The sequence below is a fragment of the Lynx rufus genome, unplaced genomic scaffold (assembly GCF_022079265.1).
Source record: "Lynx rufus isolate CCGP_SWC_20201006 ecotype Redwood Valley unplaced genomic scaffold, mLynRuf1.p SCAF_32, whole genome shotgun sequence".
Classification (NCBI taxonomy): Eukaryota; Metazoa; Chordata; class Mammalia; order Carnivora; family Felidae; genus Lynx; species Lynx rufus.
Window position 1 is genome coordinate 1 of NW_025814848.1, and position 945,000 is coordinate 945,000.

The 945,000-nt window shown below is 40.6% G+C and overlaps 2 protein-coding genes across 9 annotated transcripts; both read left to right on the forward strand.

Moving 5' to 3' along the window:
- Positions 1 to 128,942: 128,942 nt before the first annotated feature.
- PACRG (parkin coregulated) lies at positions 128,943 to 639,137 on the forward strand. Its single transcript, XM_047093169.1, has 5 exons — positions 128,943 to 129,458; positions 197,269 to 197,403; positions 406,517 to 406,688; positions 431,071 to 431,220; positions 638,977 to 639,137. Exons 1-5 carry the CDS (start codon positions 129,303 to 129,305, stop codon positions 639,135 to 639,137), a joined length of 774 nt encoding a protein of 257 aa, XP_046949125.1. The 5' UTR covers positions 128,943 to 129,302.
- A 90,847-nt stretch (positions 639,138 to 729,984) lies between these two features.
- Positions 729,985 to 882,309, forward strand: QKI (QKI, KH domain containing RNA binding). Of its 8 annotated transcripts, none has more exons than XM_047093131.1 (8): positions 729,985 to 730,200; positions 768,398 to 768,540; positions 790,470 to 790,586; positions 841,726 to 841,869; positions 872,508 to 872,595; positions 873,976 to 874,275; positions 877,037 to 877,111; positions 881,359 to 882,309. In XM_047093131.1, exons 1-8 carry the CDS (start codon positions 730,059 to 730,061, stop codon positions 881,373 to 881,375), a joined length of 1,026 nt encoding a protein of 341 aa, XP_046949087.1. In that variant the 5' UTR covers positions 729,985 to 730,058; the 3' UTR covers positions 881,376 to 882,309. The 8 variants fall into 8 exon arrangements, with proteins under 8 accessions (XP_046949087.1, XP_046949090.1, XP_046949091.1 ...); XM_047093129.1 differs by having other exon boundaries at positions 729,987 to 730,200; positions 873,979 to 874,275; XM_047093130.1 differs by having other exon boundaries at positions 729,987 to 730,200; positions 874,000 to 874,275.
- The last annotated feature ends 62,691 nt before the right edge of the window (positions 882,310 to 945,000 follow it).

The following is a 945,000-nucleotide window of genomic DNA, read 5'->3' on the forward strand; positions in this document are numbered from 1 at the left end:
ACAGCAATATATGCGTAAAAGTTTCACAGTTTACAAGGAGTTGTCATAACAAGGATCTCATCTGGTTCTCCTAACAGCTCTGCGGAGGACGTGAGGTATTGTTACTCTCGCTGGACACATCTGTCCATAGATTCACCAGGCACATTTTATGAAGACGTGTTTCAAGAGTACGTCTTCTGGCAACTGCCTAAGATTCCGCTCTGTAAAAATATTTGTCTCACTGTTCGTGTTTCTGTTCCCGTGGGGGTTCTCAGAGTTGAGTGACATGCTGATTTAGGGTGGGATCCATCCGTAATTGTTTAGGCCCAATCGAGATATCCTTTGGACGTTCAAAGGACTGGTCGCCACCTGCCCGTTTATCCATCACCCGTCTGTTTCCAAATACCACAGCTTCAGCATTGACAAGCAATAAAATAGACATCGCGAAACAAAGAAAAAATGCGATTTGCTTTTCTGCCCTGGAGATCAGATAAACACGAACTGGATACATGATTACTTGATAGGGGGAGAAAACCAAGCAAATACCTTGGTTCTCTTCAACATAACTCACAGCTTCATGTGAAGTAGGAAGAAAGTAAAATGCATACATATTCAGAAGGATTAAGAGTGGGATGTGAAGAGAGAAAACTTCAACATTATGAAAAATTACTTTCCATTTGATTATTTTTTACATTTATTTATTTATTTTGAGAGAGAGGGAGAGAGAGAGAGAACACAAGCAGGGGACGGGCAGAGATAGAGAGGGGAGAGAGAATCCCAAGAAGCAGGCTCCACACTGTCAGTGTGGAGCCTGACGTGGGACTCAAACTCACAAACCGTAAGATCATGGTTCTGAGCCATCCAGGAGCTCCTCCATTTGATTATGATAAGATTAAAATGAATCTCTGGACTGGGGTGCCTGGGTGGCTCAGTCCGTTGAGCATCCGATCTCATGGTCTGTGAGTTCGAGCCCCGTGTCGGGCTCTGTGCTGACAGCTCAGAGCCTGGAGCCTGCTTCGGATTCTGTGTTTCCCCCTCTCTCAGCTCCTCCATGCTCATGCTCTTTCTCTCTCTGCCTCTCAATAATAAATAAACGTTAAAAAAAATGTAAAAGAAGTGAATCTCTGGAGCTGAGGAAGTTCTAAGAGGATGAAATCTAATGCAGTCTCAGAACACATGGAAAGAAACTTCAGAAGTCTGCTAGCACATTGCCATTACGAAACCCACGGGACACAAGCTTTGAATTCTCTGTGCAGACATACAGGATGCAGGACCCCTTAGGGAAGGACACTAAGGAGCACAGTGGCAGATGAGGAGGGGAGGAGCTGCTGGAAGCCCCCCCAGCGAATGAGGAACCCTGCCAGCCTCTGACTGTGAAAAGCAAATATGTACAAAACAGAAATAAGGCTTAATTATGAAGTACAAGAAGAGTGCAGGAATACAGAGGTAAAGTCAGCAAGGCCCAGAGGAAACCACAGCCAGCCAAACCTATCATGGGCAAATGCCTGGTTCTTAGAACCACGAGTTGCACACAAAAGAAAAAAAAAAAAAAAAAAAGTAAGTTCACCAACGAGTGACACAGCGAAACTAATACCAGATCACACATGATCGGATGGCACGCCTATTTTATGCTTTCGGGGAAAAGGCTAAGGGGCACTTGGTAGAATGCGCGTATCTGGCAAAAAATCTAACTACAACTTACAAACTTTACTTATAGATCCCGCATGTGACACAGTGGTGCCGTCTCTGGACTCCCCACAGTCAGTAAGCATGTGAGGTCTGACACAGGTCTGGGAGCCTGGCAGATACTTGCACAGGGCCTCCTTTGCTCAGGAACTGGGTCCCTACCTTCCAGTAGCTTCCTTGGGACCAGGCATGTGAATAGATAATGAGGCTAGAAAGAGTGCAAGCTGGGACCTTGGGAGCCAAGGGGAAGGGCAAGTGGTTCAATTTCAAGGGTGGTCACAACCGTTGGAGATTTGCAGTCAGTTGGAGCAGATCCACAGGCAGCAGGGATGGGAACAGCTTTCAGCACAAAAAGGGAAGTTTTGGTAAATACTCAAAAGGTCTGATGTTGATTATTTCTGGAACCTTTATCCTAGAACAATCAAGTGATGAAAGAATCCTTCAAAGCAACCGTTTTCAACCATTTGCCCCAAATACTTCCCAAAAGAATCCTGAGAAAACTGTGTACCGTTTGCATATTTTGAATAGGCAGCTACAATGATTTATCTGAAGAGTAAATAATTTCAAAAAATGTTGTCTTGATGCATTGTTGATGCATTGCAAAGACTGAAAATTCTAAATAAGTTTGTTACAATCTTTTGAATAGATCTAGTGGTATCTCTGTACACAATGATGTGATACTATTATTCACTTTTAAATACATGAACAAGTCCCTTTATTTACAGTTGGAAATTATATGCCCTTCCTTTCTCTTTGAAGTCTACTTCTACAGGATTTTATTCTAATACAATGTATTTTATGCTTCAAAGTCTTATTTGTCACACTGTATAGTCTCTATAACAAAAAATACGTATGCTCATTTCCATGGTAACCAAATTACACAGACTAGTCCACTAACTAGCTTACTGATGAAGTTCAGTTAGCGTAGCATGAACAGGTTACCCAAGCTCACCTACTTAGTTATAAAATGCCCAGCTCAGACTCTTACCATAAAATTAGTTCTAAGAAACAGAAATGCTTCCAGATGTTACTGAACATGACATAGTTTGGATGTCACGTGGGACCGCTTCCCTCTGCTTTTCCCATGGTTGAGTATTCCATGGTCAAGAAACTGTTTTCAGTGTTGGGAACCCTTTCAGAAAAGCACATGAATTGTAACTGCAATATGCCCCACAAAAATAACAAAACGTTGTTCATAATTAAATGGTCTCAAAAAGCTGACTTTATTTAAAACATGATAATAACTTTATTTTTTCCCTAGGGTTTAACTGTAATCATTACTTTTTTTTTTTTTTTTTTTACCTTTGGAATGACTCTATTTGAATAATTTTAAAGTAGTCATTTTGAAATATAAAGAATATTTTCAATGCTAATCCAAAATTAAATAAAAATAATTTTTTAAAAAGGTAAAAGAAAGGGAGTTAAGTTTGGACATTTGCTCGTATCAACAGCAGTCTGTTGACTTTCTACTAAGGTCTTGTCGCTTTTAAGAGAGAGGATACATTTGAATTACAGATGTTGGCGAAAGAAAGAAAGAAAGGAAGAAGAAAGAAAGAAAGAAAGAAAGAAAGAAAGAAAGAAAGAAAGAGAAAGAAAGAAGAAAAGCTTTCAAATAGATTTATATTTCATAGGAAAGAAAATCAGCACATTTGCCAATGTTTATCTAGCAATGCCTTAATCAAGTCCTAAAGTTTCTAACCTTTCATTTAATCCATAATACCTTCATGAATTCTGAGAAATACTTAGATACAGTTGAGGACAAAAAAAAAAAAACCCAAGAAACCAAAAAACAAAAAAACAAATTCTGGATGTAATTGCCTTGGACAGCTTGGAATAATGAGACTATATCAAGACTGTAGAAGTCTCAACAAAACAGAAAAAAAACATATTAAAATATTTTTTAAACAATTTGTAGAACTTTAAATGCTTTAACTTGTAGTCATAAAAGCCACTCATGTCCACTCCTTCCCCATGAAACTGTCAAAGCCACAGAATTGTTTTATCAGTTTTTCTTTTCCTTGCTTATGCTTCCCACAAGCCACTCAGTGACTTGTAAATGTTTCACAATTATGTTTCAATATCTCAAAGGCAGCCTGCAAATATAAAATATTTCATGGTTACTTTTCTTGCTAATTATGTTTATTGAGTAATGATTATTGAAATATGGTATTTCCTATTTTATATTTACCATAATTTGGTAAGCAGTAGTTCAACATCGTATTTCAAATATCTCCATAAAGTGTGCAATGTAGACACTTAGGAGAAAAAAAAATTTAAAGCAATAACTTCTTAGATGCTGAAGTAAAGCAATTAAGTATCTTCTCTGGCATAACTCATTCTTTGCAGAAACTAAAGCAGAAAACTGATCAATGTGAATGTTGATGTCTTACAGATTTTCTACCATAAAAGAGAATCTATACGCTTTATTTTAATGGTAGAAACCAGGTAGCTGAGTATACTAGAATTGCTACACAAAGCTACCTTCAAACATTCATTCTTGTCATACTGGGAGGCATGATTTTAAAATGAGGACAGCAGAGAAAACTTGGTTCTCCTGGGACAAAGAGGGGGGGTTCTCTATCAGGGGACCCAGGAAGGGCCTGATTCCTAAAGAAAGGAAGATGCATGCATTGTGAATCTCCTTCTTGCCACCCCACAGAAAAGAAAGTCACAGGCTATTTATTAATGCAGAAAGACTGTTAATTCCAGGCACCAGACACATGAGGAACACAGGGTCCTTTCTGAATCTGAACAGTTATCTTAAATCTAAATTCACAGAATATTAATGAACTGATTCTAACAACTAAAATGAATTTAACTACTAAGGTATACTTCTTTTTTTTTAAGTGTGTTGATTTTATTTTCATCTTATTTTACTTTATTTCATTTTATTTCACTTATTTTTATTTGACTTCAAGTTAGTTAACATACGGTGTAGACTCGGCTTCAGGAGAAGAAGCCAGTGATTCATCACTTACATATGACACCCAGTGCTCATCCCCAAAAATGCCCTCCTTAATGCCCATCACCCATTTAGCCCATTCCCAGACCCACGTCCCCTCCAGCAACCCTCAGTTTGTTCTCTGTATTGAAGGGCTTCTTATGGTTACTTCTTTTATGCAACTATATTATTTGTTAGTATCAGTCTAGTTTTCCCTTTTAACCTACAAAAATGGACAAAAGAAACAATGTTTCCTTATATTTCTTTAAAAGGTATGAGATGGACAAGAGAGTAAGACAATGTTTCCTCTATTTTTTGGCATATGTGAAAACAATTAAAATGTCAATTCTCCCCTAGAACAATCCTGTCAAGGATCCTATTTTCTTGCTCTCCAGGACCATTTAATAGCCCTTCGCATTTTTCCACTATTTCAACATGTAGTTAGCATGTGGAATCAAAACCGAACATTAAATAGCACATTTATTTCATATTCTTGCATAGTTTTTGCCACTTTTTCTATGAACTGTTTACACATGCAGTGATGGTTTTGATTCACAGGGTTGATTCTGCTTCAACTATACCTCTGCAGAGTGTCTCTTATTCTGTGTGTGTGCATTATGAGTTTTGCCTACTACACTATCTTCTCGTTGCGTGGCCTACGTTTCTGGTGTACAGTTTATCTGCTTTGAAATGCACACTCTAGTTTTGATTCCCATCCTCCAAAGCATCTTGAGACTGAACTTGTGTCATCTACCATTTCACTGTGCACAATCTCGAGGACTCCTCAGTAACACATGACAAGGGTAAAGCCCACAGAACCACACCAGGGACTGACACCACAGGATGCCTCCCACTAGTGCCTTTCAGGTCAAAAAGGGACTGACGTGACTCTATGATGATGGGTAAAAAACAATGGGCAATAGAATGGACCACTCACAGTTGAATGCTGGTATTATTTTACAACTGCTTCTTTTATCTGTATATAATATGAATATAGAATTATGATATTAAATATATAACATTTTCATAGTATTTTATAAAGTAGGTATTTATCTGAATTAAAATAGAACAAAATAGAAACTCATTTCAATGTGAATTAGTAAATATCACAATAGTGATCGAAATCACTTTGTGTTGCACAAAGAAATGGAGTAATTGTGCAACAGCATTTTTACTTTTAACTATTGCCTAAGTTTATCAGAAATTGTTATTACAACATGGAAACGTACTACTTAAAATAATAATTATATGGGACTCTTTAGGAAAGAAGGCTAACATGCAATTCTTTTTTAATTTTTTTAATCTACTGAGAGGAAAAAAATCTTGATTTTTTAATAATTTTATTCATTTATTTATTATTTCAACCAATCACTCAATAATATTTAATACTATTTAATGGTCTACTGTGTGCCAGGTACTAACTTCTATGGGCACAGAAAAGTTCCTTCTTCACGGAACTTACATTCTACAGACATGACAAGAAGAAGGAGAAAGAGAAAGAGAGGGATGGGGAGAGGAAGAAGGACTAGGGGGGAAGGTGGGGAAAGGGGAGGGGGGAGGAAAAGAGGGAAGGGAGGAGAAGAAGAAACACAGCCATAATAAAAACAGACAAGTAAATAATGATTAATAATTAATTCTATAGGTAATAAACAATATGAAGCCCTGAACTAAGAAGAAATTCATAAAACTGAAAGAAGAAACAGTTCCAAGGTGATTAGATACAGGTCTACAGACAAATCCTACATCCTGTCCTCAAGACAAATTACAGGTGTATTCAAGGATGAAGATGTCACTTGTTCCCTTTATGCCTCTGCACTGAAACACCTTAGCAAGTTTGATATACGTTATTTCTTTTAAATGTTCATTTATTTTTTGAGAGGGTGGGGAAGGGCAGAGAGAGAGGGAGACAGAGGATCTGAAGCAGGCTCTGTGCTGACAGCAAGAGAGCCCAATACGGGGCTCAAACTCAGGAACTGTAAGATCACAACCTGAGCCAAAGTCGGACAGTTAACAGATTGAGCCACCCAGGCACCCCGATATACATTATTTTTATGAGGTGTCACTACACATCCTGAGAAATGCAAAATGTTCTCCCAGTTTCCATTTCTGGGTATATGATGAACCAAATAAACTGTAATCCCTTCTGCTACCAAATGCCAGAAATGCTGCTTCAAAAATAATAAACATCTTTTCAAATGCCATAGTCACTTAGGGAAATCCCAGGGTGAGTAGAAAAACAGAGCTAATTCAGCAAGTCATGGCACTGCCCCCAAGGATGCCAGGCTTGGTAACCAAAGGGCCAGAAACCTGGTGTCCTCAAAGGCTGTGTCTTTGCCTGGAATCTGGGTGAGGAAAGCGTCTCTCCAGAGAACAGATGGAGTTTTAAACCTACACATTTTCAGGTCGAAGTGTCCTCAAACAGAGGTGATAACATTGATAAGTGGTCTCAATACTCAACGAGGTTATTCTCCCACCAGAAGCGAACTCAAAGAAATCGTGGGGAAATAACCTCACGATGAAGGCTATCCAATGACGAAGCGCCGGTAAAGATGAGCTCACAAGTAAAGCGTCAGCCCTCACCACAGCCACATAATCATTCTGATACGAGCAGAACTCCGCCAGCCCCGTGTTAATACGAAAAATAATTCAGGTTCACTGTTTTATGCCTAATTCCGTCCATTATCAACAACACCAACAACAAAACATGGGAAGTCTCCTAGAACATTTATAAAATATATGCTTTCCTAGTTTTTAGGCTGGAAATCTGAAGGGTTCTAAAATTATCATTCAGTTGGTGAACTAATCCTTCAAGAAATCAGGGAAAGAAACAGCACAACAGATAATCATGACTAATTGTTCTATTTTTAATAAGGGTATAATTTCTACATAGTAAAATGTACAAATTCCAGACGTATACACCCATGACATCCCGGTCCAGATCAGGATAAAGAATGCGTGTGCTGCCCAGAAAACTTCCTCGCACCCCCTTCCGGGTCTGGCCCTGGCTAGCTGTCAGCAAGAACCGATCTCCCTACCGCTATCGCCTACCGCTATCGCCACAAATGAGCGTCACATGTTCTTCGACTCCACAGACACGGAATCACACAGTCTACATGTTTGCCTTTGCTTTGATCCAACCTATTTTTTAAACTCGAGTTAAATTTAACTAATTAATTTGAAATTAATTTAATTTAAATATTACTGTATATGTCAGTGGTTTCTTTTATTTATTTATTTATTTTTTTTTAGTGACAGAATAATGATCCCTTCTATGATTACGCCACAGGAGTTTTATTCACACTTTGGCTGATGGACATATAGCATGTTTCCAGTTTGGGGCCATCACAAATAAGGCTACTATGAACATTCTGGTAGAAGTCTTTTGAGTGGCATATACACTCATTTCTCATTGGTATATACCTAAGACTACCTTAGTCAGAGTCAGTTTCCTTACCCCAAAGCAATTATTTTACTTTTTACCACAGAGGGATTTCACCTATTTTAGAAATTCACATATATGGAATTAGAAGGTGTATTATCTTTGTGTAAGGTTCCTTTCACTCAGAATAACAACATCTGAGATGCATCCATTGTGGAATGACTACTCAGAAAATTGTAACAGGACACTCTTAGATTTTACTGTAAGGTTTTCAGATTTACCAGACTTTTAGAGAGTAATTGTGATTCCACCTGTGTGGTTTATAAATTTATCATGTCTTTAATAAGCTGCAAAGTCTATTAGGTTCAATGAAGCAATGGTCTCATCTACCTACCAAGTGTATTCTCACTCAGGAGACAAACTGATTCCACAAATATCTATTGAACATGTATTTTGTGCCAAGGGCTGGGAATACATGAAACACAACATCTCATTCAGTATGTGGGCTCGTGTGGGAGATAAGGCTGATAATAGCACATGCGTGCTGGTGTAGGCACAAACACTGGGCGCAAAGGGCCATGGGGAGAGAGCTCCTCACCCAGTCCGGGAGCCGGGTGAGACTTCTGGGAGGAAAAACTTCTGACAACAGCCTGGAGCTTGAAGGATTTAGGCAGATGAAGAGGCACTGAAGGGCGGGAGGAGACAAGACTCTGCAGGGCTGGGGGACAGGGGACTCGGTGTGGTCTAGGCAAATAGTTCCTGGCCATTGAAAAGCTAGGATGCCAGGGAAAGCATGAAGCTCAGTATTACTGGAGAGAAGGATTTAAGGTAGGAGTAAAGGAGGTGAGGCCGGAGAGACAGGCAGAGGCCAGAACCCTCAGGCTAGTGCATGAGGTCTCAGAGAATTAGGATGTTACTGTGAAGTCTCCAGGGAGCCACGGGAGCAGGAGTGGGGCCGGCCTCAGTGAGTGTTTTCGGTCATAATTCTCACTGCAGCATGCACACAGGTGGGTGTAGGATAAAACAGAGGTGAGGAGGGGCGTCTGGGCGGCTCAGTCTGTGAAGCGTCTGCCTTTGGCTCAGGGCACGATCTCATAGTTTGTGAGTTCGAGCCCCACACTGGGCTCCATGCTGTCTGTGTGGAGCCTGTTTGGGATTCTCTCTCTCCCTCTCTCTGCCCCTCTCCCACTTGTTCTCCCTCAAAATAAATAAACATTTAAATAAATAAATAAATAAATTAATTAATTAATTAATTAAATAAAAAGCCCTGTGGAGATGAGAGGGAGATTGCCGTGGGCCCATGGACCAGAGGAGTCCCAGGTCCTGAACCGAGTGGAGCAACGGCAGGAGAAGCAGACCAGAGACCACAGAAACGGGACCCGCCGTTCACCTATTAACAGTCACAGGAAAAATACCGATAAGCTCAAAAGTGCCTAATCCTAAGCAAATCAGATGAGCTCTTCTCAAAGTTAAAATACCAGCCCTAAAGCAGTGATGCATCTCAAAAGTAGAGAGTCGTCTCCTAGAAAGCAAGGGGGAAAGCAAACTGGCATTCTCTGCCGATCAGAGCACAAAGTCAAAGGCTGTAGGGCTCCTGTCACCACATCCTGGCGAATTCCTGGCCTCCTGGGATTCACAGCTGACATCACCTATTGGTTCAGCCCAAGGTTTAGCCCAATCTCCAAACCCTAGTTGTGTTCCTCAATGCCGTATTTTGACAAGTGAGTTCTCCCCGAAGCCCTCGGATGCACTGCTGTTATGTCAAATTTTAGTTTTCCCACATAACAAAGTATTTGCTCTTTTGGCCAGCGGGGTTTTCCTCATGAATGTAGATAACTCGGGGGCAATTTTCCTGTCTGTGTAAATAACCGCTGAGTGAGGGATTTCTCAATTGTGAATTATTAAGGTTGTGGAGAATCTTGTAAAAGTGGCAGGTAACACCTAAAAAGTGACGGCTGGGGAATCTCTACATATTTTGCTACTAAATGACATCAGCTGGAACCAGAGCCTTCCGGGTCCTTAATCTCTGAAAAATCTGAATCACATACACACTCATTTTACCGTCAACTTTTCCTCTAAGTCAGTGGTTGGCAAACCAAGTCCAGCTGGCTCCTGGTTTTGTGATTAAAGTTTTATTGGAACCCGGCCCCGCCCACTTGTTTACACGTCATCCAGCACTGTTGTCACACATTCCAACAGCCGAGCTAAGTAGTGGGGACAGAGACTTCAGGGCCCACAAAGCCCTGTATGTGGCCCCTACAGGAAAAGTTTTGCAGACTCCTGCTCTAAGCAAAGCCCAAACAAAACAAAACAAAAAACAGCTAAAATATCTTTTCCAAATTTATCGAAAGAATAAAAATGAAAAGACACTGAAATCACTAAAGAAGAAGGGAGGTTTAAAATCTCCCCAAAGCTAGCCCAATGTCTCGTGTTCACTCAGATGTACCAAAGTCATGAGCGGCTGGAGTGCAGCACATTGGAAACCCCCGCACGGGACCCCAGCCCTAGGAAGACCTGTCCCAGTTCTGAAGGGAATCCTAAGGAGGCTGATTAACCTGTGGGAAAACCGTCTCAGGGAGATCTGCCAACCCCCAGGGACACACTCGGCTCTAGAAGACAGAGGGCTCTAGAAGACAGGGGGAGTGTTTCATGAGCTATTTAAAAGAAAAAGTTGAGATCCTTAATGGTGTCAAGGTACCAAGCGGAGGCTCCCGCGCAGCCAGGAGACCGTGTGGCGTCCACGGAGGAAGGTCCACACCCCCACCCCCGCCCCCAGTGTTGCCCTGACCCGCTGACAGGTGTCAGTGTGGCCGGAGGGCAGTGCTGTGCCTGCAGCACCTGTTAGAGCAACCTTTCTTCTCTAATGGGAAAGCTTCAGTGCCCCTCCGTGAACATGGAGAGCACCTGCTTTAATAAATCAGGGTCTGAAATGGCAAATCTGTCTTCATTTCCACCTCAGAACGAATCGTCCAGCACTGTTTAAATGCACCCCGGCACGGATCTCTTTGTGTATTCCCCGAGGCCCGTGGTTATTCTCGCTTGTTTCACAGCGTGTACAAAATAAAACCCATCCAAGTCAAATACCTAGCTTTCCCCATACTCTCCTCCACTCCTCCGCTTGCCTTCCGAGGCCAACCTAACACGAAACACAGAATATTGACTAAAAAAGCACTATGGACCCCTGAACAGCCATACATTATCATCTGCCATACATTTTCTTATTTCCCACGTATAATAATAAACACGTTTGATTTGTGAGTTTTGGAGCACAGTGCCGGCAGTTATTGAAATGCAATCCTTTGGGGGTAAACGTCTTATTCCCTCCCCTCACCCCAAGAACAAAGTCTGGAGTGTGAGCTCCTGTGTGAGGGACGGATAAGGGCACTTTCCCCACAGGCCCTAGTTCTCCGCCCCTCCCTTTTCCCTCAGACTCTCCCATTCATTTTTACCTCTGACAGTAAAAACCCCAGGACAAGACTGTCACAAAAAGGATTATCTTTCAGATCAATGGTGAAATTGATTCCAACCACTACGATTTATCAGCCCGCAGCAGAAGTGAAGCTGGTTAGAAAAATGTCCTCTTTGGAGCCCACACTCAGCTCACCTGGGCGGCATCTAGCTTCATTTTACATGAATGCAATATCCTGATGCTTTCTTTATCCAAATACTCCTAATCATAAAGTGTGTATCACTTGGCCCAAGGGATCTTTTCAATATTCTTTTGTAGGTGATATGGGTGTCTTCACTTTCGGCTTAACACATTTATAATGCACCAGGTACAGATTATTTTTTTCAGTTAAACTTTCTAACCCTAAAAATGGAGGCTAAAATATAGATTAAATGGCTTCAGGTCCAACAGGAATAGACAAGATTAGCTATCCTACTTCTTGACAGGTTTTTGGTATTCCACATCTCCCCCTGCCTTTAACTGTTGTACATCAAAACCCAATGGAGGGTTTACTAAAATTACCGACAGCTTTACTGACCTAAGTGTTCTTTTAACCGTGGAATTAAATAGCAGTGGAATTTTACTAACATCAGCTTGCTTTTATAAGACCAGAAAACCTAGGATTTCAATTCCTTGGGTATAATTTAAATAAATTAAAACTCTAGCTTACTTTATCACTAACTCAAAACATCCTACCTAAAAGCTCCAAATCCTGAAGTAAACTGTTTAGCTGACTTATAACAGGTCAATATCATTCGCTGAAAAATGAATTACCAACGGCAGAAGTTACCTTAAAGAATTAGGATTAAAAAAATTGGGGCAAGGAATATTTATCTATGTACTTACATACACATAAATGTAGAGTACCAGATCAATGATTTATTATACTCAAACAGCAAATAAACAGCTAGAAAGAAAACAAATATGCCAAAATGATATATTCATATCATACTGCCTTGTACAAACATTTTACGTCTAGTGTAGACATTTTAAGTTATTCAAACCACAAATAAAGATTGACCAAAACTTGCCAATGGCTTGTGTTTTAAATATTCAAATTAAGCCAAGTATTTAGACTCTAAAATGTATTTTCTCATAAAATGTGATTACATACAGTGACAAAAACTTACATAACTGAAATACCACTGAATTCAATGTACAGATTCAAAGTTTATTGTGAATCTTAGATTACAAGGCCATCCAGCAAAATCTTTTAATCTAAGATCAGATTTGCATTTAGAAAGATCAATTATCCTACAATGAACACAATGTTTGGAGAAGAATCAGAATAGATACAGACAAGTCAGCTGGTGGACTAATTAATCAGTTTACTATCTATTGTCTCTCACCAAAGTAGTCAAAAACGATGGTTGACTGAACTAAGGATGGTCATGTGTAAGACAAAGAGACTTACAGATAGAAGGTAAAATTGACAAGACTTGTTGATGCTAAGAAAGATAACTGAGGTCAGGAGAAGTTGTAAAACATTTCTGAGTAAATGGTTGAACAGTATAGCCATTTATTGAAACAGAAGCATGAGAAGAGGACCCAGCTTGGAAGTGGGGGGGAGTGGGGGGGGGGAAGGGTCCTGAATTTAGTTTTTGACATGTGGGATTTGAGGTGTTTTTGAGACATCCAAGTGTAGAAGTCACAAAGGCAAATGGATATATAGGTCTAGGGTACAGACAGTGACACACAATAGAGATTAACGTTTGTGTCACTGGAATATAGCTAGATCTTGACACCACAGACATGAATAATATCACTGAGAGATCTCACATCTTATGATCTACTACGAATACAGAAAAAGAAGCATTCCGAACGGTAGGGAAACTTGTGTCACAAAGCCTAAAGAAAAGGAAGATGCTGAATGTTGCTAAAATGACCCTGGTAACCTTAGTAAGAGCTAATACTGTACAGTGATGGGGTTGGAAAGCATAGGAGGGATAGCATCAAGGAAGTCAAGGTATAAGTCAAGGCATAAGGTATGAGTATAAGTCAAAGAAGACCATCGGTAAAACTTAACTCATTCCAGAAGTCTGAATGTTAAAGAGAGAAAAAAAAAATAATTTCCAGAGGGAAAGATTAATTAAATGAAGTTTTTTTGTTTTGTTTTGTTTTGTTTTGTTTTGTTTTGTTTTGTTTTTATTGGGGGAAAGTTAGGTCTGTTTAAGCAAGAGATTGAGTACAAAAGAAAAGCAAGGATGTCCTATATGGTTAAGTTCTTGATAAGCTGTAAGTGATGGTATCCAAAGCTCCAGAGGTTCACCTTTAAAAGGAAGAAAGCTTGGATGGTTTAGGTAGGTTTATTTGCTTGGTATCAGGAAAGCAAGGTTTCCATATGATTGTTTTTATTTGCTTTGTAAAACAGAAGAGGTCATCTATGAAGCCTGAGCAGGAAGCTGGAGAAAGAGAAGGGAGGAGGCATGACAGAGTTGTTGTAAGGACTGTGAAAACATTGATGATCAGAGAAGCCTAGCAAAACATTGGACAAACAGTGCTGAGAGCTCTCTTGAAGCTGGTGTCCAAACATGAGAGTCAAACCAATTGGTCCTGTTGCGTGTTTCCTCCAACGTCCTGTGGCTACACAAGAGCAGACTTTAAAAAACAAACAGGTGGGTTTATCAAGGTTAGTGTCTCCCGAAGATGTCCATGCAAAGATTGAAGAGCAAGGGTGTGGTATAGACCTATTCTAACGTGGCACATAAACAAGAGTGTAATTGAGATTATGAAACAGAGAGTCAAGTGGGGAAGAGAAAAAGGGAGGACTGATACAGTGGGAAACAATAGGAAAGGCAATGGGCATGAGGTTCCGATATGGTCCAAAAACAATCATGGTGAGAGGGGTTAAAAGAGCAAGCTAGGAGGTGAGGGCATCTGTCCAGACAGATGCAGAGCAGCTCCCCTGGGGATCTGGAGGTGGAACAGGTAAACACGTTGACGTTCATAACATTGCTTGTTGTGTGTGGTCCTGGGAGTGGGTGAGCAATGGCCCCACCCCCAAAAGTGAGGTTTTTCTCCCTGATGTAATTGGAGCAGTTAGAATAGCTCAGAGCAAAGGGCAGTGTGGATAAGAATGTGGCAGCTTTTGAGGTGCTTCCCACGGGGAACAGACATGGGTTCTACACCCACATCTCAGCTCCCTCTTAGAGCTGAGGACCGTCTTCCAGAAGAAAGAGAAACAGTAGAAGCCAAAAATAAATGTAAAGGTAACCTAATCAAACTCCCTGATTTTTTTTTTAAGGTTATTTATTTATTTTTGAGAGAGAGAGAGAGAGAGAGAGAGAGAGAGAAAGTGCTACTGGGGGAGGGGCAGAGAAAGAGGGAGAGAGAGAATCCCAAGCAGGCTCTGCTCAATCAGCACAGAGTCTGACATGGGGCTTAAACCTGCGGGTGCCCCTCGAATTCCTTGAGTTTGACTAACTTTGCAGGGTTGTGTATTTAGGAGAAGTGTCGAATGGCTGACTTAAGCCTAAATGTTTTGGTCCCCAGACCACAGAGGTCTCTGATACTCCACTTATCCCTGCCTTGCTTTCACTGGTCCTCTGAGGACTTGAAGAAGCAGCCCTTAAAAGTGCAGATTAAAATGGACATTTGATTCCAAAATATTTTTATAAATGAGAAATGAAACAGTAAGGGGTACCTGGGTGGCTCAGTTGGTTAAGCGTCCAACTTTGGCTCAGGTCATGATCTCGTGGTTCATGAGTTTGAGCCCTGCATCAGGCAGGGTCTGTGCTGACAGCTCAGAGCCTGGAATCTGCTTGGGATTCTGTGTCTCCCTCTCTCTCTGCCCCTCCCCCACTTGTGCTCTGTCTCTCAAAAATGAATAAACGTTGAAAAAAAATTGAAAGAAATGAAACAGAAAAAGAAATTTACCTACTTCTTACGAGAGCAGATCCATATAGTTTTTAATCTGAATGACAGAAGTTTGAGAAATTGAAGTAAACAGAGCTGATTTCACTTATGGTGTTAAATTCACTCCCATGGCTATGATTTCCCTTTGTCTTCAAAGACAAATATCACTAACACTAATGACACATTGGCGGTGCTTTGGCCTCAAACTGTCTTTCCAGTAATCCTTCACCATTACAGGAAAAAAAACCCAACATTTTAGCCAAACTTCAATGTGAACTTTGAAAATAACTCTAATTTCTTTTTTTTCTTTGTTATGCACGTCATCCCTAAACCAATTACCTTGAAAAAATTACATTTATGTGAAACAGTAATACAAATACACCAGTTAAAACAGAACTAACATACTACACTTTAATTGTAAAAAAAAAAAAATCTTATTTATCTTTGTGCAATCTATCCACTAGATTAGTATAAGCCATGTTGATAATATCATAAAACAGAATAAATGGCAGATAATCATAACATATCAAAGCTCGGCATTCTTAAATTCATAAATACAGACATTAAATAAAACCAAAATTAGATTTATTATAGATAATTACATGGATATTATTAGAAATAAAAGTGATTAAAATTCTGTATTCCATGGTAGCAGCTTTGAATATTCTTACCATTTGACTTATTTCCTGACAATATTTGAGGGATGAAACGAGGATAAGAAAGGGAATCGTTACAATAGCAGCAACAACACTAAGAAGGCCAATACTTACATAGTGTGGACCCTGTCACCCTGGTAGATGCTGATCTAAATGCTCTGCAAAGATGTGGACTAAAGGGGCCCTTGCACACAGTTGGTGGGAATGTAAACTGATGCAGCCACTATGGAAAAAAGTATGGAGGTTCCACACAAACTAAAAACAGCACTACGATATGATCTAGCAATCCCACTTCTGCATATATATCCACAGGAATGGCAATCAGGACCGTGAAGAGATATCCACACTGCCACGTTCACTGCAGAATTAGTCACAATAGCCAGGACACAGAAGAAGCCTAAAGGTCCATCAGTGGATGAGTGGGTAAAGAGAATATGATATGATATATGTGAACGTATATATTATAGAACTCATGGAAGCAGCAGAATGGTGGTCATCAGGGGCTGGGGAGAGTGGAAAATGGGAAGGTATTAGTCAAAAGGCACAAAATTCATGTAAGATAAACAAATTCTACAGGCATACTGTACAACCTGGTAACTACAGTTAACAGTACTGTATTGTATACTTAAAAATTTGCTAAGATGTTTGCTCTCTTTTTTTTTTTTAAGTTTATTTATTTTGAGAGAGAGGGCGAATGTGCATGAGCGGGGGCAGGGGCAGACAGAGAGGGAGAGAGAGAATCCCAAGCAGGCTCTGTGCTGTCAGTGCAGAGCCCAACAAGGGGATTGATCCCACAAACCATGAGATCATAACCCGAGCCAAAGTCAAGAGTTGAATGCTTAAGTGACTGAGCTACCCAGATGCCCCAACAGGTTTGATCATATGTTGTATTCGTATTACTACCACTCATTAATAATAATAATAATAATAATAATAATAATGATGAGAGTGAGAGGAAAACATAAAATAAGTGTTTTGAAAAATTAACCTATTTATGGAATACCTTACAACAACACTGTGAGCCATGCATTTGCTGTCAGCCCCATTTAGTGATGGCACAATGGAGACAGAAATGTACATCATCCCTGGTCACACAGCGGGTCAGTGGCAGAGGCAGGATCTGAACGCAGGCAGCTTTCTCCAGAAACTAGCCCTTAACCACGACACCACAGCTCTCTCAGAGGCAGGATCCTATTTGTAAGAACAGCTTCAGCAATCTCGTTCACCAATAAGTTTATAATGAGTGTGGTGCTATACTGTTGAAATATCACTATTTTACGGAGGCCGTCCTACATGGAGGTGTCCTCCTATATAATTCCTCAGCATGTTCACAGACTTTAGAATATTAACAAGTAACTTTAAGCTATAAAACAATTTATACATAGATGAAGGATTTCCTGTGGTATAACAGTAACCACAGCAACAGAGTAAGATAGGTTTGCAAAGTGAAAAGTATCCTAAGGTATTTTATGCCCTCACGAAGAAGCCTCCTCTCAATTTACAATAAGGACGTAACCAGTAGCAGCAAAATCATAGTAAATTTTCATAATGGATTATATTACTATCCAGGTGAGCAATATTTCAGCTTAGCCTTTTTATTTCCAAAAGAACGAGGGTGATATTCAAACCTATCCAATTTACATCTCAATAATAGGAATGCTTAATTTGCTCAACATTTTATACTAAATCTTGGATAAGGTAACATTTTAAATATATCACGATATGGACATAAGTTCAATGTGGAAAATATGCAATTTGAATACAGTCCTAACAATAGCATATGCATCCCATGTAATTATAAAGTACAGATGGACAATCAGTATACAGCACAGTCATAATTAACTTTGGATATATTTCCTTAAGAAATAGATTTGTTTTGCTTGGTTGTGTTTTTGCAGATCAAAACTTACTGTGACAACGAGGCCTTACTGGAAAAGTAACGTGGCAAATCCATTTATAATACCTTTGGCAAAGGAAATATAAGATTGCTTAAGTAAATAAATATTATTTAAAGACCGCCAGTACCATATATAGGATTAATAAAGAGGAATATTGAGCAATGCTCTGCTTTTGCTACAGGGGTGTGTACAGTCCTGTTCTCCTCAACTGTATCAATGGCCTGAATATAAATTAAAGCAGGTTATTGCTTTGCAAATACGTGGATGACAGAATCAGAATACAAAATTCAGATAGTTTAGTACAATGTACTGATCTTATCAAGCTTAACTTTAATAGAAATAACTGTGCTCGAGTTCTAAAAAAACAAAACAAAACAAAACACCTTTACAAGTAGAAGGACTAAGGAGATTAGGTGGTAATAGACAACAGCTCTCACATAAATCCACAACGCATGACCATCAAAAGAGTCAATACTGTCTTAGGTCTATAGTGGCTGTGCAACACTCAGAATAAATGCGAGGATCGCCTGTCTGTTGTATCACGGCACACCGCAAGTACGACGGCATTTCATTTCAACAAGGATACATGAACCAAAAGACGTTCAGAGGAAAACAGCCAGAATGATGATGGAATGTTAAAACCATGTTCCAGGGGCGCCTGGGTGGCGCAGTCGGTTAAGCGTCCGACTTCAGCCAGGTCACGATCTCGCGGTACGGGAGTTCGAGCCCCACGTCGGGCTCTGGGCTGATGGCTCAGACCCTGGAGCCTGTTTCCGATTCTGTGTCTCCCTCTCCCTCTGCCCCTCCCCCGTTCATGCTCTGTCTCTCTCTATCCCAAAAATAAATAAATGTTGGAAAAAAAAATTAAAAAAAAAAAAAAAAAAAAAAAAAAAAAAAAAAAAACATGTTCCATGCGGAGTATGTCACCCTGAAGCAAAGTTCCCCAAGGTCAGGGGCTGACCACGCCTTGGTTTTGTCACCAATACTGCAGACACAGTAGGGGCAGAGTGAATGCATAAATGTATAAATGAACAAGTTAATGTATCTAAATGTGTAGAAGAGAATACTCAGGCATGACAAGATGGAAAATCTTCAAATATTTGAAGCAGCATATAGAAGGATACAAGCTATTCTATTTGGCCTCAAGAGTGGAACCAGGACCAAAGTATGGAAGCCACAGGAATGCAAATTTCAACTTAACCAAAAGAAGACCATTGTGCTATTTAGAGTCTAGGATGAAATGCTCAGGTTCCTCAGCCTAGAAGGGAACAAAGCACGAGGGAGTTTAGATGTGTTGACATCAGGGAAAACAGCTCCCTGGTAGCTGGAACCCAGAGGCAGAGACAGGCAGCTCTGAACCGGGCACCGTCTCCCAAGTGAAGATGTTGACTTGATGATGCTGAGTTTGGTTCGAGGTGCCAGTGCTTACAAGCACTCCCTAAAGTGGAAGTATTTGGACTGTTTGTAGAAGTGCTTCCAGAACGATGGCAGAAGGCTGAGATGTGAAATGACTACAGTGCAGGAAGAGTGGAGCTTTCCAGATCCAGCCCTTAGAGGTGCAGACAGGTGCTCATCAGGGAGGGGCTGGCAGAGAAGTGCAGGAGATGAGGAGACGTGCTGCGCCTGCCCTGCCCCAGGAGGGCTGCCAAGCTGCTTAAACACTTTCACACTGGATAATTAGGTTGTAAGTTTGCATGTGGTCTCTTTCTACCAACCTGTAAATCCCTGAAGGTAAAATGTTTAAGGTTCCTTCTAACCCTGGAATTTTGTTACTATCAAAATATCAAAACAGAAGTCAGAAAGGCTAAGATGGGGACACCTGGCACCTGGGTGGCTAAGTCAGTTGAGCATCTGACTCTTCTTTAAGTTTTTTTAAATGTTTACTTTTTGAGAGAGCTAGAGAGAGTGAGAGCGAGAGCGAGAGCGAGAGCGAGAGAGAGAGAGAGAGAGAGAGAGAATGAGCAGGGGAGGAGCAGAGAGAGAGGGAGACACAGAATCTGAAGCAGGCTCCAGGCTCTGAGCTGTCAGCACAGAGTCCGACATGGGGCTCAAGCTCATAAACAGTGAGATCACGACTTGAGACGAAGTCAGATGCTCAACCAACTGAGCCACCCAGACACCACAGAGTTTTAAAAGATACATAAAGAGAACTCCTCTAAGGAAAAAGGAAAAAAAGTATAAACTAATTATAAAAGTCATCCTTCCTGAGAAGATATGCCACTGAGCAGAAGGACGGCAGAGGAAAATGGCTTAGAGATAAAAACGTAAGATGACCAAGCATAAGGATTTGATTAAAGAAATGCCAGGTGTGACAGAACTCAAAATACCATGTGACTATTACAGTCATTATCTGGGAAATAAATCTCTGTGGATTACTTAGCACATTCTACTGAACAGTACAAACATAAAGGTCAAGATGCTAAAAGAAGTAATGATTGAGAAGGTAGTATTGATTGAGAAGCTTTAGGGAAAAATACAAATCATGTGAAGAAACAGAGACTGCTGCCCTTATGTCTGGAGGTAGCAGGACTAGTGAAATACGTAAACGGAAATTATTGAAGAATACTTATTTTATATTCTGTAAAACACTTTTTGCATCTCAATATATATCTGTTGTATACATGAGTGTCAGAAGATCCTGAAAATACCCTCTGTCTTCTCCTATAGGGACATTCTAATCATAGTTTAACACCCCCCTAGACATGTAAGATGTATCTGAATTTTATAGAGTGATTACCTAAATAGCCTGACAAAGGCGAGTTACCTGAACGTGCCTAGCTTTAGTGGGCAATGGCAACGAGACAAGAAAGTCATGAGAGCGTGTTATTCAGAAAGGTAGACAGAAGTCTGGCAGGATCAGTGTTGAAATAGCTCTTACACCCATATCCAAGTGCCTTGGGGAAATCCTAAACCAGTGTGACAATGATGGGGAAAATGACACAGTGAGTGCAGTTCCCGACTGAGGGAAAGTCCCTAAGTGCAAAATCTGGCAAAGAGCCATGTTTTGTCCTTCACAAACCATTTTAGGATCTCTTTCAAAAATATTTTAATGGTCCTTGTAAAATGCTTTATACCATATATGTTAATTTCTATATATACTTTAATATACATATGCATAAAATTTACAAGTATCTAGAACTCTGAATACATTTAAATTGTGCCTTTAAATTTATATTTACACATCAAATATATAAATGTCAAATAATATATATAAAATTTCTAAACATAAAAGTATTTTTAAGGATGATCTCTAGTTTAACAACAGAAAGGGAGCTCTCCTATACACTAAATAAATGCTTATGAAAAGAAGGTCAGACAGACACTAAACTTCATTGAAAAAGGACACGTGTCTGAGCTTTGAATATCAAGTTTTGAATCTACAAAGACAATTCATCTATTTTTCAGATTTGTGAACTGTGAGTGATGAAATCTCAAGCTTGCATTAATGGAAAGATACCTAGCATAAAAAGAGCCATATAGAAGTTTCAGGTGGTTTTGCTATTGTTTACATGAAAAGAAAAGCAAATGAACCCAGTAAGGATTTCAGGCAATGCTCCACAAATGTAATTAACAATTACTCTGTGTCTGCTCCATTGCTATGCAATGAGAATATAGTCAAGATGTGTCCATGGTGGCTTTTTGCTTTATTCTCACCAATTAACAGACTATTGGATATGACAGTAATTAGACACCTCAGCTGGAAGAAGATCATTATGTCTTAATGAGATGATTAAAAACAACAAAAAAGTGTGCTTCTTGCAAAATATTAGCATGTACTTCAAGTTACAATAGTACAATTTATTTTGTCTCCTCATTGTGCTTTGTCAGCCCATATTAAGAAAATAAAATCTGCAATCAAAATATGCCTTAGAAAATTATACCATCTAAGTGTAAAATAACAGTTTTAATGAATCAACTGTAAGGTTTGGTTATATTTATTTTGAGAATGTTCACTCGTGCTTCCCTGATGAGTTACAGTCATCACACAATATTATAAATATTACAGTGGTACAATTCACATTCACCAAAAATTTGTTTCTGTACTATTAATTCAGGCCACCTCCCAATGTTTAGCTTATTCAATAGCTATTAGATGGATTTGCTTTAGGCCTGGACCCAAATCTAACTATGAACACCCCTGGCAGGCACATACATTTGCAGAGTGAGGACAGAGAGCAGGCAAGGAATCTGAGGAATGCACACCCCACCCCAGCTAAGGCCAAAGATCTCCCAGCATAGCTTTCTTTGGGTTAAAATTTTGTTACCCTAAAGCTGATGTTTCATTGCATACGTCAGGTGGAAAGATAGGAACCAACACCTCCCCTCAAGCTCCCCATGAATCGATTATCAAATAGGCTAGCAGAAGGCGCGGCTTGGAGGAACTGGAAAACACAAGACAGAACCAGCATGGGAAAGAAGAGAGAGACCAAGAATGAACTAGAAAACCCTGCTAGTCAAGGGGCATCTGAGTGAAAAGGTTTGTTCACATTCATCTGCTCTAACTAACTCATTAGTCATTCATTCGGGAGACACTTCCTGCTAGTAATGGAGATCAAACTTTACCTCCTGCAATTCTGTCCTTGTGTATTTCAAAACAGAAGCCATCACTCAGAAGCACCACCACTTACTGTCCAATCTACAAATATGATTGCATGCGAACTTGTCCTTCTGTCCTTCCCTTCTGAGATAGTACAATAGGTTTCCCCCCAACACCATTTTTTTATTATGTAAAGCCTAGATACTCACACTCTCTGGATGCCACCCCCACTGCCTTCTAAAGATCTTGCTCTGTGGAGTATCCCACAGCAACCAGCATATGGTAGAGTAAATCCCTATTTATGTGTCTTATGGTAAACCCACTTAGGGGTTACTATCACTTACTTTATTCATATTTGTTACTCAGTACCTAAAATACTTTGGCTCATAATATTCAGTCAATGAATACTGGCTGAATAAATGGACTTAGCAACGTCTGCAACTTCTGCCCCGTTCCTGCCACTATCATTGCTATTAACTCATCGAATACCACATATACATTATTTATAAAAAGAATAAAATGTACACTGCAACCCTGTGATGAACATAAAATTGTTCTCTAAGACACTCTACACATTTATACTCCCCCCCCCCATGAAATGCTCACTAGTTTTTAAGCTGTAACTGTACTTTTCTTATACTATAGAGGTGAAATGGTGTAGAGTCAAGCCTATCTGAGCAACAATATGGCTTTTTTCCTGTATCTTCTATCAATCAGTTTATTTGTATAGCACAAAAATTGCTATTCCTCTGAATTGAAGCAAGAGAAACCTTACATAATATTACACTATTTTGATATACCTTGACATATACATTATGTAACAGCATTTTCCTTTGCTATACTTTGCAATATAATAGAGGAATGCTTTTTTAAAGTCAGCAACATCAGGAGGAATAAGACTGTTAAATGAATCTCCTAGGAAGACAGAGCTCTTCCATTTAAAGACCAAGAGTTTTTCCATAACAATTGCATATGTTTTCCCTGGAATTATTAAGTTGCAATGATCAGGTGATTGCATTTTTAAGCAATAAAGAAAAAATACAGGAGATACCTACCTAGAACCTTGGGCTGCTTTTTTATTTTTTTTAGTGTGATGACACTATAAGTTACATTTTTAACATAAGAATGAATTTCTGTTACTACAGTACTATGATAAAATAGAAAACCATAATAACAAAGAAGTAATAATACTACCAGCAGTAATAATATGACCTAAAACTTATTAGGTGCTTAAAATTAATGGAACTGTCCTGAGGGCTTTCTATGGATTAGTGCATCTCAACCTCAGGGCAGCCCAATGACCCATCCACGATCATTATCAATATTTATTAAACACAAAGAATCTGAGACACAGAAATCTGAAGGCATTACTCTGTGTACCACCTGATTAGTGGTAGACCCAGGGTTTAAACCCATGCGTTCAACATTAAACACTATTCTTTCTTGCCTTAATGATTTAATGTGAATAAAAATAAAATACTGTTCTATCCCTCTTTCTCTCTAAAACTAGAATACTTTTTGGGGGCGTCTGGGTGGCTCAGTCGATTAAGTGTCTGACTTCGACTCAGGTCATAATCTCATGGTTCGTGGGTTCAAGCCCCACAGCAGGCTCTGGGCTGACAGCTCAGGGCCTGGAGCCTGCTTTGGATTCTGTGTCTCCCTCTCTCTCTGCCCCTCCCCTGCTTGTGCTCTGTCTCTCTTGGTCTCTCAAAAAAAAAAAAAAATACTGGAATACTTTTCAACTATTGGGAGCACATTTCAGCATAGGGATGACAGAAATTACAAGCCACTCAAATTTCAACATCGTAAGGAGAGGATCTTATGAAGCGTGTATTCAGTCTTACCGACACACGATAATGGCAAGTTTTCTGACAACTGCCAAAAACCTACTACTGTATGACTGAGTCAGAAATAAACAACCATTTTAACGCTACTCAACAACGGGGCTGCCAAACCAGTTTCTACATTTTCTTTATATTAAATAATACTCTCAAATAATCTATGAGTCAGCTTATGATAAATCAAATATTTTAAATACTTCTATAATTATATGGTAAGCCCAGACACATTGCTTTTCAGAGAGAGGTGACCAGAAGCAAATCTACTCTCCTGTGCTCAGGAAAGCAAAGGTTTTTTGTGAGTAAGCTCTGAATCTAAATAAGCCTCACTCCAAAAAGAGTTTTATTGCAGACTGATAATCCCTGAGGTTTATAATAAAAATGCTGACATAGCCTTAGCTACAGCCTAACAAATGCAAAGCTATAATGTTTGCCTGTCAGAAATTCCTGTTTATTTCCAATGTCCTAACAGATGTGCTTTACTGCCTTTAAATTCCCTCCAAAAGTTAATTGCTTGTCTATCAAAAAGATAAACATCTTGTTTTAGGCTTTGGGGATATTACATGTGGGGAGAAAAACCAATACTCCAGCAATACATTGTGTCCAAAATGCATTTGCGGTAAGAAAGCCAAACTCTCTCAGAGCGTTAGAATGCTCCTAGGAAGCAAGAGCCAGATTATCCCAAGGTCTTAAAAAGTATAGGAGTCCCCATATCACAACATTAAAATATTTAATACACTTAGATTTCATTATACCAATAAGGCCTAGCGCACTGCAACATGCATGACTGCAACATATATTTTTTACAAAACAAATTTCAAAATGAAGGTGGCATTCTTGTAGACTCCTGGAATTAAATAATGCTTCAGACAAAATGGACCTTCATCATATCTGGTCCAGTATTTTTCAAACTATAAATCCTGGCACATTAATGAGTTGCAGACTTTAAAAATAAATAAGAGGAAATAGAAACTATCAGAAATTTACATTTAGTAAGAGTATATATCATTTTAGGAAACTTTTCTGTCAAGTAAACACACACAGGCATGCTACATTGTGATGTAAAATATATTTCTTACTGTGAGGTACTATTAAAAAACAAAATTTTTCTTCTACTGTCACCCCTTTATATTGCTGTAAAGTGCTAACATCACAGGGACATTAAATTAAATATATACTGTAAAGGTGGATAATGACCACCACCCCCGACATTTTTCAATATCCCCTCTTATAAAGTTGTGTCTAAAAAGTGTGAAGCACCAGCCTGAGCAAAATGGCAGGTACAATAAAGGTATGTTCAGATGATCAGCAGCTTGCCTAGAAAAGGATTTTTTTAGAAGAACACAGACAGAATAAATTTAGAAAAAGCACATATGCTGCTTTAGAGAATATACAGTAACAGGAAGATCTCATTGTCCAGAGAGCTGGTTTAAACAGAAAATACGTAAATAGCCTCAGGAACGTAGACTTTTAGAATCAACCATTCAAAGGAACTAAGATGTTGGAAAATAAATCTCTCAGCTAACGATTAACATTAAAAAGGAAAATTATGACTTTAACACGAGTCCTAATACCACTGTTAGATTGGATGGATGACAAAACTGCCTGGATCCGGATGTGGAAAATAACAACATGGAATTGTTACTTATCTGAGTTTTCCATCCATATAAACATACACACACACTCTGTGTCTTTTTTTTTTTTTTTCTCTCTCTCTCTTTCCAGACAAGACAAGACAGGCAGGCAGGCAGGCAAGGAGATTAAAGCATGTTTACAAAACATGGTTCCTCCACATTCATTCTACAGCTTCCTTTTTCACTATACAATGTGGTATGGTCATCCTTCATACAGTCCTCATTCATTCTAATGGGTGTATGCTTTCCATTTTATATATGTTCTACATATATAAAAAAGAAATTTTCAAATTTTATGCTTTTTCCAAGTACAAAGGTAATAGTCGCACATTGATGGTGATATATACCATTATAACCTTATGTAATGTTTTAAATAACATACTATCCCTTGATTTATCTACTCTGCACACTGCATTTTGTCTACAATGGCAAATTAGGAAGTAAGGGTACTTATATCAATTCCTGTCTTCTTTCCTACTCCACCTCCTGACGTTTGGCAGTGGTATTTTATTTTTTCCTCTTCCATTAGTTCCAACTTATAACTGCAAGGAATATTTAAATTTTCTATGGTTTGACCAACTTTAACGTTTATTTATTTTTTGGGGACACAGAGAGACAGAGCATGAACGGGGGAGGGGCAGAGAGAGAGGAAGACACAGAATGGGAAACAGGCTCCAGGCTGTGAGCCATCAGCCCAGAGCCCGACGCGGGGCTCGAACTCCCGGACCGCGAGATCGTGACCTGGCTGAAGTCGGACGCCCAACCGACTGCGCCACCCAGGCGCCCCTGGTTTGACCAACTTTAAAATAACCCCTGCTTCAATGCAAGATGAAGAAGCAATGCACATAGACTGCCTCTACATGGCCTGGGTCCTAGCTCTTTTGATTATCACTAGCTATGTTATTTTTACAACATCGAGACAATAATTCGGTCTCCAAGGCTGTGTGTATTATTTGGTTGTACAATTTGCTTGTGTACAATGTTTTGTATACAAATAAGAATCCAATGTAAGCAACAGTCTAGCACTATGCCTATTTGAATGCCCTTCATCACAGAATCAAGTAGTATGGTTAGACCTTTAAGAAAGGAATTTTCATCCTGACCCTGGAATCTTGCTTCATGGAGAATTTTCAAAGCTTCAGGTCTCAGCAGATTTAATTTTCTTAGTTTTCCAAGTTCTTTTTAGGTTATAGGATTCATCCAACACTCTTTCTCCTATGTTTCATATTGTCCTTTCACTCAACAATTTTGGGGACATCACTCAATATATTTTCATATAGACATGCTCTATCAAGCTTTGCATTCCTCTGGAGTATGATTAAAAATTAGGTACAGAATTCTATATTTAAGTTAATTTTTTCTCAAGTCTTTGAAAAATATTGCATGGATGTCTCCCAGGATCCCGTGCTGCTGATGAAAAATTTTCATTTCTTTGCAGATAGTGTTTTATTCTCACAGGTAGATTGTAGCATTTTCTTTATCATGAGAATTTTGAAATTTCACCAAGACAGTTCTACCTATAGTTCATTTTATCCATCCTACCTGCCAGAATTTTTAATCTGATAATGAATGTCTCTGGCAGATTTAGTGCAGTGATGGCCCAAGTTCTGCAGATGCCAGCCCAAACCCAAGTTCTTTGGCTCTCTGGGCTGGCCCACAGAGTAATTTGTTTGGGCCCATGGGACATTAGCAAAAAGAAGTAAGCAGAGACTTGAAAAAGCTCTGTGCATTAGAAATTACTCTTTTGCCGCCCCTAGGAATCCTGTTGCTCAGAGAACAAGGCAACGTTAGCAGGACAAAGGGACAATTGACTCTGTGACTCCTGTCTTCACAGCCAAGAGCCATGTAAGTGAGGTCATCTCACATTGGCTAATCCCAAGCCAATCTTCCAGCTGACCAGAGGCCCATGAGCCAGTGCAGGTGAGAGAACCACACCTTACCCAGACCCAAAGAAGCAACCAGCCAAATCTCAGCCATCAGCTAAACAATGGCTGCCATTTTAGGCCACTCAGTTTGGCAGTGTGGTGCTGCAGGCCCACAGTTATCTGCCACATCGTATTTCCTCAGCTTATAAAAATATGCTTTCATTACTGTACTCTGCCTTTCACTGTCTTATATTCATGAGGCATTGGTTGTATTGACTCTACCCTCTATTCTCCTTAACTGTTTTCATGTTCCGTTTCCTTGTCTTTCCCTTCTAAGTGTTGGGAGTTAATCTGCAATTTAACTTGAAGATAGAAACTAGCCTAAGCTTCTATCAGTTGGTCCAATACATTTTTAATTTGGTAATCATAATTTTAATTTCCTAGAAATTTCTTGTGTGCTGTTTCTTTTTCATAAACTGTTACAGATACAATATTCTCTCAAATTCTTTTGAGGATACTAATTAGACTTCTTTTTAAAGGCTCTCATGTTCCCTGAATTATACCTAAATTTTCTGGTATCAGTTACTCTCTTTGTTCATCTAAATATAGTTCTTCCTTAAATATCAAATGATCCTTGATTGTCAGCTTATTTTTCTAAAGGAAAAATGTCAATTAATATGGGTAGTTCACACTGCTTCAGCTGCACGTGAAACACCTTCTCCTGAAAGGTCTCTTCTCGGACTGCCAAGGATGTCAACAGTCAGAACGTTCTGCAGAATGGCAGGTAGGCAAGGTGGTGACTTCCACAATGGACAAGACACGTTTTATTTTATGTGCAAAATGTTTTATGAATTTCACTACATAACACATTTGCTGCTTTTTGTCTAATGTTCAATGTAAGATTTCATTGTGGGGGGAAAAAAACTGCTTCATGATTTTAGTGCTCCCTTAGGAGAAAAGAGAATTAGGCTAGTGTGCAGACTGATCTGTTGATTTAAATCAGCTCACAATAATTACCTTCGCTCAACCTTTTTTTAAGTTCTTGTAAATTAGCTTCCTTAGGTCATAAATGCCTGATGCTGAAAATACAATTACTTAAAAAAATTGTTTTAATCTTTATTTATTTTTGAGAGACAGAGAGATAGAGTGTGAGCAGGGGAGGGGCAGAGAGAGGGAGACACAGAATCTGAAACAGGCTCCAGGCTCTGAGCTGTCAGCACAGAGCCCGATGCAGGGTTCAAACCCACGAACCACGAGATCATGACCTGAGCCGAAGTAGGACGCTCAACCGACTGAGCCACCCAGGTGCCCCGAGAATAGAATTATTTTTGAAGGAATATATTTTGAGAATGATATATGTAAAAGAAGAATATATTTGCAAGAATAAAGTTTCTAATACAGTGACTTTGTAAGAAAAACTTGGCTTTTCTCTAAAATTCAAAAGAATATATACTATATGACGGTTTCCAAAGGATTTCTGAAATCAGCAATTATATAGATGAATGCTTATTATTTGCAAATATTGCTGTACTCAACACTCTAGAATTTAAAGTTCATTTAAGCTTTCTGACACTAAATAATATTTCTTTTTTATGTGTCCAAACTTACGAAAGCAACATAAGCCCAAAAGAAAAGCGGCATATTAAAATAAAATAAGGTTCCCTTCCAATGGCAACAGATATAAATCATTTCCCAAGGAGAGTTCATCAAGGCTAGAGATTGGCAGAAAAATAGTGGCCCTCACCTTCAAAGATCAAGCTAATCTTAAAACACACCCTATCTCCTATGTGGTCTTGATGTATTAATATGCTCATTTGTCTTAAATCTCAAGGCTGGTATCCAACAGGTTATGGCGACCAACAGAATTTTCTTATATAAAAATGTGTATCTAGTAAGGCTCACTCTATTTTTATTTTAGAACAGTGATTTTTAAAATATGGCAGAAGAACCTAATTTTCAACAAACACTTACAGGAACCCACAAGACATATATCAAAGAAATAAAGTACAGTTGTTTTGCTCAAGGAGGCTGGGGACAGAAAAGCCTTCTGACTTAGCCTCCTGGTCTGGAGACACAGCAAAGACATGGTCTTTTCCTCAAAAGAGGCTAAAACTCAATCTTCTATTATATGAAGGAAAACTATCTTTTTCATAAATATTCATTGAAAACAATTAAGTAAAATATGTCACCAATTCACTAGGTGAACACCTCTATGTAACCAAATGGTACAAGGTACCTTGAGAGCTACATAAGACATCTGAGGCAGGGTTCCTAACACCCAGGTGTCCAAATATGAATCACAGATGAAGCTGAAGCCATACTGTGTGCTGCTTAATTCCACAGCAGACCAGTTTAGGTTGGAATATTTCAGCAGATTAACTGTGGAGGGAAAGGGAAAGATGTTCCTTAACTGCATCTTCAAAAATCACTGACATTCATGCCAACTGGAGAAGGAAGAGAAGCAACAGAGTGGTGGAGAAATAGACTTTGGCAAAGAGGACTCGTGACTGTGGTAACAAGAGGGCACCTGCATAATGAAGTGGAAAATGGTGTGTATCAGAGTTTGAAGGGAGATACAATTAAATAGCTATGTGTGGGAAACAAAATTAGTGTTTAAACCATTTGCTGCCACTTCCTGCTGTGCCTGTGCCTCTGGGAGGGCTACATTTCCCTTCTTCACTCAGGACAAATGGCTTGCTTCAGTGATGAAATGGAAGTAGAAGGGATGGCCGTGACCTCCCTTCCACTGCCGTAAGGCTGGACATGGTCCAGATAGAACCAGCTAGGTCAGCCTCTATCCCGGACTAAATACAGCAGAAGCCATGCCACTGCCCACCCACAGTGCATATGTGACTGAGCAAGGAAGAAATCGACAGTGGTGAAGTCACAGGATCTGTTATTACTGCAGCGTAGACTATACTGATACAACAGGTTAGAACCAGATTAAGGATGATGTCAGAGAGAACTTTCTGTCAGGCAAAGTAAGCACCTAGTGTGGGTTTATAAGCAGTTTTCATTTCCAAATACGTCCTTTCATTCAGTGGTTTTAACCCAAGGATGGGTGATGCTGAGCTTCATGTTGGCTAGTCTTGATTTGACATGGCAGCCCAGCAGCCAACATTCAAGTCCACCCTCCGGAAATCAAAGATGAGAAGAAACTGTCTTCCTTTCAGTCTTCGCTCACATGTGCCTCTCTTGGTGAGGGCTTATGGCCTCATCTAAAATTTCAATCTAGCCCAGCCTCATCTTTCATATTCTGCATCTGCCTCCCATGCTGTCTTGTTCGCCATAGCCCTTCATCCCCCTTTTGTGTGTGTATAAATATAGTAACTATATATGTACAATTATATATACGTAAAATATATATGTACATATACATACATAATTTATATATTTAATGCAAACATGTTTGTATTTATAAATATATAAATATGTATACATTTACAAAACCTGAAAATCGCTACACGTTTTGCAGTATCTACCTAAAAAATTATAATCTCTGTATCTTCAGGAAGAAGACAAGTGATCATTCCCTTTTTTCACAGATAGAAATAAGGAGGAACGGCAAAGCACTGGGAAATTTATTCCAGTTGCTTTGTTATATCAAACTGCAAGAAGGACTTCAGCCTGTTTTCTCTAACCGATGAAGTATATCATAGTTGAGGCAGATCTTGACCTGTACTGGCTCGATATATCTTGACTATTAGATGACTTATTTACAACAGAGTAGGTGTTAGGAAAACCCACATCTCCTTTCATGCTGCCAAAGAAACTGAGTGTTACTTGTGACCAAAGTTAGAATGTAGAACTTGTTGTTTTGTTTTTGTTTCTGTTTTCTCCCACCCCCCATACGTTATTAAGTATAGTGAAATCGTTGATAGGTGAAATATTTCTGGTATATTATGGTAATCTGTTTTTTTTTAAGTTGACTGGGGGATTTATCATTTTCATGGTTTTTTGTTTTGTTTTGTTTTTATTTTTGTTTTGTTTCTTAATGGCAAAACTAATGTTTTAAACAAAACAACTTTTAATGTACTTTTAGAATGCTACCATTTTAATTTTTTTTTTCAACGTTTTTTTTAATTTATTTTGGGACAGAGAGAGACAGAGCATGAACGGGGAAGGGTCAAAGAGAGAGGGAGACACAGAATCGGAAACAGGCTCCAGGCTCCGAGCCATCAGCCCAGAGCCTGACGCGGGGCTCGAACTCACGGACCGCGAGATCGTGACCTGGCTGAAGTCGGACGCTTAACCGACTGCGCCACCCAGGCGCCCCTAGAATGCTACCATTTTAAACGTACAGACTGACTATAGTACCTTTGCAAAACACAAGACCTTTCACAGAATATGATTGTTTTTGCTGTTTCCAAAAAAACTTTCCTCCTCAAAGTAAGACACTAGGCCTTTGAGAACAATTCTCAAGCTAATCATGGGAAAAAGAACCTTTGCTTATAAATTTCTGCTCTTATTACTTCACAGATGAAAGAAATCTAAACTAGAACACTCTATAGATGTCCTAAAAAAATTAAGTAAGCATGGGATGATTAAAATATAGTACCTTCACATGTCTTTAACTGCATTATATTCTATAAAACATTTTTTTATTTTTTATTTTTTTAATGTTTATTTATTTTTGAGAGACAGAGTGCAAGCAGGAGAGAGGCAGAGAGAGAGAGGGAGACACAGAATCTGAAGCAGACTCAGGCTCCAAGCTGTCAGCACAGAGCCCGACACGGGGCTCGAACCCACAAACTGTGAGATCATGACCTGAGCTGAACTTGGACGCTTAACCAACTGAGCCACCCAGGGGCCCCTATATATTTATTTTTAAATTAAAAAAAATGAAAATAACTTACCATTCACATTTTGAACACATAAAAAATGTTTGAATATCTGATAACTACCAATACCTTTAAATCTGCTATGTGCTAGGAGGGAATCAACATCAGAGTAAATAGGGCAAAGTCTCAGCTCTATGGCACTCACAGTATCTACAGATATTAAAACACAAACGCATAATTACGTTATCTCCAACTCACTCAGGAGTTTCTAGAAAGTGCCATGAGATATTCAAGAAGGGAGTAACTATGTCTTAAAGATGAAAGAAAATTCTGAGGAATTGACACTTGAACTCCATTTGAAGGATGTATAGAAGTGTGTCAGGGAAGAAGTTCCTTCCTTATAAAGAGCCCAGCATATACAATGGTGCAGAGGTAAAAGACAAAAACGAAAATAAAAACACAAAGCACACTCGGAAAAGAGACTGTGGTTTGCTGTACCCAAAAGAGCAAGTATTCAATAAATTGCAAGTTTTGATAGATTATTTAAACAAATGATTACTGTCAACTAAATGTTTGTTACAGAAAATAATTTTGGTAGAAATAATGTCCTTGGATTGTAAAGAGCTTTATACTACATGGTATGCATTTTGAAATTTGCTTTGTAGATAATAAGAAATTATCAGTGGTTCTCAAGCAGGGGAGTGATGTGACCAACTTATTTATTTATTTTTTATTTAAGTAAAGTAACTGGAATTGAAAGTGAAGGAGACAGGTGACCAAGAGGTCAGTTAATAAGCAACTGTAATGACTGAGGTGAGTTAGGCAGAGTGAATGGAGATTAATAGACAGATCTAAGAGAATTTATCTCTAATCACTATGGTGGGATAACACATATAGATAGAAATTCCCATTTAATTTAATTTAATTTAATTTAATTTAATTTAATTTCAATAATTAAAAACTCATGGAACTGTTTGGGGCAAATTAACTTTTAGATAACTGACAGGCAATGAAGATGACCAGTGGGCAGTTCCAAATAATGAAATCAGACTAGGAAAGGCATCAGAGTCACCACTGGAGAGGTGGCAGTTGGAGTCAGCTCAGGAGACTAAGATACCACCCTATGGTATACCCTGGCAAAGAAAATAGAAGGAACCAAGGAGCCTGGGAAAGCAGGATCAGAGACAGAGGACAACAAAACAGAGAGTTATACTCCAAAAATCAAAGGATAACAGCTCCAGGCAGTAGAACATAATGTCCTAAGGTCAACAGAATCAAATATACAAGGACTATAAAAGTCCTCAGATATATCAGTAAGGAGGTCCTTAGTTAGGAAAATTTGAGAGTATAGGAGAAATCAGATCATCATGAAATCAGGAATGAGTTACAGGTAAGGTAGAGAAACAAAGACCACTGTTTCTGAAAGTTTTGGTAATAAAGAGATTAAGAAAACAAGGACATTCACCTAAGAGCAAAGAAGAGTTTAAAATTTAGACAGTGAGAACAGCAATGTAACCGCACAGAGTACAGTGAAGGAGACACTGAATATGGACACATTGGAGACATCAAAGAGAGAAACTACAATTGTGAGGCACAGTAATTCAGAAATAACCTTGGAGATGAAGAGGGGAGACCATTCTTTTACAAGTATTCAGTGTGAGCCAGATGTTTTGCTCTACACTTTCATGTGTGTTTCCTTAATTAGCCAAACACTGCTTATAGTTCTCCCTAATTTGCAGTCACTGAATGATGGCCTAGAGAGGTTTATTAAAGATGGAATATCTCAGAAGTGATGATGTCTCTGTGAAATAGGAAACAAGGTCTTCTGTTCCAACAGCATGAAGAATTGGGTTGTAGAAATGGGAGAAAGTGATTCCTGGAAAAAGGAAGGAAGTGCAAGGAACAGGAAAGAAAAAAACAGATAGTGTAGTAATTATTATACAATAAAAAAATTAATCTGAAATGATTTAATTTTTTCAAGCACTAGCTCAGCAAAAAGTACACCCTTATAAATAAGGTCCAATGGATGCCCTAATGAACAATGACCTTTAGTTTTGCAAAGAAGACAGGAATATGGTTCAAACTGATGTTACCAAATCAGTCCCCTCTAATAATTTAATTTTTTTAACGTTTATTCATTTTTTGAGAGACAGAGAGAGACAGAGCATGAGCGGGAAAAGGGGCAGAGGGTGGGAGACACAGAATCCGAAGCAGGCTCCGGGCTCTGAGCTGTCAGCACAGAGCTCGACGTGGGGCTCGAACTCACGAACCATGAGATCATGACCTGAGCTGAAGTCGGACACTTAACCGACTGAGCCAGCCAGGCGCCCCTAGAACATTTCCATTTTTAATAGCATCGATTACACAACCCAATACATACAAGTGTGCACACGTGCATGCACACTCACACACACACACACACACACATACACACAATGATGCTTTACATTTAAATTAATGTTAAGTATTTGATAAAAGCTTCAGCAAACCAAAATATTGCAACAGTTTTATTTTAGTCAACACTTTAAAATCCTTCATTAAAGTCTGGCAGCCTGGAGAACGAGTGAGGCAAGCAGGTATTAACATGTTGGAATAACAGTCTGGTACAGAAAGCAATTAGCTCTTTTAAAAAATGATCTATTTTATGTAAGTTACATCTAATTTGGGACATCTGCTTTCAACAATGTTAGAATTAAATTTGAGTTTTGTCACATAATATATCTAGAATAACTATTAATTTTTCAAAGTGCAAGCAGTTGGATAGCATAGCAGAGAAAATGGTATAAAATTAAAATGAAAGTATTTGAATCCTAATAAAACCCTTGCTTCTATCCTTCCCAGAAAATCTTATATGTTCTATCCTTTTTCCAATTGGATATGCTATCTAGCCCTACAGTAAATTCCTGCTGGGCCAGGATTATGACTCAGTCATCACACACATCAAACAACCGTAAATGGCTTGCACGAGTAGGTGCTAAAAGTATTTGTTGAAATACAAGGTCCATAACCTCTCCACTCCAACAAGTTTCTTACTCATACAGTGAACGTATTGATTTGTTAACATGTTAGTCTTATAGTAATAGTGTATAAGAAGCCAAAGAAATACTAAATATATCAAATAATTCATTGAAACCCTAAAGGCCCTTTTAACCAACAAATGTGAATTCTTCCCTAAGCTTTATACTATCCTGCCAAGCTAACAGATTTTCGTCTTATTAATACTGCACAGATCTTCAGAAAGTTAACATCAATTACTTTGATTTCCCAGGCTGCCTAAACTGCTAATGGAACTTAGTAATTAAAGTTCTTTTAAAACAATCCCAAATCTGAGCATCTTCCCATTCTGCCTGATTAGGAACTGCTATCAACATTAACATCAATCGTTGACAGTGTAATATACATTTGATGTGGCACAGGTAATCATTATCTACAAGTCCTTTCCCTAAGATGTGTCTTCTCTCTAGGAAGAACATGTAATGGGGAATTAAGATATTTCTATTTCTTATAACTGATTCCACCATGAATCTTGTATGAAGCCTCCACATTCAGAGTAAAGATCTCTTTACTTGTAATATTCCCAGTCTCATTCACAGCAAAATGCCCTTGAATTCCACCAGCATCTTAAAAGGCTACTTTGTCCATTTCCTCCGTTTCACCAAAAAATGCAATCAGATACAGATACATTGTACAATGTCTTATATATGTATTTGGAAACAGGTCCCCAAATTGATGATCAGTATTCAGGGGGTAAAAAAAAAGCACTTGTTAAAGAAAAAATCAATAGAAAGCAAAATGAGTCTGAAAAAGGAAAAAAAGAAAACAAGTTTTTAAAATCACTTGGCCACAATTTAAAAGGACTCCAATCAAACTGACTAGCATAACTAGGTTATTAGTCTTTATGTCCTTCTGGTAAAATCTTCACCTTTTTCTCAAAGCTTCATTCAAATATAAGAGACCCCAAGACCTCCCAGCCACCAAGTGATGATCTGAAGACCCGTTCCGGAATCTGAAGATTCCAGATGTACTGTTTACAATATTTCCAGAAAAAAACTAAAAGCTTTACAACAGAGTCATCTGTGCTAGACTTCAATGAGATGTCAGGCCACCTGAGGAACGATGTTCCATTATAGTCTAGATAAGTTGTAAATCAGATACATTAAGTAGTCCATCAATTTAATGCCAAAATTAAATTGGAGTTATCAAGAATCACTAACAGATAGACAAATGATTGTCTTTATTACTTTGTTATAATCCAGCTTTTCCAAAAAGAAACTGCAATATTAACCCTGTGGCCTGCCTGGGAGTTCCTTACAAGAAGGATGCTTTAAGAATTGATTTTGTGTAACTGGAATAAAAAAGAGAAATAGGTAGACAAGACAGAAGCAAAAACTGAAATGAGAGGCAAAAAATGTCTAAGACGAAAATACAGTTTGTTATTAAAATATAGCATTAGTAAAAATAGAAGAAACTAGTCTCATAAAAGAGTGGGTCTAGTCTAATATAATAAAAAATACTCAGGCTAACATTTTAATAATACGTAATATAATAAATATGATAATATATATTTTATAAATATATATTATAATCATTTTAATGATCATTTTGTAATGATCTTTAATCATACTCTTAATAGTATATAATATAATAAATATAATAAAACATATTTTAAAAATATATATTTTATAATCATCTCCTTTCTGGAGGTGTTAGTGTTGGGGTGCCTGAGTGGCTCAGTCGGTTAAGTGTCTGACACTGGATTTCGGCTCAGGTCATGATCTCACTGTTGTGAGATTGAGCCCCACATTGGGCTCAGTGTGGAGCACAAAGCCCGCTTGGGATTCTCTCTCTGTAACCCCCCAGGCCCCCACTTGTGTGCTTGCGTGCACGTGTGTGTGTGCTCGCACATGTGTGCTCTCTCTCTCAAAATAAATAAATTTTAAATAAATTAAATTAAATATTAAATGGTGCTAACTTTCAATATTTGTCATATTTAATTTACACTTTATGTTTATATGAATTTTCAATGTATCTTTAATATCCATCTTTTAGTATTCACTGCTATTCCTCTCAGCACCTATATAGCCCAGGTGAGCAAAACTATTTCAGGGTATAAAATCATCAGTCTAAAAAAAATAAATGAAATGAAATAAGATGAAACAAAATAGAACAAAACAAAATGAAATAAAATCACCAGGCTAAACCTTTCAGTAAATTTATTTACTGAGTTCTTGGGAAAGAAGAGATTATAACTCCTAAGATTCTAGTTTCTAGAGAAATTCAATCATGTGTAATGACGGATTTACAGAACTTCATACATTCAGCTGTTTTTTGTTTTTGTTTTTGTACTTGGGAATCATATGAATTTGTACAGATCTGGAAGTTGTAAATTGCCTTAGTTCTGTACCCACTCCCTGAATGTAGGCATCCAATAAGTCCCATCACTAGTGTTGCCAGCCTGGTCTCTCTCTCCCCTTAGACCCTGAATGTCCAGGGATTTGATGGAGGGAAGCAGATGGAGTGTGCCAAGGTAAACTAAACAAGAAAATACACATGGATAACTCTTTTCCATCATTGCTCCAAATGTCCCGGGTAGGAGTGGCAGATAAACACTGTTTAACTGAACACTAACACTTCTGAGTAATTAGTAATGGAAAAGGTTAAACTAGACTAGACAGTCGCAGAGAAAACCAAATGCAGAAGAAACCACCACATGGCATAGTGACAAGAGAACTGACTGGCATTTCCATGAGGACTCCGGTGATGATCATGTTCCCTCAAAGTCAAAGTCCCAGAACAGTGGGGGTGCACTCACATGTAGGGTTGGCTGCAGCACTTCTCTAAGGGTAGAATGCGGGTGATACAGCCTGAAGGCTCGGACCACTGCCTCTGGGAAGCCTCCCATCTGCCACTTCTAGGACAGCCTTGATCACTTCACTTGGTTAGGGCACACTCATGCGTCTCTCTCCCTGTAGACCCCACACCTCTTACAGCAAAAGATTTTATGTCTTATTCAGCTTTTATCACCAGCAATGGCTGACACACACACAGTGATGGACAAACCCTTATTTTTAAAACAAACTCTCCAATTTTCTCACCTGTGATACTGAAATTTTATGTTCCTTTTTAACCTCTGCAATTCTATTATTTCATTTTTTTTAAAAAAAACTCAAACAAAACTCTTCCTTCAGCCACTTAAAATATAGTAGGTTTCATTCTTCACTTTGCAAATATCAAAGAACAAAGCATCTTTTGTTACTTACCCTGATTTCTCTCCCTTTCGTGTAAGCCAGGCCTGGGTCCTCACAGGGGTAAGTCTCACACACAGCGGTTAACAGAATAGCCCCATGCATATTTTTTTAGAGGTAGGGGATGAGCACAGATATGGGTCTTGAGAAGGGTAGTCAACTGCATTACAAGCACATATTCCATTTCCAAATTAAGAGATTTCCTTGGTCTTTAGGTCTCCCTCCTTCCTTTCCCTCTCCTCTTCTCCATCACCCCATCCTTTCCTTTCTTCTTCTCTTTCTCTTTCTTGGTGTTTGACCAGAAAAACTAGCAGTCATGAGAATCAAAGCTGTGCAAGGAAAGGCCTGACATTTAGGATGAACTCATCGGTGTGAGTATGAGAGGCACATACTCACAAGGCTCTAATTCGACTTTGCTGGACTCTGCATGAGACCATGTCTGTTACTGGTGTCATTTTTACCCCGCATTTCAACCATTCTCTGAGAGTGGAGCTCTGTAACATTACCTCACCTTATTATGAAAGTTTTCTTATTTTTTAAAATAATGCTCTTAATTTTCACCTCTCTTCTAAGCAGTTGTGTATTTCCTAATTTGCTTGACATTCAGATTTTTCAACTGTCATTATGATTTAAGAGTTTGTTGATTCTAAATGGTAATCATATTAAAAAAAAACTGTTCCGAGGAACACAATTTTGTGATGCTTAATCGTATCTGGTGATTCCACTAATTACTTTACACGGGCAAATCTGTTATACAGCACATGTGAATACCTCAATCACATGTCTAATTTCAGGATTGGACCTATGGAATGTGGGCATATTTTGTATGGTGCAGCTAGTTGAAATCTAAGAACTATAACCCATTCTTTCCATCACTAAGGATCTCAATTCTTTTTCTTCACCCAGAAGTAGCAACACTAGTTCTAAAAAGTATAATGGCATCAGGCATGTTTGGAGAAAAACCTGCCTCCCAAATTAAAACAACTGGTTACCAAGTATTCTGGGTACAAGGCATTCCATAAGAATTAAAATGGCTATGTTTTCTTGTGACTGAAAAGTAATGAAATCATAATAAAATTATATAATTAAAATTATTTGACTCTTGCCAAATCTCACTGACAACTATGTATGCTTAAATATTAACATAATCACACAAAAAAGTTATCGCTAAATTGCTCTAGTTTTTCAAATACTCCTAATTCAATTATTGGACAGTACTTTTTTTTAAACTATAGAAACAAATCAGTAGGAAAAATAGAACTCAGTGACACGGATTTACTTATTAGACAAGCCTGACATGAAATAACTCCTCCCCATAAATACATGGGAAGAGCACCATGGCTTTGAAATTATTGAACCATTTATACCCCCTATGGAACAATGCAGGAAACAAGCCAACAAATAAGGTCTAGCTCTGTTCCTAAACTTTCTATTTTATCGAGGAAATATGTGCAAAGAAATTGCTAAAGATGGCACACGCTGTCAAAGGCTATTTCAATGAACTCTCATGTAAACCCTAACCATCCATGGAGCTGCTCAAGAACATTATAGAAGCTTTGTTCCCATTTCCCACATTGCAACATTACCAATCAAGAGACAGTGCCCAGCGCGAACAGTGACAAAGAATGGGTACATATTAAAATAAATCAAGAAAGAACCCACAAAGAAGCAAACCAAAGTTCGGGACATCCATGGGTAGGCTGAGATTGCAGGGGGTCCAATTTGCAAACACACACGTGCTCATGTGCGCAAGCTCCACAGAGTCCGAATGATGAGGAGAGATGAGAGCCTCATATAAGAGCTCCTGAGCAAAACTGACAAGGTGGACAGTGACTGACAGGTGTTCAGTCACAACAGGACCAGCTCTTGGATTTGCACCTTCACTGTGCCTTCAGTCCCACAGAAATTCCTTCAATCCAGACAGAATTTCTAGCTTCAAGTCAGGAAGAAATAAAAGTCAGGACCTCATAGCTGCCTTTCATATTCTCTTCTTCCCTAGTAACTCTGCCTATTATAAATGAAAGAATGAAAGAGTAACTTTTTTATTAAAATTTTTTAAATGTTTTTATTTATTTTTGAGACAGAGCGAGACAGAGCGTGAGCAGGGGAGGGGCAGAGAGAGAGGGAGACAGAGAATCCGAAGCAGGCTCCAAGCCCTGAGCTGTCAGCACAGGGCCCGATGAGGGGCTGGAACCCACAGACCGTGAGATCATGACCCGAGCTGAAGTCGGACGCTCAACCGACTGAGCCACCCAGGCGCCCCTAGAGTAACTTAATTAAAATAAAAATTTTAGCAAATTCTTGTAAATTGGGGTAATTTGTTAGGTTAATGGGAAACTTTCACCATTTAGTTTCAGAGCTTCTTTCAAAGCCACCAACTTAAGCCACTTATTCCTAAATTTACTTCATCAATATTAATTTTCATGCATTCATCTCTAACTAGGGTTAAATAATTAAAAAAATACAATATTTTTTTTTCTACACAAAACTATGGCTCTTCAAGCCAATGGACAGAATGAATGAAAATGCCTGAAGAGAGCATTTAACGCAACTCTAAGTCTTACAACATAATCAAGGCACACGGTATTTCACAGATACCTTCAGTTTCCTTCATGATTAGTTTTAAAAAGAAAATAATGAAATGTGAAATTCTTTCTCCACTTCTGATGTGTCCTCACAGACACGGTATTGCACTCTGTAAAGAGCTCCACATTATTTCTGTCCCTCTGTGCCTGACTATAAGATGAAGACAACAATATTATCCCCAAATGGTTGTTACTACTCTCCACCTCTGTGAGGCATGGAATGAATGATGATCGCCTTTCAAGCCACCTCCTTTATAATGAGTTGATACAGAACAAGCGTAGACAGGCTAGGGGAAAAATGCTTTAGAACAACCAAAGCAAAATTCTTTATATTAAGAAATCTGAAAAGGAGATATATTGTCTATGCCCACACATGCCATTACAGAACTGACTTGAAATCAGTTAAGAGCTAAACCGGTGGATACTGTAATTCTGATTTCGTCTCCCTGGTGACAGAAGCCTACAATTGTGATACAAGGACACAAAGGTTTTGCCAAAGTATCTAAATTCTAATGCTCTAATGTTTTATATCCGTCCTCTTGCCATCCATTCATCCCTCCCTCCCTCCCTCTATCCATCCCTCCTACTACTTTGCCCAGGTCTGGAACAATGGCCTCCGTTCCAGTTTCCCCTCTTGTCAAGTCATCTCGCTAGTATCAGTTGACTCTTTCTGAATTCTTAGGTCTGGATCCTTCCAGTGAAAAGCTTTCACTGTGTCCCAAACATTGCAAGTGCTACCCACACTACCCTGTATATACCTCTGTCTGCACCTCTCTGGTTCTGGTTACTACGCAAGGCCAAGTTTGCCAGCCCTCTCCTATGTCTTGTTCTTTCCCACTGCTATGAACATTCTTCAACAAAGATTTGTTGTAATTAAACATTTCCAAAACAGGGTGTGTGGTTTTTCATTCCTTAGGGGCCTGCATCTGGGAAAATGGCACCATGATTCTCTCCCAGGTGCTCGGCCTGTTAAAGTACAATTTTCAAAAAGTAAAATTGTGACTTGTATGTCAATACAAAAAAAAATGTGTCAAAGATTTTATATACAGAGCAATTAGTGAGGAAACCATTAAGATGTTGAAACCAGTTAAAATGAACATTTAAGAGCTACGTGTTTAAAGGCAATTTTAACAAGCATTGTTAGGGTAAGACTGCTACATTAGACACTAAACGAGTTGATGTCCAGTAGGTGAGTAAATCAGAATTTTTAAATCACCTTTTCTAGCAGGCAGACCTTGTATACCTACAAGACAAAAATCCATAAGTTAACTTCCTCTACCACAAACTTATACAATAGTCCAGAAAACAGAAAACCAAAGGTAAAAGTCATCACTGCACTGAAGGAGCACCCAGCAATCTCTGCACAGATCTATTTCAGATTTTTTTTTCTAACTTTCTCCCTTTGATAATAGTATAATCCCCAGAGATTGTTCTTTAAATGAAAGGCTAGCCTCATTAGGTTTGGCCTAATTATTCACAGAAACGCAAAGTCAAAAGGGCCCTAATTAAACACACAGGCCTTCTTGAGTTTGCTCTGCAAATAAGTGGCCTCACAGTCCTGAGCAACTAGGAATGACTAAGAATTAACTTCTGTCTGGACTTTTCACTGAAGCCCTTGGATTAGATTTTTTTTTTAATTTTTATTTTTTGGATTAGATTTTTAAATCCTCAATTATTTTTATTATTTTTTATCATCAGTCTAAAAGACCAAGCCCATGAAACTTTGTCCAGCAGATTTCACTTTCAGTACCTTTAAATTGGGGCTAATTCCTCTTTTTTGAGGGCTCCAAATGTTCTCAGGTCTTTGACCTGGCAGAAGACGGTAACATTTGTGAGGCTGGTGCCCTATAAGCCAAGGGTCTTGGGACGACTGTTTAGCCACTGAATCCACATTAAATAGTTTCATGTGTAGGCTTCCACGAAGTACTTATTCTCTAATAGCAAGCTATTCATAACTGATTAAATGACAATCACTCTCAAATGTGATATTGGTTGCACAATTGATTTTTTTCCACATCTATTCCGGTAAAAAGAGAGCAAGATTCTTATTGGATCTATCCAAATAACTATATTGCCAAGTAAAATAATGAATCTCAGTAAAATAGTTGCTTCTGAATTCTAAAGGATGAGTACAGATACCATTAAAAATGTTTATTTTGGTTTAGCGAACTAAAGAATACAAAACGGAGACTTAGAGATAGCTCAAGAACGAGAAAAGGTCTCATCACAAAACCATAAAAAATAGTCCAATAGTACCAACAATATCCGAAGCAATAACCACAAGTAAAAGCCCCCTTATCAATCCACACAGTCCTTGGTAAGCAGGTCTTGTTCCACTGACACTGCTTTTACTAAATAGGTCTGCTGCTGGACTGCCTCAGCCCCCGGATAGTCCGAAAGGCGTCTATCAAGTTGGAAGCCTGGACTCAAAGCTATTCACTGAACTGGCAGTAGTTCAGAGGCTCGTACAGTCCTGTGCACGGGCTGCAAAGTCTTCTGTGCTGAAGGCACAAATTCTAGCTGCAGCTTATAGCAGAGTTGTGAGGTAAGCATTGCAGAGAACACTGCTTAACAAAGAGAGTCAGGACTGCGGTTAACTGATCATACTAACCAGTTAACAGCCCAATGGAGAAGAGGAAGATTCTCTCTTGGGATACAACAAGCAGCTATTTCGTAAGAGTGTCCTCACAGAGGAAAAATAGAGCAGGGACAGTAGAGGCACTGATATATGTCCATTGATATTGTTTGTTTGCATTTGTTTCTTTTCTTTTGTTTTTGTAAATAATGGCATGATAAATTCAACACAAAGCTGAGAAAATTATTCAGAATCCCTGACACCTGGGCAGATTACTCAGCAGGTCAAAAACACCCTTTACCACCCTTTGTTAATTTTGAGACCAATTTATCCCGTTAACTGAGAGAGTCCTTTTCTAGTTTTGTATAATACAATGTCTGGCAGTAAAAATTTCATGGGCAACCGTTGTTTCTTTACATTGTCCTGAGAACAATTATATCAGAACTAAGCAAACTTTACCAAAGATTTAATACATTTCATTACCTCTTAACTATAAAACGAGGCAAATAAAATGTCCTTCCCTTGAACACTCTACCACGTGCTCTACACACTCTCTTTTTCCCTGTTCTCTTCCTCTGCTGGAACTAATACTTCACTTTAGGACAAAACAAGTTCTCTCTCTCTCTCTTTTTTGTTTTTTTTCTTGAAAATCAAAAGCCCTTAACCAGCTGCATTCCTCTGACGCTACTGCTCCTAGTGACAACATTAGTTATGACTTTTCACAAATGTAATAACTCGTCTGTAGTAGAGAGAACTGAGAGGTAGATAATTGAGAACTGCCAGTCGCTCACAGCATCTCGGCAGGCAGGCAAAGCTCATAAATACACATTTCACGATCTTCTACAGCCACATCCATCCCTCTTACATCTTCCTAAAACAGGGGAAAAAAAGAACATATTCACTGATGTGATCCATTAAAAGAAGAGCCAAAGCTATAGAAAATGGAAAATATGCTTAGCATTAATTTAGTATTCTCTCTTGCCTACAAATTCGTCAGGTATCCAAAATATGATTTATTAATTAACTCAATTTAATATTAATGCAAGTTTTGAAGTTACCTTAGGCCCCGAAATCATATTTGAGCTGACACTTTATAAAACATAATTACTGTTATAAAATCACTGAACAAAATTATGATTAAATATATTTGAGAATATATCATAATCTCAAACATTATAGAAGAGTAATGTTAACTTATTTGATTAGTAAAGCAATGTAAAAAGTTTAGGAAATTCAGATTCCTTAGTTGTTTCATGAGGGAAACCTAAATTTATTTAAAAATAATGTACACTTACATTATACTTAAGTCTGGAAAATCAGAGAAAGTTATAGAATTCTTTTTCTTCTTAAAGGAAAATTATAAAACTAATCTAATGTCTTCAAAGATTCACTTCCATTATGTGAATCTGTAGTCTTACATGTTTCTTAGTAGTTTCTGCAAGAAGGCTAAAATAGTCTTTTTTTTTTTTTAAGCCTAGCACAGTATTGTAAGTTCAGTTTTCATATGTTTGTGAATCTGGGGAATACGGGGTCTACGGAAGTACTTATTTATCTCTATAAACTCATTAGGAAAAGCATCCTCAAATCCATAATAATCTAATATGCCTATACCTAAAAGGGGTAGGAAGATATGGTCCACTCACACAATGACACACACACAAGTTTTCCTGAATTATAGATACACAAAAGCACAGATACATGGAGAGCTTATTCAGTTCCACAGCTTGAGGCAAAGGTCAAAACTAAACTACAAGCACAAAAACTCACTACAGCAGCTCTCAAAGAAATTCTCTCCTTTCCAGTGGGTATGAATTTTTTTTAATTGATTTGAGTGCACAGGAGAAAAAAAAAAGACTAAAAACTTGGATTCTCTATCATTTCTCACACATCAAAAATAGGTAAAGCATTAACCCAAATCCCCAATCATCACTACCACCAATGAGCTTATTGGCGAGAGTCATATGCATTTAATTTATATTTCCCTTCTAGAGCCTCCGGTGAATTTGTCACGTGTAATAGGCAGCCATGATATTTCCTGACTTAGCAAGACATAGGAGATTAAAGAATAAAGGAGCGTGAAGTTTAAGAACATAGATTTTTAAAGTTTCATCTTTTCCTACCTAGTGTATTTTCTAATATTCAAAAACTGATAAACCTACTTTATAACTACTCAGAAATAAAAGCTGACATAGGCAGAAAGCCAAAGAATACTAAGTGCCATAAGAAAAAAGAACATTCTCACTTTAATTATTTAAAATGAGCTGTCAAATCTTAAATTTGCCTAAAAATTAGACCTCTTGTAGACACATTTAACAGAAAGGCAAAACAAGAAATCACAAACACTTCCCATTAACTTTCACACTTCCTGTTAAAGATGTGGGTGTGTCTGAAACCTCCTCCGGTCATCTTATTTTTAAGTACTAATCAATCTGAGTACTAGTCAAACAAAACTAGTCCTTGTATAAGCTTATACAAAATAATATTGATTCCATGTTTATTTTTAGTCTATGACTATAGTATTTTCCATCAACATGCAGTGCATTTTTTTTTCGTTTTCAAAGCAAAGGTTTTTATCCAGAAATTTCCTCAGGTTTTTATGCTTTCTGAAGTGCACTAAATTTTCTATTGAATAATTTAGTTCAATTAATACTTATTTTCCTTCATGTGTAGCAATGAATTATTCAACTTATTAATACCCTCTGGGCCTCCACAATTTTTCAAATTAGAGCTAGCAAAAACTGTCTGCAGTAGATTATTACAAAAAAAAATCATATGTGTGCTCATATATATCCTATGCGTTTTACCATTCTTAGATACTTTATGTTTTGCTTAACAGCATAGATAAGGAAAGGTACTATGCTAGAAAAACGTAGGTTTCTACCCTAAAACTACTCGCTAAACCTTACTGAATTAACATATACTTCCAATAAGCTTCATATTCATAAAAAGCACCGTGGAAGATAACAATTATTTTTGTCAACTTTTAATGGAAAATAAAAATAAAAATATAGTTTACGTCACTGATGCTAAAAGCTGACATTGAAAATGACATTCTATAAATTAGATTCAGCCCTATTTTTATTTTTATTTTATTTTATTTTTTTTTTAATTTTTTTTCAATGTTTTTTTTTATTTATTTATTTTTTTGGGACAGAGAGAGACAGAGCATGAACGGGGGAGGGGCAGAGAGAGAGGGAGACACAGAATCGGAAACAGGCTCCAGGCTCTGAGCCATCAGCCCAGAGCCCGACGCGGGGCTCGAACTCACGGACCGCGAGATCGTGACCTGGCTGAAGTCGGACGCTTAACCGACTGCGCCACCCAGGCGCCCCGATTCAGCCCTATTTTTAAAGAAACAACAAAAATTAGCACAGAGAACTAAAAGAATAAACGGTTTTAAGTCAAAAGTTGAATTCTTCTATTAACCCTTTAAATGAATTCAACTGTAAGTCTTTGTAACTGGCTTAGACTCTCAATACTTAATAACCTGTAAAGAAAGAAACACTGCTTCCTGATCATTACTCTGCAGTGCTTACTCTTGAATACACCCATGTTTAAGGTTCCTGCTGAATTAGGATACAACAACTATATAACTTATTGTTCAAACCAAAAGACTTTTTAGGATAATAGAAGGTGTAAGGCCCAGTTAAGACTGTCACAGGCAAACTGGAATGTATTTATATGAGTAAAAGATGAAATAAGACAAAATGAACTAGACAAAATGCACCACACTACATCACTCTTTATAACAACTAATTAAATACAAGTTACTACAATTTTCAAAATGGAAATGGTGACCCTCCAATGTAATTCTATAATAAACAGCACTCAGACAATAGAATTAGTACAGGAGGGGCGCCTGGGTGGCTCAGCCGGTTGAGCGTCCGACTTTGGCTCAGGTCACGATCTCATGGTCTGTGAGTTCGAGCCCCGCCTCGGGCTCTGTGCTGACAGCTCAGAGCCTGGAGCCTGCTTCGGATTCGGTGTTTTCCTCTCCCTCTGCCCCTCCCCGGCTCATGCTCTGTCTCTCTCTATGTCAAAAATAAATAAACATTTAAAAAAATTTAAAAAAATAATTGGTACAGGAAAAGGACATTTACCAAAAAAAAAAAAAAAAAAAAAAAAAAGGCTACATTAGCAATAGTGTCAACAGTGATATCACTAAAGTACCTGAGCCACAGACAGCCCAACTCGTGTCTTATAGCCTGGCAGCTTTGGGGCCGGGGCCAAGGCCAAGATGGAAATTTTCCTAAACCTGGAGTCATCTGTTCTTTTTAACTCCACCCAGGTTTAATGCTACCATTTTCAGCTAGCCATGTGGGTATACTACAGGTAGAGAGCCTGTCTGAAATCATAAAATGTTTCCTATCTCTAATACATCATAAATGCTTGACTATTTCTCTAATCCCCAGCTCCCTGCCTGCCCTCCTTCCTCCCAATGCCTCCCAGCTACGGCATTAGGTCCTGATGTTCCAAAGAAGCCTTTTACCAAAGCCTAAGCCTTCCACCAAAAATATAGTTAGCTCCTTTCATAAATATAGACATTCCCTCAGAAAATACAGTGATTCAGCCCCAGTTGGCTTTAGAAAAACCTAATTCGCTTAGTAAACTTGTGGCTGGCTAAGTCCCACTGGCCAATGCCTACTTGATGTCATTTACAAAAATAAATTTCAAATGTAAACAATGTGTATATGTGTTTAAAACCAAAACAAACAAAAAAGCACAATATGATATGCTACAAAGAGTATGGGTTTTGAAATCCTATAGACCTGGCTAGGGTCCTGACACTTGTGCTAAACAGCTGTGTGTTCTTGAAAATCTAAAGGACGCTCTCTAAGGCTTAGAAACATCAACGCTGCAAGTTGTATTCAGGATAAATAATGTGGTGCCTATAGGGGATTTAGCATGGTTCCTGGAATGTAATAATAGTTACAATTTATTGAGCAATTTCTACCAATATTATTGAACATTGTTTTGGTGAATTCACTTTTTCTTTCAATGCCTTATTTATACAGTGTCTACCTAACAACACATTCAATTCTACATCTTGATTGTTCACATTAGAATGTATGTATTGTCATGTTGAAACTGCCTTCTTACTTGCTATTTTATTGACTACTATTCCACTGAATACTGCCAGTTATTTCAATTTTATGAGGGCCTTTGGTCCTTTCTATCTTCCTAATTATTAGGATTCTAGGAAGCAAAACATACTAAATATCAAGGAACAAAAGACGGGAGAATGAGAAGGGAGGGTGAGGAGAGGGAGGAAGAAAGGAAGGCGGCGGGGGGGGGGGGGGAAGGAGATATTGTAATATTCATGGAAAAGGTAGGGGGTTGAGGATGCTACCTAACTAACCACCCACAGGATGAAATCCCCAACAACATAGCTGATTTTTGTGCATCTCTAAGGAAATGCTGGCTCAGTTATGCATCTCAGCTATGGCAAACTTCACCTGTCTTAAAGGAGACGGCTGAGAGCTACAATAAAAGAGATCTATTACACCTCTTCTTTTTAGTTTTCTCTTTCACAGCACAAAATACAGAGTCATAGAGGGGTGCCTGGCTGACTCAGTCAGAAGAGCTTGTGACTCTTAATCACAGGGTTTTGAGTTTGAGCCCCAGGTTGGGCATAGGGATTACTTAAATAAACAAACTTTTTAAAAAAGAATCATAGATTCTTTAATTACTTCTTTTATACCTAGGATTGTTTGATGGTATAGGTATTTAGCTGTGTGGATGGCTAAATGGGATAATGAGGAAGACATAGGTGGGGTAAAGTGCCCTTTTACATGACCTTGTCTTTGGGAACTAAATCATGTTGACTGAAACAATGCATTCATACAGATGGAGTAATTAACCATCAAATATAACTAAGATTATTTTACATCAGTCTTATTCCCAAGCGTCTCCTCAAAGGATTCTTATGAAACCCGCTCTATTTCTTGAATGAGGCAAAATTATGATCCTGAGCAGTTATTTACAAACTTTCTAAAGCAGACCCCAGTTTTCCTAAGTAAAAATCTTACAGATACCAAATATATGAAATAAATAAAAGTTGTTTTTGTTTAAAATAGCATTTACTATTTTTCAAAATAAAGTATAAGAAATAAAACAAAAATGGCTCAGAATTCCATGGTCAATTGTAGTAAAAAAAAAAAAACACAAAAGAAACTTAATTAGGTAAATGAAACAGTTATAGAAAGGTACAAAACAAAAAGTCAAAACTTCTGCTGCTCTGGGGCACCTGGGTGGCGCAGTCGGTTAAGCGTCCGACTTCAGCCAGGTCACGATCTCGCGGTCCGTGAGTTCGAGCCCCGCGTCAGGCTCTGGGCTGATGGTTCAGAGCCTGGAGCCTGTTTCCGATTCTGTGTCTCCCTCTCTCTCTGCCCCTCCCCCGTTCATGCTCTGTCTCTCTCTGTCCCAAAAATAAATAAACATTGAAAAAAAAAATTTAAAAAAAAAAAAAAACAAGAAAAAAAAAAAAAAACTTCTGCTGCTCTGAGCCATCTCTTCAAAGGTTAACCCCAGTATCAATTTCTTCTCATTCATTCTAGAATAATTTCTATACATTCATTCCGATATATGTATCATAAAGGTAATATTTTGCCAAATGAATTTATAAATTTCATATTTATTTGCACTAAAGTAAATCAATGGACATGAATAGTCTGTTTTTTGGGCAAAAGCATAAGGAGTCAGAAGTTACGGAAGACAGTTGGGGTCTCAACAACTCCTAACTCTCACTCTATTTGGGTGTTTTAATTTGGTTAGTTAATATTACAAAACTGTGTCTAAATACATGAGCAGATACATGACGAAGTTTTTAACAGCCTTAAAATCTCAAATACAGAATTTTGAGAAATAATAACAAAGCTTGGTTTCAAAGTTGAATTGCTAAAAATATATAAAAGTTGGATGAGTTCTTTATTCATGGATGTAAGTCAAATGAAAAATATTTGGACCTTTCAGGGAGCAGTAAGCTAATATTTCACATTCACTTTTTGTCGTTCAACCAAGAAGGCATGCTGGAAATTGGGTACTCCTCCAGGCTGCTCAGTAAGTAAGTAGAAAATTTGCTTCTGTGCTGAGCATGATCATAATCTCATGATTTTCAATACTTTCTACTCCTTTTCTTGCCTCTTTCCTCTGTCATCTACTTTATCTATCATGCTTCTGCTACAATGAGGTATGGGGAAATACTTTGAGTTCCTGGCTACATGACACCATGTTAGAGTTCTCATTTCCAGTTCTCTACTCCCATAGCACATGCACATGTGCATGCACATGCACATGTGCATGCACATGCACATGTGCATGCACATGCACATGTGCATGCACATGCACACACACACACACACACACACACACACACTCAAATGGTTTTTGGTGCATGATTTGTTGAGCACTAGAGTTTCTGAAATATCTCCCTATATTACTCACTCCTCAACTATTTTGGGAAAGGTCACAGCATTTCTATTATAAAATCAACAAAGTTATGAGGATAGGAATACAAATGGGATTAGAGATGTAAAATAACAAGACATTGTGTAACTCAAGGCTAGTACATCAAACATCGTATGTGCCTACTTGACAAGAGAAAGACAGCTTCCTCCTGCAAACTTCAAAATGCTCTGCCTTAAGAATATAGTTTATGCGGCACCTGGGTGGCTCAGTTGGTTGAGCATCCAACTCTTGATTTCAGCTCAGGTCATGATCCCAGGGATGTGGGATCAAGCCCCAAGTCCTCCATGCTGAGCATGAAGCCTGCTTTAGATTCTCTCTCTCCCCCTCCCTCCCCCACTCTCTCTCCCCTCACCGCTCTCTCTAAAATAAAAAAGAATATATTTTATATGACATCTTCATAATAGATATATATGTGTGTCCCAAGATTTCACATTGTGCTAAAAATGATATTCCAATGGTTAATCTCTATTTATGTACAAGCATGTTGGCATGGCAATCTTTACATATGCAACTTTTTTGAGGAAATTAAAGCCTTGGTAATCTCCCCTTTACTGTAAAATATCACGTTTATAATTTGTGAGTAAGCTCTTTTTACCAATAAGCATTTATCTCTTGTCTTGGCTCACCAAGGAGATGGGAGGAGTACGCACAAACATAGAGACATGTCTTAACTTTATGTGTGAACTTGGCTAAGCTATGGTGCCAGTTGTTTAATCATTCATCTAGATGCTGCGGTGAAGGTTATTTTGTAGTTGTGATCAAAATTTACAATCAGCTGGGACGTCTGGGTGGCTCAGTTAAGCGTCTGACTTGGGCTCAGGTCATGATCTCACAGCTCATGAGTTCGAGCCCCACATTGGGCTCTCTGCTGTCAGCACAGAGCCTGTTTCAGATACTCTGTCCCCCTCTCTCTGCCTCCCCCCCACCTTAAAAACAAATAAAAGCATTAAAATTTTTTTTAAATAAGATGAAATAAATTTAAAAAATTTACAATCGGTTGACTTTATGTAAAGGAGACTACCCTCCACAATGCGGATGGGTCTCTTGCAATTAGTTGAAGACCTCACAAGCAGAAAAACCTGAGGTTTCCCGGAGAATAAGGAATTCTGCCTGAAGACTGTAATACAGAATCTCTGCCTGAGTTTCTAGCCTGCTGGCCTGCCCTACAAAATTCAGACTTGCCAGTCCCCACAGTCATGTGAGCAAACTCTTTAAAATAAATCTTCCTATATCTATCTACCTACCTACCTATCATCTCCTACTGATTCTATTTCTCTGGAGAACCCTAACTGATAACACATAACAAATCTCTGCCAAATAAATATTCAACAAGTATTTATTGAGGGCACTTTTCTAAGTGCTGGTGATATGACAATAAATAAAATAGCCAAAAATCTCTACTTTCATAGAGCTTATATTTTAGTGGCACTATGATGACTAGCAAATATTTAAGTAAGGTGATCATAAAATTTATCACATGATACAGGACACTTTAAGAGTGAAATGGGACACAACTAGTAATTACACCAGGACAGCATGCCTAAACCAGAACTATTCTGGACAAACCAGGATGGTATAGATCACCTTAATCTTTAATGTAACTCAGGCCATCTGGTAATTACAGAAACCCAAAGGAGTATGTAATTAATCAAGGTGGAGAGGTAGACCTAAAAATTCCTAGAAGAGGTAAACCTAGACCTTAGATTCAGGGTGCTTTGGGTTCAAATTCCAGGTATACCCTGCTCAGTTACACATTATACAAGTACTCAGCTTTTATGAGTATCAATCATGCCACTTACAAATCTATACATTTATGAGAACTAATGAGATAAATATGTAAAGCATATACAAAAGCAGTTGGGACATGATAAGTATTCAATAAAATGTATTATAAAAATAGATCACTAAGCTGAGCAAGAGTGGGGATAAATGGTTAAAGGTTAAAGATTGTGTTTAGAAGTCTTTCTTGGTTTTTCAAGCCATGTGAATGGATTTTATTGGCTTTGAAATTTTTAAGAAGAGAAATGTGAGCATCTGCCTTGGAATGAGGCATTTTGGTAAATGCCGTAGTCCTAATAATACCAAAATAGTACCAATGAAATGACAGCAATTCTGTATATAATAATTACGAGCATGGGCACACATCACTCACTAAATCTGCCATTTATCATCTTTAGTAATGCTACAAGTCACTCTGCACTTATATTCAAATGTTTTGTATTCATTAAGCTGAATTCTACACCAGTGTGTACCAAAGTAGAAGCTGACTGAAAAGATCAGCTGATTCTCCAGCCCAGTTGGAAGCTGCCGCCTGGAAGCAATGGTGAAGAGATTTTCTCGGATGCCGGGCCACCTGAGCTGTAACAGCTATGGAGAAGCCACAATGTTTTGGGAGTTGGTTTGATAACGCTTCACCCATGGCTAAAACCTCAGACGTAATACTGGACCATACCCACTAGCTGTCTGCAAAGAATATAAATACCTCTGCGTGTGATCTCAAGGCTGAGGAAAATCCTTCTCTGTCCACAAATATTTTCCCCCCCATTGGCTTACTATAGGGTGCAATAGTCTGTCTCCATTCCCTGAAAGTCCTCCAAAATGCACAAGAGAATGCACTGTGCAAATGATACATAAAATCTGAGAAAGGAAGAGTGAGGTTACATACATGTAAAGGCAGCTTCGGTAGGGCAATTGTTTCAGAAAGCAAAGTCCAAAGTGACCCAAATCGTGTCTAGTGCCCTTTGTTGTGGTGGAGAGAGTGTGGCTGGTGATGGAGTGGAGGAGATCAAAGGAGAGGAAAGACAGGAAACACAGCCTTGTCTAGATGGCCAGGGATGTGTAGGACTTCCTAGTGGGATATATGAGGGGCCACAAAAGGATCCTCTCCCAAGTAGAGAATTCTGTTGTCCACCAAGAGTTCAGAACTTAAATTTCAATCACTTCATAATCTTGCAAGGGTTAACCTTAAGTGACAATGACAACTATATTGCTTTTTTTGTCCAAATTGCTAAGAGATACGCTGTGCCCTTCCGATTTAGAAAGGGGAAGCTCATTATGAACCTACATTCTCCTGGTAGGTAAGTTTTTCAAAAAACAGAGAAAGTGAAAGTCTCTCCAATGATATTACCACTGCTACATTTTGATGTATATCTTCATAGATGTCTCCTTTGTATGATTACTCGCATACACTTCTATGGAACGGTGTAAGTCTAAGAATAAGGCAGGTTCCCTCTACCATCAGAAATAATGTCATCTTTTAGAAAAGGAGTCTCCACACATTCTTATCTTCATTTAAACTGGGATATTACTACATGCTCTCTCAATTGTCACATTCTGAACAACAAAAGTACAGTTTGAGAAAGAGGCATTAACCTGAAACAATCTCAGTACAGAATTAGTCATTACTCCCGTGGTTATGCCTTCCTAATCAGACATTAATTACTCTAAATAAGCTTTTAAATAGCACTTTTAAAAAGCTTTACTCTAAGTGTTTACATTGACAAAATCATAAATATATACCGATTTGAAAAATGAAATAAAAAAAACAGGTGTCCCAGTGTTATGTCAAAAAAATTTTTTGAATGCTTGAACTCAAGCAATTTGAGGCTGTGGCAATGTGGACAGATGTGAAGAATCTGAATAAAACTGTTTCGTGATAATAGAAAAATATTTCTAAATTAAAATCTGATTTTAATAACTGTGGTTTTAACTAACAAATTATCATGTGTAGATATTTGACTATTTCATCTTTATCCCTAAAATTTCATCTGGGTAATTAGGGCAATGAACTGATGTTAATATTCTTATTCAGGTATTTAAGGATTACCTTACATCAGGATTTATCACCCTCGACATGATTGACATTTGGGGAGTGACAACTCTTGTTGTGTGTGAGGGGCTCTCGTAGGCACACGAGGATGCTTGGCCATCTTCCTGACTTCTGCCCACTGGATTCCAGTAGCATCCTCGGTTCTGACAACCAGAAAAACATCTCCAGACATTCTCAATGTCCCAGGGGGTAAGATCACCCCTGGTTGAGAGCCACTGCTTTCTATTTAGGGTCATCCTTTATTTGGGCACGTGTGGCATATGTATTTTATTTTTATGAAATTGGATCTTAAGGAAACAATTTTGTAACCTACTTTTTCAACTGACCCATATACTTGTTTCTAATTTCTCAATATTATAAATGATGCCTCAGTGATTTTGTATGCAGATTCCTTTAAATATTTTCAATTAGTCACTTATGTTTTAAGAATAACCATTTGAAAGATAACTGCCCAAGGAGAACTTATTTCTTTAAGTTTATTTATTTTATTAGTAACCTCTACACGCAATGTGGGGCTTGAACCCATGATCCCAAGATCAAGAGTTGCAACTCTTCCAACTGAGTCAGTCAGGTACCCCCAGAACTCATTTTAAATTTGAATAATTTAAATATACCTGAAGTCAAAAGACCAAAAAAAAAAAATCAATGAAACACAATATAAAGTAAAAGATAAACTTATGTTATATTACCATTGAATTTGGTTTCTATACACATCACATTACAATAATTAAGAAGTAATGTGCTAATAAGACTTTTAAAAATTATTTCTAAATGAATAAATGTTTTTTCACTATGTTGAGCATATTTTTCAAGACATTACAATAAACACTTCAGAGACTCATCATGTCTCAGAACTCCATTGCTTCTAGCATCTTTCCTTTAGAAACAGTATGTGGTAATTGAAAAAACAAAACAAAATAATGCTTGTCATTCACTGATTTGGAGATATTTTATTACCAGCTGTCATAAACTATTTTAAGAAGCGTTGAGACTTTTGTTCTAGAGAATTCTGACTAATGAGTTTGAAAGATTTTAAATATCAGTTATTACATTCATACATTATTTATGGACACAAGAAGGATATACACAGTTCACAACAGTGGGACCAAAGAGGTCCAAAGCAGCTTCAATTAATTATACATATAAAGTTTATTTTTTTTCTAAAGATTTTATTTCTTTTAAGTAATCTCTGTACACCCAATGTGGGGCTCTAACTCACAACCTCCAGATCAAGAGCCACATGCTCTACCAACTGAGCCAGCAAAGCGCCCCTAAACTTCAGTCTCTTTAAAGCATTTTCTAGAACAAATATGTCACAACATTCACATTTACTAATTCAGAGAGCTGGAGTACATGGGAGTTCATATACATTATTGCATAGTCTCTGAATTATCTTACAAATCTTCCAGTCTTTTTCTTTTTCTTTTCTTTTCTTTTTTTTTTTTTTTTAAATCAACTCACGATCTAACAGGAGGCTTCAGAGTCTTCTCGTAAGAAATCTGATGAAATTTGTCTGGAATCAGTTGTGTTTCTCCAATAAAAGAAATGAGTAAATAAGCATTGATTTTCATAAGTTTTCTGCATTTGCAATCTCAAGTGATGGGATTTGTTTCCAAAAGCCCTGGGACAGCCTCAGTCCATTCCCCTCACTTAGTATTGTTTGTGTCATCAGGTAACTGTCCTGTGCCTGAGTTTCCTCACCCACAGCAGACAAACCCTGATGGCTTCTACTTCACAGCACTACCTGGAGAATTAAATGAGGGAATGTTCATGAAAACACCTTGTAAACTATGAAGCTGCACTATACCAGCTAGTTGCATAAAGAATTTATATAGTCTTCCTTGGTTTTTAAAAAAGATTAAGAATTAAAGTCTATTATTCCTCCATGTTAAGCATGTTCCCCTTTTATCTTAATCTCCCTACGATAATCTTAATGAATACCCACTTGTACCAATAATGACAGAAACAACTCTTCCTCATTTTTCAACAAGTACCTACTTATCTCCATTCTTGTTGAAGGCAGAGGACTTTGGTGCCTAGCATACAGTAGGTTCTTTGTTGAAGGAAAATCTACATAAATGTTGAAACTCTCCACTGTATTTCATATCATTTGACCCAAAAGTAACTCTCTGGTATAAGAAAGAAAGAAATCATCATATCCATTTTAGAGACAAGAAAATAGGAATATAGAAAGTTGACTTCCTTATTAAAGTAGTAAGTAGATCATGCCTAGCCCTTGAGTTCCCACATATATTGTGAAATATCTTTGTTATTATCATGGCTCTTCATTAGCCTAGTTGTGGAAAGCCACATTTTAACCATCTTTTAGGGGCGCCCGGGTGGCTCAGTCAGTTAAGTGTCCGACTTCGGCTCGGGTCATGATCTTGCAGTTTGTGAGTTCGAGCCCCGCATCGGGCTCTGTGCTGACAGCCCAGAGCCTGGAGCCTGCTTAGGATTCTGCGTCTCCCTCTCTCTCTGCCCCTCCCGCACTCATTCTCTCTCTCTCTCTCTCTCTCTCTCTCTCTCTCTCTCTCTCTCTCTCTTTCTCTCTCTCTCTCACTTTCTCTCTCTCTCAAAAATAAATAAAACATTAAAAAATAATAAATAAATAAATAACCATCTTTTAAAAGTTACCCATTTCTATAATTAAGTAAGATCATCATGGGAACAATACAGAAAATATTTAATTTGCTGAGAAGCACAGGGCCCAGAAAAGAATTGGAAGTATCACTGTGATTGGGTATATACTATGCCAGACACTATGCCAAGCATTCCACATGGAATTTCAAAAGAGAATCCATTCTATGACGTATATGCTACCAGTACAAAGGAAAACTGTGGATCAGGTTAAGCATCTTCTGTAAAATCAGACAGCTAGCAAGTAACAGCAACAGAATTTGAACCTGAGTCAACAAACCCTTGGAAAGCCCAAGTTCCTAACCATAACTTGTACCATACACAATTAATTGGTATTAGATGATATAGTTTTATTTACTGTCTACAAGCAGGATTAATTTACCTTTCCTCTTGAAGACAAAAGATCATTCTAACTGATACTTAATGGATACTAATTGATCTTCTAATTGATACTTACCCTTTAAAATTCCACTTCAAATCTTAATTCACTCAAAAGAAAACCAAGTTTTAATGTTTCCTTAATAAACAGAAACTCACATTCTTTCCATACAAAAAGAAAGTGCTAGGGGTGCCTGGGTGGCTCAGTCGGTTGAGCGTCCAACTTCGGCTCAGGTCAGGATCTCACGGTTCGTGAGTTCGAGCCCCGCGTCAGGCTCTGGGCTGATGGCTCGGAGCCTGGAGCCTGCTTCCGATTCTGTGTCTCCCCCTCTTTCTGACCCTCCCCCATTCATGCTCTGTCTCTGTCTCAAAAAATAAATAAACATTAAAAAAAATAAAAAAAAAAACAAAAACAAAAACAAAAAAACAAAAAGAAAGTGCTAGTCTTCTAACAATTAAATCTAACCAATTCTGTGTATAGAGTTATACCAATGTAAATTTAAATAATTAGAAAACGTTATTGATTTTTTAGTGGAATAAATTTGAAAGTCCCTTTTTTTTAATTCCACAGAAAATGTTCCATAAATAATTTAAAAAGACATAGAGTTATTACTATATGTAAATGATTTTATCAACATACTTGTTAGGCCTTAAATATTTCATCATATTTTTATTGAATAAAACTAGGCATTATCTGCCATGAATTCTGTTAAAAAAGGACAAAGTTGAATAAATCCATGGATATTCAAGAATTTTAGTTGTTTTCTGGTTAATGGTTGCATTCCAACACTTAAAAAAGTAAACACCAGGAATTTTTGACTCCAGAAATTTTACCTAGCAGTCTAGTCTGTATAGTCTTATAGAAACAGTCGTAGCTTATTATTTTTAGAATATATATGCAAAGAGAGAATATATACAAATTAATCATCATTGGCAAGTAAAGCAAAATATATTTTCTACCTAGCTATTATGGGTGTGTTCACATGTAATTTGCTCCTAAGGAAATTTTAGTGAGTTACAGCACTGTGAGAATTATTTTAATTTTATGGTTATAATAGGGGAAAAAAGGAATTACAAAAAGCCCCTTTGGAATTCAATCATAGAAAGGAAAGATTCAATCACTTGGAAGGTCTTTGGCACTGTGAGATAGATATACAGAAAATGAGAAGCAGACTTGGGTCATCATTAAATTGTAATCCCAGATGGCATTTCCTCCTCTTAGCTTCTGCTACAATCCATTTACATAGAATATGAGCTGCAAACCAATAATTACAAACAGACATACACCCACAAATGAGAGATAACTATGCTAAGTGAAATGTAAACTGACTTTTAATTATTCATTAATAGTAATTTAGAATATTAGTGGCATGACACAATGTTCTCCTCAGGGTCTATACATACCAGGAATTCACCTTACAGACGAAAATCCCACTACTAAAAGGCCTGTTAGGCTCAAGTTATATAAATTCTTCTTGGACAGGATGGGGTTCAATATCAACCTATATTATTCTAACTGCTAATCTACATTCAAGGTCAAATGGCATTAAGTAGACTGTATACTTAGAACAGTACTCAGCACACAGTTAACACTCACCAGTAATAGCTATCATACACACATTCGAGGTTGACAATTTTTCAGCTCAAGTGTCAGAGTTAAGAGCAGAACGAATTCAGGATGTATACAGGCACAGCCCACTTTCAATACTTTGAAATTAAATACCTGAACATAAAAAATTCTACTCTGAGCCAAAAGATCCACCTCAGTCAAAGGCCCTGGGCAGCCAACTATCAACTGAATGGAGTTGGCAGATAAGATGGAAGTTATCTGCCATGTATGACCTGTGACCTGGTCTTCCCCCAGAAATCCAGAGCGCAGTTACTGACCTTATCATACTTCCCATGATTTAGGCTAAAAAGTTGGGTGTCATCCTCAAATCTCCTTCACATGCCCTCCATATTCAATCAACTCCCATTGAATTAGCTTCTAAATGTTAAACCTATAGCATCAACTCCACCTTCACCAGTAGCACTTCAATATGAATTTGCAATTGCCTCCTATCATCCTTACTTGTCCCCCATAACTCTCGCTCCTATCTGCAACCAGAGCACTTGCTTTGAAGAGCCCATCTGAGTTTCTGGCCACCACCATTCAAATCCAACCCTGAAACAGTCTGCATTCCTCTTCATCTCTAACATTGGCCATTATCTCCAACAAGACCACATGACCTGGTCCACTGAGCTATGTCCCACCTCAGGCCCTTCTCTCTTGCCTCCCTCTTGGCATTCCAGTCATACTCTCTTCAAGTCCCTGGGATTCAACCTCTAGGTACCCTCCCATCACAAAGCTTCGGACAGGCATTTTCCTCTCCACTTGGTTAAACACCTACTTTCGCTTCTGAGCTCAGCTATACTTCTACTCTCTCAGGCCCTTTTCCCTCATTGATCTTCTTTATAGATTCTCATGACACTGTGTATACTTGCCATGGGCTTAATTTTATTGCTACTTGAAGGCAGGGGTTGTATTTCTGGTATGCTTGTTCATATTATATCCACAGTACCTGGGAGAGCCTAGCAATGGTAGATACATGCTCAGTGAACACTGTTTGAAAGCTAGAGTGAATGAGTAAGTGAAAGATTGAATATACTGATGCAATTATCCACAGTTGATGATCATATCCTTGACGGAGTTAGTATTACAGAAGATTTCATTTCTATTTCAACAGAGATTTGCTTGGTGTGCATGGTATTCTGTTCATTTAATACTGTACATATTTGCTCAGTATTGCAAATAAATCACAAATTAAGCTGCAGTAATAATCACATGTGAGTATGATCAAAATTCCCAAGTCTATACAAAGTTCCTTAAAGTTAAATGTTAGTAAATGTATATCAACTTCCAATCAATAAGTGTTTTCATTCTATTCATTTAATTATTCCATCTTAGAAAACTACAGCAAGCTACACAACAAAATAGTTCTTTTAAAAGTTTTCACCCCAAAGCATACATAGTGTTTAATCTACAAAATAGCATGATGCTATACAGAAGTTTTAAAATTGTGTATACCAAAATTCCACATAATATAAGTTTCTTCTACAAGGATAATTTTGTTCTTCCTTTTAGGGTAACTGAGAGATAGCATCTGTGTGTGAGTTTGTAATATTTGCTTAACTCACTAGTCTTATGTGAGTATGAGAATGGATACATTCTTTTAGATAGATATGAAGATTACTAAAACAAAAAAAAGAAGCGAATCCCATAAAATGCATCCATTGACTAGTCGCTATTGTTACTGTGTTTGAACTATTTTTTATACTTTCATTAGATTCACAATTGCTTGTCATTAAATGTTTATTTACATATTGCAATTTTATTGATTTTCATATTCTTATTTTCCATCTGAGATCTTTGCCCCTTAAGTATTTTGCATATGTTCCCCCTTATAAACAAGGCATAGAATCTTTTGTAAATTAGCAAATGTTCACACTTCAAAGAGCACTCTGATTAATCAATTTGGAAAGTTTTTCTTCATGCCCCATTCCAGAAATCAGTGTCTCTTTTAGGGTCTGTGTGCAGTCTCAAATGCCCACTCAGTGTGCAGGCCACATATCAGAACACTATCCATTGAAAATGTAAGAGATAATCAAGTTCAACCCTTTGCTTCACAAGCAAAGTGAAGCACAATCATTACTATTGTCCATGTGGACAGATCTAGACTAGGAAAATTCAAAACACTGAAATAATTATGAACCTCTAAATATAATTTTTCCATTTTAAAAATTATACCAATAACATAAACTTATTGTTGGAAAAGAAAATATAGATGAGAAAAAAACAAAACAAAACAAGAGCAGTGAAATATCATTAAATAGAGATAACTTCTCTTAACATTTTGGTCTGTATCCTTCAGAGACTTTCCTAAACAAACATATATCTTAAAAATTAGCTAATATTCATACTATTTTCAATCTGGTCTTTTAATTTGTCAGTATAGTCAATATCTTTCCATGTCAACAAAAGCTCAGATCTGTATCAACATCTGTAAAGCTGAACACGACTCCAACCTCAACCCTCTTACTCCCCTCTCCCATCACTGGGGAGTCTTTATCCCCAAACGCCAATGGTCCTCTTTCTAGGGGACTTAGTCCAGAGTAAGGCTGCAATAGTAACTTGTTCTTAGCAGTATATTCCTCAACCCAAGGAGGAAATGTTCTTGCCAGAGAGGGCAAAATATACAAAGAATGTCTGTTGGTTGTTATTTCTATCCAATATGGAGGGGATATTTGGCTTACACGGCTAACCCCAGTCTTCACTGAAATGAGCACTTAGAGCAACTGACTTGGTCAAGTTTTAATCCCTGAGCCAAAGAAGGAAGCAACACAGCAGTGCAAACACTGGACACCAACAATTCTTCTTATTTACATGTTGATTAACAATAAATGTGTCTTATAACTAATTGATTTGATCTTTTAACATGTGATTATTTTATCACACAGCAACTTTCCTCCTATAAAAAAGGATTTAATACCTCAATCAACACTTGTCACGTACTCTCTCTTTGACCCTCTCTGATGTGTGGACAATTTTCCAGTAAGTGTTAGAGAGAGGAGAAGGGGATGCCCTACTAGACCAAGGAGCCAGTCTAGTAGAGAGGATTGTTACAAACAGCACAGAAGCTGCCTCACCAGGAACCAAACAGACAAAGCTCACTGTTCATGAACCACCAAGGAGGGTCACCTGACAGAACTTTGGATCTTGAGTGTCTTCTCTTCTCTCTCATTTTTTTTTTTTTAAACTAGGCTTCATGCCCAGCATGGAGTCCAGTTCAGGGCTTGATCTCAGGACCCTAAGCTCAAGACCTGAGCTGAGATCAAGAGTCAGACACTTACCCGACCAAGCCACCAAAGTGCCCCTCTTTTCTCTCATTTTAAATGATGGCCCACCTTATGCCTATGTTGTTTGCGTTTGAGGTTTATGGCATAAAAATTAAACTTTTATGTACTGCTTCATCAGAATACAAGACCGAATGTTACAGCACATTCCCATTTTTTAACATGTTGTTTTCTAGTTTTGCAAACAATAAAAAACACATTTAAAGAAATGTCCATATACTCCACAATATTAGGAAATATAAGGCTTTAAATTATTTACTTATTTTTGGTCAGTGTTAAGGATTTAGTTCAAAGGCAAGTTTAAATACAGTTGCCTAAACTTGTCCTAGGACTTCTTGTGCATTTGTATACAAATACTAACCATTTAGGTCACATCAAGTCAGAAATAAAGTGGATGAGCCACAAATTTGCAATGTGTATTCATAAAATATATGCCCACTGTATGTAACAGTCATCATCCATGCCCCAGAAAAGACAATCAATAATTATCTATTTTTAAAGTAGGGGTGGTACAGGCAATGCAATCACTGAATACAGCCATAAAATATTATTTAGAGCTCACCCTTGGCCATGAACGCATTAGGTGACCTAGAATGAAATATTAGTGCACTTGGGGACCTGATTTTCAGACACTTAGGAGAAGGGGTTTGGCCTACGTGTAATCGAAAAGTCCTTGCGATGTTTAGGATTCTAGATCTTGATATTTGTGTTATGGCGTATTCTAGTGTCACCTGGAAAAAACTTCGAAGGATAGCTTTCTGGAGTGTACAAAGAATGGTAAAGCAAGTTTTATTACTGCTTTCCTAATCTATGTTAAAAGGCCCAAATTCTTCCCTTCCCCTAATGTGGCTACTTTAAGGAAACCCATTTTTAGTAACTTCTTCTCTTAAAAAAAAAATCTTTCGTACCTACTGAACTATTGGGATCAAATAACATATCCAATGAAATTATTATGTTACTACCATGTTATGGCTGAGAACTGGAACATGCAAATGAGGAAGTTCAAAGTTATGGCTTCTGCAGTAACTGTAGCCTAGCTTATTTGAAGCATATATGTAGTGTCTTCTTATTAGCAGATATGCAGTAAAATGCATGCCTTAATACATACTATTTATGCAGTTTATATGAATTATGTTTGCCAAGGGGATCATAAACTTTGAATGTTCTTTCAAAAACTTTAATTCTTAGTCATAATTTTGCATTAACATAAGGCTGGGGCAACATTTTGTCAGGGTTGTTGGTATTTCATCATATTTCTTTGGAGGAGACATAAAAACACAATATAAAGTATAAAAACAGGAAACCAGAATATATTTATGCAAGTTTATATTAAGGCATATGCATATGGTTATGTCTGAAAACTGTCCTAGGGTGCACATAACGCGTTTTCCTGGTACAGAGAGAGAAACAGTGGTATTCTCACTCAATATCAGTATTAAGCAATAAACACAGTATGAAGTTAAAACTTTAATTTGTGATTTTTTTCCATCAAAATCTTAGAACTTCATATTTTTTTTTAATTTCTAGATTACACATAAATAGGAAGACTATGCCAGTCAGATAATAGAAATTAGTGCTTGATACACATGTCCCAGAGAGGTCTGATTCCAAATGCACCTAATCATATTATAATTACCTGATAGCACACAACTGGCCTGAAATCAGAAGTCCTATTGTTAGCTCATATGAAAAGGGCAAAAATTTTTAAAGGAAAATATTCTGTAAGGATATGGAAAAACTTGTCGAAGTCAGGCCAGTATCTGGCAAGTTAATCATTACAGAGGACTCCAAAGCCTGTGTTGCCATAGATGCCCAACTATGGAGCAAAGTGCTGCCGGGGGTGGTTCCTCTGACTTGAAGTTCTCAGCAAATTATTAGCTTATAATTAGTAACATTATTCTGTTTAATGAACTCCATGAGGTGATGTCATAACTGTATCCACAAGTTAATTGCATGGGTTCTTTTGGACAGTTAAGAAATGAAAAGTATTCAGATCATTTGGGTTATAGGGTTTCTAAGCCTTGTTTTTATCGTATGATTCACTGTAGTTAAAGAAATTAAACTTAGCAAATTCAAATGGCTGAAAGAAAATATCTACCCTATATCTAGTGCAAAGAGGCGCACATCACAAGTGAGTGGGAGACTACTGATATAATATGCAGGCCTGAACATTCTTGTGATTCTTTACTGGGGTCATTTCACTATGTTTGCTGTTGGAACAGTACAAGGACATGAAGGTTCTGTGCCTACTGCAAACACCAAATTATTGGGTAAAATTACCACCTGAGGAGTTCAGTTTCTGCAACTCAAAATCTGAACTGTTATTTGTGTTTTCTGCCTTACATAATTATGAGAAGGAGATGATGTACTTTGTAATATTTTAGAATTACTAAAAAAAATAATGTAAAATATCATGAGAACAATTTGGAGATTTTGAATTCATTTACGACAAGGAATGCAACATATCGTCAACTCTTTGACAAAACGAACCCTTGCATAGCATAACATCCCTCACTCCCACTGCCATTTCACCAGATGTATTTAAAATTACTACATTGCACATTGGTTTCAGAGTCATTCCTATTCATTTCTTACAACATATTCTACTGGTCTTAAAAAGTTTTTAGTGGGCAGGGACTGTATCTATTCAACTTTCTCTTTGTAGGGTCTAGCTCTTTAAGCAAAGATCTACATAATAAAAGATTTGGGACATTTAGGCTCTTTCCATAATTTGGCTATTGTTGAGAGTGCTGCTATAAACATTGGGTATGGAAAACAATTTGACAATAAATTTGATATATTAAAAAAAAAAGATTTGGGAAGAGCCAGATGATAATGAGGTAACATTTACCCAAAAGAAGACATAACTGAACATTCGCCACTCATAGCCAAGCAAACCTATAATACTTTAAGATTTGAATTTATATCCTCTACACATCCCATTCTCAATAAATTGACTGATAATTAGGTATGTAAGACACCAATATCATATAAGTCGCTTGGATTGCTAGTGTAACTCAGGACAAACTGCACTTCAAGAATCTTCAAGAAGGATTTTTAAATGGGTACGTACACTTGAAATTTTTATGACATTAAAACAAACCCAGGTCTGGGGCACCTGGGTGGCTCAGTCAGTTAAGCGTCTGACTTCTCCTCAGATCATGATCTCACAGTTCTGTGAGTTGGAGCCCCACATTGGGCTCTCTGCTGTCAGCATGGAGCCCGCCTTGGATCCTCTGTCTCCCTCTCTCTGCCCTTCCCCCACTCACACGCGTGCACCCTCTTTCTCTCTCTCTCTGTCTCTCAAAAATAAGGAAACATTAAAACATAAATTAAAAATAAGTAAATAGACTAAAACAAACCCAGGTCTTACCACTTCTTGGTAAAAGTAAGACATAGTATGTTCTACGGAGATAGATGATTGATAGACAGGGAAAGAGAGAAATATGTGTCTCTCAAATAGTTGCAAAGAATCAAGCTGTAAAAGCCTTGAAAACTCTTTAGTTTACATAGGGGATCATGGCTCTGAAAGTATTTTTTATGAATTAATCATTTATCATCTTTCACATCATTATAATGTGGCAAGAAGGTTACGTGTTATAATATCTTCCTTAGTTGTGTGAGTTCAAAGGGCTCCGGTCTATGACTGTAAATAAAATACCTTCCTGGTCCTCCTTAATAATTACACAGCCTAGGCCATTCCTCCTTTAACTCACATATATTGTTCAGTCAACATGCAGCTTTGTATTTATAGTTTATACTGGACCAAGTGTCATTCTGGTTTGATTTGTGACATAGATAACACCGTAAGCTACTTTTCTATGTTGTTTCTTAGAAGCCATTTCCATTCCTGTACAGTATACAGATTAAGAAAGTTACATATAATAGGTAATGTGCCACTATAATTTGAAAAATTCATCTTGTTCACGTTCTCCAGCTCCTACTAAAAGATTTATAACACTACTGAAACAGGAATTGATGAATTCATCACTGTCTGGGGCATTTTGATCATAATCAATAACATAATTTTACCCTTAAATAGGATTTCAATTAAAGCATATTTTTCAAAGTAATTTTACTTTAACATAAAAATGGGCTTTTGTACCATGAATCATTAACCCATTAGGTGCCAAAAGAAAATTATTCTGTTTCTGAAGATCCACATCAAAAAAATAACAGATGAAACTAAACTCTGTCTCTTCTATTTCACATTTCCCACAGGTACATTTCATAAAAAAAAATAACATATTTTCATCATGGAAAATGAAAAGTAATATACTTTCATAAAATAATACAACCATGAAAGGTTTATCAGATGAAAGTGATGATGCCCAAATATACTGCCTCTGCTTGGACAACGTGAATTTTATCTACAAAGAAAACACTTTCACCTAAACAAAATTACTTTGCCATATCATTGTAAAACATCAAAAAAATCTTTAAAAATCCTGTGAAATTTATACATGGTATAAAAAGATGCAATGTATTTTATGATAATCCTCTTATTCGAGCTATTGCATTTTCCCTGCTCTGTTAGAACGTCCAAAGAACACAAATTTCTCCCACAACACAATACCAAATTGCTTCCCTCAAAAATATAAATACAGATTCAAAAATTATCTCAAATTGATGATGTAGTCATTTCATTACAAGGAAGTTACTTTCATTTCATAGATATACAATCCATCCTGTTTAGCCATTCACTTAGAAATAAACCTAAGTGTTTTACTCCTTGTTTAAACCACACTGAACTCATTATTTCTCAAATATTAAGCCTAACTCCTTCCTGAGGCATATGGAAGAGACTTGTTTCTTGCCTTTCACTCTGCCATGGTCCATATTGCTGTCCACTAAAGATCTGTTTCACCAACACACTGTGCCTTTGTATGCAATTTCCTCTGCATGTTCTCCCCTTTCCACCTTGGAAATAGGGATTGATCCTTCAAAATCGAACTCACACTATTTTCTTATGCAGTCTTCCCTAACATCCTTGGACAATTCCATCTCCATGATCCCACGACTGTTTATACAGACCTCTAAGGCAGCACTCATTTTGCACTCTACTTATCATTGTCTGTCTTTCCCACGTGAGTGGGAGTCTCCTGAAAGGCAGAGCTCTTATTATCCTGTATCAAAAAGACCTCTCAAGGTCCACTACACAGCAGCTACTCAACAAACTTAAAGTAGACGAATGGGATGAAGAACTGCAACCCACATGCTCTGCTCATTGATCTTAAGATGGTCAGCCCAACTGGTGCGGTCTTGCCAACTGATTTCCAAATGCCTATTTAATCTTTCTACTCCATTCAATTTGTGTAAAAGTCTTCTTGGATTTGGATCTCAGGTGCTTGACTTACATCTAAAGAAGAGATAAAATTTCTAAGAATTCTGGGTGCTGAGCACCATTCAACTAAGAAAAAACAATGGTTAGGGAGCACTGGCCTGCAGGGATTCCAGTTTCTCGGTTGGTTAGGAGCCCAAGAGGTGGCATGATCCAGCAGAATAGAGAACCCTGAACACAGTGGTTTCTTTACTAGAAACAATCAGAGGAGTTCTAAGCTTTGCCCTCTAACACTTGAACTTTCCTGGATTCAATAAACCAAGTACATTGGCTTGTTAAATACAGCAGGGTTATGGATCACCTGGGTGGCTCAGTCGGTTAAGCGTTTGACTCTTAACCGGCTCAGGTCATGATCTCAGGGTCAGTGAATTTGAACTCTGCATCTAGCTCTGCACTAACAGTGTGGGGCCTGCTTGGGATCCTCTGTCTCTGCCCCTCCCCAACTTATGTTCTCATTCTCTCTCTCTCTCTCTCTCTCTCTCTCTCTCTCTTTCTCTCTCTCTCTCTCTCTCTCTCTCTCTCTCAAAATAAATAAACTTAAAAAAAGTACAGCAGGGTTATGGCTGAAGTAATCAACTATGCATATCTCTGTATTTGATATGTTCTGTAGCCCCTCACACTTCTTTGCAAAGCACAAACAAAGGCTCAGAGAAGTAGTCAAATGTGAGTCAGGAAAGATTCGGAGCCACACCTGCAGAAGGTTTCTATTCCAGAGGCTTGGCTGGGAGAAGGGGGGTGGGGGGTACTGAGAAGGAAGAGGAGGGACCAAAACCCTTAAGATGAAAGGAGATGAAGTACCTTGCATTGGGAGAACCTAGGAACAGAGTGACCCAGTGTCTGGCTGTTCCCCAGTGTGCCTCCACCTTTACACCTTCACAACTCATCACCTGTGAGCAACCTGCGAGCCAATGGTTCTATATTTCTTATTAGCTAATACTTAGTAAAAAGCCTTTTGCATGTCATAATCAGTCAGAAACATTTCACCTATGTATTGATTCAATACTCACAATAACCCTCTGAGGGAGGCACTATTACCATCCCCATTAGAAGTGTGCGCAAGGCCACAGCGATTTATATTCTTCCCTGAGGAAGGCAGTGGGAACTTGACCACCTTGTGTGGGCAGGAGCACACAAAGGGGAGATTTCACCACCCCCAGGAAGGAACTCAATAGAAGGCACTGGGGATTTCCCTCTGAGCTGGGGCTCTTGTGGACATACCTTTGTGTGTCTGTTCAGTTAATACCATCTTGAGACTGTTGCACGTCCAAAAGCAAGAGCATTTAAAATTGTTAAATATTTTAACATTTAAAATGTTTAAGTGTTCTCTTTTACAGGTTGGGGGTGGGGGGAGATGCCATAATTGGATTAAGTCCTCCATTGGTTCCTTGTAGATGGAAGAGAAGTGTGTACACCCAGAAAAGGACTTCTAAGAGGAGTAAAGAACCACGTAAGGTTGGAAATTAAGTTTCCGTACTCAGAAAAACAGACGATAGAATTAAAAAACAAACAAACTCCTCTAGCACCTCCATCCAGATCAAGGTTACATGAGTCCAAGAAGACAGGACCCAACTTTGGACGGGGAAGATGTGGCTGAGTTCAATGATTTGCTACAATGGTCTTCACCATTGATCATTCGCACCTTATTCCTCTATTTCTAATTCAGTTCTAAGGTATCTCTAGGGGAAAATGGGGAGGTAACTTTTGTTTCTACCATAATGAGATGCGTGCTTTTTTATTCTGTGATTAAAATAAGGTAAGTTTTAAAAGACCCAGGACGCTTATAATACCAATAATACCTTTGATCAATAGCCTGGATTTTCCACTGATTGAGAGAAATAATGACATTGACAAAGGACCTATAATTCCTTGAAAAACAGGTGGGGACTATCACATAAATTTTAAAAATGACATTGGTGTGTACAGAGATGTTCTTGTCATTCCTTGTAAGAAACAAGTTACAGCACTCAAATTTTGTATTTCCACACAGCACTTAAGAGATTTGTCCTAGTAAAGTGAAGTGTTCTGAAAGGCCAGGAAAGCAGAGGAACTAACATAAACAAATTCAGTAGGTGAATTAAGCTGTTCACATGGAGTGCCATTCTGTAATGTTTTTATGTCACAAATAAATTTGGGATTAATCATTTTTCTGCAAAAGTTGTGTACAAATTCCAATTTCAAAATTAACTCAGGTTTAAAAATAGAAAACTCATTTTCAAGCTAAGTTGGTAATTATGTTGAAAGTATCAGAGTACATCAGGAAAATAATTAATACAAAGCAGTTTCCTAGTACTAGGAGATACCTGTACCCATAACCCGTGTATTAAAATGTAGCAAGTAAGCATCCACGTGACATCCAAAGTGGAGTTTCAGAACGACCAAATCCAACTAATTCTTGTTTCCAATATAAACAAACATTGAATTCACAGGTAGACACTAAAATGGGGTTGCAAAGTACTTAGGATTATGAATTTCAACCTATATTAATAATAAGAATGAATACATCAGGTTACTGCTAAACTCCATCTAATTACTTACAAATTAATCAAGGACAATAAAGAAAATTATCATCTGAAAGACACTCAAGACAGTACTACTAAGGAACTGTGGAGCCTGAATTAGCATGCTAATTAAGGGAACTGCTAATCCTAAACAGTGGATAATTTAAGGATTCTTTTTATTGACACAGACTATATTTCTGTGTGTGACAGATTTACCTGCACATTTTGTTCTTCGCAATTCAGTAGTAAAAATAAGTCTTCCTTTCTTGCTAGATCATAATGCAAAGCCAGTCAGAATTTTTTTTAAGGTTTAAAATGCTAAATTACACATGTAGTAGAGTATATAAAATCTGACTACTTTTTACAATCTTTTAGTTAAGCTTTCAAAATACATTTAATAAATGCGTGTGAAGGTAAATGAATTGTGATAAAAATAAAAAGATTAGTTGTGTTTTTTTCTATCACTTGGAAGTGTCTCAAATTTAAGCCCTATACAGTACCTTGTGAGTCTCCATTATTTCCTTTTACGGATAAAAGTTATATAACATCGTCGAGAAGTTACAAGTGGGAGTTACATGCGGTAAGCAAAGAGGTGTCCTATTTTTAAACACTGTTTTTAGAACTATCTACTACAGGGGCACCTGGGTGGCTCAGTCAGTTAAGCATCTGACTCTTGATGTCTGCTCAGGTCATAATCTCACAGTTGTCTGATGGAGCTCCACATCGGGCTCTGTGCTGACAGTGCAGAGCCTGCTTGGGATTCTCTTTCTCGCTCTCTCTCTTTCCCCACCTCCCCCACTCACAGAGGTCTCTGTCAAAAAATTAACTTAAAAAAAAAACTATTGGGGCGCCTGGGTGGCGCAGTCGGTTGGGCGTCCGACTTCAGCCAGGTCACGATCTCGCGGTCCGGGAGTTCAAGCCCCGCGTCAGGCTCTGGGCTGATGGCTCAGAGCCTGGAGCCTGTTTCCCTCTGTGTCTCCCTCTCTCTCTGCCCCTCCCCCGTTCATGCTCTGTCTCTCTCTGTCCCAAAAATAAATAAACGTTGAAAAAAAAAAAAAAACTATTACAAAGATCTTTTGAGTTTTTTCTCACTCACTCTTTTGCTCTCATTCTCCTCTCTTTCAACAAACAAGCACTACCAATAAAATCTAACTGATTAAATTAACTGCATGCCAACCAAATTGGCTGCCAGCTGTAAGACAGGCTCTGTGAGGCTCTTGAATATTGGTCCAGATTGCTAGTGAGATTCTCAACTATAGCATCATTTATGAAAGTAATACTCATCACCTCGCAGCGACATACAGCGTATGCAGGTGGTAAGAACACGCACACTGGAACCTGAATATCTAGGTTGGAAGCACAGTTCACCCCGACAGCTCTGGGAGAGGAGACAAATTATTCAAATGCTTAGTGCCTCCAATAATTCATCTGGAAAATGGGGATAGTATTAGTACTTATGTCTTAGGGTCGTTGTGAAGATTTAATTAGATGATCCATGGAAAGGGATTCACACGCAGCACATGTAGTAAACATTGGCACATACTAAATCTGGCACAGGAAATACTCACTTATTACTGCCAAATATTTATTTTCAAATGCATAAATCTTAGACAAAAGGAGGGAAAAAAACTGAATTTTTTTTCTGTAACTGTCATACATTTCCCACAGTTTAAGCTCATAATGGTGATTAAAACAATGACAAAATAAGGGGTTGCCTGGGTGGCTCAGTCGGTTAAGTGTCTGACTTCGGCTCAGGTCATGATCTCACAGTTTGTGGGTTCGAGCCCCGCGTCGGGCTCCGTGCTGACAGCTCATAGCCTGGAGCCTGCTTTGAATTCTGTGTCTCCCTCTCTCTCTGTTCCTCCCCCACTTGCACTCTCTCTCTCTCTCAAAAATAAAAATTAAAAAAATGACAAAATAATATATATTCTTTGAACAATTACAGTAAAGGTTTTCAACTGGTGTTAAGGATGGAAGGAAGAAGACGCAGCTTCAGTAAGACTTATAATCTCAATACTGTAATAGAAAGTTAAATTTAGAACGTGAAAAAAGTTCATACTTGTAGCATTATATACGCATGGATTTAAACAGATGAAAAATTTAAGATCAGAAAAGCACATCATTACATGAGATGATACCCAAACACCTCCTTTACCTTGTCCTCTGTTACTACATCAGTAGAATTAACCAGAGTCCCACAGCGCAGTTGTGCTCAGGGCCAGCAGTGGCCCAGACACAGGACCTGGGCGACCAGAGAGTGGGTGTGGCAGGGGAGGCGTGAGAGGGAACACCAGATCCTAGTGGACAGAGCAGAAACACGGTCCCTTCTGAGCCACCCCATGTCCAAGCACAACTGTCCAGCTGCCCTCCTGCGGTCAGGACCCAAGGAGCTCCTACAGAGCCCGAGGGCTGAGACAGAGGCAAGGGCTTGTCTAGGCTGCCGCCTCAGCCTCCCCCCACCTCAACCCTGCGGCCTTGAGGGCAGGCCTGGGATGCGGCCGGCACCAGGCCGTCGGTTGTGCTAATGACCAACATTTCAATTCCAAAAATGGTCACTCTGCAAAAAATCCCGGTCTTGGTTATAATCTGAATCTCCTTGCTTAGGGTGACTCATGGGGAATATCTACCAGGCCTGGGACGCGTGAGGAAAGACAGGAGGGGAGGTTCTTCCAACTGCATTTCCTGTCTTCGGCAGCAAATGCTTTCCAGGCAATTCCTCCATTCTGGGAGGGTTGCAGTGAGGATGACGATGACAGTGATGAAGGTAACAACATACTGGGACCTGTGGTAACGCTGTCATCTGCCTTTCAAGATAGATACAATTATCGGCAATTTTGGAACCAGATAAACAAAGGCCTAGAGAGGGTAAACAGCCTGAATTATAGGATGAGTAACGGGAAGAAGTGAGTTTTGAAGTCAACTCTCTAAACCTCTGAGGTGGATCTTTTTCTCCTGCGGTCCCATCCTTTCCACGGGAAAGGACATCCCACAATTGCCACAGAAGCCTGAGATGTCTACTTGGGAAACTGAAAAGTGTGTAGACATCTGTTTTTTCAAGTAAAGATGCTTTTGCATGCATTCACATCTGAAGAGATTAATAGTAACAAACTGTCAGAGAATATGCAACGTTATATAGACTCAACATAGTTGAAAACATTAACGCTTGTGTCTTCTTGAGCCAGAAACCCCATTTAATAATATTACGTTTTAAAGAGGACTGTTTATTTAGAGATCTGGATGGAAAGCTAAACTTTAGAATGAAGAAATTCCAGCTTAACTCTGTTACTTATGTAAGCTTCTACATTCTTTACAACGTCACTTCCTGATTCAGAAAGGGACCACTCTCATTCACAATCTCAAAATGTCCCCGTCTACGCCATTACAAGTCTCATACTTAGCGCCTACTTTCATGTAAACCAGTGAACTTCTGGATCAGCAAGTTTCACTTCCCAAAACAGATACCTGAAAACATAAGTCATCCTAGACTATTAAAACAGGAGTGCGCTATGGACTTAAGGTAAAAGGTATGATGTAATTCTTTTGGTGTCTGCCCCTCAGACGGCACCATCAAGGATCCCATGTGTTCCAAGGCATGAGCAACTTGTAAGGAATTAGAGGGATGGGGAATGGGGCACTCAGGGCATGGATATACTTAGAATGTTCTCATTATTTTCCAGATTGAAAAAGTGTGCATTTAAATATTATCCCCGGACGATAAATTAAGACAGCACCAAGGAAAGAAAACACATGACTTGAGAAGCCCATTTACTGTTTGCAAACTGAAACAAAATAATACGAGAACCAAACTCCCTTTCTTTCTGCCGCTAAACATTTGCAAACCCTAAATGTGTCCCTGGTGAAGTGGTTCATATACTAACAGAATTAAATATCATTTTCCAGTCGAGGTTGTTACATGTATGCAAGTACATACACAGAACTCTATTTATCAATTTCAGACTGCTGTGAAAAGTGCTGAATTCCATTCTTTCAGGGGATAGAAAACATTTATAATAGCAACAGCCCCACAGCTACATCTTCTTGTAACTGGCTCTAAGAATGAAAAAAAAAATCTTTATGACAATAACAAGAAAATGAATTTTCATTTTCAGAGGCAGTCTGAACCATCACTGGCTGTCCTGCCACCTAGCTCTTCTGAAGGCATTCAGACCCTTCACTGCAATGTCTCAAAAATCAATAGCAATTTATTCTCTCTTTGGACCCCAAGCAACAAAAGTAAATAATACTGTCACCTCCAGTCTGCCTGCAGAACATGGTCACAAAACAGCCTTGCCACTAAAATACAACCTTACGCAGCTCTTTATCTATGCCGGTGCTGCCGATTGTATTGGCTTTCGTAGGGGACAAATACTTCAGCAGAGCCACACAAAGAGGTCAAGCCCTTGTACCTTAGCCAGACAGAATGCTGGGGCCTGAATTGAAAAGAAATCTTGACATCCACCTAAGCTTCCTGCTTCAATGTTGTGGGTTTTATGGGAAAAAAAAAAAATCTGAAAAAAAAAATTTTCAACACTGTTAAAGCTAAGGGGAAAATACGCTATCAAATGCATCATATTTATAATTTTTCCCCATAGAATTTTTTAAAATCAGCAGGCTTTGTGAAGCCACTAGATGAACCATAATATTTGGCAGCTAAAATCTATAAATAATTTTTACATTATCTGACTGACATAAACATTAATCTATAAATAAACCAAGGTTTAAAAATGAATGTTCTATTTTAGTTATGCTCAACAGAGCAGTTGATATCATCATCGCTTAATTGTACAGGATACTATACACACTTTAGAATATTTAAGGTGGTATTTCAAAACAACAGAAGGAATTTTAAGAATAATCTAGTATAATCCTCTCTACAGATAGGATTTATCTCCAGATAAAGGAAATCAGGCCCTACACTTAACACCCGAAAGCTAGGTAATGGACGACACAGGAGTCAAATCCAGTTCTGACATCCTTTTCACTATACTTCTTATTTATGAGAAATTACTTACAGGCATACTAAAGAAGAGCTAAAGTCATTACGATGAGAACATATAGAAAGCCAGGATCCTTCAGGGTTATAAATATTCCTTAAAAGAAAAATCAAGGACTTTGGAATATTCAAGCAGCAATTAAAAATTCCAAATCATAGAAGAATGCTGTAGAATGTGTTGGAAATATTTACTGAATATCTGTTGTATACATATCACTAGCAGGGTCTAAGAAAAATATATATATAATTTAAAGACCTATAAAAAAATAGAAAGTAATCAAACATCAAATTGTGTGGTTGAGGAATTAACAGAGATCAGGTCAAGTGGGGGCAGGAGGGGAGGACAGTTAGGTGAAGGAGAGGTTCATCCAGTCAGACCCTGGAAGGCAGACACACTGAGGGCTGGAAGGTTCCATGTGGGATTGTGCACCGCTGGCCAGCAGGGGGTACCTGTGGAGTAAAGCACAGAAGTAGGGAAGGGCCAGATGTTGGCAGAAAGGACGTGAATTTGACATGGTAGAGGCACCAAACAATGTGAAGTTAAGCATTTTACTTGGGAAAATCACTGTGGTCATAATTTGGCTCAGTCCTAACTCAAACAAAACAAAACAAAACAAAAAATACTTTAAAGGTATGGTCTAACCAGTTAGGAAAACAGGAATTAAAGTATTCATTTTCTAAACCAAAATATCATTTCTTTGAAATTTCATTTAAACAACTAAAAACATAACATTGTGAAGAAACTGATTCAGCTTACAATATTGGTTTTCTGGTAAAATTAGTATCACTAAACTAAGATAAGGGAGAAAATCTCTGAATCCCTCATTTTTATTTTGTGACATTAACCACTTACAAAGAAAAATGAAAAGTGGGATTGGAAGTTTTGATAAATCAGGTTTAAATTTTGTAGTTTAAAGAAGATATGTCAAATTGACATATACGCTACTATCTGTAAAAATACCAAGGATCTTAAGTTATTTATCAAAACTAATTCGACATTAAAAGTAAAACCAAACACCCTTTTCAATTTTTTTTTTCAAATTTTGGAAAGTTTAGAAAGCTTGTAGAAAACCAACATTCATTTACTTTTATGCATTCATTGTAAAAAGTTTGGGAAAATATACATGTCTATAAAACACAAAAACACAAATAATCACATGAAAGCCTGCCCACCAGAGATGTCTACTGTAACATTTGATGTATGCTTCTTCCTGATTTAAAAACAATCTACAGTGGAGATATAAATATTTTACCTATAATTTGACAATGCATATCGAATGTCATGAAGTTACTGCAATGAAAGAACACAGTAACTCCACTCATAAGAATTTACCTGATAAGAAAACCAAAAAAACAAAAAACAAAACAAAACAAAAACTGTAGATGTGGACAGTAGTCTAGCAACAGGAATGTTCAGTGCAACACTGTTGGAAAGAGTGAAAACTGGAAACAATCTCAGCCAAGAGGAGGACATTTAATAATTACTTTATGAACATATGCACATTTTGTCTCGATTTTTTTACACATACTGAATATCATCAGTGCTTATCCATTTTTCCTATTGTCCTAATTTTTGAAGAAATGTTCCCCGAGTGTTTACAAATTAACTTGTAAACACTGGATGACGGTGACTAAACCGATCCTACCATTAAATGCCTTTGAGGCAGGAATCATGTGTGACCTTCACGCCCTTGTAGATATCACAGTAAAAGTGAATGCCAGAGGAATGGGGACATGAAAGAGAAGTCAGAGTGCACCCCGATAGGGAAAGTGGTATTGGAAAGCCACTTCAAACAGACTCGACGGCAGGAATGAAGAAACTGGGTCTTGGGAGTAAACACGACTCAGGTAGTGGTTGAAGATGAGTGATGTGATGATGCGGGTACAAGTGATGTTGGGGTCAATTTTTGAAGGATCTTGTGTGGAAGGCACGCTATTCGGAATTCATCAGATAAGCAAAGAGAATCAACTTGGGCCAATAATGACATCAGTGTTCTAGATACTAGAATTATTACAGAAGACAGATTGGGTTTAGAGAATAGGGGGAGAGACTAGAGGCTAAAGCACAAATAAAGAAGTCATCACAACAATCTCGGGCAGCAAAGAATACTGGGTAGAACACAACAGGACAATGGGGCTGGACAGAAGAAAACAGACACAAGAAATACCGTGGAGGCATAATGAAAAGAATTGCTATATAGGACAAAAAGGGTTTCATAGTTTTGATCCTATATGGCTATGGCAGTGATAAAATAAATTAAAGGAGGTAACACAAGGGAAGGCAATTCGGGTTGGCAGAGAAAGGAAAGCTTATTTTTAAATACACTGAATTTGAGGTAGCTCTGGAACACAAGGGGGTGATGTTCCACAGAAAAATGGAAAGAAGGCACCGGAGCTCAGAAGGTAGATTTTGGAAGTACTCAACATGTAGGATTGGGTGAAAAATCTCATGCAGACAGCGTTTAAAGTCAGAAGGGAACCACTAAAAAGTATAAAATACCTAAAATAAAAACTGAGCAGGACCAACTTGTAGAGAGCGACAAGCTTCAGTAGGGATAGATGGAAAACAGCTCAATAAGTAGAGAGATATTACGTGTCTGTGTGGGAAGAATAACTTGGTTAAAGTCATCCATTCTCTAATTAAAACTGTAGATTTAATGCAATCCTAATAAAATCTGCAATATAATTTGGAGAAGCTTAATGAAGCTATTCTAAAATCATCTGGAATGAGTATCTGAGAATAACTATTTTTAAAAGAGGAAGAAACAAAGAAGAACCCGACTGAGCAGACATTAAAACATATTACAGAAGCATACAATATACTGACCCATCAACACAAAGATTACTGGATTAGAAAGTCCAGAAATAGACACAAGGACATGTAATTTTTTAAATTAGGAAAACCTGGAATTTCAAATCACCAAGGGAAGAGATAACTGAATGAGAAGCAACACATAAGAAAAGTTCTTCTGAATTGGGCTGGGGAGGATAGAGGGGGTCTGAGCTTTTCCGACATGGAGAGGAAGACGGCAGGAACAGAAATAACAAAAGGCAATGTTCGCTTATTGCCAAGTTACAGAAGTCAGGGAGTTGTGGATTCTAGTGAATGTTTAATGTGGGAAGAACCAAAACATGAAACCACTGCCTGTAATGAAATGAAGCCTTTATAAAGGAAATGTCAAGAGGGATTATTTGACTCCGATGACAGCAACAGCTCTGGAGAAGAGTCTTGATGAGGTATGGTATCTGACTTCCCGGAAATGAAGGAACAGCAGAGGTTAAAAAAAAAAAAAAACACTTTATTGTCAGAGAGTGGGCTTGCCAAGTTTAAGATTTCTTAGTTGTCAGTTCTGAGAAATGGCATAATAAATCAGACTGCAGCAGTAGAAATGTCTGGCCAGGATTTTGACAGGTCAGTAATGTAGGCTCTGAAGTTCCCAAGGAAGTGCCCGGGAATCAAGACAGAGAAAGGATGGCCAGTGAGGAGATAAAGCCTTGCAGTACTGTGGAGGATGGGCCTCATGATAAATAGATGAAAAGAAAGGAAAGGAGGCGACTTAAATATATTTTGAGCTTTGACTAAGGTAGAAAGTCCCTGACAACCAGATTGTGAGGCAGATGTGTAATTCATCCTTCCACAGCAGCTATAGCACACAGTATACATTTCGTAAAAGAAGACTTGAGAGTCAGTGAATGCTGTAGAGCGTGTTGGAAGAAATACTGAAAACCCGAAGCCAACCCCATGACCTGACGGCTGGCTGAGAGATAAGGCCGAATGAACAGCAGCCACATGAGAGCACACAGATGTTAGCACTGTCACCAAAAGAAAGTCGGGCTCAGTCAAAGAGGAGAGGCAGAAATGCTTCCTTTTGAAGCCGGTCAACGGGAGAGGGACAGTTCAAGGACAGCAACAGTTGAGGCTTTCCTTTGCAAAGGTTCACTTCTAGTTACTCCGTTGGTTGTGGCCATTCCAGCCTCTAAACATGGGCACTGGGGAGAATAAAAGCAACAAACAAAAATACTGTCTGTGCCTGAAACTGTCAGAAAAGTCAACATTTTGGAAATGGTGGGCTTGGCAGACTCTCAGTATCTTTGTAGAGCAGCGAAAAAGAAATACTTAACAATCACTGTTTATTTCTGAATTTCATAGTTTGTTCTCTCAACTACACTGGTCTGGAACTCTGTCTGCCAGCATTGAGGGTATTCAGACTCATATGACTGATTTAAACTAGGAAGGCAGTGTGGCAATTCCTGTGTGAAAAGCAATTGTCAGGCAGTCCCGCCTTTGCACCTGCATCAACTCAGGAAGTACTGAGTGGCTTGCAAATTTCTTTGAAAAGGGGCTTATCTAGATACCTGGGTAAACAGATTAAAAGGACTATATATTGTTAAAGGCTTTATGAAGAGGTATAATAGGCATACATTAAACAGCACATATTTAAACTATACAATTTGCTATCTTTGGGCATAGGTAGGTACTCATGAAATCATTACCACAATTGAGATAAAAAGTAAATCTTCCCCCCAAAAATCCTCCTGCCCCTTTGTAATCCCTCTCTCTGCTCCCCTCCCAGACCTGCTCTCCTCCCCTCTCCCCTGTCCCCAGGCACCACTCATTTGTTCTCTGTCTCTATAGATTAGTTTGTATTGGGGGGGGGGGAGTTTTTATAAATAAAATTATATAGTTTATATTCTTTTTTTTTTAGACTTCCACCTTTAATACAGCATTTGCCTTTATCCAGTGAAGCTTAGAGCTACAATCTTTTTCATACATTTGAAAAGAGGATTTTTAAAAAATCTGCACATTTATGGGGTGCCTGGGTGTCTCAGTTGGTTAAGCCTCTGACTTTGGCTCAGGTCATGATCTCACAGTTTGTGGGTTTGAGCCCTGCGTCGGGCTCTGTGCTGACAGCTCGGAGCCTGGAGCCTGCTTCAGATTCTGTCTTCCGCTCTCTGCCTGTCCCCCCACTCGCACTCTGTCTCTCTCTCTCTCAAAAATAAATAAACATTAAAAAAATTATTTAAAAATTTGCACATTTACAAACAAGTTTTCTTCATGGAAATTGCACATTAGAAAATTAAAGTCAGATATTTAGTTAACCACAAATGTCCACTACTTTGTATAATTTGGGACACATTATACTCTTTTCTCTGTTTTTTTTTTTTCCTTCCACATAATGATTTTGGAAGTGAATCATGTTGTTGCATGTATTAAGAGTTCACTCCTTTGTAATTGTTGAATAGTATTCAATGTACAGATATACCAAAATGTGTTTATCCATCTACCTGTTGATGGTTATTTGGATTATTTTCAGTTTTTACCTATTATAAATAAAGCTTCTATAGACATTTGTGTGCAAGTCCTCACATGGACATATGCTTTCATTTTTCTCAGGTAAATGTCTAGGAATGGAATGGCTAGATCTCGTATAGTAATTGTATTTTTAACTATTTAGGAATATGCCACATTGCTTTTTTCCAAAGTGGTTTTCCCATTTCCATTTCCACCTGTTGTGTATGAGATTTCCAATTGTTCCACGTCCTCACCAATACTTAGTACAACCAGTCTCTTGAATTTCACGCATCCTAGTAAGTATTTGATGGCATCTCACTGCAGCTTGGTTTTCCCTAACAACTAATAATGTTGGGCCTCTTTTCTTGTGCTTACTTGCTATGTGGGTATCACCTTTGGTGAAATATATGTTCAAATCATTTACCTATGTTTTATTTGGTTTTCTTATTTATTGAGTTTTGAGAGTTCTTTATATATTCTAAATATAACTTCATTATCAGATAAATGATCTGCAAATACGTTTTTTCCCCCCAGTCTTGCCTTGTCTTTTCTTTCTCTTAACAGTGTCTTTTGAAGAGCAGAAGTTCTTATTGTTGATGAAGTTCTGTTTGTTATTATTTTTTTCCCGTTATGGATCACGCATTGGTGTTGCACCTAAGAAATCTGCCTGTTTCAAGATCACCAAGAGTGCCTTCTCTGTTCTCTAGAAGTTTTACAGTTTTAAGTTTTACATTTAGGTATATGATCCATTTTTAAATTATTATACATGGTGTGAGGTACAGATTGAGGTTAAATAACTATTTTGTGTCTGAAGGTGATCTTAAAAGATCTTCCAATCTGACTCTGCTTTGTAGATGTTACCTACATTATCAGAAAGTGACACAACTGATGTGTCTAAAAATATATACTGATGAAGCAGATTTGAGAGCTAAACTCTTATCTGAAGACTGAATCTAAAGCCTATAATATCACCTTTATGTCCTCAGGGTAGCCTGGTTACAAAAAAAAAAAAAAAAAAAAAATCCTGCAAGTGCAACACACATTGATCTGAAAAGTGACTTACATGATTATATTATCTATCCCCAGAGTGTATGTATAAAAATATACATAATAAAAAGTAAAAAAGAAAAGTTTATTGAAAAAAAAAGATTTTTTTAAAGTATGTCTCACCTGAAAGAAGTAAGTAACCACACTTCTTGATGAAATAGCAGCAGCAGTGTCTCGACCATCCCAGGAGACAGGATGGGACAGACCTTGACTGATACGTTTTTAATGCTTCCTTTTTCAAAAGGGCAAGTGCTCGGCTCCAGCGTCAATATCAAGCAGGCAAGAACTATGACGTAAGAGTTATGCTCCCAGGTTGAACTGCTTGTTTCGCCTGTGACTCAGGAAGCCTCAAAAATGATGGTTCTGAGTTGGAACATGCTCGTGAGGTCAAAGCCATGAGTTAAGGCTTTGAGCTCAGCAGTCAGAGAGTCTACACTTTAAATCCTCCCTTGCTGCAACTTCCTAGGCCACTGAGTATATTTCTTCCTCAGTGTTGATGTTAAAATATCACTGCCATCTAGATTTTATCTTTCTCGTTTCTGATCCTATCTCCTTTCATATTAAAATATTATTTTTTGATTTCCCAAAATTATCATATTCATACAAGTAGCTTTCTCTTTTCTTCTTTAAATGGTATTATGACAAATACAAGTTATTATTAAAAAGTAGGTAAAATATAGGAAATCTCTAATTTGGCATCTTCACGTTTTTGAGCATTTCTAAAAAATAGTTAAGATTCTACTTTGCTTAACAGCACAAAACAGCACATGAGACTCTCTTATTTCCTTTTCGTCCATCAAGAAAATAATACAAAATGGAAGAAAAAGTAATATATCAGAAAACAATGCATAACTTTACCAAGGACAAATTCTCTTTTAAATTTCTAACTCTTCAAGTTAAAAGATAACTATAACTCAGGAAAGTGTTATCATGAAATAAAATTGCCATGACAGAAATGTAAAAAATAAATAAATAAACTTAAAAGCTCCATTGGACGCCCAGTGTTGATACTGGGTGTATTTTTATCTGTGACGATACTTCAGAAATATAATGTGACTGTACATGTACATCAGCCTTAAAATGTTTGTAGCCTTTGACCTATTAAATTCCATTTCTCTGAATCTACTGAAATTCTCAAAAAGTAATCCTAGATTTGAAAAAAAAGCTTCACACACAAAGATGCACACAGCAGTATGATGTATAATAGCAACATACTGAGAGACATCCCAGCTATCCAAAAAGAGGGAGTTGGTTAAGTAAAATATGATACATTCATTTGGTGAATCATTATGCAGGTTTTAAATTACATTTGCAAACAAAATGCGATAACCCTGCAATATTAAACAAAATTTCCAGATAAACAACAGTACAAAGATAATTACAGTTTTGTTAAAACAACTTGTAGAATCAAAACCACTGTGAAGAAATCCACTATCACTAAAAACTTGAAAAACAGTTTTACTGGGGCAATGAGAGTACAAGAATTTTTATTTTTATTTTACTTTCTTACATTCTGTAAGTGTTATTAACAAGCATATATTATTTTAAAATGTAAAATACTTGCTATTTTTAAGGGGAGAGCCAGGAAATATAAATCTGCTCATGCTTCGCCAACAGTGAAGGAGACGAGCCAGTCTTATGCTAGGCCAGTGCTGTCCAGAACAGCAGACAACTATTTAAATTTAAATTAATTAAAATGAAATAAAACTAAAAACTTAGTTCCTCCACTACACCTAATACAAGTCTTCAATAGTTGTATACAGCTAGTGGCTACTGTACAACAGCAGAGAGAACATTTCCATCAACCCAGAAAATTCTACTGGAAAGGGCCGCTCTAGATAATTGGCACAAATTCTTGGAGGACAAAAACCCCACAGAGAGGAGGGAGATCCATGAGTTGGTCTATGCTGAACCAGCAACTATCTTACAGGATAGAATACGCTCTACAAATGAGTGGCTCTGGGACTCCTGGGTGGCTCAGTGGGTTTAGCCTCGGACTTCAGCTCAGGCCACGATCTCACAGTTTGTGGGTTCGATCCCCGTGTCGGGCTCTGTGCTGACAGCTCAGAGCCTGGAGCCTGCTTCGGATTCTATGTCTCATTCTCTCTCTGACCCTCCCCCACTTGTTCTCTGTCTCTCTCTGTCTCTCAAAAATAAATAAATGCAAAAAAAAAAAAAAGAACTAAAACAAAACAAATGAGTGGCTCTGGGTCAGTAGCAAACTATCGACCATTATCTTATGTATTTTAACTAGTTTCCTGGGATGTCATTTCTGATAGCTAATGAATTCGCACAAACAGCATGTCTCTTAGAGGTTTAGAGACTTGAAAAATCTAGAACTCATGCTACAATGGAACAGTTCCACGCACAGGCAGCCTTCTCAGAGAGTAAATAAATGTGTCTTTGTACTGTAAACAGCTCATCTCGGAGAGGCAGAAACACAGGAAAGAGAAAGAGAATTTTGGCAATAATATTTTTCAAACATTTTTCCTTTTAAGAATTTCTAGAAAAGGAGGCAAAAATGAAGAAATCCTTCCAAAAACCAGTACCACTTTGTAGTATTGAAATCACTTAAGTAGATACATATTTAATAGTGGAAAAACATACATCTTTCTTTGAGAAAGTAGTCTAAAAGCAGTAAGAATACAATTCACTGCTCATCATTAATGCAAGTTTTGTCTACTGCAATATTTCATGTAGCTGCTAGTTCATTCCATATTACACATTTCCCATTAGAATGTTTATTTAATTTTCTTGATTTACCCTCATCATTGTATAAAGATGTTCCAATCAATTTTAAATTAATAGGCTGCCTTCATTTCAAATATGCAGACTGCATTTTACTGACATATTGTGAACACTACAAAAGGCTGATTATCTTTGCTGGAGTACGCCAAGATCCTCTGATTTTTCAGCATTTTCTACCCTTGAGATTTAAAACTCAACTCTTTGGCCAAGAAAATCAAGGCAGCATAAACTACAACTATTAAGACTTAAGTTGCATTTAAAGTGTTTTAATTCCCCACAGCTTTCTATACAATTCAGAAATCATGTATATTTTTAAAGGTTACTAAATGTTCCTTAGAGGTGGGAATTTTATCCCCACAGCAATTTATATCAGTGAATAATCCTTAAAGTGTAAGTGAAATGATTGCCTTTAAAATGTGTCTATTAAGGGAGTCGGCATAGTCAGGAAAAAAAATAACAGCATTTGGAGTCAGAAGGCTTGGATTTGATTACTCTGTTGAGTCTTTAACCTGTTTCCTTATCAGTAAAATGGGGCTAGTGGAAAGGCATAATTCAGAGGGGATGGTTGTGGTGGTAATACAGGGCATCACACAAGGGGCAGGTTATTTATTTTAAATTCTGATCAATGTTAATTAGGTAAATTATTTAAAACAAAAACACACAAAAATGGCTGTGATTAAAAAACAAAACCAATGGGGCGCCCGGGTGGCGCAGTCAGTTAAGCGTCCGACTTCAGCCAGGTCACGATCTCGCGGTCCGTGAGTTCGAGCCCCGCGTCAGGCTCTGGGCTGATGGCTCAGAGCCTGGAGCCTGTTTCCGATTCTGTGTCTCTCTCTCTCTCTGCCCCTCCCCCGTTCATGCTCTGTCTCTCTCTGTCCCAAAAAAATAAACGTTGAAAAAAAATAAAATTAAAAAAAAAAACAAAAAAAAAAACAACCAAGAAAATAAGTATTCCTTTGAACCAAATATGCCATTAAATAGATCTTTCTGGGGGCGCCTGGGTGGCGCAGTCGGTTAAGCGTCCGACTTCAGCCAGGTCACGATCTCGCGGTCCGTGAGTTCGAGCCCCGCGTCGGGCTCTGGTCTGATGGCTCGGGGCCTGGAGCCTGTTTCCGATTCTGTGTCTCCCTCTCTCTTTGCCCCTCCCCCGCTCATGCTCTGTCTCTCTCTGTCCCAAAAATAAATAAATAAACATTGAAAAAAAAATTTTTTTTAAATAGATCTTTCTGGGACTCTTAAAATGTAACTTAAAAATAAACATGTTTATAAAATAAACTTAAAAAGATCTGCAAGTTATGTAAATTGCCTCTGTCCTAATTGTTAAGTCGGCAGGTTCTGACATCCTTCCGCCTATATTCAAATCAGCCCCACCACTGACCAGCTGTGGACCTGGGACAACTTACACTTCTGAACATTAATGCTTACCCATGGAATAAAGGGGATGACACCAGCTTCAGAGTGCTGTTGTGACAGCTAACTTACAATGCTATGAAGATACCGCACAGAAAATGTGTATGTGAAGGATCAATAAATGTCTACAGTAATCTTCACAGCACGGTTGGTCCTGAACACTGTGTTGGCACGTCCTCTGGTGTCTCTTCTTATAAGGGCACTAATCCCACCAATGAGGGCCCCACCCGCGTGACCTCAACTAACCGAATCACCTCCCAAAGGCCCATTACACTAGGGGGTTAGGACTTCCGCAGATGAATTTGGGCTCAGTGGGACCCAATTCAGGGTAAAGCAGCAACTGACAATGGATTGGTACTGAAAACGGGCAGTACAGGGCAGCTGTTTCCTAACCCTGACCAGCCAGAGCTAATTTACCTTTGTAAAAATAGGATAAACAGAAAAGAAGGGTTTAAACTACATTTCTGAGAACAAGGTGGGAGGAATAGACAAACATCTACGCGTCTTTTCTGGGGGAAGAGCTGCCTTCTACTTTTTCTTTGTGGGAAAGAGATGAGATGACGCTGGATAAATTTAAGGTAATGTTCATGTATTGTCATCATTCTTTTTAACGTAGTCATCATACTGCAGAGGCTATCTATCCTAAAATGATGAAAAAGTAATCACACTGTTGATTATGAACAATCTATATGAAATACAAAAAAATTAACCTTCTGAGAAATTATAACAATTTGTTATTGAAGACACGTATGCAAATTTTTCCACCTGTATTATTTTTTTTATATAGGCCGAACTTAGCAGGGATCTCTAATTATCAGAACAGTGGGATGGCTTAACAAGGGTGTTGCTGGCCCACAAAGGCAATTTGATTCTCAGCATGACTGCGAGAATGACAATTTACAACCTCCAGCAACACGTAACTAGGAATATTAAGGTCTTATTAATTTATACAATGGAACGCACATCTCTCCTAGATCAGAACAACAGAAAAGGAACATCTTGAGGACCCTTATATCAATACTACACTTATTATATGGTGCTGAATTTGGAATACAAACACCATGTTGGATTCTAACAGTTATGAGGCACTTGAGACATACCTGTGATCAAGGTATCTGTTATAATCATGCTGTTCAAACCAGAAAAGTATTTCACTTAAATAAGCAGCCTGAATTAAAAATGAAGTCACAAGGTAAATACCTGAGTTAAAAATGGTACTTGCTGCTTTATAGCCGGATAAATTTCATAGACAAAATGTTAACTGAAAGAAACCAGACATAAAAGAAAATACAATGTGCGATTCCATTTATATGAAGTTCAAGAACAGGCAAAACTAACCTTCGGGGATAGATGTCAGATGGCAGTTAATTTTGGTGGGGGTATTGATTGGGAGAGTACATGAGGGAGGCTTCAGGACTGTTAGAAATATTCTTCATCTTAATCTGAGTGGTGATAACAGGGATGTATGTATATAGAAAAACTCCTTGAGCTCTACACATAAGATATGTGCATTTCACTGCCTGTATGATATACCTCAATTAAAATGAAAAAAAAATAGATCTACAGTATAACTAATAAAAATGAATAATAGATCCATAGCACTAGAAGACTACCTAATAAATACACAATAGTGTTATCTTAGGTAAAACGAAATTTCCCACTGTAACTTGAGTAAGTTCCAAGCGTGCACCCACTTAGGATGTTTTAAAACCCATCTCCTTCCAGCACAGCATTACACACTTTACATTTCAATGTGGCTACAAGTCCTAATCCTCCTGCCACATAAGCCGGGCTATTGATAAAACAATTGCTGCCCCTGTAAAGACTTTTATTTGCTCTCATTGCCTATCAGCTTAATACAAAGAAGAAAATATACTTGAAAGGGATCAAGTTCTATAAACAAGACTAAATGATTATGGAGCAGGCATCTTTATAATTGTGTTTTTACCTTTTTTCCCCCCGAGTTGTTTCTCAAGGAGTACAGCTGAAATTGAACCATAAAGCTTAGCCTGACAGAAAGGCATTAGCTTACCCCACTAAACCACAAAGATAGGAGAGACAGTTATTTATGAAGAAACACTGTTTGCTATTATCCTTCTGAGATTCTACAAAAGGGCTAAATATTGATGCATTTTCAAGTCACCTTTCCCCCACTTCTTGTATTAACAAGCAGGCATATGTTTTAGATGCTCCTAATTTGTCAAGATCAGGTGAGCAGAACTGTTGTACAGAGCACACTATTCTCATTCCTACAAGGGCTCTGTAACCCTGCAGGTTATTAATAATTCATGGGTCTTTCTTAGTTCACAACAGGGGCATTACTCAGAGGGCATCACTCTTATTGAAAGAAGTTAACGGCAATGGGCAGACAAACAACACACAAGTCAAACAAGAAGAAGTCCCCTATGAATCTGTGGACATTTAAGACTTGTTAAAGAGCTCCAATTACTATAGCTCCCCTATCCCTGACCAAAAAAAAAAAAAGTGCCCAGCATTCTTCACCTATATTTATACTGCCTGTTGGATTGAATCTACCATTTTTAGAATTATATAAGTTGTATTAACACCGCAATTCTTTTAAAATCATTTCACTGTATGTTGGAATAGCCAATGCTACTGGGTGTGCTTATGTTCTCTGTTTATTGGATTAGTTTCTACAAACTCACCTTTTTGGCAAGAATATGACATCCACCATAACACTGGAACTTTGGGGTTCCGAGTTATTTATTCATCAAGGAAATGCATGGAGGATCCCAATATCTTTATGATTGAAAACAAACAAGTCTACGGGAAAAAGAACCATCTTTTATGGTCTTCCTCAATATGTTTAGTCCCCTGGGTAAAATGTAGACCCATACTCTATAAAATCCATCTAAAATAAAAGGAGTTATGGTCTCTGAAGCCTAAACGGAGAATCAGGCTAGAGTTTAAGATAGTAGAACATGGCAAACCCATGGCCTGTGACTGAATGTCCAGCTCGAAGTCATCTCAAAAACAAACAAAAAACAAACAAAAACAACAGAGAAAAATATTGCTATGCCTAACATGCATATGGGGTGTGGTCACGGACTTCAGACCCATGGCAAAAATCAGAAGACGACTCAGAATAGGATGTATTTCTTCCTCTACGTACAAGACATTCTTGCTGATTAAATCAGCATTTTCTTTTCTTAAAGATGTATTTGAGGAAATATTGATCTTATTTAGAATGTAATACAAATTAAGTTTCAAGAAAAGTGTGAGCTTTCTGAATATCAGTAAAAAGCAACCTTGCTCTAGCTAAAAATAATAATACCTGAAATTTACTGAGCACTTACTCTGTGCCAGATACCAATCAAAGCACTTTGCGTATAGTAACACATTTATACTGCTCACAACAACTCTAGGTACTATCATTTCCTCCATTTCACAGATAGGAAAACCAAGCAGACGCAGAATGGTTAAGTAATTTGAGCACAGACACACAGCCAGCGAATACTGAGGCTGTCATTCAAACTTAAGCCATCCCTCCGCAGAGTCCGCACTCCCACACCGATGCTCTGTGCCTCTCTACCAGTGTGCTCCACGGGAAAGCATCATCAAGGAAAAGAAGTGCCTTCTACTCATCAGCAAGATGGAATCAATTTGGGGTAGGACACCTTACATGGATTCTGTACAAAATAAATAGAAATTCACCTCCACGATCGCTACATAAATGACAAGCTGCCCAGCGATGAGCAGAGGAGTTCCAAGGACTGACAAAGAAAAGGTTTTAGACAAGCTGTGAGGACAATCCTTGGTAATAAAAAATAATGGATATCAGATCAAATTGGGAAAAAACTGATCCTACAACCATATTCTGTTTTCATCCTTTACGTGAAATTGACATCTTTGGAGTCTGTGGCTCCTTAAGTTTCTAACTACGTCCAATCAGATGTTCATCTTTATTTCTTCTTTTACTAGTGAAATGCTCCAAGACAGACTAAGTATAGAAATCAAGGGATCTTTGAAAAACCCTTGTTTTGTTTTGTTTTGTTTTATTGATAATTACAGGTTTTAAATTCTACTGATTTGATGGGTACAGAATAAAATTAAAAGACTTCTCTCTTGGCACTGAATGTTAAGCCTTCATATTGCCAGGAATAATTTTGGTCATGAAGGATACGATGAGCTGAAAAAGTGAATCTTCAGTAGCAACAGTGTAATCACTTACCTGGGGTATGTCCTTCCTCTTGACTTCTTTCAGAATAAACAGAATTTTACCAGAATCAAAGTGAGTGCATTATTTATTCTCCATATGTGATAAGCAATAGATTACAAGTAAGGAATCTTTTCACAAATACACAAAAAGCTTCTTTCAGTAAAAGCCCTTACTATATCTAAAGATACAGTTATAAATGTACAGCTAGAGCATTTCAATCAGGTAATTATAAAAGTATTTTTCTCAATTTACACACACTTAAAATAAATATGAAATACTGCAGCACCAAGTACTTCATTTTTCTCAGGAAATTAAAACTACATGTGACTATCTCATAATAGGGACTGCTATACAGCATGTTGCATAACAGATTAGTGCCAGAAAATGTCAACTTCTTGCATAATTTCAGGAGAATGTCCCAAAGAAAATAAAAAGTGTAGCCTCAAGATTTCAAGATCATAATTGTCAATATGATTAAATGCAGTGTTCCTCCAAACAGTTATCCTATTAGATAACCCAAGAAAAAAGGTTTTACAGTTAAAGAAGTTTGGATAACACTTGAAGAATCAAAAAATGCTTTATCTTATTAAAGGTTCTGAGAAGTCCTGCTTTAAAAAAAATAATAAAAAGTTAATTCTCTTAAACCCATGTTTCTCAAGCTCATTTGACCCATAGCCTTTATAACCTCATTATCAAACCATTAAAAGTTCTAGAAACTAGTGATTCACTGAACACATTTGGAGAAACACATTTAGTGTTTTCCACTTAATAAAGTACTTCTACATGCATTATTCTCATTTAAGTCTTAACTTAAAACAACTATTTACCAGGAAAAAAGTTCCGCCAAATTACCGACAAGAAATGAACCCCACCTATATCACTATCATCAATGCCACTGATAAGTAATGGGAAGGAAGGTAGCCCTATGTCCCTGAAGCAGCAGTACTCTTGGGTATCCTGACACAGGAAAGACAAATATGCCATGCAAAGACTTTGGACATTCCCCATTTTCTACTGCTATATCCCCTCCTTGCTGGGCTCTTAAGTACATAGGTAGCAGCATTTTCATGAAAGGCCACATGCACCTATACAAATATCAAAAATCTACTACTTTTCAGAGTTAGGTAAGTTACTGAGAGGGTTATGAATACCTACTCAGAGATTGTTGTGGCTGTTTCAATTTAAGCCATTCTCTTTGTCTGCTCCCGCTATAAACTGGAGATTAACAGATTCTATACAGAAATCACATTAATGGGGACTGACAGCTGTAGGGGAGACCTGTACAACCACTGTACTGGCAAATGTCAGGAGTGGGGATGGGAAGACTGGACACAGACACCGGGCAAACAGACAGACAGAGCTTACACATCTAAACCAGTAGCCTTCAGAGTTGTTTTTCTTCCTTTTTGTTTTTATCAGAAAACACAGTGAGAAGTATATTGTGCACCACAACACGAAAAACACATATACATTCTCAAGTATTTACATGAAACTACAATTTCATGAAACCATATGGACCTTCCTAGATGAGTTCTTTCCTTGCTATTCTATTCCATTAAAAAAACAAAACACAAAAAACTAGACATAACCTGCTGAATTAGTTTCTTGCACCACCATGAGCTCACTAGTCATACTTTGTACAGCTCTGATTCTGAAGGACTCAGAATACCCAGCAGCAGAGAAATCAGTAACACCCCCTAAGACAGAGACACGCTGTCTTCTGGCTCCCATCGCCTGCTGCAAATGGTGCCTTCATCCAAGTGGGGTCACATGAAACCTCAGGAATCAGGGCAGTATCTACTGGCTCAGACCTAAAGACTGAACCCTCTCTGCAGGCAATCTCATCTGAATATGTTCCAGGAGCTTCCTTACCTCAGGACCAGTGCCACTTCCTGTGATTGTGGAGTTACATGTTGCACGACATGCAGGGGACAGTATATCCAGACACAAACATACTCTAGCGCATTGAAGACGGAAGAGGAAATCCAGGATTGGAAACTGTTCCAGAGAAGCATGTCCTCCCTCTCCTTTCTTCCACCCCACTCCTCCCCAACTCGTTTTCACTAACACATCAGGGACAGTCTCATTTATGTCCTACCTCTGCTTGTACCTGCCACCACAGGAAGCTCAGGATTCGACTGACTCTTCATTCTCCAGTCTCTGATTCAGTGAGGTGAGGCTCGCTCTCACTCCATATTTCCTAACCCCCTTTCTGGTTTTTATTTTTCTCCACAATACTATCAGTAGCTACCATGTTGTATATTTTACTATCTGATCCTATAAGCTCTTTGAAGGAAGGGATTTGTCTTTGTTTCATTCACTTATATCGGTGCTTAGCACATTGCAGGCACAGAGTAAATATGTGTTGAAAGAGAAAGAGAGAGAGGTGGGAGAGAATAAGAGAGAGAGAGAGAGAGAGAGAGAGAGAGAGAGAGAGAGAGAGAGAAAGCAAAGGACGAAGAAGAAACAAAGAGAGAGCTAATGTACCATCTTCAATCCCCTTAAACTTGTACCACCTCGTCTGAGCACTAACCTGAACTCTATTTCTACAGAATCAGAACAGGCATTGGTTTCCCAGAAATCTCCAGAAGCCATGCTAACAATCCCTTAGCCAAGCTATAAGGCCCACCCTGCAGAGAACTACGGTTTCGGTTAAGTTTGGGAATTCCTTAACCTTGCCTCCTCCCCACTTCAGCGGATTATAATCCTGAATACAGCAGGATTATATTTCTATAAGAAATGTTTGTTGCTTACAAAACAGAAGCAGCCAAGCCAAGATGGAAAATGCAAAGGAAAACTGAAGAAAATGAGATCATGCCATGAAAAAGAGAAGAAACCTAATTTATGGAAATGGCATTCTTTTGGAATAAAATTACAAAATATTAGAGAAGGAAGAAACCTCAGACATGCTGTACATCGTCATTCCTCCTCACTTTACAAAACAGAAAACCGAGGCCTAGAGATTTACAAATAGCTAATAACACTGAAATGAGCACCTGTACAGACATTCTGAGGGATTCTTCCTCAAAGGCACCAGTGAGGGGCAATGAAAGTACTCGCTCTGTCATCATCTTGAGAAGATAAAGGTTGCTAAACGATGATGTTTGCTCTGCTCCTTGACCCTATCTTCCACTGCAACATCACTACAACCCCCTGCTCTGCCCCACCCCGATTCTGGCTTCAGGTAGAGAGCAGAGAAGGATCCAAGTGCTCAGCTTAGGAACCTGAGTGTCCAGTTATGGAGATTTTATTGTTACTGGTTTCCTGGCACCAGAAGTCCAGACCGAGTCTACAAACTCTATTGCATAGGCCCTTATACCTGGGACTCTGGTTCCAACTATAGTCTGAGCCATGAGCCATGTGCCTGTGTATCTCATTTCCCAGGTTTCTACCCCTTTATGATCACTGATCTTTGTTTTCAAGACCTCATCCAGACAGCCCAATGTGGATTTCACTGCCCTGTGTGTTAGCATGGATGTGTGCTATGCTGTGTAACTTAGCAGACCTGGGGTGTCCGAATACCATATACTCCTAAATAAAGGACTGGTCCTTTACTTGCTCCTGGGACATAACCTCTAAGCTCTTGGAATATCTAAGTGTTGTTTAATACCTGAAGCCTTCAGACGCACCACACAGTTTATGCTAACAATGTGATTTATGGTAAACATTCATTTTTGTTCACCTGGGGCCTGGACCACACTATTAGTTTGACATCTGGAGGGCCTGGAGATCGAGTAACTAAGGTCAGCCATGCGGAAGGCCCCTGTCTACAAAATTCCTGGACACCAGGCTTACAACACTCCACACATGTCACACATCCTTGCTGGGAAAATTAAGCACCATCCACAAACCCCCCCCCCCCCCCGGGAGAAGACAAGTGGAAGCCTGCATATGGTGTCATCTGTACTCTGCCATATCTTCCTCTTACCTTTGTCCTTTTAATCTCTTTGTCACTGTAATAAACCATAACTGTGAGTATAACAGCTTTTCTGAGTTGCATGAGTACTTTAGGCAAATAATTAAAACTGAGGGTGGTCTTGGGGCACCTGGGTGGTTCAGTTAAGCATCCAACTCTTGTTTTTGGCTCAGGTTACGATCTCACAGTTCATGGGATCCAGTCAAGCATTGGACTCTGTGCTAGAGCCTGCTTGAGATTCTGTCTCTTCTTCTCCCTGCCCCTCCCCTGCTTGGCGCGCTCTCTCTCTCTCTCTCTCTCCCTCCCTCCCTCAAAATAAATAAATAAACTTAAAGGGTGGTCTTGGAGACTCCAGGCATGGACAAGACTCTCTTTCCCCACAATATCTGCATGTGCCTTGTTATCCAATTCCTCGGCCGTGCCCACTCTCTTAATTATAGGAACCAAGGTAAAATGAATGAATGAGACTGACCAAGGGCAAACTAGATCATTTTCAGCTTATTTACCTGATGACTATGTTTCAGGTAAGAGGTTGTGCCTCATAATTAAACCCTGTAAGATTTATGTGCCCACAGGTGGTGCCTAGAGCAGCCATCTTGCTTTTTTTTCCTGACCCATCTTGTCTCATTCATCGCCTTACAACATCTGCCACTACAGCTGCACCCTCAGTAGAGATAACGTGCTGATCCATCCAAACATTCATCACAAAGGTGTAAGAATCAAGAAGGCACGTTGTCAGTTCCGCTTTTGGGAAGGAAGGATACTGAGAGTTTATCTTCAGGGTTTCCTCTTAATATGGTTTTAGGTTGACATTGAGCAGCTCTACGAAGAGCTGTCCGAAACAGATGTGAGGGGTAGAGCAGCACTGGATGCAACTACCATCTCTCTGATGGTCTCTTCCCCAAATGTATTAAAGGGATTCAACTTGGAAAAGGAGAATTATCCAACCATTAGATTTCACTCCTCTATCACCAAAATATAAGATGCCAATAGCTGTTTTTGCTTCTAAGCAACTTTAGTTATTGACACACAGATCCCTCAAAATATTCAAAATCACCACCTGGGATCTCAGAACTCCTGGTGCCTAATAAAGTTGAACTGCAGCTGTTTTAAAAGAGCTGTTTGAAGAGGTGCACAGTGACTGAAAGAATCCAACAAGGAGCTGACACCAGGAATAAGTCAGACAATTCAAACTGCACATGGATTTTAATGATACACCTGTGGTACTGAATATACCCGCCACCTTCGCCCCCTCAAGAAAATGTGTCCGTTGACCTTGTGCAGCTCCAGGGATGAACACTCGAGAAACTTGGTGTTTGTGGATGTGGTAGTTCTGGGAGGCATTCCAGGCAATAGCTGTAATCAGTAGGTTAATCCTGACAGCTTCCCTCATTCTACATGCCAGAGATAAGGGTAATAATCATGGCAATCAGCAGAACAAGAGGCCTTCAGACACAGAACTAAAGAGGAAAAATAAGCATGCTTGATGCACGTGTTTCATGGTGGCCTTGGAAACCTGCCTATTTGTACAAGTGGCCCCTAGACACAAAATGAACAGATGGGTACTTCTGAGCTTCTGGAATCCCTGAAAGTTTCTCCAAATTAAATTCTATCACTCCTAAGAGAACTCACAGTCCTAGAAGAATTCAGTGCCCTGTGAATAACCTAAGAACACACTGAAAAATTGTATGTAAGTCAAATTAAGTAAAATTTTAACCTTTCATTGGTTAAAAAAAAATCAGTATCTGGTATAGAATTATTTAACTTGATTTGAATTTAATTCCATTTAATAATACCTTTTTTTGAAATGTAATGATACATTACATGTTAAATGGTCTAAGATTTCCAAAATAGACCCAAAGCAGGTTTCATGTTAAATGTGAAGTTTTAATCCAAAAGGAATGTGCTTCATCTGGATTTTCTGTCAGGCCTACATTCATTTTTATAACTAACAAATAAAATTTAGTGCCATAATCATGAAGTTAATAAAGTTGTAGCCGGATCTGTCAGTATGCTTTCTGGCTCTAAAGCTTTGAACTCAAATGCTAGTAACTGTCAATATGCTCCTATCACGTCCACACCCAGCACCTGCACCACAAGTCAGTGTCATCAGCAGACAGAAATGAGAAGAAATTGAACATATTTTATGGCTGTTCTGCTTGAGGGAAGAAGAATAAGGTAAATCAATACTTCTTGTCATTTCCTGAAAATACTATATTCTCCAAGACATTTAGCCAGCATTTGCCCATTTAAGCAAGGACAAAAACATAAAAAGAAAGTTTTTAACTCAGAAAATTAGCACGTCAATATTTCTGGGTCACAGAAATTGAAGTCATATCAAGCATTACTTCAAAATCTAAGTTAAATACACTCTCAAGGTTGGTTGCTCTCAGTAGTGGTAACTATCATTAAGAAAACCTAAAATTTCTGGAATGAAGAGTCATATTTAACATCTTGTTATTGCTACTGAAATATTACTAAGTTTATGGCCCCATTTAAGAATGCCAGGACATGACTTTTTTTGTAAAATTAGATCTGCAAAAACATTCTATGTCTTATAGGGTATATTTTCCCCATTCATTGTTCCATCAATTCAACAGGAAATTTTTCACAAAATTCTACTTTACTGTTCAATATTATTTCTGACCTTTGGAAGTGGGTATGTCTCAGTTACCTAGCCACATCATATGTACATTTAAAGAGGACGATGTAGGGGCGCCTGTGCAGCTCAGTCGGTTAAGCCACCAACTTCAGCTTGGGTCATGATATTGTGTCCCGCGTTGGGCTCGGTGCTGACAGCTCAGAGCCTGGAGCCTGCTTCAGATTCTGTGTCTCCCTCTCTCTTTGCTCCTCCTCTACTCACCCTCTGTCTCTGTCTCTGTCTCTGTCTCTGTCTCTCTCAAAAATAAACATTAAAAAAAATTTTTTTTAAATAAAGAGGACAATGTAAAAGTTGAGTTCAGAGAGACCCCCAATGATTTTTCATAACTTAGGAAATTAATTCTGAACCTGAGAAAATTATAATTGGTCCTGGGCTGGAAAACATAAGTCATAACTGTATAAATTAAAGAGGCTCCAAGCAATACTTAGAAATATTACAAACATTATAGAAACATATGGTCGAAATGGAAGTACATGGAGTTTAGAGGTGGAGAAACTATAGTCCAATCTTGGCTAACCTCCCACTGACTCCTGCTCTTCAGCAGGTTTTTTTTTTTTTTTTTAATGTTCATTTTTGAGAGAAAGAGAGCGTGAGTGGGGGAGGGGAACAGAGAGAGGGAGACACAGAATCTGAAGCAGGCCCCAGGCTCTGAGCTCTGAGCTGCAGCAGAGAGCCCAATGTGGGCCTGGAACCCAAGAACCATGAGATCACAACCTGAGCTGAAGTCAGACACTCAACCAACTGAGCCACCCAGGTGCCGAGCAGTTTTTACCTCTCTGAGCCTAAGACTACTGTTTACACAATGGCAATATGCAGAATGCATGGCTGCTCTGAAGTTTAAATGAGCATCTACCTACGTGCAATGCCTGACACAAGGTGTTCAGTAAATGTCATTTTCTTTCTTTCTACAAAGAAATTGATTACAGAAAACAGTTTGAAGAGAGAGGGGGATGGGAGATAAAGAGACTGGTAGAGAGCAATAATAAAATAAAATAAAATAAAATAAAATAAAATAAAATAAAATAAAATAAATAATAAAATAAAATAAAATAATAAAATAAAATAAGATAAGATAAAATAAAATAAATACAGAAGATATCCCAGTAGCAATGATCTAAAGATTATGGAAATAAAAAAAAAAGGTTTAGGAAAAAAAAAACATAATTAAAGAGCTAGATCATTAAAATGTTAGTTTTTGAGGCCAAGGAGTTCAATTCTAAATCCTAAGGCAGATGTGGCTCTGCAAACATGGGGGAAGGCCATGCCCATGAGAGAAAGAAGCAAGTTCAAGCCCTTTTTGGATTGTGGGTTTCCTTATGAAACTTGATTTAAAAGTTGGACTTTTTCCTATGCCCCTGACTAGACTTCAATGTCTGGGAATAGAAAAGCCATTTGGAAAAGCATCCATTTATTTGTGGGGAAATTAGACAATGGATTCACTGAACTGTTTATTTAAATAATTTGTGATAGTAAGGACTTTAAAAAAGCCAATTTTAGGGGTGCCTGGGTGGCTCAGTTGGTTAAGTGTCCAACTTCGGCTCAGGTCATGATCTCACAGTTCATCGGTTTGAGCCCCACGTTGGGCTCTGGGCTGACAGTTCAAAGCCTGGAGCCTGCTTCAGATTCTGTGTCTCCCTCTCTCTCTGTCCCTCCCCCATTCACACTCTGTCTCTCTCTCTCTCAAAAATAACATTAAAATTTTTTTTAAATAAAAAAAAGCAAATTTAAGCAAATCCCTGAGATTACATTATTTCATCCATAAATATTTCAGAATGTATCTCAAAATGGTGAGGCCTCTTTTAAAATATACAAAAATACCATTAACACACTAAAAACTTAACAATATTTCCTTAATATCAAATTAGTATTCAAATATGTTCCACTGTCTCGTAATTTTTTTAACAGATTGTTCAATTCAGAATCCATATGTTTGCTTCCAAACAGTCTAGGTGTGGGGGACCGGGGCGGGAGTGGGGGGGTGGTGGAGCACAGACTAACGAGGTTAAAGTTGGGTGGGCAGCACGTGGGAGTTCATTACATTGTTCTCTCAACTTCCACATAACCAACATGCTTTTGATAATAAAAATGTTTTATGTTTTCTATAAGAGGATATTAAACACAGAGAAACATCAACAACAGAAATAGAAAAATACAAGTAGTAATGTTTCCTATGTATGCTACGGCAGCAAAAAGTTGGGAAGCATCTGTTCAAGCAATAGTTTAGGCTTTTGTTGAAGTTCAGTGCAAACCTACTTAGAAAATTGCAAAAGCTACTAAAGAAGGTTTTGAATCGATTTTACATATCTATTTTTAGTGATTGTTAGCAATTTGATAATCTCATTTCTTGAGGGAGGAGTGCTTGTTAAAAATGAAAATTCCCGGTCCCTTTTCATTTCTTCCACTATATACTGTCGGATGAATGATGTTCTTACATCACCACATAGGAAGAAGTAGATAGTTGAGGATGAGAAGTCATGAAGAACATGAGCCATGAAGAAGGTAGAGATGACACTTAGATACTTTCCTAAGCTGCTTTGCCCATTTTGGGGATCGGCAATCATAGGAACCCCCAGGGATTTGGCATGTATGTTTCGATCTACACATGTTAAGAAAAAGCCTGCTTTTTAAAGGATGCTTTTCCTCCTCCTTGCTTGAACATCCCAGCAGATGTGACGGTGGGTTCTAGAAGAGGATCAGCATATATAAAGCATCTGTAACTATGCCAAATCCTGCTGGTTGACTAGTTCCTATCTTTTTCCCCTTTCTTCTTGCTAATAGAACCCCAATAGCATCACTGGGGGGTGGCAGTGTGCCTAGATTTTTAAAGCCATATTTTCCAGCCAACGTTGGCCATGGGACACAGTCTGTATTACTGAGATATAAATGGAAGTCACTGATAGGCCGAGAGGAAAGTCCTTTTAAGGGGATAGTAAGCTGGTTCGCTACTTTTTGCTGCAAGTTCTTTGCTGCTCTTGGTCTTGCTGTCTATGATTCTACATGCTGGCTGGAGTTCGAGAACCATCGCATGAGCATGAGAACTCCAGTCAAGCCCTAAAGACTGTAGGTACCAAAGCCAAAGGGCCTCACTTTTTTGACTCCCCTGGCAAGAAAGACTGAGTTTCTTCCCATGGACCCTATCCAACTACAGGTCCTGTACTTGGCTCTAGGCTAAAAGCTTCTGAGACTGGAGGGGGGCACCCGGGTGGCTCCGTCAGTTAAGCATCCATCTTCGGCTCAGGTCATGATCTCGTGGTTCATGGGTTTGAGCCCCGAGTCGGGCTCTGTGCTGACAGCTGGGAGCCTAGAGCTACTTCAGATTCTGCCTCTCTGCCTCTCTCTCTCTCTCTCTCTCTCTCTCTCTCTCTCTCTCCTCCCCCCCCACACTCTGTCTCTCTCAAAAATAAATAAACATTATTTTTTTTTTAATTAACAAAAAAAAGCTTCTGAGACTGGAACCTATTTCTATAGCCTCCTATCTCCCCTCCTCCAAGCCAGTGCACACTAACCACCAGTCCTTCTGCTTCTCTTTACTCTTGGGTACTTCTGAGCAGTTGTTTTTGTATTATGCTCAGGTTTTTCTGGCTGTTTCCTCTTAGGGGGAAGGGAATTTCAGTAGAGTTTTAGTCCCTCATACTTGGAAGGAAGCAGAATGCCTTAAATTTTACTCCTACCTAAACCCAACCAACCTCTAGAATGTATACAATCTATAAGAGGTTTCTTGATCAGAGAGTGGTACTCATAAATCAGCCCCAGTGACGGAAGTTCAGAGATAATGGTACTTCAACGTTTTTTGAAGAGCTCTTCATTGTCCATTAAAAGAATTTTGTTAGCCGTTCTGTAATTACTATTAAATTACTCCCATGAATGGTTTAGGATTATATAATGGTTGGTATTAGCTGTACGTAACCACCAGAATAGAAACAAGGCTATAGGGGCCTTACATGTCAAATGTTTCAGATGATTATATGTATTATAACTCACCAGATTCATATCAACTACCAAGCAACAAGCAAAGTGTGGAGAATATATTGAAATATTCTTGCCTTTTTAGAATCTTACTGGAGGGGTGGGGGAAAAAGACCTACAATGAAGGAAAAAATCAATTGAAATCAATATATAATCAAATGTTGAAATATGGAGAAAAAAATATGTGCCAAAAATCTGCCACATTATGACAAAATATACAAGGTTAACAGTATATAACTGAATCAACTCTTTCTAGCTACTGTGATGAAACCCTGACTAAATAACATCTAGTAAGTTGTGGAACATGATAAGTATATTCAGTACAAAGGAGATTACCAATAAGTTAGGCTTACTAGAGTAAAAGATGAATAAGAAAAATATTAATGTATACTCTTTTCTTTGCCTATATCTCCTCACATTTTACTTTCAAACGTCATATATGAAATAAAAGCTAATTTTAAGAATATAAATTACTCCGGGACACCTGGGTGGCTTAGTCGTTAAGCATCCAACTTCGGCTCAGGTCACAATCTCATGGTTTTTGGGTTCGAGCCCTGCGTCGGGCACTGGGCTGACAGCTCAGACCCTGGAGCCTGCTTCGGATTCTGTGTCTCCCTCTCTCTCTCCCCCTCCCCCACTCATGCTCTGTCTCTCTTTCTCAAAAATAAATAAACATTAAAAAATTTAAAGAAAAAAGAATATAAATTCCTCCAATGTTTTAAGTCCGAGTGATTGGAAGAATGATAAAGTCATTAATAAAAATAAGTTGGAAGAAACTGATTTGAGAAGAAGAAAAAGAGATGACAAGCTATGTTTCAAGCAGGTTCGATTTGTAAAACCAGCAAACAATCGCAGTCGTGTCCACCATTTTGTGTCAGTACAGGCAAAATAGCAAATGCTTTGATGACAGAGACTTGACTATTCACATCAGAACTCCACCTGCTTCTTCATTTGGTGGTCTTCAGCAAGATTCTACAATTTGGCTTCCTTGATTGCAAAATTAGGATCACAACATCAAATTATAGGATTATATTTTGAGAATTAAGTGGCCTAATTCAAGTCAAATACAGAAAATAGTAGGTATCAAATGTTAATGCCATTCCCTTCCTTCCTTCTTCCTAGTCTTTTTGAAACCCACTGTAATTCTGTATGAGTCTCTACTTCAAACTAACCCATTTCCTAACCATCCTTCAACGCCATTCACTCCTATCAATCACACATCCTTTACTCCTCTTCTTTCCGTTCCTCTCAATTTTACAAATGCTTTACGTTCTTCAAGGTCCAACTCAAGATTCATCTTTTGATGAGTACACAATCACTCCAATCTGTACTGCTTTTTCCTTTGCTAAATGCTTCATGGCGCGCATTGCTAGTATTTATGTTGTATACTTATAACTTGTCTCTCCAACTAAACACAAGCCTCTAAACAGCAGAATATGAATGTAAAACTGTTTTGGTTTGTAAAGACTGGGACCTGGCCCTCCTCAGAGATCCATACAAGCTTGCTGAATAAAGGAATCAGCGATGCTAACCATTAAAATCCAAGCACTAATATCAATTCAGATGTACCCAATAAAGTTAAACTTATAAAATGTCATTTTTATTTACTATCCATTGGTGACAAAGCAAAATCAAATATGATTATCATTGAAATGAACAAGAAAAGAGGTATTGGTTTAGCCGAAAAGGCAATGCTTCAAAGTCCCTAAGAAGGGACTTTTGTAAAAGACCTTATGCCACAATATTTACTTACCACTTGCACATGAAGACAAGAATTAAAAATGGAAATAAACTCTTATCAGAATCACAAATAAGAGATTCTTGATAGAATCACAAATAAGAGATTTATGTAATTTAAAAGTTTTGTTTTTTTTTTTAATTTGAGATGTATTTTAGTCTTTTTTTAAGTAGGCTTCTCACCCAATGTCCAATGTGGGGTTTGAACTCAGGACCCTGAGATCAAGAGTTAGATACTCTACCAACTGAACCACTGAACCTGAACTGAACCTGAGATATATTTTTAAAAATTGACACTGGGTCAGCACTAGAATTAAGCCTACTCCAACCATAACTTACATAAACTAGTAATCTTTTAAATGCGACAAAAACCAATTAGTATATACAAAAGTCCAGCACACCTGTTTAATTGATCTAGGGTTGAAACAATGTAAAAAGACCGCCTGGAAAGTCACAGATCAACAAACAAGTCTTTTTTTTTTTTTCTTTTTTTTAAGTTCAGTGCACAACCAGACTCAATATCAGTTCAAACATTAACATCAGTTAAGACTTTATCACTGGTATTTGGGGTTAGCAAAATTACAGCTGCTCTTGTTCTTCTTTATTTCCAGACAGAAACACACACACACACACACACACACACACACACACACACACACACCCCAAGAATAAAACCAATAAGAAGCACATGACTATATGTGGGGAAGTGTTTCACTTATCAACAATATCCGTGTATCTTCCATTAAACAAGTGATAAAAACCACATTATAATGTCTTTGCAAAACTAAGTATTTTCCATAAACTGATGTGTCTTAAAATAGCTGAGCTGAAATTTTATACAATAACATTTATGCCTGCATATTAATGAACTTCGAACACTACACGTTTGGCAGAGTGTTGAAATCAATGTTTCCAAATATCTGCCATGATAGATTGATTCTCTGGTTATCTAAAATCATTCCTGTGCAAGTAACTTTATGTAGTGAAGCAACAAAATTCTTCTACTTAGAAAAAATTCATATTCTAGTTCCTCCATAGATGGTCATTGTAAAGAAGTATAAACAACTCTAATTCTAGGCTGACAATAAGCAGGGAGCAGATACACACAAAAGCTTCATTTAGACAAAATGACAAAGAAAACTACCATTTCCTGATTTTCTCCCTCAGTCCTCCCCACCCACCACCTTGATTCTGCAAATGGAAGAATAAATTAAAGCTCCTTTCTTCTACATCAACTCCTTTGTCCTCTCAAGGTTGCCTAATCATATTCATCTCTTAAAATGAAGTAAGAAACATTTCAAAAGCCGTATTCACATTAAATCAACTTTCTGATTCGTGCATTGCAGGAATAAAGCAGTGTAATCACATCTTAAATTGGTTTACAGCAGGCTGTCTACCTTATCCTAGTGCTCAGGACTGATGAAATGAATAGTTTTAAAATAGCACTTTTTGAAATGACTGAGAATTAATAGTGCATAATTATCTCAGTGTTGACAAGTGAGAGATGTTTAACTCCTTAAATGAGCTTTCCTAATGAATCAGTGTCAGAGAAAGGCTTCATTGCCTGTACATTGTTGATTGATATCCAAGGGGATTGATTTAACCATAAAGGCATGCTAAAAGCCAATTTTAAAAATCATTTATGTAAAAACTAAATGACCCAACTTTCACTTACTAACGCTTTACTTAAGATTTTATTGTAGGCTTCAACAGTATTCTACGTTTTGGACTACCAGGGAAACCTTATTCCACATCTTATCTGCCTACTAGGAACTAACTATTCAACCTTTCCATAGAGTTTCAGAAAAACAGACTGTAATATTAGGCTGCTGAGTGTCTAGAAGAAAAAAGGTAAATATTAAACTACTGAATTTGAAAAGCAGTACAGAGACTATGTTTCTGACCTTTATATTTGAGGATTCTTTTTAAATTTTTTTAAAAAATGTTTATTTTTGAGAGAGAGAGAGAGAGAGAGAGAGAGAGGCAGGCAGTGGGGCAGAGAGAGAGGGAGACAGAATCCAAAAGTAGGCTCCAGGCTCTGAGCTGTCAGTGCAGAGCCTGATGCGGGGCTCAAACCCACAAACCGTGAGATAATGACCTGAGCCCAAGTGGGAGGTTTAACCAATTGAGCCACCCAGACGCCCCTATATTTGAGGATTCTAATGAAAAACAACTATAATAAATCTCCATTTTTTAATAAAAAATTAATACACGTAAAAAACTTATAAAAATGTTATCTTTACCACATTGAACTTTAACATTTTATATTCATACTTTGACTCTACTTCATGTGAACTCATAACTACAGTGTTCCATTCTGTGTCTTAAATCCTGTGGATAAAAACAAATTTATATTTCTAAACACCTGGAAAAGTGAAGCATTCAAGAGAAACATTCTCAGCAGCAGAGCTGTGCAGATGAACATAACACAGACCAGCTCGAATTCACTCTTTGTTTTTCTGTACCTTTCACATATGCCAACTGTCTAGCTTCAGGATGTGTCAGGCACTGCCCAAGAACTTTCTATGTTCTTAGGGGCACCTGAGGGGATCAGTCGGTTAAGTGTCCAACCCTTGATTTCAGCTCAGGTCACATTACAGTTCATGAGTTCAAGCCCTGCATAGGGCTCTGAGCTGCTTGGGATTCTCTCTCTCTCCCTCTCTCTGCCCATCTCCCACTTGCACGCTCGCTCTCTCTCTCTCTCTCTCTCTCTTAAAATAAATAAACTTTAAAAGAAGAAGAAGAAGAAGAAGAAGAAGAAGAAGAAGAACTTTCTATTTAATCCTCAAGACATCCAAAGAGGTAAAACAAACATTACCCCTGCTTTGCAGATGCTGGAGCTCACTGACCAGGGAGGCTCCTGTCCCAGGCACATAAATGGTAGTGGGTGGGGCCTGACCATGAACTAAGAGGACTGGGATGCAGAATGCAGGCACACTGTGGTGGCAAATGTTTTCTGGTTATTTTTCTGTCGGTAGAATGTGGAGGTGTTAGATCAAGTTCAGTCATCCCTTCATGGATTCATTACCCTCAAGAGTCAGTTTTATGCCAGCACTCTCGCAGAGGCTGGAATGCAATGGCTCACAGCGGATGTGGTCCTACTGTCTGGAGGCCACAGATAGCCCTGGGAGAAAGGGGGGTGCTGCTTTGTTACTAGGTGCCTTATTTAAGAGAGCCTGGGGGTGGATAAATTTGGGATGCAGATGCACCCCCCCTGACCTAGTATCCTTTCCTTAGCATGGGGGCGGGGGGGGGGGGCGGAATCTGAAGAGCTTCACCCTGAGACTGAAACAGTGAGAGCAGAGCGTGAAGACGCTCAGAACTAAGGTGCCCGCCCAAAATGGCAGGCGCTCCACCCAGGCACACGGGGCCCAGTGCCACCAGACATGGGGGGAGGGCAGCAGGCTATAACCAGAATGTCCACCCAGGGAGGTGCTCTGCAGAAACAAAGGGCCTTGACATTCCTTTAGGGAACCAAGGCCTCTGGACTGCATTCCTCCCCACGTACAACCCTGCCACTTTTCCCCTGGGTGCCTCGATGGAACACCAGGAATGAAGCTAGAACTTCACTAGTCCACTTCCCAGCTTCAGTCTTCCATCTGAGGTTTCCAATCACATAATTCAAACAACACGAAAACCTCAGACCGTTCTAGGCCCTTTAGTCATATTTAAACCAGGCATCAAAGCTCACTGGACTATTTTGCTAAGCTGACCCCTTAAAATGTTTTTAGGTAAAATGACTTCTGAGGTCCAAATGTGCAGAGTTAAACCTGACTTCTTAAACCATAATTGGCTAAGAAATTGCTGTCAATGTTATTTTATCAATATTCATGAATAAACATAAATGTGTACTAAATAGAAAAGAAAAGGTCGGACTTCCTCATCTGCATATAGGGATTATGAGAACTATTTCTTGAGAGTTATTAAATTAGTTACTGCATATGAACGAGCCTGATGGAATCTAGCGTCGGCAGGTGTTCAAAGATGGTCACATTTGAATTGTAAAGCAAAAGGAATTCATATTTTATTTATATTAAAAAGATGTACAAGAGAAATAGTACTTGCATTAACCAGCTTTAAACTCTCTCCGATAATTTTATTGCATTTACCAAGTACACAGAGATTCATATTGAAAAATAAAAAACATACTGAGAACCGCAGAGTTTCAAAGGTAAAAATGTACTTCACATATTACTTTGTAGGTAATGTTCCTTTTTTGCTTTCAATTTGTCATCTTTAGCACAGAAATGAAAATGTTAAAATATAAGACGTTTGTAAGAAGTTCTGGAAATTGGTCCTTCTAACTTTCTTAACGTCTGTGATGGTAGCCCTCCATGAGCCAGTCAGATGGCAGAAAAGCACTAGCGAGGCACTTATAGTGGGGCGTGGGGTGCATGTGGGGTACAGAAAGACCAGGAGGTAGGGTCATTTGCCAATTTAAACTGTCTTCTCCTCTGCTCAGCTCTTCAAGTGATGCCCCTGGAGATCTCCTTGCTCCCTCAAAAGTACACGATTTTAGACACAGCTGTTTGGCTATACCCCTTGCACTTGCAATTCTCTAGATTCACATCCCAGACTGCGGGCTCAGTCCAAATATTCGAATCCCCACTGCTGACATCAGAAGAGCCGTTAATCAAGTGGAAGCTGACGGCACTTCTTTTAGGAGACGTGTTCCCAGTATAAAATCTAGATATCCCATCTCTGAATTGACATATGGCGAGAACTATCAGGCCTTTAGGAGGCAAAGAGCTGGCCTTTTCAACTCTTTCCTCAAAATTAGGAGACTTGGAGAACAGCCTGTCAGTTGTGGAAAATCATCATCAAACACTGTGTGATGACTTGAAACCTGGTTCTAAAAAGAAAATTAAAACTTACAAAACACATTGAACAGTCTGTAACATTTACAAGATTCTTATCTGCTCAGAGACACAGAAAGAATCAAATTATTCCCTTGGCCAGGGAAAATCCTGATTCCCTTTTTCGGTGCTACTCTGTAACCCTCAGCCTGACCTGTGGGAAGGTAATTATCAGGGCCAGAGGGATCATCCCTGCTGCTTGTCAGAAGGAAACGCAGGGAGCTAAATTAAGGTACTTAGAGGTAAGCTCACAGGTTGTGCAGGGCTTAGTGGTTCGACTCCTGCGGATTCTAGAGCCAAGCAGTAAATGCTCATGCTTATTCAGAGAGCAGGTACTGAAGGCAGCAGCCGAAACACAGCTTCTCAATCGTCCCCTCCAGTCCCTGCTAATCCGTGGGAGTCCCACAGCTAACAACCTCAAGCGATGGCCTTAAAATACGAGTTTTCATGTTATTTCATTGCAGTGTCCTTGTACCAAAAATGTCTTTATGATGTAGTTTCCAGTTTACCTGTATGCATATAAGGAAAAAAAAGACCACAGCAGGAAAGCTACTCTTGTGAAAAAGAAGGACATAAAATCCAAGCAATGAATTAAAGAGGCAAATGAAGGAACTCTTTTCCTTTATTAGAAATAGAAGAAACAGATTGAGCTAATCTCCCGAGGGCCAGCAGCCGCCCCGCGTGGAACTCAGCCAGCTCCAGTCACAAAGCTCACTTAGGAGTTCTGCTCTGTGAAAAGAGAAGCCAGATGGGCTGTTTACTTTCAACAAGATAATTCTGGAGGAAATTGTTATAAGTCACAGAAACTTTTTAGCTTCATCTGCTATTTTAGCCTCTAAGCTGATGCAGAAGGCGGCGGGGGGGGGGGGGGGTGCTATCAGGAAGGAGAGGAGAGCCATGGGAAGAGAACAGAGGAAATTAAGGAAAGTCTGGCCCAAAGCTTGGGCAGCAGGGTCTGTTGTCCAAGAGCAGAAGCCTCGAGGCCTCCCCGCCTGGACTGTACCCTCGCTCCGCCAGCCACTCCCATAACCATGGACAAGTGAGCTCATACCTCGGAGCTTCTGTATCCTCCCAGTACCACGGGGACCATACAGCGTCACGGAAGGTTGGGAAGATTATATGGCGTGATGTGGGTACAGCGCTTAAAACACAACACACAACATGAGCTCCCAATAAACACTTGGCACAATTTTTACCTGCATAAGTTTCTCTTCTATTTGCAAAACGAAAAGAGAATCCATCACTCGTACACACACACAACTAAATCCTCAAAAGTACAGCAAGAACTAAATGTTATATTAATCTACTGATCATACTTGGTGGAATTTATATGCGTGGAAACAAGTTACTTTACTTTGCTGTCACAGAGAAAAGTAATCCAGAAAATTTTATCCTTGGATCAAGAATTTCAAAGAGATTTTTCTACATAAAATTATTTCAAGAAAAACAGCTAGGCAATTGTACTAAGAAGTTCATTTCCCAGAAGCTTCCGATGAACATAAAAAATGCTTCCTAACTAGGAAAGCAAACTTTTCCCTATCCAGGTATAAATAATGACTATCAGGACAAAAGTCAAGATAATCCTTATACGCATATACGACGGAAAAGGCATCTAGCAGCCTCATTCTTAGGATATGCAACATAGAAATATATTACTTATTAAACAAAACTAAAAGAATTCCAGTTAAGTTATGGGATCATTAGGTACCCAACTTAACCTACTTTTCTTTGTTTACACCTATAATATCATTCGATGACAACTGATGATTCTAAGAGAATATAAGACACTCTCTGAACAAGGCAATATACAATAATGTTCAGTCCATGTGTTTACCATGTCAAGAGAAAGGAATACATTTCTAGAAAGATTATTCCACATGAAGTACTAAAATAAAAAATATTTCAGTTTTGCCTGGTTATCTCTGAATTTATTTTGAGAAAAATCACAAATAGTTGATTTCACTGCCACGTAAAGTAACGAGCATCACAATTTTTTTTTTGTCATACATTCTCTTTCTGAAAGGGAGGATATCCCAAAGAAAGAATCAATTTAATTTTCAAAATGTATTTATGGGTTCAGATAGGACAAACACAAAAGCAAAGTATATTTAAAAACTAGAAACTCTAAAAAAATATATTACTATATTTAATTTTTTTACATTCTTGGTGACTCCACCCAGCTGTGCCCTAAGAAAACTGAATAAGTCTTTATGGTATGAACACTTGAGAAAGGATAAACACACACACACACACACACACACACACACACACACACTAGAAACCTACAAGTTTTATGCCCTAATTACGACCGGAAAACAAACCGAAAAGAGTCTGCAAGGAAAGATAAAAAAAGTGGAAATCATATCTTTAATTATCCTTTGTAAAGTTAATATAAAATAAAACGTCCCTAAGTACTAGAGAAAAGCAAATAACAAAGCAAGACAATTTTACATTTCAATAAACTGGAAATGGGCAGGAGAGGTGATTTCCTTAGAAACAACCAAATAGGACTTTATGACATTGTCTAAACAGTGATGAAACATTAAATGAAATATGAAATTGTCATCTTTCTACACTCAGAAGCTCCCCAACTTTGAAAATAGCTATTATTTCATTAACCCAAAAGCCAAAACTCTAATGGCCTTTGCCATGGGTCCGACCCCATTCTGGGCAGCTTCGGAACTAACAATGCCTGTCTGTTCTGATACAGCATGAAGGAGAAGCTAAAAAGAGCTAAGCCTTGCTGGGAGAGCAGGCTGTCCCAGGCCTCTTACATCCTACATATCCTATAGAGCATGCCAAGACTACAAGGGCCTGACTGCTTTTTCACCTGGGCCATTTCTCAGAATTGCTTTTGCAGATAAGAGATAAGGCAGCCTCTCCTCCTAGACAAAGCAGGCTTGATTGCTGCTTGCTTATGGCAGTGACTTCCCCCAGCTCAAAGATTCTCAGTTGCAATGCAAACTCACTGCGTATACAGCCATCATCTGGACCATGGGATTTGGGAGCAAGGCAACTGATACCAACATGCTGATACTCATGCTGCTGGTTTTACCTTAGTATTCCCATCCTGTGTCTCTGACCCAGAAGTCTTATTTCTGGGCCAGCAACCATGAAATAGTACTCGCTAAATTAATAGTTTGTCAGTAGGGTAACATCAAGTCCCAGACCAGATAGTTGGGGCAAAGGGAGGAATACTGACAGAAACATAGCTTTCTGAAAGAAAGAAAAGGGCTCATAAGTTGGGTTTGGGGATATGAAAAAGCTCACCAGAATCTACAAGCGAATGCTCTCATCAAAGGGAGGGATAAGGGGGGGAATAAGGATCCCCACTGTCCTGCCCATTAATGGGCCTGAAAGAAGGCAGGATTGAGACAAGCTATAGCAATGGTACCTTGGTTGTTGCTCATTCATTCACCTGTACCCAGGGGAGGAAGGGAGGTCATTGTGACCATGGGACAGCTAGGCCTTCAGCCTAGGAGAAAGGCAGTATATGTGTGGGTGCTGAGTCAAAGATTTCTCAATGCTGTACAATGGTGTCTGTAATGATGACCTCGTTACTCATGGTCTTTGGGAGGATCAACAACATTAGAAGTTCTTTTTGTTGAGCACTAACTGGGCAGCTGCTTGGAACCAAAAGCAAGTGTGCCTTGTTTATTGACATGAAAGAGTTGTCTCCCTCTCCATTACCTGATGCTTGCCTTCCCCTCTACTCTGACTTTAGGTGCTTTAAGGAGAAAGATGATTAGGGTGGGCCCAAGGTCTCTCTGTCCCCAAAAGGTACTGAAAGCCATACACACTGGTCCTAGTAGATGGGGAAGAAAAGGACCCAAAGTTTATGGATCTGTTGGATACAGGAACCCAAGTTCCACCCTACCTATTCCCATGGACAGAAGGGCACTGAATCCAGCTGTTGGGGTTTGGTGCTTTTCAGTCGAGAAAGGAGGCTGAGATAATCTTGTGAAAAGAACCTCTGGGCTAATTCAGTGTGCTGTTGTGGTGGTTTCCATCTCTGACTGTATAATCAGAATTGATGTGTTACACATCTGTACTTCACAGTTCCCATGTCAGAAGGGGTTTTCATGTTCAGGAACTGTTGCCCATAGAGAGGTCATTTCCTGGTCATCGCCTTCTCAATGGAACCACAAAGTCCATCCTTTTACTTTTTTTGAAACAAGTAGCTATTAACACTACTAAAGCTCTTGTGAAAAATGAACACCCAATGTTCTCACTGTCCTTTGGTCTCCCTGGACTCAACAACTAGTGAGATGGGAATAACAGACCTTGCTAGTCAAACAGAAATGGTATATTCAAGAGTAGAGCTGGTCTAGCCCTAACACCATCTCATCTTTACATTACAAAAAAAAAAAAAAAAAAAAAGGCAGCTTCTCCTTTGGAGAAAACTAGATTTTCCGTTCCACCACCTGAAACACAGCTGCTGGTCCAACAGGGCTCACAAAGGTTGCTTTCAAGTTCACTGACAGGCCAAGTTCACTGATGGCTTGGCTAAGTTAAAAAGTGCATGGTTCCTCTAAGCAGCAGCTATCCAGCCCCAATGACAGGCCTGGAAGACCAGCTGTAGTAAGGACCAGTCACCAGTCACACAATAGTCTTCATGAAAAGTTGTCACTGTTGTCTTAGACAATGCACCTGAGGACCAGGAATTTTATATTTTTACAGACTCTTGGGCAACCGCCAATGGCCTAGATACCTGTCTTGTCTACAAACTGAAAAACTATAGACTGGCAGATTAATGAACCTCTCTATGTAGAAGCACACACTGTAGAAATAAATTGTGGCTGCTGACCAGTCTGGGTCACTGATGTAGACGTTCAGGGTAAGGGTCTGTTCTCTCGTGAGACCCACTGGGATCAAGCTGTTGTCCAAGCCCGTGCTGCCCAGATCATTGCCATCACTACTGGGACCCATCGTTATACTAGAGATGGCAGCATATCCACCATCATGGATGAGAACAAAGCGAAGGTATTTCTGATGCAGAAGCTATGAGTGCAGATCAGACTTGTGACTCCTTCCACAAGTTGGCCCATTTGTCTCGCAGAGAAGGAGGCCATGTTTGCCATGTCCACTCCCAGCAAAGTGACTACATCAAACCTTTGTCTCCCATTTTAGGATAATCCTAATGCTTTACCATTGTCAATAGCTGGGATTTTGGTTTGTTTGTTTGTTTTTAGTTTACTGTCTAATCAGCTGACTTTGGTCATACCACTGTGGCTCTTGAAACTAAATGGCGTCATGTTCTTGGCTTTGCCATACTATCTTTAGTCTGACAGTGGTATGTCTTTTGCCATAAAGACCACCCAGTGGTGAGGCCAGTAGTCAAAGTGATCAATAGACATTTCATGACCTTTATCATCCTCAAGTTCCTGTCATTACTTAGAGGTAAAATGGACTTTAAAAATCAATTCAAAAAGATTTCTGATTCTACCTGTCTCACCTCCTGATCTACCCACCTTAATAAAGTAGTTTGGTCACTAGATGTAGCCATCCCCAGAAAGGGTAAGGATTTACATGGACTTATGGTGAAAAACTGAGATTTCTCCATGACCATTCCTGGGCATGATGCATTTTTCTTTCCCCTAACAGGAGCCCCAAGCCAGGATAACTGATATGCCCTCTAAGTGGAAGCCCAATCAAAAGGGGTCCTAGAGGATTCAAATATAAATTTGGTTCAGCCACTGGATATCTGTGTTGGAGTGACATTGGTCCTAGATCGTGGAGATAATGACCATGTGGGTTACTGAGTTGAGTACACTGTTCACCAAGTATCTCCACAAGGGGCAAAGTGGTGGGTGTGGAGAGTCTCTGTAAATTGTATAAATATGCCCTTATCCCATCTGCATTTAACAAAAGGACTGGAGGAAAGATAACGTTAAAGATAAAGTTATAGCTACTGGAAAGGGACATAACCAATCCCATGGCTGTGGAGGAACAGCAACAAATTTGGCAACCAGGAGGGATCACGTCAAATCCCAAGAGGTTCAAGTGGGTGTGATTAATACTCTCTTAATCCTCTATATCCAGTGCATCAATCTGGCAAAACAGTCATATGATCCACATGAGTCAAGCAGCAGTGGTGACTGGCAATCTGACTCACTAACACACTTCTAAGCCTGTCATTCCCATCCATGGGCTACAAAGACAGAAAATGTCACATGGATATGGCTGTTCCTGAACTGTTCTGCTGTGCCCAATGACATCAACAGCAGCTCCAAAACACGGCCCTCCTCTCATACCTGTGCAAACTCCCAGACTGGCACAATCTTGTTTCAAACTGATGGATACAAATCCATAAGCTTGTCCGGATTCCAAGGCAGCCTTAGGTGGTGGCATGCATGGCAATCAAGGCTGCAGCTACTCAGAATACTGTGTATGTGGCTTAATGAAACCAGTGGAACAGTGATCCAAATCCCAGGTAGCAGCAAATTTCAAACTAGAGTGACCTGTGCTCTCTCTGTGGGAGAGAGTGGAGTATGCAACAGCTCTCCACTGGGCATGAGGGTTACTTTCTGGACCATCTATTGCCCCTGTTATTATTATTGGCAATGTTTTTCCAAACTTCCTTGTATGGGTCATAATAAATAATAGATTCGATAATAATTAAGCCCTACTGGTCTCCCCTTGGGATCTAGTCACATTAGGCTGAGTCAGAGACACTGACAGAGTGGGGACAGATGGAGGTAGGGTCGATATTGCAAGTTGGCTTCATCCTGCCACTGGGGATCCTATTGATCACAGCTTGAATTAAATGCTATATGAGACAAGTTGAATAGATTTGGTCCAAGTCTCTGTTGGTTCAATTCATCAGAGTGACCAAGGCGTGGCATACTCATATGAAAATTCATCACAAAACAGTGTATTAAAACTGCTGGGTATTGGAAGAGAGTTTTCTTCGGACTCACACTCCCCTATGTGTCTTGCTAAGTGGACCCATGTATGGTCTCAATTTCTCTTTTTACCTGGGCCATTTCTCAGGGTTGCTTACGCATCCAATAACCTTAAGAAATAAGGTAATGTTTACCCTCAAGGAAAAGATTTGCTTACTGCTTGCTATAAAAGTGGCAGATGCTTCAAGCTCAATAAATGGTCCTCATCTGCAATGCAAACCCACTGTATGCATGGCATCCATATGGGCCAAAGCACAGCACACTTACGGGATTTGGAGGCAAAGGAAATTGGTGTAAATATGAAAACACTTAAGCAATTTGCTGTGTCGTGAGTAATAAAAGTCCTTCTTCTCTGACCCGTGAGTCTTGTGTCTTCTGACAGCATCCATGATACATTAGCAGGCTAGTTATTAATTTGCAAGTAGACTAAAAATCAACTCCCAGACCCAGTAAGCTCATCCCTGGCTTGAACCACCTATGATATCTGATATAAAGCCCAGTTCAGGCAACCATTTCCATAGTTAATGCTCAAATATAAACCGACATAGGTGTCCTAAAGTTGAAGCTACTCATCCTAGACTGTCTGATGAAAGCAAAAGAAAATCATTAATGTATGAAGGTAAAACGGGGATCACTTCCTTATCTCCGAGAACCTAAAACTATGGATTCTCCTACAGGGCCTCCACATAAAACTGAAATTCTTCCCTGCAGTTCCAGTTTCCCCAGCACAAAGTCCCTACGAAGGGGAACTGGTACTACCATTGTACTACATGATAATGTGGAGAGGAGACACTGAGTATATGAGATATCATTATACTCTAGTTGAGGCAAAAGAGTGATTAGGGATACGCCCTGGACAGGAAGGGAATGAATATGGAGTGTTACTAGCCATGGACAATGTATTTTAATTCCAAGCCTGATTTTCAAAAGTGCCATTAGTTGATCGATCCATCCACCAATTGATCAACCAAACAAACAATAACCCTACCCTCTTGGGTGCAGAAAAATAGCAAAAAGACCATTGTTTAGAACATTAGGTTTCTGCCAAAGGGGAGGAAAAGCAGGAAAGTACGCACGATTCAGGGAATAAAAACAGTTAAGAAAGGTAATTTTATTTTCCATTGTCAAAACTCCCACAAATGTGAAGCATTTAGGATTCAAAATTCACCTTCAGAAATTTAATAAACAGACCCAAATGTCACAGAACAATTTGTGCACGATTACTGCAAAAGATCGGTCTATTGGCTATTAGTCACTGCTAAAAGCAAACTAAAACAAAGAACTTGAGAAAGAGGATGAAATAACAATTCAGAAGCAGAATTATAAATGTCAGCACCAGATTCCCTCAGAGTTATATCCAGACTTCAGGCGAAGTAGCAAATGTGACCAGTAAACATTCCAGATTTACTGCTTTGTAATGTATAGGATTACAACAAACTGTGCTAAAAATTAGGAAAATCCACAAGCTGAGAAAGTAATTTCATATTCACTTGTCTCCATAATTCATTAAAAATAAAAATAAATGGTTTTTGAGAACAACCACAGACATGAATTTGATGGATGACCATTTCTCCGCCCCTGTGAGCCATGAGGAAAAGGTAGATATGTTTATTCATAATGCTCTGTGTCCTCACGGATAAGTGATGCTGCCAGGGTTTCCTGTTATTCAATTATGTGCAGGCAGAATAAATGCCTGATGTGGAGACTGCTGGGGTTGTGCTTGCTCACTGCAGAGAGACACAAATACTTCAAAACGCTCCATAATTAAAAAAAAAAAAGGTTAAATTTTAAACCTGTCTTATAAATAACATGAAAGAACACCTTTAGAACAATTATGAAAAAAAAAATCCACCTCCAAGTCTTTGTTTCAGAGCTAGGACCTTTGTATCCTCTAGGGTCCTTGTATAGCAGGGCTGGGGGGTGGGGGGGTGGGTGCGGACTCCAGACAGAAAACTGTATGGATGACATCAGAGCAGGTCAAACACTAAGAGCATGAAAACAAATCTATTTTTCCCATTTAAAGAGAATCCCTCAGAATAATTAAAATGAATTCCTACCCAAATTAAATTGCCTTGAAGTTGTCTGAGCAAGGCTTTAGGCATTATAAACTCTCCTTGACTTTGGCCTGCCAGGTTTCCTCAATCAATCATGCAGGAGCCTAAAATTAAATTGAAATGATTAGATCAAGGAAAATCAAATTTTTTGACATTTAGTTTCAGTAATGTGATTATGAAGCTTTTAGTGATATTGTAATTACTTTGAAGCTTTGAGCATATGTTTCTACTGAGAGTATTCCATGGAGAAAAGCTGCATTAGGGAAACAAGTAAACACAGACCCCAGTGAAGCACTGGGGTCTGTGTTTGTTGTAAAATTAAAAGCTATCGGTGGAAAAGAAACAATGCATCCATGTGATTTACACTCTAAAACATCCTGCAGAGAGTAACCACTTTAAAATCCCAGCTAATTCCAGAATTAAAATAACAGAATGGCTTCCCTCCAAGAGCAGCATCAGAGAAGCAATAAGGAGAAATAACAGTAAAGACAAAGAAAGAACGAAAGAACGAAAGAACGAAAGAAAGAAAGAAAGAAAGAAAGAAAACAGGTTATCATTCTGTACTAGCTCCAGTTTTTGCCCAGGAAAATGGGACTAAGATCTCTCCAAAATTAATAAATCTCTTCTCAGAATATGAAACATTTTAATATACAGTACTTTGTCTATGCCAAAATCAAACCATATAATGACTATGTTTTTCTATTCTTTCACCCATTTCAACACTTACTGGGATTATGCTGGTTTAGGGGTTACAAAGCTAAATAAAATGAGGCCCCACCCCCCAGGCAAATATCTGTAGAGAGTGGATTCTTCAAAGGAGGTACATCAACCTTTCAGCGACAGACAGGACAGATTAGAGAAGACAAAAGGAGAGAAGAGACAATGGTCTCCTCTCCTTTGATTCACACTTCCACTTACTCAACAATTATTTATTAAGTACAAGCACATTCCTTCGCCGGAGAATGAAACAGATAGGTAAACACACAACATGAAGATGAAATGAGCTTAGATCTTTAATCTTTAGCAGGAAAATCATCCCATCAAAATAATCTGAAATACACGCACCTGTTGAAGAAGGATTTGCTCACTCTGATTATCAAAGCCTGCCTAATTGTCCTAACAGCTTAAAGATCCTAAGTAGGAAGCAGTGCAAAGGACTTGGTATTTACCTTAGGTAGGACCAGTTTTATTTTTTTATTTGAATTCTCTTCTTACTCAGCCACAGACACCATCACTTCCTACTGTCTTTAGAAGAGCCCTAATTCATCAAGTTTTGTGCACTGAAAACTGACCACTACCGGCTGTCAAATTTGGTTCCCCGCCCCAAAGGGTCTTGGAATCTGACACAGAGTGTCCATTTGTTGCAGATGTGAAGCTCTTCATTAAATCGGAATAGACCAGATTAGTACTGTCGTAACTGCTGTGACCCAAAAGTGGCCCCCTGCCAAAGTTATCCTTCTGAAACTAAATCTGACCATCCCCCTACCTAGCAATTAGACCAAGTGGCTCCTCAGGACCAGCCTAGCAAAACCTGAACTCTGCAGCACAGGACAGAAAGGTGTCCTGAGCAGGCCCCTATCCCTCTTCACCTGACCCCTCCTCCCTTCCTTCTCTGAGCTCCCATCCACTACTCCCTGTCCTCAGCACAGCCTCTGCATTCAAACCCTCACATCTTGCTCCCTTAGGAATGCACTCTCTTTATTTGCCTGCTCAGGAGACCACTCATCCCCACAGGTCCAGCTCAAAAGCTCTTCTCTGAAGGTTCCCCTGGACAAGTCAACACATTTCCATTAGAGCTTCTCTTACTGCTGATCACTATGTTGCAGGTTTTCACAACACCTTCACCGAAGTGTGACTTCCTCCTTCGGATACGCAGACTTGCCACGTGTATCCATCCATTCCCTACAACACGAGGTCCCAATAAATGTTTGTTGAATTTAACGTTTATTTTCTTACTTCCTTTCTTTCCAATCCAAATAAACTTTTTTTCTTACAAATCTATTTCTACATCTATTTTAAAAATGTGTCCCATATTTCCCTTAGAGTTTCTCCTAATGTACAATGTGTAATTGAGTATCTTCCAAATATTTCAGCTAAAACTGCCTCATGAAACCAAATTCTATACTGACATATTGATTAAAAAATGAAGCAAATCAAGCTCCATAATTTCATTCTTTTTATCCTTCGTAACTTTACTAGAATTTACTTAAAACTTCTAACTGTGCGGGCACCCGGGTGGCTCAGTCAATTAAGCATCTGACTTCAGCGCAGGTCACAGTCTCACAGTTTGTGACTTCGAGCCCCACATCGGGTTCTCTGCTGGTCAGCACAGAGCCCACTTCAGATCCTTTGTCTTTCTCTCTCAAAAAATAACAAGTAGTAAAAATTTTAAAAATTATTTTAAAAAACAAATAAATAAAACTTCTGTGTAATTTTCAACCAAGCCAGGTTAGTTATTATTTAGGAAGGGCAGGGCAATGTTCAATCATTGCACAGGAGCATTCGGTGTCTGACATTCATAGTGAAATGGCAAATAAGAAATAAAAATGTACAGTAAATGGGCATTTGCTCCTGCTTTGCCTGATCATGTGTTGTTGTGTGAAGTCATATTTCCTGTCAACAGCATAACAAAGCTTCCCCTGCTCTACAGGATACAAATGAGCGCCTGGTACAGCAAATAACCCAGCTGTAATTCACTGTTTCAGTCCTGGAGTGTAGCCACATGTTCTTTTGCCACCTGAGAAAACTACCTTGAAAAGTGAGTTATGTCCTTGGCCAGCCTCATCAACTAGTCCACAAAATAAATATTAGATTCCTCACGTGTGACATTACTACGCTGCCTCTAAATGACCTCAGAAAGGCAAAATCAAGTAGTATCACTGTCAACCCAACGCCCTCTATCTGCTTTCCTTAGTTCATAATAAGACACTTCAAAACCAGCTGTCAAATGGAGAAAGCCTTAATGGTAATGGTGGTAGCTGAAAAGCATCGCCTCAAGATGGCCAAGTCCTAGTCCCCGAAACCCGGGAATGTGACTGTGTGGCCAAATGGACTTTGCAGATGCAATTAAATTACGCATCCTGAGAGTGTAAGGATCTTGGGAATGCAATCACGGGTGTCCTTATGAGAGGGAGGCAGAGGAGATCTGACCACAGAGAAGGAGACGTGATGTGGCTGCAGAAAGCGAGACTGGAGTGAGGCAGCCAGGAGCCAGGAAGGAGCCTGCAGAAGTCCAAGAGGAATCTTTGCCAGGGTTGTGGGAGGCTGTTCTGCTAACGCCTGACTTCAGCCCCTTGAAACTCAGGTTGGATTTGCGCCCTCCAGAACCGTAAGAGAATAAATCCGCGTTGTTTTAAGCCACCAAACGTGTGATAATTTGCTACAGCAGCAAACAGGAAACTAATACAATGACTGAGTCATGCCTCAAAAGTGTACAAAAAGTAGTGAAATGATGGTGCTAATCTCTGTCTTCCAGAAAACACTACTTCTATGATCAGAACATGAGATTACTGAATGCTATGACTAGTGACTTATCTGACATAGTTTGTCACAGAAATACAATCAGTTCTACATATATTACAATGGTGATGCATCTGTCTAACCCTTACCACTGTGTTTATAACATTTATTGCATTTCTGTATTTGCAGTATATTATAAGCTTAATGTTGACCATCTGAAAAACACAGAAAACTACTATGCAAAAGAGTCCCACAAATCCAAAGATAATAATTTGGGGGGATACTTTCTGAAATTGTTACATATAGAATGCTATCTAGTTTTCAGTTATGGTAACTAAGCTCTTACATTATTTTTTTTAATCTTTCTGAACTATTAAAGAATTCACATATACTCATCAGGCTTAGGTCATAATGTAATATTCTAATCATCATTGTTGTTGCTTGAAGACAAAAAAAAAGTCGTATCACCTTCAGAAATCTGACCTCAAATGGCATCACCTATTAATCTCTGAGCAACTTTACCAGCATAACTTGTATTCTGTTGGCCATAAGATGATAAAATCCAGACAGGATTTTTAATCAATTTATGCAGAAAGAATTGTGACAATAGTGACTGGACCCAACAGAAAAGTTCCTCATATGTTAGGTTCCAAATAAAAATTATTCCATAATTCCCCCCCCCAAAAAAAAGTAAAACTATAAAATGTGTGGCAGTGTTGCAGTGTCCAGAAGCAGCCAGGGTATAAAGGCGAGCACATACACCTGGCATGAGATCATCAGACACCGAGAATAAGACTGTTTGGTGAATTCTTTGGAATCAAGCCGATGAAAAAACACCAATACATTTGACAGAAACTCTGCATGTAGTGAGAAACTGCAGGTGCCACACACATACCTAAAAATGGACACTGAGGAAAAAGAAAGCTCCAGAGAGGACCACAGCACAGGAAGAAATCCAAAGGCTGGGCATCTCACCAATTCCTAACTGTAGAGTGGGAAGCAAGTATCAGATCTCCACCACATATTCCTGTTTGTATCCAATAAGTACGTCTAAATTGCACAGTAAAACATATACAATTCCTATCCAATACTATGATCTCAGGCATCTTCATTGGAAATCATGTTTCCATATTGTCACACATAGTCATGCAGACGGGGAAGGCCTACCTCCGGCAGGCTCCAGGTGTTTGTGGTGGCCAGCTCAGATGAGCAGCAGCTTAGGGAATGCTGCCTCAGTTGTATTTAAATCTGTACCTCTCACCCCCCCCCTTCCCCCCAAGGACACACCACAGAGCTGGGAAGGACTCCGTCTTGAACTCCCACCAGAGTTCAAGCGCAGAAAGAAGCACCTAGAGCATGAAATTTTATTCAGCCTTTATTTCTGCAGGCGGTGTGCCGGACCGTTGCCCAGTCCTCTAGCCGGCCACAAGTTCTCACTCCCCACAGCTCTGGATCAAGGAATGAAACGGATCCAGGACCCGATTCCTCAGAGAGCAAAATGCAGAAACAGGGCCTATTTACTGCAGACCGCTCCCCGCACAGGGCACAGGGAGGGACCCTGGAGGTTCCCAGGCTCATCCTCACTGTGACCCTCAACCAAGTCAAGCCCTGGGGGATCCAGCAGCACGCAGGGAAAGAGCTCCCCACTTAATTATTCACACGGCAGCTGCTCCTTCAAGCTGAAGAAGGAAATGTTAGAATTCCAGCTTCTGAGAAACTCAGGGAACATGAAAAGGGAAAACAATAAGACCCGAGAAAGGGGGGGTGGAGAGTACAGGGAGCTGCTCGGACACCGCCACCCGCCACCCCCCAGGCAAACTACCTCAGTCCTGTTTGTGCCATTCATACAGAACGAGCTTCAGGTGTCTGTCTTATCTCTCCATGTTCTGGAAAATGCATCTACTCTGCACAAGGAGCTTACAAAATCACTACTTAGTTATAAAGTGCTTCATGTAAGGTCACCTGGTTTATGCACTGAAATTCCACAAACGTTTAACAAGAGGAATAACTGGTACATCCATCGATTAGGTAAATAATGCAATTGCCCCAATTGGAACACTGGCATTAGCTCCCTAATCACAATTTTTTTTCCCATTTATTTGATGAGGGTGGGTTTGAGGGACGCATAAGGTTGCTGTATATTGTACATAAAGCTTTTTCTCTCTTCCAATGGTAAGGGCTCTAATGTTAACCTTCATCATGAGGGACCCTGTGCAAGTTTTACAGGAAAAGTAAATTGAAGAAATCATCAGGAACCTCTTAATACTATCAAAAAATACAAACACTGGTCCAAGGATGATGGTCTCCATCCTTGGCCAGGTGTCTAAGTTGTGCAGATATGGAAAAGGAACCAACCCTTCTGTACACTATTCTAGGTCACTCAGGACCTCAGCTTTAGCGACACTGTTCTCTCCATGTACAGAAGAAACTATAAGTAGAGACCTAAGCATCATGTACCAAACATCAAAGAGGGACACTGAGGGTATTTTTGGAACACACAAAAAATGTTAAGCTTTAGTAACATAAAAAACAAAAACAAAAACAAAAAACCACCTTCCTGTCAATGAGAGACATTTAATACATTCTAAAAAAATAAGAACAATTTTTAGTGTTAGAAAAAATGGCCCTTTATCGGAGAGGAGTTAAGGACATCAAAAAAGGCGCCATGCTGGCAAAAGATGTCTCCTCCCCTGCAGCCACCTTGTAGCTCTCTTAGTGGAAGACGGTCTCCTGCTTGGGAGAAAGAAGAAGCCAATAACGGTTCCCTGGGCTCGCGGGCACTGTACTCCTGCCACAGACGTCTTTCCGAAATGTAATCCGCTCGTAAGGCTCTTCCACGAGCAGTGGCTCACTGACCCCTCTGGGGCACTACAGTTCAGAGCTGGCCTCCGTGACCCCGCTTGCAGACCACGCCCTTCCAGCCTGGCGCCAGCCTGCTCCCCCGCCCTCCGCCCCACGGCTTGGTCTTCACCCCCTCTTCCCTCTCCCTGCGGGGCCTCCGCTCACGTCTGTCCCTCCATCTAGCACGCTGCCTTGGGCCTTCAGTGCCTCTGGACACAGCGGATCCACCAGGCTTCCGAGCTGCCCCCTCCAGGGCCTCCCTGGAGAAACCTCGATCACGGCACTTACATGTGAGGACTGCAAAGCCTTTATCTTCCGGTACACCTTCCACACTAGGAGGTGACCAACAGCAGTTGCTAAAGTCTTGGTTGATTCTACAGGAGGAGCTGATGGCTCCAGACTGACAAGTGTGAGAGTTGACACACAGGCGGGGATCTTAAGGAAAACTTCACACAAAGTTGGTGTCCTGTGAAATGGAACTTGCAGGATGCACAGACGCACTGCAGAGAGGAATAACGTGCAAAGACGAGAGACTAATGATGCGAGCAAAAGAGACGAAAAATTGTGGCGTGCTGCTGCATGTGTGTGCATGTGTGTAGCGTGTCTGCGTTAACATATACACATATCTTTGTAATTACTCTGCTTCTGTTGGGGAGAGGCGGGAATCGGTACCCCAAATGCAGGTCATATCGGTCCAAGCAGACCGCGAACTCGTCGGGGAGAAACGGTCTCCTAGTTCCCTGCGTCCCCTCCGGAGCCACAGGTAACATACACACATTTGCCCTGGACCTGGACCTCCCCTGCATACCACCACCTAGTACCATCTAGTTTTAGAAAGAATTGACACAGAAATCGTTATTGTGAGTTGAAATACCTGTTAATCCATATAGAAGAAAGGTTTCCATTTAGTGAAGACAGATATTGGGATAAACCTGGTAGAAGGCTCAGATAATTAGGACATACGGTGCTGGGGGAAATATAATAATATCATCGCAATTCTTTCTAACCAAGCCTCTCCCCTATAGGGGGAAGTAAATAATCCAGGAAGGTGAACTGTAACACAAATCAGCCAACTGTCACATAAATCTCCTTCTTTAATTTTACAAAACTTAAGAGAGAAACCATTCAGGTTACTACAAAGAAATCTTTAAAATGAGCTCATTAAATGCAAATTAAAACAGAAACACTGAATAAGCGCTGGGCCACAATTAAAGGCTGAAGAAACAGCAGGTAAGAAACAATTCTCATTGATCAAAGAACTAAAAGCTAACAGAATATTCTGCATTGAAACTGCTTTCATGAATATGAAGCATTTCGAAGTAAGGAGTTTTTTTTTTTTTTCTCTCATTTTTCAAAGAAGCTTTGGAGGTAGAAATGGATCTGCATATCTTAACACAAAGTACTTCCATTGTATCATTTTCAAGCAATGAAGCTATGAGGTTTCAAAAAAATGTGGACTTCAAAAAAATCCTTAGAAATCGCTCTAAAATTGAAAGGGGCAGAAGGTCATCATTTTACAGCCTTTGGACCCAAAGAAAAACTGTACATAATTACACAAAATCGTCTATGCAAAGATTCAGTAGAATTTCTTTTATGACACAATTGTACCTCATGGTAAATAGCTTTCAGAGCCTGTCTTGAGTACTTCGACGTAGGGTCACTTTTTGTCTAAAAGTATTGAAAAGGCAAAGCAAGTAGCAGTGCACAGTACCTTCAACTAGAAATATAAACTCTGAGACTTTAAAATTCATCACATGTAAGTTTTAAAACAAATATATAGATTTATAGGAAAATAGTACAGTGAGAGTGTACATTCAAGATAGAAAGAGCATTGTTTTGGGTTTTGTTTTTTTTTTCTATTTTATTCACTTGTGTATCCCTGGCACCTGGAGTGGCACTGGGCACACAGCAGGTGCTCAATTATTGTATCTGCTTTCATGAAAATAAAACAATATAAAATGAGAAGTGAGGGGAGGGGTTCCTTATAAATTCATTTTAAAAATTAAAATATACTAGTTTTCATTTATCATGAAGGCAAAACTTGAAATATTTTATGGGACACAAGGGAGAAATGGGAATTCTTATAAACACTGCCAGCAACGGCAGAGGCACCAAGAACAGTTGTGCAGTTGTGCACCGTTCAAAAGAACTAAACCTGAGCAGGGATAGAAAAAGGGAGGGAGAGAGTAAAAACCCAGTAGGTGTTCTCCTGAGAAGGTCAGTCTTGGGGAAGATGTCTTTTTGAAATTCTTCAATCCTGAGGAGCAGGGCAACGTTTGCTACCTTGTTGTATTGGATAGAAATGTAAAATAGGGTGAATTATTTTAGAAAAATTTAGAAATACCTACAAAAATTTGAAATCTACTAATCCTTTGACTAGAAAATCCACCCGGAAATTGTAATAAGATTTTTACTTTACATATTTGCTTACATATGCAAATAAAAAGATATGAACACAAACATTTCTGATGATAGCAATCTGTAAACCTAATGAATGCTCATTTATTGAAGAGTATTTGCATAATTCGTGTACATCCACAAAATAAAAGAGTAACAGGAATTACTGTGGGGTGGAGTTGTACAGGCAGACATGTATGTTTTCTAAGAGATATTAAATTAAACAATGTACAGATGTGACTATGTTCTAATTATTATTTTTTTTAAAATCAAAAATCTCTTTAAAGAGTAAGACACTGAATTTGAATTTCAATACTGGCAACATTATTGTTTACATATGCGTTCATTTTAATATCTGATACTACTGAAATACCTAAATCCAGTTCCACAGGAGTTAGAATATACCGCAAATATCACTACTAAATTTCAATTTTAAACAAAAGGAATTGCTAACTTTTAAAAGGGTGAAATATATTTTTAATCGTGATGCCAAAAATTACATTTTTCTAAGTAGAATTTTCTTAGGCCTTTCAATTCCGTTTGACATTATCTTGATGTCATTCTCCAAACTTCTCAAAGTCATCAACGCCAACTTCAACTAAACTATGTTTCTATGGCTGTCTGGGTCAGGGCATTTAACCTATCAGTCATAATCCAAGTGAGAAATAGGAGTACTTTTGAGACAGTCTCTGTGTCAAGAAGGAATCCTAGGTTTTAAGAATGTAAAAGAAAGTTTAATTCTATTGGCAGTAAGGTAACAGTCAGTCTCCTTTATTCTTATTTTACCAAATTACCTCTTTTTGTTTTTCTTCAAAGTAAGCCAAGATTTAAATAAAGTGGAAAAGTACAATTTGTAGTAAAGAAGGTGTAGCAATTAAAGAGAGCATAGGAACGAAAGGGGCAAGTTGTGAGTACCACAATGTCTTTAACAGAAAAAAACAATCCCAGAAATATATTGATGTATATTTTGATCTCCAGCGTATCACTGGGTATAAAAGGCTCTAATACCTTTCCTGGTTCCAAAGTTTGGTCACAGAAACAGGAAACCCATTACTCCATGATATATTTTCAATTGCCTCCACTTTCACTTACCTTCAATACTCCAACACAACCAAATCCAAAATTGGCAATTAAGATTTTTATTAAAATGTGCCCACTGACCGAATTAGGCAATGCAACTAATTGTATAAAATAATTTACTGCATATTGTCCACATGGTTTTTACATGTGAGGGACTTTTCTTGGGAGGGGGCAGGGATTTCACTATTTATGTTGTGATACACATTTGTTTGCACTATGAAAAACCGTATCTGGAGTATGAGAAAAGCATCTTCTAAAATCCACCTTATATTCTCCATGTAATTACAAGTTACTAATAACTGTCTAATCTAATCATCAAATACAAAGATCATACTCTTTCCTTCTGTGTCCCTGGATCCCAAATAAACTAAACCGCCTAAACATAGCTCATCCTAACAAAGTTTTTATATAGTCATTTATTAGATAATAATTTAGATTTAAGTAATGATTTTTAGATCTTAAGTTCTTGTCTTTTTTTTTTTTTAATTTTTTTTTCAACGTTTATTTATTTTTTGGGACAGAGAGAGACAGAGCATGAACGGGGGAGGGGCAGAGAGAGGGAGACACAGAATCAGAAACAGGCTCCAGGCTCCGAGCCATCAGCCCAGAGCCTGACGCGGGGCTCGAACTCACGGACCGTGAGATCGTGACCTGGCTGAAGTCGGACGCTTAACCGACTGCGCCACCCAGGCGCCCCAAGTTCTTGTCTTTATAGTGCTTTACTATAAATTTGCTTCTTTTAAAAGTATCCATGCACTAGATTAAATTGAATTAAAATAAGATTTGCACAATTGTCTTCAAAATATAGACTTTTCCCCCTGTAAAATGCTGACATGATGGATTTTGAAAATTTTCTTCTACTTGGTTTTCTGAATCAGTTCAGAGTTGTGTTTACAAGTAGATTTTATGTAGCAGTCACCTAAAAAGGCTCAGAAAAGGTTCATAAAATTTTATATGAAAAATTTCTAAGAAAAATGTCTTAATTTGATGACTTTCAAAAGTCATTCATCAGAAGTCATACGTGCTCGAAAAGTAAGAAAAATTGGACAGCATCCTTAGGTTTTATCATTGCAGCAAAGACAGAGTCAGTTGACTGGCATGATTCTCCCAGCAAGTAGAACGTTTTACATTTTAACATTAATTTCCTAAATAAAAGACTTCAGACGAGCTTATCAGTGCATACAAACTTACATATTTTAAAAATCCACTTCTCATCTTTCTCGACAGACCACTTTTGACTTCAGATGTACTCGTCGTACTCAAAAGTATTTTGTAAGTGGCGCCCATCAAAAATAATCCCCAAAGAGGCTCACCAAATCTTCCATACACAATCTAGAGCAAGTCTCTGTTATAACAAATCCCCAAATAACAACGGTATCTAATCATACTGTGCATTAACTCTAATTTCAGAGATTACCGCTAAAAAAAACCAAAACAAAACCCCCAAACCCAAAACCCACAACTTTGGCTTAACAACCCTGTAAGGGAGAACCTTTGCTAACCTTATACATCACAGTGTTTAAAAACAGTTAGAAGAACCATTTCCAAAGCTTTAATCACCGAAATGCACCTAGGTCATTTTGTGTTGAGTAATAAGAATTCATTCTGAAAAGAATTAATCCTTGTTATTGTTTACTGTTAATACTTTCATCTCAGACCTACAATGAGAGATTTAAAAGGAAAGACCGAAGGGAGCAAGACGTTTAAATCCATCCGCAGGGATTTCTTTTGAGCCTAGAGTTTAATGTTTCGCTAGGGTTTCCCCATAGAGAGTCCTACAGACGGTGGGTCCCAATCTGTTCCTAACTGGAAGACAGCTACCGAGGCGCCAGGAGGGAAGGATACGCCGCCGGGCGCACGAGAGGGGCCCGCACACCGACCCCCACAGGTCTGGCAGGGCAGTGCGCTCGCGGTGGGAACGCGCGACCCAGCCTTCACCTTGGGAGGTGCAGAGGCGCACACCAGGGTCCCCGGAGAAGTTGTCTCCAGCGGGAAGCCTGTCAAAACACGGGCGGGGTGGGGGCTTAGAACACACACACTTATTCTCCTGGTCCTCGGCGGGCACCGGGAAGCCCGCCGCGCGGGCTGAGCAGGGGCGGACACTGCCGCCCTGCCACTGACAGTTGACACCGGCGGACACCCTGGAGGTCCCCGTCCGCCGAGGCCCGGCGGGGCGGCGCAGAGAGGCTGTACCTGGCAGGCACCCACGTACCTATCATGGTCACTGGGCAGGTGGAGACTGCTAGGCACGCAGGAGCCTCCGCGCACACCGGCGCCCGCCTGTGCCTCCCACCAGTGTGGCTCCGGGGTAAGTCTTCCGGCACTTGCCTCCCCTGTGCCCGGCCTTCGGAATGCGCACGCGCCGACGGCGCGCACCAGGGGCCTTCTGGGAGTCGTAGTTTTACCGCGTAGTTTCTCCTCACCCCGCCCCTCTCCCTCCGGCCGCCGGCCGCAGTCCGCCGCCGGCCTTCCGCCGCCATTCGGGATTCAGGCCCAGGAAACGTACGTCACGGGGGAACTGGGCCATTCGGCCTTAGTGTTGACGCGTCGCTTAGCAACCGGGAGGCTTACCTTTGGAAGCTTGTTGCAGTTTTTGCCGCGGTCCTTCGCTCTTCCCGCCCCTCCCCTCCCCTCAACTCCCTTCACCTAGGAGCTGCCAAACATCTGGATCAACCTGGGCGCTACGAGGGGTTGAATTTCTACCAGTATCGCGCCTTTTTACATTTTTTTTTTCCCGAACTCCTTCTCACATCCGTAAAACCCACTGCTTCTTTTACTACACGTTTTATGAGAACAAGACATTTTCTAGGAAGATGGTGGCAGAAAAAGAGACCCTGAGCTTAAACAAATGCCCAGACAAGATGCCGAAGAGGACCAAGCTGCTGGCACAACAGCCGCTCCCGGTGCACCAGCCTCACTCCCTGGTTTCTGAGGGCTTCACAGTCAAAGCCATGATGAAAAACTCAGTCGTAAGTGATCTTCTTGCATTGAATGCACTCGCTCCGAATCAGGGGACACCAGATTATAGATGCTGGCCGGCCCTGTGATGGATTCTGAATCTCTGTCCTGGGTGGTCTTTGGCAAAAATGGCAATTACTCTGCAGATGGTGCCCACCAGAGTGTGCAGGTCCAGGCTAGGTCGTCAGAAAGGATCTCGGGCAAGTGAGGTACTATACCCATTGATAAGCACCTGCCTAATAACTCATGGTTTCTAGACCATCCAAAATTACTCTTAAACTATTTACACGGAAAAAAAAAAAAAAGACCCTCTTTCCCTCTTTGATTCCTAATCTAGCCCCACTCCTCAGCAAAGGACCTTATAGAAGGCGAGTTCTTAGAAATCACAACGTCTTGCAAAATGTGACATGTGCTGACGTGCACCCAGAAACATAAACTCATTAAATCATCTACAATAAGAAATCTCATCAATTCAACCTAAGAAGTTTTAGAATATCCATACATTTACTTTAACAACCCTCTTTCTTACAAAATAATTTCAGCCTGTAAGAGCACTGATAGGCAATTTAATATGAAGTCTATTTCCAGATAGACCTTTTAAATGATAAATTTAAACAATCCAAGCTTCAGTTCAAGTATTTCTATTACTACAATTCATATTTAATTTCTATAATTGCTATAGTAAAAATATTCTCAATACTATTAGGGGAAAGAAAGGGTTTAAAATGCACACAAGTGAATTAGCTACATGCATGAAAGGTTTTAAAAAAACTTTCATACTTGTTAAGCAGCTTTAAATTTGGTATGCTAAGCCAGGTTTTACTACTGACAGACTAAGCAAGCCCCTGTCTAGGAATGAGATATTAATAATAAATGCAGCTTTCAAATTTGTATAATTTACACTCTGGGAGCATCTGACTTATTGTATAGCAGCTCACTATGTTAAATGAATAGTGTTGTTTTCCAGTATCACATTATCTCTTTTATACAAATGTTGGAAACCTAATACCTTATTCCTAAACTGCATCCTTAAAATACATGAACGAAACAGATTACCTCTAGATCCCTAGGTCAGAATGCCATATTAGTACACAAAATGATATTTAGCTTATTGGAATGTGTGTCACTTGATTTACAACAGGTAAAATTCATGAAAGTAGATTAAATCCCTGCTTGTTGTAACCTGCAATCTATTTTACATGTTTTTCCCATGAATAGGTGGTCATGGGAGTCCAGATGATTCATTTATCAGCAATATAGAATACGATCACCATTCAAGCTAATTAATTGTTTTTTCTTCTACACAGTATTTGTAATTATAATCTTGGTCATTTTTTCTTTTTTTTAATATTTTTTAAAAAAATTTATTTTTGAGAGACAGAGAGAGACAGAGCATGAGCAAGAGAGGGTCAGAGAGAGAGAGAAAGAGACAGAATCAGAAGCAGGCTCCAGGCTCTGAGCTGTCAGCACAGAGCCTGATGTGGGGCTCAAACCCAAGAACCATGAGATCGTGACCTGAGCCAAAGTCTGATGCTCAACCGACTGAGCCACCCAGGCGCCTCGGTCATTTTTTTCAATGTTGTATTTTTTCACAGACACATAAAAAATTGGTCATTTTCTCTTTTTTTTCTAAATTTTTATTTATAATCATGTTTGTTTTTTAACATAACCTTATACCTAAAGTCATAGTTCCTGGAAAATTAAGTATTTCAGTATTGCCCAATATAGTAAATATGCTTATAAAACTAAAATAGCAAAAAAAATTGATTATGAAGAAGCCTTCTTTATAAACAACCTACATGAGTTAAATATCCTCTTATTTTGCATTTTTAGAGAAAATCTCTTAGTGTTATATCTGTATTTCCATTAAGAGCCTCAGAACAGAATGTGTCATTCTTTCTTTCACTTTATTTAGTGAGAAATTACAATTCATAAATGCAGATATTATCCACATATTCATTCATTCAACCAAAAACTCCATCTCTTTTCCTTTTTTTTTTTTTTTTTTTTTTTTTTTTGCTAAGCTAGGAACATTTGGGATCAGCAAAACAAAGTCCCTGTCCTTCGTCCTCCGAAGAAAACTACCACACAATAATAAAGGCTTGATAAAAGAAAGATACCGTTTATACAAAATAACTTCAGGGGTATAGGAAGTGAAACTTTTCATTTTTATCTCCAATATTTACCTTTCACCATTTCTGTCTTCAGCAATGTGAACCTTTTGGCATTAAAAAGTCAGAATACCCCTCTCTCTTTCTTAAGGTTTATTTCTATTCAGAAAATAACATGCCAGTCTCCAGCTTCTCTTGATTACAACTGCTGTCCAAGTGTGGACACCTATATTGTTTTTCTGGCATTGAGACTTCCCTTCAATTGCCTCTTTCAGAAACTTCCTAATTAAATGAGTCACCATTCCAGTGCTCCTCCACAAAAGATGTATGCAACTGCGCCCCAAAGAGGTCTATGGAGATTCCCAGTGTTTCTTTGAGAATGTTCTAGTAACATAAATATATACACTTGATCATAAACTGATTTGATCAGATGGGCTGTGCAAACAGAAATCCCTATCTGAACAGTCATATTCTCTCTCTCTCTCTCTCTCTGTATATATATATATATATATATATATATATATATATATATATATATGAATAAAAAAATTTATAAAGTAATAATAAGCATAAATGGCTAGGTTTTTAAGACCCAATGTCAAATAAGCTTCTTCCTTTACTTCCCTGAAATTATTATTGCATTCTGTTTGCAAACAAGCAATGACAAAATTCCTGAAGTCAGAGACTAATATCAAATTCATCTTGTTATGTGTGCCTAAAAAGAGTGGTAGGAGATACAGAATTTGAAGATTTCATGTTCCATTTTCCCTGTAAAGGCCTTGTTTCATGGTATGCTGGAATCTATAGCCAGAAACCAGTAGTTCAGTGTTGTATTGGTTTAATCTCAAATGACAATAGATGCCTTCTATGCTAATACACTTTATCATAAATCAAGTTAGGCTGTAGGCCCCAGTTATGATGATACAGATTGACTTCAGTTTAAGCTTTATACTGTTCCTTTTCAACAGGCATATGTTTTATGTTCAAAGCTTAGGGGAATGGGAGAAATAACTCTTTAATGTTACATATGTAGAGACTTTTATACTTACCAATCATATATTCATTCAACACATAGTGGTAATGGTCAACATTTATACATTATATATTAAGGTATTGACTTGGCTGCTTTAACAGAGACCCAATAACAATAGGTTAACTAAAATGGAAGTTGTTTCTATTGCATAAAAAGGTCCAAGTTTGTTGGGCACTGCTTGTATATTGCTTTGTATCCTGTCGGTTGATGTCCTCGGTCAAGGTGGGGTCACCACCACCAGGGTCAAATCCCTACCCTCAAAAAGAAAGAAAGAAGCAGCAGCAGCAAGCTCCCTTTTGGAGGCCTGGCCCAGGCACCACACCACACTTTCATTCACATCCCACTGGCCAGAATTTGGTCATAGGCCTATACTTTCCCTTTCTACAAAAACCTATGAAAAACAGACCCTTGCAGGAACTCCCAGGCCCCCACACGTTCCATTGGGAAAAGGGCTAAGAAAGCTATATACCTACAAAAGGGCATAATGTCCAGCACCTACCTAGGCATGGTGAGGGGGGTGGGGGAGCACCTGTAAGAAGAGGCAGGAAGAAATGGAGAGCAAGCAGCTTCATCAGAAATGTGTGTCCCAGAAGTTACACTTGTCACTTCTGCTCAAATCGGTTGCGAAAACTTACTTTTTTGACCATATCCAGTTGTAAGAGAGGCTGGGAACTGTAGTCTCTGACTGGTAGCTCTATGTCTAGCTGAAACTTGAGGCATTTTATTACTGTAATAAGGGGAAAAAAGAATAGTAGCAGTGAGCGTGGTAATTAGAAGTGTCCACCGCCTTAGGGTGCCTGGGTGGCTCAGTCAGTTCAGCGTCTGCCTCTTGATCTTGGCTCACGTCATGATCTCACGGTTCGTGGGTTCGAGTCCTGTGTCAGGCTCTCTCTCCCTCTCTTGGGATTCTTGCTCTCCCTCTCTCTGTCCCCCTCCCTCACCCTCTCTCTCTCTCTCTCTCTCTGTCTCTCAAAATAAATAAACTTAAAAAAAAATGTACACCAGCAGTGGTAAATATGTTCTATTGCTAGTGAAGAAAAGGAAATAAACAAGCAAAGTAATTGCAGGACATGTAAATACATGTCCGTCCGTGGTAAGGCTTAGAAATATTTGCTCAGCACGGTGGAAGTACTAACGATGAGGGGACCTCATCACCTTTTGTCTGGGCTTTTACAATATTCATCCAAACTGGTCTCTAGATTCCATCCACCATTTGGTTGTTTGCCTCAAGCGTCCATCAGTATTACGACATTCGTCTTCCCAGTAAAGTTCCCCTCTTATCGCTGCTCAGAGGAAACCATGGCACCTCCACCAGACCAGCAAGGTCTTCTGTGATGTAACCTATTCTAAGGTTTACTTTCACCTCCCTCTATTCTCATTTCCTTCCACCAAATTGAACACTAACCTTTCATTGTTGTGATTTCACTTATCTTGTACCCTCTGCTCAAATGCCCTCCTTCCTACATATCTGCGTGCGCGCGCGCACACACACGTTCCTTCACACATTATGTAACGAATATCTATTGATCGCCGTGCCAAATGCTGTTTAGGTGCTGGCAGTTGAGCAGTCGAACCCATGCTGTCAAGGAACTTTTATTTTTGTGGCCAGCTAAAATGCCAACTGCTTCAAGAAGACTTCCTAATTCTCCCTCTTTGTCAACCAAGATGGAAAATTATCCTTTGCTCATTGTTTTCTACTGTGTATGATGGTTATTTTTGGCTCATGTTTTGTCTTCTGTAAATTTCCTTTGAGGGCAGAACCCATGGCTAACTAATTTTTTTTTTATCCTAACCAGTACCTAATAGTGTACTCACTAAGTATCTGATGAATGAAGGTAAGCAAGTCTACCCTTCTTGTCTCATCTTCTGCCTCTTTCTTATTGCCCTAATTATTATATATCTTTTTCTTTTTAACCACCCTCCCCAGATTTAGGAACTCAGACGATCTCTTTAAAATTCAGCCAGATCATGGTATTTCTTATCTCAAACACTTCAACATCTCCTCATTCCTAGTGAAAGTTGAAGTTCTTCCCCTTTTGTAAGATCCTAAGTAATCTGGCACTGTTGCACTTTTTAAAAATTCTTTTAATGTTTATTCATTTTTGAGACACACACACATATATGTATATATGTATATGTGTATGTATACATATACACATACACATATACATTTATATATTTGGGGAGCCTGGGTGGCTCAGTCGATCTGACCTTAGCTCAGGTTATGATCTTGCAGTTTGTGGGTTTGAGTTCTGCGTCATGCTCTGTTCTGAGAGCTCAGAGCTCTGTCACTGGACACAAATTGTGTCCATATTTTGGCTATTGTAAATAACGCTGCAGTGAACATATGGGTATCTATACCTCTTCAAATTATTTTTTTAAATTTTCTTTGGATAAATACCTAGAAGTGGAATTGCTGGATCATATGGTAGTTCTAATTTCAATTTTTTGAGAAATCTCCATATTGTTTTCCATAGTGGCTCCACCAACTTACATTCCTAGCAACACTTACGAGGGTTTCCTTTTCTCCAAATCTTCCCTACGCTTCTTATATTTTGTCTTTTCAATAAGAGCTGATCTCACAGGTGTTATGAAGTGATATCTCATTCTGGTTTCGACTTGCATTACCCTGATGATTACATATTGAGCATAGAACATTGAACAGCTTTTAGTGCTCCTGCTGGCCATCTATATGTCTTCTTTGGAAATATGTCCATTCAAGTCCTCTGCCCATTTTCTAGTTGGGTTTTCTAATTGTTTTTGATATGAAGCTGCTCAAGTTCTTTATATATTTTGACTATTAGCCCTCCTTATTTCATATACTGCTTGCAAATATCTTCTCCTAGTCATAGGTTGCCTTTTCATTTTATTGATGGTTTCCTTTGCTGTCCAAACGCTCCTTGGTTTAATGCAATTCCATTTGTTTATTTTAGCATTTGTTGCCTATACCTAAGAAGACTGGTCCAACAAATATAGGTAAAACCTATGTCAAAGAGCTTACTGCCTATGTTTTCTTTTAGTGGTTTTATGGCTTCAGGTCTCGCATTCAAGTCCTTAATCCATTTTGAATTTATTTTTGTATATGGTACAAGACAGTGGTCCAGTTTCATTCTTTTGCATGTACCTATCCAATTTTCCCAGACCATTTATTGAAAAGACTACATCTTCTCCATTGTATCTCTTTGCCTTCTTTTTCATAGATTATTTGGCCATATGTGTGTCCATTTATTTCTGGGCTTTCCATTCTGTTCCATTGATTTATGTGTGTGTGTGTGTGTGTGTGTGTGTGTGTGTGTGTGTTTGAGCCACTAGCATACTGTTTTGATTACTGTAGCTTTGTGGTATTATTTTAAATCAGGGAGCATGATACCCCTTGCTTTGTTCTTTCTCACAATTACTTTGGCTATTTGTGACGTTTTGTGGTTTCATACAAATTTTTTGGATTCTTTTTTCTACTTTTGTGAAAAACTTCCATTGGTGTTTTGAGGAGGATTGCACTTATCCATAGATTGCTTTGGGTGCTGTGGGCATTTTAACAGTATTGTTCCAATTTATGAATGTGGTATGTCTTTCCATTTATTTGTGTCATCTTCAACTTTTTTTTTCATCAGTATTTTATAGTTTTCAAAGAATATGTCTTTCACATTTTTGGTTAAATTTATTCCTAGGTATTTTATTCTTTTTTTTTTTTAATGAAGTGCATACATAAGGGTTTTTTATTTTTTTTAAGTTTATTCATTTTGAGAGAAAGAGTGAGTGTGGTGGGGCGGGGGGGGGCAGAGAGAGAGGGAATGAGAGAGAATCCCAAGCAGGCTCTGTGCCAACAGCATGGAGCCCAGCGTGGGGCTTGAATCCACAAACCGTTTGGGTTTGAACCCAAAACCAAGAGTTGACAGCCCAACCAAGTGATCTACCTCGATGCCCTTAGGTATTTTATTCTTTTTGATGCAACTGTACATGGGGCTGTTAATTTCTCTTTTTGATGGCTTATTCTTAGTGTATAAAAATATGACTGATTTCTGTTAATTTTGTATCTTGCAACTTTATTGAATTCATTTATTAGTTCTAATAGTTTTTTGGTGGAGTCTTTAGGATCTTCTATATATAGTATCATGTTATCTGTAATTTCATTTTCCTTATCAATTTGGATGTCTTTTATTTCTTTCTTTTGCCTAATTCCTCTGGCTAGGACTTCCAATATTAAAAATGGTGAAAAAAAAAAGTCGACATCTTTGTCTTGTTTGTGATGTTATAGGAAAAGCTTTCAGCCTTCCACCATTGAATATGATGTTAGCTGTAGGTTTGTCATATATATGGCTTCTAATTATGTTGGGGTACATTCCTTCTTTTCTTACTTTGTTGAGAGTTTTTTTTTATCATAGGTGGATGTTGAATTTTGTCAAATTCTTTTTCTGAATCTATTGAGATGATGACATGATTTTTGTTCTTAGTTTTGTTAATGTGGTTTCTCAGGGTGATTAATTTGTGGATGTTAAATCATCCATGCACTGCTGGAATAAATCCCACTTGACTGTGGTATATGATCCTTTTAACACATTGTTGCATTCAGTTTGCTAATATTTTGTTGAGGATTTTTGCATCTATATTCACCAGGGATATATTAGCCTAAAATTGTCTTTCTTTTTGTGGTGTCTTTCTCTGGTTTTGGTGTCAGAGTTATGATGGTTTTGTAAAAATGAGTTTGGAAGTATTCCTTTCTCCTTAATTTTTTTTAAGTTTTATTTATCTTTTTGAGAGAGAGAGAACATGTGCATGAGCAGGAGAGGGGCAGAGAGAGGAGGAGAGACACAATCCCAAGCAGCCCCACAGTGTCAGTGTAGAGCCCGATGAGTGGCTCGAAGTCACAAACTGTGAGATCATGACCTGAGCTGAAGTCAGAAGTCAGGCACTTGAAGGTGTCTGGTCCTGGACATACATACATACATACATACATACATACATTTATTTATTTATTTATTTATTTATTTATTTATTTATTCATGAGAGTTTTTGAATTAGTCAATTGTATTACTTGCAGTCTATCAATATTTTCTAAAATATTTTTCAATGTTTATTTAATTTTGAGAGAGACAGAGACAGAGAGCAAATTGGGGAGGGGCAAAGAGAGAAGGAGACACAGAATCTGAAGCAGCTCCAGGCTCTGAGCTGTCAGCACAGAACTCTTTGTGGGGCTAGAAACTACGAACCGTGAGATCATGAGCTGAGCTGAAGTCAGATGCTTATCCTACTGAGCCACTCAGGTGCCCCAGTCTATTAATATTTTCTATTTCTTTGTGATTCAGTCTTGGAAGATAGTGTGTTTCTAGAAATTTATCTACTTCTTCTAGATTTTCCAGTTTGTTGATATAATTCCAATTTGTTTTGATCCCTTTGTGTTTCATGGTGTCGATGGTAACTTGTCTTTCATTCGTGATTTTATTTGGGTCCTCTTTTTTTATTGATGAGTCTGGCTAGAGGTTTATTAATTTTGTTTATCTTTTCAAAGAACCAGCTGTTAGTTTCATTGATCTTTTTTCTATTGTCCTTTCAGTGTCTACTTCATTCATTTCCACTCTGATCTTTATTATTTCCTTTCTTCTACTAACTTCTGGCTTTGTCCTTTTTCTGTTTCCTTCGGGTGTAAAAGTTAGGTTGTTATTTGTTATTTTTCTTGTTTTCTTGAACTAGTTCTGTGTTGCTATGAACTTCCCTCTTAGAACTGTTTTCACTGCATCTCCTAGATGTTAGAAAATTGCGTTTCCATTTCCATTTGTCTCAGGGTATTTTGTGATGTTATCTTTGATTTCTTCATTAACCTATTGGTTGCATAACAACATAGTGGTTAGCGTCATGTGTTGGTGAGTGAGTGTGTGTGTGTGTTTTCCAGTTTTCTTCTTGTAATTGATTTCTAGTTTCACACCATCGTGTTCAGAAAAGATGCTTGATATAATTTCAGTCTTCTTAAATTTAGTGAGACCTGCATTGTGGCCTAACATGCAATCTGTTCTGGAGACTGTTCCATGCACACTTGAAAAGAATGTGTGAGGGGTGCTGGGGTGGCTCAGTCGGTTGAGCGTCTGACTTTGGCTCAGGTCATGATCTCGCAGTCTGTGAGTTCGAGCCCCGCATCGGGCCCTGTGCTGACAGCTCGGAGCCTAGAACCTGCTTCTGATTCTGTCTCCCTCTCTCTCTGCCCCTCCCCTGCTCATGCTCTATTTCTCTCACTCTCAAAAATGAATAAATGTTAAAAAAAAAAAGAATATGTGAAACCTCTGGAACCCATTCATGATACATATTAGAAATGGATGGAAACATCTAATGTCATAGTTCTCAGGTTGCAAATTGAAATCACCAGGGGAACTTAAAAAAAATACTGATTCCTCAGCCTCACCCTCCAAGATTCTGATTTAATTTTTCTTATTCTTCTGGGGTTGATTTAATTAGTCTTTAATAATGGTTCAGAACATTTGGGAGGATACTATTAAGGAAAGATCTCAAAAAACTATTTTCCATATAACTTTTTTTGAAGACGTTTACTAAGCAATATTCTATTTCCCACTGATTGCATTATTCTTATTGGTTGGTTTGTTTGTAATTATACATAATACCCAGATATTTTAGAGAAATATTTAGCCAGTGTAACACAATTTTAAGTATTTTAATTTGGTAATATGTTTAGAAACTGTTGATACTGATCTCTCCCATTAATTCATATCCAGAATGTTGATTTTAATTTTTATCTTCATACCAGTTTAATCTTCCAGAGGACATTTTAATACTATGCAAACTGAGTATAGAAAATAATCAAATAGGTATGTTGGGGCACCTGGGTGGCTCAGTCGGTTAAGCATCTGATTCTTTGTTTCAGCTCAGGTCATGGCCTCATGGTTAGTGGGGTCTGCCCAATATCTGGCTCTGTGTTGACAGCCCACAGCCTGCTTGGATTCTCTCTCTCCCTCTCTTTCTGCTCTCCTCTGCTTGCTCTCCTTCATAAATAAACGTTCTAAAAATAAATAAAATAGGCATATATTTATCTAGATTTAATAAATAATGGTGTTTTGTTATAACATTGTATTCTTTTAAATAAATTTCTGATCTTATAGAAAAATAAACAAATCCTTACTAGAAGAGCTACCTCCTCCTTCCTTTTCCATCCTTCTATTCTTCCGTTCCCAGAAGTAACTGGGATCCTATAGTTTATATGTATCATTCCCAAATAATATAGTGCATATACATGCATCCATACATTTTATGGCAATGTGTATGTGTATATATATAATTAAAATTTAGGTATTGTTCTTCAGGTTATCTTTATACCTGGGCTAGTCTGTTACAGGGCATGTTTCTCCACTGCCTTTTAGCTCATATTCAATTCACAAATAGGGGAATGATATCAGTGTAAGTAGGAGGTTCATACGTTTTTGCCCCATGTTGTTAAAATTTTATGCCACCAAGTAAGAGCAGCTGAGTGAAAAGTATACTAGCACAACCGAACACAGCATATCAACAGAGTAATTCAAAGTGATGCAGAAAGTATCATTCCTCCTGTTCCCCTTGCATACTTGCTCTTAAAAGTGTTGGAGTGTTACCCTACTTTGTAAATCTTTACAACATCTCCTGTCATCATTTTCTTTAAAAGAACAGCAGAAAACATGAATAGACACTTCTCTAAAGAAGACATCTAGATGGCCAACAGGCACATGAAAAGATGTTCAGCGTCGCTCCTTATCAGGGAAATACAAATCAAAACCACACTCAGGTATCACCTCACGCCAGTCAGAGTGGCCAAAATGAACAAATCAGGAGACTATAGATGCTGGAGAGGATGTGGAGAAACGGGAACCCTCTTGCACTGTTGGTGGGAATGCAAATTGGTGCAGCCGCTCTGGAAAGCAGTGTGGAGGTTCCTCAGAAAATTAAAAATAGACCTACCCTATGACCCAGCAATAGCACTGCTAGGAATCTACCCAAGGGATACGGGAGTACTGATGCATAGGGGCACTTGTACCCCAATGTTCATAGCAGCACTCTCAACAATAGCCAAATTATGGAAAGAGCCTAAATGTCCATCAACTGATGAATGGATAAAGAAATTGTGGTTTATATACACAATGGAATACTACGTGGCAATGAGAAAAAATGAAATATGGCCTTTTGTAGCAACGTGGATGGAACTGGAGAGTGTGATGCTAAGTGAAATAAGCCATACAGAGAAAGACAGATACCATATGGTTTCACTCTTATGTGGATCCTGAGAAACTTAACAGGAACCCATGGGGGAGGGGAAGGAAAAAAAAAAAAAAAAAAAAAAGGACGTTAGAGTGGGAGAGAGCCAAAGCATAAGAGACTGTTAAAAACTGAGAACAAACTGAGGGTTGATGGGGGGTGGGAGGGAGGGGCGGGTGGGTGATGGGTATTGAGGAGGGCACCTTTTGGGATGAGCACTGGGTGTTGTATGGAAACCAATTTGTCAATAAACTTCATATAAAAAAAAAAAAAAGAACAGCAGTATATTTACTGCAGTATTTCACTTCCAAAGGTTAAGAATTAACTGTGCTGATAACTTTTTATTAGAATGATTATTAAGTGCTCTGGTTACAAAATTGCATAGGTTTTTATGGGCTTTTAAACATTATTTTTCCCATACACCTTGTTATTTTTAATGAGTGATTTTGCAGAACAGGTAGATTTTCAGGAATGCATTGTCCTGTGATAGCAGGAACACTTGGAGGAAATTTGCTTACCTGCTGCATCATATTCCCATTGCATGAATGAGCCAGTGTGTTTATTCATTCTCTTACTGAGGGACTGTTAGGTTTCTACATTTCAATACTGCATCATTCTGTAGAGTTTATTATGCACCTGTGCCAAAGTTCACCTGAGGTGGATTGCTGAATAATGAGGTGTGGCTTCAACTTTAGTAGAAGAGTTTGTCAAATTTCTTTCCAGAGTAATATATGCATATTTATACTGTCAGCAGCAGCTAATGAGAACTCTTGTTTCCTAAATCCTAATCATCATCGGTGGTATCAGACAAAATTGTACTAATCCTCAGGGTATGAAATGATACCTTGTTTTAATTTTGCATTTCTCTTATAGTCATATGAGTTTTTTTCCATAGTTTTTTAATCAGATAAGTTTCTTCCTCTGTGCTATGTTTATTACTAGTGTTTTCCCATTTTTTCTATTGGGTTGTCCTTTTCTTATTGTTGCATAGGTATTCTTTATAGTTGTATACTCTGGATATGCATATTTTCTGGTTATGGACTCAAGATATTTTCTAGTTTGTGACTTGTCTTCATAGTTTTTTTTTTTCTTTGATGTATAGAAATTTTAAATTTAATTTTAAGCAATTATAGTTATCTTTTTTTATGTTATCTCTTTAGTTATCTCTTTTTGTGATTTGTGTATTTCCTGATTAGTTTCAGAAATGTTTTTTCATCCTGATAAGTTTTCTTGAACATGTTTTCTTCTTATGATGTTCCACAGATTATTAATTATTCAGTCACTAATTCATTTTTTTTCAATATATGAAATTTATTGTCAAATTGGTTTCCATACAACACCCAGTGCTCATCCCAAAAGGTGCCCTCCTCAATACCCATCACCCACCCTCCCCTCCCTCCCACCCCCCATCAACCCTCAGTTTGTTCTCAGTTTTTAACAGTCTCCTATGCTTTGGCTCTCTCCCACTCTAACCTCTTTTTTTTTTTTTCCTTCCCCTCCCCCATGGGTTTCTGTTAAGTTTCTCAGGATCCACATAAGAGTGAAACCATATGGTATCTGTCTTTCTCTGTATGGCTTATTTCACTTAGCATCACACTCTCCAGTTCCATCCACGTTGCTACAAAGGGCCATATTTTGTTCTTTCTCATTGCCACGTAGTATTCCATTGTGTATATTAACCACAATTTCTTTATCCATTCATCAGTTGATGGACATTTAGGCTCTTTCCACAATTTGACTATTGTTGAAAGTGCTACTAATTCATTTTTTAAGATGAGAGTTAAGGCTTTAATTTGGTCTGTTCCAAATGGAGAGCCATCCATTCAGTCCCGTTTATAAATAGAAACTGTGGACTCTCTATTCCTTCTTATTGGTCGATGTATCTATCTCTGAGCCAGTATCATACTGTCTTAATTGTTGTAGCTTTAAAAATCTTGATATTTGGTAAGGTGAGTTTCACCAATTTGTTATCATCCTCTTTGACATTCTTGGTCTCTTACCATCTATAGGGATTTTAGGATAAGTTGTCAAGTTTCATGAAAATCTTTTTGGGATTTTGACTAGAACTGTATTGAAAGCATAGGATAACTGGAGGACAATAGCAATATATCCTTAATTTACTAAGGGTTTTTCTTTTATATAATTGTTGAAATTTATCAAAGATAGTTTCTGTATCTTTGAAATGATCATAAGGGTTTTTATAACTATTTTAATGTTAATTTAATGTTAATTTATGCATAGATGATATTGTAATATTACATCATCCTTATATTCTTGCATGTGATTTAATCATGATGTGTTTAGCTTTTAAAAATGAATATTAGTCATTGGTATCTCTTTTGCTTATCAGGGAGCAAGGTTTTTCCCAGTGACCCACCACAATCCTGTATCTTATCACCCCAAACTAGGCATTAATGTTAAGGTGGCGTCTTAGGTCTGGCTGCTGTGATAAAATACCACAGACTGGGTGGCTTAAACAACACAATTTATTTCTCCTAGTTCTGGAGGCTTGGAAGTCCAAGATCAAGGTGCTGGCCAATTCAGTTCCCGGGGAGGGCTTCCTTCCTGGTTGCAGATAGTGTGACTCATGGCTGTGTCCTTATGTCCTGTCCTTACTCAGTGCAAGCACATAGAGACTCTTACTTTTCATTGAAAACTGCTAATTCCATGGTGCCTGGGTGGCTCAGTTGGTTGAGTGTCCAACTTCAGCTCAGGTCATGATCTCTCAGTTCACGAGTTCGAGCCCCCCACGGGGCTCTGTGCTGACAGCTCAGGGCCTGGAGCCTGCATCAGATTCTGTGTCTCCCTCTCTCTCTGCCCCTACCCCCACTTGTGCGCTCTTTGTCTCTCTCAAAAATAAACATTAAAAAAAAATTTTTAGGGGTGCCTGGTTGGCTCAGTCTGTTAAGTGTCTGACTTCAGCTCAGGCCATGATCTTACTACTTGTGTGGGTTTGAGCCCAGTGTCGGGCTCTGTGCTGACAGCTCAGAGCCTGGAGCCTGTTTCCGATTCTGTGTCTCCCTCTCTCTCTGCCCCTCTCCTGTTCACACTCGATCTCTTTCTCTCAAAAATAAATGAACTTAATTTTTTTTTACATTTTTTTAAACTGCTAATTCCATCCCATAGGCCCTACCTACCCTCATGATCTCATCTACCCTAATTACCTCCCAAAGGCCTGATCTCCAAAAACTATCCCCTTGGGGTTAGGGCTTCAACATGCATATTTTGAGGGACACAGATATTCAGACCATAGGAAGTGGGGAGGTGGTATTGCTGAGTTTGGCTCATCTTTTGGGACTGAAGAAGGGGCCCATCTTCCTGCAATTCTTTGCTGCTAGAACAAAATGGTGTTTCTATAAACTAAAAGAAAACTAGAATTTTCCTTTAGGAAGAAAACTAAATATGTGTACCACACTAGCATTCTACAAAAAATAATTAGATTTAATGCCTTTCTTTTAACAATATGTTTCTGAACAATTATTTCAATTACAAAAGGGAAAAATTCTTATGTAGAGTTTTAAGAAAATACTTATAAAAGGAAAAGGAAAATAAATATAAAATCCCTTTCACTAGAGTTAATTGCTCTTGAATTATTCTTAAAAAGTATGTCGAGGGGCGCCTGGGTGGCTCAGTAGGTTGAGCGTCTGACTTCAGCTTAGGTCATGGTCTCATGGCTCATGGGTTCGAGCCCCGTGTCGGGCTCTGTGCTGACAGCTCAGAGCCTGGAGCCTGCTTCAGATTCTGTGTTTCCCTCTCTCTCTGCCCCTAACCCACTCGCATTCTGTCTCTGTCTCTCTCAAAAATAAACATTAAAAAAAAAAAAGCATGTCAACATCCTTTTTGTGTAAAATTGGAGTCATATCATACATACATTGTTAATGTATTTTAAATATTAATTTAAATATTAATTTAATTAATTAATATATATCAATATATTAATTGATACCAACATAACATGATAATTAATATATATTGATTAATATATTAATATATAATTATATATTAATATATATTATATATGTTATGTATAATATCTTATATATGTTATATAAAATATATATTGATATAATATATATTAGTTAATATAATATGCCATTTATTTTCATTGCTACTTTATTAATTGTTTTGATTTGATTTACTTATGATTTGTTTGGCTTTTTGTTTCTGTCTTCAGATACTATCTCCTAAATTTATATATGAATTCTTCTGGTTTTGATAATAGGCTTATTTCTCCTCTTACATATTATCTTTTCTCCTATTCCCCCTTATTATTTTTTTTTTACTGAGGTTTTGTTGGAATAATTGACTTTCTTTTTAATAAATGTCTTTCTTTTTAATACCCTTATTTTTATTTATTCATTTTATTTTTTAATGTTTATGTTCTTAGTTTTGAGACAGAGACAGAGCATGAGTGGGGGAGGGGCAGAGAGAGAGGAAGACACAGAATCTGAAGCAGGCTGTAGGCTCTCATGTGTCAGCACAGAGCCCAACGTGGGGCTCGAACTCACGGACCATGTGATCATGACCCAAGCCGAAGTTGGATGCCCAACCGACTGAGCCACCCAGGTGCCCCAATACCTTAATTTTTAATAGACATTATTGTTCTTCTTATTAAAAGGTATGTAATTGTATTTTGTTTTTACTTTCATATGATTGTTATTTCTAAGGAATTCTTTTTTTTTTCCCATTGGTAGGGGCTTTATGATCATGTTTTGATAATGATTTTTTTTATTAGTAAGTTTGTTGCTTGATGGCTATGTAATTTGGTTTCTATAGTTTTAGTTGCTAGAATTTATTAAAATTATCTTTTTGGTCTAGAGTAGGATCATTTTCTAGAAATGTTCTTTGGAAATTTGAAAATAGCCTTTTTTTTTGTCCATAGCTATTCTGGATTGTTAATTGCAGATAACTTATTTTAGTTGCAAATTATTACAGAAACCATCTGTGTAAAGATATTTTTTACTATTTAATAATCGTGAATAATAGTGATTAACTCTCTCTTAAGCAAATCTGGAGTAGGCAGATAAGGTTTGGCATTTCCTCTAGTCTTTTTTCTATATCCATATTTAATAGTCCATAAAACAGTAATTTCTCCTAGTTTATCTAAATGGAAGATTTAAAAACACAACTAATTGGGGTACCTGGGTGGCTCAGTCGGTTGAGCATCTGACTTTGGCTCAGGTCATAATCTCACGGCTTGTGAATTCAAGCCCCGTGTCAGGCTCTGTGTTGACAGCTCAGAGCCTGGAGTCTGCTTCAGATTCTGTGTCCCTCTCTCTATCTGCCCCTCCCTCACTCATGCTCTGTCTCTTTCTCTCTCTCTCTCTCTCTCAAGAATAAATAAAACATTTTAAAAAATAAAATAAAAACACAACTAATTGCTAAAAATCTACTTATTAAATATTCATGGCTCTTGTGATTTTTATAAGTAAGGAGAAAAATGCAAAAGAATACAAGTTACAAACAAGAACTACAAAACAGTGGGAAGATTACATCGTGATGTAGTCTTTTTCTTCTCTTTAACCTTATCAGGGGACTTATCAAATTCCTGTTTTAGGAGTTCTGAAAATGGCCTAATGATAGCTAATAATCTTTACTCAAACTTACTTATAGGACCCAGAATTCTAGAACCTGTCTGTAATAGTTCAATTATTTTCTAGAAAAAAACATATTTATATTTTCAATGCTTGTATTTCATATTCCATGCCCTTAAAATGAAATTTTTGAAAGAGAATTCAGGAATACCTATTGATTTTGCTTCTGTTTATTAAGAACTGACTTAAAGGGGCACCTGGGTGGCTCAGTTGGTTAAGCATCCAACTTTGGCTCAGTTCATGATCTCAGGGTTTGTGAGTTTGAGCCCTTTGTCGGGCTCTGTGCTGACCATGTGGAGCCTGCTCGGGATTCTCTTGCTCTCCCTCTCTGCCCCTTCCACACAATTTCTTGCTCTCTTGCACTCTCTCTCTCTTAAAAAAAATTCATCTGCTGCCACTTTGGGGGGTTGTGCAGACACATCATTGATCAGACAGTGATCTAGTCTTGGTGAGAAGCACGCCAAGGTATAATACATAGAGTGACCACTGATTTTGTAAGAGCTAAAAAATAAGGCAAGAGGAGTTTAGATTTAATATTTAGCACCCAAAAATTGAAACTCTAAAGCATCTGTAAGGTAATTCTGTTCGTCTGTGGTAAAGAAGAAGTGTTATGTTCACAGAGAGATTATTTTTAAGATTCCCATATACATGTAAGAGTCATAGACTAAAAAAAAATTAAGATATCATTATCTATGAATTGTATTACTTACTAAAGTCACTGCCATTTAGGAAAAAGCATGTGAATTTATTACGTTATAAAGAGTAATTGTGCTGTATCAATAATAATTTATACTTTGAAATTATCCTCCAAAACCAATCCAAGTTAAAGTCATCAATGTAGCATAGGTTACAGAAAGTAAGACTAGAAAAAATATTAAAAAATTCCAAATAAAATAATGAGTAAAAGATAAAGCATGGGTAACTACCTTCTTTTTCTGGGTTTTACTTAGATAAGAATCCATGGAGAAATATATTTCACAGATTATCTATCGTAAATTAAAGTAGCTATGAATAAAACTTCCTGAGACAAACAGTAAATCCTTTACCAAATCTACTGTGCTTTGTATTAAAAAAAGTTATTTTACATGATAAAACTATAACTTTATTTCAAGATGAAGCAGATGACATACTTAAATGCTTTCACATGACCATAAAAAAGTTTTGATTTAAAGAATTATATTTAAATATGTTTTAGAATTTATATAATGATTATTGAAACAACAATTGTATGAAATAAATACTAGTAATTTTAAGTAATAATGAGGCATGCCTTTGTGTATGCTTTATGTTCCTATGAAATTTCATGAATAAATGATACATTTTATTTACTCATGAATACACTAGATTATACACACATTCATGGTGATTTACATAATCAAAATTATCTTCTGTCACTATTAGGAGTAAATAATGAAAATATTTTACAAGTTCATCAAATATAGCTTTTATAATATAAAGTGTGAAGTATAAATGGCCAATGTCATATAATTCTTTGTCCCTGTGCCCCTCAACTCTGCACAGTGTTCTAGACATTGGAGATGCTCAGTTGTATTTCTTGATTGTTTAATTCTGACTTATTTTTAAAAGTAATTCATTCAACCATGAGTGTCCATCTACACCCGTTATACATTTCTTTCAATTCATCACATCGAGAAAAGTATAGGTGATTGATTAAGAACTTCCTTAGGGAATGGAAGATCCTTCTGTATATCACATTTGTCCTTCTATTTATGTAAGTCAAAGATAATTGGATTGATTTAAAACTTGTGAACATTTGATACTAGGATAAGAACCGTAGGAACCGTGTTTTAGATTAGGAGGATCTCAAAGAATGAATCACCACCAGTGTATGGGGCCTATTGGATAAGACTGAAATACTTCCAATGACTTACATAGTACAAACACCAGGTTTATCCAGAGCTAATGCTGGCAAACACAAAATCAACCAGACTGAGCCGGGTAAGGCTTGAGGTAGGAGACCTGAGACACAGTAGAGGCAAACACTTGCATCTAAACCTATGGTCCCAAAGTGAACCGAGTTCCAGTCAAAAAGATTGGTAACAAGAGGCAGGGGCTTGGAGGGACATAGAAGGCTGATCGTTAGCCAAAAAGATATTTAAAACCCTTAGTCTCCTCTTAGGAGAAGCACAGGCTAATATCACCCTCTGGGAAGGGTGGGGAGCATTCTGGAGAGAGGATGTTAAATAGCCTAATAAATTATTATCTACTGCCAGGCTTCTGTTGACAAGTTGGACTTGTTTTAACTGACTGTTCCGTAAAATAATTAGTTCAACTTGTTAACGTTACTCTATTTTGTAATAGATCCCACCTGTGTCCCTGTTCAGTCACCCACAAATAAGTGATATTTGTCTTTAAAGAAAATGGATTGGAGCAAAGGCGCTGTAATTTATTAAAATATTGGAAAATGAACTCAGAACGTATATGCAGTTTATCATGGAAGAGCCGTATCACCTCCTTTCTACTGTCTATGGCTTTTCAAAGTGTCAGTGTGATAAGTGCACAGGTTAATAGACGAAGTTGTAGAGACTGGCTTATCAGGCTTATCAGAATCCATCCTGTGCCTATTGCCCACCCCCTTTCAGTTGTACCACTTGTAACTATTTCTTATTTTAAATCTGTAAATCATATGCTTCTATTACTATTTTTTTTAATGAGCTTCACTGAGGTACCAACAGTAAACTACCTATATTAAAGTATAGAACTGGATAAGTTTCGACATACACATACAGCTGTAAAGCCATCACAACAATCAAAATAATGAACATATGTGATGTTTCCACATTTCTTTGTGCCTCTTTGTAATCCCTCTCACACTTCTTCCCTTATCTCTAGTCAACCAGTGATCTGCTTTCCATCACTACAGATGAGTTTGAATTTTCTAGATTTTTATATGAATGGAATTACACAGACCGTATTCCATTTTTTCCTGTTTTTTTTTCACTCCGCATAATTATTTTGAGATACATCCCTGTTGTTGCTTCTATCGATACTTCATTCCTTTTTTATTGCTAGAAATAATCTACTTGTATGAATGTAGCATGAGTGTTTGACCATTCACTGTTGGTGGACATTTATGAAGGTTGTTTCCAGTTTGTGGCTGTTAAAAACAGCTGCTATGAACATTGGTATACAAGTCTGTGTATGGATTTTAAGTTTATCTCTCTTGGTTAAATACCTACGAGATGGGCTAGTTGCAACAACTGGGAAGAGGCTGAGAGAATTAAAGCCCCATCATGTCAGCTCTACCCCCAGCTGGTTCAAAGTTATTAATGGCAATGACAAGTTCATCCTTGTCATCTCTGATATATTCAAAAGATCTCAGAATATGTATAAGCCTGTTTGTTACATGTGAGTTGATCTCGTGTGCCTATAATACATTAGAATAAAAGAAAAAAAATCATTGTTCTCATTTTAATAAGTATAAACTATCACTGTCTACAGCACCATTACTGTAATCTGAAAACATCCATCATTGATTTTATATGATATTAAATATACAGTTATTTTATGAGCGTAATTGAAGCATTACTGATTAGATTATGAAAACAGCATAATTTTCTCCATTAAATATATTTATGTCTGCATTCATTTTTTCCATTGTAGGCTACACACCGTATATTAATGTTTAGAATTTCTTATTAAAAACTGTGCTAGTTAGTACTTTAACATTTTGCTTCATTTGTTGAGATTTATTTGTTTCTTGTCCATAAAACTCGATTTTATGTTGCCTTCATTTATTTTCTTTCAGAGGTATCTTAGGAATCCTTCACATTTTATAAGGAACCATAAATTTATTTCAGCCTAGGGCCAGGAGCTAGCTTTCATGTTGACCCAAATGCATATATGCAATTTAGTGTGTGAATTTTGAAAATTTGAGCAATAGTACATTAAACTAGAATAATGAACCAATAAAAATTTTTATAGCATTTAGAAAAATTATTTCTCTGACATTCGCACTATCACTTTACTTGTTAAAATTATTCTGGTATCATAAGGTAGACTGTGTATGTATTCCCAGGGCTTAAAAAAAAAGTCAGCAGATCTTTTCTGGTGATCAAATGAGTTGACCTGAGTACATGATAATGCAGTCTTGTTTTTGGAAAGCTAGTCTGGCCATTTGTAACTAGATTATCTGTCTTCAAAAAATGGAGTAAAAGTTTTGGAAAATCTTTCATATGGTGTCTGTAATGCTCCTCATATGTTAAATGCTATAGATGGTTGGTCAATTGACATTGTTATCTTCGTATAATCCTTGCCAGTGTATACCATTGGGTTTAAACTTGCAAAGCCTCAAATGCATCATCAGCAGATGGAAAAAGTACAACTTCAAAAGGTCTTCATGGAGATTAAATGAAATATTACAGTGAATCATAGGCACATGTCCAGCAACATGGAAGTCAAATGTGTAAGTGCTCATGAGACAGTGGTTTTATATTTTTCACAAATCTGCTAACATGTAATTGGTCCTATAAACCAGACCTTTAAGGGTTTTATAGGATTCTAATCTCCTTGATGCGTCAGCCCCTTGCGGTAGTGAGTTATGTGCTCAGGAAGGCACATTAATGCTTACGACTCACTAAGGCACTGTTTCCCTTTTGCCTAATCACTTCATTGGCCTTTACCTTGTTTTACAAATGTACTTAATTCAATAAGGAAAAATGCTTCTCCTGAAGTTTTTAGACTGGTGAAACGTGTTTTCAAGCCAAACACTTCATGTTATTTAGGGTGATACGTATGATTCAAGCAATTTTTTAAATGATTTTTTGTTTTTACTTTTGAAGGAAGCACTTTAAAATAGTGTTACATCTAACCATGTAGGTATTTCTGTTTTCCATGATGCTTAATGAGAATGATACTTATGTTTTAAGTAAATAATAAACATCTGAGAAGGAAAATTTCATGTCTAAGTATTTTAGATTGCATTTTGGCAACTAAATGCGTTAATCCGAACACGTAGAGATTATGGGGATAATTCATGTTCCCATTAGTCATTTAGACACTGGGGTGTAAATGTCACTTGTTTCTTCAATTCAGTTCAGCTGCTATAATTAAATGATATTATTTATTCATCCAGCAGCAATCCTGAAATCTTTTGTATCCTTGCAAAACATAGTTAAAAAAAAAAAGTTTGCTATAAAATGTGGTTTACCTTCGGTTAGAAATTTTTCTTCTAAGTTTTTAGTCTTTATCTTAATTGTGACTATCAAATAGAGTCTCTCAGATCAGTGATATAGGCTAATTTCAAATTTTCTCTAAATCTAGAGATATACTCTTCATTTTCCCTACTCTGGACCTAAATTGCTCTGCTTGCATTTGTAATCAGAGATTGATTGGGTTGCTGTGGAAACTGGAAAAGTGTGTTGCTCGTTGAAGACAAAATGCACAAGTACTGTTATCATAATTGTCTGCCATGCTAAATGCCAATCAGCCTGAACAGTGCATTGATGAAATGTTCACACTCCAACCCTAAAATGCTTCTTTTCAGAATACTGCTTTGTGGTCAGTATTAATCCTCTAGATTGATTTTTGTAACAACTACCTTTGTTACATATTTAATTTGTTTCCACATTGAACTTTTTTTGTTACACAAAATGAAATCAGTTTCCATTTTATTCATACTTACAAGGCACCTCATAGGAGAAAACATGAAGCACAGTAAAATACTATTTATCTAGAAGCCAATCATCTGAAACATTTTAACTGCTGATCATGAAGACATAAAATAAATGCAAAAAAATCAGTTGAAGAAAGAATTTTTAGCATCTGGTAATAAAGAGCAAGGAGTGAAGGTCTGTTTTACACACACACACACACACACAAGCAATATTATGCATTTTACCACGTGAAAGCAAAGATAAACTCTGCTTGTCTTTACAAGTTTGTCTTTGAGACAAGATTGGCCAAAGGGAATGAGGAGGAAAATCAAAAGAAGGAGCTACAAAATGGGCTCAGCAGTAGGAATGCTGGGATTAGGGGGGATAAGAGCACGGATTCCAGTGGGACAAATTTCCATTAACACCAGCAACTATTCTGGAGACTTCCATTGTTTCCCTGATTCCAACAAGAACAAATACAAAAAGAATTATCTGTAACTTCCAAAGTTAAAAATAAAACATTCCCAATCCCTCATAAATATTAAGAAACCAAGGGTTGCAAAAGAGAGACCAACCAACTACAAAAGGTTAACAGGATGTACATCTTTGTACAATAAGCCCCATGTTGAACGCAACTGAATGCAGCTCTGGAGTGTCAGGGATGCACAGAATATGGTACTTTAGTTCTGCTTTTATAAATAGTTCCAGACAATGAACAAGGAAATATGCCTTACGAGAAAAATATTAAAATATATAACATGTGTGACATAGTCTAAATGATGTATTTACCTACTTCATGTATTGTTGAGATTGGGATGCTAGTCTTGGGTACTTTGTTCCACCATATACTTCAGAAAGAAGTCTGAAATCATTGAGCATGTGCATGCATTGTGAGACTGCATCTTTAGCAGTGAGTTCTTGTTTTTTTTTCTAAGAAATGCAACATAGGTGAAAAAAAATATATATATGTATATATATACATATATAGCAATTTTCATATACTGTATACCCTGATGCATAGTTAAAATTGTTTTGACATATTGGATTTGTTGATAAGTGGGGGGGGCAGCATTTGTCTAGATATATGTACGTACTATACTGTATACTTTTTGTTATTTTGAACATGCAATAATCATTTAAAAGTCAGAAGGACATACACTTAAAAATGTTTCAATCCATTTCTCCTTTATGGAGACAACCAGGTATCTATCTGTTTTACAGAGATATTTTTTTGCATTTTAAGCACATATGTATGTATGCATTCATTATTGTCAGCCTTCTTAATTTGAGCAAATCTGAGGGTTGTGTAGTATGATATTATGGTTTTATTTTGCCTTTTTATCATTATAATCAGGTTAAGCAACTCTTCATTTGTCTATTGGCCACTTTTTAAAGTGCCCATGTACTTGCTTGCCCATTTTTCTATTAGTTGCTTTTTGTTGTTGTCGTTGTTTTTGTTTTTTGTTATTGACTTGTGAGCACTCTTTATATACTATAGATCGTCAGATCTTTTATTGGCTATATGTTTTGTAAATATCTCTTCTCCTTCTGTGGCTTTTCACTCAATTAGTAGAGTCTTCTGATAAACAGAACTTATTAATTTTAATGTTGTCAAATTTATCAACCTTTTCCTTCAGGATTAGTACCTTTTTATATTGATTAAGGAGTTATTCCCTATCCTGAGGCTATGAAAATACCCTTTTGGGGCACCTGGGTGGGTCAGTCAGTTAAGCATCTGACTCTTGATTTCCGCTGAGGTCATGATCTTACAGTTGGTGAGTTCCAGCCCCACATCAGGCTCTGTGCTGACAGTGCAGAGCCTGCTTGAGATTCTCTTTCTCTCCCTCTCTCTCTGCCCTTCCCAGTCTCATTGGGGGAAATAAATAAATAAATAAACTTTAAAAATACCCTTTTTACATTTAGATCTACAGTCCACCTGGAATTCATTTTCGAGTAAACCGTGAGGTAGGACCAAGTTTCATTTTGTCGGTTTGGGTATCTGATTGAGCAGGCACTGTGTTTTGAAAATACCACCATTTCCCCATGGCTTCACAGTATGGTCTTTATCACAGATTAAGTATTTGTATATGTTTCTGGACTCACTCTTCTGTTTTACTGTCTTTTGTAACTTTACATGATATGTTGCTACCTGGAGGAGTAAGTCCTCCAAAACTTTTTTCTTCTTCAGGAGTAACTTAGATAGTTTTAGCCCTTTTCATTTCCATATAAACTTTAAATTCCCATATAAAATTTTCCAAGTTACCAAAAAGGAGTTGAATTTTTATTGAGATTGCAGTGATATGTATCTGTCAATGGAGAGACTTGACATCTTTATTATATTGAACCTTCTAAACCATGAACATGGTGTATCACTATAATTATTGAGGTCTCCATTAATTTCTCTCTATAAAGTTTTATAATATTCTCTATAAGGGTCTTGCATATAATTCCTGATATTTATTTCTTCATACATTTTTGTGCTAATGCATATGGTCTGGTTCTTGAGATTTTTGTTCTAATTTTTTATGTACAAAATTATTTTTTAATATAGGAAACTTGTGAAATTTGCCTATTAATTTTAATAATGCACATGTTGACTTTTTGGACCTTTGGCATACCTAATGATATCATATGTGAATGAAAATTTTATATCTTCTTTTTCAGTCCATATAACATTTTTTTCTTGTCTTACTGAGTAGGGTTGGTCTCCTGCTTCATTGTTGAATAGATAAATAATAGTGGGAATCCTTGCCTTCTTCTTGATCCCACAGAAGAGATGTTAATAATTCATCATAAAGAACAATATTTGTTATACTTTTACTTTAGATGCCTTTTATAAGATTAATGCAATGTTCTTCTATTTCCAATATACCTAAAGTTTATATCTTATGTGTTGATTTTGTAAGTTTATATCTATTGAGATGATCAATTGGTTTGCTGATATTTTGTGTTTGAATTTTATATTTGTGCTCACAAATGGTACAGACCTATTATTTTCCATGTCACACTATCCTTTTTGTATATACCTGTATATTGTGAAAATTAAAAAAAAACCTGGCATTTGAACATTAAAAAACATATTTCAAACATATAATTCAATATGTAAATATGACATGTTTGCTATGTATAAATGAAACAGTAAGATATAGTGGCTTTGTTGTCAACGTACTCTCATTTTTTTGTTTTGTTTTGTTTTGTTTGGAGAGAGAGAGAGACTATGTGGGGGAGAGGGGCAGAGGGAGAAAGAGATTATCTTAAGCAGACTTTGCACTCAGTGCAAAGCAAGGTTCAATCCCACAACCCTGGGATCATGACCTGAGCCAAATTCTAGAGTCAGGCACTCATCCAGCCAGGCACCCACAGAGTATTCTAGTTTTATTTTTAGCTTTCTCATAAACAGCTGTGTACTGTTTTGCAAATCATTGTTTTCCTTGATCTTGTACCTTCTTTGTAAAATTAGGTATTTAAAATGTATTACTTTTAAAGCCTCTTCCAGCTCTAGATTCCTGTGATCTGCAAACAGTTGATACTTGTGCATGACTCTAAATATTCATAAACATGTTAAGTTCATGTCTTTTCTCTTGACTATAGCATATTTTCAGCCTATGTGTAGGATTTTAAAATCAATTTCTATCTGATCTTGAGTTGCTCAGTTTTAGCTCAGAACTAATTTTCTCAGGACTACTTAGTTCATTACTGATGATACTTTGTATAGACACATAGATAATTGTAGACAGGCATATGCACTACACTGCAATCATTTTAAGAACACAGACAGCAGAACCAAACTGACTGGCTTGGAAATCCTAGCTATCATATATGTTAATTGCTATTTCTCTCTCTCCGTTTTTTTTTTTCACCTCTAAAAGATGATAATAAAACGATGTACCTTGTAAGGATATGAGGACAAAATAAGCTAAGCCATTCAGAACACTAAGACCACTGCCTATTAAACTTGTTTGCTATTTTTATTAAGATAGATATCTATACCATTACTTGATAATAAGCTATTTTTAGCCTTAAACAAATAAAAATGATCATTTATAAAATTCACAAAAATATTTTCAATAATTTTCTAAAAATGAAAATAGTATAAATTTTTAAACATGAATAGTATTTATGTATCTTTCATTCAAAAGATAACAATGCTTTTGACCCGACATATAGAAAAATTCTAAGCTTTAAGAAAGCTCTTCTCTTTTCGGTGTTAAAATAAAAGGCTTTGTGTTCCTAGCCATTGAATAAAACTTGGGCTACTTCATAAATTAACATGGAATTTCCTTTATTACCTCTATGGATAAAGTGCGTAGAGGAACATTCATTGAATAAGGATGAATAGCTCCCTAGAATACAGAAATGCTCAGGTGATTTCCACTGATTACAATTGATCTTATTGATAAATTTCTAAGACCAGATTTCATTGAGTAAAACAATAAATTGTTTATTGTTACTGGGAGTAAGAATACTTTTGTTAGTCACTTTTTGTTAGGGTATGGATATGCCCTACCATTTTAATCATTGTGTTTTCGTGAGCATAGATATTAGCTTCAGATTTTGACACCTGATCTAGCTATGGTTTCTAAATTATGAGAGCCATGAAAATTTTTGACAGTATGTTATGTTTCTGAGAATATTCGTGGTCAGTGAGAAAATATACAGAAATTAAAGCTGTGAATCCACATGTAGTACCCCTCAGAGTAGGATTGACCTGAAACATAGGAAGAGAAATGGTAGATATCATTCGGTTAAATTTTTTTAAATGTTCATTTATTATTTTGAGAGAGAGAGAGAGAGAGAGAGAGAGAGAGCAGGGGAGGGGCAGGGAGAGGGAGGCACAGAATCTGAAGCAGGCTCCAGGCTCTGAGCTATCAGCACAGAGCCTGACGCGGGGCTCAACCCCACAGACTGCGGACCGTGAGGTCATGACCTGAGCCAAAGTTGGGTGCTCAACCGACTGTGCCACCCAGGTGCCCCTGTAAGTATCATTCATTTAAACAAACTTTATAATACACTTACTCCATAATTTTATTTTCTTAGGGATTACTCTTCCAGATTTACTAATAGTTATATTAGCTAATGTTTTCCTCACCACTTTGACCAGGTCTAAATATACTTTGGGGGACAAAAGACATATTGTTATACAGTGATAATAAATCTACTAAAGAATCTTAGACAACTAAAATTGCTGAAAATGTACTTAATAGACTGTATGGTTACATATGAGTTATTATTTTTGCCTACTGTATTACAAATGTAGCTTCAAGTATATTATTTATTTTTGACACAGTGTTTGTTCTTAAGACCCGATATTTGGACTATTTTTCTTGAAAATAAACCTTCAAATATGTATGTATGTATGTATGTATGTATGTATGTGCCCTGATTGCCCAGAAGTAGAGCCTAAGGCAGGAATTCTCGTGCAAGTAATTTGTGAAGAGAGAGCTTTCAGGAGTCACCTGCAAGGGAGTAAATGCAGCAGGAGAGGCAAGGAGAAAAACTGAGCAAGGATGTGGCTTCAAGGGAAGTCTCACCTCAGCCTGGTCCCCTAAGGAATTTGCACCAAAAGTGCAAATAGAGACAGAGGAGTGAAGCTCTTGTGCATGAGAGCTCTTTATGCACGTGCACAGTCATCATGGTCACTGACCAGACTATTCCAGGTGGGGAGCACAGCTGCCAGGCCCCTCTGAGCAAGACCACTCCAATTTCCCAAGTGCAGCGCTCCAGAGAAGGTTGCAGACAGGAGCTGTCAGCCAACACAGGGTCCCTGGGGATCTGCATGGAGCACTAAAAGCCTACCACAAGCAAAGGTGGGATCTCCATGATTTGCTGATGAGTCAGTCCATACTGTGGCCGTCAGTGGAGGGGAGATGCAGGCAGACTGAGGGTCAAGGACACATTTTCAGAGGCAGGAGTGAGTGTGGAATGTTGGAGGAACACTGAGAATGACATTGTCAGAGGGTGGTTGGGGCGGGGGAAGTTACGTGACAACAGCTCAAAGAGACAGATGCGGAGCGGGGCACCAGAAGCCTTGTGGGCCAAGGAAGGAGTTTAAGCATTGGTTTAAGCATCCTGCAGAGTGAGTAGAGATAGGTCATGGCTCGATGTGCTGAGGAACCACAGAAGGCCAGAGTGGCTGGATGAGAGGGAACCAGGTAGAAAATTGAGATGGTAGGACACAATATAAGAGAGCGGGAGTTTAGAAAGTGTAGAGCTTTGGAAGGCCTTGCTGTGCTTTGGCTTTGTCATTTTCCCCGGGGTGGGATGGGCCATTGAAGGATTGTAAGGGAATAGTGACCTGGTGAAAAGATCACCATGGATGTTGTGTCCAAAACAGACCAGAGGGCTGTGAGAGCAGAAAATGGGGAGACCTTGCAGTGCTTGAGGAAAGATGTGATGGGGACTTAGACGTGGCAGCTGCAGTGGAGATGTGGAGAGCTGAGCTGATGGCATTTGCTGCTGGCTTGGAGACGCAGGGCTGCGGACGTGGGTGCGGAAATCCAGGAACGAAATCCTTTGTGGCTTTCCTTCTGGTGGCTCATCTCCACAAGTGAGATACAGCCTCCCCTGTGGCTGAATGCCTTTGCTCTCCCTGCTCCTCTGTGGCTTGGACTTCTCTCCCACACACTGTCCCTAGAAAGTCAAATTCCTTAACCCAAGAAGAAGCATTTAGCTCCCTACTTTGACTTGTCCCCGGTTCCACCTCTGCATATCCAGGGACTCATTTTTTTTTTTTTGCCCTGCTAAACCAAGCCATTTACAGCCAAGTCTTACCCTTCAGCAATATAGATGAGTTGATAGCATCTTTTTTAAAATATTTTTCTCTTCGCTACAATTATTTTTAAATAGGAAGAAACAGGATAGAGATTTATTTCCCCACCAATATGAAGTACTCTATTTAATCTTTAGAAATCATAGTATGTTTTGCTTTTGAATGATTTTTGCACCCCACTCCACTATTAGTGCTAAGCACTGTCCTAGTTATGTAACTCTTAGTATAACAGTCACAGGTATTAGATGGTAATATCTGGATTTAATAAGTGGCGAAATTGATTCACAAGGGTTAGGTGAATTGCCCAAGATAAAAGGCTCAGTAAGGGAAATTTCAAAAGCCTGTCTGAGTGATTCTAAAGTCATCTGCTTTGGAATGTCTTTAAAGATACAATGACACATCTAGTAAGAAGCTCTATGTGGGCAGGGAACTCTGCTGTCTTATTCATTGCTACCTTAACTGGCATTTAGTAAGTTCTCAATAAATAATTGTTGAATTAATGAATGAATCTATTTATAAGGCATTATCAATGTGACACTGAAACTTTGGAGGAAGAGAGGCTAATTCTGACTGGAAGCTTCTTAGCAGATGTGGTATCCTAAGGGGTCTTTAACACTGAGAAGGATTTCAACAAGTTGACAATGGGGAATCAGTTTTACCCATAGCCAAGAAAACACTGAGAAAAGCCAAGGAGTGATGTAAGGCATAGTTTGTCTTCTGTGGAAACACTGCAAATTGAAGGTAGAAAGTTCATTTCTGATGGATCACTTAGGACCTAGATCTCCTGGTACTTCATTCATTCTCTTTCCACATCGGAGAGCCTTGTGAGGGGATGTTAAGGAGTAGGAATCATGAGGGCTTTCGCATTCCTTCTCTTTATATTATTTGTGAATTTCAGTTTAAAAGATTATAAGTGTATGAGTGGTTTTTTTTAAAACACTTCTAAAAACTATACATTTTTTTGTTATAACTGAGCTTAATATGGTAGAGATACCTATGGACTTCAGACTATATGCTCTTTCCATCATGGATACTAATTTACATCGTGTGAATAAGTTACTATTCGTATCTTGTTGCATGCTAAAGATAGCAAATTTCAAAATCAATTTTATGTATACAGCAGTGAGTAATCAATTTAAGAGGCAGATCAGTTTTGCATTTTTCAAACACAATCTTTGCTTTTCATTCTGATGGGAACTCTATTGATTTGAGTATAAGATTATTTTACAGCAAAGTGTAACCTTGATTTATATCCTGATGTTAAGTATTTATACTGGTTTATCCTGTGTGAGCAGTATTTTATCTGTATAATTACACTAAATGGGCCAGGTTTGCTTTTTAATGACATTTAAGAATACAGTTAACAGAATATTCACTAAAATGCATGCAGGTTCTAATTTCATGAAACCAATTAATGATCCTGGAAGGTTCTCTATTTTTCCTAATTTTAGGACTTGTCTCACACAAATCAGAAGTATCCAGGCCTTCAAATTTACACTATCCATTCAAACTTTAAATGCCCTTGATTAATAAAAATACATGTGACAGCAAAGTGGAACTCTGCTTTTAAGCTGTTAGAGAGAACATAAAATGATTATGGCTCGCAGTAAATGTTATTATGGTCCTAAGATGTTTCCTGAGGGATTCAGCAGTCTCCCACACTTTCCTTAAGACTGACCCTCTCTCCTTGAGAAGCAGCCAAGACAGAGAGCTGTGGAGGCAAGCCCACTGTCGGGTCACCTGTCATGGTGCTGAGAAGCCTCTGATAGAAAACCTAATTTACAGTTTAAGAAGCACATCCATTATCCTTCTGATTTTAAAATAGAACATACATCAGCAAAATGATAAAAGAAAAGTGCTTAAGAATTATGAAAGTCAAGGACTATTTCATATCATAAAGTCACAACCCTTTTTGAATATTACTTTAAATTATAGCCAAGTCTAATGATATTCATGTGTTCTGTTCTCTGAAAATTAGTATCACAGTATGCCAACTACTGAAAATCTAACAATCACAGATAAACTATTGACTCCCTTTTACATTTAGGTAGATGATATCGTCGGTATTCAAATAATTTTTTATGAAACAGATGTGCACCAGAAGACTGTTAGGAAAACTTAAATAATGAATATTTTTTTCTGTTTACTTACATTAACCATATACCATTGTTTTGTTTCTAATCAAATGTCAGTTGGTAATGTTCTTATTACTTTCTTTCTCATTCCTTACTCCTGTCTCTCAAGTTAGTCTCAAATAATGATATGTGAAAAAATCCTGATATTTTCTCAAAACTCTACCGTCCTCTTGAGATCCAAACAAACTCTTTTAAAGTGTTCACACACAAACCTTGGATTTTCTTTTAAAAAGGGGTATTCTGTATTACTATGATCGTAAATTCCATCACAGCAATTGTGTTATAATAATTAGTGGTATGGATTAGATAATTTGAATTTTTCTAGCATTCTCTTACTATGTGCTTACAATGGACGCAATCCATAAACATATTTTTATAATAGGCTAATTTATTAGAATAAGCTTTGAGATTTGACACCTGGGAAGATGACATGTTGAAGTATTTGCCTTGTAGTCTACTCTCGTGAAATTCAGAGTTGTCATTAACTTAGCCATATCCAGATTTAGAGAGAGAAGACTGAAACAGGAAGTAATTGATTCTGCCTCTTACCAGTGTTTTCTGTATTAACTATTTACTGGCTGTAAGATGAATTTTGCCCTGTCTCTTATACATTGTAGTGGGTGAGGCTTAGCTTATCTCCTTCCTATCTAATTTTATTTTAAATATGAATTAATAACTAAGATACAAATAAGGACAAATATTAAAATATTGTTAGACTGAAGACTCAAGAATCCACACTTTTTTTTTTAATTTTTTTTTTCTTTTTTTTCAACGTTTATTTATTTTTGGGACAGAGAGACACAGAGCATGAACGGGGGAGGGGCAGAGAGAGAGGGAGACACAGAATCGGAAACAGGCTCCAGGCTCCGAGCCATCAGCCCAGAGCCTGACGCGGGGCTCGAACTCACGGACCGCGAGATCGTGACCTGGCTGAAGTCGGACGCTTAACCGACTGCGCCACCCAGGCGCCCCAAGAATCCACACTTTAACATAATATTCGCATATCTTCTACTTTCTATCCACATCCAACTACCTACCTACCTACCTACCTACCTCTACCTACCTCTACCTACCTAAATATTAGATCTATTTGACCCTACAAGGTGATGTACCATTTAAATTGGACTACTGGCTTTTTACCTATCTTTTTATCTCATAATAAATTTTAGGCACCTCTTCTGAGGCCTCCTTATGGGGGCGAGGGGAGAACCTTGAAGGTCATTTTTTGCACATGGACTCAGTACCCAGTATTTCTCTACTCCTAACCCTCCCTTTAATCTCCTCCCCCAGCCCTGGGACCATCTAATTTCAGGATCCTTTTGTTTAGGACTCCCTCAGGAGTGAGGTGACCCCCCTCCATCAATGCCTGTTCCCTGGGGTAAAATGGAACAGGGAGAGTTCACGCTGTCTCCAGGTCATTCTTATGTTTATTCCATTGCAATAAGCAATTAATCTTCTGGTCCAACATCTAAGAGCTCATCTCTGTCTCTCTCGTAAATCAGCAGAGCTCCTGATATATATGTAACATATATATTATATATACATACCAACACATTATTACTTTTCATATCTATATTCATGAAAGAGATTGGCCTATTATTTTCCTTCCTCTTCCAATTTTTTGGCCTGATTTTGGTTTCTAAGTCAGAATGACGTCATAGAATTAGTTGGGGGTGCATTCCAGGTTTTTCCCTTCCGGGAAAGTCTGTGTAACATTAGAATAATTTTTTTCACAAAATTTTGTAGAACATTTCAGGAACATTGGGATGGTTCCTTATGTAAATATTTATAACTAATATATAACTTACTTAATACTTTAAATGCTATGGAGTATTTAATCTTGGTATTTCTTCTTGAGTCAATTTTCTAAGTTATATTCTCTAGGAATTTTCTATTTATCTGAGTTTTCAAATTTATTGGCCTAAAATTGTTTATAATATATTCATATTTTTAATCCCTGATCTGTGATTATGATGATCTTTTCATTTTTATTATTGCTTATTGTGTCCCCTGTTTTTATTCTGCAATCTCAAAATATCAGTTGATTTTATTAACTTTTTGTTAATAACAAATATTTGAATTTATAGGACCAATTTTTTGATTTCATTCATTTTATTTATCTTACTTTTGTATTGTTTTGTATATTTCTTCCCTTATCTGTGTTATTTCTTATTTCTTTTTCTTTGTTTTAGTTTTTATTTAGTTTATTTTTTTAAATTTACATCCAAATTAGTTAGCATATAGTGAAGCAATGATATCAGGAGTAGATTCCTTAGTGCCCTTTACCCATTTAGCCCATCCGCCCTCCCACAACCCCTCCAGTAACCCTCAGTTTGTTCTCCATATTTATGAGTCTCTTCTGTTTTGTCCCTCTCCCTGGTTTTATATTATTTTTATTTCCCTTCCTTTATGTTCATCTGTTTTGTCTCTTAAAGTCTTCATATGAGTGAAGTCATACGATTTTTTCTTTCTCTGACTAATTTCACTTAGCATAATACCCTCCAGTTCTATCCACGTAGTTGCAAAGTACTTCTTATTTCTTAATTTATTGCTCTTATTATGTTCTGTTTAAACTTAAATTGAGCATTTATCTTATCAATATTTAGATAATATTCAACTTATCAATATTTAATTTTTCTTTCTAAAAATATGTAAAGTAATAGATTTTCCTCTAAGTATTGTTTCTCAGATGTTTTTCTACAGTAATTTATTTACTCTCTAGAATTTTTACATTCCCATTATTATTTCAAATTCTTAATTTTTTTTTAATGTTTATTTATTTTTGAGACAGAGAGAGACAGAGCATGAATGGGGGAGGGGCAGAGAGAGAGGGAGATACAGAATTGGAAGCAAGCTCCAGGCTCTGAGCCATCAGCCCAGAGCCCGACACGGGGCTCGAACTCACGGACCGCAAGATCGTGACCTGAGCTGAAGTCGGACGCTCAACCGACTGAGCCACCCAGGCGCCCCTCAAATTCTTAATTTTATATTACTATCCTCCTCCTCCCCATCATCATCATCTATGATGATATTTTTCCCCACATATCAAAGTTGTTAGACGTTTTTTATTTATATATATTTTAGGTGATTATCAGGTACGTTTTTATTTATGTATTTTCAGGTGGTCTCATTGTCAGGTGCACAATATTCAGAATCATCATATTTTTCTTGTGATTAAAACCTTTATCATTATGAAATAACCTTTTCTTTCCCTAAATATGTTTCTTTTTCTGCCTTAAAGTCTATTTTGTCTGATGTAAATAACCCAACTTTGTTTAATGTTTTTCTGAAATATATTTTCCATATTTTACTTCACTAATTTTGCTTTCTTGCTTTGTTTGTTTGTCTGTTTGTTTGGTGGCTCTCGTAAAAACAGCATATAAGCTGGGTTTTATTTATCTCACCCACTCTGATAGTTTGGGGAGAATTTAACCTTCTTTTACATCTACTGAGATCGTTGATCTATTTGGATTTATTTCTACCTTATTAAGTTTTGTTTTTCTTACTCTATGACCGTATATTACTTATTGTTTTAACTGATTATTTTGTTACTTATTCTGTAGGTTATTTTTCTTTTTAGAGGATTTATATACACTACTTATATTCCTTTCATTATTATACTTGAGCTTTTGCCATTCATATTTACCTTAATAAAAACTAAATTTAAACTATTTTCACTTCCCACTTTAAGACTATAGGTTATGTTAGAATATTTCAACCATGATCACCACTGTCAGATTCATATTCTGATTTTCTCCAGGATTTTTGTTTTTTTTAACCCCACAAATCAGACATTATTTCTGTTATTTGAAATGTGTTGTTAGATATGCATGCGTGGTTAGTATTGTCCTTGCTCACCATACCTTTTGCATCTCAGACCATTCTCCTGAAATCTTTTTCTTCCTTTTGAAGAACATGATTTACCACCTCCTTTAATGAAGGTCTCTTGGTAGATTCTTTACATTCAGGTAAATGTTTTGATGTTGTTTCTGAAAGAGTTTTCTGGGAATGTAATTATACAATAATAGTGATCATCTCTCAGTACTTCAAAGACATTACTCAGTGTTCCTCTCAGTTCTGTTGTTGAGAAGTCTACTGTTACTCTAATTATTGTTCATTTTTCAGTGATCTGCCTTTTTTCTCTGGATATTTTTATAATTTTCTCAGAGTGTTTTCCGTCAAGCAGTTTTGCTTGGAGATTGAGGTATACGTTCCTTGTCACATATTGTGCTCAGGCACCCTGGAAACAATTTGTTAAATCTGGATTTGGAAAATCACAACTGTTCTCAAACATTATGTCTTCTACATTCTTCTGGGATAAATATCTGTTACAGTTTCTCATTCTCTGCTCCATCTCTCCTAATTATTACAATATTTCAACCTCACTTCTTCAGCCATATTTACTATATCAGTAATTCTCTTTTCAGTCTAGGAAGACTAGATTGAAAGAAAGAATGTGACCAAGGTTTCTCTGCGTTTTTTTCACTAAATTCCAAAATATCAATACAGAGTGGTTTTTTTTTGTCTCCCTAAAATGACTTTGTACTTTCTTATTTTCTTAAAGCAGGGAGATTTTCTAACTATAACCTAAATGCAATCATTTGATTGACATTGCTCACTGTAGGTCGAATTCATGTGGGGATTTTTAACTCAGAGTCAACTTCAACATTGATTTCTATGGGAAGCCTATCTTGACTATCTTTCATGGCTGTAATATACCTCCCCTGTCTGTTCTTATAGCATTCTGTACTTGATCAACAGGGGTTGATTTCAAGGTGATTTCTTTTTTTTTAAATTTTTTTTTTCAACATTTATTTATTTTTGGGACAGAGAGAGACAGAGCATGAACGGGGGAGGGGCAGAGAGAGAGGGAGACACAGAATTGGAAACAGGCTCCAGGCTCTGAGCCATCAGCCGAGAGCCCGACGCGGGGCTCGAACTCACGGACCGCGAGATCGTGACCTGGCTGAAGTCGGACGCTTAACCGACTGCGCCACCCAGGCGCCCCATAAAGGTGATTTCTTACTGCTCCATGACCTAACTTATCTTGGCTACTGCAATTAAGCTGAGGACAAACATCATTATTGCTATTTTACAAGCGAGGAAACATTGTTAGGCTGAATTAAATGTCTTAACAAAGTCTAGATTTTCTTAAGCATAGTTCTCTGCTCTTTTAACCTTACTTTACAGTTTTTGTGCCTCCTCTGTGAGGAAAGTGGTTTCTGCTCCAAAGGAGATGCCATAATGATGGAGAGCATATTGACAAGGTGCTTGTAGGAAGAAAGAGCCTACATAAGTACATGTTGGTGTAGTATATCTAAACGTTGATGGATTGTGAATGGTGATCTTTACTTTAGCTCTGAAAGTCTGGATTTTACTTAGAGTTATTTGGGAAAGTAGATCTGTATGAATCCAAACGTTGTTTTAGTCCATTCAGGCTGCTGTAACAAAATACCACAGACTGGGTGGCTTATAAACAACAGGAATTCATTTATCACACTTCTAGAGGCTGCTATAATAAAATGCCATAGGCTGTATGACTGAAACAACAGAAACTTATTTCTCACAGTTTGGGAAGCTGAGAAATCCGAGGTCTGGTTGTGTTCTGGTGAGAACCCTCGTCCTGGCTTATAGATGGCCAGCTTCTTGTGTCCTCATGTGGTGTTGACATAATCACCTACCAGAAGCTTCATCTCCAAATACTATCATGTTGGGGATTAGGGCTTCAACATACAAATTTGGGAAAACCCAAATATTCAGTTCATAGCATAGGCTTTTTTTCCAACTTCCTTGTAGTCTATGATTATGAACACAACCAGACTGTATTTCCTTAAAAGTTTATACACCTAAAATTTATCTGATTAGTTAGTTGGAATTAATTGCCTTTGTACAACTCAGGAACTTTGCTTCATTTGTTTCCTTTGTTATCAGATGCATCACAATGCAATCTTTTTATTGTATATGGCCATCTCTCCTACTAGGGTACAGTTCCTTGGGGATAAGAGCCGTCCCCTGTCTGTCTTTGTTTGGCATGTTGTCAGTGTATGTACTGGACATGTAGCAGGCGCTCAGGATTTACCCAAGTATAATCAAGAGTTAATGTTATCAATGAGCAAATCATTTTAGAACTCTGACAAAGAGAATTTTATAAATATAGAGATATATGCTTATCTAATTTTAATTTTGATCAATTTTATATAATGTACCACATAGATGTTATAATGTAGAATATATAATATGGCATATTAGCATATTATATGTTCACAAATCACCTATGCTTTTCAAAAGACTTAATGCACTTGATAGCTATTTACTTGAGAACTAAAATTAATTACATAATTTATCTAAAATGTCTACACAGAGTGTAGAAGAGGTTTAACCATAAACAGTAGGAGTTTGTATGATGCTTATACTTTTCAAATTACATGTACATAAAACGTTGATATGTTAAATAATGTTTTTCAGTTTCTGTTGTATCAGTGATATTTTATCCTCCTTTCATTTTAGAATCATTTTAAAGCAGATTTATACATCAGCTTTGTCTTCCTTGACTATTAAACTTTCTATGATGTAGTTAATTGGTCTAAACTAATACTTATTATCAGAGATTGTAACATTGAAAAGGTGCTTAGGAATAATCTGGCCCACCCACAACTTTACTTTTAAATGTGAGGAAACAGGTGTGGAGAAATTATAAGACTTATTTATATAAAGTCGGGGTGCCTGGGTGGCTCAGTCATTTAAGTGTCTGACTTTGGCCCAGGTCATGATCTCACGGTTTGTGGGTTCAATCCCCACATCAGGCTCTGTGCTGACAGCTCGGAGCCTGGAGCCTGCTTCGGATTCTGTGTCTCCCTCTCTCTCTGCCCCTCCCCCCACTCCTGCTCTGTCTGTCTGTCTCTCTCAAAATTAAATAAACATTAATAAAAGAAAAGAGAGAAAGAGAGACTTGTATAAAGTTACTACACGTTTGGCCTGTGATCAAAGATGGACCTAGGTTTTGTGAGCCTTGAAGCTTATATAGTTTGGGAAGCCCTTTTTGAGTAAAGGAATAACCAGTTAGAGAAGAAATTTAATACTGACTTAAAATGAGAAAATAAATTGAGAAGATGGTAAATACAAATATAATGAAATCCCAGAAATTAACATTATTGGTATTAAACTTCCTCGTAGACCTCCACAGTACTTTTCTCTCTGTTTGCTGTGTATTCTTTGATCTTCTTTTCATGACAGTGATTGTATAATGGCATTTTCTCTAGAAAACAAATAAAGATAAACAGACTCTCCTGTAGTATGGTTCACAAAAACGTGGTTTTTACTTTGAGTTTAGAGAAGTATTGCCACATCTTTAACTTGCTCTCCGTCTGGATGTTCTTCCTCTGGCCATGGGAGCCCTTGGGGAACCTCTTTTGATGTCTCTCAGCAAGCAACCCCCCCAACATCCTCAAGGTCCAAGAGAACATCCAGACACAGAGGAGCAGGCTGATTCTGGGGCACAGGCCGCTAGGGACATAGTACTAACTTGCCTCAGCCCGGGGTCAGAGTGTAGAGATAACTTGTCTCTAGCCCCTGCAGGTGACTCTATTTCCAGAAGGAGCCCACACAAGTGAGGGGTCTCAAAGCCTAAGCTTCATTAATTCCATTGTGTATCTACCTCTGCCTATGGCATATCCTTTGCAAAAAGCCAAAAATTGTTTTCCCTTTTGCTAAGAATTTAAAACATTCTAATGGACCTTCTAAGTACTAAGGTAAAAATCGGTGATGGCAAATACTAAGTTAAGGAAGAGTTTTGCATTTAACTTGTGTCTTCTTGGGGCTCATCTGCCTGAGGTTGTGCAGAGTTAGCATTGAATCATTCAAAAAGTGTTTCTCTGGTTCAACGTTCTGTTGCACCTTTGAGCAAATCCTGATCCCTCTTTAAGAGTCTCTTCTATGGGCAAACTCTAGGTAAAATTGGCAAGGTAAACCCCTGTGAGTCCTTGGATTTATGATTTGGTTGCATGTGATTTTACAAAGAAATAGTTTTTACTTTTATTTGAGAGGTTAGGATCTAAAGTTTAATATTAGCATATTCTGGAGTGTCTTGTAGATGACTGTCTTAGAACTGAATCCTACCACACTATTCAAGCACATTTTGTTTGAATTATCACATTCCTGTACTTGCTTTAAACTAGTGGAAAAATAAAGAGGTTTCCTCCCTCCTTCCTTCCCATCCTTCTTTTCTTCTTTTCTTCTACCACACATACGTACTTAGCATATCTTTTGGACCAAACACATTTGGGGCCATATGTATATAGTTGTGAGCCAAGCCGTCATTGTTCCAGGCCTCACAGAGCTTGCACTGTTAATATGTAAAATGGGCAACTGACTCCACGAGCCTGGTGTCACAGTTTTCTGTATAAATTAGGGTTTTTCAATAGTTTTAAGAGAGAAAGTGGGTGTGAGAATTGAGTTGTCACACAGTACATGAGACAGGGCTGTGCTGAATCTAAAGAAAAAGAAAGTCATCACACTATTCCTGTTCTGCGTTCTCATTCAGCTTCAGTGGAACAACTTCTGTCCCATTAAAATAATGTCATGGGATGGAAAGAGGGACTTGTACTTTTTCTTTTTCTTGTTTAAATACATGATCCTGTACCTGCTTTGATTGTATGGTCGTGTAAGTGTTATAAGCCTAAAGAGCATCTACCTAGTGTTCATGTGCTGTATTTATTTTCCCTTATTGAGCAGACACTCACAAAGCACTTATATACTTACCAGGTACTATATTAGGTGTCTTGCAAATATCAACCCATTTTATTTACACACATTTTAGGTACCTTGTGGTTAAAAATAATTCAGTACAAACTTGGAGGTCCAGCAGAATACATTTTTGGCTTTCATGGAGTCACTCAAACTGGAAATACCCTTTTGAGCATGAGGTACCTGGTGAAAAGATAGAGACTCAAGGAAGTCTAAGTAGCAAATACTAGAATACATTGACTCTCCCCATCAAAAAGCATTTTGTTGCCTTTGTCTCTGAAATAAGAGACTATCTGTTGACTTCTTCTCAGGAAGCTCTTTGGTTTCTAAAGCAAATGGACACATGGAGCAAGATACTGTAAGCCTCCTTCCAATCCTGGGCCTGCCTAAGCAGTCAGAGGGAACCTAGCTTTGGTTGGCCTCTTAGACTCTGACACTACCTGTGTTTAAAAAAGAGAAGCATTCTATTTCTTGAAAAACATGGCTTTATTGACAGTGCTGGGTTGGTCTTGTTACAAAGGATTCTATTGAAAGTATAGTAGTCCTTCTCATTACAATATTGTGTGCCTGTCACACTTAAGTAAGCAAAACATATATATAAGGAGAAGGAAGAGAGAGAGAGAGAGACAAAGAGAGATAAAGAACATTCACTGTGTCTCTTCTTTGGACTACCTGTTACCCCTCTGGCTTGTTATCAGCCCGTTTTAAGCATTGTAACAACTTCATCCAGAATTCACAATTGTAAACCAGCTAAAAGAATGTCACGATATGTAATTTAGAGGCCAAGGAGAAGATAAAGAATCATGAGCCAAATCCACCCTTTTTCTCTTAAAATAAGTACCAAGAGTATTTATTTTTACACGCTATAACTCAATAATCAATAACAATGTGGTTTAAAAATAATGTATAGTCTATTTTCAGTCAAGAAGGAATCGCAGGAACTGAATTTTTCTTCCTACTTGAAACAACTCCAGACAAAATATATAAGCAATAACACTCAAAGCCCACTGGGCATCAGGAATGAAGGGCAGTGACCCCTGAGAGATGGGAAAAAAATGAGGAGAGCCCTACAATTGCCACAGCTTACTGCCTAGAGAAAGTTTCTAGGAGGCTTGCTATAAACTGACTTGTGTCTTTCTGAAATCCATATGTTGAAGCCCTAACACCTAATACTGAGACATAAAGCCTTTGGGAGATTAGGTTTAAATGAGTTGTGAAGGTAGGACCCTCATGATGGGATTGGTGACCTTTTAAGAAGAGACACCAGAGACTTCGCTCCCTCGCTCTCTCTCTCTGCCATGTGAAGACACAACAAGAAGGTGACTGTCCACAAGCCAGAAAGAGTGATTTCATCAGAACCTGACCATGTGGCACTCTGATCTCAAACTTTCAACTTCGAGAACTGTGAGAAATAAATTTCTATTGTTTAAGCTATCCAGTCTGTGGCATTTTGTTATGGTGCCTCAAGGTGACTAATTAGGGTAGGAGCCTAGGGAAAGCCCAGCTGTCACCTCAAGTTCAAGAAATGGAGGTGGGAACTCAAGGCAGTCAAATCAGCTAGAGTTCACAGGACAGGGTCTGAGAAAGGAAAGAGATGCACAGGGAGAACCCCTGAGATCTGTAGAGATACCCTTCAGGTGCTTTGCTGAGTACTGTTTAGAGCATTCTGGAAGAAACCGGCAGAAGCTTTGAAAGGACCACCTGGAAGGATAAGATGAAATGTGACCAAGGTTCACCAAGCGGGGACACAGTTTCTGATCCCAACAGACAGAGCAGGAAAGCTTAATAAGTCAAGGGACATTGGTTAGAGTACTGAGAGGGTCCTCCCACACTTAAATGAACACTAGAAAAAATGATGACTTGGGACCATCTAACAAATCTTAAGGGTATCAAAGTGATCCCAAATATCTCAAATAAATTAAGCACGTTAAGGCAAGTCTTAAGAATATTTATGGAATTCTCAGTATCCAAAATTTTCGGTATCCAAAAAGTTAATATCAAAGATATCTAGCAACCAATAAAAAATTACCAGACATGCAAAGAAGCAGAAAAATACAACACAAAATAAGAAGAAAAATCAACTTATTGAAACTGACCTAGAAATTACATAGAGATAGAAATAGAATATTAAAATAGTTCTTATGACTATATTTCATATATTTAAGGAAATAGAGGAAATATCTTACATGTTAGTAGAGACACTGAAGATATAAAAAGATCCAAATCCAACATTTATAGATGGAAACTATAATGTCTGAGGTGAAAAATACACTGGATGGGATTAAAGGCAGATTAGACATTACAGGAAAAATAATTAGTGAACTTGAAGATAGCAATCAATAGAAAATAACCATAATGAAACATGAAAGAAGAAAAATTAAGAAAAAAATGAAAAGAGCATTAATGAGCTGTGAAATAGCTAGAATTGGCCTAATATATATGTAATTGAAGTTGGTGAAAGGGAGAGGAGTGGTAGACAAAATAATTGAAGAGACAATGGTTGACAATTTTCCAAAGTTGTTTAAAACTATAAACCCACAGATCTAAGACGTTCAGTAAAACCCAAGCACAAGAAACATGAAGAGAACTTCACCAAGGCTTAACACAAGTAATAGGAAAATCTTAAGAAGTTATAGGGGAAAAATGACACATTATGGACAGAGGAAAGAAGATGTTTTCTTATGTGAAAAAAAAAAATCCAGGCTATAAAACAGTGGAGGAATATCTTTAAACAAACAAACAAACAAACAAATCAACTTGTAAATCTTTACCCTAAGAAAATAGTTTCAAAAATGAAGGTGAAATGCAGACACACATAAGTTGAAAATTTTTTCATCAGCATTCACTAAAAGAAATTTTAAAAGAAATCCTTCAAACAGAAAGAAAATGAAACCAGAGGAAAACTGGATCTATGCACAGGAATGGAGAAAACAGAAACAGAAGCTATGAGAGTAAATATACTTTATTTCTCTATTTTAGGTCATATCCAATATTTTCACTATTTAAATCTTTACAATTAATTTGTTTAAAAAGTAATGTGGTTTAGGAGTTGTAACATAAGTAGAAATAAAATCTGTGACTACAATAGCATAAAGGGCCAAAGAGGAGTAAAGGAAGTACATGTTGGGAAGGTTATATATACTATACATGATGTGTAGTATATTATCACTTGAAAGTAGACAGGGATGAATTTCAAATATTTATTTTAAACCCTAAATCAACCACTAAAATAATAATAATTATAACTAATAAGCCAAAAAGAGGATGTAAAAACAATAATTAACAATTTTCAAGTAATTCAAAGGCATTAATCATTTCCAGAAAATGGAAAGAAAAGGAACAAAAAGGAAACAGAAGAATAGTAATATGTATATTTAAACCCATCAATATCAATAATCATATTAAATGTAAATGGATTAAAAACCCCCATGAAAAGGCAATAATTATCAGATTGGATTTAAAATCAAGTCTCAACTCTGTCCTGCCTACAAGAAGCATACTACAAAGATAGAGACATACATAGAGTACAGTTTAATAGGATGAGAAAAGATATAACATGCTAACACTAGTGAAAATAAAGCCCCAGTGGCTAATATCAAAAAAATAAATATCAGAACAGAGAATAATACCAAGAATAAAAAGCGTCATTTTATAATAAGGAAGGGATTATTTCATCAAGAAGACATGACAGTCCTAAACATTAAGCAAAAACTGATAGATTCGTATGGAGAAATGCACAGATCCACAATGATAGAGATTTCAACATCTTTTTCTCAATAATGAATGAAAGAGTAGACAGAAAATTAATAATAGCAAAGATGACTCAAACAATACTGACAATCAACTTGACCTAATTGACGTTTATAAAGCACTCCACCAAACAGCATTAGACTACACATTCTTTTTGAGTGAATGTGTAACACTTATCAAGATAGGCTGTATTCTGGGTCAAACTATTTGTTCATCAGCAGATTAATGCTAAACAAAGTGTGCAAAAAAACCCAATAACATTAGGAGTGGAAAAGGTGATGAGCTGAAATAAAACATAAATAAAGAAATAAAAGAGCAAAAGCGTCCAGTTATCATAACAAATATCCTCTATTGTAAAAGATTTGAAATATGTGTTGATTCAAACATAATGTTTTCTGAATTGTATTTTCTCGAAGTAGGGGATAAATAATGCCATATTTTAGAGAGGAGAATTTAAGCTATACGAGTTAGCCAACTATTACTTAGAAAATTTAGATTTGAAATTTTTTCTTTGTAATACATAGCACTTTCTCTAAAAGTCAATTTTCCAATACCATACACTTTACAAGGTTAAAGTACAATATTATTTTAGTAATTGTTTAACTGGCACTGTCTATGCACATTTGCACTTTATTTATATTATTTGGCTGTATAACTTTGCCTAGTTAAGGGAGATTTCCCTAGTTAAGGGTGACGGTGTTCTGGAAAAATGAGCCATAGCAACTTAATTCAAAGTTTTCTATCCCAAAGTTTTATCCCAAAGTTTGTGTAAATCCAGAAATAATTTTTGTCAAATGCTTTTATGGAAGGGAACTCTTAGGAAAAAATATTCTAAAAATTAATTTAAATGGAAATGCTGAGAGCTTTTAAATATTTTATCTGATTTAATTCTTACAAGTTTGTGAGATAGGCATTATTATCTCAGTTTTACAGTTGAGTAAGTCCAAGCTCATATGATTTAATAACCCTACTGGAAATCACACAATTACATAGCAGCAGATAGAGAGCTTCTAAATCAAATCCAATAATTTTCCACTAACCTCATACTTAAAGTTAACACAAGACAAAAATTACCTAGATTCACACCCAAAAATAACCACTTTCAACATTTAATACATCCAGGTTCTAGGCAACCATTGTCTGGGAAAAAGAGCGATCTATTTAGACTACATAAAAGTTTACTCTTGATATTTATAAGTATTCTTCCACAAATTATCATTATTTCCTCTCTCCATCTTTCTCTACCCTCCATACATACACAAATATCCTACTAGTAAGATGAAATAATACTGTATATGATGTTTTTCATTCATTACTAGGTATTGGCACCTCTTTATATGTGAATAATTAACATAATTTTTAGTGGTTGTTTAAAATTCCACTTTAAGGGCATAATCTACTTAACCAATCTTTACTTTAGAGGCATTTCATAGTGTTTCTGTATTTTAAAATGTGATATGATAATAATACTTGTACTTGCATCTCTGTGAACTTTCCAAACATCTCATTAATATAAATTCCTAGAGTTATAATTGCTGGATATTTACATAATTTTTGAGACCTATTATCAAACTTTCCTCTATGTGAATAATTAACTTATAATTTTTAGTGATTGTTTAGAATTCTACTTTAAGGGAATAATGTACTTAACCAATCTCTACTTTGGAGACCTAAGATAAGGAGATGCCATTTCTTATTCACCAGTTGTCAAAATGCATTACTGATAATATCAATTGTTGACAAGAGTATAAAGGAAATATTTACAATCATATTCTGTTAGAGGGACTCAAAATCAAGTACATTCTTCTAGAGGGAAGTTGATTTCTAGTTTCCTAGTGTTCTGGTCAGAAAAGCTGCATGGTATGAGTTTGATATTTTTGAATTTGTTGAGATTTGTTTTATGGCCCAATATGTGATATATTCTGAAATATGTTCCAAGTGCACTCGAAAAGAATGTATATTCCGTTGTTTTAGGATAGACTGTTCTCAATATGTCTGTTAAGTCCATTTGGTTCAGTGTGTCATTCAAAGCCACTCTTTCTTTTTTTGATTTTCTGTTTGGATGATCTCTCCATCAATGTAAGTGGGGTTTTAAAGTCACCTACTATTATATTACTATTGATTATTTCTTTCATGTTTGTTAATAACTGTTTTTGGTATTTGGATTCTTTCATGTTGAGTACATAAATATTTACTATTCTTATATCCTCTTGTTCAAGTGTCCCCTTTATTATAATATAGTGTCCTTCTTTGTATCTTGTTACAGTCTTTGTTTCAAAGTCTGTTTTGTCCTATATAAGCCTTGCTACCCTGACTTTCTTTTGGCACCCATTTACATGACGAATGTTTTTCCATACTCTCAATTTGATTCTGCAGATGTCTTTTGGCCTGAAATGAGTCTCATAGGCAGCACATAGATGGGTCTTTTTTTCTCTATTCTGTTGCCCCATGTCTTTTAATTGGAACATTTAGTCCATTTACATTAAAAGTAATTATTGTAGATATTTATTTATTGCCATTTTGTTACTTATTTTTGCGGTTGTTTTTATAGATTTTATTTGATCCTTTTTTCTCATGCTCTCTTTCATGGTTTGTTGGCTTTCTTTAGTGATATATTTGGATCCCTTTCTTTTCATTCTTTGCATGTCTGTTACTGGTTTTGATTTGTGTGTTTATCATTAGGTTTGTATGTAAAATCTTCTACATATAGCAGTCTATATTAAGTTGATATTGCCCAAGTTTAAACCTGTTCTTAAAAAAAAAGAAAAAAAAAACAAAAAACATTCTTTACCCCCTCTCCCTGTCAAGTTTTAGGTATATAGTGTCATATTGTACATCTTTTTATTTTATGATTTTTACAGAAATATTTATTTTTACTGCTTTTGGGATTTTTACTCTTCATACCCTGACTCACAGTTTTCTTTTTTACCCAAAGATTCCCCTTTAATATTTCTTGTAGGGCTGGTTTAGTGGTCATAAGCTCTTTTAGTTTTTGCTTGTCTGAAAAACTCTTTATCTTTCCTATTCTGAATGATAAGTTTGCTGGATAGAATATTTTTCGCTGCAGATTTTTCTCATTCAGCACTTTGAATATATCATGCCACTCCCTTTTGCCCTGCAAAGTCTCTGCTGAAAAATCTGCTGATAGCCTTACGGGATTTCCCTTGTGTGTAACTGTCTTCTTTTCTCTTGCTGCTTTTAATTTTTTGTTTTTCTGTATTGCTGCCTATTGCCATCTTAATTACTCTGTGTCTGGGTGTGGACCTCCTTGGAATGAATTTAGGGGGTGATCGCTGTGCTTCCTGGATCTGGATATCTGTTTGTTTTGTTTTGTTTTCCCTAGATAAGGGAAGTTTTCAGCTATTGTTTCTTGAAATAAATTTTCTATCCCCTTATCTTGCTCTTCTTCTGAGATTCCTATAAATATGGATGTTATTACACTTGATGGAGTCACTGAGTTTCCTAAGACTATTCTCAATTTGCATAATTTTCTTTCTTTTCCTTTGCTCAGCTTGGTTACTTTCTATTATTCTATCTTACAGGTCATTAATTTGTTCCTCTGCTTCATCTAGCCTGTTTATTCCATCAAGTGTATTTTTAGTTTCATCTATCATTTTCTTCATCTCTGATTAGTTCCTTTTTGCCTCTGTGTTAAGAGTCTCACTGATATCCTCCATCCACTCTTAGTATCTTTATGATCATTACTTTAAGTTCTCTATCAGGCATATTACTTATATCCATTTCAATTTGGTCTCTTGCTGTGGTTTGATCCTGTTTTTCTATCTGGGAGATGTTTCTGTGTCTCCTCATTTTGTCTGACTTTCTGTATCTTTTTCGGTGTGTTAGGAAAGTCAGCTATTTCTCTTGCTCTTAATGATAATAGTCTTATAAAGAAGAGGCCCTGTAGTGCCCTGCAATGCAGTGTCCCCTGTTCTCCAGGGCCTGGGATTTCAGGGAATGTCTCCTATGTGGGTTGCATGTGCTCTGCTCTTGAGTATTGGCCTCTTTTTCCTTCAATCCAGTTGTCTGCAGAGTATCTCTTTGCTTATCATGGGTGGCAAGGTGTGTGGTGATATGCTTGTGAAATGAGACCTGCCCCTACCACTACCATAACTGCGGTCCCACAAAACACACAGGTCAGGAGATGTGGTGTTGGCAGGGTTTGCTCTGGTCTTCTGCGGGAGGGGCCCACAACACTGGGATTCCAGTGCAGGTGACTGAGCAGGCAGATCCCCTGAAGCACAAAGGGGCAGGGCTTGGTGTAAACAGGTTACACCAAGGTAGGTAACAAGTGTCAATATGTTCTTGGTTCCCGCAGATAAGCCATTGTTTATGCTGGGGTGTGGGGGAGTGAAATGGCATCTGCCAGCTTTTTTGTTCCTTGAGTTGTCTCCCCATGATCTCTGTGTCCCTGCTCTATGCTCTGATATGAGCAAATCACTCTCCCTCCCATCTGCCCCTAGTGTTTTTCAAACTGCTGGTTCTTTTTTTTTTTTTCAACGTTTTTTTTTTTTTTTTTTTTTTTTATTTTTGGGACAGAGAGAGACAAAGCATGAACGGGGGAGGGGCAGAGAGAGAGGGAGACACAGAATCGGAAACAGGCTCCAGGCTCCGAGCCATCAGCCCAGAGCCCGACGCGGGGCCCGAACCCACGGACCGCGAGATCGTGACCTGGCCGAAGTCGGACGCCCAACCGACTGCGCCACCCAGGCGCCCCCAAACTGCTGGTTCTATAGCTGTATCTGCAGGGGGTGTTTGTCATGTTGTCTCTGTAAGGGCAGAGATTCTGCTTCTTAATGCCATTCCGGCTCTCAAGGGCAGAGTCTGCCTAGTTTTAAAATTTTAAGCTTTAAGTCCTGCTGGTTTTAAGAACTCACAAAATTTGGCCCTTTCACTTTCAAAGACAAAATCTGTGGAGATTCATCTTCCCTGTTTGGGGGCTACCCAGTGTGAAAGTCTTTTTCTGCCCTACTTGGTGCCACAGGCTCCCTCCCCACCAAGGACAGCCATAGTCCATTTTGCTCCCAGACCACACCTTTGCCTTTCCTACCTTCTTCTATGTGGCCTCTTCCCTGCCTTCATTTTAGTCAGTTCTGTCAGTATTCAGGTGATTTCCTGTGTTATTTATGCTGATATGTGTGCTGTCCAGTTGGATCCACAGGACAAGGTGAGCTTAGGGTCCTCCTACTCCACCGTCTTCCCAGCCAACCTCACCATTATTAATATATTTTACTCTTTATTATAAATTTGAAATCATTTGGCTAAGTTCCTTAAGCATTTCATCAGTTGGATTATAATTATATTGGCTTTACAGATTAATCAAGTGAAAATAGCAAATAGAGACTATTGAGTCTTCCCACAGAAAAACAAGATTTGAATCTTTATTTTCTCAAGTCTTCATTTATGTCCTTCAGTAGAGCTTTGTTGTATTCATCATTCAACAATGTCTCAGGAGCTCAGTAAACCTCTTTCTTTCTGACTGAGGTTAAGAAGGTCATGTTACTAAGTCCTAATGAATACCACCTCTAGCCCTTGTTCTAAAAATCCCCACCCATGGTCATCTTATCTTAGTTTCTCTATCTCCTTGTTTGGATGGAAAGTACTACAAGGTCTTAGAGGAAGGAAGACCCAAAAGATGGGAGGATTACACTTAAAGGCTACCCACAAGCCGGAATACCTACATTGGACTTTTTGTACTCAGTGAAGTAGGTTTCATCATTTTAGGCCACTGAGATTTTTGTTTTGTTTTGTTTTGTTTTGTTTTGTTTTGTTTTGTTTTGTTCTTTGTTTTGTGTGTGTGTGATAGAAAATAGTGTTTCTCTAATACGGAAATTCAGAAGTTGGTTCTAGAGTAGGGTGATACCATAACAACAGTAAAAACTAAAAATATGTGTTGATGACTTAGTGACTGGGAAGCAGAGAAAAGTTATAGCACATGGAAAGACTGAGCAATACTGAGGTTCTGTGAAAAAACATTTAATGTCGATTGTGGTAATTCGGAAGGCAAACTTAATACCTACTGAGGCTGTAGCCCTGGGGAACAGCTTGTAAGGGCACAGAATAATAATTTTTGTGGCTATTCTTGGCCTTCAGCAAGGTGTTCTAAGAAAGAGGTGAGATCAGGCACGAATTAGCTCATTTCTCAGCAGAGAAAAATGGCAATGGAGAAATTTCAGTGATCAAAATTCATACAGGTTTGTAAAATGCAACTGCTTCTTGATACCAAATACTAATAAATATGCTTGAGAAAGTTCTTAGATACAAAGGCCTAGTGAAACATCTCAGTGAAACAATCTGATGGAGCCCTGTAGCCTAGATCAAATTGCATATATGACTCTCCCAGTGGGTTTTCAGATAGCGTTAGAGTAGCCACAATTGTGTTAACATACACATACACACATGCACATGCACAAGGAAAGGAGTCAGGCTAGAGAAGTAGCAGTAGGAGAGATCTTAACTGTGGTTATTAGCTAACTAGAAAGAAATTGCCCAGAAGGAAACACATAAGTCCACAATATTTGGGATCATACTGGTAATAAAACCATGACGTAAGACTACAAAAGTCTTAGCCTGTTAATTCCTTATGCAAACACATGTATCCTTAAAGTGGAAAACCAAGAAGCAAATTGTGAAAGCTGTGCAGCTCCCAGAGAAGCTGCATTCCCAAGTTTGATGTTGTACGTCCAACATCTCATGTAGGATAACAAACACGTAGGAAAATCCTCAACGGTGGGCCCAGGACCCCTGGAGGAGAGCGTGGGATGGAGGTTCCTCCAGAGAGCAGGATCACGTCCTAAACAAGGAATCTCTGCCACTACCATGACAGAGGGCTCTCACGATGACTTCTTGGCAAGGACTGCTGTATCTCTATTTTCACTTTCCTCAGTGGACATATTCATTGTGGCTAGCTTGTCCTGATCCACCATCATATATAAGTGTACCAAGGAGCAGGTAAGCTCCCCTTTGAGTTAATATGTGCCACATTGTTCAAATATCCTCAGCTATGAGCTTTATACCATGCTTGGGTGGGACATTGGGTTGTGTCTATGGAGACCATAACCTATGGGTGAAAAGAAGAGAGAAGGAGAGATTTGGCAATGAAACGCGTGGATTTTAGCAAAGACTAGTTAGCAAAGACTAGACTCTTACAAAACCCATTTTCTCATGTTTCTGAGCCGAAAGTTAGACTACATTTGTCAACCTCCTTGTAGCTAGAAGTGCTATTTTACTGAGTTTTAGCCAATGGAATGTATGGGGGAACAAATTATGTTATTCCTGGTATGGTCCCTGGAAACCTTGAATATGCCATCATTTATTCTTTCTCTCTCCTGCCCATCAGCTGACTTAACAGAGAGAATTCCTAGGTCCTGGAAAAGGGTAGAGTCACAGTGTAGAGGGAGCTGATTCCCAGAATGATCAAGTAGAAGGCAGGGATATATGCTTTGGCCTTTGATCAGAAGAAACAAAATCTTAATGGGTTTCACACAATAAAAGTTGATTGGGGGTTTTGATTATTATAGCACCAAGTGTTTTTTGCACTGATGCAACTTTTGTTAAAATTTTCCCTCTCATTTTTGAGTGTTTTGGAATGGTTTAAGGATCCAGTATGAACAAAGTTCATAAAATTTGTCAATGGCATTGTATCACTTAGGTTAACTTAGACTTCATTAAAAAAGAAATCAAATGCATTGTTAGCACAGAGTTATGTTAAATCAAATATAGTGCACAATGAACTATATATTGGTCATAATTTCCAAAAGACATTTTAAATGACATAAAAGAGTAGCAGTGTTACAAGTAGAAATACCGAAATTTCTGCCATGAGCAATAGTTTATACTAGGAAGAAAAATAAGTATGTGATCTGCTCTTACTTTTGCATGATAACAGAGAGGTGATTGATATTAGGTTATTCATTTATGGATAGCTCATGTGTGTTTTATTCCTTGCCCTGTCAGACTGAGAAGACCTACCAATTTTATTAGGGCTGCTGATGTACTCGGTACTTAGAGTTTTATTACCTGGTGGAGAAGCTACAAAATATTGGCAGTCTTTAATAACGAGCACTTTATGTTTCCTTGTGTCAGCAAATTTCTTAGATTAATACCCTATGTTTGACTGATGGAATTGTACTGAGTTGTTTTTTTTTTAAGGTTCTAATTTCTCTAAACTCTTGTAAAGAAAAGCTAGCAGGAGGCCTAACATGTATATGTAGTCATATGTGTGTGTGTGTGTGTGTGTGTGTGTGTATGCCTAGGAAAAGAGAGTATGTATTTCTGAGGCTTATATTAAATATTTGGCTATGATTACAAGTAATCAACATGCTGTTGTCCATGTTATTATGCTTATAAAATATTTTTGAAAAAACAAAACGACAAGATTTAGAAAGGAAACACAAACCTTAATGTTCTGGTGTTGGGAGATATAAAGATGCTTGTTCTTTGTTTTGTAACTTATTAAAGCTAGTTCAATGTCAGTGTTGGACAAGTACCCTGAATTTTTAAAATTTTGAAATGAGAATTAAAAAAATTTATTGAAGCAAATATTTGATCTTTTGTTTTGTTGTAAAACTTAAGATATGTCAGTTTTTGCAAGCAATCTAAAAGAATAGAAAATATATTTTTCCCCTCTTTTGATCGTTGGATGAACAAGAGATAACTTCATAACTTTTAAAAGCTTAGGACAATTTTCAGAATAATTGATCTTTGAGCTTTGCTATAATGATTCTTGTAATATTTCTATCAGACAGTTGTTAGTTCCTCTAGCACTAGGTAACGAAGTCTTGATGAAATATCTAATTTTTTAAATTTAGTTGTGTAGCGTAATTATGGATACATCTAATATGTGAACAAGTTTATTTTTATAGGAGACTAGAAACTCACCTTTTGAAGGGAAAAATCAATGAAAATCACCATAAAAATCCATAATCATGTTGATTTTCAAGATACAAGCTTCACTAAGCCTGTTTTTCTTTATAGAGATAAAAAGGAATGCCTACTGTCTCAAATTTTTCTTAGTTACATTACAGGATGAGCTCTCTTACACCAAATTATGTTTAACTCTTTGAGGATTAAATAGGTTCATTTCAAATCATATGAATATCATACATTAATTTACATAAAGGACTGTAATTATTTTTCAACATGTCCTTAGATATTAATTGAGACTGTTCTCATAAGTCTCTTGGACTTCCTTCAAGAGGAAATAACTTCCTGTGAATTTGCACTAATTATTTCTTCCTATAGACACGGTGAGATGACTATACCAAAATGATTGGCCAGAGAGAGTTAGTGTTCATTTAGATGCTCTTAAAAGTATCAAAGGAAGAGCTTGATTGTAATTCCGCATGATTTGAATCATGGCCTCCAAACCTATATTTCTGTCTGCACGTGGAGGAAAAAAGTTTACCATAACATTAGCCTTTAACATTGATTGTCTACCATTTCCCAATCATAATATATTAATATTAGAACCATATCTCATGTAGTAGGCAATTCTTCTGTTTTATCTGCTTAGAGATTATGCTTTTGTATGATTTTTTAAAGTAGCAAAATATACATAAATGATCTTTAGGTGATTTTGATGCAATGTGATTGAAAAAAATCTTTCTTCCCTTTGTATAACGTTAGCATGAACTAAATGTTCCTGAGTTGGCAATGATGTGTTACCACAGGGACTGGGATTAAAAACGTGTATGTCATTAAACTGAATAATTCAGACGTGCACACTCCTAGACTTTCAGGCTCTTGTATAGTTACCCCTTCTCCAGTCCAGTTTTAAATATCCTTATGGAGTGTTCTATTGTTTTATAACAAGCGAAATAATTTTCTCATATATATATATATATATATATATTTTTTTTTTTTTTTTTACTTAGTCTTTCCATACATAGTTAATTCTTTTAATCTTTCCTCATAAATCAATCTTCCTGGCTCATTAATCATCTGTACTGGCCTTTTTAAGTCCTACCATATATTTCTCTTGCCTCAATACCTTGTAAACCTGATTTTCCCTCTGCGTGAAATTTATTATACATTCTTAAGTAGGCTGAAGATATAAATTGCTTTTTGGAAGAATGGCACTTTAACATTAAAATGTCTCTAAGAGTAGTCTTATCTAGATCTGTGTTGATCCTGCCATGTATCAAAAGACAACTTAAAGCCACAAGAGATCTGAAAAAGTCTTTTAAATTACTTTGCACTTTTAAAATACTGAGTTGCGTTTGATTAGATAGCTCTAATAAAATGACAAGACTGACCACTTACAAAACCTTAGGCCTGTATTATTGTGTATTGTCTAGACAGTTTTCCTGAGGAGAAACATACACATTTAAAGATGTAGCTGGGGGCGCCTGGGTGGCGCAGTCGGTTAAGCGTCCGACTTCAGCCAGGTCACGATCTCGCGCTCCGTGAGTTCGAGCCCCGCGTCAGGCTCTGGGCTGATGGCTCGGAGCCTGGAGCCTGCTTCCGATTCTGTGTCTCCCTCTCTCTCTCTGCCCCTCCCCCATTCATGCTCTGTCTCTCTCTGTCCCAAAAATAAATAAACGTTGAAAAAAAAAATTTTAAAGATGTAGCTGAATTTTTTATTAGTGTAAATGAACATATTTCTAACTAGCTTTTTTCTTGTAGAATGTATCATAGTGAGGTAGAATTCGCATGTTGCTTTCAATCTATATATATATGATCCTTACAATTTCACACGCTTTAAGGTATGTTTTATAGTGAATGTGAGATTTATAGTGGAAACAATCATTATTCTATAGACACTTTGATTGTATATGTGTACTTGCAAGGAAAGAAAACCAAACTGAAAACATTTTCTCTTTTTCTCCTGCTCTGACTCTCGTTTGTTTTGTGCTTATGTTAACGTCCCTATTTCTGTAGGTCATGTCCCAGGTTTAAGATCTTACCATCACCTTTGACCTGTCCCTCTTTTCTTCCCTACCTTACGTATAAATTTTCAAATATGTCAGACCAATGTCTTCTAATATCTACTCTTATCCTTACTTTAAACACACATTATCCATTGCTTGACCCTTCCATAATAATCTCCAGGAGAGCAGAGATCTTACCTGTCCAGGCAGTTAGTGCCTGGAATCTAGAACAACAGATGCTCCATAAATATGTATTTAAGGAATTAATGAATGTCAGTTGTATTTGTCTTCCCTTTCCTTCAGACTAGTCCCCTCCTGGTGCTTTTTACCTCTACTTAAATTATTTAAGTTAATAGCATCCTTCTGATTTAAATTTTACCATCCAGTACTCTGCTCTAGAAGGAAGATGAAGGAGTGCAGGGTGTAATATGCAGTTTGAAGCAAGGGCAGTAATGGCAAGCTTGGAAAGAAGATGAGTCATGAGCGAGCATGGAAAGCAGGGTGTGTTTTACAGGTTAAGAGCATAGATGTGGTGGTAGGAGCATATGGAAGTTCTCTATGACATTTCTGTTTTTCAGTGAAGGAGAGAAAGATGATCAGCTGTGAATGAGGATGAGAAGAGTTGCTGGAGGTTTGAAGAGAGAATAAATGATGTGAAATAGCTGTGTATGTGCGTGGGGGAAAAGAATAGGGAAGTGTAATAAAATACCATCTTTTAGGAGCATAGGTGTTAGCACAGAGTTAGTGGAGAGCTTATTTAGGCAGCATCAAGTTTTTGCAAAGTACCAAAAAATGAGAGTGTTAAGGGAATTGAGGGGAGTCCCAGGGACAGGTCGTCATCCTTATTGACCATGAAGTACAGAAAGAGGGAATAAAGGAAAAGGAGGTGGGCCAGTGTTACAGTGAAGGGTTTTAGGGTTAGGGCTTCACAGGGATTGGGCTAGGAAGAGAAGAGGGGGTCACCTCTGAACCGGATACTTGAGGTGGACATTGTGAAGGGGCTGTAATTTTTTGTAGTTTGTGCTTTTACTTATCTTTCTTAAGAAATCTCCCCCATCCCCAAATCATAAAAGAAATATTTTCTGTATTTTCATTACAGTTTGCATGGTTTTGCCTTTAATATTTGTCCTTACATCACATGGAATTGAATTTGTGTACAGTGTGAGTTGGAGCTCCAGTTTCACGTTCTCCGTGAATGCTGTTGTCTCGGCACCATTACTGAACAGTACAGTCTTTCCCCATTCATCAGCAATGTCTCCTCTACTCTATTTTACCAGATTAATGAATGCCTTAATTCAACAAATGTTTATTGAACCCCTACTCTGTGCCAGGTACTATTAACCTAATAAAGAAGAAAACAAACAATAATCTATTATAGAGTTTATAATCTAGGTTGAGTAGGAAGGCGATAAACAATAAATGTTACAAATGCATATCGTAGTATGTTAGAAGGGGATGAACACTAAGGGAAAAAAGAAAAAGCAGAGCTTGGTAAGGAGGCTGGGGGCCCCAAGGCGGTAAGAGTGTTAATATGAAATGTGATGGTCATGGTAAGTCTCCTTGACGAGATTTGGGCAGGCACTTAAAAGAGGTAAGGGCATTCAACAAACAAACATATAAAGGGAGAACACTCCAGGCAGAGGGAAAAACCAGAGCAAATTCCCAAAGTTAGGAATATAACTGGTATGTTCAGAGAGCAGCAGAGAAGCCAGTGTATTGGAGCAGCGTCAACTATGAGAGTCCTAGAAGAGGGAACCAGAGAAGAAATGGGAGGGGAGGGCAGGATGTGTAAGGCTTTATAGGCCATTCTATGGATCCTGTTTTTAGGACAGTTTTTGGTTGTTGTTACTGTTTTTCATTTAAACATTTCATCCATTTGGAAATAATTCTGTTGTAAAGTGTGAAGAATTGATCCAATATTTTTTTCTGTGTGTATACCTAGTTGTTCCAATACCAACTAATGAGTAGTCCATGCTTCTTCCCCCATTGATTTGAGGTCTACTTAGTGATATAGTGAACGTACATAATTACTTAGATCTGTTGCCAGATTACTATTCTATTCTTGTAACTGCACACACTGATTCTTTTTCAAAGATTTCCTACATAATCTTGTTGGTTGATTATAACATATAAACTTTGGAGTCATCTTGCCTATTTATAATATGAGAAACTGGCTGTCTTTTTATTGGGACTGTGTTAAGTTTATAAATTGACTTAGTAAAATTGACGCTTTCATGATGTGCAATGATTTGTAATCTTTCTATCACAGAAAATTGTTTTCTAATTTTGCAAGTCTTCTTTGTATCTTTTAGTCACATTTTAAAAGTGTCTTCATATAGGGGCACCTGGGTGGCTCAGTCAGTTGAACATCTGACTTTTAATTTTGTCTCAGGTCATGATCCCAGCCAGGGTTGTGGGATCGAACCCCACATTGGGCTCTGTGCTGAGCATGGAGCCTGCTTAGGATTCTCTCTCTCTCTCTCTCTCTCTCTCTCTCTCTCTCTCTAAGGAAAAAAAAAAGTGTCTTCATATAGATCTTATACATCTCCTATAAATTGTTTCCATGTATTTAATCTTTTGATATTATAACTGAAGTCCCTAAGATTATATCTTCTAATCAGTTGTCATTTTTATGTAAAAAGATTATATATTTGAGTATGCTAATTTTGCATGCGAATACTTTACTGGCTTAACTTCAGCTAGCATTCACAGATGAAGATCGTGGCTCAGGAAAAATGCACTTTATTTATTAAAAAATGAAACTACGAGGCAAATAAAAGTAAAAAAAACATTTTCCATCTGAGTAGTGATGAAGCATTACTGACTTTTCTTAGGATAGAAGACTTAACTATGCCTTTGCTCCTCTTCTCTTTTCACATCCTTTTTTTTTTTTAAGTTTATTTATTTTGAGAGATAGATTGAGAGATAGTGGAGGAGGGGCAGAGAAACAGAGAGAGAATCCCAAGCAGGTTCTGCAATGTCAGCACAGAACCTGACATGGGGCTCGAACCCAAGAACAGTGAGATCATGACCTGAGTTGAGACCAAGAGTCGGTCGCCCAACCGACAGCCACCCAGGCGCCCTGTCTCCTTTTACATTCTTAACATTTCTTTCCTGGTTGAATGAACCATGATGACAAAAAAAAAAAAAAAAAAAAAAAAAAAAACCCACAAAGAAAACAGACTGATCAGACCCTAATCTTGTATTTATTTGTTATCTTCCAGTTAAGTTGGAATATGTGTGCTTTGTATATGTGATAACATACATGTTTTTGCACATTTCTTTCTTCCTTTGTCTCACCAGTAGAGTTTATCATTTATAATCAGTGTATGTTGTATCTCTGCTGTAAATTGTATGAACTTTCAAAGTACTTTATTTTAGAGGGGGCCAGTGGACTGATTTATACTTACCAACATAAATATCTTTTATTGTAGACATTTCCAAAAATATTTTTTCTATCAAATAACAATTTTTTTTTTCTGGAGAATATCAGTTTGGATCATTAGACACAAGGATTTTCAAATTTTCCATTAAAATATTCATGATATGTAAGATGTGAACGGTCACGGTTTCTTCACATATACAAAAATAACATTTTTACTCCAATTATTCAGTAAGAAAGATCTCTTTTGCAAGACACAGAAGATATATGTTTAGATATAAACTACTGACCATGCTTTCAACATTAGAGACGTAGGAGGAATAGAATATATTTTAAACTCTTACCCATTTATATTCTCCTTTCACATTTAGCTCACTTATTTCTTTGGCCTTCGTGTTAGGTGTGACAGTGTATTAGCCAAGCTGTCTCCGTGATTCAGGCATTTTATCAGTTCTCCAAGACAGATGCTAAACAGCATAGTCTAAATTGAAATCTCTGATGACTCTCTGGAGACAAGTTGATGGCAAGAATCCCACTCGAGCACTTAATATGTGGCCTTTACCCATATTTAACTGCAAGACCGCGAGCACAGCTTTGGAGTAAACTTTTTTAGCCTTCAACTGTCAAGATTTTGTATCTTTCTCATCATTTGATTATTGCATCTCATCTTGTTAGGAAAGGCTATCAATCTGCTTTCTCCCCCACAACAGAGAATTTAAAGAACCACTGATGCCTATTACTTTAAACAAAACAATTTAAGAGAAATTGTGTAGCCCAGTATTGCTTTCAGAACTACTTCAGACCACAGAGACAACATTTTGAAATAATGTCTTAGTGCCAAGTGTGTTCCGGTTTAGTTATAAATTTAAAATGACATAACCATAATATTCTCAGCAATCTTTGGGACTTCCTTATTTCCTAAAGTTGTTGCAGAAGCATTTTTAAATCAAGTTACTGGATCCTAGCCTGGAAGAAGTCTAGAATCTATGAAACTGAGGTCATTATAAAGGTGATAGAGCTAAGAAAAATAATCCCCGAAATGTAAACAGGGATGTATTTCCATAGCCCCTGTGGATCTCAACAGGGAGTTTATGTGCCTTTTAAGATTCCGCTTACTCTACAGTGGGGTGAATTTTCTGATGATATTGTTTGTCCTCAATATTTGCTGAATTAACAAATACACACGTTAGGTTATAAAGGTGTAGAAAGGATCTTAGAGGTCAGTGTCATTTTGTAATTTGACCCCTGAGAAAGCTGAGGCTCCAAATGGTTCAGTCACTTTCCCGTGATGTATGGTAGGTCATCTGTTCCACACTTAAGCTTTCTTCTGTATTGTGTCTGTCTTCATGATCCTTCTGCGAACAAAGCAGGGCATAACTAATTGTCGAGAAGAGTTAAATCGAGTGCCGAAGTCTTCTAGATTGTTTTAATTGAAAGATTTGTCACCTTATTCCATGTTACTGTCTCCACTGACACTGTATCCCTCTCATTCTACCTATCTGAAAAACTACATTATAAGTTGTTTTTGTTTTTTTCCCCTTTTGGATAATCATCATATGACAATGCTAATTTAATTATAACTTACCATATTCACAATACTAATTTTAGCTTTTATTTATGCTAATCATTTTGAAACTAGTCTCTATAAGCATTTTAGATTAATATAAGTTATTTCATTATGTCACACAGCCTTAGATCTAAAGCAAAATTTTCTAATTTATATAAGTGAATTTGAAAATAGAAAATGTGGATTTTAATGTGAGAAGTTTTACATAAAAAGAAAATATGCATTGGTCTTATCAGTAGTGAATTTTTGGTTGCAAAATTGTGGTAATATTGATGATTACTTAAATCTAAGAACTTTATATAAAATACAGGTGATTAATTTTGATTTAATCCTTAAGAACTGCAAAGGTTATAAATATACAAGTCTATGATATAGCAACCATATTTTTCTGATAATTTTTTTCTAATTGAAACTATACAGAATCCAGGTTTGTAGGAAATTAAAATATATTTCTGCCTGGTTCCACTGAAAAGTATAGGCACATTGTAAGACTAAATAACATCTTTAATGAAAAGAAACAATGTCTCAAAACTGAAATGTTTTATCATCGGAGTGCACAGAATTCTATATATCTTTCTTTGGCATTTCTGTGGCATATCACATTCTTATTTCTATAGAAAAGTCTGGAAGGTATTCTCATCTCTTGTCCTAAATGATATATATCTTGAGGATAATATATTTGGCTTACCTCTTTGTCCTCAATAATACCAAGCCTAGTGACTTGGAAATATTATGTATTCAGTACATTTTTCAATGAATTAATGACAAGGGTAGGAGCTTTTTTAGAGACAGTTTCTTCACTCTATTTCTAAGAAATATTTTAGTGTATGTGACCATAGGTCCTTGAATTCAGATTTATGAGCTTCTAACACTGAAAAACCTGTACATCACAAGTTTCTCTAGCCATCTTAGAGTAAGTACATTAGTTATAAACATATATTTTATTCTAAAATCTATTCCAGTTCTGCAAGTGATTAGTTTACGACTTCCAGTATTATAGCCCATTAATATTTTTTTTTTCTTTCTCCATTTCCAATCACTATTAACTTTGCCCTTCTTTAACAATTATACTTCACTAGAAACTCGCATTTTGACAATTCATGGGGCAGGAGGTCTCCCTCAAAGTCTACATCTGGTTTTACTTTCATATTGTTCATTGATCCCCCCAATGTACTATATACAGTCTGGTTTCTATCCTGTCATGCCAGTATAGCTTTTTAATTTTCAGAGAACTTTCAAACGTCTTCATAATGGACCCACTGTGTCACTAAAAAATGTGTTCCTCCCATTCACGGATTTCTGTGATAACAACCCTTCCCCATTTTCTTGCTACCATTGTATTCTTCCTATTCTCCATTATTATTATTATTATTATTATTATTATTATTATGTCTCCAGGAAATGTTTCAGGTTCTCAGCCTTTTTCTCACTGTATACTTACTTTCCCTTTGGGAAAATTTACCAATTTCCAATAGATTTAACCCACTTGACTACACGCAATCTTTATCAATAGCCTGATCTCCCTGATAATCTCCATACAGATTGTGCTAGTGATCTAGGGTCACAGTCAGTTTATCCCTCCAGCATTTCAGGTCTGATGTGAGGGAGAACTTGATCCCACTCACAGGTAGGAATATGCTTTGTCAAGAATGGTGTCTTAGAATTAGTGAGGTTTGTGTTGAGTCATGAGGTGATTCATGGTTATTCAGGAGAAAAAGAAGGGGGAGCAAAAAAGGAATGAAGGGCTAAGAGACAATAACATGTTAGTGGAACAGGAAAATCATGAAGACTGAAGAGAGCAGGCATATTTGAGAATGGAGAAATCCCCCAGTATTTGGGGATAACTGGAGGAGTCAATGGAGGAGGGACCAGAGACATCACCAGTCATTCATTTCGAATGTATAGGCAGCATGTCAATGGGAGATCATTTGTGGATTTTAAGTAGAGTAAGGATATGATTTAATTAGTCGATATTCATTGTGCACAACATTCACAGTGTCCTGACAGAGGAATGATATGAAGGAGCTCAAAGCTGGAGACAAAAAGAACAATTAAAGAAAAGACCAAGAAACTTTTCTACCAAAAAAAAAAAAAAAAAATTAAACTTTTAAATGCTTAATAAGTAAAAATGGAAAACAAAGGTGGTGAGGAGATATTTACAGTAAATGCAACCAATAGTTATATACTATGGCATTTTGTTCTAGCAGCCCAGCTAGACTAAGACAGAAGACCTGTTCTCCTTTAATCAACAATACTTTTATCAAGAATCATAAAATAAAAAGTTTGATTTTATTATCTCATATGAGCGACTCTCAGGGCATAATATAAAATGGGGAAAATGTGATATGCTTGAGATGTTTGTAATAATGTGATTACAAATGCAAAAAACATCAGAAAGAATATAAATTTCAAATATAATTGCAAATAGTTGGTGGAATATTGCTTAGCTACAAAAAAACAAAATTCTGTTATCCATAGCAGCATCAAGACATATTATACTAGGTGAAAAAAAGTACACTAAATGGGAAGGACATAAAAATGAAAAATTATGTGGCGCCTGGGCCGCTCAGTTGGTTAAGATCTGACTTAGGCTCAGGTCATGATCTCGCGGTCTGTGAGTTCGAGCCCCTCGTCAGGCTCTGTGCTGACAGCTCAAAGCCTGGAGCCTACTTTGGATTCTGTGTCTCCCTCTCTCTCTGCCCCTCCCCTGCTCTCACGCTCTCTCTCTCAAAACCAAGTAAACATTAAAAAAATTTAATGAAAAATTATGATATTTGTACATACGTTCTAGAAGCAAAAGCACAAAATTAGTAATAGGTGGTAGACTTCTAAGTGATTTAATAAGATTTCCCTCCATCCTGTAATTTATTTTTTTTGTAACTTAAACAATTGATTATTTGCATCTTTGTAGTCAGAAGCCTCTCTCATCTCTGCCCTCTGGATCTTCTCATTCAATGAGTCATGTGCCCTAGGTAACTCCCCTTTAGGTTTTTGCCCAAACCCAACATTCTGGTATCGTGACTGAGGACAAGGTCTGTAGAAGCAAAAGCAGTGGGGGTCCCTTTCCTAATACTTACTAACTCTGTGATTTCTGCCAGGATCTTGAAGCTATTGAAGCTTAGATTTTCTTGTCTGTAATATCATTTCATGTGGGTTTTGTCAAAAGCTGAAACCAAAAATGCTTATAAAACAATGAATATAATATTTGGGGGTTTTGTTTTTGTTATTGATGGCGTCCTAATTTAAGGCCTTTGCCACCTCATGCCTGGACTACATCTTGACCACACATTCTCCTGACTCCAGGCCATCCTGATAGATCTCAGTAGAATGAGCTTCCTAAATTAGGTTGCCCACATCACTTGGATGTCTTCCCTGCCATTCACTATTACCCGTAGGGCCTGATTGTGAAGGACTCCACAGTATGTCTGTCTACGTTGAACATTTGTTGAAATATATGTATTTTACTATATAAGGCACTTGTTATCTTTTACGGCTGTTACTAACAAAAACATCACTATCATAATGTTTTGTTATATTGTTATATTGATATATTATTAAAGTTTCTCATGAAATCTTTACCCAATAATACAAGCTCACCTTTGTTAATGATGAGGTATCCCATCGAGTACTACAATCAGATTTGATCATTGTAATACTTTTGCAAACATTTCCTCGGTCATTTGGTAACCTTAGGTAGTGACAAATTTCTGATGGGTTAGAATAATTATGTCTGGCATGTGGGGCAGACACTGAATTATAGTGCTACTTACTCAGAAATCTAGGCTAATGGCAACAGATTTGCCAGTCGTGGGGTTAATATGCAAGTGCCTGAGTAGCTCAGAAATAGTATGACTCTTGCCTAACTACAGTGGTCAAGTTTCAGGTTAAAGCTGATGAAAATAGGAAATTAATGTCTTTGTATCACATTGTCTCAATGTTAGTAAGCTGGCTAATCAGACCAATTAGAATAACAAAATATAGATTTCTCAGCTTCCATTTATGCTAAAAAATAAACTATTGAAAAGGAAACTTTCAAACTATATCATGAAGAATTTTAGAGTGGCTTAAAATTCTTTCCTACTAATTATTATTAGTTTCAGTGACCATATGACAGAGCCTATGATCTAAGTCCTAAATCCATCCCAGCACATTCAATGAGTGTAGGCATCTAAAGTACCCTGTCATTTATAGCCACTTCAAAGTGCATTCAGAAACTTGGTTCTCAAGTGCATTAGATTTTATTAAAAGCATTCTGCTGTGACACCCATTCTTTCTAATTGGTTTATGGACAGCCCCCACCATTCAGACAAATCCTAATTGCATTTTCCCACAAGTGTACTTTGATTTATTGTTCCTTATTCTATATTATTTGTAATGAATCAGAGTAAAATTCCTAAGACATTAAACAAAATTTACAGTAGTTCTTCTATAAAGTGGGATGTACATAAGGATTCTTAATAGATTTTTTGCTTATTTTTAAATTTATTTAGTCCATCTACATTCATCTGTGTGATTTCCAGTAGCAATATCTTTATTACCTTTCCTGAGATTATTACTTACTTGATTTTTTGTGTTTAGGGTTTTAGAATTACTTAGAATGTTGGAATGGATTATGTATAGAGCATTAAAAATATTATATCCTTCTGTTAGGTTTAAGTAGGTATATATGTATTTGGAACAGAAAAAATATTATCTAGGGACAGTGACAGGGCATCTGCATAAAATTAGGTAATGCCCATGTTGTGCTAACAGGTTTAACTGAAAATATTCTAGTCAGTTTTAGAATTACAACTTTTGAGATTCCAAGAGTTAATTTGGAATGGATCTATACCAGAATCCAAAAAATATAATGTTTTAAAATAAGTAAGTGGCACAAATATAAAAACAGAGGATAATAATATTCAAGAAAGAACTTTCTCACTGTTGAGTTATTACATAATAGCAAACTAAGTAAAGAGTCTCCATGGAATTATAGGCATGGGATCATTTCTGTAGGGAGTCCATGAAAATTGATGTGAAGAAAGACAAATAGAACTTGTTTATAACCATTTGTAAAGCCTTCTAGGCTTCTTAGAGAGAAATATGTCGGTTCTTTAAAAGTTTGGATGATTAGAATTTTGAATTCAGAATCAGAAACAATGGAGTATATTTAGAATAAGAGGCAAAAGGAAAAAGAGAAATCAATTTTAAGATAAAAAGGAAGGAGAGAAAGATAATCTCTAGCAAAATTTAGGTGAACTGAGCAAATGGGAGTCTTGCTTTCCACAGCATAAATAATAACATCTAGAAAAATTGGAAAAGGTGGTTAGCAGATGATGAGCAGATAAAAGATCTAAATATCCGTTGCAGCTGAATGTTTTAAATGAGGAACTGAGCCTTTCATCTCTACTGGAACAGTAAAGAGGCCTTCAACACCCATGGTGTCCGTGGAGACCAAGTGGGGGCAACTTGGACTTTCACCCTAACCAGCAGTAATAAGATGGCACCCCTTTTCTGCTGGGGCTGTCAGAGAATGCCTCCTAGTGGGACAGGAATCTCATCACTGCCCAGTAGTAATGAGGCCACCCCTTCTATGGCACCGAACGGGGAGCAGTAAGGGGCACTCCTACCCCTCCCTATCAGGTACTGATAGTGGTACTGATGTCAGGTACTCCCTAGTGGTCCCAAAGCCCCCACCTTCACCCCATGTCAATGAGAAAGTCCCTCTCCGGAGTGAGTGGAGGCCAGGTGGGTACCAGGATTTCTACCCCAACCTGACAGTGATTAGGTAGTACCCTTCCCCACCTCTGTGCCAGAGATATGTTGGAAAACACCAGCTAAATCAGAAGGTTGAAGGTCTGGAGTCTCACAATACACCAAAGGGCAGGTTTCAATAGAAAATAAATCATCACACTGAGAATCAAGAAGATCAAAAAGCAAATGAAAAAAGACAATCAATAGATGTCACCCTTACCCTCTAGACCCTGGCAACCACCAATCTATTCTCTATTTCTTTTTTTTTTAAATTTTTTAATGTTTTTATTTATTTTTGAGACAAAGAGAGACAGAGCATGAGCAGGGGATGGGCAGAGAGAGAGGGAGACACAGAATCTGAAACAGGCTCCAGGCTCCGAGCCATCAGCACAGAGCCTGACGCAGGGCTGGAATCCACAGGCCGTGAAATCATGACCTGAGCTGAAGTCAGATGTTCAACCGACTGAGCCACCCAGACGCCCCAATCTATTCTGTATTTCTATGAGTTCAGTTCTTTTAGATGCCACATGTAAGTGAGATCACACAATAATAGTCTTTTTGTCTGACTTATTCACTTATTCACTTAGCATAATGCCCTCAAGGTTTAACCCATGTTGTCACAAATGGCAAGATTTCCTTCTTTCATTATGGCTGAATATTCATATATATATACATATACATATACATATACATATACATATACATATACATATACATGGTTGAATATTCAAATATATATTTGTATATTTTTACATATGTATTTTTCTTTATATATTTAAATTTTAATTTAAAAAAACACAAAAAATGAGGTATTGTTGACTAGCAATCAGTACTGTGCAATAATACAATGCACACAAACATGAACACACATGTGCACTATTGCACTATAACTTTCTATAAATATGCATGATGCTGGTTTAATTTGGCTAAGTATTCTTTCTTTGGATTATGTATACCACTTTTTAAGAGGTGTTAAAATGGTGACATGATGACAGATGGTAATGTGTGTGTGTGTGTGTGTGTGTGTGTGTGTGTGGTATGTAACTTGTGGGCAAAATAAAAAGTTGTCAATTCTTTATCAATTTCCAAAAAAAAAATGTGATTCAAAATTGACCACTCCATGAATTGCTAAAGTCCAGGAACGGCATCCCTACAGTTTCTGTTATACTAATGTCGCGTAGAATGTATATGTAACATCCAGCTCAGAGCTCTGCACAAAGCTGTCATCATATACATATGGTTACCTAACAATTAGGTACCTTTGTCTGAAAATGGTGGCCAATAATTCTAATACCAGAACAAATTTTAAATCTTTTATTAGTGAAAGGCAATCTTGCTTCCCCATAGTTACTTATGTAATTGTATGCTGGGAATAATGTGCTAGGTAGTGAAGAAAATTCTAAACTCTAATAAACTATAATAAATGCCTTTGTGTTACCTCACTCTTCAACCCCATTTCAGCATTTAATCATGTTAATATTTTAATATCCTATTCTTCTTTGAGAAAAATCTCAGTTTTGGGGATGAAAGATTCACATGTAATCTAATGTTACTTCCTCACAAATTCATAATATCAAATGTATGCTAATCTACACATATATATATAGATATAGATATATAGATATAGGTATAGATATATATCTACACAGAGTAGACGACCAGTTTTTGTTGTAATTTTCTTACTTATTATAATTTAATTTCATATAACATTTTCATAGTTTGTTGTTAACATGAGAACATATTTTACCATTTTATGTATATAGAAAGATTTAAAGGACATATTTTAAAATGATTCAGTATTCCATAAAGTATAGTTTATAGTTCCATAAACTATATATATAGTTGAACATTCAAATATATGTATTTTTGTATATTTATACATATTTTTCTTTATGTATTTAAATTTTAATTTAGAGATTAGAATTAGCAATTATTAGAAATCTTAAAAGTTTTAACATTCCAAGTGGAACTTAGATGCCTCCATTAAATTTTTTTTTCTTAAACAAAAGTTTAGGCTTTTTCCCCCTTAGAATGTAATAGTTTTTAAGTGACTTTTTCTAGGAATGCTTTCTAAAGAAACTCAAAATAAAGTAAATTCTTAATAATGATTATAAAATAATTCTCCTCTGTAAGTTTTTGTATTAGTGAAGCTGCTGTTTTCCATCGTTAGACATTTAGGTCTTTATCTTCCAGAATATTTCATATGAACTAAAACTGAAGTAAAGCCTTTTTCGCTATGCATTTTTTAGTATTTTTTAAAACCTGATTCCTATTTTTTTCCTTTCCTTTGAAGGTGAGAGGCCCGCCAGTTGCAGGAGCATTTAAAGAAAGACCAACGAAGCCCACAGCATTTCGAAAATTTTATGAACGAGGAGATTTCCCAATTGCCCTTGAGCATGATTCGAAAGGAAACAAAATCGCATGGAAGGTAAGTCAGGGCACAGCTGGGGGAACCAGCCGTGTACCGCTGGAGCGACATCTCCCAACACCGAACGAAGTTGGCTAACCAAATAAGCTGGGGTGATTTCTCAGAGAATGGAAGGTGGTGGGTAAGCTCTTAGAGAAGGCCCCCCTTGTGTCAGCTGTCCACCTTGACTAACAATTAAATTATAGCCTGCAAAACAGAAAATGACAGAGTTGCTTTGCCTTAGAGAATCGTCCGCTGCCCAATTCATCTCTATTTTTATGAGAACCTGGCAGCCCGGCCTGTTTCAGGCAGTCCATCAAATGATGGAACTGGTGGCTGAATACGGAGAGCAACAGCCATTTATCTCCTCCAAATTTCACCTTCCTGCAGGACACTTCCAAATGGAAGCTTTAATTACCTAAATGGATAGGTCAAGATTGTCTGCTCCCTGGAAATGCAGAGCAGAATACAAAAGAAGGTTGGTTCTCATTGCCGCACTCTCTCCCTGTCTGCAGCACGTGTCAGTGGCGGTGGCTGTCATACGTGCCCGGTTAGAGGCTGACCTCCACGCCGAAACCATTACGGCACCGACATTTTTCTGACAAAAGGTTAATTGGCTTCAAAATAAATGTATTGCCTAATGACTCCATTGTAATGTGGCTGTGTTTCTTTCTAAAAGGCTCACTGATGTTATTTGTAAAAACTTGCCAATCTCTTAACTGGAGAAGGCTTTTACATTTAATTTGAAAAACGAAATGCTGATCTCTAAACAGCTTCTGCTATTTAATTATTTTGTGTTATCAAGGACTTTGCTTTGGGTGATATTTATCAGCTAAAAGGGTTTCTCGGGCTAAAGACAGAGTTGTGCATGCGTATCACATCAGACTGAGGAACATAAAAGGTTTTTGCCAAATATCATCCAAGTGAAGCAATTGACCCATTTAACTAAAAAGTCCCACAATAGTGTCTGAAGGTGAAGATAGGAATTATGTGTGATTGGTACAAATAAATTCACATTAAAAAAATGAAATGACCAAAATAAAGAATTCATCAAAGCAAATACTTAGATTCATCAAAATTAATCTTTTCCTTCCTTTATGGAAAAACTGAGAGAATTGTTTGTGCTGTTTCCTGTGTGTCTTCAAATGTTTTCATATAATTATCAAGCATTTCTAAATCTCGAGCAGTCTTTTGGTATTCAAGTACTGAACTTAGAATTACTATAAGTTGTTTGGCGATAGAAATCCTGAAGGTGTCCCTGTTATTAAATTTTGTCATAAGTTTTTTAGGAGGATGAAGAACATGACTATCTCTATCTCGGTTTCAGTCATTTCTATTAAAATGTGAATTTGGTATATGACAATGTGCATATAATGAGAAAGAATTTATAGCAAATATAAGTAATTTAGATATTTTAGTCTTAACATAAGTATATATTCCCAAAACTTTACTGTAACTTTTGGGTTTGTTTATATTTGATTAATTACATGGATTTTGTGTTTGTCTATATGCTGATTCCACAAGGTAGCACAGTGGACTTTCTGAAAAACCTCATTCCTGTGGAGTAAAACAATATGCTATAATTCCTTATAAAAAGTGAGTGGATTTTAGTGTTTTAAGCAATTACAGCACACAAAAATTATGTCAATAAAAAATTTATAGGTTTATTTTTACCTGTTCAAATAACTTTATGAGTAACTTTTGGAAGTGTCAAGAGACTACGAAAGAAAATCATCTTGAAAATAATGAAAATGTAGGATGAATCATTTTGCTTTATCTTTGATAATACAATAGCCAGAAGGGATATAAACTACTTTTGGTTTTTATAGCTATGTTAATTCTTTTAAGTAATTTCTGATGAGACTACTGATTCAGCAAGCCGAAAAGTCAGAATAAAAAAGAAGCAATTTATTTGCTGCCATTGGTAGAACAATAGCATACATTTAAGGAAACGTCTTATCCTATAACCTGTAGGCTTCTGTCTTTTTAAAGTCTCGCCAACCACATTTCAATTACACTACTCTAATATTGAAAGTAAAATGTGAGAATTATTAAGCATAGGCTTGTGGACAATCTCCCAATATAATCATAATTATTCCTTTGGTGCATGTGCTGTGAAGACAGTCTGGTACTTGAGCGGGGGAGGGCTTCTTTAGGATGCCATACCTCAGGAGGGGCCTTGAACGTTGAAGGAAGCAGGGCTACCCTCCCACACCCCACAGAATAAAAACAAAGACAAAAACAAAACACAACCCAGGACCCTGCACTGCACTTCCTTCCTGTGTGCCGACAGGGCCCAGGAGCCCGGGTCTTCATATCACTCATCTCCCCCTTAAAGACTTCTGAATAGCTCTGTTTCTCAGGAAAATAGTGGTCCCCTCTCCATACTCTTGTGACACCACTGGGACTCCAAGGGCTTGTGAGTGCCTGAAGTGGTGTGCATGATTAAGTTGGAAGAAGTCGTAAATCTTTTATCAGAATTTCAAGAGGTATTGACTCGGAAATACTTAGAAGCTACTGTCCTGAAGCGTGATGGAGGCTGTCCCAGCATCTGAGACTCAGCTCGTCTGGGAAGTCACTGATGGTTCCTGCCCATGACCCCAAGTTCCCTACTTGTTCCCCATCATCACTATACTAGAAATCATCCTATATTCTTGAAATAGAGTTACTGTCTGGTAACTACGTATAAATGACCTAATAAAGTCAGAAACTAGAAGTAACAGTTAGACGTAGGTAAATGTCGTTTGCACAATTAGATTTTTCACCCCATATCTTCAACTGCCACCCTAGTGTAGTGCACATGAAAGTGGCTATTTGTTCCAAATGCCAAAACAACAAGGCAGACCAAATGCCGAATCTGTGCGGTCTAGTCTTTATGGTATCGCTGAAAATCAGAGCACGGTCTAATACAACTTTCTGCAATGGTGGAAATGTTCTACATCTGCACTGTCTAATAATTACAACTAGCCATATGTGGCCATTAAGCACTTGAAATGTCCCTAGTGAGAGTGAGGAGCTAAATTTTTAATTTTAATTAATTTTAATTTAAATAGCCACATGGTTACCATATTAGACAGTGCTGTTCTACATTAAGACAGTGGCAGTCAGAATAAATGCCTGAACCTGCTGGCCAGATAGATGACTATATGTATCTGCACATTGCTGTTAAAATGAAAAAGAAGGACCGATCCATGCATTTTTGCCATGGCTGTGTACGCTTATCGTATATTCCTTGGTAAACGTGAAAAAAGTTTTACAAAATTTTGGGAGTGAAATTTTTCCATATACTTATCAATGGCAAGCGAATTATCTAGGAAAAATGAGTAGCTCTGATCTGTAATATGAAATCTATCGGGCAAGCTCTGGCATACTTTTTATTTTTAAATATGTGTTTTCTGAATATAGCTAAAGAACTGTTAATTGTTAATGGCTAAGGACATTAAAAAACACAATAATGACTTAAACAAAAATTTTTAAGTCTGTCTCTTTTTCTATCTTCTCCTTGACTCTACCAACATTCAGGGGACATGACTTTATTCTATGGCTGCTACCTCCAATATCCAGAGTACAGGCAACAGGAGGGAGAAGCAGCTCAACAGTTTGGATAAGTTACAAAGCAGACAGATACTCAGCATGAACAGACGTTCTAAAATTGCGTTTGAGGGGCGCCTGGGTGGCACAGTCGGTTAAGCGTCCTACTTCAGCCAGGTCACGATCTCACGGTCCGTGGGTTCGAGCCCCGCGTCGGGCTCTGGGCTGACAGCTCAGAGCCTGGAGCCTGTTTCCGATTCTGTGTCTCCCTCTCTCTCTCTGCCCCTCCCCCGTTCATGCTCTGTCTCGCTCTGTCCCAAAAATAAATAAAAAACGTTGAAAAAAAAATTTAAAATTGCGTTTGAGTTTCCACATCTTAAATTTCCATCTGGGAGAAGGAAAGTTTTCTGTTACCTGTCTTCTCACTTCTGCCTCCCCACCAAGGTCCATCCCCGCTCCCACCCCCAACCCAGTAAGTTTCAGACACCCTTCAGGTCTCCTCTGGAGCTGTCCTGCCTTCTCCGCCTCCTCCCTGCTCCTTTCCGCCCCCACCCCCTGTCCTCTCCTCCCTGCCCCTCCCTGCTCCTCCTCCTTCCTTCTTCCTTCTTTTCCTCCTCCTCTTCTACTTCTTACTCTTCCTCCCTTTCCCTTTCTACTCCCTCCTTCCTTTCCTTTTTTGTTTGTTTGTTTGTTACTCCCTGGAATGCACAGTTTCCCCTCTAGTTCCTACAAGGTCACTTTGGGGAAGGAACTAGAGCCCTTCCTAGTTCTCTCTTTTCAACAGGAATCTGAAGTCATCAGGAGTAGTCACTGGAATGAATGTGAAATAATCGCTATTTACACACTTAATAAGGAGCAGAAATATAAATCCTAGGCAACCCATGAAATTCACTGTCTTATAAATTCTGATAACAAGCCATTGTTTTAAAATGGCATGGTAATACAGGTTATTTATTTATTTATTTATTTATTTATTTATTTATTTATATTTACTTTTTGTGTTTTTATTTTTGAGAGAGAGACTGTGAGCAGAGTAGGGATAGAGAGAGGGAGACAGAATCTGAAGCATGCTTCAGGTTCTGAGGTGTTGAAATCAGATGCTTAACCAACTGAGCCACCCACGTGCCTTGAAACACAGGTTATTTTAAAATAGCCACTTTGATATAGACCTTGGCAGAAGGAGTTGAATAAAAATGTCAGAATCACACTGGAGTTTTTTTTTTTTTTTTTAATTAACGATATGGTATTATAAACCATTTAGTTTGGAGAGCTACAACTACGCTAAGGTGTCTCTTAAGTTCCTTCACTTTATGGGCATTTTGATATAGTAGATATTGATAGAAATCACCTTTCTCTATCTATCCATGGTACCATGCTTTTGGACAAAATGTGACATACACTAAGAGTTTTGCTTTCACTAAATTTCTAATGAACATGCACAAAGGTGTCCCAGTTATTAGGTAGGTTTGAGTAAGAAATAGATACCCTATAAATGTCCAGCCAAATCAGGGTATAATACAAACCCTATTACAAAGGCAGCTCAGATAGCAAACATCCAGATTGTCTTATAAAGGGAAAATCTCAAAGTGGGCTTTGTCAGCAACTTACAGTCTCTCATCTGGCAAGGTTGTCGCAGGCTTTGTTCAAAGTGGCATCGCTGTGGGGGGTGGGGAGGCATTTCTGCATTCTTGTTTTCTCATCCCTTATTGAATATGTAAATGGTGTTAGTAACCTGTTATACTGAAATAAAATTCACAAGGCCACAACTGGTACGCATAGGCGGGTGTGCGTGAGAATGGACTTTAGGTAGTCTCACCTCTCTGCCAAGAACCTGATCTTCTGTACTGGCCTTCTGGAGATGTCCACAATGTCATCACAAAAGCATACTTCCCCTGAGGTGAATGTATTCACCATACAGTTACTTGATGATTAAAACTTGGATCACACAACTTGGTTTTTCTATTAAAAAGTGACTTCATAAATTAACATTAATCAGGTAACTAAGAACAACCTTTTCTAATTTTTAAACTCATGTGTTATATAAATGTATTGATATGTTTATATAAAGAACTACAAAATACAGAAAGTTAGCATATATTAAGAAAAATGAAAGAAAATGAAAACCAGATAGGGACCTACAATGGAGCCAATATCAAGGTCAAATAAAATGGCGTATTCTGAAATCTAAAGAAGGGATCTTTGTATTTCTGGTTTCTTCACTCATTTATCCCAGTGCCTAGAGCAGCACCTGGCATAGAGTAGGTACCCAGTGATCCGTGTTGAGTGAATGGAAAGCGTACTAGAACAGATCGACTATCCTCAAGTTTTACTTCTCTAGACACTGTTTCATGACATGTTTTGCATCTTTATCAGTGACCAGGTGCTAGCTGATTGGGATGGCGTCTTTGTAACTATGGGAGCTCTAAGAAGTTTTGTTTCATGGGGTGCCTGGGTGGCTCAGTCGATTGAGCGTCTGACTCTTGGTTTCGGCTCAGGTCATGATCTCATTGTTCGTGAGTGTCTGTGCTGACAACATGGTGTCCTTGGCTCTGTGCTTACAACGTGGAGCCTGCTTGGGATTCTCTCTCTCCCTCTCTCTCTGCCCCTCCCCCACTCACTTGCTCACTCTCTCTCAAAAATGAATAAACATTAAAAAAACTTGTTTCATAATTATTAAAATAAGTATATTTTGAGATGTTCATGAAATAGTTTGGGGGATAAATATTGATTAGAAACTCCAGTAAGTTTGAATGCACAGTCCAGAATTCTATGCAATGGTTTTGGTGGATTGGAATTTTATTATTAAAATGCTCCTTTGATTATATGTAAACTGATTTTTTTAATTTCTTAAATTTCTTTTTTTTATTAAAAATTTTTTTTAACGTTTATTTATTTTTGAGACAGAGAGAGACAGAGCATGAACGGGGGAGGGGCAGAGAGAGAGGGAGACACAGAACTGGAAGCAGGCTCCAGGCTCTGAGCCATCAGCCCAGAGCCCAACGTGGGGCTCGAACTCACGGACTGTGAGATGGTGACCTGAGCTGAAGTCGGACACTTAACCGACTGAGCCACCCAGGCACCCCAGATTTCTTAAATTTCAAAATGGCAAGTTCATTTATCTAAATGACTAAATATGTATGTCCAGTTTGAACATCCAAGTAAAGAAAATGATGTGCATAGATTAATTGGGTGCTTAAATTTATTTTTAAAATTGGCTGGACCACACCCACAATTCTGGGATGACTCATGAGTCACTAAACTCGTGCATGACTCTTCAGAATTTCTTCTCAGTTTGTTCTTTTTCTCGGTTCTTTTCAGTTCTCTGTAGCATTGATATTCATGAACTATAAAAAGCTCTGTCAGTGTGACTGTTTTCATTGACATAACTGATAATTTCCTACTAGGAAAAACAGTTATTGAATATAATCATTATTAAAATCATGCACTAATTTTCTTACAATTAAAATCAGCCCCAAACCATGGTAGCTCATTATCCATAAATAGTATTGCATTTAAAATAAGTCACTCCGTGACATGATACCTGATCCATTAGTCCTCATTAGATTGTTCTCGAAATTCTATAATTTTGATTAATCATTAGTCCTTTGGTACCTGCAATTTCTTAATGTTTCAGTTTCTTAAGAATTCAAAAAATTAGTGTTATATCTATACCCACCCCCTATCCCAGGTAACACCAATGTTGATTTCTGAAATCTTGTAGGCAAATTTATTTAAGAGTTGAATAATTTGTTTCACATGAAGAAGAATGGATGTTCTCTTGGAATTGTTCTCTTGGAGTTTCTATTTCTTTTGATAACTGCCAAAGCTTGAGTTTGGATAGCAGGCCTTAGTAGAATTTGTAAGGCAAATTTTACAAAAGAAGAGACAATTTACCTGATTTTTGTACAAGTGAGCTGCCATGTTTCCACTATTAATTCCTCTGTGATTAATTAATAGACAGAGAAGTCTTGAAAAAAAAGTCCTCTGGCAATTACTGTGCTGCTCTGTGTTTTTTGGAGGAGGGGGCTGCTTGTGCAATTAAATGCCATTCTTTTATTTGATGTAAATTGCGATGTCTTAAAAGTGTAGAGCATGAAAACACAGCCGTGTATCAGAAATAACTTTAATTTAAATTGGTTCGATGACCTCTGAAAGCTAGATGAGAGGTTTTCTGCTGAATGGGCTGGTGCTCTCTGCTGCCTCTATAATTTATGTGAGAAATTAGTGCGAATGGTTCACTTTTATGGAGCAGTACTGCTTGTGGCAAGCCTGCAGAAACAATTTTCCCCCAAGCCTCCATCTGTTCTTCAAACTAGGGCATATGCCATCTCATCGAGCTTGAAAGTCAACTGATTTATAACTCCTGGAAAGTGCATAGATTGAAAAGAAAGGTCGCCCGCCGCTCTGTGACAGTGATTTGGTCGGCCTCGGCTGAAGACAATTCACATTCCCCGGGGCCCAAGGGGAAAAGCAGTGTTGTAAGTTTCAGATCTCGGTGGACTGACAACTGGAAGAAAAACAAATCACTCCTGCTTTCCTAGTGAAACGACCCCCTGTTGAAAAGTAGGAGCGGTCTTGGTAGTGTTAGGGCGTCACAGCTGAGACACTGTGTTGTCACTCACCCGCCCACGAAGATGGGGGTTTCCTGCCACCCTCCTAGGGATTGATGCTGCCATTTCAGGAGTATCAGTACTCCAATCTTCAAACTAAAAATGTGTGTCACTGCTTGTTAGAAAGTTCCATTTGGGGACATAAACCGGACTTTGATGGTTTTTCGGTATCTGCCTGGAGGGTGAATCTCCAGCTCTGTTCCAATTAGTAATTTAATGAGTGGCTCCCACTCTGTCTTATCACTTGTCACATATCCCTTTTCTTCATTGAAGCACTTTTGAGATCAGAAGTTCTTTGACGGATGACAAGTCGAATTGGATTGATGGTATGATAGTAAAAAAAAAAAAATCAATGTTTGTTTGATGCTTTTATTTAGAGTGGTCAAAGTGTCTCTACATTTGAGGCTTCTAGATATCGAGTGAATTTTCAACCCCCTGCCGTTGTATTAAAATTTCTCCTTTTCTTTCAGGTAAAATCTAAATAAAGTGTTAATGAATACTGATATCAATTTTAATCCATATCTGAGGCAGCAATTTTAGGAAATTACATTTTAGCTTTATCAAAAAGGTTATTCTGACCTTGAACGTTCTATGTAAAAATTAGCACTGATGGGATAATCAGACGAATTCATGTAAAAAGAAAATTTATCCTTGGGGCGCCTGGGTGGCTCAGTCGGTTGAGCATCGGACTTGGCTCAGGTCATGATTTCACAGTTCATAGGTTAGAGCCCCTTGTTGGGCTCTGTGCTGACAGCTTGGAGCCTGGAGCCTGCTTCCGATTCTATGTCTGCCCCTCCCCCTCTAGCACACTGTCTCTCTCCCTCTCAAACTTAAGTAAACATTAAAAAAAATTGATCCCTTATCATTACTTATAAAGTTCTATTCTCAATATGAAATATATACATGTTTATCTTATAAAATAAGAAAATATTGGAAAGTAGAAGGACTAAATAAATCACTCATCATTCCACCATTCATTGAATTCAGTTGTTGACATTTTTAAAGTATTTCTGTCTTTTCTTTCTTTTTGCATAATTGAGATCATAGTGTATACAATACCTTGTGAAAGCTATTTGTCATTAGATGGCATATAAAAATGGTATGCATTTTTTCTTAGATTTTTCCGATTTTTTTCTAGTTTAAAAGTAATAGATGATTATTTTAGAAAATTTAGAAAATAGATAAAATAAAATGTATACAGAAGACAAGAAGACAGTATTTATTCTGAGATAACTTTTAGTAATTGATAGTTTTGTTCAGTCTTCCTTCTACATGTATGTTTTTAGCTTTGTTGAAATTGTGTTGATGATTCTTAAGGGACTTAAGGTAACAAAGACCTAATTAGGACAGGAAATTCATACTGGACCTAACAGCCACAGGAGTACTAATAATTAATAGTTCTCTCCAGTTTGATAACACCAACAACAAAAAAGACAATCATAGCTTAATATGCATTTTTAACATTTCCCATGGTCATTACTCAAGGCCTTTAGAAAAGAGGCATGCCAATATAAGTCTCCGTGTGGCTTTGCTTCGGGGGTGGTACACATGGTATCTCCTTTAGCAGGTCATGCTCTACAGTGACCACCACCTCAGTGTACTCGTCATTGTGAACATGTTGTTAGTATATTTTTAGAGAACAGAAACAAATACTAACAAAAAGTTGTATTAAATACGAAACACATTTCTTGCTATTGAGAAAGGTATAAAAACAAATGTAGATAGTTGACAAAATCATTATAAAAACCAATCTTTGCCTCCCCCCCCCCAATCTAAGACATATCCCTTAGGACCAAAAAAAAAAAAAAACCCTACAGAATTTCCAAAATTGCATTCCAGTCTGAATGATGAAAACACGTAAAACCTTGAAACCCTAAACTTCCATTCGAGTTCTCATTCAGATTCATTTTTCTCTGTTTTCGTGTATATCTTTAGACAATTTTATAAAAAGTGGGTCCATGGGTTGAATATTTCTGAATGCTTGAATATCTTGAAATATAATTTTTCAGCAATGCAGTTTGTGATTCATATTAACATTCTTAAATTTCAACTGTTTCCCTCTATGCCTCTGAAGAATGTAATGTCATTATATTCTAACATATGATTGTTGAGAAAATAAGACCAGTCTGATTTTTATTCCTTTGGTCTGTTTTTGTTTGCTTGTTTATTTTGTTTGGCAGCCTGGGTAATTGCACTATTTTTGTATAATTAAAAGTTGCTTCCATGTGTATCTTTTGCTTTCATCGATTCTTTTTTTAATATAGTGAGCTTATTCTGTCTACTTACTTGAATTTTTTTCTCAAGTGAGGAAAGTTTTTTTTTTCCCTGTAATGTCATTGATGATTATTTTTGTTACAACTTTTCTCTTTTCTTTCTTACAACAAATACACGCAGTGTGTAAATAAATTTTATCCTGCCATTTCTATCATTGTCTCCCTCAATATAGTCATCTCCTTATTCACATGTTTTAAACTTCTATGAGAGCTTTCTTCTGCTTTCTCTTGTCTTTAGTATCAGTTTGTGTATCACGACATCAAGTTCCAATTTTACTTCCATTACTGTATTTAGTCCTACAAACTTCACACTGCTTATTTCTCCACTTATATCATTATACATATTGGCTTTAAAGTTATTGTACAAGCAAGTTTATCATGGATAATGTTGTGATTTATTCATATTCCATAACCCAGATTGGAAAAAATAAAAAAATATGGGTCAACCGTAATCCCACAACCCTAAGGTAGCCTCTATTAATCTGTTAGTGTGAACTTTTCAGACCCCTCTTCCTCTGCATTTGCAAATCTGCATATGTATGAAAATTTTTAAAAAAACATTTTACTCATACTTCATAACTTTTTTCAATTAATTACAAGTCATAACCATCTTTCCACATCAATGAATGTGCACTTTAAAAATCATTTTGGGAATCTCTAGAGTACTTTACAATTTAACCAGTTCCCTATTGTTGGATATTAATGTTTTTCTTAGATAGTAATGCTTTTCTTCAACCTTTTGTTAATATAAGCAATACTATTATCAACATCATTGTACATTTGTATATATTGTGTCTTGCAAGCATGTCTGATTATTTCCTAAGGGTAAAATCTCATTTTCTTTGTGCCTTGGCCTATTGGCAACAAATGGATTTCTGCTTTTCTTCTATGAAGAGGTCTGGCTTTGTGAATCCTGGAGAATGCCCGTTTCTGAAAATCACTGATTTCTGCAGTAATGAAGTTAAAGGGCCTCCTCATCCTCTAAATCTATACGATGATACTCCATTTCATATTGTGTAAGATGTTTATAAAACCCATATATTACTGTTTACATATCTTCAATTTTACCTCAGTCTAGAATTTGTGTTTGCTAAAACACTCTGCTTGGGTTCGGGTGAGCTCTCCTTATCAGCATTTCTTAGGTAGACTGCCCAGCTCCTAGCCAACATCCAGTGCCCAGTATGAAGATGCTTCATCTTGTCCTGTTTTGCTGGCCTTACAGGGACCCTCTGTGACTACTGACACAAAGACAAATAGATCCGAAAAGCACATACAATCCTGAAAATGCACCGCACCCAGCTGTGTTTTCCTCTGCCCTTACCTGCAACATTGTGCTTGTGGGGCACGCTGCTTTCCAGGATGCAGTGCAACGTGCTACCAGGAGTCTCTGTCCCTACTTCCTGTTCAGATGGTTTCTGAGAGTTGGGTGCGAATGGATGTAGCAGCGATATAGCAGAGATGAGAATGGAAGCAGATGGCTTTGTCTTTGTCTTAAAAGCAACTACTTCACAGCGGCAAGATGGCGGCTGAGTCCATGCCCGCCCCCAACTAAGTCTGTTCTGACCTTACCTTCCGGAGAGAGAAAGTGTAGGAGGGATGAAAAACCATCTGGCGACTTTTGGATGGGTACCAATGGTTGCAAAACATGAGTTGACCACCAATTGTTGTTTTTCAGTCTAGTTTCATTGGCCTCATCATATGTAGAAATTCCTCTTTTTTTTCTGCTTGTGCATTCATTATTATGCCTAGTTTCATTTGCATGTTGAGTTTTTCTCCTTGTCTGTATCTTCCTAGGTAATTTTGTGACACGTTGGGAGACGCTGTGTCAGATACTCTTGTCCAGATGCTATTTAAAACAGCTGAGTCCAATTTAGTTCTGTCCCTCATGGGGCTGTAGTCCATGACAGAGAAATAATGTGATCTCATCAACGCTTAGGCAACAATGACTCATCTATTCATAAAAGAAGTGAGTAACTCTCATGGGTGAGACTCAGTGGTGAGCTCTGTAGCCCAGCTGATAAGGGTTCTGTGGTCTTGAGAAGCTTATTGACTAGAGTACATCATTGTTCAATGAAGAAACTGAAACGCAGAGAACACATATCAAATCTTAAACCAAATTGCTTGCTTTTGCATCGTTCATAAATTTTTAATCCTGTATTCAGTATGTTAAACATTTGCTACTTGAATGATAAGGTTCAAATAATTTCTGTAAACAAAGTTTTTTAAATTGAGAGTCTCTACAAAATTTTTACTAGTTCATACATTTGTGTATATATATATATTTTTTTCTCCTGCTTCAGTCTGTTACTATGTAAACAAATAGAAAATTTTACTTTTAAAATGACCATGAGGTGATCAATCCACATTCCTATATGTCTACATATTGTGGTAATCCCGGGTATCAATGACACATCATTAACTCCAAGTTTCTACACTGTACTTTGAAACATACACTATTATTCATGCTTTTACCAAGGTGTGAATTTTAAATATTTATCCTGTTTGAGATTCAATCTGACTTAAATTTGATGACTCTGGAGTCCCTATTAAATACAAGTCAGACTTATTGTAACTTTCATATCTTTTAATCCCTTTTTTTTCTTATTTCCATCTCTTTAATCCACTTGTTTCATTATAGGCTGTTTCCTTAAATCTGTCTTCCAATTTAATAATTCACTTTCTTCAGTTGGGTTTAATGTACTCCTTAACCTGTGTGTGGATTTTTTTTTTTAATTCAGTTTCATTGAATATCAATTCCACAACTTCTTTTTGTTTCCTTCAAATATTTGCCTATTTTTTTCTTTTTCTTTCATTATGTCTTTTTCTTGCTTTATGGTTTCTTTTACTATCTTTATCAGGTTTTATATTTTGCACATAGTCATTTAAAGTTTCCTTCACATTATCTACTATCTGTAGTTCCCGGATGTGAGTTTGAATCTTCCAGTTGCTCCCATCTGTTCTGTTTTCTTGGGTGCTTCATGAAACTTTCCTGGGAGCTTCCCTTCTGTGGAGCACACTTTCCTTGGGGCCCCTTGTGCCCTGGGATGTAGAGATGCCCCTGCAGTGTGCTTCTAGGTGTTTCTCCACAGGGATGGGTTCTGACCTAACCTTTATGGGAATCAAGTTCCAGGTTTCTTCACCAGGCTCCTCCTCCCCTCTTGAGATTTGAGTTCTCTCTTCATTTCTGGGAACTTGGTGTTTACCTTTCTTACTTTTGAGAACGGCTGTGTATTTTGGAACTTTTTACCCAGGATTTGTAGCTTTTTTCGATCATATTAGCCAGGGGTCTTAACGATCTAGTTGCTTTCTCAGTTAGCTTACTATCTTGCCTTAGCTACAGAGAAAGAACTGTCTTGAGATGCAATCTTTCTTAATTGTAAGACCAAATCTACAATTTTTCATGTAAAAAAAATGGAAACAAAATACTCTTTGCATTTCTCACGGGAGCCCTTATATTTAAACAAATGTTAGCAGCTAATGTGTGTTGCGTGATTTTATGTGCATATCTATGTGTGTGTATAATCACACGTGGATGTATGTTAAATCTCTTTGGAAGGTATTAAAACTTAGACTTGGAAAAATTACAGGGAAAAGACATGCAAAAATTTTTTGCCAACCCCTGGTTCCCACGTTCATATATAATGTGTGTATGTGTATGTGTGTATATAGTTATCTTGTTATCTTGTTCCTGTCTCAGTGTTGGAGTTAAGAGTTCAATTTTCATTCTGTAAAATTTAATCAGCAAATTGAGGTGAGTGGAGTGACCCTAAGAAGACCTTTATCTTCTCACTATTCATATCTAGCAATAGCGAATTTCTTGAGAAGCATGAATCCACCAATTGAAAAAGATTTTTTAAAAGCTTTCCATTTGCAGTAAATTGTATAAAATTTTACTAAACATTACTAAGCATGTTTTTTTTTGTTTTTTTTTTTTTTAATTTTTTTTTTTTCAACGTTTATTTATTTTGGGACAGAGAGAGACAGAGCATGAACGGGGAAGGGGCAGAGAGAGAGGGAGACACAGAATCGGAAACAGGCTCCAGGCTCTGAGCCATCAGCCCAGAGCCCGACGCGGGGCTCGAACTCACGCACCGCGAGATCGTGACCTGGCTGAAGTCGGACGCTTAACCGACTGCGCCACCCAGGCGCCCCATTAAGCATGTTTTTAACTAGTGAAGTATATAATGTATTGAAGAAAATTTAGGTTTTTATAAATCATTCCTCACAGACATTATCACTTTAGATTATTAATTTCTTTTCTTTTTAAAAAAATTTTTAATGTTTATTTTTGACAGAGAGAGAGAGAGAGAGAGAGAGAGTGCAAATGGGGGAGGGACAGAGAGAGACATACACACAGAATCTGAAGCGGGCTCCAACTCACAGGCTCCAGCCTGACGCAGGGCTCAAACTCACAAACCGTGAGACCATGACGGGAGCCAAAGTTGGCCACTGAACCGACTGAGCCACCTAGGTGCCCCATAGATTTATTATTAATTTCTATTTTGGAAGAATTGCTTGGGTAATGAAGTATTTGTATATGCACAGAAGAGATGGCTCTTTACACACCTTTTCCTTTTCTCTTTCTATTTTTTAAAATGCAATGCAAGAAGTGCTAGTGTATCAGACTGGCAATATTAAAACCACAAGTCAAAAAATACAGTTTAAGGTTTTTATAATTCTATTTGGGAATCTCTGCTCATTCTGCCTGTGTGGGTTATAATTTTAACACTTCATTATTGTAACTTATTACATTTAATAAACTAACAATTGGGACTAGCTTCAAATCTCAAGCAGTAATTTAGCAGATGGTTCATTTCATGAAGAAGCAATGTAGACTCTCATGGATAAGACCTTACAACTGGGGGTATGGAGGGAAGGTAAATGCGTTGGTCAGTTGCAGTATCCCCTGTAATTTTTTTGTCTTGTCAACAATATTAGAATTTAGGTCAGTTTGCAGAAATAACGAGCTTTAAAAAAATTGTTTCTAAGTTTATTTATTTTTGACAGAGATAAGAATGCAAACATGAGCTAGGGAGGTGCATAGAGAGAGAGGGAGACACAGAATCCTAAGGTTCCAGGCTCCAAGCTGTCAACACAGAGCCTGTTGCGGGGCTTGAACTCACGAATTGTGAGATCGTGACCTGGGCCAAAGTCGGACGCTTAACTGACTAAGCCACCCAGGTGCCCCCAGAAATAACAAGCTTTAAACCCAATGAACACATCCTCTACAAAATGTACTAATATTATGGAAAGCTTTTTTGGGTAATGTATTTTGCAGGTTATTAATGTAAAACATCACTATTTGGCTTCTGAAATAGTCACCTCGGTGTTTCTCATCATTTGCCATCTTGTACTTTATAAATCATAAACCTTTGCACAGGTGGATTCCCAAACATGCCACCTTATTTCTTGCCTCTTAATTTTTATTCGTAGTTTAGTACCCTTTCTTGGAAAACCAGCATGCCACATTACTAGTGTTATGCTGAGTAGGAAAGAGGTCCTGTCTCCTCGTGTGAGGGTGGATTCTAGAAAGACTGGAACAGGTATTATTTAACCTTTGTCTACCGTAGCTCCCAAGTATTTTAAAGCTGATGTTTCAAGTAATTTATTAAAATATTATATTTTACCTTTTATATATTTTGTTTGTTTAATACAGTAGCAATTTGAATTTTCATCTGTTCCAAAGCCAAGAGTAAGGATGGTTATTTTAGGCATATTTTAAATTTTGCTTTTAATCTCTGTGGATCTTTTGATAGGTGTTTATTTTTGCGATTCCTTATAGAATGTTGTTTGTAGTCCTTTTAGGATCTTTGTAGGATGCGCTCACTGAGTATTACTTCTTGCTGATAAATAGAACTAAGTTTACTTAACCTCTAGTGGTCTGATCATATTGTAACTGTATTCTTATGTATGTGTTGTTTTTAATTTCACATCATCTAATTGATGTCCATGCAACTTAGTAACAGGCAGCCATTTACTCAGTAGACATCACCTGAATGCCTACTATGTGCCAGGCACTGTTCTAGATTCTGAAAATACAACAATGAATAAAACAAACTCCCTGTCCTCATGGTGCTTCCTTTATAGAAGGAAGAAAATAAGCAATCAAATAAGTAAATATAGAGACTGTTAAATGATGATATTACAAAGAAAAATAAAACAGGGTGATAGAGATATTCATGGAAGAATAAGGTACAGTTTTATGGGGTAGTCAGAGGAGACTCCTTTAATAAAGTGACATTTAATCAGAGGTTATTTGGTGATATGGTCTAAATTATTTAAAAAATCACTTTGATGCTTTTCCTTTTTCAAAATGTAGTGATATGAAAAAGAAGAAAGTGTTGAAGTGAAAATACAGTGAAAACAACCAAATAAATTATGTTCTTTCAGGACCCATTAATTACTGAAAATCAGTGTCAAAGTTATAACCCAACACTAATGAATTAACAAATTATATTTTAATTAAATTCTTATTCTACTTAAAGACTAATTAAGGGATCATGAATGGCTGTGCTTTATGTATTTCAACATAGATATTTTATGAGCATATGCAAATATATATTTCCTTTATGAAAAGTACTTTTCACATTTCAAATATAAACAGGCCTAAATAACCAAGCAAATCCACTTTTATGTTCCCTTTCTCTTTTCTTTTGATAATAAAATCATCACTAGTGAGCAGATTTAGAAAAAGACACAAGAAATGATGAGACACACATGAGCAGACACATCTGGGTACAGAAATGTCATATCCGTATTGTCTTGACATGGGTCACACAAAATACGAGCTTCCAATTCAGGCAAAGCCAGGCCTACAGGGAAGATTTGTTTATTTGCTTTGGAGACACAATCTGATATATTTATAGCATAATGTCTTTTTTTTCTATAAGCATATCAGATACCTACTATGACAGTTACATAATATAATGTTACATCTTAGAAATTAATAGAATTAAATGAAAGAGATTAAGTTGAGTATTACATACACACACACTTCATTTGTTTGTTCTGAGCATTCTTCCATCTATCACATGCTGGATGCTTGCAATTTATTAGGCACAGCGGAAGTCATTGGTGATAGAGGTCTTTTGCAGTGTGTGCAATTAGTCATAAGTAGAATGAAGCAAAAAGTAACTCAAAATAGTGCAAAATTACCTGTGTTCTAGAAACCATAAATCTAAATGCCTGCCCCACTCTGAGCCATAAAGCTAGTAGAGAAAATGTGCTTGAAAAATCAATTGGATACCAAAATTATTATAACAAAAATCTAGATCATTTGTAATTAATATACATTTTTATAATTTATTTTGCTTTATGAAATTATTTTACCAGCACAAAAGTGTTCACCTGTTTCTTTTTTTTATTTTTTTTAATTTACATTCAAATTTTATTTTTTTTGAAATTTACATCCAAATGTTGAGTTAGCATATAGTGCAACAATGATTTCAGGAGTAGAATCCTTAGTGCCCCTTACCCATTTAGCCCATCCCCCCTCCCACAACCCCTCCAGCAACCCTCAGTTTGTCCTCCATATTTATGAGTCTCTTCTGTTTTGTCCCCCTCCCTGGTTTTATATTATTTTTGTTTCCCTTCCCTTATGTTCATCTGTTTTGTCTCTTAAAGCCCTCAAATGAGTGAAGTCATATGATTTTTGTCTTTCTCTGGCTGAATAATTTCACTTAGCATAATACCCTTCAGTTCCATCCATGTAGTTGCAAATGGCAAGATTTCATTATTTTTAATTGCCAGGGAATACTCCATTGTATGTATATGTATATATATATATATATATATATATATATATATATATGTATATACCACATCTTCTTTATCCATTCATCCATCAGTGGACATTTGGGCTCTTTACATACTCTGGCTATTGTTGATAGTGCTGCTATAAACATTGGGGTGCATGTATAGCACACCTGTATCCCTTAGATAAATACCTAGTAGTGCAATTGCTGGGTCATAGGGTAGTTCTATTTTTAGTTTTTTGAGGAACCTCCATACTGTTTTCCAGAGTGGCTGCACCAGCTTGCATTCCCACCAACGGTGCAAAAGAGATCCTCTCTCTCCGCATCCTCGCCAACATCTATTGTTGCCTGAGTTGTTAATGTTAGCCATTCTGACAGGTGTCAGGTGGTATCTCATCGTGGTTTTGATTTGTATTTCCCTGATGATGAGTGATGTTGAGCATTTTTTCATGTTTTGGTTGGCCATCTGGATGTCTTCCTTGGAGAAGTATCTATTGATGTCTTTTGCCCATTTCTTCACTGGACTATTTGTTTTTTGGGTGTTGAGTTTGATAAGTTCTTTATAGATTTTGGATACTAACCCTTTATCTGACACATCAGTTGCAAATATCTTCTCCCATTCTGTCGGTTGCCTTTTAGTTTTGCTGATTGTTTCCTTCACTGTGCAGAAGGTTTTTATTTTGATGAGGTCCCAGTAGTTCATTTTTGCTTTTGTTTCCCTTGCCTCCGGAGATGTGTTGAGTAAGAAGTTGCTGCGGGCAAGATCAAAGAGGTTTCACCTGCTTTCTCCTCAAGGATTTTGATGGCTTCCTGTCTTACATTGAGGTCTTTCTTCCATTTTGAGTTTATTTTTGTGTAAGAAAGTGGTTCAGGTTCATTCTTCTGCATGTCGCTGTCCAGTTTTCCCAGCACCACTTGCTGAAGAGACTGTCTTTATTCTTTTTTTTTTTTTTTTTTTTTAAATTTTTTTTTTCAACGTTTATTTATTTTTGGGACAGAGAGAGACAGAGCATGAACGGGGGAGGGGCAGAGAGAGAGGGAGACACAGAATCGGAAACAGGCTCCAGGCTCTGAGCCATCAGCCCAGAGCCCGACGCGGGGCTCGAACTCACGGACCGCGAGATCGTGACCTGGCTGAAGTCGGACGCTTAACCGACTGCGCCACCCAGGCGCCCCGAGACTGTCTTTATTCTATTGGATGTTATTTCCTGCTTTGTCAAAGATTAGTTGGCCATAGGTTTATGGGTCCATTTCTGGGTTCTCTATTCTGTTCCATTGATCTGAGTGTCTGTTCTTGTGCCAGTACCATACTGTCTTGATGATTACAGCTTTGTAGTATAGCTCGAAGTCTGGGATTGTGATGCCTCCTGCTTTGGTTTTCTTTTTCAAGATTGCTTTGGCTATTCGGGGTCTTTTCCAGTTCCATACAAATTTTAGGATTATTTGTTCTAGTTCTGTGAAGAATGCTGGTGTTACTTTGATAGGGATTGAATTGAATATGTAGATTGCTTTGGGTAGTATCGACATTTTAACAGTATTTGTTCTTCCTATCCAAGAGCATGGAATCTTTTTCCATTCTTTTGTGTCTTCTTCAATTTCTTTCATCAGCTTTCTATGGTCAGTGTATAGATTTTTCACCTCTTTGGCTAGGTATTTTATGGTTTTTTGTGCAACTGTAAATGAGATTGATTCCTTGATTTCTCTTTCTGTCACTTCATTGTTGGTGTGTAGGAATGCAACCAATTTCTGTGCATTGATTTTATATCCTGCCACTTTGCTGAATTCATGAATCCGTTCTAGCAGTGTTTTGGTGGAATCTTTTGGGTTTTCCATATAGAGTATCATGTCATCTGCAAAGAGTGAAAGTTTGACCTCCTCCTGGCTGATTTGGATGCCTTTTATTTCTTTGTGTTGTCTGATTGTAGAGGCTAAGACTTCCAATACTGTGTTGAATAACAGTGGTGAGAGTGGACATCCCTGTCTTGTTCCTGACCTTAGGGGGAAAGCTCTCAGTTTTTCCCCATTAAGGATGATATTAGCATTATGTCGTTCATCTGTCTTTTATGATCTCGAGGTATGATCCTTCTATCCCTGCTTTCTTGAGGGTTTTTATCAAGAAAGGATACTGTATTTTGTCAAATGCTTTCTCTGCATCTACTGAGAGGATCACGTGGTTCTTGTCCTTTCTCTTGTTGATGTGATGTATCACATTGATTGTTTTGTGGATATTCAACCAGCCCTGCATCCCAGGTATAAATCCCACTTGGCTGTGGTGAATATTTCTTTTACTGCATTGTTGGATCCAGCTGGCTAGTATCTTGTTGAATATTTTTGCATCCATGTTCATCAGGGAAATAGGACTGTAGTTTTCCTTTTTAGTGGGGTCCTTGGTTTTGGAATCAAGGTAATGCTGGCTTCATAGAAAGAGTTTGGGAGTTTTCCTTCCATTTCTATTTTTTGGAACAGGTTCAGAACAATAGGTGTTAACTCACTTTAAATGTTTGGTAGAATTCCCCTGGAAAGCCATCCAGCCCTGGACTCTTGGTTTTGGGGAGATTTTTTATTACTAATTTGATTTCTTTACTGGTTATGGGTCTGTTCAAATTTTCTATTTCTTCCTGTTTCACTTTTGTTAGTGTATATGTTTCTAGGAATTTGTCCATTTCTTCCAGATTGCCCATTTTATTGGCATATAATTGCTCATAATATTCTCTTACTATTGTTTGTATTTCTGCTTTGTTGGTTGTGAATTGTCCTATTTCATTCTTCGTTTTATTTATTTGGGTCCTTTCCTTTTGCTTTTTGATCAAACTGGCTTGGGGTTTATCAATTTTGTTAATTCTTTCAAAGAACCAGCTTCTGGTTTCATTGATCTGTTCCACTGTTTTGGGGGTTTCGGTAGCATTGGTTTCTGTTCTAATCTTGATCATTTCCTGCCTTCTACTGTTTTTGGGTTTTATTTGCTGTTCCTTTTTCAGCTCCTTAAGGTGTAAGGTTAGGTTGTGTATCTGAGACCTTTCTTCTTTAGGAAGGCCTGAATTGCTATATACTTCCCCCTTATGACCACGTTTGCTGCGTCCCAGAGGTTTTGGGCTGTGGTATTATCATTTTTCATTGGCTTTCATGTACTTTTTAATTTTCTCTTTAACTTCTTGGTTATCCCATTATTTTTTTAGTAGGATGTTCTTTAGTCTCCAAATATTTGTTGTCTTTCCACGTTTTTTCTTGTGGTTGATTCAAGTTTCTTAGCATTGTGGTCTGAAAATATACATGGTATGATCTTGATCTTTTTGTACTTGTTCCAGTAATGATCTATTCTGGAGAATGTTTCATGTGCACTGGAAAAGAATATGTATTCTACTGCTTTAGGATGAAATGATCTGAATATATCTGTTAAGTCCATCTTGTCTAGTGTGTCACTCAAAGCCATTGTTTCTTGTTGATTTTCTGTTTGGATGATCTGTCCATTGTTGTAAGTGTGGTGTTGAAGTCCCCTACTATTATGATATTATTATCATTGAGTTTCTTTATGTTTGTGATGAATTGATTTATATATTTGGGTGCTCACTTTGGGAGCATAAATGTTTACAATTGTTAGATCTTCTTGGTGGACAGACCCCTTGATTATGATATAATGCCCTTCTGCATCTCTTGATACAGTCTTTATTTTAAAGTCTAGATTATCTGATATAAGTATGGCTACTCCAGCTTTCTTTTGTTGACCATTAGCATGATAGATGGTTCTCCATCCCCTTATTTTCAATCTGAAGGTGTCTTTAGGTCTAAAGTGGGTCTCTTGTAAACAGCATATAGATGGAGCTTGTTTTCTTATCCACTCTGTTACCCTATGTCTTTTGATTGGAGCATTGAGTCCATTGATGTTTAGAGTGAGTACTGAGAGATATGAATTTATTGCCATTATGATGCTTGTGGAGTTGGAGTTTCTGATCTTTGTTGCTTTTGGTATTTATCTATATATATTTTCATCTTTTCTCCCCTCAGAGAGCCCCCCTTAAAATTTCCTGCAGGGCTGGTTTATGGTCACAAACTCCTTTAATTTTTGTTTGTCTGGGAAACTTTTTATCTCTCCTTCTAATTTGAATGACGGCCTTGCTGGATAAAGAATTCTTGGCTGCATATTTTTTTGATTCATCGCATTGAATATATCCTGCCACTCCTTTCTGGCCTGCCAAGTTTCTGTGGATAGGTCTGCTGCAAACCTGATCTGTCTTCCCTTGTAGGTTAGGGACTTCTTTCCCTTGCTGCTTTCATGAGTCCCCCCTTGCCTGATTATTTTGTGAATTTGACTCTGATATGCCTTGTTGATGGTCGGTTTTTGTTGAATCTAATGGGGGTCCTCTGTGCTTCCTGGATTTTGATGTCTGTGTCTTTCCCCAGGTTAGGAAAGTTTTCCACTATCATTTGCCCACATAACCCTTCTACCCCTATTTCTCTCTCTTCCTCTTCTGGGACCCCTATGATTCTGATGTTGTTCCTTTTTAATGAGTCACTGATTTCTCTAATTCTTAAATCGTGCTCTTTTGCCTTGATCTCCCTCTTTTTTTCTGCTTCCTTATTCTCTGTAAGTTTGTCCTCTAAATCGCTGATTCTCTGTTCTGCCTCTTCCATCCTTGCCACCACTGCATCCATCCGTGATTGCAGCTCAGTTAGAGCATTTTTAATTTCATTCTGGCTATTTTTTACTTCTTTTATCTCTGCAGAAAGGGATTCCAATCTATTTTCAACTCCAGCTAGTATTCTTATTATCGTGATTCTAAATTCTGGTTCAGACATCTTGCTTGTATCTGTGTTGGTTAAATCCCTGGCTGTCGTTTCTTCGTGCTCTTTCTTTTAGGGTGAATTCCTTCACTTTGTCATTTTGAAGGGAGAAAAGGAATTAATGAGGTAGAAAAATTGAAATTAAAAAAATTAAAATTAAAAAAATTAAAATTAAAAATTAAAACCACACACACACACACACACACACACGCACACACAAATCGAATATATGATGCTAGATCCTAGGTGTGTTTTGGTCTGGGTGTTGACAGTGGTTTGACAGATTAGAGACAAAACAAGGAGGGGGAGGAAAAAGAAAGGAAATCGTTTGGGAATTTGAAAAAATGAATTCACTGAATTAGACTAAAATGAGATGATGGGAGTAAAATAGAATTTGAAAAAATATACACAAAAGTAAATATAGTAGAAAAAAATTAATTAAAAATATTTTTAATAAAAATTAAAAATAAATATGACTTTATTCTTTTTCTGTATTCAAGAAAAAAGAAAAGAGAAAAAAGATTAAAAGAAAGGAAAAAAGGAAATAGTTTGAAAATTTGAAAAAGTGAATACACTGTAGTAGACTAAAATAAAATTATGAAAGTAAAATAGAATTTGAAAAAATTTACATAAAAGCAAAAAATATAGTAAAAAATTAAATAAAAATATTTTTAATAGAAATTGAAAGTAAAAATGAAGTTTTTCTCTTTCTGCATTCAAGAAAAAGAAGTTTAAAAGAGAAAAAAAAAAGAAATAAAAAATAAAAAGGAAATTGTTTGAAAATTTGCAAAGATGAATACACTGAAGTAGAGTAAAATAAAATGATGGAAGTAAGAAATTGAAAAAAATGAATTTTTTTCTGTTTCTGTATTCAAGAAAAAGAAGTGTAAAAGAGAAAAAAATAAAAAATAAATAAAATAAAAAATAAATAAATAAAATAAATAAAAAATAAAAAATAAAAATAAAATTGAATAGATGGACCTGCTAACAGACTGAAGTAGGACTGAAATTGCTTCGTTTTCCCCTAGAAGTCAGTCTGTGTAGCGCCTTACAGTCCATAAACTAAGCCGACGGTGAGACTTGTGTTCTTCAAGAGCGAAGTTGGCCCAGTTGGGCGGGGCTCAGTGTAACGGCTCCGCTGTCCACTAGATGGCGCTGCTAGCCTCCTGGGGTGGAGTGTGGCGGCGCTGGTAGGTGCGTATGCGCATGCGCGAGAGCAGAACATGGCGTCACCCAGCTACCCGGTCTGTTCTCGTAGATCAGCAATCGCGTACCCGTCTTCTGTCTTCAGCTCTCATCCACTCCCTGCTTTTTCACTCTCCGCGACCAGGCCCCAGGCAGTACCTCTCTCCCGAGTTTTGTCTCAGATGCGGCTGTTTTCCCCCAGCCCCTTAGTCTTGAAGGACTGCGGCTTTGACCCCTTCCGCCCCTCTGCGGGAGGGTGTCACCGAGCACTGGCCCAACAAGCAATGGCCAAATGCCAGCTGCAGCCAGGAACGCCCACTGGACCCTGCTGCTGCCGGTGCCCCGAGACTGCGGCCAGGTGCCAGCCCGCCCCAGAAAAAGTTCACGAGACGGTGTAGCAGCAGCGTTTCAGGGATGGTGGGAAATCACAACACTCACCTGGCACCAGGCTTCACCCTTGAAGAACTTGTTTCCAGCACCAGCGAATGTGGCTGTTTTCCGGGGTCTGCTGGGACTCGGCTTCAACGATCTCTACCAAATGTCCTTCCAGCAGTGGGACCACTTCTCTCCGTGTGGCCCGAGCACCTCCCGGACCCCACTCTGCTCCTGGGGATTCGCCCTTCCCACCAGAGCACCGCCAGGTAGGGAGCTGCGGAGTTGCAGCCTTTGCGCTCCCCTTGTTTACAGTCTTAATGGAATTGAAACCCTCTCCTTTCTCCTTTATCCCTTTCACAGTCCCTGTGGCTGTTTCCAATTTTCCACATTCTCTCCAGCTGCTTTTGGGGAGGGGTGCTTTTCCCTTATTCTCCCCCCCTCCCCAGTCTCTGTCTTCTCTCTGCCTGCAAAAGCGGTTCTCTACCCTCAGCAGCTTCTCGTTCCCCAAATTCCCCTCTCTGCGCCATGTACCTGCTGAATGCTGTGGTTCAGGTTGTGCAGATTGTTATGTTAATCCTCCAATCAGTTTTCTAGGTGTGTAGGATGGTTTAGTATTGGTCTGGCTGTATTTCGTGAATGCGAGACACAAAAAACTTCCATGCTGTTCCACCATCCTGGCTACTCCCACCTGTTTCTTAATGTAAATCTGTTGAGAGTTGGATAGCAGATGGAGTGTCAATACATTTAAACTATTTTTTATTGTTAGAGTAACGGAATATTTAAAGGGTATTTAAACATGTAATTTCAGCAAATTTTTTTTTAATTTTTTTTTAACGTTTATTTATTTTTGAGACAGAGAGAGACAGAGCATGAACGGGGGAGGGTCAGAGAGAGGGAGACACAGAATCTGAAACAGGCTCCAGGCTCTGAGCTGTCAGCACAGAGCCCGACTCGGGGCTTGAACTCACGGACCGCGAAATCATGACCTGAGCCGAAGTCGGCCGCTTAACCGACTGAGCCACCCAGGCGCCCCAGCAAATTTTTTTTAAAGAAAATACGATCACGTCCAGATCCTGACTAATAGAAAGCCATCATTGTCACGTAAGCCATACTTTGGACCTTAGATTCTCCTCCACTTTTTTCCCCCATTATTTATTCAAGTAGATCTTACATACAAACTCAATATAGTATGGGATGCTAGAAAAAGGGGGTGGGTCCTAGTGTTATTTTGGGGACAACAGTAAACAGTGAGAACATGAGAACATAATCTGCCCTCAGAATGCTGTCATGGTTCATAGCTGTTTGATTTAACATCAGTCAGTCACTTTATCATCTTCTCCCACCTCCTTGTCCCCATTCCCTACCACATAGGGACACCAATACCTTTTTCTGGTTTGATTGTCCTGCTTTAGTTGGAATTAAACCGAAAGCAAAATTAGAAGAGAAGAGACCAAGTTTGAGTGCCTGGATGATCGGGGATTAAAATTTTACATGTCCATAGGTCCCTGGGGAGACTATTGAGCTCCAGGTGACCAGACTGGAAATCAGATTGAGTCACTGGCAGGTTTAAAGCTTTTTATTTCACCATGATTCTCACTGCATGTGACCCTGGCCTGTCCTTAGTCATTCTCCCATCTGGTTCCATGTACAGGCTTCCTCGATTTTCCGAGAACATAAGCCCAGAGCCATGCCTGGCCTTCACCAGGAATGCTTTTTCTCCAGCTCTTGGTCAACTTCCCTCCTTCAGGTCTGCATCAAAAGCAGCCATCGTTGGCCCTTCTCTGTAAAATGGCACCCATCCCAGGGCCTGGTGTTTCTCCAGAGCTCGGTACCATGCCTGTCCCAGGCAAAACAGAGAATCAAGAAAGGCGTTTTTGTTTGTGTATCTCCTACCATCCAGTAGGAGCTCCAAATTTTTTGTTTGTTTGTTTGTTTTACAGTAAGGATTAAGGAACGGTAATCTGGATGAAAGTGTGAGGCCTGGGCAGGGGACAGGAGGATGTACAATATTTATCAGGCACATAGTTTTGCTGGTGGCTTTGGTGGAAGGGAGCAGCTGAGGAGATGAGGCTGGGGAGAGAGAATCAAACCCCTCAAAATATCTCTTCTCGCTGTTGCTTGGACATCTTCTTAGTGTCCTTCCTTCTGACTTACCCATTATCAGCGCTCCTGTATTTACTCATAAATTTACTTGCTTATTCAAGAAATATTCATCGAGTACCTTTGTTACTGTCACTGGTTCCCATGATCCCTTGTCTTACTTTTTAATCTGCCTTATTGTGTCTTCTTCTGCTGGCTACTAAAACTTGCCTGTTCTGTGTTAGTTCCATTAGAGGACTGCTTGTTTTTCAAAGTAAATACCGTTCATTGCTTCAGTATAAAAGAGCATGCCTTTAGTGATGGTACTTGGGGCACAGTGGCAGGCAGGTGGGGCTTAGAGAATAAGAGAAAAGGAGGGCAAGAGGGTCTGTAAATTGCACTTTCTTAAGGCTGACACATACACTACTACCTTTTCCATCTGAGAGGTTATTCCATCTGGATCTTCATGATCAAGAGTTAGTGGAGTTCAATTTATACTTGTGGATTTTCATGGGTTTATTTTATCCTTCAACAGCACTCAACTTATGGAGTGAGTATCTGCAGTTTACCAAGCACTGATTAGGTGCTAGACGTACAGCATCTAGATCTTTGCTGTCTTGGTGCTTGAGTCACTGAAAATGATGAAATCACATTAAAAAAAAAATAGGCATCATAGTTGTTTGAGATTTTCTCAGAATACTACCTAATGATTTTTTTGGCATTAGAAAAACCTGGAAGATTTATTATCTGTTTCCTTGATTAAACTTCCTTTCTGCTCTAATAAAAGATGGGTTTTAGAGGAAAGTAAAGCTAAATAAGAAAAGATATTTTTTTATCATTGCAATAACCACAAAATCTAAATGTGTCATATCAGTATTCTGAGTGACATGGGCTGGTTGCTTCTAAATTTCTTTTTTTAATAGTTGAATGACGTTAAACAAAATTCTTGCTATATTTGGCTTAAAATGATTTTGATGATCAGCATGTGTTAGCAGCATTTACAAATTCTAAACAATTTTCACCACATCTATAATATTCTTTAGTTCCTTCTGGGATTTGCTGCTTAAAGGAAAGTGGGAACAATGTAGCTCACATTATTCTGATAATTAACATCTGTGAAGGACAAGCTTCTGCATAAATTTTTCTCATAAAAGGAGGAAATACATAGAAACAGAATGATGCATCATGTGCTATGGTTTTAATATTTAAACATTTTTCTCTTAGGGACTGAACCTCTAGCTTCTGCATGTAAAAGCACTCTTTCATTTTTTTTATTTTTAATTTTTTGTGCAAATAAATAGCGGAGACAATTCCAAATAAACTATTTTGTTTGGGCATAGTCTTCTTTTCTACACATGAAAATCAGGGGCTTGTCATTCTAATACCTTTTCAAATAATTTCTCCAACTATTTCTTTCAAAAATCATTTTTGTGTAATTTCTAAAATGAAGATTTAATCCACATTTCAAAGAAACAGTGTCTCCTTTTGATATTTATCTAATTCCTCTTACTAGAGCTTTCTCAACATATGAAGGTATAGGTGCAGGGTTTTACCAAGTTTTCCTCCACGGATGAGTGATTGTGTGTGGAATTTCTCATGACTCCCAAGGAATGAGCACTGCATCCCCCCGTCAGTGGTTTCAAGACTAATTGGCTGTCTTTTGTTGCCCAACCAGAGCCATTGTGCCCATCCCCTCAGCAGTCTCGGAAAATGCTCCGACTTCAGTATCTGGACAACGTTACTTCCAATTAGCAACATGATCTCTGGTTTGGTTAATCGTTCTTCTAGTAACCTGAGAAGATAACACCAACACATATTTCCACTTCTGATAACCTGGAGCTCCTCTCTTCCCCGTACCTGGAGAACTTGTTCAGGAAGTTTTTCTGAAATTGGAGCTCCCTTTTTCTCTTCTTTTAAAAATGTTTTCTGGGGCATCTGGGTAGCTCAGTTGGTTAAGCGTCTGACTTCGGCTCAGGTCATGTTCTCATGGTTCATGGGTTTGAGCCCCACGTTGGGCTCTGTGCTGACAGCTCAGAGCCTGGAGCCTGCTTTGGATTCTGTGCCTCCCTCTCTCTGTCCCCAACTCACACTCTGTCTCTTTCTCTCTCAAAAATAAACATTAAAAAATTTTTAATATTTTTTTAAATTTTAGAAAATAATATAACTTTTCATTATATCAGTTTTATTTTTACTAATGGCTTTGTAAGTATTGATATAATCTTTTGGCTGTTCTTTTAAAAAAAATATGGTGGGGCACCTGGATGGCTCATTCAGTTAAAGCAGCAGACTCTTGGTTTTGGCTTAGATCTTGATCTCATAGTTTGTGAGATCAAGCCCCATGTGGGGCTCTGCACTGACAGCATGGAGCCTGCTTGGGATCCTCTGTCTCCTCCTCTCTCTGCCCCTCCCCTTGCTTGTGCACTCACCCTCTCTCACTCACTCTCTCTCTCTCTCTCTGTCTCTCAAAATAAACATGTTTTTAAATAAAAAGAGTTAATATGGTAAAATACACATAATAAAAAATTTACCATTTAGCTATGTTTAAGTGTAGAGTTCAGTGTGTGATAAACAGATTTTTACCTCTCCCCTGTTAGGGTTTTTCATCTGGGCCTGAGGATTAAATTGGCATAAGACAGATCAACAGAAGAAAAGCACACAAATGGATGTGAGTTTTATTGTGACATGGGAAGGCCTCATAAGGAACGGAGACCCAAAGAAATGGCAGAAGCTATGAGAGGCAATTGTGGAAAAGTAACTAAATTTTGTGGGGGAGAGGTAAAGGAAGATATGAATTAGTTTAACATGGTCTGTTTGTATAGAATTCCCTCGGTCTCAACTTCTCACCCTTGATGGTAAGAATGATACTTTCCTTCTGGTACAGAAAGGGTATCTTTCACATGAGACTTTCATCTCCTGCTTTTAAGTGAAGGAAGGTCAGGGTTTTTTTCTTGCGTTTGCTATTTTCAAGTACCTTTAACTCAAAATAATTTTTTTTTTTGCCAAAGTGGCATATTTTGGGGTGGGTTTTTCTGTACCTTCAAATGTTAGGTACATCCACATGGTTGTGCAACCAACCTCCAGGAGCCTGTCATCCTGCGAGTCTAAAACTCTCTACCCAAAGGACAACTTCTTATTCTTCCAGCTACCTAGCCACTGGCAGCCATTGTTCTAATGTCTGTTTCTAGGAGAAAAAAAATAATGGACTTTATAAAAGATTTACTGTATATGTGAAGTACATAGTTAAGGTTTATTTTGTTAGTTATAGAGGTATAAGGAAGGAAAAATACATTTTCTCTACCCTCTTATGTTTAGCATGTGAAGAGTGTGAATTAAACTGACAAAAGGCAGACTAACAGGAGAAAAAGTTTAATTTATATATATATGCACATGGCAGGGACTCACAGAACAATAACTATTAGAACCAGGGGCTAATATATAATTTTAACAAAGTGTGATAAAGTATGGACAAGAGACCAAGCCAAGGAAAAGGCGATTTGGGCTTCTGGGGAGGAGGAAAGCAAGTTGTGGAAAGGAGACTAGGAAATGTGTGACAAAAAAGAGTTGTTTAATAAGGTTTATTATGCAGACTTTACATCTTGGGTGTAAGAGTTATCTCAGGAGTCCTTCTCCTCTTCCTCACATGGGACAGGAGAACACCTTTATAAATGGAAATGTCCTTTACAAAAGAGAAGTTTATGCCCTGCTTTTATGCAGAAAGGGGGAGCAGAGAGCTTCCTTAGTGTCTGCTGTTTCTTAATTGACTTCAACTCAAACAACCTTTATGCCAAAGAGGCATATTTTGAAGTAGCATTTTCTGATCATTTTCATATATATATATATACAGAGAGAGAGAGAGAGAGAGAGAGAGAGAGAGAGAGAGAGAGAGAATAGTTAATTGCATTATGCCTACTTGAAAGGTTTAGTGGCCAATTGAAAGGGGTAAGAAAACTGTACCTGCGTTACAAAATGCACATTATTTAGTTAGAAAATAAAGTATCAGGGTTAAAAGATATTTTGTTTGTTTGTTTGTTTGTTTGTTTTAACCCAGTGTAAAACATAAGAAGTGCATAGAAGTTTATAAAAGTGCGGGGTGCCTGGGTGGCTCACTTGGTTGAGCATCCACTCTTGATTTTAGCTCAGGTCATGATCTCATGGTTCGTGAGTTCAAGCCTTGCATCCGGCTCTGTGCTGACACCGTGGGGGCCTGTGTGGGATTCTCTCTCTCTCCTTCTCTCCGAGCCCCCCGCCACCACCCCCCCCACCAGCTGCTTGTGCACATGCTCTCTCTCAAAATAAATAAACTTAAAAAAAAGAAGTTTATAAAAGCTTTAAAAATGATAGAAGTTGTTTTAGGCCAGTTGAATTATGTGTATGCCATTTTCCAAATGTTTTTTTGCTCAGTATCTCTCAAACCTATGCACATATGTGTATGTGTGTTTGTACTCACTTTTTACTTCTACCTATAAAGATCTTGTTTTTCACATCCTTACTAAAACTCAGAATTATGTGACTTAACAAAATTAAGTTATGAGAAGTATCTAGGGAGGCCGTAAGTATCTTTGGCTCTGTTACCAGCCTTTGCCAAAAATGCCTTAGAGCAACTGAAACACAACAGAGTGGAGGTTCTATTTCCATGGAGGCCTTTTTGCTGGTATCATTTGTGTATTACTATGGACAGCTTGCAGCCTAGAAGCTGGGATTTCATGTTACGGAGTATGATGAAGGTTTAGCCTACCCTGATGCTAATCCAAAATTTAATTCTAATGTAATACTTAGTAATACATTTCAAACCAAAAGGAGTTTACTTAGTTTACAAAAAGATTAAATTCCCTTTATCTTAGTGCATTAACTTAAAATAAGCTTAAAGACTAATGGAAATGTATACACTTACTATATTTTTACATTTCTTTCTATCATGCAGCTAGCTTTGTTTTGAGGACTTTTGTCCTTTGCATTTTTGGTTTCTTTTTTCATTTTCACATTTCCTTCCAATGTTTGAGGTTTAGAAAAAAATGATACAAGCTAAACTTTACTGTTTTTCATTATCCAAGTATATTTTGCTGATGATGAATATACTTTAGAAATGGCTTATTTAATGAAACAGTGTCTCATCAGTCATTCCTATATGATTTGTTATGCAAAATGTACATGAACATTATAAAAAAGAATGTTTATGTTAAATTTTACTCTGTTCACCATTTGTCACCCTTTCATAAGTTTATACAGCAAATCTCATTTCTAAACTTAAGATACAGTGTAATCTCTTTTTTTCTTCCTGTATTCGTTTTTTGTTGTTATTTGTAATTTTTTAATAGAGGACAAAGCACAATCTTGAGTCATTAGACCCTACTAGGAAATCATTCTTTGATTTATACCAACAGTGTATGAGGATAAATGAATCACAGAAGGGTAAAATGAACACCAAGTTACAATATTTGCAAATAATTATTGCAAGTACTTTAATATTTATAAAATATGTAAGTGTATTTTATACATAGTTATTTAATTGTATATCTTAAATGTGTTTGGTCATACGTCTTGACAACCAAGGAAACCAAGAGTTTATGAAATTCTATTTTAAGCAGAGAGTCTGGGTGTTTTTTGCTTTGTGGTGTTGGGTATTACACATCTATAGCACGTGCCTTTCAGTCTCTGCTACCTTCTATGTTAGATCTTCAAGTGCAGATGCTTGCCATTGAGGAAGAGGAAATTAGCATGGGTCCTGCAATCTTCCACTGAACAAATTTTAGGAAAAAATAATACTTCTTTGCCACTTTTCAATTCTTTTAAGGTCTGCTGTTACAAATTTTAATGAAAAGCACCATACTATTTGATTTTTTTAGTAAAATTTCTCTTTCCAATATGAAATAAATGACTAAAAATAACATACTTTTTCTTCCTCTCATCTCTGTTTTGCTCAGTTGTATATCCCACATCCTTTTCTGTGTCCTTTCTTTTTTGTTGTTACTTTCTTCTCCTAAATCTTAAATTCTGACTGATGTTTACATTGTTTGAAGGTAATAATCCTTCATTGTCTGTTGTTCATCTTAAAACAGTTATTTCTTTCATTTTGTGCTGTTTCATGGTTATTTATAATGGGAAGCCTGTTTCAACTACCAGGGGTCCACCTGGGCTAGAAAGAGAAGGCTTCATGCCATTAATACTACCTTTGTATACAATCGTTCCTCTTCTGTATGTTAGCAGTTTCTTCTGTTCATCTAACCTGAGAGCCTTTTTGTCTGTTACTGTAGTCCTAAGGCTCATAGGCTCTCAGACCAAATAACTCCATTTCTTCAGACCTGTAGGAAATGATACAGCGAAGGTAAACTGTAGAGGAAGATGTTCATTTTTATAATGAACAGTTGAAAGCAGCCTCAATATCCAACATTTGGATAATAATTAGTTAAATCATAATATATTCACTTGATGAGATATTATACTTTCTTGGACTAGCAATGTAGTAAAAATATTTATGATATAGTGTTACATTTAAAAAAGTGAAAACTCGGGATGTAAAATAGTATATTCCAGAATTAAAACAATATAAATGGGGGCACCCTGGGGGCTCAGTTGGTTAAGCGTCTGAGTTTGGGTCAGGTCATGATCTCGAGGTTCGTGAGTTTGAGCCCCGCGTCGGGCTCTGTGCTGACAGCTCAGAGCCTGGTGCCTGTTTCAGATTCTGTGTCTGTGCCCCTCCCCTGCGCTCTCTCTTTCAAAAAGAAATAAAAACATTAAAAAACAAAAGCAAAAACAATGTAAAACACATTCACAGGGCAAAACAGTGAGCAAGAGTATCCCAGTTTGCAAAATCCATTGTGTCATTGTATTAGAAGTATCATCTTTTCTTGTAGGGGGAGAGGTTTCCGTACTTTTAGGTAAAGTTCATTACTTATATAATTAAAAATCATTTTTACTATAAAGATAAATAAAGATTAAAAATGTTCAAACATATACATGTTTAGATATTAGATATATATAGTGATCTGTGAAGCGTGCTATGATGAACACCCACTTAACTACATTTTGCTTTTCTTTTGTTATCTCAAGAAAATGCCTTCTGCTGTCACCTTTAATATTTCTGACATCAGATCACTGCCGACTTCATGCCAGCACTCTTTCTCAGAGGCTTAAGACTTTAACCTGTATGATCTGCTTAGCTCCATTCAACTTATTTTTGTGAATTACATGTTTACAGTTTAATAGAAAGGTGTTAATTTGCCTCCAGCTGCTAAAATTAATTGCCAGTTTGCTTCTTTTGAATTTTGCATTTTAATTTACATGTTATCACACACTACCTAATGTTTTGTATCCTCTTTTTTCACTAAATACCACATTATGATTATTTTCCAGTAACAATCATGATAGAGTACCTGTGTTAACATCTGCGTCCTCAAGATAGCAGATCCCAAAGCAAGAGTAGCCAAAGCAATGTAATCAATATAAAGACTACATGAGGGTAATGCCCTTTGTGGGAGGGAAGGAGCCCCACAAGAGCCATCAGATCGTGATGTGGGCTGACCCTGGGTGGAGGAGAGAGGAAGGGAAGTTGGCAGGAAGCCCTCAGACCCTACTGCGGCTCTAAGGAGCACTGGACGAGGCGCTCAGCAGTCCTGGGCCTCAGTTGCCTCTTGGAGGACCCAGGGTCTGCAGGACCCTGTTAGCATCCCGGCCAGTCCCAGGCACCATCAGCCTGTGGGAGGCACGGCCGCTGCTGGAATGCAGTGATGGATTTCAGAGTGCCACGTGGGACCACAACAATCACGTTCCCTGCCCTCGGAGATGTGAGAAGCGTCATGACCTACACACTTCGCAAAAATAAACTCGAACGCTGCGTCATATTCCATCTGAAAGCTATACCGTATTGAACTGAATTCTTTCAAGCAAGCCAGAAATCTAGGAATCCTTGGCAACTTTGTCTTTTCACTTCCACAGCCAAACCATCACCAAACCACATTACTTTATGAAACATCCCCTAACTCTTGACCTTTTGTCTTCAGTACGAAGGTAATAACGCCACCCTCATCTTTGGCCTTAACTTTTAGAATGATCTGTGCCCAGACTCTGTCCCTCTGCAACACTGCTCCATCATGTCGCCAAAGTAGCTTTGAACAAAAATAACCATATTTTCCCAGCCATACCCTTTTCAAATCCACTCGTGGCTTTTCATTGCTCTTTGAACGATGCAAAATGATCCGGACATTTCCTGTAGTGCAACAGTTCATGCCAATCCTCGCCCCCCCCCCGCCCCCCCCAGCGCCCCACCATGCGCCCCCATTCCCCCTCCACTGACCACCTTTCAGTTTACACATGAGATGTGTTTCCTCACAGCTTAGGCTTGTGTGTGCTCTTTCTTCTTCTGGAACATGCCTTCCCTCTCTTTATCAACAATTTATGCACAGCTCAGACCACAGCGCGAGTCGTTTATTCGAGTCGCTTCCTCACACTCCCGATGAAGTCAAAGCCCCTGACTGTGAGCTCTTTTGTAGCAAACCACCTTCCTCATCTTTATAGCATTTATTATAGCTTCAACTTCCCTTTTATTTTTATAATTACACTGCACCTTGCAATATTCTGTAATAACTGTCTACACTCTGCTATGACGGCAGGTCCACCTTTTTGTTTTTTGTTTTCTTTTTGTTTTTCTTTTTGTTTTATTGGGGGGCTCAGCAGCAGTTTATAGCAGTTAGTGCCATAGAACAAAATAAATATTTATTGTTGAATACAAAACTGGACTTTGTGTAAAAGTGTAAAAAAAAAATATATGGGAACAGTTGTAGCTGTAAAAATAGATGTGTGGTCCCTAAGATAAAAAGGGAAAGGAGAAACCATCCAAGAAGAGCACCTATATCCTGGATTCATTTGGGGATGTTAAAACATCTTTGGAAGCATACAGGTGCCAACATCAGCACACATTTGAAGAATCACAATTACTTCAGAATAACTTGAGTGAAGGAGATAATTTGGGAAGAGGCTGAAAATGAGGGTGGACTTAAAGAGAAACGTGACCATCAAGTATTTTATGTGCAACTTGAGCAATTTGGACTCTACATGGAAAGCTATTGAGAAGCACTAAGAGGTTTGAAGGAGAGACCTGAGCAGATTTGCTTCCTAGAAAGATTTGTCAGGAATGGGTAGGAGAAATTGGAAGGAGCCAAGTGGAGCCAAGAAGTCCCATCAGGGTGTTTTCAGTAATTCAGGGGACGGGAGAAGAGTTTGAACTAGAACATTAGCAACAGTGACATTGGAAGGGAAGGGAGGGCCAGACAGACTAAAGAGCTATTAAGGAGTTAGAATCTGCAGCACCCAGTCAATTATTACACGAAGCCGGCAAGCTGTTCAGGCTGCTATTAGGTCAAGGAGGATGAAGTCTGGGAACCGGCCTTTAAATTTGGCAAGCAGTCAAATCGCAACCTTCTCTGTGAGCAGCAAATGAACTTCTGTCTTCCCTAAAATAGCACTCTCAGGGAAATACAATTACTTCTTTACCTTCTACCAAAACCCATCCCCTAGCTTTGAGAGGGGCCTAGAGTCAGGCGGAGGAAAGAGAACATCCCTCTGTCCAGCTGGTCATTGCAACTAAGGCTGAGATCGGTGATGTCATGGCAAGCATACGGAAGCACAGACTTATCTCCAGAATATCACAAAATGCCTGGGACGCTCGCTTGGGATGAATGAATCACAGCTAGAAGTCTACCAATATGTACTTAAATTCATTTTTTTCCTTATAACAGGATATCAAGAAAAGCTTTGGGAAAATGCTTAAAATATTCTCTTTCCAACTTTCAAATCAAGGCAGCTACCGTTATTCTTTCAAAGACTTCCCTTAAGCCAATTTTTATGACAAACGGGAAACTTTGAAAGCACCTTATTTCCATTCTTTGTGACTTTATTTAAGATTTGCAGGTAGGGTCTGTGTTGTGTTACTGTAATGTAAGGCTTATTTTATGACAAATCCATTGGATAATAATCATTTACTGAACAAACTGAACATATGCACTACGTGTGAGACACTGCTAGTGCTAGAAATGCAGGTAATTAACACAAAATGGTCTTTGCTCTCTGAAGTCATAAGTCACTTGGGGGAAAAGAACCCACATGTGCAAAAAAAAAAAAAAAAGGAAAGAAAGAAAAATAAAAAAATAATACATATTTGTACCAGAGATATAAAAATCTAAGTGCTGTGGAAACACAGAGGAAAAAGCAAATTTAGGGAAATCAAGTTGATGTCAACTTACTTACCAAAAGAAAAGCAAGTGAAAGATTTGAGGGAAGAAATGCAGGCAAAAGGGACAGTGTTTATGGAGATACAAAAATAGCCAAGAAATCGACATTATTGGAGAACAAGTGAGCAACTTAATGCATTGACCTTGGGGAAAGACTGAAGAGGTTAGGAAAGTTGTTAAGCTGTATTTTAACACACACACACACACACACACACACACACACACAGAGGAATGGGAAACATCATGCAGACTTGTTGTACACATACAGTAAGGCATGGGGCAGGGGAGAAAAAACAGCAGGAGGTTACATCACCTCAAAGTTCAGTTGAATTCGGCAACCATAGTCCGTCTCCAGGTCCCCCCATTTGTGTCAGGAATGGGTTCCCATCTTCCAGTGTCCCGCAGCTAGAAAGTCCCACGGACCCTGATGAACAGGCCACGCCCACTGGCAGGACAGCTGACCGTCAAATGGTGTGTGCCCCACCAACAGTGTGAGAGCCCCAGGGGATTATCTGTTAATTTAGGTGGTCATCCACGCTCTTTCCCCCGACTTGAGACCAGAAGGACTTGATCATATAATATTTCCTGTCTTTATCGATTTGTGGCTTATTCCTCTTGAATTGCTCTACATATTCATTTTTTGTCATCTTTCTAAATTGTGGAGATTATTGAAAATTGCCAATTTGGTATTTGTGATGACTAAAGGGGTGCCAGAAGTTTAGACTTAAAACTTACACTTGTTAGATTATTAAATAGCTAAAGTATTAAGGTAGATTTAAAATATATCAAAAAGGTGGGGGTGGACCTGGGTGGCTCCATCAGTCAAGCACCTGAATCTTGATTTTCAGCTCAGGTCAGCCTCTCAGAGTTTGTGGGACCGAGCCCTGCATTGGGTTCCACAGCTGGCAGTGCAGAGCCTGCTTGGGATTGTCTCTTTCACTCTCTCTGTGCCCTTACCCTGCTTAAGCTGTCTCTAAATAAATAAATAAATAAATAAATAAATAAATAAATAAATAAAACAAAATATATCAAAAGGAAAAGGCATGCTTTCTGTTTTACCATGTAATAGTAAAAAGTAGCTGATCACATTCTCAGTAAGAAAGAAAGAAACAGAGGCGCCTGGCTTGCTCAGTTGGTAGTGCAAACAACTCTTGATCTTGAAGTTTGTGAGTTCAACCCTCAGTTGGGCATAGAGCTCACTTAAAAAAACAAAAAACAAAACAAAAAACAAAGCAACAACAACAACAAACAAAGAGGAAACAATAAAGCTATATTACCAGGTATGAAATCTTGAGCAAGTTACTTACTTGCTATGAAATCTTGAGCAAGTTACCCCTCTCTTTGCCTCAGTTTCCTCATCTGTATCCATTTGCCTGCCACATAGGTTGTCATTTGTTACAAGGATTAATAAGAAATACTCGAACTTGGAACAGTGTTTGATCCATGGTTTGTTGTAGGTATAAAAACAATTTTTTCCGGCAACTGGGTAGCTCAGTCAACCAGTTGAGCATCTGATTCTTGTTTGTTTCTCAAGTTTATTTATTTATTTATTTATTTATTTATTTTTGAGAGAGAGAAAGAGAGAGAGTGTGTGTATGTATGAGCAGGGAAGGGGCAGAGAGAGAGGGAGACACAGAATCCCAAGCAGGCTCCATACTCTCAGTTCAGAGCCCAACTTGGGGCTCGAACCCACGAACCATGGGCTCATGACCTAAGCTGAGATCAAAAGTCAGATGCTTAACCAACTAAGCCACCCAACGCACCATGCATCTGATTTCAGCTCAGGTCATGATCCCAGGGTTGTGGGATCTAGCCCTGCATCGGTCTCTACACTGAGCTTGGAGCCTGCTTAAAATTCCCGCGCACGCTCTCTCTCTCTCTTTCTCTCTCTCTCTCTCTCTCTCTCCCTCTGCCCCTCTCCCTGGCTCGTGCTTTCTCTGTCTAAAAAAAAAAAATAGTAAAATAAAATGAAAACAATTGTTTTTATTGCCATTAGTATCATATATGTTTAAATTCACTAACCTATGATCAAAACAGAAGGAAATATATTAATAATATATTTTATTATTAATGTCTACAAATTTTATCTCCTGTGCATTTTGTCTTATTTATTTGTCTATTTATTTTTTGTTTGCATTATGTGTTTAGTTCTCACTAATTTGTGAATTCCTGGGGTTAGAGGATCATTTCACTTCTGATTAAAAAAAAATTGGATGATTTTTATCTTATTCTTCTGTGTTTACATTCTTGACTTCTATTGTGCCTTGCACACAATAAGCATTCAATAGGTGTTTGTGGAATTGAATTATGAAAAAGCTCACCTTTTCTTATCTGTGAAAGCCCATGGGTGGCTAATAGCCTATTAAGTTGCTGACAGAAACTTCTACCTGCATTGTTCCACGAAAGAATAACATCTGTAATGTTTGTTTAACCAGTAGAATTAAAAGATGCTTTGACTTTGCTCCAAGAATTAGAGGTTTATGTGACCACCAGATAAATGCTGTCTGACACATAAGAAGACATCACAGCAAAGGGATTAAAAAGCAAATAGTATAGGTCCTACCTTAAAATACACACACACACACACACACACACACACACATATTGGTTTGAGACTTTGTTTTTCACCAGAGAAAAATGAAAGCAAATATTCTCTGTGCGTGTAGTTTTATAACTTACATTTTTGGGGATAGAGAATGTCACTGATGTTAATTGCCATGTATACTCAAGAGCATGACTAAAAAGGCCACCCTACCACTAATTACATCTACAGCCCTTCAGTTTTGACTGGAGCTATCTTGAGCCCAGTATGAAACGTATCTGACTCTGACTTCACCTAAACGAGTCTGATGATATGTTTGAAAGGCCCCACTTGATGGCTGGTTTTAGCGTGACCACCTCTCCAGTCCGCCACTGTGACTTGGATGTCATTTGGTGTCCAGAAAGCCTAATTCCCCTTATAACCTTGTCCTGGCAGGTCAGCCACTGACGCGTGGTCACTCAGTGGCCAGGTTCCAGGTGTTGGAGGCAAGGCTGGAACCAGCTGGCCTTGGCTGGTGTTGAACCAGCTGAATCCCAGGAGCAGATGATTGCTGACTCACTGCTGTGAGTGTTGACCGTGAGGTGCTCGATTCATTCCCAGTCCCGCTGTTTGTCAGCTGTGAGATCTCGGGCAAGTTAGTGACACTTCTTCAGTCTCAGTTTACTCCTTTGTAAAGTGGAGAGAATTATGCCAAAGGGCCAAACACCTATTGGCTGTTGTGAGGATTAGGTGAAACAAGACGCGTAAAATACTCAGCACCTTGCCTGGCCCCAGTGAGAGCCATGACATGATAACTCTGCTGTAAGTGGTATTTATAACACTGAAGAAATCACTAGGCTCTCGGCTGTACCTGCTTCCTTAGAAGTTTAGACCCAATTCCTAGTGTCGTCCACATTCTTCTTTTTGCCTCTCAAAGGTACGTATTTTTGATAATATATTAGTTTATGAGGAAGAAATTATTATAGTCATCTGGTTTAAATTGTTACTATTCTAAGAAAAAATCGGGGCGCCTGGGGGGCTCAGTCAGTTAAGCGTCCGACTTTGGCTCAGGACATGATGTCATACTCCGTGCCTTTGTGCCCCACGTTAGGATCTGCGCTGACAGCTTAGAGCTCAGAGCCTGGAGCCTGCTTTGGATTCTGTCTCCCTCTTTCTGCCCCTCCCCTGCTCACACTCTGTCTCTCTCTCAAAAATAAATAAACGTTAAAACATTTTTTTTAACTAACAAAGCATTGAAAAAGAAGAACAACAAGGATTTGACTTGCCAAATATTAAAATGGATTTTAAAATAAAATAATCCCCAAATATGGTACGAGAGTCAGTAGAGAGATGAGCGAAGCAAGTAACCAAGAAAAAGACCTCATAGCGACAAAAATGTGCTGCATGGTAAGGGAGCCAGGAAGAGAGCACACATTACAGGCTCTGGGAAGAGAGCACACACTGCAAGCAGGCTCTAGGAAGACAGCACACACTGCAAGCAGGCTCTAGGAAGAGAGCACACACTGCAAGCAGGCTCTAGGAAGACAGCACACACTGCAAGCAGGCTCTAGGAAGAGAGCACACACTGCAAGCAGGCTCTAGGAAGAGAGCACACACTGCAAGCAGGCTCTAGGAAGAGAGCACACACTGCAAGCAGGCTCTAGGGAGAGAGCACACACTGCAAGCAGGCCCTAGCATACATACTCCCACTGTGCCCTCCCCATTACAGCGAATTTTGTAATGTTGTCCTCCACTGGAGATGCCTCAGCAGTACTTAGCACAGTTCCTTAGATGCAGGAGACATTTGGTAGTACGTTGGTTATTTCACTGGTCTTCCTTGGACACTAATAACAGATATTACTAGTCAGTCCTGGCCCCTTTCTCACAGAGTCTGAGCTCTGCCACAGAGCCTCTTTCCACAGTGTTTTGGACCACCTCTACCAAAATGAAACCTTGCGTGTGCCTCATCTGGGGGGCCACTTGGCCCTGGTCAATTGTAAAACTGTGATTGCCATGTAGCAGAGCGCTGGGCTGCACCGCCATCTAGTATTTTAATAGAAATATGTTCAATTGTGAGTTTTAGCAAAGTCATTTCAATATGATGATGAAGGATTAAAACCCATGAGATCATCAGAGAATTATCAGATGTCACCCAGTAGCCCTAGAACATCTTGTCAATGTGTCCTGTATCCAAAAAAAAAAAAAAAAAAAAAAATTACACACAAATGGCAAAGGCTTTGAAGAACGTAGACATCTTTGCATGTGCCACACCACACTTTAAATATCTTATTCGTTTAGTTTAAGTGATTATTTAATTTAGCTTCGTCAGTAAAATGATTATTCTTCTTAAGTAATTTAAATCATCTTACAAATGCTGCTACAGAACACTTAGCATTTTAAATGACAATTCTTTGTATCTGACAGCCATCCTTTCAAGATAAGGATTGAGTTTTCTATTAAAGAGTGCTGCTGGAAGGTCTCCTCCCCCTGAAACTTATTTTTCCCAGTTTTTGGCTGACAGGGCATTTGGAGTGATTCCAGCACATCTACCTAGGTCTTCCCTAAAGAGGTGAGGTGATTCCACGGTGAAGGCGGAGAAGTGCTGTTGCCAGTAGGTGGCTCACTATGAATGTGCCTGGGACAGGATCAGAAATGTCACCCCTCCTCCATCTGGCCTTTGTTTCCAATCCCTGCTTCTCTGAGACTTTTTCTATAATGTCTGAGTCTTTTGCAGAGGGGAAGACAGAGGGGTTAAAAAGAAGCAAGCGAGCAAGCACTAGCCTTTGAGATCTAGAACAGCAAAGACCCCCGTCTTAACTCTGAGCCTTCACAAAGTATAGCTTGGCCCCAGTCCGCTCTCCACACACAATTGCTTCTTCTTTTGTTCCTTGTGTCCTTGGCAAAGACTGAAAGAACCCAGCCTGTAATACTTGGGCCTCCTGTGTCATTTAAGAAATAATAAGCCATTGTCTTCATTAAGCCACCCTTGTTTTAGCAAATAGAATCCAAATACTGGAGTGGGGACGTTTTCAAGGGGGGAGAATTAGAGCAGAGATGCTTTACAAAATTCCCTAGAGAAACAGCTTTGTTTCTCCTATTTTATTGCTCCTTACCGAGAAGATTCATATTCAAATGGGTTGAGGTTGTGAATAGTTGCTAGCACATTCTCATGCACCCAGGAAGGCTATGATTATGGCTAATTACAATGAAGAATGAAGTCCTAACAAGAGTGCTCAATCAGATTGCTGTTCGTGCATGAAGTAACTAAGGCCAGCCAATGGAGGTGTGATTTTGGTAATTGCAAACAATGTGGCTATTTGAAAAATGCTTAGTAAATCTGTTCAAGACAAAATAAGGTCTAATTAATCACTTTAGGCTCTGAATTCCCCAGATGATCCATTTGCTCTGTGCCTTTTTCTTCTTTCTTTCTTTCTTTCTTTCTTTCTTTCTTTCTTTCTTTCTTTGTTTCTTTCTTTCTTTCTTTCTTTCTTGGTCCCTTTAATAAACTATTTCTAAGGTATAAAATATGTTCTTGTTGCCCACACTTTTGTTTGTTGGAGGAATGCAACTGTGTCCCCTGTTAGGTAACTTCTTTTTCTGCCAATCATGTTGCAGCCTGCTTTTAATGCAACTTGACAAAACATTTTTAAAAATAAATGTGTACATGTTCTTGTAACTATCCAACAGGAAAATGCATTATGAAAGATTACTATAAAACATTAACTCTTAATTGAGTAAGCATATTGGTGTTGCCATTGTGCTGTTGTAGGTTAACGCTTGACTATGCTGTGTCCAGCCTCCAGAGTAATGTTTATATATATTAACTATATGATACTTAAATAATTGGAGGCCTCCATGAAAGCACAGTTATGATGTAGGAACTCATACCCCCGCCCCCCACCACCCCTCCTTGAGCTTGGCCCTTTTCCTGTTTGCCATTTTGTACCTTTGGTTCCTTGCCTAAAAATAGGTTAACAAAATGGCCCAAGTTACTGCAAGAAATGTGGAGGAATAAAAATGATCCAGTTAAAGGTTTTAAATGCATCAATCTTCAATTTCATTGGAATGTCTAACAGAATGAACTGTCCCTGCCTATTTGAGGAGTTTCATTATTTTTGCCTTATTTGCTTTCTACATATGAACACAAAAGAATTCTATTCTTAATTGAATTAACATGACTAGCAATTAAACTCAGCACGGATTTTGACCTAAAGAGCAGTGGATATTTATCTTACAACCTTGGCTGCTGTTCTTTCTAAATGGGGGGGGGGGGGAGGGAAGGAGAGATTTTTTTTAAAAAAGACCAATTTTTATATAGATATCTTCTTAGTTTAACGGATTTACATCATCTGTCTTCTATAAAGGGAAGCAAATACTGAAATTACTAGTCTCCTCATGAGGATTAGTGAAAAAAAATTCTTGTAACAAAGAAAGAAATAATTCCACATGTACATATCTCTAAATCTCTTTATTCAATGTATCTGGAAACTAGTAATTTATAATTATATATATAATTATAAGGCTGCTTCTGGTAGTTTTCACCAAATGGATTTTCTACATAATGAAGACAGATAAAATGACAATGTAGGAAAAATGAATTTTAAAAATAATTGGCCAGATTCACTGCCCAATAAGAATATAAAATTGAGTCCTAGCTATCATTACCATTGTTTTATTTTAGCTAATGATTTGGAGTCTTTGGTGTGAGTTAAAGTAATTGTAGCTATTATTTTATCTACCAAAAATATTCAGATTTTCTATGATTTCATGGTATCAAGCATTTGTCTAAATAATTTGGGATTTAATATTCAGTGGTTTACCTCAAATTCCTGATAGTCTGGTCAATATGTTGTTGCCGATTTCGAAATTTTAACCAGCAATATAAATTTGAAATGCCTTGATGTACATCATATAAGAGAAAGCCATGATTATGTTCTCTGAGTCACTATTCTATCCTGGTTCAGGTGCTTCCTTTGAAGAATTTGCATTTTGAGTAAAAGTGAAGGTGGTTAAAAAAATCTGAATTCAAGTCTTTGCTTGAGAGAATGAGTCAAGTCCATTTTTTCCCTGATTAATATTGAATCTGTTACTTCCCTTCCTGCTCACCAAACACATCAATACAGATGCAGATAAGGTGAGGCCACTTCCTGTAAATCAGCTGTCAACTCCTATCAGGGAGAAAAACAATGAACAAGGAGGAGAACTGCTTCTCATGAAGGCTGTGTGCCTTTATTCTGTTTGTGAGAATATTTACGGCCTTTACAGCTGGCAACAAAGAACATTTAAAATATAACTTCATGCACACCCAAAGCACTTTGTGAGTTAAACCAATCCAAAGTGTAGAATCTGAGAGGGTTAATAGAATTTCTTGGTAACCGTTTGATAAAATTAATATGCTGTTGGTCTGATATATTATTCAACTGGCTACTATAAATTCCCAGTTTTCATTCATAGGTATTAGAAAAAGTTAATAAAGATTGTTTTAAAATCACCAATTTTCTAAGAATGTGAATACAATAAAACAATTAATCAAAATATTATTTAATCTTTGATTTAGGGTCTATTAGGATAGCAATAATATTGTGCATATATATATAGTGCTTTATGTATTCCTCAAAATGTATATATTATTTCTTTTAACTTTTTTTTTATGTTTATTTATTTTGAGAGAGAGAGAAAGAGAAAGAGAGGAAGGGGTAGAGAGAGGGAGAGATAATCTCAAGCAGGCTCCACACTGTCAGAGCAGAGCCTGACACGGGGCTTGAACCCATGAACTGTGAGCACATGACTTGAGCCGATATCAAGAGTCAGACGTTTAACCGACTGGACCACCCAAGTGCCCCTCTTTTAATTTCTAAATTAAAAACAAAAACCAAACTTCGAGAAAAGTAGGCTTGTGTCCATAGCCACCTATCAAAGGAAAAGCAACTAAGGTTTGATTGAAGCAGTTAACCTGAGGAGCACTCAGAAATGAGGGGGGTCTAGCCTGAACACATGCCCCCCTCCCTCACACATGGCCTCTCATTAAAAACACCAGTTTCTATCATTCCATGGATAAGTCAAATGCCAGAGGAAAGTTCTGGGTAGCTACATGTTGGATAAATCAGCTTTTACTCAATCTTTTAAAGTAGACTGTATCCAGCTGTGGGTGAAATCACTTTATATTTCTGTTACAGAACCCTAAAACATGCCTTTTATATCAATGTTCACAAATGCTGATCTGTGGATCTGAAATGCTGCAGAGGTAGCCTGCAATAGAAAGATATTTATCAATTAGGATCTTTGGTTTTAGGCGAGAGAGCCCAGCTCTGCCTAACTTGGGTACACATTGGTTGAAAAGAAATTGGGCACTCGTGAACTGAGGAGGAAGCTCAAGGCACAGTTTTGGAGGGTCTTTCAAATGGACTCCATCTCCCGCCGTGTACCGCTTTGCACATGATTCAGAGTTAAAGAGACCGGCAAAACTTTGGTCATGTGGTTATGCCAGGAAATGCAAGGACGGGGCTGGCAGAATGAGCTTTCTGGGACCCTGTCTGAGGCAGCTCCAGCTGCTGTGCAAAAATGCCAGAGCCCCTGGATGGCTTGCAAACAACAAATCTATTTCTCACAGCTCTGGAGGTCGGAAGCCCCCAATCAGGGTGCCAGCATTCTTGGGTTCTATTGGGGGCTCTCTTCCAACTTGCAGACTGCCATCTCTTTGTACCCTCACACGGCAGAGCAGGGAGAGGAAGCCAGCTCTCTGGTGACACTTAAAAGGCAAGAATCACACTCATGAGGGCCCCACCTTCAAGTCCTCAGCTAATCCTAATTACCTTCCAAGGCCCTACCTCCTGTTACCATCACATTGTGGGGTAGGGTTTCAACATATGAATTTGATTGGGACACAAACACTCCACAACAGACCTCCTTTGTCCTCTGTGGTGGGGGGAGGGAGGGGAGCACCTTTATTTACTCCCTCATCAATACTTAACACAGAAGAGGAAAGGAGACTCCCCAAAAGGAGAGGGAGCAGGTGACATTGGGCATGTGAAAAATAATGCAAGTCCCCTACAGTATCCAAACTGGAGCTGTAGGGCAGGAAAACTCCTCGACCCCCCTAAGGTTTCTGGCCGGGCCAGAAAATTAAACTGACAAAGACAGGTTAGCAGGAGAAAAGCAGACACATGTATTCACCATTAATTTAATACAATTTAATTTAATTTAATTTAATTTAATTTTATTTTATTTTATTTTATTTTATTTTATTTTATTTTATTTTATTTTTATGTTTTTATTTTTGAGAGAGAGAGACAGAGTGTGAGTGGGGGAGGGGCAGAGAGAGAGGGAGACACAGAATCCGAAGCAGGCTCCAGGTATCAGCATATCCGAGCTGTCAGCATAGAGCCCAACGTGGGGCTTGAACTCACGGACTGTGAGATCATGACCTGAGCCAAAGTCAGAGGCTTAACTGACTGAGCCACCCAGGCACCCCTCAACATTAATTTTACATGACACAGAGCTTTCCTAAGGAAATAAAGACCTGAAGAAAGGATTAAGCTTGGGTATTTTAATGTCAGATTTGATGAAGAGTAGAAAGTCATGGGAAAGTGTGATAGAACAGAAGGGTCTGAATTAAGGGTAGTTAACTGTGGAAAACTTAACAAGTCCTCTTCCTTCAGATCCTTCTCAGTGTCCCTCCATCCTCAGAGATAAGGATGTTCCATTCCTCTGGTACAGGGAAGGTGCCTCACCCATGAGGGTCTTACGTGCAACCCACTTCAGAAGAAAGTCAGAGAGTCCTTCTTGCATCTGCTATTTCTCAACTTGCTTCAGCTTAAAATATTCAGTATGCCAGGATGTGCCATATTTTGGGGTAGCAGTCATGAACCCTGTCAACCGGAAGCAGAATTTCCATTTAAATGTTCCATGCAATAATGACTCAGGGACCATCTTTATAAATTAGGAACATTTACATATTCCAGAGCAAAGATCTAAGACTCGTACAAAAAGTCACTCTACATCATTGAAAAAAGGACGATTATGCACTTTAATGCATGTTCCTCAACCTTCATTAATACTTTTCTGTACATATAAGTGAGATTGTAAGCTCTAGAGAAAGACACAGAGACAGCAGGGGTTGGGGTAAAGATAGCCTCTTTGAGGTGGGGCATCACATCCTTACAGACATTGCTCTCTGACCCTTATCAATATTTTGCTGCTTGATTTCCATAATGAAATCGTGGTTTAACATGAAAGATATTGTACTTAAAAAAATCATTTCATTAAAGCACATATTTCCCACCCTTCCCCTGCCTAGTCTGGTGTCAACACTGGAACCCATCCTATCTCGAAGGCGGACTCTGCTGAGGCCCCTGTGCCCTTCCACTTGGCTCAGATTTGGGGTAAAAACCAATTTGAAATCTTTTTTACTTGCTACTCTCAACAGGTCAGTGATCAACTGGACGTTTAGGGCCCCATGTCTGTTCTGTTTCTCCAAACCCATGTCCTAAGTAAAGACAGCCTTGAACATGTCAGAAAACTCAATGGGATGGAAGGCCCGGGTTGAAATTCCATGTGAGCCCCTCACTAGCTACATGACCTCGGCAGGGCACCAGGCCCTCAGGGCCCTGAAGGCAGACCCCGGGTTTGGCCATCGTGTATACTCTGACAGCCTGTGCCCCACTGACATTGGTTGAGTGAATAATCAGTTAACTGCCTGAATAAGTATTACTTTGCTGGACCTCAGTTTCCCCCAATTGTAAAATCAGAGGGCTGGACTGGACAACTTTTCGGTCCCTTCTAGTGCAAAGGGCTATGTGTATAACATAACCAACAATATTGAACTCTGAAGAGAATGCAAGCCCTAGGTGGTCACTGATGTGTTTTAAAATACCTTATTACCAGTTGAAATGGTGTTGGAGAATATTGAGCAGGCACATCTATTTTTCTTCCCTAAAAATTAGACTTGTCTCCTTTACGACCAGGGAGGATGATACCATGTAGACGAGCCTGAGCTACAGGCTGTGTACCTGTTGAGAAATGGGTTATTCCATATTTTAACTCGGAACCACATTTGTGCAGTGAGCAAAAACCTGGCATTTAGAAAGCATCTATCCTGTGGCATACTGAGCTATTTTCATGTATGTTACTTTATGAAATCCTGAAGAATGCAATGCAGTATATAGTATTATTTAATAAATAAGGAAATGCAGGCTCTGAGAGATGACTCCACTTGTCCAAATAGAGATAGAGGAGAAATGGATAGAGCCAGGATCGGTGTGTAAATCTGAATACATTGTTCACGCTTTTATACGTCCTCACTTAATGTTTCATTTCAAAGACTTCTTTCCTCTTATTTTCTTTTATGTCTTTTTACTCTGCCATGCCTTATCTTGAGGTCTTTGTTACTCTTGTCTCCTCAATTCTTCCACTATTTGGATTCTTTCATTATATCCTTTGATGCATCTGTTCTCCCCACTGAGCCAAGATGTTTTTCCTCCTTGTGGTTTCTCCTGAGGATGCAGAAATCCTCTACTTATGTTCCAGTGTAAACATGCTTCTTTCTTTATTTTTTAATGTTTATTTATTTATTTTGAGAGAGAGAGAGCGCGCAACATGGGGAGGGGCAGAGAGAGAGGGAGAGGAGTGAGGGAGAGAGAGAGAATCCCAAGCAGGCTCCGCATGGTCAGTGTGCAGCCTGATGAGACTGGATCCCACAAACTGTGAGATCATGACCTGAGCCGAAATCAAGAGTCAGATGCCCAACCGACTGAGCCACCCAGGCACTCCTTTCTAAATTTCACCTTCGAATCTTTTTTAGTTTTGTCTTCCCCTTCCTTTAAACTGTTTATTGTATTCCCTGTTGGTATTTTACTAAGTCATTTACACATGCTACTTGAATAAAAAAATTATATTTAAAACATCTGACTACCAGTTATCAATATTTTGCTGCTTGGTTTCCATAATGAAATCATAGTTTGACATGAAAGATATTGTTCTTAAAAAAATCATTTCATTAAAGCAAAAGAGTAGAGCTGGGGAAAAAAATGCTAGGATAAACACATAAATATTCATTGTGTATCTGTTTGTTGGTTACCTACTATGTATCAGACATTCTTCTAGGTGATAATATATAACACCTAGCATCTTACTGACTTTAGGAGTTTAAGGATAGAGAGATAGATATAAAAACATAAAATGAGACACATACCTTCCTTCTACCTCTTTGCCTATTTGTCTTCCCAAGACAATGGGCTCAAGAAAAAAAAATTCTGAAATGCTTCTTTTGTGCAAGTTCTTGTTTTAAAGTTAAATCAATTCCTATCTCTTTATATATTTTATTTATTTATTTATTTATTTATTTATTTATTTATTTATTTATTTTTTAATATGAAATTTATTGTCAAATTGGTTTCCATACAATACCCAGTGCTCATCCCAACAGGTGATCAAGTGGGATTCATTCCTGGGCTGCAGGGCTGGTTCAACTTTCGCAAATCAATCAATGTGATACATCACATTAATAAAAGAAAAGATAAGAACCATATGATCCTGTCAATCGATTCAGAAAAAGCATTTGACAAAATTCAGCATCCATAATAAAAACCCTCGAGAAAGTCGGGATAGAAGGAACATACTTAAACATCATAAAAGCCATTTATGAAAAGCCCACAGCTAATATCATCCTCAGTGGGGAAAAACTGAGAGCTTTCCCCCTGAGATCAGGAACATGACAGGGATGTCCACTCTCACGGTTGTTGTTTAACATAGTGTTGGAAGTTCTAGCATCAGCAATCAGACAACAAAAGGGAATCAAAGTCATCAAAATTGGCAAAGATGAATTCAAGCTTTCACTTTTTGCAGATGACATGATATTATACATGGAAAACCCGATAGACTCCACCAAAAGTCTGCTAGAACTGATACATGAATTTAGCAAAGTCTTTATATATTTTAGAATGTTTAATTTTCACAGAAGTAAAATTTCAGGCTCTACAAGTGTCGCTACAAGTGGTAACTTCAGAAGTACTTTAGTTGGTTGGGAACCATTATCTGATAAAGTCTGTAAAGGAGATTTCTATTCCTTAATTACCCCTACACTTTTTTTGAGTACCAGCTACATATACTAGATATTTGTTGTAAGCAATTCCATGTATGGTTTTATTATATTCCCACAACTGATCTATAACATACGGACTCTCATATATATTTTTTCTTATCATGATCAATTTTTTTAACCAAAAAAGTGGGCAGAAATGTATTTAATCACCACTTCCATGGTGATTGCTAAGGGAATGATCTATGGGAGCCCCGAGTTTTCGGAGCTTGGAGTGAATCTCTTACCAATTACCAAATGTTAACTGAACATTTATGAACACATGTCATATGCTCCCTCTAGGACAGTATAAAACCTCAAGAAATCTAGGAAAATGGCCAAACTCTTTCTCTGGATTGTGGCTTTCAACAATAATTGATATATGCAGGTTATTTAAGACCTTGTAGCTGCCCCAGTCGGAAAACTGTTTGATATATAAATTTGTGGAGTATCTATCCAATCTGCCTTCGCTCTCACAAAATTAGGGCTTATTAAGGTATATAAGTATATCATGAAAATGAAATATTTCTGCTGAATATGATAGTTTTATTCTTACCTACTGTTTCAGAATATGATAATAAGGATATGATATTTTAATAAACTTTACATTAAAGCTTCTCCTACAAACTAATCTGGATGTTTCACATTGAAACAATCCTTTTTTTTAAAGCATATATCAATTTTCAACTATACTGATTCATTTTTAACTTTCTAAAGAAGATTTTTTAAAGCTTAGAATATAGCTATCCAGATTTGTAATTCCACTAAACCCTGTTATATAATCCTGAAAATGTTTAAGTACATCACATATAATTTAAATTATTTAAAAGTTTATTTTACATTTCTTGAAGACTCAGAACTCCTTAAATTTATTTCACAAAAGGCCCATCTTCTCCAGAATAAATTTAACTTGCCTCATGCAATTAGTATTTAGAAAGACTCAAATTAACTGGAACATAGCTAAATTGAACCTTTAATTAACTAGATTTTTTCCTTTTTGCTCTACTTTTAGAGACAGAGCATAAAATCACTAGAAAACAAATAAGATAGCAAGGATTTGTTTGAAAAATCGGCTTCAAGGTTGATGCTGGGGTCGGGGAATTACTAGCCCAATTTTCATTTTACAAAACTATAAAGTTATAATTCATTTAAAATAATGAACCAGAGAGATAAATGTTCTCTGGTTCATGAAAGAAGCATTACATTTTGTTTGATACACTTTTATTTGCTAAGTCAGAAAAGTGAGCTAACATGTTGAGGATACTTTCAAGTTTGATGAAAGCTTGAATCAGAAATGGTTTCCTAGCCATCACAATGAAAACCAAGAAATTAAATTAACCCAAACTCATTTTTACCTGAGCATTCTAATTAATCAAATGGATTAACAAATGGATGGGGAAGAGATGAAAAATACTTGTGGCAGAAAAGCAGAGGCAATACTTTTGGTGAGAGGAACTGCTCATTTAGAGCAGTTATAATGCGAGCTACACATTCACTGAGAGCGGCAGAGTCCTCTCCTTCTAGTCTTTGCCAGCGAATTTCCCTTCAGCCCGGTGTCACCACACCTTTTCCAGAAATCTTCTGAAGACACCTCTTGCCTTACAGAGTCTTAACTCCACTCTGCTCCAGTTACTTTTCCTCATAACATTTTTAATAAAGAAATATATACAGTCCGTCACATATGTGCCAGATACTATCCTCAGTAACATAGAAACCTACTGCCCTATAGACCTGTCACTTTTGCTGTATCTTCTTATAGGTCTCGGCACCTGAGAACTGGCTGGTTCAGATGCATCATCTTTCCATTTTCTTTAAGAAAGCCTTGCCAAACACATAGAAAAAAAAATGTCAGAACTGATTCTCCATCACCACCTTCATTTATGTGCTGAACTTCCAACTTCCAAAAAGAATTTGAGGGAACTTAGAAGATACACTTACATAGAAGAAGGACAGAGATAGAGAAGGAGAATTGTATCAGAAAAATTGTGTTAAGGAAGGCCATTTGCCCCAAACGGAAAGGTATCACTGATATTGTCAATAGGACAGAAACAAACAAACAAACAACAACAACAACAAAGGAAATTTGACAACATTCATGTTTCATTAAAGGAAGTAAGTCAGTGCATCAGGAAAATTAAGCTTCTTCTCCGGACTGAGCTGAAGAGGCATTTCTGCTGTGGTCATTTGTCTCAGGACTCGTCCCATGATGGGCATTTGATAAATATTTGTTGAATGCTGGACAGTGACTGTAGTTGGGATATACTGGGTGAACAGGACCTTCTGAGGAAGACTGGGAGAGAGCTCCTGGTTGTCCTTGTCTTTCTTTGCCTGTGAAGGTCCCTTTGCAGGTGCATCTGTGTTAGACACGCAGAGTGCACCTGGGATGTGTCACCTGAGTGCTCTCCAGGCCTTTGGCCCACCTGGGAACCCAGGAAGGTGATTTGAGCATTTATCTCATGCATGCTCAGGAGCCTCAGGGTCTGCCCAGTGTTTTCTTGTTTGGAGTTTTATTTCCTTTGCTTGCTTACTTTTGTTCTATTTGTATTGCTTGGTTATCTCTCCCATCGCTGCTGCCATTTCTCTCTCAACACTCTAGTAACAAATCAATGGTAGCAGATTGTTTTTTTAACTGAAGGCTTGGGACTAGCAGTACAGAATGGATAAATAGTTCTTTGAACTCCAGACATCACGGTGGTGAAGACCAGCCTTCTCTTCTGGCTCTACATCCTGTAGAGTCGGTGGTTCCTACCTTAGAATTCCTCTCTGTTATGCAGAGCAACTTGAGTCTCTGTGTCTCTCCTCCCTTTCAGACAGTTCACAGGCCCATCTTTCTGTATCAAAAGGCATCTGAGATATTTTCCTAACTAAAAGAGGAACTATGCTGAAGAGAAATATAGTCTTCCTACAACAACTGCCCCAAACTGGAATCAGATTTTAAAATAAAAAAAGCTTCCTCCCTGCTGCACCCACATATCTCCATGAACAGGGTCCTGAGAATCAGGTTGTGACCCCCCCCCCCAGTATCCTGGGAACTTCTACCAGTCAGAACACCCATTTCCTCCTGCAGGAAAGGAGGCCTCTTGTGACCTTTGGTCCTAGAAGGCAGCCTCATGGAGGAAAAGAACCTGGCCCTCCAGCCTAGCTGACCTTGACTTAATTCTTTCCTCAATGCTCATTACCTTGCTGTTTGCTCTTGGGCAATTTTTAGATCTTTTTTGAGTCTTACTTGTCTCATCAATAAAATGGAGACAAGAAATCTTAACCTTGTGTTGTTATCTTCTGTTTTCCCTTCAAGGTGACTTTTCATTTTTCTAGACAATTTTTATTTTAAGCTTTCCCTCTCGTATCAGGAAAGGCTTTACTTCAAAGAATTTTCAGACACCCTTGAACAGCTAGCAGATGCCTTTGCACATGCCTTTGTGAATCGGTTGTTCTACTGCGGTGCTCAGAGGGCCAGTCCGAAAGGTGAGCCTGCCGGCACCTCTGCCGGATGGGAGGCGGTTCGTGCTCTGGAAGGCCAACGGGCATGCAAGCCTTACAGTCTGGTTTTAGATCCAGTTTTCCACTTGCTAGAGTGACCATAAACAAGGCATTTACCTTTTTTGACCTCAGTTTCTTTTTTCTAAAACAGAATAAATTATGGGTTTGTGAGGAAAGTAACTAGTACTTGGAACATAGTAAGTGCTCACTAAGAGCTATAGAGGGCCAGGGGCTGAAGCACAGTGGTCAGGTAAGGAGCCAGTCTTTCTCCCTTGGATGCTGTGCCCCTCAGAGGAATAAAGGATACAGACGGTCTGTCTCTCAATGTTTAGAGACGAGAACTTTCTCTAATAGCCCCATCTTAGCTTGCACCCCCCCACCCCCTCCTAACAGCACATCTTTCCTTTCTGGCTCTCCCTTTCTCCTTCCTTCATGCTTGAGGACTATGTAAGCCCCTCCCCGACGACATGCGCACAGGATCTGCAAGGGAAACACCCTTTTCCCTATGGATAGGGGATAATTAGGAATTTCTCCACAATCCCAAACCAACACTCTGAATTCACTGCTGAATAAGGACACAGGCTCTTCCAACTTTGCGTGAGAACCTGAAATCAAATTCCTTTTAGACAACTTAATTGACACTGGATCAACATCTATAGCTGCTGAGAAAGAACCCACAACATACGCATCAAGGACCCAGATCAGATTGCCAGGTGTGGCATCTTGGCTTATTCTTCATTTTTAGGTGCCACTTATGCAGCGAAGCAGGAAAGGATGAGTACCCTCTTGCCAGTATTGTTTTAGTGCTGCTGGGTACTGATACCTTATGGATCTTCCTGGAATGTAGAGAGAATGGCCGAGACTTGTCCTAGTTTGCCACTGAACAGCAGCAAGGACAAATCCCAAAATAATTGTGAACGCACTTGGTCATCAGTAAAATGAACGGGTTGGGCTAGATTGGCTTCAAGATCCCTTCTGGCTCAGAACATTCTTTGATACTGTGATTCAATCAATCTAACTTATCCTTAACGTCTTACAGCACGTTTTCTGAGTATATCCCAATGGAATACCTTGTCTGCAAAAGGCTGAACGTTATTACTTGGGAATAATAAATCAGAGCAAGAAAGATGTAGAGTTCATGGTATATTATTAGTTTCAAGTTTGCTAATCCTTATTTTATGAGGTTTAATTTTCATGATGTTTACTTTCCCATTCAGCCTATTGTCAGAAAAGACAATGCTTTTTGTATTCAAGGAAGAGATAGGCCAGAGACTAATAAATGTGTGCTCTGCTCTTGCTCAGATAAATGCGATAGTTACATCAAGCCTTGGCAGGGTATTCAGGCCCTTGTATTTACCCCGGTAAGATTAATACCTTACAAGTTTTCTGAGGAGTTTGTAAAATGTCACAGATTTAGTTTTAATATAATTTCAAAGTTGGAAAGCTAGGAAATATGAACCCCGATTCTTGACAGATTCATTATCAATAATACCATATGCATAACGAAATTACATCTTCAGCAAAAAAATAATCTGTCATAAGACTAAACTAATTTGCAAGTAATTAAAAATTTACCTGAAAATATAACATGAATTCTCTTGAGAGTATATGGAGCATTTTTGCGATTGTTTAATATTCTCTATTTTTTCTTGATCACTATATTAGGGAATTGTAGTCTATATGGTTTTATAAAAATAAGGTGAATCATAGAGTAATTGAGCTGGAAGACACATTAAAAATTCATCTGCCTCTAGGAAGCATGAATGTCCTCTTTTTGAAGCCTCTGGGGATAGAATGGAAATATTCTTGGGAGCCTCTCCTGGATTTTATGACCGTGGACATCCAGGTGACTGTCACTGTATTTACTCTTATGTCCCATTGCATTACTTCAGAACATTTTCACTTATTTTCTTTTTGCAGACAGGGAATGCTTACAAAGCAATTAGCACACTGCTTGAACACTAGTAAGTGTTCAATAAAGGAGACTCGTATTGTTCTCTTTATCCATGAGTTTTTGGGGGTTAACCAAAATCTCAAGGAAATATAGGTCAATTAATAAATGTATTATTAAAATATTTTCATTCTGTAAATATAGATTTATAATTCTAAGTAAATAATATTTATAATAATTGAATACTAGAATGCTATTACTATTACAAACACATACCAACAAAAATTAATAATGTTGAGGGGCGCCTGGGTGGCGCAGTCGGTTAAGCGTCCGACTTCAGCCAGGTCACGATCTCGCGGTCCGTGAGTTCGAGCCCCGCGTCAGGCTCTGGGCTGATGGCTCAGAGCCTGGAGCCTGTTTCCCATTCTGTGTCTCCCTCTCTCTCTGGCCCTCCCCCGTTCATGCTCTGTCTCTCTCTCTGTCCCAAAAATAAATAAACGTTGAAAAAAAAAATTAATAATGTTGAATTGAGAATCAAGAATGAAGAAGATATTTAAATGTGTCATTCTCTGCCTACTTCTGTCTATGAAGTAATTGCCCATTTCCAGACCCTCCTTTCCTGCCCAACTGGCCTTCATTCTTTTAAAAAAATAATATATACACAATTTGATTGAGTTATAATTTAACATTTTTGTGTCTGCCATTTTTTGGAACATATTAGGAAAAAACAGCAAGCAGAACATGATTACATTGAGAAAATTTTGTATGTATATTCATGTCCACCAATATATATGTACATTAGGAAATTAGAAACTCCTCTTAAAAAGTATAATGGAACTTGTACAAAGTATAAGAAACCTTCATAAGAAAAAAGAAATAAGTAGGTAATTTCTATAGTTGTACTATTTTGGCAAAACCTTATGAAGAAAAGTTGCAAATACAGATCCAAATTTTCCTTTGGTAGCACTCACCACCAATCCCACTGAACGTACCTCACCTTTATACAGAGCTAAGTGTTAGGGGCGTCTGGGTGTCTCAGTCGGTTAAGCGTCCGATTTCAGCTCAGGTCACGATCTCGCGGTCTGTGAGTTCGAGCCCCGCGTCGGGCTCTGGGCTGACGGCTCAGAGCCTGGAGCCTGCTTCCAATTCTGTGTCTCCCTCTCTCTCTCTGCCCCTCCCCCGTTCATGCTCTGTCTCTGTCTCAAAAATAAATAAACGTTAAAAAAAAAAAAGAGCTAAGTGTCTTCCAAGGGCAGTTTGCATAAAGAGAAGTTTATAGAGATTCAGGGAATAAGTGTTCAAATGTAGTGCAGTACCTTATTATCTTTCATTATTATTTAGATTTTGGCCTCAAGGCCTGAATATCACTAGGTTGGAAGCTCAATTTTATTAGTATATTTGAGAAGATAATTAGTCAATTAAGTGAAAGTACAAAAACTAGTTTAATGTGCAAAAAAGCAATTTACAGTACAGTGTAAACCTGACTCTGATTCAAATCCTAGAAATTAATGCCAAGCCTACCTACTTCCTGATATGATTCCCCCAATTTAAATGTATTATTTATATCTATGAGATAGGGTTATCAAGAAATAAAGGGGCGCCTGAGCAGCTGAGCTGGTTGAGCATCTGACTTCAGCTCAGGTCATGATCTCACAGCCCGTGAGTTCGAGCCCCACGTTGGGCTCTGTGCTGACAGCTCAGAGCCTGGAGTCTGCTTTCTATGCCCTGCTCTTGCTCTGCCCCTCGCTCTTGCTCTGTCTCTCTCTCTCTCTCTCAAGAATAAATAAAACATCAAAAAAAATTTTTAAGTAAAAAAGAAATAATAAAAATAAATATGTAGAGTGCCAAGAGAAGTTTTTTTTTTTTTTTCAGGTAACAGATGGAATAAATTAAAGTTGCCCTATGAGCACTTAAGTAGCTGAGCCATGTGCTCTGTGAGGGCACATGTCTGTTTCTACTGGTTCCACAGTACCTAGGACAGTGCCCAGTACCTGGTAGATACTTGACTCACTCATTAAAGATGGACCACTCATTATTATTTTCTAAACTTTAGTGGTAAAATCTTAATAGATTTCTTATTAGACCCTCACTTTCATTCACTCAGCAAATAAATACGTGCACGTCTTAGCTGAGTATTCCATAAGTCAGCGAGAATGTGTTTAATTGTTCTTGCTATAATGCTAAGAAGTTATGTAACCTGGTCAATAGCAGGAACGTTAAATTGTCAAAATTTCCAAAACAAAGGCTATTTAGAGGTCACTAGAGATCATTAGTAGATGTCACTGGTGATTGTTTTGGCAGGAAATCATCAGTGATGTAAACTAGGACAACCTTCTTGGGTCCTGATAGATGCTGAATGCCATTAAATGCACTAAAGCATAAATACATTTAATTTTATTCTGATGAACCTGGAAAGAGTTAGTGCTACTTCTAAAATATGATAAATATTCTTCTAGATACTAGCTAGCTTAAAACCCAATTTGGCACCAAAACTTTCAGTGATTCTCATCTTATTATCAAACCACTTTTTTTTTTTGAGAGAGAGAGAGTTCAAGTGGGGCAGAGGGAAAGAGGGAAAGAATATTAAGCAGGCCCCACATCTAGCATGGAGCCCAACACAGAACTTGAATCCATGAACTGTGAGATCATGACCTGAGCCGAAATCAAGAGTTGTACGCTCAGCAAACTGAGCCACCCAGACACCCCTATCAAGCTACCTTGAAAACAGTTTGATAGGCTGACCCAACACTAGATGTGGGGGGGAATAAAGTAGGGGAGGCAGGGTATTGCTGCCTATTCAATGGCAAATGGAAGGGCTAAACTGCCTGTTCTCTCAGATTTCTTGCGACTCAGGTTCTCTTCGTTCATGCACTTTCATGTTAGACCTCATATTAACAGTATTGATTACTTTAGGGATTTGCATAAACTCAATATTGGAATGGACTATTTTACACTTGCTTTGTGTTTTAAATCAGACAGAGCAAGCAAAAACATGAGGGAGAAAAAAAAAGCCCAGATGAAGATCAGGTTGTCAAATAGTTCAGAGATTCAGAGATTTTTTTTAATACTTTACTTCCTACCCAACCCAATGCTCAGGTATCTTAAAGTTGTATTAATAAGACAAATTGCTTTAATCTTTCCTCTCCAACTTTATCTGCCAGTTTGCCTACCATTTTGTGAGTGTTGGCATGTAATTTCTTATTTCTTTACATCAATTAGGGTTTTGAGCTAGCATTTGGGGGCGTGAATCTTATATCCGTCCATCTTCCTTAGAGTTTTCACTCCAAGGCTCTGTCCATGAGATGACAATGGACAAATAGTAAACAAAGTGTCAGCTAATTAATTAGACTAGGAAAATGCCCCAGTAATCTTCAAGCTCAGGACTTTTGTGAAAAATCATATGGGAGCATGGTTCCTAAGTCAGAAGACTTCTTATTTCTCTCCCTGTGAATCTCTGTCTAATGAACCCCCAACAAGGAGATTGGATTTTATTAACTCATTGTGGAGAAAGGCCAGTCAGAATCATCCCACAAGTTGGGGGCACCTGGGTGGCTCAGTCAGTTAAGTGTCCGACTCTTGACTTCAGCTCAGGTCTCTTGGTTTGTGAGTTCGAGTGTGCATCAGCACAGCACAGAGCCTGCTTGGGATTCTGTCTCCCTCTCTCTGCCCCTCCCCACTTGCTTTCTATCTTTCTATCAAGATAAATAAAAATAAACTTTACATATATATGTGTATGTGTGTATGTGTATATATATACATACATATACATATATATACATATACATATATACACACACATATATATAAGAGCAGGGCACCAAAGCACTTGGAAACAGAGGGAAGAATAGAGTGTGGCATGTATGTGGACACACACACACACACACACACAAAACCTCTTCATCTATAACTCCTATGTAGTACTGTGTTTGTATATCTCCATCTTTTCTCACTGAAGAATTTTTAAACCCTTAGTCAGAAGTGGGTGGAGGAACACAAGTTCTTCATTAGCTACCTGTTTTCCTCTTTATGCAAGATAGGGTCTATGTTCAAAGGGGGTCTTCCTTGCAAAGTGCTGATGTAATACTTGTGTCCTTCACTAAGAGTGCTTAATACTAAATGCAAAGAATGATCAGTCTTCATATTCATTAATGCTCCAAGTTTTATTTTTAAATAGTTATCAATGATTGTATTTCCAGGGAGACTTTCTTCCTCCGATATGATCTGCCCTATGCTTACTCACTATTTGATCTTAGAAATATTTTTTTTTTCCCCATTTCCCTGGAGCTTGAGGTCCTGGGTCTGTCTCTAATTACTGTACCTCATGTTTGTTTAAAGTGAACTACAGTGATGAGAAGGCACATCTGTATGCTTTTCCTTGCCTAGATAGCCCAAGTTTAGAAATGGTCTCCTAGCAATTTAATCCTTCACCGCCCACCTCCCTTCCTAGGCAAGAGCTGTACAAGTCACAGTGCCTCCTGAGTATCACTATAACCATGTGGGATACAGCCATGGGGTAGTGGGTAGAGTTTAAATACTCATGGCCAGCCTTTTGTAAATTCCAAATGAAAACAATTACAGGAAGAACCTCACAGTAGGTGCATTCCAGGAGACTTGAAGCCACACTCCAATTTTCTTCTGATAAGGGGGAAGCCAATAGTGAGAAGGGCAACTCCCCTGGGAATCATTCTCTTCTCTTGCCCTCTAATAATGCAGAGGAGAACATGGTGACCACAGCTGCCAGCAGGTAGACTCCTCCAGAACCAACATAACAGAACCTTGTGAACTTCCATTCTTTCTTGTGCACATCAGATTCATTCTAATGTCCAGGAGCCCTCAATCACACATGGACTGATCGGGGCTAAATACACAACAGATGTGTTTATATATTATAGAAATGTTTTAAGGAAAATGTCATGCAGAGTCTTTTGGTCCAAAATGCCCTTTCTTCCTCACTGTCTAGCACAGAAGAACTGATATGCCATAAAACATCAGGAGGTTTGTTTTTGTTTTTGCTTTGCTTTAAAGAGCTTAAGATTAATCTTTTTCTTTATGGAATTACAGTTCCCAATGAACAATTTCCTATCCCTAAACTATTAGATAGCAACAGTCACCATGGCAACTAAATTGAATACCTTAAATTATTTCTTATAACATTATTTTGGGAACTTTACCTAAGGTGAGAGATAGATTCATTTAACTATTCTAAATACTAAATTTAGAATGTACTTGGGAGTTCTAAATATTATGAACAAAAGCACAGTATTTAAAATTCTGAGACTTTTTTATATTTGGGAATTGTAAGCGTAACTTTAGAAGTTTGTACCTATTAGTGTGGGTGGGATACAATATCACAGTTCATATTTTTATAATAAAATTAATATTTAAAATTATAACCTTGAAATTGATATTAAATTACAATAACAGTAGTTTTTGAAAGTCATGGATGTAAATAATAATGAGATGAAAATTATTATTATGAACTTAATTTTTAATGTTTCTCCTTAAATAAAACTGCACTAATAAACTGGCCTAATGATTAGTTCTTCCTTGAATAAAATAATAACAAAAAACATTTTAATAAATAAAGGCAAAATATTTTACTTTTATGGGATGTTTGATGTTTTTAAAATGTTGGATAAAGTGATTCATTTTTGGTGATTTTTAAAAGGAAAGATATATCTATATCTATCTGTGTAACTGTCTACAGAATTAGTCATGTTATACATTAAGGTATCTTATTAGGGATATTTGGAAGTTTTCTGGCCTTTGTGTTTGGACATAGAGCTAATACATGTGGGACAAATTAAAAATTAATCCTCTAGCTTCGCACCATATATTACTTTTAGCTTATAGCTTACCATGATTCGTACATTAATCTTAATATATATATATATAAAGTGCATACATATATATTAAGTGCATATATATATATATATATGTGCACACATATGCACACATAAGCCCTGCATCATTCTAAATCTTAGTGAAGTGAATGATTATGGCGACAAGTGTAACTAAGGATGTTTTGCTTTTCTTAGTTTGTGTTCCAGAAATATTACTGCTATTATAGAGTGGCTCTTTGTATTTAATATTAAAATTTTAGTGCTGCTTAAATTTTTATCCACTGAATATTACATTTCCTGTGATATGTAATTGCATACAAAAGAACTTCAGATTGTTTTAGCACAACCTCCCTTCCCTTAAAACTTAGGGGAAAAAAGCCTCTTAGTTTGCACAATATTCCTCATAAATTAAGCCCTGATGTGATTACCCATCAGTTCACAAAAGAACATATTAAGCTCCATGTAAAATACATTTTATAAAATAAATACTTTATTGCTAGTTGTACCTGAGGAGACATAGTCTATTATTAACATTAGAGTCTACAGTCCTCTATTTCATAAAAATTGTGCCTTGCTGAGGGAGAAGACAACACAAAAGGTATATATGATTTACCTCCCCTCCATGCTCAGAAAGTTCAAGCTATTCAAAGTTTCATCGTGTCTATTGGTTAAAAAGTAAGCATGACGTGATTTTTAGCCTGATTGGCCTGGTATCCGGTCTCTGTCTAGGCATCCTGCTTCCGTATGAGGACGTCATTGGTGGTAGTGCACGGCTCGTGCCAAAAGTGATCTATTCTTTTCCTTTGGATCAGTTTGATGCTGCCACAATGTACAGATTTTAGATTAATTCAGTAAAGGACATAAGCTAATCTAGTAAAGGTTTTAATCAGTGGTTAGAGTAAACAGGAGACTTCACTCATTCAACAAATATTTATTGAGGACCTGCTGTGTGCCGGGACCTGGACAAGTCCATGCAATAGGACAGCGAGTGAGGTCAACAGAGACAGATGGAGACTTATCTGCATCTTATCTCCAGGCGCCTTACCTACAAGAGGTGAGGAGGAACAGTGGTCCGGCAGCTTACAGAGCTGGGAAGAGCACTGAACTTGAATGAGTTAATTCTCCGAATCTCAGTTTCCGAATGTATCTATAAAATACCTCTGTCATAAAGTGTCTGTAGGGATGTGTATGGAAGTATCTTTTAAAGCACTTAGCAGAACACTGGCATATAGTAGGTACTAGGTACTTTGTAGCCCCCTCCCTCTGTGTCAAAGTCAAACCAGCCCATTGGAAAAGACAAAGGTCAGCTCTTTGTTGCTGCCTCTGCCATTATGGAACCCGTTATGTCCTCCACACTGGGCTGCTGTTTCCTTCTGAAACAGGAAAGAGACCAGAGGGAAGAGAACAGGGTTGCAGAAATGTACTCCTACAAGAAATGGTTGCCTCCGACACGCCCATGTGTGGGAATGAATTTTCAGCTGGCGGGCATGGCTGGGAGCCGGAAGGTCTGATCCTCTGGCCTCTGATTGCAGCCTGTCTTCATGTCCCTGAATAAAAAGTAGTTATGCTGGGAACTGTTAGATTTTTAATTCAATTCAGCAAAACTTATTTAACACTGCCACATAAAAGGCTGAGTAACTTGCTCAGAAATTTGTGGGTGATGTGACCCCTTACTGGAATCTACTACTGGAAAGAATTATCCCTTAGGTGACTTGGGTTTTTGATAGATTTACTCAGGACCTTTGTTACATATAATGAAATACCAGTGTGTATTTCTGTCTATTGTAGAAGAAGCCAAGAAGGGAAAAGAAGAAAGTCTCTCATATAATCTACAAAAGAATGAGTGCCTTGTAGTTGGGAATATCTGTGGTAGACAGTGGCATGCAGCCCAAAGTTCTGCGTGTTTGTGAAAAAGAAATGGTGAAATGTTTTGTTTTTTTTTTTTTCAAGTGACTCTAGAATATGTGGAGTAAGGTCAGCCATGACTATTACAACAAGAATATTTGTAAAAAGACAAAATGAAAATTTCTAGGGATGCCTGGGTGGCTCTGTCAGTTAAGCACCCAACTCCTGATCTCGACTCAGATCTTGATCTCACAGTCATGATTTTGAGCCCCGTGTTGGGCTCCGTGCTGGGCATGAAGCCTACTTAAAAAAATAACTAAAAGAAAAAGAAAATTTATATTCCTTTTAGTATAAAACTTAGCTAAACTTTCTATAAATTGTTATGCTTCATATATATTACAAAACTATGTGGTAAAAAACAAATCGCTCTTGTTTGAATTCTTCTTCCTAGGTCCCCTAAAACTACAAGTCACTTTACTATTAATAGGGCTTCGTGTAAGTTAGACTACATCCACGGCAGCCAGATCAGAGATGTCCAGGAAAGCATGCCTCAGGAACGCACTCCCAGCCCATGTCAGCAGTATTGTGTTAGAGGAAGTAGATGTGTACATGATATAGTACACCGTGTCCACAGAAAGACAAATACTCTAGATGTCATTTAGATATGGATATCATTTTCCTGGTCATGGTAGCATCTAATGGTGATGCTGATAAGGGTACCTAGGTATAACCTAGGATTTAAAAAGCCAGTATATGGATCACAGTCTTGGCCAGCTTTAGTGCATGTACTTTATTCTGTGGATTGTGCCTATTCAGAGTATATTAAAACTTAAAGCCTGGATTTTTGGCTTAGGGCCTTACTTGAAGGTCTGCCTGATGGCTGGCTTCAAAATGAACACATTTACAATGATTGCTGCTCATTAATGAACCTGGTTTCCTTTGGGGCTACAAATGATGTCTAGCTATCGTTTCTAAGCCACACATATACCCACACACAAAAGGTAAGTGCTTATGAAAAAAGATGGTATTAATGGCCCTAATCCAATGGGAAATTTAAATTAGGAGGACAGATGAGTATCAGTGCTCCAACAACTGCATGTGAATAAGGTATTAAGAAAGTGGGTATTTCCAGTAATAATGTTCAAGAGATTTGCAAAGGTGTGCACCTATCAGTCATCATTTGGGCTGAAGAAAGGGAATCCAAAGCATGCTGTCCACACACAATGGACAGTAGACCTTCTGTCTCATGTAAAGCCCTCCTATTGGGCATGAATCCTGAGGAACAGATCTGCTCAGTTCTGATGAGACCCATCCCTGGGAACACCACCCCTGGGGGGACATGTTTTTCTTCGACATCCAGGTCTCTGTGCCTTCCTCAGATTTCAAACTCACACCACTTTTGTCTGGGAAGCCTTTCCTGACCTATGGGTGAGCCATTCCCATGTCACTTGCCCATCCCCGTGTCAGCCCTCACCAACCTGAATCCTTCTTTCCTAAACCCCGATCAACTGAATGAGTCCCAAGCATTTTTATGAACATTGGCCAAGGCCAGGCTTGAAATAAACTGTCTGAGCAGGGCCGTCTTCCTTTCGTGCAGCGTTAGATACACCCCAGCCCTTGGAATGTCTTGACAGTAGCTCAGTTACTATTTACTGAACGTGACTAATTTTTAAATAGTTAGAACAGTCGCTTAAGTCCTATGTTTCATTATGTCACTACCAGATTTTTTTAGATTCATCAGATTTCATCAGAAATTCATCAGATTTCTTAAAGCCAGCTTTCACATAATTTGCTGATGTTATATTAGATGTATTTGCTGATATTACAGAAATTGGCAAGTAGAAAATGCCCAAAAAACACGTTTTATTTCATTTCTTTCATGGCATAAACCACTGGGGTCTATTGTCTCTTTTGCTGGCCGTTATTTAAGTGGTTAGATTTTTTTCTTCAGTGTTATTTCTCATAATTATAAAGACAAGTTTTCTGATACTTATAAACTATCTGGCACATTACACATGTTTTCCCATGTCCTAGATGATTTTGGTTCTCTGCTTATTTCCATTGTTTCATAATGTTAAGCAGTTTAGAGGTTGATTTTATATTTAATAATTTCTTTTAAATTATGTCTGTGATTTTATCAGTTTCTTAATATTTTGCAGTCTTGGGGCAAATTCAGTACATTTGATCTTTATTCAGCAAGGGTAAACATCAAATGGTTCAGAATGCATCAAATGATCTTTTAGTTTTTTTTTAATGTTTATTTATTTTGAAGGGGAGAGAGAGAGAGAGAGTGCACAAGTGGGGGAGGGAGGGAGAGAGAGAGAGAGAGAGAGAGAGAGAGAGAATCGCAAGCAGGCTCCACACTGCCAGCATGGTGCCTGACATGGGGTTCAATCCTGCAAACCGCGAGATCATGAGCTGAGCTGAAATCAAGAGTTGGATGTTTAACTGACTGAGCCATTCAGGCAAAAAGTATACATATATATACACATGCACGTACATGCAGAGATAAATGATAGGTGGTTAGAGGGCAAATTATAAAGCAAACAGGATAAAATGTTAACAGGAGGTGGATCTGGATAAAATTTCCACCGGTGTTATTTCCACTACTTGTGTTTATGTAACATTTTGTAAATTTTGTAAATTTGTAAACGTTTTGTAGATTTGAAATTATTTCCTAACAGTTAAAAAAAAAACCAAATAACCCAACTTCCAATTACTTCGTAAGTCATAGTAACAGTGGTACATGGTATAAATTTGTACTTAATTAGGAATAAAATAGCATTTGTGCTGTGTCTAAAATACGAAACAGCAGTGCCCATGGAAGTCACTTTCCCTCACATACATACGTGTATGTGAGGGTGTGTGTAGGACCACATGCAGTGGTGCATATTTCATCAGACCCACAAATGACTAACTTGTCTCAGCAGTAAAAATTCAGGGAGACCCAGGCTGACACATAGCATAGTGTGAACCCAGCCTATGCAAATGTATTGAAACTGTACCGTGTAATCCACAATTCCTGTGACAGAGGTGACCTAGTCTTCAATCCCAATAAATGTTTATGGAGTTCAGAGGCGGAGTGGAGGCTGAATGCCAGGCATATCATCATAACCATTCAAGATGCCTCCATCGCTGTAATATCATCATTTTTTGAGTTAAATTTTCATCTTCAAGTCCTGGTAGAGGTTATTCTACACACAGCATTGTGATAAGCACTACTGGGATCACAAACTGTGAACAAGGAACATTTTTCTCCCGTCATCTGTAGTGTTTCACGTTTGACCCACCCCTCTTTCTGGAAGCTTTTTTTTCCCCCTTGTTGCTCTTGTTAACTCCATCTCCCAATTCTCTTCAGGCCTACCCAGCCAATCCTTGTCTGGTTAAGCCCTGGTTCCCCCTCCTCTGCCACCTCATTATCTGCCTCTTTCCTCCTGGCCCACTGTGCTGGCCTCGTTTATTCTGGGTTGTTCTTTTCCAAAAACCTGTTTTATTCTTATGTAGCCCATGAGCCTGATGGCGCTGCAGATGACTTCTCATAAACATCAGGCACAGGGTCTCCTAGCAAGTTCAGAGGTCTGAGTCTTCATTCCTTGAAGCATTTTTGTGGCAGTGGGAATGCAAGAGCTGGAGGCAGCAGGTAGATCCCATGACTCTTCAGCTTATTTTATTTAAGTAATTATTTTACAGTCTTCAAGGGATCGCCAATTAAGTCTTGTCTTTTGGAAACTTATTTTCATGTTTTATTTTTGTTACACAAATCTGGGGGAGAGTGTCCACTCCCTTTGCTTTTTCCTTGAGATAAATAAGCATGCAGGGATAAATTCCGTACTATACTATACTAATTCTATACTATAAATTGTAGATAGTATTGACCTTTTTTTGTAACTTTAGTAATTTCTAAGGAGAAAGGAAGAAATGTTATCTACAAAATAATTGTGTAACCTCAGTTATACCTGAATTGTTCCTTCCGTGTTGCAGGAGTGTTTCTTATCGGCCGTCAGACTGAAGCAAGTTCTTCGTGGATGGTCTCTGTCAATTAAGTGAAAGATGGTTTGAGTGAAAAATGGTTGTGTGTCCTTCTCATGTGCTCTCTGGAATCTCAGTGAGAAAACTAATGGCAGGTGCTTTTCTACACATGGCCCCCCTGGGGCGTGTGACCACCGGTGGTTTTGGGATAGCACTGCATGAAAGGCAGTTGTGCGGTTGTCAAGGAGTTTCCAGGGAATCAGTCTTCACCGCCAAACTTCCTACAAATATTCAGAGAGAAAGAACTAAAGTTGTTTCTGAGACTTCTGTCAGGACATAATAAAAAATGTTAAGAAACGTGGCTATTTTTACCACCAAATTGAAGTTGAATCTTGAAATAATCTCAGAAAGTTCTGGTCTCAGCCCCAATGTCATTCTTTTTTTTTTAATTTTTGAAAAATATTGATTTATTTTGAGAGACAGCGAGACGGAGTGTGAGTTGGGAAGGGGCAGCGAGAGAGGGAGACACAGAATCCGAAGCAGGCTCCAGGCTCTGAGCTGTCAGCACAGACTCCACTGTGGGGCTTGAACTCACAAACCGGGAGATCACGACCTGAGCCAAAGTCAGACCCTTAACTGACTGAGTCACCCCAGGCACCCCAGTCCCACCTCATTCTTCAACACATTCCCCAGGGTCAGGTTTAACCATCATTGAGTATGGGGTGAGGGACCGATCTTTCGTGAGCTGTCTGTGAGTGTGATCATGGAGATAACCGTTTGGCTCTGACATCCCTCACATCCCCACAAAAGTCCACTTGGGCCCATGGACCCTTCTTGTGTCCTGTGCCAACCACAGTCACAACATAGCTTGCTGCAGCTTCAGGAAACTCTGTCTGCAGCCTTCTGTCATCTTGAAATCAACCAGCTCCTTCTGGGTCTGAGTGAAACATAGCTACTTCTGCTCTGACCACTAGCACGTCCTGCTGGCCTGCAGAGGAACCTGGGATTTTGCCTCCCTTCCCAGACCTTTTCTAAGAGAGAGGCAACAGATCACTTCTGCTCTTAGGCTTATGTCATCATCTCCACTCCAAGACCTCAGCCTTTGGGAAATGCGGAGAGAAAAGAGGGTCAGAGCAGAGTCTCCTTCTGTAGGCTCACCATGACTCTTCCCTGCCTCAGCCTGGAGAATACCCTCTGCCCTTGTGGGCTAGAGGGGCTAGAGCGTGTCCGTAGGCAGACATTTCCACATGGAGCTCTGCGTTCCCATCAATATCCTTCAGCTTCGGAAAAACCAATGCCCAGGAACTTAAAAGACGAAAATCTTTTCTCTAATTTCGAAGATCTTTTCTCTAATTTTCTGCTCTAACAATCCTTCCTGGAGGTGACAAGATCTAGCTGCTGACCCAGTATGAAAGAGGGTCAGAATTTATAAAAATTAGCAAGGAAAGAGGACATAGTTGTGTATTTCAAAATCATATCCTTCCATGATATCATTCCTTTGACATGGTTATCAGATTAGAACCTTTCTTACTAGGCTAATTTCGGCCTTTAGACCCAATCCTCCTGTGGTAGTTAAGTATAAAATTGTCATAAACATAAGCATTATAATAGCAACATAATAATGACACTATGAGAGTGTCAAACTGGATTAAATGAAGAAGAAGTCATCTCACTTGATAAGCCATTATGACCCTCAGGCTTTTGGTGTACATTTTTAACTATTATTCGTCAAGGTAGTTATAGCAAGGAAGAAAGAACTCTATATCGTTCTATAATATACACTCTATTCTAAGTCTGGTTAGATAATACCAAATTTTCTACACCATTGATCCATTAAAAAAAAATCTTTCCTTGAATTCTGCTTGCCACTAATCAGGCTATTATATTCAGTTTTTTAGATAGGTTGACAAATTGAAAATCCAGCTTTAAATGTTGCAGTAGTTTAAAAATAGAAGTCTTTTACTTCAAACAATTCTGAGTTGCTGCTTTAAGCAATAAAAATGTACTTTATAGCTTGTTAACCTAGATCTCATGGATATGCTTTCTACAATAATGTAAGTAGATCATTGTTTACTGTCTAAATCAGCCTTGTCAGAGCAATGCTCTCTAGTGATTTTTTAAAGTCAGAGTAAACTGATACATTCTGTCTTCTGTGATTATCCAGCCTGGCATGGTATGCTCCTTGCAAACTTGTATTTTGAATATGAATAACAATCTTCAGCATTTTCTAGAAGTGTTTTTATGTAACTTCTTTTATATGTAACTTATATGTAACTTCTACTTACACCAGCATCTAACAAATATATTAACTGAGCTTTCTTTATAAGGTGGTTATTTTCTTTTTTCAGTTGCTTTTAAGACCCTTGAATATGTGTTCACATACTTTATGCTCATTAAATCAGACTATGGGAAGCTACCTTATTTTGAGGTACAACACAAAGCTCTAGAAGGGTTCAGTTACTGCACATTTTAACATAATCTACTCAAGGTTAGTGCAGGCTGCAAAAAAGCAGAATGTGTCAGAAGACAAGGTAAAGGTGACACAGAATTTTATGACCTGAAATGAAGTATTTTAAGCTGATTAGGAAGGTCTAAATACTTCTTGAAAATTGGCAGATATCTTAGGAAGAAACGATGAGTCATTAGAGCTGAGGCCAGTTAAATTAGGAGATTGAAATATATTATTTCAAGGGACTATTGCCATAACTTGTAGTTTATTATCAAGCACAAAATACAGTCTAGTTTTAAAACTTAAATAATTAATCATTCATTCCTTTGGATCCTTACGATCTTTCTCTTGGTCCCATTTCATTCATATATAATGTAATGTAATATAATATTATATATATATGTGTGTATGTGTGCATATATATATGTGTGTATGTGTATATATGCATGTGTATATATATATATATACGTATATATACACATACACACACATTTATATATATATATATATATATGCACGTATATATATAATCTAACAGGACAATGTGTAGTAAAGAAATTATCCTCTCTCAGTTCTATTCTGAAATCCTGACCGGCTGTGTTCTTAATTGATTTCTTGCTTCTTCTGTCCAGAATCTTCAAACTGTCTGTGTGCGTGTGCATTCATTTTTTGTTTTATTTTCCTAGTTTTTTACCATCAGCATTTCAATCCTCTAGTATTTACATTCACCGCAATAAAAACTGTTTCCCTGATGCTCATTTTCTCTCCCAGGTACTGCCCCAGGGCTCATCCTTCTTCGGATCCAACCCCTGACAAGGATTTTGCTTCTACTCATACCTTTACTTTATCTCTTCAAGATCACTCAGACAAGGGAAGCCTTCCACCTCTTTGTCCCCGCCACCAAAAAGGAGGCCCAGTGCCCAGTTTACTCCTTCAGTATTAGGGAAGGTGTGCGCCCCACTTGGGCACTCTCCTTGGTCTTCGTAACACAAGCCCCCAAGTCAGCTTTCTGGAGAGGGACCCAAACTGATAGGCTATGTTGGAAGCCCTCCAGCCAGCAACTGTGCACGCTCAACCCTGAAGGCCCCACAACCTCTGTGACCCCTTGTTCTACAAGCCTTTGTGACTGATGCTTTTGGTGACTACAGCCTGGGAAGGGAGGCAGCCTCTTTCTGGAAGCACCCGTTGGGGTTTCGGTCTTGGACCTCTTCAGTTCAGCTGCCAGAGATGCCTTTTTTTGCAAAGCAACTGTGAGTTTACAACTGGGCTCTTGTAAAAACTGAGTGCCTGATCCAAGGAGAACTTGTGATTATCTGGCCTAATACTGACATTTTGGCATAAATCAACTTAGACACGGTGACTAAGAGGTAGGAAGGGCCCAAGAAGCCTCACTTACCAAACGGAAATAGCATTTTCAGGAACACATCCAGCCTGACCACAGTAGCATTGCAGTTTGACATGAAAAATTCACAGCCACCCATTGAGAGATCTCTCTCCCACTCTGCCACCTGAAGCAAAGCTGGTGGCCCATTGGGGGTCCCAATTTACTACATGCCTGGGCTTGGAGCACTGACGACTGGGCTAAGCTCAGACCCAATACCCACTCAGCTTCTGTAGCTGTTCAGTTCCACCTCCAGCTCAGCAGAACTGAAAATGGATGTGGTTTCTTTGCGTGGTGGACAACACTCAGGCCATTCTCAGCTGTAGCCAGTACTCCTCTTAATAAGTCTTCTTCTATTTTTCCTGATTCTTTGGATAGCCTTGCTCTTTGGTCTGCCACTTGAAAACCCACAACTGGCAGATAAAACACACCCATTTGGGGGGTTGCAGACCATGATAACGAATCACACCGCTGATCAAATCATCTGGGTTACTCACACAGATGCCTGTAGTACGGATCTGTTCTTTAATGCTGACTGGAATCAAGCTACTGATGGGGCCTGTACTGACTGCCCAGGTAGTCACCATGTTGGCCCAAACCCATGTCCATACTGGACATGGCAACATGTCCACAATTGTCGCCTGGGCACAAAGTAAAGACGTGAAGAACATTGTTTCTGACATAAAGCTACCACCATCTGTAGACTTGTGACCCATTTGTATGCCAGGGGTATTTTTTGCATGGGGCATTGCCCCATACTTGCTCCTGGAGGACTGACCATATTCGACCTTTGGTCTCCTCTTGGGGCCATTGGTGGGTGGCACCTCATCACTGCCTTCACTTTCTCAGGTTACGTGTTGCTGTTTTAGTTTGAACTACTCACTTCAGCCACACCATTGAGCCCTTGAAACAAATTTGTTCATACTTTTGGGCCATGTTTGCAATCTGACAAAGGTATACCTTTTATCACAAAACCACTCAAGAATGGACTCATGGACCTTCCATGCTATCTACAATCCACAAGCAACAGGCATTGTAAAGCATTGGAACAACCTCTTCAAAAATTAACTCAAAATAAAAAAAATTCTGATTCTATCTCTTTCTGGTCCACACACCTTAGTAAGACATTTTGGTCACTGAATGCAGTTATGCCCAGAAAAGGATCATCTTCTCTTGTCAACTTTCTGGGTAATGATCCAAATGTAGGGCTGAGGAATCATATAAACCTATTTTGAATCTTTGATAACCAATCCTGGTCATTCCTGGACATGATGCTTCTTTCCTTACCCTAACAGCACCCTCCCCCCAGGCCCACCTGGTCAGGGTAATTTTTAGGGCTATTGTGTTCAATCTAATTCTGATTCAGTCTTCAGATAATCTTGTGGAGTTTCCATGGACCTGGGTCATTAGGACGATGACCACTGGCTAAAGGCTCTGCTCACTGATTCTCCATGCAGTGGTTCCACACAGGCCATTGTGGTAACAACAATAGATCTCTATAAGTTCTATAAAAATGCCCTTGTACCTCTTGCATTTGACCTGACCTATCACATGACAAGTTTGGGGGTAGAGGGGACATTGGAAATAAAGTGAAGTTACACCACTGAAATGGGGTGTGAGAACAACAACTTTAGCACCTGTGTAGGGAACACCTCAGACCTAAGGTGGTATGGAGAAAGGGAGGGACAGTAATGACCTTTGTCCTTTAGGATTATCCCTGGTATCCTCCTTATAAAGGAAAACAACTCGGTGCAGCTCACTCAAACTGTTATCAGCACTTTAAATATAACCAATTATTGGGTCTCCCATTTGTTGCCAGACAGATATAACCAGGATTGGATTGCTACTCCCTTAATTTATGGAGAAATCTGTTGGAAACAGCAGGGGATGGCCCCAGAGCGGCTGGTAGAGTGGACAAACAGAGCAGGTAGATTGATGTTCTCAGGCAACCCTTCCACAACCAAGGCTGAAGTTTTACCAGCTGGCTAGAAAATCACATTGCACTGTTAAAGGACATCTCTCAAGTCAAATAGGTCTTGACTTGAGGGATGCCAGCTGCTGTTGGGGGGCATACTAGCAAGCCCCCAGATTTGTATTTTTGTGGAAGAGCCAGGAATTAGCTTCCTTTCCTTCCTCCTTACACCTTATGGGCGCTTGTTAAGAGTTTAGGAAAACACCACCATTAGGACATGTAGCTCTCAGACTTAAGGGGACTTCCTAAAATGAGGTGCCTTTGGTTACCCTCACCCCATGGAACGTTTATCCATATGTTGGGAGTCATCCAATCAGGAAAGTGGGTATGGAATGTGTCCCTGACTTAAGCCAGAGTGACCAATGGCATTTTCCTAGGAGCCATTCAGGTCATGTTTAACTTACTGGCCAGAGTTGTTATGGGTGATATGAGTGCCTTAGACTGACTCCTAACAGGCCAACACAGAGTCTGCACAATCACTAATGCAATCATTAACATTTGGGACAAGTCGAAGTCACAGTTATTGGCAGCAGCAAAAGCATAACATGGCAGGTGGACCAAAGCTGGGTGCATGATTGTAGTTTTCATTCTGAATTTGCTTAGGTGTTGTGGGTTGGCCTTGTACTGGAGCAGTTTGGGACCTGAGCGATGAGTATCCTACCCTGATAAGGATTATTCACAAATATAAGGGGATTCCTGTGACATCCCCTTCAAGCCCAGAGCCGTGATCTGGAACAGCATTTGGATAGAAGGCCAAATTATAGACTTTAATCCAACAATTATTTCATGATTATAAAACTCAATTCTAGGTTAGGCAGGTAGAAAATGTAGGTGAATACGAAGCATATGTCTTGTTCTCTAGGAAATTATAATCTGGTTGGAAAAGTAAGACAAGTTGACTACATGGCTAAAATAATACTCTTTTGTATTGTTATTTAATTATAAAATGATATGGGACCAAAAGTTAGTAACACAAAAATTCAGAAAAGAAATTGCAATCTCCAAGGTGTGGAAGGGTTAATGAGGTTTTGAGGAAGAGATCCATTTGGGTGAATACTGGGCCCAGCTGGCTATCTTCCCACCTCTGAAAATTAGACCAGTATCTGTAGGGCTGTTAGATATTCTTTAGACGACACAGATTGCATGGTTTTGCATGATTTTTCAGAGTAAAGTCTTCATGTAAGTGTTTTATAGGTAAATGGCTCCTTTTGTTGAATTTGCTCTATTCATTGCTGTTTGAAACAAGCTTTGTGGAAGAAATTGTGCCAGGTTTGCAAAGAGTATATTTGTAGAGAGACCATTTCCATTGAAACAGAATCAGAAATTTAACAATTTGGTGGAAATTGTGATTCTTGTTTGCATTTATTATTATTATTATTATTATTATTATTATATAAAATGCACTTACTAAACATAATAAAAGTGTCCACTAAGTACACCAAAGATGATAACACTGACAAAAAGACATCAAAAAATATCTTTTTTGAAAGACATTTGAAAATTAAAATTAAACAATATATACCATCCAACAAAACAAACTGTATCTTCTAGGTGATTATAAAACATAATTTAAGTGAACATATACTCTATTTCAGGTGGTAATTCCTGACAATGAAAGGAAAATACTGCAGCTATCCACCGTAGCTCTGACTTTGCTCTCTCACCCAAAGTTCATGGCCATGGAGTTCTGATTGTCAGTCACCCATATGTAAGGAACATTAACTACATGCTCTTCACATCTCTTAATCTTGACTCAGCATCAGATGAAATTATCACTTACTTCTTTATATATTTTAAAGGTTTCTTATGAAAGCACGCTCCTTCATCCAGCCTAATCTTGACAATAATGCCGCATGCTAAGCACGTCAGTATTTGGATTGGTTTGCTTAATCTTTCAAAGTATAATGGCTTCAGACCTGTATAATCTGCAGACAAAATCTGCAGTGTGTTTTCTATATGAATAACTATCTTACCTCTCTCTGAAACCTTAGAAAAATCTGCACAGACATATGGACTTCATACCATGCAGCCAACAGTGTTGACCAGAACTGATTCTAATTTACGGGACACAACAAGCACTAACACACGTTGGGGTGCTGCAAGGATGTGTTTTGGTGGCCTCCTCAGTGAATTTGCTGCTGCCTTTGCCCAAGGCAAACATTGCTTCTGGGTAATATTTTACAGTGAGGACAGTTGAATGTTTTAGCCAGGACTTTTCCTTTTCTTACGAGATGATTAACAGGGAGAGATTATCCAGAGCGCATTACAAAGTGGTAACACAGCACCTGATTGATCCCAGTAGCTTTGATCGTGTCTCTGCAGAGATGGGTTTGCCATGAAGTTCAAAGGACCACTCATTCGCATGAGTGCCTTCCTCAGCCCTGGGGTGCCCCAGGCAGGGTGTTCACATGGCCACGTGTTTTTATAAAATCTGTGGAAGTGAGATATTTTAACTATAGGCAGTTATTGCTGCTGTCTCTTTCTTCTCCGACTTTCCCCCCCGTTGTATTTCCCATGCTCTATAGTGGTATTAGAGAGGCACTTGGCAGTTTGGGGGTCTGGCTAAGGGAATATTGATGAGATACAGTGAGTGTGAGTTTAGTGCGACACGTTTTAGGGTTCACCTTCCCACTCACTCTGCCGCCTTATCAGGAGCCGCTCCACGAGGGTCTGGCAATTGTGTCTCTGTAGGAGTATGTCCTGTGGTGTTGGCAGTAGACTCACATGGAAAACAAGTTAGGAGAAACAAGCTTAGGAATGTCTGATGAGTCACCTCACACGTCGTAGACAGCCAGTGAGCTACTGTCACAGGAGCCTGACGACAAGCTGGTTAATGAATGTCATCAATGCAGAGTGGGCAAGATTAGTTCCTATACAAGAAAACATGAAGAAAACTTGGTATCATACAGCTTTCATGTGAGAGAAGTTTTGGATTTCCCAAATTTGAGGATTCCAAAAATGCGCATGTAACCCATAATGAGTTATAAAGATGAAAGAAATTTTTTAAACTATCAATAATAAAAAAGATATTTAGAACCTCAGGCCCCTCCAGACCTTCTGAACCAAAATCTGTACGTTAACGGCTCCGCCAGTGACTTGTGCGCACGTGAACATTTGCGAAACCCTGAACAGGAAACTGTCCTTCCATCACTCGTCTGCCTCAGCCTTCACTTGTACTGTCCTCTGTGCAGGGAAGGCCATCTTCCAGCCAGGACTATGGCTCCCTAGATGCAGATAAAATGTGAGATAAAGTGATCACACTAGGTATGGAAAGAAACCGTGCTGGATATGCGGGATATGAAGATGTTAAATATGTAAAAGCTTGTTGTCTGGGAAACAGTGAAGGATGATAATGACAACAGAAGCCTATCATTACTTGAGGCATTTGGGTATGTCCATTCTTGTTTTACAGAGAAGGAGACTGAGGCAAGGAGAAGTTAAATGCCTTGTTCATGGTCTCAGAGCTAGGACAGGTTTAGGCCAGGGTTCTTGACTTGGTAGCCTGTGCACTTACTCAGGTGGATACAGAAGATGAGAGCAGGAAGAGTCAGGCCGACTCCCAGACAACTCCCAGAGCAGAAGGGGAGTTTTGTGGAGGAGGGCCGGGGCGAGAGAATCAGTTCAATGTGTTGAGATGTTAAGATGCTCTAGAGAACTGACCGTCTGTTATCCAGGAAGATGGCAAGAAGAATCTCACAAGCGTGCAGGCTCACATCTACTCAGAATATTTCAGAAGCTAATATCTCTACCCTCTGAAACACCTATTTTATGCCTTCTCTTCTTGTCTCAAACTTCCCTTCCTCACCTCACCCTTACTTTCCCAACCAGAATGACTTCTAAGTCATCCAATGCTAGGAGAAAGGATAATATGGAAGACACAGCTTCTGTCTTTGGTGAACTTTAAAAGGAAAATGTATGGCTATATCAATACTTAAAATAGTCTTAAACTAACAATATTACCACATGTAGTTAGAACGTTTGAAACCATTGACCAGTTTCTCTTAAGATTCTCCTCTTAACATCTCTGATATCTCTCTCTCCTGCATTTCCTCCACTTTACCCCTGGACTGGCTTCTCTTCCTCCTCCTCCCGTGCTCAACCCTAGATGATGGGGGTACCTTAAGCGCCCTTTCTCAGCCCCTCGTCCCCATCTATTTTCTTCCCTCAAGTAACAATGGCCAATATCATGGCTTTAAATACCATCCCTATAACATTAACTCCCATATTGACATCTCTAGTCCCACCTCTCTTCTTGACCTTCAGATGCGTATCTCTAAACACCTGCTTGATATCTCCACTTGACTTGTCTGATACTTCAAAGTTAAGATATCCAAAACATAATTCAGTTTCCCTGCTTCTTCTGTCTCTTCCTCCCAAATGCTCATATTCCATCACAATAACTGGGACCAACATCTAACTTGTTGCTCAAATATGTAATTGTAAGTCATCATTAATTCTTCTTTCCCTTAAATCCTCACATCAAACTATAAGCAAGTCTTAATAGCTCTTTCTCCAAAATATATCCCGTACAAAACCACTTCTCTCCATCTCCGGGGCCACCTCCCATGTCTAAGCAACCATGTTGTCTTGCAGTAGACTTCTCACTGGATCCCCTGTATCTGCCCCCGTAACCCATTCTCCAGCAGCCAGAGTTATCTTTTATATTTACATATCAGATTATGTAATTTCCTGACTAAAATCCTTCAGTAGTTTCCTATTGGATTTAGAATAATTCAGCATCTTCTATCCCACAGAGTCCTACATGATTTCATCCCCTAGCTACCACTCTAAACTTACCTTCTGTTGCCATCTTTCATAAAGTTTTTTAAATGCTTATTTTTGAGAGACGGAGAGACAGAGCTTGAGCTGGGGAGGGTCAGAGAGAGAGAGGGTGACACAGAATCTGAAGCAGGCTCCAGGCTCTGAGCTGTCAGCACAGAGCCCCATATGGGGCTCGAACCCATGAACCACAAGGCCATGACCTCAGCCAAAGTTGGATGCTTACCCGACTGATCCACCCAGGCACCCCTATTGCCATAGTTTTTACTCCCCAGGCTCCAAACACATTGCCCTCCTTGCTGTCCCTTAAACATGCCAAGTTCTTTGCCACCTCAGGGATTTCATGTTTCCTTTGCTTTGTGCCTGCTGCCTTTTGCATGCTGGCCTCTTCTCATCTGTCAGGTTTAGCTCAAATGTCATTTCTTCTGAGTACGCATCCCCAAACGCTTTATTTGCATTGGTTAATCTCTATTTATTACCGTGTTTATTTTGTTCAAAAGACTTACCATGAGCTGAAATTATACTGTATGCTCATTCTCGATCTCCCCAACCAGAATTCTTGAGATATGCACTGTATCTATCTAATTTGCTTCAGTATCTGTCATGATTAGAATGTGGGCTTGACGTGTATTATAAGATCATTAGTATTTAATCAAATGAATGAATGCACTAATGAATATACAAAACATGGATATATAATACACACAACGTAAGCTGGCATAGAAAAGACCAGGAGAGATATGACATCTATCTTCTAATATTTAAAGGACTGTCATGAAGAAGAGGGATTTAATTTATGCTACATCTCCTCCAGGAGGTAAAACAGAGTAAGAGGCAGAAGCTGAAGGGGGTATATACTGGTACAATTTAAGGGAGAATTTTCTAGCAATATCATCTGTCCAAAGTTTGGGTCTTATTTGGGAGGTGATGAGTTCCTTGTCACTATAGCTGTTCACAAGTAGACAAGGTGGTTTGGGGCAGAGATGTTGTAAAGGAGATTTATAGCTTCTTGTAATAAATGGTTTTTAAAGTTTCAATCTTTATTGTCTTTAAGAATTTGAGGGCAGTGATTTTTCTCTAAGGTGACTATTGTTCAGGATAACAAATAGATGGAAGGTAGGTTGATGAAAACATGGACCAGATTCTTTAGTTGAATCCAATACTCTTCACCAAAAGCTAAGTTTTCACCCATGTTTTTTAATTAAATTGAGATGGAAAGAAAGAGAGGCACCTGAGTGGCTCAGTCAGTTAAGCATCTAACTCTTGATTTTGGCGCAGGTCATGATCTTAGAGTCCTGAGATCGAGACCTGTGTCAGGCTCCATGTTGAGCATGGAAATTGCTAGGGATATTCTCTCATTTCCTCTCTCTCTCTCTCTCTGCCCCTCCCCCATTCATACTCTTCCTCTCTTTCTCTCTCAACATAAATAAATAAACACTAAAAAATGTTTTAAGAATGACATGGTAAGAAAGAAAAACAGCAACAACATATCGTGATCCTGTGAAGCTGCCTTCACTCACTCAATAAGTCTTTAGAGTGTCTGCTCCCAGATTTTAATCAGTTTCATTGCTTTGTGGTTTCACTACAATTCTTACAACAAATTAGGTTACTCATACTTGTCACACATTCTTTTCATTAGATTTCAAGTCATATGGCTTTTGCGTCAAATCCATTCCTGACGGGTGAAGTGTGCCTCCACTGAGGATATTTGAAAGAACATGTTGAACACTCTGAAAATAATTCTAGAAGAGCACACCCAAAAAATATTTTGCACAAGGACAAGATCACTAAAATACTTAGAGTTCCTTCCAACGTGATCACTTGGTGACAAACACTTATTGGGTACATTGGTTCTATTGGAAGTGTTAAAGAAACCTACATAGACATATTTCATTACTATCATATGACATGTGTGTGTGGAAGGGCACATGCATATCAAAATACCCAAACTGCTTTTTTTTTAAACAGGTTTTGTTTGTTTTGAAAAGAAAACCATTGCTATATGGCTTTACACAGTGCACCCTTAAATATTCAGGTCTTCGCAATTGTAATATACATTGATGCTACCATTTTTGAGATTTTTTCATTGCATTTAAAACATTTATTATGTGTTCCCTTTGCATATGTGCGATCAATGTGTCGTAAGGATCTATATGTGATTACAGCATTGTATTCACAAAGAAAATAGCTGTTAGTATGAAACAATCAGTTTGGATTTCCAAAGAGTAATTTGAGTGGTTTGTGAACCTGTTAATGTTTTGTGCAAAATATATAGCGGATTGTATACCTTTAAATATCCTTGAAATAATGTAGTTTATTTTCTATGAGTAATTGTAGAAATTCTAAGCATATACTCAGCATAGAACATACTGCAAATTATATTCTTTTTTATTTTTAAGAAATGAAATGCTCTTTCATGTCTACTTCTAATTTATCATTTTGTAGTTATGCCCAATGAACTGATAGACCATTATCCTGTCTTATTAAAACACTCATGGCTTGCTATTCTGACAATACATCAAAAGAAGAGCAAAACAAGGAGATGTATACAGAATACTTAAGTCAATTTTCTCATTGACATGAGATTTTTATGTAGAGATGGTGTCATTCTTAACAATAAAGGTACAGTATAGTTTGGTTTCGCTTGACTTTTCAGATCAATTTTTTAGACAAGAATAATCCTATAGTTTCATATTTGGCCAAATTATTTTCTTCTGAATCTCTCAGAAGGAAAATAAAGCATTCCTTTTATCAGTTTGACCCTGTTAGAAATGTTGCCCTTGAGGCTTTGTTCTTCAATTCCAAAGACATTTTAACAACCATAATCCAAGAAAGAAGATAATATATTTATCATTTGATCATTTTCACAACTCCTCCATTTCTGCTATAATAATATACCTTAGTGTTCATTCTTCCCAGCGATCAGAGTAAAGCTGTTACATTGAACTCTTTCTGGTTACTTAAACATCCAAAAGCTGAAATCTCTTCTTATTTCTAGTTTTCATTAAAGAAAAGCTGACATTTGGCCAGATCTTGATAAAACTGGTATCAGATTAATGTGAATTTCCCCCAAACGCTATGGTTTATGGTCATGTAGTAGGTAGGAATAGTGTTATAATCAGATATCCCCCCACCTGGCTCTGTGAGTGAGAATGGTCACTTTCAGGCAAGAAGTTGAATGGAGGCTGGGAATACTAGAGGATGTATTTTTCTCTAGGAGGAAAAAGAATGATAGCTTGATAACCTAATGAAAATATCTATGTTTTTAATACTAGAGAATATAGAAACGTCTCTTACAGTTTTGTCTGCCTGCTTTCCTTCCTGTGATTGTGGTAGACTTGTGCACCAGAGGTTTCATTCTACCTGTGTCTATGTAGGTCAGTGCAACAGTCAGGATCCTCCGGAGAAATGGAGTCCATAGGATATACAGAAATAGACTCATTTTAAGGAATTGACTTACACAATTGTGGAGATCGCTAAGTCTGAAATCTGTAGGACAGGCCAGCAGCCTGGACATTCAGGAAAGAGTAGATGTGACAGTCTTGAGTCTGAAATTTAGGGCAGGTGTCAGGCTGGAAACTCACACAAGGTTTCTATGTCATAACCTTGAAGCAGAATCTCTTATTCTCTGGGAAATCTCTTTTCCTTTTTAATGCCTTCAACTGATTAGGGGAGCAGCAATCTGTTTTACTTAAAGTTAACAGATTTTACGTTTTGCTCACATCTGCAGAATACCTTCATGGCAACATCTTAACTAGTGTTTGACCAAACAACTGGGCACCGGAGCCCAGCTAAACTGGCACATAAAATTCACCATGACAGCCAGGGATGCTTCCCCCCATTCCAGGCCAACATTCTCTTTCTCAAATCATAGCTTTAAGACTGCGCCTGGACTTTGGGTTGTGTGAGGAGTGGGGGCCAACAGTCCTCACCGGTTGAGACAACTTGCTAGATAAGCAGCAGATCCTGAGAGAGTGGGAATGTGGGGCAGTGCAAGGAGGGAGGCGGGAGCTGAGGGCTAGTGAGGCTGTTCTGGCAAGGGTATCTGAGCCCCACGAGTCCAGCTCAGCCCAAGGATTCCCTCTTTTGGTTGAGCAACTAAGACCCTTGACGAATGAGGAGGACCTTTGAAAAACCCTTTAAAAATGATCACTATCATGATAAAGTTAAGTGCTAAATGATGTTCAGAAATCCATGGACTCATTTATTCACAAATGTTCTAGTGCCTATGTCTGCCCTTATAGAAATGCTGGGCACTGAAATAAGCAGTGAGCTAGAGAAACACAATGTCTGGCCTGTTTAGTAGATTCAGCCCACAGTGAATAGCTGATGGAATGTGAAGTAAGGTTGATGCAGGGGTGAGTAGATGATACACTGGGGATGCTGCAAGAGGAGCCAACCATCTTGTGTGAGGAATTAAGCTTCTGTGAGGAAGCACATGTATGGTGAGGCCTGGAAGACAAAGATGAGTTACCTAGAGAAGAGAAAGGGGGCTCCAGTCAGAGGGAAGAACAGGAATGAAAAGTATGAGCAAGAATCATATAAGGAACTGAAAGGACAAATGGCTGAGACAAACAGAGGGAAAGAGAGTCACGGAGACTCCATAAGAGGAGAGATTTAAACATCAGCCAAACTCTCTTGGTGCCCTTGTAAGTCTTGGTCAGTATTTGAGGAACAAAGTAGATGGTGATGCCATTATCTGAGACAGGAGAGCTGGGAGGAGGAAGTATTTTAAGGAAGCAACGTGGTCATTCTTTTTGGGATGTGTTAAGTTTTAGAGGAGATGTTTAATAAGCCTATCAACGTTTGGGGCTCAGGAGGGGTGTTTCTACTATCTCCCGTGACCTCTATGCGTGGGGTGGGTAGGGGCTGAAAGATAGGAAGAATTCTTTCTGAAGAATATTCCACACACACTTACCATCATCATCATCATCATCATCATCATCATCATCATCATAACACCTTAGTTCACTGCCACTACAAGACATTTACCAATTATAAGACAAAAACAAAGACAAAAACAAAAAGCCTTCACTTTACTAACCACTCAGACACCCAGGTCCGCGTCACAGAACAGGAGCTGGAAAGAATCCGACAGCTCATCTAATTCAATACTTTAATTTCAAGAATACGGAAATAGAAGCCAAAAGATCAAGACCAAAAACAAAACGTCCTGATATCTAGTACTTTGCACTTTCTACTACAGTTTAGTGGAAAGGGAGACTGGAAGAGAACACTTCAATGTGACAAATATTTCCGTCATAGTGCACTCTGTTTTATTTTGAATGCCCATTCACCTAATTTCACTTTCAATTAGTGTTGAGCGATGATTGATTGGCGGTAGCTGCCTGAAGCGCTCCATCTGAAGCCACATTGGTTTGCAATGTCTACTACAACTAGGGCATATATTTAATATCCAAACCACTCTCAAAGGACAGTGAAATGGAGATTGATTATTAATTATTCAGGGACAGCAGACATGAGCCAGGACTTTCCTTAGCAAACTGGAACCTGTGGTCTCCCAAACAATGAGGGCTAGAGGAAGGACATGTGGCAAGACGCCATCTTTGCTATTCCTGTTTTGTATGGTTTTTCCAACAAAGAAGAGAAAAGAAAAGACTGATTCCCAGGTGCAGCAAGGTTTGAGAATTTTTTACTATCATCTTCTTCATGGAGATTCACTAAATATTGATCTTGGATGTTCATAGTGTTCCCCCCCCCAAAAAAAGAGTAATTAAAATAGAGTTATTTTTTATCACTCTACCTTGATCCAAAGGAAATACCTCAGAATGGGGATGATGTTGGCCTAATCCAAAGCTCATCTCTCTGCTCTTTAAGTCAATTTCTCTTTCTTCTGGAAGAGAATCTGTGTCACTTTGATGAGCATATTTAGAGTACTAGAAATAACTTAGACACAGGGTGGACATTTTCTTTTTTAGTATAAGTTAAATAATTAGTAGAGAATATAGCTTCTAAAATAACTTTAAATGCTGGATCATATTTGAAAGAATAATGCTAAATACACTTAGGAAATGTAGTTTCATATTAAGAGAAAACTTAACATTAGTAATCATGGTAGAATATATAGCAAGCATTCATAAATGTTCCTCTTGACCCTCATTACGAGCAGGTGATGCTAGATGTTTCTCTCATGGTTTTTACCTACACATTAATACAAGAAGCATCTCTAAAGGAATTCAGAGTATTGAAGGTCTTAATCCCCCAGACTGTGGGATTTCTATAGGGAATCGATACATTGTCCAAAAGTAGCCTCAACACCTATTACCAGTTTTTATATGAATCTCTGTACCTCAAAGCAAATTTCACTGCAAATAATGATCATATACCTAGCATATCAGAGAAATGTTCATGTTATGGGCAATGCAGACACAGTTCTGGAAACTAGTGCATTAACAGCACATGAAAATGAATGACTTTTAGGGAAAGATATAAATGTGGGAAAATGCAAACTGTACTAAACAGTGGAAGTGTCACTAATGTAAGAAGCTAAGGTTTTTAGGGTATTGAAAGTTAATACTCTATGAAATACCTCTTAAGCAGAAGCCTTAAATAAAAAACCTCCCCAAATAAAACTAAATCTCATTATTGAAAAGCACTTTGTTCATGTGCCATGAGTTTTTTATTTGAACTATTTGCATATATCAGATTTTTTTAAATTCAAGACATTTTGTCCTGGAAAAATATGCACTTTTATGAAAATTTTGCCCTTTAAATCTTGCAGCTTTTAAATATGGTTGCTCTCTATCCTATAGTTTCTAAATAGTTTATAATTAATGGCATTATTAAGGTATATTATCAATATATGCCTATTTTTATGTATTTAGTAAGTGAATATATGAAGTCATTTGTAAAACGGATTTGAAATTAAATAATTTTCTTTCTTCCAACTTGACATGTCTAACATTTTTTCTTCTTCTGAACATCAACTCCTGGGATAATTTGAAAATGGTTGTGGTTAAGAAGAAGGAAAAAGAGAAGAAAAATTTTTCCTACAGATTTATCCCATGAGATACTAGGACTCAACAGGCAAGATTTGTCTGGTGGGGTTTCACCAAGTGTAACATGGTAGAAAAAAGTGATTTAATTTATTTTAATCTACAATCTCAAATAACATAAAGACCCATGAACACACCCATGTATGGCTTCTTTTTGTCATTATTTTGTTGCAGGACAGGGGTGAGGAAGCTACATTATTTCATATGCTTTTGAAATAGGCTTTTCATATGATTTTGAAAATTGCATTTACAGTTGAATCAAACTCATAGATACTATTGAGGGTGTGAAACACATTTCAAAAAAAAAGTCTGATATTTTCAGTGTGTTTCTATTCTCTTGGTAGAATAGTAAGCTGAGACTCCCCTCTATCTTTCAGAATTTATGTAGCTAAATCTTAAGAACTAGACTTATTACAGAACTACCATCTGCAGTTTATTTTCCCTCTGATTTCAGTAAATGAGACCTCATATGCCTTGAAAAATTAAGAGTTCATATGACATCACAACAGAAAAACTCCCAGTGACATTTCCTGCAGATTGGAACCGATTTGTTTCTCCAATTAATTGAAACTGTAATTGTAATTTGGGTATGTTACCACCAGATGTCACTGTTTCAAGATTTTAACTGCTGGAATTAAGCCTTTAAGAGTATACCTAGGTAAAATCAACTTTGCAGGCTGTTTCTATTAAACAAATTATAACTCTTTGTACAGAAATAATAATACTACATTTATGTGTAATTCTGAAACTCAAAGTCAAGTGGTTCAAATTCACATACATATCTTCTAAGTAGTGGACGTCTATGATTCCAAAGCATACTTTTCTATAATTTTGAACTATTACTCTACTGTATTTAGAACTCTTTAGATTACATCTTAAAGAAACTTAGCCTAAGCACAGAACAGGGAATTTGTTGGCATATATACAGAAAGCCAATGGCATACTGCCTTCTGCCAGCTCCAGAGGCTTGAAAGTATTTCATCATGGCACTGTCGACAGTCTATCCAACACATGGCAGATGATACGACCCTGCAGCTGAAGACCCACATTCTCTAGGCTAATCAATCCCAGCAGACTGTCTTTCCCAGTAACTGGAAGAAATGAACTGGAATAAGTTTTGATTAGCCAGCCCTGGGTGATGTGAACACCCGGGATCCAGTCACTATGGACAAGGGAATGCAGTACTTTAATTAGTCTGAATTGTATGCTGAGCCCTCAGCTGTGGCAGTGGGTGTGGGCTCAATCCATGTTAAACCATATGGGGCTCCCAGGTGGCTCAGTCGGTTACGTGTTTCGCTTCAGCTCAGGTCATGATCTCATAGTTCGTGGGTTCGAGCCCCGCGTCAAGCTCTGTGCTGATGGCTCGGAGCCTGGAGCCTGCTTTTGTGTCTCCTTCTCTGCTCTGCCTGTCTCTCTCTCTCAAAAATAAACATAAAAAATATTTAAAAAATAAAAGAAAAATCCTTTAAAAAAAAACATGAGATGGATTCCACACAGGAAGGGGGAACTATTACTAAAAGATTGGGGGATGGAAGTGGAAGGGGCAAAACCAGTAGATGCACACAACAAATCACTGAACTGTTCTCCTACATCTCTCCCTTTCCAGGAGAGGGTGACTGTATCCAAGACTTCCAGAGTTCTCTCTCTAGAGTAAAATTTGAAAAGACACTCCCCTATCAAGAGTGCCAAGAGTTAGTGCAAACTCCTTAGCACACAAGATTTCTTTGGACCTAACTTCTTTTTCCTGCTTTGCTAGTCTCATCTCCACCGCTCTCGACTCCAACTGCACAGAACTCTTCATAATTCTTCCAAATGATCACACTCCTTCAGTGCACTACTTTCCACCTCACACATTTTACTCTTTCTCATAACGAAGATGTTTCCCAAGTTGTGTCTTCTACCTGGAAGCTCTTCCACATTGTCATCTGTATTCATCATTTAAAATCACCCTTCAGCATTGCCCTCTCCACATTTCCTTCCTTGACCCCACTCCCTACAGCTTCCTTGACAGATTTAGGTATTTCTCTTGTACATGTCCACAGTACTTTGTGCCTACAAGTCTCATTAGCAATTATCATGCTTCATTATAATAGTTAATTTATGGATCTATTTCCCCACTAAACAATGAATTTATTAAGAATAGAGACCATAGATTATCTTAATTTTCCTCCACAAATTCTCCCTCAGTATTTTTCATAGTGCTTGGCACGTAGTAGGCATTGAATGAATGGTCAGTCAATGAGTGAATGAGTGAATGAATTCACATGAGTTTGACACAAAACAATTTTGTATTTAAAAAAAAAATTTTAACATTCATTTATTATTGAGAGACAGAGAGACACAGAGTGTGAGCAGGGGAGGGGCAGAGAGAGAGAAGACACAGAATCCAAAGCAGGCTTCAGGCTCTGAGCTGTCAGCACAGAGCCCACGGGGGGCTCAAACTCACAAACTGGCTGAGCCGAAGTTGGTCGCCCGACCAACTGAGCCACCCAGGGCGCCCCCAATTTTGTATTTTCTTTCTAAAACTAGCTAGTGAAGAAACGTTTGAGAGTCACTAAGCACCATGTTATGAGTTCAAGCCCCAAAACTGGAAGGCCAGAGCTCAAAGCCCTGTTTCTTCACTTACCTGGTGCATAGCTGTGGGCAAAGTACCTCACCTCGTATGCCCCTGTGTTGTCACATGTAGAGAGAGAATGATAATAGTTTCCATTTTACCAAGTGATTTCTCCTTTAATATTCACCAACTCTGCAATAAGAACAATTATTCCTATTTTTTGGGTGAGTAGACTAAGGTTCAGAGTAGTTAACTACTTGTCTGAGGGCACACAGGCTGTAAAATAGGGAGCTAATACTCTACTGAAGGACCGCTGGATTCTGAAGTCCTCACAGTCCCAACTGTGTTGGGATTTTGCAATTTGTTTTTATACTCTAGAAGATGGTACAGGGAAATATTTTCTTACTTTAGCTGATTTTTGTACTAATGATTATTTTCTTTACAAGAATGTAAGCTGAACCAAACAGGTTTTAGATATTGCTCAGTTGAGCACACTGCTTTTTAAATTTTAATGTTTATCCTTTTGGGTAATCGAACATAGACACTTGATGAATACTTATGAATATTTTCACTCAAATTGGAAGAAATACACCCAAAACTATTATATCCAACCTTTGTTTTATGTGTGTAGATATTAGCAGTTTGTTTCCAAAAATAGAACAAAATATATTGAAAAATGTATCTAGCTCAGAATAGCAGAAATTTATTCAGGATGTAGTGAAACTGGATTCCTTTTCTCCATTCCCATGTGTCCGATTACCTGGGAACCTGGTAAACGGAGACAACTGGGTCTCCAAAGCACTGGAGGACCACGATGGAAGAATTGGCAGTTCATTGCTCATAATTGTCTCTGCAGCTGAGTTCTTAGAGCCCACCTGGGAAGGAGGAAAAATGGATCAAACCAGAAGTTAAAGAAATGTTCTCACCTTCTGGCATACCATAGGCAGCCAGCACTTGCTGGCTCTAGTAACTCTGAGGATTATGGATAGCTCACTTTATCCCACACTCATGAAGGGAGACTTTGCATGCAAGGGTGATTGACCAAATTAGGTTTCACTAAGAAGATTAGGAAAATACTGGACAATTTTTTTGAGTAGGACCATTGATGTATGTTCTAAGTCATGATGTCTACACTGATATCACTTTATTTTCATTAGCTTTGACAATTAAAATCAAGAACTCAGTTATTTTAAGCAAGCAGCTTCATTTTCAATTCATTTATTTCTGCTTTGCATGAAGCACAGCTGCATTACAATGTGATCAAGCACAATAAAGTGTGCTCCACTGTTTATAGATGGAAGAATTGTATCACTCAGGTAGAAGTACAGTTGTACCTAAAGCGTTCTGAAGTACAAGGGCATGAAATTTTGTTCTGTTCCAAAAATAGATTTTACTCAAACTTTAGAAAACTATGGATTTTCTACCTCTATTACCGAAAACAAATGAAATGTTCTGGGTCAATGGTCTGGGGTTATTTAATTCATAGTATCTTTTCCAATGGCTTTAAATCCTTTGGAAAAACAAATTGGCCAAAATAGCTACTGCATTTAGGATATTTTCATAATATAACCATATATATACTATATACACATACATATATTTGTATATCTCTCCTGGTACACATATGTTTGCCAGGTTTCTAGGTATGTAACCAGAAGTGGAGTCTCTGCATCAGAAAATGCCCGTCTTCAACTTCATTAGTTATTGCCAAATTCCACTCTGCTCAAATTCAGGTTAATCCAAGGAGTACTTATCTGCAGAGATTACAAAGGTGTGGGGAGATGGCAAACTAAGTGACAATGCAGTGACATAGGGCTAGTGGCCGCTGAGCTTTTAACACTCTTAGCCCCAAAGGGTGATGGATAGAAGGGAAAAAGTATACTTGGACATGGAGGTCATGTAGAAACAGATGCCTTGAGAAGAGGAGCAGCCTGCTTTGAGACCTGGAAGAGAGGAGCCAGGGGAACAAATACCACCTTTTCTCTCTCCTCTCTCTTTTCCATCTTTCTTGCTTTCTTGCTTTCTTATGGGTGGGGGGGGGGAAATAAAAAAATATTCTCCTTCCATTCTTGTTCTAAAGTCCCCCATTTGCCCAATAATACTGGAAACCAGAAAGTATTGGAGTTCATTGATGTTGTCCATATGAGTCCGCTTCTCACAGCAGAGAGCAGAGACTGGGAGGGAAAACTGAATGTGTCCACTACAAGATCTGATTTACTGAAAGTATCTCTCATGTGTTGCTACTGACTGCTATTGAGTACTTCCAAGCATATTTCCACCATTTTTTTTACCTAGCCTCTCTTCCAGTGTTGAACTCCCAGATTCCTTCCAGTGCCTTGCTGCCACAGATAATGCTACAATCATTCATATATATATATATATATATATATATATATATATATATACACACACACACACACATATATATATGTATATACACACATATATATACATATATATGTGTATATATATATATATGATTTTCTCATATATATCTTTTCTCACATATATATCTTTTCTCATATATATCTCTTCATGAACTTGATGATTTCTTAGGGCTGTCTACCTGGAGCAGAACTGATTGCCTTAAGATCATATGAATACTTAATTGACCTGAGTAGTAGTCTACCCTCCCAAAAGCAGCACACAGGTGTTCTTTCCCCTATCTCCACATCCTTGCCTACATTTAGCAGCTTTGCAACTTCTGCCAATGGAATAAGTGTAAATGAAGATACATATATATAATATGATACTTTCATATAACTGTTAAGCATGGAAACCACATGCATTATTTATACATATGTATGCAGTAAAATATTAAAAAACTTAGTTGAAAAGGTAAATTGGGAATGAGCTCAAAGGCGATTTAAACTCTATATAAAGTTTTATGTGTATAAAACTCTAGAAGAAATATGGCAAAATATCAACACTTAAATCTATTGCTCTGATGTTAGTCTCTAGACTTACTTGTATATTCACATTATGATTTTTACAACTTAACTGAAGTAAAAATGATATGCAGTCATTCACACTAAGTTAAAGTGCACATTTTGATAAATGCTGACATATGTATACACCCACAAACCATCACCACAATCATGATAATAAATGCTCAGTCACCTCCAAAACTTTCCTCTGTCCCCGTTGGCAACCATCCCTCACTGTGCATCTGTCTCCAGGCAACCACTTACTAGCTTTCTGTCACTGTTGATTAGCTTGTATATTCTACAGTTTTACGTGAATGTGATCACAAAACACGTACACTTTTTATTTTCATTTTCTTCTGTGCCCTCTTTCATTAAATATATGATTTTCATGTGCAGCCTTGTTGCATGCATCAGTCCTTCCATTTCTGAATAGTGTGTTACTGTATAGATATACCACAATTTGTTCATCTGTTCACCTGTTGATTGTTATTTGGACTGTTTCCAGCTTTTACATTAACGTGGCTATGAGTATCTGTGTACAAGTTTTTGTTTGGACACATGTTTTCATTTCTTTTGGGGAAATATCTAGGAGTATAAAGGCAGGGTCTTATGGAAAATGGTATCTGTTGATCTTTTTAAGAAATTCCCAAGTAGATTTCCAGTCTAGTTGTACCATTTTACCTTCCCATTATCAGTAGATAAAAGGGCCAGTTGCTGTACATGCTCACTAACCATTTGATATGGTTATTCCTTTTAATTACAACCAGTCTGGTGGATATGTAGTGAGATCTCTTTGGGCATTTCCTTGATGATGAATGAAGTTGAGAATCTTTTTATGTACTTCTTTGTGTACTTTTGTATCTTCTTTTATAAAGTGTCTTCTCAAATATTTTGCCCATCTTTATTGAGTTAATTGTCTTATTGATTTTGTAAGTGTTCTTTACATATTAGAGAAAGAATGGTTTGTCTGATATATGTGTTTTAAATATTTTATATGTATGTGACAAGCTTTTCATTTTCTTAAAGATATCCTTTGAAGAGCAAAGGTACTTAATTTTGATGAAATCTAGTCATTTCTTTCTTTCATGTATTGGTTTTTTGTATGTTATCTAATAAATCTTTACCCACCTCTGAGATCATCTATGTTCTTTTTGTTTTCATAAAAGTTTTATATTTTTTTTTGTTTTACATTTATGTTTTTAAATTTTTTAATGCTTATTTGTTTTTGAGAGAGAGAGATACAGAGCATGAGCAGGGAGGGGCAGAGAGAGAGAGAGAGAGAGATACAGGATCTGAACCAGGCTCTAGGCTCCAAGCTGTCAGCACAGAGCCCAACGTGGAGCTCGAACTCTTGAACCACAAGATCATGACCTGAGCCGAAGTAGGATGCTTAACCAACTGAGCCACCCAGGTGCTCTGTTAGGTTTTACATTAATGCTACGATCAACTTTTAGTTATTTTTGTGTGTAATATGAGTTACGAGTTGATGTTCATTTTTGCCCACACAGATAGTAAGTTGATTCAATCTTTTGTTGAAAAGATTACCCTTTCCCCATCGACTTGTCTTGGCATCTTCATCAAAACTTCATTGACTATATACGTATGGGTCTGTTTCTAGACTGTCTGTTCTATTTCTTTGATGTATATGTCTTTATTTTTACCAATTTCAACTGTAGCTTTATAGCAAATCAGGTAGAGTAAATCCTCCAGATTTTGTTTCTTATATTTTGGATTTCCTAAGCCCTTTGCATTTTTTATAAATTTTAAAAATTAGCTTGCCATTTTTTTTTCAATTTTTTAAAAATGTTTTCGTTTATTTTTGAGAGAGAGACAGAGTGAGCAGGGGAGAGGCAGAGAGAGATAGGGAGACACAGAATCTGAAGCAGGCTCCAGGCTCTGAGCTGTCAGCACCAAGCCTGATGCAGGGCTCAAACTCACAAGCTGTGAGATCATGACCTGAGCTGAAGTCAGACGCTCAAGTGACTGAGCCACCCAGGTGCCCCTAGCTTGCCAATTTTTATAAAGAGAAAGAGAGAGAGAGAGAGAGAGAGAGAGAGAGAAAATGCTGGTAATTTATTAGAGACTGCGTGGAATCTATAGGTCAACTTGGGAAGAATTGCCAGTTCCAATCCATGAACATGGTATATCTTTCAATTACTTAGATCTTCTTTGATTTCTCTCAGCAATGTTTTGTAATTTGCAGTGCAGAAGTCATGAATATCTTTTGTTAGATTTGTTCCCAAGTATTTGTAACTTTTAGCATTACTGTAAATGGAATTATAAAAATGTTTATTTTCCAATATTTTATAGCTTTGTATTTATATAAGAATATAAATAATTTTATATTAAATTTGCATTCTGCAACTTACTGATTTTATTTATTATTTCTAATAGTCCTATAGACTCATTGAGATTTTTTATGAAAGCAGTTAAATGTCTGAAATAGGAACAATTTTACTTCTTCCTTTTCTGATCTTTATGTCTTGTATTTCTTTTTCTTTTTAATTCAGTATAAATGTTGAATAAGAGTGATGAAAGTGGGAATCCTTGCCTTGTCCTTGATCTCAGGAAAAGCAATTCAATCTTTTACCATTGCAGCATAATGCTGCATATAATGGTTTTTCATAAATGCCCATTAATCAGCTGGAGAAATTCCTTACTATTTTTAATTTGTTGAGAATCTTGGTTTTATACAATGCTATTTCTGAAGATATTTTTTTCTTTCTGTTTCCATTTTATATGGTGAACTACACTGATTGAGTTCAAGCGCTAAATAAACCTTGCATTTTTAGAGTAAACAGCAACTTAGTCATAATGTATGACTCTTTTCATATATTTCTGGACTTGATATGCTATTTTGTTTAGGATTTTTGTAACTATTTCATGAGAGATATCTGTAATTTTCTCTCTTTAAAAAACCTTTTGGTCAAGTTTGTTATTATACTAACCTCCTAAAAATTGTTGGGCAGTGATCTCTATTTTCTGGAAATGTTTATGGAGGCTTGGTGTTATTTCTTCCTTGAATGTTTGATAAAACTTACTAGTAGAACTATCTGTTCCTGGCAATTGCTTTTTTGGGAAAGTGTTTCATGGCAAATTCACTTTTGTTAATAGATAGAGGGCTATTCAGATTTTTAGTATGTTCATGGGCAAAATTGTGGCCACTTCTACTGTTCAATCTATCTGCTTCATCTAATTTGTCCATTTTTTTGGCATGAAGTTGCTCACAGTGTTCTATTATTATCATTTTAATAACTATAGAGCCTGCTGTGATAACCCTTTTTTTTTCCTTCCCAATATTGATGATATGTGTTCTCTTATTTTCCCTGAGCAATGTTGTTAGAGGTTTGGCAAATTTGTGATTTTTCAAAGATTCAGCTTTGCCTTTGTTAATATTCTTTATTGTCTGATTCTATTTGATTGATTTCTGCCTTATCTTTATTATTTCTTTCCTTCTACTTATTTTAATATTACTGTCTCTCTTATTTGTCTAGTTTCTTAAGGTAGAAACTTTGGTTAATGATTTTAGGTATTTCTTTTCTAATATAAGCATTTACAATTTAAGTGTCTAAGCATTGCTGTAGCTGCAACCCACACATTCGATATGCTGTATTTAGTTGTCACTTAATTCAGTGTTTTCTCATTTCCCTTGTGACTTTGTCTTTGAACCATGAATTGTTTAAAATTGTGTTACTTATTTCCCAGGTATATGCAGTTTTTCTAAATATGTTGTTATTGCTTATTTTTGACTTAATTTTGTGGTTGTCAGAGAATACCCTCTGTATGATTTTAATGACTTTTAACTGTTAATGACCCACATAAACATCTATCTCAGAAATATACCATGTATGCTGGGAAAGAATGTGCATTCTGCTATTGTTAGATATAGTATTCTCTATATGTCAGTTATATAAAGGTGATTGATTGTGTTCAGATCTTACTCAGTTTTTGTGTATTTCTATCAGTTGCTGAAAGAAGTCCTAACCCAGTTATTCAGAAGTTTGTGGTAGGAGAATGGGTGACAGTGGTCAAAAAGTACAGATTGTGGTTTTAATCATTACATATCCTCAAGCAAAGCAAGGTTTCACAAGAGCTGGTAACTTTCAGGAGACACAATAGTTGATATCTGTCAAAGGACACAGTGAGTTAAGAGATCTGAGTCCTATTCCCAAACCACAGATATGTGGCCAAACCACAGATCAGCATTGGTTAATGTATGACACTCCCAATAAAAGTTCCAGTTTCTCATGTTGGTCTATTTCTTCTATCCATACTAGCTTGTCTTCTAATTTTCTGAAAAAATTATAATTCTCAGAATGCTTTAGTTTTTGTCTCTATCATAGAATAGTTTAATTATGGAGACCATACTTTCCAAATTACACTATAGATTCACTTCTGGTGTTACTTTTGCCAGTTTTTGTTGTTGTTGTTGTTTGTTTGTTTTTCGTTTAGATTTTAATTAGTTAACATACAGTGAAATATTGACTTCAGGAGTAGAATTCAGTGATTCATCACTTACATACAACACCCAGTGCCCATCACAAGTGACCTCCTTCATACTCATCACCCATCTAGCCCATCCCCCACCCACCTCCCTCCATCAACCCTCAGTTCTCTATTGTTAAGAGTCTCTTGTGGTTTGTTTCCCTGTCTCCTCTCCCCGCCCCTTCCCATATGTTCATTTGTTTGGTTTCTTAAATTCCACATATGAATGAAATCGTATGCTATTAGTCTTTCTCTGACTGATTTATTTCACTTAGCGTAGTACATTCTAGTTCCATCCACATCATTGCAAATGGCAAGATTTCATTCTTTTTGATGGCTGAATGGTATTCAATTATGTGTATATGTGTGTGTGTGTATACCACACCTTTTTTTTAATGTTTATTTACTTTTGAGAGAGAGAGAGAGAGAGAGAGAGAAGCAGAGTGTGAGTGGGGGAGGGAGGCACAGGATCTGGAACTGGTTCCAGGTTCTGAGCTGTCAGCACAGAGTCCAATGCAGGCCTTGAACTCACAAACCATGAGATCATGACCTGAGCTGAAGTCAGGTGCTTAACTGACTGAGCCACCCAGGCACCCCATACCACATCTTCTTTATCCATCCATCAGTTGATAGAAATTTGGACTCTCTCCATAGTTTGGCTATTGTTGATAATGCAGCTATAAACACTGGGGGCTTTTGCCTGGATTTATGGTTAGCCTCATATTAGCTGTGCTATTTTGAGAAAATTAAATTAAGGGTATTAATGGTTTCACATATTTGGTTGAGTTGAAGGAATCTTGAAATAATACACATAGAGCACTTTTCTTGGAACCCCGAAATGCACAGTAACGGGTAAGGCTGTTCTCATCTTCAGCCTCAGCATCATGAGCATCTCTCGGTGCATCTGGCCACTGCCAGTCTCCCTGGCATCTGCTTAGAATTTGGGGATATTTACAGTCTTGACACATGGTCCCACTTCTGAGTTGAAAAATACTTTCCTCAAGAAGTAGGACTCTCAAAGATGTACAGGGTCTGCATCCTGGCCCTCTGTCTCTGATTCAGAAGACAAATATCTTCAGGTCTATTTTAGAGAAAAATTGGAAGTGGATTTGAGTTCAGGAGACAGATATTATTTTAAATCAGAATGCACACCCTACTGCTAAATTTTTGAATTAAGAAAGCATTCATATCTATCTGCCTTCTCTACCTTTAGTCCTTTTCTTTTACAATCCAAGTCAACATCTAGCTTCTTTAAATTCTTATTTTTTTTTTGAAAGCTGAAATGGCTTTATTAATATCAGGCAAAGTACCCATTAGAGCGAAAAGTATTACCAGGGTAAAAGAAGGTCATTCATGTCTTTTAAAAAAAATTTTTAATATGAAATTTATTGTCAAATTGGTTTCCATACAACACCCAGTGCTCCTCCCAACAGGTGCCTTCCTCAATGCCCATCACCCACCCACCCCTCCCTCCCACCCCCCATCAACCCTCAGTTTATTCTCAGTTTTTAAGAGTCTCTTATGGTTTGCCTCCCTCCTTCTCTAACTTTTTTTCCCCTTCCCCTCCCCCATGGTCTTCTGTTAAGTTTCTCAGGATCCACATAAGAGTGAAAATATATGGTATCTGTCTTTCTCTATGACTTATTTCACTTAGCATAACGCTTTCCAGTTCCATCCACGTTGCTGCAAAAGGCCATATTTCATTCTTTCTCATTGCCAAGTAGTATTCCCTTGTATATATAAACCACAACTTCTTTATCCATTCATCAGTTGATGGACATTTAGGCTCTTTCCATAATTTGGCTACTGTTAAAAGTGCTGCTATAAACATTGGGATACAAGTGCCCCTATGCATCAGCACTCCTGTATCCCTTGGGTAAATTCCTAGCAGTGCTATTGCTGGGTCATAGGGTAGATCTATTTTTAATTTTTTGAGGAGCCTCCACACTGTTTTCCAGAGTGGCTGCACCAGTTTGCATTCCCACCAACAGTGCAAGAGGGTTCCCATTTCTCCACATCCTCTCCGGTGTCTATAGTCTCCTGATTTGTTCATCTTAGCCACTCTGACTGGTGTGAGGTGATATCTGAGTGTGGTTTTGATTTGTATTTCCCTGATGAGGAGTGATGTTGAGCATCTTTTCATGTGCCTGTTGGCCATCTGGATGTCTTCTATAGAGAAGTGTCTATTCACATCTTCTGCCCATTTCTTCACTGGATTATTTGTTTTTTGGGTGTGGAGTTTGGTGAGTTCTTTATAGATTTTGGACACTAGCCCTTTGTCCGATACGTCATTTGCAAATATCTTTTCCCATTCCGTCGGTTGCCTTTTAGTTTTGTTGCTTGTTTCCTTTGCAGTGCAGAAGCTTTTTATCTTCGTGAGGTCCCAATAGTTCATTTTTGCTTTTAATTCCCTTGCCTTTGGAGATGTGTCAATAAGAAATTGCTGTGGCTGAGGTCAGAGAGGTTTTTTCCTGCTTTCTCCTCTAGGGTTTTGATGGTTTCCTGTCTCACATTCAGGTCCTTCATCCATTTTGAGTTGATTTTTGTGAATGGTGTAAGAAAGTGGTCTAGTTTCATTCTTCTGCATGTTGCTGTCCAGTTCTCCCAGCACCATTTGTTAAAGAGACTGTCTTTTTTCCATTGGATGTTCTTTCCTGCTTTGTCAAAGATTAGTTGGCTATACTTTTGTGGGTCCAGTTCTGGAGTCTCTATTCTATTCCATTTGTCTGTGTGTCTGTTTTTGTGCCAATACCGTGCTGTCTTGATGATTACAGCTTTATAGTAGAGGCTAAAGTCTGGGATTGTGATGCCTCCTGCTTTGGTCTTCTTCTTCAATATTACTTTGGCTATTAGGGATCTTTTGTGGTTCCATACAAATTTTAGGATTTCTTGTTCTAGATCTAGCTTCTTTTAAACACATAATGTCATTGGAGCTCTGTCTGCCCACCTCCTTTGCATTCACTCTTACACACGTCTCTGTTGCTTTGCCTACTGTCTCCCTCTAGGGATGATTACTGCAGCAAAAGTGTTTGTAGATAATGAGATTTTCTGAAAATGTGGACAAAATGAAATATATTTATATCGGTAGGCTTTCACTCATGTCTATGTAATCATTCCTGTCATCTTTAGACTGATGTACCATTTCATAAATGGCACATGTGTTGACAAGATGCAAACTATGTGCTTATCTGATCTAGTTATTTAAATGACCTAAACACCATCATCAACCTTTTAAGACACAGATAGACAAGGTATTAATTGTCCTTGGCATTTTGTTAGTAGACTCTACAACATAGTATTTTTTGAACACTAGATATTTTAATTTAGTAAATTTAATAAATTAGAAATTGGTTTCTCCTCATTGTAGAAAGAAGCTGATTGTCATAGGTGTTTTCTTCCTGGATTAAACTCATTAAAAATGTGTTCTTTTAGAAAATTTGATAACATTTTTAGTGACTGTTAACTAATAGTAAATTAAAGTGTAACACCTCTGGAAGTTCATGGGACATCCATCTGGATACCAAATGAACTCACAATTATGTATATGACAGTAACGAATGTCAAGCCAATTTATAATAATACACTTGAAATAAAGTACTTCACAAGTTTATGTTCCCATCAACTTTAAGAATGAGACATGAATATAGCTTATTGGAGCAATTGCAGGCACTCAGTGAACTGCTCTGTGCACCAGCCTGCCTTTTGTTTCCTGTTATTTTAGGCACTATTACAATGATTTTGAAAACTGAAAACTGCAGTGACAGTATGGTGAGAAGAGGTGTGTGTATTCAAAAGAGAGGTGCTGGTTTATAGATATTATTATGGGAAACATATCATGAGAAACTGTCATGTTTCAAAAGAAGTTACAACACATGGTATTAATTCATTATTAAACAATTAGAGAATAAAAACATTCGGTGGAATTAACTTGTGAAATATGCAACCCTAAGCCTGCTTGGCCAACTGCTTAGAAAGTAAACTATTCTATTCTACTTTCAAATATAAATTCAGTTCTTTATGTTCCCCTTCCATATCACAAAAGAATAATTTTACTGAGTTCACAGGTTGTCTTATTAAATTTAATAATTAATATGGTAGTGATCTGGGGGACAAGGCTGATATTACAAAGGTAAGAGAATCCAGGGACACTGACCCAGGGCACATAGTGCAGCTGGATTGTTCTGGCCAAAGAGAGAATCAAGCTCTGTAGAAATGCAAATGAGGGAGAAGAGTTAGTTGCAGATTTAGCATCTGAGACAGGCCTTAAAGAATGGAATATTGGGACAAATAACAGTGTAGGGGGTGAATTGTAGGTGAAGAACACAGCATGGGCAAATGCATGGAGACAGAAAAGTTTCATTATGTTTCTAGGAAAACAAAGAATTTGTGTGTGTGTAGAAATCATGTCTGTGGTTTGTGAGAAGTAAGCACGAAGAGGTAACATACGTGGTCCCTGAGAAGCCAAGGCCTAAAGTGATCAGATAAGAAGTTTGGGGTTAATTCATGAAAGTGGCATGTGAGCACCTGGTAAATGACAGAAGCGTTTTGAGTCATTCCTCTTTCCAGGCTGTCAGCACAGAGCCTGCTTGGGATTCTCTCCCTCTCTGCCCCTCCCGCACTCCTTCTTTTTCTTTCTCTCTCTCTCTCAAAATGAATAAATAAACCTTAAAAAAAGTCAGTGTGTTCTGCATCCATAAGCTATAATTTTATGAAACTAAGCCATGGACATCTGTCTGTTGTGCAGGGGTGACTTCTCTACAATGCCAAAGCACCATGTGGCCCATAGAGTGAATGTAGGCTTGGCCACAACCGACTCTTCCAGCCACACCCCTTACACTCTGGCCTTTTTGCTCCTTCCATCTCACCATCCTTCTGTCCAAACACAGCTCTCATCGGGCTGCAGGTGTTTGCTCTTATTTACTGAATGAAGGCGGTGGCCTGGGGAGGGGGGGGCAGTTTGTGGAAGAGGGATGAAGGGAGAAAACCAGGCAGGAAGATAGGACCTCTGCCTCTGCCTTGCTAGCCATATCATCTCAGGCAAGTTAATTAACTCCCTGAAGCTTGAGTGTTTTTATATGCAAAACGGGAATGATAAGATTGTTATGAAAATTTAAAAATGAATGTATTACAGTATCTTGCATTACATCAGCCTGATTTGCAGTAGCTACTCAAAGTTGCTCCCAGCCTGGTCACCTTACATTCTCTTCTCCCTTTGGTTCCTTACTAGGATTCTTGGATGGGTTGAGATTACCTTCGTGCCTGGTGGTTACAGACAGTTGAATCCGTGACAGAACTGGTACATTTCTGGTGTTCATTTCTAGCACTTGCCATGGATTTGAATCAGTCCACTCAAATTCCCTTACCTGGTCTCTTCTATCACTATTGGCAAATATTTTTAAAACTGTTGGGTATGGAGTGTGGGCAGTGAGTGTAAAATAGAACAACTTAACGGTTCATAGTATGAAAATACTATCTTGGCCTCATAAGTACTCATGAGTAACCAGCTACAGAGCATCATCATATATAAGCACATAAAAATTCTCTGTCACTTTCAGTAGAGTGCAGCTATTATAGAGAAATCAATTTGGTTACCAAAATTAGTATTTTTAGGCAGCCAAATAGAAGGTAAAGTTCAGCAATCCACATTTAAATTAGAGCTTGTTTTTTATTCCAGATAATAGGTAGAACAAAAGCTCTTATTTTTAAACTCTATGGAAATGTGCAAATAAATGCTATTCATATCGTGTCTGCCTAAGGCTTTCATAAAAACACAGTTAATTTTCAAAATAATGTATCTATTATATTTTATGTTCATGAGGATAATTTGAAACATATATTTCCATTCAGGGACTTTTGAACTAAGCAGTGGAACAAACGGCAATAATTAGCTGATCCACAAACCAAACTTGAATGTTAATGTGTTTTTACATCATCAAATTCTTGTTACAGAAACTTGTTTGAGGAACTTAAACCATTTCTTGTACTTTGCACCTACATCAACCAGCCCTGCGGTGTAGACCCAGAAGGGACAGGGCAGGGAGTGCACCAGGCTGACCCTGCCCTGGAGCAGTCTTTGTCCCTGTCACAATAGACCAGGCTTCAGGCCAGGGCCTGGGTGAACTCCCCACCCCCACCTCCCCCACCCCCGTTATTTCCTCCAACACACAAGGCCGGTGATAGAGAGGAGGAGCCAGTGCCTGACAGGGGGGGCCTGACCACACCCCACACCCCTCTGCATCTTCCCTCTGGACCTATTTTCCTTATTGCATATGCCTGGCAGTCTTTGTTATGAGATGCTAAATCTTGTGAATTTTACATGTTTGGTGCCAGATATTTTTGTATGCCCTCAAATATTCCTTAACTTCTTTTGGGATGCAGTTAAATTACCTGCAAACGGTTTGATCTTGCCAGGGTTTCTTTAAATTTTTCCCGGGCAGGCTATGAGCACAGTAAAGTCTAGGGCTGATCTTTCCCCTACTACAGAGCCAATACCCATCTGATTCCTCCACCCAATGCCTGTTGAATCATGAAGTTTTTCTACTCTGTGGGACAGAACACAATCTACCCCAGCCCTGTGCCACAGTAAGGAGTGTTTCCCCTGGGTCCTCTTGGTTTGGATGGGTCCTTGGGCAGTTTCCTCATTTCCACGTGCAGATCGATATTGAGCTGAAGACTTTCTGCAGGTTTCCAGAGCTCAGTCACCCTCTCTCTCTGAGCAGATCTCTCCTTGCCTTAGTCCCATGAACTGTAGTCACCTTGACATCTCAAGATGCATAGTTCTGCCTTTCCAACTCAGCAAGACTGCTGGCTTGGCCTAGACTCTCCTGCTCTGCACCTGGCATTGCCCTGTAGGGCACCTTCAGGGGGACCACTGTCCTGTGCTGCCGAATGCCCAGGGTCTGGCAGCCATTGTTGTCTATAAGCTATCCTGCTTTTTAGTATTTTCAGGAAGGAGAGTAAATCTAATTTCTGTTACTCCATCTGGGCTGGTGGCAGAGTTGAATTGGTCTGGGGATGATGAGGAATTTAGAGAGATTCAAAATGTTCTCCATATTGTCAGTTATTTTTTTTTAATTTTTTAATGTTTGTTTATTTTTGAGCGAGAGAGAGAGAGACAGAGTGTGAGCAGGGGAGGGGCAGACAGAGAGGGAGACAAAGTAGCCAAAGCAGGCTCCAGGCTCTGAGCTGTCAGCACAGAGCCCGACACAAGTCTGGAACCCATGAACCACAGGATCATGACCAGAGCCGAAGTCAGAGGCTCAACCAACTGAGCCGCCCAGGAGCCCCATGTATTGTCAGTTGTTTTTAAACAAAACAAAGAATGGCACCTTGTCAACATGTCTGTGAGTGCATAGAAGGCAAGACATGCCCGGGCACTGTGTAGTAGACTTTTGTGGTATGATATTGTTTGTGAATGAGGAGGCTTTTAGGGATGACTGGGGCCTTCACAATTTTGTCAACTGATCCTTCAAACAAAAAAGTGGCCCGGAACTCAAGTGGTTGCCTCGCACTGGTTTCACACTTTATTCAACGCGTCTGTATCACATTGCTAGGTATTCTCCAAACTCTATAGATCTGTTTACTAGGTATTCAAATGAAGAGCAACATAAGACTATCATCTGAGAGAAATTATAAATATTTCAGAACTATCATGACCCAGAAAAGCAATGATACCAAAATGTAATCACTAGAGGTTTCAAGTCTAGAGTTCTGCAAAGACAAAGAAAAAATTCTGAAAAGTTAGAGATCAGAGAAAATTTGAGGACAGTATAAAATTAATGTTATGATGGATTGGAGAATATACGGCCAATTTCAAACTTCAAATTCAAAGACTAGGAACAAAATAAAACATATTTAACAATTACTGTTTTTCAAAAGAACAAACTATCACTAGTGGCCACATATGCACAGGATTTCCATAAGCTTGCTATAAGTACCATCCCAGACCTCAATTTTATTTGTGAATGTATTAATTTAAACTGTTTTTGTTATTCACTCAACATGATTTTGTTGCAATGCTCTGTGTATCTCTAATCTGTTATATATGTTGTGGTTTTGACCTGGTCAATTCCCTAGAGCAAGTGTTGCTTTGTAATCCTTAAAATTATAATTGGAATTGGGGATGAGGGGTCATTCTGGCCTGAATCCCACCAAGCAGATGACATTGTGGAAAACTTGCCATAAAGGCCTCACCAGTTGATTGTCTCCATAAGAATTTTATTCTTTGGGGACACCGGGGTGTCTCAGTCAGTTAAGGTCTAACTTCAGCCCAGGTCATGATCTCGTGGTCCATGGTTTCCAGACCCACATTAGGCTCTGTGATGACACTTCAGAGCCTGGGGCCTGCTTCAGATTCTCTCTCTCTCTCTCTCTCTCTCTCTACCTATCTCTCTTTCTCTCAAAAATAAATAAACATTTAAAAAAATTTTTTAAAGAATTTTGTACTTTGGTTATGTACAGTGTATATTGTTTTTGTTAAACATGGGCCTAAATCTTGCTTCTATTAATAGGCTATTTTAAGAAAGATCCCTGCATTATACCAAAACAAATTATTCATTTGAAAAGTATAGATTGATAATTGTTAGACAATTTCTTGCTTTTTAGTTTCACTGTGTAACCTACTCACTGTCATGTTCCTACTAAGATGAGGATTTATAAAATATTTTAGAAATCATTCATCTATAATACTGAGGTGTTGAGTATAAAAGAAAAGAGAGAAGTCAAGGATGACTTCTAAGTCATGGGTGAGTGGTGTGGCTGCAGAGGGGGACATGGGAAAAAGGATAGGTTTTCAGGAGAGAACAAGCTAGATGAATTGAATTTGGAATATGCCAAATTTGTAAGTGCCAGTTAGAGGAGCAGAGGAATGTATTGATTTAAAGCTCAAGAGAACATCTGAGCTGGAGTTACCATCAGAATGGATGATGAAGTAGGGGCTAGACTGAGCAGAGCAGTGTTATCTAATAGAAATATAATGTGACCCACAAAGGTAATTTTCAATTCCTCTAATAGCCACTTGTAAAAAGCAAAATGCAACTGGTGAAATTCATTTTCATGTGATTAGCCCAATATATTCAAAATATCTTCTGAACATTGATGATGTGGCAATAGCCACATTTCAAGTGCTCTTGGCCACATGTCGCTATTGGCTGCTATTCTAGACTGTGCAGGTATAGACTGAGAAAGGAGAGTTGTGAACATGCCTTGGAGAATCCCAGAATTTAAAGAATGGGGAGATGCAGAGGACCCTAACACAGAAGTTAAGAGGGATCTTTCTAGATCTCAGCTTGTCCATGAGTAGAGACTAGCATCTTAATGTCTACCTCCCAGAAACCACTTTCTCAAAAGTATGAAACATTCCAGGTCAGGTCTGAGAGATAGTCTCCTTCCATCACTGACCCTGTCCTAGCTCCCAAAACCCGTTTCCATTCTGAGAAAGGGCATCTTCTCTCCAGGTTGCTAGTGAATAGGTGACCGTTCAACCTGAGATTTACCAACTATCTTAATCCATGCAGTACAACATGGTGGCATCCCAATAACAATAACTGTGCACATTTAGTGACATATCCTTTTCTCAGCTGGACCCAGTCTAGCAAGTGAGAATCTGGGAAAAGTATAAGACAATATCACTCCCTTGCTTAGTTCCCTGTGGCTCACTTGCAGCTATTATACCCAAAACCTCATTTGGGTCCCAAGCTATCACCGCAAGAGACCCAAGGTTCATGGAGAGGGAGGGAAAAAGATAGTCAACTAAGCTTCCTTTTGGTCTTTCTTTATCTCTTACTCTTCCCTCTCTCGTTCTACTCTACTTTCTCCTCCTGTTTTGTCTTCTCTTATTTCTTTTGTTTTCTCCTATTCTTTGTTCTTCTTTCCCATTTATTAATCTCTGTATTTTCCATTTCCTGTATTTTATTTTATACTATATACATATATATCACCATTTAACTGTGTTGGAGGAGTAGTTTTTTCAAAAACTATTTTTGGCATAATAAAAAAGACACGTATTTTGGGGGAGTTATTTTCGCTTAGCTGATTCTAACAGGAACTGGAAATGCACGTTTCATGATCTGTTATATTATTGAACACTGTTTTATGTGCTGGGCTTTTATCTTATTTTTATTTAGGCAGTATTTTAAATCCATAATTACATTTAAGTTGTTAATTTGCAAAATTTATCTAGTGCCTGCTGTCAGTCTTTTTCCTCAAATTAAGAACCAGGCAATAAATTAGTTCATACTGGTAATTATATTTTCTGAAATTATTGAAGCAAACCAAAACTAGAATGTCAAAGTATTTTCTCAAATGGAGCTGCACCAAACCCATAATTTAAGTTTGTTGCTAATTCTAATTGCATATAAACACTTCTTATAGTAGCCATATGATAGATTTCTCTACTTCTGGATCATGGATCTGGAGCGTTGGAATATTACACTTGAAAAGAACCATCAAGAGTGCATTTTTCAAATACCTCATTTTACAGATATTTATGCTGAAGCTCAGAGAGCTGCCCTGATGTGTGCAAGGTCACACAGCAAGTTAGCAGCAGAGGTAGAAGAGAAGAGAAGAAGAGAGCCCAAACTTGACAGGCCCTACTGTGTTGTGTTCTAGGCAAGTCAGGGACTAGATACATCCCCCCCACACCACTGGTTCTTGGACTCCTTTTCATTTCCCATGTTCTAGATCTGGCTTCTTTAGTAGGAACTCCTCTGTGCTTTCATTCTCTCTCTTTCTTTCTCTCCCACCATCCCTCCCTCCCTCTCTCTCCCTCCCTCTCTCTCTCTCTCTCTCTCTCTCTCTCTCACTGAGTCAAGAATGAAGCGAAAATAGTAAGGAGACTACTTCCCTAAGAATTAGGTAAGATCAGAAAGGAGTTTATTCCTTTAAAAGCCTTGAAAATAATACCTAAAGATTCTCCCTGCTCAGCTCCCAGCCTGGACGAATCACCAGGAATCTGGGCGGGCCTCATTTCTCATCATTGGCGGACTCAGGTAACTGTTTGTCCCTCTGCCTAGGTTTTGTTTTAGTGGGTTGCTTTGTGGATTTTTTAAAATATCATGAGGTGGTGAAATGTTATGAAGAAAGACAATGACAACAACCATCATTTTATTGCTTTGGCACACAGGACCATTTCTCTCACAAGCCAAGAGAAAGAGTTTTTATTAAACTAACAGGAACTGGAATACACACTATAAAGAATGTTTTAGGAACTCGGGATTTGTTTTTAAATACAACTACGTGGACAAATGTACACACATTCTTAATGGCTACAGTGAACCTGTGTCTCTTTCAGCCTACGTGTGCGACTGTGTACACATGGAATCTCCCACCTGGTGTCCTCATGTTGTGCAGCCTTTTAAGTCACCCTCTCTTTTACTATTAAGGGTCGCTCGAGCCCTAATCACATGCGCTGTGAGAAATGTAGCGGCTCTTTTTCCTCCTTCCTTTCTCCAGCGCCTCCCGGGTTTTACGTGGGGTCATTTAACCTCTTCAGGCTTCCTTTCTCAGACTTTCTGCACAGGATAGCTTCTTTCTTTCATCCCCCTAAAGTCCCAGGAACACGAAACTTTTACTGAAGGTTTGGAAAAACATGTGGAGGTTAGAGCACACCACAGGAAAAGGAACTTGAATTAAAATTAAATATTAGACACCAGTCTCCAAAAACTCACCCATGATTCCCTGACATCCAAAGGGAATTTTTTTTTAATTGTTTGCCTGCCTGCTGTGTGTCCTTCAAGCCTTTTGGATATCTCAACTCTCCTCCAATCTAAAATCCTTTCTTACCCTCTGTGTAGCTGCAGATTTGAATCCCAGTGGCTGCTCTTTTCCCTGTAAAACATCTGAATTATCTGACTCTGAGCTCACACGAGATTAGGCCCCCTTTGCAGAGCCAGAATCGAAGCTTCAATAACCAGTGTCCTGCTGCTTGTCAACTCCTAACACCAAAAAATATAAAGTAATTAATAAATAAATAAATAAATAAATAAATCGATCCATCCATCCCTTGGAACTTTAAAATTATAATTTGTTTTTTAACATGATCAAATTACTAGGCAGATTTCTTTAGTTAACGGAGGGGGTGGTGCTGGGGAGGGATAGAAAGAGTTATTTTCCCCTCACACCAGAGAGCATTGTATACAGTTTGGAAAAATTATCAGCCAATACCACTCTCAATATCACTGTCCATTCTTGATCTCTGCTTCAAGGAGACAACATGAAACAAGGTATATGTATCACCTACTCTCTTCACTTTCCATCCATTTTCCCCTCTTTATCTGGATATTTTGTACTGACCAGTTTTCCCATTTGTCAGTCATCTGTTCAGGATGGCTAATCAGCTCCTAAACCTACCTATTAAAGTCCTAACTTCAAATTATAGTGGTGTTTTTCAGGTCTAGAATTTCCATATGATTATTTGTATATGTTCCAGTTCTTTGATCAAATTCTTCACATTCTCCTCTCTTTTGTACATACTAAGTATAATAACTTAAAGTCCTTGTCTGACAATGATATCTAGTTCACCTGTCAATCAATTTTAGTCTTGGCTTTCAGGCATCGGGTCCCAGTGCTGGCATGACTGGTAGTAATATTTGATCAACTGCCCAATTTGAGTATGAAAGTTTTGAGGCTCGGGATGATATTTTCTCCAGAGATATTATACACTTTTAAGTGGCAAATAATGTACGGACAGATCCATACACTAGGCGGAACCTCAATCAGATTCTTCGGGGCTGTGATTTAAACTTCGTGAAGGCTGTTCTGTTTCCAGTTCCATTTACTCCTAGCGCTTAGCTCTTGGGATGGTTCACCCGAAAGACCAGGGCCTCTACTCGTCATCCATCTTTCGCTAGACCCTGCGCCCTTCACATCTCCAGCATTGCTGTAATGTTTACCTTTATACTTAGATTTTTAGCCTCTTAACAAACTGCGTGCATGGTGTCTAGGCCTATATCCTGGGAAGGTGGAGCTGAGGATATGGCACATGCCTCAAGGGGAAAGTGCATGAGATCTTGGGCTCACTTGCCCGTGCTTCCCTTTTCTCCAGAATTTTGGAACTGCACGTCCTACTTGCGAAAACAGCCTGAATTCCAATATTTTCCCCCAACCCAGCAGACAACTGGTAGAAGCTCTAGGCCACTGCTCTGTGTTCAGTCTCTATGCCCTAAGAGGTGAGTTGGAATATCTCTCAAGGAAGAGAATCGTTGGTGAATGTAGGCATTTTTTTTCTTTCTGGAATCTGGCCACTCAAGTCCTAGATGCCTCAGGTACTGTCTGATGCCTTCAAACAGCTTGTTTTACCATTTTATATAAACGTTGTATTTGTTTTGAGTAGCACGGTTAATTTGATATGATACCCAGAAGTGAAAACCCTTTCATATTAATTAAGTTCTTTCTGCTTGCCTCTAGTCTTCTTGCCCTAAATACACAGAATAACATAGTTCTGAAACCTCAGTTTGCTAAGCCACTAACCTCTTTTGTTTTTTCTTGGTGAGAAGTATTCAGGGAGATTAATGCAAATATAATCCCTGTATATATGCCTGTCTTTTATATTCTGTCATTCTCCTGCCCTTGGAAATGTTTACACTGGTCTTGCAGAAATTTGAATTTCTCTTGTCAGTATTAACAGTTTTTACCGTTTTACTGCTTAACATCTTAGTTTGAACATATTTTTAAAAATTAGAGCTTATAGATTCATGACAAAACCTCCTTATGTTTTTAACCATTCATGTCTCCCCACTAATTCTTAATTTTGTGTATATGGGTGTTTGCAGATCACAGTGAACATACCATAGGAATACTCTACAACACCTTGGCCACAGCACTTGAGATGAACTAGAGTTCCATCAGCAAATGAAAGGATCCTACTCTGCTAATAATACTGTGTCAAATTCTTGGTCCATAATGGATGGAGAGGCCCAAGTAACTTGTCACTTCATTTTTCCTCCTTGCCTTGAACATAGTCATTTAAATTTCTTTTAAAACAAGTATATATAAATGTGTTAGAAGAAGCATAAAAGCTCAAACTTCAGAATAACCTTAGTCTTGAAAGAAGATTTGGTATATATATATATATATATACCAAGTTCTCTTGATGAGAACTTTTAAGATTTACCCTCTTGGCCACTTTCAAGTACGCACTAGAATGTTATTGACTATAGTCACCATGCTGTGCATTACACCCCATGACTTATTTCTTTTATAACTAACTGGAAGTTTGATGTCCATTGTTGGATGAATGGGTAAAGATTATGTGGTATACATATATTACAAGATATTATATACATACATAGCAGAAGACTCCTGCTTAGTCATAAAAAAAGAATGACATTTTGCCGTCTGCAACAACATGGATGGGACTTGATGGTATTATGCTAGGTAAAATAAGTCACACAAAGACAAATATCATTTGATCTTACTTATATATGGAATCTAAAAAACAAAACAAAACAAAACAGAGATAGAACTGAATGGCAGTTACCTATGGGGGGAGTAAAGTAGAGGGGGATGGGCAAAGTAGGTGAAGGGGGTCAGGAGACACAAATTGCCAGTTACATTATAAATAGGTCATGGGAATGTTTAGTTATATATATATATATGTACACACATATTAATTAAGAAGCTTTAGGGCTTCTGGGTGGCTCAGTCAGTTAAAGCATCTGACTCTTGATGTTAGCTCAGGTCATGATCTCACACTTTGTACGATCAAGCCCCACGTGGAGCTCTGCCCTGACAGTGCAGAGCCTGCTTAGGATTCTCTCTCTCTGCCCCTCCCCCACTTGTGCACATGCATGCACGTGCTTGTCTTTGCGCTTTCTCAAAATAAACATAAAAAATTAAGAAGTTGTAGTACCCATCTGTATGAACACAATCATTTTGATTTCTGTTTTTTCGTTGAACGGTTTTCTTTCTGTGATTTGAGTTTTCCTAATAGGAGATACAATTGTGGGAAAATAATTATTAAACATGAGTGAGCAGATTGTATTTTATACAGGGAATCGCATGCCTCCTCTTTCCCAAATTAAAAACGCACTAGGTTTGGAAACATCTTCATTATTCAGTTTTTTCTCATTATTTTAAGACACAATCTTTTCTAATATATTTGTCCTTTATGAATAAATTAAAGGAAAAAGACCACAAATATCTCATTATTCCTGGATTTAATCCATTATTCCTGATTTTTTTTTAAGTTTGTAAAATATATATGGGAAAGCATTCAATATAAGCACTCCAAACATTCTTCAAGTGTGGAAAAGGCTAACAGCTAAAAAGACAAACCCAGACAGAGTAAGGAAGACAAGCCACTAGGTGGAAATAAATAAAATTGCTTCAGCTCATGGAGAAAACAAGTAAATAAACAGTGGGTGAGCAATATACAGCTTTTAAATTTATATAAGAAAAAGAAATTCAAGCTGGAACAGATGGCATGTTTAATTTTTCCCTGAATAGATGAGATGATGGATTTTGTCCTCTTAAAGAGAAATTGAATCTTTCATGTAACAGTGATAGCTGGTGGTGTTGATTTCCCCTGTAAGCTGGGTGGCATTTATTTATATTCTAATTTGTTTAACCCCAATTCATCAGTTACTGGGTTGCAAACATTGCAGAGATAACAATTCAGTATTCTTTCAACGGACAGTTTTTAAAAAACAAGTCTGTTCAGCCTCTTGCCCATGTAGCCTCCCCAGAACTAGCAAGAGAGGTGGGAGATTTCTCCAGCAGGTAAACAGGTTTCCGGCCTCAACCCCCAACCATTTTTGCTTTGAGAGTCCAAGAATTCTACTCTGCTTTCTAGGTTTCTGCTGATAATTCCTTGGAGAGAAATACTCTGTGCGTTTCACAAGCCTGCGAATGAGATCTGTTGTTAAGCGAGTGTCAGTATAGCACCCCCATAGCAGAACCTAAAGACATGGGGGTGATGATTTGTTTTCTGTGTTCTGCTGAGAATCCTTAAAGGTGGAGAATATTCTCCAGTAAATGATCTCTTCCCTTTGTATGTTATGAGAAACTGTTAGTTACTAACCTTGTCTCTTATTATAGGACAGTGCTAAGGGGAAAATCATTTTTAAAAATTACACAGTACAGTTCAGTTGTAGGTCATGAAATGGTTTGAACTTTTTATATCCAATTTTTTGCCTTCAGCAGCTCAAGTATTCAAACATGAGAACCCCTTGCTGCTATGCAGCTTACTGAATTTTCATAATATAACCTTTCCTCTTTAATGCAAAATATCCTAAAAAACTCTTCTATCAGAAACCACTTTAAAGAAACCTAAGGAATTGGGGTGGTTCAACAGATAAATAGCAGTGTTCCCCATGGGGAGTGAGTCCACATATCTTGATCGTATCTCTTAAGTCTCTTGTGAACAGAGTCCAGAATACTGAACTGTATGAATAATTCCACTGTTCAGCATGATTGATAGTCTTGGCTCAGGAGAGTCCCAGAGTTGAACTAACAACCACACTAAATTGTATCGCATCTTTAAAGGAGATAGCGCTGTTTAGCGAGGGCCCAGTCACACGAGAGGGTCATGACAGGGAACACACCCACCTGTAGCCTGTGACCGGCTAGAGGATGCTTTCCAGCTCCACTCCTGGGCTCATCTCGGAACCACGCTGTGTAGCTGCAATTGCAACAGATGATTTATATCCTTCTCTGGGGCTGCTTCTGGCTTTGACATTTTTGCATGCGATACTATATCTACTGATAAATACGTGAATTTTTCTTGCTAAATAATTTGTCTCTAGCAATGATAAGGAATACCTGTATTTTAAATACGTAAGAATATTCCTATGACTGTAGTCCATGTGCATTCTTTGGCATCCCAAAATTCATTGCATTGATTTACCGGCTATTTAACTGTTAAAAAAAAAATTATAGGGGCACTTAGGTGGCTCAGTTGGTTAAGTGTCCAACTTCGGCTCAGGTCATGATCTCGTGGTTCATGGGTTCAAGCCCCGCATTGGGCTCTGTGCTGACAGCTCGAATTCTATGTCTGCCTCTCTCTCTGCCCCTCCCCAGCTCACACTCTGTCTCTCTCCCTCTCAAAAATAAAATAAAACATTAAAAACAAAAAGAAAAAGAAGTTTAAACATAGATAGTGATGAAAGCTAGGGAATCCAGTGGGGTTTACTGCTTTAATTTAAAGAACCAGGAGTGTCATCGCTGCACTGAAAATATACTTTCCTTGTAACCTATATTTAATGAATTATGTTTTTGCCTTTTAGATTCTATGGTAACAGTAGCTAAGGAGGGGCTCCAACAGAAAAAATGTAGTAAGTATAGCTTTAGCAAACAACATCACTTTAATACTTTTGAATTCTTATTAAGCTTTTGCTGAATGACATCTCAAAATTTCCAGGCTTAATTAAATTCCTTACCTGATACAGAGCTTATTTTGAATGTATGGTACATAGATGAATCAGTGGAAGAAAAATAATTTAAAAGATTATAAAATAATTATTGTTTTTTTTTAAGTTTATTTATTCAGAAAGAGGGAGAGAGAGAGGGGGAGAGAGATTTCCAAACAGGCTCCAAACTGTCAATGCAGAGCCCAATTCTGGGCTCAAACTCACAAACCATGAGATCATGACCTGAGCTGGAATCAAGAGTCAGACAGACACTTATCCGACTGAGCCACCCAGGCTCTCCTATAAAATAATTATTCTTAAATAAAATGAACTTTTTTTTTTTCTGAAATGTAACTTAAAGCAATGACTTTTATTTAGTAAAAATAGAAAATGTAAGGTAAATTGCTCCTCAGAGTGTTAGGGTTTAAATGTCCTTGAGATTATTCTCTGTCAAGCTAACATATCAGATAGTGGTGATTTTCCTCTGGAAATGTCTAGGGCTGCGGTATTACTTGACTGTCAAAGCTTTTTCTCCTTCTCTCTCTCTGTCTCTCTTTATTGTTCCACTACCAGATGTCAATCATCCATGATTAAACAGGAGAGATTGGTGGAGCATTCTATTTTCAGGCATAAATTCACTTTTTCACTAACTCTGTAGACTTTATGGTGCATCTATAGGCTGTAGTTTTGTTTTTCCTCTACACACAGGCAAAAAAAAACACCACACAACAACAACAAAGAACCCAGAAATTGAAAATAATTATGAACTTTTTTTTTAACATGTATTTATTTTTGAGACAGAGAGAGACAGAGCATGAGCAGGGGAGGGTCAGAGAGAGAGGGAGACACAGAATCGGAAACAGGCTCCAGGCTCTGAGCTGTCGGCACAGAGCCCGACGCAGGGCTCAAACTCACAGACTGCGAGATCATGACCTGAGCCAAAGTCGGCCGCCCAACCGACTGAGCCACCCAGGCGCCCCAGAAAATAATTATGAACTTTTTGATACTACCCTTAAAAATTCTATTAATGATGAAGGTCAATAAAGGGGAAATGTTGCTGTAGAATATGAATTTTTATATTAAAAAGTTATAGGAGAACTAACTAGTTGTAACCTCACTATTTTTCACCTAGTTTTAATTAACTAATTGAAAAATAAATAAAACCATATGAAATAATAATTACTTTTCCTGCGTATAAGTGTATTAAAGAGGGACATTCATCTTGCAAAAGTGTGCTTGCGCATCGTATATGATAGTATAATCTAGAAAGTTAGAGGTTGATTAAGGGTTTCATTTTGCACATGTTGCTACTAAACTTCTCAAAGCACTGATCTGTTATAATGTATTTTAAATTAATTTTTCCACTGTACTAGAACGAGAAGGATGGCTTGGGTACTTAATTGTCACATTAATGAAGCAGGCTTTGGTGAAACCCCTGACCTTTATGTTCAACACGAGAAACATAGGTAGTGTGTAGAAGTTTATCTCCATCTTTCTTTTCCTAGGCTTATAGGCTGGGGAAAAGCTACAAAATGTCCTGATTTTTAAAAAAAAATAACCCTGAGTTTCTCAGTTTAGAAATGATCACACCAAATATTTAAACATGATTTCTGTAATTGTGCAAACTTTTAGCCTCAGACACTACATCATCACAGCACTGTTTCTGGTATCCGTGCTACAATAATGTTTCCCACTAATTAATGTGGAGTGATTTTCTTCACTGCCTTATTAGCATTCATTCATTAACTGAACACGTTTTGAAGCTTACCATGTATTAGGCTTTGTGCTGAAATGAATGGAGCTGTATGGGTGAATGAAAATCTTATGTCAAAGAAATTATTAAAAAATAAATCTTGTGTCAAGTAGCTTATAGGTGAGTACAGGAAGGTAGCAGGAGTTATCAAGTAAATGCAGTACTTTAGCAAGTGTATTTTCTGACCCTTAATCCTGCAAATTGGTTCTTATAGTACTTTGTAGAGATAATTGTTGACGACTCATGTCACAGCTGCTTTTGCCTTTTCATAAGTTAAGGATTAACCTGATGTTACTAATTGAGAACACTGGCAAAACATGACCTTATGATGATAATTAACCCATCATGGCGAGTCACATAGGGACCAACAGCACCCGCTATTGTTGGGTCACTAGAAATATGCCAGCTTTGATGTAAACATAACCAATAATCCTTATTCCATGTTCTACTACCTAGCCTTAAAAGTCAAATTTATTTATTTATTTCTATTTAAAATTTTCTTTAAATGTTTATTTATTTTTGAGAGAGTGAGAGAGAGACAGAGCATGAGCGGGGGAGGGACAGAGAGAGAGGGAGACACAGAATCCGAAGCAGGCTCAGACTCTGACCTGTCAGCACAGAGCCTGAAGTGGAACTCGAACTCATGAACCGTGAGCTCATGACCTGAACCAAAGTCGTACACTTAGCTGACCGAGCCACCCACGTACCCCAAAATCAAATTATTTTGCCATTACCTATAGTCTTTCACACTTGAGGAAAGAGAACCACAGATCAATGAAATCAAGAGAAAAGAAAAGGAACAAGGAAAAACAAAATGGGCAGTTGGCTGAGTGGGTAAGGTCACTGAGTTCACACGCAGGGATAAAGGGAAAGTATTTCAAATTGCCTCAGCAGACTGGAAACCTGCTTTAATATTCCACTTACATTTCCTGGGAATACGTAGAAATGACACGTTATTTATTTACAATACTGCGCCTGTCACAAAGCTCCAAGATTCACTGCAGAGCATCCTTCCAAGTCTAGTCAGAGCAGAGGTGGGAGGTGAGGGTACAGTCAGAACACATGTGTGGGGTCCAGTTGCAACCACGCCCCACCTTTTCCCCCCCTGCACACGATCTCTACTCTTTCCACTTCCTTCCTGGGCTTTTCCTCTGGCAGGCTGATGACAGTATGGTGTGTGCAGACGCCCAGTGTGGACAGACGAGCCGGGCTCCGTGAGGGAGGCAGAGAAAGCCCGACCAACATCACAGCTCCGCTCTCTAACTGATGCCCCTTTGCTGTGAGCGCAAGGACAACACATGCATGGTGGCTCTGGCTCTAGTCCACTACTCGGACCATTGGCGTCTCGTGTTAAAGCTTAAGACAGGGTGGATGACGATGCCGGTGAAATAGCCGGGAATATTACGTGGTGCAAAACTGAGGATCAGAGTAAACAATAACATTCAATTTTAGGGAAAGGCATAAACCCTTGAGACAGTCAGGGGACCACATCACGATCTGCTCAGCATGAGATTCCCAGTGTGTGGGGATCATTCTCTTTCATCAGCATGTTCTTATCAGTATTTTGTGACATTTCCCTTTTAGCCACCCTAAATTGTCAAATTACTGGGGCGCCTGGGTGGCTCAGTCGGTTAAGCAGCTGACTTCGGCTCAGGTCATGATCTCGCAGTCCGTGAGTTCGAGCCCCGCGTCGGGCTCTGTGCTGACAGCTCAGAGCCTGGAGCCTGTTTCGGATTCTGTGTCTCCCTCTCTCTGACCCTCCCCCATTCATGCTCTGTCTCTCTCTGTCTCAAAAATAAATGTTAAAAAAAATTTTAAAAAAATTGTCAAATTACTCTTAACCAGCTCCACGTGATAAATGGCACTGTCACCCTTTACCTGGTTATTAGTGTAAAATGTCCGTCAGTCCAGTGTCACCGTGTTGGCTTCCCGGAGCCACCATGACAGTGGAGGTTTATCGTCTCACAGTCCTGGTGGCCAGAAACCTGACCTCAAGGTGTCTGCAGGGCCATGGTCCCTCTGAAGCCCCCAGGGGAGGACCCGTCCTGGCCTCTTTCAGTGTCTGTAGCCCCTAGAGGTTCCTCGGCTTTGCAGCGTCTCCCCAGTCCTCACATGGCGTTCTCATGTCTCTTCCTGTGGTCCTTCTCCCTTGTGTGTTCATCTCTGTACCTGAACTTCCCCTTTGTATCGAATTAGGACCTGTGCTTCTACAACCTCCTCTTAACTAACATACACAAAGGCTAGTTCCAAATCACGTCGCATTTAGAGGTCCTGAGGAGGTAGAACTTAACTCATAGTAGTTGTTCAAGTTGTTCAAGTTCGTGTACTTCTTTTTACCACCAGTAAAGGTTTATCACATTTTTAAAAATGCTTATTTATTTTTGAGAGAGAGAGCATACGTGCACAAGTGGAGGAGGGACAGACAGAGGGGGACAGAGGATCCAAAGCAGGCTCTGCCCTGACAGCAGAGAGCCCAATGTGTGGCTCAAATTCACGAACCGTGAGATCATGACCTGAGCCAAAGTCAGACACTTAACCAACTGAATGACCTAGATGCCCAGTTTATCGCATTTTTAATGTGGATTTCAAGTAGATGTGAGGTGATGCTTTAGAAACACAACCGTATAACTTTTCTTAGTGAAAGGTAAAAATGAAAAAGAAAACACAAGCAAATACAAGGACCAATGACTTCAAGGTAGGCTCTGCTGTTGGACAGACTTGGGTTTTAATCTTATTTCTGTTAGTCACTATCTGTGTGGCATTGGGGTTAGCCTTTCTCTGAGTCTCAGTGTCCTCATCTGTAAAATGGGAGTAGTGGTCCTCACCCTGTAAAAGAAATTAAGGAATTACTTGAGGGAATTAAGTTACTTGATCCAAGTTAAATACTTAGCACAGTGTCTTGTACATAGTACTCTATTAGTGTTATGATTATTGACACCTATTGTCTCTTTATTTCTAGCAAAATCTTAGTAGAATATTAAGATGTGCCCTATGATATGCTCATTCTTATGCTTCCTCTTTTCTCCCCTGTAAATGGAGGGCGTTACAGTCTGCTCACTAAGGGTAAGCAAACCTGAACCTCACCTTGTTACCTGTCACCCTTCCCTCAGTGCTGGTAGGCTTACTTGTGAATAGACTGAAACTAGAAGGCTGGGCAGACTCACTAAGTGAGCACTGCAGGGCCAAGTGTAGAGGAGCCCAGATGTCAGAAAAGCCAAGGACAGAGGAAGCAGGTGTGGGAAATGGCATTAGGTGCCCTAAGGTGACAAGAGATGGGGAATCCAAGGGATCAGAAACAGGCATCCAGCAGTCCCTGTTACCAGGTACAGTGTGAAGAGCCTGTTGTGTGTGGAGGCTCCGGGCCCAGAGGTCCATACAAGACGTAACTGGTGGAAATTGAAGCCATTTAGTTGTAGGCATAATTGAGCATGGATTCGGCTGGAGACAGACATTGTCAGAGAGGCTTATAGGCATCACCAGAAAAGGTGCTGCTTATTATCAAGCATCACCTGCCCGAGCCATGAAATTTGAGAAAGGATCACCTCTATGATTTGATCTCGGAAACATTATACGGGTCCAAAGAGACTCACCAATCCTTTCTTACCACTTAATTGGTGTCCTCAACTTCTAAACATTCTAAATAATTTATGCTGGTTGATATTTTAAAACTACCCTTATAGAAAGGGAAAACCCTTCAATCTGTTGCTCATAATGGATACCAGTTATGAGTTTGCATTATTGAAGCACAAGTTTTGACAGGGAATAGAAGCGTGGGGGATGTGGCATCTAAATTAGGAGCAATCCCAGTGCAGAGGTGTCCATGTATCCTCTACTCCACCTTCTGACCACAGGCAATCCAACCAGAAAATCAGGGACAGAATTCTGCTCCCTTCGTCAAGCCATAAAAATCATATTACAAATGTTGCTTATGTTCTTAGGTAGCATACAAAAGCCATAATAACTACTTGTGCATAATAAACATAATACATTTACAGCAGAAACAACAGCAACAAAAAACAGGTTTGTCAAAGGTGCAGTAACCTCCTTCCGTCACTCTGTACAAATGTCACTTAATTAAGTAACTTGATCATTGCCTATGCGGAACTAAGTTCCCACGTTTGTAATAGGTGAATCTGTTAGCGTCACGTGTGTTTCTTAAGGTGAAGGGGCATTATGTTTGTTTTGTTTTTTTTCCTTTGGTTTTTATTTGTATTTCATCGTGTACTTATCTTTTTGTCCATCATCCATATAAAAGAGGGTCATTTGAAAAGGTTTTGTTTTTGAAATCAAGAAGCCCAGAACTTTTGTTTTCTCTTTTGAGTCAGGAGAAAGTGGAATTTACTTTAATCATGAAGAATGTATATCAAGCCACAATCTCAGTAAACACATATACAAATATAAATGAGCTGGAAGTAGATGCCCAATCATTTGCTGAAGAAATCGGCCGTATATATCATTTAGGGTGTGAGGAAAGGCAGGATGAAATTTACTTGGAACTCTTATGGATGATACTTACATTTCACTATTAAAGGTATCGAAAATTTTGTGCTAATGGTATGAAACATGCTATAGTGAGGATGGGAAGCCATTGAGATCCTGAGGATAATCAGAGTTTTCACTGAATGAGTCACTGAAATTGCTGAATTGCTTAAATTTCACCCAGATATTTTCCAGAAATTTAAGCAAAGAAAATAAATTAGCAACAATGGCCACTCACTAGACCAGTGTGGTCCACACAGTGGATGGAGCTCTGGAGGCAGTGTTCTGCAAATCTAGCTAGCAAAAGATTTTAAAAACCATGCTAGCCTTAACATTAGCTCTGTTTTATGAAAAAGAATGAATTTCAAATATTAATATCCCATATTAATATTTAAATATTCATTTAAAAACCCATTTTTAAAATAGCTCAGTTAAGGATTTTTTACAACATTTCTCATTTGTATGACAGACTATTGCCCACAGTGGCTCATACATAATTCTTAAAATGAAAACGGTGAGATTTCCAAGCACACCTGATGCATGTTTATGTATTCACACTTCAAGAGGAGTTGCATTTGCTAGGTCTTATGAGTGGTATGAACTATGGATCGTCATTTTTGTTGTAGCATCTGCCCTGATAATCCATAGTCAAATGGGTTTGTTTTTTGCTTTTAAAATTAATTTATTCACTTGGCAAATATTTATTGAGTACCTACAGTTGATGGGCATTGCCTTGACCTGGGGTTCAGCAATAAACTAGCCAAAATCCTTTGTTTCTGGAGCTTAGGGATGTGGAGGCTGACAGCCTATAAAATGCGTAAGTATGTTATGGTGCACATCGGAAGGCAATACAGTACCACCTTGGATTGCCAGTAACTTGTTCTGCGAGGGTTCTGCAAGACGAGCAGACATTTCTAATAAATTTTAACTTGATAAACGAGCTATGTCTTGCAATATGAGTGGTACATGACACCGGACATCACATGATCACAACTGAGCCAATGGTTCTTGAACTTTACTTTGATATACAAGTGCCTTGGGTCACAAGCATGTTTCCGGAAGAAATTATGCTCACAAACCAAGGTTTTACATGGCTGCTAAAAGATCAATCAGGAAAGTGGGGTAAGGAGTGAAGAGTTGAGGAGGGTGCATGCTAGCATAACTACAGGGATGAGGGACCATACCCCTGAGAAGCTGACATTTGAGCACACAGAGGAAGGTCTGGCATGTTCCATGAAGAGCACGGAGGCCAGTGCCGCTGGTGGGGAGTCAGTGAGGTCGGAGACAACAGCACGGTCATGTCAGCAAGGTCACCGAGCAAGCTTCTTTAGACCTCCAAGGCCATTGTAAGGACTTTGGCTCTTGCCTGGGGGTGATTAGGGAAGAGAGTGGAGCATCTGAATGGAGGAATAACCTGATCTGGCTCACGTTTTAGACAGACCCGTCTGGCTGCTGTGTTGAGAAGAGAAATGGAGTCAGTTGGGAGGTGGACACAATCACACGGGAGAAACATAATGCTGGCTTGGACTAGCACGGGAATGGGGGCAGATGGTGGGAGGTGGCTGGGTCCTGCCATGTGGCTGTTCCGACAGGATGAAGGAACTGAGAACCCTTCACATACGCACCTGGCTACAACTGTCCAAGCGCACAACAGTCCCATGAGTTGATAACATACCCTGTCCCGTTACACTGTCTGATGTACGTCCACACCAGGAACCAGTGCTCAGTAAACTCCAGGGACATTTCAGCTCTGTGGCTATCACCCAGAACGCTCCACCACCCCATGTACCTGCTTTCAAGCCCTTGAGCTCTGTGAGTGGATTCAACAGCCAAACTTTGCTGGCTGTTTTCTGGCCTTCTGTGTTCACAGGGCATCCTGCCAGGCTCAGGGACCCTCACCTCCACCAGGTGGGTAGGTTGCTACAGTTTGCTCCTGGAGGCTACTGGGGCTGTGTGAGGACGGTTAAAGGTTTGGGAGAACCGGAGAGCAGAGGCAGCCAAATGTAGCTGTCCAAAGAGTTGGGCCAAAACTGGGAGTTCAGGCTTTAGGCTAAGAAGCTGAGAGAGAAAAAAATGATACAGTCAGGAAGTAAGAGCCAATGAGGGAAGGAATCAAGCAACTCAGGAGCAATTTCTATGAATGTAGCTGGAGTGCGGGGGGCTGGCTTGTATTGGCCACTGGTGGCCTAGTGCATGGCGGTGGGGGAAGGGGCAGGTCAGAACCCGTTACAGCCTGGCCCTGTCCCCATGTGTTGGATTTTATCATCGAATTTTTTTGCTCCCCTGGGTCCCTGCCTTTAGTCTAACACCCTTCCGGCCAGACCTACCTCCAAGCTGAAATGATCCATCTAAGCTGAGAGCCTGACTGCAAATTCCCTTAAAATTCTTACAGGACTCTCGCTTTCTTACAAGTCAAAGCCAAGTTCCTTTGTGCGTCCCAGGATGTGTGTGCACTGGCCCCTGCCTTCTTCTCAGTCTTAGCTCCCACTGTGTCCCTGAGCACCTTCTATGCTCCAACCATCACATTTCTTTCAGTTCCTGAACCAACGTGATCTGCTCCTTTGCTTATAGTCCTGCTTATCCTTGAATCCCTTTCTTCTTCTGTGTGTGAAGGCGTGCCCATGCGAACACCTGCCCATTCTTGTGCCCAGGCTCAGGGCCAGTGGCCCTCTTCTGTGAATGCTTTTCTGGCCATACCCTGTTTAATGCTCTGTCTCCTGTGGTCCTCACTTCACCCTGGACTCCTTCTCTCCATCCTCTGCAAAATGTTAGTGATTTTATCCACCTCTGTGCCCTGCTCCCCTTAGCAAGCTGTAAGCCCCACTGAAGGCAGAGACCATGTTTTAGCCCTGCTTGCAGTCCCCGTGCCTAACATTTGTGAGCATGTATAAATATTTTAAGGTGAAGGAGTGCGTGAATTTATTTTTCTGAGGAAGTTACTGGTGTCACTCTCTCCTCTGAAGGCATGGCTAACAGAGTTGGACTGTATGGTTAATATTTGTGCCCAGGAGGCAAAGGACAGTCACTGGGGACAAGGTGGACAGCAACACCTGCACCGAATTGCTGGCTATGAACATGCCCACGCTCGGAATCATTTTGAAAGCGAAACTGCCTTCAGTCGATCCTGTTTGCCTCAGCTCACAGTTAAGGGGCTTTGGTTAGAAGACCCCTAGGGTCCCTCTGAGGGCTAATGTTCTATATTTATAGAGCTATGTTAGTTTCATGATACCAGTTTGATACACAAAATGAAGATGTCTCTGGGAGTATTGGATAAAAGTCAAATTGGGGGAATCCATAGTCATAAAAAGAACGGCAGTTTTTCTGTAATGAACTGCTTATAAAAACCAGGAAGATGCTTATTAGGGCAGCTGAAGATAGGTGGGGGAATTCAAAGTATGAAAGATCACACTTGTTTAGGGAATGTCGTTTTTAAGAACTCATTCTGTGTAACGAAAGATTCTCCAAGAGGTGATTGTATCAGTTATTAAGAGACGTTCTTGTCTTGAGTGTGCAAATATCAAAGCGTGGAATTTCGGATCTCTCATTATGTGATCCAACAATTGTAAGGTGCCAGTGAGACGCTCTTGGATCACAAATGTATTGTGTGAAATGTTTAGCTCAAAATAATATGAACATAGTGACATGGAGTGTGACAGAAATACTTAAAATTAACATTTAAATGTGTATACATAAATATATGTATATATATAGATGTTGACATGTGTAAATAATGATGTATATATACACACATCTTTTTGAGGGCCTTGAATACTTTGTACTGGCCTTGAAATTCACCAGTCCCAGGAGTGTGCTCAATATTATGGAACTCTATCCAGACCTGCGTATTTTCAGCATATTTATTTTCCAACTATATTTCATTGCAGTTGTAATATGTCAGTTATATCATGAGTTGAAACTATGTACCCAGTCACCTTTATAGCACTATTTCAACTTAGATAGTAATTCCCTTGGGGAAAAGACTCTTGTCTTACATTATCTTTGTCAACCCATAGAGACTAGTGAGATATTTTGCCAGGAGGAGCTGGAACTCAATAAATATTTATTCAATGAACTGTTGGAAAATGAATAAGTAAACACAACAGAAATTTACTGGCAGACTGGTAATTTTGGAACACAAGTCGGCGAACGCAGGAGCTCTCACTTTTTATGGTAGTTAAAATCCTGGACTGTAGAGTCAGACCTGATTTCACATCCCAGCTCTGCCATCTACAAGCTAAATAACTTTGAGCAAATTACTTAATGTCATTAAAGCTCAGTTTTCTTATCTATAAAACAAATGAGTTTTTCTGAAGGTAAAATGAGATAATGCTCATTAGCAAAATTTTCAGCACACAGTAAACTGTGGCTACTTTTAGCTATTTTTATGAAAAGTAATAATCACAAAAAATATTACATTAATGAAACTATATAGACCGCTTCTTTTTTGCTAATCCTTGGCATTTGCACTGAAAGATGTAGAGTTGGGAACAGAAGATCTAAATTCCTTAAGGGAACATTCCAGAGCAGTGTGTAGCCAAAGAAGAGTGCAAGGAGAGTTTGGAGCAATCAACAGATATCCTGGACATCTGAGGATTCCCAGGCAGGTTGGTTGCATGGAGCTTTTAACTTGGATTTGAATACGTTAGGACAAAACTGAGTTCCTGGAAGAGGGAAGCCATGGCTAATGTCATATGTAGAAAAGTAACTTGGTCGTGTGCATTAAGGAGTAAGTGAACAGGGGCGCCTGGGTAGTTCAGTCGGTTAAGTGTCCGACTTCAGCTCAGGTCATGATCACATGGTTCGTGGGTTCGAGTCCTGTGTCGGGCTCTGTGCTGACAGCTCGGAGCCTGGAGCCTGCTTCAGATTCTGTGTCTCCCTCTCTCTCTGCCCCTCCCCTGATCACGCTCTGTCTCTCTCTGTCTCTCAAAAATAAATAAATGTAAAAAAAAATTTTAAAAAGGAATAAGTGAACAGAAGGCAGTTTTTCAAGCAAGGCCTTGAGCTAGGATTTGAGAATGACCCACCAGGTGATCAATGAGGTCAGAAATATTGGTTTAAAAATTGAAAATGGCAGGAATCAGTGTTTGAGGACATGACACCGTCACAGGGGGTTTCCTCTGGGAAAGTTCCAAGAACTTTGAACACATTTGGATTTAGATAGTTCATTTTCTACTGTAATCACTTATTTGCTGTTGCTTCCCTCTCTAGAGAGTGTGATCTGACGTGGTAACTATTAAGCTCTGATATGGAAGTGTGCCCAGTGGGGCCAGGGTCTGAAGATGGAAGTGCTCCAAGGACTCACGGTTGGGGAGGGCTGGGATGAGGGGCAGACAGAGGCACACGGTTGCATCAGTGATCACACTTTGTCCTTATGGGGAGCCAAGAAATATTGTTGAAGTGTGGTCACGCATTGGGAAATTCCTCTCTGATAGCATCATAGGAGAATAGGAAAAGACTGATGGCAGAGAGAGCACAAAAGTAAGCTATTAAGGTCTTCAGGTCAGAGGTAAGGAATGCTTGTACTCAAGATTCTGGTGAGGGAAAGGAGAGCAAGGAATGGACGATAGTGATGTGTTAGGAAGTGAAATCCATAGAAACTAGCAGGCAATGACAGATCTGGATTCAGATAAATGTGTAAGTTTAGTAGAAGGAAGAGAGGAATTTATACCCACTAACCTCTTCTTTTTATCTTTTTTTCTTTTTTTAATGTTTATTTATTTTTGAGAGAGAGAGAGAGAGAGAGAGAGAGAGAAGGGCAGGGGCAGAGAAAGAGGGGGACCCAGAACCCAAAGCAGGCTCCAGGCTCTGAGCTGCCACCACAGAGCCCGATCCCGGGGCTCAAACTCACTAATGGTGAGATCATGACCTGAGCGGAAGTTGGACACTTAACCAACTGAGCCACCCAGGCCCCTTATCTTTTTCTGAAGTAGAGAGAGACATAAGAGAATTTGTTGAGAATAAGAGATGCAATAAGAGATGCAAAGATGCATTAGTGGGCTCCAGGATGTGGGGAATGTGTGGGATAAGAGAGGGGAGGCATCAGAATCACATAAAATAAATGCTCTGAAGCTCTGACATGCAGATTTGCATGGTTTCCCTTGCTGCCTGGGCTTAAGAGAGAAGCAAGTTGACAGTGGGGTTGATCTAGGTTGGGGGATTTGCAGAGAATGTCAGGGAAGGCTCTGGCCTGGCTAAGCAGGTGTTTATCATTTGTTGGGTGAATAAATGCACATTTGGATACCATGGGAAAGGAGTTTATTAGGGACACTGTACAAGTAAACATCTGGAAACAAGTAAATCATCTTGTTTCCTAAGATATCTCTTATTCAGAAAAGCCTTATATGACCACAGATAGCTCCAGTGCTATGTTATATCCCAATGGCAATAGGTGCCTTGATTTTGCAGCATTTTTCTTAGTTATAATCAATAACTAGATCATTTATGACTGTTTATGTAATGCCTACTGCCCCATTAGCCTACCATCTCTGTTTTGTTGATCATTATATCCTAAATGCTGATACACTGAGGATACAATAAATCTATAATGCTCAATACATATTTTAACTGACAGAATAGCATTTTAAAACATTTTGTTGCTTGAAAAACAGGAAAAAATAAATATTTTGTTGCTTAGTGGTATCTTGTAAGATTTTGTGAATTTGCTTTAGTTAGGAAGAAGACAAATAAAATTACAAACGGTTCTTTATTGGAATATAGGTTCTTTCTGGCTAATAGGGACAGGAATTTGTGTGTTTATTTCAAAATTACATGTAGATTTCATTGTTTAGATATACAAATAAACGTATCTAAAACTAGTTTCTGGGCAACTTAAATATAGCCTGTGTAATTATTATAGTTATACTTGATGGTCTTTGTGTTTTCTTTTCACCCCACTTATTACATGTTTTATTATACTAAGTGTTTTAAATTGGCTAATGCTCATAAGTAGCACATGATTATGTTTTATTATAGAAACGAATGATTGCCTTAAAAAACAGATGATTCCTATTTGGGGTTTGAAACAAAGAAGTATATATTTTGCTAGAATATGTCTCATATCAGTTCTATTACTAGAAGTTAAAAAATTAGAAGAAAAAAAACTTTTCAGGTATTAAATGTGTATAGTTTGTGATACCTGATTGCTGAATTCTTACCCTAGCATCTTTTATTAAAATCTAGAAGTGTGTTATTAAAAAGGAAATAGTTCCAAAAATTGTCTACATAACTTCATACGTTTTAGTTTAATAGATATGAAGGTTATGCCACATCTCCTATGTGGTTTTCATATTTCATTTACATTTAGAATTTTAATCAATGTATTTCTGTAGCTGGTAAGCTTTCCCTTTCAATTACTTTTTTATATCCTAAAATAATACTTTTCTTAGAAATACAAAAAGTTTCTTCAATATTGAGTTTATCAAATAAAACCAATCTTAAAATCAAAATGGAATATGAATGTATACATTTCATAGCATATCATTGTGTTTATATTAAAAATTAATCTATATTTCTTCCCCTTAAACATCAGATATTATTTACAAATATTTCTAAAGACTATTTTTATTCACCAAATACTGACCTGTGGGATTTTGTGTAGAGTGAGTTACACAGCACCTATCCCTTCCTCTGTCAGGTTGGATCTGAGATCATCATAAATAAGTAGGCAAACAGATGTCTGAAGGCTTGTATGTCTCTTTCTATGCTTCTCAGAGCATTTGTCTCATTCACTATGTTATGAAGTCAGATATATTGGGAATCTATCACCGTTTGAGATTATCTAAACATATGACATACCTTCAAAAGGTAGCATAAACTATCCAAAATTAAATATCCCCATATTTACATTAGCCAAATATTTGTTTTATGAGATTATAAGGGGATTGTTGTATAATCCATCTCACCAAGAGTGTCCTCAAAACCAAAGAAATCTGTACCAGTCTCCCTCATCGAAAACATCGTGAGGATTAGCGAGGCATTTGTAGTTAGATTGTGCAATTCTTTCAGGAATCTCAAAGCAAGAACAAGAAAGTACTTTCTTTTGAAAGGCATCTGTTTTACTGTCAAATCAAACTTAAAGCAGTCAGAATGATACACACTTCTGAGTTAACTTCCTGCTTTCTTGGACACGTCAAATTATTGATGTTCCAATGTGACAGGACTCTAGTCATGAAGGAACCAAGTAGGTGTGAAAAAATTGTTACCCGACTTTCAATCAAATGATAGATTGGGAATATATAGTATTCACAGAAAAGAAAGCCTGAAGTCTATGTTACGTATAAATAGAAAGTTTACAAACAAGTTAGTGGGCCTCTGAGTCTTACTTACCTCTATCCTACCTATTCCTTATCGCAAGTGAGACACTAACAGAGATACCTTTTAATTCTATTCCCGAAATAATATTTGGTACATTCCAATCTCATTAACTTCAAAGTAAACCTATTACTGACTGTTAGGCGTTCAAGACAGAAAAGCGGGAGTCATCCTTGGTTTCTCTCTTTCCCTTACCCCCGAGCTGCCACTGAGAGTTGTCAGTATTCACCCTCTACAGATGTATCTCAGACTCATCCACTGCTCTCCAAATCCATTGGCACTATCATCTCTTGCCTTGAACCCGGTAACTGACCCCACTTATCCTTCTACTTTCTCTCTTGCCACCTGCCCCCCATCCAGTATCTCCAAGAAGCAAAACCATGCTTAGCATGTCAATCAGATCATGTCATGCCACTGAGATCACTTTTCATCATCAGAACCTAGAGCCTGCTTCAGGTTCTGTGTCTCCCTCTCTCTCTGATCCCTCCCCCGCTCATGTGCTCGTTCGCTCTCTCTCTCTCTCTCCCTCTCTCTCAGAAATTAAAAAAAAAAATGAATAAATAAAACATTGAAAAAAAATCGGACTCTTCACCTGAACCTTACCTGCTCCTTGCTCGAGCTCTGTCCACTTTGGAGTCCTTTTTTCTTTTTTTTTTTTTTTAATTTTTTTTTTAATGTTTATTTATTTTTGAGACAGAGAGAGACAGAGCATGAACAGGGGAGGGGCAGAGAGAGAGGGAGACACAGAATCTGAAACGGGCTCCAGTCTCTGAGCTGTCAGCACAGAGCCCGACACGGGGCTCGGACTCACGCACCATGAGATCATGACCTGAGCTGAAGTCGGATGCTTAACCGACTGAACCACCCAGGCGCCCCTGGAGTCCTTTTTTCTTAAAAGCTCTCAGCCAGTTCCTGCTTGAAGGCCTGGGAACCTCTACAGTGCTATTCCTTCAGTGCGCAATGGCTGGCTCTTTGCCACTGTTCAGATCTCAGCTTAAATCTCACCCCCTCCGAATGGTCTTTCTGGACTCCCCTGTTTGTAGTCGTTGCCCTCTCCCTGCCCACATCATATTCTCAGTTGCAGTTTATTATGGTAAATGCTGTGAATGAGGCAAAAAGGTGTCTCCTTTAGAGTGTTTATCACGAATTGCCGTTTTAGTCTGCCTGTCTGGTTCATGTCTTCCTGAGAGAACATAAGCTCCCTGAGGGCAAGACACATGCCTATGTTGTCAAGCCCTGGCTCACATCCAGCATCACGGTTGTATCCAGCATCACTAAATTAATGCATGAATGTTCAGGTGAAAAGTACCAGTGAGCTGGGTTTACGATATATGGTGTGCATCTAACACATTTACATAGAATTAGTTGGATGCAGGGTCTGACAACGGCCGTTAAAATTAGACTTTTGAGCTCTGTGTACATCCATGCCATGCAAATGGTCCCTGCTCATGGGAATTAGATTTTTGGTGAAGAGGGCCTTGGCTTTCTCATCTGAAAGAAAAGAAATGAGAGCGGTTGATTACTGAGTTCTCTTCCTGCTCTGAGGCCCTCGGCCATTTTGGAGCTATCCCCCACGTTCCACCTCAAAAGCCACTGGAAATGCCACACGGGGCTAAGGAACCTCTGAATGAATACACGAGCACAGCTGGAATCGAGCATCTGGGGCAGTATGTTGGTGTTTCCAAGCCCCGTCTGGGGCGTAAAGTTAAGGTTCCATGGAGCAGTTTATCCTGCAGCAGGTGGACAGTGTTGAACCTGGTCCCCCACTGTCTCATTAGGAAGATCTCAGCCGCCACTAAAGGGACCAGCTGCTCTCCTAGGGAGCAAACAGGCACAAGGGTATGCACACAGTTTTGCACACCCCTTGTGTTCCCCCTCACCTTCATCCCCAGCTACTTCCTCACCCAGCGAGAATCATGCCAGATAAATATCAGGTTAAGAAAACACTCCTCATTAGTTGTCTGTTCAAAACAACTGTGTAAGCAATCTGGGAACATCCAGCAGTATCGTCTCGCAGACTTTTATCTCTCGAAAGTTGTCGAAAGAGCTAAATTAAAGTTCCTATCATTAATCCTTGTTCTGAACACTGTAAATCAAAGGAATGAAATACTTCTCCTCACAATTCAGATCCCAAACAGGTAAAAATTACAACATAAAACAGAATTTAATACTGGCATCGCCCCTGTCACCTAAGCCGTATATTCTTGACTGAAGTAATCAACCAGAAGGTATGGGTGTGCTGTAATTCAACATTGTTCCAGAAGCTGTGGGTTTCGTAAATGCATTTCACTTTTAATATTCCCATACGTAAAAGCAAGTTTGGGTAAAGATGTGGACATGATTCTTCCTTGATTCTTGCAGTGGTTTGGATCCAGTCTCCACAACTATTTTGCAATTTGACTTTGTAATGACAGTTTCCTTAACGTAAATTCGGGTCGTAAAGACTGAACTCTCCTCACTGTCACAGAGCATTCCTGGGCAAGGCTTTTTATTTGCAACTTGCACTTGACGTGAGTTTTAGAGAGGCAAGATGGGCAAATAAAGAATTGGACAAGGAGTAACAGTGGCGAGATCCCGTCTGGGGCCCTGATGCCGATTTGTGGGGCCTCCTGTCACCTTCCCGATCTGCGCTGCCGTTGTGCCCTTTACAAAATGTGGGTTATGGGCCATATTGTCAATCTCTGTAACCTATGAAGTCACTCATTATGGATGAAGAACCGGCAATGATCAAATGTGCCTGCCTCACAAAGCCACAGCAGAGCCAGGAAGATGTACAAGCAAGCATTTACAGAGTTGCCCAAATGCCGTGGGAGGAAACCAGTGTCTGAGCACAAAGAATTTATACACAGCATAAAGGAGGAGCCGCTAAAATGCTGAGCCTCAAATTGCCTTGCAATCACCTTTCTTGGGATTGTAGATTCATGGCGGCCGTACCTCCTTCTCCAGGATTGTACCCCGAATTTCAGAGGTGCACATAAACAGGGTCCATATTTTACTAGAGAATGTGGGTCAAAAGACACACAACCTGTCTCCACAGTAAATTTACTGGATAAGGTTTTTAATATTACCCAAACCACAAACGATTATTCTTTTCCATACAAATATCACTAGCGGTAGGGGAAGTATACGCTCCTCTGTTATTAAGCCTCACTCTGCCCTGCTTTCCTTAAGTCGAGGACAGAAGCATCCCCATTTCCCTGAATGCTCCTGCATTTCTGAGGTTCCTGTACAGGAGAGCTACTGTGGATTTGTGCTGCCTTTCCTCTCTCCCCTCCTGTATCTTTGTCTGCACTGTAAGCGGAGGACTCACACTTTTCCTAAGGGATACACCTGTATTCCTCTCACTCAGTGGCCACGTGTGGTCGTGACGGCCCTGACCACCATGTGGGGACAGGCCAGGATGACAGAGGGCAGAACCCTGGGCCAGAACCTGGAACCCAGCATCTAGTCCCAGTTCTATCATTGGTTTTAGGGTTTTGGCAAGTCTCAAATCTTCAAGACCCAGATTTCCTCATCTATAAAATGAAGAAATTGGGTCAGGTGATCATATTTACCTCTGCAAGGATTCGTTGTAAAGTAATAAATGCCCCTGGCCTCCTCTACAGCAGTTGAGTTATTCCTTTACCACCTGACTTGTGCTGGAGGAGAGTCTTAACGATCGTCCGCTTCAGCCCTCCAGGCGAGTCTGCTCAGTATTTTCTTCTGGAGTTTACTTCTTTCAGTTGGCTACTTACCATGACCAAATCTATGAGAGTCCACTATGATGTAAATAAGCATCACCCTTTCTATTAACACCAGCATGGAATCATACATCATTGCAACCACGCTGACCGCTTTGTCTCCATTATAAATCGTCAAGTGAACAGATTGCTTCAGTCCATCCCCTGTACTTGCAGAACTTGGGCTTATCCATCCTGTCACCTTCACTCTTCCATTCCACCTGCACAGCAACCAGTGAAGTTAAAGTATGAAATTCTCCCAGATTAAAGGATGGGAGATTTCATAACACAGCTGCTAAACCCAGCTATCTCAAGGCTAACTGTACCTTCTAGAGATTCTAGATAGTGATCCTGTAGATGGCAGGTGAATTTTCTACTCAATATTTGAATAGTCTTCTATATCTCACACCCTAATGGAAAACAATGTGCTACCACATAGGAGAATCCTGAAATCCTCATAGCTGCTGTCAAGACTTTTTTTTTTAATTTAAATGCTTATTATGGCATTTAGGAATCCCAAGTGTTTACTAACAGATGGTAGCTTTTTATAAATCAGATTATTTTATGTCTTATCCACCATGTAATACAAAGAAGCTATGAATTCAGGAATAAGAAATCTGTTGGAAGAGTCCCCTGGTAGGGAGAAATAATTTTAAATCTATACCATTGGTAGAGAAAAAAAAAAAAACAAACCCTAGAATGTAGACAACTGAGCATTGTTCCAAGTGTGGTAAAATAATGGTGATTGTTATGGGTTATGAACAGGACTTGAATGGAGTATCCATAAATCAGGGTCCAGCCCCAGACCTGGGATTAGCACCGACCGGCTGTTAGAGAGCGGATAGGCCGTGTCTCTCTCTGGCCTGAGTCCTTTGGTGCAAAATTAGTAAAAGGGTATCTGCCCTAAATAGTTCACATTATTGCCTTGGATCCAAATGAGAGAATGGATGTGGAAGTTCTTGGCAAGTGTGATGCATTCTTTTCCTCTCCCCATCTTGTGCATAGTGATTCTTGCTTTGACAGTAGCCATTGTTTACAGGGCCCACTCTCAGGGGGAAGGGACATATTCCTATCCTTATACTGAAAATCAGGTTGGTGATGACTCCTATTGCTTTGTAGCAAACAGGCAATTGTTTTATTCGAAGTATTACATCATTTTGCCTTTAACGTCATTAGCTTTCCTTCCTGAGTTTCTCTTCTGAGTTCTTCCCCCCAAATCAGATATACCAGTATTATCTACTTTTTTCCAGGGGTCACTCAGCATATTTAGGTGCAATAAGGCACTGTTTCAATGGAGACTAATAAAGTATTATAAAGTCATCAGTAACACTGCTTTTCACAAAACATCAAAAATGACATGTGTGCGTGTGTGTGTGTGTGTGTGTGTGTGTGTGCACGTGCACACATGTGGACAAAATGATGCATCTTTTGAAGAACAAGAAAATAACTGTGGGAGTTCCATTATTTAGACAGAGGGGATAAATGGACAGGAGAGAATTATAGGTTTTTTAAAGAAATAAATAAAATGAAACAATCCCAAAAGCTATAAATTTGTTCAAGTTATTTAAATATCCCTTGGTGATTATTTTCTAAATTGGCTCTCAATCAGTTATCCTTTTCCATCTGCAATTTTAGAAGAAAGTTTTGGAGAAGAATTCGCTGTAAATGACATCACAATTATAAAACAGTTGAAACTATGAAATAGTTTTAGATTTTTAAATAAGGGCTTTATTTACAGACTTACCAAAACTGAAATCAAAAGTGAATGTTGAGGGATACCTGGGTGGCTCAGTCATTTAAGCTTCTGACTCTTGATTTCAGCTCAGATCGTGATCTCAAGGTTTAAGAGATTGAGCCCCCGCAAGGAGCCCGGCATCGGGCTCCTTGCTGGGAGTGGAGCCTGCTTAAGATTCTCGTTCTTTCTCTCTCTACCCTGCATGTGCTTGGACTCCCCCCCCCACTCCTCTCTCTCAAAAACAAACAAACAAAAAACATAGAATATTGCAACCATCCTTTCTTACTGCAAATTTAGAGTGGGATGCCCCCATATGTCATCTCTATAAGGAACATAAGGGGTGCGGTGGCATAATTAATTGCAAGCCATTTTTACTTTCAAAATTCCCAAAAAGAATATGTTGAAAACATACATTTTCTTACAGGAATTCAGTATATATTGCCAAAATAGATTCTGACAAATATAGCAGTCTATCAATGTTTTCTTATTTTGAGAAAGTTCATATACAAAATGTTAGACTTGAAAACCAATGTCATGGTTATCACAAACAGATTATTTGCTTTTGTTTCCTTATAGAATTTTAAAAATTGTGAGCTTACCTCCTTCATTTACAATGATTCATTCTGTAACCAATTTCTTTTAGCATGTGGTATACATCTATTATATACCGCTGAAAATATACTACAGAAAAACTTTCATTAAATAAAAATATTAGTTGTTATACAGTATTTTCTGCTTTTTCCTGTTTTTCCTGTTTCCCATTGACATGCCTTCTACCTCCTCACATAAGAATGATGGTGATATCAGTAATAGCTAACACGTAATGCTTAGTATATTTTGAGGAACTTTATGTTTATCCTCAGGAGAACAGCCTTATGAGATAGACATTGTCACTTCCTGTCTTAGAGAGATGAAGTCACTTGTCCATCTTACAACTAGTTACTGGTGAGTGGCACTCATGGGACTTGAAACTGGCCATCGCCCCCGAAGTCCATGTCCCAAGTCACTCCCATTTGTTGGGCTCCAAACAATAGCTGTTTCGCTATGGCTTCCTGCTATGACTGAGTCTCACAGAAATGAGCTCCCTGGCACTCAAATCTGTTTTCTGTCCTTTGCTGAAAACTTAAAGAAAACACTGGATTGGTGAAATTCCAAGTGCATTACTATAGCAATGTGACTTGACTTTGTTGTGTTCTCACGTCCCCTTATCTGGAGCATGCTTAGTACTGTGTCCAGACCATCAGTCTGCTGGTTAAGAGGCTGAAAATACGTATTTGGGAGCCATAAGCCAACAGATAGTAACTCAGGTTATGGGAGGGACCCAATCACCTTCATGTAAATGGCTGCTATGATCTAAGCCTGATTATCTTAGTAATAATTAAAATGTGGTATTGTAAACATAAATATGCCCTGATGTATAACAAATGAATAGCATGTATTACATGTCTTAAAATACAAGGTGGTATTGTGATAAGTACTATAGGACTACACAAGAAAATTAATCATCTGATCTTTACCCAAATTCATTTGTACAGCATATCTGTTCTTTATGCTTTGTTTTAGACTTTAAATGCAATAAAGTGTTTACAAAGCATAAAGCACTGTACTCATTTTTCATGTTTTACTTCAGCTTTTCCATTTATTCTTTTCGCCCTCTAAACCACTTTTCACTGAAGATAAGTTTCCTGACATACGGCATAATTATTCATTTTTCTCTCAGTTACTCAATTTTGCTCACAATTTTTATGTACTAAAAATCAGTTTTGTTTAGTTTATTCTTCATAATCACCTCAACATTTTTTGTTATTGATTTAGCCCTGCTTTTAGGAACAGTTGGATCTGAGACAAATAATTCAATTCAAATAAAATCTCCCTCCCTCTTTCCTTCCTTCCTTCCTCCCTCCCTCCCTCCCTCCCTCCCTCCCTCCCTCCTTCCTTCTTCCTTCCTTCCTTCTTCCTTCCTTCCTTCCTTCCCTCCCTCCCTCCCTCCCTCCCTCCCTCTTTCCTTCCCTCCCTCCTTCCTTCCTTCCTTCCTTCCTTCCTTCCTTCCTTCCCTCCCTCCCTCCGTCCCTCTTTCCTTCCTTCTTTCCTTCCTTCCTTCCTTCCTTCCTTCCTTCCTTCCTTCCTTTCTTCCTTCCTCCTTCCTTCCTTCCTTCTTTCCTTCCTTCCTTCCTTCCTTCCTTTCTTCCTTCCTCCTTCCTTCCTTCCTTCCTTCTTTCCTTCCTTCCTTCCCTCCTTCCTTCCCTCCCTCCCTCCCTCCCTCTTTCCTTCCCTCCCTCCCTCTTTCCTTCCTTCCCTCCTTCCTTCCTTCCCTCCCTCCCTCCCTCCCTCCCTCCCTCCCTCCCTCCCTCCTTCCTTCGTCCCTTCCGTCCACAAATATTATTACTACCATACTGAGTGCAATGCTGTGGATACAAAGGTAAACAATTACAAACAAGCCCTCAGAAGCTCCCCAGTGCAGTCAGAACACACTATGTTATGAGAAGAGAGTGGAACAGGAGGCTGGACAGGGCTGGGTTTCTGAGACAGGATTTGAAGCATGGAAGTGTGCAGGCAGGCCATGGCTGTGCAGGGAGGCTGAGCAGAGACAATGGAGGCAGACCAAGTGTGTGTTTGAGAAGTTCTGAGACCACGAGGCAGTGGGCAATTCATTGTAGTGAGAGATGTCAGCAAGAGACACAAGACGAGATTAGGAAGAATGACTCCTTCTGAAATACGAAGGGCATTGTGCCCCGTGTTTAACATCTAAATTAAATTCTGAAGGTCTAAAAGTCCACTGGAGATTTTTACGTAAAAGGGGAAAACTGTGTCGTGTTTTAACAAAATAATTTTGGGGACAATTCTAAGGGTGAGCTGCAATTGAATGATGCAAGTAGCGGGGTGGGGTAGATGAGTCTAGCCATAATGAGAACAGAATAAAATAGTTGTTCTGTGGGGGGAAAGATGAGAAGAGTTTGAGAGATAATTTTTAAGTAGAGTTGACAGGACTTTATAACTGACCGGGGTTGAGTAGGTGAAGAGAGCTAGCTGAAAATAGCTCTCAGGTTTCCAGATTGAATGACTTGGAACCTGGTGCTATCATTAACTATTATAAGAGTCATAGAAGGAAGAGCATGTTGAGCACAAACATAATTCAGTTTTAAAAATATTGAGATTGGACAGTGCTAAGGTATCCAGGTTAAGATATCAGGTACAAAACGATAATGAAATGCTGGAAGTGAGAAAAAGAACTTGAAGTCAAGTTTATAGATATGAGAACCGCTGGCATTTGCTCAAGCTGCTATAGTAAATTACCACAGACTGGGTGGCTTTAAACAACAACTATCTATTTCTCACAGTTCAGGGGACTGAGAGGTCCAAGGTCCAAGATTACCTTCTTCCTGCTTTTCGGAAGGCTGCCTTCCTGCTGTGTCTTCACGTGGCTGAGAGCAGAGAAAGGAGGAAGCAAGTTCTCATGTCTCTTCATAGGAGGCCCTATTCCCATCAGGAGGGCTCTACCCTCAAGACCTAATCACCTCGACACACTATCACATTGGGCTTGGAAGCTCAGCATATACATTTCGGGAAAACACAAACATTCCATTCACGACAATTGACACGTAGGTGTTAGTTGAAACCACAGGCAATTTGCTGGCTTTTTGAGGAAAAGTGTGAATAAGATGTCAGGGCCAAGGATTAGATCTTGAGGACAGCCAAAATTTCAAATACAGAAAAAGGAGAAGGAGCAATTGATATAAACTGAAAAGCAGTCAAGGAGGTAGAACTTAAAGGGGCATCTGGGTGGCTTGGCCAGTCAAGCGTCTGACTCTTGGTTTTGGCTCAGGTTGTGATCTCTTGGTTCATGAGTTCTGCACTGACAGCACAGAGCCTACGTAGGATTCTCTCCCTCTCTCTCTACCTCTCCCTTCCCCCCCCACCCCCACTTATGCTCTCTCTCTCTCTCAAAATAAATAAAACACATTAAAAAAAATCTTTAGAAGAACTTGAATAGTTTTTCAGAAAGGAAAAAAATAAATGTTGAGATGTCAGTACCAAATGCCTTAGAAAAATGAAGTATGATATAAATTTTTAAAGTATTCCTGTTTAATAAAACTCAATAAAAAATCGACTATTCATGATGAAATACTAAAGTCATTGTCACTACAATTTGGCACAAGACACATATGCCTGCTTTCATTTCTATTATTTAACATTGTCTTACAGACTAATGTAATAAGACAAGAAAGTACAATGTATGATATAGTGAAAAGAAGAGAAAATCATTTTATTATATGACTATATCATATAACAAAAAAGTAACCCCAAGGTATTCAGTTAAATACTCTTAGAAATGCCAAATGAATTTGCTAAGATGGATGAAGATAAAATAAATATACAAAAAGAAAATGCTTTTCTTTTTTTTCAGTTATCAGTTGGAAATGAAAATGGGAAAATCACAAAAATCACAAAACTACACAGTTCCTAAGAAAAACATAGCAAGATATTACAGGACTTAGGTAAAGAAAACCATAAAAATGTGTTAAAGATAAATATAATAACACTTAGTAGGTTTTTTATTTTATTAATATTCAAGATTCAGTACAGCTAAAGGTACCTTAATTATAGATTGAAGATGAAGGATAGACCCAGAGAAAATATATTTGTAAGCACTTAACAAGCGAATAATATCAACAACATAAAAACATCTCCTTCAAGTTGATAGTGAAAAGGTAAATAGCACAAATAAAAATAGACCAAAATTTTAACCAAATAATAAACAAATGTAAGTTATTTAAAAGTTGATATTAAGAAGTTCTTCTGTTAAAGAAGTGCAAATTAAAAATATCAATTAGATACCATTTTCTGTCATTAATTCTGCAACATTTGTAAACATCCACTAATAGCCAATCCTAGCCATAGCTGGGTTAGTATTTATCTCGTAAGTTCGGAATGGCCACTGAGATACTAACACTGCGGTTCATAAATATTTGCTTCCTTAATCCCCTTCTTCTTTCAGAACCCTATCCCACCCTCCTCTCTAGGCAGTCCATTCCAACTTCAAGATGCAGTAACTAGAGGATAAATGTATGACAACTAAAGTTCTTGAATGTTCCTGCCTTGCTTGGTAGATATTTGGAATATTATCCCTTAGAAAAAGTGCAGTAAACTGGGTATTGGCTTATACTACAACTGGGAATATGAACTGCTAAAACTTTTTTGTAGACTTGTGTGACTATGTCTATTACTTGTTCTAACACTTTAATCACTTTTTCTTTTAATCTTATAAAAATAAAAACACTCACATATGATATATGTATAAGTATGTTTATAACAATGTAATTTAAATGCCCAGAAACTTTAAACAAAATGCTTATCAATGAGAAAATGGTTGAATAAATTATAGTATATTGATACAAAGGAACATTTTATAGCTATTTAAAAGAATAGATTAGGGGCACCTGGGTGGCTCAGTGGGTTAAGTGGCCGACTCTTGATTTTGACTCAGGTCATGATCTCATGGTTCATGAGATAGAGCCCTGTGTTGGGCCCTGCACTGAGCATGGGGTCTGCTTGGGATTATCTCTCTCCCTCTCTGCCCCAATCTCTCTCTCTCTCTCTCTCTCTCTCTCTCTCTCTCTCTCTCTCTCTCTCTCTCTCAAAATAAATAAACTTAAAAAAATAAAATAATAAAATAATAGATTAGATATGTGTATTGACCTGGAAAGATGTCCATAATGCATTGTTTTAAAAATAAAACAACAACGTGTATAGTAATACGTACTTTTTTTTTTAGTAGAAGAAGTACACCTCTTTGTTTCTGTCTTTCTGTCTCTGTCTCTCATACACATGCATCCACACACAGTGTGAGTATACATCTACATGTATGGTGTGGGGATTAAAATGTATGGACAGATACATTCCCAACTGTGGGAGGAATAGGTGCGAACAGATATACAGGGCATTACATTTCTCTTCACACAACTCGGCATTTTTTTTAGATTTGTTTAATAAGCTTTTTATTTTTGCCGTTCTAAAGAAATAGAAAAACAAAACAAAACGAAAAAGAAGGTAAAGAGAATGCCATTCTCTAGAGTTGAAGCAAAATAATGATTATGATAGAGTGTGACAAATTCAATGTAACTTGTATCATATGGTAGGAAAGGAAAGTACTAAAAATTTAGACTTATCAAATAAAATCATGTTTCCTTCTACTGATGGAGTTCCTCCAGACCACTGATTTTTTAACATTTCTAAGGGTGAAGAGCCCTTAAGAGTGTCAGATGAAACTCCTTTCCCAGTTAAAAGTGCATGAATTTTCAAACCCATCAATGGCATATAACTGCATAGGTTTTATTAATCTCTGTTCTAATCTTCATATTTTTTCATTAAAAGGAATTGAAAATACGTTTAAAACAAATATTCTTTGATTATGTCTTCTTTTATCATTTTCTCCATTGTTTTAATAACCTCTCTTAGCATCACCTGATTTCTTAGGAAGAGCATATTTATTTTGCTATTAAAGATTTAAAACTAATTCAATCCAGTTTTGCCAATGCAACATTCCATTACTCTCCTCTTAAATTTTACAATCCAACCAAACCAGACCATTAATAATTTCCCAAACACAGTCTAAATCCTGGGAGTTTCTTTCTTTCTTTCTTTGTTTCTTTCTTTGTTTGTTTTAATGTTTATTTATTTTTGAGAGAGAGAGACACACACACACAGAGCACGAGCATGGGGAGGGGCAGAGAGAGAGGGAGACACAGAATCCAAAGCAGCTCCAGGCCCTGAGCTGTCAGCACAGAGCCCAATGCAGGGCTTGAACCCACAATCTGTGAGATGATGACCTGAGCCAAAGCTAGATGTTTAACCAATTAATCCATCCAGGCGCCCCTGGGAGTTTATTTCTTTGATCACCTTTGCCTTGGCTTAACATATTCCTTTTATCGCCCATTCCCTGGCCATCTTAATTAATGCTTTCTGTGTAAATCCTACACAAGGACAGAAATCCTGTTTTTCTAGTCCTGGGTCCAAGACCTCCTCTTTCATTTTCCTCCAATCCATCAGCTGGAATGAATCTTGCTATCTTTGTGTTCACAGCTCTTTGTTTTTATTTCCATCACATTTCTTAGCACATCTATATAATGTTATGGTTAATTGTATAGATGTCTTATCCCATTTACTGGCCTATTAGGTCCTTGAGAGTAGAACTCGTATCTTGTTCATTTTAAATCTGCTATTACACCTAGCACAGGGCCTTGCAAATAGTAGGTCTCGATAAATGTCAAATTGAATTGGTTTTGAGCTGACTTCAGTGGGAACCCGAAGAAGAATGGCTTTTTGGCTTTGGGTCTTTTTTTTTTCTTTTTCTTTTTCTTTTTTTTTTTTTTTGTGTGTGTGCAATTTTGCTTCTTTTCTCTCTACAAAGGTGTCTCAGTCAATCTACACAAATAGTCCATAATTTTGATTTCTAGCTTTCAAATTGTCTACTACTTTAGATAATTCTAGTAAATGATATCTATTTCATAAAAGAAGAGTGAATGTTACTTTTTGCTATCTTATTTATTTATTTATCTGATAATCCTTTTTAAATGGTGCTAATAAATTTAAATTGCTTTTACGTTGATGTCATTTCATCTAGACATTTAATTTTAATATAATTTTATAACTTACATGAATTTTTTTAGTTTTACTTTAAACAAGTAGTCATTTTTTGGTGTATTCTCTTATTTGAATAAATAATGTGTATAGCCAAGAATACTAAAGATAGTTTAATGCAGCTTTAATGTCACTTATGTACTTTCTATTTAACAGTAATTACAAAGTTTCTTAAATAATATAAATTAACGGGTACTACAATCTCCCTCCATCAGCCCAGGGCTTTAAAAATCAAATATTGGCAAATTGGGGCATCGGGGTGGTTCAGTTAGTTAAGTGTCTGACTTTGGCTTAGGTCATGATCTCGCCGTGAGTTACAGCCCCACTTGAGGCTCTGTGCTGACAGCTCAGAGCCTGGAGCCTGCTTCGGATTCTGTGTCTCCCTCTTTCTCTGACCCTCCCCCTCTCACGCTCTGTCTGTCTGTCTCTCTCTCAAAAATAAACATTAAAAAGAATTTTCTTTAAATCTAATATTGGCAAATAATATTCAGTCCAGAGAAAATAAAACTTAAAAAATTATTAGAAAATAAGAAACTGCCAAAAATTTATACGTAGAAATAATAAAGCTCTGAGAGTTTTAGAAATATAATTTAATGGTGGCATTTAACAGATGGTCGATACAGTAGCTTCTTTCAATCAGCAAATTCATAATGTTAAGAAAGTTCAAGTCTTCCCAATACTAATTCTTATCAAAGTTGTGTGAAACACATACACACACACACACACACACACACACACACATTTCCAGTGTAACTATTGGCATAACTTTAATATTGCATACATATTTCTTCTCATTAGGTTCCAGTCACAAGTCTATGCCTATTTTCCCATTGTTTTACCTAGTCCCTTAAAAATAAACATGGGACATTTTCATTCCTCTGGCTCTTCAGCAAGGCAGTTGAGATCTAATTGCTTTCTTGCTTTACATTAAGACAACATTTCAATTAGATATTGTCATGATGTTTTTCTATCAGAATCAAATAAGATAGGTTCAGACATAGATCATAAACATGTCAGAATTAAGGGAAAATAATAATACCTTGGTTATATCCATTTGTTTGTTTGCTTGTTTATTTAGAATCTCCAAGCATATTTATATATTAATTCTTTTTTTCATTTTATTTTATTTTTTTAAAGTTTATTTATTTATTTTGAGAGAGAGAGAGAGAGAGAAAAAGCATGAGTCAGGGCTGGGGCAGGGTTACAGAGAGAGAGGAAAAAAGAGAATCCCAAGCAGGCTCTGTGCTATCACCGAGGAGCCCGACCTAGGGCTCCATCCCAAGAACTGTGAGATCATGACCTGTGCAGAAACCAAGAGTCAGAGGCTTAAATAACTGAGCCACCGTGGCACCCCCTTTTTTTCATTTTAGAAACATCCTATGGAATAACAACAGGGAAATACTGTTTTATCTATTCAGGCTATAGATAGAAAACTTAATGCAAAAAAAAAGTGTATTTAGCAAAAAAAAAAAAATGATGTTGTCAAGTTTGCATCAGTTAAACTGAATATAGCTTTCTAAACATTGCTAAGCATCAACTGTATGGTGGACATTAAACCTGATATAAATAGTAGCAATATATCAGGTTCTGCCTTTAAAAAGCCCCATTACATATATCCATAATAAACTATACTACAAAAACCAACAAACAAGCCCCCAAAAACCTGTAGCAATTGCTGCAATAGAAACACAAGTAAAGTATCAAGAGGGTAGATAGCAGGAATAGAGAACAATTCTTTTTAGATCGAGGAGGATTTAGGAAAAATTTCACTAAGGAGACAGGTTGAGCTTTGAAGCAGAGATTTAACTAAATAAAGAAGGGAAGAGATCACACCCCTCAAAAATGGAACACTTAGGTATAAATCTAACAGAATGTGTGCAAGATCTATATAAACTACAAAACTTTGATGAACAAAATCAAAGAACTAAATAAATAGAGGGATACTCCATGTTCATGGATAAGAAGACTCAATATTGTCAAGATGTCAGTTCTTCCTAACTTGATCTACAGATTTAGTACAATCCCAATCGAAATCCTAGCAAGTTACTTTATGGGTATTGACAAACTGATTCTAAGGTTTATATGGACCCAGAATAGCCAACACAGTGTTGGAGGAGAGAAAGTTGGAGAATTGACACTACTCTATGCCAAGACTCACTATAAAGCTATAGTATTCAAGACAAAGTGGAAAGAATAGGCAAACGGATCTGTGGAACAGAATAGAGAGCCCAGAAATAGACCCCAGTATGTAGTCAAGTGATCTTTACAAAAGAACAAAGGCAATACAAATATGGATGCAAAAATTCTCAATAAGATACTAGCAAATCGAATTCAACAGCATATAAAATGAAGTATCCACCATGATCAAGTGGGATTCATTCCTGGGCTGCAGGGCTGGTTCAACATTCGCAAATCAATCAATGTGATACATCACGTTAATAAAAGAAACGATAAGAACCATATGATCCTGTCAATCGATGCAGAAAAAGCATTTGACAAAATTCAGCATCCTTTCTTAATAGAACAAGGGCAATACAATGGAAACAAAAGGAGTCTCTTTTTGCTGGAACAACTAAACATCCACATGAAAAAAAAAAAAGAATCTAGACACAGACTTTATACCCTTCACAAAAATTAACTCAAAAGGGACCATAAGCCTATATGTAAACTCCTACAAGATAATATAGGGAGGAAATCTAGATGACTTTGGGTATGGTGATGACTTAATTTTTAAATATAACACCAAAGATATAATCCATGTAGGAAATAATTGATAAACTGTATTTCATTAAAATTTAAAACTTTTGCTCTGCAAAAAATAATAGCAAGATCATGAGAGGATAAGCCACAGTCTAGGAGAAAATATTTGCAAGAGACACTCCTGATAAAGGGCCACTATCCAAAATATATAAGAACTCTTAAAACAATAAGAAACTAAACCCAAGTAAAGAATGGACCAAAGATCTTAATAGACACATCAACCGGGATGCCGTGGTGGCTAAGTCGGTTAAGTGTCTCATTCTTGGTTTTGGCTCAGGTCACGATCTTATGGTTCGTTAATTTGAGCCCCACATCAGGCTCTGCACTGATGGTGTGGAGACTGCTCAGGATTCTCTCACTCTCTGCCCCTCCCCCCATCTCTCTCTCTCTCTCTCTCAAAATAAATAAACTTAAAAAAAAAATACCTCAACCAAAAAGATATCCACATGGGAAATAGGCATATGAAAAGATTCTCCACATCATATGTCATCAGGGAAATGCAAATTGAAACAACAATGAGATGACACTAAACACCTATTAGAATGACAAAAATCCAAAACATCAACAACACCAAATGCTGGCAAGGATGTAAGGCAACAGGAACTCTTACTCATTGCTGGTGGTACAAAATGGTGCAGCCACATTGGAAGACAGCTTGGCAGTTTCTTACGAAACTAAATATACTCTAACCAATGATCCAGTAGCTTAGTCCTTAGTAGCTACCCAAAGGAGTTGAAACATGTCCATTCGAAAACCTGCATGTGGATGTTTATAGTAGTTTTATTTGTAATTACCAAAGCTTGGAAGCAACCAAGATGTCCTTCAGGAAGTAAACGGATAAACTATAGTAAATTTAGACAATGAAACATTATTTAGCACTGAAAGGAAATGAACTATCAAGCCATAAAAAGACATGGAAGAAATTTAAATGCCCTTTACTAAAGCCTATCGAAAAGGCTACCTACTATATGATTCCAACTACATGACATTCTGGAAAATGCAAAACTATGGAGTCAGTAAAAAAAACTAGCGGTTGCCAAAGGAGGGGTTGGGGTGAGGGAAGGATGAATAGGCAGAGCACAAGGGATTTTTAGGGCAGCAAAACTATAATATAATGTACCTGTACCACACTGTAATGTAATGGTGGATATATGTCATTACACATTTGTCAAAACCCATAGAATATACACCACCAAAACTTTACCATAACATAAATTATGGTCTTTGAGCAGTTACGATATGTCAGTGTAAGTTCATCAAGTGTAAGAAATGTACCCTTTAATGAGATACATTGATAATGGGTAAGGCTGGGCGGGTGTAAGGATGGGGTGGGTATGAGAAATCCTTGTACATTCCTCTCAATTTGCTGTGAACCTAAAACTGCCCTTTTAAAAATAAGGTCTTAAAAGGGAAAAAAGGAGGGGAGGGGTCAGTCTAAGTAGAGCAGAGATAGGAACAAAGTTAAGGAGGCATATTTGAAGAATAAGGAATAGTTGCACACAGTTGGAAGCAAGGATGCTGAGGTGAGAAGATGTAAGCAGTGAGGCTGGGAGCACAGATGGATCTTCAAATGGAAGGTTTTATCCTGGCAGTCGAGGAGCCTAGATTCAGTTTCTAGGGGATGAGTGGCCAGACATGTTGTTTGGGAAGGAAGGGGACACGATCGGCTATCTTCTGCTGAAGGTACATGTAGCTATGACATGGGAAATCGATAGAGCTAGGGAATCTTTCACGTGTTTGTAGACTTTGATGTAGTAATCACATTTCCAGGAGTTTATCCTAAGGAAACAACTGAACCTACTGAAAAAACTTTTTACACAATGGTAGTCATTAAAATGCTGAATAGCTAGGGAATGATTATATAAATGGTACCTTCACTTGATGGAATATTAGGAAAACAAATTTAAAAGTTTACAAATAGTTTTTGGTAATACTAGAAAATTATCAGGCTACTATCAAAGAAAAACAAGACAGAAAGGTATGCTTGTTGTTTAATCGTGGCTAATTTCACAAAATTGCGTGTGGGAAAAATCCTAGGAGATATACCAAAATGGTAAAGTGGGAGCTAGCAAGAGGTGAGACTGTTGGTAGTTTCTTTTTGCATCACAGTGTCCAATACATTTCTCTAAACATGTATTAGGTATGCAATGAAAAAATCAATAAACTTTTTAATAGCCCAACCAAGAACAGCCAAGTCCTTGAACCCAGCGGTGACAGCCTGAATGCAGAGGGAGAGACAGAGTCAGATTCCAGGTGGACATTGTTCTCATGGATGTGGAGGATAAGAAAGATCTAGAGCAGCCCTGACCTCTAAGCCGGTCAGATGGTGATGTTTTCATCAAATGCAGGAGAGGCAGGGTGGAAGGTTTTACGTTGAACGTGTTTATATGGAGGGATCCTTAGGATATCCAGCAGATGCGTTTTAGTGGCAGCTAGAGATGAAAGTGTTCAGTGCTGACAAACATACAGTAAATCACCACTTTCTAGTCCCAGGATGGAGATGATGAAAAGTTATTTGGTAGTATGTTCACATACTTCAAACGAACTATAGAAAATTCATTATGCACTTTGATCCAAAATAGACCCCCCCCCAAAAAAAATCATTATTTACAAAGATGTTCATTGCAGGATGTAGCCTATAACCAAGAGAAAAAAGGAAAAGAGGAAAACAAAACAATCCCCCAAAGTAGGGGAAAGTTAAATAAATTATGATGAATCCATTCAATGGAATGTTTTATAGCAATCAAGAATAAGGTATTAAGAGTCTTCTATGGTTTGCCTCCCTCTGTGCTTTTCTTTCTCCTTCCCTTCCCCTATGTTCCTCTGTTGTGTTTCTCGAATTCCACATGAGTGAAATCACATGGTAGATTTATTTCTCTGACTGACTTAGAGGTGGGTGGGGAGATGGGTTAAATGGGTGGTGGGCATTAAGGAGGGCACTTGTTGGGATGAGCACTGGGTGTCATGTGTAAGAGATGAATCCTGAAGCCATGACAACACTGTATGTTCACTAACTTGAATTTAAATTTAAAAAAAACAATGTATTAACAAAGTAAAATACTTATGTTGGATTTTTTTAAATCATGTGTTAAAATTATATAGAAGTAGCCTTTGACTTTGTAAACCATTACATAAATAAGATAGACTAATCACATATCAAAATGTTAACAGTGTCTCAACTCTTGGTGTAACTATTATAGATCCTACTCCCTTTTAACTTTTCTTTATTTTTCAGTTCCTTTCTACCGAGAGCACACCTTACTTTTATAACTAGAAGTAAAAAAAAAAAAAAATTAAAGGGAAGGGATGGGTGTCTAGAGATAAAGGCTAAAATGTGGGTTTGAGAAACATCCACATGTAAGTAAGAGTAGAAGTCATGGGTAATCATTAAACTCCAGAGACAGACTATGTTGTCTCTCTTAATAACTTCTTAGTACATAGATTTTGTACAATAAGCTGAAACATTGTCACGATTCCGTCATATGTTTATCAAAAGCCAATTAGAGCCTTAGGCCTTTGTCATTTTGGGATGTTCAATAGAATGAACATGGCTTTTAAAATTGATTTGATAAAGATAAAACTTGACATTAGTGTACAGAATTCATTTTCTTACTTTTCTTCAGAAAACATGTCATACTCAATTTTAATTTGAAGAAAATATAGAGCAAATCTGCATAAGGCAAAAATAGTAAAGGTTTGTTTGCCCTAAGATATGTTTCTCACTATAATTGGGTTGTCAGAATGCATCTGACATATGCTAATGAAACAGAGAGAAAGCCAAAATGCAGTTTATTTGGTTACATTAGTCCTTTTCATACGCAAACCAGCAACATTTATTTAGCTCCCACTTAGATGCTAGGAATGAAAAAGTACCAAACAACACCACCCTGGTATTTAAGCAGCAGACGAAAGCCATCAGCAGAAGGCAGCGAATCATTCGTTCCAGTGAGTAATAGAATAAATGCTGAAAATTTGAGGAATGCAGTGTCACTGTGAATGCATAGCAGACTTCATGGAGGAGGTGGCAATCTGGCATGGGTCTTGAAAACCGGACTGTAGGAAAGAAAACTTCAGATACTCTTTCAGTTATTGCCACAGTGTTCTTCAAAGTGGTCATTTCGGTTTACATCTAAATCAGCCAGGAATAAGAGTCTCCATTTTTCCTCATGTTGGCCAATACTTGACACTGGGAGACTTTTAATCCACACGTGCCATGTCGGGCATCTTTTCCTATATTTATTTGGCAATGCATGTTTTTCTCTTCTATGCATTGCCTGCTAATATCCTCTGCCCAATTTCTTTAGAGTTGTTTATCTTTTTCTTACTGATTAAAAGGAGTTCTCGGTGTATCCTGAATGTCAATCCCTTGCCAGGAGAGACTTGTCTCTCTCTTCTTGGAGCCAGACTGCCTGAATCCCACACTCACTAACAGCGAGTCCTTCAACTAGTTATTTAACCTCTCTGGGCAATCATCTTCTCAATAATAAAACTGGTATAGTAGCACACCTACCTGGTAGGGTTGTTGTGAAAAGTCAACGAGTTAATATAGAAAGTACTTGGAAGGATGTTCCAAGGATGTAGCAAGCGTTAATTAAATGTGGGCTCTGCTTGTTACAGTCATTATCGCTCTCTCTCTCAAAGGTAGATAGTTTCTAACTGGCCACTTCACGAAGGACTTGTCTGTTGGGAGTCCCCACCCCCCACCCCACTTGGTGTAGACTCTGGGACTTGTCTTCTGTCTTTGTGTGATCCATAATGCAGGCTCACCTTCCCGGAGTGGGGGTGTGACATGTTCCAACCATCCCAGGGCTTGCCGTTCGTTCCTTGATTCTCCTTTCTTTCTGGCCCTCACTTTCTTAGAGTTTGAATTCGAACAGATAGAGGTCATATTTTTTTGCAACACTTCTATTTTAAAAAATTAAGATAGAAATTGTTTCTAAAATATTCCGCAAATCATATTGATGGATGTGGAAGGCTTTTCCATTTTTCTCTTGTAGTGTGGCATTTCATCTCCTGGCTGATAAGAAATCATTGTTTATTAAGTATATGAAATATTCTTCTCTCATATTGCGGATATACTTTTTAAATGTAGCAACATTTAGTGGTAAAAAGCAGTCTGCTTTTGGAGGCATGCTTACAAAAGTCTCTCTCACCCCAAGATAACATAAAAGTCATTTACATGATTTAAATTTTCTTCCTATACATTTATGAGAGTAAATAACATTCAGAATATATGCTGGCATATGAAGTCAATTAGGGAATCTAACAGCATTCCTCCAAAATGTTTAACTAGGTGTTACAACCTCTCTTGTTGAGTAATTGTTCCTTCCTTAACTGGCACAGCTCTGGTTCAGTTGCCATCTGCACTCCTCAGTCCTTCCGTGGGGCATTGCCAACTGTAAGAAGCACCAGTCTGGGGGTGCCTGGGTGGCTCAGTCAGTTAATCGTCTGACTCTTGATTTCAGCTCAGGTCATGATCTCGCAGTTTGTGAGTTCGAGCCCCACGTCGGGCTCTGTGCAGACAGCTCTCTATCACTGTCTCCGCCCCTCCCCCAACTCATGCTCGCTCTCTCTCTCTCTCTCTCTTGCAAAATAAATAAACAAACTGAAAAGAAGAGAAGAGAAGAGAAGAGAAGAGAAGAGAAGAGAAGAGAAGAGAAGAGAAGAGAAGAGAAGAGAAGCACCAGTCTGCTGTTTCCCACACCCGAATAGTAAAGAATACACATTATTTCCTACTGGGCAGGGATTCATATTGGCAGAAAGAATAGTGGGGGGAGAATGGCTTTTTTAATTACTTGTGCAGTCATCCCCAAACCACTTTGACCTGAATTATTAGGGGTGAGGGAGTGATTATTCTGGAACTGTCTGGAAATAAGTATGAATAAGAGGATATCACGAGGTCACCTGGAGGCCCAGTCTGACTGGTAGGAGGCAGTCAAGGTTTCATTCAGCTCTCATCAGAACTGAAAAATCCCAGAAAGCAAATCCCAGTGGGGGCCCCTCACTGAGTACAATTTAGCAGTTACTTTCGGGCATCTGCATGTGGGAAGTACTGTAAGGCTCTCAAGGCCTCCTTGGCCTATGAGGTTTAGGTATCGTGGGTGAAACCTGGATTTCCCACAATGTGCCAAAGCCCAAACTCATAATGGAAACTCTAAAAGGCTGGGTACTCACTGCCCACCTAATTCTTTGTACCCTCGACAAACTTAATTTGGGTTAAACACAATGAAAATTCAAAAATGACACTGGCCTGGGCTTCTATATATTTACTTAACATTTTAGCAACACACAAAATTTCCTTTCCTAAAGAGGATTAGCATTCTATAAGGTAAAGCTTGTTAACTATAAGAATTGGGTTTACTGTCTGAAGTCTCCTATTCCCATGCAAGGTTTAATCCACCAAACATGGCTAAGTTTCTTGTGAGCTTTACTTCAACCTCAGCTTTTCAAAAATTTCTGATTCAAAATTATTAATCCTAGTGGTTTATGGCCCGCCCTGGTATTTTTCAGTCTTTAGCATGAGATCTTTCATTTAGAAAACTACAAGTGGACATGTCAACCTGGAGCATTACTTAGGAACATGAATTATGAAATGTAATATGAACACAAATGCCTACACTGGTGCTCATTGTACGACTTATAATTATACTAGAAACCTCCAGTTGGATGTGCTTGTAACACCGTGCGGTTGAATTCATTTAAATGCATTGAGAAAGAGTAAGCTGTAAGCTGAGTTCTATTTAGATTAATCTGATCATTAAGATCCGTATTGGGTTACAAATCTGAGATAGCAGTGAACTGGATAATTTGAGTCTAGGCCACCCCTGCTGGATTTCTTTTTCTTCTTCCTTTGCAGACCTGGCAGTCTCTTGATAAGATCAGCTGTATCCATTAATGGGTAACGCCCAGTCACCTGTTGGTCCTCGTGTGGGTCCTTGGAGGGCCCTGGCCTCACCTTGGCCTGTGCCTTTCTGTTTTTGTGACTGGTGAAGGCTTTCCCAGAAGTCACCCTTTGAGGATGTTGATGGAGACTACTCTTTACAATTTTTTCTTTAAAATTTATTTATTATTGAGAGACAGAGAGACACAGAGCGTGAGCAGGGGAAGGGTAGAGAGGGGGAGACACCGAATCTGAAGTAAGATCCAGTCTCTGAGCTGTCAGCACAGAGCCCAATGCGGGGCTCGAACTCACAAACTGCAAGATCATGACCTGACCTGGGGTCGGTCACTTAACCAACCGAGCCACCCAGGCACCCCAATGGAGACCACTTCTGACTGGCATGCCCTACGCCATGCCAGTCCAAAGGGCCCCCGAAAGACCAGAGTTGCTCACTCCAACCCAGCAGGGCACATTGGCCTCCTCACTTAGTAATATTTAGAGTCTTTGACGTTAAGCTGCTCTGGCTTTTCTCAGTGTGTGTCCTTGGGTGTGTATCTCGACTTCTCTTCATCTGTCAAACAAGGACACTGAGGGTTGTCCTGAGGAATATGCACATCATACATAAGAGAGACTGGCTGAGCAGGGACTCTGGAAATGGTAATTGGCATTATTGTTATTTCATATCACTGTTCATTTTTTTTTCAAGAGTTTGTATTGACAATACTATGCTCCAGGAGCTATGTCAGGTACTGAGGTGACAACCAGGAACATCACAGTCTCCTCCCTCCGAGAGCTTACAGTTTAGTGAGGAAAGAAACAAATATGAAGTTGCCTACCGTTCAGTGAGGTGACTGCTAAGACTGGGGCTTCTGGAACACGTAGGGGAGGGCTCTTAATCCCGCTTTAGGAGCTGCTAGCAAACGCCCCCAGAGAAGCTGATGGTGCGAACTTCTGAAGGAGAAGGGGTGTCATATGCAGGGGCCCTGGCGAGGGATTGGAACTAAGCTTTGTGGGCTCTGCAAGCACCTCGATGTGACCCGAGAGCTGAGTTCTCTCGATCCTGCAATGCAGGCTGAACTTCCAAATGGATGGAATATTCACCATTCAGGAACTAGTTTTACGCATTTTCAGAAGATTTAATGAAATTGAACAAGGAAGAAACGGGTGTCCGTGAAGAGAGCAGTGAGCAACTCAGCGGTTCTCCAAAGACGAGAGGGTGGAGCTGGGAAGCCTGGAAGTAGATTTCGAGAAGCCCTGTTTTTCTCCACCGTACGCGCAGTTTTCAATAGTTGCACATTTCCTAGACCTAGCATGGTAACACAGCATGAGAACTAGGCCGAACCAGGACTTTTTTTAATGAGGTGGGAGTGACAGCTAATAAATAGAAAGCAGAACTAACAGGTTTAAAAGCTATCAGACCAAATCAAAGAGAAGAAAAGGAGAGGAAAACAAGCCTCTGTGGATAACTTCTGCTAGAACTCAGTTCTATTTATAAATTGGAAATAAGCAGTTTTCCCCAAGGACATGACACCCTTTCTTATTCATAAGCCACAATTACCGCTTTAAGAAATCGTCTGCACTGCATTTGATTTTTGGTGGAATTTGATTTCATTATTTGATCTTATTTGTGGGTTTGGGGGCTTGATCAATAGATACTTATCCACACAAGAAAATACAGAAAAGTTACACTGATAAAATTCTGTTGATAACTTTTCTGCCAGGTGATTAAATTCTGGCCTAATGTGCCAAGACGAAACCTCATAATATACATTATGGCATTTGTTTAGTCCAAGAAAACTCACTCATCCAAGAAGTCCACTGATAGCATACTCATTTAATATAATTACCCTATTATGCATAAAATTATGTGTTTAAAGAGAGTTAGGCAACCTGTTTTAATCACTGCAGTAAGTTGTAAATGAAATGAAAAAATCCTGGCTGTGATCTTAAAAGCATTCTGAACCCTGTCTGCTATCACTGAATAAAGGTGAGTTTTTCAGAATGACATCAAAATATTGCAGTGGTTTGTTTGGAAGTAGGAAATATTAAGAACTTTTCATTAAGAGTCATGTAAGTTGATCCATATTGCACGTTACAGACCTGCCTAGATGACCACAAATGAATGACTGTGGAGTGTGTTGTATACAAGCATGGTGGCTTGGGGACCACTTCTGATTTGCAGCATTTGCTTTTTGCCAGTTAAGATTTCCATAGACAAGTTTCTTGACTGACCGGCAGTTAAGAGTCACTTTTGTCTTTGACACACACCTCCCTTACATGTGACCTTCAACAAGTTCTCTGATGCCACATATACATGGATGGAGTAAAAGAAAGGGAGGTAAAGAAAAATTATCTGAGCCAAACAACAGAATGATTTTAGAAAATGCTCTTTTCAGGTTAAAAAAGAGAGAGGAGAGAAATACAGAGAGCACCAACTGTCTTTTAAGGACCTTGGTGTTGCCTGCAGTGCCTTGGTGTAATAGATGCTCAAAAGATAGTCATTGGATGGGTGAATGAATTGAGGAAAGCAATGACTTCACACTTTGTAAAAACAGTTTGGTTGAGTATTTGGGGGAAATTCTGTGTGTTGACAAATGAATAGAGAAGAAAGAATATCATTATAGACAACCAAGAGACTATAAATGGATATTTATTCTTTTGCCAAAGTTTTTTTCTTGTCATCAAACTCTTATTTGATTTATCAGGTAGGCCTACCCAACAGTGAGTATCTAGCAGTGGAGAGATTTTGCTCTTCTGCAGTGAGAAGTCATAACCTGGAGGTCTGAAGGCTAAGTCCAACCCTTCAATGTGTTTGATAAGCCTGAGTGATTTTTTTTTTTTTTTGAGACAGTTAAAAATGGACAGTTTTCATGTCCAGATCTCTGGCTTCTCTTGTGTACTGCTAAGTCTGACAACACTGAGCCCACCTTCCTGCGTGTCAGTCTGGAGTCAAGTAACACCTTCCTTGTTTTTCTCCATTCTCACCCATTCCTACTGAGTCTGCCATGGTAGTCTCATACCAATTGACCTTAATTAGCCCTGTCTGCATGATTGTCTTTCTTAAAGTAGAGGAATATTCCTATGAACCAGATTGACTGGATAAGCCACAAGTTGCCAGAAAAATGAGAGAAAGAAAATTTTGTGTAGAAGCGAATAATCATCTTGTTGAAGGATACACAAATAAAATAGGTCTGTGGGGAAGGATTAAGACACCGCCTGCCTCCATTCTGCACTTCACTTATATTCATTCTGATAAGCATTTGCATTTTAATTCTTGATTTTCAAATATCAATGATAGAAGGAAAATTGAGTCTGTTGACAGTTCAAGAATGGAATCAGAAATGAATTCTGGGAAAATTCTGGGGGAATATAAATAGCAGGAGACAGAAGAGGAAAGGAAATATTTCTACCTGAAATCTTACTGTTTTCTCTATATTCACTTCTTGATGAATATTGTTTTGTTTCTTAATTCTTCTCTCTCTCTTACTCCCATACTCTTCCCAGAAACTATTTTGTTTATCAAAAGCCACAGGTAGGATGGACTTGTAAGATGAAGTCTAACACCAACTATAGTATAATGATAACACTAGCTGTCATTTATTGTCCTTTTTTCTGCCTGACACTAGATTTAAGGTGTTTTAAATAAATTAGTCCTAATCCTCATGATAACTATTTAAGATAGCAGTTGCTACCCCTATTTTTACATATGCTGGGACTGAACCTTAGAATGGTTAAATAATTTCCCCCAGCTAATAAAAGCAGACGAAGATTCAAATTAGGTTCACATGACTGCATCGTACGTGCTCTTTCCACTTGGGCTTGCTTAATAGTTGGCTAACCGTTCCAACTGGATCATTAACTCATGCTTAAAAAAATAACAACCCCATCAGCCTGTTTCAGAGTTCATTGATCCTGAAGTATAGCTTAGAAAAAAATTCTCTTACTATAATTTAAGCCACGGTTGGTCTTTACTTTTCAACCTAACACATGAAAAGATCTTTAAAATTTCAGAACTTTTGTTGTGTTCTTTTCTAACACATATATAACTATATATAAATTATATTAGTGATACCAAATAGCATAATCAAAATTTTTGTGTATATGTTTGTATTTTCATATATATGCAAAATTAATCTGTGTATGGAATTTAAGTAGTTTCCTAATGACCATATTTATTTGTTCATTCGTTCATTCACTTAGAGTACAGTATATAGACAGAAGCCTGGGCTGTGAGTCAGCCAACCTTGCATATAAGATCTGGCTCTACCATTTACTACAGTAAGGCCTTGTTCAAGTTACTTAATGTATTTCAGGGTTTGTTAAATTTTAAAATGGGACTAACAATGCCAGCTTTATTTGAAAAATAAAATGAGAATATATACAAGGATATGCACGTTATCTATTTCTTCTTGACTGTGCTTTAATAGCTTTCCTCTTTCAAGAAATATGTGCGTTTCAACCCCATTGTCATATTTATTGGCATATAGCTCTTCATATCTCTTATTATATTATTAATATAATAAAGTATATAGAATGTTATAGAAGATGATAGAATAACAATGTGGAGTCAGCGGTGATATCACCACTGTCATTCCTGTAAGCGGTCATTGGTGTCTTTTCTCTTTTTTAGTGCTCTTTTGATTAAAGGCTTATCAATACTATTATCTTCTCAAAGAACCATTTTTGGGCTTCACTGATTTTCCCTATCACTTTCTATTTTCTATTTCATTAATTTCCACTCAAATACTTCTTCTTTTTTCTTTTTATATTTTTGAGTATAGTTGACACACTGTGTTATATTAGTTCCAGGTATACAACGTAGTGTTTCAACTTCTCCATACATTATGCTGTGCTCACCGTAAGTGTAATACCATCTGTCATCACACAGCACTATTAAAATTATCATTGACTATATTCTCTATGTTATGCCTTTTATTCTTGTGACTTATTCATTCCATAACTGGAAACCTGTATCTCCCACTACCCTTCACCCATATTGGCTATCCCCCACCCCCTTCCAGCTGGCAGCCATCAATTTGTTCTCTATATTTATGGGTCTGATTCTGCTTTTTGTTTGCTTATTCAGTTGTTTTGTTTTTTCAGATTTCACATATGAGTCAAATCATGTGGTATTTGTGGTTCTCAGTATGACTTATTTCACTCAAAATAATATCCTTAAGGGGCACCCGGGTGGCTCTGTCAGTCAAGCGTCCGACTCTTGGTTTTGGCTCAGGTCATGATCTCACATTTTGTAAATCCGAGTCCAGCATTGGGCTCTCTGCTGGCAGTGTGGAGCCTGCTTGGGATTCTCTCTCACTCCCTCTCTCTCCGCCCCCACCCCATTTGTGCTGTCTCTATCTTTCTCAAAATAAATAAATAAATTTTTAAACAAACAACTTAAAAAAATAATACCCTATAAGTCCATCCATGTTGTCACAAATGACAAGATCTCACCCATTTTTATGGCTGAGTAATATTCCATTATATCTATATGTATATATCACATCTTCTTTATCCATGTATCTATTGATGGACACCTAGGTTGCTTCCATACCTTGGCTATTGTAAATAATGTTGCAATAAGCATAAAGGTGCATATAATCTTCTCAGATTGGTGTTTTCATTTTCTTTGGGTAAACACCCCATAACAGAGTTATTGGATCCTATGGTATTTATATTTTTAATTTTTTAGGAACCTACATACTGTCCTTGATAATGGCGGTATCAATTTACATTCCCACCAATGCAAAAAAAAGGGTTCCTTGTTTTTCCACATCCTCACAAACACTTGTTATATCCTGTCTTTTTATTTTTGTACTTCTGACAGATGTAAGGTGATATCTCATCATGATATTGATTTGTTCTATCCAAATACCAACAGCATTTTTCACAGAACTAGAACAAAGAGTACTAAAATTTGTGTGGAACCAAAAAAAGACCTTGAATAGCCAAAGCAATCTTGATAAAAAATATCAAAACTGGAGATATCACAGTTCCAGATTTTAAGATATACTACAAAGCTATAGTAATCAAAACAGTATGGTTCTGACACAAAAATAGACACCAAGATCAATGGAACAGAAATAAACCATGCTTCTATAGTCAATTAGTTTAGGAAAAAGGATACAAGAATATACAATGGGGAAAACACAGTCTCTTCAAAAAATTGTGCTGGGAAAACTGAACAGTTACATGCAAAAAAATGAAACTGGACCACTTTCTAACAACATATACCAAAAAAAAAAAACTCAAAATGGACTAAAGACCTAAATGTGAAACCTGAAACCATAAAAATCCTAGAAGAGAGCACAGGCAGTAATTTCTCTGACATCTGCTATAGCAACATTTTTCTAGACATGTCCCCTAAGGCAAGGGAAACAAAAACAAAAATAAACTATTAAGACTGCATCAAAATAAAAGGCTTTTGCACAGTGAAAGAAATCATCAACAAAACAAAAAGGCAAACTACTCAATGGGAGAAGATATTTGCAAATAATATATCCAATACAGATTAATATTAAAATATATGAACTATTTATATATATAAAATATATGCAACTTTGTTTCCTTTGTTTTTCCTACTGTGGTTCACATTTTCTATTCTTTCTATAATTTCTTAAGGTAGAAGCTGAGGTCATTAACTTGGGATAGTTCTTTTTTTTTTTTTTTTTTGTCTAATAGGGACTTTGTTACTATAAAATTCCTTCTAATGTACTGTTTTACTTGCATCCCACACATTTTTATATAGTTTATTTTCATTCACTTAAAATACTTCAATGTTTTTCTTTTGATTTGCTCTTTGACACATTAGCTTTGTTTTAATTTCCAAATATTTGGGAATCTTTCCAGATGCTTTCCTGTTACTAACTTCTACCTTAATTCCATGTAGTCATATAGCACACTTTGTATAACTTGAAATCTTTTAAATTTTTTGAGACTTGTTGTATGACTCAGAATGTGGCCTATTTTGGTAAATGTTCTGTGTGCACATTAAAAACATGTGTGTGCTACCATTTGGACTGCAGTGCTCTATAAATGTCAATTAAGTCGACTGATAATGTCATTTATATCAATTAACTGATAATATTGTCTAGGTTTCTATATCTTTACTGATTTTTTTTTCTCTACTTGTTCTGTAAGTTATTGAGAAAATGGATGGAAATCTGTCATTGATGGGAAACCTGGCCACAGGGAGAAGTCCTTTTTGTGGATATTTCCCGTAGCCAGCAGGTGGGTATCACTGGGTCTCAGGTGATAAGGCAGGCTAGAGTGGGTGGGTTGCCCAAGGAACGGGAAGGAGTGGCTCCACATGCCAAAGTTGGTCTACATCGCATCCACTTTCATGAACATCTTTTCCAGTGTGATTTGAGAATGTTCTTTTAATAAACGTCTTTGTTAAAAAAAAAAAAAAGCTACACAAACGAAAACAAAACCATAGTTTTGGCTTCCTCTGATTCTTCCTGCAATTTTATCAGCTTTTGCTTCAGGTTTGTTGACGCTCTGTTATTGGGTGCATAAATGTTTAGGATTGTTCTATCCTCTTGATAAATTAACCCCTTTATCAGTAGGTAATCACCTTTATCCCTGGTAGATTTCTGTGCTCTAAAAGCTACTCTGTTAGTATTAATATAGCCACTGCTGCTTTCTTTGGATTAATGTTAGAGTTATTTATCTTTTTCCATCTTTTTTACTTTCAACATAAGACAATATTTAAAGTACGTTTTTTGGAGCCTGCATATAACTTTTTAAAATTCTTTTTATTTTAAATCTAGTATAGTGAACATATAGTATTATAATAGTTTCAAGTGTGCACTATAGTGATTCAACAGTTCTATATGTTCCTCAGTGCTCATCATGATGAATGTGCTCTTAATCCCCTTCACCTATTCTTTACCCAGCCCCCCACCCACTTGCCCTCTGGTAACCATCAGTGTGTTCTCTGTAGTTAAGAGTCTGTTTCCTTCTTTTTAATGTGTATTTATTATTTTGAGAGAGAGAGAAAGAGTGGGAGAGAGTGGGAGAAGGGCAGAGAGAGAGAGGAAGAGAGAATCCCAATTCAGGACTTGAACTCACGAAACCTATGATCATAAGCTGAGCCAAAATCAAGAGTTGGACACTCAAACGAGTCACCCAGGCGCCCCAAGAGTCTGTTTCTTGATTTATCTGTGTGCCTCTCTCTTTTATTTCCCTTTGTTTGTTTGTTTGTTTTGCTTCTTAAATTCTATGTATGAGTGAAATCATATGGTATTTGTCTTTCTCTGGCTGACTTATTTCACTTAGCATTATACTCTCCAGCTCTATGCATGTTGTTGCAAATGCCAAGAGTTCATTCTTTTTTATGGGTGACTAATTTATCCATTCATCTATTGATGGACACTTCGGCTGCTTTCATGATTTGGCTATTGTAAATAATGCTGCAATGAACATACGGATGCACGTATCCACTTGAATTAGTGTTTTTGTATTTTGAGGGTAAATAACCAGTAGTGTGATTACTGTATAGTTCTATTTTTTAACTTTTTGAGGAACCTGTATACTATTTTCCACAGTGGCTGCACCAGTTTTCATTCCCACCAACAGTGCATGAGGGTTCCTGTTTCTCCACACCCTAACCAATACCTATTGTTTCTCGTTTTTTATTTTAGATGCTGCATATAGTTTTGTATTATTTTTCTATAATCTGATAAGTTATGACTCTTAATTTAACTTAATTTCCTTTCCATGATTGTGATATGGTTGTTTTTGAATTTATCAACTTGCCATTTGAATTTTTATTTGCCCCGTCTGTCCCTTGGTCCATTTTTTCTCTTTTAAAAAAAAATCCTACTGGGCTAAGTATTTTTTATAATTTCATTTAATCTTATTTATTAGCTCTGAATTTTTACTCTTTTATTTTAGTGGTTGCCATAAAGTTTATAGTATATATTTTAAGCTGTCACACTAAAACTTCAGAAGATATTATACCACTTATTACATAGCTTGAGACCATCACAACAGTGTTCTGCCACTTCTGTCCTCCTGAGCTTTGTACTATATTGTACCTCTTACTTCTCCATGTTAGGAACCTCACAACACATTGTTATTATCTTTTATGTTTTATCATTATCTTTTACCAAGATAAAATGATGGGGAAAATTTAATCAAACAGTTACCATTTCTGATGCTCTTCTAGCCTTTGCAATAACCACAGGTTTTTATCATTTTCTCTCTGCTTGAATGACTTCCTTCAAAATTTTGTCAAGTACAGTTTTGCTGGTTTGAATTTTTTGTATGTCTGAAACAGTATAGTGTGGTGCCTTTTCGTGTTCACTTTGGAAAGATATTTTTGATGAGTGAAGATATCTTGTTTTACATTAAATGCATCTTGTATTTTCGGGCTGCTTTTAAGATTCTGTCTTTATCAGCAGTTTTAAACAATTTGATTATGATATGCCTCTGTGGTTGGTCTTCACGTTTCCTGTGAGGCTTCTTCGACCTGTGGGTTATAGTTTTCATCAAATTTGGAAAATTTCAGCCATTGTTTCTTCTTCTGCCCCCCTTGCCCTTGGTCTTTGGAGACTCCACTTGTACTGTGTCACGCTGCTTGGACTTGTCCCACAGCTCACTGATGCTCCATTTTCTCAGTCCTGTTTTCTTTGGATACTTTCTGTTCCTATGTCTTGAAGCACATCAGCCCTTTTTTCTGCAGTGTCTGTTCTGCCATTAATTGCTTCCACTCTCTTTTTCATCTCAGACATGCTGTTTTGTAGCTCTGGAGCCTAATTTGGATTTTTTTTTTAAATGTCTTCCACATTTCTACTTAAGATGTCCAGTCTGTCTTATTGTTTCCTGGACGTATAAATTGTATTTACAATAACTACTTTAACATCCATGTCCTCTAATTCTATCATCTGTGTAGTTTCTGAGTCAGTTTCCATTGATTGGTTTTTCTTTTCATCACGGGTCTTAGTTTCCAGCTTATCTGTATATCTGCTATATAAAAATGTGAATTTAGCTTGCTGGGTAATAGGTACTTTTGGATTCCTATAAATGTGTTACAGCTTATTTGGAAGATGGTCAAGTTGCCCGAAAGCAGTTTGGTCCTTTGTTTTGATGCTTTGCCAGGTAGAATGAGGGCAGCATCTGATGGAGGGCTGGTTTCACCCTGCTGTTGAGCCAGGCCCTTCGGAGGACTCTACCGAGCGACCCATCATTTACAGGGTTTTCCACTCGGGCTGGTGCAACAGGCAGTATTCTCTGCCACGAGTGCTCCCGGGCGTGTGCTTGCTAAGGCTCGCAGGTGCTCCTTTCTCCAGGCTCAGGTTGCTCCTCACACTCACAGAGTGACCAGAACTCAGCTGACCGTCCTGGAGGACCGGCTGCCCGCCTCCAGAGCTCTGTTCCTTGCGGCTCTGTTCTCTCTGGGACTCTGTCCCTGGAACTCTCTCGGGCTCCCTGGACTCCTGCTCTGCCTCGAAGGGAGAACACTGAGCTCCTCGTCTTGGCTCCATTGACTGCAGACTTCCCCCAGGGCATTGAGCAGGGGCAGTTAAAGTCTTATCTCATTTATATCCTTTCTCTCAGAGGTCCTTCATTACCTGATGTCCGGTATCTTGAGAACCATTGTTTCATGTATTTTCCTATGTATGTCATTTTTATATATTCTACTTTTTCATATTTTTTTTAGTTGTTTCAGGCATGAAGGTTAATCAGGTCCCTCTTTCACCATCTTGGTCAGACCTGGAAGTCGCTGAGCCCCAGACTGGACCAGACTTCCTAGGTTCACTAAGCTCAAGTGGAAAGCAGCCGTCCCACTGTGCAGCCAGGAGTCTTGGTCCCAAGTCACAGAAGAGCCACATCCTAGCTGTGCAACTGGATGCCTGTGATAAACTGGTCTCTTTTTAAATCCCCTCTCTCAAAACTTCCAAAATCTTAACTCTCTAAACCACAGGGGCACTGCTTACGATACTCTTTATTGGTTTTGTTCAGTGGTTACGGCCTCCAGAAGCACATCAGAGAAAATAAGGGGACTTTGCTAAACCTGAATCTCCTGCACTTCCTTCAGTGTTCCTTTGTCCGTGTAGGTCCTAAGACTTTCCATAGCTTACCTCCAACACATACACAATCTTGCACACGATGACAGTGCTTGGTTCTTCAAAGATGGGTCACCAGAGTACTTCTGCAAGCAACTTTCTCGGGACTTATTTTCTATCCACATCTCTTCTGAAATAAAAGCCAACACAACAATATTTCTATGGCAAAATCACAGCACATTTACTCTGGGTCTCATAGACCAGGCTTTCATTCAAATCCATGTATGACCTTGTGACTAGCTTTAGTTTGTAGGTTGTCTACACCACTGGAGAGAAAAGAGGGTCATTTGTAGAACATCATTTCATTTGATCTCTCCCTTCTTCCACATGGAGTGGTGCACAGAATAATAGGTGGACAAAAGATAGTTTGTTTCCTGTTTTAACAAAATTTGACCAAAACTTAACCAAACCCAAGTCCAAAGAGTTTCTAGGAGCTTCTGAGACCCATTTGTGCCAAGTGGCGGCTCAGCACCTCACACAACAAGGGGCCACACATCCCTTCCCTTCACTGGGGAGATGCCCAGGTTCTGAGCTACCCCAGGGAAGAGGTCTCGGCTGGGAAACGTGCAAGAAGCTTCTAACCTGCTAAGCATCCATGTGTGTCAAGCCCAGACGGTAACTGTTAACCCTGACTGTGAGCGAGGCATGGAAGGAACTACTTGCCTCCGGAGGCAAACTTCAAATTAGCTTTAGCTCTTTTATTAACTAGTTGTTCAGCCTTGAGCAAAGCACTTTACCCAGACCTGTTTCTGTTTCTTTATCTGTTAGTAAAGAAAAGGCCATGACAAGTTGATTTCTATGAATCTTTCCAGCTCCAGAAGTCTTTGATTGCTTATTTTTGTTTAGCTACTGGACAAAATAACTATGAGAGAGAGTAGACTATGGTGTTTCATTCAGTAAATTCTGTGAAGCAGAAGACTAAAAAGGGTGTGGGCAGACCTACCTGGTGCGTCCTTGTGATGACAACAAGCTCTAAATAATGACAAAATCTAAGTCACGAACTTAGTTCTTCTCATATTATGGCGGCTCACTCATTTAGGAAACATTTTATCCTTTGAGATATTTGTATCATGTGACCATAAAAAAGAAATCAGTGGCAGAGATAGGAATAAAGTCCTAAGATATTTCAAAGTCCTTTGTGCTGTATGAACTTACCATTTTATATATTGTTCTATAAAATAAAATTATGCCACGTTAAAGGAAAATGAACTCAGCACTGAAAATGTAAAACTTTCCATCACTGAAATTTCTCTTATTAGAATCTCCAATTTAACTTTGCATTAATGTGACTCATTGCATTTAATGATTTCAATAACAGTAAAGACAATAGTCCTCAGAAATCATTTAGATCTTCTTCCTCTGGTCTTTAGAAAAAGATTTTGCTTTTCCTGTGTGGATCATCTCCAGAATTCTTCATTTAAGCATGATTTCTTTGATAATACAAATTATGGGAATTATTAGCACAGCTAGCCGCCTGCCTTCTTCAGATATGAGTGGCATGCCAATTGCACACTCCATCAGTGATTAGCAGACTGCAGTGGAGGCTTTCACACCTTTGGAAGCTGTGCAGAATCTTACACAGGTGACGCTAGGGCTAAGCCATTCCTGGCGATAGAATTTTAAACTTACACATAAAAAGCTGCAGAAAAACTTTAAGTGTAAGTTTTATCGTTATTGTAAAATTTCTTCTTTGTGAGGTGTGTTCCTTTTCACATATTAATGGATTACCATTTAAAAAAAGAGGCTGGGTGGCTCAGTGGGTTGAGCGTCCCACTCTTGGTATCGGCTCAGGTCATGATTTCACAGTTCGTGGGTTCGAGCCCTACATCGGGCTCTGCACTGACAGCACAGAGTCTACTTGAGATTCTCTCTCTCCCTCTCTGCCCCTCCCCTGTTTGTGCTCTCTGTCTCCCTCCCTCCCTCTCTTTCTCTCTCAAAATAAATAAATAAATTTAAAAAAAAAAGAAAGGTTCAATTAGTAAACATAATTGAAAGTTATAAATTCTTTGTTTTCAGTGACACAAAACATGCTAATATTGAAGCAAAATGAGATACTCATCTTTAGGTTTGTGTTATTTACATAGCTGGACTTGTGTTGGTAGAAAACACAGAAATGCTCACATTGAAAACAAATAAAAACTGATAACGAAACTTTGTAGTCTTATCAGTGTTTTGGATGCAAGGTCATTTTGAAGATCTAAGCTTTCAATAACATTTTGTCTAGTAAAGAAAAAAAGTTTTTTTGATTCCCTTACCAATATACTATAAAACAGAGCTCATAGATTAAAAACCAAAGGATATAGGATCCACTATAACCAAATGTGTTTTGCTACACTAGATGATACCAACTGTTATTTCTTTTCAGAGATAATAAAGCAAAATACTAGATTCTGATGTGTCTGGTGCTTTACTAAAGCAAAACCCATTATTTGTGGTTTTTTGTGTTATTCCCTCTGAAGCAGCAGGAAGAACTGAAGAGGTCATGCTGATGACTTTTATTTAGCATGCTTGCATGTGGGTGATCCCTCCTTGGACTCGCTGGGAGGAAAACAGACCTAGATGCACCCCCCTCCCAAGCCCCCGTATCAGATACCCAACACCCATCAGCACGGTCGCTCCTCCTCTGGGAAACCTGTCCTTCCCAACTGGCCTCATGTACCTCCCCACTGCTCTTTTGTAGCTCAGGCACATATTTGTGGTATCTTTCTTTAGACAAGCAATCATATCTTCTGCCTCATGACATCCTTTCAGTGTTTGTTAGATGAGTCTTGTTGCGGTTATTTTTCTCTGCTTATGTCTCATCTTTAAAGTTCAGGCCTCTGTGTTCTGAATCCTGAATAAATGGTGAACTCATTCATCCAATAATAAGCAGCTACAAGGTCTCAGGCTCTGTTATAGGCAGGAGGACGGCCCAGTAAATGATACATGATACGGATACACCAGCTTACTCTGCTGAGCTCACATTCTAAATGCATGAGACAGGAAATGAACAGTAACATCAGTAAGTACGTGATGGTGTGTTAGGAGGTGATCACTTTCCATGGGAGGACAGTATGGAGCTGTGTGAAAGGGGTCAGAAGCGCAGTAGGCACGGGTAGTGTGGAGTGGCTCGATGAGGCGAGGCTGCAGTGACCGTGGAAGGGGTCTGCCCAGCAGATGCACGGCCTGGAGGAGCAGAGGGAACTACACTAAGGCTGCTCTCGGGTGGAAAATGGAGAAGCTGTGCCAGGTGTGAGCAGAGTATTGATCCCAAATTTGCCAGTCAGGGAATTTACTTCACCTCCCCCAAGGAGGAGTGGGTAAGGGGCAGAGCAAGTAAGAAAGGGGCCAGGGAAGGGGCACTTGCCTACCACGTGGAAGAAATGCAGGAATGGGGACATTCTCCTCCCCGCACTGTACCCAGACTTCCCCATCAGGTTTACACAGCAGCCTGTGATCACCCAGAGGTGTGGCCCCTGCCTCAGGGAGAGGTTCAGCAGTCCACGTGGACAGTCGACACACTGAGCCTGGCAGTGCACTTATGCAGCCTGGATTCCGGAGGTTGGTCATGATGCCAAAAACCTACAGAGGCCCCGACAGCCCCACACAGCCTTACCAAAGCCCAGTATCCCCACTAGGTCCACTGTTCCACCATGATATATGAGTATGGATTGTGAAATATGAAAATTCTTCCAAACTACCCTCAACAGCCACTACCCCAAGCTCTCCTGCCCCCATCCCAGTTATCCCTGCACTGCCCTGGTCCTTGCTGAGATCCCCTGAATGCTACTCCATCCAGCAACGGAGGGGCGAGAGCCCTGCCCAACAGGGTTCCCAGGACACAACCACGCTGGACATCTGAGCCCTTGTTGTGCAGATCGTTAAATATAACTGTGGCCTCTGGGCCCCACCCTCCTACCAAGGCCCCAGAAAGTGCCCACGCTTCCATAGAAAGGTCACTGTGCAGGGACAACTGAGCTACACAGTTAATCCTGCCCGGTTTGACCAATAGAACCAATCACTCCCATCACCTCTGGGGCAGAGTAATTATGGAGGAGGGTTGTCACATGGAAGGGAATGCTAAGAGAAGCAGAAAAGAGTTCCAACCAGACATCCACAAGTAGATGTCAGTGTCATGAGGACAAGAAGCAAACCTTTCCTTCTTGGTGTATACACACTTAATATTTGCTATCCCAATTAACATAGTGTGCCCCTTTCATCTTAATCCTAGGAGCCAAAGGAATTTAGTCAATATGTTTTCCCCATAGTCAAAATAGAATTATGGATGCATTTGTTGTCTATAACATTTCAAGTTCAGTCAGGTGGAACAGTGCATCTACAAGGCTAGAAAAAGTCAAGTCTTGCTTTTTACTGCTCAATAAGAACTAATGACATCCAGGGGCGCCTGGGTGGCGCAGTCGGTTAAGCGTCCGACTTCAGCCAGGTCACGATCTCGCGGTCCGTGAGTTCGAGCCCCGCGTCAGGCTCTGGGCTGATGGCTCGGAGCCTGGAGCCTGCTTCCGATTCTGTGTCTGCCTCTCTCTCTGCCCCTCCCCCGTTCATGCTGTGTCTCTCTCTGTCCCAAAAATAAATAAACGTTGAAAAAAAAATTTTAAAAAAAGAACTAATGACATCCTGAACTAAATAGATCTGGGAAAGTGACCTGTACTGCCAAGATTAACACATAAGGAGGAGTGCAGAGAGCAAAGCTGGCAGGAAAAGTCAGAAATTCAATATTGACATTGACCAATAATGTATCCATAAATGTATACATTATTTTAAAGAGCAAATCGGAACCTGCTTCAATGCAGGTGTTTCACACCAGGGTTGTCAGAGGGCTTAGCCCTACATAATGTGCTTTCTCGCCGTCTACTTGACTGGCTCTGTGCTCACATCTCCAGGGGCCGCCGTCACAGACCCCAATGTGCATCTTCTCTGAAAGCTGTGTGGTGCTGTGCACTGTTCAGAGCCTTACCATGCAGGAAGAAAGGGCTGAAAGGTTTTGATAATCAACCTGTAGTTACGTAACTGCTCATCCATTTCCCTGACAAAAGTGTAAGCACCTGAATGCACACACATTCTCTTATTTACCTTTGCACACTTTTGAATACACAGCACAATGCCATGTATATAGCAGGTGCTCCATAAATGTTTGTTTTGTGAACCAAAGGGTCTGTTTAAATCTCTACAAAGGGTCTGTTTTAGGGTCTGTTTAAATCTCTACACTTACTCTTCCAGCATAGCAGCCAATGTGTATGTACAAAGGCACATGGGCAGGCATGGCTGAGTAGGCTAGTGCAATGTATAACCCACGCCAGACCTTGCAGACTTTGTGTGAAAGGGTCGAAAAGCATTACTTGAACTCCTAGACAGAGCATTGGAAATGGTAGCATTTTGTACATGTTGAGTGAAATAAAAATATATTAATAATATTAATTTTACTTGGGTTTTTTGACCTTTTAATTGGACTATGAGAAAACGTTAAGTTAGGTATGCGGTTTGCTTTCATGACTCACATTAGACTGTTTGGACAATGCCCCTTAAAACAAAAACGTGGACAGTGATACGGGCTGAAGTTAATCTCCTGCTGTAGCCATAACACAGGCGTAAGCACTAGGACCATGGAGCTCACAAGCTTTGCCGTCATTGGAATAGGCATAACCCTCTCACTGTGACATACAAAGAACACGTGCTCAGCAACGACAACAGTGATTAAGGACTGCGGGAGTGTTTCTCACGCGGACTCCTGCTGACCTCAGGCGTGAACTGCCTTCTGTGGGTGCCCATGGGCTTCCCTTTCCAAAGCCATATTTAGACAAGTATGCTTTGAAGGCCCTTCTCAGAGCCGACATGAGGCGGCAGGGGAGCTCAGAGTTTCAGCAGCCGTCTGTGCACACGTGAATATTCGACTCTGGCAGAAACACCTGAGCATGCGCACAAGTGTATTTGGGGGCTTCACTGGGATCAAAAGTCCACCACCCCGGTTTGCACTATTTGAAAATATATTCAAGTCAAGGCAATGTATTTTCAGTATTCATGCTTAAATAATTACGTATAAAATGGAAAATACTCTTTAGGATAAAAAAAAATGTTTTACCTTATGAAATTGACGAATTAGAAAATTGCTTTAAAATTAACTTTTTTTTTTTTAACTTACTCAAATCTTTGACTTTGGATCAAATTAAAATAATAATAGCATACCTGATTTAAAAAGTCATTAGGTGAGGGGCACCTCAAACGCGTGGGTTTAAGCCCCGTGTTGGGCTTTGTGCTGACAGCTCAGAGCCTGGAGCCTGCTTCGGATTCTGTGTCTTCCTCTCTCTCTGCACCCCACCCCCTTAAATATTAAAAAAAAAAAAAAAGTCATTAGGTTAAGTGATAATATTATGTGGGTAATTTTTCCACCTTTGTCACAGTCTCTGTTAAATTTTATAATATACACCATATAGGAGCATCTTTGTTATAACTGTATGATATTCTGAAAACCAATACCTCACTCAAATAATATCCAGTAGGCATTTATTTAATAAACTCTTTATTTTCAGTTATCACAATTGGTTATATTGTTGAAAATATTTTTAAACTTTAGGTATTATTTACCAATAAAGCCTTTATCTTTTTGTAGATAAATTATTTAGTTATCTTTTATGTTGCAAGAAATGCAATGCAGTATCAGCTTTTCTAAACTTGACTCTAAACTGATAAAACCCCTTAACAACAGCTGCACATCATAAAATAAGCCAATAATCTCTGGATAGTATCCTAATTACTAAGAATTACAATGCCATATTTCCCAGGCTTGTACACCACACATAAAAAGTGAAATCATCTTCCAATATAGAAAATCTATACTGTATATTTTAATAATGTTATCTTCAATGTAGTTGAATGATTGACAATTACATTATGATTGTTATTTAAGTCATTGCAACTTTGAAACAATGTTTTCAAAAAAGTACATATTTTATAAAGAGATAGAAGAAATGGCAAAAAGAAACAAAAAAATAGATTTTTGCATTTACCCAGATATACACCGTTTCCAATGTTCATCATTCTTTTCCAAAGTTTCAGGTTTCCCATCTGATGTCTTTTTAATCATCTTGAAAAATGTCCTCGTCCCTTACTATGTCTTGTAATATAGATCTGCCGCTTCTAGTTTTCTATCTGAAAATGTCTATTTTACCTTTCCTTTTTCATTGTTGTTTTGCAGTTTTATTGAGAAATAATTGGCATACATCACTGCATAAGTTTAATGTGGTTTGTATTACATATATGTACATATATGATGGTTTGTATTACATATATTTAAAATTATTGCCACAGTGGATTCAGCTAACATTCATCTTCTCATATAGATATAATAAAAGAAAAGAAAGAAGAAAACAATAAAGAAAAAATTTTCTCCTGTGATGACAACTCTTTGGATTTACTATTAATAACTTTCCCATATTTCCATATATATGTGCGTATATGTATGTATGTATATATATACATACACACACACAACAGTGTTAGCCATAGACATCCTGTTGCACATGACATCCCTAGTACTTAATTATCTTATAATTAGAAGTTTGTACTTTTGACCTCCTTTCTTTAATTTCCCCTCCCCTCACCCTTTGCCTTTGGTAACCACAAGTCTGATCTCTCTCTCTCTTATTCTTGTGAAATCTCTTTGATTTCACATATAAGTGAGATCATACAGTATTTGTCTTTCTCTAAGTGACTTATTTCACTTAACATAATGTCTTCAAGGTTTATCCATGTTGTCACAAATGTAAGATTTCCTTTTTTTTTTTACAGCTGAATATTATTCCACTGTATATACATGGAATATATATATATATGTATATATATATATATATATATATATATATATAGCTATTGCATTGTATATTCATATTGTATACATCTGTGTGTATATATACATACTCTTTATCCATTTATCCATCAGTGAACAGTCAGGTTGTTTCTATGTTTTGGCTATTATAAATAATGCTGCAATGAATGTGGGGTACAGACATCTGAAGTTAGTGTTTTTATTACCTTTAGATATATTTCCGGGAGGGGAATTGTCGGATCATATGGTAGTCCTGTTTTAATTTTTTGAGGTTCTCATACTGTTTTCCACAGTGGCCACTCCACTTTACCTGCCTATCTATGGTGCACAAAAAGCCTTTTCTCCACATCCTCACCAGCATTTATCTCTCATCTTTATTTATTTTTGAGAAACAGAGTGAGACAAAGCGTGAGCGAGGGAGGGGCAGAGAGAGAAGGAGACACAGAATCTGAAGCAGGCTCCAGGCTCCAAGCTGTAAGCACAAAGCCCAACACGGGGCTCGAACCCACGAGCTGTGAGATCATGACCTGAGCTGAAGTCAGACGCTCAACAGACTGAGCCACCCAGGCGCCCCTATCTCTTACTGTCTTGATGACGGCCTTGCTAACAGGTGTGAGGTGATACTCTATGTGTTTTTAATTTGCATTTCTTCAATGACTGTTGATGTTGGGTATCTTTGCATGTGTCTATTGGCCTTTCCTATAGCTTTTTTGGAGAAATATCTATTCAGGTCCTTCACCCATTTTTTTAATTGGGTTATTTGGGATTGTTGCTATTTAGTCATATGAGATCTCTATATGTTTTGAATATCACTTTACTTATGCTTTGAAAATATTTTTGTTCCATTCTTTAGGTTGTCTTTTCATATTTTTTATTGTTTGTTTTGCTGTGAAGAAGCATTTTGTTTGTTGTAGTCCTACTTGTTTATTTTTTATTTTGTTGCTTGTGCTACAGTTGTCATGTCCAGACATCATTATAAAGACCTATGGTAAGGAGTTTTGATGCTATGTTTTCTCCTAGAAGTTTGATGGCCTCGGGTCTCACATTTAAGTCTATTTTTTTTAACATTTAAGTCATTAATTCATTTCAACTTAATTTTGTCAAGTATAAATTATAGGTCCAGTTCGGTTTTTTTTACATGCAAATATCCAGTTATCCCAGAACCATTTATTGAAGAGACTGTCTTTTCCTCATTGAGTATTCTTGTGTCCCTTGCCAAATACTAGTTGATCATATATGTTTGGGTTTAGTTATGAGCTCTTGATTCTGTCCTGTTGGTCTATTTGGTTTTATGCCAGCAATATACTGTTTTGACGGCTATCGCTTTATATTGTAGCTTGAAATCAGGAAGTGTGATGCCTCCTGCCTTGTTCTTTCTCAGGACTTCTTTGGCTACTCAGTCTCTTATGGTTCTGTATACATTTTAGTGTTTTTTTCTACTTCTGTAAAAAAATCCATTGGAATCTTATAGGGATTGCACTGAATCTATAGATGGCTTTTGGCAATCTTGGCATTTTAACAATATTAATTGTTCTAATGCACGAACGTGGGGCCCCTTTTCATATATTTGTGTCTCTTCTTCAATTTCGTTCATCAATGTCATATAGATTTCAGCAAAGAGATATTTCTTCTCCTTAGTTAAATGTATTCTTAAATATTTTATTGTTTTTGATGCTATTATAAATGAAATTGGTCTCTTTTTTTCTTATTCAGAAATGTTAGTGTATCGAAACACTACTGATTTTTGTACGTTAATTTTGTATCCTACAACTTTACCGAATTTATTGATTAGATCTAATAGTTTTTGATTGAGTTTTTAGGATTTTCTATATATATAAAATTGTGTCATTTGCGAAGAGAGACCATTTTATTTCTTTGTTTTAAATTCTGATACCTTTTATTTCTTTCTTGCCTGATTGTTGAAACTTGGACTTCCAATATCATGTTGAATAGGTGTGGTGAGAGTAGTAGGCACCTTTGTCTTGCTCCTAATATTAGAAGAAATAATTTCATTCTTTCACAATTGGGTATGATGTGAGCCGTGGGCATGTCTTATATGCTCTTTATTCAGATGTGTTCCTTCTATGCCTCATTTGTTGAGTTTTTATCGTGAATGGATCTTGAATTTTGTGCAATTTTTTTGCATTGCTGAGATAATCAGATGTTTATTTTCTTTTGTTCTATTAATAAAATTTATCACATTGATTGATTTATGTTGAATCATCCTTGCATCCCAGGGATAAATCCCATTTGATCATGGGGAATGGTCCTCTTAATTCAGTTTGCTAGTGTTTTGCTGAGCCTTTTTGCATCTTTATTCATTAGGAATATTGGCCTGTAGTTTTGGCTTCTAATAGTATCCTTTTCTGGTTTGGGTATTAGGATAATCCTGGCTTGATAAAATCAGTTTGGGAGTGTGCCCTCCTCTTTGATTCTTTTGGAAGGTTTTCAAAAGAATTGGTGTTAATTATTCCTTAAATGTCTAGTAAAATTCACCAATTAAGCCATCCAGTTCTGGGCTTTTCTTTGTTGAGAGAGTTTTGATTACAGATAAAATCTTACTAATAACTGCTCTATTCAGATTTTCTATTTCTTCTTGATTCAGTCTTAGTAAGTTGTATGTTTCTACAAATTTTTCCATTTCTTCTCCCTTGTTGGGTTTGTTGGCACATAGTTGTTCACAGTAGCCTCTTATGATCCTTTGAATTTTTGTGGTATCAGTTACAATGTTTCCTTTTTCAGTTGTAACTTGATTAATCTGGGTCCTTTATCTTTTTTCCTTGGTTAGTCTGGTTAAGTGTTTGTCAATTTTGTTTATTTTGAAAAAGAACCAGCTCTTAGTTTGGCTAATCTTTTCTATTGTGTTTTTGTTCTCTATTTCACTTATTTCTGTTCTAATCTTTATTTCCTTTCTTTTGCTAACTTTGGGCTCAGTTCTTTTTTTTCTAGGTTCTTAAGATGTAGAGTTAAGCTACTTGCTTGAGGCCCTTCTTGCTTCTTGATGTAGGCATTTATTGCTATGAACTTCCCACTTAAAACTGCTTTTGCTGCATCCTGTAAGTTCTAGTATGTTGTATTTCCGTTTTCATTTGTCTCAGGAAACTTCTTAATTTCCCTTTCGATTTCTTCTTCAATCCATTGGTTGTTCAGTAGAGTGTAGCTTAATTCCCACATGTTTGATTTCAGTCTTCTTGAATTTGCTAACTCTCATTTTGTGGCCTAATACATGGTCTATACTAGAAAATATTCTATGTGACCTTGGGAAGAATGTGTATTCTGTTGTTAGAATGTTCTGTATATGTCTCCTATGGCCATTTGGTATATAGTGTGTTCAAATCCACTATTTCCTTGCTGATTCTCTGTATGATCTTTCCATTGTCCAGAGTACGCAATTATTATCGTATTACTGTCTATTTCTCCTTTTGGATCTGTTAGTTTTTGCTGTATATATGTAGGTGCTCTGATGCTGAGTGCATAAAGATTTACAATTGTTTATCATCTTGATATATTGACCCCTTTATCATTATATAAGAATGACCTTCTTTGTCTCTTTTTAGCATATTTATTTTAAATTCTATGGGGCGCCTGGGTGGCTCAGTCGGTTGAGCGTCCAACCTTGGCTCAGGTCATGATCTCACGGTCTATGAGTTCGAGCACCGCCTCAGGCTCTGTGCTGACAGCTCGTAGCCTGGAGCCTGCTTCAGATTCTGTGTCTCCCTCTCCCTCCCCCTCCCCCTCCCCCGTTCATGCTCGGTTTCTGTCTCAAAAATAAATAAACATTAAAAAAATTAGAAAAAAAATAAATTCTATTTTGTCTGATGTAAGTATGTTTCCACCTGCTTTTTTTTTTCTTTCTTTTTTTTGGTTACCATTTGCTTGAAATGTCTTTCCTCATCCCTTCAGTCTCATTTATGAGTATCTGTAAGGCTGAAGTGAGTCTTTTGTAAGCAGCATATTATTGATTGTTGTTATTGTTGTTTTTAATCCATTCAGCCATTCTGTGTCTTTTGATAGGACAATTTAATCCATTTATATTTAATTATTGGTAGATAAGCACTTACTATTGCCATTTTTGTTAATTGTTTTCTGGTTGTTCTGTAGATCCATTATTCCTTGTTCTCTCTCTCTCTCTCTCTCTCTCATGTCTTTTGGTATCAGTATGCTTTGGCTTCTTTATTATATTCTTTTCTGTAATTATTGCAAGATTTTTTTCTCATGGTTACCATGAAATTACATAAATTATCTTAAACCTGTAACACTCTATTCAATTCTATTAACTAGAATTCATATACTTTTCACTTTTACTTCTCTCTCACACATTTTAGGTTATTGTTAACAGTCTCTGATTCTTTATATTGTGTAACTAATTACAGATTATTGTATGTATAGTTATTTTTGCTATAATCATTTTTTTAAACTTTTTTTTTTTAATTTTTTTTTTCAACGTTTATTTATTTTTCGGACAGGGAGAGACAGAGCATGAACGGGTGAGGGGCAGAGAGAGAGGGAGACACAGAATCGGAAACAGGCTCCAGGCTCCGAGCCATCAGCCCAGAGCCCGACGCGGGGCTCGAACTCACGGACTGCGAGATCGTGACCTGGCTGAAGTCGGACGCTTAACTGACTGCGCCACCCAGGCGCCCCTCATTTTTTTAAACTTTTAAACTCAATTTGTGAGTTATGTACTACTATTGCCATACTGCAGAATCTAACTATGACTGTATTTACCATTACCAGTGAGATTTATTCTACCTTTATGCACCTTGTATAAAGCTGGTCTGGTGGTAATGAACTGCCTTAGTTTGTGTTTCTTTGGGAAAGTTTTTACCCCTCCTTCATTTCTGAAGGACAGCCTCACTGGCTATAGAATTCTTGGTTGATAGATTTCCTCTCAACCTTTTGAATATGTCATCCCTTTCTCTCCTGGCCTGAAAAAATGTTCTATCAAAAAATACACCAGTAATCTTATGGGATTTCCTTTGTTTATAACTTGTGTCTTTTCTCTTGCTGCTTTCAAAATTCTTTCTTTGTCTTTGACTTTTGACAGTTTAATTAAAATGTGTCTCAGTGTAGCCCTATTGAGATTCAACCTACTTGGAGTCCTTTGTGCCTCCTGGATCTGGATGTCCATTTTCTCCCCCAGGTTCAAGAAGTTTTCAGCCATTATTGCTTTAATATGTATTTTCTGTCCCCTTCCCTTTCTCTACAATTCCCACAGTGCAAATATTGTTTCTCTTCATTGTGTCCTATAATCCTTGTAGACTTTCTTCACTGTTTTTTTCTTTCTTTTTTGCTCCTCTGATTGGGTAATTTCCAACGTCTTATACTCTGTGTTGCTGATCCTTCTGCATGGCTGAGTCCTCTTTTGAAAGCCTCTATGGATTCTTCAAATTAACCTTTCAACTCTAGAATTTCTGTTTGTTTGTTTTTTGATGGTTGATATTTCCTTATTTTGTCCATCCATTGTTTTCTTGATTTCTTTTAGTTGTCTGTGCTTTTTTTTGTAGTGCACTAAACCTCCTTAAGAGAATTATTCTGAGTTCTTTGATAGTTCATGGATCTCCACTTCTTTAGGGTCACTTATTGGAGCTTCATCAGTTTCCTTTGGTGGTATCATATGTACCTGTTATTTCATGATCCTTGATTCGGTACACTTGTATCTGCACATTTGAGTAATGGGGTTTTCCTCCAGACTTTACAGGTTTGCTTTGGCAGAGACAGTTTTTCACTAGTCAGCTCAGTTTGGGTTTCTGGATATATCAGCTGGTAATGTCTGTGGGCAGATGGATCCTGCTATTATGGTATATTTTGGGGTGAGGCAACTGTTTGAGCTCTAAAAACACGGGATGAGGTGTGCCGGTAGCTGAATAGAACTGCTAGTCTGCTTTTCTACCCAAATGAGGTTGTAAGACGGTCTCTGTAGTTACCTGAATTCTCTGGTCATGTTTACTCGATGATCAAGATTGATTACTATATTCAGTAGTAGGTGGGGGTATGGATTAACTTCCCTGGCCTTGGCAGGGCAGCAAGCCAGGTCCCAGTGCCCGCTCAGCTTATTGTTAGGGTCTAAATTAGACTTCAGTGTGCACTGAATTTCCTGCTCAGGTGAGGTCACCAGTTTTGTTCTGCAGACAGGCAAAGCCATGGACTTGATTCTGTTCTAGTGCCACTGTACTTGAATGGCCTATGCAGTTTCCCTTGGGCTCTGGTCAGGATGCCTGGTCAGATAGGCTGAAGGCTATATTCAGTGATGAGTGGAACTATTAATTAGATTCCCTGCCTGGGCACAGCAGGAGAAGTAGCTCTAAAACTGGTAAAGCTCTTTGTTTGTTATCTCAACTCAAGCCAAACTGCATCCCACATTCCCTGGCAGGACCAGGGCACTGGCTTTGCCCTCCAGACTCTTGGCTCTGTCTGCCCTTCCCCCAGCTCTAGCACTGCTGGTCTATACAGATTTCAGAAGATGTCACCAACCAGGGCTTGGGGGGGGACAGGTAGGAAGGGGAGGGGTCTCTCTAAGCTACTCTTAATTTCCCCAACAGGATCTTCAGTGGGGAGGGGCCAGGAGCTACCCTCAACCTTATCTATGAATTAATCTCCCTGCCCCTACATAGGGGGGGAAGATTCCCCACCCACCACTGGCTGTGTTTTGGGAGATACCTGTTGCATCCAGTTGTTGCCACTAGCCCATCTGCTCAGATGAGCTACAAGGCACTGTCCACAGCGGGTGGGCTCACCACCTTGGCTGGGCACGGGCAGACTGGGCTCTGGGGCTGGCCAAACTCCTCAGTTGAAGACCTGAATCAGGCCAATCCGCACCTTGCCACTCGCTTGCTTCCTGTTCGGAGTGCACCTCTGACTTGGTTCTGCAGATGAGCAAAACCTCGTTGGGATTACTACTTGGGCGCTGCAGATACAGACTTAGTTTGCCAAGATCTGTGTGCTAGTTGGTATAAGTCTGCCCCTTTCTCTGACACAGACTCCCAGGGACTAGGCACTACAGCTTTTCCTGCAAGATCATAGTAGAGGCTCCAACAGAGTGATCCGCGGGACTGCGAGGGGGGAGCTGGGTATTCCTCCTGGGTTCTCTTTTTCCACTGGAAGAACTAGAGGCTTAAGGGGAGACCTCTCCACAGGGTGCCGCATTGGCCTGGGGGAGGGGTAGTCAACACGCCAACATGTCGCTGCTTCTCTTACCCTTGCAGTGCAGTCTGTCCTCCTCTCAGGGGTGCAGGGGGCTTCTTCGGCCTCACCGCTGTGTTCTAGGGTTCTCTCAGTGGTGTCTTGCTCTTGAATAGCTGTTTCCCCTGTTCTTGTGACGGGGAGCAAAGTCAGGAATGACCTATGTTGCCAGTTTGGGTGAAGTTACTCTGTCAAAGTAACTTTTTATAAATCTTTGCCTGGTTGAATTGTTAGAAAAGACGGAGGACACAACCTATACAGTGCCTTCTGTTTCTTTTCTTTTTCTGTGATGTTCCTTGCTTCCCTCTTACTAAATAAGACTACAACGATGAGCCTTGCTTTGTGGAAGCATCAGGTGGTATTCTAGGAAGATCTGGTGACCAGACTGAATTGTCCCTAAGGCACAGCCCGCAGCACCTTCAGCAATGCACATCTTCTCCGGGGTGATGTGTCCAGGCTATCTGGGTGTAAGTGAACAGGTAACTTCTATTGCCTGTTTCTTTCAAATATGACAGTGTTATTTGACTTTCTCCCGACATACCTGTTTTTACAATTTTTTAAGAGGGATGGGCTTGCTGTAATTTGTTCCTCAGTCAATAACTGTGTTTGGGGGAGGGGACAAGTGCGATGACTAGGAAAAAGCTACTCGCAGAAGTCCAAAAAATCTCTAGTCTTTCTGATTCAGCAGCATCGAAAAGAAATGGAGACGAAAAGATCAATGCCAGAGTCGAGATTTATTATTATTTTTTAATTCTTCATGTCTGCCACCAGATTCGGTCACTCACTTAATTCAGAAAATTAATGCCAAACCTATTAACAGAACTGGAAGTATTTTTGTAATAACAAACTTGTAAAATCCTTGAAAAAAATCTTTTGATTGGGTTTCCATGAATTAATGTTTCTAAAGACGAATATGGGGTTTAGATAAAACAAACTACCTAAAGAATCTAATGAGTTTTTTTTTAATGACATGACAAACACAGGAAAGGTACAAAATGGCAGTATTTCCATCCTTTATTTATTTGACAGGAAAGCTAGAAGTACCAAAGTTTGTTTTTCAGTGAAAACTATACACTAAATTTAGCTTGACTTCAACAAATGTAAATTTTAGGAGTTCAAATATATTAGAATTCCATATTATTCTAAGTTCTAGTACCTTTATATGCTGGGTAATGTGAACTAATTTCAAATTCATTTAGATATATCCCTTTCTCTTCTACTAAACCTACATATTTGGATAATATTTCATAAAGTCACTAGGATTTGGTCAATAAGAATTTCTTGTTATTTTAGGCATACTGCCTAATATAAAACTGAAATCAGAAAATATGTTTGATCCTAAAATATATTCAAAATTTTTATCATCTAGAGAACTTCTCATGGCTAGGAGAATTTTTTTTTTTTAATTCAAATGGTTACTTCTCATCTGTTTTTTACTATGTTGACTCTATTGAGCCTATCATTTGAATAAACTTTAAAATCAGACACACATCAGCATCTAAAAGTATAAGCTTACCACAAGTCATGGTTGAGCTCTTATGCCCATACCTCTGTACATAAAAATTTGTACTCAATGAATATAAACATGAGTGAAATACCAATCACAGCTTCATGGAAAAGAAATTCTGAGAACAATTTGCATATCGGATTTTCACTATGCCTCTATTTTGTGCTCACATGAGGTAATTAAAAAATAGCAATTATTTATAAAATTCAGAGGTCCTAAGAGTTGACCACAATATAGGTCATTATGAGGTAGTCTAAAATAACTCCCCAAAATATTAAGGGTCTTCTTTGTTTCCTTCTTCAATTCATATTTGCTATTAACAGGAGATTAATGTCTACCAAAATCTTTGGCTCACATTTCCCCCCTTGAGTTACCCCATTTCTTCTGGTTCAAAGTGTTATTGTCAAAAAATATGATGAAAGTTTTTATAAGCAAACTGGTAATTTTGCATGGATTACTTTTTTTTTTTTTTTATGTTAAGTCCAGTAATTTTGTTCAAATAAGACCCACTGTTGGTCTTTCAGGATTACATTTTTGGGCGATATGATTCTACTTTTCAATGTGTACCTTTGAGTTATTATTTTTTAGGAATGTTTTCTTGAATTACAATATTTTAGTACATGTTCTTTTCTACTGCTCTGGGTTTCTTCTCTGTGAATTTATCTGTGGTTGAGTCTATTTTCCTATCTTCATCTGTCACTCTCTAAATCCAGTTCCATCACTCTCTGTGGACTTTTTATATTTCATATTTTCCTCCTTTTCATCTTCTACTTTTTTAAACTATTATCTGCTGTAACTATTCTTTCTTGTATGTTTTTTTACAACTTAGGGTGTCTTTCTTTTTTTTAACATTTTAAATGCCTTTTGGAGTTCTATCACTTCATGTTTTAATTGTTTTTCTGACTCTTTTTTTTTAATGTCTTCTATCACTTAAAACCTATTTTATCTTGTTTTGAAACATTAGCTTGCAAATTCTTCTAGCTGGGGATATGTCTTGTTAGCATGCTTTTATTATCTGTAATGACATTATCATGCCCCTTAATATCTTTTAAAAAATGTGATTTTATGTTGGCTTGACAATTCTTTTCTATCTCCCTGCCTTTTAGAGAGGAGGAATAGGTCAAGCCAGCTTTCCTAGTTCCACAGCTCCAGACCTTCCTCTTCCGTCTCTACCTACAACCTGGTTAAAAAAATGTCATTGTACTTTTTATAATCTGCCTTCTCTCCTGTCTTGCCCTTCTCTAAGTTGGACATACTCTTTCCTTTCCTCCTCTGCCCAATTTGGATGCTATTCCTGGGTGGAAGGCTTTATACTGGAAAGGACCTGAGGGTATTTTAGGTTCCAGAAACCTTTCAGGGGCACCTGGGTGGCTCAGTGGGTTAAGTGTTTAGCCTTGGCTCAGGTCACGATCTCAGGGTTTATGTGTTTGAGCCCCCCAGCGGCGGGCTCCCTGCTGTCAATGCAGAACCCGCTTTGGATCCTGCTTTGGATACCCGCTCTCTCTCTCTCTCTCTCTCTCTCTGCCCCTCCTCCCCCCTCGAAAATAAATAAACATTAAAAAGAAAAAGAGAAAAAAAAAAAGAAAAAGAAAAAGAAACCTTTCAGATTCTTTCCCAGACCCCTGTCACTGCCCATGATCAGGAGTGACCCAAATCTCTCCTAGATTCACAGGCCGCCGTACTTTGCTTCCAGCATCTGCTGGTGAAGTTTCGGTCCTTGGGTCACCAGACACCCTTTGCTGCCCCCCTAGGGCCGCCCCGGCCTCCTGCACAGCTGCTGAGGCCACAGCCACTGGCCCCGCCCATGAAGGTTCTGGGGGCCACAGGGCACCTTGTACACAGTTTAGTTTGAGCTTTTGTACATAGGCCTGGGCTTAGCTGTCTCATTTGCTTTCTCTGTTTTCATAAGGGGATCGGGAGAGATTCGAAACTACCACTGTCGTATTTCCTGAATTCTTCCCCTTTCGCCTATAGGCACTGACTCCTGTGCTGAAAGCAGTAGCTTAGGAACTTCAAGTCTGAATTTTCTCAAGGTAAATAAGACCTCCTCAACTTGAGCAAAATGAGGGCAAAATGGGCATTCCAGATATGTTTGGCAAGATAGACGGCTTTTTACTGGCAAAAAGAAAAAAAAAAAAGAAAAGAAATCCTTAGAGGATCCTAATTATGGTAAATAATTACTCAGAAACAAGTTGCCCTTCATTTAAGCTGTCAGGATAGCAACGTGAAGAAAACATCATACTTCCAGTCTCTACCAGTTCGGGGGGTGGTGCCGTCCTGACGCTGAATGCCAAGAGCACAGGCCAGCTGTTACAAAATTTAATTAAAACAGTTTTGATAATTAGCACAACTTGTTTTGGATGTGAAAATATTTCTTGTGTGAATATACCGGTCACCTTGTCAGTTAAGGGGGGAGAGGAGAAATGCTGCAACATATGGAGCTGTGAACCAGTTATTTAAAAAACAAAAAAACAACCCACAACTTGGAAGTGCTCTTGAACTATCCTCCATTCTTTGTCGCCCTCATGAAAACAGTAAAAATAAAACCAGCCATGCATATCCCCCCCAATCTGATTCATGGATATACTTTAAGAGACAAGTGACATTCTGCTGTATTTAAAATTCTTTTGATTGAAATTAATGGAAATGAACCCAAACCAGTTTAAGCAGCAGATATTCTATGCCCTTCAGTCCCACACTTCAGTCCCACTTCAGTCCATGCCTTCAGTCCCACAGCCCACATGAGGATCTCAGTGTAGCTATTTCCTAGCTATGACTTACAGTAATCTTTCTTAGTATTGTCATATTCCTACTTTTATTTACTGAAAGAATAACATATCATGTGGACAATTTTCCCCCCATTCAGTATTTTATTCTGAAAGGTCCATTGCTTTCAAAAAGTATTTTGCTATCCAAGCTCAGTATTACAACTGTTCTAAAAATGTCACATTTCGGGGGTGCCTGGGTGGCTCAGTCAGTTAAGCTTCAGACTTCGGCTCAGGTCATGATCTCTCGGTCTGTGAGTTTGAGCCCCGCATCAGGCTCTGTGCTGACAGCTCAGAGCCTGGAGCCTGCTTCAGATTCTGTGTCTCCGTCTCTCCCTGCCCCTCCCCCACTTGTGCTCCCTCGTTCTCTCGCGCGCTCTGTCAAAGAATAAGTAAGCATTTAAACAAATTTTTTTCAATTAAACATTTAAAAAAATTGTCACATTTAGAAAGAAGAAGACAGAATGTCATGCCTGCTTCTCACTGTCCAGTACTGCTAACACTTGCCATCATCAATCGACAAAATGCCTGCAATAAATTCTGGTTGTCTCTTCCAAATCCTTGCTGTCGGCACCTGTGGCTTCAGTTAATTCCTGCCCGCACCCCTCCCTCAATGGCTTCACAGTCTGATCATCCGACTGCCTTGATTTTCTTTAAGCTTCTTGTCAGGGTTCTTCCCTCTGCGTGCCCAGCATATGGTCCTTGGGCCCCTTACTGTTCACTATAAATGCTTTCCCTGGTCACCTATCACCTCAGCCTCCATTTCCCTAGTAAGTCCCCAGATCACTTACCCAGGTGTCTCCTGGGCATGGCCACTTCACTTGGGTGGGGCATAGCAGCTACTCAGAACTTGCCAAGTCCATGAGGGAAATCGTGGCGTCAGATGCCCCCGCCGCAGACCTGCCTGCCATCATTGTCCCCCATCTGGGTTACTCAACAGCACCACACACATCATGGGCTTGATCGTGGGCTCTTCCTCACACCCACTTTTAAATCTTTTACAGCTGTCTCCTAATTATCTCGTTTCTCATTCCCATCTCCTCAGTCCCCTGATGAGCATCTTTCCACTTCCTTCTTAATGAAATAGAAACTGCCGATGAGGACCTTCATAACCCGGGTCCAGCTCTTCTCTCAAAATTGCCCCCCACCTTCTAGCCTAAGCCTCAGCCACCCTGAACCCCACAGTCCCACAAGAGCAATGCTCGTGGACATTTCCGTCTTTCCTCTCCTGCCCGGGATGCTCTTCCTGACTCAAAGGGAGCCTGTCTCCCATCATTCTTAACTGACTGAGCCACCCACGTGCCCCCTGTCTCCCATCATTCTGAGTTAAGTGTCCTTCTTCTTTTTTTTTTTAATTTTTTTTTCAACGTTTTTATTTATTTTTGGGACAGAGAGAGACAGAGCATGAACGGGGGAGGGGCAGAGAGAGAGGGAGACACAGAATCGGAAACAGGCTCCAGGCTCCGAGCCATCAGCCCAGAGCCCGACGCGGGGCTCGAACTCACAGACCGCGAGATCGTGACCCGGCTGAAGTCGGACGCTTAACCGACTGCGCCACCCAGGCGCCCCAAGTGTCCTTCTTCTACACGCCAAAAGCTTAAGGCTCCTTTTTGTAACTCCTAATTTTATTGTAACAATATCTCATAAATGCCCATTTTTATACCCCTAAATATTTGAATTTTTCTTTTAGAACTCTTCCTTTAAAAGAACAGTTATATGCAGCCAACTAATGATGAATGATCTGCTGACAGGCTGTGCCTGATAAGTTTACTGGTGCTTATACAACAGCCATCTGAATTCTGTCTGGCCCAGCTAGGTAAAGGCCTGCTGTTGGTCACAGGAAGGAAAATGGATTCAAACAATTTCAAGAAGAATGGGGCCAGAGACCCATCTATTCATTTTAAGTTCCAGCAAATATTCCTTGAGCATCTACAAGGTGTTCAATAATGTGCACTGTACGAGAAATTGGGAATTTAATGATAAATGAGACAGACTTAGACCCTGCTCTCATGGGACTTGCAATCTGAGGAGCAGGAGAAACAGATGAAATAACCAAATAAACACATTATTGCATAATTGTAGACGAGACTGTGTATCACATAGCAAGAGAATGGTCATTGTCTCCAGCTGAGTTCTTTGTAGCCTCAGGGTCCTCCCTGGGCTTCCATGATCCCCTCACTGGGGAAAGCATGGGTCGCCCTTCCCCCTGCCTGAGAGAGTGTCCACCTCATGGTAAGATGCCAAGGATAACTCGGGAGAGATGATGACAGCTAGGGGCCTCCTGGTTGTGGTGTAGAAACTGGGGGGGGGGGGTGGTGGTGATGATTCTTCATGGAGCATCTTTGTATAGAACTTGCTTCTCACCAACACAAATGTCCCAAGACTCACTGAAATCCAACTAAGTAGGCTGCATGCCAATTCTAATTACCTGCTCCAGTGATTCATCCATTATTATGTGTAATAGAATTAACTGCAGCACTGAACCCACACTTTCGTGGATTATTTGCCATTTTCCTCACAGTTTTCAACATTTTAAAAATCTATGTGTCAAGTCAGAGATTTAGGAATAATGAGGTTTCCTTAGATTCGTCCTGGGTCACGATTTACTTATAAAAAGTTGACAGTGAATTTGCTTAAATAATTTCCTGCTTCCTTTTCCTGATACTTCCGTCCTACAAAGAGAGAAGGGAGAAATTTTTGTGAGCATCTGTCCCCAAGGGCTACCATTCTCAGCAATCTTGATGATTTTTTTCATATTTTTTACTTTTGTTGAAGAATCACAAAGCATCTAGATCTTATTCTGAAGTAAATGAAAAAGTTAACATGTCTATTTAGCTTTCCAAGCAGTTCTGTTTGTCTTTGGAAATTCTCTGATGCTGAGTAAAAACCACTATTTTAAGCAAATCACTTTGTGTAATTTTGAGAGTAAAATGTGGATGAAGTTTGCTGCAAGCATAAAAAATCAGCACAGTTAGGACTTATTTTTTCCCCTGAATTTCAAATCTGAGGCTTTGCCTTTGATTTGTGGGGAGAAGAACCAGGCAGTGCTGAGTTTTCAGTTCCTGTCCAGCGTCGGGGGGGACACTGGTTCTTTCCCCAGAAGCTTCTAGGGCTGGACTGGGAAGCAGCCACCTGGGAAGGGAAGCGTGGCCAGAAGGGTCCCCACGCTCCGCAAAGGGCCCAGGTGAAAGCCCAGAGTTTGTTCAGTAAATGCAGATGGATGGCCAGTTTAGACAATTAATAGCAAATGACAAAAAAAAAAAATCTTTTTTAAACCACTTAGATAAGGAAGAACCACATATTTTATGTTTATCTCACTGGAGGCCTTGTGTGAGAATCAAGAAATTCAAACCCAGAGGAAAAGAATGATACGTATTTAGCCAGCCTGTGTCCTTCCGCTTCAGACAATAGTCAAGGAAATCTCTCTGCCTCCCTGCTAATTTCACATTTATACGATAGAGAGTTGTTAAAATTATAATTCTAGCTGCCACTCTTGTCCTTTTGCACAGTGAATGGAATTTGTGTGATAACAGACATTATTGAATATTATACTTTCCCACAAATTATTCCAGTGCAGTTTAACTATTACTATTATATATAACATGACCTTTCTAACTGTGGCATTGCTTGGATAGAACGATTTTATAAAATGATTAAAGCATTTGTAATACCATTGAACAAGAAATCACACAAGAGCAAGATATATGCTAGATAAGAAAAAAAAAAATTGGATAAAATGTTTCAAACAAACACATCAGAGTCCTGCTGTTACTTTTGTGTGGTGACTGTAGTGACATGTTGGGACAGGGGGCAAGGGTTCCCCAGAGGTCACCCCCATGTTCTCCCATCAGACTCTTATCTCAGGTAAGTATCCATTAACTCACTTTTGTTCTCCATTTAGCTGTTAGCTCCTTGGGGCGAGGGAGGATTGGGCCTGTCCCATACCAAGGACATCTAGTTGAGCACATGGGAACACAATGTAAGTATTTGGCGACTGACTAAAGTATTTCACAGCTGGAAACCTCAGGAAAGACACACATGCCGGGGCACACAGGGACCAGGTACAGAGATGTCACAGCAAATTTAGGATGATCCAGAAGCTTCTCCCTAGGCCTAGTCTGCTGCAGGTAGTCTGCTGGGATTGTATACCTGCTGAGAGGGATAGGTGGGTCATCTCTCACCGAAACTTCAGGGTAAATAATAGTACCCTCCTATGCTTCCTACAAAAGAGAGCACTCAAGATGAACCGTTGACCCACTGGGTTTGTGTGAAAGGTGCCTGCGTCCTTTAAAAGCTATAGTGGGTTGAAACGAAAATGCATGTAATTTGAGGGTGAGAAATTTATTTTTTATCTGGGCTGGAAATAGAGTGACTCTGGTTACCTCTATTTGTTTCATGCAAACTCTGCTGGCAGGCATTCTGCGTTTATCTGAGGTTTGCAGAACACTTTTTTTTCTCAAGGTACGTGTGACTGCTCTTGGTTTTTTCATCTTTCAATACTGAGATCTAATTTCTGTACAATATCATGTTCATTACACTGAAAATTGTGCTATATTCAATGATGCAAGTAAATTGAAAAGTAGGGTAAAATCTGGAAGCATTTCTCCCTTAAAATCACTGTTTCAAAATCTCAAATGAATTTCTAGAATTAATTTAATGCCCCTTGTCTATGTTATGGGAACATTTTCAAGGTGATTCTCGGTGTACTTTTTTAACCTCACATGAATAAAAGAAATCCTAACATAGTGTGTTAGAATATCAGCTCCTTAATTCTTGTCATTCAGTTTCCAAGAGATATAACAACCCAACCCCACAGTTAGACAAGGACCCTCTGGGTTTTCCCCTGGAAGATGTCAGGTCAGGTTCAGCAAAGACGAGTTCAGGCGTAACCTCTGTCAAGGTCCCTCCGTGCCTTTCATGGCCAGTCTGAGATGACAGAGCAAAAATGAGAAGGGAGCACAGGTCCATCCCGTAACATTTAGCAGGATATGACTCCTGAACATGCATAAAGCAAGCCACACTTACTTTTCATTCGTGTTAATGCACAAACAGGTGTCTGTTTGGTGGCTCCGCCCACTTCTGCTCCCATCTCTGTTCCTACTGTCTTCATCTGGACCAAGCTTCCCGTGCTCCTCTGCCCTAAATCGGGGGAAGAGATAAGAGCATGAACACCACACGAGGATGCCCGTGGGCCAGCACTGAAGTCCGCGGGCTTGCGTCACTTGCTCCCACACTGACTTGTCTGGAAGTCAGTCACATGGCCAACCGAATCCCCACAGAAGGCTGGGAGTAGTTTAAGAGTAAACACATTATAATCAACCAGAGAATTATAAGCAGAAAAAATTAAATTATACCTGATTGAGAGAAGTCTATCTCAGATCATCTGTTGTAGGGTTCGTATCTAAACGTCACAGGTGCCTGAGAATCTCTCCTCTTAGAGTTTTCATTTTTTTAGGTCTCTCTCTCTCTCTCTCTTTTAGTTTAAAAGCTGCTATTTCAAGATTATGGAAGGTGTCTAAGTATCTAGTAAGTATCTAGAGGCACTCTGGGGCCATTCTAGGGCTTAACTCACATCTTCCCGACTTAGGTTTTGGTCATCTCACCCCTCCCTTGGCAGACAGAGGGCAGAGTGAAACACAGGTCCTAATACAACCGGTCCTTAGAATCCTGGAGCCCCGGGAGAGAGTGCGGTGTCCATGAAGGCCAGCCTCAGTGGCTCACATTGTACCACTGCTCTCTGTTCTGCTGCTGAGTAAAACTCCAGACCCACAGTATTTTCAATTTAATTAACTGATAAAAATTCTATTTTTTGTATGAAGCTTAAACTGTTGAAAATACCTTCATGAATATAAGGATATCGGTAGTGCTTTCCTTAATATAAAATTATAATCTTTATCAGGCCAGGTACGTGCTAAGGGGGAGCACTGCAGTCATCCCAATTATGTTTCTTGTGTCCAGCTAAGTCAGTCCAGTTCCAAGTCTCACTTTTGGAGTAATATAAAAACTTTCTTACAAACTTGTAAGCAGTGTCATTTTATAACCCCCCAACTGAGGTAAACAGCATAATGCCCCCCACAAGAAGCTGTGAATGCCCTAAACCCCAGAACCTGTGACTGTTACCTCTGTGGTAAAAGGGACTCTGCAGTTGTAATTAAATTAAGGATCTTGAGATGGGGAGATCGTCCTGGGTTATTCAGCGAGACTCAATGAGCATGGCAATCGATGCCTACAAAAGGGAGGCAAGGAGGTCGAAGGTAGAGGGGAGATGTGACAATGGAGCAAGGGTCAGGTGATGTGCTTTGAGGAGGGAGGAAGGCGAGGTGAGCCAAGAAATGCCAGCAGCTTCTGTGAGCGGAAAAAGGCAAAGAAACATTTTTCCAGAACCAGTGCAACTCTGTCCACACCTTAATTTTAGCCTCTAAGACATAGTTTGGACTTCTGACCTTCAGAATGATAAGACAATAAATTCACGTTGTTTTAAATTACTAGGTCTATGGTACGTCATTACAACAGCAATAAAAGGCACAAACTGTTCCAGGCCAGCTTCTCTGAATACATCACGGTCTATTTGTGACTATCTTTCTAATTCTTTAGGTTACTATCTGTAGTAGACCCTTTTAAAAAGGACCTTGCCACCAACTATTCTCTCTTTTATCACCAATGGATAAAAATAGTAAGAGGCAAGGGGCGCCTGGGTGGCTCAGTCAGTTAAGCTTCCGACTGTGGCTCAGGTCTGTGAGTTCGAGCCCCGCATAGGGTTCTCTGCTGACAGCGTGGCTCCCGCTTCGAATCTTCTATCCACCCCCCTTTACCCCTCCCCTGCTGGCTCTCTCTCTCTCTCAGAAATAAACAAAATAAAGATTAAAAAATAGAGACAATTGTGATAAATATATTTGCATTGCTGGTGATTTGGATTGAATTGTTTAGAAGCAGATTTTTATTTAATCCTATGGGGGAAAAGGAGAGGGAGTGATTCTGAGAGAATTTTCTTAGATGTTAAGAAATAAACAGAAAAATTCGTTTACTTTTTTGCTTCTGGGTGTTTGTATATCTGGTTGGTGATTTCTGGAGCTTCTGCAGCCATTTTGTGATCAGGAGGGGATTCAGCTGACCCCTGATAGAGACATAGAGGACAGCTAGAAACAAGCTGGCTCTTTGATGGCATTGACTGGTTTTGAACCAGTCAATTAACTAACCAACTGTGAAGCTGTCTAACTTGGGACTTCTTGACTCATGGCCCTGAACAAGCTTTTTTAATACATCTAAGTACGCATTTGTTGGTCATAACTTCAGACCTTGCAGCAGTATATGGAGGGGGAGGGTCGTGTGGGAGGAAAGTAATTGTGAACAAGATAAAGTGAAAGGAAAAACAATGTTGTAAATGATATGTGCCAGAAATTTTGTAAAACTGGGAGGAAAATCAGCTTCAATAGCTTTGGTAAAATAAACCATTGTAGTCATTTCATGGTTTACATTTTCTTATTTCTGTTTATTTTTCCTTTTACCTCATTTAGTACGAATGAGAGGACGTCTTGTGTGGTGTAAAACGCATAATCAGAATCATGGGCATCACTGTTAAATATTCAACTGTACCAGTGTGTTAGAAGGACAGAGTATCAGAGCAGTACAGAGACAGTTTGAATACCCTGTGGATTCGTGTGGCCAATCAAGTTATGTTACATAATATGCATTTTATGCGAAAAACAGACTTCTCTATATGTATAGAATTAGTCAAAATTCTATTAAGATACAGTAAGTCACCACATAAAGTTTCCTGTGTCTTGTGAGAGCAGATCATATACTTTTCTACCCAATTCCACATTCAGGGATTTCAAGTTGGTAGCTTGAAACTGGCCATGGTGGGAATTTTTACACCACAGAAACCAACAAATGCTATTAATCTAAGTTCCCCTCCCTGAAAGCCGGTTGCTACACGTTTACAGCACCCCACTGGGAGCAAGGACAGGAAAGATGGTTTCTACCATCATGGATGATTTTAATTTTAGTTACTTTGGGTGGTGCCATATTCCCAATCATAATGTAATGGCATGATTAATATTTTAATTTGCTAAATCAATCTACTCAAATTTGCTGAATTGATCTACTAAAATTAATTGCTAATGCTGATAGTACTTTGTAAGACTGAAGGCTTAACTATCTGAAGCACTTTTTCAAACTTACCCTGTTCAATTTTCCTTTTCCATTATTTTTGTCTTTCTGTATAGAAACTGTCTAGACCATCAAGAATTAGCACTCAGGGACTCTTTAGTTCTCCTGTTTCCCATAGTTCTGACCTTCAAGAGACTTGTGTGAAGGCTATACCCTGTGCTGAGTCTAACAAACAGCAGTATTCTGGAAACTGCTAGGCAGCATATTGTGGGTCATAACATGTAACCCTGGATGGAGGCAGGATCTAATAGAACTAATAATCTGGGCCTTGTTCGACACACACCATGAACTGAAAGTAGAGGGGACTAACTGAAATCAAATGTCCCTCTCAGTTGAAAAGAGAACAATGAACCTAAATAAGTTAGGATTGATGAGTGGGCAATTCAATCACTCCCTGCCTTTGGGCAAGTCATTTTACCCTAAATGGAATTCTGGTTCTCACTTGTGAATCAAAAGTGGGTTGAAATGAATGATTTAAAATCATGCAAAATGACATGTAGCTCCCAGATGACTAAATCCAGGAGGTCTGAAACCAATACTTGCTTGACATATTTTGTGGAAATTCCCAGAACAACAACAACAACAAAAAAACCCTAAAATAAAGGACATTTGATCCAGAGAGGATAGAGTAAATTAATAAAAGAGTAGTTTATTCATTCATTTATTTACTCATTTTTTCCACCCACCCATCCATTTCCCAAGGTCTATGTGACATATGCTGTGACATACTAACTTCTGGGTCAGATGTCAAACAGACATAAAGAGAGACAGACCTAGTAAGAGAGGCAAATTATAAACAGTGTGTGTGTGTGTGTGTGTGTGTGTGTGTGTGTGCGCGCGCGCGCGCGCGCATATGTGCGTTCACACATGTGGGGAGAGGTACTGAGTGGTGATGAGAATAAATGCCTCCTACATGCAAAACATTGTAACCCTCTTTATTGTCTGTAATTGTTATTTTCTTGCTTTAGAGATTCCATTTCCATCATGATATCCGGGAGGTGGGAGAAGAGAGAGAGAGAAGGATTTGGAACTGATCCTGTCTTAGTGTTTCATTTCCCTTCCTCCCCTCTCTCCTTCCCAGTTGCTGTCACCGGGGTGTGGGAGGAAATTTAGATGGCCTCATAGCGGTCCCCTGGAGCATGTACAGCCTCATGTGGCCTTTGTCACTTCACTTCCCCAGGCGTTCAGTTGAGCTTGTTGGTCACCTCACAAGGTTCATGGGTGTGGGACTCTGTCCTTGTACCTGTTGTGGAGGAATCTATAGTAGGAATTGGCCCTTGGTCTATTCTCTTGGCCCTGATGATGCTTGGTGGCTTCTTTTTTTTAATGTTTTTTAAAAATCTTTGTTGTTGTTGTTGTTTTGAGAGAGAGAGAGAGACAGAGCATACGAGCATGGGAGGGGCAGAGAGAGGGGGAGAGAGAGAATCCTAAGCAGGCTCTGCAATGTCAGTACAGAGCCTGATGTAGGGCTGGAACTCGCAAGTTGTGAGATCATGACCTGAGTGGAAACCAAGAGTTGGACATTCAACTGACTGAGCCACCCAGATGCCCCTGATGGCTGCTTCTGAAGCTTGGTGGCTGGCTCACAAGGGTGCCGCTGAGATTCACCTGTGTCTGCTAGCCTGTCTCTAGCTCTGACTTGTCACTTCCAGTCTCCGTTGTGTTTTGAAACTTCCCTGGGCTATGTCTAAGAAGACAGGTACAACAGGCAACCACTATTATTTACCAATATGCTCATGCACCCTAGAATGTTCCCCAACCCTCGCTGGTTGTTTATAACATACACACATGCAAACACAGGCCCATGCACCTACACGCACACGTGCAAATATAGAGACCTGTGCACCTACACACACACGTACAAATACACAGGCCCGTGCACCTACATGCACACATGGAAATACACAGGCACGTGCACCTACACACAGATGTGCAAATACAGACACGCACACCTACACATACACACGAAATACAGAGGCACGTGCACCTACACGCCCACATGCAAATACACAGCCATGTGCACTTACATGCACACGTGCAAATACACAGGCACACACACCTACACACACGTACAAATACACAGGCCCATGCACCTACACACACACATGCAAGTACACAGGCCTACGCACCTACACACACACACACATGAAATACACAGGCCCGTGCACGTACACACACACATGCAAATACACAGGCACGTGCATCTACACACACATGCAGGACTTCCATCCTGAGTGGGGGTGGGGTTTCTGGGGCTCTAATGCTGACAGTTCTTCATCTCCCCATCTCCCCATCTCCCCATCTCCCCATCTCCCCACCTCCCCATCTCCCCATCTCCCTCTCTCTACTGCCCCTTCCCTACTCCTTACCTTCCTTCTTCCTCTTGTTTCCCTACTCCAACCAAAAAGGCAATAGGAGGTCTAGTTCATATCACTAAATAGGTAAATATTTGAGCATACTTTTAACAATCACCATGTAATTGTAGTACAATGCGTCCAATGCTATCGTAGAAAAGCAAAGTGATAATGGTAACGATTAACATGCACCTGACACTGTTCTAGATGGTCTGCATGAATGAACTAATGTATTATTTACAGCAGACAGTTTAAGTATGTGCTATTATCATCCCCATTTTAACATCATTGAGGCGACTTGTCCAAGGACATGCAGGTACTTTAGTGGCAGAGGCAGGGAGAGGATTGGGATTTGGGCTCCAAAACCTACCCTCTTCACTGCCATCAGATGACTGTGGATAAACAGCCAAATGGAAATGTACTCCACGAAAGTAGGACATATTCAGCAAAGAGTGAGGTATTTGGTATAATTCGAACTTAGGTTGTGGGAGCAAAATGTCAGAACATTAAGCTGGAAAGGGAATTTGGGGACAGATTCTTTACCACGGCATAAAGCTTGTGATATATCTGCATACACCTAGCAAAGGACATTTGGAAGACAAGTAACATAGAATAATTTTTTTAAAGAAGAGTCTGAAGACTGGACAAAACAGGAGAGAGATTGGTGTTGAGGGATCATCTGAGAATCTGCCCGTTGATTAATTCGTTCAACAAATACAAATGGCCTATACACCGGGAATGAAGATGAAATGTTGCAGACTGGAAAAAAACGGGTCGATCATGGCATCCAGAGCTCACAATTTAGTGAGGGTGACAGAATGTAAGCAAATATATAAGCACAACAAATGTCCTCGTAGCGGCACCTGCAGAATACCATGGTTTCTTTCTCCTGAGAGAGAGTGAGGAGGCTTTCTGAGCTGGGTGCAAAGGTATGTCCCATGGAAACTGAAAATAGTTGAACACGATTAGGTTCCTTTAAGTGTGGCAGTAAAATAATGGATCCCATTTGCCTGATATACCCAAGTTCTTGATAAACATGAAATATTTTGCATATCATGTACCTTAGTTGACACGTACAGTTGGTCAGGTACCTTAGTTGACCACATACAGTGACATGAGTATTCAGCAACCATCGCTTTAGAGTATTTGATTTACTCCCCAACCAAAAACAATCCATTCATTCAGCAGATTTTTAAGACTCAGAGGAAGCAGATGACACCAGGTATCAGTGGAGAGCCAAACACAGTTCCTCCCCTCAGGGAACATACAAACATATCTTCGTAAACTTTGTTGCAGCTGAAACACGATGGCATCACATCATCTGCACAAGCGGCCATGTGAAATTAGTAACAGAAGTCAGTAAACACGAAGTCCAGAGAACCCAGGAGCAGAGAGAATAGGAGGTACAAAAACTTTAGAGATAGACCAGGACCACAAGGAAAATCCTAAATTGCAATGCTTCATCTTCTCTAGGGAAACCGTCTTAGCAGACATGGAAAAGGCAAGGTTTATTTTAAGAAGAGAGATACTGCATCCCCAAATTGGGTAATGAGGAGAATGAGAATGACCCTTCCACTGTGGTTTTGAATTTTCTCTGTAACCCTCACCGACTTGAGGGAAATAGCCTTCATGCTGCGTGCCAAGAAGTTCTGTCTGTCTTATGATAAAGAAAGCATAGCAACATTTTAAAAACTCTGCTTTGATATCGTGATTTAAGATGATGCTTGTTTCCAGAATTACAGCCTGGCAGACAGATTGTATATTTTCCCACATGTCGTCGGTATACAACGCTAGAATGTCAAAATAACTTGATTTTTAAAATATCATGTTTTCTACAAAAGAAGTACACTTAGTGATGTGGCCCAAGGTTAAACTCGGAAGCAGAGATTCTATAAGACAGATGATAGTTTCTCATTAAAAAATTGGCAGAGGTTTTAGTTGATAAATGCAGTATCAATAATTTTACGGGCTGTTACTTAACAGGCCAATACGTACATTTTTTGTAATCTGAGAAACAATCTTATTGTCACGCTCAAATAGAATACATTTTACAAAGTACCGTGTTACTTTAATGAAGATGAGATCTTCAACATTTTATGTTTTTATCCCCTAGATTTATTGGTCTACCATGCAAACCCAGAAAGAGGGTGTCATTTTCTATAAAGATATTCTGACCTCCTTGAAAGTCCCCCGAATCACCGGCAGACGTTGATGCGTGCCCTGTTTTAACCTGTGAGCTCTCTGGGCTCCGTGTTCTGTGTCCTTCACAAATGACCTCTGTTCTTCAATCACTTTAGACAAAATGACAGCAGGACCAGGCTAGTTTAAGAAAATGTTGGCACAGCCAAAAGAAGATCCTTTTTCTCTCTACAAAGGGAACACATCAAAATGTAAAGACCGTGGTAAATATAGAGGAAGTTGACTGACAACTGCAGTTTGCAGAGAAGTAACTCAATAATGAAGACAAAAGAGAGCTCTTTGGTGGCTGTTTTATAGCCCACATCTATTGTCCCCTGTGTTACCCAGGCACTGTTCTCAGCTATTTAGATGCACTAGCTCACCGCATTCCCTAGGCAGTAGGCACGTTGTTGTCCTATTTTGCAGAGAAGGAAACTGAGGCCTAGAGGGACCGAGTAGCTTGGCCACGTCCATCCACAAGTGAGGGAGGAGTGGGACTCTGGGGTCGGAACCCTTCGCCCTCCGTCCTCACTGAGAAGCCACAGCACATGTCAGCAACTTGCCTTACACGTCCTAACACAGGGTCGGGCTGGCCGGCGTGCCTTTTACTGCTTTGGTGGCATCTCTCCTGACACCTTTCGCCTTGGCTCCCTCCATCTGCGACTGCCTCCTCAGAATGCTCCAGACACCCGAATTACCTCCCTTTCTTTGCATTTTACCAGTGACACGGTCCAATTCTTCCGGCACTTGGAGAGGAGCAATTCAGCTTTCCAATTTCAGTTTTACCACAGGATGTAAACAGCATGCAAAGCTGAAGCACACCAAAAGGTATTTTGTTTTTAAAAAGAAATTCAAGGGGCGCCTGGGTGGCGCAGTCGGTTAAGCGTCCGACTTCAGCCAGGTCACGATCTCGCGGTCCGGAGTTCGAGCCCCGCGTCAGGCTCTGGGCTGATGGCTCAGAGCCTGGAGCCTGTTTCCGATTCTGTGTCTCCCTCTCTCTCTGCCCCTCCCCTGTTCATGCTCTGTCTCTCTCTGTCCCAAAAATAAATAAACGTTGAAAAAAAAATTAAAAAAAAAAAAGAAATTCAATCGAACTTTAACCGGTAAGTCTGTGGAGATATTTTTAACAGTAGGGTCTTCCCATGTCTCCTTGCCTGCTTCTGGCAGTGACGCGTGGAGCGAAGACCGGGTCACAGACCGTAAGCTTGGCCAGCCCATTCCTAGGCCTAGCAGGACACAAGCTTTTGGGAGGGAGGAACACGGTATTTCTGAGTGGTGAAGATAGTTCTCTCTTCATGCGATGGTTCAAATTCGTTTGTAAATATTTCTGGCCTACTGGGAAAAAACTGGTTTTATATTGCCGCAAAACAATTAGCACCTGACTTGTGTTCCACGGTCGACGTTCCTGATTTCATATAGCTTGTCAGTTTTCATATTTCCAATAATTACCATTTGTTTCCCCTATGATGGGTTAGCAGGGCATTCAAGCCATGTTTTTCCTTAGAGCAAAGTTCATCAACACTGGTTGTCTTGCCTGATACTCTTAGCTCCCTGCCCACCAAGCCCTCTGCCTCTTCTGTTTTCCTAATGGGGGAGTCCTCACAGGCTCTCTCAAAGATCTCCTCAGTTCACGCTATTATAAGACCACGGCCTTTCTGAAATGACTCTGAAAATTGTCTCACCGGTACTACCCTATTTCCAAAACGCAAAATGTGCATCTTACATCTTTAGGCAGCTCTGTCCAGAAGTCTCCCAGCTTACATCTGAAACTGGACTTACGGCCCGTAATTCAGCCCCTTCCCAATACCAATGCCATTTCACTTGCTTCCCATGTTGGAAACCAAGCCATTACATAGATTCCATCAAGTTCTTTATTCCCCCATGTCCATTAATCATCCAATCCTGTATCATCCAATCCTGTAAAGTATTCTGACATTCTTCTCCTTCTCCTGTCATTTTCAACCTACTTTCTAGGTCAACACCACAATTCAGGTCTGTTGGCTGGTGATTCTATGCAAAGACATGTACTCCTGTATTTTGATCTTTCTAAGTTATCCTGTACTACACAGTCTGGTTATACTCTGTTAACACACACACACGCACACGCGCGCACACACACACAATGGATTAAAGACTTAAACATAAAACTTGAAACCATAAAACTCCTAGAAGAAAACATAGGGGGAAACCTTCTTAGCATTGATCTTGACAGTGATTTCTTGGGTATGACACCAAAGCACAAATAGACAAATGGAACTACATCAAACCAAATAGCTTCTGCAGTGCAAAGGAAACAACAAAATAAAAAGCAATCTATGGAACAGGAGACAATATTTGCAAACCTATATCTGATAAGGGGTTAATATCCTAAATACGTGAGGAACTCCTATAACTCAACAGGAAAGAAACAAATAACCTGGGGCGCCTGGGTGGCTCAGTCGGTTGAGCATCTGACTTCGGTTCAGATTATGATCTTGCAGTTCATGAGTTCGAGCCCCACATCGGGCTCTGTGCTAATGGCTCAGAGCCTGGATCCTGCTTCTGATTCTGTGTCTCCCTCTCTCTCTGCCCCTCCCCCACTCATGCTCTGTCTCTCTCTGTCTCAGAAATAAATAAACATTAAAAAAAATAACCTGATTTAAAAATGGGCAAAAGACTTGAACAGACATTTCTCCAAAAAAGACCTACAATGATCAACAGGTATATGACAAGGTGCTCAACATCACTAATCAAATCCTCAGGGAAATGCAAATAAAAACCACAACAAGATAAACGACCTCACACCTGTTGGGACTGTTAGGATAGCTATTACCAAAAGGTAACAAGTATTGGAGAGTATGTAGAGAAAAGGGAACCCTGTGTGGTCTTGACAACAATGTAAAATGGTGTCGCTGCTCTGAAAAACAATATGGAGGGTTCTCAAAAAGTTAAAAGAGAGAAATCATACCGTATCTGACAACATGGAGAAAACTTGGAGAATTATGCTAGGGAAATAAGCCAGACACCGAGGGACAAATACTGGATGATTCCATTTATAGGAGGAACCTAACAGAGTCCAACCCATAGAAGCAGAAAATAGAATGGTGGTCCCTAGGGACTGGGAGGAAGAATTTATACCTGATGCGTATAAATTTTCAGTTATGCAAGATGAATAAGTGCTAGGCTGTTCTTTCTTAAATGGCATTTAATCATGTCAACCCCTTACTTGAAAACCATCTGTATTTTCCTTATGCCTGAAGTATTCAGTCCAGTCACACTGGACGGCAGAAGGTGCCTTCCTGCCTCCCCAACACTATCCAAACTGAACTAAGCATTGTCTCTTGACGACATTGTGTCCAGTTCTCACCTGCATGTCTTTGCTCAGTATGCTTGGCCCTTCCCACCTTGCAAGGCTCATCAGGATCCACCTCTCCAGGGAAACTTTTCCTGTTTACTCCAACCCATAATTATCTCCCGTTCCTCTGAGCCAGGGCATTTTCCTGTATACCCTTGGGATGTACTTCTCATGTGGCATTTAATCAAGTACTACTTGGAAATTTTACTTACATTTTTGTGAGGGTATTCTTCTTTTTAAGAGAATAGAGAAAGGAATTAACATCATTTGGCACATGCTATCTCATTTAATCCCTGTGATAACCCTGGGAATTAGCCATCTGTTTATAAAAAGTGAACTAAGGCCCAGAAAGGCACAGTAACTCTCCACTAACCACAGAGTTTGAAAGTGATGAGGTTCAGTACATGCAAGTGATGGGTTTGGACCTTGATCTGCCCAATTCCAAACACAAGCTGCTCTCTGTAAAGGCAGACTGTTACTAATTCATTTTCTCCACAAACTGCTAATATTAAAATGTGAATCCAATGGAGGAAGTCATATTTCTCATGTTTTTCCTACCCACTAATATCCCCATCTCTCCTTGACATTCGGCACAGCACTATAACTAGCGTAAGCTATTCACTATTATCTCTCGCTTTAGTTTTTTAGGTGAAATTTGACTAAGAAATATAAGAACTTGTGTGTTTAAACCACTTTAATAAATTTATATCTAATCCCTGAAAAATACATGCATAGAAAAATTATATGCTGATAAAAGAGGCAGTCAATACTGCCATCATAACAATTTCTTTCCTGAAATTGCTTCCTGACATTAACTTCACCTGAATTAATCCTTTCCAAACCTCCTTAATTCTGCCCATTTGGCTGAGTGTATTAAAGTTCACAGTACATTATCTAATTTTTATAAATTAATGCCATGTTTTGCAATTAGCACCGGTGGTAAAAGCCACAAGTGATCTGTTTCTAACTCTGTCCCAACTTCTAAAACTGCAGAACTTTCCAGGTCTATCATTCATTTCTTGCTTCTCAGTTTGATTAACACTTGTTATCCCCAAATATAAGTATCTCCTCTCTACCTGTGACAAAATTATACTATTTTTAGCATTATATAGAAATGTGATAAAGGAAAGAGAAACTCCAAAGATATGTATTAATTCATAGTTTGCTCCTTTTATGCCCTGTTGGTTTAAAAAACTATGCTATTGTTAAGTTTTTAAGGAAATTCCTTTAACTTTATGACAGGTGACCAAAGGTGGGAATGTTCAAAGCTATAGAACAAGGGATTATTTCTTCTTTATTTATTACACTTGAAAGTATCACTCATCGACAGCTGCAGTTAGGAACATACAATTCCTGGATAATAAAGGTTAAGTGTGCATAAATTCGAGATCTGCTTACAACTGACCTTTAGCTGTCTTGTTAGCATTTTTGACAGAAACTTAAAATAAGGTTATTCCATAAAATAATTTGACTCTCCATTCTCAAGTCCAGATTTGTTACTCAGTAATTAATACCTTTCAGCTAGACAGAGCCTTCAGTATTGGTAGTAAAGCGACAAGCCATCAAGATGGTGAAAAAAGGTGAGCAGGTCAATGGGAGGAAGCACTGGGCTCCAATCCTCACTCTGCAACTGCTTGGAATGTAGTCCCAACGTGTCACCAAGACTCTCCAATCTTTATAGATTGAATTGGACAGGCGCTGGGGCACCTGGGTGGCTCAGTCGGTTGAGCATCCAACTTCAGCTGAGGTCATGATCTCACAGCTCATGGGGTCAAGCCCTATGTTGGGCTCTGTACTGACAGCTCAGAGCCTGGAGCCTGCTTCGGATTCTGTGTCCCAATCTCTCTCTGCCACTCCCCCACTCATGTTGTGTCTGTCTGTCTCTCTCTCAAAAATAAATAAACATTAAAAAAATTTAAATTGGACAGACTCACCATCTTGATAAGTTTGAGTCCACCCATCCATGAGTATAGTCAATATACTCATTTGTTTCTAAAACACTGTACCATTCTTCCATTTGTGCTTATCAATAACCTTTCGTCATTGCCCCCATAAACGTCTTATGCATTGAGTGTTAGCTTTGTTACCAGTTATCTTTAAGGGTTTGTTTTGCTTTATTTCTTGCGATTGTGAATATTTTAAAAAATATTTTCTATGTAGTTTTTAGTGGCATATGGGAATGCTATTATTTTTAGTGTGCTGATCTTTTATGCAGCAATTTTTCTGAACTCTCTTCCTAATTAAACTTGTTTGTAGATTCTCTGGGCATTCTATGTACATAGTTAAATCATCCTCAAATGACAAGAGTTTTGTTTCTTCCTTGCCAATATTCATACATATTTTACATTCCTCCTTAGTTAGAACCTCCAGTACAATGTTGAGATGATAACGGTCTCCTTGTCTCCTTTGCATGGATTTCTCCATAATTAGAATGCTCCTAACATTTCACCGTAAAGTATGATAATTTGCTGTAGGTTTTTGCATTGAGTTTTTATTTTTTTAATGAATGATTTCATCAAATGCTTTGTGTGCATGTATGAAGATGATCTCATTTTTCCTCCTTTGATTTAAAACTTTAAACATGCTGTTGAAGTGTCCTGGTGTTTCTGCAGTACAGCCTACCTGCCACAGTTTTTGTGTTTTTTTTTTTAATTTTTTAATGTTTATTTCTGAGAGAGAGAGAGAGAGAGAAAGAGAGAACAAGCAGGGGAGGGGTAGGAAGAGAGGGAGACACAGAATCCGAAGCAGGCTCCAGGGTCTGAGCTGTCAGCACAGAGCCCGATGCAGGGCTCGAACTCACGGACCGCGAGATCACGACCTGAGCCAAAGTCAGACGCCTAACAGACCGAGGCACCCAGGAGCCCCTTACCTGGCCACGGTTTTTAACATGCCACTGCATTCAGTTTGCCTCGTGCTTTATTTCGATTCAGTGAGATTGGGCTGAGCGTAGTGACAAGCTTATGCTGGCCTCTGATAGTGAGTGTGTCGTTTCCTTCTTTTTCTGTTCTTAAAAAGTCTGTACAAATGGGGCATTTTTCTATTTTTTTAAGGTTAGATCATTTCATTGTGATTCCATTTTTAACATGTTATTATTTCTGTAAGGATTTTCTCTTTGGTCTCTTAGTGATTTAAAAGTGTCTTTAAGGGGCCCCTTGGTGGCTCATTCGGTTAAGCGTCTGAGTTCAGCTCAGGTCATGATCTCACAGTTCGTGAGTTCGAGCCCCACATCAGTCTCTATGCTGACAGCTCAGAGCCTGGAGCTTGCTTCGGATTCTGTGTCTTGCTCTCTCTCTCTCTCTCTCTCTCTCTCTCTCTGCCCTGCTCACACTCTCTCTCTCTCTGTCCCTCTCAAAAAATAAATAAACATGAAAACAATGTTTTAATAAAAGTGTTTTTAAATTTCCAAATATGTGGAGGTTAAAAGTTTGCCCATTGTTTACTTAGTTCAACATTTGTATTATTTAATTTTCTTCAAAAAAACGTGACACATATGACATAGATATTTTGGAATTTCTTGAAACTTACTTTGCATCTTACCACTGTTCAGTTTCCTAAACTGTCTCTAGGATGCTTGTAAAAAATCTGTCTTATGTAATTATTCAATGCAAGGTTTTATAGAGTCCCATTAAGTAGACCTTATGTCTAAAATGTATCTAAATTTCATACTGAAAGGGAAACAAATAATAATAATTTAAAAACTCAGAAAACGAAAGCAATAATGGGGTGACTAGCTAACCGACCAGATACTAAAATCTGTTATACTGTGTGATAATTAAATCAAAATAGTACTGGTTTATAAATAAGAAAGTCCTGTGAAACAAAATAGAAGTCAAGAAGTAGGGCTTTCTAATCAGTGAAAGATTATTTAATAAATACTTTGGCACAACAGGATAGCCACTTGGATAACAGTTACAGTTGGAAGAAAGTCTCCCACCTTACACCAAGAAAAGTTACAAATGGATTAAAGATTTCAATATAAAGAAATCATAAAAATACTAGAATAAACCATTATAAATTGTCTTTTCTAATTGTTTCTATTCTTTCTGTTACAAAATGGGGGAAAAAAGCTTTTTAATGATGAGTCAAAATTCAGAACCCCACCAAAGATTAATGAATTCTAAAACAAACAAGCAAAAGTCTTCATGGCAAAAAAAATTTTTTTGAAACTTCCATAACATACAAAAGTTATATCTCCAAAACATTAAAGAACTTAAGAAACAGAGAGAGAAAGAAAGAGAGAGACAGAGAGAGACAGAGAGAGAGAGAGAGAGAGAGAGAGAAAAGAAAGCAAATATCAGTGGTGGCAAAGGATGTGAAAAGACAACTCACAGGAAAGGGTGTACAAATGGCTTTCAAAAATATCTTTAAAAGGTGATTATTCTCACATTAAGAAAAGTGGAACTTAAAGCATCACTGAAATATTGAAATTTACCTGTAATATTGTCAAAAATCCAAAACTTTGATAGCATTTTCTTTGGGTAAACAAAGGAAAAGCAGCTACTGTCATTTATTGTTGATGAAAATGTAATTTAGTACCATCCCATGAAGCACCATTTGGCAATTTCTATCAAAACTGCAGATATATACATCCTTTGAGAAAGCAATTTCCCTTCCAGGAATTTATCCTAGATCATACTTATAATTACCTTTTTTTTTTTCACTTTTCTGTGCCATTATATTTAAAAAAATTTTTTTTTAATGTTTATTTTCTGAGAGAGACAGAATGCGAGGGGGAGAGGGGCAGAGAGAGAGGGAGACACAGAATCTGAAGCAGGCTCCAGGCTGTTAGCACAGAGCCCAATGTGGGGCTCGAACTCACGAACTGTGAGATCATGACCTGGGGTGAAGTCGGATGCTATACTGAATGAGGCACCCAGGTGCCTCGACAATCTTTTAATAAGAGAATTTAATCTATTTATACTTGTGATACTTACTTATATATTTGGGTTCATCCTACATATTATGTCCTCTTCATGCATTTTCCTGGGGGCAGGGGGGATGTTTGACCAGCCTCCTGTTGGAGGACTCTGTCTTCTGTCGATAGAGCTTTCTTCATTCCGTCTACTACATTCTAGTCTCTTGAAAGTTAATTTCATTTCTATTCTTTCAGTGAGTACCCTTGCACTTTAATACGCTTAATTAATCTTAAAGCTAACCAATAACCTTATTCCTCATCCTTATCAATGCAAGGAACTTACTTTGATTCAGATCACCTTATCATCGTCTCTACTTTTGCTTCTAGTATTGCGACCTCACTTTGTAACCTCGCCACAATCGATGATTTTTTTTTTAATTTTTATAGTCAGTGCTTACTTGGTCTTATCCATTTGTTCAACAATTTACTATTATCTCTTGCATCTCATTTCTTTGTCTTGTGCTCAGCTTATTCTTTAGTACATTTTATCCTTCAGTCGGGATGATGATCTCTGGGTTCAAACAACAAACAAAGAAACAAAAATCTCCATCTTGGTCAAACCCATTTAGTTTGCCTTTATCTTGCATGCTGGTTTGGCTAAGTATGGCACTGAAGATTGTTTTTCAGTGTGTTGAGGGAGTTTTACCCTGTCTTGTGGCCTCTATTTTGTTAATGAGAAGTGTAATTTCACGTGTAATTTTGATTGTTTATATGTAATCCGTCTTTTGCTTCAGATGCTTTTAAATGTTTTCCTTGACTTTGGAGGTTGATAGTTTTTCTGAAAAGCGTCCAGATTTGCACCTTCAGTCTGAAGATGCGCATCTTTCTTCAATTACGGAAGATGTGCAGGCATGATTTCTCCAAATACTGCCTTTCCTGCCTCCCTGGAACCCCCCTGGGTCACGTGTGGGAGCATCCCAGATGGCGGACACCTGTGCTGCCTCTGCGTTGGCCTTCCAGGTTCTGTGACCCAGTCCCCTCCTTTTCTTTTCATCTGGGGTCAACCTGTTCACCAATGACTGGATTCTTAAGTTAATGATGCTCTATATTCTTTAGGAATTTTATTTAGTTCTTTCCTAAAGAATGAAATATTCTACGTTTTAAGCATTTAAAAAAATTCTTTCCAGATTTATTCTGTAATTTCTAGTTGCTAGTTCCAGAGCCCATTCCCATGCTCACTGGTCTAGTTAGTCTTCCTTATGGTGGCTCCATCACCACGATGGTGGTAAGTGTTAGCGGGGTTGTATTTTCTGTGGCAGCCCTATGCACCTAGATGATGCAAGTATTAACACTTTGGCATTTGCTTTGTCTGGGCCCCAGAAGTTTCCTTCCCAGGGTTGAGGAACAATGTTTTTTTCTTAATTCCTTGACTTTACATTTCCCTTTGGGTTTCTCTTTCTCAAAGGAGAGTTTTCCCATCAAGAGCTTTGTCACACATCAAGCTCTCTTTCTCTTTCTACAAACTTTCTTTCTGTTTCCACAAATATATGAGAGTCTTTCTGGCTCCCTTTTCACAGGGGCAGCCCTTCTAGGGTTCTACTTATATGCAGGAATCTCAGCTTATCCCTTCACTTACCAAATGGCCTATTTGCCTGGACTCTGGAGACATTGAAACCTCAGTCCCAGGCTTCCCATCTGGTCTATATCCGATATTCTCTCAAGCCACACAGCATTACCTCTGTGACTCTGGGTTTTGTCTTTAAGTCTAGCATCTGAGGATTTCCTGACATCGACTTGGCATTGAACACACTTTGGTGTTTTTCAGACTTTAAGGATCCACGTTAAGCTTGTCTTCTAGCCTGTGTGAGGTGTCTTTCTTTTTGACACTTGACATACAGCATTTTTCATGCTAAGAAATCTTATTTTTGCATCAAAAAATTCATGTATCTGTACATAATTTTAACTGTATATCCAGTATCACTGAAAAAGTTTAAAATGATATTCTTTCGGTTATTCATCATAGTCACATCCACATGCATTTGAAAAATAAAAGTACATCCCTGTTTGGAATATGTTACATACACTGTCCAAAAGACAGTGTGCAATGCCCATGTAATTTGTGAGACCTCTTTCAATAACTCAACAACCTCTTCAAGGAAGAAGAGTGGAGCTGAAGCTTGATTTTAGAAATCCTATAATAAGTCCAAATGAAATCATAATATATTAATAGATGTTTATACTATTAGATAATTAGATAACCTAAACTATTTTAGATTAGTTTGTGATTTTTAAGCAAGATCCTCGGTTCTGATTATAGGAGTTGTAATAGCAGATATTTCCAATTATATTTCCTTTGCTAATTGAAGCAAAGATATGAAAAGTGTAAGACTAAGTTTCTAATTTGAGGTTTATAATGAAAATCATTAACCTCATCGTGTTTCTGACCTTTCAGTATAGCATTACTACCTTACACATTTGTTACGGGGATAAGAAGTTATATATGATGGGCCAGGTAAAGTTGGAATTTTATTGCTTTTGACCAAAGGTCACTGCGAGATTTAGAGATAACTTGTGAGTACTGTGTGATCTTTAAAAAGTTATGAAACATAAATTTTAAAGAGAGAGAGATTCTGTGAGTAAAACTAATTGATGTTCCTGGAGTGAATGTCCCAAGTAATCATCGATCAGTATATTACCATGTAATTTTACCTGATGTATCTAAAATGGCCCTTGTTCTGTGATGGACTTCAGACAAATTTCTTTTAATTCTGGATTTCTTGCATAAATGTTGAAGAAAGTTTCCAAAAGTTTATAAGTTTGAAAACTAGTATTTTTATAGTAGTACTAAAGAACTATAAAGTGTAATATGTCATTAAAACTAATTAGCCTAAGACCAAAATTACTTATGATATAACTAAAGAAAAGGTTTGTTTCTAAATAAACAGTAAATAAATAACCTTTTGTAATCTAAATGAACAAAAGAAACCATCGATTGAAAAGAATCCTAAGGGATAGTAGTCACCATGTCCTCATTTATCTTTTCTTTAAATTTTGGTTTTCATCTTGAATTATTCTCAACATCCATATTTTTTAAAAAAGAATTTGTATTATTATTACCAATATATTAATTATGGACATACATTAATATGTTCGTTTTGATGATACTGTGAAAAACAAAACTTTTCCTTCTGAAGTTTTAAAAATAAATGGAATAGCAAATTAATCCCTAAATGATTTCTAATGAGGCTAAATAGAAACACCAAGAAGCAAACCATCCTGATTGTCTATTAAAACACTCATAAAATTCCTGAAATGTAAATAATCGTTGCAATCCCAATGGAGGAAACATAGCATTTTATTTGTAGAATACATAACATTGTAGAAAATTTAAATCTATAGAAACCTACAGGCCCCATCATGCTACAAGGCCAGTGATCAACACCAGGCCCTCTGTGCACTTTGCTGCGGTCCTCAGTCTTGGCTCTAGAGATGGCCATTCACCATCTGGCCATTGTTCCCTTAACTGAGTATCCTCTCAAAGAGTTAGCACAGAGGACAGATTCAAAAGGTCAGAATTGAAATTCAACACGTGCTTCTTTTTTTTTTTTTTTTTTTTATTTTTGGGACAGAGAGAGACAGAGCATGAACGGGGGAGGGGCAGAGAGAGAGGGAGACACAGAATCCGAAACAGGCTCCAGGCTCTGAGCCATCAGCCCAGAGCCTGACGCGGGGCTCGAACTCACAGACCGCGAGATCGTGACCTGGCTGAAGTCGGGCGCTTAACCGACTGCGCCACCCAGGCGCCCCCAACACGTGCTTCTTGAGTATTCACCTGTTATATGCCTTTCAAACACCCTTTCGGGCAATGACAGAACTTAAAACAACAGAACTTAAAAAACTGCAATGAGTACATGATAAAGTGTACCTAGCAAATCAAACAGGGTTGGTCGGCAGTGATAAGAGGGTCTTACTGAACTGAAATCTAGATACGAGGAGTTGCCGACACCCCAGAGGTCTGGAGAGAAGGGGAGCAGAGCTTTCAAAGATAGTGTCTAAGGAGGAACAAGCGAGGCTAGTCTGGTCAGGGAACAAAAGGCACCAGTGGTTCCAGAGATTAGTGTTGCAGAAGGATGGTATGATGCAACAGGACCTGGGGACGGATCAGGGAGGCCCTGTTGAAACTTGAGTCAGGAGCAACCACAGATCAGGACCCAAGAGTATGGAGAATGAAAACGGGAAGGCAAAAGTAGAGACAAGGACATTATCGGTTGCAGTAAGCTGATGGCTTAGACTAAGCAGGATGTATGCAAAATGGCGGGAAAGGAAATGCAATCAGAATTTGCTTGGAGATGTAATCAATTGGAAAGTGATGGACTGAACACCTGACTTGAAGGAAGGAAATCAAGGACGGCCCCTAATGCTGGGGGTGTGGGGTCAGGAGGCCTAGGGCCAAGTGTGTCACATAATGAGAACAGAAAAGAGACTTGAGGATTAGACAAAGTGAAGGTCACTGGCGACCTGGGAAGATGCACCTGCAGTGGAATGAATGGTAGACAGGTGGGCTGAAGAGAGAACAGGAGTGAGGAAGCATAGACAACTTTACCATGGACAAATGAAAACAATGCGTAGCTGGCAGGAGCTCTACAAAAAAAGAAAAGTACATCAAAGAGAAGTCAGATATATTTTTAAACAAAACACACATGATATCTCCTGATTGTAAATGGAACGTCAGAGGATTTACCAAGGCCTAGGCCACATTCTTCACCCAAAACAATATTATAATAAAAAGAGGAACCCTAGAAGATATTCAAGTAGTAAAAAAGTTATGTACAAGAAAAGTCGCCCTATAGCAAACAGAGAAATAATCTATACTATTTCAAGTAGTTTGTGACCTCAAAATATACTGACAAGTTGTTATTCCATTAAGGCAACAGATCTACAATGATATCAGATATACCAAATAATTGTCAAATGGGTCAGAAGAACTCATGGGAAAAGGATTTCTGGTAGAAATGAACGGCTATGGTCAGTGAACTTGTAGTTAGAGATCTAGAGGTAATCTTTTCTTTCTCAACTTCTCTCCCTCAGTCTTCCATTCAATTTTGCTGCCCCTCAATTGCTGCTGCTTTTTTTTCTCTCTCTCTCCTTTATTCTTTCTTCCATTGCTTCTCTTTCCTTCTTTTCAAAACATCTGAGAATAAGAATAGTGTGTGCTCAATATTTATTAAGACATATTGTGAAATGGGAAGGAAGGAAAAAAAAGAAATACAGCTTTAAGCTACTCAGAAAAGATACTGTGAAAACATAATGCCAGGGGAAGGAAGGAAGGAGGGAGGGAGGGAGGGAGGGAGGAAGGAAAGAAGGAAGGAAGGAAGGGAGGACGGAAGGAAGGAAGGAAGGAGAAAAAGAAACAGTAGACAAACCATGGCGATATTAGTTATGGCGATATTAGTGTTTGAGTAGACTGAGACAGCCTGCATTAGTAATGATAAAGGGGATGGAGACATGAGGATAAATGGAATGGTCACCAGGAGATTATAATTATGCCTAACAACAGAGTCTAAGAAGTAGTGTTATGTCCTGCAGCCAGAGAGTCTGGGTTCAGATCCCAGCAACCTCTCTTACTAGCTGCAGACCTTAGGCAAGTTATTGAACCTCTTAGTGCCTCAGTTCTCCATATTGAAAATTGAGATACTGATAATTGTTACCTCTTAGAGTTGTTATAAGGATCAAATGAACTGATGTTGTTGATGTTGTTGGTATCGTGGCCCCAAACAATACAAAGAAACATAGCAACAGAATTCCAAGGGGGAAAAATGGCATGTCAGCAATCTTAGTAGATTTTTTTTAATTTTTTTTAAACGTTTATTTATTTTTGAGACAGAGAGAGACAGAGCATGAACAGGGGAGGGGCAGAGACAGAGGGAGACACAGAATCTGAAACAGGCTGCAGGCTCTGAGCAGTCAACACAGAGCCCGACGCGGGGCTCGAACTCACGGACCGTGAGATCATGACCTGAGCCGAAGTCCCAAAGTCGGACGCTTAACCGACCAAGCCACCCAGGCACCCCAGTAGGAGATTTTTAATTTGCTTCTCTAAGTGATGAAAGTTTGTTTTAAAATGTTTGAGAAAGGGGCGCCTGGGTGGCGCAGTCAGTTAAGCGTCCGACTTCAACCAGGTCACGATCTCGCGGTCCATGAGTTCGAGCCCCGCGTCAGGCTCTGGGCTGATGGCTCGGAGCCTGGAGCCTGTTTCCGATTCTGTGTCTCCCTCTCTCTCTGCCCCTCCCCTGTTCATGCTCTGTCTCTCTCTGTCCCAAAAATAAATAAACGTTGAAAAAAAAAAGTTTAAAAAAAAAAAATAAAATAAAATGTTTGAGAAAGACATGAGATAGCCACAATAAAATATTTAAACAGGGTGTCTTATCTTTCACATCATTACAGAAAAAAGTGAGAAAAAAATCTACATTTTAATAAAGCTGCAAAAGAGAAAGGGAAAGTAGATGTAAAACAACAACCAGGGACCAAAAAGGAAGATGACAGAAATAAAACTAGACATAGCGATAAATGTGAATGGCTTAATGTATTAAAATAAATAAAAAGCCTTAGATAACGTTAAAGTACAAAATTTAATAATTTGCTATTTACAGGAGACATATGTACATGTGACAACGAGCTAAAAGAAAGAGAATTAGAAAAACATCAACAATATAGAAAAAATATAGTACAGATAACATATTATTAAGAAGTTAGGCTACAATGTAAAATTGTAGATAATAACATTGTACCTTTTAGAGGCTGAATGGTGTAGCAGTATTTTTTTAATTGTACAAAATAGTGTTCTAAAATGTCTTCAAATACACAAAAACCCTTGAGAAGATTGGCATTAGATATATGTTCCACAAAATTTTAGTGTGAATAAAGTAAATGTGATGAATATACAAGGAATATAAAATAAAATTGATGTCTGTATAAACCTCCCTGTGGGATTCATTTTCCAAGGTCAATTCCGAGAGAACAGCTACACATTTAACTCCTAACCCCCTATTTCCCCAGTTGGCTGGGTGGTCCATGAGCAGACTGGAGACAAACCTCCCACTTGGGAAACTGCAGGACATTTGATTCACCGAGACCTACCGTAGACACTTGGAAATGTGGTGGGAGGGTTACCAGTTACTCATACCCACGGACAGGCAGGTGTGTGGCTGGAGACTCCAGAGAGCTGGGAGAGAGCTGGAGGGCATAAAAACCTCCTCATGGAAAAGGCGGTTGCTCTAAGGTCTTGATGAGCTCCTCATTTGATTATAAGGTGATCCTTGGAAGCTGCGTGCATTCGTAAGGACTTGAAGACACGGCGAGTGTGCACCTCTTACTGGAAATGCCGCACCCTTTGCTCTGTAAAGCAGTCTGACTCTGCTGGCTTCTTTCCATCCATGATATCACCATCACTTCTGTCACCTTGCAGGTAGCAAGCCAGGTCATGGATACTGCAGACAGGCAAGGGCCTGGGCTAGAACAAATTCCCTGCAGCTCCCAACACATCATATCTTTTCTCAACCCCAGAATTTTTGTTTCTATCCCCCGTTGGTGCTGCATATTACTGCAAAGATCAGGACAAGGAAGCACAGAGGCATCATTGAGGGTGAAAAATGTAGCAATGGAAAAAGTGATATATCTCTGTTCCCAGATGAGGCAGGTGAGAGAGACTGCGGTATTTTGATTTTGAGCTGTCTTGATAGGACCAAGATTCCACTTGTCATGCAGGTTCCAGGGAACATTCTCGCAATCATATTTGATTCCTCATTCGCATACTTGCCAGGTCCCGAAAAGACACATTTCACAAGAATGTATTAATGTGCAGTCCCTATTAGGTTCTTGTTAGAAATTCAGATGCTAATCTCTTTTCAACGTTTTTTTTTCATTTTATTTTCACATATATGTTTCAACATACACACGATAGACTCCTTGAATCCTTTTCAGTATTGCATTTGTGCCAAAGAGTGAAATATTAACGAAGATCCCCAAAACAAATACTAAAATGCTCCCAGTGTCGATTATTATTGTTTTAATCTCTTGAAATTGAAAGGGCGGTGATTGTAACCCCATTGCTAGTAGAATAAAGACATGATGATGTACTTCAGGTTGTGAGACGAGTTGCTTTGTAAAATGTTCCCAAAGTCCTGGAGAATGTGCTTCCCCTGAGTTGGTTGACAGCTTCATAGCTGGTCCGGCCACGCTTCGCCCCAGTGTTGTCTTCACATGGCATTTCTTCTCTCTCCTTTCAGGTGGAAATTGAGAAGCTGGATTACCATCATTATTTGCCTCTGTTTTTTGAGGGGCTCTGTGAAATGACATTTCCCTACGAGTTTTTTGCCCGGCAAGGAATCCACGACATGCTGGAACACGGGGGGAACAAGATTCTTCCTGTCATTCCACAGCTCATTATCCCGATAAAAAGTAAGTGAACAGGTGAAAAAGCATCATTCAGCTTATAAGGTGCCGCTTTTTGACAACTTGCTAATTAAACAATAAAACACAACAGGCTGACGCTTTCTCCAGGTTTTGCGGGAATTTTATAAATTGACTTACAGGGCCAGACATCCCAAATCTACTATGTCCCATCATTGATCCTGCACCGAAGACTAACCACATAAATAAATTGCATGGGGTTTATGCCAACTTAAGCTGCTCCCCAGTAATGACACAAGCATTAAGATTAATTTACACATGCAGAAGTCAAGTGTGTGTCTTTGTATTAAATGCTACCACTGACTTCCAAGTTCTTTTAAAATGACATCCCTAATTTTTAAATTACAATATAAACCCAACCATGTTTAGTATCTTTTAGGTAGTAGGATTCGTAATTTTAAGGGAAAAAAGTCTGGAATGGAGAATTACTATTACTACATATTTGAAATTTTTTATCTGTAATATAGGGAAACTCTAGAGTAACCCTGTCATTGATGTCATCTTTGTTTATAGAATGAAATGCTTTCTTTCTATGGCCACATTCTTCAGATATGAGTCCCTTTGGATGAGCTGGCTGAAGAAAACCCTCTCCCAAAGTGTTTCTCAGATTTGCACTCATGGGATAGCCTGTAATGGCTCCCAAACAAGGCCCAAGTTGTCCTCATGTTGCTTCACAGCTGCTGTTGGCCCTTATAATAGAGCCATCGTATTGGGATGAGACTCCAGGAGGGGACGGCCGGCCTCTCAAGTCTGAATGGCCAGGTCTGGGCCACCATCCACCATCATGCCCCGGTTGTGCGTGCACCGGTTGCCCATCTACACTGCTGCTGCTGATAGAAAGCAGAGGGGTGGTGCTGAGCACCTCCTGGACAGGGATATCCCACCGTTTCCCAGCCACAACTGCCCTAGGCAGCTCTGCCTTGTTCCCTAGTCCAGGATGAGGGACTTCCTGGGACGATTGACAGGTCACCTGCTTAGTCTCCTAGCCTCTGGGGGAACCCCACCCTCACTGTCTCATAGGTGCCCTTGTCATGTGCTTTGACCAAAACAAGAACTAAATGGTTCAACATTGGGTCATGTCCCACAGCCTGGCTCATGGAATCTTATCCATGGTGACCTTTTTATTGATTTGAATTAGGCCTCATTAGAATTCCAGGTTTGGGGCAGTCCTGTTGTCACTGTTGAAAGTGAACCAACCCTGAAACTTCCTCTCATGTTTTTGAGATTTTTTTTTTTTTTTGTCAGAGATCTGTAACTGACCACTCCAGATCTCCACCAAGACACAGAAGTAAAACCAGGTGGAAGGACAGGCGACCTGCTGTGAAAAGTAACATGTAGAGAGAAACCACACTTTAAAACCATTTTCCTTTCCCTTTGTGCATCAGCGGAGTGAAGGGCTGATCTTTGAAGTCCTTCAGGAAGGATATATAACACTGAGTTACAGTAAAACCTTTTCCAAATGTGATTTATTCTAACAGCTCACCATTTTTGAACATGTTAAATTCTAGCTGAAATGCTACATTTTCTAAGGAATGATGCACAAGTTTTATTGACAAATAGAAAGGCCCAGAACATTCTCCGCAGAACCTATCTTTATAGTACACGATCCTTCACCTCCTGCCCCCAGCAGAATACCAGCAACATCTGGAAGTCTGTTCTTTTCTTTAAAAGAAATTGATCTTATCAGAACCACTGTCTTCTCGGGACTTTTTTGCTCATATCTCCTTTAAAAACACTGATGGGCAGAAAGAGGGTTTCTAAGTAATATTTTGATATACTGTTTACGATTAAAACATACCAAAGCAGAGCATTGCAGACCAAGGTGAATTGATTTTCAGTTTTGTTTGGTCTGTATTTTAGAGATGTTTAAACGAGTTAGGAGAGAAGTGATGTGTTCTAAGGACAAAATTCACAGTATGCACATCCTAGAGGTAATTTGCTCACAAGTGAAAACATTATTAAGAACTCAGTAAACGTGTTTTGTCAGGTAAAATTAACTATATATGAATTTGGTAATTCAAGGTTCTAGAGGCAATGAAAATTTGTTCTGGTAGATATCGTTGCTTTTCTTCCTGGGCTTCTGCTATTATATACTGATCCTGAATCTACCTTGGCTTACTTCTCCATCTGTTTACATCACTGAAAGCCAATTTTTTTCCCCCTCGGGAAGGAATACTGATTATGTAAGATCATGCACAGTTCCATCACAGTGTGAAAAATATTACGTGCAAAAAACTAAATCTTTCAGGTGAATTCTAGAATGAGGCTAACTGATCTAGAAGCAGGCTGATACACATAATTGGCATAGCACGTTAACAGGGGTGTGTGCCTTACTTTCAAGCTGTAATATTAGAATGATTTTGGCTCTCTCCAGGGGCAAAAATTAATGTCACCATCACCAGCTGGCAGTTTTTGAATAGTTTTTCTTGAATTCTAACTAATACCTCTAGTAGTAAAGCAAAATATAAAAACTCCCAGCAAGGGTAAGAAGGGGAATGGGCTTCCTATCTACTTCTAGAATCTGGGGGTGATTTCAGTTAATTACAAGGCTCGTCACACCAATACAAAAAAAAATTAGACACATTCAATGACTCTAGACTTTCTAATGTGAAAACAGGTAAGAAGACCCTTTTCTTTCTCATTCCATCTTTTGTTCCAGACCCCAAGTGGGGTCATTCAGTAATAACCAGAAGAGCACACACCTCATTCCATTTATGCTGCTTTATAGTTGTTCCCCTTACCTCCCACTTTTTGGGTTATTCTAGGTCAGAAACTCCAAGAAAGTACCCGTATAAAGTAGTCAGGGTTGGCAAGGGAGCACTGATTGCTGAGAGCAACCAGAAAACTTTGTAGTCTAGGATGAGATGAACTCTCTCAGCAACCTGAACCATGGGCTGTAGATTTCCATTTACTCCATCCAGTTAGGAAAACATAAATCCATCAAAATACAGCAGAACAATTCCAGGGAGGAACCTCTAGAAACTCTGCATATTAAACTCAGAAGGGGATTCCACTGGTGTCCAGGAGGATGAAGAGGTGCCAAGAGCCACCACAAATGCTGATTGTGGGAATCTCTCTCTTCAGTAGAAGCAAGAACAATAACAATAACACCGCCACATGGGGCCATTCATAAAACACTGCTTCACACAAGAAGGAAATATCTGGAACAGTGACAGAAAAAGAATACCTCAGTGACATTTAGTGTAGGGTCCAGAAGAAACCTGTAGAAAGTTGTATGACATCCTCAGGATGCAGGAAGATGTGGCCTCTAGGAGACAGAGGCGGAAACCCACAAGAGGAGACAAGACTGAAATGAAAATAAACCAATGCTGAGCGAGACAGGGAGACTAAAGATGACAGAGCACAAAAGACTCTGAGTCAAGACTCAGACTCAGACAAAGACTCTTTAGTCAAGAGACTAAAGGTCACATCTGCACAGCGGCATCGGGAATGATCATCATCTGCGCAACACCAAATTGTCAATGGAGGCCACCACCTTAGGACGCTCTCTCAGAAAAGACAAGATAAAATAAGGTGAGAAAGAATATAAAATGGAGAACAGAGACATAAACAGGAGCTAACAGTTCTAGGGAGTCCCGAGAGGAAACATCAAAACAATGGGAATAGAAATGATAATGGCAAAGGTGATTGAAAGACATTTTTTTCTGAGATAGAAAATACCCCTTATTTTGCAGGTAGAAAAAGCTCGTTGCAGTCTAAAGACAACGAATAAAGAGAGACCTGTATCTAGGCACATTTAGTCAAAAAGCTTAGATTATAACATAAAGAAAAGCCCTTCAAACATTTAGACAGGGAAAAAGGCTACACAACAAAGAAATAAAAATAACCGGGGCTAAGAATTTTTCCAACATTAATCTGAGACAACAATGAGAATCAGAAGAGAAACACCTTGAGTACATTTCATCCAGTTCACATGAGCAAAAGACATGATGTATATAACAAACTGCATGAACATTTGAGGGGAAAAAGACTTATAAGCATAATGTCCACTTGCCTGTCGTACAAGAAGTTACTGACAATATGCTTTCACTCTCAGAAAGTAAAGCAAAGTTAAGAACCCCAAAATGAGGATGTCATAGTGTGAATTAAGAGCCACTGAATCTCAAGTTCAGTTTATTTTTTTTTTAATTTTTTTAACGTTTATTTATTTTTGAGACAGAGACAGAGCATGAATGGGGAAGGGGCAGAGAGAGAGGGAGACAGAGAATTGGAAGCAGGCTCCAGGCTCCGAGCCATCAGCCCAGAGCCCGACGCGGGCTCGAACTCACGGACCGCGAGATCGTGACCTGAGCTGAAGTCGGACGCTTAACCGACTGAGCCACCCAGGTGCCCCTCAAGTTCAGTTTAAATAGTTGATGGAAAAGAATTTGAAAACTGCATGAAATCTCAAGTAATCATTTTGGAGTTAATGTGTATAAAAGTCCAGGAAACTTGGGTCTAAGCCTTCAAAATCAATGGGAAAGATGGAAGTGGTCAAAACAGAACATACATATTAAAATGACAAACACTGAGTAGAGAGCAAGGAAGTGCCATGAGTCAAAGGCACAAAATAAGGTGAAAAACATGAAGTCAAATATATTAGCTGTGACAATTGACTTTGCAATTGGTTTGTGGGGAATAAACCGAATATAAACTTTCTCTGTGTATATAAAACTAAATAATACTTAAAGAGTTTAAAAATAACTGGTGCAGCCACTCTGGGAAACAGTATGAAGTTTCCTCAAAAAATTAAAAGTAGAACTACCCTACGACCCAGCAATTGCACTATTAGGTATTTGTTCACGGGATACAGGTATGCTGATTCGAAGTGACACATGTACCCCAATGTTTATAGCAGCACTATCAACAATAGCCAGAGTATGGACAGAGCCCAAATGTCCATCGATGGATGAATGGATAAAGAAGATGTGGTATATATATGTAAATATATATATATATATATATATATATATATATATATATATATATTACTCGGCAATCAAAAAGAATGAAATCTTGCCTTTTGCAACTACATGGATGGAACCAGAGGGTATTATGCTAAGCGAAATTAGTCAGAGAAGGACAAATATCATATGACTTCACTCATATGAGGACTTTAAGGGAAGGGAAGCAAAAATAATATAAAAACAGAGAGGAGGACAAAAACTTAAGAGACTCTTAAATATGGAGAACAAACAGAGGGCTGCTGGAGGGGTTGTGGGAGGAGGGATGGGCTAAATGGGTAAGGGGCACTAAGGAATCTACTCCTGAAATCATTGTTGCACTATATGCTAACTAACTTGGATGTAAATTTAAAAAATAAATTACATAATTTTTAAAAATTAAAAATACATAAAAATAAAATATATATTGGGACAAATAGGGAAAACAGAAGGGAAGAGCAGTTATTTTAATTGTAGAAAAGTAGAATTTAATATAAAAAAGTTTCACGTGTATAAAGAGGATCAGTTTATATTGATAAAAATGTTCTAGGTAAAGATGTAATTAGCATGAGCCTTGGTTCTTGGAAGGCCATGGCATCATGTTTAAAAAAAAAAAAAAAAAAAAAAAAACAGCTACCTAAATTTCCCTCTGGAAGAAGAGTAAACCTCTTGACTGAGAGACAATATGATACTGGTCCTCCACTGTCTGACCTTCAGCTCTAAGATTTGTGATCTTGCCAATCCAAGGGGACAGCCTGCCTCTAGAGCACCATGTCCCCAACCTCAGCATGCATAGGAATCACCTGCAGACCCGGTGAAATGCAGGTTCCACACAGCAGCTGTGAGATGGATCTGAGAACTGGGTTTCTAACAAGCCCCCAGTGTCTGCTGCTGCTGCAGGGTCAGGGCAAAGCTGACCAGGGCCAAGATTATGCTTGACACACCAGATCCTCCCAGAAGATGCCGGGAATGAGAACAAGGTAAGGGATGAGTTGGTGGAAACAGATGAATGATCATTTTCTATCTTACATTTAGGAAATTGAGAGATGTTGCTTCATTCATGCTATGAATAATTTAAAAAATATGACTTCAAGCTTTTAGGCCTTAAAAGGAATCATTAGTGGGCTAAAATAGGTGGTTATCATATGAAGTACCAGAGAAAGAAAAATGAAAAATGAAGCTAAGGCAATAACTTAAAAAAAGCCAAGGTAGCATGTAAAAAATGAAAAAAGTGGGATGACAAAAGGAAACCCAAATAGTCTGTTATGACTACAGATAAATGAGAGAAATAGTTACTAATCACAAAAAAAAATATCTCTTGGTCTGGGAACTTCCTTGAGAGATTGTCCCCACTGTCTGATTGTTCCCAACCATACGATTTTAGTGGGACTGCCAGTTACCAAGTAAGATTACAAGCTAGCTCTCACAACAAAAGCCAGATAAATACAATGAAAAGGCAACCTCCCGAATGAAAGAAAATATTTGCAAATCATGTATCTGATAAGCGGTTAATATCCAAAATATATAAAGAACTCATACAACTCAATAACAAAAAAAACAGATCCAATTTTGAAAAATGGCCAGAGGATTTGAATAGACATTTTTCCAAAGAAGACATACAGATGGCCAACAGGCACATGAAAAGATGCTCAACATCACTTAACATCAGGGAAATACAAATCAAAACCACAATGAGCTGTCACCTCACATCTGTTAGAATGACGGCTATCAAAAAGACAAGAGACAACAGGTGTTGGCGAGGATATGGAGAAAAGCACAACCCTCTTGCACTGTTAGTGGGAATATAAAATGGTGCCGCCACTGTGGAAAACAGTATGGAGGTTCCTCAAAAAATGTAAAAAAGAACTAACATATGATCTCGCAATTCTACTTATGTGTGTTTATCCGAAGAAACAAAAACACTAACTCAAAAAGGTATGTGTACCTCCATGTTCACTGCGGCATTATTTACAATGGCCAGATATGGAAACAACCTAAGTGCCCGTTGATAGGTAAACAGATAAAGAAACTGTGGTATATATATTATGGGATGTTACTCAGCCATAAAAAAATAGGACATCTTACAATTTTTGGACGACATGGGTGGACCTCAAGGGCATTATGCTGCATGAAATAAGTCAGAGAAATACAAACACCATATGATCTCACTTATATGTGCAATCTCAAGAAACTAAAACAAAACAAAACGAAAAACAAGTTCATAGATACAAAGAACAGATTGGTGGTTGCCAGAGGTTGGGTGTTGGGGGTGGGAGAAATGGGTGAAAGTGGTCAAAAGGTACACACTTCCAGTTGTAAAACAAAGAAGTCATGGGGGATGTTATGTACGGCATGGTGACTGTAGTTAACAATATTGTGTTGGTATTTAGAAGTTGCTAAGACAGTAGGTATTAAAAGCACTCATCACAGGAAAACAATGTTTGTAACTATATGTGGTGACATGTTAATTAGGCTTGTTGTAGGGATCATTTTGCAATTTATATAATCACCAAATCATTACACTGTACACCTGAAACGAACATTGTATGTCAATTATATCCCAATTTCTAAACATTTAACTCCTTCCACAAGCTTATCTTCTTCCCCCCACCATCTTTATGATACAGTCATGTCACTATTTTGGTCATATCCATAATCAGCTGTTACACTACTGTGATCACACCAGTCTTGTTTGTCGCGAATCACACATCTACGGTTACATTTCTTTCTTTAGACAACCTGTCTCAGCATTGATCATTGTCTTTCCTGTGGTTTGCTTGATTTGTATATACTTACTATTTTTTTTCAAATGCTTCAAGATCTAGCAAATGAATGTTGTTTTCCAAATGTTCAGAACATCAGGTAACCCATCAATTTTACTTTTTCTGGAGACTTTGGTCCTTCCACCCTCCATCTTTCTGCTCCAATCTGGTGACCTGAGACATTGTTACTCCTCTCTCAAGTTTACCCTCTTTTTCCCTAGCTGTGTGTCTTGTTTTCCCCATCATTTTTATAGTGCACACGTTCCAGTAGTTTCCTGGAAGTGTATGAAAGGTGTAGTTTTAGTCCTTATTATCTGGAAATCCTTCCATCACACTTGATTATTAGTTTGGCTATGTTGAAAATAATGTCCATTCAGAATTTTGAGGTCACGTCTCTGTTGCCTCCCAAGTCCTTACCTTGCTTTGAACATCTTGATGCCATTGGGGTTTTCAGCCATTTGCCTGTGGCCTCTATCTCCCAATCTCTGAAAGCTTTCTGGATACTCTCCACATGGTGATGTCAAATTTCATGTTGATATGCATTCATGCAGCTATGTGTTCATTCATTGTCCTGGGAAATTTCAATTTAGAGTCATAGGTCTTTCAACACTAGAAACTTTTGACTCCCCCAAAACTTAACTATTAATAGTCTATGGTTGCCTGGGAGCCTTAGTGATAGCATAAACAGGTGATTAACACCTATTTTATATGCTATGCGTATTATATACTGAATTCTTACAATAAAGTAAGCTAGGGGAAATGCCGTTAAGAAAATCATAAGGACGAGAAAGTATATTTATAGTACTGTGCTGTATTTATTGAAAAAAATCTGCATATAAGTGGATCCGTGTAGTCGTGTTGTTCAAAGGTCAACTGCACTTCCCTTTGCCCTATGCCCTATACCCTGTGCTATAGCCAAAGCAGATGTGCTATAAAACTTCTTATCCCGTACCTTCGCTTTCTTTCGAGAATGCCCACTCTCCCATCCCCAAATGCCTCAATGATAAGGGACCTTCAAAGCCCAGCTCTAATAGAATTGTTCTACGGAACCTCTTCTGTTTCTCCTCTCCTTGCCTACCCTAAACTCCAGCCCTCTCCCCACCCCACCTTCCCTCCCCCACAGAACTTTCTATCTTCCTTTCTTGCAGTCACTTAGAACATGTTAGAAAGTAACATATTCCCAACAGCATCTAATGGGCTTGCTAGTACATAGTCGATAAATCAAAATATTGGCAAAATTAATTTAATCAGGTACATAGCTGCCGTCCACACTAAAATTTGTATAGGTGTCATAATCAAAACTGTGAAGTGGCCATTTAGGCTTGCCACCATAATGTATATAATACGAAAACTATTGTGTAAGAATCCCTAATATGAAGCAGCGAATAAAGAGTATAATGACATAATGCTTTGCATCGGCTAGGGAAATTATTTAAGTGGAGAGATCAATTTTTTGTTTATTCATCTTACATTCTTTCAGGTGATTCTTTTTGTTTATGAGTAGTAACGTACATTTGTGAGATGGTCTACTAGAAGGCAAGGTGACTCCAGCGGCTGAAGAATTACAGAAATATCACAGATCTACAAATAGACACCACATAGGACAGTGGCCTCATTAGGAGAGCTCTAATGAGTTGAGGTCACCCAGCTATAAAGGATAAACATGCACAGACACAGCCAAAGCCACTTAACATTCAAGGAACAATAACATTTGACAAAGCAAAATACTCTTGTTAAAGAATACTCAATGGGAAAAAAATATACCAGTTAAGGATAAAGCATGAGAGTTCATATCACAACACAAAAAATGGTCTTGAGAATTGTATTTAATTAGAAAGGAGCAAGCACAAGTGAAATGCATTATTCTTTATTTGTGATCTAATAATTTTTACTTAATATACATCGAAATTTTCCAGGTAAATTATTTTTAAAGTGATAACCATAAAAAAGTAATGATTTTTAATTTAAGAAGGAAATAGCTAATTTGTTCTGAAAATATGGAAAAGGGGTCCATTAGGATTATTTTGGTTACAAAATGCAAAAAAAAAATTCAAATTGTCAGTCAGGTTTGCTTAATAATTTACATAACTGAACAACGCAGAGATGAGTCTCAATCCCAGCAAGGTTTAATCTGGTGGCTCACCATTGTCACCCTCTGCTTTGTTTCATGCAAGGGTCATTTTTTTTTTAATTTTTTTTTTTAATGTTTGTTTATTTTTGAGACAGAGAGAGACAGAGCATGAATGGGGGAGGGTCAGAGAGAGAGAGGGAGACACAGAATCTGAAGCAGGCTCCAGGCTCTGAGCTGTCAGCACAGAGCCCGACGTGGGGCTCGAACTCATGGACCGTGAGATCATGACCTGAGCCGAAGTCGGACGCTTAACCGACTGAGCCACCCAGGCGCCCCTCATGCAAGGTCATTTAAAGCTGGCTCCCTTTTAGCCTCCAAATGTGCCCAGTAGATCCTGGGACTACATGCTTACTTACTTACACCTGTAAAAAGACAAAGTGTCATTGTCCCTGAATCTCCAGAAAAAGTAAAAGTTAAAGATTCGCTGTGAATATCCCATCGAGGGGCACATGCTCAGCCTTGAACTGTGGTCAAGGGGGATGGGATATCCTGGATTAACCTAGGTCATGCAAGCTGCCCATAGTACAGGTTAGAGGAAAGGAGAAGGGTCAGTTTCCCCAAAGAACATGAATTCCACGTCAGATACATTTACTGAGCACCAAATATCTCTCAGGCCCCTAGCAGTTCTGTTATGCAGTTATGCAGAACCATGGGGCTAACTGCCGTTGGGCTGTGAATAGAAGAAGTGTGTGCTCCCTCCAAACTAAGCTTTTTGGAGACAATGCACGGCCCTCTATCTCTCTTCGTGCCCAGTGTTAACCTGAATTGGATGTCTACTGGGCATATGAGATTCTCCTTTTCTCTGCAAAGCCAGTGAGACTTTGGGGTTAATCTGTTCCTGCAGCAAACCTAACTTACACTGACCAATTCAGATTCCCAAATGAGAACCCATAGCTATTGAGGGAAACGGAATCTGGAATCTTATAGCTTAAAACATCCATTTTCTGAGGAAGTCACCTCCATCTTGTGAACTTTCAGTAGCTGTTGCTAAAGACCACCTTCCTCTGTGCTTTTCGAGAATTAGCATGGCCACTGGAAAGGCCATGAACGTGGCCTTTGCTTCTGCTGCTCTCTGTAGTCCAACTCGTTGAGCTTATGAGATGAATCTGCATCTCCAAAATAAGGAATTTAATACATACCTCAGAGAGTTGTGATCGCTATGTGAGGTTGTGTGGAAAGCAGGCTTCTAACAAGTGATAAGTGTTGTGTTGAATACGAGCAATCATGGTGGGATTATAATACCCAACTCTCGGATGGTCACTGTTCTTTCCTCCTTCCTCTCTACCCATTTCTCTCACACTTAACCTGTCAGTTACCATCTTTAATTCCCCATTTAAGAAGTCATAATATAAAGCTGATGTCACTCTACAAAATTTCCTGTACAGAAATAACGTGTTCATAGATGCAGGGTGATAGCTCTCTGAGGCAGGGGTTAGACAACCCCAGAAATATTTGAACAGTTAGCTGGTCACTCACCAGAGGAAAGATCCTTTCTGAACCTGTAATGGGAGTGGAAATTAGGCCCAGCTCTGTTTGAGTAGGGAAGATGAATGAGAGAGATGGAAAACAAAAATGAGAGAGGTAGCAGAGGTGATGGAAATGGAGCGTATAGCTGTCCGTGCCAAAAAACAAAACACAAACAAACAAACAAAAAAAAAAACCCCACAGTCGAATAAAAGGGATAAAGAGCTAAAAATAGAAATAGTACATTTTCAAACTGAATTCATCATGTATTGGCTGTCCTCAATTTTCCATATCATGTGATGGTTAAGAGCAGAGTCTCTGAAGGCAGACCATTTGGTCAAAATCCTAACTCTACCACTTACCAGCTTTTAGACAAGTTAACCATGTTGGGGCTCAGTTTTTGAAATTGGCAGAAGAATGGTACCCAACTTATGGGTTATTTCAGTGATTAAATGAGTGAATACATTTCAAGCTCTTAGCAGAGCACCTAGCGTAAGTATAATAGTTACCATCACCATCGTCATCACTACCATCATCATTGTCTGTCTTGATTAGGGCAAGAGTTTTTACTTGCCAAGGCTAAAACTTCATCTGCAAGTCTTCATCCTTCCACGTAGGGCTGAGTTCTAGTCGAAGTATAGTCCCACTACAGAGTGTTGCTTGCTGGCTCAGAAGATGCCAGAAAACTAAGCTCCACCATGACCCTTAAGAACAAGCTGCTTGAGCTCAGGACCCAGCAGGTATCTAGTCTCACTGCCCAAAGTCCATGTTAAAGTCTGTGTTTGCTGTGCAGCTCTGAACCTCTCTCCTGAACAGGTTCCAAGTCTGGCTTCATTTCCACCAGGACTTGATGAGATGCTGGGAGGAAGTTGGGTCTAACCACTCTGAGCACAGGCCTTGAGCTCATGCAAAGCAGACTCCGGCTTGCGATTAACTAGCTGTATGGTTTTGGCAGATTAATTATTTCATTTCCTCCAGGGGATTATAAAACCTACTGCCCAGAAATGATGTAAGGATTAACAAATCATATAAGTAGAGTGTTTAGCACAGTGCCAAATCAAGATGATAGTAAGAACAAATTATTATTTTCACCTTCATGGTGGCCCTTCATGGTCATATCTCTGCAGACTTCCTAACTTTGGGTCATTGAAAAGTTAATAGATTTGAATTCTATAACTCTCATCCAAGTTATAACAAAAATGTTAAACGGAAAATGAATTAGATCAAGTATAGACCTTGGTGGTATTGCAGTGGGACCAAAATCATCAGGGCATATTGCTTGGATTCAATTGTTCACACAAGAAAAAAAAAAAAAGAAAGAAAGAAAAAAGAAAAAAAAAAGCCTAATTCTTCAACCATGCCTGCCTGTACCTTGCCTACAAGGGTGGTCTTGCCAGGGGCACCCGTATGGCTCAGTTGGTTAGGCTTCCAACTCTTGATTTCGGCTCAGGTCATGATCCCTCAGGACTGGGCCCAGCATCAGTCTCTGTGCTGAGCATGGAGTCTGCTCGGGATTCTCTTTCCCTCTGCCTCTCTCCCTGCTCATACTCTCTCTCTCTTTTTAAAACAAAACAACAGCAAAAATCAAAAAGGGAAAACCAAGGGAGGTCTTGCCAGATGTCTCGCTGATATAGTCCTGTTATGATCTCCGTCGTAAGAATACATGAAATAAGCTTGGCCTGATATTATAGAGAACTCCCCCTGGCTCATAGTGATCACTGCTACTTTCTTGGGAGCTCTCAAATAATCTGCTTGAATAATCGACCCCAGAACTGTACCAGATATTGATGCCAAGCTCAGCAGGGGGTGGCTCTGCAAATTCCTGCTTTGGGGTGGAGAGGGCAGCTCCTCCTTAGAAATGGGTATGTTTATCTGCCTTCTATTTGGTGCTACGGCTCTCAGCGTGCCAGTGTTGTGGAAAGCCTATGTATGTTTTGTCCTTCCTCATAGTCTGCTGCTTCCACTGCCCTAAAGCTGGGTAAATTTAGAAACCCTCCCTCCACCAGAGGAGGGGAATGTAACAGTAATTCTCAGAGGTAGTGCCTGCTTGTCATAGCAGACTGTGACTTGGTCTTATTCGGAGAACGGAGTCAGCGTTGGCCAACACCTTCCCTTGGTCGTAATTCCATCTGTCACCTGCTCCTTCAGGCTGAACTGAGCCAGCAGGGGAACAAGGTTCAAAAAGCCAAACGATGCACTGCTTTCTGACAAAGCAGGGTATTGGGAAGTTTAGTCTTTGCCGCCATTGGAGGTGTTGAGTATGTGTGAAAGCAGGCACAGAGCCAACCTTGGCCACAGCAAGAAGGCGCAGTGCGCAGGATTACGTCATTATTCAGCTTCTTTTATGTCTACAGAATTGTGAGTATCAGGTTGATCGTGCTAGTGACTCTACTGTTAAGTCCATTTAAGTAATGAATACTTTCATTTATTTTTGAAACAATTATTTTCTATCTTTAAGTAATTAAGGGAAAGAAAAGCCAAACACTCTCACCAAATACTAAATTGTGCGCTGTGGTCCTAAAGTCATAATATATTCTTACCAATTGAAAAGTGAAAAAATTCCTGTCAATCGATGCAGAAAAGGCCTTTGACAAAATCCAGCACCCTTTCTTAATAAAAACCCTTGAGAAAGTCGGGATAGAAGGGACATACTTAAAGATCATAAAAGCCATTTATGAAAAGCTCACAGCTAACATCATCCTCAACGGGGAAAAACTGAGAGCCTTTTCCCTGAGATCAGGAACACGACAGGGATGCCCACTCTCACCGCTGTTGTTTAACATAGTGCTGGAAGTTCTAGCATCAGCAATCAGACAACAAAAGGAAATCAAAGGCATCAAAATTGGCAAAGATGAAGTCAAGCTTTCGCTTTTTGCAGATGACATGATATTATACATGGAAAACCCGATAGACTCCACCAAAAGTCTGCTAGAACTGATACATGAATTCAGCAAAGTTGCAGGATACAAAATCAATGTACAGAAATCAGTTGCATTCTTATACACTAACAATGAAGCAACAGAAAGACAAATAAAGAAACTGATCCCATTCACAATTGCACCAAGAAGCATAAAATACCTAGGAATAAATCTAACCAAAGATGTAAAGGATCTGTATGCTGAAAACTATAGAAAGCTGATGAAGGTAATTGAAGAAGATTTAAAGAAATGGAAAGACATTCCCTGCTCATGGATTGGAAAAATAAATATTGTCAAAATGTCAATACTACCCAAAGCTATCTACACATTCAATGCAATCCCAATCAAAATTGCACCAGCATTCTTCTCGAAATTAGAACAAGCAATCCTAAAATTCATATGGAACCACAAAAGGCCCCAAATAGCCAAAGGAATTTTGAAGAAGAAGACCAAAGCAGGAGGCATCACAATCCCAGACTTTAGCCTCTACTACAAAGCTGTCATCATCAAGACAGCATGGTATTGGCACAAAAACAGACACACAGACCAATGGAATAGAATAGAAACCCCAGAACTAGACCCACAAACGTATGGCCAACTCATCTTTGACAAAGCAGGAAAGAACATCCAATGGAAAAAAGACAGCCTCTTTAACAAATGGTGCTGGGAGAACTGGACAGCAACATGCAGAAGGTTGAAACTAGACCACTTTCTCACACCATTTACAAAAATAAACTCAAAATGGATAAAGGACCTAAATGTGAGACAGGAAACCATCAAAACCTTAGAGGAGAAAGCAGGAAAAGACCTCTCTGACCTCAGCCGTAGCAATCTCTTACTCGACACATCCCCAAAGGCAAGGGAATTAAAAGCAAAAGTGAATTACTGGGACCTTATGAAGATAAAAAGCTTCTGCACAGCAAAGGAAACAACCAACAAAACTAAAAGGCAACCAACGGAATGGGAAAAGATATTTGCAAATGACATATCGGACAAAGGGCTAGTATCTAAAATCTATAAAGAGCTCACCAAACTCCACACCCGAAAAACAAATAACCCAGTGAAGAAATGGGCAGAAAACATAAATAGACACTTCTCTAAAGAAGACATCCAGATGGCCAACAGGCACATGAAAAAATGTTCAGCGTCGCTCCTTATCAGGGAAATACAAATCAAAACCACACTCAGGTATCGCCTCATGCCAGTCAGAGTGGCCAAAATGAACAAATCAGGAGACTATAGATGCTGGAGAGGATGTGGAGAAACGGGAACCCTCTTGCACTGTTGGTGGGAATGCAAATTGGTGCAGCCGCTCTGGAAAGCAGTGTGGAGGTTCCTCAGAAAATTAAAAATAGACCTACTCTATGACCCAGCAATAGCACTGCTAGGAATTTATCCAAGGGATACAGGAGTACTGATGCATAGGGGCACTTGTACCCCAATGTTCATAGCAGCACTCTCAACAATAGCCAAATTATGGAAAGAGCCTAAATGTCCATCAACTGATGAATGGATAAAGAAATTGTGGTATATATACACAATGGAATACTACGTGGCAATGAGAAAAAATGAAATATGGCCTTTTGTAGCAACGTGGATGGAACTGGAGAGTGTGATGCTAAGTGAAATAAGCCATACAGAGAAAGACAGATACCATATGGTTTCACTCTTATGTGGATCCTGAGAAACTTAACAGGAACCCATGGGGGAGGGGAAGGAAAAAAAAAAAAAGACGTTAGAGTGGGAGAGAGCCAAAGCATAAGAGACTGTTAAAAACTGAGAACAAACTGAGGGTTGATGGGGGGTGGGAGGGAGGGGAGGGTGGGTGATGGGTATTGAGGAGGGCACCTTTTGGGATGAGCACTGGGTGTTGTATGGAAACCAATTTGTCAATAAATTTCATATATATATATATAAAAAAAAAGAAAAGTGAAAAAATTAATCACTTGTAATGACAAAACTTTGATAGAAAATAAAGATAATTCCTTTCTGTATGGGATAGAGAAAAATTGATGCTTTTTATGTACAGAATGCTTACTGGAAAAGAATGAATTAAAGACAAAATTGTAACCCTTATGTAGGCTTCCTGGATGTTCATGATAGCTGACCTAAGTCTCTGATGCTTAATTATCCAGGAATATGAGAAATCCGGCCATATCATATTTATTTAGCAATTGAGTTCTGTTACTTTTAATTAGTTGATTTTTTTTATTTTAGAGAGAGAGCTTGAGCTGGGGAGAGGGGCAGAGGGAGAGAGAGAGAGAGAGCCTTAAGCAGGCTCCGTGCTGAGCATGGAACCCATTGCAGGGCTCTATCCCAGGACTCCAGGATCATGACCTGAACTGAAATCAAGAGTAGAACATTCAACTGACTGAGTCACCCAGGTACCCCTTTCTTCCTTTTTTTTTTTATTTGAGAGAGAGAGAGAGAGAGAGAGAGGGAGCACACGTGCAAATGAGCAGGGGAGAGGGACAGAGGAAGAAAGAGAAAATTGAGTTCTGTTTTGGAAGAGGAAAAATTTCTACAATTTTGAAACCTACACTTAGTTTGAAAACACATTGTGAATTCGTTATACTCTGTAAATTAATGAATTAGATGATTAGCGCCCCTTGACCGGAAAAATTTATATCCATTTAAATCTAATTCAAATAATATATTAGGCCAAACAAGCTTAAATATTTATAAAATATTTTAACTTCAAAAAATTACTTCAGATACATGAAGACATCTGTAATAGGCAAATTCCTAGAGACAGAAAGTAGATGAGAGGTCACCAGGGGCTGGAGAGGAGAAGATCGGAGAGTTTCTGCAGAATGGGTATAGAGTTTGGAAATAGAAACTTGAAAAAGTTTTGGGAACAGATAGTGATGATAATTGCACAACATTGTGAATGTTATTAATGCCACAGAACTGTATACTTAAAAATGGTCAAATGACCCTTTATATTGTACACATTTTATATAATAAAAATAATCATTTAAGATATCAAAATAAATGAGAATGATCCAAAAACTAAAATGTCCGCCCTCAGCATTATAATAGTGTACTTTCTTTCAGAAATCCCGGCCTCTGTCATGTGACCAAAAATAAATATCAGAAAGCTAAGATCAATTTAGCAATGTTTGTGGTAATATGATTACTTACAGACACCAACTGAATTCACTCAAAAACAATAGAACCAATAAGAGAATTCAGTAAGTTAGCCAGTAAATAAATATATGAAAATAATATGTTTTATGTATGTGTTCTCAATAATTTTCAGAATGCATTTTGGGATAATATGCTCTTAGACAAATGGTAACAAAGTATAAAATTGCTTTGAGTAAACCTAACAAATTATGCGGAATCTAAATGAAAAATATCATAAAGCTTTTCTGAGGAGCTTAAATACAACAAGGAAAACTGAAGAGAAACATGTTTTTAATGGAAAGATTCAGTAGTAAAGATGATAATTTCCCCCAAAATTAGTCTCTAAATTTATTGAATAAAAATTTCAATAAATTTTTATTGAAATTATCAGTCTCAGGCATGTTTTTTAACCTGACCAAATTATGTTAAAGTTTGCCTCAAGATATAAATGGTTAAGAGTAATCAAGAAAATACTGGGAAAGAATAAGGAGAGAGTTCCATATTCCACTATAGTAAAATATACAAAGTTATGACCATGAAGAATAATACTTTTAGGTAAATATGCAAAGTATACTGACATTTTTAAGCAGTATTAAAAATTATGTTTTTTTTTTAATTTTTTTTAATTTTTATTTATTTATATATTTTTTGCTTTTTTTTTTTTTATATGAAGTTTATTGACAATGGGCAGAAAACATGAATAGACACTTCTCTAAAGAAGACATCCAGATGGCCAACAGGCACATGAAAAGATGTTCAGCGTCGCTCCTTATCAGGAAAAATTATGTTTTTTAATGGAATAAAACCCTATGTCTGTATACACCTATGGAAAATATCATCTCTACTGCAGTGGAGTATATAATTCTGTTCTACACAATGAGAACATAGTAAAAATATGCTTTATAAGCTACTTTTTTATTCACCTGTATCTTATAAACACTTTCCTATTTTTAAAAAATATTTTTCTATTAGATGACTTGAGTAACTATAATTTTCCATTATGTAGGTACACCTGACTTTATTTAATCCATTGTTTTTGAAACAATTGGATTGTTTCTAGTTATAAATAATACTATCCTTCACATCCTTCCCTATCACTCTTTCTGCACTGTTGCATACTTTAGACCAAATGCCCAGAAGTGAAATTGCTGGGTTAATTATAAGCACACAGTAGTCCCCACCCTGCCCCCCCACCCCACACACGCACTTGTATTCATGGTTTCGCTTTCCATGGTTTCAGTTTCCTGTGGTCAGCTGCGGTCTAGAGACAGATGATCCTCCTCTGGCATATGTCAGAAGGTCGGTAGTTGCCTAATGCTGTGTCACAATGCCTACGTCATTCACCTCACTCGATCTCATCATGTAGGCATTTTCTCATCTCACATCATCACAAGAAGAGTGAGTATAGTACAATAAGATATTTAGAGAGGGACAGAGACCACATTCACATAACTTTTACTATGGTATATTGTTATAATTGTTCTATTAGTTATAATTTTTAATTTCTTACTGTACCAAGTTTATAAATTAAACTTTATGATAAGAATGTACATATAGAAAAAAACATGGCATATGTGAGCTTTGGTACTATCTGCTGTTTCAAGCATTTACTGGCGGGGGGATCTCGGAACATATCCCCCACAGATAGGGGGGAACTACTATATTGCTATAGAAAGGTTGTGATGGCTTGTAATGTGATATCTATGAGAGTGCCTCTTTTCCCAAACCTGTGTCCACACTGAGTATTAACTCTTCAAAACCTTTTTGTTACATGATACTCAAAATTATTAAGTAGTGTTTATCTTGATTACTAACGAAGTTGAACATTCTGGAATATTGTTTATTTGTTTTATTATTTTGTGTATTATCTATGCATATTCTTTGCCTATTTTTAATTAGCAAATTCTTTTATTGGTTTGTGATAGCTATTTGTATATCAAGGATATTAACATTTATAGCATATGTCAAAAATATTTTTTTAGATTTTATTGTTGGCTTTTGCATTTTGTTTGGTGTTTCCGGTTTTAAAAGAAGAAGTAGAAATATTTCCATTTTTCCTGATTTCCCAGTAGTGAATCATATCTAATAGTAGAAAATGTTCAGACTTTGCACAGATTATGGCAATAATAGATTTTATGCTTGAGAAAAATCATACATGTGACTTATAACCATCTAAGATGAATAAGTTTTACCACTTTGACTTTAAATTATTTTTTTCCTTATTCCTCAGCAATTTCTATATATCTGGGAGCTCTGTCTTGTTGATTATTCTTGGAGGCAGTAAGCAGTACAATAGAAATCCAATTTTCTGAATAGAAAGGTTCCACTGTCTGATCTATAATGTCAGTAGATGTCTCATGTCAGACCCTTTTCAAAATCTTAAATCTTGAGTTCAAAGTTCTCACTTATGTCTTGACAATAGCTTTCAGGCCCATCAACACAAGATAAACACATTCCTTCTCTTTCAAGCTACAGAATCATATTCTTTATATCTGTTAACATACTTTTTCAAAGAAAAAGAACTTTGTTTAAAAAAAAGCCGTCTTTTTTGTTTAATTCCATTGGGATAGTAAGAACAAAAAGACTTCCAACTTAATGGTATATCTTAATTCCTCAAGAATGAGAAAGAAAAATAGAGGAACTGAAGTGGAAAGGGGCAGCATAAAAAGATCCCTCCTGGATGAAGTTAAGGGTCTTTTATAGTGCATACACTGCCTTTATTTCACAGTGACTACAGAGGTTTTAGAACTATTCCCTGGTCATTCAGTTCCATTTTAGATGCCATTAAGAGTAATGGTTCACACATATTACTTGTCAGTCATTGTCCATCCAGTAACATGTATCACAACCATGTTAATTCAATCAAGGTTGCAGTAAAATGAAATAATTATTTCCTGATAGCTATTATTACTATCCATGGTTAAAAACACTATTAGTTTATTTCCAAGTGATCAGTTATCTATACATACAGGCATAAACCTAATCAACAACAGTTTGATGTTATTGTTACTCATATATATATATAAAAACTTTACTCTTTAGTCAATATATTCTATATGGCAAACTCTAACATTGATAGTAAATGAGCATATCCCTGGCTGTGTTATTGCAAGCTTTGACATACATATTCTAAAAGAAGACCACTGTGATAAGCCAATATTCAGTAACCACTATGGCTACAAAAATCTTTTCTGCAGTCAGATGGGCTGGTGTCCATGGGCTGTACAGCATGGGCTATACCCATGCACAGATAGCTCTCTCTTCTAACATCTTTAATAGAGTCTCTTACTTGTGACTTCATAGTGTCAACAGAAAGGCTTTCTTGGTGAAGAACAAAATCTCCAAAATGGAATGAGAGTTGTATGCACTCATTTATACATTTATTTTGTATTTGAAAAACACAACACACCCATGTGGTTCTGTTTTGATGTCTAATCCTTCTTCACTAAACAGTTTATAAAACATTTATTCGGATGTGGCTATGAGTTCGTCTTAAGAAGTGGGGTGGGAAGTACGGATGAGTAGAGAGAAAAGGCAGAAACCCAGGATCTTAAACATCTGATTCCATTTGGTTGATATGGCAAGATGGGACCTAGTGAATCTTTTAGCTTGAGAAAAAGTGCTACATTTATATATATCTACACACACCCACATGCTTCTTCCTACCACTTCTAAATGACCTTAAGGAAAATATGTACACAATGATGAAACTATTTAGAAGACAGTTTCTAAAATATCTGGAGTTTTTTCCCACATTGCTAAGTAGAACTTTATCCCTATGAGCTAGAGTCTATCTTGTACAAGGAGGACTCCTTTTTCTAAGAGGAGAGGAGACATTTTCTAGCACGCTCTTTCCCCTTCTGGAATAAATACTCTTCACCTAAATAACATCCACTCAACCCTAGAGTCTGTCCCTGGGTCTCGCAGTCTTCTTTCTCTCAACTGGGCTGGAGGCCCACTTTGAGTCACTGTTTAAATACCCAACTTTTTATGAATATTCATCAAACTTGTAGTATTTGTTCACTATCTTCTTCCATACTATATTATAAGATGCAAGTGAATGAGTGCCATATCTGTCTTACTCACTTCTCTATCTCCAGTTCCTAAATCAGTGACTGGCACATCCACATTCTCAATAACTATTTGATGAATGAGGATTAAGTAAACTAATATATGTACAGTGCTTTGCTTAACTCCTGGAATATGCAAACATTTGGTATATATTAGGTACTATTATATGAGCTATGACACAGCACTATGAAGTTCTGGACCTACACATGTTTAGCTTCATTGGCAGACTTTTTGAAAGAATGTTCAACATTTCTGCAGGTTCCTAGTTCTCTTTTGTTAAACTGAACTGGGTCAGTAGGCAGGGTTCAGTACCCATTTACCTAAAAAACAAGTTTTAGATTGCATAAAACCAGAAAAAGAACCCCCCACTACTGACTGTGAGATACTGTACCTTCCCTTCTCCTTTTCTATCTTCCCATAGTACTCTGACACTTTGCCTTTGAATATCTTATTACTACAACTTTTATGCTAAATTATATCCTTCTATTTCTAGTTGTTTTCAGAATATGGAATGGTCTGCAGTGTGTCTAAATGCTGTGGTAATGAGCCATCATACGATCAAATCCCATAGTTATATTTAGATTCGTTCCCTGAGTTAAAGCTGAGCATTCTCCATTCATCACATTGTGTTTACAGACAGTCCTTAACTAAAAATTGTTTGATTTAGGACTTTTTGACTTTAAGATGGCATGAAAGCCATCGGCTTTCAGTAGAAACAGAATTTTGAATTTTGACCTCTTCCTGAGCTACTGGTAGAATATTCTCTTATGATTCTGGGCAGTGGCAATGAGCCGCAGCTCTCCGTCAGCCATGTGAGGATAACAACCAGTACACTCGCAGTTCTGTACCCACACAACCATTCTGTTTTTCACTTTCAGTAAGGTATATATTACATGAGATATTCAATCTAACACTTCATTATAAAATAGACTTCGTGTTAGATGATTTTGCCCAAGTGTGGGCTAATATAAGTGTTCTGAGCATGATTAACCTAGCCTACTGAGCTATGATGTTCAGTAGGGTACGTGTATTAAATGCATTTTTGACTTGCAACATTTTCAACTGGATTTATTGGCACATAACCCTATTATAACTTGAGGAACGTCTGTCCTTTTAAACCAAACCATAGTGTAGTCTGTACCATACCAGATGTTAGGGGCCATCCTACGGTGTTATTGCCCCAATACCCATTATATTGCTGGAGGCAATAAAGTTTCCACATCTGACTTTTTTAAACTTCCTAGTAATTCCAGAGTAAACGGCAATGATACCTTGTATTCTTGGATTTTTAATTGATAATTCAGTTTGGTTCAAACTTACTCCAGGTGTGATCCTTGTGCCTGGCTAGTTTGTACTTTATTTTGTAGGAAAAGGGGTAGGGAGAGATTCTGAACTCTTTGACCAGATAGTGAGATGACCAAATATGCTCTAGGAAAGTTAATCCAGCAGCAGTGTGAAAAGACAGGTTGGGGCATTTGAGAAAGATGAAAAGAAGGGATGTCTGGAAAAAGCCATGACAGTGCTCCAATAGAGGAGTTCCTAGGTCAAGAACCAGAGAATTAGAGGTGAGGATGGAGACCCAGGACCAGAGGAGAGGAGGTGAGGATGGGATGAGGACACAAATTCAAGAGCCATTGCAAAAACAGAACAAGACGGCTCTACAACATGAGGAGTGTGAGGGATGAGAAACAGACTTTGACCCTGGAGGCTAGGAATCTGGTTGTATCATTATCAGTATGGGGAACAGAACAAAAATATAAAGTATGGAGACCACTTGTCTTTGGAACAAACTTAATTTGAGGTGCTAGAAGATCCAGGCTTTTGGAAATGTGAGCTGGAGTTCAAGAATAATGTCAGGTCTGCATCACAGGTGTATTGACCGTGGCATCATCCATTTTGGTAGCCTGGTTCCTTTTTCCCTCCATAAATGGCACAGAGTTTAATTGCGGCCAATCTTCTCCTTACAAGATAGAACATGTGACACATAAGAGCCTTTGACTTTCTCTTGGAATAGTCTGGGAGCATCACAGTTTATCAGTCACCCCCTCTGACTTTCTAGAATAGATGCCTTACACAGGCTTTCTACTTAAATCTGGGAACTTTTAGTCATTTTAGAAAGTAGATAATAGGCTCCTATGACCAAGGAACGAAAGTGTAGGGGAGTTGGCCAAGTTTATACAGCCAGTTATTAGTGTCCTGGCCCCTGGTCCTCGGCCTTCCCCACTAGAACAAATGGTACCTTCCAGACCCCGCGTGTGAGGGGATAACAGGTAACTTTTCCATCCTGTCTCTGCAGTACAGCTTTCAGAGTGTGCGTTCGGAATTGTTCTAAAAACCATCGTGTATTTGTTTGGTCTCTGATTTAGTGTTGGTTCTTTCGAAAGTTCTGAGCTTTAAAATTTTCGCTTTTCTTTCCTGCTTTCTTAAGAGTCTAAACATAGTCACTTGATGTTCACTTCTGTGAGGAACGTTGTCAGTGTTTGTTAACTGGCCGATAGTTTCTACTCACACGTACCACCCCCAGTCCTTCCTTCCCAAATAAATGTTTGTTTCCTGGTAATGGTTTTAAGAATCGCACGGTTGTTAACTGGAAAGGGTTGTTGCATAGAAATGTGTCTGTCAACCTTCATGGGAGCCCTTTAACCCCAGCGACCCTAACTGATCTTTTTTCTTTCATGCCACCTGTCCATCACCAGCCTCTTCTGTGAAGGACGATGAGCGGCTTTCTTAGGCTTGGTGAAGAATCAGCACAAGCAGGAAGAACAAAAAACACACAAACAAGATCTTGCTTATAACATGAAAGGCTACAGTGCATCATTCAAAATTCTAATAATAAAGTTTCACCCAGCTAACAGAGTACATTTCAACGACGTGGTCTATGAATCGACTCACCTTCACATTGTAGAAATTAATGCTTTTTATTTTCGGCTTGTTCCCTTTCCTACCGTATAGATGCCTTGAATCTTCGAAATCGACAGGTCATTTGCGTCACCCTCAAAGTCCTCCAACATCTGGCTGTGTCAGCTGAGATGGTGGGTGAAGCTTTGGTGCCCTATTACCGTCAAATCCTCCCCATCCTGAACATCTTTAAGAATATGAATGGTGAGTGATCCCAGGAGTCAAATGTCTTTTAAGCCCTAAAAAAAAGGGAGTGGTTTGAAGTAGAGTTAATTAGCAACACATTTAGGATTTATTATTGCTTATAAACCAAGATCCATTTGGAGATCTAAATAGTGTAACTCCCACTCTTCCCCTGCTACTCCCTAGGGAAACAGTAAAATTAACAATTTCATTTATTACACCCCACACGTACAGCTTACTTACTCAGTACAGAAGCGCTGAAGCAGTTCTATAATCTTCCAATAATTAAATTGTAAAGTTTTTTTAATAGTCTTGTGACTACATTAGTAGGTTTTGAGTTTGTCCTTTCTCTTGGTAGTAATTCTACCTTTAGATACTCTGTTAAAATTGCAGTTTTTATTAATTGGCTTAAGATGAATTTTTAAAGCAATATCGTTAAAATATGATACGTGTGGCTTGGGAAGTTTTAATATATGTTCTCTCATTTCTAAAAAAAATAGAAAAATAGATAATCTAGTTGATGGTGAGTGCTGATTATAAATGCATGTGTACTGATACATTTATTTGTTTTAATAATTCTATAAGCTTGGGAAAGCACTGATGAGCTCACATGAATCTGCTCTACCCTAACAAAGGCACTAGCAAGTTGTGGTGATCGGTTGGCAGACAGTGGATGTATATTTGTTCATTGAGAGTGTGATTTTCCTTTTATGCCTCTTTGAAAGGATGTGACTCTAATTTTCTTTTATGTTGCTAACTTTGAATTTCCATACTTCTTATATGCATAGCATAAGTCAACATTTGAAGTTAATTCCTGACGGCTATGTAAATAAGTTAGCAATTTAGCGGAATACTGCATGAAAATTTTGTGACATGATCTGCTTATGTACATACAAGAAAAAAAATCAAGCAACAAAACTGAGTGTTCCTGCCACATACAACTCCTTTGTTTGGAAGCACTATTTTTTACATTGTTCATAAATTGCTACTAAAAGTCTCGTTACTTAGGCAAATCATAGAATTCTCAGAAAGTCTTAAGCTGTATTTCAATAGTAGGACCTACTTATATACTCAATATTAGACATATTTGGTTACAAGGACTTCACCTGGAGTTATGGAAGTATAAGAATGCTCATAATGGAGTAAGTTAATATCCATTCCACAACCTCTGAATGGCAGTAGACTTACCGTGGACATTTAGACAAGTTGGTTACTCTTTCAGGAAACTAAAAACTAGGTGTTGGTAATTGAATCCCTTATGACCTAACAAACTAATAGTTTCAGTAACAGCATTTCTACTTTATGGAAAATGCTTGTTTAAATATTTTTGATTCAGAATTCATAGTTTTACTGGAGAGTGGCATCGAATATCCATGAAGTTATAGAATGATTCCACGTGCAAACATTGTTCAATTATGGTTCATAAAAGAGGTGCTGAGTTCATCCATCGTATTTAGCCTCTAGTTAACTTGAGAGAGACATGGAGATGATAGAGATAAAGATGATAGAAATAGAGATGAGAGAGAGAGAGAGAGAGAATTACTTAAATACTGGAAGAATCAAGGAACAGCCACCCCCACAGTCTCGGTTGTAGGTAACACTTTTGAAGTGTGTGATTAGCGAGTGTTTTCTGGTAATCCTCATGGAAACCTGTGGGGAAAGTACTATTACTATGTCTGAGTTTTCATCATAAAAGTTGCCCCTCTGTAACTTCTCTCATATATAATCATCTGCTTCTGTACCTGACCATCATGGACGATGGTCACCAACACATCTGCCTTCCCTCACTAGAGTAGGAGCAGGGGCCACTACAACACTGTGTTAATGCCTTTGGGGCCCACAGCAGAATGTGCAACTCAAATCTAAGCATCATTATGTACCGTATAAAAGAAGAAAAAGGAGGCACCTGTGTGGCTCAGTCGGTTAAGCATCCACTTCTTGGTTTCAGCTCAGGTCACGATCTCACAGTTCATGAGTTCAAACCCGCATCAGGCTCTGTGCTGACAGAGCTTGGGATTCTCTCCCTCACTGCCCCTCCCCTTGTAGCTCTCTCTCTCTCAAAATAAATAAATAAACTTCAAAAATGTAATAAAAAAAACAGAAGAAGAAAGACAATGAGAATCTCCCTCATCCTCCAGGAAACCTGTAAAGAAGAAGAAGTTAAGCCACCACAAAGAGATAAATCTCTAGATTATTAAACAAAAGCAATTGGTTTCTACATCTTTCTCATACTCTTTATTTAATTCTTTAACTCACAGATGTTCACATCCTTAACAAAAGAAGTAATTAGCTTTAGGAATATATCCCTATTTAGATTTTATCAATGTGGGAATTTATAGTTTATACCATAGCCTTAATTGGTCCCAAACAAGGTTAATTATTTTGGAACATTCCTAAATGCATGCACCAGTGATTCCACATTCAACTATTTTTCTGCTTAATATCTCTCTGAAATTTGAGGGGGAAAAAATATTAGCTTTAGCCTCATTTTCTACTTATCTTAGAAACCTGTCAGTACAAAGCCAGAATGCAGTAAGCTGTATTTCCAGAGGGTCATATTACAAAATTGGAGCATTCTGGCTATAAAACTTAAAACTATTCTTCAAAGTGGCTATATTGCCAAAGATCCAGTTCTACCAGAAGGAGCATACGTAAGATTTCCAATTACAATAGTGTTTTTAGGATAGAAATAATTTAACTGTAATACATAGTTTAGTAAATCCCATTTTATAATTATGGATATTCATATTCACAGAACCATATATACTTATTTTATTTCAGCAGATGTCTTTAGTAACAGTTGTATTTATAAAAAAAATATAGTAGCAATTTACAGCATGTAACATTAGAAAAAAATTCATCCTTAATTTCAGTGTATTTAAAACAATTCCACACATAGAGTTCTGTTTCCACTTTTTCCTACTTTCACATAAGTCAATGTCTTGTTAAACTCAGATCAAAACAAACATTCCCGTCACAAAATATATATTTTTTTGAATGAGACCAGATACAAATGACAGAAAGAAGGAAAGATTGAAACAGAGAATAGTCCTTCAACTATAACGACCTCGTCCTCTGTCAGCATTCCCTCAAAGTGCAAGCTGTAGCTTAATTCTACTAACTCGTCCTTTTTCGTAATTTCCGGCCTATTTTAATGTCACATGGACTTTGTTGGAGACGAGCAGTGGGCTGAGTAGATAAGGGCTGGACAAACATTGAAGCAAGCACGGGCTGTCAGGCACCCCAGCTTGGAGTCTTTCCAGGGGACCACAGGGAAGCGACCGCAGGAAGGAGCAGACGGGGCTGGAAGCCCCAGTCGACACTTCTGTAGGTGCTAAAACTTACGTACGGCAAGACCCACAAGACTATTCCTGCCCGAAGAGAAAGCGTGGCTTTGTGTATCTCTTTATGTTATTTTTTACGGGGTTTAATGAGGCTAACTTTCAACAGTTATGAAAACAACAGAAGTCTAAAGATGCCAATTATAATGTGGAATAGAGTAGCATCTTAGAGTCAGAAGACACAAATCACGGAACTTCTCTGCGTTTAAATTTCTTTTAGATTCTCCTAAGTCATCTGTGTAAAAGATAATAGCACCTTTCTCGGTAGGGTTGACGTGACAATTCAAGATAATGTGTCCGTAGGCGCTTCACGTACAGCCTGGCCTTGACTGGGTATTAAATGAGATAGCCATGATTATCATACAACATTATATAGAGGTACAGTATTACACATATTATTATATGATATTCTATATAAACATTGCAGCACTATAAAATTACTGTATCGCACCATGAATAGACGGTTGAATGTTTTGTGACCGTGGTTGTGGAACTCCTCCCCTTGGCCCTTCCACGAGCCTGGCTGTGAACACACACAGACTCGTGGTTCCCCAGCTGGGGCAATCCCTTTGCCTCAAAGGATTCAGCTTTCCCCTGCCAAATGCCAGGTGGGTGACCAAGTGAGTTAAGGACCCTGGGATTCATTCAAGAATAACTGGTTTTCAAATCCATCTCTTCCTGACATAATCTTTAAGCTCGAATATGTGACTGATGTTTTGGAGAAAGTCACATTTGGAAAAGACAAGCTTGAGTGCCACAAACAAGGGGCCCCTGCATCAGTATCCTCTTTGGAGGATCTGAAGTAGGGTCTAAGTTTGAGCTTGTTTTCCTTAATTCGAAACAATGGATTTTGGATATCTAAACCATGCTGTTTTTCCAGCCACTGCTTTGGGTGAAAGAGAAGGAAGAATTTCTATAATAGCAATTTCTTCCTCCCTGTGTTCTTTCGCAAATGTTATTAAAGGTTACAGAAAATTAAGACAATAGGAATGTTCGATTTATAGCTTCCAGAGATGAAACTACAAAATTAATGGTGCAGTGTATTGCATTTGAGAAGCATGAAACAATAAATGGCATTAAAACATTTATAGCTAAAATATGGGGCTCTGCCAGCAGATTACAGCTATCCAATCACTCTGCTTTCTGGAGGCAATCCTAATTTTGGTTCCTTTGTTTCCAACGGCACCAATAGTCCTGAAACAGTTCAGAGACTCCAGGCATCAGCAATTCAAATAGCACCATGAGTATATGTCACGGAACACGTGAAAGTAGATAAAGTAATGAAATGACGTGTTTATGTGGATGTGGAAATCAAACATGGCCCCTCGCGTGTAGGTTTTTCCTAGGATAGTTATAGACTGTATGCCACTACAGACTAATTAAAGTCTATGAAAAGAGGGATTTAAAAATTGCAGTTCAAATTCAGACACATTAAAACCTATAGGTGGTGAGAATGCAGTAAATTTGCAACATTTCAGAGTATTTGTACCAACTCTTTGACCCTGAAGTTTAAGTCGTTTGAAAAAGCCAGAAACAGTTGATTTCTGCTGGTAGTCACTTAGAACAACTTCTGATGGAAACCTAGGTGTTCTCAATTAACCTGATTCAAATTCTCCCAGAGTTTCTGTGAGCCCAGTGGAACCTATTCTCAATGGTTCTTTAACATGTTGAGGGGTGCCTGGATGGTTCAGTTAGTTAAGCGTCCGACTGCAGCTCAGGTCATGATCTCAGTTTGTGAGTTCGAGCCCCGTGTCGGGCTCTGTGCTGACAGCTCAGAGCCTGGAGCCTGCTTCAGATTCTGCGTCTCCCTCTCTCTCTGCCCCTCCCCCGTTTGTGCTGTCTCTCTCCCTTTCCCTCAAACATAAACAAACGTTAAAAAGATTTTTGTAATGTTGATGAACTTTTGGGGGCTGATTGTGTACCAAAAAAGTCTTTGTTTTTTGTTTCATAATTGACTTACATAAAGGTTATTTCACAGAGCTTTACATTTAATTTTGGAATCAAGGTTTATTCCCTGTGGGATTCTGTCCAATTTTGAGTGTGATTTATATTTTAGAAATTTACTTCAAAGTTTCTTTGAAATCATTAGGTTTATTAGATTTGAAGCCAATTGAATGTCCTAAACTTATTAAGGAACAGATTAGAACTACTGTCCCGCCCCCCATTCCTGCAAGTTAGATTTAGAACAATCGTGTGCATATCTAATCTCTTCTGGGTTCTTCCTCTGCTCAGATTTTACTAGTTGCTCTAATGAGAATCCTAGGATCATAACAAAGCTGGAAGATGCATATAGGGGCCCTTTGGTCTGCACCTGTCTCCAATTTACTCAACTACCCTATTCCGCCATAAGTTCTACAAGGTCAAAATGTTCACGTTGAGTTTCCTTTCTCCTGTGCACACTGGGTATAGCACACTTAGAAGAATTAGGTGCTTAATAGGTATTTGTGTTGAATTGATATGCTAACCCAATATTATATAGAGGTATTCAGTTCTGTCCTAAATTAGTAGCTTCACTATTTCACGAAGTAACCCATTCTACTTCTGAAAGGAAAGGCACGTCCTACACTGAATTGAAGTCTATGTCTAATATTCTATCCAACTTACCTGTCTAATCTAAAGCACACTGAATGTCTAATCCCTTTCCCAAATAGCAGGCCTTCAAAAAATATATATAAAACTTTCCTTACCCCTCAACTTTCATTTCTTCGAATTCAAGGTCCCTTTTTCTTCCAAGCATTCATTTTTATAAGCACAGCTTTCCAAATCTCCGGGGGTGGGGAGGGAGGACCCACATATCTGCAAACACCGATGGCTCTGTGGTTGTCTGAGAGCAGCCCTAGGGGACAAAGCATCCTAAGAAAAGTCAAGACTTCTCTGCCCTCACAGATGCACCTTGCATGTGCTCAGCCTGTCAGATGGCCTTACCATTTTGAAATCTACAAATGCTTACTGAATAAATTTTCTCTTCACTCATACTGCTTCGTTCAAGGTTTCTTGGTTTTGTTTTTTTTTTAATCCAATTCACTTGTAAAAAGCCCATTTTAGGGGTGGGCACATACTAGAAATTGCCCCTGTATCTGTTCTTCTTATAGACCTCCCTGGTTGCATCTGCCAAGAGGCAAAAGTTATTCTCAGAGTTGTCTATCCATATCTAGAAATACACGACCTGGCACCTTGATGACCAAGAAAATCAGAATCCAGTTGTGAAGGCTGTGTATTAGTTTCTCAGGGCTGCCCAAACTGGGAGACTTAAAAAACAAATGAGTTGTCTCACAGTTCTGGAGGCCAGAACTCAAGGCCAGTAGGGCCACGCTCTCCAAGTGTCTAGGGAAGAATCCATTCCATGCTTCTCTTCTCGCTCCTACCTTGACTCATGGATGCACCACTCCAGTCGCTTCCTCCACCTGCACGTGAGCTTTTCCCCTGGGTGTCTGTCTCTGTGTCTCTTCCCTTCTGAAAAGCACAGAAGTCCTTGTAAAGGTTGGGTTAAGGGCCCACCCTACGCCAGTGTGACCTCATCTCAACTAATTACATCTCAATGACCCTATTTCCAAATAAGGCCACTTTCGGAGGTTCCAGAAAGGATGTGAATTTGGGAGGACACTATTCGGCCCAGGACAGACTGTATACCTCTCTCCCAGGGTGCGTGGAGATACAAATCCCGTCCTTCTAAGCAAAGTTAGAGGTTTTGCAAGCCTTCCACTCCCTCGCAGTTGTCATAACTGACTGTAGACTCCCACTTTCCACGAGTGCTACTCCTTTTCCTTTCAGCAAAAAGGGTTTGTTTAGTTAAGAAAGGATCTAAGAAAGTGTGAGCACAGGAGGTGGCAAGGAACTGATCTCGTCTTCCTTCGGTAATGCTGCAAACTAAGCCAAGAGGGGAAGCAAATGCTTCCCAACTTGGGGTGCTACCATGGGAACCCCGGAATCACCCAAGGGGGCTGCCGCCACCAGCCTTCCGGAGGACCCAGGGACCCACCCAGGGCGGTGCACTGCACCACTCACACACGTTCTCGTCCCTGTCCAGCCTGTGGGGCAAGGGGTCGGGCCACTTTGTGACTGTGCACAAGGACAGGTAGAACAGTACATGGAAACACAAGAAAGAGGATAGTGTTTAAGAGCAAAGCCTCTGGCATCCGGTTTCCTGGGTTTGGACCCTGGCTTAAGGTTAACCAGCTGTGTGACCTTTGCTGGGCTATACAACCACTCTGTGCCTCAGTCTCCTTAACTTGGAAAGCAGTTTGCTTGGAAGACTGGAAAGAGCTCGTTGACCTGCAGGGAGCGGCGAGGGGGTCACTCTGTGGGGCTGGCAGTGGCATGACGTGAGGGGAAGGGAGGAGGGAACATGAGTGAAGTCACGTGAGCTCTGCAAACCAGCAGGCAGCAGGGAGACACGGCGTCTACTGCCTGCCTCACAGGTTGTGGAGAAAACTGTATCCCTGTGGTTGTGGGCGGTCCTTCGGAGAAAATTAAGTGAAATCTATTAGAATTAATATGATGATTTGGCAAGGTGATTAGCAGCAACATAAATTTCCAAGAATCAATATCCTTTTTTATAGACCAGCAGTCAGAAACACAATACGAAATTTGTTTTCTGGACGTTAATCGTCCCTACTCGCGGAAGTATTCCATCGGAGAGAAACTTTCACTGTTCAACTCCTCCTCCTCCCGGTGGATAGTTTTAGTTCCTTCTCTGGATTCCTCATGTCATTTCAGAAGAGGGTTGGAGTATTTCTCTAATCCAAAGGCCTAATCTGGAGGTTGACTGAAAATTGCCTGCCCTAATGGTCTGTTGAAATCCCAACCGTTTTCCAAGACAGATACTACTTTCAGTTTGTAAATGGCTTTTATAATTGCAGCTTCTCTGTGGGAATCCTTCCGAATCTTAGCGTCTGCCTTGCATCCTGCACATTCCGGGCTCACTTGCATTAGCTACAGCGCCTCCCCTCCAACCCCCTGGGTAACTTTACCTAAAGGGGTCAGACTGTCAGCAGAACACCAAATTGCAGACAAACCCATGCCCCGGGAGCATCACCCTAGTCCCAGATTATGTCAAGTTCGGTGTTACCTAGAAGGGCTTGCGTAGGTAAGCCCCATTAATCATTTCTAACCTGCTGTAACACGGCTGCTGTTTGCGCAGAAAGAAAGGGGCCGTCTGGGCCCCACTGCCTTCTTGCTGGAGTGGGCCGTGTGTCCTACACCCATGGGCTTGACCTTGAGTGAGCATCCTAATCCCAGTCCAGGGACTCTCAGGAGCTAGCACACATTTTTTCCTCCAGAAGTGAACTCAGACACCACGTCCTCTCCGGAAGCTTCCCTGACCTGGCTGTGACTAGCAGAACAAATTGCTCGCCCCCCCTAGGGTTTGCTAACATCTCTCCTGCTGTATAGATTCTGTCCTCTGTCTCTCTCCTCATCTAGCTGCCGGGGCCCAGAGGCAGGGAGAGGGTGGGGACAACTGGCTGTTTGCTCAACCTGCCAAACCACGTTCGGAATTTGTGTGCCGTCAGCCCTCACACCCACTCTGAGGTAGTCCGGAAAAGATCAACACACAGAAGGATGTGCTTCCAGCTGGTTCGCAGTCCTTGGCCGGTACATCCCCACTGCTGGCCTGACGCTGGCACATTGCTGAATAGGAGATTTCCACCAATTCAGCAAAGGCCTTTAAGACATGCCGAGAGAAATCTGTATAATATGCTTTAATGTATTTAAAAGCTCAAGATGGGCCCCAAATGAGCAAGCATGCAAATATTCGCCCAAGAGAAAACAGTGTTCTTTTCTATTTTTGCAACAGAAAGTTTAACTTAATCTGGGCAAGAAAGTGCGTAGTGATTTCTGAAGCTTTAATTTAAGGAGACTCCTATATTCGGCCAGATCATAATTTGTGCTTTTTAAATCACCTAAAATATCATCTATGGATTTGTAGATAATTAAGTCCTCATTCTCATTTTCCTTTATATGCAAATCTTCCACCAGTACCAACAAATGACTTTTTAGCGGACTCTATGCAGACATTGCAGAGAAAATAAGAATGTCACCAGTGTAATTGTTACGTTGAATAGTCACTATTCATGACATAATTAAAAGGCAAGTTTAAAAGGAATTGGAGACAAAAACTAAGCCTTATTCAGTGGGGGAGCCTTTCCCTGGCTGCATAAAACTTAACAGGGGCCTTAATTGTTCTACTCACTCATAAGATCAAAGGCACTTTGAGTCACACAATTTCAATGTTTAGAATCATTTCTTTAACAGATTGATCAAAACTCTGAACTTAATTTACCCTCAGATATTCTCCACTCCCCCCGCGGCAATCTGCTCTGTGCTGGAAGCTTGCAGTGGAAACCAGGAGTGGGGTGACTTCCCTTCCATTTCTCTGCGGGTGCGTCATCATCCTCCACCATCTTGTCTCCAGAGGTCCTGTCCCTTAGCTTGCCAGGCTGGGGTAGCCGACGGTGAGGAGAGGGGCAGCTCTTCAACCTGATGCTCCCCTGAGGTGGCATCACACCCACTCCCTGGGCCAGGTGCCGGTTAAGGCAGATTCTGTCCTGGGGAACATGGCTGGCAGGTCCTCAGTGATCCTTGCCCTGGGGCAGTCGCTCTCCATCCAGAATGTTCTCCGCCCTCAGCCTTCCTCTTCCCTCAACTAGGCCAAGTTTCCCCGCACTCCCCTCAGCTTCTTGTGCCCAGGATCCCCGTGCTTCAGGGAAGCACTGTTACACAGGCTGGAAATGACCTCACATTGGCACCCCCTCCTATGTGAAAAATATACTTGCCCATCTTGGGCACCAAAAACTCTAGGGGTGCAAGCCCAGGCCCTCAGTTCTCCTGTCCAGGCTCTACCGGATCCTCAACCATGACGGAGCCCCAGGATTTCATTTTGCCCCACTGCTGGGAACACGTTGAGGGCTCTCCAGATGGTTTTACCAGCAGAGCACAGAGAGAGCACCCTTCAAAGAATTCTCATTGTCTTCTCCCCCCATATGGGCTCGGTTTAGAAGCCCTCCTCTGTCCAGCTGGGGACCTGGTCCCCTAATACTCCTGCAGACCTGCTGCTGACGAAGTGCCCAGGTCACTGGAAGTGGGGAGCCCTATTTCAACTCCCTGACACACCGGTGCTGGTTTCCTTGAGCCAAACACAAAACTGTAGGAGGAATTTTCCACTTAGTGTGAAATCAGCTTTCCGTTTTTATTGTCTTCCTCAAAAATCTATATTTTTCACACTGACAGGATGGAATGTATATAGCTCAGCATAAGCTGAACCATCGATGAAGAAGGATTGAAAAATACAATGGACATATTTCCTTAGAAAAATTGCAAATAGTATTGACATTCCTTTGCCTGCCTGCTTTCGTATTGTATTCTCTGGTACATCTTGAATTAATGTTCCGAGTAATAAAGAAAAAAGTAATGGTGGCAACGCTGTTATGACTAAACTCTCTTCGGTTCCTTCCAAGATCAATTTGCTTTTCTCCCCCTTGAAATACAGTACTTTAACATGAGCTTTCTGTGAGCCCATTTACATCCATTTTGAGATGGCGGTGAACCAAACATGACTCTCCATTCAGCGACACTTAGATTTTACATGCCTCTTACACCTTCGCCACTGCCTCCCCCAAGTAAACCTGCATTTATCTTAAACTTTATTTAAGCCTTGAAGTGATCTTTATCAGCCTCTAAAAAGCTAATTATTAATACAATACTAACATTTTCAAGCAAGAATGTAATTGGGTCATAATAACAGGATTAGCACCCAGTAATCTCCCGCTATTTTCAGCTTTGTTTCTACCTGTAGGCAAGTTGGATATTTATTTATGCACAGAAAGGGTTTTGAGAAGTTTGTAGTTCTTCTAGCAGAAATCAACGAATATTAGGGGCGCCTGGGTGGTGCAGTCAGTTAAGCGTCCGACTTCAGCCAGGTCACGATCTCGCGGTCCGTGAGTTCAAGGCCCGCGTCAGGCTCTGGGCTGATGGCTCAGAGCCTGGAGCCTGGTTCTGATTCTGTGTCTCCCTCTCTCTCTGCCCCTTCCCTGTTCATGCTCTGTCTCTCTCTGTCCCAAAAATAAATAAACGTTGAAAAAAAAAATTTAAAAAAAATCAATGAATATTATACATGCTTGTATGTGAGTGTGTTTATATATTATAAATATGGTAAACAACCACTTAATCAGATGAATGCGAATGTGGGTCTGTCTAGAAACAGTGGAATATATGTTATCCTTTCAAAGTTTCCTCAAATCTATAAATACAGAATGATGATACTCAAAGAGAAGCAGTACAAGATTTATACTTTTGTGATGAACAACTAAAATTTCAGAAGCAACTTCCATGAAGATGTTAGGCAACGGTGGAATGAGGAAAAGGAGCGTGGTACCAGGTCCGTCAAAACCTGCTGGCATGCACCTTTATTTATACACCCGCCAACCTTTCTGTTATTGCTGAGGAATGCTGGGCCTTCTTGCTCTCACCTTCAGGCTGGTCTCACTACCTCTAGAACAACAAATGCACCAGGCTAACTTCAAAAGCTTAGAGCACAATGTGGTTTTTACTGGCTATTTAAGAGATGTCGAAGAGAGGACCACGTCGTACATATTCATTGATTCATTGAAAAAAATTCTTGAGTGCTTACAATATGCCAACATAGCAAAGTCTCCTAAAAATCCTTAAGAGACTAAAAGGGTGCTGCATGCAGCCATTTTCCATTTGTCAGATCCACCGCAGACTTCCTCACAGCCTTACCCCACGTGCGTGAATCAACGGGCACCTCCACAGCAGACCTGGAGAGTACAGGTGCCTTCCGGTACCCTGAAGCAAAAAGCCAGCTGTCAGTCCTCATGACCATTCACCCTCACCTTCTGCACTCTTCAATACCTTGACCCTGAGGTCAGGGCATGGATTTGGAAGAATAAGACCCAGATGTGGTGGTAGACCGTTGAGATGGCTCAGACGGCAAGACGAGGGTGCTCAGGTTTAGCGCCTTGTCTTAGTAAATGAAACAGTGAAGAAATAGAACAAAGTTTCAAATCATCTATCATCATTTACTTCTTTGAGAAGAATAGGAATGTCCCCTTCCTTAGTCCTCACTGCACACTATCCATTCCTGGGAAAACCCTGAGAAGACTCTCTCTGTGCAGGCAACCTCCAAATATTATTTTGGGGAGGGGTTTTGGGTTTCGTTTTGTGTTTTGATCTGGTTTTTGTTTTGTTTTTAGTTTTATTGATATATAATTGACACATATGTATAAGTTTCAGGTGTACAACACAACGATTTAATGTATTTTGCTAAATAATTACTACAATAAATTCAGTTAACATCCATCACCCCATATAATCACTTTTTTTCCCCTTGTGATGAAAACTTTTAAGACCTACTCTTAGCAACTTTCGAATACACAACACGATGTTTTTAACTATAGTCACCAAATATTGTTATCAGCTGTCTCTTAGAATTTCATTAGCAATTTTTGCTGAATATTTGCTAGGAACACCTTTGTATGTAATGTGTGCTAAATCCTTGCTGAGGACTGCATTATGGTATGTGTATTGTATTTACAAACCCAGCCAAAGAGTATTTGAGATTATTAGTCCTGAAGCTACCAACCAAGTGGATTTGAGAGCCCACTCAAATACATATGATACGGGCCATGAAGGGCAGAACACCATCTGGTGTCTTCTCCATCACCAGGGCAGCCTGACAGACCCAGTCTTTCTCTAATCTAGTAGACCTACTGCGACCAAAGTGCCAGAAGCTGGGGTCTTCTTTCATATCTCAGTATCGTTACTAGAATGGAAATTCCATGAAGGAAGGCAGGGACTTTTGCTTCTTTGTCACTGCTTTATCATTAGCTTAAGAACAGTTCCTGGCAGTTCCAGGGTTCAGTAAATATTTGCTGAAGAGAGGGGTATGATGGATGATATATTTGTTTTCTGTTCCTACCGTAGCATACTACTACTTACCTAACAGCTTAAACAGCACCCACCCATTATATTACTGGTCTGTAGATCAGAAGTCCAGTGGGTTTGGTGGGGGAATATGATCGGATTCCAACAAGACTGAAATCAAGATGTCAGCCACCCTGAATTCTTACAGACGTGCTCGAGAAAGATCCACTTCGAAGCTCATCCCGGTTGTTGGCAGAAATCAGTTCCAGGTCGTTGTAGGACTGGGGTCCTTGTTTCCTGGCTGTTTGTCAACAGAGGGTAGCTCTCAACTTATAGAGGCTGCCCACCTTCCCTAGTTCATGGCCCCTTCATCTTCAAAGTCAGCAATGGCCGATCATGTCTTTCTCTTGCTTCTGGTATCTCTGACTCCCCTTCTGCCACATCTCATCTGCCTTCCTTTTCTGCTTTAAGGGCCCATGTGGTTACATGGGGCCTGTGGTCACTTGACTAGTAACCTTAATTCTGTCTACAAAGTCTTTTCATGACAGTACCTAGACTAGTGTTTGACTGAAGAATAAGAGAACAGGAATCTCAATCATGTCTTTGGAAGAAGTCCTCCAGAAGTTGATACTAAGGCCATGACTGGGATCTTGAAATATATGTTCAAGAGGTTGCAAAATTAGTCTTAAACATTTTGTGATGGTAACTCAGCTCTACACTCCCATGTTAAACTCACAGAAGACTGAGGATGTGTAAAACCTTGAATGAGTGTAACAGGACACAGAGTTTAAAGACTTTAATTGTCACTTCAGAGTTGAGCCACATTATCTACTGATTCAGTGATTTATATATAAGCAGAGAACAAAATCAAGAAGTTCATTTCCATACATCTTTTAGAAGATTAGCCAGTAAGAAAAAAATAGCATCCCCAGCAGAATTCGATCAGCCTATTGGCCAGTAGTGTTCTCTACTCTACCACATGGCTCCTTGTCACAGACAGTAGATTTCATTTCCTGAGTGATTTCATCAGCATTACCCCAAATTCCCACAAGCCAGCAGCACAAAGGACAGGGAAGCATTATTTTTGGAATTGTTATCCTTGCTTTACAAATAAAGAAGCTAAGAATTGGATCAAATGACTTGCCTAAGGTCACACAATAGAAATGAGCCACAGCCATGACTTAAAAAGCAGACTCTACATTCAAACCTGAGCGACAAATACTCTGCAAATGTAAATTGCTTTGCCAGAAATGGTGGTTCTGAGGCAGTTCTGATCCACAGATTTCTTTTATTTAATGTACTGAGGTGAATGGAAGTTTCATTGATCCACTTTAACAATGATTATGTGCTGTCAAATCGAAGCATCTGTTACTGATCTCCACAAACTCACGTGCCTTATAAAGCAAAAATACTTTCCTATCATCAATTTCTATTCTGGAGTCGTGATCAATAGCTTGAGAAAAATTCCTAACACAGAAAACTGGCAGCAAGTTCACCTGATTAAAAACGTGAAACATAGAGTATTAGCTACCCCTTTAATCTAGTTCCACTCTTTTTGCCAGAAGGCATTCAAATATATCTTTTTAAAATTTCTTTTAAGTAACCTCTGTACCCAGGTTGGGACTCAAGCTTACAACCCCCAGATCAAGAGTCCCATGCTCTACTGACTAAGCCAGCCAGGTGCCCCTTAAATCTTTTTTTCTTAATCCAGTGACATTCCTCCTCACAACCATTGATAAAAGCAGTGTGCATAGTATAATCTCCTTGTGGACCAAGTCTTCATAGGAAAAAAAAAAGTTATTCCCTAGAGTACATTTCAAAAAACATGTTTGAAAACCTCTTACCAAATATCATCAAATCTAAGATGTAATTGAGTGTTAAAGATAATCTATATTTTATGCAGTCCTGAGAAAGAAAAAGCATTGCCAATTAAACTGTGACCTTTGGGGCGCCTGGGTGGCGCAGTCGGTTAAGCGTCCGACTTCAGCCAGGTCACGATCTCGCGGTCCGTGAGTTCGAGCCCCGCGTCGGGCTCTGGGCTGATGGCTCAGAGCCTGGAGCCTGTTTCCGATTCTGTGTCTCCCTCTCTCTCTGCCCCTCTCCCGTTCATGCTCTGTCTCTCTCTGTCCCAAAAATAAATAAACTTTAAAAAATAAATAAATAAATAAATAAACTGTGACCCACTATTAGCATCCTGATCAAGAAATGTAAAAAATGTGACTTAATGAAATAATTTTAGTCTAATCCAACTTGCAGAGTGACGTATCAACTGTCTCAAACGTGGAACTGAAATTATCACGAATGGAGTGAACATTATACACTATTCACTCTGGGATTTTCCTGTGTATCCCCTAACCTAATCCTTACAACTGACATATAAAGCAAGTATTAAGACCAGTTTACAGATGAGAGAATTCAACATAGAAAATTTTAGTGTTTTGCTCAAGGTCACTCAGGAGCAAAAGTGATTCACATTTAAATCGGTTTGATTCAAAATGTATTTTTTTCAATTTTTTTATTAAATTTAAGTTAGTTAACATACAGTGAAATATTAGTTTCAGATGTAGAATTTAGTGATTCATCACTTACAACACCAAATGCTCATTACAAGTTGCCCTCCTTAATATCCATCACCCAGTTTAGCCCATCTTCCTGCCCACCTCCTCTCCATCAACCATTCTCTATGGTTAAGAGTCTCTTACGGTTTGCCTTCCTCTCTTTTTCCCCGTCTTCCCCTATGTTCATCTGTTTTGTTTCTTAAATTCCACATAGGAGTGAAATCATATGGTATTTGTCTTTCTCTATTTGAGCTTATTTCAATTAACATAATATTCTCTAGCTCCACCCATGTCATTGGAATTGGCAAGATTTCATTCTTTTTGTGTCTGAGTAATATTCCATTGCATATGTGTGTATATGTATGTGTGTGTACATATGTACACACACATACATACACACATACACACACCCCACATCTTCTGTATCCATTCATCAGCCAGTGAACATTTGGGCTCTTTCCATAATTTGGCTATTGTTGATAGTGCTGCTATAAACATCTGGGTACATGTATTTCCTGAGTCAGTATTTTTGTATCCTTTGCATAAATACCTAGTAGTGCAATTGCTGGATCATAGTGTAGTTCTATTTTTAACTTTCTGAGGAACCTCCATACTATTTTCCAGAGTGGCTTCACCGGTTTGCATTCCCACCAGCTGTGTAAGAGGGTTTCCTTTCTCCGCATCCTTGTCAACATCTGTTGTTCTCTGTGTTGTCAATTTTAGCCATTCTGACAGGTGTGAGGATCATATCTCATTGTAGTTTTGATTTGTATTTCCCTGATGATGAGTGACATTGAGCATCTTCTCATGTGTCTGTTAGCCATCTGGATGTCTTCTTTGGAAAATGTCTTTTCATGTCTTCTGCCCATTTTTTAACTGGATTATTTGGTTTTTGGGTGTTGAGTCTTGTAAGTTCTTTACCTATTTTAGATACTAACCCTTTATCAGATATGTCATTTGCAAATATCTTCTCCCATTACAAAGGCTGCCTTTTAGTTTTGTTGATTGTTTCCTTCACTGTGCAGAAGCTTTTTATCTTGATGAGCTCCCGATGGTTTACTTTTGCTTTTGTTTGTCAGGAGACAGACAATATCTAGTAAGAAGTTGCTGCAGCTGATGTCAAAGAGGTTACCGCCTGTGTTCTCCTCTAGTATTTTGATGGTTTCCTGTCTCACATTTAGGTCTTTCATCCATTTTGAAATTATTTTTGTGTATGGTGTAAGAAAGTGGTCCGATTTCATTCTTCTGCATGTTGCTGTCCAGTTCTCCCAGCACCAAGTGCTAGAGACCGTCTGCTTTTCCACTGAATATTCTTTCCTGCTTTGTGTAAGATTAGTTGGCCATATAGCTGTGGGTTCCTTTCTGGGTTTTCTATTCTGGTCCCTCGATCTATGTATCTGTTTTTGTACCAGGACCATACTGTCTTGATTACTACAGCCTTATAATATAACCAGAAGTCTGGAATTGTGATGCCTCCAGATTTGCTGTTCTTTTTCAAGATTGCTTTAGCTATTCAGGGTCTTTTGTGGTTCCATACAAATTTTAGGATTGTTTGTCCTTGCTCTGTGAAAAAGGTGGGTGTTATTTTAGCAGGGATTGCATTAGCTATGTAGGTTGCTTTGGTAGTATAGCCATTTTAACAATATTTGTTCTTCTGATCCATGAGCGTGGGACGTTTTTCCATTTCTTTCATAAGGATTTTATAATTCTCAGAGTACAGATCTTGTACCTCCTTTGTTAGGTTCATTCCTAGGAAACATGGTTTTTGGTGTAGTTGTAAATGAGATCAATTCCTTGATTTCTCTTTCTGCTGTTTCGTTATTGGTGTATAAAAGTACAACAGATTTCTGTACCTTGATTTTGTATTCTGTAACTGTACTGAACTCAAGCATCAGTTCTAGCAATTTTTTGGTGGAGTCTTTTGGGCTTTCCACATAGAGTATCATGCTGTCTTCAAATAGTGAAAGTTTGCCTTCTTCCTTGCCGATTCGGATGGCTTCTATTTCTTTTTGTTGTCTTATTGTTGAGGCTAGGACATCCAGTACTATGTTAAATAACAATGGTGAGAATTGACATCGCTGTCTTATTCCTGATTGTAGAGGAAAGGCTCTCAACTGTTCCCCATTGAAGATGATACTAGCTGTGGGTCTTTTCGTATATGGCCTTTATGATGTTAAGGTATGTTCCCTCTATTCCTACTTTGTTGAGGGTTTTTATCAATAAAGCATGCTGTATTTTGTCAAATGCTTTTCTGCATCTATTGAGAGGATCATATGGTTCTTATCCTTTCCTTTATTAATGTGGTATATCAGGTTGATTGATTTGTCAGTATTGAACCATCTGCAGCCCAAGCATAAATCCCACTTGATCATGGTGAATAATTCTTTTAATGTACTGTTGGGCTCGATATGCTAGTATCTTGTTGAGAATTTTTGCAGGGATAATTCTCCTTTTTCGTGGGATCTTTATCTGGTTTGGGAATCAAGGTAATGCTGGCCTCATAGAATGAGTTTGCAAGTTTTCCTTCCATTTCTATTTTTTGGAACAGTATGAGAAGAATAGGTATTAACTCCTCTTTAAATGTTTGTTAGAATTCCCCTGGGAAGCAGTCTGGTCCTGGACTTTTGATTACTGATTCAATTTGTTTTCTTTTTTTTTTTTTTAATTTTTTTAAATGTTTTTATTTATTTTTGAAGGAGAGAGAGAGAGAGAGAGAGAGAGACAGAGCATGAGCGGGGGAGGAACAAAGAGAGACAGAGACATTGAATCTGAAGCAGGCTCCAGGCTCTAAGCTGTCAGCACAGAGCCCGATGCGGGGCTCAAACCCACGAACTGTGAGATCATGGCCTGAGCCGCAGTCGGACGCTTACCCGACTGAGCCACCCAGGTGCCCCATGGTTCAATTTGTTTTCTAAGAAGGCTAGAATCTCTTTTTTTCCTGCTTATAGCTTCTTAGCCAGCATAGCTACCCATTTCTTGGTCATGGACCAAGATGATAAAGGGAGAAGAGACCAGTCTAAAGACTCTAATACAGAATACTTGGTACATTATAACACTAACATCCATCAAAAATGCATACCCAAATTAGATAACTAGGATCTGCATGACTGTGGGCATTCTCATGCAGTTTTAAAAAAAAGAAATTTTTGAGATACATTACTCATGCAAACATAGATGTATCTCAATTTCTATAGTGTTCTTTACAAAACACTGGTAGTCAGTAAACTAACATTGTGAAACCATTTGTAGCTTTCAGTCTTAACTAAACTTAGTTATTATTTCAAAACACCTACATTTCAGACTAATAAATTTCAAATCATAACCCTAAATAAGTAGAACTTTAGTTCTTTATAAGGAAAGTAGAACAAAATGATAGCATTACAGTGAAATTGGGAGAGTAGGATACAATAGGTATTATAAGAACAGTTCAGCTATAGTTATTATGATAGACAAAGCAAAGCAATTAGTGTTCACATAACAAAGTAAGTACTTAGTAGCTGCTAAACTATATATGCAATTGACACTTAATTTTTTTAATTCATTGTTCAATAAACTTTCCTCGTTTGATGAATTAGGATTGTTTTTATTGGCTAGCAGAATTACTTACTGAATCAAGTGTTTTTTAATGCTTATTTATTTATTTTGAGAGAGAGAGAGCACATGTGCAAGCATGGGGAGGGGCAGAGAGAGGGAGAGAGAGAATCCCAAGCAGGCTCCGCTCTGTCAGCGCGGAGACAGACCAATATAGGGCTTGATCCCAGAAACCATGGGATCATGACTTGAGCTGAAATCAACAGTCAGACACTTAACCGACTGAGCCACCCAGGCGCCCCCACTATCTTTTTATCCTAACTATTCACATAGTTCTTCCAACAATTGTTCCAGTCACTGTAGGTGTGTGGATTAAAAATTACCCTTGCCACTCACTCTTCATTCATTTTTCCAGGTTGGTGTTTTGAGTTAAGCACGGCTTTGGATTACACAGAGGACAGTGCTCTCCTAATCTTGACAAGTCACAGAATGAGTGTTCTTATACTATCTGTGAAGTAGTCTAAAATGTGGCATTTATCTGTATTTATCAGTGCATTCTAGAAAAATGTTTCTATGAACCAATTCTGAAAAACAATCTACTTTTTCTTAGACTTCTCTGCCCACTTTTACTAGAAAATTGATTGCACTATTAAATTTCTCTTAGTTTCCCATATTTTAAAAAGAAAGCATAATTCATTACAAATAAAACCTTTCTAGGGTAATAACCACTTAGCATATAAATGATTTTAGTATTGATATAGCTAAGTTTCTCTAAATAAATAATTTCCATGCCCAACGCATAATATACCAAGCATGCCTGTTACATGACAATTTTGTAATGCAAGAATTTCCATTCTAAAAACCTGTGAGATACAATCTAACACATTCGAAGAATTAACACTCTCAGATTGTAATTGCAAGATAAATTCTAATTACTGTTTAATGTCTTCGTTGAAAATCTTTGGCATATGTATAATGTAAAATTGACTCTGAAATTATGCAATTAATATTATTAGCATTTAGTGACATAATTTGTTTGGCTCAAAAAGCGTTCGACCAGAAAAAAAAAAGTGCTTAAAGTTTGGAAAGTTTAAAAAGTAGCCCTTAATATCGCTAACTGATTTATAAGTTGCTATATTCAGGTAGCAACTCGTTCAACTCGTTCATTGGGTCGTTGAAAAAAATGGTATCTTCTGTAGAAGGTTAGCTGTTTGAAATGTTTTATGACAGGAAGATAAACATTTTTTTAGAATTCTGTTATCAAGGCCATGAATTAATATGCAGTGTTGTGACATGAGTCTGTGATCTTTGTCAAATCTAGTATAGAAAGTTAGAAATCTCCTCTTAAAAACTGATGTGTTCTTAGAATTGATTACTTGTCTAAACTACATCTTTCATAACACACATATTAGGGAATTGTTCTGCCAATTATATTTCTAAGGTGGCTATTCCTATTTTTAATGGGATTATTTACTTATTAATTTTTCCCAAGGTTATTGTGGTTTGTGTGTGTGTGTGTGTTATTTAACTGTCTTAACAACAGCTAACAGTTATTCAGTGTTTTCTCTGTGCCAGATATAAATGGCATCAGATTTAATTGGGTTAAATGCTTTTCAGAATCATCTCAGTTAATCCTCACAAACCCAAGAGGAAGAAAGCATTCTCCATCTAATTTAATTGATGAGGAAATGAAAGCAGAGAGATTAAGTAATTTACACATTGTCAGTCAGTTAGTAAAATGGCAGTGATAACATTATGGAAATGGAGAAAGGAACAAGAAGTGGTAACTTCTATAGTTTTCCCTGTTTCATGAATACTCAGAGTTTCAGCCGCACCTGATTAGTTATCTCATTACAGTGTATTAGACAAGCCATTCCAATATATTGATTTCATCTTCCAGTGTTTAAACCAGCCATGTTCCACAAATAACACCCCTAAACCTGTGGCTTGTTCCAAAGGTTGTTTTTTTTTTCTTTTTAATTCCTGTTCCTTAATGAAAAGAGATAATGTCCAATACTAATTATTCACCATGATTTATGCTTTTAAATATCATGTGTGGGACTGCTCTTGAACAAAAATTAGACCCAAATTCAGTATTTATGCAATAGGTTGAAATTTTTCACCTGGCTATAGTTTATAAAAGGTTTTAGTAAATAGATAACATACACAATAATCAAGGCTTTTATTGCATACATTATATATTCATTTACTACTCTTTTATAGTAGTTAGAGCATGCATAGAGTTTTGCTGAATTTATAACTCCAACCTAAAAAAAAAAAAAAAAACTAGTTGCACATGATAATATGGAGAGCTTTTAAAAGTGAGAAATTTTGTCTTAGAGTGTATAGTTCTTCATGTAGTTTGTTCTTTGTGTAAAAAGACAATTTTGCTGACAGTGTTAGTTTTTGCACAGAAGGCCTCATCATCAGCAGGACTTAACTTGAGACGATTCAAGACAATTGCAAGAAATGCACTTCAGAAAGAAGAGTTTGTAAGATTTGTCCACTGAAAGATGTGAATTAATTGTAACTCGGAGAGAAGGAAAAAACACTAGCTTTACTTTTTGTAAGTTTGGGGGAGATGTGTTGCTAATAATGATCAAGGAAACAGTCATCCCGTCTAGATTATGGCATGGTAGATCTTTAGCTTGCAATATTTGCTTATTTTGAGAGAAAGAGAGAGAGAAAAGAAAGAGAAGAGCAATGATCATGATTCGAACTGCAGAAGGAATTTTAGTAGACAGAAAGATTAGATTTAAAATCAGAAGGACACAGATACTTTTGAATCAGAAAGATTAGATTTAAAATCAGAAGGACTCAGGTACTTTTTAATCAGAAAGATTAAATTTAAAATGAGAAGGACTCCGATTTATACACACACACACACACACAGAAAATGTATAGAAGGAATGTCAAGTAAAGCCATCTGTTTGAACTGTAGGTATAAGGCAGGGGTGCATTGAAAATCAAGGCCACAAAATGTAATATAGATGACAAATAGGCTCCTTGAATATATCAGTTAGAAGGAGAACTCCATATTCAGTAAGCCTCTTAATATAACACCTCTCAGTAAACTGGCATCTGACCTCTGCTTAGACCCCCTGAATCACATGGTACTCACAGGACCAGAGTGTAACTAATGCCATTTTTGACTGTCTTAACTGATAAAATTCTTTTCTATATTTAACCGAAGTCTTCCTTGCCATAATTTTTTTCTACTTTGGTCTTCATTATATTGTGTATCCTTCACGCAAGTGCCCCCCTCCATCCAGGCCCTTCTTCATTTCATGGGCCTTGGTGAATATTCTTATACACCCTTCTTTTGATTTATTGCTTTTGAATAACGTATGCCTTTTTCTTTGTCACGTCCTGAATTAAGACTCGGCCTTAATTACTTCTTTGTGCTAACTTTTCCAGATGACGTTTATGTGTTGGGCTTTCATTCTTTTTGTTTTTCCTCCTGTCTATTGGTTTATCCAAACTCCAAATGCATTGTTTAAAATTTGGTTGTTTTTTGCTTATACGAGTTTGCATTTCAAATTACACCATGTCCTAGATGTTTGGGAATGCTGTATTCTTCGTAATGTGAAACATTAATAATAACCCTCTGTTACCTAAGTTTTAGATTTGGCATAAGTGATGCTGCTCGAGGCCAAAGTTGTACACACGCACAAATTTAATAAATGTAGGCGGTCCCTTGTCTCCACAGGATGAAACTTAGGTCACCGTTCTGGCCTGAAAGCAAAATACCATCTTGGCAGAACACTTCACAAACATGCTGACATCTTGATCGTTTTTCTACCTTTTTGCTTATTATCATTTTATTGGACAGCCCAGCTAGCTGGCTTCAGTGACATGTTTCATATTGCCAAAGAAAATCTGTGATTGTATGTAAGACAGCTTCTTTAAAAAATCGTATGTTGCAATCTTTCCATATTTTCTTCCCCTTTCCCTCCGAAATTCAAGCACTTACCAAACTTATTACTTTTCCATTTGCAACTTTGTTTTCCCTCCACCATTACCAGCCGTGTCCCCTGCCGCTGCTTTAGGCGAGGGCTTTACTACCGTACCTTGTCTATTACAGTAAATTCTTCCCTGCTCTCCATGCGGCAAAAATCACATGTGTGCTTCAGTCTCAATTTGGAAAACCTCCCTGCAATTCTAGGAACATGAGGTCACCACTCTAAAATAATACAGGCCAAGAATGTGCCAGTAGACTCTGGTTTTCTTTTCTTTCTTTTTAAGTATTTCTATCTTCATAGTCACATGGCATTATCTTAGTACCGTCTATCGGGGGAAGACGCATATTCAGCTCCATCAGCAATTCCTCCTCCCCATGCTTTGAAGGGTCAGCACGTACGTTCTTGGGACAAACGACACTTTCGCAAAAGAATACATGGCAACCATGTCAACCGAATGAATGTTCGGAGAGAAACAAAAAGGATTTCTCACTGTAAAAAATTCTTTGCCTTATTCCTACTGTGCACGGTGACCTCATCTGTGGTTCTATGAAAGCTTCTGCTAAAGTGATATTAAGGGACAGAGCGAGCACCTGCTTCTCCATAGTGAGACTCAGAGAGAAGGTGGGGCCTAAGATCCCCCAGGGTCAAGTATCTGAGTGGATAACCAGAGTGATGTCGAAGACGAGTGTCAGTTTTATGTAGCAGGAAAATCACAGACAAAAGCATGATTGCTGGGATTTCTAGTGTGGAGAGATCACGTCCTGGTCAAAGCTGTGAGAAGGGAACATTATGGAGAATAATCGGGGTAGGGGGCCAGAGGAATAGGTAGGCCAGTCTTCACAGGTTCAGCCCAAGAAGAGGTAGAGGAAAACACAAGCACATCTGTCACAGGCTGGGAGGCCACTTTTCTACCTCCTGGGGTAAAACTGTGAAGCCAAGCTGCGTGGAGTTAGCTTTCCAGAACCTGCTGCTCCCGATACGAAAATCATGGCAAAAGCCATCCACTCATTCATTTATGAAATGATTTTTGACCGAGTGCCTTATATGTGTCAGGTGCTGTTCCAAACACCAAACACAGAAAGGTGAGCTTGCACAAATGAAAGCGCAAATATCAATTCCCTCTTGTAAGTTTGAAGTGATGTGACAATGGTAGCAGGCAACAGTACTGAGCGCTCCTGGCAAGAGGTCCTGCGCTAAGTGCCTTTAGCGGGTCATCCAGGCGGCAGCCTACAGCCCGGCTACGTTCTCATCTGACGCTCCTGGTGGTCACATTGAGCTGTCTAGGAGCTAGAAAAACACGGGGGTGGGTCTGAGGCTGAGAGGGGCCACATAACATCAAGTTCAGGGCCACCTCCTATTTGCACATCGTCCTCTAGCAATATATTAAAGCAGCCACTGGCCTGACACCGTGGCAACACTTTGATGAGAAGCCTCTCAGACATGTTGCGTTGACACAAACCAGCTAACTGAGATAAAGAGACCCTCTTGCAAGCTGATCGAGAAAACTAGGTTCAGCTACTGCTGTTTTGGAGGGTTTTGTGACGCTAGGTGAGTCATTCAGTCTTCCCGTGTGTGTCTCTTCAGTGAGCAAACGCGAAGGCTGAACAGCCCCGTGTCCTCAAACACGTTGAAGCAGAGTGGTGGTTTGCTCTTGGCGGGCCTTCTCTGTGACGCAGATGCCCCTTGCCCTCCTGTCAGCTCTCCTTTATTCTCAGCCTCAGAGCTGGTGGCCATCCGTTGGCCTCACTCCCCACCGCCCACTTTTACTCCAGAACCAAAGAAAGGAAAGAGCTGGTTCCCTCTAGCTCCCCCTGCCTTCCCCTCCTCCTTCCACTGAGGTTACTCCCAGCTGCCCAGCCCCATCTCATACCTAAACTGCCGAAATCAATGGTTTCTGGACTTTATGATCGTCTTGTAAACATGGGCAAAATCAATGAGATTTCAATACCGAGGGTGAGGAACATTGATGTCGACGCTATTGATAATGAGTTCCTTTCCAGAAATGCGAAGTAAATTCAGGGTGTTCCTGCTGCATTTGTGCATAATGAGGCATTTCTGCAAACAGCATCCACTCAGGGAGCTGAACTGCCGGGGGCAAAATAATATTCAACCTTCAAGCTTAATAACTGCATAAACTTAGAACTGATAGGAAGCATTCTGCTCTGGTTTTGAAGAGCCTAATTAAGTGTATTCAAGGAGATTTTTTTCAGCCTCCTCCCTTTGAAGCACAGTTGTGGTCGGTGTCAGGGAATTGATGACTGTCTTAATGTTTCATTGTTATAGAACATTCCTGTGATTTCTGTATTCTTCAATGCAGTACCTTTGTTCCTTTGAAATAATCTGTGAGATTCAATGCTAAGCCCTGCTATTACTCCTTCCTATTTTTATACTAAGTGTATTATTAACCAATACTCTTGGCAGAAAGTGCTTGCAAGCTTAGGTGCGTCTCACTCTATCTGATAAACGTGTTCCTGGCATGTAGTATGGAAATCGAATTTTAACAAATTGAATCCTATATCCCGGTGCCTCAGGGGCAGTAATTTTAGGAAATAAATCATATTCTGCATTGTCAGTGAATCTTTACGCCCTAATTTTTCTAGCCAAGTTTTTCAAGTGACTTCATCACAGATCTATTCAAAGAAACTTCTTTCAAAAGTGGTCTGTGACAGCCCAGTGACATGGACATTTTAGGACCGTAATCAACCATTGAAATAACCCACAAGTCAATCAAATCCCCTATGTGTAAACGGAGACCTAGGATCTCATCAAACCAACATTTACCGAATGCCTACTGTGTGCCGGGCTGCAGAGCTTTATGGGAAAGGAATATGTGGCCTCAGGGTACCCAGGTGGACTCCATGATGAAGTTTGGTTGTTGGGCTCAGTGGAGAGGAAACACTTTATCTTCCAGGGGACTAGCCTGGACCTTGGAAAGAACAGAGGAATCCTTTATACTTTAATTGATATTAAAATTGCCTACAAGTGAAGTTTTATACGCTATGTAGACAACAAATGTTTCTTAATCAGAAAACCATCCTAAAGATGATGGATTCTGAATTGGTTTTTTATCGCAATGGAGGCATATAGTTTCCAATGTGTGTATAATTCCTCTTATGCCCCCTAGCCTGAGGGATAGTTTGAGTGAAAGATTCTAGGTAGGGGAGAAAACCACAAAGGTCAGGATTTAGGGAACCAAACTGATTTGACTGGTGAGTTGAAAATAACAATAAGCAGAATGAGGGCACAATTTCATAGCAAAGTCACCACATGCCTACATGTAATTTGCTCAAATACAACAAAGTCCAAAGAGCGGGCGGGTCCTCTCCATCCATTCTACAGGCATTCTACTCTTGAGTCCATACTCTAGAGAGATCATGAGATTGGAAATCAAACTCTGATGCTCCTCACTTAGTTTCTACTGTCCCTGGTGTCTAATGATTACATCATGGCCTCTCAGTATATCGACATCCTAAAAGTAAGCCGCCCACCTTAGCTGCCACATAACCCAAGACTGTTCCTATGTTGGAAGGAAACAGTCTGTGCCCATGGACATGTGGGGCCTTCCCTAAGGGCTGACTGTGGTACCTATTCCCCACCCACCCTCCCCCACCCTGAGACACAGCACTGTAGGTCAGGGAGGCTTCCTGGGGGGGAGGGGATGATGTGTTTGAATGGAAGTTTGTCTTTTATAAATTTGAGATGATGAGCCATCAGAGTCAGAATCACTCAGTGTGTGGAAAACACCACTTCTGGGTATATTAAAGTAGAGAGCAGGAACAGAGCCCAGGTGCAAGGGAAAACTGACAGTAGCTGCCACTTGGTGACAGTTTTTCTTTTTTCAGTGTTTATTTGTTTTTGAGAAAGAGAGAGCAAGCAGGGGAGGCGCAGAGAGAGAGGGAGACACAGAATCCGAAGCAGGCTCCAGGCTCTGAGCTGTCAGCACAGAGCCTGACATAGGGCTCGAACTCACGAACCACAAGATCATGACCTGAGCCAAAGTCAGACACTTAACAGACTGAGCCACCCAGTGCCCCCAACGTGGTGAAGGTTTTTGAAAGAAACAAGTGAGAGTAAGTTTTTGCTCACAGCACTGTTTCAGTGATTTAGGGCAGGGGTTCAAGGCCTGAACTCAGGTTTGCACCAAGAGAATGGGGAGGAAGAAGAGCCTGAGAGATGGAGCTTGAAAAATCAACCCAACTAAACACCTGGTTGACTGACGCAGGGGGTGCAGACACAGTGTTGACTGGAAGGGCAGACTCTCGCCACCTGCCACCCTGCAGGCTTTGTGTCTTCACCCCCATCACCCACAGAAGGAACAGTTTAACCTGAGAGATGGTTGACAGTGACGAGGTAGGATGTACAAGGTGCACAACAGGCAAAATCAGGACTTGGATAAAAGGAGAATGAGTCTAGGGGACACTCATGCAGAGCTTTCTAGAATCATTCTCTAGGGTCCTTGCAAACCATCTAGGAAGCCAGCATGGCAATCTGACCTCAACCCACACTCGTGAGCATGGAGCTCCCCCAAAGCTCTGTGGAATCCCTGAGTGGCCCTGTGCAGTGGCCACAGCGCCCTGCTCGGAGGTGACAGGGCTCCAGCCTGGGGAATAACCCAGAGGTGGCTGAGCGCCAAGGCCCTCCGAGATCAGGCAGGTAGTGAAAGGCATAGAGGTTTTGAGGTTTCAAAAGTTCCTCATGAAAAAGCGAGGCAAGGCCCTTATAGGGAGCTATAAATTAGATCACCTGACTTTCAGATGGTTAAATGGGAGAGAGGAAAACAAGATCACAGTCAGGAAAAGGCATTGGTGTTTAATTGTCTTAACCTACAGGTGCAGAATCACCAGCATTTATGATCCTAACATTAGAATGAGGTTGAAGAGAGCTGAGCTCTTACGAGTGATGAAGGCTGATGATGTCCAGTCATCAGGGGTACACGGAAGCCCTGAGGTCTGTTATTGACTCTGTCAGTAACTCATTATGTGGCCTGAGATAAGAGTCTCTGTTTGCTGGGGGAAACAGTGGTGAGAACAGTAATTACTTCCTGGGAGCGCGCCGACTGCCAAGGTATTTATACATCATGCAACAGAGAGAAAAACAATACTTGCCATCTACCTGCCCATTAGAGGTGACATCTGGAGAACGGTTTCAGGTTCCAGGATGAAAGGGTATGTGAGTAGCGATGTACCATCCGCTCCCTATCGGTCCGATCTTTGCATAACTTAGCTTTCAGAAACACCAGCGGCAATGATGCCATTGGTCCTTTGAGCTTCTGACTTCAAGTTTCCCCATCCAGGGTGCGTGGCAGAGAAGCCTTGGGAGAAGGGAGATGGGTATTTAAGGACAGAAGTTTTTACAAACAAACAAGGTTACTGCATAGCCGACGGTATTTTATTTATAGAACCTCATTTCCGAGTCTTTTGAAGGGAAGTTATTTGGTAGTTTTTCAGCTGAGGCTAATTCCACTCTGCTGATTTCATTGGCTAACTTAGTAAAGAAGAACTAGTCTTAAAAATTCAGAGGGTGTCATATTTATTTTCTATACATCTTGTCACTTACTATGTATGTTTGTAAACAAATATGTTTCATTTTTTAGGAGACATATGGCTTCTAACTTGTTTGACTTAATAAGGTAACAGAAGTTCTGTGTTAAATCTGCCTCTAAGGGCTGTACTCTCTCAGTGATTTAATGCTCCAGAGTGTTTCGCTCACGGGCAGAGCCCGATGCTTCGTCCCCTCTTCTCCCCACATCCCGCTTCCCTCCCAAACGTGTGAAAGGGTGATCCGTGCAAAGAGGCTCAGAAAAACTCTAAAAAGGGAACAGATAAAGCCTTAAGCTGTTTTCAGTGACCCATGCTGATATCCTTTCCTTTACCTGGAATGGTTCAAAGTGTCCAGTGAATTCTCTAGGACACCGTCTATGGCACCTCAGCCATATGAAAACCTGCAAGGGGACAAGTGTAGGGAAAGTGTCCTTCTCTTGTCACTGTGGTTCCAGAAAGCCTCCATGGGGCTGTTTCAGCCAAGGACAGGAAGACACATGTCCAAGGCAAGGCTGCAATGATCCCACTGTTCGAGCAAGGCTCTCGGAGAATTCTCAGGACCTTCACGTAACTGGGAGGGCGAGAGTCAGAGTGGAACAACCCCAGACCTCAGCCCTCAGGGTTTGAACCCCAGCAGCACCACTTAGCAGTCACGAGACATGTGAGCAAGCTGATTAAGTTGTCTGGGCCCGTGTTCTCGTCTGGGAAAGGAGGATATTAATGGTACTTACTTCATAAGTCTGTTTAAAGATTGGGGTTAGCATTAGCAAAACATTCAGAACATTGCCTGGCACCTGGCAAGTGCTACGTAAATGGTAAGGACATGGGCTCTTGCTGGCACTACGACCAAGGATTGGTGCCCAGCTGCTCAACTGGATGGGTATTGAGTTCGTTGGGGAAAGAGAAGAAACCCCAGAGAGACTGTTCAGAACAACTCAACACCATTTAGAGGCCTGCTTAGCTATACCCATCTTGGAGTAATGAAGGCCTAATATGTTATTTATTTTGTAGACTTTGCAAATGCAAACAGGTACAGCAAGGAGACTGAAATCTGTGCTTTTTGTTTATGAATGCTGTGCAGAGGCTGATTGCTGACGATGCCTAGGACAGCTCCAGGGTGCATAAAAACCACTTCAGTGAGAGTAGAAAGTTAAAGGCAGGGAAAATGCTCGGGAAACAATTCCTCCCCCACCAGAAGTCCCTATTTCAATTGTAATCGAAACTTCCTTTTATGTATTTGTTTGGTTCACACCTTTAAATGCTGGGATTATAATTGGGGGCTCATAATCCAAATAAAATGGCTGGCCACATTAATTTTATATTTCTGTAATTGAAAGAACAAAGGTTCATCATTTCTTTTTTTTTTTCTTTTAAGTTTATTTGTTATTTTGAGAGAGAGAGAGAGAGAGAGAGAGAGAGTACATGTGTGCGAGAGCACTGGGGAATGGTAAAGAGAGGGAAAGAGAGAATCCCGTCAGCATGGAGCCCAATGTGGGCCTCAGTGGGGGCTCAATCCCATAAACCGTGAGATCATAACCCGAGGCAAAAGTCAGATGATTAACTGAGCCACCCAGGGGCCCCAAAAGTTCATCATTTCTGGTGTCAGATCAACCTCTGGCTTCCTTTCTAAGACACATTTTGGAAAGTATTAGTTTTCCCACTCATGGCATGAGAAAAAAAATACAGTCATTTTTTAAAATAAAGTAGTGATTTGAAATTGCTTCCTAAATAGCTAGAGTTTTAGGGGGGCAAGGCTGTGTTTCATAAGGCTCTGGAATGTATAATGTGCGAACTAAGAGGAAACTCTTCTTCTCTCATTGGGGGGACTCTGTGGGGGCTGACCTAGTATCCAACCATTTGGGGGACGAGGTTCTGCCACGTTGTACTCCTCCTGGTCTTCCCGTAGCATCATCTGTAACTTCCCGCACGTCTGAACATATCCCCCCTTTGCTCACCTGTGCACTTTCCTCTGAGAGTAAGCCAGGGGCAGCGTGGTCATTTCGTCTGTTCTCAGCTACTTCATGTTCAGTGTGTGAAGTGTCAGGGTGAGGCATTTCAGCTCCAGAAGATCCTTGTAGAGTGTGAGACTTCTTAGACCAGATAGCTGCAGGTCACAAGGAGGGTGTCCTGGGTTAATGGGGCCTGTGACAAGTTAGTACAGTCAGCTGAGAAGATAGGACAGAGATACAGACACCCTCTCAACATTTAAGCACCTACTATGTGCAAGCCAAAACTCTGCCTCTACTGTCTCCTCCTCTACGACCCAAGTAGTTCTGCTTTCGTGTTGGTTCACACATTGTAGACTTCGGAATAATACTGATTTTAGACAAAATTTTGCAAATAAAGAGTTTCAAAGAGTTGATGTCAATGGTAACCCTGCATGAGTTCTGAAAATGAAGAAGTTCAAAGAATCCTCAACCTGAAGGGGAATGAGGTAGACCCAGACCGTCTCATGCATGGCCTCATTCCTTTGACATGGGAAACACGCCATACCTCACTAGACCCTGGCCACACATTCCTTCCACCAAATGCCAAGAGGCATCTGACTATTAGTGTTCAAGGACAAAGCATTGCTACATGAATAAAAAGGAAACTGTACTAAATTCAAGAGCTGTTAGGTACAGTCTTCCATTTTCCAAAGTCATAAAATAAAAGCAATGTTACTACAAATTTAATGGCTGCAGTTACCCTGACTCAGTAGATATTTGGGAGGATAAATGAATGCCTGAGGTGTGTTTTTTCAACCTCATTTTTAACTTCATCCAGCCTCACCTTATTCATCATAAAAATAGAAATAATCATTACTTTGTCATGAATATCACATTGGATAAAGCAATCTGTAAACTATAAAGCAGTATACATTGTTCATTTTTTCCCTTCCCTTTCCATTCCATGGGTGAGACTCTGTTGTGATGCTATAGCCTATATCTTAATGTCATTGAATACTCTTAGGTCTTTGCCAAATTCTACACAAATTCTACATTGTATTTACACTTACATCTGTTTGATGAGTATCTGTCTGTTCCGGGGTTCCTATGAAGCCTCATAGATGGACCTCACCCTTGCTTCACTGATGGGTTTGATGATCACTCTTATAATTCTCACTTCCAGCTGACCCCAGTTGAAGTAACCCTTCTATATTTGTCTCAGTGCACCCAACATGTGAATTTCACTTCACTTCTCAGTTATAAAGAAGTCTTTTGGCTGAGTTTATTTTAACTTTATGGACCCTCCATTTCATTCTTTTTCATCTTGTTGCTGTTAATCTACAAAAGCAGAAGGATATTTGGAGGAAGAAGGTGATGCCGTGTTAGTGGTCATTGCTACTAATGCTGCTTTTCATTCTTTTGGGTGCCTGAAAGCATTTAAATTGATCTCTATGTGGACTGGGAAGAAGAGAAAATTCTCGGATATAAATACATTCAGAACGTGTAGATAATATCCTAAACAAAAGGAAAGAAACCTACAGGTTTTCTTTGACTTTAATGACATATTTGTGACTCTGACTTGTTTGTATTCTCCGCCTTCATCCTACTTAAACTATTATGTTTTTAAAAAAAGAAAGAAAAGAGAAAAATCTTTGTAAATTTATCAAATGAAAATAAGGGAGAAAGACAGGCCAACATTAAAACAATTTGATTAGGGGCGCCTGGGTGGCGCAGTCGGTTAAGCGTCTGACTTCAGCCAGGTCACAATCTCGCGGTCCGTGAGTTCGAGCCCCGCGTCAGGCTCTGGGCTGATGGCTCAGAGCCTGGAGCCTGTTTCCGATTCTGTGTCTCCCTCTCTCTCTGCCCCTCCCCCGTTCATGCTCTCTCTCTGTCCCAAAAAAAATAAATAAACGTTGAAAAGAAAAAAACAATTCGATTAAAACTTTGCTTTTTTTAATGAAGAAAAAATGTTTAGAATAGTATATGACTTTTAAAAAACGTTTTCCATCATCTAAGACCTTGTCTATTGGTTCTTAAGTTCAAGTCCTGCTTCTAGAGCCTCACAGTGTGACCTTGGGTGTGTGAACATAAGTTAATCCTATAAATTAGTTTACATGATACAGAAAAAAATCCTACATTCTAAAAAAGACACCAAAATTGAATATATATATACTGAATTTTATTTTTCTAAAAACATGATAGTAAAATAGAATGAGTTTTCTCATTGTTGAACCTGGTGTCCAGCTTTTTGTGGAAATGGCTGCAAATAATATTTTTACTAAGTCTTTGAATTGGTTGACTATTTAAACCTTAATTTAATAGATCATAGTGTAATGATAAATAAAATTATTTAATTTTTCTTAAGAACTCTTTGGAAAAAAGGCTGAGGAAATTAGGAAGGAGACTCTGACCCTACGATGAATTGTCCAAAGTTTCCTCAGGGATAGAATCCTATACTAGAGCACAAGCAGGAATAGGGCAGAGAAGAGTGGAGAAGGGAACCAGGGCTCTAGAGCTAGTGAGGAAGATAAGTGCTTCTTACCTGCTAGGGACCTCAAAAAGCAGTATGATCATAGGATGCCCTTTGCACTGCCTACTGTAGGCTCTACAATTAATAATATGGTGGAAAATGTTCAACAACCATTATTCTAATACTCAAAAAAATCCCTTCCATAGCCATTTTGTAAACCTTTTTTTTTTTTTTTTTTTTTAGAGAGAGAGTGCACATGAGCAGGGGAGGGATAGAGAGAGAGAGAGAGGAGAATGAATCTTAAGCAGGCTCCAAGCTCAGCATGGAGCCCAGTGTGAGGCTGATCCCACGAACCTGGATCATGACCTTAGCCAAAATCAAGAGTCAGATGCTCAATTGACTGAGCCACCCAGGCACCCCCATTTTGTAAACTTTAAAAACTCTAACTTTCATAACTCCAAGAATTATATTCTTACGTAAAAAAAGCAAAGAAATATCTGGAAATTATAAAGGAGGAGGAAGAAGAGATGAAGGCAAGAAAAGTGTTCGCCCTACTCTAAATAAAATAGTGCAGGGACCAAGAGACAAGTCATTAAAAAACAGTGGAGAGTCCAGAGACAATTCTCAAAGTATGTGAGAATCTCAAATTCAGTAATGATGACATTTCAAATCAGTTGGGGAAGGCTGAAGTATTCAATAAACAGAATTGAATTAATTCGTCTCCATTTAGGAAGAAAATAAAGTCAGGATGTGTTCCTCCCAGCACTCCTCCAACACTTTTCAAGTAGTTCAAAGATTTGAGTGTAAAATACTAAAACTATAAAAGTACTAGAAGAAAATATAAGTTCATTTTATTAAATAATGTCAGAGCAGGGAAGGCATTTCTAACCACAACACAAAACCACAAAACCACAAAACCTCAGAGCCTTTTGGGAAAAGATTGATGGATCTGACTATTAAAAGCTAAAATATTTGCATATGAAAAGCAACCCAATTTTTCCCAAATTGGGATAAAATAATTTCAATACAGAAAATGGTGAAGGCTTAATGTTCCAAATGTACAAAAATCTCCTAAATAGACATTAGAAAAAGACAAGCGATGAAATAGGAGGAAACAACTCAGAGAAGAAGCATAGCCAAAAAGAATGAAGAAATGATCAACTTCATTGATAATAAACAAATTAGGGGCGCCTGGGTGGCGCAGTCGGTTAAGCGTCCGACTTCAGCCAGGTCACGATCTCGCGGTCCGTGAGTTCGAGCCCCGCGTCGGGCTCTGGGCTGATGGCTCGGAGCCTGGAGCCTGTTTCCGATTCTGTGCCTCCCTCTCTCTCTGCCCCTCCCCCGTTCATGCTCTGTCTCTCTCTGTCCCAAAAATAAAAAAAAATAAAAAAAATAAAAAAAAAACGTTGGATAATAAACAAATTAAAACCACAATGAGATATGATCCTTAGTGTTTATGAAATTTTTAGAAACTGACATCTTTGCTTATAGTCGATGAAAAGGCAAATAGGCACCATGTTTTGAAAGATAGTTTAACACTTTCTAGTCCTCTGAGTGAGCCTTCCATCCGATCCCTAAACTCTACTTGTAGGAAGCCATCCTACAGAAATCACAACACAGATGTCACTGAAATGATAAAGATTCATGACGAGTCTTAAGTGTCCATCTGTAGGGGAATGGAAGCCTGTGCGGCATTTTATAAAATGAGAGATATATTCTGTCTTGGAAAGAAGAAACTGTTTCTTGTAAGAGAAAAGATGCACACATACATAGGGAAGAACGAGGCGAAAGCATGATTCTGTTTATATCCGACAGATGACACGTGTGGATGTGAGTACACACATAAAAACATGTATGTATATTCGAGTAAGAGCAATAGAAGCAATATTGGATGAACAGCAGAGTAACTATCTCTGTAGGGCAAGGGCATGCCTGGGCGAAAGACTTCTATTTCAATCCAAATATGCCAAGTGATGCTTTCCTTTAGAGCAAGATGCCAAAATACAATGGAATGCAATTTTACTCAAGTACCAGGTGTTGAGTATTGTCTCACTCACCCCGGGTTGGGCCGGTGCCCCTTTTTCTGGAACGGCTGACCTTGAGACAGGGCGCCACAACCCTCTGGCAAATACAGTTAATTCCTCTAGATGACTCCTTCCACTTCTGCTCATTTTACAGAACTAATTTCTGTGACATTTTATTTTTACACAGCACTGAACCCAAGATTGTCTGCAGTATTTACGAGGGCATTTACAAAAGGAACAGAGCAAATGCAGTTTAGACAGATTCCAATAATTCTCCCGGTCTTTCTGACACCAGTGTTTCAGGGTTCACCTTTCCTCTACACACACTCAATTAAATTAAAATATAGCATATAAAACGGTGGCAAGAGAACCTCAAAGGGCACCGCAGAGGTGAAAATAAAACAACTTCATATAAACCATTCCCATTACAAGTGTATATATTTAGATTTTGTTAAAATTAAAACCCAGGATAATTATCAAAGCTTAAAGGCACAGGCCAAAGCAGAAAAGAGACGAAAATGAGGTGATGGTGAGTCAGAAATGCCTGTGGTGTTCACACTGTTTATCCTTTTTCTCAGCCCCGAGCTGCAGGCCGGGCATGGCTACTAGACAGGGGCCAGTCGCTGGGTATCGTGCTGTTTCTCACATCCCAACACGGATCACACACACGGAGAAGTGCCCACCCCATCCCCCACCCCCTCATCTCCAAGTGGCCCGGGACTTAGGGGAGGCAGGGTCAATTACATGAGTACAAATGCTGAGGAATTTGCAAACTCAAATTACAATGGTGCTTTCCATTTTTTTTTATTAGAAGATGAAAATTAATACCAATAGAGTAGGAACATCTTGTCGCTTAAGCATCCAACTTCAGCTCAGGTCATGATCTCACCATTGGTGAGATCAATCCCTGCATCAGGCTCTGTGCTGACAGTGAGGAACCTGCTTTGGATTCTGTGTCCCCCTCTATCTCTGCCCCTCTCCCACTCATGCTCTGTCTCTTTCTCTCTCTCTCCCTCTCTCTCTCTCTCTCTCAAAAATAAATAAACATTAAAAAAAAATACCAACAGAGTAAGTGAAATTTAACAAAAGCAGCATGCCTTCCAAAGCTCTGACTGGCCTCTTTTGCCTGGAGGGGTGGGGGGGGGGGCAGAAAGAAAAATAGATATGTTTATTGAATACATCATATCAAGTATTTTTCAGCTATGATACTTTATCATATTATGAACTTTCAAGAACAGATTGCCTCAACCTACTACTTCTTGAAACTTTCTGTACCACTTATAAAAAATAACCTTTGCTTCAGTTGGTATTTTTGTCAGTTCCTATCTCCAGGAGGGAACACTGCTTGTGATTTCAATCTCCTGAGACTTTGAGCCCCGTGAAGAGGGCTCTTCTGTTTTGTTTACCCCGTGTCCCGGCACCAACCACATAAATGTTTGCTGTCGTAGAATAAGAATCTTCAGATCACTTTTTAACTATATATTCTCATTTGGGTTGATTTTTTTTTTAATTTTTTTCGATGTTTATTTTTGGGACAGAGAGAGACAGAGCATGAACGGGGGAGGGGCAGAGAGAGAGGGAGACACAGAATCCGAAGCAGGCTCCAGGCTCCGAGCTGTCAGCACAGAGCCCGACGCGGGGCTCGAACTCACAGACCGCGAGATGGTGACCTGAGCTGAAGTCGGACGCTTAACCGACTGCGCCACCCAGGCGCCCCTGGGTTGATTTTTTATTAGTTTTATTTTCCGGGGCTATGGAATTAGATCAGTCATGACATATAAGTAGCTTGACCATACCCAGAAAAGTATAGGCACTCTTTGTAATATGTACAAATGAGGAAGTTGTATCTTTGGAGTTTACAGAAATGACCAACCATAATGGTCCTGTCATTTGGGTTATGTCATATCACTTGAATACCATATGCCCATTACAAAGCCCACTTGTATTTGAAATGCACAGTAGGCCTGACTAAAGCCCACCGGTTGTTTTTAAATTATGAGATCACATTTAATTATTATGTCTTTTGTTTCTCTAGATGTTCATATTTTAATATGTCTCACTTGTTTTTATAGCCCATCTTATAACATGAAGTTTAGAATAGGTGCTATTTATTTTTAAATACTCCTTTGTCCATAAATTGTGATTTATTATTTTTCAAAGAGCTTTGAAACTTCCAATATCAAGAACATTTTTGAATTTAAAGTGCAATTGTTTTAAAATACCAAAATGGTGAGATTATCTGAAGAAGAAGATTCTATACACCCAGAAAAGCCACTTAAAATTTGATGAAATTGAAGAATTAGAGCAAAAGTTTAATTCCCAGAATATTAATCTAGGCTTTCTTTGGAACAAGAAGCAGGACTGAGAAATTGCCCTCAGTTGTAAATGGAGAACAATTTTAAACATCCTCCTAAAGAATTATAATTTAATTCTAGTCAGGAGTAGCTGAGCAAGAGAAAACTTGATTACTTAAGGCACTAAGTATATGAGGAAGAGAAGCACAAATACCTTTAACCACAGTAGCCACTGAGGTCTGGCTATTTAAGGCCTGGGATTCTGATGGGAACTGCTAGGCTCTATTACGGATGTCCATCCGTCATGGAGAAAATGCATTTAGGATGCCTTTGTCATTTCTCTTGTCTGTAGCCTGAGCTCCTTTAAAAATCAAGCTATAAGCATGCAAGTTATAGAACTTAATTTACTGCTGAAATAGAACATAAAGTGATCAGTTCAGTGACGCTCAGGCTCTGAGGCTTTAAAACCCTTGTACACATGACTTGCAGAAGATTCACGTGATACATGCCTTTAGAATACTCACAGGCAAGGTCTCAGACTGCCAGTTAGCCAAACTGTGTACACATTAAGCATGGAACAACTTACCCAAAGTTGATAAGCAGTGGAAAATTTTCCACTCATTCCATACATTCACCTCATGGAAAACTATTTTTTACCCGTATCACCAAGTTTCTAGAAGTAATAACTCTTTGGGTATATTTTAAAGAATTTATAATTTAAAAACTCCAATGATAAAAACTTGATAGATTTCTCTATTTTAATTTTTTTTTCAACGTTTTATTTATTTTTGGGACAGAGAGAGACAGAGCATGAACGGGCAAGGGGCAGAGAGAGAGGGAGACACAGAATCGGAAACAGGCTCCAGGCTCCGAGCCATCAGCCCAGAGCCTGACGCGGGGCTCGAACTCACGGACCGCGAGATCGTGACCTGGCTGAAGTCGGACGCTTAACCGACTGCGCCACCCAGGCGCCCCTAGATTTCTCTATTTTAGTAGAGACCTAGGTGATATGGGTAAATATTAAGTACGAGAGAATTCCAAATATTCTAAAAATAATTCAAAATAGTGAGGGAAACCACCTAAAAGCCAGAGATTCTGGTAGCTTAGGCTCTATAGGCATTTCTTAAAAGTGTGTCCTTGGATGAACGCCTTTAGAATCACTGTGCTTGTTCAAAACTGGAGCTTCCTAAGGGACACCTGGGTGGCTCAGTTAGTTAAGCATCCACCTTCAGCTCAGGTCATGATCTTGTGGTTCATGGGTTCGAGCCCTGCATTGGGCTCTGGGCTGACAGCTCAGAGCCTGCAGCCTGCTTTGGATTCTGTGTCTCCCTCTCTCTCTGCCCCTCCTGTGTGCTCACGTGCGCTCTCCCTCTCTCTCTCTCTCTCTGAAAAATAAGTAAACATTAAAAAAATTTTTTTTAAAAATAAAAGTGGAGCTTCTCAGGCTCCCCGCCCCACCCCCAACCCCCGCCGCCAATTCCCTGAATAAGAATCTGAGGGGAGGCATGAGCATGGGTCTGGAATTTGCACTTTAACAAATTCTCCACGTGGTTTTTGCATACGAGCAAATCTGAGAACACCTAATTCAAGATCATAATGTTAATAATTTGGGAGCCAGATTTAGTCCCACGGTAAGAAACTCACATCTGTAGGCGTTCAGGCTTCTCGTGACTTCAGCCAAGCGATGGCTTGTCTCTGCCACGGGCCCAAAGACGGACAGGCGAGAGATGTGGATGAGGCTGCGGACCTCACCACTGCTGTACAGACTCACCAGCCCACATTTAATCAGGGAGAATTCTCTCCTTTCCTAAATAGTTGCTCCATTTCAAAAGTGTGACTGTTACCTGTCTTCTCACGATGAGAGGTTACAAAGTGCTGTGCGTTCAGTGGCTGCCCAGGTCTTAACGATAAGAAATGCTGTCCTGGTCACCAGCCCCCCATCCTCCTACTGACCACAAGGCAGCATGGCAGTGGTTAGGAATACAGACTCTGCCTCTCACCCTTAGTAAAGTTATCCGACCTCACTGCACCTCAGTTCCCTCGTCTCCAAACAGTGGAGAACAATGCTACCAGGTATAGGTTGGCTTCTGCATATTAAATGGGTTTACAGCGACAGAATGCTTAAAACGGTGGCTGGTAAATAATGAATGCTATGTTAGTGCTTGTTTAGCAATAAAAACAGGTCTGGTCGTGGGAGATTGTTCCAGGAAATGAGAAAGATGGGGGGGGGGTCATCCCCAATCTGGAATGGGCATCTTCTCACAAAGGAAAAGTATACATTGTGTTTCTCTCACAAGTCCTATAAGGCAGTAAACATAGTGGAACAAAAGAATTAAAAGGGGAGATACAAAAGACAAAATAAGCCATGTCTTAGACAAGGATTTAGGGACCAAGAAGAAGATGGATTTGTACCTACAGTTTTATAACCATCAGGTAACTTGGTTTGGTGCATATCTTAATTATGTGTGTTTCATTTGGGATGAGGGGTGGTTGTACTTCACCAAGTTTGTGGGGGGACCGGGGCTAAACAAAGTTAACAAATGACATCGGATGCGATGGCTAATTTGCCTGGCCCTATCCTCTCTCTCTCTACTCTTCTGGACCAACATCTGGCTACTTCCCTGTTTCCTTTTCTCCTCACCTTCAGATTAAGTTGATAGCTGATGTTTGCCCCTTTTCCTTTTCCTTTGTCATTCGTCTCTCTTCCTTTTTCTGACTTCCTCTTCTGACGCTCTATTTTGAATGCTTGTCACCTTTACTCTCAACTACCTCAACAAGTGCCTAACTCCTGTTGTACACACCTCACCACCTCCAACATTTTTCTGTCAAAACCTGGCAATGACCCCCTGATGATAACGTCAAAACTTTATCAGGTGGTTTCCAAAGATTTTCCCACTTGAGGCTCAGTGGCCTTTTCAGCATCAACTCCCACCACTGATGCCCTCCCCTCACCCACAAGCCACGCTCAGTACAACACGCCCTCCATCCCTTCACCACACCTTTGTGCAGTGGGTCCTGTGCCTGGAATTCTGTTCGGACCTGGATGGGATTCAGTAAGGAAAACGTTGCTCAACCAGAAACATTGCACGACCTGCCATACTGGGTCAAATAGTGTCCCCTGAAATTAAGATCCTTCCTGGAACCTCAGAATGTGAACTTATTTGGAAACAGGGTTGTACAGACATAAATAGTTAAGATGATCTGATACCTGGAGAAGAATTCGCCCTTAATCCAATATGACTGTTGTCTTAGAAGTAAGAGAAAACACACAGAAACAGTCACACCCAGGAGGCAGAACCCCATGTGAGAATAGAGGCAGAGCTTAGAGCGATATTCCCACAGACAAGGGAATGCCAAGGGTTCCTGGCAACACCAGAATGATCTGGAAAGAAGCATAAAACAGATTCTTCCCTGAGATCTTTAGAGAGAGCATAGCCCAGCTGACACCTTGATTTTGGACTGTGAGGCAATAAATGGTTGTTTTAAGCTGCCAAGTTTCCAGTACATTTTTATGGCGGCTGTAGGGAACTAATAGAGTGGGTATTGAATGGTGAGTGCCCTCAGCTATGAAATGGAGGTACCCCCACCCTTCTTGCCTCACAAATGTCATGGGCATCAAATACCATAAATAAAGTGAGTGTGTTATTAGATGTATAAAATTCTACCCAAGTGTGAAGTTTTACTTATATCTTGAAAGTCTTTTAATTCCCTTGCATAATCCCTGCCACACTACTTTGTCCATGTGTGTGCTCAATAAGCTTGTTGAATATTTTAATTTATTATTTTTATGCATTGCATCGATTGTATCTTAAAATATCCAAACATTGGGATCTTAAGATTCTCTCTCTTTTCCTCTGCCCCCTCCCCTGCTCACACTCTCTCTCTCATTCTCTCGAAAATCATAAAAAAAAGATCCAAACGTAAATACACAGACTCCTATTCAGATTACTGTCTAGTCATTTCTATCCAGCTTTTATTGCATGTAATGTTATTTCAGAAAGACATGATTTGGTTTGTCTAGCTAAATATGAGAAATACATTATAATATTATTTTACTGTATATTAATTTTTAATATACTAATGAAGTTAAATTTCTAAGAGTTTCAAAATAAGATTTATTTAAGATAAAGTGTTTAATTTGTTTTCACAAGTATGGCTGGTTTTATTTATGCTACTTATTAGAAATCTGATAAAGGTATATTTTATTAAAAATGGCTATTTTAATAGCATTCCTTTGAAAGTGCTCATCAATAAATTTAATCAATTGCCTATTCAAACAACAGAGCCAATCTTCTAGTCTTAGCACAATAGAATGATCGCTTGCCAGGAAAAGAAGAATCTGAATACTGAGAATCGTTATTTGTAAAGTGAATGAGAACAGGGGCGCCTGGGTGGCTCAGTCTGTTAAGTGTCTGACTTTGGCTCAGGTCATGATCTGATGTTTCGTGGGTTCAAGCCCCGCATTGGGTTCTGTGCTGACAGCTGAGAGCCTAGAGCCTGCTTTGGATTCTGTGTCTCCTTCTCTGTCTACCCCTACCCCACTCATGGTCTGTCTCTCTCTGTCTCAAAAATAAATAAACATTAAAAAAATTTTAGGGGCGCCTGGGTGGCTCAGTCAGTTAAGCTACCAACTTCTGCTTAGGTCATGATCTCCCAGTTTGTGTGTTCAAGCCCTGTGTCGGGCTCTATGCTGACAGCTCTGAGCCTGGAGCCTGCTTGGGATTCTGTGTCTCCCTCTCTCTCTGCCCCTCCCCAACTTGTGCCCTGCCCCCCTCCCCTCTTTCTCTCTCTCCCTTTCTCTCTCTCTCAAAAATAAGTAAACATTAAAAAAGTTTTCTTTTAGTTTTAATAAAAAAATTTTTAAAAAGTGGATGAGAACAAATTTCCCTTGAAACCCAACTTCTATTTAAATTAAAACAATCGAATGTTATTCTTTCTATATTACTTTTCCTCTAAGACTCTTTAAGCAGTTTGCATGTGCCTTGTGGTTAACAGCCTTACAGTAATCCAGTGAAGCCGACAACAGTACCCCTTAGAGACAGAAACTAGACATTGAAAGTTATAAGCAAGTGATTAGCAGAGCCAGAAAGAGACCCTGAGACTTCTGTCACCACACACCCCAACATCTCCTTGGCAAGAGCTATACTCAACTGATAAATTATTTCTAGGCTCTTAATGTCATTTATTAAGTCCCAAAGAAAACGCCTAAATAATTCTCAATTATTTTTAATATCAGTTTGGATCCTTGGGAGTGAGGGCAAAAGCTTTATTTCACTTCCAAGTGGACTTCAAATAATATCAGCTGGATGTGCACTAGGAAAATAGCATTTTAAAAGTTGTTCCCTAGAATTAGTGAAAAAGAAAGGAAATGAGAATTAAGGTAAGTAATTTCTGGGTAATTTTTTCTGGCTGCTTTTGTCCATACATTTATGGTGAGTGTGTTAGGTTAAGCTAGCTAAGTAACAGAATGTACCCCTAAAATTCAGTGGCTGAAGAAACAGCACAGTTACTTATTTTTTAGGTTAATGGACCAGTGCTGGTTCTGTCCAGATGAAATGGGAAGAAGAGGTGTCCTCTGGTCCATGCAGTTGATAATGGCTGGATTATAGTGACTGTTAGTGTTAACCAGTGGCCTCATGAGCCTAGTCATCTGGAAAGAGTCATCTGGAGAAGAATGTACAAGGGGTTGAATAGCCCAGATCCGGGTGTGGTACGTATCACTTACACTAATTTTCATTGGCTAGAATTAGTCACATGACCACACCTCGCTGCACAGGAGTCTGGGAAATGTAGTCCGCCAAGCACTCACATAGAGGAAATGGATGTTAGTGAATGGATCTGGTCTTAAACCCTCTTGTACACACTTCTCCAGACGACTCTTTCCAGATGACTAGGCTCATGAGGCCACTGGTTAACACTGACAGTCACTATAATCCAGCCATTATCAACTGCAAAAAGAAAAATGTATACTTGGTGTTCATTACGGAAGATGGGAAGAATTAACTGATTTTTGTGTGTGTAGTTCCCAAGCAAAAGTAGTTTCCTTCACATTTGTTTCTAAACCAGAAGCAGATCATTTATGGGGTATATGTAATTTAAAAAGCCTCAGGGAGGAGCATATTGTCCAGCTTGGTCTCCCTGCTTCCTTTTGCCTTGAGAGACACATTCCTCTTCAAGCCTATCCACTAAGGGTCTGCCGCTGGCAGAGGGATGCTGATGGCTTGCTCATAGAGCAGGGCCGGCTACATAATTTGTGGGGTCTAGTGGAAATGAACATTGTTCCAAAGGCAGAAAAGGAGTGCTACTAATGAAGATATCTTTTTCCTTTTTTCCACGGTGTTTCTCCCCTCCCCTGCACACCTCCCCCCCCACACTCTCTCTCTGTCTGAGGGTGTTTTTTTTAATGTACATTTTAATGCTATTCTAATTAAAGAGAAATGAAAATTTTTCATTATTGGCATGAATCTTACCATTCATCCTTATATTGTCCAATTCCAATGTTAACTGCAAACATGAAAACATCTAACTTATATGTGAAATCACTGAAATTACACAATTTCAGTGTATTGTATTGCTCGTATATGCATGTGTATTTTGTTCTTGCAAACACAGTGGAAATGTTGCACAAAACTAATTCCACTGTTTTTTTTTTATTTCACCTCCTACTATACCCATATTCTACAACACTCTGCCTTCAGTTCACTAATGGATAAGGAAGGACCGAAGGGAAAGGGGTTACGTGATCCCCTGCCTTTCCCTGCGGCTCTATGTCACTGTCTTCCACTAAAGTTGCTGGCTAACACGGGAAACTAACAGGAGTAGGAACAGACATGACAACAATGTTCTTCGGTCACTAGTGTTTCTCAGAATGACCCTGCTTCCTTTCTGCATTCAGAGCAAGTTTTGGTTGAAACCAGAAAGCCTGGCCTCCCAAGGCTGCAAGTGCTCAGTCAGTCATGGATGTCACACGCTCACGTTGACCCACATACACGGCGGGTTCACCAGAGTCCTGATCCCACCTGACACCACACACACTTCCTGAGAATGGGCAGCAACAGGGGCGGGAGGACACATTTCCTCCCGTCTCCTCTGCACACAGGCGTGCTCCATCGTCCCATCCCCTCAATCACAGAACACCGACTCCAAGATAGTGTTACTGAGACGTTCATGATGACAATCGCAGCCGTTAAACCAAGCACAGGGTCCTTCTGAGCACCGGGTCCCATGCAACTGCAGAGGCTGCAAACCCATGAACCCAGACCTTCTGTACAGAATTGCCTCCGGGGCTTTGGGAAAGAGGGACTGATAGCTTAAAGCAGTCAAATTACCTGATTCATAAGCCCATCCGTATACTAAAGAGCATAGAGACGGAGATCATGATAACATAGACCCACACGAAAGTCCAAAGCACCAAGAATTGTAGGACATACCATTGGTTTGTAGTAGCTTTAAGAGGGAAAAAAGAATACTCTTTTCATGTACATCTGGATTTTGCAGTACATCCTAATGTCAGATGTTCTAAAATAAGGGGGGAAACTTCAATTCCCGGACTTGTACTAAAGCATTCTCTTTCTTACCATGTGACTAAAAATAATAATAAATTAATATTTGATTTTATATATTTCAAACATCCACAAAAACATAGAGGCTAGTACATAAATACCTGTGTACACACAAGTCAATTTGGTCGAATCCTAATGGTTTTCCATATTTGCTTCACAAGATTTTAAGGGGAAAAGGGGAAACATATTTCAGAGAACATTGGTGCCACCTGGGACCCCTGCCTCTAATTACATTCCCCCTCCTCTCTCCTCAGAGGTTTTCTGAAATCACTATTTATCATTTATCTGCATGTTTTTATATTGCAGGTACATATATCCATACCACAAACAATATGTTTTTCGTGTGTTTTCATGTTTTATAGACGGCATAAAAGTGTATGTACCATTCTGCAACATGCTTTCTTGCGTATCGTTATTATTTTGAGATCTGTGCTGCTATGTGGGATTCTAGTTCATCCATTTTAATTACTGAAGAGGGTACATTGCATAAGTACACCCCAGCTTATTCATTTTATTGATTGTCATTTAAAATGTTTCTAATGTTTTCTAATTTTAAACAATTATCCAGGAAATCTTCCACATTTCTCTTGGTTTACATAAGCTAGAGTTTTTTAGGATCTATATCTAGAGGTAGAAATGCTTACCTGAGAGTTGTGAGCATTGCGTCTTTAACTCTTCCGCATATTAGCAGAGGGTTTCCAATTTACACGTACAGGGGTAAAATACTAGAGACACATCCCTTCACATGGAGACTGACACTTAGAAATGTCAAACACTTTAATTTTTGCTGAACAAACGGGTGTGAGATGGTATCTTTCAATTTGAATTTCCCTAATGACTAGTGAGGTCAAGCATCCTTTCTTATATTAGCTAATCCACTTTATCTTCTACAAATTGCCTATTTAATGCTTTCATCATTTTTTGTGTGTGTTGGGTTGTTTCTTTCTTATCAATCTGTTATATTTATTTATTTATGGATACTGCTCGTTGGCTGTATGCAGTTCCAGACTTCAGTGTAATTTTCACACTAATTTCTAGATTATAACTTTAATGTAAGCAAGCTCATTTATCCTCTCTCTGTGGTTTCAGATTTTGATCTTGATTAAGATAACTCTCCCCTCCCTGAGCCCACAGATACATTCTTGTATAATTTTTTTTCTAAAGATTCGGGGGTTTGTTTCTCACATTAAAGATTTTGATCTTTAATCCATTTCGAGTTGTTTTTGAATGGTGGAATATGGGAATGTGATTGCCCAACTATCATTTATTGAATGTCCCATCCCCACCCATTGATTTGTTCCATGGCCTTGACCATTTATGACATTTCCCTTTACACATGCATGTTTCCTCTCTCTCGTTTTAACTACTGTAGCTTGTAACCTACTTCTCCAAAATCATCTGACCTGTTCTTGATTCCTTGTGCTTCTATTTGAATTTGAGGATCAGCTTGTCAGGACCCACTGAAAACCCTTGCTGAGATTATTTTTTAGAACTGCTTTGAATGTGCTATAGAATAATTTGTGAGAAATTGACATGTTTAAGGGACTGAATTTTCCTATTCACAAGCAAATTACCTCTCTCTATTGGTTTAGCTCTTTTTGTACTTCATTCATGTTTTAAAATCTTCTTCCATAATGATTTTGGACTATGTTGATTAGTTTAGAAATTTTTTTTTTTTTAAATAGTTGGCTTTTTACTACAATCCTTACATTTCCTCCATAACATAATATCTTACATTTACATAGTTATAACTGAAACTTTTGTACAACACTTTGATTTTTTTGCCAATTTAGGGATTACTGGATGAACTAATGTGAAATCTGTTTTATGCCAATCTATACATTTTGAATAAATTATTCAGTGAAATATTTTTTATAGAGAATCATATGCAATGAATTAAAATATCTTGAATAGACTGGAAATGTTTCTGTTTTGTTTTCATTTAAAGTGGATTCTAAATATGCTAAAAACATAGAAGGATACTGAGTTATACCTATTAAATTCCTCAAATATAAAGACTCTGGATGCATTGCTATTTCAAAAGATGAATAGTAGAAGCAGTACTGTTCACAGACATGTTTCTAAATGCAAAAGGAGGGCATTTTTTACTTGAACTATTTTGAGATGAAAAAAGTAAGCACAGAGATTTCATGATAGCTTTGAAACCAGCAATAGTACTGAACTGTGAAATAAGGCGGTTGTCTGTCAGCCCCACTGAAATCACAGTTGTTTAACGAGCTCTTTTTTAGGGTACCTACTTATGCCTTATTTGTGAGTCTCCCAATTCTTTGCAATGCCACACAGACTTTGGAGATGGATTTTAATTCCATCACTATCTACGGCCTACAATATGTGCATTGACCGTAATATAGTTTCCCTTTTTGAATATATTCCAAAACCTCCCCCTGTTCTGCTTATTTTATTCCTCTAGTATCCTAAACACAATGGATTCAATCTTACTCCAAGGCAGTGTTGAATTAATTCATCAAGATCCTCAAAAAAATCCCATCAGTTCAAAGGGCAGTCCAAAGATGCTACATGCAACAAATGCCAGAGAGAGCTCTACCAGAGAGAGCTCTTGGATCCCTTCACCCCATCCTCCTCACCCCATCAGGTCTTCTGTAGAAACAGGATCTCAGATTGTGTTATAAGTCCCATGTTGGTCTTCCCCTCCTAGAAATAGTAACAAAACGTATACAAAGTGCCCACAATGTTCCAGATGCTTTATATGAGTAGACTCACTTAATCTCCCCAACAAAAGTAAGAGGTGGAAACAAATTTCACAGATGGAGAAACTACTGGGATCACGTTGTTGGTAAATCGGAGTCTGTATCCAAACCGAGGGCCTGACTTCCTGGCCCAGTGTCTGCTGTGCTTCCTTCACGATTCCAAACGATCTCTTCCCTTCCCACCAGGACCCTCAAAGGTGCATGGTGTTTTACCACTTGGTAGGTGAGGAAACGATGGCTCAGCTAAAATGACTTCTCCAGCCTGAGGACCCGGATCTTGCCTGCAGGCCGGCTGCAGAGGCCCTGTGCCCAGAATGACTGATATATGACGATGCAGAGCCTGTCAGGGAAGCCGCAGGAATTAGCATACCCAAGTGCCGAACGCTGCCAACCTAAAATAAATTTCATATCTGCCATCCATTTGACACTAATGTTTTTATAATTACACATTATAAACTGCACATGGTACTTACCTGAATTATAAAGCAATTTAAATATTATCTTGTTTGACACCTCGTTTTGGATTTGAAAGTTTTTCTAACTCGAGAATCAGAACAAAGGTCATGAATGGGCTCCTGAAGAATAAATGAAAATGCCTATTTACAGCCATGGCTGACTATTTGACAAGTCTACCCAAAAATGAAATACCTTATCAGTGTGATAAGCAATCTCCTAGGAAAGTAATTAACACTAGAGCATTTCTTCTTTATTCCCACCTGTTAATTGTATCACGGAATAACGATTTAGCAGAGATGTACGTTACAATTCAAATACCTGGTTGCACTTGGGTGATTGTCGCAGCCTCCTGAATGATCTTCCAGGTCCGGCTTTATCTTGCTTCGTTCAATTCTGTGCATCATTTCTAGGATAATCATCCGAAGTCAGTGTTTTTTTTCCTAAAGGATTGGTGAAAACATGAGAGTCACAATGACTGGTCGGTCATATGCTGACTTTCCCTTCTACCACCGGCGTTACCATCCTGTGGCTGCTACTAGAAATGACCACGAACTTGGTGGCTCAGGACAACAGAATGCATTCTCTCACAGTCCTGGAAGACAGAAGACCAACGTCAGTTTCACTGGGCTGAAATCCAGTCGTCGGCAGGGGCCCTGCTCCTTTGTGAGGCTCTCAGGGAAGCTCCTCGCCTCTTCCAGCTTCTGCTGGCTGCTGACAGTCCTCTGCTCGTGGCTACATCCCCCTGCTCTCTGCCTCCGTCTTCACATTGTATGTATTACATTTCCTCTCTGCTTCCTTCTTACAAGGACACTTGTGATTGGACCTGACGTTCCTTGAATAATCCAGGATCATCTCCCTTTGCCAGAATCCTTAATCACATTTGCGAAGATTCTTTTTCCTCACAAAGTAACATTCACAGGTTCCAGGAATTAGGGACTCATGCCCTTCAGATCATTATTCAGCCTGCTATACTATCTATGTGATTTCCAGCAAATTGTTTAATCTCTCTAAAATAATTTTCCTTACCTATTAAATGTGTGCAATAAAAGTATCTATTTCATAGTGTTGCTTGGGGCTCACATGAGATAATTTACATAAAGCACGTAGCACAGGGCTTGGCAAAAATAACTTTTCAATCAATAATAGCTCTTCGGTTTTTCTATGCAACGACTGCAGTGTCTCTGCATCACTTTTTGTCTAAATCTCTTAGTCTAGAAATCTGGTATGTCCGTCCTCTGGCCACCGCAATCTTTCCAAGCTTGTCCTTTACTAATTTCTTTATAGAGCGTCCATCGTAGCCAGATTTGGTGGCTAACTAGCCCCTCTGCTTAGTTTTCTTGCCTCACAGTGCCTCTTTTCTTTGTTGCTTCTCTCTGCAGTACCCGACGCTTTCCTCGTTTCCAAATACTATCTGTCCCGCTAAGACCAGATCTGTTACATTCTCTTCTGGAAAGCTTCCCAGCCAGACCAGTCCAGGGTGGCCACTCCCTCTGAGACTATCAGTACCACACTTAGAATGCTTTATCAACTCTTATCATGACAGCTCTACTCACTTACACCCCGCTGCACCCAGATGCATGCGAGACACCAAAGACATGGTGGTCACGGAGAAACCATACAGGGAGAGAATTCAAGGAAGTCAGACCTGGGCCCAAAGACTACATTAACATCTTCCCACCTTAGACCAGAAACAGCAAAGAAATCGTAGGCAAGAAATGGGCCTACAGCCACAGGCCTCCTGAGACGCCATCCACAGAGCAGGCAGTAGTGGCTGGGAGCCTGGCTTCTGTGTGGTCATAAGGAATAGTAACAGTCTCCCTGTAGGATGGAGATCAGGACCAGGCTTGATGCTCAGAGTGAGAGGCTAGATTGGAGTATTTTGCTACTAAAATCTGCTGCCACCTGTTGCCTGATCTGGACCGGTTCGTTGAGTAAAGACAACTTCTTTACCAAGTCGTTGAGTAAAGACAACTTCTAGACAGAAGGGAGTACAGACTGAAAAAGAGTGCGATAAGTGGAAAAAATCCTTTCCACTTAAAATAAGCCAGAAAGTAAAAATTCCTTAACACATGAAGACATCGAATGCTAAAGAAGACAACCAACAAAACAAACTACTAGAACATGTGTCATTCCAGATTATTCTAAATTTATATAATAGTATGAGAGGGACTGAAGTATGTTCTGGGTGTATGAAAAAAATAAACAAGACAATCACATAAAATGTAGAAAGAAGTTCTTTTTTAAAAAAGACTAGAAAAGCCGAAACAAGAACACTGGGATATTAAGAAGAACAAGTTATAAACATTGGCTAAATACAACGCAAAACCTCAGAACATCGATGAATTTTAACCCAGAACACTGAAGAGACTAGTGAGTTGAAACCTGGGCACACCATGACAAAACTGGCAAACATTACAGAAAACATTACGTCGGACATCTGAGAGAAAGGACAGATTGCCACAAAGCAACAATTGGGCCGAGAGTCGATTACCAGCAGTGATACACCAAAATGGAGCAGTATCTCAGACTCACCAAGAAAAAATAAAACTGACTACCGAAAATTTTATACACAGCTAAAGTATCATTCAAGAGTGAGGGAAGAAACAAAGACATACAAAGATTAAAAGACTTTCCAACTCAATTCTAGAAAAAATTACTGTTAAAGGAAGTACATCAGCAACAACAAACCCAAAGCTGAAACTGAGAGATCAGATATGAGGGCAAGTCCCCAAATTGACAAAATGCTGGTAAGATTCATTAACTATTGGCTGCTTTAAAAAAGGTTAAAAACAAAAAAAACTAAACTAAAATTCTAGACAATGATGGCAGAATACTGGAATATTTGATCCTCAGCTAAAGTTTTATTTTATTTGGGAGAAGGATAAACATACTGAATCTGGGTTTTCCATACATAAATCATGCTGAAAGATTTGCAAAAAAGCGTGGAGATGGAAAATACATAAGCCAGGCTAATGTTAAGCTGAGGAAAGCTTATGTAGCAATAGTGTTATCAGGCCAAAAATAATATTAATAGAGAAAGGAGAGGCATATGATAATAAGAAGCACAATCCAACAAAGTGGCATAAAAATTATGATCTTATATTGACCTCACAATGTAATCTGAAGTATAAAGAGCAGAAGTTAACAGGATTATAAGAAAATTTGACAAATTCATTATGTAGGAGGTTATACTTCTAACAAACTAATACATCAAATAGTCCAAAAAAATATTGAAGACACAGGTTTTTTGTTTTGTATTGTTTTTTTTAATTTTCATTTCAGTATAGTTAGTATACAGTGTTATATTACTTTCAGGTGTACCCTGTAGTGGGTCCACAGTTGTATACATTACTCGGTGCTTATCAGAATAAGTGTACTCCTAACTGTATCCCCTATTTCACCCATCCCCCCACCCACCTCCCCTCTGGTAACCATCAGTTTGTTTTCTACAATCAAGAGTCTTTTTCTTGGTCTCTCTCTCTGTCTCTCTCTCTGCTAATTTGTTTTGTTTCTTAAATTCCATGTATAAGTGAAATCGTGTGGTGTTTGTCTTTCTCTGACTTATTTTGCTTAGCATTATACACTCTAGCCCCATCTATGTTGTTGCAAATGGCAAGATTTCATTATTTTTTTATTGCTGAATAATATATATATTATATATTATATATATATTTTATTGCTCCACATCCTTAACAACACTTGTTGTTTCTTGTGTTTTTGATTTTGGACATTCTGACCACTGTGAGGTGATATCTCATTGTAGTTTTGGCTTATATCTCCTTGATGATGAGTGATGGTGAGCATCTCATGTGTCTGTTGGCCTTCTGGAAGTCTTCTTTGGAGAAATATCTGTTCGTGTCTTCTGCCCATTTTCAGTTGGATTACTTGTTTTTTGGGTGTTGAATTGTATCAGTTCTTTACATATTTTTGGATACTAGCCTTTTATCATATATGTAAATACCTTCTCTCATTCAGGAGGTTGCGTTTTAGTTTTATTGATTGTTTGCTTTGCTGTGCAGAAACTTTTTATTTTGATGTAATCCCAATAGTTTAGTTTTGATTTTATTTCTCTTGCCTCAGGTGACATATCTAAAAAAATGTTGCCATGACCTATGTCAGAGACATTTCTTCCTGTGCTCTCTTCTAGCATTTTTATGGTTTCAGATCTCACATCTAGGTCTTTAATCCATTCTTAGTTTATTTTTGTGTATGGTGTAAGAAAGTGGTCCAGTTTCACTCTTTTGCATGTAGCTGTCCAGTTTTCCCAACACCGTTTATTGAAGACACTATCTTTTTCCCATTACATATTCTTTCCTTCTTTGTTAAAGATAAATTGACAACATAATTATGGGTTTATATAGTGTGTTTTAAGGTGAGTTTTGACATATAGGTCATATTTCTACACCCAACATAGAAAATAGACATTCTTTTCTAGAATGTATGGATTCTATTCTATTCTATTCTATTCTATTCTATTCTATTCTATTGCAAATAGAACATTTGCAACATTGATCATGAAGAATTAGTAAATCTCAACAAATTCCAAAGAATCTATCTTATGGAAGCTATATTCTCTAGGTATAATACAATTTAAAAGATAGTGCTGCAAATGAATTCATAATTCATAAGTTAAAGGTAAAGAGATTGAAAATAAATGTAAGCCATTCAATTTAAGAATCAGAAAAAGAATGGAGTAAACGAAATAAAAACAGAAAAAAAGAAAAGAGAAAAATTAAGTTCACATCAAAGAAACAGAGAAGATCTGTAAGATCAAAACCTAGTTCTTGAAATAGCTAATAAAATAGACAAATTTTCACCATAAGGGCACAGGAAAAAAAATATACAAATAAATAATAAAGGGAATAAAGAGGGGAGTATAGTAGAAATTCTGTCATTAATATGTTATAAACAAATTTATGCTAATTATTTGAAACTTAATTGAAAAGAATAATCTTGAAAAATATAAATTACCTAAATCAGTCAAAAAAAAATCAGAAACCCTGAATAAACCAACAAACAGTAAAGAAACTGAAGGTCATCAAAAGCTGCCCCCCAAAAAACAGAAAATATAACCCAGCCCACTGTGTAATTTTTTCTAAATTTTCAAAGATTATCCCTTTTTCTCATACAAATTCTCTCAGAGAACTGAAAAGGTAATTGAAGAAGATGCAATTACTCCTGATAGCAAGATTAGAAAAGTTAGTCTAAGAAAGAAAATTACAGACCAGTCTTTTTTTTTAATTTTTTAAAAAATGTTTTTATTAATTTTTGAGAGAGAGAGAAACACAGAGCACAAGCGGGGGAGGGACAGAGAGAAAGGGAGACACAGAATCCGAAGCAGACTCCAGGCTCCGAGCTGTCAGCACAGAGCCCAACGCAGGGATCAAACCCGCGAACTGCAAGATCATGACCTGAGCCGAAGTCAGAGGCCCCCAGACCAGTCTTTATGTAGGAAAAATAAATGTAAAAATCCCAAGTAACATGTTGTTAAGTCAAAAAACTAATAACACATTATGACCAAGTAGGCTTATCCTTGGAATGGAAGCCTGGTTCAACACCAGAACATCTATTAATATAACTTAACATAGTAACTAATTAAAAGGGAAAAAATATTTTGACACGTAGAAAAGATATTTGTTACATGTCATACTCATCCCCCTGATATGATGTTTTGAGAAGGGCACTTCTGTAAAAACATTAATGGTGAGAAAACCATGAGAAATCTAAATTGAGGAAATTCTGTAAAACATCTGGTCAATTCAGATGATGAAAAAACAAGGAAAGACTAAGAATTTGTCTTGGGCTGAGGAGACTTTGGAGATGGTGATAAGTCAGTGTCATCTCCTGATGGGATCCTGGAATACAATAGACATCCATGGACAAACTGGTGAAATACCTATAAAATCTACCACGAAGTCAATAGTAACAGATCAGCGTTGGTTTCTTAGTTTCGACCTAAGTAAGATGGCAACGAAAGATGTTAGCCATCGGGGAAACTGGCTGAGAACTGTCTGTACTGTCTTGTATCTTCCCTGAAAATCTACAGTTATTCCAAAATAAAAATGTGTGTGTGTGTGTGTGTGTGTGTGTGTGTGTGTGTGTGGTGTTTTAAGGGGGGAAAAATACCTCAACACGTACTCATGATGAAGAGTCTCAGCAAACCAGGAAGAGAAAGGAGTCTCCTTACTTTGGTAAAGAAGCCTGGGGCCCCCTGATGCCCAGTTGCCCGGCCCGGAAGCCGTGGGCAGCCAACACAGCAACAGCATCACCCCTGCTTCTAGAGTGAGAACTGGGGCTGAGCTGTGGGACTGGCCCTGGAGGCTGCAGGACCGAGGAGAGGGGGGCAGGGTAGGGGCAGAGTGAAGGGATCTGTGGAGGAGGAACCAACCAGTGCCCTCCCCAAGTGGAGGTGAGGGAGAGCAAGGTGACTTCCCACCTGAGAGCTACCACCACGGAAGGCAGGGAACACAGAGAGAGGGAGGAAAGGCGGAGGGCACTCTGGGGCTTGCTGAGGTTAAGTGGACGGAGATTTGTGAGGGGACATTTCTAGTAACTAATAGCTTTTTTCTTTTTTCAGAAAAAGTAGCTTTTAGGGGCACCTGGGTGGCTCAGTCAGTTAAGCGGGGACGTCGGCTCAGGTCATGATCTCACGGTTCATGAGTTCAAGCCCCGCGTCGGGCTCTATGCTGACAGCTGGGAGCCTGGAGCCTGCTTCAGACTCTGTGTCTCCCTCTCTCTCTGCCCCTCCCCTGCTCGCATTCAGTCTGTCTGTCTCTCTCTCTCTCTCAAAAATAAATAAACATTAAAAAAATTTTTAAAAGAAAGATATCTTTTAAATCTTTTGATTGGGGGCACCTGGGTGGCTCAGTCGGTTAAGCGTCCGACTTCGGCTCAGGTCATGATCTCGCGGTCCGTGAGTTCGAGCCCCGCGTCGGGCTCCGTGCTGACAGCTCAGAGCCTAGAGCCTGTTTCAGATTCTGTGTCTCCCTCTCTCTCTGCCCCTCCCCCATTCATGCTCTGTCTCTCTCTGTCTCAAAAATAAATAGAAACGTTAAAAAAAAATTAAAAAAAAATAAATAAATCTTTTGATTGATCATGCACTCCATCGGTTAAATAAAATCTGTGCATATAATATAAACACACAACATACATATAATATACATTATACATTATGTGCCTTACTGTAATAATATATAGCAGTAATAATGTCAGATGTAATATGCATTATAATATATAAATTACTGAGCTAACATTTGTATAATAAAAACACAAAAATAAAAGTGTTAAAGGGTGATGTCAAAAGAAAACATGAATGTAAATATTTATGTCCCTGCACCTCGTTGGTTTAGTGAATTCAAGGCAATAAGATGAGGGACAGGTCAGACATCTGATGAGTTGATCTGACCCAGGTGCAGAGCGTAGGGACCCTGCCAGCCTCCTTCCCTCCTCCCCTCTGCATCCTGCTGAAGTTGAAAGGGAATCGTGCTTCCTATCACCTCTGAGCTTTGAGGCCGCATCAAGGGTTTCTGGCTTGGTGACCACCAGCCCTCCCCGCCTTCCATGAGAGACAGTTTGTAAAAAGAACCCAGAATCTGGAGTCTGGAGGCCTGCGTTTGAGTCTGGTCTTCATGTATTTTACTGTATGATCTGGGATAAATTACTCGACATTCTGAGCCTTGGTTCTTTTAATCCAAAAACTGGAGATTATATACTTCTCCCACATATATTAAATATAATTAAATATCACATGTATATACTACATATTACATATGTAGTACATGTATTTATATATTAGGGATTGGATGAGGCAATGTGTTTGAAAGTGGTTTGTGAGCTAAAATTGACATTTCTCATGATGCCAGGAACTGTGCCAGCATTATTTGTTGTTGCCTTGTAGAAGAAGCTTAGCCATGCTGTCTACATTATCTGCCTACATCTCCCATGGACTGTAAATCCCATGTGTCACTACCTTGTGTCCAGAAGCAGCACTGACTGACTTTTCACAATTATTAGTAGCACTGGTTTTTAACCGGGATTTTCCTTCCCAGGACACGCTTAAAAATGTCTGGGGACATTATTCATTGTCACAAATGAGGGCAGAGGACAGCATTGACATGCAGTGGGTAGAGACTGGGGACGGGGCCCCACATCTTACAATGCACAGGACGACCCACAACAGGAAATATAAAGTGCCGAAGTTGACACCCTCCTTGAATTGTTAATCCATCCCCCAAACCTGCGGTCCCAAGAAGAATCTGAATACGCTTGTGTGGGATGCAGAAAGAAACTGACGGGAGAAAGGGCATGGTAATTTGGGTTGCTGGGTTCCGTTTTCTGTGAGAGGCCACTTAGCAACATTAGCACAAGGCCCTGGCCTGGCATTGGACGCTGTGCACAGAAGATCCTGACACCTGCTGGTGATGGGGCGGGAGAGCTTGTCCAGCAGGGCAAGACGATGGAGAAAGAGGGCAGCTTGCACTCCGTCTTCACTTTGTAATGTTACCTTTTTAATGTGCATTAATTCTCTGGTGGTAAAAACCTTAAAATTACTGAATTTCAACCTTACATAAATAACAGTTACATTTTACCGCTTTTCCTTTTACTGGTTTTTTTTCCCCTCCCTTCTGTTTAGTTTTCTGACTTCTTTAAGCATGCAGATACTCTGAAATTTCTGTGAAGTCAAAAAATCCTTCTCTACCAGATCATCATTCGCAGGTTTCTTCTCCTTCCCCTTCTTCCTTTTGCAAATCTGTGTGTGGCGCCCATTGGTGACCAGGAGATGCCATCCACAGTTGACCCTCTTTGTGGCAATCCCAAGACCTGGTCCTCCCCAGCATACCCGGACCGAAACAGAATCATCACTTACCAAAGGAGACTGGGATAGTTTCATTCCTACGCTTGGTCACTTACCCTGATGCATTCCATTGATTTCCCAAGGCAGAATTTGAGCGGATCATCTGAATTGTGAATTATTCAGTCTAATGGCATGGAAATTAATAAAGCAAAGTCGTGAGACTGCCATCTGTTTCGAAGTTATCTACTGGTAGATGTTTATCAAGCTAAGAAACTTGCCATATGTGTAACATATTGTCTGAAGGAAAGGAAAATCTCCACTTTCTTCTGGAAAATCCTGACCTCATACATTATATTTTGTTGCATCTTGTTAGGGCACCTTCTCTCCTCACAGGTGAATCACATAGCTGCTTTCCGTGTCTCTGTCTGTCTCTCTATTAGTTTTTCGTAATGGTAATTCTGAATGGTTCCTGTTTACATAAGGTGTTCAACCTCATTCCACAAAAGGTCTGAAAACATGTTTTAGGCCCAATCTGTTCTTGTGTTTGCCTTACAGACTAACCTGTTTTTAAAACGCCTCTTCAGAAATGATACACTTGAATTTTTCTCATAACGGCTTTTGTCCAAACATGTCTAATTGCTTTGGGGATAATATTCCATTCATTTTCACAATATCCTTCCGAATGTGTAGACAATATTATGGCACCTTACATGTGGTCGAAGTACAGCATGTGGGGAGGTGGGGGAGATTAAGTGTCTCCCCTGCTGTCAGCCTGTGGAACGTAATTCTCTTCTGAACATCGCTTGCACTTGGGGAGCTTGGTCCTCACTCCCAGGACAATCACTGGGAAGCGTATTGTCTTCCTTCATTTGCCTGCAGGGTTAGGATCCATGTCTGTTTGATGTGAGTTCACGTCCTGAACTCAACACAACTCGATGTATAGAATTATAGGAGTGCCTAAGACCCAAGTAGAAGGAAGGACTATGAATATCACAAATGGATACGCTGCTTGATATAGTATTTAAGCACACCTGTATATTTCTTGAATAGAGAAACATGAAACTTTTTGTATTTTATAGGACGTTAGTGGTATGTTTATTTTCTCCACACTTTACTTATTTAATCCTCTTGACGATCTCATTATATAGATAGGCAGGGTGGGTATGCCCAATTTAGAGATGAGTAAACAGACTCAGAGAGGTTTGGTTGCTATGCTGGTATCTTAAATGTAGTAAGGAATAGAGAGAGCACTTCCCACCCAATCGGGATGCATATGGCACTTCTTCCCATTGTCTCTTAAGTCACTCTTTTCTATTCCCACCGCAACACTTTCCGAAAACTCTATGGACCAACCTTCCTCCGTGTCTGCCTCCTATGCTTCAGACATCTAATCTCCCTAAAACTCAGCTTTTATCATCTTTCCCCCTTATTTGAAAATCATCAATAACTACCAACTGTCCCTGTGCAATAATATATCTATAGGTCCCTGCCCCCCAGTTCCTGACAGAGTTTCCAAAACACTCGTAATTTCCTGGGCTACAGGAGAGCCTTTTGTTGTAACGAGGCTACTCTTTTTTTCAACGTTTATTTATTTTTGGGACAGAGAGAAACAGAGCATGAACGGGGGAGGGGCAGAGAGAGAGGGAGACGCAGAATCGGAAATAGGCTCCAGGCTCTGAGCCATCAGCCCAGAGCCTGACGCGGGGCTCGAACTCACGGACCGCGAGATCGTGACCTGGCTGAAGTCGGACCTTAACCGACTGCGCCACCCAGGCCTAACGAGGCTACTCTTAATGGGGTCCTGAGTAGCTTCAGGATGGGGCCAATCACCAGAAAGACCAAGAAGCTTGGAACCTTCAGCCCCAATGCCCCCCACAATCTCCAGGGAGAAGATAGCAACTAGAGATTGAGTTAATAATTGATCATGCCTCTGTGAGGGAGCCTCCATAAACCCCTAAAGTACCTGGTTTGGGCAGCTTCCAGGTGGGTGAACACATCCACATGCTGGGAGGGGACGGTACTCGTGTCAGAAGCATCGTGACTGTGACCACAAGAAAAACACAAGAGTTTTCTCTCTTGCAGATTATCAAAAGGAAATAAAAAATATTTAGAGTATCATTGGAGGCCTATCGTAGCATAATTTCAAAATCCTTCTCCCAGGGGCACCCGGGTGACTGAGTCAGTAAGTGTCCGACTTCAGCTCAGGTCATGATCTAGCAGTCCGTGAGTTCGAGCCCCGCATCATCCGGCTCTGTGCTGACAGCTCAGAGCCTGGAGCCTGCTTTGGATTCTGTCTCCCTCTCTCTCTGCCCCTCCCCTGCCCATGCTCCGTCTCTCTCTTTATCTCTTAAAAGTAAATAAACATTAAAAAAGAAAATTGTTCTCCCACGCTGTCCTCTCACACTAAATGTTTGTTCTCCACACTGGTCTATACACTTACCAGCCTCAGGGCACCATCACCCTGCCTGCCGGATAAAACCCTCAGAGCCCCTCAAGGCCCAGCCACACACCCCTCCACTGGAACAGCAGTAGAAAAGGACTCACACCTGCATTGAAGACTCGTCACTGCCTGCTTCTGAAGCATTTTATGTGTCTTTTGTCCTCTGTGATGCCCAATGCAATGTCTTTTACATGGAAGTGGTTTGGTTACGTTCATTGCTTGCTTGTTACCACCAAAAATGTGAAATTAAGCAGAAAATTTACCAAAAGAGAGGGGATAATATCTCATTACTGTCCACCTGCAGAAACGTTCGAAATTTGTGCTAAATCATAGACTATTGCAGCATGAGGGGTGTTATTCCTATCAGATGGTTTTTGTTTTGTTTTGTTTTTAATGTGGCCTGTTAGCAACCTGAGTGTTTTGGCTGTCTGTGGCCACTAGGAGGCAGTTTTTATTGAGGGCATTTTCTGTTGTCAGTCACCTTTGTGCCTTTCCGCTGTACTTAGGACAGTGTCTGTCATAGATCATGCACTTTGTGAATATTTTAAAATTTTTCTTCCATTATATAATTTATTAAAATTAATATATTAAGGACAGGTCCAGTGCAAAATTTCCATTAAAAAGCATTATGCTGAGCATGGGATATAATGTGTGCAAGCTAAATCAGGCCATCAGGGGCTTGTCAGCATCTCACATAGAAAATATTTCTTCTCGGGGCGCCTGGGGGGCTCAGTCAGTTGAGTGTCTGGCTCTTGATTTCGGCCCAAGTCGTGATCGCACAGTTCCGGGGTTTGAGCCCCACATCAGGCTCTGTGCTGACAAGTGTGGAGCCTGCTTGGGATTCTTTCTGTCCCCTTCTCTCTGCCCTTCCCTGCTTGTGTGCTTTCTCTCTCTCTCTATCTCAAAAATAAATGCACATTAAAATAGATATATATTTCTTTTCTGGCCAAAAAGTTGTATCTAAGCCCACCCCCTTTCTCTTTAGGGCACAGCACTTTCTGGAAGAATAGGGCAATAACACCTCAAAACCCACACATTCCTCTAAAGGCTCAAACAGCAAGGCGGCATACCCAATATTCAAACACAGTGTGACATTCAGAATAGGGAAAATAAATTCCAGCGGTGCCGCTCTGCTCTGCAAAGTAGCCACCTTCCCTTTAATTCGTTTCTATTTGGTGTCAGCTTTGCATGTGATTTGTGTCTGAGATAGACCCTCAAAGGCCACAGAGCACAGAGAACTCTAGGCCACTGCTAACGCTGAAAGTGTTTTATCCTCGCATGGGTTTGTTCTGTCTGTGCGACTGGAATTAGACATTCCAGAACCACCGATACAAAGATAACAGATCAGGCACCAAGCCCTAACCGGCTGCGGCGCAAACCGTCAGGCATCATGCGGTGTTCCCGTAGACGTGAACGAGTGTTTTGTGGAAAATCTCTGGCAGGAAAAAATGTCCCTGATGTCATATTGGAAGCTGCCAAGCTGCGCGGGAGGAAGCGGTGTAACTGGTGACCAGACCTGCCTGAAGGACTGATCTCCGGCCCCCACCAGCTGTTGGCTTCCTTCCCCCTTGGGCCACAGGCCCGTGAACCCCCCCCCTCCCCCAGCCCCGCTCCCCCTCTGCTCTGGCATCAGAGGCAGCTGGTTCGTCCTGCGGGCTCACGCCCTGCGGCTCTCCTAGCCCCGGACCCGTCCGCACCCCTGCAAGTCTCCGTTCCAAAAACCTAACCAGCGAAAAGCCAGCAAGCCTTCCCTGATGAACTTCTTGAAACCAGTCTTCTTAGGAAACCCCAATGTTCACTTGCCATTGCGTTTCGTCCCACCTGGAACTGACTGTTTTCCTACAACTTCCCTCACAGTGCACCCAGCTGCCAGCTTGCTCCCAGACTCCAGGTCCGGGCCTTCCCCGACCCTGCGGCTCCTTGACACGCTGAAACTTCTAGCTCATCCCTGAGCTCATCACCCTCGCTGTCCCGGGTGTCTGGCCGCCTGATTCTGCCCTCCTGTCTGCTCTTGCTCTCCTCCCTCACCGGGTTGGCCTCCTCCCTCACTCTGCCCTGTAGGCATTGACATCCATCAAGCCGCTGATGACGCCCAGATCCACTGGAGTTCTAGAAGGTTCCACACCTCCTTCCCGCCCGCCAGGCAGGCACCTGTCCCAACCTGTCCAAGATGTTCCCTCTCATGCGTTTCCACCTGGGCCCTAGCAGAAAACTCTGCCTCGTTTCCATTTCTCTGGAAGACGCAGGGACATCAGACCCCGCCCTCCCTGGGACTCCCCACTCTCCACGGGTTATAAAATTTTAAACTATGAAAATTTTCATTTGCCCTGAGTCTCGTTCTAGTTATGCTTTGGTTCAATCCCTCCCTGTTACCCGCCTATCTCCGTGGTTTTCTAACTGGCTTTCCCGCTACGGGCCTTCACCTCCCTGGCCCTGGACCCACAATCTGACAGTGTCATTCAAACCATTCGGGATTCCAGACTCGCCCACCATCTTGCAGGCACTGCAGCCTGCCACCCCCTTTGCGACATCAGATAAATTACTCAATCTCTCTGTGCCTCCGTTTACCACCTATCCAATGGGAACAATAATAGTAACTGCCTCAAAGGATTGTTGGGAGCATTAGATAAATTAACTTCACCCCTGCTGAGGACATGTGCCAGGGGCTGGGTCAGAGCTAGAAGAGAGTCAGCATTATCACTGGCCAGTCCTGAGTAGGACATTCAGCAGGCCTCACGATCTGGCTCCATCTTCCTTGCCAGCCTGTTGACCCTCTGTGCCCTCTGCCCTCATGCCTCCCTCTCCTTGCCTTCTCTGCCAAGAACATCTTCTCCCTTGTACCCCAACAGGCATACTTCAAGGTCAACTCAGTATCACCTTCTTCACAGAGTAACCCAGGCTCACATCACCCATCTCTCATCCCCAGAAAGGGTAAAACTAAGAGAATTATTTACTCCCTCTGTGTTCCTACTAGCTCTTCAAGTGATGACATTTTTTGAAAAATTTTTAATGTTTATTTATTTTTTAAGAGAGAGAGAGAGAGAATGAGTGGGAAGAGGTGGTGGCAGAGAGAGAGGGAGACAAAGGCTCCAGGCTCTGAGCTGTCAGCACAGAGCCCGATGTGGGGCTGGAACCCACAAACCAGGAGATCTTGACCTGAGCTGAAGTCGGATGCTTAACCGACTGAGCCCCCAGGCGCCCCACTTCAGTCATGATTTTACTCCAACACTTATAACAAACAGTATATTATCATTTTGTCTGCTTGGTAGTGACCTCCCTGACTGCTGGAATCTGGACTCCTCCACCTTAAAATTCCGTAGACTTTAAATTAATTAGCTCAGCAAATTCCTACATGGTAGGTCATAAATAAATATTGGATGAGTTAATTTTTTTCATTGTAAATTTAGTGAAAATCATGACCAAGGATGTTTCTGTGCTGGGCTTAGATTATATCAGTATTGGTTTAGGGTGTTTGTTCTGCCCCCGAAACTTTAAAACCAATTTCAGATCTTCTATTAAAATTATGATTTTAAAAGTAAAATATCTTATTTAAGATTTGAATATACCACATTCCTTTACTTTCTATGAGAAAGCCTAAATAAATAATATACGGATTTTTTTTAAAAATTCGGCATCCCAAAAAAGACATGAAAACTGAAAAATGCTCAATATCCTTTCACATAACTGCAATTTGATAAATATTTTGGATGTTTGTTTGCAAAAGGATATAAAGAATCTTTATTTTGAAGAGTTGTTTGCTACAGCTAAAATATCACCATTGTACTCCACTAGAATAAAACATTTATTGTCCTGAGTTTTTTTTTTAATTCCTTGCTCTTTAGACTGTTGTTTAAATCTTTTTTTTTTTTTTAATGTGTTACCAGGGAGAAAATGTGATAGCAAATTCCATAGTGTAGAATGGCATGCCCTCCCTCCCTCCCTCCCCACCAACACACACATAACGACGTCTGAGTATGTTCTGATCCGTATCCGCAGGGTTTTGTTCCAGATCTGAAAAAGACAACCCTCCCACTGAACAAATAAACCTTCCAAAGGATGTGTTTTTCTTTGGTGTTCCTGCAAATTAGCACATGTATGTGCTGTGTTGTATGGTATTTCAGACAGGCATTTATTGCTTTCCTAAAAAGGAAAATGTGCAAAAGGTATGGTTTGCTTATTCCAGATACAACTCTTTTACCTTTTTTCTAAAATCAGCCTCGTTGGGCATGCATTTAGTCCCATGAATGACTTTACTTTGAAAATCATGAATATAATTGGAGTTTACCCACAAAAACTCACCCTTTGGTCCAAGAGACATGATATACATATCATATTTAACTGAACTTAAGTATTCACAACTGTAATTCTAGGATAAGGTATCAAATGAAATCAAGGTGTTAGAAATTTACAGATATGTTATATAACAATATTCTTCCTAATAAATGCTTAGGAAGTCATTTATACTTTTGAGCCCTTAAAATCTACCCGCAAATATCTCTTCTAAAATTAACTGCTTTTCTCTTTTCCTTTAATTTTGGTTTGTTTGCTTTAATGATAGCTACTGAACATAAATGCCCTTTACGGTGGCACTTTCCAGCTGTGCACAGAACTTTATATTTAAGTACCAGTTTGTGATGAAAGAATGCTTTCAGTTCAATTGTCATCCTCATTAGGCGTTTTAGCAATTGCCAATTATTTTTCTAAATTGCCTATTTTAATTAAGTAAAATATTGTGCATTTAACATTATGAAACGTCCAAGTACTACTTCATCTATAACTAATTAGTGAAAGAAAGAGGAAATAATATTTGGTGACAGTAAGTGGCTATTTATAGAAGAACATGCTTCTGTATCTCTATGCCTTAATTTAAGGAAAGAAATACAAACTCCTCGTGAAATCCTACCACATAGAGCATCTTTGCTGAAGTATATCCTCAACTGATCATCTCTTCTAATAAAATGTAAATGTGGGGGCGCCTGGGTGGCGCAGTCGGTTAAGCGTCTGACTTCAGCCAGGTCACGATCTCGCGGTCCATGAGTTCGAGCCCCGCGTCAGGCTCTGGGCTGATGGCTCGGAGCCTGGAGCCTGTTTCCGATTCTGTGTCTCCCTCTCTCTCTGCCCCTCCCCCGTTCATGCTCTGTGTCTCTCTGTCCCAAAAATAAATAAAAAATAAAAAAAATAAAAATAAAATGTAAATGTGTATATTCATTAGAGCCAAAATGTTGAGGACTTTGAGGGGGGATAGATCCTCCCACGTAGATCCCCCCACATTTAAAAGGACCTATTTCCATTTCACACTCACCAGAAAAGAACAAAGCCCAGAATTTAGGAAGGACCTTGATCATAACTGTGGATATGACAGGATCCGTGGTTTGGTTTTGGAATTTCAATCCCTAACTTACTACTGGACCCACATTCTACTCAGGATAAGAATCTATTAAGGGCTGTGTGCAGAGCAAGGACAGTTGGCCCCCAAACCCATCTGCCCAGCAGCTTACAGCAATGTTGGAAGACACCAAAAGCCACTACTAACTGACATTGGCAGCTAACTGACAAGAGAAAAAACTTTTCATATACAGTGTTAGTGCAGACTAGCATACCCCCTAAACTGTTGGGTCAAGACAGAGAGCACCCCTGCAGCTCTCTGCCTACTCTGTGCACAGGGGGACAGTGGTGAGCTCCAGAGGGGACGAGGGCTAGTCAAGAATCCTGCTTGGCTGCTTCAGGGCACAGCCAGCATTTTGCAGTCTCGCGAACTAATTATGCACTCTTGATGAGATCATTAGAGGACAATAAAGGAAAATGGAAACAATTTGCAATATGTGTGGACAAATTTCCATATAGCATAATTTTTGTTTGTATTTCAATGTTGGATAGAAACTTTCTATCTTGAGGAAAGATTGTCTGTTTGTTTTTTTTTATCTCCAGATTGAAACTTAGCCTTTAAGCACCAAAGTATAGTCAGGAACTTTTATTCTTTATGACCAACACAAGGGGATACTGAATGTTTGCATTTCCGATCTTATTACAATGTGGCGGCCCTGCCCCCCTCCTCTCCCCCCCCCCCCGCCACACACACACACACACACACACACACACACACACACACAGAAAAAGGGGAGAAGAAATCTTGGATTCCCACCTATGCATGTTCAGTGTTGTTTCATCCACCCACTGATGCTGGAAATAATTAAATTGGGAGATTTATACTTTAGGTGTATTTTTATTAAAATACTACTCTTATTTTGTTTTCCAGTGTATCCAACATGCAATTTTAAGTAATATATTTGAAAATACAGAAATAATTAATCTATTATTGTTTCCAGTATAATCATGCACATTCTTGACATTTCTAAAAGAGAACTTCTTACGTCAGTCTAGAGCCTATGTCACTCAACAGTTTGAAGCGCCTAAAATGATCCAGGTGAACCAGATGGATGGTTCAATGGAGCACAGTGGAAGCCAATAAAGACCAATGCACACCACCCTGGAACAGTGATCATCCTTGAAATACAAAATAAGAAAGGAAAGTAATTAGATCCACGATGGGGGGAAAGGTGAAGAGGTATTCATAAGTGAACGCTGAGTACAACTGGGAAAATCGCCAACTGTTTTTGTGACATATCGATATGCCGGCGATTGAGTGTGAGATGCATGGAGTTAATTCTTCCTCAAAATGGAAAGCTTTCAGCTGTAGTATTGGACTCCATAGAATGAAGTTAGGAAAGAGGAAAAAAATGATTACCAACAATGGTCAGAAACTGAAAGATGCCAGGCTCTAGGTAGAAGGACTGTAGTGATTTTGCACACAGGGGTGATGCCTCTCTAAGGGGAGGTGGGCATTTACATGAGTCCAAGGGAAAAGCATTTGAATGTCTTCTCTTTCCCTTGGGGTTGTCCCGAGACACCTGGAAGGTGGGAAGAGCCAGTTTCCCAGCCATGGCTCTGGGACTCCAGTGGGGTCAGTGCTCCATAAATGGTGGTGCCCTGAACAGTCAGCCCTGCGCAGCCTCGGCGAATCTGTGCTGATAGATGCTGATAGGGTTGCTGGCCAAACAGAAAGGTCAGAGAGAAAACAGTATAAACACCTACAGTGTCATTATAAAAGGCTTTGTAGGTCCTCTGTGGTCATTTGTTCTCCAGTGCCACTGCAGGGAAGATGAGAAAAGTGGTCAGCAACCTAGATATTTAGGTTAAACATTAGAAAGGCCATTTGACAGCTTGGGGAAATACCCTGACAGTTCATCTTAAAAGGTTATGGACTCTTCCTCATTTGTAGCATGTAATACTACGTGAGGTGCACTTCCGGAGGAATCCTTACATTTTCAGTGTTGAGGCAGACTAAAGGATCATAAACCACCGGGGGAGAAAAGGAATTCAGTAAGCCATGCTGATTTGCTAGAAATCACTTCCTCTGGGTCTGGATATTGCTTCCTGCTCATATGCAATCTACGCTTGCCAGATTTAGCAAATTACAATATGGGATGTCTCATTAATCTGAATCTTAGATGAATAACAAATGATTTTTTTAGTATAAGTAATATTTAGTATAAGTAATAAGTAATGCAATATTCAGGACACTTATCCTAAGACATTCTTTATTATTTATCTGACATGTAAAGTTACCTGGGCATCCTGTGTTTTGTCTGGCAACCACATGTCTCATACATACATGATCTATGTCCTATGACCACCTGTGTGCTACATGCCAAGACTATCACATCAACAAATCAAGCCAAAGTTCCAGTCCTTGAAATACTGGAGGTTACTAGATGTAATTACTACTCTAGCCAGGATAAGTTAAAAACAATTAATGTGAAATTAATATGATTGTAAATATCATAACTGATAATACCAAACGATTTACTCTGGCCTCCAAAGCTCTCACACCTACATTATTGAATTTACTAATACCTCCTGCTTTACCTCCCTCTTCTCGATTTTACACGAAGCTCCCAAATCAGCTGGTGGAGAGCCTGTTTCCTTAATGTGACCTCCCTGCTTGAAAGTCCAAATTGATATAAGAGACTCTTTCTGATCAAGATGTTTCTGCTTCCTTTGCCCCTAAGTCTTGCCCAGTGCTAGAAAATTATAGATTTGGCCAGTGATGAACAGTCAGGGCTGGGAAAATGAACTGAAACACTAGATAAGAGAGGGATGCAGTAAGGAGAGCGGGCAATTCCTACTCCAGGAGCCAGGAAATACTCTCTGGAGCAGGTGGCATTCGAACTGGGCTTTGAAGAATGAGTAAAATCTGGATACGATGCAGGAAGACAGGGAAGGAAAGTGTGGCAGGCTAAGGAGCCGGGCCCAGAGATGGGGATGCATTTAAGAGCGATGAGAGGCCCTGATCGGCTGGCTGTAAGAGGATGCCTAGATTCAAGGAGATACTGACCTTTTTGTAATCTATGGAAACTTTTTGAGTACCATGGCATAATTAGAGCCATACAATAGAAAAATTTATCTGCCAGCTATTTTAAACATCAGAAACTAGGAAGTTAATTAAAAATATCTCTGATCTGTGACTTTAAAAATTCGTTTTCAATATCACTATAAATCCACTCAACTGACTCTAAATCCCATGGCCAATTCAAAACCCCTTTCTGATTTTCTGCCGTCCCATCCCCAGCCCAAGCAAAGATTATATTCCGATCCACCTTTTTGTCTAAGCGCGTCCTCTCATTTCACTTTCTAGCCAAGCCACACCGTCGCTGGTTCTTGGTACACACTGTGCCATTCTGTGGCTTGTCTTCTGCTAGGTCTTTGTATCTTCCTTATTTGACCCCCTCTGTCTGGAATGTCCTCACCCCTCTTTTCTCCAGGTTCATCCTTCAGGACCGAAATTAGTTATCACTTCTGTGAGGGCCTCCCTCTTGAGATGGGCTGAGTTCTTTTCCAGGACTCTTCTGTGCAATCACTCCTTACCTTGTACAAAATCCTCCCATCCATCTGTGAGATGCCCTGGTTTTGTCTTTGGATCTTGGCTCATGCAGTCTCTCTCCCTTGGGGTGTCAGCCATTCTTCTGGATTCAGCCATCACCTACAAGCCCATGACTCCAAAATTTCAGTCCCAGACTTCCCCCTAAGTCTGTGTCGAACTCCCTGTCTTCCCCAAAGTCTCAAAGGTACCCCAAATTGCTAACCTCTCATCTTCCTCCAAACCTGCTCTTCTCGCTGCATTTCCTCATTCACCTACCTAGTCCGCAGATGAACCTGGGAGCCATTTTAGACTCTTTCTCTCTTCTCAAAGCACCACCACGTGTCCAGCTAGTCACAACCCCTGTCTGTACTGTCCCCTTAGTACACCTTGCATCTAGCAAACCTCTTCCCTTCCATTGCTACTGCCCCTGTTCAGACTGAGGATCTGTCTCCCTCAGTCCTCCTCTAAAATCGTCTGGGCTTGTTTCCTACTGCTGCTCTAACAAGTTGACAAAGTTAGTCCAAAATAGAACCAACTTACAGTCTTACGGCTCTAGTTCAGACACCCAACACAGGTCTGACTGGACTTTAACCAAGGTTTTTACATAACTGTGTGTCTTTCTGGATGCTCTAGGAGATGCTTCTTTTCCTGTTCCAGCTTCCTGTTCCAGGGTCCATGTGCCAAGGACCCTTCCTCCAACTACAATGTCAACAGCATTGCATCTTTCTACCTTTTTTCTTTGACATCTTTAATACTGCTCTTTTAAGGACCATTATTACATTCATTACATTAGACACATTATCCAGGATAATCTCCTCACCTCAAGGTCCTTAATTTAAGCCCATCTGCAAAGTTCTTTTTGCCATGTAAGTAACACATCGAGAAGCTCCAGGAATGAGGATATGGACGTGGAGGGGACGAAGGGAGGGAAACACTTCCTTGCCTACCACACCATTACTGGAGTAATCTTTCTAAAACACAGCTCTTACCCTACTTATAATTAGTAAATACTGCATGTAGGATAAAATCCAAAGTTCCTAATTGAGCATATAAAGCTATCCATCGCATGTCAAGTAGCACATGACATTTAAGAAACTATATCATAATGTTGTATGTCTCTGTACCTTTGCTAACTCTGCTCTCACACGTCACTCTTGCCCTATTGAGCACCCCTCCCCCCATGCTGGAAAGCAAGCCCCCGGAGGGTGAGGAGGCAGTCTGACTTATTATCGCATCCCCAGGACTTTACACAGTGCATCATAAATGACAGTTGAAGGAGTGAATGGATGTGCTGAAAGATGCATAGCACGTGTCCCACTGATGGTATTTATGTTTATCCCCAGCTTAACATGAGGATGGTTATCCAGTGGGTAGAAAATATAAATAGTTATGTCTCAGAATTTTAAAAAAAGGAAATAAACTAATTTTTTAGTTTACTACACTACTAGTAAATTAAACAAAACCATCAGCACTGGCTTTGAGGATTCCATCATCCCTTATATTCTGTCCCCCATGTCCCTTAGAGCTTTATTCAGCCAACCCTTCCTGCGTGTTGAATAACTATAAAAATTGTCATTGGATGAGAAATACATGGGGTATAATTTACTCATCAGTTGACAACTAATGACAGTTGGAAAATTGGTGGACTTTATTCTTCATATTTCCATTAGGACCCAAGAATCCCATAACTCTTAGAAAGGGATGGGAAAAAAACATTTGTGGAATCACCTAGGAAACCCTGGTGGATAATATCCCTTCTATTCCCCACCATCCTCATGTGAGGTGGTAATTTTAACACCCTCCATTTTATGGGAGAGAAAACCTCAGCTCTGAAAGCCTGAGAAATGCACCCAGGTCTTCTGGTAAGTGGAGGAGTCGACATTGGACCATTGCCTGTGTTTTTCTGCCTCTAGAAAAATGAGGCTGCTCACTGTGTTAAGACCTGTACCTGCAGGGAGTGGCCACCTTAATTCATGTTCGAGCCAGGGAGACCTTGAGATTGGCTTGAGTGCAGAATTACAGTAAAAGGAGCCACAGTGAGGTGGAGGAGGGCGAGGTGGGTTTTAGTAACCTGTTTGTGCACGCCTGACTGAAGTGAACCACTAAACCCCTTTCACCCCTCATTACTTGTGTCTTAGGATGGGGAATGAGCTATTTGAGCTGATGAACCCTGAAAGATCAAAGATTTCATTTTTATGCAAATGGCCAAGAGCAATAAACCTGGGAAAGAGAAGTCGGGAATATAAATTATGGCAGCATGTGTATCATTGAAAGGTGCACAGCAAGCCAGGTTGTTACTCAGAATTAAACTCGTGGCAATGACAACTTCTTAAATTTGTGTTTAAAATTATTTTTTAAATGGGAAGAGATAATGGTAAAATATAACCCTGAATTCCATTGCTTCTGTAATACATCACAATCTTAAGGTGACTTAAGTATGCAATTCTGAATTACATATTATTAAGGAATAATATTATAAAGTCCGATGTGCCAGGCACTTGCTCACCCTGAAGTAGGTTTGAGGTACTGAGAGCTACTGGAATCCAGCTTCATTACCATTCTCAAACTACACATGCCTGCTTTAGTTTTGGAGAACCATTTCATAACCACATTTCATAATCCAATTATTCATCGTGCTGTCATATTAACTATGAGTAGACTATGAGTCTACATTTATATCCACATCCTTCCTGAGTAGACATGTTGCTTGGAGGCAGAACATTCCACTGAAAACAAGCTGCTTTCAATGTCAAGAGCATGGACTTTGAAGTAATGGAGAGCTGGTCCACTCATAAATGATCTACTTGCCAGCTGTGTGAACTTAGACAACTTAGTTAACTTCTCTGAGCTCCTTAGTCACGGATACGGTTGTTCTGATGTAACATGATATAATGTTTTAAGGGATTTAAATATTGCATCTGTCTGGCATTAGGTTAGTGTTTTAAAATGTCATTGTTATTTTTAACTAAAACAAAGGATATCAATGTACTATAAAGGCAGGGTTATTCCAGCCTTATTATACTTGCATTTATACAATTTTATTTAAAAAAAAAAACAGTTTTGAGTGGCTGGTGGAAAGAGTATTGGACTGAGTCCCAAGTTATGGGTTTTAATCCTGGCTCTACACTCCCTGACTTTTTTTTCTTCCTTCCTTAGCCACCATGTTTTTAATATAACAACATTTTACTAAATTCTTTCCATATATTACTTTATTTACTCATGCAGGGTCAAGCAAAAACTTGATTAAATTACTTGTCCTTTCTAGATTCTTCCACAAATAAGAGTGTTGAACAGTCTCTCAGATCACCTCAGTAATAGCATCCTAAAGATATGCCTTCAATAAAGTGTTTTCTCATTCTGCTAGAGTTCCAGAGCTGATAATCCTAGAGTTTTCATGACATGATTAGACACTTTCCCCTCTCCTCTGGTGCCGGTCTTCATTCTGTTTCCATTACTGTGACTTCCTCTCCCTTCTTCCCTGAAGATCAACCACCTTCACTCAGCCTACTATCTTCTTACTAGCCCTTTTCCCATAGAGCCTAGCTTTCTTCCACAGCGTCTTTTTTACCTACTTCCATAGCTTAATTATTTTTATTTTTATTATTTTTCTCTGCATCTAAGAACCATTATTAGATTAAGAGACCCAAACCAAAGAAAATATTCTGTATTATCTGTTTTTGTCAAGTCCAAGGGATGGATTTATTGTCATTTCTTGTATTTTATAGACACCATAGTTGGATGAGATTTCTTAATTTTAACAGAGTTAATGCTTCCGGGAAACTTAATAAAGATTCTACAGCCATTTTAATAATCAGGAAACGGTAGTGAAAATATATCTGTGAGTAGCAAAAATCCATCTACTTCAAAGTCTGTCACCAGCCTAAATAATAATGTTCCCTATTCAGCATCCTTTCTGTACCTCGAGATGTCTTGTCAAGTGTATTTAATATCTAAGATATTTAATTTACCACAGAGTTAACTCAAATGTATTTGTATTACTTTTCATGCAGAGCTTTGCAAGTCGCCAAGACTTAAAATAATGGAGGTCTAACCTGTAGGTGAATAATTACTTTTTTCCTTTTCATGTATTGTACTCACTAAAATATATTGATGCATTAATAAATGGCATACCTTTTGTCCCAAATTTTAACAAAATAGCTGTCTTACAGGAGCTTGAATTGCAGCGTGCACAGTATTGACATCACGATAGGGAAGTGAGGCATTTTAGTAATTAAGTTAAGCAGTTATTTTGCCCCCACAACTCAATTTTCTTTCCAATTTTCCAACCCCAATTCAGAATTACTGAACCTGAAACTTGCTGAGAAGAATATACATACTCAGCTTAATTTCCCCCTTTACTATGCTTAAGGGAACAAAACCCTCTCTTCTTGGAGGAATTCCCACTACACTCCCTAGACTTTTTCTGCCCTCCACAAGCTATCATATTAAGCATTTAATATGTTGGGCATTCTGCTAGGTTCATTCTAAACATTATCTTATTTACTCATAAGCATCTTCTATGGAGATGAGGCAGCCGAAGCCTAGGGCTCTTACATGCCAAGGGACACAGAGAGGAAGTGGCAATTGGGGAACACTGACCTGCCTAGGAAGTCCGCATGCATACCTGTCCCATTAGATAAGGTGCGCCAACGGGGCGCCTGGGTGGCGCAGTCGGTAAAGCGTCCGACTTCAGCCAGGTCACGATCTCGCGGTCCGTGAGTTCGAGCCCCGCGTCAGGCTCTGGGCTGATGGCTCGGAGCCTGGAGCCTGTTTCCAATTCTGTGTCTCCCTCTCTCTCTGCCCCTCCCCCGTTCATGCTCTGTCTCTCTCTGTCCCAAAAATAAATAAAAAACGTTGAAAAAAAAATTAAAAAAAAAAAAAAGATAAGGTGCGCCATGTTGGTACCTCCATGATGCGTCATCAGCACCTGTGTACTTGGCCCCCGTTACCTCTTGAATTTTGTTGAATCTCATAGTCTGTAGTTTTGGGTCCTTCCAGGATATGGTTCTAACTTTAATAAGCCTTTTTTTTTAATTTTGTTAAATGTTTATTCATTTTTGAGAGAGATAGACAGAGTGCGAGCAGGGAAGAGGCAGAGAGCAGGGCAGACACAGATTCCTAAGCAGGCTCCAGGCTCTGAGCTGTCAGCACAGAGCCCAATGTGGGGCTTGAACTCACAAGCTGTGAGATCATGACTTGAGCCAGTCAGACGCCCAACCAATTGAGCCACCCAGGTGCCCCTAATAAGCCTATTTTATTTGTCATTACCCTTGAGTTTGAATCCTCTCCATCAGTGAGGCTACTTTTTTATTGGCCAGGACATGCCATATTAGCATTATTCTTGATAAAAAAATTAGAGTATTCATTTTCAAAATTTTTGGAAGTAATTGTAATATTTCTTATTTCTCATTTTTCCTGCCATTTAATTCCATACCTTGCAGAACATTCCATATCAGGCCATTTAGATCTACTCATTTATTCAAAAATTGAATAGATTCCTTTGCATGGCTCTGCACATTTTTATAACCAGCTCTTCGTTGATGGACATCAAAGTTGTTTCTAGGATCTTGCTACTAAAGGCAAATTACAACTTGTAGATTGTGTGTATACACATATTTCATGCACTTTCATGAGCACATTCTTTTTTTAAAAAATGTGTATTTATTTATTTTGAGAGAGAGAGAGCATGCACAGGAGGGGCTGAGAGAGAGGAGAGAGAGAATCCCAAGCAGGCTCCGCACTGGTAGTGTGGAGCTCGATGCTGGGCTTGATCCCACGAATCATAAGATCATGACCTGAGCTGATACCAAGAGTCAGACGCTTAACCAACTGAGCCACCCAGGCACCCCGGAAAAATGTTCTTAATAAGATTCGTGTGTTTCATGCTGACAAACAATAACCTTGACCCCTTCTACCCTCTAGAAGTCTAAGAGGTTGTTTGTCAAGGTCCGCATCTTCTGAATTTTGAGTTTTGCCTTTGGGTGTGCTTTAGCACCCAGGTTGGAAGGAAGCTTGTTCTGTGGCTGTATATACTAAGAGCTTGTACTACACAGCATCCAGTAGGAATTACCAAGAGCTGCATGGACCTCTCAGAAACCAGGGATTACTTAGTTAGGTTTTAGAAAAGAATTAAAAATGTAGACATTTATTAAAGATTTTTGGTTTAGCCACAATAGTAATATCTTCTCAAATGGATTTGCATGAAATTTTAAATCTACATCTTTTCAGTTGAACCGGCTAGGTGTATACCTGGCAAAGAGCACTTGACCCAAAGGATCAAATGCAACTTACTAGGAGAGATGTATAACTCCATGGGCAGTAAACATCTCTGGAGCAGCCTTGGGTCTAGGGCTTGCTGGAGCCTCCAAAGCATGGAATCTGCCAGAAGGAAAAGCTGAGAGTAACCACGCAGCTACTGAGACCTGTCTCAGCCGGGGGAACCAGGAAGGCAAGGTCTGAGCAGGTGGTGATCTACAAAGAGGACCATTCTGCTGGGTGGGATACAGCCAGGGAGAAGCAGTGAGTGGTCTCAGAAACCAGTAATCCTTATCAACGCGGCTCCAGGGTTCCTCAGGTCCTGGAAGGACCTTGTTCTGTCTTGGCTGGACATTGAAATCACATGGGAAGTTTTAAATGCCCCGATGCGGATTGCTATTCCCACTTGTTCCACGACAACCCCAACCCCCTCAAATGCCTCTAAATAATCTGAGTCACATGTGTTCATGACACAGTCTTTTCAGCTTCCATTAAGTTTCAGCCAATTTCTTCCTCTCCTGTTCTGATCCAACAAGAAAGAGAGCATCCTTTGAATTGGCCCATGCAGATTACCAGAGTAGATGCCTGTGCAATTTTCTCCAACTTCCTAGTCCCACAGAGATTCAGGCCTGGGGCTCAGCCTGGCCTTGGGCCTTTTTTAAAGCTTCCCAGGTGGTACTGATATGGGGCCAAAGCTAACAACGATAGTGGGACCACAGCTCCCAGAACCGGCAAGAGCTAGTCAAAGATCCAGGCCCCAACAAAGCAGAGCATAGCGGTGTCCTGTCCCTGCCCTGAAGACAGAAGGCCAGCTAGGAGACTTGGCCAACCCAGCAAGGCCAGAAAGTGCTGGGTTACTGGGCTGGCTGCCTTAACACCCACCAAGGACCATACAGCAAGACTAACTCAGATCTCATCAGCTCAGTCTGCTAATATAATTCAGTTCTGACCAAGTTTAGCCAGGAAACAAGTACAACTCTGCCTACAAGAGGAGGGCATCAGTAACCCCAGGAGGGAGAGACTAGAGGAAATCAGGACCTGACCTCCTTCTTTTGAGATAATTGGATAATCTCCATGTCCACGGTCTAAAACATGGCAGCAGCTCCCACGTGGGGATTTTCGACCATTTCCACATCTGCTTGCCAACTCAACTTTTTCATCAACTCCATTTTTGAGCCATATTTAAACGCTACGGATTTTAATAGTATTAAACATATTATTTTCCATATTCTTATACGATTTTATTCTTGTATCTAACTTTTTAATTCTATTTTATAAATTTAGAAATTGTCTATAGCAGTTTAAAAAATTTAATAACATTAAATATTAAAATCTATAAGAGAGTTTATAGCAAAATAGATTTAGACCTTCATCCTAAATTCCTTTCGGTGTGAATAATAACTTATTGCCTAATACAAAGGTAAGCAAATAATGGCAAAGATGAATTTTCAAAGGGAAACAGAATTTTTAGATCTTGATTATTATTTTAAAGCTATGAATACTATATTTTATTTTTTAATTTTTATTTATTTATTTATTTAGAGAGAGAGAGATAGCATGAACAAGGAAGGGGCAGAGAATCTTTCCCTCTTTCTCTGCCCCTTCCTTGTTCATGCTATCTCTCTCAAAATAAATAAATAAATAAATAAATAAATAAATAAATAAATAAATAAATATTAAAAAAATAAAATATAGTAGTCATAGCTTTAAAATAATAATCAAGATCTAAAAATTCTGTTTCCCTTTGAAAATGCATCTTTGCCATTATTTAGGCTCATGATGTAGGCTCAATCCCACGACCATGAGATCATGACCTGATCAAGAGTCAAAGGCCAAAATCAAGAGTTGGACACTTAACCAACTGAGCCACCAGGTGCCCCAACCTATGAATAGTATATTTTAGAAGTAAATACATGTGTGATTAATTTTTTAAGTTGTCGTGTATCAACAATCTTTCTCAGATAAGCAGAAATTGCTTAAATAGACATTATTTCAGATTTTCATTTCTTGCTTTTCTATTCTCATGCATAATTGTGAAATTCTACAAAGTTCCACATTAAAAAAAAATGTCTGACAAGAAAAAGAAGTAAAATAATTTGGAAAATTCTAAGGAAGGAGGGCATATTGAAGGAAAGTAATTAGGAAGTAGAAATTGGGTCACAATAACAAAACAAAATAGTACTTGTTTCTTTCTATTCCCACGTGTTCTGCAATAACTCTAATCTTCAAATTCCTCCAAATATCTGAGTCACTAGTGTTCATGACACAGTCTTTTCTGCTTCTATTTGATCTCTGCCATTCTAATCCTTTCCTAACTCTTTGAATTAGCTCGTGTAGCCATCCCAGCCCCTGCCCATGCACTATGCCACTAAACTAGGGCCCCAGTTGGGGACTTAGGACCCACCTTACCCCAGTGGAAGTGTCCTCTCAGGTCTGGACAAGACTCTGCCATGACTTCTGGTCTATCCTCCACATCCAATCCATACTCCAGTTGTCTCTGGGGAGTGATGAAAGGGGTCTTGTGTGTATCCCTTGCTTGGGTGACCAGAAAAGAAAACAAGGCTACTTTAAAATCTTGTGAAACCTTTCATTATAGCAGGAATCCTGGGAGCTGGATTGTAAAACTGTCAGATTAATAAATATTGCAATATTCAAATGTGTTCCATCTCTCATCTTCTGGTACATTGGTTTTGGACCTAACACTCAAGCTGGGGCCGCTATCACACTTGATTTTAAAACCTTGCTTAACTAGGCAGGACACCTAGCTTAAAGAAAGAAACCTAGGTTTAAATCCCAGTATTCATGTTCACTGAATGGCCTCAGACAAGCCAGTGAGCCATTCTGAAGCCCATGGGGTTGACCTTACATGTTGATCCTATCCTTATGGAGCAGCTGTGGTGATTTGACAAGACGATGTCAGCTCAGGGGATGGATGGATGGATGCGATGGATGGATGGATAGAAACTGTGATGTGCTAAACAAGGATCTGCTATTGTGGTCCTCAGAGACGTTTGATGCCAAATGCATGTATAAAGTATCTCCTAAGTGCCTTGTAAGTATGCTAGGTTCTATGAGAGTTAAAAATGTGAAAACATCTAGTCCCTATCCCCAGGGGCCAACATGTGACCAGTGCTACCTAGTGACAAGTAAAATGCAAGAAAGGATGGCTGGATTCATTCCAAATGGGAGTCTTGAAAAGGTCTGTTGAAGCACAGCCCTAAAAGGGGCTTACAGTTTCTTGAGATGAACATTAAACATATTCTAGACAGAAAGAACGGCATAGCAAAGGCAGAGAGGATGTGGCCCCTCTTCAGAACACAGTCAACAGTGTAGTTGGCCAAGAGTGTGGACAAGGAATGGAGCTCAAGGGCAGAGGGAGGGAAGGCTGTGAGGCGGCCATAGCTGATGCTTCACTGGAATCTGGTGAATACCAAGCTGGGGAGTCTGATTTCACACCAAAATCTGACAAGGCCGAATTGACAGCGAGTGACTCCATTCATTCAATCGCCCGCCACTTACTTACCGTGACCTAGAGGTACCAAATACAGGGAGTACCCTGGGAAAGGGGCCACAGCCCTGGGTGTCAAGAAGACGCCCATGTCATGGAGAAAAACAGACAAATGTACCAGAAATCTCCATCCTCATGATAACTGCTGTGATGGGGTCAGCACGGAGGGCCAGGGCACCCAGGGAAGGGTCAGCAGATCCAGGCTGGGGGGATCAAGGACAGAGTTCCAAATTGAAGACTTGCTCCCCCCAAGCCCCCAGGCTTCAGAGAGGTCACTGGAGGGAGGGAGGGCAACAGAACAGGGAGAATGGAAGAGAAACAGTACTCAGAGCCAGCTGTCCTGGTCCAGGTGTGACGTCGGGGGAGCTCACTTAGGACAGTGGCGCCGATGATGGCTGAACGAAAGACGGCGCTGCGTGGCCAGCACATCAGCTATTTGGCACAAACTTCATGAAATGCCGAACGTATTGCAAAAACTTTATCACGCAAACCGAATGCAATTTTTTCTTATCTGAAGTTTTCACCGCTTCCGGCCAACGAGCTCCCTGAATCCTTCCAAACACAAATTTAATACGAGACCGACCCATTGTTATGAGGAGCACAGAGGCCTGAATTCCCGGACGCAGTGGCTTGGAGCCCCTGTGAGCTGGGCTGGGGTTTGCGGGCAGTGCTGGGCCCCGTCCGCAGGTGCAAGCAGGCCTGTGCTCACTTCTTCCGTAGCTGCGAGGGCGCTGCCGAATCCGCCTTCCCTCCCTGCTTTCCTCTGTGACTATTTTGTTTCTTCCATTTGCCCTGCACAATAACAACAACAACAAAAATGTAGATAAGCGTCAACCCTTTATTTCAACGGCAGTGAAAGAATTATTTCGTTAATTGGTATATTGATATCCCAAGAACTGCTTACTGTGGCAAGTTATTAAGAATAAGTAGACGAGGGGCAAATTAAACTTTGAATCACCTGTTCCTTTGGGCAAAATGCATAAACTAAATTGACTGCAACCAAATGTCATATTATTTACATGGCGTGCACAATTTATTTCCCAAAAATGTGCTCAACAAAAGATTTGAATTTGCTCTTAAGCATATAATGGATCCCACTTAATAGTGACGCTCTCTGTGTGCCCTTCTCTCTATAATTAAATCATATGGAAAAATGTCACAAAGCAAAATAAAATGTATTTATTTCAGCCATATCTTCCCACAGCATGACATGAAGTCTGAAAAAAGAATCACTAAGCATTTTTATGCCATCTGTGCTGGTAGGGGATACGTTTACCAGGCACGTCACTGTAAAATATTCCATTTCGAATTAAGCATAGACTAATTACTACATAGTATTGAACTGAATGAGTACCAAGTTGGACAAAATTCCACATCTGATACAATATTCTTATCTTCTTATATGCTATTTTTTTTTAGCAAAACTAGACCAGTAATGGCTTTTACTGGATTTCAAGAGATCCAAAAGAGAAGAGTCATCGATATATTGTATTTGTATTAAAACCTCCATGCTTCCTCATCTGAACAAAGTTTTGAAAGTATTTTCCAACAGTTGAAATTATAGCTCCCTCATAAGCAGAATATGGATCACCATGACAACTTGGGTAATGACACTATTCAGGGCTGATAATCCCTTGGTGCAGAAGGAGAGCTAAAACGTCCATACCATCAAAACACCCGTTGTTTCAGTTATAGCTTATGAAGCCTAAAGTTCTATCCATTAAAACTTCCGCCTTTCCAACAGAATAAACCTAAGGCTTTACTTTGCCATCATCATGACTAAATTTTAAGAATACTTGTAGAAAATTTTATCTCCTATACTCAATGAGGCCTTTTCACAGCTTGTTTCTGAGATGTGAAAATCCTATACATTTACCACAGAGCTTCTCGATCAACTCAGAGAAGCACCAGACTTCCAGCTTCAACACGGACTCTTGGCTCAGGCTGTATTATCCTTATGAGTTTTTCTCCAAGATGCCATACAGCATGGCATTGTTTGCAGACACATATGAATAATGAAATGTAACTTTCTTTACAAGTGAAAAGCACTTTATAACTATGTTGAGCTCCTTCTAGGTATAAATCTTCCCAAGTCAACAATATTTATGTTAAAACTTCAAACCTAGCTAAATTAAGAAGATAGGATTTACTTGAAAATAATTTAACATAAAATTGTACCATTTTAATCATGTTAGAAAAGCTACAACTTGTGGGGCACCTGAGTGGCTGGCTCAGTCGGTTGAGCGTCCAACGTGGGCTCAGGTTGTGATCTCATGGTTTGTGAGTTCGAGCTCGCACGTCAGACTCACTGCTGTCAGGATGGAGCCCACTTTGGATCTTGATCTCCCTCTCTTTCTCTGCCCTCCCCCCCCCATGAGCATTCTCTTCCTCTCTCTCTCTCTCTCTCTCTCTCTCTCTCTCTCTCTCTCTCAAAAATAAATAAAACAATTTTTATTGTTAAAAAAGAAAAGCTACAACTTTTCTAAAATTACCCGCTATACAGTTTGTCATAAAATCAAGGGCTACATTTACTTAGCTTGATTCTACTCAAGACTCTGAAAAGGGGCCCCTCGGTGTCTCAGTCTGTTAACCATCCAACTCTTGATTTCAGCTCAGGTCATGACATCACCTTTCATGAGTTCGAGCCCAAGTCAAGCACAGAGCCTGCTTGGGATTCTCTCTCTTCCTGTCTCTCTGCCCCTCCCCTGCTTGCACCTGTTCTCTTTCTCTCTCTCTCAAAAATTTTTTAAAAAGACTCTGAAAAGATTTAAAGTTCCACAGAGTTTTAGAAGTCCCATTTCCTTTAAAACCAGCTCTACCATTTCCCTGAAGCCACTTGACGACGATAACATGTGCAAGAGTGATTTGTGAACTATTAAATGGACAAAAAACTCAGGTGTCGCCAACAATATTATTATCATTAAGATTGTGGCAGGTACTCTTTCCAGTTTGGTCCCACATGTTCCCAAACGAACACAGTACTTTTTTTCTGTGATAGTAATTTTTTCAACTGATTATCTTTATTTTAAGCATTCTTTTGTACACTGCCTTTGAAATTGACCTTAAATATCTTCTGTCCATGGCTTATTCCTCCATGTAACTGCAGGGCAGGGTCCAAATCACAGACGTCAAAGTATCTTGTAGGAAAAAGAATAGTCCAAAACAAATTTATCAAAGCATTGAACATATTCTTCTCACAACCCTATTCTAATTTAAACAAACAAAAAACCCACCTGAAAAAGACTTTAGGTCTCTTTATTTAATTTTTTTAATGTTTTTTTTATTTTTGAAGGAGAGAGAAACAGAGTGTGAGTGGGGGGAGGGGCAGAGAGAGAGGGAGACACAGAATCTGAAGCAGGCTCCAGGCTCTGAGCTGTCAGCATAGAGCCTGATGTGAGGCTCGAACTCACAAAGCGTAAGATCATGACCTGAGCCCAAGTCGGATACTTAACCGACTGAACCACCCAGGCACACCTAAGTTTTTTTTTAAGTGAAAATATTACTTTCCTTTGGGCCAGCTATAAGTCCTTATCATATTTACCTCTTAGACTGAGCTGAGAGTTTCCTCAGGTCCAGGGAGGACCACCTTTACCGAAAGAGCAAATGAATCCATTTCAAATTCTCACTTTTATTTCTGTGAGCTAAATTCTCTGGTCACCTACATGAATATTTTCAAATGAGACTTTTTCAAATGTTGAATATTTATGATAGTGCTTTTCCTTCCCAAGTTTTGTGGAGTACTGGAGGTTGTGGCCATAATATTCTAGCACGAAATATGGATTAACTTTCAGTCTGAAAGTTTGAAAGTTAATGTACTGATTTTGCCAGCTGCTAAGGGTGTTGATATTTGAATAAAAGATGCCAGAACTAAAGCTAATACTATTCAATGGCACACATGGTCATTCCCTCCTTCTTTTGAAGTCCAGAAGAGTAGATCTGTCTGATCCTAATTTTGTTATTAGCTATTAATTTTTCTCCAGGTGCTCTGCTGAAACTCATTTGGACCAAATATTATGAAAAACCAAAAAATGTGAAGCAGCACTGATTTGAATGAAAAGTTAATTCTAGTCATACTTTTTTTTTAATTAATAAAAACAGTGATGATCCGGGGCGCCTGGGTGGCGCAGTCGGTTAAGCGTCCGACTTCAGCCAGGTCACGATCTCGCGGTCCGTGAGTTCGAGCCCCGCATCGGGCTCTGGGCTGATGGCTCGGAGCCTGGAGCCTGTTTCCGATTCTGTGTCTCCCTCTCTCTCTGCCCCTCCCCCGTTCATGCTCTGTGTCTCTCTGTCCCAAAAAAAAATAAATAAACGTTGAAAAAAAAAATTATAAAAAAAACAGTGATGATCCAGACACATTGCATTGAGCAAACTTATGATAAAATTAACTACAGTGCATGGCTTCCCATTTGATGTTCAGGAATCTGGTTTAGAGAGGAAAGGAAGCACCATTCTTCAGCCTGGACAAGACAAGGTGATGGTGGCAGCAGATGGCCACGTTTATGAACGATAGACAAGGTCCCTCACATCTCCGTTAAATATCTTTACATTGAGGGTCATGTGCCTGCAGTTTTCTGGAAGTGCCACTAGAGGGTAATCTTCTATTTTTGGTAAAGGCCCAGAATCCTCTCCTGTTGGTACCAGGACCCACCTCACGCATCTTTCAAGGAGAAACATGTCTATTGTGACATAATCCACTGCCATAGTGTTAACTTATCTTTTATTCTCATTATGCTTCTTGTGCCTGAGAACAAAAAAGGAGTCTTGCGTCAGATAAACGTATCTCTTAAAAGGCATGGTCTCCTCCATGCATGTGCCCTATCCTCCACCTTGCATTGAATGGCCAAGCATCCCACACAGCGGCGTTCACTTCTGCCTTGCCAAAACCGGAGAGCTAAGCCTTTTCTCCTCCCTTCTTTAGGAGTATTTCCATTCCTACTCCTTTTACAACTTAGACCTTTTTGTTCTTTCTCTTATTCTCCTATCCATTTCCATCCAAAGTCTATACACACCTGGGAATCTCCGTATTACCTTAGAACACAGCTCCTAAAAATCAGTTTATCAAATGAACTACAGAAGTAAAAGGGTTTCACCTGTGATTATAGCAAGATTCTCAGAAATCATTAGGCTTGCTTTCCTGCAAAACAGGAACATAAAGACTTTTGTCTCAACTAGGAGCAATAAAGGTAATTCCATTTGGTTTTGAATTTTCAAAAGACAAAAAAAAATATGCATGTCCATCCATAACTTTAAAAGCAAAACAGAACATGTTGGTGGCTACATTAAGAATCATTCAGGGGCTCCTGGGTAGCTCAGTCGGTTAAGCACCAACTTGGCTCAGGTCATGATCTCGTGGGTTCATGAGTTCAAGCCCCACAACAGGCTCTGTGCTGACAGCTCAGAGCCTGGAGCCTGCTTCGGATTCTGTGTCTCCCTCTCTCTCTCTGCACCTCCCTGACTCATGCTCTGTCTCTCTCTGTCTCTCAAAAATAATAAACATTTTAAAAAAATTTTTTTAAAGAATCATTCAGTGACAAGTAGTCATTTGAAGAAATGGTCACTATAAGGCGATATTGACTGGGAAGAAGGAACTTCCAAGGGAGGAGACGCACAATGCCAGTAGCTGGTAATAACACTGGCAGCATGCTAAGTTCCGGGCTGTGTGCTAAGTAATTTATTGCTTTATGTCATTTTGTCCTCACTGCCCAAAGAGGCAAGGATTGTTGTTTCTAACTCAGAGATGAGGAAACTGAGGCCCAGAGAGTTCCTGCCATTTGCCCACAAGAGCGTAGTGTTGGAGGTGGGACTCCCTCAGCCTGTCTCCTCTAAAGCACGGGATCGTATCCATTCCCAGTGATGTCTCCCTAATAGCACAGCAATTTCAGTTCTTCTCCATTGAAAAGGCTTCACAACTAATGTAGAAATTAAATAATCTTTCCTCCCAATTTCTCACCATTTGTAAGTCTATCCTGGTCAGCTGGGACAGCGAGGCAGTGATAAGGCAATGGAGGTATACGGTGGGGTGAAAAGAGGAGAAAGGAAAATGTAGAGGTTGAAACAGAAATGTCCTTCCTTTGTATTAACAGGAGACTGTGGGTTAAGAGCTCCTTGTTGAAAGTTGGCCTCTGTTGGGCCAGACTGGTCACAGTGCCCTGGGGACCCCTCTCCTGGGAGCGTGCAAACAACAGCTCTCCCCTGAAGGGGCATTTTCCACCCCAGACTCCACTACCATGGACTTATTTTTCTACCCAAATCCTAAGAAGACCTTGGACTTTGCACACAAAGTTAATGGACTTGTGACGAGTTAGGACCCTGTTTTGTCCTTGGTCTTCTCCTCAGCAAGAGCCCCGATAAATATGCAAATTACCAAAGTGTCTTCCAAACATAGAAATATCTTTCATTATAATCCCAGGAAGCTCTCAGCTTCTACATTTTATTAAGCCACAGTTATTATTTTAGAACAAGGTCTTGTGCCTTCTTGGTATATACTTAAAACTTGCAAATTGCTTTTTAACGTCTTAAATTTGCAGCCGGCACTGGAAATTTGCTGTTACCCTACCTTGGTCAACTCTGAAGGTTTTGCTCCTTCAGCCTAAATAAGCCAGCCTTAACTTCACATGCAATTCTCTAAATGGAAGTTACCAAAAATACAGCACAGATAACTGAATTTTTTTTCTACTTCAGTTATTTTAATTGCCTGAAACTATATTTTGCTTAGGCGTCAGGGTAAATAGCAATTTGCCCCTGAGAAAGCCTTTTCGACCCAAGCCATTGAATGATTTTTATTAGTGCACACACATACACACACAATCTGAGAATATATAAACACTTCAGCAGGTCATTTTCCTGGCAAAAAGAACGCAGCATGCATTGATTAACACAATTTCTTACTTCCTTCTCTTCCACTGGATCTTGAAGCCCAGGTGAGAGAGCTTGGCTGGGGAGTCAGGAGGCATGGGTTCTGGGCATGCTTCTGAAATTGAAGAACTGTGAGATCCCTAGAACATTCTAGGCTTCTTGCCTTCAATTCCTATTCTTTAACACAGACATTGTTATGCCAGTTAGATTCTAAAATATTCACAAACCTGAACTAATCATTTTCATACTAGGAGTGAAACCTAAGGAGAGAAGTAGAGACAGGAAGAGATATCAATACCTAGGTATTTTAAATTTGTTTTCAATAATCATGGAGAAACAGAAATAAGTTAAATGTCCACCAACATAAAAATAGTCAAATAAATTATGTTTTATTCCCATAGTGGAATGTTATGTTGCCATTTAAATGAGTGAGGGCATTTTAAGGACATGATAAAATTATCAAGATATAAAATTAAGTTAAAAATCAAGGTATAAAACCTATCTAACAGAATCTTAATTGTGTGTTACTGTGTGCAATCTAAGTACATACACACACACGTTAGGAAGGAAATGCACTTAAATGACAGTGATGTCTGTTTCTTGGCAGGGAGAGTATAAATGATTGTTTTCTTCATCCTTTTCTCTGTTTACTGCTTCTTCCACAATGACCAGTATAATAAGAAAAAAAAAAGTTACCTTAAAAATTAAAATGGGGAGTGCCTGGGTGGCTCAGTCAGTTAAGCGGCCGACTTCGGCTCAGGTTATGATCTCGCAGTCCGTGAGTTTGAGCCCCGCGTCGGGCTCTGTGCTGACAGCTCAGAGCCTGGAGCCTGTTTCGGATTCTGTGTCTCCCTCTCTCTGACCCTCCCCCGTTCATGCTCTGTCTCTCTCTGTCTCAAAAATAAATAAACGTTAAAAAAAAATTAAAATGGGGGCGCCTGGGTAGTAGCTCAGTCAGTTAAGCATCCAACTTCAGCCCAGGACATGATCCCAGGCTTTGTGAGTTCAAGCCCTGCATCAGGCTCTGTGCTGACAGCTCGGAGCCTGGAGCCTGCTACAGATTCTGTGTCTCCCTCTCTCTTTCTGCCCCTCCCCTGCTTGTGCTCTGTCTCTCTGTCTCCCAAAAATAAATAAATATTTTTTAAAAATTTTTTTAATTAAATGTTGAATTGTGCTACATTCTCTCTAAATTTCTTTATAATTCTAAACATCTATTCCATAACCATCTATTCCATAACCAATAAAAAAAAATTCAAAAGTAACAGGATTTGTAATCCCCCAAAACAGTCACTCCTCAGAACAGAAACATCCTATGCCATGGTCTCACCTGCTCCAGGGCAACGCTAGGGAGGACACCTGGGACTATAAAGACACCATAACCCTTTTTAGGACCCAAAACAGGACTGTTCTCCTTCATGACATAGGTTTCCTCCTCTGGGCTCCATCTGTAGGCTCTTGAATCCTACAATAAGCTGGGAGCATCCTAACTTAGGTAAGAATCATCACTCTGCTTTTCTATCTCCCCACACATCTCAAATGATTTTTGCCTCCAGAACATGGAATAGTGATTCAGGTCGCTGGTTCCCTTTTTGTACAAAATGCTTTTAAGGTCACTCTTTCTACGCTAAAAAGCAGAAAAGTACCTTCGTGGGTGTGTGGAAGTTCCCAAAGCAGCAGTTCCCGCCCACACTGGACCAGCACTTCGTGAGCTCCTAGTTTAAAATTGTAGAGTGGTGTTGTCTCGTTCCTCCCAGATCTCAAGGCATTACTCTGGGCTCCCGATGTTAAGGATACTCAAATGCATAAAGGATGGTGTGCGCTCCCTTGAGCAGCTGCTAACTGAGCACTTATGACAAGGCAAAAAATCCAAAGCCACCAAGTAGTTCTCCCACCTCCCTTTGGAAGAGAATGCCTGCCTCGGGAACGCACAGCCGGCCCCAGCGCCCTGGCCAAATGATGCCATTGACCTGGAAGGGCTTTCTTAGGTGACACTTCCTCTCCTGGTTACTGAGAGGGCAATGTTGCCATCCAGTCTGAACGTGGGACAGAGAAACAAGAACTTGACTCCTACAGTTTCCAGTTCCCGATGCCTAGCCATAGGATCAAGGACACTTTATTCTATGGCACACCAACCCCTCTATCTCATCGCCTTCCTGTAAAACCGTACCAAAGCCAAGGCTGACTCACAGAAAGGGATCTCTATTTTAGGGGCCGTTCAGGAGAATTGGAGACTCGAGTTTGTCAGTTGTCACTATCAGGAAATTATTCATGTTTTCCACTTACACCGCTCGTAAGAGTTTGTCACTTTCTTATTCAGTTCTCATACAAGGTGGAAAACAGCTGGGCACAATGTCCATGACCATTCTTGTCATGACGGTCACTGTGGTTAATGCCACTGCTGCCACTTGGGGTGCCTACCTTTACCCCAGATCCTCTTTTCATCTTCACAGAAAATATAAGTCCGAGGTCTCATGTTTACTCAGAGAGATGAAAACATCTGTCCAGAGTACAGCTACTTAGTAGCAGAGCCAAAGCATCAACCCAGGTCTGCCAGGCTTTTTTCCAGGACGCCATGTTGCCCCATCACCTACTGGTGTGACTGAAAGCTGCTCGTTTTCCCCTTTCTTAGTCTTCAATTAGGTGAATTATCCCAGTCGTCTCATCCTATTTCCTCACCTAGAACTCTATTCCTCTCAATTCACTGCTGATATCTGTTTGTTGGGAAGAAGGGGCACTTGAAATCTGGCCTTTTACGATCTGCTCTTTGGGTTTGGTCTGAGGGGTTGGGGGAAGGAGAGTTAATTTTAAAGCTGTAGGAACAATGTCAGGTCCCAAATCTCTCAGAGGAGGCGATCGGCTTGGACTGGGGCTAAGGAGATTCTCTTGACACTGTGTTTGCAGAGCAAGTGCAGAATTCTTACTTAGATTATACATTTATTTGAGTTGGCTTGGTGGGGAGAGACCCAAGAAGGCTACAGAGACTGGTTACAGAGCACCCCCACCCATTCCAGCCCCACTTTGATGCAACCCCTCCTGAGGAATTGTGGGCAACAATTATCTTTGGTGGAATGCCTCAGTGGATTTCTCTGGAAGCCCAAGGGGTGCATGAAAGCACTAGCTGCTGGGAATGCAGCTCGGGGTACACGATGGGACCTGGGAAAGACTAGGTGCCACATGGCATGTGAGTACAAATTGAACCAGGACTTTCTGACCTCTGGTCCATTACTGTGAAACATAACGGAGTGCTACGCCAGATGGGATCTGAGCGACATCCATCAGTAGAGGAGGAATAGTTCTGCTTCCTCAGGCACCATTTCCATCCATGGATCTCAGCACTTTTCAATTATAAGACAACATTTTGCTTCTGGGTCAGAGTGGATCAGAAGATAAATTGGCTTTTTCAATTTTGGGTTTCCAATCTCAGATACTAGCATCCTTCCTGATTTAATGTTTCAGCTCTCCTATGCAGAGCCCAGGTAAAGAGTCTGGTTTTTTTTTCTGTTACTTCTGGGTGCTTACCTAATGGAGGGATTTGGGTTTCCTGGTCAAAATAACCTTACTCGGAGAAATAGCAGAATACAAATAGATGAGCTGAGGGATTATAAAACGTTAGTTGTCCTATCTTGTCTCCCCCTCCCCATGAGGGCTTCTTCCCTCTGTCTGCATACAGGCACTCACTCCTTCTTTACTCCTCACACTTAGCTGCTTCATTTCCTCAGGTGGCCAGGACTGTTACTGGGCACAAAGGGCAGGCAGGAAAAACACACACGTCCCTGACCCTCTTGCAGTCACAGCCGCATCAAGAAGAGTTGTGAAATATCCAGGCTAAGTTTTACAAGAGGTAAAACTTTCCTATTCCTTACTGGTGACACCTTTCCCCGTGAGTGGAGAACAAAGGAAGATTCTCTGTGTTCCTGCTCACCTGCACAGGCAGTACACTAGCCCGGCCATGCCCTTGACTCCCTTTCTTTTGATTATCATCTGTTTACTCATTTAGTAAATATTTCTTGAACACCTGTCCAGTAAAAGGCACTGTTAAGTGCTGGAAATGGAAAGAAAGTGGAAGGAAGGAGAAAAGGAAGGAAGGGAGGGAGGGAGGGAGATAGGGAGGGGAGGAGAAACTCAGGCCAAATTCCTGTCTTTAAGGCGACTGCAGCAAAGCTCAGGAGATAACTTATACAGGTGTCGTAGACAGATGCCAATGAAATGCTATTAGAGCCTGGTTTTAGAGATGAAGAAAGTTTTCCTAAAACATTTCCCCTAAACTTCAAAAGCCAGGCAGATTGGAAAAGCACATCTGCGCTGAGGAATAGCGTGAGTCAAGGCTGTGTACAGAAGTAACAGGTTTGCAGGAGTCGTGGCCCAGGAGAGACCCAAGAGAGAGAGAGCAGAGGAAGAATACTGGAGGGTGTTGAACGACACTCCGGGGAGTCTGGCTTGACACCACAGGCGATAAGTTGCCATTGATATTTGCAAATCAGCCCTGGGCTCGGGCCGAAGAGAGTGGCAGCTACTTGTGAGGTTTGGGGAGTTGGGGCCGGAGTCAGGTGAACAGGCCCCAAGGTGACCACGCTGCCAGGACAAAGTGGGGGGCTAAACCAAGGCGGCCAGTGGAAACCACAGGAGACACTGTGCAGGGGCCACAGCACTGCTGGACCCTCCCAGGCTCACACATAACTTAGCAGCAGCTCATTTGTGGGCGCTGAGGGGGGCAGGGAGGGAGAGAGAGAGAGATCCGGGAGTATCCACGTGAAGCCAATAACCGAAAACGTTAACCTGTCTAAATTAGCAACGTGAATCTCGTGCTACAGAAGCAAAGCAAGCCAAGACCAGTTCCGTTTAAGAACACCTGTATGTGAGAGAGGAGAGGGTAAGGCGGTGGAGGACCTAGAAGAAGAAAACCAGAAGAGCCCCATGTCGGAGAAGCCTGCAGCACAGTTTCGAAAACCAGGGTCTGGACGCTGCGTAGAAGCCACAGAGAGGGAAGAATAGGAAGAGCCAGCAGGGACACTCCTGAAGTCGGGCATGTCACTAGGTTGTGGCCATTGACAGAGGGGAGGTGTCGTGTGGCCTTCAGCCTGGGAGGGCAGATCTCTTGTCCTTCCTTTCTCCTTCCTGAGCTTCGAACTCAGATGAGAAGGCTGAGGCTCCAGCAGCCATTTTTGTCTACGAAGTAATCTTTAGACAGAAGACCCACGCAAGACATTTAAGTACGAAAGCAGAAGTCCAGTTCTCCGGTGACTCTGTGGAGCTCGTAGACTTCAGAATAGCCACATTTCTCCTTCCAGACTCTTACTGATGTGAGAAGGAATACGTTTCCGTCTCGCCTGAGCCAGGAGTACGTAGGGTTTTCTGTCACATGCAAGCACGCCTAATCTCTACTGCTAGACATATTAATGAAAGTTTGTGCATTGATGGCGTGGGATCTGTCTCCAGGCTCCCTGGCCCCGGTTGCATAATAATCAAAGGCCCGGCTTCTCGGTCTTCCTTACAACCACCCCACGGACACAACAGAGGGAAGAAGGAATCAGGCGCAGCAGTTTCAGCATTCTAAATCATTGATAATTTTGCGGGACTCATTGCCTCTGGAGTGTTTCAAATTGCCACTCAAAGATAAAACACTCATGTATTACAAGCAAATTCTGATGAAATTACATGTGACAATTCCTATTTGGGTTGATAGAGACTTTCCTTTAAAAAGGCCGATCGCTTTCTGTTCTTACAGAATTAAAGTTTTTACTTTTCATTTGTGATGAGGTGAATTTTCAGGTTGATGAAATAAGCCACGGAGACTTACCACTTGGGACTTGATAAAATAGCTTAAGTTTTAAAGTGTAGGTTCCTTTTTCAGAAATGGAAAGATGCTTTATGGTAAAAAGCTTCGCGGCCTGGGTAGCCCTGATATCTTGCTGTTCTCTGCTTCTGCGCCTCGCCTTGAAGGTGCGGGGAATCCGCAGGACCCCTGCCAGGGAACGGAGACCAAAGGGAAAGAAGCAGGCACGGTGACCACTCCATCCCTCCTACCACGCTGACCCCCTGCTGAGCTGCTCCTAAGGAAATAAGGCACAGAATCCCACCACTGGCCTGGATGCAACCTTGGTCATTTAATGTGCTTTTTAAGAAAAACGTACAGGCTTAGCTGTCTTTGCATCCCATGTGTTTGTGGCTGGACTGTCCGCTCCCCAAGGGCAAAGACCATATCTGATAGTTCTTTATACCCGTTTTAGCGATATCCAACGCACAAGCCATGAAAGGCTGTCTCATTCTACCCTACCCGTTTACAAACGAAAGTCTGAAGCCTGGATGAGGGAGCCGCCAGCCCAAGGCTACACAGACCGGGGCCGTGACCTGGCTCGGATCACAGCCCTCGTGAAACGCTCATGAACTTTGAACACGTGCTTGGCGCACTGAATTTTACTAGCTCAAGCCATCCAGTGGCTACACTTACTTCAGGAGGTCTGTCTGAAGACGACGTTGACTCTGAAAGCACTTGTGTCATCCGGCTTTCAGCTCTTTCCAGAGCCACGCAAAATTTTTGTTTTTATCCTGCTCGCCTTTATTCTTCACCTGCTTGTCCATCCAATCTGCATCTCTGATGAAGGGGTGAAGCTTTTTGCTCAAGATTAAGTTCTGCTGCCCGTGTCCTCGGTATACTTGCATCCCCAGTGGAAAGCCGTGAGTCACTCACCTGATTGGTACTTTCTGGAAAATGAGAAGCTCATAAAGATAAGTGCTTCTTTCCATTTGGGGAGCATGATGCTTGCGTTTATCAACAAGAATATTCAGTAAAATGTCGTGAATCCTTTCCCAGATTTTTCTACTAACTGGTACTACCCACGATAACATTATTTACAATTATACTCCCATACTGAATAATGAATTGACACCAGTTACCACATACATATGATAAGTAGATCATGAGAACCCTGCTAAAGAGCCTCACTGAGTTTATGAGAGAGGGTTTCTGGACGGCCACCATGAAGTGGTCTATGGTGCTCATATGCTTCTAAGCAAATTCTTTGGTTGTTCGAGCATACAGAAAGGCCAAAAAAGCTGTTTCTTAGGTTGATACCATGCAGAAAATCAGATTTTACTTGTCTTTTCTCAAAGATTATCCACAAATTACTAACAACAACCGGTGCCTCTCGTGGACTGACCGCTTCATGATCACCTGCCAGACCCTGCGTGTGCCTTGCCTGGTGGGATGTTAATTCCCATTTTATACATGTTTTTTTTCTTCCTGTCTTTAAGTTTTTATTTTAATTCCAGTTAGTTAACATACAATGTTACGTTAGTTTCAGGTGTAGAGTGCAGTGATTCAGCAAATTCCATACATCACCCAGTGCTCATCAAGACAAGCGCCCTCCTTAATCTCCATTCAATTCCCATTTTATATATTTGAAAATTAGGGCTCAGGCAGTTACAACATTTACCCAAGGGCACTCAAAACAAATAACAGGGTCAGGGTGTGGCCCAGATGTGTTGACTCAAAAGCTGTGTCTCTACTCAGCTTTGCAGCCTCTCCCAAAAGTCACAGCAGTACTAAATCATTTAGTCAACTGGACAGGCACCCATGCAGGAGAGACTGGGGCTCAGGGACACTGGGCTCAGGGGTGCTGGGCTCAAGGGTCGTGCCCACAGTGCTGGTAGATGCCTGCATAGGGTTTGAAATACAGTCTGATTCACTCTGATACCTGTGAATCTAACCATATCACCACCGCACCGAGGGCTGTTTAGTAAACTAAGGGTTAGGTTAAAAAAAAAGAAAAAGTATGTGATACAACCTTGTTAAATAGGAAGCATTAGCAAATTTTACCTACCCACATAGCATCTGCATGGCCACCTAAGTGATCCAGATGGCCACTTGGGGACAGTAGAGGCTCAGGGGCAATGAGAAGCTGAGCAGAGGCCAGAGATGAAAGAACCAATTCTCAATTATTCCGTGGGTGCCTAGAGACGAACACTGTGAACTTGTTCCTGGTCTTGGCGTCTCGTGCCAGCTGTCCTCCCCCCTTCCCCTCCTTTAGCCACCGCCCAAGGACCTATCCCTGCAAAAGCATCCACATGTGTGGGGACAGAGGGCTGGAGATTTTTTTGCCCGAGTTGGCAAAGACACGTACGCAGATCTGCAGCCCACCCTGGCCGTCGACACAGTGTCGCTGCTTTATGAACTGGACAGCAGCTGTCACGAGCCAGTTACCTCCGAAGTTTATTGCAGTTTCTCATTGCTAACCATTCAGTTACTATAAACGTGTCTTATTATTTTTTTTAATGCTTATTTTTGAGGGGGGGAGGGGCAGAGAGAGAGAGGGAGGCACAGAATCCAAAGCAGCCTCCAGGCTCTGAGCCATCATCACAGAGCCCGATGCGGGGCTTGAACTCACAGACCTCGAGATCATGATCCGAGCCTAACCCTAAGTCGGACGCTTCACCGACCGAGCCACCCCGGCACCCCTATAAACGTGATTTAAAGGCGTGAGGAAAAGTACCGTGCACAGGGTAATCACCTGAGTCAGTGCTACCTGGTCAGCACTGAATAGGAGGCCCTGGTGAGGCCGGGAAGCAACGCTGAGCATCACGTTGTCGATTCAGGAGATAGCACTGGATCAGGACCCAGCCAGCCCCAGTGTGCGACTCACAGCAGCCTTGTTACTGACAGTCCTCCCTTTTGGATGGGGTCTTCGACAAAGCCCGTAGTCACTTCCGATCCTTATAGCTTTCCTGCTGTTAGGTAAGGTGCAAGCATTCTTGGTCAAATTTCAACTCAAATAGGTTACCTAGGAACATTCTTAGGGCTTAACCTACTTAATTCCCCTAGTAGTTTCAACTGAAAGTGAAAGACTTTTCTAGGCCCTTTGTATTCCACTGCTAGTTGGTGAATTCACTGCTACCTCTCCTCTTTAGAGAGACGCTGCTTCCCACCCATGAGTGAGATCATTGCCTGCACCTATTGCTACAGATCTGTGTTCAGAAAATCTGCTGATGGATGAAAGTTACTGAGGAAATCCCAATACTTTAGGCTTTGCTTCGATTAAGAGTTGACCCCCACTAATTTCTGTGCTACTGAAACAGTCACTAGAGTCACGATATATCCAGAAAGAGACTCTTGCTGTTCAATGTGGTGCCCAATCTCATCATGAGTCTGCTATACATCCTGCAGGCTTTGTTGGAAAGAAGGATTTCTCAGGCTCTAATTTAACAAAGTTAAGAAAACACGTATTTCAACACTGACATGGATGTGAAATGATAATTCCTTACATAAATGTGAACTTCCACCTGTATTATCTCATCTCATCTTCCCAAGTAAAATGGGGCTGTAAACATTCTCCTGTTTTACTGAACTGAAGGAAAACTGAAACTGGTACATGTCCCCTGGACCTGTTGGAGGCCACAGAAGTAGTAATTTGCAGAGCACTGTCCCATTCGATGGCTTTGACCCACATCAACAGGGACTCTGCTTTGCTAAGCCTGAGGAGAGTGGTCGCTAAGCTGAGTTCTGTGAGTCAGGAGGAGGAAGAGATCCTGGCCGCCTTTCTCAGTTAAGGAAGCTTGTGAAGGAAACACCACTTGGGGAATGGGTAGGATTTGAATAGTCTAGAAGACGCAGCCGTGAAACCTTGTGCCAGGTCTGCGCTGCGTGACCAAGAGACATTGGTTGAATGAGTGAAAAATGAGCGAGGGTGGGTGGAAGGCACCTGAGATCAGGAAAATGAGCTAAGAGGGTAAGAAGGCAAAAGTTCCCCGGGCGTGCTGGGGGCGGGGGGGGGGCACTGTGAGGACAGTGGCTCTGGGAGGGCATCCCTCTTGAGGAGTAAGGACAGGAGAGGCACTCTGCCGTGGTGCAGGGAACCAGTGCCAGGCCAAACGGCGCTGAGCTGCGCTGCTTTTCACCAAAGAACTTTATCCTGACGACAGTGGGAAGCCAATGGCCACTTGTAGGGAAATGATATGAAAATCCAGTGTTTTAGGAAGATGAGCAGGGAATAAGGCACAAACCATACAGAAACATCTGATGCTCCTGATTTTAAGAGCCTCACCTGTGCCCCTCTAAATCCTCCTGTCAGCTCTTTCATAAGTGGGAAGCCGTGGACTTAAAGGTCAACCTGGCTGGAGGCATAGAGTTGAGAGAAAAGAAAGAAAAAGAAACACCTTTAAAACTTCCCATTCTTGACTTGTTACCCAAGGAGATGTGTTCCATGGGCATTCTTTTCATTAGGATTTTTAAGCTAATCACCAGTAGGCTTTATAAAGAATTACAAAGGTTTCACTACAACAATCATTAATGAAGTCATTTCCTATGTCTAAGGTGATCAAATATGCTTCTGAAATTAAGAAAATGCAGGTTTATGATAAAAATATAGCCGTAATGAAACCGTATGGCTTTATTGATTTTATGATAAAATATCTCCTTTTTTGCCTTCTTAATTTGCAATGAGATGCTGATTTACTTTGAAATAAAATATGGAAAAATCCTGTGCTGTAGGAAGCTTGTCACTCTAATGGGTGTCTTGCTCACTAGAACAGTATTTTGGCTGTACTGGAGCACATTGAAAGGAATTAGATTTAGCTCTGCCAAAATTTCACTGTGAAAGAGTTTGCTATAACAGTGTTTTATTATATTCTTATTGAACTTCAGCCAGTTGAAAATAGAATCTCCTCACCATCCTTTTAAATTAGCCTTAAACTGCAGACAAAAGACAAAAATCAATGTGCAAATTTAGCTTCTTGCACGCAGTTTCTTAAGAAACTTACCCTGGTGCTAATGTGCGGCTCTCATAGATAATAGAACACGGAGTAATTGGAAATTTTAAAGTAGCATTTCTTATTCAGTTGAGGTCCATTTGAATGTCTCGTAAGTCCTGTCCATAAATTGTTTCTTTAATGCTACAGGTTATACTGAGTCTCTACATATGGCTCAGTGCTAACTCAGTAAACCTGTCCCTGACATGTCTCCTGTGCCCTGACAAATTATGGTGAAATTCAGAGTATCAGACTATAATGAGAAGGGTTAGAAGAGAGTAGCGCCTAAACAATGCTACAATCCATTTAATGTGATATTTCATTAGTAACTGCAGAGAGCTTTGAGCACCTAGACAGGAAAAAGAAGGGAGCATGTGCCCGTGCACAGATCATTCCCTTTGGCCACACCAATGGGAATGATGTCTCTAATCGCTCCAAGGGGTACAGATGTGAGTTCTGAAACAACCCCCAGGAAAAAAAAAAAAAAAAAACATTTGAATTCCTTAAAATGTCCCGTCAGACCGTGGCCGGTTAATTCAGACTCACCTGTCTCACTCTCCTCCAGCCCTGGACAAGAGAGACCAGCAAGATAAGGAAACACAACCTGGCCTGACTCAGGGCACTACTATAAAGAAACCTATGTAAAGGCACCTCGCAGTGCGAGAAGGGAGAGAAAGCTGACCATTCTTGGAAAAGACAGTGCCGCGGGCTTCGCAAACAAGTGCGCCAGTGTATGGGAAAGATAAGAAGGGAACCACTGGGCTCCATCGGAGACCTGGTGGCCACATGGAAACGGGACAAATGTGCAAATTAGGCCAGATCACTGAAGATTTGTTTTCTGGCCTGATACCTGAAAGGCTGGGAGAGCTTAAGCCAGAAAGGCGATGCAATGAACAGAAACCAGAAAAGGAATTAACCTCGCATGCATGGTCCAAGGCGGCCCAAACACTATCAACTGCCAGTGACGGTGGGAGAGGTCCTGAGGCCCCATCAGGCAGCCCCGCGGGCCGTGAGGGAGGAAGAGAAAGGGGGGATGAGGTTTCGTTGGTGTCGTCACAATCGATTTTTACTGGAAACAGTAAGTGGGAACAATTGGCCAGAATAAGCCCGGATTGTAATAGAAAATGAAACTAAAAAAGGAAGATCAGAGGACCTTGTTATAAAACAAGCTACCAAAGTCCTATAACATAGGGACATCTTAATAGGATGTTCCAAGCACGGATCTTAAGTTCAGCCTGAGTAAAGTCCCAGGATAGTTTCCAGTCCTCATAAGAACTCTACATTTTTTTTTCCAATGAACAGGGTTTAATGATGTTAAATGCTGTTGCTTTCATAATCGTGAATTTCACTGCAGAGATATTAGCCAATTTTTAGGAGAACACTAGATGGTAAAAAAAAAATTCCGTAAGAAAAAGAACAAATCATATGCCCACAATGTAAATGGGTGGCCTAGTTACGGCTTCATCATCTTTCCATCACTACCTGATAAGCTCCTGGAAGAAATAACTAGATCATCAGCTTAATCCCACCTAAAATACCCTATAAAATTCAAAGCTACCACCTTAGCTTAGTTGCAGCCGAAGGGAACTAAGGCTCACAGTCACAAAGCAGGAATACAAACTGAAATGTTCTTTATTTTTACGGATCACAATCAATTTCCTGATTCTGAGCCCCCACACTGCCTAACCAGGTCCATTCAGGACACTGCAGTCAATTCAGGGGGATCATTTTGCCACACTTAGGTTTAAGCTGCTTCCCTGATTTGTTCTCTCATCTATTCTAAGGCCCAGGAGATGAGCCTACCTCCCCCTGGGCAGGGGGGAGGGCTGCTCCCCACCTCTGTCTGCTTCGGCCCAAGGTAGACAATGGCAAGTCTTCCTCAAGCGGTGACTGGGCCTTTCTGCTAACTCTCCACCTCAGCTTGTAGCCACGGGCACCTCCGAGTACACATGACCGACGACTTTCTAGGACCCTCATAATGGGCTACCTAGCCCCCAGCTTTTGTTGTGTATCCGCTTTCCTGGCAAGATTTTGGATCTACTCTCTTCTGCTCAGAATGGAGTCCCAGGGGTTGATTCCAACACCCTGGGCCAGTATAGCCCACCTGACATTCGTGTCCCCACAGCCCCCCCCACAGCCCAGCGACAGGCTACACATGGCTCCAGAGCTGCAATTAGAAAGCAACATTCCATTGTGTCCACTCTCAGATTGCCCTCAAGTTTCTAAGAGAATTCCCTTATGGAGCTAATGCAGTTTTAGAGAACTGTTTTCCCTACTTGCGCCCCAAGCAAATCTACTCTGCCTTATATTCTTGCTGAGAATTTGGGTTCTTGATTCCATTGGCCCAGTTCCAGCACCTCTCACTGGGGCAGGCCGGGCCTCCTCCTGGCAGTTACATACACACTTCAGACTACTGCTCAGGACCACTACCTTCTGCACCCCAGCCCCATCTCATGCATTCAAAAAGGGTGTTCCTGGGGCGCCTCGGGGGCTCAATCAGTTAAGCGTCTGACTCTTCGTTTCAGCTCAGGTCATGATCTCATAGTTCATGGGTTCGAGCCCCACGTTGGGCTCTATGCTGACAATGCAAAGCCTGCTTCGGATTCTCTCTCTCTCCCTCTCTCTCTGCCCCTCCCCAAGTGTCTCCCTCCCTTCTCTTTCTCTCTCTCTCTCTCAAAATAAATAAAGTTTGAAAAAAACAAAAGGGCATTCCCTTCAATTTAGCTTGATAGACTTTACTTCTATGCAGCAAATATTTACTGACCACCACTCTGTGTCCCCTGTCTCCCCCACACACACCGAAGGTGCCATTCTGTCCAACTCCTGATGGACACAGACAGGAAGCATTTCATCAGCCTCGGTCCCCCGTGCATCCTCAGTACACCCGGAATGACAACTTTGGTGGTTGCTAGTGGGCATGAAATCTCGACATTCCCTGCCACTTTGATCCCTCTCTCTTCACTAGCACTCTCAGGCTCGTTCCCTCCACCCACTCTGGAGGGGCTGATCCTCCCTACCCTCCTGGACAATTTCATCCACTTCACTTCCAGGTCAGCAGTTCCCAGGTCTATTTTTCTAAAAGCCCGTCCTCTCCTGAATACCAAACTGATGTTTTGAACTGCATTTTAGACACCCTAATTTTGGTATGACCAAAATTGAATTCATCGTCTGTTTTCCATACCTACTCCTCCTATTTATTGCATGCCTGATATTTATTAATAAATCGTTCATTTAGCCACCCCTCGGGTGCCATCTTGGGTTCCATCGTCTCCTCACCACCCACATCCAGTCAATTCGCCTGGTCGTAGGGATCCGCCTGTGAAAGCCTTCCTTGTGCTCTCCAGCCATGGTTTCTGCCTGAGTTCAGACTCTTCCCATCTCACTCGTGGACTGGTACGTAGTCTCCTGAGACTCCACGCTCCTGTCTTTGTTAGTGCACCTGCATGCTCCCATGAGAGCTGTCTTTCTAAACACGAAATCTCATCCCGGTTCTCCTTTGGTGACGACAAAACTCCCAACTGTCATTTTGCAGCTGGGTGGGAGTTGGGTGCATTTAGATTAAATATTTTTCTCAATGGAGTTATGTGATCGGTGCAGAGTCCCCAAACGCAGCCCTGGCTTGCTTCACAACACAAGGAAATAAACCCCGAATCAACCATTCTTTGTGTAGGGAAAGCTCTCCAAAATAATTATCTTCTTTGACGTGTACATAGTCGGCATTTACCAAGTGTTTAATTAATGTTGAATTGACTTGCTACTGCATAAATTATTTTGATGACAGCTGATGCAAAAACCTGTGCCCGATCGAAATGATTGGTTAATAACTCTGAATCAAGGAATGTATATTTAGCCCCCAAAAGCTGCTGTAGAAAAATCTTATGTACTCTCTTAGGTGTGACCTTGATAAAATTCTAATTTGATGTCGTTTTTGAGTCTACCCCCTCCGTGATTAAGAGTCAGGGCACTGATACTTGGGTCCAAAAGCACTGTCGCTTCAAAATAAGGTCCATATCAAGGGATTGGCCCCGGAACCCAGAAGTACTCTCTAGCTTGGAAATGTCAAGAGTCTTTGATTCTATGGTTCTAAAGGCCAGCCTCCCCTTTTACTTTAAGTGGGTCTTCTCCTGCCTTGTCTGGTTTCATTTTTACAATATATTCTGCACCAAAATTTCTTCAGTAGTTGCAAGTGTAATTTAGTCCATGTCCGTCCTTATATATGTTGTTCCCATGTTGTGTCTGAGATCCCAAAAAAGAGTTGTCACTGTCCATCCAAATATCATGTAGTAGCAGAGAAAGCATTTCTTTCTATAAAGCAAGGATGAGCTTAGGATTTTTCCCAATGCTATTCATTTGTAGATATTTACTAAGAACAATTAAGGAACGTATGCTAGAACTTGCAAAATGGCTTTTACATTTTCATTCTTCTTGTAAGCAATCAGCATACTTTCCTTTGAAATGGTAGCAACCCTTCCCTTTTAACCTAACAAAATATGAAAGGATAATTTTTTTTAAATGCCAAAGACGGTGAACTGGAATGATACTGCGGAAAACATTCTGCCAAAACAAACTAAAGTAGAGATTTATAATTCATGTATGAAACCCTGTTTGTATGATCAAAGAGAGCGTCATCTGTACCACTAAATTCTATGTCTAACATAATTTTGCTGAGGAGGAATCAGGCACGAAATGAATTGATAAGAGTTTTGCTCACAAATACGTAATAGCTGTAATGACTACTTCTGGTTTTGGGCAGTGTAGTTCTATAGGTGAACATTTGGCCCGTTTGTTAACACGGTGTTTTAAGAATCCTTCTATAGATTAATGAAAAAAGAAAAGTATCTATTGCTGCCTGGGCATTTATTACATACTATATTAGAGAATAACAGAAATGAACCAGCTGTTTTATGCCCTGCACATTTATTATCTGATACCGTGCAAGGCTGAATGCCCTTGTCAGTCATTTATTGTAGCAAGTGCTTCAATCCACACTTAGCTTACAGACTGTGCCAGTCTCTCCCCTGTTCCCTTTTCCATGAAACAACAACCCTCTCCATTTCATTTTCCATCAGAAAGTTTTGCATCATAGTCTCCCCGGCAAGCTAACTCCATGTTGGTTTCTTTGGAAAGAGATACAAATGAGTTTCGTGAAAATGTGTTTAAATGGAGCCACCAAAACATCGGCATCAACAGAAAGTCAGCCGCTCTCGGTGCCACTGGCACAAGCCAGTGCCTGACAAGGGCTTGCATTCACAGCCCCCAGTTTATGCAAATACGGGCACACTGGTCACCCAGGACATGCTTGGTTAATGCTTGCACGGTCAGGCTCCCAGGTGGCCTGTCGCTTGTTTTTGTAAGTTATATCTGGTAACAGCCCAAAGCCAGTATATAACTCATCGATAAAAGTAGAAGGAACGGACTCCAAAAAGAAGAATGATGACTCCAGGTGGGCAAGGTCAGTCATCAGCAGAAGAAAGTAGGTTTCTAATGCAGGTCTTACTGGTGTAACTGTGGCCAGATTGCATTAAATTGGTTTTTCCTTCTCCATAGGAGGCAAATGAGGAAAAATAGCTCATTGCCATCCTAACAGAAAGTTTTTAATCTGTAAACCTTATCAGCAATGACTCATTATTTGCCTATTAGGAGCCAGAAAACTTGCCTAAATATAATATAAATAGAATCTCAATGGAGGTGTAAATATTCTTCAACTAAACTCAAAGTCCCCAAACATCTGCACGTATGTTTGTTCTTCAAAAGCACAATCATAAAGATGGGGCCCATCGGCAACGATCTGCCTCGAGCCAAATGTTTGAATCTAAGTTTTCCAAAGCTAAAATACAGATTAAGAAACAATCCGGTTGGTGTGCAAAGAGTTGCATTGGACTCGAGTGCTCCGACTGGCCCCATAGGATGGGACTTCGGCTCTTAAGCAAGGAGCCCAATGCACTGAAGTAATTCTGAAGGTTAAATATTCTGAAAATTGTCTAAAGGCCCTGCCTAGCAGCACAAGGGACTTTGAAAGAATGTGCTTTCTTATGAAATCTGAATTTCTTTCCTTAGAGAAAGTAAAAATGATCTATTTTCTACTTTCTTCTGATCAGACTTCAAAGGTCAGAAACATTAACAAGAACAAAAGTTAGTATGAGCAAGCAAAGCCCTCAGTGCACAACCTCAGCAAAATTCGTGGCAGGGCCCCCCCTGGAATCGGGCAAGAGTTGAAGTTTCCTTCTCTTGTTTCAAATAAATCCACTCATCTGTTCTGTGAGCCCACCCAAAAGACAAAGCCAAAACCAATCTAAATCTTCTTTCCCTGGTAATTCCCATCTTATTCTGTCTTCTGCTAATGATGCCCACATGGGCAGTGCCGAGTGGGTTCGGTCCGCGCTCCTTTGCTGCTTTCCCTGGTAAAGTTCATTACCCAACGATCTCTTAGCAAGTTTTTTGTGCTCCTGAAACAACCCCAATCAGAAATCCCTTATTTAGCATGTATTAAAATATCGAACTTAAAATATTATTTGCATATTATTTCAATGCCATGGAAAAAAAATATTACTTGAATCCAGGATTGGAAAGGCAGTATTAGTGAACCCTGGGTTCAAGAGAACAACATAAAATATGAGCATCTTGTCCTCACCCCTCCCACCTGGATGGACAGTCATGCCTCAAACACGATAGTAAACAAACCGATTTCATCATTATCCCTTCAAATCGAATTATCCCTCCAAACCAAATTCCCTCCATCCTCTGAATCAGATTTCTTTTTTTTTTTTAATTTTTTTTCAACGTTTATTTATTTATTTGGGACAGAGAGAGACAGAGCATGAATAGGGGAGGGGCAGAGAGAGAGAGGGAGACACAGAATCGGAAACAGGCTCCAGGCTCCGGGCTTAGAGCCCGACGCGGGGCTGAACTCACGGACCGCGAGATCGTGACCTGGCTGAAGTCGGACGCTTAACCGACTGCGCCACCCAGGCGCCCCCAGATTTCTGTTAAAGACCCCACACAGCTTCACCTAGGTGTCAAATCTCAATGTCATCTGACTTTCCCCTCTTTCTGACCTCCACATGTCTCTGTTTTGCCTCATCACCCTCTGTGACACACCCCTCCCACGCCTCATCACCTTTCCCAGCGCTAGTGTCCTGGTCAGATCCCTGTGTCTCCATTGCACTAATCCAGTCTGTTCCGTACTCTGCCATTGACCACACTCTGTGCCATCATCCACTGGAAGTCGCTGGCCCTCTCTGGCCTGAGCCATCTCTTCTCTTGAGTGAAGGCACTCACTTAGGTCCCTAAGAAGGTTTCCCCCAGCTGTGAGACCCTGTGATTTGACTTGACTTATATCCCCCACTCTTCCCAGAGAGGAACTTTGGGTTCTATTCATCTCAATGTTTGTGGACCGTACTTTATACCTTGTTCTCTGTCCATCAGCAGAATGCCACCTTCTCCCCATTCCCACCTCCAACCGTAAAATCCTTTGTGCTTCAAGACTATTCTCAGGTAACCTCTTATCTGACAACATCACCTCTGTCCATCTCTTTTTCTCCAAACTAACGTAACACTTGTCTTTTATGGAATATACATGTTGCCTTGCCCATGTTACACATGTCTTCTACCCCGAAGTAGACTGTAAGCTTCTTGAAGACTATGGCTCACTCCACTCTCTCAGTATCCCCTCCCAAAGCAGCAGTGCCTTCCACGCAGTAAGCACTGAGGGAGTATTTGTTGAATTGATTTCAATTAATTCAGTTTTTAACTGAATCAAGCAAGGGATGTCACAAGCTTGCTTTTATAACTAAAGAAAGCACAATTGTGCAGCTGTCTACAGAGTCTCTGGGGGTTGGAGGGAGTAACACAGGGAGAATCCTCAGAAGCCAGCTGACTGCTGGTCAAACCAGGTGCAAGTTGGGAAAAATTCTATAGTGAATGAAGGAAAATAAGACGCACAGAGGAAAAGAATACCAACATTCTTGCAAATGAAGCTTTAAGTATTATTTTTACAAAGAATACAAGGATTATTTCAGTTCCCTTGTTGACTCGTTTGTATGTTCTTCCTACAGATACTTTTGGAAAAAGACCTATTGTTTGTTTTGTTCTGTGCTGACACAGTAGCCATTGTTTATAACTGTAATCATGGCACACATAGTTGAAAATGTGGGATCGGGGACAAGCTGTATTTCCCCCCCTGCTTCTTTAGACAGTGAATACTGTGTTCTTTATGTCTTATCACAGCTCTTTTGTCAAACATTTAATGATTTTTCCCCCAGACAAATTTGTAGTTGGTTATCAACCATAAAGATGTCTTTATTGCCTTGTTTTTACATATTTAAACTTTTGTAGGTAGGTCTCAAGATGAGCATGAATTAAGGTGTTTATTTCGCTTCAAATACATTTTTTATTATGGTGTGGAAAGCTAGATTTCTCCAACATGGATGGCTTACATAGAACTATATTTAGACTTGATGAAAATACACTTTATTTAAGTATGTGTTTGTACCTTTTCCGGAGGGTGGTTATGCCTGTTGGTTCCCAGGTCAGGTTGTATTGAAATCATTTGTCAAATATCACACAGGCACGGACACCTGCAACTTTGTGCAGCACATGGCTGTCACTAGATTTCTCGCTGCAGAAAGGATCTGACACACTTCTCCACTCTTGGGATTTCCATTTTTCCAAATGCCCAAGATTTCTTACTCTTTGGTAATTCATAAACCTGAGACCAAAGCCTTTGAGAAATAAAAAAAAAAAATCTTTTTTTTGACATCATAAATAGCAATTCTTTGTTTTTCCTGGTTTAAAAAATTACAATATGTTCCTTGATATGATATTTGCAAGCTTTAATTCAAATGAATATTTATGACAAATAAAATAAATATCAAACACATTTGGCATGTAACTTCAGGGCAATTTTAAAGTATCCATTTTTTAAGTTGGCGGTGGAGTCTACAAAAAGTCTTAATGTGCCACTTTATATTTTTATGAATATCAAATTATAGAACATATTCTGCGGCTCTCACCATTTCCATGAGACTTCACTTAGATTGAAGGGATAAAAAATGATTGTCAGCCTTTCAAATGCCTAGAGGAAAACCCTCTAGTTTTGTTTTCAATTTGTTTTCAAGGGCTGATTTAAACTTTTTAAAGACAATGTGTGAAGAGTCAAGGTCAAAGTCAGTACTTTCACCATTATTCAACTTGGACTGCTCTAACTTCTCTGACAAAGTATGAAAAACTACTAACCAGGCACTTCTTCCCACAGATTAGGAGATGTACAATTTTTAAGATCTAGATGTTGTATACAAAACGTGGGCAACATACACTCTTCCCTGGGAGCAGGATGGAAAACTCTAAAGAAAGATATGGATGCCTCAGCCTTTAGCCAAGGAGTTTCGTTTTTTAAAAAGCTTTGTATTGGGGCACCTGGGTGGCTCAGTTGGTTAAGCGGCCGACTTCAGCTCAGGTCACGATCTCGCAGTCCGTGAGTTCGAGCCCTGCGTCGGGCTCTGTGCTGACAGCTCGGAGCCTGGAGCCTGTTTCAGATTCTGTGTCTCCCTCTCTCTGACCCTCCCCCATTCGTGCTCTGTCTCTCTCTGTCTCAAAAATAGATAAACGTTAAAAAAAAAAACTATTTGAAAAAATAAAAACCTTTGTATTATTTAATTAGATAAATTTTCCTCAAAGATGATTTCTCATGTTTTCATATTCTAAGTTAAAAGTTCTACCAGCACATCATATTTTGAAAGTATTCTTACAAGCATTTCAAGTAAAAATGTATTTTCAATGTTGGGTATTTTTAAGCATGTTGGAAAACATATGGAATCAGAGACTTCTTCAAATATGTGTTGGATTAGAAGACAACCTCTTGGGGCACCTGCGTGGCTCAGTCGGTTAAGTGTCCTACTCTTGATCTCACGGTGCATGAGATCGAGCCCCATGTCGGGCTCTGCACTGACAGCACAGAGCCTGCTTGGGATTCTCTCTCTCCCTCTCTCTCTGCCCCTCCCCCCTCAAAGATAAATAAATAACTTATTTAAAAAAAAGAAGAAGACAATCTCTTAATACTGGACAACAAAGAAGGCATCTGTGATGGAGACTATACCCACCACACTTTTCAAGTTTTCAGACTCTGTTCTCCTTTCTATGGAGAGAGATCCCATACCTAGTGTCCCTAGTGGGCTGTGTTTACTCAGGATGTCCCAGAATTTAGTTTTAATTACTTCTTTTTCATCTGTGCCTTTCTTTCTTTTATTTTCCAACCCTCCCCTTCCTTCAGATCTTTCTGCCTGTTTTTATTTTGGTTCTTTCTCACAGCAGAACCCCCAAGGACCCCCCCAGCTGGCGATTCCCTGGTTCTTGGATGCTCATAGCCACACCCCGCCTGCCCATCACATACACGAGGTTTACCAGGGCCATTCTGCCCCTGGTCTCTTGGACTAGATGGAGTAAAGCTGGGGTTATGCTGTAACTGGCACACCTATACGGAAGAGGCTGATGATTTTTTCAGGCCACGGTTGCTCCAATCATCCAAATAGCCTTTTTGTAAAGGCACCGATGCACAAGTATTTTGGAGTTACTAAAATTAGTCATGGAAATTAGGATGTGCAGGCCCGCCTGGCCACTGGGAATTAGGCCGACCGTCTAGAACCAAGCATGCTCTGCTTCTTCCTTCTCTTTCTACCTCCTTTTTCTCTCCTTCCCCCCTCTGTATATGCCTTTGCTTGTCATCAATACATGTTGCAGGCATTGACATTTACAGATATTCCAAGTGTTTCTTTTCTAAATCAGTGCCTTGCCTTCTGTCCTGAGACTGGTCCCTCTTCAACTTGCATCTTGATGTGAAGTTGTCCTCCAGAGAGAAGCCACTTCCATTGCCCCTTGGCTCTCACTGTGTTCGAAATGAGGCAGTTTGTCAAAAGTAACAGTTGAAGGAGTCTGTTTGCCCACACACAAGAAAGATTGTATTAAGGGATGTGTTGGTCCTCTCAACCACATACAGATAAATGACATTTGATTGTTTTCATATTTCATTTTAATGTTCTACAGATTGCATTGCCTAATTGTTAACTTCCTTTATAATTCCTTAAATTTCAGTCCTGTCTTGAAGCCATTTAATCCAAAGAGGGTGCTGCTAAGGAAAATGTTAACACTGCACACCACCCTAACCACGTTTCTGAGACCATGTCTTGAGTTCAGTTCTACTTACGTCATAAATTTGACTGTGAAATCTATTAAGATATGTATCCAATGAAGAGCAGCATTGAGCAGCCCTCCTCTTTCCTTCCCACATGTCCTGATAACACAGTGTTTTGGATTCCATGTAACTTCCTTTTACTAGCCACCAGGAATTCCCCCATCCCAAATGCCCCACCCCCATTTCCTGGAAATACACTTTAGAGACTTTTTACCATAAGGGAAAATAGGCAGAAAGGGATCCCACTTGTACTAGTGCAACCTGAAGCCTCAACAGCTGAGGACAATTAAACACCTCGTCCAGTCTCCATCCACTCCCACCTCACCCCCATCTTAACCTTGTCATACTTCTTTATTTCATTGCCTTGCCTAGAAACAGAGCTTCTGTGCCTGAAGATGCCATTTCCTGTCCGTGCAATCACATTGTTGTCCTCCTGAAGTAAAGTTTCAGTCCCCACCACAATTCCACAATTGCTATCTTGAAGAACCATGACTTGGATATTGTCAGATTTGAACTTTCTCTCCTCATAGCCTCTCCTCTGACTGGCTGACAGCACAGCCCTCCCTCGGCCTTGGCTTGGCCTCTGAGCCCCCCCCCCCACAGCTCAGCGAGCATTCCCCTCATCCTCCTCTCCTTCACTCTCCCACTCCCTGACTGGCAGTGGCAGTGATGTGAGACCACAGTGAGATGGCCTATCAGGCCTCTGTGCCAATCACTCCATGCTTGGTTCTTGCTCAGACCCTACCTCTTCACTTGCCTGCCGAACTTTTTCCCCAGCTTGTCTCATGGCCACAGCCAGAGCAACACGTCCACGGTCAAACCCATCATGTTCCTCATGAGAGAATTAAGTGATGACGTTCAGCTGTCAGTTACAGGTGCAGGACATGCCTGCCGCCATGACCATCTACACCTCTAAAGTGAAAACTGTTACTACTACTGCTTCCCAACAGCCCCTGACTGCTTGTTTGTGTCCCTGAAGGACACTACCCTTCCTCTGCTCAACCAGCATCTCAGTCTTCCGGTGATCCTTGACTCCTTCCTCCCTTTTCTGCACATCCTATCTACTTCAAGACCTCTCCTGTTCCAGGGTGACTGGGAACTTTCTTCTGGCCGTAACTTACCATGTGACATCAAACAAGCTGCTGAACTGCCATACACCTTGCAGAAACAAACTAGAAGTAATGAAATCTACCTGAGCAGGACGTGGGGTGGCGTTAAGCAGAACGGTGTCTATAAACAATAGAGCAGAGCAACGTGCTTGGCGCTTGGTAATGGATAAGTGTCACCTATTTTTGTTGTTATAACTGTTGACATTTTATCTGTGTGAAACTCCAAGGACAGTTTCTGCAGTTTAAAAAGGAAGAGAGGGGTGTCTGGGTGACTCAGTCAGTTAAGCGTCCGACTCTCAATCTTGGCTCATGGTAATGGTCTCATGGTTTGTGGGTTTGAGCCTTATGTTAGGCTCTGGGCTGACAGCAGGGAGCCTGCTTGGGATTTTCTCTCCCTCTCTCTCTGCCCCTCCCCTGCTTGTGCTGGTGCACTCTCTCTCTCTCTCTCTCTCTCTCTCTCTCTCTCTCAAAATAATTAAATAAACTTTTTAAAAAAAGAATAGAAGCCAAGAAATAAGATATAAACAAATATAGCTACATTTAACACAAGACCTGGGATGAGTAGATGTTCAAAAGATACGCAGATAAGCAAGTAGGTAGATGATAGATAGATAGATAGATAGATAGATAGACAGACAGGTGGATGGACACACAGAAAGATGGAATGAGAAAGATGGCAGGCAAGGGAGAAAACAGAGGTAGAAAAAAATATGTTGAATTTGCGGTTGTATTACTGTGGTTATTTTTATTTTTACTTTTTATTTAAACACTTGAAACTTAAATTTTCAAGATAATTTCCTTTTCCCCAGAAAAGAAGATCATATCTTATTAGTGGTTATTTAATTTTTTCACAGTAAAAGTTTTCCCTTCAAACATAGTTGTAACCGGCTTTCTGTTAGAGTTACTCAGTTCTCATCTCTGCAGACATTTTCGGTGCTTTCAACTGTTTCCAGAGTACAAATCTGTTATAAATCACCTTTAGCTCTAAAGGAAAAAAAAATTAATATCTGCAAATGCTTTTGTCTAAAGGTATATCATCAAAATAAAGTCCCATTCACCCATTGTCCTTATGAAACTGGTGATTATTTTCTATTCTTATTTTAAATTTTCTCTCATTACCTTCCATTTTAAGGGAATTGACAAGGGAATGATTCAGAGCAAGGGCTATGTTATCTTTCAAAGGAATATAGAATTAGCCACATCCAAACGGAAATTAAAAAGAATAGCTCTCCAGGCCACGTCACATGAACAAAGCAAAAAGTTGCAAAGTTGTGATGTCATATAAAGCATTTCGAAGCATATAAGGCACGGTGCAAGGGTACTTGTCTTTTTAATATTAAAGAAGAAGAGGTTTCTAGATATGTATTTATCTGTGTGAGTCTCCCAGCTCCTGATAATGTGTGCCAATGTCTTCAGGGAAATTGGAATTAATGTAAAAATCTTTATCCAGTAATACACTTTCTTTATTGAAGTAGCCATTTTAATCCGGCCCTTCAGTGTAGCACGTCTTAACCAAACGAGTGGAATCATTTATTCATTAAAATGATTTTCAAATTTTTAGTTTTAGGTAACTGAGGCTCTGAGCAATTAAGGATCTAGGTCATGGTCACACAGGCAGAAATGGCACATCCAGAATTCAAACCCAAACAGTGTAGCCGAAAGGTGTCACCCTTACCTGACAAGCTTGGTGCCTCTTGAGCACCCAGTACCTTCTTGGAGGAGGGGTGTGAACACGGAGGGAGATAATGTGGCCAGATTAAATGTCATTGAAAAGGATGCATGAGGGTAAGCTGTCTTCCTGGAACTCCTTCCAGAGCTTATTTCCTCCTCCTCCCCAGAGGTAACCACTGTGCCGTGTGGTTCTTTTTTATCATCATTTTTACTTTTTTTTAAAGTTTATTTTTGAGAGAGAGACAGAGCTCAAGCTGGGGAGGGGCAGAGAGAGAGGGAGACACAGAATCCGAAGCAGGCTCCGTGCTCTGAGCTGTCAGCACGGAGCCCAACATGGGTGAGGTCATGACCTGAGCCAAAGTCATACTCTCAACAGACTGAGCCACCCAGGCGCCCCTGTGCTGTGTGGTTCTTAAGCTTGTTACATAAGCACAGGTGCATGTATGCATACACACAACATAGTTGTACATACACACATTCGTGCACACAGATATATATACCCATACACACATATATATACACTTAGGGATAGATATATATTATAGGTAATATAGGTTACTGTATAGGTAATGTTTCAGACATTTTAGACATTATTAAGTGGCATAGAGTATATGTATTTTTCTATGAAACTTGCCTAAGGGTATAAAACATTTGGCCATTAAGGAACAGAAAATGACAATGTCTATTTTTTTATTTTAAAATAATACCAGAAGTGTTATACTTGGAAGGGCAGAAAGGGAAGAAACCTACTTTGATAAAGACTGAGAACCAGAGAACTCTTCTACTGATACCAGATCTGAGTCTACATATAATTTTTATTTTACAAGATAAGAAAAAAGTAAAACGACTTATTTTCTTCTACCATGAAAAAGGGAAGTCCTAGGCCTGCTAGTTTCCCAGAACATTTGGCATCACCTGAAGAGGGAGTTTTTCTCTTGGAGCAGTCAGAAACTAGGACACAGGCATCACCTCAGGATGAGACCCTTCTTCCCCAACACACACGCGCACACACACACACACACACTCACACACACACACACACACACACACACAAACTGTCCCAATGTCTACATGACTTTTGGTTCCATGATCTGTAACATTTGCATGACCTCACTCTAAGGCAAATAGCATTAACCTTGGATTTTAAGCACCAAGGTTATGAACGTGGGCACGTGTCACATACTTCTGAGTTCATGCATACTTTCCGAGCAGCACATAGCCATGAGTAGGAGAGGAAAAAGGATTGGATTGCATGAGCGACATTCCAGATGTATTGATAGAACTGCAGCGAGACTCTTTTTCCTAAGTGAGGTCAAATGTTAACCTTTTGTTGCTCAAAGTGAGAGGAAGGCCTGATAATAGTGATTGGTAAACCAATGAGCACTAAAAATCCTCAGTAGCTTCAACATTCTTTTATGATCCTTGTTCTGGATAGCACCTTGATGGGGTGGCCAACTTTCCTGGTCTGCTCCAGACTGAGAAGTATGCCAGGACGCAGGGTTTTCAGTGCTAAATCTGGGATGGCTGGTCGACCCGTGATATGTCCTTGTGCTGGGACACTGGAGTACGCACCGCTTCACCTGCATTCCTGAGCGGCCTCACACCCGGGCACTGGGCCATTTCCAGCTCCCAGAAGCCAGGGTCTGGGCTGGATCAGCAGAATATGGGCGCCCCGCCTGTCAGCAGTCTCTGTCCTCTGAGTACTGTCTTAACATTTCTAATCCTCCTATGACAAGGCTTTCATACACTCTGGAGAACAAGAGTTTTCCATAAACTACACTTATTATTTCTTACCTTACAATTCGTAAAAGAATGATAAGGAAAGTTAAAGTGACAGAACCATATGGGAAAACATTTTTAAAGCAGCATTATGGGAAAAAAATGAATACTTTAACAGTATTCTTGAAAACTTTTAATTTACAGAAACAGTTCATCATAAACCTGTCTTTATACTTCACTGGAGTGCATACGTTTTATTAATTCTTATTAGTACATGTAATTTTTCAAAGGATCAGGACATCTCAAATATCAGTAGTTTCACACTGGGGTGTTTCTCAGTCCTGCTATCTGCTGGCGTACATCCACGTCCCGGTTTCTTTAGAAACAGAGCCACAGAGGAATGCAAGTGCTTCTGGCACAAGAGAGAACAGCCCCTTGTCAGGAGGCTTGTAGGAGATCTAGCTGTGTAAAGAGAGTTTCCTTGTGACCTCCAGGCATGACGTGGGATTCGATCACCCAGCTCACAGACCCCTTTCTTATCTACCTCCTGCCCCAGTTCAATTCAACAAATATTAACCAACAGCCACAGGTGCTTGGGGGAGAAAGAGAGGAACGAGCCAAGACCCCACACTCAAGAGGGGGTGGGAAGGGATACCATGCCCTATAAGTGCCTGAGCCTGTAGATCTGACTCACCTAGCCTCAGTATCACCACATCACTTGTGTCACTTGGGACCAGCTACTTGAACTGTTCTATTTACGTGTGTGGAAAATGGGATGTTAACCCACCTTGAGGGGTCTCTGAAGGGTCAAACGTATGCAAAGGCTGTATATATCCAAAGCTCATTACAAAGGTTAGTTGCTATTTCTACCCCCTTGATAACTAAGGAGCATTGGCTTAGTGAGACGGACATGGCCACACTCCTAGAGGCCAAGCTGTGAAGTCAGAGGCAGAGGAGTTAGGTAGGGCAGTCATGGCGGAGCCTTTCCCAAGGTGGGGTTGGCGCCGGACTTTGAAGGGCAAGAGTTGGAGTAGCCAGCAAAGGTAGAGGGGTGTCCGGCGGAGGGAATGGTGAGCGCACACACAGAGATTTCAGCGGGCCAAGGGGAGGTGGGTGGAATTAACATTTCTGGGTCTGTAGTTCCTGTAGCTCAGGAGACATGTGTGTGCTAGGGAGCTGGTGACCAGAGCTGTCCCCAGTGACACCAGGGTAGCAGGTGAGAGGGCACAGAGGAAGGAGGGAGGCAGGCCAGGGTTTCATGTAGTCACTGGTAGGTAGACACTAATTAATAACGAAGGAATAAAAATGAAGTGTGCCTGAGCGGTAAGCCCCATTCAGCAAATGACCTCGGATCCCTCTCTGGTCCCAGCATGGTCCCGTCTGTCTTTTGCTGCTGTTGAGACATTATATAAACGTGTGTGTGTGTGTGTGTGTGTGTGTGTGTGTGTGTGTGTGTATTATAGATTCAGATTTTCATTCCAATGTTTTCCCACATTCTGCCAACAGTAATAGAACAAGTTACATAAATTGCCACCAACTGTCAAATTTTCAGGATTCTCCATTCTCAAAGTTCAAAGAGAAGTAGTTGTAATGATGCGGAGCTGACCTAGAGAGGCTTCTAGCAAACAGATCCTGGATGGATTCTTTGCCTGCGATTTCAGTAATTTATACCAAAAAGATGAAATTAAAAAATATGCAATTTTGCCTAAATCTCATGAATAATTGAGGGGGAAAAAAAGCCAGATTATCTGGGCCTCAGTAAGTACTTCTGCATCGGGTTATAAATAAAGCATTCCTAAGGAGTGGGTAGGAGGCCAGGCTCCCACGCCAGGCTGTGAGAGTTCATTGCCGGGGCACCTCTCCACCTCCAGTCTGTTTGATGGGCATGGAGGGCATCTCCAAAAGTGAGAGTCTGGGGAGCCACAGAGTGTTGAGGCGCCCCTGGGGATCCACACATACGCCCTGGGGCCCGAGGCTCCTGCTTGACACAGCTGAGAGCCACAAAGCAGGGAGATCCTTCCCCGCCTGTCACAGTTGTCACTGGGCTCAAACTGCTTTACTTAAGCATTCCGAGGTGAAGGAAGCGCCCTCGCTGTGGATCAAACCCATCATTTCTGAAGATTTCTTCTGATAAGAAGCTTGGTTTGCCCAGAGTTTGTGGTTGCTGCTTTTCCTCCTGTAGTTCGTTAGCTCCAGTAACACCCGCCCCGGTGTGCATCTGGCCCGGAGTGCCCTGGAGGAAGAGAGAATTCCGCTCCTTCTGAGTCCAGGGGACAAGAGTAGCAAACTCTGGGCTCGTTCACATCCGCGGTGTCGCCAGCTCCTCAGGAAAGGCCGTGGGCAGTGCGTCAGCGCCGTTGTGCTCTCGCAGCTTCGTAAGACTAATGACTTCGAAACTAAAACAGCGAAGTTACCTGTCAGGTGCTGCCCCGACGAGCTCTTCCTGGGTAATGCACCTGCGATGCGGGGCACATCTAGGCAAAGCTGCGGGGATCGTGGGGGGGATGCAGTTGTTGAAGGCGTTGGTACCTGAGTAGGATGTGATCGTGCGCTAATTAGTCCCCTGTAAAGAGAAAATAGATGCACCCAAATCGAACCGAGCGTACCTTTTCGTGGCAAACAGTGATTTCTGAGAAAATCATCATGAGGTTTAAAGGAACTAAAATTATGGAGTGAGGCCCGGTTTGAATTCTGTGGTCGGTGTGGGAGTTTCTCATCGCCAAAGGGCAGTCTCTTCCTTGTGGTTACGCTCATAGGCCCTGGAGCACGGACCAGGTCTGTGTTTGCATGTTTTTGGAGAAAGGTTTGGAGATAGGACTGTTAACATAAGTCGGCCTCAAACTATCTCTCCTCTAGAAATATTTGTACATTGGAATGGATAGGGGAGAGAGACTGTTGAGGTCCCAGATTCTTTCATTATAAATTCTCCAACGCCTCTGTTCCACTGGGAACCTGGGGTTGTAATGCACAAAAGACCTAGAAACTGGGAGATACCCAACCAGGTAATAGGAAGATCCTAGAGCCGAAAGTCACAGCAGGTTATCAGGAGCTAAGAATGGAGGAAAGCAAAAGATTATATAAAGGCATGCCAATTGGGGATGTGGGGGAAGAGGGTTGGAGGAATGTTTAAGAGAACAGTATGTTTTGGCCCCTGGGGAGTTGTTAGGTGGAGGTAAACTAAGGGCGAGAGTGAGATTTCTGCTTGCCTCTTAGGTTTCCCAAAAGGAAACTAAGTCACACGTAATCTCAAATTCCTGTCGGAAGAAAGAAATGCAAAATAAAATTCTTAGTTTAGGAAGTTACATTGGGAGAAGGTGCCAATATCTGTTTTTGTTATTTTCAATTTGTGAAATGCCATACTCCTTTAAAAAAAAAATGTTATTATGCGTTTGAGTTTACTATCATCACAGTTTGGTTTGTGTTGAACGATTTCTCTAGGATTTTACATTTTTTCTTTCATAGATTGTAAATCTTTGTCAACGTTCTTGCTATCTTTTAAAAAGCTTTGTAGAAAATGAGAAATTTCTTTAAATGAAAAAAATTTTAGTAGCATAAAAACACACACTCCTTTGTGATCTACTGCCCAAGTGGCGTTTATCTCCTACTAAGACATCAAGCCCTCCTTCTAAGAAATTATTCTGTGCCTTTGTCCTTTTTTTTATAATTCAGGTTGTGGTTAGTCTCTCTGCTGAAATAAAAATAATGACCGCTGCCTACTTATTAAGTCTTTGCCAGATGGAACAGGTGATGCCCAGTGTTTCACGAGTCTGAAAACAACAAATGTTCAGTGAACAAAGCCATGAATGTGTAAGGCTTAAAATTTTAAACATAAACAAACTTCAAGAAATTCCAAAATTACTTGTCATTCTCAGAAGAATCCTTTGTTCACATTTGCTCCATTATATACCTGCCACTTCCACTAAATTCAACTCCCTCTGTGTATGTGTGAGACCAGCACCTTGAGACAATGATGTGCAAGCCCCGTTATATATGTTTTTCTTATTTTCTGGCTCCTCGCGACATAACGCATAGATGGTAACCTGATTCAGATCAGATTACAATGCATGCAACTAATTTCCTTCTATAACATGAAAAGATAAGATGGCCAGGATCCATAACTGTCTCTTTGAAGACAGTGGAAGGACCTAGTACTCATAATCTTATTTTTGCAATAAAATTATGAATCACTGTTCACCAGTATTCAGTGCAATAGAATACCAAGTGAGACCTGACTGTCTTCGAAAAGGCAAGCTCTCAATCTGTATCTACCATATGGATGTCGCTGAGAAGGAGTTGAGATAGGACTGCAAAGCTGTCAGGCGATGGAGAGCATATGGAAATGGTCTCTTTGGGGCCACGGACCATCAGTGGTGCCTCGTTTTCTCTTCACAGTTGTCCAACATATTGCCACTGTCTATGCGAGCATAACTTAATAGCCAATTTGAATTCCACTGTAGCTAAGCTGGCATTGCCCTGTTAGGAAGCTAGCTGACATTGCACACTTTGGTCCAAAGTTGGTTTTTGCTTTATTTGCTAAATAAAGCAAATACTCCATAAAGACTTGAGATAACTTCTATTCATAGGCTATTTCTGAGCTGTTTCTTTTTTTTTTTATCTTTTTTTTTTTCCTGTTCCTAAGACATAATAGACTCCATTCCATCAAGGCTAAAGATAATGGTGATAATGGTGGTTTTTAACAGTATACAAATCAGGAAAAGGAAAGTAGCAGAGATCAAAATGGAAGCTAAGTGTCGTTTTAAAAAAAAATTGTTAGATTGTTATGTTAAAATTAGAATTTTCTCTATATTAATCAGTTGTCAATAAAAAGTACAGAAATGAAATAACAAATAAATATGCATTTTGTTTAGCTGGTTTTTGACATGCTCTTGGTTTTTGAACTGCTCTGGCCGATCCTACCTTAGGATTTCATCTTTTTGGCATAGCTCTCTAGGATTTTAGTGCAGTGGCTCCCAAAAAGAATGCTAAAATATTACTTACAATCCAAATGTATATATATTTTTTTCTTTCTGTGAAATAAAATATGAACTAATGTTGAGAAAGGAACAGTTCTGGACATGTATTTCCTTAATGTAAATATCCACCTTGCACTGTGTGAATTAACATCTCTTAGAATTGATATTACAACGCTTGTAAGAGAAAAAGAAATAAAAGCACTTTCTACCGAAAACATTTATCTAATGTCTAACGTGAGATTATTAAGCAGAAAAATGCGTTAGCGAACATGAGAGGATATTTTTCTCCTAATTTATTCCAATTTTCCTCTTTTGTGTTAGGCTTTCTTTACAAGATCTAACAGGGGTGGATAGACAAGCTATGTCTGTGAGTAGCTACAAATAGAAGCACAAGTCAAAGTAATCTATAGCCTGGGGCTCAAGTGCATTTACTAAATAAGGTTGTGAGCAATAGTAGGTACATTTTTCTGACACGTTTCCCTGTTGACAAGGAGTTGGGTGAATTTAGTGAAGGAAGTACACAGTGAACTATTGTTAGCGTTTATCAGCAAGTGTGATGAGTGGCCCTGAAATAGAGCATCTTATCATCCAAATTTGTCAGTAGCCTTAATAAAGAGTAGCTGAAGGAGATCTAAACAGTATCAATGTGACAACCCACCTCACTGTGAAGGTGGAACTTTGAGAAGGAACCAGAAGATAGATTTTGGTGGGTAAGGTTGATAGTAGTTGTGAGTTGGTCTAGCATTTTATTTGTCATTGATCATTTCCTAAATCTATAGTAAACACACACACACACACACACACACACACACACACACACTACAGTGAATTGTTGGGTATAGAGTAGAGATGGAATGGTACAAACAACAAATACTTGTTAGTACTGACAGGTTCTGGTACAGGGATTACCTAATTTCACAGATGAGGATAGCACAAAATGAGACAACTACTACATAATGTTTATTTTAGAGTAATATTATGACTCTACTGAGATTTTTAATTTCCTTCATATTGATTTTTTTACATAATGCATGAAATAAACATACATCACCCTAGTTAATACTTGAACAAGGCCCCCACACATTCAAACCATAATTTGATAGGAAGCATATGACACAAAGGAAAGATGACATTGTAAATTCACGACTGAAAATTGTTCGAGGTTATTCCATATGTCTGTAACACACAAATGTATAGTTTCACATTTTTAATTTTTCTTGAAAAAGCCATTGTGACTCAGCAGTAAAACAAGGCTGAGACAATCTATTAAATCAACATTCTATTTCACAATGTATGCAGTCCTCGAGCCAAGCCACCTAAAAGTCTGTAAGATCATCAGACTGTGCCTATAGAGGGACCTCAGTTCTCAACCGAATGCTTTAATTTATCTGCTGGCCAACATCTTCATAAGGATCATTGTTGCTGTGAAATGTGTGATGCCCATGAAAGTCATAGCTTATTATTCCACATATATTTTTTTAAATACTATTAAAGGTAACATATCAGTCAGAAAAGTAAACAGGCAAGTATACTGAGAATATAAAAAGAAGGCCAGCATAATATCTTAATTTGCTCCTCTTCAATGGACTTTGTCTGTAATCCATATACATTCCTTTTCAAGTATTCCTAGAACTATTAAAGAAGTTTAGATATTTTTATACCAAGTTTCTATCCTTTCCACAATGCACAGTATCCTTCTAAAATGTAATACAGTGCTGGGGTGCCTGGGTGGCTCCGTCGGTTAAGCGTCCGACTTCGGCTCAGGTCACGATCTCACGGTCCGTGAGTTCGAGCCCCGCATTGGGCTCTGGGCTGATGGCTCAGAGCCTGGAGCCTGCTTCCCATTCTGTGTCTCCCTCTCTCTCTGACCCTCCCCGGGGGGAGTTCATGTTCTGTCTCTCTCTGTCTCAAAAATAAATAAACGTTAAAAAAAATTTTTTTAAATAAAAAAACAAAAATAAAATGTAATACAGTGCCAAGTACTTAGTAGTCTACAATTACTGTTGAATGTGAGGACAAAATATGAGATATATATATATATATATATATATATATATATATATACATATAATTTAAAAATATCCCCATCAGGAATAAAGCAGACACAGGGTGTCTAGGTGGCTCAGTCAGTTAAACATCCAACTCTCCAACTCCTGACTTTGGATCAGGTCATGATCTCGTGGTTCATGGGTTCAAGCCCCACATCGGGCTCTGTGCTGACAGTGCAGAGCCTGCTTGGGATTCTCTCTATCCTCTCCTTGTCCCTGTCTCTCTCCTCTCTCTTTCTCTCCCCCCCTTCCTCAAAATAAATAAATAAAAAAAAAGAATAAAGCAGAGACCACCAGAGTGGAGAGTAAGCTAGACATGGGCTCAGAAGGTCAGGGCCCCACCAGGTGCAGCCACTTTTGCTGCTGTCAACAATAAATTCTGAGCCTTAGTTCTCTCTTCCACAGCACATGGATGACGTCTACTGCAGAGGTATGTCAAGGAGACTGAATTAAGGCACATTAAAGCAGCCATTAAATGTCTGGATTCAAGCTAGGAGTAGACTCTCAAATAAATTCATGTACCTGTTCCCCTTGTTTATGCTGAAATGAAACAGTATTAGTTCATAGTGTACCCAGTTTGTACTGAGTGATACAACACTGAGTTTTTAAAGAATTCCCCTCTTAGAATAATGCCAAATACAGGACATACTAAATAAGACATTGCAAACTATTTAAGTCATTGAATAGCCATGTTTCGGGGGAAGAGAAGGCATTTTGTTTCAGGAGTCCGAATGTTGACATGGTCAACTCTCCTCATCCTGGGCAGTCCCATACCCTATCTAACTAATCAGGATGTAAATGAAACTAAAGTTTTGAAACTGTAAAAATGCCTTTCTTCAAGGAATACTAACTTAATTAAACTCTTTGTTACTTCGCTAGAGCCTTGTTTGATGATACTAATTTTTTTTTTCCTTAGGCTTGTATGATAGGTTCTAATCACAGAAACTTTCTCTCTTTAAAAAAAAATCCCTTTGGCTCTTAACACTGTCATTATGACAGCAACACTTAAAGTTGACCTTTTTTTGACAGAGTAAAAATTCTTCCCCAGGCAATGTGGTGATTCTTTAATGTTTATGTACAAATTATGCAACTACCTCACATCGCACCAGGGACATTTCATAATCCTGTGTACTCCCCTTCCTTAGCTTAGTGAAAATATTAATGCTGGCTTCCAGTAATGTTTTCCATGCAATAGAGTTGCTGTTTGATAGATTAAAGGAGCAGACACTTGAAGTCAATCTAAATAATTGTTTTAAAACGTATCATGGTGAACAAAATGTTCTTTCTTATCCTAGCCATCAAAAATGTAAAGCTGACATTCACAAGTTTTTTCATGAGAATTTAGAACTTTACCATGTTTGATTGAGTATTTTTATAACTTAAATCTAGGCACAGGTCTATATAATGGAACTTTAAAAAAAACTCTTTGGACAAGAACGAATACTGTGACTTTCAGGATTTACATCAATGGCACATAATAAAATGACTCATCAAAACATTTTGCTTTGTATGGATATCTACTACAATAAGAGATGGTTTCCAGGTTTCTTTCCCTCAGAATGAATTGCTGTCTGTAAGCAGTTGAAATGTTTGAGCCTCTTGGTTTTGCAGTCCTCTCAAGCTTGGTTGGGAACTAGAGACATAAACAAACAGGGGGTGTGGGATAGGAAGTTCTTCCTCTTCCAATAATTTGTCCAAACCACTAGGTGGTGCCCAGCACAATCAGTGTTCACCTGCCATGGTCAAGGGGTGTCAGAGTCTGAATAGTGAAGAGATATTCATATGCACCAAGATGGGAGAGGGGTGCAGGGCAATGATGACAGTGGGAGATTGGTTACATGCAGAGGTAGATCAAATAACTAAATATAAAAAGGATAACAGGAGCCAAGGGAGGTACATATCTGGAAAGATAGAAAATTAGAACATATCCTGTGGTGTAGGATTAGAATTAGAAACATTGGTGTGGACTTGTGTGTGTGTGTGCGTGTGTGTGTGTGTGTAGAAAGAAGTCTGGTTGTAGTGTAGTTATCTGTGTGTAGGTATAGTTCTGTCCACTGAGAGGCTGGGAATAGTGGCACCCCAAAAGCAATGAGCACAACTAGTGCCTAGATTCTGGTTTCTAAATACCATTCTCTCCAAAAAGGAACGAATCCTTCTTGGAGAAATGGTGGATTCCAGGACTAAGGCAGGGAAAGTACAAGATGAGCCTGAAATAGCTATAGAGGGAAGGAAGGAGGGAGGGAGAGAGGGAAGAAGGAAGGAAGAAGGAAGATAAGGAAGGGCTTAAAGAAAAATGGGATATGTGCAACAGACACAGATGGCAATTTAAAAGGACCCCAATGTCCAACCCAGGAACAATTTGAGCATCAAAATAAATAATGGTAGTAAAATGGAGTATAAGCCATTGAAGAGATTAGGAATTGGATGAATCCATGAATATAAATAAATAGATAAATAAAAGTTTGACAGGGAACTTGATATACATAGTCTCATAGCATCTCTTTACAAGATGCTTCTTGATTACAAGGGAAGAAGGGCAATTTTATCATGGAGATGCTTGGCAGGCATAACCTAAATCAAAACATCAAAGTTTACATGACCAATAAGGGGACAGGTCAAAATCATATGCCACCTGATAGAGTGCAATGTGACATCCTTGCCAAAATATAAAATCTGAATTTAATCATTAGGAAATATCAGACAAACTCACCCTGAGGAACATTCTACAGAGTAACTGGCCTGTAATCTTTAAAAATATCAAGGGCATGAAAGTCAAGGGGGAAAAACTGTTCCAGATAGAGAATGAAGAGGCATCACAACTAAATAGGACACATGATTCTGGATTGGAGCTTTTTGCTGTAAAGAATGTCAGTGGGACAATTGGCAAAATTTGGATGGAGTTGCAGATTAGGTGGTATTAATATATCAATATTAGTTTTCTGGTTGCAGTGTTTGTGTTGTGGCTATGTAGGAGAATGTCCTTGTTTGCAGGGAATGTACACTAAAATATTTAGGGTGTTCCTTCCTCAGTGACCGAGATTGAGCATCTTTTCATATGATTACTAGACATACATATTAATTTTCATACAGACTCCCTATTTACATTATTTTTTCTATTGTTTTGGTTGTCTTTTTCTTATTGATTTTTAGGAGATTTTTGTAAATTAGCTTTATGCCAACTATATGCAATTGCAAATATCCCCACTTCAAGTTTATAAATAAATGCACTGATCTTTTCTTCTAGAACATTAGAGGTTTTGTTTGTTCTGTCTGTACATTTTATATCTCTGTTCTATCTGGAATTTATATTGGTGTATATAAAGAGATAAAGATCCAGCCATATATTTTTTCAAATGGTTAGTCAGTTGTCCCAACATCACCTAAAAAATAGCCTCTCTTTTCTTCACCTTTGAAAAGCAGCTTTTATCACAATCTACAAATTTCCACATTATTTGGATTATGGACTCAGGTCTCTTCCTAACCGTTTCCTCTCCAGTTCCAAACTGTTTTCATTGTTAAAGTTAAATAATATGTTTTAATAGAGCAGTGTCCAATAGAACCTTTGAAATGTTCTCTGCTTTTCTATTCAGTATAGTAAGCCATTCATCACACTGAGTTTTTGAAATGTTGTTAGTTTGACTGAGAAGCAGAATTTTTTTATTTTATTTATTTTTAATTAATGTATACTTCAAAAAGCCAGATGTGGCTTGTGGCCACCAAATTGGACAGCAGAGTTTTAATATTTTCTGCAGCCAGTCGCTATTCATTTACCTTCTTTCCAGAATCTGGCAGGCTATTCTCACATGTTTATGTTTCCTTATTTTTTTCTTCTCATAAGAAAGCTAGATTTTCTAACTGCCCATAAAAAGCCCCATTGAATCTATGGGACACTCCAAATGGACTTGTTACACTTCAAGTATTATATATTCAAGCCTTCCTTTAAGTCCTCAATAGAGTTGTATAGCTTTCTTTATATAACTTTATACATCTCCTTTTCAATTCATTCATAGGTATTTTATCATTTTCTGTTTCATTATCTTTGTTTTGCTATTATAAATGACTTGCTTCCTTCCATTTTTTTGTTACTGTACTTTCCCATCAATTATTATTTATATTATTCTTTATACATACTGCAACTGTAGTATGTATATTTGCAATCTTACTGAATTCTCTTATTTATAATAGTTTTTTTAGGTGATTCACTTTATATTTTCTAGTTATTAGTCACAAAATCTACAAAATATGGCATAACTCTTCCTTCTAATATTTTTATTTATTTCTCTTGTTTAACGTCATTGCCTAAAATTTCGCTAATAATTTTAAATAGTTGTAGCAATGGTCAACATTCTTGTCTTGTTTTACATTTTACTAGGAATATTTTTAGTGTTTTACCATTAAGCCTAATGCTGACTTAAAAGTATTTATCAATCCTTATCCAAAAAGTTTTTAACATCAGAAATGAATGTCAGTGTTTTCAAAATGCCTCTTTTGATATCTCCTATATGACTTACCTAATTTGCCTCCTTTAACTTTTACTACTGTGTATTCATTTGACCCCTTTATAAATTTTTATGGGTTCACCTATATATTCAGGAAATAAATGCCACTTAGGTTGTGGTGTGTTTTTCTCTTAATACATTACCATATCTCTTTAATAATTACTAAAATTATGTAATGGAATAATTATCTAAGTTAAAGCTATTCTGTCAAGTTTTGGTCTCAGCAGTATGCTATGATCATTTAAAAGAAAAAATTATGGAAGCTTCTTCCTTTTAATAGAGTTTATGGGGAATAGTAATTCCATGGAAAGTTGAATTAATTCATTTCTAAACCCATCTAGGCATGGCATATTTTTAAAGGTCATTTATTGGGGCACCTCTGTAGCTCAGTCAGCTGAGCATCCAACTATGGCTCAGGTCATGATCTTGCGGTTCATGAGTTAGAGCCCCACATCAGGCTCGCTGCTGTCAGCCTGTCAGTGCAAAACCCACTTCAGATCCTCTGCATCCCTCCCACTTGCACTTTCCCAAAAACTATAAATAAATAAATAAATAAATAAATAAATAAATAAATAAATAAATGTAATATATTAGTAGCTTTGGTAACATCATCCATTGCTATTAGTCTGTTTTCTGTCTCCTCTGGAGTCAATTTTAGTAGATCCATTTTCCTTGACTAAGTACTAATGCCATTAACCAAGTAATAAATTCAGAAAAAGAATGAGGAAATATGACGATCTTAGTTTTAGGTATGTTGAGTTTATGATGCTTATGGTACCTCAAGGTGGACACAGCCAACAAGCAAAATAGAATATATGTCTTAGAGATATTTATGAGAGACCTGGGCTGGAAAGACAACCACCTGCATGGTTGTGTTAGTAATGAGATCACAAAGAAATTAAGAAAAAATGGTCACTGGTAGGATCCTGGAGACCCCCGACATTTAACTGGAGACGAGAGAGCCAACTCCTATAAAAGTATACGGAACCAGTTTCCTGTCCACTTGCATTAAAGAAAAAGGACACTGGAGACAATGCGGAGACTAACGTTGGGAGCAGCAAAGAGGTATCTCTTCCCCAAGGGGAGAGAATGTGGGTGATAGCTGGAGGCGGGAGGACTTTCACATGGTCAAGGAGCCTGAAGCAGAAGAACTTGTACCAAAGCCTGATGGAGAACGGGGCAAAAGAGATTTGGCATCTTCGGATTCATAGCACTGCCATCAAGAAAAAGCGGGGGGGGGGGGGAGAAAACTAAGAGGAACAAAGGCAAGATTTTTATGGGAAATATTTATAAATGCTTGGAAACTCAATGTAGAGCTGGGCTAGATGAGAAATACAAGAAGAAATGTAAAACATAAATTAGAGCCTGATGGCTTAAGAAAATCAAAGTTAAGTCTTACCGCTTCAAATATCCCTCCACAGGGGCACCTGGGTGGCTCATTCGGTTGAGCGTCTGACTCTGGGTTTCGGCTCAGGTCATGATCCCAGGGTCGTGGGACTGAGCTCCGTGTTGGGCTCTGCGCTGAGGGTGGAGCCTGCTTAGGATTCTCTCTCTCTCTCTCTCCCTCTGCATCTCTCCCCCCACTTGTGCCCTCTCCATATAAAATAAAATAAAACAAATAAAACTAAAAAATAGAGAACAAAGATCCCTCCACGAACAAACCCACCCACCCTCCACCATCCTCTGTTTATACACACAGACATGCACACACGTACACATATGTACAGTCACATACATACACACAAGCATACACTATGCAGTGATAATATTGTAAGAATGTAAAACTCATGACTGGCAATGTTGCTATACTTTTCCTCCCTTTGCAGTCCAACTTATTTTAATTATTTTTACTCTCAGGGCACCATCTTCCAAGAACAACACAACCTATTCTTTAAGGCTCTGCTGTTACTAACCAGCACTGGCACTTTACAGTATTTGATCTGCTTGCTTTCGACTTTCCTCATCTAATTAAATCCTTGAATAATCCATATAAAAACAATGATCATTTATATTTGCTGTATCTACAGAATTTTGTTCCCCATGAGGAGCTTTAAAAGACCCATTGGTACTCCACTAACATACCTTTACAAACCTGAATCTTCCCAATTTTCACTCAAAACTTCCTCCAAGTCCTAATGGGACTGGGAGGGATGAGGGCACCTGTGCAACGGGGTAGACTCAGGCTAGCAGTGGAGGGTGAGCTAAATGAGGGCTTAGCCTCCCTGCAGAATCTAGGGGTGCAGCCCTAGGGCTCTAGGTATAATGCCAGAAAGGCTCCAAATGGTGGCTCAGACTCAAGAAATCCACCCACCTACACCAGGAGTTCAGCCTGAAAAGAGACGAGACAGGAGTGGGTCGGAGAGTGTGGTCAGGTCTAGGTGGATATCAGAGCCCCAACAAGAAGGCCTGGGTGCAGGGAGAAGCCCAACCATAGAGCAAACCTGTGATCCAAAGCCCAGAACCATACAGCTCAGACAGGCGACACGCTGCCTGCCTATTCCTAGGGAATGCATATTTGCCCTTTCTTCGGCAACTATTTCATTCCTCCTTCTTTGTTAATAAATTAGCTTCTTATTTTCCTAAGAAAACAGAAGCATCATGCGAGAACTAACACACCTTCCCAGCAAAACATATACCAACTTACCTACATCTGCACCCATATATCCGGCATCCCATCCTAATACAGACACAGTGCCCTGGTGCAGTTATCTAAAGTCAGCCCCTCAAGTCCTGAAACCCACCCTCTCCCACCTACCCAAGGACTTCATTTCTGTAATGATTCCACTCTCCAGTGCATGTTTAAAAAATTCCTTCCTACCCACGTTCTCCATTTTCTTCATCACACCATTTCTCTGTTTTTCTCTTCAACAAAACTCCTCCAAAAGGCTGACCGTGCTTCCTGTGTCATCTCTCCACACCCGCCCCACTTCATCATCACCCAGTCAATGGCTCTTTGTCCCCTCCATCACATTAAGATTTGTCTTGTTAAGTCCCTGAGACCCTCCATCTTGCCAACCCCAGTGGTCAGTGCTTTTTCCTCATCTTACTCAAATTCTCAATGACTGTAACCAGTCCAGCTGCTATGACACAGGCTCCCAGTGTCCCCTCTCTGCCAGCTCACTGGTTGCCCCCTACCCTGTGCTGGCTCCTCTGTCCCCTCTCTGCCAGCTCACTGGTTGCCCCCTACCCTGTGCTGCCTCCTCTGCTCCACAGGCCATGGGGGCTCCAGCTCAGGCCATCTCTCTTCTCCAGCTGCACCTTGCAACAACTCTCCCTATGGAGGTCACCTGGCAATCTCTGGAGACAGTTTTGTCACAGCTTTAGGAAATGCTATGGGCATGTAGGGTGTCAAGGCCAGCGATGCAGGTATAGACATCCTACAATGCAAAGAACAACCTTTCCCAATAGACACTTACCTGGTACAAAATAGTGCCTGTTATGTTGTGCAACTCTGTTCTAGTTCACAGTTTTAAACCACTTTATATACAGATGACTGAATTGATGAGTATGCTCAGCCCTAACCATCTCTCTAATTTGTAGAAACACCTGCCTACTCATTTCACCTGTTTGGCTATCTAAATAGACAATTCAAACATGACTTCTGGCATACAACTCTTTCTCTCTCCCCCAAATTTCCATCTCGGTCAATGACACCAGGTTGGCCATAACCCTAAACATCATCCTTCACTCTCCTCTGTCCTCAAGTGGCACCCCAGACCATCAGCAAGCCTTGTGATGCTCTCCTCAAAACATATCCTGAAGCCAGTCACTTCACACTCCACTCAGACAGACATAGCTTCCCAAGCCTCTACAGCCTTGACTAGGCTTCTGCAGGAGCATTCGAGTCTCTCCTTGCTTCCACTCTTAATGCTTGAAAGTCTATTCTCCACATAACATCCAGGGCTACTGTTGTTTTGTTTTGTTTTGTTTTGTTTTGTTTTGTTTTGTTTAAGCAGGCTTCATGCCCAGCATGGAGCCCAATGTGGGGCTTGAACTCACAACCCTAAGATCAAGACCTGAGCTGAGATCAAGAGTCAGATGCTTAACCCAATGAGCCACCCAGGAGCCCCTCCAGGGTTACATTTTTAACACGTAAGTCACGTGGCACCACTCCCTTGCTTGAATACTTTCCTGTGGCTTCTTGTTGCTCTCAGATAAAACCTGCATCCCCAAAGGGCGCCTCCAACTCTGCCTGCCTGTGCGGCCTTGCTCCCCACTGCTCTCTGCCTCACTCCCTGCATCCCACACACGCTGGCCTTTTCCCTGCTCCTCAGAAACACCCAGGTAATTTCCTACTCAAGCTAATTATGATTTAGACTTTTGGCCTGGACCCTCCTTCTCCCAGCCCTTCCCAAGGTGCACACCGTTGTTCAGATCTCTGTCCAAATAGCCATCCCCAAATGGCCTCTACAGACCATCCTATGGAAAAGCAGCTCTTCTTTCTTCCCAGGGACTCTATCCCTTCCCTTGCTTTATTCTCCTTCACATGACTATTTGTAATCAAATCATTGTCAACTATTAGCTTATTACCTCTCCCCTGCTCTAGAGGGTGAGCCCCATTCTGGTCAAGGATTCTGTCTTTTCACTGCAGTGATATCTAGATGAGAGATGGGCACAGAAAGAGCTCGAAACATATGCAGAGCGAATTGCATATCTTCTGCCGCAGACAGAGCCAGTACCGGGGACCGGGTGGGACGCGCAGGAAGGAGAGGCACGGCTGCGTCTTTATCATCATAGCTCCTATGTTTGGAGAGCACTTTCTATGGGCTTTCTCGGACATTACCTCCTTTATCCAGGAGTTGTGGTCCTCGGTGCTCAGCCCTGGTGCCAGGGCACCCAGGCTCGCCGCTAAGTTAGCACGAGCGGGACCCAGGTGGAGATTCATGATTCACCCTCATCCCTCCACCACAGGAGATGCCAGAACAGGAGAGGAATGTAAGCTTGAGAGCCCAGCTTTAAAGCAGCAGAAATAATGTAGGAAAAGATGGTGGTTATGAAACTCACAGAGTACCACAGATTCTCTATAATATATCATACCCTGACTTAAATACAGAAATTGCATCCAGCACTTAAAACCACAGGACAGTTTTTGAAAGTTCCAAACATAGGTGTGATTTGGAGATACACATTTGCATATCTTTTCTTTCATTATATTTCTTAACAGAATATCCAGAGAAGTTAAATGTTGATGATTGCATATAAATGTTACAAATAATGTCTGGAATGCCATTATTGTCATTACTAATAATGGTTAAAATATACTGGGTGTTTACCAAGTGCCAACTGTCATCCTAAAGGCTTGCCTGGATTATTTTACTCAATCTTCCCCAAAAAGTAAAATTCATTATTATCCCCATTTTTTTATTTTAATTAATTAATTAATTTTTTTTTAAACTTACATCCAAGTTAGTTAGCATATAGTCCAACAATGATTTCAGGGGTAGATTCCTTAATGCCCTTTACCCATTTAGCCCATCCCCCCTCCACAACCCATCCAGTAACCACTGTTTGTTCTCCATATTTAACAGTCTTTTATGTTTTGTCCCCCTCCCTGTTTTTATATTATTTTTGCTTCCCTTCCCTTGTGTTCCATCTTTTCTGTGTCTTAAAGTCCTCATATGAATGAAGTCATATGATATTTGTCTTTCTCTGGCTGACTAATTTTGCTTAGCATAATACCCCCTGGTTCCATCCACGTAGTTGCAAAAGGCAAGATTTCATTCTTTTTGATTGCCGAGTAATACTCCATTGTGTATATATACCACATCTTCTTTATCCATTCATCCCTTGATAGACATTTGGGCTCTTTCCATACTTTGGCTATTGTCGATAGTGCTGCTATAAACATGGTCCAGGTGCATGTGCCCCTTTGAAACAGCATACCTGTATCCCGTGGATAAATATCTAGTAGTGCAATTGCTGGGTCATAGGGCAGTTCTATTTTTAATTTTTTGAGGGAAAAAAAATTCTGTTTTCCAGAATGGCTGTACCAGTTTGCATTCCCACCAGTGCAAAAGAGATCCTCTTTCTCCGCATCCTCGCCAACATCTGCTGTTGCCTGAGTTGTTAATGTTAGCCATTCTGACAGGTGTGAGGTGGTATCTCATCGTGGTTTTGATTTGTATTTCCCTGATGATGAATGATGTGGAGCGTTTTTTCATGTGTCAGTTGGCTATCTGGATGTCTTCTTTCGAGAAGTGTCTATTCATGTCTTTTGCCCATTTCTTCAATGGATTATTTGTTTTTTGGGTGTTGAGTTTGGTAAGTTCTTTATAGATTTTGGATACTAAGCCTTTATCTGATATGTTGTTTGCAAATGTCTTCTCCCATTCTGTCAGTTGCCTTGTAGTTTTACTGATTGTTTTCTTTGCTATGCAGAAGCTTTTTATTTTGATGAGGTCCCAATAGTTCATTTTTGCTTTTGTTTCCTTTGCCTCTGGAGACCTGTTGAGTAAGAAGCTGCTGCGGCCAAGATCAAAGAGGTTTTTGTCTGCTTTCTCCTCGAGGATTTTGATGGCTTCCTGTCTTACATTGAGGTCTTTCTTCCATTTTGAGTTTATTTTTGTGTATGGTGTAAGAAAGTGGTCCAGGTTCATTCTTCTGCATGTCACTGTCCAGTTTTCCCAGCACCACTTGCTGAAGAAACTGTCTTTATTCCATTGGGTATTCTTTCCTGCTTTGTCAAAGATTAGTTGGCCATACGTTTATGGGTCCATTTCTGGGTTCTCTACCCTGTTCCATTGATCTGAGTGTCTGTTCTTGTGCCAGTACCATACTGTCTTGATTATTACAGCTTTGTAATACAGCTTGAGGTCTGGGATTGTGATGCCTCTTGCTTTGGTTTTCTTTTTCAAGATTGTTTTGACTATTTGGGGTCTTTTCTGGTTCCATACAAATTTTAGGATTGTTTGTTCTAGCTCTGTGAAGAATGCTGGTGTTATTTTGATAGGGATTGCCCTGAATATATAGATTGCTTTGGGTAGTATTGACATTTTAACAATATTTGTTCTTCCTATCCAGGAACATGGAATCTTTTTCCATTTTTTTTTTGTGTCTTCTTCAATTTCTTTCATAAGCTTTCTATAGTTTTCAGTGTATAGATTTTTCACCTCTTTGGTTAGGTTTATTCCTAGGTATTTTATGGGTTTTGGTGCTATTATCCATTTTTAAGAGAGAAATTTAGGCTTAGAGGTGGCTTATGACTTTGGAGAGGTCAACAGGTGAGCGACAGAGCCAGGCTGACATCAGAGGGGGAGACCTGACCCACTTGCTCCCTTGCTCTGACAACATCACATTAGACGCAAGACAAAATAAGAGGAAACGATATAGTCCAAGAATAAAACAAGCATTACTATCTGCAGATTGCTATTGGAAAAGCCTTAATGACAAGCCAGTATTGTGAAGGCAAAATCCATAAGAAAACGATGGAGCTGGTCTGCCTCATCTGTTAGAAAGCATTTCATTACCTTGTAAGTAAATATTGCCTCATAAAATAAATATTCTTCTTCCCCACATTTTATTCAGAGTTGTGTTTCCCTAGTTCTTTGGACCTTTGTTTCCTTGTTCTTGTGTTCCCCAAATAAGATGGAGCCTGAAGGTAGGAATCCTCAGAAAACTGCTTCACCTCCAGGGTCTAAATCAGGGAGTTGAAGGAGTGGTAACCGCGTGGGCAGTAAGGGTAACTATCCACGTGTGGGTTCCTGTCCTCACAGCGACTCCATGATGTACACATCATCCTTTTAGTAACATTGCCATTTATTGCTAAAGACTCAAGCACGGGGCTGAGAACTCATGGATGCACAGTGTGTCTTACACAGAATCCAGAGTCTTGTGCTTCAATCTGATGACCAGGAAAGGAAGGCTACAAGTTCCCTTGTAGTCAAGGCAACTATTTAAAAATAATAGCAGTTTTAAATAAGCAAGAAGAAGTAAATAAATAAGATTCCATAGAAAGGCAAAGCTCTGTGATATCCTTGCCAGTGTGTGCTGTACAGGAAAAACACTTAATTTCATGGGATTTGGATAAAACTCAGATTTCAGCGTTATTCAGACACTGATGGCAGGGAAGACTGTTGCCTGTTAATGGCCCCACCTCCAGGCTCAGTGCATTGGAGAGAAGAGCCAAGGACCCCAGGCCCTAGGAACTTGCACGGCCAGGCTGGTAAGGAATGGAAGAATATTTTTTTTAACGTTTATTTATTTTTGAGACAGAGAGAGACAGAGCATGAACGGGGGAGGGTCAGAGAGAGGGAGACACAGAATCCGAAACAGGCTCCAGGCTCTGAGCGGTCAGCACAGAGCCTGACGCAGGGCTCGAACTCACGGACCGCGAGATCATGACCTGAGCCGAAGTCGTCCGCTTAACCAACTGAGCCACCCAGGCGCCCCGAGGGATGGAAGAATATTTTCTAAGCACAGCTCTGGGATCTTAAGATCTGCTTGAGGGTGTGAGTATATAAATGGGCTGCATCCTCGTGACCCAGACATGTTCAAATTCAGTGCAGAGGATACCGAATCTACAAGCCAAATGGAACATATTCCATAAATAAATTAATTAATTGAAATGATCAAATTATAACAATAAACTGGTAAGTAATTTTTAGAACTTTTATGATAGAATACAGAATTCATTGAAAAGTCAAGAAAACTAACCCACTGCAAAGAATATTTCAGTACTTAATGTGTTTATAAAAGAAATAGGTTGGAATTCTTAGGACCAGTCTTCTGGAAAGGGAAGTTCCCCAGGATCCATCACCAGCAGCTGCCTCACTGAGTGTGCTGTGAGGGTGTGGGAGACTGCAGTGGCTGTCAATAAGAAGAATGTGCGGACAAAAGTATGGTTCAGAAAACCACTTTCATAAGAACCATTTCGTGCAAGCCCATAAATAATGAGGAAAGGGTAGAATCAGTAGAAATCCTAAAAGAGCTGAGATATTTGCCCAGTTTGTGCCAGAAATAAATTAAGAAAAATTAAGAAATTTGAACCACTGAGAAATAATGTAGGCTCTGCAGACATCGGGTGAATAAAGAAACATTTATAAATGTTAACATCTATGAAATTACTAGGTCTAGACTGCATGCATCACAAGTAATTAAGAGAATTGACTATGGCACTTAAAATGTTACTTTTGAAAAATCACGTAGAGTTGAAGTAATATCAGAATGCCTTAGAGAAAGTTAACGATTACTGAGCTCAGAATGGGAAATAAATAAGACTGTAGTATCACTGGGATTATTTGACCTAACAAATAGACATATCACCTTAAATAATTACCAAATAACTTTTACTAAAAAAAATTAGAAATATGGTAGGCATGTACCACACATAAGAAAAAAGAAGTAACAAAAAAGAATATCAAGAATAAATTAAAGGGTGCCTGGGTGTCTCAGTCGGTTAAGCATCCAACTCTTGATTTCTGCTCAGGTCATGATCTCATGGTTCGTGGGATAGAGCCCCACATCAGACTCTGGGCTGACAGTGCAGAGCCTGCTTGGGATTTTTTCCCTTTCTCTCTCTCTCCCCCTCCCCTGCTCTCTCTCTCTCTCTCTCTCTCTGTCTCTCTCTCTCTCTCTCTCTCAAAACAAATAAATAAACTTAAAAAAGAATAAATTAAAATATCAAGAAGAAAATTGTGTCTTCCACTGAGAAAGCATTGACTGGATGCCAGCTGGGTTCTGAGTAGTGTACTGGACCTGAGCTGGGCAAGGGCAAGTTTGAGCAAAAATGAAACAGGGTCCCTGCCCTCAGAGAGCCTGCAGTATGGTGAGGGAGGTAGATGACTCCATGTGCAGAGCACAAGGGAAAAGTCCGTGCTGTAAGCAGAGAAGTTGGAGCCAAGGGTTGTAGGAGCACGTGATTTTAAACAAGGGAAAGGGAAGGGAGGTGATCAGAAGAGGTGTGTAGAGGGGAGTGTTTTTTTGTTGGCCTTGGCTTGTGGTGGTTCACACTGAGAGAAACCTGTCTAGGGAGAGGAAGATGCCTGAAAATAGGCAGGGAGGTCTCAGTTGTAAGGGCAGTGCCTTTCTAATTGCATTGTTTTTCTAAACAGTGGATGGAAAATAAAATAGATGTACAATGACTGTGTGAGTCAGATTTCCTAGAAATAGACTGTGAGATGGATATTTTCATGCAGAAACAATACCTATAAGAGAATGAAATAGGACTGGCCAGAAGGGAGGCTGGACTGCAGTATAAGTGGAACCAAGGTCCCAGGCGATCTTCCACTGAGGCAGGGACTGGGTCTTTGTGCCCAATGACAGCTGGACATTGTTGAGTGTGCACTGCCCAAGGGATAGGGTAACTTTGAACAAGAAACTTCCACATCAAGAGGAGGGCAAACCCCAGGGAGGGGCCCTATATTCTAGCCCTGGGAATGAGACCTTCAGTTCTGAAAGGGATCTGGGCAGCACTAGAGAGCAGCCTCCACAGTGCATGGTATCGTGAAGTGACAAACTAATGGAAAAGTGTTTGCATCCTTTACCTTGACTCCTCCTTAAATAGCCAGTTGGATTAAAAATAATGAAAATCCATGTATGATTTCATACTAATTTGCATCTAACATACAAAAAACATGATTTCCTGCTCTCTTCTAGTGAGTGAGAAATTGAAGGTGCACCATATATACATAACATGAGGCTAACTAGAGAACTAGAAGCCATTACCCATGGCCTCAAGAAGGATCAGGTACTGTCAACCTGCCTTGTCACAGGATGTGCATTGGGCTATGTTGGCAGCAGCACAAATAGCTTTATACTGACCCAAATCACAATGCTTTAACACTAGGCTCTCAGAAACGTTCACTTTTACACCCATACTCTCATATGCATTTGCAAGAAGACAGGTCCAGATGGGGCAGCAGCTAGTGCCACAAAGATGAACTGCCTGTCCTGCAGGAAGGCCCAACCTAGAACCTGGAATTGTTAGCACATTCCTTCTGCCACATTGATATGACTCACCAGAGATAAGAAGGGAGGCAGATGCAGCTAAGCTAGTTCTGTCCACTGAGAGGCTAGGAATAGTGGCACCCCAAAAGCAGTGAACACAACTAGTACCTAAATTTTGGTTTCTAAATACCATTTTCTGCAAAAAGGCACCTATCTTTCTTGGAGAAAGGGTGGATTCCAGGACTAAGGGAAAGTACAAGATGAGCCTGAAATATCTGTAGAAGTGGGGAGTAAGGAAGGAAGGAAGGAAGGAAGGGAGGAAGGAAGAGGGAGGAAGGGAGAAAGGGAGGGAGGAGGGAGAGAAGGAGGGAGAAATAGACCTAGAAGAGTCCCTGGTGCATAGTGGAAGCTCACCTTTGCTGAATTAATTAATTGAAAATTAGGTTGTAAGTCAGTTTACTGCAAAAGGATTAAGATAGTGATTCTACTCCCTGACAATGTAATATCATTAAGTAAAACTGTTTTATATCAAAAATTTCCTTTTATGGAAAATGTGCAATCATATTTTGTTAAACAAGTCTGGTGATACTGAGGGGGATAAGGATCCACAGTGAAAAGGCATGGTAATGTTTATAAAATTCCCCCAAAGTAAAAATTTCAGTGGAAAATAAATGTTTATAAATTAGAATAATGCAGACTGGAATAATTATCTGGGAAAGCAGCCTATATTTGGACATGTCAAATAAGTCTTATAGGTCATGGAATGAGTTCTGTTATGTTTTTCCATTCTAGATGGCTTGAAATTTAATGTCTACTCAAATGTCTAAAACTATAAAACACCATCTAAAATAAGTTTTCCAAATTCCATTTCACTTTCTTCCTGAAACATAAAAAAAGAGGAAAGAGATGTTTAATCCCAAGAGATTTGACTCTTTGTTTGGTGTTTTATTAAAATAATAAATCTAACTACAATAAAAAGTTTTAAATTGCATATCTCAATTTAAAAGTGTTTTGCAGGGGCCCCTGCATGACTCAGTCACTTGAGCGTCTGACTCTTGGTTTTGGCTCAGGTCATGATCTCATGGTTCGTGGGATGGAGCCCCTCATGGGGCTCTGTGCTCACAGTGCAGAGCCTGCTTGGGATTCTCTCTCCCTCTCTCTCTGCCCCTCCCTTGCTCACACACTCTCTCAAAATAAATAAACTTTAAGAAAATAAATAGATAAAAATAAAAGTCTTTGCAAAATCATTTCCAAACATGGATTCTTCTTCTTCTCAGAGCAGTCAGATTGGAGCTTAGAGCTGGCTTGCCAGAACGATTTCATGGTTTAGCAAAGAATCATCTGGGCTTTGTCCTGGTAAGAGTTCCAAAAACGTTCAATCTAGGCTTGAATTACCAGAGCCTCGGCACCAATGCCATATTAATAGTCAAATACCATCATCTTTCCCTTTAATCAATTTCAGAACTTTTTAAAAGTAGTAATCCCTTAGCTGTCAAATGCTGTTGGGAAAGACTTTTAAATAGTGGTAGGAGAAATCTCTGAAGAAAATTGGAACAAAGAAGAATTTCTCTAAGAAAAGAAGAGAAGGTAGAGGAGAAAAGTCTGGCTTTCTCTTCTAAGGACCAACAGACTCCATAATTCCTTCAGTTTCTGTATCAGTGAGACTCTAAACCTTTTCCAGGTGATATTAGAGGCATTTTCAATTTCAGGTCCAAAGATTCCCACTAAGCTCCTATAATTTAGAACCTAATTCACTTCTGACCCCATAGTGAAACCGTGAAACAGTTTTCCTCTGGGCATTAAAATAAAAGATTAATATGACAAATATAATTTTGCTGTTGTTGACATCCTCCCTAGCGGCATCGAAAGGACTCCTTAAATCCCTGTTCACTTCCAAGTGGCAGTCTTCCAAAGTGTATTGTGCTCCTTTCTGCAGGCTCTTTGCAAGGACTTTATGTCCACATATGTAACATTTATGTCATCTGTTACATCTTTTGAAGAATTTTCCAAATGTGAGCCTTCTTTACTACACAATACTCCTTTAAGATCAAACATTTCATAACTAACTTTTAATCTCTCCCTAGAAGCACAAATAGCTTTGTTCTTCATATTAGGAAATTATGCCACTTGAAATACAAACTATCCAAATTACAAGCCACCAGTATTCATGAAGTACTTGCTGTGTGTCTACACATCTACTTCTTGCTGTTGGGAATACCAAAAAAGGTACCCCCCCCTTAAAAATCCCTAAAACACAGTTGAAGATACAAGTAAAAAACACAGGATGGTAAGTGGCAGAATGCTAAGTTACTGTAAGTGCAACAGAGTCGGGGAGGGGGTCCCAAAAAGTTATCAAAGCTTTAAGTTGTCAGAAAAAGCTTTCTGGAAGATGTGGGCCTGGAATTGGACTCTGAGCAGGAGTATATGGAGAAAGGAGGTAGACAGAGCATCCCTTTGTCTGGGAAGGCAGAGCCATGGGAGAAGTCTGGAAAACAGTAAGGACTGTAGTAGGTAAGATGGAGACGGAGAGGTAGAGGTGACTATGCTGAATATGTGGGGACAGCCGAGAGGCAAGTCCCTCCCAGCCAACCCAGAAAATGGAGACCCAGACAGGGGCTGCTGGGATGGGCCCCGTGGCTGCTGGCAAAGCTGGTGGTATAGACGTGAGGAAGCCAACAACACAGGCAAACCAGCCACAGGCCAGAAGGAACTGGGCACCGTCACTTCCTGCCCACAGCTGCACCCATGCTCCAGAATTGCTTCTTGCTATCTTCATCTCCTTCCTTCAGCCAGTAACTTTTCTCCCTTCCCATTAACCACTCATGGCCATGCCAGTGAATGTGCTCGTAGAATAAGAAGAAGAGTAGTCCACACCATTTTACTCACGTCCTGCCCGATCCTGATCAGTTTCTTGACTAACACACTTCGGAAGCAGCGAGAGTCTGCACCTGCACAGAGCACAGGAGGGTCATGCTGCTGTGATGGCTGCACCTTGACATTTGCCCCTGTGCAGATGGACACAATTTGATACAGATTCACTGGCTACTTTGCAGGTCATTACAACTTGGATTCCAGTTCATGTCATCTGTTCAACTCAGCAAGAAGAGACTTCACAAAGCGTGGCTTAAAGAGGCTATTAATCCTGGACTTACCTCATCCCCTCCGCAGGACCAGCTCCCAACTCAGTTGTCCTGCTCTCCACTTGGTCTTTTAGTTTACCCTCTGCACACTCCTCTTCTCTGCCTGAAACTAGCCACATCTACTTCTTCCGTGCTCCCTACATGCACCCAGGACCATGGTGAGGAGAGAAGGGCCAAGAGGAAAGCCAGCATCTACATAGCTGCCTGCTTGAATCCTCCAGAGGACCTGGGGGATATTTGTCCCTGCGGTTGGAGAGAGGAAGCAAGCCCTCTGTTCTTGCCATGGTTTGTGCTCAGAGGTGCCTGGACCAAAGAGGAGAACATGATGCCCCCATCTCTCCTCTACTTGAACACCTGCCACAACCTCCCTCTACCCTTGACCTACACCACTTGCCAACCAGAATCCCTGAGTAATTTCAGAATCAGTTGACAATTGTGAAAGTTGGCCACAGGATGAAGCCCATGTGCCCTCTCAGAGCTAGGACTTTACACTTTGCAAGAGCCTCCCTAGACCCCGGACTGCCAGACTGGCCACAGCCCAGCCCAGGAATGCTGAGAGCTCCATCACGGCATGAGAGCAAGTTCTTGCTTTGCTCACCTGGACTTGGTGTTGAGTTGGCATTTGCAGACACTGCCTTTGCAGATATTCCACTGCAGTAGGTGTTGAAATGGACAGATAATTATTTAGAACAAATAAAATAAACCATCTCCTATGCAGCCTACTTACTTTCAGAGTCCTTCATGCCTGCTCTGCTCTCAGAGTCAACCCCCATTGACTGAGACGCATCCTACAAACCACAGAGACCATGAAAAGGGCATGAAGGTTGGTGACGAAGGACAGGCCAATATGGTTAAGTTCATTTTAAAAGTGCTTATGACCAGGCAAACGCATAAAGAAAGAAGATTAGAATCACATTTTTATAACCGAAGAATGCTTCCTGCCTTGAGTGTGACATCCACCGGGGCTGGCAGCTCTAGGGGTTCCTTGGGTGCTCTTACAAGGTGCCCCAGGTCTGCATCTGAGCGTCCTTCTGATGTGGTGGCTCTTAGTTCTAGCGTGAAGGCTCAGAGGAGAGCCCTCTGTCCACCTGGACACAAGAAGTGAATGAAAGAGGAGCTAAAGAGGGAGGAGAAACAAAGGAAGAGGAGGGGCAGAAGGAACAAATGAGGGGACGGCTAAGTGAGAACAGTGAGAGGATGAGCAGCAGAGGGATGAGAAGGGCGAATGCGAAGTGTCTGTGTGTTGTTTGCATTGTTACTGGACGTGCACACTGAAAACTTCGAAAGCTGCGTACTGTACCTACTAAAGGTACAGTAGGGAAAATGAGTTGTTACCTGTGGACCAGAGAGACGAGGAACCCGTCTCTGAACCCAGGTCAGAAATCCTGGCGGTAGGAAAAGACGGACAATTCCCTGGAGATGCCAGAGAAAGAAAACAGTCCAGTGACCTGGGGACACAGCAGATTAACTAAGATTCACCCTTGGGAGATTGATTCCCAGGTGGAGGCGCTGAGTCCCACACAGCTGGCCTCTACCCCTAAACCAACCCTCAGCCTGTCCTGATCTATTCTTCCAGCTGACACCCTTCCCCCAACAACAGCCCGACATCTCCCTGGGGTTGCAGGTGAGTGTCTCTGCTCAGACAGGCCAGCCAGCATAGCAAAGGACATCTCCCGGGAGAATGGGCTATGCAAAAAAGCTGGGACTTCAGACACATTTTCCTACCAAAAGTTTATTATGTATGGTGATATTACACAGTACTATCAGCCTGGCTTTTGGTTCCCATTCAAGTCTTTTTTGGTACAGTTTGCTTCACTGAACTTTTTTCACAACAATATCATCATATGTTCTCTCAAATTTTCACCTTAACTGATTCATGATAGGAATAGCCTATTTACTGTTCTTGGTGTCCTTCTCACCAACTTGTGTTTTATACCTGCTTCTTAGGAAATTTAAACAATGTAAGGACAAAGCTGGAGATGGATGGATGGATGGATGAATGGACGGATGGACGAACATATTGATGAACAGAGTGTGCCTGCCAATCAAAACAAGGAATTAGAGAAGGAATCCAGGAGGGGAAGGCCTGTAAGAGTTTTCTAGACATTCATTTGGAAAGAAATACATTATTTTCTTTTTTTTTAATTTTTTTAAATGTTCATTTATTTTTGAGACAGAGAGAGACAGAGCATGAATGGGGGAGGGTCAGAGAGAGAGGGAGAACAGAATCTGAAGCAGGCTCCAGGCTCCGAGCTGTCAGCACAGAGCCTGATGTAGGGCTTGAACTCACAGACCGTGAGATCATGACCTGAGCCGAAGTCCGATGCTCAACTGACTGAGCCACCCAGACACCCCAAAATACATTATTTTCTAAATCACTTTGAGTAGGTTAAATGATTTTTGTGTGCTGCCACCCAAAAGGTAACTACCCTGTATTTCATTGTATGAGAAAAAATTAGTGTAAACTATGACTTTAATTATTAGTTTTTTTTAAAAAATGAAGAATGTTGGGTGTAGAGCTTATGAGGGATAAGGATAAGGAGAGAGGCCATTGTGGGGGATGACCACAACACTCCACATAAGAAATGGCAGTGGTTTCAATGTGTTAGTAGCAGAAGAGATGGAGAGAAATGGAAATCTCTGAAAAATATTTAAGAAATATAAAGAAAGTTCTCAATAATGGAGAATTGGATGTCTCCATCCAAGAGAGCAAGAGCAACGAGTATAAGATGAAAATAAGTCTTCGAAATGGGAAACACTCAACAAGAAGCAAGTTTGTAGGAAGGAGAGAAATAATAAAGTTGCAATTTTATTCATTAAGATTTACCCATCTGGGGGACATCCAAGTGGAAACGTTCCCTAAAGCACTGGACATTTGGTTCTGTAACTCAATAAGAAAACTGCCTGATAAGAAATAATAGATTTAAGAGTCATCTGGTTTTAGAGGATAACTGGAGTCATTAATGGAGGAGATGGTCTGTGGAATGTAGTGTCGAGCGAGGGGGAAATGAAGTCTAGGGGGATTCCTGAGAAACACCTACATTTAAGGGACAGATAGCTCCCAAAGGATACTAAAGGGAGGCAGCCAAGGATATAGGAGAGAAATCAGGAGAACTGATTTCCATGGAAGCCAAAAAAGAATGTGTTTAAAGAAAGGGGGCAGAGTCAAAGATTTCTTCTAGAGAGGCAAAGTAAGACAATGTCTAAAGAATGTCCATGGAACTGAGCAAGAATTCTTGCTCTTGGGAAGAGCAGTTTTCACAGAGAAAGAGAACAGAAGCCAGATTGCAATAATCAAAACACTAAATGAGACATGATGAAGGGAACAAGTGTAGGCAACTCCTTCAAGAAACTTGGTTGTAAAGAGGATAAAGGTCAAATTTCAATAGCGTTTTGTGGATAGGGAGAGATATGTTGTTGGTTTTAAAATGAAAAAGATATGGGGCACTTGAGTGGCTCAGTTGGTTCAGCATCCAGCTCTTGATTTCAGCTCAGATCATGCACGATCTTGTGATTCATGGGTTCAAGCTCCATGCTGGGCTCTGCGCAGAGCCTGCTTGGGATTCTCTCTCTCTCTCTCTCTCTCTCTCTCTCTCTCTCTCTCTCTGCCTTTCCCCTGCTCACCCTCTCTCTCTCTCTCTCTCTCTCTCAAAATAAATAAATAAACTGTAAAAAAATAATAAAAATGAAATGAAAAAGACATGACCATGTTCAAATGAAGATATAAGCCCCATGAAACTGAGGATACAAAAGAGAAGGGAAATAATCTATTCAATGAAGAATCTATTCCCTGACGAGATGGGAAGACATGGCTGGAAGTACATAATAGGAAAAATTTGTCCGAAATTAGAAGGGGGTCACCTCTTCCATCTTAATAGGAGAAAAGAGGGCAGGATGGATGTTTCCAGCATGGTCTGAGCACTATAAAAGTACCACATTTCCTGTTGCTCTACAGTTATACCCAAGACCTGTAGTATTTTCCCAGTTATATTCTACTGATAGTCCTGAAGTATATGAGTATATTCCACCTCCATTAATTAACCATGGTATAACCTTCTGAGGACAGAGGCTCAATTAAAATAATTTCCCACTTTCTTCGTTGTTCATAGCCACCCTCCACGAAGATACTTGATAGTCATAAAACATCACTTGAGCAAGTGGAGGTGGTTTCTGTGACTAGAAAATTTATGTCTCAACAGCATGGTTCTCATTTCCATAGCATGAAATATCTGCTTCCAAATTCCTCAAGATCCTCCTCCTTTGAGATGGGGCTTTCTTTATTGTCATCCCATGTCATTCATACTTTGTGTTAGCATCCATAAGCCTGCAAAGAAACGGCATTCTTAAAATATAATCTCTTGCCAGAGCCAAAGGGAAATTATTAGAAATATCACATTTTTTAAATATATTTCTCTCTGGAAAATGTTCTCAGTTCCATGAGGTTTCAATATCAATATTACAGAGATTTGTTTTTAAATTTTCAAAATTTCCATACTATTCTCCACAGGGACCCTTAAAGTGTACAGTTTCCTTTTTAAAATTCTGCCCTCGGCAAGCCAATTTAGTTTGGTTTGGTGTTTTAGTATTGTCAAATATTGCTTAAAAGGAAGAGGCTTTAGGAAAACGTACAAACTTTTTGCTTTCCCAGTGATTACTTGTGATAGAACTGATCTCCATTTACTTATGTAACTACAAATGTCTTTTTATAATGCTGCCTATATGAAAGCAGTACTAACTGCAAGATACTTGGGAACTATGATGGGTTATACCACACAGAGTACTATACAAATGTCAGGGCTTAGTAAGGTAAAAGTTGGGGGGATGGAGGCACCTTGGTGGCTCAGTCAGTTGAGCATCCAACTCTGCATTTCAGCTCAGGTCATTATCCCAAGGTTGTGGGATCAAGCCCTGTGTCAGACTTCGCTGGGAATGGAGCCTGCTTAAGATTTTCTTTCTCTCTCTCCTTCTGCCATTCTCCCGAACTTGCATTCTCTCTCTCTCTAAAATAATCAAATAATAATAATAATAATAATAACAATAATAATAATGTAAAAGTGGAACCACTGTTACCCTCTCATCTACCAAATTCACTGAAAGCAAATGCAGTTTTACCACCAGGTAGGTTTCTTAAACAACACTACCCTTCTCCACCCCTTCTAGCACCATCTTGAACTCACCTTCTCCTCCCATGTACTCTTTCAGTTATCTGTAATTATGATTTATTTGTGTATATTTATGCTTTTTTAGCTTTTTCACCCTTTCAGAAATTAATCTTTGTGACCAAAGAAACTGAGTTGAATCTCTTCTGTGTATTCCTAAGCATAGGTGTATTTTGAGCACTCCACAAATATTTGTCTACTGACTAGTTGAAGATTTAATCTTAACTATATGCAAATGAGATTCATCTTATTTTCTAACTCAGATTGGTTGGTAGTATAGCTGTGTTACATAAAATTTTGAGCGTTTGTCCACCCCCAGGAGAATAAGTGGCCATAATCAATTAAAATTGTCTACTGTAGAGACTTCAGGGGCAGTGAGGGAATGTAGGGAATACACAAACCTGTGCCAAGTATTTGACATCTGTTTTTCAGGGGATATTGAATAGTTGTTGGGTTATAGATAAAAGCGTTTTAAGATATGATAATAAAGATATGATAATAATTAGTTAGCATGATGAATTTAAACAGCCTTAAATATGTGATACGTGTTTGGTTGGTTGTTTGGAAGATTTGGTTGGGGTTGGGGGTGGTGGTGAATATTTTCCATCTCTTTAGTCTGACTAATTTTTGGTCACACAACCATTTCATAAGATTATATTGGGATTGTATGCATCCTGGTTTACAGTAGTTTTATTTTCTTGATGGACATAATCTTATATAAATGGATTTGTGTCTTGGTGAATATTTTCTATACAAACATTTTCTACCAATGTAAATAATTTGATTAGAAGTTATTAAGTAGAGAGAAATCTAGTTTTATTTCCTTGTTTCTTTTGCTTAAGTGAAACAAAAATGCTCATCTTTTATTGAGAACGAATGCAAGATCAACAATAACCTTATTTTTTAAAATAATAATTTTTTTAAGACATAGTGAGTTGGAATGGTGTCTTTGTCCTTACAGTTACTGTCTCTAAAGCCACATTTCTGTTCTCATAAGATAGTTCCTGTGAAAAGAAATTGAAGGGCTGTAAATTATATTAGTGTAAAGTCACAAATTAATCACTTTCTAACCTATTTTCTCTTGAAAACTCTTTGTAGAAATCTGCCACAAAACGCCTCATACCATTCAATTTTATAGGTTATTACTGTATGTTTTGCTTGGTATTCTAATCCAAGTCATTAGGAAAAGGTTGTAGTTCCCAGATACCATTGTCCTGCTTGACATCAATAAGAAGATGCTTTATTTATATTATCCAGTGTTATTTATTCCCTCCACAAGGTATATGCATTTCATATTCTACTAAAATCCCTGGGGCCTTTCATTGATCACTTAAATGAAGGATATGCCTTAAGGAACAGCTGTGGAAGATAGTTTTATCAAACCTTTTATGTAAGATTGCAGCTATATTTCCATGTGGGTTAATTGAATAAGAAAATGTTTGATGATGGTATGGGCTAACATCAGAATTAACTTTACTCTGCAATTGATTTAATGACCAAAATTGTTCATATGCCTATTGTTTAAGAATGTATTATATTTCAAACGAAACAAAGACTGTCATTGCCCCCTCTTTTATTCCATTATACTACACATGAAAATATGTATTGATTTAGGAAAATATCTCAACAGGAGAGTTTTATAAAACAGTAAGCAATTAAATGCAATCAACTCCAGAGTTCAAAACTCACCTTTTACATACAAATAGTCATGCTAGTTTAATTGAATCTGTCACCTACAATGGTATCACATTTGGGGAGAAGGATTTAAACATGAGTGCAGCACAGAATTTGGATCTAGTTTATATGAAAGGAAGTTTTTTAAAGTGCTGACATAATGAAAGAAGAAGTGATGTGACAGATTCTTTCTGCTCTCAGTTCCATCTGAAGAAGTCCTTTTTCCCTAGTGTACCATACAGGGCATTTGAGCCAGGTGACCGCTGGCGGTCTCAGAACAAAGAAGAAACACTTCCAACACCCATCATCAAGGACTTCCACAGTCTCAACTCTTACACTTTGAATAACTCCTCTTTGAGTTCTATTGACTTTAATCTTCAGTTTTTTCAGTGTTATAGAATGGAATATTTAGACTCCCCAGAAAATTCCTCTCATGTAAAAAGCTCTCCCACCCAAAAAAAAGGTCTCCCCAAATGTTAGCTCTTCGGTATTTCTATCAATCACTCTTTCTTCTTTGTTTTTCATGCTTCAGTTAGACCGTCTCCTAATACCTCAACATCACTTTTGATTTGTAATCATTGATAAGATTTATTGCTCTTTACCAATAGAAGTGAGTTTCATGAACAAAAAGATAGTGTTTGTCTGTGTCTGTGTCTCCAAAAATTGGCCTAGTGGTCAGCACCTAGTGTGTGCTAAATATGTTTATTAAATCAATTGAAAGATAGCTTTTCAAATTTCAGATCCAAATCTCATCACCTAGACAATGACTTAAAACAAAACAATGATTCTTTTTGCGTATTTTCCTCATTTATAAAATGAGACTAATAAGATCTCTCTGGGTTGTGATGACCAAATAAAGTAATAGTTGAGTTGCAAAAATATTGTTATCTTTCTAGCTTCACATAGGAGGAATTCTGTCAAGACATTCTAAGTGTCTGACTGGTATACTCTTATGCCTTGTTGACATTCAGCAGATACTGCCTGCCTGCTGGAATAAGTCTTCTTTCATTATAATCTTCTTAAGGCACTTGCTTGTTCTCTTGATTTCAAGGACTACCTTCATAAAAGGAAGACCCTCCAAGATCTACACTTTAGTATTTGGTCACTAACATCTCCCCAGATTCATGTCTGTAAGAATTACAACCAAGAATCCCTAATTGGACACCTTGTTCCTTCTGTGCACTAAAATTAAATGTCTGTCCCATCAACTCTTTATCCATCTTGCCATTAGGAGATGGAGTGCACACAGCCTGAGGACCATCACCCTTTCTTATTTTACACCCACACTACACGCACGTCTGTGCTCTCCCACACATGGAATGTGCTTGTGAATCGTCAGTGGTTCCAACTGGACTAAATCAAGGGCTTCTGCTAGGCTTTTGTTTGGTGAGTGGGACCCTGGGTGGGGAGATGACAGAGTGGGGAGGAAGTGTTGGGAGAAGATTGAGGTGCGGGTTGGACTATGTTAAGAGGACAAGGAAGTTCTGATAGGGAAAGGAAATTTAAGAAAAGGGGCAGAAATATCTTTCTAAAGTTTGGGAAAAGTTTGGTTATTTGAAATACAAAGCACTCTATGACCTACCTCGTGAAGCCTTCCACAAATTCCATAATTAAATATTTAATGCTTACTTTTGGTGTTGAATTTGGGGTCTATAGTGAAGAAGGGTAAGGTCAGGGGTGATGGAAGAGGCCGGGTCAAACACATCCAGCTGCCTATCAACATCCATTGCTTCTCTGACCGGTGGTGCTTATTAGAATCATCTGGGGGTTCCTGGGTGGCTCAGTTGGTTAAGCATCTGACTCTTGGTGTTGGCTTAGATCATGATCTCATGGTTTGTAAGTTCAAGCCCTACTTTGGGCTCTACGCTGATGGCTCAGAGCCTGCTTGGGATTCTGTCTCCCTCTCTCTGCCCCTTCCCTAGTCACTCCCTAGCTCGCTCGCTCTCTCTCTCTCTCTCAAAAATAAATACATAAATATTTAGAAAAGAATTGTGGCACCTGAGTGGCTTAGTCGGTTAAGTATCTGACTCTTGATTTGGCTCAGGTCATGATCTCACAGTTCTTGAGTTCAAGCTCCATATTGGGCTCTGTGCTGACAGTGCAGAGCCTGCTTGGGATCCTCTCTCTCCCTCTCTCTGTCTGCCCCTCCCCAACTTGCGCTCTCTCTCTCTCTCTCTCAAAATAAATAAATAAAGAATAAACTTTAAAAAAAAGAATCATCTGGGCGCCTGGGTGGCGCAGTCGGTTAAGCGTCCGACTTCAGCCAGGTCACGATCTCGCGGTCCGTGAGTTCGAGCCCCGCGTCGGGCTCTGGGCTGATGGCTCAGAGCCTGGAGCCTGTTTCCGATTCTGTGTCTCCCTCTCTCTCTGCCCCTCCCCCGTTCATGCTCTGTCTCTCTCTGTCCCAAAAATAAATAAAAACGTGGAAGAAAAAAAAAATTTAAAAAAAAAAAAAAGAATCATCTGATTCCTCTCCCTCCTCGGACACCACCCTCACCAGTCACCCGGGGCTGACTCTACCCGTGTAATACGGCTCATAATCTCCCCTCTTTGGGCTGTATTCTCAGTTTGATGCAGATTAATAATCTTAAATACTTCTTTTTCCAGTTTTTGCTCCTGCTTTGCCTTTTGGCACTTACAAGGTCAGTCTTCTTTAGATATAAAAACACACAGCCTAGAACTCTTTGTTCTCTTATCCAACAATGGATGTGCACTCCTGGCAGGTGGTACCATACTAGAGGTACACAGCACAGAAGAAAGGACCAAAGAACATTCCTGCAACCAAATCTCAGCTCTGACCCCACTAGTTGGGTGTCTTGAGCAAGTTACTGCTCCTAAATAAACCGGTGCTATAGCAGGTTTTCTTCACAGCCTGTAAGTTGGGGTTTTCTCCTTTTATTCCTTTGCCATGTAGGTATTCATGTTCTAGAAAGATCTCTCATGACATGTATTTGAAATTTTACAAAAGAAAAAGTTGAATTACTTTTTTAATGTTTTCTAATTCCCTGGGAAAAGCAACTTAAGAATGTCTTTGATATATTTATATGCCAATCTTCCTTCAATTCTAATGGAAATTACATATCAAATTGATGTTTGATATTTTCAAGCATACTTTCTAGTCAAAATGGTTTTTTTATGTTTATTTTTGAGAGAGAGAGAGAGAGAGAGAGAGCATGCACGAGAACAGGGGAGATGCAGAGAGAGAGGGGGAAACAGAGGACCCAAAGTGGGCTCTCCGATGACAGCAGCGAGCACTATGTGAGGCTGGAACTCAAAAACAGCAAGATCATGACCAGAGCCAAGTCATATGCTTAACTGCTTAACCACTTAACCGACTGAGCCACCCAGGCGCCCCTAGTCAAAAGGTTTTATACACCATGTCAATTTCATTAATTCAGTCAGGGAAGAAAAGGTGATAGCTAGTGTTGAACCAATACATTGCAAAAGTTTCATATAAATTTATATATTCTCACTGGGGGAAAATCAAAAAAATATCCAACTGGATGTTTTTGACACGATCTCACTTTATCTTCTCAAGCCTTTATTGGATTTTCACATGAAGAAAACCAGGAAGGATTATAGGTTAGAATATAAAACAAAGTCTTTAACTTTACGATTATTCCAACTTCTAACAGAAAAAAAAGTGTGTGTGTGTGTGTGTGTGTGTGTGTGTGTGTGTACAATGTACCATCCATCCATGATTTAGCTGTTTCCTTATGGGGATAATGTAGCCAGGGCTCCACACAGCTTTCTCAGGTGGCTCTTAATCTGACATGACATGGGTGGGGGGACTGGTGGGCTGTCCTGTAAGGCACAAAGAAGGATGAGCCAGTATCTAGAGAGCCAGGGCAGTTAGGGAGCCACTGCCCAGAATTGGCCAGATCTGGGGAGAGAGTGAGGAGCCACCATAAAGTTGAGTCTAAGTGGCTGCATGTGAGTAATCTAAAGTAAGGTGCATGTTTATATCCTTTGAATGAGAGTAAGGTGAGGGACTGTGTTCTACAACCAGTCAGGAACCAGAAAGGATAAATGGGGGGATGGGGGGGGTGGTAAAAGCTTAGACATGCACATAAACCCAGAGATGGGGGCAATGAGGACAGCATTGCAGAAGATCTTGATTCTAAGTTGGAGCTTAGAATGTCAGGATTCTGACAGCCATCTGTGAATACACATGGTGGGAAAACGAGTGAAGGGCAGAGGTGAGGGAGGATTCTGATTCGGAAGTAACAAAATGTTATTGCTTAATTGGTTTATCCAAGGTTAAAAGACTTTTCTTAAACCATATTATGTTACCCAAAGCTCTAAATGCTTAACTTTGAGTTGTAATTTGTGACTGTTTTCATCTGGGCAACAAAAGATGTGGGATCAGAAGTCAGAAAATTAAATTAGGTTCATTCACAACCAAAGATCTTTTCTCCCGCCCTGTGGGACCTGCCGAGTCAAAATTTCATCTCCCTTCTCCTTGCAGCATTTTTAGGTAAAGGATAGTCATCTGATGAACTGCACTAAAAGCTAATCACTAACAGACATATCAGCACCCACACTATTCTATTAACTAATGCCGATGTGTGTTGTGCATATAACAAATGCAAATTACCTAAGGGGGCAACATCAATTTTTTTTCCCCTCATGCCTTCCTCAGTGCAATTCAGATGCATTTGGAAAGCGCCACTTGGTGATGGGTAGATTGTAATCATGGTAGCATTTTCCTCTTGATTTATAAGGCTCAATTCCTTTTTTCAGTTCTTTGAAATGTCTTCCCTAATAAAAGACCAAAGAGACAGTATTTTTAGCATCAGACACAGAAGGGTGATATGACAATATAAAAATTTCCTATGATCTAGCAAACATTTAACAAATAAGGAAAATGAGGATTGCTCATCCAATGTGTTTTGGCCTCGATAGATTTGATTAATAAGGCAACTAGAAAAATTAAATATGGATAAGCCACAGCACCTTTAGAATGCTTAACAGATTACCGACTTGTGTCATTCATAGCAACAAATGTTTTCAGGCTGAAAGAAAAAAAAATTTTTTTCATTTTACTGGAGGAGAAGATGATGTCTCCAAATATTACAGGGAATTACTTCTTTTGTGTTCAAATGAATTCAAACCTAAACCAACATTTAAATAGGCTTCAATCATGAATTGCAAATTGCAGTTGAAATGAGCATTGTTTTGCTGATAGTTTAGTCTGAAAACAATTGTCTTTTTCCCTACTAATATAGTGCATACTTGATTAAGTGGGTTTGGTTTTTGGGTTTTTTTTGTTGTTGTTTTGGGGCTTTTTTTTTGGTGGGGGTGGGGTATTTTTTTTTCTTAACAAGCCAATATTTGAATAAATGAATTAACCCAGGGAGACCAGCCGAGGTCCTGACCCAAGTTTGACTTTTCTCTGTACAGAAGTGTCATCCGGGAGCCTTCGTTCCTATGGTGGTAGCATCCGGTGCCCTTGATTGCACTCCGTGTTTGGGAGCCACGGTCCTGTCATTAACAAATGTCCCTAACACCAGAGTCTCACTCAGGCTCCACAGCTGTCTGTAGCTGACACTGCCACACACAGTCACTGCAAAGACCTGAGTGTCACAGGGCAAGGAACCAGCACGTGCTTGGCACAAACATACGCCTTCAGTAAAACTGTTAAGGAGACTGTATTTGTCTTCTATAGACATACCCAAGAATGCGCTTGCACTCACAGGTGTATTTGTAAGTTATACTCCTAGACTCTCGAGGCACTGTCCACGTTTGTCAGGAGATATCTGTAAGATGAGATAGATAGTTGGACTCCACACGCACACACGCACACACGCACACACGCACACACCCATACAGGGGCAGGAGCGCACGTCATGGTCCCCAGGCACCGTCTCACCCAGCCCTGTGGTCTCCTGGGAGTTCTGGACATGGTCCTGTGTGTTCATCCTCTAACATCGCTAAAGATGCTTCGAGACCAAGGAAACTTGAGTGAAAACCTGAAATCTTGACTTGATTGAAATCTTGTTGTATCTAATTTAGAAGAAAATAATTGCCTTAATTGTTGCTGATGAAAAGAGAGAGAAATTTATTCTGGAAGTTCAAGACCCAGCTGTTGAGACTTAGTAAGCGAAGACATAGGACCCGTCTCGTACTGGCCAAGTACACAGGGCCTGTGGTTCACGTTAAAAACTAAATGTGGTCAAACAGACCACGCAGAGACTAAGCAGACATTTACGAATATAAAAGTACCTAACAAAGCATTCTTACGTTTGTGGTCTCTAATTTGATTATACCGTAGGCTTTTTCTGCAGCCACTTTTGTGTGTTCCTTCGGTGATTCACAAAGATGAATGCTTTCGGTACCATGTTTGATTGCATTTCGCACAAGACTGAAGTGTCTTAATCTCTAATAACTTCTTTATTTTACTTTGTAGACCAGGGTAAGGCAGTTCACTTGACAGCATTCATTCAAATTGTTTTCAGTAGGTTTTTTTTATTCTTTGTTGGTTTTGGTTTGCTTTAGTTTTGCTTTTCCTGAAAGGAGGACGCCTTCCTTAGATCTCTTCCTTAATTTTTGCAGTTACATTTCGTTTTGGTAGGGCTGATTTATGGCACTTTTCTATATGAGCCTAACCAAGGATCTATCCTTGGATCATCCAGTGTTTTCTGTAATATTCTGTAATATTGGACCAAGGGGACTTAAAATGGACACGTGAAGTGCACACTGTAGGCCTTGAAAACATAGTGCAGCCCCTTGCTCTTGTACAGATAGTGTGAGAACCCCTCTGTCATAGGAACGACCTGGCTGCCTTTGTCGTGGGCTTCCATTTACAAAAGGAATTCCTTATCGCTTGTGCTCTGTGTTTCAGAAAAGAATGCTTGATGCTATCTATATTTCATCCCACAAGGCCCGATCTGATCAATTCAGGAGCAGTGAGGCTGAATCCAGCCCTGGAAATTACAAGTCCCACCAACTATTGTGACTTTAAGTACCTGATTTAGGACTATGTGAAATACTGCTTTGCTTCTCAAAATATCTATCCTCTGAAAGTACCAACCCATTCAGTTGCCAAGCTGATTCTTCATTTTGATGTCATCTTTTGGGAGAGTAAAAGGGAACAGTGCAAAAATGAAGGTTTTTCAAACACAAATGGAGCCAGAACTGGAGATTTTGACGTCAGTAAACATTACAGCCACGAAGAAATCGCAGAGCTGTAAAAGCTGCGGAGGTTTTAATAGAGGAAAATACATTCTGTTACCTTTTGTTTTTACTAACTCGGCGACACAGAAGCTAACTGCCCTCTGTGTGAGTGAAGGAGATAGACAAGACATCCTCCCTTTCTGCCACGTGTTACCATCACCATTTTTGACAGTGTGATCTTTAAGTCAGTTTCTATTTCTGAGACTAAACTCTCCAACAAATAATATTAATTTTGAGCATTTCATACATTTAAAACTAATTCAAAATGACGTAAGACAAGAGATTACAGTAATTTGTTTTTACTTGAAGACGCCTCACATGCATTCAGTCGCAGATTATTATGCCATTATCTTTTAAAGTCCACTCTGGGAACATTTTTTAACTTAATTCTACACTGTAAACTATCACTCTTTCAGAAACATACAATTCTATCAGAATTATAATTGTAGCCTAAAGATAAATTTAATTTAGTTGGGGTGCCTGGGTGGCTCAGTCGGTTAAGCATCCAACTTCAGCTCAGGTCGTGATCTCGTGGTTCAGGAGTTTGAGCCCCGCATCGAGTTCTGTACTGACAGCTTTAGAGCCTGGAGCCTGCTTCGGATTCTGTGTCTCCCTCTCTTTCTGCCCCTCCCCAGCGTGCGCTTGCTCTCTCTCTCTCTCTCTCTCTCTCAAAAAAATAAATGAACATTAAAAAAACTTTTTTAAATAAAGATAAATTTAATTTAGCAAATTATCAGGCTGGATGCTTTTAATATTAATCAAGGAGAGGGAGCCTGGGTGGCTCAGTCGGTTAAGCGTCTGACTCTTGATTTCAGCTCAGGTCATGATCTCATGTTGGTGAGTTTGAGCCCCGTGTCAGACTCTGTGCCTATAGTGCAGAGCCTGCTTGGGATTCTCTGTCTCCCACTCTCTCTGCCCCTCCCCCACTTGCTCTCCTTGCTCTCTCTGAAAATAATAAACAGTAATAGAGTTCTACCCTCTGTCCTCTCCTAGTCTTTCTTTGTATCCATTCCTTGGTGACCTCATTAAGTCTCCCCGCTTTCAACAGTGTCCATGCACTGATGCCCGTACCTGACCCTGCTCCATGCTTCTAACACCTTAGTTCAGCCTACTAGTAAGTAGCTGCTTTGGGTGGCCAGTAGACGCCCCACTGAACGTATTTGAGACAACTCTTGACTTGCCCCTGGACATTTTCCACCCCCCATCTAAGTCAATGGGACCACCATCCACCCACTTACCAAGAACTGTAGAGTTACCTTGCAGCCTTCATTTCCTTTACCTCCTCATCCAATTTGATGGTAAAACTTCAGTGTTCTACTCCATTATCTGGGTGAATCTGGGTATTCCTAAGTCCTTCCACCAAAGCCTCTCACCTGGATTGCTACAATAACTTCTGAGAAGTCCCTCCATTTTGACTACCATCTGTTCCCACTTCAGTAGCCAGAATGGTCTTTCTCAAAATTAAACAAAATTGTGTTACTCTCCCGCTTTAAAATCCTCCAAGGATATCCCACTACATTTAGAATAAATCTCAATGTCCTTATCATTGCATGTAAGACGTAACATCATCTGGCCCTTACCTAATTCTTTGGCTACATCTCCTCTCTTTCTTATTCAGTATTCACTATTCAACATTCTCCCATTCCACCAGACATCTTAATTTCTTCACATTCCAAGCTGGCTTCTGCCTCTCTGCCTGGAACATTCTTACCTTCATTCTGTACGTGGCTCCTTTCTCCTCTTTATTCAGATTGCTGCTTAAGTGCCACCTTCTCATAGAGGCATTCTTTGACCATTCTATCTTAAGTAGGGATCCAGACCTATGGGCTCTGACACACTCTATCCTCATACCCTGTTTTATTTCCTTCATAATATCCACAAACATCTGAAATTTAGAATATTTGCAGTACATACACCTAGAATATTTGCACATCTGTTTCCTTAGTAGTTGTAAGATTCAGCCAACTACAATGGCAGCACCATGAGAACAGGGAGTGCATCTTGTTCAGAGTTGCCCTCATTCCCAGAAGGTGCTCAAAAAAGACTTTTGAATGACTAAGTTAGAAACCCTCATTTACATAAAAATACTCATTCAGCATTTATACATACTGATTTCTCCACATCTTTTCACAAAGGATTTAAAAGCTTTAAGCAAAAACATATTCAAGAAGGTCAAAAATAAAAATCTAGCACCAAAGAAAAATATATAGGCAAAAAAAAAAAAAAGTAAGATGCTCAGTTACAACATTTTCATGAGAAAGTAGCAAAGTAGGAAAGTATACTGTGCTTTAAGAGAACCAAACTTTTCCTAAGATTAAATTCTAACTGAAAGTTCTCCAGGGAGCTTTCACACAGTAAAGGACAATGTCCACAGCAATATTTGTAAAGCAAATGCAATGGTCCTTTTCAAATGGCTGTTTCTTTCATAATGGCCAAGGGCCCAAATTAAAATGCAATACAATGAAGGGGAATCATTAAGGGGCTGAGTTAATATGCTCCAAGAATATAGTATTCCGGTGTCCTTACTTGAACCAAGAAATGACTCTCTTCTAGAAAATTCACCTAATAACACAGTCAGCATTGTTTATTGCTAAGAATTAAGGTGATTTCAGTAACTCAATGAAAAGTTGCATTCAAGAAATGGAAATATAAACACACCCGTATTTATGCTGCTCCAGCTAGAAAGCTCTCCATCTGCTGGGCGGGGTGTTATCCTACCTTCGCCATGTCCCTGGAAGAAGGCTCATTTTTTTCTCTTATCAACATTCTTCCAAATATTTTTCTATTCCCTATTAAAGCTTGCTCCTGGGACACTTTTTTCTGTTAACTCCTTTCATCCCATTTCTCCTCTTGGTTTATGGTCTATCTTCAGTCTTAGATTACTTACTATAATATTTTTTAAATAACTATTATTACTAAAACTGTTAAGAAATATCAAGAGTTGCCATATACTTTATTTTCTAAAAATCGAAACCCTAAGTCATTATCACTACAGATATTCTGTCACCCATGGTGACATTCAGGAGTTAATACAGAGCAGAACCAGAATTTAATTCAAGCAATATTTTAAACTATATTTTAAACTGGGTCTAATTTTAAAGGCACTTTTTGAAAAGTACTTCTGGAAAGTCTTCAGTGAGCCTCAGGCGAAAGCTGTGGTCACTTCTACTAGGATCCCCTCCATAATGGATCTTTAAGAAACATCCACAGTGGGGATGCCCGGGTGGCTCAGTCAGCTAAGCAGCCGATTCTTGGTTTTGGCTCAGGTCATGATCTCATGGTTCTTGGGACTGAGTCCCGTATCGGGCTCTGCGCTGACAGTACAGGGCCTACTTGGGATTCTCTCTCTTCCTCTCTCTCTGCCCCTCCCCTGCTTGTGCTCTCTCTCTCTTTCTCAAAAATCAATCAATACACTTAAACACACACACACACACACACACACACACACACACACAAGTGTTTTTCACTTTTTTCCTATGAAATTGTTTTTTGTCTTATGTGTTAAAACCAGAATTCTTTGAGGGATAGGCTTCTGTAATATTGGCATGGGTGGAAACGCATTTCCATGTTTACAGACACATCATCTCTCCTTCCAGCAACAGACTTCCTGGTATAACCAAGACCATTTTAATTTTGCCACGAAATCACCTCCAAGATGCTCGACATGCACACCCCCAAACACAGAACGGCAACCAACCTTTTCAACACTCCTCACGACTTTGCAAAGGGCAGCAAGACAATGACAAGAAGGGTCTACTTGGTGCCAGGCAGGGAGGTTTTTGAATGTTGCAGGGATAGGGTGAGGAGGCTGTCACAGTCATGTGCCCCCAAGAAAAATATCCCCTTTTATTTTTCATTCAGCTGTCACTGAGAATCAAAGAACGCATTGGTAATTGCTATTGTCTGTAGGATTTTTTTGTGGTTCACAGCCAGATGACCACCCTTTACTGAAAAGCTCATTGTATCAGGTTTACTCAGCCCCCTTCCTGGATATCTTGTGTTCTTTTTGTTATAGCAGACAATTTGTGACCCCCAAAAGTTTTTGCTACCACATTGCTCGATGATTCTAATATATGCCATCGATAGGCATACCTACTCGTAATGTAAACACAGAATTGCAAGAAACAAAGTACCCTCCTTAATGTAAATCGTCTGATGGCTTACCTGAAGGGTGCACTGCTGAGGTAACCCCGATTCCCCTGTTCTATTAAGCGGCAGAATTCCCAAGTTCCGACTGAAGTCCAGATCTAATCCAAAAATCTATTTGACCTCTTACAACTATTAGATTTTCTAGCAATGCTGAATAAGCAATGACCATACCCACTTCGAGAGAAAGCACATATTCGTCTGCCAGTTTAATGCCAAACCAAGCCCCTGGCTTGTTCTCAAAGAGACCAGCACCAGGAAGTCACTTGAATTTCCCCTTGAGAGTGTTTTCCTAGCCGTAATAGACAGAGAAGCTCATATATAAGAGAAAACAATTTTCCCCGGACACTTCCTGTCTGAGAATTGGTACAGTCTAGCGGGGCCTGTACACTGAATCTAGGCTTCCCCCGGAATCTCAGGTGCGCTATAATTTGGCTTGTAGAACGGCAGTTGCCCTCAAACTCAAATTTCTCTTTACATCCCAGCGTGACGTAAATGACGTGACTCATGGTTTCAAAAGATCTGGAAGCGCTTTCTGATATAGATTGTCCCCTTAAAAACAAAAACAAAAACAAAAACAAACTGGTGTCCATTTTCCACAAAATGGTGCTATATTCATTTGTTATATTCATTCAGTTTTTGTAGGGCCAACGTAGTGGCTGATTAGATCCCGATTCGCAATAGAAATCTTCAGGCGTGGCTATGCGTGGAAAGGTCACGACTTCATTTTGGTTAAGGAGCATCGGCCTTTTAGCAGCGGGACCCTGAGCAGCCAGAAACGAACCCGGCCCTCCTGGCCTCCAGAGCGTGCGGTTGGTGCCAGGTTCACGGGCCAGGTTTCCAGCACGTTAAGGCCCCCCGTGGCACAGGGTGGGTGGTCTGGGGGGAGGGTGCTGAATGCCAGGCCTGGCAGACTTAGCAGCCCCGCAGGTCCCTGTGGTTTCTGGCGGCAGCTTACAGGCCAGGCGAGCTCGCACAGGTGAACAGGGGGCTGGCTGCTCCGGGGGGCTCCTCTGGGCCGGTTCCTCAGGGCAAACTGAAGTTGGAGGCGGAAAAGGCTGTTGTTTAAGCCGAAGAGAGTCCTTTTGTGCCAAACCACCATCCAACCTCTTTTGTTCCTCTCAAAAGGGAAGTGACGGCAGCTGGCTGGTCTGAGGCCAGGCGTCCCTACAGGGCTGGTCAGATGACACGTTCCTTCCCCATGGGCAGTTTCAACCACAAGGGATGGCAATAACCATTCCCCCCCCCCCCCACCAGGACGCATCTTCTAGGACCACCACTGGTGGTGTCCTTCCAAGGGGCCTCAAGGTGATGAATACACATTGTAATCATTACATTAGCCGCCACAGGAAACCACAGTCACCCAGTGTTTGTCCGCTTATGATCCATCTATCCATCATGTACAATCCAGTGACAGCTAATGAAACAACACAGAGTTCGGACCAAGAAAAACAGAGAGACAGCAAGACGGACTGCCTACCCAGCGACCGCACCAAAATTTGCTGCAAAACTGAACTTGCATCACAACCATTGAAAAACAAGAAGCAAAAAATCGGAGGGGTTTTGCCCACTGACTGCCTGTAATGGTGCTTGGCTGTGAATTAATTCACAGTGGAAATGCTTTAGGGGCCTCGTACACAGCCTCTCCGTTTAGTTGGAGGCAAGCACTACATTTTACTACTTCTAAAAATCGCACAGATTAGGAAAGAACTAGAATGATAAAGCTTTTATTGGAACTTCTGAGACTTTAGCCCTAGTATTACCATAGTACTCAGACCTCCAGGACATCTGAGACATAATCATTTAACAAATAGGTCTGTAATCATAGGCTCCAGGCTCTGAGCCATCAGCCCAGAGCCCGACGCGGGGCTCGAACTCACGGACCGCGAGATCGTGACCTGGCCGAAGTCGGACGCTTAACCGACTGCGCCACCCAGGCGCCCCCACAAAGAAGTTTTTAACCTGTTGACAAGAAGAAGATGTAATTAGCAAAGGATCTGGCTCTTAATAAAACCAAAGGCTCATAGCGGCCATATTAAATCCTCAGCGGTCACTTAGAAAACCGGCCAGCAGTTCCGCTTCAGGGTGTTTATCCGAACCAACACTATGGTTCGTGTGTGTCCATATATATACACATATGCAACGGAATATTACTCGGCCGTAAACAAGAATGCAGTCTTGTCATTTGTGACACCACAGATGTATGCACAGGGCATTATGCCAGGTGAAATAAGTCCGAGAAAGACAAAAAGTCTATGAGGCCACTTACACGTGGAACCAAAAAATTGTTAAAAAATGAACAAACAGAACAAAACAGAAATGACTCACAGATACAGGAAACAAAATGTTGGTTACCAGAGGAGGGAGGGGTCGGGGGCGGGTCAAACAAGTGAAGGGGTTTAAGAGGTACAAATGTCCAGTAATGAAATAAGTCAGGTCATGGGGATATAACATACAGCACAGGAAAGAGAGTCAATAATACCGCAATAACTTTGTATAGTTGCAAATGGTAATAAGACTTATCACGGGGATCCTTTTATAATGTGTAGAAATAGCAAATCACTCTGATATACACCTGAAACTAATAGAATATTGTATGTCAATTATACTTCAATTGAAAAAAAATGTTAAGCTTGGGTCACAAACAAAATTAGAAACCTTGAAACTCTGAATGAGTAGGTTGTGTTAGAATTATGCCCAGTGTGTGTGTGTGTGTGTGTGTGTGTGTGTGTGCTATTTCTCCGTTAATTGTTTGACCTATTCAGATTGAAACAGCCACAAAGCAAGAAAATTCTAGAGAAATCAGAAAACGTGAAAATTTGACGAGCTTTTGTGATATTTCTAAGGAATAGAAATCTATTAATCAAATCAAATTGGTTGGAATCCAAAAGCATTTTAAAGTTCCAGAACAAATGTCTAAATGTCTATCTAACACTGAGGGGATTGGGGATAGAGTACAGTAATCAAATATCGTCTATCCATACCCTCTTCCTTCACAGGAGAGGAAACTGAGGCCCAAAGAATTTACACAGTTTGTCTGAGTTCACACAGAGGCAGTCGTAAAATCAGACCCAGAATTAATTTGCTGTATCTCTTGGCCCATTACTCTGAACTGCGTTCTAAATTTAGAAATATAATGCGTGTTATCGGGGCCAGAGTAATATTAGAAGAGGTGGAAGTAGCATAAAACTATCTTCCCTCACCAGGTGCCTTCCTAAGCCTGACATTCCGCTATTAGGTAAGCGTTCTTTGGGAACACGAATTTCCCAGTCGGTCTGCTGTTCAAATGGAAGTGGCCGTGGAGATATTCTGCCCGCCCAGCTGGAGGCCACGTGTAGCTGGGGCAGGAGAGAGGACCCTAAGGGTCCCTGGAGCCGAGACCCTGCAACAGCACCCCAGGGTGGGGTGCAGTGGGTGGAGGACGGCTCGGGAGAAAGGCCAGGCGGGGTGGGTGACAGGACGGAAGTGAACGCCAGCCCTGTCCCCTGCCTCCCGGTTTGCTGGGCTGTGCCTCGGCACGGAGCCTGCCCTATTAGGCAACAATTTCAACATCGCCGTCAGCAAACTGAAAACGCAAGTTAAAAAAAAATCTCATTCATCATGTAATATTTCTAATCTGAAAACTGACATCTGAGTTTTTGAGGAGGCTGCTTTGGGATGAATTTCCTGTTGGCCTCAAAAGACCCTGAGACCTCATTAATGACCAGAAGTCCACCTGAAAGAGAGAAAGCTGAGGAAGGGGCCAGGGGTAGGAAAAGACCCCGAAAGGGCTGCTTACTTTAGGAAAAGGCACAGCGATCAAAACAAGTAGCCCCATTGAAGTAGAACTTCACATTCCACCCTTAAAAAGTCCCAACAAAATGCCCCATTGTTATTTGTTGTTTTGCTACAATTAATAGACAAAGCGATTGTTAGGCAAGACCAGAGCTGCCCTGTCGGCACATAGTCTAGGTTCTTTGGCTTAGGAGTGGGCTCAGAGGGGCTTAAGAAGTGTGGGTGGCTCACCCCAAGGTCATTCTCCAGGAACAGGTAAATAAGGTTCCTGATAAGCCTCGGGTTAATTAAGTGGCGACTGTAATTCAATTGATCCAAGGACAGTGAGAGCAAGGCTATTCCGGAATCTTCCACGGAGCAGTGGTACGGCACCCTCCCAGCTCTGCCGGGCCATCACCCCCTCCCTGCCCTCTTGTCCCCACCCCGAAGGCCAGCAGTGTGTTTAGGAGGTACAGCTACATCACTGAGCTAGGTCGGCCGGCTGTCTGCTGGGGTCTTTAAGCATGACACAGAACAGCAGAGATCTTCAGCCCCACTCTTTTCCTGATGTCTATTGTTATCTTAATGCCTTCTTTTTCCCATCGACTCTTTAATTATGCAAACCGCAGGCTTTCTAAGGCTAGTTCTCCAGTACACGTCAGAACAGGGCTTATGCAGCACAAAAGAACGAACCTATCACACTGAGAAGTTAATAGTTAACTGGACTTAAACCCATCATCAACCAGGGAATGTGAAGGACCCCACGTCCGTGGCAACATCCAACTAAAATAGCACCTCTCCCTAAGACCGGATTTTGCCTGACTGCGCTTTTAACTGTTACACAAGGGGAACTGTTACCATTGCTTGGGACAGCTCAGGAAAAGGCAGCCTATAGGAGGCAGCGCGGCTGGGGCCTGGCTACTGGAGGACAGGTCAGACCTGGGGAAACCAGCCTGGCCCTACTTGGTGTCCCAGCAGGCAGGCAGGTGACCTGAAGCCAGGTGCCTTCCATGTGCAGGAGGTAGCTGATGAGGGGGTAAGCCACTCAGGGTGGGCCTCAAGAAGGCTGACGTGGTTGTCCAGGCCAAGAGGAGCTGTGAGTCCTGGGCGGGAACACAACCTCCATCCCAGAAACACATACCAAGACAGGTCAGACCGAAGGTCATCCAGGGATCAGACCAATCTGATCACCTGGGAATCATCTCCAGTAACAATACATCCTGACTCTTACTGGAACTGAGGAGGCACTGAATGTCCTGAAGTTTTAATTTGTAAATAGTTGAATCTATCACTATTAGCTTCGTATCTTCCTCAATTGCTTCAGTTCTTCCAAAGTTATTATCCTTCCAGAGACTCATGTACTATTCTCCTTCCTGCTAATTTTTCTGTGAATTTTAAAACATATTTGGCTTTAATTTTCTTCTAGTACACAGAATAAGATGTGGATCTAAATTAATTTTTCTCTAATGTGCCATATCTCAAAATCATATATCAATTAATCCACCCCCACTGTTCCGTAAAGCCTGCTTTACTGTGCATTAAATCTCTACTCATAACTTGGTCAGTTTGCACTCATTCCACAAATACACACTGAGGCCTCACCACACGGCAGGTACTGTTCCAAGTGCTGGAGATACAACAGTAAACCACCAAGCTGAAATGTCTGAGCAATTTTGGTTGGAGGAGACAACAAACAAATCAACAAACTATGTAATCTATCAGATAGCCATCGATTCTATGAAGAAAAATAGAAGGAAGAAGGGGAATGAAGACTTCCAGCCAAGGTGGGCTAGGTGCAATTTAAAGTCAGGTCAGGGAAGACCTCACCAAGATGGAGACATGTGACAAAGACCAAGGAGTCATGGGCACATGAGGGAACCATGTTGCAGCTGATGGAAAGCAAGTTCAAAGGCCCCGGGGGCATGGCATGTTCAGATGACTCACAGAGGCCATGGTGGCCAGACCAGATGAAGAAGAGACGTGGTGGGAGATGAGATCGGAGGTGAGGTGGTCAGCAGTTCAGGTAGGCTGCCTGTATGGACATCAACCGTTACCCTGAGTGAGATGGTGGGTTTGTTTCCTAGGGAAACAAATAGGGGAAGCCCATCAATTACCACATCTTGGAGGCCAAAAGTCTGAAATAAAAGCTTTGGCCATGTTGGTTCCTCATAGAGGCTCTGAGGGAGACTCTGCCCCATCCCTCTCTCCCAGCTTCTGGTGGTTAAAGACAATCCTTGGCATTCCTTGGCTTATAGATTCATCACCCCAACCACTGCCTCCATCGTCATGTGGCTTCCTCCCCCCTGCGCATCTCTCAGTGTCTCTTTCTTGTCTCTGTCTTCTAAGGACACTGGTCACCAGATTTAAATCCAATTCAGACTTAAATCTGGGATGGTCTTTAACCAGATCCTTATTTGATCACATCTTTAAAGATCTTATTTCCACATGCATAGATAGTGGGGTAAGGACTTAGACCTATCTTTTAGGAAGGCACAATTCAACCCAGGACAGATGGGCAGCCATTGGAGGTCTCTGAACACAAGAGGGAAAAGATCTGATATCGGTGAAAAGGATCACTCTGGCTGCTGTGTGGGTATCCACAAGAGGGTCAAGGCAGAAGCAGAGACCAGTTAGGAGACTACACTGGTTATCCAGGTGAGAGATGATTAGAAGTAGTGGAAATAATAGTTCCATAAAAGGTAGAAATCCTTGTTATAGAAGATGTTGATTCTGATCACTTAGTCCCACTGATTTAAAATGCTATTTTTTTTCCACTATCAAATCATTTTGATCGTTCTTTCTCTGTATTTTTAAATATCTGATAGAGTTAATCTTCCCTTCTTCCTTTTCCTAGTAAGAACCTATTTTCCTTCTCCTAGTAAGAAAGAACCTATTGATTTGCATGAGTATATTTTATCTTCTTATTCAGCTATATATATATGTGTATATATATATATATATATATATATATATACATATATATATAGTGTGTGTGTATAGATATACATAGTTTATAGATATATGATTAACCGATAGATAATGTGTCTATTAATATATTCATCTCTTATTATCATTTTTAAGATTTTTAAAAAATGTCCTTTATAGCAACTACATACACCTCAATAGGTTCATTCCCAAGGGTTTCTTCCGCAAGCAGAGAGGGGTTGATATTGTGATCAGGATATCACATATGCTGGTGGCTGCAGATAATTAGCAAAGCTATTAATTTTGGTATGCTCATTTCAGACCAAGCATTTTATTGAATCATTTTATTAAACATGATTATTTTTGCTGACTTCTCTGCATATTCTGGTTTTCCATTATGTTAAGTGCAAATAATGATCTTTTCTCTCTTTCCATTATCATACCTCTTTATTTTTTCATGTCTCATTGCATTAACCAGAGTTTTCAGAATGCGATTAAGAAACCGTCCTTGTTCCAATTTTTAAACAGAATTTAATTTGTCTATCCATTAGGCACAATATGGGCTCCTAGTTTCCACAACTTTATCATGGTAAAGAAGTAGTCTCTATTCCTAATGTTTTAATATTTCGAGGAACATTACTAAATGTTATCAGTTGTCTTTTAGACATTTACTCATTTAAATTCAACTTACTGATGTTGTTTGTTGTACTAGTAGAATGCTCTCCTGTTGAATCCTTCTTGCCTTGTGCCACATCGCTTCCAGAAATTTCCTTTAGGTTGGCTTAGAGAAACATTCCCAGGTGTTCATTTTTGCATTTCTTTGTTTCTTGTTAAAACTAGGCATCCGCTTCCTTTTGGTGACATCCTCCTTACAATCAATATTCTCATATCATATTTGCCACATTTCGATGATTGTGGCACCCTGGGAGAGGATCTTAGAGAACTGCCTACCAATGATTTTTATCAACACTTCTGGAAAAGCATTAGCTTTCTGTATCAACATCATTATAAAAACGCATCTATGAAATGGCTCTAATAACTCCTAATGCCCTGGGATAATAGCACCGCAGTCCTTGTCTCCTGGGAACTAATGGCAGCCGTCAGACTATAGCATTTTACAGTGTAGAAGCCTTCTCCGTGTAGATTATCGCGGGACAGCGTAACTGTGCCCATTTTTACAAATGAAGAATCTGACCGAGAAGATTAGGAACTTGCATAAGGTCATCTAATGGAGCAAGACAGGTAAAGACAGAACCCGAGCTGAGGAGTCCCGATGCAGACTTAGGTCTCCCTCAGCGCCCACACTGAGGCACCGCCTGGCAACCAACTTAACATCTACAGCAGAAGCAGAAGCGACAGGACGGTGGCGCAGTAACTTTTCTGCGGAGAGGGTGAAGAAGGTTCTTCTGAAAGCTCCATGCTCCCAAGTGCCACTTCCCAACTGCCACCGGCCTCCCCCCACCCCCCGCCCCTTCGTGTGAGCCCCGGGCTCCTTTGACATCCAGGCCTGAGTCCCCCTGCTCTCTGCCGTCTGCAGACTCCGTCCCACTGTGCCACGCTGGTTTCAGCATCTAGCTCGCAAGCTTCCTCTCCATCCCAGGTCCTCATCATCCGGTGATCTCCATATCCCCAAGGGAGGCCCACCGAAGACCACTCCTTTTACTTTCCAGATGTGTTCCGTTCTATCGATCGTTTGACATCACTTTAGCCACCTAGGCCCGTGGCCTCACTTTGAACCTTGGGAGGACCTCTCCTCTGCAATACTCCTCACCGGTCGTCCCTTGTCCAAACTGTCCCTCATTGTCCCATTTGTCCTAGGCCTTTCCTACTCAGGCTGGGCCGCACGGTTGGTCCTTCACACAGTATAAGACCTTTCATTGGACTCCCATTCATCTCAAGAGCAGTTCATCTTAATGGCAGCTCCGAGGGGTTAAGGGGACAGTGAAGTTGGAGGAGGAAGGAGAACCAGAAATCTCTGAGGAGCTGGCTCATGCTGAGGTCCCATGGCCTAGGGGATAGAGCGGAGTTTCAGGTTGGAAGAGGGGCTGCCTGTGTTTCTGATGAATGTACTCCCTCATTCCACGGGAGAACGTCCGACAGCTCCAGCCCCAGCCCTGGGCTTGTCCTGTGTGCCGCAAGCCTACGCTCTGGCTCTGCCCTCCGGTGTAGATCTTCTCTTTCATTCCTTCTTCCGGTGCCCCGTGTCGCATCCTCCAGTCTCCGGGCGCTGTCACGGCACTCTGGTACTGCCGTCGCCGGCCGGCCATCATCCAGAACCTCGGCGGACCCCTTGGCCAGCACTGTCCGGGTCTGGGCTCTGTCCCACTCTCAGCCTGGTCCCTTGCCATCCGGCTGTGCCTCATTTCCTGCCACAGGGAGTCCTCTTCAAGCTCCTACATTGGTCCAAATTGGTCTGGTCCCTACTAGGCTTCAGAGCCAGCTCACAAAGAACAAAGGCCAGTTAGTCTCTAACTCTGCAATCATTCAAAGTTTAGTCTTTAAAACGCAGAGATTTTTCTGCTTCATCTACCCACAGCTCAGCAACTGTATTTCTACAGCTATTGTTATTCTATTTCTGTTCCTAATTGCTATTATAGAAAACCGTGCCTAGCTGAAGCTTTGGGAGTTGCCAATCTGTGGGCTCCCTTCAAATGTAAATGTGTTATGCAAATGTCTTGTGGGGCTGGGAGTGGGATACTGTGGTCTTCCCTGGATTGAGACAGGAAAAGAATACTTTCTGGGATGGCTGAGAAATAGAAGACAATTCTCTCCCCTCCTGATTTAAATACACACTGTTCTGAGATTGTTCCTGTCTCCAACTTCCTCTCCCACTCCAACAGCTGAATTTAAAATACTTGCTACAAAATGCTGCTGCTTAACTGTTTCATGGTCACTCCCTCTGGGGACACAGGCGTGCTGGCCTGCTGAACTCCCTACCCTGAGGGGGGGCTCAGTGTATTGGGGGTAAGATAGACGCTGCTAGAATCTGGGAACCTCTATTTTTTTTTTAATCTGGAAACTCACCTCTCTAAAATACTGCACTGAAATGGATCAGTCACTGTGTTATCAGCAAGTCCTTCAAACAACAGCACTGATGGAGACCGTGCCATTCAGAGAGCAGTTCCAAGTCATTGAAAAGTGGCTATTCAAAGTCAGTGAAGGTGTCCTCTTCCCAGGAGGCCTCTGACATTGGAGCACTGTGTCTGTCACCAGAACTTTCTCCGTCTCAGCTCTCCTAGCTCCTGTGCCCACAGCTGCCCTCCCCGCCTCCCCTCCATCCAGGCCCATCTCCCTCCTGCCCACCTTCCCTGCTTCCCACCAACACCAGGAGCAATGTGGTCCAAAAGAAAGTTAACAGCTTCTGAAGTAACAAGTCCTCAAACCCACTGGGATGTTGACTTGGGGCTCACCGTGCTGTGCCAGACACTCTTCTGTGCACTTGACAGTATTTATTTACCTGCTTTGAATTCATCCGTAGCCTCTGTGATCAATATTGCACAATGCTGATGTTTCCAAAATGGCGGGGGGGGGTGGTTACCGCAAATGCTAGAGATGTATCTGGTACATCCTAACGTGAATTAAATGCTAAGTCATATGAAAGTAGAGGGGCAAATCAGAAAATGCTGGGAAAACGGCCCAAGCCCCATGATGTTTAGCTGTTGGTTTTGCACACTGTCCTATTATTTAATATTCCCTGCAGCTCCACCATATCATTCAGATCTCCAGAGGAAGAAAGGGGAACTAACCTTTCGTTGGAATATCAGTTATGTTCTCAAGTGCTAAAAATACTTTAAAGTGCAATTAGCTTATTTAAGAAGCAGAGATTATATAGTTGTGTGCCTGCCTTGTAGGGTCACTGGGAGGATAACAGGGGTGGGTAATATACATTTGTGCTCTGAGCACAGTAGGAAGAAATTCTTTGTATAAATTCGAGGTGGCTTTGTAATTATCCAGCACGATCAGAACCTGATCAAAGAGAATCGTTCTGATCTATGCAGTTACAACACCCTCCGACTTTTTCTTAGGTTTAATAATATATTACAAATTGACACATGTTTGTGAACATGATTTATGGTCCAATTAGATCCCTGAGAAGGTGCCATATGAATGCCAGTTACGTTTTACCCTTTACTGATTTTCATGACAGATTTGCCTAATAGTACCTGTTACTGTAACAGCCTTTGTCGTGTTCTTTTCAGGGAAGAAAGGGATCACTGACTTGCATAAAGTATAAACTTGCCCCAAATTGTGAAAAACAAATAAATTTACATGCCAGACTCAAAGCCGCGCTTTTTAACTTTGCTACTGGAGACAGGTCCTTCCTGCCACTTCCCCCGGCCCCCGGCCTCTCTGAGGTGTTGCAGACACATGACTTGCATTGGCACATAGATGCGCCAAGGCCCCGAGGAGCCCAGGAAGAATTCTGCAACAGTCTACGAGCCAAGGAGACTCTAATAGGATGGCCGACCTCACTCCCCAAGAGAGAGCTATTAGCTTACAAGAGCTACCCTAATAGACCTGCTACCAGTATGGTAATACCAGGTCCTACTGTGCACCCAACCCACTATGCACCAAGGACCAGTCCCTCCACACCAGAGAAAACTCTGCTATACTAAACAATATGTCCTGATCCGTGAACCCTTCTCATTTGGATCACAAAAGCTCTCTCATAGCTTCTCCTATACGGTCAAAAAAAGGTGGGAAACTCTCTCACATGAGGCACACGTTTTCTTCTGGCAATATCTGGAACTAAAGACCCAGAGTAAGGTTAAAAACGACATGCTCACTGAAACAATTTATGAAAAGCCTATTACCTAGCAATTTCATATTTGAATGTAATTATGTTAATGTTATTAGCACATTATGAATGGTACTAATATGATTATTGTTTTGTGTGGTATTACAGGAAATTAATTTAAATGGATTTACATATTTTCAGATAAGGGGCACCGCTAACATGGATAAATAAGAAAGCTGACGTTACTTTGAAACAAAAATAAACAGTAAGAGAAAGCTGGGTTGTGACTTCATTTGTAATACTAACTCGGGCATTATTGTGGCTCTTTTGTTAACGGAAACATTTTGCAATTTCAAAAATGTTTTTCTTGTTTAAAGGAGCAATCTGGGGGCGCCTGGGTGGCTCAGTCGGTTGGGTGGCTGATTTCGGCTCAGGTCATGATCTCACAGCTCGTGAGTTCGAGCCCCGTGTCGGGCTCTGTGCTGACAGCTCAGAGCCCGGAGCCTGCTTCAGATTCTGTGTCTCCCTCTCTCTCTACCCCTCCCACGCTCACGCTCTGTCTCTCTCTGTCTCTCTCTGTCTCTCTGTCTCTCTCTCTCTCAAAAATAAACATTAAAAAAATAATAAATAAATAAATAAATAAAGGAGCAATCTGAATTGAGCACTCCGTGCCACTGGGGTGTTCCTTAGCCCATCCATTCTACACTTGAGGAACTTGACCATCAAGGGATGAAACAAGTTGCCCCAAATTGTACCCAGAGTCGCAGACGACACAGTAGTCAAACTCCAATTGCCTAGAGCTCGACTCCCACACCTCGATCACTGGGGCATGCAGCTTTTTACATCAAACCCTTCAGGCTTCTAATTAAATGAGGTGGGGCCTCTGAAAAGTCTCCTTCCCAGGAGCTTAGTGAAAAGAAATGCGTATCCAAGAGTCCACATTTGTGTCTGCATCCGGAAAGCAGACTTCCGTCCAGAGCTTGTTCTCTATGTGTTTCCTTCTCCTCCGAGGGGACAGTCTCCCAGACTCACTTGAGCACCTGCTCTCGGGAGTCAGAGCTCTGCTGCCAGGACCCAGTGCAAACAGGAAACCAGTGGCCTGCCCAACACCGAGTGCGCACTTGACCCATGCAAACAGTCAGTGCTGGCTGAAGTGATTCGAGAGCGAGAGACAGAGAGGTCCCTGGGGATGGTCCGGACAAGCTGCCCAGGGGCAGAATTTGGGCTGGGCCTGGACACATGAGCTCAACTGGCCAATAAGACACTCGGGGCATTTGAGGTCAGGGGAGCTGTGGGTGCAACAGGCAGAGGCAGGAATTTGCAAGGCATATTCGAGGCAAACCATAGAAAATAGAGGGTAACAGTAGGTTGGTGACAAATTGCAGGTGACCTGTAGGCAAATGGTGGGGGACAGGCGGGGTGTTGCTGCAGGCTTTTAAAAGCATGAATTGGACAAGGCGAGAAGCCACGTGCTGTGCGGAAAGAGTTGGAGAAGGAAGGAGCAGGGTTAGGAAACAGGAGTCTTTTGCAAGTATCTAGGCCTGGGGTGATAAGGGCTGGGACTTCTGGGAGTGACGGCCACTGCCGAGAAAGGACAGTATCTAACCTGATGCCATAAGCCGAAGCTGCCAGTCTCCAATTTTATAGTGACACGTGCTGATGATGGGCAATTTGCTTCTACACTGAAAAGTTCTTACGTCTGTGTATCTTCAGCACAAAGTGCACAGCGGGGTCTTCTGAAACGCTGGCTGAGTGAATGCAGGCATGGAGGTGTGAATGAACGAATGGACTGCGATGAGGGTCTGTTGGAGTTCATTTCCTGACGAAGGACAGGGACTCGAGGCGTTCTGATAAGCTCGAGAGGAAGCTGCGAGAGGTTTCGTCCTGGCCCCCACGCGGGCTACATCACAGATGCACAGGACCCAGCTGGCCCCCACCCTTGTCTCAGGTGTTTCCTGCCGGGCCTTTAGGGACGCCCTTTCTTTCCGCGCTACGGGACGACTACCGGTTTCTCTCCCCAGTGCACTTGAGGTGGACATTCTTTTGGCCCGTGGGTATTTGTTTATTAGTCTTAAGAAACGTGAATAAGCACAGTATCCAAGTACAGCATGAAATGATGGTATTCATTCGTACGCTATGCGGTTGTAGGGACGATTTAAAGACTTGATAAATCTAAACAGTTTAGATCAGTCACGCACGTGTAAGAAGCACACCCTGTCAGCTCTTGCTCTGTCGTCACCGTTATTATCGACCTAACAACTTGCTCCGCCTACAAAATTCTAAATAATTTCATTCTAGGCACAGACTGAATGAAAATAATTCCTTAAGTTTATTTTTAGCACTGCAGACTTTCCTGCTTTCCTTTGAAACAACAGCTGGTTTTCTAACCAGTACCCAGGTGGTGTGTTGGTGATTGAGGTTAACTATTCACCAGCGTTTTATTTTAGTGATTAAAAAAAAAGGGGGGGGGGGGCGCCTGGGTGGCTCAGTCGGTTAAGCGTCTGACTTCGGCTCAGTCATGATCTTGCGGTTCGGGAGTTTGAGACCCGCTCTGTACTGATTGCACGGAGCCTGGAGCCCGCTTCAGATTCTGTGTCTCCTTCCTCTCTCTCCCCCAAAAGTAAATAAACATTAAAAACTTTTTTTAAAAATCTAAATTTTTATATTAGTATTTACCATAATAGAATGTTTCTCAATTCTGAATCAAAGATTAATAGCATAATATTTTGACTATTATACAGCTCACTTCTGCAAATGATAATTTGATCCATAAATCTAAATGAATATTGGTGTATCTTTCATTATTTAGCATTAAAATCATTCTGTCATTACTTTCTAATTATCTTTTCATGAAAAAAATAGTAATAGACAAATTCCTATAAAGTAATTTGTGTTTAATTGAATTAGTAGTTGTCTTTGATTAAAGTATTCTAAAGCCATTATGAGATGAACCTCCTGCGTATATCAGATTGTTTCTACCTATGTTATCAAGATGACTAGAAATATCAACTATAATGTTTATGAAGGAGAAGTGCAAGTGGGTCCATTCTTCTCTTTCAGAAAAGTGGGTAAAAATAAGGGAAGTCCGGGGGGGACAGGAAGGAGGTCAGGCAGGGGTGGTGCTGGATGAGCGGCTTGGATCTAAGAGAGTATTCTGCCTCTCCACTCTCACATGCTCACCGTACCTTCCTTTTCCCTGACATTTGCTGATCACGTACTCCGTGCAAGCAATTTGCAGAGGGCCTTGTGTGCATTACCTCTTAATTCTCAAAACGGTCCCATGAACTAAGCACCTTTGCTGCCCTCACCTTGCAGAGGCTCTCAGGCTTGCCAGATCTGAGCCAGGCTGAGGCTGGTTCCTGGGCTCATGTTCTGGACCACTGCCTCTCTTGACAGCCACAAGTTTGGGGAAATTTCCCTCTCCGCGGGCTACTCTACTTCATGAGCACACGGCTCCTTTCTGCCCTAATATACAGTTAGCACCTCACTACATGGCTTAGCTTTAAAACAGAAAATGTCTAGGCTGTGTGCCCAGAATCTGACCAGAGACCTGGAAGTCAAGGGTCATGAAGGTCAGAAAGACAGAGGGTACTGAAGAAGGTGTGCACCTGTGGCCAGTTGGGCATCTTGAAGAGGCAATGGAGTACTCTGGATACTGTCCCTGCCCGAGATACTGTTCCATGAACCAGGCTCTTCCTGAGACTTTTACCCTCAGGGGCTGGGCCTATCGCTCGGCAATGCTCTGTTGACAGAAGTCTTCAGCCATGAGAATGCCATGTTCATCCCTGTGCCCACAAACGACCACCACACCCTTCCACAAGCCATAGGCTTCGTTCTCAGTAAGATCCAGCCAATTTCTGTCTCAGAAAGGGGCATTTCTGCCCACAGCGCATCATGCAAATCCATCAGTGTATGAGCCTCAGTCTTTTTGTAACAGAATTATTTATCTTGGCTCGTTTATTTACCAAACAGCTATTGAATGCCTACCGTGTACCAGATCGTTAGCAGGTCTTTGGTCGAGAAATGAGCTGACATATGAGAATAGAAGGTGCCGTGCTTCAAAGTCCTAATTTTTTTTAAGGATTTTTACAAATTTACATATCCAACAGGACCATAATATTTCACACCAATGCTACAAAAATCTATTTTCAATTAATGGAAAGCTTAGATCATCACACATATGAAAGGTATAGTTTGTTCTTCTGAAGTATCTACCAAAACTCAAATTTTATCAGTAAGGTATTAGAGAGGACCTGCTTAAAAGGTTAGATTAAAAAACAATTTTTTTTGTATATCAATTCTACTTATATATTGCAGACCCTCTCAACTATTATTATTTTAAAATAGTTTATTCTTAGAATATATCATATAAATCCCCTGTCGTGTTTAAATTATTTACTCTGTGAGTAAAACCTTGCTAAGCAAGCACATCTCAACACAGTCCTAATAAATTATTACTAATTCCAAATTAATGTATTCTGTCTTTTTTCTCTTCTGATTGCTAACTTTCTGGTATTTTACCATGCTCTGTGAGGATTGGCAGGTCTGGGAAAGAAAGCTGAGTAATATTCAGACCAGTTACTTCCACTCTTAAGAAGAAGTATTTATAAGTAAGAGATGAGATGTTGGTATTTTCAGAATACTGCTTAGGAAAACATTAAAATAATTTAAAAAGAAAGGAAACTCAGTTGAATCACAATGAAATTCAACATATTAATTTTAAACGAATAATATCTGTTGGAAAAGCAGAAGTAAACTGCATGACACTTTGAAAATATGGAAGGAGCACCCAGGTGGCTCAGTCCGTTAAATGTCTGAGTCTTGATTTAGGCTCAGGTCCTGATCTCACGGTTCGTAAGATCGAGTCCTGCATCGGACTCTGCACTGACAGCGTGGATCCTGCTTGGTATTCCCAATCTCTCTCTCTCCCTCTCTCTCTCAAAATAAACAAATAAACATAATTTTTAAAAAAGAAAATATGGAAATATTATAGGTGATAATCTTCCACTCAAACATCTGCATTTAAAATCTCAACCGTCAAAATCTTTTACTTACCGGATAGAATTTATGACTCCACATTTCTAGTATAGTAGGAATATTTGCTTTGTTGTTGGGTTTTTTTTTTTTCCCCATAAGAAAGTACTAATTTAGTTTGCAGATCATATTTTCTCTCTGACAACTAAGTCCTTATTTTGTTTATTTTTTTTTTAATTTTTTTTCAACGTTTATTTATTTTTGGGACAGAGAGAGACAGAGCATGAACGGGGGAGGGGCAGAGAGAGAGGGAGACACAGAATCGGAAACAGGCTCCAGGCTCCGAGCCATCAGCCCAGAGCCCGACGCGGGGCTGGAACTCACGGACCGCGAGATCGTGACCTGAGCTGAAGTCCGACGCTCAACCGACTGCGCCACCCAGGCACCCCAGTCCTTATTTTGTTTAAATTGCTTTATGATTCTATCAGCTAGAACATCAGATTCACCCACTTTCATTCTGAAACAGAAGGTTTACCTGCTTTTATGTAATATTCATTTGTGTTTTACTTTATCTACGCTTCCTTAAAAAGCAGGAAATTGGATCTGGGTCACTGTCCTATTTCTCTCTCTTTACATTCTTAACCCTCAGGCCACCTATTGCTGTCTCCCTCACACCTGGCATTTCTCCTGTGCATGGAACCTTACGTGTATTTCCAGCCTGGGCAGATACACCAAAGCCATGTGCTTCCCCATTTGCCTTAGTTGCTCTTTCAGACTATATTCAGCTTTCTGTAAAAATATTAAAGTATTTACTGGTCTTTCCTGGATCCTAGCAACAGCCAGTTGGAGACTACAATTTTCAAAAGATCTCATTCACAATTATAAGCAGCTACAACCCAAACGGTGTAACTCCTTGCAGTAACTGTACTAAGAAATCTGAAGGACGTCTATGAAAGAAACCCTTTGGGAATTTTGAGGACTGGAATAAACTGAGAGACATACCTTCTTGGTGGGAACTGCTCATGGAGTGATGGTCCTTGGTTTTGGCCCCTAGCATCTGGTAGCAGGCCCTAAGTTTTCTTTGGGGACTTTAGCCTTGCCATTACAAACACTCTAGGTGGGGTGGGACCTGCGAAAGCCCTTCCCGCCTGCCTGGCTCAGAGGTGAGCATGTGAGTCCAGCTGGATCAAAGGGACACACGGAAATACTTGGAGATGGTTATGTGATTCCCGGTGGTGGATCCTGAAAAGGCCCTCCTTAGTTCATACCAGCCATATTCCCAGACCGTCCCCACTTCCTGCCTTTCTGAGATCTTGTTCTTCACGTTTTGTTTTTGATTCTCTAAGCTACCTCATACCTTTCCAGTAAGTGCTTTTTATGCTTAAGTTATTTAAAGTTAGTTTTTGCTTTGAGCCAAGAACTCAACTGTTATCATTTGATAAAGATGCTTCACCTTGAGTTAAGGAGCCAATTGGAGACTTTTGCGGATCTTCAAAAAGGGGATTCATATATTCACATGGGAGAATTAATGGGTTAGAAAACCAAGTAAGTACTGGGAAGAAAAAGAGAAAAGAATGAGATGTTTGCTCTACACATCTTAAAACTACAGTAATTAAAATTTGTGGCCCTAACAATAGTATAGATAGACCAATGTAACAGAAATAAATCCAAGTATATTAAAATCACTTAATATTTTATAAAGATAGCATTCCAAATCAGTGAGAAAGCAAAAAAATCATCCAACGAGAGATGCTACGTTAGCAGACTAACTCCCTGGAGAAATGGGGGGGGGGAAGGAATTGTAATAATTAGGCCTATTTTATACCATCACTAAAATTTAAAAATGCAGATGACTTAAAAAAATTAAAAGTAAAATGTAAAGTGAAATAATTTTTTTAAAGCCAAAATATAGCACAGGCAAATATAATATCAGAGAAAGGAACAATAAACAAAAAGATAGATTTGATTATATACAAATGAAAACAAATTGTGTCAGAAATCCATCGGTATTTATGCCTGTGTATTTTTTTTTTAATTTTTTTTTTCAACGTTTTTTATTTATTTTTGGGACAGAGAGAGACAGAGCATGAACGGGGGAGGGGCAGAGAGAGAGGGAGACACAGAATCGGAAACAGGCTCCAGGCTCCGAGCCATCAGCCCAGAGCCCGACGCGGGGCTCGAACTCACGGACCGCGAGATCGTGACCTGGCTGAAGTCGGACGCTTAACCGACTGCGCCACCCAGGCGCCCCTATGCCTGTGTATTTTAATAGCTGGCGTTTCTTATCTGTTCCACACACCAAATGCTGGCATTTTAAAGTGTTCCTAGCAATTGTTGCATGTGTATTTTTACATATGAAATTTGGAATCAATGTTTCTAGTTAAAATAAAAAACCTATTGCCACTTCTATAGCAATCTCTTTAAATTTAAAAATTAACTGAAGTAGAATTGACATCGTTATGATGTTCGGTTTCCAAATCCCATATACGGTATGTCTTTCTATTTGCTCCTGTCTTATGGGTCCCGCCATAGTGTTTTAAGGTCCTCCTCATATAGGTTGTATAAAAGCTATTGAAGTCTGTATATTAATTTTCAGTCCTACTACTGCATTGAATTCTTTTGCTTATTCAGTTGATTCTGTTAGGTTGATGATAAAATGTGTATCTTCCAAACATTGGATATTTTTTCTTCCCCTTTCCAATTGTTTACCTATAATTCCTTTCTAATAACATTGGCTAGTATCTATAACATGATAAATACTAATGATAATAGTGGGAATGCTTGTGGTATGTCTCCATTCAGTACGATGCTGGATTTCAGACTCAGTTATGTATATTTTAACTTATAAAGGAAATTACTGCGCTCTCTGTTTTTTATCAGTAATGGTTGTTGAATATCATCTAGCTTCTAATCGGCATTTGTAGAAATGATCATAAATGTTTTTTACATAATCCTTAATATAATGCTTCATGAATAATGTTCATAATAATGAATCATCTTTACATTTCTGAAATAAGCTATATTTGGTAGTAATGCATTAACCTTTTATTATGCTGCTGGATTTTGTTTGCTATTATTTTATTTAAGATTTATGCTTCAATATCCATAAATGATATTGGCCTATTGTTTACTTTCTCTACAACTTTTGTGTTTTGTATAATATTATACTTCTTCCAGAAAAAAAAAAAATTGGTAGTTGCCCATTTTTTCACCTTACACTCGAAAAATACACTGCATTTGTGGAATTCTCATGTCTGGGGCTAGTGAGTTTTTGTTTTTGTTTTTGTTTTTTTCTTTTGATTGGGAAGAGAGTAGCTTTTTAACAGCCTTCAATTTTTCTCCCATAGAAAGCAAGTCTTTTAAGATTTTCTATCTCCTCTGGGGTCAGTTTTGACAACTTGCATTTTCTTAGAAATGTTTTCAATTTCTGCAAAGTTTATATTTGTTTGCATAGAATTGAACAAACTAATTTCCTATGTTTTTTCCAATTCCCTTCATTTTCTGTTTCTCACCACCTCCCCCCCGCCACACACACACACCCTGCTTGTTATTTCTTCTTTGCACATTCTATTTTTTTTATTAGTTTTTCTATTGGGTTGTATCTTTTATTGTTTTTTTCCTTCCAAAAACATCTTTTAGATTTATTTTGTTACTGTGCCATTTTTATCTTCTAATTTAGCTTTTCCTTTTAAAAAGTTTCTTCAGATTTTACTCAGATTATTTTGGTGCTGTTTTCTAACTTTTTGAGTTAACTTAATTTTTTTAATGTTTTATTTCTAATTTATTTCTAAATTTCTATTTAATTCTAAGCATTTCAGTGGCCTCTTGTAACTTCTGATACACAGTATTTTTATTATGCTGTCCTCTATCTGTTCTGTAATTTGGGATTGTATTTCCTCTTTGACCTAAGATTGCTTAAATAAAATCAAGTCACTTGGTATTTACCTTTGCTTTTGTTAGATATATTTGTCTGTCGCTTGATATATCTGCTTCAAATGATGTTCTTTAACCCCCAACTGTTGCAAATGAGGCAATCAGAAAATTACCTCTATTTCGTGTCTCCTTTCCCTCTTCTTCTTTGCTAGTTGTGTCATTTCTAAATTGTCAGAGCATATTTAATATTTATATGTCTTGCCACCCTAATTCCCACATCGTTTCAGTCTTAGTTCTTCAGTTAAATCTACTGAATACCCAGCGCTGATCATGTTTGTTATCTCTGGATAAACTGAGCGTTGACCTCTAGTAGTTTCCTCAAAAAAGGAGAGAAACGGAGTTCTCTAACATCACATGTTTTTTAAGTTTATTTATTTTTGAGAGATAGATCAAGAGCGGGAGAGGGGCAGAGAGAGAGGGAGACACAGAATCTAAAGCAGGCTCTAAGCTTCAAGCTGTCAGCACAGAGCCCAACACGGGGCTCGAACTCATGAACTGCGTGATCATGACCTGAGCCGAAGTCGGATGCTTAACCGACTGAGTCACTCAAGCACCCCACTAACATCACATTTTCAAAACTGGTTGTCTTTAGCCTTTGTACTTGAAGACTCGCTTGACTGAATCTAAAATCACTGATATATTTTATTTTCTTGAGTTTGGATGGATATGTCTCCACTGTCCACTGACCTTGAGGGTACCCGTGGAGAATTCTGAGACAAACCTGAGTTTTCCTGCTTATAAGTGACTTGATCCTTTTGTCTGACTATCCAATGATTTTTCTCTATATTTGAAACTCTGTAACATAGAATATGTCTTGGTGAGATAATACACAGGGTCAGATCTTCAAATCAGGTTCACAAGAATCAGAGATTTTGCCTCATTATTAATAATTCAGACAGTACAAGTAACTTCAAGACACAGGGAAAGCATGAAATCAGACTGTCTGCGTGGCTCCCCAGGTCCTCCCTGGACACATCAGGATGCACACTCTGACAGTCAACATTTGAGGTAGGTCCCCAAGGAACGTGTGGAGAGTATTACTTTTAATCATGAAATATCTCCGTTTCATAGACCAATAATTGGCATTTTCCCCATTATGTTTCCCTTAATAAACCTTTGAGGAGGTTCAGAGTGTGTTTACAAGGAGATTTGGTCATTTCTTTCTCTTTTTCTCCACCCGTACCCCTACCCTCATCCCCAGGATAGAGAGGATGGGTTGCATACCTACTGGTCAGCTTTCCCTGACACATGGTGTGCTCTTCCAAAATATGGGCTCAAGTCTTCCTTTGTGTTAATAATGGTTTCTTGAATTAAGTTGTTTTTTTTTTTAATATTCTGTTTCAGTTACTCTTCCTCTTCAAGACCTCCAGTTATGCATGCTTTAAAAATCTCTGTGCCTATCTTCTCTGTCTCTGACTTCATCTCTCCTCATTTTAAATTCCCTATTTCAGGGGCACTTGAGTGACTCAGTTGGTTAAGCGTCTGACTTCAGCTCAGGTCATGGTCTCGTGGTTCGTAAATTCAAGCCCCACATCGGGCTCTGTGCTGAGAGCAGAACCTGTTTCAGATTCTCTGTCTCCCTCCCTCTGTGCCCCTCGCATGTTCTCTCTCTCTCTCTCTCTCTGAAAAATAAATATTTTTTAAAAGGTCCCTATTTTGCTTTGATTTTGCTCAAATTCTCTCATTTCTATTATCTATCTTTATCATGTTTTCTGTAGGACTGCTCTTCCTGTGTCCCTTTCAGTTTGATCTTCCTTTCTATGAATTTTTTTTCTCTTCTTTCCTGAGTTCCACCAACTCACTTTTCATTTCCTCTGGTTGTCTTCCTCTCTGTCCCCTGAGATTTTGTGGGTTTGCTTTCAGGCTCTTCCCATAGTCGTGATTCCTTCCTTGTTTATTTATCAGTTTTTGTTAATTAAGTTTTAATGTTCAAACTTTCATCACTCTTGGCACATTCGGAGACTCCGTGACTGGCCACGTGTTCTTCCCCAGCAAGTTTCAGGACTCCTTCCTGTGCAAGTTTCAGGACTCCATCCTGTGCTTTTCCTCAGAGTATCAGTGCTGTGCCAGCTTTGCTCTATGATGTGAATTCGACTTTCCAGTCACTTGGAGGCTCTTCCTGTGAGAGAAGAGGGTCTACTCCACAAAAATAGAGTGCTCCTGCCTTATTGTATTATCTGGGAAGAATTATTTTCTCTGCTTCCCCGAAGCAAATCAACCTAGGAGGCCATCTGCCTGCAGCCTGCCCTGCTCACTCTGTGTCAGGGTCCCGGCTGCATCGAGTCACATGTCCAACACAGTCATCACAGGTGTTTGGGTGGGATGGGGAAAGGGGGTGCGAGGGTTCCACATGTTTGAAGCTGTATCTTAGAAAGTGTAAACTTGCAATGTATGCGAAATAGATGGAAAGTCAGGGGAAATCAAAGAACTAGCACAAAGGCTAAAAAAATAGCAATAGCTAAAAATCAAGTGAAATCTTTTTATCCCCCTCTATATGAAATCTATACAGGGTACATTTAATTTCATTTAATTTCAGAAATATAAATCTGTAGCAGGCTCTCTAGAAAATGAATCTTCAAATTTGTCATTTTGAAGATCAAATGTAAACAGCTTATATTCAATAACAACCGATTCTAAGTAAAATACAGTATTCATAGAATGATGCTGTGCAATTGACATATGCTACGTATGAGTCAGGCTACATTGAGCTAACCTTTTGATCTAGTAATTTAACAGTCCAGGAAATGAAATGAGGCTGACTCTATTTCAGCACACATCCCAAATTCAATTAATTTTAACCAATATATTGACAACATTCTCTCTCTTCTTATTAAAATGAGATATCTTAAACATTCAAGATACAATCAGATGAGTGTCATGTCCACAAAAAGCAGATCAAGTTTTTTTCCAGAATTTTAAAAAATTATTATAGATTAAATCATTGGCAATAAAAGCATTAATTTGAATATTCTGGCAGGTCTCCCCTTGAAAAATATTCTTGTTTGGACCACTTGAAGAAAAAACAGTGCAGTTTTCTTTTCCTCACCGAATAAAGCTTTCAGATGATGTTAAGATGTTTAAACTGAAGGTGCCATGGAGAAAAAATTCCACCTTAACAGATTTTGAATCAAAACCTGGGAGGTGATACACATACTAATGTTAACATGTACATAGGCTCACACCATGTAAGAAAAAGAAACATTACCGCCCCCTCTAAGTAGTCATCAGGTCAAACTTGTCCTCTTAGAGACAAAAAGTTCGAATCTGGGCGCCTGAGTGGCTCCGTCGGTTAAGGGTTGACTTTTATTTTTGGCTCAGGTCGTGATCTCATGGTTTGTGGGTTCGAGCCCTGCATCAAGCTCTGTGCTGGCAGTGAGGAGTCTGCTTGGGATTCTGTCTTCCTTTCTGTGTCCCTCCGGCGTTCTGTCTAAATAAATAAATAAATAAATAAGCTTAAAAAAAATTAGAATCTAAACAAAGCTCTTGGTCAAGAAGTCTCAACTCAAATCCTGCCTCCTGCATCTCTAATTTACTCTCTACAAAAATATTCTTCTCACCTTTTTATAAAAGAAAATGCACTTAGGGTAGCTTTGCTAGGAGAAGTCTTCTGCACTTCCTTTACTCATCAAAAGTGACCGGAAGCGGCAGTTTCTCTCGGCAAACACACTTCCACGTTGCCCCTTCTCCACCCTTTCCTTTTTTTTAATTTTTTTTTTCAACGTTTATTTATTTTTGGGACAGAGAGAGACAGAGCATGAACGGGGGAGGGGCAGAGAGAGAGGGAGACACAGAATCGGAAACAGGCTCCAGGCTCTGGGCCATCAGCCCAGAGCCCCACGCGGGGCTCGAACTCACAGACCGCGAGATCGTGACCTGGCTGAAGTCGGACGCTTAACCGACTGCGCCACCCAGGCGCCCCTTCTCCACCCTTTCCAGTGCTGGTTTTCAATCCATTGCTACAGTGGCCCGACACGTGCACAGATTTTGAGTAAACATGTGAATTTTGGTGATTACTATCAAATAAAAGAAGTTCTTACCAAGCTAATAGAAAACATATTACAGAAAGTGTTTCACCACTGGTACTTGGCATTCGATACTTTGGTGTATGTATAATTCAAAAATCATTTGGGGAATATTATATATGTTGCTATATGGTTTTATAATGTCATGTTATATGACGTATTTTTATGAAAGAAAATCAAAGTCAAATTTTAACATAACTGGAAGGGTACTTTTAATTTATAACTCATTCATGAAAGTGTGTGACTTTAGTGTAAAGAAACAGTGATAACCTTAAAGAACAGTGTTTGATAATTCTGTTTGGTGATCGATGCATATTGTGGGGTCTGAAATCTTTAGTCACGTGCACAAAACTCCTGATGATTTCTCAAAAGACCTTAACTTAAAGATGTGGAAACCGGTGAAGGAATTGGCTCTTCCAATTTACAACCAGCAATTACATGTCAAAACAGATTAGAAACTCATGGTCAAGGGGCACCGGGGTGGCTCAGTCGGTTGAGCGTCCGACTTCGGCTCAGGTCATGATCTCGCGGTCTGTGAGTTCGAGCCCTGCATCGGGCTCTGTGCTGACAGCTCGGAGCCTGGAGCTTGCTTCGGATTCTGTGTCTCCTCCTCTCTCTGCCCCTCCCCTGCTCATGCTCTGTCTCTCTCAAAAATGAATAAACGTTAAAAAAAAAGAAAAGAAAAGAAACTCATGGTCAAACTGAACAAAGAAACAAGATGTGCATTTTGAAGATTGTATTTTTCACATTAGGATGCCACGAACACGATGTTAGAGCTATATAGATAAGTGCTGTATTTTTCCAGTAAAAACAATTTGAAAGAGCATTTAATAAACAGATTCACTTTGCATTTTTTTAAATGGTTGCTGTCCAATAGAATTATAGAATTGTAAAACTCTGAGTGACTTAGGGAGTCTCCTGTCCCTGTCCCCACCGTATACACAAGCAAACTGTTCTTCAAGGAGATTGCAACTGACCCGTGGCCACACCAAGAGCTGCCTTCTAGACTGGACTAGTTGTCACATCATGAGTCTGTCATCACTGCCCTGTGTCCCAACAAAACTCACAGGCGTGCATTTCTTCTACACATATGATGAACAGCGGTCTGGCAGAAGGGGCCCTGAACTCAGAGCTGGGAGATGTGAGCGGTTGTTGGAAAATTGCTCGTGAAGGTTCTAAGTACACTTAACAGATAAATCTCATTTTAGATCGTGTAAAACTTGGGACAGAACAGTACTGTAACCTAGATGGCATCATCTCCTGATGGCGTTTGGGTTCCAAATGTGTAGGGCCACCTGCCTCCCTGAGGATGCTGTGATGTGTCCACCGGCAGAGCTGTGCCCTTCCCTCTAACTTGAAACTGTCCTCTTTCAATGTTCCCTATTGAAGCTAACGCTGTGGCCACCTACCCATCTGTAAAAGGCAGAAACACAGACATCCCCCTCACACCCACCATCAAATTAAACACCAAAGTTCTATTTTTTTGTATTTTTCAAAGTATGGCATCATCCATCATCCTAGAACAATCTATTATGATCACATTGTACCTGGACAGCACAATAGCCATCTAGCTTATCACCCTTCAGATGGTGTCCAAATGGTAGCCAAAATATAAAATTAATAGCTACTTACAACCATCCTTCACATTTTATTTTACCCTTAGAATAAAAATGAATGACTGCCGTGTATGTGGCCCATATCACCTAATGTCACCTGACTCCAGAATCACCTGACTCCTGCTCATTTCGCCAGCTTCACCTCAGATACCCCCTCCCTTCCTCCAGGTCTGCTACACTTATCTCAGTTTCTGCACAGGTCAACTCTCTTCCACCTCGGGGTCTTTGCTCAAACTGTTCTCTTTGTCTGTAATCCTTAGCAACACCCCCTTTCCCTCCTTATTCTTCCATCAGGCTTGCCCTGAAGCATCCCAACCCAGGGAGCTCCCCGGACCCTCTGTGCCTGCTTAGGCTTCCAGGTCTTATGTTCCCATAGCATGATAAGTACGTGTTTATTTAATGTCCCTCTTCCCTGCTAGACTGAAACTCCGTGAGGTCAGGGACCGGGTCTTCTGTCAGCCACCATACCCTCAGTTCCTGGCACAACCTTGACATCCAATGAAAAGCAGAGTCTATCTTCGATTTACTCTTGCTGCACATCAGGGCCGGAAAAGCCAAAGTCGCCATGTTTAGCTGCGGGTGAAGCCATTAGGAAGACGCTCAGTCCAGAGAGCTAAAGCAGAAGCAAAGTCCAAGGGAAGGAAGGCAGAAACTCTGATGGAGGAGGAGTGATGCCCACTTCTGCAGGGGCAGAGAGCAGACCTCGCCTCTCAGAAGAGGGAGGCGGCTCTCACAGTGGAGGCTGCGATCAATTTTCGAGACGCGTGGGCCAAGGCTTAATTATGAAGCATGCACTATGCTGACATAAGTCTGTCGTGGGGGGACTACTGCCCACAGTAGGAGGTCCAGGAGCATCGCTGGTTTGATTTCAATGCCCACTACAAAGTGAGCCCACCTATTCACCCAGGCTTCTGGAAGGAGCGAATGGCCCAGAGCTCCATCGTGCCATGACATACATGCTTAGTTGTATTGATTTCACTCCTGAATCTGAGGAAAGTGCTCTGTTACATGGTTCTGTCATGTAAATCACTTTTAAAAATTATTCTTGCATCTATAAAATTATGCATATTTTTGAACATGATCTATCTCTACCTATGGAAGTGGAGGGGTGAGTGAATATTTCGTCAGAATAACTATTTACTGACAATTCATACTGTTTTATAGTCCATGTCTCTTGGAATGGATGGGAGTTCATCATTCAGTGGTTTATAAAATCTTACAGACTGAACGAGGAACTCACATCTGTTACGATTGGTATGGATGATAAAACTGGTGTGAATTGTCCATAAATATTTATTGGCAGGAAATATCAACACGTATTGCTGTTTTTAGGAAAATAATGCGTATTTTATTATTGATACATAAAGCAGGACATTTATGTTTACTACACATAATAACATAGTAATAAAAAAATAATATTTTGTAGGATATCAGAGTGGCAGAAACAAAGACGAAATTTGGGGTTCTAAAGCTAGTTTCACACAAACATTTCTAGACACACTATGAATATGAACCCCTTTTAAAGTCTTAAAAACTTTAACTTAGTCAAGAATTGGCAATTGAGTTTCAGGATCAGAATACAATTATAATTTCTACTTTAAATAATAGATGGTCACAAAAAACCATCTTCTGAATAACTGGTAAACTCATGATAAACTCAACAACACTAAGTTCTTAATACGAGCCTTGGTCATCTGCCATGAAACATGTTCCTCACTGAATTCTATATTGTCTCTCCCCCTTCCCCCCCAAAGAAGCTCCTTTGAGGAAAAAATTTTCCACAATGAGTACCTTTAAAAATCTATAAATATGTATATGTGTATATATGCATCCACATATGTACATATGTGTATGTGTGTGTATGTACATGGATTGCCTTAAAGACCATCTGATCCTTTTTTTTTTTTTTCTGAAGAGCAGATAACACATAACAGTTCACATCTAACTTTGAAGAGTCTCTATGTTTATTGGTTGGTGGCCTTGTCAGATGAAAGCGCTTTTTCTGGGTGATAGAAGACTACAAAATCAAGAGCCCTGAGGAAGGGAATTTGTGGGCAAACATCGAGTTCACATTCATTTCTGGTGTTCCTTGTAGGTCAGAAAAGACAGCATGCTCTCGCCTTTCATTTCACAAAGTCTAGTCAACATTTTAAAAACCTGATCGATCTTCCTTGTGCTTACAAAAGGGAAAGGGACCCCTCCCCCAGCAAACAGAGCCGAAGGCCAGTTTCCCAGCCAGCGGCCGGAGAGCTTCTGTACCCCCACACCAGGGCCGTGCAGGAACCCCACACCTCCTCGCCCCACAGTGACCCCAGAGTCCTCTTGCAAGTGCAGTGCTGGGGTTATAGCCCCCGAGCTGTCTCACACAGCCCTCTCAGGTTCGTTCTGGCAAGTCCACAGTCCTACATTTCTTACATCTTTCTTCTACATTCTGACATCCTCTTCTACAGTCACCCAAATGAATACCCCAGACCTTGACAATTGACACCGATGATCTTGGGACATGTGAAATTGAAGTGTTGGGGCAAAGAACACCAGGGTGTTGTGTTGTGTTGTGTTGTGTTGTGTTGTGTTGTGTCTTTGCCGGGTATATGAAATTATTTTTCACGTTTGTGGAGATTAACTGAACGTGGTAACCCAAGTACCGTCTTGCTCCTGGTGCTTTGTAGGGCGTGGAATACTCACGAGGTGGGCGTGGCTTGGAGGGGAGGGGAGATGTTCAAAACACAGCACAACTGAACCAGTTCTTTTGCTTTGTTGTTTTCTTAGAAAGTAAGGTAATGGTTGTTGAGAGATTAGGCTTCCAGTTTCGTCCTTTCTTTTCTCTTTTCTCCTCAGAATTTAGATAACATTGATTCTGAATCATCTTTTTAGAGTCCGTTTTTCAGAAAAAGATATTCGGCTTTCAGCTGGTGATGATGGCCAGTTGTGGAACCTCACCGAGCTTCTTGGGCTTCTTTCTTAATTGCAATTTCATGCACTTGAAATTCCAGGTGCTAATAGTGCTGGAAGTGATACACACACACACAAATAATTACATATAATTATTAATTATTAATATAAAAATATAAATAATTACAATAGATTGTAATGTGTAATGTATATTATATATAATAGTGTTGGAAGTGTCATCCGATTTACCTTCAGAAGGATGCGGAGGCTTCAGTCAGATGACCTATGCACTTGGCTTTGATAAAGAAACCCCTTTCTTCCCTCGTGCTCTGCATGCATGGTATTCCGTAGCCGAGGCACTAAAGGCAGAGGTTGGAGTGGTAAGAGCCCACAGACCTGAGCTCAGGTGCAGCTCTGAGCCCAGACAGCTCTGTGCTGCTGGACCAATCACTTCCAGTTCCTTCCTCAGCCTCAATTTCTCCATCTGTGAAGTGAGGATAAGACCTTTTGTGTGGGACTGTGGAGAGAAATTGATTCAGTGTCTATAAAGTGCACACCACAGAAGAAACTCTGCATAACTAATGGCTGTTATTAACATTATCCAACATTTGAAATTTAAAATGAGTGTAAAAGAATTTGCCCATTATCATCATGTCTTTGAGTAGGAACTAAAAACAAACAAAACAAAAAAAAAGCAACAACAACTAAGAATTCCTTATTGCCAGATTTATAACGTTGTATCATTTTACGCAGCACTTTACCTGGAATTTGAGCATAAAATTGGTTCTTGATTATCTGAGAAACATCATAATGTATAAAGAACTTCTTATCACAAAATAACGACTCATCTATACCACCAAACACTTGTGAATGGCTTTCCTCAATTATCTCCCCAAAATACAGAGGACGTAAAGTCGTTTTATATAATATCTAACAATAGCTAAAATGACTGTAGTGTGACAGGTATGCATGTGGTAAAACTCATCAGTGCATTCTAACAAGAAATACAAGCACGTTTAGGACCGTACGTTCTTTCGGGTGACTTACTCGGCAGCTTCTCTTCATTAATGCAATTAGCTGTGAATTGCCACCTCGAAGATCAGAGGACTGTGACCAGTAATGTTGAGACCAAGTGATAAAAACAGTCCTCCGTCAGGGAGGACAGGCGTCAAGGTCAGCCGTGGGCCATTGCAGTGCTGGACTGGGACATTCGGATGGGGGCTGAGGGTGGTCGCTTGGAATTGCCCGTGCTCGTACCCACCACACGCGGGCTGATCCTGGGCCCTGTGAAGGGCCAACCTCCATGTTGAGGGCTGCTGTGGTCCAGAGTACTTGGCTGTGTTTTAATTCCGTTTGTGTTAATTTACCGACTTTCCTGATCTGGCATCAGACGCATTAGGACCAAATCGGCTAAAAGATGTCTTTCTTTACCGGATTCCTTTTCCTATTTCCAAAGCACTTTACCTAATGATGTCACAGATCATAAGCATCATTACATTTTTTGCATTAGTCTTGTGTCAGTGTCTCTTCTGTAAATATCTCTTTACTTTGTCTGCTTTTCTACCGACTTCCTCAATATTTCTTTTTATATGCTTTTAATTTTTTAACTACTTAGGATTATATTTGCAAGAGAATTCAGTGAAAGCTAAGAAAGCCTTATAACTCATCTGGTTCTGCAGTGTGGTTCTAATAGCCCCAAGATGAGCCCAGTCTAAATGCCAACAACAACCAGTCGCACATCGGCCGATAAACACACGTGCCACATGCAGCAGTGATGTGATCCCACCTAACCCTGTGCTGGCCCCCGAAGGGAGTTCTTGTGATCCCCTTCTGTCTGGAGGAAATGGAGACTGGCAGCGTCTAATGACTCGCTCGTCCAGCTCCTGTGGCTGGTGGGTGGACGCTGGGAGGGTCCTGGAAGCCAACGCTCCCAGCCTTTGCCATTCTGCCTCTCAGCTTTCTTTGGGCTACCTGTTTCCCCAAATCATTGCCAATCCTCACCGAGTGCCAAAGCTGAATTCACTTAATTCACACGCACCCAGAGCAAGCACTGAGGGACTGGCTCGGTGGGGTCAGGTTTTAGCCAGAACCTATTTTATAGGAGAGAATTTTCTAAGGGACCAGAAATGTACATAAGTGCCCAAATCTCAAAGCCACTGCTGCCCCCCTCCTTCTTTTGGCTCAAGGAAGTGTGGGGGCAAGCCCAGACTGAGCAGGTAGGAAGAAGAGACTGGAGCTCCTGAGGCTGGGGGGCGGGGGCTGGGGGGCGGGGGCAGGGTCTGCATCCAGCTGCCTCCTTTCTCTGCAGGCCCAGCTCCAAACCTCACTTCTTTCTCTAACACTCGCCTGCCCAAACTCTAAATGAGGACACCAATAATAGCGCCTAGCTTCCCAGTCGGTTGCAAAGGTGAGATGAATTAATACATTTAAGCACAGTACAGCACCTGGCAATAGAAAACACTCAACAAATGGCAGCATTATTATTATTTTGTCATGGTTCTCAAGGGGAAGCACTCACCAGGGGCCCAGTCACACGGGGTCATTTACAAAGGACACTGCATTACATGAAGTCAGATCTGCATGAGCTGAAAGTGAAGTCCAAGGTCAGGGTGAGGATGGGCCATTGCCGGGTGTGGCTGCATTCCTAGGACCTCCTCTGATCTGTCTCTTACATACCCACCCCCTCCCTGATCTAGGATTCCAAAGGAAACTATTTCCCCTACAAATCCTAACACTGACTTCCTTTCTCAGAGGACATGACTGACCATTTAGTTCAAATCCCTTATGTTTCTGGCCTCAGTTCTGGTGGCTTCACCCTGGGTCTTGAGTCCCAGACTTCTGCCCCACCTCCAGATGACCCCTCTGCTTTGACCCTGCCCTGTATCTGGCATACCAATGATCCCTAGCGATAGAGGTGCAGCTAGGAGATGAGGGACAGACTCCTTCCACCCCACAGCAATATTATTACATCATATTCATTTTTTCAACAAATGATTCCTCAACACCTACCTGTTAAGAGAGACAATATAGAGGATCCAAAGATAGTTCCCATGTCAAGGAGCTTAATTCTTTTTTTTTTTTTTAATTTTTTTTTTAACATTTATTTATTTTTGAGACAGAGAGAGACAGAGCATGAACGGGGGAGGGTCAGAGAGAGGGAGACACAGAATCCGAAGCAGGCTCCAGACTCTGAGCTGTCAGCACAGAGCCCGACGCGGGGCTCGAACTCACGGACCGCGAGATCGTGACCTGAGGTGAAGTCGGCCGCTTAACCGACTGAGCCACCCAGGCGCCCCAAGGAGCTTAATTCTTGTTACTGAGATACTTTCACATTATCTGTAAAATGGGTACTTGGTGATAAAGATTGTATAAACAGTATACGCACCTGTGTAAATGACTAAAAAGAAAGAAACGTGTCTTCTGATTTTTGTGATCAGGAAAGGCGTTATTGCACAATGAAACTTTAAAGATTTCAACAAGCAGAGGTGGGAAAGGAATCCAGCATGAAGGAATGGCATAAGGAAAAATGAGAAGTTGGAAAGCCCCTTACCCTTGGTTGGGAATAACAATTGCCGTTTGGGGCCCTAATGTTCTCATGGGAGAGGACTGGAAAGTAAGGGTTGGCCCCAAGCCCATTAAAAGGGGCTTAAGGCCAGGCCAAGCAAGCTGAAATCGATCCCACAAATAACGATAAATTTCCAAAGGCTTTCACCAGTGGAGAAATGCAAGACAAAAGTTTTAATTCAGTGGTGATAAAGGATGCATTTGAGGGAATAGAAATGAGGCAGGGAGACTGGGGAGGTTAGTGCAGTGGTAAGGCAAATTCAGAGTCAGATCATAAGGGACCGAGTGTGGTGGTACCAGAGACAGAGGGGCAGCTGGCATGACAACAGAAGGGATGTGGCATGTAGGACGGGCCTGAGTCACTCCTCTCTCACAAGTGGCAAGTCCAAATTCTTTTGGTAACATAATCCAATGTCTAACATTTTTCATGGAACAAAATTTTCACTAAAATAAAGCATAATATATTCAGAACGAAGGAGGAAATGTTCTAGTTAACCGTCATTTGGCCAATGGTTGTTTTTAATAGCTCAGATTCAAAGATGCTTCTCCTCCCTAACCGGCTTTATTAATATTCTTCAATAATATTAGTACTCTAAGCCAGATTAATTCAAAATTCTGTTTCTTCCGGTTTTCTAAAAAGATGTCACTCCCCGCCTTTTGAGTCCACTCGTATGGACATTGCCTCCTGACCAGGGCTCACTGAAATAAGTGTGCAATCTCACACCCTTGCAAGGATTTTTTTCAAAGATAGAAACATACAGATTGATCCTGGATATAAAAATCAAACATAGTGCTAATATTTATTAGACATCTTCCCACCGTACCAATGAATTATTCAAGTTACTAGAAAAGATTTTCCATTACTGGCCTTTGTTGTTGATGTGAAAGGTTTAGCAGCAAGTAATGTTTCTAGAAAATCCTATGAACCATGTTGTTCTTTGGAGATTTTAATGCCACTTGGGTTAGGAACCATAATCGATCATGAACTACTGATTCCAGCTCTAATGGTTGAATGGAAGGGCCTTGATTCCTTGTTTCTGGCATCACATGCACACATGTACACATGTTACCAAAGTTACTTCTGAGGTTTGGCACATACACAGGCCCAAAGCCAGCCCACGTCTCCATGCTGGTAACCAGACAGGCTTTGCGAAGGGCAACAAAGTACAACAGTGGAATCAGACCTTTCATTTCTGGGATGATCCAAGGCAATGCAGCCTTCTCCATCAGGTGGCTCTGTAACTGACAGCTAATTGTTACATCAGGGATAACGGGAATATAATTTTTCGGAAATTTCACTTATTACCTGTATACGTGGTCCGTGAGATCAGAAAGATGTGCAACTAAAATGTTCTATCTTCCACATAAAGAATTGGGGAATTGAGAAGATGATATAAAGACACTATTACCTAATGAAGTCCCCATGATTATCAGAGAAAGTTAGCACGAATACTCTAAGGATTACTTGTACATGTATTAACGCACATCGGGTCCAGATATATAAAGAATATGGGCTCGCTGTGTTGAAAGTTTTTTAACAAAAGGTTTAATCATTTTTGAAAATTAAATAAGGATCTAGAAAATCATGTTTTTCACCATCAGTGAGAAATAGAAGAGAGATAACTGGAAATAAAATAATAGTACAAACCACACTTGGATATTTTCTCATAGTCTAGTAATATCTTCTAGCACTTTTCTCTCTTTTAATTCCAACCTAGATTTCATTTTTGCCAGGATGCCACCTCGCTTGATACCTTCAATAGCAATTACAGAATACGGCCCAATTATTTCCTTAGGAAAAAAATGAATTTTTTTTTTGGTTAGGAAACTTGATATTTTAATGAAAATGATCTAAAACAAAAAAACGCAATTGTAGCAAAATAGATGAGGAAATTGTACTTCTTTGTATTAAAATATTTTTCATAAAACATTAAAAATATATTAATGAGAATTTAATCTCATATAAACAAGTTAATCTGCTCTAATATTGTTTTATGTATGTTTATATGAAATTGCATGGGAGTAAAACAAATTATGTCATCATAATATTGTTTTGTTTCCCCTACGGAAATACTTGTATGAAACAGTTTAAAAAGCATATTCTAGAGGGGGAAAGAATCTTAGACTTAGTGAGTATGGTATCGTTAAACAAGTTATTTTCTTAGAGAAGCAAGGAAAATGACTGAAAACAAAATTTACATTTCTAATTAGTCAGTAAAGTTCATTTGTCAATGTTGGTCTCAGTTTTTCCTCAAAAGTTAAATGGCAGCTGAAGGAAAAGAGAACCACTGGAGAAAATTTGGAAAGGAAAGAAATATTTTAAAGGGTCAGATAGAAATTTTTTTTTAACCTTACCGTAAAATTTTCTGACAACCACGTCTGTGCTTACATTTAATTTTTACTAATCTTGGTGACTCATATTTTGTACATTACTAATTTCATAGAGTAATTCCAAAACAATTGTAAAGACTTGAAGGAATTTAGAATTTTGTGTAGTTTTACTTACCGTCTGTCTTTTTGGATCTGTAATGACCGGGGTCCTAGTTATGTAGTTTTTTATAGGATTAATCAATGATTTCCGGACAGACTCACTACTGGAATGATGGCTACAGCAGTGAGCGAAGATACTCAGCCCTGCAATGTATTTCATGCGTTTTATTTCACCGTGGTCTTCCAGAGAGGACAGTCATTAGAACTGCCAGTAGCTTTTCAATATGAGAAAAACAACTTTAAATGCTTCACGCTGATTTCTGTAAACAGTTTGCTTTCTCTTAATTTACAACATTATATCTCATAACAGGCAGTAACTACATAAGAGGAGGTGGGAAAAGTCATATGTCCTGACATGTCAATCCAAATCATGACGTTTACCTGACCTCATTGAATGGCCTGTCAGTCATCAATCTGACCTTGCAGTAGTCCGGTGCAGATCAGAAGTTTAAACTCCTTTGTAATGTTTGTTCTTACCTTACAATCTGCTCTTGATATAATATGCAACTTTCGTTCTGCTACAAAGCTTTGTTTCATGAGTTAAGTTGAAATAAGCATATGTAAAGACCTTCTTTACCTGATATTCACTAAAGAGGACAGGCAGGTTCATCATCAGACCTCAAAACAAAATTGACACAACTGTGCTTATTTATGCCTAAAAGAGATATTAGCACACTCACTGAAATGCATCTCCAGCCAGAGGTCAGGGTTAAGGTTATTGGCATGGTGTCATAAGGGCGCTCATGTTGCACCTGTCTGCACTGTCCATCGCCTGAAGATAAATAGTAGACTTCAGTTTCCAAAATAACAGTGATGTTCTGTATGGCCTCGTTTGTAAATAGCCCAGTTCGGAGTTAACCCCAAAGTCTTGATTGAAGACACATTGTAAATGAGAATCGGACCAGACAGTTCTCCGGGTCATGCCTGTGACTAGCCTCGTTAGTAACTGAGCTTGGCCCTTCAGAGGGTGGGCAGGTGGCTCGCTGAGTGGATGGAAAATCATAAGGAAAGGTTGTAAAGAAGGCTTTTTAGAAGCCTAATCACTATAAACGTTCCTCCTTCTGGAAGTGATAATCAATTGCTCTAAGTAATTTATTGATTATGCAATTTCCTCCCAAATCCACAGATTTCCTCCACAATCCCTCAGATTCTTTCCATTCCCAGGGTACTACCGCCTGGGGCATCTTTAGAAATAACAGCGGTTTCTTCAGGCCGCCCTGCCACCCTCTAAAGAAACAGTGCCTGTTGAGTCAGCGAAAAAGAAGCGAATCCCAGAATGTCTTGTGCTCTGGAAAATCTGACTGGAGAGATCTTGCCACTTCCTGGCTTCCCAGGATATTATGAGACTTTGTTTCTCTCATAGAAACTACCCAGAGGGGCGTCTGGGTGGCTCTGTCGGTTGAACGTCCAACTTCAGCTCAGGTCATGATCTCGGGGTTTGTGAGTTCAAGTCCTGCGTCGAGAGCTGTGCTGACAGCTCAGAGCCTGGAGCCTGCTTCTCATTCTGTGTCTCCTGGTCTTTCAGCCCCTCCTCTGCTCATGCTCTCTCTCTCTCTGTCTCTCAATAATAAATGTTCAAAAAAAATTTTTTTTAACAAAATTAAAAAAAATACCCAGTAGATAAATAGGCTAAAGATAACAAGTCATTCTCATAGAAAAAAAATTAACCCCACACAGCAAAACAACAACAAAAATGTTAGCCCTCCTTAGTAATTTAGGAAAATGCTAAGTAAAGTAACCTTCAAGTAACATTTCATTCGTCCTGAATTAGCAAACAGAATTTTAGTTATAGCACCCAGTGCTGTGATAAACAGGTAAACTCATATGTTGCTGGTAACATTATGAATCGGCATAACCTTTCCGAAAATCAATATGGTAATGTATATATAGGTATACATTCACATCAATAACTACAAAATGTTCGCCGTCTTTGAAGCAGTAACCTCGCTTCTAAGAACTGGTTTGAGGCAATAACGCAAATAAAGAAAAAGAGTGTGCACACAAAGACATTTATTACATTATTATCAAAAATTGTGCGAATCGGGAAGACTTAATGTCCCTAACTCCCTAACTAGAGGAAGTCGGCTACGTAATTTACACTCCTTCAACTCCGTGGCTGTTGGGCACAAAAGTTACAATGACACAGAGCATCTATCGATAGTGAGGAGGGTGGATGTGAGAACTTGGTGGACTCATGCTCTCTGGTGACAGCTTCTTCCACCCTCAAGGCCTCTCCTTGCGTTTGCTCTTTGGCACAGCACGTCCCTCCCCGGCTGCTTGTTACAAGCCGGTTTCTTCTCAGCATTCAGGTCTCTACCTAAACTTCATTTTCTCAGGAAACCCTCCTGGTCACCAGCCCGGTGGTCCTAGCCCTCTCTGATCACCTATTTTCCAGTCCCTGCTCCAGCTTCTCACTGTCTGAAATGCTCTTGGCCGTCAGTGGTTTGTGGACGTACCTTCCCCCTCTTCCACCAGAATGCAGACTCACGCGTTTACCAATCTCGTTCACTCCTCCTCATCTGCTAGAAAGTACACAGTGGGTCTTCTTGAAATCACAGAAGTTGGAAGACGTCCTCTGAGTTTATATTAGAACCTGGTTCCTGATGTCCTCTGTGGATTGACTGCCTCATTCCTCTTCTCCCCAGACTGGGGAGTCAGTTTGCACACAGTGCTCGGAGCAGGTGGGAACAGCATGGGATCACCAGGCAGGCTGCTCTGGGAAGCAAGGGGCCTCCACTCCACCTCTGTGACAGGCAGCGGATCTCTTCCACCGTGGGTGCTGCTGCAGGCCCCCTCCCACAGCCCCAGCCTGTAGACACGTCAGGGGCAGCCAGCCTTACCAGTCCCCCTGCAGTGGAGGCCAGCCTATGAGGAAGCAGGGCAGGCTATGGATTTGGTATCTTTCCAGAGTCCAGGAAGGTTGTCTGGCCTATGCTAGACCCCCTTGACTCCTGAAATCCCCACCACTAAAGCTACTTCTTTAAACATTTTTTTAAATGTTTATTTATTTTTTAGAGAGAGAGAGAGAGAGGAACAGAGCATGAGTGGGGAGGGGCAGAGAGAGAAGGAGACACAGAATCCTAAGCAGGTTCCAGGCTCGGAGCTGACAGCACAGAGCCCAATGCGGGGCTCGAACCCGCAAACCATGAGATCATGACCTGAGCAGAAGTGAGATGCTTAACTGACTGAGCCACCCAGGCGCCCCTGAAGCTGCTTCTTTCAGCCAAGTGTCTCTGTAAAAATATAAACAGCCCATGGGGCATCTAGGTGGCTCAGTCGGTTAGGCGTCCCACGTCGGCTCAGATCATGATCTCACAGTTCATTGGTTCCAGGCCCGCATCGGGCTCTGTGCTGACAGCTCCAAGCCTGGAGCCTGCTTCGGAATCTGTGTCTCCCTTTGTCTGCCCCTCCCCTGCTCATGCTCTGTCTCTGTCTCAAAGATAAATAAACGTTAAAAAATAAATAAATAAACAGCCCAGATACAAGGACCTACCGTCTCATGGCAGATCTTCAAGTCCAAGAACATAGGTCTTGTCCATAGAAGCATGTAGAGGGGCAGTGTTCCTTAGTAGACAGTATTTCCAGAAGACTGAAACTAAATGGAATGGTTTACTTTGAGGCTTTGGATGTGAAGGATAATAGTTCCCCCACAGGAGGACCCCAGTGTAAAGGAGGGCAAGAAATCAGTTGAACTCTTCGTCCAGGTCTCCTCCTCAACCTCCTGGAGGTACCTTCCTCGTGCAAGCCTAACGTAGTAGTAACCATCTGGAACACAGTTTGCACATATGTGCCTGTTTGCCAGGACATTTGCCCCAGTTTGATCAGAAGCTCTGAGTCTACGGGAGCCTGGCCAGGGACAGGAGACATGAGGTCCACCACCATCCCAAGAGACCCAGGGTCAGGCTTTGAAGCGTCTAGAAGAGGAGAGAGGGCTTTTTTGTTTTTTTGGCCAAAATAGCAACCTATGCAGTGAAGGTGGTAGATGGAGGGATTTGGGCTCTAATAAGAAACAGGAGGACAAGTTTCCTCAAGCCCAAGGTCAGTGTGCTGCCTGCAGGGCCAGGACCTGAGCCCAAACATTGCTCCAATTCTTCCTTCGGTTTCACTGTCTCTTCTCCAGCATACTGTTCTCTGTGTGGTCAGTAGTAAGCAAGGACTCCTTCCTCTGTCTCTGTCTCTCTCTGTCTCTCTCTCCAGCTACTTGCTTGATATAAAATGGGAATTGTAACACACTGTTGTCAGTATGAATTAAGCGTCAATTAATACCTCAAAACACAAACTAAGGAAATCCACATATGCATTATTATGTAAATATTAACTCCCATAGTAATGCTACATAATTATGACCTAATTGTGTCTTGAGGCACAAGTATCAGGTTTTCATTCAAAGACAAGATCCGCTTTTTCCTGTTGGCTTACTAGGACTGCATCTCACACAGTCAGCCAGCAATCCAGGGAACAGGCTAATCACGAACCGTGCTCCTGAAATTAGAAAACTCAGGACTTTGTTGAAGCAAGAGAGAAATAAGTAGGGCCACGAACTCAGAGCGCCATTTGCAATAACCCGTCTTTTCCCCCTCACTCAATATGCACCAGCATATTGAAATGTACCTGGAGGACAACAGAGCTTCAGAAACTGCGGAGTGTAACCTTAAGCCATAAACAGTTCGCTTAGAAAGTCTCACAACCACGTGTCTTGATGGAGACACACTCAGGGTCTGAGAAGCCAGTCTAGACTAGGACGACCACACCTGAGTAAGACCACCCGACCCCGGGGCTCTGCATTCATGGCGAGTCCAGGTGACAGTAAGGATGTGCTCTGCGTGACTCGAAGATACAGCAACTCAGGTCTGCTCCTCTTCGGAGGCTGTGAATCAACCCATTTTATGAAAGATAAAAACCTGACTCCCTGCTGTTCCATGGGCTGTCCCTCCTGTCCTATCCCAGAAAAGAGTTAAATTATAGACAGTTCACTGTTATCCGGGAGCAGGGAAGCTGACATCCTCGTGGCTGAAACTGAATCCTAGTTCAATAATTGTTGAAATGTATCAATAGCTTGTTAAATCCACAAGACCTGACATACATCCTCTCATTTTATCCTTGTACCTATCGTTACAGGTAAGTATGACACCTGTTCCAATCAGGGATTCAGTAACAGGCTGAAGGTCCCATGGAGCTGGGATGCAAAGCCATTTGTGTTCAACAAACCTGTGTGCATTTCATCGTCTGCTGGCCTCAACCCCATGGGGATTCTGCTGTTTTATTTCTCGCTGCCTTTGTCTACTTACCCCCTCTTAAAATCCTGATTCAGAGGCAAATCAGTTGTGTAGACTAAACTGAAGAATCTCAAATGATAAAAATGTAACTCAGGCAAATAAGCATTTCTTTATTCAAAAATACCAAAAATTGGCATATTTCACCTATCAGCATTTCCAACAAGCTTTTGTTTCACTTCTCATGCAACCCCGATTTTGCTGCTATACCAGATTAAATGGCCACATTTTCATTTTTCCCCCCAGAATTTAGATACCTTTTTTTTAAATGTGTGTCCAAAACTCCGATTGGACTTTAGCAAAGCCTTGAACCTTTGTAAAAATTTTGTTAGGTAAACTCTAGTATTTTCAGATTGGGTTCTGCAACAACACGCTTAGTGGCAAAGTGGATGTCTCTTGCCACATTTACCTCAGCAGCGTAGAGGCTGATAAAAGTTGATAGAGCTTTGGACAATATTGCAAGGTTATTTTGAACTGAGACAGCCATAAAAGGCTAGAAAGTTTTAACTCTGTCACTTCTACGGCAGTGAAGGCTGTTCAGCCCAGCAGATCGGTCTGATTTGTTCATTTAATATATCATTTTTGCATTAATCGAGCACAATTGATGAGAAAGATTCCCACTCTGTAAAATTTCCAGCTAATGGTTTGGAAATGTACTTGAATTTTGCACCCAATAATTCATTTTAGAATTTTCAAAGAGTAGATAGTTTAGGCAAGCTGAGATAAATCCCAGACAAATGGGGAAACATCTGATCGACGTGTGTTTTCATTGTAAGCACCATTAGTGAGTTTATCTAATTAATTATTTTCTGCAATAGAACAGAGGCCTTTTACTAAAAGGTCTTCCACTTTGCAGACCCATGCCCTTTATAAAGCCTTTCATCTAAAACGATTTAACCAAACTTTGTTATGATGGCGATCACCAGTGTGGCCCTACAAAGGCTTGAGATGTGAGTTCGTTACATAGATGAAAGTTCTAACAAAGGTAATTTGGAAAATAAAGCTCCCCATAATTTACTGCATTTGCTGATAACATTTGTTAGAAATCTGAAAGTTCTCTTTTCATTTTTGTGCCTCAATTACAAAAAAAAAAAATTAGAGCTGAAAATGGGTTGTATCATTAAAGTTTCTTGCTGATGGAAAACTGTAATAACAGCTGTCATTTAGGTGCATTTATAAAGATTTTCAGTAAAATTACTTCCAATAGGTTTGCCCCACTCCTGAAAGCAGCAATCAACATTTCTTTTCCAATTAAAATCATGTATTTGGTCATCTCTGGAGCCGGTCGAAAATTACCATATGGACATATAAGAAATAGTATTAAACAAAATTTAGATATTAAATGAAAATGCCATAGGAAGGCAGCATTGTCTTCATCTTGAAACAAGTGTTGCTAATAAAGTGAATGGGGTAATCTGATTTTTTATTTTGAAGAAAAGTTCTTTCAAATTTAAGGGTGATCCAAGTAAACCTCACTTTAAATTCAAGAAGACTTTGGAAAAGAGATGAACCTATCTGACTATACAGAGCCCCCATGCACTTAACCACATTTGATCAAACTTGTCCAAATTCACAGAAATGCTATTTCCATGGATAGGAACTTACAAGCATGTAAGTAATAAATAAAGAATAAGCATTAGGCAAATAGCACTACATTTAACATATAGTTTATTTAGAACTGAATTTGCTTATATTGTATCTGGCTTCAGTAAACCCACAAAGTAGTAATTTGTTCACTCATTCATTCCTTTTACAAATGTTCAATTTGCATTTGAGGCCAAATGAATGAAATTTATACTACAGTAGTATGATCCTGCCCTTTAAGAGGTGACAAAATGTAGGAAAACTAAGTGAACATAAAACACTTCCCAAGCGTTCCAGAGCAACATGTAAATAAGGAAGGTGGATGGATTGCTGGCTATCACACTAGGAATTCAAAAGAAGGAAAGACGACTCTGGAGGCAACTTCCCCGAGGAAGTAAGTCCAAAACTAGCCTTGAAGAAAGGTACCAGGAGATAGAGGGGAGCATAGTGCTATGGGGAATTTCAAAGACATGAATGAAACTGTGCACGCAGGGGTCAGGAAGAAATCTGGACTGAGTGGAGCAGGAAGTCTTGGTGAGAAAGAGCAAAGTATGAGGAAGAGCAGAGCACAGAGGTCCCAGATGATTGGGAACTTGACTTTGAGTCATCATACAATGTGGAGATGTTGGTTGTGATGGGGAGAGAACGCGATTAGGAAAGTTAACCTGCAGGGTAAAGGAGGAAGAGCAGGACATGAAAATGGAAAGGCAGAATAGACTACTAGCTCCAACCCAGAGGGGCCTGGCTATTGGCAACAGACCCGCCAGGCACTACACAGAGCAAACTGAAGAAAGCAAAAGGGCGGAATCAAAGATGAAACTCATCTGAGCCCAGACTCGGGGCTTGCGAGACTCATGAAGTCAGCGCTCACCTCTGGGGGGCCATCAGAGGGCTTCCACGCAGGATTAGAGCCCACCGGGGACTATGCAAGAATCCTATGAAACAGTGTCCTGCAGGAACACTAGGAACCCTTGATCCTCATGGGAATGGGAACCTCAGACTTCGATTCATAACATCCTCAACATCTGTGGCTTTGAGTTGTTTTTTTTTTTTGTTTGTAAGGATCTAGAAAGATCTAGAAGATTCCTACTTTTTACCTTCTCGCCCTCTTCCTACTATCCTGCCGCTTACCGGTTTTCCTAGCACCTTTGGTCTGACGAGAGCAGGTGTCCCTCCACAGACAACAATGACACTCTGGACAGTGGCTCTCAGGCAGCTTTTCTGTCTTGTGCACATTAAAGCCCCACCGTTTCCTATCTTAGTACCTATCTTTGTTAAGCTAAAAGAAATCTGAAGAGGAGCTTTGCTTTTATGAAAAAAGGACAAAATGAAAAAAAATAGCATTCAGCGCACACCCTCAGCAGCCAGAGGGGCGCCACCAGGCTCTTTCCCCGGGAGCTACACTCAGCATCAAGCCGCCCACCAGAGCTTTGAACTGTGTCTGTGAGCATCTGTGCTTTACCTCGGTGTATTTCCAGCATCCGTTAGCAAGATATATCCTAAGGTACCAGAAGAGCCTAAGAGAGATTATTTTTGGGGTCTGGGAACACTCAAAAATTCTCCCATATACATTAAAGGTAAATAGTTCTTCGCTTTCCACCATTTTGGCTTACAAAAGGTTTCTTAGAAATGCTTTCTTTTCAGATAGTGAGGGAAACCAGGAAATCGTAAATGCTCCTAAAGACGGGGGTGTGGAATGTGAAATTAATCCTAGAATTTCTCCCTATTCCTCATGTATTCTGTGGCACAGAAAAAAAAGTCCTTGAAATCAGTCATCCCTGATTTTCGTCTTTCTGCACATCTCAGTAAAGGATGTCATTATTTCAAGCACTTGTGATGAAGTAAAGATAGCATAATAGTCCATATCATAAAAAGGAAGCTTAGACGAGCAGTTTGCTGCCTTGTGAAACACGAACTGATTGGTTATACAAGTCAAATACCTCCCCCCACAGATATTTATTCCCCTAGACCCTCTCTCCCATGGCATTCCTCCTTTACGGACTTGAGCTTCTCCTACAGTTAGAAAGGCAGAGTTTCTGCTACCTTGAACACCGCCTATGTTGACATGGGATGCTTACACCTCTCCTTCTGGATCTTACTATCATCCTTCTTGCTGCCCTTGGGCAGACACCTGCCATAATTTCTCTTTTTCAGTATCACTTACTTTTTGTGTTATTCTGTTGACTTACTTCACCTTCCTAAGCAGAGTTTGCTCCTCTGTGGAGGGGAGTCAGTAAGTAGCTAGCTCATAGGGCTATTCTTTGTTTTAAGTGACATTATGTTAGTGTTACAGTCATTATTATTATTCCATAGTGAGATAGACCAGTGAGGAATCAATTTAGGACAGGGCTGGACTTGGAATTCTCCTTTTTAGAAGCAGTCTGGTCATTGAATCAAGTTGGCCAACAAGAAAAGAGATACTTTCACTTCAAAAGCTTGAAGCCAATTTAATTCAATGGCCACTGAATCTGTTGTTATAATTCTGTATGGGGATAAATTGGTCGACCCACCCGTTATTTTCAGTATAACTTCCAGGTTAAAGTAGTCATTAATCAAAGATAAACCTAACCGGCCTTTTTGTACTCTTGACCAAATCACTATCCGTCGACTATATTTAAAAAATCAACCCAGGGGCGCCTGGGTGGCGCAGTCGGTTGGGCGTCCGACTTCAGCCAGGTCACGATCTCGCGGTCCGTGAGTTCGAGCCCCGCGTCGGGCTCTGGGCTGATGGCTCAGAGCCTGGAGCCTGTTTCCGATTCTGTGTCTCCCTCTCTCTCTGCCCCTCCCCAGTTCATGCTCTGTCTCTCTCTGTCCCAAAATAAATAAACGTTGAAAAAAAAAAAAATTAAAAAAAAAAAATCAACCCAAACATTTGGTCTTTATTGTAAGAAGTCAAAATCTGTATCAACTTATTGAAATAGCAGGATGGAATAACTTTTTGCAGTGTGTCAACAAATAATTTGAGTTTTTGACAGTGTTTTCCTCCTTCACTAGAATTATATAGCCATTGGTCCTTTTGGGTTTTCTTAGAACTTGATTTGAAAGCTGAATTTGATGCTTATGAAATTTGTGACTTACTTTGGAGAATTATGCATTTGCTTTAGGACCATCTTTTCAGTTGAAATACAGTACATCTCTTGAAGAACCATCATTTCCAAAAGCGTGTTCCAAAGTTGTATTGTGATCTTACAAAATGTAATGATAGGATGGTAGGAACCAGAGATCACTCAAAGTTCAATCCCTTCATTGTACGGGGAAGGTAACTGAGATTCAGAGATTTCAGAAGGCATCTAGTAAATTATTGAACATTGAAGCTCCTAAGTTGTTGGAAAACTATAATGCAAGTCATTTGCCTTGATATCCAGCGTTATTTTTACTATACCAGTACATTCTAATGTCATTTAGGGAAATAAATCTAATTGGCAGTTGGGAAATGGAAATTGTTTAGAAATTTTCATTGTCTCTCTGAAGGAAAATTTTAAAATTTAATTGACAATAGGGCCAAGATCCATGATATCTTCAATTTCACAAGTGATCGGTGCCCCCATTCAGAGGATGAAAACCCTTTCTAGAGCTTTTGAAACTGTGATGGCTTAGTAGCCTCTTGCTTTAGTCACCCAGCTCCTGTGTCAAAAAGAGAGGAAGAGAGAGAGACTTCCAGCTGGGAATCGAGGTCTTGCTTCAAAGCTTTTATCTTCAGAGGAAAGAAATCTTGTGAATTTCATTAATGTCAACAAGATCTGAGAAGATTTGAAGTGTTTAAGCCCTTGGGCATCTCCAGCATGCCAAATGCTGTGGTTGTTGTAAGTTATTGGTTGCAAAAGCATTGCAACTTTGATTCACACCCCCCATGAATGAAGAGACTTTGGAAATAGCCATTGTACAGTCATACTTAAGGGTATATTGAAAACCATCACTTTCCAAGAAGATATGAAGTCAGCCAAAGAAACGGCGGCTTAAGCTTGGGTTAAACATGAAACACCCAGAATTCCGAATGGGGTGGCATATGTTATGGTTAGGAAACAAAAGACTAGTCTTCTCAAAGTACCATAGCAAAGCTAAGAAGGAAAACAAAAGAAGCATTGGTGTGGAATTCTAAAAGCAGATAACCTCAAAGCATCTCCCCAAAAGGGTCCTTCTCTTAGAATACAAAACGGAATTGAGTTATAGGGTTTTTCTTCCCCCTTCACGTTCTTCTCCATTCTCTCATCTCAAAAATGATCAGACTGGAATTCACAATGGTTTCCACTGTACTTTTCCAAACTTTATGGGAGAAAGCCCTTTTATTCCAAAATAGGCAACTGTTTCTATTAAGTAAATTGAGTCCAAGCTAACCCCAAATAAATGAATATTTCTGGCAAAACAAATATTGACAATTTAAACTAGGTCTTGAAATTGAAATGTTCTTAAAAAACAAAATATATCTTAAAAAGAAAAACTCAAGAACAACACCTTCTAAACCTTTTCATAAATATTATGAGATACCTTTTAATGACATATCTTTTTTTAATGAGAGTTGTCTTTTTAATAAATCTCTTTTGGAAACTGTTAGTTTTATTCTACTAAAGCTGACATCTGCCTAAATATCAGTAAGTGTGCCCAAGGAATTACTGTTTGGGTCATCACAATCTCCTAATTGCTAAATCTACTAAACCCAAGGGAAAAATTTGTTCAGAATCATCCAACAGAAAATCTGTGATGGTTCAGTATCATCAAGAGACACATGACAATAATATTTGCAGTACATTCTACCTGCGCATACCTGCCAAGACCTGAACCCAGGTCCTGGAGGCTCACTTTCTCCATGATGATGACGTCGCTGAAACCCAGTCTGAAGCAATGCAGCTTTTGAGCTATGACTGAAGCTGTCACAGGCTACAGGTCCCGACAGGTAAAGCTCCCTACAGTAGGTCTTTAGAGCTCGGGAAATATTTTAGTTCAGCATTCGAGAAGCCAATAAATGCCTTTTCTGATCCAGAAAGAAATGATTTGGCTTCTCCTTTTCGCATTTTTTTTTTAATCTCACTGTCGCTTCAGGGAGATCGTCCAGCCCCGATGGGCAAACACCGTGGGACCAGAGTTCTTGCTGCCCACTCGGCTCGCCAGCCATTCCACCTGGGTACATGCTGTGACAAACGTGCTCTCCGCGAGTCGCTCTCCATCAATGGATGCTCTCAGACTGAGAACAGCTTCGGGCCGGACTTGGCCTGGATTCACGTTCAAATACCGTGTCTGCAGAGTGCCTATGCTTGACGACACGTTAGACCCCACGCACGAATGGCCAGAGAAGGGCGTAGCCAAACCATGATGCGTCAGTAGCAATTTATTTCAAAGCCCTGGTTTTACGGCTGTCGTTTAGCCTTAGGTGCGCTGAGAGCATCGGTCTGCCTGGCTCACTGTCTGGTGTGGCCAACGGCTGCAGCGGATGTTGTGCCGTCAGGTTAATCAGCCTTTTGTCTGAGAAATGTGCTGATTCCTCCAGTTATTTAAAGAGCTGTTGTACACCGAAGGGGTAACGTGAACCGCCGTTGCTGGTGAGCGTGGGGAGTTAACGTCGTAAATTCGGAGTCTGGACATCATTTGAATCCTGCCTCACCCTTTCCCGATCCGCTCAGGTGGTTTCGCGCTGAGTTTCCCAAGCCAGTGCTTCCTTTAAGGGCGTTTGGTTCCTTGGCTTCGAAAAGCACCCACGTGGTGGGCAGTTTCAGGATGACAGGTGGATGGAGGCACCCCTCCCATGGGATCCCGCTCCTCCCTCAGGGGGCGAGGCTGCCGCTTGGGCCAGGAGATGCCCCCAAAGTCACAGAAACGTTTCTCTTGAAATGGTGCCTGCTAATTTTCCTAGGTCGTGACCAGAAAGTGCACGTTGATTTCATAAATTATTTCGTCTGTTAGAATCACGTTAGTACTGCTTCAGGTATGTGGAATAAGCATTGTTTTATATTTCTCATGCTTCAAATAGTGCTTTCACTTCCAAATAACTCCTTTGCGTATTACAGTTCGTGTAAGAGTAGCTACACATTTAAGACTATTTACCAAAAAAAACCGTTAGAGTCAGAAAAATCCAAAATTGAATTTCACTGTGCTTGGCCCTCCCTGTGGCCATCTGTACGTCCTTTTACCACTCTCCATGTGTCTAAGATAAGAAGTCTGGGGCGCCTGACAGATAAGGGTTCTCTCAGGACACGGGTTCCACTGACCACCCACGCAGTAAGGGACACGCCTGTGGCTTAGAGGCTTCGTGAGGTCAAGGAGCATGAGCCTGAACTTCCTTCCATGGTGGGTGCATGTGATCAAGGCATTCGACAAGAGGGGGATCAGTTAGATGACCCCAGCTGGAGGATAAGCTCTCCCAACGACAAGAGCCCCTTTTTCCTGTATTGGAAGCGGAGATGTGTCTCACGTCATCTCCCTTTGAGGCGGCCCTTGGTGACCGGGTGTTACGGTGGTGACCTCACGGACACAAGCTGAGCTCCTCACCAGGAGGATGCTGTCGTCCAGATGCAAGGCTGGGATATACACATCCCACTCCTGACCAATACGGCACCTGGAAAGAGCAAGCACCCAGGGAAGGACAGTTTAAAGAGGGCTGTATAGAAAAAAAGTGTGCATGTGATGACACATATTGCCTACGTCATCAGCATTTGCGGCATTCAGAATCGTAAATGCACTTACAATAGTCCCTAACCGGGCACAACTTTCAAGCCCTACCTGCATGCCTCCTGCATGAAAGCATCCCCAAGAAGAGAAACAATACCCTCGTTCGACTCTGCTTGCATAGTATCCCTCTAGAAAAGTGGTGTGGCTGAAACCACCACTTATAGTCCTATTTGTTTGGTTATAAATAAAACATCTCTCTTCCCTCACCAAAGTATCTTTCCAGCTGCTGGACATAAAACAGATTCCAAGCTTCCTAAATTGAAATGTCATCCTCCTAATCAGAATTGACGATTGTAAATAACCATCTGGTTTTGTGTGTGTGTGTGTGTGTTTTTTGGTTTTTTTTTTTGAGTGCCCTAGTCTCACAAGAGTACTTTCTGGCGGCATCATGTGTATTTAAAGTGGTGAGCTTGGGGCGCCTGGGTGGCGCAGTCGGTTAAGCGTCCGACTTCAGCCAGGTCACGATCTCACGGTCCGTGAGTTCGAGCCCCACGTCAGGCTCTGGGCTGATGGCTCAGAGCCTGGAGCCTGTTTCCGATTCTGTGTCTCCCTCTCTCTCTGCCCCTCCCCCGTTCATGCTCTGTCTCTCTCTGTCCCAAAAATAAATAAACGTTGAAAAAAAATTAAAAAAAAAAATAATAAAGTGGTGAGCTCCAGGTCAGATTCTCAAAGAAAGTGGCAATACAGCTGTTTTGAAAAGGAGACCACATTGCTCACCTGCTTCTCAGCATGGTTTGACACTAACCCATGCCCTGTCATCCTTGCAGCATGGAAAATAAGGGAATGTGTTCCTTCTGGGGCTTTTTCCTGCCCCAGTGATATACATTCTGCAACCACTAAACATGCCCAGTCCAAGTCACTTTCTGAGTAAGCAACTTCCATTGTGTTCTGTTCCCTTTATCATTTGGGCTTCTACACTGCTGAGAAACAAAAAAGCTACATAGTTTTACTTACTCCTACAGTTAAATATTTTTTAAAAAAGCAAGAATAGGTTATTATTGAAATGAAGTGTGGTTGTCAACTGTAGCCTTCTGGAAGTCAGTGGGAAAAACAGGGTGTGTTAAGCTTTCCTTTGTGTGCAGACTTTCCAAACCCCCCTCTGCCTCCAGCGGGAAAATATGTCTGTCCCGTGATCTATTCAGTTCTTGACCTTTGGACTAATATGCCAACAAAAGGCACCATTTATTAGTGATTAATTTACGTATTTCTGCCATACGAAACTGGATCAAGGCTGTCACTGCTCAGCGCCATCACCAGTTATCGTTGCCCTGTGCCCTCCAGGGGTTTGTGCTGTGGGCTCGTCTGTTCTGTGCAAGTGTGGGCCACGCCACCTTCTCCCTAAGTGCACCTCTTCCAGGACCGGGAGTGCCTATCAGGAAGAGGCACACACATTCTCCCCCATTCCGGATGGAATCCTGGGAAGCTGAAGTTGTTCCTGAAAGATGCATTCTCTGATATCGATCTCCCTTGTTACCCGTTATCTGTCTCTGTCCTTCCCCTCCTGCCCCTTCTTCTGACTCCCTTGTCCTGTCTTCTTTTGGAGTTTGTTCCTTAAGATCTATTCTTCACACCTGTAACAAGTATCAACGACCTCCCCGTTCCCCCGCCCCCCACAACACACAAACACATGCACAAGCTTCCTTCTTCTCTTTTAATTCAACCGAAAGATCTTCTCCTCTTGGAAAGTTCCCCCAAGTGGATTGATAACCACGCTGTCCTCTCTAGTGGGCAAGCCTGACTGCAACTCTCTCTTCTTCCTTCACCATGTAAATCTAAAGAAAAAAAAAAAAAAAGACCATTTAGTTTAAGTGTGCGTTTGTCTACATTTTTGTTTCTAAAAAGTTTATCTTTCGGGCACCTGGGTGGCTCAGTCTGTTGAGCGTCCAGCTTCGGCTCAGGTCATGATCTCACGGTCCGTGGGTTCGAACCCCACGTCGGGCTCTGTACTGACAGCTTGGAGCCTGCTTCACATTCTGTGTCTCCCTCTCTCTCTGCCCCTCCCCCGCTCATGCTCTGTGTCTCTCTCTGTCAAAAATAAATAAACATTAAAAAAAATTTTTTAAGTTTATCTTTCGCTTAAAAGAAATAGGGTAAAAATAGTTTTTCAAACATCTAATCTCTTATTTGTTCCACAATAACTCTTTGCTATTTGGTTATTTTGGATGATCAACTACCCTGTGCCTCAAACTTTAGCTTAAATTGAGCTTACTGTGTGATCATAGAAATGCTTCCATCATGAGCAAGAAAACCCCACATAATTATAATGGCTTGGTGTTGTAAGGTCATTTGCTAAGAAAAGTTGATATACACTATAGCTGTGTGACCGTAATCTCTCTCTCTCTCTCTCTGAAAATTACTAATATTTCTGCCTGCCTTCACCCTCACTAAAAGAAACTCATCAGGAGAGCAATTCATTTTCCCTATGCTATCGAAGACAGTGATATTTCTGTAATAAGTTTCTGGAAAAATCAAGCAAAAGAACTGCTTATCTCTGCTACGTGGGATTGTGACTGTTACTTTTAATACTGACCTGAACCACTACTCAGTCTTTTCTTAAATGTCCAGAGTATCTGGGGAAGAAGTTTGAAATACCATTTTCCCCTCTATGATTTTCACGTTCGAGCAAGATCAACATTTTGGAGCCATACTTGAAATGCAGATAGAATAAGGACTTTCATCTGGTGTAGTGCACATTTTCAGGTTGCAGCTCCCCGCCCCCTGCCCCATGTGGCCACCGCCTGAGCTCACAGCCCATTCGCTGCCCCTCACTTCAGCAGAGGTGAAACGGGGTCATGTCAGCAACTGGGCAGAGCCATGGTACCACCGTGCTTACTGGGAGAGCAAATGTGGTTGAGGCCCTTGGAAATCTGTGAGCAGAGTACAAACCGAATGCGTGTCAAGACGGCTGTTAGGGGGCTGCTGGGTGGCTCAGCCGGTTGAGCGTCCGACTCTTGATTTTGGCTCAGGCCACGATCTCACGGTTCATGGGTTCAAGTCCCGCATCGGGCTCTCTGCTGACAGTGGGGATCCTGCTTGGGATTCTCTCTCCTCTCTCTCTGCCCCACCCCACTTTCTCTCTCTCTCTCTCTCTCTCTCTCTCTGTCTAAAATAAATAAACTTAAAAAAGAAAAGATGCTCCTGGGGAGAACCTCATGGAGTTTCTATACTCTGCCTTGAAGCCAAGGGTCTCCATTTTAGTCAGACTCCCGCACATCTGGGTCATTCCTGCAGCCAGGTTGCACACGATCACATACTTCTCCTCCGATTGCTTGAGATGGGGTTTGCAGACCCAGGTTCCCGAGGCTGCCGAAGGCCAGTGCTGGTACTTCCTTCCCTCGCCGAGCCAGAGAGGCAGCTGCGGGGGTCACTTCAAGCCTTGGCCTTGGCCGTGTCCTCCAGGCACCAGGTCCTCCGCCTGGACAGTGACACGCAGTCCCTGGGAAACGGTAACTAATAGCCGTTGTACAAATGTTGGGCAAAAATCAAGAGCAGACGGTGCTCAACAGCAGCAAAGACAAGGGTCGAGCTAAGCCTCTCCTGCCAGAGCACATCCGCTTAACCCGCAGCGGGCCAGCCCCTCACCCGACCACAGACAGTTCACTCTAGTTTTTGTTTTCAATGTTTTTAATTTTTGAGACAGACAGAGACAGAGTGTGAATGGGGCAGCGGCAGAGAGAGAGAGAGGGAGACACAGAATCCGAAGCAGGCTCCAGGCTCCGAGCTGTCAGCGCAGACCCCGACGCGGGGCTTGAACCCACAAACGGCGAGATCGTGACCGGAGCCGAAGTGGGATGCTTAACCGACTGAGCCGCCCAGGCACCCCCAGACTGTTCCCTTGAAATATGCCATGTTGTGGCCTTGAAGAACTCACTGTCCGAGAGAACACTCTGGAAGAGTCAGCTTTGAGATTTGTGATCTGTAGTGTAATGGTGATTACACCACTTTTGTTGATTCTGTTACTCCTTTAGTTTCAATGGCTTTTCATCAGCTGCGATCTAGGACCTCGTATTTTTATAGATTTGTCACTCACTACCCCTAAAACTCTACAAGATCACATTTAAAAAAAATGTTAAATGCTTGCATCTCCTAACAAGCATGCAGAGAAAATGCCTAGAGCGACGTGTAGGGTTTTTGGGGGGGAAACTGCAGAATAACGGGCCTCTTTGTGTGTTTGCATGAACTAGTTAACTCGGGAGACGGCATCGACTACAGCCAGCAGAAGAGGGAGAACATCGGTGACCTGATCCAGGAGACGCTGGAGGTCCTGGAGCGCTACGGAGGAGAAGACGCCTTCATCAACATCAAGTACATGGTCCCCACCTACGAGTCGTGCTTGCTGAACTAGAGGCAGGAACAGCTGGGATGGGGGAGGGCTTGCCTTAGTGCCCAGATCATCTGTCTCTGCTGCTTTTAGCATCTCATTACTTGTGACTTCTACAGCTTTCTTTTCTACAGCTGCTAAAATAGTGGCTCATGGGCCGTTGGACCATTAGCCCCATTGAGAGCAAAGTTTTCCAATACATAAATAGTGCCTGTTTCTTAGATTACAATAGCGTACTGTGCTTATTTGTTCTAAGAGAAGAATTGCTTCTTTATACAACTCGGACAGAAGCAGGAGTCCGAGTCAAACCTTCAGTTGTATAGACAATAAAACTATAATTTTCATGCGCAGTTCAGCGATAGCTGTTATGTGTCTGCTTGCCCTGAGGCTGATGTCAGAGGTTGTAAGGGGAGGACTGATGCCGCCCGCCTAATAGGTGTTTGTCGTGGCCGAGCAGCACCTCTCCGGCAGCTGTGCGGAACAATGTTCTCCGACATTCAATAAAACCATCGAGTCTGTTTCAATTGTGCAAGGACAGTCTTGCGGGCCCGTTATGAACCTCAGCGACAAACGTAGTTAACGCTTCGAGCCCCGTGGTCGTCTGGGCTTTGCGGGGCTTTCTGGTGTATGCTGGGGTGGGGCTGGGGGTGCGGCTGGGGTGGGGGTGGGGAGGGCGGCGGGCAGGGTGACGCATGAAAGGCAGCAGCAAACGTGGTCAAACAACGCTCCTGTGAATCCTTGTCCCCCCTACGCGATGACACATCTCAGGACCTGGTGGTTCACTGACAAGATGTCACCCAGCCGCTTGTCCGGGGCTTTGGTCATTTCTGAAGATGACCTGTACGCATCTGAATGATTCCTTGGCAATTTCTCCTTTCCTCCGCCTCCTCTCGCCAGGTGGATGTGTTCTCATAGCACCGCTCTGATCGCAGCGTTTAGGAATTTCATTGAACCCCCCCCCACCACCCCACAAAAAAAAACAAAAAAAAACAAAAAAAAAAAACAAAGAACATGTACTTTTTCACTCAACTGAGAGAGAAAAAAAGTGCCCGAAGAGAAACCCAACTGTAGGGCACTCAGCCCTGACAATGGCTTTTCAGGCACGCAGGCCCTGAGCTCGGGGCGCTTGAAACCCAGCCCAGAAAGGTTCTTCAAGACGGAGCCCTGACTTTGCACGCCTGCGCAACGCCGCAGCACCCAGACACGCATGGCCTGAAGTTTCTCATTCTGCACCAAAGTGAAGAGACGGACGTGTTCCCCTGTGCACCGAGCGCTGGCCCTGAGACTGTTGCCACTAATGATTTAAGACGCAAGTCTCCAAAGGCAAGCACCAAATTTGAAAACGGGTTCCTTATTCATCTTCCCCGATGACTGGCTCAGCACACCGAATCCAGCCTCTAACTAGCCACCACCTAGTTGCCATAAGCACTTTTTAGGATAAACGGAGAGGCATGACTGTGTCGAGCAAATGGGCTTTCACCTGTCATGTTTGGAAAAGACATGGCTAGAGACGTTGACAAGTCGAGGCAGGCCTTTCTTCAAACTGTAGCGTTCAGTTGCACCCATGAGCTCTTGTCCTGGCATCAGTGATATATCTGAAGGGACACCAAAATCAGAAAGATGGCTGATTGGTGCCTTCGAAAGTTCCTACCAGAATCCCCTGCGTTATTTCGTTACAAGACAGAAGCGAGGCTGGCCTCTCATAGAAACAGGCCTGGCCTCTTGGTCTGGGTCGTGTTCATGAAAACTACCTGGCGTGGGGAGCAAGAAGAACCCCCCGCATTGTCCCAGGAGCCCCAGCTTGGAACTTGGCTTGGAACTGAAACAGCAGGGTTCGTTTTCCAGCTGTCACTGACTAGTTATGCTGCCTTGGGCAAGTTATTTAACCTCCCTGAGCCTCAGATTTCCTCAGCTGTAAAGTAGCGATTACTCCTACCTGGAGGAATGTCGTAAGGACCGGAGGTGGCCAGTGTGAAGGGCTCGTATAGTTTCTCATACCTTTGGTCTTTATTTCAAAGAGAAACATCATGTGAGTAATGACTGGTTTTTCCCCCAGCAAAGTAGTATGTATTTGGAAAATCTCCAGACAATACAGTATTTCCTCCAAGGCGATGATGAGTTCTTTGTTATTAGGAGATAATTTTGCAAAAAACCAAAACAATTACATAAATAGCACCATGTTCGCCGGAGAATTCTTTTTAATACATCGTTTTTTGCGTTTTTTTTTTTAATTTTTCTTTTAACGTTTATTCATTTTTGGAGAGACTGAGCATGAGCAGGGGAGGGGCAGATAGAGAGAGGGAGTCACAGAATCCGAAGCAGGCTCCAAGCTCTGAGCTGTCAGCACAGAGCCCGACATGGGGCTCGAACTCACAAACCCATGAGATCATGACCTGAGCCGAAGTCAGACGCTTAACCGACCGAGCCACCCAGGTGCCCCTACATCGTTTTACCGGTATGGAAATAAGAATGGCCTGCTTTTTGAGTTCTACCCTAAGCTGGTCTTCGACTTCTCCCAAATAATTTCTGATTAACTTGAAAGAGAAGGGGAAAATGTCAACAGGTTTCAGGCCTTTGAGTGGGACAGTGGCTTCTTTCACCTGATACACTTTTACACTGAAACCTCCTTTTAAAGACATCTGAGGGAAGGCAGTGATGAAAAAGTTTGTTTGCGATTGTGTTATTTTTATTGGAAGACACATGCAAGTGTCATGGTTAGTGGAGGGAAGCATCAGTCAGGCCCTGAATGGAAGAGTCAAGATCGGGGTGGAAACTCTGAGCTTGATATTCAGGAGCTTTAGAGCCCAGAGCAAGTCGCTTAAACCTGATTTCATCAGGGCACCTGGGTGGCTCAGTTAAGCGTCCGACTTAAGGTCATGATCTCACAGTTCGTGGGTTTGATCCCTGCATTGGGCTCTGTGCTGACAGCTCAGGGCCTGGAGCCAGCTTTAGATTCTGTGTCTCCCTCTCTCTGCCCCTCCTCCGCTCACACGCTGTCTCTCTCTCTCTCTCTCTCTCTCTCTGTCAAAAACAAATAAGCATTAAACAAAAAATCTGATTTCATCACTTGTAACAGTCTGCTTTCCAGGGTCACTGCAAGGACCAAAGAATCGATGCAGGGGCACAGTGACAAGAGCACAGGGGCGGGCACCTGGTGGATCTGGATCTGAAGTCTCTTTCCACCGAGTAGCTGCCTTGTGGCTTTGGGGAAATTATCGAAACGCTCTAAAACTCAAATTCCTTGTCCCAGAGCAGGCTCTGTCATGTCTTCTTTGCAGGTTTGTTACAAGCATCACATGACAAATGCATGTGGTGAGTTCACCAGGGTGCCCAGTGGGGGCAAAGGGGTCCTGGGAGGATTTTCCTGGGAAAGCAGCTAGCCCAGTGCCGGCCACCACGTAGGTGTTCAACCCACGTGTGATGCGCAGGCGGGCAGTTCCCACCACGTCTAACGAGGTCCCCATCGGCTGGGGGATGGGCTCCGGCCGCCTCACAGGCACGGGTCTTGGGTTAACACAGAACTTGGTGAGGTGAGGAGAACATGAGGGTTTCCTCCAGCCCACCCACCCTCCCAGGAGTCTCCTCGGAAGGTGAGCCCTCACCTGCAAGAGCGGCTTCCCTTTCCCCGCACACTGGAACATAATTTTTATGGCCCAACTAACTATATCTGCACAACGTCAGGCAGGAACACAAAGTTCAAAAGTTCTGCGAAATGGCTGCGCACTTGGAGAATAGGATTTCAAAACTGGGTTTACTTACGTGAGGTCTCCAGAGAAGTTTTGGTAATGGTTGTGGGACATCTCAGGGCACTGTGTTTTAGAGGAGCGAAAATGAAGTCGTTCTAAGTCTATTTCAATACCCACCACATCTCTTACTTCTTTTGGCTATTTTGAGATGTTTATCGCTAGCCCTTGGCAAACAGAGGCTGGGAATCCCAAGATTGATATGATTTTAAAGAAGTCATAATACCTTGGGAAATACTCCATGAACAGTTTTCTAAATTTAAATCTCTACCCTCTGATAGGATTTTATACGGAGTCAGAAAATCTGAAATGTTTTTTAAACAATAGTCTCCACGAAAGCATCAACCAAAGTTCGTCCAAAATGGGACGCTTCCAGATACAAACTGAAAATGACCGAGGTCTCACTGACACCAAGATAACTCACATTTGCTACTTAAATATTTGGGGCCCCTCAATAAAGAAATCATTTTGGATAATTTACACATGTTATTAGTAGTATTCTCTCATAGTCTTGCTAAACTTTGCTGTAACAATAGGACTTTGGTTGCTTTAAGTAATCCCAGCCATTTAGAAATGGAAATGATTTCCTGCTTTTTCATCGTGCAAGTAACACTGAACACAGAAGCTCAGTGAAAGTCAATGTCAATAAGGAGTAGATAGAATCATGCCTTGGGGCAGTCTGGGAACTGGGGTTTCCGTTCGCGTAGACCCTTGATGTTCTTTCTGTGAAATCAGAGTTGCTGTCTACATTTCGTATAGATTCTGAGTGTTCAAATATTCTGAGAAGGAAGAGTAGGATATCTTTGTCCTGTGCCGATTTTTTCAAATAAATCTTTTGATCTCGGATAAATAAATAAAATACATACATACATACTCGGGGTCTAGGAGGACCTCTGCACCCACACAGCCAGGAGATGAGCATGCTCCCAGCCAGACCGGAGCCACTCGGGCAGTACATGCTCCCCACGGTCCACCCTCCCCGCTCAAGTGTCCGCTGGGGGCCTCACAAAACATCATACTCGTCTTAAGACCCAGAAAGAAAGGCTTTCCCACACCCAACCAACCTCACTTCTTCTAAAATAAGATATCCCAGGGATGCCTGGGTGACTCAGTCGGTTAAGCATCCGACTTCAGCTTAGGTCATGATCTCACAGCGCGTGAGTTCGAGCCCCATGTCGGGATCTGGGCTGACAGCTCAGAGCCCGGAGCCTGCTTCCGATTCTGTGTCTCCCTCTCTCTCTGCCCCTCCCCTGCTCACACTTTCTCTCTCTCTCTCTCAAAAATAAATAAATAAACTTAAAAAAATAAAAAATGAAAGAAGATAGCTGAGGTGCATTAACTTTCTGGTTACTCCTTGTGCACTAGACTGAGCGTCCGTTTGCTCTGCTAATGGGAAAGCCCACATGTGCTCTAGAAAAGGAAAAAGCCATTTCGAAATGGGCACCGCTAACCCCATACCACTATGACTATCTGTAACCTGTAATACTGCTCTGACTAGCACTAATCTGTGCTGTTTTAATACAGAAGAAGCTACAAACGTCCTCTCTTGCCCTGACATGGAAAATATAATACTAATACAAGCGTGCCTGGCTTCATCAAGAGCAGTTTCCATGGGAAAATCCATATCGGCGTGGAATCTGATTCCAAAAATATCTCGCGCGACCCTGTCTCTCTTGCAGCCTTCACTTCATGAGCGCGCAATCCAAAACCCACATCGGGCTTTGTTTCTGAGAACTAGATAGCAGTAGTTTGCCCCCTTCAGTTCCAGCGTTGATGAGGATGGCAAAGCCAGAGCAAAGTCAAGTCCAGAAGACGGCTTAGTGCCATCTCCTCGGTAAGGAAGGTTCTCTCACCTGTGCTCACACGATGTCACCTGATTGCAAGTCTCACGACTGAGGTGGTTAGCGTCTTCCGACAAGTTGCTGAGCAATGAGCTGATTCCCCGAGCACTAGTTAATGACGGGGATGGGTATTTGGTGGAAAGTGCTATTGGCACATTGGCTCCTGTGCATTTCTCTGTTTCAGGAGTCCCTGTTTGCTTTCCCAGTGGGAGTGTTTTTTAAGGCACTTGGAGTCTTTATTCATTTTTACTTCTGCCAAATTTCTGTAAGTTTCAATCTGGGCGAAAGGGTCTGTTCTCTTCCTGAGTTCCATAAGTCTAAACACATATCACTTCAGCTTCGTGATTATTTAGAAAGTTCTGGGAAATATCCTCTAGTTTTGCCTGAGGAATCCGTTGGAAGCTATACATTGTCTACTCAGATAAGTGCACACTGCACCACGGTACTTTGATGTTCATGTCAGCGCATTTCCAGACATTCTTGTTCCCCTCTCTATGCACCGTGGGACACCAGATTAGCAACTCTTTCGTTAGGAGGGGAAGCCAGGATCACACACACTGAGAAACAGCAGTTTCTCCATTAAGAGAAGGAGAAGAGGGGCGCCTGGGTGGCGCAGTCGGTTAAGCGTCCGACTTCAGCCAGGTCACGATCTCGCGGTGCGTGAGTTCGAGCCCCGCGTCGGGCTCTGGGCTGATGGCTCAGAGCCTGGAGCCTGTTTCCAATTCTGTGTCTCCCTCTCTCTCTGCCCCTCCCCCGTTCATGCTCTGTCTCTGTCCCAAAAATAAATAAACGTTGAAAAAAAATTAAAAAAAAAAAAAAAAAAAAAAGAGAAGGAGAAGAGAATGTGCTGTGTACCCACTTAGTGATGTGGCCCCAGGGAGACTAGGACAGATCCCATCAAAGGATAAGCCCACGACCTGGGACATTCACTGATGTCCAGACCCTCCACTCCTCATCTCCTTGGCTGGCTCCTTCTTCTCTTCCTGAGCTCTAATATGTCAGGGCTCCAGGGCGCAGGCCTCGGTCTCTTCCTTCTCTCCACCCATGCCTTCGGTCACCTCGCGCAGGCCCAGGGCTTCCGATGCCGTCTATACCTCCTTGATTCTCACTTCCCAAATGCCCACTGAACATTCCACTTGGATGTCTACAGGATGATGAAACCAGACATATGTAACCAAATCCTTGTCCAGTCTCCTCCCACCCCCAATATGGACCAGCTCAGTCAAGACGAATCCACTACACCACCTACTCGGGTCAAAAACCCGGAATCCTGCCTCGCTCTCTCTCCGAGCCCTCACACCCCCTCCCTTGCAAGTCCTGCCTTCAAAACCATCAGAATGGCCCCATCTCTGCCTGTGCCCTGGCCCCTCTCTCCCATCGTGTCCAACCACCGCCTTGCCTACTCACTTCTGCTCCACAGGGACACGGTGCACAGAAGTCAGTGACCCCGCAGACACAGATCCCATCAGATCAGCAATGATTTTGCCTCCCAGCCCTGAAAGTGAACTCCAGATCTCACCATGGCCGCATGCTGCCTGCATTTCGTGGCCCTGACTATACCTGACCTCGTCTCTCCCCACCCTCCCACTGCCTCTTGGTCTCCCACCTCTGCCTGCTCCGGCTCTGCTGGCCTCGCCCCTGCCTCACAAATAGGCTGAACGTCCTGGCCTCTGAGGCCTGCTCTTGCAGTCCCTTCAGCCCAACACACTGTCTGCCTCCTATTCACCCGGCCCACTTGCTCCTGGCTTCATTCCGGTCTCTGCTAAATGTCACCTCCTCAGAAAGGCCTTTCTCAGCCCCTGTTCTTTCCTCCTACTCTTTATTTTGCTTTACTTGCCTCAACACACTGATGAGTATGTGACACGCTAGTGCATGCTGGCTTCTTTATGGAACACAGGCTGCGTGAGGACAGAGGGTCTGTCGTGGGCACGATGGTGTCCTCTTGCCATGAGGCGTGTTCCGTGCAGACTCAGCCAGCACTCAGTGAGCATTTGTTAGATCAGTGAATGAGTGGCCCTTATGAAATGACATAGACGGTCCACTGTCAGACCAGCGTGTCAGAGAGAGATGGGCCTCTCCCTGCCTGCTCCGACCGACCCACAGAGACCACTGAACTTCCTTGGGGTGTCCCGTGTCAATGATACTGCTGTCCTGAGAAAAAAATGATCAATCCAACACAAGATTCACTGAAGACGGTCAGACTTTGGAAAATTTAAAAAGGCTCTGCTGTCATAGGGACAGGCGTTCATCATTCTGTTTAAACCAAGTCCGAGGAAAGGGTTTTAAATATCCTCCCGAAGTCCTGGAAACACAGGGCCCATCTGGCTGTTCGAAGACAGACAAATGGCTTCCCCGTGAGCTGTAACATCAACATCGCGTTGGCACAAGGTGCTACGTTACAGGCTCACGGTCTCCTCTTCCGTTACCTCTTGCTGGAAAAGGGAAAACCGTGCCTCACTGCACTAATGAATACCATCAAGGTCACTTCCAAACACCTGCAATCGGCTGGATGTTTCTGTGGGAGACTCTGACCACAAATGGACTCAGATGTCCATTTAAATCTATGTTCTCGGGGAGGCTGAACGGAAGTGGCCGTTGACACCCAGAGAGGGGTTCTCAAAGCAGGGCTCCTGGCCCAGGAAGAGCAGCATCGGCTGGGAGCTTGGGAGGCATTCATGTCCTTGGACCCCAGCGCAGACCTGCTGAGTCAGGAGCTCCAGAGTGGGGCCCAGTGTCTGTCTGAGCAAATCCTCCAGGGGATTCTGATGGGCTGTGAAGTTTGGGAATGGCTCCAAATCAAGGTTTATGTCCCAGACATTGATTCCAGCCTTCCAAAGGCCTGTCCAAGCTAAAACTTGATGGTGTATGGCAAAGATCTCCATGGGCCCTGCTTTCTTAATTTTTATTTTTATTTTTAGGTTTATTTATTTGTTTTGAGAGAGACTAAGACAGCATAAAAGGATGGGCAGAGAGAAAGAGGGAGATAGAGAATCCCAAGCAGGCTCCACACTCCCAGCACAGAGCCCAACACGGGGCTCAAACTCACAAAACTGTGAGGTCGTGACCTGAGCCAAAACCGAGAGTTTTGGTTGACTGAGCCATGTAGGCGCCCCTCCATGGACCCTGCTTTCAACTCTGGTCTCTATTGCTATTTTCCATTAGCCATAGGACTCTTCGGGGAAATTAGTTTCACATAGCCTTTAAGAATAATAGGAAAGCCTCAACTTCCCTCATCAGGAAGATAACTAAATTGTCCTCAGTCTAGGAAATCAATAGGTGAACCTTCGAAAAATATGGTTTAAATCAATCAATAAAAAGCCAATGGTAAAAACCTATCATCTTTGCTTCAAGCGTTACCGGGGCGGCGGGGGGGAAGGCTCAATATCTCATCATTCAATATCATATTTCCAAATATTCAATGTGGCTGTCATCTTTATACTTGAAACTTAAAAAAAAATTGCATTATATTTATTAATACAGAAAGGGAACTTTCTAGTGAACTGTTCAAAATCCGAAGAGTTTTGATCAGCTGTTCTAAAACAGCTCACACACAGTGCTCTCAGACATGCTCCGTGAAGTGACATGTCTGTTTCTGAGCTTAGTGAGAGCCACCTGCATCACCAAGTATGTCCACAGACAACAGGGCCCACATGTGGCACTTCACGCAATTAAATGCATAATGGGAACATTCTAGAACCAGCTTTCTGTCTCCTCCCTCATCTGAGGCAGTGAACATTACATTAAAATACACCAAGGAAAATGTCCTATAAAGAACTTTATTGACAAAAAAGTAAATTTTTAATAACCCACCAGTAGGCTCCACTCGAGAGGGGGAAACATGTCATATGAGTAGGCTTTTTACATTTCCTCCAGGAATTGTCCATATTAAAGGAATGTTTTCAGATTACAGGAAACCCAAGTTTGCTGTAGGTCAAGTGTGACTATCTCTGCCCCAAATTTAATGTATTTGGTGGATCTTTGCAGAGGGGGGAGCCAACTACACCCTGTTGTGGTGATTTTTCCCTTCACTCAGAGCACAACAAAAATGACCCAAACAAGGAAATCGATTAAAATGCTTTATTGCGAGGGAATAGACTGAGTTTTTTTGGACTTGCTTGAATATCTAATAACGTCACCAACAGTAAAGGCCACATATCTAACAAATACCACAGCATCTCACAAGAGGTCAGAGAGTCCTGAGTGAATGAAGCCTTTCTCTGGAAAATACCCGACAGAATCCACAAAGCCATGAAAAGGCATAGACGGCTTCTGCTTCAGCAGTGAGAGGGGCCGCCAGGAGGCCCTTTCCACCGTGGGGGCTGTGGTGGGCCTTCCTGGGATAATGCGTGTGAAAATCTACAGTTCTGGGCAAGTGTGAGAATTATAAGCACCATTCTCATGGAAGATCAAATCTTCAGTATTCTACTGTTTTTCCAAAAAGGAGTAAAATCTGGGGCACCTGGGTGGCTCAGTCGGTTGAGCATCTGACTTCGGCTCAGGTCATGATCTCACCGTTCCAGAGTTGGAGCCCCGCATCGGGCTCTGTGCTGACAGTTCAGAGCCTGGAACCTGCTTCGAATTCCCTGTCTCCCTGTCTCTGTCCCTCCCCCACTCATATGCTGAGTCTCTCTTTCTCTTCCTCAAAAACAAATAAACATTTAAAAAAATTAAAAAAAAAAAAAGGAGGAAAATCTGAATCCCTACATTTGTACGCAGTGGGGCCAAGATCTCAGGTGATACCTCCGTGGGTTGCTGTTTTTAAAAAGGCTGGTGGCAGGGAGGGGGTGCACATGTGAGGATGTACAGAAATTCTGGACTGGCCGGAAAAGGGAGCAATCTAATTCCAGGGGAAAAGATAAAATTACATCTAGCGAAGGGGGTGTGGGGCAGGAGGAGGTGAGAAATGGTGGCTTGGAATCTGGTGGGAATTCAAGTCAAATCTTGTCATTTCTTAATTTTTTTACTTTTTATTTTAGGGGAGGGGAGGCGGGTGGGGAGGAGCAGAGGCAGAGAGAGAATCTAAGCAGCCTCCAAGCTCAGCATGGAGCCCGATGCAGGGTTTGATCCCACAGCCCTGGGATCGTGAGCCAAAATCAAGACTTGGATGCTCAACCGACTGAGCCACCCAGGGGCCTCTCGGGTCAGGTTTTAAAGGGCAGCTTCACCACCCACTTGCCGGACCATCTTGAGCTTCCAATATAATCCTCTGAGCCTAAACTTCCCCATTTGGAAGATTGGAGGAAAGAATATTTCAGAAGGCACGGGAAGGATTAAATGAGGTGTCTTGTGAAAATCACTTAAAACTGTGCCTTAATCTCTCAACAGAAGACGTTCGGGCCCTACCAAGCCAACCAAGTCATACAAATATGGAAGAAATAATACGGCGTCTAAGCGCTCCACTCTGGAAGCCCAGACATGCTCAGCCAGGAACGCGTGGCTGTTCAGATCGGGACGAAATGACACGGGGCGGATGGGCCGTGTGTTCATGTGATGTGGCGTTAGCTCCGGCGTTACATGGACGTCACGTCACTGACCAGAGGGGACGCCACACACAGAGGCCCATTTGCTTGCGGCCAAACAGACCAAAGCAGGAAACTGTTTCCGTGATTTGCGCCGTGGAGTGACGTGGGGGTTACTACAGTGGAGAGGCCACGGTGAACATTGACACTCCCGCATTAAAATGTCTCCTCGGCATTTCATTGGTGAAAATGTCAGCTCGACCCGCCTCCCCCCACCGCGACACGAGGCCTGCTTTCCTTCGGGGACGCCCTCCCACTGCACAGCACCCCTAGGCTCGGCTGCCTTTCTTCCCGGCCTCGTCTGCCCTCGGCGTTCAAGCCCTGCTGGTCCTTAGAACCGGATGAGCAGTGGCTAGTTGGACATTTTTTTCTATTTCCCAGGAACCACAGACGTAAAGCAGGGTGAGAGGCAGCTGGGATTTAATCACAGAGATTTAATTTCTGTATTTTAAGCTCCATATGAAAATGGTGATTGGGGCGCCTGGGTGGCTCAGTCAGTTGAGCGTGCGACTTGGGCTCAGGTCACGATTTCATGGTTCGTGGGTTCAATCCCCACGTCAGGCTCTGTGCTGACGGCTCAGAGCCTGGAGCCTTCTTCGGATTCTGTCTCCCTCTGTCTCTGCCTCTCCCCTGCCCATGCTCTGTCTCTCTCTGTCAAAAATAAATAAACATTTAAAAAAATAATGAAAGAAAAAAACAAGAAAATGGCGATTTTCCCTCCAGAGTTATACAAGTGACCCTCCTTGTGCAGGTTGGACACATGGCCCGCCCTTGGCCGGGGGAGGGAGTGCTGACGTGCTCACACTTCCTCCCGAGGACTCACCGCAGCCCAGCCTGACGTCTCTGCTCCCCGGACCGGCAGTCCCGGTGCGACATGCGGTGCTCAGGCCTGGGCTTCCGTGTTGACCTTGGCTCCTGGCTGCAGCCTCCAATTTGTGATTGGAGGCTCCCGTGTGCTCGGGGTCCGGGCTGTGCTCACCGCTTTTCCTGTCTGCTGGGTTTGTGCCCCTGCTGCTTGCCGTGCTGTGCAGGGGGAGGAGAGTCATAAGTGACACCAGAAACACAAAGGAACCAGGACGTGTGGCCTGGACACGGGCCACTGGAGGGCCACTGGAGAACCACGGGAGTCCCTGAGTGTCACACACCTCGCAGAGCTCGCGGCTGACACGGCAAGCCTACGTCCATCGCACAGATGAGAAAACGGGCATTCGGGGAAGCCAGGGGCTGGTCCAAGGCCACACAGCTGGTAGACGGTGAGGCCCAGAGTGGAACCCGGGACCCCATTCCTTCCACCACGTGCAGCCGCGAGCACATCTGAGGGAGGCCGTGTGGAGGCGGGATCAGGCTCCCCACCCCTGAGCTGGCGGTCTGGGTGAACCCAAGGTCCACTAACTCCTTAAACCTGACTCGAAGCTGCCCAGCCACCCAAGGAGCTAGAGGCCTGTCTTCTCTTTGGGAGCTCCCAGAAGGGCCAGTGACCATCAGAGACCACGCAAAAGGGTTTCCGTGGGGTGGGCAGGAAGCCAGCGCCCAGGAACTTGGAAGGCTCTTACAACCCTAACATTCTGCGAATCTGCACAACAAAATCAAACCCTTCAAGACGTCAGGAAATGACGAGCAGTTCACCCAGAGACCACTGCACAACTGTGGGAAGGGTGTCTTCCGCGGCCGCCCGCTCCCTGCTCACGGCATTTTGCATCCCTTCCTGGAGACCACCCCTGCCCCCAGATGCCGATCTACCCGGGACCTCCCTTGTGGGGTTCAGCTGAGGACAGCGCCCCCCGTTGGTTCAGAGACTTCCCTCCGTTTCCCACACCCGTGCCCTTTCCCTTTCCAAGTGGCACAAAGGGCCCGCCCTGGGCTGGAATTCAGGAGGCCACCGGGCAGCTGAGAGCTCTTGGCCGCCAAACACTTAAATTCTTTGGGCCTCAGTTTCCCCTTCTGGAAAATGAGGTGACGGGGCCAGGTCTTGGTCCCAAAGTTCCTTTCAAACGTTGGGCTCTGGGATCTCATCGATGATCACAGAGGCTAGTAAACAATGCACTATTCCACACACAGCTCTTCACGGCCCCTCCACGGGCCTTTGCGAGGGGGTGTAACATCCCAGTGACTCGGATCTGGGCCACTGTGCAGGGGAGGGAGCTGCCCCCCACAAAGATGCCGCAGCCCCTGCCCCCCTTGAGCGTCTAAAGCTTTTCTCGGGGAGGAAATGGGACGCGGCCAAGGTTGTCTGCGGGGCCTGGGAATGCGCCATCCTGGGAGCGCGGATGTGGCGATGTCCGGTGCCAGCCTGCAGCCCTCCCAGGCATCGGGACACCGAGGCCAGCGGCTGCTTTCAGTGAGGCTGACAGGGGCCAGGCTCGGACACTTTCTCACCGTCGCTCTCGCCGGAGGGAGAGCTTTGCCATGGCCGTCACGCAGAGAGCTGCTTTGTGTGCGCTCGAGCTGCACTTTCTTCTCCACCGGCCTTTCTTCTCCTCTCCCCCTAATCCTCTCTGGCCTGGCGTGGGCAGAACCAGGAGGCTGCACCGGCCCCTCGGGGCCCCCACGCCGGGCCCGCCGCACCGAGTAGCCTTCCACCCCCTCACCCGTGTCCCTGGACGTCCCGACTCGTTTCCTCTCTTAGATCTTGGAGGGCTGCGGCCGCTGCTTTTGGGGCCGGTTTCAAGTTCAGGTACGGCGGCACAATGGCAGCTTGCTCTAAAGGAATCAGGAGGACAGGTGCATCCCGGCACAGAGAAGACTCCAGAACGGGGAGCCTGTTTTATAACGTGGATCTCCACCATGTAAGGCGAGGCGTGGGGATCTCTTTGGATCATAAACTCATATTTTCATAATCTACTCATTGTCCATCACTGCCTTTTGCCAGACACGTTTTAAACCCGTAGTCAGAGGCGATGTGAGATCTCCAGCAGGTGGAGGCTGCTGGGCCCCACATTCCCACGACCCCTCAAGGAGCCTGTAACGGGGATGCAGGGGCGGACAGCGGAGGGCTGGGTGTCCCTCCCTGCCTCTCCCTGCCTCCTTCCCCCTCCAGCTGGTTTCTCCCTTCTTTCTCTGTTCTGCCTCATCTGTGGCCCGTTCTGAGGTCTTCCGGTGACACTCTTGGGTAGCTTCTGAGTCCACAGAAACACAGCCGTGAAGTCCTCCCAAGATGAAACGAGCCCCCTTCTAAGCGAAGGGGCTCCTGTGTGGGGCACGCGGGAGCACCTCAGATGGGCAGAGGAGGGGTGATAACATGAGCACGACACTGAGTTGGAGTCTCCACGTCCAACTGGGCAGGGAACAGACACAGGGCAAGGCAGGGGCGGGGGGAGGTGTGCTGTGCTGGGCGGGGCGTGAGTGCCTGGGGTCTGCCCAGTGGCTCTGGTTGTCCTCTTGCAAACCAGCTGAGCTGCCTCAAAGTAACCTCTTCCAGGGAGGGTAGTAAATGTCATTCTCCACCCGGAGAACACGATTCGCTCTGTCTACCTGACTCTTGAAGAAAAACTCTTCGGCGTCAAGACTCTCCAATGCCAAGGGTCCGGTCCCAGAAGCTGCACCTCCTTCCCTCCCTGTTCTCAGCTGCAGGCTCTGTGCCTCCTCCCCACCCCCTCTAGCACCTGCTGATGATGGGCTTACAGAGACCCAGACAGTGGGAATCAGGACACACGGGATGAACACATGCGACCTTGCTTCTTCTCAAAGACCACTTCTATCCACGTGTCTTAGAGAGTCTCAACTAAAGGACGCGCAAGAAATTCGATTCACGTATTGAATGCCTATCGTTCAACAACAGCCCTAGTGCTTATGAAGGACGAGGGATAAAAATTAATTTTAAAAAGTTACAGTCACAAAAGAATATATGCAAATAGCCAATAAGCATGTAAAAAAAGTCATAAATCACTGGGAAAATGCAAACTAGAACCCAAGGAAATACCACCACATACCCACCCACCAGAATGACAAAAAAATAAAAGGCAGAAAAATACCAGAACTGCTGGAGGTTGTTGATAGGAGGGGTAAATTTTGTAACTACTTCAACTATGACCCACTAATTTCACTCTTGGATATTTATGCAAGAGAAATGAAACATTTGTACACAAAGTTACTTGTACAAGAATGTCGGTAGAGGTTTATTTGTAATAGCAAAGAAATCAAAACAGCCGAGTGTCCATCAGTAGGAGAATGGGGAAAGTGGGGTATGTCCCTATACTGCACCACTGTGGATGAAACCCAAACTAGCCTCGCTAGAAGAAGACGTGCCATTGATTCCTCTTACGTGAAGTTCCACAACAGGCAACATTACCTATGGTGGGGGAAGCAGAAACAGCCTCTGGGTGGGCCAGGACCGACTGGAAGGGACACTCAGGAACTTTCCTGGTGATGGGATGGTTCTGTATCTCGACAGAGGTTTTGAGTTATACAAGTGTATGCATTTGTCAGAAAAAATCGGCACAGGGCACTCGAGTGGCTCAGTCGGTTAAGAATCCGACTTTGCGGGGCGCCTGGATGGCGCAGTCGGTTAAGCGTCCGACTTCAGCCAGGTCACGATCTCGCGGTCTGGGAGTTCGAGCCCCGCGTCAGGCTCTGGGCTGATGGCTCAGAGCCTGGAGCCTGTTTCCGAGTCTGTGTGTCCCTCTCTCTCTGCCCCTCCCCCGTTCATGCTCTGTCTCTCTCTGTCCCAAAAATAAATAAACGTTGAAAAAAAAAAAAAAAAGAATCCGACTTTGTCTGATGGTTTGTGAGTTCGACCCCTACGTCAGGCTCACTGCTGTCAGTGCAGAGCCTGCCTCGGATCCTCTGTCCCCCCCCCCCGCTCCCTGCACTCCTCCCCTCTCTCCCCAAAATAAAATAAACATTAAAAAAATGAAATCTTTTTAAAAAAGCACAATATACAGACAAAGTTTGCTGCTGTTTTGTAAATTGGTCTTCTAAGGAGAAAAAACACTGTAAATGCTGGGAAAAGAGCTACGGTCCTTGCTGGAAATGGTGTAGGAGGGAACGGAAGAACACCAAGACCTGGTCTCGAAGCTTCGTGGGGCCAGGACCCTGATGCAGGCACAGGTCTGCAGGAAAGCATGCCCCATCACCCCACGTTCGTGGATGTAGTGTTGGGAATCCAAGGACAGGAATTCTCAGCCCTGGAAATCTTGGGACCAGTGTGGTCCCCGAAGGGTCCCCATCAGGGAGGCTCAGCAGACCTGCCCCAGTTCCCCTCCCAGGGCCAGCCGCCACCAGAAAGGGCGAGATCCTGCGTCAACTATCGGAAACCTTCGAGCTATAAAAACTTCAGTTGTTGCAAGAACTCGAGGGCAGGTGCTACCTGGCCACCAAGGCAAGAACCCCCAGGCCCCCGGGGAAGACCTGGAAAGGCCCAGCCTGAGTCGCCCAGCCGTTTCACGTCGCTGACTCGAGGTGCCTTAGCCGTGCCCGTGTCACCCGTGCAAACACGCCTCACCTGAGTCCGTCAGACATCTCAGCTCAAATGAGCCCCGGTGACAGGCAACACAGGGGACAGAGGAACAAGACAAACCACATCTCAGAGAAGCAGCTGAACCAATCCAGGAGGCGAGACACCGCACAGCGTAACTGCCCAAACCAAGCCAATGTCCCCAAGGGACAGTGATGGTGAAAGAGACTAATGGGACACAGCAACTGTTTAAAATGCGCAGCCGAGGGTCGGCTATCCGCTCGAGCGAAACCACTGTGAACAAGACACAGCTTGAACCTAGATTATGAACTTAGTGGCGCAGAAAGGGAAAGATGGTTGAATGAAGCCAGTGCGCCTCGTCCGTGTTAAGATCTCTTCCTCAGAAGGCTATGCTCCAAGATACTGAAAGCGGTCGTCCCTGAGCAGTAGAAACGCAGAAGTTTTTACTTCTTTCTTTTTCGCTCTGCTCTATTTTCTGAGTTTCTACAATGCATATGGACCACGTCTGTTATGGATTGAATTGTGCCCACCCACCCCCCGCACCCCCAATTCATATACGGACGTCCAGACCCTCAGTAGCTGAGAGTGTGACCTTATGGGGCAACAGAGTCATTGCAGACATGATCGGTTAAGTTGGCATGAGTAGGGTGGGCCTAGCCCGGTGTCGCTGGGGGCCTCAGAGAGGGAAACTTGGCCGCAGACGTGCACGTGGTGAGAAGGCCGGGTGAGGATGAAGGCAGGCTGGGGTCACGCCTGCACAAGCCCAGGAGTACCAAAGATCGCCTGCAGAGCCCTGGAAGCCAGGGGAGGGGCGTGGGACAGACTCTCCCTCCCAGCCTCTGCAGGAGCCCACCCTGCCCACACGCCCCCATCTTCAACTTGCAGCCTCCAGAGTCGGAGGCAGTGGATTGGAGCCTGTTGTTCAAGGTGCCCAGCATGTGGCACTCTGTCGCTGCAGCCTAGAAAGTAGTAACCTCTATCAAATAAGAAATTCCTGAATTTAGAAATTCACATAGAAAACGCGGGGCTGGGGTGAGAGGTGCCCGACAGAAGGAGCGTCTAATCTCTCTGGGCAATCGGTTCCATTTTTTCCAAGCAGCTTTAATGGCGAGAACATGCTTCCTTATGTCAGGCTGCCAGCTGCCTCCCCAGCCCTCCCGCCCATCGATCTCGTGAGTCAGGCTCCCCGTGAGTCACTTCTGTTCCCTGGAGCGGCGCAGAGGAAGGCTTCGTTCCCGGGGAGCCCCCAGAAGCGGCGCTGCTCTGTCCCCCGCCTTCCCTTCTGCCCCACGCCCGGGCAGTGCGCTTGGCACCGAGGGCGCCCGGGAGGGACGCGGGACACGGAGCCAACGTGGTCCCAATGCCCTCGGAGAACCGCCCGCCTCCAGTGAGTTCGGAGTCTATTATTATAATGAAACGCCTCATCCTCCCATTACGTGGCCCTGAGGCTGGGCACAGAAACATGAGCCGACTGGGGCCAGCAGATCAAAATAACTTGCAAGAATAACCCAGCCCGCACCGCTCCTCCCGCGCTGGCCAGCGTGGGCCGGGCCCCTGAACTTCCTCCCCGAGCTCCCCAGGAATGAGGCTATCATGTCTCACATACTGAAATTCAATAAACCGAAACAATCGGAGGAAGTGTGGAGCTTTCTCCACACAGGGAGTGAAATGGGTCCCTGCTTATCAAAGTGACGAGATTTATTCAGTTGCTACAAACTTCCAAAGACTTCCTTTCCCAAAAGAAAGGCCGGGAGGAAGGTCATGTCCTTCCGCCACCTCCACTGAGCCCAGGACACCATCTGCCTCGCTCCAAGCAAACTTTCAGGCACCAGCCACCCCCCCAACCCCTCCTCCTCCCCCCCCCCCCCCCGCCAATTGCCCCGACCGCCAGCTTGGAGAGCCAGGGGGGTGGAGGGAGCCATCCGTCTTCCAAGGAGGTCCTGGTGGCAGAGGCCCAGCCACCTCTCAGCCCTTGTCCGGGACGTGGGGAAGCCAGCTCGGCCTGTCACCTACCTGGGAGCGGGGGAGGGGGAGGAGAAAGGAAAAGAGAAGGGAGTGAGAGGTGGATTAGAGGGGAGAAGGGCACAAGAAATGGGGGAGGCGAGGGCCCCTTCCCCGCACCTGCCCTTGGCTCTCCAAGCCCCCAGCCCCACTTCCTCCAGATGCCCCCTCTTGCCTCTGGGCTCAGCCCCCTGCCTCCTGGCCTCCTGCAGCCACATAAGTCTTCCTGCAATCCTGTTTCCCCCATCGGTCATGTGTTCAGAGCACAACACATCTCCTGGGCCAGGTGAGGGGGGCCCTCAGTTCCCTGGACCCGAGTCCCGTTCTGGGCCCTTGCCCAGGCTGCCCCTCCCTCTCCTCAGCCGCCGGGCGGAGGCTCCCGCCAACCCTGGTCCCCACTGATGTTCTCCCACCGGGATGGGCTTCACCGTCATCCCCGCGCTCCTCCGCCAGCGCCCATGTGAGCAGAGCCACCCCCAGAGCCGGACGTGAGGACGGGACGCGGCACCCGCCCGGACCAGGGATTGCCCACGGCACTGGAGCAGGTGCCCCTCCGTCCTGCAAGGGGCACACTGGTCCCGGAGGCTGACAAGGACCCCCGACAGAGCTTGAGTGAAAGCTGAGTCTCCGGGTGCCCGTGGGCGTGCCTGACCCCAGCCCAGGCCTGTAGGAGTGACCGCTGAGCAGAGGCAGGCGGACAGAGGGTCTCCCTCTTCTCCGCGGCCTCTGGAAAGGGAGCCCCTCGGAGTCCGCCGGCCGCCGTCTGCGGAAGAGACGCTCCAGGGGTGGACGGGAGAAGATTTCCCCAGGCTCACTGACAAACCGGTGCCAGTTTATGGGTTTCCACAGAAGTGGCTTGATGAGACGAGTACCTTCGTGTGCTTTCTGGGGGAGGTATGGCCCCGTCTCAGATCGTCTTTGAACAGGCACGTCTGGAAGGGGGGGGCAGGCCTTTTCCACGACATATGCAGACCCCTCTTTGAAAGTCTCAGCTCTCGGGGCGCCTGGGTGGCGCAGTCGGTGAAGCGTCCGACTTCAGCCAGGTCACGATCTCGCGGTCCGTGAGTTCGAGCCCCGCGTCGGGCTCTGGGCTGATGGCTCAGAGCCTGGAGCCTGTTTCCGATTCTGTGTCTCCCTCTCTCTCTGCCCCTCCCCCGTTCATGCTCTGTCTCTCTCTGTCCCAAAAATAAATAAACATTGAAAAAAAAATTAAAAAAAAAAAAAAGAAAGTCTCAGCTCTGGAGGGGCCCCCAGCGTTTCCTGCTCCAGAAGCCAAGAACCCGTCCTCAGGAGGATGCGTATCTGATTCGTGTCCTCGGCAGACTTAATACTGGAGGCTAAGTTTAGGCCTCACAGCTTCCTTCTCAACACGACGACTCGAAGCAGTCAAGGCTGGCCTGGAAGAATTGAAACCTATTGGCCCCGCATGCTCCTGACGAGGAGGCCTCTCGGCCTCCGCCCCCCCAGGCTCATTTCTCCGGCATCGCCCTCCGGGCAGCACCCCGAGGCCCCAGCTTGCTCGACATTCAGGCCTCCCCGATTCCCTCCCCCATGGCCTGGCCGCCTGGGGAAGGGGGCCGGAGCGCGGGAGCCCAATGCCTCAGCCCGCACCCTGGTGCGCGTGGCCCGGCAGATTCCCGTGCACCTGGGTTACTCGGGGAGGCATTTCCAGGCTCCTCGGTGCTCCCACCCATCCGTCAGTCACTAGTGTCTACTGAACACCTTCTGCAAAGAGGCTTAACCGTGGTTGGCTGCCGAGCGGGGCGGGTACTCTGATCCGTCTGGCCATCTCGGGAAAACCCTACGTGGGCGTGTTAAGTGCATCAGCTACAAACATAGAGAAAATGCAGTTAAAGTGCCTTAAGAAATAGGGCATTTCTTGTGTCGTTTGACGAGCACAGAGTCAACTCATGGGGCCTGTGAAGGCAGTGCTCTGTCACACACGGAGCCCCAGGAGCCTCCCGACTTTGTCACATCGGCTAGGCCTGTGGGCCTGGAGGAGCAGGATTTGGTCCAGGTGCCAGGTGAGCTCCAGGAGGAAGTGTCCCTGTCGGATGTCCTTGTCGTTAGTGAGAGAGCTCCTGCCCGGAAGTTCCCTGCCGGCCTCCCCTCAGGTCCCCTCGATCTGGAAGGCTGACGTGCCTAATCATAGCCCTAGTCCTGGCAGGAGGAGGAAGCCCCCCAGGGTTGGCTCAAACCCCGGGAGCCTTCACAGGACAAAAGAATGGAGGGACCCCTGTTTGGAGGCCACCCCAGCGTCTGCCCCCGACAGGCATACAAACCTGGCCCGCGACTTGGGGAACGTCATAGACCCCCTAAATTCTCGACGCAGACCACACATTCAGATCCCCTGAGGGCCTATGGGCCAGAGGCCACGTCAGAACTATGAACTGGACACACGTCCCCCGGAGAAGTCCGCCCTCAGTTAGGAGGGGACACACAGGTGCCTGTCAGTTCTGCAGCAGCTGGCCATAGAGAGTCACCGTGGTCAACGTAAAAGCAAAAAGAGCCAGCTCCCGACAGCTGTGGAGTTCCCGTGGAGGTGAGCAGAACGCTCGGTGATGTGGGGAAACTGAGCCAACGCTAAAGCCCGGATTCCAGGGGAAGGAAAGGCAGGCAGAGGGCGTGGCCCACAGACATTCCAGACCCAGAAAAAGCCCTGAGTTTTTCACGTGACAGAAGAGACTGCAGCTATGGCTACCGCTAAGCCACTGGCGGGCCCATGGCTGTGTTTGTATTGAGTCCTTTTGATGACAGCGTGAATTCTCAGAACAAAGCTTCCGGGCTGTGGCTGTGTAACTAGAACCCAGAGACAGAAATAGCTTCTCTCCACATGCATGTGTAGGTTCTGATCTGCCGCTTTGAGAAAGTGTTGCCGTCATTTATAAAACTTAGTGGGTTTCTCAAAAACCACTAAGCAGGTGAATGACTGAACATTTCTCTTGGGCTTTTCTCATCCCGTGTGATATTCTTCTAGTTATTTGGTACTTTCCTAATTAACTTTCCTTCCCTGATTGAAAAACCCACGGACTTTTCAAGGTGTTCCAAGATACAGTAGAGAACAATTTCGCTGGTTAAAAAGTTGGAATTCTTATAGCCACGTGAAATAGGGTGTCAGGGAACCAAAAGCAAATCCCTTTCTTTCTTTTGTAAAGTTTATTTATCTTAGAGAGAGAGAGAGTGCAAGCAGGGTAAGGACAGAGACAGAGGGGGACAGGGCATCCAAAGCAGGCTCCGTGCTGACAGCAGAGAGCCCCACGCGGGGCTCGAACTCACAAACCACGAGACCATGACGTGAGCCGAAGTTTGACATTTAACCGGCTGAACCACCCAGGCGCCCTTCAGGAGATATTTCTGAGCAGAATCAGGAAATGCCCCACAGAGGACATAGCTCATTTGCATCCTAACTGAATTCCTGAGTTGGATTTTTATACCCAAATGTTGGTCAATACAAAGTGAATCATGAAGAGTTATGGATTCATAACAGGTAGTATGGAGAAATTAAGATGATATAAATATATTTATTAATAAAACAATATACAGATAATTGTATCCAAATCTCTTTACCAATATAAGATGAATTGTATTTCTTAATAGCTTCCTTTTGTATATATCCATATATATTTATATGTTACTTTTAAAATATTCACAATTACTTCAATGTATTGTATCTTGCTTGACATTATTTTAGAGGCACTCTATTTTGTATATACTCTAATTTTTTTTAATTTTTTTTTTAATGCTTGCTTATTTTTGAGAGAGAGAGAGACAGAGCACAAGCAGGGGAGGGGCAGAGAGAGAGGAAGACACAGAATCTGAAGCAGGCTCCAGGCTCTGAGCTCTCAGCACAGAGCCGGACGCAGGGCTCGAACCCACCAACTGCGAGATCATGACCTGAGCCGAAGTCGGACACTAAACCAACTGAGCCACCCAGGCGCCCCTACGCTCTGTCATTTTTAATCACCATGTAATACATTATAGAGTTAGTATTCTATGACAAAGTAACCACTACTGTATTATTGGATTTTTTAAATTCTTGTCATTCTACCTTCATGCCTCATTATAAATATAGCTTCCTCTTAATTTGAATTATTTTGTTCTCCAGAACAGAATTATGGGGACAACGTGTAGAATGTTATGGCTTTTGGTAACTCTTCCAAATTCCCTTCCAAAATAATCAAGCCAGTTTGTACTTCATCAGGAATTCCTGCCTCTTCCTGCTTAACTGCTATCTCACTGGCATCCCTGTTGTTATAATGGCATTTGATATTTGCATTACTCTCGGCTTCGTGACCGGCGAGTGTAGCGAGTAAGGGATATTCCCTGAATTCACTCATGAACTTTCATTTCAACTCTGGTGAACTGTGAACTCTTTGGGCCATTTTTTAGAGAGTCTCGTATGCTTGGACCTTTGCAAGAACATTTTATATATTTTGCACATCGAATCTCTGTCATTTATCACAAATACACTCACTGTTACTACATTCCTACTGTTCGCCATTTATCATGTGCTGTGTGCCAAGCCCTGCCCTGAGTAACCTCATTAGAGCTGCTGTATGAGGACACATCATCCCTATTTTATAGTTGAGAAGATAGAGGCTCCACCACTTGGAGACCTTGGTCAACGACACAAAGCTGGACACAGCATCTTTCTATCTGAGCGTATTCCGGTTACTTGGGTTTTATAACCCTGGATTTCAATTCCATGTAATCATATACGTCCATATTTTTTCACATTTTTCTGTTTCTCTATAATCATAATTACCACTAAGAACACATTTGTTGACTTTGCCTGGTATGGGCATTTTAATAATGCTACATTGACTAGTCCCCATTCTTATTTTACGGAGGGATCCTGACATTGGACATATCACTTGAAGTAGATTGTCACCAACACACAGAGATCTTTTTGTCACAGAGTTTCAAAAATCTTTTTTTTTTTAATTTTTGTAGTGTTTTATTTATTTTTTAGAGAGAGAGAGTGTGTGTGAGCAGGGGAGGGGCAGAGAGAGAGGGAGACACAGAGTCCGAAGCAGGCTCCAGGCTCCGAGCCGTCATCACAGAGCCTGACACGGGGCTTGAACTCATGAACCATATCATGACCTGAGCTGAAGTCGACTGAGTAACCCAGGCGCCCCTAAAAATCTTTTTTTTTTTAACGTTTCATTTTTTGAGAGACAGAGAGAGACAGAGCACAAGCAGGGCAGGGGCAGAGAGAGAGGGAGGCACAGAATCCGAAGCAGCTCCAGGCTCCGAGCTGTCAGCACAGAGCCCGACGCGGGGCTCGAACCCACGGATGTGAGATCATGACCTGAGCTGAAGTCAGACGCTTGACCGACTGAGCCACCCAGGCGCCCGTCACAGAGAGTTTTAATTCAGAGGGGTTTTTTCTTTCATCATCTAAATCTACTCATTTTCAAGTTCGCATGAGTAATGACATTTTCCAAGAGGAAGAACGATGAGGCCGTAACCGGGTGAACTTGGGTTGAAGAGGAGAAGCGAAATGGGCGTGAAGTCTCAGAACTGATTCTCCCTTGATTTCAGGCTGGGCTGCCGCTGCCGGCCGCCGGATTCAAAACACCACGCGTTCAGGAATCGGTGGTGAGCCTGTGCTCCTGGGGGCAGCCGCTGGCACCGCTGGCGTTTGAGGACAAGTTCAGATACCCCTCCGTGGTTCCCGTGCTTTGTCTGCTGTTTACCCTTCGTCAGGTTTGGACGCAAACCCTGAGACTTTGGAACGGTGTCCTCTATTCCCAGCCGGGCCACTGGCTCCACTCCTGCCACATGACCCCTCCTGGTGCTCTGCCCGTTCAGACGCCAGCCAAGCTCTCATTTCAGGGTTCTTCTGCAGCCCCGGAGCTGGCAGCTCCTACCAGCCCCAGGTTATGAGAACCGAGGCTCCGGCTGCCACGTCTCCGAGGTGACAAGGGATTCCTAAGCCACTCATGCTGTCACTTGGGGAGACAGACCCTTTGATCTCCGAATTCGCTGCTGCTGCTGCTGCTGCGGCCGCTGCCCTTCTGGGCAATTCTAACGAAGGAGGCGCTTATCAAAGAATCGGTTCCGGCAGCTGTCCCAAACCCGGGCGCCAAACTCCAGACAGGTGGTTCTGTCCGTCCCTGCTGCTCCAAGAGGCCACAGAGGACCCTGACACCTCCCTCAGGTGCCCCTCGCCCCACGCCACCACCTTGCGGTCTTTGGGAGCCTGGTTCACACAGGGGGGCCAGCCCTCACTTCCTGCTCTGACTTCTGGGAACCGAGTTGGAGCCTGACTTTGAGTTGCCGCTCCCCTACTTTTCCCCAACTCTCGCACCTGCTGATTTACAGGTCTCGCGCTCTCTTTTCTTTCCTTGCCGCTTGCATTTCCCTGGCCGTCCACGCCGCTCACTTCCACGGCGAGTCCTTTTCTTTCTCAGTGGTGCACGCGTGTTGAGCTGCGGGCAACCTGGCACCGTCTACTCACTGGGCCCTGCAGGCCCTGTGCGCACGGCTCACTCCTGCCGCCGACCTTAAGTGACGGTCTTCTTTTGGCCTACAGCTTATCCAGTGGCTAAGACCCCCGAACCTCCAATAATATGACAGTCGTCATCTATGGTATCTATCATAATGACGACTCCGTTTTTAGGAAAGAGAGAAACAGGTCGTATCGTCTGAAACAAAGCTGTGCAGACCGGGGCTGAAACGACTCTATTCCCTCACCCCTCTGGAGGTTACGGGTCTGAAATCAAGGTGTTGGCCGACCCATAGCCTCCAGGGGAGGACCCTTCTCTGTCTCTCCCAGTCCCAGAGGCTCCGGGTGGGCCTGGGCTGGTGACGGCCTCTCGCCAGGCTCTGCGCGCCCCCTCACCCCCCGACAGGGCCTCTTTCCATGCCCCTGCTTCCTCCTCGTCTTGTAAGCGCCCCAGTCAAGCTGGAGTAGGGCCTACCCTGATGATCTCATCTGAACTTGACCGCATCTGCAAAAGCCCTGCTCCCAAGTGAGGCAACAGCCACAGGGGCTGGTGGTTAGAACTTGAATGTGTCTTTTGGTGGGGGACCCAGCTGACCCTTTAGGCAAAACCTGTCTTCCCCATCACCCCCTTCTGAGTTTCCATCTCCAGCCTCCCTGGAACCCCCTCCTTTCTCTTCCTGCTCCCTGGCCCCATTCCAAATTGACACCAACATGAGAAGGGAGGAAGACGGGCCCACGACGAGGTGGGATTCAAAAATCTTCCACTCACAGAGGCGTCTGGGTGGCTCAGTCAGTTAAGCGTCCAACTCTGGGTTCCCACTCAGGTCACGATCTCACGGTTCGTGAGTTCAAGCCTCCTATCGGTCTCTGGGCTGCCTGCTTGGGATTCTCTGTCTCCCTCTCTCTCTGTCCCTCTCCCCCCCTCACTCTCTCTTTCTCAAAATAAATAAAGAAGCTGAAACAAAAAAATCTTCCACTCACAGAAAACACACCAGTGGTTGAGTTTTATGTATCTGTGAAGGAAGGCTAAGGAGGGCAGGGTTTGGGGGCCCTTGAAACTTTAAAGGAGGCATTGGCTTAGTTTGCTGACACTAAGGCCGGCTTGCGCTGGACCCCTGGGGTCCCTGGGGTCCCTGGGGTCCGAGGGAGTCTGCCTGTCCCTGCGCTGCCCAGCACCACCCAGCTGCTGGCCGCTCACTGCTTCAGGGTGGAACGAATTGTCAGGGAGAACGGATCTGTGAACGTGAAATGTTCCAGTTCACAAAGAGTAAGAGGGTGACCGTGAAGAAACAGGGGTGGGCCCACAAAGGATCGCTCAGCGTTCCCAGTCTAATGGAGGAACCGCATTGGGGGACATGGGGCAGACAGGAGACCGATGATCCCGGGCCAGTAGGACAAATAAATGACACACGTGTTCTCGGGCTCCTCGCCAGCACCTACAGCTGCCACGGTCAATCAGCTGGGGGTAGCTGATTCCTATAAGCCTGGAAATGTCCTTAAAATCCCTCCACGCAGCGGCCCAGGCAGATCAGCAATCGAAAGGACGTGACGCGGAAGTGAAGTCTGTCTGCCACCCCTTTGTCCGGACCTGGAAGGACAAATATCGGTTAAGTTATGACCTGAGCCGCTCTGGGCCACCGTGGCCGATGGATGGACAGATCGGCCCGGGTTCTGTGTGTGGGGCCAGGAATGAGGACAGGGAAGAGCCTGGTGGGAAAAACTGGAACCACAGTCCCTTGGGGAGCAGGGGCCACTTCCTTGTGCCTACCTAGAGACAGGGACACTGCAGCCGGGGCCAGGCCAGCCTCAAATGCCTTGTTCCTTTACCCTCGTCCCTGCTCAGGGTTAAAATAAAGGCTGCGAGTTCCCGCTCATGGCTTGAAAGGCTGGTGGCTGCAGAGAAGTTGGGGCCGCTCCCAAATACACTCCTGGGAAAGTATCCACGGTGGGCGCACGCAGTATCCGGGGCATTTGAGAATTTACAAGTACACGTGTATCATCCTGGTTTTTTAAAAAAATATGCTGCATCAAAGCTCCCGTTCAGACCATAAAGCAGTTGTTCATTGAACAGCAGGGTTTTGGTGCCTCCTTCAGAAATTTACTTTCCAAAAAGATCCGTCATATGTCCTTTAAGTACCGACTGTCCTGTCGCATCTTTAAAGCTATTTTATTCATAATAACTCATTCTGATATAAGCCATACAGGGTAGTACCTGTCAACGAGGCTCTCGGGTGTGAACTGAAATACACTGGTTTGCCATATAGAAGAAATTCTTCCCCTTGCTTTAGTAGTTACCCACGTGTCAGCCATAGGAGGAAGTATCGGGTCACCGCAAATAAAGTCTGCACCTTGGCCTTAAACCCCGTGCGGTGTCCTGGACCCGCACCAGCCCAGCCCCCAGGGACCCGCCTCGGGAGGGCCCGCTCTCCCCTCTGGGCTCGTCCTCCCGGGCAGAGCTCCAAGCAAACTCAGCGGCTGCAAATGTTGACTTACTTCCCCAAAGTCAGATTGGGAAATAGGACGGCCCCTGCGTGTCCGGACCCCGACTCGAGCAGTGTCTATGTGACAATGGGAAGGAAGGCGCTCCGCCGCGGTTGACTTTTCAGCTCACATTCAGCAGTTCGTTTGGGCCGCACTGAACCTTTTCCTGGTCTCCTCCTCCGGGAAATCAGCTGCGCCTCTGCACGGTGTTCTCTCCCGCCTTACCCCCTCCCCAGCTTTTTGTCCCGTGGCCCACCTGCCACCCCAAGGCTAGGCCTGGAGTCCCACAAAGGATCCAGACGCCTTATCAATACGTTTGAGCCTGGGAAGTAACTTCAGTCCTCTGCGATTTCCAAACGCATTCCTATCTGCGGGCCCGTACCAGGCAGGTTCTCTGGGAAGCAGTCACGGGTACGGAGAAAGGGCAAGAGAATTGTTGCAGAAAAGGTGTGTAAAAGGCGAAAGGGAAGGAAGCAGGATTAAACAAGGAGAGCCCACACCACGGGCCAGATCTGGCCCTGTCTTCGCCAGCTCCAGAGAGGTGGTTCCCGTTAGAGGGCGAGGACCAGGTAGAGATGCCCTCATCACTTGGACCTCCCTCACTCAAGGCAGCTCAGGAAGAGCGTGGCCTCGGCTGGAGGGCCGAGTCCAGTTATGAAAGAGCTAGCAGCTTCTTAAAGGAAGATGGCGTGATCCTCCCCGTGGTTACCACAGACAAGACGTGTCTGGGTGTGTGTGTGTGTGTGTGTGTGTGTGTGTGTGTGTTGCTGCTTCACTGGAGGTTCTTTCTGGGCAGAAACATTCCCTTCTCTTCCCTGCCCTTGACCATTAATGGGGGTCACGTGCGGCCAAGTTCATCCTCCTTGGTCCATTTCTAAGTCCGTTTCTGAGGCGCTACGCAGTATCGCCACAGTCAACATCCCGCCAGCCCATTTCTGCCTCAAAAGTACAGACTCAGACCTTAAGAATCAAGTGCAAGAAGCCTCAAGGCGCTTTTCGTACCTCCTCTGGGACTTCTCCCCGAATGCCAATGTGGCCAGCAACACGCTGGGCATCTCCAGCAATAATGCAGGGACCGTGGCCGGTCACACGGTCTCAGCCGCCTGGGTGAACAAAGCGGACTGGTTCCAAGGCTGGTGGGACCCCCCGAGTCTGCCTCACACCCCCCCTGTCCCTCCCCACCCTCCGGGAGTCCTGGGGTCCAGCCCAGGATCCCATGTCCCAGCCCCGATGGGCCCCAGTATGAAGGACAGCCAACCGTGAACCGGCTCAAGTGCCCGCTGGCCACCCGTTCAAATGCTTGGGTCACGGCAGCGTGTTAAACATATCACATCAAAACATCCCTAAAAATAAGGGCTGATGTCATGAGGCTGGAGATGGAAAGCTTGAGGTGAAAGGGCAGAAAGAAAGAGCAAAACCCTAACAGTGTTTGTCGCTCCGAAGTCTTTTTCTCCGGGGACGCTGAAGAACCAAGAACAAGAACAAGCGAATGGTGCCCTCCAACTTCAGAAAGACCCCGAAATGCTGACTTTCCAGATAAGGTCATACAGCAGGAAGCTTTTCCAAAACTTGTTTCTTCCGATTTGAACTCCAGCACAAAGAGTCTCTCTCCTCCTGGCCCCACACCTTCCCTCTTCCCTCCCTTCTCCCCTCCCTCCTCCCTCCTCCACTCCCTCCTGCCTCCCCTCCTTCGTCCTCTGCCTCCTCCCAGGGCTTCCCCCTCTCTCCTGCCTCCCCTTCCTCCTCCCTCCTATGTCCCCTCCCTCGTCCCCTCCCTCCGTCTTTCCCTCCCTCCTTCCCTCCCTCCTTCCATCCTTTCTTCCCTCCCTCCTCCCAGGACCTCCTTCTTTGTCCTGTCTCCCTTTCCTCCTCCCTCCTGCCTTCCATCCCTCCTCCCTCCCCCAAGGACTCCCCTCCCTCCTCCCTCCTGCCTCCCCTCTTTCCTCCCTGCTATCACCCCTCCCTCCTCCCAGGACTCCCTCTCCTCTCCTCCCTCCTGTCACCCCTCCCTCTTGCCAGGGCTATCCCCCCTCCTCCCTCCTGCCTCCCACCCCTGCAGCAGCCCCTTCCAGAGCCTCCCTGCGGGTCTGGACGGTGCCAGATTCTGCAGGCCAGCACACGGTTCTCAGGGACGCTCACCCCATGAGCACAGACAGCACCCGGAGCCCAGCTAGGCAGAAAGGGCCCCAAGTGACAGTGACGGAGGCCTGAGCCCAAGCAGCCTCCGTGCCGATCCCGGGGCCGGCACCTAGGGAGAAGCTTCTGGTGGGTAGAGGCCTGGGAATGCCGGAGTGCCGGCACCCGGAACAATTTTATTTTATGAATGTTAACACACTAGAAGCTCATAACACGGCCAAGTGGTTATGAGCTCAAAAGCTTTGTGAGAGATTTTCTCTGAGGACTCGTTAATGTGGTCTTTTAATGGAATACTCCCGAACCTGAATCCTTAACTGGAGCTATAAATAGGCTGATAAGTACTTGACAGTGAAGCAGCCCCAGCCTAAGAGCCCTCCTCAGCCTGGGGTTCGGTTTGCAGAGAACATGGAAGGGGATGGGCGGGGAAAAGGGTGACAGCCACAGTTTCGGGAAATGTGCTTCTCGGCACGAAAACCTCCCAGTAGCAGGGCAGGGACGGGCTCCGGCCAGAGGCAGGTTTAATGGAGTGAGTCAAGGCGCGTCCTGACTGCCGGAAGTGGGGGACTGGCCTCCCAGCACTACCATCACCCTGGGTAAACCCCATCAATTAGCCCCACCGTGAACATCAGCACTGCCCACCCTGCCCCGCTGCCCCACCCCAAGGCCCGGCATCCCGGGGGTGACTCGGTGAGCTGCCTGGCCCACTGGCCTAGAGCCGGCTCTGTGCTACCTTCCTGAAATATACAGAGTTGAGGGAAATTTCTTGGATGTTTTTGGGAAACAGCTGTTTGTGATTCTAGCCCAGAGTTCTGGGTGGCACTGGGGAGGGGGGCCGGTACGAGAGAGAGAGCCCTGCCTCCTGACCTGGCTGCTTGCTGGGCCGGACCCTCCGGCTGGGGCCGAGGTCCTGTAAATCCCAGCCAGAGAGTTCTGACATGAAGTTGCAGACCCAAAATGCGGAAGTGCCCTTCCCCAGTGTTCACTCATTCCCCCAGGATCATGCAGTGGCCCGCGGAGAAGGCGCTACACCTAAGAGCCCAGTTCCATCTGGAATCTGTTGAAGCCACCCCAGCACGTCCGTCAGACGTGAAGCTACAAGTGTGCGGGCCCTCTTCCCTGTTGGGCTGAAACGTGTGTTCCTGAGACGGTGTTCCCACTGTATTCGGAAACATTGATCAGTGTTACATGGCAGGAAGGGGACTGGCTTCCTTCCCCGGGAGGGATCTTGGGTCCAACAAGATTGGGAAATATACATAGTAAATTTTTCTCTCCCGTTCCATTAATATATATTAGCATACTGAGAGGCAGGAAAGTTCTGGTAGCTCAGTAGGTTGAGTGTCTGACTCTTGATTTTGCCTCAGGTTGTGATCTCGCAGTGTGTGAGTTCCAGCCCCACATTGCGTGCTGTGTTGAGTGTGGAGCCTGCTTGATATTCTCTCTCTCCCCCTCTCTGTCCCTCCCCCCACTTGTGCTCTCTCTCTAAATATATATATATATATATTTATTGGAGAACATATATATATATGTTCTGCAGTGAACCTATTTAACTTATATAACCCAACATTTCTAAAGTTTATTTGTTAAAAAACAACTTTCTCAGCATGTGGTTACAGAACACCACCATCCCCAAAGATGCCCACGGCCTAATCTCCTGAACCTATGACTACGTCACCTCACAGAGCAAAAGGGAATGTGCCCGCATGATTAGGTTAAGGATCTTGAGATGGGATGATTCTCCTGGGCGGAATCAGGATCAGTCAGACCGGTGGGTCTAATCTAATCACAAGGGTCTTTATGAGAGAGAAAGAAGGTCAAGTCAAAAAGGTGAGAAGCAGAAGTTGGAACAATGGTTTTGAAGCTGGAGGAGAAGCCCACGAATCAGGGAATGGGGCGTCTCCGGGACCTGGGGACGAAAGGAAATAAGATCTCCCCAGAATTTCCAAAAGCAATGCAGCCCTGTCTACACCTTGACTGCAGGACCCGTGTTAGAGTTCTGACCTCCGGACCGATAAGAGAACAAATTTGTGTTGACTTGTTGGTCAAGCGGTTAAGTTGGCGACACCTTGTTCTAAGCAGCGATAGGAAATTAGCACACGGAATGAGTATCAATCTCTGGGGGTTGATCCATAGAATTCGGGAAGCCGAGGACATCCCTGCTCATCTGTCAGGCACGACAAAACTCCCACAACGTGCATCCCCAGGCGCGCCCTACTACACAGTTCCGGGTCCTCCTGGAGTCTCGTTTTGTGCATATGGTAACAGTTGCTGAAGGAGCACGTCCTCCAGGAAACCAGGATATGGTGTCATCCAAGGTTTTCTAATGTTTTTTATGTGACCATAGAACGGGGGCAAAGGAGCTGAGCTCTCGTTTCAGTGGCTGGTCCAACGCAAAGCCCTGAACAGTCTCGAAGGGAGACCCAGCTGTGAAGGGTTGGGGGAGTCGAGCACATGCACATGTCCCACGCAGGAGTGAAGGATCTTCACCCGAATACCTGTCATGCCATCCTGGCTTTTCATCCTGTTTCTTTTGAAAATCCACTTAAGGACGCACTGTTAAACTTCTCAGTCCCCTCCATAGGATATTCTGGAGAAGGGCAAAGAACCCTCCAAGGTTTTTTCCGGCACTATTCGTGGAGTCAGTCTTTGGGGCTGGGCTGCTGCTTCACAAGGCCCCATGGACATTTTGATGTAAAGAAAGGTCAGAGGGGTTGAAAACAAATAGAGAAAAAGTATCCAGTCATCTTGCCAAAAGTTTGGCAAAGGACCAGCTCAAAAATGAAATCGCCGAAATAGAAGGATACTTCCAGCTCTTTCTCTCTCACACGTTGGGTCTTGGAGGCAAGAATTCAGCCGGGTAGTTGAAACCCATATTCCCTTGCAACGCATTGTTCTGCTGGGGGCCATCCCACTCCGTGGCCAAATGAAACAGCCTTCAGTTTTGCACACAGGCCCTTTGTGTGCCGCCCCGGCCCATTGTGTCCTGTGGAATGTGCTCCCCCAGCTCCGGGAGGCCAAGGCCTGCGTCTCCAAGGCCTGGCTCCCCTGACTGACCTTCCCCGACCGTGCAGCCAGAAACGGTCTCTCACGCCCTGGAACAACGCTCGCACCGCTCCTTCCCCGCCCCCCACCCCCAACATGCCTGGTGGCCCTTTAGCCCTGAGTATCCGGATCACGTGCGCTTCCTTAGACCACAGGTTCGCCGAGGGTCTGTCCCCATCGGGCATCTCCGCATCACAGACACTGGAAACCCACTCCATCGGGCTTAACGTGAAAAGGAAACGATTATAAGAGCGCTGCTTTGGGCCATGAAACTTCTTGTTGCCTTTGCCAGTTATCTGCCCCATAGTCCTTGTCCTTTTCTTCCTACGCGTGTTGGTTTCGATTCCTGGGGCTGCTGTAGCAAAGTGCGTAGGGGTCTCCTACTTCTGGAGGCCTGAGTCCAAGGTCAAGGTGCTGGCTGGGTCGGTTCCTTCCTTGGCGTGAGGGAGCGGCTGTTCTGGGCCCCCCTCCCGGCTCTGGGGGGTCTGCTGGCACCTCCGGAGCACCTGGGCTGAGAGCCCTGTCACCCGGGTCTCTGCCTCCACCTTCATATGTGTTCCCCTTGTGCACACGTCTGTGTCCACATTCCCTCCTTTGAAAGAATTATTTTTCATATTTATTTATTTGGGGAGAGAGCACCAGCAGGGGAGGGGCAGCGAGGAGGGGACAGAGGATCCGAAGCGGGCTCTGCGCTGACGGGCTGACAGCACAGAGCCCGTCGCGGGGCTCGAGCTCACGAACCGTGAGATCGTGACCCGAGTCAAAGTCGGACGCTCATCCGACTGAGCCACCCGGGTGCCCCCGAATTTCCTCTTTTTATAAGGGCACCAGCTGTACTGGATGAAGGTTCCATGCTAATGACCCCCTTTTAACTACTTACATCTGCAAAGGCTCTGTTTTCAACGTTTTTTTTTTTTTTTTTTTTTTTTTTGGGACAGAGAGAGACAGAGCATGAACGGGGGAGGGGCAGAGAGAGAGGGAGACACAGAATCGGAAACAGGCTCCAGGCTCCGAGCCATCAGCCCAGAGCCTGACGCGGGGCTCGAACTCACGGACCGTGAGATCGTGACCTGGCTGAAGTCGGACGCTCAACCGACTGCGCCACCCAGGTGCCCCAGCAAAGGCTCTGTTTTCAAATCAGGTCTCATTCTGGGGCACCAGGGGTTCGGACTCAATACGTGAATTTGGGGGTGGGGAGACACAATTCGACCCGTAACACTTAGCGACAGGACCCCCATTTTCACTGAGGTGCCAGCGTGGCCTGTTAAAAATACTTCTCTCTCCACACTTCCCTTGACACGAGGTGGCCATGGGACCCCTCCCCCCTCCCCCCCTTCCTTCCTGAGCAGGGATGTGACAGAGAAGGTAGAGGAGGCATCTTGCCAGCCCGGCGATAAAAGCCAATAGCTGCGACCGGTGGAACCCGAAAGCAGAGGGAATCTAGGCCCCTGAGGGCTTCTTTGAGGCACTATCTCTGGACAGAGTCCCTGTCGCCAGAGAAGAATAAACGTCTCCTTATTTAAGTTATTGAAGTCCGTGGTTCTCAATGAGGAAACCATCCCGCCTCCACCTGTGGAGATGTGTGGAGAAGCCACTTCGGTTGTCACAGCTACAGAGGGGCCCACGGGTACTAGTGGGCCGAGGCCAGGGATCCTGCCACCCATCCTGTGGGGCACAGAACAGCCCTCCCGATCGTCGGTTCCCGGCCCCCCACCCCAAGTGTCCACAGGGCCAAGCTCTGAGAAACCCTGGTTAAAGTCACTGTTGACGGGGTGGTCGTTACATGAGGTCCATACCGACAGCCAGGGAGGACAGCAGAGCAGGGGAGAGCCTGCTGGGAAGGGGCTGGAGGCTGTCAGGAGTACTGTGCACGCCTCCCCCGTGCCCAAAACACACCCCCCACCCCACCAGACTCCCCTTCCTGCCTCGCTCTGCAAACCTGTCCTATTCCTTTCTTTCTCCGTCCACTGAGGCCCTTTGCTTCTCTGTACGTGCACAGCTAAGTGTACCATTCCTTCATTTCCCGAATTTATGTGTCTTAAATTTAAGCGACTAGTAGAAACTGGTATCTCCGAATCCACCCCGGTTTCTGGAATAGAGAATTTGATCGGCCCACCTCGGGTCTGGTTCCAAATCAACTCTGCTCAGGGGAAGCAAGTCACGAGGCTAAAATAAGGCTGCTCATCCCTAGCTGGGGAGTGGAGAGACAAGACAAGGGAGTTTCCAACAAAATGGGGTCACTGACTGAGCAGTGGGTTTCTCCTTGGGGGGGCGGGGATACATTTCCTCGGTTCTGTGTCCCTCCTAGCTCCCAGCTCAGTGCCTTGCATACAGAAAGGGCTCGCCAAATGCTCAAGATGACATAAAACCAGCACGATGCTCTGTGACAATGACATCTGCCACGTGACTCTCTGGGAGTCCCAAGGCACCGTGGGGAGGTTAGGAAAGAGCCCTTTCCCCATGGATGCACACGAGATTAAAAGTAAGTGCCCTCCACTGTCACCTGTCCCAGTTGAATACTAAACTTTCTTCTGACTTTCCAGAATTCTTTGACACCTGTAGTATACTTCTTGTGCTTTTTTTCAGATCGACATTGGGACCCATTGTTCTAAACTGAAAGGTCCTTCCCTTGGAAAAGTATCAGAGTTTGTATAAAAATACAGTGAGCATATTACCTGACGACAACTGTGTTTGAAAATACATGTGCCTGAGACTCACAGCCTCTTGGACACTCGGTAACTCCTTTTTTAAGCAACACCCCCCTCACGGCTGCCATATTCTTGGCGGTGAACTCCAACGCCCTTCCTCGCCCCACAGCAGCTAGGCCACTGGCCAGTCATCACCCCTTCGGGGTAAGGACTCTTTCCTCTCATTCCCTAAGGCCCTTCTCACACCATTCTTCCCAACTTGTGGGCCCTTTGCCCAATTGCCGGGCCCTGCTAATTAGCTGAAGGGTTTTCCTGATAAACCGCTCAAAGGTATTTTCAGCTGGGTAACGCAGTTCCTTCCCCAAGGCCCTCCACCCAACCCTTGGAGTACGGTTTGTGTTTAAACGGGAGCCTTCAAACAGCATAATGTTAGGACTGAGTGGTGGCAGGAGTTTCATTCATTGACACAGGGCCGTGGGGAAGGTAATGTTGATTGAGGGGCTTTTCCCAGGACCCACCAAGCCTTAGGGACATCCCTGTGCGTTGAGCACCTCAAAGTGCCAGACCCCACGCCCTGTACTTACATGCAATATTGCATCGTCGCAGAGACCCAATAAGGGGACATTAGAGGCTGCATTTTGCAAATTTGGAGAAGACGGCCTCGGGATTAACCAATTTGATTTCCCACAGCTGCACGACAGATCAGGACTAGGCCTGAGATCCAAACCCGGGTCCGTCTGCCTGCCTTTCACCCCGTGGAATTCCTCTACTCCTCCTTGCGTCGTGTTGGCTTCTCAGAGAATTCCATAGGACAGCTGCTGCTTTAGAAATAAACGTACGTGTCCCCTTCCAGACCAAAAGGGGGTCCCAGTATCTGCTTCCGGTTTCCCTCTGCCCCCAGAGGATTTGACCACCTCCATGGTCACGTGCCACCTCAGCATCTACTAAGTGAAGACTTGCTACGATGTTTAGGGAAGGAAGGACACCATTCAGGGGGGCTCTGGGATACACTGACCAGCACCCCATCTCTTGCCCTACGTCCATATTCTCACCTCCAGGTATGAACCTGCTCCCGAGTTCTGCAATCCAGAAAGAGACTCGATGAAGCTGGGTGCCACCGTGAGTGCAGGCTCCTCTTCTGTCACCACCCCCCAGCCCTCCCAAAGAGGTTCACAAAGGGCATCCTCCATCATTTGTGTCAGCGGGCCCTGGGCCCCAAGGGGAGCATTCGAATCAAAACCCGTGGTCAGACTGGACTCTTGTAGGTCACTTTCCTCAGAGGTATCGACATTGGAAGAATTTTTACAAATCAAATCTTAAGTGCGTTAGTTAATTACGTACTATTAAATCCATCGTTGTGGCAAAGCCTTGGAAAATGAAGAATCTTTTTCTAATTAAAGTAAACAAATTTCAGGTCACCTCTTTGCTTTCCTCCTCTATGGTACCCTCAGCATAAAGCACATTCACACACCAACAAATTTTGCCAAAACCCAGGCAGAAGGATCCAAGGAACATTTAGGAAACCAGAATTCCTGAGCCTTCGTAAACATCTTCAGTGATGACTCTCAGCCTGTACTTTCCTCCCTGAAGAGCTCAGGGTCTGGGGGCGGAGACGGTGGGAGATCCAGAGACGAGCCAATGAGACGACGTCCATGCTGTATTTGGAAAAATGACCACGGTCTGAATATCGGAAGCAAGAAATGGAGCGAAGTCCAGAGTCCGGTAGCGATATTCCGCCTGTGAGGCTCTGAGAATGTGCAGAACCTTCTTACCACAATTTGCATAGGAATTTCGGGAATGTGAGGGTGTGAAATATTAACAGCTCTCTATATAATTATTATGGGATTTTTCTTTCAGGGTGAAAAATTGTTATGGAGCTTAAATACAGGCTGAGAGCATTTCATTAGTTTTTCTTTAAGTTTCTTTCAGACCAGTGGGAATCAAAATGTATAATAATGGAACTCTCTTTGGTAAAGAGTGATAGGGCTGAGGTTTCTGATTATAACTACAAATGCTTTAAATAGCTATCATAATTAATTATTAAGAGAAGTAGCCTTCTTTTACACACGGAAGACTAAAACTGTGAGCCAGGAAAAAATACAAGATGTCAGTGCATGATCTTTTAGGGCACCGGGAGCTTTAAATGGGATTCGTGCCGGTCAGCATTTCAGGAGCGGGGATGTCTCTTTTGAGGAAGTGTCTCCAGGAGATGTTTTTGCCCTCAAACAGTCGTGGTGAAGGAAATGCTGTGATTCCTTTCAACCAGTGCTGTTCAATGCTGGGGGACAAAGAGGAAAATCAGACACTCGCTCTTTTATTTCCTCCCTGTGGTTCTCAGACACAGATCTGACTTGCAGAAAACATGAGCCAGACACAGGAGAAATTGTGTCGCAGCCACACGGAAGGGTCCAGACGGTGCCCAAAGTGGGCAGGACACCAGGGTGTGAAGGGGTGAGGAAGGGAGCACAGCCAGCCAGATTCATTTCCTTTTTTGATTCTGGGAGGCCGACTTTCATTTCCCCAAAGTACACGCACAGTTGGCATAGAGGCTCCCAGACCGACCGGCCCCTGGCAGGAGCCACGGACAGAACCGTGGGATTTGGGACCAGCTCCCAAAGCTCTGACAGGTCGGATGCCTCGTGGCCACACACGTTCGGAAACATGGACGGACAGCAGGGTCCGTGTTGGGTAGAGGACAGGGTTAGGGAAGCGCGTGTCATAGGGCTTGTGTGTGTGCACACGTGTGTACAAGCTCACGTCTGCGTGTGCTGCGTGTGGCCTGTACCCTGTTAGCAAGAATAAAAACCTTGAAGGCGTTTGGAGGCACTTGGGCTGGACACGCAGCTCTTTTTTCTTTTCCTGCTTGGCTACAAACGTCCAGAGGAAGTGAATCTCCAGCAGCTGATGACCTCATTTCCAGTGTTTCTCAACAATGCGCCGAGCCATCAGCAGGAGGCTTGCCCAGCCGGGCATTTGGGGCTGAAAGAAGAGAATAGAAGGTACTACAGGCAAGGACCTCAGCCCGTGCCTTCCGCACCACTCCACCCTGCACCAGCCCCGCACCCCTCTCCCTCCTTGAGGTGCCGCTGGCAGAATCATCCCTAAGATCAACTGTGCAGGCGCTAGGCCTTCTCAAATAATAAAGAGCCCAGGCGGACGGGATCCAGCGATGGGGTGGGGCCATTAATTATGTGCAGAGGGACCAGGACTGTGACAGACACGCAGGTTTCCTGTGATTATGCCATGGAAATTAGTCACCCAACAGAATCAGCAAAACATCTATTATTGATGACGTTTGCCAAACTGGGGATAGATTGAGTGCTTTATCCTGACCCAGTGACGATGACAAACGACTTTTATTAAATCAATAGATCAATTCAGAGCCAATAAGTCAAGACGGCCGGAGGTCGATCAAAGCAATATACCACCACAGGGGGCCCCAAGGTCAGCTCCCCGCGAAACGGAAACCCGCAAACACGCCGAGACAGCCCGTGGATGAGCGGAGAGAAACACGACATGCTTTGCCTTTCTCTGCCTCTGTGTTCGATTTCAAAGGAACATAGACACGGGCCGCATTTTGCAGTTTATGTGCCCTGCACACACAATGCGTCAGAGCTTCCAGCCACCGCGGGACCCCGTGGAGAGAAACCGGCGGTGACGGCAAAGCACTTGGCACCAGCGAAGGCCCGTGCGTGTTCTGCCTCATCCCGGCCTCCCGTAGGTCGGCCTCACCTTGTGGTTCGCAAAGGAGAGCGTCGAGGCTCCCGGAGGGGTTAGGAGGCCAGGCGGCAAAGGGGGAGGGAGAGCGGGGAGGATGCGCAGGCTCCTCGCGGCTGGAAGGCGGGCACCGCACGCGGGTCGCGGCTCCCGGGCGGTGGCCCCGTGGGGGAGCGCCGTCCCTCCTCGGCCACCTCCTCTGGTCCCGGTAGGCCGTGAGCTGGTGGCTGACCTCACACACAAACACGGGACTCGGGGGCCGTCCCCGACGGCGGGGGAAGGCCGGCCTGCTTTCCTCAGTCTCCCCCAGTCCTGGCCTGTGGGTCCGGCTCGGACCACGGGCAGAGGAGTGAGAACCACGGCATGTTCGTGTACACAGTGGCAATACTGAAATGAGAAAGGTACCCGATCCTGGTGAGAGCGGCCCTTCCGTTTATTGCAGAGAAACACAGGGCCAAGCATGGCAGTGAGGCGACCACCAAAGACGGAAAAGGACATTGAGGCGACCACCAAAGACGGAAAAGGACATACGGGGACAACGGCTTGTAAAGCCTACATCTGGGGAAGAGCAGGTTTTCAAAGTGGGGGCTGGGTTTACCGAGTGCAAGTTAGGCTCGGGGAACTCGAAGGCTTCTTTGGTGGCATCGCAGAGGGCACAGAGGGCGAGCGTGGACACCGCCTTTTACGCTTCGGCAGCAAAATCTCTCCGGAGGGGCCTCACGATCTGTGTTTGCGCAGTTGGCTCAACCGACGTGGGTGAGTCCCCGGCTGTGGGATCAGGTCTCGAAAGAGGAGGGAGACGAGGCCGTGTGGTGGAGGACAAGCCCCATCACCGTGGGGGGAAGGGGTCGTGCCGGAGGAGGGCCCGGGCTTGAAACCGTTCCCCGCGTTGAAGAAAAACAAACTGAGCGAACCAGCTCTATGTTTCCTTGGACGCCCGTTGTGTTCAGGCCACACTGGACTGAGCTACCCGTACAGGGAACAAAGTTGTTCAGACAACACTTCCCCAAATTCCCTGTCCGTGGAAAACAAATTCTTAAAGGGTGCAGAATCTGAACCCCAGAAAGCTTGCATTCCAGTACACTCCAGAGAAGAAGAATCACGGAAACAGGAGAATATACAGGTATATATTGTTGGTAGCTGCTCACAAATGCCAAGGAGTCACTGGGAGAGCTGGAGTGAATCCTTGAAGGGATGCGGGGAGGTGAGGGGGGAACGCAGCTCCACGTCCAGGAGGGAGGCGCCCGCCAAGGGCATCCTGCAGGGGGCACGTGGGGAGGACAGAGGGGTGGAGCCCCGGGGAAGGGACAGATCTGGGGCGTGACACACGAGAGCTGGGTGGCATTTCAACTGTATCTAAGGGTGGAGGGTGCACTTGGAGGTGGGGGGAGCCGTGAAGGTCATGATTAAGAGTCATAGGTTTCATTTGAAAGGGCACGGGAGGCCCTGGGCTTCCAAGGAAAACGGCCCCCCAGCCGGGAAGTTCTGTGGACGCAGAATGAGGAGGGCTGTTGACAGAGGCTCTGGGGACCGGCGTCACCCGCGGTGTGCATGGCAGATAGGAAGAGGCAGCAGAAAGCAACTTTGCTTGCAGGTCCGCGATGGGCTGGATCTGAGAGACACAGGAGAAAACTCACGGATAACCCACAGTTACTGACGACCAGGATGACGGGAATATGACTGCTGAGAAACAAGGAAAGGTTCTAGCAGGGGGTAAATTCATGAGGACCTTAGATTTAGATGCGTTTAGCTTTAAGTACTAAACGATTTCTGAGTATAGATTTCCTACTAAAAAGGGGAGGAGGAAGAGGCAAAGTAGGAGAGGAGGAGGAGAAGGAGGAAGAGGAGGGGGAAAAGGAGAGAAGGAGGAGGGGGAGAAGGAGGAGGAGAACGGCCGGATTTGATCTGATAAGCACGGTGGAGAACAGCAGCCTCAGAAGCTCAAGGCTCTGGAACTGGGTAGACCCACCCACGCTCGTGGAGAAGACATTGGCGCTGAAGAGTCAGCCTCCACGATTAGCAGAGGCCCACCCTGGTGGCCACCAGCCCGTGCGGAGGGAGATTCGTGGTCGGTCTGACTCCGGAGAACGATGATTATCACACTGCTACCACCTGGCAAGGGGTCACTAATAAAACACCACAGATGGCTTGTTCTTGTCAACTGAACATTAGTTTTTAAAATTAGGGATTTTTCCTCCTTTTATGTTTTACTAATTTGGAGGGAATCATTTCAGACACGCAGATAGAACATTTTGTGGTCGCAATCCCTTCGTCTCCTCCGCTTTGTGAGACAGTTCTGTCTTTGCCCGTGTTGGGCGACATGACAGTCTTGAGGACTCCCGGTCAGCGATTTTGTAGGATGCCCCTCAATTTTGTTTACCTCTGGTATGTTTCTCCTGCATAGATTGCAGTTAGTGGGTTCTGCGGTGGGGGGGGGGGGGGTGGTGGCGGGCACAGAGATAAAGTGCCATCTTGTCGCATACTATCGGCGTGCACACTGTCTGCATGACATCGATGAGGACATTAACCGTGGTCACCTGACCAAGGCGGTGTTTGACACATCTGTCCAGTAGAGAGGTACTTTTCCTCTTCCGTACCCTATTCGTATTCTAAGCAGAAGCATGTCGCTAAGTGCAGCCACACTCAAGGGCAGAGGGTTAAGGTAGAGGAGTATCTGTGTAAATTATCTGGAATTCTTCTGTAAGGGGTATTTGTTCATTTGCTCGATTTAGGTATTTATTCAGGCATATCTTCGTGTCACCATGGACTCATTTAGATTTATTTTATACTTTGAGTTCTTTACTTTGTTGCTCCAGTCATTACAGCGTTGGCCACTGAGAGCTTCTTCGGGTTGGCTCTCGTGTCCCCTTGACCTTCTCCCATCCTCACGTTATCTGGGCACTTCCTCACCTTTTGCCTCTACGCGATGTTCCAGGCTCATCTCTGACCCAGTCCTAGAAGGAACCATTTCTCCAAGAAGCCCTGATTCCTTTTATTGGAGAGTTGACTTTAGAAATCAAGATCTGGGCCCTGGGTGTGTTTGATGCTTCTAGGCCCTTCGAGCAGAGAGGGCCGGGAAATATGTGTTTGTACGCCAACTCATGGACACACATATCTAGAGTTCATTGTATCTGCACCTGTCCTAAGCTAGCGTGAGTTTACACTGATGTCTCAGACCCTAATCTAGTGGCTTCATCCCTTTGCGTATCCTTAACTTCCTTTTCTCCCACCATCCACCGTCCACGTACTTACTTGCCTGCCTTACACATGTAAGCTGTTTCTGAACTGTGACCCTAACCCTGCGGAACATTTTCGTCCATGCTTTTGAAGCACAAAATACTCATGTATTACTACAGTAAAATCTGGGGGGAAATGTAAAGGCATGTGAAAGAATCGGGATTCATAAAGATATCAACCAGACAGAATAAGGAATCCAAGTAAAAATATGAATTTCCAGGACACGAGAGTTTGAAAAGGAGTAAGTGACAGAAGCAGAGACTAACAGAGAACAGGCTTACCAGCAGTTCTCACGAGAGGGGGAAGGGGTGGACGTATTTGGTTGACCGCAAGCTTGGGGTGTGGCCGTGCTGGTAAACAAAAGCGATGGAGAGAGTCCGCACTGGTGAAAATAGAATCTCACAGCCAAGGCAGAAAAATGCCCCCCCGGTCTATGCACAGGTCAGACACCATCTCTACAGATGCATTTATATCCATCCTCTAAAAGAGGGCACGGGAGGGGGAGCAGAGTCATGCAAGAGGGATAAGATCACTCTCTTAAAATACTAGCAGGGATTAGATGTACCCTGTGCCACTCCAGAGAAAAGAACTGAGACTTACGAGTCTGAGAATCGTTCCCGAACCCGTGGGGCTGTGCAAGCGTAGGGCAAGCGATCTGCCCCAAACACTCCCGACTTGGGCGCAGCAAACGGGGCGTCATCTAGACCCAGGACACTGGAGGGAAAATGCAAGAGGTCACACCTTGGAGAAAGCTTCAAGGAGAAGCTGGGAGGACGGTCCCACGGGGGTGTTAATGACAAAGTTTGGGTGCAAAGTGCAAATAAGATGAGGAACCAAAACAGGGAGGTCTGGGGATCAGGAACGCTGCGATCAAGGAGCAGGAGGAGGCCTGGAGGCCTCCCGAAGACCAGATCCCACCTTTCCTTCGGCCCCAGCACACTGCTGGCTTGACAGCCAGTTCCCTTTGTAGGGCACAGAGCAAAAAGGGCCCACTGAGGACAGCAAAAAGGAAGGCAGAATCTGTTTGACTAGAAGGAAGATTTACTATCAATTTCTATTAATTAAAGCATAATTCCTATCAAGAGAGGGTTTGAAACCCCATCGGGACAGGAGCCAATGACAAAGTGGTGCTGATACGCAGTGATTATAGGAGACAGGCAGACGTGGGGAAGAGAGACCTGAGGTTCTGGTGGGTTCGGAGGGCAACGGAACCAGGGCGAGCTGATGGGGTCCCCAAGGAAGTAAATAGTGCTAACCAGAGATTCAAGGCCCCTGGGAAGAAAGAGCACTTGTGGGTGCCACGGCGTTGGAAACATGTTTGATTTGATGTGGTGATTAGAAGTTGCTTTTGTGAGGTGCCTGAGCAGCTCCGTAGGTTAAGCGTCCGCCTTTGGCTAGGTGAGTTCGAGCCCCAAGTCAGGCTCCGCCCTGATAGCACAGAGCCTGCTTGGGATTCTCTGTCTCCCTCTCTCTCTGCCCCTCCCCCTTGTTTTCTCTCTCTCTCTCTCTCTCAAAATAAATGAACTTTTAAGAAAAGAAGTCGCTTTTGTTCTCTCTTTTACACATATATTTTTAATTGAAAAAAGATAACCTTAAAAGTGAGCCAGGAGGCTGGCGTCCCAGTCCTGACTCAGGCACATACTGTCTATAGGATCCTGGGTGCGTCACTTGGGTGCTTTGAACTTTGATTTCCCGGTCCACGAAAGAAAGGGAGCGGACCAGGAGATTTCTCAGGCCTCGTGCAGCTCTACGTGTTTTAAAGAAGAGATTCTGTTGTTCACAGGAGACTATCCACGGGGCGCCTGGGTGGCTCAGTCGGTGACTCTGGATTTTCAGCTCAGGTCGTGACCTTGATGTTCGTGAGGCGGGGCCCAGAGTTGGGTTCTGAGCTGACAGTGTGGAGCCTGCTTGGGATTCTCTCTCTCTTTCTCTCTCTCTCTGCCCCTCCCCCTTGCTCACTCGCTCTCTTTGTCTCTCTCAAAATAAGTCAATAAAACACATTAAAAAGTTTTGTTGAGACTCCTAAAGTGTTACTTTCCTAGAATGTAACTGAGCCCCCTCTCCGAGCCTGGGTATAGTTTCTTTAAAATCTTTGTTAGCGGGAGGGAAACGGATTGCGAAACACAAGCATCTGACGTCCCACCAGGGACGCGGTTCAAATAGTAATATGAATAGTTTGAATAGGTTCAAATAGTAATAGGAAAAACATGAATGGATTCACAGCTTACACATAAAGGAGCCAAAAAAGGCAACTTCGATCTGTAACAGTCCTGCACAACGTGTGCCGAAAAGTGACCACAGTGTACGGGAGGTGAGGCCAGACACCATGTCTGCACGAGTTTAGAAAGGGATACAGCCGCACGGAGGCCAGTGCTATTTTGGTTTGCACATGGAAAGACATCCTGTCATGGGATATTATATTCTGTGTGGGCACCTCGGGGCCCAGGAACAAGAAGGACTCCTGAGGGATGAAAAGAAGACGGGAAGCTGAGAATTAGCAGACGAGCTAAGAAGCCGGCGTGTTTAGCCCAGAGCCTGGCGCCTCAGAGGAGCTCAGCAAATGTCTGTTGAGTGAATAACTCCAAACTAACGGTGGAAAGTAGGGGTGGGCAGATGAGAAAGTATTTTATCTGTAAAATGTGAATAAATGAAGATACGTCCAGGGCCGGCTGGGTGGCTCAGTTGGTTAAGTGTCCAGCTTTGGCTTAGGTGACCATCTCGCCGTCCGTGGGTTCGAGCCCCGCGTCGGGCTCTGTGCTGACAGCTCGGAGCCCGGAGCCTGCTTCGGATTCTGTGTCTCCCTCTCTCTCTGCCTCTTCCCCCACTTTTGCACTCTCTTCTATCTCTCAAAAATGAATAAAGAAGCATTAAAAAAAATACATATACGTCCAGGGTTAGACTAACCCAATCTGACACTGATGTATACCTACATGCACGTTTGAAGTCATTTGTGAAAGGCATGAGGTCAACACTTGAACCAAGATTCTGAGCGAAAGAATTTAGATGAAACTAAATATATGCAGAACCACAAACAGGAAGTACACACTTTCTGAAAGTTTCTGGAAGCTACCAGGGAGCTATGAAGTTATTTCCCAAAAGGATTAGGGGTGGTCCAGAGTACAGTGAAAATCCACACGGTAGGAGTCTGGCCACAGCTGTTTCTTGGGTGGTTCCTGTGTCTCCGTAGGTCTACGTGTTTCTCTGGCATCGATTATTCCTATGGCCCAGCCAGGTCCACGAGAGAGGGGACGCTGGTGACCTCAGGGGTCTCGCCTGGCCCCTTGCAATTCTGGGGCTTAGGGAAGACTGAATGGTTTAAAATGAAAGACAAAGCCTGGGTTTGGGACATTTTGATCATTCTGTTTGCCAGCAAACCTCCTGAGTTTCTAAGGTGGATAAAATAATGAATTGATAAGGGAGTTGAAAAAGACAAAGCATGCCCTTTTGAAACTCAAGTCACAACGTAAGAGGAGGAAAACAGTACGCTCAAATTTTATTATAAAAATTGGCAGCTTCAGGAAATCCTAAAATAACAAAACAACAGGGGTGCCTGGGTGGCTCGGTCAGTTGAGCGTCTGACTCTTGATTTTGACTCAGTTCATGATGTCACGGTTGTGGGCTCGGGCCCCACGTCGGGCTCCCCACTGAGCATGGAGCCTGCTTGGGATTCTCTCTCTCCCTCTGTCTCTGCCCCTCCCCTGCTCATGCTGTCTCTTTCTCTCTCTCTTAAAATAAATTAACAAAATAACAAAATAAATAAACATTTAAAAAAAAGTAAAACACTAAAATACTAAAAGAAACCAATAAAACAATAAAGGGATATACAGAGGTGCTTTGTAAATAAGAAAGATGCTTCTTGGGCATTTGGGGATGGCCAAGGTGAGTTCAAACACACCGAAGACCGGGGCGCCTGGGTGGCGCAGTCGGTTAAGCGTCCGACTTCAGCCAGGTCACGATCTCGCAGCCCGTGAGTTCGAGCCCCGCGTCGGGCTCTGGGCTGATGGCTCAGAGCCTGGAGCCTGTTTCCGACTCTGTGTCTCCCTCTCTCTCTGCCCCTCCCCCGTTCATGCTCTGTCTCTCTCTGTCCCAAAAATAAATAAACGTTGAAAAAAAAAAATTTAAAAAAAATAAAAAAATAAAAAAAAAACACACCGAAGACCTCTTCCCCCGGGAGGCGCTGTGGGGGCTGAGCCTGGCGGTCGGCCTTGGCTGAGCGCCTTCAGCAGCCGACACACTGCATCATCTCCTCTAGCCTCGAGCGTCCGGGGAGCCACGGCAAGAAGGACTCTGCCAAGTCTGGATTTGAGGGGCCGGAGCCTCAGAGAAGTTAGGCGACTTACCCACCCAGTTCCCCCAGCCGCCACGTGGAGGGGCGGAGATCCAGTCCCAAACTGGCCTCACGGTGCTTCGGCTGATCCCAGGGCTAAGCGACTGGCCGGGGTGATGGGTACGACAGACATCAGTACCGAAACGTGCCGGCTTTGGGTAGCAACACATGAGAGCTCGGGGAATCCAACCTTGGGGAGCTTTCCGGGTGGCATTAGGCAACGCTGCCCCCGAGGGTGCTGCAGCTGGGGTGTGCACTCACGGTCAGCTCAGCCTGCATTTTAAAGGGTCTGCCTCCAACGTGCACGCGACTCTCTTTCACGGCAGCATCAACCTTAGGTTGAAGCAAGATCAACCTTAGGAGGCAGGGCAAGCCTAGGGTGAGACGGCATAGACACTTCCGCCTTGCAAGAGAGCCTGCCTGGGTCACCTGGCTTCGACCTGCTTCCCTTTCCAAAGATCTGGCCTGTAAATCCGACACTGGGGAGCCCAGGAGCAAAGTTTGAAGAAAGCACCGCTTCTGTACATTGTTTGCAAATTGCACTTTCTCTGTTAATTTGGGACTAAAACAAGTCGTCAGACCCCCAGGGAGGACTGGAGCGGTATTTCCACCCACGGAGAAAGAGAAAACAAGGCTGCTGGTGGGAGACGTTTCCTCTCTCTGGCTCCATTTTGTTTCCAGTGCCTTTTCTCCTCTCCCCATGGAGAACCGGGCTGCATGGATAATTAATCCTGAAGATGAAAATTTTATCCTCTCCAAGTGGGAAATGGCTGCAAGCATAAGGTTGAACCAAAGTTAATTCTGACTGGGAATGTCATGTTTAAGAGCTTTTAAGGTTATGGCAACACTGTATAACATTTCGCCATTGGAATATTGAGTTCTGGAAGTAAGGAATGTGTCAAAATGCAATTCTTTGTTATCACGGTCCCCAACATGATCTCTACTTTGGGCCCTCTGGCCTTCCAGCGGCCCTGACTCATAGGTCAGAGGCCTGGCCTGGGGGTCAGATCTGATTTCCAGTCTTGACTGTATGATGCAACACGATATGGGACAAGCCACTTAGTCTCCTGGGGCCTTAATTCCAGATCCAGAAATCTAGAAATTCTGTGCCTCAACCTTCAGAGACCCAGCTACAGTGCTTAAAATATGGCATTCTGCATAAAACATAGACGCAGGTCACTAAATATCTCATTAAATATCTGTCACACGAACGACTGAATGAACAAGTGAGCGCCAGTCAGGCCTCCGAAACCATTTTCTTGCAAACTTTGAAAGAACAATCAAAGGCAAAGTTCAGCAACCAAAAACTGGAGACTTTGATTTCCTGTCGCTGAACAAGTTGAAAAATCTTAGTAAGAGACACTTGAACCTTTTAAGTATCATCTTGTGGTAATGATGACCTCTCATGCATATTTATGCACTTAGCTTTATAATAACCACTTGAAAGACTAGTTTTCTTTTCCCCCCAGGGAATGAAGCTTATGTGAAGTGTGACAAAATATTCCAAGTTCAAAGGTCCAAACATGTAAAATACAAAAATGCTGGAATTTCTTCTACGAGCACAAAGCACCTTAGTGTTTATTGACTCAGCGAGCATTTGGACACTCAAATCATCCTTAAAAGTCGCCAAATGCTCGCCTCCCCCCAGCATTCTTTCTGAGGAACCCTGGCCTGCCCCACTGAAGTGTGTGTGTGGTTTAGCCTGGGCCAAGACAGGTAGTATTTGGGGACAGAGGAAACTGTCGGCAGTTGGTATCTCACAAAGAATTCCAACCGGGCTTCACAGCCAGAATTGCTTTGCAAAACCTTTTTGCTACCGTGACTCAATATCATTCATTACCCTCCCAAAGTAAAATCATATGACCGCATTTCCTCAGTAAGTTAATTATTTCATGCCTTTGTACGAGGCAAAACACTACTTTTATTGTTAATTAATATGCTAAAATTAGGTTATACCATTCTGGACATGTGGAATTGAATTTAGTACTCTCCAATATATTTTTTAAAAGCCGGTTAAAAATAAATGCCTTCAACGTCTTTTCTGTTTCCAACGGCAGAAATTTCCTTCTTATGAAATTTCGTTTCTTCCTGCTGTTATAAATGACATAATGCCCCTTATTTTCCAAAGGGAAGGAGGAATAATAATAATGAGACGTTCAGTTAGCATTTCAAATCTCACATATTTAATAATTGAGCAAACTGAAAAGAAAAGACAGGACAAGAAAAGAAGAAAAACAACAACGAAAGAGGTAACCATCCATGGGTTTTAGGAACAGAATACTTAAATGGGAAAATGAGAGAATTCTTTATTTTGGGACTGATTTCAGGCACTTAGATTTTTCTTTTCTTCTTCTTCTTCTTCTTCTTTTTTTTTTTTCTTTTCCCATTGACGAACATGGAGATATCATAGGAGATTCAGAAATTTCTGTTCTGGAAGGGAAGCAGAAATCGCACGTCCATCTAGAGAAATCAGGAAAGCGCCCTCGGAAGGTGGGATTCAAAATGGCTCCTTGGGTCCCTCAGTTCAGTTCTGCTGAGATTCCCCCGATACACCTGCCAGAGCGCGCTGTTAATTACTTTTCTATTTATTTAGTAGACCTTCAAGTGGAAAGCAATCTACTGCCAGGGAATTGTTTGACTCCTATGCTAAGTAGACGGCATTCCGATCCGGTGAGGTTGACAGCGGCCAGAGCCCAACTTTTATCTCATTGCCATGTCAAATTAGCACCCGGCAGGCCCTAGATACGGGGAGGACTTTTCCCTTCTCTGCAAAAGGCTAATAGCTCTTAGAAGTCAATAAACTGATAGCGGTCGGTCTCTGTTAGGCCCTGCTTCTCTATCCCTGAGGATAACAGGAAGGATTAAATGCAGAGTTTCCAAGGCAGGGAGGGGTCTCGAGGCTAAGGATGTAACTGTGAAAGTACAAAGGTACTTTTAAACCGATGCGGTAAGACACACTCTAAAAAGTATGCCGTGTCTCCTGGAGACCAAGGAACGAGTGAATTCGCGTCTACATAACAATGAGGCTCACGAGTCCGTGTTACGGCTGTATTCCTTTGTGCCGGGCTCTCCCCAGCACACGTGTGAATTATGGCCACCGCGTCACTGTGAGCCTGACCTTCCTTCTTCGGCCGGGGGTCCGTTGGGGGTCGGTTAAAAGGAAAACCGAGGCAGCGAGACGACTTCTCTTTGCAAACCGCTTTGGCTCTTCCGGGGGCTGGGGACGAAGCAGAGGCGGGGTGTCCGGCTGAAAGGCAGTTACTGAAGGCAAAGAGAGAGGAGCACAAACCTGATGAAGGAAAGAGCGAGCCAGACCTCGCTTCCCTCAAACAATAGAACGAGGTCCCTCACCCTTCAAGAGTAGAAAAATGGCCTTCTCTCTGTTTCGGTCTCTCATTATTTATTTTTGGTTTGGTGGTTTTGGGTTTGGGTTTTTGTCTCCTTCCTTCCTTCCTTCCTTCCTCTCCCTTTTTCTTTTTCTTTCCTTCTTCTCTCTCTCTTCTCTTCCTCTCTCCCTTCCTTCCTTCTTCCCTTCCTTCTTTCTTTCCTTCCTTCCTTCCTGTCTCCCTTTTTCTTTCTTTCTTTCTCTTTCTTTCTTTCCTCTCTTTCTTTCCTCTCTTTCTTTCTCTTTCTTTTCCTCTCTCTCTCTTCCCTTCCTCCCTCCCTTCCTTCCTCTCTCCCTCTTTTTCTTTCTTTCTTTCTTTTTTTCTTTCTTTCTTTCTTCTCTCCCTCTTCCCTTCCTCTCTCCCTTCCTTCCTTCTTCCCTTCCTTCTTTCCTTCTTTCCTTCCTTCCTTCCTTCCTCTCTCCCTTTTTCTTTCTTTCTCTCTTTCTTTCTTTCCTCTCTTCCCTTCCTCCCTCCTTTCCTTCCTCTCTCCCTCTTTCTCTTTCTTTCTTTCTTTCTTTCCTCTCTCTTCCCTTCCTCTCTCCCTTCCTTCCTTCTTCCCTTCCTTCTTTCCTTCCTTCCTTCCTCTCTCCCTTTATCTTTCTTTCTCTTTCTTTCTTTCTCTCTCTCTCTTCCCTTCCTCCTTCCCTTCCTTCCTTCTTCCCTTCCTTCTTTCTTTCCTTCCTTCTTTCCTTCCTTCCTTCCTCCTTTCCATAAGACTGCCAGCCACATGGTCTCTCTGGAACATTAAAATAAAGAGGAGAGGCATTGTCAGACAGACAGAGCAGTAGTATGCCAACCTAACAAGATTCAACTTCCCATTTCCATCCTTTAGTGAGACTTCCTTCCTTTATCCGAGACATCACCGGTGCCTGCACTCTGCTCTGTGCAAGTTGTGCACTGCGTCAGAAGGAAGCTCAGAACTTTGAGGGTGTGGTGCCCTGCGACGGTGACCGGGGTCCGGCCGTTCCCATCCCGGTGCAGCCGGGGCCTCCTCGGTCACCCCCGGAGGGTCAGCCTCCCTGCCTCCGAGCCTGGCTCCAGCCCTCCCCGCGGTGTCACTGGGACTTCCGCCCCAATCCGCTCATCCAAGGCCTTTAGTTCCTCTGACCTTCCGCTCCGTCAAGAAGCACTTCCTGACTCTCGGGGTCCACGCTGGCAGCGCTCTGGCTCCGAGCCCGTTGGCGCATAGGAAGACTCACCCTGCCGCCCTGTCCGGCTCGCATTTGCTTTGAAAGTAGGGTTGAACCCATGTCCCCCTGAGGGGGTCCTTCCGCAGGTCCTGGTGCGACATTTGTTGAGCCCAGAAAGGGAATTAAGAGCCCCAGGCCTCCTTCTTACTCTGGGCTCCACTGACACCAACCGGGAGCCTCCTCTGTAAGCCCGTGTCCCTTTCCTTCCCCTTCCTTCCCGGGACCCCCTCCCTTCTTGCTGCTGCTTCGAAGCTGGGGCTCGGTTACCAGCGGCAGAGCAGGGGCCTGTCCCACAGGCTCTGCAAGGACGTCTGTTGTCCCCGCGTCCAGTCAGGCCTCTCTGGAAGCAGAGCCCTGTGGCCTCTCCCTGCCCACCTCCTCCAGGGCTGGCCCCTCTAGCCATCTCCCGTCTTCCTCCCCACCTCGACCCGGCCAGGAATACGTTCCCGTCTAGTTACAGGGGTGGGACCTTTGGGAGGGTTAGGATTAGATGCAAGAAGCAAAGATCCTTCTCGAGGTGGGAGAGTCAATTATGCATCAGAGTCTATTAATCTTATAAACAGTTATGGAGCTGAAGGGGCTGAATCGAACAGCTGAGGTTTTTAAAGAAGTTGGAGTACCGGAGCCGTTATTATAATGAAGTTCCGTGATGTATAATCATGTCTCTGGGTGACCAGGCACAATTCTTTAAATCCAAGAAATTGTAAATGAAATGCAGATTTTTTTTTAAATGTATACAAAGCAGCCTCCTGAAAGGTTGTGCTCATGGCCAGCAGCTCCCAGGCCCCCTGTCTGACCAGCAGCACACCCCACCCCCCCAAGCCCCCTGTCCCCACCTGCCGGCATCTTTATCCCCAAGCCGGCAAACCCCGCGGGCCAGCAAGGCATCGCCTGGGCCTGGGAGAGACGACAGCCAGGATGAGGAAAAGGAATCTGTTGTGGTCCTCTCCTATTCAGACCTGTTTGTGTGTCTCTTACATTTGGTTCAGCGGCATAAAAAAGAGAGAATTTATCCTTCTCCGCAGATGCCACAAACAGATGCTGGGACCAGAGATCTTGCAGAGTCAATAAAAGATAAGTCATACCACCTATAAAACTGCTGAAAGAAATCAGAATTTCAGCAAATTCTAGTTTCTTTCTTTCTTTCTTTCTTTCTTTTTTCAGGCTTCTGCTTTTGATCAACTACGGTGGTGGTGGGGGGGAGCTAGTCGTGCATAAATTCCATCTGTGATTACACCACGGTAGGAACGTGGCTGGAAGAGGAGTGGGGGAGAGAGAGTTGAGCTGCGACATTGACGAAGTAGAATGGAGAACGGTACCAGTGATAAAGACAAAGCTGTCATAATCAATTAGCATTTAACTTTTTGTAAAGATCTTGGAGGCGATAGGTTCTTTGGATTTTGATGTGCATCTTCAAAGTAATTTTGTAAGCTATTTAAATGATACTCCCTTTTTACAACTCTACATAATTTGATTATACGAACCATCCTCCAATCCTTGGATATGCAAATGCAGCATCAAAATGATTTTTTTCCATATTTTGATAGAATTTGATGTTCGTGGCAGTGATAAAATGTGACAGATTGCAGCAGGGCACTGGTGACCTGTTCATCTGGTGCACTGAGGCCGTTCAGATTTTAAATGACTGCTTTTGGAGAATCACCCTTAAGAATAAAAATTTGGAAGCCCAAGACAGGCCAGGGATTGGGGTTTGGAGTCAAAATGCCTTGGATCTAATCCCAGGGCCACCAAGATGCTGAATCTACGAATTAAACTCTCTGACCCTCAGTCTTCCCATCTGTAAAACGGGGGTAGGAAGAAATGTTAGAAGCGTCAGCCCTCGGAGTGAAGACAGCTGGCAGAACACAGAGATGACCCTCATACGGTGGCCGTCATTGCTCCACTCCTACTATGACTCTGTCACTAACAACTGGGCTATTCGTTCGGCGAAGCTATTCTTCAGGCACGTATCAACTGATGTAGGGATGCTGCGATTGTGCCAATGGCCAAGCTTGGTAGCGATCTTGGAGGACAGGGTAATTGGGAGGCCTCTTGGAGGACTTATCACCAGAAAGTACCGGCCTGGAATGACAGATTGTGCATTCACTCAACATCTCCTCAGCTCCCTCTGTGGATGAGCTACTGTGCTAAGGGCTGAGCTTTTAAGAATATAGATTTGGAGGAATCATCGTACACCTCTAGGAATTCACAATCTAATAAATTCCCAGCAGTCAAGAAACTCCAAGAGATTGAGGGGTAGTGGGAGACAAACAAACAACTGCACAGCCATGGAGTAAGTGCCAAATGGGGGTGCAAGTTTGTAAGGGTCAGTGATCAGCAGAGAGAGAGGACACCTCACTCTGCTCCGGGCAGATGCAGAGGGCTTCATGGTACAGCTGAGGTTTGGGCTGAGGCACAAAAGAGGTTTGCTAGACAGACAGGTGTCAAGAAAGCCCATTCCTGTTAGAGCAGTGGTTATTGATGGGGTTGATCTTGCTCCCGGGGGACATTTGGCAAGATCTGGAGACAGTTTTGACTGTCATGACTTGGGGGTGTCAGGGTCCTCTAATGGGGAGAAGCCAGCTAGGGATGCTGCTACAGTGTATGGGACAGCCCCCACAACAGAGGATCATCCATCCCGAAATGTCAACAGGGCCCGGGGTGCGCCTCCCTGGGCTCAGGGCGCCAGGAGGGCAAGCACATGGGGGCAGGAGATCACCCAGTAGGAATCCCAGGTGATTTAGCATGGCCTCGTGCCCTTACGGGAGAGGGAGAGGAGTCTGGAGGTGGTCAAATTGGGAATAACCTTGTAGGTCATCATGAGCTAAGTCTGGTCCTGTTTTTTGCTCCTTATACTTCCCCTAAAGTAGCCCCAGTGTTAGAGGGAACCCAACTCAGTCCGCCATGTTGGGAAGCAATCGCCTGACAGAGCCCAAGTTCCTGTATTATCTTAAATTTTGCTTCTCTTCATAATTAAAATGAAAAAAAAATAATGACATGCTCTTTTTCCCCTACAAGTTGAAGATCAGTACTTGAGGTAGAGCAGCATGTATGTGAATCCAGGATGAGATGCTGAAATGAGCAGGGCAGGCCCTGGAGAACTCTGAACAAGGGGATGGCATGAGCTGACGGGTGGCTTTGAGTCCTCTGTCACACAGGACCGCATAAAAGCGGGCCAGCTTAGCGGTGCTGACAAAACCCACCTCCCCAGAGGCCTGGTTCCTGATCTGGTGCCTTTGAGACCCAAGGTCACAGCTAATTTTGAACTGTCTGCCGACAGCAGTGGGATCAGAGGATCAGCCTCCAGTAGGAGAAGGAAGACCAGGAGGTTCTACAGGCTCTGACTCGGCTACTCATTAGCTGTGTGACCCCGAGAAAATCACGTCACCTCTCTGGCCTCAGGTGGCAAGTATAAGCTGCTTGAGAAGAGCTTGTGGGCTCCCGGCCTCACGCTCCACACCTCCCGGAGCAGGGGAAGTCTTCCTGCTAGGCGCTCACCCACTGCTGTGTTCTGGAAGGTCGGCTGCGTCCTGGCTGGCCCCTGCACACCGAACGCGGCGCCACGTTGCGTTTAGGGGAGGTCCCGTGGAGTTTCGCAGCAGTGAGTTTAACTTTCCACTTTCGTAACTTCATTCCTTGGGGTCTTGAGAATTCTTTGGCCTTCAAGAGTCCCTTCTTGTTATACAAATCTCCTGAATCCCCATCAGCTGACATCTTAGGCATCAGAGAACCCTTCTGTGCGTCTTAACAAGAATGAGACTGGGGAGGGCAGGAGAGAGAGGCTCGTGGGCGTTACAAGAGCATAAATACTGGTAATGTTCTTTCCGACATGTTTACTCACCCGTTTGGGTAAAGCTCTTTGTCTCTGGGCCACAGAGCACTTTACAGAATTGGGAATGGATTGTTCCTACCTGCCTCTAGGGCCGCCGGTGAACAAAGGGCGCAGGTAGTGAACTAGGACGGGGGCAGGACCCAGAACCTTCTTACCTGGGGGTCACAGGGCTCAAACGTCTCCCCCCCCCCCCCACCCCGCCCCGTCATCCACGTCGCAGACTTGAGCAAGTCCTTTGCCCGTCCGATCAGTACCCTCATCTGAGAGCTAAGAAGCTGAAGTGTGGCCCTTCAACAACTTTGGCTGCAAACCTATATGATGATGAGGGGTGAGCCCATGGCCCCCAGCCCGCCTTGCAGCACAAACCAGGGGATGTAACTCCAGTGAGCAGGTAGATGTCTGGGCAGGTGGAGACGGGAAGGTAAGGGCTTCTCTGTGGATGTCTCTGGGTGGACAGTGTGGCCGCCGCTCAATAAGTGATCGATGAGGAAAAAGGATGGCTCCAAATCCAACACTGCCCGAGTGAAGGGAGCGAACCAGAGAGCCACGGGTGGGGGTGGGTGGCGGGTTCCCAAGAGGAGGAGGCCAGAGTGAGAGCAGAGAATTCAAGCCCTGCAGGGGTTTCTTGGAGCTCAGGCAGCAAATCCCAGTGTGGTTGGGGAAGCCAGACCTAGAATGCCCCCTTGCCTCACAAGGGCTTATAAAATACATTCTTCCCTTTCCACCCTCATTTTACTGGAGTTATTCAAGAAGGACATCGTCATGGGGCGCCGGCGTGGCTCAGTCGGTTAGGCGTTTGACTTCGGCTCAGGTCACAATCTCCCGGTTTGTGAGTTGGAGCCCCACGTCGGGCTCTGCGCTGACAGCTCGGACGCTGGAGCCTGCTTCGGATTCCGTGTCTCCCTCTCTCTGCCCCTCCTCTGCGTGTGCTCTCTCTCTCTCAAAAATAATAAATAAACATTAAAAAAAACAAAAGGAATGACGTAGTCACAACACGGGGCGATTTTCAAAGGCAGTCCATGTGACCCGAGGGTGCGGCTGTAGGACGTTTGTATGTGGACGAGCTCCTCGAGCGTCACCTCCCCCGCCCCCCTCCGTGGATCCATCCGTCGGTTGGTCCTGCATCCCCAACCTCAGGGTAACCCCTGCTGGACGATCCGGGATGATCCCTCTCACGGGCAGGAAGCCGGAGGCCCACGTCCGTCGGGGACGCTGGATCCGGAGGGAGACAGAAGTAGAGGTGGTCAGGCCCGGGCTCAAGACTGAACTGATGCCCTGGAAACCTCCAGGAGGTCAGAGGCATATTGACAGGTTTTTATCATTTTTGAGCATTCAACACTTAAGTTGGTTGTATATGAAATATTCATAAATTGGCCCAATTCCACATTTTTATTGATGGATGCAGAGAAATCCACATCTCGGCAATACAAGTCGCGGATACCATAAGAAGGATATGTTTTTGAGAATCGTCTTTGCTGAGCTATCAGACGGCCTCTCATCCCTGTGGGCTGTCACCCCACCCGCTCCTGAGAACGAAGCCCACGTGGCACCCCCCCGGCTCGCCCGGGCTCCTGGACTGGAGCCGGGCTTGCTTTCTGGCGGGGGGGATGGGGGGTGGGGGTGGGGGTTCGAAGTGTTAAACCCCCCACAGAGCCAGGAGGTCCAGGGTTGAGTCCGGGTCCCGAGCCAGTCCTCGGGCCCCTGGCCGGCCCGTCCCAGCGGAGTTTGGTGCCTCCACATCTGTCAATCCCAGGCCTCAGTGCTGGTGCGGCGCCTCACCCGAGCCAAAGGGCGGCGTCTACATGCCCACGCTCGGCACTGTCCTGATGCCCCCACAGCCCTGTAAGGGGGCACCACCGTTGCCCCATTTTCAGATGAGGACACGGAGGTGCTGGGTGGGTAAGAAGCACGCTAGGCCAAGTTCCAAACTCGGGCAGCCCTGCCCTGGAGTCCACGTCCAGAACCACGATACTGGCCATTCCCCACGTGGTCTGGGACGAGCGGGACCCTGGAGCCCCTTCAGAGGATGGGTAAGGTCAGGACTGATTTCGTAACAACACCAAGATGCTCTTGACCTTCACCCCTCTTCTCGTAAGAGTGTGCAGTGAAGCCTTCCCGTGGCCGCCCCGGGTGTGGTGACATCATCGCTCTGACAGCTGATGGCAGGTGTGCTTGCGTTCTCGTGTCTTACGAAGTTTCAGCTTTAATTTCTTTTTTTTTTTTAAAGATTTTTTAAAAGTTTACTTATTTTTGAGAGAGAGAGAGAGGGGGAGAGAGAGAATCGCAAGCAGGCTCCTTGCTGTCAGCCCAGAGCCTGATGTGGGGCTCGATCTCACGAACCATGAGATGATGAGCCGAAATCAAGAGTCAGATGCTTAACTGACTGAGACACCCAGGTGCCCCTCGGCTTTAATTTCTAATAAGTCACTATCGATAGATACAAGACACTTATGTCTCTTTGGATTTCTCTTTAATTTTTGAGTCTCAAGAGTCCTTAGACAAAGTGGTTGGAGATGTGGTCTCTGGACCAGGCACTCCCAGCTGGCTGCATTGCTCCTGCTCTCTGGTCCCCCCTCCCCCTGTCCAGCACCGAAGCCACCCCAGCCCGCCTGTCACAGACCCCCGCTGGGGTGACTTCTCCAGCTCACAGCTGTCATGCTTGTACCATGGCTGATAACTCTCACACTTGATTGGAGCCCAATTCTCCTCTGGGAGAGAGCTCAGGCATTATCAGAGCAGCATATGTCCACGATGGAGTTCTGGAAAATGGCAGCATTCAACGACAACATCTGCTCCGGATTCTGTGTCGGTTCCAGAAGTGGATCATTGGCTCTTGTGTTAATTCTCTGAGCCACCCCAGTAACTGTCAAATGTCTTCTTTATCACTTAAGGTTGTTTGAATAAACAGAAGCTGAACTAATAGGAAAAATTGAACATACCCTTCTTGGATTCCCCACTCCATCTGCTTATTATAAGCTACTAATTTACCTTTGGGCCCTGTCAACGGGCAAATCACTAGTCTCCTGCCTGGAACTGCCTGGGCCTTGTTCCCTGAGATCGCCATGCGCCACCCCCACCCCCCCCCCGCCCCCGCCCAAACTGGCCAGAGTCAGCATGGCGGCAGCTTGTTGACTAGCAGTCCCTCAAAAGATATGTCCACATCCCAACCTCAGGAAGCTGTGAATGTGACCTTATTTGGAAAAAGGGTCTTTGCGGATGTAATTAAATGAAGGATCTTGAGATGGGATCATCCTGGCTTACCGGGGTGGTTCTTAAATCCAGTGACAGGTATCCTTCCAAGACATACTCACAGGAAGGATGGAGGGAAGAGAAGAAGGCCATGTGAGGACAGGGGCAGGAGTCGGAGTGGTACAGCCACAAGCCAAGGAGCACCTGCAGCCCCCAGAGCTGGAAGAGGCAGAGAAGAGAATCTCGGTTAGAGGCTGAGGGGGCACAGCCCTGCTCACACCATGAATTTGGACTTTTGCCCTCCAGAACCGTGAGAAGCTAGATTTCTATTGTTTTAAACCACTAGGTGGTGGCCGTTTGTGACGGCAGCCCTGGAGTCCACCACCTTGGACGGCAAGCCTGTGATGTCAGGACTCCTGCTTGCTGACTGCCCTCTGATCCCAGGAGGGGCTTCTGACAGGTTGGCTGTTCCCCTGTCTCATCCAACTCACGATGGCCCTGTCCCCTACCTTCCCTACAGCCTGTGGGCAGAGAAGTCTCCTGTGTGTTGTGGGTCAACCGTGTCCGGGTCCCCTGCCTTTGCCCACACTCTGGAGTTGCTAATGATGACCACGGGTCTCCTTGGTCACTAAGACTATTTCAGTGTTTTACTGGCACAAAGATCATGACCTACCTGAGTTTCAGCAAAATGCAAGAGGAATTTATTCTCTAGATGAATGGACCCCAAGGGCCAGAAGCACAGTCAGGTCCTATGGAGGACCAAGAGCGGATAGTGATAAGCCTTCAGAATCCAGGCAGTCACTTGACAGCCTATCAAAGGTTTCTTCTGTTCTTTTCATTTCTCGCTCTGTAACCCGGCTCTCCCTGCCTCTGAAATAGCTCAGGAAGGCCACCCACCTGCCTAACATCAGTTCCAGCTTCCCGATTTGCCTCACCTCGGTCAAGGTTGCTGCGGAGAGTGGGCACCTCTAGTTCCAATTGTAAATTCTTGGGAGAGAGAAGTAATTGGGAGACACCCCTGGCTAAGGCCAAATGGGTAGAACCAGGCCGTCCAAGTGGGGCTAATGGGCCCCACTGGAGCAGCGTGGGGGGGTTCTCAGAGAAGAGGCCTAGGGTTTGTTGGTCATTGCTAAGTGGTGAGGGCCCTGGCTCAGGCAGGAGGAGCAGCCCTTGCAAGAAAGGCCACACCAAGGCCCTCTTGCCTTGAACTTGTGCACACGCCCAAGGCTGAGCTTGAGTATGCGCCCTCCATTTGCTCTCTCAGTGTGGCCCTTCCCAGCCCTTCTTTCCAGTTGTCCCCAGGGGACACGTATACAATACATTGCTGTTAAAAACATGACTCCCTCCAGCCCTGTGTGCTTCCAACACCCCCACGCTGAGCTGAGCATCTTTAAGGAAGAGTCTCCACTGCATGGTGGTGACGTGCCCTCCGGTTCGTCCCTCCGGAACGTGTCCGGTTCTTCTCCATCTTTGTCCCACCAGACACGGGTGCTAATGGGGAAAACGCCAAAGTGCTGAACCCACCACACCCTCCCGCATCCCAGGGGGTGGGGACCTCACTTCGGGATGATTACTAAGTACACATGCTAAAGACTCGCTTTCGTACCCGCTCCATATACGCACGAAGGAGGTCAGAACTCAGGTCTTGCCTTAGTTGACCAGAGGTCACGGAGGTGGATGTTCCCTGATGGGGACCCTTCAGAAAACGGTGTTCTGTTTTTGTGCATGGGTGTATGTGGGTAGCTAAACATGCAGCAGAAAAATGAGTGTCCAATTTCCAAAGAAGTGAGAGAAGGAAAACTAGTAAATGGGGTAATGGGAAACACCGTGCGGGTGGGACTGGTGAATTCCCACCGCCTGCCGTCGCTGGGGTCATGGCCCACTGCCCCCGTGTAGAGGACTTCGAGAGTGCCTCCCCAGCAAAGGGCAGAGCACCCTGTTAGGTCTGCAAATGAATAATAATGAACCCCAGGCTTAGTCCTGGTTGGATAAGGATAAATAAAATTAAAATTCGGAAATTTGTTTTAAATGGGTTGCTAATTGCTGTTGAACTTTAAATATTTGAGTTTATTAATTTCTCCCTCACCCCCTGAATTATATTTCGGCAGCAGTCCCCTGTTATTAGGCTATTAAATCAGACATATCAAAAAGGGAAGCATTTATTTATATCTTCAGAGACATGTACATCTAATTAAGACCGTGTTACCGTGCATATTTTAGATCAGGCAAACGCTGTCTGTGATCTCAGCCTCATCGCTCTGAAGGGCCTTAGTGAGTGTTTGGGAGATCTGACTCGAGCTGGATGAGGAAGACGCCCTGTACCTTTCTGAGCAGTGATTTTGTAAGAAACTTCATCCCGAAATAAGTGGCTGCTCCCAGATGTCATAAAGCCCCTTCGTAAGGTTGAAGAATCCAAAATGGCAACTAGCAGAAAACAAGAGATTCGGAAGCTGGCCACACTACCAGAATGTTCCTGTGTTCATAAAAACAGTGAAACTAGCTCTCATTTAGAAAGCACCTACTGGGTGCTCCAAATTCCTAATGAATATGCATTAGCTCATGGAATGCTCACAACTCAAGGAGGGAGACAATATTTTTTTTTTTTTAATTTTTTTTTTTCAACGTTTATTTATTTTTGGGACAGAGAGAGACAGAGCATGAATGGGGGAGGGGCAGAGAGAGAGGGAGACACAGACTCGGAAACAGGCTCCAGGCTCCGAGCCATCAGCCCAGAGCCTGACGCGGGGCTCGAACTCACGGACCGCGAGATCGTGACCTGGCTAAAGTCGGACGCTTAACCGACTGCGCCACCCAGGCGCCCCGGGAGACAATATTTTTATCTCCATTTTACAGATGAGTAAAACAGAGGTATAAGAAGATTAGGTCATTTGCCTGAGAGGCAGAGGCAGGACTCAACCTAAAGCCTGACTGACTGGAGCCCACGCTTTTTCCCCTTGGTCTCTTTTCATAGTCAAGAAGAATTCATCCAGTCTAGAACTTTCTCAGCCAAGGTGATATCATCCTTCCTCCGACAAGGTGATGAAAATTGGTTCGGGGGTGGGGGTGGGGGGGCAAAAATCACATTATTTTTATGTATGAAGCACAGATAAACATATAGTACGTAAACAGGTGAGCAGTATTTCTGTGATGCTAGAACTTCTCTGGTGAGAGCATTTTGGAAGAAACGTCTGAAAAGACATCTTAGGGGGAAAGTCCATGAAAAAGGTTGAGAAATACTGTTGTACAGCAACTGCAGGAATGCCCCCCACCAATTACTCACTTGTCCTTAGGTACAGCGATAGTGTCACTGGCCTGCACTCCTATGGCTCCTGTTTTATTTTTACAGCTCAGATAGACTGGACTGGACGTGAGCTAACACCGCGGGCTTCCTGTAATGGGAGGGCCCAAGCACCAGTGTCAGATTGCACTTGTCATTTGGCTGGGACAAGTTTCTTATGTGAGGAACTTTCGCCAAAAAAACAGTGGACTCCCGTTTCCAAAGGACTATGAAGTTCTGCGTGGGAAGACGTTCCAAATCGTGGGATGGTCACTTCATGATCTGGGGGCTTCTTTGGCTCAAGATTCCTGATTCTTTTTCTCATAACGTTGGACAGGAAGCTAGTGAAGGAAGTATGAGTTGGGTTATATCAGAAAGGCTCAGGATTGACTCATAATTCTACCCCTTCCAGTTCATGAGTTCTTGGGCGAGACATCTATCTCAAAGAATCTCCATTGCTAAAGCCAGATTCTTACTGTATGGCAAGTACTTTACCCATATTTTACTCTAGACTCGTACTGTCCAATATGGAGGCCACCAGTCACATGTAGCTATTTGAAATTCAATTCATTGAGGGGCTCCTGGGTGTCTCAGCTGGTTCAGCATCTGACTCTTGACTTCGGCTCAGGTCACGATCTCACAGTCCGTGAGTTCGAGCCCCACGTTGGACCTTGTGCTGACAGTGCAGATCCTGCATGAGATTCTCTCTCTCCCTCTCTCTCTCTCTGCCCCTCCCCTGCTTGCACTCTCTCTCTCAAAATAAATAAATGAAAGCATTTTTAAAAATTTAAAGAAATTCATTAAAACGAAATAAAATTCAGTATTTAGTTCTTCAGCCACACTAGCCACATTTCAAGTGCTCAATAGCCACATGTGGTTACCAGTTGGACAATAGAGATGAACAAACATTTCAATTCACCGCAGAAAATTCTACTGGACAGTGTTGTGTTAGAGACAGTAAACACCAAGAAGAAGACAGGACACTGGCCAACAAAGGGCGGTTACTTTTCATTTAACAAATTTTCAGTCACAACCACCTGTGTGCAGGTCTTATTCTAAGCACAAGAAAAGATCTATAATCAAACCAAAGTTTCTACACTTGAGGAAGCTATTATTGCTATTATTTTTACTGCAGGTTTTTGTTATTTCCTAGTGAGTGGGTAATAGAGTGGTAGTGTTTAAAAATATTAGTGAGGAGTCGGAGCAACATGACCTTGATCTGAGCAGAGTGACAGAAGTAAATTTGCTTATTCTCTCTGAGACTTAGTTTCCTCATCTGTAAAATGGGTATACTAATAACTTCGCAGGCTTGCTTTGAAGATTAAATAAGGAAATGGATGTAGAGGGTTTAATACAATGTCTGGTATGGTAGGTGCTCAATAAATTGGTGCTTTCCTTGTTAAGATAAAAATCTGTTCTAGTTTGTTCTAATCTGGTTTGGTCACATTATAGAGTATGGGGTTTATTGGTTTGTTACTCAGGATCTATTTTAGGACATTCCTAGCGGTAACCTGACAAAATAATACTAAAGACATGCTCAAGGTGCCTCTGGAATCCACTCTTCAGTTCACATTTGAGAATCCACTGCTCACATAATAATCTTAACAACGTTCTTGTTGGTCTTGGTTGCTGTAATTACGGAATGTCGGAGCTTGAAGAGATCAGAAAAAACATAATTGAATTTGGGTATCATAAAGGTAAGGAAAGTGAAATGCTGGGCAGTGATGTGCCCAAGGTCACAGCTCTGCAGAGGCAAACAGACTAGAACGTGAGTCTCTAATCTCTAATCATCCAATACAGCGTGCTCAGCATTTCAGCAAATGTCCTTGGACCCCTGTCTCCGCCTCCCCAAAGAAAGTTACAATCAACACTTGACCATCCCTTAGGCAGGAAGTCTCCTCATCTTGGGACAATGAGGTGGCTGTTCACTCAAACTAACACAGTGTTTTGGGGTGCCTGGGTGGCTCAGTCAGTTGAAAGTGTGACTTCAGCTCAGGTCATGATCTCACAGTTTGTAGGTTCGAGACCCACGTCAGGCTCTGTGCTGACAGCTCAGAGCCTGGAGCCTGCTTCGGATTCTGTGTCTCCCTCTTTCTCTGACCCTCTCCTGCTCGTGCTCTGTCTCTCAAAAATAAATAAACACTTAAAGAATTAGACAAAACAAAACAAAACCAAAAAAACTAACACAGCGTTTGAAGCCCAGAGAGTGCTGGAGATGTGCTTGGTGACAGTTGCCCCAACCCCCACAGCAGCCCAGGTGGTTGGTGGCAGAGGGGGAGTTTTACCTTCCCTCGTTTTGGGTGCTGCGGTGTGCATTTATTGTCCCTGCATCACCTCTCGATTCTCTCTCCAAAACTATAAGGCTGGGGGGGAAGGCGCTCCTCCCCACCCCCTTGATGTTGAGGTTCTGAGTGCCAAGAATCATCTGCAAGGACATATGTGGGAGTCACTCCTTTGTTCTGGTCACTGTCTGGAAAAGAATCTTGTGCTTTCGGCCATTTTAAGTAACAAGTTCAAATTCTAGATAGAAAGAATTCGTGTTTAAGAGAAATTGCACATATAAATCCTTGGATACAAAGCAGGGAATATAATCCTCAGCCAGGTATGAATTTGCCCACCAGGAAATGAGGGGTTTTATGAAAGTGATCAGTTTAATCGGTGTGAGTTTGGGAATAAAGGGTTTTTTTTTGTGTGTGTGTGTGTTTTGTTTTTTTTTTTTTTTTGTAGAAAGGACTTTTTCTTATTTTCTTGTCCTCCAGAGTCCCAAAATGTTTATACTCCCACGAGAAAACCCAGGGAATGAACATTCCAGTGGACTCTGGATTATTCCTGGGCCACCTGGATGCTTCCAACTCTGGCTGCCAAGGTGGGTCTCCAATTCCATAGCTCAGGCAGCGAGGGAGGTGTGCTCTTTCCCTCTTTTCCTGACTTCCCCTGTGGCAGTGGGGTACGGGGAGAAGAGCTGAGCAGAGACAGGGACCTTTTCCCCAGAAGTTGTGCATAAGGGGGATTCATCAGCATTTCAAAGCCAAATTAACATAGGAAGAATAATTCAATCGCCAAATGGTTGGATGACTACCCTGTGTGAATTGTGGATGGCCATATATGTTTGCTTTTTGTTATAAATGTTTTTCATTTATTATTATTTTTATATAAGTTAAATTCTTGTATTTATTTCATTAAGTTTATTATTATTTTTTTTAGTAATCTCCATACCTGACTTGGGGCTTGAACTCACTACCCCGAGATCAAGAGTTGCACGCTGTTTCAACTGAGTCAATCAGGCACGCCTGTTAAAAAAAATTTTTTTTAAAGAATTAAGCAATTTAGTGGCACCCAGGTGGCTCAGTAAGTTGAGCGTCTGAATCTTGATTTTGGCTCAGGTCATGATCTTAGTATTGTGGGATCGAGCCCCATGTTGGGTTCTGTGCTGATTGTGGAGCCTGCTTGAGATCCTCTCTCCCTCTCCACCTCTGTCCCTCTCCCCTGCTCTCTCGCTCTCTCTCAAATAAAAAAGAAAAAAGAATTAAACAATTCATGTGTGAGTAATAGGCACCAGTATAGTTTTGCCATTGGATGAGCCAAGTAAGCTGTCATAGATCAATGGCATTGTAGAAGTGATCAGATTACGCTCGGGGTTTGAAAAGTCTTCTTTTTTGGCCTCTAGGAGATGACTGAATTTGCCAAAGAAAGCCTGGCCTTGCAACTGGATGCTGATTTAGATCACCATAAAGCGCTTGTATTTCCTTTGGAATCTTACAGCATTGGGCATGAACAAAAATGTCCCAACAGGAAGAGGAGGGAGGACAGGAAGTGTATGGATGCTTAGATAAGTATGGAAAGTGTCACAGAATCGCATACTGTCCTGTCCCCTCCACACCCATGGAGCGAGCAAGCAATCACAGACTCATTTGTCCGCACGGTGTGGCTTTCCTCTCTGCCTTAGCATCTTCAGCTGCTAGGGTTTTCCTCTGCACTCCAGGCGGGGTGCTCTGTCTGTGCTGTAGGGCTCCAGAGAAGTGGGGATTGCCTGCAATTTGGAGAAAGGTAACATGACTCAACCTGAAATTGCCTCTGTGTGTATCATGGCTTGTTTGGGGATTAGAATAACAGAAGAATCGAATTTCTTGCCCATCTGTGAAGAGCTTTTAAGTTAGAGTTAACTTGGAGGATCCCTGGGAACAGATGGAAGGATCCCGTAGATGAGCCAGCACGCTTCTGCTCGCCGCGTCTCCGGGCGCCTGGCTCCCTCCCGGGCCTGGCCAGCCTGCCAGCACAGCGCCTAGCTGACCTTTGACAGTGTGGTCTGCTGCACTTCGTCCCTCTCTTCATTCTTGGCTCGTTCTGTGGCCCAGCACCGCTCATTTTGGCTCCGTAACTCAGCTCCCAGTTTTCCAATAGTTACTTTAATTTATGACATGGTTTGGACGCACTCGTTGGCCATGACCTTGGCCCTCAGCCCAGAATATTATTTTCAGCATTTATCCTCCAGCTCTCCCACTGCAGCCTTGGGCAGGAGATGCTCTGTCCTCTCACAGCCCCCATGGCCCCGGCCCAGGGGCACAGCGGCCAGGGCCGACCTATTCCAGTTCCCACCCCCAGTCCCGGTCAGGTGAGAGGTCCACACGGGAATGGGGCAGACTGATGAAGTTGGCTGAGGTTGCTGCTGTGTGTCCTACTTTTACAACAACATACCAGATTGCTTTCTCCTGGCGGCACCGAAGGTCACTGCAGTCATCCTGCAAAGCAACTTGGCACTCACTCCGGTTTTACCTTTGGGGAGACAAACATACACCCGTAGCGACTTGAGAAGACGCACAAAGCTACGTCTTTGAGAAGCGCCAACGGATACGCTCGGATCACCTGTTCATCCAAACAAAGAAGCTCTTCTAAAGAGAGAGGGACAACAGTGTAAGATCTCTCCTAGAGCAGTACATTCAACTTGGTCCTGAAGGATACGATGGACATATAGCATGGGTGCGCAGTAAAAACGAAGTGGAGATACATTCCCACTGGACAGTAGCCACATGAGCCACACAAGAGGCTGGATCTAGCTGACACACCGGAGCAACGCAAGTACGGGCCGTGAGTCCCCACCGTAGGGCCACAAATGGTGCACACGATGGACCCGACCATTGACAAACAGAAGAGGTCCCTTGGCGGACAAGAATCACCAGAGAAAACTGTTAGGAGTGGGCAAGTTCTACAAATAGACCCAAGTGGAATAGGGTCTATTCCACGAGCGTGATATCAACGAATTTCTATTTGTGTTGTTCCTCTACTGTTGTTTCTTCAGGTGATACTCTAAAACGCAGTCAACTGTGTGCACATGATGAATAATGTATTTTGTAATTTACATTTTTCTAATTGAAAAAAATTTCAGGAATAGCCCCAAGTAAATCGCATGCATGATTTAACAGGAGATGAATCAAATTTTAACCATGAAAAACACTCCAAAAGAGTGCTGTTTCCTAACAAAACAGAGTTAGAGGATGGTTCTAATCCTTGGTTCTGTACTTTCGTGAGAACATACACAAGGGGGGGTTTGGATCACAGGCACTGATCAAGGGCACGGGGAGAACCAGCATCAGTGAATCTACCTGCTACTGGTTTAGCACTTGAAACCGCTAAAGGCACATTTAAATCTATTCTGTAATTTGTTCCTCACGTCCAATACAGAAGGCAGGAGTAGGTTTTGTCTGTCACTTGACAGAAAGCTTCACCCATTAGGCTAAGGTCACCTTCACCAGAGAATGGCAAGAAAGGCCAGCGCTCGGGCCAGCCTCCTGCGCTTTTGTGAGCATTTGCTGCTCTGACTGCTTAGGACCTTGCCTCGTTTCTAGAAACACCACCCCATTTCTTGGGGACAACCGCTTCACTCTGACTCCGACCACCTGGTTCAAATGGGAGCTACCAGTGACATGTTCCCATCCGGGGCCCCTGACCTGACCTGAGCTGACTAGCGTCTTTTCTGGGGACTCTTCAACTGGGATCAGGCTTGGGATGAGGAGGTGGGCAATTTTAGTGTAGATTTTTTTTTTTTTTTCTTCTTGTGGCAAAATTGTGAGATGCAGGGGGTGGTGTGGGGGCAGGGGCTGCTGGTGGCCTTGTGTCCTAGCCACGTGTAGGAAGTTTGAGAAAACCAGAAACAGTATGCAGTGAGAAGAGGGAAAGTCTTGCTAGCATTCAAATTTCTGGTTCCAGTGGTTTTTGAGGCTCTGTGGCTTCTTTTCCATGGTTACTTGAGGCTTTCAATAAACACTTTTTTTTTATTTGCTTGAACTACTTCAAGTTGAGTTTGTGTCCCTTAAAAACAAACAAACAAACAAACAAACAAACAAAAACAAGGGTCCTAACGAGTAGGTCTGTCCTCCATGACAGTCAGTGCCCTTTGTATTCGCCACGAACCTTTTATGAGTCACATTTGTCTACAAAGAAATATGGCCCAAAGTTAAGTAAGTTGCTCCAAATCTTATGTTGTGTTATTGGTGTAATTATGTCACTCACCAGTACATGTTATTAGGACCTTATACATCTAATCAATAAAGCTTCATGTGTACTATATACTTTGATTTCTATGTCAAGTCCTTGAAACAGATTGGAAAACCACGGTGAACCCCAATTTTAGATGAGAAAGCTGACGTTCATAAATGGTAGGGGACGACTTGCCTGCTTTCAGTCAGCGAGTGATGATGGGACAGGCTTGAACCCGTGTCTTCTGATGTAACAGTCAATGTTCCTTACATTGTACATGCATACAGGTACATAGTGTATACACATACATGTCTGAACATACATACAACGCACATAGACATGCCTGCACAAGAAGGTCCATTTCAATTAAAAAAATGAAAATCAAATACAGCAAAACAACTGTCCTTCTTAGGATTAATTTTTAAAAAGTGTTTTAAGATACCACTGCCTATAATTATTTGTACTTCTGTTTTGTGCCAAAACATCGGTCTAGGACCCATCTCGCTCTCCTGTAGATCTAACTGGGATAAAACATTTTCCATTTTCTTGAGACTTGATAAAATATAAATAGCTTGTACTTTGTCTCTCTTGGTTTTGATACCTAATGAAATGTGAAAAAGCAAAAGATGACACATAAAAGAAAAGCAGAAGATAACTAATTTAGAGATTAACATTGGAAAAGCTCCAAAATTAGATCGCGTAATTAGTTCACGGTTTAGAAGCCTTTGGTGGCATTAGATTTATGCAAACAAATTCCATTCACATAGTTTAGGAAGACTGAATGATTTTATAGATGAATCACGTTGAAAATGGAAGATTACATAATCCTTATTCCTTATTTTCTCTGTTATATCAACCAGTTTGAACAGTCAAGGAAATCCAAGAATGGACCTTAAATCGTTCACTGGAAAAAATGGTGGACACTAACAGGGCAAAAAGAAGGCTACAACAAAGCTAAATGATAGCAAGTCTTTCAAAGGCATAAACATTCCTTGAAGGCAAGCAGCCAAGGTTGGTAGGCTCCACATTTGATCTGCTCTTTGGAGTTTCCACGTCTTTGTGCAATCCTGTACAGGGGTGAAATGAGTAAGAGGCCAGTCTGGATCACTGGTTTTTAAGTTGTATTTTTGTTATTGTTGGTTCAGGAAATCCAACATACAAAATGGTCAAATGCTGTCATTGTATGGGTCAGGGACGGAAACCCAGAAGCCCAGGGCTCTTTGGTGGTCACTGGCCACGTGCAGCATTTATGACCCAATATTAGCTGCACTTAACCATATGCTTAAGCATTGATTACAGCAGTACAGTCGTTAACTGAAAACATTACTCAATGGGAATTCTTCCTTAGATTATGAAAACCCAGATTTCAGATTCAGCTATGTAGATCATTCAACAACTAACCAGTATAAACAAACCAGGCAATTGTGTTAAGCACACTCATCAACTATTAAAAAGAAAACGTTTTTTCTTCTCACTGAATTGACCGGTTGTTTGTCAGTATGGCCAAAACAAGACGATCATTTCATGGTGCGAATACTTCTTGGATAGTTTTTCCCCCATTTACAAACCAGCTTTTTTTTTTTCCCAGATGAGTCAGTACATGTACACACTGTCAGAGGACAGGGGAAGACAGGTCAGGGTAGTTTTGAATTTGGCATGTAGCCAATAAACTTTTCACTTCAATTTGGATTTCGGCTCCTCTGGGACACATGTGTCTCAGGGCAGGGCAGTAACAGTTTTCGGTTGGAAAAATATCACGATGTGTACCAGCAGCCTCTCCCCAGGCTTCCCTGGAAACAGCTGGGGGCTGGTCTGCCTGTGCCGCTCATGTTTGAGAACTGTGTGCAAACATTCTGAAATAGGCAGCATTTTTAAACTTTGCAGTGAGTTGGGTGAAGGTTTCAAGGATCAAATATTTGAAAATGTTTGAGAAACAAAAATGATGCCATGAGATAAACCCTTGAGAAAAATGATACTGAATGTAAAACTGTCATTTCTAATATTTCAGTTCTGAGGCAAGACTTCATATAGATACTCTCATTTGTTCCTTGCTGTGCGTTAATACAGATTCAGATCAGTTCGGGTGTGAGATAAGATGATGTTCTGCAATGCTTTTGTTTGCATGAAACCCTATGGTAATGAGGTCGCACTAGAAAAAGCAGAGTTTAGATAAAAGAGGAGGTCTACAAGTTTTTGAGAGTGTAAGCAAATGCTAAGTGTCACCTACATTTTGGGTGAGTTTGGTTGTATTTCAAAAAGCCAATGAGAAATTATAAACTGTTTTCAGAAATGTATATACATCTATATTTGTTCAAATTAATTAAAACTTTCCAGTTTTGTCTACGTCTCTCAAAACGTGACCACTTCCTGACATGCTCTATTTTAATGTCAGGAGAGACACTGTCTTAAGAGTATGGGCATAGTTTTTCCATCTATCCTTGGACCCAAGTACTTCTGTGACACTGGAGTAGGTTTCCCTGAAGTTCCTACACGGGACACTGAACCAATAAGACACCAAGAAATTTGCTGACCAGGGACAAACTTTTTTTCTTAACAAATTTCGTTGCTAATTTCTTATTAGATAATTAATTCATGCTTGTTATAGAAAATAGAGCTAGGAAAAAAATAATAAAATAAAATATTAAGTAATAAAATGCAATTTCTTTCTTCTAAATCCTCATTAGAAATAATAATATTGATGGGGCACCTGGGTGGCTCAGTCGGTTAAGCGTCCAACTCTGGGTTTTGGCTCAGGTCATGATCTCATGGTTTGTGAGCTCGAGCCCCGCACCGGGCTCACGCTGACAGTGCGGAGCCTGCTTGGGATTCTCTCGCTGCCCCTTCCCCCTGCCTCTCTCTCAAAAATAAATAAGTAAAAATAAATAAGGTGAATCCAGTACAATAATTTCGGTGAGAGCTTAACAACTGATGGCAGAATATATTCATGTCTTTTAAAGGCTTTTAATTTTAAGTAATAGGAATCTTAAGAAGTATACTGATGAGGAATGTATTTTTAGTAAAGGTAAATTTTCTTGCAGACCTTCAACTCCATGCAGATCACGGCCTTCTACTGTGGCCTTTAAACGGCCAGCCCTCCTGTTCTCCACTGCATGTGGGAGATGCCAGACTAGGCCTGGTGATGAGTGTGGGTGGCCCCTTTCCAGGAGGTGGGCTCAGGGTGACGGTGCCTCCTGCAGCTTTAGGTATGGGAGAGAAGCTGGCCTTCTTCACCGAATACTCACACTGATTTTCCAAGTTTTATACAAAATGTCCTTCTGAAATACCTTCCAAACAATGCATTCTGCCTCCCCCCCCCCACAAGGGGTGGGTGGATAGGGAATGGGAACAATTTTGCAAACGTTTCACTAAATTTTTCCTTAAAACCTAGATACAGCTTTCTTTAAACTTAGATGTAGCCAAGTGCCTATTCATTCAGACAAGTAAGTAATAAATGACTAAGAAATAATGCTGAGTTAATACAATTCCCTGTCAGTGTATCAGATGAAAGACTGTTAAACTTTTCTGTGTGAACATTTTGTCTTCGTTTTTATTGATGAAACTGATTTAATGACACTCCTGTTTAAGCTAAGAATATGTAATGTTTAGATTATATAATAGTTACATAAATAGACTACAGTTAATAATTATGTGAACTTCAAATAACTATTAATCAAGTAACCAGCATTTGTTTGTTTGTTTGTCTTTGGTGGGAAGTAGGAGAATATGTTCTGTATTTTATTCCAGTGTGAAAGAAACAAATAAATACTAACAATCAGCAACTAATTTTCAGTTCGTCACAAAGACATGTAGGGAAGCCTTCTGTGTGTTAAAAGGGAAGCTGGAGATTTATTTTCTACTTTCCTTCCTTCAGCGAGAGCAGCAGTTTGGGCTGTGTGGGGTCAGAGGTAGGATTTCTTAACCTTCTTTGTACCCTATCAAGATAGGTGATGAGAGCCAGGCTCGGTATGGCTTGAATGGAGCAAGAATTTTCGAAAATAACAAACACAACCTCACCCTTTTGTATACTATGACCTGCAAATGAAAACAAATACCAGTTGAGTGGCAATATTTTTTTTTTTAAAGAAGAAAAAAGTACCCCTTTAAACCTAATATCCTGATGCACACGTATTAAAGATAATTACAGAGCCACGGAGCCCTTCTGGAGCAGGGCCTTGACTGTTCTGGCCTTCTGTGTTCACAGAACAGAACGGAAGGGGGAGGCCAGGAGGATGATTAAAGGGCTGCAAAGATGACTTTCTGCCAGTGTGATATTAAGGCCATTAATATGTCTGCATTTCAGTTCCAGTGTGCTAATGTATTATTTTACCTATTAAAATATCATAAAGATTACCCATAATTAAAGATGATTTAGAGCCTAAGTCATAACTAGATGTAACTTCATGCAAACACATTTAGAGTGAATTCACTTTAAAGTGGAATTTAGCTAGCCTAATGAAAACAGGATCTACAAGACACTGAAAAGACAAAGACAGACACTATATATGGGCAGGACGATAAAAACCCTGACAACCCTTTTTAGGGATTCATACCCAAATAATCTGTCTTGAAGGGACATGCTGAAGCACTGCCTAAAAGAAAACGTTGCTTAGGTGTTTGTTTTCGAATAAACGATGTATTTCCAATACAGAAAGTCTGTCGTTAATTTTCTTCATCACGGGGGAGAGCCCGGCGGTCAGTTCTCCTTTTTCAATCAATCAGCATGTTTTCCTTCACATTTGTACCGACTTGAAACAACAGTTACATTTGCAACTTCCAGAAAACAAAGATGAAACTTCGTTCCTGCTTTTGTGTTGAGCTGTACAATTTATTCCTCTCCTGGCAACAGATTTTAAATCTCTCTTCCTCCCCCTCTCTCTTTTCTCTCCTTTTCATGGGAACTGTTTGGTGAGTGCCGACAAAGCGCTGTGTGTGTGTGTGTGTGTGTGTGTGTGTGTTTTCCCCCTTTGCCTGGTTTCTGTGTCGGGGTGCACAGGCACGCATTCATTAACGTAATTCCTCAACATCCAACGAGAGCGCATCATAAACCCAGGAGAAAAAGCCTCATAAATATTTAGATGTTCCTTCTACCTTCCAAACTGGAGTGAAAAGCTTATTTAAGTGAGGAGTTGGTCTCGGTTAATCTGCATGTGAATCAAGACGGGGGGACAAAGGGATGAAAAGGAGATGGAAACTCGAATACAAACCCTATGGTCTCCAGGGGGTCATTCATCTTGTTCTTGTCAATACCAGCGCGGGGCTTGGCTTCTCTCTGCGCATGAGCAAACAGAGCCGGTTTCCAAAGACAGCTGGCGGAGGATGTGTGTGCTTTGTTCTGTCTTGTCGTTTTTTAAGGAATGAAATTGCTTTGCGCTTTATATTTGACTGACTTCTTCATTCTTCCACGTTGCTGCTATCCGTATGAGCGATGCATCTATATTTAGTGGTGTGCGCAAATATACAAGACGGGAAGTATGAACAGGATTTTTTTTTTCCTTTTCACGGTGACAAAATATACCGAAAACTTACCATTTTAATCGTTTTAAAGTGTATAATTCAGTGGCATTTACTACAGCATAATGTTGGGTAACTGTCACCACTATCTATTTCTAGAACCTTTTCATCATCCCAAACAGAAGTTCTGTACACATTAAATAGTAACTCCTGACCCGCCCCTCCCCCCAGCCTGAACAGGATTATTTTTAACTCCATACCCAAAACTCTCCGTGCAGTTAGAACTCCTGGCGCTTGATTTTGGGGGTGTTGAGGGGGTGCAGGGCGAGGGGGAGTGCAGGAAGATAAAGAAGGTAAAGGTAAAGCCGGAAAAGTCTTTTCTCCCAAGTGTGGTTTCACTGAGCTAATGAACTCAGAGCTTGGAAATGAATATGGGGAAAGAGACTTGGATGTCAAGTAGCCGGTCTGGTTTTCACCAGAGTGAAAGAAAATGATAGTGACAAGTTTAGCAGCTTTTGAAAAGTCTCCATTATTATACGAAACTGGTTTAAGTAAGAATTTCAAAATAAAATGCAAAGATAAGAGCCTATAATGCTTGATATTATTTGAGACAAAACAAATGGATTGTGCATGTTTTAGAACTATTCCACCAAATATTGGGGGATATATTGCACTTGACCAAAAGACTTGACGTGAAGGCTGGGAGTATAACTTACACAAGTAACCAGTACAATTAATTTACATTGTTACTTCTCATTTTACAAATCTCTGAAGTTTGTAGCTATGTTGCTTTAAATGAAAAACACCGAAGCATTGTTGGTCAAGTGCCATCACAAGGCAACAGGTAGCAGAGGAAATTTGCAACCCCGACCTCCAAGCGCACTTATTTTAAGAGACCTCTAAAAACAATTCGGGGCAATTAAAGAAAAGTGGGGGAAGTCCTACTGAGTTTGTTTTAATGGGGCCTTGTTTTCCGAGCACATTTAGCCAGGCTCCTGCCCCAAGGATGAGTATTATCAGTTGAGACCACATGTGAGTGACTAATACTCTTCTTCCCTTAGTGGAAGTCATGCCTGTTATTGTCACTGATTATTTAAGGAATTTAAATATTTTATATACTGTGAAGACAGCAGCTTTCAGGGGCAGGTACTGGGGGAGGGGAGGGGAGAGTGTGTGTGTGGAGCCAGGGCCCTCGGGGATCTTGGGAGAAGAGGCAAAGCTGGCAAATTGGGAACTTGCAGTTCCAAATAATGGGGAAACTAGTTCTAATTAGCTTAACCAAAAAGGAGGCTCACCGACCGAGGTAATGGGGAAATATGACTCAGACATTAATGCAGGAGCTCAAATGATGTCAGGAGGAAATGTTCTTCCAGGTTGGCTCTGTTCTCCTCCATCCTGGCTTTCTTTGGCAAGCTCTCTCCGTGTGGCGATTACCACCATGGCTACTGTGTCCCTAAAATATTCTCATCCGCTGCAGCCAGCAGTCCCACCAAAAAAAAGAGAGGTCACTCTTTTCCCCAAGTTTCAGTAGGAGTGGTAGCAATGATTGATTCGCCTGCCTTGGGTCAAGTGGCTACGTAAGGGCACGGCGTCCTGTGGGCGCTGCCTGCTCATGGTGGCAGAGATGTTAAGGCACACACCACAATCACACTCGGTTTCCCACAAAACAACAGAGGCTCTTTACGGAAAGGAGGGGGAGTAAGGGGAAACAGGCTGGGCAGACAACAGCTCTGACCATTCACTGCAAAAGTGACCCTTCGCTGAGTTCAGGTTTTAGGGGTTGTATCCGTGAGGGTTAGCGGGGCTACTGGCCAAATGCATATTAGTTTAAAAACAATGAAAGTGTGTTTCTTCTTTGGGTAACCAGAACCGGACAGGTGAAGAGGTTTGCAAAATGGCCTTTCTCCAGGCAGTCCCTTGGGGACTCATATCTTCCGGACCCAAGTCTCCACTGGTCCCAATGGGACAGACCACGCTGGGGCACACTGGGAGTTTTCTCTGGGCCAGGCTGAGAAGGGCCACCTATCACCTTGGCTCCTATTCTGTTAACTAGAACTCAGTCACATGGCCACACTTAAGTCAAAGAGAGGTGGATGTGTAGATTAGCTATGTGCCCAGAAAAAAGGAAATCGTATTGGCCAACTGCTGTCAACGTTCGCCTCCTCAGTTACCACGACTCTGCAAATGGGCTGGAAACCAGAGGCACGTGCAGCGGACGAGGGTAATGGCCACTGAGTTCTCACCATGTGCCGGGGGCCTTGCCAGGGCTTTGCACATACCAACTCACAAAAGCCTCTCATCAACCTGGGGTCTGGGACAAACATCCTCGTTGGAAGTGAAGAAACAGAGGCACAGAGAGGGTAGTTAACTTGCCCAAGGTGGTAAAATTAGAAATTGTTGGAGCCAGGACTTGATACAAAGCAGGTTGAACACACAGGGTTCTGGGGGAGACTAGGTGAGATGATGTCTGTAAAGGCCCAGGCCAGGCCGGGGAAACACTCGGGAAACAATCCGTGGAAGTTGTATTATTAATCTGGTCCTCAGGTTAAGCATAGCCGTCTCAGAGGAAGGTCCATTTGGAGGCCGGGCTTGAGGCTGAGGGATGATGGGTGCCCATAGAGGCAGGTTCCAGAAGGCGCTTTCCTCCTGAGTCTATGGGACTACTGCGAAGCCTGGATCTGTTCATTAAAATCAGAGCAATTACTGAACTAGCCAGGTTCATGCCGGGACAGGACTAGGCATCACCACGGCCTGCGTGCAGGTACACAGTACCTTCCCCAGGTGGGACCACCTTTCCGCCATGATCTGTATAACCGTCTGTTCTTTTTTTTTTTTTTATTTTTTTTTTTTTTTTAAATTTTTTTTTTTCAACGTTTATTTATTTTTGGGACAGAGAGAGACAGAGCATGAACGGGGGAGGGGCAGAGAGAGAGGGAGACACAGAATCGGAAACAGGCTCCAGGCTCTGAGCCATCAGCCCAGAGCCTGATGCGGGGCTCGAACTCACGGACCGCAAGATCGTGACCTGGCTGAAGTCGGACGCTTAACCGACTGCGCCACCCAGGCGCCCCTATAACCGTCTGTTCTTGTCCTCAGGTGGAGTTGGTCGCTCCCTGCTCAAGGACGTCAAGCACATTAAAAGACAACCTATTGCTTGTAATTTAGGGCTTGCTCGCTCCCTTTGCCACCCCGCACATTTCTTGAAGGCAGAGACAATTACTTGGAGCCCTCACACTAAGGCATGCCATAGAGCAAGCCATCCAAAAGTGCTAACTGGATGTTGGTAGTAATTCCAGCAGCCGATACATATTGAACCATCACTACATTCCAAGTGGATGTCCAGCCCTGGTGACGGTTGCCCCATTTCATCCTCTCAGTAATACTACAAACCAATGGTGGGGTTTTATTAGCCCCCCATTTTTCGGCTGAGAAAACTGAGAATTGCTGAGATCAAGGTATCTGCCCCAGACAGAGCCTTCCATCATTGTATCACCTCGCCAGGCCAGTTGTAATTCCATGACAGAGACCCCCGTCCTGCTCCACCCAGAGGCACGGAGGCGTCCAGATGGAGCAGGGAAGCAGCCGCAAGGACAGAGAATGGTTCAGTGGGGAAGTCTGGGGTGTAGGACGAGAGGCCGTGAGGATAGGTTCCCCAAGACCTCAACCAGGAGGTGCTCCATCAGGGACCGCGGTGGCAAACCACAGGTCAGAGCAAGTAGCCTCAAGCCCAGGACAGAAGCCTTAGAGGGGAAGAAGGGGCTCCTTCGTCACCGGGTCAGAGATCAGGGTGTAGATCACCCAAGAGCTAGGGCAGCACACACCCCGGTAACAGAGAGGTGCCACCAGGGAACCTCCAACTACAGAAAAGATTAATAAGAATGTTCAGAAGCATTCCAAAGGGTTGACCCAGGTCTCCACCGACATGTAAATGAGGCCGGGCTTTGGGAACCCCTGCTGGATTCTTCTGAGATTCTTTAGCAACCTTGTCATTTTCCCAGTGCTTGTAATTTTTTTTAAACTCCGACCTTTCTATAACTAAAACTCCTCTGTCCTTTCTGTTAATTCGTGTTTGTTTTGGGGGCAGCAGGGATGAGGAGAGGTTGAGGCAGCGGTGTCCTCCCTGCAGGGGAAGGCGGAAGCCTGTGGGAGGAGCTGGAAAGGAGGAGACACCGGGCCTCCTCCATTCCAAGGGCTGGTGAGGGAGAATTAAGCCAGGTTCAGCCCAGGGGCTGGGGAAGGGCGGCTGGCCTGGGACGCAGGCAGATGGAGGAGACTGATCTAGTTCTCTGGTATTTCTAGAACTTGGCTCTCAGGCCCAGGAAGGATCTGTGTCACACAGAATTTCAGGTACCTGTTAGGGGGAAGCCAGTGGGCACACACTTTTCTTTTTATTACAAGTGCAGCTTAAGTTAGGAAGGAAAGACCACAGGCTTTTGCAAACTCGCTTCGTAAGAATTTGTTGATCAGAGGCACTGTACCGCTGAAATCATTGGACGCTCAGCTCACCATTGCAAGTTTCTGGTTGAAACCGCTAGGCCATGGAAGCTTCTGGGTGCTGCACGGACGGGGCCTCGGTAAACAAACGGTGGGGTTTAATTAGCCCGAAGATCTTCTCTCCAGATCTGGGGGTGCCTTGTGATTCTTAAACGGGGAAGATAGTGAATGACAGCAGTTTTTAGTTTTGTGAAGTCAACCACTAATTGAATTCAATTCCTACAGCATAAATGATGGGTCCCAGAGCCCTTTTATTTTTTCTTGTCTGAAATGCTTCTTAATATTTTCCTTTGGCTCACATTTATATATATATATATATATATATATATATATATATATATATATATATATTTATATATATAGAAACCAGGACCTTTTCTTCAACAATGCAGATCTTGTAAACAAATTCAAACACGGCACAGAATCTTATAGGCCTCCTGACACCTGGACCCCATGAACCAACGTGAACTGTAGGACCCATAGGAGGCCTAAAGCCACGAACACCCTGTGGGGCTGAGAGTCAGAGGAGCTAAATGCTGAGCTAGCCGGCAAGGAGTGTCTAGAACCTGAAAAATAAAACTGCCTGGTGGGAATGTTTTCCTTGTGTTTTCTTCCTCATGCAATTCACCTTTATTTCCTTTGCTACAATGATATCATTAGTGAGTGCTGTACCCAGTGGAGACTACTGAATATAGTGCCAAATGGGGGTAAACGACAATGATAAAACTTTTTTTTTTTTTTAATGTTTCTTTATCCTTGAGAGAGAGAGAGAGACAGAGTGTGAGCGGGGGAGGGTCAGAGAGAGAGGGAGACACAGAATCCGAAGCAGGCTCCAGGCTCTGAGCTGTCAGCATAGAGCCTGACGTGGGGCTCGAACTCACGGACCTTGAGATCATGACCTGAGCCGAAGTCAAACGCTCAACCGACTGAGCCACCCAGGTGCCCAGAAATGATAACTCTTACGTTAAGTACTTTTAAAAAGCCATATTGAGATGCCAGCAAGTTTCCCCACCCAGGAAGCTCACTGATAGACGTTAAGAACAAGGTCACAGGATGTGCATATCGTGTTGCTAATAGGAATGCATTGTGTTATAAATAAAAACTCGATCACATCACATCAGCAAGTTCCAAGATTAAGGCTAATCATGGTGCTACCGAGACTGTGTGGAGAGGCTGCTGGGCTGGTAGGAAGTGACCCCCTGACCAAGATGACAGAGAAAATGGGAGAGAGCTGAGAGGCTGAGAGGTGAGCCTGACTTTGAGGCTGGACGGGGGAGGGGAAACCCTAAGAGGGAGGCCCAAGCCTTGAGCTCAGGTGTGTGTCACCAGCAAAGTGAGCTGTCACCTCAGTACTATGACCAAGATTCCACCTGGTGAAAATCTGGTGTAAAAATCAGTGATTTAAGTTTTTTGCTGTGGGCTATGCACCGCTACCCTCACTTAGCGCCTGGTTACATATACACGTCACAGTAAGCCCGTCTTGTAAAAAACGGATAATCAGAGAGGCAAATTCTTATCAAGCCCTTGTCAGGGATTCGATTACAGTTCAGGCCGAATCACATCCCCGCGGAATCCAGTGAGAACGCTTCGCCCTTTTGGTAACAGGTGAGGCAAACGGAAGTTTTGTTTAACATCAGTATTACCGCGAGGTGTGTGATTCACTGTGAAGCTGGACTCATAAGAGCATTTACTTGAAATTCCTTTTTCTTCTCGGCTACCTTGGTTTTCTGGTGTGTCCCAGCTTTTGTCTTGAAATGATCCTCTGAAGGCTGCTCTGGTAACCCGAAAACTATGGACAGAAAGTTGGGGCTCTCCAGGTGAAGTCCTCAGAGGCTGTGTGTGCGGCCGGGTGTGCAACAGACAACGGGGCAACGGGAACCACGGTTTCAGAGCGCCAGTCTGGCGGGAGCCGAGACTTCTGGGGGTTCACCTGGAGAGACCCGGTTCACTTCAGGGAAGGCCCTGGTCGCCCAGAGCTGTCTCTGGTCTTCTAGTTGCTTCATACGTGACCTGATGAAACTGACTTGCAGAAAAGCCACTTGCGAGCGTATGGACATTTGTCTCCTCCCACCCCACTCTCAGACTTTAAGTTCCTCAAAGCACGAGCTATTTTTTCCCATGGCATCTGATGAAAAAAAGGGGGGGGGTGCTCATTGCTTTGCTTACCGGATGTCTGCTGACAGAAATAAAGCATGGTTTTGCTGAGTGGGCAGGTGGAGCAGACACCCCTATTTATTCACCTGCCTGTTGAACGTGGCTGGGATTGGGGAAGGCCCTTGCACGGGCATCCTGGACCTCACATCTGAAACCTGGGGTCGGCCTGCAACTGTCAGTGACAGAACTTGGTGAGGGGACCCCGGTGTCCTGGGAGCTCATGCCAGTCTGGGAGGGCAGACTGTCCACCCTGGTCCCGGACCTTCCGGAAGACATGCTCTTTCTGGGTCTCGTAACTGCCTGCTCAGCTGTTGATGGGCCAGTTAAGGGAAGGAGGTGGCCTCCTTTCCCACATTCGCCTCACTGCCGTGGGGCTGTTTCTGCCGTCGGGCCGCTGAACACTGGATCTTGAAGAACTTGGAGGCCGTGGGCCAGCTTCACATCAACTGTTCCTGCTGCTGACAACACAGCCAGCCTGGGATCGAGGCTCCTTTTCATCAGGTTCTTTGTCCCTTTTACTTCCTGGTGTCAGCAGCCCTGGGAACAGGAAATGGTTCACGCAATAGGAAGCGACAGGAAATTGATGACTAAGTACTTTTGAGTTTTGTGGATACAGTTTCAACGTAAACAGAGATATTTACACACTTTCCAGAAACACATGTGCATTGATCTCTAGGAGCTTTACTGAGGCCTCACTCTTTTCGGGTGTTATTATTATTATTTGTTTTAAAGTTTACTTATTTTGAGAGAGAGAAAGACAGCATGAGTGGGGGAGGGGGAGAGGGAGAGAGAGAATCCCAGGCAGGCTCCGTGCTCAGTGACCGAGCCACCCAGGCACCCCTCTTCTCGGGTTTTTAAATGAGAACCGTTTACCTAAAGCTTACTGTGTGCTGTCGGGGTTTTGCTGGGGACTTCATGTTCGTTTGTTCACATAATCCCGACAACATCCTTAGGTGGCATCACCCCATTTTCCAGGTGAGCAGACAGGGGGTAAGCGGCATCACCCAACTTCTGGTAAGTGGCAGGGCCGAGATGCAAACCCAGGAATTCTGTGGCTGCTGCTCCGGACCCCGTGCCGGGCTGCTTCCTCCCGGGGCCAGCAAACCCTTCAGGGGGAATGTTTTAGGACTTCGTTTCATTGCTCGGGGTTTAAAGGCAATTCGTGTCCATCATCTGTGAGAAAAGCATTTCTCTGGCTTGGCAGGTAGTTTTGCAGTGGGGCTAAGGGGCCACGATTCCGTATTTTCACAGTGCAGGAGGAAGTACCCATTCCTGCCAGGACCCCAAGGAGGAGCCGTGCCCGGACGTTGTGACAGGGTCTGGTTGGGCCCCTCAATTAAGTGAAAGCTGCCTTCCAGACATGAGGCACCTGCCCGGCTGAAACGCTGGAACCTGGTCAGCTGAGGGATTGGAGAAAGTCAGGTCTGCTCTGGGGGCCCCAGAGGTCAAGGAAGCCGGTGCAGAGAAGGGCCTGCCACCCCTTACCCGCCAGTGGCCAGTGACCGGTGGCCAGGCCGCCCGAATGGAAGCCGGGACCCGAGAGGGAGCAGGATGATTGCTGGCAGGTCAGCTGATGGGACCGCTTACAGGGCTGTCTTTGAACTCTGAACACAAGTCTTTTTCTCTTTCCTCATTTCATGATCTAACAGTTTTGTGCGTTTGATTCCCTCCTCCCATCCGTTCTGCTCCCTTAACCTGGACAGGGGACATGCTGCTGGCCCGGGAAACCCGTCCCGCCCGTCTCCGCGTCAGCGGCCACTTTCCCACTACTTAATTCCAGGCTCGCGCTCTAAATACAGGGTGCCCGTTTTAGAACTGCTAAACAGAACGTGTTACTCATTTCACTATGCTACATTTCATTTCCATCTGAAAAACCATGCTCCCCACCAGTGGGTATGGAAGAAAACGGGGCCGTCAACGCCAGCGAATCCAGTTGGGGGCCCTTGAAGATCTACAAAATGTAACTGTGACACATTTTTACAGAGGGGCTTGGACAGAATAATTAGGAAATAGTAAATGCTGGCATCATCAGTATTACTTGTAGAGTTCAGCAAAGGAATGTGAATGGCTATCTGGGACAGAGGAGAGAGCAGAACAGAAGTACCTCTTTGGTGTGAAATTATAAAAAGTTTGCCATACAGAGAAGGATTAATCATGTTTCGGCTCTGGAAACGATCTGTTTATTACAACATTATTTGGTGGAAAATAGTGAAGCCGAAAACTCTGGTATTTCATTGTAACTGGGTAAACGTGACTTTCATAAATTTTCTTTCTGAACTTGGGTATATGCCCAAAGAGCCTATACATATATTTTAGACAAAATAACCAATATATATATTTTAGACAAAAAATAACCAATTTAGTTGCAATCAGTAAAAACTAGGAAAACTCGATTTAATGGACATGAGGCTATGAAAGAAGCAATTTTCTAAATATGCAAATCAGCTGACAGAAATGGAAGTATTATTCAAAATGTTTTTAACCATTGGTGGGGCAGGAGCGGAAGTGACCTGAGTGGCCATCAGCCCAGTGTGGGGAGAAGGGCAGGGCACCAGGCTCTACTCTTTAGCTGGGGCCAGAGTGGTGCCCGGGGTCGGGGGGACTCTGCAGGAAGGGCTGGGCAGTGTGCCTAAGAGAAGCAACTATGCCCTGAGAGGTGTGGAAACGGTTCCAAACTAAAAATTGATAAAGTTTACTAGTATGGACTGGTTGAGTCTCAGTGCTGTAATTGCTTTTAATCTTTTATTTCAATAAAGGGATTCTGATAAAATATCATCACTATACAAACTGTCTTTTATATTAAAACAAGAAGTACTTGTTTTCTGACCTATTAAGAATTCAGGGGACTATGGATGTTCTGGTCCCTGTAGCCCCAAACGGAACGTTTCTTGTGGGGTGAGACGTATCTCACACTCCAAAAGGCTTTTCAGGAATCATCGAGTCACTGCAAAAACTGTTCACACAGTAACAGACACTGAGGCCCCTCCTTCTCCTTCTGTTTTCCCTGTGTCACTAAAGACAGACAAGGATTTTTCAGATGCTACTATTTACTCAGGTAAGTATTCTGGGCCATGAGCAGCTTTACACAGCTGCTTGCCCTCCTGACAGCTCAAGTAGGTCTATGTTTTCCTTTCTTTTTTTCCTTTTATTCATTCAAATAAGTAACTATTGAAAATAGACTTCTTGTAAAGCGTCTAAAGAGCAGAAAGAGGAACAGGCCTGGAATCTACCCTCCAGGAATGGTTATGCTCCCTTAGTGGTAAGTTCCTCCACTAGGAGCTCTGGGTGTGGTTTTGTAGTGCTCTACTTTTTCAGTTGTAGTATGTTAAAAAAGAAAGAAAGGAAGAAAGAAAGAAAGGAAGGAAGGAAGAAAGAAAGAAAAAGAAACACTATTTGGTTTTAGTCTTTTGTAAATTATAAAAATGTAAGAATTCCAGTCAAATGTATTATACTGTCTAAGGAAACCAATATCCAAAAGTATGACTTTTAAGAAGGAGTACAAAAATGACACCTAAGAATTTTAAATAGATTTCTTATTGCTATTACATGACGACCCATCTGTGCACAAGGTATCCTAGGCACAGAAATTAAATTACAACAAAATCAATGTTCTGATATGGAAGAGAACATCTTACTCAGAATCACAAAATTATAGAGCTTTAAAGCCTTCCAAGATCGCTTAGTTCAAATGTTAGAGAGACTGAATTACTTACTTAGTGTTGCACAGTTCATTAGGATAGAACTAATAAGGCCTTTTTTATACCCAGCACAGCAATCTTTTCTCTACAGGACTTGGTGATATTTCAATGAGATGTAAGAGCTTAATGTTTGAAAAAAATCCAACAGCACCACTGGTTAGAATACTGAGAAAAGAGCCACTCAAAGATGACAGAATTCCACTTTTAACTGATAAAGGGGCCAAAAGTGTGCCAGAAACCACTCAGGACTTTGAAGGTTTGGTTTGAATATTGCTCCCAGCATTTGCTAACTGTGTCACCAGACTCATGTCATTTGGTTAACTTGAGCCTCAGCTGCTTCCCCATAAAATGGGGGTAATAATTAACTCAGAGCTGCCATGTACTCAATGGGATAGTAACTGAAGTGCCTAACAGTTTGTAGAAACTCTACAAAAGTCAGTCCTCTTTTTGTCTCCCTGGTCCACTAAAAACCCTGTTTAGAAAGAATGAATATACAGAAATTATGGGGAAAATGCAACATGTAGGCTGTAAGTTAAATTTTAGTAAAGGACAGTGGCATTTGATTAAATGTCTGGGACATGAGTAGGTACTTCCCTTGCTCATAAAATATTGACTCATGTTATTTGAAACTAACACGTAAAGGGGCAGTTGGCTGGCTCAGTTGGGAGAACATGTGACTCTTGACCTTGAGGTCACAAGTTTGAGCGCCTGATGGGGGGGAGAGTTTACTCAAAAAAAAAAAAAAATTAAATTAAGGGGGCATTTAAAAAACAAAAACAAAACAAAAAAAAATCCTATCGCATAGATTATGAATCAAACAGTATTTGTTTAATGTGTTAAAAAATCTCATTACAGAGTCATCCTGAATGAACCAGATCTTGAAGGAAAAAAAAAAACAAAAACAAATCAGCAGTCCAAGGGAACACTATGGAAATTGTTTTGCAATCACAAACCCATGAATCAGTTTGAAGGTTGATCAAAACAAAATGCATTTTTAATTCACTCTCATATTCCTGTAATTAACAGATGGTTAGTTTTTAGTTAAAGTTTCTGCTTAAATGTGGAATGAACACGGAATTACATGGCACCAGCCTGCATCCTGGCTGAGAACTTTTTTCCCTCTAAAGTTTCATTTTGGGTCAAATGAGTAGAAACTCTACACCATCAGTTAACATTTAACTGCTGTGCAGTGGTTTCAGCTAAATGTTAGTATTACGTCTGCAACTATCATGTTAGTGGTTTTAAAAAGCGGCACAATTAACAGAACAGCTGTGAGGAGCAATGCCTTTAATTTTACAAATGGTGCCTTTGCACGAGGAGATACGTAAATACGCCTCACTGAAAGGAATCCACCTTACTGTTTTGATTCATTTCTTTGTATTAAAACAATTCCCAAGGCTCTTCTCCGTGAACACTTGAGCTTGACATTTGAGGCCAACCCAAATCTGGCGTCTACTGTTCTTTTTGGAAACTCCTACCCTAAAAGCCTCACACTTTCCAAGTTTTTGTTGGTACCCCCAACCCTCCAATTTGAGATGAAACCCACCTGGAGGCCTGGAATGGTGGTGCTCATTTCCATTCCTATGGCATTTGGTCCTTAGCACTTGCTTTTGTTAGTTAACTTTTCATATGTTTGTGATATTAACTCCCAGCTTAGCCTCAGAGTTAACGACAGGTGTTTAGACAGAATAGGTACTCACATCTTTGTTGACTAAGATACACTTATTGGGGTGTCTGGGTGGCTCAGTCAGTTGAGCGTCCCACTCTTGATTTCTGTTCAGGTCATATCTTGGTTCCTGGAAGAGTGTGAAGCCTACTTGGGATCCTCTGTCTCCCTCTCTCTGGACCCCCGCGCCCTCTATTCATGCACCTGTGAGCACAAACAAGCTCCCTCTATTAAAATGAATAAAACACTTAAAAAAAAGATATTCACCCTTAAAATGTGTCATTTTCAACCTTTTAAATGGTATCTGATAAGCCATGTCACAATTGAAAAGGATACTTGAGAAATCTACTAAGACAATAAACAAACATAATTAAGACAATAAACAAACGAAAGATTATAGGAAAGCCCCATTCCCTTGTAGGAAGATTTAAGGATTAAGATTTAAAAAAAAAAAAAAAAGCATTTGGGACAAAAGACCATCAAAGATTGGATTCTTAGGTCCTAAGAACATTTTCAGGAACTCCAAGGTGACGGAAAAAAAAAAGTTTGGAATACTCAAATTTTCTATTTTAAATGTCAAGAACAGCAATAAGCAAATAGAGCCAATCAAATTTTAGAATGCAGAAGATATATTTCCACTCGTGATTAATTACTGATGTTAGATGTGGAAACATTCTTAGTGTCAACATATTAGATGACATAGTTTTCCCACAGAGAAAAAGCTATTATAAAGATCTTCAAGAGGAAGCTTACCCACGTGTACACGGTTAACTTGTGAATATTGGGAAGATGGTATTTTTGTAATAATGTGATTAAAGAGTCCTTCCACAGTAACTTTCAGATTTTGAGGCTTCTTGAAGTCAAGTGATGTTTCCCAACAACTTTTGTATTCTTCATTGCACTTATTACGTTCGGTAATTAATGGGGTAATATACACCTAAAATGTCTGAGGCAGGAGTGTGAGGGAGAAAAGGAAGGGGAATAGTGGATACCTGCACATAGCACGGTTGTCTCCGGAGACATCACCCTGCATGGACCCGATGCTGCCTTATGGGACCAACTGCTTACTACTCTTTTTTTTTTTTTTTTAAATTTTTTAACGTTTATTTATTTTTGAGAAAGAGAGACAGAGTGTGAATGGGGGAGGGGCAGAGAGAGAGGGAGACACAGAATCCGAAGCAGGCTCCAGGCTCTGAGCTATCAGCATAGAACCTGATGTGGGGCTCGAACCCATGAAATGTGAGATCATGACCTGAGCCAGAGTCGGGCGCCTGACTGCCAACTCCTTACTATTCTTAAGAATCAGCCATCTATCTCTCCTCCCGTGTTTGGCTACCACACCTAAGATGTTTGCTGGGAAGATTGGAAGGACAATATAGGTAAAGGCTTTGCACAGTTTCTGGTGCCTGACAACTACTTAATACTTTTGTGAATATTTATATAAATATTTTTTTGAATATATTTTTAATGAGTGCCCATGTGTCCTGTGTGCTGTTTCAGGTGCTGGGAACTCCGTATAGAACAAAGTAAAGCCCTTGCTCTCCTGGAGTTTACAGTGTAGGGGGAGGTGAGAGACAAATTTACCCATAGATAGAACATGTCGGGTAGAAATAAATGCTATGAGGGGCACCCGGGTGGCTCGGTTGGTTAAGCATCCAACTTTGGCTCAGGTCATGATCTCACGGTTCGAGTTCAAGTCTCACATCAGGATCTGTGCTGATAGCTCGAGCTTGGAGCCTACTTCTGATTCTGTGTCTCTTCTCTCTGCCCCTCCCCTGATTACACTGTCTCTCTCTCAAAAACAAACATTAAAAAAAAAGGAAATGCTATGAAAAGGGTGGGGGGGGGGAACAGAATACAGTGTGTGTGTGTGTGTGTAGATGCATGTGCTATCTTATACAGGGTGGTAAGGGGAACCTTCTCTGATAAGACCTGAAAAAGCATGGGAGGTATGGGCTTATAGATGTGTGGGGAATGAAGGAGAGGAAACACCAAGCGCAAAGTCCTGGAGGAGGAAGCGTGCTTGGCTTGTTTAAGGATCATAAGGGATTCCAGGAGGAGAGCCCAGTTGCTAGGGGAAGAGAAGACACAAGGTCAGTGAGGCAGCAGGGGCCAGAGCATGTGGGGTCTTGAAGGCCTTTATTTTTTTTTTTTTTTTTTTTTTTTTTAAATTTTTTTTTTTTTTCAACGTTTATTTATTTTTGGGACAGAGAGAGACAGAGCATGAACAGGGGAGGGGCAGAGAGAGAGGGAGACACAGAATCCGAAACAGGCTCCAGGCTCTGAGCTGTCAGCCCAGAGCCCGACGCGGGGCTCGAACTCCCGGACCGCGAGATCGTGACCTGGCTGAAGTCGGACGCTTAACCGACTGCGCCACCCAGGCGCCCCGATGAAGGCCTTTATAAGGTCTTTGGGTCTTTCCTCTGAGAGGGGAAACAGAACTGTGAGCAGAGAAGTGATCTATGTATACTTGAAAGGGCAATATGTAGCAGCTATTATCAAATGCTATAACCACAATAGATGAAATATATGGGAAATAAATACTGATTATTGTTCTTTAACCCTGATCTGGGTCACCTAGGTTATAAGATCCAGGTGGGCCAGAGGACATTGCGGTGTCTATCCGCCAAACATGGTGGAACATGGTCAGAAGTTTCAACCTGACTTATTGGACAGGGTCAGTAAAAACGTAAAGAACATAGGCTTTAGGATAAAATATGAATGGAATTGAATCCCAGTTCCAGGGATGAAGTGTTGGGAAAGTTACTTAACCTCCTTCTCCTTGGGCTTCCCCTTACATGCAACAGGGATGATAGCGTACCTAAAGTACAAGGTTGCCTTCAAGATTAAACGAGATAGATGAGACATACACATAAAGCATTTAGCGCAGGGCTTGGGAGCTTAATACACAAACTGATTAAGAAGGGGGATGAAATCTTTTACACTAGCAAATTAAATGAACAACTTAGTACCTTTTAAAATACCTATCATTTTGCTCCATACTGGAAAAGCATACATTACTTTTTAAAGAGGCAACCACTTTGATTAAATTACTGTTTCCTGCATTTATAAAATCCATCCTTTAAATGATAATTGAGTAGGTGAATATTCTATGGCTCTATTAACAGCAGTGGAAGTTGGAGAATTTGAAATATTTTCGACTTAAACCTTTTTAACTTTGTCTGCAGGGCAATTCCATTTCCTCTACCAAAGGAGCTTAATTTTAGAAACAACATTCTTTAAATGAGGACAGAAGCTACTTGCTACTCAGAGTATTTGTTTGAAATTCAGCTAGTTTCAGTACAAGTCAAACCAAAAGTGTTCCTCAGAATTTGTATGAAGCAGGATTTTGCCACAAAATTCCATTTAAATTCTTTTCAGTTAAAACACAGCAGACAGGATTAACAGATTTCAGCCACCTGTAGCTCTCACCACGGTCAGTTTGATGTTAAATTTTGTCTACATTAATGGAACTTGTCATCATAGGCTTGCAGGAAAATGCAGATGCGGATTTTGAGACTGACAACATTCTATACAACAAAGATAACTACACTGTTGCAGTTCAGAAAATTCTTTCCCAAACAAACCTAAATGTTGGAAATCCATCATACTGCATGGAAAAGCTTCCTGTCCACAGTATCATTGTTTTTACAAGGTGGCAGGTATGTTGACTTTCCCCTTTCGAATTAGGTGCGTGATCTTTATTTCATTTATTGCGGCAGCATTTTATTACTGGATGCTGATGCCATCACGAAGTACAACATCGCCCACACGACGCACGGCCCCCTCCTTTTTCGTACAGCGCGGTGCTCGTTCCTAACTGAAGCTGGCTCTCGGAGTAACGGATGCTGCAGCAAGGCAGACCCTGTCCCCAGAGGCGTGCCCCTGGGACAGGTACTGCACTGGTAGCGGCGACGCCGTCGGGGCGACGAGGGGCGCCCATGCGGGACCCACCGCTCCTCGGGCTCCCTGCTGCTGCGTGGGTCTCGAAGCCGGAGACCGCGGGGACGCCGGGGAGGCGGGGGTCGTCGTGTGGTGCCACCAACGACACAGCGGCAATGGCCCACCCGGAACACGACAGGGACCCGACACCAGGCAGCGAAGATTCCGCAGCTTCTCGCCCCCGCCCAGCCACTCGGGGTCCGACGGCCGGGCCAACCCTCCCCCTACCACCGCCCCCCGCGCGCACCCGCCCAGGCCCCGGCCCGCCCCACGCAGGCGCGCGGCAGGCCACGCCCCTCCCCCTTCGCTCGCGGGGCCCGGGCAGGGGCGGAGCGACCCTCGGAAGGGGCGTGGAGACCGGGCCCGACGCGCGCACGCGCTCTCAGACCTTACGGCTACGTGTCGGGCCACGTGATGCCCACCCCGAAAGTCCCCCGTGAAGCAACAGGACGTTAAAAAAAATTCTTTTTTTGGGCGGGGGGTGGGGGGGAAGGGATGAAAACGGACTAGAGATGGGGGAAAAAAAAACTATAGTAACGGGAGGAGAGAATGGGGCCGTGCGGCGGCGAGCGCAGCAGCCCTGGCGCGTCCCGCTGGCAATCCCTCTCACCTAAACGCCACCGCCGGACCGCGCCCGCCAGACGAGCCGGCCCGGCGGCGAAGAGCGCGAAGCGGCGCGGCCGTCGCCCCCGCCCCAGTCGAAAGCACCGCCACCCGCCGCCCCCGCCGCCCTGCCCGGCGCCCTCCCCCGTCCGTCGGCCCCCGCACCGGCCCCTCCCTCCGCTCTCGCCCGCCTCGGCGGCGACCCCGGCCCGGCGCCCAGGCCGGGCTCGCCGGGCACCGCCTCCGTCGCGCTGCCCGCCGCCGGCCCCTCAGGCCGCCCACCCCGCCGGAGGGAGACGGCGCGGCGGCGGCGGCGGCGGCACCCGGGCCGGGGGCTGCGGGGGGCGGCGGCGGGAGGAGGAGCGCGCCGGCCGGGGCCCCGCTAACGGCCGCCCTGCGCGGCCCCGCCCGCCGCCCGCCCCCGGCCCTCCCCGCGCCGCCGCCCCTCCCCCCGCGCCGCCGCCGCCGCCGCTGGCAGCGCCGCCTGAACTGAGGCGAACTCCGCCGCCAAGTGAGTGAGGAGGAGGAGGAGGAGGCGAGGAGGAGGAGGAGGAAGAGGAGGAGCGGAGTCAGAGCGCGGCGGCAGCGGCAGAGGCGGCCGCGGCGGGGACCAGCCCAGAGAGACCCCGAGCCCGCGGCAGAAGCGGCGGCGGCGGCTGAGCGGGCGCGACCAGCCGAGCGAGCGGCGGCGGCCCGGCTCCTCCTCGTCCGGCGCCGAGCGGCCCGCGCCCGCACTCGGCCCGCGGAGACCCGCCTCCCGCCCGCCGGCGGCCTCGTGAGGGACGCGCCGAGCCGGCGGCCGAGGAGCGGCGGCGGGCCGGGAGCGCGTCGGGCCGCGGGCGGAAAGTGCCTGCGGGGGCGGGGAGAGCGCGGCGAGCGCGCGGTCCGGCCGCCCCGGCGCCCGGCGCGGGAGCGGAGCGGAGCGGGACGCCGAGTCCCGAGCGGCCGGCGGCCGGGGCTCCCCGCCCCTCCCTCCTCTCCGGCGGCGGCGGCGGCGGCGGCGGCGGCGGGCGGAGTGAGCTGCGGAGCCTGGAATATGGTCGGGGAAATGGAAACGAAGGAGAAGCCGAAGCCCACCCCAGATTACCTGATGCAGCTGATGAACGACAAGAAGCTCATGAGCAGCCTGCCCAACTTCTGCGGGATCTTCAACCACCTCGAGCGGCTGCTGGACGAAGGTGAGTCTCCTCGTCGGCCCCTCGCGGCCCGCGCCCCGGCGGCGGCCCCTCTTCTCGGGACCCGACGCCCTGCCGGCGTGTGGGGAGGGCGGGAAGGTCGCGGCCGGCGGGGACCGTGCGCCCGGGGACGGAGGAGAGGCCCGGGCGGGGCGCACGGAGGCGGCGCCGAGGCCGGGCTCGCGGGGCGCGGCGGCGGCGGCGGCGGGCAGGCGGGCGGGCGGGCCGGGGCCGCGGGCGCGGGCGGGACCCATCGGCGGGACGCACACTCTCCTCTCCAACGCCCCCCCCCCCCCGGATCCCGGACCCCGGACCCGAGACCCCGGGCCTCGCGCCGCCGGCGCCCGAGTTGGTGGCGCTGGGGAAGGGCTGCGGGGCGAGCCCTCTCGCGCCCCCCGGCTTCCAGCCGCGCCGGCGAGCACCGCGACGGCCCGGAGCTTCGCGGGCCTGCCCGGGAGGAGCCCGGCCTCGCCCGCCCCGCGGGCGCCTGAAGGACACCGGCCCCGGGGCGCACCCAGAGGGGGCTCTCCCGAGGAGGCCGGCGGTTCCCGAAGTGGAGGACTCAGTGGGGCTTTTGCTTTTTTGGAGTTTGTGCAGCTTGCAGATACTCGAGGGGAGTAGCGTGAGGCTCGATAATTTAGAGAAATTCCAAAGGAGACCGAAAGTACTGCTGATTTAGCCGAAGGCGAGGACAAAATGACAGCGGAAAGCACTTTTTGTCCTTTTGTTTGGGGAAGCGAGAACTGTTCGGGAGTTTAACTTCACTTCGGGCGGGGGGGGGGGTGTGAATACGAAATAACGCGAGGACAAATCTGAACGGAGTCCCGAGTAGGAGAGAACTTCGGCGGAGAGCTTTTCCCCGAGGACGCCGCTGCCTTACTTTGTAGGACAGGAAATCAAGACGTTTGAAAGGGCGAAAATAAAAACGAGTGAAAGTTTGCAAGAAAGCTTGGTTGGTGGAGAGCTGAGGGATGCGAAGAATGACTAGAAGATTAATTCTGGCCAACTCTGGAATCTCTTTAACAAGTTTTTGTAACAATGCCCTGGACTGTTAAAAATTCTAGTAGCTGTGCATTGCTGTGAACGCCTGGAGAAAAAAAAAAAAATGACCAGCAAGAAAGTCTGCTTTGAAAATCGAGTAGCCAGGAGGTTTTTTTTGTTCTTAGAAGCATCACCGGAGGACTGTTAAAGCTGAAAACTGTGTTTTGTAGAACTGAACAATGGATTTTGGATTTTTCACAAGAATTTTGAGATCTTTATTAAAGAAGTAGGGAAAAGGAATCTGAAGCTTAGAGAGTTGGAATGTCACTAAAGAACAAAAGACCGGAAATGTCTCCGTGATTAAAGACGGTTAAAGAAGGATCCCAGGAGCTTTTGTTGTCTGGAAAGTCCAGAAACAACTTTAAAAGTACGAAACTGTTAGGTTTTCCTGCGTCCTCCGTTTTGCTTACATACGTTAAACATAACGGCCGCAACCTTTATTGGAATAGGCTTAACACTGTTGAAACAGCAAGTCTGTTAATTTCACATTGCTCCAGAAAAAACTTGAGCTGTCCCTTTAAGGGGTTCTGTTTTTTTCTATTTGTGTTGGCATTTGAAAGATTGTGGAGGCAGAAAACTTTCTGGAATGTCAAAAAAAAAAAAATTGCTGGAACTCTTAAAGTGAGTATTTCCAAATGTGAGCGCTAAGGGGCGCCAGTTATTTTTTTTAAAGGAGGAATGTTTGGAGCAAAATGTGTAACGTACTCAATAATGATCTATATTAAATTTAGTGGAAATTTAAATCACAGTAGATGGTTTTATGTGTAATTTGTGGCCACACTTGTTGTATGTGTAATACATAACATATTTGCGAACAATGAAAACACTTTCTTTAAAATTATGGGAACAACTTTTGTCACATTTCAAAAATAATACGCAGCCTTGCTTTGGTATGTTTTGGTAAAATTAGAGCTTGAGTGGTATTTGTAAAAGTTTCTGTCAGGGTTATTTTTCGAAAGTACTGTTGTTTAGAAAGAATCCTTCATAGACGTTAAAATGAAAATACGTCCTCACAATATTTAGGGTTAAAGTTCATTCTCTGAATTGAAATGTTCAGTTCAATCAAATGGCACTACACTAGATTATAAAAAAACAATTGCAAATACTTTCACTTTACGTGCATGCTATTTAAAAACAGCTCTTTTAGGTTTCTCTGGTTCTGAAAGGCTTCTCTTTTGTGTTACTACGTTCCCCTAAAATCTCTAAAAGATAATTCGGACTCCTGTTAAAAAGTTTCTAACCCTTGCCTTCAATAATTTTTAATCTCCCAAATCTAGAATTCCAATTATGTCATCTCTAACAAAGGTTTGTTTGTTCATTTCTCTGTGGTTTGAAAGAGTAACCATTGCATTTTTAAGTCTTGGAGACTACTAGCTGAGGATGATAAATTGTAATTTTTTTTTTTTTTAGTATGGTTTACTCCATCTCTTATCTTGGTCTATCTTGAGTTTTAGTTTTATCAACTCCCCAGCATCAAGATTGCTTCTGTGTGGTAGCTGGAATGTTTAAAATGGACAGCATAATGACTAGGAAGTTTGATTGTTTTTTTATCAGACCAGTACAAACATGCAGGAAAAGGGGCTATTCCTTAGTGTGGAATAAGCAGCTTCCTGTAATTGTTAGCCTTATTATAAACTTAATTTGGCTTAAAGAAAATTGGTTTTTGAAATGCATCATATTTTTTGGGCCAGGTGATTGAATTCTGAAAATTTGTCAACTTGCTTTACCCCTTTGTGGTCTGTCGTTGTCCAAAACAGATTAATCATGATTTCAGTTTATGGTTAGGAATTACATTTTGCTTTTCCATATGATTGGCAGAACAAAAAAAAAATTACGTAAAGCTTTAAGTTTCACGTTAGTAATTAAGATACTGTACTTATAGTAGATGTATTTTCAGATAATTAAAAATTTCGAGTAATTTTTTTCATTTCATTTCATTTAGGAATTCTATTTCAAAATGCATTTTAAAAGTATGCTTTAAAAATTTTTGCTTGTCAGTTTGAGAATTTTTATTTGGCTAGTCACAAATTTGGGATTTATATGTGCTAGGTTTTCTTAGTTGATTAACACTTAGCATGCTTTAGATTGAGCATTTTAGTTCCATGTCAAGTTAACCTTTAGCCTATATTTTGACTGTGGACAATCTTTTTGGTTTTTGGATTTATTTTATGCGGGGTGGGGGTGGGGTGGATTGTCAGACTTTGCTCCAAGTATCTTCACATGGTTGCTTTTTTTTTTTTTTTTAAGTTGTGAATATGTTCTAGGTTAGACCACTCACATTAAGGATGTAATTTCAGAAGAATCTTTCGTTGAAGATAGAGATGATTGCACACAAAACCGAGGTCTTAAAGTCTTAAACTGCTCTCTGGAGAGAAGTTTCCAAACGGAATCCTGGGACCATCCTTGGGAAAGAGTAGTTGCTACAGCAAGTTTTTTATTTAAAAAAACAAAACTTTCTTTGTCATGAAAATGAGACTCGAGGAACAAGGGTACTTGAATGCAAATTCTGTTTTTATAAAGTATTGCAATTTAGAATTAAGACGACAAATGAGATCAGTTAGACTTAAAAATCCCAGATGGGGAAAAGGGAGAACTAGGGATTTTAAAATCAGATTTTGAGTTTGTATTTTTTAGGCACATGGAGGTTGAGGCTGCTGACAGGAAAATTCAAAATGTATGGTTTATAAGTAAAGCTAGCCTAAATCTTCCGTGAATATCTGGAAAATTAGTGTATGGCTCAGAAGTGAGCAAACATGTTAGATTACATTCTCCATTACTCATTTGAAAAATGCATTTTAATTTTCTTATGTTCTTTTGGAGGGATGGTAATAGATTTTCTGACCTCAATTTTCTCTTCCTCTCCCTTAAAAACGTGGCCAAAAAATGTTTTACATTAGAACTTGCTTTACTAGTTAACATTTTTCCATGTTAATGTTTGTCTCCATTTATTATGCATTTAGTATTGAAAGTATCGTATCATACCCTCGGTTTTCTTACACTTCAAAAATTTTTTTCCAAGGGAGAAATCTTGTCTACAAAAGCTTTGTTTCAAAAATTGTATGGCTTTTTGTTGGTATCGAGAGGATTCTTGCTATGTAAGTTTACTAAAATTTTAGGGTTTTTTTCCTGGAGCATTGTTGACAGTAATCAATATCTGAAACAAACAGATTTTAGCTAAATTGAAGTAATCTGTTCTTTAGGAACAAAGATTTTGTAGTTGTATACTAGCCCTTTGAATTAATAGTGATAAGAAGGAAACTGATATTTATAATCAGTTGTTCTTTCCATTATTCTTTTTCCCCCTTACCCAGGAGGTGTCACCAGCTCTATAAGGTAATGATGGAAATGATAATTTGTATAGTAGGTCATTTATTCAACATTCATTCTCTACTTTTGAAGCTTAACTCCCCTTTAGGCAGAATATGTATTCAAGATGCATGTACATACAATGAGGCAGAAGGTGATTCCTTTTTTTCTTAACTTTATCCAATTTACATGTTTTGCAGTAAAAGCTGTACTCCCAAGGATATAATGTAATTGAATTAATAGAAATAGGTCTCTTCGCTAATCACATTTGCTAGTGTGTTTGGTATGAGACCTTTTCTTAAATGGCTTTGAGGATATCGAGTGAAAACAAGTTAATTTGGTTTTTTTTAACGGTTGATGCACCTTATATTTCTGTTGTTATCCCCTCACTTGTCACTGTCCTGAAGCTGATTGCAAAGTGCATCAGTTTTCCGTAAGAAAAAAAATGGTTTTTGGTTTACTTTTTAAAGGGAAATCAATTCCTGTGACAAAGGACATAAAATGTAACACCCCGCCCCCCCAAACACACACACACACACACACACACACACACACACACACACACACACCTGCCTTTATTGGAGCATTATTCTCATGCTCTTTTTCTGAAGCCAGTGTTTAGATTTGTAAGGTTTTGTTTTATTGTTTTTTTAATTTTTTGGCTTTAAGAGAATTATACCAGTGTGATCATAGAGATAGCTTTTTATGATCTGACTGGAATATCTTTTAATTTCTTTGAGAAATTTATTACAGTTAATACAATTTGTTCGGTTTATGATGGTGCAGTTAAAAGTAAAATTTGTCTTCCTCTGTTGGGGATTGGAAAATGCTATGCCATTTTTAAGTTTAATTCATTTGATAACTTGAGTGACAGAGTCTACTGAGCAACTTTCTGTTGCTATTGGTATGTCAACTGTTACGAAGATATCCAAGGATCTATTTTAGGCCAAGGGATCAGGATAGAGCCGGAACCTATGCCAAGAAGTCATAATTCTATTATGTACTAACTTTTAATTCTTAATTTTTATATTTTCCAACTTTTTATGATTGACAGGATTTCATTATTTTTTCTGATCCTTCTCCTTCTTTGACATCAAGATTATGTACTTTTCCCTTCATGGGAACTTTTAGGGAACGCGTGTACCTCTTTTACAAGTTGGCGTTTCAGTTTTGGGGCCCAGAATAGCTAGGTTGTTAGATGTCCAAGTAAGATTTTTTTCATTTAACAGAAAGCAAACATAACATTAAAGTTTTCGTAGTGAATGCGTTTTGTTAGCGTGACTGTGTTATGATATTTGTAGATATAACCCAGCGTGTGTTAGGTACTACTGTCTATAGAGTTTTCATCAGTCGTATTTAACATTGCAATAATATCTCTGTTTGTGCCTGTCTACCCTGTTAGAATTGGTTGAAAGTGCCCACCTCATAGCCTGGCATATTTAGACTATCAAATGTTCATTGAATTAATAAATAGGTTGACAGTGTTACCCTCTTGATTTCTATATTTTCTAGAGTATGGGATTAAGCAAATAATGTACTAATTGGTGATAGTTTTGGGCAGTTAGAAAAAAGGTACGTGTTTTTTTTTTTTTAATGATTTGTTTTTAGAAATCTTACAATATTGTTTGTAATACCTGTCCTCAAGAAGCTTTTATCTTAATTTTACTTTACTACCATCGGTGTGCATGAGAATTAGGAAAATAAAATTGTTTTACTGCGGCAATAGTTTTCAGCCAGTCCTTATGCAGAGTAGATCAGTCCATAAGCAGAGAGAAGCTGTCAGTGCTCCTCTCAGCTCCTAAAAGTTTTGGCATTTATGGAATTATATAGGTAAACCTTTTTCCTTGTCAATTACCTATAAAAGTTAGTATCCAGCTGATATGTGGGTCTTGTAGTCTGTAAAACACAGTGTATGGGAAACATTCCAGGTCCCTAAGTGCTGCTTTGATGTGTTCATGATAGATAAGGACTATTTGAATGGTTTTAGTTCAGAAGAAAGCTGAGTATAAACATATATGGCAGTTACAGTAATTTAATACAAATAGCAATTTTTTAAAGCATAGGTGTTTCTTTAAGCTAATTTGAAAGTGCCATTACTTAGAAGACTGATAAATTGAAGTTTTCAGCTAACTGAAACTTAACCCTCTTAAAAGCAGTCTACTTTTCTGCTTTAGCCTTAACAATGTTTTAAAAGTAATTCTGCCATGAATTTTTACAGAGATAGCTTGTAGAAGATAAGTGATTTATCCAGAAATCTTATAATTAACAAGCAAATGACCGCACTTAATTTTTTTTGTCATTCGTTTCCTGAAGCAGCAACTCTAGTTTGAAATTCCAGCAATCCTGTTAGGTCTAGCAAAATGAAACTTTGTTCATAATGTTGCTTTATACGTTGATTCTAACCTATATGTTTTATTAAACTAAATTTTGTGACTAATGAAATGAATCCATTTACTATAACATTTCTTTCACTGTTATTTATGATAACGCAGAATATGTCAACTTGGGTGCTTTTCAAGGGTACTGAAGTGTCAGAAAAACATCAAAATGCAGTTAAATCCAGAAAGTAGTCTCATGTTGTATGGTCATAGCAATAAGGAAAGGGCTTCTGTTTGTACACGTGTAGGCGTGCATGTGTATAGAGGGAGACATACAGCGAATGTGAGCTGTCCCTGAATCCTTGAGAGTGGGCGCTGGGGACGGGGAAGATCTAGAACATGGACGGTTTTTGAAGTAATGAAACTATCTTGCTTGGCCCCAGGATTGAAATGATTATATATCAAAAGTGGAAAAGGGTCTTATTAGCTATCCTAAGTAAACATCTTGCCTTTGGCTTTAGTGCAGGACAAGTCATTGTAAAGATTGGGCATCATTACCTGGTCAGTTGCAAATTATTGGGGAACTTTTGGGTTTTAAGCTAAATTAAGTTTAAAATATATAGAAACATTTGCGTAATGTAGGTGCAGAAACTGAGGTCTAGAGAGGTGGTGACTCTTCCACATCACAAGGCAAGGTAGTAACAGGGTTGGGGCTAGACCCTCGGCTCTACCTTCTGATCTCGTTGGTGAATATGCTGCTCCATACATGGAACTGAAGAAGAAAAACCCAGAATAGTTCCACGTGCTAAGAAATTCCTGTGTTGCCTTACGTTGTGAACATGAAGAAAAAGTAAATGGGAGATTTGCTAATTCTGTGATAAGTTGGACTTGAGCAAATACCGGTCAAATTCTTGGAGCTGGAATTTTTTTTTTTTTTAATGGTAAATTTTTGTGATCATTAAGAGGCTAAAAACGAGAAAGTAAAGGTGTTTAGAGTTTTCAGCTCATTTACTTTAACTTCTTAGTAACCGTAGGATAGAGCCTTATTTAACTCTTTAGGTACAAATCTAGTGTGTATTTAGTATTTTTGCTGCTGTTATTGTTTTTTGCAGTTATTATTTCTTATAACCACTCAAGAAGAAACCTAATATTTCTGACTGGAGGACTTAATATAAAGGTTTACTGAGTCAGAAATGTACGCTTGGATCACTTTTAGATTAGCATCGGGTGGTTAATGGCATAGGTGGGCAACTCTGAATAGGGATTGTCGGGAGGTGAATGACGTTGCTGGATGGAAATGGGAGCCGCACTAAGTAGCCCGCCTTGTTCCATTTGTGATGCCCACACCTGGAGTGTCAACTGATTCCTTCAAGTATATTCAGAAAGAAGTAGGAACCACAGCCCCTCGCTTGCTGTGTTACAGTAATTGACTTACTCTGAGAAACGTTACATGGAAGGTGAATACATTTTTTAAGAAGTAAAATTTCAGACCAAGTTCAAATATAAGGTATTTGGAAATTAACTGCATCTAATTCTTACTATTGCTGCTGTTACCATCATCGTGGCATGATGCTGCAGTTGTTACGACAGGTATTCAGGTGTTGACTGTATGTGTGTGTATGTATATGTGTGCATGTATACATGTGTACATGTGTGAGCCAGCATAAAGGTAAAAATGAATTTGTGTTTCTGGCCATATGCTAATGAGACCATGTTGCAAGTAAGAATTCTCTGGCTAGTAGACCTGAGATCTAATCATGAGGTTGCAGTTAAGTAGTTTGGTGACCTGGGACAAGATACCTAACCTCAGATTCTTTATCTGTAAGTGGAATTATTAACTGCCCTACCAACCTCAAATCAAAATACTCGGAGACAGGAGAGTATTATATGCAGAAGAACTTTTCAGACTGTAAGGTCGCATCATCTAATTTCTGTCGATATTTTTAGGTGGTTTTTGATAGGATAGGATGGACAATGAGATAAGCAAGGCAGCATATAGAGAATGAAAGAAGAAAAGAAAAAAGGTAACTTACCCGTATGAGTATCAGCTAGTGTTTATGTTCACGAGGACCACTCATTACTAGCATTCTGATGGTTGAGAAGTCCCTTTGAGCTGAAATAACTAATATTTTTTGAAAATTAGAACCTGACTTGGTATTAATAGGTGGTAGGCTTTAATGAGGTGAAGGGAGGGTGGAGGATGTTCTAGGAGAAGAGAAAGTGCTGTAATGTCGAAACAGTGGTGATGGGAGATTGAAAGATTTTCAGAAAGCACGTTTAGACTCATTTGGAATGGCAAATGCACGCGAAGGAGTGAGTTAAGGGCACAGCCAGCAGGCTAGGTCCGGGCTCTATTAGGATGGGCCTTGAATGCCAGGATGAAAAGCATAAATTTTATTCTGAGTTTTGTAAGGAACCAGTGGAGGGCTTGTACTGTTTTGGGGTGTCATAATGAGCTCTTTGAGGGGAACTAACAAGAGCGCAGAATAGATGAGCTTAAGGAAGTAGAAATTGGATGCAGTGAGAAGGATTAAGATTTATGGTTAGGTAGCTTTTAAACAGTTAATTTTCTCAAAATACTTAATAAAAATATATTCAAGCTTTCTATATTTTAGATCTAATCTCTTTACAGTTTTTTAAAGCATTTGTTTTAACTAAAAATAAACATACACAAAAATTATTTTTTCCTTGCCCGTAAGTTATTATCTTAATCCTGAAGTATTGAGAATGTGCGGGGCTCATTGGCACAGCTGTCACCCAAAATGTTGGTTACTTAGAATTAGGCTTTGGCTTTATATGTGAATTAAAGAGGACTGAAGAAACTCTTTGGTTTAGGGGAATCTTAGAAATTTTTATTTTATTTTATTTTTGAGAGTGCATGCATGAGTTGGGGAGGGGCAGAGGGAGAGATGAAGAGAGAGAATCCCGAGCAGGCTCCATGCCCGGCCAGAGCTCGATGAGGGGCTCGGTCCCACCACACCGCGAGATCATGACCTGAGCCGAAATGAAGAGTTGAGTCGGACACTTACCTGAGCCACCTAGGAGCCCCAGAAATTCTTGACTTGGTTTGAGTTGGAGGAAATTTTATCCAAACCTTACTCATCTAATGTTGTCAAATCTAGATGTGTTCAAAAAGGAAGATTTTTGGGAACTTCACTGTTTTCATCATCATATTATTATTTAATCTTATTTTTATGTTGATTGTTTTGAGCAAAGTAGAGATCTCTTTACCTGCCATCTCTGTATATTTGTGTATCTCTCTTAAAAACTAGAATCATTTTGTATAGCAACATCGTATTGAACAAAATGGTTCAATCTTACATTTAATATGATAACCAGTCTATATTCAGATTTCTGTAGTTATTCCCAAGATATTTTTTATAACTGGCTGTCCAGACCAGAGTCTGACTCAGGACCCCGTCCCGTTCCTTGAATCTGGTTGTTAGGACTTCATGCCTTTTTAATTTAGAACCATCTTTTTTATGTCACTGCTGTAACTTCCTTATCATTGGAATTACTCCTTTCTGCCCTCTGTATCTAGCACTTGGGAGGTTAGGTTTAAAGGATCGAATAGGTTCAAGTGTATAACATCATAGGTGATGATTAGGTACTTGATTTAGCATTATGCTGGGGGTACAGTATCTGGTTCCACTATTAGTGAAACTGAAATGGAAATCTGGGTTAGTGTGGTGATAAACTGATCCTCCCACTGTAGTTTGGTAAAGCTTTCCTTAACCAGGGAATATATTCCTGTTTTGAAAATAGTTCCTAATGAAAAGCCAGATAGATGCTTACTCTTCGTTAATCATTGGCAGGGTCTGGAACTAAAGTGTCGGTTTGCTAGCTGCCTCAGATGGTGACTGATGAAAAGGTTTTATTTCTAAGTAGTTGCAAAATCTCTACTGCAAAGTTTTTCTCCTTAAGAACTTTTAATAGTAAGGAAGTTATATTCCAGCAGATGGAGATATTAGTACACAAAAGACAGTGTTTAGTGATTAAAATTTGTTGAGAAATAACTCTTTTACCAGAATGGGAATTTTTCTCCTTTAAATTGTAAGAGAAGAGTTGCTCAGGAATATGAGAAATAACAATTGTGAAATTTAGTATTTAGAAGTCACATGTAAATCAGTGTGATATTTCTTTAAATAACTTTTTTTTTTTTTTTTTTAAAGAGACCATATGTTAGTATGTTGTCTATACAGTGTGACTGGTTTAGGACATTCCATTGAGTATTGCAGTTTCTGCCTTTACACCTTAGTTGTTTGAAGGTTTGTTTTTTTTTTTTTTTTAATTAGAGCAGGACTGAGTCAAGTCTGGAAAAGTACTTGTATATTTTCTTTGTGATACTAAAGTCTTCACGCTGTTGATTTGTTTACTAATGTAAATCAGAAAAAAAAAAAATCTGTGCCATAGTCTACTATTACATGTCATATGAAGAGAAAGTTCTTTTGGGGATTATAGTTTTATTGTAGTAATAAAAAATTATCAGCAGTAAAAATATAATCTTATCTCACTTTATTGTAGTTTATAGCATTCCTTGTCAGTTTTTTTAGTTAGGTAAATATTATATATTTAAGAAGTATGCCCTCCCATTGTTAAAAAAACATTGCTTATTTATATTGCTTCTTAGATATGATTTGGAAGCATCTGTTTTTGTTACTTACACATTTAAATTTTACTTTGCAAGTTGTTATATTGAGCTTTTTTTTACATTGTCAAGTCAGTTGTAAAATAACCCTTTTTCCTTAATCACTTGAAATCGGACTCAGACATGAGAAAAGTATTTATTTCTATGTAGAAGCTAGGGAAGAAGATACCGACTGTGGTACCTCTGTAGAACTGATAATAACTTCCATTTTGCATTTTTCCCCCGGTGTCCTTTTTTTTTCTTTTTTTGTTATTCATAAAAGTGTAGGGAATTGAAGGTGCAAACATTTTCACTTCACTTTTGGCAGTAGTGTGTTTTGTGGTCTCTGAATCCTGGAAAAGGTGGTGATGAGGGCACAGAGGGCATATTGTCTTTGAACCTTCATGCAAAGTATTATTTTTCAGGGAGAGTGTTTCCCTGTGGCCAATTTTGTGTGTACTTTTTTTTTTTTTTTTAAGTTTATTTTATCCATTTTGAGAGAGAGAGAATCCCAGCCAGGCTCCACACTATCAGCACAGAACTTGATATGGGGCTCGAACTTCATGAACCTTGAGATCATGACCTGGGCTGAAATGAAGAGTTGGACGCTTAACTGACTGAGCCACCCAGGAGCCCCTCGTGTGTACATTTTAAAAATTGTTTTTAGGGGCGCCTGGGTGGCGCAGTCGGTTACGCGTCCGACTTCAGCCAGGTCACGATCTCGCGGTCCGTGAGTTCGAGCCCCGCGTCGGGCTCTGGGCTGATGGCTCAGAGCCTGGAGCCTGTTTCCCATTCTGTGTCTCCCTCTCTCTCTGCCCCTCCCCCGTTCATGCTCTGTCTCTCTCTGTCCCAAAAATAAATAAAAAACGTTGAAAAAAAAAATTAAAAAAAAATTGTTTTTAATTGTTTTGTTTTGTTTTTTTTAATGGTTTGAGAGAGACCCAGCGTGAGCAGGGGAGGGGCAGAGAGAGAGAGAGGGAGATATAGAATCTGAAGCAGGCTCCAGGCTCTGAGTTGTCAGCACAGAGCCCAATGCGGGGCTCGAAGCCATGAACAGCGAGATCATGACCTGAGCCGAAGTCAGATGCTTCACCAACTGAGCCACCCAGGCACCCCTAAAAATTATTTTTTATAGTCATTTAAGAATATACGAGAAGCATAAATTTCTTCGTTCTAGAAATTGTACAGTGTGTTGTTATAAAAAATTAGACACATTCATTTCATTCTTAAGTATTCTTCATCTCATGGAAAAGAACTAAAATACATCGATTAGAAAATGAAGATGGGTGCCTGGGTGGCTCTGTAGGTTGAACCTCTGACTCTTGATTTCCACTCAAGTCATGATCCCAGGTTTGTGGGATTGAGCCCCAAGTTGGGCTCTAATGTATTCATTCATTTTCTCTCTCTCTCTCTCTCTCTCTTCCTCCCTCCCTCCCTCCCTCCCTCCCTCTTCTTCCCCCCTCCCCTGCCTCGCCTTCCCCCTCCCCTCTTCCTGCCCCCTCCCCCACTCATGTTCTCTTTCTGGGGAAAAAAAATGAAAATGATCCATAATTCAGTGATAATCACACTTAACATTTTGGTGAATTTTCTTCTTGTGTTTTTTCCCTTTCTCTATGGATATAACAAAATTGTAATACTGTTGTGGTACTCTGTGTGTGTGTGAGTGCATGTGTTCAAATAAATTACATCCATAAACATGTTCGCCTGCCATTTTATATTCTTTGACAATACAATTTTGTGTTAATATAGTTCATCTTATGGAGGCATATTATAATTTAATTAACTCTTCTATTGGACATATTATTTTGCTCTCAGTAAACTTGTATGATAGTATCAGATGGTTTCAGAGGCTTATTGGTTGCTCTTTAAAAAGCCTTAAGTCACTAAATACTGTAATGGCCCTATGAAAAACCAAGCTGTTTTATTGTTACAATGTAGTTAATGGGAGATCAACATTTATTTTATTTTTTTTACTCTATTTTATAAAAAAAAATTTTTTTATGTTTATTTTTGAGAAAGTGTGAATGGGGGGGGGCAGAGAGAGAGGGAGACACACAACCCGAAGCAGGCTTCAGGTTCTGAGCTGTCAGCACAGAGCCAGACGTGGGGCTCAAACTCAAGAACCATGAGATCGTGACCTGAGCCAAAGTCGGACGCTTGACGCTTAACCATCTGAGCTATCCAGGCTTCAAGGAGATCAGTATTTTATACTGCATTCTAGTAAAAGCGATTACTATTATGTGACATTTAATTTTTGAATAATGTCATAGTTGCATATTTCACTTATTTTTTAATGAGTTGACACATTTATTTGAAATTTTTTATTCTCTTCACACGTAAATTTGGATGCATGCTATGTGTAACATATAAGGTATGCCACAAAGCTTCAGATTCATTCCTTACTTTCAAGTTGTTTGATTAAATAGGGTAGATAGTATGAAAAGAAAGTAATATGAGGTAATAAAACCAAGAGGTTGAAAGACTGGTGTTAAGATCACGTTAGACTGAGGAGATTATGGAATGTTTTAGGAAAAGAGGTAAAATTTCACCTGGCTCTTGCAGGATAGATAGGATTGAAGTGGAGAAAAGGTAAGGAAGTAGTGTTCTAGACACAGGGAACACCATCCCTGAATGTGAGGATATTCCAGGCGGGAGAAAGAAAGTAAAATAATATGTGTCTCTTCTGTAGAAAGCCTTAAGTGCATGGAAAAAAGTTTCATCTTGTTGATGATGGGAGACCCATTTAAGGCTTTTCCTTTTACATCTTAGTTTTTTTCCCTTTTATTTGCCTCCATATTTCTGTTTAGTATGGATTGATGTGATAGATTGCTCTACTCACTGCATAGTTTTAGATTTTCTGGAGTTAGTTCTCATCCCCCACCCCAGTATTTTGCCTCTTAACTTCTGCTTTAGCTTATTTTTTTCACCTGTGCATGCATAGTTTGGCTTTCTGTTTTGTTTTGCTAGTAAATTGGAATATACTTAACCCCCCCTTTTTATGATACCATTTATTTTAGTTCTTTTCTGTATGTCTGTTGGTGATCGTTTTGGGTTTAGGTGCCTGGGGGAAGGAGGTATATCAGAATTAGTGCATGATTCATAGAACTGGTGAGTCTAAACTCTAGGCTGTAGATGAGTTGCTAACATAACTTACCCTGTATGTGTGGCATGGGTCTTTGCCATATGTGTGCCTTTCATTATCCTCTCCGTTTGCTTTTGCTCTAAGGGCTGGAAAGACCTAACTAATCTTAGATTGGAGGAGAGGGATTAAAGATCTGCTAATTTGATTCTAAATTGAGGGAGGCTTTAGGGCAAGTGTTTTGCAAAGTATGTATGTTCCATGTAATACTGGCCTCCTGAGGTAGTTTAGGAATAAAAGTAGTCCAAGAAGTGCAGCATATTCCTTTTGTGAATTCAGCGTGTGTTGACATGTTAAATATCCAGGATCTGCAGAAAAGAAAGCTAAATTGGTTTAATTGAGTACTTTTTTGAAATTGCCTGGAAAAGAAATGCCTTTTTTTCTTTCTTTTCTTGGAACTAGTGGTCCAAGGATACATTATGGTAAATACTAGAAAGATTATAAAGACTTGTTTGTGGATCCTAGGGACAAGAGGACTTAGGTTATAGGAAAATGTATTTATTTTACAGGGTGGTAAGGGACACGAGAGTCTTATTTTCACATTTCATTTTTATTCAAAGACTCTAACACCTTTGATTTTCTTATGGAAATATATTAACTGAACATCATAGGATATGCCATGTGGTTCTGCAGATGTGTCTTGAGTTGTTCATATTTAATACACGAAATTTTTAGTTATTTTGGTAGATTTTTAAGGGCAGATGGCTTGGAGCCTGAGAAGGGGGAAAGAGTGAAAGCTTTGGAGCAAGTAGTAATAATTAAGAGGATACTTAAAGTGAAATCTTTGATTTTGTGGATCAAGACTCTCTCTTTGTTAATGCAGTTATTTATTGAATAACAAGTACATACATCCTGACAGTATAAACCAGAAAAATGGTATAAATATGAGCCAAAAAAGGTATATATCAAATTTTTAGAATGCTTATCTATAAAGAGAATTATTGTATGTACATATTTATATAACTAAATAGCTGAAGTGAAAGCTTCATTAAATATGTGTATTACCTATGATGTAATCTAGTATTTTCCCATTCTTTTTCATTTACAAAGTGCTGGTTGTGACTAACACTGTAAAATTAATGGGTTATGACTTGTGTAGTTTTAGAAAACTGATGTTGACTCCTGCTGTAATTTAGTTTTCAACAAACTTTTTTTTTTTTTTTTTAATCTAGCACTCTGCTGGGTGGTGTGGATACAAAAATGAGTAAGGCATAGTCCAGTCCTTAAGGAGCCATGTAATAGCATGGAGAGAGAAATGAAGTAAGAAACTGCAGTCCAGTGCTTTAACTGCTGTGGCAGAGGCATACACAGGTTAGGGTGGAAGGGACCACATTATTTTCTAGCAGGAAGATGATCATTTCTACTAGGTTCACATATTACATAACCTGATAATTCATCTGATTATATATAGGCTTCATTTCATGTGACATTTAGTTCTGTTTTTTCCCCTATAAATTCTGAAATTGATGCTATGAGGTTTACTGGAATAAGAGATTTCTGAATTTTTCGCACAAAGGCCAAGTTTGTAAAAGCAAATGTTAATTTTATAGATAATCTTAAAAAAACCGAAATCTTACAGATGAGTAGTATTGTTTTCCTAAATACGTTACAGTGACTAGGTTAAATGCCTTTATTTGGGAAATAATATTTTTCTGACCTTTTTTTTCCTTCCAAATCTTATATTGTGACTTATTAAGAAGGTAAGATTAGGTAGAAGTGTAATATAAGTGTAAACGTTACCTATTTATATATCTAGTAATTATCTTTGACTTGACCATTGGCTGTTAACCGAGATAGTGAAAGTTAAGCTACAAAGCAAACCATGAATTTAACAAAAAAAAGATGGAGGGGTGCCTGGGTGGCTCAGTCTGTTAAGTGTCTGGCTTTGGTTCGAGTCACAATCTCACAGCTTGTGAGTTCGAGCCCTGCATTGGGCTCTGCTCTGAGCCTGGAGCCTGCTTCTGATTCTGTGTCTCCCTCTCTGTCTGCCCCTCCCCTGTTTGTGCTCGCACTCTCTCTTTCTCTCTCAAAAATAAATAAACATAAAAAAATTATAAACAAATAGAAGAGGGATACGTAATCATCCATCGTGGAAAAATTATTTTGTAATTTTATTGAAATTTGGAAGTATTCCCTGTGTTCACTTCTTATCTGTGGTTAATTCATTCATGATAGCACTGAATATAAAAAGAGTTGGTTTCATTTTATCCAAAAAAAAAAAAAATAGAGCATGGCATTTCTATAGAATTTAGGTTCTGTGAGTTACAAAATTGTTACAGTTTTTCCTGTGAGTGATATAGGCCCCTACATCAGGTTGAGGAAGCTAATGTCTGAGTGGATGTGGTGGTTGCCTTAGAATGATTTTGCCGTTAGCAGTGAAAAATGTTTTTCTTATAGTTCTTGTGCAGCAGGCCATGGAGTAAAGCACATTTTTATAATAAAGGTGATGAATTTAATCGCAAACTGGCAGCCAAATGGAAATTGCAGACCTTGATACTGGGAGAAAATTGCCTATAAAGCAACTCTTGAGGGAACAGGCTTTAAATTTATCCACCCATTTCGACATTGAGGAGAACATAGGAATCACAGGATATTTTGCTTGGCCTGCTTAGTTCAGATGAATGACACTTGAACGTTCTATTTAAGAGCTAGAGATGGTTGGTTTAAAGTTGCTTATGCTTTGTACATTAAAGCCTTAACCACATACATTTTTATATTTCATTAAATATCTATAATGCTGCCGACTTTTTATATTTCAGCACATGATACGCCTAATGAATTGAAATCCATTTACGACATTTATGTGGTGATATGCTATGTAATTCATGTTTCTGCCATTTGTATGATAGACCACAGTCTTAAAGGATGCAGAATACTTTGCGTTTATAAGTAATATTCAATTGAGAGAATGTCATATAAACTCAATTGATAGAATGTCATTAACTATCAATCTATACTGTTTTATATTGTGTTTAAATAGTTTATATTATAAAATTTAAACAGTGGTAGAATTTCTAATATGGGAAATCTGGGCTTTGTCACCTTTTTACTCTAGCTGACTAATGCTTGTCATTTCTTAGGATAGCCTAACCCCTGATTCAGCATCTAGTATTTAGAGCGTTTAACCCTGAATCTTGGTATTTGTACGATGTATTTTGAGGTATACTTTCCCCCCGTGGTACACCTATCTGTTAACAGATATCTGTGTCCAAATTCAGAGAATTGTACGTGACTATTGGAAAGTGAGACCTATTTGAAGGTTTGTAAATATTTAAGATGAAAAGTGCTAATGTAAAATATAAAAATAATATTTCTTAATATACTTCCTGAAACAATTGGGCTCTAAAGGGAATTAAGGATTACTTCTAGGAGGTTATTAGATTTTACTTGGATGCATAGGAATTATTATTTCTTGTTAAAGTAAGTTGCGGTAATTGGTATCTTTGTCATCGAAAGTACTTTCATTTAAGTTACTTTAAGTGCTAGACTGATTGTAATACATCCATATGAGAAGTAAGCCTCCATGTAATGTTGAAGATAAATTAGAATGTTTAGCCATCTCTGAAATTTTTTAATTTTTTTTTTTAACGTTTATTTATTTTTGAGACAGAGAGAGACAGAGCATGAACAGGGGAGGGGCAGAGAGAGAGGGAGACACAGAATCTGAAACAGGCTCCAGCTCTGAGCTGTCAGCACAGAGCCTGACGCAGGGCTCGAACTCACGGACCGTGAGATCATGACCTGAGCCGAAGTCGGATGCTTAACTGACCAAGCCACCCGGGCACCCCGCCATCTCTGAAATTTATAAAGTTTAATGTTTATTTATTTTTGAGAGAAAGAGCGCAAGAGCAAGGGAGAGCACGCGTGCCCAAGCTGGGGAGGAACAGAGAGAGGGAAGTAGACACAGAATCCGAAGCAGGCTCCAGGCTCTGAGCTGTCAGCGCTGAGCCCGAGGCGGGGCTCAAACCCACAAACTGCGAGATCATGACCTGAGCCAAAGTCTGATGCTCAACAGGCTGAGCTACCCAGGGGCCCCTGAAATTTACAAAGTTTAAATCAACACCTCTATTTCCTTATCACTGCTACAGATGCTTGGTCATTTGGTTTATTTGGCTTAAGTAAGCTGTGGCAAGTGCAAGTGTAGAATTCAGAGATAGAGCCTAAAGATAAATATTCCTTAGTCTAGGCCTTTGTGAGAGGAACGAAGTATAATTATTTCGACTCTAATGTTCCTGATCCAGTAAATCAGTATGTAGAAAGCTATATTTTCAATTTCAGAAAAAAAAAACAAACTAAAATTTTATAAATTTCAACATATAAGGTAAAACTGGAATGAGGCATATGGAATACAGGTAAATTGTATACATATGTAAGTGTGTTAACATAATGTATTTAATGTTTTATATAATAAATGTGTTATACATGATATGAGTATATAACATGTATATATAATTCATACATAACTTTGATGATAAATATGTGTATGTGTATGTAGTACATAGAGTATATTTCATTAAAATTACCACTTTTCTGTAGCAAGATGGCTATATGTAATTCTTTATAAGCTGATACTAAATTAAATTTCCATAGTTACTGGTGGTGGTTTACTTACTTTTTCCCTCCCCTCCCCTTCCCAGAGAGAAAGAGCACGTGACTGCAAGCCTGGGAGGGAGAGAAAGTAAACAGCCTCCTTGCTTAGCAGCTGGGTGGGGCTTGATCTCAAGAACCTGAGTTGAAATCAAGAGTCAGCACTTAACTGGCCTCATAAGCCATGCAGGCGCCCCAGTGGTTTACTTTTTCAAAAGGGTTTTGCAGTGATATGTTTAAACTCACATCCAAATCTACTACTGTGATAAAGGTACCCGCAATGTAGTTCAAGATTGTTTATGCCAGAGTCTAAAACACCTGAAGCATCTAAGATTCTAAGCTCTGAAACGATTTTAGAATCATGTGTGAGAACAGTCACATCACTGAAATTAGCTCAAGTAATGGATTGTCAGAGGGGAGTGAAACACAGGAAGTGTTTCAGTAATATTGTGGTTTCAAGGTGACAGTATAAGATATGATCTTTTCATATTTTGTTTTTGATTAGACAAGTATTTTAAGGTATTGTAGCTATGCAAGTATACATTAGAAGCCAAAATGTTTCCCCAGCTAACCTTCCCCCAAATTATTTATTTCAGGTTAAAGTAATCTCCGGAAAAGTGGTTAAACCAAAGCAGGTCAGGTCCTGGAGCAAAGAACTCTTATCTTTTTTAAAGTGTGTTCTGGGAAAAGTGCTATGGAGAATATTTGCTCCACGTATTTAGGAGTCATTTTTAATAAGCTGAATGTACTGTGGTATTTGGATTTGAGTAGTTTGTAAGGTTTTCTGGATAATATGCTTGAATATTTGAGGAGGTGCTTAGTAAAATGAGCTGGAAAAATTAAACTGTATCTTTGTTACTTTCTACTTCCCTCTTTGCCATGTAGGATGAATTTACATGTGAGAAGTCATTCTCAAACAGTAGTTGCTGATAGGTGCCTTTTCTATTTCTCTTTTATGCCTATAGAGTTGGGAAAACACCAGTCACAGATTTTAGGTAACAGACACTCATCAAATCATCAGATAATTCTTTCAGACTATCTGTCAAGATATGGCATTTCCAGAATATATAATTTTACATCACAATTATCATTAATAATGACATGGACATACTTAGGTTTATGTATCAGGCACTTTTTATAAATATATTCATTGTCTCATTTAATCTTTACAACAATCTTGTGAGCTGGAAATAATTCCATTTTATAGATGAAATGGAGGCAGATAGACATCACTTAGTAGTTTTTTTCAAAGATTGCGTTCTTAGTTTGTTTCTTTGTCACAGATTATTTACAGTTTTGTAGTCAGCTCTTTGGTAAGTTTTTTAAAAAGTAAAATTTTATCTGACTTTGAATTATTATGAGGTTAGTTCTGCACAAAGACCTGGAGAGTCAGATTTTTCTGGAGTTGTCCTCCTTTATATATACATTACGTTAAATTATTTTTAGCCACTGTAACTACAGCTATAAGGAAGGTGGTCTTCTGTTGATTTTGTCAGTAGTTTGCTTTATTTGACATTGTTATTAAGAGAAAAGACACTACAACATATTCGGAATGGAGGAAGTATATTAAATTTCTTTCAAAGCTTGTGCCGTTTAATACTGACATTCTGAAAGTGGGTTCTCTTTGTGTTAAGTCTTGATATTCTGGTGTGCCTCTTACCGCAGGTTACTACTGATGTCCCCAGGCACCTGTGAATTGGCCTGGTTTTGCAATTTTTTATGGCCTTTTCCATTTCCCTGCTTAAAAAAAAGGATGCTGGGGAGTTCTAATGTACATCTTATTCTTTTGTTGCCTGTGAAATTCTCCCAACTAAAGATGATTGTGTATATCTTGCTATACTTACTCCTTTTTAGGAGTGTTTGGTTTTAAATCACAATTAGGGAGACATTCATTTTTAGTGAACGGATTTCACTCATTTTCCAGTGTGGTGCAGTTTGTGGAGTGGAGTGCTGTTTGACATAGGTTGCCTTTAGATTTTGGTTTATATCAATAATTTTCCACTTGCCCCTACTAATAGGGAAGGCCTTGGTGAAGACAGAAACTTTTGTTCTTACAAATTCTGTTCATTCTGAACTTTTCCACTGGGAAAAATTTGTATTGGTTTTAAGAAACAAATCCCTAATTTGAATAGTTACTTGCACTTCCTTAACCCTTAACATGGCTACTCTAAACTACACAGCTCTTCGTTGATCTTTGCCTTTGGGAACTTCCTGAGTAAATGAAAAAGTGCCATGAATGAGAAAAACAGAACCACTTGTTTGGATTATTATAGGCGTTACTAAAAATAGCAGTCCAGTACAGAGATGGGATTAGGAGTCAGAAAACTAAGATTTGGCAAAAATCCTTGAGGGGCACAGAAGCATGTGTTTTAAGCATTTCATGTATCAGATCCATCAACATAAGTATGTCTCATTAGAATGATAAATATATATCCATGTTTTTCCCACTTTTATTCTTTCCTTCATAATTATTTAAAGTGAGGATTTACATGCCTAGAATGCAGTTTTCCCTAGTATGATCTTTTCTACTGTAGAACCAAAAAAACCCATAGAGCTCTGGCTTACTCTTGAAAAATTACTTTGTCTAGTGTTCAGGTCCAGGTATTCATATCCCAGGATACTCAGCCTCATCTCTCAGTCACTTCTAGCCCTCTAATCTATTTACATAGAAATGGGTTTTTATTACTAGAAGAACTGTGATGGCAGGAACTATGTTGCATATGAGGGTGGTCCTAGCACCAAACACAGTGCTTGCTACCATAGAAAAGTAGGACATACTCGGTCAGTAATTCACCTTGAGGGCTATGTGCCAGACACTCTACAAATGTTATTCTAGTGAAAGACTTTTCTCTATGAAACTTAGGTGTTTAAGTCTAGAGTGGGTTATCTTAGATGGTCCTTATAGAGGAGAGTAAACATAGACCTGAAAAGCTGAAATGAGGTCTTGACGGATGTACAGCTAGTCCTTGCCAGAGCTTAAATGAGACTATTCTTTTAGTTGTAATTTGGATTACACTATTCTTTCTTTCCTTCCATTATTACTGTGTATATCTCTCTACTTTTCCTTCTTTTTCTCTCCACAATTTCTACACGCTTCTCATCTGTTTTCATCTTTTCTCAGTGGCTTTTACTGTATTCTGTCACTGATGGAACAATAATGTTGGAGGGGCGGTGTGATATGGAAGCCTAAATTTGGATCCTGAGTTTTTCCCTTACAAGTTAAGTGATCTTTGGTGAAAGTACTTAATCCCCAAATCTTAGTTTCCTAACTATAAAATGCAGACGAGAAAAGTACGTCTCTGTAAGGAAATTCATCTGCCCAGACAGAGCACTGACCTCCAAGGCAGACTGAGCAACTCACTGCTTGGAAAGAAGTTAGATCTCATTACTCTTAATTCTGTTTAAGAGATGCTACTTCTCACTAGTCGTGTGCTACCATTACCACCACCAGTCAACTCTGTTTCATTCATGGTAATACTCTCTCTTGCGGCATTTGAAGCAGTCCTGGGGAAGACCTAGGTAACGAGGGAACAACTGTGTAGTTTAATTTTTTTTAAGTTTATTTATTTATCTTCAGAGAGACAGCAAGTGGAGAAGGGTGCAGGGAGAATGGCCAAGCAGGCTCCTCGATGACAGTGCGGAGCCCAGTGTGGGGCTCGATCTCATGAACCGTGAGGTCATGACCTGAGCTGAAACCAAGAGTCCAGCCCTTAACCGATGGAGCCATCCAGGTGCCCCAAGGAGAAGTCATTCTGAGCTGTCTTCTAGAGACATGCCTCCTTGCGTGGTGTCTTCAGCGTCTGGTCGGGCTTGCTTTCTAAAGGGGCTCTGTCAAAAATGTCTGCTCTGGAAGCCCAGTCTCCAGCTGGCATTTGAAGTCCTGAGGGAGTAGGAGCTCTTCCTGAATTGGAACTTGTGTTTCCAGTTTGCAGACCCCATTTTCCCTGAATAATTACAGCTAAGAACGTCTGTCTCCTGACCATATGCATGGACCCCTTGACCACTGAATACAAGGTAATACTTGTAATATTTGTCTGACTTGACTTAGATTGCTGTAGGATGGTAGTGAGGAATAAAAACTCAGCAGCTGCTAAAATTATTTTATAATATGAAATATGTTGAGGTGCTTCTTTGAGGTCATACCTGCGTGAGTACTCCAGCTATTATTTTGGATTCGTTTGTGAAAGAGCAAGGTCCTTGTCTGTTTTTGCACATGACTATATTTCTAGGGCCTTGGCCAGTGCCTAGCTCATGGTGGGTATACAATACATACTTGTTGAGTGCATATATGCACGACCATTATCTTGTACCATAGATTATTAAAATAGTTAAAAAAAAAAAACTACAATCACACATTATTCAGGCCAATTCATTTTATAAACAGTTTGTACTTTAGGAAATGAAAAAGCTTTTATTATATTCTTAAAATTTTTACTAAATAAGCTTTGAATAGACGGTTGATCAAAACTGTGACATTGTAGGGGCACCTAGGTGGCTCAGTTAGTTAAGCGTCCGACTTCACCTTAGATCATGATCTCATGGTTCGTGAGTTTGAGCCCCACGTTGGGCTCTGTGCTGACAGCTCGGAGCCTGGAGCCTGCTTCGTGTCTCGTGCTTCTGTGTCTCCCTCTCTCTCTGTCCCTCCCCCACTTGTGCTTGCTTGCTCTCTCAAAAATAAAATAAACTTCAAAAAAAAAATTGTGAGGTTGTAAATATAGAAGTTGTTATATATATAAAAAAAAAACTAAACAGCTCAAGAGAAAGGAATCATTTACAGCCCCTTTGGTGCCGTCCTGGTGGGGGCAGTCTTTTCTTTATGGGTTAGGGTTTTTTAAAGCCAAGACCAGTCATTTAGATGGTTGTGTATTTTATCTTGTCATTTAACCTAAAACACAGTAGAGAAATTTAACACTGATGATGTAATGAACATCTGTTATTATCCGAGTATTTTAGATTCTCATAAATCCTGAATAAATACAGCAAGCCCTTTTGAGAGGAGTGTATTTCTGTTACTTTAAAGGGAAGCAGAATAAATTATGAAGCTAGTAACCTATTGATGCTTGAATGAAGTTTCAAGCATATTTTTGTAGCTTTGGATGTTTTTGTACTAATCAGCCTGCTAAGGTTGTTCAAAAGGTTTTTTTTCCCAAGGATGCAGATCCTTGGGAATATAGCAAAAGACAAAAACAAAGCTGTCTGTTCTCCCAAAGTTTACATTCTTATGTAGGAGACAGGCAATAAACAATAAAAACATACAGTGGGCAATAATACATTAGGCAGTATGAGTTCAGGATAAAGGAGACAGGAGTGTTTTGGATGGATTGGGGTAGATTGTGGTTTTCAGCAGGTAGATCTGGGTGGGCTTACTGAGAAATTGACATCAGAAGAGAGATTTGAAGGAGGTAATGAAGAGCGAGATACTGCTCTCTAGGGAATAGTTTTCCAAGAGGAGGGAAGAGTCCTGGCAAAATGTGAGCCAGGACCTGGAGTTCCTTGTGTGGCTGTAGCTGTGAATGAGGGATGGGGGGTGGTGGGAGCAGTGGTACTGGTTAGGGAGGTAGGTCAGAAAGTTAAGAGGGGAAAAGTAAAGGGGAGCTTCTGTGAGGACCTGGGCTTTTACACTAACTGAGATGGGAAATCATTAGAGTAGTGGTTCTTAAATGTGGTCTGGGCACTCTTATAGCAAGCCTGTGCGGTCAGACTGTTTTCATGGTAACAGTAAGTTATTTGACTTTTTACTCTCATTCTCACTTGAGTTTATAGTGGAATGTTTTAGAGGTTGGATGCTGTGTGATATTGCAGTAGATTGAATTCGTAAGAAGGTATGAGAGTTCTGTTGTCTCTGTTAATAAAGATATTTAAACCATTTGCAAAAATAGAAAACAGTACCTCTCACTATTTTGTTTCTTTGGATAAAAATGTTTTGTTAAAATGTAATGGGGTTTACTATTTAAAGTGAATCACAAGTAATTTAGATGCTTTTCAGTTTTGATTTATGGTAGGGGAAGTATTAACAGGTGTAACTCTCATAAACAAGCTCTTTAGGCTCCTAGTAGTCATTTTTTTTTTTTTTTAAGAGAGAGAGAGAGAGCACGAGCTTGAACTGGGGGGTGGGGGTGGGGGTGGGATGGGGATAATCGTAAGCAGGCTCCATGCTCAGCACGGAGCCCAACTCAGTGCTTGCTCCCATGATACTGGGATCATGACCTGAGCCGAGAGACCATGACCAAGAGTCACACGCTCAACCTCAACCGACTGAGCCACCCAGGTGCCACCCCTCCTTGTATATGGTAAATTTTTCAGCACTGAGTCCTTTTTTTTTTTAAGATATGAAATTTATTGTCAAATTGGTTTCCATACAACACCCAGTGCTCATCCCAAAAGATGCCCTCTTCAATACCCATCACCTACCCTCCCCTCCCCTCCCTCCCACCTGCATCAACCCTCAGTTTGTTCTCAGTTTTTAAGAGTCTCTTATGCTTTGGCTCTCTCCCTCAGCATTGAGTCCTAAGACCAAAAAATCTGAGAACTCCATTAGAGAGTTTGGAGCAGAGGAGTGACCTGTCACTTGGATTTGAACGGGCTAACTCTGGAAAATAGACACTAGGCTGGCAGGAGCAGTGGTGGAGACAGTTATGTCATTTCACTGGCTTAGGGGAGAAGTGACTATGGCTGCAACTAGGGTGGGAGGGAGTTGAGGGGGTCATGCGGATTCTGGGTTATTGTAAAAGGTGAATAAACAGGATTTGCTGGTGGATTGCATGTGATGTGTGAGAGAATGGACTTGCCATTTTTTAAGGTCAGGAGAAACAAGTTTGGAGGACAGATAGGAGTTTGGCTTTTTAAGTGTGTCAAAGTGACATGTTTAGAAGATGGTTGGATACAGGCATTTGGAATTCAAGAATGTCCTTGACCAGGATTTTTGTTGTTATTATTTTGGTTGTATTTTTGTATGGTAACATTTAGTTTCCATTCTAATAAATTAAACTTTTATGATCTCAAAAGAGTGCCGTATTCTGCATTTTATAAACTCATATTAGAATTGCTTTCTAAGGGCTGCCTGGCTGGCTTAGTCAGTTGAGTGTCTGACTTTGGCTCAGGTCACGATCTCACGGTTCGTGGGTTCGAGCCCCAGGTCTGACTTTGTGCTGACAGTGCTGAGCTTGCTTTGGAATCTCTGTCTCCTCTCTCTCTGCCCCTCCTCCTCTCGCACGCAATCTCTGTCTCAAAAATAAATATTTAAAGAAAATTTCTTTCATACAATATTGTTATATGATAGTAGAATGTATTCTTTAAGAAGCAGTAAACATGTAGTAAGTGTAGCCGGTAACATACATAATGTTACTTAGATTTTCTGAATCTTGTATTTTGTAAAGTATATTTAAAGTACCGTATTAATGTTTTCAGTATCAATTTTATTGATATCTGAGGGTACTGTGTATGTTGCTCTTGCTACAAAAATGGAAGTTTTCTAATTCTGTGTTGAAACTTGCTATAACGGACCTTTGGAATATTGTATACTGTAGATTGTTATAGCTTTTAAAAAAGCCCTTAGTTTTTTTAGTATGAGGGAGGGATTTTCTCTTGTACATTGGCTGCTGTAACACCCGTGAATGTCATGTGATATCAGTTTGTTTTAGTTTATGGAATTAAGGTGATGGTCAGATACACAGGTGGTGCAAGATTACAGTTCTTCAGTTTTTCTCTATTGAGCTTAGGAGGAATTTGGAATACAATTGAAAGGATAATTAAAAATCAAAGAAAGTGTTACCTAGGGAAAGCATCCTACCCTCCGCCCTCCCCCCCACATAGACATGATCCCTTCAAAATTTTTGGGAGTTCTATGTCAATTTTCACTCGTTTACGAAATTTCTTTTAAAGCCCTAAGTGATTTGGAGCTTGAAAAGGATAAAATACATAGGGCAGACACACTCCTCACCTTCCCCAAATATATATGTGTAGAGCCTGGTTATATGAGGACTGGGTGCTTTATAGGGATACCATTTAAAGTAAATCCTTGTGCCCAGTGGTTTAGGACATTTTGAAATGTGAATTTTCTAAGGAGTAGGATTGACTTTGTGGTTCTTGATAGGTTGTTGAGTTTATGCGGCCCTTTCCTGTGGGGTATTGATCTAGAGAGGACACAAAATCAGGTTCTAAGAAGAAACAAGAAGGTTCCCAGACTCCTAATTGATAGAACTTCAGAGCAGGAGGAAACCATAAATGTCATCTGGTCTAACCTGATTTTACAGAGGAGGAAACTGAGACCCCGACAGTTAAGTTCAAAGCCACACAACTAGATCTTGCACGGGATCAGAAGTAAAATCTAGATTGCATAAATTCAAGGCCAGTGCTTTTTTCCTTTTTACTTACGGTTATTAAGAAGGGTTCTATTATTGTAGAACGGGATTGTGGATTGTAGTCTTTCCCCCTGTTGTTAAGGCCGGTAAAAAGTACATGTGTTTTTTAAGCAGTAGCTGTTAAAATTTTAAAGATTATTTTGAGTTAAACAGCTTATTGTTCATGATTTTGAGATCCTCGATGTTATTGGTAAGCAAGTATTTTAAATTTCCTTCAAAGACTAGACATTTGCATGGCTCTCATTCTCTCCCGCAACTGTCCTCCCTCCACGAGAATAACTCCAAGGCCAAAGCAGAATCTTTATTTTGCAACAAATTTAGACTTAGAAAAGTGGAAATCCTCTATAGTACAGAGGTTAACATTAATAACTCCTATAACCACAGTACAATTGTGGGAACTGGGGAATTAACGTAGATACAATATTATTAACTAATTTGCAGATCTTATTCAAACTTGACCAGTTTTTCTATCCACATTCTTATTTTTTGGTACAGGATCCAACCCCAAATCCCCCATAGCATTAGGCCTGTGTCACATTCTTTCGTGATGCTTTTCTTGATATTTTTGAAGATAACTGGTCAGTTATTTTGTAGAATATTCTTCACCTTTAGCTTGTTCGATGTTTTCTCATGATTAAATTGAGGTTACACATATTTGACAAGAAAACAGCAGATTACTGTTTGGCCTTTCTCATACTAGGGGTATATATATATCTTACTGGTGATAGTATTTGATCACCGTTTCTTTTCTCCTTTGTAATGAGTAAATGTCTTATAGGGAGGCACTGCACAGATACCCTGTTTCTCATGTTTTTGTTCACTAATTTTAGCATCCATTGAATGGTTCTCACCTGCAAGAATTATTACTATGGTGGTTTCCTAATGGTAATTTTCTATATCCATCTTTTCTTCTGTATTTGTTAATTGGAATTCAGTTAAGGAAGGTCTATCACTTCTTCATGGATTTGTTCATTCAATTGTTTATATCCTTATGGTCTCAAAGATTATAACGCTACTATTGCTATCATAAGTAAAATCTTCTAAGGCAAGCATTTATCTTTAAAAAGTTAATATATTTAGATGCTTACACATTTCAAAGGCATGACATGTAGGAATGTATGGGAAAAAGTCTCTCTTCCAACCCTGTATGTGTGTACCTGCTTTCTATTGCTGTGAGTTTATTTCTGTTCTTTTAGAAATACTAAAAAGGTTGGGAAAAGTTATTAATAAACATTGTTGGATTCTCAAGTATTACTTTTGGCCTGGATTCTAATGGCATCTACTGGTTTATTGTTGCATCTCCTTCAGATATCCATTAGCTGTGTTTCTTAACTAGGTTTCTTAGCCTTCAGATTTCAAATTTGCTACAGTGGGTGTTATATAGAGATAATAAGGGTCGGTTTCCCCTGAGTATTTTAAAAAATTAAATGACCAGAAGACAACATTTTTCTCTAAAAAATACTTGATATATAACATATAAAACTAACCAGGTTTAAAAGTAACCTCCAAGCAAAACCCAGTTTAAATGAGAAAGGATGCCGGGGCTCCTGGGTGGCTCAGTCAGTTGGGTCTCCAACTTCTGCTCAGGTCAAGATCTTGCTGTTTGTGAGTTTGAGCCGTGGGTCACACTCTGTGCCAACAGCTCAGAGCCTGGAGCCTGCTTCGGATTCTGTGTCTCCCTCTCCCTCTCCGCTCCTCCCCACTCGTGCTCTGTCTCTGTCTCTCAAACATAAATAAAAACATTAAAAAAAAAATAAATGAGAGAGGATGCCTATGCCAATTAAAATACTGGTTTTTATTAACTTTAAAAAATGCTTTCCCCCATTCTGTTTTGTTCTTTGCAATGGCCTATTTTGTCTTCTTTGTGTGCCAGCAGCATCTATTTATTCATTAAGGACTGCCACTTTTCTAGGCACTTGGGCCTAGATTTCACCCTCTGAGGCTGTGTTCTGTTAGCATGAAAAGAGGAGGGCTGCAAAGACTTTTTTTGCAGTCACTAGTACAACAGTGGACTGGTCTTGTTAGAGCATGGCTGGCAGTAAACTAAGAGTTGTTTGTTCCATTTTCCCATTTTCTATTCTCTAATTACCATCTCTTAACGTGAGTTTTAAGGGCTTCTTATTCCAGAAAGCCCTTTATGAAATTTTAAATGAAAGCTGGTTGGACTAGCTGTAACATTGGACCAATTCTTAAATTTCTGAGCATTAAATTTTTTCTTTCTTTCTTTCTTTCTTTCTTTCTTTCTTTCTTTCTTTCTTTCTTTCTTTCTTATAAAATGAGTATTGTATCTACTTCATAGTCTGGCGAGAATCACGTAAGAATTAATGTTAAGTATTTTAGCATGGTGGAAGTGCTCATGTTAAAAAATAATTAGGTCTTTGTGGTTTATTTTTATAGTTGGGAGTCAGTGACTTACTCCTTATAATTTTATATAGGGTATCCCATCTTATTTGCAACATTTTGACTGAAAGTACTTTCTAACATCGTAATGAGAATATCTTTATTATTTTACAATTGTAAAAAAAAAATTCATATAGTAATATGAAATGAAAGCCAAAAGTCCCTGTCAATCCATCTCCCAGAGATGATTACTGTTAACAGCTATATCCTTTTTTTGACTTCTATGTGTCAAAAAATACACATACCTAGGGGCGCCTGGGTGGCTCAGTCGGTTAAGCGTCCGACTTCAGCTCAGGTCACGATCTCGCGGTCTGTGAGTTCGAGCCCCGCGTCGGGCTCTGGGCTGATGGCTCAGAGCCTGGAGCTTGCTTCCGATTCTGTGTCTCCCTCTCTCTCTGCCCCTCCCCCGTTCATGCTCTGTCTCTCTCTGTCCCAAAAATAAATAAATGTTAAAAAAAAAAAAATTAAAAAAAAATTTAAAAAATACACATACCTAATATAAATTGGATTATATAGTGGACTTTATTTTCTGTAACCTCTGAAAGAGCTTGTCCAGGGAGGTGCAGCTACTATTAAATGCCTTCCATGATATAGAACTGCTGCTGAGAGCAATTATAGAACGAGGATGGACATTTTTATGAGACCTTTGCTATTTTCATGTTTTTTATGTGAAATTTATCCACAATTTTTTGCAATTGTTAATTAAATTTCCAAAGCAATTTAAAGGAGGGCTATGATGTTTAATTTTGTAATTTTTCTTTTAAAAAAATAGAGAAAGGGAGCATACACATGGGGGGGGGGGTTGCATAGAGAGAGAATGGGGAGAGAAAGAATCCCAAGCAGGCTTAATGCTCAGCCCGCGGAGCCTGACACGGAGCTAGCTCCATCTCAGGACCCTGAGGTTTCCACCTGAGTGGGAATCAAGAGTCGGATGCTTAACTGACTGGGCCACCCAGGCGCCCCAAGTTTTTAATTGTTTTGCTTATAGTTGTGAAGTTCACAATACAATTTAGCCCTCTACCCCCCAAATCGTGTCCCAGGTCCCATTAGAGAATTATTGATAGGTTGATTTTTTTTTTTTTTTTGGCCAGTTTCCAAGCAGTTGCCTCAAAATTAGGTTTATTTGGTTATTCAAGGAGGCAAAACACATTTCACTAAATGTTGCATATCCTCTGTTAACCTGCTTTTTAATTTATTTGCTTTCTCTTTACCTTATGGGTGTGGCTTTTTAAAATGAGTACAATGAAGTTCTATTATTCCCTGGGTTTTGCTTCGCTCAAAATGTTTGTAAAATTTTCCCTGTATTTAGTAAACTCTGAATTAGAGGTTTCTTTTTACAGAAGTACATAACAGCCACCACTTTAGGTGGTGACAGTGGTTATTTGGTTATAAATAGACTCCTAATGTTATTTTTTTAAGATTTAATGTTTCATGTAAATAGAGGCTAGTCATTTAATTAAGACCTAAAATAACAAATCTTCCTTTGCTTTTGTATGTTCAGGTTAGTGTCCAGCAGATAGTGTGGAAATAGCCCATTTAAAGATCAATTGAAGTGCTGAAAGCTTGTCATTTTAACTTCACTTATAAAATTTTTGCTATGTACATCAAGGCATATAGTTTTATAAATAAGTGGCTCTTACTTTACTGAATAAATTAATAGAAAATGCTAATTTAAAAAAATGAGACAGTAATGATCAAATGACACTAACATTTTCATTTCTTTCTGTATTTTAGATCCAACTGTATTACAATGATAAGATAATATATCGATGGATTTTAAATGTAAGGCACAGAGAAAAAGCAGATAGATGTGCTAATAAAATGTGTATGTTTAAAACAGTATAAATAGCCAGTTGAACAATTGGAATTAGCTGCCACAACACTGGGTATAAGATGTGCTTTGTATGAAAATGTTTTCAGTGTTTTAAAAAGTTGTCTTTTGGGGCGCCTGGCTGGCTCAGTTGGTTCGGCTCAGGTCATGATCTCATAGGTTTTAGGTTTGTGAGTTCTAGCCCCTCGTTGGGCTCTGTGCTGACAGCTCAGAGCCTGGAGCCTGCTTCCAATTCTGTGTCTCCCTCTCTCTCTGCCCCTCCCCTGCTCATGCTCTGTCTTTCTCTCTCTCCCAAAAATAAATAAAAACATTTATATTAAAAAAAAAAAGTTGTCTTTTAATTTGTATTGTTAAAATCCTAAAAACAATTATTTCATGTGTTTTTAAATACTTTTTGTATATCATTTAATAGCTTTTTTGTGTACTACTGAACTAGTAAATATTTTTCATATTTCATTTCCTAATTTTCATTTTCTTGGTTTAAGTTTGTTGAAAAAATTCTAAACCAGATGGTAAAATAGGATTATACTCTAACCTTTATCCAGTCTTTCAACATTGCAGTATTGAATTTATACATAGCCATTATCTGTCTATCTCTCTCTCTATCTATCTTGGGAAATAACCACTTAATTTTATATTTTAGATTTCTCAGCCTGTATTTTTCTGTTCTCTAATAGTTCTTTATGTTGTCCTTATTTCTGACATTTTACTTTTCCACAAAGTGGTCGATCTGTTAGCTAATCCAGTAATTCAGATTTTTTTAAAACTGTAAAAAATTTTAAGGTGGCAGAGAGTGGGATCCACATGTAGTAATTCAGATTTAATCAAAGAGTAGTGATAGAGAGCCAAAGGCAAAAATGAGCTGAGCTTTATGAAACATAAGAATGATTTCAAAGCAAAGCGTTTAGTTATGTTAGGTGAATTAGGGAAAGGGAAAAGGCAGATGATGTAATATTAACAGGTCACATAGAGCCACAGCTGTGTGGTGACTGTTTTCCCTCTTAGTAGCAGAATTCATTGACTGATAATAGAGGTTTCGTTTGAAAAAGGAAAAAGAATCAAGGTAGTTAAAAACAGAGAAATGTAAGGAAACAGTAGTATAACCAAAACAAGTTTTCAGACTTAAATATTTTTCAGTATACTGACATTTGAAAAAATGGCATCACCAAATATCAATTCTAGGAGCCTGAATACTGGAAGTGTATATTCTCAGGAGCTGAAAAGTTTGCATTCTAAACTTGATGGCACAACCTGTAGAATCCAAAACAGATTATTTCCCGTTTAAACTAGTGGGTCCAGAAGGGGGTTCGAGTCCTAACCTAGCTTGAGATGTCATCAGATAGTTGATAAGGCATGCCTGCATTTCAGTATGCGAGCTACAGAAATGTGTGTGCTATGAAACTAGTTAATTGGCTCCTTGATTCACAATAGTCATCCCTAAAGAATGTCAACTGACAGATAACACTCTGAAGGCAGTTGCCTAGTAGAAAACAACCAGGAAAAAAAGTTAAATCATCTATTGGTATTTAAACAAACAGTTGTGGAAGATGAAATGGTGGACGCTTGGCTTATTAGCGCCACCAACATTTGAGCCAAAGAGGTAAAGGTACCCTTCGACACGCTGTGGAATTGGAGTGTGGGGGACTGGAGGTAGGCAGCCGGAGTGGAGTGTGTGTTCTCATCAGTTCTCAGGATGAGTGTGGTACAGGATTTTCCATCTTAAAAGGGCATGGACAAATGCAGTATGTCGAAATGAGTGAGAGGGTATAAAACCATGCTGTTTTAAAGCTCAGAAGAGGATACTTAGATAGAGAACTGTTCAAGTATTAAGATCATCTTAAGAATGAGGCATTTGATGTACTTTGTGGACTTTGGAGTGTGGGCAAATGAGAGAAATTTCAGGAATTTTGACTCAGTAAAATTTATAAACTGATAACTCCAGAGATGTCTAAAACAAGTTGTCTTGATATTGGGGATGTTTTGGGGTAATTGTGGTGGGAATTTTTTTTTTTTTTAATGTTTATTTGTTTTTGAGAGAGACAGAGACAGAATGTGAGTGGGTTAGGGACAGAGAGAGAGGGAGACACAGAAGCAGAAGCGGGCTCCAGGCTCTGAGCTGTCAGCACAGAGCCCGATGTGGGGCTCGAACTCATGAGCTGTGAGATCATGACCTGAGCTGAAGTCGGACGCTCAACCGACTGAGCCACCCAGGCGCCCCTGTGGTGGGAATTTTTATACTAGGTGATGGAACAAGTGGTTCTGAACTTCTAGTTCTCTGAACCACTCTTGTAGGTTATGAAAGTAGTGTGGAGATGAGCAGACATTTTTTTTTTTTAATTTTTTTTTCAACGTTTATTTATTTTTGGGACAGAGAGAGACAGAGCATGAACGGGGGAGGGGCAGAGAGAGAGGGAGACGCAGAATCGGAAACAGGCTCCAGGCTCCGAGCCATCAGCCCAGAGCCTGACGCGGGGCTCGAACTCCTGGACCGAGAGATCGTGACCTGGCTGAAGTCGGACGCTTAACCGACTGCGCCACCCAGGCGCCCCGAGATGAGCAGACATTTGAGCATTGTCATGTAATGTTTGATACAACAAAAGTATACAGTTGACCCTTGAACAGTGCAGGGAGTAGGGACACTGACTCCCCTCATGGAACATCCGTGTGTAACTTTTGACTCCTCCAAACCTTAATTACTAATAGTCTACTGTTGACTGGAAACCTTACTAATAATATAAACAATTAACATGTGCTTTGTATGTCATATGTATTATATACTGTATTCTTACAATAAAAGCTAGAGGAAAAAAATGTCAATAAGAAAGTCTTGTGTAAATGCAGTAAGAAAATCTTTGTGTAGTATAAACCATGTTGTTCAAGGGTCATCTGTATAAAACATATTAATTATGAAGAGCTTCTGTGTTTCATAAGTGAACACCTATAAATCCACCACTTAAGAAGGAACTAAAGCACTACCCGTACCCATGACGCATTTCTGTAATATTTTGGCTATGATTAGATCAACTTGATAGGAAAACATTAACAAAAACTTCTGATTACCATGACTTAGGACTGAAAGCTTTGGAGAAGAAAACTTTTTAAAATGTGGGGTTACAGGGGGGAAAATAATAATAACTGGGGTCCTTGCATACTAAGGTTGGAAAACAATGGATTCAGGTGAGTTATTCGGTAATCAACCTTTAATTAGTGAGGTACAGGTACAGAGAGGTTAAGAGACTTGTCTAAAATCACATAAACAGTTACTCTTAGAATCAGAAATTTTTTTCTTATTTTAAAGATTTATTGTTTAAGTAGTCTCTGCACCCAGCATGGGACTTGAACTTAAAACCGTGAGATCAAGAGTCACACACTCTACCCTACCATCTGAGCCCCAGAACTTGTTTTGACTTGAGTGTTGGAAGTAACATGCCAGGAAGTGCTCATGATTGCCTGGCTAGAAGGGTGCTGTTGATAAAGGCAGTTAAGCACTCTGCTGGTTAGACCCCACAGTAAGATGGTAAGATCCTTGAGAACTAGGACTTAGTCATCTTTTCATTCCCATCCTACGATGTTGTGTATATAATTTGTGTTCTGTTGTTAAATTGAGTAATATATCTTAGAGACTGAAAGAAACATGGTAGAAAGACTTTGTATCTTAAGTAGAATTTATAATTATATTGGTTGTACCTTTGCCTCAACGCTCTGTAATTAGAAACAAAGGTCAGAGTTTCTTTCCTCTGGACTACTTTCTTGACCTTAATAGCCTGTGGCAGAGTTGATTATCCTGCTTTTGTGTTTCCAATCTATACCTCTTTCTGTTCTTCTTCTTTGGAGTATCTATTTGTTCACATACTTCCCATAGGAGACTAGCTTCTTTGAAAGCTTGGAACCTTGACTTCACTTTAATGCCTTAGAACCTAGCTCACTCACCCACCCATCTTCCAGACCGTGGAGTGTTGACTGAGGGCCTGCTGTTGCTCCAGGCACTGTTCTAGGAGCTGGGGCTACAGCGGGCAGCAGAGTCTCATCAGAATTTCAGTTATTAATCAGAGAATCACACAGATGTTTATAGAAATTCAATTTAAATGGCAAATGTATTTTTCTTCCATTTTATCATCTAATTGGATATGTGATCAGTGATTATTGTATCTTTATGTATTTTTAATTTAATCATTTTATGTGAATTTTCTTATAATTGATTCTCTTGGTTTATCTAAGTTTGATAAATTTGTTTACCTGGAATTAATGTTGTTTTCTTCTTTATTCTTTTGTATTACTATGGTTATAGGTTTTTTAATACTGAATTCTTCTTGTATTCATGGTATAAATTCCACTTCCTTGGTGCATTATTTATTTAATACGCTACCCTATTCATTTAGGATGTTTATATTTATATTTGTAAGCACATTTTATCTATAGTTTTCTTTTATGCTGTTGTCAGGATTTTTATATCAGTGTTACTAACATGTAACAAGAATTCGGCAGTTTCTGAAGAGGAAATTTAAATGTAACAAATTAATATTGAAAGTGCTTTTATATAGAGACCTGGACTAAAGGATATATGCACACTTTTAATTGAATTTCCCTAATGTCCTTTGGTTAATTACTTGCTGTAATTATGTAATTATGTAAACATTTATGTTTAAATTATTACTTAGTGGTTGAAAACTTGATTGGAGAATTGCTGTTGCATGCTGATATAAAGTCAACACTAGTTTGATACTGGACATGTTTAGTAGGAAAGATTCATTATTATAATAGAAATACACAAAAAGAACTTACAGAATGAAGTCTTGGTTTTATAATGTAGTTAAATCCAAGGTGCATTCTTTTGATTTTTAAAAAATTTCATTTGCTATTCAGAGACGCACATTTGGTAAGCTTTGACAAGCAAATTGTTACCTCAGAGATAAGATGGTTATAAAATGAATGTTGCCATCATTGAAGCAGAAAATGTATTGTAATACAGTATTTTCACTGATTTAAGACTATATAACCGGGTAAGAACACCTTTGATCATGCCTTTTTGGTATGGTGGGTTTTATTTAACAAAGAGGTATAAATAACTAGTTATGAAAATTGAAGCGTTGTACATTCATATTTCATAGTTCCTTAATCGCAACAGATTGAAATTCCATGTTTGGAAGGTATACAAAATACATTATAAAAATAAAGCCCATTTTACCTTTAAATTTTAATGGACACAAGCCTTTTCCCCCCTTTCTGTAGCATGGAGAGACATTTATAGGGGCATCCAGCTAATTTAGTAGTGACAACCCTTATTAGACAGTATGTTCCGATGGGCAGGGCCTGTCCTCTAACACGTCGTCTTGGAAACTTAATGAAGAATTCTTGAAAGAATTGATTTCTTTGTTCAAGTCTTGATTCATTTAAGTAGATTTCTTATACTTTTTCTTATAAGAAATATATTTATGTCTGGGAACTTTTTAAAAGGTCATTGACCAGGGTGTCTGGTTGGCTTGGTCGGTTAAGTGTCTGACTCTTGATTTTGTCTCAGGTCATGATCTTACAGTTTGTGGGTTCAAGCCCTGCATTGGGCTCTGGGCTGACAGTGCAGAGCCTGCTTGGGATTCTCTCTCTGCCCCTCCCCCACTTGTGTGCACGTGCTTGTGCTTGCATGCACGCGTTCCCTCGTGCTGTCTCTCAAACTCTTTTTTTTTTTTTTTAAAGTCATTGACTCTAGGTATTTCTGCTTTCTTTCTTATATTTCAGTCATTAATGCAATGTAGTTTGATCTCTTTTAACCATCTTTTCCTTGAAACTTCTCTGATCACCAGTGGCTTAGTGGTCAAATTCAAAGTACCCTTTTTTGCTCTTTACCTTATTACTATGTTTTTGTGGCATTTGACACTATTGATCACCTTGTCCTTGGTTCTGTTATTCTTCAGCTTCTTTGACACCTCTCTTCTTACTTCTATTCACCTCCAGTTCTTGGTTTGGATCTCTCTTCTTTACTCCTTAAATGTTGCTTTTCCTAGGATTCGGTCCTTTCTTCTCCCTATATCCTCTTTAAGACATCTCTTCTATTCCTATAGCCTTAACTAACATTTGTGTATCAATCTAGACTTCTGCTGAACTTAAAATCTGTGTTATCTACTGGACGTGTGTTTATCCAGATACCTAAAATAGCTAAGGAAGTAGTCCAGTTTAAATCTCATTCAGACGGATTAGTTCTGAAGTAATAAAGAGCCTTTGGTATTAGTTTTGTGTGATAGACATTCTTATTTGACTAAAGTTCTCATTTGGAATGAATGGCCTCATTTAGGTATGGAGAAATTAGGTAAAGTAACAGGTTTATCTCATAGTGGTTAAGAGCGTGGGCTCCGAAGTTAATTTAAATAAAATATATTATTTCGTTGATACAAATCTGATTCCTGGTAGCAATTAATTAAAGCTATAGTCCTGTTAAACAGACTTAATCCAGGAAATGATAGAATAGGTTAACAGTTCTTTACTCTTTAACACCTTATCAATGAAACCCCTCCCTACCTTCTTTTTTTAATTTTTTTTTTCCTGGACTAGCAAGAATATTTTTTTGTCTAACACATTTAAAATTTTTACTTTTAACAGAAATTAGCAGAGTACGGAAAGACATGTACAATGACACATTAAATGGCAGTACAGAGAAAAGGAGTGCAGAATTGCCTGACGCTGTGGGACCTATTGTTCAGTTACAAGAGAAACTTTATGTGCCTGTAAAAGAATATCCAGATGTAAGTATATTTTGTTGTTTTATTCAATTTTTTTTCTGCTTCACATACTTTGGGAAGGGATATAGCTGGTGGTAAATAAGCATTGTCAGCTGCTGAAAAAAAAAAAAAATGCCCTGTGAGGGACTAGAGGTGTGAATAATTTGGCGTGGGCAGTTTAAAAACATTTTTAAAATAATGTTTTCATTTAAGTGCTGTTATGTCACTTTTGAAAATGCACATGGTAAAGACTTGGTTTTAGATTTCAAATTAAGGCCAGAGATACGGAAAGAGCTTTGGCCTTAACGTCACAGAGAGCACCAAATACAGTTCTCTGCTCATCTTTAACGTGATTGCAGAGAAGCCACAGCCTGGGCCACGCCATCTTTTCAGTAAAATGAGAGGTTGGACTGTGTGACAGCCGAGGTTCCTTTCAGATCTAAAATTTTTATGACACGCACTCTTGATAATTTTTTTCTCGTGTTTTGTCTTTTTCATTCTTGTTTCTTGCTCAGCTACACTCCATAAACATCTTGTAGCAAGTAGCGTCTTTGTCCTGTACCAGTTAATTTGTATTTAGCTCCAAACTCTTTGTGTTTGTTACAGAGCCCTACGTACGTCATATGGTTCTTCTCTCTGACTTCATCTTAAGTGGTTTTTCCTCTTCCTCAGTACAGTGTAGTCCCATTGGCTGCTAGAACACGTCAGATGTATTCTCAGCCTAAGTACCTTTAGGTTAGCTGTACACTGATTTAAGATTTTAGTTTAAGTGTTACTTCAGGGAGCACTCCCCTCACCATTATTTCTAAAAGCGATCTGGTTACTACTCATTGTTTCACGTAAGTCTTTTTATTTTTCTGCTGTGGCATTTACTATCTGATATTTTTAAATTTATTTTTCCCCCAACAGAAAACAAGGTACTTAAAACAAGAACCTATGTTTTTGTTGTTTACCATGTACTCCCTATATACATAGTATTTATGCAAATTGGCTCCAGCTATTGAATAAAAAGGCGATTTGGTGGTATTTTGCTAGGTTTCAGAGAGCTATTCTGCAAGGAGTTGGTATTATAAGGTCAAAATGTGATGTACACTCTAAGACTCATTGATTGTATGGACAGTATACTAGTCTAAAGATGGAAAGTAAATGCCTTAAGTTGGATTAATGGAAAGAAGCTTTGACATTTCACAAGTTGCATTTCTTTCTTTCTTTCTTTCTTTTTTTTAAAATATTTTATTTATTTTTGAGAGAGAGAGAGCAAGTGTGGTGCAGCTTTGAGAAGCTCAGCATCAGGAATTTGGACTTTCTCTTTGCTCTTAACATAACTTGGCTTCAGTGCCTCCCAGACTTTATCTTCAAATTTCAGGTTCTTAGGAGAGAAAATGTGTTTTGGACCGATCTGCCATGACTGGGGATGGGAGGTTACATAACGTAACCTAGACATGGTCTCTCTGGTCCCGCACTTGAGGACTGGAATGATTCCTAGAGATAGGAAGTTGTGATTTGGGCAGCTGTCCCAATTCGAGTCTACTGCTGTTTGGTGTTTCAGTATCTCCTAAAGCATATCAGCCTTCTCATCTCATTGTTTAAACTCGAAAGGATAAAGTTTCAACACTAGTCATTAACATAGAATATGTAAGATCATAAGACCTTGTTAGAGACTATACCTTGATCTGCCTGGTCCCCATTCTTCTGGAAAAGAAAAAATCCTGTGCAAGGAAGGGATATTTATATTGCATTATTTAAGACTTGTATCATACAATCCTCTAAGTCAGAAGGGATATATTTTATAGTGTGGGTCTGGAGGTATCTTTTCACTCTATTTCTTTCTTCTGCCAGTTGGGATTCACTGCCATGGTCAAATCCTGTTGCTGACAGGTGTCTTGCAGCAAAATATTGTTTAGGTCCTCAAAATGGGGTTCCCAGGACTATCGTACCCCTACCTTCTGGGAACTTGTAAACATTCAAGCCCCATCCCAGTCTAGCTGAATCAGAAACTCCAGGGGCAGGACTCAGCCATTTGCCTTCCAAGCCCTGTAGATGATTCTGACGCATGTTGAAGTTTGAGGGGCACTGCTCTTACTTGTTTATCATCAGAATAAGCCGAGCTTACAGGTGGTTCGTTTGCCGAGCGTTGTTCCAGGAAGCAAGTACTGTGGTGAATTACACAGTGCCTCTGCTCTTGCGGAGCAGACATTGCAGTCCAGAGACAGACAACCAACAAATGAATGTTTACTTTAGGTGCAGTCAGTGCTATGGCAGAAAATAAGATGAGCTAAGCATCTAACTGGTGACTATGTACTTATAGTAAAAGTATCTATTCTCAGATGGAGGGAATGCAGAGATGTGAACCAAGTGATGGGGAGGAAGGCATGGAAATGATCTGGGAGAAGAACATGCCAGGCAGAGTGAACAGCAAGTACAATGACAGGCATGAGTGTGCCTGGGAAGTGTGGTAAGATGCAAGGTTAGAGAGTTAGCAGAGGGGCCGTGTCCTGTAGGGGCTGTGGGACCCAGCAGGGATTTCAGACACTATTCTGGGTCAGATGTTTTGAGCCAAGGAGTGATGTGAACTACTTAGCTGGGTTTTAATGATTCATTCTTGCTGCTGGGGGCAGTGGTGGCAACAGGGACACAGCTAGGGGGCAGAAGAGGAGCTTGAACAAAAGGACTTAGAAATTCTTGGATCCCGCTATTTAGAACCGGTGACATTTGCTCTGGTAGATTGGGTATCGAGTATGAGGGGAAGTCAGGTAGAGCTTGAATGTTTTGAGCAGTTGGAGTAATAGAATCATTAGTGCCTGCGGTGGAAAGACTGAGGCAGGAGCCCTCTGGGGAGATGGAGGTTCAGATGGAGAGGTGTTGAGTTTGAAGTTAGACATCCAGGAGTGGGCATATCAGATAGGCAGGTGTGTGTGTGAGTCGCAGATGCCTCTTGGCACCCCAAGGTTTCTATTTTAACAATGCTTTTTAAATGAGAAATTCAGTTATAATTCACGGAGAGAAACGGATATAAAACCATGCTGGTTCTCCAGATAATTTTGTAATACCCTAATTTTAATTTTCTGTTATAAGAATTTAAGTTCTGTTTCATGTAAGAATCCTGTTATAAGAATTAAGATAATTAAACTTGTCATAAAAATTTAAGAATTTTTTTCTTTGAGGTTATTAATCTATACCAAATGAGTAGCAACTGTTTTATGACCTATATTAGGAACTTTATGTCAGCTTTTGAAAAAAAAAAAAGTATTAAAGTAAAACAAGGGAATGTGTCAGATTTTGGCAGTATGGGAAAAGATTTATTTCAGAATTGCGAGTTTGATATTGGCCACGGTGAAACAAATATGCATTCTTATTCTGGCATTTTTTCACTTAGTATATCTTAGAGATCATGAATTATGCTTCTCTTCCACCCTTCCCGTTTGTGTCTAAGCTTGATTTTGTGAGCGAATTCATCCTATTTGACTCACAAATTATTAAAACTTTGAAGGGGCATGTGACATAGCAGTGGAAAGGATGGATTCACACCCAGACTGCAGGCTGGTTCTGCCAGCTTACTTTGTAACTTTGGGCAGGTTATTTGTCATTTATGGTTTTTCATTTTCTCATCTCTAAGGAGATAGTCTCTCACAGGTTTATGAGGAGTTGTAAGTGAGTTAATACATGAAAAGCACTTGAAAAATGCCATAATGCTATAGAAGCGTTAACCAGAATGCAGGATCTGTGAGGGTGGGCATAGTGTCTCTTTTTGTATTCTTGCTGGTTCGAATAGTGTCTGGTAAATGGTAGATGTACCACAGATACTTGTTCATAACCTTGTGAAAGCTGCACTCTTTCAAACACTACTAAGCTTTTATTTTAAACTTGGCCTTTGCGTTTGCACATAGCAACTTATTTTAGAGAAGTAAGTGTTAATTTGGAGGTATTGTTTTGGACTTGGTTCTGTATAGCTCTGGGACTGATAGGAGAAGAAAGTTTCAGATTTAGTGTTTGAGAAATGAAATAGTGTGGTATAATGTTCTTTGTGGCGTTTCTGAATCAGTGGCTTAATGATGTGGGAAGGGGAAGGTAATATGAGTAGCATATTGAAAATGAACTGAAATTTTTTTCAAAATTGATATTTATTAATACTTACAGTTATTAACAAAGCAGACTTATATTGCATCTCTGCTGTATTCCAAACACATCCTGGAGGTAGGGATATTAATTCGTTGAGAAAACTCTTTGACATAGTTGTTTAGTAGTGGGGTTTTGAGCCAGCCAGGCCTCAGTGTTGAATCTTGGCTTTACTCCCTTACTGGCTGTATTTGTCAGCAATTGCCATAATAATGCTCCAGAGGAAGCTGTTCTAAAACTTACTGGCTTAAAATAACAAGCATTGGTTTTTGTGCTCTTTAGCCTTTGCTGTATGGTGGCTGAGATTTTGTTGATTGGGCTTAGCCGAACTTGACCTAGACCAGCTGCAGGTGGGTTTAGAGCTTTGTGTTCTTGCTGGGCTCAGTCCAAAGGGGCAGCAGCTACTCGGAGCATGCTCTTCTCATGGCAGGTCACCGGAGTGCCAGAGCCAAGCCTGATTGCCTCAGCACGGGTAAGGCCTCTGCTCCCATCTGCTAACATTCCATTAGCTCCGTGATTGCCAACTATGGGTGATTTTGCCCCTCTTGGATATTTGGCAGTATCTGGAGATATTTGGGTCTGGCAGAACTACAGGGGAGGGGGTATTCGTTAGTGGCATCTAGTAGGTAAATGCCAGGAATGTTGCTGAACATTTTACAATGAACAGGGCAGCCCTTCCACAACAAATGATTATCCTACCCCGAGTGTCTGTAGCACTGAGATTAAGAAACTGCATTATCAACTCAGTGAGAAGGGGACTGGACTAGGTATTTGCTGACAAATCATGCAGACTATCACATTGGCTTTGAGCACACGTTCATTTTTTAGGATCTGTGTCCTCGTCCATTAAATTATAACGCCCCCTCCTAAAATTGTTTGGCAGAATAAAGGTAACAAATATAGGGCATATGATAGAGCGCTCGATACGGTTCTTGTGATTGTGAACATAAAAAAAAAAACTCCCATCCTTGAACGAGCCCACAGTCTTGAATGAAAGATAGAATATATTGCATTAAATATTTAAGACTGTTTCAGTTTATCATACATTCATAAAGTGACAGACATGAATGAAGATTACAGTTCTGCATAGGCCATCAAACTGGTAATTTGGCTGATTGAGTTATTAAGGACTTGTTTGAATCCATGGAGATTTTATAAAGCAGTATGTGAATGAAGTTAACAATTGACATAAGTAAAAGATGTTATGTTTCAATGAGTCAGTAATAATTCTGTCATTAAATTTACCTAGTTATTCAGTTTTGAGTTGTGAGAAATTGTTTTATAGGATCTGCCACAGTGGTAGATAAGTTTCAAATGTTGTCAAGGTCTAGCCGTTAGGGATCTTAGTCGTTCTAGTATATATGTGAACAGATTAGGTTGCCAAACTTTGTTTGGGACATGATGTGAAATGGTAGTGAGGTGTTCTCTAGATATTTAATATGAACATAACTCTGATTTTCTGACGTTTTTACGATGGGTTTTAGTTTTGAATGTTGGTAGCTTTGAAAGGTGGGTCATGGGTATAGGCTGTCATGATGAGAATTGTCAAAGGTTTGTAAAATGGATAAATGCATTTTCAAATATTTTTCCCAACAAAGATCCCAGCCTGGCAACCGTAATTAATATTGTAGCTTTATAATTACTTATCACATCCTGTAGTCTCGTAACAGTAATCTGCTCATGGTGGACCAAGAGTCTCAAGTCCCTTCAGTTCAGTTCCCTGAGCTCACAGATAAAACGTGGCTAGCCATAGCTTCTGATCCAGTATAGAGTATAGGGTTATTGCTTTTCTCCCATTTTGCAAGATTGTCTCCTGCATATTGGATGTTGAGCTAGCATTTGTTTGGGATGGATCATGAGGAGATGCGGGGGCAGTGCAGTCTGCTGTCTTTCGTTAGGCCTTGGAGCTTCGGACTGTTGTGGCTTCCTTATTGTGGTGAAAGAATTAACCAGGAGTCTTCACGTAAACGACTTTCACCTTTGTTCTTAGAAATGTCCATTGTTTAATGGACACTAAATCAAAATGTAATCATCTGTAAAGTCTCCTTTTTCAGTACCCAGGTTAAGGCCCAGTTTTTGCCTGGATTTGATCTTAATTATGGGTGAAAATATAATACATTAAAAGTAAGATCTGTCTCAAGACAGAGTGTTGATTTTCGGGAAGGTTGGCATATGCTTTCACTGAGTGCAGTTGTGAAGTGTTTCAGATTCGATATTAATCCCTTGGAGATTTGAATTTGGCAGTACCATTTGACGATATTGAACATATCTTTAAGTTCTAGGCAGAGAAACTGTTACTGTTGACTTTGAACTTTATTTATTTATTTATTTATTTATTTATTTATTTATTTATTTATTTATTTATTTTGAGAGAGCAGGCGCACGCACAAACCAGGGCGGGGTGGGGGGGCGGAGAGAGAGGGAGGATCCCAAGCAGGCTCCGTGCTGTGCTGTCAGTGCAGAGCTCGATGCGGGGCTCAAACCCATGAGTCGTGAGATCACGACCTGAGCCAAGACCCAAGAGTTGGACACTTAATGTTGAGTGAGCCACCCAGGCGCCCCGTGAACTTGAAACAGATAAATTTAGTGAGGGTTAATTTCATGACTTTTGTCTTTTTGGTGTTGGTTTGGAAATTTCCCTTTTATTTCACTATATAAGGGCATATTAAGACCTTCTGTGTATGAGATATTTAATAGGGTCTTTATGGTCTGAGATACATTAAATATGTTGGTATGTTAATAGGAGTTGTTCCAAAAAGGATTTCAAGATAGTCTGAAAACAATACATTTTTGTTTAGCTCATGTTTTCTCAAAGTTTAACAATTATAAAAAGAACAAGCCTTTTCAGAGTCTTAAAATGCTAATGCTTTATTTTGTAAGTGATGCATTTTAATATTTAAAAGGAATTAGTGTTCAGAAGAACAGACTAGAAAACAGAGTTTATTTTTAGGGGAGTATTACTTGCAAGAAATGTTTTCAGGTGAGGTACAAAGTTTTGTCTATGATTTATCTCATCCAAAAAGAGTATGTTAGGATCTGATCTGTTAAAATTACTGTTCTGAGGGATTTATCAATCAGTTGCATACCTAATCACTGATATCTAACCTCCATATATCTCTGATCTTGTCCCTGAAATAACCAAAGGAGTATAATACAAAAATTGGAGAGAAATCTGATTCTCAGAGCTATTCATATTCCTTGAACATTGAGGTATTTGTTACATATTAAAGGAAAATTCGAGATACTGATCTTTTGGCCCATCTTGAGGGAGGGAGCGTTGTCCCCTGGTACTGAGTGACGCGGTAACAATCTTCCTGATCCTTACCCTCTTGCCTCCAAAACTGGCAAACAAAATGGGCTCTGGGGGTAGTTGAAGATTGTACCACTTAAGCTTGACCCCCCATCTTAGTGCCTGGGTATAGTAGATGACCTAAATTTATTTTATGAGTGAGTGAACTCCTATTTATACTTTCTTTTGGTTTGAATTTGAGCTGAAAACTGTAGTTTTTGATGGAACCTGCCTTTACTCTAGGAACATGGCGGTCAAAATTTTTCAACAACTAGGCTTGGAACTAAATTCACTAAATTATTTCATTGGGAAAGCATTACATGTCTTAATAAATTCTTGCCTTTAAAACAGTTTGTAGTTAAATTAGGCACTTCCTGAAATCTGGTTCTCACCTACCATAGAACACTGTTTGTCCCCAGTCCAAAAACAATATCCCTAGCATGAACTTGACCATCTGCATGCTTCATATTGGTGTGATAAGTTTTTCTTTATTATTTGATAAGGAATTGATTGAGCTTTAAAAAAATGTATCTCTGTTGTATTCTTTGGGGTTAGAGGACAATGATTGCTTTGATATTCGTTTCTTGCCTTTTTATTTATGACATTGTATGAAAGCAGTATACATTTGCAATTTTAACAGATTAAAACAAAGGAGAAACCTAAAATTGTAACGTAATTAGAAACACGAAGGCTGAAAAGATCTCAGTATAAAACAGTAAAATTTTGGCATCATTCGTTTATTCCAGAAATGTGTGTGGCCAAGTGCTAGGCACCAGATACAAGAAAAGATGTAACCCTTGCCCTCACAGTACTGTTTTACGGTAACAAGGGCCTGAACTGAGGCAGCGAAGTTGAAATAAAGAATAGGGGACAGGTTAAATAATGAAAACCTTTAAGATTTCTTAGTCTATTATATATGGAGGCTAAGAATGAGAGAGGGCTCTGGTAGTGGTACTATTCATTTAAAGTAGAGAACACAGGAGAAGATTTGGTAACAATATTGTAGAGGAACCAAGAGTAACAGAAGAAAAACGTACTCTATTAACAGAAAAGAGTAATTAAAAGCCTCTGTAAACTTCGTTGTTCTCCACAGTGTAGGAACATTGAACCAAGGTGGTATAAAAGTTATCACATTTGACTAATAAACTCTGCGCTAAGGGAAAAAAAAAGCTCACTTTAAGAGAGGAATTAATAATTTTCACATCGTGTGTGAGGTGATAATATTTATGCAGCAAAACTTAAAAATCAAAGAGCCTTAGTATTCATAATCCATGGTCAGAACTACATATTTAATCTTGTAGACTCATCTTCAGGGTTTGAAGTGACCCTTGTAAGCTCAGTTTTGACTCAAATCATCATATTCTTTTCTTTCTCTCCTTTTTTAAGTTATACATAGTTTTCATTGAAATACGTGGATCGAGTAATGATCACATCAAGATTTTCATTCACATAAAAGGTTCAGTTAAGGTAAAAAGGATGTATACGATGATTGTTAAAGCTGTGATCCCAATGGGTAAAAGATAGATGAAGATACAGGAAAGGTAGGGTGTGGTTATGTAACAGTAGTAGAGTGGCGTGTTTTGGGATAAGTGGAGAAGAAATGATAAAACACAATTTGGACTCTAAAAGTAAACTTGAATCTGAAGAGAGTTTTTGTAAACTTCATACCAGACACAGGGATGAGAAAACTAAATATGGGTTTCTGGTGTGGTTTAGGGTATATCGTTTAAGGTCTTTAGAAGAGAGGCATTATACTAATTAAGTGTCAGAATTCTGTGTTTAATCTAGGTGTAGGATTGGGACTACTTTTGTAACCTCTCACGTATTAAATATTGATGACATGGTAACTGTCTCTCAAAAGTGTTATGAGGATTAAGTGACTTAATGCATGTGAAGTGCTAAGCATAGAAGCGCCCTCACACCAGAACACTCCGAATAAACCATACCTCAGCGTGTTCAATACCTGAGAAATGTTGAATGGCATCGTCATTGTACTCATGTTAATAACTTCCATGTTGAAATGGAAGGTGGAAATAACATTTGTTTTGTTTCTGTGACGTCACTGATTTTGTCATTTGGAATTTATCTTGAATCTCAGGATTATTTTTCTAGAAGCTAAAGAACGAGCGCTTTGGAAAACAAACATTACTTAACCAATTAAAATAAGAATATGAAGGCAGTGAAAGCCAACAAGACAGTAATTTTGACAGTGTAAAGTCCAAACTCTTTTACAGGAGGCCCTTAAAAAAGTCCCTAACTACTTTTTAAACCTTTATTTTTGCTGTTACCCTTATGTTTAGACACATAATTCACTGTTCTATAAAAAGTGGCAGGTACTTTTAATTTTTCTTCCCTGTAACGCCTTTCTCTTTTTCCTTCCCACAAAACATATCAAATCCTCCTCAACACATACTGTTGAGCTCAAGTGTTCTTCCTTCTGTGATTTTGTGTTCTGATTCCTAGAGACAGTTGTCCTCTCCAAAGTGAGGATTTCAGAGCACAGTGCACCCACCCCGCACAGCCCTTATCACATGGTAGCCAGTGATGGACGTGTCTCATGCAGATCATCTCATGGAGTCAGAAAGTAGTACCTGGTCCTTGTTTTGTTTTTAAATCTATAGTGCCTCATGAAGTATATAGCACGTAGAAGAAGCTAGTATTTATTCACATTGTTGGATAAAGCAATTAAAAGTGTTCACAGAAATCATATAGTGGTTTTTTTCATTCTCATGGCAAAAAATTACTAAAGAGTTATATGCAGCACAGGAACTCATGTACATTTCAGAAATTGCTCAATTTTTATTTTAATTGGTAAAATAATGTTTTCCGAAGCACTTGTTATTTAGCTTCTAGAAAAACGATCATCTTAGTCACCTGAGTTTGTCACCTGAGTTTGTTTTGAGTGCTTTCAGCTTCTTTCCCAATTATATCTTATCCTCAAAGGATGAAGATTTCGTGTAATTTAGGATATACAAATTTATGTGCCACAGTTTCATATTGTGGTTATTACCGGTTACTCCTCCCCCTCTTCACATCTCCTGGTGTAAGTGACTCTTCTTGCGGAGCATTGTGCCACCAACAGAAGATGTTTATAAAGGTCTAATATATGACAGGTTTTATAAAAAAAGCTTCCTGTGATAATGACTGTGTAGCATACGGAGACTGATTTGCTTATCTAGAATAAATATGAAGGTAGAAAAGGGATAAGACATTTCCGTCTCCAAAAAGCACAAGACAACTCGGTATATTCAATCTGTTTTTTGTTTTTGATGTGAGTGTATGTGTGTTTTACACAATGCTGTCATTGATTTTCGCTGAACTTTTGTATCTCTGGCCAGAACCTATGGTTTGAATTGATGAATGAATATGGTTCTGACATGAATATTGGTTGGTTTCTTCATTTGCATTAATGAGTAGATGAATACGAAAATCGAAAAGACGCGTTGAAACTTCATTTGTTCATACGTGACAAAAGCAACTTCTTTGCTGGATTGGATAATGGTTTTTGAATCCTGGAAGAACATTGTGCTGTAGCACACTTTTGATTTAATCTGTATTATTAATTTCTCCTTAACTGCTATAAGTCTGGAGCCAGTCAGTAGAACAGTAAATCAGACAACTTATCATTCTGTTATTTTAAAATAAAATCAGTTGTGCTACCAAATAACCATGCCTTTTCTTTCATTTTAACACACTTGCATAAGGTAGGCTTGACTACATTAGAGTTGGTACACTTTTTTTGTTATTTGCTAAGTGAAGGACTTCAACAAATACACATCTGCACTTGTGTTGTCTGCCTACTTTGTCACATATGAGACACAATGTAAGGTTGTCTGACTAAAATCACCTTATAAGTACCAAACACAATATTTATAAACAGATTATCAACCTGTTGTGCAGAAAGCAATCCAAAGAAGTCCATGTTCTTTCTTAAATTGTTTTTACAAAGTTTTAAGCAGAAATTACTGTTTAACAGCTCCTAGAAGTGTTTCACTGAAATGCTTTTGGAAAGCCGTGTTTTGTTAGTTACCTGTTTTCATAGCGTGTCAGGACGATTTTATCTTTAATTGTAGATTTCTTGAAAGGTCAATGTAAAGATTTGCCGTAACACTTTGTTTTGTCATCACAAAAAATCTGAACATTTCTATTTAAAATGAAGTGAGGAGCAACTAATAGATAACATTAGACTGTGTTTGTCACCTCGTCTTTAGAAATTAACATGCCATTTAGCAGAAATATCATTGGTGAGCCACAGAGAAGGTCCAGACTTAAAACAGTGGGGTTAATGAATGTCTTTTTTCCCTTCTTTCTTGCCCATTTTTGGCCTTTAAAGTTGCAGGTAACTCAGGCTGTTTGAAATGATTTTCTTTGAATATGTTGTGACATTGTTTTAATTGAATGAAGCTGCAGAAGTAGCATGATAAATCAACACAGAATGAATTTTAATGCAAGGCAAACGATATTAACTCGGAAATTGGTTGCAGTAGACAAAGCAGCTGCTATGATTAATTTTTTCTTATTCTCCACTTACAGCATTTTGAGAAGGATGACCTTGACAGTTTCGATTGTGTTAGAATCCCAGTGGTGTGCACTTCAACACACTCGAGCTGTTGTCTCTTGATTCTTGGGCAGTAGATATTGGTTCATTTTTCAGCTTAGGAAAATTTTGTTTTGCATGTGTGTTGGTTTTGACTGGTTTTGAGACTCTTTTTTTATTTAGATAATAATTGTATTACTTTGTTGTGGGAGAAGTCTCTGTAATCTTAACACTGTGGTTCTGGCAGAAAAGGTGAAACGGGTAGGAGAAGAGGATGGGCCGAGAAGGGTCTTCTAAGTGTTGGTGTGTTGCACACTGTGTGCCAAGCAGTGTGACAAAGGCCACGCATCCAAAACTTCATGGATTCCTTGTTTGAGGAGCTAAATTACTCCCGTTTACGGTGTATTTTTCTAGACGTTCTTTTCCAAAGGCGTGTCTAGTATATGAGTTGCCTTGGGAGAGGATCTGTACAGAGCACAACTATCGCTGAGGGAGAGGAGAGCTGGTAAGACCACTTCTTTTAAAAAGCAGCCGAGGTAACAAACAGAGCAACAGCATTTTCCCAGATTTCACGAGAGCAGCAAGCTTCTTTGTCCTCCTCCTCTTCCTTCTTTTTCTTCCTTTTCTTCTTTTTCCTCAACCCTAGTATCTTTCACTCTCTACCACACAGCAGACCTCAGATATTTTATTGAGTTGACTTTGAAAATGAAAGCCTATTTTCTGTTGTACTGAAAAATACCCGAACGAAACAAAATGTGGGAGATTGTCTCTGTTCAGGTTGTTTTGAAGGGCTGAAGGGGGTGAAGTTTTATAGAATCTGTCACTGTGTAAACAGGTGGAGTTGGGAAGTGGCAGATGAGTAGGAGGAACGAAGAGAGGGCCAGGCCCGTCGACACTTTCTGTGGTATGTGCCTCGTTTCTCGTCCTCAGACCCTCATACTGATGCATTTTCACCTCATACTGCCTGAAGTTCTGTGAGTTCTAGATCTATTTAGATGAAAAGCAACATCTTTAACAGTGCCATAGACATCTCTGTTTGTACGGGGTAACAGGGTAATTCAGACCAGCCAGTAAATTTGGAGCCAGTAATTCAGAGCATTTCCAGTAAAATAGGACACGGTACAAAATACATTTGCTTGAACACATCAGAGTCCCAGCAAGACTGAGGGCAGATAATTAAGGCTATAAGCCTGGCATTTACGGACCCCTCTCACTGGGTGTGTTTTCGGAATCTGGAGAAGGCAGCTGAGAGGCTCAACCTTGGGGGCAGGAGTTGGGGTCTGTAATCTATCCGCGCGTACTCCTCCACATCCTCAGTCTTTGCTTAGAGGAGAAGAGGGATGCTGATGGGAACGTGTTCTAGGAGTAAAAATACACCAGAACTTCCCAAGTTCTCACAGGCAGTGCATGTCAGCATCAAGTTGCTTTAAGAAGTGATCTTGGATGGTGCTAGTGACAGTGGGTCCCTGGGAGAAGCTGATGTATAATAACCTTCTGGAAGAAGGTAACATCATTCTAGGCCTTCTTTCTATAAGCCCTTTGGTAAGTCCAGTGTCTGGCATACACTAGCAAATAACCAAATCACAAGAAGGTAGGATGGCATTAACAAAACATGAGGAAACATCAAAATGATAAAAACAAACCCACAGGGACCTTTGGTATTAGAATTGTCAGACCTAGACTTTGCAAGAGCCATGCTTAGCATGTCGAAGGAGACCAAGGACAAGTTAGAGAAAATGGCAGAGAAATGGGAACTGTAAATGAAGAATTAAGCTGAAAAGATTAACTGGAATTAAACAGGTTTTCCAGAAGATTAGAAGCATTTGAAGATCGAATTAGTGAATTTGGAAGGTAGCTCAGAAGAAAATACTCAGCATGAAGAGGCAGAGAGAGAGAAAAACAGTGTGATAAATGAAAGAAAACCAGGGAGAAAGTCTAATGTATGTAATTGGGTTTTAGGAAAGAACGGCATAGAAGCAGTGTTTGAGAGGAGTGTGGCTTCAGATTTTCAGACCAAAGCAATAAAGTCACAGATGTATGAAACTGAACCGTAAAATGAAAACCATTCCTCGGCATGTGGTGGTAAAACTTCAGAAAACTAGTGCAGAAGAAATCATAAAAGTAGCAAAAGAAAAAAGAGGGAAAATGTTACTTTCAGAGGAGCCACAGTTAAGACTCGTAGCTCATTTTTCAGAAGCATAACAGGAAAAGGAGACAAGGCAGAGAATCTTAAAGGTGTTGAAAGAAAATAACTGCCGAACTAGAATTCTGTACCCACCAAAAATCAGACCTGTTCAGATGAGGACACACTGAGAAACTAGGCTACCAGAAGATGCTCACTGAAGGAAATGCGTAAGGATGTTTTTTAGGAAGGAGAAAAGTGATCCTCAGAAAACAAGATACTTCAGAAAGGAATAAAGAGCAATGAAAATGGTAAATGTATGGGTGAATATAAATGCATATTATCTGTATAGAGTGAGAATCTGTTGACTTAAAAGTATACATAAGGTTTGAAAAACAGCTAATGGCATATAAACTGGATTGGAATAAGTGAAGTGAAATAGGCTGGGGTCCTTGCGTTGTATTGGAAAAGGGTGAAAGTACAAAATAACATTAGTGTTTGATAATTTGGTGATGCATGTTTGGGATAAACAAGCATGTAACAGAGGCTAATAGAAAGGAAAAATAAAATGAGAAAACACGTTCATTTGCATCTGTGTCCCTGCTCAGCCCCGCCCCACCCCACCCCGAAGGAAGAGGAAAAAATAAAAAGGAATATAAAAGAGGTCATGCGTGTACGAAGCACTTAGTAAGATGCTAGGTATAAATCACATACTGTAAATGGGCTGTTAGTAAAAATCCAAAATTTACAAGAGTGGGTGAAGAAACAACTCATCTAGATGCTTTTCGTAAAAAAGGCCTGTGTAATATAAGGCTAACAAAAGATTGAAAATAATTAGATCAAGAAAGATACACTATGAAAAACTAAACAAGAAAAAATTTTTTACCTCTGAATATCAGGCTTAGTGGCAGAAGGTATTATTGGAGATAGAGGGCCACTTCATAATGACAAAAGGCTGTAATAATTTAAATTTGTATATATCAAATAACACAGCCTCTAAACATATAAAACCAAAATGGACAGAACTACAAGGAGGAATAGACAAAAAGTAAATCATGGAGGAATTCCTTTTTTTTTTTTGAACACCCATGGAATGTTTAGAAAAATTGACCAAATGCTATGCTGCCAAGTCTGAGCAAACAGTGCAGGACTGATATGCTGCACAGTATGTTTTCTGATTATCATGTAGAAGTTAGAAATCCGTAACAGATAATTAGGAAACCTCATGTTTGAGATAAGAAAAACATTTAAATATTCAGTAGCTATTATTTGACCTGAATGATAATGGAAATACTATATATCAAAACTTTAGGTTGCGGCTAAAGCCAGTTTAGAGGACTACTTGAAAGCTTTAAAAATATATCTATGTTAGGAAAGAAGAAGGTGCAGTAAGCTAAGAATCCATTTCAGAAAGCTGAGAAAACAGCAGATTAAACCCAGAGGAAGTAGAAGGAAGGAGGTCATAAAGCCAAGAGTAGAAATCAATTAAATACAAGGAACCACCCAAGGAAGAGAGTCCTTGTATCAGATGGCTCTTGTGACATTGTAATAAGCTACCCCAAACTTATGTTAAAGCCACTGTCATTTATTTAGCTCCTCCTTGTTTCTCTTCTGCAGGCTGGGCCTTGAGGTAGGGTTCAGAGCAGTTCTTCTGGTCTGCATCTGTAGTCACCTGTAGGTCAGCTAGGCGGTTCTGCTTCTACGAGTCGTCTGGCTATGGGCTGGGACACTGATGGTGACAGGGTCACTTGTCTTTCATTCTCCTTCTCCTGTAGGTTAGTCTGAGCTTGTTTACGTGGGAATAATAGTGTTCTAAGAGAGTAAATGCACATTAGACTGAGGTTTAGGTTTTTAGCATGAAAGTCATTCTTTCCTCTATGTTGTACTGGAAAAGCAAGTCGCAGTGCTAGCCCAGAGTCGAGGGGTGCGAGGAACTGAGTTTACACTGCAGATGGCGTAGATATCTTTAGAGGCTAAAGGGTAATTGTGGCCATTTAAAAAAAACATGTATTTCTTTCGTTTTTTGGAGAGTACGAGCAGGGGAGGGGCAGAAAGAGGAGGACAGAGGATCTGAAGTGGGCTCTGCACTGACTGGTCCGCTGACGGCAGAGAGCCTGTTGTGGGGCTCAAATTCCTAAACCACGAGATCATGACCTGAGCCAGAGTCGGGCATTCAGCTGACTGAGCCACCAGGGTGCCCCTGTGGCCATTTTTTAAAGCCAGTCTATCCCAGTCAGCGAAAGCAAAGATCAATTTTTTGAAAAGCCTGGAAGATTGGTGAGAAGGAAGACATAGCTAACCGGTCAGGAGTGAAAGGGGAGCCATCACGATAGATCCTGTAGGTATTGAGAAGAAAATTAGACGTGAGCTTTACATCAGGAAATTCGAAAGTTTAAACAACACGGGCATATTTCGAGGTAAATACAAGTTACCACAATTGACATATGAAAGGTAGAAAATCTGAATTAAAGAACTGAATCCATAATTTAAAACCTTGCTCAGAGAAAAACACTAGGCCCAGGTTGTTTCACCATTGATTTACTATTTGAGGAATAAATAACATGTCTTCTACAAGGCCATCCAGAGAGTAGAAAAGGAGGGAATAGGAATACATCTCAACACATTTTGAGGCCAGAATAACCTTGATGATAACCAAAACCCACGAAGCATATCATGAGAAGGGAATGTTAGAAACCAATTCCATTTATGGATGTAAATTTTAAAAAATCAGAGTGCTAGCAAACTGAACCTAACAACTTCTTAAAAGGGTAATGCATCAAGATCAACTTGAGTTTATTTTAAGCATGTGAAGGTTGTTGAACATTTGATAATTGATTATAATCCACTGCACTAACAGAATTAAAGAGGAATATAGGATTGTCTCAATAGATGGTAAAGAAATGTGATAAATTTAAACGTCCACTCATGATGGGAAAGAAAAAAAAAAAAACAACTTCATGGGGCGCTTGAGTGGTTCAGTGCGTTGAACATCTGACTCTTGATTTCGGCTCAGGTCACGATCTCATGGTTTGTGGGATGGAGCCCTGTGTCGGACTCTGTGCTGAGCGTGGAGCCTGCTTAAGATTCTGTCCGTCTGTCTTGCTGTCTTTCACTCTCACTCTCCTCCTTTGCCCCTCCCCCTGCTTTCTCTCTTCTCAAAATAAATATTAAAAAAAAAAAACAAAACTTCAGCAAACTAGGGAATAGAGGGATATTTTGTTAATCTGGTAAAGTGTATCTACAAAAAGTCTGCAGATTTCTTCAGACTTTATGGTGAACCGTTGAAAACTTTATTTTTGAAATCTGGAACAAGAAAAGGATGATAGACTCTTCTTTGGCTTTGAACTCAAGTTGTATTGGCCAGTGCCATATGGTTGGAGAGGGTATGTAACAGTCACTGTTCACAGGTGATAGGTTTGTTTGTCTAAAGAATCCAAAAGTACCTACAGAAAAAGGATGAGAATTGACAATGAAGAAAAAAAGCTACCGGATAGAAGATTTAATATAGAAAAATCAAGTATGTGTTCGTATTATAAGAAACAAAAATGAAAAACCATATACAGTAGCAAAATTGAACTCCCAAATATCTAGGAATAAGTCTGATAAAAATGAGTAAAGTCACAGTAAAAAAAAAAAGCCTTATATTCTTGAGAGAAATTCAAGAAGACTTGACCAAATGAAGAAATTATAATGTGCTCATGATTTTGACGCCTCTGTTATAATATCTCAATTAAAGGTATTGCCAGTATAATTTCAGAAATTGACCAACTGGTTTTAAAATCTGTATGGACAGAGAAAGACAGATACCATATGTTTTCACTCCTATGTGGATCCTGAGAAACTTAACAGAAGACCATGGGGGAAGGGAAGGGGGGGGGAAAAAGGGTTAGAGAGGGAGCCAAAACATAAGAGACTTAAAAACTGAGAACAAACTGAGGGTTGATGAGGGGTGGGAGGGAGGAGAGGGTGGGTGAGGGGTATTGAGGAGGGCACCTGTTGGGATGAGCACTGGGTGTTGTATGGAAACCAATTTGACAATAAATTTCATATTAAAAAATAAATAAAATCTGTATGGAAACACAAAGGGCAATAGCCTAGATACTCTTAGGAGCAAGGTGGACTGTACTGTGTATCAAGATTTATTATAAAGTTACAATACATAATATAGTGTTGGTGTTTTTTTTTTTTTTAATACAGTATGAATTTTCTTTTCTTTTCTTTTCTTTTCTTTTCTTTTCTTTTCTTTTCTTTTCTTTTCTTTTCTTTTCTTTTCTTTTCTTTTCTTTTCTTTTCTTTTCTTTTCTTTTCTTTTCTTTTCTTTCTTTTCTTTTTTTAAGTAGGCTCCACACCAAGTATGGAGTCCAATGCAGGCCTTGAATTTCATAACACTGGACTGGAGCTGAGATCAAGAGTCGAATTCTTAATTGACTGGGCCACCTGGGTGCCCCAATACAGTGCGATAGTAAAGCAAGGATAAACAAATAGATTAATAAAATAGAGAACTCAGAAATAGACCCAAGTATATATAGATATTATTTATGAGAATGATGGCACTATAGACTAATTGGAAAAGGATAGTTTTTTCAAGAAAATATGCTAGAACAATTGGGTGTCCATGTGAGGTAAAGAGAAAAAGCTGTACCATCACAGACATTAATTCCTGGTAACTGTGGGCATAAATGTGAAAGAACAATAAAGCTTCTAAAAGTTAATACAGAAGGATATTTTGATGATCTTAGGATGGGGAAAGACCTCACTAACCATGAAAAGAAGACTGATCACTTGAGCTACATTAAAATGAATTCAGTCCGGTTAAATTTAGTTATACAACACCATTAAAGAACAAGGAGGCAAGCCACAGGATGGGAAAAGGTATTTGCTATAAATGTAACCACAAAGTAGAAATTGATTAATAAAATGAAAAAACGCAATAGAAAAATAGTCTAGAAACTTCAAGTGTGCATCAAAAAAAAGTATAGACAATAAAAGCATTGTCCATAGAATTGGACAATAAAAAAAAAAATAAACTTTCCTAGTAATCAGGAGAATGCTAATTCAGATACTCAGCAAGTGCACCAGAATGTCTAAAATAAAAAACATTGGTAATAAGAAGTGCTAGAGAGGAAATGGATCAAAACAAATTCTTCTTCTCTTCTTTTGGGAATATGAATGTATGCAGTCCTTTTAGAAAATCGTTTAGGACTATGTAATAAAGGAGTTCTTTTTGGATATTATCTTCTTTACCAAAAGTCTTTTCCCTCAAGGAGTGCTCCCTTGTCCTGTTTCTTTATTTGGTACTGTCTGTTTCATGTTAGCCTTCTCAAGTCTTTTTGGAACCTGCTTTGTCTATTCTTAACTGAAGTATGAAGCACTGAACATTTGAATTAGGAGCTTACATGTTCATGAACTGGGCTCCCCCACTGCAAGCTTCAGTTGGAAGTGATCACCTGAAGTGTCAACCTTTAGGAAGGTAGCCACATGTTGTTCTTGGAGACAAAGTTTACAAAAACCTGCAAGTTAGATCCCTGTTTGTTGTTGTTCTGCATAGCATCTCCATCTTCTCTTTCTGGTTTTCTGCAGAGCTCTGTGTCTGAGTGTTAATTAAGTTTCTCTGGAGTTCTGTAAGGCAGATTTGCTATGGATCATATCCCCTTCTATGGACATCCTAAGCCGAGTATTTGATTGAGGGCCTGAGGTTTCCGAAAGTGAGTTTGTAGTGGACTTGGTAAGGCTGCTCGTCTTCCACTGTGTGCCAGACCTTGTATCGAACCTTTTATATGTATCATGTTGTGCACACATCTGCTCCTCGATGCAGCTCTGCTAGATGGTGTCCTCCCCATTATGTAATTGAGGCTTATTTGATGGGACTTTCAAATTCCTAGTTATTGTTACTCAGTATTGCAGCTTGGGTACCAGTTGGGATGTATGTACTTTTGGAGTTTTTAAAACAATCACGGTATAGTTCTTGAGTTTCTTCAAATCGGAGATGCGTTGTGAAAATGGGTGGCGACGGGTTGATGTTGACGAAAGGGGTAGATGAAGTACTATACGCCAAGGAACTAGGAAAGGATAAGGGGTTTTATTTCGATATGAAGGCACATTTCAGAATTGGGGATCTTGTAGAGCTAGATTAAGTGCTTCCAGGATCGGTCTGTGAGTCTTAACTTGGGGTAGAAAAGGTTTATCAAAATGCCCTGATGGAAGGGGGCTTTCTCCCAGCTGTCTTTGCTTTGTATTTCACTTGTAAGATGTGGCAGTGTTATTGAGCAGCTTAGTGAGAGAACGTGAAAAGCCACAGGACTACAGAAGATTGAAGAAGTGCCTTAGCTTCCTGAGCCCTTAGAGCAGTGAATGCTCCATATCACTTGTATGTAATGATCTCCTAATAGTAGGATCAAATGCAAGAGAAAAGTAGGAAGCTGTAAACATAAGAATTGGTACTTATTTGACTAAATAAATAAATACAAACCACTGTGGGTTTTGTGGAATTGATGCTATTCATGTTTGGGGTTTTTTTTGTCTTCCATGCAATTGACATGTGAATGAGGAAATTTTACTTTTCATTATTCCGAGACCATCTGTGCTTCCCATTGGCCTTTGTACCAGAAGTTTCTGTGTGTGGGGGGGAGTTTCTAGTGAGGGATGGCAATTATTTATACAGTTATCTTTATCACTGTCCTATTTATTAAGGCTTCTGTCAAAACTAGTATAAGTTAAAGTTAGAAATGAAAAAAAAAATAAGGGTACAGACATAAAATTGTGCATACAATATTATATACTCTCAAGACTGAAATCCTAAGGGGTGCCTGGGTGGCTCAATCAGTTAAGCATTGACTTTGGCTCAGGTCATGATCTCCCGGCTCGTGGGTTCGAGGCCCGCATCAGGCTCTGTGCTAACAGCTCAGAGCCTGGAGCCTGCTTCAGATTCTGTCTCCCTCTCTCTCTCTGTCCCTCCCCCACTGGCGTGCATTCTTTCTCTCTCTCTCTCTCTCTCTCTCTCTCTCTCTTTCTCAAAGTAAATAAACATTAAAAAAAACATTTAAAAAAAGACTGAAATAGTACAGGGTGGAACCCAAATTTGGCCGTCGCTGTTATGGCAGCCACCCCAAAACTGCAACTCTCTCTAAATAGTTGCTTTGGAGAAAGTATTACTTTTCTTGTTAGATAAATGAGAGCAGAATTTTTCCCAAGAATCTCTGTAAAAAATGCAATCACTATTTAACATGATGTACAACTCCCTGAATGCCGACATTACAGAGTTTTGTAGAAGGCATTTGTATTCATGGGTGACATCTAAGAGTTTGTCAAACTTTTTAATATACTGTACTCTGGTTTAAATGACATGTTGATGGACAGTTTAGGATAGCACCTGTTTACATAGATCGTGTTGTTCCTAATTTATAATTTGTGTTAATACATATGAAACTTCCTTGCTGAACAATGAGCTCTTGTAATTATACCCTTAAACTGTGCTAGAAATTCATAAGTACTCTAAGGCTTTATTTCATCTTAGTATTAAAAATATTTAACTTGAGGGACGCCTGGGTGGCTCAGTTGGTGGAGCGTCTGACCTGGGCTCAGGTTGTGATCTCACGATTCATGGGTTCGAGGGCCTCCCCCCAAACACACACACACACACGTCGGGCTCTGTGCTGACAGCTCAGAGCCTGGAGCCTGTTTCGGATTCTGTGTCTCCTTCTCTCTCTGCTCCTTCCCTGTGTGCGCGTGTATGAGCACTTGCTAGCTCTCTCTCAAAAATAAATAAGCTTAAAAAAAAATTTTTTTTTAAATATTTAACTTGACAAAGTAAAAATGTATTTTAAAATAATTCTAAGAGGTATAAATTCAAGCAAGTGAATAATATATGGTGACTTTTTTTTTCTTTCCAGTTTAATTTTGTTGGAAGAATCCTTGGACCTAGAGGACTTACTGCTAAACAACTTGAAGCAGAAACAGGATGCAAAATAATGGTCCGAGGCAAAGGCTCAATGAGGGATAAAAAGAAGGTAAGTCCAAGGGGGCAAGTCTTTATGTGATAATATACTTATATTTTTGCATTAAAGTACCCAGATCTTTCGTGCGTAAAGCACTGAAAATCATTTCATATCTTAAACCTTTGAACTTTTTAAAGGGGCTGTCACAATTTTTTCTTGTGGATTATCAGGAGTTTTCATTTAGCCAACTAAGATATCACTCAGGCCATCATGTTAACTTACTTTGGTATCTATAGTTGAAAAGCTGCCGCATTGGAAATTAGTCACACTGTGATGTTATATATATAAAGACACATCATTAAAAGTTAAAAAAAATCTAAAATGCTTCTTTTGATGAGATTTAAGTGAATGTTGAAGTGATTTCTCAGATCACTGGGAGAGCTGCTAAACAGAAAAAGAAAGCTATAAGTAACTATATGATACTCATTTTGGTTTTCACCAACATTTTGGGTTGATTGTAGGTTTATTTGACATTTTACTTTAAAGTATATTATTCCTGTTTTCTGTTTTTTGGGTTTTTTTCCTTTTCTCCTTCCACCTCTTGTTCTGCTAGTTTAATTAATGAATACCTAACTATCTACTTTAAATACTATTTTTAGGAAGGTTTTCTTTGCCTAGTTTTCTGTTATCCAATGAAACTATTAGTCTGGGTACTTTTGAATGTCTGTTTAAAAAAATGTTTTACTGATTTTTTAAAAAAATAACATTTTTAAAACATTCCACATATAAGCGAAATCACATGGTATTTGTCTTTGACTTTTTTCACTTAGTAAATATCTTCTAGGTCCATTCATCTGTGAAACTAATGTAAGACTATATGAGAATTATATTCAGTTTAAAAGGAAGAAAACCCTGATCCGATTGCCAAATACTAAATGTACTGTTGTGGAGGGTATTATTTTTTAAGTATGTTGCCTTGAAAGGACTCTCAAGTGATAGGCCTGTAGTCAGATTATGTTGGAGTATGTGCATTGAACCACTTTGTGAAGCTTAAGGAACAAACACCAGATTTACGAGATATTCTGACTTCATTCTGATGTGTTGCTTTTCTGACCTGCCACCTCGTTTCATTTACTCTCCCACTACCTGAATGCGTGGGAATCCTTGACTCTCCTTGGAGACAAATAATTACTTCATAGTTAAGTTGGGCGTGGGTGAAGTCCTCAATAATACTGATTATCTTTAAATTTTATTATATGTAACTGTTCTTGTCAGCTGAGTTTACAGATACTTTGAGGCAATTGTGTGAATTCTCCTTCAGAATATTTAAATGTTGTATTTAAAATAGTTTTCTGTGTTACAATCTTCAACAACACTTCAGCATATTTTTAGTTAGCTGAGTTGCAATCTTATATTGCCATGCAGTTTGGTTTTCCGTGTTTGCACTTATCGTTGTATTGGCTTTGGCATTATTAAGCAATGCTAATTTAAGACCCATGGAACAATAAAACGAAATCGACAGTTGATAGACAAATAAATCTTTACCAAAAGATTAGTGTACCTATCAGTTAAACAAGTTATTCTATGAATATGTGAAAAAATGTGTTTTCCCCTGTCCTGCCTCTGTTAATTTCCTACTAAGGGCCCTCCCCTTCTCCACGCATACACACGGAGACACCAAGGGTTCGAGCTTGGAAATTGTGTAATGAGACATCATGAATTCTATTTTTGATTCAGGTTGAAATTTTAGGACATATTCTGCTATTTTTGGCAGGAGAACAAAATGGTTAAGAGACTGAGCTTTGTGACCAGATTGCTTAGGTTCGAATCTTGGTTCTATCCGTTAGTAGCTTTGTGACCTTGGACAAATTACTTAATCTCCTCATGCTGTATAAAAATGGGAGTAGTAATAAGGTGATTGTGAGGATTAAATTAGTTGTAAAGCACTTAGAACAGTGTTTTGGATCATAGTAAGTGATCGATTAATGTTAATGATTGTTCTTAATAAATGTTATCTTAACACCATTACAGTATTGCCCCTTATTCATAGCTGGTACATCCTGAGACCCCCTTTGGAGCCTGAAAACGCAGATGGTACTGAACCCTATATATATTCTGCCTTTTCCTGTACATACATACTGATGCTATGTTTAATTTATAAATTAGACACAGAAGGGTATTAACAATAACTAATAATAGAACAATTATAACAAGATATTATAATAAAAGTCTTGTGAATGTGGTCTCTCTCCCTCTCTCTTATAGTATCTTATTATACTGTGCTCACCATTTTGCTGTTGTGATATGATAAAATGCCTACGTGATGAGATGAAGTGAGGTGAATGATGTAGAGATTGTGACGTTAGGCTACTATAGATCTTCTGATGATGAGATAAAAGGAGGATCATCTGCTTCCTGACTTCGGTTGCCCCGTGGATAGCTGAAGGGGCCGAAAGCAAAGCTGCAGATAAGGGGAGACGGCTGTAGTTGGATAGTGCATTTTTAAGCTTAAACTCTTATGTTGCATCAAGGTGGAAGGAATGCCACATTTTTTTAAGCTTTGGAAATGACAGATACTTCTTTGTAGTTTTGTAACCTTTCAGTATCGGCTTTTCTGTTCTTTTTCCTCTGGTGGTTGGTGCATCCATATTCTGCATCGTCCACATTCTTAACCACAAGTAGAAGCAGTTTCCATATTTTATTTATTTTTAATCTGTACTGTTGGCTACCAAAATAAAAAAAAAAAGCTTATAGATTACACATAATGAATGCAAGGATAACAATAATAAAGGCACCAAAAAAATTTGGCTCCAGGTTATTATTTTAGTTTTATTAAAATGGTGCAGATGAACATACTTGAAATTAGTTTGAATGACTATCATATATTTGATACTGGTATGTGAAGCCTGTGGAGAACTTATGCACGGATTTATAATACCAGGAGTATCTTCTATAATTTTAATGTAAATCTACATATAATTAATTGTTAACCAAATCATTTTGGTTTATACAGTAGTTACTGTATTCCTTTAGCTCTTAAAAATGTTAATAAAAGTAAAGTCAAAATGGAAAGTGCTGTCATTTATTGCTTGGCTATTATTTTGAGAAAATCTGACAAACAGATGGAGAGAAAAAGTAGTATTGATGTAATACCACTTTGTACTAGGCTGATTGAGGTGTATTTCAGGTGTTTCAAAGGGAAAGCCATTTGGCTTTAAGCTTTTCTGCAGAGTTACCAATTTATATAAAAGCTGAGAAAGCTAGAAAGTTTTAATTTACTGGTTGCCTAAAATATGATGGAAATGCTGTTTGCTGATCTACATCCTTCACTTGACTGGTAAACTCAGTGAAGGCAAAACATGTCTTTTATGGAATACGTCCCTGGTGTTTGATGAGCACCTTGGTACAGAGTAGGACCTGGAAAAAAAAAATCTGAGAAAGGAATGAATGTTTAGTTTAGGTAATAAATGAAAGGCAGAGATGTCCCCCCACCCCCACCCCCGACCCCACCACGTCCCCGTAAAAGAATTTGTGAATAGAGAAAATTGTAAACCCTATGTGCTTTTAAGTTTTGGGGCAAGATCAGCAGTACCGTATCATCTAAGCTGCCGGTTTTAAGCAAGGGAGTGAATATGCCACTTTAATTTTTATTCTCTTGGATTGGTGTTATTGACAGGAATTCAAGTTATTGACAGGAATAACAGCATTGAGTTTTGCGTGTAAATACCCAGTGGAATGGTCCTGGGTAAACCCCATGGGACCTAAGAGCAGGCATTGTGGTGAGACTTCATGAGAGACCGTGACCAAAGCTTGGAAAGCTTGTCTGTTTCAGCCAGCATAGGGCAGTGCTTGTCTGTGGCAAGCCAGCTGTACCTCTGTCTCTGATTGAATGTATGGTGTCAGCAAGTGGAAACCACTAGTTTTATGGAAGTTCTTGGGATTTACACAATATCAGGCATTATTCTCGGTATTTTACATGCATTTGTTTTAATTAATCTGAGGTTTCCCCCCCCATAACTTCTACTTGTAAGTTTATTATTTTTTCTATCATTTTAATTTGTTTTACATTGTTGTGTTAGTTTGGGGTATATAGCATAGTGGTTCAGCAGTACTGTAACATCACCAGGTGCTCATTACAGCAAATGCACTCCATAACCCTGATCCCCTGTTTAACCCAGTCCCCCACACCTCTCAGCTCTCTGGTAACGATCAATTTGTTTTCTGTAGTTAAGAGTCAGGTTCTTGGTTGCTCTCTCTCTTTTTCTCTTTGCTTGTTTGTTTTGTTTCTTAAATTCCATGTATGAGTGAAATTCTATGGTATTTTTCTTTCTCTGACTGATTTTTTTTGCTTCCCATTATTGTCTTTAGCTCCATCCATGTCATTGCAAATGGCAAATTTTCATTCTTTTTTATGTCTGAATGATATTCCGTTATGCGTACATATGTACACACACATTATGTAAAGTATATATTATGTGTGTGTATTGACACCATATCTTATTTTATCCATTCACCAATCAGTGGACACTTGGGTTGCTTCCATAATTTGGCTGTTGTAAATGATGCTACTGTAAACATAGGGGTGAATGTATCCCTCTGAAATAGTGTTTTTGTGTTCTTTGGGTTAGTACTCAGTAGTGGGATTGCTGGACCATAGGGTAGTTCTATTTTTAAGTTTTTGAGGGACCCCTGTACTGTTTCCACAACGGCTGCAGCAGTTTGCATTCCCAGCATCAGTGCAAGATGGTTCTTTTTTGTCACATCCTTGCCAACACCCATTGTTTCCTGTGTTGTTGATTTTAGCCATTCTCACAGGTATGAGGTGATCTGAGTTTTATTGTTCCTATTTTGTAGATGAGGAAATTGAGGCTCAGGGAGGTTGAATAATTTACCAAAGGTCACATGCCAAAAAGTGGCAGTCCAGACTCAACCCACAGCCTGTATTCTATCCTGTGGTGTACTTCTTCCTAGTTAGGAGCCATTACTGAGGGCAATAGCAGCTTCAGAAATAGTAGAATTCAAATATTGAGTACTTCTACGTGTTGACTGTGAAGTTAATATGAATATATTTTGTGAAACTTCTAATCTTTTTGGTTTTTTCCTCAGGGATAATCTATTTTGAAATTTTGTTTGTATGTATCATTCCCCTGATTTTCAGAAACTCTTTAGGAAGGATTTAATCCCATTTTCTGGCAGAAAACTATATAGTTGAGCATGTTAGAAGTTTTAAAGAAGTAATTTTTGGAAAAGAAAGTGACTTTTGGTAGTTTTCCCATTGATGTTGCAGAGGAGCCATGTGGAGAGCCCTGGGAAAAAATGTTTTTATGTCAGAGGCAATGGGTTCACCTTCAAACAACAGAGGTGGCAGGCAGCTGGTTTCCAGTGTAGCAGATGAAAACATGTAAGTCATTAAAAAAGAAGAGTGTTTTGTGCATAATTAGGTACTTGATATATTATTGTGGAGTGATCGTTATTAAAGTGGTAAATGAAGTTCACCTTTGGGAGTCTTTGTGAGTGGTCATTGTAGGTGACACTCTGGAAATTTGTCTCGTCAACATCCATTAGCTGGGCACTGGGAGCTTCCCTGTCATAAACAGGTGGGCACTGGGTAGCCATGCTTGTGATTCTGTTTCCCACTCCCACCCCTTAGCCAGAAATGTTGATGAGTGAAATGTCTACAGTTGATCAAAGCCAGGTTAGTTGAATATTGTCTATTCTGGGAATTTCCATTGAGATTCTCGTTAGAGCTCTTTGCTTGAAATGAAAGGATGTGCCCTTAAGGGATCAGATGGCCGTTCTCGGGCTGCTAGTAACTGTGACCAGGTGGCATCAACCGCTTTTGCAGTCTGTGCGGTGTCCTCCTCAGATCCTGCAGAACTCCAGAAGATAGTTTAACTCTTCTCACAGGATTAGAGGCCGAAAGAGGTGAAGTAACCTCTGCAGTCCCCCCTTTGTAACCGATGACTGCGGTAATTATGAACGCGTATCGCACTGGACATTCACATTGAACTACGCAAATCATTCTCCTCAGAGTATAGGTTTTGAATTTAAAATCTGATCAATCTGCAGTAAATTTTCACTTTTTTAATTTTGTTTTTAACTTTTATTTACCAAATATATTTGACCATAGTCTTGTTTTTAAGAGATGTTCCTATAACTGCTTGGGGCTCTGCAGTGTTTTATGGAACATGATTTATGGAATGTTGTTAGGCGTATTGTATAGTTGTAAATGTAAGTAGAATTTCATAACATTTTTACATTCTTTTCATATACATTATAAATTTTTCTGTTGTCTCTACTTCATTTCTTATGGTTAACATATATTTTAATTACTTAGTTAATATATGATATTTTTGGAAAGGTTTAAAGGTACAGATAGTCTTGAAAAAAAAATTAAAGGCACCTGGTTCTGTCCATCTGGAGACCACCCTGTGGACAGTGTGGGCACATCTTGTAGATCATTCTTCATGCAGTTACATACACGTTCACATGTGTTCTAGAACATGAATCATATTAGACGTGATGCTTCATAATTAGCATTTTCTTCAGCAACTCCACCCCGTCCTGTCATTTCACTAAGTAATTGAGCTTTATAATGTCTAAGACTTTGTGCTGGGCGATAGGAAGGCACGTTTATAAAGGACGTTTCAAGGCAGTATGGATAACAGTATGCAAAGATGCATTTTCTTGATTGGGGGGTGCTTTGACTTTTATTCTTAGGAAAGATGTCACTACTGTCCCAACACTTGCAAAGAGATCAAATTAATACAGTTTTTTGGTTCCCATACTAACGTGGCTGTGATGGACAGTGACATAACATCAAGTACAAGCATGGTTCCTGACAACCTGTATTAATGATCTTGTTGAATACTTGGCTTTCTGACAACCTTTAGCATAGGTATAGTTGTTTTTTTAACTTTTCATCATGGCTCCTTTTAAGTAGTAATTATCCGTCACCCAGTGCCAGCATTGCCCACCTCCTTCCAGTGCCCTCACTCCTCCATGGCTCTTCTTCCCCCTTCTGCGTGCCATATAATTTCGGGAGCATAGTCCAGATGTAATTTCGTCTGTAAATATTTTATTACGTTTTCCTAAAATAGCAGGGCTCTTAATGTTGTGGTGTTTATGCTTTTCTTTATCACTAGAAATTTTCTTTATGTTTTCAAATATTTATCAGTGTTCATAGTACCCCCTTGTGTCATAAATGTCTTTTTAAGAAAATTGGGTGGCATCCAAGTGAGGGGCGTATACATTGTCGTTAATTGATAGATTGCTTAAGACATTCTGTCCCTCAGCCCCATTTTGCCTTCTTGAAGTTTGTTTGTCGAGGGACTGACTTATTCTAAATAATTCCTATGGATTTTGCTGATTGCATGGTGGTGTTTAACACTGCTCTCTGTCCTCTGTATTTTTTGGTAAATTGGTAGCGAGAAAGGTTTAATCAGATTCAGATCTTTTGCTTTCCTCCCTCATTTCCTTTCTTCTTTTTGAAAGAGTATTTCACAAGTAGTGTGGTGATATGGTGGGTTTTTTAGTCCCTTTACTTCAGTAGGAGTTGCAAAATAGTTGTATCTTATTTCATTAATATTAGCTAGATTGACTTTTATAGGAAAGGCTAGATAAATGCTCTCACTAGTTTTAAAATAGCTGGTTCCTAGGAATCCTTTAAAGGTACAGAATGAGGGTTTTTTGTTTGTTTGTTTCCTTTTTGAATATCATTATGAATGCATAAGCTGTTTTGATGTGTTTCAGTTCGTTGCAGTTAGTGTTTTTTAATGAGCATGTTGTTTGGCCATTGGGGCCTCCTCAAGTTCACTTCCAAGCCCTTCTGACACTGCCCAGTGGCTGGGGCAAGTAACTTTGCTTTCTCATGTGATAATGATAGTCCAGTGTCATCTTGGAAAATTCCTCCCCAGAGTTGGAACCAGCCATTTCTTTAATTACTTCTAGTGAAAAATGGTGGGTAGAGACGGCGTTCTGGACTTCAGTGATACTCTATTTGTAGACCTTTTCAGAACAGAGCTAGGAGGTGCATACATACATACACACATATTCGAGAGTATAGATGTATACAAGGTCATTCTCATCTAAAGTGAAGGCTACAGTATTTTAATTAATTCATGTTATATGTTTATTTTCTTTCCACTGAAAATCCTGGTTCCTAAAGACACATTCATTTGCTTTATTCTAAAGTATATGCTAGTCTCAGAATAACTATGCAGTCAAGACTATCAATAATATAGTCAGTGAAAACAATTTTTCCCCATGCCATATTATTTTTAGAGTATAATCCACTAGAGATTAAAATTACTATCACTTAAAACCTAAGTTTTCCATTGTATAATATTTATGTCATTATAGGGGTCCACATTTAAACTCATTTGGACTTGGCTTTCTTGTTTTAATAATTGCATAAGTTATTTTTCTGTTACTTGTAAAATACTGACTTGGCTCCAAAGTCAAATCTACAAGTAGGGACTTTTCAGAGAAATCTGGCTGTTATCCCTGTTGCCTTTATGTATTCTTGCTCCTTGCTATTCAGATAAATTTTTTATATTAGTTTTCAGTTTATCTTCACATTTCTTTTTAAACGTGAACAGCTATATAGTATGACAAATGTGTATGCCTATATGTGTAATGTCTCACTCTCTTCAGAGGTAGTTATATATACTGCACTCTAATACACCTTTATTTTTTTATTTAATACTGTATTGTTGAGATCACTTGGTGGGAGTATATAGAAAGAGTCCTTTTAATAACTTTATCATATTCCATTGTTCGGATATACCATAAATTATTCTAACATTCCCCTATTAATGGACATTCAGGTTGCTTCTAGGCTTTTGCTGTTACACTTAGGGAGAGTGCTGCATCGAATAGTTTTTATATACATCTTTACATGTCCTTGCTAGTTTATCTTCAGGATAGAGTTCTAGAAGTGTAATATGTAATTTTGTTAGCTAGTGCTGAATTCCTCTGTCTCTAGGGGTGGTTCTCATTTTGCATTACCATCAACGGTATTTGAGAGTACCAGTTTCCCAGCAGATTCACCAACAGAGTGTTAAACTTTTATATTTCATGCAGGAGATTGAACATCTGTTAAAGGGAGTTTTAAAGAAAGTATTCTAGGGGCGCCTAGGTGGCTCGGCCGGTTGAGCATCCTACTCTTGATTTCAGCTCAGGGTCATGGGATCGGGCTCTATGCTGAGTGTGGAGCCTACTTGATATTCTTTCTTTCTTTCTCTTTCTCCTCCTCATCTCTTTCTCTGACACTCCCTCTGCCTCTCTCCCCCACTCACGCTCTCTCTCTCTCTCAAATAAAAAATAAACTGTTTCCCTAAGTGTGTGTGTGTGTGTGTGTGTGTGTGTGTGTGTGTGTGTGTATAAAAGGTCATTGCTGTTACGAGTTTCCAGATTAGTCATTTCTTTGCAATACATTTTTTATGTTCCCTTCCAACCCACTTATAAATAGTTATTAAGCATAGTTGAAAAAGAATAACTGGTGTTTAGGTACATTATAATTTTAACAGACTTGTTTGTGCCTAAGAAATTAATCACTATTTAAAATGTTTTCAAGAGAAGGGCTGTGATTTTCTATTAGTTTACATAGCCTTTTCTAGCTGTGCTTCTTCTTCTGAACCACAGAACATAGAAGTTCTTCAGTTTCACCTAGAGTGATTCATAATGAGTACCATAGATGTGTAGGAGAGAAGTCGGTTACATGTAATTTATGTCTTGGACCAGGCATTACAGACTTGATTCTCTTGTCGAATCCTTAGTTGGGAAAGTCTGTTCCCTTAGAGGAGTGGGTTTTTCTACTTTATATCCATCCCTGCCTTACTCCCTCTTCCCCAGCCCCCCTTCTTACTGGTACCTTTGACTTGATGTATTAGAAAGTAGGAACTTATACAGATTCTCCCTTAATCTTCTAAATCTTACAAATTGCATTCTTATAAAGTTTCATGAATCTGGTTTGAATAATAGCATTTAGCTATGAAAACAAATCAGTTGCTTTAGAAGAATGATTATGAAAATTAGAGTATTATGTAATCTGGTTTAGAAGGAACTTTATTAAAGCTATGAACTTCAACCACCCTTGTGGTAATTAATTTTGTGATACTTTATTCCTGTATTGCAAATGGTTGTTACTCAGTTTTTTTTAATCTTTTTTTTTTTTTTTTTTTTTTTTTAGTTTTTATTTATTTTGGGTGAGAGAGAGAGAGAGAGCATGAGTGGGGTAGGGGCAGAGAAGGAGAGAGAGAGAGCAGAGCACAGAGCCCGTTGTGGGGCTGGATCGTAGAAACTGTGAGATTGTGATCTGAGCCGAAATCAGGAGTTGGACGCTTAACTGACTGAGCTACCCAGGTGACCTGTAACTCAATTTTTGTTACCTCCTTCCATAGTTAATTTAATACCTTCTCAAGCAGCAGATATTTTTCAGTGCTTACGATTTTTGTCCTCAAGGAGCTTTCATCTGTGTGAGACTGATACATTGACGGTGAATTAATACACAGTGTGGTAAATGCTCCAGTCAGTAGATGTTACACATTGTGCGCTGGGGGGTCAAGGGAAGTATACAGTGTGTTCTTTTGCAGGTTGAAGGTTTTAGGAAAAGCTAGAGAGGATTGGACTGTAGCAGGAACTTACAAGGCAGTTGAGAGGAAAATTCAGTTGCCTTGAATTTACAAGGCGGCAGGATCAGCCTGGGTATGTTGTCACGTTCTACTTGGCCCAATGCAGTGGAAGTTAGGAGGTGTGGCGGGAGAGGCAGTGTAGATATTGGAGATAAGGCTGAGAGCTGAGGATAGAGGGACTTGAATACTAATTTTTTTTTAAGTTTTGAAAGCGGCACATTGGCGCTCATGTTTTTAAGGTAAGAAGTTAATTATATGTTTCTTGTTCTAAAAGAGATAACTGGACAGTAGTACAAGGGCTAGGTGGAAGGGAGAAGAGATGTAAGGTCAAAACAAAAGGACCAAGTCTGTTAGAAAGTGCCTCCTTGTGTTGAGATAAAATTGGCATCTTTGAAACGTAGATCCTCGGATCTTAATTAAACAAGTATGATCTCTAAACCGTAGAGCCTTTGCCGTAATGAGGTGGTAATACTTCTGTCTTAAACGTGTCCTACTCTAGCTATAACCTTTTAACTTTAGCCTTTTTTATTTTTTTTCTTTTAATGTTACGGTATTTGGCCTTGAATTCAACCTCAAAGTGATTGATAGGTTTCTTTTTAAAGAGTAAAGAAGGCTTGCTTTCTGGAAGAGTTAAACTACTGTTTTTCAAATAATCTGCCATAAAAGACCATTACAAAAAAATTCAAATCCATCATAGACCAATCCTTTTGTAAACTATAATGAAATTATCAGATAAATAGAATTTGAAAAAGACATATTCAGTCCTGTTTAAAACTTTTTATATCAACAGATAAAAATTATCCAGTTGGAATGCTGTAAAAGTTTGTAAACACACTTGGTTTCTATACGTGCTGGCTATACTTCCTGCAGGACCGGTTTAAATACCTAAGCTTGTGACATAATCTGCTGGTTTTTCAGAACTGTAAACCAGCTCCATGGTGTTTTCTCCCTCTCTGCTTTGTTCTTCTCATTCTCTTGGTTTTGCTGTGTGTGCTTTTAAAATAAAATTCATCTTAGAATATTGACTTTCCACTTTGCTGGTTACATGTTTATTATGGACTCAAGTGGCTTAGTGTTACTTTAAGATAGAAAAGTATAAAACAGTGCAATAAAAATCATATGCTTCTTTTGGATTGGGTAGTATCTCAAGACATTTACGGAATAGAGATGCTGCTTTGCCACATTAATTGTGTAAGAAAGATTGGGAGGACTTAAAATTTAAGGTACAGTTTTATTAAAATTGGTGAGACACTCTGTGAGGAGTAAAAAGATGGGTCCAGTGAGAATAAACCTTTGTTTTCTTTAGTAAAGTAACACATTGTGTAACCTGTAAAACTTAAGCTAATTACTCGCCATAGATCTAATACCAAGATGAGTTAATTGTCCACATCTAATGAGATGAGATATGAGTTTCAGTGAGAAGGGAGAGTCCGTTTTATCACTAGATGCCGTTAATGAGCCTTTTAAAATTAAGTCTTGATTGGATTGCAGTCAATTTAGTTAAGGAATATTTGAGCACCTTGTAGTTGTGTTGTATAGAACAGATATTTTCTTTTCAGAGGATTCAGTCCCTGTTGACAGAATTAGTAGTGGAACGTTGCTTACGTGTATATCATTTATGCTGCATCGGTTGATACTCTTTTTCAGAAATCCTTTAACAAGAAACTTTGATTGGAAAATTTGTTCTGTCATATTGACAACAAATTATTGGGCAGTTTCATAAGCCTAGTGAGCCATCCTGTTCTGTCCTACTAGTTTTATTTTTCCATTTACTCCAGTTATGAGAGAGAATGATTTAAAGAAATTGTTACTCTTTTGATTTTAAAACATGTTAACCTTTTATATCTAATTGTTAACTCTTTTGCTTTGAAAGACAGGTATAATTGTTAACTTTATTTATTTATTTATTTATTTATTTATTTATTTATTGTCACAAATCATCATACCAGGATGATATCACAGCCTGTGGGTCCAAAAAATTGAAACTGTGAATCTCAGATTATAGAAATAATTTTTTATTTTGTGAATTATTTGTTACTTAGAAGAGGGTAAATAGAAATTGTAGCAGTTAGACATGTTCTGTAAAGGTCTAAAAGGTTGGGGGGTTTTTTACTTTATTTTTTTTTTTTGAGAGAGAGAGAATATGAGCAGGGAAGGGGTAGAGAGAGAGAGAGAGAGAGAGAGAGAGGGAGAGAGAGAGAGGGAGAGAGAGGGAGAGAGAGAGAGGGAGAGAGAGAGGGAGAGAGGGAGAGAGGGAGAGGGAGAGAGGGAGAGGGAGAGAGAGAGAGGGAGAGAGAGAGAGAAAATCCCAGGCTCCACCCTGTTAGTGTGGAGTCCGATGTGGGGCTTGAACTCACAAACTGTAATATCATGGCCTGAGCCGAAACCAAGAGTCGAGTACGTAACTGAGCCACAGAGGTGCCCTGAGGCCTATGGGTAAGTTTTGTGTAATTTCATCTTTGTAACTAATAAGATTAATTTCTGACTGATTAACTTGTGTTCATTTAAATTATGAAATTATGTCTTGGGCATTTTTGATTGCTTTTTTAAAAAGATGTTTGTTTATTTTTGAGAGACAGAGATCGAATGTGAGTGGGCGAGGGCCAGAGAGAGGGAGGCACATAATCCAAAGCAGGCTCCAGGCCCTGAGCTCTCAGCACCAAGCCCGAAGCAGGGCTCAAACCCACGAGTGATGAGAGCATGACGTGTGTTTTCACTCATATGTGGAACTTGAGAAACTTAACAGAAGACCATGGGGGAAGGGAATGGGAAAAAATAGTTTCAAACGAGAGAGGGAGGCAAACCCATAAGAGACTCTTAAATAAGAGAACAAACTTGGGTTGATGGTGGGTGAGGGAGAGGGGGAAATGGGTGATGGACATTGACGGGGGGCACTTGTCGGGATGAGCACTGGGTGTTGTATGTAAGTGATGAATCATGGGAATGTACCCCAAAACCAAGAGCACACTGTACACACTGTATGTTAGCTAACTTGACAATAAAATATATTAAAAATAAATAAATACATAATGAAAAAAATTAGTTAAAATATGCATTTAAAATTTTTGGTAAATGGCAGTTTGCAACAGTGTTTTCACTGACAAATTGTTCATTTCCTTTGGCCATTTCTCTTCTCTTGTTTTTATTCATTGTGTTGTTTTTATTTTTAAAAATTTTTTTTTTCTCAACGTTTATTTATTTTTGGGACAGAGAGAGACAGAGCATGAACGGGGGAGGGGCAGAGAGAGAGGGAGACACAGAATCGGAAACAGGCTCCAGGCTCTGAGCCATCAGCCCAGAGCCTGACGCGGGGCTCGAACTCCCGGACCGCGAGATCATGACCTGGCTGAAGTCGGACGCTTAACCGACTGCGCCACCCAGGCGCCCCCTCATTGTGTTGTTTTTAAATAAAAAAGATGCCTGTTATAAGAAATTAAACAAAATGGAATTCTGAACAATGAAAATACAAAAATTTAAAATATTATGAAATTATAGAATGATAGACAATTGAGTAATTGGAAGTATCCTTGTACTTGAAGATGTGTGATAATGATCAAGCTGTTGCATTAAAGTGTTTTAAGACCTTTAAAATTTAAGAGGTCACAACTTTAAAAGAAGTCACAAGAAGTAAAAGCAAAAATACATAAGCATATTTATTGCAAAAAAATTGTTTCTTAATTATGAAAGCCTTTCATATTATAAAAAATATTAGACAATTTAGTTGTGTTTTTAGTCATAATCTTTCCCTTTTGGAGGCAAGTGTTACATTTATGCATATTTTGAGACCATATGTTTTGGTAAACTAATATATTTTACTTTAGAGTATTCTATCTGTCTGTGACCGTAAAATCTCACATACATGTTTTTACTATGAAAATGTTGTGAAGGACATCTGCACGCAGGATAAATTTGTAGAAGTATAATTGGTTGGTTGAAAATGTTTTTTTACCAAAATTGTCTTCTATTTGAAATTTTAAGCACTCTCAACAGGAAGTGAAAATGCTTGTGTAATGTATCTTCTCCAAAATTGGGGGACAGAAATACACTCTATTAATTTACACATTTTTGGTTAGTGATGTTAAATCTGTTAATATATATGTTTGCACTTTGATGTTCATTTTTGTATTGCCTGTCATTGCTACTACCCCAAACCATTATTTTGTGTTTTCTTTTATTTTTTATTTAAAAAAATTTTTTTAACGTTTATTTATTTTTGAGACAGAGAGAGACAGAGCATGAATGGGGGAGGGGCAGAGAAAGAGGGAGACACAGAATCTGAAACAGGCTCCAGGCTCTGAATCATCAGCCCAGAGCCTGACGCGGGGCTCGAACTCACGGACCGCGAGATCGTGACCTGAGCTGAAGTCGGACGCTCAACCGACTGAGCCACCCAGGCGCCCCTGTATTTTCTTTTAATTATCATTTTGAAACAAATCCAAATTTTATACCTAGCAAAAACTTGTAAGAGCAGTACAGAATTTGGGAGAGCAGTATATCCTGTATACCCTTCACCTAGATTTGCCAGATTTGTTACCATTTTGTACATCTTTGTGGGCATTCTCTCCCTCTGTGTCTATATGTATTCACTTACATACATACACATGGTTAATGCCTGTTATTTTCCGATTGTGTATTTGTGAGTTCACCTACTTGCCAAAATTTACTAGCAATTCCAAAATTAAAACTTGTGGCAAATTCACAGTTTTTCGTGGACTTAATGCAGAGCAGCAAAAACGAATTTGTAAGTCATCCAGTGCTCTAGTTTCCAGCCGAAGTTGAGTACAACAACGCTAGTCTTCTTGTTTTCTTGCTAATGCTTTCCTTAAGTGTTCTTTTCACTGTCTACTTAGTGCTATGGTTTTTGCTTAGTTGGGTTTTGGTGGTGGTTTTGATGTTAAAAATGACTCCAAAGCAAATTGCTGTCTATGTTTCGAAGCACACATGGTGTTTGTCTTCCTTCAGGAGTGAGTTGCAGTGTTGTTGGCCGTGAGATCAGTGTTAATGAATTAACAGTATATATTTAAAATGTGTCTTTAAACGTAAACATGCATAAAACAGGATTACATTTCCATTGACTAGTGAAACTGTTGTGACCAGAGGCTCACAGTAGCATAACCCTGTGTTTCCCTTAGGAGCAATGGTTCAGTATTCTCTAATTCAGTGTTCGCGGTGACTTTATAGATGAATAATGAGAATTGACCTTATGTGTATGCACTCACGTGTGTAGGTATAAACTAATTATTACCTTTTCATTTGCTGTATCATTTGAGAGTTAAGTTGCAGTTGCTGTGACCCCTCATCCCTATCTTAGAATGCAGTTCTTAGAACAAGGACATCCATTTACATCATTAAGGTCTCTTTCTTCAAATCTAGCAAATTTAATACTGCTTCAATATTATGTTCTTTGACAGACATTCTAAACTCAAATTTCTCCAATTTTCCGTTCATTTAAATTCTTTTGTCCCAGAAACCACTTCAGATCACACATGACATTTGTCTCTCTAGACCTCTGATTTGAAACAGCTACTCAACCTTTCATTGTCTTTCATGATTTGGATTTGTTTCGTTGTTTTCCCATGATCAATTTCAGGTCATTTATCTTTGGCAGGAATGTTTTTAAAAAGTGATGTGTCCTTAGCACGCAGCGTTAGTTACACAGTGTTAGTTTGCCCTGTTTTGATGATATTAACATTGATGGTGTAGTTAAATGATGTCAATCGTATTTTTTCACTGTAGAGGTACTTTTTCCCCTTTCACATTAATAACTAATTTCCGGGTAACACTTTGAAACTTTGTAAATATCTTCTTGTCAACAAGGTTTTGCCCCGTCGTCTTAATAGCATTGGTTACTGACTCTTGTGCGTTATTACTATAATACAGTGTGTGCAAAATTGTTGTTTTTCTAACTTTGTCTTTTGCTTCATATTTAGTAGTTGACATTCACCTGTATCGAAGATACTCATTTCTGATAGATTAAGATCTCATTCTCTGTTACATATATGCTGTGTATGTAATACCGGAGGGTATAGGATATATACCCCTCCTACTCCTCTTGTTGGCTTTAGAATTTGCGGCTCTTGGTTGGAATCTCCCCTGCATTCCAGCTTGCTTACTTAGCACCTTGACTCCTTTGGTGGAGGGGAGAGCGAGTGCTGACATTGCTGGTGGAGGAAGTGGCAGTGGAAGTGATGTTAAGGCTGCAGAGCACGGAGCTCTTGCCTGATTGAGGTGCTCTGTATTCCCTCCCGCCATGCGAGTTCATCCTTTTAATCCTCAACCGGTCCCTTGGAGTAGCTACTCTCTTCATTCTAATTTTGTCCTTGCGGTCACGGAGGGTGAGGATGTTAAGAACCCTCCCTTAACCCCAGCTAGCGAGTTGCTTAGTCAGGATTTGAACCCAGGCTGCTTTGAGTGCATGCGTTTGATTACCACACTGGACTTGTTCTCCGTCGCCTTCTGATGCCCTTGTATCTTCTGTTCCTGTCTGTCTCCCTCAAGCAACCATAGTGAATTTTTAAAATAATCCTGCAGTGTATGTTCATGTACTTAATTGAGAGAGCTTAACTGTGGCTAACAGGCCCACCATGATCTTGTCCCGCTGTCTTCCAGGCCTCTCCTCTGTTGGCTGCCTCTGTGACCGAGCGCCTGTCTTTTCATTCTGTGAACATGCTGATGCTGTCTGTCATTGCAGAGTTTGGTTTTGTACACTCTCTGGAATACTCTCCCCCCAACGCTATGTAACCTGATCCCCATTTCATTTCACATTTCTGTCCAATTTCACTTTTTCTTAGAGACCTCCTATAACCACTCTGCTCAGATACAGCAAACTTTGATGCCCCTCCACTGTCCTTTTATCCTTTTGCCTCCTGCATTTTTCGTCATATCCATCATCGCTTTTGAGATACTTTACGTGTTCATTATGTCTGTCTGCCTTCTAGAGGGGTGTGTTCCATGAGCGCAGAGTGCTGTCTGTCTTGTTCGCTTTGTTCACCTCCCTGCCCTCAGGGGGGGCTGTAAGTGCCTGCCACATAGCTGGTACTCGGGAAGTATGTGCTGAAGGAGTGTGTGCCTACAGGGTCCTGTACAAGTTGAGCACCAAACAGTGCCCAGATGTCATGATGGCTATGCAGTTTGTCATCTGCACCAGGACACTGTGAAGATGACAGGAGATATTATCACTAATTAGACCTAAACGATAAATACAGCCTGCCTTTCAATATTTAATTAATTAGGTAATTTTTTATTTAGAGGGCACAAGTGAGTGAGGGGCAGAGAGAGAGAGAAGCGAGGCTCACCGTGGGCTTGTGTTTTTACCTGAAGCAGGACCGGAGCTCACCCAGTGTGAGCCAAAGTCAGATGCTTAATGACTGAGCCACTCAGGCTCCCTTTAAATTTTCTTCTTTCTCCTCTTCCTTCTCCTCCTCCTCCTCCTCCTCCTCCTCCCCCTCCTCCCCCTCCTCCCCCTCCTCCTCCTCCTCCTCCTCCTCCTCCTCCCCCTCCTCCTCCTCCTCCTCCCCCTCCTCCTCCTCCTTCTTTTTTTATGAGAGAGAGAGAGGTGGGGGGGGGCGGTACAGAGAGAGAGGGAGACAGAATCTGAAGCAGGCTCCAGGCTCTGAGCTGTCAGCACAGAGCCCGACGTGGGGCTTGAACTCACAAACAGCAAGATCATGACCTGAGCCGAAGTCGCATGCTTAACCAACGGAGCCACCCGGGCGCCCCATGATCTGATATATTTTTTAAAAGAATTGTCTCAAAACAGAGAATGGGTTGTAAAGGTTGTAAATGTGTATGGAGTCGGGTAAGAGTTGAAGCAAGTGGATATGTGAGTAGGCTCTTGAAGTTGTTGAGGTGGCAGACAAAGGTGGCGTTGGCCAGGAACTTTCTTCCAAGTTAATTTTAAATCAGCACTGTCAGAGCACTTCAGCCTTCCCTAATCTTCTCTTGTTCCAACTTCCAGACTACTTGTACTCTAAAGATACAGTGTAATATTTAATTTTACTAATCCTGTTTCCTTCCCCAGGCTGCATTCTCCAAGAGCAGTGATTTATATTTCCTCATGTGCTCAGTGAAGTGTGGACATAATTGATGCCCGTTGGAAAATTATGTTCTTACTACAGAATTTTAGACACCACTTTCTTGAATTTTCCAAAGTAAAGGAGCATCAAATAGATGATGCAGAAGAATCACTTGATAATTTACTTAAGTATAAATGATTGACCTATGACTCAAATTATACAAAAGAGAGAAAAAAAGAAAAGGAAAGCCAGCAAGCACTTTATAAGTTAGTCGAGTAGGACTTGAGGTTAAGAATTAAGAAGCAAAGTTGAAATTTAAAACCTAAAAGTAACATTAATTGCCAGGATAGAGACATTATAGAAGTACATTTTGAAATAACATCAGTGGCCATATTAGTTTTTCAAGTCGCACCCACAGATATAAGTAACAATTTTTGATCTTCTTGAAGTGCAAATGTTTTTACCACCCCCCTCCTCCAGAGTATACATGATTTTTCTCTAACATCTGCATATAGCTTGTAATGTAAAACCATAAAGTAAGAGAAAAAAAGTTTCTCAATCAAATGGTTAGAATACGTATTACAATTACTTGTAATATTTTGTACTTTGTTAATAATAAGTGTCATTTAATGGAAAGTTTTAAGTTGTATATTTTAAAATGTTTACAGCAAATTACGTGACCAGTCTCAAAGTAACCCTAAATAGACAGTGTGAATTAGGATGTGTTCTTTCCATGTCTCCCCCACCCAGCACAAGCACATACACACGAACTGGGTTTTGCCAAGAGAGATTATTCTAAGGACGTGTTTTAAATGTTTTTAAAAATAAAAAAAAAAACAAAAACCAACTAAGGCTTTTAAGACAGAAATTTTTTTTTTTTTTTTTTAGACAATAGTTGTTTAATGAACTGCTCGTATGTACAAGAGAAGAGAATGGGCCTGATTGCTCAATCTGATGTTTGAAAAAGTATTTTTCCGGATCTTATACATTTGCATATCTAATTGCCATGTAATCAAAACTAAGTGAACTGTAGCCGCTTGAAACTCTGAAATGAAAAGCAATCATCTGTACGGGGAGGAGGGGGAACCCCCTTCCATGCAAGCTAGCCTGAATATTAGCATTATAGTCTTCTTGTGTTTAATTATAGGTGTCTGACTGAGCAGTAAATGTATGCTTGTGTAATAGGGAAGTGAATGTGACCCTGAAACACCCGCTATGCTTTTTGGTAACAGAGCATTGGCTTTGAGAGAAGTTAGCCTCCATTGTGTATTTTGACGATAAGGGATTGTGCCATAATGGCTGTTAATTACCTGCTTTGTCTGATATGGAAAGTAGAGGTTCCACATTTTTTTCCCTCCCAATGGCAGCACTCAATTAAAATGTGTATTAAGCAGCCACGGTGCCCTTCTCTATTTGTTGGGAAGACATGAGGTAAGGAAAAGCGACTTGACTTTTTTTGCAGCTGTTTGACGGCAGTTTTGTTTTTGGGTACATCCCTTGAGAATAGAAAAATATTTACCCCAATACGTGTTCTTTAGACTTCGATAGACTTGACCATTGTATTTTATTATTTTTTGCTGCCTCACATACTAGATGAAAAAAAATGTTTTTAATGTTTATTTATCTTTGAGAGAGAGCAGGAGCTCCAGCTAAGGGGGGGAGGGGCAGAGAGAGAGGGAGACCGAATCTGAAGCAGGCTTCAGCAGCACGGAGCCTTGGGGCTGAAACTCAAGTCACAGGACTTGGGGCTCAAACTCCTGGACCGTGAGATCATGACTTGAGCCGAAGTCGGACGCTCAACTGACTAAGCCACCCAGGCGCCCTGACACATACTGTATTCTCAATATTCTCAAACGTCATGCGGAAGGTTTGTAGTTACTGGTACCAGAGAATTTCACACTACTTAAAAGCTCCTTTCATATTTTAACTCCTTTCAGCTTTTTTTTTTGTAAAGTTTCCTTATTGTCAAATAAAATTACGCGTTAGTGTGGAATCAGTTTACCTTCCTATAGCTTGGGTCTTGAATCTGGGTAATTTGAATAGTTAACAGCCACTGAGGTCTGCTGTCGGGAGAGTTCAGGTAATGTATGTAACAGATGTGAAAAGTGTCTATCCGTCCTGTATGCTGTTCGGTGCTCTTCTGCTCGGTGCCAGTTCTTTTAATGTTGTTTGCCCCTGAAATGTTTTCCTTGAAATAAAAGTTTTTATGAATATGTTGTGGTAAATTGCCAATATGCATGTTCTTCTGTGCTCTGCCTGCTGTCACGCGCTCAGCCAGTGAATGTTCGTGTAGTGGCTCACGTCTGTCTCAGCACGACGCGTCATACTGCAGTGCGGTCAGCCACTTGAGTGCTCTGTGTTGTGTGTGGTTTACGCTGACCTCTCTGCCATTTGCTTTTTGTCCTTGAAAGTGACTTTGACCTCCAGTGGCCGATGAAGGGTGTGCAAAGCACGGTTATGGACAATCTCCTGAATGAGAAAATAAGACATTTAATGAGGGTTCTGGGTATTTTCAGGATAAACAACTAACAGAGGCTAAGGGTCAGCAAGAATAAGTATGTGACCTAGGAAAATTGGCCAAGGATAGCTGGAAGAAAGGATTTGGAAAATCCTGAATTATTAATACCAGTCAGAATGGAAGAGGAAATACATTGTCTATGTTTTAATATATATGGTGTATAAATTAAACTCAAAAGCAATGAATGTACTGTGCTAGCATAGCTGTATAGAATTTAGGCGTCAGAGAAGACTCTGTGTGTGTGTGTGTGTGTGTGTGTGTGTGTGTGTGTGTGTATGAGTATGTGTTGTGTATATATGTGTATGTGTAAGTATATGTTTACTGTGTGTATATGTATGTGTATATATACTTTGAGCATCTAAACTCCTAAAATTTTGAAGAAAATAATTTTTAGTCATTCCCAACATTTTATTTATATTATTACTGTTCAGGTGTTGAAGGAGGGTAGAGATTATTGATATATATACAGTTTCTTCATTTTTACTTTGGAAATGCACAGTGGGTTAAATAGGGGTTATTTGACAGACTACTACTCTTTATAAATTTTTGGAGGCAGTTGAGCTTACACATAAATCTAAAGTTGGTTTTCGATAATTTAAACTCTGAGAGAGCAGGGTCAGCCTGGGACCAGTGTTATGATAAACGATTCAGGGTGTGACCCTACAAAATATTAAGCACTTGATAAAACTGTAACTAGGATTTCTTTAAAAATTCCTGAAGGTTTTACCTTCTTAGAATTTTTGTGCTCAAAAGGACTCCAGTGTATTTTGAATCTAATAGAAAAATAATTGTTATTCTGTTTAGGGTAAACTTGAAATTTATATTGTTGTCATTATCATTTTTTTTTTTTTCCAACGTTCATTTATTTTTGGGACAGAGAGAGAGCATGAACGGGGGAGGGGCAGAGAGAGAGGGAGACACAGAATCGGAAACAGGCTCCAGGCTCTGAGCTGTCAGCACAGAGCCCGACGCGGGGCTCGAACTCACGGACCGCGAGATCGTGACCTGGCTGAAGTCGGACACTTAACCGACTGCGCCACCCAGGCGCCCCGTCATTATCATTTTAAATGTAACTTTCATACATGAGTTTACTAACTTTCCCTTTCCTTTTAAAAAGCTTAATAGTTCTGAATCCAGACACTTACTCTAAAGCTTCATTTGAAAAACATGGCTGATTTCTTTTGACCCTCTGAAAATTCCTTTCCCAAATTATTTGAGAAAATTTTTGCATTTTAATAAACTTCATTAATTGAGATAAAGTGATCAGAGAGATGTCACTTTTTCTTGGGAAGTTTTCCCAACTTAAATTTTTTTTTTTTTTTTTTTTTTTTTTAGCATTTATTTATTTTTGAGAGACCGAGAGACAGCGTGAGCAGGGGAGGGGCAGAGAGAGGGAGACACAGAATCAGAAGCAGGCTCCAGGGTCCGAGCTGTCAGTGCAGAGCCCAATGCGGGGCTCGAACTCACAAACCAGGAGATAGTGACCTGAGCCGAAGTCAGACGCTTAACTGACTGAGCCACCCAGGCTCCCCAGGAAGTTTCCCCGACTTAATTGACATTTTGTTGTGGTGTAATTAGTGTTTTGAAGTGTTATTTTATTTAAAAAAAGTAATTAGGGACTCAGTTGGTAAAATCTGAGTAATTGAGAGTTGTATGATTAAAAAATATGTCTAAATTATGTGAAGGACATCCACAGCCACAGGAGATTTCATTGTACACATGAGGAAGAGTAACCTTTTAGGTCACATGATTTGTGATCTCTTCAGTGTTTCCAAGTCCCTAGTCTGTGTTTTGGATCCTGTTTGAATTTTTAAAAATCCTTTTCTAAGTTTTCAACAATATATTCAGACAAAGTTAGCTGTTTTGTACTCCATCGATCCCATACTAATCCATATCTCCATTCAAGCACTTAATATATTTTTTGTGGTTGATTACAGAGTGTTTCTCAGAGTGAGAACTTTGTCCTAATCAGCTCTGGAACATACACAGGGCTTGGCACAGGAATCCTTAATTAGTGTTTCCCTTAGAATCTTGTATTCGAGTTATTAACTGAACTCCTCTCTACTGTTGAATTAATTTTCTATTTTCATATATATTTTTAGTTCTTTCAGTATTATAAGATTTATTTTGTTTTTTTTTATGTCGATTTTATTTTGTGGAGAGAGAGAGAGAGAGAGAGAGAGAGAAGGCGCCTGTGAGCAGGGGAGGGGCAGAGAGAGAGGGAGACACAGAATCCAAGTCAGGTTCCAGGCTCTGAGCTGTCAGCACAGAGTCCGATGCGGGGCTCGAACCCACAAACTGTGACATCATGACCTGAACCGAAGTCAGATGCTTAACCAAATGAGCCACCCAGGCACCCTTTGTGTTAGAAGATTTATATTGTCCGATAGCTGTGTTTGTTAATGTGTATGTGTTTTTTCCTCCTGTCAATCAGAAACACATAACTGTACGCAAGGACTAAAATGGAAAACGCACTCCGTTCTGCAATAATTATGGGCTACGTGGACAGGAGATGGACTCTGAGCATGAGTAACGGGAATTGGAGCCAGTTTCACAGAAGTACTGGGTTTTGGGGTGCGCTGTGCCACTTGTGGATAGAGGCTAAATTCTATGACTGTCACCTAGGAAATGTTTCTAGTGGTAAGAGGAAGGAGAGAGTATTTATCTATAACCAGGGCCAAGCTGCCTGCTGGTTTGAATACCGGATTATCACTATCCTTCTGGAAGAAATGGAACTTTGAAGTAAGGCCTTCTGCTTCCAGTAATAAATGAATAAATTCCTGTCAAGATAGATTCATCTACAGAGAGCAACTCTAAGATATAGATACAGATAGATATATAAAATACAAGATTACCCCTTGTATTATACATGAATACATCAAGGCACTGGGGAAGAATACAAGCAGAGTTTAGAGGAGGGAACCTTATATTTTGCCTGGCTTTCCCCCCCCCCCCCCCACTCCAGGGGTCAAGCACAGTAGGTGGCACTAATTCTAACCTAGAGGATATCCCTATTGTTGAGAAAGAAGAATCCAGGAAGGAAAAGAGACAGGAGAAGAAATCCCTACGTTCTTGCTAACCCCTGAATCACACACGTAGAACAGACTTAAAGGATCTCGGGTGAAGATCTGAACTGAGACCAGACTCTGCACCCAAGAAACAAAGTTTGCAGTTCTGAATTGAATCAAGACAATTGCTTACTAAAGTAATAATAAATCTTCAAAAGAAAAAAACAAAAGCCAGAATCAGCATATAGTTCAAAATTAAAACTTGAAGATTAATCACATTCTACAGTCAACTGATTCGAATCTCCAGATGTTGAAAGTAAGAAAACACATATTTTAAAGTAGCTGTTATATTGATCCTCATAAGGTAAGACAAAATACAAAATGATCGAAAATCTTAGCAGAGAACCAGAAACAATAAAAAAGACCAAATGGGAATTCCAGAACTGAAAATAGAGTATCTGAAGTAAACCATTTATGGGTGGATGGATTTAACTGCTGAAGAAGGAGTGTGCAGATTTGAAGATAGAGCAGTAGAAACTGTCTGTTGTAAATAACAGGGAGAGGAAAAAATTGAGATAAAGGTAATAACATGTCAAATGGTCTACCTAACATATCTGTAATCGGAGTTCTGTAAGGAAGAGCGAGCAAATGAAATAAAAATAATTGATGAAATAATGGCAGAGGATCTCAAAAATTTGTTGAAAGACATAAACTTGTAGATGTAAGATGCTTATCATAGAACAATCAGAATGAACACAAAGGAGGGGGCACTGTAGCACCTTAGAGCAGGACTGTTGGACACCTTATAAAGCAGCAAGAGAAAAATCACACCTTAACATACAGAGGAAAAATACAATTAATGGCTGACTTATTATCAGGCCAGAAAAGAGTAAAACATCCTTTAAATATCCTAAAAGATGAGTATTGTCAACCCTGAATTCTGTAACCACTGAGAATGCTGTAACCATCTTCCAAGTGAAGAGGAAATAAAGCCATTTGAAATGAAAGATTAGTTCAGAGAATTTCTTGGCAGCAGATGTACAGAGTAGAGAAACTAAAGAGGACTTTTTCCAACTTCAGAGAAATGAAATGAGAGCACATAGAAAGTTAGTTACTTAGAGATCAACGCCAGTAATGGTAAATTCCTGGGTAGATAGAAAATATTTTTTGAGGGGGAGGACGGGTATTTTTCCTCTTAGTTTCTTTAATACGTATAGCTGTTTAATGAGGAAGAAATAGCGTTGTCCCGTGGAGTTTTAAACTTATGTATGTGTAAACATGGACCTATGTGTTTCTGCATTTGTGTGAAGTTGTAAAACGTTAGTCATAAGTGGACCTTGAAAAGTTAAAGATTTATGTTGTAACCCTCAGAGCAGCCACTGAAAACATAATACAAAGAAGTACAGATAAAAAATGCACTGAGGAAAACTAAAGTGGAATTGTAAAAATATATTGAAATAGTGTATTTTTAAAAGTTGGAAGAGGAAACAGAGGAACAAAAACAGAGGCTACAAATAGAAAGCCAGTAATAAAGTTGGTAGCTGCCAGAAACCTCGTTTTATCAGGGCTCCTGGGTGGCTCAGTCGGTTGAGCATCCGACTTCGGCTCAGGTCATGATCTCACAGTGTGTGAGTTCGAGCCCTGCATCGGGCTCTGTGCTTACAGCTCAGAGCCTGGAGCCTGCTTCAGATTCTGTGTCTCCCTCTCTCTGCCCCTTTCCCGCTCACGCTCTGTCTTTGTCTCTCAAAAAAGAATTAACGTTAGAAAAAAAATTAAAAAAAAAAAAAGAAACCTCGTCTTATCAATAATGGCATTAATTTGCCAGTGGAAGAAACACCCCTATGAAAAGGCAGAGGTTACCAAAATGGATTGAAAACACTAAGGCACACCTGTAGACTATAAAGCTGTTATAAACTATACAGTTTCTCAAGAAGAAAAGTTTTAAATAAAAGGTTGAAAATAAATAGGTGGAAAAAGAGCAAGAAAACAGCACGAGGTTGGAATGACTGTATTAATATCGGATAAAATAGATTTCAAGAGAAAGCAATTCATATCAAGTAAAGAGAATGTTTCATAATGATAAAAAGTCAATTTAGCAGGAAGTGCGAAAAGTGATCGTAAATGTATATTCACTTGATACAGTGTCACTCTACTGTATGAAACAAGACTTGCCTAAAGACAAATAATTCCAGGATCAGACTGAAATTTTAACTTTTTCAGCAGCTGATAGAATGAAACTAAAACTCCTCAAAGACTGAGAAGATCTGAACATTATTATGAGCCGCCTTGACATTATTGGGGTTTATAAAACATTACACCTGACAACTGAGTGAACATGGTGCATTCACCAGTATAAAATATTTCCTAGGCCACAAAGTGAAAAGCTTGAAATTATACCAAGGATGAGCTGTGACTAAAATGAAATTCAGCCCAAATATTTGGAAATTGAACAACACACTTCTGTATAGTCCATTGCTTAAGAGATGTCACAAGAAAAATTAAAAGATATTTTAAACCAAATAACAATGAAAATGGAAAATAAAATTTGTGAAGTAAGGCCAGAGCAGTGTTTACAGGGAATTTATTTCCAAAAATGTTCATATTTTTAAAAACTTAAATCAGTTATTTAATTTTCTTCCTATTAGGGGACATCACTATGGATCCTATGGACAATAAGGGACTTTAAGGGAATATTCTGAGCAACTATAAGCCAATAAATTTGACAACTTAGATGAAAAGTCTTTGTAAAATACATTATTACCAAGAAGTAACAGAAAACTTGAATAGCCTGTAATGATTAAAGAAGCTGAATTTGTAATAAAAACTGCCCCACAAAGAAAATGTGAAGCCTGGGTGGCTACACTAAAGAGTTTTATCAAACTTTAAGAAAGGATGTGGGGCACCTGAGTGGCTCTGTTGAACGTCTGACTCTTGATTTTGGCTCAGATGGCTCAGATCATGATCTCATGGTTCGTACGATTGAGCCCTGCATCTGGCTCCAAAATAAACATTTAAAAAATACTAGGGGCGCCTGGGTGGCTCATTCAGTTAAGCGTCTGACTTTGGCTCAGGTCACGATCTCGCAGTTCATGAGTTCGAGCCCCACGTCGGGCTCTGTGCTGACGGCTCGGAGCCTGGAGCCTGCTTCCGATTCTGTGTCTCCCTTTCTCTCTGCCCCTCCCCTGCTCATGCTCTGTCTCTCTCAAAAATAAACAAAATTTTTTAAAATAAAAAATACTAAAAATTTTAAGAATATGAATCTATGAAATCTTTCATAAAAGATAGAATGAATATTCCACTTCCATTACCATAGATTGGTAATTACCAGTATTGCCATGATACCACTGGAAAAAGAAAATAAGGGTCAGTATTCCTCATTCATGCAGAAATTGTTAATAAAACTTCAACAAAATTCTAAGTTATATACAAGATCAGTCCAGTAAGAAGAGATCATGGTCTTAAATTTGTATATACCAAGTAGCATAGCTTGAAAATACATATAAAGTACAACTTACCGGAACTAAAAAGAACTCAGATCCACATTCAGAATTTTAACACAACTCTAAACAACTAATAAATAACTGATAAAACAAGCAGACAGAAACTTAAGAATGTACAAGACCTGAACAACACAGTGAGCAGGTTTGACCTAATTAACGACAAGGACAACAACAAAAACATTACACCCAACAGTGGCATAATTCATTCTTTTAAAGAGTGTGGAACATTTTGCCAGATTGTGTGCTGGGCCAATAAAGAAAGCCTCAGCAGAGTTCAGAAGTCTGAAACAATTCATTGTGCTTTTTAATCACAATGGAATTGAGCTGGAAATCACCTAGAAAGTAAAAATGAAGTGTTGGCCGTAAATGAGGTACATTTTAACTTCAGGATCTGGAAAGAACAGTAAAGTAGATGAAAGCAAGGGAAAAGAAAGAAGTAAAGCAAAGAGTGAAAATTTAATAAATAGTGCAGGTGCTGCATGTTGATGATTCACAAAAATAAAAGCTGGTTTGTTTTTTTTTTTTTTGAGAATTCACCAAATAAATAAACTCGGATAAAACTGAGGAGGAAAAAAGGAGATAGAACAAAATCTGAAGTCCTCAAATGCAGCACTGTTATGTACCACCACAGAGAGAGAATAAAGCAACCAAATAAGTTGACAGAGTTTGCTATTCACATAGAATTTGTATTTATATAGAGAGTTACTTACCCTGTCTTTTCATTAGAGTCTGTGATAGGTGTTAAAAGACAAATACAAGTGAAATCAATTCCTAAGAACTTCCAGACAGTTCTGTGTCACCTTTTTACTCAGTCATGTTTTCCATGCCATAGATAATCGAACCAGGAATGTTGTTGATGCAGCATTTTTTTAAAGGAGTACTTTATATTCCCTAGTGTTTTTTTCCGTAAGCCATTGCAAGTTTAAGACGTATTGTTGTTAAGAAGAGCAAAGAGTCTGAAGCTAACAAGATAAGTTGCTACCACAGTTTTAAGGATGCTGGTGGAAGACCTGAGACTTCCTGGATCAGAGATCAGACTGTATTATAATCATACAGTCTGCAAAGCAAGAACAGAGGATCTTCATATTTGCACCGATTCTCTTGGTGACCCCCAGTTCCCGGTTGACATGTGTATACTCAGTGGGCTGCGTTGCTAAGAGGAGCCAGGGCCAAGGTCCCAGCACTTATGAAGAAGCAACAGACGATACAGTTTTCTACCTCAGGGCAGTAAGCTGTAAGATGTGTCCCCTTGACCTGTTGAGTTGCCCGTGTGGCTGACGACAGAAATTGCTCAGTTGGAGGAAATAGATAAGCCTCGCGTCCTGGCTCAGCTGTGGGAACGTGCAGGGCTGCCCAGGGCTTGTTGCAGTCTGCCTCCCCCGGCAGTAGTTCTGCAGGGACAGCTGTGGACGACTGCTGCCTTGCATTTGCAGTATTAGTGATACACCGCTGGTTTCAGAGATGTTACAGTATTTTTAAGGAAATACCTGAGAATCGATGACATACCATAAGTAAATATTAAGAATGGAAATGAAGACCAAATTCGAAATACTGGAGATAGTTTTTAAATCGTGGAAAATGCAATGGACAACTTCAGAGCTATATATTTGAAAACTTCTGTAACTTAAATTCTGTATTTTATAGATACTTGTTTCTGAGTCAATTTTTATAGTCCATAAAATCTCACAACAAATGCTTTTTTCTTATTAGAGAATATAATAAAACATTTTTGTATGGAACTGAATTGGTTCAGAATTTTGGGGACAGTAAAACTGACCATTGGGATGTTTCTAAAAGGAAAATAGAACAAAATGGAGGGGTACCTTGAGTGCATTTACTGTCTGTCATTTGATTGTTTGTATTACTGAAGGACAGCAGGTAGGCTGTGGAATCAGACTAAGAGCTATTTTAGTCGTGTGTGTGTGTGTGTGTGTGTGTGTGTGTAGTAGAAAGAAGGGAGTAGATGCAGAGGAAGGGCAAATGAAATGCGGAAGGCATGACTATTCAATAAATGGTGTTAAGATAATTAGATTTGCATATTGCAAAAGTTGTTCCAGGTGAATTAAACATCTAAAAGTGAAGAGCAAAAAACCTTAACCACTGGAAGAAATGGTAGGAGAACATATTTGTGACTTCCGGCCAAGGAAGGATTACAGACTAGAAAACACATTAAAGAAGGTGGATGGATAATGACTACATTGAAAAAAAAAATCGTGTTATGTGAAAGATACTAAACTGTTTGAAGACAGGCCACACAGAGTGTTTGTATTTAGAGTATATAAAGAATTCATTCAAAAACAAAAAAGACCACAGATCCAATAGAAAACTGGGCAAAATATGTGAAAAAGGCATTTCACATTAACAGGAAACCTGAATGAACAATGAATACATGAAGATGGCTTACTTTATTATTACTCAGGGGAATGCACATTCTGATGTACAATGTAATGACAGACATCCTTTGAGTTGTCAGAATAAAAATACTACCTAGGTTAAATGTGGAGAAACCGAACTCTCATGCAGGGAAGTTGGGAGTATAAATTGGTACAAAAACCTTGAAGAGCGGTTAGGCAGTGTCTGTTAATTGTACGGGTTTGTTTGTTTGTTTATTAAAGATCTTGTCTTTAATAAACTGCACTTTTATCAGTTCCTTAAGGAGACTCCTTTATATGTCCTTTACATATCTATCTGGGAGATGGCTATGAGGATGTTCACTGCACCATTATTTATAGTAATAAACTATTGGGAACAGCGTGAATGGCCATTAATGGGGAGATGGAAATTCTGGTCTCTTCGTATAATAGAGTATTATGTGACAATGAAAAGGAATACATTTGATTGGGTACGCTGGATTCAACATATACTCAGCCGTGAAATTGTGATTTTCAAAAAAGGGCCCAGTTTTTAATAATTATTCTAGGTACTTTTCAGTGTTTAAAAGTATTAGTGTATTCTTTCCACAAAGAACAATTTGTTAAAGGGACCGTTACCACATGGGTGATAGGGTGATACATCATTCTGTTATGTGAGATGGAATTTCGAGAGGTTTTTTTGTGTCTGATTTATTAAACAGGAGGCACTTTAATTATTGAATATTTAGGGATTTTTTTGGAGGGCATTGGTAATTATTTACTGTTTTCTACTTAAAGTACAAAATTAGTCTAGCAATTGATTGTTCATAAGTGATGAAAGCTTTTCACTTTTGTTTTTACCTTTCTCAAATCTTTCACCTCATTATGATGTAATCTGTTCAGTTATATAGGGTATTATTTTCAAAGACTGTCCTCTCATGATTGAATAATAACTAAGTACAGTTGTATTCCTAGATATTAGGGTAAAAATGAGATTAATATCTTTCTGTGGCTTATTAATATCTTAAGAGTACAGGCTATTTGTAGAAAGTTAAAAATTTGTATGCACACACACAGCATCACAGTACACATACGTGCATTCTGCTGTTGTCGCTTGCAACTCAGTGTGGAGGTCTTTTTGGATAAAGTGAGGATTTCTAAAAATTCATCTTAAAGTATTTGTCCTATCTGGTTAAATTTGGGGGTTTATGGCCTTTTCAGTGGGCCTTTAATGCTTTGATGACATTTCAAGAACGCTTTTCATTTTCTCTATCTTAACTACTTTCACTCGTATTTATTGAATAAGGATTAATCCAACATGTTTATTAAAGAAGTTATTTTTTCACAACAAAATGAATTCTTCCTTTCTTAGCAGTGTGGATTTGGAGCAGCTTATTTGACATTCTGGAATAGTTTTTAATTTATTTAGCCTAAATACTCCTATACATTGTGACTACTGTGAAATACATTGACCAATGTGGTCTCTTGCATTCATGCCACAATTAATGGCTTTGGTGGCTTAACGGGATCCTTCCGTTTTATTTTATAATTTTTGTTACAGTGAAACTTTAAAGATAAGTGTACTGGTCAGCGTTCTCCCAGAGAAGCAGCAGCGGGTGGGGACACACACACGCACACACGGCCTTATGAGGAATTGGCTTTACACAATGGTGCCTTCTTCTGTTTGCGGTCCTCCAGAGCAGGCAGTCAGAAAGATCCAGAGGGAAGGGAAGTGTAGACTCATTTGGTGTTGGGAGTATTTTGAGTTTAGAGAAGGACTTACCCTTTTTTAAAGGGTTCCAACTGAATAACTCAGGCTCACCCAGGATAATCTTCCATTTGAGTAAAGTCAGCTGCTTAGTGACTTTAATTACACCCACAGAATCCTTTCACAGCAGCACCTAGATTAGCGTTTAGTTGAATAGCTGGGCCAAAGGGTGCATATGCTAATGGCCATTGCCTCCTTTCTGTCTTCCAGCTCTTGGGAAGGAATATACCTTCTTGTTCACCCTAATCGGTAACACACGAGAATGAAATTCTGGTAACCTAGCTAAGTTCAGCCTAGCTAAGTTGACACACCCCGATTACTAACTTTTCTCCTTAAATAGGAACCCCCTTTATTTTGATTATTGATATTAAAGGATACTTTTCATTGATGAGCAAGGGATGTAAATTTAGATATTATGAGAAGATACATTATCTCTTTCTAGGAGGTTAAGAGCAACTCAGGAATCATGCGGTCCATTTTTGGTCTGGATTTAGTTTATATTTAACAGATAGGTTTACTTGTTCCCGCCTACCCTGTTGTTTATTTTCCTCCCTCTCATCGGTTTTACATGTTTAGTGTACAAATGCCTTTTAACATTTTACATGAAGAGAAGTGGTAGTTCAGAAGGTTTTTATGTAAGCAAGGTTCCAATTTATTAGAATTCAAGGAATCTAGAGAGAGATCTGATTCTTGTCTTAAATGGAAAAGGAACTGTAGTGGCTGGCTAGGGAAATCCCATTTTCCAGGAAAAGCGCATCACAGCAACTGAAAACTATTTCATTTCTTGATTCTTTTATTCAGTAGACATTTTTCAAATTTTCCTCTGTGGTAGGCAGTATGCTAAGTTCTGAAGATACAGTTAAATGCTAGATAACAGTGTCTGCCGTTTTTAGGCAAGTTGGACAAGTATAGATTTTAATTAGAAAAAGTTCAGTTCATCAGGGTGAGACAATACCATGTTTTTCATGAGTTCTTAGTTTTGTTCCAGTAGCAGGTATATCGAGGAGGGCCACAGACTTAAAAAGTCTTGAGGTTTCCTAGATATGTTTCTCAAAATTACTTTGTACTTTACTAGGAAGAAGGCCTTTATTTTGGTTACTGATATTAAGGATATTTTATTGATGAGCAAGGGATATAAAATTAAGGACTGTTAACTACTAAATTAAATTTGTATGTGGAGATTCATTCTTTGCAGTTTATGGGCTGCAGACTTTGAGGGCTAGGGTTCCATTTATTGTGTAAGAGTTTCTACTAACTGCTTAAAATCAATTCTTGCAGCATGGAACAATTAGAATAACATGCCCTATTTTTCTTTTTTTACTTTTTTTTTTAATGTTTGTTTTTGAGAGAGACAGAGCATTAGTGGGGGAAAGGCAGAGAGAGAGACAGGGAGACACAGAATCCGAAACAGGCTCTAGGCTCTGAGCTGTCAGCACAGAGCCTGATGTGGGGCTCGAATCCATGAACTGTGAGATCATGACCTGAGCTGAAGTCGGATGCTTAATTGACTGACCCACCCAGCACCCCTAGGCTTTGTTTTTATTGTGAGAATATATTGGTACATCTTTTCTACAGAAAATTAGAGAGGAGAAGTAGAGTTGGTGTATGGAGTTCATGTTTATTGAACATGGTATTTTCTCTTTCATTTCAGTAAATAAACATCTGAGTGTGAAGAGTATTCTATGAAATGCTGGGCAAGAATCCTAATCTTAAGTAGAATCTTAACCCGTAGTAGAAATGAAGAGATGAAATGTATAGATATAAGGGATGCCTTATAAAAATTTGTCATTAAAGAGTCAGATGACTGTGGCTGCTAGAGAAATTCAGGACGGAAGAGCTTTTGAGACAGCTTGGCAAAAATGGGCCTCAGGGATGATTTTCAGCTTTCATGTGGACATGGGAAAAGAACAGGTTTGGTGATGACGCTTCAGTGTGGCATAGTGGAGAGTACACGAGAAAGAGAGTCCCGATTTGCCTTTATGTTCTGGGTCTTTTACTTACTGGTTAAAGGACTTGGGCAACTTACTTACTTTCTCTGTCTAGATCTCATCTGTAAAATAAAGTTAGTGGTATCTACTATTCAGGATTACTAAATGATTAGTAGTTAGTAAGGATTAGTGTTCATTATATTTTCATATATATATAAATATATATACACACACACGTTAGTATTATAGTTATTGTTTTATAATATAGGCAGTTGAAAGATCTTTTTAGTATCTATGGTCATTTGCAAAAACAATCAGTTTTTTCAGTTATAATGATTACTATTAACATTGTTGAAATTCAACCTCATTCTCAAAATTAACCACAGTAATTATTGATGGTAGCTTAATTTGTAAGCATTTCAGTGATTTCATATGGTTGTTATAAAGTTTGTTTTATACCTCAGAAAATGTTTCCATTGCATCCATATTTCAGTTAGATGGAGAATAGCATCTGTTACATCCATTCCTTAATTAACTGAGAAGTGGAACACAGTTATTCTGTAAGAGTGGACTTGGTTGTCCTGTCTAAGCAAATCTTCTTGTCTTAGGTGTAAGTCTTTAATCACTAGTGGATGTGTGGCGAACCATTCTTTGGTCACTGATGGAACATATTTTAAAGCAGTTACCAAGACTTTGAAGCAAATAATAACTTTCTGCTTATACAGCCCAAGTGATGTCAGTGGATAACAGGAAGAGGATTTTAAGAATTGTACTTATTAGTTCCGTATCTCTGAAACTTGAGTATGCTTGAAATGATATTTTTTAGTGTTTATTTACTTATTATTTTGAGAGAGAGAGTATGTGCTAGCAGGGGAGGGGCAGAGAGAGAGAATCCCAAGCAGGCTCCATGCTGTCAGCCCAGAGCCTGACATGGGCTCGATCTCACAAACTGTGAGATCATGACCTGAACCAAAATCAAGAGCCAGTCGCTTAACCAACTGAGCCACCCAGGAGTCCCTAAAATGATTTCTAATAAAAAACAACAACAACAAGAAGCATGGATTCTCTGAACTTTTGTTTTTTATTCTGATGGGAGATCATGTCTGTCTTTGGTGATACAATTGAATTCTCAGGGAATTACAGTAGAATGTAAAAATCCCAACAAAATGTTTAAAATTTAACTTGAACATTAATTATTATAACATTGGATAATGTGCAAAATATATAAAAAGTCACACTTTGTAACAGTAAAAATCATGAATGTAATAGGCCATTTTAGTTAGCAAATAATTTAGGAAGTTTTTAAAACTGGTTTTGGGGGAATTAGATATATTGGCTGCATAATTGTAATTCATGAAAGGAGGCATTTATATAGCTGTTTTTACCTATTGAAATGCCTGCAGAGTATGCTAAAAAAGGTAACAGACTGTTCCAAAAATTACCCTGTTTTTGCTTGACCACCACGTATTACATGCAAGTGTTTGAAGGTGCTGTTTCCTGCTGTGCTCACATTCACATGGATTCAGACTGTCGAAACCCATTCATTCGTTCATTCATTCACTGATTTGTGTTTTATTAATGTTTTCATTGACGTTTTTAATTTATTCACATTTTTTAATGTACATGTCAGTCTTACTCTGGGTGGGCCGTTTTTCACAGGTACCCACGGGAAGTGAAAATAATTCAGTATTTTTAAGAGAAAAGGAAAAGTGCCTTACATAATACACTGTGCCGAGTTAACTGTATCACCTTTATGGTTATGTTTTGCTGATCAAACTATTGTGAAGGGTTATTAGAAAGATCTCACTTTTTATAACTCTGTTTTGTTAGCCACGCTTTAATAAAAGCGTAGAGGAAAAGTCTTGGATTTTATAGGCTTTGGATGATGGAGGCAGTATAATAGGAGACATGTAGACCCTGACTTCACCGAGTTCTTCCAGTGAAGTCAAATTATTTTTGCTTTTCATCCTCCGAGAAGTATGGATATGCGAAATACACTAGCACTTGGGAATTACTAGGACAAGAAGGAACTCTGCTTGTAATACATTAACCGTTTGTTCAGCTCTGTATCGTGCTTTGATCACCGTCAGACGGAGTGTCATCCATTAACCAAGAAATAAGAGGAATGCTGTTGGGAGTGTTCAACAATGCAGATGCTGCTGACCCGTTCATTCCTATGATAATCTCCAGGGTGTGTTTTGGATACCTATCTATTTTTTCAGTTGAAATCAGAAGAAGAATCTTAAGATACTTAAATATACCAAATAATCCTAGAAGTTACAAATATTTTACATAGAAACACAGAAAGACTATTAACATTAGGTTGGTTTGATTTACCATTCTGTTCTTAATTCTAAAATTTTCCAAGGCTGAAAGCCACTACAATGAAAAGAATTAAAATATCCCAGGTAATTGGGGGTTGGGCACCTGTATTTTTTAGTCTAGAGGAATCATTAATTGTTATTTCATTCACTTTAGTTAATTAATTTTCTTTTGATTTGGGGGCTTCCTTATTGAGGATTTAGGACATCCTTGATGGTTGGTTATGTTAATATAATGACGGGAAGTGGAACTAAGGGGGATCCCTGTTACCTTGAAAGCCATCTTTTCAGGAAAGCATAGGAAGGGGTCAGGGATGCCATGAGTTACATAGTAAAAGTATTAGGTACTATGAGGTTAGTCACTGTCATGAACATATTTTCTTTTATTTAATCCTTACAACCCTGTAACCTTTACAAGTGAGGACATAAACTTGAAGGAGGAAATTATGATATTGTGTAACCTAGATCAGTCAATTTTAGTATGTACTTTATTTATGTTTGATTTATGTTTATATATATATGTATATATATGTGTATATATAAAAAACAAAAGGCTTTAAAAAATTTTTTTTAATGTTTATTATTTTTGAGAGACCGGAGAGACAGAGCATGAGCAGGGGAGGGGCACAAAGAGAGAGGGAGACACAGAATCCGAAGCAGGCTCCAGGCTCTGAGCTGTCAGCACAGAGCCCAATGTGAGGCTCGAACTCACAAACGGTGAGATCATGACCTGAGCCGAAGTTGGACACTTAACTGACTGAGCTGCCCAGGCGCCCCTAGAAGGAAAGGCTTTTAAAAAATATGTTAGGGGCGCCTGGGTGGCTTGGTCGGTTAGGTGTCTGACTTCGGCTCAGGTCATGATCTCACGGGCCGTGGGTTCGAGCCCCGCGTCGGGCTCTGTGCTGGCAGCTCAGAGGCTGGAGCCTGTTTCCGATTCTGTGTCTCCCTCTCTCTCTGCCCCTCCCCTGTTCATGCTCTGTCTCTCTCTGTCTCAAAAATAAATAAACGTTTAAAAAAAAAATATGTTAGAGCGTACCGTGTGATCAGGAGAGAGTGGCAGAGGGGGAGAAAGAGAGAATCTTAATCAGGCTCCAAGCTCCACATGGAGCCCGACCTGGGGCTCAAACCCATGACCTGAGCCACAGTCGAGTTGGATGCTCTATTGACTGAGCCACCCGGGCACCCCTAATGTGCACCATTTTTTTTTTTTTTTTTTATGTTTAATGTTCATTCTTTTTTGAGAGAGCAGGGGAAGGGCAGAGGGGGGTCGACAGAGGATCCAGTGGAGGCTCTGTGCTGACAGCCGACAGCCCGATGCAGGGCTCGAACCCACGAACCATGAGATCATGACCTAGGTCAGGTGCCCAGCCAACAGAGCCACCCAGGCACCCCCTAACATGCACTTTTATAGCACAGTGAATTTTGGTGTCTGTCACTCATCTCAATTACAAGTGAATAGCTACTCTGTTAGTCCTTATCTTGTCTCTCTTCCTTGCTAGCCTGTGAGCTCCTTTAGGGCTTGTATGTCCAGTTAGGCACCATAAACCTTCTATAGTAGGAAAGTGCCTTCCGTTTAGTAGAGAAACTCAAATATTAAGTCAATAAATGAATACATATATGAGTTGCTCAGGGTAACAGAGATATCTGAAATAAGGTACTGAAGTACCAAGAAGGCTGGCATTTTGAGTCTGTGTTCTTTCCTTGCTCTATTATGTTCCCTTTTGCTGTTTTGAAGTAGGTAGCGGGGAGAGACCTTCTTGTTTTGCCTTTCTGTAATCCGTTCTTTTCATTTGTTCTCTATTGTGCAGTGACCAAAAGATGATTTAGGGTTTGAAGCAAACTTAACACTCCAGTTATCTGCTAGTAAATATGAGTACGTGGTAGGTGCTCAGGACCATGAAATGTAAAACAATTATAAATTGTATTCCTTTTTCCTTACCGAGGATCTTGAAGTTCAGTTACGATAGTCTAGCTTCGCAGATATGTATTTCTAAATTAGCAGACAATTGTGTGTGTGTGTGTGTTTTTAATGTTTATGTATTTTTGAGAGAGAGAGTGAGAGAGCGATCGTGAGCAAGCAGGGGAGGGGCAGGGAGAGGGAGACACAGAATCCGACGCAGGCTCTAGACTCCGAGCTGTCAGCATAGAGCCCAACGTGGGGCTCGAACTCACGAACTGTGGAATCATGACCTGAGCCGAAGTTGGACACTCAACCGACTGAGCCACCCAGGCACCACAGCCAGTTGTGTTTTTGATGCCGTTTATCACTGATGGGTTCACGGTTACCTGAAGGAGGCTGTGAATTAATATTGGGGCGGTGTGAATGCTGTAAATATCCACAGTGGCATTAGGCTGGACAGGACGTTGCAAAGTAACAAACATTGCAAAGCGTAAAAGAGCAACAGCACGTGGTTTGTTAGGTTACAGTCCCTGAGGACCGGAGGGTGAAGATGAATAGCACCTCTGTGCGTAGTTGTGTTGCTCTTTTACGCTTTGGAAACCCTAATTACATGACATTAGGCTGTGATCTTTGGCTTCAAGAAATGAGGCAGGCCGTAGCTGTTTGTGGGTCCTTCAGGATAGTCCTTACTTTCCTGTGATCGTATGTTATTCATCCAACCCATCTTTTTATTTTGTATGTGTGTTTTCATTTAAATTACATTTTTTTTCAATGTTTTATTTTTGAGAGAGAGACAGAGCATGAGCGGGAACGGGCAGAGAGGGAGACAGAATCCGAAGCAGGCTCCGGGCTCCGAGCTGTCAGCACAGAGCCCGACACGGAGCTGGAACCCACGAACGTTGAGCTCATGACCTGAGTCAGAGTCGGACGGTAAACCGACTGAGCCACCCAGGCGCCCCTCAATTACATGTTCAGTGGTCTAATTTTTAACCACAGAAGTCAGGTAGAATACTGTTTTGATATTGCCTGGCTGATATTTTTCTTGATGGATTTTAAATTGAATTTTTTGGATCTTATTTTCCCTAACCCACATAGAAAAGTACACATGTAGAATACACAAGAAAACACCATATGGCTTAAGAGCTTAGTAATCATTTAACCAGTATAGTTTATTTACTTGCTACTTTAAGTTTAAATATAGAAATTTAATTCCAGATGTTTTTTAAATACTATTCAAAATATTTTGCCAGATGTGTTAGGGAAATGATTTCTAATATACAAGGACAGTAGTGAGTAAAGCGAACGAATAATGGTTTTTAAAAAAATCCGAATTTGAGTTTAGTGATGCTTTTAAAGTAAATTTATATTGTGTTCATTATGCTAGGATGTATTATATGTGGAGAAACCAGTAGCACATTTGTATGTGACACATTGTTTTGTTGATGAAATATGCATATATGTAAAATATGTCAAATTCACAAATACTCAACAAAAACTGATGAAGACGTTATAAAAGAAGTACAAGTTCTTTTACTTGATCTGTTCTTTTACAAGATCTGTGCAGAGTAGGACAGAGAAATGTGCAGCTACTGATTATATACTGAACTCTTACTTGGGCATTTCTGAATGTATTTGAGTAATACAGAGCATGAGAAAGAACCAAGGCTTCATACTCTGTATGCCGATGCAGAAGGCTATATATAGTTCAGTATTAAGTAGTTTTATAGAGCCATGAAATTCTTTGGAAGCAAAGTGGGGGAAGTGAATTCTGTTAGAGGGGTTGATGGGAAAATAGTATGGAATTAGTATTTGAACTCATTTCTTCAATTTCATTAATTTTTTATCAATTCCTTTTAGACTTTTTTTGGTTATATTTTGTGTAGAGCTCGTGGCATAATCATGGTATTTTCCTCTGTCCGGAAAACTGTAGTTGTTGTTCTTTATGTGCTGTTTCAAATTCAAACCCTGTATGGAAGATAATTCAATGCTTTGATCAGCTGAGTTCTCCTCCAGTCTGCGACCCCAAAAGATTACAGTTGGATCTTTTTTGAGCTTCTTTCTCATAAAAATTCAATTTAAAATAATTCCATGTTTTTCCTTCGTGTTTAGTAGATTTTTATTGACTAAATTAATTAAAATTTAGTTTATGTTAAGCTGGTACTCTTTTCCCCAAAGTGCTTTCTGATTTTATTTTTCTAAATTCTAACCTATAATCCTGTCCGTTTATTTGCTGTTGTTCAGTCAGGTATTCTCTTATATTCCTGCCTGTACCATTTCCTGTAGTCCCCTGTTTGATTTTAGATAGCAGCCTGTTCGAGCTATGGTAACACCAGTTACTTAGGTCTTATGAGATGCTAGGTACTCTTCTGTGTGCTCTACAAACACCACACATTTAGAGCTCAGTCCTGTGATGGAAACTCTATACTTAACCTCTGTTATACAGGTGAGGAAGCCATGGTTCAGAATTTTGCCTGAATACAGCTAGTAAGTTCACTATCATAAATGAATATTCAAAAATCAGACTTAACAATCAGTCGTATTCTAAAAAAAATCATCGTTTTAGATGTCTGTGGAATTTACTGCCTAAATTAATTCCCTCAGGAAAAAGTAGCTTCGTTAACGGTGAACCACACGCTGTCGCTCTTACTCTTTCCTTAAAACTATCATACTTGGACCTGGTAATGATCTCTGCCTGAGGCCGCAAGTTACCCTGTGGATGGATTTGTCAGAATGATCATCTTGTTTCTTGTTATTGTTTTCAGTGAAACAATTGTAATCTTTTTTATTTCAGTTTTTAAATATTCAACCTTGCTTACTTAGTATACTGTCAGTTGTAAAGTCTTTAAGGCAGAGTGTATAATATGAAATCACTTTAGCTGAGTGACACTAAGTCAGGGTTCTCTGTCCATTAGTTTATCTCATTTTTAAGTGACTAACAAGTGATCATAGTAATACCTACCTCTAAGGTTTAAAAGGATTGATTAACTTTATGAGAAATAAAATGCTTAGTACAAGGCCATAGATGTCTTAATGTTTTAACAGTATTAGCTTTGACTTCATTTTTGTGTCTTATGCTGTGCTCTAGTAAAAATTGAACAGCTATGTGGCATTTACTATGATTGCTAGGGAGTATGAAGGTGAGTTTGATTCTAAACTTCTTGAAGTTTTTTAGGTAGTAATATATATCAGACTTAGTATGACAGAAGACAAAATGATAGGATGGCAACACAGGAAACATCCTGAGAGGACCTGGGGAAAATTTCATTAAAAGATGAATTTTGAAATTAGGATTTGGATGATTTGGAAAAGAAAATGAGTAGAAATGTGAAGTCTTTTTTTTTTTCCTTTGTGCTATGAGCAAGTAAATATTCCAATTTAAATTTGTTTTTAATCTGTATTGATTTTTGAAAGAGAGTGAGCATGAGTGGGGCAGGGACACAGACACAGACAGGAGACACAGAATCCAAAGCAGGCTCCAGGCTCTGAGCTGCCAGTACAGAGCCCAGTGTGGTGCTCGAACCCACAAACTGTGAGATCATGGCCTGAGCCGAAGTCAGATGTTTGACTGAGCCACCTGGGCGCCCTATAAATATTCCAATTTAATATTTTAAAACCGTCACACTGAAGTTTTTTTGTTTTTTGGGTGTTTTTTTTTTTTTTTAAATGTTTGTTTTTTAGAGACAGAGTGGAAGCACGGGAGGGACAGAGAGAGAAGGAGACACAGAATCCCAAGCAGGCTCCAGGCTCTGAGCTGCCAGGACAAAAGCCTGATGCGGGGCTCGATCTCACAAACCATGAGATCATGACCTGCGCTGAAGTCAGATGCCTAACCGACTGAGCCACCCAGGCGCCCCTTAAAACATCACATTTTAAAACAAATGACTGTTTTTCTATACCTTTCATAATTTCATGTGTGCTAGATGGTGAAGAGAATAGGACACAGTATACAAAATTTCACATTTGAATAGCAAAAGAATTCTAATAATGCTATGGGGAAGTGTTTCGTGCTTCCATGGGCAATAAATAACTGCTTTTATGTGAGTGATCATGAGCAGCAGAAACTTAGCCACAAGTTTCCAAAAGGATTCCCTAACAGTTCTTTATTTCTATTCTCACTTTCTGTTTTTGTTTACCATTAGCTGGCCATTTATCTTCAAATTTGCCGGGAAATGAAATTAAAATCACCTGATCATTTTTGATTGTTACGGGAAAGTCTTTACGCAGATTTTGCTCAGTCTCTTCAGCCTTACCTATGGCGTCATTAAGGTCATATTCAGCTTCCCAAATGGTCATGTCCGAAATGATTTCCGCAAAGTAAAGCAGCTCTAGATCTAGAGGAATTGTACGGATTGTGGTCATCATTAGAAGAAACCAATATTATTTGGACGTAGTTTGGCCCTGACTGGTGATACTTTAGTTTGCAAATGCAGTCATTACACTTAAATTAGTGGAATTACTATATAAAAATTAGAAGGAGGGGGCTCCTGGGTGGCTCAGTCGGTTGAGCGTCCAACTTTGGCCCAGGTCATGATCTCGCGGTCCGTGAGTTCGAGCCCCGCGTCGGGCTCTGTGCTGACAGCTCAGAGCCTGGAGCCCATTTCGGATTCTGTGTCTCCCTCTCTCTCTGACCCTCCCCCATTCATGCTCTGTCTCAAAGATAAATAAACGTTAATTTTTTTTTTTTTAAGTAGAAAAAAAAATTAGAAGGAGGACATACCTGACAGGCATTTAGTATTGTTTGTAGGCAGTTGATGTTTCTTGTGAAAGAAAAGTATTGAGGATAGTCCTTTTGTTCTTAAGTTGGAAAATATTTGACATAAGACAAAAGTTCTTCAGATTTAATAAATTGCTGCATTGCGCTTAATTTAATAAGCATCTGTTGAATGCCTGCTTCCTTGAGAACTTACTGGGAGTCTGCAACAGACTGAATATATGCATATTCTGATCTTCATATATTATTAGAAAATAATTTGCTTTGAAAAATGATTGTTGCAGGGCTCAAGTTCAAGTTAAAAGTTAGAGTCAGTGAGCAGTTAAATTATGTGAAATCTGCTTTATGTCCAGTCTCTCAGTGAACTTTTCTTAAGCTAATTTTAGATTGTGTATACAGCTGGAGATGGTTATATGTCTCAGCTTTATTACTTGGCTAAAAATACATATATTCATAAGTGTGTTATTGAAACCTTGGTTTGCTTAAATATGTAACACTTTTGAATTCCTTTCTTGGAAGTTTTGGCATATGAACTTTCACATTAAGAGCACAGTAGGGGGAGAAGTCTTGTGCTCATTTGCCTGACTACAGAGGTGTAATTAAAAGAGTTTATCAGCAGGGGTTGAGACAATCAGTGTGGTCTGATGTTTCATGTTATAGAGTTACTTTGTTGTGCAGATAGGTACTGCAATTAGGACATAATTTTAAACTTCCCAGGGCACTGACTCATCAGGGTTTTGGTTTTAACCTCAAACCGGTCAAAAGCAAATTAGTTCTTAAATTTTGAGGATTTTAAAAATATTTTTATGTCACTGAATATAGTAGCTACAAAAATGAAGTGGATGATTATAATTGAAGAGTAATGGTTAGGACTTACTTCAGGACGATGATTTGATTAGCCCTGACTTAGTAATAATGTTGGTTGTATTTATTATGCATTAAGACCAAATTTTAGTTTTGATTCTCACCTATGGAAAACTTTAGTAACTGAAGGAATTCTGTGTGTAAGTGGCCACAGGCTGAGCATTTTTGTTTATATTTGTGTCCTTGAAATTTGATAGACAATTCTCCGATCTAGAAAAAAGTCATCTTGTAGATGTAAGAGATCTGTTTCACTGTGCTTCTCTGCCAGTTGTTGGTACGGTTCTTGATGTAACTGATTCGGGAATTCATTTATGGAGAAAGAGCCCTGGACTTGGAATTCAGACATAGGACCAACACCAAAGAAGCAAAAGCCACATTTACCAGATAATTTCGCTGTGTTTCCTTATCTGCATCCAGAGCCCCTCCTAGCTCTGAATGCCATGCAAACAAGATGGGCTTAAAATATCATACGAAAATTTTGAAAGGTAAAATGGTAAAATAGAAAAAGTTATCAAGAATCAAGTTCTCAGTGTTCTGTTTCTGGCTTTTTCACTGATGTGTGCTATTTTGGGGCAATTTGCTTAAGGCTCTCGTGCAGGTGATATCGTATGCTAGGAATTAGTGTTGCCAGTGCAGGCTCTGAAAGTCATTCTGCCTGGTAGAACACTTACTGTCTAAGTGACTTGGGCCAGCCTCATGTGTCTCAGCCTGTAGGGACATGATGGTACCACGATAGTAATAGTGCTGCACTCACAGGGCTGTTAGGAGGATCGAGCGAGGTGGTGTGTTTGTATTGCTGAGCACAGTACTTGGCAAGCAGTAAGTGTTTGATAAAAGTTTAGTTACTGTCGTATCATCACCCCCATCATTAGTTTCATTTCTGAATTTCTTCTTCATCACCTGAGGCTGAAAGTTATTTTGAAATTTGTTATTTCTTTAGAGTATACTTGTCAAGAATGGAGACCATAGTGAAGTACTGTTCGTAGTTATACCTACCTCCTCTATAATCAGATATGAATGACATTATAAACTTGCTTTATATGCTACTCAATTTTAATTTACTGTATAAATAAAGCTGTTCCACTTCTTTGAATGCTGTCTTGTCATTTCCATCTCTTAAAAGAGTCAGGTCCATGGTTTTGAACTTTGAACATATGTATATACGTAGCAATTATTTATATGTAATTCATCTTTGCTCTTACTTTGTTATGTTAAGATATAACTTCAGTCCTGCAGTTTGAAAAAAAAAAAAAATTGACCCGTCTATTACTGCATTCTTCTAATACAATGAAATAAGGTAGTATGGAGGTGATAAAGGAAAAACACCGTCTTTGGATATGAATAGCAGACCTCATGAGCGTTATTGTAAAAAATCTGGGAAAGTTGACTAGAGAAGAGAACAAGAATAAAAGGTTAAAGATGATCAAATACAACTGGGAACTTAAATATGAGGTCAAAAAGAAGCAGACCCAGAAACCAAGATATATGGATACTTATTTAGACAGAAACAAAAATAATGAAACCAGCAAGGCAATGTGGGGAAAGTTTCAGTATACTAATGTATTTATTTTTTATTTTTTAAAATTTACATCCAAATTAGCATATAGTGCAACAATGATTTGAGGAGTAGATTCCTTGATGCCCCTTACCCATTGAGCCCTTCCCCCCTCCCACAGCCCCTCCAGCAACCCTCAGTTTGTTTTCCAGATTTAAGAGTCTCTTATGTTTTGTCCCCCTCCCTGTTTTTATATTATTTTTGCTTCCCTCTCCTTATGTTCATCTGTTTTGTCTCTTAAAGTCCTCATATGAGTGAAGTCATGTTATTTGTCTTTCTCTGACTGACTAATTTCACTTAGCATAATACCTTCCATTTCCATCCACGTAGTTGCAAATGGCAAGATTTCATTCTTTTTGATATACTCCATTGTATAGATATACCACACCTTCTTTATCCATTCATCCATCGATGGACATTTGGGCTCTTTCCATACTTTGGCTGTTGTTGATAGTGCTGCTGTAAACATGGGGGTGCATGTGTCCCTTTGAAACAGCCCCCCCGTGTCCCATGGATAAATGCCTAGTAGTGCCATTTCTGGGTCGTAGGGTAGTTCTATTTTTAGTTTTTTGAGGAACCTCCATCCTGTTTTCCAGAGTGGCTGCACCAGCTTGCGTTCCCATATTAATGTATTTCAATGACGCTCCTCAATAATAAGAGCTCAGTTGTTCACTGGAGTAAATATTTGTTAAAGGCCAGATATGTCTAAAGTCAGTTATGTACATATTGTCAAGAATATAAAAAACAATGAGCGATGGTTCTGGTAATCAATTAGGGTTGAACTTTCTAAAAGCTAGAATAAGACAATACACAGGTTAACTATAAGTTGCAGTAAAGTTATAGGTATTAGAGTCCATGTTTGTGGATAGGCCAATTTATTTACCACATGGAATGACTATAAACAAGAAATGACACCTGAAATTAGTGTGGATTGAATGGGTATATGTATAGTTGGTCCTTGTCCTCAAGTTGTAAAAATCCACACATCTTGAGAAAACTCATTAAGGATCAATAACAGCTGCGACATAATTGTAGACCAGTTTAGAGAAGGGAGATAATGAGCTCCAGTTCAGACACGTTGAGTTGAAACTTGAGAGTGCATGGACTTCCACATGTCGAGATGGCAGTTAAATTTGAAGGCCTAGGGATCAGCAGGGATGATTGTGGTGGAATGTAAATTTGGGACTATGTCAGTGAAAAAGAAAAATCATGTTCCTCTGTGTTGCTGAACATTTGGTGACACATAATATGAAATGACATTGCCTTGGGTAATTATAAAGCAGGCATTATAATAATTAGTAATAATGAGCTAATTTTTCCACATCTTATTTCTCCTGTTTACTCTTGAAATACTGTCTGAAATGTAACTGTAGAAAGACTTAATGTCTTGACCATAGTTTCTAAGAGATACACCATTTTGGATGCATATCCATTTTGCCATCCCTCCTCTGTGCTTCATTTCAGCCTTTTATTTGTCCTAAATTATTTATTGAAGTGAGAAATTTAGGGAGTAATTTGTTTTTTAAGTTTATTTATATTGGGAGAGACAGAGAGAGATGGGTGGATTCCTGAGCAAGCTCCGTGCTGTCAGTGTGCAGCCTGATGCGGGGCCTGATCTCACCAACCATGAGATTGTGACCTGAGCCAAGATCAAGAGTCCGATGCTTAACTGACTGAGCTACCCAGATGCCCCAGGAGTAGATTCTTAGGTATTGGGTACAGAGTATGTACCCTAATTCTACTGTAATTTCTTATTTGTTTTTTTTATGACTGAAAGAGAACCTTTATGAATAGGCTTTATTGACTTCTATAGTATTTGCCAATTCCAGATTGCCTTTATTATCCATTTCAAAAACAGAAAAAGGACACAGGGAGAAATTATATTTGTATTAAATAATTACTAGGCGTAAAACTCACTTTTGAAGGAATTTGCTTAACTCTGCCTGAGTTTACAGTGTATTGTGATTGGATAAATGTGGCCTCTGGGTAGAGTGATCTTAAAACCTTTTTTTAAGAATCAAGTTTGGTAACGTTCATGGATTAAAAGTATGTAATTCTGTGAAGTGTGAAGTTGAAAGCTGCCCCCCTCCTTCCCACTGAGATGCTTTGATATTTATTCCTTATTCTACCTTGTGGCTTACCTTGCCAACAGTGGATTTTTTTAGTTTTCATCTCTTTACATTGTAAGAACTCAGTGGGCCCTTTTCATTCAGAAGCTCTTACCCTTCAGTTTTATTTTAAAAGTATGTATTATGTTGGTGATTTTTCTCCCTTCTTCCCTTTTCTTTTTTCTTGGTGAGATGTCTGTCATTTAGTTTCTAGACCTCTTGGACTCGCCTTCTAATTTTTATACTGTTCTTTACCATTTTCCTTCTTTGTCTTTACTGCTTCCTGGAGGGAGTTTTTCAATTCTTACCTTCCAATCTCTTGATCAGGTTTTTCATTTTTACTATTATATCTTTAGTTTTTCAAGTTCTGCTCTATCTTTGGAATTATTTCAACGGTATCCTTGACCTGTTTCAGGGACACAGTGTGTTTTCTTAACTGTCTGCAGAAGTTAGCTTCTTTCCTAACTTTTTGGCCAGTGGCTGCTCTTCGGTTGTTTTCTAGTTGTTTGTTGGGCGGGTCAGACTCCTGGAGACGGGCCTTCCATCCCCTCCCCTGGCGCGGGCGGCACAGCTCAGCCTTCAGTGCGGAAACGTCCCACTAACTGCCCCTCAAAACTCAGTTCTGTAACGAGGAACATTTCTAGGTTTTTGCTGGGAATTGAGGAGTGCCGGCTCTCTGGGGAGAGGGGATGTGCAGGATGGGCTGCTCCTTCGCGAGAATTCCCTGGTCTTCCGGTTCTTAGCTCCACCTTCAGCCCTCCTACTATTGCTGCCATTTCCTCAGCTTTTTGTGGGGGAGAAGGAGGGTGGGTGGAAGGATCTAGGATTTGCTAAATCCCTGACTGCTTATCCATATGCTTTGTGGTTTCTAAATTGTTTCCTTTCCCATTTTCTTCTTCCTTACGACTTTTGTACATTTTAAACTCTACCGTATTCTAGAATTTTAGGAGGGAGTGAAAGTATATACTTGTAATAATTCCACCACCTTTATCTTTGTCTATAAATTTTTGTTCTTTCGGGTGTTTGTTTATTTTTTCGAGTGTTTTTAAAACTGTAAGTAAAACTTTATTTTGAAGCCTACGTTAGGGCAGATGTAACTTTCTTTTGTTTTTCAGTTTTTAACTGGCATTTAAGTTGTTGAATTAATTAAGACTATACATTTACCATGGTGTTTTTACACTTTAAAATTTTATTCCTTTGGTAAAGCACAATGCCACATTATACTTTAACTTTATTCTCTCTTCCTATCGTGCAAATAATATCTCTTCCTTTTCAAATCCTTCGGCTTTTTGTCTTTTCGTGTAGAAAAGTTTCTGTGGTAAGTCACGATTTTAGTTTCTGTACTTAGGCCTTTCTAAATGTTTTGGATTATATATATATGTTCCTCAGTTTTCCTTGTATTAATATCTGTACGCATTAGTGTCTTACATACGTGAGCGCACACGCATGTACACGCACATTAGCTTTTAGTGTCTATGTCTACTAATTATAACAGTTCTAGGTTGGTTTTGATTGTTGTTGTTGTTGTTGTTGTTTTTCTCATGGATGTTGTATTTTCCTGCTTCTTTCCATGTCTTTTAATTTGTGATTAGATGCTAGATGTAGTATGACTTTTACCTTTTTGGGTGGATATTTCCTATTCCTGTAAATATTCTTGGGCTTTGCTCTGGGACACAGTTGAGTTAGTTGGAAACACTTTTCATCCTTTTAGGTCTTGCTTTTGAGATTTATTTGGACAGTCCTGGGACAGTGCTCAGACCAGCTCTCGTTACTTCCCACTACTGAGGCAAGACCTTCTGTATACTTCACCCGGTGTCTGTGACTCGTGAAGTCTCTCATCTCAGTCTGGCTCATTGAGAACTCACCACTTTTACCTTGAACCCTACCCTTTGGCAGGTTCTTTCTCCAGCCACCAGTATTTCCTCTCCCACACACGCACCGATCAGTGTTCAGCCGAGCATTTGAGCAGACCTTATACACACCTCCAGGATTCTTTCAGTGCAGCCCTTCCTAGGACTCTTCTCTGTGACCTCTGGCTGTGTTGGCCTCCCTGGAATCTTCACGTAGTCTCCTCAACCCAGAGAGGCAGCCTGGCACCCTTCCCGGGGCTGTAGTCTGGAAACTCCCAAGCCAGAGAGCTGGGGTAATCTTGGGGTTTACTTAATTGATTTGCCGTTTCTCAGCCGCACTGGCTTTACTGCCTGTGACCTTCAGAGGCTTGAGACTGTCATTTCTTGGGTGTTACCTGTTGTATTGGCTGTTTCAGCCAGGAGAGTGAATCTTGTCTGTGTTACTTTTATCTTGGTAGAAGTACTGTTTTATCTTGGAAACAAGAGGTCCCTTGTTCGTGTGACTATTGACACACTTTTCTAGGTTCATCAGAAAATACAAGTAACTATCAAAAAATTAATAAACATAAAAAATTATAAATTTTGTTGAAAAAGTATTGTCAACATTTTTCAACATAAAAGTTAAGTCTTTTTCTTGCTACAGTAGAGTTACGTGTATGTGCATTTTATGTTCTTTGGCATGCAGAGAGCCCTGAGGTTCTCAATTTTTTCTCGTCGTTTCATGGTGTCTGTCCCCTAGGCAAAAAGAAATGCTTAATAGGTTATTTTTATTAAATAATTCCTTCCAAACAATTAGTATTTATACCAGTACACACTGAAAAAAACTAAATTTTATTCATAAATTTAATTTTTAATTCACATCATTTATTAACGGGATCCCTAATTTTCTTGGGCACCAATCAGATTTGGCAAACATTAGGATGTATTTTCATACTAATGATATTAATAGAAAGTACAGGCAGAAACGTATACTTGACTGTTAGAATTTATTTCTGTCCTTACTGGTTAAGGTCCATATTTTTTCCCTAGCATGACCTTTGCAAACATGTAAGTAGAGAGCTTTTTTATGTTAGTTTTATTAATTTTTGCCAGCTTTTTTTCCCTTTGATTGAAATCTCACAATTTAGTAAATAGAGACCTTTAAGAGAAAAGTACAACAGCAGTGTGTATTCTCTGTTGTTTATGTAGGGTGCCTTGCACTGAGCCAGGTACATTTATATGTACCATTTTTATATTTATTTTTAATTTAATACTGTTTTTGATGCTTTTACAAATTTCGAATTAAAATTATTTTTAAAAGTATTATCCCTGAAACTTAAAACAAGAAGTAATTCTGAAATTATTATATCTTTGGTGAAAGGGAAACGTGGCCAACCCTACTTCTAAACCTCCCTGTAGCTCCACTAGGTTTCCAACCTGGGTATCCCTCACTAAGTGATTTAAAGGCAGTCAGGGAAATAAAACATTGATGTTTTCTATGAAACTAGCATTTGTGAGTTGATACAGATAGTGACCTTATGGTTGACTTGTTAAAGCAAGGCTGATGGAACTCTAGTTACATGTATTCCTTATAATGATTATAAGTGAAAATGTTTCCATTTCTCTTACACAGTAATGTTTCTTTGCAAAATGCTGTCCTAATCTTGAAGTCAGCCAATGTTACTAACAGTAGTTGTAAAGAAATGGAAAGATCACTGAACTTGAGAATGAAAATGTTGATTCAGTTCCTAAATTGGCATGTTATTAGCTATGGGACCTTGATAACTGACTTGCTTAAGCTAACCTTGATGACTTATTTACCCATAAGTAAAACACAGAAGAAATAATATGCTTTCCATGGTTACCTAAGGATGACTCCATAATCGGTTCTTAGTACATAAGAGCCCTTGCAGGGGTTGTGACTCTGCCTTGCTTACTTTGTAGCCTCAGTTTGGCATCTGGTTCCATGCTTGGTACATGTAGATGCTCCACAAATACTTGTTGAATTAACTGTCATTTGACCCAGTAGTTTCACGAAAACCCAGTCTTTTTGCAAGGAGAATAATTCAGAAGGTTTATAATGGCATCATAGCAAAATGATGCAAACATAGCTTAAATAATTGGCACCAGGTTAGTATTATGAAAGATACACTCTCTCTGAAAAGAAAAATTTGTAACCGTGTGCTTTGTAAATTTTTCAGGAGGAGCAGAATAGAGGCAAGCCTAATTGGGAGCATCTCAATGAAGACTTACACGTCTTGATCACTGTGGAAGATGCTCAGAACAGAGCAGAGATCAAACTGAAGAGAGCCGTTGAGGAAGTGAAGAAATTACTGGTTCCTGCAGTAAGTAATAATTTCCAAATCTTAGATTTGGGCCCCAACCCCTTTTTCTGTTTAATTGTTTTCATTACTGTAGTGATTGTGTTAATAAAGAATAGGTTATTTATTTTTTAGAAATCTCATGTAGCCTCGCAATATAAAAAATAATTTATAATTCACTCTAGTATAGTAAGCAAGCATAGACGTTGCTCAAATCCTTAAATGGGAAAGCCTGTTTATTTGGGGGAAGGATTTGTTGTGAGAGGAGCAAACTCCATTAGTTGTGTACTTTTCAAAGGTATTATTATCTTTGCATCACTCTATTATCAGGTAAGAAAGTAGGTACATTATCAGTAGGGTGATGAATGATGAAAGGTTTTTATTGTTTTTTTGTTTGTTTGCTTTTTTTTGAAGGGAGGAGCAGTTTCTCCTTGTAAACAAGTAATGAGTGCACAGAAAAGTCTGTACAACTAATACTTATGTGGGAAGATCTATGTTAGCCTGTGGGTTCCAGGTACCCTCCTGCCATGTCATTGTCTCAAATGTTCCATAGTGAACATAATACGGTAACATTTTCTTTTAGGAAAAAAAAAAAAAAAAAAAAAAAAAGAGCTAACTTTTGCTGATAGACCAGGCACCATTCTGAACACTTTTCACACTTCAGCTCATTTCATGTTTTTTTCTAAGTTACTAAAAACTATTAAAGTTCCTATTTAGAGAAGACACTGAAATTGATAAGACACTGAAAGTAATTTTGGAGGGCGGCATCTCTTAAAGAAAAGACCCCACCCATCTCTCCCTGCACAGTCCCCCTCCCTTTTCTCTTTTCCTCATTATTACACAACCCTTTTAGGAACTTCTCATTTAGAAATGATGATTGCACTCACTCCCGGGGTATTATCTTTTTCAGTGGAAAATGAAAAATAGATTGTTGGATTTCAGAGTCATTTTAAAAAATATTTTTTACATTGGTAAAAATGATAGAAATGTGAACCCTAGCTTGTTGTTGAAAAAACTAGGAGTACTGTTAGTATTCTGCCAAACAAAAGTTTATTGACATTTACATAAGTGAGTATGGCGTCTGTTGTTCTTCATTCCCCAGATAATTTGTTCTATAAACAAACTTACAAGCCGTGAACAATTTTCCATTTACTTGACAAAGTTAACCACTTGGAAGACAAGAGTTTCAAGTAAATTTTATTCAGTAGGTCTTATAAGGGATATAAACAAACAGGTTAAATATAGACTAAAACCTGTAGTTACATACTATTAAACCATATAACCTTCCTCCTTTTCCTTAATAATTGTGCAGTTTTGAAAAGCTACATAGAACAGTGCTTTTTCTCTAAGTATACTGAACTGTTAGTCCCATGATCAGAAAAAGTTGACATTATTTTTATTGCTACATATAACTGAAAATATTCAGCTCACAAAATACACACAAATAAGTTCACCTAATACTGCGAATAGACCAGTTGTCAGATAATTTAAACTCTTACCTATAATCATTCTGCAAGCTACTGTAGTTCTCAAAAGTTATTAACCTAGTGGGAGCCTGGGGAGCTGAGTTGGTTAAGCATCTGACTCTTGATTTTGGCCCAGGTCATAATCTCAAGGTTCATGAGATCAAGCCCTGCGTTAGGCTCTGCACCGACAGCTTGGAGCCTGCTTGTGATTCTCTCTCTCCCTCTCTTTCTCAAAATAAATAAATAAAACTTGGAAAAAAAACCCAAAACAGTTATTAACCTGGGAAAAAGCATCATGTTAGAACTGTGTTAGTAACCAGCCATGTGTCTTTCAGAAAGTTAATAAATTTCTGTGTTTGTTTCCTCATTTACAAAATGAGAATTGGAATAAGTGACTTCTAAGACCATTTTGATTTTAAAATTGTCTCTGAATATAGAAAGGTGGTAGTAGATAAAAAAAATGATAGAAACTTTTTAAAAATTCAATTTATATTAAAAACATTTTTTTTTTAATGTTTATTTTTGAGAGAGAGAGACAGACGTGAGCAGGGGAGGGACAGAGAAAGAGGGAGACACAGAGTCCAAAGCAGGCTCCAGGCTCTTGAGCTGTCAGCACTGAGACTGACGCCGGCTCGAACTCACGAACTGTGAGATCATGACCTGAACTGAAGTTGGACACTTAACCCCCTGAGCCACCTAGGCACCCCTATACAATTTATATTTTAAAAGAAAAGAGTACTTTTGATGATCAGTCTATCTCCTGTGGTAGTACTTTTTAGGGTTGTTATTAATCACTACCTCTGAAATAATAAAACTTTCTTAGAATTACAAATGTTAGAATAAAAATACTTTTTAAGCTACAGGTTCTATAAAGTGATTTATTCTTGTAGTACGTTCCCATCCTATCCATTTCGTCAGATAATGCTTATTGTAACAAGGATGCTATGTCACGGAATTTATTTTCAGTGAAAACGGAATAACATTCATATTACACATTTCTGGTGATGGTGCTGGGATAAGCAAAGGCTTAAACAAAACAAGCTTTACAGTCCTGAAGTGTCCAGTGATTTGGGTTTTTACTTATATAGGTTATTGGAGGCAGGATATATAGTATTTGAGAGCTGACTTCTGGATTTGAACCCCACCTTTGTGGCTTTTTACTGTCTCCTTTTCCTCTCATGTAGTTACTGTGCAATTAGAGAATACACGGAGAATGCTTCACATAGTGCCTACCACATAATGGTTGCTTACAAGTTTGCTGCAGCTTTTTAACACTGTCTAAATAATACTGTTTTGTAATTGTATAGGTTTATATACTATTTCTTCCAAGTGCTGAGTATAAAAGGAATGCATTAATTCAGGATTGAAAAATAAAAGTTCTTCTCAATTCATTATTGTTTTTAAGTAAACTGGTTTGACCCTTACTAAAAAAAAAAAAAAAATTCACTGTAAGGCTCAAGACAGAACCCTTTAGTTTATCATTGCTGAACTATTTTGAAAACAATATTTTCGGATTGAAAGTGGAGACCATTTTGATTTTTTTTTCCTATTTGCATAAAAGTTATAAAGGGAATAATACGGAGACTAGTAATTATTTTGAAATGCATTATTACAGAAGAGAATTATTGCCCTAACTCCATGGGATTTGACTAAGGGTTGTCAGAAACACTGCGTGAACGAGAACATGTTTCTTACCAGCATTTACACTTTGCGGAACCTCAGGTTGCGCCTCCGGTGAGCTGCCAGGGGATCTTTACAATTTATTCTTGTATTATGTGACAACTTTTTGAAACGTTTCTGTGGTTTTCATGTGTCAAAATTTATACTGAGAGTAGTGATCCTCAAAATGTGGTTCTGGTGGCCATTTCAATCTCACATGCTTGCTTGTCCGTTAAGACTAAATTTTCAGTATTCTTCTGTGGTTTGGCGTTTCTAGCTGTTTACCAAGTGTCCAGAACAACACCAAATCCAGTCGTGTTTATTTCCTGCATCCCTCGGATGTGCTCACTTCCTTTGGCCCGCATTTTCTTTATCCTTACTTTGAGCCAGGGGTGCTCAGAGCCACACAGCCAGCATCCATACTTGTTGCTTTGTGACATTGCAGTCTATTCAGTCACCTCTCCTTGCTTAAAAAAGCCTTTTGGTGGTTCCTCTCACTCCGTGAGGAGAACGCAGAATTCTTACGGTTTTGTTTGTGATTTGCCATACCTTATTTTTCCAGCTTCATTTTTCACTCTGCCCCAGACCTAAAGTACACATACATGCGCACACATTCCACACTAGGCCCCCACAGATTGAATCACTCTGTGTTTATTTGATTTGTTGAAACTTCAGTCTTCTCCTTTCTGGGCCTTTGAGTTCGCTCAGTAAATGTTCACACGTGTATTTGCTGTGTCAGCTGTTGAGGATACAGAGAGAGTAAATAAAGCTGACTGGCACAGTGCCTGCCACCGTGAAGCTTACCTTCCGTTCGTGGGGAGGTTGCAGCTTAGATTAACTGACCATAAGCAAAACCAGATATAAACTGTTAGGTTGTGCTAAGATGTGAAGCAAAATCAGGCAGGGTAAGGAGAATGGAGAACCGTGGATTAAGGAAATACTATCTTATAAGGGATGATTAGAGAATGCCTCTCAGAAAGTGACATTTGGAAAAACCACCTAATTGAAATGTAGTGCCATCATTTGGATATCCAAGGGGTTTCTAAGCAAAGACAACAGAAAGTGTGATGGTCCAGAGATATTTTTGGGGTCTATCAAAGGGGGTGCAGCTCAGTGAGCAGGTGGGAGGGTGGTGGAAGGTGAAGTCAGTGGGGAAGGGTGAGAAGGCAGGTTACTACACACAGGGTGAGAAGGAAGGGTGAGACGGCAGGTTAGATTTTAGTCTGACTTGAGAAGCTGTTGGAGGAATTTGAGGAGAGGAATAATACGGTTTAATTAGATTTTAAAGGATTATTTTGAATAGAGAATAGATTGAGAGTGATGGAGAAAGCAGCGATGCTGATGCACAAGTACTTGTAGTTTGTGAATGAGCTGTGAAAGTAATGGGGACTAGTGTTTGAAAGTGCTGATTCTGGATTTATGTTCAAGGTAAATCGGACAGGAACGTTGATGGGTTGGTTGTTGTGTATACGTGAAGACGTCAGGGTTTTCATGCGGAGCAATTGGATTCGTCTCCTATTTGTACAGTTAGAGGAGCAGGTTTGAGAGGCAGGAAGAGCCAGGTGGGTTCGGAAGTGTGAACGTTGAGATGCTAAGTGTTAAATAGGCGTTTGTTGATAACAATCAGGTTAGGTAAGATGGGACTAGACTGTGTCAACGTTGAAGTTGTCATTATATCAGAAGCTTTTAGAGCCACGAGGCTAGAATGGTATCATGGAAGAATTGGATAAAGGTGAAGAAGAGTTGAGGACAGAGCCCTGGGTACTTCGCCAACTAGAGAGCAGAAAGAGGAAGGGGGTCCATCCAGCAAAGGAGACCTGGGAGAGGAGCCACTGAGGCCGAAGGAAAACCAGGAATGTGGAGTCTTGAAAGGCAAGTGAAGGAGTTTGTTGCTGAAGATTATTCAGTTTGGTAGTGGTCATCAGTGATACAGCCAGTTGATTTTTTTTCTTTTTTTTCTTTTTGGATGATGAGTTTAAAAGCTTATTTGGCTCTGGTTCAAGAAGGTATGGGGCAAGAGGAAAAGGAGCTGGAATTATTTTCCCTGAGATTTTATTATTTAGGTAAATGATCCTTTCAGTACTCTTGGCCTTTTGCTTCTTTTATTGGTTCATTGGTGGTGGTCTTTTTCTCCATCCCTCATCACCCTCTCACCCCATGGGAGGCCCTTGGATCTTTTGAGAGCACCTCCCTGAACATACAACAGCAGAATGACCATTCCCTTCTCTTCATTGAAAAGATGCTGCATAAACCTAGCAAGCAGGATAATTAACTTGCACATAGCTACTTGTAGGATAAGTCTGTTGGAATAGAATTACTAGGTTAAAGGGTATGTGCATTTAAAATTCTAATACTTTGTTCATATTAGAGTTTTCAAGTTGCCTTCCAGACAGTTTATACCAGTTTACAGTCCTGCCAGTGTTGTATGAAAAAGACTGCTTACCAGCACTGTCTCAAACCCTGGGTATTAACCAAAGTCTTAAATTTTTGCTTTCCTAGTAGTTTACAAAATAATTGTAATCTCTTTAAATTACAAAAATGTGAATAAAATAATTCTCATGGTTCTTAAAAATATTTGGATTTTTAGATTTTTATATTAAGCAGTGGTGTGATATTATAGACATTTTTGTAACAGAACACTGTATTCTTACCTTTATGTTCACATCTTGACCAGGTACATAGCCCCTAGTTTCATATTGTTTCTATGGGGAATGATTCAGTTCACATTTCATTTACAGAATACATTTTATAGCTAACATGTGGGATTGTCTGTGTTCTTTCAGTATAAATGTTTCTTAACTATGTAGAACAAGTTCATGTTTGGAAGGAAGTAGATGTAGAAAGAGTTGCATGAATAGTCATGGGGTTTTTGCCCATCTTGTTTAATGTCACAAAAGGTCTAGTCTTGGCTTAAGGGACCTGGGTGAGTAGGAGAGAGTAGAGAGCAGAGATTTTTTTGCTCTATCTGAAATTTCATAATTAAAATAATAATCAAAAGTAATAATTTAATTGCATCTGCTATTTTTAAGATTTAATAAATCTGGGTAAAGGTTGTACTATACTCCCGTGTGACTAATTTTTCTAATTTTGATGATTTTACTGTGTCCACATCAATTCACGTAACACTATACACAACTAAATGTTTAGTAAATCAGTTCAAACCCTTTAAATTCAGATTGGGTTTCAAAACAACCTTATGAAGTAGGTTTTTCTCCCCCATTTTTCCAGCAAGCATATGGACATAGAGAAACCTTAGAGAGCACTTGGCAATTCTTTGTTTCAGGAAAAATATCGTTCGGTATTCTTACTTCATTGCAGACGTAAGGGTTTGAGATGATTCACACTTCACTCATTACTAGAGTCTGATGACATTTTACCTAGAGAACTTACTTACTTTGGAAATAATACCATTTTATTTCAGATGTTTCTTTGACTTCAGTGATCAGTTCATCACAAAACTGTGCATAACTAGGGAAGAATAATTTCTCTAGTTATATATAATGTTTTTATCTGACAAGTCTAAATCTGTTACTACCAAATATCTGCTTAAACATATCCTTTTTATCCTAAGTATAGTTTGGTGGTTTGAATCTCACTTCCGTAAGCCTAAACCGCACACGTTCAGATTCCTGAGGCCTTCAGTACACTATCATAATTACAGTGTGATCTTCTGTGAAAATGTAAATTATACTCACTGATAAATAAGGACTATAGAACAATGTCCTGATTTTGCTAATCTTTGGGGACTTAGGGGCAGAAACCAACTACTGATATAAATCTACCTTCAAAGTGTTTGTGGAGCACCGCATGTATTCCTGCCACGCAGTTGAAGTAATCTCTCTTCCCACTGTTGGTCTTATTCCATTTGATTAATTCTCCTGTAAGTTTGTAAGAGCGATTTAAAAAATATATGTGAATCATATTAAAGTCATGATTGCTATTTCACTTCAAATACAATTCAGGTTCTGTATCGGCCTCTGCAAGTAGGGCATCAAGTTAGTGACCTGGTATGAGGCTGTTGTGTGGTGAGGAAGTGACTCATTAATTGTAAACAGGTAGTTGTGAAAAACGTGTAAAGTTAGAGAAGGAAAATGTCAATGAAATCATTTTAAGATTTTGGATAGCTCCGTGTAACTGTAACGTTTAATTTCCACCTGTAGTTTATTTTCTTTCCATGTTATTTTTTCAATGGGAGGAAGAATTTTGAAGTACAAGGATGAAAGTTAGAAGGAAATGAGCAAATTAAAATCACTTTTTCTAAAATGATTATGAGGAATCCTCAAACTGACCAGTAGATTTTACTAAGTATGTAGGTGGAACAGTAAGCAAAGGTTTTCTAGGAAGAAACAGTGCATTGTGACAAGATTTGATACAATAAAAAACACTCCCTATTTTGAGTGCACCCTATAACGAAATTAGTGTTACATGAAATTATTTAGGGATTTATGATTTCTGGTTTTATATAACTGCTTTGTTGTACAAGTTAATTGAGTAGGAAAAGACGGTAGTTTTCATGATTCATATGGAAATGTACAGTATGGATTATTTATTAAGTTTTGCTCAATATTTAAGACAGGGTATGTTGATCATTTTTGTTTGGTAGTAGGTCTTATTGCAAAGTCTTATTGCTTTTCTAAACATTTTTATTTCTTTATTTTTAAAAAAAATTTTTTTTTTTTTTAAATTTTTTTTTTTTAACGTTTATTTATTTTTGGGACAGAGAGAGACAGAGCATGAACGGGGGAGGGGCAGAGAGAGAAGGAGACACAGAATCGGAAACAGGCTCCAGGCTCTGAGCCATCCGCCCAGAGTCTGACGCGGGGCTCGAACTCACAGACCGCGAGATCGTGACCTGGCTGAAGTCGGACGCTTAACCGACTGCGCCACCCAGGCGCCCCAAAAAATTTTTTTTTTTAATGTTTGTTTATTTTTGAGACAGAGAGAGACAGAGCATGAACGGGGGAGGGTCAGAGAGAGGGAGACACAGAAGCGGAAACAAGCTCCAGGCTCTGAGCTGCCAGCACAGGGCCCAACGCGGGGCTCGAACTCACGGACCGCGAGATCGTGACCTGGCTGAAGTCGGACGCTTAACCGACTGTGCCACCCAGGCGCCCCTATTTCTTTATTCAAAATTCTGTGATATAGTTACTACTTTAATACAGCCCCCAGGATGAACTATTATTTTGTAGTTAGACGAATGAAATTTTAAGTAGATTATTTAGTTCTTATATATGTAAATCTTAGGTTTTTAAACAAATATTTTCAGTTTATTATAATTGGGAAGCTTTCTTCAGGTGACATTTAAGTGCTTTTGTTGTTACACACATCACAATTCTCACACTCTGTGATCCCTTCAAAATAAACTGGGCTGTTGAATTTCGTGGATCAATTTCATCTTACAGCCTTAGCTTAGAATTCACCTAATATGCTTACAAGTGTACAGAATTCCTTTAACTGGAAAAAAATTCTTATTTTTATATATTGTTTTTCAAATCACTTTATATGTGTGTGTGTAAATATATATATGTAAATATACATGTGTATGTGTATATATATATATATATACATATATATATATATATATTTGATCCTTAGAGAAAGCTTGTGTATTAAATTACTCATTTATCAATTCTGTTATTGGATGTTTTCATTTCCTTTATTCTTGCTACAGGGAAATTGTAATATGTTATAAATTTCCAGTTCATTTTGCCTTTTATAGCACAGTAAACCTGTTTGTAAGTAATTTGGTTTTGATGTGTTCACGTACATATTAGGACATTTGATCAGTTAATTGTCTACTATTTTAAGGACTTAAGCTTTTAGTCTAGGATGGGTGAAACCATTAGAAAGCTTTGAGGAGAAAGGAATGGCATGATCTGACTAATATTCTTTAAGGATTACTTGGCTTGCTCTTATTTAAAACAGATACAGAGTTCAAGAGTGCAAGAAAGGACGTTCTCGTAAGAGTCTTCAAATTATGGCCCTTGGGCCAAATCCTTCCTCCCACCTGTGTTTGAATAACCCATGAGCTAAGAATGCTGTTTGTGTTTTTTAATGGTTGGGGAAAAATCAAAAGAAGAATACCTCATGAATTGTGAAAATTGTATGAAGTTCAAATTTCATTACCTGTTAAAAAGTTTTATTGAGACACAGCCATGCTAATTCATTAACATATTGTCTGTGGCTTCTTTTGTGCTTCACAAGTAACTTGAGTAACTGCAACAGACACCATCTGCCCAGCAAAGGCATTTGCTGTCTGGCTCATTACAGGAAAAGTTTGCCAATTGATGGACTGTTGGATTAGTCCCTATGAATGATGACGATGGGTTGGGCCAAGATAGCTGTAGAAGTGAGGCATGGCTTGATTCTGAGCATATTTTTTAAGTGAAGTTGGCAAGTTTTGCTGATGGATTGTCTATGGGATGTTAGAAAGCAAGGAGTCAGAGATGACACCAAGGATTTTAGACCGAACAGCTGTAAGGACATAATTGCTATTACCTTGATAAAGAAGACTTTAGTAGGAACAGACTTTGAAGAGATTGTCAGGAACTCAGTTTTGGACGTAGTACGTTTGAGATATTGGTTGGTTACCCAAGTATAGCTATTCTAGTATCCTTTTCAGATTAACAAATACTTATTCCAGGTTGACTGTGTTTCAGGGCACTGGGGGTCCAGAAAATTATTTAAAGCAAGATCCTTAATATTTAGGGCAGTGACCTTTCTCTAACTGTATTCCATGAGACACTTTTTCATGAGTGTTCCAGGTAAAGGAAACCTTTACTATGCTAGTAATTATTATGGGGCTCTGGTAGGAACCATTTCTGAATTTAATTGACCATCAAATCTTTTTTCTGGGAGTGCATTCACAGCTAGTGTTCTAGAGATCTGTGTTTAAGAAATAATATGGCAACTAATGGGTCTGATTTCAGTACAGTTGAGCTGTTTCTCAATACTGAAGAATAGACATTTTGAAGAAAGAAGGAAAGAAACCGTGCTTAAGGTTTTTTTCCATTTCTTTTTTTTTCCAATTTCTTATTACACAAAATAAATCCTCTTCGTTTTAAGTGTACATTTTGACAACTTGTATACGCTACAACAGTCGAAATTTCCTTCACCTCTTTGCCGTCAATTAACCACCTCCCCCCACTGCTTCCAGGCAACTACTGGGGTTAATCCCTCCCCCTTTTTAATGGTCACTAAATTTTATGTATTGACATAGGATTGACTGATTATGTATATTTAGGTTGTACAATGTGATTTTTTTTAAGGTGTACATGATGGTTTGACCTGCCATATGTTGTGAAATGGTTTTCACAAGAATTAACACAGCTGCCACCTCACCTAGTTATTTGTGTGTGTGTGTGTGGTAAGAACACTTAAGATCTACTCTCAGCAGATTTCAAAGGTACAGTGAAGTGTAATCACCATGCCGTATACGAGTTCTGTAGAACTTACTCATAGCTGAAAGTTTGTTCCCTTTGATGAATGTCTCCCCATTTCTCCTACCCCTAGCTCTTGGCAACCACTGTTCTACTCTTGGGTTGTATGAGTTCAACTCTTTTGGATTCATTGTTACCTTTTGTAGATTTCATAAATGAAACTTTTTTCTGTGCCTTTTTTCACATAGCCTGATGTGAAAGCTTTTTGAAGTTCATCCATGCTGCTGCGTGTATCAGTGGGCTCTTCCTTTTTGTTGACAGTATTTCATTGAATAGATAAACCAGCTTATCCTTTCACCTGTTGTAATTTTAATTTTTATTTCTCTTAAGACAGGTGATCTCAAGCATCATTCCATGTGCATCTTGACAATTCATGTATCTTCTTTGAAGAAGTGTCTGTTTCAGTCTTTTTATCGGTTTGTCTTTTTTGTTGTTACTGTTCTAACAATTCTTTATATATTTTGGGAGTAAATTCTTTATCAGTCATTCTAATCTGTGGCGTGTTCTCCCTGCGCCCCTAGATTTTGTGGGAAGGCTTTTATTTACAAATTCAGTTTTATTCGTAAATACGAAACTTGTCAGATTTTTTCTTTCTTGTTTTTGTATTTTGCAAGGAATTTTATTGTCCTCATCATCTGAGTTGTTAATGTTTTGTCATGAAATTTTTCATAATATTCCCTTTTTATCTTTTTAAAGTCTATAGGGTCTGTGGTAGTGTTCTTTCTTTTATTCATGATGTTAAGCAATTTGTGACTTCTTTCTACTTTTCTTCATCGTCTAGCTCTAGAGCTTTATTAATTTTATTTATCTTTTCTAAGGACCAACTTTTGGGTTTATTGGCTTTTCTCTGTTCTACTTTGTACTGTCTTTTAAAGATACAAATTTCTCTCTATAATGCTTTAGCTGCTTCCACAAAATAATGTTACATTGTATTTTCATTACATTCAGTTCAAAATGTTTTTTAATTTTCTTTATAATTTCTAATTTGACCTATGGGTTATTTTCAGATGTTTCCAAGTTTTTGCTACTTTTTTTATTGGTCTCACTGATTTCTAGTTTAAGTTTTTCTTCTTAGAGAATGTATTCCATAAGATTGCAGTCTTTCTGAATCTAATTAGGACTTTTTATAGTCCAGCATATGGTCTGTTTTGATGAATATCCCACATATACTTAAAAACGTGTATATTTTGCAGGAGTTTGGTATGTGTTCTGTAAATGTTGTTTAGAGGAAGGTGATTGAAAATGTTTAGATTTTCTCCTATTCTTACCCATTTTTCCCCACTTTTGTGAATTACTGAAAATCTTCAATCAGTCATTGTGAAAATACGCATAATATTTCTCCTTGAAAACAATGAAATAACAAACTAATTCAGTATATAGGCACATGTGTACCTGTGTATGTATGTATATGTGTATGTATGGCTCACACAACCTATGTGAACAAGGTTTGTCATCTTTAAAAGATTTCATTCTATGTTTTATATAATGGCAACTTCCCCCTTGCCTTAACTTTGAAGTCTTTGTGTTTTTTGCCCAAAATGTCAGCTATTTCATGTAGCACGTTTTCTAGCGAGATAGTACCAAGCAGTACTTAGGTGGCAGTCAGTGTTTTAGAAGATTTTAGTTAACTGAATTTACAAGACGACATCACAGTTGACTGGATACTTAGTAGGGGAAGAAGACTTCACGTAGGTAGGTGAGGCTTGAGCTGGAACTTTCAGACACAGGACTCCTAGAGACAGAATCAGTATATTTGTATGCCAGGTCATTAAAGGTGGTGACAAATGCGGGAGCGTTGCACACATCATGCATGGTCAGGGACTGTCACTTAAACTTGGAGCCTTTATTCTCTTATTTGTAACATTGGACTGTTCCCGCTTATTTGACCTTGGATGGACTTTAGAAAGGTAAAAAGTATGATTTTAGTTACATGAAAGTTTAAGACATTTGTTCCTCTTTCTTCCTCTTGGGTTGTTTTTTTTTTTTTTTTTTTTATGTTATATGGACTGGTTACCTCTGCATCATGGCTGTGTCAATTATAAGCTTCACTTCTGCTCTCAAGAGGCACCATACAAAAAGAAAGTGATTCTGTTCCCTGCCTACAAAATGTACTGTCATTGCTGGTCCACAGTCTTGTATTACAGGCTTTTGGTCACAGTGGCATAAGAAGATGATGAAACCATCTGTTAATGTTACCAAAAAGTGACATCATAAATGTATAAAAGTCTCTGTTTTTTCTCTCCCCCTCTCACTATAGGAATACATCTGTTATCTCAGCCAACAGATACCATCCCGCTTTCAATTAATTCTCATTCCAGTTAGTTGGGAAATAATAAATAATACCATTTCTCTTATCATTAGCTAAGACTTTGTATGGATACATATCCTGTGATGTTTCCTAGTCTTCTTCACTGAAGGGACCTAAAAAACATAGTGCAAGTTGGGGGGATATTGTGCTGGACTTAATGTTATGAAGACTGAGAATGTAGAGGTGAGTGAGGAACATAGTGATCCTTTTCTCACCTGAATTTTCCTGCCCTTCCATAGGAACAGGTAAAGACTTCTGTTGAAGAAGTCAAACACTGAACTGGAAAGACTAAACGAAATGAGCAGCACTAAGCTTTACTAGAGAAATGAAGTCTCCTCAGGCAGCTGCAGTTTCCGTCGCCTCACGTGAAGACGGTGTGGCGCACACGGTGCCCCTGGTCCCAGACAAGGCACAGTCTTCCTTGCGCGTTTTAGCCCTGTGCTGGGGGTGGTTGTGTCTGGTGTTTGTTCTCTTACTTTTTAAGTTTGCTTGTAGGTATTTGAGAATTTGAACATTAGTCAGTTGTAGAGATACAGCTTGTTTACTCTTTTACGAAGGCAGTCATATGCATAGAGCTCAATAATGTTAAACTAAATAACTGATCTACTAGATTATAGATGCTGCCGAATTTCCAGATGGGGGTTTTGAAATTTAAAGTTGCTTCAGTTATTTCAGGGGCTACTAGGAAATTGAAAAAAAAAATTATCGAAAGTAGTTTTAATACAGTTTTTAAAAAACTCAGATGTTCTCAAAATTTGGGAGAGTGGTAGAAAGAAAGGATCCATCACAAAATACAGTTTTTTTAAAGTTTGCTTTTCATGTTGCCTGAAGATTCTCTCCTTTCTAATGCTGTTAACTAATAGTTAACTGTGTATTGATTATAACCTGAAAATAGATGAAAAGAGTTAAAGAATAACATAGGAAGAATGATAATGCCTCTAGAGATGGGAGTCTTACCTTGGAGTTAAAGGTTTTTAACTGGATTGTTAATGAACGGATGGTACTGCATTTAGTTCTTGATCATAGTATCAGTCGTTCAAATCTATGGTACTATTCTCCTCTTTTTCGTTTTATTGGGAAAGAAGGTAAGGTATTAAAAGATACATTTAAAGACATCTAGCTGTGATGCACTTGCCCCTTGATAGAGCTGTAATTCGAGAGAGCATCTCTCTCATGTAAAGAAAGGTGTTGCTACTGTTTTCTGCCATGAACAACCATTTTAATCTGAATGGAAAATCTGTCTAGGGACCCAGAGTACAGTAATTAGCAGTCTCTTCAGAGTGTCAGAGCAGAATTACTATTGTAATGGTTTAGCTGCAGGATAAAAGGATTGAATTTGGGTCTGCTTGTCTGCCAAACTAAAATGAGTTGCCATGGGAATTTTCAAATGTGAGAGGCGTTTACTTAAAGCAATTTGGCAGGTTTGAATAAACTCATAAATTACAGGTTTGAAAGGAGCCAGTCCTTGCTGCCTCTCATATAGGCAGGATGTATAGAAGGCTGAGAGCTTCTTCAGTTCTTAATGAGAATGAGTTGATCCGTGCTGTCATGCAGACGATCCACCTATTAAGGCTTGTCTCTTCAGTAAATAAAGTACAGTAAGCACATTTAAGGAAAGGTATTTCGTTCCAGATCTCTCGAGGAAAAAGAAAGTGACAACTCTAGACATAAATTTCCCTTCCTAAATTAAATGTATTTTTAAATAATGCTCTTAAAATGATGGTTTTGTTTTAAAGAACATTGACCTGGTATTAACTTTAATTTTGCTCAGTGCATGTAATAAACATATATCTTTACACTTGTCATATCTGTCTTACAAGGAAGATGAACATTTAAAGCTTTTTTTGGAAAACAAATAAGGTATTCAAACTTACAAACTGGATTATTCAATTTGCATGGAAATACTTTCAGAGAGACCTTCAGCTCTCTTCTCTCTCTCAAAAACGGAGTTTTAGTATAATTACTTTTTAGTGAGAAAATGCTCCCTTAAATGCCTAAGGTGATGAACATCACTTATGCTTGTATATAACCTTACTTGTCCTCAAGATATCAGTAATGATAATAGTTCTTGCATTGGTGGTTTATATCTGGCCTCCAGAAAGACAAACAGTGAAATTTAAGTGTTTAAAATTTTGAAACTAAAATATTCTCACGCAGTAAGTCAGGTCTTTGTGGAAGTCAGTTAACATTTTCAAGCCCCTTTGCTTTCATAAGGAAGGTAACGATTTGGTGGTTGCTATCTTAGTGGTCTGAAAATATTGATGCATCTTGTAAAAAAGTTTCACAGGGAGATACAGGTATGCAGGACTGTTGTTTAATTCAGATAAGAAAATATACATTGTATTTTTTAAAGTACAGCAAATATATTTTTGTTTATATATTAATCTTCATAAAGTATAATTATACATCAAAGTAGTCTGATTACAATCTCTAGTTCTGAGATTATCGTTGAACCTTAATTAATAAATTAATAAACCTTAACCCAGCAGCAGCTAAGACTTTCAGAAGTCTCATTTAAATTTAGACTAGAAAGACCATCCCAGAAGTCCTTCCCAGGGATCTAGAACTGGAATCAGAATGGCCTTCTATGTGCTCTGTGTAAGGTACTCTGATGCAAATGGGTGCGTACTGCTTTCAGAAACGTGGTGAGGGACGCACTTGCGGAAGTTGAAATGTACCGGTTAATTGCTTCTTACAGAGAGGGAGAGTACTGCATAGAATTTAACTGGATTCTACATCAGTGTCTTTTTATACCCCACCGCCTACTCTGCATTAGGGCAGCCACAATTCCAACCAGAATTTTCACAAAGAATCGAAAGTACTCTATCTTTGTTTGGATAGCCATTCATATGGACAGATTAAGGCGTGTGATACGGTGGAGGTTTTAGGACTTCATTCACTGTCACAAATCACTGAGGAGCTCTATTGAAATCTCTTTACTCTCTGTCCAGCTCTCGTGTTGTCCGACAGTCGGTCAGCCCTTGTAAAATGAACAGAAGGGCTTTTCCCCAAACTTGGAGCTTCATTTTGACGAAGCTCCTTGGCAGTAACAGTAAAATATGTCTTGGGTAGGGTAGCTGTGCACAAGCCATCACAAATATAGACTCTATGAAAAACATCCTCCTGGTCATTATTATAAGGATTCATTAAGGAGTGGCTTCTCTAAACACACAAAAAATGTGGTTGATAGTTTAGATAAGCTTATAACTCTAAGGTTATAACTCTAAATATAAAACAAGGGATTCTGGACATAGGATAATAGGGTAGTATGTGTTTATTCTCTGCAAAGTTTTTTATAGTTTATAGAAGACTGATATAGTTTATATAAGGACTTATATAAGTCCTTCCATTTTAATCTTGTATTCCACGCATCCCTCAGAATTTGCATGTTGAACTTCTTATGTAACGTATTTTACACTTGCTAGAACCTGTTTATTCTTAACTATTGATGTTTTTTCTATCCCATAAGTAAATAATGCTGGTTGGGATCATGCATTTTAGTTTTTTTTCTTCTTTCTTAATGTCCTTACTAAATGTATGGTATTCTGTAAAGTTAATTTACTATATTGTTTTTATTAAAGATGTAAAATTATTTAATAGAAAAATAGGTGATTTCTCGATGTATCTTTTTTAGTTCAGTTATTTTCATACATCCCTTTAATTTGTTTGCATGCCCTTCTGATGGTTGGTAAGTAGCATCGTGTTCCTTATATACAGGTGAAGAAACATTTGTGTTCCATTCACTTTCTGTTAATGTACATGGAACTTGAATTGGCAGAAAAGCTAAGAAAATCAAGTACCCTTTATTTTATTAACTTGTATCTTCTTATTTTTATTTATTTTTATTTTTTTTTTAATTTTTTTCACGTTTATTTATTTTTGAGACAGAGACAGAGCATGCACGGGGGAGGGGCAGAGAGAGAGGGAGACACAGAATCGGAAGCAGGCTCCAGGCTCTGAGCCATCAGCCCAGAGCCCGACGCGGGGCTCGAACTCACGGACGGTGAGATCGTGACCTGAGCTGAAGTCGGACGCGCAACCAACCGACTGAGCCACCCAAGCGCCCCAACTTGTATCTTTTTAAACCCTTATATTCCTCTTATTTCAAATGTTTGAGTGTTATACGTAAGTAAAATTTTTCAGATGTTACCGTTGTGAGACTTTCCATCGTATTTCAGTGAGTCGGATGAGCGTTTTAATATTATATTAATACCGTTTCAGGTAAACTTAATTTGGTAGCTTGTCATATACAGCTTGATTTTCTTCTGTGTTTTTGATAACTAAATTTTTAAAATTTAATTTCAAAAGTGACAAAAATAAGACTTCTCCTTTATGGACATTACACTGAAGCCTGTATTGCCTATTTGCATAAGAGGATAGGATTTTTGGTTTTGGGGTTTTTTTAAATTCTTAACCTTTAATGCCTTTTTAGGGAGAAAAATTAATCTTTAATATATAAATCAAATATAAAGTATGAAGTGAGTTGTTTTTAAAGTTACGCTTTTAAACTGATACGGCATTAACTTATTTTTGTTAAAAGGCTTTGTAGAATATATCTCTGAGCAAGTTAGCAGATTCATGAATTAGCTTCCTTTATGATACTGATTTATTTTATGAATTCACTTGTGAGGGATAGCAGTATGCTCTGTTTAAATAAAAGACTTTGATTACTGAATTTAGCATCTGTGGAATTATAGTATACTTGTGGAGAGTAAAAAAACTGATTTAATGACTGTCAAAAGCAAGTCACTTCACAAACTTCTATTGAGGACTACTATTTACTAGGCTAGAAGCAAGACTTCAGTACACATGGAGGTAGAGATTTAGTAATATAAAAATGAGACTAGGGCAAAGTTAATGCATTTCCCAGTTATTCGGTCACTTGATGCTTGCACTTCAGAAATGTCGTGCTGTCACTGGAGGTAGAGACTTTCCAGAGTGATCTTGTACTCCAGTTTGTTCTTTTTGGGCAGTCTCATCTGTCTCCAGGAACCACTGCCATGGTGATCGTTCTTCAGTATGCCTCTCCTCTTTAGTTCCAGATCTTCCCAATCCAGTTGGCACCTTCTTTGGATGATTTACGGGCATTCAAACAAAATTTCCCAAAGTAACATCACATCCTTTCTGCCCTTCTCATACAGGAGTCCCTCCATTGTTTTCTCATTTGAATGACATCCATTACCTGGGAGTCATACATCCTTAATTCCACCTCTGTCCCCCTCTGCGCTCACTCTTATCCATCCCACTTACCAAGTTCTGATTCTGCCTCTTAATAGCAGCTGACTTTTCTGTTTCCACTATTGTCCTAGGTCAGTTGGTTCTCCCTCATAGTTGCAGCCAAAGTTATTTTTTTAATATAAGAAGTATTACATTCCTGATTCACATTTGCCATGGCTTTCTGTCACTGCATGGTAAAAATGCAAACTAGTTAACATGGCATGTGTACCCCATCTTCACCTGGTGCATACCCACTTTCCCAGATTTGTTTTGTGTCGTTTCTCTCTTACCCTCCCCCCATATGATATACCTTGCAGTTCCCAGCGCACTCTGTGGTTATTTGTTCATCAGTAGGAGCTAAGAAGGGAAAGGGCTCAGGAAAAGCCACAAGAAAGATTTCTCTTAGTACTCTAGAGCATTGAACAATTTAAAATTACCAGTGAAAGACCAACCAGCAAATACAAAGCGTATTAAAGAAAAAATTCTGTTTCAGTTGAACACATAACTCTTTTAACAGGTGTTTTAAGCCTCTGCGTATATTCACTGAACAGATACTTACTTGTGTTTTATATATACTGGGAACCTACTAGTATAGTTTATTTTGTTGTTGTTGTTTTTATGAAATTAAAGTATCCAGTCTGTTCTGCAACAAATGAACAAGTGTGCAGCCAAACGCTGGTTGTAAAAATCTTTTAATTTATTAAAAAAGTTTTTCATGAGAAATTAGAAATTTCAAACTCCCAGTAACAAAGTTACTTTTTCCTGTAGGAATTTCAGTAACCAGATGGTTTAAAAAGCTATATATCTAATGCTATAAAACCAGATTATAACCGGGAGAGATCCCTTCAGACAGCGTTGAATTACTTCTAACTCTGGAACCAGAGACGTTGCCTTTCTTCATACCACCAGTAAATTGTTTCTTCAACAATCATACCAACTCTTTAAAGCACCAACCATCCCAACAAAAGACTGCTTACCCCTGGAACGCCGGTCCCATTTTAAACGAACGGTGGCTAGGCAGTACGTGTGTTATTCTCTAATTCATTGCTTTCTAATTTCATTTATTGCCATGAAAACTCATCTGTGAGGAGAATTACCAGTGTTCGACTGTATGTGGATAGCAGTGCTAAGACTTGTGCCACCGCCAGTCATACAGCACCAAAGCCCTAGAACTTGCGGAAGCAAAGAGCCGTTTCTCCTGGAGTTTAAAAACCAAGTGATGAGTCTTAGATTTGATAATGATCATAGTTAAAGCCAATTAAAATGTCTTTGAGCCATTCAGCTTCATCTTTTGTAGGTGTTCCTGAATTAAACAAGTGCAGTACAGCAGTTTCTGAAGTATGCTTCTGTTAACAAACCCCGTTTAGCTACTGGTTTTTGTAAATTTGAAGTATTTTAAGTATAAAATCTGTCACTGGAATATAACATATTGAAGAGTATGCTGATTTTATATATATTTGATATTTTCCATGATAAAAAGAAGTAAGTACAAGTAACTTTTAAAAACTGTATATTGTACATGCATATGTATATACACATATATTTTATACGTTATACATACATATATATATATATATATATATATATATAAAATATATAGAAGCAGTAAGAAGTACTAAAACTGAGTCAGAATAGAAGCAGTATTTGTACTCTGTAATCTTTGTGGTTACTGGACCAGCTTGTCAAATGAGCATCACAAGGCAGAGAGAGAGCAAGTTTACCTTGCATGTAGCCTTTTTAGTGAACTAGCATATTAGTACAATCTAGGCCGATAATCCATTTTCGTGGGGAAATCACAGCTCTTTCTGGAAAATGCCTGAGAAAAAGCCCAATTTGAGCTTCCATTTAAGGAACTCAGTGGTATTGTTCCCATTCAATTAGCAATTATTTTGTTTTGTTTAGGTTTTTCTTTTCTTTTTTCCCAAATAAAACAAAGTTATTTAAAAGGCCATAAAATGAATACCCATACTTTTGTGTAACCATGTACATTGCAAAAACCCTTTCAGGACACAATTTAATAGGGTGTGCATCTTCTGGAATGAAGTGGGAGTAAGAAAATTTTTTCATCAAAATAGATAAAAAGTTATGTTATCAGCTATTAAAGGATAAATCCAGTTCATAATAAAATCTAGATGGGAATAAAGACATTGTTTCCCTTGAGTAGTAGATTACATGTAAATTTTAAAATCCAGTATTAAAGCAATGTGAAAGCCCCTGGATTTGGAAAGAAAATACCTAAGTCCATTTGCTTGTGAGTCCAGATTGTTTAAACCATTTTCTGCTTTCAATCCCTGGGTGCATCCTACTAAGTAGGTACAATCCTGCCCTTGGTAGCTTAAGACTTAGTCAGTGTTTTCTCCCCACCTTGGGGTTACGTCATCGATACCTTTTTCAAAATAGATGGGTTCGGTGTGTATGTAAAGAAACCTGTTGAAGTAGGTGACTCCCTTTCCTGATAGAACTCGTCAAGGGTCATAGGGAAATCCTTGGCAGCCCGAGCATACCTGTCCCTTCTCATGTGCATGTTGACATTGTGTGCAGTGTAAACAATTCACCCAAGCCTTGAGGTCTTCTGTGACTCACAGGAAGTTCCATCTTGGTATTTACCGTTTTTTCGCTTTTCAGTTTTTGTTTCTCTTGATAATTGTATGTGACTAGGCTTACGGGCTAATTCTTGTCATACTTATTGGACATGGTGTGATTGTTAATATTTATAAAACACCTCCAAGTACAGGGTAAACATTGCAGCCACAGAGAACACAAGAATATCTGAAACCCAAACTCATAGCTTGTTTAAGGTTAATAAGGTTCAAAGTTCTCAAGTAGGGGACTTAAGAGGACTTCTTCATTGCTTTCTTCTAAAATGATGTATGGTGTACCCCGACATAACAGCTGGTTTGCTCACCGATTGCTCCTGGTGTAAAGGGGAAAAGTTTCTAAGGGTTTAGTTCTAAAATGGACTCCTGTTCCTAATAGTCATCTCCTCTACTTAACTTTTTGATTTATTGCATGCCTACTTGGAAATGAGGTTTTTAGATTGCTGTATACTTACCCACTTAAGAAATGAGGGAGTATTTGCAATTTATTTCAGAAGGGAAATATTCTTCATCCCTAATGGAATGTGCTGTTTACATTCCATGTTTTGTTTGTTATTATTTTATTCTTCAAGTTTGACCAACCCATACTTAGCTTCCTAGCTGTGGGATAGCCAAGCATAAGAAGTATTCAAGTGGTTTATTAACAAAGTGGCACAAATTCCCATCTTTTGTTAAATTTTACCCAAAAGTGCAGCCAATGGGAGAGATAACACCTGTGTTACATACCTTACATAGTTGTTAAGAGGGTTAAATCAGATAAGAAAGATTAAATTCTGTAAGTATTAGAAACACAGGGCGCCTGGGTGGGTCAGTCGGTTAAGTGTCCGACTCTTGATTTCGGCTCAGGTAACGATTTCGTGGATTCGTGCGTTTGAGCCCCACGTTGGACTCTGCACGGACAGCGTGGAGCCTGCTTGGGATTCTGTCTCCTTCTCTCTCTGCCCTTCCCCCACTTGCTCTCTATTGCTGTCTCAAAGTAAGTAAATAAACATTTAAAAACTATAAACGCTTGAAATATGAACTTTTATCGAATCTCCAAAACAGCCTTTAAAAAACAAAATATTTAATTAGCTTAATTTTCTTTCCAACCAGGAAAAGATGTTAAGAGTCTCAATCTCAGAACAAAAATTATAATGCAGACACTTCATTGCAGTCATTGTACATCACAGAGGTCAAATGCTAGCAGATGACATTTGAAGAAATTACCTTTTTTCCTTCTCTGCTTTATTCTCCCTTGGCCTTCATTTGAGGTTCAGAGGTTTAGCCATTCACAATAAAGATACGTCTTTAGATACCTTACAAAACAACAAAGACAAAAAGTTAAGGTGGGAAGCAACCAAAATTAGCGGGCTCAGGAGTCACCAAAATGACTACAACTGAAAATAGTTTGAGTTGAAGTAAAACCGGCAGCGTAGTGACCTGACATTGCTCTGAGGGCCAGGTAGCTTTCTACCTGCTCTTGACTTTGAGGTTATTAGACTGTACTTGATGGCTCAGAAATCTCCTAAGTATCTCGTAGTGCAAACAGGTTACTCGAAAGAATTCCTATAGGAGGTTGACATTATACTGTGGCGTTACCTGGAAGTCTGTCAAGACCGTTTGGGGTGGGTTAACGGTTTGATCACAGCTACTTACAGACGAGCTTAGTTCTCATTTAACCCACTGAAATTGTATGTAACATTTTGCCTATGTACTCCTGCATGTGTCTTAGACAGAATTGTGGTTATCAGACCCTTAAAGTGATTCATGATCCTTTCCCCAAAGTTTTTTATTTGGTTTTCCACTACACCCGCTGTAAACTTCTTTTGTAGTGTCTGTTACACTTTACTGAATTCGCTTTACGTTTCGGTCTCTATCCAAACCAGACGATAAATCTTAAATGCAGGGACCACATTTAATTCTTCATATCCCTAGACAAGTGATTGGTCTTTACTATGTGATTGCTATTTAAAAATAATAATAATAATTCCTTTTCCTGCCTGTAGACTCATTGCTCATTCCGAGTATATATGTTTAATATGTTCCTATTTTCAGAATTTGTCGTCAGGCATTTGTTACAACCTCCTACACTTACCTACTCACCCCCCTGCCACCACTGCCACTACCTGTGTACTTCTCAGATTTTTGCCTACTTCTCCCTTAAGGCTGCCACAACTAAGTAGATTTTTAGACCATCATTTTCAGGTACCTACTCTTTATCTTCCTCTGTAGAGTCATGCTCTCCTAAGCTCACAGTTTGTAATTTTAGGTCCTTCCTTTTAGTGTCCCAGACATACAGTCTGATAATGTCCACCTATGTATTTCAGAGGTCTTTTTTTTTTTTTTCTATAAAATAATTATGTGGCTTCACTAATACCAGTGTATCCCCTGAGTTGTGGATCATGCAGATCTCTCAAAAGTTTGTCATTGTTATTAAGCTTACTGTAAAGAATAAAATCTCAAATTGTGTCATACTGTGTTTCACATAGGAAGAAATAAATGCTTGTTATGAGATGCGATTTTTTATTTCTGAGATCGTTACTGTTTTTGATAGATCTGTTTATACCTTGTTGTAAAAAACATCTTACAGTTAAAAATAGATAAATTTGTTCTGTTTCGTTTAATACAGTTTATGCACCCCTGTGTGCATGTGCACGCGTGCGTGTGTGTGTGAATGTTTCTGGCTTCTCTGGCTAAGTACGGTGCCTCGTGCTTTCTCTTACCTTATCTTGCGTTATCTGTGGGAAGCGGTTGCTGCCAAACCAGGTACTACGATCGAGGGGAAGTATGTCGCATAATGGAATGGCAAATAGAAAAACATATGCCACGAGTTTTCTTCCCTTACTGTATCTCTAACATTTTGACCCACAGAATTTCCAGTGAAACGGTAAGGTCCTCTCTGCAGATCATTTGAACTGAGGGCTTACTCAATAAAAGGTAATCAGGCTGTATTGCCCAGGTGAAGCAAGGATGCTAGCTTGTCTTTGCCTCTCCGCTTAAGCACGGAGTTCTGATACATCTCTTCAGTATTGGGTTTCTGTAATGATTCTGGGGATTTCTTCCATGCTCTTCAGTTTGTGAACACCATTCTTTTTGCGTTGGACTGAGCACAGTATCTGTACCATGGTAGGTGTCCGTTAGCCGTCTGTTAACTGAATATTGAAGTCTGGGAAAAGAACGGAAGGTGAAATCGAGGAGCCTTTAAATCTGAAGAAATGGTAGACCATCGTGGAGTCCACCTAAGTTTTGACACAAAATGAGATTGTTGACAAAAGGAGAAGAAGCTGGTGTGGCCCTAAATGCCAGTCTGGGAAATTCAGGTTCTGTGAACTCCCGTATCAGGAAAACAAAAAGCACACTAGGGTGTTCAATGGAGAGAATTAATAAGGTAATTGGTTAGACAGGTATTGAAATTTGAAAAAGGAACGGGGTGTAATACAGATTTAGAAACTGCAGGGAGCAGCTTTTACCCCAGGCCTGGGAGAGAGAAGAGAGAGATTGGTACTCTTGTTAGATCTCAGGCACTTTGAGAGAGTTCGTGCAGGGCTAGAACCGAGAGCGCTGACAGGGTGGGGCCTCTAGACTAGTTAATGGAACCTTAGTATCTCAGAGGAGTAGATAAACTGGTTGGCTGATGTTACTCCTCATGGGTGAGACGCCAGAAAGCTGGTTCTAGAAGTGCTGGGGAGTGTGGAGCCTGAGAACAGCTGGCATAGGAAGGGGCGTCCCTTCTCCGCTGGCTCTTCAGTCTTGTTTTAATGTCCTTCACTGTGCATCTCACTTGTGTGGACCTAACAGAACCAGCTGGCAAAGAAGAAATCGTACTATACAGAGTCCTAAACCCAACAGTGAAAACACATAGCAGGTCAGTTTGGAACTTAGTAATTGCTACATCATCCTGGAGAAAATATTCTAGAGTCGTGTGGGAGGTTAAGTTTTCTACTAGCTTTATAGGATAAGTTGGAAAAAGTAGACCCCAGATTCATAGGTGTCTACCTGACATCACCACTTGCCTGTTTAAGTAGCCAAAGTATTCGCCTTCTCATACTTAATATTTCTAAACAGAACTCTCAATTCCATTTTCCTCAGCCTTTATCTTCTCATTGAAGCATCTACTTGATTGCTAAATCCAAAAGCCTGAACATTAGTCTTTAATGTCTCCTAGCCCTCATTCCTTACATCCGACCAACCATCAAGTCCTTTCAGGTTCTTTTGCCATCTGTTACTACTTCTGTCCTAGTCCCGTGCATCTTCTGTCACTAGGACTCTGCAGTAAAGCTCGTGACTGGTCTCTAATGGTCCTCAAGCCCCCAACAGTCCATGCACAAAATAACAAAATGTGCCTTTAAAGGTAAATCCTGTTAGGTCACTCTCCTGTGTAAAATCCTCGATTTATATTTAAGTCCACTATGTTCTTTGTCAGACTTTTCTTTAGCTGACAGAACAGATACAGGTGATGATTGGTATTAAAATTGTTTATAAACTTTGGTCACTCTGTTTTCTCTTTTCTCTACACATTTCTTTTTTTTTTTTTTTTAATGATTTTTTTTTTTTTTAACGTTTATTTATTTTTGAGACAGAGCATGAACGGGGGAGGGTCAGAGAGAGGGAGACACAGAATCCGAAACAGGCTCCAGGCTCTGAGCTGTCAGCACAGAGCCCGACGCGGGGCTCGAACTCATGGACCACGATATCGTGACCTGAGCTGAAGTCGGCTGCTTAACCGACTGAGCCACCCAGGCGCCCCTCTACACATTTCTTAGTCAGCCCTTGTTTTCCAAGTGAAGTAAGTAGTCAGGTACTTTTTATGTTTGCAAAACCTTTTCTACTCATTATTGCAAATTTATAGAAAAGAATTTTTTTAAATGTCAGGGATCAGGTTCACCTCTGCAAGTCATTGGGGTCTAGAAGATGACTGGTGTAATTGATTATTGGTTAATTTATGGATGCAGGTCACAGGAGAAATTTCCTAAAAACAACATGAAAAAATAGAAAAGAGGAGATAGTACATGGCTGTCTGTATAGGATTAAGTCCCCCAAAAGGAGCAACATAGATTTAGGAAAATGATACCATTATAGGTGGGTGTGGTTCGAAAAGAATGTACTCTGGAGAGGACAGTGATCTGGGCTGTCAAAAGAGACATACATAGGATGCTTCTAGACAGGATCTTGTCTACCTTGGAGGCAGAAAAGCACAGTGGGCTTCTAGGGGATAGTGGGTAGATGATTTTGACTAATGCAGAATATTTGCAAATAGGGCTGCTTATAGAAGTTGTTTAGTGGCTTGATTGCTAAGCCGGGGAGTTTGGGCTTTTCTTACAGGCAAATGATAGTACTAGTCACATTTTTAATGATTTGGAGATACTCATACATTTGTTTCGGTTCTCTATTAGTAATTACATTGTTGTGGAGTTTTTTTAACGTGTGCTTTATCAATTTAAAGTTGCCAACTAAACATGATTTTCTTAATTTCTCATGTGAGGTCTTTGATGAATTGAAAAGATAATTCCACTGAAAGGCAGTACATAAAGGAAAAGTTGTGATAAGGACTTTAGATCAGGCACTCTGGGTTGGAAGCCAGTTTTGCAGCGTGACCGTATGTTACATTGGATAAGGTACCTAGCCTGTCTGAACCTCAGGGTGATAACAGTACCAGTGCCATAGATCTGTATAAAGCATAAAATGTTAAGATGAGGAAAACCTAATATGTAGTTTCAATAAGGTAATGTATAAATCGTTCAACTTTAAAATGCTAGAACCTGTTCACTCTCATCTAGTATTAACCACGACCTATTTCTGTCCCTTTAACATAGCTGTAAATTACTATAATATATGTATAAGTTATATATATTTATACAGACCCATAATCTGTCATCCATAATTACAAACTCCAAAAAGTTCAGAAAAGTATGTTTATACTCTGTCTTTATCCTACTTAATGTATTGTTATGTTTGCTACACATTGGGTTATTGGAGTATTCTTCCAGACCCATTGGGGATGTTATGTAATCCTTTGTATATTATCTTTATACAACTCTGAACATTTCTCAAAACATTTATGATGCCACAGGTTTTAGATATGGGGCAGTGGACCTGTAAAGAAGTTAGCAAGTGTTTGTTATAGTTTTAAACTTTTATGTTTCAAAGGTATGTTGTTCATAATATTTCAGTAACCTTTACATGTTTTTCATACTAAGTATGAGAGATAGGTATGTATTTAAGAAATGGTCAGGGGGTGGGGAAACTATAGTCACAAAATTACCTACTATGAGAATTTTCATAATGGCTTTATTCACAGCATCCAGAAACTAGAAACATCCCAATGTCCATTGCAGAAGAATGGGTAAATAAATGAAATACTACTCAGCTCTCAAAACAGGCGGACGACTGATACACACAACAGTATGGATGAGTTCCATAAGTATGCTGAGGGAGAGAAGTTGGACACACAAAGTATATACTCTTTGATTCCATTTTATAAAATTCTAGGATAGGCAAAACTAAGCTGGTGATAAAAATCAGATCGGTGGTTTCAGGAGGCAGAGGGTGGTGGGAAGGACCTTGAGTAAGAAGAGACGCACAAGGGAACTTACGAATTGATAGAAACATCCTGTGTCTTGATGTACATGCCTCAAAACTGAGTGTTGCACTTAAGATCTCAAGATTTCACTGCATATAAACTATACCTGGAATTTTAAAATACAGTGCAAATACTTGAGAAATGAGAAGTTATAAAGTTCTAGATGACCACTTGGATTCAGCATTCTCAAATACCCTCTTATGACTTAGGTTTAGTTAAAGACAGACGCTTTTGTTACAGAAGGAAAAGTTAGAGTTCCATTTCTATACAAGGTTTATCCCTGAACAGGGTTCTACAAAATGCCTTTTGAAACGTCTAGCGTTAAGATGTATGATTTTAGGATGCCCTATTTGGTTAGCTTCTGTCTTGGAGAGAAGAGGAAATGTCTCATGGCATGTGGAAACTCCTGGCATGAAGCGTGGCCGGTAGAAGCTCTAGAACAGGGCCGCTGGACAAGAGAAAAAGACTAAGTGAAATTACCTAAGAAACCAACACATTGTCTTCTCTGACCTTAATTTGAGAGACGGCCTACACCTTCAGCAGCACTCAGGCAGGTATACAGTGCCAAGTTTCGCCGACAAAACCAGGACACGAAGGTTGAAATCGCACTTCTGTGTGCAAGTAATTCTGTAATGAACTCTGCAAACTCTTAGGACACAGCGTTGGGCTGGCTCTGTGGGTACAGAATGGGGGGCGGCGTGGGGAGAAGCGGTGAAGACACCGGAGTGAGTGCAGCTCTTTCTGGAGCGAGACCACCAGGTCTAAATTGTAGCTTTGCCGGCTAGATTCTGTGCTCTGCCGGGAGTGTTAGTGGACCTGCCATAATGTGATGTAATCCAGAGTGCGCACTGTCATGCGTAACTTGTACGTCTCTGTGGCCTCCAGCTTGTCACCGTGGCATACTCCGTTGCTGCTGTGCTGCTCCAGTTTTTATTCTCCTCCTGGGCGGGGTGTGTGCGGGGGGAGGGGGGCAGGCCTCTGCTGATGACACTGTATGCTTTTCAGCAGCCCGCACCCTGCGAAAGGCACACACACGTATGCATGGACCCTGAATGTACACGTGTGTATTTCTTCCGTGACCTTTCTCCTCTGTTTGACACTGCATCACCAGCTAATGAGTATGCTTCTATCACTTTCTAAAAGGAACAGTTCAGTGAAAACATGTGCTTGAGTACCTCTTCTCTGTACAGAGTTCTCCGTATGAGACATTATGTCTCATCACTTCTTCCCTCTTTATTTCTACCTCTTACTTGCTGGCGTTTTCAAACATGTACTATTTTCTCACAGTCAAGTCACTGAAGGTACACCTATTTTTTTTTTTTTTTATGTAGAGTGTAATTTATATACTTCTGGTATTCTGTTATCTATAGATTTAAATTTGAAATGACTTGGTGAGTTTTAATTTTTAATATTACTAGTTTTCAGGGAACAAGTTTAAGGAGTTTGAGTTAGATGATGGATTTCTAATTTGTCCCTTTCATTGATGGTGCTTACTTATTTTTATCATTAAAGTTATTGCTGTGGCTTTAAAGAAATCCTGTTACTTCACTTTTTTTCTCATTCATCTTTGTACAAGTTCATAGGGGTCAAGGAATAGTAATTCCACAAGTGTTCAAGACTGTCTTCTCTGTTTTCTCCTGCAACGTAGGTTTTTGAAAAGTTGGCGGTGACACATTAAACTTTGTCTTCATCATGGTTTCACTCATCTTTCTCTTTAATCCTTTGTGGTTTATTAAAAGCCATTTTGGCAGTTCTGTTTACTATAAATGATAGTATCCCCTTTGCTGCTTTAGTGCCAAGGACAGAGTTTTGTGTATCATTGATTGCAGTAGAAAAGGACAGAGAAGCTCGTCATCTGGCCTTGCTCCTGTCCTGAGCCAAGTCAGAAAAAAATGTGTCGTTGGGTTGCTTTCTTTTTTAAATATTCTGAAGCTTAGGTAATGCATAAAATATGTGAGTAGCATATAGTTCCATTTCTACCTTCATCTGCTTTCTTTTACGGTAGCTGATATCTATCCTATAGGATTTAGATATTTGAGGTTTGGAAATAAAAATTTTTCTTACCAATCATCTAGAAATATATGTCCTAGCAAAAATAACTTAAAGGATAAGGTGAATGGGAATATGAATATAGGCAATGAGAAGTAAAAAATAGACTGTGTTCCCAAGGAGTTTACTTTGGTAGTGGTGATGTCCATGAAACTATAAACCAAGGTAGAAGCCTTACAATCTAAGGATGGCCCTTTGAGAAGGTAGCATTTAGGTTGAAGTTTGCCGAGATTAAGTAGAATTTCGAAAGAAGGGGGATGGAATGGAGTCCTGAAGGACATTCAAGGTGGAGGCAATAGGAATATGCACAGAGACGCATACCAGGGATTTGTAGCATAAGATAACATGTACAAAATAGTAGAAGATTAATTGCTTTAACTTGAGAAGACAGTTTGGGCCCAGATCATAGATAGCTCCATTTAGATAGTAAGAAACTGTGAAAGGGTTTCAAGACATGAAAATGTTAAGGAACATAAGTAGAAAAGTTGTTCTTGTGCATTTGATCTTACCATCGTATAGATTGTTTGAAGAACAGATACCCTTAACGTAATATGGTAGTAGTTTCGGTAATAACAACAATATCGACTAGAACAAGGGTGACAACAGTAAATGGAAAGGGTGGGGCACATCCACCCTAAGTGGGATGGCCAAACAGTTTGATGGTCAAAGACCATCCTGGTTTATGCCCGTTACCATCACATAGTGATGGAAAGCTTTTACATTTAGATGTGTCGTAACTTGGACAGTGCATCTTATGGTGGCCCTGAAGATGTACTTAAGTATGTACTAATTGAGGGGAGAGAGGGATGTCGTGAGCATGAGAGAGAAGAATATGTATTCAGATTTTAGAAGTTCTTGTGGTTATGATTTTATTAAATTTTCCTTTTTGGAAAATTAAACAACATCCTCTTGCATGAATACCACAATCAAATGTTATATGTTTAAGAATCCCAGTTGGGGACGGGGATGTTTGTTTTTTATGGATTGGTTTTCTTTTCTCTTCAATGAGCACATTGGAGTTTTTGAATCTTCTGTAAAATGATAGATGCCAAAGAGAATAAATATACCATATTTAATCTTAATTAACATTGTTACTTATTGCTTTTTAAGGAAACTTTAATAGAATCGGTGTAGTTCGTGTAAGACATTTCCAAGTAGGAATGTAGGTAGTGGCAGTTGCGAGTATCCTGCGTGTCGGTATATCAGCACCTTTCGGTTCCCTGGTTGTTTGTATGTTTGTTGTCCTTTTCCCGGTGGAAGCAGGCGGCTGTAGGCACGCACTGCCCGTTTCAAGGCTGGGGAGCAGGTGCGGCTGTGATGTCCGCGGGCGTCTTCAGTTCTCACTGCTCTTGTGTTTTCCGTGCGCAGGCCGAGGGAGAAGACAGCCTGAAGAAGATGCAACTGATGGAGCTCGCAATTCTGAACGGCACCTACAGGGACGCCAACGTCAAATCACGTAAGCGAGAGACTGGGGTCCAGGGCCACAGCCGTCTCCGCCCTTTCGTGCGTAGGCCTTGCTCCGCTGGGCGGCGCCGCGCATGAACACTGCTCCGGAGTGAAGAGTCGAAACCCGTGTCGCTTGATAGGGCACCTGCAGTCCCGCTTTGACTGCTTTCGTGAATTGAGGACGTTCTCTTCTAATCTTCCGCCAGCGTGTCTAGGTTTCGGGTTTATAAATGTTTTCGTTTTGATGAAATTTCAGCTTCCAAAGTTGAGAGTTTCAGGACGTTTCCTATTCTGTTGAGTATACATGTCAGGCTTCTAGCTTATTTTGTCACATTGGTGCAAAAGACAGAAAGTTTTCAAAACTTCTTTTTGAAAAAAAGCTGACTTGGAGCGTATCTGAAAGCAGTGACCCTTCTGTCGAATTCTGTCCTTTTACCTCGCTTGCTTGTTCCTGCAATATTTTTCTCTGTTGATTTCATATGTGAGTTCACAGAGAGCAGTAGGTGATAGTGTTTTCAACCCCACTTTTCCTTTCGATATATTTGTGCATGCTTTCATAAACTTTAAAGAGGGTTGCTTTTTTTCATTTTGAGGCGATCTAAGCTCGACATGTCTTAGGAACATAATCTCCTATTTAAATTACTGGCTTTTTATTTTTTTTTTTAAAGTAGAATTTTAAAGTCCTAGCCAGCTTGCCAGAGCATAGGCAGTTTAGTGGGTCGGAAGCGGTTGCTTTACAAATGCTTGGCTTTAATTTATTCACGAGAATGAGTATGTCATTAACAATCATATATTTAGGAATGGGACGTTTTACGTATTGCTTTCTCTATGAAGAAGTTAAATTCGTACAGATGCAGGAAATTTATATGAATTCGTACAGATGCAGGAAATTTGTATGAAAGTAGTTTGTTGACTAGCATAATACAGTAAAAATCCCTCTTTTAATTTGAAACTTAAGCTACTCTAGAAGTATACCAAAACTGTATTTCTGTGGACTCCCGATTGCAAAATATTTTTTAACCTCTTTTAATGCGAGTGTTTCCATGTGCTTTTGCATGTACCTTTAGTCTCATGGTATCTTAAAACCATAGATATATCGAATATATGAACTAAATGTAACCTATTTTAATGGTCGCGTTCTTTTTGTTGTTGTTTTTTATAGTGGCTTGTTAATTTTTGCACATTTATTCTTAATCACACTGGGAAAGGGGAAGCCGTTTGCATTTGATCGGTGTGCTTTGGCATTTTGTGTGATCAGCGCATGTACTAATGATTTCCTTTTATTTTTCTTCTTTCCTGCTTTTCCTTTCTTTTTCCTACTTCCCTCTCATTTTCCATATTTTATACTGCTATCTCTGTACTTCCTCCTACATTTCTTTGCTTACTGTAGCAGCCCTTGCCTTTTCTCTTGCAGCGACAGCCCAGGCTGCTCCGAGGATTATCACTGGGCCTGCGCCTGTTCTCCCACCAGCTGCCCTGCGTACTCCTACGCCAGCTGGCCCTACCATAATGCCTTTGATCAGACAAATACAGACCGCTGTCATGCCAAACGGAACTCCTCACCCAACTGCTGCAATAGTTCCTCCGGGGCCCGAGGCTGGTTTAATCTACACACCCTACGAGTACCCCTACACGTTGGCGCCAGCTACATCAATCCTTGAGTATCCTATTGAACCTAGTGGTGTATTAGGTAAGTTGTTCTCCCTGTGCGGTCACCAGTAGTTTTCTGCATAGCATTTGTGCCTCAGACTTGGAAGTGGTTGTCTCCGTTTTAGCGAGGCGAGACAAGTTGCCATTAGGAAGACTGAAGCCTAAAGTTTGTCTTTATTTCAGCCTCTCTTAATGGTCCCCTCTTAAAATAACTGCATCTTACTAAGTTTGCTCAGATTCTCGTTGGTAACTCAGATCCACGTTAAACAGAAAATACTTTTCACGGTTGACATTGACGGTGAGGTCATTCTGAGTTGGGCCTGTCCCCTCCGTTGGCTCCACTGCCCACGGTTAGAGTCCTTCCGTCTCAGAGATGTATTTAATTTGTCAGCTAAATTTTAAAATCCCGTGTGAAAATATTTTGAGGTCTTTGAAAAACTGTTGTTATTGTCTGTGTGTTTTCTAATATTTGTGATCGCTTAAAATATGAAAAGGACCAGGTCAACTGGTTGGATTCTTCAGGTTTCCTCAGGTTTTCTCTTTTGTTGAAGTTCTAGTTAATATTAAACATACGAGAAGCTCCTACTTTCTGTAGTACAGTATGGAATTGATGAGTAAATACCAAGTCACTGTTTTAGGATCACATTTGAGGCAGAAATTAAGATCATACTATGAACGCTTGGTTTTACATGAACAAAAAGTGGTGTACTTGAAAAAGACATTACTGATGCCTTTTTTTTATAGAGTGGATTGAAATGCCAGTCATGCCTGATATTTCAGCCCATTGACTTGCTGGATGAAGGACTAGAATACAGCAGCTGTTATAACACGACCAGTCAATGTGGGACAAACTCTTTCCGTGCTGCCCCTTTGTTTTACCAGACAGAATTTGAATACTTTTTTTTCTTGAATTGTATGTGACCTTGGTGCCGCATGCATGCTGTGGACTCGTAGGACTTTGATCTTTTAAGTTCTGGGGTTTTTTTCCAGCATTAATAATGATTTATAAAAATTTGAAAGTCTTTCATGAACCCGGACACTAAGATTTAAACTTGAAACTTCATTGTTCAATTAAAGAAAGCCACGATGCTCTGTATGTTATCTGTGTGTGTGCACGCACTCAGGTGCCTTCTGTTTCATGAGCAAATACATTTGATTGTACATGGTTTCCGTTTATCTCTAAATCGTTGTATAAAGTACCTTAGGTCAGAATTATACTATAGATAGAGCTGTTGACGAGAGGCTTGTTTTCTGTTGCACATTTCTTGAAGCATTTTTAAAATAACATGTAACATGTAACCTGTTTACGTTTTCCTTTCTGTTAACGCTCTGTCCCGCGGCCCCACGCCTGCTCCTTTAGTCTCAGAGCTCCTCTCTGCTGCACGCACAGCGTCTGTTCGAGGAGTTTGTTGCTTCCTGCAGGGCTGGCACTCTGAGCCACCAGCTGCTGTTCCAGCACTCTCGGTGCAAGATCTTGCTGATTTTGCCTCGTGCAATTATACTTGTACAAGATTAGTTTATCTAAAATGCAAGAAGGGGTGATGGACCAGTTTACTGCTTAGAAACAGCAAGAGGCACTGCAGTCTCTCATTTTAAAGCAATGTGTTTTTTGTTGTGTTGGGAAATTTTTATTTATAATACTTAATTATTAGACTGACAAAATTAAAAGCGAAATATACAGATACCTAATTGGCCTTCATAAAATGAATAATAATGAGTACTAAGTGACCAAAATCCATTCAGAGTCTTCCTTCTCGCTTTGCCACCTAAGCAGTAAAACATGACATTGACCACTTGGAGAACTGAGAAAATTATTTCAAATTGCTAAGTTATAATAAATTTGCACACAGATAACATGCATGATATATATCAAGTTTCACATCCTATGATTTTAAAATAAGCAGTGCCCTTCAAAACAGATGCAGACATGTGTGTTGGTGGTAGTGAGGAGATTGGTATTAGCATCAAGTCTTCATTGGTGACTAATTTTTAATTCCCTTCCTTTTATCTTTAGGTATGGCTTTCCCAACGAAAGGCTAAGAATTCAAGAACGGTCTTAACTGAACCCTCATCAGATCTGAATTTAACAAATGCTTAGTCTCAGCAGCCTCCGGGGGGGTGGGGGGGAGCTTAGCCTAGCAGTCAGTGACTCACTTGCACTTTTTGCACACTGATAGAAAGTAAAAGTATGTTATTAATTTGGTTTAGTCTGTAATCTTACAAAGTAACGGTGATTTATAAAGGAGTGTATAGTGTACTGACTGCTAAGGGCACTACACTGTTTGCTTTACTAATCACCTAATTCATTGCAGTTCATACTTATTGACTCAGAGTTTCGAACCACAATCTGTAGGCTGTAAGAATTGCTTTTAAACCTTTTTAAGCGATAAACTCTGGAAGTGGTCTTAAGGTTAGCAAATAATTGTCAGTATTAAGCATGGCATTATTGAAGTGGTCCTGCTGCGAGAAAGGCACTTCAGTGAATATGTGACTAGTAAAGCTGAAATATGTTTGGATCTAATAGAGTTCACGAAACACTGTACCTTGGGATTGTGAATGAACGCCTAAAACAGGTTAAGGCCAAGATGTTTGAGATGAATGCAATATTAATAGACGCATATATACGCAACATATTATGGTTACTTTTAAAACTACTGTGCCTTAACATGTTTCTTAAGAGGAAACTTTTGTAGTAAAATGAACCTTTGAAATCCATTTTGATAAACCTGCTGTTTAATGTTTGTTTTCTTTTCCCTTGTGAATGTTTTCTAACTTTGTCTTGGTAATTGCAATTTAACTAGGTGCGGTGGCTACTAAAGTTCGAAGGCACGATATGCGAGTCCATCCTTACCAAAGGATTGTGACCGCAGACCGAGGTTAGTTTAGTTCTGCAGTTCTTGTTTATAAGAAATGCGCTGGGTGTCCGTAAAATTTGCAACACCACACCTGATGGAAAAATATAACTGCTTACCTGCACACCGTGTCTTTTCTTTTTCTAAATTAATTTGTCATAGTTGACAGATTTAAGGGTTGGGATTCTTTCCTCTCCTTCTCCTTCTCCTTCTCCTTCTCCTTCTCCTTCTCCTTCTCCTTCTCCTTCTCCTTCTCCTTCTCTCCTCTCCTCTCCTCTCCTCTCCTCTCCTCTCCTCTCCTCTCCTCTCCTCTCCTCTCCTCTCCTCTCCTCTCCCCTCCCCTCCCCTCCCCTCCCCTCCCCTCCCCTCCCCTCTCCCCCTCCCCTTCCTTCCCCTCCCCTCCTTTCTTTCCCTTTCCTTTTTTTTTTTTGTGTTCCCTTCATATTTTAACTTATTAAATCCTATATTAGTATGTACTGTGATTTATTCCTACTAAAACATGAATTGGTCCATGTGGGGAGGTATTAAATTTTGATGTTGCCTTAATTATTTTTCAGTAATAACTTTTGCTAAAATATACCTTGTAATTGTTGTGAAATTTTGGGTTGGTTTTGCAAAATGAACTGAGCGGATGGTGCTTTAATGAGAGAAGTAAAGGAATATATGCCTCCTGTGTCCTTGTGGAGAAAACTGAAGATTTAGTTTCCATTTTCCTTTTTATTAAGATACTTGAGCCACTGTGTAAACATGAGGATATGCATGTCAAGTACTTAGCTGAAATCAAGAAAGTAAGGACTGTGAAGATAACTTTGATGCGGTTGGATTTTTTATGAATGAGAAAATCAGTTCCCTTTTATTCTTACATTCTCTTGCCAAAATGGATCCTTCGATTTTTGTCATTTGCTGCTAAAATATATTATCTGAAGGTAAACTATCTCTTGAAGGTCTATGGAGACATGAATCCAGCTTTGAATATCTTTTTTGACTAACCTGTGACTGGAAAATAAGTCTTCATTTTTCTCCTTTTCAACACTTGCAATTTGTGTCCTATATATGCCCTTGGACCCTTTTATAAATTATTTATGTTTATTGAGGAGTGTTATTTTCGGTTTATTGACATTGAATTGTTTTCTTAGTGTGTCATCACAAGGTAAGAATCTGAAGCAAGGTGGAAAAAGATCTTTGAAGAGCTTCTGTTGCACATGTATTACTTACTAATTAATTTGATCGAAGTCTCTCATACTAGTGGGAAAAGTGAGGGATTTATCCACTCCTGTCCTACACCTTCTGTGAATTTAAGAACGACCTACCTGCTTCACATGGTTCTCTTGAATACTGATGATAAACATTGGACACAACTGTTGTCCACGTCAGAATAAAATACTTTCCAAAGACACTGATGATACTTCTTTAGCATCAGCCATAATTCAAAGAGCCTTGAATTGAAGACTTTTAACGTATACGTATGTTACTTAACGATTATTCAGTGAATGAAATAAATAGTCCCCAAGCTCCAAGCTCAGTGATGACCTGTGACAGTAGGACACCGTGGAGGTGTGCACTGCCCCTGTGTGCCCCCTTCTTGCAGAACGAGTCTCCTCGTGAAGGAGGACCTTGCTTTTAAAAGTCACTTTACATTGAAAGAAACCCAATAATCCCGTGAATAATCTGAAGTCTTTTTCACATTGTTAATGTCTGCAATAGTTTGAAAGAGTGTTTTTAAGTAGTTTTTCTTCTATTAACCTTTCCCTGCCTGCCCCTTTTTAGGAGGTTTCTCGTAATTTTGTTTTAACACAGTAATTATTGGTGACTCAGTGCTCCAGTGCCTTGAGATGGCAAAAACAATATTAAGAAGATTTTATAGTACTTGGAAATGACATCACATTCCATGCATGGCTCTTTTGTAGTTATATGTGTTTGTGATTAGTCTTCTCACTTTTATTGAAAATGCAATGTCAGCAAACCGAAAAGCTACCTTTTTTTTTTTTCTTTTTTTTTTTCCTTTAAATAACAGAATACTTGTATACTGCTGTTATGATCACTGTATGCACTCATTGGGTCTAAGGGAGATGTCTGAAGTCCTTCATTTAAATTATTTTTATGATACTACTGTTTTCTCTATTTTTGAGGTTTTTGTTTTTTTTTTTTTTTTTTGAAGGGAAGATTAATATAAACATTCACTTTTAATGCAAGGAAACTCAGCCCTTGGACGCATAACCATGTAATTTTATATATGCATTTAGAGTACTGCATGGTTGACAAATATGTAGTTCTTTACTAAAAATAAACCCACTTCGACACCTATTTCAAAACTGAATTTGAAGCCTGTAAAAGACCAACTGACTTGTTAGTCGTAGTGAACCATAAGTGATTTTGCACGGTGGACACACCTGTGTGTACTGTGGGAGGCCAGGACTTGGCAGAGGACGTGTTCTAGATGTTCTGGTGTACATAGAAGTGGTAGTTGGCTTTGTTTCTTCCACACAAAAAAACATAATCAGAGTTTTTCCAAGTAATGATTTTATAAAAACCATTTACATAATTTGTATAAGAAACTTAATACAATTTTAATCAAAATCTTAAGTAATATCAAAAATGCTTTAAGATTCTGTATTTTGGGAGTGACTATGAAGTGGTATGACTACATCTTGTTAAATATTTATTTTCTTCTTTAATTTTGGAATAGCAAGTTTTATTTTGAATAAAATTCCACTTATTTTTAAGAAATTCAGGGAAGATTTGGTCCCATTGAAGATACAGTATTTTTGTAGTATTTATAAACTATCCTAAATGATAGACTCTAGAAAGCATTTTTGTTACATGAAAGTAAACCAGTCCATTATATAGATTATTTCAAATAACTCTGTGAACATTATACCCACTGGGTCTCGATTTATGGAGTGGCACAGAGTCTACCTTCGCACTGAATAGTTTTTCATTCACATCTCCTCTGCCTTAGTCACAATGGCAACAGTACAGAAAATTCTCTCAAACCTCAGAATAGAGTAGAAATAATTAAGCTGTTGAATGAGTCTTAAAAATCATACTACTGTTAAGTGGACCAAGTTTGGGGAAGCAGAATGTGACAGAGGTTGATTATAAGGAAGGAACAACTCGAGGACACTGGGCACGATAACTTTCCACTTGAGAACTACTTTGTGTTTTACTGTAATTTTTTTAATTTTTTTTTGTTCTGTTTGTTATTTTGCAAAAGAAAATAGTATTTACAGGTGGCTTCTTTTAAAATATAAAATATAAAGCAGGAATGTATATGAAATGTCAGATTTTATTGTATTTGCAGAGTATTAGCTTTGAAATTGAATAAAGAAAGCTGTTTGTAGTTTTAAAATGCCTTATTGGTATCAATTAGAAATTTCTTCTATTTTTTGATGTACTTAGAGCTTTTTGAGTATAGAATTTTAAATGGCAGGATTTTACAGTGTTTACATGCCAGTGCATTTTATAAGTGTTCTATATGTGTAAAATAGTATTTTCAACTGGAAAGTGCTGGCTGGTGCGAAAGGCCTGGCCTTTTTCTGGTTCCCATGACGTTGCCTCCACCGCTAGACTACAGTTTAGTATTGCTTTGTATCATAAGGCCAAGAAATTCCATGTTGTTTGTAAATAGAATAATTGAAAAAGCAATAAACATTTATTGAACAAAAGAAACCTTGTTTGGCCCAGAGTTTATGTTGAACCAAATTGTTCATAGGAATTTAAATTTCCTTAGATTCATTTCTGTTGATCATCAGTTATTAATAATCACATCCATCATTAATAGTCGCTTTGATGCTTGCCTCTGAGAGAATACTAATGCTTAATAGCAGTCAGATACTGATAACTGCACTGACTGTTTCAGAATTCTGTTTATCAAACCTATTCATTGTTGTTGTTCTCCAGTTTCCTCCATTGACTGCTACTAACTATTAGTTGTTAGTTGTATTTTATTTCTATTTTTTCTTGTTAACCAGTTTTTGTTTTGTTTTTTTTTTTTGGTGGGAGTGGGCTCTCCTTCATTTGTTCAAATCATGATATGAAACTGTCATGATTTTTATTGTATTCTGTAGATGGTGTCAATCAGTTTGTCAGAATTAAACATGCTTTTTTTTTATTAGTTGTGATTAGTTTTTCATGTTGTCATTAAGCCGTCACTAGCTGAAACTAATCTCTTCTCTATCTTTTCTTTTCTTTTTTTTTTGTTTTTTTTTTTTTGTTTTGTTTTTTTGTTTTTTTTTTTTGTTTTGTTTTGTTTTTTGTTTCTAACCACCCAGCCGCCACCGGCAACTAACCTATGACCTTCTGACCTCTGAACTCTTCACCCAATGATGACCTGACCATGCCTGCCTGCTGATCAGTTAACTGGTAATCGCCTTTGCTTGCCTGTCGTCAGTGCAGCGAGCTGAGGCACTTGTCCGTTCGTCTTACCATCTAACCAAACAAAAGACAAAGAAATTGTTGTCCTCCGACTCAGCTTTTGGTTTTTCTTTCTGTTTGGGTGAAAGTGGTTCTAGAACCTGCACTGAATAGTAGTAAAGCAATAAGGCCCAATTCATCCCACAGCACTGATCATCTTTTCACGTCCTACCCTAAGCGAACGGTAAGAAGGCCTCACTTCAGAAGGGGAGACAGATGGCCCTTAACTACTCAGTGACAGAGGCAGTTACTGTGAGAGACTTGTAGGAACCTTCTTCTCATAGCGAGCACAGCTCTCTGAATGTACCGTGTGATGATGCATCATGCATGGACCTTTGGTCAGGGACGCCATTGGTGAAGTGACTTCAAAAAGTATTCAAAATTTGATACGCTGTTTAGTCACTACAGTGCCCTCAAAGGGCAGAAGTTGCAGCCTTTTTTATATTGCCTGCCAAAATTGGAAGTATCAGCAGTGTGCCAGGAGAGATCAGCCTGACAAGGAATTTTGAGAAGTAGTGCAAACGACGAAAACTGCAACACTATTTTTAAAAGATGAATAGTATCTGAGTTAAAATTACTGAACCTTTATTTTACAACCTCCTTTAAAAACTATACGAGAACAAGGTACATGCATTATGTGTCACATTACTGGGCAAACTGTTCAAATATTTTTTTTAAACCTCCCTGTATAGAAAAAAACAAAAATCATTAAGGATGTAAAAGCCATGCTTGCCTATTTGCTGTATACATGTAATGAAATTGTAGATAAAAGTGTAGTGCATTGAAACAAATGAACAAAAAGTAGATACTTTTACTATACAAGGGTGCTGGTGCAGAAAAAAAATATATATATTTTTGGAAATGTAGCATTTTATACTTTCAAGTGTTATAAAAAAAAAAGAAAAAGAACAAAGAAACCCTTTATTTCATTAAATGATTTTTTCTGGTGGTTGTCAAGAAACAAAAGACCAAAAGAGCCTTTTTGTCTTTCTTTTTTATTTTTTAAGTATTGGAATAAGTCTAAAGAAAAGAAAGTGCCTTATTTTCCTTCATGGTCATTTAGTCAAGTGTCTTGTAAGATCAGCTCCTCCCTCAGAATACAAGTTAATGCATGTTTACTCAGTCGCCCACCCAGTATGTGAAAGAAGATTTGAGGGGAGACCAATGAGTTGATGGTTTGAATTATATGATTTTTGCCACGTACCTTGATACAAATTTGCCAAATCTGATACTGTGAAAAATTTGATAACTTTTCTAATGCCTGGCGAGTAAGTTTTAAAACATCATTCTTTAAAAATCATTACTGAGTGCTCTTGGTTACTGTGATATTTAAAGTTAGCCCAACAGGTTCTGAGATGAAAATTATGTGTGATCGGAACATCAATTTGCAGACAAAATTAGAACTTTATTTTATTCAGAGAAGGAGGGGTGTGCTGAATTCTTTCTTACTAAATTGGAGATAAATAGTATTCTTAGCAGACTTTTTCACAAAAAATGAATCTTTGTGATTTTCCTTCAGGATAACAGTATTTTTTAATGGCCCAAATTTAACCAGACTTCTTTCTACCCTACCCGATTACTTGGGTGGTCCGTTTCTTTGGTGGCTTTTAGTGACCCAAGCGGCCCCTCCCACCCCTCCCCCGCCCCCCCCCCACCTGTTTGTTTGTTTTCACTTTAAAAAAACTGGCATCACTGTGCATGTAAATGCTCAACTACATGTGACTTTAAGCTTCTGGTTTCTCACGAATTTCAGTTTCGTAGTTGAAACGGTTTGTGCGCAGAGCCCGACCGCGTCCGAACACTTGAGTAAATCGCCCATAACTGCTCAGTATCAGATGTGGCAGATTTCAAGTGGCAGTGGATCCCCAGCTCATCGGCTCACCCCCTCCCGCATCCCTTCACAGCTTCACAGTCAAAGGTCAGCAGTGAGCTCAGTAAGCACCTTCGTGGTGACCTCCATCATCTTGTCTCACTTGGAAACCGTTTTCAGTTCATTTACTATGCAATAGACATTCATTGTTTTGTATTCAGCTAGCGTTGGTTTCATGTGCCACTGCTTTGTCTTTCTGTTACACATACAGTCATTTTGATTTATTTACGATATATGCTGTGCCATTTTGATTTTTTTTTTGGTTGGTTGGTTGAATAAATTTGCGACACTCGAACACTTGAGGTGATAGTAGTTTAAAACCAGTACCAGTATTTGACCCAGTCTCATCTCAACTGTGTTACACCTGGACATTTTAGATGTTTATCAAAGGTCTTTTATGGGGAAGAAAGTAAATGTATGGGATAAATGTGTGACGTTTTTAAGTAATGTTGGCTCTGAACAAACTTTTGGAAACTTAGTTGATAAAATTTTGGATCAACTGAAAAAAAAGCATGACTTTTGAAATCTCTGAATGCCTTGGTTCTCAGTATTATCATTCTTTATTGAATTTATTTCTTATTAAAATATGTAGTTTTTAAGACTTCTTTTCTGACAGTATTATGTAATTTTTTAGCGTGGGTAGATGGGAGTGTCGCTTGTATGTTACCGTACAGCCGACATGTATTTTTGTCAATTCTTTATTATCTTAGTAGTTTCATGCTGTGTATGTATCATAACCAACCTATTGCCTATGAGAAACATGTAAGATAATGTATTTACAGCCATTGTTACAAGTTTATAATGTATTTTTCTATCTTGTTTTATATGTATGTTATATAACATTCAAAAAGAATTTTTTTCTTGATTGAGAAAAGGATACAAAATGCAGAATCCACAATTTTGATAACTGAAAATTGCCACTTGTTTTGCAGTACTTTATTATATTGGGTGTCTTGTCTTTCTTGGGCTTTTAGTTTAGCTAATGAATGAATACATTAGACACTTTTGGGTTTTAGTTGGGATTTTACATAGCTTGCATTTTAATTCTTTGGTTCTTTGCTGTTTCTATTAACCCATAGCATTATTTTAATAAATGTTATAATACCAACCTACTAACTCTGGACTATGTCTGTTTATTAACCTTTACGTGTTTAATAATTAAAATAAACAAATAAAGACAAAAGAATGTAAAGTCTTGAGTTACTGGACTAACCCTGAAGAACGTGACCACAGATAACCTAGCGTGACTTGTTTTTATGTTGTTTGTCAGCCTACAATTATGCACACTACTGTTAAAATCGGCTTCGGTTATTCTGGCCTTTTACCATGGGGGTAGGTGCCAGTAGAGATGGGAACAAAGTAGCGGTGGTTTGAGGCGGTCTTCTAGTCTTGCCACTTGCCTTTCAGCCTCTTGCGTTACTAATTCCACACTTTCTTATTTTTCCTTCTCCAAAATAATCCCTGTCTGCTCACCGCATAAAGAGTAAAGAGACTCATTGTGATGATATACTCCGAACAACCAGTTTGATTCTTTGTTGAACCATTTCTTTCAATTTCTAGAAGTGGGTGATTTTTTTGTTTCACATTATAAAGCAAAGAATCCGATGAGGTTTTGCCTTTCTTCACATTTGTGTTTTAACTGGACATTTTTCTTTTAGAAAGTGTTGAACTATGTTAGCCACTGTTCCCATTGGGGCAGGGAGGGGTGCTCAACCAGGTAAAAGCCAAAGGCAGAGGAGCTCCGTTCCTTAGGACAGTTTAAAGCGAGCCATTGGCAATGACCACGCACCCCGCCTCTCTCCCCTCATCACCCGTGGTGAGAGAGGAGACCGAACGAACCATTGAGTTCTCCTCGGGCGCACGCGCTCTCTCTCTCTCTCTCTCTCTCTCTCCCCCCCCCCCCCCCCCCCCCCCGTCTCTCCTTCTCCCCCTCCCCCTCCCCCTCCCTCCCTCCCTCCCTCTTCCAGAATACAGTCAGAATACTCTATGAATACAACAAGTTTAGGGAGAATGACATCAGCTCTTGAGAAATCTAAAGATCATTTCTTGCATGCAAGTCGATTTAAGATTCATTAAATATCTTCATGCTTTTCTTGGCTGCAACTTAGGTAAATTGACCTCTGCTTACAAATTCTTTAGTTTTAACTCTTGAGGTACATTTTTATTTCACAGATACTGGTTATTTCCTCTTCTGTGAAACTGTTCTCCTGGATAATAAATTCTCAGGATGAATTTTTATGTTTGTAAATAATGGCTTATTTTTGTAAATTACATCTTATTTATTTTAAAGTTCTAAAACTTGGGGCTGAAACGAGTTACATGTTACAAAAGACCTAACTATACCAATATGCTATTAACCAATCAGACTGTCAAAGTATTCCCATATTTATATATTCCCATAGTATATATACATAAATTACACAGATTAGCTGATTTAGTCATCCTAGAGGTAGTCCTTTGGATCAAACAAATACAGCTGTTTCTCTGATTTGGCGTGCGGGGGCGGGGGTGTATATTATTAGGTAGAGAGAGCTTTAATAGGCTACCATCTGTAAAAGTAATTGCCATACAGTTCACACGTTATTTTGTAAAAATTGGAAGATGTCTGTCAAGCTGCTAATCTAGAAGTCATCATGGTACCACGTCATTTAATTGATGAATTGATGAATTTTCTCTGCAACTCACTGTCATTGTCTGAAGCTTATGAATGCAGTCTCATCTCATTTTCCGTTAATGGTACTTCATGTATACGTATGTTGTACGGTCACCTTTTATTTGGAAAAGTTGTAAAAAACTATAAAAGGTGAACACAGTAGAAATCCCATTTTTTTATACGAGCTGCAGTAGCATTAAAAACGAAACTGCCCAATTCTTGGAACGATAAAACGCTAGAGTCCTCTATACTATCATGTGACAAAACAACTGAAAGTTAAGCTTTCAGTTGAGAAGTTGGCACAATTAATGCACTCAGTAGTCAAGCATGTTTTTCTTGGGCAAAATGTCGGGAAGAACATGCGCGAGAGGAGATGCACACACCCACCCTACCTAGTGCAGTAGCTCTATCAGAGTAGAGCCCTCCCGGAAGAGCCGTTGAATCACGCTGTCCACAAAGGCAAGGTGTGTATATTGATACGCCAAATAGGTAGTTAAGATTTTCTAAACATACACACGTGCATGCGTACATACGGGCGCTGTACGTTTTCTGGTGCACCGAAAGCAGACTGTAGGTTTAAATGAAATTGCTCACAACCAAATCAAGAATCTTTTCTTTCCCAGTGAAGTCTAATCCTTGTGTATCACCTACGACAGTTCAGGGTTTCTCCAGGTGTTTTGGTTTTCGTTTGCTTGTTTGGGATAAAATGTCTGTCTCTACTCCTTGGTAACAATGAGCTATTACAGCATTTGTAGCAAGTGATTTTTAGTAGAATGAAATGTATTGCTCAGTTAGAATCTTTTATTAAATAGCAAAAATTACTCTCAAAACTTTTCGACTCACAGGCTAAGAAGTACCTAAGGTCGTTTTTTTAACATTGTCACAAATCCCTGAACACCTTTATTTAAAACAGAAAAATTATTTCATTTTATAGGCAGATACTTTTAGAAATATTCCTGTGGTACACACATGTGATTTCGTGTGTGGTTTTTTTCATAAAAAATTGAAGTGGCTTTGTTAACAAAGAGACTTAAAATCATATGCATACTTGGTCCTCAATGCTGAATCAAACTGGTTCACCTAAGCATAGTATTCTCCTTTTTGTATTTCTGCTGCACTAATTGCCAGGGGCGGGAGAGAAGGAAGAATTAACTCCTGTTAGAGGTGGGTGGGTGGCAGGTGCAGCAAATAGCAACACAACGTTGATTTCGCATCGCTTATGATTTTGCTGTCCCTTCTTGGCAAAGGACATCACCTCGTAGGGAAATCTCAGCTCCCAGAGTAAAACAACAACAACAACAAAAAACTTACATATATTTTTAAACTGCTATTACTGAGAAGTTTTGATTACCAAATACATCTGTTGTGGTTTATACTGTAGTGGTGTGTGTAAGACATTTAGAAGTTTGCTTGTGGAAGTTGTCTACAGAGAGAAAGTTTGAATAGGCTTCTCAAATCCCATGTGAATGGAGAACCACGTATGACTGTACACGAAGTGCAATAAACCGACTGGAAAAAGTGCGTGTGCTTCATCCTCAAACCAACCGCAGCTGAAAATGCTGTTCACGCCCCTTCCAACACATAAACATCACGACAGAGAATGCACATTTTCATTTGTAATTGTTGTTGCTTTTACCACTATTTGAAAAAAAAAAAAAAAAAAAGGAATCTGACCTGGAGCCCTGCCACTTACCTGGGGGCCATACTTGCCTTGATTTCAGTGATTAAGAAAAGGAAATCAATGAACAGACTCAACAGTATTCCTCAGTTGGGTGTGCATCTGGAATAGTTCTCATTTCTGAGAAACACGGGCACAATTTGTAGTTTTTAGACGTAAAGAATAAAGGAATGCTCACCAAATCTTGGTCTTGTCAGCTACACGAAAAGGACTAGTGTCATCAGTTTCTTGAACAGAGCAGAATTGGTTTAAAAAAAAAAAATTAAAAATTGGCTTCCAGTAGTTTGGAACCTTTGAGATTTCATCCTGACGTCCAAGTCTTAGGACTCCCCTGTACCTGCAGTTTCCCAGTTCTTAATTATCCATAGGCTCTCCAGATTTCTTTCCCTCCTTTCTGATCACTAGAACCTTAGTCTTCTTGGGCAGTACGTTTTCCCCATACTTAGAAAAGTAGCCGGCAGAGGTAAGATACGGAGCACAAGATCCGTGCCCGCGCCCGCAGACCGCGTCTGATCCGGCCTGGACAGTGTCGTTGCTACTGTTTTAATTGCCTTCCAGCATTTAAAGTCTAAAGGTCAGATTTAAAAAAAAAAAAAAAAAAAAATCTTTTCACAAGATCTGCGCTTCAAAAATCGAAATCTCCAGAATGCTGCAGCCTGCATTTTCACATCGTAGCCATCAAACTGAAGCTGAATAATTTTGTTACTCCCCTTAAACCAAACTCTCCCCAGTTTGGTGGCACACCTAACTGGATTTGCTTGATCCTGTCTTGCTTTAATTTTTTCCCTCAACTCTCTGGTTCCTGTGACTATCTGTGCTTGCCTCTCTCGATCCAGAATAGTAATTCTGCCTTCCATCAGACTAGCTTCTCAAAAGGTGTCATTTGTAGAGCAAGTTTTAATGGTTTTCTTCCTGGAACAGTCAGATGAGTAGGTTTCTAAGTGAATAAGAAATTACTAGTCTCATAATTCATACATGTTATATTAATATTTAATTAGGGAAGGAATTTCTATTAAGTGAGTGAAGGGAGTAGATGACATTAGGCTTTCCTTCCTAATGTAAATTCTTGTAATTATCAGCTACCTCTTTATAGTAACTCTGTGTTCTTGTTAGAAGGCAGTTGAACTAATGGGACATTTAAAAATTGTGTTAAAAATATCCCACGTCTGAAAGAAAATATTAGTGCTCGTATGATCACATTTTTCCAGAGAGTGTATATTAAAATTCAATTATTCCAGTTAAATGCTACTTTGTGAAGTATATAGAGTACAAACCATCACAAAAATGCTTATTTGTATGTATGTGCTATGCAACCGTTTCAAAGAACATCTCAAAATTAGGATGAGAAGTCACTATTGTGTTTTCTTAATGTATGCTCCTGTTACGATATTACTTATACTCTGGTTACTTAACTGGATACTAAGGAGAATTGTGGGAAAGAATGGTTAAGATCAAAATACTAAGAGAAGAAGATATTTGCAGATGAATCCACAAGTGTTTTCCTGCAGAACGTTTGGAGTTGATACTAAAAATTTCAGGATCACTCACTTGCTTAGAACTTCTCTCAAGGTTGGGAATGAATGAAGTAACATGGCTGTGCTTGAAACCTGGATCTTGACAGCTGCTCTTACCACAGTATTTAAAATTTTTGTCTATAGAATTAAAACAGATTAGTCGTGCAAGCAGAAAGTTGCCTTGAATACATTCTAATTAAATGACTTCTATTAATAAATGATGCTTTTGCCCATTGTTTTCTCGGTGAGGTAAAAAGGCACTCAAAAATTGTTCAAAGCTTAAACTTTTAAGAGTTCTGGATGGTGGGGAAACTGAAAACTTGAAGTTGGCGGGTGGGGGGCGTGTGAAAACGCCTACCTAAGAATCTGAGATCCAAACCGGAATGTGGGAACAAAAACAGACTCAGAAATCAAACCCACAAATGCCCCACCCTGAACTGTTCAAGCATAGGTTTAGGGGGCTGTTTAGCAGTGAAGTTGATTTTTAAGTCAAAGGAAAGTTTGGTATCACGTCCGGAAGTAGTCTGTCATCACTAAATTATCAGTACAGTGCTGATTCTTTTTTTTAACGTTTACTTATTTTTGAGAGGGAGAGAGCAAATCCCAAGCAGGCGCCACACCATCAGCACAGGGGGTCGGTTGGGGGGGTGGGTGGCGGGTGGTGGTTTGAGCCCATAAACTGTGAGCTCGTGCCCTGAGCCACCCAGGCGCCCCTATCAGTGCCAGTTCTAAAATGAATTAGATACCTCCCTCCGATTACTCTTGGAGCTTATAATAAAAGCAAAAAAGAATAAAAGCGAAAAAGAAAAAAGGTAGTTTAAGTTTTACTTTGCTATACTCCAAAGGGCATTCCTTTTCACTGAACTCTCTATGAGCACTTGACAAAGAGATTTTATACTATCCAAGAAAACACCACGGATGTGGACTCCACCAATTACCCGTATACCCTTAAGCTAATAAATACCAAAAAGTCCTTGTATATGTCTTGACCCCTTCAAAGAGGTGTTCACCCGAATTTTTCCAAACTGCTTGTTGCGTGCAGCCTCCGAAGGACTCCACCTGCATCCTTAGCTCTGTTCTAGAGACTTCATGGCAAAGAAGAGTTGTTGAATCACGCAGCATAGATTGTATCTGAACTACGACTAGTGCAAAGTAATTTCCGGGGGGCATAACTTGCTCTAATTACTGGAATACACGTGTGCTATCTGCGTCTATAGAACTCCAAATCCAAGCAAATACGTGATGACCGTAGCCAGCAAGAGTGCGTGTTACTAAGGGTAACCCTGGGAAGGCTCATTCTTTCTTTGCCTCTGTATCCCCTGACATCAGAGAGTATACTTTCAGCACCGAATTGAGCGGCGCCAATCGAAAGGACAAACAAACAAACAAAAAAACACGTAAATTTAAATAATTTACGAACTTGAAAAACAAAGTTGGTTACCACGCCCAGTGCCATTTCTTAAGTATTGTTTCATTCGTCATCCTCCTAGACCCAAAGACAATGGAAGTCACTCCCTGTGGAGTCTGTCTTACCCTCTGGAGCTACCGATTCTCTGAGAGTTGGGTGATCTTGTCACAATGACCCATCTCGGCAGGTGGGGAGGGATTCTTCCTCCCAGTCGGCTCTCTTTCCTTTTCAGTCTGAATTACTGCGTATTTTCCCTATGAAAATTTCTTGAGGAATCGTGGTAATGAAATTAAGACCTAATGCCAGGGGAGAGTCAGTGGGCTGTACATCGGCGAAGTGTATTGTAGTACCAAATCATATGCCAGTGGCTTTAAAAATCAAATGCTAGATCAAAGACACTAGGAAGGATCCCATCAGGAATCCTGTCTGTCCTGCACTCATTGTTACTCATATCGATGAGTATTAGCTCTGCAGTCAACTTTTTGAGTGCTTAACTGGATCGGACACATGGTGTTAATCAGATGCTACGACCAGTACACGATTCGATAAAATCAGTGACATAAAATTAACAAAAATGACCATTTCTCTGTATATCAAAATGCATTAAAACCAAACTTGTGCATAAATTATGTTATCCAAAGGTGGTAAAACCGTATAATAAAAGAGATTAATGCTTTGGCATCGGAAACCAGGAGGAACCTATAAACACTGAATATCCATATCCTTTCAGTAAATGCCCCCCTGGTGACCTGTTTGGGACATTTTCCTTTTGTTATTCTTGCGACTGATAAGTCTCAAATACGCGGTCTGGGGAGACAGCAGAATAGGACGTTTTAACCCAAGACCTCTTTTACTGCACAAGGAATTTTTAGACTCTTTTTGAAACAAAATGTGTAATGTTTTACTGCCGCCCTTTAAGTTACGTTCTTTAAACAAAACAGCTCTAAGAAATTTAAAGGTAAAATATTTGTGAGAGGCCACAGATTAAAAACCATGGCGTTGCGTGTATAATGTGTTTGCTGCGCATTGAGTTTTAAATTTATGTTTTAGAGCAATATAAGCTTGCTTTCCACAGTTGCACTGTGGGCTTATGTCACCGAAAGCATCCACTATCTGAAGTCTTGGTGTATTGCAAACCATACTGGAAACACACAGCCTGCTCCTTGGGGTTTTATGTGCTTTGTCAAAAGGAATGCAAAAGCCGTGCATTCATCGTCCAAATAAAGATTTCAATTCCACACGTACATTATAACATACCAAGTTAACCTGGAGTGTGTGTGTCCACAGAGACAAATTGATCGTTTTAATTGAGGCTGCTTTGATCACAGTTATTTTTCTGTGCTTTCTTTTATCATAGGAAATGCTACAAACAAATGGAGGTTGCTTTACTATTGTTTTTTTTTTTTTTTTTAATACACCGGTGATTCTGGCAACGTATTTTTGTTTTGTTTTGTTTTATTTTTATTTTTTAAATTTTATTTATTTTTGAGAGAGAGACAGAGCACAAGCGGGGGAGGGACAGAGAGAGAGGGAGACACAGAATCGAAAGCGGGCTCCAGGCTCTGAGCTGTCAACACGGAGCCTGATGCGGGGCTTGAACCCACGAACCGTGAGATCATGGCCTGAGCCGAAGTCGGACGCTTAACTGACTGAGCCACCCAGGCGCCCCACTTTGTTTTGTTTTTAATACACTTAAATTTTTAGAGCAGTTTTGGGTTCACAGGAAAATTGGCAGACAGTCTAAAAATCTCCCGTATTGTCCTGTCCACACACGTGTACAAGCTTCTGTCACTGTCAGCATCTTGCACCAGCGTGGGGACATCGTTACAACCAGTAAACCCGCGTGGACACATCATCATCTCCCAAAGTCCATAGTTTGTGGCTTACTCCTGCCGTTGTACATTTTATGGGTTTGGACAAACGTATAATGACATATTTACGTCATTATGGTAGCATACAGAGTATTTTCACTGCCTTTATAATACTCCATGGCTCCCTATTCCCCTTCCCCCAACTCTAGCGCCCACTGATCTGGTTCACTATCCCTGTATTTTGCCTTTTCCAGAATGACTTCTACTTAGGGTCATGCCCTATCTACCCTTCTCAGACTGGCTTCTTTCACGTAGTAATACGCAGTTAAGTTTCCTCCATGTTTTTTCGCTCGTTTCTTTTTAGCGCCGAATAATACTCCATGGTCTGGATGTAACCACAGTTTATCCCTTGCCCTACTGAGCGATATGTTGGTTGCTTTCATGTTTTGGCAGTCGTGAATAAAACTCTATTAACATTTGTGTGCAGGTTTTTGTGTGGACATAAGTTTTCCCTTCCTTCTGGGTAAATACCCAAGAGCATGATTGCCGGAGCCTATGGTGAGAGTATGTCTGCTTTGGTAGGACATTGTCCAGCCGTCTTCTCCTAAAGAAGCTGTGCCATTCCGCATTCAGAATGTAATAGAAGGGTGGTGACTAAGGAGACGGCTAAAAATGTATGTACAGGAATTTCAAGAGTGAACCATCAGTCCCCGTTGTTTCATCAAATCCAATCTGGAACTCATGCTGACTTATTAAAATTCCAAATATGAATATGAATGAAGAACTTTTCAAAATTCCTAAGCTGTTTTATTCACCCAAGAAATACTTATGTCCTAGGATGATTGTGCTAAGCACCATGCCTGGCTTCTGTTAGACAAGAATGAAGATACAGGGCTTACTTCAAACAGCTCAGAGCCTAGGACTGCGGAAGACAAAGAAACATCAAATAAAAATAGTAAGTTAGTTATCCAGCCTATGGAACAGCAACATTCCAAGCCCCAGTTCTGCACAGAACATCTAGTAAATTTAGGATCCTCTCTGGTGAGGAAGGGAGTTAAAGGTCTACTCAGGGCAAAGGTGGCTGTATTTTAGTAGCGAGTTTTGCTTCTGGTTGTGGCCGTAATTGAAGTAACCCCATTTTGTATAAACCTATTTCATTGAATTACTCTCTAACAAATAGACCTTCAAAAAGTGACTCCATTTGGATTTTTCAGTGTTAGGGGAAAGAACCCACTTGTCCTCAGCCACCTCAGACTGCTGTTGAGAAAGGCATTTCTCAAGCCAAGCACCGCAGTTCGGGTCCTGACTTTCCACATTCTAGGGGCCTTGGCAGTCTCCTTTGGACCCCACGCCAAGCCCTGGTGTGACAGCTCTACCAGGGTCGGATGCTGACGGCATCCCATTAGCAATCTCTGAAATCTCTCTTCCTTCCCTGGGATACACCTTAGTGGTAACATTGGAGTTAAAGACGCTTCCGTGGTCATTGTCTGAGAAGAGGAATTCTATCGAAAAATGGCAGCCTTGCATTTAATCTTAGTAATCTATATGCATTTCCAGTAAGATTATTCTTAAGACTGTTGTTAGTCTTTTTGTTAGCTCTGTTCTTTGAATTTTTTTTAATGTTTATTTTTGAGAGAGAGAGAGAGAGAGAGAGAATGGGGGAGGGAGAGAATGGGGGAGAAGGAGACACAGAATCCGAAGCAGGCTCCAGGCACTGAGCTGTCAGCACAGAGTCCAACGCGGGGCTTGACCCCATGAACCATGAGATCATGATCTGGACCGAAGTCAGACGCCCAACTGGGCCACCTGACGCCCGTTAGAGTGCTCAAGAGAGGAGCAGTTTCCCATCTCTCTGCATTTAACTGTGATTGGAACCTAAGTGCTCAATAAATATTTGCTGAATGAGTAAGTGCCACGATACGGCTCCCTTCCAAAGCTGTCCCTTGAGAATTGTAAAATCAGGCAAGACTTAGGCCTTGGAATTGGCATGGAAACCAGTTGACTAACTGGCTGAAAGTACTGTAAAGGCATCAAGCAGGGGGAAGGAGGTGGTTGCTGAACAGGTTGTCCGATACCCCTGAGCCTGTATGTGGATGATGGAGACACCGCCATCGCTGTGCTGGCCTGGCCTGTCCCTTCCGTCCGAAAAACTTAGACTGTACTCCTCACTCAAGGCTATCTTCGATATGTGCTAATGTGAGCACATACTCATATTAAATTATTGACGAAAAGGCAGGATGCAAGATACATATGCACGTTTCTGCATCTGAGAGATCCCCAGCATCAGCCAGCATCATCCGTAACACGACGTAGAACAAAGACATTGATCAAAGCCCCTGAGAAGTAAGAACAACTTTGGTGACCATACAGACTAGCACGCCCCTCATTACAGATGAGGAAACACATACCCAGAGAGATACACCCAGAGATGATATTCCTAAGTTCATCTATGTGGGTGATGGAACAGGGGGTGGAAACTTCTGCTGTGTGGAACTTCTGGAACATGCTGGCAGGCGTGGTTCCTTCGGATCCGAGCAGCCCAGATTTAAAGGCACAGTCCCCTCACGGCACTCCTGCTTTTTTTAACGTGAACATGACCCCCACATACCAGTCTAGTTTATTCACTGCTCCAGGCGGCATTTGCTAAACACAAAACTGAAAACGAAAAGAGGCACGTTCTCAAAAAAAAGGTGTTTTATGGAATCCACTGTGATAGAAAACACACAGAAGCTATCTCACCGCTGAAGAGTTACACGGGAGGCAGGTACATAGAAAATTCAAGCAGTTGGTACTTTTCTTACCCAAATGTGGTCGGTACCTAGGAGGCACTTGAATAGTATCTGAACGGACAGCTCTGCCCATCAGAACTTGCAGCCTTCACGCTAGAGTTACTGCAACGGCTCTGATGCATATTCCTGCTTCTTGACCCTCCCACAGTCCACCCATCTCTCCATTTCTGGCAAGCCGTCCACAGCTGACAAAATCCCCTCCCTCATCTTCTGGCCCATCCTCAATGACATATCCCTTTTCCTCCGCAGCAATAACGGATTTGGGGGGCGGGGGGGGGGGCCTCCGTGGCTCTTTCACTGTATTTAACGTTCTAGAGACTGTGACAGTTTATTTCTAGGACAGGCATCCGTACCGATACTTTCATCAAAAAACTGTCAGGTGCTTGGACCCGTGCCCTCACAAAGCTCTTGCATCTAATGTTTGGGTTTCTCCGAGCACTGTCGTTGGCCCTTTAAGCAGAACTGAAATATTTACTATTAAAACACTACATCACATCTAAATTGGGTCCGACGCTACACATTCTTATTTATTGAACCTAAAAACTGCTTATGGACATAATTATGAGGGGGTGTAAATGCCTCAGTCTCTAAAACAGAATCTTAAAAACCACGTACTGCTCATATTTGAAACAATACACAGAATATAAAGTGAATATAGACTGAAAAACACCCCCTCCATATGTGTCTGATCTTTTCTTTTTTTTTTTTTGCCTTAAACTGTGAATATTTGGGCTTCTAAAGCGAGCTCTGCGATCGTTTTAACAGCAAAAATAGACTGACCCTGACTTGCTTTCATCGATAAAACCTTGGAAAGTATAGACTTAGCTCGGGACTCAGGGATTTTGAACGAATCTGATTTTAACCGCTTTTCGGTAATGGAGACATTGACAAATGCAGCAGTCGGCCCACAACGCCTGGTGAGGAAGAGCCAGCCCGCAGGACTCACCACCCGGGGATGCGCCCAGGAAGTCCTGGGACACGGGAAGCTAGGGTCTTTGGAAAAGCTTGTTCTTATACTTCCCTTGGAGTGGTCTGTGACAGAATTTGTAAACCTACCTGTTTCTCCATAGTGTGTTTGCTTTTCTCCTTTGTACCAGGAAGGGGAGGGGTGCTTGGTCCTGGCCCCTGGTTCCTTCAGCTGAGCTCCTGTTGTGGGGTGGGGGTGTGCTTTCTGCTGATCTGGGTGTTTTTGGTTTTTTTTTTTTAATATTAGCAGTACAGTGACACCCCCTCCCCCCCACACACTTTTAAAGAATGAGGCATTTGTTGCCCTTGTACGTGTGGCTGCCAAAGAAGTTTCGGTTACATAAGAATGTGCCACCAAGGGCTGCGGCCCGTACTTGTCACAGATCTGTCCCAAGAGACCTGGGCACTGGCCTTGGCAAACATTGCCTTGAAGACCTGCGGTGCTCCCCAGAGTTCTCCCCAATTTTGCGGAGCACCAGCCGTGTGGAGGATAGCATGGCCTCATCGTGCACTTTCAACCACAGCCTCAGTAGAGAAAGAACGATCTCCTTCTATGGCCCAGTGGCAGCCCAGTCTCCTGTCCAATAGAACAGGACTGAGCTCATAGTTACCACACACACACACACACACACACACACAAAGATGGAATTTTTTTTCAATCACTTTGAATCTTACATCTTTAAGGTGTTCCATAAATATTAATGTATTTATCAGCATGACATAGACTATCCGTGTGCATGGCCACTTACTACCTCCAGTTACTTAAAACTCAGATCTCATGGAGCACCTGGGTGACTCAGTTCGTTAAGCGTCCACCCCTTGATTTCGGCTCAGGTCATGATCTCACGGTTCATGAGTTCGAGTCCTGAGTTGGGCTCTGTGCTGACAGCTCAGATCCTGCTTGGGATTCTCTGTCTCCCTCTCTCACTGCCCCTCCCTGCTCTCTCTCTCTTTCTCTCTCTCTCTCAAAATGAATAAACCTAAAAGGACCCCTCAAATCTCAGATTTCTCATCTATAAAATGGGGAAACAGTATCTACTTCATAGAGCTCTTAGGGGGATTAATTGAGCTGCCAAAGGCAAGCCTCTCAGTGCATTGGTGTGTGTTCACTGAACATCTGCCATCATGACAGTCTTCTGTTGCTCCCGGTGCCGCGTTAAACTGGAGTATCTAAACTGGAATCACCGGGAGGAGAAGCTTTCCTACCTATTGTAGTCTTGAAAGAATATAACATACCTTCCGAAGACCTCCGAGTACTTACGTGGGCGCTCAGGCACTCTTTGAAGTGTTAAGCAAGATGTTGTACAAACCGCCTCCATGATTCAAATATAACTTGTGCATTTTATAACTAAGTGGAAGTTTCAAGTCAAATCCAGCAAAACTCCTCTCACAACTGTAATGGGCATTCACAGTGGCGATTGCCTCAAAAGGCACTATTATTAAATGATATTTAAGCCTGGTCTATCTACATGTGAAATTCTACTCTGTATATTAAACATCAGTTTGTGTGAATTAAACATTTCAGAGGGAAACAGTACCTCCGCATGTCCCGGCAATTCGATTAGGGTATTTACTACTCTCAGGCGGTTTTGTTCTTATTCTATGAATATTCAGATGAGGCCACGCGTGGAAATGATTTGATCGGAAGGCAAGAGGAGACACCGTCCACGCCAGCCTGGTGCTGACAGCCTCCCGCCGATGGCCAGGAGGCCTTCCCAACAATGCTTTCTAAACTCTCTTGTGCTCTGCGCACCCCTGTCTAGGTGCGAAGGGGCACAGCCTGTGGGGACCGGTTATCCTCTGTCCTTCACTGACCGCAAAACTTGCTGAAATTTTATTCTTCTAAACGCTTAGGGAGAAATGTGAGTAAAACACTAACAAGCAGACGAGGAGGCTTTCCCGATCCTGACACTGTTCCTGCCGAGGGAAACCCCACCGCGGCTTTACCAGTTCCCAAAACCACATGCATGGCTTTCTCAGGAAATGCCTGGCCCTGCTCTCACTGTCCGGGGCCAGAGGGGCGTCAGCCGAGATGCCAGGAGGAAAGTTTGGTCAATTGCCCTTTGTCATTGAGGGGAGTCCCCTCTGGGCACCGCCCACGTGGCAGGCTGTGTCTTTACCTGCTATCGTCGTGCAAATTTTGCCCTGCTAATTCCGCGGGGACCAGGCCAGGATGCACCTGTTAGAAGCCAGTCTTTGAGAGCACAGCGGATTCGGTTCCGAGGGGCGGTCAGACACGCAGGTTAGTACGCTACTGAATGTCGCCAAATCTCGGGCTTGTCTGTGTAAGTACGGTTTTCTTTTGCAAGAAACCTAACCCCTCTGGAAAATATGATAGAAAATGTAGTAAAAACAGTAACATCCCCCGGAATGTTGCACAGATCTGCTCTTAAAGAACTCAGAGACGGAACGTCAGAGTGAGGGGGAACAGGGGACAAGAACCGAGACTGGCCAGGTGGTCAGAGGAGAATTCTATGAGATGATTGATAAATAGACCCATCCGGTCATCCTCCCGTTGGGGCAGCCGGAGAAAAATGGGAAGGAGGTAAAATTGTTGGTGCCAGTGGGTTTTAAAATTTTTGTTTTTTGTTTTTTGTTTTTACTTGTAATCTCTTACATTCCTGGGTTTTACATGTTATAACTTCCAGACTTCAGCACATGCTAGAAATTCCGTTTTTTCTCTGAGTAGATTTGAATGCTTCTCAGAGAGCAAGAGCCGTGGGGCACCTGGGTGGCTCATTCAGTTAAGCTCAGGTCACGATCTCACAGTTCGTTAGTTCGAGCCCCACTTTGGGCTCTATGCTGACAGCCTGGAGCCTGTTTCGGATTCTGTATCTCCCTCTCCCTCTCTCTCTCTGCCCCTCCTCTGCTTGTTCATTCTCTCCCTCTCTTTCTCTCTCAGAAATAAACAAATAAACATTAAAAAAAAAAAAAGCAAGAGCCTTATAATGGGTCTTGTAGAAGCTTCCTGGCTCCAGACTGCAAAAGAGGAGTCAGGACGGGAACTCAGTTTTCGTGTAGAGGAGACAGGCTTGTATAAACACAAGACTAGAGTAGAAATCATCCCTATGAATGGATTTCTGAGGTTGGAAACCTGTGCTTAAAACAGAGGTGTGAAAATGATGCTCTAGGTCGGCAGACTGGCTCCGTGAAATTGAGTTGGGAATAAAGCTGAGAAAAATGTAGAAAATCAGCCATGTAATCATGCTGGGAACACTCTTTCTGGGGGAAATCTCCGTTGCACGACGTGTGAATTTAACAGGACCGCCAAGTTACATCTTGGCTCCCTCCACCTGGTCGTGTGAGAAACTTGGGGACAGGAGGGGACAGAGCCCAGTAGGCACGGACCTGAAGTGGAAAATCAGGACACTGTTCACAATCATGTGGCATTTCACCGAAGGCTCTTTCCATTTGACATTCTTGCCCACTCTTGAGAATCGAATTCAATATATTTTCCTCCCCTGGGGGAGCCGTACCCTCAAAGCGACGGAAAAGGATGCCTGAGACCCACCACATCCAACATGGAACCCGTCATCTTCCCACTCACCAGTGCCAGTTCCCATGAACCTACGAGTCAACCCCGACTCCTTCCTCCCGGGCTTCCGGCGTCCATCCTGTTGCTTCTCCTCATCTGTCCCCCTTCCTGTATCCCCCACGCCCCCCCGTTGAAGCCATATCTCACGGGGACACTGCAGCAGAGCCCTCTGGACGGCACCGTCGATTCCGTCTGTCTGTCAGGGCTCAGAAGCCCTTTCGGATTCATGAATGCTCAAGCCTGGGCTTTCCCACTCCTCTCCCCTCATTTTCTTCTGGAGCCTGGAGCCCGGAAAGGTCCGAGTTTAGGTCCTGCCCTCCCTTCTGCGAGCCTCTCATGTGCCAGTTACACCTCAGCTCTGTGGACAAACCATAGTGACTACAGTCGTCTCACGTTCAAAGCGACAATTCTTCCAGATACGCCTCGAGATACTTACCTCCGTCACACAAAGCTCGTAACCCTTCAGCAGCCACCGTGATCCCCTTGACTGCCCCTCTGTGGCCCCCTCTCTACTCCGGCCTCTCCAGGGTCCGGAACCCAGCACCCTTATCCCCAAACACCGCCTTTAGAATGCATTCTTCTCCAAACCACCTCAGCAAGCCTGCCTCTCTCAGAAACACCAAAGCACATCAGTGGGACACACTGTGCCTCCAGATCCAGAAAGACACTCTTGGAGGGCTTCGAGCCACCACAGCCACAGCTGGTCACTCTACGTGAGAATCCTGGCAACGCTCTAACGTCCTGCATGATGACCTCTCCGCTGTCATTCTCCCCACCCACTCTGCCCCACGCTCTAAACTCTCATCCAACTTGAACAAGTGTTAGTCAAGCAGATAGTCAAGCTCTCTCGCCTGCAAGTTTTCAGCATGCTACGTGCCATTTCCTCTGAACATCCACTATTGGCTTCCTACTCTTGCTGGCTAACTAGACCTTGTTTTTCAGCACTTAAAAAGTCTTTCTTGAACTGCCAAATGGGTTTGTGGCCCCTTGCATGTATCTCATGGCTCCCCAAAAGCTCTCTGGGAGTGTTCATAGCGCCTTTCACGCTGCTGTATCTGTCCCCACGCACACTTCCCCACCATGTCATGGCGTCCTCAGGATAGGAGCCCTGTGTTGCTCCTCTGGTATCTCAGCCCCGAGAATAGGTTCTAACACTTAAAAGAGAATTAATAAATGATTGTTCTAAACTCAATGACGGATTCCTGTTTCTGGTAATATGGCAGGCTGGGTAGTAGAATACATGTTTCCAATGAAAATAGCAAAATAAGTTGTATAAGATATATCGTCAAAATATTTTAAGCCGACAAAACAGCAAGTGGTAAGGAATCCTCCAGCCTAAATTTAGGCAATGGTGTGAATCTAGCAAAGTAACTGGAGTTTTAAGACTGACTCTTGCTAAAGGGTTATTGGCTAAGCCAGGAAACCAAAATCTCAAATTTATCCCTTTGTGAAACACAGGGAACAGGACTCAAGACTTGGGGCCAACCCAAGGTGGGGACTCCAGTGGGAGACCCTCACCCAATAGAAGGGGACTCTTTAGTACAAGGGTAGATTAGAAAGGAAGGGTGCCGCGGGCAGCCTTGAGTCTGACTGGTGGAGAAAGAGAAAAGCAAGCTGACCCTGAGAAGCTTAACCACAAGCTGCCTTCACACCAATTTGTTGCCTGGATTCAAACCTCCTTGATGGATTGAAAAGTCATCCGAAGCCAAATATTTAGTTTAAAGAAGTACCTTAGTAGCACCCCCACAAAGCTTCTCAGGATAAATCTCCCTTCATCTCATGCCTCAGACTCTCCCCAAACATGATTCTAAGAAAAGCAAATGCATAAACAATAAGGAAATAAGACAGCACAAGTGAAAACACACATGTGTTTGTGGATGTAAATGTAGACAGAGATACAGCAGAAATCATCACAGAGACTTCAGGTGCAAGATGCCCCAGATACAGACCGTACAATCTCTCTGTTTAATACATTTACGGAAATAAAAAGCAAGCTTAAAAATATATGCGGAGAATATGAAATTATAAAGAATGACCAAACACATATAATAAGAGACAAATAAAATGTCTATTACTAGTAAAAATATATAATAATTGTAAGTAAAATCTCAATGCATAGATTTGACAACAGATTGGATACAGCTGAAGAGAGAGTTAAGAAAGTGTTCACATGTAGCCCAGAGAGACAGTGTGAATGACGCACCGCAAAGTTTGGAGGTCGAGTGACATCCACTATAGTTAGGGTTCCAGAAGGAAAGACAGGCATCATTAGGCAACGCTAATGAGTGAAGAGACAACTGAGGCATGAAAAACACCACATCATAAATTCAAGAAGATCAATGAAGAAAAAGAAATCCACATCTGGACAAACAAAATGTCATATTCAATCAATGAGGATCTATTTCAAGAATAAGTGTGAAATATAATTTCAGATTAACCAAAAGCAGGAGAGTTTGCTAGAAGACACATACTAAAGGGAATTCTAAATATGTATTTCAGGCAGAAGAAAAGTGACCTTTAATGCAAATAGAAGTAAAGAACATGAGCAGTTGTAAATATGTCAATCTAAATAGACCTTGATCACGTAAACTCATATTTTCAGGTTTACCAAAAGCAAGATCAAATTCAAGGCCCATCAGTCATATACACATAAGTGGTGAATGGAGTTAAAATATTGAACCATTCAGATTAGGCTGGGTGATCCCAAGGAACAAGAACCCTAAAATATCAGTGACTAAACACAATGAATCACGAGCACTCAAGGACCCAGGGTCATGAAGTTTCTATCCTGACATTTCTTTCCATCCAAATTCATAATGGAAGAGGGCAAAGAACAAGGGAATTATTCACTGGTTGTTAGACACATAGGACCTCCTTCATCTCTTGTTGGTCGAAGCAAGACACATGGCCACATCTACGTTCATGACATGGGGTGGCAAAGGCCATCTGACAGGAAGAGTGCTGATGGTCTGTGAGCAGCTCCAACGACAAAGTGTGGCTGTGGGGAACAGGATAACAGGATCTCTTCAGAGAAGGTTGTGTTTGTTTCTGCAAAGGTGATGCAACATAAAATAATCAGTCCAAATAAGACCAAAAAAAAAAAAAAAAGGATAAGAAAAGTCAAGAGAAATAAAAAGCACAAAGTGAAGTGGTGGGTATAAATGTAAACTTATCAGTTATAACAAATGTAAATGAACTAAACACTCATTATTATATTGGATTTTTAAAAATCTGGCTGTGTGTTGTTTAAAATACAAAAGACAAAGAGCTTGAAAGTTAGAAGGTGGGAAAAAACGTACCAGCAAAATTCAAAACAAAATAAAGCACGTGTCTCTATATTAGTATCAGAGCAAATAGACTTAAGACAATAAAATGTGTTAGAGATAATGATAAAGGTTTAATTTATCAATAATTAATCTTTTAAAAATTTGAAGCACATAAAATAAAACATTATCAGGTCCATAAGGAGAATTAAGCCAAGCCACATTTACAGGAGAGATCTTAATGTAGTTTTCTCATTAACTAATAAAACAAGTATACAGAAAAGAGAGTGAAGACACAGAAAAAAGAATATTTGGAACAGTATGATTAAAAATATTGACCCAGTGCATCTACTTAGAACACTGTATCCAACAACCACTGAATATTAATTATTAACTGTTTACTGTGTCAAAGCAAGTCTTCAAAAGGATGGAAATGTCCATACACTGTTTCCACATTATAATTGAGCTAGAAGTCACTGACAAAAACATAACCAGAAATCTCCTGTGTGTTTGGAAATTAAGAAGCGCACAACTGAAGCTGTGTGGTCAAATAAGGAATAATGATGAAAATCAGAATAATGATAAAATGAGAATAATGAAAATTTTGAACTGAACGACAATGGAGGTACTGTACCCCAACATGTGTATCAAAGGACTAAGGCACAGAACGGAGGGAAACTTCCAGCCTTGGATGTTCACGCTACAAAACAAAGAAGGCCGAATTACGGAGCCTGGTCCTGTGGGAGTGAGGAGGCGGCCATATCTTCATTCTCCTCCTCCTCCAACTATGCAGAGCAACAAGGAAAATGTTTGAAAACATTTCCAGTGGACACTTTTCAGTAAAACTGTAAAGGTGATCTGCAAACTCTAACGTATCAGTACATTTTTGGGAGAAGACCCTTGAAATCAGTGTAATCAATCCAGGTAGTCACTATGTGACAAGAAAGTAGTGGTTATTCCTGGGAGGTCAGGGGAAACCACCCAGATATTCATCCCGGGAGTAAAGGGCTTGGACCCGGATGGAGAACCCATGGGCAGGTCTGAGAATGAGCAGGGCAGGGCGTCAGTAGCAGGGGAGACGGAGAACAGAGTAAAGAAATTGCCTGTCATTCTAGCAGCGGACAAAGTAGCTCCTTACGTGGCAAGCCAAGGGAAGCAGAGTGTTAGCTGAGCGGAGTATTCCTGTCAAGAGCTTGTCCAGTAAAATCCAAATCATACAAGTGTGAATTATGAAAATAAAACATCTGCATCCATAGAAAGATACTCTAAGAAAAAATAGCAAAATAAAGCTTCTCGGCAGAAGGGAAAAAATCAACAACCAAAAAAATAAGGAATTCACAAGGCAAAGGGTACGTGACATGCGGTAGTCCAAAATAAATTTTAACAGAAAAATAACCCTACTAAGCAACTGAAACTCTGAAAAGACATTATAAGAAGTAATTTTTAAAAATTCAGAGACAACAAAGGGAAATTTTTGACAAAAATGCAAAATCATTTCATACGGCAAAGTACACAGGGAGAATAGATATCATGGAAATAAGGATAAAAGACAGAGCTTCTAGAAATGAGAAAAGATGGGGCGCCTGGGTGACTCAGTCGGTTGAGCATCTGACTTTGGCTCAGGTCATGATCTCGTGGTTGACGAATTCGAGCCCCGCATCGGGCTCTGTGTTGACAGCTCAGAGCCTGGAGCCTGCTTTGGATTCTGTGTCTCCCTCTTTCTCTGCCCCTCCCCCACTCATGCTCTCTGTCTCTGTCTCTCTCTCTCTCTGTCTCTCTCTCTCTCTGTCTTTCTGTCTCTGTCTCTCTCTCTCTGTCTCAAAAATAAACATTTAAAAAAATGACAAAAGAAAATGGGGCAAAATAGGTTAATGGGATTCAATAAAAGTGAAAGACGAAGTACTATCAAAAGAGGTCCAACATTGGTATAGCTGGTACGTCCCAAGTAATGAAACGACAAAAGAGAACAGATACATAAAAAACTATGATTCCAGAAAACTTCCCTAAATTTGTTTAAATTGGGTAAGATAACCCCAATGTTTCCATAGAAGAGATAAATGCCTGAGGATATTCAAGAGAAAGGAGAATAGTGAGGGAGGACCTGACCTACCAACCAGCTGAGTTAGAAAGCCTGGGTGTTCACATCCCTTTGGAAGCGTCTATGTGTCTGTGGAAGGGATGGCGTGTCCAGAAATAGGATCTCAACTATGTGAGGATTTAATATGTGACAAAGTAGAATTTCAATTCATTGAATATACACTGTTCTGGCACAGCCAGCCTCTATTTGTAAGAAAGTAAAAATAAATAGAATATACAAGGTTCTTCTCTTGCATCACAGAACAACAAATTTGGGTGGATTAAATGTTAAATCTAAAAAACAAAAAGGAGCAATAAAACACATCAAGAAAAATAAATGACTATATTCCCAATCCAAGGGTGAGAGAGAGAGTCTTACCTGGCAACCTGAAAAAATAAAATAATAGGTAGACTCAAGTGGATGCATAGAAATTAGAAAGTTCCATGTGGGGAAACAAAAAAAAAAAGTAAGAACACTTAATAATGAATAAAAACATAGGCACGGTTGGAGAGAAGGTCTAACCTCTATAATGTAGACCGTTCCTTTTTAAAAAAGTTATTAATTTATTTTGAGAGAGAGAGCATGCATGCACGGGGAGGGGGGGGGAAGAGACTGGGAGAGACAGGATCCCAAGCAAGCTGCACGCAGTCAGCGCAGAGCCTGATGTGGGGCTCAAACCCACCCACCGTGAGATCATGACCTGAGCCAAAACCAAGCGTCAGATGCTCAACCTACCGAGCCACCCAGGCACCTCTATCATGCAGAGATTTCTTATTCCCTGTCAGGAAGGGTGAAAATAACCCAACAAAAATGGGCAAGAGATTTAGAGACGCAGTTCACAAAAATGTAAATCCAAAGGGAAATAGTCTGAAAACGTGACCAAATGCAAAATAGTCTGAGTGAGGTGACAGCCCAGTGCCAAGGCATTTCTCGCTTATCAGAGAGTTGGCCATAAAATGGAAGAAAACAAACAAAATGAAACAAAACAACAAAACAAAAACCGAACCAAAACAAGCCCTCAAAACTGCTGGTGTTGCTGGTGTGCAGGTAAGGATAGGGCCGCTTTTGTGCATTGCTTGTGGGGATGTAGAAAATTCACAAATGTTTTGGAAAACAGATTGGCAATATTTGTTAAAATTAAAATACCTAAACCCTTTGATTCAGGGGTTCCATTCGTGAGAATCTGTCCCATTGAAACAAGGCATCGGCTTGTGGGAATTCTGGTTTGAGGATATTTATCACAACATTGTTCCGAGTGGCAAAACCGAATGAAGAGGTTGAGCCAGAGATATGATTGGATAATTATAGTACAATCGCTTGGAATATTACTCAGCTGTCACACAAAGAAAGAGTTAGAATGACAACAGACACGTTGGAGGGATTTCTTACAAGGTGTTGAGCGTCAAAAGCAAGATTCAGAAAACGCTTATCATGTGACCTCCATTTGATAAATAATAACCAAACCCTTTACCATCTATGTACAAGAATGTGCCTGTCATAAATATGTGCGAATATGGTTACACGAGCATTGAGAAAAATATTTAGAAATCTAAAATAAGTTGTTGACATCATGTAGTGATGCCAGTGTAGACACTTTTGGTTCCCAGAACCCAGCTTGCTACACTGATTTCCCTGCCATCTGCAACCAGACTGTTGTGCCCATGCCCATATTCTAGATCTTTGTGCACTCCACTTCCAGGTGCCGATCTCTATATTAGGTAAGGTAACACAGAGGATATATATATATATATATATATGAGAGACCAAGAAATCTAATGGTTCAAATTAGGTAGAAGTTAACTTCCTGTTCACAGAACTGTTGGAGGCAAGGTTGACTCACGGCTCTCCTTCAAGTGGTAATTTGGGGAAACAGGTCACCGGAGAGATAGATGGTGGCTTGTTACGCTATGGCAAAACATTTGGTGAAACTACCTGCGTGGGAACTCGGAAGGCAGACCACAGGCCCACCCAGCCTGTAGCTCTGGGAAGAGCCAGCAGGTGCCAGCATGTAAGTTGTGTTGTGTCTCTTTTTGGCAAGGGATTAAAAGAAAAAGCTGAACTCAGGAAAGAATGAACTGACTTGCCTGGGGAGGCGGAGGGGAACAGAGTGGGGTCTAGAGATTTGGGGGCAGGTCGGATGGAAAGCCCGTGGCTTCTAGGCCCCAAACAGCAGGAGATGATACCGCGGCTGCTCATTGATCAAAACCTTTCTCAATGGCCTCCCCTTAGGGGGAAAGAAAAGGAGGGATCTACTCCTGTAGAAGAGTTTATCACAGATAGAGGGTTGCTGCCTCTCCAAGTCCCCCATCATTAAGGTGAGAGAAGGGCAGTATTGAGCAAAGAAGGGAAGAGGAACGAATTGAAGTGGGCTTAACAGCTACATCTAGGGAAAATTTTTCAGTGTAATTATTAGCATGAGGAAGAGGCTAAACAGGAACATACCAGAGACTTACTAAGGTTCTGAGAGAATTGCATCGCCAAAGGGTAGCTCACACCCGGCCTGAGACGAGCTGGGCATTACCCATGAGGACAAAGCCCAAGACAGACTGGGGACACCCCACCTGCCCTGGCTTCAAGTCTTTCCGTATCCAACACAGGAGATGGCTTGCTAACTTGTATTTTTATTTGTTTTACTTTCATGGGGTCCTTTCTTAACAACCTCGCTTAATTTCTGTTAAGTCTACAGAAAAATGATCTTCGTTTGTTTTAATGATGTGTGGTGCGTATTAGGTGGGAAAAGACATTGTTATTATGGTGGAATTCTTTGAGGAGCCCGTCTCCTTCGACAGAATGGTGGGCTTCTCCCGAGAAGGAAAATCAGAACTTAATATCCCTCCTAGTGACGGCGGTCCTGATGAAAGTGGATGGGGGTCCTTGGTGCACTCTCTGGCATTTCATGATGGAATGATAAATGACACCATCTATTATAACGTGCTTTTCATACCCACGATCGGACTTTTGTGCGTGGATGTGTGGACGCCCCAAATGGCCACGTTACAGATTTAACTTATCCTTGCAGGGAACAGGGTATATCAGTCTGGCACATAATGGGCACAGCCTTGCTACCCTTGTGAGGAAAAGCATAAAAAATCAATGAGAGGGTGGGAGGGAGTCTGTTCTGATTAGAATAGCCAATTAAATAAGGAGAATACTTTGACATTCGTCGCCTAAGGGTGCTCGGACATACTCAAGAAAGAAATTAGGTGAAAGTCAGTGGCTGGCAAATTTAAACTTCAGTAGCAGTTGTGAGATTTTACTGATCAACTTTACCACTGTTTACCTTTCGAGCCTAAGTTTTATTTAAACTTTATAAAACATAGTACGTTATTTTGCTATGGCGGCCCAAGCAGACTAAGACAGCATCTAACACCCACCTGGCACTTGCTTCTTGGAGGACCCAACGTTACATACTTCCAAATGGCATCTCACACCCACTCCCCAAATCTAGGATTCTTTCTGTATTTAAGTGTTAACGATTTAGAAAACTCTGTAAACATGTGGACTCTTGACTAACATTGGGCCCTGGCCTTCCATTTCAGTAGGGGCTTGAAGTTGATTTTTTTTTTCCCTATCAGAATAAAGTAATCTGTAATTATTTATTTGTTTATTTAAAAAAGATTTTTAAATGTTTATTTTCTGAGAGAGACAGAATGTGAGGGGGAGAGGGGCAGCGAGAGAGGGAGACACAGAATCCGAAGCGGGCTCCAGGCCCCAAGCTGTCAGCACGGAGCCCGATGCGGGGCTTGAACTCACAAACCTTGAGATCATGACCTGAGCTGAAGTCGGACGCTTCACCCACTGAGCCACCCAGGTGCCCCTTTATTATTTACTTAAATTGTCCTTTCTAGTTCAGACTTTCTTTTGAGTCATAGCCCAGTTGAAATCAACACATGCCCAAGTTTCATGCTCTGTAAGAATAATTTGAATGATTCCTGTTCATGTCTCTTCTCTAGAAAATTCTTGTTCAGAAAAACAACTCAAAGTTCTAAGACTTCATTCAAATGTTAATTGGTACAGATGTTGAAGAATGGAGTTTCCTATCTAGTTGTTCTGCTGGGTACACAGCTGCCTGCCTTTGGGGTCCTGGCCAACGGAACTGATTAGAAAAAGTACATCGGGAAGAATAAGTATGCAAAGGAGAGCCACCCGGCCACTTGGAAAACCTCCACTGGATGAGATCAATTGTTTTATTTGCTTTTTATTTATTTTCTAATGTTTATTTATTTTTGAAGGACAGAGAGACAGCGTGTGAGCAGGGGAGGGACAGAGAGAGAGAGACACACACAGAATCCGAAGCGGGCTCCAGGCTCCAAGCTGTCAGCACAGAGTCTGACGCGGGGCTCAAACCCAAGAACCGTGAGATCATGACCTGAGCCAAAGTCGAACGCTTAACTGACTGAGCCTTCCAGGTGCCACCTATGGGCACCTTTGCAGAGAGACATCATTCTGTCTCCTAAGGGGGGTAAGAGAGGAAGGAAAAGGAGAGCAAAACCCCAAACAGCAAAAATCTCAAGCATTGGTGCATTTTGCAAAATTGTATGTGTGTGCATGTAAGCAAGCAAGTTTTAAAAGGAGGCCAGTATTTGAAATAAAATAATAGAGGAGATGGTGCAGCTGGGAAGAAGAGGACGAGTAAGAAGTGGAGACAGTTAATTTCGAGGAACAATTTAAGCTGGTATATCCATTCCTGCCGCTGGGCAGGCAAAGGTATTTCATACAAAATCATTGCCAAATCTGATTTTATTTCTCATAGTCTGAGCTTCATTTCCCTTTTTGGGAACAGAAAAGCAAGCGAGGGCAGGGATGAAGATTTTCATTGGTAAAATGTTCCCCAGGTGTTACCTTTCTAGAACCGAAACCCTCTACTCTCCCTTCATGATAAAATCAAAATCTCTTTCTTTCCCCCCGAAACTGGTGTTCCTATAATGCTTGCCCATTGATACGTACTGGGAAGAGCCTTAAGAAAGCCAGATATTTTTTAAAGATGGTATTGAGAAAAAAGTAGCACTTAAAATAAAATTCTTAGAGAGAGAGAATGCCTTGGAGAGAAATGAGGTGAAATTAGACATAATACCTATTTTTATCCCCTTGAAATGCAAATTTTCTGGAACCAAGAGCGAGATTAGTGTGCGAGCCCTTTTCTTTATTTAATTCCTAAAGAGTTTGAGGAGTAACTATTTTCTTTCCTTCCTTTTATTTTTTTCTCTCACATTTGAAACCAAAAGTGTTTTCATGGAAGCCACAAGTGAGTCAATTCTAGCTGATGAGTGTCACAGGACAAGGATGTGGATGTGATCGCGGGGGACACTTTCCCGCGGAATCCCGACGAGACTTCAGACACCTCCGCTCAGTGCTCCAGTCCAACACGAGACATGACACTCCGGGTGCAATTCCTCTTGCCACCCTGACGTAGGGAGTTGGCTTGAGATGGGATGGGGATCCAGGTGACCCAACGGAAGGAAGCGGAGGGACGGCAGTAGATGGAGAAATTGGAGGAAGAAGGCAAGGAACGGTATGAAGTGGGGGAAATGGACGAACGGATCACGGAATTAGATTTACGTGGGGAGCGTGGTTGTAAGCACAGAGACAAGTGGGTTGGTGGACGTCACAGGGTTGAAGGTTCTCTATGAAATTCTGGTGTGAAGTTGCTTCTGTGTTTGTGGAGGTCAAGTCTTCAGGTGTTGGTGAGATGTCTACTTTTAGTCCTTGTTTTCAGATTTTATTAAGGGCCCTAAACAGATTCCCGGTGGAAGTGTGTGTGTGTGTGTGTGTGTGTGTGTGTTGTGTGTTCGTATTGTAACTGTCCACCCCTGGTGGCTACAGAAGGGGTGCTCAGCACTTATTTTCCCGGTGACACTGACAGCAGCCTTCATTTTTCTCAAGCTCATCTTGGTCGAATTGAGTCAACTCTGTGGATTCAATAGAGACTTACTGGAGTAGGAGTTCCTGAGACGCACACGGGGCAGCCTGGGGCCACACAGGATACACTACTGGACAGCATTATGGGGGAAGTGTGTCTTCGGAGAAGGACTTCCAGGATCGTGTCCAGTCCAAGCTCTCCTTCTGTGTAGAAATGTGCAGTGTTGGGCACATTAATGCAACACACACTCACTCCTTTTGTTCTTAAACTCGTGTGTGATGTGGAATGGATTTCTTCACCAATCAATACGTTTTTCAGACTGAGTTATAAGTCAAAATTTTTTTATGTTCATTGAAATCTGTCTCTCCAGATCTTCCTTGTGTTGGTCCTGGACCCGCTCTTTGGAGCTATATCCACTAAGTCTCTCTCTATTCTGGTAAGCCCTTCGAAGAGCTACACGTTCCCAGGTAGTCGAGCCATTTTTCTTTTTACGTGGCAAACACCATCGCAATCGTATCTTCCATTGATCCAAACATTTCCCAACTTCAGTCAGTAGTGGTTTGATTCCAAGCAGCCCTGGGTACAAGAATGTCACAGCACAACACCAACACAAAAAATAACCGCTTGGATGATAGGACTTAGAAGGGTTTTGGCTACTACGTTTTTCCATTGTTGGAGAATAAGAGATGGCAAAGGGAGAGGTAAAAATCAAAGAATGTGGTTAAGAATAAAAATTTTCCAGCTGCCGAAAGATGCCAGATGGAAGTTATCAACATGGCTATGTATGAATCGAGGGTTACCAGAGAGAGGAAGCAATACAATAAGAATGAGAACAAATGTGTTGCATTATGGAAAACAGACTGTTTAATAATAACTTTGTTCCACACTTAACTTAATATTGGCACCCAATAGCATACATAATGTATATTTATACACTTCTTGTTTGCTCTTATGTTTCTGATAAAGCCACACAACTCACAAAATTAACTCAAAATGCATTAAAGATTTAAATGTAAGATCTGAAACCACCAAACTCCTGGAGGAAAACATAGCAGAAAGGCTCCCTGACATGGGTCTCGGTAGTGACTTTTTGGGATCTGACACCAGAGTATAAGCGATAAAAGCAAAAATAAACAAGTGGGACCACATCAAACTAAAATCTTCTGCATGGCGGAGGAAACCATCGACAAAATGAAAAGGTAACCTACCGGATGGGAGAAAATATTTTCAAATCATTTATCTCAAATCATATATCCCCAAATATATACGGAAATCCTACACCTCAATAGACACCTGGAGTATCTGGACCTGAATAGACACCTTTCCAAAGAGGACATACAGGTGGCCAACAGGTATATGAAAAGGTGCTCAACATCACAAATAACCAGGGAGCTGCAAATCAAAACCACAATGAGCTGTCACCTCTCCCCCCGTTAGAATCGCCATCATCCAAAAGATGAGATATCAAGCGTTGGCGAGGCTGTGGAGAAACGGGAACCCTTGTGCACTGTTGGTGGGAATGCAGACTGGTGCAGCCGTGGTGGAAACCAGGTTGGAGGGTCCTCAAGAAGTTAGAAATAAAACTACCATTGGCTTTCTGAAGGGAATGACATCATTATCAGCACCCACCGTGTTCACTGCAGCATTATTCGCAATAGCCAAGACATGGAAACAACCTAAGTGTCCCTTGACAAATGAATGGGTGAAGAATATGTAGTGTCTAATATATATACAATAGAATATTATTTATTCAGCCATGAATAAAGAAGGAGATCTTACCATTTATGACAACATGGGTGGACCCTGAGGGCATTATGCTAAGTGAAAAAAGTCAGAGACAGACAAATACTGTATGCTCTCACATAGGTGTAGAATGTTAAACAAACAGACCAACACACCCAAATCACAGAGAGTAGAGTGGTGGTTGCCGGAGCAGGCAGGGGTGGGGTGTGTTGGGGTAAATGGGGTAAGGTGGTCAAAGAACACACATTTCTGGTTATAAGAGGAGTGAATTCTGAGGATCTGATGTTCAGCATGGTGACTACAGTTAATAGTACTGTATTGTGTACTTGAAAGATGCTAAGAGAGTAGATCTTGAAACTTGTCACCACACACATAAACAGGTAACCGTGTGAGGTGATGGACCCTGTTCATTCGCCTTGTTGTGCTGATCATGTTGCAATACTCATGTCACATTGTACTTCTTAAGCTTACACAATGTTATATGTCAACTGTATCCCGATAAAGCTGGGAGAAAAAAAGAGAGAGCGTATGAGCATTAGCGATGCTGCTAACGGTACTGAATCTGAACTTGGAAGTTCAGATTTACTTTTAAGGACTCTTAATTAGACTCATTGAAATGGGGACCAAGGCTACGAAAGAAAGTCAGCATCACTCTATTTAAAACACTAGTGAATTAGAAAAATAGGAAGAATTAAAAAGGTTGGCAATTTTACAAAGCCCAACATATGCATCCTTTTTATTATGATTCCAACGGTGGCAATTACTAAATTCAGACCTTGTAGGTGGGCTTTCACCTGGTTTGGAACCTACACCATTTCTCACACTTGAGTTGAGAAATTGTCATGTTAAAGTTAAATGAAAAGGATTTGGTACGTTGAGGAGGAAGACTTTCATCAGCAAAGAGCAAAAAAAGAATTTCGCTTTTTGCCAGAAGGATTTTATAAATTCTCCATAGCGCATCGTTAGAGACACGTAGAAAGTCAACTACTCGAAATGAGCGTTCTGGGGTTATTTTCAAACCTTGCGCCTGTAACACGCTGGGTAGTGCTGTGCTCTCCCGCTATTCTCATTGCGGACGGACAGTGGGGTTGAACAGCACCTTGTCTCTGATTTCGAGAAACTCGAAGGATCGAGACAAGGTGGTGAGTGCAACAGGAGAGGTATGTCCAGGATGAGATGGGACAACGGCAGGGTACAGGAAGTGGAGAAGCCTGGAGGGGTCGGGGAGGTTCCCAAACTGTTGTTGCTATTGCTGCTTTGCTAACTTTTAGTTTTTCAAATTACGCGTTGACACCACCGTCTAGCGTCACCACCAACTGGGCCGGGTCGAGGGGGAGGAGCATATTGAGGCTTTACTTGGAATAAGGAAGCTGAAATTGTATGAACATCCCAGATAGGAACGTCCATGCCCAGACTTCTGGAACCCGGTCTGAGAAGGCTGTGTTGGGTCTAAGGACTGGTGCATCTTGTCTGCGGTCTTCCTGGTTGGCACAGGGCAGCTCGCCTGGTGCTGGCATCTCTCAGGGCCTGCTCAGGTCCTCTCTGGATTCGTGGCTTCCTCACAAGCCACATGCGGTTTCCCCAGCATGTCCTTCACCCCTGTGGCCCATTCTTTCCTTCATAACCTCTCCGCTTCCTTTCCACTGCGACTCGTCTGGGTCTGTATCTCCTCACTCATATACTCTTTCTTTTCTCTTTCTTTTGAAAGAGAGGGAGAGTACAAGCGGAGAAAGGGCAGAGTGAGAGAGAGACAGAGAGAGACAGAGACAGAGAGAGAATCCCAAGCAGGTTCCACACCCAGCACTGAGCCAAATGCAGGGCTCGATCCCACGACCCTGGGATCATGACCTGAGCCAAAATCAAGTGTCAGACGTTCAACTGACTGAGCCACCCGGGTGCCCCTTCGTTCATATGTTCTTGTCTGAGCATCTGGTCAGCACAGCTTGCCCCTATTAGAACAGAGCTTCGTCTTTGCTGGCCGTATCTCAGGCTACCCGTGGGCCGAAGTATTAGCTGCTCTTGGCCCACGTGAAGAGCTCACCGTTGATTCAGTCACCAGAGGTTGGAGAAATGGGCTCACCTAGTACAAAGCCCAGCAGTCCCTTTAGGAGGGACTATTGCTATGGCCAGGCCACATAGGTAGGGCTGGGGAAGTGGGCCTAGTCAAAGGCAACACAGAAGAGCTAAACCCTCAGTTATTGTTCCTGAAGCCTGCAGTGCCCCAAAAGTTTACCTTCCCTCTCCCGGAAGGGTCCTCTCCAACACTGAAATGAAGATCCCTGGAGGCTGTCTTCTGTGAGCAAATCAACATAATTTCAGGGCCTGACTTTCCTTTGCTTAGGCGGGATGCTATTGCCCACCTGTCGGTTGTTGGTACCTGAGGACTCGGCCAATGCAGGAGCAACGCCGGCTTTCCTGGTGAACAGCAGCTGGGAGCCTTCTGATGTCTGCTCTGTGAGGGTTTGCTTAGCATGCTGCTTTCCCCACTCGGACTCTTTCTTTGAGAAGTAGAGACAGATAAATCCGACACTCACACGTTTCCCTCAGTAAGTTACTATTGTCTATCCACGAGCCTTTAACAATATGGCTTGCTCAAGAAGGCATTAGAGCCAAATTATCATTTATGTTTGTCACAGGGGTTGCAAATGTGTAATGAGATTCCAGAGTTAATGTTTTGTACAAAGCACTTAAGAGAGCCGGGATGAAATTGGTTCAGAATTCTGATGTGGTGTTTTAATTAAAGATAGTTTCTAATCAAGGGTGGAGCAAAGGCTGGTTAGAAAACGTCAGTTTATTGTCCAACCACTGGTGCAGTGAGGGTCAGGCAGTCTGTGTGGATTTCCTCCTGGAGAGAGAGAGAGAGAGACAGAGACAGACAGAGAAAGAGAGAGAGAGAGAGAGAGAGTAGATACGCATGTAAGACATAGGAGGGAGGGAGCCTGGGTGGCTCAGTCGGTTAAGCGTCCAACTCTTGGATTCGGCTCAGGCCATGACCTCGCAGTTGGTGGGATCGAGCCCTACATCGGGCTCCACACTGACAGCATGGAGTCTGCTTGGGATTCCCTCTCCCCCTCTCTCTGTCCCTTCCCCTCCCCTGCTCATGCTCTCTTTCTCTCTCAAAATAAACAAACGAAATAAACTTAAAAAAATAAATAAAAGGGCATAGGAGGGAGACGTTCTGCCCGAAGGTGCTGCTGACACCTTGGACCCCAGACATGTGGTTGTGCATTGCTGTGACGTCAAAGGCTCAACCCTGAGATCTAGACAATGCTGGTGGATCAGCACTGGACAGCAACCCCAGGGGTACCACCCCAGGCCAGAACAGAGGTGCTGGGAGCATCTCTGCGTCTGCACAAGACCAGCTGGGCAGCCCACTGCTCAATATTACCTTGTCCAAAATGGAAGGAGCCAGGACAAGAGCAAGGGCCTTCCCAGTCGTTGTTCTCTTCATATCCGTGGCTCTTGGGTCCCCCGGGGCCCTGTAGATCCTTTCTCTGGGCAAGTTGTCTTGTGGTATAGAGGCTCTTGACAGAGACTAGCATAGAGAATAATACCGAGACGCAAGGGAACTCTAGGAGCCTGAGGGACTGGCCACGATTTGGGGATTTTGATAAGGGAGAACCATTTGTTTGCTCATATCCTGCTGAATTGTTTCCTATTCTGTGTCGGTTAGTCGTTCAGAGAACAGAAAGCGTCTGCTTTCTCATCCTATTTATTAACTCTCTCAATTCATGAAAGCAAGGGGTCCCCTCTGCGCCTCAGTGGGAGAGTTTCTAAGGACCTTGGGGCTGCCCCTTCACTCGTTGCCGTTACTCTTCCCTCCTGTTCTAGAGTCTGTGGGCATCACCTGTTTGTGAAACAACGAAGTCTTAGATGTGTTTGGCTCAGAGCTGCATGTGAACAGGCAAGGTCTCCCGTCCATACTTGGAGGCAGTGTGGTGAGTGAGGCAGGGAAGGTGGTTGGGACTTGGGACGTGGGGTTCTAGCCTGGCTTCTGTCTGAATGCTCCTCGCCTCTAACCGAACCCCCTGCCTGCACTCTTACTAACGTGACCTATTCCCACACAGCAGCTAGAAGGATCTTTAAAAAAAAAAGAGAGAGAGACTCAGTGAATCTCTTACTTTCAGCCCACTACTGTCTTCTCATAACACCTGGAATAATCAGGACGAGGGTCCTCCCTGCCCACCTGACATCCTACCTGTACTCACCTGGAGCCCCGCCTGGATGCCACCTGCGTCCCCACCTGGACCCACCTGGAGCCCCCCTAGGACCACTCTCCCTCTTGCCTGATGGCTCTACATCCCCTAGGTATCACTATGACTCCATGGGGTCATGCTGACTCCCACCCGGGGACTTTTGCCACCAAGGGCCTTGGCCTGGAGCTTTCTCCCAACACTCTGGTGACTCCCACCTTGCCATTTAGGTCTCAGATCCACATCTCCTTCCTGGTGTCTAAGGTAGTCTTTATAGCAAAAACCCTGCCTCATTATTCATCTGTCAGAGCACTTACTTCTAGTTGAAATGATCTCATTACTCATTTTCTAGTTCATTGCCTGCTTCCTCTAGAATATCAGCATCATGAGAGCAGGGACCTTGCCTGGCCACGTCACTGTGTCCTCAGATCGAAGAACTATGGTGGGCAGGATGGGTTCAGCATGGCCTCCACGAAAGGCTGGAATGGGACAAAGGGCAGTTCCATTATTGTGGACGTTAGTTCTCTAACCTGTCCAAGGCGATGGATCCCTCCCTGCTGGGTGGCTGGGACACATGGGAAAGAGTAGAGCCTTTGTCACTTCGGGAGATCATCTTCAGACGTCTCCCGACGGTTTATCCTTAGTGCATTTGCCCCTCCCCGGAGACATTCTATTGCTGACGTTGGAACAGTAAGACCGCAGCCCCTGGCTTCCGCCACCTTCTGCGAGAGCCACGTTTCAGTGGAGTCTCATCCTATGGAGGAGGTTTAGAGATTTTATTTCACAGACTGACAGGCCAGGGTCACGGAGGTGGGCCGACAGGTGTAACCTGCAGTAAATCTACTTAAATCCCACGCAACCACGAGCTTCAACACACAGGCGTCTCTGTCACTTTGTGGATCATGGGCGAAGCCCAGCACCAACCGCGCTGGTAGCGCGTTCTCTGTTCCAGTGGGAGCCGCGAACACGCTTTCTCGCCTTGTTCACTGCGGACTGGCTGGCCGTGACTCTGCCCTTGCAGGGACTTGGTATGCTGACACGTGACCTGGGCCCCCGGCACTTCCTGCGGCATTTACTTAAAGCAAAAACATTAGTAGGGATTTCGTGTCAGTGTTTGAAGAGTGACTGCCCCCCACCTCCGAAAAGGGTTGATGCAAAACTCCAATGTGTGGGCAGGAAGCAGCCCGTTGATATCTGGGCACAAGCTCTCATTTCATTAACGCTGTTGCCACGAAGCCAAACTAAAGCTTATGAAGTTAATTGAGTAAAACACTGAGAAGCAGGCACCTTATCTTAAGGTCAGAGTGACTGGTGGGTCTCATGGGAATCACTAATACCTCTATTTGATGAAAATGACTTATAGGGATTTCCTGGAATATTTAAAAATACAAATTAAAGTTCTAGATGGCCTGTAGTGTTGTTCTGGAACTGCCCGAGGACAAAGTATAGCCTGATAAGTTTCAAAACTCTTTTTTTTTAATAACACAGAAGAGTAAAATATCCATTAGTTTATTTATTATTTTTAAAATTATTATCATTTTTTTAATGTTTGTTTAGTTTTGAGAGAGTGACAGAGTGTGAGTAGGGGAGGGCAGAGAGAGAGGGAGACACAGAATCCGAAGCAGGCTCCAGGCTCCGAGCTGTCAGCACAGAGCCCTACACGGGGCTCAAACCCACAAACTGTGAGATCATGACCTGAGCCGAAGTCAGTCACTTAACCGACTGACCCACCCAGGCGTCCCATCAATTAGTTTTCTTTTTTTAAATCCAGGTCTCAGCATTCCTGTTTTGTGGGTAAATAGCCTCTACTCACATAAATGGGTTAGAAAAAAGCTTAGGGTGGAAAGCTGCCAATATGGGGCAAAAACGCCCAAGGTTAGCTAGCGGGATATTGTAATGGGAGCACAAGTAACTTGTTATATCACCTGCAGGAAATTACTTTCCATCTGACACTAATATACAATTGTACTTAGATCACGAACTCCATCCACTTACCCCCCCCCCACCCCAGACCCTTTGCTTCTTATACACCCAAGTTAATGATTACTGATTGTTTTCTCCACGTTCGTGTGGGTAAGATCTTGTTTTCTTCACGTTCACCACGTGTGTAATATCTTGCGCGCTCAATAAATACGGGGATGAAACCCCTGTTCGGGGCTCTTGTCTCCTCCCGGACATTAGCCTCTCTCGTATTAATTCTTCGTCCGCTCTTTTGCTGGACAAGAGAGAACTCCAGACTCATAGTCTGCGACACTGTTTATGTTATCCTTATTTCACTATTAATTTAAAGTAATTAGCATCAGTGCAGGCAAAATTTTTTGTGTGTGACTCGAACCCGTAGGTGAGAATGCGGTCGAAGTAAAACAATTAATCTACTCTCTTCCCTCCCCTGTCCTCCCCCCGGTGCAGGGAAGGTGATGGTTAACCAGCATTCTGGTTAGCCAGAAATCCTGGATGGGTCACATTGGACAAGGCTCTGTCTGCTTCCCTCCTCTCCGCCCCACCTCCAACCCGCAAACAGCTCACTTCTGTGGCTCCTAAAATTCTCTCGTTCTAGGACACCTTCCTGTGGGGTAAAGTCTGTCTTTCACCAAAGTGCAAATTCCCCTGGGAGGGGACACGCGGTCTGTTGCGCGTGGTTGGTGGGTTTGTCTGTCTGTTTTTATCCTTACGGCTCAGGATATCCTTCCTGCACGTGGCTCTCATCTTTCCTGTGAGCAGAGCTTGGAAGTGGAGGCAGGAAGAGGCCGGGGTGGGGGGCCGTGGGGAGGAGAGGCTTGGCCACGCCTGGCGCCACGGACCACCTCCACAGCCACGCACCTCTGGCCACCTTCACGTGCACCTGTGTGCACGCCCCGGTCCTGAGGCCTCGGCTCCGACGTGCCGCTCATAGGGTAACATCGCTTTGCAACTGCATATTAGGTTTTAATGGGCTGATTTACATCATCTTGTCATTTTGTCTCATTTGTATTGTTTTCATATAAAGAGTCAAATGATTTTTCCATTTTCATGCATGATAGTCACTGAGATTATTTAGCTGCCGAAGTTAATAACAGTCTGTCATCCGGAAAACTAGTTTGCGTTTCATTTGGCGAAGAGATTTCAATAATTAAATGTAATCAATAGCGGAATTTTCATCCTCGCAAATATCCGAATCGGAGAAAGATGCTGTCGATTTGCACTTAGTGCGCATGCTATTTATTCCATTAACAGCTCTTACTTTAACAAGCTTAATCATCTTTATGGGTTTCTCTGATTCCATCTCCTGTCCCTCTTTTATTGCTTTGCTCATATAAATGCTTCCGTAATTTAGTTAATACGAGGCAGGAGAGATATGTATTTTTCTTACTTGATAATAACATTAGGTAAGCTCATCTGGTGACCTCTTCATCATTTCTACAGTGTGTGGGCTATACTTTTTTTTTTTTTAAAGCACATTTAATTGAGGGGAAAGGGGTAAATTTCAGGGTCTTAATTTCTGGACCCAAGGAACCGTGTTTAGTTTGTGTTTAGTTTGTGTTTAGCTAAGCGCTCCCTTCCTTCTCTTCCTTTGCTTCTCTGATGAAGGCCACATGGAAGGGTGTTGGCGAGGATGGTGTCAGCAAGCTTGTTTGGGCTGAGTTGGGCTTGCGGTGTGGCCCTGTACAAATGGCTCTGGGCTATCTTGGATAGGAATCCAGATAGGAATCCCGCATATGCCCCACGGGACTCTATGATGCACACGTTGTCTACTTCCAAGCTCCACCGACTCCCCCCGGGCAATGCCTTTCTTCCTCCAGGAGTGGCTGTCCTTAACATCACAGGAGTTAGAGGGGGGAGAACAGGAACATGGGCCCCAGGGTGACTTATTGTCGAGGACATGTGACTGTGTGCCTCCTCCACACGGAGGGAGGATGGGGCCTTGAGGCCTGTTGTAGGGACCGATTTACAAGGTGAGGCTGGAGGCCAAGTGCAGTGCACTAATGGCTGCTGGGAGGGTGCGGTGGCCAACTGGGAGGTCGGACCATTCATCCCGACCAGGCTTGCATGGGGATTGTGTCATGGAATCTTCCACAGCCCCGTGAGCCATGGTGACCTCTGCGTCCTGCCGAAGCAGCCATCCAGGCACTGAATTTCTGAGGCCAAGGACGATGAAGGTGGCATCTGGGACTCTGCCTGGAAACCCAGCCTTTCTGGGACTGATCTGCACTGGAGACAATCACAAGGAGAGAATGTAGCTGGGTACGGACCTTTGCAAATACAGGAAAACCTTGGTTTGCGAGCATAATTCATTCCGGAAACATGCTTGTCATCCGAAGCACCCGTACATCGAAGTCAATTTCAAGAACCATCGGCTCAGTTGTGATCATGTGACATTTGGTCTCACGTATGACTCGTATTGCAAGACACTGGTGGTTTGTCAAGTTCAAATGTTTAGAAATGTTCGCTCGTCTTGCGGAACACTCCCAAAGCAAGTTACTTGCAATCCAAGTTTTACTGTAGTTTCTTTTTTTAATTTTTTTTTCAACGTTTTTTATTTATTTTTGGGACAGAGAGAGACAGAGCATGAACGGGGGAGGGGCAGAGAGAGAGGGAGACACAGAATCGGAAACAGGCTCCAGGCTCCGAGCCATCAGCCCAGAGCCCGACGCGGGGCTCGAGCTCACGGACCGCGAGATCGTGACCTGGCTGAAGTCGGACGCTTAACCGACTGCGCCACCCAGGCGCCCCTGTAGTTTCTTATTGTTTCTACTTACAACCAAAGCGAAAACTACTTTTGCCTATGGCCTCTGACTTCCGGTTTGCAAATGGCATATACATTTGATAGCTGAAATTTACTGAGATTAAATCCGTTTCTAGGAAGCGTGGATAGTCCTTACCCCTCACGGCCACGCCTCCAGCGTTCTGCAAAGAGGCTGCAGCACAGGTGCAGGCAGACGACAGGTGCAGGCAGACCACAGGTGCAGGTGGACCAGGTTGGAGCCTGGGAGCTCCCACCCCCGCCTTACAAGGCTCCTCCCCTCGGGAAGGCAGGCGAGCAGGGTGGTGGCTTTTCTTGCTGCATTTCCTGTACTTCGTTTTTGAAAATCTTTAATGAACAGAATGTCACGCAACAATGACAAACAGAAACAGGCCTCCCCACAAACCTTGCTGCCGCTGCAGGCCTGCTCTGCCACAGTGTCGGTGATTCGCAGGACCCAGTCCAGACAGCACATGGCCGTGGGCTTTGCTAAGCCCAGTGCTCTCTGTCTGCCTGGCGCCTCCAGGCCGCCCCGCCGACTTTCCAGGGAGGCCGTGGGGCTGGAGGCGACCGGAGAGCCGAAGGAAGAGGCACAGGAATTGCGCAGAAATTAAGAAGAAGAAAACAAAACGAAGGCAGTTTCCCTTTAGTTTATAGGTCAGTGGGGCGGAGGGTGGGACCGCCTCCCCTGGGAGCGCACCCAGGACACCTGCTCATCCCCTCTGTGGCCGCCTGCACAGGAGCCTGGGGGCGGGGGGCAGTGTCCTGTGTACGGGGCCTGCCGCTGAGGGGGGGGTTGGCAAGGACTCCATCGATCTTGTCCATAGAATCTTCTGCCCAAGGTGGGGAGGGGGCAGGGGAAGAGCAAGAGAAAAAGAGTGTCTACACATGGATTCAAATGCATTGATGGAAGATGTTCCTTCGTCCTCACTTGGGGGAAGAGTTGTCTGACCTGGAATGAGGTCCATTTTAACTTTCAGGCTGTGGGATGAACACACATCACGGGTTTCCAGCGGTGAATCTGCCCAGCTTGTGTGTTTGTAAGCGGCTCCTTTCCCAGACCCACTAGGGGGGGGGGTTAACCGTGAGCAGGGGCGCGCCTGGGTGGCTCAGTCCGTTAAGCTGGGACCCCTGGTTTCCTTGAGGTCACGATCTCATGGTTTGTGAGTTCGGGTCTGCGCTGACAGCACAGAGCCTGCTTGAGATTCTCTCCCTCTTACTCTGCCTCTCTCTCTCAAAAGAAACAAACTTTAAAAACAAGCAAACAGAAAAATGTGAACAGGTTCCAGGCTTTCCGCTTCCCCTTCTCCAGACTGTGTTGCTGCCGTGTGAGAGCAATAATCATGACGATGATAAATACGGTAACATTTTAACAACAAATACAACGAGGGCTGTGCGGACAGAGGAAGTATTTCTCCCCCGTACGGGGAGCTGCGTACTTACCAGGCGTCAAGCACAGAGCGTCACCCACCCCCGTGTCTCAGAGTCTGGCTGCATCCGAGTCCCCGGCAGGCACGTGAGATGCGGTGTGGACTCCCCCGGGTTTGCTGACCCAGCGGGTCGGGGGTACGGCCCGAGGACCTGGGTTTGTGCACCGCCCCAGGTCGGGCTGATGTTGCTGACTCAGGATGACTTTTTGAGAACCGCTGGTCTCCGTGAGCTAGTTGAATCCGAACAAGCCCTTCAGCCTGCGGTCCCCTCTCATCTCCGCCTTACCTTCGAGAGGGGGGCGGAGCAGAGGGTCTGACTAATGTCCCAGCCCGTGCCCCAAACCACTGTGGTCGATACCACACAAACAGCACAACTGCCCAGCCAACATGGCAGGCACCAGGGTGTCATCTTAGAGCCTCAGACATGTCGGGGGTGGGGGTGGGGGAGGCGGCGAGAGACTGGGCAAAGCGAGCCCTTGACCTTGGCCTCTGCAAACCGCCTGGGTGTTTCCCACACTCACCCCTCCTTCCTCATGCTGAGCATGCACAGGCACTGAGGCAGAATCATGGACTCACAGCTCTTTACGACCTAGCAATACACACGAGTGCTTCCGACCGAGCAGGTTTCAGTGGTCCCACTGCTATTTTGAGCACCAGGGTTCGGAGAGGGATCCCTTCTGCTGAGAGACAAGAAAAGCACCCGATTTCGTCTCTACTCTGTTTTTCCCCCCTAAAAGCAAATATCTACCTCCCTACCCTCACACAAAGCAAGTTTTAAAAATGTATATTTATTTATTTTTGAGAGAGACGGGGTGGTGGGGGAAGACAGAGGGAAAGGGAGGGAGAGAGAATCCCAAGCAGACTCTGCACTGTCAGCACAGAGCCTGATGCAGGGCTTGAACTCATGAACCGTGAGATCATGACTTGAGCAGAAACCAAGAGAAGCCAGGAACTCAGGCACCCCTCACACAAAGTAATTTTTAAAGGCACAACAGTTAACCATCGCTAATGTATTTAAACATTGTTCTTTTTCAGATGTGTAGCTTTGAGTCTGTGTCACATTTTAATTAAAAAAAATCTTGAGGGGCGCCTGGGTGGCGCAGTCGGTTAAGCGTCCGACTTCAGCCAGGTCACGATCTCGCGGTCCGTGAGTTCGAGCCCCGCGTCAGGCTCTGGGCTGATGGCTCGGAGCCTGGAGCCTGTTTCCGATTCTGTGTCTCCCTCTCTCTCTGCCCCTCCCCCGTTCATGCTGTGTGTCTCTCTCTGTCCCAAAAAAAAATAAATAAACGTTGAAAAAAAAATTTAAAAAAAAAATCTTGAATCTTAACATCACTCAAAACTGGAAAGACACTCAAAACGGACACTCAAAAACTTTAAGCTGGGGCGCCTGGGTGACTCAGTCAGTTAAGCATCTGACTTGGTCTCAGGTCATGATCTCATGGTTCATGGGTTTGAGCCCCATGTCGGGCTCTGTGCTGACAGCTCAGAGTCTGGAGTCTGCTTCGGATTCTGTGTCTCCCTCTCTCTCTCTCTGCCCCTCCTCCCTTCCCCCACTAACATTCTGGCTCTCTCTCTCTCTCTCTCTCAAAAATAAAGAAACATTTTAAAAAGTCAGTAAACTGAATGGACTCCTTATAACTGGAATCCACCGGAGCTTGTCAGGGCCCCAAGACTATCCCTCATCAATTATAAATCTGTACTGGGTGTTTACCAAGGTCTCTTGTTTATCATGAAACATTTATTTCCAGGCTCTGAATCTGGCTTTCGGGCAGACGACAATCTCTCCTGTTTCTTTGAAGGAAAGCGACTGAAATAACCCAGGTGTTAGAGCCCAGAATTTCTACATGGCTCACCTCAGGAGCAATGGCATTATTTTAGCTGGGACAACTTTTCTCTTCTGACCTGCAAAAGAGGCATCAAGAAGAACTTGTTAGGGGTGCCTGGGTGGCTCAGTCGGTTAAGTGACCGACTTGGGCTCAGGTCATGATCTCACAGCTTGTGGGTTCGAGGCCCGTGTTGGGCTCTGTGCTGACCCTCAGAGCCTGGAGCCTGCTTCGGATCTGTGTCTCTCTCTGTGCCCCTCGCCCACTCATGCTCTGTCTCTCTCTCTCAAAAATAAACATTAAAGGGGCGCCTGGGTGGCTCAGTCAGTTAAGCAGCCAACTTCGGCTCAGGTCATGATCTCGCGGTCTGTGAGTTCGAGCCCCGCATCGGGCTCTGTGCTGACAGCTCAGAGCCTGGAGCCTGTTTCCGATTCTGTGTCTCCCTCTCTCTGACCCTCCCCCGTTCATGCTCTGTCTCTCTCTGTCTCAAAAAATAAATAAACGTTAAAAAAATTAAAAAAAAACAGATAAACATTAAAAAAAATTAAAGAAAAAAAGAATTTGATAGTCCGTTGCAGTCATAATAAAGAGACATAAGAAGGGTCCCCAAACTCTGCTGCTTCCAGAAGCCCCCACTTAATGCCACATGCTCATGGTGGCCAGGCCAGGCTGGGCAGTGGTGGTCCCTGGGGTCCTGCTCTTCTCAGGGGGGATCAGTAGAGCACAAGAGGTCAGCCACACAGACAGCATGTGGAGGGACCTCTGCTTGTGTCAGGCCTCCAAAGCCACCGGGCAAAGCCGTCACATGGTCGCGTGCCCCACAAAGGGCCAGGGCACCGCTCTGTCCCACAGCGGAATGAGGAGGGAACGGGAGGCTCCCAGAAGGGTCACTCATACCATCAAATTTTCTGTGTCTTGTAGTTCCATTACAAAAAAAAATCAGTCCGTTCAACGAGAACTAAATTGAACTGGTCATTGTGTGTAGTCTTTTGTTTTAATGTTTATTTATTCTTGAGAGACAGACAGAGCACGAGAAGGGGAGGGGCAGAGAGTGAGACACAGAATCTGAAGCAGGCTCCAGGCTCCGAGCTGTCAGCGCAGAACCCGACGCGGGGCGCGAACCCACGAACCGTAGGATCATGACCTGAGTCGAAGTCGGACGCTCAACTGACTGAGCCACCCAGGTACCCGAACTATTTATTTATTTTTTTTTATTTTTAGCTACTTTTAGGGCTTGGACTCAGGTTGCAGTCAGGTGGATTGACATAAGCCATTATTTTTCTTTGTCTCAGGTGTGGGGTGTTAAGCGAGGGCCATGGAGGGGACTGTCTCTGACTGCTTAGCTCAGTGTCTGCTCCTTCAGCTCGGTGACCCTGAGTCCAGACACCCCCAGGGGACAAGTGTGTGGAATATCTTCTGGGTCTAGGGCTCTGAGAAATCTAGCCATCTCCCTTGTGGTGCCTTCCCTGAGAGCCACTGGACAATGGTTTTTCACTTTCTTTCGGGCTCATGGACCCCTTTGTGAGTCTGATGGAAGGTGTTGGTTTCCTCTTCAGAAAAATACACACATGCAAATATACCAACGTTTTAATGTTTAACCTCTTTAATATTCCTTTGAAATGCAAGCCTCAAATCCCATATTCTGTTCCAGAATTTTAGATCCAAATTGATGTAGACACTGAGAGTTTTTTAATATATATCATGTTAAGCCCCTATTTGATTAAATTTACCAACACGGCCTATCGATTTCTTTCACCCGCTATTTGGACTGATCTTTTTCTTCTTGAGGTATATTCTTTAGTATTTCCGTTAGTAAAGGTTTCTTTGCGGTAATTCTGATCTGCCCATGTTTGCAAAGATCTTAATTTCACCCTCATTCTCGAACGCTAAATTAGGTGGGCGTAGCATTCTAAGGTCACAGTTATTTTTCCTGAGCACTTTGAAGGTATTATTCTTCTCTCTTCCGGCAGGTAGCCTCTCATCTATTGGGTCTTTTCCAAGTTGGTTTTCTTTCATTGGCTGGATTTCCTTATACTGTTGCAGCTTTGGTTTGAGAGCTTGTGTTTTATAGGGTTTTCTCGTGCATGTACCTCTTTCAGTTTTCTTTGGGGGCTGTGTCGTGGGGTTTGAATCATATATTAGTCAAGCTTTTCCAGAGAGGCAGAGCCAATAGATTTATTATTAGGATTTGAATCGTGCCATTCTGCAGGCTGAGTCCCATGACCCGCTGTCCACAACCTGGAGACCCCGGAGAGCCGGGGGCACAGTGTGAAGGCCTGAGGAGCCGGAGAGTCAATGGTTTGAACTCCAGTCTGTGTCTGAGGGGCTCAGAACCAGGGGCAGTGATGGTGTCAATCCCAGTTCAAGGTGAGAGAAAATTGATGCCCCCATTTAGCAGTCAGGAGGCGGTGGCGGGAGGGGGGGTGGGTAGCGAGGGGGGCGGAGGACAAAAGAGAGAGTTCTCTCTTCTTTCTTTTTATTCTATTCCGGCCCTCTACATATTGGATGAGGCCCACTCACACCGGGGCGGGCGGGCGGGGGGGGGGGTGCATCCGCTTGACTCGGTCTGTTGATTCAAGTACTCATTTCATCCAGGAGCACCCTCATAGACACATCGAGCCAAATATCTGACCAAGTGTGTGGGCACCTGAGGCTTAGTCAAGGTGACGCACAAAATCAGCCATCACAGAATGGGGGGGCTATTTTAGTTGCTTTCGGGAGTGAGGGCCACTTGACTCAGTCTCAGGGCGCAGCCAGTGTGGCCTTGAACTTGGCTCATCCTCTGTCTGGGCTCATGGACAGGTTCCTCTGGTTTCGAGGGCGGCTGTATATTTTAAACGAGTGTGTGTTGTCCATCTGTGCACGCACGATAATGCACTCGGGTGCATGTGGCCACGTGGCCATTGATCGCTGGTTTCAGTGCGTTTGGAGAGCGGCAGAGGAGGTGAGATTTGAGATATGCTTCCATTGTGATCTCAACCCAGCAACCCCATGTCAAGGGACAGTGACCAGTGACCCGTCAGGGTGTGTGGCAGGTGTCAGTGGACCTTCTGAGAGCCTTAGCACACGACGGTGCTGGTGAGTGGCAGTGAAGGATTCCAGTTCAGAAATGAGCCGGCGAACGTTGCCGCCTTCCCTGAGCCCACCCTGCCGTGCAGGTGTCCGGGGCAGAGCTGTGGCCCCAATTCCACTTTCTGGGGCCCCGCCCTGTATCCTCAGCTCCACTAGTCCTGCGTAGATCTCCAGAATCACTGCCTTTTATCGAAGCTACTTGAGCCTCGTTAACTTGAAACCAGACAGTCTAGTTGCAAGAACAAAAAATTGCTCTATTTCAGTTTCTAAATGCTTTGATTTTTCTGCAACTATGGCTTCTGCGTGGGAAATGAAGAGTATCGCGGGAGCGATCTGAGCTCATTGATAGGAAGCACGGCGGATTTCACGGCCTTGCCTTCCTGACTCTGTGTGTTTAGGTCGGCTTCTTCACGGACCTGTTTTGAATGCCGGAAGAAGAAAAATATGAAGTCACAAGGGCAGCGGCTGCCAAGTGTTTTCCAATGGTCTCCTGAGATGCACCTGTAAAACTGGGCTGATTCTGCGGCCTCTCTTCCATAAGGATGTGGCTTCGCTCATGGACCCAAAGTCCTGGCTGGCTGGCCAAGCTTTCCTTTCACAGGACTTTGCCTATCATGTTAGCTTTTACATGGAAGTCACTGGTAAGCAATTAGTGAGAAAGCCTCAGGGCTAATGACTATTAGTGTCCATGCAGAACTTCCAATAAAGCTACTTCCTATAAAAAAGAGGACTTCAAAATTCCATCATGTTGCCATTCATAATAGCAATAAAGTCATAAAACTCTTGGGAGCAAGTTAGTGATAAATACAAGGTACAGAAATACAACTAGATACTTTATGAAGGGCCACAAAACATTACTGCAATAAACAAAAAAAGCGTGTATATATTTTGCTTAATGGCAACAGAATATTCTAAAAACTGTCTATTTACCTCAACTTAGTTTCCAAATTTCATGCAATTTTTAATTACAATGGGTTCTTTGGCAACTTGACAAAATGATTTCAAAATAACTCCAAGAGAGAGAAATATCCAAATAAATTCTGCAAAAGAAGAGTAACAATGAGGTCTTTCTTTAAAAAATAGTTGCTAAAATAAATTACAAAATGACTCTAGTCAACGGTATGGCACTAGATTGCGTAAAGAGGTACATATAAGAGAACATTTAAATCCCATCAGCATAAGAATTTAACACTTTAATTTTTTAAGTTGATTTATTTACTTTGCGAGAGAGAGGGAGGGGCAGAAAGTGAGGGAGAGGGAGAGAGACAGAATCCCAAGCAGGCTCTGTCAGCACGGAGAAGCCCGAAGTGGGGCTCGAACTCACGAACCATGAGATCATGGCCTGAGCCAAAATCAAGAGTTGGACACTTAACCGACTGAGCCACCCAGGCACCCCAAGAATTTAATACTTTAAAGGATGTTAAAGAGGTGCCTGGGATTCTCTCCCTCTCTCTGCCCCTTCCTGCTCCCTCTCTCTCTCAAAATAAATGAATAAACGTTTAAAATAAAATAAAATAGAATAAAATAAAATAAAATAAAATAGAATAAAGTACAATCAAATAAAATGTTGGGATACATACTTGCCTTTCAGATCGTTTGACATTTCAGACCAACTGGGAAACATATTTAGTAAATACCCTGGCAAGTTTGTTAAGTGCTGGAAAAAATAATATCAAATGCATACTTACTTCACACCATTCAGACCAAACCTTCTAATAAAGTCCATGGGGGCAAAACGGTCAACATTAAAAGAAAACATAATATAATTTTAAAAAGTGGGTAAATATTTATCTGAATCCAGAGTGGGAGGAAGGACTTTCTAATCTTTGAGGAGTTGTAGGCTTGACTGCATGTAGATAAAATCATCAAAAACGAAAGCAAGCAAAATAAAATCAAATGACAAATTGGGTAAGCAGATAAAAAGTTAATTCCTTGACATATAAAACTTCTAAAATCAATTTTATAGTGATGACAACACCAGCAGAAATTGGAGGGGCAGCAACAAATTCATAAAACAAAAAATGTAAATGGCTAATAGATCTTAACATTCAGAAACCCTGGCTTTTAAAGGAAATATAAATTAAAACATTGACACGATTTTTTCCCATGAAACTACCAATAATTCAGGCATGTCAGCAGCCAGTGCTGATGAAGGTGAAGGGACTGGAAAAGCTCATGTTTGATGGAAACTCAAAGAATAATCTTTCAGGGCGTACTTTGTCAGAATTTGCCAAATGCCTTAATAATTTCCTTTGCCTGAGTAATTCCACTTTTCCATTAAGTTGAATCAAATGAAATAACCAGTATCGGTCATTTTGACTTATAAAAATGGCAATTTCACCTGGATAAACCCAGTAACTTACTCTAAGATAATTTTCTGAGGGGGTTGGGACTAAGACTTAAGGGCAGGAATATTCACGATACCATTCCTTACAGAAAAGAAAAATTAGAAGTCAAATAGAAACATTCAACAATAAGGACTGATTAATAAAATACAGAAATCCATATGGTGGGATGCTAGGCATTTACTAACTTATCCATGCAATTTATGATCTTGGATTGGATTCTGGATTGTGAAAAGAGAAATAGCTCTAAATGCAATATTAGAATAATCGAAGGAATTTGAAAATGGACTGTGGATTTGTATCAGTATTCATCTCCTGAATTTTCATAATGATACTGTGGTTTTTGTAAGACAATGTTATTATTCTCAGGAAATAAACTTTGCAGTATTTGGGGATAAAGGAGCATATTTGCAATTTATTCTCAGATGGTTTGGGAAAGTGTGTGTGTGTGTGTGTGTGTATAATATGTCCTCTGTATATCTCCATATATTCTACATATATTCTCTCTGTATAATTATATATTCTATATATATTATAAGTGTTCTGCTATTCTCTTTTTATATATTCTCTATATTATATAAGGAAGAATATATATACCACATTAGATAAAAAGTAAAAGTGATAACTAGATTCACAGTGTGATTTTGAAAGATGCTCTAGGACTCAAAGATACGGTGACCCTTAATGTTTAAACTAGTAAATTTCTAGTTGAGATTGTGTCATGCAGAAGTCCCAGGGTGTCTCCAAAGTGTGCTGGAATTATAGCGTGTGCTCTTACTGAAGACCAGGATATTGTCCCAAGAAACTATCAGTGAGGATGTCAGTTACAGGGAGCAGAAGTCTTGTCATTTCCTTTATACGACTGGAGAGAGGGGACAGCAAACAGGGGAAGTCGGTCCTCAGGGAGCTTCATGAAAGAGAGGCCAGTGGTTAAGAATTAGAGTCCATCTGGTTCTGTTCAAAAGAATGACACCAGGAATTTGGTAAACTGTAAGTATTATGATATCTAGAGGGCCTAGTGACTCTTGTGATGTTCTCTCTAAAAGCAGCAGCAGCAGTGAATCTAAGAGGGCGCCCTCACATGCCATCATTATGTTCGAAAAGACTTCCCCATCCCTCTTCTGGCCCCTGCTCTTCCCCTTTATTTTCTCTTCATGGAGGCAGAATCAACCACAGGAGTGAATGAAAATGTTATTAAGAGTGGCTCTAGATTTTCTAGCTCATTAGGGGGTCAATTCAAACCCAAGTACCCAATAAGGGAGCAGGGAGAATCTACATGGTCCCTGGGTACCAGTGGTCTCCAGGTGGGTAATCATCCTTCTAAAATGGCCAGTGCTGTTAAACATCCTGTTGGAGCCAATAGTTTCCTGCTCATGGTCAGCTTTCCTCTTTCTGTGTCATAATATTGTTCGGATATTCTTCCATCTTCCACATAGCCGTTCAATTTAGAAGATGTTCAGCATATCCGCAAATCCAAGGTGCAGCCCAGAATTTATGTTATGTTAGCCAGTGGGGCATAAAATTCTTCTGGGAACTATTATGGTACCATGGGGACCCTAATCTAACTTGGCTAAATCAGACCTGTATCTGTGGTTTGGGGATAGGTTTTCTCTTGCTCTCTTCTGCTGGCCCTGAACACGAACACATGTTGCCCTGGTGGTGACAGTGGGCATCTTGCAACAAGCTTTGAGAAGAAGCTGATATTCGAACAGGATAGTGGAGAGAAGAAAACACCTGGATCTGTGATTCCTTCTCCACTTGTCTGGACCATACCTGGGTTCTCTGTATCTCCTTAGTGAGCTAATAAACTTCCTTGTTGTCTAAGCTACTTTGAGCTGTAATTTCTGTTATTTGCAGCCCAAATTATCATATTGAAGCAACCACCGATCATCTATACCTGGGGTGGGAGGTCTCCAAAGAGATATGTCCATGTCCTAACTCCCAGAACCTGTGAAGGTGACCTGATTTGGAAAAAGGGTCTTTGCACATGTGATTAAGTTAAGGATCTTAAGGTGAGAGTATCCTATACGAGAGCAAGAAAATAATCTAATTGAAAATGGGCAGAAGAGGGGCACCTGGGTGGCTCAGTCAGTTAAGCGTCCAACTTCAGCTCAGGTCACGATCTCGGGTTCCGTGAGTTCGAGCGCGTCAGGCTCTGGGCTGATGGCTCAGAGCCTGGAGCCTGTTTCCGATTCTGTGTCTCCCTCTCTCTCTGCCCCTCCCCCGTTCATGCTCTGTCTCTCTCTGTCCCAAAAATAAATAAACGTTAAAAAAAAATTAAAAAAAAAAAGAAAATGGGCAGAAGAACTGAATAGACATTTGTCCAAGGAATACATACAAATGGTGAGCAGACACATGAAAAGGCGCTCAGCATCATAATCATCAGGGAAATGCAAACCACGACTATAATTAGATACTACCTCACACCTGTTAGAATGGCTGTTACCAAAAAGACAAGAGATAATAAGTGTTGGTGAGGAGGCGGAGAAAATTGTGCCCTGTTGGTGGGAATGTAAACTGGGGTAGTCACTATGGAAAACAGTACGGACATTCCTCAAAAAATTAAAAATAGAACTACCATAGGATATCTGAAGGAAATAAAATTAGTGTCTGTACCACCCCCCAAACACACTGCAGCATTATTCACAATAGTCAAGATATGGAAGCCACATAAATGTCCCTTGACAGATGAGTGGATAGAGAAGATGCTGTATATATGTCCATGAGAAAGAAGAAGATCTTGCCATTTCTGACAACATGGATGGACCTTAAGGCATTATGCAAGTGAAATAAGTCAGAAAGAGGAAAACAAATGCTGTATGATATCATTTATATGTGGAATCAAAAAAAAAAAACCCCTTAACTCATAAAGATTAGAGTCATCATTATCAGGGGCTGGTGGGTTGGGGGAAAAAGATGGTGGTCAAAGAATACAAGGTTCTAGTTATAAGATGAATCAGGTCTGGGAATAATGTAGAGCATGGTGCTTATAGTTACCACTGTGCTATACACGTGAAAGTTGCTAAGAGGGTAGATCTTAAATGTTGTCACTACAACAAAGAGATGGAATTATGTGATGTGAAGGAGGTGTTAGCTAACACTATGGTGGTAAGCATTTTGTAATATTTAAGCGTATCTGGTCAACACCTTATAAATCAAAGAAACATTTGAAACACTCTAAACTCACACAATGTTATATGTCAATTATATCTCAAAAAAGCTGGGGAAGAGAAAGAGCCCATCCTGAATTATCTAGGTGGGCCCTTAATCCAATGGCAAGTGCCCTTATGAGAGACAGAAGAGGAGAGGACCCACACACAGGGGAGGAGGCCGTTGGGTGATGGAGACAGAAGTTGGGGTGATGTGGCCAGTAGCCGAGGAATACCCAGAGCCACCAGAAGCTAGAAGAGGCAGAGGAGGGTTCTCCTCTAGAGCCTCTGGAGGGAGCGCGGCCCTGCTGACACCTTAATTTTAGATTTCTGGCCTCCAGAACTGTGAGAGGAAAGATGTCTGTCTCAGAAGGCACCATGTTTGTGGCAATCTGTTACAGCAGGCCCCAGGAAATGACCACAACCTGGGGGAGAGATTAGCTTTAATGAGCACTTAAATGAACAGAGCGGAGGTCTATGATTTTTGGTCCTTCCTCCTTTGCAGACACACGGCTGTCCTCTGGTGTGAACACCTACACTGGCCCCAAGCACCAGCAGAGGGGTGCACTCTGCCTTTCCTTTCTGGCAACTCATTCAGTTACCATCTTGAGTACTGCATATCGGTCTGGTGTTCTGCCTTTCTCCAAATGTCCCTGTGGACTTTTGAGGTTTTGGAGACACACACTCTAAAGCCTCATGTTTTGAGGTTTGTGGTTACAACTTTGGCAACAGATCTGCAGGAAGAAGGTATGAGCTGATCCAAAATGGTGGTGGGGGGGGCGGGGGAGGGAAGCTGCAAAATCTATGGCATTATTATTCAGAGGAGACTTTATGGTAGTTATGTCGAATTTTTTTCAATAAATTAATTTTGCAGACTTTTAAGGGATAGCTTTTAGTTGAATGGAAATATTACTTGAATTTAAATTCCGCCCATTAAGTCGTCAATTATATTGCCGTTGCAGTATCATGTGTTTAATGTTAATGACACACACAAATAAAAAAGAAACGACACAAGAAAGCTATTTGCTTTACTGTTTTGGGTGATCTGAGCCAAATGCTTAATAAGATTTACCCTTCGTACTTAAAACAGAGCTGAGGCTGTCAGAAAGGAGAATGAACAGTAGAAGCCAGCCCTACGCTATCAGAGGTGTTCTGCAGGTGACATGATGGAGAACAGCCATGGTCACCAAGCGAGTATGAACATGGCTTTCTTATGTGTGTCTCTTTCCTATCTTCCACCATCCTTCTTTTCTCCTGTTTCCCTAATGTATTAATCAGGCCTCTGGTTCTTATTCCTTGTCCTTTGTTCCTAATTTTATTTCCTTCCCTGCTTCCCTCTTCAAATCCCCTCCAATTACGTTGAGTTCGCTCTACCCACCAAATCTCGAAGGGTGACATTCTCCGGGGTCACAAGCCGCTATTCTTTTTCTCAGGGAATCTTTGCTCTTTACCGTGACCTTCAGCTTCACCTATAGAATGATTTAGTGCCAATTAGAAAAAGACGTCTTCTTTGAACAGGCAAATTGTTAAAATGGTTCCCCTTCTGAATAGTCACAGGCTGACGTGCTCAGTGCTTGGCTAAGGATGACGGGGTAGATTGCCATCCCTCTCATTTCTTTGGGTGGACTTCTTTATGCAGGGCAAACATGGCAGTTGTCTTGGTATTCCTGTTCCAGCTGCCTCACTGTCCCTTGTCTCAACCCATTAGGCTGCATTCACCCCTGCTAGCCTACCATCAGATCTTTGGTCAACTTTTCAAATATGGCCTCCATGGTGTTTCTGATTCCTCTTTTTCCTTGTCCTTTCCTGGCTGAATTACACCCATGAATGTAGAGAATTTGTATATCTGGTGTGCCACTGGGTATTCAGCCTGGCATATGTATAGCTGGTAGGACAATGTTACCATTTATAGGAGCCCTTTTCTGAGAGCTCGATAAATATTGTTGAATGGATGAATGCATTGTTTCCTCCAACAATCCACTGATCAATCTCACATCACTTTCTCTCTCTGCCACTGCATTTTGCTGAGCAAATTGGACATCTAGGAAGTCTGACATCCATCCAAATTCATGCAGTAGAGCTCTGTCACCTGGTGCTGGTGAACACCACAGAATGTATTAGTCAAACCCCCATCCTTCTCAAACTCTCACTTGACTGTCCCCTGTCTTACCTTCTATGCGACTAAATCACCATATGAAAACCTGAGGCCATCTGAATTCTTCCAACTTCTGTGTTGTCCATTTTCTTTCCATCCCCATGCAGGCTCACCTCCTCTTCCATACCTCAGAAAAAGATGAGTCCTTTCTTCTATTCTAGCCTAACTCCTCCACTCTCAAATCGTTGGCCATCTCTTCTGAAAACTTATTCGATCAATTTCTCCTTTGTCATGTCCTAGAGATGTAATTTCTTCTCTCTTCTCCTTTGCCTCACTTTTCCATGCTGGTGTCCCAGGTCTGGTCCTAACCACCTCTGACCTGGCTGTGTCAGCACCTTCCCATCATGGTATCCCCACTCTCAACTCTTACACAGGTTCTGGATTAGTCCTTCACAAGTTCAATTTTGTAGTTGAAGTTGTGGAACTTCCCCTTCAAATGATACCATCAAAGGCTTACTGGTTGTTGATACAAAATAAAGTCCAACTCCTGCATTCTGTCATTCAAGGACTTATTTTTTTATTTTTTTGAATATAATTTATTGTGAATTTGGCTTCCATAAAACACCCAGTGCTCATCCCAACAAGTGCCCTCCTCAATGCCCCTCACCCACTTTCCCCTCTCCCCCACCCCCCATCAACTCTCTGTTTGTTCTCTGTATTTGAGAATCTCTTATGGTTTGCCTCCTTCCCTCTCTGTTTGTAACCTTTGTTCCCCTTCCTTCCCCCCCCCACCGCCCCCTCCCATGGTCTTCTGTTAAGTTTCTCAAGATCCACATATGAGTGAAAACATATGGTATCTGTCTTTCTCTGCCTGGCTTATTTCACTTAGCACAATACCCTCCAGTTCCATCCACGTTGCTGCAAATGGCAGGATTTCATTCTTTCTTATTGCCAAGTAGTATTCCATTGTATATATAAACCACAACTTCTTTATCCATTCATCAGTTGAAGGACGTTTAGGCTTTTTCTCTAACTTGGCTATTGCTGAAAGTGCTGCTATAAACATTGGGGTACAAATGCCCCTTTGCATCAGCACTCCTGTATCCCTTGGGTAAATTCCTAGCAGTGTTATTGCTGGGTCATAGGGTAGATCTATTTTTAATTTTTTGAGGAACCTCCACACTGTTTTCCAGAGCAGCTGCACCAGTTGGCATTTCCACCAACAGTGCAAGAGGGTTCCCGTTTCTCCACATCCTCTCCGGCGTCTATAGTCTCCTGATTTGTTCATTTTAGCCACTCTGACTGGTGGGAGGTGGTATCTCAGTATAGCTTTGATTTGTATTTTCCCTGATGATGAGTGACGTTGAGCATCATTTCATGTGTCTGTTGGCCATTTGGATGTCTTCAAGGGTTTAAATATTTTGGGTTCAATGGAAAACCCATTTCCATTGAACTTTATTTAGAAAAATGTTTTTATTTATTTAGAGAGGGGGAGAGAGAGAGTGAGTGTGGGATGGGCAGAGAGAGAGAAAATCCCAAGCAGGCTCCAGCACTGTCAGCACAAAGCCCAACATGGGTCTCGATTTCACGAACCGTGAGATCATGACCTGAGCTGAAGTCAAGAGTCAGGCGTTTAACAAACTGAGCTACCCAGATGCCCCTTGCAGCCTTTTTTTTTTTTTTTGATGTGTATTTATGTAGATTGAAAAAGAGAAAGAGAGTGAGAGAGCATGAGCAGGGGAGGTGCAGAGAGAGAGGGAGAGAGAGAATCCCAAGCAGGCTCTGCATTGTCAGCACAGAGCCTGATGCGGGGCTCGATGGAACCCATGAGCTATGAGATCATGACCTGAGCCAAGATCAAGAGTCGGAAGCTTAAACTGACCAAGCCACCCAGGCGCCCTAGAAAACTGCAGCCTTGATTTACATAATTCATTTTCCCTATTTCTACAACAGGCAAATGGAAATATTTTCTCTTCTTTTGTCAGACCCCATGGTTTGAGCCTCTGGTTTTATTCATGTGTATGTGCTGTAGGAAGCGCCTTTTTTCTCAGTATCCACGTATCAGAATTGTATTCATTCTCCACAGCAAAGACTAACTGCCACCTTCTCCTCCTAGCCCTTGCTTTATCCCCCCGGTGAAAGGTGGTCTCTGCCTTCTCTGAATTTATACAGAGGTTATTATCTCTTGCTTGTGACCTTTCTGTCTTTCTTCTTGTGATTTAGTTTGTACGTGCATATGCTGTCTCCCCTTCTGGACCGCGTGCTTCCTCCACGACACGGCCCCACTCAGGCCATCTTCGTGGCCTCCAAAGCCCCACCACAGCCCCTCATACACCACAGTTTTTCAAGAAATGTTTATTTAATGACACTATTTTTCCTTATTTCCTTATTGTTCATATACTGCCTGCTTCTTAAAAGAGCGGCTTACAGTAAAGGCCAAGTACACAATGGGATTGACAAAATAAATGTAAGGTCGGCACATGGAGAAGGGAAAAGTGGGCAGAACATATGAACAGGCAGGTCACATACACACAGGATATTGAGCGGCCAGCAGGTGTGAAGGCCTTTCTACTTCACGAACAATCTAAGTAATAAAACTAAAACAGCAACAAGTTACTGTTTTTCAAATAGAGTGTTTGAAACCAGTAGAAAGGTATAATTGCACTGGTGTCAAAGAGGCTGTAAGAAGTGACCATTGTGGGGGCACCTGGGTGGCTCAGTCGGTTAAGCGTCCGACTTCGGCTCAGGTCATGATCTCACGGTCCGTGAGTTCGAGCCCCGCGTCGGGCTTTGTGCTGACAGCTCAGAGCCTGGAGCCTGTTTCCTATTATGTCTCCTTCTCTCTCTGCCCCTCCCCTGCTCGTGCTCTGTCTCTCTCTGTCTCAAAAATAAATAAAAACATTAAAAAAAAATGTATTGAAATATATTGCAAATTTCCTGCAGGTTACTTTGCCAATATGTTTTTAAAAACCTAAATATTGTGTATATAGTAATTTTGCTTCTAGGAAATTATTCTAAGGATTCTAAGGAAATAAGTGTGGATAAACACAAAATTTAGGTAACACTTTAAATACACGTGTATCGTTTTTGCTTCCACTGAAAACCTTTTTCCTGAGGTTGTTCACCTAATTATTATTTGCTTTTATCCCGTGTGTGTGTGTGTGTGTGTGTGTGTGTGTATGTGTGTGTACTTTATAACAATAGTGATATTATCACTAACAAGATAGAGACAGCAATTTTGATTTACTTGAAGATGTTTTTGGCCTTAGGTGATAACACATTAAGGATACAATATCAAGACATTGTGTTTGGGTGTTACTATACTATAAGAACTCTTCTCTGGGTGCATAGGATACAAGCTGGATGTTTTTTTGGTTTCCTTTCAGTTTTTTGAGACATCTTTTTATTTGAAAATAAATTCTGCTTTTTAAAATTTGTACGACATTACATAGATGTGGAGCCAAAACTCGTTGGCCGGGTGTGTTGGGTGAGATCCAGGCTCTGTCCCGGCCCCTCCCAGGGTTTCCTTTGTTCCCTGTCTCCTTTCAGTCCTACGGGCTAGCATACTGGTAATGTTGTTCTGCAGCTTGTGATGGTTGTTTGTTTACATAGCGATCTATCCTGTAGATCACTTCGTGGCCATAGAGAGAGATTCCCCACTCCTTTCACAGCTACATGGTATTCTGATGTATCCAAGTTTAATCAACCCCTCTCCCTATTGATGGACATTAACTTGTGAACTGTCTTTGCCAGTATACCAGTACTCAGTAAATAATCTTGTGAATGTGTCATTTTGTGTTTTTGCTACAGGCTCCTAAATATGGAATTGATGATTCAAAGAGGTAATGCATATGCAATATTTTCAACTCCTGCCAAGTCTCTGTCTGTAGGGACTATATCATTTTCCTTCCCACCAGCAATGCCTGAGAGTGCCTATTCCCTGGGCGTTGTCAAATTTTTCTATTTTTGCTAATCTGATTGATGAGAAATGGCACCTCAGGGTAGTTTCAATGATTACTGGCTTCTCTGATTACTAGCAGGGTAGAGCATCTTTTTCTAAGTGTGTCCTTTGTGTTTCTTTCCAGTGAACTGGATCTTTCTATCTTTTACCCATCTTTCCACCAGGGCACACTCTTATTTTTAAGGATGAAACCTGTTTCCATTCCCTTTGATCTTTTCTTCTCTTTGTGAAGAAATGGTGGGACCCAGAGATTAACATAATCTATCAAATATAATCATTACATTTGCATAGTTACCATTTTTCTTTCAAGCTAGGATTTCACAACTGTCAATTAGACCTACGGACTAATATTTCATGGTGTCAATGCCCCTCAGCCAAGACCACCAGGAACACACATCTGCGTTGGAACTAGGTGGGTTTGTTACCTGCTGGGAGGAGGGAGAACGCACGCTGTTGGGAATTGTGGGTGTTGCAGTAACAGGGTGCTAGACAGGAATTATAGAATTTGGGATTTGGTTGGGTGATTTTGGGAGTCAGGTAAGCTTTGTCTGGATTGGATGTTGTCAGAGAGTGGTGGTAATTCTATGACTGAGTATCTTAATGAATTTTATCCGAAAGAGAGATTAGACCAAGGCTAGACCATAGCTGGTAAAGAATCTCAGTCACTCTTGTCAGCCAGGATGGGGGGATGTCTGGTGTTTTGTGTCCCGTACGATGTGCATGCTTTTCTGTGTTCAGACATGATTATGAGTGGTCTCATTCTTGTCTGTATTCATTGTACTCACAGAGTAGCCTTGTCTGATGTGATGTTTGTGAAGGTGTGTGTGCTCATCAGGAGAACACCAAAGCCTGCAGAGCTGGCTTGTACCAGCTCTGTACCGGCTTGTACCACAGTCTGGCGACCATGCCAGACCAGCTCCTAGGTGCCAAGCCAGCTCTTCTCTGTCTCAGCTGTCGCCAGAGCAGAGTCTCAAGCCCTGTCACTGTAGTGATAGGTGATCTATCTGTAATTAGTGATCGCAGTTCTGAGGAATTGAAGATACCATACTTAGGCATTTGTTCTACAAACACTGTGTAATATCTCATTGCATCAGTCTATGATCATGTTCCACCCAAGAGAGGGCCAGTGTCCAGGATCGAGGTCTCTTTATGGCTTAGCTTTTCAATATCCAGAAGGTCTTGTTAAAAGTGATTTAGGCTGGAGTAGGGGGGATCTAGCTCTCAGAAAAGGAAATGGGACTCCACAGGAAGAAAAGGAGAGGGTGAGAAGGGACGGTTAATTAACCCTGGGCTGAGTGTGGTCAACTTCAGGGTTAGGAATTGAGAAGGCTTGGAGTCTCCCCCCTTTTCCCCCAGTTTTCCTTAAAATTCCCACTTCTCAATCCCCTCAACACAAAAAGGGGACTTCTAAAAGTGGATAGCTCTGGGGTAAATGTAAGTGAATAATAAACAAGAGAAAAGAGGCTTGGCCACTTTTGCAATCTGGGATATTGGAACTAAATCATTAAGATATCTCAGAAGAGTCTAACAAGGAGAGTATAGTTATAATGCTTTCTAAAGTATGCTTTGGTTTGATTAGAAATTTTAATGCAACATCTAGGTCTCTTGAACACCTCAAGATATAAATGATTCACACTTCAGGTTTAAAAATAACATATTAGACCAACAAGAAAATAGATATTTCGGCAATTAGAAATAGCACTACATATCCGAATATTGAAAATAGGCATTGCAACCACCTGGAAAGTTGTATCACTTTTCTGAACTTCACAACTTCATTTTCAAGAAATTCTTCTCTTAAGTGTTAGGATAATCATTAAACGTGGTAATGTGTCTTTACAACCTCTGCTATGCTTTCTGTCATGTAGTGAATATCCAATAAACCATAGTCAATTATAATAATAATGAATCTGAATGTTATGACTTAATAAAAATATTTTGTGCAACTCTAACGAATTGATATTACCATATTTCCCTTCTTAAAACAATTTTAAGTTAAAATAAAATGTAAAGGTCATATATGGGCTTATATACTTTGCCTAGATGCTAAAAGTTAAAAGTAACTGGGGTTCAAGGATATCTGGAATCACAGGGAGGCTACACATCATCCCCTTCTTTCAAAAGAAGTGCAATCTGCCCAGATGCCCACAGACCTCCGTGGGTGGTGTGCACAGCAACTCTCTGATCTGCTAGGAAGACATGGGGCAGAATCTTCTTGGTGTGGGAGACTCATCTGAGCGTGGACCCACCCTGGGTTAAGGCAAGTCTGAAGGAAGAGCCCACCCCTTGTGTCTAACCTCAATCATTGGAGGTGGCTGTTTTGCCTTAAAGGTGCCTGAGAGGCAGGGTAGCCTCAGAGGCCCCAAGGAGAGGGCTCACCCAGCCCACATGGTGCTGAAATGGACAGCGCTGCTCTGACCAACAGGGTCCTTCAGCTCCAGGGAGGTAGCATTGCCATCAGCTCTGTAAGACCCCCAGGAGCAAGAGAAGATTGGTGTCTGGCAGGAAGAAATGCCACTTTGCCAGGAGAGGTAGGATGCTGTGGAGACTTGGAACTTAGCTGATTGGATCTAGATTTCCACTAGAGAAATAACTTTAAAAAATCTTCTCTCCAGGTCCATCAAGAGCTCTGAGCCTACGCCTCCATTGAAGCTTTATCCCCTGCCCACCATGTTTGTCATGTATTTGAAGGGAGTTTCCAGGGTTTACTGAACATACCAAACAAAATCAGAATTAAAAAAAAAAACAAACAACAACTTCTGTTTTCTTCCATTAAGTGGCATCCAAGAAGAATCTAATCAATAATGTTTTCTGCCACATTTCCCTGGACTAGACAATACTGTGCCCTTAGTCTAAGGCATTGACCATTTGGTTATGGATGGTGAAGTTAATCAGCCAATCATATTCTGAGTATGGCTGAAAGTTGTCAATCTTTACTTTGAGAGTGATACAGAAATGGACAAAATTTGAGGTGGATTTTTCTGTTTTTAAATTTAATTAAAAAATTAAAAAAATTATTTTATTGTATTTTGGCGGGGGAGGGCAGAGAGAGAGAATCTTAAGCAGCCTCCGTATTAAGCATGGAGCTTGACACAAGGCTTGATCCCATGACCCTGGGATCATGACCTGAGCTGAAATCAAGAATAAGATGCTTAGGGGCGCCTGGGTGGCGCAGTCGGTTAAGCGTCCGACTTCAGCCAGGTCACGATCTCGCGGTCTGTGAGTTCGAGCCCCGCGTCGGGCTCTGGGCTGATGGCTCGGAGCCTGGAGCCTGTTTCCGATTCTGTGTCTCCCTCTCTCTCTGCCCCTCCCCTGTTCATGCTCTGTCTCTCTCTGTCCCAAAAATAAATAAAAATGTTGAAGAAAAAAAAATTAAAAAAAAAAAAAAGAATAAGATGCTTAACCAACTGAGCCAACCAGGTGCCCCTGGATTGGTCTTTCTTAAATATAAAATGCTGTGAGGATGGAATGGTTATCTTGTGGCCATGTGATTGTCTTAAATAATTGAGAGTTGTTAGTTGACTTATTAACTGACTTAGTATGCAAAATAATGGGCCCCCAAAGAGGTCCACTTCCTAATACACAAAAGCTGTGAATATGTTAAGCTACATGACAAAGGGGGGATTAAGGTTGTTGATGGAATTAAGGTTGGTAGTTAGCTGACTTTAAAATAGGGAGATAATCCTAGATTATTTGGGTGGCATGATGTAATCAAACACTTCCTTAAAAGTAGAAGAGAGAGAGGTGCCTGGGTAGCTCAGTCAGCTGAGCTTCCAACTCTTGATTCCAGCTCAGGTCATGATCTTACGGTTTGTGGGATTGAGCCCTCCATCAGGCTCCACACTGACAGCATGGAGCCTGCTTGGAATTCTCTCTCTTCCTCCTTGTCTGCTTCTCTTTCTCTCTCTCTCTCTCTCTCTCTCTCTCAAAATAAATAAATAAATAAACTTAAAAAGTTGAAGAGGGGGCTTGAAGAGCCAGGGTCTGAGTTCAAGATGGTTTTGAAGTTTGAGGAAAGGGCTGTAAGCCAAGAGATGTGGATAGCTTCTAAAAACCAAAAAACAAAGCAAAACCCAAGGGGAACTGATTCTTTGCTGGAAATTTCCAAAGGAACCAGCCTTGCCAGTATCTTGATTTTACTTTAGGGTTATGTGTAACATGCTTCTGACCTCCAGAGCTATGAATAACAAACTGTGCTTTTTAAAGCCACTACATTTGTGGCATTTTGTTATAGCAGCCAGGAGAAACTAATAGAGGCTTCTTCCACATTTCAGGCTCTGCCCTGGGAGCTGCAGATAAAAAGGATGGCCTAGATGTGGTCCTGAAACAATATACTCATGATCTCATGTGAGTGGTGGCAGGACAGCTGCAAGGAGTCCAAATCCTCTCCTTCACTGCAGGTCCTGTCACCTGTGACAGTCCATCAATGAAATAGGGAGGGAATGGCCTGGAAAAGTACCGAGGCCAGTGGAAAAGTGATTGTTTCAAATTACCTAACTCTCCCTTTTTCCTTAAGTAAATTGCATTACACATTAAATTTTTTTCCCAATTGTTTTCACATTATTTAGCTACAATTTAACTTTGTTCCAATCAATTATTTCTTCTTCCAACCAACTTAATTGACTTTTGATCAATATAATCAGTTGTGATGTTATCCAGAGGGGCCAGTCACCTAGGACAGGGAGGGCAGATGTGTTCTTTGACATCATGGGCTTGCTGTCTCTTGGAGGCTGGGGAGCTATTTCTTGCTGGTTATAGGCGCTCTTGCTCTAAATTGTCTGGACTTGGTTTTGTCATCATGGTATTGGTGGGAGGAAGAGAAAGAATCAGCTTGGAATTGGGACCAGGGGCTGAGGCAGGAAATGCTGGCAATAAGAAAAATGGACAAGCAGAAGGTCAGGGTAAAGTCCTGCATAAGAAACTAAACCAGAAGGCCAAGGGAAATCCCAGGCTTCACTTTGCCTGGACCCAACTTGAGCCAAGCTGGGCAGAGTTGAGTGCTGCACGTTTCTATTGCATAGAGGTTTTGCCCCAAGGAGGGAAGATGATGGCATTTTACTTTATTAGACTGCAGCCATGTTCCAGGCCAAGATGAGGAAGGGCCATCCATCTGTTCTCTCCCTATATATGAGCTGGACTACTTCTGCGGGAGTAGGAAGCAGTAGAATACCTCACTGTTAGAGGGGTCCGCGTGCGGCATCAGAGCATGAGCATGCTGTGCCTGAACTAGATGTGCTTCCCAGTCACTTCACTGCAATTGCCATTTAGGCTCAATTACAGCAGTGGCTTCTCATCATCTGTCGGTCATCAGGTTGTCACTGCCTTGTGGTACACTGAATATGCATTTTTCACCGGCCACACAGGGTGCGTTTGTCTTGGGTCTTCATGGTCATTCCTTTTGCGTGTTTACATGAGGAGAGGTTGACACAGAGCTGGGCTGGTGGTCGCCCCAGCTGATGGCTCTATTCATCACACTTGAGCTGTGTGAGAGGCTGTCACACAAGTGGCTGAGCTATAGACCCCCTGACAATCAGTTACTGCTCCT

Excerpts from the sequence above, each read along its gene's own strand:
- PACRG (XM_047093169.1), top strand. The coding sequence starts at position 129,303 with ATGGTGGCAGAAAAAGAGACCCTGAGCTTAAACAAATGCCCAGACAAG. Across the intron at positions 406,689-431,070 it reads GCTCATTATCCCGATAAAAA|ATGCCTTGAATCTTCGAAAT; the intron begins GTAAGTGAACAG and ends CCTACCGTATAG. Across the intron at positions 431,221-638,976 it reads CATCTTTAAGAATATGAATG|TTAACTCGGGAGACGGCATC; the intron begins GTGAGTGATCCC and ends TGCATGAACTAG.
- QKI (XM_047093131.1), top strand. The coding sequence starts at position 730,059 with ATGGTCGGGGAAATGGAAACGAAGGAGAAGCCGAAGCCCACCCCAGAT. Across the intron at positions 768,541-790,469 it reads CTGTAAAAGAATATCCAGAT|TTTAATTTTGTTGGAAGAAT; the intron begins GTAAGTATATTT and ends TTTTCTTTCCAG. Across the intron at positions 872,596-873,975 it reads GGACGCCAACGTCAAATCAC|CAGCCCTTGCCTTTTCTCTT; the intron begins GTAAGCGAGAGA and ends TGCTTACTGTAG.